Here is a 972,413-nt window from a genome sequence, read left to right on the forward strand (position 1 = left end):
GAAGAAAAAAACGTTCGGTATCGTGTTACAAACATAGAACTTTTTAAGGCTACAGAAAAGAGAAACCTAAGTCCCAATAACTCAGATGATATGAAAAATACATTACTTCACAGAACAAGAAAGAGGTGAGTCAGGTCTAGGTATGCTTACTTCAATGATGCAACAATGTAAAAACAGACCCAGGTCCTTTCCTTTTTCAACTTTGTCCTTCAGTGAGGGCAGAGTATCCTGCAGGGGAAGAGGTCTCCAGGGCCAAAATGAGGGCCTTGGGTCCCAGTGTCACCTCCAGAAGGGACACATCCACAGAAAGAGGAGCTCTTCCTCTCCTGCACAACTACCTCTGGCCTCCAGCAAAGAAAGATTTCCCACCAGGGAGCTGGATCACACACCAAAGCCTATGGCTACCACAGATAAGGATCTTTCCTGAGCTAAAAATGGGCCCCTCTCCCTGGGGGCATGGGTATTAAGGGTGGCTTGTAGGCTAGATTGTGCTTTGGTTTTGGTTTTGTTTTGTTTGTTTTTATAAGAAAGAGTTTGGGAACTTGTCTGGTATAAGTACATAGGAGAAGTCAGAAAAGTTTTTGTTGTCCCCTTTAGTGTGAAAAAAAAGTATATATGAAGGGATAAATTGTTATTTTCCTCTCTAGGTTTGAGTCTCATCCACTGATGACTTTCCTCTTGCTGTGTATTCCTGACATGTCCTGCCAGTGTTGGAAAATTCTTTTACCACATAACCTCTTCAGAATTGGAAAGTTGAGGTATTTCTCTCAACCGAAAGTTGTTGAAGGAACTCGAACCCCAAGAAGTGTCTATTAAACCAGAGTTGCTTCATGCACACTTTGAATACCCTCTTTCCTCTGCCCCAACTTCAATGAACACATTTCAAAAAAGAGAGAGAGAGGATTTGGTGCCTGAAACCACATTTAGTGATCGTTTTTCTTCCGTTCTTCTTTTTTATTACTTTAAATAAATAAAGAAAGTGGGAGGTGGGGGCCTTTAGCAATCAAGTAAACACCAAGGATTTTATTCACATCCACCCACTTGATTCTGCCACAGCAAAGGGAACAAAAGACTAAGCAGTTAGTTCATGTGCAGAACCTGTTCCCCACAGTCTGAAGAAACAGTTTGCTGTTGTGTGGGAAGAAGTGTTTAGCTAAATGACTTGTGATTAGATGGCATTATGTGTACAAAGCTTCTTTTTGTCGGTGCTGTCAGGATGATCCTCATGGATGACTCAGAAAGACGGCTCAGAGTTTGAAGGAAGCCTTCATTCTCAGAATTCACCTTCCTCTCCCACTGTTCTTTTAATCTTACCATTAACACCTTTTACCCTCAAATCAAGAGAACTCTCCCTGGGGCACAGACCTAAAAGAAATGACTTTAAAAAAGGGACAATCAGGCTCCTAAGAAAATGAGCCAGTCCACTCCTACTCATTTATATTATAATGACTCAAAATGTGTCAACATGTGTAACAACATGTGTAAACATAGGTACTATGTAAAGAAAAGGAGGGCTTTAGAGTCCGAACAGGCACTTGGCTGACAGATGATGAACAGGAAAGAAAATTAAACACAATGTCCTTAGAAGCGGGGAACCAGAACAGAAGGAAAATACTGACCATGTGTCTGCTGTGTCACAGGCACTGTGATAAAAATGCTCCCAAAAGGACAAGGCCCCTTCCCAGCAGATTTTAACTGTGGGTTTATGCTTCATTCCTAACCTGGCCCCTCTGGCCCCTGAGAGGTTGATGCTTAGGCCAAAAAGTCCATTAATACTTATCCAAGTAAACAAGCTTGACTTTGGGGAAAAGTCACACTGAGCTATGAGATGGCTTTTACCGCTTAATCCATTACTCATTCCCCAAGAGCCATGGTGGGGTTTGAGGCACTGGAGCTGGAGAAACATCCCGGCCTTACTCAATGAGATTTCTGCCTTGATGCTGTGATTCCCCCAGCAGGAGAGGATGAAAAGGGACTGAGGGAAAGGGGGGCCCAGGGAGAGGAAGTCTGAAGTCACAGGTCTCAGTGGCATGGAACCTCAAGTGTATCTCTCTTCTGGTTTAATCTCATCACTGTGGTCTTCAAACACTCATTAAAAAGATGGAGAAACACATCACCCAAGAACAGATATTAACTCTTCCAGCTTCTTACGGTTTAGATATCAGGTGTCCCCAAAAGGTCATGGGAGAGACAACCCAAGAAAGTTTAAAGGTAAAATGATTGGGTTGTGAGAGTCTAAACCTAACCAGTGTGTTAATCCCCTAAAGGGAATTCACTTGGGTGGTAACTGTAGGCAGGTAAAATGAGGCTGGAGGAGGTGGGCCATTGAGGGCGGTGCCTTTGAGGTCTGTATTTTGTCTGTGGTGAGGGATCCTTCTCTCTGCTTCCTGGTGTGACATCCTGCTATCCTCTGCCATACTCTTCCGCCATGATGTTCTGCCTCACCTGGAGCCCCAAGGAATGGAGTCAGCTGTCTATGAACTGAGACCTCTTGAAACCATGAGTGCCAAATAAATTTTTCTTCCTCAAAAATTGTTCTTGTCAGGTCTTTTGGTCACAACGTTAAAAACACAGCTCACAGAAAGAAAACACTGTCCTGGTTGCCTCATGATCACCAAGGCCCTCTTTCATTCTTAGTTCACTTGCTTTCTTTTCTATTTCCCCTCATACTTACTGGGAAAACCATAGATCATTAATTTTATTATCTAGCACAAGAGAGATTTGGAAATGCTATAATTCCTAATTAGCGGAAAGGAAAAGTGTATTGCTGTGTTCTTCCAGTTACATAAGCATAACAAAAACAAGATCAGATTCGCTTAGGTAACTTGATTTTTTTCATCTGCTGGCATATCATTAAGTTCATTTGAAAAAAAAATTGCTCCTATAACATTATTTTGGTGGCTCCATACTAATCTATTCACCTAAATGATAAAAGATTTATTATAATCAACCACATATTCTTGAACATGTATTTTTTTCTTATTTTTATGCTATCAACAATAAGTAAGGAACATTCTCATAGCTAATTTTTTTGTACAGACTCTTGATTACATCCTTAGGGAAATTGCCAAAGGAGAAAATACTGAGTCATCGAGTCAATTTTAACCTCCCCCAAACAGTTATGATTTATAGGAAAGAAATTATCTGAGAGATTAAATTGCATACCCTCCCCTCGCTCACTCAGTGGTAATTTTCATCTCAAATCCTGGTTCACGCCCCCGTATACTTTGCCATGTCCAGTCATCTATATGCACCCTTTTAGCCACAGGCTTTTCTCAGGCAAAGAGTACAAGGTACGACATGGGGAAGAGCTTCCAGAATGTTGCTGCTTTTCACAGTTTTGAGGTGCTATTGTTGGCTTTTTCTTTGTCCTTGTTTACATTCATCTCCAGATCTTTCTGTCCATGGATCTTGCTGTTAAGGCTTGGTTTTATTTGGGTGGTTGGGGTTTTTTGTTTTGTTTTGTTTTGTTTTCTTAATTGTTTTTTTTTCCTTCCCTTCACTCTTCACTCCTTTAAAATTGACACAACTATTTCCTAGGTATCAATTGTGTTGTGCTTAATTATTACCCCAGCTGGGTAGTGCCCTAGACAAGCATAGGAAGTCATGATGGAATTCCTCTGCCTGGAGCATCCATATTAGAACTGTAGATTAGAAAGAATGACATGAAACTCCAAAAGGATCCTTTATTCTTTATAACTCCCCCTACCCTTGGCTGTTATTTTCGTTATACTGGTATTAGCAGTAATACAAAAAAGAAAAAATAAATAAAAGGTTATGCCTCATTTGCAGAAACACCAGGCAAATGAACAGCTTATAGATACTTTCCAGTCCAATAGGCCATCTTGTGAGTAAGCAATTCGAAGAACTAAAATAGCCACTGTCACTTTAAAAGTGGAAGAGAGCCTGGTGTAATGGTGTGTACCTGAAATCACAGCTTCTCAGGAAGCTCTGGTTGGAAGATCTGGGGATTAAGGCCAGGATGGGCAACTTAGCAAGACCCTATCTAAAACAAACCAACCCCCACAAAACTAGAATGAAAACAAGATGAATTTATGAAACCTAGAAAAATGTCTCCCAAATAATTTGGTTCCAGGACCACTTTATACTCTGAAAAATAATTGATAACCTCGTAGATTTTTTTGTTTTTGTAGGTTATAATTATTGATGTTTGTCATATTAAGATTAAAACTGAAAAAGTCTGAAAACACAAAAATTCACCCTCGGAACATTATGAATTCTCTGGAAAATTCCACTGTACTCTCATGAGATAACAGAAATGATCTGGTCTTAGAAGCGGTGCTTTTGGGAAGTGGTGAAAACTTATGGGGTGGGGCCTTATGGGAGGTCTTTAGGTGACTGGAGGCGTGGCCTAAAAAGGGATTGTGAAACTCCAGCCTGCTCTTCTTAGTCTTTGTTTCCTAAATGAGAAAAGTGTGGTTTTGCTGTACTGTATATTTTTGCCATGATGAGCTGCTTCACCACACACCTAAAGCCTGAGACCAAAAAGTCATGGACTCGAACCTCCAAAACTGTGAGACAAAATAAGCCTCTTCATTATATAAGTTAATTATCTCAGGTATTTTTATTTTTATTTTTTTTATTGGATGTTCACAACATTACAAAGCTCTTGACAAATCATATTTCATACATTAGAATCAAGTGGGTTATGAACTCCCATTTTTACCCCAAATACAGATTGCAGAATCACATCGGTTACACATCACATTTTTACATACTGCCATATTAGTGACTGTTGTATTCTGCTACCTTTCCTATCCTCTACTATCCCCCCTCCCCTCCCCTCCCATCTTCTCTCTCTACCCCATCTACTGTAATTCATTTCCCTCCATGTTTGTTATCCCATTCCCCTCATGACCTCTTATATGTAATTTTGTATAACAATGAGGGTCTCCCTCCATTTCCATGTGATTTCCCTTTTTTTCTCCCTTTCCCTCCCGCCTCATGTCTCTGTTTAATGTTAATCTTTTCTTCCTGCTCTTCCTCCTTGTTCTGTTCTTAGTTGCTCTCATTATATCAAAGAAGACATTTGGTATTTGTTTTTTAGGGATTGGCTAGCTTCACTAAGCATAATCTGCTCTAGTGCCATCCATTTCCCTGCAAATTCCGTGATTTTGTCATTTTTTAGCGCTGCATAATACTCCATGGTGTATAAATGCCACATTTTTTTTATCCATTCATCTATTGAAGGGCATCTGGGTTGATTCCACAGTCTAGCAATTGTGAATTGTGCTGCTATGAACATCGATGTGGCAGTATCCCTGTAGTGTGCTCTTTTAAGGTCTTCAGGAAATAGTCCGAGAAGGGCAATAGCTGGGTCAAATGGTGGTTCCATTCCCAGCTTTCCCAGGAATCTCCATACTGCTTTCCAAACTGGCCTCACCTGTTTGCAGTCCCACCAGCAATGTACAAGAGTACCCTTTTCCCCACATCCTCGCCAGCACTCTTTGTTGTTTGACTTCATCATGGCTGCCAATCTTACTGGGGTGAGGTATCTTAGGGTGGTTTTGATTTGCATTTCCTTGACTGCTAGAGATGGTGAGCATTTTTTCATGTACTTGTTGATTGATTGTATGTCCTCCTCTGTGAAGTGTTTGTTCATGTTCTTGGCCCATTTGTTGATTGGGTTGTTTGATTTCTTATTGTCTAATTTTTTGAGTTCTTTGTATACTCTGGATATTAGGGCTCTATCTGAAGTGTGAGGAGTAAAAATTTGTTCCCAGGATGTAGGCTCCCTATTTACGTCTCTTATTGTTTCTCTTGCTGAGAAAAAACTTTTCAGTTTAAGAAAGTCCCATTTGTTGATTCTTGTTATTAACTCTTGTGCTATGGGTGTCCTATTAAGGAATTTTGAGCCCATCCCCACAATCTATAGATCAGAGCCAACTTTTTCTTCTATCAGATGGAGAGTCTCTGATTTGATATCTAGCTCCTTTATCCACTTTGAGTTGACTTTTGTGCATGGCGAGAGAAAGGGATTCAGTTTCATTTTGTTGCATGTGGATTTCCAGTTTTCCCAACACCATTTGTTGAAGATGCTATCCTTTCTCCATTGCATGTTTTTAGCTCCTTTATCAAATATAAGATAGTTGTAGCTTTGTGGATTAGTCTCTGTGTCCTCTATTCTGTACTATTGGTCCACCTGCCTGTTCTGGTACCAGTACCATGCTGTTTTTATTACTATTGCTCTGTAATATAGTTTGAAATCTGGTATTGCTATACCACCTGATTCACACTTCCTGCTTAGAATTGTTTTTGCTATTCTGGGTCTTTTATTTTTCCATATGAATTTCACGATTGCTTTATCTATTTCTACAAGAAATGCCATTGGGATTTTGATTGGCATTGCATTAAACCTATAGAGAACTTTTGGTAATATCGCCATTTTGATGACGTTAGTTCTGCCTATCCATGAACAAGGTATATTTTTCCATCTTCTAAGATCCTCTTCTATTTCTTTCTTTAGGGTTCTGTAGTTTTCATTGTATAGGTCTTTCACCTCTTTTGTTAGGTTGATTCCCAAGTATTTTTTTTTTTTGAGGATATTGTGAATGGAGTGTTTTTCCTCATTTCTGTTTCAGAAGTTTTGTCGCTGATATACAGAAATGCCTTTGATTTATGTGTGTTGATTTTATATCCTGCCACTTTGCTGAATTCATTTATTAGTTCTAGTAGTTTTGGGTCTTCTAGGTATAGAATCATGTCATCTGCAAATAGTGATAATTTAAGTTCTTCTTTTCCTATTTTTATGCCTTTAATTTCTTTCGTCTGTCTAATTGCTCTGGCCAGTGTTTCGAGAACTATATTGAATAGAAGTGGTGATAGGGGGCATCCCTGTCTTGTTCCAGATTTTAGAGGGAATGCCTTCAATTTTTCTCCATTCAGAATGATGCTATCCTGAGGATTAGCATAATAGCTTTTACAATGTCGAGGTAAGTTCCTGTTATCCCTAGTTTTTCTAATGTTTTGAACATAAAGGGATGCTGTACTTTGTCAAATGCTTTTTCTGCGTCTATCGAGATGACCATATGGTTCTTATCTTTAAGTCTATTGATGTGGTGAATAACATTTATTGATTTCCGTATATTGAACCAGCCTTGCATCCCAGGGATGAATCCTACTCGATCATGATGCACAATTTTTTTGATGTGCCTTTGTATCCGATTCGCCAGAATTTTATTGAGGATTTTTGCATCTAGATTCATTAGAGATATTGATCTGTAGTTTTCTTTCTTTGAGGTGTCTTTGTCAGGTTTTGGAATCAGGGTGATGTTGGCCTCATAGAATGAATTTGGAAGAGCTCCCTCTTTTTCTATTTCCTGAATTAACTTGAAAAGTATTGGTATTAATTCTTCTTTAAAGGTTTTGTAGAACTCCGCTGTATACCCGTCCGGTCCTGGGCTTTTCTTGGTTGGAAGTCTTTTGATTGCTTCTTCTATTTCATCTATTGATATTAGTCTGTTTAAGTTGTGAGTTTCCTCCTCACTCAGTTTGGGCAAATCATATGACTTAAGGAATTTATCGATGTCTTCACTATCTTCTATTTTATTGGAATATAGGTTTTCAAAATAATTTCTAATTGTTTTCTGTATTTCTGAAGCGTCTGTTGTAATATTGCCTTTTTCATCCCGTATGTTAGTAATTTGAGTTCTCTCTCTTCTTCTCTTCGTTAGTATGGCTAGGGGTCTGTCGATCTTATTTATTTTTTCAAAGAACCAACTTTTTGTTTTGTTAATTTTTTCAGTAGTTTCTTTTGTTTCAATTTCATTGATTTCTGCTCTGATTTTAATTAATTCTTGCCTTCTGCTACATTTGCTATTGTTTTGCTCTTCCTTTTCTAGGGCTTTGAGATGAAGTGTGAGCTCATTTATTTGTTGGTTTTTCCTTTTTTTGAGGAATGACCTCCAGGCGATGAATTTCCCTCTTAAAACTGCTTTCATTGTGTCCCATAGATTCCGATATGTTGTGTCTGTGTTTTCATTTATCTCTAAGAATTTTTTGATTTCCTCCTTTATGTCTTCTGTAACCCATTGATCATTCAGTAACGTATTGTTCATTGTCCACGTGATGTAGGATTTTTCCTTCCTTCTTTTATCATTGATTTCCAGTTTCACTCCATTATGATCTGATAAAGTGCATGGTATTATCTCAACCCCTTTATATTTACTGAGTGTTGCCCTATGGCATAATATATGATCTATTTTTGAGAAGGTTCCATGTGCTGCTGAGAAAAAAGTATATCCACTTGATGATGGTTGATATATTCTATATATGTCAGTTAAGTCTAGGTTATTGATTGTGATATTGAGGTCAATAGTTTCTTTATTCAACTTTTGTTTGGAGGATCTGTCCAATGGTGAGAGAGGTGTGTTGAAGTCACCCATGATTATTGTGTTGTGGTCTATTTGATTCTTAAACTTGAGGAGAGTTTGTTTTATGAACGTCGCAGCACCATTATTTGGTGCATAAATATTGATAATTGTTATGTCTTGTTGGTGAATGGTTCCTTTTAACAGTATATAATGTCCTTCCTTATCCCTTTTGATTAACTTAGTCTTGAAGTCGATTTTATTCGATATGAGAATGGCCACCCCTGCTTGCTTACGAGGACCCTGTGCGTGGTATATTTTTTCCCAACCTTTTACCTTGAGCCTGTGTATGTCTTTTCCAATCAGATGTGTCTCCTGGAGGCAGCATATTGTTGGATTTGTTTTTTTAATCCATGTTACCAGCCTATGTCGCTTTATTGGAGAGTTTAAGCCATTAATGTTTAGAGTTACTATTGATATATGGTTTGTACTTCCTGCCATGTTTGATTATTTATCTCTTTTTTTTTCCTAATTTAGTTTGTTTCTCCATGATTAGCTTCCCCCCCCCCCGTCCTCTGTGTTTACCGAGGCACTTCCCGCTGATGGTTTTGGTTATTGGTTTCCATTTCTTCCTCATGTAGAGTTTTGCTCAAGCCGCTTTGCAATGCTGGTTTTCTGGCTACAAATTCTTTTAGCTTTTGTTTATCATGAAAGATTTTTATTTCGTTGTCGTATCTGAAGCTTAATTTTGCTGGATACAGAATTCTTGGATGGCATCCATTGTCTTTCAGTGCTTGAAATACGTTCCAGGATCTTCTCGCTTTCAGCGTCTGTGATGAAAAATCCGTTGTCAACCTTATTGGTTTACCCCTAAATGTAATCTGCCTCTTTTCTCTTGTAGCTTTTAATATTTTCTCTTTGTTCTGTATATTGGATAGCTTCATAACAATGTGTCTTGGCATTGGTCTACTGTGATTTTGTGTGCTCGGTGTCCTGTATGCATCTACAATTTGTATATCTGTTTCCTTTTTTATTTCTGGAAAGTTTTCTGTAATTATTTCATTCAGCAAGATACTCATTCCCTTGGCATGAATCTCTGTGCCTTCCTCTATCCCGATGACTCGTAAGTTTGGTTTTTTTAAGTTATCCCAAATCTCTTGGATGTTTTTCTCGTGATTTTTTACCAGTCTATCTGAGTTGGCTAGACTCTTTTCAAGATGATATATTTTGTCTTCATTATCTGATGTTCTGGCTTCTACTTGCTCCACTCTGTTAGCGATACTCTTGATTGAGTTTTTAATTTGGTTTATCATTTCCTTCATTTCTAGAATTATTGTTTGATTTTTTTTTATAATCTCTATCTCCTGATAAAGATGCTTAACTTCTTCTTTTATCTGTTTATGTAATTCATTTTCAATGTGATCTTTAAGGTTCCTTTCCATCTGTCTAAGGTGTTCCTTGAGTTCTTTATATGGCCATTTTTCTGATGACTCCAGGTCCTCCTGAATATTTAGGCTGTCTTTCATTGTTTGTACTCCTTTTCTTCCTTGCTTTTTTATGCTCATGATACTTCTTGTTCTGTTTGACTGATGAGTTACTGTTTACTCTTATAAATTTATTTGATGCTTGGGAGGAGAGGTATTAGACGGGAAGGGAAGAAGTGACTAAAGAGAGTGAGTGTAGGTAGGTGGAATTCAAGAGAGGGAGAATAAGAAAATTGAAAAGAAATAAAAAGACAAAAGAAAAAAAGTGAAAAGAAAGGAAAAAAAACGAAAAAATAAAAATTTAAAAGAAACAAAAAAATTATAATGATAATAAAAAAATAGAAATTGAAGTTTAAAAAATATTAATAATAATAATAGAATAAAAAGAATTTAAAAAAATTGAAACCATTAATAGGAAAGTTAAAGAACAACAACAACATCAACTACAAAAAGTGAGAATAAAAAAAAATTAAAAAAAATACTAATAATAATCATTTAAAAAAAAATAATAATAAATGCAGTCATAGAGCTCGATTAACTTCTCTTCCAGTAGGTGGAGCTATGCCCACTGGGCCAGGCTTCTCCTCGTGTTAGGTGGGAACCAATCACTGTGCCTCAGCTCTTCTTCCCAGACTGTGCGGGTCTCCAGTCCTGAGTGCCTAGGTCCTTCTCTTGTGGTTCCTCAATCCAGGCCCCACTTACCTGTGATGCTTACCACATTACTGGCTACACACCGGGTCTGCTGCCCCTGGAAGCCCTGTTTTCATGGATGTCTGGGCACACCCTTTCTGTTTGCCTCCCTCGGACCCTAAGTTTGTAGGGCTTGGGGCTGAGGACCCCCAGCGAATTTGTTTGCCCTCAGGTAGCAACTCCCCTGGTAGCTGGTGCAAGGGACCTCTGTTGTCAGCCCTGGTGGGAGCAATACCCGGGGGTTCTGCGCCGCTAGTCCCACGTCACTCCTGATTCCTTGGGTCTGGCTATGGTGCTCAGTTGGCTTTTACCTCTGTGAGATCAGGTGGGCCGACTAGTTATTTCAGCGGGATCGTTAGTGCTGAGTCATGAGAAGCAGGTGATCCGGGGCTTAAATGCAGCAGATTCGTGCTCAGTGTGTGTTTTCTGAGGGGCCCAAAGTGTACGCCCTAGCTCCATGTCAGCTCAACATTGCCTAGTGATCCTAAGCAAATAGGCTTTAGATAATTTACAGCTCCCTATGCCCGCGCAGTTGAAGAGGTCAGAGACTTGATCTCTCCGCGCCTGCCGCCATGTTAGACCTCCTCAATGATATTCATGTTACCCTTACAGTTTCCTGGCATAAGCAAGATCTTGGGGTTATACAAACTGCTGCTTCTGTTTCCAGTTCAGTTTTCTAGAACTGAAACCCTGGTGCCGTCGCCTCCACCTCTGGGCCACGCTCTTGGGCGCCGCGCTTGTCCGCGACCTTAGCAGCGCCGCCGCGGCCTCCACTGCTCCTCAGCCCGGTGCCTAGCACCCAGGGCCCAAGCGGCTGCCGCTGCGCCTCTCCAGCCCCCTCCTCCAGAGCACGGGTCCCCTCGCAGGGGGATGCCGAACGACCCCAGAGCAGGCTCTGCCCCAAGGTGCAGCAGGGAACAGGCGACCGAGGCACTTGAGGCTGTGGTCCAGCCTTCGGAGGACATGGCTCGGCCCGCAGCCCAGTTCCAGTCTTTAGATGTGGCAGCTGGACTGTGTAGACAGGGCCTCAAGACAGCATGCAGAAAGCAAATGGCGGCTCCCGCGGAGTGGATTTTCGGCCCCGAAACTACAGCCCCGCCAACAATTCCAATCCACTAACTCTCCCTGTATAGACAATATTCAAAAAAAAAAAAAAAAGGGCGGGGTGTACTGAGCTTTCTTTGCCTCAGGTACTTACAATCCACTGCTGATTACCCATTCAGCTTCTCTGCCAGGAGCGAAGTGAAAGAGGAAGCAGATGGGCGCAAAGCGCCCGCGGCTCTGAACAGGAAAGCATCCAGGAGCCAAGCGTCTCTTTTTCAATCTCTTTGTTTTTTCTGCTGCTTGGCCGGGTGGTCCACTACAGATTAATGGTGAAAGGAGCTCTAACAAGCTGCGCGAAGTCTCGATTAAAGCCGCTGCTCTGAGCACCAGGCTCAGCACTTCAGCAACCCCCGTACGCAGCGGCCGCGAACAGTATTTTGACAGTTTACTTCTCCCTATGCTCGCGCAGCTGAAGGGGTTAGAGACTTGATCTCTCCGCGTCTGCCGCCATGTTGGATCACTTCTCTCAGGTATTTTTAAATGATACCTAATGCAAGTATTATTGTGAAAATAGTTTTTACCCTATGAATCTTTGAAAATGTCTTAGAAACCCTCAAGATATTCTTGGGTAACACTTTTGACCTAGACAATATGAGGAAGAAGTGTGGAGTAATTAATCAGAAATATAGTAAAGCTCCTGAAAGCTAAACAACCTGGAGACCATTTGAAATCCACCCTCCTCCAAGACATTTATGATGATTGACTACAAATAACGATCAGGATGTTAAATAGATAAACATAGGAGAACAGTGAGTGCAGCCATCACTGATTAATATGACAGAATGAAAAATAGATTTGGACAGAAACAGAAAGGGAAAACATAGCTAAACATAGTAATTGACCATAAATATATGGCATTTGGAGGATGGGGGAACAGTAGAGAAGAACAGAGCATCCAAAATTAATTTGAGGTGGCAAAGATGGATTACAAGGGAATGCCTGAGGTAGGGTTTTGTTTTGTTTTGTTTTGTTTTGTTTTTTTGTTTTGTTTCTTTGCTTTTTGGTTTTTGTAGGTTTTTGGTACTGGGGATTGAATCCACAGGTGCTTTACTACTGAGCTACATGCCCAGCCCTTTTTGTTTTTTATTTGATACAGGGTCTTGCTAGGTTGCTTAGGGCCTCACAAAGATGTTGAGGCTGGCTTTGAAATCATCATCCTCCTGCCTCAGCCTCCAGAGTTGCTGGGATTACAGGCGTGTACCACTGCACTCAGCCTGAAATAGTTTTAAATGTAGAAAAAATACATGAAATAATGTCTTCCAGACATTGACTATAAGGCATCATAGGACATTGATCTCTGAGAGGTAGCAAGTAACCAGGTGAGTGAGCCCTGTACTCATCCCAAGGTGCTGCCTAAAGAGCGTTTCTAGCTCACAGCACAGGACAGTGAATCCAGGCATTGCTCAGCAGAGTCCTGAATTAAGGATATAGAAGTGGGAGAACAGAGGGAACCAGGCAGCAAGAGTTCACAGGACAATGTGCCAGAAAGAACACTGTGGCGAGGATGCTATGGAGATCTGTAGAAGATGTTCCTTGAGACTTCAGCTGAGTACTGATCAGTAAGGCTGGGGAAAAAAAAAAACACGTGAAAGAATTATAATGATACATCTTCAGGGTTCACCTAAGCCCAGCAATAGTTTGTGCTTTCACTAGCCTGAGTGGAAAATCGTTGTGAAGAGATTCGGGGCTCTTCCGTTCTCAAGGCCTGTCTGATGTGCATTTATTACCCTTTACTTCCTTGCTCATGATGATCATGCCACAGAGATTTATAATTAGAAAAAGAGTTTGTGCCCTTAATTTTTGGTTTCTGTGGATAAAACTTTACCTAATTTCATTATTGATGTTTTGCTGTGGTTTAGGTTATGCCAGCCTAGTGATGATATCTGGTTTCTGTGTGGATATATGTATTTATTAATTTATTTTGGTGGAGCTGTAGGGCAGAGTAAAAAGCAACATGACTTGCATAAGACCAAAACAAAACAACAACAACAGAAAAAGAATAGAGAAATTGGATTTCATCAATTAATTAAAATTTTTGCTTGTCAAAGGAAACTATCAATTAAGAAAGAAAAAAAACCCCACAGAATGGAAGCAATAACTTGCAAATTATATATCCCGAAAGGGTATAGGATACAGAATGTGTGTGTACACACACAACCATGAAAAGATAAATAACCCAATTTAAAATTGGGCAAATTATCTGAGTGGATATTTCTCCAAATGAATGGCCAATAAGCACCTTAAAAGATATCTTTATGAAAATACATTCCAAAACTATGAGATACTATGATACACCTACTATACTCAAAAGAGAACCAGAATATAGTAAGTATCTTCAAGAATGTGAAGAAATCAAACCCCTCAAAAATGGCTGATGAGAATATAAAATGGCCCATCCTCTGAGGAAGAAAGTTTGGCAGTTAATTAAAAGTTAAACATAGAGTTTTATGACTCTGTATTATCCAGCAATTTCATAACTAGAATAAAAATGCATATGCACAAAAGAACTTATAAATAATTTTTCACAGAAGCATTTTTTATAATAGCCCAAATGTAGAAAGAATCAAAATATTCACAAATCAATTAATGGATCAACAAAATAAGATACATTTAAGTAATGGAATTTTTTTGAGCCATAAAAAGGAATGGATACATGCTGAAATATGGATGAAACTTGAAAATTTTATGCTAAGTAAAAGAAGCCAGATACAAAAAGCCACACTTTATGTGAGATCATTTATATAAAATATCCAAAGTAAGTAAATCCATAAAAACAGAACATAGTTAAATGGGTTCTAAGGGACAGTGGGAAAGGGGACTTGGAAGTTACAGGAATTCTTTCATTTGGGGTACTATAAATGTGTTAGAATGAGATAATGGCGATTATTGCACAATATCAATAAACTAAAATCACTGCCTTGTGCATTTTAAAGTGGTTTAAATGATGAATTTTATGTTATTTGAATTTAATCTTAATTTTTAAAGTTTTTAAAAAATCTATGGTGCTATGGTATCATCTTAAAATTCAGGACTTTCACCTTAAATAATAGAAATATTACTGGGAAATTACACTTTTTAGAAATAGAATTATATGTTAACTTTCTATGATGTCCTCTTTAACTTGAGATGTAGACTATTACTCCTGTAAGAACCTTTTCTAGCTATTAATTTTACAACACATCTCTAAAGATTATAAAGTTTCACCTGATGTGTTCAAAGGGAAGGTTGCTTAAGAGCATTCTGTAAGTGAGAAAAAGAATTTGGGTCAAACTTAAGCTCCAGAGTGATAGTGAAGATACAGGAAGATATTGCATAATCACAAAAAAAGCAAGCTCCAAAAAAAATAGAGCACATCACTTCTGGAAATGAAAAGAAGTTACTAATTTATACATTGATTATTGATAAATCTGTATTTATGTGGAAGTATAAAAGTCAAATGAGTAGGATGTGCCTTGGATTCATGGTAAGGTGATCAAATAGAACTTATCTGTAATATTTTATTTATTTTGTTTAAAAATAGGCAAAGGAGCCTGGCATGCAGGCTCATACCTGTAATCTCAGTTACTTGGGAAACTGAGGCAGGAGGATTTGAAGCTAGCCTGGGCAACTTAGTTAGACCCAGTCTCAAAATAAAAAATAGAAAGGGCTGGGGATATAACTGAATGGTATAGCATCCCTGGGTTCAATCCCCAGTACTTCAAAAATAAATAAGTAAGTAAGGAAAGAAAGAAAGAAGGAAAGAAGGAAGGAAGGAAGGAAGGAAGGAAGGAAGGAAGGAAGGAAGGAAGGAAGGAAGGAAGGAAGGAAGGAAAGAAAGAAAGAAAGGGAAAGGGAAGGAAAGGAAAGGAAAGGAAATGCATTTCTCTGGGTATATGTTCATACAATGCTCACAACAATCCTGTGAAGTCGTTGTACTGTTCTCCCACATGAGAGAAGATGAAACTGATACACACAGAATGACTGAGCCAACAGTGACATGCCCAAGGTCACACAGTATTGATAAACCTGGAGGCCAGGCCTAGATCCAGACTCTCTTATTACTATTGAATTCTGTGTTTCATTTTGAATAGGTTTTCTATAACAGGGAGCAAATAAATGGTACAGTGATTGAATAGCACCCAGCACAGTATGTTTTGTTTGTGTGGGTTTTTTTGTTTTGTTTTGTTTTTGTTTGTTTGTTTGTTTTAGGATAGGTGGTATGTTTTTAGACTGATAGAAATGATTCCTTTGGGAGGGAACAATGGAGGGAGCAAAGTCTTTAGGAAGAAGTGGGATCCACTGCCCTAGAGGAAGAGCTGCCTTAGAAGGGAGCACTGGAAGACTTCCATAAAATACAGAGAAAGGTGGGAAAGAGCGCCTCACTCAGACAGGAAGTGGATATTGGGTGGACAATGCAGAAGAGGAAGTCAAGTCTTCAGCTCAGTGTGGGGATGAAGGAGGGACGTGGGCATTTGAGGAGAATGAAGAAGGCAGAAAATATTGTTGGGGGAGGGAGGATAGTAAGCCTGAGGGGGTCAGGGTTGGATTGGTGGAAAGTTTTGACGGCTCACTGGAGTTTGTGGTCACAGAATTTTAAAAGAAGACAAGTCAGACAGTGGAGTGTTTTTCTCCCTCCATGTTCATCTACTTGGGGGCTAGTGCTGAGCAAGTCAGTCGTCAAGACAACTATGTAAAAGTTCAATTAAGTAGATAAATATGCTGAATTTTGAAACACTAATTAACGTTTGCCAGTAGGACTAGAAAGGAAATTCAGATTTGTGTATGAAGCAATACAAGCAAAAATGTCATAGTGCATACAGAAAACTGCATGTAGTTTAGTGTTTGGGGAGTAAAATGTGGACAAAGAGGAAGGGAGGGTATCAGGAGACATTCTAGAAAGATCAGTGGCTTAGTATTTTGTTGTTGTTGTTGTCATTGTTATTGGAAGGTAAAGTTATAAAAGTATCAGATAGCAAAAGCATGCAATGTCATATATGGCAAGAATTTATTTGTTGGCAACAGATAGAGAGCCATTGTAGTGTTTTAATGAGAAGAATGATTTGGTTGGTTTTGTATTCAGAAGAGATTTCTTTGGCAATAGTGTGGAGCCTATATTGAAGAGGGCCAATATTAGAGATATGCATTCTGTGGTGGACAAAACAATAGCTCTATAATTATGCCCACCTCCCAGGCCTTCAAACCTAGTAGCCTGTTGCCTTACATAGCATATGGGATTTTGCATATACCATGAAGGATCTTTAGATAAGTGGATTATCTGGGGGTGGACCTAGTGTTATCACAAGGGTTCTTATGGGGGAAAAGGGAAGAGATGTGAATACAGAAGCAGACATGAGGAAGAAGGCGAGATTTGAAGATGCTATACTGTTGATTTGACAGTGAAAAAAAGCCAGGGTGTACAGGTGGTCTCCAGAATCTGGAAAAGACAAGGAACTTGCAACCCTCAAGAGCCTCTAGAAGGTGCACAGTGCTTCCAACACCATCGTATTAACCCAGTGAGATTTCTGACGCTCAAAACTGTAAGATCAACAGGAGTTGTGTTAAGCCATTAAGATTGTAGTAATCTTTTACAGCAGCAACGGTATTTCAACTAGGAGTTTATTGCCGTGATCCAGGTAAATGGTTGTGACTCCTGAGCAATGATTGGGAACAGCAAGGATGAGCTCACTGCATACTTATTAGAGTTGTGACCATAGGAAAGTCTTGTTCTGGTGCCTAATTCAAAAGGAAATTTACTCTGAAAGAGGACATGATGTGGCAGATGACTAATTTACCACCATAAATCATTCCTTTCTTTCTAAAATACAAACATGTTGCCAGAAACTTACTGTTGGAAAGGGATTGCATTTCTCAATCTGCCTCTAACTAATGGTCCTATGCTTAGTTCTTGCCAACAGAATGGGAACAGATATGTTGTGTGTCACTTCTGAAGTCAAAGCCCTTAAAAAGGGGGTGTGCATCTTTACCCCTTCTTCTTCATTCACTGGCTAAATGTAGGATTCTGAGGTTTTCTAGGTAGCAGGATGGCTAATGGGTAAAAATCCATAATATCAAAGGAGGTCCCAAAATCTCCACATGGAAGATTATCTGTTGGGCAGTGATACACACATGGGTCAGTTTGTTAAGCAAGATAAGAAATTCTTTCTTTTTTTTAAAGACACTTATTTTGAGGATTTATTTATTTTCATTCTAAAAATTAGAATAAAAATGAAATGCTGTTTTAATAAAATATTAAAAATGTGTACCATCATTAAGGGGATGGCAGAAGTTGATATAGAGTTTTGAAAAGATGGAGATTCATGCTATACAGTGGCAATAGACTTGAGTAAACTTGGCTGACAATAACAAAGTACCTATTGAGCTTATAGCTTTAAGTTAGAAGGTCGGTTGGATTTGCTTGTTAGTGACTGTATTTAAAAAGTTATTAGAATAAAGATAAGCTCAGTTATGCATTGACTTGCATGCAAGCAAAAATGAAAGGGGTAGGAGTAGCCTAGTATTTTGCGGTCAGGAAATCTGCATCATTCTAGAACTCAAACATTAATGAATGAGATTTAGAAGGTTGGAACAACAAAGACCCTTCAACTTATCTTTTCTCAATTAAGTGACGCAGTCCTAAAACAAACATCAGATTAAAGATATTTTCTTCCCATCTGAACACCATTGTTTCAAGCAACTTTCGGATAGGCATCAAGTTAAAAGAAAAAATGTAGGGCAAAAAGTTGAAGAAATAAGGGACAATGTGTAAGATTAAAACCAATATCCTGGCATAAGGAACTACCTGGAGGCACACAGAACAGGAACCCATGAGGTTCTTGAAGAAGCTATGTTGCCAAATAATTCTCAATCCTGAGCAAAAATGCTAATGAATGTTTAAGCATCATCCTCAAACCATAAAACTTATACAAACAGGAAGCTCTACAGAATCAATGAACATGCCTCAATGTCCATTCCAGATATGGTCATCAGACAAGAAAGAGCCTCCTAGGTATGGAGTTGGTATCATAGGGTGCTAGGAGCCACAAGCAAATAATATGATGCATGGCACTTTCGGTTGTAAGGTGACACCAGCTAGCCATTGAGATGATATGATTATGTTAAGATTTACATTCATATGGAAATTGGACTCCTGCTGTTCACCTTGGCCTGCTACGGGACTCATGTTACGGGACTCCTGGAGAGTTCCCATTGGTTGGGGAAGGATAGTAGGAGGGAATTCCGGGGGAGGTCTGGGGCCCCCGGTTCCGGTAGACGCGCGCGTGGGTGGACCGGTTTTGGCTTGCCGGCACATACGGAGTATTGGCGGCTTTTTCAAAAATAAAGTTTTGTTCCTGCCTGAGTGGCTCGTGATTCTGTGCCCAGCCAGACTGAGGCAATTGGTGGCCTGGACGGGGAACGCCTGAAACTTAGAGGTGAGTAAAATTGCTCGCCCCTGAGGGAAGGCAACAGAATGGGTGACCATTTCAAAAAACAATGTGTTCTTGTTTTGATTTATTTTGTTTTTATTTCAAGCTCCCTAGCCCTAGAATTTTCTCAGGCAAACTGGGAAAAATGGTTGGCTCAAGGTTTGAAGTTATTCGGCCCTGAGAAAGAGAAAATTGATATAACCATTCTCTGCTCCGTTTTTGTTTCATTCTGCTTCGGCTTTGTTTTATCCTATCTTATTGGGTTACGTTACCTTTATAGTAGATTAGAATCTAGTAAAAAACAAACCGAAAAACTGTTAAGTAAATTGTTAGAGGTCCAAACTATGGTAGAAAAAACACTAGGTCAAGCAAAAGAGAAGGTCTCTCAAGCTAGTCAGACAGAGGAAAATTTAAAGAAAGAAAGCTTAGAGGAAAAACAGCCATCAGGTGGAGAATTACAACAGGAGGCTGCTACTAACTCCGTTCTATCACCAGAGGGCGTAATTCAACCAACAGCTCCATCTACAGCTGAGCGGCCCTCAACTCCCGTAGTTGATGGACAGAATTCTGAGGCAGGACCCCAAAGATTAGCATGCCCTGTACTTGAGCAGGCAGGAGGGCAACAAATTCACCGTGCTTTAGATTTCAAAATAGTAAAGCAATTAAAGGAGGCTGTAACAACCTATGGGCCGCAAGCTCCCTTCATGGTAAGCATGGTCGAATCTGTTACCAACTTGGACATGACACCAGCAGATTGGGCTAACATGTGTCGATCTGTGCTAAATGGAGGACAATATTTGTTATGGAAGGTTGCCAATGAGGAATTTTGCATGGAGACAGCTAGGCGAAATGCAGAAGCCAGTTACCCTCAAAGAAATCTAGATATGTTATTAGGAAAGGGACCTTATGAGGGTCAAAGACAGCAAATTGAATATGACCCTGGCGTATACGCACAAATTGCTGTAGATGCAGTAAGGGCATGGGAAACTTTACAGGGGCATGGAGATTTACAAGGTCAATTATCTAAGGTAATACAAGGAACTAATGAACCTTACACTGAATTTGTAGATAGACTTATTCAGTCAGCCTCTAGGATATTTGGAAATACAGAACAGGCAATGCCATTTATAAAACAACTGGCTTATGACCAAGCAAATCGTTGCTGCAGAGAGGTCATTAGACCATGGAGACATAAAGATTTAAACACATATATTAAATTATGTAGAGACATTAATGAACAAGGGCAAGTCTTAGCAGCAGTACAACAGGCTTTAGATGCTAGGCCAAAAACATGCTATAATTGTAATCAAACAGGACATTTTAAAAGGAGTTGCCCCATAAGAGGAGGGTTTAACAAAACTAGGTATCAAAGGAATAAAATACCGGGTATTTGCCCACGATGCCATAGAGGGAAACATTGGGCTAATGAATGCCGTTCTCAAACCACCATAGAGGGTATTCCGTTATCAAAAAACGGACAAGGACCAAGTGTTTACCCACGATATCGTGGAGAAAGGTATCAGGCTCCATTGCCAAAAAACGTACTAGAGGGCCCAATGCCCCGGGGCCCAAAACCACAAATATACGGGGCAATGGAGGAACCCAGCAGCACCATCAAGGTAGTGCCCAGGACGCATTATCCATTAAATCCCTCATCAGACAAACTAGAGGGAGCGCAGGGTTGGACATCTGCGCCTCTGCCAGAGCAGTACTAACTCCAGAGATGGGAGTTCAAATCATTCCCACAGGAGTAAAAGGACCTCTTCCCCAGGGAACAGTAGGCTTATTATTGGGACGCAGTTCTTCTACACTAAAAGGACTTATGATAAGTCCTGGGGTAATAGATCCCGATTATGAGGGTGAAATAAAAATTATAGCTAGTTCTCCAAGAGGTATATCAGTAATTTCACCAGGAGATAGAATAGCACAGTTATTAATAATACCCAGCCTGCATGATAAATTTTCCAGTTGTGATGTAGAAAGAGGTTCCAAGGGATTAGGCTCCACAGGTATAGATTGGGCTATGCTGTCTTTAAATTTAGATTCTCGCCCAGTGCTAAAATTAAATATTCAAGGACATGACTTTAATGGGCTGCTGGACACAGGTGCTGACCTCAGCATCATATCTCATCAAGAATGGCCAAAACATTGGCCATTACAACAAGCCACTCAAATGCTTCGAGGCCTAGGAGTGGCAACAAATCCCCATAGAAGTGCTATGGTATTAGATTGGAGGGATCCTGAAGGATGTGAAGGAACTATGTAGCCCTATGTATTGGATCATCTTCCCGTAAATTTATGGGGACGAAATGTCCTAGATCAATTAGGATTGACATTAACAAATAACATCAATCCTAACGTGCCCACTACTAGGGCTAAACAAGGCTTTAGGAAAGAAAAAAGATTAAGAGAACAAGAACAAGGTATGACAGCACCTATTCAAATAGATCAAGAAATAAATAGACATGGATTGGGTTTTCAGAAAGGGCCACTGAGACAATCAAAATTACTTGGAAATCAGAAAGACCAGTGTGGGTTCCTCAGTGGCCCCTGACTAAAGAAAAGATACAAGTAGCCCATGACTTGGTCAGACAACAATTAGCGGAAGGACATATACAACCTTCCGTATCCCCCCATAATACTCCCATTTTTGTCATTAAAAAGAAATCTGGTAAATGGAGATTATTACAAGATTTAAGAGCCATTAATAATGAGATGGTTATTATGGGACCTGCTCAATCAGGGATTCCCCAATTGTCTGCTTTACCAAAAACCTGGCATGTTTTAGCTATAGATATTAAAGATTGTTTCTTTTCAATTCCAATTCATCCCAAGGATAGTCCACATTTTGCATTTACTATCCCTGCACTGAATCATGAAGGTCCTGATCAGAGATATGAATGGAAAGTACTCCCTCAAGGGATGGCCAACAGCCCAACTATGTGTCAAATTTATGTTAATAAAGCAATCCAGCCACTTATAAATCAAAATCCTGAACTACAAATATTTCACTATATGGATGATGTGTTATTGGCACATAAAGATAAAAACACATTGCTAGAATGTTATGCCACACTTACAAACTTATTGAAAAATTATAATCTAGAGATAGCAATAGATAAAGTACAATTAAATCTTCCAATTAATTATTTAGGAGTTCTATTATCCTCAACCATGGTCCGTCCACCAAAAATTCAAATACGAGTAGATCAACTCAAATCACTTAAAGACTTTCATAAGTTATTGGGAGACATAAATTGGATAAGGCCTTATCTAGGCATACCAACAGGAGAGTTGGGACCTTTATTTGATATTCTAAAAGGTTCATCAGATCCAAATTCACCCCGCATGTTAACGCCTGAAGCAAGAAAAGCATTAAAAATCATTGAAACATATATGGAAAATATGCATTTGGATAGAATTGATATAAGTTTGCCTTTATTATTTATTGTACTACCAACAAAAAATATTCCTACAGGAGTATTTTGGCAAGAAGGTCCATTATTGTGGATACATTTATCTTATTCTCCTAACACTATTCTTACTAGATATTCTGAGGCTGTAGGACAATTAATACTCAAAGGAATAAGAGCAGCAAAGGGAGTGTTTGGGATTTCTCCCAATAAAATTATTACTCCATATACTATGAATCAAATTGATGAGTTAGCTAATGAGTTAAATACTTGGGCAATAATCATGTGTAAAACTAGTGTTTCATTTGATAATCACTTACCATCTAATCCTTTGTTGTCTTTTTTGTCTAAGCATCCTGTAGTTTTTCCAAAAATGACAAGAAAAACCCCTATCATAAATGCTCCAAATATATTCACTGATGGGTCAAACAATGGTACAGCAGCAGTACTTACTCCTGATCAAACTTTTACATTTTTAGTACCCAAACAATCAGCTCAAAAGGTAGAGCTTAATGCAGTATTACAAGCTTTTATGATGTTTAAAGATTCTGTATTTAATTTATTTTCTGATAGTCAGTATGTAGTTAATGCTATAGTATCCCTTGAAGATGCTGGTAGGATTTCACCTTCTTCCACTGTTTTCTCTTTGTTTTCCGCTATACAAAGTCTAATCTGGGACAGAAAAGATCCATTCTTTATAGGACATATCAGGGCACATACAGGATTGCCTGGAGCCCTTAGTATGGGCAATGAACTAACAGATAAATCTACACATGACATACATATTTTCTCCACAATAGAAGAAGATATAAATTTTCATAAAAGGTTCCATGTCAATGCTAATACTTTACAAAAGCGTTTTAAAATAACTAAAGAACAAGCCAGACATATAATAAAACAATGTCAAAATTGTGTGACCTTTTTACCACAAGTTAATCTTGGAGTCAATCCTAGAGGACTGATACCTAACCATATTTGGCAGATGGACATCACACACTTGCCAGAATTTGGAAAATTAAAATATTTACATGTTACAGTTGATACTTCTTCTGGATTTTTGATGGGCTCCCTTCATGCCCGAGAGAAAACTAAAGATGTTATAGCTCATTGCTTACAAAATTTTGCCACTGTGGGCGTTCCAAAACAGTTAAAAATGGACAATGGTCCTGGTTATCCTTCCACCCCTTTTAAACAATTTTGCTCATCATTTGGCATTACTCACATAACAGGAATTCCATACAATCCACAAGGACAAGGCATAGTTGAAAGAGCTCATCAAACTATTAAAATGTACTTATTAAAACAAAAGGAGGGAATTAGAAAAGGGTATATATCCCCCAAAGATAAACTTAAAATAACCCTTTTTACTCTAAACTTTTTAAATTTGGATTCATCGGGACTTAGTGCTGCAGAAAGACATTTGTATCCAAAAAATGTACATAAGCCTAAGGTACTTTGGAAAGATATTCTAACAGGACAATGGAAAGGTCCGGATCCAGTGATAGTCTGGAGTCGGGGCTCTGTCTGTGTTTTTCCACAGGAGGAACAGCAGCTGATTTGGATTCCAGAGAGATTAACCAAAACAATTTCTACAGAAAAAGAAGATGATTTGACTCAAATCCATGACAGCTGATATCCAGAACTCCAGCTTGGCTATTCTTACATCTTCGACAGTGATCAACCAGGATGCTTTTTTCAATATCTATTTTATTATTGCTTTTCCCACATCATAAAGTTCCATTTTAATTTTGAGCTCATACAGACATAAATTAATGTTTTTCTGATCAGTTTTATTTTTTGACTATGGAGTTTTTAAACATTGCAATGGAGATTTTACCTAGGTAATCTACAAGGCCTTTACTATTGTCTTATATGTTGTATGTTACGTGTGCACATTTCTGTTTTGTGTCGTATGTCTGTATGTGCGTATGTCCATATATCATATATGAGGAGCGCTCATAAAAATATGGATCCCAAATTTTTTTTTATTATTCATGTGATTTTAATGATTTAATTTAATTTGGGTAAACAGCTGTTGAAGACTGTTTTAATATGTGTACAAATAAGCAGGTTAACAGATCTGTTTGTTTACTTTCACCTTTCCTTTTCATTATATTTAATAATTCTGTTCAGGATAATGTAAATTTTTCTAAAAATTGTTTTCTTAATACCTGTTGAAATGTTACTTTTTTTTTTCTTCTTCTCTTTTCTTGCCATCATTGTCAATCCCTATTTTCATCCCAGTGCCGGTGAAGACAAAGATGAAACCAAACTACAACTTCTTCAATAATTACCACAACAAACTGTATAAACTGATGCATCAATGAATAATAACTCAACAAGTAATGCTCAATCACTGAGTCAATTTATTTTGGGAGGAAATGGACATATTGATAGATTCCTCCACTTTGAACTGCTTACAAAACTTGCCTGGACTATGTATCACTTGTATGCATTGTGCTCTATCTGTTGATGCAGCGAATTATGGTAGTGCTGGCGTATCTTTGCTGTAGCATCACCAGTGATGCAATTTTTCCTAAAGAGCCGTCTATTGACTTGATGTCGTGGCATTTCTGTATCCTCCTCCCTTCTACTAGTGATGGTCTAATTTGGGGGGCCAACTGAGGTGAGGCAAAGAACTTCACCCCCCCACCGGCACCAAGGTCAAATTTGGGGGCCAACAGAGGTGAGGCAAAGAACCTCACCCCCCCACTGGTGCATAGGCCTATCCACAGGTATGGCTATATACTGGACCGGTAGTCAGTGACGGGTATGATTCAGTTGCAGTGGTATCAACCTAAGACAGGAGGCTGACGCCTAGAGGTCAGTTTTCCGATGACGGGTAAGAACCATATGTTGAATTGGACATACCTAACAGGCAGGGTCCCTAGCCACATTGCCTGTTGCTTAATTAAACAGAAGGGGGCAGATGCTAGGAGCCACAAGCAAATAATATGATGCATGGCACTTTCAGTTGTAAGGTTGGGGAAGGATAGTAGGAGGGAATTCCGGGGGAGGTCCGGGCCCCCGGTTCCGGTAGATGGATGCGTGGGTGGACCGTTTTTGGCTTGCCAGCGCGTACGGAGTATTGGCGGCTTTTTCAAAAATAAAGTTTTGTTCCTGCTTGAGTGGCTCGTGATTCTGTGCCCAGCCAGACTGAGGCAACAGGGAACAACAGGCTATATGGAATTCCAACCAGAAAGCTGGCTCAATACCTAATCAAGTACGATTTCAATTTTGCCAGCCATCAGTGACTACTGTATGGTCCCCATTGTCCTTTTAGATTGTTGAATGCCCCAAATGACAACAAATAAACAATTAATAAAACAGAACTAAAATTTTCAGAACTCACTACAGTAAGAAAGAACACTACTTTGATCATAGCTCAGCAGTACCCAGAAGAAAATAATCAGAAGTGGAATATCTGTAGGGTTTCAGAGTCTGGGTTCAATTGGTTTGAGGCAAGTCATTCAAGGCGAGGAACTGTTTGAGAGGATGTAAGACTTTAGTATTGGTCCATGCAAGTGAAAGAAATGTCATGAAGCAAAGCCTTTTTAGGTAAGCTGTTGTTGATAAGTGAGCTATTTACCCAGGTGAACAGACTGTTGTGTCTGGGGGAGACAAATGATCTGTGGAAATTTCCTGAGGTAACCATTAAACTGTTTCTTGCTTTATGGCTTTGTCTTTCCTGGTCAAAATGTTGCTGAAAAAACAACAAAGTTGTGGTCCACAATATTCTTCTACCTTGGATCAACACCTATGGTCTCAATTCTTACTATTTGAGCTATCCTCTTCAGATTTCTCCTGGACACCATGAAATGGCTGTCAGAGAGGTCTTCTAATCCAAATGTTGTCAAATCCATGAGGAATCACATCCAAGTCTGGTGGAGACCTGGGATTAAAGGAGAGAATTGGTGTGTTCTGTATTTAGAAAGACGTTTGTACATGGATATTGGCTGTATAGTTGTATGGACAGTGTAGAAAACAACTAATCACCAAAATTGTGTACTTCCCTTGCATTGTATAGGACTATCTCTGGGAATTATCTCCTGGGGACCACATTTCCCAGCTTCTTATGTAATCAGGTAGAGCCATGTGACTAGTTCCCAGCAGTGTTAATAGAATGTGAATGGAAATGATGTAGGTCACTTCAAAATCTAAAATCTGTAAAACAGATGTGAATTCTCTTCCTCCATTTGGCATAGAAGGCAGATCATTTTGGAACTTCAGGGGGGAGGCAAAACCACAAATGGATGGAGCATGGGTGTATGGGTTTCCACATGTGAAAGGTTGTCCACAGACCAGACCTACCTACAGCATTTTTTAAAGTAAACTTCTATTAGGTTAATTCACTGAGATTTGACAGTATATTTACTTATAACAGTAGGAAGCATTATCCTAACTTGTGATGTGGATGATCATAAAACATGGACTATACATATATATAAATAAGATCATAGACTGACAGTTGATATAGTGATTAAAAATTCAATTCAAAGACATATTTATAGAATTATGTCATTTTGCAAAAACAAAAATAGCATCTATAAATAGAAGAAATAGTTAAGAATATCCATTTTTAATTATAAAATGTTTGAACATTGATTATTTTAATCTTATTCTTTACACTTTCCTGAGTTTTCCCAAATGCTCTTTAATTAAAGTGAATTATTTTTGGTATAAGGAAAATGAAGAATTTTTAAAAAGATATAGCTTTTCATAGCCACAATGACTAGCATTAAGACATAAATCATAATTTACAAGTCCTATATATAATAGGGCCTCAAGAAATACTTACTTAATAATTATGATAATATACAACAACTTCTAGTTTTCCAGAATTGATGATGTCACAGAGGGCCCTTGAGGAGTTTACTCAAGTTTGGGTTTGAAGATGCTCTTTTTTCAAAAAGTCAATTTTATTAAAAGTCTATTCTTAAAAATCTTAATATCCAGTAAGTAGCATCATTATAAACTTTCAAAGCCCATTTAAGAAGTATAGGCTGAAACATCAGCTCCCCAGACATGACTGACATAGTGTAGTGATTCATATTTAAGAACCATAATTATGGCAAGAATCTGGTTCCTGAAGTCACCTGGGATCCTAGTGGAGTTGCTGGCAGTGGCATCTTTCTCCCCAGAGGAATGCTGAAGTGCCATCCAGTTCTGACTACCTGTGAAAACACACTTTCTATCACCATGGCAGCAAGACTGGTCATCTTGATGAAACAGGTTTCTGTTCTGAGTCCCAATAAGGGTAAAATCTTCACTTCCAGACACAGGATGAGTCATTGCTTTTGGCCTCATTAGGAGAGTATAGACCTTCTGTCTGCTAACAAAACCATTTAACCTGATGATTAAAACCATGCAGCCAAGCAACGCGAATTCCAGCAAGCAATTCCAAATCCTAGCTTTGCTTTGGAAGACAAGGTGAACTAAGAAAGAAAGCAAAGCAAAACAAAGCAAGCTATAGGAAACCCCATTAACCCTTTAAAAGTGTGTGTGTTTTTCCAAGACTCAGAACCAATCTGGTTGTTAGAGAAAAAGTTTGGTTAAAGTCAAAGGTAGCATAGGAAGTCAAATCAGTCTACCCCCTCCCTCGAAATGAAGAACAAACAAGTTGTTAGGTTGAAAAGTTCTTGCTTGAATATGACCTCTTCAGAAGAGAACTGGAGACAGAGGAAAGGAGGCTGCTGAAACAAAGGATTGAGTGGACAGAAACAGAAGCCCCAGTGAACGGCTTTGTATGGAGAGCAGCTGATCAGGCAGTTGGGAATATTCTGAAGCAACCATGTGGCTTTTGAAATCATAGACATATTTTGCTGAGAGAAAGAACATGAGATTAAGCTAGACCACAAGAAGAGACTGTTCAATTCAAATCTGACTGTCAAAGTAAGACGTCATGGTCAAATTTTTTCTCTCTCTCACACATACACAATGCATTAAAAAACATAGCCAGCAATCTAGACATTTTCTCTCCTTCCCCAACTCCCCACGTGTACAGGCAGACTTCACAGCAAAGAGCTAATTGAAGCATCATTTTTTTAAAGGCCACTCTAAAATTTCACAATCTTTAATACAGCAACTCTGCCAATACGCTTGTGTGAAAATTTGTGCTGAAGGTTCTAGTTCTAAACAGAGCATCATTGGAATTTTGTGAAATGACAGCAGCATGATTCTTCAGTGGCATGAAAAGAAAGGCTAATAATTTGTCCATAAGAGTTATGAAGATTTAAGAGCATCTTTAGTGTGTGTAGCATGAATGCATTGTAAAAAAAAATACAATGTAGAGCAGTTGGATAATAAGACAGCAAAACCAAGGGAGATCCATCCAAGATAGACTGAAAGATGAAAAACACAGCTCCATGTGCAATTAATTAGAGGGTGAGTCAGAGGTACCCTTAGGTTCAAGGTGCACTGTAGATGGATTGCAGCAAGTGAATCCTTGGTAGCTCTGAGCAAAAGCCATTTTGATTTCTCAGAACAAAGCATTGAGAGAAATCCAATAAAGTAAACAAAATAGATTCAGGCTCCAGAGACCTCCAACAAAATAGGGTTACTAAGGAGAAAATGCCCAAATATGAATTGTAAAGTAAACAAACATAGGAAATAAAGAGCTACTGACCAGATTTAGTCTGAAATGTGCTAGTCAATTGAATTTCACATTCCCTAAAGCAGTTTGATTTTGCTTGGGTTGGAGGGATATATGATTTTCCACCTAAATGAACATGGCAATTGTTAGTAACAGAATGCATAATAACAAGGCATGATGATGGCACAGTACCTGTAGAAGTTACAAATTTTTTCTTTAAAAATCTATGTTACTTAAGATCTACTAACAGCCCCGTGCCCATCTTCCATATGCATGATAAGAATACTGGCTAACTTATTCTGGTTTCTCTGTGACATCTACCTTTCTAGGAAATTCAGACAGTAATTTCTCAGCAATGTTAGTCTCTCAGCTCCCCTTCTTTATGTTTCTGTCTCTAAATGTTCATTACATTAAATAAGGGGTTCAGAAAACAGAGGCTATGATTAAATTGTGAATGTTGAATTTGCTCCATATTCCACCTTAGGAAAAAAAGCATGTTTAAAGATGAAGGGAAGATTCCTGCAACTCAGGAAGCTGAGGCAGGAGGATTACAAGTTCAAAGCCAGCCTCAGCAACAGCGAGGTGCTAAGCAACTCAGTGAGATCCTGTCTCTAAATAAAAAATATGAAATAAGATTGAGGATGAGTGGTTGAGTGCCCTGAATTCAATTCCTGGTATCAAAAAAAAAAAAGTGTGTGTGTGGGGGGAATCTTTCCATCCATGAGATATATTCAGATATTAGAATAATAATTAGTTACCTAGAATCTTCATTTTACCTCTTCACAAACTGAACTAGTATAAGCCCCAAGTGAAACAGGGCTAAAAATCTGAGAGACATTTAGATGATCTTCATTATATTTTGTCTTCTTTCTCGATATCTTATTAGTAAGGATTTATACATCCACAGAATAAGGATTTAAAGTTGTGGAGAGTTAAGCAGTACTAAATTCCTGGTTTGTCAAAGATTGTTCCACAGGTTAGCAATTGTTTGAGTCATTCCATTTTCAGATTGATTTTTGAATTTTCTAGGTTCTTTTATTAGTCATACTTGTTACATTGCTATTAGATATATGAGGATGTATTTCTCTGAAATATCTCATTTTAACTTTACACCAAGAGTCTCAAAGTACCACCATTTGGGATGTCCCTGTTTTATGATTCCAAAACAATCCTAAAATCAATGTCCTAGATGGGAAATACCCGTGACCAGTATCAAGTGATCACCATCATTAATTCTCCAACATCATTCCCATTCAGAAGAGTTCCAGACTGGATTATGGAAGAAATGATGAGATGGAGTCAGGAGTACAAGATATTTACTAGAGAAAAACACTTGGGAAGAAAAAGGGAGAAAGCAGAACTGGGCATAGGGAGAAACTAAATACCAATAGAGTCGGAACAAACTGTGGACAACCTGACTGGAAGCTGTCCACAGAGTCCAGACCATAAGTGTTCCACAACAAATTGAAATGGCCAGTCTCGATACTCCTCTCCTAGTCAGTCAAATTCTATGTAGGCTGCTCCAAGAAGGGCATGACCTTGAGCAAGGTGAGTCTAGGCAGTTGAGAATTGAGGATGCTTGACGATCACACTTACCAGAAAATGAGCTTTTGAAGGGATCTGGGAAGTGTTTCTTCATGTTTACTAAAGAAATTTGTAAATTTCCCTTCTGAAAATGGTCCCTATTTATATGTCCACACTAAAACTTGTACGTGAATGTTTAAAACAGTATTAATAGGAAAAAAAAATTGGAACAGCCCAAATGTCCATTAAATGATAAAAGGATGAATAAAATTTGGAATATCCATGTGCTAGAATAATATTTGGCAATAAAAAGGAATGGAATACTGCTGGATGCCACAATATGGATGAACCTTGAAAGAATGATAATGAAAATGTCATAAAAGTCCACATACCATATGATTCCTTTATATAATAAGTCTATAGAGGAAGAAAATAGATTTGTGGATTCCTAGGACTTGGAGTGGGGGACCATGGAAGCTGGTGCTAATGAACACAAGGCTTCTTTTAGGGCTATGAAAATATTCTAAACATGGTGGTGACCCACAACTCTAAATAGACTAAAATCACTGAATTGCTGACTTCAAGTGGGTAAATTTTATGATATGTGAAATAGATCTCAATAAAGTCTTTAAAGTCAGCACTAAAGTGAGGGAGGAAAATGTACTTCCTGCTCGCCTCTGAATATGCTCATCATTGTCGTTGTCAACATTATCATCGCCATTAATATTTATAAGGCACTTGTACCAGGCACTCATTTAAAGTGCTTTGCCTCAATTACCTCATTCTATAATAACCATTATTAGTCCCATTCCATATATGATAGAATGACTCTTAGAACTGAATAATTTGTCTACAACTAGAGATTTATTAATGTCAGAACTATGATTCAATCTCTCCTTCTGATTCCAGACTTGCTTAGTGACTTTATTTTCTGTATTTTAGAAATAAAACACCTGTGTGTTAGTGATGCTTTCTAAAAGTAATCCTGTATGATGATATGATGATTTTATATTTTTTGTGTCCTATCCTCTATGAAGCCTGAGAGTTTAAATCATATTTCCTGATAACTCATTTTGCTTTGATTTGGACAATCAAGTTTTAATCTATTTCTCTACCTGGAGGAGCAGATTAACAATCCTTCTCCAGTAAAATCACTACCTACTGGAATCTAGAGAAATCTGATGATAATCAGGCAGTGGTAAAGACTGTGTGTAGTATCTCCCTAGGGAGACACTACATTTTCTTTGCATGTTAGTATGACAAACTGTAGAAGAAACAAGGATACTGAGACTAGGAGGATAATAAAATATGAGTGTGATATTGGATTTTCCCAAACCTGAAGATCAGTGGGTTTTGGATTGTTTTCATAGACGAGTGGTAGACTTCTTGAGGCATGGCATGAAAACATTCCTCACACCATGATCTTAAGTCAGAAAATAAGATTACAAACAAATGATTTCATGTGATGCAGCCTCAAAAAATGTGCCCTGGTCACTTTACTCTCATTCTTCAAGTAGGAGGCTTTTCATCTACCATGTATTAGAAAATATGAGTTCAGAATCCATCTCTGGTGGAATCCCTTGGTGGAAACAAACTAGTTATCTGAGAAACTTGAATCTCATCAGAGGAAGGCATTTCAATGTATACTCCAAACAGATTTATTTTAAAAATAAAAGAACATTTTTGACAAAAAAGATGAATAACTAACAATTTTTGGAAAAAAGTAAGAAAAAATTGAAAACTCATGAAGTTATTGTCACCAAGAAAAAAGAGGGTAGGGTAGACCCAAGTTCATCCTGCCACTGGTGGACACCCATTGTAACTCAGGCCTAACCCAGATCTGCCTCTGCCCACCTGGGCGGGACCCAGGCCCAGGGTAGATCTGGGTCCATCACCCTCACACACACCTGGGAGCTGAGACCTAACCCACTTCCATCTTGGGACACTGCAGACATCGTCATAGCCTTCCCCACGCAGTAGCCTCTACCTCTTGACAACAGACAGAGCCTAGAAGCAGCTGCATCTTAGAGAAGGCATCCCAAAGATAGTGTAAGGCCCACCCTTTCCGCCCATCTCTGAAAGACATTGCATCCATCTTAGGGCACCTCCACTGCTATCTTCAGATACCTCCACTATTGCAGCCACCACCGTTAGTTGCAGTAGCATACATCCAGGGACACCTGCAGGGTCTGGAATCCCAACAGGAAGGTGAGAAAAAGATAATCTTCATGGATACTATAAGATTATAGGGTAGAAACTGTAATATCTACGATCCACACTGCAAGAAATGAAGACACATAGACAACATGAAAAAACAAGGGAGGAAAGTGCCCTAAACAAACCATGATACTATGGTAACAGAACCCATGAAAGTGAAGTTGAAGAAATGGCAGAGAAAGAGTTCAGAATGTTCATAATTAAAATGATCTGTGAGTTTAAAAATGACCTAAATGATAAAATACAGGCAAAAATCAATCCAACAAAAAAAAAAAAAGAGAGAGAGAGAGAGAAAATACAGGTAGCAAATGATTACTTCAAGAAAGAGATAGAGACTCTGAAAAAAAACCCAATCAGAAATCCTTGAAATGAAGTAAACAATAAACCAAATAAAAAACTCAATAGAAAGCATCACCAACAGACTAGATCACTTGGAAGACAGAACATCAGATAATAAAGACAAAGTACACAATCTGAAAAATAAAGCTTATTACACAGTGAAGATGGTAAGAAACCATGAACAGAACATCCAAGAATTATGGTACAGCATCAAAAGACCAAATCTAAGAGTTACTGGAATAGAGGAAGGCACAGAGTTTCAAACCAAAGGAATGCACAATCCCTTCAATGAGATAATATCAGAAAATTTCCCAAACATGAAGAAAGAATTGTAAAATCAAGTACAAGAGGCTTACAGGACAACAAATGCACAAAATCACAACAGATCTACACCAAGGCACATTATAATGAAAATGCCTAACATACAGAATAAGGATAGAATCTTAAAGGCCACAAGAGAGAAGAATAAGAGCACATATAGGGGAGATCAATTTGTATCTCAGCAATTTTTCAACCCAGACCCTCAAAACCAGGAGATCATAGAACAACATATACCAAAATGAATGCCAACCAAGAATCTTATATCCAGTAAAACCAAGCTTTAGATTTGATGATGAAATAAAAACCTTCAATGGTAAACAAAAGTTAAAAGAATTCACAACTAGAAAGCCTGCACTACAGAACATACTCTGAAAAATACCCCATGAAGAGGAAATGAAAAACAATGACAAAAATCATAAGAGGGAGGATTACACTAAAGGAAAAACAAATCAAAGGAGAAACCAAGTTAAGTTAAATACCAAAAATAAACAAAAAATGGCTAGTAATACAAATCATGTCTCAATAATAACCCTGAATGATAATGGCCTAAACTCACCAATCAAAATATATAGACTAGCAGATTGGATAAAAAAAATTTTTTAAAAGACCCAATAATATGCTGCCTCCAAGAGACTCATCTGATAGGAAAAGACACCCACAGACTGAATGTGAAAGGTTGGGAAAAATCATATCACTCACATGGACTATGGAAACAAGTGGGGTTTCCATTCTTATATCAAATAAAGTAGACTTCAAGCTAAAGTTAATCAAAAGGGATAAAGAAGGACACTACATACTTCTCAAAGGAACCATATACCAACAAGACATAAAAATTATAAGTATATATACCCCAAACAATGGAGCACCTATATTCACCAAACTCTTCTCATGTTCAAGAGTCAAATAGACCACAACACAACAATTCTGTGTGACTTTAACACACTTCTTTTACCACTGAATAGATCTTCCAAACAAAAGCTGAACAAAGAAACTATGGAACTTAATAATACAATCAATAACTTAGACTTAACTGATATGAAAAGAATATTTCAACCTTCAATGATTGAATACACATTCTTCTCAGCAGCACATGAAACATTCTCTAAAGTAGACCATATTCCACAAAGCAACTCTTAGCAAATACAAAAAAATAAAGATACTACCCTGCATTCTATCAGATCATAATGTAATGAATCTAGAAAACAATTATAAAATAAAAAATAAAAGCTACTCCAACACCTGGAGACTAAATAATTTGCTACTTAATGAAAAATGTATTACAAAAGACATCAAGTGGGAGATTAAAAAAATTTTAGAGGTAAATGAGAACACTTATACAACATATCGAAATCTTTGGGACACTATGAAGCCAACACTAAGAGGAAAGTTCAATGCATGGAGTTCACTCCTTAAAAGAAGAAAAAGTCAACAAATAAATGACCTAACATTACATCCCAAAGTCCCAAAATAAAAAGAACAAACCAACACCAAAATTAGTAGAAGACAGAAAATAATTAAAATCAGAGCTGAAATCAATGAAATTGAAATAAAATAAACAATTGAAAAAAATTCACAAAACAAAAAGTTGGTACTTTGAAAAAAATAAATAAAATTCATGAACCCTCAGCCATGCTAACGAAGAGAAAGAGAGAGAAAACTCTAACATACTTATTAAAGTACTAACATATTAAAGTACTAACATACATATTAAAAAGGAAACATCACAACAGACACTACAGAAACACAGAAAATAATTAGAAATTATTTTGAAAATTTGTACTCCAATAAAATAGAAAATATTAAAAGCATTGAAAAACTTCTAGAGTAATATGATTTGCCCAAATTGAATCAATATGATATACACAATTTAAACAGATCAATTCCAAGCAATGGAATGAATACAAGATGCCATCAGAAGCCTATCAACCAAGAAAAGCCCAGAACTGGATGGATACACAGCTGAGTTCTACAAGACCTTTAACAAAGAACCAATACCAATACTCCTCAAATTATTTTGTGAAATAGAAAAAGAGGGAGCACTTCCAAACTCATTCTGTGAGACCAGTATCACCCTGATTCCAAAACCAGGCAAAGACACATCAGAGAGAAACTTCAGACCAATATTGCTAATGAACATAGATGCAAAAATTCTCAATAAAATTCAGACAAATTGAATACAAAAACATTATAAAAAAAGATAGTGCACTATGATCAAGTAGAGTTCATCCCAGGGATTCAAGGTTGGTTCAACATACGGAAATCAATAAATGTAATTCATCACATCAATATACCTAAAGATAAGAATCATTTGATCATCTCAATAGATGCAGAAAAAGCATTTGACAAAATATAGCACACCTTCATGTTCAAAACACTAGAAAAACTAGGAGTAACAGGAACATATCTCAACATCATAAAAGCTATCTATGCTAGACCCCAGGCCAACAACATTCTAAATGGAGAAAAATTGAAAGAATTTCCTCTAAAAACTGGAATAAGACAGGGATGCCCTCTTTCACCACTTCTATTTAACATAGTTCTTGAAATACTTGCCAGAGCAATTAGACAGACAAAAGAAATTAAAGGGCTACCAACAGGAAAAGAAGAACTCAAATTAGCATTATTTGCCTACAATATGATTCTATACCTCAAAGACTCAAAAAATGCCACCATAAAATTTCTAGAACTAGTAAATAAATTCGGAAAAGCAGCAGGATATAAAATCAACACCATAAATCAAAGGCATTTCTGTGTACTAGTGACAAATCCTCTGAAAGGGAAACGAGGAAAACTACCCCATTTACAATAGCCTAAAAAAAAAAAAACTGGGAATCAACTTAACATAAGAGGTGAAAGACCCCTCTACAATGAAAACAACACTAAAGGAAGAAATTAAAGAATACCTTAGAAGATGGAAAGATCTACCTTGTTCTTGGATATGCAGAATTAATACTGTCAAAATGACCATACTTCCAAAAGCACTATACAGATTTAATGCAATTCCAATCAAAATCCCAATGACATTCCTCATAGAAATAGAAAAAATAATCATGAAATTCATCTGGAAAAATAAGAGACCCAGAATAGTTAAAGCAATTCTTAGCAAGAAGAGTAAAGTAGGTAAGATCAGTAAGATCAGTGTACCAGACCTTAAACTATACTACAGAGCAATAGTAACAAAAATTGTCACCAAAATAGACTGGTAGACCAATAGTATAGAATAGAGGACACAGAGACAAACCGACATAACTATAGTTATATTATATTAGACAAAGGTGCCAAAAACATACAGTGGAGAAAATCTTCAGCTAATGATGCTGGGAAAATGGAAATCCATATGCAATAAAATGAAATTAAATCATTATCTCTCACCATGCACAAAACTCAACTCAAAGTGGATCAAGGACCTAGGAATTAACCAAAGACACTGCGCCTAATTGAAGAAAAAGTAGGCTCAAATCTCCAACATGTCAGGATTAGGCCCTGACTTCCTTAATAAGACTCTTGTACTTTAGTACAAGAATTAAAATCAAGAATCAATAAATGGGATGGATTCAAACTAAAAAGCTTCTTCTCAGCAAAAGAAGAAGAGAGCCTACATTTTGGGAGCAAATTTTTACCACACTCACATCAGATAGAGCAGTAATGTCTAGGGTATATAAAGAACTCAAAAATCTTAAACCCCAAAAAACAAATAACCCAATCAAAAATGGGTCAAGGAACTGAACAGACACTTCTCAGAAGATGATATGTAATCAATCAACAAATATATGAAAAAAATGTTCAACATCTCTAGCAATTAGAGAAATGCAAATCAAAACTACTTTAAGATTTCATCTTACTTGAGTCGGAATGGCAGCTATTAAGAACACAAACAACAATAAGTGTTGGCGAAGATGTGGGGAAAAGACACACTCATACATTGCTGGTGGGACTGCAAATTGGTGCAGTTGATCTGGAAAGCAGTATTGAGATTCCTTGGAAAGCTGGGAATGGAACCACCATTTGACCCAGATATCCCACTCCTCTATATCCAAAGGACTTAAAAACAGCATACTACAGGGACACAGCCACATCAATGTTTATAGCAGCAAAATTCACAATGGCTAAACTGTGGAACCAACCTAAATGCCCTTCAGTAGATGAATGGATAACCCAAATGTAGTATATATACACAGTGGAAAACTATTCAGCATTAAAAGAGAATAAAATCATGGCATTTGCATAATGGATGGAACTGGAGAAGATAATGCTAAGTGAAGTTAGCCAATCCCAAAAAACCAAATGCCAAATGTTTTCTCTGATATAAAGATGCTGATTTATAATGGGGTTGGGGTTGGGGAGCATGGGAGAATTAGATGAACTCTAGATAGAGCAAAGGAAAGGGAGAGAAAGGGAGTGGGCACAGGGGTAGGAAAAATAGTGGAATGAGATGGACATCATTACCCTAAGTACATGTATGAAGACATGAATGGTGTGACTCTACTTTGTTTAAAACCAGTGATATGAAAAATTGTGCTCTATATGTATAATATGAATTGTAATGCATTCTGCTGTCATACATAACAAATTAGAATAAAAAAAAGAAAAAAGGGGAAAGACATAGATTACCAGCATCATAAAGAGTGCTCATCATTACTAATTCTCTGGCTAGCAAAACCCTAATAAAGGAAAACCTTGAACAAGTTTAGGCCTGCAAAATTGAGAACTGAGATGAAATGGGCCAATTACTTCAAAAATATAAACTATCAAAACTCACTCAAGGAGACACAAATAAGATGAATAGCCCTATATTTGTTAAAGAAATTGAATCAATAATTAATAACCTTCCCAAACAATGAGGGGAGAGCACCAGGTCCAGATAGTTTTATTGAATTACTTCTACCAAATGTTTAAAGAAGAAATAGTATAATTTCTTTCAGAAAATAGAAGCAGAGTATACATGTTCTAACACATTCTAAGAGGTCAGCATCAACCTAACACCAAAACTAGATAAATACACTACAAGAAAGAGAAACAATTGACCAATATTCCTCATGAACATAAACGCAAAACTCCTCAACAAAAATTAGAAAATTAAATCCAACAATTATAAAAAATGAAATTCATCACATTGGTATGCAAAAATTTAAAAATTATATGACATATTATGCAGAGAAAAACATATGACAAAATTCAACACCCAGCCATTATGGTAACTCTCAGCAAAGTAGGAACACGGTGACCTTTCTTTATTTAATCTACAAAATACTCACAGCTAAGATAGTGAGAAATGGGCCCTTACCTATAATATAAGGAACAAGTCAAGATGTTCTTTCACAAGTCCTTTTCAATATCACACCAGAAGTGCAAGCTAGTGCGAATAAGATGAGAAAGAAAATAAAAGGTATACAGATTAAAAAGAAAGAAAACTGTCGTTGTCACAGACAAGATGGCCTGTGTTTAAAATTCCAAATAATCAACAGAAAACTTCTAGAATGAATTAGCAGAGCAAGTTTTGCAGAATACAAGGTTAATAAATTCAATTTCTTTTCAATATATTAGCAACACTTGGAATCTGAAACATGTGAAAAGAATTTCAATAGCACCCAACAAAATGAAGTGGTTAGGCACAAATCTGACAAAGTATATGCAAAATCTATATGCAGGAAATACAAATTCTGATGAAAAAAACAAGAAAGACATAAATTAACAGATATTTCATGTTCATATATTTGAAGAATCAATATTGTTAAAATGTCATTTCTACCCAACTTGTTCTATGTCCTCAAGGCAATCCCAATCAAATCCCTGGGAAGCTACCTCACAGGTATCATCAAAAGTTTCTCAAAGTTGTAGTACTTTCACTACCAATTACAACACTTATATAAATTCCATTAGTCAAGTAGTCAATGTCAGCATTGTATCGGTGAAGAATAGACATAACAGATCACTGGAACAGACTACAAAGCAAAGAAATAGACCCAAACAAACATATTCACTAGTTTTTCCAATAAATGATGGTGAAATATTTGAACATTTATGTACCAAAAAAAAAGCTGTCAAATTAAAAGCTATAGCACTTTGAGAAGAATACTATAAAACTTGTAGGAGGAGAAAATCTTTATGATCTTGGGTTTTGTCTTATTTTATTTTATATGTGGTGCTGGGATCAAACCCAAGCTTCTGTTCATATATTCAATGTAATACTTTTATAAGCTAAAAATGGCCAAATAATTTAACTTCTCTGTGCCTCACTTTCCCAAATTGAAAATGAAGAGGTTGTTCCAGTTTATAAGAGTCCCCTCAGCTCTATGAATCTGAGAATGATTGAAGACCTAGGCTTTGTATTTTGTCCCTATTAAATACATGCATAAATACATGCATATCAGCCTTTTTTCTACTGTGACCAAAATACCTGAGTAAAACAACTTAAAGGAGGATGAATTTTGGCTCACAGTTTTGGAGGTTTCAGTCCAGGGTTGGCTGGCTCCATTGCTTTAGGCCTGAGGCCAGGCAGAACTTCAAGGCTGAAAGGGTATGATAAAGGAAAGTGCTTACCTCATGGAAGACAGGAAGGGCAGGGAGGAACTAGGGAAAGGTAAACCCTTCCAGGGCACGACCCCTGACCCCTGCTATCTACTTCCTCCAACAAAGACCCACTTTCTTCACTCTCCACCACCTCCCAATAATGCCATCAAATTTTAATCCATTAATGGGTTAATCCGTTTGGTGAGGTCAGAGCCCTCACAATCCAGTTACTTTCAAGATCAATTTTTCCTTCTTATTTTATTTCTATATAATGTGAAAATTTAAGAACTTGATGATGACTCTTGAACCTTTTGACTATTATCTTCTAAATATCTCATTAATCAATTTAGCTGTAGCTAATGTGGATCATATTCTGGAACTGCCTGTTTTAGTAAGGATTCCTAGGAATGTGTGGTCCTTAATCCTAGGAAAGAGTGAGGGAACTCATTGAAAGAGAGGGGAAAATCAGCAAGAGATGAATAGTGGCCAAAGGAAGATGGAATTCTGAATCTGCAAGTCCATTAAGCCAAGTTTGGAACATTGAGAAAATGACTTGTAAAGCTTCTGATAAAATCTGTGTATTTCTTCTTGAGATGGGATTACCTCTATATACCACATTCTGGCTACTGTGTATTTATGCCCAAGTGCCTTTGGTGCCTCTGAAATAGAACCTGAACTTACCTGTAGACTGATATACCTACTAAAAGAGCCAGTTAAGTCCTGCAAAATTTACCTTATATTTCTGGGACCGTGACTGGTAAGCAATTAGCATCTGTGAACTTAATGCTTTTCAGCAAGAAACATTCTAATTGTTTCACTGATTTCTGAGACTATAGTATCAGGGAGTGTTATTCCCTTTCTATCCATGTTTATTGTCATGAATTAAATATAATCTTTGTATCTCTCTTTATATGTTCTTACATATGTATATTTCAGGTTGTTTTCTATGATAGTAAACTTCAGAAACTGTTCTGTGGACAGATCATTGAGAAGTTTATTTTTTAAAAATGCATACTTGGAGGTCCTACCTAAAGAGATTCTGAACTGATAGATGTGGATAAGACCCAAGAACTTCTATTTGTAAAAAAAATACCCTCTCAGGTTCCAGTGCAGTTCATCCTTGACTTTAAGAAATATAAACTGAGAGTGGAGACTAATTCCTTTAAGATGATTTATATCATTTGTGGAGGTCACCCCATGCCAGTGGCTATTAGTTGTTGCTTCTGATAATTGCCAACTAAATACTCCTTATGGCCAAATTGCTGAACAGAAATTGAATTTTATGTACTTCATTAGGCACTGAGAAACAGAATAAGGGCTGATGGATATGTTCCCTGAGTAGTGGAGACGATCATCAATTCTTAACAAGCTACTAAAACTCCCTCTTTTCTTGGATGCACACAATCCCTTTGACTATAACAGGTCTTATGAAAGGCTATTTCCTCTGTGGTTGACACCATATGAATGAAAAACTGTTTATACACGTAGAGATGTACTCACTTCTTCCTCCTTGTTGTCCATCATCTCTCTTCTCTTTTGCCTAATCTCAGTTGAAGAAGATGCATTTATTTTATCAGTCATAGAAATACTGCATGTGCAGGGAACTACTCCATTAGGGACAGAAGCACGGTGCATTAGTTGGCACTGTGTCACTGTGGCCAAAGTGCCTGGCAAGCACAACTTAAAGGAGGAAAAGTTTATTTTGGCTTATAGTATCAGAGGTTCAGTCTGTGGTAGGGCAACACCATTGTTCTGGGCCCAAGATAAAGCAGAACATTATGGTGGAAGGGCATGGTGGAAGAGCATTGCTCCATTCACAGGAGCCAGAAAGCAGAGAGAGGGTAAAGGGTCTGCAGGAAAGATGCACCCTACTAGAGCATGCCCCAAGGACCCACTTCCCCTAATCATGCCTCCCCACCTAGTTACCATCCAGTCAGTCTATTCAAACTCAGATGGGCTGATGAGGTTACAGCTCTCATAGTCCAATCAATTTATATCCAAACATTCTTGCATGAACACAGGAGCTTTTGGAGAACACTTCATAACAAAATCATAGCAGACTGTGTCCACACTATGTAAAATTTCAACAAATGGGCAGGGGAAATAAGAATACCAGGCCTCTAGGGCTTAGTTTCCAGTGTGAACAGACCCCTAATGTCAGAACTTTCAGCTGACACCCTTTCTGACGGCCTTCAATGTAGCATAACACACTACAGTCCTTTTATCCCTATTACAGACCTATTATTACCCCTATCATAGGCCTAACACAGTACTGTATTTTGATTACTTGTCAGAATCCCATTCTCATCTCTCCTTGAGGATAGGAATTATGTTGAAACCATCTGTGTATCTGCTGCTCCTGGCAAAATGCCTGACCTAAAGTAGACAATGAAAAACAATAGTCTAATAAATGAATCAATAAACTAACCTTCTGGAAAAGTAGAGCTAGTTTCTCCTACAAGCTTCTGGGAGTATTCTAATCTTTCTAGTGGTGTCAGATCCACATTAGAACTCATCCTGGCATAGCCCAGACAGCCTTCAACCATGGCTCAAACTTGCACTGTATTTGCTTCACTAGATTTGTTCTAAAAGGAATGGTTAGAAAGAGATTTTTTTTTTCAATCTACTTTAAGCTTGCAAATATTTAATGTCTATGGTAAAGGGCAAACTTAGAATTCTAAAGTGTGCATGTGTGTGGCATGGTGGAGTTAATGGCATTCTCACACCTTATAAAGATTCTGGATCTAACCCGTCACAACAACTAGTGCTACATTTGAGAAACTACATACTGTCTAGACTTAATCAAAACTTTAAACATCTTTAAAGAGCCTCCCCACCCCTTGCTGTATTTATTTTCTAAAATATCTATCAGATAAAAATTAGAAAAGGAAATCTGGTGATTTGGGAGAGTTATCATTGACCATCTGCTAAAATGTGCTCAATACACACCAAAGAAACATTTAGACATTTCCCCATCCCCACCCCCCAAGAAAGGGAAAGAAAACCTTTTTGTCACCACCGCATCTTCATACCTCCTCCCCAGTCATCATGTCTCTTGTAAAGCTTAGATATTTTCCACTTTTGATATATCCTTAGAAAAAAATAAATAAATAATAAAGAATGGAATTTATAATTGAGAGCCTAATTGCAAATAAAACAGAGTCTGATCTCAGAAGTATAGCAGGAAATGGAATGATTCTTTTAAAGTCTAATGACTCTGACACCTGGTGGTTTAAATTTGTTTTCTAAGAAAAAAAAAAGAACCCTCAGACAAAACCTTGGAGATGCTGGAAAATGAAGAACAGTGTAGGATTTTTTCATTGGTATAAATTCGATCTTGCTATTAACACAAAATGGAACATCCACAAAACTCTACAACACCTAGGCTTTCTCCTGCTTTCTGCTAACAAAATGAAATAACCTAATATTTCAAAGCAGAAGCTGAGAATAAGACAAAACTTGATGTGAGTGTTCTCCTGCCTTGGGAAATTTACTTCAATTCTGAGAACCTCAATTCCCTTACTCATGAAAATACCTAAGAGATTTTAACAGTATGAATAATGTATGTCTAGATATAAAAAATAGGCCATATAGAGATCAACTACTACAGTGCTCATTTTAAATGCTCTGCCAAAGGAGACGCCATTAAGTTTTGAACAAATACAGTAGAGTACCCAGAATGGAGAACTGGTCCCTGGTTGCCCACTTGACTATTTTATTCTTATAGAACCTTGTTTTCTAATTCCCCAGGTCTTTATACAGATTCAGATCTGTGTCATCCTTAAAGAAAAGGAGGACAATTAAACACCATAATCTCAAGATGCACCTTTCAGTTCCCAAGAATGTAGTCAAGCCAAGGGAATAAAGAGAGTTTCCAGACTAGGATGACTAGTGAATGTTATCGTGAAGGACACCAACTTTCCCTAGTCCCCAGGGGAGCCTGAGAGAGTTCCTTGTTTTCTGTAGAAAGTTGTTTTTTGCACATACACCAGAACAGTTGCTTCTTAGGAAACTGGTCATACAAACAAAACAAGCCATGCTGATGATGTCACTGCTTCTGCAGCCTAACTTATTAAATTTCTCCCCCAGTGGCAACTGGTGCAAAATTGAGGGCATTGTGGAAATAATATGTGCCATTCACCCAGCTGGTCAACACTGGACAAAATGCTATGAGGGACAAAGGTGCTATGTATATTCAGCCTATCATACTGGACCTTCCCTGTGAACAGTTCTTAATAAAGCCCTATGTCTTATCCTTCATCTCCAGGTGTTTTCTTTGGTCTCTCGGCAACCACTGCCATGGCACAACTGGGCCAAAGAACTAACAAGGTCATTACATATTTTTTTCCTTTCATTTTTATTCCTTCTGACATTTTTTGGTCTTCCATTTAAAGTTGAACTCTATGAAGTTACTGATATTCCATCATTTTTAACTGGCAAAACGTTGTTATTTTGTAGTGTCTAACCAAATATCTCCCTGTTATTAAGTAAATAAACAGGTTGAGAAAATTATTTTAAAAAGACTAAAACCATATCATTATGGTTGGCTCACCTACTGAGCTTTAAATGGACCCTAGGATATGGTATTTAGCTTATTAAAAGAAAAAAAAAAGCTCTTTAGTGTAAGCTTTATATTAAAGCACCTGTGATTAATCCCATGAAAAGACTCTTCTTCCATCTTTCACAGTAAGAGTAAAATTATATGCTATGCACCTGGGAATTTAAAAGACAAATTTTCTATGTATAATCCCAAACTGTTTTCCTTTTTTACTATCTATGAAATCAAGGAACTGTAAAAAGAAAAAAAGTGTGCTTACAGAAAATAAAAACCTCCTAGGCAACAATCTCACACAATACAAAAATAATCTAATGTTGGCAGGAGTGGTCCCTTGGAACTAGTGGCTCATTTGTTTCGAGTTCTACTGTTATTAACTTCTGGTGATCAGGGAGTGAGAAATGGAAAGTATGCCACAGAGAATCATTAAGAACCCACTAGATAGAGATAACCCACTTAGCTGACAAACCACACAATGCAGTTGGATTAAAAGTAAACAAACACACACACACACACACACACACAAAAAAAAAAAAAAAAAAAAAAAACAGAGCAAAAATTTAAAACTACTGCTGGAGAGCACATAGTCCCTGAATCCTGGCAGATCCCTGAAGGCTTCACAAAAAAGAGATCCTTTCAATGTTATTGTCCCACACCAATAACAAATGCTAAGTGTGTTTACAAGGAGCTAGGGAAATGAAAAGAAGACAAATTCTAAGCTGGAATTTGGCAATATTTGAATGAGAGGTTTAAAATGTCTGGTGGCTCTCAACATTTGTGGCTTTAAATGCACAGATCCTTCCTTCTGCAGGTGTAGAACCTGCAAAATCAGTACTGCTCCTAGTGCCAGGCCCTATCTGGAACTTGCTATTCAGTGCCAGAGTGCCCTGACCTGAGTTCATTCCTTTGGCTTTCTTTGTGCTGTCACTCAAAATCACAGAAGCAGCCTTTGAACTTTGAATTAATTAATCACTATGTGGGAAAGTTTCCTGAACTCTTGCTGCATAAAGAACCTGTACTGATCTTCAAAGAATAAGAGTATGATGTGCCCACTACAAGCCCAGAACAGAGTGGAGCCCCCTCTCTAAACAGGTAAGATAGACCTTCCAAAGAAGGTCCTGTCTTCTCCTTCTAGGCCTTCAGCAATAACATCACTGAGCAAAAACAGCTAATGGGTTGCAGTCTCCTAGCTTTTCTGCCCTATCCCTCCTCCACAGCTTCTCATATCCAAGGATAGAGTAATAACTATACATGCACTGAAAGATTTCCCAGTGGGTTTATCCAGATATGGAGGGGATGGCCACAAATTTTGCTTTTACACACAAAAAGTTTTTAAGGGATATTCTCGGTAATTAATAGGAGTCAGAGGTGTGTATCATTTGAGTCTTGCAAAATGCAATGCTCTTAAATTTAGATTCATTTGAAAAACAAAAACTGGAAAAACAAGTCAGATTTATTTGCCATAGAAGAAACACTTGTACCTGAATTTAGTGATCAGTGCCTCATACCTTCTTCACTATTTCTCTGTATGCAGAATTTTTTCTGTTATTTACCATAAAAATGATGGCTCCCAAATGAAATATAATTAGATCAGGTACTTATTAAAATATGCATTTTGTTTTGTCTGAATGCAGTAGTACTTTACAGTAAAACAGAATCATTTGTGCATATATATATATATATATATATATATATATATATACACACATATATATATAATGACTATTTTAGACTGAATTTTTTGAGACATCTTCACAGCATTTTATTCTTCAAAAGCAATTACTGAAGTTAATTGTATAGGTTTTAGTCATAAATGTGACCAGACACTACACAACTGCTATCTGGGCATGGTGGCACTCGCCTGTAATCCCAGTCTCTCAGGAGGCTGACAGGAGAATCACAAGTTTGAGGCCAGCCTTAGCAACTTAGCAAGGTCCCATGCAACTTAGAGAGGACACTGTCTCAAAATAAATATGTTAATAAAAAGGGCTGGGTATGTGGCTCAGTGTTTAAGTGCCCTGGATTTAATTCTCAGTACAAAAAAAAAAAAAAAAAAAAAGACTGCATATCACATTTACTGTTCCCTCTGCTCAACCACTTCTCTCAAAGAGCCATCTGGCTGCAAGACTCACTCCTCACCTTCTTGAAGTCTTCACTCATAGGTCACTTTGGTGGGAATTTCTCTGCCCACTCTAAGCAAAACTAAAAGCTCACCCCTAGGCCCTAGTTCCTATTGAACTTTCCTGATTTAGTCATCTCAATAGGACTTCACCATAGGACTAGTTTATATATTTCAATCACTTATTATATTTGTGAAGGTCTCCATGCTCCGTAACGGAAGGGACCTTTGCCTCTTTGCTGATACAAAGCAGCTAAGAGTACCAAGCATGAAGTAGATGGTAAATAAAGATGATTGAAGGAAGACAGACTTGTGTGTTTTAAAGTTTCCTTTGAGACCATCTCTGAAGCCAGTTTGCTATGAATGGAGTTAGTTCATTTATATATCTAGGAAAATACATAAAAGATCTTTGCAGGACAAATAGAATGTGCTAAAACAAATAGTGTAATTAAATGTGATTTTTTTTTTGGGGGGGGTGTTATGAAACAAAACACTGGAAAGGGCAATCTCTGAGGAGGTAAAAACACCACAAAAATTCTACATTTGAGTAGCACATTCTCAAAAGTGTTTTACAAAGCTTGAAATGCCACAACAATAAATAGCGTTCATGTCTGTAACTCACATGTGGGTGAGTGGTTGTGTCTTACTGTGGAGTTTCGGTTCCTTCACAGGTGACAGAAGAGGTTGCCAAACCTTGTGAACTGAAACCAAAGGAAAGATTCCCCTGAGCTGCCAACAGATCTGCCAAGATTTTCCTGTTTCTGAGCCGGTGATGCTGTTGAACAGTAAAAGATGTTTCCTGTAACTAACGAGCCCTTTTGCAGGTGCTCTGCATTGCTGGGGCTCACAAAAGTCAGCTCCATATCAGAGATTGCTCAAGGGAACTTTCTGGAGCCTAATTAGGCTTTCCAATTCCATCATTAGGCACAGCTATTGGTGTGTCCCTGGGTGAACCTAGCTGCCTGCTCGGCACTCATGGCTGCCTTCTTTGGCACTTGTTACAGGAATGTGTACAACTTGTGGCATACAGAACAGAAAGGGCAGAAAAGGATTTTTTTAGTACAATATATCATGGCAGCCTGCAGTTGCTGTGTAATCTCACAGGAAGTCTCCTTCACAAACTAAGTCAACAGGAACAATACAAACAGCATCTATTCCGCCCTCTGTGCAGCCCTGGGGCTCACAGTATGGCTCCCTCCTTCCGCTTGCCTTGTCATTTGCTGTTAGCTTTCTTCTCCCCATTATAGTAGGCTATGGGATGTGGGAGGTCTAAATTCCAAGACAATTGATTGCCCAGTTGTTTGATGAAGACTGTGAGTGTTGCTTTAATGACATGAGTTACCAATATAGAATAGGACCCCTTAACTCTCATTTGGATGATGTGTTCCATTCAAATCCTATGGAGAGAAGAAGAATTTCACAGATTAATTCACTTCCTCAAAAAAAAAAAAAAGTTTGCCCTGGGCTGGGGCTGTAGCTCAGTGGCAAAGCACTTGCCTAGCATGCATGAGGCACTGCGGTTCGATCCTCAGCACCACATAACAACTAACAAATAAAATAAAGGCATTCTGTCCATCTACAACTACAAGAAAATTTTTTTAAAAAAGAAAAATATTTGCCCTGATTTCTTTAAAAATAATCATGTCATAGTTTACACCTCACAAAGGATGTGTGAAAAATGCAAATATTCACCTCTGGGATTCTGAAATCACTGCTTTGGCCCCCTGAGGTGAAATGCATGGGCGATTAAGCATTGAAGACCACACCCGATGCAAAATCTTTCAGCAAACATTTACTGCTATAATTATTTCTTATTATACATTACACTGAGAAAAAATGCAGTAAACTTTTCTTAAACAGGTAATAAAATTTAGTGTTACCTAGCATCCTGGATACTTCTCAAGTTATCAGTGACTACAGGATCAGGAAAGGATAAAGGATGCTTATCTCTGGCCCTAATTCCATTTCAGCTGCAACCAGTCAACTCTATTCTCATCAATTTTAAGAAGCAATTAACAGGCTTGTGTTTATTTCTCCATCTCTAGCTCCTTCTCCTCACCACCTGATCCAGGTGCTAATCAGCAATGCAAACTGTGAAGGGAAACAGGAAGAAATCAGGAAAGAAGTCAGAAACCTGGCTGATCCACAGCAAAGCCAAGGCTTGCTCCAGTGAACACGAGCAAGGCACCGTCCAGTCCAACAGCATGGGAGATTTATTCTTTCAGTTTGGCATCTACTTGGAGCAGCCCATGAGCTGCTGGATGGCTCTCACACAGGGCCACATTGTACTTTTGTACTGTTACAAATCTATTTAAAGTGATGTTAGTGAAAATTTCTGGCATCTAGTTTCATCAACAACATCAGGCTTCTGCTTAGGTGGACCTGGTGACTGGCTATAGCATGTGGTTTGATGATCACTAGAAAGAAGATTGGCTTCTGCACACTCCTGAGCAACAAGTGCCCACATTCCGAGAAAATCATTCTGGCTGGCACTTGGTGGTCCTTTTCTCCCAGGATAGGACAACTATAATTAGCCAACAGGTGTGCCCACAGGACCAAGTTTTCTCCAAAGAAATGTTAGGTGATTGCATCACTTCCCAAAGAGAGCTTCTCCCAGAGTCACAGAGCCTCCACATGGCCTTCCCTTCCAATGCTAGCTGAAGATAACTACTGGCCCTGCATGTGGGTGTCTGAATCACCATGTGGAAGAAAGCTGTCCAAGAACCTCACCTCCATGCTGGGATGTTGTAAGCATGAGAAATAAAGCTCAGTTGGTTTGGGACCATTGGGGTGGAGAATTAGCCTATTCTAACACATTGCCTTAAATGCCACTTTCAGAAATGTACTCATTGGAATATAGCTTTTTCCCTTTAAATACTCCCCACCAAGACATTCATATACTCCATTCATTCCTAAGCCAAACAGGAATATAATACTTTCTTAGTAACTTGTCATTAGTGAGATGATTCTATCAGAAATTTATGGAAACCATCATGGCATGGGTCATGGAAGAGAAGACATATGCTGCAGTAGAAATATATAAAAAGAGAGAAGAAATGGCCAGGATTCTGAAAGAGGAGAGTGACTTTTTGTGATTCACAGCTTTGCATAAACCAGTTCTAAGCATCTGATGAAGTCAGTAAGACCAAATCCTGTCCTTACGTGTTTATATGGACAGAGGTACTGGCACCTCTCTCAACCAACTGGGGGAATGAATCACATGAATGTTTGCTATTCTCTGGGGCCTGGGTAAGGGAGGCCCACTTTATGGGTTGAGCTTGCACCAGGTGCCAGCTATGGAACACAATGGCCTTTCCCTTCCGGAGGTCAACAGACCTCCAATGCTTTTAGCTGGGTTTACCATGGAGTAAGATAAAGATCAAGCTCAGGGTCACTGTGACCGGAGGATCCCACTGAATAAAGTGATGACTGATACATTTTGAACTGCACCTTCTTTCAGAGAAGCTTTGGCCTATTAGACTCATTTGACTCTTCTTCTCACTCTAATGTCCTATGATTTCTTTCTCAGACCCAAAAAGTCATTTTAAATTGCTTCAGTTTCATAGGGCAGCAATTATACTGTACCTACTGTGTGCAGGGTACGAGTATTTCCCAGTGCCTGTACTTCACTCTTCTTCTTTTAAGATGAAAAATTTTACCTTCACATTCTCAATCTGGATTGCCCTCGTTCTGAGAGATTTAAATTCAGAAGGACAGGGTTAGCCTCCATTACTACAGTAGTGGAGGCTTAAGGACAACAGGAGCCACTGTAGAGATAGAACAGAGAAGTCTTTTACTTCTTCCCATCCTTCTTCCCCCATCGACAAGAGGCCATTGACCTCTCCACAGCTCTTTGCTCTTGATTCGCTTCTAATATAAAACCCTGGCTCAGCACCAAATCTTGGTCTCTGTACAAAATCTTGGACCATTATTGGGAAATCCAGTCCAGAAAAAAAAACAAGACTTCTATTCAGCAGTTTCCATCTGTTGCAGGACTCCTGTTGTTTCGGGATAGCTCAGTTACCAGATCTTCCTCTGATAAGGAAAGAAATGATGCCATAAGGATCTGTTTACTCCATTCATTCCTAAGCCAAACAGGAAGATCAATAACCACCGTTGTGCTGTCTTCTCGAAGTTGAGTTCTTATATAAAAAATACTCATGATCTACTTTTCATTTTTATGGTGATTAATTCCACTCATTCAATCCATAAGAAGAAAACATACTTATTCCTTAGTAAAGCACTTTAAGAGAACTACCATGAGCATTGAGAGTGGCCACCAACCCATCACCTCATTTTATCTGCAGAGGAGATTTCAGACATGTTTAACAGCAAACATGATACTTATTACCTCATTCTTCCTGTTGCCCAACAGGATAGCTTTTGGAATAAGTGGAAAATTTGTTTAATGAAGTGGGGATGGAGAAGGGAGTCCAATTTCAGCTCCAAATCCATGCCTAACCCCAGTTTCAATTAATTTACCAAAATAAATCTGATATACAATCCTGAAACTTCCCCCCACTTTGGATCAGAAGCAGGTATTCATGTGCAGATTTGGTTACGAAAATTAGTTTCAAAAAATTATTTTGAATGTAGAAATTGAAATATCTTTTTGAATTATCTGTTCTTTTTGTGTGTGTGAGAGAGATTTAGGATCACCTGTGAATTTTGCAAGTAATAGCATGGGGGTACATCAGGTAAGAACTAGGAGAAATTCCAGAACTTGCTAAGGGGAGGGACTTTTGTGGATGTATGTTTCATCTATTTTGTTGATATTTTTGTGACTGAGGCTTATTTTGTCGTTATCTATAGGAAAAGAAGAATATTCATGCATTAATCAGATCTCTAAATAAATATTTATGAACCTAAACAATTTCTAAAGCAATATAATGCCCCAAACTGAACTTCAAGCAAATGAAAAATCAGCATTCTTCCAGCCTCCTTTTAAAGGTATGCCAAACTGAAATATATAAATATTTCACTGAGTTTGATACATAAATTACTAAGTATTTCTGCTAGGTAAAGAACAAAATTATTGAGTGTCATGAATAGAAATTAATCCAATGGGGCATTTTAAGAGAAATTATTCTGTCTCTAAGAAGTTTTATTAAATGGAGGAATGAGATGTATTATGTAAGGTGTGTTTTGCTCATATTTTCTTTCATTTTACAACGTTTAACTATTTTGCTACCTGCAAAAATGATATATTTTCAAGGGAGACGCTCAGAAAACACAGAAACACTCAAAGAAAGACTAAGAACTAATTCTTGTATTCAAAGATGACTACTGTCCATCCAGCCTCGCCCTCCCTCTGTGTGTGCATGTGCTCCTGTGTGTTTGTGTATCAGATGCTAAATAAAACTTTTCCTGCCAACTCAGAGCTGGGAGCCTCTGAGGCTCCTTAAAGACTAAGAACTATAGGAGATTAATCATCCCTCCACGCAGGACAGGTATTATGGTTTGGATAGGAGTGCCTGTGTTAATGCATAAATGTTCAGAGATGATGTGATTAGATTATGAGAATTGTAACCCAAATCAGTCCATCCTCATTTGAATGGACTAACTGGTTAGTAACTGCAGGCAGGTGAGGTGTTGCTGGAGTAGGTGGGTCACCCTGGAAGGAGGCATCTTTCCGGTAGCCTTGCCTCCTCTCTGTTTGTGCCTCCTGGCTACCATGAAGAAAGCAAATTTATTCGGCCTCCCTTTTGCCATGATGTGCTGCCTCACCTTGGGCCGTGAGTAATGGAGTCAGCTGACCATGTACTGAACCATAAGGCTAAAATAAACCTTTCCTCCTCAGAGTTGGTCTTGTTGGATAGTTTAGTCACAGAGATGCAAAGCTGACGAACACAACAGGCTAAGAGTTTGAGAAGCAAGTTTGACAATCCCAAGCCATCAGCTACTTTGGAAGAAGCTAATTGAAAGGAGCAGGTAGGGGAATAGTGGACCTGGTGGTGTGGAGTACTTTCCAGACACAACTGCAGATGTCCTGTATGCTTCCCTCTTGTGCCCCCAGCTAAGCACATGGAGCTTCAAGGAAGCCAGACTCAGGCATGTCTCCTGAGGTTAGGGAGATGGGGATCCCCTGATTTGGGCCAGAGATTCCAGAGTGGTCTGTGGTTGGCAGAGCAACAAGAAAAAAGTCTTCCTCAGTATGAAGTGAACTTCCGTATATTAGGAGGGCAAAATGTACAGGAGCCAAGTGGACAAGAAAATGTGACTGACCTTGAGTTAGCCAGAGGATTCACCATGAGGACATGGCAGGGAGGGGTGGTAACTGGGGCTCAGGAGGGTGCAGTCTGCAAGCAGCCAGTTGGAGGGCTCCAAATGGAAGGAGCAGCAGTCAAAGGCAGAGGATGGGTAAGGCCCAGATCAAATCTCACATACATGTGTATTTACATGAACATATGCACACATGCATGTACATACACACATACCTGCACATATGCATACACACAGTAGGGAAGACAAACCTGTCCCTCTTAATCCCCTCTACTTGATTTTATTCCAAAACCATAGTTAAGCATATGTTTGTACATGTTTTTCTCCATTTCAAAATAACATTCCCTCACATACTAGAAATACTCATTTAAAAATTTCAACTGTGTGTGATGTCCAGGTGCAATCACATTTTAAAATATTAGTTTTTTTTATAAAAATAAAAACTTGTCCTTGGTAAATTGCATTCTATTTACCAATAATCTTATTTTCAAGAAGTTTGATCTTGAGAGCATCATCAGGATGTTTTGTTTTCTTGTTGGTGTTTGCTAGGACCTTATTTCTAGACCACACTACAGCTCTTTCTCTGTCTCTGCCTAGACCGCCTAGATCCATTCTGACCTGTACTATGCTGAGTAAATGTCTCCTGTGGTTACACATGGCCAACAACACAATATCCCAAATTCCATAGCTTGGCATTCAAGAATTCTCAGAACTTAATTTGAAAAACTCTTTTCAGATTTACTTCTCACCACTCCCCCAAACTCAATCCCTTCATCAGGGAGGAATATGCAGCTAGCTGGTCAATACATAGTCCCTGGTCACGCCTCTGTCCATCCTCCTCCCTGGTTTTGCTCATATGGTTTCCCATTGATCAAGGCCATTCCTGTGTATCTAGGAATGTTAGTTGAAAATTCTGGCATGAAAGGAGTGGGAGGCAGGTATTTACTTCAGGGACATAGTAGATTCTGGTGAAGGTTGTTTCAACTTAGTTTAGAAGTTTAAGCATATTTATTAGCTTAAGAAGGAAAAATTCATATAACAGAAAGACAAAAGGACTAAGGGGATTTGGATAGGATGCTGTCAAAAAAAAGCAAGGAGAGACTTCTATGCATAGAATATTGTGAGGGGATAAACAATTTAATGCATTGTGTTCATATATCTTTGTGCATAGAAGGTATTATGGTTTAGATGTGAGGTGCCCCCCCCATGTTCATATGTGAGGCAATGCAAGAAGGTTTCGAGGAGCAATGATTGGATTATGAGAGTCTTAATCAAATCAGTGAATTAATTTCATGATTGGATTAATTGAGTGGTAACTGAAGGCAGGCAGGATATGGCTGGAGGCTGTGGGTCATTAGGGGCGTGCCTTTCGGATATATATATTTGGTATCGGACAGTGAAGTCTCTCTCTCTGCTTCCTGATCATCATGTGAGCTGTTTCCCTCTGCCACACTCTTCCACCATGTTGTCCTGCCTTACTTCAAGCCCCAAGGAATGAGCCGACTGTCTATAGACTGAGACCTCTGAAACTCAGCCCTGAAATAAACTTTGCCTCCTCTAAAATTGTTCTTGTCAGGTCTTTTAGTCACAGCTGAAAAAAAAAAAAAAAGAAGAAGAAAAAAAACAACTGATTAAAACAGAAGGGAATCTTTATTGAAGGCTATTTCATAGAAAAACACCAAATGTTGGAGGTAGATCCAATAATTCATTTAAAATCAAAAGTAGGATAGAAGAGTTTGAGTAGGATAGCAAAGAAAGAAAGATAGGTAGAAAAGAGGCAAGAGGAAGGACAAGGAAAGTTAACTTTAATCTGAAAGCCTTGTGATAAAAGTTCCACATACTTTTCCTCTCTAAACCAGTTCTGTTAGTCCTGTCACTCATAGATTTCTGGAAAATCCATAAGTCTTCATTTATAATCTTGAAGTTACCATAAATGCATTCATGGCAATTACCTTGTGCACTGTTAATGAGCCTATGTAATAAATAGATTAAGCAAAGAGAGACAATATTTTAAGAAACCTCTATTACAATGGTATCGACTGATCAGATAAGGGAGACTGCCTGCAGCCTAAGGAGCCTCACAATTGCCAGATCACCATAAACCATCATGTGAACATGAGATATCTATATGCGCATGAGCTGTCATGCCCATATACTGTCTCATGTCCATCCTTGTTTCCTTTACAGAAAAAGAGCCTGAGACCCCCATAAGTGTCTCTCACTCTCTAGAAGGCCCACATACTCCCTTGAATGTGTCTCTATTTTCCTAAACAAATCTCTGTCTGTGCCTCTGACTCCTCCTTAAATTTATTTCTGCAATGTTTGTCAAGAGCCCCATTTGTCCCGAGTCTCATTTCAGATCTCATTCTGGATCTCAAATGGTGACAAGATAACTCAAAATAGGACATTTATGCTTAACACCCAGGCATCATAGCAGCCTTACCAGTATCGAGAAAAGATCAAGTTAGAGAATCAGCAGGATGCTTCAAGGAGACACGCTGTCACGTGACTCCGACTTCAATGGTCTATTCACTACTTGTCCACCATCCCATCAGTTGTCAAGTCCCTTTGAGGGACTGAGACTCTCCCACATGGCTTTGGTTTTTGCATCTTACCACTCTTCAATTAAAAGCTAATTCTGGTTCTCAGAACTGCTTGCTTATACCAAGAGACTGTTTATAAGGATTTCAGCATCTAACAATAACTGGGAAGAATTACTTAAAAGATGAAGAGAAACAAAAGATCTGTCATTGCAAACAATTAAATGAAGCCAGTCAGAGAATTAGTTGAAGTTATCCAAAACCATTAAAGTCATTTGCAGGAAAAAAAGAAATCTATGTAGAAGGCAGTTTGATTAACGTTTCTCAAAGCAAAACTTTGAAAAATCTTTTATTCTCCCTCTCTAGGTCTTTCCCTCTTTCCTTCTTCCCTCTCTCCCCACCTCTTTCCCCTCTTTTCTCCCTCCTTTTCTCCCTCCCTCCTTCCTTCTCTTTCTCTCTAAAAATAAATATCACCCACTATACTCCAAGTACTATGCTACACCCTATGGTAGAGAGATGAAAATAAAGTATCTGATCTAAAAGAATTTAAATATCCTTGGAAAAACAACAAAATAAATATACTTAATGGTATTGTTGCTAAAGTAAAAATGTGCCCCAAAACAAAATAAAACAGGAACTTCCACTGCCTTGCAAGGTCAGCAAAAGTTTCTGGGGGAAACTATACTTGTCTTTCTTGAAAGAGTCTCCCAAAAGGAAGAGGAAGGGACAGAGCAGGGAGCATCTGGTATGAACTGTAGTGGAGTAGGAGGGAGCAAGGATGGGTGGGGAGCCTGCAGCAGAGACACTGCCCCACCTGCCTGTGCATGGTTTGCTTGCATGGGCACCAAGTGCATGCGTATGTGGAGGGGAGGGTGGAGACTAGGGTAGCCATCAAAGGCCCCTGTAATGGATGCATTGCAGTGTTTTATGGTAAGAAAATATTATTAAAGTAAGCATAGGATGCAATATGTAGGATAATTGTGTGCTCTTGAAAAGCTCCTAAGAAAATCATTTTCTGTAAAACTATGAATTGCCAGGCAGATGTGACTGTTACCATTTTGTTAGACATGTGGATTGCCTTTCATTGCATTGATAGCTTTCAGTACAGAGGGACAGGGACAAAAGTGGCCCCACTATTTTGACCCTATTATTCCAGACTCTATTATTTGGGCAAGTTAACTTTATTTCTGTACCTTACCTGCTTCAATAAGTAAATTGTTGTGTAAATAACAACAAAGTGCTTAAAACAGTGTCTGGCTCAAAGTAAGTTCTCAACTGCTAGAAATGTTTTAAAAGACTTTTATAGCTAAACTGATTTGAGCTTAAATACTTTTGTTGTTTAATGGTTAAACTTTAACAAAAAGGCCACTACAAGAATGCAACTTGGCGTTAAAATCACAGCCTGTTAGAGCTGGCAAAGGACTTAGAGTCATCCAATCAACTCCTTTCATATTGTGTAGGTAAAACTGCCATCTAGAAAAGTTCACCAGCTTTTCCACTTCCAAACCCCTAGTTCTGTGGGCGTTTCCACTGTACCATGGCAGCCGCCGCCTTGGGCACATGCTTGATCACCTGCTGCCCTCTAGTGGCAAATTAGGGAAACTTTCGTATGCAAAATAATGAAAGTGCTCTCACAAAAACCATTAATTTGTAGAAGGCTCACCAGTCATGTTTCAGACTCCATATACTGTCTCTATGAGGTAAACTTAAAACTCCTAGGTTTTTTATTATTTATTATATAAACAATAAATTATTTATTTGTTATTTATTATAAAATATAATATTTTATATTTTTATTATTTATATTTCCATGTAGCTAAAATTATTTTTATACAAATAATGGATGTGCTTCTTTGGGGGTACTGTGTATTTACAACTTTCTTATGTAAGAAAATATTTCTTATCTCCCCATTTGTTTATAACTAAAGTGTTGGTTATGTGTTAAAGTACCTCATGACCATCTAGTTGGGTTTAATTATCTATATAATAACTAGATCATACTTACTTCCTGATTCAAATATTACATGACTTGGAAGGAGGGAAACTGGGAGGGAAGATAGATAAGAAGGAAGAAATTAAACACAGCTAAAGGTTACAGCATACCTGGTGAATCACCCTTTTTACACACATCCTGGGAACAACCAGCAGTAGACAATAGATTTACTGTTTACACTGACACATATAAATGAATTTTACACAGATGTAGGCATCCTCTACCCTCTCCTCTGGCTCTTATTTATTCATGTAAGACATGGTGTGAAGTCAACAGTTACATATTATTATGAAACTTATTATAGATATGAAATGTCTTAAAGGTTTTAAAACTATTGTTTTTTTAATTATTTATTTATTGTTACAGCATGGGGGACTGAACCCAGAGCCACTCTACCACTGGGCTGAACTCTAGCCCTTTTTATTTTGAAGGTTAAACAGGTTATGCTCAGTTGCCCAGCCTGTCTGTCTTCAAACTTGCAATCCTCCGACTTCAGCCTCCCAAGTCCCTGGGATTATAAGAAGATACCACAGCACCCAGCCTAACTAATAATTTATTTATTTATTTGTTTATATTTATTTTATTTTATTTTTTTAAATTTTTTATTGTTGGTTGTTCAAATCATTACATAGTTCTTGATATATTTCACATTTTCATTCAAGTGGGTTATGAACTCCCATTTTTACCCCGTATACAGATTGCAGAATCACATTGGTTACACATCCACTGATTTACATATTGCCATTCTAGTGTCTGTTGTATTCTGCTGCCTTTCCTATCCTCTACTATCCCCCCTCCCCTCCCCTCCCCTCTTCTCTCTCTACCCCATCTACTGTAATTCATTTCTCCCCCTTGTTTTTTTTTCCCTTACCCCTCACTTCCTCTTGTATGTAATTTTGTATAACCCTGAGGGTCTCCTTCCATTTCCATGCAATTTCTCTTCTCTCTCCCTTTCCTTCCCACCTCTCATCCCTGTTTAATGTTAATCTTCTTCTCATGCTCTTCCTCCCTACTCTGTTCTTAGTTACTTTCCTTTTATCAAAGAAGACATTTGGCATTTGTTTTTTAGGGATTGGCTAGCTTCACTTAGCATAATCTGATCTAATGCCATCCATTTCCCTGCAAATTCTATGATTTTGTCATTTTTAATGCAGAGTAATACTCCATTGTGTATAAATGCCACATTTTTTTTATCCATTCGTCTATTGAAGGGCATCTAGGTTGCTTCCACAGTCTTGCTATTGTGAATTGTGCTGCTATGAACATTGATGTAGCAGTGTCCCTGTAGTATGCTCTTTTTAGGTTTTTAGGGAATAGACTGAGAAGGGGAATAGCTGGGTCAAATGGTGGTTCCATTCCCAGTTTTCCAAGAAATCTCCATACTGCTTTCCAAATTGGCCGCACCAATTTTCAGTCCCACCAGCAATGTACAAGTGTACCCTTTTCCCCACATCCTCACCAGCACTTGTTGTTTGGCTTCATAATGTCTGCCAATCTTACTGGAGTGAGATGGTATCTTAGGATGGTTTTTATTTGCATTTCTCTGACTACTAGAGATGATGAGCATTTTTGCATGTACTTGTTGATTGATTGTGTGTCCTCCTCTGAGAAGTGTCTGTTCAGGTCCTTGGCCCATTTGTTGATTGGGTTATTTGTTTTCTTATTGTTTAATTTTTTGAGTTCTTTGTATACTCTGAATATTAGGGCTCTATCTGAAGTGTGAGGAGTAAAGATTTGTTCCCAGGATGTAGGCTCCCTATTTACCTCACTTATTGTTTCTTTTGCTGAGAGAAAACTTTTTAGTTTGAGTAAGTCCCATTTGTTGATTCTAGTAATTAACTCTTGTGCTATGGGTGTCCTATTGAGGAATTTGGAGCACTACCCCACAGTATGTAGATCATAGCCAACATTTTCTTCTATCAGACGCCGTTTCTCTGATTTGATATCTAGCTCCTTGATCCATTTTGAGTTAACTTTTGTGCATGGCGAGAGAAAGGGATTCAGTTTCATTTTGTTGCATATGGATTTCCAGTTTTCCCAACAACATTTGTTGAAGATGCTATCCTTCCTCCATTGCATGCTTTTAGCCCCTTTATCAAATATAAGATAGTTGTAATATTGTGGATTGGTTTCTGTGTCCTCTATTCTGTACCATTGGTCCACCCGCCTGTTTTGGGTACCAGTACCATGCTGTTTTTGTTACTATTGCTCTGTAGTATAGTTTGAAGTCTGGTATCGCTATACCGCCTGATTCACATTTCCTGCTTAGAGTTGTTTTTGCTATTCTGGGTCTTTTATTTTTCCATATGAATTTCATGATTGCTTTATCTATTTCTACAAGAAATGCCGTTGGGATTTTGATTGGGATTGCATTAAACCTACAGAGAACTTTTGGTAATATCGCCATTTTGATGATGTTAGTTCTGCCTATCCATGAACAGGGTATATTTTTCCATCTTCTAAGATCTTCTTCTATTTCTCTCTTTAGGGTTCTGTAGTTTTTATTGTATAAGTCTTTCACCTCTTTTGTTAGGTTGATTCCCAAGTATTTTATTTTTTTTGAGGATATTGTGGATGGAGTGGTTGTCCTCATTTCCATTTCAGAGGATTTGTCACTGATATACAGGAATGCTTTTGATTTATGCGTGTTGATTTTATATCCTGCCACTTTGCTGAATTCATTTATTAGCTCTAATAGTTTCTTTGTAGACTCTTTTGGGTATGCTAGGTATAGAATCATGTCATCTGCAAATAGTGATAATTTAAGTTCTTCTTTTCCTATTTTTATGCCTTTAATTTCTTTCGTCTGTGTAATTGCTCTGGCCAGTGTTTCGAGAACTATATTGAATAGAAGTGGTGATAGGGGGCATCCCTGTCTTGTTCCAGATTTTAGAGGGAATGCCTTCAATTTTTCTCCGTTCAGAATGATGCTAGCCTGAGGCTTAGCATAGATAGCTTTTACAATATTGAGGTATGTTTCTGTCATCCCTAATTTTTCTAGAGTTTTGAACATAAAGGGATGCTGTACTTTGTCCAATGCTTTTTCTGCATCTATTGAGATGATCATATGGTTCTTATCTTTAAGTCTATTGATGTGGTGAATAACATTTATTGATTTCCATATATTGAACCATCCTTGCATCCCAGGAATGAATCCTACTTGATCATGGTGCACAATTTTTTGATATGTTTTTGTATCGGATTCGCCAGAATTTTATTGAGGATTTTTGCATCTAGGTTCATTAGAGATATTGGTCTGTAGTTTTCTTTCTTTGAAGTATCTTTGTCTGGTTTAGGAATCAGGGTGATGTTGGCCTCATAGAATGAATTTGGAAGTTCTCCCTCTTTTTCTATTTCCTGGAATAGCTTGAAAAGTATTGGTATTAGTTCTTCTTTAAAGGTTTTGTAAAACTCATGCTGTATACCCATCCGGTCCTGGGCTTTTCTTGGTTGGTAGTCTTCTGATGGCTTCTTCTATTTCCTCAATTGATATTGGTCTGTTTAGGTTGTCTATATCCTCCTGACTCAATCTGGGTAGATCATATGACTTAAGAAATTTATCGATGCCTTCACTATCTTCTATTTTATTGGAGTATAAGGATTCAAAATAATTCCTAATTATCTTCTGTATTTCTGAAGTGTCTGTTGTGATATTGCCTTTTTCATCCCATATGCTAGTAATTTGGGTTCTCTCTCTTCTTCTCTTCGTTGGCATGGCTAAAGGTCTGTCGATCTTATTTATTTTTTCAAAGAACCAACTTTTAGTTTTGTCAATTTTTTCAATTGTTTCTTTTGTTTCAATTTCATTAATTTCAGCTCTGATTTTAATTATTTCTTGCCTTCTACTTCTTTTGCTGTTGTTTTGCTCTTCTTTTTCTAGGATTTTGAGATGAAGTGTGAGATCATTTATTTGTTGGTTTTTTCTTTTTTTAAGGAATGAACTCCAGGCAATGAATTTTCCTCTTAGAACTACTTTCATTGTGTCCCATAGATTCCAATATGTTGTGTCTGTATTTTCATTTATCTCTAAGAATTTTTTGATTTCCTCCTTGACATCTTCTATAACCCATTGATCATTCAGTAACCTATTGTTCATTCTCCAAGTGATGCATGATTTTTCCTTCCTTCTTTTATCGTTGATTTCCAGTTTCATTCCATTATGATCAGATAAGATGCATGGTATTATCTCTACTCCTTTATAATGTCTAAGAGTTGCCCTGTGACATGATATATGATCTATTTTTGAGAAGGATCCATGTGCTGCTGAGAAAAAAATGTAACTGCTTGATGTTGGGTGGTATATTCTATATATGTCAATTAAGTCTAGGTTATTAATTGTATTATTGAGTTCTATAGTTTCTTTATTCAACTTTTGTTTGAAAGATCTGTCCAGTGGTGAGAGAGGTGTGTTGAAGTCTCCCATAATTATTGTATGGTGGTCTATTAGACTCTCGAACTTGAGAAGTGTTTGTTTGATGAACATAGCTGCACCATTGTTTGGAGCATATATATTTATGATTGTTATGTCTTGTTGGTGTATGGTTCCCTTGAGCAGTATGTAGTGTCCCTTTTTATCCCTTTTGATTAACTTTGGCTTGAAATCTATTTTATTTGATATGAGTATGGACACTCCTGCTTGTTTCCGAAGTCCATATGAGTGATATGATTTTTCCCAACCTTTCACCTTCAGTCTATGTATGTCTTTTCCTATCAAATGCATCTCCTGTAGGCAGCATATTGTTGGATCTTTTTTTCTGATCCACTCTACTAGCCTGTGTCTCTTAATTGGTGAGTTTAAGTCATTAACATTTAGGGTTATTATTGAGATATGGATTATTCTTCCAGCCATATTTGTTTATTTATGTTACTTAACATGGTTTGTTTTTCCTCTTTGATTATTTTTTCCTTTTACTGTACTACCTCCCACTGTTGGTTTTCAATGTTATTTTCTATTTCCTCTTCCTGTAATGTTTTGCCAAGGATGTTTTGAAGAGATGGTTTTCTAGCTGCAAATTCTTTTAGCTTTTGCTTATCGTGGAAGGTTTTAATTTCATCTTCCATCCTGAAGCTTAATTTCGCTGGATACACAATTCTTGGTTGGAACCCATTTTCTTTCAGCGTTTGAAATATGTTGTTCCAGGATCTTCTAGCTTTCAGAGTCTGTGTTGAAAGATCAGCTGTTATCCTGATTGGTTTACCCCTAAATGTAATCTGTTTCCTTTCTCTTGAAGCTTTTAAAATTCTCTCCTTATTCTGTATGTTGGGCATCTTCATTATAATGTGTCTAGGTGTGGATCTCTTATGATTTTGCACATTTGGCATCCTGTAGGCTTCTAGGATTTGGGATTCTGTCTCATTCTTCAAGTCTGGGATGTTTTCTCGTATTATTTCATTGAACAGTTTGCTCATTCTTTTGGTTTGGACCTCTATACCTTCCTGTATCCCAATGACTCTTAATTTTGGTCTCTTTATGTTATCCATATTTCTTGGATGTTCTGCTCATGGTTTCTTAAGAGTCTCGCTGAGCTGTCTATGTTCTTTTCAAGTTGAAATACTTTGTCTTCATTGTCTGATGTTCTATCTTCTAAGTGTTCTACTCTGCTGGTAGTATTCTCATTTGAGTTTTTAAGTTGGTTTATTGCTTCCTGCATTTCTAGGATTTCTGTTTGTTTTTTATAACCTCTATCTCCCTGTATAGTTAATCTTTTGCTTCTTGGATTTGTTTATGTAATTCATTGTTGAAGTGATCTTTCATTGTCTGATTTTGCTGTCTAATGTCTTCCTTGAGACTCCAGATCATCTGAAGCATGTAAATTCTGAATTCTTTATCTGACATTCCATCTGCTGCAGCTATTACCTCTTCTAAGATTGAGTTGTCCTGCATTGCTTGTGGTCCTTCCTTTCCTTGTCTTTTCATATTGCTCGTGTTTCTTTCTGCTTGGTGAAACTGTTGTGTTATTGAATTTCCCCCCTATATATTTATATTGCACTTGTATAGTTGCAAAGTCTCCCTTTCAGGGGCAGGCGGCGGCTGTGCTCCTCCTCCAATTGGGGTGATCTGTCTATCATGCCGGCGGGCCGCTGGGCCCCTTCTCCAGGTCGTGTCGTCTGCCTACCTTGCAGGCGTGGGTGGAGGCTGTGCCCCTCCTCCAATTGGGGTGATCTTTCAACTAGGCCGGTGGGCCGCTGGGCCCCTTCTCCAGGACGCGCGGTCTGCCTACCTTTCGGCTGGCAGCTGGGCCCTTCCTCCAATTGGGGTGATGTGTCTACCACGCCGGCGGGCCGCTGGGCCTGTTCTGCCGGTCGGTCACAGGTCTGCCTACCTTGCAGGCGCGGGTGGCGGGGCCCTAACTAATAATTTAAAAGATACAACATTTTCCTTTCACATGCAGACTCTCAATAAATTCCTTAAGGTGAAAGGATTTTAAACATGTTTAAATCTGTATGTTGTTTCCACAGACATAACATGTCTCATTTTTCCATGCTTGGACTAAAGACTTGTTCTTATGAAAATTCTAATTATTTCCAAATTGATTGGTTGAAAGTCACATGTTATTGTTTAATTTATTGTTTATCTTATTGTAGGTGAGACTGGAATATATTGCCAGGTAAACAAGTCATTTGAACTTTTTTGTGTGACTAAATGAATAGCTTGTTCGTATCTTTTCTTGTTTTTATATCATTCGAGATCTTTTTATGTAATCAATAAATTTATACTTTTCCATTTATTTCTAAACTTGGTTTATAATGTTTTTCTATATGAATATTTAAAATATGTATATAGTCAAATGTAAGATTTTTTCCCCATACAGGTTTCTAGGTTTTTTTCTTGTCTATAAACATCTTCCTCACTGAAGTAATAGTTTGCTCTGTTTTCCTTTTATTACTTTTACATTTTTTTAAAGAAAATTTACATTTAAGTAATTGAGCTAGAATTTCTTTTGTTAAGGAATAATAAATAGAGAGCTAGCTTTATCTCATGTTCCAGATTTTAGCCATTTGACCCAACACTGTATGGAGTGGTCTGCTCTTTTCTGACTGAGTTGAAATGCTACATTTATTCTATGACAAATTTCCAATTATTTTGGATTAATTTCTCTTTCTGTATTTCCAATTCTATTTCTTTGCTCTCACTGTCTATTGCTGCAATACTTTTACAAACAGTAGTTTAAAATACATTTAACATTGGGTAAAACTACAGGTCAAGTAACAACATTCCTTTTTTTTTTAACGTATAACATATAACGTATAACGTATAACCTTCCTGATAAATTCACCTCCTTTAAAAAAAAAAAAGTGAGCTCCAATTAAAAATCCTACAAGCAACTTTCTTGTGATCAATTTAATCTAAAAATAGAATTGATGTTACTGAAGTATTATTCTATACAAGGTAGTGTGTGCTCATCCATTTATTTTGGTAAAAATTTTCAACCACTTTTAAATGGACTCTTGAACCTTTCTTATTTCATTTAAAACAATCAATGAAATCTCCATTGAAATCTCCATTGAAATCTCCATTGAAATCTTCATTACTTAATGAAACTCTGCCTCAAAGTGAAAATTTTTAAAAGAGCTGGAGGTACAGCTGGTGGTAGAGTGTTTGCCTAGCATGTGTGAGGCCCTGGTTTCAATCGCCAGTAGAGTGTTGGGTGAGAAAGAGACAGAGACAGAGAAAGACAATAAATAAATCTTATGATGCACAAATTTTAGTTAAAATTAAAATCACTTGGAAACTACATTCTAAAAATAAATTCTTTCTAATTGTATTATGTGATAAATAAAAGAATCCTCTATTTGTAGCATTTTTTTCCTTATGTTTTCTTTAAAAAAGAACAATTTATTTAATGTATTGATTTTGATACTTTTACAGAAAAGTTTCATAAGTATCCCATAACAGATAGCCCTTTACAAAGAACTGAGGCAATATCTTAAAAACAAGCACACTGGGCCTGGTGCCATTGGAGATGCCCAGGGCTAACACAAGGCAGATGAGGAAGAGGTGGCTGTATGGAGGATGGAGTCAAAGTTTTTCTCTATTATTTCAAATTTTGCAAAAGCTATGCTAAAATGTACATGACTTAAGGGCTAACCTAAATTCATTTGAACATATATATGTTAGAGATGTACAGTTTATACAAACACATATGCGTACATAATTTGATCATCATTTTTTAAGAGAGAGAGAGAAATCTTTAATGTTTATTTTTTTTTAGTTTTCGGTGGACACAACATCTATTTCATTTGTATGTGGTGCTGAGGATCGAACCCAGCGCCCCGCGCATGCCAGGCCAGCACGCTACCGCTCGAGCCACATCCCCAGTCCCATAATTTGATCATTTTAAGAAGAAATATCTTTTTTCTTATTTTCTTAAAAAAGTACAAAAATCAAGAGTGGATGCTAGAGTTTACCAAATGCATGCTGATCATCACTGGGAGTAATTGCATATTGCTTTCTCCCCTTTAACCTTCTAATGTGAGAAATTTTATTAATTGCTGTGTTTAACAAGCCATATTTATATCTTGGAATGAAGCCACATGGTCATGGTTTCTTACTTTTAATGTGTGTGCTGAAATACATTTTATTTTTTATTTGTGATTTTTACATAGATATTCCTTAATGAAATCGATCTATTCTCTTATTATTTTGCATGGTTATTTTGTTGCATTTTTTTCCAGTTTCAGTACCAATGATTTGTTGTGTTTAAAAAAGAAAAAAACTAGGAACTTTTCTCCCAAGGCTCTTGGTAGTATAAGTTGCTATAATTATCTGTGAATTGAAAGCTTAATGGAATCCATTGCAACAGACCTAGATCTGGTGCTATTTATTTATTTATTTGTAACAGGGTTTGAACCCAGAGGTACTTAACCATTGAGTCACGTTCCCAGTCCTTTTTTTGTTGTTGTTTCAGACAGTGTCTCACTAAGTGCTTAGGGCCTTCCTATAGGATCTGGCAGTCTTTAAATATTTGGTTACTTTCTCAGTTTCTTCTATGGTTATTGGAGTTATGTCCTCTAAGGCAAATTATAGCAAATTCAGATTTTAAAAAATGAATTCTTTTGTTTTTTACACTTATTTACCTAAAATTAGAAAACATTTTCTTCCTGCTTCTCTCTTTCATTTTCTAACATTCTTCTTCTTTTCTTTCTTTCTTTCTTTCTTTCTCTCTCTCTCTCTCTCTCTTTTAAAATCTCTTGATTTTGTTAGTGGTAATTGTATTAGTACTTCAAAAGAGAGGTCTTGGCTGTATTTTTACATTTTTTTCTCCTTAATTAATCTGTTAATTCTGAAGGCTTCTATGCACCTCCACATCCATAGCATGTTGCCTGGTCTCTTCACTTTGCCTGGGGCCCTGTTCCTTATTTTCTATGATAATTCATGCACTGTTTTCCTCTCTGGCCACTTTCGGCAGATAAGCTATCACCTGATTTTAATGCATTTAGTTTTTCTCTGGCCCCTGCTTAGCCATATCCCATAGCTTCTAATATGTTTAATTTTTAGGAGTTTTTGGAAATCAAACTGTGGAAGAATTGAGAAGTGATAAGCTGGGAAACCAGGCTGGGAGAAGCCAATGGAGGACATTAACGTAAGGGTGCCACTTGCAGAACAAGGCTACAGAGGATGCAGGGGTGAGAGCCACGCTGTCTGGGTCCTAGGGCTGCTATGACACCGTGGGCTGGGCTGCTTGTAAACAACAGATGTTTATCTCTTAGTTCTAAAGGCGAAAAAAATTCCAAGATCAAGATGCTGATGATTTGGTGTCTGGTGAGGACTTGCCTCTGGTTCACAGATGGTATCTCCTCACTGTGTCCTTGTGTGGCAGAAGGGATACAGCTAGCTCTGTGGGGGAATTTTATAAGGGCACTCATCACATGAGGGGTCCACTTAAGTGATTTAATCTCTTTCCAAAGGCCCCACCTCCTAATGCATGGGTGGGAGATATTTCAACATGGGACTTTGAAGGGTAGGGACACAAAAATTCAGGCCACAGCAAGGACAGGGAAGCAAGAGAGCACTCTGTGGAAAAAATATGTATTTGGGTGAATACAGGTAATGTTAGAGATAGGGAGAGGAAAAGCATTCATGGAGGTTGATTTTATGTGTCAGCTTGACTGGGCCATGGGGTGTCTGATTATTGGTCACACACTATTTTGCGTGTGTCTGTGAGGGTGTTCCTGGATGAGATTCACATTGAAATGGGTATACTGAGTCATGAAGATCCCCCTTCCCAGTGTGGGTGGGCCTCATCCAATCAGTTGAGGCCCTGAGTAGAACAAAAAGACTGGCTGTCTTGCAAGTGAGAGGTAACTCCTGCTTTGAGCTGGGATTTGGGTTTTTCCTGCCTTCAGACTCAAACTGAACATCAGCTCTTCTCAGGCCTCAAGGCGTCTTTGGACTAGATAACACCTTCCTCAGTCTCTCTCTTGCTGACAGTGAATCATGGGACTTTTCATCCTCCCTAATCATAATCATATGAGCCAATTCCTTGCAATAAATATGTCTGTCTGTTTATCTGTCTGTCTCTCTCTTCACCGTGTGCTACGAAGCTGAGCCCATAGGTGGCAGCTTGGATTTCTGGTCCCTGCACTACTGATTTTTTTCAAAGCAGCAGCAGCTTCTTTGCCTTCATTCTTTTAACCCTTCCAGCATTGATGTAAGTTTCTGATTCCTTGCATTAAATCCCTTCCTGCAAAAAGGCCTTTGTTTTTGGACAAAACCTAATTGTTATGAGCTGAATTGGGCCCCCACATGTTCAGTTTCATAGGTTGCAGTCCTAATATCCACTACCTTAGAATGTGACTGTCTAGAGATAGGATCTTTAAAGAGGTGATTCAATTAAATAAGACCACAAGGGAGAGTCCTAATCCAATTTCTCTGGTGACCTTATAAGAAGAGGAAATTTGGACACACAAAGGCCAGAGGATGTGTGTGCCAGAGCATGTGAAGACACAGTGGGAAGGTTGCCATCTTCCAGCCAGAGAGTTTGGGTCAGAAGAAACCAAATCTGCCAAATCTTGACCTTGGATGTTTCGATGTTTCTCTTCCAGAACTGTGAGAATATAAATTTATGTTAAGTCATGCAGACTATGACATTTTTGGATGGCAGTCCCAGGAGACTACTATACCATTCTAAATATTAACTGCACTTTTGGAACTACAGACCTCCACGTGGTCCTTCTGATTCCTAAGATTGAGAAAGTAGGGTTGTTGTTGTTGGTGGTGGGTTCCCTAAGGTTTCCTATATTTGAGTGACTTGAAAATCCATGCTGACTTTCTTGTGCAGAAGTTGTGGCTCTACAAGCACTATGTAAATTCTCTACCCCACTACTGGGCTGTGATCAACACGCCGGAGAAACAGGCACAATGGTGTTGGCCATGCTGACCTTGTGTTTAGTCATTCCTGCATATCTACAAAGACAGCTGTTGTGTTCACACCCACCTTCAGCCAAGCCCAGGCCCTGACAGCTCTTCTCGGTTGCCTCTCTGCTGGACCTGTTCCTTGTGGGGAACAGTCACTCAGTAAGGGAGTCTGGCGGCTCCATCCAATTCTGCAGTCAGTTTTGAGGAAAAAAAAATTAAAAACAAAACCCAAAATAGAGCATGGGAGAGGGGGGAGGGGAAGTTTGAAACAGGAACAGAAACCAGAACTGACTTCTAACGACCTATTGACCAAGAGCTCCTGAGGCACCCTTCCTCAGAATAGGGAGAGGACAAAAGGGCTTAATTGACCATGTTCCTGCTCTTCCCTAGCAGGAAGCACTTTACTACGTTTTGAGGACTAACTTATGGCCTCCAACACCTACCCTGAGCTCACTCCTTCCCTGAGAGGTGGATGATCACAAATAGGATCACAAATGAACACCAAGGACACATTAGCTGCCATGGCACTTTTATTTTAAAGGGTGACACATAGAGCAGGGCTTGCCACCCTCACCTGCATCAGGCACAGGGATATCCATCTGAAGCAATTATTACCATCTTTTCCCGATGAGGAAATTATCTATCTGGAGTGACTTTCACAAAGTCACCCAATAAGTATGAACATAGCTGGACTGATTCCCACCCAGGCTTTGCTCTAAAATCAACATATTTACCCAGTGGTCATATTTCCTCCCTGAAATCATTCAAGAACTTATCCATTGAATATTTCTCATGATGGAACTCTATTGGATCTATTGAATTACTGCAAATACCACTGTCAAATGTGTCTGTCCATCATATCTAACAGCTCTTCCCAAAATGTATTCTCATATACCATTTATTCCATGTTGTGGAGCTAATTTAAAACCAGAGAGTATTTTTTTTTTCCTCCCAGAAAGTCTGAGTACAACCAAACAGGAAGATTTTAATTTGTGTGCAGGAGGTAGAAAAGAAGTTTTGTTTTCTTTCTCAGAAATTTAAAAGATATTCTTAAATGTTCTAGTATCATGGTGACACGGAGTGGTAGTATATATTTACTGGTTCATTCTAAGCTTGTATTTCTAGCTTCAATTAGATAAGAAACAAATCATTCCTTAACGGAGGGAAGGAGTGGGTAGGTTTTAAATGGAAGTGGTGAATGAACACAAAGCCTTTCAATTTCTTTTCCTTTAAGCATAATGAAAGCAAGAAGATCATCTTTATTCCATGATTCAAGAAAAATGTGCAGTGATTTTGGTTCTCATTAAATATATATTTAGCTTCTCTTTATCTGGTTTATTCTTGTGCCTGCCCACTTACCCACACCCAGATACTCTACGCTGACATAAAGTGAACGACTTCACAAGCAGCCTGATTTCAAATTCAAGCCTGTATCCATGTGCTTGTGTGTAATTTACACCTCTCTCTGACTAATGCAAGTCATTTATGAGTTATGCATAATCTTTCCTCAGGCTGGAGCGTTTGCCCCATCCCACTTTTAAATTTATTTCTGTAAAAGGGCATCTGAGTCACTGAGGCTCATTTAAAGAAATAGGGTTTGCACAGCAAATAATTCAACATGAGAAGACATGGTTTGTTCTCTGATTTTTTTGATTGCCTTCATCAAACCCAAGGCAATACGAGAGTTCCTATAAGTAGAAAGTGCAAAATACTAAGCAAATGAGGAGTACAGCAACTCCCATTTTGGAAAATTTTTTGAACTTTGATTGTGTTTTCTTTGAAATATATTTCAGTACTAATAGGTATTTTAATTTCAGAAGAATGTATTAGTCAACCAGGTTGATTAAACAGATTAAGTAAGCTTCATATCACATATTAGATAAGATTTAAATCAAACCTACTCAATTCCTAAACTGTGTCTCTGGCTTTTATGGCAAAAAAAAAAAAATATATATATATATATATATATATATATATATCATGGTGGCGTTAAAGAGATCTTTCAAAAAAACATAACAAAACCAGACACTCCAAACACAACTGATTTTGATTTTGCCATTTCTGGTCTTGTCTTTACTTATATTAGTATATTCATTTAATTTTCAATTCTTTGGCAATAAAAGAGAAATAAAAGTTCAAAGCTAAAAGCTGTTCCCAGAGGCAGGTGTTTTGTGACAACCTTGACCTTATGGAAAAGAACCCAAAGGTTCTGTCCTGTAAACTTGCTATGATGCTGACACCTGGTTACCACATTCTCATCTCCATCAAGTCCCTAGATTCCCATTTTCTATTTACTAGTGACCCCCAAACTAAACATACATGCTTGCTTCTCTCTGTTGCATAGCAAAACCAATAAAATTTCCTGGAGGGCAAAGACTGAGTCTTTCTATTTATCCCAGTGCTTGACACATATAACACACTCAGTTTCTATATAAAACTGAAGAAAGCAGGAATTTGTGTCTTTCTGTTGGCTTCAGACCTATCTTATCTCTTTAATAATCTCATTTTCCTGAAACTACAGGTCTGTGATAAAGAAGAACAAATCACTGTTGCCACATTTAACACTTGTACATTTTATTTAATTAAATCAGCCATTGTACAACATTGCAGCTATGTATTGTTAGTGTTGTTTTTTTTTCCATTAACTAATACATGCCCTCATAGATATATTCAATTAGTGTTATCACCATGGGAACAAGATGCTGATTCATCAACTGAAAATTCACTTCTTCTCACAGTATTCAAGTTTTTTGATAACACAGCAAAAATCAAAATCAAAAGAAGGTGATTAACCATTATGTTGTTACACAGACACCATCTGCACTGCAAATAACACAACAGAAATGCTTTTCTTGAGCTCCAGTGAAGGTTTTGACAAGAAGGCCATGGCGTGTCTCAAAAAGTTTCGCCACAGGCCTTTCTCCTTTTGGCTGCCAAAGAATGCTTGTATTTCCTATCCAACTGCCAAAAAGTGCTAGTATTTGAGGCTTAGAAGATTTGGCTTATGGGAAACCTCCCTCCCAGGAAATTTTCTCTTTTGGCAACGTACTATAAATGATGAAGTGCCATTGTTTGTCGCATTTGTTTTTGACATTCCGAGCAATGAGTCATTTTTTTGCACAACAGGAAAAGACCAGATAGAATTGGAGAAAGCTCAGTCCCTGGAGGATAGACTCTTTTTTTTTCTTTTTTTAAATTTCATCTTCATTGAATATACTTTTCTTTAACAAATAACTGATTCAAAATGTATACTGTTTATATGAATATATTTGTGAATATATATATATATGTTAAAATGCTACACAGCTTCAACCACTAGAGGAATAAGAAAGAGGACATGGAAATCACTCAGGCTGTTACAGTCCCTTCTTTGAAACAAACAAATAGTAAAGTGCACAAATGCACTTAATAGTTTCCAAGGGAGTTTGGATTTCAAATAAATAAACCGAAAAATTTTAACCAAAACCAAATTTTCAAAGGATTTCTCAATCTTGTCTGCAAGCTGAAAAACAGACCTAGCTGGAGAATGGAAAGTGCTCACTCAGGGCAAAAGGAACGAAAAACCATTAATGTGATTAGAAGAGGGGTTTTGACTGTGGTTTTGATTTTTTTCAATGCCACATGCAGGTATTAGAGAAGATATAAATCTGGAGGAAAAAAATGGAAAAAAAAGAAACCACTCCAACATGGTGAAGGAGTTTTAATCTTTTGTGTAGTGGGTAAATCTTGTTTCCAATGGAGTATCTACAGTGCAGTGGCCAGAAGAAAGTACCACCGGTAAGACAGCATGGTTTGCTAAAGCAGCAATGAAAACTGGAAAACTACAGTAGTCATAGCTTTTAAAATACCCTGCCAACGTGTTCAAAATCTACAAGACCTGATGATGCTAGAAGGCCACGGGATGTAGCTTCTAGCAACTGAATACCTCATTGTTTGAATCTCTTCACCTTTTTGCTCCCTCCTTCCCCTCCCTCAGAATGGTGTTGGAGAGTCACAAAGTATGCTGGCCAGCACCAGCCATAACTTCTTAGCACAGTTCAAGATTATTAATCCATCTTTACCTAGAAGCAATGGCTATTCTGCAAGTTCTAAGGACATGATAGGTCTGAAGTGCTTCTTTTGAAGTAGAACTGGATTATCATTCGATTGTGTTAGCAATATCTCAATTAACCATTGTTCGTTTTCTAGAGGCCTTTTATTCCATGATGCCCAGTGTGGTTATGATAGGCAGTGGTTTTAATTTTAATATGGTGTTCATCTGAGCATTTCAGCTATATACATTGTACATGGATATCCCTCGGAAGGATTCCTCTGCATTGTCACCTGAAGAGGTCTATAGGTGAAGTTCTTCTGAGGAGTGGATTTTCATGGAGCTTGGGCAGAAGCAAGAACAATGGAGGCGGCCAGTTCCCCGGTTAGCAGGAGACACACAAAGTAGTGGATACGGCATCCAGAATGAAGGATGCCATCTTTGGTCACAAATTAGCTTATAGTTGAAAAGGATGGGGGAAAACTAAAACAAAAGGCTGTATGTTTGCTAACAGTGAAAATGTCAGGGGATCCCATCAATTAGGCCAGATAGGTCACTCCTCTAAGGAAATGGGAAGTTGCATATTGAGTGAATGTGTGGTTTCTGGTGTGAGAATTGGGCAGCCCCTCATTTGGCCTCTTGCTTCAAGTCCTCCTTGCAGAAATGCCTAAGGAGTTGCTGGAGGTCGCGCTGGAGGTCATCCTGGTCTAATGCTTCGGGTACATCCTCCAGGTGCTCCAAGTCTATGCATTTCCCATGCTGGTCCTTCACCACAGCCCTCTTCTGTGTGCTGGCTTTACTCATGGTTGTCCTGGAGGAAAGCAGACAGGGAGAGAATTACGCTCTTTCTTCATCGCTAACATGGTCTGAAGCCAACCATGACATTATTTCTCGATGATTCCACACCAAGCCATTAGTATCACAGCTACCGGTATCTTCTTGTCTCTTTTAAATATGGCTACCATATATGAAACGATTCATGAGACTTTGAAAAGTGTTTTGGGGGGGGCAAGGAGTATTGTTGAAATCTTGGAGAAGTATTTCAAATAAATGAAACAAGGCTTCATTATGATTCAAAAGAAAACTGTACAACACTCATGTTTTGATGAACTCATATCCATCTAAAAGGGCCCAGTTTGTCCTGAAATCGTAATTCCACAAACAACTTTTAACAGGCTAAGAAGAAGAGTTTTTCATTCAATTTGTTCAAAACACCTTAAATGCCAACTTAAACTTTAGGGTCATATTCCCATCAGATTTCCCCAAATTATTCTGTAAGAGAACTTTTTTATGAGACATAGTTAAAAAACTGAAATGGTATCCTATTAATATAAAAGAAAGTTAACTACCAACATGGGCCTCTCTGAAGCTTCATCTGGGGATAGTGAGGGAGAGAGAGAGAGGAAAAGGGAAAAAACAAACATGAAAGACAGACACTTCCTGTGCCCTGACAAAGCCCCCATATACTTTGTTCTTTAGTGCATCCTATTGCAATTAACAGTCTGTTGCTTCCTTGCCTCCCCCATCAGACTGGACATTACTTGAGAACAGAGACTATTACTTATTATTATATTTCCTACTATTCTTTTTCTGTTTCCCTGCCTGAAAATGATTGTATCATAATTTGTTCATTCTCTGTTCTTCTCTCTCTGTACTTGTAAATACAATTTTTCATGCCACAAATATTTGATGAAAGTGTTTTGTGTGCCAGGCACAATTATTACAATAAATAAGGAAACTCAATCTGAGGGAATTTAAGCAATGTCCCAAAATTTAACAATAACAGTTTTAGCATGCCATGGAGACTTGCAGAGCAAACGAGAGCCCAAGATTCTACAGCCTGAGTCCTTAACTCCTGTGCCACACATCTTCACTTAGAACCAGAGTCAGAAAGGATCAAACTTGTCGCTTGAGCCACCATTTTCCTTACATTTCTCCCCAGTGTTGAGGAGCTAGGAGATATGGCCCCCTCCCAACACCTCTATGCATTTGTTAAGATCATTCTGATTTTTTAAAGGTGACTTATTTCAGTCTAAAATACTTTCAGCTTTCTTTTAGACATCCTTGTTTTCTTCTCTCTTCTCTCAATTTTTCTCATCCCTCCTTTCCTTTGATACTACATGGCTAACTTTGCATTTGAAGGCAAACTAAAATTTGTTAATCTTGATGAAATGGACAAATCTTATTCAAATGATTGAAATCACATTATGGCTGGGCATGGTGGCACAAGCCCGTAATCCCAGCAGCTTGGGGAGGCTGAGAAGGAGAATCATGAGTTCAAAGGCAGCCTCAGCAATTTAGCAAGGCCCTCAGTAACTTAGAGAGACCCTATCTCTAAATAAAACATTAAAAAGGGCTGGGGATGTGGCCTCAGTTAAGCACTCCTGGGTTCAATCCCGACTACCAAAAATGAAGGAAGGAAGGAAGGGAGGGGAGGGGAGGGAAGGGAATAAATCAGATCATGTTTTTCTGTTCAGCATCCATTTACTTTTTTCCTCCAAAAAAGGCAAATATCTGAAGATTTCTGCCAAGAGTTAGGAGGAGCTTTGATAGCATTGGTGCAAGGGAGGTCCTCTGTCATAGAATATTTTCTGTATATTTTGCAGGTCTATGCAATGTATAATAAGATGCTTCAGTAATGAATAAGATTAAATGCTGCATACCACAAATAGAGTTCAGTGACTGGCTGGGGGAACTCAATAGTTCTATATTCTCAACTTCAAATTCAATAGCTATTATGGAGAACTTTGAACCAATTGGTTTCCAAATCTATTCCAATTTAAAGATCCGTGATGTTAGGACAGGCAAGGGTTATATAGTTTCATCTGAGTACATGGATAAAAGCCTTTAAAGTTCAGAATATAAAAAGCATTTTGTCCTTAATTCTTGTAGCATTTTTAAAGTTCTAAGAGAACAATTATACTCTGTTAAATTCCTAGCTGCTGCTGTTTTTCACATTTGGTTGGAGAGTAGCATTGTGACAGAACCTTTAATTTTGCTGTTCTAATTATTATGTTCCAGAGGCTTAAAATAGCCTTGTAGAGTACTAGAAATGACAATCTTTCTCTTCTTTTCAATGAAGTGAAAAGCACAATAGTAACTTGGGTTCCCATCGTGTTTTTTTCACTGAGAGGCTGAGAACATTTCTTTAACAGATATTTACTGTGCTGCTAGAGGACCAGAGAGGACTGAAAGTAGACCATAGCAATGGCACCCAAGTTTATGCATCAGATCCTTAAAAGAGACCAGCAGTCTAGAGCGCCTCACAGCCAGCCTCCTTCTATATAGGCAAGAAGTGCGGCTTCCTAGGGTCATGCATTTTTTCTTCACTTTCAAAAGCCCCTGGTTTCAGCATCACTAGGTGCATTCAAGGTTCATGGGCATCAAACTCATGCTCATGTTACTTGCCACTCACATGCAGAGTCATGAACAGTTTGTTAAACACAAAACACATTTAAAGTAATGATTTACTAAGATTGAGCAGCAGGTACCTGGACACAAAATTACTGTGTGTGCAATTGATGAGATTCCCCCGTCCTGTGTTCTCCAAATCTATGAACACAATGGGAAACCTAGCTGGCTGACTTCAATGACTTTGACAACTTGCTAAAACCCAGAGCATCAGACTGTGTGAGCACATATCTCACCTCACCATCGCTAGGCCTCAACATCACCTTTAAAGCATCAGCGTGCACTGCAGGTACCACCTGACCAAAGCTTTATAATATAGGAGAGTTCGCACTTCCTGTGGGGGGTGGGGGTTAGGGTTACACAGGGGCTCTGCCCTTCTTTTGTTAAAATTGAAAAAAAATTATGGTGTTAGTTGTCAAAGCATCACCCCATGCTAACCCAAACCTTTTAATTATTGATCCATCCTCTTTCAGGATTTCATTCTCTACTAAACTGGGAAAGTGGACTTTCATGTGGCTACCTGTGTAACTCAAAGCCTGGGGTAAGAAAAAGAGAATAAGACACAATTCAGCATAAACCATAGACTTTAACACGATCTACCACTTTGCAATTCATAGTATGAAAAGATACATATGAAAGGATAAGTAGAAACAACTCCTAGCAGCACATCTAATTGAGTTTTACTTAACAAGTCCCTGAAAATTTCTCTCATTTGTGAAGAAGATTTTTTTATATTATTTTAGGAAACTTACCTGTACCCATATTGATTGACTCTTAGTGTCCTCCCTTCACCCCATTCCTTCCTACTGAAAAGATGCTGAGGATAAATATAATGACCAGGGACAAACACAGAAACAAGGGCCGGGATATAACTCAGAGAATTTACCTTTGGATAATCCGAGGATTATCATTTTAGGAATCCAGTTGTTAAATGTGAAAAACTAAAAGTATTTAAGTAAGGTTTGTTTTTAGTATACAAATGTCTTCCTAGGTAATCTCAATATATGTTGCAGGTGTATTCGACGATATACCCACAGCATTTCACTTCTAAGTATTTCAACAGTAAAAATATCTTGTGGGTGTTTGTTCATGCCCAACCAATCCTTCATCATATGTGCTTCAGAATTTAGATTTTAGAAAAGTAACATGATATATAAACTATATATAACTAACATCTCAGAGGAGGTGGAGATAGCATCCTATAATCAAACCCAATAATTACCAACAGAAAAACATATGGATTTTCACTCTAAGAAAGTAGATCATGTCAAAATAGCTTCAGGTCAATTCATGCCAAGGGTTATATCAAATTCTAAGGCAGTTTATGTAAAGTCAAATTAGCTTACTGCTGTGGATCTGCCCCTGTGGACCTATTTCCTCATTGCTGAAACCAGAATATAAGTAACTTTAAACGATTTTTAAAGTAACAATTATAAAACATATCTAAATTTTTTAATGTCTATCAATTGGTAGTGTTGATAATATTAGCTAGCAAAGATAATTTGCAACATCTTTATTTCTTTCCCTTATTAGGAGTACAGAACATTTCTGAGACCTTTATACAACCTACAGATGACCATGCTCCAGCTCTAGATTCTGACTCTAATTTTTGCAGAAGTGCATCCTGGTTACCTAGATTTTTTAAAAGCTTTTAGGGTGACATGGATGAACACTATTAAGCTGAGGAAACATCACTTCACCATACGAGTTATTCGAACAGGAAATCTGCTTTCTTGATTATGCTGCATTCTTCCCTTCCATGAATTTGTGCATGAAATGACACAATGACAAGCAATTTTCTTTTGAAGCACAAAGTAAATGTAAAATGCACATCAAAAAAAAAGTAAAAAGAAAGACAAAAAGATGCTTCTAATACCTCTTCAAAGTCATCTTTGGCTGAAGGAAGATCAGTGGCTAAACTAGAATCCCCCAGATGTTTCTCCATCCTTTCTCCACGCACCACAGTTGTTTTAATAACTTTGCTGACTCTACGGCCTTCTACTGGCTCAGCCTGAAATTGTGAGGCACTGGACAAAATGCTGGGTTCAGACAAAGTGACCTAATGAAATGAAGGACACACAAAATACATTTTCTGACTGCTAAAATGTAACAAATAATTAGTTTTTCTGTTCTAAAAAACAAAGCACAGTAACTACAATATTATATGCTGGCCTGCTAGAAAACAGTATGTGGAAAAGAGGAGGAAGCTTGGGAAAAGTGAACTATAATCAATTGGCAATGTCTGTTTAATGGTTAAATCTCCGTAGCCCCTACTTAATATCACTTGAATAAAAATTAATCAATCAGTTTTGTGGGCAAGACTGGTTACCTAGTGTAATGTAAATAGAGCAATCTATGGATGAACTCTCTTTTCTCACGTTCAAATGGTTTCACCTGGCCCATTTAGATAAAGTTAATCCCCAAAGGAGGAACTCAAAAAACCATGAGAAACTGACATGTAGATTTCCAGATAACCTCATAGTTACATTTTGAGGATATGAAGGATTGTAAAACAGTGAGAATTTCACAAATTACATGTCCAAGAGAGTAAACATGTCCCTGAAACTGGGAAGTTAAACAGAAAGAAATAAAACTATGAATCAAGGAGTTTCTGGATCCTGCTTTTTAGTGGCCCTGAAATGCAGAAGTTGAAGATCAAATATTTATCTAAAGTGACCTTCAGAAGGCTGGTGTCCCAGTCACACACTAGCACCCTAGGTGCATGCAATGCCTCTTCCTAACATCCTTGCCCAGCAAAAGGGACTTTATTCTTTTAAAACTTGACTTTTAGATTTCTGTTCTGGTCAACTATAAATTAAAAAGACAACAGAAATGAAAAGGATCAGACACAAGACAATGAGTACAATGGCTGCCAAGCTTCTTCATGGCTATTATATAAATCATGGGGGAAAAAAAAAAAGGAATGTGCAACTATAAGCAGACTGCCATATAAAAGGAAATGGGACCAATATGAGCAATGTCCTCCATCTTGTTTGAGCTCTGCTGTGCTCCTCACCTCTGACTGCTCGATGTCACTCTTCAATACAACACGCTTTATGACTTTGGAATAGCCATCGCCTTCCTCGATGGTGACAGGTTCCTGTGGCATCCCCTGCATCGTAATCTCTTCTTTCTCCGTGCCATCCGAGGATATATACCTCCTGATGATTTTCCTAGTAACCTGAAATATATTTCATTTGTGTATCTTATTTTTGAGTTAAGGAACGGCAACACTGATAGATTTGAAACAGGAAATTTGAGGAGATTTGTAAACAGCCATGTGAGGAGACCCTAGACAGTACCTTCTTCACCACGGTGTGTCCATGCTCATCAATATATTCTTCTTCTGTGACTGTTTCTGGGGGGATGTCAGGCATATCATCTCCCTAAACAGTTGGGAGAAAAGGGTCATTTCAGCATTGGGCTGAAATTCTGAGGAACTACTTCCAAGTGTTGATAAAATGAGGAATGTTAGAAAACCAAAGGCAATGTGGAAAAGCATTGCTGAGATGCAAACTCCTGTCAAATAGTTTGATTAATAAAAAACAGAAGCAGGTGGGTAACAACATGCTTAGGAGAATCTGATCAAAGTTAGGTAAAACTTAAAACAAACACAGATAAGCGAGAGGTGAGGTAGAAGGAACTGAAGAAGCCAGATCTTGCTCTTGCTTGCTCCCGCTCTTGGATGTAGGCTGCAAATGTCATTAACACCGCATTTCTTTACAAATAAAATAAGAAAGTCAAGGGATCCGCTTTCAAGTCGCCATGCATTACCTATGGAGCATGCTGAGCTTTTATTGCTTTGGGTGGGTTACTCTCTATGGGTACAAGGACAGAACCGTCCCTGACGTGCAGTAATTCAACAACTGGTACCTGAATAATGACTCGCCGGCGGACAACCCTGGTAGTTACCATGGCCTCCTCATCAGAGCTGGCCTCCAGCTCACCTAATTCCTCTGTTAGCTCCTGGTGGAAGCATGGAAGCATTGTTTTTTAACATTCTAAGGAATAACTTCCCTACTGGTTTCTCCTTTAACTCCCACTGTATTCTGAGAATGTTGTTCATGGAGGCTTTGGTAGAAAAGTTAGCAAAGGTAAAAGCAAATGTGCAGTAGTCTCAGGCTTCAACAAAAATATAGATTTTGGGGGGCAATGATTGAAAAAAATTCTGTAATTCTGAGAACTGTCAGAGAACCCATCTTTCAAAATCTGTCTGAAGAGATGAATCTTGCCCACATGACTTCTTTTACATAAATAACTGAGTGTAAACATAAGATCCAAGTTGTGTCATGGACATTTGGTTTAAACTTGGGATGAGTAACCCACACATGTAGGAATAGCTGGTGTTTGTCGCAGAACTTTTTGCAGGAAGCCAAAATTTCCTGTTGTCTAGTCAGTTGTGTACTTTCCTGGTATCAAAAAAGGCAAGCTACAAATAACAATTATTTTTCAAAGAAGTCAAGAATGAAGAGAACAATCAGATTTAATGAGTTTGACCTAAAGCCAGTTGAGGCTAAGAACATAATTTTAAATAAGAACATATGTCTTAAGAGTCATGTATGAAGTTACTCTTTCCTAATGGAATGATGTTTTTTTACACTTGATCTTAGCCAAAAGGCCGAGAAGCGATAAATGATGTTTTTTTAAAAAAGAGAAAATTCCCCAGATTCATGCCTATAATCCCTGCAACTGGGGAGGCTAAGACAGGAGGCTTGTAAATTCAAGGTCAGCCTCAGCAACTTAGCCAGGCCTTAAGCAACTTAGCAAAGTCCTTAAAAAAATACACACACATACACACACACACACACACACACACACACACACACACACCACGTATTTTAAAATACCCAGATGATAGCTCTACATTTTTCTCTGCTAAGGAAGAATATATATCTTCAAGCCAAATTTTACTTGAAATACAATTAGAAACCCACTGCCTAGAAATATAGTCTACAAGAAAAGTAACCAAATCGGATGCCCAAGTTATGACAATAAGAGTGTAAATGTCAACATATGAAGTTGATGAGAGATACCTGAAGTCATCAAGAATAAGTGGAACTGGCCTGTATACAGTATGTAGAATGCAAAATGACATAAAAACTTATTTATATGCACAGATTAGATTAAGTACATAATTCATCCAAATAATAGCTTTAAGTCTTTATCTTATTTGCCTATGGAATTTCAGGCTAAATTTGGTAATTTTTAAGCCCAGAGAACATGTTTGAAATATTTTTACTAGTATGCATTGAAGCCAAGAACTTGAGATGAATAATTCTGTGCAAAGCAAACTTGGAATAAAAATCCATTCATGAAATGAATTCATTCTTTGAAACAACTGCCAAAATCAGGACACAGTTCTCATCTGCCTGGATCTTTTCTAATTTTAGTTATGACTTTAGATAAATCCTAGTAGCAGATGTTACCCTGATAGTGAATTAAAACAAATGTAGATCTTGAATCCAAAGATATTGTATTTCCTTTCCCCCCAAAAGATTTCAATTCTTTCATATAACAAATCTTTTATTACTAGGCCTATGATAAAAAATACTTTTAAGAATAACATGCTTTTAAAATCTGTTACTTTCTAAAAGGAAAAAACAACATCTAATTTAATTTATTTTATTCTAAGTTTAATTCAGACAGATTCTCATACTTCTTTGTGCCCGAGCATCATCTGGGAAGTTATTTAAAATGCAGATTTGCTCTCTCTTCACTTCTTGGGGTTCCTTCTGATTCAGGAGGTCCAAGGGGAGATCAAGCTCCCCAATTAATTCTGAAATAGGTGAACCATATAGGCTACATTTTGAGAATAAATTTCTTAGTATGGTACACACCTATCTTCACAACTTTAAACCTCATTTAATAACAAAGGATGTGTTATAAAAAATTTCATGTCACGGTCAGCCATTTGGACATTCAGAAACAGCAAAATTTAGACAAAATGTTCTTTTGCTAAATTAGTCCTAAAATAAATCTAAGAAAATCTAATTTGGAGATTATCTGTCCTCCACTGAAGAAAGTTTGCTTTGGGAGCTAGAGCCACCAGATATTCAGTCTGTCTGCTCATTACCAGACAGTGAAGATGTCACAAGACTGCGGGCCCAGCACATCCCACAGCTGTCAAACTTACCTAACTCTGCTAATCTCTATGACTAGCCCACACATGTTTACTAATTTTGCAAAGATTATCGTTTTACCATGGTATTCATTTTTCATTTAGCAAAAGGTTTCCAGTGATAAAATTATGACTTTTGGTCCAGTAGTTAGCACTGGAACTGTGCGCCATTTCTCCTAGATATATTGTTTCTCGGACTTTAAAAGAACTGAGGGTTTCCCAAAGCTCAGGTTAATTAATCTGGCAAAATTTTTTTTTTGTTTTGAAATAATAAAAAATAAACCATCAGAGAAATGAAACTGGAGGAAGGTTCGTAGCTTTGTTACAGATGGGCAAGAAAACGGAGAGGAAGGAAAGTCTTGCCTTGTCAAAAGTTGCATCTCCATCGAGTCTCTCCACCATCTGTGCCTGGTCATCAGCAGACTCCACTATCACCAGACTGGTCTTCCGTGGGGAACCCTCCTCCCTGGGCTCTGGGAGCTCTTCAGGTTCTTGCACAATGGGAGAGCCTCCCCGCTCACTGGACGCTGGGGTCTGAAGGTACTGCCTCTCCTCCTCAGGAGGGGTACTAATCTCCTCAGGAGTCTTGCTGGGAGAGCCAGGCTCTGCTGTGGCCCTGTGAGTCTCTGACCCCTCTGTACCTGGGGTGGTCACACTGGAACAAAAAAGCCAAATAATACATATGGAGCATTTACATTTCCCCTGCTTGAGGAAGAGGACTGGAAGAAAAGGTGAAGCTAGTATTCATAGTCCATGATAGCCAAGATGGGTTTTGTGTATTTGGCCAAGAAAATAATTAAATTCTATATATATATATATATATATATATATATATATATATATATATATATATATAAAGATATAGCCTAGAGTTATGGCTCACTGATGTAGCATTGATGGAGAGTGATGTATTCCAAAGGTAAAAATTATCCAAAAGTGAATGACAGTTTTCTAACCTCTAAAGTAGTATAAATTAAACTTTTATTTTTTTCTTCAATAAGTCAGTAATATTGAGGATTTGAGAAGCTTCACATAATAATGCTTTGTAAATAATACTTCTAAAGTAAGAATGAAACACTGGAAGGATTTAATAAATCCCCATGTTAATCTAGTTATCATAACTAAAAGGAAATTTTTATAGGGCCTCTGAAAAAAATATTACTAACAGAGGGATCTGTTGACACTGAAACTTTTTTTCTACTGACAGTTTAGAGTTACTCCAATGAACCTTTTATAATCTCCAATTTTGAAATATGAAAATTCTTTGCTCCCTTTTTTTTAGCATAATTTCTGTTGTGCCCTATGGGCATTGATGTCAAATATCCAGAGCCTCTCTGATAGCACTTTCTTTTCTTTCCATCTTTTCCTAACCTCTACTTTATGCTCTTCCCTACAGGCAGATGGGAGGGGTGGCTCACTGGAAGGAGAGACCACTTCATTACCCACTTTACCCTCTTCTCACATTCCAGGGCCACCAAACAACACTCACATAATGACAAAGGAAATGCTGTAATGCTGCCTCGTGACACACTATTCTCAGATTTCAGAGTTAGGGACACATTTGTCTTTCTCATGATCAGTTTTCTTTTTCTGGACAGCAGTGTCTTTTAGGCAGCTCTGTTTCTCCTTTGTTTCCATAAAACCCAGAGCTCAGGTTCTGAGCTGCACTGTACTCTGGAGCTTCCTTAGCCAGAAGTTCTCTAGAAAACCTCTTTTTACTTCCCTTCTCACCCCATCCTTGTGTTAATGGTCTTTTGGCCTGTGTGAATCATTTGTGTGTATTTTTAGTTTTATAAATGCTGCCATACCTCTGCCGTCACTCTTCGTGCTCCAGACCAGTCAAGGCACAATGAGTGCCAGACTGGAAACATTCTGGAGCAGACAAGGTGCAGCAACTGTACAAGTGATGACTGTGTTGTCAAGACAAAAGTTTACAGTTCAAACAATGCATTCACAGGCATGTCTTGGACCTTTCTCTGTGAAATAAGTAAAGTGTCTACTGTTATCATGGCTTATAGATGTGGAAATGGAGACTCAAAGCACTTAGGGACTGTCTAAGGTCACAGAACTGGAAGTTCAAACAGGTCTGTCCCACACACACTGTCACAATCTTTTAAATATTTCAGGTTTTCTTTTTTTTTTTCTTTTGATGTAGCTCTGTCATTTGTTATAGGTGAGGGATATTTTTAAATTATTGAAAACTGTATTGTATGACTGGCAATAGTTTAAAACTAGCACCCCCATGGTATTGGCATGCAGACTTGCTTTTGAAACTCACAAGTATTCCTGCTTATCTTCAGGCAGGTCTTGCATTTTCCCTGAGAAATCTTGTTGAACTTGTTCCTTGTGTGTTTGGGGAGAAAGTACTGTTGTTGCACTGTCTCCCTCAGTTTTAGGGATGGAATCCTGAAACGTGGAATAACCAACAGAAATGTCTTCCTCAGAGACGATGGGAGGGTGGTCACTGGACTCGCTCTCTTTAGAAAGAGCTTGCTCCTCTGACTGCTTATGCTGGGCAGCGGAGAGCTCCTCTTGAAGTACTGAGAAACCTGATGGGAAGAATGATTTAAGTGGTTAATCAAAACTCATTTATACTAAATGTGCATTTATTAAGTAGCTATGATGTGCCATGTCCTGAGACAGGCCCATGGGTTAGAAAGATGAATAAGATGCTGTGTCTGCCTTCAAGGGGTTGATCACATAAAGGGAGGAGAAGTCAGTTCAAATGCAGAGTGACAGGGCCACAGCTGGCAGTCACTAAATATGGGAGCACTATCCTTATCTCAGCATCTGAGACGTTGGAAAGGAAATACAGAGGACGTCAAGTTTGAAATACTTATGATAAATAGACATTCACCATATAGTCAAGGCATAGAATCTAGTTGAAAAAAGAGTATGAATCAATAATAGTAAATTACTAATACATTCTGAATATTAATTCAGTGCTTTGTAAGTATTAACTTGTTTAATACTCACCACAACACTCTGTGGTTAGTAGGGTGTCTTTTTTTTTTTTTTTTTTTTGTAGAGTCTTATGCCAGGCTAAGGCATTTCATGCTACTCAAGGCAATGAAGAGTCATTGAAAAAGTTTTAGCAGAGGAGTGAATGACATTCACCTATTTATTTGTTTGCTCAACAAATGAAGATGAACTATGTAGTGGGGACTGTTGAGAGGCTGGATATCTTGCAGATTTTAACAAGACAGAAAAGGCTGCTTTTGCCCTTATTGAACTTCTATTTCTGTAGATCTGTACATATGATAAATGTTAGGAGAAAGCAAACCAGGGTAAAGAATAGAACAAATAGGGCTGCTATTTTAGATAGACGAGGCAGGAAAGACTACCCCTAAGAGGTGATATTTGAGCAGTGACCCAAAGAAAAGTGAGAGAGAAAAGGTTCTGTGGATCCAGGTTGGAGGAGACAGAAAGCACCAGTACCCTGAAGAAGCAGAATGCTGGAGGTGCTCAGGTAACAGCAAAGAGAACAAGAAGGAATTAATTATTTGTGCACATGTTACTAAAGGATAAAGTAATCGAACACTTAGAATTTCCCATTGAATTTTGCAATGAGAAACAATTGGTCTGGAGTGGATTACAGAAACAGTTCTTGAGAGAGTGGGAAAAGAAGGAGAGACAGGAAACTCAAGACTGCTCTTTTGAAAAAATTTCCTATAAAATAGATGGATAAATATAGAGGGTAAAAGGGGTTATTTGCTTTTTTAAAAAATAATTTTTTGTTAGTTGTTGATAGACCTTTATTTTATTTATTTATACGTGGTGCTGAGAACCAAACCCAGTGCCTCACACAAGCCAGGCAAATGCGCTACCACTGAGCCACAGCTCCAGCCCCATTTGCTTTGTTTTTTAAGAACAGACCTGTTAAAACATGGTTTAATGCAGTTGGGCATAGTCCAGTTGCAGGGAGCAGAATAGTACTTGCAGGAGTGAAGTCCTTGATTGGGTAAAAGGAAATCAAATCCAGGACAAAAGAAAAAAAATAGTGGCTTTAGAAAAGCAAGGAAATTTAATCCACTGTAAGAGGAGAGAAGGTATAATATGCGTCATGATGCACTCCTCTTGATGGATCTTGGGATGGAAAAATACCGACATTTTCCTATAACCTATCTTTCTAAGAAATCTGAAGTGTGGGTATCAGCTGGGAATAAATAAGGAGAAGTATTGGAAGTCTGAAGAAAGAAGAAAAGGTATAAAATAGAGATAAGAGAGAAAGAGATTGAGCAGGCAAAGGAATGACAATAAATTCGAGAAACTTTAATTCTGAAAAGGCGGTAGGGCCAAAGCCTGGAGGTCCCAGTGGGTCTGAAGAATTGTTGGTGTGGAGGTAAAAGAGGAATTGAAGTATAATGGTTCAAGTAGTGTGCTTCTCAGAAGTACAACAGTTATTGGTCATGATACACTCTAGGTTGTAAAAACAGAATTTAGTGTATGAGGAAGACTAGTTTCAAAAATGCCATCAAGGAACCGAGGAAAGTAAATTGAATGGGTCACCCATGATGGCACAAAAAGAAAAGAATGAACAGTGTATATGAGTTGTTGGAGAGGGGGGTGTTAAACAGGCAGCAAAGTTGAAGTAACAAGGAAATGAATGATCACCAAAGGCTGTGGTCTATCTTCTAAAAGGAAAGACAGCAGAATGAACCAGACATAACCTTCTTATGTTCATATATGAATGGATGACTGTAATCCACATCATGTACAGCCACAAGAATGGGATCCTAATTAGAATAAGTTATACTCCATGTACATATAATATGTCAAAATATACTCTACTATCATAAATATATCTAAAAAGAACAAATTATGAACAAAAAATGGAGAGAGAGAGAGAGAGAGAGAGAGAGAGAGAAGATCCAATACCTAATCCAATACCTCTACCGCCAACATACACAGTGTTTTACCTTCACTATGGTCCAGTGTAATGGTCTGCTCAATCTCTGCATAGCTATGACTGATGCGCTCCTGGAGAGGTTCTGTGCTGGTCTCCATGAGGTGAACAATATCCATTCGGTTGATCTTGGTAAGACATTCAATGAGGTTGGTATCTAAGATAGTAGAGAAAATACACTTATTGTATATGAGAGGTTATTCTTTTTAAAATCTCTTTCATTTAATTTCTGACTACATTTCTGATATTTGCATAGGAAACAGCCAAAGACTAATTAAGTGTCTTTGGTAAAAAGCAAACAGAGAGACATGCACACAAAAAAGATGGTTTAGCCTAGGCACAAGCCCTAAAAGTAGAGTTGACGATAACATATGGGACACCCAGTCCAATCTGAGTTACAGGTAAAATACTTTTTTGGTACAAGTTTATCCAAAATACTGCATGGGATGGATTTATACCAACTCAGTGTAAACTAATTATCAGAAATTTAAATTTAAATAAATTTACTTTTATTATTTCCTAAATATGTCAGTGCTACTAAAAAACATATAGACAGAAGAAGAAATGATATGTATAGAGGTCTCAAGGTAGATCTGCAGGGAGACATTAATGGAAGTGACAAATTTAGCCCAGCTGAAGGATGAGAAGCACCTCTGGTCCATATCACTCCCATTTTACTCCATGTGGTCAGAATATCACATAGGAATTATAAAATTTAAAAAGTACTTAATATTTCTCCCTACTTACGTTATTTAGGAATAAAGGAAGCAGGAACTGAGCATGCTACTAATAAAACAATAAATAAACTATATCCCATACCAATATTTGGATAATTTTAAGACTTGAATAATATCCCTGTTGTCAGCTAGTGCTGGTGTCATTTCCCATTAATCACAGGAATGAAATGCAAGATATTTTATGCCACACGCATGTTTTAGAAAGGGCAACAGTTTGTTCTCATTCATTGTTAGTACTTCAAATGGATGGTATTTGTTAATTAATTGTCTTACCAAATTTGCAAGAATGGGGTTGTTGAACAGGCATTTCCAATTTTTTTTTTTTTTTAATGTTGATGGCCACTGAGCCACAACCCCAGCCCCAGGATTTCCACTTTTAGCCTAACAGTTTTTACTTAGAATTCTGTACCTACCAGTAGCATGTTTCCCATCCCTTTCCAGCCAGTACTTCAACAGTGCATGACTCTGGTCCTGAAGGGAGTTGGGGTTCTCAATTCGAATTTGATGAATTTGCTCTTCAGTGAAATCCAATTCTCTTGCTAGTTCTAGAGGAGAAGGTACTACTTTGTAAACACACTGACTTCACAGTTTGAATATCTATACCTTGCTTTGTGATTTTATACATGTGCTTTTGTAGGTGCTATATTTGGGTTCTTTTATTTCTGCACAGTAGAAGTGATTCATATTTCTTTGCTTTTCTACTCCTGATTATGGGTCTTTCCTTAAAACTGGGTATGGAATTGATCATTGCCATAGTGGAAATAGCAGATATGAAGCGGTGATAATAAAATGTGTATAATTCAGGTTCATTTGATTCAAAAGTGCAGAGGAGACCATTAATGCTAATGCTCTTACCAAAGTAATAGAAAATAAATGCGGGAAAGCGGGAGAAATAGACTACTTCTCATTTTTAATCACCCTGGGTGCTATTTTAAGTACTATAAATCCTGTTTCTGGGTACTTAGATATAAATACCTAGCTTTGTCTAATATAAATATAAATAGCTTTGTCTAAACTATAGGGGTAGGATAAAATTCTTCCTTTGATTTCATGTTATATGAATAATAGGTATGGAAAGCATTAGTTTGCCCAGGGAAAAAGCCACAATGCTTTCCTTAAAATTCTACCATATTCATCTATATGGGTGCTTTTGCATGACTGTGTGGGTGTGTGGTAGTGGTGTGTGCACAAGGGATGGCTTCTATTATCATTTTGATAATACCATTTAAAATAAAAATTATCTGTGACACAACAATTCTACTTTTAAGGACATACTCTATAGGCATTCTCATAAAAATATACCAATATACAAGAATATTTATTGCCAGTAAGAGGAAACAACCTAAATTCCATTAACAAAGGCTATTGATAAAATGATGGATGCCCATGCAATAGAATTAGAAAACTATTTAAAAAATATAACAGATATGTCTATGCTGCTGCTCATGTATGCTACTGGAAAATTTATAAGGAGTATTAGTAAGCAAAATTTACAAAATTTTGCTAACTTTTAAATGGTAGGCATATATATAGGCATTGTATTATTTTTTCTGAAAACATGAGAAAGTGTTACCAGTTACTGTTGAGACATGGGGCTAGAAGACCAGGAGTAGGTGTGAGAGACATACTTACTTTTCATTTTATATCTTTCTATATGATGATATAAAGGCTTGAACTTTCACCAAACATATGCATATTTATTTAAACAACAAAAAATTTGAATGTTACCTATCTAATAAATCAATCAGGGACAATTTGATAACATACCTTCCTCTAAATTTTCCAATTAAATAAGGCTGATCAGTATTTAAAATTACTTCAAAATGGTTTAAAATGAGGCAATGCTATTTCCCATTTCCAGTTATTTATTTTAAATGATCAATTATTAGCACATGGAATCCTATTCATTAGCCATCCTATTCATTAGCAAATCTTTAAGAAATTGAAAGAAGAATATTAACTTTATACTGTTTGTCTCAATGAAGTAGTCACAAATGACATAAAAGGAAATCAAAACAGATTTTAGGAAGAATGGAAGGAAGGCAGAAAGGAATGAAGGAACAAACTATATAATCCTGCTATAATGTAGTAAATCACAAGTAGATGAAAGCATATCATTTTAAAATCTATGAATCATGATTTTTAAATAAACCACACTGATTTAATAATTTACTCTCTTAGTAAATTATTTAACATACCATTTCTATACTCAAACATTTCAATTTTTCAAAAAAGTTATTGAAACATCTCATTCATATATGTTGCAATATTCACCCCAAACAAATTTTAGTGCCTTTACTCTGAAGATACCTGACACAAAATATCTAAAAGAAGAAGCCCTAGTTAAATCTCAAATTAAATTTTATGAAAATCATATAAAATCATTTGATCTTCAAATCTAAAGTCATTCCAAATTTCAGAGAAAAACCTGCCTTGCCAATACAGAAGCTGGATTTTTAATTCATAGTTTATTGTTCTTTTCACTATTTCATGTGGTCTTTCTCAAGAAAAGGGAGGAGGAAAAGACCATTCTCACTTAGTTACTGCACCTGTATCATTTAAACTAAGCAGGCTTTCTGCAGGAAAAAAAAAAAGGGTCACCCTGGATTTACCTGTCCAGCTGAAGCCAAGATGATCAGCAATGTAAGCCAGCCTCTCCTCAATCCGTTCCTGCTCATCCTGTGGATCTACAGAAGGTCAAAGACAGAAGGGCCAAAGGTTGTCTATGATAGGGGAGGAACAACGATGTGCCGACCATCCAAAGGAAGGAAGTTACTTGTCCAAATATTTCATAGCACATATTACCTATTCCAATTTGGATCATATTGAGTTGTGTGTTTGTCTGATATCTGGGGTGAAATGGGGAATAAATCTAATATGATTCATGAAAACCATCTGCTTCCATATCTCTTTAATCAAGACTACTTACTGGAAATCATTATATAAACTGTCAATTTATAGTCATTTTAGGACTTTTCTTTTAAATTATCTGAGTGAATACTGCCCACCAGAAGACAATCTGCTTTACTCAAGAAACACCAGAGTAATCATAAATGGGATGCAGAAGTAGAATAATTGGCTAGAACCATCTAGTATTATTCATGGAGGCATCAGCCACTTCCAGGTCTTGCTGAAAGAAATCTCATCAAAAATTTGCAAGAGATCTTGGTCATGGCTTGCTCAGACCATCCTGATTTATCCAGTGTGGCCAGAAATAACATTTACCTTGGTCCCTATGACCTCGGAAGAGGAGAGGAAAAAAGAAAATGCATTTGTTCGTGTTTGTTGGATTGGTATGCATATATGTCTTTGGGACAAATTTCTGCCTGCTTGCTACCAAGAAAGCTCATATCTTACTTAATTTATAATTTTCCCATTTATTTTAAAATTCCATGTATCGATGGGCAGCATTTTAGACCATGGTACCATGACATTTTTTATAAGCCAAATTTAAGAATAATAGTCTTCATTGTAGAGATATTGGAAGACCAGAGGCTACTTCTCAAAGCCATCTGTGGTTTCCATTTTTACAATTCAAAGAGCCATCATTCCCTCACAGTCAATTTAAATGGTGCAAAGTTTGAGTTTTTGTTGTCTGCTGCATCTTTTCCGAGTACGTTCTCCATTCATCTACCATGTAAATGAAAAGCATATTTTTACCTTATATTTGTTTGCTTAAAGTGTTTACCAACGTATCTGAAATCCCACCTTTCTGCATTAAAAACAGATCCACAACAATTGGAATTTTTGGATATGTGAAATCTTCTTGAGCAAATGGCTTCCTAATAATTACAAAATTGTAAGTATAAATTATTGCGAAGTATTCAAAGGAAAAAAAAAACAGTTGTGAGTCCTCATATCATGAAACAAAAATCCAAATGTTCATGCACAATAGCAAAAGTGCTTAATTTGAGGCTAAGCCTGGGTACTTCAGAACAACAAAACTCAAAGCTTGCATGGCCTTACGTGCAGCAAATAAAGAAAGGCAAGTTCATTGCCTGGATATGTTTATGTTTTCCATAAGCATTCTCATTACTCAATCTTGAGATTGTTTTCATGGACAAGAGTTTACAGAGAAAGCACAAAACACAAAGGGCTGACACAAACACATTAACCACTACGGAAAGCTTAAAGAAAATGAGACACAAATCACCAAATAAAACAAAGGTACAAAAAAAAAAAGCTATCAAATTTATGACATGCGTAGCACAGGGAATCCCAGTGGCTGTCAAATACCTTCAGCATGGTCATGGCCATTTTCATCAGGGATGCGTTCAATCAGAGTCTCAATGGACTCATCCCAAATGGGCCTTGTGTCAAAGATGTCCTCAGGAACTGAGTGCTCGGTCTCAACAGGTGGCAGATTTTCAATAACTGAAACTTCCAGGGCACTACTACTTTCATCATCTGAAACTAATTCCTGCTCCCTTTCTGACTGTGTAAGTCTATCCACCAATTTGGAAGCCTCATCGCTAATCTCCTCAAAGAATTCTATGGAGTTTCTGTAAAGGTCAAAGAAATGCTCCTTACTTTCTTTTGTGGGGCTCATGCCCCCCCTGCAGGATGATGTGGTGCTTCTGCTCTTAACTGGCAAACGGGATGCAAATATCTTTGGTCCTGTGGCCCCTTCTTCTGATTCTAACTCAAGCTCCTCTGCCCCCTCTCTGCTCTCTGTTTCTGTCTCAGTATCACTTCTGGCCTTCACTGGGCATTTGGTCTTTGAGTCCTCTGGACTCACATCAGATTCGGATTGGCTTCTGTTATCTGGTGCTCTGCTTGTCACATCCTGTCCCTGAGGAGCAACTGACTGCTGAAGAGATGCACCTAGGTGTGAGAGCGACTGCTCCACTCTTTGGATGGGTGCTTTGATGGGGATTTTGGACTTTGGTTTTGCTTCATCCTCCTTACTTTCCTCATCCAGACTAGATAGAACATCTTCAGAAAATGTACTCTCATCCTCTACAGATGGAGGCTCTGGGATTGAAGTGGGGATAGTCCTTACAGGAATTTTGGATTTGCTTTCAGTGGAAGGCAAATTCTCCATGGGTGCAGTTGGGATTTCGATCACTGATTTCTGTTCCTCTGGGGAAGAATCGGGAGAATCATCATCCCGATCTGAATATACGGACCTGGTGACTGTGGAAAAATCTAACTGAACTTGTACAACTGGTTCTGGAGAGTCAGAGCAAGGTGTCTGCTTCACATTGGACAGAGAAGGTGTATCACCCCTTTGCGTGGTGGGGAGGTCCTCAGCCCCTGTAGCAATGGCCTCTTTTGTGGATGGTTCCATGCAAACTGAAATTCCCATTTGGGAGTTAAGGTGAGTGTCTGAAGCAGATATTTCCTCTACTTCCTCACTCAAGTCATCTGGAAGTAATTCGCCTTCATCATCCACCGTTTCCTTTGATTCTGAAAGTGCTAGTGACTCAGCTGTTGACTCCAGCTGTTGGGGCTCAGCTCCAGTGACCCCTTCTTTCATGTCTTCAGAGAGAGTGTCATCCCTAGATTCTTGCCCAATTTGGAAAAAGTGAAAACTTTCATCTGCATAGGACCTTTTGGTCATATCAATGGCCCCACTTCGGGTCATCTCAAACAATTTTCCTTCCTGAAAGAGAAATGGATTTTGCTCACTCGTTGGGGTCCCCTCTTCAGTTGGGGTCCTAGCAGGAGTGGTGTCAGGGGTAGTACCCTGAGATTGTCTGTCCACCATCAGGCCAAATATCTTCTGTTCTTCCTCTTTCACTCGAGCTTCAAAGGCTTCATCATCTTCACGAATTTCACTCCAGGAATCAGAATCCACATCAGTTTTTGTGATGATGACTTTGCTTATTTGTTCACTAATGACTGCTGGTGTACTTGGTACACCAGGCTCTAAAGAGGAGGCTCTATCTGATTGCATTTCCCACAAGGTACTTTCTTGTCTAGATTCGATTTCTAGGTTCTGTCCCTCGAGATTAGATTCTTTGCTTGAAACAGTTGTACTAGAGGAGCTCGTTACTAATACATCTTCAACAGAGGATGTAGTCACAGAGTATACTTCAGAAGAGTAATCACTTGAGGTGTGACTTGTGCCTGTTTGGGTTTTGCTTTCTTCACTAGAGAAAAAAGATTGGGTAGGAACATTTTCATAAGGGCTTATGACATGTGGATCGTAGATTTCACCAGTCTCAGCTAGGTCAGAAACTGGAACGTCCATGGGAAACCTATCTGTTTGAGTGGTAATAGATGAGTCTTGAGTAGAACAGTCCTTTGGTATATTCTCCAATGTTTCATCCGTTTTTGTGACCTCCACTTTTGTTGTGGAAGATGTGGAGGATAGATCATCATCTAATTCCTTTCCTTCAGATTCGGGACAATGAGGCAGAGGGGACAAAGAAGAATAGCTTTCACTGGGGCATTCTCCCTGTGGCGATTTCACAGCAGGAGCATCAGGCTCTTCTCCTGTGTCATTTTCATGAGTATCTTGGGGAGCGAATGATTCCTTGTGGGTGACTAACTGCTCATCGACATCATCACCAGCAGAATTCTGGAGACCTGAAGAGATGGGGGTGGTTGAGCAGGTAGGACTCACAGCCTCACATCCATGGCCATCACAGACTTTTGGCTGATCAGTGTCTCTGCTTAGATCATCATAAGTTCTAGTTGCATCATCCATGGAAAAAGGGTGACTGTCTTCAGCTAAAGGGGATTCACAGTCTTTTTCTTCTTCTGAGTTACCTGGCTCTTCCTGAGTATCTTCATTCATCTTGAAAGTATATTGTTTGGAAACTATAGGCTGGAACTGCACCTCTTCTGGACTGGAATTGGAGTCTATGCTGGATGGGAGTGGGGAAGGAGGCTGCACTCGAATAACTGGTTCTGGTAAAAGGCCAGAGTCAGCACCTTTCTTCAGCTGCGTCAATTCAGGTTCACTTTCTGAAGAGGAAGAAGCCTTTCTGCTCTCAGAAGTCACCAACACGGGGACATGGCTTTCACCTGCCATGTTCTCCATCTGTTTTGGCTCATCCACCTGTTTTGGTTCATCCACCTGTTTTGGTTCATCCACCTGTTTTGGTTCATCCACCTGTTTTGGTTCATCCACATCTGCTGAGCAGTCTGCATCTGGGTCAGAGGATGAGGAAGATTCCTCTTGTTTAGGTTCTTTTTTGTAGTCCCTTTTCTGCTTGGCTTCTTGTTCAAGTTCATCAAACATTTTAATTTTGGTTACCATTTTGAACATTTCCTCTTCAGGTGTGAACCTCTTTTTCTCCCCGTTTTCTGAGTCATCCTCCTCTGCACATTCATGAATCACCGCTGGTTTGGGTGTACTTGTATCTGCAGCTTTGGGTGTGACCTCATAGCTAACTTCTTCAGAGCTGGGGGTGTCAGGAGAAAGAGGGCTCTTCCCTGAGCTCTCCATGAGTGACGTCTGCTCAAGACTGTCATCTTCAGCACTGCCGTCAGGGTCTCGGAGCAGCCGGGACCTCATGGAGGCCACTTCCGTAATGAGTTCTGTTTTGGCGACAGCTGAAGGAAGAGGAAAGTGACTTGGAAGAATTCCTGCCTTCATCTTTGGTTCCACGGGGCTGCTTTCGAGAGAGTCCCGACAGGGGGATTCTTTCAGAGGACTTGGCTCCAGAGAATCGGGAGTCTTGTGTGAGGAGTTATCTTCCAGAACAGGGCTGGCTTCCAGAGAGTCTTTGTGGCTGACTGCTAATGATTCATCCGCCATTGGGCTGAGGACCTCACTGTCACGGCTAGGGAGTGCAAGTTCCAACCCTTGGGGACTTCTAATGCCTCCCTGAGGCTTCGATGCAATTCCTGTGTCTGTCTTTACAGATGCATCAGTCAGAGGTGAGGACTTTGTCTCATCTGGAGATTCCCGAGCCTCACCATCAGTTGGTGTCTTGTGAGCTGAACTATCAAGTGTAAGCTGACTTTCATCACAAGACGTTTCCTCCGCCAATGCCTTGGGTGTTTCTTTTGCTAAAGATACACTACTGCTGCCTTCTGGTTGGGGGCTTATGTCTTTGGAAGGGTCTGGGGTGGTCACCTTCTGAAAGCCCTCAGTGACTGCAGCACCTTGCTCTTCAGAACCATCAGTAATGTCTTTGGTTGGGTGATGTTCTTCTCCTGAATGTGTTTCTGGGGGCGTGTCTAACTTGGTTTCCTGGGTTTCCCCAATCTGCTCCTCACTTTTCTTTGGTGAGAAAGAAAGGCTCTCTGGGCTTGTCTCAGGGGTCTCTGCTAGGCCCTCATGCTTATAGCTCTCTTCTGAACTAATCTGAGGGGTCCCCTCCATCAGGCTGCCACATGGAGAGCCTGCTATCCCTTCCTGTTTTAGGCTTTCAGAACTGGCATCCAAAGCGCCACTCTGCAGAGACAGAGCTGGAAGGAATTCATCCTTCATGTAATCTAGTGGAAAGGTTGTATTGAAAGGGCTAGTGAGGACCTGGTCTAAGTGAAGCTGCACCTTTTCGGTCCCTTCACTCATCCGGAATTGCTGGTATTTGTCATTGTCTTCTAATTCTTCCTTAATGACATCAGAAAAGTCAGTGGAGGTTTTCCTGTCTGGGCTGATCTGGAGGTCCATGTCTCCCTGCTCATCCACCATTTTTTCTTTGGGAACTTCACTCTCTCTATGGCTTTCTTCTTCAGGGGCTGAGTGAACAGGTTCAGGTGTTTTGGGACTGGGTGCTTTCTCCTTTTCTCCAACTGCATCCTCCTTCTTAAATCCTATCGAGGAGGTCCGGACCCCCCTTCTGGATTCGGAAGCTCCTGTTACTAGGAATCTCTGGCCTCTTTTGATTGTCTGAGTCTCTGTTCTCTGTGTTTCTTTCAGGGTTGCTGTCTGCCCCTTTTCTTTTTCTACTCGAGCTTTACCTTTCTCTTGGGATGGTTTCTGTTTTGCTGATTTATGTTCAAAGAGTCCAGTTTTATGTTTAGATGGGTCCTGACCTGACTGGAAAGCTTTCATCAACTCCCTAACAGACATGGTTTCCTCAATTCTTTCTGTTTTTGAGGTGGGGGACACAGGTGGCTGCTTTTCTGTTTTCCCAGAAGGTGACACAGGGAGGTGCTTCTCTGTTTTCCCAGCGGTTGACACAGGTGGGTGCTTCTCTGTTCTTCCAGAGGGTGAAACGGGCAAGCGTTTTTCTGTTCTCCCAGGTGACACTGGAGGATGTTTCTCGGTTCTCCCAGAAGGTGACACAGGTGGACGCTTGTCTGTTTTGGTGGAAGGAGAAACAGGTGGGTGTCTTTCTGTCTTTGTGGATGACACAGGCGAGTGCCTTTCAGCTTTTGTGGAGGGCGATACAGGTGAGTGTTTCTCAGTTTTACCTGATGACAACACAGGTGAATGTCTTTCAGTTTTGGCTGAGGGTGACACAGGTGAGTGTTTCTCGGTTTTGCTGGATGGCGACACTGGAGGATGTCTTTCGTTTTTCGCAGAGGAGGACAGGGGAGAGTGCCTGTCTGTTCTAGGGGAGGGCGACGCTGGGGCATGTCTCTCTGACTTCAGAGAAGGCGATGCAGTTGGATGCGTCCTGTGAGTGGTCTTCTTGGGCACATCCTCTTTGCCTTTGACTCTGATGGGCAACTTGCTTCGACCTTTCTGTTCATCTTCCACTCGCTTCTGAAGGGCCTTTACTTTATCCTTAATGGAACCAATGGGAGTTTCTTCTATCAGAGGGGAGGTGGCCTTCACAGTGGGAAGAGATTCTGGGGCCAGACCTGCATCTTCATCTAATGACTCTTCCGAACTACCTTTTTTAACTTCTGATTTTTCTTCACTTGCGTTTATGCTTTCCTCTTTCTGTTTCTGCTTTTCTTTTAATTTCCTTCTCACAGGCTTCTTTATTCCCAGGGTTGGTTTGTGCGGTTTCTGCAGGCCCTGTTTCTCATCGGGGGGTGCAGCCTTCCCTTCTTTCTCCGAGCTTTTGCCAACAGATGGAGCCTCACTTTTCTCCCTGGCCACATCGTGACCTGTCTGTAGCTTCTCTCCATGAGGAGACACATAGGAATTTAGGTCCTCAACAAGGTAGTTCACTAACCCAGTGGCATCTTTCTCTACTTTGGCTTTGGTCTCTTTCTCTAGTCTAACTTCTACACATGGATATTCAGTGATTTCTAAAGGTGCTTTTTGTTTGGCCTCTTCTATTTCCTCATCACTGACAATAACCCATCCTTCCTCCACTAGTTCTTTCTCAGACTGAGCAGAGCTCTGCACACTGCTTTCCTCTCTGGAGCAGGTTCCGCTTCTCAAGATTTCATTCACTTTCTCTAAATCCTCTTTAACTCTTTCCACAATTTCAAAGGGCTCTCCTGGCTCTTCCTCCGCAGCCTTCACCAGCTCCTTCACTTTAATAGAACCTGCCTTATCAGACACATCTGTGGTCAAGATGGCGGTCATTTTGATCAGATCTTGTTTCATCTCAGAAACTTCAGAGAGCAAGTCCGGACTGGCTAGGACAGGAACTTCATTAACCAGGTGACTTTTCAGGACAGATGTTTCTGTAGATTCTGTCTCATCATCTTTGATGTGAATGAAAAACATTGAAAGTAAAATGGAAATCAAAAAAGATATTGGCAAATGTAAATCAGGACTTTGAAACGACACAGCGTCTTTTCCTGCCGTGGTGGGAGGGGCAACAGAATGGGCTGGGGATGGTGGATCCACAAGGTCTCAAGGTACAAGAGCAAAGCAAGGCTAACGGAAAAAAAAAAAAAAAACTGAAAAGGAAAAATGAGCAGGAAATAACTTGCTTAATTTTCTCACTTGTAGCACATCCACACATACAACAAAGCTATCACAAATAACCGAGACACTCACAAAAAAACCATCACAAATCAAAACAAAGAAACAACGCAGTGAAATTACACAGAGGTATCTCAAGATTGTTCAGATGTTACAGATCAATGTCGGAAAAAAAAAGAAAGAAAAGAAAAATACCATGTGGAAAAAAAAAATAAGAAAAAAAGCATTAGAAATTGCAGAGTTGATTTCCTCTAGGTGAAAGCCAGCAGTAGCAAACTCAGAATTAACGCGTCCAATGGTGCACATACGTTTTTTAAATCATGTATCTCTGGAATTCAGCATGTTTAGTTCTGCCAATACACAATGATGATAGAAAACATCTGAATTGGCTGCAAACTGGCATTTCATCTAAGGGAAATTCACACCTAACAATGAAACAAACAGTCTTCTGCTAAGAGGCATGGTCCTTTCCTTGGAGCAACCTCCTTGTTTAGACACGGAACTGACAGACCAAGGAGGGAAATAAAGGAAAGGAAAGAAAAACAACAGAAAAACAAAACAAAACCAAAAAACACTGTGATTAAACGTATATGTGAGTCCAGAGTTAAAATGTGAGGCATGGCAACCCAAATCAGAGACAGTCACACGGGACACACGCACAGTTTATGTAAGCCAAGTTATTTCCATGCAAAGCAAAGGTGGAGTAAAACTGCTGGGAGAGGCGGCCTTGTGGGAAAGCACAGGCAGGAGGATGGTAGGGAATTAGAACGAATATGTAAAATGTTACTGTGGTGAAGGATATTCGTTTCCCTACAACAAACGCTGAATGAAGTATATTTGAAGCACAGATTGTAGGGGTCCACCATCATTAATGGTGAGGAGGAAGGGTTGGTCAAACCTCTAGGATTTAATCCTGAAAAGACTCTAGGAAAGTGACCCTTCAACAGAGACCTTCTTTGAAGATTATTTTGTACCTACACGAAGACTATTTAGTGGTTGTCTTTAAACTAAAACAAAACTCAGCATTGAGTGTATATCTGAGATTTGCAAAACATTCACTACATCTAGGAGTTCTTCAGGAAAACCCAGGGCTTTCTAACAGCATGGTTACATTTTTTTCTTCTTTTGCAACAACTGAGTCAGATAGATAAAATTATGATTCCTACTAGGTTGTACACAGGAACAAAAAATAGGGTCATTTAAATAAACACAATAGTCCTGAATAGGAGAGAAAAAAATAAAATCACCTTTAAAAAAAAAAGGAGTCAATGAAGGCAACAATAATATGTCATTGAAACAAAAGTGCCTTCTCTTGGAGGAATTTCTATTTGGTAAGGCAATATGAAATGTGAATCTGCATAATATATCAAGATAATTTATATCAATACAGAGTTGTTCAGTTATTTAAACCACATCCAGAGGCTCAAATATTCTAGTTTTGAATAATGATTTAACATAAGGGTAAGTCTCACTTAAAGCCATTCCAAGAATTTAGTAGTAAATTATATTGTGCTAGCAGTTAAAAAAAAAAAAAAAAGCCCACAGATATAGTATAGGGCCAAGTGACCATATTGAACACGGCTCTGAGTTTTCTCCTTTTGGGACTATCATCCAAAATAAAGTAAATCAATGTAAATCTTAAAATCAGTAAACATTAAAAATTAGTATCTTTTTCTAAAGCATTTGGGGCATAAAAGAAAGAAACTGGTTAAATTCAACTTGAGTTTCCACACAAGAAGTTAGAGTATCCACTGGAATTAGGCCAACAAACTAAAATGCTAATTGAATATTATAAAGCTGAAATAAATTCAAGGTAACTCTTCTAAAGTCTGTAAAAATCAGTTCTGTCTGTTCTGGGTCAGGTTTGGGATTTTGCATCATTATTTAAAATTAGCCCTATAATAAACCATTGTGGTGATTCATGATTTCATCCAGGAGGTTTCAATCGTTGCACTGCTGACCCCTAGTTGTTTTCTAATTTCTCTTTTTTCAGAAACTTTTCACAGAAGTCTGTCAGATCTCCACCTAAGGATTTTAGTTACACTTCACCACAGTAAGGGGTGCAAGGGAGGGATGGAGTGAGTGGAGTTAGCTTCAGCTCAAAACTATTAGACAGTATCACTTTTGTGGGTGCAGCCTACAAAACAAAACAAAACAACAAAAACCCCTCTCTATAGAAGTCCCTGATGCTTTATATAAAAAGTGATACTGTCATATCAATGCTTAAAAAATAATGAGATGATAATGTTAGGCTAACAAATGGACAAAACAGTGGGTGGCATTCTAAACAAGCATAACAGCATACCAGGGTTAACAGGGATGTCAAAAGAAAGTGAATGCTTAGATGAATAATCATTGCATTTTACTGCTAATTAGCTCACAAATTAGGCATATTTGTAATTTAACTGGCCAAGCTGCTTTTATAAATATATATTAATAATTAATAATATAAAATATAATTATTACAGTGGTTAGTAATAACAACTAGCTTGCATTTTTAACTCATGCTTCTTTTTATAGTAGCCAGCTTTCAAACAAACTCAATTTTATTTAAAATCTTACTTTTTTCAGATGTCATATCAATCTGAAAGAAAACATAACATAAATTGAATGGTTACAAATAGCATCTTTGCTTATAGCCCCTGATGTGCATAATAAGCTCTTATTCGTAATTATGTACATGGGGGTGACACCACATGCTGGAAGGCTGGAGTTGTTTGCTACAGGGTTTTTTTTTTTTCCCTGAGGGTCTCAGTGATTTTTATCTTAACTTTGAAAAACATAAATCTCTTTTCTAGATATTAGGGGTAAAAAATCCTAATTATTATTCTTGGGGAGCTATGACCCAGGTTGTGATCAGTGTGAGAAATACATATTAGGAAAAAGGCCAGGCAAAGGGTAGAGTTGGCATTAAACAACATGTGTCAATTTAGTGAAAAAAAGAAGAAAATAACCAACAGTATGCCAGGGTGATAGGTCCCACAGAGGTAGTTGAACTGTCATTAAAAATAAGTCAGCATTCTCAACCCTAAAAAGAATATGAACTGGATCTATTGTCCTGATTCGCTTCTGAAAATACTCAATTTAAAAAATCATACATCCAATGGGTAAAACTCCTTTGTGAACATAGCAAAGTTGGTTTCATGGTTTTATTGTTCTTTCAGTATGTGCAGGTACCATTTTCAATAACAGTGGTGACACGGCCACTGTGTACAGGAAGGAAGTTGAGGACATGAAAGCGCATATGCAGTTAGGGAAAGAATGATCTCAGTCCGGTCATCGGTTGATATGTGTGTGTGGCTATATGGAATAGGCAGCGAGTCTATATTCCTTCCTCCTGTTCTACTTCACTGCCAAGACACCAGACAAAGGGAAATCTGGGAATCCTCTGAACCAAGGCCTTATAGGTTAAGCTGAAGAGTATAAGGTATTAATTATATTTTTTCTTTATATTTTTGTTTCAAAAGCATTAGAATAACATTTATAAAAGAAACAAGTATATTAAAAATAATGTAGCTGAGCATGGTGGTGCATGCCTATAATCCTAGGCTGAGGCAGGAGAATCTCAAGATCAAGGCCAACCTCAGCAATTTAGCAAGACTCTCATCCCAAAATAAAAAATTAAAAAAGGGATGAAGATATGACTCAGTGATTAAGCACCTTAGAGTTCAATCCTGAGTACCAAAAAAATAAAAAATTAAAAAAACATAACTAGTAATTATTATAATTGTCTTATAAATAGTATTTCCCTATTTCTATCAGCTGCCATTTTTAAGTAAATATAAGGAGTTTTCCAATGATTTATTTCATTTCTGTTACAATATTTGGACATTTTCACATTTTATAAGCAAGACAAATACCTATTTGAATTAAATACTAAAATGGATATAATAAAATGGCTATTTATTCTGGGTAACTTCTTAAGACTTGTTTTCCTCATCTGTGGTATAGTACACACCTCATAGGGTGGTTAAGAGAGATCACACGTGGAGTACTTGATAAAGATCATATTTTATGAGAAATGTCTGGTGTATAGTTCTCTATTACAACATTATTATAGTGTAATCAATGAACTATATGCTCCTAAAAGTTTTTAGTTTGAGTCATTCTCAAACTTATTGATCTTAGGACAACCACACTCCTAAAAATTATTGAAGTTCCTGGAAGAACTTTTGTTTATATGTGATATGCATAAACAAATATCTGCATTACAAATTACAGCTGAGAAAATGCTAGGATCCAATAATATATAAGCATACATCCCATTACTATGGTATCACATATTTATAGCCTTTGGGTACTGCTCTATGGCCTGGTAGGGAATAGGAATTAAAAAGGCAAGTGATACCTTAACGCTGCTATAAAATGAATTTTGACCTTCAGGCAACTTCAGACTAACCTTTGAGAACCATTGAGTTCAATAGTTTTTGGAGAAATGTACATTTGGCATAGAGAAAGGACTGAAATTTATAGGGAAACTTAACTATCCTCTGAAGTCAATCCACAAGATGAGAAAATAGGCTCAGAGAGTTTAAATGAAATTCTGCCCCCTTGATTACTAAAAACATTGGTTTATCTCTTCTAAGAAAGCATGTGATTGTAGCAATGACACAGCCATTAATTAGTGACACCATCATAAAATTACCTCTTCCTCCTGCTCTTGGTCTGACTCTGACTCCTTGCCGCCCCAACATGCCATGCAAGATGGAAAAAGAGAGAAGGAAGAGTAGAGTGTTTAGAAGAGAAGAGTAAATACCCTGCCAACAAACATCAACAGGCAAGCTTGGAACCAGCATACTCTTATTTTTTCTTATTAAGTTTACAGAAGGCAGACAGAAAATCAAAGAGGACTGATTTAATTCTGTATATTTGCGAGACAAAAGAACAAAAATTACAAATATAATAATTTCAGATGCTAGGTCATCAAGTAGTGATGATGATATCCCAGTCATCACAGAGATTGACTGAAAATGTCAAAAAAAAAAAAACCCTTGAGTACGCAGATGATGAAAACATTTTTAATACATAGGCAATATATAGGAGTTTTATTATAATAGCATGCTATTAAATTCCAAAGTAGATCTTAAATGTGCAATGCTGACATTTTCTCCTTTTTGAAATTAGTATATAAAAAACTGAATTAGTAAATAAGTTAGTAAATAAAAAATTGTTCTTGACCATCATGGCATTAATAACTGTGTCTGATATGTCTTAATACAAAACCAAGTCAATGTTTTCTCTTACAGCTTATTGAAAGCTTACTGCAAACCAAAGTTTGTTCATCTTTTTTATTTTTATTTTTTTGTCTCTCCACAGTTTTGGGGGGCATTATAGTTATACATAATGATGGAATTTGTTATTACATATTTGTTCATGCATGTAATATAACAATATAATTTGGCCAATATACTTCCTAGCACTTCTCCCTACCCGCCTGGACATTTCCTCCACTGATTTCCTTTTGATTTTCATGAGCTCCCCACCCCTACCTTTCTTTTCCTTTTTCCTGTCTAGCAATACAACTTTATGTTGTATCACATAAAGCTCCTTCATCTTTGTGTATCACTCAGGTGGCTTGAATATATTTTTTTATGGTTCTTATTTGGCATTCTGGTCATTTAATAATACTTTATAATGTCAAATATGATGCTTTTAGCTTTTCTCTACGTTATTTTGGTTTACATAATTAATTATCCAAAATTTATAATTCAACAATCATGGTGGGTAAAATAAGAAAGAAAATTCTTTGTTTTGTGGAGTGAAGACTTAGGATTTTAAATATATCCTTCCTTCTCAGCAGCCACCACCCATCCTCTTCCCCGATCTATAATGTGCACACTGACAACCTACTGTAGCCACCTACAGATTGCCATTGGGAGCTTCCCATTTAAAAAGGGATATTGGTTTAAAATTTTTTTGAAAAACTTAAAAATAATTTTAAAAAGTTATTTACAACATTTAACTAATTCAGTTGTCATATGTGATGTAACCAGAGTACTTAAAGATTTATATAACTGGGAAAGGTTTGAGAAGAAAGTAATGCCTAGGTAGACTTTGTGTCAGAAGTGAGTCATTTTTTTTTTCTTTTCATCAGTGTTTCCGGTATTATTTCTTGTAGCACAGGGACATTTTTTATACTGACATGTTAAAATAATTGAACAATTAATTTATTACTCCTAAAACAGGATAGATTATGGTAATTATTTGTACAAAAAATAAAATATCATGAGGTTATCCTGAATTTAATAATGTATTATCTACATGTGAATTGGTTGTAAGCAGAGCCAAGAGACTCCAGTATTTTGGTCGGGCTAATTGCACTAGAGTGGTCTCAGGACAGCACATGGAAATAAAGCTAATCATTTTATTTTTTAAAAAAATTGGTTCAAAATGTTAAAACTCATACCCTATTTCTCTCTTCCATATTCAATATGTTGATAAAATTTTTCATCAAAGTACATTTAATGCAAAGTTAGGAGAAAATACTTCTTCCTTTATTAGAATGGAAAAATCCTAAATTCAACAGGTTAACAAAAGTGATTGTTACATTTGCTTACATTCACTGCCTTTATTTTTGGTCATTTCAAAGGATTTGAATTCAGTTTCTACTCTGTCTGAATAACACTACAGCAAACATTACGTACCTTCATATAAATTGGCAGGGTGATGTTTAAATTACAAATAGCTTGATGCACCAGGCCTCTTGTGGATTTAGGCTCCTTCATAAATGATAGTCGTCCGCAAGGTTCCTGAGTTGTATCGCGTACCTTGAACAAGAACAACATTTTGTTCACCTATATTTAACATGCACTATTTATTTCATTTAGGCAGTATTTAAAGGGGTAAAATAAAATTCATTTGTTAATGCTCAGTAAAAATTCAAAGGTCTTCCTCCTCCCCACACTCATTTAGAATAACTTTTTAAAAAACATTTAGCTATATCCAGCTTTATGAAGTATGATTGACAAATAAAACTTTTATATATTTAAAGTACCCAAATGTGATGATTTGATGTATATATCTATGTATTGTTAAATAATTATTATAATCAAGCTCATTAACATACCTATCACCTCATCTGGTTATTGTCCCTCTTGTCTTGAAAACACTTAAGACCTCTCTTGGGAAGTTTCAAAATACAACACATTATTATCAACTACTGTCACCATATTGTACACAAGATCTCAATCACTTATTAAGCTTTTTAAAAAACCATGGTAAGATATAACATAAAATTTACCATTGCTACTATTTGTAAGCAGATGAGTCAGTGGCATGAAGCACAATTCTAGAGCTGTGTGATCATAACCACTATCTACAACTTTTCATTACCCTACAATAAAATTGTCCCCCTTATACAATAACTTCCCAGTCCTCCACCCTGATAGCCTCTATTCTACTTCCTTTCTCTGTGAATGTGCCTATTCTAGTTCCTTGGTAATGGTGGAGTCATACAATATTCTCTGTTTTATTTTACTTAGCATATTCTCAAGGTTCATCCATATGGCAGTTTCAGAATTTCATATTTTACTGTGGTAATACATTCATAACATAAGACTAATTGTTTCACCATTTTTAGATCTTTAATTCTGTGGCATTTGGTACATTCATATTGTTGTATAACCAAGCACTACCACCCCACCCGTCTTCATTCAGAACTTGCCGACCTTTCCAAACTGAAACTCTGGTTATATTAAACAATAATTTCCCATTCCCTCCATCCCCTGCTCCTGGTAACCACCTTTGCATTTTCTGTCTTTGTGAATTTTGACTACTCTAAGTACCTCATATAGCAAAACTATACAATATTTGTTCTTCTGTGTCACTTATTTCATTTAGCATATTGTTTAAGTGTCATCTATATTGTAGCATGTATCAGAACTTCATTCATTTTAAAAGCTAAATAAGACCTTTTTGTGTGTATGTTTGTTCATCTATTTATCTACCCACTTGGGTTGTTTCCACTTTTGGGCTATTGTGGAAAATGCTGCTAAGAACACTGGTGTGCTATTAACACTTTCAGTTCTTTTGGGAGCATACCTAGAAATGAAACTACTGGATCATATGTACTTAATATTTTGACAAAATATCATACTGTTTTACACAATGACTACATTACTTTATATTCCCATCAACAGTGTAAGTAAGGTCCACATCCTTGCCAACATTTATTTATTTGATAGGATTTATTTTAATAATAGCCATTTCATGGGTATAAAGTAGTATCTTATTGTGCTTTTGATGTGCATTTCCCTAATTTGTTGAACATTTTTTTTTTCATGTGCTTATTGGTCATTCTTATACCTCTTTGGAGAACATTTTCATATTGGGTTTCTTGTTGGATGACTTTTGCACATCCACAATATCAAATATTAGCTTAATTATACAGATGTCTTTACTAAGTGGGTCCATTACCTTTCAGCACTACTGTATAATGAGGTTGTCTTTAAGAACCTATCATTCATCAGGCAAAACAACAGAAGCAGAAGTAGCATAATGGATAATCTTTAGAGATCTTGGGCAGATTTATTAAACAGGTTTGCAGATGCATGTTTTGAAAAATCATGAGGTGTTAAAATAACAAAAGAAGTCATTGCTGATGAAGAGTTTGGGAAGTCAAAGCTTGAAGAAGGACTGGGGTGGGGGAAAAGGGAGCAGAGACTAGCCTATGCCTTGTGAGGACTAAACATTAAGAAATCTAGAATAGTGAAATAAGTTGTGAGAAATAGGAAAGAAAATAAGCAAACAGAGTAGAGAGGAGTTATTAGTTTTGTTTTATTTCATGAATGTCATTCATACGCTGTGATCCTCTTTAGAATTGGAATCTAGGCCCTAACTTGGTTTGACATTCCTAAAACACAGGCAGCATATTGATGGTGCACTGACCTGTCATCATAACGTTTGTTGGATGAATATACGAAAATACATCAAATCAATAGCTCTATCTGGGATGATTTCTTATTAGCTTAAGTGAGATTCTGGGTCTCTTTTTTTTGACAACAAAAAAGTTGTCAGAACTCTTTTGGTCTCCACACTTCTGAAATTCACTCATATTTTTAAAATTTAAGCCTAAATATTTAAAAATCATTAGTCTATTTTTTAAAAAATAGACTCCCCCTCAAATTTTGAAGAGTAGCCAGTGTTTCTAATTAATGAGTCAGCTATTATTTATTCTTATTCTCCTCCTTAAACATGGTCTATAACTAAAACTTAAAGTTGACTTTCAACTCCAAAAATAAAAATATTTGATTTTCTAGAACCATTACATTTTACAAACAGACTAAAAAAAAATCTGGAAATAATTGAAAGGCAAATATTCTCCACTATGAAGGAAGTCAAATCTTTTCTTGATCTTGAATAAAATACATTACAAAATTCCATGCATAGATTACCTTGACAAAGAGAGGAAGTCTGTTTTCTTTAAAGGCAAAAAAACTGAATATGTGGTGTTGGCCACTCTTGGTTAATGGCACCAGGTTGCCGAAGCAATCAACGTAGATGGGCTTTCCTTCTAATACCTGGGTGAAATGGAGAAAAATAACAGAACAAAAGAGTTGCAATTATAGTTTATTATTTACACAAAGAAAGCAGCAGTGTTACTACTTGGAGTTTTACATTCTTAAAATATACATATAATAATCTTTACGTTGCCAAATGACAATTTGTCTTATATGTGACAAGGTATAGAACTTTTTCTTCTTATTGGTAATGGAAATCTTCAAATGCAAGGAAACATTAATGCTCTCATTTCTATCACTGTACCACAAACCAATAGATATTTAATTTTTAAGCTTAAAATTCTAATTGGCTAATTTTTGACATCACAATGAGTCAGATTACTGGACATCAAACTGATGGAGAATTCTGAAATAAGAATAAGTAATGTGAAAAAGCCCTGGGTATCCTATATGAACATTTACACAAAAGGAAGAAATTCTCAGACTGTTTTCTTTACTAAAAGAAAAAAAAAAAAAAAAAAAAAAAAAAAAAAAAATCTTAATTTATTTATTTCAAATAAAAAAGAACATCCAGGAAAACTAAAACAATCTCAACTGCTACAGTCACATATTTTGAGTTTATCAATAACCCATAGTTGTTCTTCAAATAATCTTCAAAGGAACCCTTTTATCTTCCCACATTCACTGAGATCATCTCTATAGGACAGGTCTAAATTGGCTGAAAAGAGCTGATTTTATTTATTTGTAGTGATGGAAATCCAACCTGGGCCTTGTGCATGGTAGGCAAGTGCTCCACCACTGAGTTATATCCCCAGCCCCAGAAAATGGCTGATTTTACCTTGATGTTTTTTAATGACTTTGTTCATAATATTATATTTGAAATATAAGTCTAATGACAGAACAGCAACATAGATTATCTGTATTTTTAATACAGTACCTCCACATCCCTGCTTCTGGCCACTTCAGCGAAGTTTTCTTGTTGTTCAAGGGTCTTATCCACTTTATCATCAGTCATGCAGAAACATCTCAATCTGGCTTCAATGGGGTCATGTGATTTGGCAAACACGACAAATTTGGCCATGTAAGGTACACAGATAATTTCCCTGTACACTTGTGATGCAAAGGTAACGGATTCCTGTATCTGTCGACAATCTATCAGCCAGAACCTAGAAAAATAAGTGAAAACGATTATTTAAAGTGTACCCCTTGAAAAAAAAAAACAGTTCCATTAATATGATCAGAGTAATCAACAAGTACTTCTTGGAATAAGAAGAAGGTAAGAGCAGGAATAATGAAAGGAAGCTGAAGGAAAGGGAAAGAAACAAGGATGGCAGGATAGAGAGGAGGGCAGAGGGAGCAAGGGGAAGGGAGCTGTACCAGGTTTCTAAGATCAACTATTAAATACTGTGTGTTTTCCTTCCTTGGAAACAAGTCTATGTATTCAATCCTCTGAAACACACCTGTGGTGTTTTAGAATTCTCCAGTGGTGTAAACCCAGCCTCAGATTTGATAGGGGTCCCACTGAATGAGTTCCTATTTCCCCTCTTAGTCTTCATTGCATTTCCTGAAGCTTTTCAACAACATTTGCTGTGTTTCTTCATCTCATTATTCTTTTCCAAGCAGCACTCCAATAACTAAGATTGTATCAATTCAACCATTTAAAAATTCGGCTCCTGAATGCTTTAATTATTAATGGATAGAATTCAAATGGATCATAGAATAAATTACTGGTTCCATGATTTTATGATTTCCAGACTCTCATAAATCTGTGCTGTTTGGCAGTTTTTGCTCAGATATAATTTTTCCCAGTACAGCGAGGTTGCTGGCCCTTTATGACTCTCCTTGAGCTTCACCCTTACCGCAAGGTGAAGAACTTGAAGAAGAAAGTAGAGGCCATCAGATGGATATTCTCTCAATTTTGTCCTTTCTACCCTTCCAAAGGTTTCTTACATAATAAAAATTTTGTATTCATTAAACCATAACTTCCCATTTTCCTCCTCACTCTAGCCCAGGATAAACTCTATTCTACTTCCTGTCTCTATGGATTTTCAGTTGGCATAATGTTTTTAAACTTCAGTGTAGTTCCCGGCTCATGGCAAGGACACAAAATTACCTTCCTCTTTCTACTAATCTAACTATACTCACTGTTTCTTATAACATACAAGTTAAATTATTATTACAAAGACAGTCATTTTGTGGTATTTTAAATTTATATATTTATTTCTCCCATCTTATCACAAAAGAGTTTATTTCTTCTACAACAATTTTTTTAGTTTTATTGTTGTTCTTGTAGTATTTTCATTTTGGACACAGCTGTGTGTTCTTTTCTTTTTCTTTCTTGTTTTTTTTTTTTTTTTTTGGTATTTTTTAACTGAGAAGTACAAATTGTACAGTGACTCTTCATTTCTTTACATTATTAAAGGCTTCTAAAACGAGTGTTGCCAGCAACATTCCAGCATTATTTCTGAGTTCAAGATGATATCAATCCTTATTCTATCCCCCAATGCACCCTCTGAATTTTGTCTTTGCATTTTTACTCATCTTATATTCTTATCCAATTTCATGTGGCTGTGAGGTTCTGACACATACTTCAAAGGTAATCTCTTCTCAGATCCTCTCAAACTACTAGTACAACACCCTCTTCTGAATTCTTTTAGTACCTTTGGTCTGTCTCTCTCATTCAGAACTGGTAATCTTGAGGCCTTAGAGTACAGGTGCCAGACTGGCAGAACACGCTGAAGCATGGGCAGGAAACTAAATAGTTGGGCCCTCTGGAGAAGGAACTATAAGACTATTGCTGGTATTGTTACTTAACAATTCATGCATTTTTATCTTTTCTTGTCCCCATAGGAATTTAAGCTTTAACTACTCTCAACTTCAGTTTTCCTAAAATAGACATAAATGCTTCTTGCCCTACTTAAGTCACAGCATTATTATAATATCAAATTAAAGAAATGTGAAGAGGCTTAACAAAGACTATTCAGATGGGAACTGATATTAAAAATGGAGTTAACTTGTAAATAAGAAAGATAGCTTCAGCTTTTTAAAGATATCCAACACAACAACGGGTAATATGCAAATATATTAGGATGCAAGAGAGACTCTAAAACCACTAAGCCATTTAAGCAAACCATGGCAGGCTTTGTGCTTTTGTTATTTTGTTGAAAAAGTAATTTAGACTGGGCATGGTGGACACCCCTGTAATCCCACTGGATCCAGAGGCTGAGGCAGGAGGATCATGAGTTCAAAGCCAGCCTCAGCAAAAGCGAGGTGCTAAGCAATTCAGTGAGACCCTGTCTCTAAATAAAATACAAAATAGGGCTGGGGAATGTGGCTCAGTGGTCAAGTGCCTCTAGGTTCAATCCCCAGCACCCCTCTGCCAAAAAAAAAAAAGAAAGAAAGAAAGAAAAAAGAAAGACAGAAAAAGTAATTTAGGATATTTTGTTGACAACAGGAAATTTCTCATTCCTAAGACCTTTGAACTGGAAAAACAGCAGTGGCTTCTAAAGCCAGAGTCACAATCATTCAGCCCAAGCAGAGTCACTCATTTTGCTTAGATTTTCATCTGACTTTCAGACTTTGTTATAGTAGTGCCACTATTACATTTGTTGGTAGGTCTAGTTTAAAAGGTGAAAGAAAATGTTGAACTTACTTAAAAAAAAATAATAATCACTGTTAAAGAATTAAGAAACCAAATAAAACAACAACAACAGGAATAATTTGAGGGGGAGGGGGAGTACAATGGGCTTTTCTGGCCTGCACAGCTTACCTGGCAGACACATTAGTTGTAAAGGAAACACATTCATTGACAAATGTTAGGGGTGTGGTTCCTGTAATGTCTTCCCACTGTGCAGGGGTGGTTCCACCTGAAATAACACGATTGTGGAAGAAAGTTAGGCAAAACTCCAGACTCTGGGTCATAAAATAAAATCTCTGTGGTTCTGGCTGTGTTCATGCACGTAATCCCACCCACCCCTCAAAATGACATATTGAGAACAAAATGGCAAAACTACATGCTAAAAAACGACACGTGGAACACAAGCAGCAGACACCACCATTCAAGAAACTAAATTTAAGGGAGGTTGTTTGAATAACTATTTATTAAGTGTTCCATTCTCTGCCTGACGTTCTGAAGCTTTTGTCATAATTGCTAGGCTTTGAAGGTAGTTTTAGATCATATATCATTTAGATTATTTTAAAAGATCCAATTAAAGAGTTTCAGAAATAAGAGAATATTTAGATTGTTTATTATTTTAATATCTATAAATACTAAATATCCAATATTTAGTATTTTCTTATTCCTGAACTTCACATTCTGTCAACCATTTTTAAAAAATGAAATTTCCTATCCACTTAAAATTGAAGATTGGAAAAAAAGAATGCCTGAAAAATATTAAGAGCTCAATATATTCTGCAGGACAAATGAACAAATACATGAATGGCAAAGATCAGCCTTTGCATATAGGTAGATCATCATGAGGGCCAGTAACCTCTTATCTTATTTCTACTGAGCAGTGAGGAGGTATATATGTCTGAGATGGAGACAGACCTTGAAATGGCTTATCAAAGAAAGATTACAGATGTTTATTCCATTAGGCCTTTAAGATATATATTCTTAGCAGAATTATAGAATATAAAAAATACAAAATTCTATGCACATACATATTTTTGAAATAAACACATAAATGTACTAATTTTTCAAACTATTTTAAATTTTAAAAATTGTTTAGTAAAAGCTCATTTGAAGACATGGTGGATGGTATCTAGGCCCATGTGGTACCTTCAGGGTGCACCACAGACAACTTCTCTCTCCCATTTCACATCCACAGCATCAGGTAGCATACCCTAGTGGGGATAATTATACACCCACACTACAAAATGTATGGGAAGGACACTGAGAAATACTCAGTGATAACCGGAAATAAGCAGTTGGAAAAAAAGATGATACGTGAAGCAGATCATTTCCCCCTTTACTCATTACAGTCCACAGAGAGTTAAATTTTGTCACATTATTAAACTTATGGCATAATCTTGATGGTTTCTCCTTCCTAAGTATACAAAACACAATAATAAGGGAGAAATAGAGAAGGAGAAATAAATAAGGGTGAACATTTCGGTCAATACGAAGGAGAAATGAAAAAAAATTGAACAATACCAAAGCAACCATAAATGGCTATTTTTCCTTCTGATGATAATATTGATATTTTATTGAATGCCAACACTGTAATTACTGATATATTTGGAAATTATCAAATTACATAGCCCTAAAACAAATTATTTGTGTGGATGTTTTTGCCTCTATCTATGGTGGTTTAGGGAATATCTTTGGAGAGCTTGATTGTTGTCTGAAAGCTACTATAACTATCAATTGAAGAGACCAAAAATCTGTTAATTACTAGAAAACCTTTACTTTGTTTCTCCAAAGCTAGTTCAATAAATCAGTGATAAAGACATGAGCTACCCTAGAAAGACCAGTTGGGTTGAACCACTGGGTAAAATCAGAATGTTCTTTTCCACCCAGTAGATATAAACGGATGTCTTCTGTGAAGACATGAAGCCTGGGCTGGGGAGATATCTGGCATGGGGTTTGAATACCAACTCTTCCAAATATTTAAGGCATAACTCAGGTATGCTATACATTTTTCTTTAATCTTGGTTTCTTTTTTGCCAAAATGGGGTTAAAGTTTACTTATAGGGTTAATTGGGTGGAAATGACAATTCATATATAGTATCTAAGTCTCACATACAGACTACATTTAGTAAATAAGAATTCATTTCCTTTTGGCTTTCGCTTCCCTCATCAATTAAAAATGCTTTTCCTGAATTAATGCATATAACCCAGGAAGCATCTTACGACAAAGGCAATTTAATTTTTATAATTTTCTTTTTTCAGAACTCTATACTATAACATGGTCATATATGACTCACCTGTTATGCTGCATAACAATCTTAAGGTTGGTGCATCTCCCCCAAAACCATTCAGCATGACATCACTTGAAGCTTTGGGGACAGGAATGGTCATGGTGATTGGCTTGTGGAATTTTCTTCTTCTAGGTTCCAAAGTGACTATAGGGCTGAAGGTAGCTTTGTTGCCAAGGATCTTCTTAACCAATTCACTGTGCATAGGTTGAGCCTTTTCAAAATAAAGAAAAATATTAAAATAAACCATATATTATTATATTTAATGTCAATATCCTACCTAAAGCATTGTTTTTCATTTCACAAATCAGTTTGTGAGACTTTAAATATGGCAATTCCAAGTTTCATATTATTACCAAGCACTCATGTAAATTTGTGAGACCTGTGATCTCCCATAGTTACTTTGGCACCCCCTGGAATAATTTGATTATTTAACATTTTATTTTCCATTTGAAATGCTCATTTTTAATCAAAGGAATAAATCCACATGAGGATCAACTGCATCCAATATGGGTGTACCTGTAGGCCTACACGGATCCTCTTGGTTAGTGCTCCCTCTGGGAAGACAGCCTGCACCTGGGGTACCACCGTGCTGCTCAGCACACCTCCCTCTGGGCCAATCAGGTTGCTGTCCTGTTTGATGCGAGATACCACTGCAAAGTACTGGGGGAAGTCACGTGTGATGATGCGGCAGATTCGCTTCTTCTCTAGGTCTTCTGGGCTATCCAGCACTGAGACAAGAAATACCCATCTTCATGCAGCAAGGATTTCCTTCTGATAGCATTCTAGCAAACTCATTGGCATAGTTAATAGTGAATAGAAGTGGCATCAAAACTTTTTTTTCAAGTAATAGAAAAATTTATTAAGCAAGGTTACTCTGACACTAGAAAAAATAAATAATCATTGCAGTCTTTTAAGACCTGTCAGCATTCAGCTTGTACATTTTCTTTCTTTGGGAAAACTAGAAAGGGCACTGTGAAAGGAAAGCATCTCATACCAGCTGCAGTCCTCCAGGGCTGCCTTTGTAAATGAGGGCATATGAGGGCAAACCTGGAATGACAACGAACCTCTTCTATTCTTGGTTCGTGTGATAGAGAGGAGGTTGTGTATGAACTCCTTTTGTTTGCAGAATTCAAAGTTAGCTCATGACCAGTTATTGTGGTTTTAAGAAATAATATGGCCTTTTGGATTCTCAAGGGAGTGGTACAGGAATAAAATCTGTCTTGAAAGGGTAAGGTTTGTGTTTATGTGTTTATTCTAGTGAGATGGGTGTCTCTGTGATAGTTCCTGTAGCTATAAAAAACGATGCATGCTTATGATTTCTGAGTCTCAATATTCCTCCAATGCCAACAACTTACCAAATATGCCATGTACTCTTTATAAGTTGCATTAGTGTAGATATTTAGGACAATACAAAAAATCAGGCGGATTTACAATGTAGAAAATTTGAACTAAGTGGATCACTGAATTTTAAGGGATTATGGAGAGTCATTCACTTTTAGAACACTTTTACAATTCATAATACATGGCAGAAAAAGTATGTTTTTTGACTATTGATTGTAACTAGTTACTATAAAAGTCCCAGGATTCGATCCTACAGATATAATTAAAGACTAATACACTGGCAAATACTATCATATACTTACAAAAGAATATATTTAAAAACAGACAAACATATGAAAATATGATTCTTCATTTAAAATATACTTTTTACATACATAAAAAGTTATGAGAGTGGGTCCCCATCAAGGCCAAGATGCCAGTGTTGAAAGATAGATCAGTGACCAGCAAACATCTCAGAGAAAAGTATACTAAATCTACATGCTAGCAAAAGAAATGGTCCCCAAAAGTAAAGGTGGCCTAAATATTGCAAGGAATAAGCTTTTTTTTTGGGGGGGGGGGGCGAGGAGGTTACTGGGGATTGCACTCAGGGGCATTCAACAACTGAGCCACATCCCCAGCCCTAGTTTATATTTTATTTAGAGACAAGGTCTCATTGAGTTGCTTAGCACCTAGCTGTTGCTGAAGTTGGCTTTGAATTTGAGATCTTCCTGCCTCAGCCTCCTGAGCTGCTGGGATTACAGTTGTACAACCACGGCGCCCAGGTAGGAATAAGTTTTATCAATAAGAATTCTGATCCTTTTTACCTTACTTGGAAGATAATAATAATTTCTTCTTCCATCCCTTCTTTGCATAAGAAATACTGTTGTCACTTAGGCAAAGAACTTGCCCTATTTCTTCTAGTTTTTTTAAGTGGATTGTGCCTCATCTTAGGACATGGGCATTTTCTCTGTGCAACCTGTGGTGGCCTAAGGATGAGCAACTTCTCTTTAGTCAAACAGAGACATTTCAACCTATGGATTAATGACCAAAGACAAATTTGGGATTTAGAGATTTAAATTCTAATAAAAAAAAAAAAAAACTAAGTCCCTCCCTTTACAGATTTTCATTGTTGTTTTTCATTTCCTCATCGTGGAATATTTTTCCAAGAATGTTCTGTAGTGCAGGCTTTCTTGCTGTAAATTCTTTTAGCTTTTGTTTCTTGTGGAAGGTTTCTATTTCATCATCAAATTTGAAGCTTAATTTTTGCCGGATATAAGATTCTTGGTTGTCATCCATTATCTTAGAACTTGGTATATGTTGTTCCAGGATCTCCTAACTTTGAGAGTCTGGGTTGAAAACTCTGCTGAGATTCAATTGGTCTTCCCTTATAGGTAATATGATTTTTCTCTCTTGGGGCCTTTAAAATTCTATCCTTAATCTGTATGCTAGGTATTTTCATACTTGGGAATAAATTTAATGAAAGAGGTGAAAGAACTCTACAATGAAAACTACAACAAACACGTTAAAGAAAGAAATAAAAGAAGACCTTAGAAGATGGAAAGATCTACCTTGGTTTTGGATAGGCAGAATTAATATTGTCATAATGACATGCTACCAAAAGCACTATACAGATTCAATGCAATCCCAATCAAAATCCCAATGGCATTCCTTATAGAAATAGAAAAAGCAATCATGAAATTCATCTGGAAAAATAAGAGACCCAGAATAGATAAAGCAATCCTTAGCAGGAAGAGTGAAGCTGGTAGCATTACTATCCTAGACCTAAAACTATACTACAGAGCAATAGTAACAAAAATAGCATGGTATTGGCACCAAAATAGACCTGTAGACCAGACCAATGGTACAAAATAGAGGACACAGAGACTAACCCACATAATCACAGTTATCTTATACTTGACAAAGGCGCCAAAAACGTACATTGGAGAAAAGATAGCCTCTTAACAAATGGTGCTGAGAAAACTGGAAATCCACATGTAACAAAATGAAATTAAACCCCTATCTCTCACCATGCACAAAACTCAACTCAAAGTGGATCAAAGACCTAGGAATTAAACCAGAGACCTTGCACCTAATGGAAGAAAAAGTAGGCCCAAATCTCCATCACATCAGATTAGGCCCCAACTTTCTTAATAAAATTCCTGTAGCACAAGAATTAAAACCAAGAATCAATAAATGGGATGGATTCAAACTAAAAAGCTTATTCTCAACAAAAGAAACAATCAGTGAGGTGAATAGAGAGCCTACAGAATGGGAGCAAATCTTTACCACAAGCACATCAAATAGAGCACTAATTTCTAGAATATATAAAGCACTCAAAAACCTTAACACCAAAGAAACAAATAACCCAATCAATAAATGGGCCAAGAAACTGAACAGACTACTTCTTGGAAGAGGATATACAATCAATCAACAAACATGAAAAAAATGTTCAACATCTCTAGCAATTAGAGAAATGCAAATCAAAGCTACTTTAAGATTTCATCTCACTCCAGTCAGAATGGCAGCTATCAAGAATACAAACAACAATAAGTGTTGGCGAGGATGGGGTGGGGGGAAGTCACACTCATACATTGCTAGTGGCACTGCAAAATGGTGCAGCCAATATGGAAAGCAGTATGGAGATTCCTTGGAAAACTGGGAATGGAACCACCTTTTGACCCAACTATCCTACTCCTCGGTTTATACCCAAAGGACATAAAAACAGCATTCTACAGGGACACAGTCATATCAATGTTTATAGCAGCACAATTCACAATAACTAAATTATGGAATCAACCTAGATGCTCTTCAGTAGATGAATGGATAGGGAAACTTTGGTATATATACACAATAGACCATTATTCAGCATTAAAAGAGAATAAAATCATGGCATTTGCAGGTAAATAGATGAAATTGGAGAATATAATACTAAGTGAAACAAGCCAATCCCCAAAACTCAAAGGCCAAATGTTTTCTTTGATATGAGGATGGGGTTTGATATGGCAATGGGGGGTGGGGGGAGCATGGGGGGAATGGAGGAACTTTAGATAGGGCAAAGGGGAGGGAGGGGGAAGGAGAGGGCAAAGGGGTAGGAATGATGGTGGAATGAGTTAGACATCATTACCCTAAGTACATGTGTAAGACATGAATGGTGTGAAAATACTTTGTATACAATCATTGAAAAATTGTGCTCTATATGTGTAATATGAAATAAACTGCATTCTGCCATTATGTATAACAAATTAAAATAAATTTTAAAAAATGAAAAAAAGCTAAGTTCCCCAAGTTTATATGTATGTGTATGCATGCAATTCAATCCTAGCTAACTCCTTATTTGAATTATAGGTAGAAGATTGAATGAACCTAATTTTCCTACTGCTTTAATAATAGAAAGTTTAAAAAGAAATTAGATTATTCTAGAATGTACTAGTGATGGAAAGATGCAAGTTTTCCAACCAAAGAGCTTAGCATTTTTTACCATTATCTTATATATATATATAGTTTTTCAGGTTAGGCATTAAAAAAAAAGACATACTTTACCATTTAATATCACTTCATTCTGTCATGGGGCAACAATGTCTGTTCTACCACTAGTTTTAGATTCAAAGAAGTTTGCATTAAAGATGAAAGCTTGCTGTATCTCCTTTTAAAATGCTATGCTTGCTATCTTGAAGGATTTTCTTTTCTGAATGTAACAGGAGGAGAATTAGGCAAATGTGTTGAGTACCTTGCCTCACCACCATTGGAACACAGCAGATAGCTTCTGCAGAAATACATCACAAGGGACACACACACACACACACACACACACACCCCACAAATCACTGGACTATAAGAAAGAAATGCAATATATTCATGCTTCCATTTTTCCCTCTTTTAAAACCCTTAATCTGAAGGTACCTTCATCCATGCCATTAAGGATTTCATTCAGTTCATCTTCGGTATATTCACAGAAATGTTCTTTCCAGCTGTCCCCATTCTCACTGCGCAGGACCACCAGTTCCCTCTCCTTTCCTCGAAGGGCCGCAAAGTGGGGGATCTCCACGATCACAGGCCTGACATAGCAATGCAGAACATTTAGTGTGGACAGGAGCCAACCAACAGCAAGACAAGCACCTCGACTCTGTCTGTTGCAAAGTGACCTGGAATTCTGCTCTTATGGGGACAGGAACATAGTGGGCCATCCTCTGGAGCCCATTAGTTAGCAGATGGTCGCACAGTGGCACTCCACCTCAGGGGCACCGATCCTCACGTACATGCTGCTACCTTAAGCCAAATGATGTTTCCCTGTGAGTGCATGTGGCATTCTGGAACTTCTCCTTTGATAAATGTAAGTATACACATTTAACCAAAAGAAATGTACATGCATATCTACGATGTATGCCAATCTCCTAAAACATTTTCTACAAGGTGCAAAATGACAAAATGGTTTAAGAGGAAAAATGGCTCATACATTGCATAATTCGATGTGTCGTAAATGAGGAGATGTCATAAAGGTAGACTACGTGTGCTAATGAGCCATGCACTCATGGGTTTTGCTTGTATTTTCTTCATTCAAGGAAACAATAGGCATGTGCACACAGCGTGGCCCTGATTGAGCCCCTCCACTGGCAACCCAAGTGTGTCCAATGCCTATTATAGTCAGGATTCGGAACATGCACCATCCTGCAATTTTTAGGTCAAATTCATTCTCAAAATATATAGAGGCTCTTGATTTTTGAGTCCAGGTTGCTTTGATACAGACTCCAACTCGTCATAACAACATCATAACTAGCACATAGTACAACTAGGCAGATCTCATGCTTAAACGAAAATGAAGGTCACAGCACTTTAAGGGAAAAGATATAAAAACATCACTCAAAAATAAAAGTCACATACCACAAGGATCAGAAATGGTCCACTAAAGATAGGTTATACAGAGTTTAAATCATAGAGAGGGACATGTCATGGGCACAATGACGAAAAGAGAAATCATATTGCAGAAGAAGGAGAAGAATGGGGGGCCAGCAGCCATCAATTTGTTTTAAGTCACTCCTACCCAAGGAATTTGGTTCCAGGAGGCCCCAGCTGAAGGATGCGGCTGACCAAACTTTCTCCCTCATTAAGTGGGGGAGGAGCCGTTGGCAGGTGAAGTTTACTGAGTACATCCAAAGCAGCAGTGAAAGAAAGAACATAAATAAGCTTTAGGTATTGTCTTCCACAGAACCCCAGCGTCGCCAGCTGATCCACAGGGTGAACTTTGGTTTCACTCTGCGTTTGGTTCTGCCCCCTCCATTGGTCACAATGAGCAAGGAACCGAGACCCAGAGTGTACAATGGAGGCGCATCTGTGAGAGGACAGCACCTGGCTGTCAGATCAGTCCCTATCAGGTTCACTGCCAGGGCACTAGCCAAAAAAAAAAAAAAAAAAAAAAATAGAAAAAATGTTCCATGGGAAAGACAAAGCTGTTGGGAATATAATAAAAACTCTGCTCAGTACAGAGTCCAGATGTTTTCATGGATATTCTCCAACAGATTTGAAGATTATTTAAAAACCTAAAACTACCTGAACAGAGGGTAAGTATGAAAAGAATCATCAGGGAAAACTCGAAACATAACGGCATTTTCTGATGCAACCCAGAACTTCACAGGCTCCTTCTAAGGCTCTGATCCATCTGATAGAAGGACATGGGAGGTGGTTTCTACAATTGGGAAATACTAACACACCCTTTTTCAGGTGTGAAAGTAATTTGGAGTAACCTGTTAACTGTTTGCTCCAAATTACAGGCTTTAGAACCTCTCCTGAGTTCTAAAGCGAGAAATCCTCTCCCCAGTATGACGCCGACAACATGAAAGAGTTCATGATTAATAAGTTTTCTCCATTTTTTTTAAAGCACCAAGACTTGATATGACAAGACTTAAATACAATTGATTTGTTTCAATATGTTTTGAAACGTGTCCCCCTCCACAACTTCATCCTTTGGTCCGCTTTCAGGGATAGCTATTCCTTTCTTGACACATTGAGATGCCACTTAAAATAACAGCAGCCGTACAGACAAACAGAAGAAATGAGAAATGCTAATTTCTGCTCAAAATTGCCAAAATGACCTTGGTGGAAGTTAGTCTTGATGATTGCACCTTAAAACACGCTGTGGCTAAATAGACAGCTTAGTTTAATGTTAAGGCTCAAGGTAGCAATTTTGATATCAGAAAAAACAAATCACATGTGTTCGATTTTTGGATATTCCATAAAGGCAACACTGCTTTTCAAAATGAAGATAATGATTCTGCGTCAAAAACGACATGAGGCTTTAAATACATTTTTGTTTGGAATAGAGCAGTATTTTTCTTTTTTTCTTTATACTTTGCCACTTAAGTCTCAGGTGAGAAAAAAAAATACCTACCATCAACTAAAATATGGTTACTTGCAAAGGGAATCTGGCAGGTCTGATGACATCCAAAGAGAGAGAATAATAATCAGCCTGAGTGTTTAACTCCTAAATGCCTTAAAAGAAGAGGCATGTAAGTGGAGTCCAGCATTCAGGTCTGACTTCCAATTTTTAAAAATTTCATAGGAGCCGATCCTCTTTCAAAGTGGTTTGACGTACCTGTTTCCATTCCATCCTAGTGATTTCATGTAGAGGACACAAGCTCATCGGTGTCTAAGTGGGAGGCTTATCAGAAACCCTTACCCAAGGAACTGAGCACCAGAAGGTCCGACTTCGATCAGGCGACTGGCCAGGCCTTCTCCTTCCACCATTGGAGGCATGGTCGCCAATCTGTGGCGTTTGACCAGCCGGCAGGTGACTCGTGTTGGGGCAGTACATTTCCGAGGTGGGATAATGATTCGGAGCCCATTGTGTCTGCATCCTCGCATGGCGCCACCTCGGGCATCCACCATAAAACTAACCAGGAAGCTAAAAATTAAAATAGAATGTCAGGTAGGTTTTGAAATATTAGAGCAAATTATCAAGTTTTGTGAAGTTAATTTTTTTCCCTAATAATTTGGCCTCGAACTTTTTCTTTTTTATTTAAGTAGATGGTGGTAAATCATTTGTTTTCAAAAGTTACCATATACCAGTGTCTTTATTTCTGTTATGTTTTTGTTTATTTTTGTATGATTTTCATCTGTTACTAAAGAAGAATTATAATTTCGTTGACAATGTTGATTTTAAACATAAACTGTAAGATTAAAATATGTCCAAATGATTTTTAAAGTAACTGGAATGAAATTATATAAAAAAATACTGAGAAGTCTCCTTTTGGTATAAGCGCGAAGACTTCTGTTTCCTCATATGTTGAATAATCCACATGTTGAAATAAAGTGAAGCTAGATCAGAGAGGAAAGACCAAATTAACAGTTTTTCTGAGTTAACTCAAGACGATTTTTCAAAATAAATCTTGTCCATCTCATTTTGATAGAATCTTATGACTTGATAAAAATATTCGATGGCTGTCTTCCAAGGTCAAATCCATGCCAACACATCCTGCTCCAACATCATCTTACCCAGGATGCAGATTTTTAATGATTGCATTCTAAAAGGAGAAAAGCAAAATGACTAAATGTTTTGGATTGAACCAGTTTGCTAGATAAAATGTACTTTTTCACTTTTTAAATAGGAGTCTTTCTGCCAGGCCATCTGACTGAAACAAAGAAGATGGGCACTGGAAGCAGCTGAGTCCCCTGTGCTCTGTTTCTTTTTCTTTTTTTTTTTTTTTTTTTTTTTTGGTAGCAGGGGTTACTGGGAATTGAACTCAGGGGCACTGGACCATTGAGCCACATCCCCAGCCCTATTTTGTATTTTATTTAGAGACAGGGTCTCACTGAGTTGCTTAGTGCCTTGCCATTGCTGAGGCTGTCTTTGAACTCACAATCCTCCTGCCTTAGCCTCCCAAGCCTCTGAGATTACAGGCATTCGCCACCATGCCTGGCTCCTTTGCTCTGTTTCTGAACCATCATTTCACAAGTGGGAAACTCTGAGCTCTGTTAGTGGAGAATATTTGTGCATCATGACTTTCCCCAAAGTATAATAAATTGAATGTGGCAAGTCATAACTTAGAAATATAAAAGCACCTCTATTACTTTTGCTCCTTGCCTACTAAGTCAATCATTCATGGCAAAGAGATCTATAACCTAAAGTGACTCAGCTTTTTTAAGTGTATCAAGAGAAAGTAGTGGTCTTATCTTTGAAGTTCTTTCTTTTGGGATGGTTATAGATCCTGCTCCAGCTTAACCTGGACATCTGTCACTTTGTTAGACATAACACTTATGAAAGTGTCTTAGGCACTTACTTTCTCAAGGAGCAAAAATTATATAACATGACAATCTAATTGTCATGCACACCTGTACCAAGATACATACCAATAGGGTGTAGGCTCTTACCCAATTGCACTAATGTCTTCCCTATTTTCATTGCATTTGCAAGATCTTTACACTAAGATAAAAAAAATAAATAAAATAAAATAGGAAAGCAACATATAGGTGTTTCATGGATGTATTTATAACTTAACCAGCAAAGAACCAGCTTTGACACACCTAGATATTGCTTCCAAGACAACACTGAAAACAATTGAAAGGTATTTTATCAAAGTAAGTTACAGGATAGAAACACAATACACTTATGTTATTTTTAGACAAGTGAAGAATAATATCTTAGCATCCTCTTCATAGCAGAACATAGAACTCATTAAGCATGCCATTAAACAGAAATCTGTTGCTAGTAATAAAAATGGGTGCGAAGAAGCCCAGTGTGCCTATCTGAAGCACGTCATGCAGTATGAGACCATGGGAAGAGGCACACAGTCCTCCCACATGCACGAGCCAGGCCAGATCTGCCATTCCTCCCTAGCCTTGGAGTTCCCAGGAAAGGATGAAAACTGGGGAATACAATCAACATTTCAATACTGAAGTGTTGATGTTTCTGGTCTTTATCAAAAAACAATAAGAAAATATTGGCTCTTATTATTGGTCTTTAATATAAATTCTTAAAATTTTCTTTTTTATCTAACTTTTAAATATAAAAGAATAAAAAGAACTGGTAACATAAAGATAAAGGCTTCCTTTCCATTATTTTATTTGATTATGATATTTGCCTTGATTTTCACTTAAAAGTAGGGAAAAAAGCTTACATTTTAACTAAAAATGTTTCCAAACTAGTTATAATATTTTTGACTCATTGATAATTAACAGTATTACGTCCTCTGTTTTTAAAAATCTATTTACTCTTATCTCTATGGCAAAAAGAGAAAAGGGACTAAAGCTAGTCAAGGGATTATTATAAAACATCTCATTAATTTTATGAATCCTCAATAGTATCTATACTTTTTGAAGGCATTTAAGAAGTTTTAGTGCTCATATTATTTGCTATCACATTTCCACTGTATTTGCCACAGTGGAGGCATACGGCCTATATAATATCAATTCTCCATCTAGAAGAACATGGATAACATCTACCTTCTTGGGCTCCCTAGTCTAAACAGTGAATTGCAGTAGCTGTGTTCTTGACTATAACAATGTTTAAATAACCACATGTTCAATTACTTTCCATGATTTTTTGTAGCTGAAACCCTCTTTTTATTCTCCTTGCTCCATGATTTCCATTTCCACACTCCTCTTCATGTCTTTGTTACCTTCCTATTAAGTACCAGGTGGTACTGCGAAGAAGCTCACGGTCTAAGCCCAGATGTCTCCTGATGGCTTCATCTTTGCTCAGAACTGCTAACTTTCCTGATCAATGAGAAATTGACTACAGCCCCATTTAGGAAACACCCAAACACCATAAAGGGCAGTGAATACATTCTCCATATTTCTTGCTATGTCAGTATTTAGAACAGTGTGGGTCCTGCAAATTACGTGGTAGGTAATTTTTGAATCAATAAATGAATGGAAGAGTGAAAAGGCCAGTTGTGAGACATTGTCTATATTTGTGTCTAATGAGGAAGGATGAAGTAAGAGGTAACTTAATTTTTTTGGTCTCTAGACAATTATTCCAGAACTCTTTCCAATTACTCCACTCACATGTAGCAAAGCAGTTTGAAAGGCCTCTTTGATTCATTATAGTTTGTCGGCTTATTTCTGCTCCAAAATGAGATATCTAATGTATGTATTTCCCTTGGCAGAGAACTGGTAGAAAATGGTACTAAGCAAAAACCAAGAATCTGAATTTAATGCAGCAAATAATTTAATTAGGCATAAAAATTGTATGAAGAAAGACCAAAGATAGGGAATTCAAAGTAAAAGTACTTAAGGACTAAAGTTGCAAGCTAATAAATTTACCTGTAAGTATCTCTGTGTCATCATAAATCAGGAAAATAATATTTAAGTATTGCACCAAATGCAAATCAAATTGGAAAAATAAAGTGCTAAAATGCATAATTTGGGAGGCGACTTGAATTTCTAAAGAAAATAAAGCTTTTTGTTTTTATCAAGTAACTAAAGAAATGGCACAGGCAAACAGAAAATGACAAGTTGGTAGTGAGGCAATTTTCTTCAGGAAGAGAGAACAGAGAAGAATGTCAAGTAGAAAGATGACAAGAAAAAAGGGCTTGAAAGACATGAAAGAACTAAATATTGACAGTCAAAATGAATAAAAATGTAAGTCTAGCAAGAAAATATTCTAAACAAATGAGACTCAAATAGTGCAATTGCCAAATGACTAATAAAAATTTTGAACTTATGAAGTTTCAAAGTAAAAGAAGCTTTTTCTTTAAATAAGAAGGAATTGGAGAAATAATAACTCTAGTTTATATCTAGTTACTGATGAAAAGTCTACTGGTAAAGGTCAATATATAATCAGTTAAGCCCAATAATTCCTAATACAAAATTGGGTAAGCATTTGAGAGTTTTCATCAAAGGTAGCAGAGTATCAAAAAATGCCACTATTGAGACAGGTAGTAGAATTGGGGGATGATTATTCTTCTAGGTACAAAACAGCTGCAGAAAGCAGATTATAAGAGACTATTTTACCTTTATGTACCATAGAACAAGAAAAAGGTTGGAAGGTGTGAGCCATGAGATGAGTCAGTCACCATGTTAGAGTTGATCAAATAAATATGATTTTCTTAAGTGTTGGGAAGATTAAAAATGAGACAAGATAATGCCTGTAAACATTTAGAGATGAAAAGAATTAAAGTAAAAAACACATAATTAGATATGTATAAAAAAGATGACAAATAGATCAAAGCTTAGCTCTACATGCTATGAGATCTAAGACTGAAGCCTCCTCTGTCAGTGAGGGGTAATCCTATTATATCTTAAGGTTATGGTGAGAATTAAGTCATATGGGTAAACATACAGAATTCAATAAATGCTTGCTTCCAGCATCTTCTTTTACCTATAGCCACAGAGTTTTATATATTTTGGATGTCTTTAAGTTATGACCACATAAAAATAGGAAAACTAAAATTTTTTGAGACCCAACAATGAACCTGGATCTGTGCTAAGTAGTTTAATAAGATTTTATAGAGTTTTTGTTTATGAAATTTACTATTTAGATAAAATGTAAAAATGCTATTATTGCAGGGCACAGGATCTCTTCACTGGTTGTAGACCGGTTTCCGTCTTGAATTATCACTGTAACCACAGGAAGGTTACTTAACATCTTCATAAGTTTTAGTTTTCTCATCCATAAAATGAGAGACATCAATGAATAAACTCTAAGTTGCTTCCCAAAGGTTAAAATGTTATGTGTAGCTTCCTATTGAGTAGGTTAGAAAACCTACTGGAATCTTCCATTTTAGATGTTCTGGAAGAATTCCTAAGTGGAAAATAAGAATTTTGTATTCTTTTTTCCTTACAGTTAAAATAGCTGCTTTGCTGAAATGTGTACATGAACTACACTAAACATCAACTTAAGATTATACAGACAAAAACAACAACAACAACAACAACAACAACAACCAGGTAAGTTCTGGCATATCTTACTCTCCAAATGAAATTCAGCAATCATGCAAAGTAGAAATTCTTACTGAAGTTTTCTAAATTGTGAGATACAATGTTATTACAATTTTAAAAGAAAGCAAAAGCAATCCACTATTATTATGCAGATGACTTGCCTACAAATATGCAATTTGATTAGCTAAATGGATACATGCTTCAGAGTCAGCAGAAAACAATGATCTGGTCTTTTGAGGACTATATCCTGCACCCCAAAAGTTACTGATACTTAGTTTTACTTTTAATTCATCCATGACCATAGGGGTAGGGACAGAGAGGAGATTGCAACATTCACAGTTAGTTACTGGGTGAAAGAACAGGAAAAAATAAGTCAGGGTGCTTCAGTGATCCATATATACATAGCAATAGGGTCTCAAATTAAATTCAATTTCCAAGATAATACTGTAAGAAAAATCACACCATGAGCTTTTCCTCCTCTATAAGTCCCTTGATTCCTTCCTAATTCTCTGAATTCCATAAACTGAAAAGTTGATTAAAAAAAACAGGCTATTAAAATATATTTCCAATTTGTTAAAATCACCATCACCAAATAATTATTTGTCAATCATTATATGTTCACATATAGAAAGATAATATTTAGTGGATGTTTGAGAAAAAGTAAAAGGATATGTTTTCAAAAATGCTAATATTGTCTAAATTGTAGACTCATGATCTATAGTATCATCATGGATGACTAAAGAATTACCCTCTAATCAGCAGTCTACAACCTCTAAAAATAACTTTATTATAATGACATAGAATAATAGCTTATTTTAGAAAGCGGACTAGAATCATTCTATAGTACAATTTCCAAAATATCATAAGGTTATACTTAAAGCAGTACTAGCAAGGAAATTCACTATTAATAAACTTTCAGCCTTTGGCTCACCTAAAATATGGTAAGACCAAACAAAGCCAAAACAAAAACAAAAAGCCTGCCAAGTGCCACTTAAAATGATAATCTTCAATAAAACTCTAAAATAATTCAATCAATTTGCATAATTGTGGAGAACAACATATTTTAGCTCTGTGTAGCACTTTTTCTCACAAAAAGAAGCTGAGATGTGGAGACCCACGACCGAGACAGGCACCCCATATTAATCTTGGCACATCCCCACCTTATTTCCACTGACAGTAAACAAAGCAACTTTCCCTTTGCAGAGAGAGAATGGGAAAGTGAACAATGCTCATGATTTGGAGAACATAAACCTATCTGTTTGGCTAGGTATCTTCCACACTAAAGCATCCTGAGGTTGGGGATATGCAGAAGGAGATGGTGAAATTGGGAGAGGAATAGGCAACAGATTCAGAGAAGGAATTATGCAGAAGTTCACCTGCTGTTGTCACGATCAAGACATGGAGAGGTGCGGCTGCAATAGAATAGATACTTTAGCACAGAGAAGGAATGGATAAAGTGAAATATAAAGAATGAAATCAGAAGCGACTTTCAACTGAAATATATATAACTTATATACCAATACAGTATTCACTAAAAAAAAATTTTTAAAAAGATGGAAATACAATGAGACAGCTCTATGCAAATGCTGAAAGAAAGACAAGGTGTGGGGGTTTTGTAGCTACTCCCAGTTAAGGAAACTGCAGATGTTATAAAATCACTGGATGTAGATTTTGTAGCATTATTGAACATTGGCTCGTGGGAACACTTAAAGTCTAAGTGTCCAAGAAGCTATGACATGTCAAGGGGTATTATAATGAAAAATATACATTTGACTTGATGGACATAATTTTGACTCAAAAATTTTTTCATTCACACTTCTAAAACTTTTAAAACAGTGATAATACATTTTGGGCTACCAAAAAAGAAATGCAAACAGAAAATGCATAATTTAAAATATAGCTTCAATGACAAACAGCATAAACTCTAAGACAAAATAGAAAACATTAATTACCTACCAGTCTGTAACAAAATACTAAGCAAATGAATTCTTAGTGCTCTTTTTTTTTTTTTTTAAATAACTTAATTCCCTGCTTTGGAGATTGTAGTCTTCTGCACTGGACCTAATGTTAAATCCCACTCTATGGTTCCACCCTTCACTTCTCTTCTACCTGTGAATCTGCTTTTCCTGGAAACTTTCCATATGTTTTCAAATAGTTCACTTGTATTTTCAATACTTGATGACATACAGAAGTATACACGTTTAATGGACTAGAAATCCAATCTTACAAAATAGTTGTTTTGCTAGTTATAAAAAGTTTTGTTTATCCTAAAGAATTTGCCTATATGTATCTAAAAGAGACCATAGGGTGTGATAAAACACATGAACAATTAAATCACCACTGTAAGTACTTGTAACCTGAAAAACAGCCTTGGATTCCTTGCATTTCAAATACCCCGTTATTTGAGCAAATGTCTTCAACACATTTTTTAAAAATAGACTTTATTCCTTAGAGTAATGTGACCTTCACAGCAAAACCATCTTCAAAATGTTTTTATGAAGTTCTTTTAAAAGATCATCATCTTATGGACTCATATTATTCATATTATCTTGTAGCACAACATCATAAGTGGGCATTTAATTCATGGCTCCTGGCTATTGAATCACTACAAAAGCAAAACTTTGGGAATAACAATATTTAAAATGAATTTTGGACATGGTTTCTGATTCTTATCTATAATCCTTCAATTCTCTGGTTCTAGGAGTACTTTCCTTTTTACTCATCATTATCGAGAAGCTTGGTATTAGAATACAATGCTATGGTTTTGAATAATTTATAATGCTGAGATTTTAATGACCTCATTTTACACTTAAAATATATAAGTAAATTTGGATAAAATTTGGATAATAAAATTGTGATTTACATCTACTAGGCATCAATAAATTAAAGAAGAATTTGTAAAATTCAAATTCCTGCCCAAAGTTATGTTGGTATGTGACCATGTCTCAGTGCTAGAAATATCAGTTGATTATCTTCAGTGTGAATCAGTAGGGCAACTCTTTGAAGAACAACAAAAAATGTTGCTGTCAGTTTTTTTGCCAGATAGTAGTAACTATAACTATTGGGCAGGGAAGTGTTTAAATCATTGTACCTATTCTCCTCTGCTCATGGGTCATCAGTCTTTGAAAACGTAAGTGTAGAGGTAAAATAAAATCACCAATACTTCTTATTGGTAGAAGCTGGGTCTTTTACTAATCTAAAATAACTCTATTAGACCATTATATACACAAGTCAGTGACATGTGCATTAGAAACTACTTTCTCTTTATTAAAAAAAGCACTCTTTTTCTTCCATTTTCAGATTTTGAAGTTGTTTAGGAATTTACCCAATAAATTAAATGGAAACTCAGTTCCTTAAAAAAACTACTGCTCAGGAATCTTGTGTACAAGATTACGAGAAATCAATGTTACATGATACGGTATGAGGAATATTATTCGTATACATTAATATCATAGTAGTTTTCAAATACAACAATAATCGGAACCAAATTTTCCAGACCAGCCATGCTTTTAGAGTCATCTATAGCTTTGTGTTTGTTCAAATACTATAGTAGAAACACTAATAGATAGTAAATTACCTAATGAAAATAACAAGTCAAATATTACCATTATAAATTGAACCGTGTTGGTATTGTCATTTAGAGGATTCAGAACATGTTTTGCTTAACTGATACAATTTGTGAAAAATTTGGAACATGGGACGGGGAGTGCATAAGTACTAGTGACTATAATCTTTTACACACTCTAGTATGTGTACATGGGTTTTAAATACTTAATATAGTTTCTGGATTCTTGCATATGATCTTTTATTCCTCTGGTTCTATGCCTCTTTTCCTTCCTACACATCATTGTTGAGAAACTTAGTTGCAGAATGCAATGTTATGGTTTTCCAATATTTTATAACTGAAAGATTTTAGTTATCTCATTTTATACTTAAAAGTATATAAGGAAATTTAGATTAGGTTTAATTTGTTTTTTTATTCCTCTATACAATTCCTTTATCAGAAACTAGCTTTTGTTATTTAATAAAGAAAATGTGATGATTGTTTTGAATATCTAAAGAACCAATTTTATATTCTATGGTCTTTATTTCATAGAAGGTTAGACTAAGAAGTTCAAAATGTTTAACTACAATACCATGGAATACTTTCCTAAAAGGAGATTATCTTAGAGCGAAAGAAGAAAAGATCTGCTTCTCTAAATAACCCTGGGGATTATGAATAAAAAGTTTGGGATAATAATTTAAACCATAATATTACTGGCAATTAAATAAAATAGGGGTAGAGCTTTTTAAAAAGTAATTAAATGATAAAATATGGGGATTTTATATATAATTATGACATTACCACACTATCTGAAGCTACTAAAAAATTGGAATAATGTTACAACTTAAAACTTCTTAAAGAACTTATGTTATACCTAACTGAATTCTTACACCTTAAGAATGATTTTATGTTTGAAAGTATGACTCAAGTCCTGCTTCTTAATGAGTTAATATAAATAGACAATATTGCTTAAATTGTTTCATACTTATTCTGGATGACTCTAAAAAGACAACTGAGAAGCTTACAGTTGCATGCAAACTCACCCTTTTATTTATATCCCTACTTCAAGCAGTAATGAACTTATCTGCATATCTATGTGATTCAAACTTCTGTAAAGGAGGCCACTGGGATGTTCTGGTTAGTTAGCAAGCTGTTTGACGCAGTCCAGCTAGTTATTTTAAAACAATAATCCGTTTTCTATGTTGAATTCAACCTTTTTGCTATTCTATTTGTATAGATTGAGTCCATGTTGGATGAAGCAATGTTATTCACAGGTTTTGATGAAGGTCACCTGCACTGTGAGTGAGCCATCCGCTACAGCTATTGGACAAAGCTGTTATTTTCACTCTCATCTCTTTTTACCTCTTGATCTGGATACATAATATTGATTTACTCACCCTGAATGAATAGGGCTGGAAGAAAGAGCCACGTTGTCTAAATTCTCAGTGCCCCAGCTTAGACGATAAGAATTCCTTTCTGCCTCCTTGGCTAGGGTTGACACCTAAACACAAAGAACCTTGGATTTCATAAAAATACTTTGCTTCAATTAAAGTAAAATAGGGTGAAATTTTTAAAATGGCAACACAAGGAGGTGGTAATTCCTGGAAAGATTTTCATTTAACAACATAAGACCAATGCATTTACAATGAAATCTTTTGTAATGCATTCCCCTTTTAAAATTATATTATTGACATAAGATCACTTTAGTATAATTTTCTTTGAAGGGATTAAGTGTCCATCTATTTCCCTTTATCCTATCCACTAAAAGTGATAAAATCATACCTAAAATAAAACTATTTTTAAATAAGAATATTTCAGCATAAACTGTAAGCCTTTTCTCATAGCTATCAATTTTAAATACTGAAAGATATATAAATTTGAAGCTAGCTACTACTCATCTTATACCATATAAGCATCCTAAATTGTCGACTGAGTTAAGGCTTTCTTTGTTTTAAGACTAAAAGCTTTCTCAGGACATTTCTAGCCTCAGGTAATGTTTAAAAGCTAACCAGAAAGCAAAGACAGAAAAGCAAAAGGTCACATACCTGGTGACTGGGGATCACAACTGTGTCGTCAATCATGGCACTGTCCCTCAGGTAGGATGCATGGCTCAGAGTGTGAGACCTGTCGGAACTGAAGGATCGAAGGCTGGTAGGTTGGCAGGAGGCCATGGTGATATACCAACAGCAGTAGTAGGGTTGGGAGGATGAAATGATGAGCCGAGCAGGGAAGTGAAAAAAAGCGTGCTATTAGCTAACCGTGCAACTTCCAGGGGGACAAGGTCTCTGCGTTGCCCTACCTCTCTGTCCAGCAGCTAAACTAACACCTCCTTGGACTGGTTCCTACTGCTCAATGACCAGGGCACAAGGGAATCTAGAAGTTAAAATGTGATACTCTTAATCTGATTCATTTTCTTCCCAGAAATCTTTGAAACCAGCAACTGTAGTTTACTTGCTGCCAGTACAAGAAAGTCACACAGGAACTAATTCTAGGATAAAGTGCTGCAAACTGTGTGAAATGTTAATCTCCCTGCCACTAAGAAAAATCTTGGGAGGGAAAGTAGGCAGCCCCTCAGAGAGAAGAACAAAATGAAAGCGCAGGTTTCATTTTCGCTTATTATTTTCCATTCTCTGCATGCCTCTTTCTCTTCCTCTCTAAACTGAATGACTGAATGTTGGTCTACTCCCCTGGAAGGTACAGAGTGAAATGAACTGAGGTCAGATGCATGCTTCCTGTGGAAGTGGAGTTCCTCCTGTTTTTCCTCTGGTGACTCCAACAATGCTATTATTTCAGAGGAGAGCACTGTCCCCTTGGCGTGTCCTGCGTGTGGTGAGTGAAGCACCAATGAAGTGTTGGTTGCCGTGGGGATGAGATGCAAGAGCACAAGAAACCGTTTCTAAGCACCAGCCCCGAGCACAGACAGGCTTGCCAGCACAAAGACAAATTGCTAATGGACATTGATGAAACTGAGGTTGGGCTTCAAAATGGGATTTAGGCCTTGAAAAATGATCTACTTTTGATAAATCTGCAGCTCAAAGTTCTGAGTTATATACTCAAACAAAACTTAACATTTGCATATAGACAATTTAATTCTTCAATCAGTTGCATATAATAAATATCTTAATTTGGATGTTTTAAATACTATAGCTTATTATGTGAATTTAGTCCATAAATTAAAGACCTGCATTCAAAATATTAGCCCAAAGCCCATATTCGGGGAAGAGAGAAGGTGTGCAATTCTCATAATATTGATAGAAGCAAACTTTCATTTACTTGTAGCTAGTTGGCATTTGACCAGTGAAGCACAGTAGAATTATGGACTGGATAGCAAGGTAGCAAATATATTAGTAGGAATTATTTTAATTTTGAAAATACATCTAATTTTGTAAGCCATATACTATTTTCCTTATGAGACATCACAACTTCAATTGTCTTTGAAGAAATCCTCTCTTGAGAGGTTATTCATAGTAATCTAAGACCTCTCCTCTCCTATTTTATAGGTAGGTTTATGAACCTCAAATCTTGAAAGAGTGAGTGACATGAATCAAAGGAATTGATAATATGAACCTATGCATGTATCCCTATATGAATCTATGTGTTTATAATAAAATAAAATCTAATATAATTTGAGAATTAGCTTTTGATTTTTTAATAGGCTCTTGGAGGCAGATTGAGTCTCCTGACAAAGCTAAAGCTGCCCCTGCTTTAGGGTTTTAAATCCCAGCAGCTGGAGACAGCATATTTTACATCTGGCTTATAGTTGTGCTATTGGCTTTTGATGGTGTACTTCATCAACAGGCTATATGCTGCTGTGATTAGTCTTCACTTGATCTTGAATTTGAAGCAGGGACAGAGATTAAATTATTGAGAAAGGGGTCTTTAATCTCAGAAAATGCTTTTCTCAATTGGTAGAATGAATAACCCCTCCCCCCTCCCCCAACCCCTGCCTGCTTTAAACCACAAAGATAGCAAAGATCCACTTGGATGTATTTTGTACCAGACAGTGCTAGATAAGCAGTTCCAAAATACTATTCTTCTCAACTTTGTTTTGAAGTTAGCCAAGAAAGGGAAAACAGCAGAGGAACCAACCCATAGAAATGAATGGGTTGTCTATGGGTTCAACTGCTTTCTCCCATTAAGTGGTTTCTATTGGGCTGAGATTTGTTAATTACATAATCTCTCTCCAAAACTTTAGATTTCAAAGATTCAGATTTTGACTTTATACATTTAAAGCTGCTCAATGTATATTCATCAACATTACAAAAGGAACAAGAGGCACACAGTCCATGACTAGAACTAGTCTGATCATAGAGAAAACATTTACCCTTCTCCATGGAAGGGTAACTTTTTACTGTCACCAGGCAAAACCAACCCTTGAATGTAGCACAAGAATAGCAGAAACACTGATCTCAAGGGTAAATGGAATTTAGCTGAATGGTAAATAAAGCTATCCTAAGTAAAACCTAGTGACATGCCAGTCAGCATTATACCTGTCTAAATTTTCAAAAAAGTCACCAGGTCTCAATTGTCACTCTCAAGGAGTGGTGTTGACGAGGTGAACTCTTCTGTCTGTTTCAGGGATGTGGTACGAAAGATCCCACTGGGCTATGAATATAAAGCCACATCAGCACTTAGTATCAGTATTTGAGGTGGATTTTTGATATCCAGTTACCTGATATCTAGGTCTCTCAATTGGTTTTGAACTGGGAAGAGTAAAGAGATACTGCTGCTGTTCTTGTTATAATTGGTTTTTTGTCTTTCCTAAAAGACAGGAAGAAGGATAAAGGAGACAAAATGACATGGGTAAAGAAGGCAAAATGTTAGGATATGTGGACAGAATGATAAAAATTGGACAGAGAGAATGTGGCAAAATGAGGAAGATGAAATGTGTCTCTAAGTATTTCTGTGTAAGAATTTTATTCTAGCTCACTCTGTTTACTGCCCTCTGCTATACTAATTGGTTATTTAATGAATGTTTATAGGTTCTAATTGTTTTGTTTTTATGCTGTTATAGAATCTATTTAAATGAAATGACTATGATTGAAATAGTCTAAGGACAGAAAAATTATTTTCTCTGAATAACCAGCACAAAGCTCTGAAATAAGTCAAGTCCCTGGATCAGAAATTGTCCAGGGACTTGATTTATTTTTTAAAAAATATTAAATTGTTTTAATGTATTTAAAACATTACAGACAAGTTTCAGTATTTTGCAATAGGATTCCTCTTTTTTCCATTAAGTCAGAGGGCCTCTGTTCAGTTAAAACATATATATAATTATATCTCCATAGAAGGGTACATTTTTACTGTCCATCTGGTTGCCAAGAATTTGCTATGGATTCAATTTATACTTTTTTCACTATGGTGAAATTGCTTTAGGGACTTATATTTGCTAATATGAAAGTATAAGTTCATTGAAAAGTGTAATAATTACTCTTAGTAAACTACAATATTTATTAGACATTTGATTTGTGGAATTTCAAACCTTATTTAACAAGTGAATATCCAAAAAATCTAATTCGCTTGCTTTAATAAATGGAGAAGCTTCTGCAGTTCATTGTTATTTGGTGTTTTATATTGGATTTGGACAGAATTTAAAATTTGTAAGCACTAATAAAATAAAGTGGAAGCAAAATCTACCTCCTCAAGGCTTATCTGGATTTTTGTTCAACATAAATTAAATTTCGTATTTTTTATTAATTTGCATCTCTGTTCATTTTAGGCATCACAATCCTTTTTCTGTCTTCTCCAAACACACACACAGGCTGATTGGGTTAGTTTAGAGGAAGCTATGTTCATGTTTTGTCAACCACAAGGTGGAGCTGTGACAGTTAAAGTCACACTTGGGTCTGTAGCTCACTTTATTCCAGTAATAGATTCATCTCTCTAGCTCAAACAGTTTTTCAATTTAGTCCAAAAAAAATTCTACTTCGAGAATAGATCCATAATTCTAGAATATAAGCACCTCTTGCCAACATACATATACACACATACACACACATTGAGCAGTGAGCAGGGAGATGTGGATGAAACCAGGAAGGCCATGTTCTCATGCTGTGTAATACCTACCTGGGCATGGTACTATTGAGAGCATACCAAATAAAGAAATAATGAAAAGGAAAAATGGTTACAAAAAAAAAAGAGGTGACTGATATTGAATTGCCTGAGCAAAATTTTAAAAATTAAAGAAAGTAAAATGAACAAGAAAACCATGAAAATGAGATGCTGCCTATGGTTCCATTTAAGAGACTGTGAACACATCTGGGACTCTAGATAGGCACATGTGGACCTGAAGGACAATCATGTGTTGGTTTGCTTCCTGTCCCTGACTTTACATGCTAATAAGAATTCAGTTTAAGGAAAGGTATCAAACCATCCACCCCTGTTTTATAGAACATATATTCTACATACTTTCTCAGGTTAAAGCACTTTTAAAAGAAGGGGAAATGACTGAATGAAGTATGCATTTTTAATAAAAGAGACTATGCTGAAAATAAAGATTTTTCTGGCTTATAGTAATATAGTTTTTCATAGATTATGATGAATTGATGCACAACTATAAATATCTCCTAATTCTCCTTTCATTGAATTTCTAAGAATCTCAGGTTATAAGTTCCAAATCTATCAATGTTTAAAAACATGTTCCAATTAATGTATGATACACTGACCCTCATCATCCCCCTTCCCATCTCCCAATGGGCTCCTCCTTCTGTATCCTGATCCCAAGGTCCATCCTGTATCTAAGCCACTAAGGCCAAGCAGTCAACTTACCAACCACTTCAACCACCCCATGGAATCCATCACCAAATCTGGCTAGTTCATATTCTGGCTAAGACATATTCTGAGATATGTCTTACATTTTTCATTTTTCATGACCATCTCCAAGGTTAGAGTTGAAGCCCTCTCATAACAATCATGGTTAATAACCCTGCAGTAGGCTCTCAGGTGACTACAACTGAGAGATCTAGTCCTTCAGATAAACAACTCTCCTCTAAAATTCATCCTCCATCTCATTAGTAGAAGAAGTCCTCTAAAAATATAAATATGATTCCTCTTTTACACTTATTCTCTAGGAATGCTACACTTCTTTGTTGTTCACACACATTGTCAGCCTTTGCCTGTGACCTATTAAGGCTCCAGATGCCCAGCCTACCTTTCCCCACCATCATTATCATCATTGCATCTCAGTTTGGGTTCTTCTCCAAGCAGCTCAAGCCACAGGGCTCCAGTGGCCCTCTTTGTCTACTGCTAATCTATTGTCTCCCACCCTGTTAGGCTATGGGTTTAGCAAGCATATCTTAATCACGTTGGCACCTTCAGTACTTACTACAAAGCCTGACACAAATACATTTTATTGTATCTACATTAGAATGTTAATTTTAAAAAAAAGGTAAGAGAGCACTGATATTCAAAGAAAAAGCCCAAGAAAAACTCAGTTTGGCCAGTTACTTCCTTAGAATTGACTATTCTTTAGTGTAATTATTTCTTAAACTGTAAGTATATGGACTATTCATAAAATAGCTTAGAACAGAGGCAACTTTAATGTAATAGACAAAGCCAGGTGGGGGATGCACATCTGTAATCCAAGCCACATAAAAGACTGATTTAGGAGGATTGCAAGTTAAAGAGCACCTTCAGAAACTTAGCAAGACCCACAGCAATTTAATGAGACCCTGTCTCAAAATAAAATAAATGGGCTAGGGGTATGAAATATAAATATATATAAAATATATAAACCAAGGTGTTAGAGTACCCCTGGTTTCAATTCTCAGTACCATGATAAATAGATAGATATATAGTCAAATAGGAGGAAACATGAGAGTGTTGATTAGGAAATAGAACTACATGGACAACGATATGCTTGACCTAAATTAGTAGTCATGCTTTTGATGAGGTATTCCACATGTTTTTTTGTTTATTTTTGGTACTGGGGAGTGAATCAAGGGGCACTTAACCACTGAGCCACATCCCCAGTCCTTCTTTGTATTTTATTTAGAGACAGGGTCTCACTGAATTGCTTAGGGCCTCGCTGAATTGCTGAGGCTGGCTTTAAACTGTGATCCTCCTGCCTCAGTTTCCCAAGTCGCTGGGATTACAGGTGTGCACCACCATACCCAGCTCCAGTGTTCTTAATCAGCTTGCCCCAGAAAGTAACAAGTACTAGTTTTACCAGTAATAACCAAAAATAACACAGAGCATATATTTCAGATATTATATAAACCTCTCCAAATTTTTCTTTTTTAAAATTTTTTAAAAGTTATAGATGGACGCAATATCTTTATTTATTTTTATGTGGTGCTGAGGATTAAACCCAGTGTTTCTCATGTGCAAGGCAAGCACTGTACTACTGAGCTACAACCCCAGCCCTCCAGATTTTTCTATAAAAGTGAGGCTCCTTAAGGTTTTGCTCAGATAGTTTCTAATGTACCTCGGTTTTTCCAAGATCTGTTCAGTTTTGTTTGTTTGTTTGTTTGTTTTATGAAAAAGCTAATTCCAGGCACAGTTTTCTTTTGAATCCTTTTAATTATTCTTCATAACATACTCTTGTTCACAGAAACTATATGATTAACAACCAAAAAAAAAAGGGATTTAGAGATATCTATAGATGCCACTTGGTAAGAGGCTCTATATGCAAAATGGCCCCTTGGATTTACCAAGAGGAAAAGAAGTAGCCGATGATCAAACACACCATTAAAGGCTCTTATTTATCACAGTTCTGCGTCTTAGTAGTTGTTTGATTTTACCAAGTTACTTAATTTCTCTTGGCCTCAGTGTCTGTTCTTGAAAATGGACACTTCTTTTTTGCGGGGCGGGGGTATCAGGGATTGAACTCAGGGGCACCAGACCACTGAGCCACATCCCCAACCCTATTTTGTATTTTATTTAGAGACAGGGTCTCATTGAGCTGCTTAGCATCTCACCATTGCTGAGACTGGCTTTGAACTCACGATCCTCTAGCCTCAGTCTCCAGAGCCACTGGGATTACAGGCATGCGCCACCACCCCCAGCAAACGGACACTTCTTAAAGTTGTTACAGAACTGAATGAGATGAAATACTAGCTGCTGAAAATGGTGAAGTGCCCATTAAGTGTTCAATAATTGCATCTACTTTTTTATCATCATAAAAATGTGTTGCACACACTTTCAGTGGACATCAAGTTTTGCGTGAATACCTGTCAGATCGTCCTCCCTCCAAGCTGTATCGCAGGTAATTCATGCCGTCCAGGAATTGACTGCTGGGTAGGGAGTCATCACCCAGTTCTTTGAGGTCCTCAGGCCTTAGGTATTCTCCCCCATCACCTGTCATGGTGTCATCCCCTTGAAACAAGCAGAGGAAGATGGAGGAATTTATTTGTTGGATGCAGTATCAACTACAAATTATGACTGTGATTGCAGAATGCATTCCATAAACAGCCCTGACGTACATGAAACACTGCACTCTAGTAGAACACAGAGGCATGCAGACACTTGAAAAAGGCTAAAACACACTAAAATATATAAAGAATAAATAATTACCTGAATTATAATTCTTTTCAAGCCCGTCAATTTGCTTTATCAGGACAACTGGTTTTTAGCTTATATTATTTAGCCTAATAATTAATCCAATGCATAGACTACTTGGCTTCTATCTGTAGTTTCAATAATTTTATACATAATGTCCAGCCTTAATAGTTTCTTCATACATTTGACAATATGCTTTAAAAATGTCTATTCCTCTCAAATATGTGATATTTTAAGTGGAATAATTAATTTATAGGATTAATAAAATGCATACATTAGGGGAAAGAACACTTGAATAAAGTGAGAAAAAAATCTAAGTTGAATTCTAAGAATAGGTCTAACGAAACACACTATATAGTCTGGCTTGGGTACAAGCCTAAATTATTTTCAGTGAGTTTTGCTAATGTTTGAGAGGACAACATACACACTTATTTGTGAAAAAGTGATGGGTTGGTAGACTGCAGGACTGTCACATAACACAGGCTATCCACTGGGGATTGCTTGACAAAAAGCCAAATGTCCACTGGTACATTCTCACTCTCTTTTTCTTTCTTTTCCTCACTCTACTATCCCACCCCCAAGAATCCACTGCAATTTTGCCTTGCTTTCTAACACAACATTCCTAATATTACCCACAAATAGGGCATCCCCTCCCTCTGCCACATCAATTTGGTTTTGCATTTCAACTTGATTCTCCCAATCTGCCAGTTCTCAGTTCACTCTCTCAGAAGTCACGGTGGTGACGAGGAACAAAAGCAACTCAAAATAAGCTTTAATTTTCTTGGTTCTTAAAATTCTTGAAAATTAGCCGGGTGCGGTGGCACATGCCTGTAATCCCAGCAATCCAGGAAGACTGAGGCAGGAGGATGGCAAGTTTGAGGCATGCCTCAGCAATTTAGTAAGGCCCTAAACAACTTAGCAAGACTGCCTCAAAATAAAAAATAAAAAGGGCTGGGATGTGGCTCAATAGCTAAGCACCCCTAGGTTCAATCACCAGTCCAAAAAAGAAAAGAAAATACCAAAAACTCCTTACTCAAATAGGTCTTGAATTTCCAATTTCCTTATTCCACCCATCTTTCCCTCTTGACTTCATGGAGAGAATAAGGTTAAAAAATGTGATGGAAAGAAAAGGGGAGAAAGAAAAAGAGTCTAGCTGGCAGGCGAAAGATGTAGCCTCATGGTTTCATCTTGAAGGTTATGCAAAAGAACCACAGGATCTAATCCTTGCCTTCTCTCTTATGAATACGGAATCTTGTTAGAAGACAGAAAGCAAGAAACTTAAGAGTACATTTTTAATCAAACGCATCAAAATTTTTTTTGCCTCTAGTAACAAATCAAGGCATAAAATTTAAAAACCTCTGATTATACTGAGTTAATGAGACATTGGATTTCCTTTGCATTCTCCCTCATTCTCTACATTTTGAGATTTTGTCATGGTGCTTTCTATCTATCAGCTGCTATGTTTAGTGTTATTAAAAACCAGCTGGGTATGGTGTCACACATGTGTAATATCAGCAACTTGGGAGGTTGAGGCAGGAGGATTGCAAGTTCAAAGCCAGCCTCAGCAGCTTAACAAAGCCCTAAGCAAATTAGTGAAACTCTATCTCAAAATAAAAATATATATATAAAGATAAAAAGGGCTGGGGATGTAGCTGAGTGTTAAGGCAGCCCTAGGTTCGATGTCCAGTACAAAAAACAAACAACAACAACAACAACAAAACACATACAAAAAGAAACTTCACAGTTTTATTTATTTTTTTTCTTTTTTGGTGGGGGTGGGGGTAGGGGGTGGGGGGTGGTACCAGGGATTGAACTCAGGGGCATTCGACCAGACCACTAAGCCACATTCCTAGCCCTACTTTGTATTTTATTAGAGACAGGAACTCACTGAGTTGCTTAGAGCCTCGCTAAACTACTGAGGCTGGCTTTGAACTCACTATCCTCCTGCCTCTGACTTCCAAACCACTGGGATTACAGGCGTGCGCCACCACGCCCAGCACTTCACAGTTCTAGAGACATCTATGATGGCCTTAGGTATATAACATCACAGGGTTTTGTGTTTGTTTGTTTTAATCTTTTTTTAGTGTTTTAAAAAATTTTTTATTTTCTATATTTCATTAGTGTATTATAGTCATACATAATAGTGGAATTTATTCTGACATTTACAAATGCATATAACACAATTACTCCATTTCAATCTCCTGTATTTCTTCTTTCCCTCCCCCTTTCTCTTTCTGATCATGATGTCTTGATTATGTCTCAGAGAGAAATGACTCAAAGAAGCTTTTTTTCCTCTAAAAAATAACTCTTCTTAATTTCTCTGACATCTCTCCTTGTCTTCCCCCTACCACTTTGAGTTTTTCTTCTCAGCTTCTACTTCCCATAAATGTTGCTATTTCCCATCTAATCTTTCTTCTTATGTCATATATTATCATGTATTATTAAGATTATTGAATGGTTCAAGGACCCCTTATACACTATCTATACACAAATTTATATCCACATAGACCTTGCTCACAAACTCCACATCTACACAATGGAAATTGTGTCCTAATCCTAGTTTGGGGCACTGAAATTCCTACAAGCAACTCAGATTTGGCTTGTCCCAAACAGAACTCATCTTCTTTACCTATCCCACCCCTAACCACCATACTTCTTTGCAAATTCCATATATGAGCAAACAAAACAACTACTTCCTTGCCCAAGTTGATCAGGTCTATGGGGATGAGTGTTTTAAAACAATAGCTTGATGTAAAACGTTTAGCTCTTATTTAAGTAGACTTCCAGTATACTTGGAAAAACTTTTACATAACTTAGATTGTGAAAGGATTATTATACACCAACATACTTCCTTTTACCAGCTTACTTACTTGATGTAAAATAGTCAAACCTATTTTATTCCATCATATAATAAACCTTATATAAATTTCCTTACTGTTGCCTATACTCAGGATGACACCTCCCCCTCATTACCTACTTCCTCACTTAATGAAATGATGACACTCAGGTTTATGAATTACTTTTCTTTGTTGTATTCTCCAATTCTTTCCAGACAATGTTGTGACAACGCTTTCCTATTAACTGTAAAAGCATCAGTGTATCACAGCAGAGTTGAAGTTTTGATAGCTGGAAACTACGAGATTCCATAGTGATAGTGGAATTTAACCATGAACAGTGTTATGGTATAGATATGAGATGTCCCCCATAAACTCATATGGGAGACAATGCAAGACGTTCAGAGGTGAAAAGATTATGACAGCTGAAAGCTAATCAGTGGATTAATCCTCTGATGTGGATTAAGTGGGTGGTAACTATAGGCAGGCAGGGTGTGGCTGGAGGAAGTGGATCACTGGGGGTGTGCTTTGGGGGTTATATTTTGTCCATAGTGAGCAGTGCTCTCTGCTTCCTAGTTGTCACATCCTGAGCTGCTTCCTTGTGCCACATCCTTCCTCTATGATGTTCTGTCTCACCTTGGGTTCCAGAGCCATGGACTCAGATGACCAGGGATTGAACCTCTGAAACTGAGCCAAAATAAACTTTTCCTTCTCTAAGATTTCCTTGTTGGGCCTTTAGATCACAATCACACAAACCCAACTAAAATAACCAGCCTCTGTAGGACACAGATCGGAAGAGCGTAGACACAAATTAAGATACAATGGAATGGTCACAAGAGTTCTCCACTCTGACAACCTCTCTTGATGCTGGGAAGAAGATGATTATTTGAAATGTCACTAAGCTCCCTCCCATTCAAATTATCCTTGCTGTTGATATATGGGAAAAAGACCAAATTCTGAGATAAGGGCTTCACTAAGTGTCATGTGTTCACAATAGAAGTGAAGTGTGTCAAAGCAGAAGACAGATGGAGCCTCGGTATTTCATACAATGCTCTGCCATGCTGGAGTTCTCAACTGTTAGATCATTTTTTTCCCACTGCACTAGTGTTATAACTCCTCAGCTTCCACTTACAGCTTATGGCTATGGAGCTGAGTCAGCAAAGACAGGAATCAGCTCATGATTCCACGAGATGTCGAGGATTACATTCACAGCTTCAATGAAGTCTGGACATTATAATTCCCTTCCCACTTCTGTCTTTTTCTTGTATTTCTTCCATGCTCCTCCATGAAGATGTTCTTTCTAACACAGCCAAGCTGTTACAACAGTTTTCATGCTAGATTTAGACTCTACTACTATTTAGATTCTATTACCACTTAATAGCTGTGTGCCACTGAACAAACTACTTAATGTCTCTAAGGCTTATTCTCTTCGCCTGCAGATAAGCCTGTCCTCACCTGAAAAAAAAAAATATGGGGGAAATCTATAGCCTCTCTCACAGGGATGCTTCAATAAATTATTTGTCTCTGCTTTGATATCTGTTTCTTTCCAAGTTCTTAGTGCATGCCTTCTGTGGACCCCTGTTGGATTAACAGATTTAATTTAATTAACAGATTTAATTAACAGATTTAATTGGATTAACAGATTTAAATGACATTTTAAGGTATCCTAATTTTCCCAGACTTTTCAATTAAGAATTCAAACACTCCACAACTGACCCCATGTTTTTATGTATCAGCCAAATCAATTGACTGTATTACTTGATCACTCTACATCTCTTTTGCACTTTTCCCATCTTGGGACTTTCACACTATCCCTTCTTCACTCCCTAAAACCCAGATTACCTTCTTATTCATCTATCATCTATGAAACTGCTAAGTATCTCCATCCTGCCAAGCAAATATGAAGACCTGACATGTTGCCCTAAATTATACTTCTTTTATACATTATCTCTCCATTCATGCTTCTCAAAGGCATACCCCATATTCACCTTTGATTCCCCCATAGTACCAGTTATAGACCTTTCCACCATAAAATTTCACATTCACTATTTGTTCATAGATTCATGGACGGATAATGCTGATTTCTATAATACATAGCAAGTTAGTCTTAGAAGACATCTGTATTTGGCTTGACTAATCTTTGGGGTAGTACAGTATTACTATTATTAAAATAATAGATGCTGTAGAGAAAATGAGAATTGGATAGTACTTTCCAAACACATGTGGATGCAATATGACCACGTGGGTGATGTCAGGTTCCATGAAAACATTTTTAATTGTGCAAAACATTAAAGAGTTGGCAATGTGAAAGCCAACTCTCTTTATACTTTCCCTGAATGAAAAAGATAGTTTATACTACTCTAATATGTCCTTTATATAAAAATTATTCAACTTGAATTGCCTGCTAGGAATAAAGGGTTACTAAGTTTTGGGCTATTTTTAAAAATGGAAAATTTTTCTTACTAAAGAGACTTTCTTGATCATTAACCAATATGCTTCTCAAATCAACAGTTCTTATCCCTAATAATTTTTAATAGATAATGGTTTTAATTTTTTAAGTTACAAGTTATAGCTAGACCTTGTTGTGCAGGTCTGAGAGGCTAATAATGAAATTTCTAAAGATCCAATAATAAATGTTTTAAATGCACTAGTAATGGAATTCTTTAACAATTATTTTGTAAATAAAGTTATTTTAAAATCAAATAATCATTATTTTTTTTAATTTAGTAGAGTTGCATTAAAATAGTACCACATGTACTTTTGAAATTTCTGGCTAAACTATAGAATGTCTTATATCATTCATTTTTCCCCTAAATGCCAAGTTTACCCTAAATAATTTTAAAAGTTTATTTATCTCCATTCTTAACTTTAAAAATTCACATTATTTAAAATATTTTTTTAATTTTATTTTTTTTTAAATCACTAATTTATATAGTAAAAATTAATATATATTATATATACTTGTACTTTTTAAGAGACAGGGTGTTGCTATTTTACATAGGCTGATGAACTCCTGGACTCCAGTAATCCTCCTGCCTCAGCTTCCCCAGTGGTTGGGGCTATAGTATAGGCTCTTGCTACTATACCCAGCTTCTAATTTAATATTTTCTCTTACCAAATTTGAAGTATGTCTTCATCCAAGAAGGATGATGTGAACTGTATTCATTACAAGCAGTCTTAGGTTATAGCTTAGTTAGTAACTAATGACCTATTTTAACATGATTATGCTAGTTTAGTATCAATTTAGCAAAGGATTACTTCTTCTCTAAATTTATATCCTAAGAAAAGATATTAATTTGAGAAAAATATTTATATAATATCATCTGATAAAGTTATGTTAGTAAGTCTCAATAGTAGTTGCAAAATCATTGAAAGCATAAACTATTTACAGCTTTAAGCTTCTAGGTTAATAAAATCCACACAGTCATAAGCACACATATACAATTCCACCCATATTACACATGCTATTTCAAAAGAAACATTAGTAACAGGCACACAGATTTAAATAATAAGCAAGTTGTTTTTATCCATTTCAGAAAAAAACAAAAGCAAAGAAAAGCTTACACTCCAAGTTCCTCTAATGGTACCTGAATCACTAAGTGTTTCCCCATCAACAAAATGGTCCCCAAACTGTTTTAAAGCTGTACAACATAGAAGTGAAGATGAGAAAGATGATCCACAAAACAAAATATGGTATGCATACATGGATACTGGAAAATTAGTTCATAAGTATAAGGATAGAACATAAAATTATGATAAATATGTGCATCTGATGACTTTGACAATACTTTTTAACTTACTTATAATAATGCATTTACCCAACATTTGTTCATTCTTGTCCGTCCTGAATCTTTTATAAATTGAGACAACTCAATACCTATCAGTCAATAAGTGATATAACAAATTGGTTCCAAAGAAAAATATCACAATTAAAGTTTTACCTGATTTTATGTTGATGAACCTTAAAAAATGCTTTAGTATTTCTTCATAAAAGTATAGTATTAAGCCTAGTACCACCTTTTAAGGCAATAATTTTCAAACATATACATTTTCCATGTATAAGCATTTGGCAATGATTTTTCAATCGTGTACATATGACCAACAGTGGCACCACTGAGACTAGGTTACATACTTTATAAACTGCCTTTGTGATTTTTTAGTAGCAGTTTTTTTTTTTTTATTCAAGTGGACTATTATATGAAAATTCAAAATATAAAGCAAAGTCGACTTTCTGGTTTGAAGTAGAGGGGCCAGAACTCCAGCTCTGGCAAGATGCCTCACACCTACCCTAGGCAGTCCCTAGGACGCCTTTTAGAAAAATGGGCTTCCTAGGACTTTGCAATCTACTGCCTTAGATAATTTTTATCAACTTTAAAACTATAAGATGCATCTTTTTTTTTTTTTTTACTTAAAGAGCTGCTTATTTATGTTGGATTAGTACTATTTGCTGCAGTGCTATTTTTAAGCCTTCACTATGGCTCTTTTCCTTTGGATTTAATATTTGTTCTGTACATTTGAACCAATCACAAAGCAGAGATTTCTTAATATATCATTAATGAAGAATACTTTAAAGACTTTAAGACACTTGAATAAAAAATATTTTGACATAATTAAAATACACATTATTAATAATTGTATTACCAGGTAGCTCTTTTAAAGCATGACCAGTTTTGGTTCTTTCCACTTTCTGCCAACTGTCATTTGATACATATATTAAAAACAATGAAAGGAGAAAATAGACTGATCAGTCTTTCCTCCCTGCTCCCCCACAGTGGCAGAAGTAAACATATTGAAACAAAGATGTAGAAAGAACTTTGAATGTTAAATTTAAGTGTTAAGAGGTGGCCATCCCCAGCACTGGGTCAGTCTCTGTGTGATAATGTGACAGATGTCATAGCAGTTCAAACAAGTCTTACCTTCTTCATCAGAAACGTCAAGAACCTCGGTCATCGTTTCAGGAACATTTAACTTGTGTTTCTCTGTGATGGTCTGAAAAGACAAAAATCATTAGGACTTCAAGTTAAAAAAAAATCAAACAGAAGATGCAAAGAACGACGGAATGGATCATACTCGATAGCAGCATCAGGCCCCAAATGCCCCATCTTATCAGCGTGTACCCTGTGGAAACCTCTCTCTCCTATGAAAACTCGTCTGTTCTTTCAGAAGAAAAATGATCTTTGCAGTGAAATTATACATGAGAAGGTTTATTATTTGAGTTCTCACTTAAAAAGCAAATTCTTTAGTGATGGCGTTAATAATTAGTCATACTGAGAAAGCACATTAATACTTTCAAGGCTTCTCTAAAATGAACTAAGTGACGTTTCTAGAAAAGCTTTAAAAGGAAGCAATGAAAACATGCACTTTATTAAAAGCAAAAAGCCTTGGGAAAGGAAGTTGTAAACAATGTGAGCCACATAAATTAACGTGAGCAGATAATGTGACACGTCCTTTCTGGATTAGAAGATCAACAGTAGAGAATCAGTCAAATTCTCTGTATTTCACCACAATTCTGGTATGTTCTTTATCTGCCTTCCAAGATAGCACCCAGAGTGGTCAGATGCACTGCCTCTCCCTCTTGATGTGCGGCGTAAGGTTGAGACCTATTTATTTATTTATTTGGTACTGGGGACTGAACCAGGGGTGCTTTAGCACTGAGCTATATCCCCAGCCCTTTTTATTTTTTGAGACAGGGTCTCACTAAGTTGCCAAGGCTGGCTTCAAATTTGCCATCCTCCGGCCTCAGCCTCTCTAGTCACTAGGTGTGTGTGCCTCCTCTCCTGGTCCTCTGAAGTTTCAGGCACTCTTGTACTCATGAAACATTTTGAGTGCAGATTGAATAATAATCGTGCTAAACACCTAAGACACCACAGTGATTAAAAATAATAATAATAAATAAGCCAGCATAGAAAGACAAATACCTCATGATTTTGCTTATATGAAGAATCTAAAATAATCCAATTTATAGAAGCAGAGAGTAGAATGGTGGTTACCAGGGGCTGAGTGGGCCAGATGAGGAGGATTAGGGAGATGATGTTGAAAGAACACAAAATTTCGGTTAGACACGAATAGTAAGTTTGAGATGTATTACATAGTGACTATAGCAATAGAAACAATGTGTTGTATACTTGAAAACTGCCAAAGAAGTAGATTTTAAGCATTCTCATCACCAAAAAGGATAAGTATATGGAATGATGGATATATAAACTAGCTTGATTTAGCCATTCCAGAATGTATGTACTCATCAAAGCTTCATATTGTGCACCATTAATAAGTACCATTTTTTACAATTTACATAAATAAATAAAACACATGTACAAAAAAGAATAAAAATCTAAATCTCATGACTAAATGTCACCTAAATATTACTAAATATTCCTGAGTCTCAAACCCATATCTCTAGTTTCTCCATTTAAAATGAATTAAGTGTACCACTTGGCAGTCATGATAACTTTAAAAGGAAAATTCCATGACGTTAGTAAAATCTTCAACTAAAGCACAGAAGTACAATGAATAAGTTGTCTATATTTTCTTTAGGTTTCACAACATAGGTATCAGAGATTGTTTGAATGGCTATAATAATCCTACCACCAGTTCTTTCCTTTCCAAAAGCAGCAGAGAGCTTCAAATATATTTATGAAGAATTCAATTGACTGTCAAATTAAACTGAGAAATTAGAAATATATACGTATATAATATGTGTGTTAAGAGGGATTGATTAAAATCTTTATGTGATACTGCATAAGTCTTTTAGTGGCTCTCCATTTTCTTCAGAAAAAAAATACTAAATAAAATGGCTCACAAGACCCCTTGTGATGTAGTGAAGAGGGACTGACAGGGAGGCCCCATGTCTCACTCCATACTATGACCATGTTGGAAGGCCTGTGTCCCTGACAACACAGGTCAGGTTCTCTCCCTGCCACACCCAAAATTAAATGACCACACTTTTATTATTGCTTTTACTATTTACAGGCTGCATTGTAACCTAACAGTAATAGCTGTCAAGAAATCCATCATTTTGAACCAAGCAAGAACTTGAGTTATTCCAAAAGGGTTTTCTAAACCATTAAGGTAGAAAAAAAGACATTAAATTTATGTGTGTATATACTGAAGTGCTGGATACTGAACCTAGAATGTCATGCATGCTAGGCAAGCACTCAATCCAAGATGTAAATTTTAATGGTTTTACTACCAAGTGTTCTTTCCTGTGCTATTTTAGAAAATTTTGCTTATTTGCTTTCCTTTCCTTTTCTTTTTCTTTCTTTTTTTTTTAATAGTGCTGCATATTGAATTTGGGGCCTTGGGCATGCTAAGCATGCACTTCTCCCCTGAGCTACCAGCCCTTTTGAAACCTTTTATATTTTTTTTTATTTGTTCTTTTTATAAATATAAGACAGTACAGTGTTATGTTCTCTTATGCCTCAGTTTTTCCACACACTTTTTCCTCCACCAGGATTCTTCTTCCCCATCTTTTCTTGGCTCATGTTAGATGAAACTTCCTTAGAGAAACATTCTTGGCCCTCACCAATTAATTCATTTGTTTATCTCTGTTCATCTGTTGCTATGTACTCCTAGAACATCGTGTGACCACATCATATAACTGTGTGAGCCTTATCTATTTATCTGCTCCCACATAACATTATGAGTCATTTAAGAGGGAAATTATTTCCAATAGTACCTCCCCAATACATATTGAAAAAATTGATGATATGAAATTATGCAAAAATATAGTTAAGAGCCACAAAAATGATTAAATAGATTTTCTTTGGGGTGGAATCATAGTTAAATGACTAGGAAGAAACTGACTAACTAAAGAAAATGTTACAATATCCAGAGAAGCACAGAATTGAAGCACAGAATAACAAATTCAGCATGACTGAATGTTTCTTATGATGTTTAAATGATTCCATAGCATCTTATTCACTGAAAGCAAATGTTGCAGGAAAGACAAAAGCATGCATCCAAAGTTCTGGAGAAGAATAGGTGTTGAATAAAGATTTGTTGAATGAATGAACTTAAAAAGACTGTTATACCATTTGGTTATTATTTTAATATTGTCAATATGGGTTTATAAATTTAACACAGATAAATTACAACCTATGTTCTCAATTAGTTGTATTCAACTCTAGCTGCATATTAGAATTATTAGAGAGATTTAAAAAAAATGTTGTTACTTGGATCATATTACAGACCTATTGAATCAGAATCCCTGAGGATAGGGTCCAGCTATGGGTATTTTTTTTTTAAAGCTCCTCAGTTAGGTAGGCAACTTACTTAACACCACATTCCTGAAGACATTCTATGATTCATGTATACACCCAGCAGTATTTTAGATGCTGTGAGGAATATGGTCATATAAAACTGCCAAAGAATGAATTTGCAAAAGGAATGATCATCTACTAATAAAAATTGAAGAAAAGTAAAATGGTCATCTATCACATCAGTAATTTTTTTTTTCATTTGGGTGTATTGTGTAGTTCAATTTGAGATTCATTTTCCTGGATTGGAGAAAGTGTATGTGGAAGAATGATTTTCATATGAAATATAGGATGGAGACAGCTATATTATGACGTTTTGCTAAAAGGTTTTTTATCCTTTAACAATAATTATCTAATGGCAAATAAAATAATAAAAAATGTGAATTTATATCTATTGAATTCAACTACACCACAAAGTCTTTTTTTTCCCCAGAAATGTTCTAGAGTGTTCATCCTTCCAGGTAAACATTTCTTCAAGAGGATGATTCTCCATTCAAAAATAATTGATGGAGATACTTCTTGAATGACTGCCTCCTGGCAGTCTTAATTTCTATTTTCAGATGCTGGTAATGGGACTATATTGTATTTGTACTTACAAAATTGAAATAATTAATTTGCTTTAGTCTGATCTTTGAATGCTGTCAAAGTTATCATAAGCAAATGTATGTGGAAAGATAAAAATCAGAACACAGTAATCATCTTTGCCAAGGGTATTTTTTTTTTTGTATATTCAAAACTCCCTCTGGCAATATAGCAAAGATAATACCCATTTGTATACAATGTTACACTTGGCCTTTAGAAGGCTATCAATAAGTGTTGTTGAATGAGTGACAAATAAGTCTTCCTACTCATGAGTAATGTAATGAGAAATGAATATGTGTTTTCTTTTTAAACAAAGTATCCTCTGAAAACTCAATTATTGAAACATAAATATGGTTGTATGCAATTGCATCTGAACAGTACATGCAAAACAAAGCTATAATTAAATGATCATGTGCCTCTCCTTCTGCTGTAGAAACAAAGATGCTATGGTCAAGATTAGAAACTACTTTAAAAGTTAAAATGAGTAGTATGCTCTGTGCAAATTTGATGGGATATAATTAAATCAGATGACAAGTTTTTATTACTTATCATAATATACAGAAAATGTAGAAAATAAAGCATGAGCCCTTAACATGATGTTTTATAAATGGTGGTTAATATCTGGTTTGTTCTATGAAAATAAAAAGTGTGATTAATTGACCTTTACTTAGCCATTCCCAAGTAAACCATTTCTTTTATGTCACATATTCATTAGGCCACAATACAATGACTGATCTTGGCCACTATGTCACCTTCCAATGCCCACAACCATTGCCTCCCATCAATTTACAGGCTAAACTTGTTTTTGTTTTCAAATCTACTTATACCAATCACACATGTGGATATAACTTTTGTGATTAAATTAAATATTATGTAAACTCTTTTCTATACAAACTAAGGTAAGTACTCTGCAAAGTCTCAACAAAGGTGAGTCACCAAAAATAATTGCCATCCAATAAGTGTGACTAGGATAATTCTAACACACTGGAAAAAATCTGACAAACATTTAAAATGCTTCTCCATTAAGTATAATGTCTCCTTTAAAAAATGCATATGTTATGTAAATATTATATGCACATAGATATAAGGTATATACACATTACAATATAGTATATTATTGAGTGTAATATAGTATATAGTATGTAATATACATAATATAGTATATATTATTCAGCCATTGAGTCCAGAACCTTATTCACAGAAATGATGTCACATAAAAAGGTATCAAATGACATTACATTTATTTATTACATTGCCAGTTTTATGACTCCCTTGTTAATGGACATGGTATCAGATAAGATTTAGGACTTGGGTGCTTTACACTTTCCTAATTGCTTGTTAAAAGACTGTCCCAATGTTCAAATGAAAATATATATCATATCACTTATATCTGATATCTTTATTTCAGTAATTGATTAAGTAATTTATGCTCTGTTTGCCAATGATTATATGCAACACAAAACATGATGACTATACAAATAAAAGGAATTGATAGCTGATCGATAAGTAGAGGGATGAGTCACATCCCATACTTTTTCCAAGCTGCCTTAGAAGATTGGGTTTACCAGCTTCTGCTGAAATGTGTCCCCACCACTCTGACGTCTATTCTGGCAAACTCAGAGTGACTGTAGCCTCGGGAGAATTCTAAACTGTCTCATCTTCCCTGCTGTGGTTTTCAAAGTAAAGTTAGAAAAGCAAAGGTTAAGGAAACAAACCACGATTCCAAACTGTCTCAGAAATCTCTGCAGCAGTAACATTTCCTTTATAAACTGATGCCTTACTTTGCCTTGTGCACAATGATTTCATTCATACTTTGGAGTAAAGAACTCTGGAAGGAAGAAAAGCAAAGGAACATTTTTTGCTGATCAAAAGAGAACTCACATGGCTGCTCAAATGGCACATCATATGAATCCAACTGATGTGAAATCCATACGTCAGCTGTATAGCTGTAATGCAGCTAGTATAGTTAAATGGTAATAACATCAAAATAGATTTTATTAATTTTACCTAATTATTAAACAATCTTGTGCTATTTGCTATCACCACATACTAAATTAATTTTGGTGAATCTATAGACTTGAGAAAATGATACTGAATATGATGCTCCTACCAAAATCAAGAAAGGATGCTGTTTGGGGGGGTATTTTTTAAATTAAAAATTTTGTAAAAAATAGTTCCTGTACAAAATTCCTGTTAGGCTATTTTTCAGCAAAACCAAGATCAGTTAGCCAGAGTGGTTAGAAATGAGGGCTTTGGAATCCAACAACCTAAACTTGAATCCTAGATTTGCCTTCCATGTCTGGCATATTTTTAAACCTAAGTATTAACTATTATTTTTAATAACAGCTTACATGTAAAATAAATTATGTGGAAAAGAATGCTTGAAAATCTCTTCCCAAAAAAGAAGTGTAATATGAGAGATTTTATAGAAAAGAATAAATTCTTATTTTGAACTCTACACCCTAGGTTCCATTTCACAAAACAAACTCACCATTCTATAAGAAATCAGAGAAGCATAAAGTAAAGGCAACAGTATTGAAATATGTATCCATAAAAACACCTGATTAAAGGGGGTACTTGTTTATTTAATGCTGTTAATGACTTTTTATTATTCTACTTGAACTCAGAAACTCTGTCATGGTTTATATTTGTTTATTGGCTTTTTACTTATAAATTTGAATTCTGAGTATAGTGGGTTCTGTTGTTGATGTCTTGATTTTTGAACTGTGCTCAGCTAGAATGTGTAGAGAATAACAGTTAACAGGAAAAATAAAACAAAAAACTCACAGAGGGTTGTATAGGAAGCTGTCATCTCTCTCTAGACCTAAATGTGGTTTGGAGATGACCTCTCAGTATACCTCACAATCTGATTTCTGAGAAGATACCTGAGAACTTGTTTGGAGACAGTAATTAGAATATTTAGAGCCAAATGAAGAAAGCTAATTGCTCCTCTTTAAAAATTCAAATCTTTATGTTTAAAATAATTTGAAACTTTGGAACTGAAGCTGTAAGTTGCATAGTGCTCTTGATGTAAAAAACCTTACTTCATTGTGGAGCATAAATCTCATTCTCCATTCCTGCTACTATGAATGACTTTCGTACAGCAAGGAGCCTAGTGCATATTTTATGTCCAAAAAACAACGAAGGAATCAATTAGTTAATAAGTGGAAGAAAAGCAGGTCCAAGACAGCAAAAGAGATGAAAGTTTGCCATCTAGTGGAATTGATTTAAAAAAAAAAAAAAAGTACATACATGATTCCCAGAGCATGGAAAAAGAAATAGAGTTGACAAAAAAACACTTCTCACAACAGATGTGTTTGGGTAATCTTGCCACTAAAGACTTCATTTGTTTGGGATGTACACAATGCTGAAAATGTGCCAAATAAAGTGGCCTAAGTGTATTGAACCTTAACGTGAAGATTATCCTGGGATGATAAGTCATATAGTAAGAAAAAGCAATTAAAATTCAAATTAAGATTTAGTCATACAAAAAGAATTTTGAATGTTTTTACCAGCTAGACAGGTTCATCCTGATTTGAACACCACAGAATGTATACATGTATCAAAACGTTACCTGGACCCCATAAATATGGACATTTTTAATGCATCTTCAAAAATGGTTTTAAATAAAAATAAAATTTTAACATTAAAAAAGGATTCAGCCATATGTAATGACCTACAAAATGTGCTGTTAGGCAGTGATAAGACGGTTTTACTCCTATATAATTTATTAAAGCTACACTTTAAATCTTTAAAAACATTGTGGTGTACTGGCTAAAGGCTTTAAGATTCTGCTGGAGAAAATGAGCAGTCCTATTCTCTCCCATCTAAATTCAGTCTGTATCTTGCAGTTCATTAATAAATCATACTCCACTCTATTTAAAACTGCATGTTAAACCAACTTATTCCATCTACTTCAGTGGATGTCAATAGGGACTTTCCATCACCCTGGAAAGCAAAATTCCTTTCTTTTTCCTCCCATCTATCAAAAGAACCAAGTGTTCCAAAACTCTTTTTGCATCATTTACTAGAACCTTCTTCAGAATCCTTTATTTGTTGATTTATGGTTTTACTGTCTCTACATCTAATGTTTTACTGTTGTTCTAATTTTCTATTTTACAAAGATAAATTGAAAAGTTATTGTTCTTAGAGTTTGTGCTGAAGTGAAAAAGCTAATACGCAAATAAATGCAAATATAATAGCATTTCCACTTTCTGCCAGGAGCCCCCTCTGAGGGTGCCTCCTTTAGGCTTCGCTCCAGCTGAACTGTACAAGAGCACTGGGACTCATGATTGTCGGGTGTTCACTCTTCCAGAGTTTCTCTGGCAAAGGCCAGTAATCATCACTGTTTGCTAAAGAAATCAGTTATTGTGATAAAAGGGTGGAAATTTAAAAATCTACTAAGAACATGGAATTTTCTTTTTGAATAAAATAATCAGAAATAAGAAGAAAAGTCAGGATCAATTGTTCTCACTGACAGTGCATTTGACTCCGCCAGGGCCAGGAGCACAATGGACAGGAGGGTCAGGGTCTGTCCATGGGCAACCTGACTTCCTGTGCTTGCTTCAAGAAGTTTGCTTCAGAGTGTGCTGCCACTCTGCCAGCAGTAGGTGTCACACACAACTCAAGGAAAAGGGCAGAGGCACCAGGAAAAACAAAACAAAAAAAAGTTAAAGAAGATACTAAACATTATAAAACTATATTCACACACATTGCGTGGAATTACATTGAGTAAAAGAAGCCAAAAGTCCCGTGTCCCTTGTGTAAAGCATTTGCATCTGCATGCTTCTGTGTATGTTCTGCAATGCATTCAACCAAAGTTCAACTCTAAAAGCTTCAAACTGCATGAGTGGAAAAGTATGTGGCTGGAAAACCAAGAAGACAGGGCAGAAGCCCATCTGTCACTTGTACTCACTGTGGTGGTGGTGGTGACCTCCTCGGTCACAACCTTCAGGGTGTCGACCACGGAGATGTAGCCCAGACGCTTAGCAATCGCCAAGGCAGTGTTACCATTCTGAAGAGAGAGTGAAAGAGGGGAAGAGTGAGAAATGAGAGGGAGGACTGAGATGTGAGCCAATGAGATCACCCGCAGCTCTGCATGAGCCAGCATTTCCTTCCAAAACAAGGCACAGCTTAGGAAAATCACTAGTTTTTACCATTACATCTAAATCTGTCTTTGTAACTTCTTTAGACTATAGCCCAGGTCACCATGGTAACACAACAACTTTGCATCTGCCTGCTCTTTTTAATAAGAAGCACTTGGTGTTTTAACCCTGAGGTTGTCAAATGCCTTCTACAAAACGGGACTGGGCTTAGGAAAGTACCTCTTGGATGGAAGACAATGCCTTCCAGAATTATTAGGGAGCACCAGGTACACTTGCTCCTCACTGAGGTCAGGCCATCTGGTGCAGGTAAGATGTTACCATAGGGAACACAGTAACGTATTCAAGCTACAGCTGTAGGGGAGCTTACTATGCAGCAAAGTAACAGAAGCAAGCAATTCAGGCTGCATGGAGACCAACTCCTGGGATCCCGGTTTGTTTAATTGCTCCACTTAGTTTACATTTCAATGCTCCACATCCCAATGAGCTTTGTCTAAGCCAGCAGCCCAGAAACTGAGCTCCCTTAAGAAGGCAGAGAGGGAGGGGATGATTTGCTCACACATCTGAGAGCCAGCTGTAAGCAGAGTCCTTCCAGCAGCCCAAGAGGAGGGCCCCACTCTCCAGAGAGTCAACTGAGTCTGGCCAAACTAGTTTCCCTCCTGGGACCAGCACTCCCAGGAAGTCACACTGATTTCTGGGAAAGGTTTTCTAGCAATCTGGGACTTTCCACAGTCCGGGAGCTCATTTAGGGAGGATATATCAGATCTTAGATCGGACAAGAGGACAGCAGGACATGAGGGTAGGGAGAAGAAAGCTTGGGGAGAGACAGTGGTGCCTGTCTTACCGCAGTGGTGGCGTTGGGCTTGGCTCCATGCTGTAGCAGGACATTGATGATGTGCGTGTGACCCTGCTGGGCAGCCTGGTGCAAAGGTGTGTAGCCATTCTGTGGACAATGATGGCATCCATTTGCAGAGGAAGAAGAAAAGTAGGTTAGCCTTCATTTTTATTTACAACAAAACTATTAGGACACTTTGTTTATTTGGAGCCAATATTCCCAGCAACCTATTTCTCAGCAGCAAACCCTCCCTCACACCTTATGGTCTGCCGAACAAAGAGAAGAGACCGGCTTATGAAACACAAGATAAACAGACTCCAAATTATAACTATTATTACATTTTAACCAATTAGCATTAAAAATGGGTGGGGAGGAGATTTAAAATAGGAAAGGGCATTGTCTCCATGATCTCTCCCCTAGGCAATAGGAAAGTAAACTTGTTTTTAAACCAAGGCAGCAAAGGGTCACACAAACCCTGTTTGCTTGTGACTTCCCTGCCAGAGAACCTTTGGGTTAACATTTGAGATTCTATATCAATAAAAGTAAATTCAAGTCTCCTATTCATTTTAGTGTACAGCTTTGGATGTGCTAGAGAACACATGTTCTTGGAGGTAATAACACTTCATTGGAAGGTGAGTGAACCACCCTCCTACCCTCACCCCCCAAAAAGTCTTTGAAAATTAGGTTTATAATATTCAGGTCTAAACTTTCACACAGATGAAAACTCTGTAATCTAGGATTTGTGAGGAATTGCTGTTAAGTTTGGTTTGAGGCCAGTCTTGCTCAGAACTGTAGTGGGTGGTTAAGTAGTACAGGTTAGTTACTTATTCATATTAATTTTAAAAGCTGCACTAGAATCTCAGGAAATACAACAGTAATAGCTATCATTTATTGAGCATTCATTTTGTGCCAGATACAGGACCTTAAAGTTTTGTCTCATTATCACTCTGAAATGAGGGTGCTTGGGACACAGTAGGCATTTCATAAATAATGGTGGATTAAGTGAGTGATGAACAAATGACTGAATAAGTAAATGTTTCTACTCATTTCAAAGATAATGAAACTGAAAATAACAGTTCAGTAATTTTTCTAGTCATTCCAGGTTTAGATCCTACATGGCAGACAATGACAAGCAGTGGTTATCAGAACTGCTTTTTAAGTCTACTTGCTTCATCACTGACAAATTTTTACCTATGTACTTCTGATGCACTTGTGCTGGACTAGAAGTGCTGAGAGGCCCATTCATATCCTAAGCTTGTAGGAGTACATACATCCCTTTTATCCAGTGTCACTGTGACCTCATGATCAACATGCATCTCTGCTTATCCTGAAAATACGAAGTGCTTATTTATATACATGGGTGTCACGTGATTCCTTCTATACATTCACCATGGCCTTTCTGTCCACAGGAACGTTCATATGTGTGAGAGTCTTGCTGGCTGAGTGTCTTAAGCCTAGCACAGCCGTGTTAGATAGAAGTCTTGAGCCTGCTTTATAGCCCTACAATGGAATAATCCTGGGGAATCTGGAAATATAAACCAATTACAGGAACTTTAAGAAACCTATAGTTATTGCATGGACCCTGCTCCCAAATGAGCTAATCCATAGATATTTCAGGAGCATTAAGCAAATGATATTTCTTTTCCTAAAAATTCTTCCTTTCCATTGTGTTTACAATGTTCTACCCAACAAATTGAGTTTATCCCTTCAGTATCACCCAAATTAATTCATTTGACAAGCATTTACTAACCAAACACTATGTACCAAATAATGGAGGATATAAATTAACATTATGTATAATGAATTAACATATTAGAATAATATAAATTAATATATATTATCTGTACATATGTAAATAATGCCAAACTGAGATTAATAATTATGAAATAACAATCTTGCTTTAGTAATTCATAGTATATGGAGCCCTCAATGGACATTATGACTGGGAAAATGTCTCTCAGGCCTGATTTAAACCAATCTTTATCTAAAGCTTCTGCTGAGTTAGGCCATTTGCCAGGAAAGTTGCAGCAATTTAGAAATATTTACAAGAATATTAGGTTGAAGATTAATACACTCTCATAGGCTATTTCTGGCTAGTTGCTCTAGACATACCCCCTAATTAGCAAATCTCCAAACCTCTCCAAATACCAATTTTCTCATTTGTAAAATAAATATGGCCAAGACATCAAGTTTGATGAAGGATCAAATAAGTTGTCCGTTAATTACTTCTTAGTTACAAATTTATATGAAAATGCTAGCAAACATTGTTTTGTTTTGCATTTTTGCTTTTTTAAAGAACTCTATAATCTTTGCAATATATTTTATGAAGAAAATATTCTTTAGTATGCTGTAGTTCTAAACCTTCTTCCCAAGTTAACTAACCAAGTTTGGTTTGCCTTAAGCCAATGTGATAGGGCTTCTAATTCTAATTTTAAGCAACTAATACTTCCATAAAAGCAAGTGTAATTTTGTAAGTCTTTTATACAAAGTTATGAATAGTTGGGGAATAAAAGCAATACATATTTTTGCTCTTTCAAAGAGCAAATAAAACAATTCTTTAGAAACTATGGTTACACATGAAATGTCAGAAAGAAAATGTAATTTCCTCTTCAGAGAGATCATTCTATATGAAAAAATTCTGAAGGGTTTATTAAAAGATTTACTTTGAGGTATATATCTATCTAAATACCTGATGTATATGGTTCCAAAGCAACAGTGAAAATTTCATAGTCCACCTTTAAAAATTAAATGTTAAGATGAGATTTTTCTCTTAATCTAAAGTCCATTTGATGTAGATCTAATTCCAGGGAGGCACAGATATTGTCTAGACAATATAATGATTGTTTTTAAAGTCAGAACCACCTCAACAACCAAACACATAACAAAAAGTATGTTAAATATTTTCAAGCCCTGCCATCATTTCATTGAATTGTTGCATTTGTACATTTCTGGGAAATATCTTCATTTCAACAAAAATGTCTTTCCTGGAATGCTTAAATGTGAACTAGCTCAGCAAAAATGATCTAGGAGCTAATGTCTAAAAACTCATATGAGAGCTTTTAAATAAGTTTCAAAGTCAAATTTCATGAAATCTCAAGAATTGGTCAGGAAATAGACTGCAACTATTCTTGCTAGTTTCAACTATTCAAACCTAAGACTACAGGTTTGAATCTCAAATGTTACAGAACTCTTTATAGTTTACAAAATTAAATTTGTTTAAAATTAGCTATAATATGCTTATGTACAGACATGATTTTGTTTCTGCTTCTGAGAGGATATGAAAAGAAACACTGACTTACAAAATTTTTATGTATTTCTAATTAGTAGCATCTTGAATGATGGCTTTGAAAACTTCTAAATGTGCTCACAGTAATTTACTTGAGCTGCAATTAGGAATTTCTGATATGTGAACTTACAACAACATCATGCAGATATTCCTTTGGACCAAAGGACCTGGAGATACAAGTTACATTATGCATAACAGCAGTGCTTATATCGTGGATTTCTCTACAACTTCAATCAAGTTGAGTGAACTGAATTGTGGGGTGATGTTCTGACCTTGCTTTGTTACATAGGAGCATTCAAATTCCTCTGGGGAAAGCTGTTGGTTCAAGTCAGCTCTGTATTATCCTTGAGAACTTGCAGCTCAGGGCTTAACACATTATTGTCCTACTGAGCATGACCCCACAATGTTCCCAAAATGACAGAGTTTATTAAAAATGAAAGGCGTGCAATCTAGGTTGCCTGGCTTCCCTTCTTCATGAGTGGACAAGGAGCTAAGGGTAAGGGGGCCAAGGCTCTGAAAATCTGCCTGAACATCAGGGTGTCCTAGCAGGCATCTGTTGTGTCCTGCAGTAAATTGTTAAAGCAGCGTCAGCTACTTTAACTTTGTAATAGAAGCAGTTCTGAAGCTAACCCACATGGCTGTCAAAGGTTATTAGAATGAAAAGTCTCAAACAAATACAAAACTACATACTCTTCAAAATCACTTTAAGAAAACTAAAAAGGAAAAGAAAAAAAACATATTTGTAGCTATGGTAGCTAGTGAAATATCTAGATGGCAGAACCCTTTTGCTTATAGAAAAGGAAAATGTGTACAATAATTTACCTTGGTTTTTGCATTAACATTTGCTCCCTGCTTCAGGAGAAAGTTGACCATTTTCACATTTCCATAGTGACAGGCCACAATTAAAGGAGTGTAACCAAGCTGTGAATAAGAAATAAATCATAAAGTAGAAGCATTAATACTCTAGTGGTTAATCCTCAAAAGGAGAGGAACTGGGTAGAATTTCAGTTATTATAGGATGGGTTGAAACTCAGTTTGATTATATAAATATTATTTAGCAGATTATATATGTATCCTGTGGGTGCCAATATGGTTATGAGCACACCCCTGAGCACAGGAAACTTTATATCAGCAAGGCAGATCAGACTTGTGTGATTTAATTTGAAAAGAAGCTAAGAGAGATGCACAAAATGATATCATCTAAAAACAGAAATGAAAGGGTGACTTTGATAGGACATTCAGGAGGAGACCCAGGGAAGGTGAAGCTAAGATAAGCTTAAAGAAAGAGCAAGAATTCAGTGGTTTGAATAGGGAAATGCATTTCAAGGACATGGAGGTGAGCAAGCACAGGAGGAAAATAGTGAGCCATTTGGACAAGCTAAGGCAACAAGGGAGAAGGTGGACTTAAGCCTGCAAAACTAGAGTCTTCTTATGAAGGGTCCGTCCAGATACCATGCTATCCATTTGTATTTGATTTCTTCAAAAACCAGGAACCACTATAGATCTGTTCTGAAGGTTTATACTTTAGAATGGACTTATGAGGAGTAAGGCAGGGGCTGGACAGGGGCTGGACTGTTGAGGATTACTGGAAATCATTCACGTCAGAACAGGTTGCAAGATGTATAGTGATTAATTTCACCTTTGTATGAGCATCCTGGTCAGCCCCATGCTTGGTGAGAATTTCAGCAACATTTACTTTGTCTTCTTGAGCTGCAAGGTGTAAGGAGGTGAGTCCACTCTATGGAGAGAATGGAATGAAAGAAGTATATTTGAAGAGGAAAATGTATTGCAACATTTATATCAATGTCTTGAAAAAACCCCTGGAAGATGCATAGCTTCTTCCCAGAAACTGCAGTGTTTAATATCTAAGACAAACACTTTAAGTTAATATAATTTTTCATTCAAGACTTATTGTCTAAGCTAATCAACACCTCCAGCAAATTATACTTTTTCTTTTCTTTTTTTATAATTTTTTTTTTGGTTGTCAATGGACCATTTGTTTGTTTGTTTGTTTGTTTATTTATTTATTTATTTATTTATGGGGCTGAGAATTGAACCCACCCAGTGCCTCACAAATGCTAGGCAAATGATCTACCACTTAACCACAACCCCAGCCCCACATATTCTATTTTCTATACTGGGGGTTTATGATGTAAGACTTTAAAATAACTTACCTTAAAAGTCTCCAAACAATATTCATTCCAAACCCGACTGCTCCTGCTGAATCTATTTATTTACTTAAATAATTGATCAACCAAATACTACTGCTGTTATATATCCATAGCAATGTGATAATTTACCTTGGTTTCACCAATAAAATATCATATATTCACCAATAAAATATCATATCAATGTTTAAAAAATGTACAGGATAATAGGAAATGATTTCAGAGTAATTTTCCCAGCACCCAAAGAGAGTATAATGGTGTGTGTGTGTGTGTGTGTGTGTGTGTGTGTGTGTATGTGTGTGTGTGTCTGGAGTTCCTCTTGACACTAAATTTAAAAATGTAACTATAATTTGCACAGCAACATAAATGGTTCAGTTTTATGTAAAAATATTTGACATGTATTAATCAAAGAAATTATTTTGTTTATTTGAAGATGAGGTTAAAAAAATAGTTATAAATTGATCAAAAAATGAAGGCATGAAGAAAGGAGAGGAAGAAGTGATTTGTTCAATCAATGCTGTGCAACCATCGAGCATCTCGCAGTATACAAGCAGCTTCCATTCAGCAAAGTTGAGATCAAAAGAATATCTTTAAAAGTTAAGTCATTTGTATTGATAGGTGTTTTTTATTAGTTCCTTTCCTACATAATGAATTATTTTGGGCACTTGAATATAGCCATGAACAAAAGCTCCCCTTTACAGAACTTACATTCTAGCTTATAGCATATTCATACCAAATGTTTCTCTCCTCCAGCTATTCCTCCAAGACCTTGTATATTCATCCTCTTTCTCCATATCCTACAGCTGTACACTGAGTAGCTACCTGTGTGCTCTCTCACCCTCAATTCACATTCAGCTGAAGATAGATGGTCCTTTTGACTATCACCTTGCAGGCCTCTTCATGAGCCAAGAAGGCTAAGCTGTACTCTTGAAAACCCATGATCTCTTGTGCTGTGATTGTGTACAATGAATCAAAATGCATTCTGCTGTCATATATACCTAATTAAAATAAATAAAATTTTTAAAAAAGAATTGATAAAAAATAAAATAAATTCCAATGCTTAACTAAACTAAAAAGAAAAAAAAGAAAACCCATGATCTACAGCCAAGGTGCTATTCTAGAAATCAATAAGTGCTCTGATCTTAAAAAAAAATATATCAGTAATACCTACAAAGAGAAAAACATTCTACAAGTGGAGAGAAGGTGTTTTTTATTTCAGGATCTGGGATTTTTAATCCTTAGAACCATGGCTGAGCTCAGCTTTGAGGTGAATAAAACATCAGGTAAGATAGAAGACATCCTCTTGCACTAAAATCTCATCACATCTAAACAAATATTATTTAATCCTAAAGTGTAAGAAATCTGAATATTAAAACAAAATACCAGGTTCTTCCTTACTTTGATTTCTCTACCTCAAAACAGCAAATAGAAGATTATTTCTTTTTACAGAGATAGTAGGTCTGTCTCAATATTGACACAGAAAGATGAATATAAATCTGGAGCCGAACATCAGTGATCTGTACTAGGCACTCTTTGATCAAAATTCAAACTATCTTTATTTTAGATACTTAGATTTTATGGATTGATCCTTAAAATTATTACAGATAGGCATAGATAATTCATTTTTTAAAATTACTGCCTATGTTTTATAATAAAAAGTATATTTTGAAATGACAAAAGCAGCTTTTGATTAGATTTTTCTGGAATTTTTTGCAATAGATTCCCAGGAATACATACTAAAACAAATGTGGATATCACTCCTATTCACTAGGTCAGACTAAATCTACCAAGTATCTATTGGAAATGAGCAATAAAAATTCTGTTCTGACATCTCTAAAAAGAAATTATAGAAGTGATCATTAAATAAAGTGATCATCAATTAGCTCGAAGACATTTTTAGTGACATGTCAAATATCTGTAATGTTTTCTACTCTATTTGCAGAATGAATTTTGTACAAGATTACAAACTAACAACCAGTATGAAATCTTCTGTGGTTTATGATAAACATGCATATCCAAATCAAATTATAGAAACCTTCCTAACAAATCAAAAAAACCATAAGATGTTGATGGGGTTCTTTTTTTAAAAAAAAAAAAGTCAGGTATTGCCTAAATATACTTAGTGGACCTATAAGTGTTTTATTATTATATGGTGATTGGTTAAGGAATATATTATCATTTCCATATTACAGTTCTTACTGAGAAATAATCATTTGGAGGGGATGAGAGTATTGATTGTAGATGGTCTCAAAATCAATGGGAAAATTTGTTGTTGGTTTTGCTTCTTATCTGAAGTATTTTTATAATTGCATTATCTTACTACAATACCAACTAAAAGGCAAGGTTATACTTCTTACACAGAGAGTTTATATATTATATTATCATTCCAATATATTGAAACATCATGTGTAGGAAAATTTTACTTTAGTTATAAATACATCATGGCTTTATCCTTCTTTCCCTCCTCCTCCTCCTCCTTCTCCTCCTCCTCCTTCTCTCCCTCCTCCTCTTCCTCCTCTTCCTCCTCCTCCTCTTCCTCCTCCTCCTCCTCCTTCTTCTTCTTCTTTTGGTACTGAGGTTGAACCACTGAGCCAGCCCTTTATTATATTTTCTTAGATTGCTGAGTGGCTTAGAGCCTAAATAAATTATTGAAGCTGGCTTTGAACTTGTGATATTCCTGACTCAGCCTCCCAAGCTGCTGGGATTACAGTTATGCACCACCACACCCAGCATGGCTTTATCTTTAGAACATCACTCAAATACAACACTGAAATCATTTTTATAAAGATAATATAGTTATTTTGTGATTCAAAATTGAATATTTCTTTTTCATTGCTGAGAGTGTAACTCAAAAATACTCATTCTATCTTAGCTGGGGGACTGCTAAAACTCTCCCAAAGGAGAGTTTTGAAAGAATACCATACATTTGAAAGAATACCATCAAGGCAGACATAGGGAACTGATTTCAGATACATATTTATCATTATTGTAAATTAAAAATAACAATGAATTTCCCACCACCACCACTACCACCACCCCAGAGGTGACTGGCATTTGTGCTGAAAGATAACCTCAATGGTAGATGTGGGCTGGCCAGCTTACATGCAATTATTTGAGCCAAATTCCAAATGGAACCACCATCTCTCTCCATTCCTCCCTAACAGCTCCTCTTTTCTAAGATTTGGAATTAGAACCAGCACCAACTAGAGTAACTTGGGCTAACTCTTTGAACTACAGTAATATGAACTCTGGGGAGCTATGGCATAGCCTATTCAGGCACTACACAGAGAAGTTGAGGAAGCAGATCTATAGGAAGAGGTGAATAAAACTGACTTTCAGAGAAAATTAAAGGTGCAAAATGCAGTCACACAAGCAGAGAATCTGAGACCAACTGCTTTGTTTCTCATGGCTTTCTAGTTCCTCATAAAGCTTGTCTCCCTTGTGTCCTTGGGGTCTGTAATATATCTTTTTTTCCTTTTGATACATTCCCCTTTTTGTTCCAAGTTATCTTTGATTGGTTTTTGTTTACAGCCATCCAAGCATCTCTTGATTGATGCAAGAAGAGACAAGATCAGAATACCTTGGTTGACATGTGGATATTGGCTCCCTTATCAAGAAGCAAGGTGACCATATCCGTGTGCCCCTCCTGTGAGGCCAGATGGAGTGGAGTTACTCCTTGCTTTGTCACAATGTTAGTCTCTGCTCCATAGTTGAGGAGTGTGGAAGCTATCTGCATCTGATTCTTCTTTGCAGCAATATGTAAAGGGGTGTAGCCATTCTAAAACAAAAACATATATATGTATATATATATATATATATAGTAAGCTTAATCATTGACCTTATAGGTATCTCTGAAGGAAATAAGAATCTGTAATCAACAAAAAAGTTAAAAGTGAGCTGACAGTTAATCCAAACTCTAAACCCACCACAAGTTTCCATCCAACCACAACCAATATTTGCAACCAAAGTAAAAAAGTGCCACATTACACTATAATACACATTCAGACACAAAAATCCTAAAGCTAAACATCTTCCCCTTATTATATTGATTCTCTCCTGAACAGTAGAGAAAATAAGTCAACACCTTTTCTACATGACTGTCTTTTAAGTACCTGAGGTGAATTTCTTTCTTTCTTTTATGGTATAGGGATTGAATTCAGGGATGCTTAACCACTGAACCATGTCCCCAGCCCTTTTTATATTTTTCTTAGAGACAGGGTCTCACTAAGTTGCTTAGGGCCTTGCTCAGTTGCTGAGGCTGCCTTTGAACTTGCTATCCTCCTGCCTCAGCCTCTGGAACTCCTGGGATTACAGGCATGCACCACCACACCTGGCCCTAGGGTGCATTTCATATCTCCTATTAGATTCTCTTTTCCAGCTAAACTTCCTATTCCTTCACTATTCCTGATAGAAGACATCCTTTTGAGACCTCTCTCCACCAAGGATGAACTGTCTGGAGCTGACTAGAGTTTGTCAAAGTTGCTCTTGAGTCAAGTTAGCCGGAAGTGAATGCTACCCTTCAGACATAGTCTTAATCATACAGAATAAAATGGGATTGTTTCTGATCTCCTACTAACATGTTTCTGATTGGATTGTACCTCTTGCACATTCAGCAAGTGTACCAAACAGATGCCAGGCAGAATGAAGGGACACAGAGGTGCACATGGCATGTTCTGTGCCTCTAAGAGGTTGAATTCTAATGGAAAAAAGATATTAACCAACAAAATAGGCTTATATTAATCCTGGGGTCACTTTAAATCCAGTATCTCCCCTTCTTCTCCTTCTGCCTCAAAAGTACAAACATGAGGCTATTTGCTTAATGCGGGAGTTTGTGGATTGAAGAACCAAATACTAATCCTCATACTTAGTCAAAAGAAAATAAAAAGCAAAATCACTGGAACAAGTGCATTTCTGGAACATGTATTGTTTTCTTCCCTTATCATTATCAAACTTGGTAAAATTTTCCATGAAAAAAAAATGTGTGATAAAGATGAAAATCAGTGGTTTTGCCATTAACTGTGACATACTGAAGGAACAGGTGGCATACTGATGGAGTGCTCCTTGTGAGACTACCTTAAGAGGTATTTTTAGGATATGGTATTTCCTCAAATATGTACCAAAACATGAAAAGCAGATTTGAGAATTTAAATGTCTTTCTGTGCCATCATCAAATCTCAATCTTCAAACAGCCCTAATAGTATCTTCACTATTCCCATTTCCCAAGCAAAAACAAGCACCTTTTTTTTTAATAAATAATATTTCTTTTTCGGCTGCTGAAGGAAATCCAGACACTATCCTTGAAAATCTTTTCAGGTGCTGATCATAGGTCCCAGGTACCCCAGTTGATTCACAATATCACACTTGGCTCCAGGGGCTCGAGTGGATACCACACAGATTTTTTGTGGACCATATAAATTTAAGACATCTCCTTTTTGCTATAAAGAGCTTTTTCAATCCCAACTTCCCCCATTCCTGCAGCATAAACTCTACCGAGGTAGGAAAGTACCAGGGCATTTGTTAATGAGACTGATGTAGAAGAAGACAAAGATGTTTTAACAAAACAAGACATGAGATCATTGAAGACAGAGTTGATTTTGGCAATGTAAGAGGTCTGACTGTCTGATAGATACTCAACCTGAAGATCTGAAGAGTCCTCTACTCCAAAAAGAGTAAACATTTTCGGAACTAAGTAACTGAAACTCCTCTCACCCAATCCTACTTTACCCCCAGGGAAGGTACTGGATTCTAACAGAAAGAAAAAAGGAGTTTGTAGGATTAAGGGACTGTGCGTTAGGGGTAGGGGAAATTATAATGAAATCATGGAAAGATGTGTGTGTGTGTGTGTGTGTGTGTGTGTGTGTGTGTGTGTGTATAAAGTTATGTAAGTTGTAATAGTTTGTAGAGGGAACATTTATATACAAAATGTCTGGTATTTTGTAGAATATACTTATATACATAGTATTCCATTTTATTACTTATATATAATATGTACCATTTAAATAGACACAAGAGTACACACGTACATATTTGTAAAGTGACAGTGGAAGAAATCTTCCCCCAGTGCTTTGGGACACAATGGACCTCGTGGTGAAGAGTGACAGCTCTGTCAGTTAGCCTGAGGATAGCTCTAGCACCGACTATTTATGTGACTTTGGAAAAACCAAACTATTTAAATCTCACTTTCTTAGGTGTAGAATGGGTATCACTATAATATCAATTTAGGATTACTATGAAATTAAATGAGATCCTGAATGTAAAGGACTAGGTACAGTGTCACATACATACTAATTATTGTCTTATTATTTCTTCTAATGTGGCATGGATATTTTCCTACACAACAAATATTTTTTTTCTTTTAAAATGTTTGCTAAATAAACAAATGAAAGATATAATGATGGCTATATGTATTGTGTGACTTTCATGTATATTTTCATTCTATAACAAAGGACAACTCCAGTGGTGGAAATGCCTAGTCCATAGGTATTGGACTCAGCTGGAGCTGTTTTGGTAGTCTAGACTGTCATTGCTAGTCTAGGGACCGAAAAGGATCCACACTACAGTGAACGTGGTTGAATCATTTTAAGAGACCAAGAAAACAAGAGTTCTTCATACAGCACAATGAGGTCTCTGAAGGCATAGAAGTATAAAATGATGGTTGTATCATATTATGTTTTATAGGAAAGAAGGAAAAAATGTGTCATGCCTTTATCCTGTTTCATTTCTAAAAATTCAGATGTCAGTATTCAAAACTGACTCCTGGAAATAAGATTCATCTCTACTGGTTTATGGGCCCTTCGCTTTAATGTTTGCTGACTCTAACAGTTAAAAGGTTTTGTAGAAGCAACTGGTAGAAATAGAAGGGAAAAAATGTCTATAACAAACGCTACTATTATTAGCTAGTTGCAATGATACAATACCATGTGTTTAAAAAGCAATTCCCATGCGCTTTCAGATTACAGCTATGCCCTGTGTCTGTAAATCCTTTCCTGTAGTCCTCACCTTGGCAGTGGCATGAGGGGAAGCACCCTTCTCCAGTAACAGCAGCGCCACCTTCTGGTTGTCATAGTGAGCAGCAACATGGAGCGGGGTAAGGCCATTCTGAAAAGGGTGTGTTTAAGTGTCAGCGTTAAGAAATTAGCATTAGCTGCCCTGAAGCTACTAGGATGCATGGAAATTGATGTTGATTAAGTCTGTGTTAATTAATTAATATAGGCAATAGAAAAGAACCAAAATAAATAAACAAATACATAATAAATTTCAAATTAGACATATAACTAAAATTATAAAGGGCATCTCAATGGTCACAACAAATGAAGAACTCAAATGCTATGTAAGAAATGCCACATTGACATCACAGGGGTTCTTCTCAACATAGGGAAGTTGTGGGCCCTGTCGTGACGAGAACACACACTAGAGGCTCAGCTCAAAACATTTTCTGAATCTGTGTGTACGAGGAAAATCATGAACAGATAATCCACACCATGTACTTGGCATAGTTGCAGCAGTTGGAATCACATTCCTTTCTGAACACTGAGAAAAAATATCTCCACAGATCTCCAGATTTATCAACCCAAGAGATTTTCACAATTAAAACATACTACTGAAAACCTTTACCTTCCCTGCAGAATCTGCAGCAGCACGACGTTGCAAGAGAAGTTTTGCCACATCCAGGCTTCCATACTTGGCTGCTACGTGCAGGGGAGTAAAACCCTTCTGAAAATGTGAAGAAGAAATGCAAAATTTAATATTTATTTTTCTAACACCTATCAAGATCTTTATTTATTAATATACTAAACAAGTTTTGCTCCTTCTCCATTTGGGAAAAATGGAATGAAATCAGTTAGTTATAAACAAGGACAAGAAAAAAGAATGAAATTTAACATTTAAAGGTTTGGTTTAATAGGCAAGACAAAAGAAAATTTTATTTTAAGTGCTTGGAGACTGAAATTTCACTTTATAGGTTTGGGATTTGCAATAACCACTAGTGTCCGGAAACTGGCTGTGATTTGTGAGTGGAAAAACAAGGCCTGCCTTTTTTCTGGCCTCTAAAATTAATAGGATTGAAACAACAGCTGCCTTCTATTTCTTACAATCCTTTTTATAACACCTTAGTTCCCAATTTATTTAAGTTTTAGGATATTTGGGGGGTTATGGAAAAAATGAATAATTATTTGAGATTCAGTTTGACGTATTTGCTGTAGAAATATAAATGCAAGATAAATGGTTTGCAGAAAAAAAAATCTCACTATTATAAAGCTCCTCACATCCTGATTTTTGTTTCCTGTCCCAGAAGACCCACACTGTCTAAAACACCAATTTGTCTTGTAAAACACATTCTACTTCTGGTATGATGTTGGGCTGATTAACACCAGGCTTTGAGACACACTGGAGCTTTGAAGCTTGTTTAAAAGATAGCTGTCCTGCACATTTATATGTACATGCTAATACATACATGTACATACGGCTTCTGTGTCCAACCAATAGCCATGTTCTGTAATTAGCAGTATTTATAAATATTGATAAGTTCCTGGATGAGGATCTTGAGGATGACACAGCTCATACACTATGATCTCAAATCCATTCTCTTGGCCAGACACTTCAACCACATGCTCCTCTGGCACCCCAGGGGGAATGGGGAAAAGATTCTAACACTGACCAGAAACCCTGAAACACACACAGCAAATATGCCTGTAATAGGTGTTCTAAGACATGGTTTATTCTCAGACTATTCAAGCCCTAAACGCCAAATATCCCCCCAAAATCAATATTACCATTTCACAGTATCACCAGACCAATTATTTTTAATTAAGATGACTTTTTTGTTTTGTTTTGTTTTTTAACATTTGGTACTAATAAGTTCTTGGAAGAAAGTGAATCTTCTGGGTTTTTCCAAGAGTAGGACAAATGTAGGAAATATTTCTTCCTTCTGGCATTTGTCCATACAAATCCACATTCACTGTCAAAAGCTCTGCCGCCCAGGCCCAGTGCACACAGTGCTTGGGGTGACTCTCTTTTGGGAGGAAGGTGAGTTTTTTTTTTTTTTTTTTTTTTTGAGGCAAACCATGAAGGAAGAAGAAAAAATAAACTCCTTATCCTTATGGGTAGTGATTCAATCCCTTTATAAATTTGGAGACTCTCATTAGACGAAACCACTTGGAATCATTATTATAGAATCACAGTGTCAGGGTTAGAAAGCACCTCTTAGTCACCCAGCCCTTTCTCACCCATGTCAACCTCATCAGGATTCCATCTACGCTCCCTTATTTATAAACACATGGCTTTAATGATGAGGAGTCACCTATGCTCAACCTTCAGTTGCACTGTTAAACTGCCCTGGTTAATAGTTCCTCCAATTTTACCATCCTGATTGAGTACGGATTTAGCATATGTTTTTAAATTGAAAATAATAATAATCCTTGAAATACAAGGGACTCTCCTGCATTTCTATATTTTTACATATCTTAGTTCTATTTATTTATACCTTCTTCACCTATAAGACAATCATCCAGTCTCCCTTGAGTTATAATAACTATTATTATATGTTTCTTGCTTAGTTTCTGAATTTCTGGGGTTTTTTTCTCTTTAAAGATTTTTTAAAGTCCTTTCAATTGTTCAGATGTCAGAATTTAAATAATAATCAATTTCTTATATGCAAACATTTTTATAGCCATGGGCCACCAGTTAAGTCCTAAAGGCACAAGTGATCAGTTTCCTCTTCTAAGGGCCACCTCCCTGCCTCAGCTCATACTTGTAAGCCTTCTTCATCCCAGTTGGCAGTATTTATTCCTATTTATTATAAACAAATTGAGATTGTTAAAATTAATATGAATTACAATTGTGCTTGTGGAAATTATTTAGCCCTGTGACAAATTCACTTATTCTAGACTTTCTCAAAGCCTTTTGTTCCAATTAACTGGGTGTGTTTGTGTTTCACCCTAAGTTACCTCCAAATAGTGAATTTCAAATAGAATTCGAAAAGAAAAGGAAAAATTATCCTATCACGAAACTTTGAGTACAAGTAAAATTCAGGCTTGTGTATATTCTTTGTTTAATGTCAACAAGAAATCATAAAGTATGATTTTTGAGCCCATTAATACTCAGACAAAAGTGCAGTCGGTAGAGACTAGAAAAGGAATGAGATACGAAATAGGTGTTGGCTCATCCCAGGACCGGGAAAATGCAAGATTAAGTCAAGGGAAGTCCTACATAGTACTACAACCCATAAATGTACTTTCAATCTAATTTGACATTTTCTTCCTCATTAGTAATACCAATTCAATGTATTTGGGAATTTTATCTTTTTTTTTTTCTCTTGAGAATATACTATAGATTTTATAGTGAAAAGGGAAGGAAAAGTAGATTTTGCATTAAGGAAATGATAAAACAGAATCTAGCACTCTTTTAAAAAAATATTATATAAAATCTTACCATCTTTGATTATTTTGACAATGAATCTAAAATATTCAGAGGAGGAAGTAAGTCAGAAGCCTAACAGAGATTTGCCCATGAATCTATGTATAGCAGAGCAGAGGGATCCTGACATGGGAGTTCTCTTGGTCCTACTGTTATTAAGGCATTCTTCTTACCTTGGTAGCTAAGGAGTGTACTGCCCCTGCCTCCAGGAGGACAGATGCCACATCCACCTGGCCTTCCCGGGCAGAGATGTGCAGTGGCGTGTACCCATTGGTAGTGGCCGCATCTGGATGAGCCATATGTTGCAGAAGCAGCTGGACAATTTCTGTCTTACCCAGGCGAGAAGCAATATGTAGAGGTGTCTGTTCCTCCTACAACTCAAGTCAAGCAAAATGTTAGTGCAGGCACACCAGACTTCATTGATATTATGTTTCACTCAGAGGCTTCATGATGTTTCTTGGAATCTCCACTGACCTCTTTCAAGAAGAAAATCATTACTACTAGAACCACGCTTTCATTTGTATTTTTACTATCAAATGACCTAGTTGAACTAAAAAATATCTCTTAGATTTTAAAAATTTTTTTTAGTTGTTAATGGACCTTTATTTTATTTATTTTATTTTATTTGTGATGCTAAGAATTGAACACAGTGCCTCACAAATGCTAGGCAAGTGCTCTACCATTGAGTCACACCCCAGCCCCTATTCCTTAGATTTTAAATAGTACATACTTTCATGTGCTTGTTCACAGTTTGCTGGGCACCCCAAAATATTTCTAAATTCAATAAAGCTTTAGTCCTCACTTTTGTTTAAATAGAAAACCATGGTTTTGAAGAAGAAAGAAACTCAATCCAGACGTCCTAAGACCTAGATTCACTTCTAAGAGCTTTCAATTAGAGGCAAAATTTATTCTGGGAACTGTATCAAGAGAAAAAGACCCAGAGAAGCTGGAAAACTTTGTGCTTACTTCACCCACAAGCCAAGGACACAAATGCTGGTCATTTCCTTCAAGGAGGAACTGTGGATAAAGAAGATATTGTAATCTGATTTAAAGAGATTTTGTTACAGAAATGTTGAAGATGGGCCTGGGATTTACATCCAGGACTTCAAAGATGAAATGGAACTCTGGCAAAAAGCAAATGGAATGAATGATTAGTCAAATGCTTTATTTTAAAAACAGAGAGAGGATATAGCTGGGTATAAATGAGATGAAGGACATATTTAAGGATCATGAAATTGCCTGTCTCTAATGTGCAGTCAGGAATCAAGTTTTCAGAGCTAAGAGAACTAGACCAAACCACTGTCCCATGTAAAAAGAAAATTGGGTGTAACCTCAGTGATGAAAGAGGGTTTATCTTTATAATCTTTCCAGGGAATCTCATAATAAAACTGAAGAATAAAAAACTGGGCCAGATAGCATCTTCAACAAATGGTGCTGGGAAAACTGGAAATCCTTATGCATCAAAATGAAACTGAATCCCTTTCTCTCGCCATGCACAAAAGTTAACTCAAAATGGATCAAGGAGCTTGATATCAAATCAGAGACACAGCGTCTGATAGAAGAAAAAGTTGGCTACGATCTACATACTGTGGGGTCGGGCCCCAAATTCCTCAATAGGACACCCATAGCACAAGAGTTAATTACTAGAATCAACAAATGGGACTTACTCAATCTAAAAAGTTTTTTCTCAGCAAAAGAAACAATAAGAGAGGTAAATAGGGAGCCTACGTCCTGGGAGCAAATCTTTACTCCTCACACTTCAGATAGAGCCCTAATATCCAGAGTATACAAAGAGCTCAAAAAATTAGACAATAAGAAAACAAATAACCCAATCAACAAATGGGCCAAGGACCTGAGCAGACACTTCTCAGAGAAGGACATACTATCAATCACAAGCACATGAAGAAATGCTCAGCATCGCTAGCAGTCAGAGAAATGCAAATCAAAACCACCCTAAGATACCATCTCACTCCAGTAAGATTGGCAGCCATTAGGAAGTCAAACAACAACAAGTGCTGGCGAGGATGTGGAGAAAAGGGTACACTTGCTCATTGTTGGTGGGACTGCAAATTGGTGCGGCCAATTTGGAAAGCAATATGGAGATTTCTTGGAAAGCTGGGAATGGAACCACCATTTGACCCAGCTGTTCCCCTTCTCGGTCTATTCCCTAAAGACCTAAAAAGAGCATGCTACAGGGACACTGCTACATCGATGTTCATAGCAGCACAATTCACAATAGCAAGACTGTGGAACCAACCTAGATGCCCTTCAACAGATGAATGGATAAAAAAAAAATGTGGCATCTATACACAATGGAGTATTACTCTGCATTAAAAAATGATAAAATCATAGAATTTGGAGGGAAATGGATGGCATTAGAGCAGATTATGCTTAGTGAAGCTAGCCAATCCCTAAAAAACAAATGCCAAATGTCTTCTTTGATATAAGGAGAGTAACTAAGAACAGAGTAAGGACGAAGAGCATGAGAAGAAGATTAACATTAAACAGGGATGAGAGGTGGGAGGGAAAGCAAGAGGGAAGGGAAATTGAATGGAAATGGAAGGAGACTCTCATGGTTATACAAAATTACATACAAGAGGAAGTGAGGGGAAAGGGAAAAATAATACAAGGGGGAGAAATGAATTACAGTAGAGGGGGTAGAGAGAGAAGAGGGGAGGGGAGGGGGGTAGTAGAGGATAGGAAAGGCAGCAGAATACAACAGACACTAGTATGGCAATATGTAAATCAATGGAAGTGTAACTGATGTGATTCTGCAATCTGTATACTGGGTAAAAATGGGAGTTCATAACCCACTTGAATCAAAATGTGAAATATGATATGTCAAGAACTATGTAATGTTTTGAACAACCAACAATTAAATAAATAAATAAATAAATAAATAAGAATAAAACAAAATATTTATTGTCATTCTAAAGCAAACTAACCTGGTAGTATACAATTGTTAGGTGGGGGAAATATCAGTAGTATTGATAAGAATATAGGCATATATTATCTCCTCACAGGATTTTTTGGAGGCATTCAACATAATTACTATTAGTTGGGGTCTGAAACTATACTCTTGAGTTTCAATCCTGGCTATGCCACTTATTGACCTAGTGAATTTATAGAGATCATTTAATCTGTTTGTGCTTCTCTTTCTTTTTTGTCAGATGCTAATAATGTTAATATGTAAACAAATGCTTTTCTTATGTAAAAAAAAAAAAGAAAAACTGGGCCAGCTTCCAGGGCTAAGAATGAGTGGAGAAAAGTTATGATAGATATGTCTAAAGGAATACAGTACCTTAAAGTCATGAGGAAAAATTAAAAAAGAAACTATAGGAAAAGATGAAATTGCATTGCTTCTAATATTGAAATAATCATATTAGTGTTATTTACTTCTCATTCAGAAGTAAATAATAAGTAATAGTAATTATTATTCAGAAGTAAATAATAAATAATAGTAATGATTATTTCAGTATTAGAACTGGAGTTTCATAAAAAAATATGCAGTTTATAAATTTCCTTTATGTACAAGGCACATGTGACTTATCCTTGTAACAGACCTGAAAGGAAGGCATAGAATATATTATTAAACCATTTTCCAGATGAAGAGAATAAAAGGAATTTAATAAGTTCTCAAGGATTATACAAGGTCATTAAACTATTAAACTCAAACGAAGGCACTGAATTCTTGAGATAATGTTTCTTGGCTACATATTCTACAGAAATAGATAAAATAAGATGCATGAAGAACGAATCTCAGCTGTTATCACAGTGACTTGGGAGGCTGAAACAGGAGGATCACAAATTCAAGGTCAGCCTCAGCAACTTAGTGAGGACATAAGCAAAGTAATAACCAAACTCTGTCTCAAAAAAAAAAAAAAAAAAGAAAGAAAGAAATTTAAAAGTCTGGGAATGTTGCTCAGTGGGTAAGCACCCCTGGTTTCAATCTCCAATACCAAAAAAAGAAAAAAAAAGAAAGATTGACTCTCAATAGGAATGAAGAGTTGAACATTTACAAAAATAAGTGGTTAGCAAAACATACAACCACCAAAAAATCAAGGAACTTGAGAATAGCTACAGTGAACATTTGCTGTTGATGGGTTTCCCTTCTCAGACTTCCAACCTACAGAACTGGGTATAGAAGCAACACACTCTCAAAAGTGTTTTTCAATGAGTGTGTTTGGCAGGCAGGTGATAACAGCTCTCATCTATGGATAAGAAGTGGCAATCCTTGACCCTTGACTGGCGGTAGCTATGGATAACAGGTAAATGCTCAACTATTTCTGCTCTGAGGATTAAGGTTTTTGTTGTTTTGTTTGCTTTTTCAGTTAAGAAATAAGCTGTCTTGCCCACTTTTTAAAATTTTTGATATAGTCCTATAAGAAAATGGGAAAGGAAAGGACACAAAGATTTTGCTAAGAAAATCCTGCAACCTGTAACCAGGATATCAGACCTTTTCAAGTTTGGGCAGTTATCTCTCTGTGGAATAGCAAATGTAGAATTAGCTGCTTCAAACTAAAATTAAATAAAGCCAAGGAAAAGAACTGGAAAAGTGCAGAAGACTGGTAGGAAGAGGTAAAGCTATGGAGGGGTTGGGGGGAGCCTGGTACCCTAGGAAAGGCAACAATTATTCATTATAAAGTATCACTGACTGTGATACAGCCTGGTCAAGGAAGTAGGTGAACCCTGCTTGACCTCCAGAGCCTACTGTTTTACTTGGCTTAGAGGCAACCAAAATTAGGAAGACTTGCTGAGCTCCAACTTCTTTTGCAAAGACAGAAATAACAGTTTCTGGTACATGGTTATAAAAAAAAATTGATGAGCCAGGCACAGTGACACACATCTTTAATCCCAGCTGCTCAGGAGGTGGAGGCAGAAGGATTGGAAGTTCAGAGCCAGCCTCAGCAACTTAGTGAGGCTCTAAGCAACTTGGTGAGACCTCAAGAAACTTAGCAAGATCCTGTCTCAAAATAAAAAATAAAAAAGCTGCACATGTGACTCAGTGATCAAGTACTGTTAGGTTCAATCCCTGGTGCCAAAAAATAAAAAATAAATAGAAAATATTGATGATATTTCTGCTATTAGTTACCAGGTAACAGGGTACCCAGGAACCAAGTCTACTGGTAACTATTTAAAGTTCTGAATGAGTTAAGTTGCAAGTGAAGTTAAGTCTCTGTGATCACCGGATCCCTAAAGCAAAACTTGAGCCCCAACAGAATAAGTTCCTAAAGCAAGAGAACTTGGACCTGGTGGTCCTCCTGGTCATTTCTCTTGTGAATCCTGAACAAGAAGTACCTTTCTCAGATAAGGTCCACAGATTGGTTGACCAAGGAACTTATGCCACTGTAGCCCCTGCTGTCCACTCTGTCCAGCAGTTCATAACCCACTTGAATCAAATGTATGGAAGATGATATGTCATGAGCTTTGTAATGTTTTGAACAACCAAATTAAATTAAAAAAAATAAATAAATTCTAAAATACAAAAAAAAAAAAGAAGTTTGCAAAAAAAAAAAAAAATGTCCCATGCCCCTGACTAAATAGAGTATGCTGCTTGCAGTTTAAAGTTAGAAATATTATTGTGATTATGCAGGGATTTTTTTGTGTTATACATTGGCAGTAGGCAAAAAAAAATATGATTTAGTCCTGAGTTATAAAACCATGAGGTATTCATTTCAAAACTCGGTTGAGAAGAATGACAGGTGACCCAGAGATCTTATCTTTGAGTTTAATGTAAACCTAATTTTTTAATCTCCTATTTGGGAGAGGGTGAGTTCTAAAGCAATGATATAGAGTTTAAGAAAGGAAGTTTTCAGGGGAAACCAAGTAAAACAGCAGATATGTGTTCATTTTTTTTTTTTGTCCAGTACCCCTGCACCTCTTTCTGAGAATAGCCCTCCTTCTTTTGCACTACATGTGGCTCTAGAGGGTTTATCTAGAGGTTCTAGAGCATTTATCCCAACTCATGAATGGGCCATGTGATTGGGAATGGGCCCAGGCTTGCTCTGTGTCCTGAACACAGCCACCTGCTCAGGAAGGGGATGTGACTAATAAGAAACCAGTGATTTGTTTGGGTGAGACAGAGGAAAGCTCTCTTTACATTGAAACAGGAGGTAAGGAAATCAAGTAGATTAGAGCTCAGCTACTTCCTTGTCCAGGCTGCCTTGCAATGATGCTTTATGGTGAGGGAATTAATTCCTCTAGGCAAAGTTAGGAGGAAGATGCAGAACCACAAGAGAAATCCTCTTTATCCCAATTGTGGCCACAGCCAAGTCAGCACTATGTTCAATTTGAGGACCCCAAACCACCTTGCAACAAGGGCTGCTGTGTGTGTCAAATAAGATAATTTGTTACAAATCCTTCATGAATTATAAAGCACTGCAAAAATGTTAACAAAATTAAAGAGTTTCAGGGAAACCTTAAAGGATTAAATTAAAGTAAAAAACTCATGGCAAAGTTTGCCTTAAAATAGAATATGTGAATATCAGTGGTAAATCACTCAGGAGTTCAATCCCCAGAACCCTGCCCCCACTAAAAATAGAACGCATGAAAACTCTAATTCCTTGCTTCTCAGAGTATAATCCCAGAACAGGAGAAATGACATCACCTGTGAGTTAGAAATGTAGAACTGAGTTCAAATCTCCAATTAACAATGTGCCCCAGGTGATTTTTATGCACATTGGCCTTTGGAGAGAACTGCTCTATAAAGCATAGTGTTTTTCCTCTTCCTAATAGAAGGATACTATTCTGAAGGGATTTCAACTGCATTTTAGAGTAAGTGGAAAGGCAAAGAGAAAAGAAAACATATGAAATTTAATATTTAAATTAGAAAGGATAGCTGGGCATGGTGGCGCCTGTAATCTCATGGGCTTAGGAGGCTGAGGCAAAAGGATCACAAGTTCAAAGCAGCCTCAGGAATTTAGCAAAGCCCTAAGCAATTTAGTGAGATGCTGTCACAAAATTAAAATAAGGTTGGGGATAAGGCCCAATGGTTGAGTGCTGCTGGGTTTAATCCTTGTACAATAATAATAATAATGATAATGATAATGATAATAATAAATTAGAAGGAATGAAGAATTAAGAGATATTTGTTTTTATACGAAGCCTACAAGACTGAAAGTAGTTGTAGAAGAGAGCCTGCATGTCAAATAAATAAATAAATACATAAATGAGTGATTGTTACACTAGTTCAAAGGAAAGAATATGTAGCCAGTGGTGTTTTTAAAGAAGGGGTTTCAGATGGTATCCAAAGGGTACATGCCTATAATGATAGGTTAAATCAATGTAGAAAATAGGCTTAAAAACATGAAAATGAATAAATTATTTAAAAATTTTTGAATATTAGAAAAATTCTAAGGTGTTTTATTTTAAAAGGAAAATTGGAAATTTTTATTATTAAATATGGATGGGGCAGGGAATTAGCAAGGATAGTGGAATGTGATGGACATCATTACCCAAAGTACATGTATGAAGATATGAATTGATGTGAATATACTTTATATACAACCAGAGATATGAAAAATTGTGCTGTATGTATGTAATAAGAATTGCAATGCATTCATGGATTACAAAAATACAGTGAGAACATTATGACCATTTCTGATTCAAAAAAATAAGTAAAGTTCATGGTACTCAGAAATATTCTGACAACAGAAATATTTTTTAAATAGCAGAATGCCAGGTGACCTTAAAAGGAAATGAGAAAAATGTTGTGGCATGGGGAAACATTGAATAACAAAAGCTTTAAAAATATAAAAACATGAAATATCCATGATTGTTATCAATGAACATATAAGTTACACTACTTGCATAATGAATAGAAAGTAAGATAAAACCTAAAACAACTTAAGTGATGTCAAGGCTGTGTGGATACCACTGAATTCTGCATGGTGATCCATGGGACCTGTTATAAGCAAAAGCCTATTAAAGTCACTGAGTCAGAGAATGCTGAGGAAGTCTGGAAAGCAGACTAGAGGTTTCTGAGTCCAGTCTTCATATTTTAATGATAAAGACAGAAATGAAGTGACTTAACTAACATCCCTGAAAATTCTGATGACTCCCGCCAGATGTTTTCATTCCAAGACAATGGCTTCTTAAATGGGGCCTCAATGGTATGAATCAAGCTAAAGTGAATCCTAACTTAGGTTTCCAGTGTTGGGTAAGGAGAGAAAGTGTTTAAGTAGTCCATAAGGATCTCAATGATGGTAGTGCAAAAGTTAATGGAACAATGTGGAAAGGGAAATAGAGAGACATTACTAGTGTGTTCAGCAGAAAGAGAGAAGGTGGGAAAAGAAATTGGGAAATAAAATTAAAAAAAAAAGAAGGTAAAATCAACCCATGAAGAAATTGAAGTCATTAGAAACAGATCAAGTCTTATCAAGTAATCTCCAGTGTCCAAATTCTTCTATTCTGAAATAGCGAAAATGCAGAACATCTAAATGTATAAAGTCCAGAGTGGAAAGGAAAGTAGACCTCAATATAAAAGAAAGGAAAGTGAAACAGGTAAAAGAGAAATATTAAAATTTTGAAGATAATTTGTGTTTTCTCTTTTTTTTAATCTGGTATTTTGATTTTTAATTAACTTGAAAGGAATGACTATAAAACATTGTTTTTGGTGTTGGTAGTAAGAAATTAATTTTAATATGTATGACATCTATATAATGCAGGTATAAGGTTTTTAAGTTCATGACAATAAAAAGATGTGTGTACTGTTCTGGATTAAACAATTATATTAAGATTTAAGTCAATGATGCATGTCTTTGATGCCAAATTGTATATATTTTCAAATGTTTCTGAAACTGGGGTTCATTTTTCATTGTTCATACTTACATATTGTGTGTCACTTTTTTTGGCCTGAAAATGTTGTCATTTTACTGATGCATTCACTTAGGTCCTATGGCATTTCCAAACCAAGGAACTGAAGAATACACATCTCTTAAAGATGAGACCATGCACTGCGATAGGAGAGAACCTGGGAGCCCCAGAACCTACCCTGGCTCTGGCATCGACAAGGGCACCATTTCTCAGGAGGCATCGGACCACTTCCACCTGCCCTGCCCGGGCTGCCATGTGCAGTGCCGTCTCCCCACGCTGCCAAGAAACAAAAATCGTCCAATCATAAATAAACCCTCTGCTGTTGATGGTAAAGAATAAAGAGTCCCTTTTTATGAAATTCAGCAATACATCCAAGGATTTAAGAAATCTACGAAGAGGCATAGTTATTGAGTTTGGAAAAATACAGTTTTGTGTCTTCTCCATCTTCATAAGGATAAAGCAAATGTTTTATTTATTTGTTTTTCAGTCTTTGACAAACTAGTGAACTTACCCACACATCCAGGATACCTTAAGGTTTAACTTCACAATCAAGCTGCCATAACTTATACTGGTTTGGAGATAAAGTTATTTTTCACCCTACAAATCTAAAATCTGTCATGGATCCCATGTAAATGAGCAACTTCAAATACAAAAGACACAGTAACAGGGGGGAAAAATCATATAACTTGTACCATGCATATTTATTTTCAAATTTCAAGCTTAACTTTTGAATAATAATAATACACTATTATTTGATATCTGATTTGTCTTTGTGTTATGAGATTAGATAACAATGCTTCATACAAGAAGTCTGATTTATCTTGGAGGTGGCCTATTTAACATTAATTATAGGCAGTGATCTGAGCAAGCTCCTGAGAGAGGAGCGAAGCAGCTGTTCACAGGGTCATCTGTGGAAGTCGGCAGCACCCGGCACCACATCAGTGCTCAAGTATGACACACCAGTGCTCAAGTATCTGACACACTCATTGGGAGATGAGAAGCATGAGGGTTAGATATAAGAGGATCTGTTCACTGGGAAGCCTGTTATTGCTGAAGAGGGCAGGATTTCCTTCAAATCATGTTACAGTGAGAACAAGATAGTAGAATAAAAATTATTCTATGTCGATTTGCCATGATGTTTCTAGAACATAAGGCTGATTCCAACCAACTAAAGCAAATCATTCCAAATACACTAAATGGATCTTAAATCTGGCTGTGCTAATTGAATATTTCTGACAAACTCCTGTGATTAATGTCTTCTGATTCTTTGCACAACAAACCTTTAAATCTAGAGGGTTTTAGGTATGTGGCTCACAGTTCATTTCCACTCTTCAGAGACCCATTCCTTTTGAAGTTATGAGAAATTCCTGTCAAATTACTTAATTGTGAATGCATTAAACTGAATGTCTGCTCTAATTTTCTCTTCTTTGTTGATGACTCACTTATCTCTAGTAATTATCTGATAGCAAACCGTGACTTTTGTAAAGTAAATCTATCTGGAATATGTTATTTTATAAAAGCATGGTATTTTTCCTGGAGTAGCAATAGTTGTCTTCAGAATTTAAACATATGGCAATTTTTTTTTCCTTTTTGGACAACCATGATTTCTAATTTGTTTTCTATAACATATAAAACTTGAGTCTCAATAGGTGATGCTGATTCTAACTGTTTAAAAAAAAAGTACAAATCTTCATTTCTAGGTCTGATAAAAGGTTAGCAATCTTATTAGTTTTGGTAGAAACAAAGGCAAGAACAAATTATTTCTTGATAAGAGGTTAAGTCAAAGAGGCCCCAGAAGTTTCTACTCAATGGTGAATTTACATGTTTGTTTTATAAGCCAAGCTTTATCAATAGGAATTGTCAAAATCTAAAAATGTTTTCAGTACTAGTCTTAATATTTTGAAAAGCTTTACTTTATACATAAAACAAGTTATTTTTATGATTTTTACACATATGAAATTAATGAGTTAGATATGAACCTAAAGTATTAAACTTCATATTTAAAGAAAAGTTACATATGTATGCAGACCTGGTCCTTCCACTTTTTAATGATGGTCTTTAATTCTTTTTAAATGATTCTGGAGCAACTGGCATTTATAATAAATTGCCCTTGCCCTTCATTATTTATTTGTATTTCCACTGTTTCTGCATAGGTATAAATAAGAAAATAAAAGGAAGTATATACTGTTTACCTCAATAATTTCAATTTCTCGATTGTTAGCCTGTTTTCATTATCTTAAGCTTAATTAACTTTAAGAATTGGGGGAAATTTTTTAAACATAATGCAAAGTGTGAACTTCACCATGACTTATAGGAAGAAGAGATGCTTTTTTAATAACCTGCATGATTGTACTCTCAATAGTCCTAAAACTGCTTGCTTTTCTACTTCAGTGGTTGTCAATGAATATATCGGCTTATGAGTGTACTGTAACTGGTAGGGCAGTTTTCAAGGTGCATTATAAGCTTCCTGCAAAAGAAGCTTTTCAGGGAAAATATCTGCACTTGATTGAGTTACTGGTACACTTTACATTGGAGTGAATTTTCAGACAAAAACAAGACCAGCAAGAGAATGGATATGCTCATGTCCAAAGCAGGTACTAGGTTTCATGCTCCTCTTCTCAATTGTTAAAATCGACTGCAGACAGCTACATGGACTTCCACTTTGGCTGCATTAAGTTGGAAAGCATCAAAGCACAACAGACAGCATTGCATTCAAAAATGCAACATGATATCAGGCAGCACACAGAGGCTCCAAGGGTGGGGTAGTTTGGGGTCAGGAAATGACCAACTCTAACACAGCAAGCAGGCAATCAGTGTTCACACGGCTTCTTAATCAACTTGCAAAGAGTTCTGGATTGAGTAGCTATATCCTCATATTCACAGGCATCCTACCATTAGAGAAAGTTAAATTCCTCTAAATGTAGGAGTACCAGGTTTAGCAAATAAAAATACAGATGGCCAGTTAAATTTTAATTCCAGACAAACAATGAATAATTATTTTAGTATGTCTCAACTATTGCATGGGACATATTTATACTGAAAAAGTCATTGTTTATCTAAAATTTAAATTTAATGGGGAATCTTGTATTTTATCTAGCAACTCTAACTACAGATGTATACTTCCTAAAGAACACATCTTCTAAAAGTCAATGAACAAACAAAACCAACTAGGAACCCTGTTGAGAAGAGGATTAGATTGGCAGGTGCTTCTCAAGAATTTGTTTTTAGGGGGCTGGAGAGGAAGAGAACATAATGGACAAATGAACAGAACAAAATGAAGAACTTTAGAAAGACTAATTGAGAGTTATGTTTAATAGATTTATGTTTAATTGCCAGATTTGGGAGTCTTTAAGAGACTGAACATTTTTATTGTTTCAATTAGTGTTTTATTTATTTTTATTGAAAAATCCACATGTCTTCTTTATAATTTCCCTTCTCCCATCCCTAAGGGAACATATTGGGAGGAAATAGCCATCAAAGATTTGGAATTGGTCAGTTAAGAAGCAAAGCAAGAATGGTCACAGAATCCCACAACCATTTTGTATGGATTATTCTCAAAGATTTTACAAAAAATCTCCCCTAAGAAAACAACCCCATGGAATATAATTGCATTTGTTATTATTGTAATATGATAGCGATTTAACATGTTATCATTATTGTTCCTGTGAGTTTTTGAGTATTGAATTCAAATAATGAAAGTGGGGGATGGGCGAGAAGAATAGGAGAATATACACAGTATTTTTTTTTTTTAAGTTACTGGCCTTTATGTAAACCTACTCAAGTCAAAAATTTTTTTGATCATATCTTAATAAAGAATAAAAAATGCCTTCTTTTAGAGTTCTTAAAGTGACTAGAAATTAAACTCAAGTTGGCACATTATGAAATTACATCTGCTTAATAGTTACAATAGTAACAATTAGCATATAATAGTGTAAACTTAGGACCAAAAATCAATAATTAGGAAAACAAAAATACAGACTTTAATAGTTTTATGCATCAACTCTTGGATAATATAGAGTATTAAATAATATTTAAAATTAAAAAAAAAATGTTTAGTTCCACAATGGATTTTGCCTAGGCATCAAAAACTTTAGCAAAGAAGCAATGTTTAAAATAGTAATATGAGGGGAAATTTTAAAAAAAAAGCAAAATTGGAAATTTCTGTTTCACAACTTATACGAAATAAAAATCAGCGACAATAGTTAGGCAAATGCTTCTATAAACATGATTCATTTTTAATAATGTGACTAACATTTATTGAGGGATAGTTATTTCTTTTGCAAATGTTTTTTAAAATCCCAATACTCCAGTGGCCACTCTTGAGCTTCTGATACATGATGGCACATGTGCAAGACAGTGCCCTTGCTCAGGGGAAATTTGAATTAGATGGTTTTCCATGATATAATATCCAGAGTTTAAAGGGGGAAGAACCCACACAAGTGAGAGAAATATAAAGAACTCAGAAGTAAAAAATCCTAATTTAGATTAGATAGAAGGATCCTGGGATAAACAGTATTTCCTGGCAGAAGGAAAGTTGACTGGAGATCAAAGTTCATTTTGGGAAAGTGTAACTATTTCAAGTAAGACAGGTCTCCACTCCAGCAGAGGAAATTAAATCAAAATTTAAAAATCAAAGGAAGGTTAGGAAATGGAAAATCCATGTCACTGAAAAGAGGAAGAAATTATTATCAAGGAAAAAAATCTCTATTTAATCCCTGGTTTATCTCTAGTTAATTTTTTGATAAGACTGATTATGGAACTGATTTGATATTTTATTGAAAAAATATCTGGAATATAATTCACTCAAGAAACTAGGATGATCCCAGAAGATTTTTTTTTTTTTCCAACAATCATCTATTCACTCTCAGAGGAGTGTTTAAAATGTAGTTTGAGTAAATGCATGTTACGTGCATGTTCAATCCATCTACTTTGGGTAGCTCAAGCTGTCTCACTTCACAACTCCCATTTCATTCTTGAGCCCATTTCTTACCTATCGAAGTTCTTTTCAGGGATGTTCCAGCAATTATTTCACAGTATGTTATTTATTATGAGGGCCCTTTTCAAAGCTAGGTTGCTGGCTCTGATGATATACACGCAAACACACCTACACACACCCACACTCTCAGCTCCTCTCTTTCTTTGTCCCTGCGGTTATTCTGACCCAAGCCATACTCACAATGTTAGTGACATCTGGAGAGGCTCCGTTCTGCAGCAGAAGGAGGACAATGTTCAAGTGGCCCATGAAGGCAGCCACATGTATTGGTGTGAGGCCAGACTGCGAAACAAAGCAACAGCAGTTTTACTCCTCTGCACCGGTGGGGCTTTGGGGCTTCTTCAGATAAATACAACTTGGTGAAGAGGACAGAAGATGGGTGAGAGGAAGGGTAGGAGTAAGAGAAGGAATGTTTCGTGATGAGCTGAAACATTTTTCTACCTCTGTTATAGCTTGGATTGAAGCCCCATATTTCACCAGCAGTTCCATGACTTTGATGCGGTTTTTCTTGCAGGCAATGTGCAGTGGAGTAAAACCATTCTGTGCAAAAGACAATCAAGTTAGTTGAAAACATGCAGAAACGATTCTCACACAACTCCATGCTGGCACATTGCAGGCAATAATGTTACATCGTCACAAAATGTCATCATTTCTTCAAACTCTGTAGGTGTCTGAATTTGGAAAGAAAAGGGGCGGTGTATTCCTATGGACACTGGATTTTGCTTCCTTGTGTCGTCGGGCCTGTTCTTAATTCTGTTTGTGTGCTTACAAAGCAAACAAAAAGAGAAGAAAAATACACAGGCCTACTCTTCAGAGAAGGAAAAATAGAGGGGCAATTATATTTTAGATATTCTTGGATGAAATGACTTGAAGATGCCTTGAAAATAAGAATGTGTTTTCATGATGAAGAGCCATTCTCAGAGCATAAGAATTGCTTATTTTTCTTTGCAAATCTTTGACAACTGCCTTGAAAGTAATGTTTCAGCTCTGCTATCCTTTTCTTTAGAGATGAAGTGTTTCAAATTACCAGAAATTATTACTTATGTTATAAATTTATATCCCGAGGTTGTTTTTCTATTGAAAATATTTATCACATATATGCCAATCAGACACATTTCATGTCATAAAGAAATGACTAAGTTCCTGAATATTTTCAATAAAAAGGGAGAATTTCTGGGATCATTACAAGCGGATACCTCTGAGAGGCAAGGGAAGGTGGGAAGATGATTATGAGGTACTTTGTAACTTTGCAAACTAGGTGAATGTCCAGGAACTGGAGAAATTATGTGAAATTTTAATTAATCCCAAGGTTAAACATTATATGTTATATTTGTCATCTTTTTATTTGAACAATGACCCTTTATTGAGTTATATCTATTCTGCCAGTTAACAGTTTTACATGTCCCAATGGGTAATGATCATCAATCGACATTTTTATATGTTAGCAGTTCTCAGGAAAACACATGGTTTTATTTAAGCTAATAACTTCTTATCCTTCACAGTGGAGTGATAAACATAATTAGTTCATTGAGTCATTTCACCTATTTATAGACTGTATAACAAGCCAGATATAAATAGCCACATGAACATGTAGCACTTAAAATATATCTGCAATTATTAGATTGTGATATTTTATAAGCTTATTGAGCTCTATTCAATTAAAAATTAATACTTCATTTCCCTATGAAAAAATGAATACCATCACCTAATTGTACCTTTGGGGGTATATTTATTTCCTATGTAATTATTAATAAATTGATTCCAATGGAAAATTTCAAATAAAAATAATAATTCATATTCAATGATATAAATGATTTTTCTCAACTTACATACTAATTAGAGAGGAATCTGCACTGACATAAATCATTTAAACATGTGGAAAAAGGATTTGCTTTTAGTTTGAGAATTAGGATACAAGTTGCATGAATTAGTACATGCCTAAAACTTCCAATGATTACTGTTAGAATACAAATGAAGCAAGGAAGATTTATTTAATATTAGATCTTGGGAGACACAGAAGCTAATCTAAGGACTGCCTCTTGCAGTTTTCTCTTGAGCAATTCTTGGAATGGTTTCTATAAAATGCTTCCCAAAGAGACAGTACACCAGGCATCACTTTTCTATTAACCTATGGTTGGGTAATCAGGTCAAAAAGGAAAATCTGCATGTGAACTTTCACAGGCTTTTATTTTATACTATCCTATGTATTATATATAGTCATTACTTTACTCTTTCTTTTTCCCAAAAGAGATTAATAAAGTTCAACACACCTGTATTCTGACTCTATTTAATATCTAGAGATATCTAGAACATTCCTTTTTTTTCTTTTCTATTTTCCATTTAATATCACTTATTATTCCAGAACTTTGTATCTATCTGTTTGCAATTCACTCATCTCAGGAATGTTACCTGGGTGCTCTCTTAAATCTATCCTTGCTTACTATCATTTAACAGCAAACTATGAAGGCATGAAGTTGGCAGGCAACTTGTGGGAGGTGACAAACTGACAAACTCGCAGTACTAACTATATATCTGTAACCATGCATTGCTGGTGTAGGCACCACTGGTCAATCAATGTGGATTTTGTCTCAATCTGTATTCAGTAAATGTGGATTGGGCCAGGTTTACCAGGGCTCTGGCGTTGGGGTTGGCTCTCTTGTCCAGAAGGAGTTTGGTTACGCGGTAGTGGCCACAGTGTGCAGCAACGTGGAGGGCCGTCAGGTAGTCAAGAGTGACATCATCCACAGGTGCTTTGTGCTGTAGCAAATGCTTCACACATTCCACATGGTCCCCCTGTGCAGCCATGTGAAGTGGAGACAGCCCATTCTGTATGTTAAAACAAAGCAGAACTATGTTTACCATTTCAAAAATGACTTTAAGTTTGTGAAACACAGCAGAGTCAATCCTTGATCTCTAACATAAGTGATAGGGGGGAAAATAATATTGATTTGATGTCTGCATAAATAACAGATTATGTTCAATGGAAAGGAAAGTATAATTGTACTACTCTTAGGTAAAACACATATTAACATGCTTTTCATGAGTAATATATATGGCAATAATATATGTGGCAATGCAGCCTGATTTTATAATTATTAGGGCAGTATTAAATCTATAAAAATAAGTGATAGCTAATGTTTAAATTATTTGCATCCAGTTCCATACACAACAGTCGACATTCAATTAATCTCTCTGCCAGCACTTCATCTGTTATAGAGGGGGAGGTAAGTGAAGGAGGAACAAGTGGATGTTTCACGGAGGTAAAGAAACTGATCAACTCTTGGTTTTACGCTGCTCTGAAATTCCGTGATTCCATTTTCCAATAATATTATGAGTCTTATTTGGGGCTTGAACCCTAGAGGAACGTGAAGCCAATGTGGACCATGTATACTGACTTCACAATTTTGAATTTGAGGATCTGAATTTGTCATCATGTATACTGTCCTAAGCAACTTTAACCTTAATTCTTGTCTATCTTTCCCACCAGCAGAAATATAAGATAGCAGTGCTACGCACTGTTAATTACCAGTAAGTAAGTAAGTAAGACTCTCCTTTTATTGAAAACACTAAATAAATAAACTGTATATGTAATATACCTGTGTATATGAAATATATGCAAAACCAGGAAGTAAACTAGATTTAAGCAATATTTAGCCATTCAACAGACTGTACCATTAATTTTTCTTATTAACCAACTCTAATATAGTCACTAGAAAAATGATTGTTGATGAAGTAACCACACTTTGGTAATAATTACATTCAAGAAAGTAAAAATTGTGTCTGGATAAGATGCCAGAAGAGACCCACACTCCAATATTCTCAATAAGAAGGACAATTTCAACAGTGAGAAATGACTAAAAACAAATGGATTAAAGTCCTGATTACCATAGTTAGTGGGTGATAGAGTTCAAGTGACTTAAAAATAATATTTTTCATTGTTTCTAAAATAATCTTTATCCAAAATTATTGCTTCTATATGTAGAAAGCCATTAATGAACAGAGAAAATAGAAGCACATTAATAAGAAATTATCCATGCTTTAGAGACAAAGATAATGTCTAAGTGAAGGACAAATACAAGTCTTATTATTTGGACTGCAGTTTTAAATATTTCTCCAAAATTTTATTATTCTTTGATGCTACTTTATTCACTTGAGATATGTAGAAAATAAAATATTCACCATTATAATCCTTTATTTTACTTTAGTTTATTGAGAACCTACTCAAGTCCCTATTCAAGTATTGGATATACACACAGACAGGGATGCTCATCTTCATCAAGGTTAACTTCTAGGTTGGAGATAGATATATAATTCAAAAACAATGAAGATTGAAATTAAAATATTTCACATGTTGAATCATCATTGCATCAGGGAAATCCAAAGCAGAAAATGGCCAAGAGAGTTTGTGGGTGTGAATGAAACAGTGTTAGGGTGGCCATAAATGATCTTACTGAGAAGGTGAGTTTCGACAAGATGAAGATAAGAGAGCTGGCGTTATTGATTTGGGGAAAGAGCATATGAGGCAGAAGAAAAATAAGTGAAACATGCTGTTTTGGGACTACAGCTGGCATGATAGATCAATAGGCAGCAAAGAAGAGAATCATGTTGCTTACATGATTTAGGAGGGAGAGGAATTGAGAGAGGTGAGAAACCTTGCATGTCAGAACAGGGAATTCGACTTTATTCAGATGAGATACTGCTCAAAGAATTAGGGCAACAAGATTGCAGTGATCCTTGTATTAAGAACACCATTGTCTGGTTTGTAAATTAAAAAAAAAAAAGAATAGACTGGGCTAGAGGGAAAAGAAGAAAGGTCAAATTGGGGTCTCTTGCAACCATCCAGGTGGGATGGTGACTAGTAGTAGTGAGATTGTTGAGACGCTCCTGGCTTAATGACACATTTTAAAGGAGAAAGCTATAGTGTTGAGGGACTGAATTGGAGAGTAAGAGAGGGTTCCAGCATGATGTGAGGCATTTGGCCTAAGAAACTGGAAGAACGGGATGGCTATGAATTGAGATAAGAGACGCTATAGGAGGATATGGTTAGGAGTGGGGAAAATACCAGGAGCTCAGTTTTGAACTTACTAAATTTGAGACGCCCAGTTGATAGTCTTGGTGACTTGACATCAACATATGGAATTTTAGATATATATATTTGTGTCTCATCAGCATGAAGATGCTATCTAAAGAGTTCATATGGAGTGAGTACAAATAAACAGAGGAAAGACACAAAGACTGAGCTCCAGAAGTTCTAACGTTCAGAGACCTGAGAGTTGAGGAGGAACTCATTAAAGAGCTTAAGAAGTGAAAGCCAGAAAAACAGAAGGAAATCCAGAAGAATGTAATTTCTTAGAAGGCAAATAAGGAAGGTGTTTTGAGAAAGGAGTAGTAAGAAGTTGTGTTAGATGATAGTAACAGAAGAGAACATAGACCGTGTTAGTTCTGATTGAGAATTGAGGGCATAAGATGAAGAGAGACAAGGGAAGCTATGACTGAATGGCCCACCAGAATAAGAAAATTTGGGCAAGTGGGTTCTGGATAAAGTGAGCTGAAATATAAAAGGGGGTGGTTTGGAGTTGGGAAGGCTAGAAACAGAAATAATAGAAGGTTTACAGTTATTGCACCAAGAGGCCAGGTAGAAGAATCATCTATTGCTCTTATCAAGATCATTAAAATCACCAAGAATTCGAAATGCATTGTGGTAAAGATTCATTTTGCTGAGAGCTAGAAATTTGAAAGACTGGGGGGAGGGGAGTTGTTTCAAGAAGGAATCATGGGTGATGCAAAACTGAGAGCTTTCATGGAGGAGGTGGGGAAAGCAGTCTGGTACCTCCCAGGTTAGAGGTATCATCTCACTCTGACCTGATTACTTCATCTTATCCATGTTCCTAATCCTGCACATAGCTCTACTCTTGGTAATTATCTCCTTGTCTATCTTTCCCACCAAAATTTGAACATCTTAAAGATGTAAATTGTGTATTATTCATCTTAATAGTCCTGTGGTGTGTAGAACGCTGCTTGGCACACTGTATTATCTCAATATGATAGTTGGATGCATGCTTGAGTGAATGAATATAATCATGTCATGAACAGTTTATGTTGGATCCTTATATCTGAATATCACTTGATTTTTCAGAAGGCCATTAAAATAACCCCCTCTTGGTTATCCAGGGTCTTCATTAATGATATGACAGTTATGGGAAAACACCATAGACAAGATTGTTTGATTTGTGGAATAAAATATCCGCATATCCTAAATTTGATATATGTTTTTGTTGGTTATAAAATGATCAGTCCAAAATTTTATTTCCACTTAAATTTCAACCAAACTTTTCATAATTATCTCTGCATTATCCATCCCCAAATTTTGCATCTTAAAATATATTTTTATAATACTTGCAGTATCAACATGATAATGCAATTAATTAATTCAGATAATTTATTTCTCTTTTTTTATATCTGATTCTAATCCACCTTTCCATGGCTGGTTAGACACATCTTTAAAGATTTGATTCTCTCTTTCTCTCTCTGTCTACACACATACACACACACACACACACACACACACAGATTAATATTTTAAATAATTTGTTAAATCGATTGCTCTTATAAAGGTCATTAAAACCAAGAATTCAAAATGAATTGTGATAAAGATTCAGTTAACTGAGAGCTAGAACTTTGAAAAACTGAGGGGGAGTTGTTTCAAGGAGGAATTGTGGGTGATTCAAAACCAAGAGCTTTTATGGAGGAAGAGGGAGGATGGTCTGGTACTTCCTAGATTAGAGGTATCATCTCACTTCAACCTGATTACTTCATCTTTTCCAATACAATATAAATATTTAGATATATATTTAAATGAGTAATTTAGTTTGTTCTGAATGATTTTAACTAAATAGTCAATTGAAATATAATATAAATTGAAAAATATTTGCTTGTGTCAGCTGCCTTAGTTTTTTTAATTGAACCAAGTACAAGCATCAGTTGATATCAATCCTGTTTGAGGGTGGGAGGTGGGGAAGAAATGAGGAAAAACATAAGAAGTGTACTTGGTCTAAATTGGTGTTATAGTTAATGATCCAAAAGTTGTTGCATATCCCATTATATAATTCTGGATGATTAACATCAATCTGTTTCATGATATTTTCTGATAACCCAAAGTAAGGCTAGATAATGGCGAACTACACCACAATAAAGCTTTTAAACTACATTTGATAATTAAAACCTCCAACAAACCAACTAACCATGTGGTTCTTATTTATATAGAAAAGGATTTACTTCATGTTTAAGCATATTAACAAAATAAAACAAAAAATACTAGAAGTATTATGCCATAAGAATAATATGCTTGTTGATTGGTTCTTTGTAGGTGGACAATCTTATGTTTTCTGTATCATACTCCTAATCCAAATGAAATCAACCAAGACCATTAAGGAATTATTTTACTAGTATTGCCTAAAAGATAAAAATTATATGCAAAAGATCCATCTTATATTGCTATTTGTGTTCCTTTAAAAGATATTTATATATTTTTTATGATTATCTCAGAGAATCAAAAATTTAGACTCACAGAATATAAAATATATTCTAATTTTTATATGATATCCTTATTTATGTATAATTATATAGTTTTTACCTGTAGTAAGTACAGCAAAATATGGGAAGAACCTGGAGGTATACACTTTTAATACAACTTAATTGCATGGATATGTTCATTTTAATAACTTTAAATTGATTTGATTTATATTTCTTATTTTGAGTATACATGTATTGAGTAACTAGAAAATGCTTAACTGATTCTTTAACTTCAAAAAGAAAATAAATTTCTACAAAGTGACACAAAGGGTATCCTGGATCCCTTCTCACCCATAATGACTCACCTTCGTCCTTGCCAGCAAGGGAGCACCTCGTTCCAACAGAAGTTCTACCACTTGGTCATGCCCACTTCGCGCAGCACAGTGAAGTGGTGTCAACCCATCCTGCCAAAAGAATTAAAGAATTAGGGCTGAGTTCACTTTTTTCTTTTCTTTTTAAACTGAGACTACATCTGTTGTTTAAGAAGCCCTCTCTCGGGGCTTCTTAAAGTAACAGAACTGCAAATAGGGAAAAAGAGATGAGTGAAAGAGAAAACAAGATGGAAAGGGTATTTCACAAAGAGAAATAGAAAACCAAAGGCAAAACAAGCAGGAGGAGGGCAGGAGAAATCCTATGTGTGGGGTTTCACTGGAACAAAACCGGCTTCTGGCCATGTGTTTGCTTTGTCATGAAGAAATAACGCATTTTGCATTTGTTGAACTTGAAAACCCTGCTCACCTGGAATTACAACTCAGGAAGACATCAAGTTATACTCTTTTCATTTTGGTTATCCTAACACAACTTTCACCTGATAATTCTTACAATTTGTCCATATATATCCTACTTCTTTAATAAATTTTCCTAAATTGCACCCAGATGCTTGTGAATTGGAAGGGAAGGTTTGTTATGTTTGTCTTTGTCAGATTCTTCCAAGGATTTCCAACATATCTTACATAATTATATGATTATTTACATCATTACATAAATATTTAAATAATTGTTTCCCAAAGATAAAATTTATTAATAGTAGAATTAAAACTATGTCAAATAGAATGTGGTACAGCCATATATTATTTATAAAATTTTCTGACGTGAAAACTTTCGAGATAGGTTCTGATTCCAGAACAATTCCCAAGTGCACTGTCTCTGTTTTATTTTCCTCCGGAAGCATGGCAAGGACAAAAGGCAGGGTATGTAGGGAATATGAGGTGAAATACAAGGCAAAAGCATTGTAAGGAACAAAGAGCAAGAAGTGAGAGAGAAAATGGAATCCTGAATGTATAATTAACCCACTAAGAAAAAAAATAGAGATTATCCCTTGAAAGAGGTGGAGAAGGCAAGTAGCAATCCAAAAGAACCAAGTAAGTGTATTTCCAAGGCTTCAGTTCAGAGGCTCCAGAAGGATCCAATTCATCCAGCACTGTGACAGTCTATCTTTTTTGTCTCTTCTTCCAAGACCACCTTTCCAGGTAATGCTTTACTCTTAATAAAAATAATTCCTCTGAGTTATAACATTTCATTCTGGTATAATATTCTGGGATTTCCATGCTGGATATTTTTCATTTGCCCCTCCAGATCCACACTCTGCTGTATCCTGACTGACTCTAGGCTGCATCAGTGAGCTACCTTGCCCTCTGGCATCTGCCTGGCCAATGGGAAAGGCAGCAAGACATGGATGGGGCTCTCCAAGGGATCTCCCAAGTCTGGCTGTGTGCCTTTACCAGATGCTGGAAGCCACCCGTGAATGAACCCAGTGGGCATGAAAGCCACTGGATGGGAAAGTCTGGTATCTGGTAATTCCCAACTGCACTCCCAGCATCACTCCTGCTGGTTTGATATCACCCATTACATATTAAAATTGACCTAGTTCTGTCAGGTTCTGCACTACACTGGAGATGGGGTGACCTGCTGCAGCCACATGGCCACACAGCATCTCAGAGATGGGCGTGGCTGCCAAGATGCCAATAAACCTGTTGACTGCAAGACACCATGAAGCAAGACTCCACCCACTGAAACCTTATCCCTGCCTTTGATGTACTCTCTCTTATATAAAGGATCAGAGCCATTTTCTAGTCATTCAGTTCCAGCTCCTATGTGGACTAGAGAACCTATTAGGAGCTCCACTTTCCCTTTCAAACTTAATTTCTGGTTTTGTCTCTTATTTCTTTGCTAATTATTTCAGACTTTCATTTTCTCAAGTAGCTCATCACCTTCTGAGCAGGGAACTATGTTAGCGGGGCACCCAGCACCCCACCATAACCAAAGGTTAAACTCCTGCCAAAGCAGCCTTTCCATATGTGTCTCTCCTTCGTGGTCTGGGGGCCTCTTCTACTCCTCCTCTTTCAGGTCTGTGATGACTAGCTTCTAGAGTCTACACTATTCTTTGTGCCCTCCCTACAGACTACCCACGACATTATAAATAGACCCTTTAATAAACTCTAATCAAATGATCAGTTTGAGTGTGCCATCTGTTGTTGGCTAAGACCTTGTCTGATATTTAAATGTATTTAGCTCGTATGAAGACACTGAATAACTAAAAGATTTTGCAACTTGGGGTACAGGAGAACTAGCATGACAAGATTTCCTTTCCAGAAAAAAGTACTTACCATAGGTGGGATTCCACATTTTTTTAATGAATTTACCAGATAGGAGTCTATAAAGAAAAGTGTGCTGGCAAAATGATTATGCTTTTGTGTCTTGATAACAGTACCCTGCTGAAACTACAGAGCAACAGTTGCTATAAAAGCTATACAATAATTGGGTATAGTATGACTGCTCACATTCTTGGTGGATGCTGCAATTGATATCTTGAGTTTGAGGAATTCCATGTAGTGGGTAGAGCATCCAGTGCAATGAGTCACAGAGACCTGGGGAAAATCTCAGATCAGATGCCTGGGGCACCTCTCCTTAAGACTCAGCTTCATCACATATAAAACTGGAATGATTTTTCCTGCCCTGTTTAACTTACAGCATTGTATGGAAGATGAGGTAGGAGATGGTGCCTTACATCACTTTTAGAAAATGTGGAATGCTGTTTTCTGTGAATTCCATGGAATGGTCATTGTGTAATCATGTGGAAACCTCAACATGATTGTTATCCCAGGATAACAATGGGAACATCATGGAGAACATTAAGATGCCTAGAAGAACATTAAGGAACAATATGGATTAGATTAGTTCTAAATCTTATGTTTAATGATGCAATGTGTCTGTTCTTATAAAAGACGTGTGAATGATGATCTCAAATTCAAGTTGCTCAATATGCTCAATCTGAATAGAACTTGAATCTTTTCTACAAAGTACAGTATTGAGTTAATGCTGAAAAAAATCTTGCCCTAGTTTTGTATTCTGATATTTTTACTTAAATTTTTAATCCTGAATTTGAAAATTATGCTTTTGTCTCACTCTCCAAAATCCCCTTCCTTTTTGTTCCTTTTTTTTTTTTTTCACTAGGAGCAGTTCATTCCACATGGATGTGCTACCACCATGATGTGGATAACTCTGACAGGAAACGATCAATCCACATTGCTGGGTTACCATCTATTTAGTTGGTAACGCCGCACTAGCTTTTTAGAGCCATTTCTTTCTTATCTTTTCCTTTCCTCCCTGTCTGCGTAGGTCATTGTAGCAATAGCTCCTAAAGTCCTTTTATTATAATAAAATGTTAATAACTAAGCTGTGCATTCTGGTCATATGACTTAACTAGGTTGAAATTCATTTTTCCCTTCTGGTAGTCTCATTTTTCAAATGAATACCTGTTAATTTCAGCATATTTTCTTACCAATAAAAAAATTATATGTTTCACAAGTTGTTAGGAAGATGAAATAAGATGATATTCGTAGAGGGCTTAGTAGGGTGCCTAGAACATCATGTGCATGGGCCATTATTATTATGATTTTAATAGTAGCAAGGGTGATCCCTCTTTCTGATATGATTTTTTGTTCATTATCCTTTAATTTTTTATACTTTCATTGTTTTCATTGAAATCCATAATTCAATATTTTAAACATAATCTTCACATGGGGCCTCTCCACATCTAAATAATAAATAAGTTTAAAAACAACAACAAAAAAAATAATGCCCTTAATAAAGCCTGAATTAACAAGTTCATTTTAACTATTTCTAAAATTTATGTTTCAATATTAAAATGAGGATTTTTAGACACTAGAAAAGGGATCTGGTTAAAATTTCTCTGAATTACATAGTAGAACCTTGTCAGTGATGAGAATGTCATCAAGATGCAAATGTGATATACAAAATTTCAGAGTATTCATGGTCAATTTGATTGCTAGAGGAAATTGAGAACTCTGTAACAAAAATGAAAAAGTGATATAATCTTAAATTTCATGTATAGAAATTTTATTATATAATCTAAAATGAAAGTAGGAACAAATTAAATATTTTTATTTAAAAATACATTTTAAAAGAACAAAAGAAAAAGCAAGCTACTATTCTATTTTAAACATTTTTTATTTTATTTATTTATTTTGCAGTACTGGGAATTAAGCCGAGGGTCTTGTGCATGCTAAGCAAGCACTCTACCACGGAGCTGCACCCCTGGCCCTTATAGTCCATTATTTTAGTAATCAAATAGGATATCTCCAGAATTGTCCTCTCAATTCCAGACCATAGTCTTGGTCCCATTTACCTCCTATTTGAGTTTGTCTTTGATAACAGGGATATAGTTCTTCTAGCTTCAGCCAGAATGAAAATAATTTAACAGTACTTTTAATATCCTACCACTTAGAGTAGAGTAAGTATTTGAACTTAAGGGGGAAACATTTTGGTACTATTCCATATTGTGCACAATACTGTACTATTCCATATTGTGCACAATCTTGGCATGTGCTGAAGCCAACTAGCTCACACTGAGCAGAGAGAGCTAATTTCTGTATATCTCTTCCCAATTCTGCATTTAGGGATACCATATTGGTAGCTAAATTGACCATGGTGGAGCTATTTATACCAAAAAAAAACCCAGGAAACACTGTGAATCAAGATTTTTGTTTTCCTTTTGCTTTTCTGAGAACCTGTAATTAAACTTTTAACAGCACACTGCTAACCTCGTCTCTTGGGTATTGGGAACTTTGCATCTCTATGAATACAGAGATCTAGTCTATTTTGTTAACTTGTATCTTCTGGGTTCACAGTACCAGGAATTCAATAACTATGTTTTGAAAAAATGAAAGAATAGAATGTCCTCGCAATCCACACAATCAGAAAATCTTTCTTTTTAAAACCCTGAAAGTAATTTATTTGCTGTATCTAACTATACCAAGTGAAAAATGATCCAAATATTCCATTCCCAGCCTCCTAACACAGTGGATTTTTAACTGGCAAAATGAATAAAATGAGGGTAATTAGTTAAATGACAGAACTAGCATAAGAATCTATTTCTCTTCATTTCTTAGTCCTCTTTTTGTAAGTACTAAGAATTGTTTGTTGGAAGGTAAACTTTTTAATTGTATGGCATGTAGATAAGCTACATAAATTAGAGCATCTTTTAAAGAGCTAAATAAATATTGTGGTAATCAATGATAATAAAATCAACTGCCTGAATAATGAATGAATACTGCAGAAAAGTATTAATAAAAGGAATGTACAATCTTAGCATATTGGCCAAGGTAACAAATTTTTGCATTTGCAAAGTGCTCTTCCTCTAGGTAATCTCAGGTGTCTTATAGGGAAAAAAAAGTCAGAATAAGGGAGAAACAGTGTTGATGGTTATGTTAGTAATATAGCATTGTGTTAGGAATGTTAGTAATGGTGATAGTAATAGAGGAATATGCAGAAACTCTTTTGCTTTAAATATAAAGAGCAAGGGTGTAAAGCATGCAGCTCTGGGAGTTCCAAATTGTATGTGCCCACAGCATAGCAAGGGAAGTGACATGCCTACAAGGCAAAGGTAGAACCACATGAAACACTGAGGCAAAGACACTGGACACCACAACAGAGCTCCTGACAGATAAAACAAACTACTCCAGTGTGGGAAGCCATTCTAACACGTGATTGGGTGACTCCCGTTAAGGGCCTGAGGCGCTTTGGCTCTGTTGAAGCTTTCCCGACCCTTTCCTGATGAGAGAGCCCATCCGCGTGGGGGTGTGCCTGACCACTGACCCCGGGGACCCAATCACTGACCCTGACCTTGGAGTGCAGCCCCCCCTCAACCTTCATTGGATGGAATTCTCCCCTGAATCTCTTGTTCCCCAATAAAGGGCTACTCCCAGGCGTGTTTACTCTCTCTCTCTCCTGCTAGCCCTGAGTAATCCTCGCTGCCCTGCTGGGCGGCTAGAGGTGGGAACCAGAGAGGTGAGCCGTCTGGGACCTAGCAATAGAAATAAGGTAACTGAGTTTGTGTGTTTTATTTCGATCTCTTCTAACTAACTTTATGCCTAGAACCTCATTAATGAAACCATTGTGCAGGCCACGTGGTAGACTCCAGAATTCCCATGTAATTTGACACAGCCAGCTTGAACCAAATGTCCTGGAGAAATGAGATTTAGAAAGCAATATTCTGCAAGAGTATCTAACACCAGAATTTGTAGTCCACAATGGGCGTACCTTCTGGAGACTTAAAGATGGTGAGATTTATTTAAAAATATTTTCTTGCCTCAAGATGTGCAAGGGTACTAGATGTAATCCTTATTGCTTGGACTAAGAACATGAAGTTCCAGAATTAATCAAAATAAAGAGAAAATATTACAAGAGACATGTTTTTTTATTTTTTCTTTTTTGATACCAGGGATTGAACCTAGGAGCACTTAACCATGAGCCACATTCCCAGTCTTATTTTGTGTTTTATTTACAGACTAGGTCTCACTGATTTGTTGAGGCTGGCTTTGAACTCGCAATCCTCCTACCTTAGCCTTCTGAGCTGCTGGGATTACAGATGTGTGCCACCATGCCTGGCACAAGTTATACATTCTATCCATTAACTTTCATAGCCTTTTTAATACCACATATTTCAAAATTTTCATATTACAGGAATATTTAAAGTTTTTTGCTAAAGTCAATGATTAACCTAATCTACTTCAATAAACCTAATATTAACTCACTAGATTATATTTAAGCAAATAATTGCATATAATGTCAGCAATATTATTAAAAAATTACAAGTAGCTAAGTCATTTACCCATTCCACATTTTTAAAGAAGGCAAATAAACAGCTAAGAATTAATTCTCATACAACTTTATGAGGTAGAAAGTAGTATTAGTTTAAATTCAGAGAAGATCAGTACACGGCAATATTATTCATATTAGAAAATTATGCAAGTAGAGACTGAAATCAATCAGTGTCTTTTTCAGAATCTGTCCTAGTAACAATTGTACTTTACTGCTCATCATATTATCTGATTTATTGGGAATACATTAAAAACACCGAATGACATTTTACTCAAGTTTGAAATGAATGAAGGATAGCATATCCATCAAGATGATATTCAAGTAAATGTACAAAATAACAACTTTTGTTTTTGTTGTTGTTGTTGTTATTGTTTTGGTGTTTTGTCTGTTTTTGTCCTGGAGATTGGACAACTGTATTTTTTTAATAAGCATAATAGCAAATCTCCTGTTAAGATTAGTCTAACAAAATCACTTAAGAAAAATGATGTAAGGGGCTGGGGTTGTGGTTCGGTGGTAGAGCACTTGCCTAGCACTGAGTTTGATCCTCAGAACTACATATAAATAAATAAAATAAAGGACCATTGACAACTTAAAAAAAAAGAAAGAAAAATGACTTAGGAATTGATGTTAGAAACAAGATTTTCAGCATGTATTAAAATATTTTGTGTAAAAGTCACATTCTCATAGCCCAATATTTTCTAACAAATTTGGGTTCTTATTTATAATTATCCAAAAGAGAGATGTGTAAGTTCAATCTTTGATCTTTGTTCCCAGAAAATCAGTAAGACAAAAAAAAATGTGAAACTATTACATTGAGGGGCTAACATTCTGTTTTCAGGCATTTCTGAGCAAATACTAATTTCACTTTATGATATGAAGCCTTTAAATATTGTATGAGATTTAAATCAAATCCAAGGTAGCAATTTCCTTGAAAACACACTGTCTGTGTTTACTGACTAGTGTTTTAAGGTGATTGGTAAGAGGATAGAAAGAAATTATAATGGAAGTAAATTGAAGAACAGAGACACTCACCCTAGTTTTGGCATCGATCTGACCACCTCGATCCAGTAAGAGCTTCACCATGTTTGTGTTTCCCCTTTTGGAAGCCACATGCAGAGGAGTAATTCCATTCTACACCAAGGAAAGACAAAACAGAGCAAGTTGGGTATGACGGCATGATAGCAGGGACTTGGTGTCAAAGGGCACAAAGGGCACAAATGACCACCTGGAAATTTGACCCATGGTTTCTACTGTTTCAATATCTTTGATTTTTTTTAAGGACCAAAGAAGCACACAAACTACAAAGCACTATTGTTAGAGAATACAAAATGGAATAAAACAGCATAAACTATCAATAGCTATGAGTGTACTGAACGTACACATTACAGTGAGTAGTAAAAGGGAGAACTTTGGTGTAGTAGAAACAAAAGCTCAAATTCTATTTAACATAGATCCCTAGGATAAAGTCTTTTTGATAATATCCATGCTCTTAAAAAGTCTGGGATCTCAAAGTTTTCTACACTTAGAAATAGAAGTACAGCTAGATTAGACAAAGGGGAATGAAGGGGAGGGAGGGGAGATGGAAACAAGAAAGACGGTAGAATGAATTGGACATAACTTTCCTATGTTCATATATGACCAGTGTAACTCCACATCATGTACAACCAAAAGAATGGGAATTTACTCCATGTATATATAATATGTCAAAATACATTCTACCGTCATGCATAACTAAAAATAACAAGTTTTTTTTAAAATAGCATACAAATATACATATTAATATCCAATGGAAAATGATTCTTATAAACATATTTTTTAGAATAATTCAGTAAGAAAGGCAACTTGAAAACAGCACAACATAGTTCCAGTGCAGAAAACTTCTTAGGAGAAAAACACAATAAAAATTATCACTATGGTAAGAATATGTACCTTATTTTGTCATACTTTTTTGAATATTCAAATCTTGCATTAATTGATTTATACTATATACTATCACATATGTGAATTTTATCTTTCATGTAAATGAATTATTTCCATACCATTAAGCAGATAATACTCCATGTTATTTCTGTTTCTATATTTTAGTCAGACTCTTCGTATGAATGAATTCTCAATTCATTAAACAAAAAATTTCTCTGTCAAATTGCGTGCCCTCTTATTACTGTAACACATACTACCTATATATTTATGTATAATATTCCATTGTTTATTAACTTATAGCTGATTATTCATCATTTTCAGAATGATCTTTAAAAATAACTGCTCAAGCTGTTGTCAAAACTAATAGTCTCCTATTGCAAATAGCTTGTGTGCATGTGAATTTAGGACATTCCTATTTTTTACTTGTTGAATCCCAAGAACTTCTTGTGATATAAAAAAAAAAGTAAAAGGAAAATCTAGTACCTTTTAGGAAGTTCCAAGAAAGGGGAAAAAATAAAAATAAAATCTTTAAGAAAGCCATTAGTGTTCACTTTTACTTTCATAAAATACCAATTTATTGCTGCCTAAGATATGAAACTATTTCAATCCATACCCTGGCTGTGAAGTCCACAGCAGCTCCCCGGTTTAGAAGAAGAGTTGCCACATTGACGTTTCCATAGTGTGCAGCTATGTGCAAAGGAGTAAAACCACTCTGTGGAAAGAAAAGAAATGGCAGTTGACAAAGCATTTCACTTTTTATGCTGTGGTCACCAAACCAATGAAGAAAATCACATACTTTACCGCTTACCTAATATATGAGAAACATAATTTAGATAATAAATGCTTTAAAAAGACTCTTCAAATTGTAGTGTTATGTGGTGATAGTTACATAAAGAGGTAAATGCGCAATATATAGTTATATAAAGAAATAAATATTCTACATTCACTGGTTTCATTATTTTTAATTATCACAAATGTTTATCTATTTATCAGATTTGCTTATTCCAAACCATATTTCTTGAATTGATTTAGCATAATAGAGAAAAAAAATGTGATTAAAAAACATAAAGTTTCAGCCATAGAATTAACACATTGTGAATTTTAAAAATGTGGTTTCCTTGGGAGAAGGTTTCAAACCTGTGTTTTTGTTCTTGATTTGTAAAATAGCATTGGTTGACATTATGTCTTTGGAACTGTGAAAATTCTTACAAATTCCTGTCATGGTATTTCCATATCCTTACAACTGATTAATCAGGCTATGTTTTATAATGAAAAAAAAAATTTTAAAGAAAAATTAAATAATATACTTGGTAGTAATACGAATACAAAATAAAAGTTCAGCATAGTCCAATTTTGAATGCTAATTAAACTAATTTTTATTAATAAAATATGATTAAGGCAATCAGGTTAGATCAATTATACAGGCATTAGAAAATTATTTATTCTGAAAATGTTCAAAAAATAACATCTGAACTTTTTATGTAAAGAAAAGTAGATATTTATTTATTTATTTATTTATTTATTTATTTATTTATTTATTTATTTTTGGTGAAATTTTGCTTTAAAACTTTTGGCTAGGCACAGTAGCGCACACCTTTAATCCCAGCAACTCAGATGGCTGAGGAAGGAGGATTCTAAGTTCAAGGCCAGCCTCATCTATTCAGTGAGGACCTAAGCAACTTAGCAAGACCCTGTCAAAAAATAAAAAAATAAGAAGGGGGAATGTGGCTCAGAGTTAAGTGCCCCTGGGTAAATCGCCAGTAACCCCTGCTCCCCAAAAGACATTAATTATCACAATAGATGTCTTAACTCTTATTAAATTGCACAAAGATCTGATCATCTTCTTCACTCTATTTTCATTACTTAAAATAGTATTAATTGGCTATGACATCCTGCCATTTTCTGATTATTTTCTATTGTTCTTTATTATTTGAACTGAACTTTGATGTGTACCATATTACTTTAAAGAAATATTTTCTAAATTACAATCATTGTTTTTCTATTGAGTTGATATGTGGGTTTAGTGGTTTTGTTTTTAAAACACTCTCAATAAGTTCTCAGATAACTTAGGTAACAGAAATTTTTCTGCGCTATCAGCAACATTAACTGCAAATAATTTTTAACTGTAAAGAAGCAAGACCCAAAATGAGAATAGTGATTATCAATCCAAAATTCCACAACTGTGGTCAAGATATTTTTATTTTACATTTAGGTAATGCCAAAAAGTCATGTCAAAATGTTAAAAAAAAAGTCAGTCTACTCCAGATATCATTTTATAAAATGTCAAATTGTTGTATTTTAAAACATAATTGATTTTTTCATTTTTATCTTGATATTTCCTGTCACCCAGGCATATCCTGAACGTATGTCTATTATTCAAGTTATAATTTCAGAAAAACATACTGATTGCTGGTAGAACATTTTCAAATTATTCAAGTATAATAATATTAGTTTCTCATTTGCAAAAATAAATGAATTCATCGTCTGATACATCCTCATTGACCATCCAGGCTAATGCCTCAGCCTGTGAGTCTTGGAACAGCACAAGACTAACAGAAGCCCCCTCAGAGGACTCTTCCCTGATTAACAGAGAAGTGGGAGGCAGAGTTCACCCTTCCACAAGACTACAGATGGAATGATTCCTATTCTTGGTGCTCGATTAACTTAACAGAAATATTTATAACCAAGTACAATTCAATCCAAACTGCTGCTTTCAAATATGATAGTTAGAGCTAACACTGTTTTCAAAAACGTATCATATTCACCAAAGAGCATCTAAAAAATTAAATGTATTAAAATCAGTAATCAGTAATAAAGATCAATTTGTACAATTCCTATCTTGAATAATTTCACCAAAGTATTGATTTGGGGCCTCTGCTGTTTTTTGTTTTTGTCTCTGACCTAGGTTCCATGCATAGATATGGACCAAAAGAAGTGACACAAATAACTCAAGTCTGCTGCCATCTCAAAACAAAAATGTGTCGATACAGAAAATTATAGTTTTAGAAATACATCTCTATCGTTCAACACTAAGTGTGAATGTTCAAGGCTTCATAATCTCCATGAGCCCATAAGCCAGTAATCAAATAAGATGTTAAAGAATCCCTTCAGGGGCTTGGATGTATCTCAGTTGGTAGAGTGTTTGCCTCCCATGCACGAGGTCCTGAATTCAATCCCCAGCACCAAAAAAAAAAAAAAAAAAAAAAATTCCCTCACTCCAGTGAAAGTCAAGCTACATGATCAGCCACTTGCCTTTGAGTATAGAATAATATCCATAATATACTTTCAACAATGTTTCTGTTAGGGCATGTCTGCAGCAATGGCCAAAGAGAGACTAGACCCCCCCACAAACACACACACATATCCCACCCTGAGAGGTTTCAAAACTTATTACTCTTGTTGATTGATGTCATCTATTTTCATATGAGGACAATGATTTAATGGCAAGTGTTTTAAGACTTATATAAAAAAAGTAACTGCTTTGCACATGATATGCTCAATATGATTATTGATTACAAACAAAGTGATAAAGAAAAACGCATACAGGGGTAAAAAGGCAATTTCAATTAGGCAAAAATATAAAACATGGTAACAGAGAAACCTCTCTCATTTTCACTTCTCTAAACTTTAATCTGAGAATTCTCATTAAGAAATCAGGATCACATCTCTTCTTTGCAAAAAGTTAAGAGTAAAGCTCTCTTATTAAAATATGTTAAGTACGGGATGAAAAAGGCAATATTACAACAGACGCTTCAGAAATACAGAAGACAATTAGAAATTATTTTGAAAACCTATATTCCAATAAAATAGAAGATAGTGAAGACATCGATAAATTCCATAAGTCATATGATTTGCCCAGACTGAGTCAGGAGGATACTCACAACTTAAACAGACCAATATCAATAGATGAAATAGAAGAAGCAATCAAAAGACTTCCAACCAAGAAAAGCCCAGGACCGGATGGGTATACAGCAGAGTTTTACAAAACCTTTAAAGAAGAATTAATACCAATACTTTTCAAGTTATTTCAGGAAACAGAAAAAGAGGGAGCTCTGCCAAATTCATTCTATGAGGCCAACATCACCCTGATTCCGAAACCAGACAAAGACACCTCAAAGAAAGAAAACTACAGACCAATATCTCTGATGAACCTAGATGCAAAAATCCTCAATAAAATTCTGGCGAATCGGATACAAAGGCACATCAAAAAAATTGTGCACCATGATCAAGTAGGATTCATCCCTAGGATGCAAGGATGGTTCAATATACGGAAATCAATAAATGTTATTCACCACATCAATAGACTTAAAGATAAGAACCATATGATCATCTCGATAAACGCAGAAAAAGCATTTGACAAAGTACAGCATCCCTTTATGTTCAAAACATTAGAAAAACTAGGGATAACAGGAACTTACCTCGACATTGTAAAAGCTATCTATGCTAAGCCTCAGGCTAGCATCATTCTGAACGGAGAAAAATTGAAGGCATTCCCTCTAAAATCTGGAACAAGACAGGGATGCCCCCTATCACCACTTCTATTCAATATAGTTCTCAAAACACTGGCCAGAGCAATTAGACAGACGAAAGAAATTAAAGGCATAAAAATAGGAAAAGAAGAACTTAAATTATCACTCTTTGCAGATGACATGATTCTATACCTAGAAGACCCAAAAGGGTCTACAAAAAAACTACTAGAACTAATAAATGAATTCAGCAAAGTGGCAGGATATAAAATCAACACACATAAATCAAAGGCATTTCTGTATATCAGCGACAAAACTTCTGAAACAGAAATGAGGAAAAACACTCCATTCACAATATCCTCAAAAAAAAAAATAAAATACTTGGGAATCAACCTAACAAAAGTGGTGAAAGACCTATACAATGAAAACTACAGAACCCTAAAGAGAGAAATAGAAGAGGATCTTAGAAGATGGAAAAATATACCTTGTTCATGGATAGGCAGAACTAACATTATCAAAATGGCGATATTACCAAAAGTTCTCTATAGGTTTAATGCAATGCCAATCAAAATCCCAATGGCATTTCTATTAGAAATAGATAAAGCAATCGTGAAATTCATATGGAAAAATAAAAGACCCAGAATAGCAAAAACAATAAGCAGGAAGTGTGAATCAGGTGGTATAGCGATACCAGATTTCAAACTATATTACAGAGCAATAGTAATAAAAACAGCATGGTACTGGTACCAGAACAGGCGGGTGGACCAATGGTACAGAATAGAGGACACAGAGACTAATCCACAAAGTTACAACTATCTTATATTTGATAAAGGAGCTAAAAACATGCAATGGAGAAAGGATAGCATCTTCAACAAATGGTGTTGGGAAAACTGGAAATCCATATGCAACAAAATGAAACTGAATCCCTTTCTCTCGCCATGCACAAAAGTTAACTCAAAATGGATCAAGGAGCTTGATATCAAATCAGAGACTCTGCTCTGATAGAAGAAAAAGTTGGCTCCGATCTACAGATTGTGGGGTCGGGCTCCAAATTCCTTAATAGGACACCCATAGCACAAGAGTTAATAACAAGAATCAACAAATGGGACTTTCTTAAACTGAAAAGTTTTTTCTCAGCAAGAGAAACAATAAGAGAGGTAAATAGGGAGCCTACATCCTGGGAACAAATTTTTACTCCTCACACTTCAGATAGAGCCCTAATATCCAGAGTATACAAAGAACTCAAAAAATTAGACAAGAAGATAACAAATAACCCAATCAACAAATGGGCCAAGAACATGAACAGACACTTCTCAGAGGAGGATATACAATCAATCAACAAGGACATGAAAAAATGCTCTCCATCTCTAGCAGTCAGAGAAATGCAAATCAAAACCACCCTAAGATACCATCTCACTCCAGTAAGATTGGCAGCCACTATGAAGTCAAACAACAAGTGCTGGCGAGGATGTGGAGAAAAGGGTACACTTGTACATTGCTGGTGGGACTGCAAATTGGTGCGGCCAATTTGGAGAGCAGTTTGGAGATTCCTGGGAAAGCTGGGAATGGAGCCACCATTTGACCCTGCTATTGCCCTTCTTGGACTATTCCCTGAAGACCTTGAAAGAGCATGCTACAGGGATACTGCCACATCAATGTTCATAGCAGCACAATTCACGGTAGCTAGACTGTGGAACCAACCCAGATGCCCTTCAATAGATGAATGGATAAAAAAAAATGTGGCATCTATACACAATGGAGTACTATGCAGCAATAAAAAATGACAAAATCATAGAATTTGCAGGGAAATGGATGGCACTAGAGCAGATTATGCTTAGTGAAGCTAGCCAATCCCTAAAAAACAAATACCAAATGTCTTCTTTGATATAATGAGAGCAACTATGAACAGAGCAGGGAGGAAGAGTAGGAAGAAAAGATTAACATTAAACAGAGACATGAGATGGGAGGGAAAGGGAGAGAAAAGGGAAATTGCATGGAAATGAAGGGAGACCCTCATTGCTATACAAAATTACATATAAGAGGTTATGAGGGGAATGGGAAAATAAACAAGGAGAGAAATGAATTACAGTAGATGGGGTAGAGAGAGAAGATGGGAGGGGAGGGGAGGGGGGATAGTAGGGGATAGGAAAGGTAGCAGAATACAACAATTACTAATAGGGCATTATGTAAAATTGTGGATGTGTAACCGATGTGATTCTGCAATCTGCATTTGGGGTAAAATTGGGGGTTCATAACCCACTTCAATCTAATGTATGAAATATGATATGTCAAGAGCTTTGTAATGTTGTGAACAACCAATAAAAAAATATGTTAAGGAAGAATTTTATTTCATGGTCTAGTCTCATAAACTTTAAATGTGTACTTAAATAATTTCGTTGATTTAATAACAAGTCAAATAGATGTTGCATTAAATATATTTGAACTATCAATTTTCCTTAATTATAAGAAAAATTTCTAAATGATTTCCCATTCATGGAAATTTTAATCATTAGTATGAATTAGTGAGCATTTATTCTAACTGGGTAAAAATTAAAAATAAATAAAAATAAGGCAAATTTTGGTGTAATCACAATACTGTACCTCGGTTGTCCTATTCACCATCATCTGAAGCAGTGTTGTATGGAAAAAAGAGGGAAAACATTACACAGTGCAAAATTAAGGAAACAGTCAATCTGCTTGCTGAACTGGGGATACTATTCCAACATGCCAAAATGTAGTCTACTCAGAAAAAAGTCCCCAAACACTATGCAATACAGTTGTTTCTTTCTGATTCTTTTTCTATTATTTATGACTGTAAACAGAAGGAAGCAAATTTCTCAATAGCCAATCCTCATCATTTAAAGAAAATTATCTCGCATTTAATTTTTTTTCTAGTGTACCCAAATACCCCATCTTTCTGAAATACCTCTGAAAGTAATTTTATCTCTTTTCATGAGCAGGAGTAATTTTGCATTATCACCGGGGCCTACTTCTTTATCACTCCCCAGGAAGAATCTGGCAGCACAGAGTTCCTTTAAACAGATGCACTCAGCTTTTACCTTGGATTGGACGTCAGCGTTGTGGTCATTCTGAAGCAGGAGTGCCGCAGATTTGGTGTCGTCTTTCCTAGCTGCAATGTGCAGAGCTGGCAGCCTTACTTTGCCTTTGGTGTCATTCTCCAAGAGGATGGCCACTGCCTGATTGTGTCCTTGCTGGAGGGCCACAGCTAGAGGAGTAAAGCCATCCTGGCAAAATCGAGGAAGAAAAATATCTTCCGTTAACATCCAGATTCTTAGGTTTCAGCTCCAAGCAGTGGTGTCTCTAAATTTTAAGGTAGTGATGAACACTGATAAGCAAGATCAGAAGCAGATCATAATTAGTCATTTGTCACGCTGTGGACTAAGTTAATCAGATTTCTTTCCTAAATTCTATTCTATAGATTTCTTTAAAAGATGTATCCTAACAAAGCACACTACCTAAAGGGTGTGATTTTTTTGAAGCTGGAATGTGATCACCTGTATGTTTTTGTTGTTGTAATTGTTTTTTTTGTATTGATCACTTGTATGATTTTAATGGGAAATAAAAATTAGAACAAACCCTAAGGAATGCCTGGTTATGAGAAGGAAAATGTGGGAAGATAAGAGTGGAACTTAAGATAGAGTGGAACTTAAATCTGACTGAGAATCACAAATATGGTAACCACCACCACACACACACACACACACACACACACACACACACACCCGATCAACTATGCAAGTTGCTCAATGTCTCTGTATTGGCTGGGAAAATGATAACCATTGTGGATGGAATGGCTATTACCAATCCAATTTTGGAAGTTTTGGACATAATGTGATCTAAAACTCTTTGGCAAATTAGGATAATCATTAATTTTGTTCTAAACTAAATTTTATTTAAGAGCATTTAGATATAAAATATATATTCTATAAAACATTTATAAACTGATTTTTGAAATCTAAAGTTAAAAAGAGTGCTAAGCAAACAACAGTACAGATAATACAAAATTAGAAGGAGCTTAGGGGTAAAAAGACAACTGTGCTAGACAACTTGGAACGTCATGTTTTCTCTTTAAAAACAAGTCTTTAGTTCCTGGAAAGGTGATCGGTAAATAGAAAAAAATAGATATTCTGGGCTATATTTCTGTTAAAAAACCTCCTTGATTCCCAAAAGTTTAGAAACAAATCTTAAATATTTCCATTCATATACAGAAGAGAGGTCAAGATACATGGTCAAGAGCCAGGAACAGTGGAGCACACTTGTAGTCCTAGCAGGTAGGGAGGCTGAGACAAGAAGATTCCAAGTTCAAAGTCAGCCTCAGTAATTTAATGAAGCCCTAAGCAATTTAGCAAGATCTATCTCAAAGTTTAAAAAATAATAAATAAATAAATAAATAAAGGACGGGGGATGTGGCTTGGTGGTTAAGCTCCCCTGGGTTCCATCCCTGATACCAAATAAATAAATAAATAAATAATAGGAAAAAAAAGTTTGAAAAGGAGGTTATACATTTAAAGATTGCATTATAGAGACAATGGTAATTTACCACAATGTAACTACTAAATTTGTTTTCAATAATAATTTTAGAATGTTAAGTGAAGCCTTTTGAAGGAAAATAATTTTTCTCAAATATATCACATTATGTATGCAGTACTAACCCCAATAAGTAATTTTTTTTCTTTTTAGTAAGATTAGAATTAGAATTAGCAATAACTCATTACTTAACAGAATGAAAGAGTAAAGAATGTTGTGTCTGAAGATGAAAAACGGCAGCTAGCTTAAATTTATAATTTAGGCACAGATTAAGCAATCGTTGAACAGGGAAAACATAGTGTCATTATCATATACATATTTTATTACCTCTTGAAACACTGTGATAGCTTATATTTTAAAAAGTGTAAACTTTGTTTTTTTTTTTCTTGGAGATGAAGCATTTGCTCTCAGAATGGAACTTTATTAGAGAGATATCAGCCTTCAATTTTGGCAACATCAGGAAGAAGGAAGAGCAGAGAAATATAAAAATGGTACTGGAGGGACAGTGAACCTCTTTGGAGAATGTAATTCTAGATCTCCACCCAAGTTTTATTGGATTTTATTCCAATCTATACCTCATTTGGAATGATATGTTGAAATATCTCAACTAACTCAAGGAAATCCAGGTTAAATTTCAGTTGCTTCATTTTTCATCATTTATTTATCAATGCTAACTGCTATAGTCATGAGAAATTTGCAGCTTTAAATATTTCATCATACACATGAGTTTCACTGCCATGTTCAATGATTCCATAATTATCTGATTTTTAAAGTGGGCATAGTGTCTTGATTAGTAATTAATTTTTGCAAATTATTACTAACAACCAGTTCAAGGTGTCTCCTTTAGGCATAACCACATCTGTGCCCATGAGATTATAGCAGATATTTAGCAATGCAGCATAACATACCAAATGACAACCAACCATATGCCACTACAAACATTTTTTTAAACAGAAATGATGGATTTAAAATGCAATGTATATGCAACGGTTTAACGCATGTGAATCATTACAATGAAATTTGGGAAAGATATGTTGCCAACAAAAATAAATAAATAAAAATAAAGTAAGTGATTTATTTTTCTTTTTCCTCAGTTCACATTAGGAAAGTGATTTTCTCCTTGTAATAAATATGTAACCTGGGAGTAGAGCTCAAAAAAAAAAATGCAATGTATAAAGTTTAGTCCATATGTGTGTTCTTTGATAATCATAAGGGTCAGTGCTAGTGTATTAATGAATTAAACTTTTATACATTCAACCAGGAAAAGCTAAATTTAGTTATTAAGGTGATTTTTAAAATGAAACAAATAAGGTATGCATGTGTTTAAGCTAGGATTCAAAAATCCCGTTCATTTGCAAAAGTTGCATCTTGGTACAGAAACCAGAGAGGGTTTTAAGTTTCTTTGGGTCACCATGTAACATTGCCTCTACCAAAGCAGAGTACATAAAAGGGGTATTTTTGGAATCAGACTGAAATGCTGCAAAGGTCTAGACCAGAAGAGCCTGAGTCAGCTGAGAATGTCCGGCAAGCTGAGTTTACCTAATCTTCCACTAGAGACATTAAGTCTATATGGTGACTAAGAGGGCTCTGGTGTACAAGTTTCGCCTGGTAAGTGATTCTGTCTTTTAAGTGAAAGAATAAAACATTAGAGAGATTTCCTTATTTTGGTATATTTCTCAGAGATACAGTCTCTTTGTTACCCAAGCTTTGCCTGAAGATATTCACATGGACAGAATTAGCGTCTCAGGAAAAAAAAGGCCCCAAATCATAACAATCACTTTGTACTCCTATGGCAAGAGTGCAAAATCTGTCTGTTCTGAACAAAGAATATGGAATCATTTCAGATTGGGCAGCTGCGTTTTCTGATTATAAGTAGGAAATGTGTTCTTATTAAGAGTGATTTATTGGGATTTTTTAAATGGAAATAAACTGTCAGAAAGTGATTTTGATTGGCTCCATAAAAAGTTTTCTCCCAAACAGCCTGGAAGTGGATTTAATAGATTTAATGACTTCCATTGTTGTGTAGAAAGAAGTTCATGTTCATTTAACCTAAAGATTTAATTGTCTGGAAAGGAAGCCATATTCAACATTAAAAATTATCAAGATGGTTTCTGGGTTACAAGATTCAAGCAGTCCTATTTCATTTCAGGCCTGGAGTTGTAAAATTGTATCAGTGGAGCTAGAAAATAGGAAACAGGAAAAACAAAGCCTGAATACTCTGGTTAAAATAGGTGAGGAGGGAAAAGTGGAGGTGGAGGCTCCTTCCTCTCCTCTCCCACATCACCCACTCCCAGCTCTCCAAGAGTCCCCAAGGCATTTTCTCCAAGCTCAAGGGCTTCAGGAGCAACACCTAGAAACTACTGTCTTGGAAAATCACTGGACTTTGCCCCTGCATCTGCCTAAGCTAAAATGAGATGGAAAATACAAAGTAAAATCTTCTTATGAAGTGGACATGTGTAGGAAAGAAAAGTAGTGTTCTGAGAGTCCCTGCCCCCTCCCAATCCCTCGTAGGATTAAATGTCCTGAATGAACTCTTTGAAACTGGACTGATGTCAATCATGGTATTTAGTGGTTGCCATAAACAGAGTTACACACATATGTCATATTCCAGTTTCAGTATAAATAGCATTTTAGTGACATTTTCCTCAGAAAATTGTGGTAACACAAATACTTATGAATTATTTCTGATGGTGAGAAATTGTTCCTTCAAGGAATTGTATTGAATTTAACCAGATAAAATATTGATAAAAAGGAATGATTCTGATTCATGGTAATCTACTTTTAAAATGGTATAAAGATTGCAAAAGTAGAATACCCCAAATTGACACAGGCATGATTTCATGTAAGAATAAGTGGCCGTGAATCTAAAGTGAAGGCATAAACTCATGGAACTGTGTGCACAAGCCTGGGTCATTTCTTCATAGCCACTCTGTAATTATAATATAAGTATTGCCAGCATGTTTTAGAAAAGTTAATGGAGAGCTTTTGCAACTGGTATAAAGAACATGGACATTATAATCAAAGAACTTAAGACTTGGACTGGCAGTCTTACCTCTGTAGCAGTGCTCTGATTAGCTCCATTTTCCAGTAAATATTTTACAACATCAATGTGATTCTCCTGAGCAGCCATGTATAAGGGAGTGAAGCCATTCTGAGAACAAATGATAAAAAAGATGACAGCTTTAATCATTTATAAAGCTTAAGCCATGGAAGAAAATAGCACAAGGAAAGAGACATTATGAAGTAAACCTTTCAAATGACGAAGCTACATAGCATACCTTCACACTGAATAAATCATTTATGTCATTACTATTATGAGACTAGATCACCGTTGACCAATTCCCTCAAACAATTCATACAGAAATAAATAAATGAGAAGTAACTATTACTTCTCTATTATACTTATGAATTTATGCTTGCAATTCTAACAGCAAATTCATGAAATATTTTCAAATAAATTAGAATCCTCTTTTACTCAAAAAAATTAAAAGTTAAAAAATGTCATGAAAAAAAAGAAATGAGGAGAAAATAACAGAGTGAAAATATTTTTCTCACTTTAATACCAAAGATTCACATTTTTCATCTCCCAAAACTGCTGAAGATACTTGTTTATCTTAATCTACATAGTTCTATGCTATGTAGATAGTCTATAGAGCATACAGAATTCTCACTATATATAAAATAATATATAATGCCCTCTGTATTTATCAATTCATAAACTATTTAAACAGACCTGTATTGCCTTGAATATAAACAATTTAGTTAGTATTCTTATGGGTATAAATTATTGCTTATACCAGAATAGGCTAGAAGAAATTGCAAATTTGATTGAAAGTTAAAAAAAAAAATCTGTATCTTACCATTCTGATTGAAATAGCATGGCCTGATGGCCTGTACTGAACATGATTTTATTATTTTAAAATCATTCTGAAATATTACCATTTTTGTAATTATTTAATTAATTGATTATCAAAATCCAGCTGCTAGTAGCTAAGTCAACACTGAAAAACAGCGAACAAGAGGAACACACATGTCCTCACATTACAGGAATATTACATTATTATGGACTTGGGCAAAAATTCACTTAAATTTACAACATTATTCTAAAACTAAGTTTAAATTGGTAGGTTACCTTTTCATTAGATCCGTAGGAATAATATAAGCCCCATTAAGAAAAGAAGAAACACCAAAAAATTATTTAAAAATAAAGCTTGTGTAATAATTCATAAACTCTCAAAACCCAGCAATTCTCTCAAAACCACAAGAATCTTAAAACATTGATAATTTCCTCAAATTTTCCATGCATTAACAAGAATTCGTAAAAACAGAGGTGAATATTCAGAGACATTTTTAACTTAAAAGGAGAAAAATAGCATTGTAAAATTATTTTATTGACATAAAAATTCTTCTATATACTCTATGACTGTGGAAATAGTATTCAAATGCCCCAAATCCAGCAAAATATATACAGAGTGTACAAGCAAAATAAGTAATTTTTAAATTTGATTATAAAAGAAAATCTGCAGGCTTCAAATGGTAGATGAAAATTTAAAACTTAAAAAAGAAATATTATAAGAAGAGTGAATTAACAATGTTGTAGGATTCAGGAATAATTTGCTGGCTCCATAGCATACTTTTTAAACACAGCAAGCAGGTGAAATCTTGTATATTTTAAGAACAATGAAGAGGTGGCGGAAGGATGGAATTAGAGATTCAAAGGAAGGGAAAGCCAGGGAAAATGGTTACAAACAATGAGTGGGTGTGGAATGGGATCTTTCATGACAAGTAAAAGGCAGGGATGCAAAAAGAGAAAAAGAACTTTTAATCGAGTACAGCAATTGGCTGACATTTTTCCTCTAACGGAATCTTATAGCTAGATCAGGAGAAAGGAAAATAGACAGTGGTTTCCAGATTGACAGAGAAAGGAAATGAACCATCCTTTGGCCTGTGTGTCTACAACAGCCCCAGCCCTGGGTGGTGAGCTGTAGCAGAACCTCCTCTGGCTGAACAAGGCAGCAATTGCTAAGGGCCAAGGAGACATGCCCACTATGACCCCAGTGTTTCCTGACTTCCAGGCCACCCCTCACACACCTGGCTGCCCAGAATTGCCTGCCTAAGTGTCCTTGAGTATGTTCCCAATGCTTCCTCAGACTTCTTCCTTGTCATCCTCCCAAGGGTTCTTTGGTTAGCTAAATAAAGGGCCTCATATATATCAATATCCTCATCTTTGGAACATGTAAACTACCTTATATGATAAAAGGAACTTTGCAGACATGATTAAATTAAAGACCTCGACACCTGGAGTAGCCAAATGGGCTCAATGCCTTTGCAAGGGTCTTCATGAGAGGGAAGTAAGAGTTCAGAGGGAGAGAAGACGCTACACCATGGGCTTTAAAGATGGAGGAAGGGGTTATGATTCAAGGAATACAGATCCAGAAGTTGGAACTGTCAAGAAAAATAGACTCTTACCTAACATCTCCAGGAGGAAACAACAATGCCAACCTTTGGATTAAACCTAGTAAGTTTAATTTCCAAAACTAGAAGAGAAAAATTCGTTGTGGTTTTAAGCCATTGAACTTGTAGTAATTTGTTACAGTAGCAACGGGAATCAAATACACACCCTAAGAGTTGCTTACTAGGGAGAGTGGAAGTAGGAGATGAACAGAGCTTGAATAGGCTGGTGGTCCTGAAATGCAGATGAAGCCAGGGATAAGAAGAGCAGAGGGGCTGGCCATAGGTCAAGGTCCAGGCTTGGCACTCCTCTCACCATAGTTCTTGTGTGGAACGGTGCAGAAGTCTATATATGGATTTGCCATGTTGTTTTAGTAGTTATCAAAATAGAACACTTATTTAAAAGTTTGTTAGTTCAATCTATATTTTATAATTTTAAAAATTATAAGTGGGTCCCTTTTGCATTCTTGCCTTGGGACCTGCAAGTATTAAAGGAATGTAGAGTGGTAGAAAGAAAAGAGAGAGAGAGAGAAGGAGAGGGAGAAAGAGGAAAGGGGAGAGAAGTCAAGGCTTATAAAATATAGTAAACAGAGGGGAGAGGACCATGATAGGAAACTTTTAAGATTTTGGTGACAGTACATCACAAATATCATTTGTGTGCATTGTATCATAACCTTCTGTTCCTGGGCTTCCAGCAGAGGAGGAAAACAAATATTAAGAACAAAAATAAAAATGATCCACTGAGCTTCTGCTACATTAGCCACTGTGAGAAATGCATTCAATATATGTTTTCAAATTATAGTGACTGCATGCCCCAATTTGCCTAGAATAGCCCACATTTATGCAAAATGTCCTGGCGTATCTCAGTTTGGATGATTCATGACCCAACCCTATCTCTAATACTTAGCATAGTGCTGCAACATTAGCACTATTTCCCCTACTAAAATGAAGCAGCTAAGGTCCAATACATAGGCAATTTGGCCAAAATCTCATAGCTAATTATTGTTCATGAATAACCTTCTTGTAATGGAGTTGGGACTTTATCTGTAGCTGAGGAGTCCTCAACCTGGCTATGAGATAGAATCTCCTCTAGAAACTGTTAGAAATGTCTAGGTACCACTCTACCACCCTACTCCTACCAAACTGGAGTCTCCATGTACAAAGCCCAAACACATGCACTTTTTACAAAACTCATTTTTTTGAAAGCACCCAAAGAAATTTTTTTATAAGTGATGCAGAATGGTTGATTGGTTTGGGGTAGGAAGTACCATGATTGCATCTGTATTTTAAAAAGTTTACTCTTTCTAAAATGAATACTTTGGCTTGGAGTGGTAGGAGAGGAGAATAGAAACATGGTATTAATCAGTTTTTGCAGAATTTGCAATAGGGTACATAAAAAAAGGAAACATGAGCTAAGGCAACACTGGTTAAGAGATGAGGGAATTGTTTACTGATATAAAACACATGAAATGAGACAATAAAGATTTAATGCAGATTCTAAAGATGTGCAAATGATCCTTTCTTACCATACTGCTACTTAACAAGAAATATCCCATTGGAGAATGTGAACACTCCTCTGAGTAATTAGGACAAAGCCCAGCAGCACATTAACACCATTGTAAATTTTACAGGAAAGCATTCATCTTCACACATAAGTGACTTAACCACACAGCATAATTGGTCTCTGTGTACATGCATTAAGGCACTTGCCCATATATTATGTCTCAATGTTTTTCTAAAATAGTCCAAACACAAGTAGTTATGAAAGTATATATAGTTTCTCATGTTGATATAAAAAAAAAAGTCAAAGATCCCTACAGCTGGGGTTGATATTGGTGGGTACAAGAAGCACAGCATCAGCAGTTGTTAAGAGTATTCTGACATAACCCACAAGTACCTCTAGCAACTAATCATTAAATATTTTGAACATTAACCCTGCCTGTAGGAAATTACTAATTATCTGTCATTCATTTATATTTATTCAACAGAAAATGTGTTTGGTGACTCTTCACTGTCAGAAATTGTTGTTTAGCCTTAGTGATTCAGAGACAAAAAATAAAAATATCTGTTTGTAAGAACTCACAGTCCAGAGCTAAGATGAACAAATTAGCAAATGACAGTTCAGTGAACACATTAGTTTATTAAATAATTAATTAAATAAATAATTTTTTATTTTTTAAAGTGATATATTGGATATGAGGAAGACATAGATAAAGGACACAGAACTCAACTTTCTAAGGAAATTGTATCTGAAGGATGTTACTGGGAGTGACTCAGTGTGAACTGAGTCATGGAAACACCTAAGTTAGACCCAGAAGCAGAAAAGGTGTTTCAGACAGAAGAAATAGTATGAGATGAGAACATGTAGGACAAATGGGGACCTACAAATAATTCAATGCTAGAGGGGAGAGGAGGTAGAAGATAGGCAGAAAACAGTCCCATCTGCCGTGCTGGGGAGTCTGGATTTTATTTTTAACACCTTGGGAATCACTGGGTTTTAAACAGGGGTTCACCATGAACACATTTGCATTTTAAGGAAATGACATTGCCAGGAATGAAGAGGATGACATGGAAAGTGGCCAGACTATAGTCTAGCAGAGTGGAAAGAAGATTTTCATCATAATCCTGATAAGAAGTGAGATTTAGAAATATTAATAGGACTTTGGTACTTCAAAATATAATTTAGTATTCAGGCATTTATATTAAACTTCATGATTGAAAAGATTAGATGTGGTTTCTTTCAGTCTGTATTATAGGTCATTGATAATAGTTATTTTTATAGATTTATTAAATAGGTATAACTTTTTTCCAAATTTAGAATCTTCCTGTATTTTAGAAAATTTAAACACATAATATTATTTTTTCCCAGTTATGTTAGTAATATAACTATGAGCCATACTAGACTAGGTTTTTTGAAAGAAACAAATATAGATCCTGCCCCCAAAGAGTAGATAATATAACACATTACATAAAATAGATTCATACAGAATCAATAATACATATTGCCCAACATGAGTAAAAGCCTATTTAAGAATGCATTTGAAAATAATTCTCAAGTCCTTAAATTATTTTTTTAAATTGAAAATCTCTTAGCTAGATAGATACATAAAAAATGTCAATGAATCCTAACACATTACCACTCAGCTAAAGCTGTTCCTTAGATAATTTTGTAGATCAAGCATAAACTAAATCATAGTCTCTGAAATATACTACTCTGAAATCAAGCATGGAAATTATGAAAACTTCTAATGGTTTATAAATTAATATATCTGCAAATTACCTATTATTATGTTATTTGTTCTTACTTTTAATTCAATATTTGCAAAACTCATTAAGTACCTTTCAATGATTAAGAAATTGTCTTGTTTTTCTAGTTGGAAATGCTACAGATGAAAAGGAAGTTGTCATTTTACAGTTGAGGAATCTTTAACCCAGAGACTCACTGATTGCCAAGTGGACTGACCAGTTACAGAGGTAAAGGAGAAAATTGGAGGTGAGTAGATATAGTAGAGGCAGAGATGCTTTGAGACTCTTACCATATTCTTCTTCTCTTTTGAACAAGTGTTCTTCTGTCATTCTGAGAGGCTTTATTTAATACTTATAAAAAAAATTTAGCACATAGTATGTGCTCAGTAAATATTTTTAAAAGACAAACCGATAAAATAGAATGAAATACAAATTCCTCTTAATGCCTGTGGTGGTTTCAATGTACATCTGCAAATTCTTTGACACTTCTCTCAAAAACTGGAGCCTAATTCCGCATCTTTTAAATGCAGGAGAGCTTAGAGGTTTGCTTCTAAGGTATTGATTATGTGGGATGGTTGGTATATGACTTTGAAGGCTAGGGTTTTAAATCTATAGCATCGCTTTCTCTTTTGGATTATCTTCTCTGAAGGAAATGAGCTGCTATGTTAGATGACACTCAAACAGCCGCTCATGTGGAAACTCACATGAGAAGAAACTCAGATCTCCCACCAACAACTAGAACCAACTTACTAACTGGGAGAACAACCTGGGAGTAAATCCTCTAGCCTCAAAACCTTTAGCCCTGGGCAACATCTGCACTATAATCTCCCGACAGATGCTGAACCATAAGTGCTAAGCTACCACTGAATTCCTGATCCACTGAAATGGTGACGATAATAAATGTTGATTTTTGTTTTAAGCTGCTAAGTTTGGGAACAACTTACTATGTGATAATTGCTAACCAATCTAACTTCCACTGAGCTCCTACATGATCAGGCCCTTGTCCATCTTGCCAACCACACCTCTTTCCACTCTCACTCCATGATACTTCCTTTTTCTTTAGGAAAGAAATTTACATCCTAGGCAGTTAACTTCAAATTTTGCAGTCACATACCTCTTAAAATGCTATCTAACCTGGAAAGTCTAAAAATAAAGGATTTATTGGGGTTTCCCTGTTTGAAGTTGACTGAGTTATGGCTCTTCAGCAAGGTCTTCCCTAACCTTAAATTACCAGGACAGTTTTGTTTCTGTTTTTAAACTGTGTTATGTACCAAGGAGCACATCAGGGATCCTCCTTGTAGAATGCTGTTTTAAAAGTTAGCAGGGTGGGAAAGCACAATGACAAAGCAGCTGTCACCATGTGTTAGCTTTCATGACAATGCTTCAGAAGCAGGAAAGATTAGGTCTTTGCAAAAAAAAGAAGATGCAATAGGTAGCTTGTGCTTATTTGCCTAGATGAAGTAATATGTAGCCTAAGAGAGCTTTAACAATTTCAGTTTTAAATGTTTATAATACCCTTAATATTTGCCAGTTTTCTGAAAGTATCATGTATATTCTGCACCTACTGGGAAACACCATCAAGAAATTTCATGACCATCTGAAACTATAGAAAAGTGGGAATGGTTGTAGACAGCTCAGGGTTTCAAACTAGTGAAACCTGAATTGCCTTCTGAAGATGTCTCCTGACTTTTGCAGGCAAGTTGGCTTAATGATTTAGGCTTTTACAAAGAGCAGAATTCTTCAGCATCCTTAACCATGACCTTCTGGGAAGCTTTTCATAAGATGCGACTGAGAACTGGTTAGTAACTACTCGAGGTACCATCCCTGAAACTATGCATCATCTTCTTCGTTGAATTAACATTATGAGAGATAAGGTTGAGAAAACAACATCCCTAAATTATTTCCAAGCTTTAGGATCGGGATGATTCAAATTATTTCCCTAAATTATTGTGAATACACAGCTACAAAGGATGTTTTTCTAAAAAAAAAAAAAAAACAATGGATAATACTTGTAGTCACTAAAATAAAGACTACTTTCTGTACTTTGGGGATGTACTTAGAACAAAAGAACAAAAACTATGATTATATACTTGATTGGTAGTTAATGAAACCCATTCTCCTCATCATCTAACAGCAAGCAGGTCATCAAATAACTTAAACCTATCAACACATTACATTCTCTTTAATACAATGACTTGTTATGGTTTGCGCAAGAGAATTAACCTGCTCTAATCAATCAAAAACAGGGGCTTTGGAACATGGCGGCCGGCGAAGAAGCAGTATTTTCAGTATCTCCACAGTAACGCGTTCAGAAAGACCCATTAATACACCTAGAATCTACCTACGGAGGGACTTCTAGCAAAATTCCGTGGAAAGGAGACCTGCCGGGAATCAGTAAGTTTATCAGAGGTGACAGTTTGTCCTAGACGAGTGAATCTTGGCCACGCGGTGCAGGGGTTCAGTCTCACTGCCAGCCGCCGCCAAACGGCGCCTCCGGCGCCGCCTGCCCGGTTCTGCAAACAGCCCCAGGCGGCCGGGCCCAGCGCTGCGATAAGGGTCCCCGCCCGCACGCCAAACAGCCCCCCACCCACCCAGCGCAGGAGGCGACGTGAAGGGAATCTAACCAAGCCTTTATGAAATAGCGAACTGGGCTGCGTACGGGGGTTGCTGAAGTGCTGAAACTGGTGCTCAGAGTAGCGGCTTTAATAGAGACTTTGCGCAGCTTGTTAGAGCTCCTTTCACCATTAGTCTGTAGTGAACCACCCGAACAAGCAGCAGAAAAAACAAAGAGATTGAAAAAAAGACTCTTGGCTCCGGGACGCTTTCCTGTTCAGAGCCACGGGCGCTTTGAGCCCATATGCTTCCTCTTTCACTTCGCCCCCTGCGGAGAAGCTGAATGGGTAATCAGCAGTGGATCTTAAGTACCTGAGGCAAAGAAAGCTAAGTACACCCCGCCCTTTTTTTTTTTTTTTTTTTTTGAATAATGTCTATACAGGGAGAGTTAGTGGTCTGAAATTGTTGGCTGGGCTGGGGTTTCGGGGCCGAAAACCCACTCCGCGGGAGCCGCCATTTGCTTTCGGCATGCTGCCTTGATGGCCTTGTCTACACGGTCCAGCAGCCACATCTAGAGACTGGAATTGGGCTGCATGCCGAGCCCTGTCCTCTGAAGGCTGGACCACGGCCTCAAGCGCCTCGGTCGCCTGTTCCCTGCTGCACCTTGGGGCAGAGCCTGCTCTGGGGTCGTTGGGCATCCCCCTGCGAGGGGACCCGTGCTCCGGAGGAGGGGGTTGGAGAGCCGCAGCGGCAGCCGCTTGGGCCCCAGGAGCTAGACACCGGGCCGAGGAGCAGCGGAGGCCGCGGCGGCGCTGCTAAGGTCGTGGACTAGCGCGGTGCCCAAAAACGCGGTTATCGCTCCCACCAGGACTGACAACAGAGGTCCCTTGCACCAGCTACCAGGGGAGTTGCTACCTGAGGGCAAACAAACTCGCTGGGGGTCCTCAGCCCCAAGCCCTACAAACGTAGGGTCCGAGGGAGGAAAACAGAAAGGGTGTGCCCAGGCATCCTGGAAAACAGGGCTCCCAGGAGCAGCAGACCCGGCGTGTAGCCAGTAAGGTGGTAAGCATCACAGGCGAGTGGGGCCTGGATTGAGGAACCACAAGAGAAGGACCTAAGCACTCAGGACTGGAGACTCGCACAGAATGGGAAGAAGAGCTGAGGCACAGTGATCGGTTTCCACCTATCAAGAGGAGAAGCCTGGCCCAGCGGGCATAGCTCCACCTACTGGAAGAGAAGTTAATCGAGCTCTATGACTGCATTTATTATTATTATTATTTTTTTTTTAATGATTATTATTAGTATTTTTTTTTTATTTTCACTTTTTGTAGTTGACGTTGTTGTTGTTCTTTAACTTTCTTATCAATGGTTTCAATTTTTTTTAATTCTTTTTATTCTATTATTATTACTATTCTTTTTTTAAACTTCAATTTCCATTTTTTAATACCATTATAATTTTTTGTTTGTTAGTTTTAAATTTTTATTTTTTCGTTTTTTCTCTCTTTCATCTCACTTTTCTCTTTTGTCTATTCATTTCTTTTCAACTTTCTTATTCCCCCTCTCTTGAACCCCACCTGCCTACACTCACTCTCTTTAGTGACTTCTTCCCTTCCCCTCTAATACCTCTCCTCCCAAGCATCAAATAAATTTATAAGAGTAAACAGTAACTCAGCAGTCAAACAGAACAAGAAGTATCATGAGCATAAAAAAGCAAGGAAGAAAAGGAGTACAAACAATGCAGGACAGCCTAAATATTCAGGAGGACCTGGAGTCATCAGAAAAATGGCCATATAAAGAACTCAAGGAACACCTTAGACAGATGGAAAGGAACCTTAAAGATCACATTGAAAAGGAATTACAAAAACAGATAAAAGAAGAAGTTAAGAATCTTTATCAGGAGATAGAGATTATTAAAAAAAATCAAACAATAATTCTAGAAATGAAGGAAACGATAAACCAAATTAAAAACTCAATCGAGACTATCACTAACAGAGTGGAGCAAGTAGAAGCCAGAACGTCAGATAATGAAGACAAAATATATCAACTTGAAAAGAGTCTAGCCAACTCAGATAGGCTGGTAAAAAATCACGAGAAAAACATCCAAGAGATTTTGGATAACTTAAAAAAACCAAACTTACGAGTCATCGGGGTAGAGGAAGGCACAGAGATTCATGCCAAGGGAATGAATAACCTGCTGAATGAGATAATTACAGAAAACTTTCCAGAAATAAAAAAGGAAACAGATATACAAATTGTAGATGCATACAGGACACCGAGCACACAAAACCACAGCAGACCAACGCCAAGACACATTGTTATGAAGCTATCCAATATACAGAACAAGGAGAAAATATTAAAAGCTACAAGAGAAAAGAGACAGATTACATTTAGGGGTAAACCAATAAGGTTGACAACGGATTTTTCATCACAGACGCTGAAAGTGAGAAGATCCTGGAACAACGTATTTCAAACACTGAAAGACAATGGATGCCAACCAAGAATTCTGTATCCAGCAAAATTAAGCTTCAGATACGACAACGAAATAAAAATCTTTCATGATAAACAAAAGCTAAAAGAATTTGTAGCCAGAAAACCAGCATTGCAAAGCGTCTTGAGCAAAACTCTACACGAGGAAGAAATGGAAAACAATAACCAAAACCATCAGCGGGAAGTGCCTCGGTAAAGACAGAGGAAGGGGGGAAAGCTAATCATGGAGAAACAAACTAAATTAGGGTGAAAAAAAAAAAAAGATAAATAATCAAACATGGCAGGAAGTACAAACCATATATCAATAGTAACTCTAAACGTTAATGGCTTAAACTCTCCAATAAAGCGACATAGGCTGGTAACATGGATTAAAAAAAAAACCCAACAATATGTTGCATCCAGGAGACACATCTGATTGGAAAAGAAATACACAGACTCAAGGTAAAAGGTTGGGAAAAAATATACCAAGCACACGGTCCTCATAAGCAAGCAGGCGTGGCCATTCTCATATCGAATAAAATCGACTTCAAGACTAAGTTAATCAAAAGGGATAAGGAAGGACATTATATACTGTTAAAAGGAACCATTCACCAACAAGACATAACAATTATCAATATTTATGCACCAAATAATGGCGCTGCGACGTTCATAAAACAAACTCTCCTCAAGTTCAAGAATCAAATAGACCACAACACAATAATCATGGGTGACTTCAACACACCTCTCTCACCATTGGACAGATCCTCCAAACAAAAGTTGAATAAAGAAACTATTGACCTCAATATCACTATCAATAACCTAGACTTAACTGACATATATAGAATATATCAACCATCATCAAGTGGATATACTTTTTTCTCAGCAGCACATGGAACCTTCTCAAAAATAGACCATATATTATGCCATAGGGCAACCCTCGGTAAATACAAAGGGGTTGAGATAATACCATGCACTCTATCAGATCATAATGGAATGAAACTGGAAATCAATGATAAAAGAAGGAAGGAAAAATCCTACTTCACATGGACAATGAACAATATGTTACTGAATGATCAATGGGTTACAGAAGACATAAAGGAGGAAATCAAAAAATTCTTAGAGATAAATGAAAATACAGAAACAACATATCGGAATCTATGGGACACAATGAAAGCAGTTTTAAGAGGGAAATTCATTGCCTGGAGGTCATTCCTCAAAAAAAGGAAAAACCAACAAATAAATGAGCTCACACTTCATCTCAAAGCCCTAGAAAAGGAAGAGCAAAACAATAGCAAATGTAGCAGAAGGCAAGAGCTAATTAAAATCAGAGCAGAAATCAATGAAATTGAAACAAAAGAAACTATTGAAAAAATTAACAAAACAAAAAGTTGGTTCTTTGAAAAAATAAATAAGATCGACAGACCCCTAGCCATACTAACGAAGAGAAGAAGAGAGAGAACTCAAATCACTAACATACGGGATGAAAAAGGCAATATTACAACAGACGCTTCAGAAATACAGAAAACAATTAGAAATTATTTTGAAAACCTATATTCCAATAAGATAGAAGAAAGTGAAGACATCGATAAATTCCTTAAGTCATATGATTTGCCCAGACTGAGTCAGGAGGAAACTCACAACTTAAACAGACCAATATCAATAGATGAAATAGAAGAAGCAATCAAAAAACTTCCAACCAAGAAAAGTCCAGGACCGGATGGGTATACAGCGGAGTTCTAAAAAACCTTTAAAGAAGAATTAATACCAATACTTTTCAAGTTATTTCAGGAAATAGAAAAAGAGGGAGCTCTTCCAAATTCATTATATGAGGCCAACATCACCCTGATTCCGAAACCAGACAAAGACACCTCAAAGAAAGAAAACTACAGACCAATATCTCTAATGAACCTAGATGCAAAAATCCTCAATAAAATTCTGGCGAATCGGATACAAAGACATATCAAAAAAATTGTGCACCATGATCAAGTAGGATTCATCCCTGGGATGCAAGGATGGTTCAATATACGGAAATCAATAAATGTTATCCACCACATCAATAGGCTTAAAGATAAGAACCATATGATCATCTCGATAGACGCAGAGAAAGCATTTGACAAAGTACAGCATCCCTTTATGTTCAAAACATTAGAAAAAATAGGGATAACAGGAACTTACCTCGACATTGTAAAAGCTATCTATGCTAAGCCTCAGGCTAGCATCATTCTGAATGGAGAAAAATTGAAGGCATTCCCTCTAAAATCTGGAACAAGACAGGGATGCCCCCTATCACCACTTCTATTCAATATAGTTCTCGAAACACTGGCCAGAGCAATTAGACAGACGAAAGAAATTAAAGGCATAAAAATAGGAAAAGAAGAACTTAAATTATCACTATTTGCGGATGACATGATTCTATACCTAGAAGACCCAAAACGTTCTACAAAAAAACTACTAGAACTAATTAATGAATTCAGCAAAGTGGCAGGATATAAAATTAACACACATAAATCAAAGGCATTTCTGTATATCAGTGACAAAACTTCTGAAACGGAAATGAGGAAAAACACTCCATTCACAATAACCTCAAGAAAAATAAAATACTTGGGAATCAACCTAACAAAAGAGGTGAAAGACCTATACAATGAAAACTACAGAACCCTAAAGAAAGAAATAGAAGAGGATCTTAGAAGATGGAAAAATATACCCTGTTCATGGATAAGCAGAACTAACATCATCAAAATGGCGATTTTACCGAAAGTTCTCTATAGGTTCAATGCAATGCCAATCAAAATCTCAATGGCATTTCTTGTAGAAATAGATAAAGCAATCATGAAATTCATATGGAAAAATAAAAGACCCAGAATAGCAAAAACAATTCTAAGCAGGAAGTGTGAATCAGGTGGTATAGCGATACCAGATTTCAAACTTTATTACAGAGCAATAGTAATAAAAACAGCATGGTACTGGTACCAGAACAGGCGGGTGGACCAATGGTACAGAATAGAGGACACAGAGACTAACCCACAAAGCTACAACTATCTTATACTTGATAAAGGAGCTAAAAACATGCAATGGAGAAAGGATAGCATCTTCAACAAATGGTGTTGGGAAAACTGGAAATCCATATGCAACAAAATGAAACTGAATCCCCTCCTCTCGCCATGCACAAAAGTCAACTCAAAGTGGATAAAGGAGCTAGATATCAAATCAGAGACTCTCCATCTGATAGAAGAAAAAGTTGGCTCCGATCTACAGATTGTGGGGACGGGCTCAAAATTCCTTAATAGGACACCCATAGCACAAGAGTTAATAACAAGAATCAACAAATGGGACTTTCTTAAACTGAAAAGTTTTTTCTCAGCAAGAGAAACAATAAGAGAGGTAAATAGGGAGCCTACATCCTGGGAACAAATTTTTACTCCTCACACTTCAGATAGAGCCCTAATATCCAGAGTATACAGGGAACTCAAAAAATTAGACAATAGGAAAACAAATAACCCAATCAACAAATGGGCCAAGGATATGAACAAACACTTCACAGAGGAGGACATACAATCAATCAACAAGTACATGAAAAAATGCTCACCATCTCTAGCAGTCAAGGAAATGCAAATCAAAACCACCCTAAGATACCACCTCACCCCAGTAAGATTGGCAGCCATGATGAAGTCAAACAACAACAAGTGCTGGCGAGGATGTGGGGAAAAGGGTACTCTTGTTCACTGCTGGTGGGACTGCAAACGGGTGCGACCAATTTGGAAAGCAGTATGGAGATTCCTGGGAAAGCTGGGAATGGAACCACCATTTGACCCAGCTATTGCCCTACTCGGACTATTTCCTGAAGACCTTAAAAGAGCACACTACAGGGATACTGCCACATCGATGTTCATAGCAGCACAATTCACAATTGCTAGACTGTGGAACCAACCCAGATGCCCTTCAATAGATGAATGGATAAAAAAAATGTGGCATTTATACACCATGGAATATTACGCAGCACTAAAAAATGACAAAATCACGGAATTTGCAGGGAAATGGATGGCACTAGAGCAGATTATGCTTAGTGAAGCTAGCCAATCCCTAAAAAACAAATACCAAATGTCTTCCTTGATATAATGAGAACAACTAAGAACGGAACAGGGAGGATGAGCAGGAAGAAAAGACTAGCATTAAACAGAGACATGAGGCGGGAGGGAAAGGGAGAAAAAAAGGGAAATCACATGTAAATGGAGGGAGACCCCCATTGTTATACAAAATTACATTTAAGAGTTTACTAGGGGAATGGGACAACAAACATGGAGGGAAATGAATTACAGTAGATGGGGTAGAGAGAGAAGATGGGAGGGGAGGGGAGGGGGGATAGTAGAGGATAGGAAAGGTAGCAGAATACAACAGTCACTAATATGGCAGTATGTAAAAATGTGATGTGTAACCGATGTGATTCTGCAATCTGTATTCCGGGAAAAAATGGGAGTTCATAACCCAATTGATTCTATTTTATGAAATATGATTGGTCATGAGCTTTGTAAAGTTGTGAACATCCAATAAAAAAAAAAAAAAATCAAAAACAGGATTTTCTTTTGGAAAACTGGGACAGACCTGTTCTCTTATTTTAACTGTGAATAAGGAAAAGAAAATCTGGCTCCAATCTTGGGCCCACAAAGAAAGCTAGACTAGAATAAAGCTTACATTACAAATTATAGCAAAGAGAAAGAATTTGAGTCCTTGGTTAGAAATGAGCCATCATGGTGGAAGTAGGGGAACATACAGAAATATGTCCTGGAGCTCACCTTACCTATTTAAATTTTCTACTTAGAAAGCCAAGAAATTCCCTTTTTTATTTATCCAAGTAGGAGATGGATATTTTCCTTATTTGCAGTCAAAGGTATCCTAGTTGATATAATCGTTAAAGCAAAATAGAGCTTATATTACTAGCATTATTTTTTTAAAAAAAAAAAGCACTTCCTAAGAACTTGGTAGAATGTTATAAACATATCAGAAATAATAGTATGAAAAGCTAATTTATTATTATTTTGGTTAAAACATTATTATATGATCCTAAGAGATCTGCATAGAACATCTAAGATAGGTTTATCAAGAAAATATATTCCATGCTTGTATAGTTTTATCAAAATGGATTTTACTGTCATGTATAATGAAGAACCAATTTTTTAAAAAGGATGAGTTTAAACTACAAAAGAGCAGACGGACCAGTTTCAAGAAATTAGGTCCTGCAAGTGATGAGATTCTAATTTTTTTTTCCTGTGTAAGTGGAAAATACAAAATGAGGTATCCAGTAGTAGATTTTCTTCCATTGGTATTTCTGCATATACAGTGCTAACTTTTATTTAAATTGCCAATAGAAATGTTAAGTTTAAGTGCTTCTCATTATATAACATAAAATTTTATAATAATGCCTTTATGATCCACATATAATAAATAATTTTAATAACACAAACTAAAATTAAATTTTGCAGATGTAACACCAGGACAAATTTCTATAGAAGCAATAAAATTTTTTTGACTATCAGAGAGAAAGCTACCAGATTGATGAATATTTGAAATTTTAAACTGGGTGGAAATTAATTCCCTGATACGTTTCTAGACTTCCAAATTGCTAAAGAACATAGATTATAAGTTTCAGATCTTCAATGTGTAGTATGATTTGCTTGGCACTAGCAAGTGCTTTAAAAATATTATTATTGAACAATTTCATAAGTGACCCAATAACTCAGAAGCAAGAGAAAATGTATTACCTCAAAAAGCAAAAATAACAATACTCTGTACAGTTCCACAACCCTGAGAAAATCAAGTCAGTAATAATCACCATGGGGTGTTTAATTTTTCCCCAACAGAATAAATTCCATAAATATGAATAATTATCTTGAATTAAGCCACAGTCCTAACTTAACTGATCATTTTTTATGTTGAGGTTGATTAAATATAAGAAGAATGAAAGAACTTTGACTTTCCTTAAACTACACAGAATAAGCTATAACTCTTTTACTTCTCTTGTATATCATACCAAAAATATATTTTTAATGAATGATTGCCAAATAGTTTTCTTATTTCTACCCACTGATTTGAGAAAATGAAATGCTGATCCATGTCTCTAAAAACACATCTATCATAAAAATATCATATGATTCATTTAGACCAACTCATCCAAAGCCACATTTTTTGATAACACCTGTTTCCACAGCTAGTAGGCTTGGCTTTATTAATCCATGTATAAAGTAATAGTATAGCATTTTTTATTGCCTAAGACCTCCATCCAGAAAGTTTAAATCTTTAACCAGATGAAATTATTGCTTCCTTCAGCAACGTCGATCATTTTTGTCATTAATGATTACTGTTAAAATGATAGAGTACTTTGCATGTCAAGTCAAAAGACATGCAGTTTGACGGCATGCTGACACAAATACACTGACATAGTTCATGGGATTCAAAGATTGTTTAAAATTTCCCAAAGTTAAAGTTTCATTTCCATGAATTCCATAATATTTACTGTAAGTTTTCTCAGTCACTCAACAGTGGGAAGAATTATAAGGATATTTTTACCCCATGTCTGAAATTCACAGTTGGGTTACAAACAAGGTATCATTTCAAATCATTTTACATGAATTTGATGTATATAGAGAATAGAACATTAGAACAAGACCTGGGGATATAAATAGGTTCAGTAATTTTTGAATAACACAGGAGTTAAGCACAATGAAAGCATTAATATAAAACTCTTCTATTTCTAAGAGAAGGGTTTTGTCTGTGCTGACTTACCCTTATCAGAGCCCTTTCAAAAGCTTCTAGGAAGTTAGAACAGGTGGTGCTCCCAGGCAGTGCCGAGATCAAGAAGGGAAGTAACCCGAGTGATACACTCAATATTTAACAGCTGCTTAACACACTCTAGTTCGCCATTTGCCAAAGATACAACTTCAAAGAATAAATATTTTCCATGTAATAATCCAAACACTTATGTAGATAACTAATGGGTTCACTGAGTCACATAGACAGACATACATCCTTTGGAATACTTATTTGGAATTTATAACTTTATAATTTTCACATTTATAAAGGATATAAGCCTACTTAAAACTATTTCAATTATATAATTAAAATTAAATTATTATTAATTAATAATTTGATTGTAATAAGTAATTATATTATTTAATAATACATTTAGTATTTATATACATATAAATGTATTTTATATCTATGCATATTTATGCTTATACATACACACACACACACACACACACACACACACATGTATATATAAAATTGGACCTCAACATATTTAGTTGATCTCCAGTAGTGCTCAGCAGAAGCCAGATTAAAAATTGGTTCAATAAGTGAACAATTGGATCTTGGCAACCATAAAAAAAGGAAATGTGATTGATGATGTGAATTCCCAAATTTCTAAGAAAAGGCAACTTGCCTTTTATTGGTTAGAATGTTGATTCCATACAAAGGCCAGAACACACAGAAGCTGACTGTCTAAATGTGCCCAAGGTTGTTCCTGGGAAGAGCCTGTCGAAGGAAGAATCACCAACAAGTGAGTGGAAGGGGAGTTTCCATTCAGGGAAATAAGCTCTGAAAGGTGTCAAGATGGATCCAAGATGTACCCTTTCAGAGACAGAGGCTGGCTCACTCCAATGGAAAGACACCTTACAGCAAACTTTTCCTTTAAAACGTGTGTTTGATCAGCTTAAAAGAATCTGTACACATAGTTCTTATTTCCAAAATATAAAAGTTACAATTTGGGCTACAATAATTTTAAAGGAAAATACTACCTCCAAAGCTCATCCATAAAGCCCATCCATACATGCTACCTACTTCTTATCCTATTGAAATTCAGACTTTTGATGTAAATATATCATGATTAGTCTATCTGGATGTATTGGCTCCAAAATGTATCACGCTCTGAGGCCTCCCAAATACTAGAATAACCTATTAGATGTATTTTCTAACATGACTGCCCCAAATAGTAACTGTCATGCCCCCTGGGATAATTATTACAATGTTTTCAAACGATGATGGCTTAATTGGCTGAATTATGCACAAGGCATGGTCATTGCCATTCAGAAGCATTTTCATCTTTCTTCTGCATATGGCAAGTGAATATTAACCAATCCTTCTAAATTTAGAATCAGATTATTTAGATGTAAGTACCTTTAAAAGTCTACAATTCAAATTTAATCTGTCAATGAATAGTACTTCTCCTTCCTGATGCTATAAACCATGCTAAGTGTAGGTCTGAGTAAGCTTTCATTGTCTGAGGTTGTTGACAGGGTCCTATAGCTTGGACTCATGCAATTCCTAACTGCAAAATCAGAAGGTGACAATAAACTGCTAAATTGTTCACTGAGATTTATATTTTAGCCATTTTCTCAATAAACTAAATGATTGTTACAAATATTAGTAATGGAATAGTTTTACCAGAAATTGCTTGCTCCTCATGTAAGGAAGAGTATTGAGTTAGAGACTTGAAATAAATATTAAGAAATGTCAAGTCTGGTTTAACAGTGGAAAGAGAAAATAACAGATTTTTCTACATAAGAAGTCTATGATTTGGGGATTTCAAAATGTGCATTTCATGTGTTAGAAGAAGCAAGGAACTTTGTTCCTCATTAAATCATATTTAAGTACATTTGTTAAAAATATAAAAAAATTAAAATGTAGGTTATAAGGTGACAGAAAATAGAAAAAAATAATTATTAAATAAAGATAACACAATTGAAATTAAGTTTTGGGTTTGCTTGTTTTAACTGCCAACAGTTAGTAAATTGAAACTACCTGTTGCATGTTCAGCCTAGACTAGCACTTGGCACATGCTACATGTGCAAAGAACACATTCATTTTTCTTTTGGGCTGTTTGTAGCAAGGGCTTTTTCTAACCATTCAGTATGAAGCCCCCAGTTCCCAAACTATGTTATATCAAGGAAAAGTAGTATGCTGCTAATCACTAAAGACAGAACTACCATATCATTCTCCCCATCCCATCCTCAGATAATATGATCTGAAAGCTTCAATTAACAATTAACCAAAATAACAGATGATGTTGTCCTCAACTCCAAACCACTCATTATCTATTCTTCAATGATCTAAATAGATAGGGATAGTAATAGGGGGAATGGAATCACTGAGATATTAAGTAACAAGCCTAAGGTCATGAAAGTGGCAAGTGACAGAGTAGGGTTCTTAACTGCTAGACCATACAGACTTCCACATCAACATCTCTGTCCATAGTGTCCTTGGAGTAATTCAACACTATTTTATCATCTTTTCTCTCTTACTCAAAAGTAGAGTGGAGTCTGCCTTGCTGTTGTTTCCAGTACTGATGTCTTTATTTTGCTCTTCACTGAAAAGATACATCTTTGTTGCTTTACATTTTAATGTCAAGGTTTTGTTCTATCACTTTCTTGCTGTTAACATCTTCAATTCCATATAACATTTAAATGTAAATTTTTAAACATAAGAATTATACCAAGACAACGTACAGGAGGGTGTTCTGTACAATCAGATAGTGAATGAATATCTTTTGATCATATTGTTGATTTACACGTATTTCCATTCTTGAAAATCCAGTTTTGAAGGGATGCTGTTTGTGAATGAAAAGAGATACTTTTATAATAATATGATTTTGTGGGGCTGGGGACGTGGTTCAAGTGGTAGCGCACTCGCCTGGCATGGGTGCAGCCCGGGTTCGATCCTCAGCACCACATAAAATAAATAAATAAATAAAGGTATCATGTTCAACTACAACTAAAAAATAAATATTAAAAAAATACTAAAATGCTAGGGGGGAAAGTTGTATTATGGAGAACTATATTAACTCATAAAAGTGCCACTAGCTAGTTCTTCTCAAGACTTATTTTTGAGATTGATTCCCAGATAGTAAATATCTTCCCAAATAATGGTTACATGGAACTTTAAAAAAAAAAAAAAAAAACTAACCCAGGGGCTGGGATTGTAGCTCAGTGGTAGAGCACTTGCCTAGCATGTGTGAGACACTGGGTTCTATCCTCAGCAACAAATAAAAAATAAAATAAATTAAATAAAGGCATGCTATCCATCTACAACCACAAGAATTTTTTTTTAAAAAAGTACTAACCCATATAGATTAAGAACACCTAGTATTTTTTAAATAGCACTTTAAAGTTATTCTGCATAGCTTCATATTTGCAACTTTATGCTCACTGATATCTTGTTCTAAATAAGATATATTAACACTATATTTTATATATTATATATGTATGTGGGTGTATATATATTTTGAAATATTATATACATGTTTCAAAAATCATTTTATTACTGTAATACAAACAAATATAAAAAATACATTTTAGGTTTATAATATTTTATTTAGAACTTTCCAAGCTTGAAATTGTCCTCTGAAAGTGATTTTTAAAAATAGTATTTGGCCAAACCACATTTTGTAAATTAAATGACTTCAGTTTTCACCACTCAGAATATCCAAGATGAGAATGCTCATTTTTTCCCCATTAGAGGAAGCTGTAAGCATCTCTAGGACATGGATGGCTATGTTCTAAATGTCCTATAAAATTCCTTAAAAATTTATAGATGTGTTTAGACAAATGTAATTTTCTGTACCCAAATTGACAGCATTATAAGAAGGCTGTGAAACAAAACAGTTACACAAACTGACTTTGTTTTATTCTTCACTGTGCCAAGAATAGGCAGCAGAGGGCATGAAGAAAGGCTGGTCTTGCAAAAATGCACTCTGACTAAATTTGGTAACAATGATTACTCACAGTCATGAAGCTCATAAAATTGCCAAGCAGTATTCTAAATGTTACACACTGATCAATCTCACAACAACCCCTTACAAGAGGTGCTATTATTATAATCCCATATTACAGACAGAGGCACTGAGCACAGATACAAGACTGGTTGGAATCTGAATGCTAGAATTTGACCAGCATGCTTTAAATTTTGTGTTCTTATCCATTTTACTATGCTGCCTTTCTTGGGCAGTATTAAAACAATCTCAAAAAACTTCTCTTTTTCTTTCATGTCTTAAAGAGTAGAAATAAAGAGCAGAAGTTTTCAGGAGATTCCAATTATTACATAGAGTTAAGAAGCTGTAGCTAACTGTAATACATTTGCATACAAATTTATATTGGCATATTCAGACAATTATTGGACACTTCCCATTTTCCCAAATAAGAAAAGAAATACATACTAAGGATATAGGCTAGGATAACACTTGGAAAGAAATTATTAAGAATTTCACCAACTATGAAGTCTTGGAAAAATAAAGACATAATACAGTTTTAATTTTCATCTCTCAAGAGTGATTATGCAATTAATCAATGTTTGTGACTTAAACAAAATCACTGTGAAGCTTTGGTTAGTTACTTAAATTCTTAATAGAAGGGAAACATTAATGCCTAATCTCTATGCAAATTATGTATTGAACAGTAATGAAATACTGCAAATAAATTCACTATGCTTATCAGTATTTTAGACATCCATACTGAAAAATTCTATTAAGGAACAATAATGATGTAATTGTTTATAAAACATCACATAGAATAAAGAGAATTTAAATAAATCAAAGGGAAATAAAAAAATGACTACTTCTGAGGAAGGCCATGCTGGTTAGGAGCTGTGAAAAGAGAATTATACTTTTTGTTCCTCATATTTTTGCATTATTTTGATTGTTTAAAACAAGATCTTTGGTGTCTTATACATGAAATTGAGACAGATAAACAGGCAAACAGAGATAAATCCTCAAAACATGTGGAAAATTTAACCAGATATCAAAAAATAAAAATTAACAACATGACTTCAGGCAAGATATTTGACTCTGTGGACTTCAGATTCCTATAATAAATATTATGGCTACGATGTCTCTAATACCCACTTCCAGTAAGAAAATTATAAGTAACCTTCCCAAGATCACAGGGTTGTGTGGGTTATGGAAGTAGGATTCAATTCCAGCTTATTCAAATATATGGAGAATGTAAGGGACATGTGCCCCCCCAAATAAAACAAAATATTTAAGTGTTCATCTGTGGAAGACTTACCTTCAAGACATTTCAAACGCTGTCTTATATCCTATTGCTTCTACAACTTTTTGTTGTTATTGTAAAAACACAAAGCCCATTGCTAATTTAGAAGACTGAAAGTTTTTTCAAATAGCTTCATAAAATAAGAAAAAAAACAAAAATGTCCATCTAAGATGATGCAATATGTGGAACCTTGCTCTAAAATGCAAGCTGTTTGGTTATTAATCAGTTGCACATTAGAGGAAAGAAGAAAGGCTACCTCCACGGTCCAGCTGTCACGTCTATGAAGAACCCTGATCAGATTCACGGCTTGGAATGTTTATCACTCACTAGCTTAACATCAAGGGACCACTGATGCAAGAATCTCTTCCTAGTCAGACAAATCATAATAGCCTGTGACTAAAAGTGGCAAATCTCTGATTTGCTTAAAAGATCTTGATAGAGTTGAATAGTTTTTTACTTTCTCCAGCTGTTTCTTTTTCATGAGTTAAATTCCAGGTTTCTATCACAGTCCCCACAGGCTTTCATGAGCAACTCTTATCTCCACTGCTCTCCTCTGCTTCTTCCTAACACTCTTTCCTTGCAATTGCAAGCTCATATTTTCTTCTTATTTTTAAGAATTAATACATCTAATAAGTAGGAAGGGGAAGTAATTCAGGATCTAAGGAAACAATAACCACTGATCTAGTGCTTCCCACAAAGATAGCTTTCCCAGGGAGCTAACAATTAAAAAAAATAGAAATCACAACAGGAACTAACATAGAGAGCTCACTATGTATTGAAGATTGTGATAATTACACTATTATTTCTTTTAATTCTCACAACAATTCTAAGGATTGTGATGATTATATTATTATTTCTCTTCATCCTCAAAACAACTCTGAATTTTAAATTTAAATTGAGTGAACTGTGATTACCCCTTACCTATTTTACAGATAGGCACAAAAATAAGTAACTTATTCAAGTTACTTATGGCTTATGTGGGTTATGGAATTAAGATTCAATTCCAGCTTATCAGACTCTGAACCCTTGCTCCTAACCCCTGCTAAGCTGTTACCTGTACAAGTGTAAATAAAATGCTTATTTCCCTGGACCTGATTAACTCTCATTTTCATTCTTTCAAGCCTATCTGAAAGAAAGAAAGAAAGAAAGAAAGAAAGAAAGAAAGAAAGAAAGAAAGAAAGAAAGAAAGAAAGAAAGACAGACTAACTTTACACTAAAGGGCCTAGAGTCCTCTGGATAATTATTACTATAACTTTTTCACTTCTTGACATATGCCTCATGTTTTCTTCCTCATCTAACTTTTTCTTCCATGAGAGTGTTGTCCCTTAAATGTGGACTCTCTTCTACCTCTTGCTGGCTTCATTGCTTTGTGGTCTCAATCAAGTCCACTGCTTTAATAACCATTTACACCAGATGACTTAGAAATATCTTTATTCCAATTTCCCTGGAAGCTCCAAACTTGTGATCAAACTTCCTATTAAAACCTCCTCTTGGAAAGTCTAACAATCCCTTAAAATATAATTCTCCATGTCTACCCTCCTCTTTATCAAAAACCCAACACAACCTGTCTTTATCCACAGCTGTCTGAATCGATTGTATCACCATCTGTACTCTGAGACAAGGGAGCAAGCCCATGGTCATCCTGGACACCACCCTCCTGCGCTTCTCCCACAGGTCACCACCAAGTGCTCAATAACAGACCACTAACTTCTCAAAGCACTCCACTTTCCCCACCACCAAACCACCATTTCTCCATTCTCAGCTAACATTCCCTCTCATCTGGAATCCATCACTGTGATGGTCCCCAAAGTTTGCTTTGCACCCCTCACTGGCCTCCCTCCAAGTTTTCTAAGCGACACTAGGTGATATTTGCAGAATCCAAAACAAAATCCTGATTTACATTTTGGATACACAAAAAATCTGCTGAGTGAGGGAGGATTAATTTCTATCATTTTGTATTGGCAAGTTGTATTTAGTGTCATTTTTTTCCTTCTTTGCTCTGTGGTTTTTGTTTCCTGGTGATTTCACCTGGCATTGGTGCCATGAGAGCTGAGATTTGAGGTGTATGCTGTAGTTCTACTTTTCCTTTTACTGCTGGAATGCCTCATCCTTTATTTTAACTCATAAGAAGCGAAAAGAAAGGGCCTTCAATGAAAAATTGGATCTCTTATTTCTATTAATGAAACTTTAAAGCCTTCTTTGCCATTTAACTTTCTCCCTACAAGTCTTACCTACCTACACATTTAGGTTCCTTAAGAAGACAACAATACTGTACTAAGATAAGTTTGTGAAATGATGAATGACACCAACCAAAGATTTTAGATTTGATGATGTCTTTGCCATAATTTATTTTCTTTTTTTTTTTGCCTTTACAAATTTTTTTATTAGTTGCTCATGACAATACAATGATCTTGACATATCATACATAATTTAATTTTCAAGAAAAAAAAATAACAACTAGGATTCAGCCTTTCCCAATCATCTCTTCTAAGGTAAATGAGCATTCAGACAAAATGTTCTGGTATTAATTTTGTTTCAAAAGTTGAAAAACTAAAATCAGAACATCATGTATCTTCAGATATGTATGTGAGTGTTTAACGTACTGCTAATTTCAAGTTGGAGTTTACTGGAATAGGGGATAGCCATGTCTTTCTAAAAATATTCAATTCAGTTAGCCAAGCACATTGGGAAATGGAAAATTGGAGAAAGCATATTTCCTTTCACTTGGAGCATGGTGGAATAGACCCTCTGACAAACTCGTAATGACCCAATAGGCTGACATTCAGAGTCAAAGAGATAACACAAGTGTCCTGACTTCTTTTTATTCTGTGTCAAATGTGAGTCCCTATCTTCATCTGAACTTCAGGAATTTCTACTACAGATAGTGATGCTCCCACCTGAAAAAAAATGAGTATTACTAAGAAAGCACCATATGTATATTGGAGGGGAAAAAACCTGAAGATAGAAACTTTTTTTTTTTTTTGAATCTGAGTTGAAACTAGACCATGGATCCCATTTTATATGAGTGTGTGTGTGTGTGTGTGTGTGTGTGTGTGTGTGTAAGAGAGAGACCGAAAAAGAACAGAATGTTTCATTATGAGTTTTTGCTTCAAGATCCAAGGATGCCTGTGACCATATGGAAGCAATTCAGGGTAACGGGCATGCTGGCCAACTGTGTGGGCTTTCTTCCCCTTCACAGTCCAATTCAAATTATGTGTGACAATGGGTTAAGGCCAATGAAGAGAAAACTATTGGAAGCTGCACCTGAAAAGAAAGCCATCACTAATTCAAGGCCAGCCTGGGTAACTTACTCAGACCTTGTCTCAAAATGAAATTTAAAAAAGGCTGAGGTACATGTAGCTTAGTGTACAGCACTTGCTTAGTGTGTTGAATGTGTGTAGGCCTGGATTCAATGCCCAGTACCACCAAAAAAAATTTTAAAAATTGAAAAAAGAAGACCCTGAATGCAAGATTCTATGACTGGGCTGTAGCTTTATGACACCTGAAATCTGTTCCAATGCAGACTGAGCTCTGTGGACACATACTTCTTGAGGAGTCTCATGAGAGCTTTTAGCACTTTCCTTCTTCCTGTCCTCCTAAAGGGCAAGAAACTTTATTGTATTCATCCTCCAAAATTTAGCTTAGCTTCTGCTATCTGAAAAACAATATCCTAGGATACTATTTACTTTATTTATTTATTTTATTTTTTTGTGGTGCTGGGGATCAAACTTAACACCTCAAGCATGCTAGGCAAATGCTCTACCACTGAATGGCATCCCCAGCCCTAATTTGCTATTTTTTAAATGTCAAAAAATGTATGCAACATAAAAAGGTCTGTTTTGTAAAATCAAAAGGACAAATAGAGACTTTGAAGGTAATTTTGCATTAGTACAGGGGTCATTCTGATTTTAATGATGTTACATTTAGTCAATATATTAGACACCCAAATGAAAAATATTCTCATAACTAAAATTCATAATTTTTTCAGAAAAAAATATTAAAAAGGGGGACCCTAAGGCCAAATTTTCTTGAAACCAATATCAAAAGGAATTCATGGTTTTCTTGAAACCAATTAAGGAATTCATGGCTCAGAATATTTAAAAATTTTTTTAAAGCATAATTGTTTACAAGATGGAATTAGAAAAAATTTTTAATGTTTTCTTTCATGTTTTGAACATTTTGCAGAGCTATAGCATTTATAGTTCATAAAAAGTACTAGGTGAAAATTTTCCATCTTGACTCTTTGCATAAATTCTACTTGAGGAAAATCAGCTTTTATGGACCTGAATATGACTTAAGCTAGAAAAAAAAAAGTAATTTTAAAAATTAGTGGTGGCACATACCTATAAACCCAGCGGCTCTGCAAGCTCAAAGCCAGCCTCTGCAACTTAGCAAGGCCCTGTCTTTAAATAAAATACAAAAAAGGGCTGGGGATGTGGCTCAATGGTTAAGGGACCCTGGGCTCAATACTTGTTACCAAAATATGTACACACACACACACACACACACACACACCACACACACATTCTTTGGGTCTAAGGAAAGGTAGAACTGTCATAGGAACTATGAGAAGGAATGTCGCATGGAATGAAGATTATGCGCAAGCAAAGGGACCATCTGAGTCCCAGCTTGCCATCAACAATGACAGAGTAAATGAAGATCAAAAGACATACACAACGGGCCACAGATGGTGCATGGTCATCAATGTTATTACTTGTATTATTATTATATTAACATCTACTATTAGGAATGATAGAAAATGCAACAAAGCTAATTCTTAATACATGAAGAGTGTGTGTGCATATGTTCAGCTTTTAATCATATATCTGTGAATTCCTAAAATTATATTTTTTAAAAAAATATGACCAAAAAAGTCTTCTCCCAAGAAGTTTACCATCTTGGAGAAACTGTAGATACACAATAAGCCAAAGATAAGCCAGTATCAATGGGCAAAAAGCAAACAAAAACTGCAAGTATTTTAAGGAATTAATTCATGGCTCAGAATATTTAAATTTTTTTTCAAAAGCATAATTGCTTACAAGATAGAATTAGAACAATTTTTTAAATCATGTCTTTGAGTCTAATAGATTTACAGTTTACAAAAGTAACCCAACAAATGCCCATGCAGACAGATGGAAAGCATTCATACTTGTGTGGAACATGTTATATGTCTAGTAAAGATTTCCTGAGTGTGCCTGTTTTTAGAAAGCAACAGTTATCCTCAGAACAAACAACATTCCTCAATTCACTCTGATCTGATGTTCAGTCCCATTATTTCACCAAGACAGCTTTCACTGAGGTAGATGAGACCTCCATATCACTGAATCCAGGAGACCAAAGAACCAAGCCAGAGAGCTACATGGGCAAGAGTAATCTTTAAAGCCCACACTGCTGAATACAGAAATGTAAGTAAACATTTGTTCTTTGTTACAATAACAGTTACATAATTCATTTAAAGGAGATAAATTGATTCTGATGGTATTTCAGGACTCTCATGAATTAATGATACTGCCTACCAAAATTGGCACTATGTCATGTGACAAATGACAAAGATTCTTTGGTTGGCCAAACTTCAGTCAAGTTTCTGAAACTTCTTGGAGACCCATCTGTGCACTTCCTTGTAAAATCCAGTTTTAGCAAAAAGAACCCTGCTAAATCAGTCTCATCATATGTGATCATCCTCAATATCTGATCGGGTTGTTAATCCTATGCCATTCCCCAAGTTGTATCTGATCACCCTGGTATGTTTTTTGCAAAAATTCTGATAGTCAGTTTCATAAAAATCTTCCTTATTTCTGATGCTTCCTCTGAGTAATTTTCCTTCCAATGGCCCCACACTGCTCTTTGGCCATAAATTTTCACTTGCCCATGTTATATTCAGAGTCAAGCCCAATCTCTTTCCTCCACTGATGGACCACAAACAATGACCTCTCCATTTATTGCAATGGTCTTGATGAAAGTCTTCCTTACCATTTGTTAGCAAGCATCACTGAATAATTCTTTTTTTAACACATGTGGAACTAAGTATCTTATAATTTATGCAGAGAATGCTAAAAATAAAATAATTACCATTTGCTTCTCTTATAACCTATGGACCCCAAATTTTTTACTGAATGTTTATTTCTTGGAAATTTTCAGTCTTTTACATTCTTATTTCAAAAATAATTTTAGTAGCCTACTTCAGATGCTTGTTAGGAAAAGTGTAATTTCAGACTATTCTGCATTTCAGTGCTTTGAATTATATAATATATTCTTAGAAAGATGTTGAGGAAGGCATAATTTCAATACAAAATTCAGAATTTATATTGGGCATTTCAGACTCCTATGTCTTTTTTGTGGTTCCCAAAAGGAAGTGCCTGTCCATCTGCCATGGTCATAAGCCTGCCTATCTACCCAAAACCTCAAGATATCACATAAAGAAATTTGTATTGTAGTTAAAAGAAATAGAAAGAAAAAATCATTTAAAAAATATTTTCCTATATAGATGAAGATATTTGCAATCCCAAAATTTTATGAAAAAAACTTTACATTTTATCCTATGTACTAATAAAATACCTGGAAATATATGGAAAAAAAATAAATTTGTAATTTAAATAAGATAGAACTGTGAGGAATCAAATATGAGGAAGAAGTCATATCAGCTCTCAAAGGCCTTAAAATCATGTTTTTGGGGACTTGCTTGTACACAGTAACAAAATAATCAATCTGCTAATATAAATTCATGTATTTTAATTTCAATCATTGAATTACTGATAATTCTATGTAATTATACATGTTGCCAATTGATAATGATGGTAACCTAAATTGAATAATAGCAAATGATGTCATAGGTCTTATCAAATGATTTAGGCATTTAGAAAACCATCCTAAAATTTGATTGATTTTTCTTACTCAAAAACCTTCTGCCTATATTAAAATCCATTTGAAACTATTTACCAGGCTTCCCTAAAACATAAATTCTAAATTGAACTAATAGTATATGTACAAATAAGGATTACTGTGATCTCTTAATGATGATATACATCTGTTTTTAAGATGTTACACTCTAGCATGATTGTGACTATAATAAGATAGCTTCAGCTTATTCTCCTTGAAAATTTGCCTAAGCATGTGCATTTCCAATAACCACTGTGGAATAATGGATATTATAGCTTTAACAAGCACTTATTTTGCAGCATTGGCAATCTATCAACTTTTATGACATTACTATGTTCAACTTATCCATTTTGAGAAATGTAACCTTGTTATTTTTATAAATACTAATAGCGCTGATGTATATGTGACTTTCCTATTAAAGTAAGGGAAGCGTCCTCTGAGCAATTGAACTTAACTTCTGTGATTTGTAAGTATTCTATTGATTTAGATGTACAGTTAAATCTACACTTAATGACATTTATTGCAACATCTTACACCCAGTTTTCTCTCACATTCTTTAAAGCAATAGTTCCCTGGACCAGTAGCATCAGAATATCTGAGAACTTGTGAAAAATTAAGATTCTCAGGTACTATCACAGAATGGAGTCACAAACTCTGAGGTAGGACCTAAAAATGTGTTTCAACAAGCCCAGCACGTGATTGTGATGCAAGGATATTGTTGGAAAACCTCTGCTCTAACACAAAAAGATGTTCCCTTGCTATAAGATAGTCTTTATTCCTACTTTGGAGCAGTGAATTTTGTACAGTTTTTGTCTCCAAACTTAAGATGCTATTATACATTATTGGACATACTAGTATTCATTATAGATGGTACCAAGTTTTGAAATTTTATGAAATAAAGACTTCAGGCTAAGGCATATTTTTAATTCATATGAAAATATTGATGTGTATTTAAAAGTTGTAAGAAAAAAGAATTGTCACCACTTTAAACACTAATGTACAGTGTCCTACCTGTCACAATTTTAATGGATTTTTTTTTCTGTAACCAAACTAAAAGAAAACATGGCTGGTTCTAACCTTTGCCTTTAGTATTTCCTGGGTCTCTAGAACTTGTGTAGTCTATACAACCAGGACCATGTGTATGTGATGAATAAATTAAAAAAGAGGAAATAAATGTTTCTACACAAAGGCAAGATGTTGATGTTACCTCAAAGAATGGATAAAAAGAAGCTGGCTTATTCTGTCAGTATTGCCCATGATGTGGCCTGTGTACTCAGAAAATCTATTGAGAAACCTAAAAAAAATAAGAGAAATGTTTTTGTGCTTTTTTTTTTTTTGACAGCAAGGCACGGTGGTGCAGGTCACTAGCCTCAAAGCCTTGTGTATGCTGAAGGAATGCATTTCACTAGTAATATACGCAAATCAAATCCTGTATATATGCATTATAGATACCAAGAGTAAAACTTTGGGTAAAACATTTTTCTCTCTTTCTTTACCAGGAAAAAAAATAGGAGTCAACTTAATAGTATAATTTTGATTAAATAAGTATTGTTTAAATGTTTTTTTAAGTTCATTAAGATCTTGCATCAGAAGGCTATGGGAGTGAATTTTGCCTATTCCTCTTCATGTTTTAGTAAAACTCACATTTGAAGTTTGAGATAACCAAAATAGTGTGCTTCCCACTTACCAGCAGACTTCCCCAGTAGAATGTCAATCTTTTGAGAATTTTTTAAATTTAAGGAGAAAGAATACTTTCGTAGAGCCATCCAGAACTGGCATAAGTAATTCATATTCATGGATATCACTGTCATTCTTTAAAAAATCACTATTCTTTTATAAAATACTTAAAAATAATGATAGACTTACATTTGTCAAGTGTTCAGTTACATCAAAAGGGAGATTACAATATGTCAAGAAGTAAAAAACTTAATTGCATGAGTTAATAAAATAATTTGCTTAAATAAATGACAGGATTTACAATAAATCCCTGCACAGCAGCTAATAAACACAGCTAATAAACCATTCCAATTTAAATTTATCTCCATTAGAGAAAAATCTGTAATACCTGAGACTGTGCATTAATATTGGCTCCTTCCTTAACAAGAACTTTGACAACTTCTGCTTGTCCAGCCAAAGATGCAATGTGAAGAGCAGTATTTCCTTTCTGTTTTGGAAAAACAAAGTAGAAAATGTTAGAGGTTCTCCAATTTTGTGAAAATAAAAATGTACAGGCATTTTCAAATGAATACAATTTATCATTTTATAACAATAGTAGTCTTCCCACTTACTTGTATTTTTCTACCATTGAAAATTGACAATTTCCTCTGATATTTCTCTTTTCTGTTTTTCATAATATTTCTCTAGTGTGAAGACATAGGAAGACTGTTCTCAGTGAATAAAAAAAAATTAGGATGTGGATGCATGAATGTGTGTGACAATATAACATGACACTCATGGGAGTTAATCAACAACTAAAGAATGCAACTACAAGGAAGTACTAACTTTAAAAAAAAGTTTACTAAAACATTGAGTTTATTTCACCTTGCAATGAAACCTAGGGATTCTCAGTGGTAGTTGTGTTTCTAGATACAAAAGCATGTGGACATTACTCAATATTTTGAGAATAAAATATTTTGAGAATAAAAAAATAAATTTTACATGAATCATAACATTGCCAATGAATTGTACTATTTTTAATACCTTTTTGGTTGTTGATAGACCTTTATTTATTTATATGTGGTGCTGAGAATCGAACCCAGTGCCTTACATGTGCCAGGCAAGTGCACTACTGCTGAGCCACAGCCCAAGCCCTGAATTCTACTATTTGATACATAAAAATTTATCATCCACAAAACCAATTGTTTTAAAGTGAAAAATAATTTAAACCTTCTGTGAAAATATAGGTAAAGAGATGTAATTAAAATAAGTAACAAAAAATGGGAAAAAAAAAACCCAGATATCTATAGATTCCAAGACAAAGTTCAGACAATAGTTCAATTTCTGCTACCAAGCTCCTTGTGAGGCCAGTAACCCTTCACTTACTATGTGGGGACTCAGTGTCCTTCTTATTAAAGGAATTTCTTTTGGGGGGGCATGCCTGGAAAATTCTACAACTCTAATCTAGGATTAAAAGAAAATCTATATTTTAAAATCTCAATAGAGTCTAAAAGAAAGGAAAAATGAAAATAATAACACTTCAACAACCAAAAAGTTGTTAGTTTAATGAATACACTATATTAATATGGGCAATTTTGTAGGCAAATAATTTTATTTACCCTCAAATATTTATTATTTAAGTAATTGTTTCATGCTTATTTGATGTGCTTAAGAGAAATATTTATATGTTCAAAGTAGGTAATTTACTACATAAAGTAAACTTAGGTTTTAACTTCTTTTGAATTGCTTGATATTGTTTTTAAATTTTCACAGGAATTGTTCTTTACTATAAGTCAGACTAATGTACATTTTGGTAGTTATGCATGAAGCATTGGAAATGTAGGTTAACTGACCATATTTCTAATTTATTCCTGAACTCTTTGTCCAGTAAGCCTGGGCCTACACCTGAGTGTGTAACTTGTCTCTCCCCCTCTACCACAGAGTATTGTCACACTCTAGTTCTCTCAACAGGGTTAGCTATAGCTGGTTACTGATTTTAGTTCTCCAAATAAAAAGTTTACCTTTAACAGACAAATAGGATTCCAACATGGCGGCGGGCGCAGAGAGATCAAGTCCCTGACCTCTTCAGCTGTGCGGGCATAGGGAGTCGTAAACAACCTAAATCTGTTTGCTCAGGATCACTAGGCAATGCTGAGCTGACGTGGATCTGGGGTGAACAGTCTGGGCCTCTCAGAACCCACACTGAGCCCGGATCGGCTGAATTCAAGCTCCCGTTCGCCTGCTTCCCGCAGACAAACAGCTGTGACTCAGCACTAATCCATCCGGCTGAAACAACTGGTCAGCCCTTCTGATCTAACGGAGGTAAATGCCTACCGAGCCTTCATAAGTAGTGGCCACAGGTTTGAAACAGGGCTTAGGAGAGACAGTAAGGACCCACCCGTTGCATTGGTCGCCCGGCAAAGGGAAACGAACTGTCGCCATTTGCAAGAGACACCACCATGGCAGAGAACTGACGTCATCAGACTGCGGCGGAGGAGATAACTTCATTGAAACCTGCAGCTACAGGTGTGGAATTCCCTAGCCTTCCCTCTCCACACATCGGGGAAACCTTAAATGCCCCTCCCAGCTCTCCCCTAAGGGCCCCTCCTAGCTCTCCCGTGAGCCAGCCTGAGGGAATCAGAGGTGGCGCGGGACCCGCGACGCGGAACTACTGCTCCCATCAGGGCTGACAGCTGAGGTCTCTTGCACCAGCTACCGGGGGCGTGGCTACTGGAGGGCAACTAAAATTCGCTGAGGATTCTCAGCCCCAAGCTCTACAAACTTAGGGTCTGAGGGAATGGCAAACTGGAAGAGTGTGCCCAGTCGTTCATGAAAACAGGGCGCCCGGGAGCAGCAGACCTGGCGTGTAGCCAGTATTGTGGTGAGTGGCACCCGTGGGAGGGGCCTGGCTAGAGGAAAAGTGGGAAGTGACTAGACACAAGAGGAGGCCCTAAACACTCAGGATTGGAGACTCGCCCAGTCTGGGAGGAGCTGCTGCACAGTGATTGGTTCCCGCGTATTGACAGGAGAAACTTGACCTGGTGAGCACAGCGCCACCTACTGGAAGAGAAGTTAATCAAACTCTAAGACTGCATTTATTAGTTTTTTTTCTTTTTTTCTTTTCTCTTTTTTTGATTTGGGTTTTTCTTTCATTTTCATTTTTCTTGTTTTTTTTAATTTTTTTACAATTTTTTTAATTTTTTTTCTTCTAATTTTCATTTTAATTTTTTATTTTATTATTTTTTTAAAACATTTTTTTCTTTCTTTATTTCCTATTTTTTTCTTCTTTTGCCTTTTCATTTTTCTTATCCCCCCTTCCTTGAATTCTACCTGCTTATGCTCATTCTCTTTAGTGACTTCTTCCCTTCCCTTCTAATACCTTTCCTCCCAAGCATCAAATAAATTTATAGGAGTAAACAGTAACTCAGCAGTCAAACAGAACAAGAAGTAACATGAGCAGCTTCAAAAAGCAAGGAAGAAAAGGAGTACAAACAATGCAGGACAGCCTAAATATTCAGGAGGACCTAGAGTCATCAGAAAAATGGTCATATAAAGATCTCAAGGAACACCATAGACAGATGGAATGGAACCTTAAAGAGGATACAAGACAGCAAATTCAAGCAGCGAAAGAACACATTGAGAATGAATTACATAAACAGATAAAAGAAGAAGTTAAGCATCTTTATCAGGAGGTAGAGATTATAAAAAATAATCAAACAATAATTCTAGAAATGAAGGAAACGATAAACCAAATTAAAAACTCAATTGAGAGTATCACTAACAGAGTGGAGTAAGTAGAAGCCAGAACGTCAGATAATGAAGACAAAATATATCATCTTGAAAAGAGTCTAGCCAACTCAGAAAGGCTGGTAAAAAATCATGAGAAAAACATCCAAGAGTTATGGGATAACATAAAAAAACCAAACTTACGAGTCATCGGGATAGAAGAAGGTACAGAGATTCAAACCAAGGGAATGAGTAACCTGCTGAATGAAATAATTACAGAAAACTTTCCAGAAATAAAAAAGGAAACAGATATACAAATTGAAGATGCATACAGGACACCGAGCACACAAAATCACAGTAGACCAACACCAAGACACATTGTTATGAAGATATCCAATATACAGAACAAAGAGAAAATATTAAAAGCTACAAGAGAAAGGAGACAGATTACATTCAGGGGTAAACCAATAAGGTTAACAACGGACTTTTCATCACAGACACTGAAAGCAAGAAGGTCATGGAACAATGTATTTCAAACACTGAAAGACAATGGATGCCAACCAAGAATTCTGTATCCAGCAAAATTAAGCTTCAGGTATGACAACGAAATAAAAATCTTTCATGATAAACAAAAGTTAAAAGAATTTGCAGCCAGAAAACCAGCATTGCAAAGCATTTTGAGCAAAACACTACACGAGGAAGAAATGAAAAACAATAACCAAAACCATCAGTGGGAAGCGCCTCAGTAAAGACAGAGGGCGAGGGGAAAGATAATCATGGAGAAACAAACTAAATTTTTTTAAAAAAGGATAAATAATCAAACATGGATGGAAGTACAAACCATATATCAATAGTAACTCTGAATGTTAATGGCTTAAACTCTCCAATAAAGCGACAAAGGCTGGTATCATGGATTAAAAAAACAAATCCAACAATATGCTGCCTCCAGGAGACACATCTGATTGGAAAAGACATACACAGGCTGAAGGTGAAAGGATGGGAAAAAATATACCACGCACACGGTCCTCGTAAGCAAGCAAGAGTGGCCATTCTCATATCAAATAAAATCGACTTCAAGACTAAGTTAATCAAAAGGGATAAAGAAGGACATTATATACTGTTAAAAGGAACCATTCACCAACAAGACATAACAATTATCAATATTTATGCACCAAATAATGGTGCTGCGACATTCATAAAACAAATTCTCCTCAAGTTCAAGAATCAAATAGACCACAACACAATAATTATGGGTGACTTCAACACACCTCTCGCACCAGTGGACAGATCCTCCAAACAAAAGTTGAATAAAGAAACTATAGAACTCAATATCACAATCAATAACCTAGACTCAACTGACATATATAGAATATATCAACCATCATCAAATGGATATACTTTTTTCTCAGCAGCACATGGATCCTTCTCAAAAATAGACCATATATTATGCCATAGGGCAACCCTCAGTAAATATAAAGAGGTAGAGATAATACCATGCATTTTATCTGATCATAATGGAATGAAACTGGAAATCAATGATAAAAGAAGGAAGGAAAAATCCTACATCACATGGAAAATGAACAATATGTTACTGAATGATCAATGGGTTACAGAAGACATGAAGGAGGAAATAAAAAAGTTCTTAGAGATAAATGAAAATACAGACACAACATATCGGAATCTATGGGACACAATGAAAGCAGTTTTAAGAGGAAAATTCATCGCCTGGTGGTCATTCCTCAAAAAAAGAAAAAACCAACAAATAAATGAGCTCACACTTCATCTCAAAGCCCTAGAAAAGGAAGAGCAAAACAACGGCAAATGTAGCAGAAGGCAAGAAATAATTAAAATCAGAGCGGAAATCAATGAAATTGAAACAAAAGAAACAATTGAAAAAATTAACAAAACTAAAAGTTGGTTCTTTGAAAAAATAAATAAGATTGACAGACCTTTAGCCATGCTAATGAAGAGAAGAAGAGAGAGAACTCAAATTACTAGCATATGGGATGAAAAAGGCAATATCACAACTGACACTTCAGAAATACAGAAGATAATCAGAAATTATTTTGAATCCTTATACTCCAATAAAATAGAAGATAGTGAAGACATCGATAAATTTCTTAAGTCATATGATGTGCCCAGACTGAGTCAGGAGGATACACACAATTTGAACAGACCAATATCAATGGATGAAATTGAAGAAGCCATCAAAAGACTCCCAACCAAGAAAAGCCCAGGACCGGATGGGTATACAGCGGAGTTTTAAAAAACCTTTAAAGAAGAATTAATACCAATACTTTTCAAGTTATTTCAGGAAATAGAAAAAGAGGGAGCTCTTCCAAATTCATTATATGAGGCCAACATCACCCTGATTCCGAAACCAGACAAAGACACCTCAAAGAAAGAAAACTACAGACCAATATCTCTAATGAACCTAGATGCAAAAATCCTCAATAAAATTCTGGCGAATCGAATACAAAAACACATCAAAAAAATTGTGCACCATGATCAAGTAGGATTCTTCCCTGGGATGCAAGGATGGTTCAATATATGGAAATCAATAAATGTTATTCACCATATCAATAGACTTAAAGATAAGAACCATATGATCATCTCAATAGACGCAGAGAAAGCATTCTACAAAGTACAGCATCCCTTTATGTTCAAAACATTAGAAAAACTAGGGATAACAGGAACTTACCTTGACATTGTAAAAGCTATCTATGCTAAGCCTCAGGCTAGCATCATTCTGAATGGACAAAAGTTAAAGGCATTCCCTCTAAAATCTGGAACAAGACAGGGATGCCCCCTATCACCACTTCTATTCAATATAGTTCTCGAAACACTGGCCAGAGCAATTAGACAGACGAAAGAAATTAAAGGCATAAAAATAGGAAAAGAAGAACTTAAATTATCACTATTTGCAGATGACATGATTCTATACCTAGAAGACCCAAAAGGGTCTACAAAGAAACTACTAGAACTAATAAGTGAATTCAGCAAAGTGGCAGGATATAAAATCAACACGCATAAATCAAAGGCATTTCTGTATATCAGCGACAAAACTTCTGAAACGGAAATGAAGAAAAACACTCCATTCACAATATCCTCAAAAAAAAATAAAATACTTGGGACTCAACCTAAAAAAAGAGGTGAAAGATTTATACAATGAAAACTACAGAACCCTAAAGAGAGAAGTAGAAGAAGATCTTAGAAGATGGAAAAATATACCCTGTTCATGGATAGACAGAACTAACATTATCAAAATGGCGATATTACCAAAAGTTCTCTATAGGTTTAATGCAATGCCAATCAAAATCCCAACAGCATTTCTTGTAGAAATAGATAAAGCAATCATGAAATTCATATGGAAAAATAAAAGACCCAGAATAGCAAAAGCAATTCTAAGCAGGAAGTGTGAATCAGGCGGTATAGCGATACCAGATTTCAAACTATATTACAGAGCAATAGTGACAAAAACAGCATGGTACTGGTATCAAAACAGGCAGGTGGACCAATGGTATAGAATAGAGGACACAGAGACTAATCCACAAAGTTACAACTATCTTATATTTGATAAAGGGGCTAAAAGCATGCAATGGAGGAAGGATAGCATCTTCAACAAATGGTGTTGGGAAAACTGGAAATCCATATGCAATAAAATGTAACTGAATACCTTTCTCTCGCCATGCACAAAAGTTAACTCAAAATGGATCAAGGAGCTAGATATCAAATCAGAGACTCTGCGTCTGATAGAAGAAAAAGTTGGCTCCGATCTACATATTGTGGGGTCGGGCTCCAAATTCCTTAATAGGACACCCATAGCACAAGAGTTAATAACAAGAATCAACAAATGGGACTTACTTAAACTAAAAAGTTTTTTCTCAGCAAGAGAAACAATAAGAGAGGTAAATAGGGAGCCTACATCCTGGGAACAAATTTTTACTCCTCACACTTCAGATAGAGCCCTAATATCCAGAGTATACAAAGAACTCAAAAAATTAGACAATAAGATAACAAATAACCCAATCAACAAATGGGCCAAGGACCTGAACAGACACTTCTCAGAGGAGGATATACAATCAATCAACAAGTACATGAAAAAATGCTCTCCATCTCTAGCAGCCAGAGAAATGCAAATCAAAACCACCCTAAGATACCATCTCACTCCAGTAAGATTGGCAGCCACTATGAAGTCAAACAACAACAAGTGCTGGCGAGGATGTGGAGAAAAGGGTACACTTGTACATTGCTGGTGGGACTGCAAATTGGTGCGGCCAATTTGGAAAGCAGTTTGGAGATTCCTGGGAAAGCTGGGAATGGAACCACCATTTGACCCTGCTATTGCCCTTCTCGGACTATTCCCTGAAGACCTTGAAAGAGCATGCTACAGGGATACTGCCACATCGATGTTCATAGCAGCACATTTCACAATTGCTAGACTGTGGAATCAACCCAGATGCCCTTCAATAGATGAATGGATAAAAAAAATGTGGCATCTATACACAATGGAGTACTATGCAGCAATAAAAAATGACAAAATCATAGAATTTGCAGGGAAATGGATGGCACTAGAGCAGATTATGCTTAGTGAAGCTAGCCAATCCCTAAAAAATAAATACCAAATGTCTTCTTTGATATAATGAGAGCAACTATGAACAGAGCAGGGAGGAAGAGCAGGAAGAAAAGAGTAACATTAAACAGAGACATGAGATGGGAGAGAAAGGGAGAGAAAAGGGAAATTGCATGGAAATGAAGGGAGACCCTCATTGCTATACAAAATTACATATAAGAGGTTGTGAGGGGAATGGGAAAATAAACAAGGAGAGAAATGAATTACAGTAGATGGGGTAGAGAGAGAAGATGGGAGGGGAGGGGAGGGGGGATAGTAGGGGTAGGAAAGGTAGCAGAATACAACAATTACTAATAGGGCATTATGTAAAATTGTGGATGTGTAACCGACGTGATTCTGCAATCTGCATTTGGGGTAAAATTGGGGGTTCATAACCCACTTCAATCTAATGTATGAAATATGATATGTCAAGAGCTTTGTAATGTTGTGAACAACCAATAAAAAAAAATAACAGACAAATATCTGTCAGCATTGATGATATTTTTTAACATCTATTATTTATAATACACATGTCAACAGGTTCAAATGTATTTTAACAAAAACAGCATCCACAAGGGATCATAGCTTCTAGTAATGCCAAGCATCTTGTGTATTTCTTTAAAAGTGAGTTCCAGCTGGGCATGGTGGGGCACAACTGTAATCCGAGCAGCTAGGGAGGCTGAGGCAGGAGAATCAGAAGTTCAAAGCCAGCCTCCTCAGCAATTTAGTGAGGGCTTAAGCAATTCAGCAAGACCCTGTTTCTAAATATGAAAAAGGGCTGGGAATATGGCTCATTGGTTAAGTGCCCTGGGTTCAATCCCCAATACCCCCCTCAAAAAAAAAGTGAGTTCCAAGTTCTTTATAAACACACATTTATAGTGGAAAAAAAAATCTAATCTTACCCTAGTAATTCAATCCAAAATCCAAAAGCTCTTTTCCATTAAAGTATTCTGTATATTCCCATACCATGTTGAATGAATATATTACAAGATATGTCAATTTAATTAAAGCATGAAAATTACTTGTTCATTTCCACTGACAAGTTTGCCACATCAATTTACTTTTAAAAAATGAATTAATCTTAGGGAAAAATGGTATTATTCACAGAAAAATATATTGATTTAGTCCTCTTTGTGAATCAAAACAGGAAAGACAATTTATTCAATGCTAGATTTAGAAATTTCTTCAGTCTCATGTCTGATAAATCCTTAAACAAAAGATTCAAACTGGAAAGTTTAAATGGGAGGTCTTCCACTGTGGTTGTGTAGTTATGAACTTCAATGCTCCAGGGAACCTCTGAAATGCACACTGGGAAAAGAAGCTCCAAAGTAAGTCCTCTTTTCTAAGGAACACAAGTTCTATCAGCATGAACATTACCTTAGTGGCAGAATCCACCGAGGACCCTCGTCCCAGCAGCTCCTGGACCAGACCCACGTGGCCCTCCTTGGCAGCCAGATGGAGAGCGTTGAGTCCATTCTGAAAGAAGAACAAGCAAAACCTCAGAAGAGGAGTCATGATGAGGGACACAGTGTGCCCATCGAATTCAAACACAGAACCCAGAGAATACACAGACTCTGGTGCGTCTGTCTGCCTGCCCGTCTGTCTGTCTCTCTCCTCTTTGTAGTCTCTTTAATCTATTCAGTTCAGAGACTGCCTTCTAGTGTTTCTGATTCCAATAAACAAAAAGATAAATATTCATCAGAAACATGAATTTGGCAACTTCATTTCAACAAAACATGTTTTTTTCTTTTAATTAAGGATATTAAATTAAATTTTAAAAGTAGAGACTTTTCTTTTTTATTTTATTTTTATTTAAAACTGGCTCAGAATAATGCTCTCATCAACCAACTATAATCTAAGTGAGGGCAAGTGTATATCATCCTTGCCAGAGGAATCTCTACTTTTCTCTAATGAGAAAATAAAGAGAATAATTCTACATCATTTATTTTGTTGGGCAAAAAATAAAATTTTGCCAAGTTCCTAGAACCAATAGAGCTTTAAATTAATCTTACTTTTTAACAAGTAGGAGAAAAATGTTCTTTTTATAAACTTTTTTAAAAGTTCTTTTTATAAAACCACAGGACAATTTATCTTATTGGTGAATTATAATTACACATAATAGTAGGTTTCATTGTGATATATCTGTACCTGCACATAGCATAATTTGGTCTTCTGCATATCTCTGTACCTCCCCATTCCCTCCCCCCCAATCCCTACTCTCTACCCTGCTGGTCTCCCTTCTATTTTCATAAAATCCTTTCTCCTCCCACCACCTCTTCTTTTCTCCCTAGCTTCTATAGGACAATATTTAAAGCAATACAACTCTTCAATGATAACACTTTACTTAAAATACATTTTGCTCTATGGCATTAAACAGTCTTTCTTTAAGCAAAAATTTAAATTTTATCTTATATTATCTGTTAAAACTATAACATCTGGTTCCTATCTATATAAATCTGTAAAAAGTTATTTACCGCAGCATTGAAAAAACTCATTTAGCATATTATTACTTAGCATAATCTACAGTCAATGCAATCTTTACCAAAGTATCAGTGACATTCTCCAAAGAAATAAAAAAAAAATCACTCCTAAAATTCATGATACCACAAAAGACCTCCCAAAACCAAACAATGTTAAACAAACAAACAAATAAAAAAACCAGAAAGGCATCATACTATTTGACTTCAGAACATATTACAAAGTTATAGTACCCAAAACAGCATGCCCCTGGCATAAAAACAAACACATACACTTATAGAACAGAGAGTCCCAAAAGAAATCAACACACTTTGGCCAACTGTTTTTCAACAAAGGTGCCAAGAACACACATTTGGAAAAGGGTGCCTTTTTCAAGAACTGGGGCCAGGAAAACTTGATATCAATGTGCAGAACAATGAAGCTAGACCTCTGTCTCTCACTAATTCCAAAAATCAACACAAAATAGATTTAAAACTTAAATATAAAACCACAAACTATAAATCTACTAGAAGAAAATACAAAGGAAATGTTTCATGACATTCATTGGCTAGAGCAGTATTTTTTATTTTTTTTGGAATGTACTTCAATAACAGAACAAAAGCAAAAATAGACAAATGGGATTACATCAAACTACAAAGCTTCTTCTGCTCAGCAAAGGAAATAGTCAGCAGAGTGAAAGACAATATTTTAAAAATACAGAAAATATTTGCAACTACATATGAAGTTTGAAAGTAGATCTGATCATACATAGAAGAAGAAATATAGCTGGGTGTGGTGGCCCACACCTGTAATCCCAGGAGTTCAGGAGGCTGAGGCAAGAGAATCTCGAGTTCATAGCCAGCCTCAACAACTTAGCAAGGTCTAAGCAACTCAGTGAGACCCTGTCTCTAAATAAAAAACTGTAAAAAAAAAAAAAAAGGTAGGGGTCTGGCTCAGTGGTTAAGCACCCTTGGGTTCAATCCCCAATACTAAAAAGGAAAAGAAACATATTAATATATTTGCTGTATAGTAATTATACTTAATGATTTTTTAAAAAATTTTTTAGTTGCTGATGGACCTTTATTCATTTATTTGTATGTGGTGCTGAGGATGGAACCTAGGGCCCCACACATGTGAGGGAAGCGCTCTACCACTGAGCCCCAAGCCCAGCCCTTACTTAATGATTTTGATATAGAAAGTAGTCAGCCTTTTATGTTTCAATAAAGAAAATAGGTAATGTTTGCTTTGGTTTTTTTTTCTTTGCAAAACAGCCCTGGTTCCTCATCCACATTTAACTTTGAGTAGCCAATAAAGTTGTTCTACAAAACATGCCTGTATGGTTTCGGCCCATTTACTGTCACCAAATGGGAGAAAGTGAAGAACTTCTAATATTTTTATTACATTCCTAGAAAAATTAACAAATGAATCAAAAAGATAATAAAAACTTGAAAAAGATGGAATTTATTTTGCCCCTGGCATTCAAGCAGTATGAAAATGTTAACGATGTTAAATACAGACAGGTGATTCACAAATGAAAATTGGTTTTTGCTCCTACTACCAGATCAAGGAAAGGATTGCATTATAAAGTTGTTTTCTGATCTAATTATTCAACATCCAATCTCTTTGGTAATAGGCAATTATAACTGATATACACCTATTCTGGGGACAAGCAGAATGACCATAAGGTAGGAATTTAAAGGTGATAGTTAAATCTGATGGTACTTAAGAGCTTAATCTTTTCTGATACCTTCTGATTGCTACATATTCTTCTGCATAGCCATCTCTGGCTTTCCCACACTTTTTAAAGAAGTCTTTGGCTCTGTATATGGAGAATTGTGTAAACATTTTGGAGTATGGATCAGTTACTTTCAGTAAGAATCAAATGTTCCAGCAAATGGAAGTTGTCCAGATGGCCCAGGAAGCCAAAAGGTAAGGAATGTCACATTTGAAGATGTCTGTGGTTAGCAGTAGGCTTCTTTCCTTTCTCTGCTTCCATCAGGTTTTAGAACCCACGAATTTCAAAGGACTGTTTAGATTATCCATGGTAATTATTCACTTCCTACTCAGCTCCAGGCCCTAGACAGAGCATCTACTCCATAAATACTGCCAGATAAATGAATTAATCTAAAGAGGAAATGTTTGGTAAAGACTACTTTTATAAAAAAAATTAAAACTATTTAATGCATTTTATATAAAAAGATAATGGTCTCTATAATTTATAAACTTGCTTATATCAGGGCTTTTGTCCAAATGGGATTAGACATTTTTGATTTGGAGATATTATTTTCCAGGTGTCTGAGGCATGATAGAAACACCAGATTTATTCTGCCAGAACATATCTTCTCTCTAAAATCTCATATCATAGAATTCAGGAGTCTTCTAACTTTAGAGGCAAATGGTAAACTTGGTTAAGTGACAAAATCTACATGGATGACTTTCTGTATTGATCCACTCTTTCTGTATTGATCCAGGAATTGAACCCAGGGATTCTCTACCACTGAGCTATATCCCCAAGAGACATATCCCACCCCACCCCCCTTTTTTTTCAAATTATTTTGAGACAGGGTCTTGCTAAATTGCCCAGGCTGGCCTCAGCCTCCTGAGTCACAGGGATTACAGGTATGTGCCACACTGCTTGACTAACCAACCTCCCTCCCTCCTTTCTTTCCTTCCTTCCTTCCTTCCTTCCTTCCTTCCTTCCTTCCTTCCTTCCTTCCTCTTTTCCTCTCTCCTTCCCTCCATTCCTTCCTCCTTGTGGTACTTGGGATTAAACCTAGATCTTTTCAAAGCTGTTGATCCACATTTTATGAATGTCCTTTCTAAGACAAAAGGAATGAGATATTAAATTATTTTATCTCCTCTACTCTCTTTTAGTTTAAAAAATGGACCATTTTGATGATCATTTATGCCTCATTAGATAACCAAAGTGATCACTTTAGCTTTGGGGGGAAGGCGGAGTGGACCAGGGGATTGAACTCAGGGTCATACCACCACTGAGCCACATTTCCAGCACTATTTTGTAGGGTCTCACTGAGTTGCTTAGTGCCTTTTGCTGAAGCTGGCTTTGAACTGCTATCCTCCTGCCTCAGCCTCCAGAACTGCTGATGTGTGCCATGATGCCCAGCTAACTAGCTTTTTGAAAAGTGGTCTTATCTGATGTCAATGTTTACTAAATGTTAGAAAAAGAAAGTTTAACCTGTAAATTGAAATCACCAACTAGCTGAGGGAAGATGGAGAAGGGTTTCCCATCTAGAACAATCAGAGCGCTTCAAACAATTACTCCAAACAGATTCAACTCTGTGGTTAAGCCTCTGGCCTCTGAGCTATTATCAGCTGAAGGAGGAAAAGAAGGAAGCATCTTCACAATATTTGCCAGTAATTTCCCTTCCAGTTTCTTGATTTTAGTATTTCCCCCTTTATCATATCCCTGGCATAGGAAAATTAATTTTACTACAAAAATAAAAAATCAGGACTTTTGCACCCAGACTGTCAGTGGTTAAACATTTACAGACAATATCACTGTTTGAATGGCAAAGATGAAGGTGCTTTGACATTTCTTTTTTAATGTAAGCTGGAAAGATGGCTCCTCAAAAGCCAATTTCTCTAAAGTAGAGTAGCCTCAATCTGTTCTTTACTTAGCTCTAAAATTCTAAAATACAGATAACAGATGGAATCTATGGATAGGAAATCTTGTTTATATTTCTAATATACAGTCAAGCATTATTAATTATTCATCAATCCTTTATTGCTTCCTAAAGTGGCTTGAAAAATCATCTCCTCCACAGTAGTACCCTGAATGCCATTTTAGAGACTCAAAATAGAAAGAGTTGAGGAATAAAATGTTTTTTAAAAAGGTGTAAAATGTCTCTTTAATCCCACAAATGACAAATCGAGGTCGAGAGCATTTATAACACTCTGCTCCATCACATCTGGGGATGTGGAAATATCTATTTCCCCTTGCACTCTATAGCAGCAGCTCATCTGAAAACTTCCACTTGCTAAAGACCAGCTTATGAGAGTACCAAACTTCTTATTTTTAAAAAGGTTTTTCAATGTATTTTTTTTTTTTTTTAGTTGCTGATGGACCTTTATTTTATGCTGAGAATCCAACCCAGTGCCTCACACATGCTAGGCAAGTGTTCTATCACTGAGCCACAACCACATCCCCAAAGTTCTTATTTTTGTTTCCATAAATATGGGGGAAAATGTATTAAAAATTAACAAAGATACAAAGACATGATTTTCAATCTAGAAACTTATGAAGCCCAAATATATTTTCAATTAATCATTTCAGGAGAGGCTATCCTCAGGAGGACCCCAGTGACCTATTACTTATCTTAGTTGACTCCATGGAGTTTACTCTTTATGTATTCCAAATGTAGCCTACCTCATTTCACAAAAGGAAGCCATTTAAATCTCCAACATATGAAAGCATTTTCTCTCAACAAATGGCTAACTTTGTTGTAATTAAGTCTGACCCTCTAAATTAAAAAAAAAAAAAAAATAAGGAAAAGTTATCTTTTTGAGGGGAGGCACAAAGTGCCCATTATAAATCACTACAATATAGTCGCATTTTATTGAAAAATCAAAAGAATATGACTAAAATTTTCTTCATGAGGAAATAATTTAAAAACAAAACTGTTATGCAAATCAAATTCAGGATACGCATGTGTGTTCAAGATTTTGTAATACTAATCCGTACTACTACTGAAACTAGAGTGGCTTTAAAGACACAGATGGGGGAAATTCTAGTTACAAATACTATATATAAATTCTTCTGTTGCCTTCTTTTAACATGCAAACATTTGGGATGGCAGTCATATTCCTAAATACATGTCCATTAGCAGCTTGCTTTATGCTAATGTCTTGGTTTGGGAATTTTTGACCACAAATAATTTTAACTAGAAATGGAATATGTTGTCAGGTATAGTGGTGCACACCTATAATCCCAGCTACAAGACCCTGTCTCAAAATAAAGAATAATATAGAAGGGCCTGGGATGTTGGTCTGTGCTAGAGCATCTACCCCACATGTATGAAATACTGGGTTCAGTCCCCAGTAACACACACATACACACACACACATGCAAATATGATAGATAGTTATCAGAAAAGCAACTTGTATCAACTGGACTTAAAATGTTTTATTTTATGATCATAAGCTAAAATAAATTACATGAAAATGGAGAGTGACAATACTATTTAAGGATAGAACTAAGCTGATTTCTTGAGAATAAGATATATAATGTTTTTGGTTAGCCCATTCTGGGAAGTCCTATGGGTAACAATTTCTAAAAATCCAAACTTCCCACAGAAGCCACATTGATGCTTTTTAGCAGAGAGTAGTCACTTGATAATACTGGCCCGAAGTTCAAAAGAGGTTGTTGTTGCTAAATATTTTTACTTTGTCTGGTAAAGGAGTAGAAAGAAGACAGACATACAGAACTGGGCAGCCTTTTTATCTGATTGGAGAAACAGGGCACCCTCTAGCAATTCCCAGTAGTGCCTTCTGCACATGTGGTGTTTGAGGAAACAAAGTCCTTTCCATTTCAAGATGTTAAGTCTCTGCATTCATTAGAACATTCATCATAAGCTTACTGAGTTCTGGCCAAAGTGTATATGAAACAATTTGTGTTTAACAGAGACATTAACTCTTCACTCCCTAGATTAATATCAGGATTGATGCTCAGTTAGATCACCAGAAAGCAATGTGTCTGGAACACATTATTTCTATTCCCTAGAGAAATGGTTTCACTCAATTATGAAACATGATGACCCGTTTGGTTTTTATGTAAGATGGATATAAGAGATGTCCATCTGAGCAAGATTTTATGGCCTTGTGTTTATAGAATATCTATTCTCTGGATTAACTGTTACTGAAGTCAGTAAGAGGAAAAAGTTTTATTTTAAAAAAAAAAAAAGCTCTTTTCTTCCTTTTGCTAAACTTTAAAAAAAAATCATGTAATTCACTGTCGTTTTTTGCTAGTTTCCAGCAGACACAGGATAAATTCAATATCCATATGAATTAAGTTACTCAATCCTCTAGTTCTCTATTCTTTTTCCTATGTATAGTTTCATTTTTGACAATGTCAAAATCACAGGATATGTGAGCATGTGCTGTGCCACCAACAAGTTATTGAAAAAAAAAATTCATTCCTTTTGACCTCAAAACAGCACTAAGTGTCATTCACACTTAGATTACCTATTTTGACACATACTAAGTGTGTCAAAATAGGTAATCCCCTACCTCCTAATTATACTTTAGATCAATATGATGACTGATTCTAATCAGCTACTTAGTCTCACAATACTGACCAACAATTTGGGAAAAAAAACTTAGAAATGTATTATGGTTAAAAATTAAAAATAAAAATTTAAGATGAAATGATAAGAATTAATTAAACCTGAAAATAGTAGGCTAAGCACTCAGTTAATATTCTTAGTATGCTAGAGGGAATAAAACACCATTTGTGTTATAACTCTACTAAATAAATAGAAGGAAAGTACATGAATATAAAGTTAAAAATTTTGCAAAAAAAAAAAAAAAAAAAAAACAAGGAAAACCCATGGAACAATTGGGTTAATTAGAGAGAATTGGAAATATTTCCTTTTAGGTGCTAAAAGAATATTATTTGTTTGCAATTGACTGTGCTTTTTTCTCTTTCATTTTCTTCTAATTTCCTTTTTTTTTCCTTCTTTAAAGTATGGCCAACTACAGGAATAGTAACATGGTGCTGGAAACTCTAAGAAATGTAATCTGTTCTTGCTCTGCTACTAACCAGTAGTTAGAAACAAGTTTTAGGTGAGTAACCCACAATGCCCTCTACCAATATCATATAAACAACAACAATAATGATAACAATGATCATCATCTCAGTGGATGAAAATGTCTATTTAGGCAGTATGATGACAGATAAACAGATGAATACTTATGAGCACCAGTTATGTACTAAACGTGTAAGCTACTTTACATATATTATTTTTTACTCTCATAACAACTCTCTAAAAAAAAGGCTGTTGGATATGAGTGTCTACCAATTAATGATCTTAAAAAATTATTAACTCAAGCTGTATATAGTTTAAAACTGGAAAAGATCTTGGATATCTGGTAAACTAACATAGATGAGCAAACAGAGTTCAGAAGTGAGTACCCAGCTAATGTCAACATGGAGAATGAAACCCACTCTCCTAATCATCACTAGCATTGAAAATGTGAGATGAGTCATAAGAGCCCAGACTTGACATTGAATGTTCTCCAAGGAATATTCTTAGAATGTACAGTGATGAGATGGAAAAAGTGTAGATTTTACAGGAATTAGCATTGCATACTAATCCAAACCCTCCCTGCCATTTCCCCACTGAGTAAACACTAGTCCCTGCATCTTCAGAAAAGGACTGTGGTCTTCATCTCATGCTCTAGCAAAAACAAAAGCAAAAACAAAACAATAAATGTAAAAAACAGTTTGGCAGATGGTATGAGGTACCAGTTATTAGTTTTCATATCCTACTTGCCATACACAGAAAATATTTTAATATCAATACTGAAAAATTAAAGGCTTTCCACATGCAAATTGAAGTATACATGTCTTGGTGTGTCTTGTACATTTCATGTAAACCCAAGTCACTCTACAAAATGTTACTTCATAGATAATTTCAGAGATTCATTATAATTATTTTTGATATTGGAAAAGAATACAGAAATGGTTTACACTATAGTATCATTGCATATGTTAGAGAAGCATTTGTTTTATATACTGTATCTATAGAAGAGTACTTATTCAAGAATGATCTAGTGATATTCTAAGCATAAAACAGAAAAAGTCATACTAAATATGAAAGTTATAGAAACTGTCCTCCTTATACACCGTAGCACTAAATCACAATAACAGTAACGATCCATTCTTAATTCCAGCTGGTCCTGACCATGGTATTGAAATTAGTAAATATGATAATCTTAGGGTGCTGATATTCCTGATAAGGCCTCCCTTCAAGTTTAGTGGCAAAAGACATGAAGCTGATAAAGAGTATGAACAGATTTGTCGTACAGAGATGTGTTACCTACAGCCTTCTATTGAAATATGAATTTGTGAGGGAAGCATTTTAGCATGATAATATGATGCATTGAGGTATAGATCCACTTTAGCAATGATCTACACAGGTGTTAGATTCTCTACATGCAGATATAGACTAATTTCTAGCAATAGTTTAAATATCTGTCAATTACACATGTTGAACAGAAACCAACCCAATCAGCTACTATGGATAGGTCCTTGATATTAGTTTACTTAAGTTAATACTGATAAAAAATATAAACTTGAATTTTTAAAATAATCAACAAATATCCACTGAGCCCTTATTGTAAGCAAGATATTGGGCTACATAGATCTTTGAGTACCAGGCAAGGTATCACTTTTGATACTACAACTTTAGAATAATGCTATTTCTATATATTGTTAAAATGGCTAAACAGACCAAGTAGTTAAAAAACAAGGTCATAATGCTACTTTGAAACAATAATGAGCATATCAATCAATCCTAAAAAAAGTTATCTTTTTTGAGTACTTCTATCAAAATTTTATGAAGCAATATTGTAATTGTTTACAATGAGATTTATGATACTCTAGTCTCTATTTCCCTTGCTGATTTTATTATATATTTTGCACATTGATGGATTTTCCTAAGCTCATATAAAACTAGAAGATGAAACCCCAGGTACAGCAGATATGCAATAAAAATTTTTATAGAGTCGTTTGAGTGTTAGTTAAACTTCTGTCACATCCAGAAAAGCCACAGAGTTGTCCATTCCAAAAAGTTGAAGAACAGAATCAAGAAGATTTTTATGGTTTATATGTGAGGTGTTGTGCTTTGGATGTGAGGTGTCCCACTAAAAGTTCACGTGTGAGACAGGGCAAGAAGGTTTGGAGGAGAAATGATTGGGCTATAGCCTTAGCCTAATCAGTGAATTTATCCCTCATGGGTTGTATCGGTAACTGGAGGCAGGTGGGGTGTGGCTGGAGGAAGTGGTCCATGGGGGACATGGTTATGGGCTATGTATTTTGCATCTGGAGAGTGGAGTCTCTCTCTCTCTCTCTCTCTCTCTCTCTCTCTCTCTCTCTCTCTCTCTCTCTCTCCTTCCTGATCATCATGTGAGCTGCTTCCTTCTGCCACACATTCACCATGATGTTCAGCTTCACCTCGAGCCCCGAGGAATGGAGCCTGCTGTCCATGGACAAAGAGGCCTTTGAAGCCATGAGCCCCCAAATAAACTTTTCTTCCTCCCATAAAATTGTTCTGAGTCAGATCTTTTAGTCACAGCAGCAAAAAAGCTGACTAAACAAAGATGCAACTAAACTTACATGAAGGTTAAATTTTGTGTCAAAATCAATTTAACAAAACAAATATGGTTTTGTACCATAGTACGAATTCATAATTTATACAAACTTAGCAAGGATTTGCAAGGTACCCACCAAGTGCTCAGCTCTAGCTGCCAGGTTCTAAGGGAAGCAAAGGCCACATGGCATAGTTTCTGTCCCTAAACAGCCCACACATACTCTTATTAAACCACTGAAAAATAATATACACTCGTCAACAATTTTACTTTTCAGATCTCTGGCTACCTTGCTTTATAAATCTTACAAGTTGAATGAAAGGCCCTCAGTCTAAGCCTTACACTATTAGAAAAGTCCAATTAACTTCTGTAACTTCTTTAATTGTATTAAAATGTAATTTGGATGGAGGCAATTAAAATAGATGAGTTCCTAAAATATTTCAGAAGTAAAAGATAGAGAGAAAATGGTCACATTTAAGGGCAGTGATAGAGAAAACTGGCACCCCAGAAATCCAAGCCCCCCTCCCCCTGGGTTTGGGGCTCTTGTGTCAGAGGTACCCCTAAACCAGGACTTCCCAAGAGAAGCCACATCTGTAGATGACACAAATACAAATATTTATGAAATACTATTTACAGCTCCATCCTCCATCAGCACAAATGACCTTAAAAAAAGGAATAATCTGTACAATGGGGGAAAAATAAAACCAACAAAATAACCCATTTACTTTTCTTCCATCCATTCTCTCTGTATCCATCCATAATTTATGTGCACCTTTTTCACTTCTTCATGGTAGCTTCCTTAAACTAAGACAACTTGTTTCCTGTGATGGAATTAAGTATTTATTTAGTTGTGATGATAAAGAAGGGCAGAGCAAACACTGTGTCATCTTTGTCAAATGTGATTTAGCTGTGTCCTTGGCTGGTCTCCAAGGTCTCTGATTTAATAAAGTATAAACTGTAGGTGATTTAGGAGTAAATTTGTTTTATGGGTGACTTTTTATTATTCTCAAGTGTTTAAGGTTTTCTTTTTAATTCCCAAATGATGAATATTTCATGAGCTATTTGCTACGACCTTGTCAATTTAAAAATATTTGCAATAAGACTTGGAATTGGGTAAGTCACTGATTATTTCATAGGGAATTTAGAACAAGAATGCGTTGAAGTACACCACCTTACGTTGTCCACTTCCAGGTCACTTCTCCATTGGGGCATTCCATCGAATGCTCCAGGCCAGTAGCTCCCTTTTGGGCACTGGTCTTTCCCCCTATCTAGTTCCATCAAATGTTTCTATCACATAACCCTCAAATTTAAAGAATGACAGTTGAGTCAGCTTCAGAGAAAAACTAGTTATAAAATTTATCCTCAGAAGGGGGCTGGGGATGTGGCTCAAGCGGTAGCGCGCTCGCCTGGCATGCATGCGGCCCGGGTTCGATCCTCAGCACCACATACCAACAAAGATGTTGTGTCCGCCGAGAACTAAAAAATAAATACCAAAATTCTCTCTCTCTCTCTCTCTCTCTCTCTCTCTCTCTCTCTCTCTCTCTCTCTCTCTCTCTCCCCTCTCTCACTCTATCTTTAAAAAAAAAAAAATTTATCCTCAGAAGCTTATAAAGAACAAGAGAGGTACATTTCTGTTAGCCCAGAAGCTTGGGAGGCTGAGCAGGAGAATTGCAAGTCAAAACCAGCCTCATCAACTTAGTGAGGTTCTAAGTAACTCAGTGAGACCCTGTCTCAAAAAGATCAAAAGAATTTAGGACATGGCTTAGTGACTAAGCCCCTGGATCAATCTCTGGTACAAAAAAAAGAAAAAGAAAAAAAAAAAAAAACAAGAGGTAAAGAGTCTATGGGTGCTGAGGAATAAGTAGCTGATGAATGAAAGAATAAGAAACAATCATTATTATAGTTTATATTTTACATAATCATAGTATAACTTAAATATATATATTATATTTTATAGGTGATAGAAGTCAAGTAATTTACTTCAAAGATCCCTACCACTAATAAGAGGACAAACAAAAAACGTATACATAGATCTGTCTGATTCACAAATCCATGCTCTCTAAGGTAAAATAATTAAGCTATAAATCAGTGATTCAAACAGTAGGACATAGCAGGGTCATAAAATCAGCTTATTGTCAACCAGCATATTTCAAATCATGAACTAGAATAAAAGAAAATAGAATTCACTGTGCATGGCAAGTGTTCAATTTTGTGAAATTTCACACACATTTGCATACATGTGGGTATGTACATGTGCACAAAAAAACTGAAGATGTTTAGATGAAACCTGAGACATGAGGTCATCTTGTGGAAACAACATGTCCTTTCAAACCAAATAAATAAAGTTGGTGCTCCCATAGATCGTGTTAAGAGCAGATGATGGATGCTTAGGAATAGTTTTTATAGTGTGCTTATTTGAATTTTCTCAACTCATTTCTATTTTAGCAAGTGTTGCAATGCAAATAAGAAGACTGACAATGAGATGAAGCAAAAATATTCATTTTGTGGATCTATGCCAAATCACTATGAAACCATTCACATTTGGGGCTACAGAGGGAGTGGGGTCTAGCAGAGAATACAACATAAGCAACAGAAAGCCTCAGTTCCTATTCTTTCTCTCCATTACTAAAGGCATAACACAAATTTTATCCCTCGGTACAAAGGAGAAATGTTCCAGTCTGGCGATAACTACTTATAAGATAGCCTAATTTAATGCACGTTAATGTTGTCTGGAATCTATAAAGTAACTAATTATAAGCTATTATTTTTCAGTTAGATTCAAGAGATAATAAAACATAGATTTTTTAACTCTGTCCTTCGATACAGCTATTTTCTTTTCTTTTTAATACTTTGTTTTAGTTGTAGTTGGATACAATAGCTTTATTTTATTTTTATGTGATGTTGAGTATTGAACCCAGGGCCCCACAGGTGCTAGGCAAGCATTCTACCGCTGAGCCAAAACCCCAGCCAGCCCCACATACAACTATTTTCTATTACTGAAAGTTGGTTAAATATGATCAGTTAAATTAGGCATTTTGAGTTCAATATACAATGTTTACCTAGGCTAGCAAAGTATTAAATGATGCAGAAATGACATTTTAAAAAGCATTTTGAATTCCAATGAAACCTAGGAAGCAGGTGTGTAAAAGAAGCTTGACCCACTAATAGCCACCCTTATCAGTAATTCAAAGAACTTCTATTTGGCTTCTGAAGTTTTAACTCTCCTAATTCCAGTGTCATTTTCACACAGTCTCATTTTTTTTGGTTAAATTCATTTTTATGAGAAATTATGAATTATTTTTAGTAGTTAATTTTATATATATATATATATATATATATATATATATATATATATATATATATTAAGGAAAATGGTCATATAAATCTCAGCAAAAGAAAATTATTTAAACTGCTTATTATAATATTCATGTTTTAAAGGGATTAAACATTAAATTTAAAAGTAAGCAGCAAATTATTTAAATAATAGCTAAAAGTTATTATGGCTTATTTTTATGAGTCAAGCACTTTTTAAGCATTTAATTGCATTAAATCATGTAATCCTGAATTGAATATTGAAAATTAGGAACTAACTGGTGATTCTAGCTTTCAAACTGCACTCCTAACTCTCCTTGTCTTAACCAAAAAAAAATGAAACCAAAGGAAAAAGATTCTATGGATTCTGCATTATAACCCTACTTCACTTTATTTAGACCTTAACTTCTTATTAGCCTTATATATTATCCTGTGGAATAGAAAATATCTCAGTCTCTGAAAATTATCTTTTTGAAGCTTCTAGATCTATGTGAAAATTAGAGTTCTAAAATGCTATGATGTCATATGTATATCAAGCTTAACTAGTCTTTTTTTTTTCAAACATGGCTTTGTTTTTATTTTTATTTTTTTAATTCTTTTAGTTTTTATTTAAAAAGTAAAAGTGAAAAGAACGGGTTAGAATGGTTGATCCCTCAAGATTTTTAAAGTAATAAAATTCTGTGATTCTAAAACCAAATGACAATTAATAAGCATAATTTTCAGTTTTAGAGATACTATTAAAAGAAGAGGTTTTATCTCTGTATATTGATTATTTTATATTTCAAGCAAACATTTCTAAAGAAGGCATTAAAAATCTGCATTTCGCCCCCCAACACAGAATTTATCAAGCAGAGGCAGCAGTGTGTATCAAAATCAACTAGTAACTTTTTTTCCAATGAAACAAAAGAATTCTGTAGTGGGACAGTCTAAGGTGCCTCCAGAGGCCAAGGGTAAAATCAGAGTGAGAGGAAGAAAGAGTCCAAGGATCTCAGAGGAAAGAAAGTAAGAAGGAAACAGAACTCAAAAAAAGTTCTGAAGCTATTTCTAGTCTGTGCTCTATTCTTCTACTTCTAATGATACACAAGTGAAGAAACATTTTTGGACATAAGACATAAAACTCAGATTAAAATATGGTACAAAGTTTTAATATTAATAAGCAATCACTTAAATTCAATAAATAAAAATAACTGGATATCAAGAATTCACACAATAAAATAATTATTGAATATTTGTTTTATACCAAACATTCTAGTAAGAACCAAGTCTGTATTTCAAGGTATCCATGCAAAAGTTGGCAATGTTATTAAAGAATTACAATGATTTCTAATCTTCTCCCCATTTTTTACAACATTGATTAAAAATAAGTCAAATTTGTATTCTAGAAGGCTATGGGAAGAGAAAGGAGAGAGCCACTAAACAACATAAGTTAGCTTTTAAGTGTTGTCTAAATAGCATATCATTTATCTATTTTACATTATTATAAAACAAATTCCTCTAAATAACATTTAATATATACTTCTGAGTTAGACTGAGATACACAAGCTCCTTAGCCACTTCATACTCTGAGCAATTACAAAATTTGGTTCTGTTCACCAAGTTATTGTATTTGTGCATTTTCTCTGTCTATTCTCAATAAGACTTCTCACAGGCAATAAATCCTATTCACAGTAGTAACCTTCACACCTAACATAACACCTGGCACAAGAAAGAGGGTACTTCACTAATGTTTGTATCATGAATGAGCTAATGAATAGTATGTACAGTAAGGAAGAAAACAGGAATCTGATTCATTCATCCATTATGTCAGTAAATGGAATCAGGTTATGGATAACCAGGTTATTGAAAAAAATATTCAATAAGTATTTATTGACAAGTCGGGTACAGATGCGTCCATTTCCAGCTTTTGGAAACACTATCAGAAGACATTTACTCTTATAGTCTGAAGCTGGGCCTTGTTAACATATGTAAGTAGGAATTGGACCAGAGAGAAGCATTGTTTTAAAATGGTCTTTGTTAGCCTGGATCTCTGGATGTATTCTTAAGGAACAGAGTTCCATGAGAATCTTTGAATTTTACTCTTTCATTTGAGTGCCAATCTAAAACACTTTAATAGAAGTGTAGTCTGTATCGTCTGAATAATCACATTTACTTAGGTACCATCTACTAATTTCTTCTTCTGTCATGTTTGTGATTGTGCTGATTTCAAAAAATCAATTACAGGGAACACTCAATTTTTAAAGCAGCATTTCTCAAGCTGAGGCACATAGAAGTATTCTCAGCAATTTCCCACTCTTAAGTAGAAGAAATACGGCCTTCACAGGTGATTTGTAAACAGAAAATGATAAGACTTGAGCCTTTGCATCTAGAAAGCAGAGTGACTTAGTGACTTAGTGTTCCTAAGTGTTAGGAATTGTGCTATGTCCCCCAGAACTACCAATGGTCTGAAAGAAATAATGACTATTTTGACTAAGAAGATTTCTAGCTAAAATCAGAAGAAATGAACTTGTTAGAATTTGTCCAGACTTGTCCTTCCAGTTACTCTAGCCTCGGTGAAATCATCATTTGTACCTATCCCAACTTTTGTTAATAAACTCTATCTAATGACAACCACCAAGGTCATAATTTGGTCCCTAAGAAACCGTAGTAGACAACATAATGGGTTGTTGTAACATTTCAGACCTCAATAGTCTCCCTTTGAGGTAGAGAAATATATTGTAGATTATATGTGTGTGTACACTACAATGATGAGCCTGTAGTAGACTTCCAGTAAAGGTAACTACTACTTGATATCATGGGTATTATTGCTTCCCACTGCATAAATGTATACTATGACACACAGTGATTTAAGGGGCTGGCCCTGCGTACAAAGATCATTCAAGCATTCATTTACCAAACATTATATGGATACCTATTATTATTCTTTCCAACAGTATACTCTTTTCTACTACACAAGACTGAAGTCAAGTTTATAAATTCTACTTTATAAATTTTTTTTGAGTTGGTTCATGTCAGTCAGTGCTAGACTCCGTGCCTACCTGCTTAATTTTAACCATAATTATATTAGTATATATATTTTTCTTCTTAAGTCCTTCAATCTTCCTGTGTTCCAAGTCCCCAGTGTGTGGGACTTGCATTACTTCCTGCAAATTGATAAATTTTTAACTCTGGATGCAAATGGTTAGTAAGAACATATTTCCTTCATAGACAAAAAAACTCACCAAAAGTAGAGTTGTTAAAAGGGGCTTCAAGGACTATCATTAGTCTGATATCCAAACAAGTTACTCTAAGGAAAACTTAAATAACAAATCTTAAGAATTCTGGCTATTCTGTTAAATGATATATTCTCAACTCCCTGAAAACTTGTTTCTTTCTTTCCCTACTTCTCCTTTCTGCCTCCCCTGGGCACTATTACTGTCTTCCTTTGTTCTTCAAAGCCTCTTTTCCAATGGCAGAAACACCATTCCTCACCCCAGCAATGATTTTGCATATCTACTAAGAGGCAGGGTTTCATTTTAGACTACCCACTGTCCACTCCACACTGCAAAAAGACCTTTCTTATTTTACTGATGACAATTGTGTGCATATGTGTAAGCACACCCTTATGCTCCAAGGTGTGTCCTTATTTATAAGCTCTTGCTCACCTGCATTTTAGACACTTACATCCCACCCTAAGACCTTTTATTTCTGAAGGAGAAGGCCAAAAAGGAACAGAGTATGGAATTAAAAACAATTGCCTATTTCAATTTATGCGCACACACACATACACACATACAGACACACATGCATGAGTGTCTGTGTGTGTTTTCATTAACAGCTAGGTAGCTCCCGTTTATGCTCCCTTCAAACTGAAAGCATTCCTTAATGCAGAATTGCCAAATTCACTTATATACAGCTTGATCTCATCATACACATCTCTTGCCTCTGGTTGTAGTTCTTGGAATGAGACCCCTCAATTTGAAGCAGTACCATTTGAAAACAAGATCTCCTTTTTCTCTTCTGCTACTTTCTCCAAGAGAGAAAGGCCTTGGAAACACTGGAGATGATAGAATCTGGGGACTCATTAAAATTGCACACACATACAGAGAGAAGCAGAGGGAGTGAGAAATTCAGGGGGCAGAGAGGGATAGATAGTGGATAGGAAATGACTGGAAACTTCTTTTTTGTTTGTTTTTTTGTTTCTTTGTTTGTTTTGTTTTGTTTTTTTGACACATGGTCTCACTAAATTGTCACAACTAGCTTAGACTCAAAACTCCTGCCTCAACCTCCTTAGCAGCTGGGATTACAAGAGTATCCCACCACACCCAGCCCAGGAAACTTCTATACAGGGAAGAGACTGTTTAGAATAAATGGCCAGCAAAAGAAAGAAAATCCTAAAATATGAATGGGCAAAATCTCAGCCACTGCAGAAGGTCTGGATGATTTCCAATGACATGAAGAAAATAACCAAGGAGAAGATGACTAAGCAGAAATGGCAGCTTGATCTTATCTCACACATCTCTTGCCTCTGGTTGTAGTTCACATCTAAAGAGTTATACTGAATACTCATTTACATTAAGATCTTCCCTCTATTGACCTCCATCAGTAGAAGTCAAGGTGGGACTCCAGAACTCTTCAGGCTCCTGGGTAGACTCTCTACCTCTTTCTCCAGACAGTCCCTCTACCATCCCCATTACTATCTGCTTGGGCCTGTTTGGGCTAAAGTTATCACACTTGCTATCCATATCTGACCCAGTCAACTGAACCCTCATCCCTCCAAATACTGAATACCCCCTTTTCTGACTGTCTCTTACTACTTCCTGAAACTTTTACACTAAGCCCTTTGGAACATGTGAGCATGGTTATTAGTAACATCTCTCTTGTTAAATCTGTTCTCTGAACATTGCTTTTAACCTTTTTGCTCTAATTGAATCTGAAGGAACTGCTTCTCTGAAGTTCTCTCAAGTGATAGATATGTATACACCCTTTAATCTTTCTATGCATCTGGAATAGAGCTGGAGCTGTATTTGTGCTCCATACTCTTCGCTGCTCTATATACTATTCCTCCTCCTCTTTCATAAAGCTCCAGTTGTTCTCAGTGTGTAACCTCTAGCTCCCATTCCTCGTCCCTTGAAGATTTTAGTTTCCAGTTTATGTTCATGTTCTTGACATATACATACATGAATTCTCCAGACACTCAGGTTCCTGCATTTCTCTCTAGCCAAAGGAATTTTCCTTTTTTCTACCTCATCCACTTGCATGGCCATACTCTAGACTTTTTTGTTTCCAATAATTATAACCTTCTTCCAGGTTCTCAACTCTAAGCATCTAAACCTCTGATCACCACTTCCTCTTTTGCCAACCTATTCAGCCAACTCCAGTAATCCTTGCACCCGATTCCTAGAATCCATTACTTTTTCAGCATATCCACATTTCTCCAGACTCAGCACAAAATTCTATGTATGCTTTATAATCATTGCATGCATTTCCTTCTATGCATCCTCAGTTCTTTTGTATTTCTCTAGCTTTACCATAAATGGTTGGCTAAACCACATTCTGATTGTCTATAACTGATTATATATAACTGTCTATGTGATCTCAGACCTAAATGTGACTGAGGAAGAACACACATACATCCTACCTGGACTCCCTTTAATTCCTGATCATGGGCCTCAGGCAGGCCCTTTACGCTACCTGGGAATTACCCTGCTACCATTAATCACTCTTCCACTATTCTAGATTTTTATTTCACACCTTCTGTCTTCTCAACCTCTGTCATTTCCTCTCCCATCTTCCCTCTTAGCTGATGATCTTGACTCATACTTCACTGAAAAAATAGAAGCAGTTAAAAGAGAACTTTCACCCCACACCCAACTCCCAGAACCACACACACCACTTCCTGATCCTTTACTCACATAGCCTTTCTTTCCCTAAATTAGCAATTTCTAGCAATGGTCAGACTCTCCCTTTCTTGTGCCCTGGCCCTATTGTCCTCACCATCCACTCAAAGATACCAGCCAGTAAGTCTCCCTTCTCTCTTTCTCGAGTCATTAATTTGCTTTCCCTGTTGATGTTCTTCCCATCAATGAAATGAAAATGCTATCACTTCTTTTGTATTGTAGAAAAAAATAAGTCCTCTCTTAATTCCACTTCCCCTTCCAGCTACCTTCCTTATTCTCTCTCTGTCTTTATAGAAAGAGTCCTTAAAGCAGTATTTTGTCTGTGCACTGTCCATTGAATGAGCCTCAATCCAGAGTTCAACTCACCACTCCACTGAAATTTCTTTGATCAAATAACGAGTGACCACCACAGCCTAAAGCTATCATTCAGTTCCTCAATATCATTTTAATAGCTGATCATTTCATCCACCTGAAAATAATTTTTTTTTCATTTGGCTTCCAAGATAGCCACATTCTCCAGGTTTTCTTCCTCCTACATCTCTGGACACCCTTCCCCATTCTCCTTTCTGGCTCCTCATCCTCCTGACCTCTAAAACTTGGAATGCAGTGAGGCTCAGCCCCTGAGTCTCTTCTGTTTCTCATAGACACTCACCTGGCACAATGGTTTTGAGTACTACCTGTGTACACTGAGTGCACCAAAACTTTTATCTCTAACTAAAACCTCTCTTCTAGACCTCAGACTCATTATCCAATTGCCTACTTGGAGATCACATAGACCAATCAAACACTGTGTTCAAAATGGACCTCCCGATTATTCCTTTAAACCTTTACACACAGTCTTCTGCATCACAGTTCATGAAATCCTAACCCTCATTTTCTATATAGAAACCCCAACTGTCATCACCACATCCTCTTTTGCTCTCATCCTTCATAAATCCATCAGAAAAATCAGTTTTCCCTTTAAAGTGCACCCAGAATCCAACCACTTCTTACCACCTCTCCTGCCTTTCGCCCTGTGTAAAACACCTCATCTCTCGCCTAAAGGATTATAATAGCATTCCCTGCTTCTGTCCTTGCTCCCTTTCAGCCTGAGTGTTACTATTAAAACAAGTCAGTTTGTGTCACTTTGCTAAAAACTGTCTAATCACATCTTTTCTTTTTTTTTTTGTTTTTTTTTTAGTTGTTGATAGACCTTTATTTTATTTATTTAAGTGCAGTGCTGAGAATCAAACTCAGTGCCTCACACACTGCAAGTGCACTACTGCTGAGCCCCAACCCCAGCTCTTCTAATCACTTTTTATTCAGAATTAAAACCAAAGCTCTTAAAATAGGCTACCAAGTCTTACATGACTCAATGCTGCTTTCTGTCCTCCCCAGTCTCCTCCAACTCCAGGCAGCCTGGCCTCCTTGGTCCTTAAATATGCCACTCTGCTCTTTCTATGGGGTTCTCTCGTCTGTCTTCTAAAGTGTACTCCCCCAAAATAGTGTCTCCCATACTTGGCTCCTTTGAGGCTTTGTCTGACCATCCTATCTACAATGACACAGCTCTCCTACTACTCTCTCCTTCCTTCCTACTGTATTTTTCTCCATATTTCATATCATTTATTGCCTTTCCTCATTTCATGTATATATCTTTTGTGTGTGTGTGTGTGTGTGTGTGTGTGTGTGTGTGTGTGTACACGTACCAGGGATTGAACCCAAGGTGCTTAACCACTAAACCACATCCCTAGCACTTTTTATATATTTTATTTAAAGACAGGGTCTCACTCAGATGCTTAGGGCCTCACTAAATTGCTGAGGCTGGCTTTGAACTCGTGATCCTCCTGTCTCAGTCTCCCCAGCTGCTGGGATTACAGGAATGTGCCACAGCACCTAGCCTCTTTTCACATATCTTACCTCTTCCCTTAGTACTTTTCTCTCTCAAGTCGTAGATCATGAGCTACATGAGAGCAAGGTTTTTGCCTAAATCTATACTGCTCCATTCCCAGTACTAAGACACTGCTTGCTACAGAAGAAGCATACAATATATATTTAAATAAATAGATGCACAAATGTTATGCCTAGGATCAGATTGCTTGAAAAGAATGCATAATTATAGTATCTGAAATGTGTTAGGGAGAGTTGCATGGCTGCCTGGGAATTATGGTCCATGCCTTTGGGTGTAGAGAGTGTTCAAGAGAAATCCCAGAATATAAAGTGTTCTGGTCTAATCTGAACCACCACAGAGTACTTTAGAAGATAGCTAAAGAAATAATTTGCATGAAGCAGTTTTAAATAAAAGAAGAGTCACATTTCAAAGATCTTCATAAATCTGTGTAATTGCAAATATGATCAAAACTTTTTAGAGCTATGGACAAGTAGTCTCACTGACCTCATTTTACATTGAATAAATATTAATATTGACACTCAAAATCTAAGTACTGAAAATATTAGACAAGCATTAATCAATCTTAACCCGAATAGCACTACACAGCATACTGCAAGTTCCAGAATGAATGTACCAAAGAAGATCACAGGATAGTACATAATGCAAAAATAAAAGGGCACACAAAGCCAGAACAAACCAAACACCCTTTGCTTTTTCTAAACAAAGGGTCAATAATAAACATATGGGTAGTTAGCTATGTAAATTATGTTTATATCTGTGCCTAATTTAATTGGTTAGAATTAGAATACTGAATATAGTTCATTTTGTGGTCTAATAATTCCATAAATTCAATTCTCATTCTCTCTCTCTCTCTCTCTCTCTCTCTCTCTCTCTCTCTCTGTCTCTCTCTCTCCTCTCTCTCTTATCTTAGTCTCAGGTTAATAAAATTGGTTTTGTCATTTTTTTAGAGAGGTTCAAACCAGATGGATCCAAATGGTATTTGTGAAAAAAAAAAGTTTAGTTTCATAAAAAACATTTCAGTTTAATGCAACCCAGATAAACAGTAACCATTATTAAACTACTGTTAAACATTATCTTTCCTATTTGATGAAACTGGCTATGGTAATACCATTTAATGTTCTGTCATGCCTGTGAGGATCTGTACTATTTTTGCTAAAGCTTAGGGTGAAAATCCATATCAAGAGATTATATTATGGTAACATGGATTGTCATTTTCACTAGTATTTACTGAGTACTTGTTCTGCTAGGCACTTTGCAAACAGTTCATTTAATCATCAACACAATCCCATGACTTCAGTGTTGCTATGGTCATTACAGTTGAGAATACTCAGACCTGGAGAAGTTGATTGCCCAGGATCTCTTACCTGGAGAGTGCAGAAAATGAGAATTTGGATTCCACCACCCATATTTTAACAAGACTTCCAAAAATGTGTTATGGTCTGAGTCATAGTATGTGAGCATATGCTAAAGTCATTGTTGAATTTATCCCTTTGTTATTTTAGGAACAAGAGGCCTAGTATTTTAGGAACATTAGTATTGTCTTAAAAATGGTACATTTACTTCATTTTCTGTTTTTGAGAAAGGAAACATAAGCTTCAACTGATGATTTTGTACCTTTACAACTTAGTGGTAAAAGATCAAGACCAAAACCCAGGACATTTTAAGAAGTATTAATCATTAGTTGGTGTCATATTTGGATTATAGCCAATAAATGCTAAGTGATAGCACTTCATTTTAAAGTCTCTAGAGTGAAACTAATAAATTTTATTATCTGAAACTTCCAGAGATTTTATTGACTTTTAAACCATCAATAAATTTTTATGAAAATGTTATACAGTCTATTTTTAATGTTATGATGTTAATCTTGCTTGTAATAGTCTTAGATCATGTGTAATTACTAAATAGATAAAATATTTATAAGTTACATAAATAAAGTAAAAGCTAAGATTTACTCTTTTCTGAAAGTAGAACAAGGTAAATAAATTATGAGTCTAATCTTATAAATAAAAGGTAACAAATATGTTTGTAGTCATTAGTAAAAAGAAAAATGAAAACCTGCAGATTTTGGGAGATACTGTGCCAAATTTATGAATTATTTCCATGTCCTCCAAGTTATTACAAGCCACATGATAATTTTGGATTAAATTTTAAAGTTCTCATGGTAGTTATAAGACAAATTTTATAACAAAAAAAATTCTGATTCGAATTCAGTTTTAAAAAAATCTTAGCATGCCAACACATGTGATATTTTTGGAAAGCTAGTACAGCCCAGATTGTCTTTCATTGAGAAATACAACAGGGTACAGAAAGTTCTGGTTTGTATGTTACATATCATAATGCTCCTTAGAAACTCAGGCTTAGAAGCAAAATAGAGGATACATTTTCATTGAATATTACACATAATTAGAAATAGCAATACTTTCTCTCTTTTGCCCTCCTGAGTACTTGGAAATTATTTTGTTCTACATTTTACTGGAGTTTTAGGAGAAATCCTGGTGGTGGTGCTCTTTGACTCACAAGTTTTTTAAACTACATTTTATATTAACCTAAGGAGAATAAAGATCTTATATATTAATAATGGTAGATTATTAGTAAGTTTGAGCTTCAAGATAAAGCACACTGCCACTGTATAATTCAAAGGACAGTACCAGACATCTCCTCAAAGAGATAACCTGAAATAGATAAACCTGGACGTGAGAAATAGATGTCTGTGACTCTGAGGGTAATCACTTAACCATCTGTGGGCTCAGTTTCTGCATTTGTAAACTTGTGCTAACCCTTAACTCATACCTTTATTTTCTCAGCTGATGGATAAAATATCATATGAAAAGCCCCAGCACGAAACCTGATACAAAATAGTTAATTATTTAATATTATTCACTTTATGTCCCAAATCTGTTTAATTAATACACATTCCTGAATAGTAATAATAAAGACCCAACACCTGACCTATAGACTATACCTAGTAAATTCAGGTGATTAGAAAAATCAATCTCATAGTTTGTATAGAGGTTTCGATTTTTCTGATTCTTAGTGAATCATACACAGAAATTGCAAATAGCATGCATACACCTTAGAAAGTCCTTTACCATCTGGGTACAGTGGTGCACATCTGTAATCACAGCAACTCAGGAGGTTGAGGCAAGAGGATCACAAGTTTGAGGACAGCCTCAGCAACTCAGCAAAGACCTAAGCAACTTAGTAAGGACCTAAGCAACTTAGTGAGATCCTGTCTCAAAATAAAAAATAAAATAAAAAGAAGGGGCTGGGGATGCGGCTCTGGGGTAAAACACCTCTGGGTTCAACCCCCAGTACAAAACAAAAACAAAAACAAAAAAATATCTTTTACCATTTCACAATTTAACTTGCATTGCAACCAGGGTTGTAAGCATTGTGCATATTGTTATTCCACTTTCTGAATTGAAATGACTTTGCAAAAGTGTGAGACTCCAATTTGAGCCTGTGGGATATAAATTTTGCAAGGATTTTATAATATCATGTTGAGTTCTCAGAATAATAAAAGTTCTTGTTTACAGTGACATGTTAGTGGATTGGCGGCCACTACAAAAGAAAAAAAATGGCCTATTAGCAACACCTTGAGCTACCTTAAAAAGTTAGGTTGATCTATAAATTTGATAAAAGTAAGTATTTACTACCAAAAGAGTATCGTTTCTTAAAATAACCTAAGACCTTTTGCAAAATTAACACGTTTGTTATATTTGAAGGTGAAGTAAACATAGTTTGAAATGAGATTAGCTTCATTTATCTTGGGTTCCCTTTTTTGGCATTATTTATGAAATTTTTCCCCTAAATGAGCAAATAGCTTCATGGTCCACTCTCTAGCATATTTCAAATTTAGAAAATTGATATCAAAATTTGAGAAGTATATTTAATCTACTTCAAGAAACCTAGGGTAACATTTCAAGATTAGACAATATTTCATTTTCAACCTCTTAGGTTGATAATGATCTCTTAAGGTGATTTTATAGTGTGAGTACATATACCCACATGGGAGTTTGGATGTTCTTTCTCTCTTAAGGCAACTAGTATATTTTAAGGTCAAATTATTTGAGATTTTATTTGACCTACAAGTTATAAAGCTAAACTGTTACTATTTCATGATGTGAGTATAAGACACAAATCTGGGTCAGAGAAAAAGGATTTTTAATTCATAGCAATAGCAGCTGCTTAGCGTCAGCACTGGCTTATACCAGTTCCCTATGCTCTTCTTCCACCAAAGCTAACTTGGTGGACACAAAGGACCAATGATGGGTGCCTGTGTGTGACAGCAGTGATCTTGGGGGATTCAGACAGCCTGCTTTGTGTCTAGAGGGAGGTGTTGCTAATCCCTCAGTTCCTCACTGCAGGCATCACCCTGAGAAATGGCCCAGATGAAACCCAGGCCCAGGCCTTTTATTCTTGTTATCTCCAAGAATATCTGCAGGAATGCTCAGGGTCACAGCAGGATGCCTTTCTCAAGGGCAAATAGCTCTCAACATTTTTTCATGAAAAGAGACACACTCTCCTAAAGGATGAAAAGTATTGCTATCAGTGACAATGTTTTCCATGCCAGTGATTCTCAGGAGGTGCAAGAGATGTTCTGTACCCTTTGTAAAATTAGCCTCCAGATGAGATGACCTTGATACAGCCACCTCACTATTCTGGGCATTTGTAGCAAGTTTGGGGAAAAGGGAAGTGCCATAATCATATTTTCATTTTAGAAAGATCACTCAAGACAGTATAGAGAAGTGTCCAGAATGGATAAGACAGAGCTAATTAAGAAGGCTATGTTGACCATGTTGGTAAGTGACCATGAGGTGAGGAGAATCAATGTGGGTTTGGACATAGAAGAAAAAAACCCCTGGCTGCAGGAAAGGAGATGAGGGATAAGGAGCAGTTGGGTTGGAACTAACCTATTAGAGGATAAACTAGAGGGTAGGAAATTGGGAGAATAAGTCTGGGGATAAGAAAAGACCAAGTTAAGCTTTTGAAATGTCACATTGGAGAGATTTAATAAATTTGGTGGCTTATAAATTAAATATAACTGGGCTGAATATATACTGGGATATAGAAATAAGCATTCTATAGATGATTTAGAATCAAATAATGGAATTTACCTCCTATTAACATAAAATTGGCCAGGATTCTTTACTTCTCAGTTAGATCTCTGTCAAACACACACACACACACACACACACACACACACACACACACACACACACACAACACACACCAAAAAAAAATTGAGCAAAATGTAGAAAACACCAGGGTCCTCTAGATAATTTATGGTATAAAAGTCTTACTCCAAAATGGCACGAAAATATTAATATTATTGAAAGCAAATAATATAAAAGTATATACTCTAAAGTATTTGTTCAATAGATGTGATGAATGAACAATTCAAATACTTCATTTAAACCAACACAGTAGTTTCAATTCTTCTCATTATAACCCACATTTTCAAATTAACTCAGGTAAAAAGGAAGAAAAATTTTGATTTTATCCTTTTCTTTCTCTACCTCAAATTTTTCACCACCAGTTACTCCTGAGTAAAATGCACATTTAACAGAAAAGGAAAGAATTCAGACCTAGATTACTAGAGGATGATAAATGAGGAGTAAAACGTTTTTGGTTCATTTTTCAACTGAGGATGGTCCAGATCATTTTATAGGGAAAATGATATTCAATTGTTATTTTTGATCTGTCTACTTTGCCAACAATATTAACTCTAGAAACAAACATTGGATGCTTGAAAAGTTAGTAAGAGTCAAAAATGGGGTTGCATAAGACCAAGTCCTTGGTACCAGGAAATTCAATGAAAACAAAAAATAGCCTTGGGCTCTGAGTCTAACTCTGGAGGGCTGCTTTTGCATTGCTCTGATGCTGTGCAGAGCCACCACCACCTCTTACCTGGTTGCAGGTATTAATGTCGATACCCCCCTTCAGATACTCCACGACTTTGTCCAGGTTGCCTGCTCTGGCAGCACGCAGGAAGCTTGCATTGCTGTCAGACTGTGGGGTAGAAGAAAAGACCTCTGTGAGTGAAGGATAAAGTGAAAACATCCCATTCAGAAAGGCAAGAATGTTTATACTGCAAGTCAGAAAAAAGAATTTAATACTAACTTTAAAACATTGAATATCATTCACAGTAAAAGGTAACAACTTCACAATATTCCTTGATGTTGTTTAAGAATATAAGTCATTAGTGAAATATGCTCTGCTATATTAAAGAGTATAAAAGGACATTAAAATGAAAATTATTATTGCTTTATTCCAAATCTTCAACCACATTTAAAAATGAACTTATACTGTTCCAAAAACCACTATTACCATTTATTTTAGTGTCAGGATTTGAATGACTTTATATTAAGCCTAGTGTCAAGTCAAAAAGAATCAGAGAAATTAAAAAAAAAAAAAGAGGAGAACCTGGGTTTCTTTCTGTCTGTCTTTTTCTACTGTCAGTTTTCAGATGGGTCTGCCAAAGAACTGAGTATAGGCCACTGAAGAGTCATCAGTCCTCATTATCAGAGAATAATAGAAAGCTCCAAGGGTGCTTTGAAGGAAGGGGATAGCATTCCTTGGCAGGTGTGGACTGGGCTGATGCAAATTCTATGATTCCCGTGATTTTGGAAAAACATGACTAAATTCAAACCAGCTGACATAATACCATCTCTTGGTAAAGACAATCGCTCTGGATGGAGACTGCTTTTTTTTTTTTTTTTAAGTTTTTCATCTTCCCACACTCTTGAAAATCTGATACTGGGAGAATCAGCTGAATTCTCCTGAAAAGTCCTGAGAAGAGTTGTTCCAGGGACAGAGCTACAATCCCCTCAGCTTGATTAAAAAAGGCCAACTTTTAACCTTTAACATAATACTGACGATAAATTTTTGCTAGGGTCCGGGCCACTTGCATAACTACTATAATATTTCTTGTGATATAATGTCACACTAAAGAGATAATGGTAGCATGAAGAGGAATCTAATTTACACGTTTGGAAGTGAGATGAGGCTTTGATGACTCTGCATTCTCCTCCCTGGGGTACCCTGTCTCCCTCTGTGGAAGCCCGTGCTTTGCAAGGACTCTCAGCACACTCTGTCAGAGCTATTTATTTATGATTTGTGGTGATGTACAGATAGAGAAATGAAAGTATTTTCTCTGGGAGTTTCAAATATGGGATTACTTGCATACTGCTAAAATGATTTACACATGGGAAGATTGAAAAGCCCTAGGACTAAATAACCTCACATTTAACCCAAACACCACAATGGCTTGTAGGCTTACAAATCAGAGATATTTATTAAGAGTTGAAAGATGTGACGGAAATCTACACATCCAGAGTTCATGCTCTGATTCTTTAGAAATTTATCATGGTGTGATTAATACTAAAAAGGGTTCTTCTCGCTCCCCACATCCCAGCGATACCTCACGCTTCATCCTTCCTGAAAGCTGTGCCCCTGGCAGAGTGCCCTAAGTAGATCTGCAATGCTGCAGTGACTGAATTGTGACTCATCATAAAATGTGTAATCTATGAAATTATTTTGCTGTTTGCAGCAAATGCTAAATTCCAGGAGGTTTCTTGCCATAGGCCTTACAAGTGAAAGGGCTATGTTACACCAACATCTCATGAAAAAATCTTATCTTTTCACTATAAAACAATACAAATAAAATAATACTATGTCACAGGTATAACATATGAAAGTATTATTCCTGTATGAACAGGTTTATTTCCAAAACAAATCTATGAGCAACATATTAAAGGTTGTTCCTAGAAAGGACTTCCAATTTGTACACAAATAATTATAGGTACCACTTATTGAGTATTTACTGTGGGCCTAGAATAAAGAAGTCATATGCATTAAATTATCAATACTCACAGGAATATTAAGAAGAAAGAACTAATATTATTCTCACTTATTAAGTGACGGGAGAGGTTTGGAATGTTTCCAGTATCACTGATTGATTCCGTGGAAGATTTAAGATTTAATTCATGCTCATCAGACTGGGAGCTAGAAATCTATCTGCTATTCTGTCCCCACTCTTCCAAAGTATCAAAGCAGATGTTACCATGGATTCCTGACTTATGAGCAATAAGTGTTTCATTTGGGTTGACCACACTACACCCTTTGTCTACATATTCATTCTGTAAATCACAGCACTAGCTATATAGAATGCCTCAGGTAGAGAGAGAATTCTAAGCTGCCATCTCTACCTTCAAATCTATTGGCCATCTACGTGCAACTAGAAAAATCTAGTTGACTGAGATAAACTATCTTGAAACTTATTCATTTGGGAATGAGGAAAGAAATGAAAAAGTAGCTACCATATGAAAAAGACATTTCTCTCTTTCTCACACTCTCTCTTCACATGCCCAACATACCCAACCTTAGCATAAGAAAGTTATAATCAAATAGAGGGAAAGACTAACCCCAGTGGGATGAAGAGACACCTAGAGACACCACTGCAAATCCCTAGAGGGGGCCACAGGGTCTGCAGGGGCTGCAGGCATCATAGAGCAGCACCCAATACACCCTCTTTGAACTTCCTAGGGATAGGGTAGATAGGTAGGACTGCTTTTGCTGATACATAGTAACTAGATGTTTTTTAAAACTGTTTTTCTCTTTTCTGAATCAAACCTTTATAATGTGAATGCAAGTCAAATAGTTACAGCTAATCCCTGGAATTTCAGCAAAAAATGTTCCCAGTGTTCAGGAGGGGCTGGACCCAACGGAAAAGTAATATCCCAGCCATCCTGCCAGGGACCTCTTCTGCAGTTGAGTCAGAGTATACTTTGGTGCACAATGAATTCTTCTAGAACCCCATTAAGGGATTTAGTTTTCCCAAAGTGAAAAAATGCATTAAATGAAAATGTTATTGTGAAATGTTTCAAGAATGTGGATATTGTGGATGAAATTTAAATGAGGTTTCAATATTTATACATGAATTGATAACATTGTGGTCAAACCTGTCTTCTTAGATAGAAATCTACATTCCTCTCCCCCTTTCACATAGACACACACACATGCTGCCCTACAATGAGGTCAATCCGTGATTAAAGTTCTTGACAAAAGAGCTTTGGATAAACAGTTAAACAGTCTGGTTATCTTTACTCAATAAAGAGCTGAAAGAAACTCAGATGCTCAGATGGAGAGAGATGCAGTAGTGTTCACCATTCTATATTTCCCTCTGATTATAAAAAAAAAGTTTTTAAATCAAGAATGAGGAAGGGGAAAGTATGTTTTCAAACTACCATTTTCTTTGCTCAGCCAGGAGATTTCGCCTTTTAAAATCTTTTAAGACGAGGCAACAGCAATACCTTTGGGAGAAAGTTTCAGATAAATGTAAAACTAACCTCTCTCTGCTTTGCTGATTTATGTTCCTAGGACCCTCAAACCCTAAAACCAATTGTGCTTATGCCTATTAAGTCTGACTCTGGACAAGGAATTCAAATGCCAAGTCCTACCTATTTTAATTTGCAACAGATGGAAGCCTTTAAAGCTTGCTCTTTACAACCTTAGTGTCATATCTCAAGCCAAGAAAGAAAAATTTCCTCTTAAAATTTTTCAATTTTGTACTTTTGACACAATTTTGTACTTTTCTTTTCCTCTTTCTTTCTTTCTTTCTTTCTTTCTTTCTTTCTTTCTTTCTTCTTTAAAAAGTCTGAATGTTAGAAAAATAGGAAAACTTTCTTAGCCCCCAGCAGGATGGACTTGAAAGGCAATGAGGGACACGCATTCATGGAAACACATATCCTAAAGGGGCACACTCACAGGTATCTGAGTTTGCTACAAGGGTTTTTAAATTTTATGCTTATATTTCAATAGTAATGTAATAAAGAAAATGAAAGCATATTCCAGTTCATCTAGATGGCTACCCTAAAACAGAGAACAAATATATGATTTTGGTATATGCATTTGTGTTTATAATTCAGTGCATACATAACAAGTGAAGTATAAGTGGCATTCAGAGGCATAATATGCCAAAAGTTTTGCTGTAGTACAGAGAGGGACATGGCAAGAATGGTGAAAGCATGATCAACCAAGAGTCTGAACAATAGCAAGCAGCAGCAAGTTAATGTCCAATTAACATGTGGCTCAGATGCTCTTTGCATGATCCTGCATGCATTGTTGTAGAAAATCCACAGTGAACATTTTTCAGGTTTAGATTATAGCTTTTAATTCAATTTTAGCTTTTACTGAATTCAGTAACCATCTCTATCACAATACCAGTTTCATCTCCAATAGAGCTTTAAAAGATTATCAAATACCATGCCATTAAAATTGACACTAGCAAATCTCTTTAATAGCTCTAAGTTTTATTATCCTGAAGTAGGAAATAAAACTTTAAACTTATTAACAATAGTTTCTACATGTTTACAAAACAAGGTATTCTTTTTATTGTCTTCACTGAAGTCAAATTCAGAAACATTAAATTAAATGTGGAACTCTGAGGTCATATCTTTTTATTATCACACCCAGTATCTGTGAGTCAGTTTTAGACATTTTTATCCACTGTATTTAATTGGTGTCGTTTACTTAAAGACTATTAGTAAAATTTAATTGCTAGTAAAAATTGTTTTTATAGTAGTATGAGAATTTTTGTGTAGTTTGTGTTTTTAATATTTAAGTTACCACTGTAAATAAAAATAACACTGGAGGTCATAAAAGGCTTGTATGCTTTCAAAGGGATCAATGCATTATTCAAGTTTGAGAGGCACTTGTCTTAAGTGTGAATCTGCCAGGAGTCTAGGAGCCTTAACAGAAGGAAGCAAAACACTGGGTTATGGCGTACTCTCTGAAAATATTTGCTGGCTGATTAACCTTAAGTAAAGCACATGTTCCTGTGGAATCTGAGGAATTCACTTATTTCCTTAGGAAGTAAGTAGCTATTCCTTTGTAGGCACACACCTGTAATCCCAGTGACTCCAAACACTGAAGCAGGAGGTTTGCGAGTGCCAAGCCAGCCACAGTAACTTAGTGAGGCCCTAAGCAAGTTAGAGAGATTCTGTCTCTAAATAAACTACAAAAAGGGCTGTGGATGTGACTCAGTGGTTAAGCCCCCCTGGGTTCCATCCCCAGTAAAAATAATAATAATAATAATAATAATGATCTACTTTCGGGAAATTCCTGAGTCATCTGATCTTAGCTTTTATGGTCTTACAAGTTTCCATTTTCTTATCAAAAAAAATAGACGTACTTTCTAGAATTGCTAGATGGATTAGTATGATTTAAAAGAACTGAACCTGATAGAGGCACAGAAAACACCTACTGAGCTTGTTTTATTTTTGTGGGTTTTCTTGTAGGGTATAAATGCCAAACGACAATAGCAAATCAATCATAGATACAGACACATGATCTTCAAATGTGAAGGGTGTTGGCAGTACTCTCTTGCAAGCAGGTCATAACCAAAATAGAGGATTTGAAGATACTCTGTGGTGTAGAGATGTGAAAGGACAAAAAGAGAACCAGAATGGGTAGGGTCTGTGGCCAGCGCTGATGCTGAGGATTTTGTAGAGCAGGACATCTGAAGGTTTTTATTATATAGTCATGCTTTTGTGTACGGACTACTGGATTGTTTGATTAATTCAGCTCTTTCAGTAGCTTCAAAGAGTTATTGCTACTTTGTCAAAAATCAAAAATTTGGGAACAATCAAAAACTGCATGGAATATTTTATGTGCCAGAAAACACTTCCTACCATAAGATCCACTGATAATTTCTATTCAGCTGCTACCAGTAATAAAAACTCTATAAACCCTAAATTTATACTTTCCAGCTCAAGCATGCAGATGGATGACCCTACATTTCTAGTGTCACAAACAGGTCTGTGAATTGCACTCAGGCACATTATTGACAGGTGCTCTAATATTCAGAGTTAATGCTAAGACCCAAAAGAGTGTTCTTAATCCAATGACCTATGTGTTAAGAAAACTGGATCAAACATAAAAGTAAGCCCAATAATCACTTTAGATAAGGGGGGAAGGCAGAGTAAATTCAGATGTTTGCATTTTTACTTCTAAAATGTAACATTTGAGATAATTCTAAACACAGAAAATTGAGAATTAAAATCAGAACAATATCTAAGTTTCAGTATAAAATTCCTCTTGCATATGTTAAGTATCTTTGTTCTATTAGATGACTTAAAATTTTCATTTTTATATAGACAATGACTTTTCTTTAACTCAGTATTACATGTTGACATTGATCTTTGCTAGCATACTAGATAAATCACTTTACTCATCAATGCTTTCCCTACAATACCAGCCACAAAAAGTAAGAGCCACCTATAACATACCAGTTCTATCCCTTTCAATGCTAATGCATTATTTTGCAATACCATATGGAGATTTAAGAATCCCCTATACAATTTTTAAGCTTTGAAAGATATTATACAGCAGTAGGAATGACAATGTATGAACCATAACTTCATGTATCATTGATCTCACAAAGAGTGTACTAATCAAAACAAGTTAGACACACACAAAAAGACATCTTTTTATTCCACTTACTAAAATTTGAAAAATGGACAAAACTAACCTATAGAGTTAGAAGTCAGAATAGTTTCTGGGAGCTAGTTTTACCCTCTAGTTCTGAGAGTTGCTCAAGAATTGTCTATGTTGTGAGCAATATCAGGATGAACATTTATAATTTATGCATTTTTCTGTATATTTGCCACATGTAAATTAAAGATTACTTTAAAAAGATAGGAACCCTAAGAAAAGTAAGGTATTCCTAATTCATACAATGTGACAAAAATTCACCAAAGAGTAAACTAACTAAAAATCAGTATGCAAAATCAGTATCTTTTTCTCATACTAGAGACAATTTTTCTGATACAGACTATTTACATTCTGCTAGACCTTCAGTGAAAACTGTACTGCATAGATTAAAGTAACCACACAATCTAAAAGACAATGAGGATTACCAAATACACACAATTTGGTTCTTTGGCTTAAAAAAAATGTTAACTAAGCATCAAACCATTAGAAACTTAGTAATTAATTGCTAACATCCATTGAATCTGTATTTATAAAAGGTTCACGATTCTATTTGATCATACATGAATTATACTCTTCATGTAACATTAATAAGTTTATTCTACCTTAATTATGCTTCACAAATATTATACAAATAATACATCCCTGGTCTTCAAAATATTTATTGCAAATCCAAGAAGACCAGCTCTGATTCAGAGATCTCAGTTCAAATCTTCTGGAATAAATTTAAGTGAAGTCATTTGTCAGAGACAATTTTATACATGAAAAAATTTCAGTACACTTACTTTTCTATGGTACTCCGCTTTTCTACATTCAATCAAAATATTAATAATGTGACAATATTCTTCCTGAATGAATGAAAATTACTACCATGGAAACACACAAACACACACACACACACACACACACACACACACACACACACCCCACACAGACTTCAACTAGTAGAGAAAATACAAACCAACCCACCAGAAAAGATTGTAGTAATGTACATTTAATGACTTTATACTCATATTCCCTATATTTTGAAATTTTAGAGGGTATTTATATATTACACACATACATACATGTACAATCATTTTTAAAGAATAAAAGTACAGAAGAAATATGAACTCTTCAGCTGCGATTTCATGGCACAAGAAAAGTATAACTCAAAAAGAATCTTTTTTTTGCTGACATTAATTTGGCTTTATCAAACCTATTGCCAATCTCATTGCTAAAGATTTGTAACCATGAGGCATACCAGAACTTTCTCTAAAATAAGAACTTTCACAAAGAATGCTGGGTAATTTCCTAAGTGTTTACAATATATCTTGCCCTATTGAACTTTAGAGAGAATTTCAAATTTAAGCAGCTTCTCAGAAGGCAGAAGATCAATAGATTTTGATTGCTTGTATTTTAGGCACTATGACTCCAAATACCTCCAGAACTCAAAAGTTCCATCACCAAATACATGTCAATATTTTCTGAATTTGAATGGGAAAATGTAAGTTTGAAGATGGAAATATCTGTGGTTCATTTTACAACATTTATGAACATCTAAGTAAATTAGGGTAATAAAGGATACATTTTTCTATAGGTATAGGTCAGATGTTAGAATAAGTAACAACTTGAATTTAGGTTCATCTTTAAACCTAAGTTAAAGAACTTTGCTATTTGATACCTCAGATTTTTTCAAGAGATAGGCATCTTTTAGAGGCCCCAGTTAATGAACAAATTTAAGGCATTATTACTTTAGTTAGGTAGGCATCTCAGTGATTGCTTTAATCACTGAATTATTTAGCAACAGTTAATATTCATATATTACAGCTAATATTCACATATCACAGTTCCAGAAAATGGTATATTATTTAGGGAACATGATTCCATCACTTTTGTTGCTGGTTTTTCTTAAAGTATAGATGTGGCATCCTGATTTCATTCCATATGCAACCCCTAACAGTAATTCTTGAACTGATATATTTGCAAAGTTCTACCTACATTTTATCTTCATAATGGTGACCATGCAAAAGCAATTAAATATTACATAAGTCGTATACTGAAGGCTGAGGATATAGCTCAGTTGGTAGAGTGTTTGTCTTGCATGCACAAGGCCCTGGGTTCAATATCAGCACCAAAAAAAAAAAAAAAAGTCCTATGCTAAATACTATGGCTTCCCTATAATATTATACAATATTTTCAGTACCTAAAGAATATGGAAATCTGTATTTCACATATTAACAATAAATATAATGGAATTTAGAGGTCCACATTCGACATTTAATAATACATATCTATGTTCAATTGAATTCAATTCTAAACAGTTCTCAATTGTTGCTTTAGTATCTCTAACTGGTATTAGTTGTGTGGATGATAAGGAAAATACTATTTTTATATGCAATACATATCCCAGACCTAATGTTGCTACTAATATCCAACTAGCTGGACATTTCTTGAGAATGTTCCACCTACCCCAGAATGCCTCAAATGAATACAGGCCAAAACATGGAAGAACTTATCAAACTTTCATATCATGTACACGAATTTACAAAGGAATTTCCTTTTGGATCATCACTGATCTTAAAAAGAGTTGAATAATAACCAACTATGACAACATTTGGGTCAGGAGGAAAAAGACAGAGCTTTGAAATCACTTCATAACAATGATTCATTTCATTCCTTAAGAAATCTCTGCACATGACTCACAGTACAGTCATGGGAGGGTGGAAGTGGAAGTTCACCAGATTGGACAGAGGGGAATGGAGGGAAGAGAGAGGGGACAGGAATGGCAAGACAGTAGCTGCATCTCATGTACACCCACAAGAATGGAAAGTTATACTCCATGTATGTGTAATGCGACAAAATACATTCTACTGTCATGTACATTTAAAAAGAACAATTTTTTTTAAAGAAAGAGGCAAAAAAGAATTAGGAAAAAAAAAACAAAAGAAAGAAATCTCTGCAAAACTCCTCGTTACCTAATTAATCCAAGTGTTAAAATATTAAGGACATTAGGGGAAAAGATGTATTTTAGAGTTCATCCCATTGGATTACTTAAGGATCAGGATAAAAGAACCTGAATTAAGTTTTAATCTCCTTTTAAGGCTTTTAGAACTGTCAGGATATGAAAAAACAAACCCAACCAAGGGAAAATATCTCTCATCAATTTTTTATTTCTGCCAGGCATCCTACAGTGTTAATTTACTATTGCCCCCTGGAAGTAGGCCCTGCATTTTTACCCCATTGGTCTGATTATTCTTCAGCTCCAGAGACCATCTGCTAAGAAGCAGACCTCACTCAGTCAGAAGCAGCTTCCTGACACAGCACAAATGAGGCACTGACCATACCCCAGGAACCACATGCACTAAAAAATAGATAGGTGCTTTAGCATAGAATTATTTAGGACTGAATAAAAAAAATCAATTCTCCAAATGAAAGCTTCTCAATGGTTTGTTTTATAATAAGACCTCTCTTTTAAAAGAACTTGAATATATTTTTCTATTTTGATACATTTCCTAACATTGTTGATTTTATTTGGCCCATCAAGATGCACATGGAAATATAGAAATTCTTTTGCTTATTACAACCTACTACACAGTTATAATTGTCAGTCACATTGATTTTTTTTTTCTAGGGCATATCTCTTAATTATAGTTGAACAACCACACACGATAACAACCTCATTTTATTTGTTTAAATTTAATTCTGAACTCATCTACCCATTGTTTAAATCAGAGTAAAAGTATCACTCAATTTACATTTTCATTTTCACTTTTTCTAGCATATAGATTTTGCAATATTAACATCTATTCCAAAATAATATAAGAATTAAAGTCTATTATTTTCTAATATCATTTCTTGCCCCAAGGCAATATTTTAATTTTGGGCAATAATAGGCTCAAGAACTCTGCTTATGCCACCCTTGGAGTTTCTACTTCTTTTTGAAAAGTCTTTCTAATTACTGGGTATCAAGAATTCTAGCGTGATAATTATGTTGTTTATTAGAAATCATTTGTGTATCTCTAATCCTTTCATTAAATTGTTCCGTTCATTGTCATCCAAAAGATGTAGAGAGTCCATTTTTTCTAATGTACACATAATTTTTGAGAATGTTTCCATTTACCCCATTTTTCAAAGTACGTGGGCACAAAGGGTCATGCACAGCTCCCAGATTCTTTTGCACATCTGTGATGAACTCCATGGACACAGAATATAAACATTGAACTTTATTTTATTTACTTATTTTGGTACCAGGATTGAACCCAAGGGCACTTCACCAATGACCCACATCCCTAGCCTTTTTTTTTTTTTTTTTTTTTGGTATTTTATTTAGAGACAGAATCTCACTGAGTTGCTTAGGGCTTTGCTAAATTGCCGAGACTGGCTTTGAATTTGCAATCCTCCTGCCTCAGCCTACTGAGCTGCTGGAACTACAGGCAAGCACTCCCAAGCATGGCATTAAACAATGACTTAAGAAGGCAAAATTTCAACTCTGATAAGTCAGCATTATACAAATTCAGTATGTTAAATAATTTTATTTGCCTTTTTTATTTGCCTTTTTATTCTAATTTGTTATTATGACAGCAGAATGTATTCCAATTCATATTACATACGTAGAGCACAGTTTTTCATCTCTCTGCTTGCATACAAAGTATATTCACACCATTTGTGTCTTCTTCATACATGTACTTAGGGTAGTTATCTCCAATTCATTCAACTAGCTTTTTTTACCCCCTTGTCTCCTCCCTCCCACTCCTTCCCCTTTGCCATATCTACAGTTTGTCTAATCTTCCCATGCTCCCCCCCCAACCCCACTATGAATCAGCCTCCTTATATCACAGAAAACATTCAGCATTTGGTTTGGGGCTTGGCTTACTTCACTTAGCATTATATGCTCCAACTTCATCCATTTACCTGCAAATGCTATAATTTTATTCTCTTTCACTGCTGCATAATATTCCATTGTGTTTATATACCACATTTCTTTATCCATTCACCTACTGAAGGACATCTAGATTGGTTCCACAGTTTAGCTATTGTGAATTGTGCTGCAATAAATATTGATGTTGCTGTGTCCCTGTAGTATTCTGTTTTTAAGACCTTTGGGTATAAACCAAGGAGTGGGATAGTTGGGTCAAAAGGTGGTTCCATTCCCAGTTTTCCAAGGAATCTCCATACTGCTTTCCATATTGGCTGCACCATTTTGCAGTCCCACTAGCAATGTATGAGTGTGCCTTCCCACCTCATCCTCGCCAACACTTATTGTTGTTTGTATTCTTAATAGCTGCCATTCTGACTGGAGTGAAATGAAATCTTAGAGTAGTTTTGATTTGCATTTCTCTACTTGCTAGAGATATTGAACATTTTTTCATATATTTTTTGATTGATTGTATATCATCTTCTGAAAACTGTCCATTCAGTCCCTTGGCCCATTTATTGATTGGAGTATTTGTTTTTTGGAGTTTAGCTTTTTGAGTTCTTTATATACCCGAGAGATTAGTGCTGTATCTGATGTACAAGTGGTAAAAATTTGCTCCCAAGCTGTAGGCTCTCTATTCACCTCACTGATTGTTTCTTTTGCTGAGAAGTTTTTTAGTTTGAATCCATTCCATTTATTAATTCTTAATTTTAATTCTTGTACTATAGTAGTCTTGTTAAGAGAGTAGGGACCTAATCCAATATGATGGCAATTTGGGCCTACGTTTTCTTCTATTAGACACAGGGTCTCTGATTTAATTCCTAGGTCCTTGATCCACTTTAAGTTGAGTTTTGTGCATGATCAGAGATAGGGGTTTAATTTTATTTTGTTGCATATATAATCATCTCAATAGACACAGAAAAAACATTTGACAAAATACAGTACCCCTTCATATTCAAAACATAAGAAAAACTAGGGATAACAGGAACATATCTCAACATTGTAAAAGCTATCTATGCTAAGCCCCTGGCCAACATCATTCTAAATGGAGAAAAATTGAAGGCATTCCCTCTAAAAGCTGGAACAAGGCAGGGATGCCCTCTTTCACCACTTCTATTTAACATAGCTCTTGAAACACGGGCCAGAGCAATTAGACAAAAGAAATTAAAGGACTACAGAGAGGAAAAGCAGAACTCAAATTAGCACTATTTGCCTACGATATGATTCTATACCTCGAAGACCCAAAAAAATGCCACCAGAAAACTTCTAGAACTAGTAAATGAATTCAGAAAAGTAGCAGGATACAAAATCAACACCCATAAATCAAAGGCATTTCTGTATATCAGTGACAAATCCTCTGCAAGGGAAATGAGGATAACTACCCACTTACAATAGCCTCAAAAAAAAAGGAAAAAAAAAAACTTGGGAATCAACCTAACAAAAGAGGTGAAAGAGCTCTACAACAAAAACTACAGAATGCTAAAGAAAGAAATTTAAAAAGACCCTAGAAGATGGAAAGATCTACCTTGTTCCTGGATAGGCAGAATTAATATTGTCAAAGTGATCATACTACATACTTGCATTATACAGATTTAATGCAATTCTGATCAAAATCCCAATAACATTCCTCATAGAAATAGAAAAAGCAGTCATGAAATTCATCTGGAAAAAGAAGAGACCCAAAATAGCTAAAGCAATCCATAGCAAGAAGAGTGAAGCAGGTGGCATCACTATACCAGACCTTAAACTATACTACAGAGCAATAGTAACAAAAACATTATGATATTGGCACCAAAATAGACTGGTAGACCAATGGTTCGGAATAGAGGACACAGAGACTAACCCACATAATTACAGTTATCTTATATTAGACAAAGGCTCCAAAAACATACATTGGAGAAAAGATAGCCTATTCAACAAATGGTACTGGGAAAATTGGAAATTCATATGCAACAAAATTAAGTTAAATTATTTTTACAGTCATTTCCTGACCCCATAATGCTGGCCAAATGGCATGCAATAGTGTCAATAAATTTAATGTTAATTAAAACAACAAAAAAAGAATATTTGCGCATGAACTCTCTGAGAAAATTATTTGCAGGTTTGACTCACTGAATTAGTTTGATTAAATTATTCAAAAGATCTATATATATAACTGGACCTATTTAAATATATATGTATGTATATATCATAGCTTTTAATTTGAAAAAAAAGAAAATGTTTGTCAAACAAATAATTTTGATAACAAATAGTTAAAATAACTAGGCTCTGACAACAGATTGTTTTGTTAAGAATCAGTCGATTATTTTTGAAGCTCTTGTTGTATGCCTGTCATTATGCTAGATGTTAGGACTCAAGAAATAAGATGATACATTCCTTCAAAGATTCATATTTTCCTGTTTACACTTAGATTGCAAATCATAGCATAGTGTTTGATAAAAGTTTCGTGTGATGTCAGTTGCAAAACATAGCTGGCACAGGGTCCAGCAGGTTCAATGTCATGATGTATAGAACTCAGAAGGGAGAAAACTATAAGTTGGTATGTGTGAGCTATAAAAATCATGAAACAGGAAAGAAGTAAAATTTTGAAACTCAAGGAAGACCCAGACCAGGAATGCTCTGTATGATTAGAAGATTGTTACCCTGTAGGTGAATGGGTAGGAAGAGAAAAGATCAGAATGTTATTTTAAAATGGTCACTCCAGTAATATTTAGAGTTGCAGAAAAACACAGAATGAGGTTCATAAGTCAAACTGAAACTACTGAAATAGTTTTGGCAAGCAATGCCATCAGGGACAACACGTGAAGAAAAAAGAAAAAGTCTATCATATAAAAAGGCGATATCACTTGCAAACCTGGAGACTTAATAGCTTTGGTATATAACACGCAACACTTTTAATCAAGATTAGGAATTTGGGGGAACAGAATACCTAAAATTGAAGAAGACAATTATTTGGTTTTGGACTGATTAAATTTGAAGAACTATAACTGAGTATCAAGAAGTTGAAAATAGAAGACTAAAAGGTCCAGGAGCGATTCATGGACTAAAAACATAGGTCATAGAGAGACATCTGGAAGTGACTCATATTTCTGCAGATAATGGATTTTTCTTTCACTCCTTACACTGTCCTAGAAACTGCTAGGGCTATGGAAGCAGCTGCCTGGGGAAGAAAATACTGTCAACCTATCATGAAATGCAGGAATATTGACAAAATAGAAACTGCTGGAGTCAGGGGGGCGAGGGCGGGGGGAGAGAACACACATGCATATGAACACCAGTGAGACTAGAACAGAATCCTGTACAGGAAGTGTCTCATGAGCTCTGACCTTTGATACCATGTGGCTGATATTTCCCCATAAGACAAGGGGCACAACTGGGATGTTGTTTTATCCTCAATAGATAAAATGCTCCTCAATGTGACCTGCTACATTTTTAAAAATTTACCCTTGTGCTATGAACTGCAATTGTCAAGAATGGTTTGAGCAATCCAATTTAAACTATATGCAAGGTATAGGGTTTGTGTAATTTTACACTGAAATGTAAGAGCTAGGATGGAAACTGGCTTTAAAAAGGAATGTATCTGGTGAATTACAGTACACAGCACATGCAGTGGAAAAAAGATTAGCACTGTATTCCCCTCCTCCATCTTTCCCTCCTCTCCCCTACTCCCCACCCCTCTCCCCTATCAACATTGTAGCTTAAGCTGCAAAATCCTTTTGTTGGAACTCAGTCAATTTTTAAAAAAAACTAATAATATCTGAACTCCTTCTGAGGTGGCTTTCAAAATAAATTCTTGGTTTGTTGGGAAGCTTGAGGGATGGCTTCTTAGGACAGCCCCCAGAATCTACCTCAAGTTTGACCATGCTCCTTTTCTCTGAATTCCCTTACCACCAAGAGCATTCACTTACTCATAAATTTTTGTTGGCTACTAGTTACAGGCATGATACTATGCTGGCTGTTGTGTTTAGCTGTAGCAAGTTCCCCAGTTTATCTGTATGTATGTCTATGTCCCCTACTGGCCTGGCCTTGCAGGGTAGAATATAGACCACAATTTATACATCGTTCTGTGTTCACTGTCCAACACAGTATCTGACACAAAGTAATCATATATATTTCCCAAAGAAGAGGAATTAATGACTACTCATTTTTTTAGAATAAAAAAGTAATATTTCAATATTCACAGTAGTTAGAGTAAGATTAATCTCCTAAGTAAAAGAGACCGTTGGTATGCCTAAGTTGTTGACTTAAAGAGGAGGGAGGCTATTTTCTTTAAGAATTATTATGCATATAAAATCTACTTCCCTTCAGTCATAGGGAACCTACATACTTGATTCCCCTTTTCCTTTTTTTTTTTTAACAAATATTTCCCTTCAACAGGTGAGTGTGTGTGTGTGTGTGTGTGTGTGTGTGTGTGGAGAGAGAGAGAGAGAGAGAGAGAGAGAGAGCAAAAGTCATGCAGCCTATTTTTAGAACAAAATTTTAACTCACTTGAAAGCAGGAACCATGTCTTAAATTTTTCAGATTTACCGTAACCTAGCTCAATGCCTAAAATAAAGATGACTATGATGGTAAAAGAACTTTGGGAAGAAATGTATCATATATTTTACTCTTAGGTAAAGCTGGAAACAGATAATATAAAATACAAGTGACAACCACTTTAATTGCTAAAAAAAAAAAAAAAACCAAAAAACAGAAAATTGCTAAAGGAAGAATTTGGTAACTTTTACACATATAAAGGCATTCAAATTATTTTTCACAAGGAAGAATTAACTATAGCCAGAAAAATATTGTTCAGCCACCAAATTTAACTGGGTTGAAATATAATACTTTCTCTGTTTTGATTAGGTTTACTATAGTTTTCTGTTGTTTTGATTAGGTTTACTATAGTTTTATCCAGTATATTTTGTTTTAAGATTAAAGACTTGCCAAAAAGGACATCAGGCAAACAAGTCTATTCAACATTTTTTACATGATTTATATACACCCATAAAGTTTTAGTGATTACTTATTAAAAATGTCAAATGTTTTCTTACAGAATAGAGAATGACATAACACAACATACTAGGATTCTACATGCTATCTAGACTGACTTTTTCTTTTATGTCATTTATCTACTCATAAGATTCTATAAAGATGTAATTTGCTTTCGTGTATAGATATTCGACTATTCAACTAGACTCTCAGAACCTTGGGGGGATGAATAATATCTGCACTCTTTATATTTCTTTCTTGTATCTTCTGCTACAATATTGATAACTTAGTACAAGACAAATATATTCATAATCTTATTTAATCCTCATAAACCTCCCAAATGAGCAACTCAGGATTAGCAAATTAAGTCTCTTGTCCAGAGATTTGGGGGTAATAAATGGCAGTGCTGAGATTGGTACCCAATCAATCTTACTAAAGAGACTGCCATTCATTACCACCATTCATTTTTACTTTCCCAACTCCCCCTAAAAAGTGCTGAATACTTTTTTCACTGTTCATTGACTTACAAGTGTTGTTGCTTCTTCCTGCCCAGAGCAAACCTCTGGCGATAATGTTCCTGGCTCAGAACTCAGATTTTGATCCCCCCTTGGTGCCTAAATCCGTTTCTTGTGTTAGGGAAAGGACCAGAAGTTTGAACTTATAACACTGACACCTCCAGAATATGAAGATTTCTTTAATGTTTCTAACACACAAGCTGTGACTTTCAAGGACATAGTTATGTTGTTTCAAAGTAATATTGTGAGACAAGAGCAATGTCTCTATCACAATTGTCACTACTGACATGCAAAGAAGAAAACTTTCAAGCTCCACAGAAATGGTAGGTTTCAAAGACAACATTTGTTCCTCTATTTCTAAAACAGCATGCAGATTTTTACTCATGCATACTGACATATTTCCTTGAGTGGGATTTAAACTTGGACTGTTTCCAAGATGCTTCCAGAAACTTTCTCAGCTGTTCTTAATCAATCACTACACTTGTTGTTTAACCATTGATTACACCTTTAAGAAATGATAATGGTAAAGTCTCTCTTCTTGGTAAAAGTTAAGTACTAAAAAATGTACCCATAAGTCCTCTCTTCCAAATTGATTGGAAGTCTAGATACATGTGATATGTAAATTTGTTATGAAACCCAAAGAAACATAGAAATATGTATATTCCACTAGAGCATTTGCCTAAAACTACACATATTTCTATGTTCTCTCACTCCATTTTTGCTTTACCTTCTCTCATAAAAGACAGGGAGATCATTTTATATGCATATGAACATACACACACATATGCATGTACATACTTACACATCCACATATATATTTATATGCAGTCTCATAGTAGAATGCTTAAAACATGAATTTAAAAAATTATGGCTGCCAACCATGATCCCATTACCTAAACTTAACACTGAATATTTTTGTCAGTTTTATTCTAGAATTTTCTGTATACACAGTAATATGTGTATGTGTGTGTAGAAAATGCTTTTATAAAGTTGGGATAATATTCTGTCTTTTGTTTTTAAAAACTAACGTCATAAAATAAGTATTGCCTTTACCACGGAAACTTTTGAAACATAATCTAAATCTCGTAATGGTTGTGGATGGACTATCATTGTTTTTAGATTTCCCCAATGATTTGTACAGAACTAGTTCCTTCCATTTTCATTATTTTATGTTATTATAAAAATTTTTGTACATCTTTATCCCAGTCTCTATGGTGTCCTAAAGGTAGAATAATCATGTCAAAGGATAAAAATTCTTGGTATATCTATAAACCTTTCCAAACTGCCCTTCAACTGAATGCAGAAGGACATCCCAACACAATTCTTAAGCTCAGATTTGCTTTGCTCAATTCATATGTTTATCATCATGGTTTTGATTTTCCTTTGTCATTCTTGAAGATTTAAAAAACTTAGGCATATAGTTACATTTTTTCCTTCTTTGATTTGTCTATTCATATATTTTTTGTCCTTTCAGAGTTTCAAATGTATTTTTAAACTCTGCATATAGATCAGATAACATTGTTGTGGGTTTTTTGCCAGTTTTTAGAACTTTGTTATATGAAGTAAAAAGTATAAGCTATATAAGCCAATATTTTTATATTTTATTCCATTACTTTTATGCTCTCTAATGCTGAAGTCAATGAAATACTTCTCTTTATTTTCTTCTAGATTTAAAATTTTTTTTCTTCTCTCCCTCTTCATCTAACTATTACAATTTCCTAAATTATTTGTTTGTTTGGGAGCAATCTTACTTGAAAGTTTTCAAGTGTCAAAAATCTTACAGATTGCTGTTCATTTTCTCTAATCACACTTTTCATTCTCTTTTCTTAAAGAGCCAACATAGTAAATAGGCTTAGAACTAACTTTCTAAATTATGGTTCTGTGACTTAGCATGACCTGTGTGACATTGAAAGACTTAGTGAATTCAAGTCTTAGCTTACTCATATATACGTAAATCCATGAGAATAGTGTATTGGGATAATAGTCATTTAATAAAATATGTTTTAGTACTTGATTCACAAAGCTATTATAAGGAGTAAACAAAAATTATATTCTAAAAATGCTATACAGAGCAAAATTATAGAAATTGGTAGAAAACAGAGAATAATAAATTATAACTATATTTTTAATAATTAATATGGAAGCAAGCATACAAATTCTTATATTGTATTCACATATACCTTTTTTTATTCCTTTCTTATTTTCCACCTCTAAGTCACTGATGATGCTGAATATGATAGATCACGTGATTAAATCCAGGATGGACCAGCAGGAAACCTACCATCCATAACTAAGTTGACAATGTCTATGACGAAGTTATGGTACATTGCTGTAATTGCATGGGTCACATTTAAAATAGGAGTGGCTATTGGCATGTCTATCTGGATGGCTACTTAGTTCTTTACAGAATTAATCATCAATCACTAAGGAAAAGATTTGTTCTATGATCTGTAGTTATATATCATATAACAGAAAAAAAATGTAGACTTATAGAATAGAATTATTTATTTTTGAAAAAAAATTTATTTAATACTTCAGATAATAATTAAAATGTAATTAAAATAATTGTTATGTAAATTTTTTAAATATATGGAGTATTGCATATTTGATATTTTGCACTAGTTGTGTCAAATTAAATAAAATAAATAAATAAAAATTAAATAAAATTTGGCCTGAAACTGTCTCAGTACTTTGACAGCAACCTAACTTAGTATGAAAATGAATTGCAACTTTACCTAATCACAGGCTGCCAATTGATCAGATCATGTCCAGATAAGGCAAATGCCTCATCACACCATGCTTAACTAAGATAAATGCAGAGCTGAACCAGTCAAGCTGTTTCTGTAGGTCATTTCCTTTTTCTGACAATTAATTGCTGCCTGCCCATGTTGCTAAGTGGAGCTCTGGTTCTAAGTTCCGCTTGAATCATGAATTGTTCTTTGCATAAATAAACTCTGCTAAATTTAATTTGTCTAAAGTTTGTCTTTTAATTGTTGATGTTCTAAGAACTTTTAATGAGTCCAGAAGAATTCTGTTAATCATCTCTCATGTGCTACATGACTTTTTAGGCAGAAGTCTGGAATCCAGCCAGGATATTGTACTGGACTTCAATTCCAAGTGAGTAACAGATCATTCTGAACAATCTTGCTGCTCAAGCTGGCTGCTCAACAGTGGAATGAAATTCTGCCTTTTAAAAATTGGGAACACACTTCCATAACAACCTCATATAGTCCCTCAGTGACCAGATTTCTGATGGGAGTTGACAAGACTGAATAATGAATAAAAGAACGCTCTCTACATAGGGATACAGTGATTATTAGTTTTTGAAAGTAGAACTTAAGTACAGGAGTTTCAGACTCCCCTGCAATACAGGATAGACACTTTCTTAATTTTAAGGTGATGCCTAGGAACTGCAGGAAGGCCTGTTTGCTGGCAGAACATCCTCTGTTCTCACATGTCCTGTGTGGTCTTTGCTTCTTTAACTGCTGCCAAATAGAGTGTTGGCAACTAGTTGAACTAATCTGGACAGAAAAGACTTAATAAAATGTGAAGGACTTTTTTTTTCACTCCTGTGACCCTTATGTGCTGCTGTTACATATTCAGACCCATCTCTTCAGTAAAGTCAACTCCTTATGACATGAAGCAGGGGCCATCACACTTCAGAACTCAGAGATCATGCTTCATTTTGTTAAGTAATTATTCTTGGCTCCCACCACTGAGATTCAGGAGGCCTGGAGTGAAGCTTTGCAATTTACATCATTCTTAAAAGTAAACCTCCTCCCCCAAACAAACAAACAACAACTACAAAAAAAAAAAAAAAAACAGATGATTCTTCTTCTGATCTGGTGGTTTACAGAACACTTTGGGAAGTACTGACATACAGGATTGACTAGAACTTTTATCCCATGCATTTATCACATAACCCCAAATATACTCTATCTCTATATCACCACTTATTATCTAATTTAAAAAATGTATGCTGTTACAACAAATAAGCTGAAAGTCATAAACCACTTTTAAAAGAAACAATCAGGTATTATAGACATATAAACAAATTTTTGAAACATAACACCTTATTAACAGAAAATTGTTGAATATCTTTTATCCTGAAAGGCATTATTTTCCTTTTATCATTCTTGGAGGAAATCTATAGGTAACAGTCAATGGTTTTCAAAAAGGCAAGAGTTTTACCAAATCTATATTTTGCTGCCTTACCAGATGTTTTAGTAGGTGTTTTTAAAATTTCCTCCAAAAGGTCAGCACTCTAGAAAGATACTATAATAGCAAATTCAAAGAAGCTTCAGCTCTAGTTCCAATACCTTGTGAGAAATCTAATTTCTTGTATTTTTTCCTTGATAAAGAATTCTTCAATAGACAACATACCAATCTTAGAGACCTAAATTTAAGTACATCGTGTGTTTATTTAATAAAAGAGTTGTTAGAATATAGAAATTGCTACAGAAATCATGTAGAATCTAAGCTTTACTTCATAGCCTCCTTTGTAACTCAGTGATGACTGAGGTAAGTAAAGAGTGGAGAGAAATTTGAAATAAACGATATGTCAGCAACATTAATAATTCATCAAAACACGTTCAATGTACAATTTCTATTAGTAAACACTTAACTCTCACATAGCTTTTAGATACAATAGACTAGCTTTAAGACACCAGTGAAATGACTATCCTTCAAATAATCATTGCATTATTTTTACTTCTTATAAGCAAATATTAAAGAAAGCTACGAAACAAGTTATATTACAGCCACATAAGCTTTCACAAATTTGACATAAACATATGCTTTTAAATGTCGAACCTCTGAAATTTTGACAATCAAATGTGATATAATTTGGTTAAAAGTTCAAAGAGAAACCCTTAAGTAAAAATGAAGGAATCAGAAAACAAGTATATTTCTTGTGGTGTAATAAATTTAACTAGAGGGACATTAAATCCAAAACAGCAACTGAGAGTGAGTAAGAGTCACAGCAGATGTCTGTGTGGGAAGAAAACAAAATAATGTTGAGAAGGGAGCTGGTTCCACAGTGGCTTCTCAGCTCCACTGTCACACATGTACCCTTGAAAGCCACTGAGGGTACAGTGGAACATATCCTATAAGATGCGGCAGAATAAATATTATTTAAAATAATTATACGACTCAAATAAATAAAAATTTTGGTTTGGATGTTCCTCACTGCAAGAAAAATCTAATAGGAATATATTAGATTTTGTTTAAATTATAATTATTTCTCTTATCACAATATAATCTTAACAAATTTTCCATAAAATGTGACTATTACATTTTACATAAAATTTAGTATACAAAATTGATAACAATTCAAGAAAATCCATTAGTTTCTATTATAAATACATTAATATTTTATAGCAGTCATGTGTGTCATTGTAGTAAAGTCACATTCCTTTCTGCAACAAAATGTTGGAATTAAAACTTCTTAGACAACAAGGTCTTCAAGTGTTTTTAGAAATGTTGTTTGTACCTCCAATACATTTTCACTTTACACAGTCTCATACTCTGGGGACGTGTCAGGTGCAGCTGGAAAATGCCCACAGCTAGATTTGTTACCTTGAGTCATTTCTGAGTCATAAATTCATTTATCTTTTCCACAAATTTTATTAAGTACTTAGGAGAGGATAGACACTTTGTTAAGCATGTCAAAAAGAATAGAGTTTGTGGCATACAAACCACAACCTAACTGACTCTCCTAAAACAGTTTTTGATTGCTGGTCTTTCCCTATAATATAGTCCATGTTCTAAATCTTGGCTTATGAAGCTTTTGATAATCTGATCCCATGCTTTTTACCCAAATGTCATGGGTTCCAAACATGTCCCATAGAAGCTAGGTATTATAGACATGAGATTTACACAGTGGTTCTCAATCAGACACATCACTCCTTACTCCAAGATTCCATATGTGATCTACCATGCATGAAGACTTAACTTTCTGCAACTCTTTGAAACTCAGGAGTTCCATAATACCCTATAATACCCTGTCCTTTCTTGCAACTCTGTGACATGATATCGGAACTCCAGCTTTGTCCATCTTTAGGTTGCACTTCCTTCAAGCCAAGGTTGCATGTCTCAATTCATCTTGGTAAGTCCAATGCCTGGTCATTAAATCCTTACTGAATGCACAAGCATCAGTATTTCCTATTTCTTCCAAATAGGAACCCCGGTAATAGTCTGCTTCCAGCATCTACTTCAAGCTCCCCTTTTCCATTAGCAAGTGGAATATTCAAAATATTCAACAACTAGAAGGGTTCAGATGCCAACCAATCATAATGAACACTGGCTATAACAATAAAGGGTCAGGGTGGTCCCAGAAGTCCAGACATTACGCCCTTCCTTGTTTGCTTCTTTGAGAGATGGGGACAGGCTGGGAAATCCTGGGGATGGAGGTCGCTCAGCCTCACTAGAAGGGACAGCTTGGTGAGCTCAGAGCAGCAGCTATCTAGTTAATTAGCTTGCATGGAAGCATTTCAAACTGTAAGCAGGTGGCGCAGCTCTTCTGCCACAAATGGCTGAATTTTCCTGTTCCAGAGACATTTCCTGAGCACCATGGCCCACTCTAGTCCTCCCCTTCTTGGGTGTCCTATGAGACCCATTTTATCATTCATGTTGCCACTTAATTCTATGGTGTTTGATAATCAATTGATTGCATGTGGATAAGTTCCATTTCTAAAATTAGACTGTAAGCTCCTAGGGACCAAAAGCTACATCTTCTTTCAATCTCTCTCTCTCTCTCTCTCTCTCTCTCTCATATATATATATATATATATATATATATAATTTTAGTTGTAGTTGGACATTTATTTATTTATTTTTATGTAGTGCTGAGGATCGAACCTAGTGTCTCACACATGCTAGATGAGTGCTCTACCACTGAGCCACAGCCCTAGCCCTCAATCTTTATCTTTAAATCAATTATCCAATAGTTACATAATCACACTCTATGCCATTTCATATTCTTTGAAATGTTGTAGCAAAATGATTTCCATTACACTTTTAGTTCTCACTGGAGTTCACATCAAAACTAACTATATAAAGACAATTTCCTTATCTTTTACATAACTGCTTCAGAAGATAGTACACCCTATACCATTTAAAGTATTTTATTTCTATCATTTAGCATATAAAACAGAGGAAAATGTAACTCTTGACATCACACACACATTTCAGTAAATAGTACTATCTTTTGTCATTGCTTAAGCCAAAACACCCATTCTTTTCTTTTTCTTTTAAAACTTCAACACAATTCTTTTACAGAAACAAAAATACATTTTGAGTCTGATCATGTCTCATTTTCATTGTTAACATCCTAATCTAATCTTCGACTAGTTTAATTGATCTCTCTTCCCCTCTTGCTATAGCCACAATCCATTCTCCATTAAAATGAAAGAGGAGAAAGGAGAGGGAGAGGGAGAGGGAGAGGGGGAGAGAGAGAGAGAGAGAGAGAGAGAGAGAGAGAGAGAGAGAGAGAGAATCTTTTCAAAGCTTAAATGAAAGCCCACCATTTATATCCTGGACTGGAATCCTCAAGACTTTCCACTATATTTTGAAGGAAAACTAAATTCCTTTACCAAGACAAATGACATTTAGAAAAATACCCCAAACTTCTGCCATGGTTGAGCCATTTCTCACTCTCATACCTCATTGCCACCCTTCTCTTTGTTCAGGATGCTTCTGCCACACTTTCCCTTGAATAAGGGACCATCTTTCAGACCATCTTTCCTTTAAACAGGCTCAGCACACCCCTCAGACAAGCAGGGTGCCTCCTTCCCTTACATTTTACAGTTTGTTTCTCTTTACTATAGGAATTTAGTCTTCTTCTCATTGTGTGGCCAGCACCTATAAGTATACTTGGCTCAATAAAGAGCCAAATGACTGTGTTTTGAGTCAGCCTAACAGAAGTACTGAATTATTTTCATCATAACACTGAGATTCATTATTTTCATCATAACACTGAGATTCATTATTTTCATCATAACACTGAGATTCATTATTGATAGGATAAAGATAAAGCTGATATAAAGAACTGAAAATCCTCTACTACCATAGGGGAAATTATTAAAATAAATAAGGCAAGGAAATTAAAAAAATCTCTGAGTGTAAACTGATAAAAAGAGAAGGATGGTAATTAGAAAATCAGCTAGGATAGATAATTTAACCAATGTTTATGATGAAACATCACATTTATTGTTTTCCTTTTGGAAGAAAGCAAATTAATTTGATATGATAAAGCTACTACAATAAAAATGATCCTAATGTAAGAAAAATGCATAGTACACCTAGAACAACATGCAAATTTACAAATGTTGACATAATAAAAATATAAGCCAAGAGAAGAAAATAGAGATGCCTTTCTGATACTGTTCTAGATTGCACCTTACAAGAACACGGTTAAAAGTTCCTCTCTATGCTGCCCACATGGACACTGAAAGACCTCACTGACTCATGTCCCAGGCAGAACTACCATAGGATCCAAGGCACTACTTTTTTCATAAGTGAAATTAAAATATATACAACAGTAGCCGCATAAATTAAAATGGAAAGGTATTTGAGAGATGATATAGTTTTCCCCTCTGTGATTAAAAAAAAAATAGAAGCACTCCCAGAACATATTTTGAATAAAAATTTAAAAACAGCTAAATTTTGTTCTTGATCCTCACCTGAACATTTCCTCTTTTTGGAGATGCCAAGCCAATTGCAATAAAAGCAGACCTTTGAGTGCTTTAAGGGTTAATGAAAGAGGCAACCACATCTCATATGCTATGAGAGTTACATTTTCATTAGAAAGATAGACATTTTCTCAGTGGATGTGGAGTAAGATCTCTGGGGATAGGAATTCAGTAGGGCCCTTGAGGGTTTGGGTGAAGGAGGGATGGGTATGGGGACACTCACAATGGTGAATCTGAGTTCAGGCTCACCCAGTTATTTGGAATTGGGGATGAGGAGCTCTGCACAGAAAGATTGCTAATGATTTTTTTTCTCCATGCAAATCCTGCTACTAGAGTCCTTGTTGGATTGGTAAAATGAAAAATAGAAATTACAACCAAACTTTGAAATATGTTTTCAAATTGCTTTCCAAATAATTAGAACCATTTATAGAATGCCTCAGAATGTTTATCAGTCTCAACAGTCTTCTTAAGATTGAACATTGTTATATTTTGTATCTGTCTTAAATTAATATTCAATGTAATTTATCATGTTAATTTATATTTTTACAAACTAATAAAAATAACTAAAATCACTATTTTCAAATTTAGTAATTAAAACAATTGGCAGTAGTAATAAAAAAATAAGTCATTATGGGTATATAGCCCATTTTTTTCATATATAGGCCATTATAGGCCCATTTGTTTATCTATAATTTCTGGCTGTTTTTACTCTTCAATAGCAGAGATGAGTAGCTGCAACTAAGACCATGTGCTCCACAAATTAGAACATTCATTCTCTGACCCTTCACAGTTTGATGAACTCTGCTCTTGATTTAAACATTAATGTGTATATACATTATTAAAATAATATACTATTATTCATTATGGAATTTTAATTTTTTTTATATTTGCTGCTCATCTTTTTTCTCTATATTTTTAATTTGTTTTAAATTTAAAATGTATCATGTTGTCAAAATGATATCCAGTTTCATTTCTTTAAGTGTTTTTCTGTAATTTCTGTTTTTAGTTATATAATTATCTGGAATTATTCTGCTGATTTACTTTATCTTTCTTAAAGCTTACATGTGAATTTTCAAATGTGGATGTACAATAATACTGTTCAAGGAGAAGTTATTTTTGTTCACTTATATCCAATACAATTTCTGACTGATTTTTTACTCACTGCTACAGTAATCTTTACAAATAAGGTCAGGTATACACAACTTTAAGTAAAATATATGAAAAAGAGTTAAATACTAATTTATATAAAGTTCAGTAGTTTTAGTATTTTCAGTTTATATTTTGTTACTTTTTGTGATTATGAATAAAACTGGAAAATGTATTTGAGACTTTTGACCCAAGAATATAATAAACTCCATAAATAAGTCCTGAGTTTATTTCCAGAAGGAAAAAGACACGCCAAAACCTCTGTCTACTTTTTCCCTCAACAAAAGAATATTATAGGCCAGGCCCAATGCCATAGTTCTGTAACCCCAACAACTCAGGAAGCCAAAGTAGGAGGATCACAAGTTTGAGGCCAGCATCAACAACTCAGAAAGGCTCTAAGCAACTTAGGGAGACCCCATCTCAAAATGAAAAAATAAAAAGGGGTGGGGAACGTGGCTCAGTGGAAGAGTGCCCATGGGTTCAATCCTCAGGACCAAAATTAAAAAAATAATAAAGATGTTTTTAAAAGAATATAACAATTAAAAGTTAGGAACCTCTTAGCAATTATTTGTCATCAATTGTGACAAGCATGAATGCTGGAAAATGTGTAAATTAAGCAATGTATAAACAATTCAAGGAGTAATTTCAGTCTTACAGAACACGTAAAAGAAAGAAAAGATGGTAGATTTCTTAAGTTTGGGAAACTTAATCTGCATAAAACCATTTTGCCTAAGTCACCCCTAATATTGAGTTAAACATCATTTTCTTTTTTTTTCCTGTGCCCCATAGCCCAAAGTGGACAAATTGTAGACAGAATATCACAAACCAGAAAATGAGCCCACCCCTTCCCTTCCTCCTTTTCCTTCTTGCCTCCAAATTTCCTTTCTGGCCCCTAACTCAGATGTCTGGGATATGTCTAAAACACAAAAACCAATCCTAACCCAGATTTTCTTATAAGTCTAAGCAGTTATTCCGGGCCTGACAGAGCTACTTTTTGTCCCTCTGGAAAACTATCAAATTTGGTTATCATTCTTTCTTCTGCTCCTTAAATTCACTAATGAAATGTTCTGCTTCCTTTCTAGAAGTATGATATCATCACATATCTGCAGAGCATGTCAAACTGTGTGTCTTTCAGGGTGAGTTAATTTTGAGAGAGTGTTCCATGTGAACTGTTACCCATCTTCTGTAGCAATTTTTCTCTCTTCCAATAGAAATTCCTCTCTTCTTACTTCATAGCTGTTCCTGAATCTCCTCTAATTAACATAATGTCACTCCAATTGTACTACCAAGTTTTTGTATCTTAAGAAAGACTTTTTACTTTGTTTGACTTTCCAGGGAGGGAATTTCTTACAAAATAAGGGATATATTTGCTTCATGGCTCCCCAAAAGAACCTAATGTAATCAGGTAACTAAATATCATCAATCTTGATAAGAGGATGGAGGACATAAAGAAAGTTAGAGAAAAATCAAAAAGGCATGAGATTGAGTTCGTCTATGTTCACAACTTTTTGTATCCCAGCATAAATTCTAAGAAATTATGACCCATATGATTTGAGAGACTAACAGTCATCTCCAATGTAGCTAACTCTTGGTTCTCACCCTCAGAACTGCTACTCTTTGAATCTTCTTCATTTGGTAATGAAGAATTATTTTTTCTAGTTGTCCAAACAAAAATATTGAAGTCAACTTGACCCTTCTCTTTCTCTTAAACCACACATACAATCTGTCCATAAACTCTGCATACTCTAGCTTATTTATCCTGCATTCTCCTCACCTCCACCACCACAATTTTGGTCTGTTTGACCACATTCTCTTCCCTAGATTATTGTGGATATCTCTTAATTGTCTCTGTTTTCATCCTTGATCTCCCACATTTTATTATCTACATAGTAGCAACAAACATAAGTCACACTGACACTTCTGTGCTCAAAACCAGCGGTCTCCTATCACTAAAAATAATCTCTTAATATGACTAATAAGGCCAAAGTTTATTTGGACCCAAATATCTATCTTCATTTTCACTGCTTCTTCCTCCATCGTGATGCTCCAGGTTCAAGGGTCTCTTTGTTCTTCCTTGCCTAGATCATGTCATGACTCTGTCTCTCACTTTTCTCTTAATGATTTTTAAAAGGTGGAAGAAATGGAGTATATTCGGCAACTTAAAAGCACTGAAGGAATTATTAACTAATATTGTAAAGGATGGTCTAAACTCTATTTTTTTAAATTTCATGAACATAGAAATTACCTTTCAAACAAGGTGATTATTTCATAGAGAATATGTTTATATACTGCAACAGGCAAGCTTGTGGAGACCTTCACCTTTTTTACCCCCTCAGTTCAGCTCCATTAGAAGTGACCGATGTGAGAGATCCACAGTGGATGTCCTATGATGTAGTCATTTAAACTATGATCTGGAAAGAGAAACTCACTGCTCCTGGCCACAAACCTGCCTGTAAGGTTGTTAAAGCAGGTAAGTGGCTTCCCTTGCCCGGAGGGACTGCCTCCCTGCTCAGCTTTCAGATCTGTTTTTACCAGAGGTGACTTCCAGAATGGAAGTTCTTCACTCCATTACTTTATGTTCACTTCTGCTGTCTGCACACATTAGTCTGCATGTGCTTTTATTCACAAATTCTACGTTTGGGTTTCATTGTCACCATGGTCTAACAAGTTCAATGATGCAATTCATCTAGGAAAGAAAACTACCTCACAAGCCTTATAGACCCGCTAGTCAGCCCTGGAAACATCAGACAATTATAAGACAAGGGCAAAGCCCTCACCTTTTTATACTCAGAAATTCTACATATCATAGTGTTATGATTTCTGTCTGAAATACATCAACTTGCAATAAGGTCAAGAGGCTAGATCAGACAGATCAAAGATAAACTTTATTATCCAGCAAATCTAAAAATCAACCTATGTCAGAAAGAAATTCCTAGGCAAAACTTTTTTCAAAAATCACAATAAACCTTTGTTTTCATTTTTAGGAATGTGTCATACTAGTGAATTATTAAAAATTTGAAATATGATTTTAAACATTTGATTACTGAACTTTCAAGCCTTTTCACAAACTGTCACTATCATAATTGGAATGGTATTTAAAGGTCTTCTCATTGAAATTAGTCAAATACTAGAAGTAAAATGTCCTTATAGGCTGAAACTGGGATTCTAAGCACATGCTTAAAATTACTGTGTGATCTAGTGGAAAACAAACTGTACATGAATACATAAATAAGCAAAAGAATTTGGCAGCCTGAATATGAGTGAGTTTCTGCAATATTGCTGAGCATCACTCTATAATATAATAATATACAGGTTCAGCTTTGGACAAAGCTCCAAATTAAAGAGACACTGTTATTGCTCATCCCCAAATGCCAGTTCATAGTGAGTGACAGCTAAGAAGAAACCAACACGCGGCTCTGGGTAGTATTAAGAGGGAACAACAGTGTGCCGCTGAATCAGAGGCAGTCAGGTGGTTGATCACATTGATTTTTATTCCAAAACTTCCTTCCAGGAAGTTGAGAGATTTGACCAATGGGCTCCACTGTTGATTCCCATGCTACCATCCTCCCTGCTCCCTCATCTGTGGCCTAAAACTTACCCGTACCCCAGGTTCTTTGACGTCCTCACTGTTATAGCCATAGTAGTCTGGAGTTCTGTCCAAGTCCTGCATGTTGCCTTGGGCTCTGACACTCTTATCCGCATGGCAGGACGAGCAGAGAGCTGCATTCCCCATCTCAGCACTGGGGCTTCAGCTGTCAGTGGGCCCGTCCTTGCCCTCTGCACTCTGTCCAGGGCTCCCAGGGGTACACTAACATGAACAATTCATCCAGATGATCCTTGGCTCCTCTGCTCAGTTCCCCTACACGCCCCTCACCAGTCCTCCCCATCTGCTGGCTGGCTTGATCGAGTCAGAGAACTCAAAACCCCAGCAACTGCAGGCTGCCTTCAGTGACCATTTCCAGTTCAGGCACTGCCAGTCTATTTTTACACCTACCAGGCCAGCTATGCATGTCAATGGAGTGAGGGGGGTGAGGGAGAAGGAGAGCAGGGGAGGGGGCGGTGTTGTTTTGTTTTTTACTATGCTAGCAGCCTGCCTCACACATGGACTTAAGTTCCTGCTGTGTAAAATGTCTCTGCATAAGAGAATTTTTGCATTACTCAATAAATTCCTTTGAATCCTTTGATTTTCCTCTCTGCTGCTCTTTCACAGAATACTAAGTCTGTGAATAACCTTCGTTTCTTAGTATTACAGTTAAAAAGTATATCATTTTTAGTTGTTTAAGTTGCATTCACAGAGTTGACATGTACTCTTTTTCATTATCATTTACAGAAAACAGTTAGCCATCCTTTTAGCATTTAATATTCATAGGAACTATATCAGTTAATATAGCTCATTTATTCCTGTATGGAGGTCTCCTTTCCTTTCTTTCTCCCCCCACCCCCCCCCCAGGCCCAGTACTGCAGATTGAAACCCAGACTCTTTACTACTAAGCTGTAGCCCCATCCTTTTTATTTCTTTGAGACAGGGTCTCCCTAAGTTGCTAAGGCTCATTTTGAACTTGCAATTCTCCTGCCTTAGCCTCCAGAGTCACTAGTATTACAAGCCTGTGCCACTGTACCAGTGAGATTTTTGATATTTATAAATTATATGCAATTTGTCATTATTCATAAGGGTCACAAAACAGAGAATATTTTCACTTTAAAACTTTTAATATTTTAAAAACATTTTCCCAACCTTACAAAAATAATTAAGATGACTTTCAACACCATACATTGGAATCATATTATAGATTTTTGAATAAATTGGTTCCCACTGAGATGAGCCCATCAAATACACACTATACTAAGGAAGCCAACTGTGGTAGAAATCAGGTTTTGTTATAGACTGCTATGGGTGTCCTATAAAACTTTATTTGAATATTAGTCCTGTCCTTTCACATTTGTTATTTATTTTGTGTGTAATACATCTTCTCTTTCAAATAGCTTAAAACTACTAGGATCCAGACTTAGATTTTTGTATCATCCATCCATGTGTTATATGTTAACTACTGAATGATTAAGAAATGAATTGAAAGCAATCATTTGAAGAAAATAGTATGTGAAAGATATTAGACATTAATCATAATCCATTTGATCACCTAAAATTTACCTTTGTAATTTGGCATTTATATCTTTGCAGGTCTTTCAAATACTAAGCAAGCATTATACTATTGAACCATACACCCCTACACACGCACACACACACACAGCCCTGTAATTATTTTTAGAAAACTAAAAACAATTTGTTGTTTTTAAAAATAAAATTAAAAATAACCTTCCTGAAATTCCATTCTCAGGATTTGAGTTCATAAAGCTCGACAAATTTGAAGGAGAATGGCATATTTGGGTTGGTTTCTATAGGATCTCAAGCTGCTTTTTAACCAATCTGGTTTTGAGTATCTATTCTAGTGTTTAGGATCCTAGAGTATGTGACTTACTATAAAGATCCTATCCCCACCCTCCAGTTTCTGAGAGGCATCACCAATATTTAGTGGGATTATTTTTACTTCTCAGGCATCTGTTTAAACCATCTTTAAAAAAATTACTGACTGGGCCAACAATATTATCACAACAAGGGAAGGAACAAATTCTCCTTTCATATCCAAGAGGAGCATAATCTAAACATTTTGGATGTTAAAACATTAAGTAAAAGTATGCATAAAGACAATGCTTCCATACCAGCAATAAGATCAGCCTGTTGGCTGAGATGGATGAAGCAAAACCTTTCACATTGCCTAGATCATTTTATATAGAAGAAGCTGTCAATTTGTCATAACATGGTGATTTCTCATCAAATGTTCCATATCCTTCATCTGTGTGATGTAGGAATTACCTAAGCTCTGACGCTTAATGATATATGTTTACAAACTTTTCTAGAAAGATGTGGTTTTACTCTCCTCTCTTCTTCTCCAAGGTTCTTACAGATTGGAGAAGGTCTATTGTCCACAAACTCTAATAGTGGGCGCTGCTTCTTGAACATATGTGAGCTATTTTATTCACAGCATCAACTGACATTTTTCCAGCTGCACTTCCCTTATACTTTCAGAATTAATTTACCATCTCTAAAGCATAACAATACAACATTTGACAGAATCCTTAACTCGGACTTGCGTAACTTAAGACGCTAGAAGCAAATTCCCTACATCTTCATGGAACTGAGATCTGAAGCTCTGTACTGACACATGTAAAAGAGATATTTAACCACTGCAGATTAGAGAAATGTCTCTAGATGCTAGATGAATAATTCTGCTATGCATGAATTGTTGCCTCTTTCTGTCTCATTAATATGTTACCCATTCTACCTCCATGCCTTTGATTTTGCTTCTTTTTTTAGTCAAGCATGCACCTCCCCTCCTCCACCATCTTTGTTCATTATCTCCTTCAAAGTTCATCTTAAAATTCACTTTCCCCTAAAAGTCTGCATCACCTCTATATTAATCCCTAAATTTTTTCTAATGTCTTTTTGATGAAGGTTGGGACTCTTCAGGCAAGGTGGCAGGCGTCATAATCCCAGTGACTCAGAGGCCAAGGCAGGAAGATCACAAATTTGAAGCCAGCCTTGGCAATTTAGAGGAAACCTCAGCAGTTGAGCCAGACTCTTCTCAAAAAATAAAAAGGACTGGGGTGTACCTTAGTGGTAAAGTTGGGACTATTATCAGCTCCTCTTTTTGCATAATATGTCTGGTCTCTCTCACTGACTTCCTCATAGACCTAACTACACATGCTAGGACTAAATGTTTGCTAAATAAATGAACAAAAGCAGCTGCAGATAGATGTACAATTCATAACATCAATATTTATCTGGACTATGCTGGGTCTGAGCTTCTCTCTCTTATGCATTAACAATAACGATGTCATTTTAAACATCTTTAAGCATGACAAATTTTAACTCCCTTTACTGATTTAAAACAAAGACTCCTTTTAGTGTTTGATACTGTTCGAGATGACTTTTCCTAGAAAAGAAATTGTAGTGCTTTATTAAGAAAGAAAAAAAAACTGACAGTATGAACCAAAAAAGTAATAGGCTGGCAACTCCTAGAAGGAATTTTTTTTTGAGGGGGGAAGATACAGGGAATTGAACTCAGGGGTGCTTAATTACTAAGCCATATCCCCAGCCCTTTTTTATCTTTATTTAGAGACAGGGTCTCACTAGTTGCTTAGTGACTTGCTAAGTTGCTGAGTCTGGCCTTGATCCTCCTATCTCAACCACCCATGCCACTGGGATTATAGGTGTGCACCACCCTGTCTGGCCAGAAAAATACTTGTTTTCTAAATAACTGGCCATTATGCTTGTTCTGCCCATCTCTCCTTTCTTCTTTTCAGGGAAATTTTCTCATACTTTCTCCAGAGAAACTTGAATATACTATTCATACTCCTATCTTTAGGGCTATCCAAAATATATCATGTGATGGTCCCCAAAGCTTGCTGCTCAGGGCTGAACCAGATTGGGCAAAGGGGGAAAAATACAAACCCTGGCATTCCTGGGATGGCTGAAATTTTCTATTTTCTGATTGAACAGATTTAAGTGAAAAATTCAGAAGATATCAGTAGCTATGAAAACAGAATTTCCAGTGAACAGCTTCCTAGCTATGGTCACTCCAAGCTTTGCCAATGATCTAATAACTTCCTAATCAAATGCAAAAGTGTGAGGGGTCCATGGGCACATCAGAAGTTAGAACAATCCTAGGTCTGGGGGTGTAGCTCAATGGTAGAGCACTTTCCCAGCATGTGGAAACCCTGAGTTTAATTCCCAGTATCAAAAAAAAAAAAAAAAAGTTAAAACAATTCTTGTTCTCCCTCCCATTGGTTAACTAACAGTTAAGATCCAGACAGGTTCTTCACAAAAGCTTGGGCAAAGTGATAACTTATATACATAACATATTGTCAAGTTGAAGCCAAGGTTACCAAATGCTGTGCAGCACTCATGTCTTAATAATAAGCCTGTAGATGGTTGGGATCTCTGTGGACATCTGACAAGGGATATGTTTTCTGCCAGGGCAGAACAATGTCACCACTGTTCCTCAAAAATGCTTCAAAGTCATTAGGCCAAATTACTCAGAAAGCAAATATTTGCATGTTTGACCACACTTAGAGCAGGATACATGAACTTGATCTACATCTACGACTTAGAAAGTGAAATTCAAGCACCCTATGATGTGGCATATTTGCAATATCTTCTTAAATTCCCAGGCATTTACTGTCAGGACTGGGTCTGTATTGCTGTTTCAAATCCATCGCTAGAGAAAAGCAATTAAGGACTGGGAACAAAGGCTGGCTTCTCAGCTGTAATCTTTTGAAAGTTGCTGCTTAAGTCCTTAAAACAGCAAATCTGAAATCCATTCACTGCTGTTCTAAACTTCACCTTTTAAGTAAGAAGTTATGATTACAGAATCATCAGGAAACTAACAGCTTGGAGAAGAAGTAACTGTCTCAGTTCCGTAATTTAAATTCTGCAAAGGTAACATAAAAGAGATCACAGCTACAGAGTGAGATCACGGCTCTTGATAGCGGAGTTTTCTAAAGCTCTCTTCACAAGGTGTTACTAATAGCAGGATTTGGTTCTACCACAAATTTACCTGTGTGGACTTATGTAACCGTTATCAAATTTATTCTTCAATTATCTATCTATCTATCTATCTATCTATCTATCTATCTATCTATCTATCTCTTTAGGAGTTAGACCAGATGATTGCTTCAGGTCCCTTCCAAGTCTGCAGTTTCTTGCTTCTAGGACATAGAAGTTGTTAACATTTGAACATACACCTAACTTGAGGTGAGAGTCCAAGATGACCATCTATTTAGACAATTAGATTGTGGGGGCGGGGAAGGTAAAAGAATTACTTGGTACATTGCATCATGCTTTCTGCCCCATGGGCTGGCTTTGTTCAGTCTTGTTTCTCTGGCAGACTCACTAGGAAGATGAAAGGACCATTGTGACACACCACAAACACTATTGGTATCCAGGAGCTCTTTGCCAAGGTAAGGACCCTTGTGCTCTTTCTTTCCTGAATATTAGCCCCACTGATAAACTTGTAACATTTTGGAACCCATCTCCTGCCACAGCTTTCTACATCCCACAATTATATAACTTCCACCTGGAAATAATCTTACTCCAAAACTGATTTTGCAGGGCAGTTTTATAGAACTCAGTAAGATAGATCTTTGCAAACAAGCTGTATAAGTTAGCAGGGGTCTTACTTCCCCTTAAATATGTTCATAAACATGTTTTTAAAGAGTGAGTTCTATCACATTAAAAATGCTGAAAAAAAATAGTTCATCACAAATCTACAGTGTCAAATTAGAAAGAAAGCTTCACTCAGACCCATGGGATTTATTTGGTTTTTCTCTGAGTTTAAGAAGGTTATTCAAGAACATCACACAAATGAAAAATGCAATGTAGATTTTTTTTTCAATCTAAACTAAACCATGTTTAGTTACACACTTGGTATTTTTCAGTTCATTGTTAATAGAAAAGTTTTACGTAACCTTTGCTGAATTTAAAAATCCATTTAAACAAAGGGGAATGAAGGGAAGGGAGGAGGCATAGGAATAGGAAAGACAGTAGAAGGAATCAGACATAACTTTCTTATGTTTATATATAAATACAAAACCAATGAAACTCTTCAATATGTACAACCATAAGAATGGGATCCTAATTAGAATAAGTTATACTCCATGTATACATAATGTTAAAATACACAGTACTGTCATGTACATACAAAAAGAATTTAAAAAAAGAAAATAAAAATAAGAAAATAAAAATCCACATAGATTATAGCCTATACCCTTACCACTTTTTACCAGGATAGCTTCAATTCTAGACTCACCGCTTCAGTCAAATGTATTTAACTAATTAAACTAAAGTGTGATTATCCTATTGCATGCAAAATTCTCAATGCCAACATCATCACATGAAACTAAGGATGAGTTCTTCCAACTTTGGGAATCACTTGCTTATGGAAATAAATTTGGAACATTCTATGCCCTAACTCAGGCAGCATGCTCTCTTCTTCCATGTTTGAGTACATTCAATATAATTTATTTGGCTAAAAGTTATGCACATAATGATTTTTGTCAATTGGATCTGTTATATAATTGATCAATCAGGAAAACTGCATGATTTATGGATCTACACTGGATTCCCAAATTAACACATGGCATAACTTTTCTAATCGAGGTCAGTATAAATGACCTTTACTGTTTATGCTTTACACAAATTAACCAAAATGGATACTGCCGAGCTATTCATGGCCCACAAACATCAATTAACCAATTTAATTTTACATTCCTTCCAGCTATTATTTTCATTCCAGACTGCTGCCTCTTGACTTCTGGCAAATCAAGGACAATTCTTTAATAGACAGTGTTAACAACTTGTGAAGTTTTCTAAAGCCTACTCCACACAATGCCCAGCACAAAAAGGGCACTCATAAATGTCATTGACTGACATTAAAGAGACCATGAGTCAAGAAATGTAGGGTGTCCAAAGCCAAAAGGGCCATTTGACTAAAATTCTATGTTCTTTCATATTTAACGGGATTTTGAAATGCAACATTAATAAAACAATTTACCCATTGTACACTCCTACTTTTTCTGAAGAAAAAAAAAATCTGTGTATTCATAATACTTAGAAAATGGCCAGCTACTGAAGCAGGGGCTCCCTACAAGCTCTGCATGAAAAGAGGGGCAAGTGATTAAAATTGAAAGGCCAGAAGGGGGCTCTGTAACAGTCTGGCTTTGAAACCTAAGTGAGTTTTTCGGTTTTTGATTTTTTTTTTCAGTTTACTAACATTTCTTCTAAGTTTTCATTTCTGAACTAAAGGAGGCAGCAAATGATGATCTGAAAAGTATTCAGTTAAGGTGAATTTAAAATTAATAGTGCATAGCATAACTGTTGATGAATTAGTGAGGGATTCTGGGGGTCAAAAGAACAACTTTCTTAGGGGAAATGACTGTTTGTGGGAGGCTAGGGGGAAAGCTGAGAAGCTACTGCTCCATAGGTTGTCTAGACTATCTATCAAAGAGGACTATCACATGCCACGGTAGTAAACAAGTGCTTGAGCATCTAGAAAAGATAAATGGAGGTATTGTATTAGGGAGAGTTTGTAATTAATCTCCCCAAATGATGTCTTGCTATTAGGCGTATAGCAAACCTCACCATTGTGCCAAGATGAATTATCATTACTACAACCAGCAAATGAAAATCCATTTATCCTTTCGGTGCTTTTCAATTCCCACTTCGCTTAATATTTGGCCAATGTTTTCCTTTGAAGGTTAATAGGCATGAAGCTACATACATACTCAGTTTGTTCGTTTACCCTAGATGTCTAGAGTGAGAATTTTTCATAAGCTTTTTTGGTCCATGAGACACAAAATATGAAGAGTTGATGTTTTGATACATTTGTCATTACCAAAAAAATTCTTTAACTGTAAAACCCAGGTCCAAGTAATCATAGACACAAATGTTTTAATCTATTGGTCTCAAAGTATTTTCAGATAATAATTTCCTAACAAAATATACATACAACATGTGAAATAAGCAAAAGACATAGACATTTAAATTACATTGTGAGGCAGCAGCCAGGCACTGGGCAATCAAGAACAAATTCAAATTCAAAGTAAATATCTAATTCTAGTTCAAACCAGAGAAGATATGAGTATTTACCTTAGGATTAACAATTAAACCCGATTTATTATGAAGATAGTAACATATTTCCTGGTTCTATGATAAAACATGAATCAAATGTGTTCACTCAGCTGAACTGAATTTACTCAGTGAGTAACATAAAAATATGGTTTCCTTTAAAAATGCACGTTGACTATGCATTTAATCAAGACAAGTTGCATGCAATTATGAATGATAGATAAACTCAGTTCAATTTACTGCAAAGATTGTGAAAACTTCCAAAATGAGTCTGAATTTCATTGTTTAACTAAACATTTATTTGGGTTCTATTTCAAGATCTCTCTAGAGCAGATTTCTTCTATGTATCCTAAAGTATAAAGAATTGTTTATAATACTTCATATATCATTCATGCTGGAGTAAATATTCTGATTACGTATTTTTTTCTCCCTGGCATATGTGAGAATTATTTTTAAGTTTTCGATTATGTCCTACTTTTCTTTCAGAAACAGAATTACTTCACAGACAATCAAAAATTCTGGGAATATAATCACAAAACTATTATAAAATCAATATTATTAACTCAGTCTTCTAAAAATATGTTAGTGTGATCTTATGTCCTTTGTAAAATACTATTGGCTACATACTTTGGAAATTTATTTTGAACTTTAGTACTCTCATCTGTATAATAATGAGCTATAATAAAGAGCTTCTTAGGCTAATGTGTGTGTGTGTGTTTAATCTTTAAAGTTAGAAGTTTATAAATCCTGCTATAAGGTCAGCATATACTTTATCTTCTCTATAGCAAGATAAGAGAGGGAGAAAGGAAGGAAGGAAGAAGGGAGGGAAGGGAGGGAGGGAGGGAGGGAGGGAGGAAAATATAAGTTAATGCAGATCTATCTCTAAATCTTAAGGGGTTTTTTTTGTTTTTTCTTTTAAGAGCAGTAAAGAATTTTTTAAGAAAAATGTTTTTCCTTTCTAATAGTTCTTCAGAATACTTAAACACGCTCAGAGCCTTCACGGGTCAATAAAAACTCTCTTTCCTAAGCCAATGTCCTCCTCAAACCTGCTCCTGGCCCAGTCTTCTTTGGCTTAGTATCCAGCTGCCCTAAACACTTTGCTGTCTAAGCTGGAAATCTTAAAGATTTTAATATTCCTTTTCCCGTCCACACAGTCCTGTGGAATGTACTCTTTCTATCCTTTTGCCACTATTTTAGGTCAGTAATTCATTTCCTGCAGGAATCACTGTAACCATCACCTAAACAGTTTCCTGCTTCTAGCCTTGCACTACCTCCAATTCATTCCCCACACTACAGCCAGTGTGTTCTCTCCACAGCTCAGATCTGTTTAGGGCACTCCCTAGAATTTTCACGATAAAAGCCAAACTCTAACATGGTGTAAATCTGATTCCCCTCACCCTAGTCTACATAACCCCATCTTTGCTTTTTCTTTATTGCAATTTCTTCTGTGTTTTTATTAATAACTAATCCTCTGTCTGGATCACCTCCTTCCCTCTCAATATTTACAAAACTCTTCTTTGAAGCCCTGCTTGTCCCACAGGTTTAGGGTCTGCTGTGGATACAGAGTCAGCAAGGTGATTGTTACCCTGTATTGTAATTATCTTTTTATGTGTTGGGCTGCCTCAGAGACTAGGGACTTAGGATGAACAGATATTTATTTTAATATGTCCCTAGTACTCCTGTCAGTGCCTCTATATGTTAGGCACCCATAATTGATTACTGAATAAATGAACAATAAAAAAATATTCCTTTGCACGTTTAAAATATGATTGGTTTCTACAGACATTTATTAATTTATCCCATAAATATTTATTTAGTACTACATGCCAGGCCCAGACACATCATTTAAATAAAAAGAGGCAAATGTGTAATATTACCAATGTACATGCTTCAGTGAATCTCTGAAAATGGCTATCTGTAGTAATTTATCCAATCACCCTTAAATATTCCTTTGTTTTGTTCTTATTACTATTCTGTCAGTTCATGTATGGTTATTTTTTCAGATGTTTGATTTTGTTATGAAATGGTCCAGGCACTGAATCTATTAGTAATTATCTGAAGATGAAGAGAAATGAAAAGAACAAATGCAAAGTAATATGAGTCACAAACCAGAGGATGGTTTATTAGGTAAGGAGAAGCCTACTGACTACACTATGGATGGTTCAGGGTATTTATAGATATGGTTATAAAACAAACTGAATAATTATTACTAATGCCAGAAATAAAGTGTTCTCTAGAGGTACAAATGGATTCCTCTTACAATGAAAGAGCGCACACACACACACACACACACACACACACTGCCCTTCAGCTTGGCCATCATGGATCTATAAAGTATTCTGTGTAATAGAATATTCTTTTCTTTTTAAAAAATATTCATTTTTTAGTTGCAGTTGCACACAATATCTTTATTTTATTTATTTATTTTCATGTGGTGCTAAGGATCGAACCCAGGGCCTCGCATGTGCTAGGCAAGCACTCTACCTCTGAGCCACAATCCCAATCCCACTTCCTACTTGTAGAGCTTTCCTTGTTCTTTCATTACTGGCTCTGTTTTTCCCCACTGTTGGATCATCAAGAGCTCCCTTATGTGCCTTACTGTTGCATCTTATGCTCTTCACAACCATAATTTCTACATGGCCACCACCTTCAATGACATTGCCTGTAATCTATGATACCCACTTCCTTCTCTTCTTCTCCACCATTTATATATATATATATATATATATATTTAAATTTGCCATATTAATTTTTCATACGTATCATTACTCCCAGCAACTTTCAATGTAAATATTAATCTTTTACAGACAAAAGCCACCATTAATATAGCAAATGCATAAATGCAAAAATACCTCACAGTTATGAGCCTGCAGTAAATCCTCAGAGAAAGAAATGCATTCCTCCTCATTCTCATGGTCAACAACTAACTAAAGTACTCAGGTGACCTCTCCTTCCTTGCCATTATCAGATATTTGTACTTCAGAATATCTAACACAATAACTATGCATCCTGAAACAATGAGAACCATAAGATACCAAAGTTTTACTTTCATTATTCTAAATTCTAATGTTGGAAATTAGAATTTCCAATTTCTATGCCTATAAACTTATTACACACACACACACACACACACACACACACACACTTACACACACGCATATATGGGGGGGATGATACTGAGGATTGAACTCAGAGGTGCTTTACCACTGAGCTACAATCCTAGCCCTTTTTAACTTTTTGTTTTGAGAAAGAGTCTCAATAAGTTGCTGAGGACCTCTCTAAATTTCTGAGACTGTTCTCAAACTTTCAATTCTCCTGCCTCAGTCTCCTGAGTTGCTGGGATTACAAGCATCCACCACAGCACTCAACTCTGATTTTATATTTTGACAACTCAGACTATATGGCAAAGTTCTGGTCAGGTTTCACTAAATGGGTCATATTCTATTTAGCTGACCAAGAAGGATGTCATGACAATTTAATTTTATCCTAAGTTCTTCTTTAAAAAGAATCATCAATAAGAGTGAATGTAGCTTCCATTAACTATTGACATTTTTAAATGTCAGCTTTACAAATATATGTGCATTCTATTTTAATGGCATTCAATTTTAGCTAAGCAGGTGATCAAAGGTTAAAAACCCTCTGAGAAGGTGTTTCCTTCTTGTTCTGAAACCTGATATAGTTCAGTTTATTATTATCCCACATTACGATAAAGGAAGATCACCTTCCTATGTACAGAAGCATCATACAGACCCTTGACCTTGTGGTTCAGCAGATAAGGCATTCAAAGACCTTCACTAGCTGCCTAGGTTTTTGTATTTGTGTTCAGAAATATCTCAGGGTCCTTCTTTTTTTTCAGTTTATTTTATTTGTTCTTGCATTTTCTCTGTGGCTTCAGCCAAAAAGAAAGAGATGGAAAGAAAAACAAAACAAAAACAATTTTCAGGAAATTTTAGAAGTATCTCCATCTGCAGTTTGATGAACTGTCTCTGAACTAATCAACTATGTGACATTTGAGCCTGGGGGACCTACCACAATCCTCTTCCACTTTACAAGAACTTCTTGTTGAAGACATCTAGAACTCCATCTGCTTTGACGCCATTTTGGTTGCCAGAAGTCCTAGCAGTATGGATGGCCTGAGCCTTCGGTAGTTTAGAGTATTCTGTCCTCCTCCATCTTCTATTCTTGTTATTGGAGACCTTGCTTAGTATAAACTACATTACAACTCCTAACAGACTCTCTTCTATTCTGTTTGCTCCATTTCTTGAAATGGTAAAAATATTTTTCCATATTTTAGTGATACATATTCTCCATCACATCTACTTTTCTTTAAAGAAGTATAAGGTCAATTGGAGAAATACAGGGACAAGTTGTCCAGAGTCTTATGTTTTTTTTCTTCCTTCTTTAACCTCACTTTCCCTATTTCACAAAAGGGAGTTATTGTCATTTCCAACCCTGGTGTTGCTGAGGAGATTAAAAAAGTTGTTGCATCAAAAGTTCTTAGGACAGTGCAGTTAGCACATGGCGTTGCTCAGAAAGTTTGCCATAACTATTTTCCCTCAACTCCACTCCTTTTTCTTTTTGAATCAGACAGCTCCAAGTTTTATGATCTGTCCTACAGTTTAATTAAAAAATAGTGATATCTGGCCTGGCATGGTTGTGCAAGCCCATAATCCCAGCAGCTCAGGAGGCTGAGACAGGAGGATTGTGAGTTCAAAGCCAGCCTCAGCAAAAGTGAGGCACTAAGCAACTCAGTGAGACCCTGTCTCTAAATAAAATGCAAAATAGGGTTGGGGATGTGGCTCGGTTCAATCCCCAGTACCCCCCCCCCAAAAAAAAGTGATATTTAATTTTAAAATACTCAGATAGTGTATCATCATATAGACAGGCACAGTTTAGAGAAAAGGCATGGGCCTGGAATCCAGCACCTGGGATCTGTCCCTTAAGGAATTTATTTGCTGTGAAATTTTGGGGGAAATGAATCATTTTAAGCCCCATTTTCCGCCCCTAAAAAATGAGGTTAAAAATATCTACATCATTGTAGGAACTACATGATTTAATAAACAATTGCAAGAAGCCAAATATAAAGCCTTCATGTTCTTATTTCTCATTTCCTCACACCTGGGTCTTCTGAGGCTTCCCACCTGCTGCTTCCATCCATCCCTGATTTCAAAATAAAAGGGTCAAACTTCCTCAGGCTTCCACCTAGTGGTGACTCACAGCAAAGTCACCCTGGGAACAGCTCCTCCTGCCCCCTTGTTACTCACCCACCACTTGGTGCCTTCACCTTTGTCTAGGGACAACCAATAATTAAGTTGCCCCCAAATATAACTTCATTTTCTTCTTCATGTTGTCACTGAACCTCAACCTTTATTTCTAAACTTGGCTTGTATGACCAAAATACTACTGCCCACTCTTGCTGGGGACGCTGCTGTGAGGAGGGTGGTGGGTACAGCCCTCAGGGTATTTCGTCACTACATTTCTCTTTCCCAGTATTGATGTGTTGTCCCATGATTAATATCAGTGGGTAGTGATTGGCCAAGAACAGAAGTGAAGCCCCTCCTTACTTGATCCCCAAATACTAATGGTCGCTGGAAGTCCCCCTTGCCTTATTCCCTCACCTGAATGAAAACCCCAGTGTTGACTATTTCCCACTATGAGCCTGAGGTCATCCTGTGACAACATGCCTGACCTGCCCATCTGGCACACTGTCCTCTCTAGTCGGTTCTCTTCACCCCATCCATAGTTCACAATTCCTCCAATTCACAGACTGTGCTGGGCCCATGAAGTACCATCAGGCCTCAAGCTATAGAAAGCAGTTCTGTGGAAGAAATCTATAATTTAAATTTCAATAATTTTTAAACTTACAAAAATGTTCTTTTAATTTTATAAACTTACTAAAAGGATCTACCTCACAGTCAAATCTTATTAAAATGATCATTCCCATAAGTACTTTTATTTTTCCAGTACTGGGAATTAAACCAGAAACCCTCTACCACTGAGCAATACCTCCAGCCTTTTTTATTTTATTTTTGAGACAGGGTCTGATTAAGTGTCTGAGGCTGGCCTCCAACTTGCAATCCTCCTTACTTAGCCTCCTGAGTTGCTGGGATTATAGGTATGTACCACTGTGCCCAGCCCATAAATATATTTAAAGTATACACTATAATAAAACTTTAATAATGTACCTTTGATATGTTAAAAACTCAAGGGGAAAAAAAACAAAGGAAGAGATGTATTAGAACACACATAAAAAGGAAGCACATTCTGAAAAAAAATAGAATATAGACACATATGTTTATATGTGTGCACATATACATAAGTATCATACTATACGAACAGAATTATAAGCACAGGTTTTCTCAAAAGACCTTCTCCAAAATGAGCTCATTAAAAGCCAAACTACACCAAAACAAAAACTCTATAATCCAGTTGTAAAGGGGCTTATGGTCTGATAGGTTGTGACATTTCAGAATAGTCTCTTGTTTTTTCTTTTATATGGTGAAGTATTTTCCTAGTCAACTTTATCACTCTGGTCAAATTCTTGACCTAGCCACTCCATGGCTTTAAATGATAATTGAGCTCAAAGAGGAAAAGGAAGGAGGAAAGAAAAAAGCCTTTGAATGCTCAGCCTTTTGTCTATACATTTCACTCTAATATCTTGCCAGATGTGTTTTTATCTCTGAATTTTCTATGAAAATGTATGTGGTTTCACACAGAGAAAAACTTCTTCAGGATATGTGGAGTCACAAAGATCCCATTTAAATCTACTGTGCTTTAGTGTGCAGGAATGTCAAGGGGTTTCAGTCCAGTTACAATATGCTGCTTGTTGCAACAGAAGCCAGCCCTGGGTATTCTGTTTTACAGGTTTGTCTTTACTTGGGAATCTATTATAAACACAGCGACAGGCCCCACCACTAAGCCTAAATGAGGTTCACACTTCTGTTCCCTATTTCTCTCTTGTATTCCAATAATGTGCTTGCTCTTCAGCAACTTTCAAATGTGAGAAACCTACAGATACCAGGTAGTCGAATTTTTACAAATCACTGGAACACTGATAATGTCACGTGAGGAATGAAATCTAGATTTCAGTAATCAGCCCTTACCCGGACAATCTGTATACCTGGGTCATGGCATATACAGATAAATCATGACAGGAGCTTGAGTGACATTCATCAAAGTAGGGTAGAAAAAGAACAAGGAAAGTTACAGTTTGGCCATGTTTTAGGGCAGTTAAACATGCCACGGGTAGGTGGAGTGTGAATAAGAATCAAGGTTAATGGGAAAGAAAAACAGTACAAATAGTTTTGAGAAGGAACTGCTGACCCAATATAGTATACTTCATGTATCCCAGAGGAAGGTTTCAATCCTGCAGACTAAGAAATGTGTATTGCAAAGAGAATTTATAGCTTCAAAACTATTAATTTAAAAATTTTACAGTTTTTAAACCTTAGTGTGCTATTGTTTTGTGGGGGGTACCAGGGATTAAACCCAGGGGTGCTTAACCACTGAGCCACATTTATTTATTTATTTATTTGAGACAAGGTCTTGCTAAGTTTCTGAGAGCCTCACTAAGTTGCTGAGGCTGGCTTTGAACTTGGAATCCTCCTGTCTCAGCCTCCCAAGCTGCTGGAATTACAGGCTTGTGCCACCACATCTGGCCTTAGTGTGATTTTTAAGATACAAACACAATGTATTAATATTTAAAGATCAATGGTAAAAAGGAAGAAAAATATTTATCTAGAAAAAAGAAAAATTATCCTTCATAACATTTTCAGTTTCCTTGTTGATTTATAAAAGAGAAGACCTGTTTACAAAATCTTTAAAAGTTCTGATCTAGTTATGAAACAACTGTTCATGCTAGGTCCAATCCATAGGTTGCCTAAGAAAACTTCTCTTTCTAGGTTTGATTCAGAAGACTAACATATGACAAATCTGAATTTAGGACCCCAAAATAGTAATTGGTTGTTTAGAATCAGTAGGGTACTATTGTGTTTTAGGCAATGGTGATGCGCTATAGGAAGAAGATCCGTGGTCATTCTGAGCACAGCAAGCTGGTCAAGTCCTGTGGGATCAGGGCATTTGTCTGTTCTAGGCAAGATGCTGTTCTGGCACATTAAAATTTCAAAGTGAACAGGCTTAAGGAAAGAAGCTCTTTGAAGTAAACACGTTCAGTTATACCATTTGGTCATTTATATAAAGAATGTACATGTAACCCAATGTAGACACTGTCATGGTCTCTCATCAGTATTACAGTGCTGTACAAGCTGTTTAAGAATGAATGTTCAACTTACAATATCACTATACATTTAATTATAACTGAGAATTTGGTTTACAAAGTAAATGTACATTACATATCTGAATATTTTGCTAAGAAAAATTGAAGTAGGCAAGTGAGATATTAAAAACAAAGACAGGAAGGAAGATTTTCACTGAGTTTGATCATGCTGTAGCAAAGTTAATTAAAATGAGAAATGGAGTAAGTTTTGGGAGGGGACAAGAGACTCACAATTCATGAATTATAAGGGTACTATCTGTATATGGAAAGTAGCTGCATGCTCGTGTGAACAGCTGTTTCTGTTTCAGTGGTACTAATAGATACGTAAAGATCAATGGTACAAAAGAAGAAAAATATTTCTCTAGAAAAAAGAAATTATTCTTCATAACATTTTCAGTTGCCTTGTTGATTTATAAAAGAGAAAATATGTAATATTTCTATGTACATATTGCTTTTAAAACTACTGCATCATTTTAAGTCCTTAGAACTATGTTTACATGTGTGTGTATATAATATTAATGACATACATCTTGTGTATATGTGATTATTAACTTAAATTTACAGATAAGAAAGCTGAGGCCAGTCATCAGATATTATATACAGATATTGCACAGATTCATGGCAAGTCTTAGTTACAAAACAGGTGAAAGAAAAGATAGTTCTTTATGTAATTCAAGGTAAATAAAATTAGAATTTTGCAAGCCAATAAGAAGATAGAAATTGTTCAACAAATATTGTATCATATATTTAACACACTGGCAAGGGAAAATCCCACTTTTACCCATTATCCAAAAAAAAGAATAAAAAATTCTTTTAAATGACTATTTACTCAAAAAAGGAACAGGAATAAAATGGTAAAGTCTTTTTAAAAAGCCACTGCATTTATGCCAATATCATCTAAATTAAGCATGCAATCTCATTCAGACACATGACCAATAAAGACAAATTACAGATATTTGAAAAATTGTACTATCATGAACAAAATACTGCATGGACATTTTTAACCTTTGAGCAATGACAGTATTTCCTTTTCTCCTTCTGTCACATAAAAAGGGAGAAATCTGTTGATAAAAATAACTAATATATCTATGTACATATTGCTTTCAAAACCACTGCATCATTTTAAGTCCCTAGAACTATGTTTATATATATATATATGTGTGTGTGTGTGTGTGTGTGTGTGTGTGTGTGTATGTGTGTATCATATTAATGAGATACATCTTATGTATATGGCATTATAAACTGAAATTTATAGATAAGAAAGCTGAGGCCAGTCATCAGACATCAGAATTTGGTGGAGCTGAGATCTGAGTTAAGGACTTCCAACTCTACATTTCATATAACTTCTACTACATCCAAAGAGAAAGAACATTTGTTGGTCTTTTATATACAAAAAGTCTCTGCATCATCCTTCCACCAATGCAAATTTTCCATATACAAAGCAATGTATTTTTATTTTCCCCTGACATTATTTGAAATTTGATTTTGTCAATTGACTATCATTTTTCGTATTATCGAATAACCCTGAAATCGTCTTGAGTCACCCTTTTTTCTATATTCTAGTTGAGGGCTAATACATCCTGTTTGCCTCCCTGCTGATTTTCCTGGGCAGCCATTCAATCCAAGCTCTGTTTATCTCTCTTGGTTTACTGTAACAGTCTCCAGGATGACCTTGCTAGCTTTACTTCCTCCCCATGATCTTTCTTTCTAACAAAGCCTTCCACAATTTCTGATTTTTCTTTTTTGCTTGAGTTTAGTTCCTTATTCATTGCTTTGCAGACCCCTCAACTTTATTTCCAAATCTTTTCTCCCTTCCTCTTTGTTCATGCCATAATGCTCACCAACTTCCATATCCAACCTGTGAGATATTCCCTCCACCCCAAGCTAAACTTAACCATCCTCCAAGTCCAACCTCGATTTCAAAGAACCAGCTATTACACCTAATCTAGTACACCCTCTATTCTTTCTACTGAGGTTAATCTTAAATACCAATCTAAATGAGAAATTAGTTGAGAGAAAATAGTTTTTAACTCAAGAATATTTGCCAATCTCAATTTAAAATATAATACACAAATTTTCTATACATTTCATCATATTTCAACATATTCTTAGATAATTAAAATTATATGGTTGTCCTGAAGTTTGATGACAGCTCACAGGATCATGGGTTTTTTTGTTGTTCTTGTACTTTTTATTTTTATTTTGGTGTTCATAAACTTTCTTAATAAAATAAAATTCATTCAACAGGAAAAAGATTTAGTGCACAGTTGTTATTCAGTTAATACGTGTTTGACCAAAGGGACTGCAATAGCCATAGTTACAATGTGTGTGTATTGTACACATCTGAACCCACTTTGGAATTAGACCAGAAGCTTCATGGAAAATGAGCATGGCAAATTGTCATCCAAGACAAGAAGGAAAAGAAATGAAACAAGCTCTATTTAAAATAGCTTCTCATTGATTCTAAGTTTTAAAATCAATTAAAATTTTAAAAAAATTATCTGAGTTTCCTGATTATAAATTGAATTTTGAAGAATTTTAAGATCATTAGGGTGACCAAACTGCTTCATAAACTCTTATTCAACTTAATGTAGAATACACGACCCAGAAGGCTTCTGCGTGAAAGCCAATTAATTGATTTAAAAGGCATGCGGCTTAATTACCAAGTTTCATTTAAAGGCAAAACATTTCTGTCATTGGCTTACTTCAAACTCTTCTTCTATACCTTTCAGTGCTGCTTTCTAGTATAAAAGCTAAAAATTCTGAAATGTTCGATCTTATGTTAAATGACCGGGTATGTGTGCTCCGTGTTACATGCAAAGCCCCTTACAGGATTCAATGAAGGGTTTGTAGCAAGGACATTGGCATCTGTTCCTTGGTCCTTTGTCGTCTGCCTTCTCCACACTAACGATAAATTGTGTCTCACAGATGGCTTTTTTCTTCTCCCACCCACACCCAGGCTTTGATTCCTGTCCCAGAGCCCACACTGAGCCCTGGGGTTAGTATGTGACCACCCTGAACAAAAACCCCATCACCTCCCAAGTAACCTCCATCTTCAAAGGAGTCACAGCTTCCAGGTTACCTGGTCCACTTACACTCTGTGGGTCTCTGGCATTTTAGAATGCGATGTGGTTTAGTTAAGCATTCTGGTCTAGTTTGAGGCAAGAGCCATAAATAAGGAAGAAATTTGTACTACAGCCCCTAGAAGAACTCAGCAGAGTTTTTATTTTTTGCCAAGTTGTGCAGGTGAATGGTGTGTGAATTGCTGAGTTTTCTTCCAGTGTTTATGTGGCACTTTCCATCACGGCACTCTACAACTCAGATGGCCACCATCACTGCCCTTGTGTCTCTGCAAAATGATTAACAGCACCATGCTGATGTTTTTCTGTGGTTTCTAATTCCTGGTGCTATCAGTGTACAAAGTACCTAATAGAAAATAAGGGAACCACAATAAACTTCTTTCTTCCAGTGACTCAGTGAGTGAAATACAAAACAACCACCGCATAGATTCATATGATTACTTCATTTTCTATATATACTGCCTTAATAACTTCCAGAAAAGTGTAAACACCACAACAGGAACTATGTCCTTCCATTATTTCATCTGCCAGGTAAGAAAAAATTTGCATCATATATTAAAAAATAGATAACCTTAAATCCAACTTAATGGCTCAAATGATATTTTATTCTTGTTATTTGTGAAAGTTGCTATCACCTCAGATGGTGTGTGAGCTCTGTGGGAGGACACTATGTCTGGGACAAAGAGTCAGCTCAAAATAATTCACAGAGAGTGAAGAAAACCTTGGGAATCCCACCAAACTATCTCAGTTATCATAATGAAAGGAAGCAAAGTCATGATTTACAAAAAAAAAAAAAAAAACAAATACAGCATCATATAAGAACAGAAATCATTCTAAAGGCACTAAGATCCGCATCATTTTAGAGCAATAAAAACTGAGGTCAGATGAATTTTTACCCAAGGTCACAGTTGGTATACAGAATTAAGCTTAAGTCTCTTTTTATGGGGGTTTAGTAATGTCTGGTAATTTTGTGTAACCATTACTTACAAAATTAGGCCAGGCATGGTGGCACACACCTGAATTCTCAGCAGCTCAGGAGTCTGAGGAAGGATATTTTACAAATTCCAGGCTAACCTCAGCAACTAAGGGAGGGCTTAAGCAAATTAGTGATACCCTGTTTCAAAATAAAAAATAAAAAAAGGCTGGAGATGTTGCTCATCGGTTAAGCACCCGTGGATTCAGTCTCTAGTATAATAAAAAGGAAAAGAAAAGAAAATTGAAATAGCTTCTTTCTGGTATGTTGTATCTTCTTCATAATCTTAGATTCCACTCCCATCTCTAATCCTGTTCCATGTGGATAAGCAGTTAAACTTCGTTTAAAATGCACCAGCAATATTTGATTGGGTTTTGTTTTTGTTTTTTGTGTTTTGCAGTAGTGAATCCAGTTCCTGAATCCAGGAACACTCTACCACTGAGCTACTACCAGTACTTCTTTTATTTTATTTTGCGACAGGATCTCCTGAAATTGCTTGGGCTGGCCTCAAACTTTAGATCCTCCTGTCTCAGCCTCCAGAGTCATTAAGATAATAGGTGTACACCACTGTTCCCAGCTTGATCTTTATATTATCATATTCGTAATTTTTATATCATTTGCTTTTAAAAAAATAGTCCTGAGATTAAATGGAGCTCTAAAAAGCAGACATTTAGCAAAACTGTCATTAATGATATGTAAATACACAAAGAAACGTCATTGTCACTCTTACAATCAGCATGTTTTTAGCAGATTACAAACAAGTGAGTTAAAATTGGTAATTAACAGGTCACCTTGCAAAAAGTTAAAAAGTCAAAAAACAGATATAAATGTAAAATAATGGTATTATTCCTGACTGAATAAATTAACATCTTTATGATGATGATTGTACCCCCTTATATTTCTCTTCCTTAATATTACTGATAGTGTTTTCTATTAAGGTATTCCCCATTATAAGCAGCATAGTAATAATATACAATGAAAGGATATATCTAGAAGAAGTCTAAGTTGGATATAAATGAAGCTCTATGGGTGCTTTCTATAGCAGAACTTCTAATGAAACAGGGAAAACTGAAGGAGTAGTTCTAACTGTATGGGCTAAAAAGTCTATTCCAGAATTCTATTCGACTGAGTAAGGGATTCCTTTCTGATGCCCTAGAAACTGACAGTCAGCCAACCAGAGAGTGACACCTCGACTGGTCACATATTCATGCCAAACTAACAACAAAACAAATAAAAGACCCCTGTACCATACGAAGTTGAGAATTTAAAAATATTAAAAGATCAATGCTCTCTCCGAGGTGTATGTGGTCAAGATTTTCTCCCATTCTGTAGGCTCTCTCTTCCCGTTATTGTTTCCTTTCCTATGAAGAAGTTAGTTTGAATCCATCCCATTTATTGAGTCTTCATTTTACTTCTTGTGCTTTAGGAGTCTCGTTAAGAAAGTCAGGTCCTAAGCTGACATGGTGAAGATTGGGCCTACTTTTTTCTCTATTAGGCACAAGGTCTCTAAGTCCTTGATCCACTTTGAGTTGAGTTTTGTGCAGGGTGAGAGATAGGGGTTTAATTTTATTTTGCTACATATGGATTTCCACTTTTCCCAGCACATTTGTTAAAGAGGCTATCTTTTCTTCAAAATTTAACACCAAAACAAACAAACAAAAATAACCCCAATCAATAGATGAACTGAACAGTCATTTCTCAGGAGAAGATATACAATCTACAAATATATGAAAAAAAAATGTTCAACATCTCTAGCAATTAGAGAAATGCAAATAAAAACTACACTGAGATTTCATCTTACCCCAGTCAGAATGGCAATGATCAAGAATACAAGCAACAATAAATGTTGATGGGGATATGGAGGAAAGGTACACTCATACATTGCTGGTAGGACTGCAAATTGTTGCAACCACTCCGGAAAGCAGTATGGAGATTCATCAGAAAACTTGGAATGGAACCTTTTGACCCAGTTATCCCACTCCTCAGCATATACCCAAAGGACTTAAAATCAGCATACTACAATGACACAGCCACATTAATGTTTATAGCAGTTCAATTCACAATAGCTAATGAGATATTAGTAATGGAATATTACTAAGCCTTAAAGAAGAATAAAATTATGGCATTTGCAGGTAAATGTATGGAACTGGAGGATATTATGCTCAGCAAAATAAACCAATCCCAAAGAACCAAAGGCTGGATGTTTTCTCTGATATGCTGACACTAATTCACAATAAGGGGGTGAGGGAGACTAGGGAAGAATAGAAGCACTTTGAATTAGAGAGGAGTGAAGGAGGATAGGGGATATGCAGGTATGAAGGATAGTAGAATGAATCAGACTTCATCACCCTATGTGCATATATGATTACATGACCAGTGTAACTCTACATCATGTACAACCAGAAGAATGAGAAGTTACACTCCATTTATGTACAATGTGTCAAAATGCATTCTACTATCATGTATAACCAAATAGAACAAATAAAACATATAACAAATAAAAAATTTTAAAAATATTAAAAGGAAATATCTGAAGATTCAGGGGAGATTATTCATTTATTATTCCTTCTTCATCTTCCCATAAATGACATTTTATGTGAATAGATCAAAGAGATTGACCAAAGTCAAGTACAAGAAACAAAAAGTAGCTGCTGACCTGTATTAGAATTTCTAGAAGTGCTGTCATCTCCAAAGATTTGAGGCCTCCATGACTGCTAAGTTACCAATTAATTCCCTAGGACATTTAGTTTCATTCTTTCAAAACAGCACAGCCTGTTTAAGAAGTAACTTTAAAACCACAATCTAGTACTTTTCTTCAAAAACTTAGATTTAGATGAGTGCTCAAACTCAATTTAGTTTATGTAAAACTCAGAAACACCCAAGCCTCCTTCTGAAAGATTATTCCATGAGGAAAAATGTAGTTGACCTGCAAATCGTGAAGCCTGACAAGGTAACTCTTAAACACCTGTTACTCCTCTCCATGCTCAGAATTAATTGGTTATTATGTAGACTAATTATTCTTATTAAAGTTTCAAAAGGTTGCCAGTGTTTCCTATCTACACATGGAAAAATTTTCTCATGGCAATTTAGAGTCATTCTTATTATCATCCATAAATCTGTTTCTGCTCCATATTTCAAGATGAAGTAGATTAGAGGTTGGTGAACGAACACAAATATTTATTTTAGTTGTTTCCAATGCTGGTTAAAACATCAAGGGAGTTTTTAAAAATAGTAGATTATGCTCTGCTTTCCTTCCCTTTCTACCTCAGGATTCTGATTTATTTTGAATGGGGCAGATAATTCTGATGAGACTTGCCACAGTAAGCATTTAAAATCACAACCCACTTTTGGAGTGAAAGGGTCATAGTCAAATGGCTTTGTATTTCCACTGATTCCTGCAAAACTTCTACAAACTATTTTAAGTATTCTTTTTGCTGTCAAAATATGCTGTAAATGTTATTATTTTTATATAATCGATGAATAAGATGTCTAATACTATTAAAAATTTTATAATAAAAATCACCAATGAATTCCTCCTGATTTTTAAAAGATTAAAATGTTTAGATGAATGCAGATTAAGAGAAAATATTAATTGGGCTGTATATAAGACTTTAAATTCCAAAAATAAATCAAACTCACTCATAGTAGCTTTTTAAATTAAGATCTACCTTTTTTTTTCAAAAGTCTTCTTAAAAACTTATCTCAAGGCATATAATTGTGTCTATTTTTGCCACAATCACGCAAATTTGACAGCTGTACCCCCAATCTGGTAGTTAGTCACCCACTCAGTAGTTGAAAGAGGTTCTTTATAATTAAAAAAACTAATAAAAACTCAGAGTGCCATTAATAGTGTTAGAAAATTTACATAAAAATAATTCTTCTAGCCAAGAAAGGATTTTTGAATTGAGCTAAGGGAATGGAAGGAATTTTAAGGAAGAAGCTGGTTTAAAATATGATGATTTTATGGAAGCCTTCAATTCAAATAACTGTACCTCAACACGTTTATTTTGACTGAAATGGGGTAAGTTAATGATCAAAACTTTCTCATTTACAAATGGACATTAGGACATGAGAAGGACATCTGTCCAGATAAAGTTCAAGACATCACACATCTACCTGTGTCAGTTTGGTTTCTGCAAATATCAACATATTGATAAAGAAATTCTGGGGAGTTAGTCACATAAAGACAGATTGATGTAGTTCCTAAAAAAATGTCACTAGGAATTTTCCATGTTTGGAGAGCTCTAGAATGTAATACATTATACAGGGCCACATTACTCAGTTATGATTTGTATTTTTAATCACATCGTATTTGGTTTGGTGCCCAGAAATCTCCGTACATACGTGGTTCTTGACTAAGTGTTGCTGCTTCCAAAGCTGCAGTGCCCTTTGGAATCAGGCTGCTGAGTCCCCAAGCAGAAGGCTCAAGGACAGGAGGGATGATCAGCCTGCCCACTCTCTTCCTACACAGCAGGGTTCACTCACAGACCACAGGGAGAAGCAGGCACAGCTTGTCACTTGTCATAGTTCACGTTTATAGTCGTCTCCTGTTATTTGCAGGAGACACAGTCCAAGACCCCAGCGGCTGCCTGAGACTGTGAATAGTACCAGATACTATGTGTACATTTAAACCTATGTTGAGGTTTTATTTATAAAGTAGGCACAATAATAGATTAACAACAATAGCTAATAATAAAATGTCACAAAAGTAAAAAGAAACTCTAATAAAAGTAATGTGAATGTGGTCTCTCTCGAACCATCTTGTACTTTCCCCTTCTTACTTCAAGGAAGCATGGTCTATCCAAATAGCCAGCATCACTTCTCTTTCCCCTTGGGGCCACTATGATGTTTAAAAGGGTTAGCTGGACGCAAGAACTGTGATACCATGACAATCATCTGGTAACTGACAGGGCTACTAGGTGACTACAGCAGGGGACATGTCCAGCATGTGTATGCTGGACAAAAGGAGGATTCTTATACTGGGTGAGACAGATTGGAATGGCAGAAAATCTCATCTGACTACTTAGGATAATGCACAGTTTAAAACTTATGAATTATTTTCTTCTAGACTATTTTCAGATAAACTGAAACCATGGAAAGCAACAACACCTCAGACAAGGGGCAACTACTGAACTGACAACTCATTCTTACAACATAATTCAAAAGTGATAGAAAATATTCTTTCAACTTGCAAGTAAAATACTCTTCCACTAAAAACTTATCAGTATAACTTTTTAAAAACTTTACCTCTCAATGTCCCCTTACAACTTGGTGAGGCATCCATTATATAGACTCAGTAATAACTCTTATTGTCATCAATAACCAAATACACAAGAATATAGTGGGGGTGTCCCACAAAAGCTATCCTAGAAATAGTTAATCCTGATTCCTTCAAAAGAATAACTACATACAGGTAAGCAAAGAACCAATCAGAATCTTTTCCTGTGAGATTCAATGAAAAGGACTGTAGAAGAAAGATTTCATTTCTACTTAATCCCATGCAAAATTACATTGTACTTTAATAAATGTAAGTATGCAATTACATTTTTTAAAATACTGAAGAAATTGTAATAAAGAATGATAACCTGAGAGTTTATCTTTGCCACACCTGGCAACAATTTAAGGAGTAAATGTTGACTGCCAGTAATTTTCTAGTAAATCTCATTAAATATTTTGGTGCAATTGCAATAGAATCACACACTTCAATTTATATAGTTTCCCTCTATACATTATTTCATTTATTCTCACAATACTTAAATTTCAGCAGTAGAAAAGCATTTTGGAGGTAAAGAAATATAAACATTGGTAGATTAAATATTTACTTGTCTTCATTGTTGGTATAAAATCAAGAGATCCTCTTACTTTTACTCCTCAATCAACTGTATAACCAAACAGAATCAGAGTTTAAATTCTCACACTGTCATAACCTGGTTGTACATGATTAAAGAAGTTCCACAACTTTCTGTGTCTTGGTTTCCTTATTTGTGCAGAATAATACCTCATATATAGGATTATTAATAAGGTTAAATGGCACACTGTGTGAAAATATCAGATTTAGGCTCCTAGAGGCACTTAATAAATTATTATAAATATTTTTTCACTAAGTGAAAACTCTGGCATTTTAATAGTATAAATTAAAATAATAAGAAGAATTTCTTGGGCATCAGTATTGCTAAGAAATGGTTAAATTGTCTTTTATGATTCTAATAAGTGATTGGTTGGAGAATGGTTTGTCTGAGCTGAGAAATGGAGATTATAACTATTTCTTTGAAAATTCATGGTCATGTGTTTAATGAAAAAGATTATTTAAATATATACTTTAATTCTACACAGCAAAGAAAACAGTTTAGAGTGTACAGAGAGAAAACATTTATCAGCTACTCTCTTGACAGAGGATTAATATCCAAAATATATAAAGAACTCAAAAATCACCAAAAGAACCCCCAATCAGTAAATTTGCAAATGAACTAAACAGATATTTCTCAAAAGGAGAAATATAAATGACCAACAAATATATAAGAATGTATAACATCTTTAGCAATCAAAGAAATACAAATCAAAACTACAATGATTGTAAATTAGTATACATTGTCGGTAGGATTGCAAATTAGTACAACCCCTGTGGAAATCAGTATGGTGATTCCCTAAAAGACTAAGACTGTAATCACCATATGAACCAGTTATTCCACTCCTCGGTATTTATTCTGAAGAATTAAAGTCATCATATTACAGTGATGCATGCATACTCATGTTTATAGCAGCTCAATTCATAACAAATAAATTATGGAATGAATCTAGATGTCTATCAACAGATGAATGGATAAATAAAATGTGGTCTCTACACACAATGGAGTTTTACTCAGTCATGAAGAATGGAATCATGTCATTTGCAGGAAAATGGGTGAATGGGAGAACAGCATGCTAAGTGAGATAAACCAGACTCAGAAGTCAGGGGTCATGTGTTTTCTCTCATATGGAGAGAGAGAGAGAGAGAGAGAGAGAGAGAGAGAGAGAGAGAGAGAGAGAGAGAGAGAGGAGGGAGGGACCCCATAGAAATAGAAGAGGGACCAGTTGAGAAAGGGCACTGGGGGGAGGGAGGAGGAAAAGTTAAGGGGGAGGTACAGAGAATGAAATAGACTAATTTAAGCTATGTGAATGTACAAATATATAATAGCAAATCCCACTATTATGTATAGTTATAATACACCACTAAAAACTCAAAACAAATAAATATATGCTTTACTCTCAAGGATGCAATTTTTGTTGTTGTTGTTTTATTTTACTCATTCCCTGAAAATTTTTTCCCATATTAAAAAAAAAAAAGCTTAGAAATAGTAGTTATTCGTAGAAAGAACTGAAGTCACTAAGTCTTAAAAGTTTGTTAAAATTCTGATAATTCACTTAGCTATTCCTTTTGGTACCCTTCTTAAGTCTAAAATTATTAGATTCTAGTATAGAAACTAGAAATTGGACATAGAAAGAGAACACTTAATATTAACAGGATATATCATCTTATTCCTATAAAAAGCCAGATCAATATACCCTTTTGTGCAAACAAATACAAGTTAATTTATTTCAACTAATCTTAAATCTTGGTCCATTTGCTTAAAACTTGGTTTCATTCTAACTGTGTGCAGCATGACACAAATACAATGAGCATTTAAATATTAGCTATGCAGAGTATAGCCTAAGGAAGCATGAACATATTATCTTAAAATAAATTCTGCTTATAATGAGGTTGAAACGAGATCCCTTAGTATACAAAGAGGCATTTTCTAAAATCACACCACTGAAAACTTCGGTATAAGGGTTTGATTAATCAAACATATAAAGTGTTTCAGGTTTACAAATAATTAAAATTGGCTCTAAATGTTTTATGGAATAAAAATAATAGAGCAATGCCGCAGTCTTGGCTGGGCACAGAATCACGAGCCACCACACAGCTTTGTAGATTCAAACAGCAATTCTTTATTCCCGAACTCACACCGGCCTCCACACACGTTCTGGGGCAATCCCAGTTCTGCTGCTACCCAAATCACCTACTCCATGAGGCTCTCTTTCCCAAAATCCTCTCGGAATCTCACGAGAACTCAATGAGAGCTCAGGCAGCAGGAACGCCCTAATTCCAGCAGCAATAATCCTCAACATCGAACTTCCCTAAAATCCAAGGTCTTAAACGGGAACGCCTTAAACCCAAGGACTGGGATACTTCCTCAAACTGCAGGATACACCCTAATCCTGGATCCACCCTCGTCCTTGGGCAGGGTCACCTAACATGCAATGTCAACAGCGAAATCATTAACATGGGGTACGCTGGCAAGGAAATTTCCTACTTGGTAATGGCCCTCAGCAGAGCAAATATTCTTTTACCTAATAGCAGGTTAACAAAAGTATATCAAAGTGAAGTTCAGCCAGGAACAGTTGTACATGCTTGTAATCCCAGCAGCTCAGGAAGCTGAGGCAGGAGGATTGCAAGTTTAAGACCAGCCTCAGAAATTTAGTGAGGCCCTAAGCAACTTAGTGAGACAGCATCTCAGAAAAAAAAGAAAAAACAAAAATGGCTGGGGATGTGACTCAGTGGTTAAGCACCTTTGGATTCAATTCAATCCCTGGTACCAAATAATAAAAAAATAAAAATAAAAAGTGTAAATCTGAAGCTGCTTAATTTAATTATTTTAAGAATCAACATCTGTACCTTGCTTTTAAATAATTCCTTTTAAAATCAGCTTATGTATTTTTCAAGCTCCATAATTAAATTTTAACCTTCATTTGGGTGGATCTCATCTGCATTTTTTGATTAAACAAGTTCATTAGCAAGAAGTTTTTCACATAGATATGAAAAAGATACACGATATACTCTATTGCCTGTATCTTTAATATTATCTTTTTATATTACAAAATGCCTTTGGCAAAAAAAATAGAATGATAATTTTTATATTATTTTTGGAGATGATGCTCTAGAATCCCACTAATAGGCAACCACCCTTTTATTCATCTTTCCATGCACTATCATTATATACACCTTATGGAATAATAATGAGGTAGCTTTTTCTCTTAAATCAAATTTGAAAACTGGGTCAGGTGAGTATTTGTATGGCAGGGTGGGAGAGATGGTTGTCTTTCTAAAAAATAAATCTGATACAGCACAAAAACACACCCACTGTTTTATCAAGCATTTGTCGAGCTCTGTAAATATGTATGTGATACCACATGCATCTGCAGTAGAAAAGGGAGGAGGAGGAATATGAAAAACAAGAGGAACAAGAATAAATAGTAGGTATGCCTTTATTCCCCCATTTACTCTGGTTCTAGCTTAATGACATCTAAATGTGAAGACCAGATGATTCTGTCATATGACCACATTACTAGCCAATGATCTTGCCTATAGAGCCGGAGTCAAGCTAAGGCAATGCAGCACCCAAGCAATTGAGATTCCCAAAAACTACTGGCACTTTTACATTTTAACAATATAATTTTTCAGTTTTAACAAGGCATAGAAAAGGAATAACACAGAACTGGATGCAGAAACAAATCAGAGTGAGGCCATACTTTTCAGGTGTGTGCATGGTACTCCAACTAATCAAAGTTGCTAGGTCACAACTGGATGCTGAACAAGCACTCCTGGCCAAGAAATAATATACTGTGTTTTGGAGAACAAAAGATAAAAAAGACATAAACATAGAAAATTACTTTATGTAGTCATGTTCCATTTAGAGAATTAGAAACAGAACTGCAGTAGCTGTCAAGAAAGAAACCAACTTCCATAAAAATGGTCAAAAGACTTTTGATATTATAAAAGAGAATTAATGCACCCTTGAAACAAGGCCTTTTAAAGGTCAAACAGTATTAAAGTTTTCCCCAAAAGGGAAATCGTTATGTACTGCTAATTTTATTTGTACAGCCCACTAACAACAATTTGATCTAACCAGTAGTAAAATTGAAATGTGCAAATCCTTATGCAGTAAGATCTCCATTCAGTGTGGGTCCTTGAGTATCTCTCTAAAAATGAGGCAAAAACAATATTCCCCAAATGCAAAGGTAAACACGTCTGTTATAGAAGAAAAAAACAGAAAGAAAAATCCATTGAGCAAATGGATTACTAAGCATATGTATCCCTGGTGCATCCTTAATCCCAGAGCTATGTTTAACAACAGCTTGTGTACAAACCACTATATCTCTGATCTGCTAATGTAATATGCCATTTATCATCTTCTGAAATTATTCAGTGACCTACTTTGTTAATTAAAGCATTTAACAGAGAACTCTTCCTTTACAGATCCAGACCCACTGGTAAATGAGTAACTCAGTTCCATCAATTATGAGATTATTTATATTTTAAAGGAGAAAAATATCACTTTAAGGGAAAGAGAAGACAATTCTATAATTTAACGTAAAGGGAATTTCATTCCTTTGTTTAACTTGGCGTTTTTGTTTAATTGTCAAACTCAGAAAAGAAAATTATGGTATTAATGATAGAAAACAAAAAAATAGAGTTTTATAAATGCAGAGACACAGCTCACTGCATCAATATTTTGAGCGCATTTTGACAGTGTCAACTGTCAGAAGGGAAAAGAGTACATAAAACCTGTGGTTTGTTCTTTACCAGAGGTTTACAGTCACTGAGGAGATAGGTGCTAATGATCTAGTAGTAGAGACAGGGAACCAGGAAAATACCTTAACCCTCCAGCCATAAATCAACCCTTTCCTTCTTCTATGACAAGTGCTGAATCTCTTGGAGGGAGAAAGCACCTGTTTCTGAGATCGAATAAATTTAATTGAGAGGGTAAAAAAAGGGGTAAATGACACGAAGGCATATTTTGCTTTGCTTGGTTACAGCAAAGGAAATTCACTCTGCTCAGGCATCTCCTCCCAATGCAGCAAATGTAGGCATGAGCTCTAGGCTGCAAACTGAGCTTGGAAATGGTGCAGGGGAATGATGGGGAAAGGGAGGATGAAGTTGCCAGTTCTGAGGCTGATGGTTCCACACAGAGTTACAGAGGGAAAAGGTTAAAGTGATGCTCCCCATACCTTTCTTTTCCGTTCCATACGGTCTCTGGGGATTTTCCGTTGTTTTTTTCTCTCTCTCTCCAGATTTTTTTCCTTTTCATCCAGTTCAGCCTCTCGAACTTTTTTAATAGAAGCAGCAGCGTGAGCCATTTTGCAGGGGAAATCAGCAGAAGCAGTTGCAGAGGATCAGTTTCCACTCCCCAACAATCCAGGTGATTTGAGAGCTATATGGAGATGTGATTTTCCCCACCAGAGCAATGGCTGGCAGCCAGAACACTCACAAAATAATCCACTCCGCCCCCGAGCTCGGTCATAATCTTGCTCCAGCCTCTGCAGCACCCATAATTCACTACAGGGTACCCTGATCCCAAGCGGAGTCCCTCAGCCACACACACCTGCACGCACACAGAGGCATAGGTGTGCACCCACCCTCAGAAATGGTCCCAGGGGAAGGCGGAGCACTAGACTTGGAGCTCTTCAGCAGTTGGGTGGCCGCAAGTGCAGACAAGCATCCTACTAGTTGAAAAAGCCTTCCTTAGACACACATCACCAATTGGAACAGTCTTGGGGGACTCCTCCAGACAGTCTGTATCTTCTGACTGGAGCCAGGAAGAGGCCACCTCTGTGAAACTGCTAGGGGTGGGTAGTTTATTGCCGCTTCCAACCACACCTCTATGCAGGGTGGGAAGAAAATGGTGCAGTCTCTCGCTAAAGGACTCACTGCTGCTGCTGCTGCCGCTGCCGCCGCCGCCGCGGTGCTGCTGCTGCTGCTGCTTCTGCTGTTGCTACGGGCGGCTCTGCTGTAGCGCATGACAGGAATCCCTGCCTTTTAAATCTCCCAGCCCTTCCCTTCTCCAAGGTGCATTTAAAGAAAAGAATCAATGCTGCCGTTTTTGGAGAAGCCCCGCAGAGTTGGAGTTACTTGCCATTCCCGTGGCGACACCGGGATGAACAGGTCTGGGAAGGGAGTAGCCGGCGTTGGCTGTGTGGTTTCCAGACCCACGCGGGCTGCTCTGGGGAGCTGCATTAAGCAAGGAATCGAAAGGAGCTGTCAGTGAGCACAGGGTGTAATCTGGGCTCAGCAGGGTAATCCTGGGAGAAAGAGGGGGGCGCTCAAAAGAAGGAGAGGAAGGCAGGGGTAGAGAAAGGGGACAGGGAAAGCACACACTGCCTAAACCGCTCTCTCTCTAAGAAGGGCACACAGGCTCTGGATACTCATTACCAAAGGCGTTGGTTATAGATAAGTTAACAGGAAAAGCAATGTGATGGAGTAAAGCAAGATTAAAATTTCTGGATGTTCATGCAGGGAATGGCTATGAAAGAAGACAGAGGATACAACCTGTTAACTCAAGAAAATTAAATTATCCATCATAACCCAATTGCATAAACTACCACATTTTCAGAATTTTGCCACAATTTTATCAAGGGCCAATAGGATGTCAAGAATGGCACTCGCGGAACCGATGTGATTCTGCAATCCGTATTTGGGGTAAAAATGGGAGTTCATAACCCACTTGAATCTAGTGTATGAAATATGATATGTCAAGAGTTTTGTAATGTTTTGAACAACCAATAAAAAAAGGAAAAAAAAAAAAAAGAATGGCACTCGCTTCTTAATAATTCACTCTTAGCTGGAGGCAGAGTCGCACACTGTGTGACCCAAAGTGGATCGTGGACACCACTCCAACTTTTACATTTTAGGAGAAAAATCGTAATGTAAATTATTAATTTAAATTATTAATTCAAATCAATTAATGTATTTGAGTCTGCATATATCCTATTATTACTGAAAATTGTTTTAAGTATTGAAAGTGTTCTCTTAGAAAATGATGGGTTTTGTAGCTAAATGAAGAATATCAAGTCTCATTTCCTGTACTGTAAGAAGATAGCAAAATAGTAACTCTTCTCAGAGGGAAAAATACTAATTTTCTCTACTCTGGGTGGGCCCTAGATGTTTTAGCTTAGGTAACATTTGAAATTTTTAGGTAAATTAATAAAATAGTAAATTAATAAAAATATCCCACAAGCAAGTAAAATGCATTCCATGGCAGTACAGAGAAGCCAGCACTTCACCTGATGCAAGTAATGTCAAAGGAAAGAACAATCACCAGGGCATGGGCAGTGTGGCATTTGGAACACGATTGGTCACAGGTCATGCAACTTGCAGCAGGTTGAGAAAGGGAGAAAGGGAAGTAAGTTCTCTTATGTTTGGGGTATCATTCTTCTTAGATCTGAACAGCTGAGAATTCAGATTCCAAAAAGAAAATAAACCAAATCAACCTCATTATTACCTAACTCCTTTCTCTGGAAAGTCTTACATGTTTACACAGAAACACACCTGGTTACTTGGGCTTTTTGGGAGGATAACCTGGATTGCTAGGATTCTTCTAGCTCCTTAACCATTGCTTACCCCCTGAACACATGGCACGTGTTTTCTTCTCCCAGGCACCACAAGAAAACCAACTATTGTGGTGCCCAAACTGTCATTAGTCAAAAGTGATGCAAGGAGGCAGCAAGACTGGAGCACGGGGTATTCTCAATGCCACCTGCCAGTCTCTTTTCTCCAAGTACTTAAAAAAAAAAAATGTTTGCAACAAGCAAGTCACATGTGATTCATGAATATCCTTTCTTGGTTTAGTAACAAGAGTCCCAATAGAATGTGGGGCTGAGTCTCCTACAGTGTTTTTTCTGTTGATGAGGGTGACTGGGAGAGTTCTTCTAGGACAGACTCTTCCCCCTGTCTCATAGTATCTGCTCACAGCATCTCATAGTATCATCTACCCATCTGATTTCTCAATAGGAAAGTGAAAAATCACAGGCACAGCTAGAGAAGAAAGTAAGCAGTGTCTGTTATAAATTTTTCTTAAAATTAAAGAAGTACTTATTTCATTAGCCTTTAATGAGCTCAATAGAGACCCAATTGTAAAATTGGGCAGCCTCAATTTAATTATGCTATTTTATAATGCCAATAAAATTTCACAGTTTTAAAGTTCAATTTGATAACAACAACAACAAAATGCTAAGACATGCTTGAAGCAATCTTGTCTCCAGGACTCCCTTCAACTTTTCACAAAAAAAGTATGAGAGTTCTTTGCATCAATTCATCTCATGAAGAAAGATAATGAATCAGATGTTAGCTGGATATTAGCTTGACTGACATACACATTGTACAAAGCACTGTGTTTGCCAAATCTTTAAAAACTTAGCTTACTTTTATCAAATAATTTTTGGATGTGCCTCAGAGAAGCAAAGGAACTGTGTTTTTACAGATGAGGATGCTAGAAGGCAATGACTTGTGCCATACTGTTTTTCTTAGGACAGCTTAACGGCAGGAGGACTGAAGTTCAGGACTCTTAAATCAACTCACCTTGAAAGGAACCCACTCATAAAGTCCCTACTGTGGCTTGTACCATCCAAATCACAGAACAAAAAATCTCAGAAAACTAGAATCTACTTTGAAAAGTTCTTTCCGGGTGTGCTATTTTAATTAATCTGTTCCCCAATGAAGGAATAGATTGCTCCCATATGAGATGTTTAGCAGCTCATAATCCTTTTTCAAAAGCTAGGCTGAGTAGACATTCCCACACAGTGATAACTCTCTCTAAACTAACTTATTCAATAGTGAACTGCGAGAAACTGATTTTTAAAAATCATCTCCTCTTGCATACTTCTGTTGCTCACACTTTCCTGTGATTTCTGTTTAGATAGGAAAAAAAAAATCAGTATCAGTTTTCCCAGCAAAGAGAGCAGTGCTCACTCACCAGATGACCTCTGCACAGACAGGGCACCAGTTTCCAGTCCCAGGAGCTCACAGCCATTTAAATGATGCATGCACCACATTAAAGGGGGTCTTCCCATCAAGCCTCCAGCAGAGACATAACACTGGCTGAGTTCTGGATTTGTAACAAGAGCTGATTCCTGCCACAAAGCATCTTGACCATCAATGGGCAAAGCGTGCGTCTGCCATCAAAGGTAAGGAACACGCTGTCGTTTACGTTTAAACTTGAGAGCCAGCATAGAGAGATTGCCCTTTGGAGAGGACACACTTCATTTTTAAAGACAGGAGCAAAAATGGTCATTTGCTGTCTTCATTATTCAGCACTCCATTGATCAGAATCCAAAGAAAATCCTCTGCAGACATCAGGCATCAGTCAGGGTAGTGTTCAATAACAACTGACCTAGCCATATGCAACTTAATCCCCCTTCTCTCTCCCTGGCCCCACCCAGGAAAAGCAGCTATGCAATTGAACAGCATATATTGTCACTCTTATCACCACAGAGTGTGGGTGGTATGTGGGGGAAAGAAGCAGATGCACTACAAAGGCAGTTAAAACTCACCTAATCAAAGGAAGGAAGAAAACAAAACAAAAAGAATGTGCTCCCTTGAGCTCTGAGCCAAGAGTTGCTCCTAATCAAGTCAATGGTATTAATTCATATTTGAGAATTTTGTGTGTTTTCTGAGATCAATGGATAGGAAAGCAAACTAAATGACTGTAATGGTTCCACCCCCAATTTGTATTACCTGAAGCCAAACCAAGGAACAAACTAATTTGATAGTGTAAAGTTACTAAAGCAGAGCTTGCAAATAATGTAAAAGATCCTACTATATTTTGATAACAATGCTTCTATAAGGAGATGATTTGGCTAAACACGAGAGCCATCTTCCTTCACGTCTGCCTGAGGAAGGGAAGCAAGGACAGACCACCTCCCAACCCAGGTGGCTTCTCAGGGAGGGATGAAGCAGCAGCAGTCTCAAGACCCCCATCTTCCTGCCTCAGAACTAAGCTCCAAAGCTTCTGGAGTTTCACAGAGATTTTCTAGCTGGTAACAATGGAAAGCAGAGGAGGAGTGAAAAGCTTCCCTCTGGAGGCCCTTTATTTTTTTTTTTTTTTATTGGTTGTTCACAACATTACAAAGCTCTTGACATATCATATTTCATACATTAGATTGAAGTGGGTTATGAACCCCCAATTTTACCCCAAATGCAGATTGCAGAATCACGTCGGTTACACATCCACAATTTTACATAATGCCCTATTAGTAATTGTTGTATTCTGCTACCTTTCCTATCCCCTACTATCCCCCCTCCCCTCCCCTCCCTTCTTCTCTCTCTACCCCATCTACTGTAATTCATTTCTCTCCTTGTTTATTTTCCCATTCCCCTCACAACCTCTTATATGTAATTTTGTATAGCAATGAGGGTCTCCCTTCATTTCCATGCAATTTCCCTTTTCTCTCCCTTTCCCTCCCATCTCATGTCTCTGTTTAATGTTAATCTTTTCTTCCTGCTCTTCCTCCCTGCTCTGTTCATATTTGCTCTCATTATTTCAAAGAAGACATTTGGTATTTGTTTTTTAGGGATTGGCTAGCTTCACTAAGCATAATCTGCTCTAGTGCCGTCCATTTCCCTGCAAATTCTATGATTTTGTCATTTTTATTGCTGCATAGTACTCCATTGTGTATAGATGCCACATTTTTTTTATCCATTCATCTATTGAGGGGCATCTGGGTTGGTTCCACAGTCTAGCAATTGTGAATTGTGCTGCTATGAACATCGATGTGGCAGTATCCCTGTAGCATGCTCTTTTAAGGTCTTCAGAAAAGCCACACAAAGTGTAGGTCATAAATAGTTGCTGTTTTGTCACCACAGACCTCCCTCCACTATGACAGGGAGGATGCTCTGGGGATTACGGGCAGCAGAGGGAAGGGGAAGGAACCCACAAGGCAAAGTTGAAAAGGCCACAGTTCAGAAGGAAAAAAGATTTCTACCTGCAGCCTGTCTCTTCCTGCATCCTCCCAACTCTACCCCCAAACCCCCTCAGTCCTTCCCCAAGTATGAACCCAGATGAGGGGGACCCAGCCTAGCCTGTGTGAACTGGATCTGCCTGAGCCAACCACTGGATTTGCTCACTGTGCAAAACTCTTGTGACAGAAAACTCCTTCACTAGAGCTTCTTTATTTCCTGTGCTTATTTTGACAGGAAATAAAGAAATCAGTTCATTCAGGAATCAGAAAAATTCCACAATGCTACTATCTTTCTTTTTAAAACTTAGATTGAAAGTATAGGGATTAATCTTCAAATTTGCCTTTTAAAACATTCTTTTGTTTAAAATAGGAGTTTTCTGCTGGGTGTAGTGTCACAAACCTATAATCCCAGAGGTTTAGGAGGCTAAGACATGAGGATTGCATGTTCAAGACTACCCTCAGCAGCTTAGGGAGGCCCTAAGCAACTTAGTGAGACCATCTCAAAATAAATTTAAAAAAAAAAAAAAAGGAGGGTGGGATCTGGGGATGTGGTTCAGTGGTAAAGTGTCTCTAGGTTAAGTCTCCAGAAAATACCATCCTCACCCCTCATAAGGCTTTCTCATTATCTTTACTTCAGTGCTGTACAGCTTCTATCCATGGTGCTCTCTTTTGATGGAATCTAGTCCCAGAAGACCTACTCTAAACCAGTTCTAAGAGTTGGAGATGCAGTAATAAAAACAGCAAAGCTCTTGCTTGCCCTCACTGAGATGGAAATCCAGTTGTAAGTGATTATGTACTGACTTTTTGGGACATCTCAGCCACTTCCTACAGTCTGCAGTGACTATAACTACTGACGTTCAGATTTTCAATAGAAAGCCACCTCAGAATCTTTAAAAGCTTGCTCTCAAGTTTCAAAATCCTTATAAATATCTTCAAATGTCTTCTCAGTACTTCTCTGTTCCCATAAATGATATTTTATTCTATGGCTTACAAATATTTTTCCCCAAAAGATGAACTGATTTTGGATAAAAAGGCCCCATAGTCTATTGAAGGATTGAAACACTGAAGTTAACTTTAACTCCTGTTGATGATTTACCTTTGTGCTTTAAAACACACATAACACCCCATTTTGGTTCATAACAGCTTTTCATAAAAGCTCCGGGGTGTATTTCTTAATCCTTTTACTATGGTCAAATAAAAAGAACTGAATTTGTGGTTAAAATGTGAGAAGTCAATCTCAGGTCTGGTTAGGCTTAAAGATCATGGGGATGTTTTTATGCACTTATGTCTTGTCTTTATCAAAAAAAAAATTTTACTTTAGAAATCATACTTTTACTCAGAAATGATGTGTCCAATAGCTTCAACATCTCAAGGAAAACAACTTTTTGATAAGGAAAAAAGAAATGCAATTAATGCTAGAAAGCTGTAAATTTACAAAATGTCAATTAGAAGTATTATTTGAATAAGTAGTTGGATAGGACATTTTTAAATTATATTATTTGCAAAAGGAAAATATTAGCAGGTTTATTGGGGCAAAGCTATTTTCATTGTTATTCTTCCTGTGACTCCAAATTTAAGCCATGTGTATTTTAAGTTTTTCTGAAATAATTTGAACTTGCATACAAATTAGTAAAGTTTAAAACTCAGTAAATGTAGATTGAAGCCCTTGGGCCATTATTCTATAGTTTTATAAAATATGAATTATAGTTCTCTAACACAGAAAATATTAGAAAAAATATTTTATTTTTCAAATTTAACAATAGGAAGACAGCAAAATGTAGTCGTGGAGTAAATATAAATATATTGAAATTTACAATAGATGTTTCAGGTCTCCAGTTTTCTAATCCAAAACCCTTATCTTTAAAACATGGACATAAACAAGGCAACTCCCACAACCAGTTTTATCCCCAGCAGAGTCTCTGTGCAGTAGATACTTCAGTGAATATAAAAGGCTTATAAAAAATGTTGTTTCAATAACACAACCACTTAAAAACAATCCCCTCATGGCTGCATTGTTGGTACCAGAAAATTGAAGTGTCACCGTCTGGTCATTTTTCAACTTGTATAAATGACTATTGTACTTAGTAACTTTTATGAAGATATAAACATCTGGATCATTACTCTTCTGGATGTGACCACATTGAACAGTCCTTTCCCCCCCAGAGAGAGCTTCTATGATCCTTTTTCATTTCTTCCCCACCAGACATAAAATCTTCTTTTTCTCACTACTGTGTTTCATTAACCCACACCTTAAATTGATTGCTGGCCATTCATTGCTTGTTATTTTAGATAAGATCAGCCTTTGAATTTTGTACTGATTCAAGCAAATTCGTATTCCATTAATATGGAAACCAAAGTAGAAAGATAAATTAAGCCTTCTTTTTTAAAAAAATGTACTTTTATTTAGTTGTAGTTGGACACAATACCTTTATTTTATTTATTTATTTTTATGTGGTGCTGAGGATAGAACCCAGCACCTTGCACATGCTAGGCAAGAATTCTACCACTGAGCCACAACCCCATCTCCAAATTAAGCCTTCATTAGAAACCATTTTCAGGGAAAAGGAAAGTAGAAATTTTCTGTGACATGGTCTATGTATCACATTTAAATCAGATCAGTAACCAAAACACTAAGCACCTAAATTCACAATGTGAGTTTCCAGCTATTTGAAGACAGGTCATTTAAACCAGCACTATTACTGAAATGAGCCAGAAATGCTGGATAAAATGTAAATAATTTCTTAAAAACAACAAATAGATGACATGATAATACAGAATTACTAAACAAAACTGAGGGGAAATTAAACCACTGGGAAAGAAGCAAGCGGGAAATTGCTTTTGTTTCCTTAGTGCATTTCCCCAGCAAATTTGAACTTGGATTTTGTAAACTTCCAGGCAATAGGGCAGAAGCCAAAGGTCAATGTCCATACAAGGTGCTTTGTCCAATAGGGAGGCCTCTCCCCAGTCATCTGAGACTACAAAAAGAAATACTATTAAGCTAGGGTAGAATAATAAACAACCATTCCTCTAAGCAGATTAACAACCTGGGTTTTACTGCCTGGACTTTAAACAAAACTCGAGCCTTGAACTTGGTTTATGTTTCCCAAATCACTTTTGATCACAAAACCTGACCAAACCAAATGTACATCTCTAAAAGAGTTACATTCATCCATGGCCCAAAATCCTCTGCTTACATAATTTTTTGAGTACAATGATCAATAAACAAAGACTACTGGACACACAGCACAAATAACAGAACAGAGAAACAGATCTATAAAGCCTTCAAATACTGGAACTCTGAACAAGGCACTGAGACACAAAAGGGACAGAGTCAAAGACATGGTTCTGGTTTCCCAAAGCTATATCACTCAGTTGGGAAGTTAAACAATTTCAACTCTTTGAGCACAGACTAATGTCTTGTTTTTTTTTTTTCCTCCACCCTTCCACTAAGTCACACTGCATAACAGATGATTTTAAAGAAGTAAGCAATATACACATGGTAGAAATGTTTATAGTGAATCATAGAAAAATATGTACTCTAGGACTGCAGAAAGTTATACTTCTTTCTTAATAAAAAGTTTTTAAAAGCTGGGCATGGTGACTCATGCCTGTAATCCCAGCTACTAGGAAGACGGAGACAGGAGAATCTCACGTTTCAGACTAATCTCAGCAACTCAGTGAGACCCTCTCTCAAAATAAAATAAAAATTTAAGAAGGGGCTGGAGGTGTAGCTCAGCAGTAAAGCAACATCCCTGTGTTCAAACCCCACCAACCAAAAATAAAGTTTAAATAATGATGTAATAAAAAGTTTTTTATATTGAGAGCTGTTTATTATTAGTCGCATGTACTTACAATCCTGGGAAAGCACATGTAATGTATAGTTGTTTGGGGGCTCTAGTGGGGAACAGAGTAAACAAGTAGGACTATGGGTGTCAAGTTTTGTGGTGTCCAGGGGGCAGGGTGGTCCTGGATTCCTGGTAGAGGTTGTGATTGGCTTGTTAGAGTAACTCACTGGGTCTGACAGGGAACTGAAACCCATTGCTCAGGGATGAGCAGACACTGTGCCTGGTCCCTTCGATAAGGAAGGTTGCTTGGACAAAGCTCCTTATCTAAAAAAGCAGAGTAGGAAGTAAACTTGCAGTTAGGCCATTTGAGGTCCTCCAATTTACCAGATGTCAAAGCAGCATGTAATATCAGGCTTTCATTTTAGGTCTTACACCATGACAGGCTGGTAGGCAGCTTTCCTTCACATAGTGATTCAGGGATTCAGGTTCCTTCTGTTTTGAGGATGCTTCATCCCCTAGGGGGTCTGGCTGTCATGGAATAGGCACTTTTTTTTTCACCCAAATAAGGTAAAAGTTTATTTCCCTCCCATAGAAGAGTCAGGATTTGGTATAGTAGTTTCTGGAGGATGGGCACCTGCAGAGGATCTTTCTTTGCAAGCAAGCTAAAGGCAGTGAACTCTTCATTAGGGAATTTGAACCATTAACTGACTGTCTCTTGTTTATAAATATCCATCCATCCAACATCTCACTGCATCACCATTTTTTAAAATAAATTATAAGATAACTTTCAGCCATGCCAAGAAGTTCGGGATTTTTCCTGAAGTAAATCTGAAGCCATATTGCAATATAAAAAGGCAGCTCTGATTTTTTTAAAATTTTAATTAACATAATAATTGTACATATGCATGGGGTACAGTATAATATTGCAACACATATATATGATAAGTAAATCATAATAGATAATCTGTAAACTTAAACCTTTGAGATTTGAAAAACATCACCAAAATCTAAAATAAATAAGAGGCAAAAAATACAATAGGGTTTTTTTTTTCCATAAATTGTAACTTTACAAGAACTACAAACTTGAGGGTTTAGGTAGAAACTTTGAGAAATATTTAACCAAACTAACTTCGTAAAGTAAAAATAGAATTCTCTTGCCAGACCAGTGTTATGCTTAGCTTTCAATATCATATCTTCACAGAAAATGTGTTAGTTCTTTCTCTGATTTACTGAAAAGTGGAGCAGAAGCTCCATCAACAAACCCGAACATTTCCTCTATGAATACTGACACCCAACATTCAGGCAAAGAGTATATAACCTTCTAGCTACTCTGTGTATACATTCTTCTCCACTAATAAAGCTGTTTGTTTACCAAGAACGAGGTATACTTATTTCAGAGCTTTTCTTTTTCTCTGTTATACTTGTTATTCCAGTTACATAAACAAATCTTATATAATCTAATGAAATATGAATACAAAAAGAGTTGCTGCTTTATGAAAAGTAATGCAACTGCTTTATAAGGCTTTGTAAATATGGGTCTCTAGAAACACAGTGACTGAAGTATAGGTATGGCTGAAACAAATGTAAAAGATTGGGGAGGAAACTGGAAAAATCTGGGAATTTCACACTCAGATTGATTTGCAAGTGTCTCTAAGTTCTGACTACACTTAATCGATAACAAACCAGAAAATATAGGTGAGATAATAGATAAAAGTAGGTATTGTTTGTAGGAAAAAAAAAACACCAAGGTTAAACCCCAAATAGAACATCCTTAAATAGAACATACTTAAACAAAAGGTTCTGATCCTACAGCAAATAATGTGTCAAAGAATCTCCTATGTATATGTGTAGGTTAAAATAAAATGTTTAAAATATGTATGTATCATTTTTTATGATCCTTTAGTCACCTTTTTCATTAATTGGTCTAATAGCAGTTTTGATTCTGTTGTGTAAACTTCTTTGTGTAGTGGAAGATCTTGAGTTCGGGTTTTGAATCTCAACTTGGGCCATATATGTCAGGTGCATTCCTAGTCTTTGTGGGCTTCAAACTTCTTTTACGTAAATAGGGATACTAACAATGCCTACCTAATATAACCAAGTAAATAGCCCATGTAGAAGACATGATCATGCTCAGTAAGTAGTGACTTCTATGATTATTGTTCTGAAAAAAAAAAACATAAATGTAGAAGCTTAAAAAAAGAGTTGTAAGACAGAAATACGAGGGATGGACCCAGAATATGACAGAATCACCTCCCCAAAATAGTGCAAATGGAAAAGACTGCTGATCACTTTGGATGGTCAGCATCATTAATAAACTCATACTTCTGGGGACCACATGCAGAGAATGAAATCTAACACAAACTATGGAATGAACCTGAAAAAACCTGCATGAGTATGGAAGCTTACTAGCTCTGATGAAAGTACAGCTCTGTATAGTCACATTACTGAACTGATGTCAGTATAAGAGATTAGGAGAGGGCTCAGTCAGAGTAAAGGAGCCCCTCACAAAGGCTTTGTTTTGAGTGGAAAAACAAAACAAAGAACAATCACTATTTGACTACCAAGCAGGCATAATTCCAAATGGAAGGTTCTGCAATAAGTTCTTTCACAAATAGATTTATCACCAAGGCCCAGTAATGCACAGGCAGATGGAATGCTTTTTCATTCCCATAATTGATCCCTAAAATCCAGTTTTAGTAAAGGGCAGAAACTGGCCCAGTTACAGGGATAAATATAGAAATACAAGGCAACCAGCCCATTAGTTGGGCACACCTATGAAAAATTGTGAAGAAAATGTGTCAATACAAATGTTTTTTGCTTTTTTATTTAACTCAGAAGACTGGACTAAAATGCCACCTTTCCCTCAAACAAAACAAAAACAAACAAATTACACATACAACCACACACCAGTCAGACTGCAATGACAGTCGAACACAAAGTCCAGTGAGAGGGACTTTCATAACTCAGAAATCTTTTTGCTTATATATTTTTCCTGCAGTGTCAGCATTATGGCTTTTATAATATATGACTCTATCCAAGAAGAGCTTACTTTAAATTTGGAGGGGAATTTTGGATAAATCAGAGCATACCTCACCAGGCCTTCATACCTCCATACCTCACCAGGCCTTCTGGAGAGGCAGCTTTAAGGGAACTTTTTCTCTTAGAACAGGTCCGGTGTATCTCACTTCCATATTGAAAAACTCCACTTTGAGAAAGGATCTGCTGCTAAAATAATATCTGAAAGCGACTGAAGTAAACTACACACATTTATCATCATGCAGTTTCATAGAAATAGAGATAGGTAGCCCTCTGCTGGATGAAAGATATCAAAATTCAGTAGCTCTAAAGTACTATTTGAGAAACTAAATGTTCAGAAGACTTGGAGGACTATTTTAATGCTTACTACATTTTTGTAGTTGTTGTTGTTTTTTAATTGATATTTTTCTGTTTTGCAGAATAGAGGCAAAAAAAAAATGTCCTCTGTGGTCAAACCAAATTTAAGTGTAAGCATCTAATACAAATTATAATTTAAAGTAGTATGCAGGGTTTTTCCCTCTGAGTAAAAATAGAAATTAAAAAAACAAAGGAAGCAATATTCATACATAAGCAAGATATTTATAGGTCCTCAGTTGTCAGATCCCTACCTAGGATTTTTCTTAACTTCATTTTAGATCACAATATTTATAACTAATTTAAAAATACATTTATTTATACAGTTTCAAATTGTATATTAATATACGGTAAGTCAGGCTTAAGTTATATCTTAATACACAATACAATATAATCAGCATTGGAGGCTTCATGGGTTGAAACCTCACAGCGTTGGAGTCCATGAGGCCTACAGTACTGTACACTAAGTAAATCTTTCCTCATCAATAGGTAACCTAAGATATTTTGCCATAGTGACAGAAATTTGACAAACACAAACTCACTTCCAAATTCTGCCTTGGGACTAAGGAATTTTTTTGGGGGGGGCAATTATCCAAAACACAGGACCAAATCACTCAGGCATCGCAGTTCAGGTAACTGTGTTTATGTTTTGATGTCAAAAGCAAATTCCAATCTAGGTTAATAACATCCCCGGGAGGGGAACAGTGCTACCTGATAAAATTTGCCTCTGACCACTATCAATAATACTAATGCATATCCAGAATTCCTCTCCTCTCCAACTCCAAGCTTTGCCTATCTATTGGGAAACCCTCCAGAGGCATATTAGATCCTCTCAACGTGACTGGATTATCACCTACTTCCTAGAGCTGCTTTTACCCCAACCATTTAGTATACTAGGTCTAGCTATTTCCCATTTCTGTTGTTTATTTTCTGTAACTAGATACTGTTAGGTAGGGTCACAAGGTGCTACACTTGTTACCAAAATCAAAATCATGTTCTTTTTCCTTTCTTGCTATTTATTTTTTATTCCACTAATTTTAAGCCACACTTCACTTGCTTTTTATTTTTTTAATGATCCCACCTTCTCTTTCAGTTTTTTCCCCCAGGTAAACATTCTTTCTACAATTCTTTTGTCTTTATCAAAATAATTTAAAGTCTTTCTGTAATGATGATGTTTTAAAAAAATGTTTATAAGAACACACACACACATACACACACTGCCTAATTTAGGATTTTTTTCTGAGAAAAACAATGCATAGAGAAGGAAGGAGACAAAAATTATAGCTAATATGTTTTCTAACTTGCTAAAACATAATTATCAGTCTTTTTTTTGTAAATATAGGTTTAACCAGCTTAACTTTTGTTATATATTTAAATAAACATTCAAGTGGGCATTAATATTTCATTTCCTGAAAAATGACTAATGGTTATATCAAATATGTATACGTTATCAAGTTTATATAGCTAACTTTTAAGATACTGGAAATAAAAATTTTATACTCCTAAATGTTGATGAATCATTTAAGGCACAAATAATATTCAATATTGCATTTCCAAGGATCCTACCTGCTTCAAAGATACTAAAGCAATATTTTAACTGGATTTTGCTTACTGCTAAGCCGGATTCTACATTTTTTTAGTCATTTAAAATAAATTCATACTGACATATACTGGAGTGACTTTTGATTACTTTCAAAAATTTCCATTAAAACATCACTAATTTTTCCCTTTATTTTTTAAAAAAAAAACATTTACCACTTAAAATATATCTTCAGTCTTAGACAATACTGTTTTTAAGACAGTTGATGTTTTAATGCCATGAAGGCTATCAAATTCTCAGATCCTGATCATCTAAGCATTTGTTTCTTAGCATTTAATGCCAAGTCTTTTCTAATGTGAATGTTATAAGAAATAAAATGGGAAAAGGATGAAAAGTTTCCAGTCACCCTGACATGGCCATATCACAATATCTGCATTCCACATTAGGATCAATTTCATTTTATGTTATGGATCACAGCTACTAAATTGTAAAGCTCTGTTTATGATTCAGTCACATTTATGTGAGCCTAATGAAACAGATATTTTAAATAAAACTATAGTGATTTTTCTAAGTAGATAAAGGTAAGCAAATTGCATGAATGTAACAAGGAGGAAAAGTGATTCTGTGAAGAATAACACAAAATTAAATACCATGTTGCACTTTTTCTTTTATTCCTGTTTCCTTCTTTCCACCTGCCCGCCCCCCGTGTCATATTTTTCTTTGGACCAGAGAAAGGTGAAAAACTACAAGGGTAAGGAGGAAAAAACACACACACACACACACAAATAAATAAACAAAACTTGGGAAAGGGGAGCGAAACAGAAATTGAAATCAGTCTCAGGGACAGTGCAAAGATAAGAAGAATAAAGAGAAGGATGTACTAGAAATTCAGCTCAGTCTCATTATGTGGTTCAAGATACCTAGAAATATCTTACTAAGTTACAAGTGACCTTCAGGTGACCAAATCTAATAGAGATCTGTCAGTCCTCATCTTACCCAATATTTTAACACTACTTCACAGTTGAATATTCTGTCCTCTTTTTAAACTTTCTTCCCTTGGTTCTGGCTTTCAAAATTCTCTTATTCTTTTTCCTATCTTCTCAGCTATGTCTCAGTCTCATTTTTCAGCAAATTCAGAAGTTCAGAACTGTCCTGGGGGCTCCTTTCTTCTCACTCTATATAAACTCCTCAGCAGCAGTATCTATTCCCTGGCTTTAAATTTCCTGTCTGTGCCATATGCAAAGCTTCTTTCCTTTCCTTCTCTTCCCTTCCCTTCCCTTTTATCTCCCTTCCTTCCTTCCTTCCTTCCTTCCTTCCTTCCTTCCTTCCTTCCTTCCTTCCTATATTGGGAACTGAACCCAGGGTTTCACTGAGCGACATCCCAGCCCTTTTCATATTTTTATTTTGAGACAGGGTCTCACTAAGTTGCTAAGACAGGCTTTAGACTTGTAATCTCCTGCATCAGCCTCCCAAGTACTGGTATTATAGGCATGCACCACCATGCCCAGCTAAAATGCAAAGTTTCTTTCTCCTATCTCTCTTCTGAGCAACTCACTTGACACATTCACCTGGAAGTCTGATGGATATTTCTGGATCTTTCACTGCTGGTAGCAGGCCTTCCCTGGCCCCCGGGCCCAGCCCCCAGTTCCTTGTTCTGCATGTCAAAGTGGCCAGCTCACAGGGTCGTGATGCAGGCTTGCGGTTTCATGTTTATCTGCCTCAGACATATGTGCCTTTTTGGGAACATCTTGGCCTTCTCGGAGCTTCCTGATAAGGGACGGTCACGGTAACCCAAGAGTAGCAGGTGTTATTCCTCCCCTGCTTTGGCTAAATTTCCACTGCAGTTATAGAAAGTATATAAGGGAACAAACTTGGATAATAAAGCGGCACACATGCCTCCTCCTGGATGAAGAACCTTGGTGTCCTGTGAACTCTTTTAACCCCAACGTCTCTCGCCGGACTCGGTCCATTCGCCGGACGCGGCATTTCACCCCAATTGTGTTTCTCCTATCAATATCTGCATTTTGGTAAATAGTACCCATCCCAAAATGTAGGAGTTATCCACATTCAATCTGTCTCTGAACCTTATAAATTTTTCTACCCAAATGTTTTCTACCTATACCTTCACTTTGTCCCCATAGACACCAACCCATCTCACCAATTCTTCAAAAAAAGCTTTCCATTAACTCCACCACTTCTACTTACTCCATCCATCCTGCATTCTTCTCAGTGCAAGAGTAAATTATAAATTTGATTCTGCTTAGCAAATGCCTCATCAATAATGAATTTCCACTAAACTTAGTAGCAATCCCAGAGCCTTTGCAATCTGGCTTCCCTTTGGTCTTCTCCCCTGACCACACACCAGTGACAGGGCCTTTCACATATCAGGACTTGAAGTGTGCTTCTCTCTGCCTGGAATATTGTCCTTATAGGTGGATGAATGCATAAATATATGAAAGAATGTATGATTTGCCGATGGCTAAGAACAGTGGGAGGAATGCTGATGATCAAAAAAGCTGAAGTTGTATATCTCTGGAGTCCTATCACCACACTAATGTCTAGAATTTGACATTTCCTTTGGGGTCCATGTTGAATTTCCTGGAAAATTTAAGTATTTCCATTTTTATAGTAGAAAAAGTAGTATCTCTGAATTGAGTTAAAGCCTGATTTATTTTGCTATTATGGAAATAGAAAATTCATTGATAAATGTAAAAACTAATTATGATCCATTTACACATACGCATTTGGAAAGAGATACATATATAAGTTATCAGCAATTATCTCTGGAATTTGGAAAGTGTTTTGTTTGTGTTAATTTTTTATTTTTAGGTAACTAAGGTCTACAGTTTGCATTAGGGTTTACTTCTTTTGTGACATTTTATGGATTTTGACAAATATATAGTATTGTGCATCCATTACAGAATTACACTGAACAGTTTTACCATTCTACGTTTCCAGTGGAACATAGGAGTGGTGAGAGGGAACATTCTTGACTTGTTCCCAATCTTAGGGGAAAAGCAGCTAGTTCCTCACCACTGTGCAGGAGGTTGGCTGTCAGTTTTCTATAGATATTATTTATTGAATTAAGGAAGTTCCCCTATATTCCTAGTTTGCTGTGACTTTTTAAAAAATAAAGAATAGTTTTGGGGGTTGGAAGCATAGCTTGGTGGGACAGCACTTCCCTAGCATGCCTGAGGCCTTCAGTTGAATCCCAAGCACCAAAAAAAGAATGAGGAAAAAGTGTTGGATTTTGTCAATTTTTTTTCCTATGCCTATTTATCTGATCAGATGTTTTTTCTTCTTTAGCCTATTGCTGTAATGAATTGGCTTTCAAATGTTAAACCACCCTCGATACCCAAAGTAAATCTCACTTGATAATGGGGTATAATATAGATCTTTTTTATACATTCTTGCATTCCATTTACTAATATTGTGCTGAGGATTTCTGCATCTTTCTCATGGCAGAAACTGGTTTGTAGCTTTACTTTCTTGTCATGTCTTTAACTGGTTTTAATATTAAGATAATATTGGCCTCATAGAATGAGTTAGAAAGTGTTCTCTTCTTAATTTTCTTGGTGAGATTGTAGAGAATTTCTTCCTTAAACGTTTGTTACAACGGATCAGTGCCATCATCTGTACTCCATGTTTTCTGTATTGGAAGATTAATTACTGACTCAATTGTTTTCATAAACACAGCTTACACACAATCTGTTTCTCCTTCTATGGGTTTTGGCAGATTATGTTTTTCAAAGACGTGGTCTATTTTATCTAAGTAATGCACCATATTTATTTATTGTCTTTTATGCATATGAGGTTAGTGATGATTACTCTTTCATTTCTAATATTAACGATTTCTGTCTTCCCTTATTGGTTAGTCTGGCTAGAGATGTATCCATTTTATTGATCTTTTGAAAGAATCAGCTTTTTGGTTAATGGCTCTCTGTGGTTTTATTGTTTTCAGTTGCATTAATGTCTGTTCTAGTTTTACTTACACTTTTCTTCTGCTAACTGAAGGCTTATATTGCTCTTCTTAGTTTCCTAAAATAGAAACTTGGATGCTTGAATTTGGGAATTTTCTTCCTTTCTTAAAATGCATTCAATGCTATAAATTTCCCTCTGTGGGAAATACAGAAGGGAAATGTCAACTCCAAAATTAAAAAAAAAAAAAAAATCACATGAGTAGCGTTTATTGACCCAAGATACACTAGGCTTTAATGATCACCTTGCTCAAATCATACATAAGTATAGGTGTTTATGTGTTTGAGTAAGACAAAATCATCTTTAGCTATGTTGGTTTTTTGTTTGAGCTAATGACTAACACTAATTTCAAAGTTAGCTTTATAGAAACTAAAATAATTGACAGTGCACACATATCCACAGGGCTCTAATTTCCCTGAATATATTTGTACATTTTCTTTTGATTGCATCTAAAATCAATACCTCTCCAAACAGGGTTAACCCTGGGCAAAATTTGGATTTTTCATATAGTGTTTCCTGAAATAAAAGTATACCAAACAGCTCTGAAAATCAGCTAACACTAATCAATCCTGATTTATTTTCCCATTTGATTGGAGAAAGAGTAAACTTTAATTATAAAACACACTTCCAAGCTGTATAAATTGGGCATAATTTGTATAACCAAATCTATTATTCTCACTACAGTATCTCAAAGTGGCCAGATCTATACCTCAGAGAATCAGCCAGGACTCACTCAGAAAATAGAAATTACCACTCTGTCATGTATATCTAAAGAGAACAAATAAAAACATATTTAAATTAAAAAAGAAATAAAGAAATCACATTGCTGAGTGTCCTAAAGTCAACCCTAAACAATTCATATGAGTTCTATTAACTCCAGTAGAAAGACCCATTAGAAATTAACATAGGCTTATCCCCTTCCATGGGCAGAATTTCAGAAAATAAATACTTGTCATCTAAATATACTATTTGGCACAGTTGGTGCAAAGGGTCACAATGTGGAATATTCTAGTTAACAGACAGACTGAGTGTCTCTCATTTTTAAGACAATACTATGAGATAATGACACGGAACAATTATACAGATGATAGTCAATATGAGCCAGAAGATAAAATTGAAAGAGTGGTAATACTTGCCATAGATAAGACCAAATAAAATAGTTTATGTAGTTATGCTCCATGTACGTATAGTATGTCAAAATACATTCTAGTGTCATGTATAAATAAAAAAATAAAAAATAAAATAGCTCATGATAGCTTTGAAATAATAATATTGGCTTGGCCAAGGCAATGCTATTGTACAAAGAAATAAAATTTAATGGGTAGATGTAGTGAAGTCTTAGACTGAATTTAAACCCAGATATAGACAAGTGGGTGGACAGGCAGGGCAGGCCTTCCAGAAACTTATTCACATGGATAGTGTAGCAAAGTTGGCTGGTTGCTCTTTCATAGGTATTCTCCCCTCTTGCTTTGGATAATAATAATGATAATACAATAATAATAGTCGGGCATATGGCTGCACATGTGTCATTAAAGGTTATATTTCCCAGCCTCATTTAAAAGCAAATGTGGTCCTGTAATGACCAGTAGAATTTTTAAAAAGGACATTTGCAAATTTTGCAAGTGTCCTACAAAGCATGAATACCCTTTCCTGCATCTCTCTATTCTGCTTGGCATGATGTTTAGCTCTTGAGCCATCAGCTCAGGCTATGATGTAGTGAAGAGAAAGACTCATCATGGTGATACAGGGCAGCGAAATAGAAGGACCCTTGATTCCTGACTCTGCAGAATGCCTTACCAGCCCCAGATTACCTCCATCTGGATTTTCTCTCATTTAAACCATTGTTACTTTGGGGTTTCATTGATTCTAGTGATCAATTAATTATTTACCTAATCAATTAATCCTAATTGATGAAGAGAGCTGGAGTCCTTTGGTAATGAACTTGATCAAATGGACAAATGAGCAAGTCATAAGGCCACCGAGGTAGCAAGCTACAGATCTTTCTGAAACAGGACAGGCTGGTTGCTGTCATAGGCATTTACCTCCGGGTCAGCTCCCAAGCGCTCAATAGGTGAACTTTGTAGAAAGATTTGGGATGAAGTTTGTAAGACACACATAGGCACAAGACACCCTAATCACAGCCTTTCAAAATAGCACCTTAAGGAAGATGAGTTCCAAACAGATATTATGGATATTTGGCCCCTCAAGGGCACTGGGACACCAGGAGAGCCTCTGATAGAGCAGTGCGCAGTGGAAGAAAGAGTGTTCAGACACCATGTGGCAGCTGATGAGGGGCTCATCAGTCTTGGTCACTAAGGTCGAAGATAAAGTGACTTCTGGAGGTTGGGGAAAAGGTGGGCAGAAAATAATTTAGTGGTGCAGATTTTCATGTCCAACTCCAAGCTGGTCTTCACCAACCCAATTATTTGAAATTCTCCTTTTCATATGCTGAAAAACTGACTTTCAATAGAAAGAATTATTAATATGCTGATAAACAGAAATATATCTACTTCATTTATTCTATCCTAGATTCTTTCCCTGGTCCCTATCATTTAATTATAATTCCTGTTTTCTCTACTGAGGATGACAGTAGATTAATAGAAAGAATAAAGAGAAAAGACATGCCAAAACATAAGAGTTCAAGATCTGATTATTTTCTTTGTGTTTGATACAAATCACAAGCAAACCTTTTGTTTACCCAAACATATCATTCATTCAAACAGCTTCAATCTGATAATGCACTTGCTTGGCATGTGTGAGACTCTGTGTTCAAAAGGCCAGTACTACCAAAAAAAAAAAAAAAAAAAGCTTCAAATTGAAGATGCCATTTTATGCACATCCTTAATTTTTCCTCATATGAGTATAATTTCAGAGTACTTGGAATATGTAACCAAAATTAAAAGCTATAAGAAAAAAAGTCACAAGAAGAAAGAAAGAAGATGACATAATAAAGAGGTGTTTTGAAGTATCAACAAACACAGCAGAGAGAAGCAAGTTTCTACTCCTTGAAAATGAAACCAGTGTAAACCTGGATATTTTCTCTGAAAAACTCTGGAGCAACTACTTTAAAGCATTACCCAGCATTAGAACACTTCTTCCACATTGGGGTGATCCCAGGACTGATGTTCCATCTCACCAACCTCAGCCAATTAAAAGTATGGCACATGACCTTGGTTGGTGTATAACTGCTCTGCTCTTCTAATTTTCTACTGTGGCTGTGAATTCAGTAGTGATGCTATTCTTCAATGATACCACTGGAGGCCAGTCATGCTACAGTACGTTTTTCAGCCACACCCTATATTTTAAAACAAAACAAAAACCTGAAACTACACTTACAAAAACATTACTTTTTGACTAAACATGAATAAATGTACACAAATCTAACTTTTCTTTTCAAAATTCAACATAAGAATTCATTTTTTGCTGAGATGGAATCTGATTCTAACATTCCAATTAAATACCTCTATCAATCCCAAGATAACTGGATAGTTTTCTTAACTGTGGTGATAGCTTTATATTTTATACATATGTTAAAGCTTAGCAAATTACACATTACACTAATTATACTTTAAATACCTATGCCAATATATCTTATAAAAGCTACTAATAAAGGAAAGGGAACTGAAATCCACCAGTTTTATATACAAAAGCTATAAACTCCTCTTCATCATAGTAAATTCCTTCTGGCCCTCTAAGTGCTAGAAGTAATTATTTTGAATCTATAATCAAAGATCTCCCTTTAGATAAGTGTCCACACTTTTAAACCTTATTAAATGAACATGGTTCCCTTGAGACTGTCTCTTTTCTAATGACTTGAATCTTTGTCTCAGAGATATGTTGATTAGAAAGGTCTTTATTTATTTATGAATCTGATGCTTAAGCAAAATAGATACCCCTCCTTCTGAAGAAACTACTCATTCTTCCTTCCCTCTTCCTCCCTTTCTTCCTTTTTTCTTTTTAATCACAAACCTCCTTGGTGAAGATATGATTTGAAGACATATTTAAACAAGTGGGGCGGGGGAAGGGATGGCCTAATTTAATTTACATCCCTTCAATACCCAACTCAATTTAAATATTTATTCAATGTGTTGGCTCCATGTTCACTGAGAAAATTTATCATCACCAATTGAGAAAGAGAAATAAAAGCAGCAGTTAAAAGAGGATCCAAGAAGGTTTATTCATGTACAAAAGTTTCATAATACACTTCAGTCCAACATAAACACTGGCCAAGCTAATTAGGAATTGGGGACAGACTTCTAGGCAAAGAAGAATTCCAGAGACGGCCAAACACAAAGTTCTTGGTTATTATATAGTTGATATTTTGCTATAAATTCTACTACCAAAAATGGTAAGAAACAAATTTCAGCGACTTTTTAAGATGGAGAAATGGAAATTAGGGTGAAGTCACTATCTTTCATTCAGGAAAAATTTGTGGAGTTGCCTACAAGGAATCAGGCAGACACCCGGACAGAAAGGTGGCATAAAGAGACAATTGGTGCTTTAATAAATGTGTTGGCACCATCACATAATGAACAGATTTTCAAATAGGAAATTACTTCTTGTGGAAAAAATGAACTTGGGATTAGAAATGGGCAATTAGGGCATATGGTTGTGCTACAACAGTAATAATGTGAAAGATCTTCTGAAGCTTCTAAAAATACTCATTATAGTGCCACAAAAGAATTACCTGAGTACCCTACCACAAATTCTCATAAAGATAATGTATGCATAGTAATTGGTTATTACCATCGCTATAAATCTATGAAATACTACTATAAGCAATATAAAGCATTTTATATTCTCATATAATGGCCATGAAATCCAAAGGAGTTAAATGACAGACTCAAGGTCAAAAGAACTAAAACTAGTTTTTCCAAATTGCCACTCCAGTGTTTTTTCCACTAGGCTGTTTAACTTTGGGAAAATTTATCCCCAGTTACCTTTTCAATTTTTAAAAGCATATGTATATTTCTATATAAGAAGTTTTGGGAGAAATTCCTTACACCATTTGCCATGTAATCAGTAAGATAATATACAACACCAGGGAGACAATAACTAAAATAAGCACTGCAAGCATTTATTAATCATATACTATCTATAGATAATGTTCTATATACTTTACTACTTTATTTAACCTTACAATAATGAGATAGTTACTATCACCCTCCCCATTTCATAAGGAACTAAATGAAGATGGCATGAATCAGGTTGCTCAGAATCTACACACAATAAATGGCAAGGAATGGAGGAAAATAAGACAGAATAATAAGCAACTTATTTCAGGTTGCACAGCTAAATGCTGGCAGAATCCAATCACTCAGACTTCAACATGCATATAAATTAGCTATTGATGTAAATATAGTTTTTGCTTCTATAGATCCTGGGATTTGAGATTCTGCATTTCTTACAAGCTCCCAGGTGATGCCCAAGCCATTGGTCCATAAAGCCCTGGGCACTTGAATTAGCAGGGACTTATACTATTGTTCCTGCTTGCATATCTGTGAAGTTATTTCTCACTGTTTAATCCGCCTCAGGTTTTTCATGCTTCATTCTTTACAATCAGGAGTGAAGACAGTCGACACAGTGCTCAGTGCTGTGATGTATTATGCTGTTTTGTACAGTGTGTGGATTATAACTCTGTGGCCAGATGCCGTTCTAAGCAAACCCAAATATCCTCACCCTAATTTTCATCTTTGCACATTTTAAAAATAACTTTGCGAGCACACACTGGCTCGATTCAAACAGTCTCAGAAGAGAAGGGCAATTTCAAGTGGAAACACGTGATTTGATTTTATAAGGAAAATTCAGTTTCCACCAATTTTTCGCCTGGATTAATTTTCCTTTTATCTGACGTTATGATATCTTTGGATTAAGTTTCACACACAATTTCCCAAAAGCCCATTAAACTTTAACTCCTGCACATTCTTATAATGTCTGAAACAGACCTCTGAAATTTGGTGGCAACTGTGACATGTGTCTGAGAGATCCCAGACTGAGAGGTGGGGAGCCTGATGATTAAAAACAGACCTGGAAAAAAAAAAAAAAAAAAAAAAACAGACCTGGAAACAAAACTGCCACAAAACAAATCACCATTTTCTGAAAATTTAGACAGTTTCATTCCCTCTCTATGCCTCAATGTCTTCGTCTAAAATTGAGAATATCTATTTCATAGAGCTGGTACATAATAAATACTTGATAATACTGACTAGTATCATTAAAAGCTATTATTTCAATGATTTTCTGTGGTGTTTATCCACTCCCTTTTTGTTTTAGAAAGTAGAACTACAATCATTTGTGTTGTCTTTTAATTGACATCAAAATTGCCACTATTAGTGAAGAGAAAGAGGATGGGAGTGCGGATAGTAACAGAGGTGAGGATGATCAAAATGTTATTTGTATGTACAAATATTCCACAGTGAAATCACTATTCTGCATATTAATACGCACGAATAAAATAAAATATATATGCCTGCCATTGTATACAAACATGTTTATATGTCTGCAGCAAAAATATGAAAATGATAACTACATTTTGAGAAAAATTTAATAATGACAAACACCGCAGGACTCATATTTATAATAAAAAATACAAATCATAAAAATTGTGCCAACCCAAAACTTGATCAAAGGATTTGACTACTATTATTTAGTTTGGCTATGTGTTTGAATTCCAAATTCAAGGTAATCTGGAATTAAAATTATTTTTCTCCTTTCTTTGTACTCAACAACAGCATTGAGGGAAGTCAAAATTTCAGGCTGTGTTGGCCTCAATATCAATATGATGCTAAAGATGACTGATAAGCAGTATTTTTAAAACAGCAGGTACAATCTGTGCTAAAGTATTACTGCCAAAATCAGGTTTTATGATATGGTTCAAAGATGAGCAGAGTCTGTACCACTGCCATTCAGAGCTTGATTAGGAGGCAGATGGAACTGCACCCATCCTCCTGAGAATCTCCATCCTTTGTTACTGAAGTACCATTGATATGCCCAATAACAGTCCCCAAATGGTCTTTGATTATCAAACATGAAAGAGAAGTGTTTAGATTCTTTCAGCCACCATTCTATCATTGGCTCAGATTCAAATGCCTAATGCAGCAAAGCAGGTTATATAAATATGGGAAGTGAGGGTGATGGGGACCAGGTTGAACATGCTCCATCTAAAGAGGGAAAATTCTATTGCGCTTCAAACCATTATGTGCAAATGAGAATACTGGCCGAAAATTATCATATTCTTATAGAGAAGCTAGAATTTCAGACTTACACATCAAATCTTCTGAAAATAAATTTACAACTAATTCAGTGCGCTAAATAGAATATGCCTATGGTTTGGTTTAAGTATTTTCTAATCCCTGTGTTTCATGGTACAGGATGCAATTTGAATAGATATGCATACATAAAAACAACTCCAAATCAGAGCCAAACTCCACAAAAGAAAGCTTTTTATTCTTATGATGTCATCAATGACTAGAGCGATTTAAGAACAGATTGCTCAGGGTTGATTTTTAAGAACCTTTTCCTAAGAAGAGTCCTAAAGTCTCACCTCTCCCTTAAAAAAGAAATCTCAAGAGCATATCTGTTTTCTAGCTGTTTAGGTTTTCCATTTTAGAACTCATTTTAGCATACTGCAATAATTCCTGGAGATATCAAATGGAATTAGATTTTAGAAGGGGAAGGAGTTAAGAAGAAGGATGTATTATATAAAATGGTAGCTTATCAATAATTTAGGATTTTTATAAAAGCTATATTCAAGGGGTTAGGGTGTGGTTCAGTAGCAGAGCGCTTGCCTAGCATGTGTGATGCAATGGGTTCAATCCTTAGCACCACCTAACAAATAAAAAATAAAACATTCTGTCTACCTGCAAATACAAAGAAAAAAATTTTTAAAAAACTATATTCATGTCTTTTGAGTATAAGCTACTCAGCCATAAAGAAGAATGAAATTGTGGCATTTTCAGTAAATGGATAGAACTGGAGACTCTCATGCTAAGTAAAATAAGCCAGTCCCCCAAAAAACAAAATCCAAATGTTCTCTCTGATATGTGGATGCTAACAAAGGAGCGTGGGGAAGTTCAGAAGTTCACTGGGTTAGACAAAGGGGAATGAAGGGAAGGGAGAATGGATGGGAATAGGAAAGACAGTAAAATAAATTAGACATAATTTTCTAATGCTCATATATGAATACATGACCAGTGTAACTCCACATCATGTACAACCACAAGAATGGGATCAAAATTGGAATGGGTTGCACTCCATGTATATATAATATGTCAAATTATACTCTACTGTTATATATATCTAAAAACAACATTTTTTTTAAAGCTATGTTCAAGCTGGGCACATTGGTGCATGCCTGTAATCCCAGCAGCTCAGGAGGCTGAGGTGGGAGGACTGCAAGTTCAAAGCCAGTCTCAGCAAAAGTGAGGTATTAAGGAAGTCAATGAGACCCTGTCTCTAAATAGAAAAATACAAAATCAGGCTGGGGATGTGGCTCAGTGGTCAAGTGCCTCTGAGTTCAATACCCTGTACTCTCCCCACCAAAAAAGCTATATTCAAGGTTAGAATGATCTTTGTATGAGAGCATCTGACTCTACTACTACCTGCTGCCCACAGGGTGGAGACCTAGACTTCTTTCAAATGTTATTCATTGCTGAATTTTATACACACAAACAACAACAAAGCACATAATTTTTTTCTTAAAAATCACAGCTTAACTGATTTTCAGAAAACCGTTAATGTACAGAATTCTTTTGTGTGTACAGAAGAAAAAATAACATGTCTTATAAATTACAGATTGTTTCACCTTTTCATCTACTTTTACACATTTTTGGATAGCTCCTTTCAAAAATAAATCTTAGCATCTATAATATGTAATAGCACCTTAGATGATGAATTCCATGTCTATGTTTTTTGAAGCACCTTCATGCTCATTGTCTCATTTCAAACCATTATCTTCTTAACAATGGTAATGCAGGATAAAATTAGGAGACACATTTTACAGATTAAAGAATATAAAGCTTCATTTTTTAACATTCTTCAGTGGTTTGGTCATGATAGAAAATAATTCAATGTATTAAAATTTAAAGACAGGTCTGGGGCTGTAGCTCATTGATAGAGCACTTGCCTCGCAGATGTGAGGTGCTGAGTTCGATCCTCAGCACCACATAAAAATAAATTAATAAAGATATTTTTAAAAAGATGAATAGGCTTTAATAAAACTTAAAGACAGAAAAGATGAGTGACTGATTCCATAGGTCATCAGACATTTGCAGGCTTCCTGTCAAGGGGCAGGGTCCATTTCCCAATCATTGAGTCTGGGCTGGCCATGTCATTTCCTTCCACTGATAGAATGTGGTGAAGTGCCACTGTGGGTCTCTAGAGCCAGGGTCTTTGAATGTCAGCCTGAGACTGCCATGTAAGTAAGTCGATGAGGCCACTGTGAGAATGAAAATTGTCGTTTTAAACCATTAAGTGCTGAGGTGTTTGTTGTGCTGTGGCAATAACTGGAGCAGAACTATGGATCAGAAAGATCAAGTCCCAGCAGGGATGGAACTCGTGATAGGGAGAAGAGATGAGAGCAGGGACACTGGAGCCAGAAAGGTCTAGATTCCAGTTCAAAGGTCTAGAAATCCAGCTTCTATGAGGTCAGGTTACTCATCAGGAAAATACAGTGCTAATTATTCTCTGTGACAATTGTGGCATTCAAATGAACTGATGTGTAAAGGCCCCTATGTGGATAAATTATAGTTTCTGCCCAGCTCAGGTCATTTGACTTCTGTTTCACTGTTCTTCCTTTCTAAATAATATATCACAAAAGGATTAATATACCAAACTTTTCAAGCTTGGTTACATAAGACCCTTAAGCAATCAGACATGTGAAGTCAACTGTTGGTCAGGGAGGGCTCCACAAATCCCCACTTTATTTAGGTAACCACTTCCTCTTTAAAATTTTGTATGAATATAAGGGTGATGCTGATGTTTTGTCCACATGAACATGTCTATTCTAAAACATTAGTACCACCTGCCCAGCTGTCCCCTTGACCATCTACATGAACTATGAAGGTTTCCAACCACTAATAAAAGGCCCACTAATATAGCCAGAGAAGGACCTGAGAAAACTCCCAGAGATCCAACGACATCTCTGAGGGCGCTGCCTGCTCCTCTGCAGAACCCCAAAGCCCCAGGTTCCCATGGCAGTAATTCACCAGAGTACCTTTATTTTTAATGAAGAGCATCAAGGGACCACTGGCATTGCAATTTATCAGCCTTAAGCCAATAGAGTGGCTAACGTTCATGAGCTGATTTTGATTTCTTATAGAGAACTTAAGTTGTTCTCCTAGGAATTAGGAAAGCATCTCAATCTTCAAAAAAGGCCAATGAAATCAGTATGGAAATGAAATCTTTTGAGGCTCGCAGATTAAAACAACACATTGGGAAAACTTGTGTTCAGAATCTAGGATTTATTTATAATTCATTTGTAAAATTTCCAATTAGGATGTAAGATAATAAAGTGAATAAATTTTAAATAATAACAGTCATTCAAAATATTGAAAATCTGAAAAGTTATATTACATGAACACAAAAGTGGTCATCAAAATACATAACTATAACTCTAAAGCTTATAGAAAGTCAATAACTGTGAGGAAATTTGGAAAGCCTACTTGTTCTTAAAAAGTAAATAATTATTAAATAATATTGGCCTAACTTGGAGATTTGGGGTTTTATTCTGAAGACCTAAAAATTAAATTAGCCTAGAAATTCACCACTTATCTCCACTGAGAAAATGGATGAGCCATTTCCTTTCTATAAGATCCATTGTTAATCATTTTCCTTGCTTAAAAGAATGGCAAAAAAATAAAAATAAAAATAGCAGAGAAAACCAATAAGTTAAGTGCAATGAAAACTTCTGCAGAATAAATAACAAAGGGAAAACTATCTGAAATACTTTAATGTTTGAAAGATTTTAAAACTTGAAACCTTTAACAGTTTGATTCTAATTTATTTTCCACACTCACTTCCTCTAACTTTCAAACATGCATCTTTGATTTTTTTTTTACATCATATTAAACATTTTGCTTAACATATGCTAGGATGTTTCACAACTCCTTAACTTAGTCATGTGCTGCTCTCTCTGTTTGGGATATCCTTTCCTCCTGTTCTTTCCTTCCTGGAAAACCCTCTTCACCCCTCAAGTCCCACTTTAGCATCATTGCCTTGTTGAGGCAGGTAGTTCACTGTGCCCTACACTTTGTTCCTTTCTTTATAAAATCACCAAACCACAATTGGATGTAATTTTTTTGCAACATCTACATGTGCCTACTTCAATGCACACTTCTTGGAGTTGAAGGATGTCTTAGTCACCTCTGCATTTCTGTCACTCAACATTATACCTCTGGCCTCATCTCTGACCATTCTCCTCCTTACTCCCTGAACTCTAGACCTGCTAATCTTCTGGTTCCTCATCCAGCAGACCAAGCAAGTTCCCTTCTCAGGCACCATAATCTTGCTGCTCCTCTGACAGGGATGGACTTACTGTGCCCTCCAACCAAATATCGCCCACTCAGAGGAGGCTTCCCTAGTTTAAACAGTTGCCCCCACCCCCCAATCTTTGCTATGCTTTTTTCTTCATAACATTGAATCAATGCATTGCTACCTGACATGATCTACCGGTTGGTTTGTGTTAGCCGTCTAGACTCCTCTAAAATAGAAATGACCTAAATTCGGGACTTTGTTTCTTTCTCAAGTGTCTCAGCCTCTAGAATGAGGCAGCACAGAGTAGACACTTAATCAGCCTTTGATGGATAAATGAAAGATGGATATATGGAATAAATTGAATGGCAACTAAATGGAAATGTCTATGAGACTAGAACAGAAATATTGTTTTGAAAAAATAAATATCAAACCTCTTCAAATTTTTTGCTTAACTTTATTATATTTATTTTACAAAAAAATAAAGTTTTATCATACAAAAAGTGAGAACAAGAACAAAAAAGAAGAGTCTTGCAGCTGTAGCTACCTTTAATCAACTTCTGAAACAGTTATACTTTTAAAGTCAGCAAAGTCTATTCATGAACTTAGTAAAGCACAATGTTTCTTAAATGTGTTCTGGGGCAATTTTTAAATTTTTTTATTAGCTACACATGACATTACAATGATCTTGGCAATTCATACATTTGAATCATTGGGGTATAATTCTGGGGTAATTTTGATATTTATATTAAATATGTTATTGCTGTACAATATTGCGATCAATGACCAATAAATATATAATATTAGCTCAGCTTTTGGGGCATGTAAAAGGAAAAAAAATAGTTTGAATAGTTGTTTTTCTTTTAAAAAAACAAACTATGATTTTTATAGTTTGCAAATAAACTGACTTAAAGCATGCAGGTACTCAAAGCTATAAAAAGCCATTTCCTAGGTCCTCCATTTTTTCCATCACATCAAATGAACTGTTCTGATTAAGATCAGAATCTTAATAACTTGGCAGGAGAGGTCTTCCTTTCTCTAAATCTCTTAGGCTGGCATCAAGGTGTGTGGTGGTGGCTGCTCCCCACTGGGTTCCTAATAGCCAAGCACAGTCCTGCTGGGGCCATTATATAATTGGACATATCAAAGACTTATCTCTTAGACATACCTTCCTCAGGCCATTCTTTGATCTGTCAAATAGTCTTAGTATGCAAATTCACAATGAGTAACCATACTTCACTTCTAGGCAGGCAATAAATAATGCCAAAGAGAATTTTGAAAAAAAGAAAGAAAGAAAGAAAAAAGGACCTGCAGAAATATAAGTGCCAAAGAAATATATGAAGGATGAAGACCTATGTGAGAAGACTAGTCATATGCAATCACCATGGAAATAAAAACACAAAATCAGTAGGTCACAGTAGGTATGGGGACTAATATCATGAAGAATAGCCAGAAGTAGAACCAGGACAGAGTAAAGAGAAGGGTAAACTTTACAAATCAAGCATTATCTGTAGGTTGCAATGCATAAGGAAGCACAGAATAAGTTCCAGTTAACTATTAATCCAGACATACTACGTGCACACTATAGCACTTATATTTTATTTAGTTTTTTCTCTCCAATGTTTATGATTTTTCCATTAAGTGATTCTTTAAATTCCTTTTTGGAAGCCCAAATGTAAATATTGCATTGTAGTATTATTTAAGAATTTTAAGTCAAATATTAATAATGTAACAACATTTTGTATTTTACATTTTAAAAAGTAGTACATGTCCACTTGAACTCTTACTCATTCTCTCATTCATAGCTTCCATTCTCTCCTCACTTGAGGCTGTATACTCTACTTCTAGGTCCCAGGGGCTCCTATACACCCTTCCTCATGCCTTTATTGACTTTGAAAGGTTCTGCTTACTAGGTCTCTTCTCATAGGCCTGTGATCCTCTTGAGGAATAGGACTTTGTCATTTAACTCAGTACCAAACAACTCTTAGCAAGAGGTAGTGAATAAAGAGGTAAGAAGTAAACCATACTAAATGAAAGCATATTAAAGATTAGTGGAACAAAACTCTGAGTTCACTTAGAAATACATTATGAAGTCCCTGGGTTCATTTAGAGGTAGATTAAAGTACGGTTTTGATGGTTTGTGCCTTGTGGATTCTAAGAAAGAAAAAAAAAGCTTAATATCTGTCTACTTTTGGAATTCTACTCTATAAATATTTAAAAACCAATACACAAATTATGGCTGCACCAGCAAAAAGAATAAACCCAAATTGCTGATCTATTTCTTTAGACATCTTAGTCATTCATGTATCACCTGCAGCAGTGGTCATTGTTACAGATTGTACAAACTGAAAAATCTGAACTAATAACCCTTACCAGGATCTGGATATTAGCCATCACTGTGACTAATGAAAAAAAGAATATTATAGGATTTTAGTTCTCACTCATCTGACCTTTACCATCTAAAGGATTTTAAGCTAGTCATTAAAACACTGAGATTCTCATCTTCTTTGTCAAAAGAGGTGGCTAATAATATCTGCTCTATCTTTTCTAAAGGTCACTGAGGGGCTCAAGAGTCGTAAGGACTTAGAAGTACTTTGTAAAATACTGCAAGGCATAGCTATTCTTAAAAACAGACATGTAATTTAGCATCATAGAATGTTTATATTTCATAATAACTATAACAAGATGATGTATTGCATATAAATTTGAAGGAAAATGATTATCTTGTTCAGCAATTTCATTTGAGCAACCACAGAAAAAGGGAGTTTTAGCTCCTTACTTGAGAAGCATCACTAGAGGGAAAAAAGAAAAAAAAAAACAACTGTTTGGAGTTTCAGAAATTTAAGAAAATCTCCTTAATTGTTAACACAAGTTTCAACTTAATGATCTATATCTCCTCTACTTCTAAGGCAATACTTCTAAATTTATTCTACTTATGAATTTAATAGTATTTAGTTTCCATTTTTAAAAAGCCTTACTTTCAATACCATTACTGTGCAGAAAATTTTAGTTGCTACTTAAATATAACAATCACAGTCACTCTCTTCCCATAGTGGAGGTAGATAGCTATCCTCCAAACATCCAAGCTGTCCTTTACAGAGAAGTGCTATTTTTGAAAGTTGTACCTCCCATGAAAAGCCTCATTTTTCTGGTCCTTTTGCATTTGGCTTAACCATACAACAGGTTACAGAATATAAAGTAGAAGAGATGTACACCCCTTTCTGCTGGGCCTATAAAGTCTTCTGTACTGTCTTCTACATTTTCACTTACTCAATTAGCCAGCTGGATGTCCAATGGCAGGAAGACTTCAGAAGCTAAATGTTAGAAGAAGCAGAGCTCCTATCAAGCCTCAGCCTGAACCTCTAAATAACTAAATGAACCAGACCCTCCAACAATGGTATACCAAAAATACAAGAGCTTCACTCCTCATCCCACCATCATCTCATTAAACTTTATATGAGCAAAATTAAGCATCTTTTTTAAGTCATGACACTTCAGGCTAAAACACAACAGATGCTATTAGGCATAACTCAGATTATCTAAATTTTGCATACCAACTCAATATTCATTAGAAAGAGATTCTCAGAAAAAAATAATTCAAATGAATTAATTAAAAATACCAGATACATTTACTTGCAATTGGCTAGTTTTTTTTTAATAGGAGATTGAGATTTCATGTTGCCTAAGGAACAATGTTGCTATAAATCAACATATTTACATGTGATTTGAACTACTAGGCCCAAATGATTTTGATTAGTCCATAAGATGATATTGATTACATAGTGTGAGGAATAAATAGTAATTATCCTTTCCCACTTCTTATGCCCCTTAGTGGATTTGATCTGGTTTTTGTATCAGAAAAAGCAAGGAGTTGAGAAACAGATGCAACTCAATTATGCTCTATAGCTTGGAGGAAATAAAAAATTATGAAGACATAGATAGTCCTCTTCATATAAGGCCAAATATATACCAGGTAGTAATTCAGACTGCTTATATCAAGCTACCAGATACATTTGTATATTCATAAATGACTTTCAGACAGATTTGGTAGTTTTAAACAGGAACACTTTCACAAACAAGGCTCAACTTTGTATGGGAATTTTCATGATATTTTCTTCTTGAAAACATAACAATAAACACTATATATGTAAAATATAAAGGGGGGAATGGAAATAAATCACAAAACATTCTGCCTGTGATATTCACAAGATTATAAGTATTTGGTCAGAATATTTGAATCATGCTTTCACTTCTCAAACAATATTCTCACCTAAAGTTATTATCTACAGCAGAGAGATTTTATCATGATTAGCTATGTTAACCTAATTATTGAATAAATTAAAATATATAGCTGTCACTAAATCTGAAATAAATGATTCTGTAGAATTAAGAAGTAATACATTTTATACCAAATGAAGCTGAAATATTGTACATATTTATTGCACATGTATTTATTATATGCAAAATACTTATTAAGCATTTAGAATGGGATGCCTCTGCACTAATTTGGGGGAAAAATAGTGGTTAAGTAAAGCTAACTAAAATGAAGGTATAAGTTGCTTTATAAGGAACAAGATGGAAAAGTGTAGAATATAATGGTTGAGTTTACTTAATTATAAGTAGAAAAATGTCCCTAAAGAAATAATATGCAAGCTAAGTCTTGACAAATGTGTTGTCAGCTTTGATTATTAATAATGAGTACTTTACATCATCATTAAGAGCACCCATCACTTAAAACATAAAACTACTTGAAGCCCAAATCAACAACAAATACATATTTTCCACATGTAATATAGTAATTATTTCAAAGGAAGTTGATTCCTGTCTGATATGGTTTGAATGTATACACTAATGTATTGGATCAAGATAGTCAAATCAGTGATTAATTTATTTAATCACCAGTGCAATAGTGTTAAGAGGTAGGGCCTATGGAAGGTGATTACGTCATTTATAGATGAATCGTACTGATATGGGAATGGATTAGTTATTGCAAGAGTGGGCTTATAGAAGGGAATTTGGGTTCCGTTTACCAACTTGCCTTCTTGTTCTCACCCACTTTGCCTTTGTTCTTCCATCAGGATATGCTGCAGCAAGAAGGCCCTTACCAGATGTGCACCCCTCAACCAGGACTTCCTAGTGTCCAGAAATGTAAGAAACCTTTTTTTTTCTTTGTAAATTATCAGTCTATAGTATTCTGTTATAGTAACCCAACCCAGACTAGGACCCTATCCATGGGTTATACCATCTAAACGCTTTGATTCAAAAGCAGAACAAACTGAGATTCTGCTAAGGATAGTTGTCATGACAGCAAAAATTTCCCTAAGAATTGTAAATGATAATGAATTTTTCACAGTCAAAAATGGATCTTTCTATTATATATGCAGCTTCTCATACCTATATCACTATACAGTCCCAAATTTCATACTGCTAGGATCAAGATAGTTGAATTAGTGATTAATTCATATAAACAGAAGCCAGCCTTATTACTTGAAAGAAAATGCCCAGTCACTCTATCCAGGCCTCAAAGGCCATTAGGCTGGAATGGAATCATGCTCTCAAATAACTAAAGATCATTTAGAGGGGTACTTCCTTTCCAAATTAAAGGTCATTGATGTGCATAGGAGCCTCCCTATGCAGTTAATGCTGAGTTTTAAGATGCAAGGAGGTATTTGTTGACAGAAGTAGTCAAATATTAATAACAGGATTAAATAAAGAGGAGATAGTCTGAGTTATTGAAAACTATTATAGTTTTCTAAGGAAATTCAAATTCTATATAATGTACAAAATGATAAATTTCTGAAGGATGATAAGAATCATACAAATTTTCTAAATAATATCTTTAAAGAGCTTGAAAATAGTTTGTATTATTTTATAGAGTTGCATTCCCTCCCAAGTTTGTTTGTACTCTCAACACATTTCTGACTATTGGATTAACGTGGAGGTTTCCCCACTATCCCTAAAGGGCTTTTCTGTGTCTTTTTTCTCTCCCTCCCCATCTCTGCTGTGTTTTCTCTGAAGCATTCCTGGTTTCAACCTTTCTTCACACTTCCCTTGCCTTTCTGTCCTGGGGAGCCTGATTCCAAACCCAATTCTACAGAGACAAAGAAAAGTATAAGAAACAAACTTGATGGGTCAACTCCTCAAGAAACTGACAGGTAGCAAAATGCAGATTTAGGAAACCTAGTAAGGAGGCCAAGCAGAGATGAATGTAACAGTAGCAGAATTTTACCTTTTGCTGAAAGGTAAAATAGCCGTGTAGTATGTGCAGTGTATTAGCAATTCCGGGTTTACCTTCATGACATGAAACTGATCTTCTTGCAAAAGTTAGTCAATTACAACTTACAGTTGCATAAAAAGTGGACATGGCTCAATTTAGAAAATGAATGGTATTAGAATTTGAAGCTCATAGATAATAAAGTCTATATCCATCACACTGAACATATTCGTGAAGCTATGTAACAAGGAGGTCGACCAGACTATGCACTGGATAATGAAAGCTGTTTTCCCACCAATCAATTGAAAAGCCTTCCCAGAGCTTTTCTATACTATTATTCCTGATTTTTTAAAGTCTTCTAGTCATAAATCATCATCATCATAATAACAACAACAACACTAGAAAATACTACCATTAGAGGTTGACTGTGAAACAAGTTGAAACTATCACAGGTTGAAATTCTATCACAATTCCACTTCAATTAACCACACACAAGGACAAGAGGACTGATTTGCTATACAAGTCATCCTGGAACCAACTAACGTGGCACATCAATTGGTCTCTAAATTTACATCAAAGGGTCACAGCCTGGTTAGTTAGAATTGCATCCACCAGAATCAAAACACTAAGAATGTCAGGGCGGCAGGCAACTGGCTCTCCTCATTTAAATTAATAAACTCTTTATGTTTTCATCTTTGATTAGGTTTGATTACTTTTGTTTTATTGGATTTGGAGGGGAAAATACTAATAAGAGGAATAAGAGGAGGACCCAGATACAAGTGAAATGTTTATTTCTCCTGACCAGATTTCTTGCAATAATGACACAAGGATATAGGTAAATAAGAAGGAAAGCTGCAAAAGTAATAGAAAAAAAAAAGGTACAACTATTTTCAAGGTTACTCAAAAACATTAACACAAATAAGTAGTATGCTAAATAGTAACAAAACTAAGACATATGAGTTATGATTTCTATTCTCAAATAACATAAAATCTAGAGGAGAAAAACAAGCATTAAAAGTACAACCAGGCACAGTGGTGTATGCCTGTAATCCCAATGGCTGGGGAGTCTGAGGCAGGAGGATTGCAAGTCCAAGGCTAACCTCAGTAACTTAGTGAGAATTTATCTCAAAAAAAAATGGGGAGGGGTTGGCTAGGGATGTCAGCAATAGAAGTCCCTGGGTTCAATCTCAGCACTAAAAAAAAAGAAGAAAAGAATGAAAATAATAAGTGCAATTGAATGCTGTTGAAATTAGAACTCCAAGGAATAACTGGAAAGCAATTCTACCTGAGAGAATAGCTATAGCAATAGCCTCTAAGTACATGTGCAGAAGTAAGGAAGCAAAAAGCACTGAAAATTGCTTATAATTCAAGTACTTTAGCTCTTGAATTGAATTTGAAGAGGGACCTGGGACAAAAATCAAGCAACAATTGTATTCAGGAAATAATTGAGGTTGGCAGTATATCTGCAATGGAAGTACATAGAGATTTACTAGAGTCAAAAGAGAGCTGTGCTGAAAAGATACAAACTTGACTCTCTCACCTCTACCTGAGCTTTGGACCAGGAAATGTGAAGGAACCTTGACCAAAAGGTAGCAGGTTGGACCCTTGAGTTCTTGTGCAGTGTCTACATGTTTGCTGTGAGAATTTGAAAAGCAAGTCAAATTCTCTAGATTCTAATTACCAGTTCCCTTCCTCTTTCTTTTAAACATGTGGGTTACATAACAGACTATAATTTTTTTTTAATTTTTTAATATTTATTTTTTAGTTTTTGGCGGACACAACATCTTTGTTTGTATGTGGTGCTGAGGATCGAACCCGGGCCAGACGAGTGCGCTACCACTTGAGCCACATCCCCAGCCCAACAGACTATAATTTTTCATCTTTGAACAATCCCATAAAATCCTGTAGTTTGGAAAGTAGAAATCTCATTTGTACATAAAACATGAATTTTCGAAGAACTCAACTGGTCTGCATTATTTTTGTGTGAATGACTAACCTTCAAATATTCTATCACAATAGTTTCTGATAAGTGGTTAATTTTTCCTGTTTTTTTTTTTTTTTCAGTTTTGTTCAGAAAATTTTATGGATAAAGAGCAAAAAAGTGTGAGCTGCAGAGCAGCTTTGCAATCAGCTTACTTAGAAAATTTCAAATTTTTAAATCATGTGCTCAAGTTCATATACAAAATATTTCCTAGCCTCATTCTCCTGGTTTTTAAAACAATAATAATAGCATGTCATAGGACCAATGAGAGGAACCAAAGGGTTAAAGTATATAGACTATGTAACATAATGCCTGGCAGATTGGAGCTGTTTGGTGAATTGCAACTTGTACGTTTTTGTGATTTTTTTGCTCTTCTAGGTTGTAAGTATACAGAAAGCACTGAGAGATGCTTTCTTGTGTGTCACCAAGGCACCCAGCCTAGAAATCCTGCACTCATCTTTACATCCAACCCATACTGGGTGACTTCACCTCCAAAGTATTTCTTCAATTTTTCCTCCCATCCCTCATTACCAATTCCCTGGTTGAAGAAATCCTCATCTATCATCTGAATTATTACAGCTTCTTCACTTGTCTCCCAGCCTACAGGCCACATACCTGCCAAAGAAACTTTCCTGCATTACAATTATTACCATTATGTCCTCTCTGGATCAAAATTCTACTACTTACAGCATAATGTAGTATGCTGTAAAAACATGAGGACTACCCACATTTTTTAGTTCACCAGTCTGCAAGATGGAAAAACATCATAAAAATGATCTCATGAAGGAAACCAGGGAATGTTTTATCAGTAAAGTAGAAAGAGAATCAGAGCAGTGCACTACCTACTGTAAAAATACATCAATAACACCTTTCCTATTTCACAAAAGAACAGTGATCCATAAATTTAGCAATAAAATAGCTTAAGAAAACATGGCAGGAACCAGTGTTAACTCCACCTCATGTATAACCACAAAAATGGAAGTTATACTCCATGTATGTATACTATGTCAAGATGCATTCTACTCTCATTAATTAAAAAGAAAAATAAATTTTTTTAAAAAAAGGAAAAAGATAAGCTTACACCTAGATTTGTGTGTGTGTGTGTGTATGTGTGTGTGTGTGTGTGTGTGTGTGTGTGTGTGTGTGTGTGGTACTGGGGACTGAATTCAAGGCATCATAGATGCTAGGCAAAAACTCTACTGCTCAGACATCCCCAGTTCTTTTTAATTTTTTTTTTATTTTGAGACAGAATCTTGCTAATTTGCCCAGGCTGGCTTCAAACTTGGATCCTCCTGCCTCAGCTTCCTGAGTAGCTGGAATGACAGGCGTGTGCCATCGCGCCTAGCCACCTGGATATTTTTATAGGTGACAAGAAAAAGATAGTCTATCTTCCACAAAATGAATAGACTTTTTGAAGGCAAGGAAATAAGTACTAATAACTGTGAGAGTTAAGCTTCATTTTTGGAAAACTGAAATCTGTGTCACAGTCTATTCCTCTGACAGATTTTAACCCCAAATCACTTGTAATTTCCTACTTATTTTGCTGTTATCTCCCCAGCTACTCTGCTCCTATTGACCGGCAGCACCCAATATGCTGGTAGAATAATGTCATAAACAATCCTCAGCAACGCTGCCTTCTGGAAGTGCTGCTCCTGCCAATGACATCACAGCTTGTTAGCTCAATATGCCACTGGCATATGGGTTCACTTTAAGTGGTGATAATAAATAGTAACGGGCCTTCCAGTTACAGTCCACAATACAAAGTGGCATGAAGTTCAAAGGCAAGTTGTAGCAAGGCAAGGAAACCTCTGCTATTTTTTGTCTCTCTAGCATCATGATGCACTTGAAAAGGAAAAATCACATGGAAAATGTGAATATGATCATCTAACAATTAATATTTCAAACTTGTTTACTCGCCATGTTCTTACATACTTTACAGAAGATAATGAGAGAAAGCCATTAGGATTCCTATTTTAAAGATAACCTGACGTCCAATTGAGTTTCCCAAAGGCATCACCAAGTATGAGGGTTTGTCTTCACATTTTAGGTATTTAGCACGGGAGCAGAAGCAGAAGCACAGGAGCAGAAGCAGATAGGACCATCCAGGATGGTATCTTCCTTTACTGCAGGCTTATTCAAGATAAGGGAGCAGGCCTGCTCTGGCAAAGACTGACTCGACTACTGTTCTGTGCAATAGCATGGGTGGCCAGCTGCTGGCTTTGACTCAGTTGCTAGTTGTAAAAAGTGAACAACATTTTCACAGAAGCAAAACCGAATGCAGGCTTCCTTGGGGACAGCTTAAGCTCAATGAATAGCTCCATTAGTTTCAGGTGGCAGATATGCAGAGGGTGCAGGCAGAACTCACAAAGGCACTGTTGCTTTCTGCCTTTACTAATTGGATCTCGGTTCTTTCAGTGATTACTGGTTGATAGGACTGGGCAGATGGCCCTTAAAATTGAATGGGACAGTTTTAAGGGACATTAAAGGTTCATTTTGTCCAACCACCTGTTCTTAAGCAAGACCACCCTTAAAACAACACAGATTTTTAAAGTTATGCTCCTTTAAAATTTTTACCTTCTGGAGCTGGGGTTATAACACAGTGGTAGACGCTTGCCTCGCACATGTGAGGCACTGGGTTTGATCCTCAGCACCCCATAAAAATAAATAAAGTAAAGGTATTGTGCCCATTTACAACTAAAAAATTTTTTTAATGTTTTTACCTGCTTATAAAAGTAACATAAGTTCACTGAAAAGATTTTGAACTATCCAGAAAATTATGAGCAAATTAAAATCACCTACAATTCAAGAATTCAGGTATGACCTGAACAAGTAATTTGTTTTGTTTTCTATCCAACTTTTAATATTTTTATTAATGTTTTAATCATTGTCAAAATTTTCTAATATTCTATTTTTTAACATAACATGGTGAAAATATTTCTGTGTACAATATTTTTTAAATATTAATTTAGCAGCAGTCAGTTAATTTAACTGGCTATTAATATGTCAAAATACATTTACTATGTTCCATCAGTTTAAGAGTTAGGTTCATTTTAATATCGATAAATAATCAATAGTATCATGTATCTACATAAGTCACTGTTAATGTTTCTGATTTTTTAAGACAAATTGACAGGGAATACTGGGTAAGGGAGTACTAAGATTTAATGACTTTAATACAATATAAATTGTTTTCAAGAAAGCACAAAGTGTGAGGGGCATACTTTATTCTCACTAATTTTGAATATCATTTTATATTATGTTTAACTTTGATAATCCAAAAATACCAAATACTTCAGAGATATTGTTTCCTTCTTCCTTTCTTCTTTTTTTCTTTAATGTTAAGTAGCTGAGGAAAAAACTCCCAGCACCCATAAAGTCTGATAATAATTATAGGTAATTTTTTATAAAAACTTCATAATTAGTTAGTGAATTTATTCTACAAAAATGTAACATGATCAATCAAATCTAATATATTGCATATGTCAACACTTAAAATGTAAAATCCTATAGTGAAGAAAACTATTTCTGATATCGCCTTCATAAAGCTTGCCTAATTAGATGGATAGATCAAGTTAAACAATAAGCTGATCATAGGGTTTTAGAAGGAAGTTATAAATTCCTAAAAGAATGTTAAATGAAAACTCCCGGGATGTTTGTTTCAATGAAGATTCCTAGGCTTTACCTCAAGTTTTTGAATTAGAATCTTTATGGGGTCTGGAATATTATTTATGAATGACATCCATAGTTATTCTACTATTACATTACAATTTGAGAAAGGCAGATTACTTTTCAATTAGGTATTTTAGCTTTTTTAATATTTATTTTTTTAGATGTAGTTGGATACAATACCTTTATTTATTTATTATTTTTATGTGGTGCTGGTATCCAACCCAGGGCCTTGCACATGCTAGGCGAGCGCTCTACCACTGAGCAACAACCCCAGCCTTGGTATTTTAGCTTTTGTTGCTAATATCACCTAAGGATGTTTAATCATACAACCAAATATGATATCATTTGAGAAAAGGAATGTTTTAATAATTATTTGCTAACAAACTGCCTTTTTAGTCAGGCATAGTAATGCACAACTGTAATTTCAGTAACTTGGGAGGCTGAGGCAGGAGCATAGTAAGTTCAAGGCCAGCCTCAGCAATTTAGTGAGATCCTCAGCAACTTAGCAAGACCTTGTCTCAAAACAAAAAAATTAAAAAGAACTGGGGATTAGCCCAATGTAAAGTGCCCCTGGTTTCAACTCACAATACCCAAAATCCAAAACACTGCAAAAGAAAAAATGCTAGAAATCTACACAATATACTGCCGTTTAGCAAAACTTTTCTGTATCATATTTTGCTATTTGTATAATTCACTCGAAGAGGTGAATAATGCCTAAACACCCAAGCTCAGATGTTTTCCCATGTGCCTCATGTTTCCTATGGCATCCACTAACTTTCCCAGGTCTATGTCTTTTTTCCCATCTGCCACATGTCTCCACAACCTGTGTGCAGCAGGATGGCAGAGATACAGAATGGATTTTCAGAGGTGATGCTGAGGACATTCATGAGAGGCACAGGAAATATTATCAAGGTCTAAAGTGAAAAGATGCTACCTTTTGGACATGGGGATTAGAACCAGATAGTAATGCTACCTAGCCAAAGTCACAAGAATTTACGTGTACTAATCACACACAAGTAAAATATTATACAGGGATATATAAATATATAAATAATATTATACAGGGATATATGACAGATATGAAGATATCTGATTTTAAAAGAACAGAGTAGAAATTTAATTTACTGAAATAAGTGAACTTTCTTGCATCCCTCAAATGATTGTAGCTCATAATGGAACAGCAATTTAGATGATAAAATAGTGCTTCCTGGGAAGCACTACTTTGGTGCTTATTAGAAAACTGTGTTAAAATGTAGATTCTGACTCCTAGGTGGGGGCAAGATTCTGCACTAGTGGCATTAGATGATACCTATGCTTCTGATCTGAGAACCACACACTCTGAATAACAAGGTACATTATTCAAACTATGTCTCCTCTATTATATTTGATGTTGGTATTTAAGAAGTCATATTTGGAGCTTGAGAAAAAAATTGTGGAGATATCACATTCCTTCATGAGTGTATTTTAAGACCTAGCTGAAATTACAAATCCATAACAATGCTTTAATGATGGGAATCAACCACTCGTCCTTTTCTCAAAAATCATTAGTTACCCAGTGTTCACATAGCTGACCCCATTTTTTCCCCATCCTGGCCATTGATCATCTTCCTAAGTGCCTATCTCTGCCAATTAAAACTTTACACATTTTGGACAAAGGGTGTAGCTCAGTGGTAGAGTACTTATCTAGCACGCATGAAGCCCAGGTTCAGTCCCCAGCAATGCAAAAAGAAAAAGAAAAAAAAGTATGCACATTTTTCCCAAGCATAGTGGCACACACCTGTATGTAATTCTAGCAACTGAAGATAAGTCAGGCAGGTCACAAATTGGAGGCTGGCCTGAGTAACTTAGTGAGACACTGTCTCAAAATAAAATTGAAAAGGTCTGGGGCTGTAGCTCAGTGGTAGTGTGCTTGTCTAATATGCTTGAGGTCCTAGCACAGGAAAAAAAAAGTTTACATGTTTAAAATCTGTTGAAATATAATTTCCTTCATGGAGTTGTTCCTAGCAGCCTAGATGAAAGGTACTTTTCATTCTTTTAAGGCCTCTTATTTTTTAAATAAATGATTAAAACACAGTATCCTTCATATATCTGCAGGGACCTGGGACCTGGCCCTATAAGAACTTTTCACTTCCTTTTATATGGGTTGTTCATTCTCAAATCTAATTGTACATATGCATATGAGAAGACATGAAAAAACACTGGGGCCACAGGACCCACTCCAAACCAATTAAATCAGAATTTCTGGGTGGTCAGAAAGTTGTTTGAAGTTCCCCTGGTGATGCTAATGTGCAGTCACAGTTAAGAATTACCATCTTAGATGGTACACTCCCCCAGGACTTGTAGTAGGTCTCATAATGGTACTCAACTCCATTAAATCATTTACTGAGGGTCTTGAACACAGTAGGTTGTTACTAAATTCACACTAAGTTGAACATTATAGTTTTCCATATTTGTACTCTGGGAAGAAAAGCAAAGCACATCAATCCAAATCTTCTATTCTTCACAACACATTCTGTAATGCCATATTGTCAATAACGTGCCAAGTCCTTTGTGTAAAAAAAAAAAAACTTTGAAACTGCTGATAATTTCCTCTGCCGTCCAATGTTCTCTCTGTAGATGAGGATTTTCCATAAGACTGGGTCCAATTTACTTTTCCTTTTTTTCAGAAAAGCACTTTTCTCCTCTCTAGTTGCATAGATATTACAAATCATTAATGGAATTTTCAGCAGCAAACATACTGGAAATAATCGGCTGGCATCCAAGGTAGGGCATACTTTTTGCTGCTGTCAAACAAAATTAATCACAGGCTTCCAGCATGCTGCGTACAGGCGGTCTGGGCACCATTGGAAGAGGTGTTTCCGTGGCATGACAGCCCTTGGTGATCAGCAGGAGAGCCAGGCTGTTTTCAGAAAGCACAGCTATGGGTTGCTTCTTTCCCTTCTTTTCTTTCTCCTTTTCAATTTCTAGGGGAGAATCTCCTGGCAATGCACCCAGGAGATATTCTTGCCATGGAAACAAGAGAGTGGGGTGTTTTAAAACCTGACTGTAGAAAAAATACCATTCTCCTTGCTTTGTTCTGCCTCTGACCTGTAATCTTCTGCAGAGGACTTGGGGGAACATTTCCATAATTAAGGCTGACGTCTGAGTCTCACCTGAACTACATAAAATATCCAGGTAACTGCTTCACCTGGCTGCACTATCCAGCTATATCTCTTCTCGTATTCTTCAGAATTGTTTAGTAGAGATATAAAGTGTAGATGTTCAATCAATAATAAGCAGTCCTTTACTTGTGAAAAATAAAATAAGTAACATTTATGTGCCAAGCATTGTGCAAAACTCCGAGAATTAAAAGACACAGTGCCAGTGACACAGTTGAGAAAATAGGCAGTTCTACCAGCAACACAATATAATGGTCATAAATTCCGTAATGGAGACCGTTTGAGTAGGGACACTCCTATCTCTATTAATTACAGCACCCAAAAAACCATCAAAGCATACTCTGGGTGGTAAAAAGGCAAGACAGGAAAAAAAAATTGTGAAGTAACTATTTTAAGAACAAGAACTAGTAGTACCAGACAGGTCACCCTGGTAATTTCTTTCACTTAGATTTTGGACAAGCATTGCAGAGACATTGCTATTGGCATAAAAATCCCACGACCTCCCCACACAACTCAGCTGAAGTGCTGACACCATGACCTCAAATATTAATCCTAAGAAAATAGTCTCAGACCCTTTCCAACTTTGAGAATATCTCATGATGGCTTTATCTGACCATCACACAGTACAACCTGGCAAGAAGATAGTAAACAGGCACCCAAACTTGCTATTGTTCAAAAAAGAGTTTTCCCCCAAGAATTCCCAACTGTGGATGCGGCTGAAGTTTGCCTATTTCTCTGTGGTAAAGTTTCTCACTACATGGCAGCCAGAAAGCAGAGAAAGAGGAAGGGTCCAGGGACAAAATATACCCTTTAAGGGCACACCTAGTGACCTTCTTGCTCCAATGAGGCCCTATCTACCTCCCGAAGTTTTCAACATCTTTCAAGAGTCATCTAAGCCATCAATCCATTAATGAGGATTAATCCATTGATGAGGTCAGAGCCCTCATGATCCAATCACCTCCCAACTCCCTACCTCTGAGTACTGTTGCATTGGGGACTAAGTTTCCAACACATGGGTTTTGAGGGGACATTGCAGATCCAAACTGTAACAGCATGTTATGTGACTTCTTATGTCTGAGACTGATTCATTCAGTCCTTCCTGAGAGGCCCCGTAAAGGGGATCTAGTTTGAACATGTAAAGATGGTTACAAAAGCCATGTTTTATGGGCTCTTTCCCATTCCAGGTCACCCTCAGGTAGTCACGGAGCTGGGGCTCCATTCTTCTTATGTATCAATAAGCAATGCCAAAGTGCTAGGGAGAAATATACAGACCTGGGCAGGATTTTAAATGCCAACTCAAGGTTCTTGCCCTTCTGTCTGCTCTCTCCAGCCCTACAGTGCTGATTTTATTCCAAACGGAGAAAGAGCAATGCTTACCACTATCTACACTTGGCCCAGATTATACAAATATTATGCAACTAAAAGGAGGCACAGGATTCTGCCAGAGTTGAAGACCGTGAATAGGGAAGAATAAGCATGTTAGCCAATCAAAGAGGAAGCTTAAGGAAAAGGTGGATTTGAGTCTAGGAAGAGAAACAAGATAGGCCTGCAAATCCTGCCTCATGTCCTGATCCAAGGAGGAAACCCCTACTGTGCATTTCTTTTTTTAAAAAAATTTTATTTATATATAACAGCGAAATGCATTACAATTCTTATTACATATATAGAACACAATTTTTCATATCGTTGGTTGTTTACATAGTATATTCATACCAATTTGTGTCTTCATACATGTTCTTTGGTAATAATGATCATCACATTCAAACACCATTAATTACCCCTACTGTGCATTTCTATAGCATTCTCTATTAATACTATAACCTTCACAGTGGTGCATTCAAAATGAAACTCTTCAGTCAGCCAACCGGGATTTGAAACAATGCTGTTATATCTGCCAATCTCACCCCTATCCTGACTGAAAAGGCATCAGGCCTAAGCTTCTGTCGTTTCCTATGCATTTAAGTTTTATTTCTAAATCAATGTGAGGCAATTAAGTTGTGTACAGAATATATTAGAAGCACTCATTATTTTAGGACTTTGGGATGGTTGTCATCTCAATTTAAAATGAACCCAGTCATATTCTTAGAGCTTTATCCTGTTTCTTCATTCTTTAAAAAAAAATCTAACTAGACATTCTTGGCTCATATGTTCTGTGGGGTGTGATAGTCTCCTTTATTTATCACCATTACTATCAACAAAAGTCAATGCTATGATGGGTCCTAAGAATTTACAAAGCAACTCAATATAAGCATGTCAAATGTCTCAGGGGCTTATTGCTTTGGGCAGAAAAGACCAAGGCAGACTGGGAAGTAAGTGATGTATACCATAAATTAATTAATAAGTTAATTCAAAAGGGAAGACACCCAGAAGAATGGAGTTGCTGGAACTGTGTTGGAAGACAATGCAATATAGTCTGACCAGCAGGAATGGCTACTATCCAGCAGAACAGTGTTCCATTGGCTGGTTTCAAAACTGTACTGATAAGACCTGCAGGACAAACCAATAGTCTATCTTCCAAACATATTTCTCTCCTGATTGGCACAAATCAGGAAATAAAAGTAAGTACATTTTTGTTTGGATTAAAACTCAGACTCACCATGTTCAATCAAAATTAGAAGAAAAACTTCAAAGATGGGACAATACATTTATACTGTAAATGATGCCAAGTAATCATGCACTTGGAGAATCACCACTATCTTTCTGATGCGGACCCAGTTTCATGAACTTTAATGATGGAGAGATTCTGTTTTCCACATTTTTATTGCCGGATTATAGTTGTGTGTAATGATGGAATTTGTTGTTACATATTCATTCATATACACAATATACAATATACCAATATAATTTGGCCAATATCACTCTCCAGCACTTCCTCCTCCCTCCCACCCTCCTACCCCTTGGGCTCTTTTCTTTACTGATCTCCCCTTGATTTTCATGAGATTCACCTTTACCTTTCTTTTCCCTTTTCCTCTCATATGACCCTTAACCTTTCATATTTGACTTATTTCACTTAACATGATGGTATCTAGTTGATTAAGAGATTTTTTTTTTAAAGATGAAGCAATAATGTTGGCATTCTAGGAACAGATTGCAGCAAAATATAAAAGAATAATGATCAGCTTTGTCTAGAAAGACAAGAAAACATACCAAGAAACAAGTAAAAGCAGCTACCTTCCCCATTTACATTTGGGGAACAGAAGATGTAGTCTCTGAGCAGAAAGGCATGGAAGAGGGTTAATGTGCCAGTTCCCTGCAGTGTCCACCCTGGATCAGGAACAAGAGAGACAAATGGTGTACAGACTGAAATGTGGACCGACCCTCTACACCTGGGTGAAATGACAGGTTGAACAGAACATCCCACAGGGCTTGGGGTGGATGGGCTAGATTTTTCTGATCAAGTGTTAACACAGGGGAGATGATAGCAATTTACAAAATGAGATAAAGCTATGCCTGGAAAATAAGATGAAAGAAGGAGATTCCTGAGACAAACACAGAGAAGAGAAACATTCAGCCACAGGGCTATATGTTAAATAGAGTCATGCTGTCCTTGGGGTAGGCCAGAGAGGAGTGGGGCTGAACTGTGGCCCTTAGGATGCTCAGGATCAGAAAGAACAATGAGGCACATGTGCTCCAAGGTTGACAAGAAACAGGATCCTTTCATGGAAAGTTGAGTATACATGATGCAATGTAGACACAGGCCTATTTAGTTTCATTTTTGTAGCAAAATACTCAGGTTAAGACAGGAAGCTAAGTCAAAAGCACCTGCACATTCTAGGCAAGTGCTCCACCACTGAGCTGCACTCCTGCCTCAGATGTAGTCTTTAGCTTTTAAGAGACTGCCTGCAATATGTAATCCTTATGAGCTCACACTGATCTTCCATGATGGCATTAATTCTCTCTTTCCCCAAAGCACACTTCCTTCTCTCCTGCCCTGCATGGGAAGTGTCGCCGTGGCTACATGTCGACTGCAGCCCACACTAGAGACCTGGAAGACAGCCTGCTCTAATTTGGCCGATTTGATGGTTCATGCCAATAAATTTTTAAATTCTGCTCTCCAGGTGGCAAGGCTGTCCTATAACAAACTGCCAGCTAATTAGGGCATAAATGTTCTTTTCTCCGCTCCTGCCTGACCTTGCTTGTTTTCTCCTCACGGCTTCCCTGCCCCAGCAGTCGTCTTTCACTCCTTGTTTTACAGTCTCTTCTGTGATCTGCTTACATCACTTATTACTTCCAGAACTTTTACCCCCCTTTCCAGCTCTCTGCATCTGTTCAGTCTGACATCTCTGACTTGGCTTTGTTACTTTTTATGTTTCCCTAATCCTAAAGTGGAAGTTTGTTATCTTTATTGTCTACAACTTTTTTATTCTCAGCCATGTCACTATAAACCCTGTAATACATACCATCATATAAGTCATTTCTGATTATTTTTTCTTTACCTTGATGTGATATCCAACTCTGTATCTGAAATCTGAAAAATATATTTAAGCGCAACACTTCACAGTTTACTAATTAATTACTGATATGGTATTCTATATTTTTCTTTGCTTTTCTTCCTACATTAAGCAGTTGAGACTTTCCAGAACTCTTCTATGGGACGTGAATTTGTGTAACACTCACAATACATTCAATAGTAGAAGAAAACAAGGGTAACATACAAGAAAAGATCCTCCAGGTACTTTCAGTGTGCAAACTACTTAAAAATAACCAAGGAAATATTCTTGTCGTAAATTGAGTTATCTCTTATAAGCAAAACATCTGGTATAGACATAATTAATTACCTTGATTTTTGTGTATCTTTCATTATGTAGGAGAAATTCACAAAAGAGGGCAAGAGAAGTTTAAAGATATTTATCTTGTAATTAGGCAATAATGATCTGTTGCAAAACTGTGGCTATCAACCTCACAACTTTCCAACACTCAGGGGAAGAGATGGAAAGTTTTAGTTTTCCTTGGGAATAGTTGCTCAAATGATTCCAGAAACTAGATAGATGTAGGAATGGAACACTGGCATTACTGACTGGCTCCAGAGTCACAATGATTGTGTGACGAAGAGAGAGCGGAGAGCAGGCTTGGTCCACGAGCAGAGAGAAACATGGCTGCTTAATTTCACCTTGGCCATGCAATCTGGAGGAACAGACAACCTTAGACTCATGCTTGGGGCCACAAGCATGGGTTGCAGCCTAAGGGGACTTGTTAGAATCTATGCCTGGTATTTATGTGTGGGGAAATCAGATCTGGGAGCAAAAAACAAGAACAACAACAAAAAAAAAAAAAAAAAAAAAAAAAAAAACTCATGTCTCTTTCCTAGTTCTCCTTAAGAGTTCTGTCTTCATTGTCTCCATCCTGAGTATCTTTTCTTAACTTTTCCTGTAACTCTAAATGTCATTCCAAAACTCTACCTCCACCTGTAGGAGATTTCATTACTTCCCATGATTTCGACCATACCTTGCTGATGATTCCTAAAACCATATTCATCCTGACCTTTTCTCCAAGTATCAAAATTCAAATGTTTGCCAGACTTTGGGGAAACCTCAAGGCTGACATGTGAACATCTGAATCCAGTTATCTTACCCTCTGTATCTGCTCCTACTTTACTATTAGCTCTGTCATTTGCTTGTACCACCAGCTACCAAATCACCAGGGCTGGACACCAAGGAATTATGTTTGAGTCATGCCTCTCCTTGACTCCATTTCATTTCCATGTCCACTCAGAGGCTTAATCAGACAAACTCCCCTTTATCTGTCTCCTCCTTTGCACCAACTGCTGTATCTTAGTGCATTCCTGTTTCATGTGTCCCCTGCACTATAGCTCCCTGAATAAAATCAGTCTCCACATTTTCCCATTCTCCAGTCTCCAAAATGACAGAAAACATAAATCTGGCCACATCACTCCATTTCTTAAAGGCTTTCAAAGTCCCCTCTTTGACTATCCAACATAAAATCCAAGCTCATCAACATGAGGTCCAATAAACTGACTCCTGCCTATGTCTTCAGACTTATTTCCCATATGTCCTGCTTACTTTTCACTTCATAATCCATTAACAGAAATTTTCATAGCTCTCACTATTACTAAACCCTAAGTATGTCACACATATTAACTTATGTATTTCTCACAGAAACCTTATTGTACAGGTTCTAAATTTTTTTTCATTTTTAATAGGTGAGGAAATCAAGGCAAAGAGAAGCTCAGTGACTTGTCCAAAGCTATATACCTGGCACTCGACAGAGCAGGTGGTCTAGCTGTGCTGTCCATGCTCCCCCAGGATATCTTTCTTCCGTGAGAGTGGCAGGTTTTCACTTTCCCTTGACACAGCTCATTCTCATCCTTCCGTCAGAAATGTTTCAGTTTGCACATCTGTGTGTGGCTCACACCAACTTATTCCTTAAAGCTCAATATGCTCCATAATATAGCTTGAGGAGTTCATGCCCTTCCTCCTAGGGGTCTCTTCCCCTTGCCCGTGCATGCTTCCTCACTGCAGTTATTTTCTAATACAATGATCACATATTTATGTGCTGGTATTCCTCCATAAACTATGAACTTCTTGAAACCTAGAATATTTCTCTCTCATTTTTTTTGTATCTGATGCAACATTCTGTCCAGCCATTAAAAATGATTTGCTAAATGTGTTAGGTGAAGAACTAATGAATATGTGGATGAATAAAGGGTACCCCACCAATAACAAAAGATAATTCCTAATAATACTACCAAAGGAGCTGAACTTCAGAGAGTGAGTCCAGTAGCTCCTGCAGTCATCCTGCAAAATCTGTAGGAGGCCTAAGTGCATGTGTGTATGAGGGCAAACTGAATCAAGGTAGAAAGGGACAAAAACTATAATATGCTCACACTATTAAATAAATCCAAGACCTTTATAAGCCTTATGGGTATTAATGGTATATTATTTCCTCATAATATTTTTATTTCAACTAATTTTTCAGTATGTTTTATAGTTCTAATTAAAGTAGGTCTTGAGGTCCCATAAAACACCTGAAACCAGGTAAAGCCCTCTAATTACACAGACACCAAAGTAGTGACTCCAGAAAGATAATCCTCCTTCTGCAAATCACAGCTGAACAAGAGTATTAGTTGGGAGCACCAGAAAGACAGGCACTTATGGAGTGATTGATTAGCACCTGCTGGGAAACTAGCTTTTATGTAACAACCTTGCAGGTGAAGAAAGTTCGATACATCAATTTGTAGTAGAAAGGAGTATTGTCTTCACTGTCAGACTGAACTAAGTGTCCTTTCTGCAGCAGATCAGGGGCATTTCTACAGAGGTACCTCTCTCAAAATCAACACTTGGATCTTCTCTAACGTTGCTAGGATTCAATTGCTCTTTAAGATGATCTCTAAGCTCTAGAAAGAGGACTGTTCTAGAAGTCATGTGACATGCCATCTAGGCCCATGATCGCCACTAACTGTATGTTATTTGTGCCAAGGTGCTTGACTACACTGGGTCTCAGTTTCTTTAGATAAAATAAGACAGATCTTGAGTTTTCAAGCTACATCCAGATCTAATGCTATGCTCTCAAAACTAATGTGAATCACACATTACAGTCACCTGCATGCATATACAAACACACACACACACATATGCACACTTGTGTGTGTGTATAGATAGATAGATAGATAGATAGATAGATAGATAGATAGATTTTGCAATAATCTGAATGTCATTACCTTATTATACATATAGAGTGGATGATGCTGGTATGCTTCTGTAGAATTTGAGAAGTGCTATATTAATTTAAATTTCAACCTTAATTAATTAATTAATTAATTAATTTTTTGGGTACTGAGAATTGAACCCAGGAGTGCTTAACCACTGAGCCACGTCTCCAGCCCTTTTTTATATTTTATGAGACAGGGTCTCCTTGAATTGCTTAGGGCCTCACTAAATTGCTGAGGCAGGCTTTGAACTCACTATCCTCCTGCCTCAGCCTCCTGAAGCCAGTAGGATTACAGGCATGCACTACAGATCAACTCTAAAATTTTTGTTAGAGGTTCTATGGATACACAAGAAAACTGTTATTTTGTGACTATGATCTCAAAGTCAAAGTTAAAATTTACTTCTCGAAGAGCCATCTGCAGCATAATGTACACAATAATTTGGATTTTTCTTTAAAAAAGGGGAGGTTAATACTAGGAGCAAAGTTACCACCACAAAAGGAGCTCCTGGAGTGGGGAGATAAGCTGGGCGGGCAGGTGGGAAGGAGGGCATTTCTGTTATGGGAAAAGTACAAGGTGGCATCAGGCAATACAGAATGCATAGCCCCTCCTCCTTAATCCCGGCCAAATCCTGCCGGGCACCACCTGCTGCTTTGTGTAGGCTCACACAACAATTGGCACCTGCATATGGGAAACACATTAAAACAGGCACAAAAACCCATCATCAGATAAGCCATACAGAGTATTCTTGTGGGAGCTTAGTCTACACAGAGAGATGATGAGGTAGGTGGAGGGATCTTTCTCTACTATTAGATTCAGGGCAAATTGTACTTACAGCAAACTCTAGAGGACATCAGATTCCTAAAAAATTAGAGAGGCAAAAACTAAAACATGTGATACTGACCTTTAATACCTATAAGCAATGAGTAATGTAACAAAACTGTATCACTAAAGTTTTCAAAGTCAACTTTCAATGGGAGCAAAGTCATTTGTACGTATCTCCTAAAGAAAACTGCCTTTGTGTGTTTATGGAAAAATCAAATTTCAGTTCGATGATTTAGGCCAACTCCTAAATAAAAAAACATTATCATAAAATTAGCTCTGTAGTGAGTTTTCCATAAATGTGGTGCCATTTGTGCCATCGAATGAAATAAAGAAGAAAAGCATTTTCCTGTTGAAATTTAAATAAAGCTAAATGTAGTTAGTTGAAAATCAGCAAGAATTTTATACACAGTCTACTAAAAATGCCCTGAGATTTGCTTTCCAGCTTCACTTCTATTTTCATACTGAGTTGTTTGATTATTTTAGAATTTAAAAATATACTTCTTTGAAACAAGATGTCGTTTTCTATAATTCAGCTCTTTGAAGTCCACATTTTCTATAAATTTCCAAGCATTCTTTAAATGAAGTATTTTTTTAAAAAAAAACCTACCTACAGCTGCCAGCAGATGAAAATAACCTGTTATTATTATCATGGATATATGTTACTCTTTTCCAGGTATTTTTGATCTTCTGTCTTCTCCCAACTAAGAAAATGGCCACACAAAATACATGAATGCTTTCTCATTGTGGCTAAAAGCAATTCTTTTTTTAACTGAGGATCGAGCCCAGGGGTGCTCTTTTATTTTTGAGACAGGTTCTTGCCAAGTTACTGAGACTGGCCTCATAATTGTGATTCTCCTGCATCAGCCTCCTGAGTTGCAATGTTCCACTGCACCCTGCTGAAAGCAGTTCTTTTTAAAATTGAAAAATGTTGTGAGTGTCTGTGTGTGTGTGTGTATTCACATCATTAAAGAAATACAAACTTTCTGGGTGTGGTTCATGCTTGAAATTCTAGCTACATGGGAAGTTGAAGCAGGACAATCTCTATTTCAAGGCCAGACTAGGCAATGTAGCAAGAATCTGTTTCAAAATTGAAAAAGGAGCTGAAGATATAGCTCAGTGGTATAGTGTTTGCCTAGTATATACGAGGCCCTGGATTCAATCCCCATTACTGCACATACATGCACCCCCCAACACACACACACACTACACACACACACACACACACACACACACACACACCATACACACACACACACACACACACACACACACACTGGCTAAAGAAAAAGGAATATAAACTTTGGCTAAATATAAGGTAGAAAATGAACTCAAGAAAGTACCACGGCCATGCTGACCTCTACATTTTCAAGTGAAATTTTTATTTAAATAATGACTATTATCAAAAAATATTTTCTTATTTGCCATGTTGGCTATAGTTATAAATTTGAGACTCTTCACTAAATGATAGTCAAATGCTCTCATTTAAAACATATGACCAATTCTGTGGTATCTTTTGTTGTTTTTAACAAAATCCAAAGTGAAATTTAGAATTTTAGATTCTACATAGAAATTATACTGTAGGACTAAAATTACTGATCAGCTATAACAGAGACACTTTCATCTGTCACCTAAATTGGGATTACCACTCACTTCCTCAAGGTCATTTGAGGGTCAACAGACATAATTGTGTGTTATCACATTAGTCCTCACTCAGAAAAATAATCAAATTAGTAATATAGAGAGAAAAGGCAAAATATAACCCCATTATTAAATACCAGTCATATAGCCTTGTAATTGTGGGACAATAATAAATGAATGTTTACTAAAAAACTGCCATTGTACACAAACAAGGAACCATTCTCATATCCAGTGAAACTTCAATATAATTGAAGACATAGTCATATCCATAGCAAATTAATCACCATGGTGATATAATTATTTGTATTAAAAATTTTCTTATTACTAAGCATGTACAAGGCCCTGCAGCATAGGAAAAAGAAAAGGAAAAACAAGAAAAAAAGGTTCTAAGAGGTCCATATTGCACCACACATTCTGTTTATTGAATTCAACACAACTCTTCAGTTCTGCAATTCCTCAAGTATATAATAATCTCTGCCTAAAATATGATTCCTCTGGATGTTAGAAAAGGTACACAAATAGCATATAAATAAACTATGAAAGAGTGTTAGGTATTCATATAGAAATGTTCAAAGAGCTATACAGCCAGAAAATACAAAGACTCTGAGATCTAAAGCTCATTGCTCATTGATCTTGAAATAAACCTGAGACCCCACTTCAAATAGCAAAAATTCTAAAATGCACAATAATATTACTTTTATTCTAAAGTATTAAACTAAAATATACAAACATGCCATTTGAATTACAGATTAGGCCATACTATGATTGTCTCCACATAACCTCTGACTCCTGAGTTGAGACATGAGATTGTTCTTAGAGGTCCTGACAGAAAAATAGCAAAATCTTCCCAGGGGAAAGAAGCCTGTTGAATATTTGGAAATTCAGTGTAAGGGTTCCAGATTAACTATTCTGCTTTCAGAAGATCTAAAACCTATACAGGACATGGCATTAAGTTTTTAGAGTGAGGGTAATTTATTGTAGAAACTTTCTATAGCAAAAATGATAATGAAGACACATCAACCTCTGGAGAAATATAAATGTGATTACAGCATTTATTTACTTATTTTTAATGTGGTACCAAGGTTGAACCCAAGGGCTCTCTACCAGTTCTCTTCCCATGTAGCTAGAATTTCAAAGTTTATATTCCTTTTTCTTTAGCCAATGTGTGTGTGTGTGTGTGTGTGTGTGTGTGTGTGTGTGCGCGCGTACAGGGTCTCATTAAGCTGCTCAAGATGCCCTCAAACTTGAGATCCTCCTGCCTCAGTCTCCCCAGTAGCTGGGATTACATGTCTATGTCACTATTCCAGGCCAATATTTTATTTTTTAAAACACCTAAAAGTTTATAAGCCATTTATAATAGTATAATATATAAAACTCAAAATAATACAAATATGTGTATTTATATATATATATATACATTTTCCAAATTCTTTATGTACAAATTCTTAATATTCAAAATGTAGTCTTTTTGTAGAGAAAAATTGAAAAAAAAAATCTTCCATTCAGCTGATTGTCTTCACATGTGGACGAATTAAAAAGTTTACCAAAAAAATCATCCCAACTAGGTACAATGGCACATGCCTAATTCTAGGAACTTGGGAGGTAAGATTACAAGCTCAAGGCCAGTCTTAGCAATTTAGAGAGACCCTAGGCAACTTAGCAACTGTCTCAAAATTAAAAATAAAAAGGACTGGGAATGTAGCTCAGTGGTAAAGCTCCCCTGGGTTCTATCCACAGCACCCACCACCTCCCACAAAAATCCCTTAAAAGTATTACTATGAAAAAGCAAATTCAGAAGAACTTCATTTTTCCATTGGATAAGGGCTAGTGGTTCAGAAAATTATTTCAACAATAGTTAGTTATCTGATCAAGGTATTCTGTCAGAGTGTAAATTCCCAAATCACACATGACCTGTTTTTGGTTCCAGAAATGCCTTTGGGAATCAAACATGGATGCCACTCAAGGTCATCCATTCCCCCTACACATTAGAAAAATAGTTTAAAGTGCACCTCCCTACATGGGCCAGGAGACAAATGCCTGATTGCCCCCATGTAATAGGCCAATCATTCCCACTGATTCTTTTAACATCTGGAAAGAGGTTCCTGCTGTGTAATGAGATTATGGAGCACATGATAGATTAGTGACCTTTTGAATTAGGACAAGCAACATGAACTCACTAACAAATACCCCCTTACCCGGGAGAAGATATGTTATGAGTATCAGCCATTTGACAAAAATAGTTGAGGTACACATGGAAATAACAAAATATAAAGCATCATTCATCAGTGTCCCACTGCTAAGTCTGAGAATTCATATCTGACTTCAGTGTTCTGAAAGCATCTAATAAATTCAGTCAACAGTTATATTAAAAACATTTTCCTATTCAGATTTATACTTCTGTTTTGACTAGAGTTAAATAAACAAGTAAATAGTTTTTTATATTCACTGCCCAATCAGTGATGGGGTGTAATGGGTTGGGGACATAAAGAAAATCCCTATTTGTTCATTCTTAGGCCTATTTCAATTGTGTAAAATATTGTTGCATTCACATGTGTGAGGAGGGGTGGCTTGGAGATGGGCAGTGCAGTTTTACCTGGGATAAGAGCCACTATACAGGGAGTAACCGAAAAAGATGGCAGCGGGAAGTGAGTATGCCGCTCCGCGCTCCGCGCCGCCATGCCCGCAGCATATGTTGCCGCGTCTTAAAAGAAGAAGTAAAGATCATTAAAGGAGATCTGTCGACAAAGACTCAGCACCGTGTCAAGAAAGGGGCCTAAGTGGAGTGAATCCGCCACGACTCCAGCCAAGGTGGAGTGAGTCCATCACGACCTCAGCGCGAGCAGTAAGGCTGCAGCCCCCGAGCTGCCCGGCTCCCTCGGCCCCTTCTCCTTCTCCTCTCCGCCTTTCCGCTTTGCTTCTCCCCCGCTGTCTCTCCTCCCACGCTGTCTCTCCTCCCACGCTCACTCCCTAAATCTAGATCTCAATTTCTTTCCCCCGCCCCACCCGCTCTCTCACGTGCCCAGTACCCGGCCCGCGCGGGCCCCGAGGCGCTGCCTCCCCTCCCCCAGCCTGCACCCCCTCCCTGGGGGTCCCGAAGGCCACAGCTGGGCCGCCGCTGCCGCCGCCGCCACCGCCACCGCTTCCTGCGGAGCACCTTAGAGCAGACTCTTCACCGCGCGAGTGAGCTGCCGAGTAAAATGGAACAGCTGATAAGATGAGTGACAATTTAAAATCTAAGTGATCCAACATGGCAGCGGATGTGGAGAGATCAAGTCTCTAACCCCTTCAGCTGCGCGGGCATAGGGAGAAGTAAACTGTCAAAATACTGTTCTCTCAGGACCACTAGGCACTACTGAGCTGAAGGGGATCCTGGGCGAACAGTATGCCCTTCTCAGAACACACCAAGCCTGGATTGGCTGCATTCTAGCTCCAGTTCGCCTGCTTCTCGTGACTCAGCACTAATGATCCCGCTGAAATAACTAGTCGGCCCACCTGAACTCACAGAGGTAAAAGCCAACTGAGCACGATAGCCAGACCCAGGGAATCAGGAGTGACATGAGACTAGCAGCGCAGAACTCCTGGATATCGCTCCCACCAGGGCTGACAACAGAGGTCCCTTGCACCAGCTACGAGGGGAGTTGCTACCTGAGGGCAAACAAATTCGCTGGGGGTCCTCAGCCCCAAGCCCTACAAACTTAGGGTCTGAGGGAGGCAAACAGAAAGGGTGTGCCCAGGCATCCATAAAAACAGGGCTCCCAGGAGCAGCAGACCCGGCGTGTAGCCACTATTGTGGGAAGCGTCACAGGTGAGCGGGGCCTGGCTTGAGGAACCACAAGAGAAGGCCCTAGGCACTCAGGATTGGAGACCCGCACAGTCTGGGAAGAAGAGCTGAGGCACAGTGATTGGTTCCCACCTATCAAGAAGAGAAGCCTGGCCCAGTGGGCATAGCTCCACCTACTGGAAGAGAAGTTAATCGAGCTCTATGACTGCATTTATTATTATTATTTTTTTAATGATTATTATTAGTATTTTTTATTTTATTTTCACTTTTTGTTATTGATGTTGTTGTTCTTTAAATTTCTTATTAATGGTATCAATTTTTTTAATTCTTTTTATTCTATTATTATTACTATTATTTTTTAAACTTCAATTTCCATTTTTTTATTATCATTATAATTTTTTTTTTGGTTTTAAATTTTTATTTTTTCGTTTTTTCTTTCTTTCTTTTCACTTTTTTTCTTTTGTCTTTTCATTTCTTTTCAATTTTCTTATTCCCCCTTTCTTGAATTCTACCTGCCTACACTCATTCTCTTTAGTGACTTCTTCCCTTCCCTTCTAATATCTCTCCTCCCAAGCATCAAATAAATTTACAAGAGTAAACAGTAACTCAGCAGTCAAACAGAACAAGAAGTAACATGAGCATAAAAAAGTAAGGAAGAAAAGGAGTACAAACAATGAAGGACAGCCTAAATATTCAGGAGGACCTAGAGTCATCAGAAAAATGGCCATATAAAGAACTCAAGGAACACCTTAGACAGATGGAAAGGAACCTTAAAGATCACATTGAAAATGAATTACATAAACAGATAAAAGAAGAAGTTAAGCATCTTTATCAGGAGATAGAGAGTGTAAAAAATAATCAAACAATAATTCTAGAAATGAAAGAAATGATAAACCAAATTAAAAACTCAATTGAGAGTATCACTAACAGAGTGGAGCAAGTAGAAGCCAGAACGTCAGATAATGAAGACAAAATATATCATCTTGAAAAGAGTCTAGCCAACTCAGAAAGGCTGGTAAAAAATCACGAGAAAAACATCCAAGAGTTATGGGATAACATAAAAAAACCAAACTTACCAGTCATCGGGATAGAGGAAGGCACAGAGATTCATACCAAGGGAATGAGTAACCTGTTGAATGAAATAATTACAGAAAACTTTCCAGAAATAAAAAAGGAAACAGATATACAAATTGTAGATGCATACAGGACACCGAGCACACAAAATCACAGTAGACCGATGCCAAGACACATTGTTATGAAGATATCCAATATACAGAACAAAGAGAAAATATTAAAAGCTACAAGAGAAAAGAGGCAGATTACATTTAGAGGTAAACCAATAAGGTTAACAACGGATTTTTCATCACTGATGCTGAAAGCGAGAAGATCCTAGAACAACGTATTTCAAACACTGAAAGACAATGGATGCCAACCAAGAATTCTGTATCCAGCAAAATTAAGCTTCAGGTACGACAACGAAATAAAAATCTTTCCTGATAAACAAAAGCTAAAAGAATTTGTAGCCAGAAAACCAGCATTGCAAAGCGTCTTGAGCAAAACACTACATGAGGAAGAAACGAAAAACAATAACCAAAACCATCAGTGGGAAGTGCCTCCGTAAAGACAGAGGACAGGGGGAAAGCTAATCATGGAGAAACAAACTAAATTAGAAAAAAACAACACATAAATAATCAAACATGGCAGGAAGTACAAACCATATATCAATAGTAACTCTAAACGTTAATGGCTTAAACTCTCCAATAAAGCGACATAGGCTGGTATCATGGATTAAAAAAACAAATCCAACAATATGCTGCCTCCAGGAGACGCATCTGATTGGAAAAGACATACACAGGCTCAAGGTAAAAGGTTGGGAAAAAATATACCACGCACACGGTCCTCATAAGCAATCAGGGGTGGCCATTCTCATATCGAATAAAATCGACTTCAAGACTAAGTTAACCAAAAGGGATAAGGAAGGACATTATATACTGTTAAAAGGAACCATTCACCAACAAGACATAACAATTATCAATATTTATGCACCAAATAATGGTGCTGCAACATTCATAAAACAAACTTTCCTCAAGTTCAAGAATCAAATAGACCACAACACAATAATCATGGGTGACTTCAACACACCTCTCTCACCATTGGACAGATCCTCCAAACAAAAGTTGAATAAAAAAACTATTGACCTCAATATCACAATCAATAACCTAGACTTAACTGACATATATAGAATATATCAACCATCATCAAGTGGATATACTTTTTTCTCAGCAGCACATGGATCCTTCTCAAAAATAGACCATATATTATGCCATAGGGCAACCCTCAGTAAATATAAAGGGATGGAGATAATACCATGCATTTTATCAGATCATAATGGAATGAAACTGGAAATCAATGATAAAAGAAGGAAGGAAAAATCCTACATCACATGGAAAATGAACAATACGTTACTGAATGATCAATGGGTTACAGAAGACATAAAGGAGGAAATCAAAAAATTCTTAGAGATAAATGAAAATACAGACACAACATATTGGAATCTATGGGACACAATGAAAGCAGTTTTAAGAGGGAAATTCATCACCTGGAGGTCATTCCTCAAAAAAAGGAAAAACCAACTAATAAATGAGCTCACACTTCATCTCAAAGCCCTAGAAAAGGAAGAGCAAAACAACAGCAAATGTAGCAGAAGGCAAGAAATCATTAAAATCAGAGCGGAAATCAAAGAAATTGAAACAAAAGAAATTATTGAAAAAATTAACAAAACAAAAACTTGGTTCTTTGAAAAAATAAACAAGATCGACAGACCCTTAGCCATGCTAACGAAGAGAAGAAGAGAGAGAACTCAAATTACTAACATACGAGATGAAAAATTGGGGGTTCATAACCCACTTCAATCTAATGTATGAAATATGATATGTCAAGAGCTTTGTAATGTTGTGAACAACCAATAAAAAAAAAAGGCATTATCACAACAGATGCTACAGAAATACAGAAGACAATTAGAAATTACTTTGAAAACCTATATTCCAATAAAATAGAAGATAGTGAAGACATTGATAAATTTCATAGGTCATATGATTTGCCCAGACTGAGTCAGGAGGATACACACAATTTGAACAGACCAATATCAATGGATGAAATAGAAGAAGCAATCAAAAGACTACCAACCAAGAAAAGCCCAGGACTGGATGGGTACACAGCGGAGTTTTACAAAACCTTTAAAGAAGAATTAATACCAATACTTTTCAAGTTATTTCAGGAAATAGAAAAAGAGGGAGCTCTTCCAAATTCATTCTATGAGGCCAACAGCACCCTGATTCCGAAACCAGACAAAGACACCTCAAAGAAAGAAAACTACAGACCAATATCTCTGATGAACCTAGATGCAAAAATCCTCAATAAAATTCTGGCGAATCGGATACAAAGGCACATCAAAAAAATTGTGCACCATGATCAAGTAGGATTCATCCCTGGGATGCAAGGATGGTTCAATATACGGAAATCAATAAATGTTATTCACCACATCAATAGACTTAAAGATAAGAACCATATGATCATCTCGATGGACGCAGAAAAAGCATTTGACAAAGTATAGCATCCCTTTATGTTCAAAACATTAGAAAAACTAGGGATAACAGGAACTTACCTCGACATTGTAAAAGCTATCTATGCTAAGCCTCAGGCTAGCATCATTCTGAATGGAGAAAAATTGAAGGCATTCCCTCTAAAAGCTGGAACAAGACAGGGATGCCCCCTATCACCACTTCTATTCAATATAGTTCCCGAAACACTGGCCAGAGCAATTAGACAGACGAAAGAAATTAAAGGCATAAAAATAGGAAAAGAAGAACTTAAATTATCACTCTTTGCAGATGACAGGATTCTATACCTAGAAGACCCAAAAGGGTCTACAAAAAAACTACTAGAACTAATAAATGAATTCAGCAAAGTGGCAGGATATAAAATCAACACACATAAATCAAAGGCATTTCTGTATATCAGCGACAAAACTTCTGAAACGGAAATGAGGAAAACCACTCCATTCACAATATCCTCAAAAAAAAAAAAAATACTTGGGAATCAACCTAACAAAAGAGGTGAAAGACCTATACACTGAAAACTACAGAACCCTAAAGAGAGAAATAGAAGAGGATCTTAGAAGATGGAAAAATATACCTTGTTCATGGATAGGCAGAACTAACATTATCAAAATGGCGATATTACCAAAAGTTCTCTATAGGTTTAATGCAATGCCAATCAAAATCCCAATGGCATTTCTTGTAGAAATAGATAAAGCAATCATGAAATTCATATGGAAAAATAAAAGACCCAGAATAGCAAAAACAATTCTAAGCAGGAAGTGTGAATCAGGTGGTATAGCAATACCAGATTTCAAACTATATTACAGAGCAATAGTGACAAAAACAGCATGATACTGGCACCAAAACAGGCGGGTGAACCAATGGTACAGAATAGAGGACACAGAGACTAATCCACAAAGTTACAACTATCTTATATTTGATAAAGGAGCTAAAAACATGCAATGGAGGAAGGATAGCATCTTCAACAAATGGTGTTGGGAAAACTGGAAATCCATATGCAACAAAATGAAACTGAATCCCCTCCTCTCGCCATGCACAAAAGTCAACTCAAAGTGGATCAAGGAGCTAGATATCAAATCAGAGACTCTCTGTCTGATAGAAGAAAAAGTTGGCTCCGATCTACATATTGTGGGGTCGGGCTCCAAATTCCTTAATAGGACACCCATAGCACAAGAGTTAATAACAAGAATCAACAAATGGGACTTTCTTAAACTAAAAAGTTTTTTCTCAGCAAGAGAAACAATAAGAGAGGTAAATAGAGAGCCTACATCCTGGGAACAAATTTTTACTCCTCACACTTCAGATAGAGCCGTAATATCCAGAGTATATAAAGAACTCAAAAAATTAGACAATAAGAAAACAAATAACCCAATCAACAAATGGGCCAAGGACATGAACAAACACTTCACAGAGGAGGACATACAATCAATCAACAAGTACATGAAAAAATGCTCACCATCTCTAGCAGTCAGAGAAATGCAAATCAAAACCACCCTAAGATACCACCTCACCCCAGTAAGATTGGCAGCCATAATGAAGTCAGACAACAATGAGTGCTGGTGAGGATGTGGAGAAAAGGGTACTCTTGTACACTGCTGGTGGGACTGCAAATTGGTGCAGCCAATTTGGAAAGCAGTATGGAGATTCCTGGGAAACCTGGGAATGGAAGCACCATTTGACCCAGCTATTGCCCTTCTTGGACTATTCCCTGAAGACCTTAAAAGAGCACACTACAGGGATACTGCCACATCGATGTTCATAGCAGCACAATTCACAATTGCTAGACTGTTGAATCAACCCAGATGCCCTTCAATAGATGAATGGATAAAAAAATGTGGCATCTATACACCATGGAGTATTACGCAGCACTAAAAAAATGACAAAATCACGGAATTTGCAGGGAAATGGATGGCACTAGAGCTGATTATGCTCAGTGAAGCTAGCCAATCCCTAAAAAACAAATACCAAATGTCTTCTTTGATATAATGAGAGCAACTAAGAACAGAGCAGGGAGGAAGAGCAGGAAGAAAAGATTAACATTAAACAGAGACATGAGGTGGGAGGGAAAGGGAGAAAAAAGGGAAATTGCATGGAAATGGAGGGAGACCCTCATTGTTATACAAAATTACATATAAGAGGTTGTGAGGGGAATGGGATAACAAACATGGAGGGAAATGAATTACAGTAGATGGGGTAGAGAGAGAAGATGGGAGGGGAGGGGAGGGGGGATAGTAGAGGATAGGAAAGGTAGCAGAATACAACAATTACTAATAGGGCATTATGTAAAATTGTGGATGTGTAACCGATGTGATTCTGCAATCTGTATTTGGGGTAAAAATGGGAGTTCATAACCCACTTGATTCTAATGTTTGAAATATGATATGTCAAGAGCTTTGTAATGTTGTGAACAACCAATAAAAAAAAAAAGAGCCACTATACATCGTTGAGTAGCTCTGTGGATTCAATCAGGAAAGTTTTTAACCCCTGTAGACATTTGTATCCTCATCTTGAATATGGTGATAATATAATGCCTACACATCACATTATTGTGCACATAAAATTAAATAATCTATGTAGAACCCAGCACAATGACCAGCATAAGTATATACTAAGCTCTCAGTGCTTATTACAGTTTATTATTATTATTATTATTATTATTATTATTATTATTGAAAAATGCTATTCCCATGGAGTGAACTATTTTTCCTAATAAAGAATTGTTTATCATAAATTTTTCAGGTTACTGAACAAAACCTAATGTATTTCAAGAAGCTTAAGTGAAGTACCTTTGTCACAAAGCTGTAGAGGGCCTCCATTTTACTTTCATCTTAGTGGTATTGTTGCTTCTTACATGGCCCTTCTAAAAATGACCAGAACTCCTTCTCACATAAATGGGTCAACAGATTATTAGTTTTTTGAAAGTGTTTATTCCGATGATACAGTTGGGTCTGAGCTCATCTAGCAGTGGTCCTCTGTGTTGTCTCACTTAAGTCAGCTACTGTGAAGTTAAGAATGAAGTCCATGACTTGGAGATGAAATGAAGACAATGGGCTTTTATGGAATAGTGATGCTAGATTAGTACAATGCCCTTAATAGCTGAGCAAGTCAGACCAAAACCCTATCACCACTCATCCCCAAACCTCACTATGTGGACTTATTCTGCATCTCAATGCTTAGTAAATAATGTGCTACTTATGGACATTTTATTAATGCTATTCAAACATGCTATTCAACACAGCCACAACCTAATATAGTCTAAAATCATGAAAATGAATGAATAATTCACATTAAGGCTTTCCATAGTCACTGCTCTAAATCATAGGCTGTACAAAGTGTTGCCCATTTCTGAATTCCCAAAGTACAGTCTCTATGCATTTAGTACAAAGTATTAGAACAGATATATGACCTCTAAGAATGTTTCATACACTATTATGAGAACTCTCTCCTCTCTATGCCAAACAGAACTGACTCTTATAGGCTCTTTATAGGTTCTTTTGAACAACTTTTCTACAGAAATGATAATATATGGTAGATCATGCTAAACCTAAATTACAGAGAACATTATTAAATATAGTTCATGGCGTCAACAAGCATATAGGCCAAATTCATAAGTAGAAACAGATTATTCTAAATTTCACTGATTTAAGAGAAAAAAACCCATCATTTCCTATAGGACAATGCAGAAAAAAACTATACAGTCATACCAGGTTGTACAAAATCTATGTTTTATTCAATGAAGAAAGTTAAAGCAAACTGCTATACTCTGAATGTCTGTGTCCCTTCAAAACTACTGGTCAACATAGCCACAACCTAATCACCAGTGCTATGACATTAGGAGGTGAAGCCTTTGGCGGTAACTAGGTCATGAGTGTGGTGGTCTTACAAATGGGTTTTAGTGATCTTTAGAGATCCCATAGGGCTGCCTTGCCCCTTCCACTAAATGAGGACAAAGCTAGAAGGTGTCACCAATGAACCAGGAAATGGACCCTTACCAGACACTGAATTGATAGCACTTTGTTTTCACCATAAAGAAGTGATGAATGTTTGAGGAGACTGAGTGTTTTACCCTATTTGAATTCTGTACACAACACACATGTGTATTGAAATGCCATGTGGTACCGTACTAATCAATTTTTATGTTTTTATGTGTAGGTTAGAAATAAATTTAGTCATAAAAATAAACAAGAAAAACTTAGAACCACCTAAACTGATTCCATTTGCCACATAGAAATATGTAATGTTGCCAGGCCTAGTGGTGCATGCCTAAATCCTTGCTACTTGGGAGAGAGAGCAGGAGATTTGCAATTTCAAAGCCAGCCTTGGTTACTTAGCAAGACCCTATCTCAAAATAAAAAGGGCTGAGGATGTAGCTCAGTGGTAGAATGTTTGCCTAGCAATTCCTAGTACTACCTAGAGAAAAAGAAAGAAAAAATGTTTATTATTAAAAATATAAAGATCCACACTATAGTAAATCATCACATTACTACATTATAAGATACTTAAAAAAAGATATTGCTTAGTAGCTCTTGATAGAACTTTCTAGAATGGTACATGTCTTTTTGTTGTTGTTGTTTGTACCGGGATTGAACTCAGGGGAACTAGGCCACTGAGCCACATCCCCAGCCCTATTTTGTATTTTATTTAGAGACAGGGTCTCACTGAGTTGCTAGCACCCTGCATTTGTTGAGGCTGGCTTTGAACTTGTGATCTTCTTGCCTCAGCCTCCCGAGCTGCTAAGATTATAGGTGTGTGCCACTGCACCCGGCCATTACTTATCTTTAATGTCTTCAAACTCTCAATATGAACACAGACCTAACTCTTTGCTCTAGTCTACCAGTTTTCCTTCTAAAACACCCCTTACTTTTTTTTCTCTTTAATCTCAAATGTTCTCTGAAGTGGCAGTGGCTACAATTGTCCTATTTTGTGGATACAAAAGTGAAAAGCAGCCAGAGGTAGAATGGTGGCCCATAAGTCACTCTGCCTGCCAGAGAAGATGAACAGGGAAGACTGAGGAACCTGTGGCCAGTCCAGGAAATGGAATGAAGGAAAAAGTCATGAATTTCAAGGATCTGAAAATTAAACAGGACACCCAAAATAAAAGTATGCCACAAAGCATACTTTTTAAGTATGTCTCTTTTTAAGTTAAGGCTAACTTAACAATGTTAAAATAAGAAAATGTGGGGCCGGAGTTGTGGCTCAGCAGTAGAGCGCTCGCCTTGCACGTGCAAGGCCCTGGGTTCGATCCTCAGCACCCACATAAAAATAAATAAAGTTTAAAAAAAAGATAACATTATGATAGCATATACTGTAAAAAGCAAAAGAAAAAAACTTTCATCTAATATGCAGTCATTTGAGTTCTTGTACAAGTGTTCTAGATAATTAGCATCCTGGATTACCCATACCAGTATTATTTAAGATGAAAGCAATAGGCTGATAATTGGGGTGATTTCAAAAAAGTATCTCTACTGGATTAGGATGTTTGTTGATCTGGAGGCTTGATTACTGGAATTTTCTACTGATTGTGGAAATAATATACAAACACAAATTTATATGAGACAAAGTCTCATAAACAAAATGAGGTTGAAAGAGATAAATGCCATAGGAGAACATAGAATAAAGCCCCCAAACAAGATGGATTACTAATGTAACCCTGGAGCTGAACAAGGCTCAGAGTACAGGAAAAATGTGTAGAGTTTATCCACAAAGATTTTAACTCTGAGCTGCAACAAAGCTCTCAACAGTCTCCTAATCTGTAATGTGACTTGGAATTACACGGCTGAGTGTGCACTGTCAGAATTGCCTGCATATCTTCCTTCTTCAAGTTCAAGTATTTGTCACAATCCAGGGCTCAGTGTTACTGCACTGTTAGGGCTTAGAATTTTAAGAAAGTCGCACTGATCTCTCATCCTTCTGCAGGCTCCTGTAGAGTTTATTTTTTGACAGTGCACAAAACAATGCTTTTGTTATTATTTATCATATGAGGGTTATGTAATGCTTATAATATTTCTCTGGACTGCTTATTAGTTTTTTCTTTGATAGAAATGTCTGCTCAGATTATCAATTCCATAAAGCTATCATCAACATTCAGCCCAGCGATGCCATAGCACCAACACAGTACGATATACACAGCAGACCAATATCAAATGTCGAGTTGAGGGAGCTTTCCTATGGGTAGGAGGAAATATCTAATTAAACTGAGGAAAACAGGCTGATTTAAAGAAATGGAAGTTCGTTAAGCAACAGTCAGAAATCAAGGTCTTTCTCTTAATGAATTTAAACACAAATTAGTGTTGTAGAAAAAGATGATAGTTGTCTCTGAGATAACAGAAAAGCAGGAATAAAATTCAGATCTGATGATTCAAAAGATCTCTCTCTAGAATTAGGTGGAATACTAATTAGATCATATTTTACAATCTTCCTCCTGTTTTTAAAAACTGGCCATGCTTCAAGGGTTGGGAAAGTATTCATGGATTTCAAAGAAAAAGAAATACTCAACAGCATTTACTCAACTCAAGTGTATAAAAAAGTGAAATTTTTCCTGGCGCGGTTGCACACGCCTATAATCCCAGTGACTCCGGGGCTGAGACCGGAGGTGAGTTCAAAGCCAGCCTCAGCAATGGCGAGGCCTTAAGCAACACAGTGAGACCCTGTCTTTGAATAAAATACAAAATAGGGCTAGGGATGTGGCTAAGTGGTCAAGTGCCCCTGAGTTCTATCTCCAGTACCAAAAAAAAAAAAAAAAGTTAAATTTTTCTGTCAAAATGTTGTCTTGGTAGCAATCCCAATTCCATTCAGTCAGGAAAAGGAAATTGAAATGGTAACTTTGTTTACTGTGATGAATCCTGTGAGTGTCCAAGAAGATAAAATAAGCAGTGGGTTTTGTTTCTGCTACTAACAGGAATTAGAATGCAATACAAGCAGAAAAGAAAGAAAGCTGTAAGGATATTTATAATTTAGCAGGTTCTGAATCATAACAAGACAGAAACAAATACAGATGAGAAATGTTAAGCCTATTTCAATATGCAGTCACATGTTTCTTTGCAAACTTTATCAAGAAGGAAAAAGAAACTTCAAACACTTCAGTCACAGCAGAGTGGATGAAACAGAACCATTAGTAGAATGATTACTGTGAATATCATAGTAACAAAGTTTCTCAGGAGAATAATTAGAGCTAAAATTGTGAAACCAGAATTTTTTTTTTAATGCTGTACTAATTGAGCATGGCTAAGCCACATGAAGTTACCTACTTATTTGGCGTTTTGCTATTGTTGTTATTTCTATTTTGGGGGGTTTTCAAAACCTAATATGTTATATAGACTAATAGGAAGGAACAGCATCAAATCACAAAATATAAAAACAAAAGGAGGGGAAATAGGAGCATTGCTTGGGAGAATAATAGAGATAAACAGAAAAAAAAATTGACTTTATATATTATTCCCATAGATCAGAGTGAGCATTTCAGGGAACATCTAAGGAATGAGGAAGGAATCCTTAAAGATGACTACAGAACTTTGCAGGAGACTCAGAAAAGTAGTTTTAGTACCTACTTGATTCCATGGAAGAAAAGGCTCAAGATAACTCAGGGGAATGAAAAATGATCTCTCCAGCACTATCCCCGCCTAGTCTCTGAATCTCGGCCATAAAACTGAGATAATACTCATTGAGAGTTTTTTGGAAGATTGAGACAGCACATGTAAAGCAATTCTAGGATTCAGACATATGAAGAAAAAGAAAAATCCTTTCTATTGTCTTGTGTCATTGCCACTGTTATCCAGACTTAAAAGAAGCAAACATTAACTGTGAGATCCAAGGAATTCTGTAACCCACCTAATGGAAATCAGAGATTTTTCTAAGAGCACTCAGCTCCATTCCTACTGTATTAAGAATTGTAATGAAAAAAAAAAAAAAAGTACATGTATAATGGCATAAATTGACGTGAACATACTTTATATACAGAGATACGAAAAATTGTGCTCTGTATACGTAATAAGGATTGTAATATATTCCACTGTGGTCATGTATTTAAAAAATATAATAAAATTAATAGTAAATAAATAAATAAAGGCAACAGTTTTAAACTCGAGCTGGGTAAGAAAGAGTTGGGAAGCTCTTAAAAGTCCAGGAAGTTTCTGATATAGCAGGTCTGAAGTGGATCCAAAGAACCACCCAGGTAATTCTAATAGTTGTGGTCAACAGAAAGCACTTTGGAAAACACTGCTCAAATCAAGATATTGTAGTAAAATAGCAATTACACATGAAATTTTTAGTAAAAAAATCAATATCATAAAGATGAGTAGATTGAAACAGAAAAAAAAAGAGAAAGAAAGTCACAGAATACAGGTTGAAAGGGATTTCTCCATCCAATAAAATTTTCATCATCCCTGACAGATGGTCACTTTAAACACCTTCAGTGGGGAAATTGCTGCCTTCAGGCAACACATGCTATTTTGGGTTATAAACTGATGTTTTTTAAAAAGGGCAAATTGTAAGTTATCTGGAAAGCTGAAGAAATGGGGATATTATTCAGGATGAATTATGCATGAAAGCCTTCCTAGAATTGATTGAACTAGATAAGGGATCAACTTTAAATTCAAAATGAATTTGATGATGAGACTATTTAAATATCCAAATATTGGGTCTGCTACCTAATTCCACTTCAAAAGGTCATACTTTCTGTGGATGCTGTAAAAATAAACCTTTTAATATGTTTGTCAATCATTTTTCCATGGCACCATATTTCAATCACACATCCAGTGATGTCTCTCATCTCTCTATTTAAGCAGTGGCAATTGAACAGCAATAAAAAAATACATAGAACCAAAATATTTTGTAATACTCATGAATATTTTAATGATCCAAATCAAAGTATCTTCAAATAAATATAAGGTATACTACAAAGCCATCTTATTGTACTATTCTGATAAAAAAACAATAATGCTTCTATTTCCTTTTTCTCTTTATATAGTTATTTCACCAAGTGAAAGAAGTTCTTAATAAAGCCATTTGTTTGTTTACTTGTCTTAGAAAAACTCAGAAAGCCTGAAGGTTTCAGATGACTGTCATCTGGATTGCTGAATGGGCATTTCTATGTATGTACATTATCAAAGGCTCCTGAAGACTCTTCTGCTACACATCCACTGCCATGGGACTTGGTATAAAGTTGGAAAGCGTGTGGAGCTACACAATAATATGGTCCTGGATTATTTTAATCTAATCTGCCGAAACAGAGCAAAGGAAACAATCAAGAATGTGACGAGAGAGCCTACAGAATGGGAGAAAATTTTTGCTACCTGCACCTCAGATACAACATTAATCTTCAGGATATATCTAGAACTCAAAAAACTTAACACCAAAATAATAAAAATTTTAAAATAACTCAATCAAAGGAAATGGCAAAGGAAATGGCATACACTCCATAGAAAAAGAAATACAATAGTCAACAAACTTATGAAAAATTGTTCAACTTCTCTAGAAATTAGAGAAATGCAAATTAAACTACACTGAGATTCCATCACACTCTAGTCATAATGGCAATTATCAAGAATACAAGTAACAATAAATGTTGTCGAGGATGTGGGGATAAAGATTCCCTCATTCATTGCTAGTAGGACTGCATATTGATGTAACCACTATGGAAAGCAATATGGAAATTCCTCAGAAAACTTGCAATGGAACAGCCATTTGACCCAGTTATCCCACTCCTAGGTTTATACCCAAAGGATTTAAAATCAGCATACTATAGTATTGTGGCCACATAATTGTGAAACCAACCTAGATACCCTTCAACAGATGAATGGATAAAGAAAATGTGGTACATATACACAACAGAATATTACTCAGCCATAAAGGAAAATGAAATTATGGCATTTGTGGTAAATGGATGGAACTGTAAAATATCATGCTAAGTGTAATAAGCCAGTCCTAAAAAAACAAAGGTTTATATGCAGATGATTTGGTATGTAGATGCTAACACATAATCAGTGTGGGGGGGTAGAAGTTCAGTGGATTAGACAAAGGGGGATGAAGGGTAGGGATGGGGGATGGCAATAAGAAAGACAGGAAAAAAAATAAGAAGCTTTTACAGAGTTCTCTGGGATTTAGAGTAGCTCAAAACTCTTACACTGTTCTATTTTCCTATTCTTGGTGCTTTTTTCTAGTCCAGGGTTCTAGTTAATAACTAGAGTTGCCCCCATTTCCTCTCTCCCTGAATCACTACTAGAATGTCAAACCTGATTCTGCACCTTGGATAATAATATCATTTCTGTGAAATGATTGAGCCTTAAGGAAATCATATTTTTTTAAATATTAGCAACACTTTTTTTTAAAGAGAGAGTGATAGAGAGAGAGAGAGAGAGAGAGAGAGAGAGAGAGAGAGAGAGAGAGAGAGAGAATTTTTAATATTTATTTTTTAGTTCTCGGCGGACACAACATCTTTGTTGGTATGTGGTGCTGAGGATCGAACCCGGGCCGCACTCATGCCAGGCGAGCGCGCTACCGCTTGAGCCACATCCCCAGCCCTTAGCAACACTTTTATCTACAATTTATTTTCCTCAGACACTAAAAAGCATCCAATAGTAAACACATTTCTCTCTCACCAAAGGTATCATTGTGGTCTATCTTGAGAAAGACATAAGCAGCCACTGACACACGGGAGCTCTCCTGGTACTGTCGGCTAGGCCTTGGTGTTCTCCTGTTGAACATACGCAATTTCAGGGAGCATCCCCTTCAGACGAGGTCCATGACCGTGATGGAGCAAAACAGAAATAGCACAACTCCCTTATATCTGAGCACAGACAAAACATGGACATTGTCCAAGCCACAAAATACCAAATATCCCTCTTTTTTGCTAAATGAGAGATTTCTGCTTTGGCAACCACAGCTTTAGTAGTAGTCTAGTCTGCCTTCCTATGGTTGAGATTTATCAGATCCATATAGATTTGTCCCTGATCTCTAGGAATACCCCATCCAGAGAATGAGCCCCCACTATCTTGGAATCTACTTCAAATCATTTAACCAAAACCCATATTCTGCGAGTTCTTTCTGGCGCCAATTACTGAGATGCACCCAGGGTTCCCCGAGCTATGCTATTGTGAGTCATAAACCCAACATGTTCAACTGCAAGTGTGTTCCTGGTGACCTCTGTCGGTCATTGACAGCTCAGTTACTGAAGCCAAAACAGACATTCTTAAGTAAGGCTGAAATAATTTGTATCCTCAAGGTACTCACCAAAATTCATGTCCTCTCTGAGCTTATTATTTCACATTGTAGATCATGTGGCAAATTACCATTTTTTGAGTTCTGTCCCTCAGAAGAACTACTTTTGTTAAGTGTAGAATAAACAACTAGTTATGGTTTATCTCTCTATACTTAAGAGAGGTCGAAGTATTTTCAAATAACTTGATCGACATGATATCTGTACACCTAGGCCACAGAGGACCTTGTGCCCCCTATCCCTCGATACTTGTACAAAATATTACAATGGATTCACTGTGAACCTCTAGTAGAAAAACACACAACTGAGTTGAAGCAATGTGGCATTGACTTTGCTCCAAGTCCTGTTTTCTCCGATTTTACGCTTATTAGGGATATTATCTCTTGATTATTATTGCCTCATCAAAGCATATTTAATGGTCTAGTTTTTAAATATAAAAATTTAAGTCACCTGCTGTGCAAAATAATATGAAACCATAGGGTACGTTTATGTAAATCTTAATAAGTTGGATGAGATTAAAAGTTTCTAATTATAGTACATAACTTCACATTTCGAAAAACAACTACTAGCCTTTAAGCACCAATATTATATTCTGTCATTTCTGCTTTTCTCAAATATATAAATAGACTTTTCTTCTGAAAGGTGTATTACATTATACAACATCCATTTAAGAAAACAGTAAGAATACAGAAGAGTTACTATCATCAACTACATATTAAATAATGTTCAAAGAATTTTATACCCATTACTTCTAATCCTCACAACATACCAAAAGATATATACAATTATCCCCTTCTGTCTGGGGATATAGCTCAGTTGGTAGAGTCATTGCCTAGCATGCACAAGGCCCTGGGTTCCATTCCCAGCATGACCCCCCCCCAAAAAAAGTAGTATCCCCTTTTAGAGATCTGTACCTGAATATGATGTGGTCCAACTACAATATTAAAGGGTAGAATTGAGATTTGAACCCACTCACATCTGACTTGACAACCTGAGTGTGTGTGTGTGTGTGTGTGTGTGTGTGTGTGTGTCCACTATCATGTAACTAGTAGTTTTTTCAAGAGCAATTCCATTTAGGTGAAATTACTTTAAACTCAATATCTCATGGTGTTTTATCAGCCATGTGTCTGTGAATGTATGCACCAGAAAACACACACACACACACACACACACACACACACACACACATTCAAAAGTTGTTATTAATTTCTATCATTTTAGCTGTAAATTTGGAAAATAATATACTTTTAAAATAAATTTGAGAAAACAGAGCTTTAAAATATTATAGCTATTACATAGGATGATTCTGTTGTCTCTATGCCCTCCAATACTTGGACATGGTTTGGGGCATGCAAATTTAGTATCATCATTTAGAGCTTAAAATCACCCCAAGATTCATCTTCTACCCCTTTAGCAGTGCTAAGTATGTTGTTTCTGAGGTAGCACAGGTGTACTTCAAAGAGAAATTAAGAGAATTTCAAAATGATAATGTGAATTAAAGCAAATTCTTTTCTTTTCTTTTTATTGTCATTAATGTTTATCAATTAAGTAATATTCCACACAACTGTCCTCAATGCTGGGGGAGCCAGAATGCTTAGATACAAAAAGACGTCCTACCAATGTTTCTGTCTGCCCTGAATTATCCATTTGCCTTTTATCAGACTGCATCACTACCTTCATGCTATTATTAAAAAAAATTGTCACATGGGGTATGCTTGTTTCAATGGAATTATATGACACCATACAAATACACTACTCTCTTGTTTGCTGATACAAGGAGCTTTTAAATATCAGAGATTCCAAATTATTTAGATTTTTAGGAGACATTGAATACACCATAGATCTATAATTCTGAAACATAATGCAACTTTAGCAAAATGAAAAATGTTCATTTGTTTATGATTTTTTATTTTTGTAATCGGCTCATTCAAAATCTAAAAACATCTACCAATAGAAACCATTTACATTCCAATCATGTTCACACACATCCTCACCCCGGATATTATTGCTCCAGGACATAACTGGATTTTAGGAGAATTTCTTGACAAAGCATCTCTTTCAGAGATGGGGCTCAGGAGCCCTGTGAGGTGGCAACAGTTTACCAGGAGTCAGGCCATAAAGAAAGAAGTGCTGGCACTGGGTGGGGCTGAATAGTTTGCATGTTTCCCCACTGCTTCTCACTGAGATCACTTCCATGAAAATCAAGGGTGTGGGAATGTATGCCAGAGTAAGAAATCCTACAGACTGCTTTGTGTGCCCAACCCTCCCCACCCCATAATATCTTTAGCTGTTTGTCTTCCTCATTGAAAGAGCTATTCCACTAATGTCCGGGAGAACGGCAGAGATGCTAAGCAAACCAAAGAAATATCATGCTGGGGATCATATTTCTCCTGTCACAACAATCTTTCTTCTTGGGAAGAACATACTTAGCACGAAACCCAAAAGGCATGGGCTGTCTCGCCATCTCAAGATCATCTCTGAGCAAACGCATCTGGCCAAAAACCTGTCTTTCACTTCACAATCCACCTGGCTTTGCACTCTGCCTTTTAAACTCACTCACTCTAAAAATAAAATGAGTCTGTCTGTACCAGGTCAACACCTGAAGCATCCATGGGTGGCTCCAAGCCTCAATAATCCACATGCTGAACACACCTTATCTGTGTTCCCTTCACCAGGCTCCAGTCACTGTATCCATGATGAACCAGGGTTCCTTTACTATTCTCAGAAAGCAGCCGTTTGCATCTGCCTCTTTAAAAAGCAAGGTTTGGCACTGATGCAGGCTGTAGTTACTCCTAAGCTCCACGGTTTCTATAGCCTTATTGATATCTCTCTCTCTCTCTCTCTCTCTCTCTCTCTCTCTCTCTCTCTCACACACACACACACACACACACACACACACACACACACACATTATATACAGACATTCCTAATCCTGGCAATGTACCTTCTTGGGTCTTTTTCTTCTCTGACTGCTGCCGTTGAACTTCTCTCCACTGTCGCTTTTCTGAGCTGCATCTTCGTTCATCATTTTGAATAGTTTGGAAAGAAAATAGCTGTGCCATCAAACCCTGCCGCCTGTACAGACCACTAGCAAGTATGTACTTACTGGAGGAAAGCAGGAGGAGGAGGAGGGGTGGGGAAGGGGCGCGCACTGGGAGAGTGAGGACGGTGACGTTGCCATGGCAGCAGCTGCCACAACTGTTTATCTGACTGCATTGTTAAATCTGATTCAACCAATTACCATCAGGGATTGGCTACAATGAAGAAAGCCTTGGAAAAAAGAATGCCGGGGACTCGGATGATTTGGGGACTCTGATGGTTGGCTTTCGACACACCCTTGTTTCCATCAGCTCTCAACCCACGCACAGAACCTGCACTTAATTTTCTTCCTACAGGTACTTCAACACAGAACAGACACAATGTGTAATGAGGAAACAATGACATTCTTAAATGTGTTTCTGAACCTGAAGGGGTACATCTTAGCTGGCCAAGATGCTACTTGAGGAAATGGATCAGCTATGAATATCATAAAGTGAATATAAGAAAGTTACATGTTTAAGACGTTATCCACTTGACTTAACATTATAATCGTGTAAAACTCCATTCAAGGATGACTTCTATCCTAAAGCCTGGAGAACAGCTCCCCCAATATCCAGGCGACACAGACAACCCCCTTATTCTAAGCCTCCTGTTTACATGGAAAGCTCTGACAGAGCACCTGTAACACCATTGCACAACAGCACAACTATCTTTTCCTGACAAGACAGGGAGGGGTGTGTGTGTGTGTGTGTGTGTGTGTGTGTGTGTGTGTTCAGGAGGAGAGAGATTACCGTGTTTCTCTCAATCAAACATGATGTATGGTTCATTAATGGCAATTAATCAATGTTACTTTAGTAAGACACTATGGATAATACAAGCGTGAGAAAATTTTCAAAACTGACCTTGGAAATTTCCTGAACCTAATTCTATTGACTGATGCATAAAACATAATCCCTACTCTCAAGGACCTTGAAATATAAAGTTGCAAAATTATTTTAGACTGAAGAGGAAAAGGAATCTTGTTTATATAACAAGAAACCCAATTTCACGTATTGGAAAAAGGTGGCCATATTTGTATGTTTAAACATTAACTGTGGATGTAACCAGAGCCTGATATGCCGTGTACAAATACCCACATATGCATTCTGAACACTCATCCCTATTCCTAGAAAACAAACCCCAAGTGTAACACAAAGAATTGGTAGAGGTGAAAGTGAAGATGAGAACAAGGAGATAATGTATATAAATGCATTTTAATAATTGAAGGTGTCTCTGTAAACATGTTCCTGTTGTTAATTTCATATGATTATTATAAATATAGACAGTTTTCAACTCAGAAAAGTGTACCTTACAAATGTTTCATGCATGAAGACAACACCAACAGTTACAGCAACAAAATCCACCTCTTTCTCCAGTGCTCTTTCTCTCTGCCCTTTCGTCCCTAAGACCTCACCTCTCCCCTGTGCCATGGCCTCAACTGGAGTCAATGCTGTCTAGCCACCTTGGCTCCTTCCACCTTCTTTCCATACTTATCCCGCTGAGACTACCTCTTTCCATTGTCTCAGTTACTCTCTGGATCTCACAGCCAGTCCCAAGAGGCACTAAGCCTCTTTTTCCTTTAAAACATAAGCACTGCAATAGAAGCTTCCAGAAGCCAACTTTCACTGTCATTAGAGTGCTCACCAAAACCCCTATGATATCCCATATCCTTCCAGTTTCCTCTCACACATCCCATCAGCAATTCCCTCACCTCTCCCCTTACTTGACCTTTCTTGGGAGAAACCTCAGCCTAGAAACCGGATTCATTTACTCAATAAATATTTATTGAATGTCTACCATGTGCCAGGAACTAAGCACAAGGGATATGCTGTCTTATCCCTCAGGGACATAGTGGCAAACAAAACAGGTAACATTTTTGTAATGGTGGAGGTTATATCCTAACAGGAGAACCAGGTGATAAACAACAACACTGTGGTTAAGTGCTATGGGGAAGAAAGGATACAGAGTAACAGGAGACAAATGCTATTTATACAATGTGCCAGAGAATGCTTTCTAGAAATCTGAAGGAAGTAAGGAATCAAGTCAAGCAATCATCTGAAGGAAAAATCTTCTAGGCAAAGAAAGCAACCATTCTAATGTCCTGAGATGAGAACTTCCTGAAAATCTGTTGAGAAAACTATAATACCATCAAAACAGGAGAAGAAGAAATAGATAGGAATAATGATGACACCTTTACAGCAACTGGATTTGTAAGAACCTTAATTCCAATGGATTCCAGAATGTGCTTTTCAATGAGTTCCATGTCTCAGGTAGGAGCATAATCATTGTTTTCACATCACTTCAATGATAAAAGCTGAAAGCAAATGTACTTCAGATTGCAACAACTTATGAATTAGCAACTTTTGATCATGTGTGGACAGCCTCTTGTAACGGTGTCTTCTTTATCAACACCCAGTGCATTCATGTGCATGGACTTAAACACTCAGATTCAGGCTTTTAATTTTGACAACCTGCTAAAACACTGGCTATTCGGTGTCTTAGTCCATTTTCTTGCTGCTGAAACAAAATATGTGAGACTATGACATTTATAAATAATAGAAATTTATTTGTTACAGTTCTGGAAAAGTAGGAAGTCTAAGATCAAGGCACCAGCAGGTTTAGTGTCTGGTGAGGTCCCAGTCTCTGCTGCCAACAGGGCATATGGAATGCTGTGTACCTGCATTGGGAAGGGACACACGGGCAAATGAGAGAACCTAGCTAGTTCCCTTTTAGAAAGTCACTAATCCCATTATGACTTACTCATCTCCTAAAGGCTCCACTCCCCAATACCATTACATTGGGGGGTTAAGTTTCAACAGGAACTTTACAGAGGGCACAAACGTTCAAACCATACCAGCATTGTTCTAGAATATTATTTAAATTTTATACAACACACTGGCTTTACAGAGTGAACATAGCTGCACAAATACCATACTTGCACATGGACACTCAAATAAAAAATAAAAATCTCAATCAGAAGATAAATAGGTGCTGGTGGTCTTCTATTGATTACCCCAGAAGGTAAATGTTTCTACATGTTGGGAATGTCAAGGACATACTATAAGGGTTTGGACAGTCATTCTTCCTCTTTAAAACCCTCAATCAACTTCTTTGTGCCTCTCTGCCGGGCACTGTTCAATTTCTATCCTACTATTATAGTCTTAGTAGGTACATCCTTGACTGAACTCTAGGTTCCATGAGGGTAGGGTTAATGTCTATCTTGACATACCACACGGAGTCCAAAACAGTACATGGGATGCAAAAGAGGCCTAGGCCCTTTTTAAATGCAGTAAATACCTTTTTTCAATCTTTACCATGAATTTGAACTTATTAAATTTCTTCAGAGGAAAGTTTTTCTAAATCTTAAACTTTCTTTCATTTTGTGAACTTCGTGATATCAAGGAGCGTTTTAAACTGTGTTCCAGATTTGTATAAATATATCAAAATATACTCTACTATTGTGAATAACTAAAAGAACAATTTTTAAAAGCTTTTTAATAATATTTAAGAAGTTAGAGTCGTTGCATATAAGATAGGAATAATGATAAGACCTTACATTTTCAAGCATTTGATAATTTGTAACATCTTTTCCTGAGTTGGAAGTTTCATGAGGTCAGAAATCTCTGTTCTCTTTGATATATCCAAGCACCTAGAGCACTATCGGCCTATGGCAAACTTGTAAGAATGATTTAGTGACTTGATGGAATTCTCTCAACCCCATATGGATAAGGCTAATATTAATCACAGTACAGTTGAGAAAACTGGAATAAAAAGCTGTTTTGGTAACTTGCCCAAAGTAACAAAGTTAATAAGATATAGAGCTTAAGTTCTTCTAATTTGAAGGCTTTTGTTCTTTTATTAAATCATAGTTGGCTTCAATGAAAAGCAGCCACTTAATAAAGTGAAGTAAGATGGGCAAAGTCTGAGATTGAAAATGCCAAGAGCAGAAATCACAGTCCAATGACAGTGACCCAGGAAGAAAGAGGAAGAAGCCTTTATTGGTTTTATGTCAAGCATATTTTATAGGAATCGAGATTTATAGATGATTATATGAATTTTAATATGCCTACTCTATTTTATTAAACCATTAGAGATGATTGTATTACAAAATCTAACACATACTACTTTTTTTAATCGTAAAATTATTCAAGTGGGGTAAAATTCCTTGAAGTATAAGCAATTATGTTTTACAGATAGATAATCTTCCAAAGTTCATTGGTGAGTCAGAGTTGTCTGGTGTTAGACTCGAGTTTTTCACAGAAACAATGTTATAAAGGCTCAGTTCAAAATACTCACGGTTACGGAGGGCAGAAAAATCTTCACAACTTGGCAAAATGGGATCCAGGTTCACCAAACCATTTTTCTCTTCCTTTTGGGCATATACGCGGACCAAATGAGTTATATTGTGTCCCTCAAAAGGTATCTTCACGTACTAATCCCCAGTACCGGTAAAGGTGACCTTATTTGAAAATGGGGCCTTTGTCCAAGTTGTCAGGCTCAGATGAGATCATAATGAATGAGAGTGGGCCCTAACTCATTGGTTGGTATCCTTGAAGAAGAAGGAGAAGAGGAGGCAAAGGAGACACACATAGGAAAGGCAATGGGAGGACGAGAGGTGGAAACTGGAGGGACGTACCTGCAAGGACAGGAATGGCAAGGATGGCCAGCAGCCACCAGAACTCAGACAGAAACAAGGAGGATTTTCCTCCAGAGCTTCAGAAGGAACACAGCCCTGACAACCTCTTGACCTCAAACTTCTAGCCTTCATAACTGTGAGAGACTAAAGTTCTGTGGTTCTAACACATCCAATTTGTGAAATTTTGTTCTAAAAGCTGTAGAAAACTAGTACGATCATATTTTCCTACCTCCCTTGCAATCATTTGCAGCCACCAGTCTTTGTTCTCACCTACAGGATGTGGGTGGAGTGCTTAACACTTTCAGGCCTAGCTAATAAAACCCTCTCATGGATAATTTTCTTCCCTCTTTACTCATCTTTTGGCTGAATACAGAGGCAGACATAACCTAGAATGCGGAAAAGCAACAGGTTGCTTTTTTGAACTCGTGTGTGGGGTCAGGTTTACCTTGTAGAACATAAGAAATGTTTTTCTCACAAGTCTTTAGTCACTTATTATGGTATTATTTGCTAAATCGGTCAGCTTATGGTAACTAACTCCATCTACTAGTGATTTTGAGGGACTGTAATCACATTTCCACTTAAGAATGCCTGGTATATGAAGACATACTCAGTGTATCAAAGTTTTCAGCCTTGGGAAATGGAGCCTCTGTCCTGGACCCTAGTATGATAAGAAAGGGAACACAAGGAACTACAAGGGGATCAGAAGAGATATGAGAAGGAATACGTACTTTAGAGGTGAAAGGGATGCCTGAGTGGTTTATGGGATCACCATGCCACAGTAGCTTCTGTCTACTCTCCCCCCACCCCACTTTCCGGATACATTCTTGGTTTCCTTTCCAGTTGCCAGAAGTCACTGCTCTGACCTTGGTGACGTCCCTTCTTAACCCACTGAGGATATGAACACAGAGCACTCACCTCTCTTATAAGCACATATACACAGACTTCTAGAAGCTCTCTAAGGATTCTTAATTTTTGTTTTGTTTTCTCTTTCTACTTTTGACCAATGGGGGAAAGATATAAAATATAAAGATAGCAAACAAAGGGAAAGCTTATCTTCTCAAAAGTTCACAACCACAAAGCCCTGATGTTTATGGGATGTACCCAGAGCTGGGCTCAGTTGTATTTCTAGGCCCTTCCTGGATTGCCAGGTGTTTTGCTCTCTTATTCTAAATTGTTCTTTCTCCACAGAAGACCTGAAAAGACTACAACATTACACCTCCTTGGAAGCTAAAGCCAGGCTCATCAGCTCAGTAGAAGAGCCTCTTCATTTTTTCTTCTCCCAGTTCTTTGTGATTTTACCTTCAACATCAGCAAAAAGTAGCTCCTCTCCCTCTCGTGATCCTTTCCTTCCTAAATCTTCCCCTTCTGTCCCTCACTTATTTCTTTATTCATTCAACAGGTGTCTATTGGCTGGCTGACTGCCATATACCAGGTTCCACACTAGATTGGGGGCTTTGGCATGAATTGGCTCGCTGCTGCCCTAAAGAGTTCAAAATCTATAGGTGGAGATGGATCTCCAACTAGAAGTATAATGACTATCTGCAGAAGAGATCATGATGTTTAGAACACAAAACAGAGGTTCCCAACCTAGTCTGAAAGAAGAGGTGATGTTTCTGAAAGAAAGTGACTTCCAAATTGAGAACACTTGAGTTGTGAGGTATGACATCTAAATGGAAAGAAGGGGTCCTCTGGGAGTTGGGGAAAATGACCAAGCAGAGTCAACAACATGGGTGGGTGCCCTCTAGTGGAGGAAATGTGGCATTGGCAGAACTGAGACAAGGCTTGTGTGGGTGTATGGTAGCCCCAAGCCAGGCATGTAATAGTGAATCTATGCTCAGCCTTAAAGAGTCACTGAGTGTGCCAGTGCCTAGCCTCACTATCCCACATAAGTATCTGCTGTGCACCATTCGTATGTTGAAATCCTAACCTCCTACTGTAATAGAATTAAGAAGTGGGTCCTTGTAAGAGGTATATTAGTCAGGGTTCTCCAGAGAGGTAGAACCTATGGGATGTATATACATAGATAAGACAGAGATTTATCTGGTGCAATTATAGAGGCTAAGAAATTGCATATGGTATTACCTGCAAGCTTAGGACTAGGAAAACTAGTGGTGTGATTCAGTCTGAGGCCAAAGGCCTGAGAACCAGTAATTGTGATGTCTAAGGGCAGGAAAACTTAAGAAGAGAGAGAAAATTCAACCTTCCCTCATGTTTTGTTCTACCTGGACCCTCAATGGATTGGATGGTGCCTGTTGCCATTAGTAAGAAATGATTTTCTTTACTCCATCTTCTGGTTAAATTGCTATTTTTTTGTCCCCAGACTCTCACAGAAATGTTTTACCAGCTACCTGGGTATTCCTTAACTCAGTCAAATTAACACAACTTAACTGTCATAGGAGGGAACGGATCACAGGGTGAAAAAGTGAGTTCTCTCTCAGCCATGTGTGACACAATGAGAAAACAAACCAGGAAGTAAGCCCCCACCAAACAGAATCTCCAGGTACCTGGTTCTTCCATGTCCCAGATCCAAAACTATTAGAAATAAATTGTTAAAGCCACCCAGCTCTGCTTTGTTATAGCAGCCCAAACTAAGTCAGTACCTGTGCTGGATAGCTAATCATTATTACATCACTTGTGAGACATGTAGCAATATTTCCCCAAATATTTCCCCAATATTTCCTAACATCTAGGAAGTTAGATCTGGCTGATATGCCTAGGAAAAAAAGAGACTTTGCAACCATATAACTTACTCTTAAGTGTCAGGGACCGAGTTTGGGGACAGAAGCCAGCCCTATTCTTAGAGCACCAGAACAAGCACATCTCCCATGAAGAACTGAGAAGACAAAAGTTAGATCCCTCAGCCCGGCACCACCAGGTGTCCTGTGCAGCTCATTTAAACTCAAACAAAAGGTGGCCTGAGAACAGACTAGAAGTGCAGATGGATTACAAAGTAGAGTATGGCAGTCTGTGCTAAGGATCTCAGATTTGAACATCAAAGCCATGTGAAGCTATTTAACAGTCTAGAAGAAAAGTGAAATGACAAAATGTGTGTGTGTGTGTAAGAGTATTCTTTATAATAAAATATTAACTGGGAGCTAAAGCAGAGAATGGATGTGAAGAAGTGTATGTGAGTCTGTGTACCAGCAGCTGGGGAGAGAAGATGGTGATGGAGTGGACAGGTGCATGAGTTAGTCTGTCACCATTAGAGATGCTACTGTTCCCAAACCCCGAGAGGAACTCAGAATCAGAAGGAAGACAGAGGGAGGCACCTGCCTAATGAGCAAGGGGAGAGGGACCACATCCTCATAAAGGTCTCATTATTGGGAAGAGTCCTCAAAGAAAACCATTTTTTAAAAAATCTTAATTTTTCTTCCATTTCATTTAACAAAGGAAAGAACAACACTCAAAAAGACTAGCGATCACTCCCAAGATTCCAACATTTTAGAAGCACAGGAAAGATCAGGATCCAAGACCTATGACCACCTCACAGAGCAGCCCTCTTCACATTACTTTTCACAGGGGTGAATTTTAAAAGGCTGTGTCAAAATTTATCTAGTTTTGAAATTAAGAAACCATCAGTCTACAGTGTAAAAGACCATAAAGAAATGAGTCAGCCACTCGCCTTAAAGAATGATTAAGGAAAGAAAGACCCTTGTTTCTGACATAAATACTGAGCATGTCCTGCCCAGATTGGAGCAGGCCAATAAATGGTCTGTTAAGATGGATTTTAAAGAGGCATCAGCAGCAATCAGTTACCCATCTTCTTTCATTTTATGCCAGTCTGATGTAAGGTTACTAAAGAGGTATTTGGTTTCAAAATTTTCCCCATTTAACCTGAGAAGAGCATTTGGAACCCATGACATCATTTTAGCATCTCATTTCACCTGAGCCACATAATTACTAAAATTAATACTAGCAATTAATTGTGAGTTTCATCTTACAATAAATGTTAGCAGCAATATTTTAGATCAAATGTAGAGTTTCACAGAAAAAATAGCAAAATGTGGGTGAGCTCACCACATACACATTTCTGGCTAGGTCAGTTTTTTAGGACGCGTTGTTATCTGCTTGTTCTATGCATTCAGTCTCTAGTGATATTAGTTCTTGAAAATAGCTGTTATAATTGGGTTTCCCTGTAGATGCAAATGAATGGCACATTAGAGCAGGTTGTGTCCTTGACAGACATATTTTTCCAGTGCAACTTCAATTTATTACCATAAACATTTTTCATCTTAAACCAGATTACAAATGTTATAACAATTTTTTCTCTAACCTATGAAGAAAAAATCTGTATCCATTGATAAAAACCCAACATAGAAAATACCCAGAGCCTCCATATTTAAAGTCATACTTTAAAGGACATGTACTTATGAGAACATAAACAATCACAATGTTATATGGTAATTTAGAGACCATCATATCCAGCCCCTCCCTTTAAACAAGTAAGAAAACTGGAACCCACAAGGTTATGTTACTTACTGAAGGTAGCACAGTAAGTGACACCTTGAACTAAAGTCCAAGTTTTCTCATACCTAATCCAGTGCTGATATCTTCTAATGGGGTGTGTCTACCGAAATGAACTTCAGGATCCTTCTTCCTTGGCACATATAGGCCCAGCAATTGCCAAGAGGTTTTAGAGTGAATAAAAAAGATATTATATGAATCATTATCTACCAGGTTTAGAAATATTTCAGACATTAGAAGTGCACAGTAGGGCCAGGATCAGTAGCACATGCCCATAATCCCAGTAGCTCCCCAGTAGCTCCCCAGTATCTGGGGAGGCTGAAACAGAAGGATTGAGAGTTCAAAGCCAGCCTCAGCAATGGTGAGACCCTGTCTCTAAATAAAATACAAAATAGGAGGGCTGGGGTTGTAACTCAGTGTTAGAGCACTCCCCTAGCATGGGTGAGGCACTGGGTTTAGTCCTAAGCACCACATAAAGATAAATAAATAAAAAGGTATTGTGTCCATCTACAACTAAAAAATATTAGGAAAAAAAAATAGGGCTGGGGATGTGGCTCAGTGGTCAAGTGAGTTCAATCCCCAGTACCAAAAGAAAAAAAAATAAAAGAAGTATAGAGTAGGGAGTTAAATAAGATAAAATTATCTTGATGTCCCCCCAAATGCTGCAAAATACCTCAAGTTTAGATCAGAATCAATGTAATGCAGAGGATCACAGTAGGAAACACAAAAGAGGATTAATTTGGAGATGAACTTGTGTTTTCACAATATTACCCTTTGTCAAAGAATCTCAAGAATGAGGGGGAATCAATGATAATATGAAAGTTAAAGCTTCAAAGAGCTTTAAACAGATGGAATAAAAAAGATAATAAATGGTAAAGGAAATCAGTTTCTATCTTATCACTCCTATGAATGAATTAATCATTAATGATTGACCAGTACTGTTCCTCACAGTTAGGAAAAAGACAATGATCAAAATGAAGACTTTATTATCTATGAGTGGTTTCTAACTTCCAACTACTGTTCATTCCAGACTGATGGTATTCTAATTATCTATTGCTGTTACAAACTACCTCAAGAAATTACTGGCCTAAAACAATTTTATTTTGCTAATGAAGTGTGGATTAGGGATTCAGGTAAGGTTCAACTGACTGATCCATTTTGATTCACGTGGTTGTTCCCTGAGGCAGCCGGGGCTGGAGGATCCACTTCCACAGTCCTTAGTCACTACCTAGTTCTTAGTGCTGGTCGCTTTCTCTTTTTTCATGTGTCATTTCATTCTTCATGACCTCTCCCCATGGCCTGGGCTTATCTCTGATTAGCTGTCTTAAGGTAGTCATATTCTTCCATGACAGCTAACCTCCAGAAGCCAGGAAGTAGAAGCTGCCAGACAAACCAAGGGCTCAGACATCTTTTATTGGTCAAAGCAGCTAAAGGACCCACCCAGATTTGAACAGTGAAGAAACAGACTCCACCTTTGAATGGGGTGGTAGAAAGGTCACACTGCAGAAGAGCATATAGATTGGGAGCCATCACAGAAAATGTCCTCTGCCACACTTGGCTAGCAAGCATGAGGAAGAGAAAGTATAAGGGCCAACTTTGCATGCTATTAACCACAAACACAATGTCTTTTTCCCAAATGATCAGACTCTGCTAGCCAGAACTGAAGTATTCTGCATTTTTTATACCTTTATTTTATTTATTTGTTTTTATGTGGTGCTCAGAATTGAACCCAGTGCCTCACACATGCTAGGCAAGGATTCTACCACTGAGCCACAACTTCAGCCCTGCATTTTTTTTAATTAGAAAAAAAGTTATCAGTATTAACTTATGGAATGATTAATTCATATTACTGGGTTGAACTCTATTTCTTCCCAAAGCAAATCCTTCATTGACTTCTGAAGACAAGTTTCATGTGTTATATTTCTGAATAGGAGCCACTTTTACTAATAAATTAACAGGAATAATTCCATATTTGAAGTACACCTTCCTTTGCGGTCTCTGTCTTTGTCTTTATATTTTTTGACCCCTCCTCTTTTTCTATAACATCTATATGACTTTCTAACAGCACTAAACTCTACCATACACTACTAACATGATAATGAAAACAGCTTAAAAAGGGAAACAACTATATTTATTATAGGTAAGAATTACTGAGTTAGTATATAAAAAGAGAAACTTGTAGTGCAAGCGTATTCATGGTTAGTTTCAAACTCTATATTAGAAAACTGATTAAACACATAACAAAATTGGAGATAGGATTAATAATTAATTTAACTACTCTAATGCTATAGTCCAGAAATTAGTCTTTAGTGCTGATATATGTATATATTGGGTATTATTTTTTCTGGACCTTAATAAAGACTGTATATCTGAAGGATTCCCTTTGTTATTCAACATTTGTGGTCTGCTTTTCTATTTAGGCCTGTTTCATGTTTCTAGCTTAATAGTAAAACTAGATAAGAATATATATTTTAATTATTTAATGTACTTAACTACCAAGAACAAATTGTTTCTTGGGCTTTGATAGTGTGATGACAATCAGATCTAGAAAAGGGATATCCAAATTCAAGTAGGAAGAAGAATCCTTCTCGCAAATTTATCAACTCAGACATGCAAAATCTAGTAACTACAGTATGGTCAACCCATCCATTTTGGTCACATTGATGATATAAATCACTACATAATATCTTCTTGCCACTTTTCCTTGTAAAAATGCCCAAAATATAACTTTTGCCAGCCTCTCAATTTACAAAAACATTTAGAATGTAACAACAGTAATACATTCAATGCTATACAGATTGAAATTGTAAGAGCAAAAAGTACTATTTCACAAATCCAAGCAGTTATGCCCTAGGATATCAATGCCACACTTGATCTTAAGCTGTTTTACCTAAAAACTATAGGAATCTAAGTAATAACTTAGTTATCACTAGTGATATGTAACATTTCAAATTTCATATATACCTTGCCACTTATCAGATTATTTCCAGCACCATACACCTTTTTACCTAGAAAGTTATCAAGAATATCAAGGAAGCTGGGCATGGTAGCCCACGCCTGTAATCCCAGCAGCTTGGGAAGCCGAGACAGAAGGATTGTAAGTTCAAAGCCAGCCTCAGCAAAAGCAAGGCACTTGCTTTTGTGGGGCTGGGGCTCAGCATTAGAGCACTTGTCTCATATGTGTGAGGCCCTGGGTTCGATCCTCAGCCCCACATAAATGAAATAAAAAGGTATTGTGTTCACCTACATCTAAAAAAATATTTTAAAAAAAGGCAAGGCACTAAGAAACTCAGGGAGACCCCATTTCTTAATAAAATACAAAACAGAGCTGTGGATGTGGGTCATTGGTTGAGTATCCCTGAGATCAATCCCCAGTAACCCTCCCCACCCCCATCCAAAAAAAAAAAAAAAGAAAAGAATATCAAGGATCTGAGGATCCTATCCTACTCATGTATTCTTCAGTTTGCATTACTATGAAGAAATACTCAAGGCAACTAACTTATGAAGAAAAAGACTTATAGGGGCTGGGTTGTGGCTCAAGCGGTAGTTCGCTTGCCTGGCATGCGCGGGGCACTGGATTCGATCCTCAGCACCACATAAAAATAAAATAAAGATGTTGTGTCCATCGAAAACTAAAAAATAAATATTAAAAAATTCTCTCTTTAAAAAAAAAGACTTATATTTAATTCATGGTTCTATACATTGTAGTTGGAGACAGGCAGCCCCATTGTCTTAGGCCTCTCATGAAGTCATTGAAAGGCAATGGCAGGAAGCACATGGTGAAGCAAAATGCTCACATCTTTAGCCAGAAAGCAGATAAAGACTGAGAGATCAAGGTCCCACAGTCTCCTCTCTTTCAAGGGCAAGCCTCCAAAGACATAAGGACCTTCACTAGGCCCTACCTCCTACAGATTCTACTACCTCCCAATATCACCTCCCTGGGGAACAACCCTTTACTACCTAGACTTTGGGGAAAACAAATCCAAACTATAGCAATTTGCAAGCTAATAAGTTAGCCAGCTACAATTTCATAGATGGTGTCTGAAATTATGAGACTCTTGGGTTTCAGACAAAGGACTGTATTACACATAGAACTGTAAGCAACATTAGAATTAGTATCAGTTTCAGTCTCCTTTGTTCCCAGTTCTTCCAGAGGTAATTGTACTGTCCTAGATGGATGCTTCCATGTTCAATGGATTGTATGCTAGAGAGCAATTTTGAGTTTAGAAAACTTGAATCTTTTGCAGTGGGCATCAAACATGACGTAGTTTGCTCCAGAGGGAGCCATTATCTTTGTTACTAGAGAGTAGGCATACATGACCTTTGCTTCTCTTACTTTCCAAGGCCGTCTGCTGTACTAACACATTTGAAAAGATAGTCTAGATCAAAGAAAGTACATCTGCTTGCAAGATACATAGAAATGCAAGGAACCTACAGAAAGTTATCTACTTAATGGAGAGTTTCAAATAATAGAGGTTCTTTTGCAATTGTGGAATGCAATGCTAACTTGCCCTTTGTGATGGTCAAAGTTTAAATGGAAAATATATGAGATTTCTGTCAAATTCCCTGTATCCTACATACATATTTATGTATGTATATGCATAACTGTATAACAGCTTGTTTATGAACATTTGGACAATTTCACACATTATCTGTAGTCTTACTGGAATTGCTGTGGCATACAAAAGAAGCAATGGTTTGAAAGTAAGTACACATTGGTTTTTAATTCCCATGCTGTCACTAACTGACAACATGGTTCACCACAAATCAAGTAACTTACTTAGGCCCCAGTTTCTGTTTCTTTTGAAATATGTGGTTGCTCTCTTACTTTTCCTGCCAGATATTTCTCTCTCTCTTTCTCTCTCTCTCTCTCTCTCTCTCTCTCTCTCTCTCTCTCTCTCTCTTTTAACTGTTAAAAGTCCTTGAATCTATAAACCTACACTTTAAAGTGAGGGAAAAAAATGACTCAAAGAAAATTTTCTGAGCTGATTAAATGACCAGTAACTCAATATCAGACAGAATCTAATGTAGCTGTCTTCATTTTCAATTTCCTTTCCTTTTTCCACTGGAAAACACAGACATTGGAAGACATATGAGACTACAGAACCTCATTTTTCTCAAGGTCAACAAATAAAGTTGGAAAATAATGATGTAACACAGAAATGCTGACAGTGATGATATAAGTTATTTAGACCTGGAAAACAATTTTGGATGTTGTACAAATGCTGTAGAGTTTTACCCACCAATTTGGACAGATACAAAACGCCTACTAGACTTGAACCTTTAGTCACTTTTCCCATCTCTCATATGCAGTAAATACAGCCCTTTATTTCCACTTTGGAAATACATTTACTGTAGTCCTTTAGTTCTCTACTGTTCCACCCCTTTTTCTTTAATATTTGAACTATTAAAATTATGGGATTTTTTTGCCTCCTTGTCTTCAAATTTTGTCCTCCAATCTGACCTCCAGAGAGTTACTTTTAATCTTCCTAAAAAATTGAGTCTTCATTATCTTTGGAATAAAGTTCAAATATCTAGAACTATTATTCAAAATCGTCTATACATCCCTATCTCCTAGTGATCTATAAAAAGAGATAAGTCAAAATATAGTGTCATCAAATTTTGGATAAGGAAAAGTTACGAGAGTTTCCAGGAAAAGCATCAAATTCTACTTTGATGGGACAGTAAAATATTCCCAAACCAAAAATACCTATTCTTATTTTCTTCTTTTCCCCTTATTTCTACTTACTCAAGTCCTTAATTTTAATAATGACATTTTTTCTAACAATGACAAACAGTATTAAATTTTTCCTCTCTCAAACAGGAAGTTATACTCCATTTATGTATAATATACCAAAAAGCATTCTACTGTCATGTTAACAAAAAAAAGAACAAATTAAAAATTAAATAAATAAATAAATAAACTTTTCTTCTCTCTAGGTCACAGTGCCACTTCTTGGTTTTATTAATCATACAAGGTAGTTAACTGATTACTATGTATCTGCCTGTTTCTGGATCTTGATAAATCCAGGATTTATCTCACTCCCCTAAAACACACCAAAAATGTGTGTGTGTGTGTGTGTGTGTGTGTGTGTGTGTGTGTGTGCGTGCAGGTATCAAATCCATGGCACATGCTGGGCAAGTGCATTACCATTGAGCTACATCTCAGACAGGCTAAGTGTCTTTGTGTTCTGAGTAAAAGCCATTGTCGTTATTTCTTCCACAGACTCACAGCATCTAGAATAGCAGAAAATTTAATTTAAAAAAAATAGATATAAGCTCAACCTAGAAAATGGGTTGAGTTCCTGAAGTTTAGAAACATCTAGTCCTACAAATCATGTTATATATTACTTCATGAGCCTCTGGACAACCCACAAAAAAACCTTCATACCACTCAAAACAGTTTTCAATTATGCTAAACTATCATTCTAAACATTTCTTGCACAGGAAAATGAATTTCAGACTCCAGGGAAGATGACAAAATCATTTCCCCGTCATGATAACCTAAGCTTCAAGAGGGGGAAGAGAAGAATTTCATTAGAAAAGAATCAAGTCATTGACTCATTTACATTTGCCCAGGAAGAATGTTAGTATTCCTTCAGCAAACATTCTTGTGCAACCACTAAGTGCAGTGTTTCGCACTCCCTTATAGAGATACAAAGACTATTAAGACATGATTCCTGTCCTCAAACATATGTGTTAAAAAGTATTCTCTTACTGAGAACTCTCTGCTCCCACTTTCACTTTAACCTAAGAAGGTTAAAACCACCCCCAGGATATTTCTTCACATTGGCTGTAGTCTTTTCTCATCAATATTTTCTTTCTAGTTCTGCTGATCACCCAGCAGATAGTGTATATTTCTTGATCAATTCAAGAGACTGCAGATAAATCGAGATTACTATTATTATTAGCTTGATTGGAAAACTCCATCTGATTATAAGCTAAACAAAAATACAAGCAGCAGATTCCTTCTCTTGGTCTAAGGAACATTTGTGACACAGTATAAATTTATCTTGATTTCCCCTCTTGGTATAATCTGTGTTTTTTTAAAGCTATCTACAAAAAGTTTATTCTACTACTTCTACTTTGAAATCATCAAGCACTTCTAAGTATCTAGAAGGACTAGATATTTTAGGACTTGTGTGCTGTGTATACAGAAATAATAAATTGCACATGTATTGAGGTATCTTCTGATATTACCGTTTTGTCCTTCTCCTCCTTGCTTACTTCTTTCTACCTTCAGCCTAGTGGACAAGTACAAGTGCATGTAATGCTTGCAGATGGTTAAACATATTCACATCAAAAGCCATTTATGCAGAACAAGCTTTCCTATGAATTTCAACACAAAATGTCCAAAAAATGCTCATTTTATTATTTTGCCATACACTGGCAACCTCTTTAATATTTAGAGACTAGATATTGCTAAATTAGGACTCATTTGTCCATTATATACACTATATATGCAGCAAAACAAAACACACAAAACATATGAAAAATAATGTCTCAAAATGTCCAAGTATGAACACACTAACGTATTACCTTTTGCAGTTGTTGCTTCCTTCCCACCTCCTTGTGAACAAATGAACAAGTATAGATGGTACTATACTGCTCACAGAGGTGTTTTAACAGTTCTATTCCCAAAACACAATATTTCATATGAATTTTAGCAAAAAGATATTTACAAAGTGATAGTTTACTACCTCCACATTTGACATACATCAGACACTTCTAAACAGACTAAATATTTCAAGTAAGGGCTCAATTTGTTCTGTATGTACACGATGATTTTGAATAAACTGCACATGTAACGATGGTTCTAATTTGAAGAAGTCCTCAAAATATGAGCAGTGTTTGGCCCTGCACCACCCCAGTGGGCTATATGCTCAAATATTTAGAAGACAATCTTTCCTAGAAATTTTAACACAAAGCATCCAAAATCTGTTTATTAATTGTAGTTTTGACATACACTGGCAACTTTTTTAACACCTAGAAAGACTACATGTAGATTAGGACTCTTGTTCTTTAATACACTACGTATACAGCAAAGTAAAACAAAACCCATAGACATAGGAACAATGGTTACTCTTGCCTCATTGTAAGCACACAAGCATGGTGCTGTTCTTCGCTGCCTTCTCCTCCAGAGAACCGGCACACAATATGTACTATGTACTACTCAACAGGGCGTTTGGCTATTCTCCAAAATAACTTTTTTATAAGAATTTTAACAAGAAGAAATTTACAAATGTGTTATATTTTACTGCTTCTACTTTTAACATATATCAGGCACTTCAGAATATCTGAAAAGTCTAGGTATTTCCAAAAGTACTTAGCATTGTCAATTTATATACACAGTAATGAGAAATAAAACATACACACAAAACATCATTATAATATGAAAAACATCTTTTAATATGACCGGTCCAGCCCAGGACCTCCATCTCTTCCTCCTCTTTGCCTTCTGCTCCATGTCCTCTAACCACTGAACACACATGGACAAGTGTCGCTCCTGGAGGCATTTCCAGAGGTGGTCTAATAACTGCATTTCAAAGTCACTTCCAGAAGACAATTGTTTCCTGATTTTTAAAAACAAATAAATGGCTATTTACTAGTTATCTTCTAACTCATACGTTGGCAACCTCTTTAGATTTAGCATGTCCAGATATAGCAAAATTTTCTTTTAGAAGGTGAGGCAGAAGTTCAGAGCAGCTTTATCATATTATACATTACAGGTCTTCTACAAACGGCCAGGAAATCTTCCCAAAGGGTAGTGGGCACTTCCAGTTGGCCAGATGTGGCGTGTTCCTCTACTTGAGGACCAACCACTGGATGGCCACTGACTGTTCTATCCCATGGATCTGGCTCTGCTCACCTTCCAGCAATATTAAGGACCTGTTCATAGCACTCTGGGCAAGGTGAGCTCTCACTGAGCCACACAGAGCCATCACCCTAGTCTGTCGCCCTGATGTCCAACAGGTGGCCAAGCTCTCTGGCATCCACCTGCTTCCTTGTGCACTCGAAGCCCCCTCCAGGCCCTGGGACTTTCCGCGGCCATCTCCTGCCACTCAAGGGCGCCAATTCCTCAGCGCAACTTGTCTGCGCCAGGCAAGGTTGAGCTTAGATAGGCAGCGGCCACCATCAGGTGATGCAGGCAGGGAGAGGCTGCCAGTCCAACGCCTGGACCTGCCCGCCGTCAGATGTGCAGGGACTCCTGGCACCTGCAGGACAGAGACTACAGCTGGTCCCCAAGCCCTCAGCTCACCCGCTGGCCACAGGCAGGTCCACACTGTCTTCACTTGGAATCAGTGCACCAAAGCTCAGATCCTTACTAGATCCAACTCAGTAAGGGCTCCTTCCATTATGACCTGTGATGTGGGAGTGGGTCAAGGAAGGAAATAAGTGCCTCTAAGCAAGGCATCCCTTTCTGTAGGCCCATGTTAGGCCAATATTGCCACTAGCCCAAATAAAACACAGGGACCTTGGAATGACATCTATGTCAGGCAGAACTTTGTGTCCACGCGGCCTCAGGCCCTTGGGGTAGGGGTGTTCACTGGAAGGAACTGCTTCACCCTAAATGGGGCAGTACCAAAAAAAAAAGGTAAAATAAACAACGAAAAACCTTCTCCCTAATGGGAGATCCTCAGCACCACATAAAAATAAACATATAAAATAATGGTATTGTGTCCATATACAACTAAAAAAAAAAAAAACACACATCTACACACCTGGATGGAATTCTTTGACTATGTTGGATGAGGGAAGTAACAAATGTGACCACTTCCCTCTGACCACACTAGAAATTGAACACATAAACTTCTTTCTCAAAGGTCAGAAATCATTAAAAGAGAAATAAACCTCTCTTCTCCAAATATATAGCTAGTGTATAACAGTAACACTAAGTGAGCATTTGGTATACAAGTGAGAAACTTGGTTTTGTTAAATATTTCTGTTTCTTAGATGTAATTTCCTAGAGAGTACTTTCTCCCTGTATAATGTCACAACAGACCTGCAAAATGATCAATATTTTCAGAATAGGTCTATCTGTCTGAAGGTATATGCATAGCATTCTAACTCAGCCTACAAAAACTATTCTATCAAAATGAGAACTCTACCGGGTGGCTATGTGGATAATATAAAATAAATAGGACTCATTTAATTATAAAAGAGCACTTTCCTTCTCACAAAGCACATTCTTAGATCTTGTGCTGTTATCATTGACCTCGGAAAATAGAAAGAGGTGTTTGTGGGTAAAACTTCATCCACATGTTACAACCTACTTCATGAAAGCCTTGTAAGTGAAAGATCTGGGGGCCATATAAATGTCCCTATAGACTTTATATCCAGAAACCCAATACCAATAGTACCAGACTGGGAAACATAAGGGTCTACATTGTCTGCATGGAATCCGTTTGGAATAACAGTAAAAAGGGTGAAGGTGAGAATGAAGATTAGTTGTCACTTTAAAGACTCAAAGAGACAAAAAGGATTGATAGTTCATTACTCTGGAATCTGCCTTAAGCCCCACTGGAAAGTGGAGTTTGACTCCTCAATGAGAAGTCAAATTGGTACTGTGTTGCTTGACATTCAGAGGTGTCCTTGCCTGGACAGGTTGTTGTCTTTTGTCCACACCATAACCCTCTATTAGATGTTGTCCTTGGTTCTCTCATTTTGTATGGGAATGGATTTATTGTTCAGAGAAGTTAAGAACTAACCAAGGTAAACCCCAGTTAGTGGCAAAGAAAGAGCTGCAACCAGATCCTCTAGCTCCTATTATCCACAGTCTCACATTTCCTATATTTGACTCGTGCCCTTGACTCTCTACACAGTTCATGCCCAAGGTCCAGGACAAATCCAACTCATAATAGGTAGTTTTTCTTTCTTTCTCCCCCAACTCGTAATAGGTAGGCTTTCCTCCCACCCTCCCACCCTGCTCCCTTCCTTCCTTCCTTTCTTCCTTCCTTTGTGTTTTGCTGGGAGGGTCAAACCCAGGGCCTTGTGCATTGCTAGGCAAGTGCTCTACTACGGAGTCCTATCTTATCCCTTACCATAGGTTTTCTATATGTAGAAACCTGTTCAAAAATAGGGAAAAAAGAATCAATGAATTCAAAACATTCTATATGTTTTTCTCCCTCCCCAAACACAGACTTATGATTTAAGTTGCAGATATTTTTTCAATCATGTGTGTAGCCTAAAATGGTATAGTAAATAGAACTATGAATTAAAGTCAAAATAATGCTTGGGTTCATTTGTGAGAACATTAACATTCCTTCCATGGATTTTTGGTACGCTTTGGTTTGAGAAGTCCTTTATTTCTATAGTACTTTATTGGGCTCATAAAAGAGTTAAGCTACAACTTGACCAAACAGTAATTACATCTAATTGTGATTATGTCAAAACGCACTAGGCTTAAGTAGAGTAAATACAAATGTTTTGTTTAGAGAAGAAAAAGGAGGAAAGACAGAAGAAAAGCTCACATAGGGTGCACTGTAGTTTTGCATCTGATATCAAGAATTTTGTTGTTTTATTCATCATGTTTTCTCCGTTTACTAAATAAATGGAGGAGGGGTGTTCAGATGGGATTTCCCAATTTTTCTTTAATGAGAAGCTTCTCCTGCTACCTCCTGCTGAATGCTGCAGCTACATCTGTCCCATCCTGATAACAAAAGAACAAAAGAACAATCCACTGGTCTACTTAAGGTTTCATCAGTGATAACACCAAGTCATCAAATCTAACAGGATTGCCAAAAAGTAGAAATAGTGTGGGCGGAGGGAAGATGAAAGAATATCTTTATTTTTAATTATATTTCCGTGATTGAGCATACCTCATTTTAAGTGATCGCTATCCCTTAGGAAGAAGTTTAAAGTCAAATCATTCTGGCTAACTAATAAGGGAGAAACCAGCCCATCTGCCTGTTATTCTGCAACAGTCCCTGAGGCATCACTCTTCCCTTAAATAAATAAATCCAAGAGGAGATGAATGGATGATTTAAAGAAAAATAAATATCTCAAAAAAAGAAATAAAAAGAATTTTAGAGCCAATTAATAAATTATAAAATTAATTTTCTTCTAAGGTAGCTCTATAGGAGTCATAAATAATAATGTTGTACAGCTCTTCTTTGCATTTATTTTATTTTATTTTTAAATATTTATTCTTTAGTTGTAGGTGGACACAATACCTTTATTTTATTTATTTATTTTTATGTGGTACTGAGGATCAAACCCAGGGCCTTACACATGCTAGGTGAGCACTCTACCACTGAGCCACAGCCCAAACTCTTGCATTTATTTTAATATGATCTATGATCTATTTCAAAGACTTTTTGGCAGCCTTCAGATTACAGTCACAATCTCAAGTCATCTGCTAAGTATTTTTAAAGCAAGTAACTATCTCAAAACTTAAGGAAAAAAATGACCATTATCTAAGTCAAGGTGACCACTATGCCAATCTTTCTGTTCTCTTTATCTCTTCTAATATGCAGCACCTTGATAGTTCACTGGAACGTCTCTGAGGTCAATGAGCCCATTTTTCCTCCATTCCAAAATAAAAAGAATATGATCAACACACTTCTAAGAAATCCCTTCCTATACTACTTATTTTTCAGCTCATCTTTTTTTCCCCCAGTTTGAACCAACCTAATTTCTTAAACCTGTATGATCTTCTTATTTTTTCTTTTCTATCATTTGGATTACCTTTAAGAATCCTTAGTTTTTACCTTATAGTTCTTAAAGTACATTAGACATTCACAAGCAGAAAAATTGCCACAGTCAATATGGTACAGACATTTATATTTTGCTTATAACAGATTAGTTTCCAGGTTTTTTTTCTTCATCTCTTGTGCTGAGTCTAATCTGTATTTACATTACAAAAGACATCATAGTTCTTCATAGAGAATTTTTATTCCCTATTAGTAATTTTATTTCCAGTTTTGAGATTCTTGTCTAATTTGGAGCATCAAGTATAAATCTAATGGGCATAACTGAGATTTGTTTTTGCCATAAATATATCAGATGGCCCTAAGTACAGTCTCCTTGCTTGATTCCACAAGTAGGGAATCAAGCTAAATTATATAATAGATTCATGATTTAAACTCATCCTCTTTAAGCAATTCAGAAAAATATCAAGTGAAGCAAACACAAGATCTTCCATTCACTAATGATTGAGACTTACTACTATATTACCTGATTTGTTTTCTTAATTGCACTCCCTTCAGATTTTATTTTAGTGTTATTTATTTATTTAGGGCACCAGAAATTGAACTCAGGGCACTCAACCACTGAGTCACACCCCCAGCCCTATTTTGTATTTTATTTAGAGACAGGGTCTCACTGAGTTGCTTACCGCCTCGCTTGTTGCTGAGGCTGGCTTTGAACAAGCTATCCTTCTGCCTCAGCCTCCAGAAGCGGTGAGGTTACAGGCATGCAACACTGCACCCGACCTGGATTTTATTTTAGTCCTAAGGATAAAGCACATGCTTCATTTGTAATATTACCTTTTCATACACTAGCATGCTGTTGCCTTTTGATGATATTTACAATTAATTTTCATTTTGATTTCAGATGATAAATATAATTTTTTATGTGAAAAATCATATCTTACTAGAAGGTACATAAAAAAGTAAACTCGATTATGCCTTTCAATTTCATATAGAACAGTGAGAAAACCATGTAAAATTGTGAGGATGTTAATCAAGTAATAAGTAATGCTTTATTATTTCTTTCAGTTAAAATTTAAGAACAAGTCGAAAGACATTTCTGTAACTCCTTAATGTACCAGGACATTTTTAGAGAACAGGCTGTTTTTGTTGTTGTTTTGTTTTGTTTGGGGGTGGGGGTTGCTAAAATAAGTAATTCTGAGGCGTGAAAGTACAGAGAAAAAAAATCCAGACAAGAATGAAGAGAGCAGCGTAAGTCAGACTTTCCCTGTGGGCTTGGGCAGGTCACTCCAAGTCACTGAATCTCTGTGAGCCACAGACCCACTGAACCCTATGTCTCTTGGGCCCATAAAATCCATTTTAAAAAAATCTGAATACATCCATTTGTAGGTATTTTTTAAATGCCCAAGTCATCATATAAGAATGTTTACAATAATTGTTTTCCAATAATTTTGCTTTCCCCTAATATTATTTCTAGGAATTAATGAAAAGCGGTATATAATCCACTCTTATTTATATATTAATAGGATCTATAGAGTTTTTCTCATTACTCAATCCTTATTTGTCGTGGGTGATTGATAAATCATTTTTTTGAACTATGTGAAACTCTGGACCGTGAAACACTGCTCTTGGGAACCCTGTGGTGCGAGGGTGCCCAGGGAATGCACATTTGCAAGATGATTCCTGTTGATGGGGGAATTCTGTTGCCATGGAAATCACTACTTCAAAAATATAGAAGAGACAGGCATAACCTCCCAAGCCCCAAACAACTTGTTTTTCCCGTTTTCATCCTGTTTTCCTGAGGAAGTTCTCCACACTGCATCCCTTTAGTGTACCTACTCATGTAAGTGCCTGCTTGGACTCCATTTTGTGGTTAGTTCCATTCTCCATCAAAGCTGGGCCATCCCACATGCCCCCGATCTTTATTCATAAATGAGTCTTTGCCTTATTTCTATAATTTCTAATAATTTCCTCAATCTGGCACATTGCCTGTTTTGGTTAACTGTCCATTGGCAGTGCTGGTCACCATTTATACTTATTTTTATTTTAGTCTTCTAAAACTTCTTGATTGTATTGACAACAGATATGATCAGGTCTTTGAAAGTTGAGCTCAACTCACAGAACACATAGCAACATCCATTTTAAGATATAAATTTGTATTAATATATACTGATTGAGTTGACTGAGTAGTTCAGTCTCCAACCTGAAGAGAGTATGTATATTGGATCCACATACAGCAAAATATAATGGCAGTGGCCATTCTTTGAGGTATGTCTGTAAATTATCAGCAAGTCGATCATTTTCTTCATCATGGAAACAACATACTGGTCCCCAGATAGAAAAGACATGCCACAAGCATTATGCTTCTCTATTATTCTAGATTTCTTATCCTAGAATCTGCTTCAGAACAAAGACATTACCTGAATAGCACAGGATGAATTCTGAATTAAGCCCCTAAACAAAATGTAATAAAAGGTCTCCTTATACTTTGGTTATTGCAAAATAAATCTACAACCTTTCTTCAAACCTCCAACATATTGGTTATTTCTCCTTTATTCCACCCTGTCCTTTGAACATATCTGATTCAGTCCTTACTTATCATTTTGTAATTATTTAATGTGTTAACTTCCTGAATACCTAGTAAACATCATGAAACAGTCACTTCTGCATTTTATAACACCGGTGCCTAGCACAGTGCCTGGCACAGAACAGGTGCTTAATATATATGCTTGTTGGATGAATGAGAGTTAACATTGTTCTAACCTGCTATGTCCTGACTGACCTTGGATAATCTTACCTGTTTTTCCCTGTGTTCAACCCCATGCATCTGTTCAGCTACCTCTTAGTGCCTCCTTCAGGTCTTCTACCAGAGGTTGCCTCCTTTGAGAACAGTTACTTGCCCAATCTGTGTTCTCACAGTATTTTGTATTCTCCTCCCTTGGCTCTCATCTTGCTCTATTGCAGTTGCTGAAATGGCCCATGTGCCCTTCTGGGTAACGAATGTGCAATTTGTTTAACATCAACACGAAGACAGAATCCATAGGAGAAGCTAAATAAATGTATGTTGGATGAATGTCCACCAATTGCCTATTTTGATAGTTTTACCAGGGTAAAAGAATATTTGAAATAAATAAATGAACAAGTCAGAGAAATTCATATTATATACCAGCATTGATACCATGTTGCAGAACAACACAATGTTGCCTTGTAAACAAAAAGCAATCAGCAGTTGCAACTGAAGTCACTGTATCCAGATAAATCCTCTCATCTCCTTCCTGCACATGAACTATAATTTTGTAGGCTTTAGGAAATTTCAACATGATGATTCTATTTCTATTTTATATATACCTCTCAACAGGTAATTATATTTTATTTTCCACAAATAGACTAACAGGATTTTTAAAATTCTTTATTTTATGAGAAACAGGAATTTATTAAGAACCATATTTGCTATCGCCAAAGCCTGGGAGAAAAGACAAGAGATGAGCAGGGAAAGTGTCCCAGGCTGTGATACCTCTTGTGGGTGGGAGCAGAGGCTCTCCAGGTGGGTCCAGCTGTGCTCCTGAGTAGAATCGTGCAGAGCAGCCTGAGCCAGTTTGCACATCTCACTCTTGCAGCTGTTTGAGTCAGTGCCTGACCAACGCCCACACCATGGCGTCAGGATCCATGGAGCTCACAGTCCTCTGCCTGTCCATTGGTTTTGTCTGGGTCTCCACTCAATATTTTCATTGGAGCCATTTTGTTTCTCATCATTGGGTTTATCTTTGGGGCCAGCCCACAGAAACATGGTGTGCAGCAACATAGCTGTGGATGCAGGTAGCAATCCTAGTTACCCTCTTCCAGCCCTTGCTGGGTACAGGCTATGTGGAGAGAGAGTTTTCTTCTAAGCATGTACCCTAGGAGGACCTGCAGCTCAGGGTGATTATCTGAAAACTGGATATGGGAGACACAGGGACATGCCTGGGAGGCTACACTGGGAGTGGGGGGCTCCTCGCATGCAGCAGGGAGGAAGGGCAGGCAGGCTGGCTCTTATGCTACCCTTCTTCAGTGACTGCTTGACCTCTTGATGCTCACAGGGCAAGAAGGGAAGGTACAAAAGGCAGGCTCACCAGCACTGCTCTTTGGGTGGGGAAATCATAAGGACTGTGGGCCTGGTGAGGCCCCAAACCCCAATGCACTGCTTCACCTGGAACATGCAGCCTGCCCACTGAGTTATCTGTGCTGGAGTATCAGGTCCATAGCCATCACCTCCTTGAATTTTCTATCTACCATAGATACCCTGGTATTATATGGGTCATAACCCATGTGAAACATGATGGTCTTTATTGCAGGGTCAGAGTGTCTGGGGTGTGGCTTCTCACTCTGGAGAATATTCCTTACTCTGGCTCAGCCATGGATGCCCTATGATGTGGTCTATTGTGAGTCTCTGCGTAGAGTCCCCAGTCAGTATTCTATTGATGAAGCTTTTGCACTTGAGTAGAAATATGAGAGGGAATGTGGAATCTTGCAGGCAGGATCTGTTCCTTCAACTGGTCCCATTAAATGGTCAGCTACCCTTCTGCCTCCTGACCATGAAGTACAGAATGACACCCAGAATCCAGACATCCATGGCAGGGGGACCTCAGATTCTTCCCAATCAATGATTTCTGGAACACAGTATGGGATAGTACTCTAAAACCTGTCCAACTTCTGCCTAATTGTGAACCTGCTGCTCAGGCGGAATCAATAATTTTGAAATTTCCTCTGGCATCTGTTGGTATGTTCTTTGCCTTCAGCTTTCCATGCAGTGATGCCCTTCTCATGACAGTAGTGCATGGCATATGTAATCTGCCCCAAGTCTCTGGGCATCGTGCTCCTCCATGGCACTGACCTCCAAGATGTGGCATAATAGCTGTCCCCCACCTGCATGCTCCATCACAAGGTAGCTATTTTTGGTGGTTTAAACAACTTGAAACAGCTGGACCACATTTGGGTGTTCCAAGGTCTCTGTTATATCCACTTTTGGCAGGACTTTCACAAGTGAGGAGATGGCAAACTAGATTCACCTGGACAAATCCAACCCCCTCCTGCTGCCCAATGTCCCTTGGGACTTAATAATGGTCTGTGAAGACAGCCTCAGAGCAGGAGCTGGGCCCCTGCAGCACTACACCACTCTGACTACTCTCACTGCACATCGTAACTAAGGATGCTAGCCAGATAATAATAATAATAATTATTATTATTATCATTATTATTATAACAAACAAAAACAAATAAAAAAATAGCTGGGTACAGTGGCACATGCCTGTAATCCCAGCGGCTCAGGTCACTGAGGCAGGAGGATCATGAGTTCAAAGCCAGCCTCAGCAAAAGCCAGGTGCTAAGCAGCTCAGTAAGATCCTGTCTCCAAATAAAATACAAAATAGGGCCGGGGATGTGGCTCAGGGATCAGGTGCCCCGGAGTTCAATTTCTAGTACCAAATTTAAAAAAAAAAAAAAAAAAAAAACAGAACCACCAAACCACCAAATGAGCTAGCTATCTGTGAGTCTGATAGGTCTCCACCAAGAGCTGCCTGTGCTTATGGACAAAGACTCAGACATAGCCAAGGCTTCTACAGCTGGTGTTTAAAATTCCCTCTCAATGGCTCCCTATGAGGTCAGAGCAAGAAACATCCTGGTCACACCTGGGCATAACCCTCAATGGTCATCTCACTTTTTGGCTCCAGGACCTTTTCCAACTTTCATAATAAAAATAAGGAAGGACTCCAGCAACCTTTTGCATCAGTGGATTATGGAGACTGATCTTTACTTGTTTAGGAATTAAAATTCAATTGTCTTTTAGAGTCTGAAAATCTTTTATAACTTTTGGCTTTTAAAGACCCCATCACACTCAAGATATTCTTTTACTTTCAACTTGGAATGATTAGTGTCAAAAGGATGGTAACACTTCACTCACACTGTGGTGCTCTAACAAAATGCTCTGTACCTTAAGACACTGTGGAGCACAGAATTAACACCTATGAGGTTAAGAGGAAAGGACGGTTCATCATAATTTCCGCACCTCATTAGATCAACCACCCCACTCTTGGTACCAACTTCTGTTTTAGTCAGCTTTGCATCCGTGTGACCAAAAGACTCAACAAGAACAACCGAGAGGATATTGTCCATGGCCAACCAACTCCATAGCTCTGGGCCCAAGGTAAGGCAGAAAATCATGGCCAAAGGGCATGGCAGGGGAAAATATTGGTAATTATTGGACACAATAAACAGGAAGCAGAGCAGAATGTTTAAATTCTTGAAAGTGAAGGTATATCCAGCCATTTAATATAGATAAAAGAAAATGGCTGTTAAGACCCCTACGGAGATGACCTACTTCTTAGCTCTTAGTAACATGATTTAATGCTGGAGTCCCTGGGGTAGAAGCATGTTGTTCAGCTCTGGTAATGGTAGCCTCAGGAAGGGGACAGTCACCAAGTTCAGTAGAAGGGCTGCATGTAAACAGGTACAGATAGCTTTCTGCACAATCAGTAAAAATCACCACAGACTACTACTTGAAGTATACTCCATCTTTAAGAATTTGTTCCACGGATGTGGAGACAAACAAGAGGGGTTTTCACACATAAGCAAGGTAATGTATTTCTGAGGTAGTGATGTTATTGAACTTCCAAAGAGGGACAAATGATGACCCCCTAAGTTTATTAGTTATTCCACCCAAAAACTATCAAGAAATTTCACATTTCTATTGTTCACACCATAGAGGAGTTCACATATGTTATCTGATAAGCAAGTCATAGGAATAGAATCACTTACTTTCCAAGGTACCCATGACAATGAAGGGTATGTGTCACCACCCAACTTCAAGCCAGCACATGTGCTCCCCATCCAACACACTGTCCTCACTGAAACAGATGGATCCTTCCACTCTTGCCCTGGTCCTTGTCTATTTGTATCCAAGCTCCTGGGAAAGTGGCATCTCTCTGGAACCTTCAATTTCTCACCTCCAACTCTTTTAACCTTTTCTAATTTGGCTTCCATCCCAACTACTGCAAAGAGCCACCCTTTCCAAGGTTTCCAATAACCATCCCTCAGCCAAATCAAATGGCTTTTTTCCTGCATTAATCATTTTTATTTCTGCCCTCCAAAAAGCCAGTCAGCAGAGTCCACCATTATGAATAACTCCCTTCTTGATTCCTCATTATCGTGCACTTCCATAATCTATCCTCTCCATCTACTTCTGTCAATTTTCTTTGCATGCTGTTAAATCTTTTCTAACCAGATTTGACTCTGTTCCGAGCTTTAGCATTTGGACCTTTTCTTATAAATGGCTCCCTCAAAATTACCAATGCTCTCTACTCACTTAAAATATCCCTAGAAGTCATATTTCCCTACAAAAATACAATCTAATGAAAGTTTTTATATGATAAAATATTTCTGATTATCCGTTGTTTTTCCTTAGTAAAAATGTTTTGTTGATGTAAAGAAGAAGGAGTAGACAAGGTTCCTGCTATCAAGGAACTTAAACTCATAGCTTTCCGGTGCAGAAATGGATCTAAGAGGTAATTGGGTCTTCAGGACAGGAAACCATGGCAGTTCTTGGGCTGGATGTGGGCTGGGTATGACCTCATTGTGTGGTCTCATTGTGTTTATTTGGCCCACACAATTTTGGTTTAGTTTTGTTAGAACTCACAAAAAGAAGATTGTGCCGGGCACAATGGTGCACTCCTGTAATCCCAGCAACTCAGGAGGTTGAGGAAAGAGGATCACAAGTTCAAGGCCAGTCTCGGCAACTTAGCAAGACCCTCAGTAACTTAGTGAGACCCTGTCTAAAAATAAAAAATAATAATAATAATAATAAAAAGGGCTGAGGATGTGGCTCAGTGGTTAACCACCCCTGGGTTCAATACCCAGTACCAAAAAGAGAAAAAAGAAAAGAAAAGAAAAGAAAAGAAAAGAAAAGAAAAGAAAAGAAAAGAAAAGAAAAGAAAAGAAAAGAAAAGAAAAGAAAAGAAAGAAAGAAAGAGCAGATTTTGTATCCAAATTTTGACTTATTTTGCAAACTCAGATCTGGCAACTTAGTGCTCACATTGCTACGTAGCAGTAATAGGTGGCCAAGTCTCAGTGGCCCACTTTAGATGGAGCACTTGCTCTCCATGTATCAGGTTGTAAGTGGCAGTGGCCATTTATCATGGCACTTAATGCTGTTTTTTTTTTTTGGGGGGGGGGGGACATATCTTTTACCCTATGTCTATCATATGTGAAAATTAAAAAATGACCAAGAAACCAAGCAATTCTTCTAAAGTCCAACCAGCTCTATCTATTTACTTAACCTGCCTGTCCTGTTTTAAATTTCATAAATTCAAAAATTAATATATGTATAGGCAAAATAATCTACATAAGCCCCACTTATATATCATTTCTCATTACATAATGTTACATAGAATTTAGAAGTACCACCCATGCCTCCATATGACTTTTAGCACCTATACCTCTATACCTCTTAAAAGCTGCCTTTACAAAACAATTCCCAATCTCAAAGTGACACCTCTTTCCCCTAACCCTTGGATCTCTTTAGTGATACTTGAAACACACGAGTTGCGATATATTCATCTGTTCTGCTCTTACTATATACTAGGCACTCAGTATATTTGTATTGCTAAGTATTTATGAATTTCACAGAGGAAAACAGACAGGTACTCATTAGTTAATTACAAGAAACCAAGAGCATAATGTACAAAGATAATTAAAGCCGCATAAGGAGAGAATTGTACTCTCTTTGAAGGATGGAAGGTATGATCAAAGAGGAACCTTAAAAAGTGTCACAGAGATTAAATTTTCAGCAAGTTTTGAATAGAAGAAATATTATATGTCAGGAGATTAGAGATTAAAGCACAAAGAAAAGTAAAATATACATTTGTTCAAAAAAAACAAAGAATAGAAGTGGTGATAGGGCTATCAAGAAAAAAAAATGTAAATATAAAAGGAGAAGAAGTGAAAGGGTAGATAAAAGTACCAAGGGAGATTTCCAAAGTCCACATACACAACCCTTCTCTTCCCTCTGTCAATATTTTCAAGTCCCATTATGAGGGGGGAGGGGCAATATAATCTACAGAAGTAGCCACTTTGCATACTTGGTTTTGTTTTTAAAAAAAGCCCACAGGATATGAGTGGCATCTGAAGGTGGGTTCATAGCTATAATTTTTTAATATTTATTTTTTACTTATAGGTGAACACAATATCTTTTTATTTTATTTTTATGTGGTGCTGAGGATTGAACCCAGTGCCTCATGCATGCTAGGCAAGCACTCTTCCTCTGAACCACAACCCCAGCCCCTGGTTCATAGTTATATTTAAGGAAAACTGGAAAAGAGGGACAGAAAATATCAAAATGACAAGTTTAAAGGATACTGAGAAGTAATTTGTTTAAGCATTATGAGTGTAAGAATTAGGGGGAAAAGAAAATCTCTTAAATAATTTTAACTTTTGTATAATTATAGTAGAAACAAAATTCCAAGAGCAGTAAACCAATTTTATGCTACAAAAAAAGACATGCCCGGATAAAATGAAATATATTTTAAATTTTACACAAATAAACAATGATAAAATGTAAGAGTAGACTTCATTTAGTTCAAAACCTAAAAGGAAGCACTGATGGAAAAGACATTTTAATAAAGACCTCCTTCATAGTATCGTGAGGCCTGAAATTTTGTGATTAATAATTGTTTAGCACAAATAATCCAAGTTGTACTGCCATCTAACCTCAAACAATAATTTATATGGAATTCATCACATGCTCTTTGTAATGCTGGGATGTAGAGGTGTATTTAAATTTGCACAATGTCACTGCAGTCTTTAAGAAACAAGTTTTACAGTGCTTGCAAAGACACCAGGGAACGATTTGTCTTCACTAGGCACACAATTATCCTACTAGCCACAGACCATGTGACCATTGCTTAGTTACAAAACTCTGGCAGGGACAGATTGTTATGAGGAATATTCCCCTGAGTCTTGAGGTTTTGTTCCTGTTTTACTTTCCTTTTAGCATTTCATTAGTTTTTTTTGTAGATCAAGGAAAATTTTGGTGTCTTTTCAACAAGTTTTTTTTTTTTTTATGAAGCAGCTTCACTAAATAGAGAAAAATTTTAATAAGGAAAAAGAAATCTATTATCCTAAAGTTCAACAAGGTAGCTCACTTATGTCTGAGTGCCTAGTAGGTTAGTAATTTTTAAAAGCAAAACAAATGAACATATACTCTTCATTATTAAACCACACTTCTGCAACAGAGGAGGGTGCTCTTTGGGTAAATATATAATTTTATGCTGTTAACAAATTAAAGAATCCCTTAATATGTCATATTCCCTTTTGGTTTCTCATCTCATTTCCTGGTCTCTTTAGGACTAACATGAACATATGTTCCATATTAATGAACCTGAATATTTGTAACTTTACTACGATGAGAGGTTTAAAGAGAAATCAGCCCTTCACACAAAATGAATGTGGCAAGACTCATGAAGAAGCCTTCACTGCTGCCTTTCCAGCTGCCTTCACATCAAGGAAATTCACTGATTTTCCTTCCAATTATTTATAATATATCCACCAAGTGCCAGGCAATACTCCAGGTGCTAGAGATACAGCAATGAACAAAACAAAGACCCCTCCTCATGAAGCAGATGTAGAAGGGCATTGACATAGAGACAGAAACAGCAATCAAACAAAAGACGGTATCCCAGCCACTCAGGAGGCAAGAGGATTGCAAGTTCAAAGCCAGCCCCAGCAACTCAGCAAGACCTTGTCTCTAAATAAAATATAAAAAGGGCTAGGGATATGGTTCAGTGGTTAACGTCCCTGGATTCAATCCCTGGTACAAAAAAAAAAAAAAAAGGGAAGGTAGAATGTGGCTGGTGGTGACACAAAGACAACACAAGATAAGGTGATAGGGAGTGGTGGTAGAAATGGTAGCATTTCAGACCGCAGTGTTAGGACACATCTCTGAGAAAGGCTACATATTTGGGGACCCTGAAAGAAGTCAAGGAGTCAGCCAGGAGTGTGTCAATGCAGAGCATTCCAGGCAGAGGGCACCTGTGTGCTGAGGCCCCGGGGTGGAGTGGCATGTGTTAGACGCTTGAGTCATGTCAAGGAGGCAGACAAGAATGGAGTGCAGGGTGGAGGGGAGAGTGAGGCAGGATGACAGCTGTAGCTGCCATGCAGGGTCTGGGTCTTGCCAGGTTAGATTATGGATGGGGAGTTTATGCAATGAGATGGGGACTTAATGTTTAAGTGCAGAAAAACTAGTGAACTTAAAGATGTGGTCTGGTATCATTATAATCTCCAAGCCACTTTTATGAACTGGCTCACTCCTCTTTTCCTTTCCTATCTATATTCTAGCTTATTTTTTAATATTATTCATCCCTTAGAACTACTTGAAGTTTCTTTAAAAAAATCAATCCCAACATTTATTGCTTCTATAAAAATTCAAGTAATGGAAGGAGAGATCTACCCTTTTGCTATGGCTTCATAAGTATTGATTATGCTAACCTCTTGAAATTCAGCAATGCTACTTCCACCAGGATGGAAAAACACAATGATAGGAATTTGGCTAATTTTTCAGGACTCATCGTTGCATCATTTAGTCAAAGAAAAGTGATATGAAGTCTTTGCTAAAAATAGGCCATGATTCTTATTATACCAAATCCACTCTCTTAATTCCCTCAAGGTTAAGTGAATTAGAGTGTCAGCAAGACTGATAGAAGATGTAGCAATTACAGTTTTAGTTTTTAAATTTCTCTATCATGTTTAACTCCAAGTGAATGAAATATAACCTAAATTTCCACATATATTCAGTGCCTGGTAGCAGATGATGGTCAAGTGCAAATAGAATGCAGATCTGACTAGGCCCATCAAAAAACAGGTCACTGGATAAATCTCTGAATCATACTGTGGGTGTTCTTACAGCAAAAAGTGAAGGGTTTGAACTAGAGCTCCTTCCAATTGGAAAATGCTATTTATCTTGGAACCAAATATCACATTTATAAGAAATGTCCAAATTAAGAATGATAAAATATAATAGATTTTAATAGAAATGTTTTTCCTCTTTGCAATTTGAGAACACATGCATTTCAGAAACAATGGAAACTGTGTTGCTGAATTTACTACCAAAAAAGTACCAATTTATAAATTTACTTATATTATTAAATACATAGGATTAGCAACACTATTTTGAAAAGTTGGTAAGTTTCCCTGTTTTCACTTTCCAGTGAAAGAAACACACTCCTCTTTTCTTCCTTCTCTCCCTCTCTCTCTCCCTCTCCCTCTCCTCCACCCCCATCCCGCCCCCAGCCTTGCTTGATTCCTGGAACACCAAAGAGTCCCAAGGCTTTTTATGTAATTTTATTAATGTAAAATAACTTGACATAAAAAATTGATATAAAATAACCCAAATGGGAGGAGGGATATTTAGATGCTCTAAAAGTTTACAGAAAAGGAATATGAGGGAAAGAAAGAAAGCCATCTAAGAGCTGGTAGCATCAAAGTGGGAAGGAAGCTTGGTGCCATGCTATTTAAGCATTAATTTTCTTATTGTTGTTAACATTTTAAAATATAGGGTTTTTTTCTCTTTTTAAAATTTATGGATCTCTCTTTTTTTTTTTTTTTTTTTGGTGGTGGTTTTGGGAATCAGTCGGGGTAAACACTAGTTAGTCAGTGCCTTGGAAAGTTTGTGGCTCCAGGAAGTAGGATAAGAAGGACTTTAAAGAATGTGACAACAAAGAAAATGAAGAGTGGAAACTGGCCATTTTCTTGTCTCAAGTGTGAAGATGAGGATCAAAGCAGAGTGACCGCGGCTGTCCAGTAAAATAATGTGTCTAGAAGACATCTGACGAGATCCACCTATGCAGTGGACACAAAACCCATCCTATCTGTGCCCCTGCTTGCAGGCACAGTGTGGCCCTCTACTGTATCCCAGACTGCCATCACAGAGGAGCCTGGGAGTAATAAAGGGTCCCAAACCTCTCCATTGAGTTTTCCAGGTTCTTTCACTGGGATCAGTAAACAGTATGCTCCAGGCATTTCCAGCCCTGGGGTTAAATAGGATCTAACTGAGGACCTCACTCATGCTACGCAAGCACTCTACCACTGAGCTACATCAATTGCTAAACCAATTTTATCTAATTATCTTTTCTGTCTCTTTATATTTGAAGCTCCTCAAAAGCTTTGACCCAAATCATAATACCTACAACAGGTTTATATGTAACAGATATAACACATACGGAAGGAAGTACAAGGATGTCTATAAGTAAATAATAGAACATCTCATTGGATGAATTGTAAATACTTGTATTTATTTCAGAAAGTAAGGTCCTTATAAAAATAAATGTTGGGGCTTAGAACATGGCACCCTAAAGTCTGATGCCTTAGCATGCTGAGCACTTTGAACTAAAAGGAGACTGGAAGGGTCTCAGAATCTGCTGACCTTATATCCTCCTATCTCCATCCCTCTTTCTCCCCCACAGAGATTCATGGAAACCAGAATTCCTCATTTCCAAGAAGGGTACTAGAAACTAGAACCCCTCTCCCTTAAAGCAAGCCATGAAAATGTCACTCCGTACCTTGAAGACCATCATTCCACCCTTCTTTCTTCTCCCTTGGAGACCCTCTTTTCAGAGGGGTCTGTCCCATGTGGATTCTACACAGAGAGGCTGAGAAGAATCTGAGAAGACAGGCTGGTCTTTCTGCATTTCTCATCTCAGTCTGTTACACCAGTAGATCAAATCCTCCTGTTCAATCACATTCCCACATAACGGTCTATTCCGTATGGAACCTGATCACAAAAATACACAGCTTTCCCTGGGTCCGTGGGCATCATTTCTGAAGACTCCCATGTCTTGCACAATTGTGCATTAGTTACGATTTTCTCTTGTTAGCCTGTATACATTACAGGCATGTCCACTGTGACCCTTACAATGAATGAGAACAGGTATCACAACTCCTACAATAGCAAGTTACTTCCCAAGATATAAGTTTCTTGACAGTAAAACACACACACACACACAAAAAAAAATAGAAAATCCAATCCAAAAGGGATAAATACAAAATATCCAAAAAATTTTCCTCTGCTCTTCAGGAATCTACAATCTGGATTTCTTATCTGACCTTGCCATGGATATACTTTATAACTCAACAGCATTACCAGAGGTACTCTAAATAAATTTTCCCCCATACAGGATGGAAGTGATTTCAACTAAAAACTGATGTGAATTTTACACACAGTTTATTTTTTGAAGATTTTTTAAAAAAAGAAATGAGGCATGAAACATGACCTGGGGCCATCAGCTGTTACTCAACTGAGATCAGAGCTCACTATTGTCAGAATTAACACAGGCCTGTAGCTTCTAAGTTACACAACCTGCCATTCTTGCACCTCTGCTAGAAAACTTCTTTCCATCATCTGAGTTTCTCATCAATCAATTCCTTTACTTTTAAAACTTTTCAATTATTAATACATAAAGGAATATACATGGGAAATTCTTTTTCATGTTTTAATGGTGCATTATAGTTAAACATAATAGTGAGGTTCGTTGCTACATATTTGTACATGTATACCATAGAGTAATATAATGTGGTCAACTTCATTCCTCAGTATCACATTTTTTTCTCTTCTCTCCCCCTTATCCCCTTTTCTCTGTTCTACTGGTTCCCCCTCTATTTTTGTGGGAGTCTCATAAATTCTTTTTCAGGGATTCTTTTTCAAAGCTACATTGTCTTAAAAGAAGAATATTAGGCACTACTTATGTAACTCAGTGGCCAAGTGCATTCCCAGTGTGCATATGGCCCTGGGTTCCATATCCAGCACCAAAAAAAAAATGAAAATTAGAAAGTGAGAGTGTGAGGATACATATGGCTTAGTCGATGGAATAAGTGGCCAATCATTTTGTAGAACTTTTTTTTTTGGTGAATTATATTTTACAAATTTACCTATGAACTTTCTTTTTAGATATACATAACAGTAGAGTGTATTTGACATATTACACAAAAATGGAGTGTAACATTAGGATTAGGATCCCATTCTTATGGTTGTACACAATGTGGAGTTTCACTGATCACGTAGTCGTATATGAGTATAGAAAAGTTATATCCAATTCATTTGATGTCTTTTCTATTCCCAATTCCTCTCCCTTCCCTTTTTAGTCCCCTTTGTCTAATCCAATGAACTGCTATTGTCTCCCCACCCCACCTGCCTATTGTTAGCATCCACATATCAGAAATAACATTTGGCCTTTAGTTTTTGTTTTTGTTTTTCTGGCTTATTTCACTTAGCATGATAATCTCCAGTACTATCCATTTATCAACAAATGCCATAATTTAATTCTTCTTTGTGGCTGAGTAATATTCTATGGTATATGAACTTGTTTCTGTTGGATAGCTAGAGAAACAGGAAGCTGTTAAAAACAATTTGCTAGTATTAGTTTTAAGTCAGGTTGGCCTGAATTAAACAAGTCATCTAATAAGTAGTAACCAATTAAAAATGAAACAAAAAAACAACTAACTTTGGAAAAAAAACTGTATCATTTGAACTCAATATCAGAAAGAAGAACAAGAAATATCTGGTATTCTGCATGGCCTTAATTTGAGAAATCAAGAGTGGTTTTTGTTTCATTTTGGTTCTGGGAATTGAACACAGGGGCACTTTAGTCTTGAGCTATATACCCAGCCCCCCCTTTTTTAACCTTTTGAGGCAGGATCTCCGTAACTTGCTGAGTATCCCACTCAATTGCTGAAGCTGGCCTCAAACTTTTTTTTTAAGAGAGAGAGAGAATTTTTTAATATTTATTTTTTTCAGTTTTCAGTGGACACAACATCTTTATTTTATTTGTATGTGGTGCTGAGGATGGAACCCAGGGCCCCGCGCATGCCAGGTGAGCGCGTTACCACTTGAGCCACATCCCCAGCCCGTCAGACTTTTGATGCTCCTGCCTCATCCTCCCAAATGACTGGTATCATACGAGGCTTGTGCCAATCATCACTGTGCCTGGCTTCATGAACAGTTTTGTAAAGTATGTTTGGTCTCTATTATAATTAGAGAATGGTTCTGTAGCTTCCTAAGGAGCTATTGAAATTCAGCAATGAGTCTGCATCAAGTGGAACAGCAGAATGATGCGTCGTTTCTATTGAGAGTTGCTTTAGGGTGTGGATTCTCATCTTCTTTACTAGAACATTTTTTGAAATTGTAGTTTTAAGCAACAAAAGGACAGGAAAAACTATAGAAAAAATCCAATAGACCTGTCTGTTACAAAATTTTATTGCAACATTCCCTTCCTCTTTTAGATAATAAAAATTATTATGTATCTACCCAGTGCTTTATCATAGTTTTTTTTTTCCTCTTTTTCTCTTCTAGTGCTAGGGATTGAGTCCAGGGGCACTCTCCCACCAAGTTACATCCCCATCTTGAGATAGAACCTCACTAATCTGCTGAGGCTGGCCTCTGACTTGCAAACCTCCTGCCTCAGCCTCCTGGTTATTGTTTACAAAGTTTGTTCTCATTATTTCATTTGATCTTCCCAAGGGCCACCCATGAAGTGGACAGGTGTAAATATTAGCAACATAGGGTATTATTTAAAAATGTAAACACTAGCTTATTTGCTCTCTTGGGATATTTACTCCATTAAACCCCCAAATGTCCCTTGTTTCTATAAAATCATCCATACTCACGATGGCTTGCTTTCCTTCTCTTTTTTCCTTTTCTTCCTAGGGCTTACCACTGTAATATACAACATATTTTCTTTTTAACTTTTTTTATTCATTCCTCTCTCTTAACATAAACCAAGTAAGGGCAGGGCTTTTGCCTATGTCACTCACAGCTTACAACTCCAACCCCAAGAAAAAGTGCCCAGCACATGAGAGATGCTCAGCAAATACTTTTTTTTAATATCAGGGATTAAAGCCAGGGATGCTTACACTGAGCCACATCCACAGCTCTTTTTATATTTTTATTTTGAGACAAGGTCTTGCTAAGTTGCTTATGGCCTCATTAAGTCGCTGAGGCTGGCTTCGAACCTACTGCCCTCCTATCTCAGCCTCCAGAGCTGTGGGATTACAAGCATGAGCCACGGCACTTGCTTCAGTAAATCCTATCTAAATGAATAGATTCAGATTCTTCTCTGTACTTGTTTCTTCCTCTGTGAAATGTTATAATAGTTCCTTCATTTAAGGTTATTAGGAGGAATTGAGAAACTGAGGCATGTGACGCACCTAGTACAGTACGTGGCATGTAATAAACACAGCATTAGTGTAGACCATTATTGCCTCCGTTTTTCAGATAAGTAAACTGAGGTTTAGAGAAGTTAAATGACTTTTGTCATTAGGTCCATGATTGAGGATCTGTTATGATTTCCACTCTAGCACATTTTTAAACAGACATACTCAATAACATAAAGATTCCCCTCTGCATATCAAACATACTTCAGCATGTTTTAGAATAAAGTATAAAAATAGCTAACATTTATTCAGTGTTTACCAGGGACCACCCTGCTTTACATAATCTTTTCCTTAATATTTATTATTCACCCCATGAGATCTGTCCTCTCATTAGTCTCGTTGACAAAATTCATGGTACAGGCAGAGATGGTACATAACTCAATCAAAGACCCAGAGATAGAAAGAGGTAGAGTTGGGATCTGCACTCAGGTTCTCTCAAGTCCAGGGTCCTTAAGTGCAGTCCTCTACTCCCAGTGGCCTGTGCCCAAACTTCCTCTCTGCCTTCAGAGACGGTGAGAGGTGGGGTGTCTGCCCTAGGTTGGCTGTAGGGGCGTTTGATTCTGGATGATCTGTGGGAGAACAGAATTGTCTTGTGCCATCAGAAACCCTTGAACTCACACTAACAGCCCAGCTGAATGATGGGAATGTGGGAAGGGAAAGAAACACCACGTTCAAAGAATATAGGGCACTCTGAATTCTTTCTGTTGTATCAAAGATTCTTTTCATTGGGATTTAAGAGAGAAAAATAATCCCCTCTAGTCTCTGTGTGTTTGAAGGGTTTACATCACTGCTTCTCACATTCCAATGATTCAACAGAAACAGCTGTCCTACCGTCCCCGGCAGGAAGCCATGAACTGTATTCCAAAGAACATGCTCCATGTCTTTATTATTTATTAATTATTGTATGACTCCAGCCTTATAATAAGAGAATACCAGCCTAAAAGAGTAAAAAGGAAGAAAGAAAATATTTCTCTATTTCCCTAACACAAAGCAGCACTCTCTAAAATGACTTCTACATTATTCTCTCCATTTTTTAAAAAATAAATTCATCAAGATGTTTTCTTGTTTTAGCAGAATATAGACCAGAAAAATTTTTTATTACTAAAACTACTTCGTAAACAAAAGTGTTTGATCTCCTTTGGCTCAGGGGCATCAACAAACAAAAAAACAAAACACAAGATAATGAAAACAGGAAATGTCTTCATATAGATTTTAATATCATAAACATCTGCAATAATTTCTGCACAGCTGGTATCAATCTAATTAACAAAAACTAATCAGTTACCCGTGGCTTCTGAATCATAGCAAGACTCATGTCTTTCATGCAATAAACAATATCCAAACTTTGAAGTTGTCCCTTGTTATATAGTTGTACTACATTTATTAGATGATAGGGAATGGCTCATTAGTCAAGACTTAGTTTAGAAATAAATCCATCAACATACATATATTCAGGCATACTTAGAAATACACATCATTTTCTGGATTTTTATAATCATAACAAATAATTTGATTAAGAAAGATTTTACATGAGTGTCTTTTTCAGCAAACAGAAAACAATCAGTGTTTCCCTAAAATATAATGTAGATCCCAAACCGAATTCTGGAAAGTAGTGAAATTTTGGTTAATACCATTGTAATTTTATCGTGTATACATGGTTTGTCTTTCTTTTTTTTTTAATACTTTTTTTTAATGGGAATCAAACCTAGGGCTTCACACATGCTAGGCAAGTGCTCTACTAATGAGCTACATCCCTTTAGATGGCATTTTTTTATTTTCAACATAATTACTATTCTGTGTTCATAAATTACTTACCTCTTAATTTATTTTTAAGATAGAATCTATTCTTTCAAAAAAAATTTAAACTAATATTAACAAAAGTGGTTATACTTACTCAATTGTTAAAAACAAGTACAATAAGTTTTGTAGGATATTTTGTTTGCATTTTATTTTACCTGTCTTATTTTTTTCTTCTTTTATTTTAAGAATTTTGTACTAATTGTTAAACACATCCAAGTGAACACTTATATGTGTATATACAGAGAATTAAAAGACAAATACTTAGGAATTCTCCATCCAGAAGGTTAGGATCTCTTTCAGTCTCATTTCCCTTCCACTTCTTATTGGTAACCATAAACAAAATTTCTCTCATTTTAAAAAATTTTATGTAACTTGATGCATTGTTGCCAAAACATAGTGTACCTATTTTATTTTTGTCAAAATAACAACATATAGCCGGGCATGGTGGCATAAACTTGTAAATCCCAGGAGGATGAGGCAGGAGGATCTCAAGTTCAAAGCCAGTCTCAGCAACTTAGTGAGGCACTAAGCTACTCAGTGAGACCCTGTCTCAAAATAAAATACAAAATAGGACTGGGGATATGGCTCAGTGGTTGAGTCCCCTGAGTTCAATCCCTGGTACCCTCCCCCCACCAAAACAAATAAATAAATAAATAACAACATATAAATTAAAGAACAAATAACATTTAACTAAAAACATTGTTTTGGTAGAACTGATATTTATATTCCTAGAGCATACTTTAAATGCTAAAGGCATCCTCACAACATGAATGTGAGGGAGGTCTGGCTGTGAATGTCTGTCACCCCACTGATTTCTAGGGCTGATTAGGCTGATGGGGCTGACCAGGCAAGTGTCCTCTTTCTCCCTCACCACTTCGTGTGTGCCCCTCATAAAGCTGTGCCCCTCAGTCTTCGGGAACCACCTTCCCTTATACAGAGGACTGTAATTTCATCAAGAGCGCGGGAGTAGCTGCTCTTCCCTGCTAGAACCTCCAAACAAGCTCTCAAGGCCTACACACAACTTTATTTACATGTGTGATTAAAAAACATGCTCTCCACATATCTATTTCCTCTTATATGTGTAGCAATTAAGAATTGGTAAGAACTCTTAATTATTACTGAGAAATACAAACTATTTCAATAATATTTGTTAAAATAAAAATCAGTCGGGTGCGGTAATCCTAGTGGCTCAGGAGGCTTAGACAGGAGGATGGCAGATTCAAAGCCAGCCGTAGAAGGCGAGGTACTAAGCAACTCAGTGAGACCCTGTCTGTAAATAAAATAAAAATAGGGCTGAGAATGTAGCTCAGAGGTTGAGTGCCCCTGAGTTCAACCCCTAGTACCCCCCAAAAAAATAAATAAATAAAAATCAACTTGTAGTAGATTTTTAACTAGCCTATTTATACACAAAACCTATATATATATATATATATATATATATACACACACACACACACATATATATATATCTTTAAACGTGTGTACCTACCTCTTTAATTGCTTCCTTAAGTAAAAAGTTTTGAAATCTATCATAAATGCTCAAGGAAAAAGTAGTTGCATAATTGCTCCCTTTCCCTTGTTCTTTTAAGAGGGGTCCAATATTTTAAGAGATCCAGTTCACCTTAGATGCATGTGTCACCTTAAATGGAAAACAGATGATCACAGAGGATTGTAGAATTAATAAAATAAATTGATATTATTGCAAGAATCAGCAATCTTTCAGGATTCCTAAGCCAATTCTACTTATTCATAACCCAAGGAACTGGAGGAAAGTGAAAATAATAGCACCTCTTACAGATAAGCTCTTTAGAAAGATCTAAAGGGATGCAGTTGAATCCCTTGGCTAACACGTGGTCCAGGACCACTGGAGAAACACCCTGTGTCTTGTGATCCCGTGCTTCTCAGAATGAGAAAAGGAGAAACCACACACATAGTAGCATAGGTATATTCCTTAGAGTTTTGCTTTGGGTTGATCATGACTATGACCCTGAAAAATCATCTCACATGTGCAAAAAGTGCAAAGGGATAGTAACCCTATGTCTGAACTAAATTTCTGAACTGACAAGCTGTCAAATAGTAAAGAATGATTTAATTTATCTTCCATTCACATCAGCTCTTCTCTTAAGAGAATGTGACCAACTCCTGTGACATTGATTCTTAACACAGTGGTTCCTTAGAGATTTTGCTTCAAAGTAAAACCATGCATTTTAATTGTAAGCTGGTATTTTGATTGATGGTCAATGACTAATACCTCTCAAAGCATCGCTCCTACTCCAAGATAGACTGAATTTCAAATTTTCTCCTAGTCACAACCACTAGCTTTGTAAAATGACTTTCTGTCAAGTGGCCTGTGTTTTATATCATTAATTTCAGCCAGTTGCCTCAGGCTACAGAACACTGGTCTTGTCAGTTTAAACACAGAGATGTCGAAATTGACTGACAACTAAAGCTCTTTACAAATCTAATGCCCTAAACATTTCATCTTGCTATTTTCAAGGGGAATATAATCAAGAATTGTGATGAATTTCCATTCCTTTCACACATATGACTTTGAACTTTTCTTTCTTGTATCCCATTAAGTCCACATAAGAAGAATGCCTCGACAACCCTCTGCTCTTACATCCACCACATCCAATTATTCTGAAAATGAATGTTTCCTATATCAGAAGATCAGGTCTGATGGGTCATTTGACACTGAAATAAAGGTACAAAGAAAAAGCTTTTCCGAGCAATTGATATGAATCCTGTGGCATCACATACAATTGGTACTGAATGTCTGGCTAATAGGAACTTCCATAAAAACTGCACGCTAGAGCTAAAATTCAACCTTCAGTAGCCAAGTTTTTTCAATCCATTTTCAAATGCACTTGAAACAATCTATGCATTAAAAATCCATATGAAAATCTGCACATTAATGAGAGATGCAAATACAAGGTTTGGAGTCCAAAAAATATGGGTTTCTGAAAGATTTATGTTGCAGCATACATCCATCAGAGAAACAGTTAACTAAAGATAGAGTCTGCAGAAAATGTATTATGTTGAAATTTCAACAATGTTAGCGTAACTTTTCTCTTTTATCATAAGCCAAACTAGAGGTTTCAGACATATAGAATTTTTTTTATCAAAGATCATAATACTACACAGGCAGCACCCTGGGATTCACCTTTTCTTCTTTAATTCAAAATTTTTTTGCAGAGTTCACATCATTAACCATAAAATTCACAAAATGAAAAATGAGCCAGTTTCCACATACTCAAGACATTTCTTGAAAGTGAAATGTGTGCCTAGGAAAATTAAGATAGAAAATGTCTAAGGACTATGAAATAATTTCAATATTAAGCCAAATAAAACCAACAAAAGACTTGCATAGAGGTCAAAGATTGGCAACAAAGCCTTTTGAGGCAATTTTAAATTAAATGAAGGACTGTTCACTCACTGAAGGTGACCACGGAATTTTCAGAGGTGGTATGCCACGTTTTGGTGGGTGAACTTGTTTAGAAATGAAGTGAGGGTGATGGTAAGGATGATCATGGGAAAGTCCTTCACCTGCTGGGGAGAGGAGTCAGGCTGCAGGTATGGACACGGTTTCCAAGCATTCCTAGTGGATGTGAGGCAGGGCAGTCAAGGACGGCCCAGATCCTCAGCCTCACCCTGAGTATGACTGGGGATGACAGAAGCAGCAAATTGGCCTCTCCATGTATTCTTCTCAGTATTCTCCACAGCCTCCCCTCCAAGGAGCCTTTCCAGCAGAACATGGAGGCCGTCTCTACAAACCAGAATCAGCTCCCTTGCCCCACTCCCAACTGGGATCCAGGACAATTTCATTCCTTTGAGCCCTAATGGCAGCTCTTTTAGGAAGGACAAATCCCATGTTGGGAGAGATGGGTCAAGGCTCTTGGTACAGGAAGTGGAGGAAGGTATCACACAGCCTCTAATGCCTCCATTAGCTCTCTGTCCCTGCTTAGGGCAGAGGAAGAATGTGAGACATCAGGAAGAGTATCCCTGGAGCTGAGAAGAGGTGGGAGGAGCTCTGAAAGTGAAAAGGGTATAATTGCCCAAAACATGGGGACACTTGCAATCCACCAAAACAACCTAGTGTCACCATTTGGTACAAGTTGCTCAGCAGAATTTGTTGACTAAGAATGTACAACAGTCTGTGTGTTCCAGACATTAAAAATGTCCACAGAAGGGTCTATGCTTCAAACATCAGATGAGGCTCAGAGCTCTCCCCAGCCTCCCCAGCCTCTCTCTGCCTATTTGCCACCAGTGAAAGGTAACTTGCCATCTGCTAGGAAATTGGGGATGTGCAGGGAGCCATCTGTGAAAAACACATGAGGATCTTCTCTCAGCATGTAGCCAGGGAGATTTTAGGTTTAATCGTGGGAACTATCCATGGCTTTCCCAAGCAATAGATTGCCAGGAGCACATGACCTTTATCTTCCCTCTGCTAGGAAGATCTTTCCTGGTCACTCTGGAGATGGGCATAACCCTTTGGGAACTGGAAAGCCCACCTTTAACCTTTTTTGGAGAAGAACATTCTATGGAAGGCCTTTGATGTCCCCAGATATTAATAAAGCATGCATGGGCTCCATTTTGCCAGAATATAGAAGCTCCATCCATATAATTGGCTTGCCCATCCCACCCCCACTTTTTGAAATTATTTTCTGTGTCCTGTGGTTTTTTTCATTGTTCTATTTTTTCTGGCTTTTATTTCTCAGCCAGCCCATTCCACCCAGGAGAACTCCATTCCCACCACCAGGGCAAGAGGGATGATTATCTTAAAGGCTTCTACATCTTCCCCCACTCCCCCGGAAAAGTTTGTTTGTGTTGAGCCATTATTGACTACTATCTCAGTATCTTTCTTATTAACCATTCTTTGGTGTCCTCAAATGTGCTGGATGCTATTCATCAAACCTCTTAAATTTAAGCTGACTTTTCCTCAGTCATCTAGGAAACATTAACGAAAAAATTGATGAAAGTGTAAAACATGATGGAACAAAGAAAGCTTATAAAACTGAGAATTCAAAACCTATAAGACCGTTATGAAACTTTACAACTCCTTTTGTGAAATGGCAGTCTACCTGACAAAGATTAAATCACAATTTGCATGGAACACAGCACCAGCTTCAGTGACATCCAGGAACCCATGTATTTTTATTATCCATTCAGTAAAATTAAAAACAACAGAGCTGCAGGTAGGAAAAAAAAGAAGCTTATAACACTAATATTTTAAATGACCTTATGGCCATATTAAATCAGAACATGTAACTCAATAATTGAAAATCCAATAAGCAACTCATCAAGGGATAAAAATTAGATATTCTCCAAGTTTGGCTTTGTGATCAGGAAAGCAAGATCCTTTGAAATTTCTTTTTTCTTTAATATTTATTTTTTTGGTTGTAGTTGGACACAATACCTTTATTTTATTTATTTATTTTTATGTGGTGCTGAGGACCAAACCCAGGGTCTTGCACATGCTAGGTGAGCACTCTACTGCTGAGCCACAATCCCAGTCCCCCTTTGAAATTTCAACTAGCAAAACTTTTAAAAAAAAGTCGTTACTATTTATTTATTTTTTTTTAATTTTGCATTTTTATTTGTTCTAATTAGTTCTATATGACAGTAGAATGCATTTTGACACATCATACATAAACGGAGTAGAACTTGTTATTCATCTGGTTGTACATGATGTAAAGTTACACAGGTTATGTAATCATATATACACACAGGGTAATAATGTCCAATTTATTCTACTATCACTCTTACGCTTTCCCTCTCCCCTCCCTGTTCTTACTATTTATTTGAGGATCTGAGTTAAGCCTATTCTCATTTTTCCTTTAAACTTTATCACAACCTTGAAAATCAAGTATTATTTTATCTTCTCACAGATAGGAGAAAATTAAGACATAAGAGACAGTAAGGGTCATCCATGGTGGCAGATGCCTGTAATTCTAGTGGTTCGGGAGGCTGAGGCAGGAGTTCAAGAGTTCAAAGCCAGCCTTAGTAACTTAGTGAGACCCTAAGCAACTCAGTGAGACCCTGTCTCTAAATAAAATATTTAAAAGGGCTGGGGATATTGCTCCGTAGTTAGTGCCTCTGGGTTCAATTTCCCAGTACCAAAAAGAGAGAGAGAGAAAGAGAGAGAGACAGTAAGGATTTGCCAAAAGTCACACAATATTATGTGCAAGGCTATTTCAAACAGTTTTTTTTAAAAACCAGCTCCATGAATAATAAAATACTATAGGATCCACAGCTCCAGAAAGAGTATTTTCCAAATCCAGTCATTATGACTAGAGTTTGGCTCCCATATATTTATAGCACTATGTGATGGGTACAGTACTATATGTTTTACATTAATTTTCAGCAACCACACATTTTCTTATTTGATCATTCACAATAACTTCCAGAGTTTGAAAAATTGTACCCCTCACCAGCAAAACTGTGGCTGAAACCAGGAGCCATGCATGCACCCTATAGAATGCCTTAGACCCAACAAAGAGCATCTCTCAGAGCAAGTATAGCAGGTGTAAGAGCTGGCTCTCAAGGTAGACTCCAGAGAAGGTCAAATAAATACTACAACCTTGGGCAAGGTGTTCCACCTCACTCTGCCTCAGTGTCCTCCTTACCTGCAAAATGGGATCAATGAAATCCTTACAGTGTTGTCATAGGCAAAGGAGTCCTCATACAACAAAAGGAAAGCTTAAGTGGATTAATGAGTGATGAGCACATACTTCATTCTCAAAAACTGCTGGAAATGGTTCTCTCTTAGGGCCAGAAGCTGTTTAGTCTTATTGATTAACCAGCCATTCTGTGGGATCTTCAAAGATTTTCTGTTTCTTTTTTATTTGGGGGTCTCCATGAAATGACGCACAACTCACAGGGACCACTACTTATAGTTCATGGCTGACTCAAGACCTAAAACTAACTTGAGGCTTCAGGGCTCAACCTGTTTCAAATATGTAATTATTTTAATTCCTTAAGTTAAATCAAATCTCACGTTACAAGAGGGAGGCAAAATCTCCTTTCCTCACTGAAAAGTTCAGTGCCTAAAACAAAAAAAAAAAAAAAAAGCCACTGGCTTTAAATTAAGATGGTAATTTACAAAATCCTTAAACCAAATATTTTCAATACCTCCTGGAAAAAGTCAGAGCAGATATTTAGTAAACATAGAGAGCGTTTGCACTTTAAGACTGACCTTTGACCATGTCAATGTTTTGAGTGTATGTTTGAAGAGATAAGTATTTTAAATCACAAAAAGCACATATAAAGACTGTTTTACAACAATAAGTGTTGGCAGGGATGTGGGGAAAAGGGTACACTTGTACACTGCTGGTGGGACTGCAAAATGGTGAGGCCAATTTGGAAAGCAGTATGGAGATTCCTGGGAAAGCTGGGAATGGATCCACCATTTGACCCAGCTATCGCCCTTCTCGGACTATTCCCTGAGGACCTTAAAAGAGCGCACTATAGGGATACGGCCACATCAATGATTATAATGGCACAATTCACAATAGCTAGACTGTGGAACCAACCTAGATGCCCTTCAATAGATGAATGGATAAAAAAAATGTGGCATCTATACACAATGGAGTATTATGCAGCACTAAGAAATGACAAAATCATAGAATTTGCAGGGAAATGGATGGCATTAGAGCAGATTATGCTAAGTGAAGCTAGCCAAGCCCTAAAAAACAAATGCCAAATGTCTTCTTTGATATAAAGAGAGCAACTAAGAACAGAACAGGAAGGAAGAGCATGAGGAAAAGACTAACAATAAACAAAGACGAATGGGGGGAGAGAAAGGGAGAGAGAAGGGAAAGCATATGGAAATGGTAGGAGACCTTCAATGATACACAAAATTATAAGAGGTTGTGAGGGGCAAGGGGGAGGGGAAAAAAAGGGGAGAGAATTGAACAACAGCAGAGGAGGTAGAGAGGGAAGATGGGAGGGGAGGGGAGGGGAGGGGGGATAGTAGGGGATAGGAAAGGTAGCAGAATACAACAGTCACTAATATGCCATTATGTAATAATGTGAGTATGTAACAGATGTGATTCTGCAATCTGTATTTGGGGTAAAAATGGGAGTTCAAAACCCAATTGAGTCTAATGTATGAAAGATGATATATCATGAGCTCTGTAATGTTTTGAACAATCAATTAAAAAAAACAAAAAACAAAAAAAAAGACTGTTTCAAAGCAATTTAAAAATATGAAGTTGTCTTTAAAAAAAAAAAAAAAAACACTGCCAAGTAAATGTTTGTGTTTTATACCTCCTAATTTAGCAACTATAGATGTACATGATTGTCGAGAGCTGCTCTGGAGAAAAGCTATGTACATACCTTTAAGTCCTGAGTAAAGAGGTACTGAATAGATATTACACCTGCAATACAATTTGGACTTTACCTCCACTCGGAAAAAGAGGTGCAGCTCCAGGTGGGCATCACCCAATGGGGTTGAATTTCACCCACTTGATTGTTGTAACCCTACCCCTTGCCTCCCCAATAAAACTTGGGTTCAAGGCATGTTCTCTCTTTCTTGCCTGCCTTGCCCCCCTTGTGGGAGCTGCAGCTGAGGAGCGGTCACTGAACCCAAAGAAAAGGTACTTTCTGTGTCTTGTGTCTTTATTTAGTCCCAAATTCACTTGGAGTAACCCTGACCCGTTTGTTCGTGGGTCGCAATACATAATGTTTACCAGAAGATATTAAAGAAGTTACTCTGAGAGATTTTTTTATTGGTTGTTCAAAACATTACAAAGCTCTTGACATATCATATTTCATACATTTGATTCAAGTGGGTTATGAACTCCCATTTTTACCCCATATACAGATTGCAGAATCACATCGGTTACACATCCACGTTTTTACATATTGCCATACTAGTGACTGTTGTATTCTGCTATCTTTCCTATCCTCTACTATCCCCCCTTCCCTCCCCTCCCTTTTAACTATCTGTTTTTTGCTTTCTCAACTCTGGCATTTTAGACAAGTATGAAAATAGACTAATTAGAAAAAGGAAGCTATTCTCACTTTGAAAGAAATAAATACCACTGCTATTTTTTTTATTCCTCAAGTGTTCTGCAATATGACCAAAATACAAAATATAATACTTTTCCTTTAAATAATCAATATGTGATGATTGATGATCTGGCATCTTTGTGAACCTTGTGCGTCAGCTTTTCGTCACTAAAACACCTGATAAAAACAACCTAGAGGAGAAAGTTTATTTGGGGCTCATGGTTCAGTCTGTGATCAGCCAAATCCATTGCTCTGTGTGTAAGATGAGGCAGAATCATAGAGGAAGGGTGTAGCAAAGAAAAACTGTTCAGCTCATGACAGTCAAGAAGCAGAGAGCAAGAGCAAGAGCAAGGAGCCAGGGTCAAGGTATAATCCAAAGCTGTGCCCCCCGTGACCTACTTTCGCCAACCACATCCCACTTGCTGTCAGTCACCACCCAGTAGTCCATTCAAATTATTAATCAATTCACTGATGAAGTTACAGTTCTCATAATCTAATTATTTTATCTCAAAACATTGTTACATTACCTAAAATACGAGCTTTTCTGGGAACATATCTAGATATAAACCATAACACCTTGGAAAACTATGATGGGAATAACCTTGAACTAAGTATAAACTGTGAAATCAAAACATTGATATTGTTGATTGCATACAGTCAACTAAGAGTAAACTGGAGTAAAGTTCATTGGGGTACCAATTCCTTTCTAAAGTATGGAATTCCTCCCTTATGCTAGCTAGGATCACTTTAAAATACCACTGACATAAACAATGTCTTTCACTTATGAATTCCAACTGACTGCAGGGAAACTTTAAAGTCCTAGCAACACTGTTGCTATAGCAATGCAACCTGATTAGATATTCTTAGCAACCAGCCACAACTTACGCCCACAGAATCCCTTCATTTATTCCAAAAAGAAGAATGTTGACATTCCAATTTCTAAAATATACAGATCTCAGTGATAGACATCTATGGATGAGAGGCTTGTGAAGGTCCAGTGGAAGAATGAATTAATAAACATTGCTTCTGGGCCTTGAATATATCATACATATGTTTAATAAACACATATAAAAGTATACTCTGTATGGTTACAAATTTGATGGTCTTAATTTGGTTTCTGAAGTTTAGATAAATAATGGCAAAATCTTTAAATTTCATATTGTGGTAACTCAAGTTTTATGAGCTTCTCAAATTGTATAGATTTATTTGTACTGAATCAACTGAGAAAGCAATACCATTATATGTTTGCAATAAACAACTATGATTTGACATTTTGATGCTAAAGCCTTCATCAGAACTGGCATCTCCCTTGAAACACCACAGGCACTAGCCATAGCAAGGGTGTGATTAATTATGAGGGTGTACAACAGACATGGGGCCTGAGACACAAGTTTAGGCCAGAGCTGATACCAAGGATGGAGTTCCTGCTTTGAAAGGAAAGATCTATTACATTTTGAACAGAATAAGTTTTGAAGACTAGATTTTGGAGTTGTCCCAGGCAGATCTTAATTAGGAAGGTGAGTGCATGCAGGCTCAAAAAAAGCCACTGACAACCCAGAAATCTGTCAACAGGACCCATGACTCTGTAATTATATAAATGATGCTTTTCCACAAGCCCAGATCCAGAATCATTCTGTTTTGATAACAGAAAAGAAACAAATTGCATGCCCCTCCTCCCTGAATGACTGCATTTTAGTGGTAAATAACCCAGTCTTTATATATACACAGTTTCTATTACAAGTGGAAGAGAGAGAGAGAAAGAAATTGAAGTGAAAAACACCCAGTTTTTGTTGTTGATGCCTTTAAAAATTATAAAATTTTAGCTATGGATGATATTATGAAAATAATTACCCTCTGCTAAACTAAATAACTGGGAAACCCTTTGAGAGGTCTCCAATTTTGACAAATTACCTTAAAATATCAACTCTATTCAAAAAATCTGAATCAAAAATGTTTACACAGCTAAGCAAGATAGCACAGGCCTATAGACTCAGAAAGCTGAAGCAGGAGGATCGCAAGTTTGAGACCAGTCTAGGCAACTTTGCCAGACCCTGTCTCAAAACAAAAAATAATATGGCTGGGGATGTAGCTCAGTGGCAGAGCACCCAGTAAAACTCTCTCTCTCTCTCTCTCTCTCTCTCTCTCACACACACACACACACACACACACACAAAAGAAAGAAACAAAGTTTGTTCATCCTTTATGTGACAATTGAATGTGGAAGGTAAAGAATATGCTACCTCAAAATATACCACTTCAGCATAAAGATTATTTTGAGCTAAAGGCACACAAAAAAATGGAAGGTCAGCCAGGACGGTGGTTTACTCAGGTAATCCCAACTATACCAGAGCTGAGTTAGAAGGATCACCTCAGCCCATGAGTTCAAGGCCAGCTTGAACAAAATAGTGAAACTCTGTTTTGAAAAAATATATACATTTAAGCTTGAAATTTAACAATAAGGTATCACACACAAAAATGACAAGTAGAAGAAGAGCTTTCTGAACTCCTCTTTTCTCTTCCTAAAGGCAGGAGATTAAAAAAAAAATCCCATTGGAAAAATTTTCTCTCTATACCAGATGGAAAATAACATTCTTATCACCAGTGACAGTAAATCCAGACCCAGAAAAATCTGTACAAACCTTATTAAACTATCTCTTCACTTCCTAGCTATTCTTCATGATTAGCTACCCAAGACCAAGCCTTTTTGTCTCCTCATGTTTTCCCTCTTTGCTGCTCTTTGTGCAGTTCTATAGGTAAGCATTCAACTCTGAGTGCTTCTTTGGGTCTTCATTTCCTTATGAGGGCTCCTATGTCACAGAAAATTACATTAAATAAATTTGCATGCTTTTCTCCTGTTAATCTGTCTTCTGTCAATTCAACTCTCAATCCCAGCCAAAAATCTCAAAGGGAGCAGAGATAAAAATTTGCCTTCTCTAAAAACTGTGTCCTAAGAAAATTATCATTAATGTGCACAAATATATACTAGAAGAATGTTCATCTCAGCAAATAATAAAAAAACTTAAGTGGAAACAGTCTAAACACATTAAAACCTGGCATTTGCTAGATTAATTATGATGTTCCAGCTCATGAAATACTGTTGTTCTATACAATCTCTTTATCTATGCTCTTAAAGTCCAGAAAGTATAGAAAGTTTAGAGGTAAATTATTTAGCAGCAGAACTCAATCGACACTAAAACCTAATCTAAGTAAGAGAGGCTAGTCCTAGTGCTTATCTCACACAGTATGTTCATTTTTGTCTCACTACAGAAACATGAATGTGTTTAATTAGAGGAGGCTTCCTAGACTGCTGAACAACTGCTAGAATTGTTACCTAATATATGTATTTGACAAAATTATGTTTCAAAAGTTTAAAACATTTCTGAATTATGTTTAAAAAAGAAAAACAGCTATCACCATAAGAGTTTTACATAAACAAACAACTAAACAAAACCGCCTTCTCCTCTATCTGCTTCATCAATGACTATCTTTGGTTTGGGAAAACATGGAAGAACCAGGTCCTGACAGCCTTCCCAGTGTGTTTCTGCAGCAGGTGTGTTATATTGTCATTTAAAACATGCTGTACAGGGCGAATTGAATCCTTTTTCTCTGAGGCTCCATACATGAAACAGCTGAAGATCAGCAGCTGCAAGGATTTTTTGCTTTATCTCCCTGATTGTCTTTGTTAGCTCTGGTCACTGAGCCCTTTTGCCTAATGAACAGGCTGCTTCTGTGGAGCAGCTGGACTGGACGGCCCCTTGTCACCACTTAGACACAGAGACCAAGTCATAGAGCCACATGTGCCCACAGCCAGCAAGATTTGTGCTGACTTTGTCTGTTGTATTAAATTCTAAAATATCCCACTCTTGATAGAAAATGTGAAATGATCATTTTCCTTTATTTGGCCACACAGTATTTGGATACATTTATGCTTTACCTTTTGCAAAATAATTACTTGATTTATTGTAATTCATATGAAAAACAACAAAAACAAAAGGCTTATATCAGGAAGCCCAAATTTATACCAAACATGAATTAAACTGAAATTCTTTTTTTTATAAGAGCATGATAGTTATAAAGAGTTGTTGGGTACATTTTGACAGAATCATGCACACATGGAATTTGATTTCAATCCCCATTCCCCATCCCCTGCTTTCCCTCTCCCTTCCCCTATACTCCTCCCTCTACTGATTTTCCTTTTACTCATTTATTTATTCTGATTGGTACTTCCTACACATACATAAAGAAATTTCCTTTGGTACATTTATAAATGCACAAAGCATGATTTTGTTAAACTCATTCCATTATTTCCTCTCTTTCCCAACCTTCCTCCTCCCTCCCTCCCTCTAGTCCTCCTTCTACTCTACTGATCTTCTCTAAGTATTTATGATATCCTCTCCCCCAACCCTGCCCCTGCCTTCTTTCCCTTATCTTGCTCTAGTTTCCATGTATAAAAGAAAACATTCGACTCTTTGATTTTCTGAACCTAGCTAAGATTTTCTCGGCATAATATTCCCCATTTCCTAGCAAATGACATTATTTCATTCTTCTTGAATGAAAATGGCTTGGACTGAAAGTCTTTTTTCACTTATCCAATTTTAATTTTTTAATGTAAGTAATTTTTTTCTTTCATTTTTTATTAATTAATTTATTTTAATTAGGTTATATGACAGCAGAATGCATTTTGATTCATTGTACACAACTGCAGCACAACTTTCATTTCTCTGATTGTACTAGATATAGTGTTGCACCTTATGTGCAGTCATACATGTATAGGGTAATGATGTCCATCTTATTCTGCCCTCTTTCCTGCCCGCATGCACCCTCCTCATCCTCCCTCCCTTTTGCCCAATCAAAGTTGTTCCATTTTTCCCATGCATCCCCACACCCCATTATGGATCAGTGTCCACTTATCAGAGATAATATTTGGCTTTTCGTTTTGGGGGATTGGCTTACTTTGCTTAGCATGATATTCCAACTCCATCTATTTACCTGAACATGCCATAATTTTATTCTCTTTTAATGCTGAGTAATATTCCATTGTGTACATACACCATGGTTTCTTTATCCATTCATCTATTGAAGGGCTCTAGGCTGCTTCCACAGTGTAGCAATTCTGAATTAAGTTGCTATGAACATTGATGTGGCTACATTACTATAATATGCTGATTTTAAGTCCTTTGGCTATAGAGCAAGGAATGGGATAGCTGGGTCAAAAGGTGGTTCCATTCCAAATTTTCTAAGGAATCTCCATACTGCTTTCCAGATTGGTTGCACCAATTTGCAATCCCACCAGCAATGAATGAGTGTGCCTTTCCCCCCATATCCTCGCCAACATTTATTGTTGTCTGTATTCTTGATAACTGCCATTCTGACTGGCATGAGATGAAATCTTAGAGTAGTTTTGATTTGCATTTCTCTAATTACTAGAGATGTTGAACATTTTTTCATATATTTGTTGATCGAATGTTGTGGGGACAAGTGCATGGAGTACTGTATACATGGCATACATTAAGGGAGTCTAAGGGGCAGGCCACTCCCTTCGTGCTAGGCATGGGAGAGGCAAACCACTTACCCTGTAAGCACAGCCCTGGGTGTGAGGCCACGTGTTGCAGTCCCTGCACTTGCTCCATGGCCCGCTTCTGGATTGTCACTGCAAGGACAGTTAGGAAGACATTGCAGTGGTGGCTGCCTATAATCTGCTTAGCTACTTATTGCCTGAGTACATAGACATAGTAACTGCGCAATAAAAATCAGACCTGCTTCCAGCTTGGTCTGCAGAGGTCTTGATTAGTGACTCCGCAGCCACACTCTCCTCTACCCTGTTCTGTGGACCTCCTCCCTAGATGAGAGAGAGCCCTCGCAGAATGTATATCTTCTTCTGAGAAGTGTCTGTTCTACTCCTTAGCCCATTTATTGATTGGATTATTGTTGTTTTTTGAGTTCTTTATATATCCTGGAGATTAGTGCTCTATCTGACATTATGTGTGGCAAAAATTTGCTCCCAAAATGTAGGCTCTCTGTTCACCTCATTGACTGTTTCTTTTGCTGAGGAGAAGCTTTTTAGTTTGAGTCAATCCCATTTATTAATTCTTGATTTTATTCTTTGCGCTTAAGGAAGTCAGGGCCTAATCTGACATGATGAAGATTTGGGCTAATGTAAGTAAAGTTCAAATTTTTGGTAAAAAAAAAAAAAAGTGGCTACCAGCAGAGTTCACAAATATTCCTTCTCGTGTAAGAAAATTTCTGTCTAAAAACTGCAGTCTAAACTAAAACTACAGCAAGATTTCCACTGACATCAAAACAATTCTAGAGTAACACTTGCAAAAGCAAATAAATAGTAATTATGTGAGGTTTTCCCCTAACAATATATGCAAAACTTATGTAAAATAACCCCCCTCTAGTGCCTTTAAAAGTCAATCCAATGTAGCACACACGCCTCCATACAGTGTTTACATTCCTATGCAATCAGGAAATCCTGAAATTACAACCTGACGTTACTTCCATTAAAAATTTAGTTCAAAAGGAAAAACAAGAAAATTCCACTCAGGGGAAAAAGATTGGAAAAACATAATAATTGAATGTTGCAGGTATCATATGATCAGGGTTTTAAACTACTATAAAATGTAAGAATTAACACTCTACTGATGGTAATAATACCAATGACTCCAAGCAGGAATATGTATGATGTTCTTGAAACTGGAAGACTTCAGAGGAGGTAAACTGGAATGCTTGAGCTCTCTCATTTGGATTTGCATGGCATTCAGAACAGCTCTCTACAATTCTCGAGTGCCGGGTTACCATTTCTTGCAGCCATATCACTACTTTAATATAGTATTAATCTCACAATTAGTTTGCAATCCACTCCAATACTGGCTTTGATTTTAGTTATGCTTGTATTTGTATAACATGGCCTAATTTATTCACTTTTATCTTGTTTGCTTCTGTCTTTAAATCTCAGAGCCATACTTCAAGGTACAAACATCCTCCCCATCAATAAATTCTGTATATATATCCTGTTTAGTAACCCAACTCATTAATTAAAGTGATGTGATTCTAAGAAATATTTTCTTACATCAAAGTCTTTCGAGAGCCCTTTCTCTTCTTTGAGTATGTGTTTTTCTGGGGTAGAAAGAATAAAACACTCTTAATAAAGCACATGGGGAAAAAATGTATTTCTGTGCCCTTGGAATGTGGTACTTTGGGTATCCTGTGATGGAACTGTTGGTTATTTATAGTTCTGCAGGTAATTGTCAGGTAAGGGTAAATTTCTGGGCTCTCTGTGGCCAGAATCAGACTTAGCCACCTGCTTCTCCAGAACAGCACAGCGTGTGGCCATATGTGTGAAAACTCCCTTTTGAAAAGCTTAGAGCTTACTCAGCGCCCCAGAGGACAAAATGAAGGTCAAAATATTTATACTAACTAGTGCACGAAATACTCAAATCAGGGATTTCCATCTATTACATACTGTGTTCATTTTTCTTATAAGTTAAAACAAACAACATTTGATCAAAGTATGTATATCACTGATTTTTTTTTTTAAATCTAGCTGTTTTGGGAAAAGGAAAGGATGGCATATTGATAATCTTTTGAGAATAATTACTTTCTCGGGCTTTAAAAAAAAATGATAGTGTTCCAGTTTCGCAGTAGAAGAACAACAATCATTTTCCTTGTTCTAAATTTCCCACTAATTTTTTGGCAATTTTTAAAATTTCAGGGAAAATGTATTAGTCAGGGTCATAATGAATTCATGAGGAAGTTCTATATATTAAAAACAAAATGGAGGGAGAAACACTGCCCTGTAGGGAAGTAAGGTGAGGGATTGGACCCAGGGCCTTGTGTATGGCAGACAAGCACTCTACCAACTGAGCTAGATCGTCAGCCCCTAAATCTTTCCTATGGATAGATGTTTTTATGTCATAGTTAGAAGGCTTTTCCATATTCCAAGATTATAAGAAGATTCTCCCGTAGTTTATTATAGTATTCTTTCTATTATTTCATCGGTCACATTTAAACCTGTTCATAGCCGTGCACTGTGGTGTAACATAAAGTTATTTTTTCACAAGGAATCAGTAGACCCTATACCAATGATTGGTTCCTACAAATTTGTGATGCCACCTTAATCACATTCATAATCCTCATTATGTGTCCCAGCCTATTTCTTGAACTTTATTCTGTTCCATTGATTTAGTCTCTTTTCATATTTCAATACTACATTCTATGTTTCATAGTATTTAAGAATATCTACCCAGGAGCTGGGGATGTAACTCAGTGACAGAATGCTTGCCTAGCATGCTCAAGGCCCAGTGTCACAAAACCAATAACAAAAATGTCTGCCAGGCTGGCTTTCCTTCCCATGCATTATTTTCCTTGCCCAGCATTTTTTGTTGGTAAATAATTGCTTCATTATTTTTTAATTTAAATATTGTATTCAGTATTTCTAGTTTAAAAAAAATAAAGAAAGAAGCTATAATACTATTTTTGAAATATTTTAGATTAATTTACATTATAATTTAGGAAAATCTTATACAACATTGAGTTTTTCTATGTGAGAACGTGGTATGCCTTTCTATTTCTTCGTGTCTTCTTTTGAGACCTTGGAGTGTGTGTGAAGGTGTACACGTAATTTTTTTATAAAAGCATACATATTTTTTGTTTTGTTTATACTTAGGTATTTTGTCTTTTCTGTTGCTCTTATAACTGAAAATACAAAGGTAATTACAAGATAAGCTTTCCAAACTTGAAGAATTCAAACTTTTTCTTTACAGTCATGTATAACTAAAAAGAACAAATAAAAAAATAATTTTAAAAAAGGTTCGAACTTTCTTAATGAACTACACCAATGTAATAGTCTCTAAAACAATTAAAATATAATATGTGTCATAAAGAAGGACTACAAAAACATGCCCCAAGATAGATGCAGGGTCCCTGAAGGATGAGTAGGCACCTCCCAGTAGGCCAGGCAGCGGAAGTGCTTACAGGGAAAAGAGCACACAGGGCTACAGACACTTGAGAGAAACAGGTGATCTGTTGAACTATAAATAGCTTCCCAGAGCACATCTGTCAGATTCTTAGAGGAAGTAGGAGGCTAAAAAGGTGAACAAGGGCCCAATCACAACAGAGACTTACGTCCTATCAAGGGTTTGGATTCTATAGATATTGAAAGGTTATAAACAGGAAGCCCAGAAACCAGCTAACATGGATATTAGGAAGGTAGGAGGTTATTTCAATTTTCAAGGCAAGAAATGATAAAGGTTTGTGTTATAGTTTAGATATTAGGTGTCTCCGTAGGGCTGGGAATATAGCTTAGTTGGTAGAGTGCTTGCTTTGCATGTGCAAGGCCCTAGCACCACAATAAATAAGTAAATAAAAATCAGGTATTAGGTGTCCCCTAAAAGCTCATTCATGAAATAATGCAAGAAAGATTCAAGATGAAGTGATTAGTTTATGAGAGTTTAAAACTAATCAGTACTCCAATCCCTTGATAGGGATTAACTAGGTGGTAATTGTAGGCAGGTGGGGTGTGGCTAAAGGAGGTGGATCCCTGGGTGTGGTTCTTTGATGTATACATTTTGTCCTTGTTGAGTGGCGTGCTCTCTCTGCTTCCTGGTGCCATGTCCAAAGCCGCTTTCCCCCACCACACTCTTCCACCATGGTGTGCTGCCTCATCTTGGGCCCAGAGCAAATGTAAATCAGCCTCTATGGACTGAGGCCTCTGAAACCATGAGCCCCCAAATATACTTTTCCTCCTCTCATTGTTCTTTGTCAGGTCTTTTGGTCACAGCAGTGAAACTATTGGCTAAAAGAGTCTGCAATATGGATGGACTTCAAGGAATGGATTAGAGATGTTCAGGAGGTAGAATTTTTAGGACTTATTAAATAATCAATTGTGGAAAGTAAGAGGGAGGATCCCAGCATCTGGCCTTAGCATGTGCCTGGTCAGGGCTGGAGAGAGGGTAGTCAAGACACACTGTGACAGTTGAGATGCTCATTTGGTGATGGGTTATCTCAACACCAATGACTCCAGAAAGTGAGTGAAAGAAGAAGCCTGAGGACAAAACCTGGGGAACTTTTTTTTTTTTTTTTTTTTGTACCAGGGATTAAACCTAGAGGCACTTAACCACTGAGCCACATCCCCAGCCCTTTTTTGTTTTTAATTTTGAGACAGGGTCTCACTAAGTTGCTGAAGCTGGCTTTGAACACGTGATCCTCCTATAGATTCCACCACGCCCCAGTTGAAATCTCCAACTTAAAAGCATCCCATGGAAGGGAGAGAACTCTCACTAAAACTGACTGAGGGAAGAATAGAACTGTGAGGAGGAATTCTAAATGTCACAAAAATTAGGTCATGAAATTCTTTAGCCTGGGGAGAAATACAGAAGAAGGAAGTCGCCTAAGTCATTCTGATTTAATGCAGCAGATTTCTGCAGACTTGTTGGTGCCATAAAGATAATAAATAGCCCCAATAAAAGTCTTTTCCTTCTTATCCCAATTCTTACCTGGACTATATAAGTGACCGAACACCAACCAAAGTTCTCTGCTGTTCTTGTGAACCAATGCAATTATAACAATCTGTTGGCTATTACTGCCTTCTTGTTCTTTTTTTAATCCATAAAAATCGGTACTTTTCTCAGATTCCAACTGAGGGAACACTAATTCTGGACAGCTAGAATTCATGTTTCTTCCCGTGTAGCCATTCCTATGTTGGTTCAAATAAACTCTTTATTCTCATACTTGGTGTGCCTCAACTTGCCTTTAAGGTCAAAGACTGTGGAATTTATTCATTTGTGTCCCAGAATGCAATGCACCATCAAATTCATGAAGAATGCATGGTCACTAGAATCAGAGATGAAATAATATTTGAGTGACTTTTTACCTAATCTGAAACACGGGGCCACTGAAATGCTTTGAATTTGGTGTTTGGCAGGGAGTCTTAGTTAAATATTTATTAAGCTGACACATTCTCGGAATATTCAAGAATGTATAAATCTTTTGATTGCTGCATTCCCTCTGGAGGCCTGGCTTTATGTTATTCTAATAAAAGGATTTTAACATAAAGGTTCACATGATTTTTAAAGAAAAAGAAAAAGGAAGCAATAAAGTGCAGTGGAAAGAACATGTTCAACATGCACCTGATATATTTACCAGCTCAAGCAGAATTTCAAACTCAGAAAATAATGCTGTTTTTTGTAAATGATTTGGAAAACAGTCATGACCTGGTAACATTCCTGTTTATAGCAATGATGATTTCCGTATAAGAATATGGTAATAAAATCAGCATCCCTAATGTTATTGTTCAAGACTATGACAAGGAGCTGAGAGGACAGAGAGTTCTAGATCTTTTTGCTGGTAAGTGATCTGATCCCCCTCAACTCTTTTGTACACAAACTATAACCCTATCATCTTTTCTCTATTTTTGTGACATTATTCATATCATTCTATATCCCTGGAAAACATACAATTCACTTATATCATCTTTATAACATGTTCTCTAGTATAGTATAAATGGAAAAACGCTGAGTGATGAATGAGGACACCCAGACTTTACTCCTAAAGGGCTTTAGGACATGCCCCTCTAAAATATGCCACTTTGGCTTGAGAATTATTTTGAGCAGAAAACAATTGGAAAGCAATAGATGCAGGAAGAGTTCTCTGCCCTCTCCTTATTCACCTAAGAAGCAGGACATAAATTTCCCTTTGTGAAAGTGTCCCTCTCTCCTGGGCCAGGAAGAGGAGAGAAACTCTTATCTCCAGAAACAGAGAGCTGGCAGCCTGACGAGTCTGCGCGCTTGCGCGCGCGCGCGCACACACACACACACACACACACACACACACACACACACACACACCTCACTCAAGTACCCTAACCTTCCAGTAGCTTTGCTTCCGTCACTTTCTCAATGTATCACCCCACAAAGCCAACACACCCTTTTGCTTTGTTTATATGGTCCCTGCGTGTAACGGCCTCTTTGGATTTTGCTTATTTTCTGTCAATTCCTAAGCACATAAAAATACATTGTGTGTTTCTTTTCTTCTGTTACTCTGTCTTCTCTTATCAGTTAAGTTTGCAGGCCACTGAACCTGAGAGAGGGGAGGAAGTTCTTCCTCCCCATCACTCCCAATTACCACGATGCAGCTGCATTTTATTGAACAAGTTCTTTCTCTCTCTCAACGTTCCATAGATCACATCCCCAAAATCAGTTTTCCTATGATGCTTGCCAAGAAAGCCAGAGAAAATGCCAAGAAGTTCAGATAAAATTAACACTAAAGTCCATGGCCCAAACCTTTCATGGCTGTCATTCTGAATATGGAGGATAGGTTTAGGGTCTCTCTCTCTCTCTCTCTCTCTCTCTCTCTCTCTCCTTAGTATATTGCTAGAAATACCTTGCTGTATTTCTATTCTAAAATTTTAGATGTTCTTTAGTGAATCAAAACAGCTTATAAAAGCTCTGAATATTTCAAAAGTATACATAGACTAGAGATTTTGCCCCTTTCATTCTTCTTTCAGGTACAATGCAACATAGCAGGCCTGGCTAAGCAGGGAACCACAAAGCTGTATGACTTTCAGTAAGTCATTTAACCTCTCTAATCGACATTTCCTTGACATATAAGGAAGTCATGTGGGACCTGTCTCTATTCTACAGGGTAACTATGACAGTCAAATAAGACACTAAATCAGAAACTGCTTGGCAAATTTACAATGATATACAAATGTAGAATATTGTATTATAGTTTCCCTTTGAAACTGCATTGCTTATCATTATTTTCTTTTTTAAAATTTTGTTAAAATATTTTCAACCACGAGGGCAGGACCTCTTAGTATCTATCTGCATTGAAGAGGAAAATGGGAAACAATACATGACTGAAAATTGGCATTTTGAGTTTTCACTGGTAGTGTGTGTGTGTATGTGTGTGTGTGTGTGTTACTAGGGACGGAACCCAGTGGTGCTCTACCACTGAGCTCCATCTCCAGTCATTTTTAATTTTTTTATTTAATCTCTAAATTGCCCAGGCCAGCTTTGAACTCACAATCATCCTGCCTTGGTCTCTGAGAAGCTGAGATTATAGTCATGATCACTGTGCATGTCTTCTTTTTTTAAGATTTAAAAAGGCAAAGTATAAATATATGGCATTTTGTGATATATATCAATGCTTTATATATTTTATCCATATAAAAGCATGGAGAAAGAGTTACTCTTGCTAAATATATAATTATTTTCCTGATTTTTCTTAGATTTCCCATTAAAGTATACACAAAAGAGCATATATAGAAACATTTTTCCAAATTAATTTAGAAGAGTTTTCATATTCTGAAAGGTGAAAATTAGTATTTTTTAAATTAGAAAACAAAACACCTTTGATCAAGTGTGTTAAGGAATACTGTGCACTACATGTTTATCTTAGAGATTGAAAATTCCCACTGATATCTGCAAGGTTCTGAGAAACCAGCAGCAAAGAAATTTCTTCAACTTTAATATACTGTTTCCCAAATGTATTTAACCATGACAATCTAATTTTATTATCCACCCACCTATTAATATCTCAAGAATCTCTAATGTTTGCGTAACAAAATTTGGGGAAAGCTGATTGATTAGCATGTTTCAAACATGCAAGTTATTACAAAGTAAGATGCCAGCATTAACTAAAGACATTCACTGAGCACTTTCTCACTCACTAATATTTCTACCTAAAACACACCCAGGAAACGAAATTTATTAAGGTAGATGCCACCATGCGAACTGAGATTGAAAAAAAAAAAAAAGAAAGAAAGAAAAAGATGAAGCTTCTGGCAAATGATACAAAGTATTATGGTTGTTAAAGACCTTCATTCATTTGGGGCACAAAATCTTTTCTGAATTGTACCCTAAGGGTCCAGTGGGGGCAGGAAAAAATTGCAGTGACAAGGAACAGCCGTAATTGACTTCTGCTTGAAAGAGTCAGCTTGCCCTTGGCAAAAGAGCCAAATGTACCTTGAAAATAGCAATTATTTATTGCATTGGATTATCTAAGATTTATGAAAATCTCAGTTGTGTCAGACGTTGTAAAAACAAATTAATCTCAACTAATGGACTTTTTACAATTTCAGTGACTTTTGAGAATAAAGTTTGAGGAAATAAGACCATTTTATTTGTATAACATGCTTAAAGGATGATCTATGTGTAGATTTCAATTCCCTACATGCTTATATGATTATAAAACAATAGCAGTGACATTAAAGTTTTGTGAAAAATGATGGCACAATTTGAAAATAAGAGTCAAAAATTCCCCAGCACATGCATATATCTAAATATTATGTTGTACATAGTATGTGATTTTTCATTTAATAAACAAATAAATAAATAATATTTCTATGTACAAGCACTGTGAGAAAAGAAGAAATGCTATGTTCACCAAAAACAGGAGAGTTAAGTTTTTTTTGGCTTTTTATTTATTTATTTATTTTAATTGTAGAAATGAGCTCCCAGGAGTGAAAAATCTAAAAGATTTGATGGAGGTGTCAGTCACCTCTGCATCTGAAGAGGGCTAGTGTATTTCTTAAATATATTGCATATCAGTGGTTTTAAGGGGAGGTAGAAGAAGGGGCAGGATGAAGGGAAGAAATAGGGGACTCAAAGATTTGGTTAGTCAGAAATTCCATAGATTCATAGACTGCAAATGTAGCTCAGTGGTAGAGCAATTGCCTAGCATGAGAAAGACCCCAAATTCAATCCCCAGCACTGCAAAACATAAAAATAGAGAAAAGACAGAAAAGGCAGAAATCCCACAGATTCAGGCAATATATTATACAACATGATAACTATGGTTGATAAAAGTGCATTGTATACTTGAATATTGCTAAGAGTAGATGTCCAGTAAATTGCATGTATTTAAAGTGTACAATTTGATGATTTGTAATTCGTGTATATACCTGTAAGACATCACCACAGTAAAGATAATGAACATATTCCTTTCTCCTAAGTTTCCTCATGCTTCTTTGTAATCGGTCCCTGCCTAATCTGTCCCCAGGCATTTATCTGCTTTCTGTCACTATGTGTTCTTTCTGTCTGACTCCTTTCAGTTATAATTCTGAGATGCATCTATGTTATTTGCATGTACCAATAGTTTATTCTTTTTTGTTTCAATAGTTTATTCTTTTTTGTTCCATTCACCAGTTGATGGACATGTAAGTTGTTTCCAGGTTGGGGCTATTACAAATAAAGCTGCTATAAATATTTGCATACAAGTCTTTGTATGGATTTATGCTTTCAATTCTCTATGGTCTGATGGAGGAGTATGATAGGTGTATATTTTAATTTTTTAATAAACTAACTTGTTCTCCAAAGTGATTGTACCATGTTACATTTCTTTTTTTTTATTATTTTTTTTTTAAAGAGAGAAGGGGGGAGAGAGAGAGAGAGAGAGAGAGAGAGAGAAAGAGAGAGAGAGAGAGATTTTTTTAATATTTATTTTTTTAGTTTTCAGTGGACACAACATCTTTGTTTTGTATATGGTGCTGAGGATCGAACCCGGGCCGCACACATGCCAGGCGAGCGTGCTACCGCTTGAGCCACATCCCCAGCCCACCATGTTACATTTCTATCAACAGTGTATGAGAGTTTGTAAAAGATCACATTATTTTTCTTTTTGCTACTAGTTGCCAGAATCCTATCAGTGAAAGGAATTATTTGTTTACTTGTAGCAATATGTAGTCAAAAAACGCATGCACGCACACATGTGCACACACACATACAATCTTTTCTTCAGTGTTAATAGGAACCTATAAAATGTCACAATTTCTCAGATTGTGACAAAACCATTACAAAAAAAATCAGTTAGATATTGTGCACTAATTTTTCTTTGTCAGTTAAAAATATAAATAAATTCCATAGTAAAAAAAAAAAGATAATCAGTTGGGTTGATACCTATTTTTACTGATGTATTCATATTTCATTCAGGCCCAAGCATCAGGATCTAAACCTGCTGGCAATAAAAGAGATGTTCCTTCTATCTGTTTAAGGAATATGTTTGTGTGGATGGATAAGCTAAAGAATGCAATTCCCACTAGAATGTAAGCTTCAAGTTTCTATTGTCTTCGTCTTCTTACCTGTACACTCCCAGCACTCACAATGCCTAGAATATAGAAGTCATACTTTAAATATTTTAAATGAATTTAATGACAGATATAAGGAAAAGGGCCAAATGATTAAAAATTTCAGACTTGTGCATTTTACTTGTGCTATAGATACAATATTTTAAGAACAGATCTCAATTTAAGGAACAAGCATTAGAATTGTTGCTTGCTATGGACTGAATTACTTTTCCCCAAAATTCATAGCCTTAATTCATAAGCCTTAACTCACAATGAGATTATATTTGGAGATGGAACTTTTGACAAATAAGTACATGTAGATGTGGTCATGAGGATAGAGCTCTCATGGTAGGATTAGTTTCCTTTTAAGAAGGGATCAAGAGAGCTTACTTTTCTGTCTTTCTGTGCCATGAGAGGACACACAGTCTAGTCATCTGTAAGCCAGAAAGACAGTCCTTCCCAGCACCCAACCATACTGGCACCTGTATCTCAGACTTTTAACCTATAGAATTGTAAGAAATTAATTTCTGCTTTTTAAGCCACTGAGTCCATGGTATTTTGTTATGGGAGCCTAAGCTGACTAATACAAATTTTAGCACCCAGGAATACCTAAAAATTCAAAAGTAGCTTTGGAACTGGGTAATTGATAGAAGCTGGAAAAGTCTTGAGATGTATCCTTAAAAAGTAAAGATTTTAAGGGTGATTCTGGTGAGGGTCAGAAAGAAAAGAGGACAGCTAGGGAGAAAGCTTCCACTTTCTTAGAGAATGTCCATAAAATATGGCCATTAAAAGAAAAAGATGATTGAATGAGATGGACATCATTACCCTAAGTACATGTAAGAAGTCACAAATGGTGTGAATACAACCAGAGATATACAACCAGAGATACAACCAGAGATACGAAAAGTTGTGCTCTATATGTGTAATATGAACTGTAATACATTCTGCTGTCATATATAACAAATTAGAATAAAAAATAAATAAAATAAAAGACATTTTGGGCCTGGGGCTGTAGCTCAGTGGTAAAGTGCTTGCCTAGCATGTACAAGGCCCAGGGTTTGATCTCCAACACCACCAGAAAAAGTGGAGGAGAGAAAGTAGGAGACATCCTGTTGACATCCTGGTGATGTCTCAGGCAGAAGTGAGAAACACATCACTGGAAACTGAGGGAAAGGCAATCTCTGTTATATAGTGGCAAAGAACTTGGCTGAGTGGTTTTCTAGTGTTTTATGGAATACAGAACCTACAAGCAATGAAACTGGCTACTCATCTGAGGAAATTTGTAAACAAAGTATTGCTTTAAAACTGCTTAATTATAAATTGATTCTTCCTAATGTCTTATAAGTCAGGTGAAAGTGGTATATGAAAAAAGTCAAAAAACACCACTCAGGCTGGGGTTGTGGCTCAGTGGTAGAGCGCTCACCTCGTACATGCGAGGCCCCGGGTTTAATCCTTAGCACCACATAAAAAATAGATAGATAGATAGATAGATATTGTGTTCAACTACAACTAAAAAAATAACTATTTAAAAAAATACCACTCAATCCTGACTCTAAAAAATGTAAAAAATGGGAAGAAGTTTGGGCTGGGGTTATGGCTCAGTGGTAGAGCACTAGCCTAGGACAGGTGAGGCCCTGGGTTCGATCCTCAGTATCACATACAAACAAACAAATAAATAAAATTAAATTTTTTTAAAATGGGAAGAGAAGACTATATTATGGTCAAAGTAGTACCACAAAAGCTTCTCCTGGCATAAGGTTAAGTCTTGTACCCCTGCTCCAAATGACCCAGTAACAAGACTTCTCCTCTCCAGACCCCAGCCAAGTTGTTCCCTCTGGGCTCTAGGCCTCTCCTACCCATGGAGGTTCTGATGGTGAGGAAGATGGGTGAAGAACTAGCAGGACCACAGGATTATCTAGCTCAAGGGGATTCTCCTAGCCCATCAGTGTGTCAGTTTCTAGACAACAGAGTATATCAGAATGGCCAAAACCCAAAGGCTAGAAAATTTTGATGCAAACATCCTTTATTTACCAGTGAATATCAATTAAAAATCATGAACAAAGATATGTAAAGTGACCCTTTCACATGTTTACTACACCTAAAAGAAAATATCATGAGCATGTGTAAAGAATATTTTTAAGTTAATATTGTACATTTATCATTGAAAAACAAAGAAATAAGTGTCATACTAGATATGTTCAAGGTTACTGAGCATGTATGGTTTACAACAACTACTAAAACTAAAAAAATAAAATAAAAAATGCAAAACCTTGCAAACATTCTCATACTGGTTCACATCTCCTAATTAATAAAAAAAAAAGTCATACTTCATGTTAGCCACCCTTTGTGATCCTAAGCAATATAAAACAGTGAGGACAATAACAGTGAAATCTCTGCTTTTCTTAGAAGGATCTAGAATGAATTATCTAAAGAAAATAAACTGTAGTAAGAATAGGTGCCTCTGATGGACCAAAACAACAACAACAACAATAATAATAATAATAAATGTGAGTGGGAAAGATACTAAAGGAAAAATATATAAATGGACTGAAACTCAAATACTAGGTAGCTTCACATTTCGTTTCTGTGAAATTGATATCCTGTGATCTCAACACAACCCTTTACTTTTCCTTTGACTGGAACATGACAGGGACACAGGAGTCAACCACCGGGCCCAGGTTAAGGAATCCTTGAATATTGTACTCACTGCAAACTGTATCATCAACACTCAACGAGAGGTACATATGGAGTGTCACCTGGAGATGCACATTGAGACTAATTGCAAGGAATTTGCTTGCAGGACTACAAGGTTAGGAAAGGCAAATCTGAAATCCACAGGGATTGGAGGCAGGAAAACATGCTAAAACTCTTAGGGAATAGAGCAGCCGGAGCTGCCAGCATCAAGAGGAGCTTTTCCATCGGGAAACCTCAGCCCTGCTATTAAGCCCTTCAACTGACTGAACCAGCCTACCCAGACTGTTTAGGATAATTCTCCTTCAAGTTAGAGTGTAGATTTTAATCACATCAACAAAATGTTCTCACAGTAACACTTCAAGTTTGATTCAATAATGGGACACTGTAGCCTAGCCAAGGGGAGATGTCAAATGACCATCAAACCAACCATGATATTCTGTTTTGGGAAATGTAAACAAGCAGCGTGCCAATCCCCTTCTTTGCCTACTCTGCGCCCCGCTGTCTGCTGTCTTCTCCTTTTTGGAAGGGCCTATCAGGTGACACCAAAATGCTGAACAACCTGGGGGCACTGGAGATGACAGCCTGGAATCTTTGAAACACACACCAATATGTAACTTAGATACACCAAGATGCATACTAGAGAAAAATCCCTCCAGCAGACACTCTAGGTGTAAGAGTAGAAATGAGCTTCAGCAGAGAATATTCAGAATGGGGGTCATCTAACACCTGACAGAAGCGGCTTTTGTATTTTGATTATTGGTGAGAGACACTTATCACATCAGCCTTTTCGTGGCTTCAAAACTATTGCTTTGGCTCCATACCTGTATTATTTTAGAAAATTATTCATTTGATTTGCTGTGAGATCATAATTTCAGTAATACATACTGAGCTGTGAAATTAAATGCTAATTTTCCTCATTTCACCTTGGACGCATATTATCATGAACTATCCAAAGTCCAAAAAATGAAAAGTGTGTGTGTACGTGTGTGCATGATTCCTTATGATCAGTTGGTTTAAAAGCAATAATTTCTCCTACAGAACTATCCAGGCCAACTGTTAACATACCATCTATTACCATTACGCCTTTGAGCTCCTGACCTCCTGCCATTCCCTTTTAAACTGCGTTCTTTCCAAGTCTTCTCATGCATGTCCATCATTCGGGAGAGTTGACAAGACCATACTATAAGGCTGCAGGATATTTTCTGAAACTATTAATTTACAAATCTTCCCCACTGTGTTGTTTCTTAACATCTGATAATCCAGAGCCTTGCTGTAAAAAAGTAGAATGAGAATACCCGATACACGGCTACTGAGCTTTTCAGAGGCACCTGGGCTTATTTTTATCCCCACTATCGATTAGCTGCAATAAATAGAAAATACCACTAACAAGTTAAAGGAAATTTGGTAGATAAATATTATTGCTAAGAGAAGTCAATGATTTAGTAAGACCACAGGTTTTATCATATGTTTGCATCCACAGACTACACATTCATCAGCATTATATCCTAAATCATCCCGTTGAAGTTCATTATATGAATTTCTACTATATAATTAAGTAAGAATTTTTAACTTGGGAAAACAATCAAATTTTTTGTTGTTTTTGAGTTTCAGCTAGGATGATCTTTAATCCTACTATGGGTTTTTATCAACTATAAGAAAAATGCAATTATGTGTCCACATAAATTAAAGCAGTAGTTGTGTACACAGAGTGAGCAGAATCACTCCTGTCCAGCTGAAACACCCAGAAAATCGGCTCCTGCATATCAGACTATTTTGAGAACAAGCTGTTTTTTCTCCCATCATAAATGTTTTACCATTTGGTTACCCTGCAGGATGGAGTTGGAGAATATCATGCTAAGTGAAGTAAGTCAATCCCAAAAAAACCAAAGGCCGAATGTTCTGATAAATGGATGCAGATTCATAACGGGGGAGGGGGCATGGGAAAAATGGAGGAACTTTGGGCAAAGGAGAGGGAGGGGAGGGAGAGTGTATGGAAACAGGAAAGATGGTGGAATGTGATGGACATTATTACCCTAGGTACATGTATGACTTCACACATGGTGTGACACTCCATCTTGTACAATCAGAGAAATGAAAAGTTTTGCTGTAATTGTGTACAATGAATCAAAATGTATCCTGCTGTCATATAACCTAATTTAAATAAATAAATAAATTACAAAAAAAGCCATGAGTAAAACAAAATCTGTTTCCTGCTACTAGACCATCTACTTATCCTTAAACACACAGTTGGGCTTATGTTGCCTTGTCTATTTACCCATAGGATTATGCTGTGATTTGAATGTTTATCCCCTCCAAAACTCACATTGAAATTTAATTGCCATGACAACGATATGAAGATGAGCGACCTTTAAGAATGATCAGGGCATGAGTCTTCAGGTGGCACAAATGGATTAATGCCACCACTGCAGGAGTGAGCTTATTATGATGATCACCTTTCTCTGTGTCCTTCCCCACGGTGTGATGCAGCAAGGAGGCCCTCACAGGATGCCAACCCCTCAGGCTTGACCCAATCTCAGGTGCTCTGAGTAGCAGCACAAAATATGCGAAGACAGACTACTATTAAGGTAAGATGGGTGAATAAGCAAAGATAGGTGAAAGAAGACTGTGAATCATGAGGCAGTGTGCCTATTTTCGTGTTAGTATGTGAGTGCTGAACTAGATCCCAGGTTAGGCACTGTATCTTCGGGTACTGTTCTCCCATTTCATCCCTATGCCTGGGAACTGGAGGTGACAACATTGATTGACCTGTAGCAATTACTTATATATATATAATATCATTTATATATTATTTATTACATATTAACAATTTTTGTATATATACATATATAAATAAAATATTTTTCTCATCTTCACTTTTCTTCTTTCCACTCATTTCCTAGACGCTTGATTCCTACTTAAGTGAAGGCTGAAGTAGGACACATAATGACAAGTGTGTGTAAGTAAGAAGTGGCTCCCTCACAATACTTCAGGCATCATCCTATAAGAAAGATACATGGTCACCAGAATGATAAGCCCAAAAGTCCATTGAGGACACTGGTTTCCACTATGTTAATGCCAAGAGAGCAAAGGGATTTCTCTGTTTCGTTTAAAGCCGCATTCAGTTGTTGCCTGGCACATCATACATGCTCGATACATGTTGAGTGAATGGATTAACATGCTTTGAGTACGTTTCCAAAATTTTTAAAAGATTTCTTTTTTCACACAGCAGCCGTGTTTGTGCAGCTATCATTACCAACCGTTCTATTGTAAACCATGGATTCCTTTGCCCTAGGGCACCTTTTCCTCCTTTATCATCCTAGGTCTGAGTCCCCTCTCATTTCTCTACCCCATGCTGTTACACACCATTACTGTCACCTTCTGGAGTCTGAAACCATGTTTAAGAAATTCGCTATTTTGGCACATAATGTATTCCTGGAAAAATGCTACAAAATTGGACAATAGACCTGCATATTTTAATTCTTCAAAGAAATCAAATATTTAAAAAAAAATAACCCCTGAATCAGATTTCTTTCTTTGGCCTCCCACAGGGCCACGCGTGAGTGGGTGATAACCTTCGCACATATCTGGGAATTGCTGACCTGGGAATCAATGGGTCACTTCCTTGTTCTGTCACAATTAATCAGGCTTTTCTTTCTTCCAAACACCTGCCACCTTCTAAAAAAGGCAAGACAGGAAGTCAGACTCCATCTGAACCTGGTTAGCACCTGGAGACAAGGATAGAGAGGGTCACTCTTATCTCCTGCCCCACCTCCATCGCTGGGCTGCACTGATACTCACAACTCAGCATCGTCCCCAATCCTCCTCCTGCCCCCACGGAAGAAGTACTGAGGTAGAGGAAGCAGGAACCAGAAAGGCAGACCAGCCCTGGATGCCAGCCTAGGGTGAACGAGATGGGAGGAAGGGACCAGAGACGCTGCAGAATCCTGAATTTGTGAAGAAGCTGACAGGTGAAAAACTGGCTGGGACACAGGCCATGTGTGTCGATGCCTAAATTGCCAGAGGACAGGTTAAGTGAAATGTGAACACTGAAGTTTAGACACAGCATAGACTTGTCATCTGCAATCATTTCATGTTCACTTGAAGCTGCTACACCTACTCCCATACCTATCAGGCTATTACTCAAGCAATTTTTTCCCATTTGCTATTTCACAGGTCTAAAATACTGGCAATGCACAGCAGTAATATGCCTGCAAAATAAACACTCTGCTTGTGATATATATATATATATATATATATATATATTTTTTTTTTTTCTACAAATAGTATCTGTTATAGTCATTCAGTATGAAGGGCATCTTAAATGTGTTGAAGATTTTCCAGAGTTTATAGGAGGACTCTTTCCCAGAATCAAATCCATTTCCTTTTCATGTGCTCCTTCTCCCACAATCAAGTTCTCTGACTTGAGTGATTTATGAAAAAGCTCTCTATTATTATCTTTCTGGTTTTTATAATTTACCAGTTTTATGTGCATGTGGGTTACCAAATGCATACCTTCACATAAAGCCAGTGTTGCAAGCATTTCAAATTCTGAATAGCTTCCAGTTTTATACATGACTCTTAGGTATTTTAAAACTTAAAAAGTACTTAAATGATATATACAAACATGAAATATCCAACCAGAAAAAGCTATTTATGTACAGAACCTATAAGTTTCTAAATGTATTCTACAGCTTAATCATTGATAGAAACTAAAGCATAACCCAAACTTTCTTGAATCTTGATTCCTCTCATTCTATTACTTTGACCAGAGTATATTTCTTTAATCAGAGCTTAGTGTGGTTGAATCTTCAGTCCCACATCCTACAATGGTGCATAACCAGAATGTCTAGAAACAACCAGAATAAGGAGACTAAAGGAAAGCTTCTATATTACTAAATTAAAATACAGATGTTGTCCTCTGAAGCTATTAGAGTCAAAGAATTAACATTAAACCAACCAGGTCCCTATAATATAACAAATGTCCTCATAAACCTTCGGGTGAAAAACACTTTACAAATATGGAAAATAAAGGACTATGCTCACCAACCTAGGTGCCCTTCACCAGATGAATGGATTAAAAAAATGTGGTATATCTACACAGTGGAATATTACTCAGCCATAAAGAAGAATAAAACATGGCATCTGCCAGTAAATGGATGAAACTGGAGAATATCATGATAAGTAAAACAAGCCAATTCCCCCTCAAAAGGCCAAATGTTCTCTGTGATATGCAGATGATAACACACAATAAGGGGATATGGATAGAAGTTCATGGAATTAGACAAAGGGGAAAGAAGGGAAGGGAGCAGAGGTGGGAATAGAAAAGACAGTAGAATGAATCTGACATAACTTTCCTGTGTTCATATAAGAATACAGCACCAGTGTAATTCCACATCATGAACAACCATAAGATGGGAAGTTACACTCCATGTATGCCTAATATGTCAAAATTTACATTCTTTCGTCATGTATAACTGGAAAGAACAAATAAAAAATTAAAATAATAATAAAAAGGACCGTGCTCAATCAAAACTTAAAAGAATTCTTTTTCTGACAAACCTACAGGAGATGCAGAAGGGAAACACACTACTATGAGAGAGACTTCCCTACAAGTCCTTCTGCGCCCACTGCCTATTTTTCACCCCGAGAAGAATGACTTGAAAGCAGTGAAGAGGGGAAAGACAGAGCTAGTACGCTCAACGTGGCACAGGCAGGGGTTGTGGGCGGCTCGATTGCAATGCAGATCTCTTCCCTGTCAGAACCCCACACGAGAAGTCTGCTACCACATTCGATTGATCGACACCTAGAACTATATCTCAGTTGGAGTGGGTTAGGTGTAAAACAATAGTTTTAAAGTGGATATTTTGAGGGATTCCTTTCACGATTTAGAAGACAGACTAGAAATACTCACATTTCTATCTTCGTATCAGCAGATACCGGGTTATAGTCTCATTTTGAATGAAACAATCATCATTATTTTTATTTTATTTTATTTTTAGTGCATCACTGTTATATATAATAGTGGGGTTAATTTTGAAATATTCATAAATGAATATAACATAGTTTTCTCCATTTCAATCCCCAAGACTAGCCCCTTCTTTTCCCTCCTCCCTCCCCAGACCCACTTCCTCTATTGGTCTTCTTTCTAGTCATTTATTTTTTGATTAATGCATATAGTCATATATAAAATCTAGTGTAATTAGATTGACTTCATTCCTCAGTCCTTCCCCTCTCCTTCCCTTACCCTCAGGCCCCCACGTCTACTGTTCTCCCTTTTATTTTCACAAGATTCCTTCTCTTTTTACTTTTTTATATTTTTTACTTGTTCTTTTCAGTTATACATGACAGTAGGATATATTTTGAGATATCATACATACGTGGAGTATAACTTCCCATTCTTGTGGTGGTACAGGATGTGCAGTTACATTGGCCGAAAAGTTATGTCCAATGCATTCTACTGTCTTTCCCATTCCCATCCCCCTCCCATCCCCCTATTCCTCTCTGTCTAATCCAATGAACCTCCCCTCCTCACCCCCCATCCCCCACCTATTGTGGGTTTGCATCCGCATATCAGAAAGAACATTGGGCCTTTGTTTCTTTGGGATTGGCTTATTTCAATTATCATGACATTCTCCAGTTTCATCCATTTACTGGCAAATGCCATAATTTCACTCTTCTGTGTGGCTGAGTAATATCCCAATATGTATATGAACCACATTTCTTTATCCATTCATCTGTTGAAGGGCACCTAGGTTAGTTCCATTCTAGCTCTATTTTTAAAAGCAAGCTATAAAAAAAGTATAACCTAGGCAATTATATAATCACTATATAATTATTTCAATTTTTCTGTATGTTTTAATTTTTCCATAACAAAATGTTGGAGAGAGTGGAGAATTCAAGAGGAGTCATTGAGCTCAGTTTATCATTCCTACATAGGGCTGCAACAGACACTGGTGATGTAATTGAGCTTCACCTGTTCAAAGATGGTCAGTGATCTCCCCAGGTTGGGGTGCAGCAGCTCAATCCTGAATGCAATAATGAACATCAGCAGGAAAACATTTTAGAGAAGAGTAAGTCGTTCTTACACAGTTAGGTAGAATAAGTTCTAGTGTTCTACAGAACAATGGGGTGATAGAAATGTTAACTACCCTGATTTGATCATTATAGACTGTAGTCAGGTATTGAATTATCACATGATACCCTATAAATTTCTACAATTAAAATAATAATTTTTTTAAAGAATGAAAATAGTAAGTAACCTACTGTGATTCAGTGGATTGAGTGGATTTCTGTGCTATATAGATCTAGTGGTCTTTATTCTTATTTTTTATTTTTATTTTTATTTGGTTTTGAGGACTGAACCCTGAGGTGCTTAACCACTAGGCCACATCCCCAGTCCTTTTCATTTTTTATTTTGAAACAGGGTCTTGCTAAGTTTCTTATGGCCTCGCTAAATTGCTGAGGCTGACCTCGAACTTGCAATCCTACTGCCTCTGCCTCGTGAGTGTACAGAATTACAGGTATGTGCCACCATGTCCAGCATCTTTATCCTTTACATGGAAAGTAAGGAACATATTTAAAAAAATAAAATAATAAGACTCAAGCTTTGAATCCTAGTTTAGATCTTGATTCCACTGTTTATATACTGATCAAGCCTCTTGATCCTCTCCCTATGCATAAAACAAGACACTACTTTTGACTTTACCACAGCTGATAAAACTATTAAATAAGTATTTGTGTGTGTGTGTGTGTGTGTGTGTGTGTGTTTTATCATTCCAAGCACAGTAAGAACACATCGTAGGTAAACTTTGGTCAGGATTCCATATTGGCTAAACCCCTTCCCAGGCAAAAGATTGTCAAGAACTTTTTAAATCACTTTTAGGCAACTGGGCATCAAATTACCACCATTATTACTTTATCAAGAATGTTGAAGATAAAAACTAACCAGACTCTGTATTCATTAACTTCTCTGCATCTACAGTAAAATATTGGGTTACTTGATGACAGCCTCCAAATCATGTAAGTACACATAAGGGAAGACAAAGGTGGGGACAGTCAGCTGCTGAGTCAGGGAGAACCTACCTCCACCACCCCCTGCGGCCTCCTATGTTACCAACTAAGACCCTGGAAGAAAAAAGCAAACCGCAGCAGGTACACTTTTAGAGGGAGTTCGATGTTTTTTGAGCACACATTTTGCCCAATAAATGTTAAAAGCCTATGCAATTCAGATAGAGTCTTAGCATACCCAGAAGCAAAAGGGACAATCATTTTTGTCACTTATGAATAATTATTTTACAACAAGTATATATGAACTAGGAAATTTTTAAAGATCTAAACATGTTGAATAAAATGAAATATAAACAATGTGAGAAAATACACTCATCATAATGTAAAACACAAGTTATTTTAAAATTCAGCATGACAGTTTTTCTTCAAGGTAATCAGAGAGAATTTTGGCTTTAAAGGTGGCTAAAAATACTGCTCAGAGTTAATGAGGGAAATGGAAAGGATTACTATTGTTAGTCTCTTTGGGGTGCTGGAGTGTGGTCTGGGTCTGATGCGCTGGTTGCCATGGTAAATACGTTGCTTTCTTCAAATAGAGAAGTGGTTCTGCAATCAATAACAAGGGTTCAGAGAAAGGATTCTACTGCACAGACTGCAAATGCTTTCTCATCTCTGCTTTTTTCTTAAACCACCAGGAGGAGCCACAAAATGTATACTAAATGCAGGATTTTCTAGAAGGGCTTCACAGGAAGGCAGCAGACAGTGGGTTCTTGGTTTAGAATTAAATTTGACCAGTTTTTCTTTTCTTCTCTTTTCTCATCTACAAGGCACAGTTTCCAACAGGGATTGACATTTATAATAGAGTCAGAGGTCAGATCCTCCCAGAATCTTCTCAAATATTTACACTTTCAGGTTGAGACACGGTGTAGTAAAATGGTGACACAGATCTAAACGAGCTTTGTAGTCAGACAGATCTTGGTTTATAACTCAATTCTGCTTCTTAGCAGCTGTAAACTCCTGAACAACCCCTTTAATCTTTAGTCCCTTCACGTGTAAAACCATCTGTGATAAGTTTCTGGTGCATAATCATAACTGTTATTATTACTGAAATCTTTCTAAATTTCCTGTATTCTGAAAGAATCTCTCCAAAATTAAGAGATTTCATGAGTGAAAATGTGCCATTTAGCCTGGCCTGGTGGCTCACACCTATAATCTCAGCAACTCAGGAAGCTGAGGCAAGAGGATTTCAAGTTCAAAGCCAGTCTCAGCAATTTATTGAGAATTTAGTGAGACATTATCACAAAATAAGAAAATAAAAAAGACTGGGGATATGGCTCAGAGGTTTAGAACCCCTGGGCTCAATCCACAGAAACAAAAAACAAACAAACAAACAAAAAACTGCTGTTTATCTGGGCACTATGGTACATGAATCCCAGCTACTAGGGAGGCTGAGGCAAGAGGATCAACAAGTTTGAGGGCAGCCTTAGCAATTTACTGAGACTATGACTCAAAAATTTTTCAAAAGTGGGGGAAGACTGTGGATGTAGCTCAGTAGTAAAGTGCCCTGTATTCTATCGCTGTACTGAAAAAAAAAATGCAGTTTATAATCAGCTTTAATGACATGAATTGCATTCTGCTTTCATGTGCATATTAATTCCTACCATCATTCCCACTCCAGTTCTCAGCATCCAAAAGCACTCCATCACACCACCTGTTAGCACATGGCGGAGCACATTACAGGCGATCTCAGTTGGAGCACTCAGCACATATACACATAAAGGAATTTAATGGCATGGCTAGGAAGGGCACTAGTTTGCAAAACTCTTCTCATCAGCAAAACTGTCACTTCTTCACTTACCACTCACATCATCTACTGTTTTGCTTTTATTATTTCTATTGCAAAAATATGGACATCTAGTCCTCAAGAGTCTAAATAAGCTAGTCCCTGGTTGCCAAGGACTGAAGGAAGGAAGAAACGGGGAGTTATTTAATGGGTACAGAATCTCAGGTAGGGATGATGAAAAAATTCTAGAGATTCATGGGTGATGATGGTTGCATAGCAATGTGACTGTATTTAATCCACTGAACTGTACATTTAAATCTGGTTAAAAAGTTAAATTTTACATTAAGCATATCTTACCATGAATTTTTTTTAAAAAAAGAACAAAATTACATTGCAAACTCAGAGTGAGTAGATTTTTAAAATCAAAGAGAACATAAACTTTTTAAAAATCAAGTATTTTATCATAATCTTATGGAGAAAAAAATGAATGCATTAATGCTTATTGAGCCTTTATAATCACATTTAATAGAAAATTTAAAAAGATGTTATAATTATGAGTCAAACTAATTTTTCTTTCCTTTTATTATCTTACAGTGCTGTGGATCAAACCTAGGGCTTCATGCATGGCAGTCAGCATTCTACCACAGGGCCACCTCCCCAAATTCACATTCCAAATTTTTCATATTTCAAAATTAATATAAAATGTTTCTTAAATTGAATTTCTCGAAAAACTTTCTAACAAGTTTGTACCTTGTTGAAAAGAAAAAGTGTACGTTGCTATTGTTATTTTCAACAATATTATATAAGGAAGAAATGATTTTTCATGAGAAATAGCTGGAAAGTAAATTTTTCTATGATGAAAAATGCCAAACAATTTAACATAAATTCCTTGATTCTTCAAAAATTATAATAAAGATGAAAGAAAGAGGCCCAGTGTGGTGACAACCCCACACCTGTAATTCCAGCTACTCAGGAGGCTGAGGGAGGCAGGAAGATCACTAGTTCCAGGCCAGTCTGGGCAAGTGAGACCCTGTCTCCAAGTAAAATAAAAAGAGCTGGGGATGTATCTTGGTGGTAGGCATGTACAAGGCCCAAGGCTCAATCCTCAGCAACACACACATGTGCACACACACACACACACAGACTCAAAGATGAAAATCATAATGAATATTATTTAACTCCTACTATTTGCTCTTTTCATAAAAATCAGTAAACATTTGACCCAGTATAAACTATTCCATTAGAAGAGCAAACTCTACTCTGATTAAGAAAACCAAGCAAAAGAATAGAACATACATTTCCTGCTTTCTAGTCTTCTGAATTAAATCCAAATCAACAGTAACTTACAAGATCTTGCAACTGACAAACCATACTGTGAGAATCGAGCCATACAAAAATGATTGAGACCATTTCTCCCTGCTTTCAAGGAACTGAGTCTAAGCAGGTAGAAACATATACTTAGATGTGTTTCTATGTTGTGGATAGAGACTGTAAGAGACAGACTTTATAGTAGAAGTAAATTCAAAGTACGGTAGGGCGCCAAAGTAGTCAATGCTAAATTGTGGTGTTTCTGGAGCTTTCTTTAACAGAAAAAACAACTGCAAATTTCTCTAGTTTGGAATGCATGTCTAGATAAAAGCATCTACCAACATGAATATCACTTAACATTTCTGGTATCAGCTTACATTGTATTTTTAAATTTATTAAGCAATCTCTCACATGCTAATTTACTGAATATAACAGCCTTACAGTCCTCTGTGATTATTCCTATATTGCAGATGAAGAAGGTGTGGAGAGAAGGTACCTACTCACAATTGGGCAATTAGTAAATCCCAGGGCTATTTATAGTCAACTCTTGAGCCCTAAAGAGCCTTGTTACTGAAGCGGCTTCTTATCAGCATGCTAACAAAAGGAAGGCATAGCGAATCAGGGAATGCAGAGAAAAAGTACTGTGAAATGAAGAAATGTTATAACCCTGTGCTGGCACATTAAATTTTCAAATTGAGAAATATTAATTAAATAGAAAATGGGAACAAATACTTACACAGCTGAGGTTTTCTGAATAACAACAACAACAACAACAAAAACTAAATTTAACTAAAGCCAGATACAGATTAGTCATACACTAAGTACATTGGGATGATACCATAGAGAGTGCATATGCCATTTTTGAAGACTTCCCTAAGAAGTTAATAATTGGTACTACAATCTAATAATCTGATATTTTAAATTATAAATATATAATAATCATGATAGGAAGTGACTCTGAGCCACATGCTTGATTTTTCCCAATATTAAAGGCAACCATGTGCAAAAAAAAAAACCCAGTAAATTATAAAAAGAAGTTTATTTGTTTCCACTCCTTTTGTGTATTACTTACAGAAAGAATAAAAGTTAGAATGATTGATTTGCTTTCAAGTCATAGATCACACTGAATAAAACTGTCAGCCCTCTCATTTGACTTATGACCTACAGTTTAATTAAACCTGTTTTTCTGTAATATTGAATACCACAAATCATAAAAAAAATCATTTAAAGTTTGCATAATATTTTCCAAAAAATTTTTAGGATTCAATTTAGTGTTGTTTTTTTTTCTTTTAAGTATCTATTTATTTGAACTATAGTTGATTAATTGCTAAACTTCACTACCCTCACCTACGAAGTGAAGTGATAACATTTTCCTTAGGAAGATGATCCGAATGTAGTTCCTGATGCATAGAAAGCAATGAGAATTTCTGGATATCACTGCTATCGCTGATAGTGGGGGTGTGAAGGAGACGAAGGCCTAGTTCAGGTTCATCCATGTTCTCCCTTCCTTTGACTTCCTTCTCCCTCTCCTCACAGGCTCTTTAGGATTCTGTTTCACACTGTGCTCTGATCTATATGGAATACCAGGTAGTGTGTTAATTTAGTGTTTAAAGAGAGTAAGCCTTTTGGATTAGCACTTGATGTTGATGTTATGCCATCGCTCTTTAAATTGGACACAGGAAATTAGGAAGCCTCCCTTTTAATGGAAAACATTTTCTTGCTAAATCTGTATTGCATTCCAATTTAAGCCCTTGTCATTGTGTTCCCACAATTGACACAATTTAACAGCACATGGGTGGATTCTCCGGAGACTAAGGAGGTTCATGAAAATATTCATAAGAGAGGTGTGTCATTTTCCCTCAGCACTACCCACTGCACCCAATTTAGAAAGACAAACTCTCAGCAGATGTGTCTCCTGGCCTCTTTCCAATACATGATTCGAATTGTTTTTCAAAAACACCACGAATCAAAAACTGACTGATGCTGCAAACAATTTTTGTTTTAGAGAATCGAGTGACAAGGTCAGGGTGAGGCACTGCTTTAATTATTATGCCTTTTAACATGTTGATTTTTAGAGTAGGATAGCGAGTGTTGTGAGTACTTCCAAGTTTCCGAGGATTGCAGTGAAACGCTCTGTCTCAGTTATCTATCCAGTCAGACAGACAAAGACTGACCCCTAACAATGATGCGGTGGCCCGTAAGAAATAAGTTTCTGGTTTTAATTCAGTTCCTTAATGGAGAACCACCTATATTACACAACCCGTCACCCAAGGTTATGACCATTTAGACTGAAGGAACAGTGGCCAGAAGTGGCCCTGCACCTGCACTATTTAATATTTCAATCAACATCCTAAATGATGGCACACACACACACACACAAAAAAAATGCTCATTAAGTGTGCATAGGAAACCAGGCTGGGGAGGCAGGCAGGGGCTAGCATCTGAGAAAATGCTGATCGCTCACTGTAGCTATGTCCAGTTGGATCCTTTATCAAAAGCAGCCTAACAAAACTTGGTAAGAAGAGGACAGACAGAGATAGTAAGGAGGGGAGATAAGAAGGAAAAGCACTGAGCTATCTGTAAGCTCTGAGGTCAAGACTTAACTCAGCCATTTATTACAGTGAACTTATCGCTTTGCTTTTATACCTTGGTATACCTTAGTTTTCCAATTATAAAAAGAAATACTACCCCCCCTTTTTATTTGCTATAGAGTTTCGTGAAATCAAACTGCATCTTTCTGCTTCCATTTTTTAAATAAAAACATCAACAGTAGGCGTTCCAGAGAAAATAACCTCTAGCACTATGCTAATTCCATTTCCCCAATGTTACTTTATTTTTCCTACCCTGCCAAGACTCTTCTCCTTTCAACTTAACACTGATCTTTCAGGATAGTGATCAGGGCCTGTGGACCCTTGAGTGATTCTCTCACATCCCTTTTATAATGAATCGTTGTGAGAGATGGGTCAAGTAGACCCATCTTCAAGTCAGATACTTAGCTTGTTTCCACTCTCTTCTTGCTTCATCATTGCTTTCCTCTAAGGAAAGATGCCTATGATATCTGTAGAAGTGCAAATAAAGTCTGCCTGGCAGGACCCAAAGGTTATGGCTTATGGTACTATTACGCATTAACCAGTTTGTTCCAATCCAGCAATAATGAGTTGCAATGAATCTGATAAAGATAGAATGATCTTTGCCATTAAAAAAATAAGCAAAATCCTGTCAATTATGGCAACATGGATCAGCCTGGAGGACATGATTTATTTTAAGTGAAATAAATCAGGTATAAGACAAATATTGCATGTTCTTCCTCATCTGGAAGTAGATAAGTTGATCTCAAAGAAGTAGGGAGTGAAACAGTGGTTACTAGAGGCTGGGAAGGGTAGGAGGGGACAGAGAGATTGGTTATTGAGTACAAAACTCCAGTTAGGAGGAATGAGTTCTAGTGTTCTATAGCACAGTAGGGTGACTGCCATTAGTAGTAATTTATTGCATATTTCAAAACAGCTAGAAGAAAGGGTTCTGAATGTTCTTAACACAAAGAAATGATAAATGCTTGAGGTGGCAGACATGCTAATTACCCTGACTGAATCATTATTCAATGTATACATATATCAAAATATCACACTGGACCCATAATTAGGTACAATTATTATGTGTCAATTAAATAAGATGAGTACTCTCTGGTTCCCTTATCAATAAGGCAGATTGAACTCCTAATGTGTTCATTTAAAATTTTCATGAATCAGAATTACCATGTGTATTACCCCTACAAACATATGTTTTGTAGAAAGAAAACTTAAAATCCATTCTCTCAGTCATCCTCAAGTATACAACATTAACTATAGTCACCATGAGATCTCTTGAACTTATTCTAACTATAAGTTTGTACCCTTTTACCAAAATCTCCCCAGTGCTCCCCTTATCACATGTATTTCTGTGCTCTGAATCATTTGTTGAAAAGAGTCACTTGGAAAAAACTAAAATGAGATGAGATACACACACACATACACACCCATATATGGGCAATTATAAACATATATGATGTATGGGAAAAAAATAATACAAACATGCCATTCTTATACATTTATAGTTTCATAGTAGAGTTAAATAAAACAATATGAAAGGGGTTTGTATCAAACAGTATTTAAAATTAGAAATTAGCCCTCTTGGGCTGGAGATATAGCACAGAGTGCTTGCCTTACATGCACAAGGTTCTGGGAAGAAAGAGAAAGAAAGAAAGAGAAAGAAAGAAAGAAAGAAAGAAAGAAAGAAAGAAAGAAAGAAAGAAAGAAAGAAAGAAAGAAAGAAAGAAAGAAAGAAAGAAAGAAAGAAAGAAAGAAAGAAAGAGAGAAAGAAAGAAAGAAAATAAAAGAAAGAGAAGGAGAGAGAGAGAAAGAAAGAAAGAAAAAGAGAGAGAAAGAAAGAAAGAGAGAGAAAGAGAGAGAGAGAGAAAGAAGGAAGGAAGGAAGGAAGGAAGGAAGGAAGGGAGGGAGGGAGGGAGGGAGGGAGGGAGGAGCCCTCTCAAATTATCACTAGTGAGGCTATACTGAAGTTCTATGTCAGGGCTCAGCTATTAGAAAATATAATGCTTACTATTAAATACAAAAATGGTTATAAGGTTAGGTGTAGCTCAGTGGCAGAGTGTTTGCCTCCCATGCACAAAGCCTGGGTTTGATCCCCAGCTCGCTAGAAAATGGGATGGTGGTGGGTTAAAATAACAGTTGCACTGCTGTGCATGTCTATCAATAACAAAACAAGAGGATAATGAGTTATTCTACAAGGCAGCAGCTGGGACAAATGGATAAAACAAGTATTCTACGAACAAAATGTCCTAAAATATTTCTAAAAATCAACCAGATGAAGTTTGCTTGAGTTTTTCTCTTCCACATCATTCAGCTGGCTTTAAACTCAGAACGCAGCCTCCTCTTTCCTCCTTTCCTTAGAACCTCCAGTTCTCTTCCTCTTTATTCCTCATTTCCTTTAAATCTTCCCCTTATACAATCTGAAATTCTTGTAGGAACAGGATAAGGTATCAGTATTAAAGTCAAGAGCAAAACCAATAGCATAAGAAGTTAGAAAGGAGCCAGGCATGTTGCCACATGCCTGCAATCCCAGCAGCTCAGGAAGGAGGATGAGACAGGAGGATCGCAAGTTCAAGGCCAGCCTCAGCAACTTAAAGAGGGCCCTAAGCAACTTACTGAGACCCTGTCCCAAAATAAAAAATGAAAAGGGCTGGGGATGTAAATCAATGGTAAATTGTCCCTGGGTTAAATCCCCAACATCCAAAAAGAAAAAGAAAAAAAAAAGTCAGAACGAATGAGAATTAGAGATATTTGGAAAAAAAAGGAAAATTTAGTAATAAGCCCCCAAAATGGATGCCTGCTCCAGAGATACTCAGGAAACAGCAGCCTCACTCTTCAGGAGAAATAGATGTCACATGTCCAGGTCAGAGAGTATTCGGGGAATTTCTATGGGCTGTAAAGCTAAGTAGGACTGCAAATAGTTCTCACGACTAAGTGGGGATTCATGAAAAGGCTCCTGTGCCTGAAGTCTGATGTAACTGTCAGGCTTTGGACAAACATCTTCCAAAGTCTCTATTTTCTTATTTGTAGAATATGGGGAATCACACTTACCTTGCCAAATTATGGTGAGGAATAGACAATGTATGCAGAGACATCAGCATAGTCTCTGAACTATACCAAGTACTCGCTAAAGAATTTCTGATCTGGGGACTGGGATTGTGGCTCAGCGGTAGAGTGCTCCCTTAGCACGTGCGAGGCCTTGGGTTCCATCCTCAGCACCACATAAAAATAAATAAATTAAAAAATAAAGGTATGGACAACTGCAACTAAAAAAATAAATATTTTCAAAAAAAGAATTTTTGATCTGGAATTTTTAGTAAGGAAGAGAGCCTTCCTGAGTTGAGCTGAGTCTGTGAAGTCAGATCTGAGGCCAAAACACACAAAGACTCTTGTTTCTCCTGGGTCCTATGACCAGATTAAAATGGTGTAAGCAATCGATAAAGATCAGTATTAGTAAAGAAATGGACAACTAAAAGTAGAGCAAAAATATTAAACTTTCTAGAACAGATCATTTGATGCTTTAACCTTCTACTAAGCTAATTAAATAATGAAGGATTGTGCTCCTGCACAGAGAAGACATATAATTTCTAATTTGGGATTCTCTCACATTGTAGTAAAAAAAAATTCCATGTTATAATGGTGGTTGCTATAGGCAACAGCAGTCACATGTGGAAAGAGCAAAGAGAAAGAGAAAAAAATGAAAAGTGATAATTCTATAGGGAATTTATCATTGTAAGATTTGTTCATATTCCCACCCTTCTGTTCTTAATTTTGGTGGCAGGAAAAATTTACCAGAGACAAGTGCAAAGGAAAATCTGGCCCAGGGTTTCATGAGCATTTCTTCAACTAAAAGACTGACTCTTTACTTTAGCACACCCAGCAGAAGCAGCCAAGGGTGTAGTATTGGAGAGATGACATGGGAAGCAGACGAGGCTTCTCTGCAGTGAGGTGACAGAAGTCCCAGCCAGATTGCCCCAACATCTGAACATAACATCTGTGGCTGCGTGGATCAGTGCATCTGAACACGATCCAGCCAAATCACTATCTCTTTGAACCCTGTTTAGTAATGTAGATCTCAGTTCAAGATTTATACTAACCTACAGTACTGCAAAAATAAAAAAATAATGAATCTAAATAATGACTGGGTAAATATCCCTGAAATTTAAAAAAAGTATGTCATTAAAAATTAAACATTATAAAAATCATCTTCTGGGGCTGGGGATGTGGCTCAAGTGGCCGGGTTCGATCCTCAGCACCACATAAAAATAAATAAAGATATGTTTCCACCTAAAACAAAAAAATAAATAATTTTTTTAAAAATTACATTTAAATTTAAAAAAATCATCTTCTAATTTTACCTTCTAGCAGAAGTAATCTACTGTCTGCTACCAAGGAAAGATGTCTGTATGATACAAGAACTGGGTACACTAGGAGACTTTTCTCTGTGAGGAACAATGGATTCCACAACCTTCCTTGATGTACCCCCAAGCCTCTTTGTCTATTCACTTCAAGCTGAGAGGGGAAATGATTAAATATTAAAATAAGCTAGCTGCTATCTCTCTGTTTCTGCCACCCACTCCAAGGATTTTGCATTTTAGATCTGTCTGAGTGTGATTAAAGAGCTAAAAATAAAGGTTCTAACTAAAATAAAAATTGACATTGATGTTAAAAAATTTTAACATCAGAAATATACAGATTTGACATATTTTTTAAAAAGAAGACAGTCCATCCTTTAATATCTTTTACTCACTATGAATTTTTTTACACCTATGGTAATTTTTGTTTTTACAAACCTTTATAAAAGTATACATCGTGTCAGTAGCCTTTTTCACATTAACAAAAGGCATGTGCCATGATAATACCAGGTGACTTTTGTCATGTAGTCCACTATTTTGAGTGGCAAACAAAGGGAAGTCTGAATCTTTCTATTGAATGACAGCCAAAGAAAAAGGTTACCACACCAGGCTCTGCAGATGCAAGTTTCAGTACAGCTCAGAATTATGTGGCCCAAGAAAGTTGTCTAATTTTTTTTAGCTGCACTTTGCTCACTCTGCAAGGAAATATTTGGATTAGTCTAGTCTTGATTTTTGGCTTCAACCCCAGGAAGGAATTATGATTAATCCAGTCTTTTTACCTGACAATAGGAAGCCAGGGCCACACACAAAAACTCACAAATCACACTTTTCTTGTGGATGAAAATATAATGCATTTACTTTCTTATTTGGAACTAAGTGAAATATTGTCCTATTTCAGCATTTAAAAAATGAATGACTACTGTTGGGCACGGTGGTGCATATCTGTAATCCCAGCAACTGGGGATTTCAAGGCAGAAGGGTCCCAAGTTCAAGTCCAGCCACGGTAATTTAGTGAGACCTTGTCTCAAAATAAAAAATAAAAAGGGCTGGGGGTGAGTTTATCCCCAGTACTGAAAAAGTGGGGAAAGTACTTATTTCATCAGGATTCAATTGAGAACATTTCTAAATTCTCTTTAGAGAATGTATTTTCTCTTACCACTCATTTCCTTAAGGTATCTTAAGGACACCACAAAACAGCTCTTATGCCAAAACACTTAGCAATTTACCCTGACACAGGACCCTCAAGGCTCTCATCAACCTTTCTTACATTATCCACAGGCTCATTCAGGCTGAAAATCGGATTTAGCCACTCTAAAAGCAGAGGGTAGGAGAAACACTTTATTTAATAAGGATTTTACAGCATTTATGCATTGACAAATGCCACAGATGAAAACTTTTTTAATGTTTATAAAACAACCTCATAAGTTTCAAAAGGTTTATATAGAATATCTTTTCATAAATCCATAATCTTATATATATGGTTTGGTTATGAATGATATTCAAATGTGGATTTCTTCAATTCTGTAAAAATCAACACTATAAGAAAATTATTTATTAAATCAGAAATATGAAGAAATTATTATATAAGCTAAAATATTAATTTTAAATTCTTCTGATATGATCATTTTTTCAAAAGTACATGTTTGTGTATTATATTAAAGGACTAGAAATAAAAACAAAACATTAACCCTCTTTACTATGAATAATACAAATAATTTTCTAAATGTTCTACTATTAATTAGATTACTTTTACAATGCAAAAAACATATTAAAAGTGTTATACTAAAATAGCAAAAACAAAATTTTAGTATATTTTATTTTTTTGATGAACCATATGATCTTTTGGGAAGAAGCAGAAGGTATCAATTTAACAAAAAATTGATGATGCACTGGATTCATAGTATCATGAGACAATGGAAACATATTATCAAAGTTTCTACCTAAAGTATTTTGAAGCTTACTGATACAGATCATTCTATTATTATAATTAGGGGTATTTTTATAGATTTGGAATTTTTAAAGGTTTACATTTAATGTGAAAGGTGGGTACCCAACTTAAGCATGTTGAATTTGAATTTTTCTAAACTTGAAAATGTCACTAATATTTTTATTTGTTATTTTTAGGTATTGTTATTTTTAGGTGACAGTAAAAGTGTATTTTGACATTATACATACATGGAGTATAACTTATTCTAATTGGGATACCATTCTTGTGGTTGTAAATGCTGTGGAGCTCCACTGGTGATGTATTCATAATGAAAATGTCATTGAACTTCTTTTGATGTTTCGTACAATCAACAGTAAAAATCATTATAATATAAAATACATTAAATGTATGTAAAATATAACACTACATTGCTGTAACAGGAATATTCTAACCACAAGGAATGTAATTTGAAATATCAGCTAGAGGTAAAACGATAGTAAATTTAAAATGTCATACTTTATTTTAAAGAACACAAGAATCGTTGGGCACATTATTGTGACCCTGTAATCCCAGCTATTTGTGGATGGTGAGGCAGAATAATTGCATGTTCAAGGCCAGCATGGGCAACACAGTGAGAGCTTGAGTTAAAATTTTAAAATAAAGAAGGAGATGTGGCTGAGTGGTAGAGCACTCCTAGGTCTCATACCCAGTACTGGAAAACACACACACACACATAAGAATCCAACAATAGGGACATGGTTTTGTAAAATACAATGTAGCCACTGACGTGATATATTCAAAGAGATTGTATATAATCATGGAGGTTGTTATAAGACATCAGCAAGTATAAATAGTTGGTCACCATAAATTATACAATAAAGATTGTAAAGGGTCAAAAAATAAAGTTGTATTTGTATGTTAGTATCACTTCTTAAATTTCCACCTTCTATTTCAAAATAATATCAGATACTTTGAATTATTACTGATTCTTGCAAATAATCACACATTAGAAACAGTTCAGCTTATACACTCACAAAGATTTTTTTAAACTGTATTTTTCTTCTGAAGAAATACATAAGAATTTAACAAATGCTTTATAATTCCCATTCTATAGAGGCACCATCAAAACTGAAAAGTTTCAGGGAGAGAAAGAGTAATTGAGCTGGGAAAGAAATTCAGCCTGGTCTTCTCTGGACATCCACCAAAAGCAAGAGCTGTTCTATGTGGTCTGGGGATTATTTTTAGTAATCAAATTTTAAACTAAAAGTTACATCAATAATTTCAAGAATGACTAAAATCTAAGCAATCTTATCCAAAACCACTCAACCTAAGAACTGTAATTATCGTTGGTTCTATGATATTTTGACTATTAGAGGTTGATAAGCAATAATAGACACACAAAATAGATTGAGTTCTCAGAAAAGAGTATTCTTATGTTGTACAGTATAAGCAATAAAAGTGGAAATGGCATTTAGCATCATTAAGATCATTAAAAATGAAAAGAGCCAACCAAGAGATGGGTGTGGTGGCACACGCCTGTAATCCCAGAGGCTAAGGAAGCTGAGAGAAGGATCACAAGTTCAAAGCCAGCCTCAGCAACTTAGCGAGGCCCTAAGCAACTCAGTGAGACCCTGTCTCTAAATAAAATACAAAAAGGGCTGAGGGTGTGGCTCAGTGATTAAGCACCCCTGGGTTCAATACCAGGTATCAAAAAAAAAAAGCCAACCAAGAAAAACCAACGTATATTTGGAAATATTTGGCTTTGAAAGATAAAAGATTAAGTCTGAAAATATTCTCATATTGCTTTCAGAGAACTAACTATACAGCTTGAGATTGCTCAAAAAGATGAATCACACAGGTGTGGTAGCACAGGCTCATCATCCTAACTACTGGGGAGGCTGAGGAAGGAAGATCACAAGTTCTAAGCCAACCTGGGCATCTTAGCAAAAACCTGTCTCAAAATAAAAATAAAAATGATTAAGGATGTAGCTCAGTGATAAACACCTTTGGAAAACACCCTGTACCTCAAAAATAAATATATAAATAAATGAAATATTCAGAACCCATTAAAAAAATGAGGAACTTCAAGAATAGGCATGGAACTACCGTATGATCCTGGGTAAATGCCACTGGATAATAGAGAATTAAAGTCATCAACTATAGTGATACATGAATACCCATATTTATAGCAGCACACTTCACAGAAGCCAAACTATGGAACCAGCCCAGGTGTCCATCAACAGATGAATGAATAAAGAAAATGTGGAATACGTACACAGTGAAGTTTTATTCAGGTGTTCAGAAAAGTGAAATTGTATCATTTGCAGGAAAATGGGTGGAACTTGAAACCATTATACTAAGTGAAATAAACCAAACTCAGAAGATCAAGGTTCATATGTTTTCTCTCATACGTGGAAGCTAGAGAGGAAAAAGGAAAAGAAAGGTGGAGGTAGGGAAATCTCACAAAATTCAAAGGGAGCTCAGTGGAATAGAGGAAAGAGACCAGGGAGAGAGAAGAGGAGAAGAAGCGGGTTAAGTCCTGGAGAGTGATATTGGCCATATTATATTGTTATATTGTGTGCGTGTCTGAATATGTAACAACAAATACCACCATTATATACAACCATAAAGCACAAGTTTAAAAATTGGGGAAGAAAAAAAGAAGTGAGGAACTAATAAAAAGTGTGCTTTTCCTTTTTCTGTCTTATAGTATTCAGAAGTTTTATGTTTATAACTTAGTTTTAGTAATTTTGAAGTAAAGAAAAGTTCTATTTGGCAGTGTTTTTGAAATAGAAAAAAGAAATAGGTGGTGGCAGGCATGGTGGCACATGCTTATAATCCCAGTGGCTTGAGAGGCTGAGGCAGGAGGATCTCAAGTTCAAAGCCAATCTCAGCAACAACGAGGCACTAAGCAACTCAGTGAGACGCTGTCTCTAAATAAAATACAAAAAGGGACTGGGGATGTGGCTCAGTGGTTGAGTGCCCCTGAGTTCAATCCTTGGTCCAAAAAAAAAAAAAAAAAAAAAAGAAAAAAGAAAGAAAGAGTTGTTTCTTTACATACCTAAACAGTTACACCTCAATTCAGCTTTTTGGCACCTACAATGAAAGTCCACAGTTTTACTGTTCTTGTTGACTTTCAGAATCCACACTTTTTTTTTCATACAGAATTCACTGAAACTAGATCAGACAAATACTTTCTGCAGGCAGTGCCCAGACAAGGAAATAGCCTTTTGTATAGAACTCTCCTCTGCAGTGACAGTTTTATAATAAAATTTTATCTATAGCCTATTTATCTCTGTTAGGCTCACCATTAAAACAATAGTCATTAAATAATTTACATAAAATAATTTATAATTTACCTTAAGGATAACAATGCCATACAAGATTAATATAGAAATTGAGGGTTGAAAATTCCTTCTAAATATGGTTGTCTGTGTAAGCATTGCATAAGGCAATGTGGCACACAGAAAAATCTGAAAGTCATGTCTTAAGAGGAAAAAATACCTTTCCTAGCCTCAGTTTTTTGTGTAATACTGGAGCCATGATTCCCACACCTCATTATCCTCCTATGGATGTTGTAAAAGTTAAAAAGCAAAAGCCATGTGAGGAAACTTAGGAAGCCAAAATAAAAAGCAGATTATTACTATGAAAACGGTGTAGTTGAAGAAAACAATGGTGAGGGATATTTTTAACGTTAAGAAGAATCATCACAACTGTATTATGTTCAAGAATAAATTTTAAGCTGGGCACAGTGGCATATGACTGTAATTTCAGGGGCTTGGAAGGCTGATGCAGGAGGATCGTGAGTTCAAAGCCAGCCTCAGCAAGGGTGAGGCACTAAGCAACGGGTGGAACCCTGTCTCCAGTAAAATACAAAAAAAGGGCTGGGGATGTGGTTCAGTGGTTGAGTGTCCCTGAGTTCAATCCTTAGTACAAAAAAAAAAAAAAGAGAGAGAGAGAGAGAACAAATTTTAAAGAACAGGTATTCATTTAATTTTAAATTTATTTAATTCTAGTTTCCAATTAAATACAATCTAATTTGGGGCTTCATGACATTCCCAAAGGCTGAGACTAATGGATTCTTTTAAAATAAAGCAAGTTTTAGGTTGTAATTTTTAAAAAACAAACAAATAAATAACTACAACAATAACAAAAATCCACAGTGATTGTATTCGGAACAGAAAAAAAAATTTTTAATAGAAAAAAATTTGTGTCATAATCAATTCATCTATTTTCTGTCATTTTGAGTGATTTTAGAAATGAGATATCAAAAGATTTTTTAAAAAGCAACACTAGTGCCACTCCATCTCATTTAAAAATGCACCCTGTGGATATTTCATCTGCAATCACTCCATCTACACAACTTCACCCAAAAAGGAGACTTGTGGACAATACAAGCCTCCTGGTATTACTGACATTGATGTCATTAAGGTGTTCTTGGAAGTGAGCCTCTTAGGGATGCTATTTATCTCTGTTGTTTTGTCTGGATTTCCAAAAACTTCTGTCTCCATCTTGGTTATTTTAAATAAAGTATTTATTATTATTATTAAATAAAGTATTATTATTACTAATGTCACCACAGGCTCATCAGGGATTTCCTTATGTGCTTCATTTTCCTGGTTTCAGGTTATTTCAGCTGCTTTACATTAAGTTAGGCTCAACCTTGACCTCCTGATTGCAGGAGCTTTTGTCATTGTGGACAGTCCCAAGACAGATTTCAAAGAAAGGAGTTTACATCCAATCAGACTGAAAAAGTATTTGTCATGAGCCCAACATGTATTCTGAGCTAAATTTGACAACTCTTCCAGTTTTCTGAGAGTTTACTTCCCAGATTTTTTTTTAACCTCAACTCTTTATTCTTACTGCAAGTGTTTGCAGCAGGACTATATATGCTACTATTATAAACATGAAAACTCTCATGCAAAATATTATTACATATCCACACCCCTGAGGTAGGAATTCTGGTCATAAGGGGCAATTATACTATAGGCAGAGACTATCTCAAGTAAGATAAACCGCTAATCTCTTCCTATCCACATGAGTTTATGTCCCATATCTTCACAAGATTCCCAAACCTTTGCTTTTATACCTTTACATCAATTCAATTATGCAAACATTGATTAAAGCATTAGAGACTCAAAATAACTTTTAGAATGTCTAAGGAGCATTCTCTTATCCAGGTGAGGAAAATTGAGAGGGTGGGTAATGTTGTGTCACTAACCTTTTAGTGAAACTTTCTTTCCCAGAAAAACTATTTCAGTGAAGATTAGGTTAGGATTCTACTCTGTACTTTCAATCTCCCCACCCCATGAGATAACCATTATCACTGGGTAAAGCTAAACACTTGTCTCCATATTAATATATACATTTTATTCAGGTAGAGTTAACTCAAAAAATTTTACCACATATAATACATATTAAATCTTTAAGGCAAGGGCAATATTGCATATAATTCATAGAAAACAATGATTTAAGAGGCCAATTTAAACAATAAATATTACACAATAGTATAGGCAGTGCCTACCTTCCTATCCTTGACTGCTCAATTTAATTAATACCCAGGGCAATTAGTGTCTTTACCCACTTCATTCAATTTCTGCATCAAGATCCAAGAGGGAATTGACTTGTAGTTCATCCCCAATGAATCTTATGGATGCCCAATATTTATAAAATGTGATGGTTCTTTTGAGGGGCTAGAGAAGAAAAGGAATTATTTTAAACTCTTTTATGTGTTTTTACTATTATTTCTCTGCAAAAAGTATAGTAATTACATATTAAGTGATTGATAAACACAGCTAAGTAAACGAATGAATGAATGAACGTACTTTCTATAAGAAATCTTATTTGGAAAACACAATGGCATAGACATAAGTAAACATATTAGTCCTTCACTTACCTCCTCCCCCAAATCTAACCAATAACAAAAGACCTGTGCATAAATATTGGTGACTTTATATTTAATGTTTTCTTATGCCTGGCATAGTACCACATACAGCATATTTGTTTTTAACATTTATGGCGCTGTTAAGAGTCCCATTGAATCAGGCTTTATGCATTTCCTGGAGTAAACTGATTATTTCTTATGCATTCAAGAGGAATTGGATACATAAATTCACTTTCATTAAAAATAATTTGTTGGGCTGGGGATGTGGCTCAAGCGGTAGCGCGTTCGACTGGCATGCGTGCGGCCCGGGTTCGATCCTCAGCACCACATACCAACAAAGATGTTGTGTCCGCCGAGAACTAAAAAATAAATATTAAAAATTCTCTCTCTCTCTCTCTCTCTCTCTCTCTCTCTCTCTCTCTCTCTCTCTCTCTCCTCTCTCACTCTCTCTTTAAAAAAAATAATTTGTTAACAATAAAATGTTTTGTGGTTAAAAAAATTTGATCTGAGAATTAAAAGATCAAGATTCTAGTCTTCCTCACTACAATGGCTTTCATATCTGAATGAGAAATAGGAATTTGGAATATATGATCTCAAAGGTTCTGAATGCGTTCATTTGTTTGACTATATTAATCGTCTCTATGTTTACAGAAACAGTGTTATGGCACTTGAAATATATACACTTAAAAGAAAAGAAAACCAGTTATTGTGAATTCCCCCCACAAAATATTATGATACCTCACTGCATCAAATTAAATGTCAACTGTAAAGACTCTCAAATAAAGTCAGAGGTGAGCAGGGCAGGCAGAACGTGTCAGAGCAAGGAAAAAAGAGTATGGCCAAAGTGAGAAGCAGAACAACAATTTGTACTGATGTTTTAGAAATGGTATAATTAGTATCACTCAGTATTATTTCTACCACAAAACGAGACCAAATTTTAAAAAGACACTCATCATAGTTTATAATTAGTATCATTCAGAATTATTTCTACCACAAAATGAGACCAAATTTTAAAAACACACTCATCATAGCTTTTATATGTATATGTATATACATATATATGTATAAACATATATATTTAAAAGAAAAACACTTAAAAAAAAGCCCTGTAGATTTTTAAAGTAGAAATTTTAAGAAGTTAAAAAACAAAACAAGGGCTGGGGTTGTGGCTCAGTGGTAGAGTGCTCACTTAGCATGCATGAGGCACTGGGTTCGATCCTCAGCACCACATAAAAATGAAATAAAAGATACTGTGTGTCTACCTTCAACTAAAAAATAAAGATTTAAAAACAAAACAAAACAAAAAACCTCATTTAAGAAGAAATTTTTTATTTAATGATATTTTCCTGGAAGAGTTTTTGCAATAACCGATGTATAAATTATGCTCCCTAGGGAATGGATAAACTATTGCACTGCATTTTCTAGTTCTTCATCCGTGTGTACAGGGGATAATGGGAAGAACATAAAATGTCATTAAGGATGGGAGGCAGCCAGGCGTAGTGGCACACGATTATAATGGCAGCAGCTCAGGAGGCTGAGGCAGAAGGATCTCGAGTTCAAAGCCAGCCTCAGCAATTTAGCAAGACCCCTAAGCAACTCAGAGAGACCCGGTCTCTAAATAAAATACACACACAAAAAAAGGGCTGGGGATGTGGCTCGGTGGTTAAGCACTCCTAGGTTCAATCTCGGGTACCAAAAAAAAAAAAAAAAAAAAAAAAAAGGTAGGGAGAAGATCAGAGTGCCTCTGGAGCGAGGTTGTAGGGTCAGACACACCTGACACTGAACCCCAGGTCCCCCAAGTCCTCTGTCATTTTGAGTAAATTGTTTTGCCTCTCTGGTTTGGTTTCCTTACTTGAAAAATGGAGATTTATAGGGCTTTTGATGGGATTAAATGAGATAATGCCCACAATATAGATACAATAGTGCTTGGCATATGCCAGCTTTCAGTTGACATTTTCTGTAGAGAAGCTGTTGCTATTATCTATCCCCCCCACACACACACCCCTGTCCACGTTAGAGTCACTGTTTTCCCCCAGGCTGCCCTGGAACTTATGACCCTGTGGTCTCAATTCTCCTAAGTAGCTGGCATTACAGGTGTGCAGCACCAGGCCCGGCTCTTGTTATCATCATTAATAACATAGCTCTCCTAATCTCCTTGGAGCTTGGTCAAGCTACCTCTCTATCAACCATTTCCTAATCTGTAAAATGAGAAAAACAATACTGTCCCATAGGTTTGTTAGGAGGGACCAATGAGATAATATGAGAAAGCACATTTAAAAGTATAAGGATCATATTATAAAAGCATCTCCAAGAGATATTTTAGTTCAAATACTTGGACGGCAATAATTTTGCTCAATAATTTAGAACATTACATATATCCTTTCCACTTTTTCCTTTTAAAACAAATAAAATGTTCAGAGGCTTAAAACATGCATCATGGAAAAGTAATCTCATCTTTAACATGCAGTAATGGTAGATAACAATAAAACTTGCCATAATGTGCTGCTAAAGACACAAAGTAGAAACTCAAAGAATGGTTCTCTTTCATGGTTGTGCAGTTTTCCCAGAACAATCAAGACAACTCTTGAGAGCAAAAATAACAGTCATATTCAGTGGTGTGTGGAGCATGCTCACACAAGCTTGGGAAAGCCAAGTGTTAAAATTTTCAAGAATTTTTGCAAGCCAGTCATTAATAGTCATTTAAGTTATATAACCCTATAGTTAAATAAACAATATTAAAAATAAATACACATTTCAAACTCCTCATTTCCTTTTTGTTTTACTACATTGGCTATATTTTACTAGGATCCGTGCTTTTGAGTTCATTATCTATCGCATCTATAAGAGTAAAAATACTACATAATGGAGCGCTTCTGTACATCTGTTCCTAAGCCCACCTTCTGTGTTTCCACATTCAAAAGCTGAAATCAACTATGGTGAGAATATTTGCATAATAGAAATTTACAGAGCTGGGGCTGCATCTCATTTGTAAAGTGTTTGCCTAGCATGCCTGAGGCACGGGGTAGGGATCCACACACACCACACACGTACGTGTACACACACACACACATACACACACACACAGGCTTAAATTAGTGTTAAAGCTGAGAGATTTTGGTTTAATGGATATAATTTCTACAAGGGGGAGAAATAGTCAAAGAGTCACATACCAGATTTAACGACAAGAGGCAAAGGTTTAGTGTAGTTGATTGGGATATAAATTCATGTGTCAAATCATGATTGAATTGCAATCATAGCTTGGCTACAGATACAAGAATTCATCAAAAATCAATGAAAGCATTTTATTTTGATAAATAAGCTATTCACAACTTATGTGTGAGGTTGTGTGATACTGAGGATTTAACACATACCAGGCAAGTGTTCTACCACTGAACTGTACACCCCCACCCCTTTTTATTTTATTTTGAAACAGGCTCTTGATAAATTGCCAAGATTAGCTCTGAATTCAAGAACCCCCTGCCTCAGCCTCCAGAACAGCTGAGATTAAAGGGCCAACATACATGGCAGCTGTATACAATTTTTTAAATAAATTTTGTGCATCCTTTATTTAGGTAAAATTTATTATAAATTTATAAACATATATAAACATTGCTTTTGGAGAACTGGTTATTAAACATTTATTAGTATGCCCCTGGTGATTTTTTATTGGTTGTTCAAAACATTACAAAGCTCATGACATATCATCTTTCATACATTTGATTCAACTGGGTTATGAACTCCCATTTTTACCCCAAATACATAGCCATAATCTCAAATAGTAAAAAAGTAAACAAATACTATACCACTAGGTGGCAGTAAAGAAGAATTTTTTTAAAAAACTAGAAGGAAAATTTACAAAATAACTTCATCTGTTTTCTTTTAATTTGATTTACTAAATAATCTTTAAAAGAAAATTCTGACTCTTTAAAAAGATTTTTATACTATCTCCTTATCAAAATAACCAATGCTCAGTATAAAATGTTCAGAATATGAACATTTCCATATAAGTTGAATTGATCCATAAAATGACTCAAGAGTTAACTATGATGCTGGGCACAGTGATAAAGTCTGTAATACCAGCAACTCGGGAGGTTGAGAAAAAAGACAGCAAGTTTGAGGCCAGCTTCTGCAACTTAATGAGGCCCTGTCTCTAAATAAAAAAAATAAATAAAAATAAAAAGAGCTGAGGATGTAGTTCAATGGTAAAGTGTCCCTGGGTTCAATCTCGGGGGCGGGGGTGGGGAGTTAATTATGGTCAAGTTGTAGACTTTTTGCAAAAACATACCAAGACTATACACATTTTTTTATTTAATTTTTACTCCTTGTGTGTCACAAATGCCTTTTTATGTTAACAAATACATACGTATAGGATCACTTTTCATGACATCCGGGCTTTGAATGTTTTACAAAATATCAATTTCATATTTATTAATGAATATTTCATTTGCTAATGATTTTCCCCTATTAAAACAAACATTGTTAAGCAATCATTCATGTATTTGTATATTTGAATATCTTCAAAAACTCCAGTGGCCTCACAAGAGAGCATCCCGATACCTGAAATGAAGAGGATATTGGATAGCCAGTAAAATACCACAAACAACAAGTGACGATGCTGTTGCCTTCGTTTTTTTCTAGTCACTATCCTCTTTCTTTCAAACCTAGGAGAGTATAGGAGAGATGTATGAAAAATAGGCCACACTCCTCTTTGCCCCATTGATGCCAGAATCAGCATAGGTCAGTTCTAGCTGAAAGGAGGCAATGCCTTTAAATTAGATATGAGAATAAAGGTTTAACATATATGTCTGAAAATGAGACCACTTGATCACATGGAAGTGACCAGAAAGCTGTAGGAAAACTTGAGATGATTTCCAAGGCTAGGGAAAAAAAGATGGCAGACTTGTTTGAATGAAAGGTGGGAGAAAATAAGGCTGTTTCTGTGTGCAACCATTTCACCGACTCAAGACAGTTACCCACTTATCATATAATTTGATTTCTTTCTGGATTCTATTCTGGCTCATTGATCTGTTTGTCTCTCCCTTCACTAGGGCCCACTGAGCTTTCATTACGAAAAACTATTTCTTTTCACTGATCAAACACAAAATGAATACAGTCCCAATAATTTTTAAAATTTTTATATTTTATTTTATTACTTATTTATTTTTGGTTTGGGAGGTAGAACCCTCTGGTAACCCAGGTAAAGCACCCCTTGGTTACATCTCCAGTCTGTTTTCTTTTTTATTTTGAGACAGGATCTAAGTTGCTTACCGCCTCACTAAGTTGCTGAGGCTGGCATTGAACTTGTGATCCTCCTACCTCAGCCTTTCAAGTCACTGGGATTACAGGTGTGCATCACTCTGCCCAGATTCCCATTAAAATTTTATGTCCATATTTGCAAATGAACCACAGGTTGAAAGTTGACATAGATGAGATTTCATATGCACATGGTTTACTCAATGGACATATGATTTTGTGTGTGTGTGTATTTGTTTGTTAATAGGCAAAGGCAGCTGCCAGCCCCTTAAGCAGATCTGTAGATTGCTAATGCCATTATTCATGCCAGGTGACATAGACTTGATCCTCTGTGATCAACTACCCATAACCCATGAGTACATGAGTACTTCTCCATCTCCATTTCCTGACTTCCTCAATTCTGATTTCTTATTAGGGCCAAAAAAAAAAAAATGTGAAGAAAAAAAGTGATAAAGGTCTGCCTATGTGAATCTATTGGCAAATGCATATAATACAAAGGCAAGAGTCAAAGAGGGCTGAGCAACTGGGAGAATTTAGTGGAATCAAATACTTAAATCCTGCCAGCCATGACGAATACAAAAAGATATCTTCTGCATTAGATTTGTTACTTATGAAAATGGTTGAGCTTCCACAACAGAATAACAATAATCACTGATTAGTGCATGCCTGCATTGGAGGTCTAGATGTTTTACACACATCGATCCTCAGGAGACCCTTACAAGGAAAGAATTACAAATTCCATGACATCACATTTTTAGAGTAAGTTTCAAGGTGATTGTGCAAATTGCTGAAGGTAGGATGTCTAGCAGTCAGAGAGCCTGGATGTGAACCAATTCTACCTGACCATCTTGGCTTGGCGAGCTTATATCACATCCCCACAATTGCTCTGGCTAGTTTCTATAAATTACACCTGATTATTTTCATTTATAAATTAATATTTTGGACTCCATCAGGATAACATCTATGTTAAATATATACTTTCTTGCTGTCTGGAAACAATAAAATTAAAACCTCTATGCAGCTTTGCTCCAGATGCCTTTAGGCTTCTCCTTTCCACATTTCAAGATTATGAAAATATTATTAAATGATTTTAGATTCCAGTCATTTTGTGGCCATAAGTCATAACAAATTGTAAGCATCTTATATGATGGCAGGCTCACAAAGCAAAAATTTTCATTAGAATTTTGGACATATGTCATCTCTTAATGAGCTACATAAAATGTCTAGCCATAAAATAACTACACTTCATAAAATCAGCCCTTAATTGAAAGGCATCGTGTTAAGAATAATGGGGGTTAAATAACTGTTTAGTTATGGTCCCTACCCCCAAGGAGCATAAAATATTCTGTGAAGATAATGTGGACTTAATAAGCAGGCAGTTCCATTCATAAGAGAGAATCAGGCCAGGGAATTTACCATTTTGTTGTTTCTGCATCAAGTTTGTACCAGTGTTAATGGGGAAGGTTGTCTGGAAGGGGTGTTTGAGAGGTGACCTTGAGGAAAGCTGTTATTCTTCAATCTGAAAAGAATTGATCCACTGAACACAGTCTCCTGAGCGAGTGTGTTTCAAAAGAAAGTGGATATAAAAGAACGAATAAAATAAAAAATTAAAATTAAAAAAGTGGATGTTTGAAGAAGACTGCCACTCCTTTCCAGCTTAATAGTGCAGGGAAATTTTCTATGTAATCTCTGTAGGTTTCAGTTGATCTAGCTTAAAAGGGAATAATGATACCTACCTCCCAAGGCTCCTGTGAATTCAACAACACAATCTGTGTTGTGTGACAAAGAACAGAGCAGCATTTAGGAGTCAATTTTAAGGAAACTGAGATTTTTAGTTATGAATTCTAAAATTAGTTGATTTGTTCTTATTCTCAAACTGCTGAACAGACTTTGTTTATTTATAAATTAGAGAATATCACCCATGTTTGCCTTCTATTTCTAAGTGCCATCTTCTTCATTTGGTGATTTGATTTCAACATTCCTTTTAAGGTCCATTTGTTGTCTGTGTCTTAATCTAATTTACAAGAATTCTCACAGCCCCTGCCATTACACCCCTGTTCGGACTCTGGCAGGCAGCAGGCTACAGCTCTCCGGTTCACATCTCCAGGGCTCCGCCTCATAAAAGCCGACCCACCCTCTGCCCATCACATCCAGGCAGAGGGAGGCGGGCCCTGCCCAGAAAGGGCTCCTTTCCCGGAAGGGCTCTGGTATTGTCTTCTGGGATATTCCTGGCTCTTAGCCTCAGCAAAACCCCTTGCAAATCCCAGGAAAAATAACAACAACTGGGTGTTTGTAACTAAAGTCGATAAAATTGCTAATTTAAAACACTTTCTTGTTCTGGTTGAGATGACTACAGAATGATACCAACTGTAGCTCCCTCCAGCCAATCAACTGCATTAACTCTCTCCCAATCACTGTCTCCTGACCCACTCCGTGTCAGGTGTTTCACCAAGCTTAGTCTTGCTTCAAGGTGGCAGAGAATATGAATGAGAGTATGCACTTCAAGGTCAAACAACCATGGATTGTTACAACCTGAGAAAGGTGACTAAACCTCAGTTCCTCATCTGTAAATTGGCATTATAATACAGCCATCATTTACCATAAGGATTAGATGATTATATTTCTCCAAATGGAATCAAAGCTGATTCTTGGGGAATAAGGGGTCTTGTGTCTATCAATTCAATATGAATTGCTTCACCCACTTACAACAAAAATAAGTTTTTCCTTTGCAATGATAATGTGTAATTAATAGGTACCTTCAGAAAAAAAACTTTAGTTTCTAATTTCTGGTCTCCTCAAACTGATACTCATGGATCGGTTCCTAGGTACACATCGTAAAATGGACTGCTATGTAGTTACCTATCAGAAATTGTAGTCTTCACACAGCCATCCAGCAATTGATCAAATGATTTTTTGTGTGTGATTACTATGCCCTTACTTTCTTAACTAATTTATTACTTTTAAAATTCTGATGCTAAATAGTAATCAGAAATATCACTAACTCTTTTTGGCTGTGCGTGGCACAATTCACCAATATTTTTGGTTCTTCCCCTCCTGGGTACAATGTGGGACTACTTTTTTCTGCACTTGCTTTGGTCAGTGAAGTGTGAGTAGAAAGAAGAAGCATTAATCATTCCTGGGAGTTTTCACACTCAGAACACATTTCTCCATGTTCCTTCTCACTATCATGATAGGTGGCAATGTTCTAGATGGTGGGAGCTCTGCTATGTTGTACCCCAAATGAGAACACTATGAAGCAAAGCCCCCACCAACCCAAGATGCACATGTGGTAGAGATAAAAGACAAATCTTTGTGGTTTCAATCCATTAAGTTTTTTTTTTTTTTTTAAAGAGAGAGTGAGAGGAAGAGAGAGAGAGAGAGAGAGAGAGAGAGAGAGAATTTTTAATATTTATTTTTTAGTTTTCAGTGGACACAACATCTTTGTTTGTATGTGGTGCTGAGGATCGAACCCGGGCTGCACGCATGCCAGGCCAGCACGCTACCGCTTGAGCCACATCCCCAGCCCTCCATTAAGTTTTAGAGTCATTTGTTACTGCAAAATAACCTAGTCCATTCTAACTGATACACAGATGCATAAATATTGTGGAATAACTAGTCTTGATCCTTAATTATCACACTTTTGACTGACTGTAACTTTCTCAATGAGGTTCCTTTTCCTAAAGTTCAATCATCCCTGAGAGGGAGAGCTACAAGTACTAGATATTGTTTTCCTGAAAGGTAAGGTGTCTCCTCCCCAGGCCAGTGATGACTGTGCCAACCCCTTGCCTCGGCTCTCTTCACTACAAACAAGCTAATCTTTTTCTTTCTTTCTTTTCCTATGCTAAAACATAAGCTTGAGAACATTCCCAATTCCATGTGCAAGCAACTATCCTATTCAAGGATCTACCAATTAAGAGGTCCCAATCAGTGGGGGAGGAGATGGACATAAAAGACAAAAGTTGCATTTATAAACTCCTAGACTCTTAAAGTTAAGAATACCCCTTATAAACCCGGCACAGTGGCGCACACCTGTAATCCCAGCAACTTGGGAGGCTGAAGCAGGAGGATGGATAGTTCAAAGCCAGCCTCAGCAACAGTGAGGCGCTAAGCAACTCAGTGAGACCCTGTCTCTAAATAAAACAAAATTGGACTGGGGATATGGTTCAGTGGTCGAGTGCCCCTGAGTTCAATTCCCAGTACTCCCTCCCCAAAAAAAAAGAAAGAAAGAATACCCCTTATGTAACATTCATTAAAAGTCCTCATTATTAATAGTAATTTCCCATTATTCTTACGACAAAGAAGTAAAATGTTTGCATTTTTTAAATTTCTTAGTGAATGGATAGTTTGATTTACCTAGGCCAAAGAAAATACTGTTTGACTGCAAAAATCACTTCCCCAGTTTATTAACTAGAAATGAAAATACTTCTGCAGTATTCTGTGAGTGAACAAATAGATGAGAAACAGTACTAAGTAGCTAATGTGATATATTATTTCTTAACAATTAGGAAAAGGCCATAATAAGGAGATGCATGCCAGGCCAGGCCCTTCTAGAACAAGCAGAAGACTTGTCCACTACGGAAGAGGAAGAAGATTAACAGCAGATGTCTATGTAGATAACCCTTTGACATGTGTTCTGGTTCTTGCTAGATACAAATATTAGTTCAATAGGGCAGAAAATTATGGAAAATAGCCCTCAGGCTTCTCTAATCAAAAGCTGTCAAAACCCATCCTCATTTCATATAAATAGTCTGAAGTCATCTAAATTACATCTGACATATAAATTGGGTTTGAAACAATAAAGCTTGTTACGGAATACCAACTCCGAATCCTTAATTAAAAATTGTTACCCAAGTGTGCCAGAAGATAAATTAAATTATATTCTCTCACAGTAATATGGTCTTTCCACCACCCTTATCCATTCCCCCACAAATGTTTATGGCAAAATGAGGGAGAAAGGACAACGGAAAAAAATATAGGCTCCATTTTACTATTATTTTTGTGAAACTTCATGGATTCTGACATTGTCATCTTATGTACACACATACACACACCTATGATGTACAATGAAACTAGAAGAGTTCAGAGCTGAGAGGGCACTTATATGCCTGAAGCCGCTGGTTTGAATATGAGGAGGCACAATTATACAGAAATCAGATCCAGGACTAGAATCCAGATCCTATGACAAGGGTTTCCGCCACAACCTTACAACAACCCCAGTGACAATGAACAGAAAGGAGAACAATAACATGAATCTGGTTCTCCTAACATCTCTATTTTTTTCCAGCAAATATTCAATCATTAGATTAAATGGTAAACTGAGGCTGCCTGCATTTTCAAGTAGAAGGGAAAAAGAACAAAGGAAGGAAGAAAAGAAGGAAAGGAAGGAGGAAGAAAGGAAGGGGGGTAATTTTCAGTTCATTGTAGGTGAGAGTTCTTGCAGAGAATACATTTTCCTTTCAAGTCTTAAATATAGGACATGAGCATCTATGCTGTAGGATTAGAATTAGCCATCTGTTAAAGCCCCATCTCATTGCTTAAATCTGTTCTCAAGGGCAGGACACAGTGACACACACCTGTAATCCCAGCGACTCAGGAGGCTCAGCCAGGAGGATGGCAAGTTCGAGGCTAGCCTGGGCAACTTAGCCAGACCTTGTTACAAAATAAAATAAAAAGGGCTGGGAATGTAGCTCAGTGGTTGAGTACCTCTGGGTTCAATCCCCAGTTAGAAGGGAAAAAAGTTATATATATATATATATATATATATATATATATATATATATATATATGTTATCAGAGTTAGAGACATGGACTCTTCCATGCTCCTGTTCACAAAACTCTGGAGAAAAACGGAGAAGGAATAAAGGCTGCAAAAAATGGAGTGGGAGTGAAAGCAAGACTTTGTTAACCACAGTTTTCACATGCAGAGCTTGAAGTGAACAATTGACGGGTATCAAGGGGCACCAGTTATATATTGGGCAGGTAAAACTACTTAATTTAGCTATTTGTCATGTTGCTAATACTTTAAATTCCTGCTTGTTTAAAAGCTTTCCTCCCCCAAAAAAAGGTAATATGTAAGAAATTGATGGAAAAAATCATTTTAATTTTATTTTATGAAGAAGAGGGAATGCAAGAGATAAAATATATATAAGATTAAACTTGAAAACATAAAAATTACCTGGGATTTATTTATAAGGAGGGCATTTAAATGTGCACATACAAACCCATCTGTGAAACTCGACGTGCCACACATTCTCTCGAATTCTGGTCATTTTCACTTTTTAATCCAATAACTATTTCAAAAAAGATCCTACATTATTGGTGTGATCCCAATATATAGTATTACTTTGATCATTTTCCCTCATTTTTTGCATGAGAAGAGTACATTTTAGTAAAATTACCTGGGTTTGGATCCTGACCCCAAAATTTGCTCATTGTACATCTGCTCAGTTTTCTCATCTACAATGTGGGGTAACATCAGTATGTGATATAAAACTCACATAAAATTCACCCACAAAGTACTATGCCACTCATTATTGCTTTGAATATATATTTAGCTTTCCTCCACTCACCAAATACTTACTGACACTGACATGGGACAGGAAAAGCATCAGGCACAAAGGAAACAAAAATCAATCAGCTGAACTTACTGCAGACGATAATCCCCAAGTAAACAGGTAATTTTGACATTAGCACAAGCTGCAAAGGAGAATAACAGCATTCTACCTATCTCTCTAATGTCTGGATGACAGAGTTTGAGAACTAGAGAACCTAAGAAGATAATATTTTTAAAAATAATTCTATCACAAAATTAATTAATGTTGATTTTAATAAATTAAGAAAATAAAAGAAGCAAAAGAAAATACTGTGTAAAAAACTACATAACAATAAAGGCAATAATAATAACTGCTACCATTTATGTCTACAAAGTAGGTTCTGTCATTATCCTCATTCATAAAATGTAGAAACTGAGGCATGGGGAAATTTCTACCAAAATTTTTATGTAGAGCTTGAAATTTTTTCCCTTTTCATACATATGTTTTTCTTTTTAATCAAATTAGATCCTTGCAGTTCATGTTCTCTCTTTCCTTCCTTCATCCTCTCCCTCTCTTTCTGTGTACTAGGAATGAAACCCGCGGGTACTCTATCACTGAGCTACATCCCCAGACCTTTCCTTTTTTTTTTTTTATTTTAAGACAGGGCCTCACTAAGTTGCTTAGGGCCTCACTAAATTGTTGAGGCTGCCTTTGAACTTGCAATCCTCCTGCTGCAGCCTGTCCAGCCACTGGGATCACAGGCATGTACCACCATGCCTGGCCACATGTTCTTTTTTAATATGCTTTTTTACTCAACACAGTAACACAAACATTTTCTGATATTATTAACTATCCTGCCAAATGGTTTTAGTATACTACAAACAAGAAATATAAATACCTTAAAGGTGCATTTAATAATTTGCATGCCAAAGTCAGCCAAATTATTTTTCAGTATGCCAATTTTTCAGTATATTTTCCCAATCTTTAAAAACATGTCAAAACAGGGGCTGGGCTCGTGGTTCAGTGGTACAGTACTTGCCTAGCATGTGTGAGGCACTGGGTTCAATTCTCTGCACCACACATAAACAAATAAATAAATAAAGGTCCATAAATAACTAATAAATATTTTTTTAAAAAACATGCCAAAACAAAAACTTGGGGGGCTTGATAATGCCTGTTCCTTTCTCCCGTTGATCTTAAGTTCTTAATGGAAACCCATTAGCAGCTGTGCTCCACACATTAATAAATCATACACTTCAACAGGAGAATCCCTGTTTGGCTCTGCTTTCTCCAAGACAGAAGCCATGCCTCAGGGACAAATCAATATGCTTCAAGCTGTCTGAACTGAAAACGTTGTTGTTCAATGCCAAAAAAAAAAAAAAAAAAAAAAAAAAAAAAAAAAAAAAAACTTCAAAGATTTGCAGTAGGGTCCTTCATTTTGAGTTCTTTTATTTGAAATGTAAATACTGAGCAAGGATTGCAGTTATGACTCAGAGGCCTTGATACAAAATGAAATTTTGCCATTATTGATGGGTATTCTAATTTTCTATACAATGCCTCTGGCATTTGTGAGAGTCTTAAAAATGCTAATAATGTCACTTCTCATTAAAACCAAATACTAAAAGCGATCTGGTGTCAGTGATGTTTTTTAAGTAATTAGATATTCCCTGTGTATTTCTGATGGAACCAAATATTCAAATGTCACTACTCCTTTTATTTGTGTGTCCCTAGGTAGACTCTTCCCCACAAACATTCTAAGTAATTAGGTGATTTCTACAATTCATACCATAGTTTAAGGTTCATACAAGTATTTAAGAATGACTTGTCGGGCTGGGGATGTGGCTCAAGCGGTAGCGCGCTCGCCTGGCATGCGTATGGCCCGGGTTCGATCCTCAGCACCACATACAAAGATGTTGTGTCTGCCGAAAACTAAAAAATAAATATTAAAAAATTTCTCTCTCTCTCTCTTTAAAAAAAAAAAGAAAAAAAAGAATTAAAAGGTTGAATGAAATCTAATAGGTGATGGTGTTAAACATTTAAAAAAAAAAAAAGAATCACTTGTCAAATTAATATGCATCTTATTTCTTTGTACCATTTTCTTAATCACAAAACAAAGAAATTAGGCAAAAACTGACCTAAAATCAAATAAATGTTTTTGTTTTTAATTTTTGTTTTGTTTTGTTTTTAAAAAAAAAAGGAGGAAAAGAACACACAAAATTTAGCTAGGTGCAGTGGCAAGTTGAAAGACTGAGGCAGGAGGATCATGAATTCAAACCCAGCCTCAGCAACTTAGCAAGTTCCTAAGCAACTTAGTAAAACCCTGTCTCTAAATAAAATTTTAAAAGGGCTGGGGATGTGGCTCCATGGTTAATCCCTGGAACGACCAAAAAGCAACAACAACAAAAAAAAATACTCTGGGTTCAATCCTTGATACCAAAGGAAAAAAAAACCCACAAAATGTATTACATACTTACATCATAAGAGTATTAGACTTCAAAATACACATTTGCTAGGAAAGTAAAATACCTGTAATTGTATTTGTCTTGTCTGCTGTTATGATTGTAGCAAATTGTTAGGGCCCAATAAACATGAGATGACTTGATAGAAGTTTACAACCTCATAAAATTGTCAACCAACTTACTAGGAATCTGTGTGAATAATTTATGTGCAAATAAAAACCTACTATAAAACTAACTTAAGAAATTGACAGAATTCAACTAAGAACTGCCACTAAAACATAATCAAGGGAATATCAAAAGGAATTTCATCTGGAAAAGACAGCCATTTTTATTAATAATTAAAAGCATACGATGATTGGTGAGATAACCATGTTTTCTATCAAATTTCATTCTCTATAATAATAGGAAAGATTTGTACATTTTTTTCTTTATAATAGTATGCTTAGTTTTATAGAAAAGCAAACACCTGGAAATGTCCTGGGAAGGACAAGTGGAAAGATAACACTGGTGACAACACTCTGAGAAAGGAACTGGGTAGCTAGAGGACAGAGACATGCTTTTTTTGTACTTTTTGAATTTTGAGACATCTTTTAATGAATATTCCAATTTTTAAATAAAATGTTAACTTTAATGAATGGATCATTCTCTTATCCTTTTTGAAATTTGTAGTTTCTTCAGAATTTCTCTTTATTAATATGCCTGTTAGCTCTCCCATTTCTAGAAGGCAAGCAAATTTAACCAGATGGCCATAAAAATGTTTTCATAAACAATTGTAGCTTTTTAAAAGAATTGTTTTAATTTTCACAAAATATTAGTACACTAATGTTACAGTAAGAACAAGGGTCCAAAACTATGAAGTACAAAATAAAAAAATAATAAACAAAAAACCTGACAGCCCTGTTTTCATATATGAACTGTGGAAGATTCTCCAGCAAAAGGAAAAATATGAATAGTATTTTTAATTTTAACAATAGGAAGTCAACTTTAACAATTAATTCATTCAATTAATATTCACTGATTCTCACTATTTATAGAAGGCATCATTGTAAGTTCTAGGCATACAGTATTAAACAAAAATCCCTGCATTAGTGGAGGTCACCCTCCAATGTAATATTCCATTGATGAGCTGTACCAGAGTCTGAAGTGGTAAACAGACCCATGTCTTAATATCACTTCTCTCTTCATTCTCCGTTTATTCTAGCTTTTTCTTTGAGTACCTTCATTCTTCCTCGGCTTTTCTTTCTCATCCTTGCTATCTACACAAAATCCACTAGATGGCATTATTTCATTGATCAGAATAAAAAGTAACTTCCCTTGTTTTCATGAGATTGTATTTTTTGTGTTTGCTTTGGCCTTATTTTTTGAGCTTGATTTTTAAGTGACCAAAATATTGCTTAAAATATACAATTTGGGGATGTAACAAAAAATTGTAGAAGGTAAAATAGGAAGGTCCAAGTTTGCTGGAACACCCCACCTTCTCAGATACAGACAAGTTGGGTCAAGATGGCAACGATACCACAGTACTTCCAGTTACCACTTCATGAGTGAGAAGAACTATAAAGACACTCCAGAGTGATAGAAAAAAATCCAGAGACACAGTCTAAAGTTATGTGCTGAAGTCCAAGTTTGAATTCACCTTTAACTGACCTTCAGATGAGCGGTCAGGAGAATCTCACTTAAGCACCTTGAATCTTAGCTTCTCAATAAAAACCATGAAAGGCAATATATCCTTACTCACCTAAGAGGGTATTAAAAGAAGTGATTTAAAGACTGTGAGGGTTCTGTTTTAGACACATTTGGTTATGTGATTTTTTTTTTCTTTTAAACTGGGGATTGAACCTAGGGATGCTCTACCTCTGCACTACAACCCCAAGCCCTTTTTTCTTAATTTTGTATTTTGAGACAGGGTCTCACTAAGTTGCTCAGATGGGCCTCAAACTTGGTATCCTCCTGAGTCATTGAGATTACAGGTATTCTCAACCACACCAGCCAGTTCTATGATTCTTACAAGATATTTTGCCTAAGTGACAATGCCTGATTTTTGAAATTGTGAATACAGTAAATAGTATTTGTAAATTTATTTTTAACTTGGTATTTACTTTGTGTCATAAAATGTTCTAAGTCCTGCCAGGGAGGTTGGCACACACCTATAATCTCCGAAGCTCAGGAGGCTGAGACAGGAGGATCGAGAGTTCAAAGCCAGCCTCAGCAACAGTAAGGCACTAAGCAACTCAGTGAGACCCTGTCTCTAAATAAAATACAAAAAAAATAGGGCTAGGAATGTGGCTCAGTGGTTAAGTGCCCCTGAGTTCAATCCTTAGCAACACCACCCCCCCCTCAAAAAAATTTCCAAGTCCTTTAATATATTAATTCATAATAATAAAACACCATGAAGTAGATACTATTATTATTCTCATTTATACCTGAGTGAATCATATTACAAAGAAATGCAGTAACTTGTCCAAAGTCACATATTAGGTGGGAGAGCCCATCTTTTCCCAAGGACCTCCTCATTTCTATAAGCTATAAAGACATGAGGCTTAAATGAGCTATTTTTTGGATTTGTTTGTTTTTGCAGTTCTAGCAAGACAAGCACATTTTGAAACAGGGTCTCACCGAGTTACCCAGGATGGCCTTCAGCTTGTGATACTTCTGCCTCAGCCTCCCAAGGAGCTGAGATTGCAGGCACCAGCCTCTGCACCCTACCACATGAAGCTGTTTTGAGAAGCTCCTGAAACATAGACTTTTGGGTAATCTAGGACTAAAGAACAGGGATTTCTTCAGAGTATGGAAGAGTAATGAATATAACTACTTCAGGCAAGGAAATCAAATTAATCAGACCTAAAAATTCCCACATTGAAAGAGGCAAGAATATGCCTTTATATGAAGTCTATCTTGAGTACTCCCAAGTTGCTCCATCATAGAATAAAAGGTAAGATTTTTGTCACATTATCATTATTTTATCCATCCTTCAAAGCCATGCTCAGATTCCTGTAAACTCTTGAGAACCAAGTTCTGTTGGGCAAAAGTCTTTAGATTATAAACAAACTTTATTAGTATGGTGCTCTGGAACATGATCTCTGAATTACAGACTGCTTTGATGTGAATCCTGGCCCTCTGCTCGCCAAGTAAACATCTTTGTAAAGTTATTAACGTCCATAGGGATAATAACAGTACCTCACAGATTTGCAAGAGTAGAATGAGTTAAAAAAAAAAAAAAAGAAAATATTTAGAATAGTGCCTAGCACATAGTGCTCAGTAAATGTTATTTCTACTTTTCAAATCACAAAAGCTCTTCACTTGTAGTATCAAACCTGCCATCTTGTGCATACAGTACTGAAGATCTTCCATTTACAAACTCTCAATTAGCATAAATTCAGAGAGACACAAAACAAAGCCCCAGAAGGAAAGTGTGTTAAGGCCACACCACTATGACAGATTAATTTAGGGACAGTCTTTCTGAGACTAACCTGTCTCAGGAAAGAGGGTTCCTCTGTTTTACATTATTGCTAATATTTTGTCATTTTAATTTTTTAATTTCTGTATGTCTTATCTTCTGCTTTAAAATGATTTTAAGTTCCTTGAAGCAAAAGTATTGTGTATTTCCATATTCTTCTTGGTACTGACTGAGGAAGACACTCAAGAGACATTTGTTATTATCATTGTTATGCTTACTGTGTGCACCAAGAAGATGAGACATGAGATGAGTGGTCTCAAAGGCCAGGACCTGACTGAGACTTCTTTCTCCCAGGATTGAGTACTACGCCTGCCCGCCCGCTAGTAGATGCTCAAGAAATAATTATTCAATTAAACCAGAGATGATATCATATTCATCTTCACAGCTTTACTCAAAGATGGTTTTTAAAACTTTGACCTCCAAAAGTGGCAAATCCTGAGTGAAAGAAAACCTATTTAATGCGCAATTTGGATCATGTCATAACTCACTAAAAGCCCTCCGGGGGCACCCATCCCTTTAGGAGTAAAGCCAAAGCACTTCCAAGGCTCTGCATATTCCAGAGTCCCAGTTGCACCCTCCACACACACACCTCTGACTTGAGTTCCTATAGTTTCCCTTGTTTACCCGACTCCTGCCACAATAACCCCCTTGGTGTTAATCAACAAGCAAAACTAGCACACCTGTAATCCCAGCAGCTCAGGAGGCTGAGGCAGGAGGACAGTGAATTCAAAGCCAGCCTCAGCAAATTAGTGAGGCCCTAAGCAAGTCAGGGAGACCCTGTCTCTAACGAAATACAAAAAAGGCTGGGGATAGAGTTCAGTGGTTAACCAGTGGTTTCAATCTCTGGTACAAAAAAAAAAAAAAAAAAAACAAGCAAAACAGTCCCACCTAAAAACTCACATAGGTCCTCACTGGTCCCTACATATGGAATATTGTTTCCTCTGATATACACAGTTTATTCTCTTACTTTCCTCAGATCTCTAGATCAAACATCATCAAAGCAAAAGGCTTTCTTCTCTACCATACTTAACAGAGACACATCCTCTCCTCTGCACCCCATTCCCTTTACTCTCAAATTTTTTCTCTTAGACACTATCTAACAAATATATTATTACTAGTCAGTTTTCTGTCGCCTTCCACTGGAATATAAATTTCATAAAAGCAAAGATCTTTTCCTTATTTTGTTCAGTAGTTTATCTCCAGTACCCCAAAATATTGCCTGGCATGCAGAAAATGCTCAATAATTGTATGTTTGGAGCTGGGAATGGAACTCAAGGCCTGCACATGCTACACAAGCACTATACCACTGAGCTACACGCCCCCCCATTATTATAAATTAATTTTACACCACTTCTATCTGTGTATTTAACAAAATGGGAAGAAAGAGAAAATGGGATAGTGCAATCTAATAAATACCACTGAATCGACTAAGGTACCCCAAAACAGGGAAGTTGACCAAAAATTCAAGAAGAAAGGAATTAGGAGACGGGGGGAGAAGAAGAGAATGTGGAGAGAGAATGTCGTCCTGGATAAAATGCAAAGTAAAAAAGATATGGAGCCACAGGGATCAATGAAACCACAGACAGTTGGGGGGTTCCTAGGGCCCAGTGGATCTACCTCCCACTCACAACTAACACCTCTGCAAGGCTCCACAGTTGGGCATGAGCTTCCACAGAAACTTCTCCCGCAGAAAAAGTCTTATTTTACAGACACTTCCATTCTATCTGGAGAACATTCTCAGTAAGTTCTTCCAAATTCCAAATCCAGACCTTCCACTCTTATCTCCCATAAATTGGTGATACTTTTGTCTTCCAGAACCACATTGATTCTATTTCCAAAACTCTTCAAATACTTTTAAAAAAAAAAAACAGCAGGTTTCTGCTGAGAGCCATAGCCAAGTAGGAATGATGCATGGCATTTTGGGGTTGAAAGGTGACCCTGCTCAGGGATTAGGGTGGCTCCGGGTTTAGGGTGGATCCTGCTGGGAATAGGGCGGCTCCAGGATTAGGGCGCATCCTGCTGCCTCAGGCGCCCGCTCTTTGGAGTTCCCGTTGAGTTCTCGCGGGGTTCTGAGAGAATAGGTGCGCAGAGCCGGGTAGAGGCAGTGTGTTCACGGGAAGTGCGGGTAGAGTGTCGGTGAGAGTTCGGGAATAAAGAGCTGCTGTTTGAATCTACAAGGCTGTGTGGTGGCTTGGTTATTTTGTGCCCAGCCAGACTGTGGTGGGTTTCAAATCCCCCAAGCCTTTCTTCCCTCCTCTACCCTAAAGAACCCCAGTGTTTTGGCCTTTCTCAGAGGACATGACATCCAGATGTTCATCCTCTTAGTCAACCTCCTTTAGATCTATCACAATTTTTAAATTTGCTTCCTAAAAAAAAAAAAATTATTAGCATGAGGATAGGCCAAAGTTGGGTGGTTATGTTTATATAATAATATGTACCTTATTCTAGGAAATCACTTTCTACTTTTTTTCAAAGTTCCTTCATATGAATTAGACCATTTGATCTTCACAGGCAGTTCTGGGCTTTTGTGTTTTGCTGGGTTTTGTTTGTTTTGATTGTTGATTTTATTTTTAAAGTTAGAAAACTGAGAATCAGAAAAATTAGGTGACATACCCAAAGCTACAGAGCAGGGGGCAGAGAATACCTATTCTTTGGTTTTGCTTTTGTTTAACATTTAATTATGAAAAATTTCAGATATACACAAAAGAAGAAATTTTAAAAATGAGTCATCTAATTTTATTATCCTTTGCAAAAGTATTTTAAAGCAAATTCCAGGCACAACAGCATGTCATCACAAATCCTTCAGGATGCATCTCTAAAATATAAATACAATTTCTTCCATAAACACAAACTAGTCACATCTGACAAAAATCAACAATTTCTTAAAATCGTCTAATTCCTATTCCATATTCAAACTCCCTGGTTTGGGGAAAGTTTTCCCATCAACAATATGTAAATAAATAAAATCCGTTGTACCAATAAAAACTTTTCTGCCTATATTCAGAATATGTTTCCAGAGTTCATTTGTTCATAAGTCATATTTCTTAACTCCAGATCCATTCCTTTTTCTGCTCTACCAAGGAAATTATACTCAAATAGAAAAAGATATGCTAACAGAGGAAAAGATGAATTGATTATTGATTGGTCAATTAATGCTTACATTTTCCCGAATACAAGAAGAAATAGGAAGATTTCAAAAGTAACATGAAGCTGACTCCTTTGATTAATGAGGGAAAATTATATTTGTGGTTAACACATCATTTCCCCATAGCTTTAGCTTTATATTATGGAAACTTCAACTCTATAAAGTATTAAATTACTTTGAAAACTAATTAAAAGAGCTTTGAGGAGTGAAATTATAAGTAGAAATCTGAAAAATATTTTCAAAATAAGTTTTCTTTGACTAAATCTAATTACAAACAACTTAAACCTTGGACTAAAATTAAACTTTAAGTCCTTTGCAGGAAAAAAGCCACAGCTGTAGACGTCAGAATGTGTCTGGCTTGTTTAAATTCTCTAACACTTCACCCAAATATCATTTTTATCATCCTTTTCAGACTAGAGGCTTTCTCTTGTACTTATTAAACAAATTAATGCTCATTGATAAATAACTAGTTCTTAGTAATAGGAAAGCTGTGATGTTCTATGCTGTTTTATTGTTTATTTATTTATTTACTTATTTATTTATTTTTGCAGGGATGGGGATCAAACTCAGGGCCTTGTCCATGATAGGCAAGTGCACTTCAATAGATATCAAGCCCTTAAACAGAAATTGAACTGAATCTCTAGGATCTATGTTAGGCAGATATTCCCAACTTTTATGAGTCACACAGTAAGGTTTCGCTGTTTGACTTTATACCAATTCTCAAATATAGTGAAAATTAATTTTTCACATAAAAATATGCCAGTCTTATTAAGATAATTAAAGGCAAATGGATTCAGTATAGAATGAGTTTTAAATAATTATCACATGATTCTCTAGTCAAAGGATCAAGACCAATCAGCAGTAACTTCAAGTGGGGAGAGTCTTTATATTAGGGTAAAACTCTTTGAATTGCCCTTTAAGAGATATTAAATGCTTTTATTTTCGATATTTAAAAAAAAAAATCTTTGAATTGCACCTAAAGTAGTACTTGTCTAGTTTGTCATCAGCTTACAGCAAAAACATGGTGTGCTAGTCAGTTTTTCACTGCTGTGACACAAGTACCCAACGAGAACAACTTAGAAGAGGAAAAGTTTCTTAGAGGCTTACTATTTCAGATGTTCATTCCATGGTGGGCTGGTTCCATTCTTCTGGGCCATAATGAGGCAGCAAACCATTGTAGAAGGGTATGGGAGAAGCCACACCCTTCAAGGGCATGCCCCAGTGATCCACCTCCTCTTGCCACCCCCACTTACCTACAGTTACCATGCAGTTAGTCCACTCAAAGTAGGATGGTCTAATTAGGTTACAGCTCTCACGACGTAATCATTTTACCTATGAATATTCCTAAACTAATACAGGAGATTTTGGACAACACCTCAGACCCAAATCACAACATAAGCTTCATGAATCTTTTAGATATACGCTTTGAGTCTATGATAGAAAGGAATTGAGGAACAGATCAATTTTGTTGAATGCCAGCATCCTGCTTCCAACCACTGAGGGCAGCTCCATGGCTCTGCTCTGCTCAACTATTTTGCCAGACATGCTGCCCTACCATTTGAACCCAGCCTTTCTCCCTAGCCCCCCATGCAGAGTTCACTCTGGGATTAAAGCTTGGGGCATCACTGAGAGCAAAGGACTTAGGACAACATTTAGATATCTTGGAGCTACCTGCTTACCCACAACTCTGATGCCTCGAGATGTTCATGTCCCCTTCCATGTATTCTCTGACCAAATCATGGGAGTTTTTCTTATTCTTGGCTAATTTAGTTTTCTTCCAAGGATATATTTTACATTTGTAAATGTCTGGAGGTCCCACCTGCTATTCTTGTTTTCTTTTTTGTTTTGCGGGTTTTTTTACCCCAGTATTTATAATCCAATCCAGCCTTCCCTCTCTGCCCCTCAAACTCTCACAGCCTTTCTGGTACTCATAGGTGGTACTCCTAGACAATATGAGAAGGAAAATGACTGTGGAAAAGGGAGCTCTCATCAGATCTCATTTCTCCCTTTGCAGGGTACTACAGATTGAAATCAGGGGCACTCTAACATTGAGCTACATCCCCAGCCTTTTTATTTTTATATTTTTTGAGACAGCATCTCACTAAGTTGCTGAGCCTACACTCAAATTTTACCTTATTCAGCCTCCTGCAACACTGGGCCACAGTGCCCAGCTTCATTCCCACTTCTATTCTCTACCATTTTAGCACATCCTGTTCACTAACCTCATTATATAAGACTAGAAGCAAAAAAAAAAAAAAAAACAGTTCATTATTCTGTTAGTGACCAAGATAATCACTCAGAGGCCACACTCCATAATTCAGAGACCCTAACACAGTCTCCTCACTGGGCAATTTTGACTTACTGTAAACTAGGTGTAGGAGAATTCTTCCAACATTTGAATAGACCACTACATTCTGGAAGGAGAGAGAACAGTCACCTTGACAGTCAACATCCCACAGAAAAACAGCATTAGATCTGTGGTCCACAGAGAAAAGGAAGGCTGAGTCTGCAAGGCAGATCATGCGGGTGAGAACCACCAAGGAGGAGCCTAACTGGATGCAAGAACAATCACTCATTGTAATTTGGACCTCATTTATCTTTGAGTTCACCTAGAGACCAGTCATTTGAGGTCAAGAAATAGAAGATTTCTTAGGGAACAATAACCATGGCCAGCTGGCAAGTGGCTATGTTGGCCATGACAGAAACAAAAAAGAAAGATTAATGTACTGGCTACACATGAACACAATAACAAAATGAATCCCAAAAATAGGATGAGTGTTTGTCACAGCAAACCAACCACTTGAGAAACTTCTCTGCCACAAAGCTCTTTTCATTATATTTTCATAATCCTTGAGGCAATTTATTTTTTTTTCATTGCAATCCTTTGTTAGAATACATACGTGCCTAAGGAATAAATAACATGCCAATCATTTTTAAACTAATAACTGATGTATCATTATATGAATCAGGGACTTCCTAACAGTTTATTTTCAAGAAAGGAGCTAAGTAAGTAAAAGTCAACTACTTAAGACATTCATCAGTATGTTTGTCCTATTCTATGTTGAACTCAATGAAAAAACTTAAGAGGAGATAGTTTAAACAATAAGAATTTATTTTCTTACAAACAAGGAGTCTAGAATTTCAAGATCATAGTGGTGGTAGGGTTGGTTTCTTCTGAGGCCTCTCTCCTTGGTATACAGATGGCTATCTTCCTGTGTCCCCTTGTGGCCATTTGTATCCCCACGTATGTTTATGTTCTCTGAGTATCTGAGTCCTGATATTCACTTCTTAAAAGGGTACCAATTTTATCGGATTAGGACCCACCTTGATGACTTAATTTAGACATATTTTTTTTAAAGCTCTTGGCTCCAAATACAGTCATACTCTGAGGTACTGGAGGTTAGAATTGCAACATATTAACTTGGGAAGGGCAAAATTCAGCCCTTTGCCAAAAAAAATTCCATCTTAGATCTTTTAAGAAAAATGTATAGTTTTATAGTTGACAGTGAAAATGTCTCATGTGGCATTTGTATCTTTAATAAGTGTTAATGATTTATGAATATTTTTCTATTTAAAACATTGAATAAGGGCTGGGGATAAAGCTCAGTTGGTAGAGTGCTTGCCTTGCATGCACAAAGCCCTGGGTTCAATCCCTAGCACCACAAAACAAACAAACAAACAAAAAAAACATTGAATAACTATATCAGCTTAGGAAAATAAAAGAGCGGGGCTGGGATGTGGCTCAAGCGGTGGCGCGCTCGCCTGGCATGCATGCGGCCCGGGTTCGATCCTCAGCACCACATACCAACAAAGACGTTGTGTCCGCCCAAAAATAAAAAATAAATATTAAAAAAAAATTCTCTTTCTCTCTCTCTCTCTTTAAAAAATAAAATAAAATAAAATAAAAGAGCACTTCTGGCAATTTAAACCTACTTTAAAAAGAAGCAACTCACAAGATCCTGCATTTGATCCCTAACACTGCAAAAATATAAAAACAAAAATAAATTTCAAAAAGCAAATGTTTTATTTTTTTACTTTCTGGTACTAGGGATTGAACCCAGGACCTCATGCATGCTAGGCAAGTGTTCTATCCCTGAGGCATCTCCCCAGCGAGAAGCAGCGGTTTTAATGTTAAGTATTCTTTTCTCTATATTTTCACTATTTGAAAATGGAATTGCATTCAGTGTTTTAAAATATAATAAGCAAGGTAATTCTGCTCTTTGGAAAACAGTACTCTTTCTGATATTTTCCAAAGGTGTACATGTCAATATCTTTTTATTTTAAAAAAAATGAACAATTAGAAAATCAGAAATGCTTATGAACTTTCTAGGCTAATGGGACAGCAGAGTCTTAATTAACCATGGAATGTATCTATAGCCAGCCTTGACTTGCTATGCTAATTTGGCATAAGAAAGTTTGTTGTTCTGGAAAGCAGGAACGACTATCTCTGAATTACTTCAAGAACAAAGTCACATCCCCATACAAGTCAAAGAAATACATACAAATTGCATGTGACTTTGACTACTTCCATGGTAGCAAGGAACGTTTCTGTAGTAATGTAATGTGGTTCATCACTAAAGGTTAGCAGAAGACCTGAGAATAATGATGATGCAATCAATAGCTGCAAAACATTTAATATTTGTCAATAACTCTGCAATAATAGATTTTTTTCTTTTCTTTCTTTTTTTTTTTCTTTTCTGTTTTTTGGACCAGGAATTGAACCCAAGGGCACTTAACCACTGAGCCATATCCCCAGCCCGTTTTTGTATTTTATTAGAGACAGGGTCTCACTGAGTTGCTTAGGGACTCCTTATGTTGCTGAGGCTGTCTCTGAACTTATGATCCTCCTGCCTCAGCCTCCCAAGCAGCTGGGATTACAGGCATGCACCACTGCGCCTGGCAAGAATAGTTGTTTCAGAAAAAGCCAGAGTAGATGATTTACAATATTTTTCTGCTTTGACATGTTGTGATCTCAGAGAAGCACTTATCAGTATATCATCTCAATTTCTTAAAGAAGCAGTGACAGGCAAGGAGGGTATACTGACATTCCTCAACTTATGATGACCTGATTTTCAATTTTTCATCTTTACAGAGGGGCAAAAGCATCCCCATATGACTAGTCTGTTTTTCATGTTCAGTATAGTATCCAATCAATGACATGAGCTATTCAACACTTTACTATAAAACTACACCTTCTGTTAGATGATTTTGCTCGACTGAAGATTAATACAAATATTCTAAGCATGTTTAAAGCAAATTGCTAAGCTATGTTGAAATGTTAGGTTATTTTATTTTATTTTATGAAATGTTAGGTTATTAAATGCATGCTTGACTTATAATATTTCATTTTATAATAGGGTTTATCCTGATGTATCTCCATCACAGGTTGAGGAGCATCAGCATATCATACCTTCAGATCCTCTGGCATGTAGTGATGAGTGACAGAAAGTAGCCTCTTTTTGAAAGAGTAGCAGGTATAGAAATATCCCTGATAGAAAATCTGTTCCACAGGCAAATCAAAGCTATATAAGAATGTATAGTTGCTAATGCATCATTTTCAAGATGAAAAATATCATAACTATAACATCAATATAAGATGATAGAAGCCAAAGATTCTGCGGGGCTAATTAGTTATGAGATCAGTAAGATGTTAACAATCAGTCAAAGAAGGGCTGTAGGAGTAACTCAGTAATAGAGCATTTGCTCAGCCTGCTTAAGGCTTTGGATTCAATCCTCAGCACATTCACATATGGATGGTCATATACGGTAAATACTGAAATAATTTTGCCAATATATGCAAAACTGTTTAATATTTTATATGGCAATAAAATATGTTTGGGATTATCTTTTCTGCGAGACATTTAATTGTATTTCTACTGGACAAAACTTAATAGCATTTCCATGGAAAAATTCACTTGCTTTACTGTCAGTTTGCTACAAATTAACATCTAACTCTACATAATTATAAAATTGTCTAGAAAGAGAATCAGAGAATTCCTGGAGATCTGCTAGACATCATACAGAATAATGGAACAGACATCTAATAATAGCTTCTGCCCATTTCAGATCTTTGACAATTTGTCCTGACATAATGCAATCAATCAGCCTGTTCTTTGCCCATAAATTCTTGGCATGGTACAACCTCAGACAACAGACACAAAAAACTATCAACTTGTGGGAGAAGAAATCAAGACAGGAAAAGATCATTTCCATTAGAAAAAATTGATATTTTACCAGTTTTAAAGAGTATCTTTTGAGCTGCTCTTTCAGAGACTGCATATGGAAGGACCCATCTACTACTCTACTCCATTGCCTTCTCAATGGCTGGTAAATATAGTCCAGTCGTTCTCAATTTGAACTGCACATCAAAACGCCAAGGGACACTATCTAAAACAGATGATAAAATTGTAAGTATAATATAAATATATAATATGACATAGTCAAAGATTATTTTTAAAGGTTATGTTTTGCTTTGTTAAAATACAATCACCCTAACACTACTGAAAACCAACTGATTTTGAGCAGAATCTAATTCTCTGAACTTTAAAAAATTATTCTGGTGCTGGGTATGTGTGGTGATAGAGCCCTGGCTTAGCATGCGTGAGGCCCGGAGTTCAATTCTCAGCACTGGGAAAAAAATTAAAAAAAAAAAAAAGTTGTAAAATCATTCTGATCCCTTGCCAGAAAGGACACACTGTTTGTTGATTGAAAACAAAGATTCAAGCAAGTTATTTCTGAAATTTTTTGTGGGTGAGTGTTCCAAAATATACATTAATGCCTGATTTTACTTGCAAATATTCTGTAAGTACTCAAAGTAAACTTTCCTTATATTTTATTTTCATAATCACTACACACTTTCTCCGTTAGCTGACCATAGTGCCATTCAACTGTGGAAGAATGGATTTATTAACAGAGAAATTCAGGAAAGAAACTCATTTCATGGTCTATAACTTCAATTAAACTACTTATTATATTCTGTACCAGCTAACTCTTCTGAGTAATGTCTCAACATTCTTCAAGTTTATTCCATTCAAGTTGTCCAAAAATTTTTACAGTATTACTTACACCTTTTGATATTTTTTTGTTATTTTTTAAAATAAATTTTTTAATTGTAGATGGACACAATACCTTTACTGTATTTATTTATGTGGTGTTGAAGTTTGAACCCAGTGCCTCACGAATGCTAGGCAAGCGCTCTACCATTGAGCCACAGCCCCAACCTCACTTACACCTTTTGATTTTATTAATTAAAAATTCCTTTGAGGTACTTATTATCACGGTCATTGGGTACCTGCACAATCATGCCAAGTTCTGTATTAGCAGGGACCTGCCAGATTAAGATCATTTTCTTTCACCCAAGTGAAATTTTTCTTCCAGAACATAATTCATATAGTTAATGGGGCCTATATTAGGCAGATACCACTTTTGTATTAATGATAAAAGGAAAGCAGATGTATTTCTAAAACTATCATACTATTTATTATGGCAGATAGACAATGAATGGAATGTTATTCTTCTAAGACAGTGACTGCTGTACTTGAAAGATGAATTGAACCCTTTGACCCCAGTTTCAAGATAAACTAGGTATTTCTGTATTTTTTGTTCTTTTTATCTCCACACATTTCAGGGAAAAATCTACCTTTTATCATATACTATTGATAATGATTACTTTCACCATTGTAGATTTTAGTAACATTAGAAACCAGTAAGCTTTTAAAAATGTAGTTTGTTGCAGGGTGTGGTGGAGCATGCCTGTAATCCCAGAGGCTCGGGAGACTGAGGCAGGAGGATCACAAGTTCAAAGCCAGCCTCAGCAAAGGTGAGATGCTAAGCAACTCAATGAGACCTTGTCTCTAAATAAAATACAAAATAGGGGTGGGGATGTGGCTCAGTGGCCAAGTGCCTCAGAGTTCAATCCCTGGTACTCACCCCCACACACACTCCAAAAAAAGTAGTTTGTGCATATGGATAGACATAATTGAGAACATGTACATTTTTGCATTCTAAATTTTTTAATTTTTTAAATTAGTGAGTAGTAAGCATTCTTTCATGCCATTGAAATTTCTTTAGAAAGTACTTTTAAATGTCTGCATAATGTTCCACTTCATGAATGTTTCATGACATGACCAACAATTTCCATATTATTCAACATTTTGGTTGTTTTCAATTGTCAGCTTCCTCCCCCCACCCCAATCCTCACCCCACCAGTACTGGGAATTGAACCCAGGTCACTCTACCACTGAACTACATCCCCAGCACTTATTATTTTTTAGTTTGAGACAGGGTCTTGCTGACCTTGAACTTGCCATCCTTCTGCCTCAGCTTCCCTAGTAGCAATCAAACTTGGTGATGAGTCAGCTTTTAAAAAACCTTTTCCTCTCTAGTGGTGCACACTTGTAATCCCCAGGAGACTGAGGCAAAGGGATCATAAGTTCAAGGGCAGCCCCCAGCAACCTGCAAAACCCCATCTCAAAGTTAAAAAAAATAAATGGAAAAGGGACTTGGAATGTTTCTCAATGGTAAACCACCCTTAGGTTCAATCCCCAGTATCAAAAAAAAAAAAAAAAAAAAAAGCCTGTTTCCTTACCAAGCAATAGCCAGAACATGCACTATTTGTCTAAGATGAAATGTTTCCCACAAATACAAAGCTCAAATATTTTGGAGATGTCTTAAGCAATCTATAAAGTCCTTAGTATTAAAATATCAGCATATACTTATCTTTTTAATTAATTTAAAATCAGTTTTACATACAACCTTTTTAGTTTTTCCACCAAAACTTAGAGAATTATCTTTTAGGTCATTAAAATGGAGGTGTGACTGGAAGAGTCATTATTTTAAAATCTGCACTGAATTTCAGAGATCGTTTCCTTTTGGTTTGAATCAAATTCCAAGAATTTGGGCGTTTTATTGTAGTCCTTTCCAAATTCCTCTTTCCTCCCTATTCCAGGATCTAAAGCTTAACAAAATAGTAAAAGTGCCCCTTACTTTCGTTTACAGCAATACACAAGAGATGGCTTAATGTGGTATTTTAATTCCCATTTTGTTCATTTTACTATTCAAATTCAAGCACTTGGCCCTTTGGGGTATTTCAGATGAACATTCTAATTTTAGAGCAGTCATGAACTCTTTTTCTTAAATCTAAATTTTATAATAATTATTAATGCATATTAATTACACAAATAGATGGTTTTCACTGCATTGTTTCCATACATGCACATATCATGCTTTAATCCTGTTCACCCTCCCTCCTTCCCCTGTCCCCTTTCCCTTCCCTAATAGTTCCTCTTGTACTAGTCATGAACTTTTTTGCTTAATATCTAATTCATATTTGAGAAAGACAATCCTTTTTTTTTTCTTTTCAAAAATATCTCATGTTATTTTCCAATGTCATGTAGTATTTGAGCTTGCTGTGTGTTGGGTTTTATTTAGTCAGGTGCTCATTTAAAGCAATATAGCAACAATTAACTTTATAATCAGCCTTATTTAAATAATAATTGTGTTCTAGAGAGTGTAGCTTTTTTGTTAGCAGACATACAGTCTTGCTACTAGGCCAATTGTTTTACCATTTTATCTAAAAAAGCAATGAAGTGACAACTTGTAAAGATTTTTTTTTTTTTTTTTTTTTGGTACCCGGGAGGGAACCCAGGAGCAAGTGATCACTGTGCCACATTCCCAGGCCTTTTTAATTTTTGATTTTGAGATAGACCCCCTTAGTTGCTTAGGACCTCACTAGTTGTTGAGGCTGGCTTTGCATTTGCAATCCTCCTACCTCAGCTTCCCAAACTGCTGGGATTACAGGCAAGCTCCACCACATCCAGCAAGACTTTTTTTAAATAACCCTTCAACATTATTACTTAGGGCAAATTTTAAAAGTGCTGGAATATGAATGTATTTAACTTCACTGATCTCTAAGTTAAGTTCTGTGTGTTGAATGGGTTTGGTTGACTGTAGTGCAACAAAATGTCAGAAAACAAAAATGCTAAAAACCTTCCCTCCCCTTTCATTTATTTTACTCTAATGTCTGCATATGAGAGAAAACATTTGATCTTTGACTTCCCTAGTTTGGCTAATTTTACTTAACATGATATTCTCCATTTCCATGCATTTACTGGCAAATGCCATAATTTCATTCTTTTTAATGGCTAAGGAACTCCACTGTAAGTACACATCACAATTTCTTAATTCATTCATCTATTGATAGGCATCTGGGTTGCTTCTGTAAATTATTGTGAGTTGTACTGCTATAAACATTGTGGTGGCATGTCAGTGTAGCATGCCAATTTTAGATCATTTGGGAAAATACCCAGAAATGGGATGGCTGGGTCTCATGGTCCTTCTATCCCTGGTATTTTGAAGAATCTACAAACTACTTTCCAGAGTGGTTGGACTAGTCTGCAGTCCCACTGAAAATATATAAGTGCTCATTTCTCCCCCAAACCTCACCAGCATTGACTGTTGTTTGCATTCTTGATCATAGTCACTCTGACTAGAGTGAAATGGAATATTAAACTAGTTTTGATTTGCATTTCCCTTATTGTTAGAGATGTTAAACATTTTTTTAATGTATTTATTAGCTTTTGTGTTTCTTCTATTGAGAAATTTGGTTTGGGCCATTCTTAAAATACAACATTCTTAAAATACAAAATACAAAATAAACTGTCTGAATTGATCTATATATCAGAATTCAACATCAGAATTCAAGGTCCTATTTTTCATAATCAAGTAAGCTCTTTAGGAAAACTTTGTTTGAAGTAAATGATTTATCCCATTTTTGATCATCACACCACAGTGAATAGTCTGTTATCTCAAATATTCCCCAGCAGAACTACATTTTTTTAGTAAGCAGGCTAATATGTTTAAGTCAAGTTTTCTTTTACTTCATTGTACCACTTTACTACAGATGTTGAGAATGTCGCTGAAATTCAAGGTTTCCCAACATACAACCCAGTTAGGGTAGATCCGATGATCAGGATTTCATTGTTGTTGAATAGTTCTTGACAATCATTTTATGTTAAATACAGCTCATGTTGGTAGTAAGAAATCCAATCACAGACTAAATGTGGCATCATGAGCATATCTAGAGTCCTTGAGCTATATGGAAGAGAGAATTGAACAACCATTCAAGAAAATGATATGGTTCATACAAAGATAACTCAAGTGCAGTCCAATTCAGATCTACTCAAAAATTGCTTTTTCTCCTCAAAACTCTCAAACAATTGGAGATTTAGAGAGTCCCTCCTCTCTAAATCTCCAATTAAAGGGACCAAGGGTGCTAGAGATAGGTGTATATATGGGTACTCCCCAGATCAATTACAGTAGCTCTACAATTTCAGTAATTATGATATTTTAATTGAAAGGGATATTAAAAATCATCCATTCCTATTTTTTCATTTAACAATTCAAAAATGCTGGCCTATAGTCCAAAGCCACAGTGCAAAACAACCCTGGAGTCGGTGCCAACAACAGTCCTTTGACTCCCTGACCAGAGGTCTCTTCCCTCTGCTGTCTGTCAGGTGAAGTTTCCCAGACAGACATTTGCAAGGACAAAGCAATTAGAACCAAATTGCTGTAAATTCTGAGAACTATACACAGCAACCCTGCTATTTGACATTTGGCAATGAACAAGTCATACATTTTTCTTAGCTGCCATGGTAACAAACATTTAAACACAGGAACTAATTAATTGCAAAAAAGTAGAATCATGTTTCAAATTTGTTGTTAAAAAATATTATAAAATTGGAGAAATATTATCCCATAATCCTGAAAATACCTCTATTTTACTTTGTATCAAATTCTATAACAGACTTTATAACTGTAAAATATAAAAGAAACCTAATCTAGACCATTGTCTCACAAGAAATAATACACAGAATTGTTCATTTGGATTAATCACCATGAAAAACACTCTGGTAACAAGATATATTTGAGTAAATATGATTCCCTGAATATTTATTAGCCAGAAATCCCTGAGCTATACAATCCAAAGATTTAATTTAAAGTTAGATTTTAAATGTAGGATTTAATAGTGTTTTGCTTGGAATTTGAAGTAGTAATATTAAATAGAAAGCAGGGGGGTGGATAGAAAAGGGTATTCTTGATCTTCAAGTATGTGTGCATACAGTAAGGTATAACAAGAATTATCACAAATCTACATAATGAATATGACAATTCAACTAAATAAGACTAGAACATAGCATCCCTGATGCAGTACAAAATCTATACCTACCAGTCAGACAGGGCTGGTTTCTTTTAAGATTTAAAAAAAAAAAAAAAATCTATACCTACTATTTAAGCAGAGGAATGGCTTATTTGTGCCAATATGCACACTATTTATACGTAATATGGTAGATTCTTTAGAAACTCAAGATAAATTAAAATATTATATTATTTAAAACTAAAAAATGAAGTCTATTTGTCAGTAGTAAAGATCCTTAAAGGTTGTCTTACTTCTTGCACTTCCTGGTTCATTTGTCTGTCTGTTTGCTTTTGGTGCTATGGATTGAATCCAGGATCCTGCATGTACTCTATCACTGAGCTATACTTATAAACCTTTGTTCAGATTTTAAAAACATAGATCTTAATAAAAATAAGATCGATCTTGTCTCCTTAGTCTTGTGTCCTATAGTCTTTACATATGTATAAGGCATTTCAAAAATACTTGTTATTTCTTCAATAAATTATTTTTGATAGGGAACCCATTTTTTTAGCTATAGTGAGGCTATCTGTACATACTGACATTCCCCATCAAATGTCATGATATCATGTCTCCTGTTGACACACTCTCGGTGGTTGGGGCCAGCACCTACTATCTCCTCAACATTAGAAATACAGATATACTTTGTGCCTTAAGAAAAGTTTAGTGAAGGGTTGGGGTTGTGGCTCACATGTGTGAGGCCCTGGGTTGGATTCTCAGCACCACATATAACAAATGAATAAAATAAGGTCCATCAACAACTATAAATTTTTTAAAAAAAAAGAAAGGTTTAGTGAATATTACATCCCATATAAGTCAAAGACAGTATTCAGATAGTAAAAAAATAAAACAAAAAACTCTAGTTTAAGAGGCAATAGCTATGACATAACATGGCCATTAACTTCTGATGGGAGGAACTTTGACCTCTATAATACTTAAAATAAGATCACTGGACCAAAGGATTCATAAGGGCCCTTTCCAGGAAATCTAAAATTGTATAATTTCATTCAATTCTAAAATTTAATACATTTTATTAATAGTTGCAAGAGAAAAAAACTAAGCAGACTAACAAATTCATTAATCAAAGTGATACCTATTTTGCCTAGGCAAAGTCAGTAATTAAAATGTTCAATCTTCATTAATGACAAAGACTACGATGCATTTAAAGTTCACTTTTGTATTTCCCGACTGGGACATCAGTTTAGCCATGCTATGCTACATTTCCATCATTGGTAAAATAGTACAATTATACCAGAAAAATGATTATTTTCTGTTACAGTAGTATCTATAAAATGCTTGTTTATGAAATTTCTACTTGTTAATTTTGCTAAGGAAATGAGATTTGGGAATACACTATTTTCATTCTTTTTTTTTTTTTTTTCCTATCAGGGATTGAACACAGGGGCACTTAACCACTGAGCCAAATCCCCAGCCCTGTTTTGCATTTTATTTAGAGACAGGGTCTCACTGCATTATTTAGGCTAATTTGCTAACTTGTTGAGGCTGGCTTTGAACTTTTGATCCTCCTGCCTCCGCGTCCAAAGCTGCTGGGATTTTAGGTGTCCGCCAAAACAACTGGCCTCTTTCATTCATCTTAAAAAAAAAATACTAAAAGCTTTATGCATCTCACACAGTTATGACTTTGAATTTAAGATAATTAGATAAATATTAAAACTAGCATACATGGTAATTATCCTCTATTAACCTTCAAAGCATACTAATTGCTTTATTTATTTACCTGACAAATTGTACTTCATCCAACAGTAATGACTGTCAATGAGTTGATATTATTTTTAATTTACTTTAAAATATCATGTTTTTATATACATTAAAAACAATAGCTGACAAATAAAAACATCTGTGATAAAGACATAAAATCTGATTAAAGCTACTGGAAGTATAAATAAAAAATAATGAGTTGTTTAAATCTGCTCTCTTCTTCACATTGCTGTTACAAGACTTCACTGTCACCCAAAAACTCACCTAATATAAAGGATGCTATTATAATATTATATGCATGGCCCGATATGCCAAGAAATTTCTTCTAAGTTAAAGAGTTTTACTTTAGCCAGATGTGGTGGCACCTGTGTGTAATCCCAGCGGTTTGGGAGGCTGAGGCAGGAGGATCATGAGTTCAAAGCCAGCCTTGGCAACTTAGTGATGCCCAAAGCAACTTAGTGAGAACCTGTCTCTAAATAAAGTACGAAAAAGGTCTAGGAATGTGGCTTAGTGATTAAGGGCCCCGAAATTCAATCCCTGGAACAACAACAAAAAAAAAAGAAAAACAAGAGTTTTACTTTAGCCAGGCCTAAAAGGGTATTTGCATATGGAAAACAATAAATGTTTATTAAATAAAGAGTTGAAGAAAAAAATTCAATAGAAAGTATGATTAAGCAGGGGCTAATTAAAGCAGTGCACATTTCCATCCCTGACTGGCAAAATACAAACTCAAATAATCATGCAGAAATAATGACAAAGAAACCCTAATCATGGTTTCCAGATGTAGCCAAATAAACAATAGTAACAAAGAGAAAAACAGGTGAGAATATGGGAAAGCAAATTGCTGAGGAAAAAACTTGAACAAACTCTGAAAAAAGAATACAAAGAGCATGAAAATTAAACACAAAAAAACTGTTTATAATACCAAATGATTAATTCTGTTTACAGACAAAAACATTTAAGAAAACAAATCAGAATGCCTAAGAAGAGAGCAAATAACATCCTTAGTACTAATACCACCATGCTTTTAAATTTTGTGAGAATATGGCATCATTTGGGGGCTAAGAGGTTTTGAGAGATATTAATAAATAGAATTAATCAATTTATATCCTACAAAATCATTTGGAACCAACTTGAGCCATTCAAATTATTGTATTGGCTAGATATGGTGGTGCACGCCTATAATCCCAGTGATTTGGGAGGCTGAGGCAGGAGGATAGCAAATTCAAAAGTGGATAGCTTCATCAAAAGTAAGGTGCTAAGCAATTTGGTGAGACCCTATCTCTAAATAAAATACAAAATAGAGCTGAGGATGTGACTTAGTGGTTGAATGCCCCTGAGTTCAATCCCCAGTACCCCTCATAAAAAAAATATTGTATTTTTTAAATTCTATTTCCTCATATAGCATTCCTGTCTAGTATGACTATAGGCTTTATCATGAAATCAGGCCTGAGTTAAATTCTATTAACAACTTCAGCTCTCTAAACTTGAACAAATTATTTGAGCTCTGTATAATCTCCTTATAATATACATTTCAAAAGTGATTATTATTATTAATGCTTCCTTCAAGAATAGATCCAAAGTTACATACTCAAGATGTCTACATAACACCTAGCACATGAAAGACCCCCGTCTACTACTATGCAGCTACTTGAAAAAAATAGTGGTGTCTTAACACAAATGATATCCCACCATAGTGCCTCACATAGATTTTTTCAACCATAATTTTTTTGAGCAAATGAGACTCTAATGAGACTCTAGTCATTTCTAGTCATTGCAAAGTTTCCCATATTCAAAAAAAAAAAAAAAAACTCCTCAAGAAAGTTTTACTTGGGACTACGTATGCACCTCATTGGTAGAACATGTGCTTGGCATGTCCAAGGCCCCAGTTTCAATTCCCAGCTAGCATGGGGAGGGGGTCTTCTCCTCAACCCCATTATTGAGGTGTGCACTGAACTCATGCTATACCAAGGATACCCAATCCCACTCACAGCAAAGCTGACGAAAATCACTCTGTATCAATTATACAGCAGCAACCTTTATCAAATTGATTCCACTTAGTAATGAAATAAAGTAAAAAATAAAATGATAAATCTTTTGATGTAAATATGGAAGTGCTCTTGGAAGCAACAAAAGCACTTAGCATAATGGTCTACATAATACCAGCAGTGTTCAGGATAAAAGGCACAAGAAGATGACTTTACTCATGAAATCCAATGCGCTCCGCTTTCAGTTAGTCACTTATAAGTAATTAAGCAAGCATTTTCCACCTTACAATTGGGGTGAAGACATGACTAGATTGTGCTCGACAATACCTAGGCTTCTCAGTCTATGTTTCTCTCTAATCTTCAAACTGGAAAGGAAGGAAAAAAAAAAAAAAAAAATATATATATATATATATATATATATATATATATAAAATAATACACTCAGACAAGAAAATCCAGAGCCATGGTGAAAGTAATCAGAAAACTAGTGTCATGGTGGTGCATTTGCTTGATTCGGTTCTTCACCATGTCTTCTTACAAGACTTTCAGGATCAAGGGATTCCTGGCCAAGAAACAAAAGCAAAATCACCTGTTCCCCAGTGGATTTGAATGAAAACTGATAAGAAAATCAGGTACAATTCCAAGAGGAAAACCGAGGTAGGTCCATAAGGAATTATATGAAATGGCACACACACTTGGGGTGTATCCGGGTTGTGATCATCTTATCTCCTCAGACTGAAAATGTCACCACTATCTGGTCAGTTGAGAATATTTAACTGGGAATGTGAGCTTTCTGTAGTTCCAAAGGTGCTGTAGTACTGGTTTATTGGTTCAATAATAAATGTATGAAACATTGGAAGGAAGGAAGGAAGGAAGGAAGGAAGGAAGGAAGGAAGGAAACTAACTATAGAGTCATGAGTTGAACGTTTCTACCACATCCCCAGCCACTCCCAGACAACTTACATTCAGAGCTATACTGGGCGTGGCAAATCTCTACAGTGGACTTGATCATCATTTAGATGAAAACCAGATGATGTTATTTTCCTGCTTATGCTTTTTCAGGTGCTCCACACAATCTGAATTATTCATGCAGGGATGGCAAATGCATGGAACTATCTTCATCCTACCTGCCCTAGTCAGACGCAGACCCACCCACAACCTCCAGAGCACGCTAATCCACTGAGCTTGGCAGAGTCTCAGAGTCTTTCTCCACACTCCCCCAGGCAGCTGCCTCCAGACAGTCCAAGATAGACCATGAAATCAAACACATTTACCCTCTGAATATACTACTTATCAGAAGAATGCTCTGACTAGAAGCAGAGGTGAAGACTCACAGAGTCAGAGAAGAAAAATAACAGTGTTGGTCATGCCAGTCAACAAGGGGAGGGATGCTCAGGCCTCCTGTCTCTGATTCCTATCCTGGTGGCCAGGTCATTCTTTTTTATGCAGGTGCTTTGGGGTACTAGGTTAATGCCACTTGCCTGCAGTCTGGCTGGGCACAATTCAGGAGCCACTTGTCAAAAGAAACGAACTTTATTTTTAGAACCACACAGGACAAACCACACAGCTCTTCAGGAAAACCTTCAGAGCCCAACTGCCACCACTGGCTTCCCACAAGCCTCTCAACCTCCCGCACTCCTCCTGCTCTTGAGGCCGGATTGGCTGGGTCGCATGGGCGGAGCCAAAAAAAGTCCCCCAATGAGCAGCTCCGTGGTCTGAAAGGGCCAATCAGTTGGCAGCTAGAAGTTTGCTGGGGCCGCTGTGAGCCAATCATCAGCTGGCAGCTGGAAGTTTGCTGGCAGCTGGAAGTTTGCTGGGGCCCCTTGGCTGTAGCTCTCAACACCACTGATAATCAAATGATATAATTATCTCCCCCTTCCTCTGGTTGCATGTTTATGTAAAAGCCTCCTGGGTAATATTTGGTTCTCCTATAATTTGATTGATGCGTACAGTCAGAATACCACAGTCCTACTGGACTACTATTCAAATTTTATGCCATAATACCTTAAAACTCTGTTTTAAACATCTCTTTATTTGAGGTCACTTAATGTGAATTTGCCCCTAAGTGATGGATCTGTTTTTGGTGTGCTAACAAACTTACTGTCTGAGCCTACAAAATATGCATTCAATGTTGAACCATAATGAATTCCCCAAGGTATGTCATCGAATTAGGACATACCTTGGGGAATTCAGACAGTTGGAGTTTATTGCTATGCCACTTCTGCTTCACCAGATCCTCAATAAGTAACACATGGAATGAAATTATCTTGTGATCTGAGACCCACCTTTTCTTTCTTTCTTTTCTTTTCTTTCTTTTTGAATTTTTTTTAATCTTCAATATGGTCCTACGGTTAAAACTAGCAGTAGGAAGGCCAGCCCTGGCAGTGTTGGCAGCAGACGATAAGGATATTTCTTCAGCACAAGATTTAAAGATGAACAGCAAAAACAGGAGAACGAGGAAGCTGGGAGCAGGAGAAGTTTGAAGAGTGACCTGGACATACTATGAAAATATGTATATTTTATTATTATTATCAATAAAGAGACTGTTATGAGCTCTGTTTCATGGTGGTGCTTGGTGCTTTGGAAGAAACACGGTACCTTAAAGCTTTGGGGTGTTTCTTGGACCCCACTGTTGAAACCGGTGCTGTGCACAAACCCTGAGGCCTGGCTATTCTGGAATTTGTCGTGTTCCACATTCTTTCTAGACTCTCATACACTCTTCCTTCTTTCCAGAACACCCACTGGCTGACTCAAGCCTTGCCTCTTCTCTGCTCCCATAGCTCTGATGACTTTGCAATTTAAGTTGTCTCTGTGTATTTCCTTTATGACTATAAGTTTCTTAAGTGAGATTCCTATTTAAGACATCTTAATATTGTTGAACTATCTATCAGAGTACTTTGTACACAATGAGGAGATACGTAATTTGATCACTGAAATACGTGGTAAAAGACATTGAATGGAAAACCCTATGTTATTATACCGCTGAAGATATTCTCATAAATATCCATTTCTATTTCAGTTGACAAACATGTATCAGGGTTTTTGTTTGCTTTTACTTTTTAATATGCCAGATATTATGCTAAAAATGGAACTCAATCTAAAACCTTAAGATTATGGTGTAAAGCCAGGTGCTGTGGCACATGCCTGTAATCCCAGAGACTCTGGGAGCTGAGGCAGGAGAATCTCAAGTTCAATGCTAACCTGGGCAACTTAGAACCTGTCGCAAAATAAAAAAGAAAAAGGAGTAGGAATGTAGCTTGATGGAAGAATGCCTGAGGGTTCAATCCTCAGTACCACAAAAAAAAAATATATATATATATAACAGTCTTAGTAGAAATTTTACATTTTTACTCTCAGTCTCATTGTTATCCATATTGACACAAAATACACATATACTGAAAATGTTTTTACTGAAGTGCTTAAATATGTGTTATTATGTATTGGTAGTGCTGGGGATGGAACACAGGGCCTCACACACTAGGCAAGCACTCTAACACTGAGCTACATCCCTATTCCCAAAACTTCAATATGTAATAAAGGTAGAAATCTTATTTATACATTGAATATTCATCAGATCTTCATAGGTCAATTTCCTCTGTGTCAAATACTTATACCAACAAATTCATGTGCACAGAAACAAAATTGCAAAGCCTCAATAATGAAAGCACATGCAAAACTGAAATCCAACACAAGCTGAAAAATAATTCATACTATCTTTTCACCAGTTTTTAAAACTCAAAATATTATTCAAAGTACAGCCCATTCTTTATTTTTCTTAGAAACATTGTTTAAAAAGAAAATCCCTGAGCCTTATTTTCCTTTGTTCTTGATCAAAACTTCTTTAAATCAATTTTCACTTACATATTTACCATCTATCTGTTTATCTCAGTGTGCCTATTCAGCTCCTATAAGGAGTTTCAAGGCACTGAAGATTCTGAGGTTGAGAAAATAGACAAGGTCCCCGCTCTAGAAAATTTACAAGGAAGAATGAAGAAGAATAATGATGAGAGAAGACATGAAAATATAATTTCTGTAATTTAATTCAATTCTGTAGAAGTCATAGATATATCCTTTAGAGAAAAGCAGGAAACACAGACCCTAAATTTAGCCACAATTTTGGTCTAGATGTATTTTCCAGTAATTATGCAGAAGAAAGCAGCCGTCAAGGGGACTCAGTCCTGGAAGCAGAAATCACTTGCCATTAATATTAGACTCCGTAATTTAAACTTTCTGAAAATAGAATTCACATTTTTAAACTCACATGTTCCTTCATGTATCCCAACAGATATTTTTCCCCTTGGAAGAAACATTACAACCTCAGGTGCCCTTTATGGTCATTTCAAATATGATAAGAAATTTGAATCTAAAATATCAGGAATAAGACAGGCTTTAAAAAAAAAAAAAAAAACCCTGAGGAGCTTTACCACTGACCCTTTACCACTGAGCCACATCCCCAGTCCTTTTTTTTTTTTAACCTTGAGACAGAGTCTCACTAAGTTGCTTAGGGCCTAGCTAAGTTGCTGAGGCTGGCTTTGAAATTGTGATCCTCCTGTCTTAGCCTCCCAGCTGTGCACCACCATGCCCAGCAAGACTAGCTCTTTAAGTTCCCATCTAGCTTTAAATTTTAGGAAACAGTGGGTTCACAGCAAATTGACCCATTTTTATTACACTTGGGATCTCTTTCCAAACTGTATTCTGTGCAGTATATTATGACTTTATGGTTTCCAAATAGGACTTTCAGTCTACTGAACAAAAAAGAGGACCCTCTGTACAGCTTTACGAAACATGTCAAACAAATTTTATAGATGAGGTCAATAAGATGAGGGGAATAAAGGAGATAAAGTTTTGAAACATTTAGAGGTATTTGAAGGTATTCAACTCATATACAGACTCTAAAGCCTAACTGGAAAAAATTAAGAACATATATTTTTCAAAATATATTACTCAAAATTTAACTTTGATTTAAAAAAAAGGAGTACTAGGAAAATTTAGGATGGCAAAAAGTGCAAAGTAAAATTTGCTTTTTCAACATTAAAATATACTATTAAAGGGGGCTAATGTGATAGAGTGCCGAAATAATATCCTAGAAAGTCTCACATTCTCTTTCTTTCTCTTTTCCTTTCTTTATGCCTCTTTTATTTTCAAAATGGTAGAGATTATATTTATTGTTAAAAGTGTTTGTTAATGATGTATTATACTCAAGAAATCTGTTCTCCTGTTAGTATCTTAATTACCTTGCTTATAAGGTGGGACTGATCAGCTGGATGCAGTGGTGCACACCTAATAAGTCAGAGCCTCTCAGGAGGCTGAGGCAGGAGGATTGCAAGTTCAAGTTCAGCCTGGTCAACTTAGTGAGAACCTGTCTCAAAACTTTAGAAAGAGTTGGGGATCTAGATCAGTGGCAAAGCATTCTCTGCCACCCCATTCTATATCCAGCACCATAAAACAAAAACAAAAACAAAAAAAAAGGAAAGCAAGAATGATAATAATTTCTTTATTTAACAGGGGAAAATAATTATATTGTCAAAATTCTTTACAATAAATTGCATTTTTTTTCCTGTAATTCAAATTCCTGGAGTACAATAAACTTCATTTTGCCATAAAGCCCTATAGCACAGAATTAAGCCATCAATTACTAGATTTTTATATATTTAATACTTACTTTAGCAGTATTTAATATAGCACTATTTTTGTTAGTTTTGAAACAGGGTCTTGCTATGTGCCCAGGCTAGTCTTAAGCTCCTGGTCTGGAGAAATTCTCCTGCCTTAGCTTCCTGAGTAGCTGAGACTACAGGTATATACCACCATACTCAGCATATAGCACCACTTTAGTATTATCAAATAATTTGGAGAGTGAGAATGGGATTCACACCAGCAACAAAAGATATGAAGAACTTTGTAAAGTACATCCAAGCTAGTAGCAGTTCTTAGACTGTTACGCAGGCATCCTGGGCCTATTTAGTACATTTTATTCCAGTTATTGATTGACATATTATTTCAGAAAATTATAGATTTGGAAGAAATCTTAGAAGCATCATTGAGTTTTCAGTCCAGTGCTTCTCTTTCTTCTTCATTCCTTCTTCCCTCCACCCCCCATTATAACATGTTTTCCTAGATGTGGCCATTTCTAGAACCTGGAAATTATTTAATTTAGAAATACATATCTCTATTCCATTTCTGGCACATAGCTGACTTGCTCTTGATAATATTAAAATAAACCAGGCGGCTCACAAATTTGGTCTCCCAGATACCATAATATGGGAAACCCACTATCCAGCTATCTTACTTGCATGATATTTTCATGTTACTTTTCTAGAAACACACATCTTTGTCCTTTGGGATTCACCACTTAAATGATAAATGCCTTTTCATGGAAAGAAACAAAAAAAAATCACTATATATATACTCCACAAAATGGAAAGTAGATGGTTTTCTTATATTCAATATTACACCAGTAAAAATGTGTTTGAAAACTCTGAAATGGAAATCAATCATTTACAAAGCAATACTTTTAAATCAAAGTATTTGAACTTTTGGTCATCTGTTCATGGAGGTCCCCATGATTGGTTTCTCCTTCCCTCCTGCTAAAAAAAAAAAAAAAATCATCAAAAAAGAAAAGAAAAGAAAAATCTATTGAACCCTCAGGATTGTGTACACACCATCTTTACTACTTAAAGTGCCACACGCAAGCTTTTTGACCAAGAAGACACAATAATTTGTACAATTATCAATTAAATAGATATACTTTTAGCTAACTTGCTTTGGAAATTATTTTTCTAGCCAATTCAAATATTTCTTTGAAGATTTGATTCACTTATCATTTTTCCTTTTTTAATCTGAATGATCTAACAAAGCAAATTATATAGAGCAACGTTAACTTCTCCCTAGTGTCACTGACAATTTACCAAAGAGTCATATTAGAATTCTGTTCAAATTATAGTGTTTGTTTTTGTTTAAAATATATTGATAATGTCATATGCTTTTTATCACAAGGGGAAAAAAACATATTAAATTGCCACCCAAGGGTCACATGATAAAAATTTATTAAAAATCCCATGGCTTTTCTTGGAGGATACTGAGACACAGTCCCTAAGTACAGATATTCTGTAAAATGCATCAACTGAAATAGATTTACTGTTGGAAAGGTGTTTTCACTTCTAAGTCATTAACAAAATATAGAAGGTTTGTATCTGCATTTGAGAGCAAATATAGGATCATTATACTGTTGACAGGATTAATTAACCAATCTCCCTGTTAATCTGGCCTCCAATACATACAAGTCTTAGCAAAAAGCACATGTTGAAAAACAATTATACAAATATCCATTGAGAAACCACAAAAATTTAATGTCTAAGAACTATGAGTAACTTAGCCCATGTAATCTATATAATTTTAAAGATTAATAATTAATATTATTAATATTTATGTTAGTTATTCTATTACCATAATTATATTATAATAATTTAATTGCTAATAGGTAATTAAATGGATTAAAATGAGAATTCTCATACCCACTCTTTATTTTGTCCTCATATCTAATATCTATTCTGTGAGTTTCTACAAAATAAATAAATACAAAACATTAAAAATTTTTATGTTGTGAATATATACTGTATTATATTTGCTGGTATTCTATTTATTGTTCTTCATTTTTATATCTTAATAATCGAGTTTTGTATTCATTCAATTTTTCTCCCAATTGATAGTCTGTAACTTTTCCAGTTTGTCTCTTACAGATGTTATTAAACAGAAAATAATGACAATAATAATAAAATATAAGCCAGAAAGCAATGCAGTTGAAAGCACTATTCTTTAGGGTTGTACAAAAGAATGTAAGTTGAGTGTATTTGTCAAAGGACTTATAGTTGGAACACAGGTTGAGCTTCTCTGATCCAAAAATCCAAACTCTAGAAGCTTTTGAATGCTGATTTGATACTACAGATAGAAAATTCCATGTCATGGAACTTTGTTTCATGAACACAATTATTTGAAGTATTGTTTAACATTATTTTCAGGTTACATGTATTAGGTATATATTTTTTTTAAAAATGAATTTTTGTAGTTAGACTTGGGTCCCATTTCAAATATATTTCCTTATATATATATGTAAATATTCCCAAATCCAAAATGTGAAACACTTCTGTTTCCAAGTATTTTGGATAAGGGATTTTTCAACCTACAGGTTATGTGTACACATCACTACACACACACACACACACACACACACACACACACACACATGCATGTAAACATTTTAGATATTCTAGGAAGCATAAAAATAGTTTAAGAGGTTATCCATATCAGACACTATAAGAAAATTAAAATTAGTCATGTTCCTAGAGGATCTAGACCACACAAAATTTAAAGCAGATTTGTGGGCCCAATCCAGAACTCTTCACATGTTATAAGAAAAGAAATCCTAATTGCTATTTTTTTCTACTCAGTAGAAATGATTAATGATATGTTCTGTAGCTCTATCTCATACAATCTTTTTTATTATGTGGATGCTTTTGTGGCTCCCTAATATCATTCTTTTTTTTTAAAGAGAGAGGGAGAGAGAGAGAGAATTTTAATATTTATTTTTTAGTTATCGGCAGACACAACATCTTTGTTTTGTATGTGGTGCTGGGGATCGAACCCGGGCCGCACGCATGCCAGGCAAGCGCGATACCGCTTGAGCCACATCCCCAACCCCCCTAATATCATTCTTTACAGAGTAACATTTACAAAAAGAAATAACTGTTTGTCGGTACTACTCTATAACACTACTTTAACTTTACACTTTCTGCAAAGTCAGAGTTCATCAAAAGAGTTTGTCTGGGGGCTGGGGATGTGGCTCAAGCGGTAGCGCGCTCGCCTGGCATGCGTGCGGCCCGGGTTCGATCCTCAGCACCACATACCAACAAAGATGTTGTGTCCGCCGAGAACTAAAAAATAAATATTAAAAATTCTCTCTCTCTCTCTCTCTCACTCTCTCTTTAAAAAAAAAAAAAAAAAGAGTTTGTCTGAAACAGACACATACTTAAAAAAATGATTGCATTGATTGATTTTATAACGATGAAAATGTGGGAGTACATTCAAAAAAAAAGATGCTGAAGTCAAAGTTGTTGTTTTACTTTATTTTTTACTAAAAAGCAAGTGGCAGCAGGGCACAGTGGTGCACACTTGTAATCCCAGAGGCTTCCTAGGCTGCAGCACAAAGATCGAGGACCCAGAGTTCAAAACCAGCCTCAGCAATGGCGAGGTACTAAGCAACTCAGTGAGACAAAACAAGGTCAGGGATGTGTCTCACTGGCTGAGTATCCCTGGGCTCAATCCCCAGTACCAAAAAAAAAAAAAAAAAAGCAGGTGTTAACTAATAAGAATCTTCAAATTATAAACCATTTAACTTGAACATCTGTCAATTATGATAAAGAATTTTAGGGGCATAAAGGGTATTAAAAATTGTTTTAAAGAAGACTAAATATAGGTTTCTCTTTCAATGTTTTCCAAATGTTGCCTCCAACATCTCCTAGCAGTTAATTGTCTTCCAAATATTATTCACTTTCTAAGGTAAGAAAGACAAAAGATAATTAGTTCCTCTAGAAGTCTCTGTTTGCCTGATTGTACTGAGCAGAAATATGCATATTTGCAGATCTGCCAAGTTCAACCTATTTCACTGGAGAATTCCCAGTACATTGAATCTTTGCCAAAAAATAAGCTGGGTTATTGAAAGTTCCTTTTTATCCATCTACAGGACTTCACTCTCTCTTTGCTGACCGCCATAGACCCCCTTTACAGATATTAGGTTTAGACATGCAATGAAACACACATTTGTTCCCTTTAAGCATTACAACAATGAATACTTCAGTGTCCCCTTCTTGTAAGTATTTCACTTCAGAGCAGCTCTCAGTAACTGGAGTCCACCATTCCCTGTGGAGCTGAATAAAGCTTTTCTGTGATAGGCCCTTCCTATAAGATTTGCAACTCTTACCATTATTTGAAGAGCTCAGAAGCACTTCTAAAAGCTGTAAGCATTTTACAATGTTTTCTTTGCACCAGTGAACAGCCCGAGCTGATGAAAGCAAAATGAAGAAGGCCAGATGCATGCTGAGGAGGGCATGATCTTTCCTGTGAGATCAGTATTTCCAACTTCAGTTCACTAATCAAGCTAAGATCCCCCTTTCGTCATATGCTTTGCCCCTAAGTGTGTGGACAGACATTAGAGACTGCTGTGATTCACATAAGTTTTTGAGGAAAAAAAAAAAAAAAGTCCTTCCAATGGGATCATGTTTGCAATATTTTCAACCCTAAAGATACTAGTTGGTAACAATAATTAACATGAATTTTACTGTTGTGCTTCTGGTTAATTATGACCAATATATTAACTACATTAAGTGGAACAATTGTGTGAGATGGAAACAATTTTTACTTTGAAAAAAAGCAAGCAATGAATGAACTCATTAGGACTTTGTCCACTTTAACAGATACCAGTTCTTTCTACTATCCCTCTGTTGAACAAACTGACCACACAATGAGGGACTAGTTCCAGGTAAACTTGTCAACACTGAGCATGTGGTGCACACCTCTGAAACACCACAGTTCCTCAAAGGGTTGAGGCAGGAGGATCACAAGTTAAAAGCCAGCCTCAGCAACTTAGCAAGGCCCCAAGCAACTTACAGACAGCCCTGTCTCAAAATAAAAAATAAAAAGGGCTGGGGACATGGCTCAGTGATTAAGCACCCCTGGGTTCAATCCCTGGTACCAAAAAAACAAAATTCAAAAAGGAAAAAAAAAACTTGTCAAAGAATGAATATACTCCCCACTCCAAATTCTGTTCTTTTTTTCCTTTTACTTAGAAAAGGCAGTGATACTTTGGTTTATTGAATTTTTCTTTTCTTTTTTTTTTTCACAATGAGAATAGAATGAGGCTATGGATTATAAGTGGCTTTAACAAAACAGGAAATATTATGAATCAGAACAGTATTATTTTCTGCAGTCCTAAAAACTATATGTAAAATATAATTACTATAATGTAAGAATGATATATCTATTAAATTTAGTTGAAAGACACAGAGCAAAAAGCTCCCATTTGATTTCATGGCTAGAAACACTTAAATGGATTAAGATGAACAAATCTAAGTCTAATATGAACAAATGTATCATTACTTCCTATTATATATGTTCTTCAGGGGAAGATACTCTAGAAAATACAGATTTTTGTAAGCATAAGTTATCTAAATTTAAGCAAATTATAGTTATTGATGAAACAAAGCTTCAATATTCCATCACTTCAGGAAGCAAATCAAAAACTACATCTGATTTATACAGAAAGACAGGAACTTAGCATCATTGAAGTATACAAATATTTTCATCGCATGCAAACAAAAAAATTGTCATTATCGATAATCTTGTCAATATAGGTGTGTTGGTTATCTTTTTGTCACTGTGACCAAAACATCTGACAAAAGCAACTTAGAGGAGGAAGTTTATTTGGGGTTCCCAGTTTCAAAATTCCCAGCCTATGGTCAGCTCACTACATTGCTCTGGGAGACAAGGATAAGGTAGAGGAAAGCTAACCAGCTCATGGTAGCCAGGAAGCAGAAAGCAGAAGGCAAGTAAAGGAGGTACTAGGGACAAAATATAAACTCTAAAATGTGCCCACTGACTATTTCTCCCAGTCACACCCTACCTGCCTATAGTTACCACTGTTAGTCCATTCAAATTATGAATCCATCAAATGGATTAATCAACTGTTTAGGTTACAGCTCTCATAATCATATCATTTCACCCTTGAACATTCCTGTGTTAACAGAGGAAAGCTTTGGGGGGGTACACCTTGTATCCAAACTATAACAGTAGGGTATTCTATTCTTTAGTATCTGGAAAGTTTAGTCTTTGTTATTTCCTCCCAGTCATCTTATGTATTTAAACAAGTGTTGAAGAAAATCTTATAAAAACTGCAGGCCCTAAATTTTACATGTGACCCACATGGTTTCATATGTAACCTTTTTAAATTATTCTTATTTCCTTTCATCACTGGATTCCACATAATGAGAACAAGATTTCATGTACCTGTAGATAGAGATTATACTGAGTGACTCAAGGATACACACCTGAAAGAAGATACCAGGAACATAAGCCAGAATTGAGCTCCTTCTCCTTAAGCAGGAAGTGAATCTTGGAATGAAAGGATAAAATCTCCCCAATCAAGGGAGATCCAACATGGCGGCGGGCACGGAGAGATCAAGTATCTGACCTCTTCAGCTGCGCGGGCATAGGGAGTCGTAAACCGTCTAAATGCTGTTTGCTCAGGATCACTAGGCAATGCTGAGCTGACGTGGATCTGGGGCAAACAGTCTGGGCCTCTCAGAACACACACCGAGCCCGGAATGGCTGAATTCAAGCTCCCGTTCGCCTGCTTCTCGCAGACAAACTGCTGTGACTCAGCATTAAACGATCCCACTGAAACAACTGGTGGGCCCTTCTGATCCTACAGAGGTTAATGCCAACTGAGCCTTCATAGGCAGTGGCCACAGGATTGAAACGGGATTTGGGAGAGACAGTCAGGACCCACCAGTTGCATTGGTCACCCGGCAAAGGGAATGAACTGTCTCCATTTGCATGGGACACCACCATGGCAGAGAACTGACGTCACCAGAATGCGGCAGAGGAGATAACTTCATTGAAACCAGCGGCGACAGGTGTGTAATCCCCTAGCCTTCCCTCTCCACACAGCGGGGAAACCTTAAGGGCCCCTCCCAGCTCTCCCGTGAGCGTGATAGCCAGACAGAGGGAATCAGGAGTGGCGCTACCACTCCCACCAGTGCTGACAACTGAGGTCAGATGGAATGGAACCTTAAAGAGGATACGAGACAGCACATTCAAGCAGCGAAAGAACACATTGAGAATGAATTACATAAACAGATAAAAGAAGAAGTTAAGCATCTTTATCAGGAGATAGAAATTATAAAAAATAATCAAACAATAATTCTAGAAATGAAGGAAACAATAAACCAAATTAAAAACTCAATTAAGAGTATCACTAACAGAGTGGAGCAAGTAGAAGCCAGAACGTCAGATAATGAAGACAAAATATATCATCTTGAAAAGAGTCTAGCCAACTCAGAAAGGCTGGTAAAAAATCACGAGAAAAACATCCAAGAGATATGGGATAACATAAAAAAAACAAACTTAAGAGTCATCAGGATAGAGGAAGGTATAGAGGTTCAAACCAAGGGAATGAGTAACCTGCTGAATGAAATAATTACAGAAAACTTTCCAGAAATAAAAAAGGAAACAGATATACAAATTGTAGATGCATACAGGACACCGAGCACACAAAACCACAGCAGACCAACGCCAAGACACATTGTTATGAAGATATCCAATATACAGAACAAAGAGAAAATATTAAAAGCTACAAGAGAAAGGAGGCAGATTATATTCAGGGGTAAACCAATAAGAATAACAACAGATTTTTCATCACAGATGCTGAAAGCGAGAAGATCCTGGAACAACGTATTTCAAACACTGAAAGACAATGGATGCCAACCAAGAATTCTGTATCCAGCAAAATTAAGCTTCAGGTACAACATCGAAATAAAAATCTTTCATGATAAACAAAAGCTAAAAGAATTTGCAGCCAGAAGACCAGCATTGCAAAGCGTCTTGAGCAAAACACTACACGAGGAAGAAATGAAAAACAATAACCAAAACCATCAGTGGGAAGTGCCTCAGTAAAGACAGAGAGCAGGGGGAAAGCTAATCATGGAGAAACAAACTAAATTAAAAAGAAAAAAAAGATAAATAATCAAACATGGCTGGAAGTACAAACCATATATCAATAGTAAATCTAAATGTTAATGGCTTAAACTCTCCAATAAAGCGACATAGGCTGGTAACATGGATTAAAAAAACAAATCCAACAATATGCTGCCTCCAGGAGACACATCTAATTGGAAAAGACATACACAGGCTGAAGGTGAAAGGTTGGGAACAAATATACCACGCACACGGTCCTTGTAAGCAAGCAGGGGTGGCCATCCTCATATCAAATAAAATCGACTTCAAGACTAAGTTAATCAAAAGGGATAAGGAAGGACATTATATACTGTTAAAAGGAACCATTCACCAACAAGACATAACAATTATCAATATTTATGCACCAAATAATGGTGCTGCGACGTTCATAAAACAAATTCTCCTCAAGTTCAAGAATCAAATAGACCACAACACAATAATTATGGGTGACTTCAACACACCTCTCTCACCATTGGACAGATCCTCCAAACAAAAGTTGAATAAAGAAACTATAGAACTCAATATCACAATCAATAACCTAGACTTAACTGACATATATAGAATATATCAACCATCATCAAGTGGATATACTTTTTTTCTCAGCAGCACATGGATCCTTCTCAAAAATAGACCATATATTATGCCATAGGGCAACCCTCAGTAAATATAAAGGGGTGGAGATAATACCATGCATTTTATCTGATCATAATGGAATGAAACTGGAAATCAATGATAAAAGAAGGAAGGGAAAATCCTACATCACATGGAAAATAAACAATATGTTACTGAATGATCAATGGGTTACAGAAGACATAAAGGAGGAAATCAAAAAATTCTTAGAGATAAATGAAAATACAGACACAACATATCGGAATCTATGGGACACAATGAAAGCAGTTTTAAGAGGGAAATTCATCGCCTGGAGGTCATTCCTCAAAAAAAGGAAAAACCAACAAATAAATGAGCTCATGCTTCATCTCAAAGCCCTAGAAAAGGAAGAGCAAAACAACAGCAAATGTAGCAGAAGGCAAGAAATAATTGAAATCAGAGCGGAAATCAACGAAATTGAAATAAAAGAAACTATTGAAAAAATTAACAAAACTAAAAGTTGGTTCTTCGAAAAAATAAATAAGATCGACAGACCCTTAGCCATGCTAACGAAGAGAAGAAGAGAGAGAACTCTAATTACTAACATACGGGATGAAAAAGGCAATATCACAACAGATGCTACAGAAATACAGAAGACAATTAGAAATTACTTTGAAAACCTATATTCCAATAAAATAGAAGATAGTGAAGACATCGATAAATTTCGTAAGTCATATGATTTGCCCAGACTGAGTCAGGAGGATGCACACAATTTGAACAGACCAATATCAATGGATGAAATTGAAGAAGCAATCAAAAGACTACCAACCAAGAAAAGCCCAGGACCAGATGGGTATACAGCGGAGTTTTACAAAACCTTTAAAGAAGAATTAATACCAATACTTTTCAAGTTATTTCAGGAAATAGAAAAAGAGGGAGCTCTTCCAAATTCATTCTATGAGGCCAACATCACCCTGATTCTGAAACCAGACAAAGACACCTCAAAGAAAGAAAACTACAGACCAATATCTCTGATGAACCTAGATGCAAAAATCCTCAATAAAATTCTGGCGAATTGGATACAAAGGCACATCAAAAAAATTGTGCACCATGATCAAGTAGGATTCATCCCTGGGATGCAAGGATGGTTCAATATACGGAAATCAATAAATGTTATTCACCACATCAATAGACTTAAAGATAAGAACCATATGATCATCTCGATAGACACAGAAAAAGCAATCGACAAAGTACAGCATCCCTTTATGTTCAAAACATTAGAAAAACTAGAGATAACAGGAACTTGACTCCTCTATTCTAGAGAAAAGAAAAATACCTCCAAACCACAGTTAATTTATCTTGAAGGCTTTCTATTTTGATGAAATTCAGTGTTGCTGTAATCATCTACCATTGTGTTTTTCGAACAATGTTCCATGGAGACACTAGGTTCAGTGGTGATGTCTCAGGGGACCTTCCTGAAAGTGGGATGAGGAGGATGAAGAGGAGGGGAAAGAAGAGGCAAGTGGCTGGGTTCCAGCTAGGCACTACCAAATGCAACCAGAACAATTCTCCTTCCTTTTTTTTTTTTTTTTTTTTGCCAGATTCTATTTTTCAAAATGTTTGTAAGAATTTTTTTAAAAGTTTGAAAGTCACCTAACTCAAAGATTTCTTTGGTCTTAATAAAGAGCTCCATACACTTAGGTAAACTCTCTTAAAATTCAAAATGGGAAGTGTAAATTTAGAGTTTCTAGTGAAATGGGCATATTAATGTGCTTATAGTTCAAAGTCAACAATAACCAAAGTCTTGCATTTTCTGGGCCAGTTTAACCCTGTCCATCTAACTCTGCTATCCAAAGGATACTCGCCATAGCAGAAAGAACATGCCAAGCTAATGACACCTGAGCAAGGACAGCAGCTTCCTTCAACTCGGGGCAAACAAGATATAAGTTTTAGATTTAAAATGTAATCATTTTCTTGCTGGGGTTGTGGCTCAGTGGTAGAGTGATTACCTAATATGTGTGAGGGACTAGGTTCGATTCTCAGCACGGCATAGAAATAAATGAATAAAATAAAGGTCCATCAACATCTTTAAAATTCTTTTTAAATGTAATCATTTCTTCAAGATCAAAAATATTCTTTCTTAAACTCCTGGATTCAAGTGATCCTCCTGCTTAATCCCCAGGTTAGCCAAGACGACAGATATGTGCCACCATGCCTGGCTTCAAAAGCATTCTTAAATTTTGCCATGAATGTGGCCACTGGGAAACAATACCCAATCTAAACACCAAAGGAAAAAACATCAAATTTCTCTTATATTGTCTCTCAAAGCGGAATATTCCTGATTTCTGAGTTTTAGAAAGTAATATTCATGCATCTAATACTTTTATAAGTATTTTTTGAAGGAGTTTGATGACATTACAAATTCCCAGTCATTGATACATGACTAGTCCAACGCTGTCCTCAATGCAACTTTCTCTCCCCCATTTTCTACCAACATTATTTCAAATCTTGGCTCTTTCTTCAGATCCTAACTAACTACTCTAGCCACATCTTCATACAGAATATGGAAACCCCTTTAACTTCTATCAGATTAACAAACTGCATCTGTTTGCAAGCTCCTGCCTTAGCTATGTTGAAGGAGCTGTCCTTCCCTCCAGCTATGGATAACCCCTCTTCCTGGTCTGCCTACACCAACCCCTTTTTCGTTCTTAAAAACCCCAACCTCCAATCTCTCCCCTTCATCCTCATTGTTCTTGTTAATATTTAAACATACTCAAGACTCTCTTATCCCAAAGACCTGTTCAGATTCTTCGCACCTATATTCACAGACAAAATTTCAAGAACTATCTCTTTTGCTAACTCCATTTCCTTACCTCTTATTTATTTCTCAACCCACTCCAATCTGGTTTCTGTGCCCAATATTCCACCACATCTTCCCTTACCAAAGTCACTGAAGCCTTTATCTTTGAACTATCCACAATATTTGACACTGCCTGCCAAACCATTATTCTTTTCCCCAGAAGAATTAAAATCATTTGTCACACAATCATCTGCACAGAAGCAGTCTAATTTATTCCTGCAGTCTTCATTACCAACTGTGAAACAATGGTTCCCAAATCCACCACAGATCTCTTCTCTGAGGTAAGACTCATCTACCCAGCGGCCAACTTACCCTTTACATTTAGAAGTCTCATTGGTGCCTTAAGTAAATCAAACTCTTTATAATTTATTAATATAATAATATTAATTATACAATAAGACAAAGTAATATCTATTTTCCTGAAAATAGGTCAATTAGCATTCTCTCATTATCACCATTAATAAAACTGTCCAATTCTAATTTAATAAAATATAGCAAATTTACATTAATTCAAAGAGTGCAAATTTTTTGACATAAAGTTACTTCCCCCAACTGTTTTTTCAAACTTTTCTTCCCATTAAGTCTCTTCAATAGCACATGCCCTAAATTATATAAAAGGAAATTTCTAAGTAAAATGAGAAATTCTTGGATTAGAAATCCAGTGGTGTCACAGAGTCAGTCTAATAGGTAATGATGTGATTGTTTCTTTCCTCTGAAACCAGATGAGATGATTTCCACAATATTGTAAAGATTATTTCGAGAGAAGAGATTCTCCTAGATAGATTCATAAGTTAAAAAAAAACAGGTTTCCATAAATCATGGTGTAATATATACCATACTAAGAATTTTACACTCTATTATTTCTTAAGTGTGATATTTCCTTCTTCCCTTCGTCCCCTTTTCTTCAATTTCTTTTGGCATATGTGTGTGTGTGTGTGTGTGTGTGTGTGTGTGTGTGTGTGTGTATGAAGTCTGAAAAATTCTCTTCATGAGTTCAATCTATTTGAATTATCAAGAAGCAAATCACCTTATTAACAACTTTAGCACAATGAATTTTATGAGTAATTCTGAAGATAACATTTTGATCACAGGAAAGAAACTATAAGCTTTTGGAGAAAACACAGCAATCACTTTGACTGAACCTCAATGTATTTATTTTATTTATTACATTCAAATGTCTTTACCCCACCTCTTCTTCCCATTGTCAATATCTGGAGGGAAAGATGGTCAATTTATTGATCTTTTCAATCTCATAATAATAATTGCCAAACTACAGAAAGGAAAGCATTACATGCCTCATAAATTTAAAAATTGTTAATATCTTTATAATGTCTTTAAATTATTTTTGCAAAAATGCTTTTTTTTTACCAAAAATGTACTTATATTCTTCTATGTACTTTGAGAAGATTCCTTCAAAGTAATATTAAAATACCAAATGTACCTTTTGCAACATGGTTGTCATTTGAAATATCAGTTCTTCATGTCCCTGTTCAGTTACTTACCTAAAAGAAAAAAAAAAGAAAGAGGAAATATTAAAAGTTTGAAGTCACTTCCATTTATCCTTAACAATAACAGCTTTTATATTTCATCTAAAAATAAGTTTGTAGTGTGCGCTAATCAAGTTCTTTTAAAAAATTGTCACCGTTATATTTTTTGGTTCAAGTGTAATACGACAAGCAACATTTAGCCAACATACCTTAGTTAACACTTCAATCATATTTATGCTTTCACATACATGTTCACATGGCCTATATTAAAATTTTATGGTTCAAACATTTAAAAATCAACAAAAGAATTTTTATAAAAACAAAAAATATTCATATTCCAATATATGAATTCTGCTTTTATTCATTCATGCTCCTCTTTAAATACTTAAGTATGGGTATGTGCTCATTTAAACCTGAGAGTAAGCCTAACATGAACATGAATAAACTCTTTTTTTTTGCTTGTATATATCTTTTTTTAATTTTTTGTTTTAATTAGTTATATATGTCAGTAGAATGCACTTATGTACTTTGATATATCATGCATAGATGGGATATAATTTCTCATTTTTCTGAGTATACATATTGTAGAATCACCTTGGTCATACAGTCACATACATACATACAGTAATAATGTCTGTTTCATTCTACTCTTTCTTATCCCCACATCCCCTGCCTTCCCCTCCTTTCACTTCCCTCTACCTAATCTAAGGTAATGCTATTCTTTTTTTTTTTTTTTGCATTTTTTGCATATATGTATTCTTAATACATATATACCACAACTTTTGTATCTGTATATAAAGTATGTTGACACCCAATTCAAGTCTTCATAAATGTACTTTGTATAATGATGTCCATCACATTCCACCATCCTTGCTAATTCCCTGCCCCCTCCCTTTCCCTTCCACCCCTCTTCCCTATCTAGAATTCATCTATTCCTCCCATTATCTCCCTCCCAACCCCACTATGAGTCAACCTCCTTATATCAGAGAAAACATTCAGTATTTTTTTTTGGGGGGGGGGAGATTGGCTGACTTCACTTAGCATTATCTTCTCCAGTGCCATCCATTTACCTGCAAATGGCATGATTTTGTTCTTTTTTTTAAAATTAGTTGTTCAAAACATTACAAAGCTCTTGACATATCATATTTCACACATTTGATTCAAGTGGGTTACCCCCAGCTGGTTTTGTTCTTTTTTAATGCTGAGTAAAATTCCATTGTGTATATAAGCGACATATTTTTTATCCATTCATCCACTGAAGGACATCTAGGTTGGCTCCACAGTTTAGTTATTGTGAATTGTGCTGCTATAAACATTGATGTGGCTATGTCCCTGTACTATGCTGTTTTTAGGTCCTTTGGGTATAGTCCAAGAAGAGGAATAGCTGTGTCAAATGGTGGTTCCATTCCCAGTTTTCCAAGGAATCTCTATACTGCTTTCCAAATTGGCTGCACCAATTTGCAGTCCCACCAGCAATGTATGAGTGTACCTTTTTCCCCACATTCTTTCCAACACTTATTGTTGTTTGTCTTCATAATAGCTGCCATTCTGACTGGGTGAGATGATATCTTCGAGTGGTTTTGATTTGCATTTCTCTGATTGCTAGAGATGATGAGCATTCTTTCATATATTTATTTATTTATTGTATATCATCTTCTGAGAAGTGTCTGTTCAAGTCCTTAGCCCATTTGTTTATTGGGTTATTTGTTTTGTGTGTGTGTTTAGATTTTTGAGTTATTTATATACCCTAGAGATTAGTGCTCTATCTGATGTATGAGGGGTAAAAATTTGCTCCCAGGATGTAGGCTCTCTGTTCATCTCATAGATTGTTTGTTTTGCTGAAAAGAAACTTTTTAGTTCAATTTCATCCCATTTATTGATTCTTGGTTTTAATTCTTGTGCTATAGGAGTCTTTTTAAGGAAGTTGGGGCCTAATCCCACATGGTGAAGACTAGGGCCTACTTTTTCTTCTATTAGAAGCAGAGTCTCTGGTTTAATTCTTAGGTCCTTGATCCATTTTGAGTTAAGTTTTGTGCTTGGTGAGAGATAGGGGTTTAATTTCATTTTGTTGCATATGGATTTCCAGTTTTCCCAGCACCATTTGTTGAAGATGCTATCTTTTCTCCAGTGCATGTTTTTAGCACCTTTGTCTAATATAAGATAATTGTAATTTTATGGGTTAGTCTCTGTGTCCATGAATACACTCTTAATAGTGTTCTATATTGCTATCTAGTGTTCATGCTTGTCATTTTAATGTCTTTAAATCTGTACATTGAGCAGCTGTTTCGTAATTTACTTAGCCATTGTCTAAAAAAATCATTTAGATTTTTTTAAATCTCTATAAAAATATTTTAAATATATATTTTTGTATGTCCCTTTTTCTTTTTTCAACTCCATTTATCGATATTCATTCATTTATTTTCTATGGCACTGGAGATTGAATCCAGGGCTGCTTTACCACTGAGCCACATTCCTAGCTCTTTTCATATTTTCTTTTGAGACAAGGTCTTGCTAAATTGCTGAGGGTCTCACTACATTGCTTAGGTTGGCCTCAAACTTGTGATCCTCCTACCTCAGTGTTCTGAGTAGCTGGGATTATATAGGTGTGTGCCACCATGCCAAGTACATAATCCTAATTTTTGATGATTTATGTGTTCCAATAATCTGGTAGGATGCATTCTTCCTCATTGCTTTTTGTTCCCCAAAAATAAATTTGTATTTCCCAATTGAAGCATAGTACCAATTCGTTCAGTTCAGTAATTTAAAATTCAACCAGACTTAATTAGTATTGCATTCACTCCATAAATAGACTTGAGAAGAAGTGCCATCCTGACACTTATTTGTCTTCCCATCCATCTCAATTTCAAATCTTTTTCCTCCTCCCCCTGAAATTCCAATTTTCTTTGTATAGTCCATATACGCCCTTTGCTAAGCTCATTATTAAGTATTTAACACTTTCTTCTTATAACTGACAACATAATCTTCTTATATTTTCTCCCTGGCACACATTAATAATACTAATCTCTTTACTTTTATTTTGAGTTTATTCTCTTTAGAAATATGATAAACTCTTTAATGCTTTTAACATTTCTCTGATTCCCTAACTTTAAAAACCATAGAAAATTCAAAAGTTCTTCCTGAGTACTCCCATTATGCAAGTTAATATAATTAGGCAGACAGACTATGATATGCAGAACCATCTGGAGTTGATGGCAGTGAGGAGATTAAGATGACTTACTGAGACACATTACAAAAGCAGGCTATGATTTTAGTGTACGCATCAATTCGGAAACTGTGCTGTTTGGCACATAATATTCAAATGTTTTCTATCTTTATTAGGAGTCTGTATTTATCAACCTAAATTCTTCTCCTGAACAGATTTTCAAAAGAAAACTTACTGCACATTTATATCCTTTCACTGCTCTCAGAAAACAATTTTAAGAGTCTTTGCTTTATAAGAGAAAAGGAAAAGAATGTGAATTGTGTTTTTACAGGAAGAATCTGGCTTTAGGGTCTAAGTGGCCTGACTTTAAAGCTTGGAACTGCCACTCGGTAACTTCAGGTATTACACAAATTGCCGAAGTCTAAAACTCAGTTCTCCCCATGAAATGAGGTTACTTTGGGTATTAGAGATAGTAAATAGTATATGCCTGGCAAACATTTCACACTCAAAAATTGGTAGGTATAATCACTTCTTGACATCAGGATAAGTCGAGACCTCATTCTAAGGTTTTTACATACAGTAACTCATTTAATCTCACAATAACCATGTGAGATATCATGCACATCTAGCTCCTGAGGAGTGGGTTCAAGGTCTGCTTTGAACAAGTTCAGAACACTAATCAATGCTGATCTGGATTCTAGCCATTGTCTCTCCAATGCTAAGTCAATATTCTCTCCATTACTGCATCTTGTCTCTCATCTTTATTCTTTTATCTCAGTAAGATCCAGCCTTTCAATAGTAGAATTTCTTTTTAACTTGAAAGGAGTAAAAAAAGAATCTCTTTAAATTACATCTAGTGTACAATGTCTGTAATCTTGAAACTGTCACTGAAAGCCATCTATCAACTATCTAACCTAAAATACCTTTTCAACATGAATTACCACTACTTCAAACTTCTTCCTCTCCCACAAAACACATTCTCTGCAACCAGACAAAACCTCTTGTTGTATACCTCTTTATGTACATGCAAACATCGAATCCCACCTTTGTATTCCTTAATTGATCACAACACAATTCATTTTTATAAATTTTAATAAAAGAAATACATGTATGTGCTGGCTGTTTTCTAGGCACCCCACATCCCTTCCTACCTGTGCACTCTCCTTCTCTGTCCTGCTCTTTTCCCATGAGGTTGACCTTTTTGCCCTGGGGATTCCATTGGGTCTGATCAGGGGTATGACCAAACAGGAGATTCCAAAACGGAATAGGAGAAAGATTAAGATATTTATTCCTCCTGCTCCCTCTTTGTTTTAACAGGGTTCTAGCAGTGGCTGCATCTCTATTAGATGGCCCCTCTCATGTAACACTGTTTCCTTGACTTTGGTGTTGACCTTACAAGTAGATCTAGCCCAGTGTGTCCAGCCTACCAGAAATGGAGGTTGCCCCATGGTACTGCACACCCTCTTATAGGTTCCCTTAATATGACTTATTTCTCTTAAAATTATGTCTTCATTAAAGTTTCTTCAAGAACTTAAGCTGAGTATTCCATTTATACCTTCTCATCAAAGAAAAACAACAGGGAATGTATAAAGAAAAAGATACTCCTTTAGAAGAATCAATTTTTAATAAGAAATTCCAGAATTTCTTTACATAGATACATACCGTTATTGTCTTAAGTTATACAATACTCTTTTGGAACTTTCTTTTATTTTCTCATGGACATTGACCATGCCAATACATACAAATACATCTCATCTTTTAAAATGTTTCCTTAGCATTAAAGAAAAGATGCACAAACCATAAACTATTTAGTCAAAGAAGATATCTTTCAGACTGTACAGTATCCAGTTAGTTTTAAATTATTTCCATTTTATTTTATATCACTAAGAATTATATTCATAATTCTTATAAGAATCTTGAGGGATGATATGTATTTACAGAGTCAGTCTAAATTCATACAAAAGATTTGACTGAAATTGCTAACCAAGAAGTGTTAAATTGTTAAAACACCTCACCTAATTTTCTAATGCAAAAATTAAGAAATGAGAGGTGTGTGTGGCTTCTCATGGCTTCTTTTTATAACTTCCGTTTAGTAAACATCTACAGTAAATGGGAAGCTATATTAGCCATCTTAAACATGATATGTATTTATTCTTCCCAACATGTTGCATGACAGAAATTAGTAAGTCTCCCTTACAGACAAGAAGACTAATCACCACAAAGGTTAGGTACTTGTTAGACATTGTAAGTGCCAGTCAGGGTCTATCCATCTCTGAAGGTTTTTTGTTGTTGTATTCATTATATTTTGCTTCCTTCCTTTCTAAAAATTTAGTTAATTACATAGTACTTGATGTCACGAAATTGGACAAATTTTTAATGCCAAAGTCTGGTTACATCATAGTAGATTCTGATAACTGCACATCATATTGTATCACAACATTTCACATTTTTATGAGATGTGGTTTAGCCTATGGTATCATTGAGCCACTAAAGTATTATGTTTCCATCCTATTTTTTCTTACTCTTGAGCAATATTAAACTTTACCAATCATTCACTGATATTTAAGCCCATGAATAGTTATGTAAACATGATGGACTCAAATTCTAAAGGGTTAAAATTTCTTCAATGTCTTAAGAGTCTCTATACCAGTGTCCCTGGATCAATTTCAGCAGAATCACCCTAGGGTGCTTTTTTAAAAATCAGTCTTAAGTTCTACACAGTGTAATCTCTGAGTCGTTATGCTTTTTTATAAACTCTCCAGGGTGATCCCTCTGTAGATAAAGTATAAGGGAAAAAAAAGTAAGAATCAATACCTTATTTCAGTGGTCCCTGGAAACTTTTTAGAGCAAATTCTTGCCCACTGCTCACCCTCTATTTTCTGTATTAGAAGCTCTGGGACTGGGGCCCAAGGTTGTGTCTTAACAAGCCTTCCAGGTAATTCTGATGCAGGCAAGTTTGAGGACCATTGCATTACATGAAGCCATGTCCTAGTCTTTTGTTCTCTTTGCATGTTCTCACTTATGTACTATCTAGAACCAGGGTGAGGTCAAGAAAGTATTGCTTTAGGCTGAGAGTGCAGTTCTGTGATTGAGTACTTGCCTAGCGTACTGTGGGTTCAATCCCCAGCACCCCAAAAGAAAGGAAGAAAGGAAGGAGGGAGGGAAAGAGGGAAGAAAAGAGAGAAGCAAACAGGCAACAATAACAGAAAGAGAAGAAAAGACAAGAAAGACAGGAAGTCAGGAAGGAAGGAAGCAGAGGGGAGGGAGGGAGGGAGACAGGCAAGAAAGAGAGAGAGCTGGGTGTGGTGGCGCACACCTATAATCCCAGAGGCTTGGGAGGCTGAGGTAGTAGGATCACCAGTTCAAAGCCAGCCTCAGCAATTTAGCAAGGTGTTTTCTCTAAATAAACAATAAAAAAGGCTGAGGATGTGGGCGTGTGGCTGGGTGGTTAAGCACCCCTGTGTTCCATGCCCAGTACCAAAAAGAAAGGAAAAAGAAAGAGGGGGATGGGGAAGGAAAGAAAGGAAAAGAAAGACAACAAGAACAGAAGGATGGAGAGAAAAAGAAGAAAAAATAAATAAAGTGTTATTCTTCAGTTTTTAGGAAGACTCTTTGAACCTCCAGGAATTGCCCTCTAGCATAAAACCACGTTCAATGCCCACCATTTCTTTTTCTGGCCCTTAAGTTATTTGGTCCATTTATGTCTAAATTAAAAGATAACAGTTTCTGGGGCTAGGGTTGTGGCTCAGTGGTAGAGCGCTTGCCCAACATGTGTGAGGCATTGGGTTCAATTCTTAGCACCACATATAAACAAATAAATAAATAAAGGTCCACCAATAACTAATAAAAATTGTAAAAAAAGATGACAGTTTGAACAGGTATATGTCCACATTCACATAAACTTACTAAAAGATACCAAAATTATAAACAGGCATTCAAAATCTTAAATTGCAACTGCTATTTTAAATTCCCTGGAATAGTATATATGAGCATGGATTTCAGATGGCTAGCAAAATACTTTTTTGGAAAAAATCTTCCCATAGTTCACTTCAGATGTGGTGAACAACACTCTCTATGCCTTAGAAACCAACTGAGCAAGTTCATTAAAACATTCATAAGAAGTTTCCATGGTAGGGGGGACCATCAAATGAAAGGAGAACATAGCCTCCAGGTGTCGAAAGAATAAAACAAGTTCACAAAACCCTTGCCCAATTAAAGCCCTAGCCATATAGGTAATAACAACACAGAATATTAATTGTGGACCAACTTGTTTTTCAGCCTTCCAATCAGTGAATTCACCAACAGGGACCTGATTCAACATCTCACACAATAATACAGGACACAACAGCAAAATCAACACTGTACACTCCATGCTGAGCAGAGTGTTCCATCTGACATTTAGAACTGGTTGCACTCAACTACTTTTAATTTTAGTTCCAATGTCAAGAGATTTGCCAAAGACACAGAGCTACTGCTCAAAGTCCTTGCTTCCAGCTCCCGTTGGGCTGTTCTGTAAAGCCTTTGAATAGTCTGAGCTCTACTGACAGAACACACATTATTCCCTTTTGCAACTGAAAACAAGTTCCTGGGCCTTTGCATACATGTTTATTCTTCTCCAAGAGAACTGAGAGAATTTAAGTGCTCTCCTCTTCACTGTGTGTCTATAACTCACTCTCTCTCTCTCTTTCTCTCCCTCTCCCTCTTAATGATGTGGTCTGCACTTAGCTCTGTTTAAAATGCTCTTTCTTTGCCTCCTTCAGATTCACCATTCAATTTGGTTCTCCTGATCTCCGACTGTGAATAGTTTTCCATGGTAAAGTCCTTCACATCTCTTGAATTTTATTCTTTCACGGCAGAGATTTTGCTTTGAGGTTGGCAAAGAAACAGCACTGGAAAACATTTGCAACAAATAAAATATTCACCAAATACTTTCAGCATCAGTTTTCTCAACATTTCTTTCTTCCCTAAACTTAATTAAAAAAAAAAAAAACTCCCCATGAAGATGAAGATTTAATTTCAAACTTGTATTTTTCCCTCCTAATTTTAAAAACTTTTTAAGTAGTAATAATAGGTGCAGTTGCTTTCCCTCATATTCTAGACATTTTCTAGAATGTATGTTTCCATTCATAACTTACAGTTGTCCAGTCACAACTACTAAAATACCATATCTGCACAAGTAGACGAATGTTTAGATGAGCCTCAATTACTCCTGACAAAAAAAAGTATACAGTATTAGCAGTGTATAAGGCATTATTTGTGACTCAATCCAGTTCAAAATGACATGATTAAATAAAAAATATAATTAATAATAATAAATATCTATAACTTATGTGTATTCTTAAATACCAAAAATTAAAGTGAATCTACCTACATTATCTTAATTATTTTTCAAAATTACAACACAGAACCACCCTATTATTTTCATTTTATAGACAAGAAAAGTGAGACTCTGAGAAGTAAAAGAACTTGTCCAAGATCATATTGCTAATAAATGGCAGAAACAAAAATCAAATCCAGGGTTCTCTGCTTTATAAAGCTTAAATTTTAGCCACAGTTTGGTTTTACAAATCATGATAATATAGACTAAGTGTCATGTTGGTGGATCAGGCAGCAAAGGGCTTCATGGTAGATGACCTTGACAGAAGCAATGAAACCTAAGACCCAAGGAAAATGTAATGGGCTGATGTTGGTGTAAGCAAAGTACAAAGTAGGGCTTCTCAAGGCAAGTTCAAGAGACAAGGAAAAGACCAGTCTACAGAGTACAGATAACAGAAAGATATTACTGAAAAAAAAAATAGGTTGGTGGTAGATTTTATAAGTCTTAAATGTTAAACTATGCAGTTAGACCATTACTTGTAGAAAATAGCAAGGCATAGATCAGATTCCTGAGTAAAGAAATTATATGAATGAGGGGAGGTTTTTCTGGCTTGTTTTGCAGTGCTAGACAAGCACTCTACCACTGAGTTATGTCCCCAGCTCAAAGGATGTTTTTCAGGAAATTCATCTAACCAGTGAATAGGGCAGGCTGAACAGGAAGAAGAAACAGATAGCTATAATGGCAATAATAGTCTAATAATGACCTAACAAGCTGAACACCCCAAGGCTTAAGAAGTAGATCCTCAGGTTGGGGAAACAGCTCAGTTGGTAGAGTGCTTGCCAGCCCTGGGTTCAATCCCCAGCACCACCAAAAAAGAAGAAGAAGAAGAAGAAAGAAGAAGAAGAAGAAGGAGGAGGAGGAGGAGGAGGAGGGAGGAGGAGGAAGAAGAAGAGTAGGAGGAAGGAGGAGGAAGGAAGAGGGAGGAGGAGGGAGGAGGAGGAGGAGGAGGAGGAGGAGGAGGAGGAGGAGAAGCAGAAGGAGAAGGAGAAGGAGAAGGAGAAGGAGAAGAAGAAGATCATCCTCGGGCTGGGGTTGTGGCTGAGTGGTAGGGCGCTCGCCTGGCATGCTTGGGGCAATGGGTTTGATCCTCAGCACCACATAAAATAAAATAAAAATATTGTGTCCACCTATAATTAAAAAATAAATATTAAAAAAAGAAGTAGATCCTCACCCCTAAATGTTAAACCTGCATCAATTAAACATACTAGGCTTATTGGCAAACATCCTTTTTCTCTCCCCAAGTCAGGGTTAAGGTTTTTATTTGGAACTTCAGCCACTAGCATGTAAGTTGCATGAAGTGGGGATTGTTTCAACTGTTGAATTTCTTATGCCCAACATGAAGGAGGCACTCAATAAATATTTGTTGAATAGATGAGTCAAAACCATCATGTAAAAGTTAATTCTAGGCTTCTAAATGTCTGGGTAAACGATGGGAAGAAAGAAGTAGAAATGTATTCTTTATGCAGACTACTGCTTTGACATAAATCATACTCCTATTTGTGAAGATTAAACAATGCCTCATCATAACCAAAGGCAATGTGTAGGCCAGATTAGCATATTGATTTGAAACAAACCAACTGTTAAAAAAAATAGGCTTAAAGCTAATATCCATATTAATTATCTTAAAACAATTAAAGAAATATGGATATTAGATACTTGCTATTAAACTATATTAAAGAAAACAGACATAGTGGCACATGCCTGTAATCCCAGCTACATGGGAGACTGAGGCAAGAGGATTGCAAGTCCAAGGCCAACCTGTCTCAAAATAAAATAGAAAAAGGGCTGGGGATGTATCTAAGTGGTAAAGCACCCTGGGTTCAATCCCCAATAAAGCAAGTATATGTGTATGCCCAAATACACACACACACACACACACACACACATACACACACACACAACAAAAGAAGCATAATAATGGCATTGTGGGTATGCTTTTTAAAAATGGCTTTCCTAGTTAGATGTAATGAAACATTTAGAGGTGATATGATATGATATATCTTATGTCCACTTTAAAATATCATAGCAAAATAAAACAAAAAACTATGGGATGGCAAACTGAAGAAGCAAAATTATTAAAATGAGCTGGGCACAGTGGTGCACATCTGTATTCTCAGCTAATCAGGAAGCCGAGCTAGGAGGTTTGCTTTAGCCTAGGAGCTCAAGACAAGCCTGGGCAACTCGATGAGACTCCATCTTAATTCATTAATTGATTAGAATTAAATAAATAAAACAAAGTCAGCAAAATGATGATTTTTTATGTTGGATTTTTTTTCTTTTTTTAAATTTTTTATTAGAGAATGATGATGATTTTTGAGGCTGAGTGGATCCATGGGGATTTCTTATGTTATTTTCCTTATTTAAATCCATCTTTTAAAATTTCCATAAAACATTTTTTAACAGTCTCATGACATTTCACCAGTAAGACAGACAAAGACACAAATTTTAGTCTATGCATGGTGATGTGTGCACAAACATGGCTATACTCATTCATTTATTCAGCTCATGTTTTTTGAGTCTACAATGTGAAGGGGTTTATTCAAAGGTCAATGAGACATGTGCCCTGACAGATCTCATACTTACATAGCGGAAGCAGGATAGAAAACTAATGAGAGCAATCCAGAATCATGGTGGTTACAGATACATACAGACTACAGTGAGGACATGATTAAATTTACTATCTTGAAACCTCATTCTGACTGCAAAATTTTTAAAGGGTTGAAGGCATGCAGAGGAAATGCAGACAGTGACCAAGTAGTACTAACATTAAAAGATGTAATGTATACAAGGAACCTATAGAAGCAATATACCTACTGTCATGTATAACTAATTAGAACAAATTAAAAAAGAAGCAATATAAGTCTCATGCTACTTATAATTTACTTCTAATGTTAATAAAAATTGCTAACTCTATCAGAGACCTACTTTGTATTCAGTTTTAGAAAGAAAAGCATGTTCTTTATTCTGTTGTCTATGCTAATGGATTAAAAACACATAGTCTTTTGATATATAGAGCCAGAGGGGAAACACAGGAAATTGTATAAGCATGCTTATCTTAGTAATAATGTAAATATTGGTTAACAAAACGTGGGGAAATTTTATAAAGTACATAAAGAAATAATTTGAAAATCGTTTTGAATGTAACCAAGAAAATATATAAATACACACTAATTTATGCAATGGGTTTAATTTAAAGGGAACTCCTTTGTTCTAAACTCAAATTTGTGGTATTTGGAATCCAAATGCTATAGCATGTATCTAATTACTAAGGTCACATCTGCATTCTGTTAAGGAACTCACTTTCCTAACTTTCACTAATACAAAATATGAGGTAAGATATGCAAGTAACAGCACATTTGAAATAAAATTGGTAATATTTCTTTCACTTATTTTCAAACAAAAGTAATAATATACCCATAGAAAAGGCTTCCCAATTTAATTAAACTAGGTAGAGTCAAGCTACAATGAATCGGACAAGAGTTAGGAAAGATCTTTTCCCTCTCTAAGCAAAGTGTCCAAAATGGCTGAAAATGCCCTTGTGGTCTCTTCTTTAAATGTCTAAGGACAGAATGAAATATCTGAGCTGACAGGGATGGGTTGGTGTCTGCAGAGCAGCGACTCCTCCCCGGAGCTGACACATCCCAGAGGAAAAAATGTCACCATTTGACTTCTTCCCCTTTTATCTCCTGGTGTGTCAACTATATACACAAAAATGTACCTGCTTTGGAGAGTGCTTTGAGCCAAGTCATGAGCTTAGAAAGTTAAATCTATATTCTCCAGAGAAGAGAAAAAAAAGAATTGGATTTTTCATTGGGTTTTGTTATTCAAGACAATTTTCTCATGTTAATTTCCAAACTAATTTCCAAATGTGGAATCTAGAATTTTTATTTGAAAGAATAGTTGGTTTAAAATTGGTCAGATTTTGAAAATCTATAATTTTTATTTGGAAGAATAGTTGGTTTAAAATTGGTCAGCTGTGGGCCAGGGTTGTGGCTCAGTGGTAGAGCGCTTGCCTAGCATGTGTGAGGCACTGGGTTTGATCCCTGGCATCACATTAAAAAATAAATAAATAAAATAAAATAAAGGTATTGCATCCATCTACAACACATATATATTTTTTTTCAAAAAAATGGTGAACTTCAGAGGAGAAATTTTACAAACACGATTTCAGTCAAGTGTCTAAGGTTTACATAGACCTTAGTGATAAGTTATGTTAATTGTGTTGCACTTTTCCCGAGACATCCAAGTTCTCTATTCTGCAAACATAATAACTGTTGAAGTATTATTTCAAGGTTACCATTGGTGATTTATTGTTTCAATTTAAGTTTTTATAGATGTCCCACATCTAGAACAATGGGACAAAATGGGCTAATGTAGTGTAATGGAAATGGCACTTCATTCTGTAATCATCTTTCTAAAAGCATATAATCCAGTCTAATTATAAAAAAAAAAAACTTTCAGTAGAGGAATGTCCTACAATATACCTAACCAGTACTCCTCAAAACTATCAAAGTCACAAAAACCAAGGAAAGCCTGAAAAGTTATCATGGTCCCAAAGAAACCAACATGAGAAGAAAACTGGGCCTGATAGTCTACACATATGATCCCAGTCACTCAGGAGGCTGAGGTAGGTGGATTGTGGGCTAGAGGCCAGCCTGAGCAGCATAGCAAGACCCCATCAAAAAAAAAAAAAAAAAAAAAAAAGTATGACTATGTATAATGTTGACGTCCTAGACCAAAAAGGAGAAATTAGGTTAAAAACTAAGAAAATGTCAACAAATTGTAGACTTTAGTTAATTACAATACAACTTAAATTTCACCAATAATGAATCATTAATTAGAGCAAAAGTATCATACTGATTTAAGATGTTAACAGGAGAAGAAACTGAGGGGAGGGGTAATATCAGGACCCTCTATACTAAGGTCTCAACTTTTCTGCAAACATAAAACCCTTGCTGGGCGTGGTAGTGCACACCAGTAATACCAGCAATTGGGAGGCTAAGGCAGGAAGATCTCAAGTTCAAACCCAACCTCAGCAACTTGGCGAGGTGCTAAGCAACTCATCAAGACCCTGTCTCTAATAAAATATAAAAAAGGGCTGGGGATGTGGCTGGGTGGTTAAGCACCCCTGGTTTCAATCCCTGGTAGCAAAAAAAAAAAAAAAAAAATCACCATAAAACTCTTTTACAAAATAGTCTATTAATAAAAGAAAAAATATTTGGCTTCTCCCTTAACAAAACAAGTCAAAATAATTCCTCATCCTTTTTTACTTATATTTTGATTTATGTTATAAATTAATGTCATGATTAGATATTAAATCCCTATTCTTTTGAAATACCTGAGAGGAATATACATATTTTCTCCATTACCCCAGAATAGATTTTCTAGCCTCAAAAAGAAAATATAAGAAGAAATTAGGTCTTATATATTATTCTTGGAAATGATGGAAATAAAAAGTTCTTCCAAAGACATGAGTTCTGACACCTTCTGGAGAGGCATTCTGCTCTCCTTGCTGAAAGTGTGAGCAATGGGAATTGCAATGTATTGCTAGGAGAGATCCCAAACAGATGTTCAACCCACTGACCAAGAAGATGCACAGTATGGAGAGAGGCGTATCCATCTGGCCTCCCCTCAAGAAAACTTAACATCATCAGTTCATGGAAATTATTAGGACTAAAAAAAAATCCTTAAGGGATCATCTGCTCTAATCCCTTCATTTTCATAAGTGAGGAGTGCTTAATGGCTAACTCATTTCTGGCAAACAATTCTCTTACCAGTTTTATGAAATGTGAAAAATAAAAAAGGCTCATTCGAAGATGTTAAAATCTTAAGAAGGATATAACCATGGATGCAAAACTTTTTTGCTTGAGACAGGTGACCTTTTCTGTTTTAACTCCTATTACAGAAAAGGGGGGTGGGGACTGAAGGGAAAAAAAAGGTAACAAGGATAAAGACCCAGTGCTTCTAGCACTGCACAAAGAGAAAACAGGTAGACAGGGATGATGAGAATGGTGGTCATGGGCAAAGCCCAGAAGAGGGGAATGACTTCTGGCATTGGAGAACCGGCAGATATAGTCATTCAGGTTTTTGGAGACAGACACAGTTTTGTTTTTTGTCTGAATACGAATTTAAAGATCTGGCCATCTCCTCAGTGACAGTTCTTAGACAATTCAGGGAGACAAGTCTTCAGCCTCAGCTACAAGAGAAATAAGGCTGGATCACCAGCTGGAAAACAAACAGTGGAGATGGGATTGTGTGTTGAACCAGGGAAACTGAAAAGAGAATTCATGATTGAGGAATGATATTCACCTACAGTGCAAATTTAATTTGCATATCTGTAGGTAGTTAATAAGTTGAGCAACCTCACACTGGAGTTCATTGTTGTGTTCTGTGAAGAGTTTGACTACAGGGTTGTGCTTGGAGCAAGTGAGTAGCCATAACTGTGGTTCCAAGTTGGAATAAAAGAATAGGCCCTTAAAGTCTCAGGGTGATGACAGCAGAAATGACAACTGAAAAGCAGGCAGTGTGAGACAAGTATCCATAGGGTGTAACTAAATCAGTCCCATAGAAGCCGTTTGTGCTCTCAAAACCCTTTTCTCAGCATCTGAGATGTCTTAATAAGGAGATCTTTCTCTACTTTGAGAAAAGTGATACCCACTCCCAGACTTTTATTTATCATTATGCAAGAGAGATCTCGATAAACTGAGATTTTTTTTAAGGTTTTGAGGGCTTTTTGCACTACTGGAGATTGAACCCAGGGGGCATTTCATCACTGAGCTACATTCCTAATCCTTTTAATTTATTTATTATTATTTAACTTTATTTTTATTTTTGAGATAGCATCTCTCTAGGCTGCTGAGACTGGCCTGACACTTTCAGTGCTCCTGACTCAGTCTCCAGAGGTGCTGGGATTACAAGCATGGGCCACTGTGCCCAGCTATGCTACATTCGTTAATCCTTTTTTTCTCCCCTCTACATTTTGATCTGGTGAAAATGGTTTGTCCTTTTTCTAGTGCACATATTTTCCCCTCTTGGGATTGTCGCTTGCTTGCTTAAGCAAAGCAAAGGACTTGACAACAGACTCAATGTAGGAGAAATTCATGTCTGCACTTGAGAATATACCCCTAGTGAATAAAGGACTTGGCTTTAAACAGAACCTACAATCCATAGTCTACATCACAAATGGCAAAAAAGCTTTTGAAATTACATTGCAGCAACTTCCTCCCGTAGCTGGAAAACAACACATAAACAACTAAGCTCTCTAAATAACCAGTAGACATAAATTAAGTCAGAGCTTTGCTCCAAGTCCAGCATCCTGCTGACCCTTCCAAGAATCCTAAACTGAGTTGCTTTTTCTGTCAGAGACTTTGGGCATAGTGGCCTGGAACTGAAACAGTAGGGTGACAGCAGATGAAAGAATGAGAACAAATGCTTCCATTGTGTGACTTGTTGAGACAAAATGAGTTTGACTCACAAATCCAACACAATTAAGGGGCAATGCAGAGGTCACGATGTGCCAGCATTGAATCACAGACAGTTTGAATGCTTTCATTTTGATATATATTCTCAGAGTGGAAAAGTTTTCTAAAATTATTGTTAACTACAAAAAAAAGTGTTTTTAAGCTGCTTTTGTTCATATTTTGATACTGGAATTTATAAATATTTAGGAAAACAAATTGTAGTTTGGGGACAGATTTTGTGAGGCATTAGGCAGAATTTCAAAGTAACTATCTCTGGGATGAAGTTGTTTATGCATTAAAAATGTTCCTTTGGGTTCTTGGGGGTGATTGTATCCTCTGAAAAAAACACAGAAGTGCCAGCATCTGTGAGCTCTGGTGTTATATGAGCCTCATAGCAAAACTGTGACCTCAGTGAAGCGTTGAAAATAATCTCTTTAATTCCACCTAAAAAGAGACAATGATCATTTTCTGCCATTCTCTGGAGAAAGTGGTGGCATTTGGCACCTAAAAGATTGTAGAAATGGTGGAGAAAATAATAATGGTTGTCACTAATGAATACAATTCCTCTTGAAAATCCTGCTTTGAAGGATAACTTTTTGCTTTTAAATTGAACACAGGCTTCTCTAGGCAAGTCTATGATAGGGATAATTACAAGGCTTTATGGGAAGTATATCAAGTTCTCTCTAAGTACTGCACTGATGCCAGCCACGAAGGTATTAGTCTAATATGCCTGTTTTTGGCGCCATCTACGTGGGAGCAACAGTGCTAAGTGGTTCAATGCTTATAAAAATGAAAATTTCCACTATAAAATACATTTAAAACTATTAAGGATAACAAAAATACCCTTAGGCCATTTGCCAGCTCATGGATGCTTCATTTCTAAGTATCTCCACTGGGAGAGGCTTTACAAACTACTGCATGATATACACCAGCATCCTGATACGACCAATGATAGATGTTCCCAAACCCTGCCATGCATTTAGAGAATTACTGGAAATTTGATCATTTGTTAGTCATAGCCAAAGACTGGGGGGTGGGGGGAAGGAACACTGTATATCAACTTGATGTTCAGATCCTGCAGCTTCATTATATTCATAGGCTCTGAATATAATTCATTATATTCATGAATATTTCACTTCAGCATATTTCACTGATGTGACTCAAGAAAACACAGCTAAAATATGAGTATATAAACTCCCCTCTTATTTCCATTCCTATGAAATGAAGCTAGATAGCCAGAGATGGTGGAAAAATTAAGACAATGAGTTCTAGGAATGACTTCATTCAAGGGAAAATCATGCCTCCCATAACAAACGACATGAATCCATGAACCTTTGAGTATTTATATTATACTGTGTTTTCTACAACCAACCCTTAGGAAATTTTATGATATAGCACATCTTCAAGAATTTTTCAGTTCCTCATAATGATGTTTGACCAGATCTACACCTTTTCCATTACAGTCAATTTTATATAGTACAAGGCCATAGATCAACTCATTTATAAAGTAATTTCCCTATACATGTATATGTATGCACATATACAGATATGTACATTTTCATATTTTTGTTTTTGGTGATATATAAATACATATTTTTATAGTTGGCGATCTATATCAATAATTTTAGTCTCGAGAAAAAAAGACTAAGACATACCTTTCACCTACATGAACGTGTGGAGTCCTCCTCCCTGACTAAACTGAATTTTTCAGACATATCTGGTCCTGTGTTCACTTCTACACCACTAGGACATGTCTGGCAGATAGTAAGTGCTCAAGAAATAAAAGAAATTGGTATAAAAAAGGATATGCTCATATTCTCATAAGGAGTCAACAACAGCATTTGAAATAAGACATCTTAAAGTAGCCTAGAGAAGAGATATCAACATGTGTGGTAGAAAAGACACAAGGCTGGGGTCAGTGGACCTGTGTTGGCAACCTGTCATTGCCATTTCCTGTCTACGTGACATTGGGTAAGGAATTCAACCTCTTTGGAGATTTCCTCCATCTCTAGAAAGAGAACTTTGTAAGAATAGAGAATTTGTAATACAAAATATTCACAGAATAGGGTTTGGTAAATGGCAATTATTATGAGAATATTTCCTGAGGTTCTCATAGCAAGTTAAGATTTAAGATCATTCACATTCATGATAATAATAAAAAACATTTCACAAGTGTAGGTATAATATGCTTTTCTTAGCACCTTATAAACTTTATCATATTAATCCAATCAATCACCATATAAAGTTGTATTATCTCCCTTACACATGAGAAAAGTGAAGATAACATTCCCAGGACTGTTCACAAGGTTAGAGTTAGAATGTCAGAATGGGCTCCTTAAGGGAACTTTACAATAGTTAAATAAATAAATAAAATTACCTACAGTTGAAATAACTATTTTCTAGATATAGTATCTGTTTTAATAAAGAACTTATAAAAATATAATAATAAAATTTTTAAACAGTAAGTGCATGAAGATCTACCCTCCTCCCATCCTAAAGGACACTTAAGCAGCAACTAGAGTAGCAAAATATGTGGAGACAAATGGGTTTTGCAAAAATCACTATCATTCATAAAAGTAAACCTCTGTATTCTATGACCTTAGGACTCAAAAAGAATAAATTAATAGAAGAGTAAAAAGGACAATTATGCTTTTAAGTTTAACCCCAGTACCCTCTGAGCACACACATCAGTTACAGCCTCGATTCTGAATCTTTGCAGCTCTGATTGTGAACATGGAACATTACTATTTCCTAGTAGCAGCACACTCAAGGTCCAGGGTTGGTAACCAGGACAAGGTCAGCATTCAGAGCAAGCCTATATCTTTGTAAAGCAGTTTATATTCATAAGGAGCTTTCAAACCCTTGATTTCAAAATTCTGAGTCAGGTCATTATTATAATCCTTAATAGTTATAAAAGCTACCATTTATTGAGCAGGACATTATATACATGTAAATATACCTGTATACACACATACTTCATTCTAATATTTTCAACAACTCTATAAAGTAAATTATCATTCCTAATTTAACAAGGAAGCAGCTCAGCTACTTATCCAAGGGACTCACCCCAGATTAATAAAGGTAGTCTAACATCAACCATCAGAATTTCCTCCCCTATCAAAGCTATTTCCCTTTTATAGCATAAAATGCCAATAAAATCTTTGTGCAAAAAAAACATTTTGTCTAATGGCCTCTTCCATTTTCACTCCTTCCTTACACCTGGAATATAGGAAAAAACTTCACTGGTCCATAGCTGTCTAGAGTTTTCACACCACATTGGAGCCTGCCTTACATAAGTTCCATGTGCTGAATTTTATTCTACCCAAATACCCATCCACCAACTGCCATTATCAAAGTTTTTCTAATTAACTGGGCATGGTGGCACATGCCTGTAATCCCGGGGATTTAGGAGGTTAAGGCATTGCAAGTTTCAGGAACAACTGGGTAAATCAAGGAGAACCCATCAAGAAAGAAGGAAGGAAATAAGGAAGGGAGGGAAAGAGGGAGAGAGGAAGGAAGGAAGGAAGGAAGGAAGGAAGGAAGGAAGGAAGGAAGGAAGGAAGGAAGGAAGGGAGGGAGGGAGGGAGGGAGGGAGGGAAGAAGGAAGGACTGAGGGTATATCTCAGTAGTAGACTGTCCCAGGGTTCAATCCCCAGTACCACAAATTTTTTTTTTTAAATATTTCCTTAATCAACCTCTATTCTTAGGTTTCCTGGAAATACAAATTATTCAATTATCCTTATGTCAATTGATGATAGCACATTTTATTCCTCTGGGATAGCTTATTCATTGATTCATTTAATAAATGTGTATTGAGAACGTAATATATAATTCCCTGAGAAAAATAATACTTTAATTCTAAGGAATTCTAATTGTAGAAAGGAAGCTGTATTTATCTTTAGACAATTCTTTGAATGACACTCAAAACCCAACAGAAGTCATTCTTTCTTTTTTTTTCCAGAAGTCACTTTTTCTCTGTATAATGATAGATAATATTCATCAAGCATTTTGTCTTTTCAAATGGCATACATGTGGTACCTCATCTAAAATCCACAATAATGCTACAAGGTAGCTACTAATAATATTCCTCCTTTATGTCTGAGGAAACTGAGGCACAGTGCTGAGGCATTTTAACAAAATTTATATGACTACAAACGAGTAGAATCAGGGTTTGAACTTAGGTCGGTCTTCATAGCTGCTACTCCTAACTACAAAACTCTACCGTCTCTAGCTTTTAAAATAATAATTAATGCCTACATACATCCTAATTTGCATGGGATAATTCTGGTATAAGTCTGATTTCCCAACATAATTAATAGCAATCCCTTTCACACTCAAGAACATTCTACTTTGAAGAATAAACTATTCAGCATACAACAGTGATGCAGTCACATCAATGTTTATAACAGTTTAATTCACAATAGCTAAACTACAGAACCAACCTAGGTACCCTTCAACAGATGAATGGATAAAGAAACTGTGGTATATATACACAATGGAATATTACTCAGCCTTAAAGAAGAATGAAATTATGGCATTTGCCAGTAACTAGATGGAACTAGAGAATATTATGCTAAGCAAAATAAGCCAATCCCAAAGAACCAAAGGCTGAATGTTTTCTCCGACATGCGGATGCTAATTCACTATAAGGGTAGAGGGGAGAATAGAGGTATTTTGGACTAGACAGAGGGGAACGAAAGGAGGGGAGGGGGCATGGGGGGAAGGAATGATAGTAGAATGAATCAGACATTATTATTCTGTGTGCATTTATGATTATATGACCTGTGTAACTCTACATCATGTACAACCAGACGAATGAGAAGTTATACTCCATTTATGTATGATGTGTCAAAATGCATTCTATTGTCATGTATAGCTAATTATAACAAATAAAAAATATACTAAAAATAATAAGAAATTATATTATCACTCTTCCTCCTATAAAAGAGTAACTGCTAACTGGACATGGCTGGAACAGAAAACAGCACAAGATGATTAATTTTGTAGATTTATTGTAACCAGGTAAACTAATTCTACAATGTATTTACTTGGGACAAAAGGAGTATAGGAAAGAAGGAAAAACAAAAGACCAGGAGTAAATACACATTGATCCAAGATCAGAAGCTGCTCCTGGTTATTTCATGTGACATGAGGCAAGTCACATAACCTGAATCTCAATTAACCTTATGTATTAAATAGAGTTAAAGATGCCAAATCCCAGAGTTGTGGTGTAAAACAAATGAGATTACATGGGAAAGTATCTGAAACTAACTGCACCAGGGAAATGATTAAATTCTCAAAAAGAGATGTTTAGGGTTTTTATTTTTTGGAACACAATTTCTCTAACCCTATATGTGATTTTTCTATTATTAATGAAAATGAGCTCTTAGAGAGTTTAAATAGCCATTGGGTAGGCACCTTAAACTTACAGAGGCAATAGAAATATATATATGATCAATTCCCACTATTATCCTTATTCTTTTTTTAAGAGAGAAAGAAAAAGAATTTTTTAATATTTATTTTTCAGTTTTTGGTGGACACAACATTTTTATTTTATTTTTATGTGGTGCTGAGGATCGAACCCAGCGCCGCGTGCATGCCAGGCAAGCGCGTTACTGCTTGAGCCACATCCCCAGCCCTATTGTCCTTATTCTTCCATTATAGCATTAGAAATTATGTCTAAAAATGAACCTAATTAAAAATGCCTACTTTGAAGGCCATGCAATATTCTGTAGCCTATATATCTGATCATTGTAGGTGGCCTCACATGTAGGTGGAAATAGGAGAAGCACACACTCTAAATTTGTTTTTTGGTTTTTGGTTTTGGTACTAGGTAATCCCGAGGGGTACTGTACCACTGAGCTACATCCCCAGCCCTTTTTATTTATTAGTTTTTATTTCAAGACAGTGTCTTGCTAAGTAGCTTAGGGCCTCACTAACTTGATGAGGCTGGCCTCGAAATTTTGATCCTCCTGCTTCAGTCTCCCAAGTCTAGGGGAATTTGCAGGAATGCACTACCACACACAGCTACTATGCTTTTGGATTCTTGTTTATATTCTAGAATCTGGTAATTCAAAGACAAAGGAACTGAGTTTCAAGACTCATCTTGAGGGACCAAGAAAGGAAATCCCAGAGCAACAAGGAAGCATAAAGAAAGTTATTTCCCTTTCTTCAACTGTGAAAGAACAAAACTGTTTGGCAAGAAATACTATGTTTGTACCTTCTTGCACTGTGTTTAAAAGATACAAAAAGAGGTGAAGGAGGAGGTCTGAATGTATTTAAATTCTAAATATTATTAGCTTAACAAGTCCTAAGCCTGTTCAATTCCTTATTTCATCTTTTATTTATGTAATCTCTCCCCACAGCATGTCTTGGTCAGACAGTAATGAGGCAAGGTGCTCAAGAATATGTATTTTTTTTTTACTCTAACACTGCAAAAAGGAGAAATCAATTTACAATTCTCCTCAATTACAAAAGCACTAGAGTCTCACAGATCTCTGCAACCCTGAATCCTCCAAGAACGAAAATCCGTCCTGCACTACCTAACATTATAGCAGCAATTGTTCTTCCTTAAACTCAAATAATTCATGCCAATTATATAACTCACAAAACTCCCTAAGGGGTTAGCAATTCCCAAACAGCTGGGGTATGAAATAAAGACCATAAACTCAGTTCTTTTCAAGGATAAATTAAAACATAAACCTATTGGATCATGACATGCTTTACTAATAAGGAAAATACGCTTTGCTTTTATTTCTCACTAATTTTTAAAGCAAAAAAGAAAAAAGAAAAAATCAGGAAACTAGCAAAAAAATCAGAAAAAAAGACAAATATAAAAAATATACAATAGCCAAAAACAAAACCTTAAGTGAGTCACCAAAAATATAGTTGAGAGAAGTGCTTATTGTAGGACTCAGTATACCTCTTCAGAAGTATGGGCTCATTGTACACAGAAGGACCAAGGCTGGCCGTGTAGGTTACCCATCCCTAAAGTGCGTTTTCATTCATAGTAGTCTGTCTAGTGCAGAAACAACATCATGCAAAACTAATCCCCAAAATAAAAGAGGACAACATATACCATAAAAGAAATGATGAGAAATGACAAACAAAGCATTCAAGTGAATCCAAGGCTTTTCTTCAGGAATGAGAGCCTCAGAGAATGCAAGAACTGTTTAAGTACTAAAGTTTTTACTAAATAGCATTTTTAAACTGGAGAGACATCATAATATACAATTATATTACTCCAAAAAAATAAAAAGAAGGGGGAAATTGAGAATTTTAAAGGAAAGAGAAATGTGTCATTAACAGGGATGCTATAAATTGTAATTCCTTTTCATGACAAACCCCACTTGATAGACACATTTTATCAAGTAGATAAATTTATAAAAAGGATCCAATATAACATGGGATTTATGTGCTGATTTCTTTTTTCTATCACCATTAACGAGCCTTCCAGAAAACCCACCAGAGGTCATAAGGTCCAGTGTCCTTGGTCAGCATTCTGAATCATCCCGTCTTTGTTTGGCTGTCCTGACATGATACATGTTGGGACCACAACAATGACAGCTGACAAATGCTTTTCCCATTTGAAAAGACTTTGTCATTCAATTTGGACCAAAAAATTTGTCATGTTGTGGCAGTGGATTAATTATAATCAGACCAAGCAGTGGTGGTACCAGTGCCAGATTGAAAGAATCTGGTGGAACAAAGGCTGGATTTATCTCTTTGAGCACTGCTAGGTTTTCTCTTTGGGGGTAGAAAGGGAAAGAGGGGGAGGTTAGGAAACAGTTTTCCCTCTATGTGAAGTTAAAAAAAATATATCAAAACTAAAATACTTTAGAGCTGTTTTCAGCTATTTACTCTGCTAAAATTTGCCTCCAAACAGATGTTTTGATATTGATAAGTTATATTTTAAAATGCAAGTTCTTACTATTTACATTCTTTATATATTTGTTTTAAAAAGTTGTTATTACAGAGTATCAATATATTCTGACACTGAATGACCCCATTTAACTTTCTGGAGCTTATTTTTTAATCACCTCTAATAATTAGATGATCTCTAGGATCTGTTATAGCTATAAAATATGATGACATTAAACATTTTATTAGGGGCTGGGGATGTGGCTCAAGCTACTACTAAAAGCCATCTAAGAACAAAACTGGATAAGAACAAGCATAGAGGGCTGGGGATGTGGCTCAAGCGGTAGCGTGCTTGCCTGGCATGCGTGCGGCCCGGGTTCGATCCTCAACACCACATACAAACAAAGATGGCCTTGAACTTGTGATCCTTCTGCCTCAGCCTCCTAAACCACTGGGATTACAGGTGTAACATGGCATCTGGCTAATTGACTTTTTTAAAACCTGGTGAGTTGTTATCAAAAGAATCATATAAATATACCAGTATGATTTATATAGCAGCTAACCACATCTTAAAGAAACTAACACACACAAAAAAAAACCAGATTACTTACCTTAGTTTTTGTTAAAATATAGACTTTAGTTATTTTATATATATATTATATCATTTATATATTTATATATTTCATTTATATATTACTTTATGTATTTTATAGACTTATATATGTATTTATATATTGTGATATTATTTAGTTATATTATTTAGTTATATATTTATGCCTATGTTACAGAATAATTTCTGAGAAAAATTATTTTAAAATGCTGAAGGCTTTTCTGAAGCACGAAAAATGGTTTCAAATAAATTACTACGAAATGGTAAAATATATTTATCACAGTGTAACCATATACCAGTCAATGTCAGACATTTAAAAAATACTTACAGAGCACCTGCTACGTATTTGGGAATTGTTCAAAATACCGGAGAGCCAGGCACAGTGGCTCATGCCTATCCCAATGACTTGGGAGACTTACGCAAGAGGATCACAAATTCCAGGGAAGGCTGGGACAACTTGACAAAACCCTGTTTCAAAATAAAACTAAAAAGGGTTGGTGGTGTAGCTCAGTGGTACGAATTTTCCAGGCATTCTCAGACCCTCGGTTCAACAGCACCACAAATTTAAAAAGGGAGATAGAAAACAAATTCTCCATCTTTATGGAGCTATGGTCTAGTGAAGAAGATAGACACAAGACAGTTTATATTTAATATCTGGGGTAAAAATAATAAGCAATTTTTTTCATCATTTCATTCAATTTCCATTGAGAATGTGATAGAAGATTGACCTCTTCAGTCTACTAATTTGTGGGAACCACTGTGAAAATTTTTGATCCAAACTAACAATAAGAATGGTTTTTCAGGGCTAGGGTTGTGGCTCAGTGATAGAGCGTTTGCCTCACACATGCGAGGCCCTGAGTTCGATCCTCAGCACCCCATAAAAATAAATAAGCAAAAATAAAGGTATTTGTCTATCCACAACTAAAAAATAAAATATTAAAAAAAAGAATGATTTTCCAGCTCTGGGGGTATAACTCAGCAGATGAATGTAAGCTTAGCATGTTTAAGGCACTAGGATCAATCTCCAGCACTGGGAAAAAGCAGGGAGGGGATTTTTTCAATCATGCATGCCTGTACAAATCAATAAAAACTAAAATTCAGAGTATAAATAGTTTTAAACAATAGGAAAATCTAGAACAAACATCTTTCATTCATATATTCAAAATAATTATTACATGCTTAGCATACAATTTTGGTGGCTAAAAAGGTATAAAAATACAAATCCTGGGAAAATAAAGGACATATGCGGGCAACTACTATATAATTAATATAATACAACATAACAATAATATAATTAGGTATCATGAGAGGCATAAGCTAGTGAGACATCAATAAATTATCTCAAGTTGGAAGAACTCGGGGGGGAAAAAATCTATCACTGGAAGAGAACCTTGAAGGATGAATTAAATATTAATTTTAAAATGAGAAAAAGAAACAGGTTTTCCCTGGGGTGTTAACATCTAAGTCATCTCGGGTTTTGTTTCTACTAACTGCATTTTTCTTGATTATAGGTCTCATTGTTCTGCTTCTTCAGATGGCTAGTACTATTGGATTGCATGGTGAACATTGTGGGCAATACCTTGTAGGAATTCTGCACTGTGTCATCTTTAACATGTGTTGAACTTTTCTTTCGGTTAAGTTACTGGCAAATCCTTTTGGTTCCATCACAAACAGTTTTACATTTTTTGTAGGGAAAAGTCTGTTTGTTTTGAACTTGGACTTAGGGCATCACCCTCACTCTCAAGGGTGGCCTTTTGGGGAACTGAACAGAAGACTAAGGTGCCAAATGTGGAATTCCTATTCTAACTGATCCAGAACTTGCTCATCCCCCAGCAAGTGCAATCTCTGAATCACATTTAGCTCTCAGCTGTGCTGCACACAATTGATTATTGGTCTCATGGAGTTTTGTCCTGTGTGTAAAGGTCACCTTTTGGCTAAGGGTGCACAGTGAGTTCCCAGAAGATTTCTGCGCCTCCCTTCCCCTTCTCTGTGCCTACTCTGAAAGTTCCAGCTGCAACAGCATGCTCAAACTCTGATCCCTGCCTTCTTTGCCCAGTGAGACTGCTGTGTTTGGGCTATACTTCCATGTTTCACAGCAGGAAAGTGTCCCCAGACAGAAAATGAGGCTCATCTCATGTGTTTCTCTCTCCTTTTAAATGTTCAAAGAAATATTGTCTCAAGGAAAAAAATTAATATTAACTCAGTAAGGAATGGATAAGTATCAATGTCAATAAAAGATTTTGTTGGCATTGCTTTTTCATAAAGAGGAGATTTGAGCATGATTATGAATAGGAAAGATTAAAAGAAGACACAGTGGACACAGTGGAGGGGGGGACACAAATATTGAGACCAAAGACCCAAATAAAAATGCTTCAAAACTTAATAAAAGAATAACAATATATTTGTTTTGTCATAAAAATATGCCAATCTTTTAAATATTTATTTTTCTAAGTGTCTATTGCTCTGCTGAGAGGAATGGAGGCAACATAACAAATAATTTCTGTTCCAAGAAGTTGTAACCAAAAAAAGAATCAAAGCTCACATATCTGAAATGACAAAGAACTAATTCACACAAATCATGTGAAAGAACTCAAAGGTACTTAAAAGAATTTGGAAGAGAGGAAACACCTGAGGTATAGTGAAACTGAAAGTTATGATGGAAGACAGAGAAAATAAAGTGGCTTTGGATTAGGAGACAAAATAGATATTCCGATAGATAAATTGATACAAAAGATGTGTAAGTAAATGTGAAAACAGTGTACTTCTGTGATAATAAAAGCAACCTGATTATAAGGTCATAAGAAAGGTTAACACTAGTTAGCTAGGGATGAGGTCTAGATCAACAGCACGCAATAAAGGTCTATGGGCCAAATCCAGTCTGCCATGATTTTTTTCACAGAACTATGGCTAAGAAAACCAAAATATAATGCTATTACATGACATGTAAAAATTAAGTGAAGTTCCAATTTTATTTCCCACAAATTTTATTGGAACACGATCATGTGAATTTATTTATAGACTATCTGTGGCTGCTTTAGCTATAAGAGCACATTTGATTAGTAACCATATAATCCAAAAAACTGAAAATATTTACTACCTGATCCTTTACAAAAAAAAAAAAAACTTACCAATCCCTCGTCTAAATAATCAAATTTCTGATCTATTCTATTAACCCAAGTCAAAACATTCAATAATTTAAATCAAAGCAGAACAGTTTGTTTCATTTTTGTGATAAGAAACCTACAGAGAATTTCAAAAGCTAAAACTTTATTTTACAGGTTATATACTTTAAAATTTTTTTTTAATTAGAATCATGAGTTTCTTTTATATCTTACAAAAGATTTCAAGGGTCTAACATTTTCAGTCAGGGAAATTTATAAAATCAGATCAGATTTTATTTATCCCTTGTTGAATTTTTTTAAATATTTAAAAATAAATATTTGTAGTGGGGTTTGAGTTAGAGCACTTGCCTAGCATTCACAAGCCCCTGGGTTTGATCCCCAACACTGGAAAAAAAAAAATACAGTATAACCTCACACTCCTTATAGAACAATTGGATCCAGGTGTTGGTTTATAATTGGAAAAGGTTGAAAGTTATTTTACATATACATACACAGAGTGGGGTGGAGCAGAGAAAGAGCATTTTAGCATAATGAAGTATAAGTATTCCCCATTTTATTGACAAAGACTAAGGACCTTTCTTTTTCCTCATCCTTGCAGAAACTACATCTTCAATAAACAATCTACGATAATAAATGTTAGCTCCTTTAAAGTGGTGAAAAACATGTGAGGCAACATGAATACAGATTCCTTCAATACTCTGATGAATTTCATTTTTTAAATTTTTTTTAGTTGTAGATGGACACAGTAACTTTATTTATTTTTATGTGGTACTGAGGATCAAACCCAGTGCCTCACACGAGCTAGGCAAGTGCTCTACCACTGAGCTACAACCTTGATGAATTTCTCCCTCATCTTTTACAGTTTCCTGGCCCACCTTGATTCACCTTTATCAAGTCTTTACAAAGCATCCTACTTTTCACAGAAATAATCATTTTTCTTCCCAATACATTTCATTGACTTATGCAATATTTAATTAAATTGCATAATTTTAATAACAAATATAAGAGGAAAGAAACAGTGGTTCTAAGTAGACACACAGCTTTTCTGGTTGGAACAACATTGAACTCACCAGGGAAAGGAAGGCTTAGATCAATCCAGCCTGGTGACGTAGTGAGCATTTCCATAATATTTTGTTACAAGCTAATCAAGGTTTTTATCCTTTGTACAAGACACTATTATTTTAATGGAATGTGCCCAAAAATATTTTTCATATTCTCAGGGTTCCTAAAACTATATTAAATATTAGCTTCCTGTGTTAATTGATGAAATCAATAGAATCTTAAGTTTTTTTGCTTAATTTGGTTTTATAATATTTCAATTATTAATGCATTAAACCTGGCGTTCTGGTTTAATTCCAATTTCATTTTGCTGACATAATTTTCCCCAATATTTCAATTAGACAGCATCCTTTGATTCTGATTCTAAATCTACATTCGTATTGCTCTCAGCCATTGTACAGCTAGCTGCCACATTCTTTCCCCCAGATCAGGTTTCCAACCATTCCAAATTAGTAAACATCATTTAGAATTCAGGACATAAAATATGAATGTATTAAACTACTAATGAATATTTCAGAACCTAAAAAAATGGTTTGATTTTTTTCTTCTGTTGTAAACTGACAAATCTTGTCCCTATCATTGCTAGGTATTACTTCTGTTCTACACCCTCCACCCCCAAATGTGGACTATAAAAAAAAAATTAAAGGATCAAAGCTTAGAGGAAAAATGTCTTTATACATAGCAGCTGACACAGTTAAATATTCATAAAATGAGAGTAAATAATCTCATTATGTATTTTAAATTGTGCTAAAGAACATACTTGATGGCACAATCTGTTCATGAGTAACCATTTAGGTTTTACTAAAATGTGTACTATATTTTCATTTTTAAAGAAGAAAGCTTGAAATTCTGTTGTTACTAAAATACTGAGTAAGTTTTGTATAATAAGCATAATCATGATTTTTACTTTGTTCTGTACATTTTTCATTTCTTCTAATACTAATACATGACAGTAGAATATATTTTGACATATTATACATACATGGAGTATAACTTCCATTCTTGTAGTGGTACATGATGTGGAGTTACCTATGCATCTATTCTTTTATTCTTTCTTTGTGTGTGTGTGTGTGTGTGTGTGTGTGTGGTGCTGGGGATTAAACCCAGGCCCTTGTGCATGTGAGGCAAGCACTCTACCAATTGAGCTATATCCCCAGTCCAAAATCTAAATTTTAACTGTAAATTTTTGTGACAGAAAGCAAATGATTAGAGCCATTCTTTAGGAAAAGACATTCCCATTTTTTCCTCACTCTAGGACTCCAAGTGAAGGTTTACTGGACTGAATAAGACTCTCCCTAATTCCTTTCATCTCTGAGGGATCTACAGAGAAGTTACCAATCTCTGATCTAAATAATCAGACAAAAGAGGATTGGAGGATACAGATAGAGGATGCTCAAATCAAATCTGTATCTGCTAGTTAAATAAAAGGAGCAAGATTTTGTTTTATGTTCTGTCTCCTTCAATTAGGGACTATATAAATATCCCTTTCAATTTGTAAAGCTAACTTCTCTAATTACAGCCAGGAACTAGTTTTCTGGGGAAAGAGGAAGTTTCACTATGGACATTTCACACCTTGCGCAATGATATGAACTTGATGTATCTCAGCTGATCCAGCAGAAAGATCTCTAAAACTCAAAAGCTATTTAATTTATGACCATCAATAGATAGAATTGTTTTCATGTACTACAAGGTTCCAGTATTCTTTGACTTTGTAAACAACTGGTATATTAACTACAACAAAACAAAATGGGGTATTCTTTCCAAGAATTACATAAGCACTTTCTAGTGGAACTTTTGATAATAATGGAAGTGTTCTATAATCTGTCTAGATAAACAGTTGGGGTGGGAAAGAAAGGGAGAGATTACAAAAGGGCTCACAGGGAAATTTCAGGCATAAAAGATATGTTCATTACCTTGAATATAGTGATGATTTCAAAATTTGTTTTAAAATTATCAAAGTGTACACTTTGAATATGCAGTTCACTTTATAATAATTATACATGTATAAAGCTATATGTGTGTATACATATGTGTACATATGTTGCACTATGCTTGAAAAATGCAGGAGGAGATACAACTTTATGTTAAAGAGCTGCTTTAGGGTTTGCAACTGGAGTTTTACTTCAAGAAATCATTTTAATTGTTCTAGAATTTAGAAATGTCAAAACATTGATTGAAGTTGAGAGGAACCAGTAATAAATGTCTCCTGGTTGGAGTTACAGAAGAAAGAGGTAGGGGCCAGACCACATATAATGGATTGGTAAGTGTAGGGAATTCATATTTAATTCTAAATAAGAATCGCAATGGTAAACTATTAAAAAATGTAAGCAGTGATTTCATTTTCAGAGCTCCCTTTGTGATTGCTTCTCTAATGTTTGTCTATGTAAATAATAAATTGTTACACCTCAAAGTTTAATACGTTAAAATGTATACAATCAAAAACCACTGCATTCGTTATCTATCGCTTTATAACAAATTATCCCAAAACTTAACTGGCATAGAACAACAAACATTCATTAGTTCACAGTTTCTATGGATCAGTGATTCAGGAATGGCTTGACTGAGTGGTTCTCAGGAAAGAGGCTCTTGAAGTTGTAGTCAAGATGTACGCCTGGACTACAAGTACCTGAAGATTTGTCTGCAGTAGATGGTCCGCAACAAAGATGGACCACTCACATGAGCTATTGTCAGTTCCTTTGGACTTCTCCAAAGCTCATGATGGACAATGCAGGAATGTTCAGAGATGATGAGAACTAGTCAATGACTCAATCCATTGATGGCTCCCCACTTCTCTCTCTTTCCATGAGCTGAGCAGCTTTCTTTCACCATACCATTCCACCATGATGTTCTGCCTCATCTCTTGCCCAGAGTGACAGAGCCAGCTGACCTTGGACTAAACCTTTGAAACCATGAGCACACAAAAAATATTTCCTCCTCTGAATTATTCTTGTTGGATATTTTGGTCACAGCAAAGAAAAAAATGACTAACACACCATCTCATTTTTTATCTTTCAAAGTTTTACTCACCTTTGTAGTTCTATTTTGAACTTGGTATCTTTCCTGAGCTCCTTACAGAAAATATAATCTCTCCCTCAATAAGTCCCTAGCATTTTGTACCTAAATGTGCCATTAAAAATAATGACAGAATTTCTAGTAGGAGACAGCAATGAATTTGGTTTTAAACATGCTGAGTTGAGATATCAATTTGACAGCCAACTGAATATACCACAAAGGCAGCAATTTATGATACAAATAGATGACTAGATGGAAGCCTAAAATTAGAGGAGAAGATGGACATAGATTTTGAGGTCAACAATGTACATATAGGTTTTGAAGTCACACGGTTATATGTAAGCCTAGAGGGACCACATAGGGTCAAAGTATGGAATAGAGTGGTAAGATAGTACCTGGAGAATTCAATAAGCAAGAGTACTAGAATGGTCACAAGTCCATTCAATAAATAACTTTTAAGCACCCACAATGTATAAAAGGAAGATAGAAATATAAAGTTGATGTAAATAGGCCAAAATGAAATATCTAATGACTTCAACTAGATAGAGATCTTTCATGGCATTAAGGAGGAATTAAAAGGCAGACTGCAATGGGTTGGAAGATGAATGGGAGTTCAGTAAGTAGAAATGAGACATGCAGCTTTGTGTAGTGAACTTTGCAATGTGCAATCTGTGTGGTCACACAGGGCTGTAGTCCCCATACTTGGTTTAATACTTGAAAGCTGCCATCTTGAATTTTTAATCGTTTTAACAAATGACCTTGCAATGTTTATTTTGTATTGGGTTCTACAAATTCTGTATTCTGTCCTTTCTAGACCTTATTTTAAAGAAACATTATTGAGAAAGGAAAGAGGAATAAGGTAGTAGGCAATAGGAATGACGCACAGACAGCAGTGATTCTTCAATTTAATTATCATAGTGGATGTTCTAGTTATTGTTGGCATTTTAATTTAGCATGAGAAAGACTTATAGACTTAGGAAAATGGGGGTCATGGAGGAAAGAAGTTGAAAGTACAGAAGAAAGAGAAGATAGATGATAAGAAAAAAAAGGGCAATAAAAATGAAGGAGTAAGAACAGAGCCCAGGTAGACACCTCATCCCTGAGACTATAGCGGAAAAGATAAAGATAACAAAAGAATGAAGTTTTGTTCTGAAGGCCTCATTATCTCAGGAAAGGGGAAAAAATGTCTTCTCACCAGACAAAAGGAGAGGAAGTTATTGGTAAAAGCACAGTTAACGTCAGAAGGAAATGGGAAAGAATGTTCACAAAAAGAAAACGGAAGGTTTTAATGTTAAACTGAGAGCTCATCTTGTATTTTAAGGTCTTACATAAAAGAATCTCAAAATAATTTTAATGAGTAAAAGAAATCACATAAAAAAGGAGTTGATATTGTATAATTCCACTTATACTACCTTATAAATGCAAGCCCATCTACAGTGATAACCAACCAATTTGTGGTTGCCTTAGGAAGAGAAGCAGCAAGAAGTTATGATCACCATCTTGATTGTCATGATGGTTTCATGGTTTGCATGTGTCAACATTATCGAATTTTACATATTAAATTTAGTGCATATAACTCAATAAAGCTATTAAAAATTATGGGCTGAGTAAATAGTTCTGTCATTTTCAATACAACTATACCATATCCTCCTCTATTTGGTGCAATAAATTATCTCTGCTAATGAGGACAGGCTACCTGAGTGATGCAGGACACTGCACTGTGTGGTTTCTGATGCCTGGATGTGTAGGGAGATGAGCATTAGCTATGTAGACCCACCACGTTGCCCTACTCCCTCTTTGGCTATAGGATAGGATACGTTTTTTCCCTTTGTAGCTAACTGGCCCTGTGAAGTGAGAATCAAGATGAAGAGCTCCAACCTAGTACCAGATGTGCAGCCCTTATTTTCCCATCACCTTTGGGCTCCAATGTATCCATTTCTATATCTGTTTTCTTTTTTTTTTTAATTAGTTCTTTTTAGTTACACATAATAGTAGAATCCATTTTGATTAAATTATACAAGCATGGAATATATCTTATTCTAATTAGGACCACATTCTTGTCCATGTACACGATGGTGGGATTCACTTAGGTATTTTCATATGTGTACATAGGAAAATTATCTACATCTGCTTTTTAACACTTTCCTGTAGGCTCAGAGAAATGGTACCTTCTTTAAAAAAAAAAAAAGAAGAAGAAGAGAGAGAGAGAATTTTAATATTTATTTTTTAGTTCTCGGCGGACACAACATCTTTGTTGGTATGTGGTGCTGAGGCTCGAACCCGGGCCGCGCGCATGCCAGGCGAGTGCGCTACCGCTTGAGCCACATCCCCAGCCCCAAATGGTACCTTCTGTGTCAGGGAGAGCCTGCACCTTACCCTCCATCCCATACTAGCTTCTTTGCTTGCTTTTCTAGTGTCTTCAATTCCCTTGGTTCCCTACCCTCCTCTGTAGATACTTTCCATATTTAAAAAAAAAAATCCTCCTGTCATTATGTGAAGTGAAATAAGTCAGACACAGAAAGACAAATATCGGGGCTGGGGATGTGGCTCAAGTGGTAGCGCGCTTGCCTGGCATGCGTGCGGCCCAGGTTCGGTCCTCAGCACCACATACAAACAAAGATGTTGTGTCCGCCAAGAACTAAAAAATAAATGTTAATAAATAAATTCTCTCTCTCTCTCTCTCTCTCTCTCTCTAAAAGAAAAAAGAAAAAAAAGAAAGACAAATATCAAGTGCTCTCATTTACATGTGGAGGCTGAAAAGTTGGTCTTATAGAGGTATAGGGTAGACCAGTGGTTACTAGAGCCTGGGAATGGTGTGGGAAGAGGAGGAGGAGAGAGGGTGGGTAACAGGCATGAGTGCAGTAGGATAAAAGGAATAATTGCTAAGGCTCAGTAGCACAGTAGGAAAACTATGGTTGACAACAATTGATTGCATATCAACATAGATAGTAAAAATGATTTTGAATACTTCTAACACAAAGAAATGATTAATCTCTGAGATGATGGATATGTAACCTACCCTTATCTGATCATTACATAGTGTGTAGATACATGAAAATCCCACAAGGCACCCCATAGGTACTATATGTCATTTTAAAATAAAATATATTTTAAGGATATAAATAAATAAAATCTTCCTAATTTATCCTATTGAGTGTGCCATCTGCTATCTGTTGAAATCCTGATTGATCCACTGTGTAATCTCATAATACCCACACAATATATGTAAAATTACATGGCTCTAAATGAACATGTTTCAAAACACATAGAAATTCCAAGCAGGATTCCCAATTCTAAAGAAGAGCTACTGTGATTATCACTACAGTAAATCCCTTGAAAAGCTGCTTTGTGCTTAGTTTTTATACTGCCTTTCTATTTATTCAAACTACAAGCTTAGCTGGAAAAGGATTGGTTCTACTCATTCAAAAAACTACTTTGAAACTACTTTGAATGTTCTACAAAAAAAAAAAAATATCCAGGGAATATTTGATATTGGCTCTAATAATAAAAGCAGAAATTAGAAGTATAGGACTGGGATTGTGGCTCAGTAGTAGAGTGCTTGCCTCGAATGTGTGAGGCACTGGGTTCAATCCTCAGCACCACATAAAAAGTAAATAAATCAAATAAAGGTATTGTCTACAAATAAAAAAATTTAAAAAGAAATTAGAAGTATAAAACTGAAACATAATTTCTCAGAATGGCCTTCTGTCATCTTAAGTGTCACTTGCCTAAAATTCTAAAGACAAACCAGTTGTCTGCCTCTAGTCTCTCAATTTTTTGATCAATACTTCAAACTAGCATCCAACAAATATTTGTTGAGCTACCAAGGGCAAGGCATTGCTCTATTTCCTAGAGATGTAGCAGATACTGTACATGCTCATTTGCTTTAAGACCTTCACTGACCTCTCGCTGATTGCAAAGGAAAGCCCACACTCAAAGACAAGGTCGACATCACCTTTCATAATCTGAGTCAAATTTTTATCCAGAGTCATTTCCCACCATTCCTTTAGGTCAGTAGTCATCAAACATTTTGGTCTTGGTACCTGTTCACATTCTTAAACATTATTGAGGATCCCAAAAGTTTTTGTATATGTAGATTATACTTAATATTCAGGGAAAAAAAATTCAGGAAAAAAAATCAAAATATGAAGTATATATTCAAAATTAAAAATTAAAAAATTTTAATATATTCAAAAACTGGGAATTTTTTTAAATGCTTATTTTTATGTAATTTTTATTTATATGACAGCAGAATGCATTACAATTCTTATTACATATATAGAGCACAATTTTTCATATCTCTGGTTGTATACATAGTATATTCACACCAATTCGTGTCTTCATACATGTAGTTTGGATAATAATGTCCCTTAAAGTCCATCATCATTTCTAACCCCATGCCCCCTCCCTTCCCCTTCAACTCCTCTGCCCTACTAAAGTTTGTCTATTCCTCCCATGCTCCCTCTCCCTATCCCACTATGAATCAGCCTCCTTATTTTTTAAAATAAATGTACATTATTTGTACATGGAACATTCTGTAAGACAGACCATATAATATGCTACAAAATGAATCTTAATAAATTTAAAAGAAATTAAATCATGAGTATATTACCTTACCACTGTGGACTGAAATTAGAAAACAGTAATGGAAGGAATTTTTTTAAATGTAGAAATGACATAAAACGATCCAATAACCAGTGGGTCAAGGAAGAAAGCACAAGGAACATTAGATAATATTTTCAGATGAATCAAAAAAAAAATATACTAAATGCCAAGATGTTCAGGATGCAATGAAAGCAGGGGGAAATTTACAGCTGTAAATGCCTATGTTAAATAAAAAGGGAAAAAAAGTCAATAATTGCTAGAGTCTAGATCTGGAATGTTCCCCAAAGGCCCATGTGTTCAGACTCATGGTTCTCAGCTTGGTGCTATTGGAAGGCAGTGAGAAGCTTTAAGAGGTGGGGCCTAGCGGGAGGTTTTAGGTCTTTGGGGATGTACTCTCAAAGGAAAGTATGGAACTCTAGTCTCTCTCTTTTTTGCATCCTGGCCACTGCAAGAGCAACTCTACTCTGCCACACTCTCCCCACCATAACATGCTGCTTCATCACAGACCAAAGGCAATAAGACCAGGAGACACACCAAGATCTCTGAAATCAGGAGCCAAATGAGCTTCTCCTCTTTCTAATTTGATACCAAGTATTTTCATTTGGTAACAAAAATCAGTCTACACAATAATTAAACATTTCAAATGAAACTTTTTAGTTCAAGAAACTAGGAAAAGAAGAACAAACTAAGCTGAAAGCAAACAGAAGAAAGGAAATTTTTTTAAAAAAGCAGAAATTAAAAATATAGACTTTTTTTTTTTTTGGGGGGGGGGAATACCTGGAACTGAACCTAGGGGCACTTAACCACCAGGCCACATCCCAGCCCTTTTTATATTTTATTTAGGGACAAGGCCTTATTAAGTTACTTAGGCCTCACTAAGTTGCTGAGACTGGCTTTGAACTTGAAATCCTCTTGCCTCAACCTCCACTGGAATTATAAGAATATGACACCATGCCCAGCCTAAAAAAACAAAATTTTAAAAATTAAAAAATCCAAAAGGTTATTCTTTGAGAAGATCAGCAAATTGACACATTTTAGTTTAAAATGATCAAGGAAAAAAATAAAGAGAAGACCCAAATTAATAAAATCAGGGGTAAAAGAGGAGATGATAACACTACCAGTCTTTCAGGGAATAAAAATGGGACATAATGATATACTGCACTCCAATAAGAATATAGATACAAAAATTCTCGATGAAATACAAATGCTCCTCAACTTACAATGAGGTCGCACCCCAATAAACTCATTGTAAATTGAAAACATCATAAGTTGAAAATACATTTAATATATCTAGTTTACCAAACACCATCACCTAACAACACAGTATACTGTAGAGTTTCTATTGTCTACCCTCATGATCAAATGGATGACTCAGAACTTTGGCTTGTTGCCACTACCCACCATCACAAAAGTATTATACTACATATTGCTAGCCCAGGAAAAAAATCAAGATTTCAAGTATAGCCATGAGCAGTGGTGCACATCTATAAGGCTAGAAACTCAGGAGGCTGAGACAGGAGGATCCCAAGTTTGAGGCCAACTTCAGAAACTTAGTGAGACCTTGTCTCAAAATAAAAAATAAAAGGGGCTGGGGAGGTGGCTCAGTAGTTAAGTGCCCCTGGGTTCAATCCCTGGTTTAAAAAAGAAATAAAAAATAGAACATTTCAAGGCTGGGGATGTAGCCAAAGGTAGAGCGCTTGCCTAGCGCGAGTAAGGCCCTGAGTTCGATCCCCAGTATTGAAAAAAAGAGAAAATAGAAATTTTTATAAAGTTAGCAAAATTATTCACCAAAAAGCTGATACAAGACCAAGTTTTTGTATTAAACAATTGAAAAATCCCACTGATATGGAAAATAAGGTGCTTGATTTATTTAAAACTTGGAGTAATAGAATAAATAAATAAAGAATTTGGAAAACCATCCCTACCAAAAATAGATATTTATCAAGCTGCAAGGAAATTTACCTATCTAGCACATGATAGGTAAACGACAATATTTGTGTTTTCATGGTCATGGTATAGCTTATAGTAGCTTTTCTATCATCACACCCTTTTAAAGTTTCAATACAACAAGTCCTCAAGTCTGCGTTCATGTGACTGGTCGTGTTCCCTGGCCCTTCCATCGGCATACCACATTTGGTTCTGCCCTGGTTTGTAGTTTCTTCACCTATTCTTCATGGGTGGACATGGCAGTAAAGAAAATAAAATTACTGAAATAAAACATATCCTTTTTATATGGCATAGTAATGCTTTTCATATACTCAGAAAATCCTTTTTAAAATAAAATTTTTAACCTAAATTAAAAGCCATAATCATTGAGGCCTTCTGCAGTTGTAGGGTTGGTATAAACCAAATTCACCATAATGAGAGGAACAGAGGTTTCCAAATTTATGTGAGAAAAGTGAGAGTAAGTTAGTTTCTTTACTTCAATTTTTAAAACTCTCTATTTCCACATTAAATTTAGGGCATTTGTTTGTTATGGTGCTGAGCATTTAACCCAGGTACACTCTACCACTGAGCTACATCCCCTGTCCTTTTTTATTTTGAGAAAGGTTTCTCACTAAGTTGTTGAGGCTGGCCTCAAACTTGCAATCCTCCTACCACAGCCTCTGAGGAGCTGGAATTAATAGGCATATGCTGCAGTGCCTGGCTCTACATAAAATTTTATGACTCTCTGGGCTGCTTTTAGGAGACTGTGACTTATAATGCCAATCCAGGGTTCCCTCCACTACTTCAACAGCAAACCATTTTTCCATACATACAACTTGGTGGATTAGAGTAGCCTAATCCACACGTTTTACTAATGTCATTTCTAAGGCTAATGAACTCCTGTATTCTGCCCTTGACAACCACTCAAATCAAAGTGTCATCAGCATAGCCCTTGGTTGCATTCCATGATGATACTGAAATATAGTCTGAGTTAAATCACTTCTGACCAACAACTTAACTAATTTTTTTAAAAGCATCCTTAAAAATCCTTACCATTGGGCTGGAGTTATAGCTCCATGGCAGAGCGCTCACCTAGCATGCAGAATGCCTGTGTTCAATCCCCAGGATCACAGAAACAAAAATTCCTTCCATTTAATGAAAATGTTACTTGTCTTTCCCCAAATGTCATAATGTCATAGTGATAAGAATCAGTTTTGAATCTGTACCTGGAGCAAAATCTTTGTTGCACACTAAAGAAGTATATTCATTTACTAACCAGAGTCTTTTTGTAGACTGTCCCCATTATTTTGGAACTGTTTTCTCCCCTCTACAAATAATTACTGGCTCTTCTGCATAATACACTACATAATTTCTGTTTCTTCTTCCCTCTACCTCCACATTTGGACAGATTCTTTTATTTGCATATAAATCCCACCTAGATGTAAGGCTCTTACTATCATTCATTCTTTATTCATTTAATGATAGAATTTTGTCATTTAATTTTTTACATTTTGTCTTATAAATATTTTGTGATTTTTTTCATGCCATACACAAAACGGAATTGACCATAGCCATCACTGCATCACAAAAATATAAAGATACTCTGGTGTTAGGCAAGGTGGCCCCTGTCTGCAATCCTAGCTACTGAGAAGCTGAGGATAGAAGGATTACAAATTCAAGATGAGTACAGGTGATTTAGGGAGACCCTGTCTTAAAATAAAATAAAAAGGGCTGGAGGTGTAGTTCAGTGACAGAGTGCTTGCTAGTATATATGAGACCTTAGGTTTAATCCACAGCATGCAAAAAATAAAATAAAATAAAACAAAATAAAATGGACACTCTAAAGTTAAGGTGATTTTCCCAAAACTATGTAAGAATTTTAAAACCCCCAATTTGGTCACTTTTTAGATAAATGTTGAAATCTCTGGCTATTGAATTCATTGCAACTTACATAAAATTAGAAGTTGACTTTTAAATTTAAGAGAAAAAATGATCATTAAGTTTTTAAAGTAAGAATATTTGAACGAGTTAAAAAAATGTAAATTATCATCATTTCTAGTACTCATGCATAGCCATTGCTCCTAACAATCTTTTTCTGTGTTAAAAAAAAAACTTCTAGATTTTCATATTTATAATCACTGATTGTATAGAAATTAATCTCTTAAAAATCATTTTTTAAAAGTGAAATACAGCATGCTGGGAGGTGGTGGGTTAAGTAAGGTAGTTTCCCAACCCTTTGTTTTAAAAAAAAATACATAAACACAGATAGGAATGAATTATGAAGTGACAAAGCAATTAATAGATTCCAAGTGCTTTATTTCATCATTAAATGCACACAAGGTGATATTTTATGTATAAAAACTATTTTTAAGAAAATCCATACCCTGGTGTTCTCTGAATCCTCTAGAGTAAATAGCTTTCATTTAATTATTTTACTCACAGGAGAAATATTTATCTCAGCCCTTAAAAATGTTTCTAAATTAAATATACAAGGTAATTACAAAGAAAAATGAGTTTATCTAACAATACAATTATAAGCCATAAAAACCTACATCTTGACTACTTTTATTGTCATCTAATTTAAAGAGAAATAACCCTGCTCAAAGGATTTAGACTCAAAGTCTAGAAACATTTTCCCACTAGTTTTGTTTCTGCTCTTTTTTTGTGAATCCTATAAAAACAACTAGAATTCTGGAATACAACTGCCCTTGTTAGCATTCCAAAAATCAAAGCTCTGATCTGCCTTGGCTAAGGACTATCCAGAAATAACGAAACCCAGCTTTCCCATGGAAGATGAACATGTTTAAAAGTGCAACTCAGAATTGTTCTCCATGGACAAGCCATGGATATCTCTTTATCAAATCAAATGAGTAATAAATAAATTTACCATGAAACAATAAATATACTGTAAGGAAAGCATTATTCCTTAAATCTAGTCAAATACTACTGAGTGAAATCTCTTTGATCCTATTTTTAAAAATTGAATGCTCAGAAATTTAAAGACAGTGGAGGAGATAATAATGATTCTTGACTCACTGGGCACAGAGTGCATGCCCACATGTTTTCTTTAACATGCTTTATTTCTTTCCCTTCATCTTCACAACCACCGGGAGTACTATTATCTGCACAATTTTTAGATGAAGAAACAAACTTATCCCCATCACTCAGTAAGTGACATGCTCCAGATGTGAATCAATGAGCTAAGATTTGAACTTAGTGCCGAATTCTTTTTTCTTCTTCTATTGTTTATTCTTTTAGTTAGTGCCAATTCTTGACACTTACAGAAAAATTTTTTTAGTCATGTAACCAACCCCTGTCTCACCACAGTTTTGCTTTTGTTTAACAAAGAAGTAGCTCAATTCAAGTTTGTGATAAAAGATCGTCACACTGAAAAAGCCACATTTTAAAACATTATAACATGGTAGGGTTAGAAGCCCTTTCACGTTCCTTGTGACACTAACAATGTCAGTAAATTTAATTTAATCCTTTCAGTATTCCTAGGTGCATCCCATTTTATACACAAATTCAAATAACTTGCCTCAAAGCAAATACTCATTTAGTGTATGGCTAAAGTTTCTATAACACTGAGTCTGAAAACCTCGTATTATTTACTCCAGAGTCTATTTTCCATAATAGGTTAAAACACACTCACACTAACAAGCCTGTTGCAGAGAAGACATTGAGGACAACCCTGTAAATCAAAGTGATTGCATATTTAGTTTAGGTCTCAATCTAAATTCTAGTTAGTAAGATACACCCAGCTTTGGGGACAATTCTGAATTACTCTGAAATGCCAAATTCCTTGGAATTCCAACCCAAGAAGTAGGCCATAGGCAATTTTACCCTGTCCTTTCCATAATAAGATGCAAACCCAAGAGCTTGAGAGTAGCCTGGCTAATTAGGTCTTTGTCAAACAATAGCCTTTTTCTTTAAATCTGTGGCTTCTCACCCAGAAGATAAAAAGCAATTTCAGTTCAAGACTTTTCCTTAATTGGTTTGCACCCTCACAGGGACCTCCTGGGCTCCTCCTGCATATCCCCACATCAGAGTGTAGCCACAGTTCTTTGCCTCCCAGCATAGCATAGTTCTTCTAAGATTTATGCATGGCTTTCATGTTCACCCATTGAATTAAATCTAAAAGCCTTGCTCCTTTTAGCTTCAACTACCTTCCCTGAGGAAAGCACAGCTTTGGAAAGTTGTGCATGTCAAAGGAAGTTTGTTTACCCTTAGAAAAGTCCAGCAAAATTAACAGTGAAGCAATTCTTTTGTACCCTTTGGCAGCCTCTATGGCTAAGGGCCTCACATCACAATAGTCCCAGTCACCCAACCTTGAAAAGCAAGACTTACAGTCCCCAAAATAGTAATATTAAAATCCTTCCACTGTAAAATCTGAACTTTTTATATAGGTTACTGGTATTCTTCAACCCACCTGATTAAGCAAGCCCTCAATTTAGCAAGTATTATCTTCTTTTGTAAAATAAATGGTGATACAATTTTAGACCTGAAGATAGTCGTGATCATTTTTTTCCATCTGCCTCATTTTTCCAGATACTTAATCTAAGGCCCAGAGGGTTCAAGTGTCTTTTCCAGTTAGTGGCAGGGTGGGTCCAGCTAAATAATCTTCTCAATTATTTTCAGTGTTCAAATAAAAAAAAAAATATTTTAAAAGAAAAGAATAAAAAAAGAAAAATCTCTATTGAAAACTTGGATTACACTAAATGACAATTTTGGCTCCAAATGACCGTGTGGATAAGAAACCGAATAGAAAAAGGAAGCCCAGTAAATGGCACTTAATCCAATAAATGTTGTATTCTCTGAGTGACAGAACACTGCACTCATGACACATTGACATGAATCCTCCTTTCACTAGAGCTATTTTCTCCATAGCATGAATCAGATTTACTGGTATGTACCACCCAACCCATGAAACAACACCCTTATTTTGTAGAGAATGGTCACTGTGTTATTGGTAGAGCAGCAATCAGCAATGTGCATCTGCGAGGTACAAATAAACACCATGGAAACCAAGACAAATTTGTAAAAAACTTAAACTTTACTTTTTTTTTTAAGTAATAAAGGTCATCAATTCAGGAAACAAATCCCTAGCTCTCTTAACAATGTAACTTAAAATCAGCGGCAGGAAAAGGAGCCTTAGAAAGAGGCTATGGCCTAGACAGGGTGGTCACAGGCACATAGTGACACATGTGCTGGCATGCCAATGGCACCCAAACTTTCTCCTGAGCAGAGACTTAGTCAAACAGAGTGCAAATTTGTTGCCTTATACCCTGGCAAGCAATAAAGACTATGGAAGGGCAAAAACTTGAGCACAGACAATTCTCCAGAGTTCTCTGGGGGTCAAAGGCTTCCAGGAAGCTTGGAGGAGCCTGCAGAGGCCAGTTACTGGGTCTCGCTGGGCACTACCTACTTATCCTTGCCCGATTCCAAAATGATATTTTGAAACCAGGCACCAAATAAGAATCAGTAGTTTAAAAAGCATGGCATTTTAATGTAAATAATAATCATCATTTCATGTAAAACTAGAATTCTTTAAGAGAGTACAACCAAGAATAAAGCTAAGTTCTCCCTTTCGCTTTATCCAGAAACTATTTCATCAAGTGACTGTAAAACCTAGGCATTGCTTGTTATTTACTTTTAAAAGACTGCATTCAGCACCATTCATAATCAGGATGCCATGGTTATGCACAGGTCTTAATCTACACCCTGAAGTTAGTTAGTTCAGTCACTTTTCTTTTTTGGGTACTGAGGATTGAGCCACATCCCCAGCCCTATTTTGCATTTTATAAATAAAATAAAATCACCTTTTAATGTGATTTTTTTTTTTTTTTTTTGGTACCAAGGACTGAACTAGGTGCACTTAACCACTGAGCCACATCCCCAGCCCTATTTAGATTTTATTTAGAGACAGGGTTTCAGTAAGTTGTTTAGGGCCTCACTAAGTGGCTGAAGTTAGCCTCAAATTTGTGATCCTCCTACCTCAGCCTCCTGAGTTGCTGAGATTTTAGGTTCCACACCCCAGTCCCCCCCCCCAGCTAATGTGATCTCTTTTTTTGTGCCTACCTCAAAGGATGAAAAAGGAAGTTCTAGTAAGAGCATAGATGTTGGGGTAACCCCAGGAACAAGTTGTAGAATGTTTCTGAGCTTCTTGCTAATAAATATTTGTATATATGGCAGAATGTGACCTGAGACTTGCTTTTTTTGTCACATAAAGATTTTATGGAGGGCTGGGGATGTGGCTCAAGAGATAGCACGCTCACCTGGCATGCGCGGGGCGCTGGGTTCGATCCTCAGCACCACATAAAATAAAATAAAGATGTTGTGTCTGCCGAAAACTGAAAAATAAATATTAAAAAATTCTCTCTCTCTCTCTCAAAAAAAAAAAAAAAAAGATTTTATGGAAAAGGACCCATAGCCCCCAGGGCATTAGCCATCAGAAGCTACCAAGAATACTTGCCCAACAGAATCTACAATTGTTAAATAACCAAATCGCTCTGGGGTATGTACATCACAAAAGGGGGAGAGAGGGGGAAAAGAGTATTTACCTACAATGTGGAGAGGAGGTCAGGAAAAGAGAAACTTTCAAAGGAAAAAATAAAAGAGTTAAATCACCTCTAAATGATCTTTGTCCTGGAAGATGTTACTCACAGCTACCGGCCTGGACAGAATCATTTTGCTAAGTTGGTCTTCTCTTCTAACTTTCTGTTTGTTTCAATCAATCCATGACTAAAATGGATTGTGAAGAACAGAGTCCTGCTGGGACCTTGATATTATTCCATTACTACTACCCAGTGCACCCATTGTTGTTCACCATCTGCTGTTTAGTTGACAAGATGAGCGACACAGTGATTAAGCTCATGACTCTGGGACCAGACTGCCTGATTCTGAAGCTGGCTCTGTCACTCCCCAAATGTGGAATTTTAGATGTTGTTTAATCTTTCCATGCCTCTATTTTCTCACCTATAATAGTACTTACTTGTTGGTTTTTTTTTTTTTATTGGTTGTTCAAAACATTACAAAGCTCTTGACATATCATATTTCATACATAAGCTTCGAGTGAGTTATGAACTCCCATTTTTACCCCAAACACAGATTGCAAAATCATATCCGTTACACATGCACATTTTTACATAATGCCATACTAGTAACTGTTGTATTCTGCTACCTTTCCTATCCTATACTATCCCCCCTCCCCTCCCCTCCCATCTTCTCTATCTACCCCATCTACTGTAATTTATTTCTCTCCTTGTTTATTTTCCCATTCCTGGGTTTTTTTTTTAATAAATATTTTCTTTTTTTAGTTGTAGATGGACACAATATCTTTATTTTATTTTTATGCGGTGCTGAGGATCCAACGCAGGGAATCACACGTGCTAGGCAAGCGCTCTACTGCTGAGCCACAACCCCAGCCCACCTGTTGGGTTTTGAAGTTAATGTGTGTGATGCACTTGAGACGATGTCTGGCATATAATGAATATTAGATAAATTTTTTCTGCCATAAAAAATTATTCTACAAAATTGTTCTCTGAAAATATAGGGCAAAGGGGAAAGAGAGGAGTTAAGGCACTTCTCAATTCCTATGAAGCCTGTTGTCAATGTACTACCAAAAACTAGAACCTGCACAGCTTGGAGGACCCAAGCAGTCAAATTACTATACCTAAAAGTTATCTAGCAGATGTGTAAAATATGCAAAGGTAATAGAAAGGAAATGTTAGCAATAGTTTGGGATGAGCACACTGTTGGGTGGTGAGAAAATACAGGTGGACACAACTCCAAGCCAAAGGTGCTGCTGTTAAGGGGATCCCAGCAGATAATGCAATGCCCCAGGAATCCTGTGCCAGGCAAGGCCAGTACAGTCCTCTGGGAAGGAGGCCCCATGTCCAGGCACATGTTCTAAATATTCACAAAACACAGCAAAAAAGTGCTTCTGCTAACAATTTGTCTACTACAAGGTCTACACTGAATGAAAGAACATTAAGAAACTTACTGCTTTACCACATTCTTTCACCCAAGTTTTTTCAATGCTAAAGTTAGTATTTTGCTATCCATCAGCCCAAATCCTCAGTCTTGAAAGAATTCCCCACGCAAAGACACTCCGCCGGGAGAATTCCAATTTTATTGCAAAAAGCTGTGTGCTTATATAGAACTAAAGGGGAGATGGTAGGGCTTAGACAAATGGCAGGCCACCCGTTTATTGGCAAGTTCTTCCAGATATCAGCTCCCGCGCCCAGGAATTAGTTCTCATTGGGGCTAAGGTTCCCCGCCAGCGAGGTTTGAAATTGGCGCCGGCGGGAGAGTTCACAAGGGCGGGAACTTTTCGCGCCACTGCAGAGAAGAAGAAGGTAGGAAGAAGAAGTCCTTAGGCGCCATGTTGGGGTTTTTTTCTCTGGGGTACGGCTGCCATTTATACTTTTCCCAACAAGTCTCATTTATAATTCATGGGGGAAAGAGAAATATCATATATCATGTATTAGTCTCATCTTAAATAAATTTTTGCATTTTAATTTTTTTATTTCATTAACTAAGTTTAATTGTATTTAAAAAATTAAATCATTTATTTTTCTTTCTTTTTTATGATACATTTTTTTAAATTTTTGATTTGTTATATATGACAACAGAATGCATTACAATTCATATTACACATATATAGCACAATTTTTCATATCTCTGTTGTACACAAAGCAGAGACACATCCTTCGTGCCTTCATACATGTACTTAGGGTAATGATGGTCATTGCATCCCACCGTCTTCCCTACTCCTATGCCCCCTCCCTCCCTTTTCCCCTTTGCCCTATCTAGAGTTCATTTAATCCTCCCATCCCCTCCTCCCACAGCATATTATGGATCAGCATTCTTAAATCAGAGAAATCATTCAGCATTTGTTGTTTGGGATTGGCTAATTCACTTATCATTATATTCTTCAGTTCCATCCATTTACCTGCAAATGCCATGATTTTATTCTCTTTTAATGCTGAATAATGTTCCATTGTGTATATATACCACATTTTCTTTATCCATTCATTTACTGAAGGGTGTCTGGGTTAGTTCCATGGTTTAGCTATTATGAATTGTGCTGCTATAAACATTGATAAATTTTTGTATTTTAAAATGAGGAAAATGAGGGAAAAAAATGAACTTGCTCAATAGCATATAGTCATGTATAGTTTAAGTTCATAGCTCATGCCCAGAGAGGGAAAAGCCTTTCAATCAATGTATTTGTAGAATTAAGAAACTAAACAAAGTCAGGGCTAGAGAGGTAGCTTAATAGAGCGCTTGCTTAGCATGCACAAATCCTTGGGCTCAATCCTCAGTACCACAAGAAGAAAAAAGAAATTAAACAAGGTCAATACTTGCAATGAATCATTAAGAGCTTAATATTTAAAAATATTAAACTAAATTAAGTGTGTGGGGGTGTGGGGGTGTGGGTGTGTATGCGTGTGCTATGTGTCTCCAACCTGATTCTCTAACCACAGAGACAAAAATCATACAAAAATACAAATAACAGGGCTGGGGTTTTGGCTCAGTGGTAGAGCATTCGCCTAGCACATGCAAGGCCCTGGGTTCGATCCTCAGCACCAAACAAAAATAAATAAATAAAATAAAGGTATTGTGTACAACTACAACTAAAAAATAAATAATAAAAAAATAACAAATAACTAAAATTCAAAATTTAATCACACCACTCTGCCTCCCTTCTGTTCCATTCCTCCCTACGGAGACCCATCTCTGGCTCAGTGGTCCTTCATTCTCTTTACTCACACAGCTCCCACCTCTGGACAGCTAATCCTCAGCCAAACCCTCAAAGTCCACTAAGAACACCTTACAGTGTTTTACTCCTGACACCAATCTCCCTCCTGTAGCTCCAATGTCACTTTCTCAAGCCACAACTCTTTATGCCTTCTTATACATTTTCTTCCTTATCCAGACAGTCATTCAGTCACTGAGTCATGTGGGTTTCAGTCCCTCTCATTCCCACATTACTGACCTTCATCATTTCTCTCCTGGAAACTATAAGTCTCCCTTCCTGCCACCATTTAAGCTACCAAAGTGACCTCCCTAAAACAAGCCATCATGTCACCCTTCACACACATCAGGCTGTCCATTATCTGACCTGCATTATCATCAGTCTCCTCTCCTACCTTATGCCTTAATCATATTAAATTACCTAACGGTCCTCAAACATACCAGATTGTTTCTTAAGTTTTGAGTCTTTGATTCATAAATCTCCTTCTGCCTGAAAGAAGCTTCTATACTCCTTACTTCAATGCTTACTTCCATTCAATCTACTTCCTAGTAAACACCTAAGTGAGTAAGATTCTGTTTAAGAGGCATTTCCTGCATGATGGCTTTACAAACCCATGCTGCATCCCTCCTCTGCTGAAGTGCCAAGCCTTCGTTTGTGCTCCCGTTCTTCATCCTATATGGTTCTAACGTGGACCCTATACCACTCTATTACCTTTCTTAAGGGTACAAATAGCTCTACTAGACTGAAGCTTCTTTTTTTTTTTTTTTTTAAAGAGAGAGTGAGAGAAGAGAGAGAGAGAGAGAGAGAGAGAGAGAGAGAGAGAGAGAGAATTTTTAATATTTATTTTTTAGTTCTCGGCGGACACAACATCTTTGTTGGTATGTGGTGCTGAGGATCGAACCCGGGCCGCACGCATGCCAGGCGAGCGCGCTACCGCTTGAGCCACATCCCCAGCCCTAGACTGAAGCTTCTTAACACAACAACTCTATCTAACTCATTTCAATACCTAACATTATACGTGGCATGTGGAAGATTATTAAAGCTTATTTGATGAATGAATGAATGACATTTACATATGTTTAAGGCATTTATTTCTATACCATCTTGTGGCCATTCCTAAAATGGCACTTCTCCAAAATCCTCAAACCCTATGAATTAAGGAACAGTTCCAGTTTCTCCTGAATTTTGCCTTGTTCTAAACTGTCAAAAAAAATTGTCCAAATGAAGACTCAACTGATTATAAACAATGAAAGCTGATGAAATCAACTTCTCTCCAGTTGTCCTGTATTTATTAAACAATTGGGTCTCTTACAGGTATGAGAGTTCCTTTTAGAAAAATAGCTAAATTCTAGTAGATATTTCTAGAGTATTTATTGGACTTTTCATCATATGTTTTATACTGTTGTGCAAATCAATTCAAATGTTCCTTTCTATGTATCAGAGACAAATTGGAGTCATTTTAATCAAATAACTTGTTTTATTTCCAAGAACTACATCCACAAAATGCCTTTAAACAGTACAAATGTTTTCTTTTTAAAATCAATGAGCCCAGTCAACAATCTGTCTTTTATCCAAATTCCTGCCTAATTTCTTCCGATGCTTTCTTGATTAAGGCCATGTGTTATCATAAGAGCACTTTTTTTTTTTCCTGTCAACATTCCATTCTAATACTCTTGCTTGTGATTCACAAAGAAAAGTGTCTTATTATCCAATGAAAATGCATCAGAAGAATTTTAAGTAGAATTTTATAAACACTATTTATTTACAGAAATTCCAAACTAGGAAATATGGGAAATATTTTTTGTTACTGTCCTCTTTTCTTAAAAGACTCACATCTAGAGGGCTGGGGATGTGTCTCAGTAATACAGCACTTGCCTAGCATGCTCAAGACTCTAGGTTCAATCCCCAGCACCAAAAAAAAAATTAGACTCACATCTTAGCCTAGAAATTTAACTTTACACATGTTAAATAACTCACGCTCTTCTGATTTTCCATATTGACCCATTCATACGTTTATTGATTAATTATTGTAAGTTTAGCCTATACTAATCATGTAAGTTTAGCCTATACTAATCTACTCTCTAGAAGATGAGTAGAAGTATAGAATTCCTCCCAAATTCAATAAAATTTGTTTGGAAGATTTTTTTTTTAAAACATGAACAGTTTGAGAACAACTACACTCTTAATTTTAAATGATGAATTTAAGGTGCAATCATAGAGATATGGGCAGAATACACAGAGCCATCCAGGAGAGAGAGATGGCAGTTGAGTTGAAAACAAAGGGTCAAGGGTTTGCTTTTCAAGTGAAATGCCCACTTAGGCAAAGGTGCACATGATCAGGGTGTGTTTCAAAAGCATGGCTTTTTCTAAAGTGCTGTTGCTGTGCAGGAGAATGTTACAATAGAATATTGCATATTAGGGCAACAGAGGGAGACTTAAGTGCAGGTTTAATTCTAATCCAAATTCCACAGATTTATGAAAAACCTTCTTCAGGAAGCAAATCAAAAGCCAAGAATACTTACAGATTTGACAAATCTAAGGTTGCTAGGGGTCCATGGAAAATTAGTGGTAGTGGAGGAGAGATCTAGCTAAGTGGTAGAGCACTTGCCTAGCATGCCAAGGCCATGGGTTTAATCCCCAGTACCAGGAGGGGAAAATTTGCGGTAGTAATATGGGGAAAGGCACAACTAAAAGAAACATGTCAAAGAAAAACAATTATATTTTAATATTCAACTTGGTGTCCTGTAAGGAAAGTTGAAACAACTAACACAAAGTTCTAGTATAGCAGAGCAGCTGGGAGGAAAGAGCTTTGAAAGAAGAGTAAAGTGGGTCATCTAGATGGAGATACCTGCGGGAGGCTTGGGAGGTGTCCTCCCGCCCACCATGCTTCCTCCATGGTGGTGGAGGTTCAGTAATGGAACCCCTGGTCTCATTCCCATCTACTAACTTACTCCTCCCCATGGGAGGTAAATTGAGGAATTTGGGAACAAAAGCTGGAATGGGAAAACAGGGCTCCTTCCTCTTCTCATAATCTCTGGTGGAAACTCATAGCAATTAGTTCTTATGTTTCAAAGTGGCCTGTTTAATTTTAGATTCAGTACTAATAAGTCCATTTTCCACAACTAACAGCCACATTTCCCAGTTCCTGCTTTACTAGTAATAAAGATGGCATTTTGATCTGGTCCTACTCCTAGTGTCTCCCTGTTCAGATCTCAGGTATGAAGGACAGCACTATTCATCAGTCCCCTGAAACCTCAGTAATGTCCTTCAGGCCATGAAATCACACAGAGATGCTAAATGGAGAACTAGTAACACATAAGTCAGAAATAAAACTATATTCCCTAAGAGCAAGTACAGATAAGAAAGAGCAAACAATGGTGGAGAGACAAATGGGCAAAGAAAAGTCATTAAAGGATTCTCATGCATTCTAAGCCAAAAGTCCAGCAAAGTAGTCAGGAAACTAGGGGCTATATAGAGAAAAACAGCTAACCCCACACTAGTTAAGTTTCTCCAGAGAAAGAGGACTAAGAGGATAGATAGATGGATAGACAGACAGATAAAAGCAGATATTTCCATAATAAATAGAGATTTATTATGGGAATTGGCTCATATAATTATGCCATGTGCAAGTTGGAGACCTGTCAGTTCAAGTCCAAAGACAACTAATAATTATAGGAGATGAGAGATAATTTCAAGACTTCGAACTTCCATAAGACCAAAACCTGAAAATGTCATTAAAAGAAGTAGAGAAGTAAAGAAGACAAATTTGTTGGGGGTGGAAGGGAGTTGATATTGAGCTTGATTTTGTCACATATATAACACACTCTACACCTAGTGCCAAAATGTCCTCCATAAAAATAGCAGATTATGTTGTCAACTCCAAATGCCTGAATGCATCAATTTGTCTTACATGTCACTTTTTTGGGACAGTGCCCCACTTTAACTTTGGCTTCCATACAGATGCTCCTGTAAATCCCTTACATGGTTCAATAAACATGGACTATGAAACAACATTCTATCCCACTGATGCCAAAACAAAACACCCCAGGATAAATGCAGTTTTGCAGATTGTTTCACAGTCCAGCAGTTACTATTTCATGTTCAAAATCAGAAGACTGATCCTTTTCATTACAAAACAGCATATGCACATCCATCAAACTTATTTCATTTCTTATATGAAGGTGACTCAGAGCCAAGAAATAGGTTGACCTTCATTTTTCTACTCTAAATCCATTTCAATTCAATTCAGTGCGACTCAATTTTAACAGAAATTTATCTGATGTCTATTACTTCCAGACACCAAGGACCAAAGGCGAATAAGACAAGATGCCTACCTTCAAGAAGCTCAAAGTCAAGCAAGTTAGACAACCACATTCACACATAAGGATAATAGCAAAAGTTATAGAATAGAAGCATTATAAGATGATATAAAAAGCAGTGGAAAACATTACTTCTGCCTTTGGTGCTCATGGATAGACAATGATAGAATAGAAGTAACATTTGAGAAGGAAAGAATTGACACTTTGAGGCTGCGTTCTGACCTGGGTATTTTATGCAGATTCTCGTACTGAATGTCAGGTGAGCTCTTAATCCAGGTCTTCCTACCTCCAAAGCTTATGCTCTTTCAGAGGACTAATAGTGAGCCCAATGGACAGTGGAGAAACAGGGATTGTGACTGAAGGAGAAGTAGCAACACAGACCCACAACTGCCTGCTACATGTGAGAGAAGCAATCAACACAACATGACCAGTGCAGGAACGATGATGAGAATACTGGCTAAAGGTAAGTTTGGGAAAGTCATCTGGGACTAGGTTGGGAAGGACCTTCTAATTGCTGCAAATGATCCAAATTAAAATCTAATATGCCAGTGATTTTTTATTCTTTTAAATATATCTATTTTTAGTTGCTGATGGATCTTGATTTTGTTTATATATGGTGTTGAGAATCGAACCCAGTGACTCACACATACCAGGCAAGTGCTCTACCACTGAGCTACAATCTCAGCCCCGATTTTCAAACTTCACTAGAAAGACAACATCCATTCAAGAATCTCTCTCTCTATACACACACACACACACACACACACACACACACACACACACATATACATATATATGTATATTGGAGGAGTTTGGGTAGGATTTATTTCAAGAATAAAAAATAACATTATATTTGTAAATATAATGTTTAGAGAAGACCAACAGGAGCAAATGGAAAGTCATTACAAACTTAAAAACAAAAATGAAAGCATCTTGATGTATCAAAATGCATTCCACTGCAATGCATAACTAATTAGAAGGAATTTTAAGAAATGAAAGTATCCCACATGTACTTTTTTTTTTGGGGGGGGGTGGGGGTACCAGGGATTAAATTTGTAATAGGCCACTCTTTTGTATTTTATTTAGAGACAGGATCTCACAGAGTTGCTTAGCGCCTCGTTGCTGCTGAGGCTGGCTTTGAACTCACGATCCTCCTGTCCCAGCCTCCAGAGTTGCTGGGATTACTGACGTATGACACCTCGTACCCGGCCATTTGTACTTTTCGAAAGATAAATATGTTAGCTACGTAGAAGAAAACAACACCTAAGGAAACAACTCTTGAACTGAAGACAAGTCAGGAGGTTTCTAAAATAATACAAGATAGAGCCTTTTGGGGTCTAGATAGACACAGTGATAGTAGGATGGATCCAAGAATTAAGATAAAATAGAACTCCATTGTAAATGTGCTGTGGGGAGTAAGTTATAAAAAAAAAAAAAGAATCAAGAATGAATGAGTTCAAGCAACTGAGTAGTGATACCACTAAAACAGAGAAAGTGGTAGGAGAAGCAAAATCCAGAGGTAACACTTGGTTCAGCTTTGTTTTGTTTTGACACATTGAGTTTGAGGTACCTGCAGGACACATGGAAGGAAGTATGACAAAGTATCTGGATCTGTAAACCTGGAGCACTGGAAATGATGCTAAAGGTATTTTCATAGAGACAAATAATTTTGCACCATACCCCTTCTTCCCTTCTTCCTTGTTATTCAATAAGTAGTTTTTGCAGATGATGTGGCCACTCTTATCCCAGCCTCTTTTGAAGTTACACCTGACTATATGCTACCAATGCAGAACCATTGCGTACAACTTCTTTAGAGCTTCCTTAGAAGGGAAATCTTGATTTTCACTTTCACACAGTCATGATGCTGTTAAAGTACTTTGGATTGTGCAGATAAAGACAACTCCTTAGGGGATAGTAGAGCAACAACAACAACAACAAAAAAGAAAGTAAAAGAAAAGAAGAGAAAACTGAGTGTTTTGATGACCTTATAGAGCAAAAAGACCCATCTACCTCCTGTTGCAGCAGTGTGGTCTCACTCTGACCAATGCTGGGGTCATCAGCCTACTAGTTGAAACATGAGGATGAAGGAACTCACCAGAGAAAGAAGGAAAGAAAACTTAGGGAGGGCTATTGTGTAGCTAGCGTACACAAGGCCCTGGGCTCAATCCCCAGAACCAAAAAATAAATTTTTTTTAAAAAAGAAACAAACAAAAATTTAGGGGCGCCAGGCTTGGTGGCACATGCCTATAATCCTAGTAACTCGAGAGGTTGAGGCAGGATTTTTTTTTTAATTTCAATATTTATTTTTTAGTTTTCGGCGGACACAACATCTTTGTTTGTATGTGATGCTGAGGATCGAACCCAGGCCGCACGCATGCCAGGCGAGCACACTACTTACTGCTTGAGCCACATCCGCAGGCCCGAGGCAGGATTATCACAAATTTGGATCCAGCCTAGGCAACTTATCAAGACCCTCTATCGAAATAAAAAAATAAACAAGGGCTGAAGATACAGCTCAAAGGTAAAGGTGCCCTTGGATTTAATCCCCAGTAACAAAACATACACACACACACACACACACACACACACACACACACACTTTAGGGGAGTGTATTAGTCAGTATTAATTAGCTCTACATCACTGTGATCAAAATATCCTACAAGAACAACATAGAGGAGGGAAAGCTTATTTTGGCTCACAGTTTCAGAAGTTCAGTCCATGCTTGGCTGATTGTGCTCTGGGTCCTGAGATGAGCTGGAGCATTATAGCAGAAGGGTGTGGCAGAGGGAAGCTGCTTCACATAGACAACCAGGTAGCAAGGGTTGGCAGCACGGCAGAAAATGTCCTCAGTGACCCACCTCCACTACCTTTGTCCCACCTGCCCACAGTTACCACCCAGTCAGTCCATTCAAACTAGGATGGACTGATCAGGTTACAGCCCTCACAGTCCAATCATTTCACCTCTGACTATTCCTGCACTAACACGGGAGCTTTGGGGGGACACCACATATCCAAACCTTAACAGGGAGCAAGATGATGAACAGCAACCTCTAAAAGGAGAATAGAGTGCTGCGTGCAGCGGCCCACACCCATCATCCCAGCTGTTCCAGAGGCTGAGACAGGAGGATGGTGAATTCAAAGCCAGTCTCAGCAATTTAGCAAGGCCTTAAGCAACTCAGGGAGACCCTGTCTCTAAATTTAAAAAAAAAAGAGTGGAGCTGTTTTTATGAGACTGAAAAGAAATAGCTACGGAGAGGGTAAAAGATCAAGAAAGAGGAGAGGGCTTCAGAAAGGAAGGCCCATTAAGAAACACAAAATGGAATAGGGCATTATGTAAAAATGTGGATGTGTAACCGATGTGATTCTGCAATCTGTATTTGGGGTAAAAATGGGAGTTCATAACCCACTTGAATCTAATGTATGAAATATGATATGTCAAGAGCTTTGTAATGTTTTGAACAACCAATAAAAAAAAGAAAAGAAAAAAGAAACACAAAATGGGGCAGAAGGAAACTAAAATGAAGATTAAAAACAAGCTAATGAACTTGGTGACTTTCACCAGAACAATGTCAGTGAAGTAGAAGGGTGACCAGACAGTTTATTAAAAGTTAAAGGGAAGGAAGGAAGCAGATTCAATTGGGGAAAGCTACTGTTTCAAGAAGTAAAAAGAGAAGAGCCAGGAAAAGTGTCTTGAGGGGTCAAGCTTTGGATTTTTTATACAGGCCTAACAAACCCTAACGATGAAGCCAGATAAAAACCTGGTGACTCAAAGATTTTAAACCAAATAAGGGCTGGACATGGTGGCATACACCTGAAATCCTGTAATCCCAGCTGCTCAGGAGGCTGAGGCAGGAGAATTGAGAGTTCAAAGCCAGCCACAGCAACTAAGCAATTTAGTAAAACCTTGAGCAATTTATCAAGACACTAAGCAACTCAGCGAGATCCTGTCTCTAAATAAAATCTGAAAAAAGGGCTGGGGATGCAGCTTAGTGGTTAAGCATTCCTGAGTTCAATTTCCTGTACTTGAGAGTTGGAGGGGGGAAGGAAAGGAAAGGAAAAGAAGAAAGAAGGGTTTATTTAATAATAAGAGGGTTTGACACCACACTTGCCACAACACCCTATTTAAGGTACGTACGTCAAGGTAAGGTTTGATCCTAACCATGGAACCTCAAATATTAAGAAAACATGCCCCCCGACAAAAAAAATGTAAAAAGAACTTGGAAATCCAAATGTTTTATACTCTTTTCATTAAATTCTTATGTCGATATTTAGGTATTTTCAAACGGACTTTTGTGGCGCCTCCATTACATGTTGACTATACAAATCTCATGAAGGCACAAATGAAAGGAAGTAGTGGTGGTTAATTTCCCAGAAAACATGCTATTTCCAACTCCCACATCCCTGCAGTCACAATGCTCCTATCCAACCTTCCCATCTCCGAGACAGGGCTCCAGGTGCATGCCCTCCCCTAATTGGCTCCTATTCTCTCCCTTCCGTCTTAAGTCATTATTTTCCAAGATAATTGGTGTCCATATATTCTACTAGGGTCAGTATCTTCTACTGAAAAGGAACTTAAATTGCAACCTAAGGAAGAAATATATTTGATGTTTAATTAACTTGTCCTTGTTTTCAATATCTTGTCCTGTTTTCTGAATTCTGTAGTGATATATCAAAGTCAAAACACACCTAAGTAAATCATGTTCATCCATATTTGAACCACATCTTCAGATATTTGTTTATATTAGTTGATTATGATTTATTTATTTTACTAATTAGGTTACAGTGCATTACTAAGTGGTTTTTTTAACATAAAATGAAATTTCAAACCCACATTAAAGATTTTTGCCATGGGGCTGGGGATGTGGCTCAAGCAGTAGCACGCTCGCCTGGCATGGGTGCGGCCCGGGTTCGATCCTTGGCACCACATACCAACAAAGATGTTGTGTCTGCCGAAAACTAAAATGTAAATAAAATATTTTTTAAAAAAAAGATTTTTGCCAAAAGTGTTTGATAGCTCTTTTGCAATTTTGTTAGCATAACAGGATTGACAGAAACATAACTTTTTCTTACTGTCTGGTTTGGAAAGATGATTTCTCTAAAGTCTAAAGAATCTAAGTTCCACAAAGACATTAGAAAAAGAATACTAAGGAAAATTGTAATTTAGGAGATATTTAGCATCAGCTCTAAGGGCTGGGGATGTGGCTCACTGGTAGAGCACTTGACAAGCATGTTCAAGGCCCTAAGTACAATTCCCAGCACAGAAAGAAAGAAAGAATCATAGACAATAAAATTCTCAGTACCTTTCCCATATGCTAATGTGTATTAAAGATGAGGATGAATAGGATGGATTATGAAATGATTGTCGTATTTAACACTTTCTAACACAGAATATGTCTTAACATTTCATGGGCCACTAGAGTTTTAATTTGGAAAACCTTGCTCTTGGGACCTCTTCATACCCCGGTAGGGAGTTCTCAGATAAATAAAATGTGAGACCTTAATGGAAAACAGAGTTGAGGAGGAAGTATGACTTTAATATGAATTTTGCCCACACAAAATCCCTTAGTAAATCTGAGCTGAATATCTGAATAATGCTAACTGTCCAAGGATGTCCATGAAACTCATGAACTATACCTTATAAGGCAGATGTGACTAAATTAAAGTTTCTAGAAGGTAGATTATCCTGTGTTATTCAGGTAGGCAACATATCAGAAGGGTCCTTATGTGAAAGGCGCAGAGGGGTCAAAGATATAATGACAATCAAAGGGCCAGGGTCCAAGGTAGGGTAGCAACTTTGGAATTTGGAAAAAGCAAGGAAACAGAGTCTCTGCTAGAACCTTCAGAGGGGCCACAGTTCTGCAGACACCTTGATTTCAGCTTAGTGAAACTCATTTTGAGCATCTAATTCCCAGACTGTCAGATAATAAATTTGTGTTGTTTGAAGCCACTAAATTTGTAGAAATTTCTTACAGCAGCAATTGGATATTAATATAATCTTTTAATAAAGAATAATTTTTTGTACTGGGGATTGAAATCAGGAGTGCTTTACCACTGAACTGCATCCCCACCCCACTCCTTTTTTTTTTTGAGACAGGATCTCCCTAAATTGCCTACTCTGGCCTCCAACTTGCAAGCCTCGTGCCTCAGCCTCCAGAGTTTCTGGTATTACAGGCAAGTGCCACTGGCTTGTAAATAAATAATTGTTATGAATCATAAATCTACCTTTCACGGGTAAAGTCTATTGTTTTCTTCAGTTTGAACAGTGTTTTAAGAGATGCAACATGCATCTGTTTACATTGAAAATTTTAAGGGCTGGGGGTGTAGCTCAGTAGTACAGCACTTCCCTAGTGTATTCAACGTCCTGGGTTTGATATCCAAAAATGCAAAATAATAATAATAATTTGGAATGAGGGTCACTCACCTCTTACTCAAACATATCTTCTTCTGTTGACTTGCTTTATACAAAGTACATATTTTTAATGGAAAAATAATTAGTCTAAATTAATAAAAATCATTTGGGTTTGGATTTTCAGGGGTGTCTGTAGTCATTTCTGACCTGTGAGACACATTCATGCATTTCCCACAGTTCAAAATAACCTGTTCTTCAGTAAAGCTGCATGCAGATGGCTAGGCAAGGGTATTCACTGTGTGGGATAATGGGATTTATGCAGCAAACCTACACCTAAGAATGACTTGATTGGAAATAGAGTATTTTGTGGGTATAGTTCTTCAAAGGAGCTAGGGCAGAAACCAGGTTATGAGGCCACTGAGCATATTTCCAAGAAACAGCTGGTCTCTTGTTCCTCATTCCACCAAATAAAAGAGTAATCTCATAGTTCACCAATTTCTTTCTGATTGAAGACTGATTCCCGCCTGGCAATCTTCATCTGGGACAATATGTAAAGACATTCCATAGTTTCCAAAAACCTTCTCAAGTCGAATAACTCTTCATGGCAGAAGCTCAGCTTCAGCTCAAATGTCTATGTCCTTGTTAACATATTTTTTATTTGTTATTAACTACCCACATTTACTGACCACACAACCTGAATACCTTTAAAACCTCAATCTAAAAGTAAATTAAAAAAAAAAAAAACTGAAAAGTTGTTCCGCTTTGTAAATATACTTTTTTTTTTCTTTTATCACACACTTGCTTAAAGACTAAGATGTGGTGGCTGGGTCTCTAAAAATAGTGCATCCAGGCTTCACTTCGGGCAGTAAAGGATCAGATCTACAATAAAGGGGGTTTTCATGTGCATCTAGATTATAAGGTTAAGAGCACACAGGAATATGTAATTTCTTCTCTAAAAGAGAAGAAACCAGCCCTGAAGGCATTTACAAGGGCAGTTGTCAGTACTTCCAAAAATGTCCTTTGTGCAGTTCTTTGGGGAGAGAAAATATTATTTTGGTGAAAAACTGAAAGAAATCAGTGCTCAAATAGAACTGTAGGAAAGATTTAAAATTTAAAATTCTACCAAACTTCTACTTTGATATTTTACATGATTATACTTCTGAGAGGCAGCTGAATGAGTGATGATGAGTTTGCATTGGGCCCCACACTGCCTGGTGTGGAATCCTAGCCCTGCTGGGGGACTTCAAGCAAATTACTTAACTTCTCCGATTCGTCATCCGGAACATGAGGATGAGAGTACTAGCACGCACCTCTTAGGACTGTTGTTCGGACTGAATACATGGATATATGTAAAGTGCTTGGTACAGCACTTTACATATAGCAGAATGTGTTTGTTAGTTCTTATTGCTTTATCTTTGCATTTTTCTCTGCCTAAATGAATCCTAAGCATACTAGCCATCAGCTATATTCTCCCCTTTGGATACCCCTGGGTTACATTTATGAACCTTCTAGGCACTTAAACCTGGGCTCTAATTCCTCTACCCACCACTCCTAATATCCAGAATCTTCCCCTCCATCCTGGACTATGACTTTCTAGAGAACTGAATTCATAACTTTCCAAGAATTTATACAGGTGCTTCAGCACTGAACGTCCCTCAACCTCTCATGAGGTAAACTCTTAAGGAAGAGTACACTTTTATTAATTTAGACTAATTATTTTCAAAAAAAGTCAATAAAAGAAGACACGTTTGAGTAAGAGGTGAGTAACCTTCATTCCGAATTATTATTATTATATCACACATATTAATGCTGAGTGTGAAGCTGCTTCTGAGGATTGGATTGTCTCCATCCATGTCAGCTGCCACTCTGTCCACCATCCACCTCACTTCTGCCATGCTCCAGGCAAGTGCACAAGACTCATTGGGGGAGAATGCAGATTCCTAAACCTACCTAGATTTTGACTTAGTAGCAGAGACAGGGCTCCAGGAGAACCTCTGCAGGTGGTCTACAAGCCATACTTGGAACCCTGCTCATCCAAGCAGAGATGCTCAACTTAGTACCAGCTGCTAGAGGAAGGACAGGGACCAGGACCACGTCTCACTAATCTCTGTACCTCCAGCCCAAGGCACCAGAGCTAGCAACAGTAGTTGCTTAATACTTATTTATTAATTTATTTATTCTTTTTTGGATATACATGACATTAGAGTATATTTTGACATCATACATGCATGGAGTATCACTTATTCTAATTAGGATCCCATTCTTGTGGTTGTACATGATGAGGAGTTTCACTGGTTGTATATTCAGATATGAACATAGGAAATTTATGTCCAACTCCTTCTACTGTTTTTCCTATTCCTACCCTGCTCCCTTCCTTCCATTCCCCTTTGTCTAATCCAATGAACTTCTATGGTGTGTTAGCATCCACATATCAGAGAGAACATTCAGCTTTTGATTTGGGGGGATCGGCTTATTTCATTTAGCATGGTAGTCTCTTGTTGTTGAATGAATGACAGCAGGAGGGAAAACACTTGCCCTTCACATGTGGGAAGCACAGCCTATTGCTCCACAGAGAAGTACAATGTTGGGAGGGAAAGATCACAAATAGACATTTTGAAGAGGTATCCCCGTGAAAAAGTCCCAGGCGTAGAGGATGTAGAAGGTAAATTTCAACTGCTACATATAATTCTTTTAAAAGTCATCCTTCAACAAAAACAAACAAAAGAAAAAAATCTCTACATTTAGAACAAAGAGTATACAATGGGTCTTTCTAGCCTTAACACTGGGTCCCTGAATTCTGAGTTAGCTTGTCAGAAGTTTATTGTAAAATAATTGGAAAAAAAAATAAAGTGAGTTCTTTTTTTTTTTTTTTTTAAGAGAGAGTGAGAGAGAGGGGGGAGACAGAGAAAGAGAGAGAATTTTAATATTTATTTATTTTTTCTTAGTTCTCGGCGGACACAACATCTTCGTTTGTATGTGGTGCTGAGGATCGAACCCGGGCCACACGCACGCCAGGCGAGCTCGCTACCACTTGAGCCACATCCCCAGCCCCTGAGTTCTTTTTCTTAGATCTTTCTCCTTTAATTAATTAATTTATGGGTGTTCATTTTGTTTTTTGCCCTGCTGGGCTAGAACCCAGGGTCCTGTGCAGGCTGGGCAAGCAATCTATCACTGAACTACACCCCCCTCTCCTTTAATTTTTATGTTACTAGTCCTTTAAGAACTTGTGCCATTCTGTGATATTCTAATATTCCAAGTTTCAATTAATACCGGATGGTGTTCATCTTAACTAAGATACTTTAATAGTTTAGGACAAGCATTCAAATTTGTCAAAATATTTAGCATCTCTTGAAAGAGTCAGCACACACTCAAGATAACCTTACATCAAAATAGACAGAAGGCACCCACTAGAATGACCCAAAGTAGCTCCTGTTTTCCAGGCTGTTCCAGAAATATGTGCAGGCTCCTTCAGCAGATTTCACTGAAAAGCAGCCTGATCCTAAGCATCAGGAAGCCAATTGTCCTTTTCCAGTCTCCTGTGCCAACGCTAGGTTATCTTCAGCACACCTTTTCCAATCACTTTACCTTTCTGAATTTGGTCTATCTAAAAACCTGGGATCGGGCTGGGGATGTGGCTCAAGCGGTAGCGCGCTCGCCTGGCATGCGTGCGGCCCAGGTTCGATCCTCAGCACCACATACAAACAAAGATGTTGTGTCCGCCGATAACTGAAAAATAAATATTGAAATTCTCTCTCTCTTCTCTCTCTCTCACTCTCTCTTTTAAATAAATAAATAAATAAATAAACAAATAAATAAATAAATAAAAACCTGGGATCCATGAATGCATGTACAGTGCTTGTCACGCTGTAAAAGATGGTTTTATCCATCACAGGGACAAAGTGCTATCTAGGGAGGGTGCAAAACATCTCCTCACTTCATGGGCAGATGGTGCTTCTGAGAAGTGAAAGACGATAGGATGAAAGCAGAAAGCAAGAAGAGAAGATAGCAGCAGCCTGATGTCCATAGGGGAAGGAAGAAAAACAGGCCACTGTCAGATAAAGGGGAAATGGGGAGTAGAAATGAGGCCAAAGATGTTCCAAAGATGAAGAACCTATAGGAGCAAAAAATATCAAGACATAAGAAACACAAATCCTCAGGAGTCGTTAGAAAAGATAACTTAGCCCAGCCACTTTAAATCAGATGTCACGTATTCTACAGTAAAGTATGAGAATATTAATTTGTCATGATCCTATTTAGTGTAGACAGAACCCTAAGAGTAATTCATCAGAGTTCCATCAGGACAATTTTCTAACCCCAAAAATGAACTGGGAGCCACCGTTGAGCCTGGGAAGGAAGGCAGAGAAAGACAGGAACAGCAGCCTATTTCCACAGCTCAAGGTTAAGACACAGTGCAGTGTGTATTCTATCTGGTCCTTTCTGGAACAGGACACCCTGAAGAGTAGGCATTTCCCCATATGCAGCAAAGTCTCCAGGGATGGGGAGCCCCACCAGGTGGGCCTCCATACAGACTCATGACAGAATGGCCTTTCACAGCAAAAAGTTCAGGGCAGCTGGGATTTACTTATTTTTATGTATTTATTTGTTTGTTTTAATTCTTGAAAAGAGCCTAGGGAAACAATCTTTGTTACTGCTCAGACTGGGGAAAAGTGAAGACAGGAGGAAGTGTAGCACTATTGAGGAAGCTCCTATTGGTGGGCTGGGTCCAGGGGCTTTCCTGCGCTGTTTCACCAGCTCCTCACTTGACCAAGCACTAGCTCTGTACTAGGCACTTAAGTAAACATTTAGACCTGTTATTTTATTTAATCCTCAAAATAATCCAGGAATCAGATAATATTATTCCCAGTATATGACTAAAGAAAATGAGGTGTAGCAAGAATAATTTTTTAAAAAATGAATAATTTGCTTACAGTCACATGATTAATAGGTAATTAATTCAGAGTTAAAGTAGAGTTCTGTCTGACTAATGCTTATACGTATACTTACTATATTAACATGCACAGAGTAAAAAAAAGTCCAATCATTATTTTACTATTAAATGCCACAGTTTAGCCAGGCATGGTGTTGCACACCTGTAATCTCAGCAATTTAGGAGGCTGAGGCAGGAGAATCTCAAGTTCAAGGCCAGCCTCAACAATTTAGCAAGACCCTATCTCAAAAACAAACAAACAAACAAACAAAAAAACAAAGGCCTCCTGAGCTGTAGCTCAGTGATAATACGCTCTGATAATAATATGCTCTGTTCAATCCCCAGTACCAAAAAATAAATTACTAAATAAATAAAATTCTATAGTTTAATGTTTAATATATACAAATACACTAGGGAAAATATTTAAATAAACCAAAAAAATACCTAGAAAAAGAACACTCTAAATAAATATCCTTAAATAAGGGACCTGTTTAATTACAGTACTAAAGAATACTATGTTGACTTATTAAAAAGATTTAAGGCATTAAAAAAAAAAGAATACTATGTGATCTTTAAAAAGCATAAGCCAACTGTACTTAGGCTTATCAACTAGTTGATTTGAAGGAACTTCCTTTTGGAATAACTTCAAGTAATAAATGCAAAAAGAATGGAAGAATTAGAAAATCATTTTGCAACCCTTAATGGGTATAATGGACTTAGGCCATAGTAATTGTTGGATGCCAGAAACATCAGGTGAAATATTGCTGGGGAACTTTATAATGGGGAGCTCAGACTGACACCATCAAACTCTTCTCCTAAATCTTAGGATCACTCAAAGGGCCCCCTGTGGTGACACAGCAGGAAGAATGGGAAAGCACCACTCACTCTGGGAAGGACTCCTGCCAGAAGTGCTGAACCTAAGTCCAGTCGAGCCTGGAACACAAGGGACAGAGGAAAAGTTAACGGCACCCAGAGGAAACAATCAGCCCAGTCCAGGAAGTGGGGCTTCCACAGACGACCAGACTTCTCCAGCAGATAAATGGTTTTCTAAAGGAAGAGAATTACTCAAGATAAAAAGAAGCCAGGCACAGTGGCACACACCTGTAATACTAGCAGCTCAGGAGGCTAAGGCAGGAGGATCACAAGTTCAAAGCCAGCCTCAGCAACTTAGCAATTGCCTAAGCAACTCAGAGAGACCCTGTGTTTAAATAAAATATTAAAAAAGGGCTAGAAGTATGGCTCAGTGAGCGCCCCTAGGTTTAATCTCCAGTACAAAAAATAAATAAATAAAATAGATGCCCCATGCAAACTGAATTTGACTTTAAATTAAATAAAACAATTGCAAGAAGACATTTTTGAGAAAATAAAGGATACTGAAAGATGATTGGATATTGGGTTATATTAAAAATCACTATTAATTTTCTGAGGCTTGATAATGGAACTGTAGTCATGATATTTTTTCAGTAGTGAGATTGAACCCAGGGGTGTTCTACCACTGAATTACAGCCCCTTCATTGTCACAATAGCATAAGCCTGTTTATTTCTCTGGCGGTTCAAGCTGAAATCACGAACACCTTTTAAACTGACCTATGTCCAGAGAAGACTCCCTTTACAATACAACCACTACAAATCACTCTCTGTCCTTCCAACCTGCTTGTCCCACCTAGGTGTTGAGTACTAACATGTACCAAGATAGCTGCTAGCTGTCCTTAAGGGAATTTTACATTTTTTCCAACTTAAGCTTCAAATACTTTTAAACAGAAGAGTGCCTGAACGCACGTATAATAGTTGGTTCTTTAACCCAACGAGTTAAAATTAACTGAAGCATGGGGCTGGGGTGTAGCTCAGTTGATAGAGTACTTGTCTCTCAAGCACAAGGCCCTGGGTTCAATCCCCAGCACACACACACACACACACACACAATTAACTGAAGCAACATACTGGAACTTGTAAGCAATAATACACATCCTTTAAAAATATTTTTTTCTGAATTTCTTCTTTTCATTCCCAAATGGAAAATGAAGCAAGAAGTAGAAGCACATGGAATGTTATTCTCTGTGTGAAATCTTAGAGCAACAATTATTTTTAGTAACATCTGGGCCAAATGTTCTCACAGGACTTAGTTTATTCTGAAATTGAATATCATAGAATATCAGGAAGAAGCCTTTAAAATTCTGTGGTATTAGAATTAGTAACTTCAAATTAATCTGTTTTATGTATACCAACTAAGTTTTAGTAAGCCTAGAATGTACACTATGGAGAAACAATACTCTTTTCTGGACAAAATATTTTTTGAGACTATAAAAAAGATGCAAAACTTCTTTTCAACTCAGCTTCAATCTCTGTTAGAATTGGCTTAATGTTTCCTGTACTTTAGAACCCAATCATATTAATCTCCGAGGGAAAGTTAACCAAGCTGGTGTCCAAATTCAAGCTGTCACTATTAATCTGCAGTCCACAGTAGAGCACTGAATTCTACTGTAGCACAGACATTGAGATGCTCTGGAGGTGTACTGTATACCTTCCAGTTTTCTTAATTTCTGAACTTTCTTTTCTTGATGTTGGTCTCCTTCATGTCACCTCAAGGTTTAGATTTGTGAAGGAACAAGTGTGACTGAGGATAGCAGTCTTGAAAGAAGACATATTGTGCATAATCAGAAGGAAGAAGAAAAAAAGGACGTGTCCATTTTGATATTTTGCTGTTGATGGCAAGTTGTGTTTCTCATTAGGAAATTAGAACCACCTGTCTCTCATGTTGGCTCCTAAGGAACTGCTATTGTAAGTGTCTCATTGAGTTGAACTTCAGAGGGGGGAAGTGTTGAGGAGTGACACTGGCCATTTTATATTGCTATATTGTGTGCATCTACAAATATGTATAAACGAATCCTACCATTATGTATAATTATAATACACCAATGAAAAAATGGGCGGGGGGGGGGCGGAGTTGAACTCCATAGAGGCTTGTTCAGGAATATGGAAAAGGAACAAAGTCATAGTACTGCCCATTCAGGCTTAGGAAGATCTGAATGACTCTGCACAAGAAAAAGTGACTTGAAATTTATTCACGTCTACCAATCCGTCTTCAGCTGACTGAATGCTGTATGATAGCCCTTCTTCAAAGCAGCGGTGGTTCTAGTATCACCACAGATTTTATGAAGTCTTTGCATTTTTGGAATCAGCTTATAGATTCCTGGTCCTTTTTGTATATAACCTTTATTCATTTGGGTTTTTTTTAATAATGATAATTTTGTTTCATATTTAAAGGTTTTGTATCAGTCAGTGGTTCATGTTCAGCATTATTTGAACCACTTTCCATTATACTTCTTTGTGTTTTAAATAAAATTGATATAGGAAAGTTTAAAAAAAAAAAAGCAAGAAGAAGAAGGTCCTCAGGCTGGGGATATAGCTCATGTGACATGTGCTACTCTTTGATCCCCAGCACTACAAAGAGGAATGAATAAATAAATAAATAAGATCCTATAATTTTGTAAAATTCTGATATTGCAGTAAGAATTTGCTGCAGGGGGGGAAAAAGAATTTGCTGTAGGGTCTGTCTTCTAGATACCTAGAAAAAGTGAAAAGCATGTACTATTTTTTTAAGCTTTTCCCATAATTATGGTGGGAGCCATATCACACCACACTTAGCATATTTAAATCTAATTTAAAATTTAAAATAAATAAATCTAATCCAAAATAAAGGGTATTTTCTCCTTTTCTACAAATCACCAACCCTTTCACCAAGTCTGTGTATTGTAAATAAAGAGGACTCTGTCTCAGACTTCACGTCTATGTCCACAACTCTATAGGAATTTATAGTCAGAACAAGAGCTCATAGGAGACAGAGCCTGTGATTTAAAAGACTTGCCTGGCATCTCCATTGACAAGTTATGTGCTTTGGGCAAGTCCATCTTATCATCTATAAAGTGTCCACAAATAAATGAAGCATCAGCACATGGTCTGACACATGGGAAGTGCTCAGCATATGGCAATGATGGGGGACAGGACACATTACCCCCAAAATGCAGCACCTTTGTACTTGAGGAAACAGCAGAAGCAGGAAGGACTCTCCTGCCTATCCTCTCTTAATTGTGAAGCTTCCTTAAAAATATGGTTTAGTCTGATGAAAAGGCATTGGGTTTGGATATGAGGTGTGCCCCAAAACCATGTTAATGCAGGAATGTTCAGAGGTGAAATGATTGGATCGTGAGAGCTATAGCCTAATCAGTCCATCCTAATTTGAATGGACTGACTAGGCAATAAGTGCAGGCAGGTGGGGTGTGGCTGGGGTATGCCTTGAAAGGGTTCATCTTCCCTGCAGTCCCTTCCCCTTTCTCTCTCTGCTTCCTGGTCTGTGAATAGAACAGTGCTGTACAGCATGCCCTTCTGCCATAATGCCCTGCCTCACCTTGATCCCAGAGCAAAGGCTGAGCTTGGATTGAACCTCTGGAACCAGGAGCCAAAATAAACTTTCCCTCCTCTGAGTTGTTCTTGTCAGGTATTTTGGTCACAGCAAAGCAAAGCTGACTGACACAAAAGGGCTCAGGCCAAATGGGCAAGGGAAGGAATAAAGGATGAAACAGTATCAAGAAACCCAACACTGGGAATTTTTTTTCTTTTTGGTCATGCCATGCTGGGGATTGAGCCTGGGGCCTGGCACATAGGAAGCCAGCACTCTACCACTGAACTACATCTTCAGCCCCAAGTTCTGGGTCCTAAATAATGGAATTTTCTTTCCCACTGAGCACAACATATAGTCTTTCTCTTAATCAATATACACAGAACTGGTTTTCTAGCAAATCTTCTCAGAGTCTGTGTGGTAGCTACATTTTCAAATGTGGTTGTAATGCAGATAGGTTTTCATAGTTTCTTTTCTATGCTCAAGGCAAAGGACAAAAATATGTTGAAGACCTATATCACACCCAAGGTCCAAAAGACAATAAGCAAACAGTTTCACAAGGAAGCTCTCCATCTAAGCAATTTAGACAATAAGATATATGTATATTAGGTTTAAGAAATTGTTGCAAAAAAAAATAATAATAATCAGCACTAGTCAAAACAGACTGGACTATAGGAATCTAAATCCATGACAGAAAAAAAAATATTTTTTTTTCATGTATAACTTCCATTGACCCCAAATAGTAATCTCAGATTTCACATTGACTCCGGCTAAGTCACTAGCACAGTAAACAGTAGCATCTGGCTCTCATGTGGAATGGTGTATACAATGGGCTGATCCATAACTTTAGTCTACTTTAGACATTTAGATGGATGGGCCAGGAGCCCAGTGTGTTATAATAACCCTGAAAAGCTTTTTGGCTCTGGCTGTGAACACATTAGCATTAACTTAAATCTGTTTCTTTGTTTACAACAAGAGATATTTTCTTGTGCTCTCTGCCTAAATGCAATCAGTTAAAGGACTCAAGACCTTAAAACAAAAATTTACAATGGATACAGCAGCTATTCACTGAAGTGAGCCTCTACAGAATCTTTTTGCCTTATTTTTTATATTTCTCTTAGATCTTTTTCGAATAAATCTTTATTGAGAGTTTCTATCTGTCCCTATTAGTAATATTAACACCTTATTTCCCTTTGTTTGGTTTTTCCCCCTCCATAACCTGAAGCTTAATATAAATAAATAATTGTTTGGAGGCTTCCTTGAAGATCTTCACCATTTAGAAAAGTCAGCCATTTGTTTCTGAGCTAGAAAGTGCAGACTGTTTAGGGGCTGGGGATGTGGCTCAAGCAGTAGCGCGCTCGCCTGGCATGCGTGCGGCCCGGGTTCGATCCTCAGCACCACATGCCAACAAAGATGTTGTGTCCGCCGAGAACTGAAAAATAAATATTAAAAAAAAATTCTCTCTCTCTCTCTCCCCTCTCTCACTCTCTCTAGAAAAAAAAAAAAAAAGTGCAGACTGTTTAGACCAGTGCTCTAATTATTCCTTTTGCAACCACTCAAAACCACTAGAACTAATTTCTCTGAATATATCGCTATAATTTTATGTCTAGAATGAGAAGATGCCCTCACTGGACCAGTAGAAACAGATTACTATACTTCAAGGATATATTAGAAGGTTTCTGTATTATAGTCAAGGCTTCAAAAAAACGTAATTAAACAACACCCAATCTAATTTTGTGTTTACTGCTTACAAAACTGCATCAAAACAGATGCATTGTGAATGATATTTATTCATATTTATAGTGATTTCAAGCAAATAGATGAATTTAATCCTGACAAAAATTAGACTGAATAATTAACAGATGGATATTCTAATAACATTATGGAACAGTCTCTACATTTAAATATCATTAGGGGTGGAGGTGTAGCTCTGTGGTAGAGTGTCTAGTTTGCATGCACAAAATTCTGAGATCAATCTCCAGGACCAAAAACAAACAAACCAACAAATAAATATCCACAGGTATTGTTCTAATGTTTTACATATTCCATATATTATTCAATCAACAAATATGTATTTAAAATATCTTATGGGCCTAGCATTAATTTTAAGAGAGACAAAGTAATCTGAAACCTTATTTTTAAATGAAAATTACTTTAAATATATCACCATGGGTATATCTGTATAAAGGAAAAAAACATTAAGAGCTAAGGATATGGCTCAGTGATAGAGCATTTGCCTATCATGCATGAGACTCTGAATTCAAATATTAGTTCCCAGGGAGGTGGGGGGTAGTGGAGGACATAGGACTCAAATATATCAAATGGAATGCTTCTGAATGTTCTCCTGGTATGTGATTTACCATGCCTAACAATGATTCCCCCTTATTAATTAAGGTGGTCCATATTCCCATTAAGCCAAGATTGGAAAACTCTTAAGGATCAGGTATTTACAATCTGATCACATATCCCACAAAGAATATATTCTCATCAGGAAAAAGAACTTGTTTTTCATCTTAAAGGCCTTCTCATCTAGTTCTAGACATTTTGCGGGAAGGGATATGAAAGCACAGTGATTTTCCTATGTTAGTAATATCACAGAACTTTAAATAAATTGCAATAATCTGAAACTGAAGGAAAAAACGCTAATTTTATAGTTAAAGACTGCCCTCTTAGGGTGTGTTATGCCAAAGGAGGACTGGGCTAGAGTCAGGTGATCTGGGTGCTAGTCCTGATCTATCACTCAGCAGATAGATAGCTCTGGACAGTTCTCCTCCCTATATAAATGGGGATGAACTGATTGTCAGTCCTTAAATCTATTCCAGCTCTAAGTCCCTAACTGCAATGCTTTCCCTGAAAAAAAGAAATGTGGGTATAGATAGCCCCTCTGTAATGAATGCAGCCTACTTAACTTAATGAGTAAGACAGACATGTTAAACAGCTTGTGTGAGACAACAAAATGGATAACTTTCTTCCATTTTTACTCATATTAATTTGTGTGTAGGTGTATGGTACTGGGGATTGGATGCTGGGCACTCTACTACTGAGCTGCGTTCCAAGCCCTGTTCTTGTTTGTTTGTTTTGTTTGTTTTACAGACAGGGTGTAAGTTGCTGAGGATGGTCTCGAACTTCCTATCTTTCTGCTTCAGCTTCCTGAGCAGCTGGAAATAAAATTTTTTAATAAAAGAATAGCTAAAATCCCCATAAATGAGAACTCCCCCCCCCCCCCCAGAAGCAGATGGTGTATGTCTACCTGGGTTTTCTGATCAAGGAATCAATGTGTCCAAGTAGGGGCAGCATTTTATCAGACTCTCCTTCAGAGAAACAGTCTTTGGCATGTAGCCAAAAAAGGGGGTGTGGTCTTGGGCTGGTCAGAAAAGGCAGAGCGAGAACTGGGTCAGTAAGAGCGCTCTGAAAACATTCCTCACCTAAAGGCAATGGCTAACAAGGCATGCAGCAGTACAGGCTCTCTCCAGGATACATCTAGCTTCACTCAATGCTATGGAAGGGAGAACAAGGTGTGATGGAGGGAGTCTTCGCGTTCTTTGGCTCGTACCTGTAATACACAGGCTTAGATAACCTATTATAGAACTGTCTCTGCACTAGCGCTTACACAGTTCAGTGAAATAAAATGGCAAATGAATGATCATGTTCACCACACCATGGGTGGGGCAAGCTCTTGTCTGTTGTTCTGTGACTTAAACCATTGATTGCAAAAGGCTATAAAATAGAAGGGACCTCATTAGCATAACTTCTTCCTGCCATCCCCATCACCTCTCCCACCCAAAAGTTTTTTCAATACCTAAATATTTCTAGAATCAGTCTTTGGCCCCAAAGTCTACAGTCTGTGCCATGTCTCAAGAAAAGGGATTATTCCTTTAAAAAGAAAAGAAAAAAAAAGATGAAGAAGCAAAAGAAAGATTTTTCATAGTCTTAACTATTTGCCTGTTGTCTTTCTAAGGGACACCATATGCCTTGACCTCAAACTCTATCAGGTGTTCACAGAAAAGTGCCAGGGCAAATAAACAATCTGTTCTTCTAAATTCCCTTTCTATTTTCTTCCAACCACTCACATTTATTTTCAGTCTCAAAACCAGATTTAGTGTTATATTCCCAGAAGGAAGAGTAATATGTTTTTGGATTTATTCTCTTGCTCTCCAAAAAGGCCACACCTAAGACACCATAGAGATGGTGTTCCTGATGCATGAACGTGGGGAATACAGTACTTGATACTAGCAAAAAAATGCAAAAACCAAAAAAAAAAAAAAAAAACCCAAAAAACAGTGCATAGAAATCTGTACATAGCACACTTCTTGCCACTCCTTAATTGGGCTTTTAAAGCAGAAGAGATAATTTGTTTGCTAGGAAAAGGAGTGAGAACCCCATCGTTCTTCCACTGCCAGCACCTGTTCTGCCAACTGACACTATCTAACAGAAATTTGAACCATGAAAAAAGGCAATTACTAATAGCACTGCTGTTTACCAAAAACGAATCATCTCTCTCTACCACTGGTTCATCCTTTCTCTCTCATCACCTACTAATCCAAAGCAGAGAAGGAGTGGTTATCACTAAATATTTCCCTGGCAAAAACACAGCGGATATCTTAATACAAAAGCAGTGTTTCTGACCAAAAGAGACACCACCCTCTTTCCCTCTCCCTGCTTACCATACAGAGAACACCAAGTCCACTCAGGGTGTGGGAATCTGAAATCACTTCACTCTAACCAGACCTAAAAAATCTTCCCTACAATTAAAAAAAATAGAAATCGCAAAGCAGAAAAACACATCACGTGGAGAACAAACCAAAATCAGGGCTGTAGGTATTTGCACATGGGGCACTGCCTTTGAACTCCGGGATGGCATGTAAAGCAATGCTGCCCAGCCCAGCTCCTGGGAGGGAGATTTACAAAGGGTTTCCAACATCCCTCATCAACACCAACACTTCCTCCCCGCTTCCAAAACGCTCTGAACAAAGACCGTCTTTAAGCACTTACTGGGAGCAGCAAGCAGCTTCTCTCTGCAATTGCTTGTGAGTCACGCAGCAGGAGGGGCCCCGGAGCAGGGCAAGTAGGAGAGCCCCCAGCTTCCCTGCAGGCTGACGTCTATGAGACAGCAGCCCAGGAACCGACTTTCCCATTACAGCCTCACACTGTAATCCATGTGCTTTCCACGGGCCAGTCCCAGCTGCCCGCAGAGCACCACATGATCTGCTCTGACATCAGATCAGCCAGACGTGACAGCCCATCCGCCAGCCTCTTCCACACTCGCGAGTTGCATCATCGGGTGCCTGGGCTTGCATCTAAGCAAGTGGTACAGAGTAAGGAGTGTCGTTTTCTCACAAAATATTTTTTTGGTCTGGTTCCTTCTGTTAGAAACAGAGGGAAAAATAAGCACAAAAAGCACTTGGATTTCTTTGCAGCCTGAATTTATCATATATATAGGAAGTAATTAGAGTTCCAAGCCTGGTTCAGGGAAGCTGAGGAATGAGCTTCCGACGGGATGCCAATGCCTGCCTTGGGAGCAATTTCATATGCCAATCACTGCCATCACTATCCCACCACTTTTCAATAAATCACCTTTTACATTTAAGTTTGTTTATAAGTACACACACATAATATATACATATATATAAGTTAAAGTCAAAATACTGGCAGATGGGTGAGTGGGTGTTAAGCGAGTCATCACTGAGTTTGGTTCATAGAAAATCTTAGACATACCACTAGACACAGTGCAACATATAATAATCCCATTGTGAGGGAACTCGAATATACTCAATCAGAAATAGACTTAGACATATGCAGATAAGCAGGGAGATCAGCTCAAATTCACTAATGATGAAAATTTGATGGTTCATTCAGTAACCATTTATTGATCACCTACTATTTACCTAGTACCAAAAGAGAATATCAGCATGTGGGGGTAGATGGGCAGAAGTTGGATATTTGTCACAAAGATTCTAATTCTTCTACTGTGATAGGAAAAGAAAGCAATAGCTTTATCAAATCTCCTTATAAAATGTTCTAATACTGAATTTGCAAGCTATTAACAAAACCATGTTTTGTCTTAATTTCATTATGATAAATGGTTATAAATGTGAACTTTAAAAGAATAACCCAAATCGTCAAAACTGTGTGAAGCAAAACCATAACCAAGTTAGACAGCTGTGACCAAAAACATCATTCTTTCCTAGTAGAGAGAATTTACTTTTTTTGTCTTAATTGCATTACATTCTGTGCATTTGATTTATGAACTATATTTCAGATATTTGTATAAAAACAGAATGTCTCTAACCAGCCTATAAACTCATTTATCATGCACTTCAGTATCATTTTTAGTGGCTTAAATATAATACATGTTAAATAAATAGTGAAAGTCAGGCAATTGACTCTGTGATAGTGATATAATAAGAAATAAGGGGACTAGGGATGTAGCTCAGTGGTAGATCTCAAGGCCCTGCTTCCAATTCCCAGCTCCAAGAAAAAAGGAAATAATACAGTGTTGGTGGTATAAACCTGTTTTCCCAGCTACTACAGAGACTGAGACAGAAGGAGCATTTGAGTCCAGAAGTTTGAAGCCAGCCTGGGCAACACAGTGAGACCTCATCTCAAAAAAAATAAATATAAAAAAAAATATATAAAAAAATATTTTAAAAAATAATAAATAAATAAATCTTCATCTCTGGTTTCTGTCATAGATCTCCTAAGCCCTTTGTAATTTCCTGGGTGATGAAATAAGTTGAGTACATTTTGTGATTCATAAAAATCCTTTTCAAGTCAGGGATGGTGGCAAACACCTGTAATCCCAGTGGCAAGGGAGGCTGCGGTAGGAAGGTCGCGAGTTCAAAGCCAACCTCAGCAAAAGCAAGGTACTAAGAAACTCAGTGGGATCCTGTCTCTAGATAAAATACAAAACAGGGCTGGGACGTGGCTCAGGGTTGAGTGCCCCTCCCCCCCAGTTAAATCCTCTCAGTAACAACAACAACAACAACAAAAAACCCTTCCAAGCATACCTGAGTTTATGCTAATAAGGTGACTCTTGGTTGGGGGAGAGGAGCCAGCTCTGTATGCCTTTAGGATAGGTGTGATAGAGGTCCGGAATTTCCTCTCCGCCAGAAAGAGAAGAGGGGCTGGAAATTGAGTTAATTATCAATAACCAATCATGCCAGGTTTGACGGTGCATGCTTGAAATTCCAGCAACTCAGGAGACTGAGGCAGGAGGATCAAAAGTTCAAGGGTAGCCTGGGCAACTTACTGAAACCCAGTCTCAAAATGAAGTAAAAAGAGCTGGGAATGTAGCCAAATGATACAGCACCCCTAGGCTCAATCTGCTCATGAGGACAAAAAAAAAAAAAATGACCAATGATATAATTAATCGTGCTATGTAATAGAACCTCCATAAAAACCCTGTAACGACAGGGTTCAGAGAGCTTCCAAACTGATGAATGCATCCACATTCCAGGAGGGCAGCACACTCCAAATTCCATGAGGACAAAAGTTCCTTGCACTAAGAGTCTTCCAGGCCCCATCTTGTACACCTCTTTATCTGAGTTCTATGAGCTGTTTCAGCAAATTACCAAACATGGGGCAGGGGATCAATTTGCAGCCAAATTGCCCAGAAGGACAGGTATTCTTAGAACCCGTTACTTGCAACTGGAATTTGAAGTTGGGGCCAATCTTGTGGGAATGAGCTCTTAATCTATGGTGTCTGGGTTAAGTTTGGGTAGTTAGTGTCAGAACTGAATTAAACTTTAGGATACTTGGTGTCTACAGAGAATTGGAGAATTTCTTGGTGTGAAAAGCCCACAAGTTTGGTGTCAGAGATTCTTTGTGGGTAGAAATAGGTCATACTACCAAGAGACTCAAAGGGTTTTATTCTTTATGTGGTTTATATTTCCTTTAGAAATCAGATGAAAATTAGGTGCCCCATGGAACCTCGTTTTGAATTCCACAGTCCAAAAGCATCCTGGTCCTCTTCTCAGGGGAAAATATCTAATATTTGATGAGAAATATTCTATGTAAAATGACAAATCAAATATTAGATTAATAATTACATAAATTATTAGATTATCTCCATAACAAAGAGGCTAGGTAAGTACTATTTAAAAACTTATAACTTTAATAAACATCTAAGAAAATAGCACAATCACAATTCACTTTTTTTGTGTGTGTGTGGTGCTGGGACTTAAGCTCAGGACACATGCACATGCCAGTCAAACGCTCTCACTTTCTATATATGTATGTATGGTACTGGGTATTGAACTCATGGGAGCTCCACCACTGAGCTACATGCAGTCATTTTTATTTTATTTTGAGACAAGGTTGTGCTAACTTGCCCAGGTTGGCCTCAAACTTTCAATCCTCCTGCCTCAGCCTCCCTGGTTGCTAGTATTACAGGTGTATGTCACCATGCTCAGCCCCAGTTCACTTTAAATGTAAGAAACAAAGACAACATGATAAAAACTAACAGATATTGGATATTGTTTGATCCTTCTATAGAAAGAACTAATCATTAAGCTAAAATTACAAAATTCAAATGACATTTTTCTACTTAAGAGGTGTCTTTTTAGCCAGGTGCATGCCTGTAGTCCCAGTTACCTACAATACTGAGGCAGGGATCATTTCAACCTATGAGTTCAAGAATAGTCTGAGCAACATAGTTTGAGCCCCATCTCAAAAAAAAAGTGTCTTTTTGTTTTGATTATCTTGGGATCTTGCTGATATTTAACTTTATAGATAAAATTAGCTTTGGCCATTTAAAAATAACACTTTTCAGGTTTCTGTACCAACAACCCCATATCATGATCGATCCCTTATTTTATGAGCTAAGCAAAGTGAGAAACTAGGCCTCATAAATTAAATGCTCCTCCAAAATCAATGTAGCTAACAAAAATTTAATATCCAAAGACTGTCACTACCATTGCTCCTGCTACTTCAATACACCATCATCACGCATTCCCCAGATGATGGCCACTGCTTGCACTCGTCCTCCATAGGAAGCAGAAGGTCCTTAATCAAACTCAATCTCTTTTTCCTAAATTCTCCCATGGTTTCCCACTTATTTAGTTCCTTACCATGGCTCTTAAAACCCTTCAGTAATACTGTGGTCTGGATATTTTTCAAGTAGCTCTCTTCTCCAGTAAGCAAGGTGCTAAACATTACTCTCCTTGGCTGAATTATTGTTCATTGAGTTTTTTGTTTTTTTGATTTTTGGTTTTTTGTACCAAGGGATTGAATCAGGAGCACTTAACCACTGAGCCACATCCCCAGTGCCACACACACCCCCTTTTGTGTGTGTGTGTGGGGGGGGGGGCGGGGGTGCTGGGTCTAGAACCCATGGTCTTGTGTATGCAAGGCAAGCACTATACCAACTGAGCTATATCCCCAGCCCCTAAACTTTTTATTTTGGGTCAGAGTCTCACTAAGTTGCTGAGGGGCTTACTAAATTGCTAAGGCTGTCTTTGAATTTACAATCCTCCTATCTCAGCCTCCCCAGACACGGGGATTACAGGTGTGCACCACCAGGTTCATCTCATTGAGTAGTTCACACTTGTTTTCTGTAATTCATTTCATTAGGACAGATTATCAGAAACTGAATTACTGAAGCCAAGGATGTACTCTTGCTCCAAAGAAAGAGTGCTTAGGAAAGACACATGGCTGCTTGCCCTAAGACTGCCGCTGTCAACCTGCCTTACGTGTAGGTGTGTCCTTGAGCACAGAATTCCATCTTTTACTGAATGGAAAATTGTTTGTCCTCAACTTCTTTCTTTCCCTTCATGCCAGCTGGAACACAGACTTGTCTGCAACCTAGCTTTAGCCACAGTTTTAACACTTAGGGAATGGTGGAGCTAATGAATGAAAGAAAACTGGGCCACTCAATGACAACAGAAAGCAGAGCTGTCCTTCTAGCTTGGACCACTCATGCCTGTCTGTTGCATAAAATTTATATAATATATATTTTTTTCCAGATTTTTTTAAGGTACTTCATTTTGTTACCTCTTTGTTCTCTTTTTATCTTAGGCTCTATCCCAACAACTACAAATGCCTTGAACTTTTTGACTCCTAATTTATATTGCCAAATAACTAGGAATACAGCCAATAATCAGGTGACATTTCTACCACTGTATGAGATTAGTTTGTTTTCTTCTTAGCATTGAGGCTTATTCTTTTCAAAAAAAAATTTACTAATTTGTCAAAAGAAAATAGTTACATTTCCTTTTTATCATGATGAAATTGAACATGATTCAATAATTACCATTCATTGGATATATATTTTTTTTTCTTTTTTTTTGGGGGGGGGGGGCGTTGCTGGAGATGGAACCCAGGGCTGCATGCATGCTACACAAACACACTACCAATGAGCAAGAGTCCCAGCCCTGGTATACCACCTTTTGATAATTGCTTATGTTTTATTTTTTAGTTGCATATGGACTCAATGCCTTTATTTGTTTTTATGTGGTGCTAGGATCGAACCCTGTGCCTCACACTTGCAAGGCAAGTGCTCTACCACTGAGCTACAACTCCAGCCCCTTATGTTTTTATTTTTATTGGATTTGTAATGTTTTTATTAATCATTCTGTTGAGCTTCATTGTTCGCCTTTCAATTCTACTTTTAAAAAATGAGTTTTACTATCACCATTTGTAACATTTCCATTGTAATTTGTTCCACTGAGAGATTCCATCACCAGCCTATTGGCTGGCCCACCTCTGTAATCCCAGGGACTCATGAAGCTGAAACTGGAGGATCACAAATTTAATGCCAGCCTGGGCAATCTAGCAAGACACTGTCTCAAAATTTAAAAAAAAAAAAAATCAAAAGGGCTGGAGATTTAGTTCAGTGGTAGAATGCCCCTGGGTTCAATCCAGGGGAGGTAGGGGATGGGAATCAAAAGAAAGAAAGCTCTCAGACTGCCCAGATTTTGAACTGGAAATATTAGTGTTCATTAAAAGGAATCAGGGTTCTTTAGAGAAAAGGCTGATCTCAGATCTAAGGCAAAAAATACATAAGATGAGCTTAGGACATTGATTCCAAAAAGCAAGGAAATTATCTAAAAGCACTAGGTTATGTCAAAAGACACAAGAATCTATGCAGGACTGGGAATGTAGCCCAGCAGTAAAGTGTTTGCCTAGCATATGCCAGTCCCTGATTTCAGTCCCAAGAAACACCACACATGCACACAAAAACTCCAAAGAACCAATGTGGAGAGAGACTCCCAAAGGCCAATTATATCCAACATACATTGTAGTTACTGTGACAAGTCACATGAATCTTAAAAAACATTTATTTTTCTCACAAATCTATAGTCTGGGCAGGACTCAGTGGGTAAACTGGTTCCTAATCTGCTCAGCATCAATTAAGTATCTCAAAAGCTGGTCCCTGAAATCTTTTGAATGCTCATTCCCTCATGCATCTGGTGCCTAGACTGTATGGATCTACAGTCATCTGTCTATTATATTGTCTTTCCATATCCTCTCTCCAATAGGATGGATTCAGGGTGGATGAATTTCACTAAAAGCATATGTCCCTAGAGTGCCAGGCAGAAGTGATGAAGAAGTGTCAATATTACATTTTAAGAACAAATAGGTTCATATATATTGGTGTAGCCTACTTTGGTAAATACAATCTGTTACAGCATCATAAAAAAATAATATAATTGACATACTTAAATAAATTTTAAAAATTAAAGATGCTTAACACAGAAAAGGAAAACAACACATTTTCTACTAAATGACATGACTATCATACCAATTCCTTACTTAAAAACTGGTAAAGAGAGCCAGGCATGCTGGCATGCACCAGTAATCCCAGCTACTCAGGAGGCTGAGAGGGTAAGATTACAAATTCAGGCCAGCCTGGGCAACACAGCAAGACCTTGTCTCAAAATTAAACTTTAGAGGGAGTTGGGGTTGTGGCCCAGTGGTAGAGTACTCCCCTAGCATGGGTGAGGTACTCGGTTCAATCCTCAGCACCACATAAAGATAAATAAAGAAAGGTATTGTGTCCATCTACAACTAAAAAAAAATTTTTTAAAAATATTAAATTTTAGAAAGAGCTGGGGCTATCGCTGAGTGCTTGCCTAACATGTGAAAGGTCCTAGGTTTAATACCCTGTATCATCAGGGAAAAAAAAAAAAAAAAAAAAAAACATTTAGTAGAGAGAGCTAAGAATTCTTTCTTTTCCAAGCGGAACTGTTTCAAAGGAACAAATAACTCCGTTAATGAGGGGAACTCCGCTAGAGAATCTTAGTTAATGAAAGCAACAGGACTGGCAGAATTGGATACAATCATCATTTTGCAAGTTGTAAAGGAATAATTGGTTCAGTCAAGAATCAGCAAGAGATGCTAAAAACAGAGAATAGGGTTGACAAGAAACTGGATATTGAGCCTCTGCTGAATTAAAACACAGAATGTTTACTTTATAACTTTGTAGTAGATCTGGTAATTTTCCCATTTACTGGTTGTTATGATTTGGCTCTGGAATGTCCCCAAAGGCTCATATCCTCAAAGGCTTGGTCCCCAATGCAGCAATGCCCAGAGGTAAGGCTTTAAGGAAGCGATTGAACCAGGAGGGCTCTGACCTCATCAATGGATTAATCCACTTGACAGATTAAAACTTTTATGGATTATTGGGAGGTGAGACCTAGCTGGAGAAAATAGGTCATGGGGAGCTGTACTAAAAGGGTCTATCTTGTCCTTGGTCCCTTCCCCTTACATAATTCCATTCAAATTGTGACCCCTAGTTTTTATTCGTTCTTTGTATTGAGTTATAATTTGCTTTTTTCTAATTCTGCAGCCCCACTGGTTTTATTTCTGCTCCCTGGGATGACATAAAGTTTGTGTGCTAGTTCTTCTACACAATTGAGGAGAGCAATTATGCTCCAGTTTCTTCAGCCATTTCCTATTTGACTTGATTTTCACTGTCTTCATTATCCTGCTCACCACTTCCGGAAGAGCTCCACAGCGACAGTGCTTTCTCTTGAAATGGGGAACCCGGATCTAAGGACTTAGGACTCCAAATGTGTGTGGTCTGAGAATCACAAAGAAGTGGAATTATTGTTTCCCTGATTGTTGGATACTCAGCTGTTACTAATGCAGTCTAGATTTGTATCCACTTATCTTGGCAGTCCTCTAGCTGTTGGCTCCTGTTGAATTTGCACTCAACTAAAATCACTAGAACTTTTTCACTTACTTGTTCTTAAAATAGACCTTCATTTTCTGGAACATCAGCACATGAATTTTGAATCTATTTGTATGTATAACTGGTTATATGTATCCCTGTGAAATTTCATCTTTTCAATATGGGTCTATGAATTCAGCCTAACTGTAAATTCTATTTTCCAAGGCATCAAAACTCAGGCATCTGATCCAGGTACGGTGGCACATGCCTGTAATCCCAGTGGCTTGGGAGGCTGAGTCAGGAGGATCACAAGTGTAAAGCCAGCCTCAGCAATGTTAAGGGGCTAAGCAACCAAGGGAGACCCTTTCTCTAAATAAAACACAAAATAGGGCCAGGGAAGTGGCTCAGGGAAGTGCCCCTGAGTTCAATCTCCAGTACCCCAAAAAAACCTCAGGCATCTGCAAATGTAATAAACATGAAAACATTTTTTGTTTTGTTTTTTGTTGTTTTGTTTTTTGCCTCATTCACAAAGTTGTACAAAGAGCAAAGAACCAAACCCTGTGACAAAACAATCAAACACAATCTTCCAGGGCACTGCTCAAGGCCAGTTGGAAATTCTGGATCTTTAGCATTGCCTGACCAGGTAGGAATCTTCTAAAAAAAAAAAAAAAAAAAAAAAACATTAATCAAATCTCACTTGCTCTTTGTACATTCAAACTGATTCCTAATGATTATTCCTCCCCAAACTGAGTGCTCACCAACTAATTTTTTTTAGGGGACCAGGAATTGCACCCAGGAGCATTTAACCTGAGCCACATCCCAGCCCTTTTATTTTTTTACTTTGAGACAGTCTCACTAGGTTGCTTACAGTCATGCTAAATTGATGAGGCTGGCTTTAAACTTTCAGTCCTCCTGCCTTGGCCTCCTCAGCCTTTAACACCTATTTTTAAATTCATTCCAGATTTTTCTGAAGACCAATGTCAGATGCAACTATAAATAAAAATACAAAGTTTAGCAGGGCATGGTGGCACACACCTGTAATCCCAGGAGCTTGGGAGGCTGAAGCAGGAGTTCAAAGCCAGCCTCAGCAAAGGCAAGGCCCTAAGCAATTTAGTGAGACACTGTCTCTAAATAAAAAATACAAAAATAGGGCTGGGGATGTGGCTCAGTGGTTGCGTGTCCCTGAATTCAATCCCCAGTACCAAAAAAAAAAAAAAAAAGGAAAACCCAACTCAAAATAGATCAAAGAATTAAACACATGACCCAAAGCTGTGAGATTACTAGAAGAAAATATAGGGGAGATAATTCAGAATATTAGTCTGGGCAAATATTTTTTTTAAGAGAGAGAGAGAGAGAGAATTTTTAATATTTATTTTTTAGTTTTCAGTGGACACAACATCTTTATTTTATTTTTATATGGTGCTGAGGATTGAACCCAGCGCCCCACGCATGCCAGGCGAGCACGTTACCGCTTGAGCCACATCCCCAGTCCTGGGCAAATATTTTTTGGGGAACTATAACTCCAAAAGTACAGGTAACAAAAACAGACAAGCAAATGACCTTATTTTTTAAATGGAGGAATGACTCAGCCATTTGTCAAAATAAGAAATATATGTGGCCAATAAGTATATGGAAAAATGCTCAATATTACTATTTATCAGGGAAATGGAAATCAAAAGCACAATGAGATATCATCTCATCCTAGTTAGACTGGCTACTATTAAAAAGACAAATAAATCAATAAATAACAAATATTGGACTTTTTTTTTTCATTTTTTTCTTTTTGGTACCAGGGATTAAACCTAGAGACATAACTGTTAAGCCATATACCCAGCCCTTTTTATTTTGAGACAGGGTATCACTAAGTTGTTTGGGGCCTGCCTTAGTTGCTGAGGTTGGCTTTGAATTTGTGATCCTCTAGCCTCGGCCTAACAAGCCATGGGATTACAGGCATGTACCCCCAAGCCAGATCACAGGGGAACTCATAATACATTGTTGATGAGAACACAAATTAGCACCACCATAATGGAGAGCAGTATGGAGCTTCCTTAAAAAAACTAGAAACAAACTACCATATGATCCAGCAATTTCACTGCTATATCCAAAGGAATTGAAGTCAGTATGTTGAGATATCTTCACTCACATGTCTATTTGCAGCACTATTCACAATAACAAATGATGGAATCAGCTTAGGTGTCCATCAACAGGTAAAAGGATAAAGAAAATACATACACAGATGCACACACACACACACACACACACACACACACACGACAGAATATTATCCTGTCATAAAAAATAAAATTCTGTCATTTGTAGTAACATGGATGAAATTTTTTACGCAGGGGAAGTACCAGGGATTAAACTAGGCGCACTTAACCACTGAGCCACATCCCCAGCACTATTTTATATTTTATTTAGAGATAGGGTCTCATTGAGTTGCTTAGTGACTCTCTTTTGCTGAGACTGGCTTTGAACTCACAATCCTCCTGCCTCAGACTCCCAAACTGATAGGATTACAGGCATGTGCCACTGCTCCCTGTCACATGGATAAAATTTGATGTCATCATATTAAATGAAATAATGTAGACATGGAAAAACAAATACCTACACTTACATGTGGAAATGAAAAAAATATATATTTTGTAGAATTAGAAAACAGAATAATGGTCACCAGAGCCTGGGAAGGATATGATATGGGAAGCAGTAGGAGGAATATTATCCAACGTTCTGTAGCACAGCAGATAACTATGGTTGACTACAATTGAATATTTCAAAGTAACTAGCAAATGCTGAATGTTCTCAACACAGAGGAATGATGTATGTCTCAGGTAACATCCATTTACTCTGATATGATCATTACACCTTATATAAAGGTAAAAAAAAATGTTACACTGTATACCCTTAAAATATGTACAATTACCAAGTGTCAATTAAAAATAAACATATATTTTAAAGATATAAAAATCCACATGCCTATCTTCTTTGTCACAATCTTGCCAGAATAATGAGCTCCTGGAGCACTGGCCCTTTGTCAGGCTCTTTTATAATGGTCTTACAATGGTCTTCCAGTGCTTAGGTCAGTGCCTGGTACATCAAAAAGGATGTTGACCAGTCTGGCCCATTTCATTGGATCATTTTACCTGTTACAAAGGTAGGCAGCCAATTGCAGCTGCTACAGAGGGCTTCTGGCTTTTTTTTTCTTAAAAAAATGTAGGAAACTTAATTGTAAAATTTAATGTATTAAAGAATTTCCTGAGCTGAGACTACAGCTCATGGCAAAGCACATGCTACAATACACAGGGCTGTGAGTTTGATCCTCAAGACCAAAAAAATGAAAAAGGAATTTCCTGTTTCTCTATCATCTGTCATTCGACATCCTCATAATACAGTTATACCTGTCTTTTCTCTGAATTTTGAAAGGCTATTTTTCTTACGAACTGTCACCTGACTAGGCCCAACACCTCTTCCCTGGCCACTTCACATTCAGAAATGATATGGTCACAGACCCCTCTTCAGTGACAGTCACTTCCACTTCTCCCAACTGTTCCTCCTTGGTATTCAGAGTTCAGAATAGTAACTCTCCTTGTTACTTCTTTGTTACATCGTTATTCTTCTTTGTTACATATATCTTCCTTGTTACATCATTCTCACAGGTAAAACATCCCACCTAGGAAAAGTTCATCAAATGCCTTTGCTTTGCACAGAACAAAACTGCCAGAAGTTACATTTACCAATCTCCGTGCCTATGTTGCAATTTATTTTTTTTTTAAAGATAGAGTGAGAGAGGAGAGAGAGAGAGAGAATGTTTTAATATTTATTTTTTAGTTCTCGGCGGACACAACATCTTTGTTGGTATGTGGTGCTGAGGATCGAACCCGGGCCGTACGCATGCCAGGCGAGCGCGCTACCGCTTGAGCCACATCCCCAGCCCTATGTTGCAATTTATATGGAGAAATCATAAGTCCGAAAAGTACCATCCATGTTCTCTATCACACTGGGCACTCTAGAGCCAAGTTCCCTCAATGATATGCATTTAGTTTTGTTCTCTTGATATCCACATATAAATGTTCATCACTCTCCAATTCCTCCATTCTTGTGGAAGGACGTAGCATCTTCAAATGCAGTGCTATGACCTCCATGAATACATACATGCACTCATAATACCACAGAGATGCTTCTTTTGAACAACATACTATGTTTTTGTTTGCTTGCTTGTTTTTTGGTAAAAGGGATTGAATCCAGGGGTGCTTGACCACTGACCCACATTCCCAGGCCTTTTTTATTATTATTTATTTTGATACAAGGTCTCCCTGAGTTGCTTCGGGTCTAAGTTACTGAGGCCGCTTTGAACTTAAGATCCTCCTGCCTCAGATTCCTAAGCCAGAGATTACAGGTGTTTATCACTGCACTTAGCCAAAGTACTGTTTTAAAAACAGAGAGTCAGGCAAAGTTCATACACTTTTATAATCACAGTTACTTGGGAGTCTACAGCAGGAAGGCCACAAGTTCAAGGTCAGCCTGGGCAACTTCGTAAGATCCTATCTCAAAATAAAAAATTTAAGAAAGATATGTAGCTCGTTGGTAGACTGCTTGTCTAGCATGTTGGAGGACCTGGGATCAATCCCCAGCAATGAAAAAAAAAATTTGAGATTGGTCATATGTTGATGATTGTAGAAGCTATATGATGAATATAAAGGGCCTCGTTATACTCTTCTCTCTACTGTGGATATGTTTGTAAATTTCAGTATTTATTTAGTCATAAAATATTCATTTCCTGAACATTATACTATACAATTCAGAGGTGGTTAAGACATGATGTCTGTCTATGGTTACCAAATAGAATACAGGAGGCCCGCCCATTAGATTTGAATTTCAGAGAAACAAGTAATATGTTTTAGTATAAGTATATGCCATGATATATTCAAGAATTTTATTCTCTCACATATTTGCAAGTCAAATTTCCAAAATCAGTTTCAGTGGGTTGAAATCAAATTGTTGATGAGGGTGCATTCCCTCCAGAGGCGCTAGGGAGAGAATCTGTTTCCCTCCAGCTTCTGGTCACAGCCAGCGTTCCTTGGCTTGTAGCCATATATCACTCCAGTCTTCAAGATCTTCCAGTCTCCATCTGTTCCTCACTTATACTGCCACTCTTCTGTGCCTGGTCAAGTCTCCCTCTGCCATCTCTTATAAGGACCCTTGTCTGTCTCTTTGGAGGTGGACTTTGTAATCCAGTATAATCTCCCCCTCTCAAGATCTTTGATCTCATCTGCAAAGATGCTTTTTCCAACAGGTAACATTTAAGATTTCCAGGAACTAGGGTCTGTTATCTTTAGGGGCCACTATTAAGCCCACTCCACTGCTACTATGATAGAGACCTACTGGGGAATACTGGAGAAACAGAGAAGGAGCCATCATTCAACTTGATAGGAGATGTAGGAAGAGACAGATGGTGAAAAAGGCCACCCAAATCAGTGGTGTTGGGGAACTTAAATTGCTAAAGGAGTAGTGGCAGCAACAACCAGGAAACAGACCAATCAGAACAGACACCAGCTATAAATAAAACACTTCTGCAGACCAGAGAGATCCAGTTGAGCATTGATCTTCATAACAAATGTAGAGTTAGAGACATGTTATAGAAGAGTAAGAGAAAGCAAATGGATGAAAAAAAAATATTTATACATGATTCCTAATATACCTAAGGAGGCAAGAAAGCAATTTGGAGAATACCCCTTTTTTTTCTTTCTATGTCTTCTACATTTCCTGAAAATTTTCTCTAGTGCTTCAATTGTTTATCAGTCCGATTGAATCAAAATTTTTACTAAATGACCTACACAATTGTGATGTGATTTTTTTCATAAAAATAAAATATTTTGTGCAAAAAAATAATTTTATAAGATTATATAAAGTAATATTTCCTTTCTCCTCCAACTAATCCCACTTTTCAAAGATAATTGCATCAGCAGACACATCTAAGGCCTTATCAATGTATATATAATACAAAGTTAAAATAAATGGGAAGGAACACTTGTTTAGCTCTCAGCAGAAAACAGGCTCTTGGCCTGTTATACTCTCAAGAAACGGCAAGTTACACGTCCTTTCCTGTTGTGCTCTTTGGATCCAATCCCACAGGAAATATCTCTAATCCATAAATTATTAATTCCACAGTAGCATCCTAAAAGAGAATTGGAAATATGAGCAATAATTAAAAAATCAACAACAACTTCCTCTAGTCTTTCCATAAATGTTCCACCCCCAAAGCTTCCCTGGTTATCACACAGGCACCTCAGTCTTAAATTATCCAAAACTGATCTCATCATCTTCCTTGGGAAATGTGCTTTCCCAACCCCTCCATCTTACCCAATGGTCCAAGCTGGAAACAAAAAGTCACCCTGTACCCCCACACCATATTTTTTGAAAAGCAACCAAATCCTAGAAAAGAGCACTTTAAATTTATAAACTTCTCTTCATCCCTGGATTGCTGCAAAAAAAAATAATAATAATAATGAATAGTCTACCAGGTTTCCCCTTAATTACTTACACTGCAGCTGGAGTTATCTTTTCAGAACACAAATTTCACTATAATATACCCTGTCTTCACTCTTTAATGAGTCTCATTGTTCTCAGCATAAAATCCTGAAGAGGATATAGAATGTTCTACTTGAGAGAGCTCCTGCTCTATTCCTCTCACCCTCCCACCCTCACAATCTGGCTTCAGACTACACTGGCCTTTTTCGTTTTCCTAAATACACATGCTAGGACTAGGCATGTGCTATTTCTTCCAAGAAAGGGTTTTCCCTTCCTTTGCTTAGTTAACTCCTCTTGAATTCATAGGTCTTTACATAGATATCAGTTCCTTCAGGAAGCTTCCCTCTAATCCTCTAAGTCTGAAAAAAAAGTGTTTCTTTTCTGTACTATCACATCATCCTGTCATTTCTCTGTTGTTAATTAGTATTTAGCAATTATAACTGCCTCTTCACTACCACTAGACCATCAGATCTGTTAGCTTTTCTACTATTTGGACCCAGTAGAGTACTGGGGACACAATAAGTTCCTTACAAAAAATTGTTACATGAGTATTATTTAATGCAGATCCCCAACGCATGATACCGTACATTTATGTTCAGGGAAGCAGTTCAGTACATCTCTTAAGTGTAATGAACAACCTGGTAGCATTATTATTTCCTGCATTTTGTTGACTACTAATGAGTAACTTGCATTTAAGACACATCAATCCTACAAAAAAAGAAGAAAAAGAAGAGGAGGAGGAGGAGGAGGAGGAGGAGGAGGAGGAGGAGGAGGAGAAAGCCCATTAGTTCTACAAGAAGGAAATCAGTTATGTACTCCTCATTCCAAATTTACACAGAAAACAGAAGCAATACTGTTACTCTGAAGATCCAGTAGGATTCCTTTGGTGTCCTGTATGTTTCTGTCATTACCAAGGTCTAATGAATATCCTCAGCTTTGCAGGTTCAAAAACTCATTTTATTTTACTCAAAAGTGAAAAGGCTGGGCTTAGGATGAACTTCAGTGGCAGAGTGCTTGCCTGGCATGCACAAGACCCTGGGTTCGATCCCCAGCACCACACAAAAACCAAATCTAAACAAAAGTGAAAAGCCTCAGAGCTGACTTTCTCAATGACAGAGTTCCTCATATGAACACAGAGTACAAAAAGTTATTTCAGTGACTATTTCTCAATTCCCCCAAGAATGGTAAATAACTAATGCCATTCTAGATGCAAAGAGTAGTTAATTCCCTACATAAAATGGATGCCTTATAGCCAGCCATTAGGGCTTATTTCACTCCTAGAAACCCAGAGGGACTAACTCATATGAAATAAACTTCTTTTTTTTTTTAAGAGAGAGAGAGAGAGAGAGAGAGAGAGAGAGAGAGAGAGAGAGAGAATTTTTAATATTTATTTTTTAGTTCTCGGCGGACACAACATCTTTGTTGGTATGTGGTGCTGAGGATCGAACCCGGGCCGCACGCATGCCAGGCGAGCGCGCTACCGCTTGAGCCACATCCCCAGCCCTGAAATAAACTTCTATGAGACACACACAGATAGCAATTTGAAAAAAGAAAATATATGGCATCAGAACTATAATAAAGCCAGGCACAGTGGCACACACCTGTAATCCTAGCAGCTTGAGAGTCTGAGGCAGGAGGGTCGAGAGTTCAAAGCCAGCCTCAGCAACTCAGTGAGGCCCTAAGCAACTAAGCTCTCTAAATAAAATATTTAAAAGGGCTGGGGTGTGGCTCGGTGGTTAAGCACCCTGGGCTTTAATCCCTGGTACAAAAAAAAAAAAAAAAAAAAAAAAAACAAAAACACCTACATTAAACCTCACCATAATGTGGCTTGAAAAATATAAACCAAAAGGGTTGAATAGACACATATCATAAAATATATTCAACCTTTGAAAGAAAGGAAATTCTGACACGTGCTATAATATGAATGAACCTTAAGACATACGCCAAACAAAAGAAGCTAGTCACTGAAGGGCAATGCTATATGGTTTCACTAACATGAAGTAACTAGAGCAGTGAAATTCACAGAGCTACAAAGCAGAATGGCAGAGCCAAGGGTGTTACTCAGTGTAGCTCAGTTGGTCGAGTACTGGCCTGGACTTCCTTGAGGCCCCAGCACCAAAGAAGGAAAAAGGAGAAAGTGGAGAAAGGGAAGAAGGGAGGAGAATGGTGGTTTCCAAGGGCTGGGAGATAGAGATTCATTGTTTGAAAAATGAGAACAATTTCAGTCTTGAAAGATGAAAACCTTTTGGGGACGAAGAGGGATGGCAGTCGCACAGTAATGTGAATGTCACCACTGAACAGCACATTTCAAAGTGGCTGAAATGGTAATTTTATGTTACGCATATTTTACCACAATTTTAAAATTCAATCTAGTCGTTCTTTCTGATCCTGTCCCTGAATGTTAAGATCAAACTTTAGGGTCTGTAGTTTTTGTTCAACATTCATAGAGAAAAACATTTACCCACTCTCCCTGAGAACTAGGACTCTAAGAGCAACTGAGGCCACTCTTACATTGCCTCACCTGAAATGCAGAGCTAGCTGTCATTATGTTAGGGCTCTGAGTGATATGCCCAAAGATGAGACTCCTAGGAATTGAAATCGAACTATTTGCATTGCCGAAAGGTGTGATACCTTTCCTCATCCATCATAATGTCCCTTTAATCAAAAGACAGGTTAACAAGAGAAGCTTAACAAATTTATTTAACCAAAGTCTACATGACACAGGAGACTTCAGAAGTGAAGACCCAGGCTGGGCATGGTGGCACACACCGATAGTCCCAACAGCTGGGGGGCTGAGGCAGGAGGATTGCAAGTTCAAAGCCAGCCTCAGCAACTTAGTGAGGCCCTGAGCAGTCTAACGAAACCTTGTCTCAAAATAAGACATAAAAAAGGGGTAGGGATGTGGTTCAGTAGTTAAGCACCCCTGAGTTCAATCCCTGGTACCAAAAAAAAAAAGAAAAAAAAAAGAAAAAGAAAAAGAAATGAAGATCCAAAAACCAGAGAATTCTTTCTACATTTATGCTTAGGTTTGATGGAGAATGAACAGCTATGAAGAAATGTGAATGGACAAATAGCTTTTTTGAAAAAAAATCTAATGGTAATAGACTGAGGGGAAACCCAACAAGGTCTATCTGTTCAGATTAATCTTGGCCTCTCTCTGAAGTGTTCCTTTCTCCTCCATTTGGGGCAGGACCCGTTCTGAAAGAGGGTCTTCAAGAAAGAAGATAGTAGCCTTTCAATCTTTTATGCCTTGGTTTGGGGAAAAGGGATTCTGGTTTCTATAACTTGTTTTGGATGAGAAAAGGGGTAGGTGAGAGGAGGGCAGGGAGACAGGTGGGCAGAAAAAGATCATCGAAGACTTGCACCTAAGTCTCTCCAATGTTCTTGAAAGTACTCAGCACACCAAAACAACATACTTTGGGGTATCGTGTTCTGATCCCAAACAGCAATCACAACTGAGGTGAGGAAAGGGACACAGTGCAGAATGTGATCTCAATTCTTCTCCTTCATTCATTAGAAACTATATCCACATATCAGATGACTTCTGGAGCAGCCCAAGGCTCTCTGCCCCACCTCTGTTACTATGCAATTTAGTTCCCCCCAAAAATATTTTGATTTGTAGGGGACAGAGGGAATTAGGAATTATACAGAATGTACCTGTTATTGACATTGGTGCTTGACATTTGTGACCTCATTTGATTCTTATAACAAACACGAATTATTTTCATTTCATAGATGGCCAAACTAAGACTCAAAGCAATTAGTGTTTGCCAAGTTCACATTGCTGGCAAGTGCTAGCACAAGGATTCAAATCTACTTATTTTCTGACTCTAGAGCCCAAACTATTGTTCCATTATGTCTCACAGTTGCTTATAGAGTGGATTTCTGTCTCTTCCTCCTCCTTAGAAAGAGTTGTATTGCCCTAAAATCAAAAATCTATAGCCAAACTCTCATGTTGGCAGACAAATGGGACTCTTGGCAAGAAGTCTGTTCTTTGATGAAAGCACTTAAGAGTCCCAGCTAGAATAGGGATGGGGAGTGAGAAAAGAAAGTGCTTCTTACTTCTCATTCAGCACTTCTCTTGGCGCAAAGAGGAAAACAGGCACTAATTTGTATAGATTAAAGAAATAAAACTTGAGGCCTGAAAAATCACTAAGTATAAACTCAGACTTGTATACCGTACTTCCCTACAGGTAGACTTAATTATATTGCTTTTCCATGAATATTTGTTACAGGATTAATTTTACTTTATTGGCTACGAATAGACAGCAATAAACAAGATAACCAAATACTTTGCTTCTGTTGAGCATTTTACCAATAAAATATCTTCCAACAAATGACCTAATTGTTTTTCTACACAACAAGGAGAATTGTCTATCAAAATACTGTATTAGATGTATAAAATTCGTTTTTTGGTGGGGGGTGTTTTAGTGAGCTTTTTCTCTGCTGCAACTAAAAGACTCAGCCTGAACAACTGTAGAGGAGGAAAGGTTTATTTAGGGGCTCAATATTTCAGGGGTCTCAATCCATAGACAGCAGGTCCCATTCCTTGGGGCTTGAGGTAAGGCAGGACATCATGGTGGAAGAGTGTGGCAGAGGGAAGCAGCTCACAGGATGATCAGAAAGCAGAGAAAGATTCCACTGTTCAGATACATAGCCACGCCCCCAGTAAACCACTTCCTCTAGCCACATCCCTGCCACCAATTACCAGTCAGTTAATCCCATCAGGGATCAATTTACTGATTAGCTTAAGGCTATAACCCAAATATTTCTCCTCCCAACCTTCTTGTATTGTCTTACATGTGAGCTTTTGGGGACACCACATCTAAACCATAACAGGAGTTACTGAAGACTGAACCTAGGGGTGCTTGCTTTACCATTGGACTACATCCTAGTCATCTTTATTTTTTATTTTGAGACAGGGTCTCACTAAGTTGCCCAGGCTGGCCTCAAACTTGAGAACCTCCTGCCTCAACTTCCAGAATAGCTAGGTTACAGGAATGTACCACATGAGGCCCTTCAAGTTTTCTCTTTTTTTTGGTGGTGCTGGGGATTGAACCCAGGGCCTTGTACATGCAAGGCAAGCACTCTACCAACTGAGCTATATTCCTAGACCCCTTCAAGTTCTTAACAGTATAAATTGAATTTATCCTTAAAGTGAACCACATTCTTATGTTTTTACTTTTTTAATATATATGTATTTTTAGTTGTTGATGGACTTTTATTTTATTCATTTATATGTGGTGCTGAGAATCAAACCCAGTGCCTCACACATGCCAGACAAGCGCTCTACCACTGAGGCACGACCCCAGCCCTTATGTTTTTATTTTAAAACTTTAGATCAAAAGGGTTTGTGAGCTCCTATTATTTCAAAAAGAAAAAAGAAATCTAGTTAAGGGGTAACAGATGCAAGGCTTAAAAATAGTGTACTTCTTTCCAAAATATTCTATAATAAGCATGTATCAGTTTTACAACAGAACAATTAAAATAATAGAAAATTATGCAAATGAAATTCACATCCTTCTTTATATCAGGGCAAAACTTTTCTATTTATCTACTTCAGTTGGTTCCACATTTTTCCATGTTTCTAATAGTAGTAAATCAACAAAGCAGGAAAGGTGAAAAGTTATATAAAGTTAACATCTCTGTTTCTTACACATATCAGAGCAAATTAGTTTCAACTTAGTTACACATATTAAACCAAATTAGTGTCTGATACATTCCTTATATCAGACAAACATTTTCTTCTGCTGTAGTTAACATAAAGTATCAATTTATTTTTGTGTGTTTGGTGCTGGGCATTGAACCCAGGGCTTTCTACCACTGAACTACACCTCCATTCCCAAGCGTTTACTTTTGTGAGATTCAGACTTAAATACCAAACACTCAAAATGACAATCATCCTCTGCTAGTAGCCATTTAATAGTTATCAACAATGCTGATCATTGCAGGTTGAGGATCCTTTTTGTTTTGTATTTTGCAGTGCTAGTGAATGGACCTGGGGGGGTGTTCTACTATTGGGCCACATTTCCAGCACTTTCTATTTTTCATTTTGAGACAGCATTTAGCTAAGTTGCTAAGGCTCACATCAAACTTGATATCTTCCTACCTCTGCTTCCTGAGTTGCTGGGATTACAGGTATGCATCACCACACCCAACTGGATCCTTACTGATGTTAACCAATTCAAATTCCATAGCAATACTACCTGTATATTGAGGATGCTTTCAAACTCTTCAGATGCTTTCTTGCTGATATGCCCAATTCTGACACCATGCCTGATGTAAAATTTATATTATTCCACCGAAAAATGTGCTGTTAGTATGTGTTGAACAATAAAATAAAATGTGGTTTAAGTTCTCTAAAAGTTATCACTATTTTATTCATTACACGACGTATTTTAACATTATTTTTTTTTTAAAGTCTCTGCAGACATTCTTTTTTTTTTTTTAAAGAGAGAGTGAGAGAGGGGAGAGAGAGAGAGAGAGAGAGAATTTTTTTTTTTTAATATTTATTTTTTAGTTCTCGGCGGACACAACATCTTTGTTGGTATGTGGTGCTGAGGATCGAACCCGGGTCGCACGCACGCCAGGCGAGTGCGCTACCGCTTGAGCCACATCCCCAGCCCCTATTTTAACATTATTAATTTAAACAAACAACCATATGACAAACATGTCAGAATGCCCTTTTTTTCTGTTGCTTATGAAGATAAATGTATGTGGATATTTTATCTAAGTAGATTTTTTTAAATATTTATTTTTTAGTTATAGTTGGATACACTACCTTTATTTTATTTATTTATTTTTATGTGGTGCTGAGGATGGAAACCAGGGCCTCGCACATGCTAGGCCAAAGCTCTAGCCACAACCCCAGGGCCTTGTGCATGCAAGGAAAGCACTCTACCCCAGCCACAACCCCAACCCAAATTAGATATTTTTAATTCTCATGTTTAAACAAGTATAGGCAACTCTAGGGGGTTTTCTTTGCCTGAACTTGATTTTCCAACACCTATATTCTTGTTTCCTAAGAAGCTTCCAGAATAAAGTCAAATCTGTTTTACATGGGCTGGGGATGTGGCTCTAGCAGTAGCTCGCCTGGCATGCGTGCGGCCCGGGTTCAACCCTCAGGGCCCGGGTTCGATCCTCAGCACCACATACAAACAAAGATGTTGTGTCCGCTGAAAACTAAAAAATAAATATTAAAATTCTCTCTCTCTCTCTCTCTCTCTCTCTCTCTCTCTCTCTCTCTCTCTCAAACCTTTTTTATCAATGTATAACATCATAGATGTTAATCTTAAGAAATCCAGTTTCACCTGTTCCTTCAGATTCATGGGAAAGTCTTTGCTAGAATGGGGATGCCCTGTGCAACATCCCTGACGGATGGCATCCAGCCTCTGCTTTGACACTCCAAACACAGGATCCTCCCTGCCTTACTGAGGTGTCCAATTCCACTTTCAAACGCCTCCACCTGTTAGAACATTCTCATTTTAAGCAGAAATCTGTTTCCTGTAGCTTCCACCTAATAATCCACCTTCTGAAGCCAATGGAATAAATTTAACAACTCTTCTCAAATATATCTTCAAATGAAGAGTTGTAGGACCAGGCATGATGGCACATGCCTGTAATTGCAGCTCTTCAGCAGGCTGAGGTGGGAGTATGACAAGTTCGAGTCCAGCCTCAGCAACTTAACAAGACCTTGTCCCAAAATAAATAAAAATAAAAAGGACTTGGGATGTAGCTCAGTGATTGGATATCCCCTGGGTTCAATCCCCAATATAATAAACAAACAAACAAACAAACAAACATTAAATAAATAAATAATTGCAGGTATTTTAACAATTGACCCATATCCTTCAAGCCCTCCCTTGGACATGTTCCAATTTGTCAAGATTCTTTTTAAAATGTGGGAGCTTAGAATATTCAGATATTCTACATAATACAGGGAAACCCAGAGACAGTGCCTCCTCAGCATGAGCCTTGACCCATAGGCCTTACTCAAAGGACTCTTCCTACCAGGGCAATGGAAATCAATCCACTCAGATGTGCCCTTTCAGAATCTACAGTAGAGTATACAGATGACTGAATGGAAGGCATAAGGAAGAGAGCAGCCACCCAAAAAGACAGCAGAAGACAAAGTCTATGTCCTGGATATTTACAATAAACTCCTCCATGTAAAGATTATGAGTAGATCTCTTCCTTATGATCAAAAACTCCAAAAGTGACCTATCTTTAGGAGCAGGTCATATACAAGTCGATCCTGAATGGAGAGTTTGTTGTGGGGAGGAGCAGAAGGTACATTTATATATTTTTACTTCTTTTTTTTTTATCTATGTGGCTTTAATTTTGACATTGTACATTTAAAAAAAAAAACTTAAAATCAAAAGAGGATTTGTAGACCATAAATTAAACTGATTTGCAAGAGATCACTCGAGTAATATGAATAAAAAATGTTTGATTTTACACTTAATTGTCACAGATGACATAAAGTATTACAAATTTTAGTGGCAAGATGACATAAACAAAGGACTTCTAAATCTTTTTTTCATACACACACACAAAAAAAAGATAAAAATCAGAGCTGGGAGTAGTTCAATGTAGTTCAGTAGTAGAGCAGGCACAAGGCCCTAAGATCAGTCACCAGTATCACCAAAAAAAAGAAAAAGAAATCTACACCTGGCATCATATTGCCGTTATTTTTATACACACAAAGAATAACTCTGTGAGCCATAATGGTTTGATCAACATTATAAAAAGTTCATAGGGTGTCCAAAAATAAAATCAGCTTTTTTGTTTGTTTTTGTTTTTGGTAATGCTGGGGATTGAACCCAGGGCCTTGTGCATGCAAGGAAAGCACTCTACCAACTGAGCAATATCCCCACCCCTAAAATTGGCTTTCTTGAGGTAGAAGTTAAAGGCTCTATGGTTCCAATTAGTAATGTATAAGTGGGTCAGCTTTATAAGAATTTGTAAAGAAATAAGTAGCAAGAAGATTTAAAGAAATCAGATACTAAAATATGATTTGTTGTGTCTAGTAGTATGCCTTTTAAAAGTTCTAAACCAAAAGCCTTTATCTGAAATATATTCCTAGCCTTTCCCTGAAGACAGAGCTATGATTAAGTTGAAACCGTTTCCAAAACAAGTTTAATATTCAGAAAAAAAAAAAAGAAACAAACATTCAGTTTTCCAAGAAAGCCTCAACTAACAATGTATCTGTCATTCATGAACATTAATCACTGACGAAGGAGAGAAACAAACAAACAACAACAACAACAACAACAACAAAAACGAATTGGTATGATTTCTTTTCCAAAGAAAACACCCAGTGTCTATTTCTATGATTGTGTGTACCAATAGCCTGAGGACCACTGTGGTTTGGCAAAGGACATTCGCATTATCGGTGGTTTGTGGGTTTCTTCACCTCGAATATCAGGCTTTGTTTTACCTTTTCATATTTTATATAAAAAGTCACTACTGCCAGAGCACAGTGGTGCATGCCTATAATCCCAGCAGTTTGGGAGGCTGAGGCAGGAGGATTACGAGTTCAAAACCAGCAAAAGCAAGACGCTAAGCAACTCAATGAGACCATCTCTAAATAGGGTTGGGGATGTGGGTCAGTGGTTGAGTGCCCCTGAATTCAATCACCAGTATCAAGAATAAAGAAAGAAAGAGAAAGAGAAAGGGAGGGAGGGGAAGAAAGAAAGAAAAAGAAGGAAAGGAAGGAAGGTAGAAAAAGTCACTACTGCCTCCACCACTGAGGATCACAGGAAAGGGTGTTGATAATCCAATCTGAGGAAAGACACGCTAAGAGTTTAAAAAGCCAGGCATGGTGGCATGTACCTACAGTCCAGGTAGTTAGGGGGCTGAGGAAGGAAGAAGGCCTGCCTGGGCAACATAGCAGGACCCCATCTCAAAAAAGAAAAGAAATCAAAAAGAGATAGCAGAAGAAGCATAGGAGGATGAACAGTAAAAAAGGATAAACTTGCCACAAACAATCCATATGTGCAAACTCTTGTGTCATTCACATCCACAGCCTACAGGACCTTCCAGATTTATTTTTCCCTAAGAGCAAGCAGCTGTTTCACCAAAGCTACTTAGGAGTCATTTGCTACAAGATAATTTATTATAGATTTTAAGACTCACTCTCTTACCATACTTCTGCTGATTGTTTTCTTGTTTTATTTTATTAGCCACAGAGTCAAACTTCAACACAGCATCTGCATTCTCTGCTTTATCTATGTGCACTTTCAATTGCCCTTAAGGAGTGGTAGACTTTTGTGTAGGACCACATAAAATGTAGTCTGTCATAATAATCAATTTCTGAAATATTTTCAGGGAGAGTCAAATAAAATCCAATCAAATATGTTCTAGAAGGCAAATAAGATGATTCATTTCATATTTTGATGATGATAATTTTGGTAGAAGTTCATATTTTCACTTATGAGTATGCTTTCTGTGTTGATAGGAGAACTGCCAGTCATAATAAAAGACTAGAAATAGGGCTGGGGATATAGCTCAGTTGTTAGAGTGCTTGCTTCACATGCACAAGGTCCTGGGTTCAATCCCCAGTACCACAAAGAAAAAAAGACTGGAGACAGTCAAAGTTGGAAGCTGGTTAATAAATTACTTATAGGGCTGGGGATGTGGCTCAAGCGGTAGGGCGCTCGCCTGGCATGTGTGTGGCCCGGGTTCGATCCTCAGCACCACATACAAAGATGTTGTGTCCACCGAAAACTAAAAAATAAATATTAAAAAATTCTTTCTCTCTCTCTCTCTAAAAAAAAAAATGTTTTACGAGTAAAACTACTTAATATATAAAAGTATTTTAAAGAGTAAATATGCAAAATAAATATTGTAATCGCTGTTTTTAAAAATATATGGATAAACGTATCTACATATGTACATGAAACATACAGAGAAGTTCATAAATGTTTACTCCAATTCATTTAAAAAATAAAAAAATAAAAAATAAATTAATTAATTAAAATGTGTGTTTAAAAAATTAAATAAATAAATAGCTTATATTGTGAATGGCTCCTAAGCAGATAGTTTAAGTTCATGTATTTTCACTATTCTATAGTATGACAGAATATGAATATCCCACAATATATTTTAAAAACATATCAAATAACTGGATCTCATAATTATAAGTTGAATTTAAAAATCAAATTGCCAGAATGCTACTATGAAAGTTTAAAATATGAGAATCAACTCTGTCTGCTGTTAAGTATACACCATATAAAGTAAAAGAAATGCATACAAAGAATACGGTTATTACCCAGGGATTAGAAGGAGAAAGCAATTGAGAAGAAATACTGGGTTAGATCACATGACATTGCCAATGTCTAGTAATTTTTGACCCACAAAACAACAATCTCATATGATTCAACACATCATATGAGCCATATTCAATTTGTTAATAGGTTTTATTCTTTCTGGGGGAAGGAGCAGGGTTGTACTAGGATTTAACCCAGGGGTGCCTTACCCCTGAGCCACATCCCTAACCCTTTTTATTTTCTATCTTGAGACAAGGTTTCACTAAGCTGTCTAGGGACTCACTAAGTTGCTGAGGCTGACTTTGAACTTGCAGTCCTCCTGCCTCAGCCTCCAAGTTTCTGGGATTACAGGTGTGTGCCACTGCCCCAAACTGAGAGATTTATATACATGTATTCACGTGAACCCATGAGGATTCATCAACTATTTAGCTCTTTGACTCTACACAAGTTATTTGACCTAGTTTTTATTAACCTGAAAAAATGGGAATATATAATATTATATAATAATAGTAATAATAATAATAATAATATATCTCACACAGGTACAGTAAGAATTTAAAAAATTAGTATGTGTAAAGGACTTAGTACATGGCACATGGGTAAGTACTATTTGATTTCATTACTATTAATTTTATAGCTTTTTGTGTGGTTGGAATATTTCATGGAAATATTTTTCTTACTTACAGAAAGCTGTAAATATAAACAAAGGAGAGAGATTGGTATTATGAACCCAAATGCACTCATCACTTTGCTTTAACAGTCAGCAAATCCTGGCCAATTATGTTTCACTTCTGTTTTTATTCCCTTCCCAGAAACACATGCTATCTTATTTTAAAGAAATTCTAGATTTTGTCCAGAAATATTTCAATATTTCAATACTTTTCCTCCCTCAGGGCTGGAAATGGAACCCAAGAATGCTCTACCACTGAGCTCTACCCCCAGCCCTTTTGATTTTTATTTTGAGACAGAATCTTGTTAAGTTGCCCAGGCTGACCTCAAACCTTGCAATCCTCCTGCTTCAGCCTCCTATGTCACTGGGATTACAGGCCCAGTGACAGTTTGCTCATTTTTTACAAAATGATTATACTAATGTAACTGATGCCTAGAAAAAAAACAAGGACTGTGCATTCCCTCCTCCTCCTCCTCCTCCTCCTCACCACCTTCCTCCTCCTCCTCCTCCTCCTCATTCTTCTCCTCACCCTCTTCCTCATCCTCCTCCTCATCCTCCTTCTTCTTCGGACTGGAGACTGAACCCAGGGCCACTTTACCACTGAGATACACCACCAGTCTTTTTTGGGAGAAGGGAGGTCCCAGAGATTGAACTCAGGGGCACTCGACCACTGAGCCACATCTCCAGCCCTATTCTGTATTGTATTTAGAGACAGGGTCTCACTGAGTTGCTTTGCACCTCGACATTGCTGAGGCTGGCTTTGAACTTGTGATCCTCCGGCCTCAACCTCCCAGACCACTGGGATTACAGTCATGCACCACCACACTCAGCCATCACCAGTCTTTTTTTTTTTTTTTTTTATTTATTTATTTTTGAGACAAGGTCTTGCTAAATTGCTAAGATTGGTCTCACCTGCCTAGTCGCTAGGATTATAGGCCTGGCATTTTTTTCTTAATTGCAATTTTTTTACATCAGGATCCAGAGTCAGGAATGTCAAGTTTTTTAGTTTTCATTTTTCACTCTTTTGTGTTTACCTTTTTACCATAGCTCAGTGGTAGAGCACTTATGTAGCCTGTGTGAAGTTCTGAATGTGATTCCCAACACTACCAAAAAAAAAAAAAAAAAAAGTCAGAATCCAAATAGGATCATGCTTTATTTTATAATTGCTCAACAATCATTTTCATAGTAATCTTTAAAACAACTTTTTCAATTAACATTAAAATGATAAAGAATCAGTTCATTTTTGGTTTTTGGACAGTTTAGGGTTTTTTGTTGTTGTTGTTATTTTGTTTTCTGAAACAATATTTAAAACACTATTGGTGGAATTGGGTTTGGTGGCGCACACTTGAAAACCCAGTGTCTCTAGAAGCTAACACAAAAGGATTGCAAGTTCAAAGCCATCCTCAGCAATTTAATTTCATCCTATTTCAAAAATTAAAAATAAAATAGGGGCTGGGATTGTGGCTCAGAGGTAGAGTGCTTGCCTACCATCCATGAGGCACTGGGTTCAATCCTCAGCACCAGATAAATGTAAAATAAAGATATTGTGTCCACCTAAAAGTAAAAAATAAATATAAAAAATAAATAAATAAAATGAATAAAAAAGGACTGGGGATATAAATTCACTGGTAAAACTTCCCTGGTTCAAACCCCAGTACAAAAAAAAAAAAAAAAAAAAAGCAACAAAAAAGCACTATTAGTGGCCTGGGGATATAGATCAGTAGTACAGAATTGAACCCTAACCCGGGGTTCAATCCCTAATACTGAAAAAAAAAACAAAAACAAAAAAACACTATTAGTTACCACTGTAGGCAGGAGGGAGAGTCAGAAATGTCAAGTTTTGTAATTTTCATTTTTTACTCTTTAGTGTTTACCTTTTTACATTCATACTTATTAGATATACTGATATAGAAATAAACTGATTAATATAAAAAATACAGGGACAAAACAAAATTTGGCAATGCAATCTTTTTTTTTTTTTTTTTTTTGAATTTTAACATTTATTTATTCTTAGTTCTCGGCGGACACAACATCTTTGTTGGTATGTGGTGCTGAGGATCGAACCCGGGCCGCACGCATGCCAGGCGAGCGCGCTACCGCTTGAGCCACATCGCCAGCCCCGCAATGCAATCTTTTGTGGTATTACTATCTAATGGCATTTTTTTTTCCCCCTGTGGTGCTGGAATTGAACCCAGGGCCTTGTGCATGTGAGGGAAGCACTCTACCAACTGAGCTATATCCGCAGCCCTCAGATGGTATTTTTTAAAAAGAAAATACTATCGAAAACTAAAAACAAATTAAATATGTCCTTTAAAATATAGCAATTTTTCGGGGCTGGGGATGTGGCTCAAGCGGTAGCGCGCTCGCCTGGCATGCGTGTGGCCCGGGTTCGATCCTCAGCACCACATACAAACAAAGATGTTGTGTCCGCCGAGAACTAAAAAATAAATATTAAAAATTCTCTCTCTCTCTCTCTCTCTTTCTCCTCTCTCTTTAAAAAAAAAAAAATAGCAATTTTTCAATTAAATATTATTATTTGTCATGAATTATTAGTCTATGAACTATATTTTAATGATGATTATGCTACTTAGAGTTAGCTACAGTACAGCTACCTCAATATGTAAATTCCTTTAGAATTCATTTGTTTCTTCCATAATTATAATTGTTTTTTTCCTTAACTATTGTGCCTCTGTTACTTAGACTCTCAGCCTTGGGTCTAAATTGAAACGAGTCTCCTTGGTGGACCAGCAATAGAATTTTGAAATCTTTAGTCTGGGATTGTGTAGTTTAGCCGACCTTAACGGCATTATCCTTGACTGGGGATGCACAAGCAAATTCATTTCCTGTCAGCCTCACTGAGACTAATGAGCTTTCCAACTGCAGTTTTCACTGAGGGATGATGACTGGGGCCATGCAGAGGGGTCTCTGAGAGCACAATGCCATCTTCTGGCAGAGTTCCTGGGAGGAAAAACAAACCTTGAAACATGCCTTGCAATAAACCCCTGGCTCTGGGAAAAGAGAATATCAGGCTCTATTATAAGTGTTTTATTTTCCTCCTACTTCAGGTGAAGGCAAGAAGAAATGAGTTTGATAAAATAATTGTGAAAAGGTCTGAAATTAAAATATAAATGCCCAACATAAAACAGAATATTCCATACTCCAGGAATTTGGAGAAAATGCTAAATCCAGTAGTAATAATCTGAGGATGGCTCCCATACATTCATACAATTGAGATGATTATGTAAGAAAATTAAAAATCTCCAGACTATTGTACTTGGCTGTCAATAAGAATAGGTATCTTACTTTTTGTAAAGTAGAATTATCCCCAAAATTACTTATTCCACATTTATGTCATAAACTGTGCCCATCCATAGAGAATATACCAGGATCTTTCCAAGGGAGTAGCTCCATAGGCCTCAAAAAGAGTTTTGCTAAGTGAGGATTGCAGATCACTCACACTGAATGATGATATAGTGAACTTACAGAGGGGCTGACTTCAATTTCTGACCACTTTGGTACAAATTAGATTTCCCTAGAAGATGAAATTGCTTTAAAGAACAGGTAATTTAAGCCTGCTCGGCAGGTCAGAAATCAGTGGTAACTACTGGGGCTGCCAGTAATGGTGGTGTTGAGAATAGGAAGTTATTATATACATTCAATTTCCTCCATACCAAAAATTAAATAAACAAATGCCATTCCAGGCAATGTGTGCTGCTTGGGTATCTGACTAACATTCCAGCTTCAAGCCCTACCACCACCACCACCAAACCAAACCAAGAATAATCTAGCTAATGATACTGTTGCAGGCTGGTGTCCTTTCTCAAAAATTGGTTCCCAATTATTCCAAGGGACAAGTGAGGCACCCACGTCTACCTACCTACTCCAGAGGAGGTAGATATACAAACCTGAGAAGGAGAGGGATAGTTTGTTCTATTTCAGTCTCTCAGATCTTTAGCATACATGGATCTTGTGTCCTCTGCAACATTTGTTCCCAGCACAGTTAACTGGATGTCATATTTCAGTATCTGGATTTAGCCAGCCCCTCCAGTAGCTGGGTGCTAACAAAATTTAAATAATATATATTTGTAGAGCACTTAATATACATTGATAGGATAATGTATATTTGTGCTTTTCTTTTGAAAGTATTTTCATATGCATTACTGATTTCTTTCTTACGATAAGCTTGAGAGGAATCTAGAAGAGTTATCCTGACTTATAAAGGTTATCCTGACTGACCCAAACTGTAGGGGACTTTCCTGAAGACACCAAGATGGCAGCAAAAATAAGCCTCAAACTGTGGAATACTACATCTCGCGAGCTTTTCCCCATTCCATGTGTGTGTTCAGCTATCAGATTCCAGCAGTATGGGCTGGAGATGTAGCTCAGCCATAAAGGACTCACCTTAAAAAACAACAACAAAAACAGCAACCTGAGAAAAGAAAAGTGACAGCTGATCTGAATGGCTCTTCAAGATCTCAGTGCCATCAGCAGAACTTTTCTCCTGATGATGACTAATGGCATTCAGGACAAAATATGGCACCTGGGCATACTGAATATTTTAAGATGAAGGAATCTGAGAAATGACATGTAGAAAGGACATTCTGACCTTCCCCTGAAATATGTCATAAAGCTCTCCTCTAAGAGATGCCTTTTTTTTTTGTACAGGGGATTGAGCCTAGGGTTACTTAACCACTGAGCCACATCTGCACCCCTTTTACATTTTATTAGAGACAGGATCTCACTGAGTTGCATAGAGCATTGCTAAGTTGCTGAGGCTGGCTTTGAACTTGAGATCCTCCTGCCTCAGGTTCCTGAGCTGCTGAGAATATAGGCATGCACCACTGCGCCCAGCAGGAGAAGCCTTCTTTATGCCCAAGGATCTTCCTATTTCTAAAGGCACAGTCTTGGGCTGGGGATATGGCTCCAGAAACTGGAGTCCTATCCACCTGTGGCTGTAATGAAAAGTGCTCCCCTCCTACCTAACTAGAGCTATGGAAAATGGAGCCTGAGCCATTGGGATCTTTTGGATGTCCTGCCAGTTGCTAGCTGAACAAAAAGAAAATCTACAGAAGTTTCAGTCAGACTCGTCACTCTCACTCACTGGAGCTCCTGACTGGGCACAGGTCTGGGAGGGTTGAAACAACTCTGGAGGTGAAGGTCAGGACTGCCAGAGAAGGGAGAAACCAATGGATAAGAATCTGCAGGAACTTAGAGAAACTGGTTTTGGTGTTATTTGATGTAGAACTTAATGAGAAAAAAGAAAAAACACACTAGCGCAAAGACTATTGTCTAATCCAGGAAAACGGTATTATGCAGGGTTCTCCAGAGAAATGGAACCAGTAGGATACGCATCCACCCATCCACCCCGACACATGCACACGCATATACGCATGTTATGAGGAATTGGCTTAAGTGATTAAGTCCCCAAATTTGCAGTCCATCAAGTATTAGAGACCCAAGAGAGGCAGTGGTGTAAATTCTAGTCTAAATCCAAAAACCTGGGAAACCAGTAGCATTCCCAGTCACTGTGACAATTGAAAGGGTCACACATTTCCAGAAGTTGTTCTAGGGAGCAATACTACTCCTGACTGGGAATCACTGAATTGGGGTCTTAAACCGTGACATTCAAAACCTAAGGATTTTAAAACTATCACTTTAAAAGACAAGTGTAGGGTCAGAAAATTGTGATACCTTTCCTCATGCATCAACCCCTACAGGAAAAAAAAATAGGTTTGCAAGAGAAAAGCAGAACACAGGTTCACTTCCACTGGCATGAAAATTGTTTGTACTTCTTGGAACTCTGTTTTTTCTCAACAATATGCCCCCTAACTTATTTATTTATTTATTTGTTTATTCAGCTAAAATGTTTTTCCATGCACTTGCCTAGTATGCACAAGGCCCCTAAGTTTTAATCCCTAATACTGAAAAAACAGAAGTTGGTCCATAATGTAAAAATTGAGCAAGGAGGCCAGACACAGTAGCACATACCTGTAATCCCAGCCACCTGGGAGGCTGAACCAGGAAAATCATAAGTTCAAGACCCTAAGAAACTTAGTAAAAGCCTGTCTCAAAGTTAAAAAAAAAAAAAAAAAAAGACTAGGAATGTAGTAGTTTAGTGGTAAAGTGCCTCTGGGTTCAATTCCCAGTACCAAAAAAAAAAAAAAAAAACTTGAGAGAGAACTTAGTGACATTGGGAATTTTGCAAACATTTTTTTTAATTTATTTTTTTTTTTTAGAGAGAGAGTGAGAGAGGGAGAGAGGAGAGAGAGAGAATTTTAATATTTTTTTTTTAATTTTATCGGCGGACACAACATCTTTGTTGGTATGTGGTGCTGAGGATCGAACCCGGGCCGCACGCACACCAGGCAAGCGCGCTACCGCTTGAGCCACATCCCCAGCCCCTGAAAACATTTTCCAAGAGATAACTTTACCAATAAGTTCAGTAATAGGCAAAAGTTCCATGATGAAGCCCCAGCAACAGCAGTGGCATTTCAGATGGGGACCAGCAAGACCCAGCTGCTACAGAGCCTCAAGAACAAAAAAGAAAAACTCCTGGCACCCAGCTGAAGAAAAACAACAAACTCTGTAGCAAAACCACTGCCAAGTTATCCACTAGTGCTCAAAGAATTCAGAAGGAACCAGCCAAAATAACCCTTTCTTCTCCTAATTGCCAGGCCTAAAGGAGAAAACATTTGTGATTGGAGATGGATGGTACTTCCGAGTTCTGTACATGAAAGTGGTTGTTTTTTCTAGATATTATATTTTTATCAGACAATTCACTTAAACCACCAAAGGTTACTAATGCCAGAACCTATCACTGCAACATCAACAGTCTGGGAGTTATCTGTGTAGACATCCTTAAAGACAACTGGAGTCCTACTTTGACTGTTGCAAAGGATTTGCTATCTATTTGTTCCCTTTTGACAGACTGCAGCCCTGCGGATCCTCTGGTTGGCAGCACAGTCACTCAGTATTTGACCAACAGAGCAGAACACGACAGGATAGCCAGACAGTGGACCAAGAAATGCACAACATGATTCACAGGATTTGTATGCAGTGTGAGAAAGCAGAAGGCATCCATCCTTTCCCTGTATGGCAAATCTTTACAGTCTTTCCAATACGGACTTCTGTGCATATGTAATACTGATTCTACTCTCTGCTTTTGTCGAATGGAAACTTAGAGACTTCACAAAAAAGGCAAATGTTATCAAGAGCAGAACTTTATAGCTGTAGATTAGTTAGATTTAAAATGCTTGGAACAGGTGGCACATGCCCGTGATCCCAGCATTTTGGGAGGCTGGGGCAAGATGATCCCAAGTTCAGAGTCAGCCTCAGCAATTTAGCAAGATCCTGTCTCAAAATTAAAAGGGCAGAAGGGCTGGAGGGCTGGGTGCACACCTGTAATCCCAAGGACCCAGGGAAAGGAAGCTGAGACAGGAGGATCCAGAGTTCAAAGCCAGCCTCGGCAAAGGTGAGGTGCTAAGCAACTCAGTGAAACCCTGTCTCTAAATAAAATACAAAATAGGGCTGGGGATGTGGCTCAGTGGTCAAGTGCCCCTAAGTTCAATCCCGGGTACCAAAATAAATAAATAAATAAAAAGGGCTGGAGATGTAGCCTAGTGATAAAATGCCCCAGGGTTCATCTTCAGTACCACAAATAAATAAATAAAATGCTTACTTGCAAGTCTTGCTTTTTTGAGATATCAAAATGTATTTTGCCGGGCTGGGGATGTGGCTCAAGCGGTAGCGCACTCACCTGGCATGCGTGCGGCCCGGATTCGAGCCTCAGCACCACATACAAACAAAGATGTTGTGTCCGCCGAGAACTAAAAAATAAATATTAAAAATTCTCTCTCTCTCTCTCTCTCTCTCTCTCTCTCTCTCTCTCTCTCTCCTCTCTCACTCTCTCTTTAAAAAAAAATGTATTTTGCCATGTACTAAGGATACTGGTCCTGAAGTCTACCAAACTATTATAGGGCATTTTAGCCTAATTCATTATCTTTATGAGGTTATAAAAGCAACCATAAATGACTAGGAATTATGTCATTTGTATTAAACCCAGATCTATTTCTGAATATGTGATTCATATTGTTGAGAAAATGCTTTACCTTTTGCCTTTGTCAGTTTGTAATGAAAGGACTTCCTTTTACTCTTTGTTGCTCAAAGGGTACTGATGTGTCATCTCAAACAATAAACACGCTCCTGAAGGCATAAATAAAAAAGTTTTATGTGACATGGGCCTTTATAAATAAAGACCCAGCGGACTGGGGCTGTAGCTCAGCAGCAGAGCGCTTATCTAGCATGTATGAGGCACTGGGCTCAATCCTTAGCACCACATAAAAATAAACAAATAAAATAAAGGCATGTTGTCCACCTACAGCTACAAAAAAAAAAGTGGAGGGGACTTGTTTATGCTTAGATTTGATGAAGAATAGACAGCCATATAGAGATGCAATTGGACAAATGGGTGCCATCTAACGGTAAAAGACTGAAGAGCTGGGGAGGCTCAGTACAGCCTGTGTGTTCAGATTCTTAGAATCTGCTCAACATTCATTCCTTCTCTAATAGGGCAGGATCCCGTCTGCAGCAAGGATCTTATGACTGACTTACTGTCAGACAAATTAGGTCACAGGATCTTTTTTATGGCCAGGTCTTACACAGAAATATGGGGAAAGATTAGAGAAATATGTCTAGGTCTTACAGTTAGCTTTGGGGAGTTGGATTCTAGTTTCTATGGTCCGACTTGAAGAAGAGGAATTCTTGTTTCTATGGCCATCCTTGATGAATATGGGGAAGCAAGAGAAAGAAGTACAGGAAAAGAGCAGAAAGATCTTGCTCTTGAGACCCTTCCCTTCAGGTCAAAGTGTTCAGCATGCCAAGCCATCATATTCTGAGCCCCACCTCATGTCAGAAGTCCTGATGGGGTGGAAGGACAGACAAGAAAATGGTTCCAGAAGGTAAAACAGAGTTGTGTCTAGTATTAAAAAGTAAAAAGCATCAGGAGGCTGAGGCAGGAGGATCACGAATTCAAAGCCAGCCTCAGCAAAGGCAAGGCACTGAGCAACTCAGTGAGACCCTGTCTCTAAATATAATACAAAATAGGGCTGGGGATGTGGCGCAGTGATTGTGTAACCCTGAGTTCAGTCCCCAGTACTCCCCCCACCAAAAAAAAGTAAAAAGCAAATATGGGTTTCAATGAACTTAAAAGAGCAGACTAAGTGAGTAGAAAAAATGGTACAGGATAGCAAATTATTAAAGACTAACAGAAAAAGTCTAAAGTCATCTGTAATCAAGAACAACATAAAACAAGATAATGGCAAAATACAACTTCAATCCTTCAAATTCAAAATGGAGACATTGTACATGGGACGGGGTGGTGCCCACCTGTAATCCCAGCAACTCCAAATCCCAGCAACTGGGGAGGCTGAGGCAGGAGAATCACAAATTCAAAGCCAGCCTGGGCAATTTAGCAAGACCCTGTTTCAAAAATAAAAGGGCTGGGGGTGTAGCTCAGTGGTAGAGCACCCTCAAGTTCAATCCCTAGTACTGAAAAAAGAAGGAGGAGGGGGAAGAGGAAAATGAAACCATCAGAGAAGAGCAGTGCAATCAAGAGAATAAAGGAAAGAGCTTCAAAGAGAGAGAGAGAGAGCGCTCAAAGGCTGACAAAAGGTCAAGGAAGGTTTAAAAATGGGAGAGGGCTGAGGGTGTAGCAGTTGCCAAGCATGTGAACATCCCTGAGTTCAATCTACACACACACAAACCAAAAAAAAAAAAAAATGGAGAAAGAGAAAGAGAACTTGCATTAGACAACTAGTGGTTGTTGAACTTCAAAAGAAGTTTTTCCATAGACAGCCAGAACACAGGGGATGGAAGAGTGAGTAGTTAGTAAGGGAGTAAAGTGAATAGAGTGAGTGTGCCTTGAATGATGAAAGGTGATGTGCACGTTGACAGGTCCAGAAGTTTCCATGGCACTGCAGGTGACAGCAAGAGCTGAGAAGTGTGCTTCTCAGGTTCACATCTTCACATTGCCAAATACTAGGTGTGTGTCTTTGAACAAATTCAAAGACGGGGATGGGGGGACTTACATCAGGATCATGTGGAAATGGCTCCATATCGACACTAGAGGGAGATTGTCCATCAATGAGAAGAGCCTCAGAGAACAAGGCTTGTGCTGAAATTCCTTCTCTGCAACAAAGCTCATAAAGCTCATAGGGATACCTCCTCCTTCTTAAAGCTTTTTTTTTTCCTTGATGACAGGGTGTCACCTGGCTGCCCAGGCTTCAAGGGATCTTTCCATCTAAGTAGCTGGGACCACAATCACATGCCACCTTGGCTGGGCTCCTCATAAAATTGTGAGGATTAAGTTGGATACTGCACTAAACAGTTTTTCCTTGAAAAATCTCTGTAGACAAATAGGAATATAGAAAAGAAGAGTGGACAGATATAGAAGATAAAAGAGATACAATAATTATGTAGAGAGAATACTGGAGGAAGATCACAGAAATGTGGAGTCTTGTCTAGGTTCTACCATTTGCCAGTAAATTAAATGTTTCTGGACTGCAGCTGTAAAATGGGATCACCATAAAATGAGACACTGTATGTTTAAGAATACAGATAAACCAGGCACTGTGGCACATGCCTATAATCCCAGCCGTCTAGGAGGCTAAGACAGGAGGATTGTGAGTTCAAAGCCAGCCTCAGCAAAAAGCAAGGCACTAAGCAAATATAAATTAAAATACAAAATGGGGCTAGGGATATGACTCAGTGGCTGAGTTCCCCTGAGTTCAATTCCTGGTACCAAAAGGAGGAGGAGGAGGGGAGGGAGGAGGAGGAGGGAGAAGGGGGAGGAGGAAGGGAAGGAGGAGGGGGGAGGAGGGGGAAGGAGAGGGGGAGAGGGGGAGAGGAGGAGGGGGGAGGAGGAGGAGAAAGAAAAAAAAAATGAATACAGATAAGAGGTCAGGCTGGGAAATTTGGTGATACCCAGCGTCAAAATGAAAACTTTAAAAAGGGCCGGATGTTGCTCAAAAGTAGAGACAAAAAAAAAAAAAAAGTAGAGCGCCCTGGGTTCCATTCCCAGTACAGAGGTGGGGCGGGGCCAGGCGGGGTGGGGTGGAGAGGAGTGGCGGGGGTGGGGGCATCTTACATCAGGACCAGGTGGAAATGGCTCGGTATGGACACTAGAGGGAGACTGTCCATCAATGAGAAGAGCCTCAGAGAACAAGGCTTGTGCTGAAATTCAAGAGTCGCAGCCCTGGGAGTACTGTTGCCTGTTCCCTATAGTTTCAAATTAGAGCTGAAATGGGGACCCTGGCCCAGAGAGGAAGAAGCCAAAGCAGAGGGGGCAACAGAAAGGTAATTTCCAGTGAAAGGAAAAGCAACAAAGTATTTGAGAAGAGCTCTGCCTAGAAATGTTTGCAATTGCCCTGTTTTAAGTCATTGTAATAATATAACACAACTGCTGAGGGTGGTGGCAGACACCTAGTCCCAGCTGCTAGGGAGACTGAGACAGGAGAATCACTTGAGCCCCTAAATTCGAAATCAACCTGAGCAACACAAATGCTTTCTCAAAAAGATAAATCAATAAATAAAAATAATATAACACAAGATTCCGTGGCTGACTTAATAGTTAAGATCCCTGGAACTCAGGAAATTAGCTTCCATAGTTGTACATGGGGTTTTCCATTAGTGGAAGCAGGAATTGCTAAATTAGAGGGAACTGTGAGCAGAAAAACTTAGAAGATTCCAAAAAAACCTTTCAAGGAAAGCTGGCACACTGGTCCAGGCCTGTAGGTGCAGGCAGGAGGATCACAAGTTTTAGACAAGTGACTTAGCAAGACCCTGTCTCCAAAAAAAGGGGGGTGGGGGTGGGGATGTCACTCAGGGGCAGAGCACTCCTGGGTTCAATCCCCAGTACCATGAGGAAAACAATCCATACATACATACAGAAGAAATTAAAGGAAGACAAGTTTGCAAATTTCCTGTTTGCCAGATAGATCTAATCAAAGCTTAACTCCTAGGTTAGTGGAACCTCCATTCTAGAAGACACCTTGGGATCTGAGTCACTGACAGTCCTAACTTCCACAGGCAGACTGATATAAGCAAAAGCCTGGATCTCCAAGACTAGATCCTATCTAAATTGATTCAAAGTGAAAATTCATACAAAATGTGTTTTGCAAAATTTCATGAACAATTCACAAACATGAATAAAAATATCCCATGGTCCCCCAACAAAGACCCAAATGAAGGCCTAATAGTGAAAAGAGTATGAAATAACCACTGTTCACAAATAGCTCAACCCCTTTGAGCTATTTGCGAACAGCATAGGAATACTACATGTCTCTATTTACCTGTTAAGTCTACTCTCCTTTTTTGCATTACAATCTTGCACTGTAATGGATTGGCAAAACTTGTGAAGTTTGTTAGCAATTGCCAAAAGCCTAGTCGAAGTATCAATTTGAAATGGATCTCAGCCTATCTCCTCACACTATTTAAGCAACAATAAAAACCTGATTCTGGGGATTGAACCCAGGGTCTCATGCATATTAGGTAAGTGCTCTAACACTAAACTATATATTCCTCATTTCCAATAATAACCTAAGATGTATTAAAATTAGCAATACTTTAACTATGTTTCACTTAATACATAAAATAAAAGTAATAAATGGCAAAGTATTAGTATCCCCAGTTGACAGATGAGAAAACTGAAGCTCAGAGAGGATATAGGGCAACAATCAGTCAGAGCCTCCTTCCTGGAGCGTTAACAAGGACATTTCAGGCTGGGGATGTGGCTCAAGCGGTAGCGCGCTCGCCTGGTATGCGTGCGACCCGGGTTCGATCCTCAGCACCACATACCAACAAAGATGTTGTGTCCGCCGAGAACTAAAAAATAAATATTAAAAATTCTCTCTCTCTCTCTCTCTCTCTCTCTCCTCTCTCACTCTCTCTTTAAAAAAAAAAAAAAAAAAAAAAAAAAGATGAGATGACCAGGAACCACCTTAAAGGCAGGTAAGGTTTAAAAAAAAAAAAAAAAAACAAGGACATTTCAAATATTTGTAGGTACCTCTCTCCACTAGTGACTGCTGGCCACACTGACCTTGAACTAGGTCTCTTAACATGTTCAACTGGATGATTCTGCCTTAAATTTTCCAAAAGAAAATTTAAAAGTTTTCCATTTATCTTAAACTTTATATAAGTATATTTATCTTATACTTTATACTCAATAATCTGATTTCTAGGTCCGGACAAATTCCACTGTACTTACTGCAGACTCCCCCTCCCCTAAGTAATATTTCTTAACTAACTAAAATCTATAGATGAAGCAAGCCATAGTGGCACATACCTGTAATCTCAGCAACTCGAAGGCTGAGGAGGAAGTTTTAAGGCCAAGCTAGGGAACTTAGCAAGACCCTCACAAGTTAGGAAGATCCTGTCTCAAAAAAAAGGTTGTAGCTCAGCAGTAGCGCACTTGTTTGGCATGCGTGAGGTACTGGGTTCGATTCTCAGCACCACCCCAAATAAATTTAAAAAAATAAAGGTTCCTCAACAATTTAAAAATTTTTAAAAAAAGAGCAGGTGGGAGCTGGGGGTGTAACTCAGTGGTAAAGTGTCCCTGGGTTCAATCCCCAGTATCAAAATAATAAAATGAAATCTATAGATGAAAAAAAACTTTGTAAATTATCACTCTGGTTTGCATGTTTTTTATTTGATACTCAGCTCCTAAGTATGTTCCTTAGTGCCTTCTATACCTTCTGAGAACTATAGCCCAATCTCTTTATTCGTGGGGGGGGGGGGGGGCTGCAGGGGTACTGGGGATTGAACTCAGGGGCACTCCACTACTGAGCCACATCCCTAACCTTACTTTTGTATTTTATCAGAGACAAGATCTCACTGAGTTGCCCAGAACATCGCTAAATTGCTGAGGCTGGCTTTGTACTTGTTATCCTCCTGCTTCTGCCTCTCAAGCCGCTAGTATTACCGGCGTGCACCACCATGCCCAGCCAACCTTATTTTCATTTTTATTTTTTGTGCTGGGAATCCAGTTCTAGGCCTGGTGCATACTTGGCAAGTGTTTGACCACTGATCCAAGACACTCTTTTCTGTTTAAAGGAACTGAGCAGTCTGACTAGTCATCAAGTTTTCCAAAACTGCTTCTAGGAGTTATTACTTTAATCCAATTAGCACTTCCTTCCTGTCATTTGAAAATTTAATGTTCTCCTAATGAGATATTGAATATGTATAGAATTAAGTTATACAAAGTAGCAAACAGCATTTTAAAAATGAACTTAATGGTGTTGTGGCTCAGTGATAGAGCGCTTGCCTCACACGTGTGAAGCACTGGGTTCAATTCTCAGCACCACATATAAATAAATGAGTAAAATAAAGGTCCATCAACAGCTAAAAAATATTTTTAAAAAATAAAAAAATTTAAATGAACTTTCCTGAAACAGCAAGTTCCTGCCACAAGAGAGCACTAGAAGTTTGGAAGCATACTCAAAAAAAACTACTTTTCACAAAGCAATTTTAAAGTTTAAAAAAAAAGAAGTACAAGTTATAGGGTCAAAAATATTTAGAAGATTCATGTTGCTTAACTTGATGTGTTTCCACTAATGTTTTTAAACTCATTTTTTAAACGTTGCCAATAAATATTTTAAACTCTTAAGAATGTATGCAAAATATTTCTTAGTATGTATTTTATGTTTCAATTGTTTATTTAAACATAAAAAAAATTTTTTTACTCTGGGGGTGTATCTCAGTGGTATTCAGCATACATGAGGAGCTGGGTTCAATCCCTACCAAAAAAAGAAAAAAAGTAAGATTTTTTACTTAAACAAAAAATTGAATGTTAAAGAAAAATACTAGAGGTCTGTGTTTTTAATCTTACAAAACACTCATTGACTGGGGCACCTTGGGTAAATTCACACCGTCCTGTGATGATTTACCTGGATGTGTTTCCCTCAAGTCCAGCAAATCAAGACCCAAACCAAATGTTGGTCCAGCTTTCTCTAGCACCATATCGCCTGTGCAGAAAAATGAATCATTCTCTCTTCTGGGCTTCTCTGTAATCCACCACTTGGTGGACCCAATGTAGTTAAATGAAGGAAACATTTCTTAAGAACCTACTGTGTGCCTAAGAACCTATCAGAGGCTGAGTTCCTTCCCTCAAAGAGTTAATAGGATAACATAGTAACTTTTTTTATATGTACTTTTCCAGTTGTAGAAAAACATACCTTTGTTTTGTTTTTATGTGGTGCTGAGGATGGAACCCAGTGCTTCATGCATGCCAGGGGAGCCCTCTACCACTGAGCCACAGCCCCAGCCCTGAGTAACATTTTTTTAATGCAATTTTTGTGCAAAAGCAGGGGTATAATAATGGAAAAGATATGGAGGAGAAAGATCAGGAACAATACATAACATTTATTATTAAAAGAAATATTTCCAGGCACTTTTTTGCACTCAATGTGAAAGAGAATTTCAGTTTTATTTATTGAACACCAACTTCAAAAGCTGTATAAAACACCATGAGGAGGTGTACAAAAGGAATAAATGGCATGGTTTGTGACTCAAGGTTTCAATCACGCTGGATAAATAAAACATACAGTAACTACTTTGGGACATTACAAAAGCAACATTGCATTCAAATTTAATTAGCTTATTACTAAAAATACATATGCATGTAGTTTGTAGAACAGAGATGTGACGCAGTGTAGTACAGAACTGGCCTCTACTATGCACAAAGACCTAGATTTAATCCCAAGTGCCTCAAAAGAGGAAGAAAAAAAGGACACATAATAAACCCACCTAAAGCACTTTTGATTTAATGTAAAATAAGAAAATAAGAAGTTCCATTAGGTCTAGAGGAGAGAACCCAGCATTAAGAAAATGAAATATGAAAAGCTTCTTCCTCTCAACTCTGCACAGAATGAAATAAAATAGGAGTGAGGAGATGAGAAACTAAGCTGTCAGACATTGATACATGACCTTCAAATCAGTAGTCACAGGGCGTGGGGAAATCTATAATCTTGCAAGTTACTTAACAGTTTCTTCACTTATAAAATGAGACTCTCATGTTAAGTGGTCTCTAAGGATTTTCCCAGCTCCACTCTGCTGTTTCCCCTACCCCCCACCTAGAGCTCTACAGTGAGTTCCAACCCCAACCTTTTTTTTTTTTAATTGTGAGATAATATGTCACAAATGGCCTAGGCTAGCCTCAAATTTGAAATCCTCCTGCCTGATCCTCCAGAGTAGTCGGGATTATACGTGTGCACCAACACGTCTGGTTTATACTGTGATTTTTACGGTGCCAGCTACTGGAATGGAGTGATTGAGTCTAAAAGACATAAACCATCAGGGAATCAATAGGAGCCTGGTGACAAACCAGAGGTGCAGAAGATGAAGGGAAGAGAGGAAAAAAATAATTCCTGGATACTGAAGCACTTTGAAAAGGACAAAGTCCTCTACAATGTATGCAGTCATAAAAATCATTATTCACCAAGTCTGGTTAAAAAAGTCTGGATAATAGAAGAGTTCCCAGTGATACTACTGACATTAACCAAAACCAGAGAAACTAAGAGGGGAAAGAAAGTGAACCTTCCTTTCACATGCTAATTCACTCACCCCCCACCTCTCCAGATTATTGAGATGCAATTTACCACTGAGGAAGGACCCGGGGGATTCTCTTATTTTCATGCAATTTCCCTCTACATTCTTTTAGTCTGAAAACATTCCCAAGGAAGCTAAAGAAATTAGCTATTCAATGGTTGGGGTAGCACGCTTGCCTAGCCAGCTTAAGGCCCAGCTTCTTACTCCAACAAAACAAAAACAAAAAAAACAGCTATTCAAATTTGGTAATTACAAAGATTTATTATCTTGTAAAGACTATTCTCCATAGTATTGTTTTCTGAAAATTAAAAACAGAAAGACTTATTAGGAAGAAATTACATTAAAACTTGATCAGAGAGTAAAATACATTTAGGTTTGTGCTTCAATAGGATAACATTGTAGGAAGCTGGTCGACTTCATGGAGCCTGGGAGGTTTATAGCTTAGGTCACTATACCATGATGTGGTTAGAGATTCTCCCTCATAGGTACTTAATTGCTCAACCCCAGAAGGGCCACTACATGCATCCACAGGTTCACTAACTGGAGCAAAGAGGAAAGGGTCGACTATTTTCATAAATGCCCATCCAGCAGGATTTGATGGAAAGAGACAGGCATGACTCTGGAGTTGGTGTCAAAGGACTCGGAGAACACTGATTAAGGAAGCATTTTCCTGACTGATGGAAAAAAGGACTCAGTTATGCTCATGTACTCTGCTGGAAGGTTATGCAATTTATTATGTAGTGCTTAATGGAAGTAAAATGAAAAAGAAGAAATTTTAAAGTAAAAATCTTGTTTTTCAAACTAAATGTTAACCCTTGTAACTCAGAACCACACACTTGATACAGCTTCGGAAGGATTACAACATAAAATATGAAGCCTTTGACATTTCAGTCTTTTTTCCTTTACATTTACCACAGGCTTTATTCCTGTTTTATGATAAGGAAGTTATAAACACGAAAATAAAATTCATCCTTAAATCTAGCAGGCGCAGCAGAGAAAAGTGTAAGATTGAGAATGAGATGCACCAAGACTTCACCTCCTAAGAATCCATAATGCACAAGCCAAAGGTTATTTATTAATTGATGAACTGCCCAGGAGTAATCTACTCTAAACCCACTCTGTTTGTGTCCTCATCTATAAAACCAGAGATGATGCTAACTCCCACCTCCCAGAACCTCTGTGAGGATTAAATAAATTAAAATATGTAAAATGCCTGAATTGTGTGCCTGGCACATGGTGCTCCATCAATGTAGATGTCATTAGTGCTGTTAGCTACTGATAAGAAAAGTCACTGCTGGGCTAGGGTTGTGGCTTAGTGGAGGAGAGCTCGCCTAGCATGTGTGAGGCCATAGGTTCAATCCTTAGCACCACATAAAAATAAATAAAAATAAAGATATTGTGTCCAACTCCAGCTAAAAAATAAATATTTTTTAAAAAAAGATGTAACATGGACTCTGTTCTGAAGAATGTAAATATGTTAAAAAATAGAAAGAAACGTCACTGCTGTCATTAAACGGTCTCAGGAAAGCAGCAGTGTAAACTGTCAGTAACAGAATGATATAATTTGAGAATTATAAGATGATATAAACACAAATGGAAGAAAAAAAGAAAAACAAGGTGGCATGCACATATTGTAGAAAAATTGCTCAAGTTCTAACTTTTCCGAATTTTTTCAGCTTACCTCAAAGAATCTCTTACTAGAGTGTTAAAATGAAGAAACACTCATAGTTTCTCAGATTTCATCACAGACACAATCAATTCTCCCAAGGAATATCTGAGTGACTAATTTGTTTTCCAAACAAAACTGATACTAGATAAATAAATACCTTTATTCTAGGTACTGAAAAGACACAATCCGCACCATAAATAGACCGAATTTGTTCAGAAATCAATGTCTTAGAAATTTTAAAGGATCTGTTTTTTCAAAGCCTGATTACTTCTTTGTGAAATGATGACCAAATCAATATTAAACTAGATAGCAAAACTCTATACCCTGGAATGCACATCCTGAGACAGCCAAGCATCCCATCCTTCACATTCTGTCAAGCAGAAACAAGAAAAGGATAAATCTCCAGAGCTGATCTTGTGACAGACAGTGGCATAGGAGTGTTGTCAGGCTGACTCCCAAGTGAAGGCTTCACTACACTCCTCTACATTTGCAAGAAAATACAAAACTTAAGTTTAATATATTTCACTTCAGTTTTTAAATAAAAGAAAAAGTGTAATTCTTACTCTTTATAATGGATACAAATGGCATCTAGAAAAGTCACCCTGGGATGGAAAAAAACAAAGAGCATTGGGTTTTACAACTGGCCAGGGCTGGTTTGACTCTTACAGCACTAGTGACAGCAAATAAATCAGTTCTCATCTAAGCCTCAGTTTATCCTCTCAAAAAATGGGTTAACAGATTAAAAGTATAGGCTTTGGAGTCAGGCTGCTCAGGTACATGTTACCATGTCACTAAATCTTTTTTTTTAATTATTCTTTTTTTTAGTTTTCGATGGACACAACATCTTTTTTTGTATGTGGTGCTGAGGATCGAACACGGGCCGCGCGCATGCCAGGCCAGCGCGCGCTACCCCTTGAGCCACATCCCCAGCCCCGTCACTAAATCTTTTTAACTATATGACCCTTATCAAACTATGTAAGGTCTTTTTTTCTTTTTCTTTCTTTCTTTTTTTTTTTTTTTTTTTTTTTTTTTGGTGCTGGGGATTGAACCCAGGGCCTGCAGAGGAATGCAGAGACAATCACTCTACCAACTGAGCTCTTCATGCCTCAGTTTTCCTATACGTGAAATGGGATAATAATTCTCTCTCTTACATGGAGTCATAGGAATAAATGAAAAAAGTTGGGTTAGGGATGTAGCTCAGTAATAGAGCGCTTAATTACCACACATGAGACCCTGGGCTCCACCCCAGCACACACATCCAAAAAAAATCCAAGAAATCTACCTAAAATATGTGCACAGTACCTTGTAGTTATTTGCAACACTAAATGTTAGCTATTTTTGCTAACTTGTAATGGGGTACAGAAAATACTATCCCAAAATATAGCACCCTGGCATCCTGAGTTTTTAGGCTAAAGAAATACTCCTCTTTAGCTTCCCTGAAGGCTAAGATAAGAGCATCACCAAGTTTGAGGCCAGTCTGGGCCACTTAGTGAGATCCTGTCTTAAAATAAAATTCAGTGGATATAAAAAAACAGGGAGGCTGGGACTTAGCTCAGTAGCACTTGCCTAGCATATGCAAGACACTAAGTTCCACCCTCAGTAAAAGATAGAAAGAGTAGGCAAGAAAGCTAGCTGAAGGAAATTGAGAAAGCCACACAGAAAGATCTGTCTGAACTTCCATAGTCCCTTCTCTTTAATTTGCATTAATTCATACCCCTTTTGTCCAATCATATTTCTACAGGATTGTCCATTATTCATCAAACCTAAGTATACAAATCATTTTCTCTCAAACCAAGTATAGTAGTGCTTGCCTGTAATCCTAGCAAAGACAGAGGCTGAGACAGGAGTATAGCAAGTTTGAGCCCAGCCTGGGCAATTTAGCAAGACCCAGACATGAAATAAAAAATATAAAGGGCTGGGGATGGAATTCAGTGGTAGAGTGCCCCTTGGTTCAATTCTCAGTAAAAACAGTTTTCTGTGGGTTTTTGAGTTTTCATTGCTGAAGTGTTCCACATCATGCAAAACTTTGGTTAAATAAATTTGCAAAACTTCACTCTGGTCAATCTGTCTTTTGTCATGGGGTCTCAAAAAAAAAAAAAAAAAAAAAAGATGCTCCTTTTTCTTCCCTAGGCTTACAGAATTGTTATAGGGATTAGAAGTCAAATGTGTATAGAAGTATAAAACACAAATGTAATGGTAAGTGGTAATAGTGGTAGCAGTTACTTTATTACCATTATTATGAGATATAATTTATCTAGTAATAGGAATGGTGATGACACCCAAATCTTCCCACAAAGTCTACCCATCTCCATTCTACACTTAGTCAAGAGCTTCAGTCTGAAAAACTGTGAGAAAAAGGACAGAAATTATGTCTTTTCCTCATTACCCTAGATACATGTGTGACTGCACTTATGGTGTGACGCTACTTCATGTACAACCAGAGAAATGAAAAGTTGTGCTCTAATTGTGTAAAATTAATCAAAATGCATTCTGCTGTCATATAACCTAATTAAAATTAATTAATAATTTTTAAAAAGAAATTATGTCTTTTCCTTTTTTCAACATTCACACAGTGCCTGGCACAAAATATTGCTAAATTACATATTTGACAAAGGGCTTAATGAAGGAATAAATACTATTTTGTAAATATTAATAGCAGATAGCAAGTCATCAATTCCCATTTGTTGAAGCAATTATAGCTAATTAATGCACATGAAGTTAATGTAAGAATTCAACACATTCAATAGCAAGTCAGTACTGTGATAAACTTTTCCACATTCATTCACAGACAAGAAACCATACAAATTATGGGAGTACACAGTGTGTTGTAATCTCCACCAAATCTCCACCAGCTATAATCATACCGCTTCCTGGTCCCCAAAACCAACCTCAGCCCTTCACTTTAAGGAAATGTGGCCATGTAAAATGTGACAGTGCTGGCAATTAAGAGTTAACAGACAGCATTTAAAATGCCATATTATCTCCTTAATATTCATTGCTGAAGTGTCCCACATCATGCAAAACTTTGGTTAAATAAATTTGCAAAACTTCACTCTGGTCAATCTGTCTTTTGTCATGGGGTGTAAAAAAAAATGCTCCTGTATGAGACAAAGGGAGTAAAGGGATCAGTTTGAATTCATCAGCAGTTCTAGAAAACAAACCCACAGCTCAAGACTTCTGACACTGGAAAACTATATTATTATGATACAGGGCAGACCCACTTCCCATGAAGCCCTTACCAGTTAAACAACTCATTGGAATAATTCAGTTTAAATTTGGTTTAAATAAATCAGTTTAAAAACTGGTGTGATGGGAGAGTGGAACAGGTTAACCACATAACAGAGCCACTGGACACATCCAGGATATGAAACTTTCTAAAGGACAATTCATTCTATTTCCTTAAGAAATCAATGATGCTCACTATGTAGGAATGAGATGGGAAAACCAGGTCAGGAAGTTGTTCTGCCATGCAGCAAGTACATTGGTCTAAGTATGAGCTACTTTTAAATTGTTAATGAACCCTGACATTTGCATCTAGGTTTTTTTCCACTTGTGGAGTTTAAGATAAAAAAGCAAAAGGCTTTCTCTTCCTCCTCTTTTGTCTCTCTTTCTATGAGTGACAATAATTGTCCATGTGAGAATCTGTCATTCCTCCTCCCAATATGGACACCTAGATTTTCTTCACAAAACTTTTCATCCTCATTTCTATCAAGCATCCCCCATTCTGGCAAGCATTCTTGAGTAGCTTTGGGGCAGGAATTACAAAGGCAAAGCACAGCAGAAGGTGACATGGGCCTGGAGACCAGGGTCCTGGTAAATTGAACAGAGTCTGCATGGGCAGGCACCAGAATCCTCCATGCCATGAGAGCAGGCTCACAGGGCCATGGGGGTTTTGTTCTTTGTTTTATTTTGAACAGAAGCTAGAAATTCATACTTTTATATAAAATGAATCTAGCCCCTCCAAAATCCCCCCGAAAAAAACCATAATGTGAACTCAACTCAGCACACAAATTAGAAGTTAGTTACCTCTGCTTTTAAAATAACAAGATGCTGGGCTGGGGATGTGGCTCAAGTGGTAGCGCGCTCGCCTGGCATGCGTGCGGCCCGGGTTCGATCCTCAGAACCACATACTAACAAAGATGTTGTGTCCGCAGAGAACTAAAAAATAATAAATATTAAAAAAATTCTCTCTCTCTCTCTCCTCTCTCACTCTCTCTTTAAAAAATAAAATAACAAGATGCTTTTGAGTTGACTGTAGGAAATTAGAACTGGAAACAATTTTAGAAATCATCATGCACCAGTCCTGGCAAAGGAAAATTGGGACCCAGAGCAGCCTATAGCTTTATGCAGCTGAACTAATGCTAACTGGGAACAAAATATTATGCTCAGCAGAGGTCATGCATGGTCCTTGTCCTCAAGCTGCTCACCCTCCAATGAAGGAGATAACTTGAGAACAGCTGGAAGGCAGTTTTATTTATGCCATCCAATAATAGAGAATTGGATTAGGTGCAGAAATAGAACAAGGAACTAGTCAACTCTCTGAGAGCCATTTAAAGCCTCTCCTAGGAACCCAGGCCTCCTGCTTCTGCAGTCCAAATCTCCACCAGCTATAACCATATGGCTTCCTGGTCCCCAGAACCAACCTCAGCCCTTCCCTTCAAGGAAATGTGGCCACATAAAACGTGACAGTGCTGGCAATTAAGAGCTAAGCAGACAGCATTTAAAATGCCATATCCGGGTTTCGGACAACCTATCAAGGGGAAAAACACTGGGCCCTTGATTGCTCAGCACTGGAAGCAGAAAGCTGAGACACAGTCTGGGCTCAGCCATTAACCAGTTAAAGGAGTAAGTAAATATGTAAACAGACGAGATCAGACTGGAAGGAGACAGAAGGCTCTGCCAGTTTGGTGATTCTAAAACTTTTTATGACAGATTTTACTTAAGTTCAAAGAAGGAAGATATCATTGTGTGCAGGAAATGTCAGAGAAAACTTTGTGGACAAGCAAGGGATTAGATTAGGCCCTAAAAGATGAGAAGGATTAAGAAACGGGGGAAGGGATGGAGTTGAGGGGAGAGGCAGGAGGAAACAGCTTTAGCAAAATATTTACAGTAAACAATGCACCCTGGAGATATGCTAAGGTATGGGGGGAGTTCTCACCGGATGGCAGGATCTTATCCCCAAAGGTGGGAGGTGAGGCCATCTGCATATGGACTACCAAAGGGGTGCTAAGAACTGCAGAGTGGGGGAAGTTTGGGGAACTTCCCTTAGGGGGGATGTGGCGAATGTGCTAGGGTTGTTGCAGCTGGACTGAGAAACCTGCCTGGTGAATTTTTACTGGGTTATTTTGAATGCCAGTCCAAAAAGTAGGAGAAAGTACTTTCGGACGAGCTCCAGTGTTTTTCCTACATTCTTAGTACTTATCGCCTAAAGGTATATGACTCCCTTTAGGGAAGCCAGGCAAGCACAAGGCTGACCTACATCCCCAGCCCAAGCCAGGACTTACACAAACAGGGCACAATGCGATCGGCACTCCCAAGAACTAGAGTTGTTTGTTGTTGTTGTTTTTTGTTAGAAGACAAATTTAAGGGAGAAAGTGAACAGCCCTTCAGATTTTTTTTCTATGCCCAACACTGTCAGAAATTTCCCTCTGGGTTTTCTGTCCTCTTTAACTAACATCATTCTCTCCCTTCACCATAACTTTCTCCCTACTATCCTCTTTGAGAGAGTTGGGGGGTGCTGGGCACTCCACTGACCCAGGAACATGGTGGGGACAAGATGAAAACTCTTGCTTAAATAATAAGCCACAGGAGCCTCTGGATTAAAGTCGCAGCCCTGGGGTACACATGGGCCTTTCTCTGCCCCCTCTCCTGTCCCACTGCGACTAGCTCTTCTCTTGCACTGCCCTACATTTATTGCCAGTGCTGAGGTTGGCCCCTCAACCTCAGGTCTCTATGGAATTGTTTTTTCCTCTCAGCTCAGGCCCTCTGCTTCTTAGACCTTACCTCCTCCCTCCCTCCCAAAACTACATCAAGATGTTTCTCCCGTGCACAGAGAGAGCCTTCTTCCTCTGCTGACATTTGAAGGACTGTGCAGACAGAGCTTTGGAGAACCTCCCAAGCCCATAGATGGAGTTAGGCAGATTAGATACATAGATATATACTTGCAAATTATATAAATGATAGTAAGCAAAAAATCTAGTTAAAGGGCAGTGTGTGCTGGGATTCTGCCCCACAGCTATGATAATTCATCCAGAAATAGGTAAATAATGGCCTCAAGGGTGGTTTTCCTAAACAAAGGGGTGGGCATTTCCTACTTAGAGAGCTTTTGTCCAAGGTTTTGCAATTTTCTTTGTCTTTCCTTAATGTGCTCAATCACAAAGACAATAGAGTGAGGCATGGGGTCCTGGGGGCTTTGTAAGAAGACCAGTTCTGGTAATTACTCTCCAGTTTACCTGAGATTTAACCCCTCAATATCTGCTTCCTTTAACAGAAAGAAAATATTCTTACAGATAAAATAGAGCCGAGTATCCTACAATCTCTACTTCAGGGAAACAAACAGTTGCTTATTTACTAGTTGAAACTTTCGCATTCCTGATCTCTAGGGATCATCAAGAAAGTTGGGGTTTTAAAACTGTAGTCCTAGCATTCTGGAGGTTGAAGCACCAGAATCACTTAACCTCAATACCAGCCTGAAGTACATGGCCTCAACCCAACTCGAAAATAAAAATAAATAAAGCTGGATTTGAAGACGTCTCTCCTGAGTCTTTAAGTGGGGAAAAAAAAAAAGTAAGTTAGAAAATACCATGGGGGTGTGGTTTAGTGGTACTTGCCTAGCATGCAGGAAGCTCTGCTTCATCCCCAGAACCTCAAATAAAACTATTAGAAATTATCTAGAGTAAGATTATCCTAAGTCTTTTTTTTTGGGGGGGGGGGGGGCTGTGCTGGAATTGAATCTAGGGTCTAGCTGCATGTTAGGTAAGTGCTCTACCAATCTACCAATAAGCTAACTAACCTCCCACCCCCAGTGGCTTTTTAAAAGATCATCTCTACCTTTAACTTGTATTTACTAAATCAACTACCTGCAACTCTTATTTCCAATAATTCAAAGCATTTTAAAAGCAAGAATATGTTTCAAAATGTCTTCCAAGGAAAAAGTTTTCAATGGCTTTGTTTCAGAAGACCTTAAAACTTTTTTAGGGGGAAGAGGGTGCTAGGAATCAAATGCTAAGGCCTCTGGCTTGCTAGGCAAGAACTACCACTGAGCTACATCCCCAGCCCTAATGAAGTTTATTAAAATTATTCTTTGACTTATTTTTTGACAAAAATATGACATGCTTTTGGGTTTTTTCCCTTCAAATGCTTCAAATATACTCAAATAACTAATTTTAAGCAATCCAAAGGGCTATAATTAAAGTGTAGTCACTTTTACAAATCCCCCAAATTTCAATTTGTATTATTTCAAGTACTAAGCACAATTAACAATAGTATCAGACTCACAGAAGCAGATATGACTTTTTCATTGCCAAAAAACAAGGGAGTCACACCAATCTTTTAAGGTTGAGGAATTCCTAATGGGCTCAGTTATAGTGAAGAATATCAACATCCCAAAGTGATCCATTCTTCACCAAGACTCTCTGGGGACTTGCAAAGTGAGAAATTCTTTTGTATCTTTGAAAATAGGCAAATGAAAGGAATTTCTTTTAATCTGGCTTAGGTCCGGACTAGTGAGTGGCACTAATAAGGAACAAACACATTAGCACCAAAAGGAAATGATAATTAGAAAAGAAATCTTAATCCATACCCCACCGGCTGGGATCTGTGAAGCCTAGCTAGCCACTGGACTTTAAATGTAAAAATCACATTCAAATGTGCAAAAGGACAATGTGGGGCTGAGGATGTGGCTCAGTAGCTGAGCACTTGCCTAGCATGTGGGAGGCCCCGAGTTGGATCCCCAGCAATGCAAAAACAAAACAAAACAAAAGGATAACCGCAAGGTATTTGCATGTGAAAATGAGTGGTTTATGTGCATAATTGGCTAGCTGAATACCTATTCTTCGGTGGAATGGGGTTTTCCTAGAAGTATTTCAGGTTTGGGGGAGGAAGCAAAATTTAACACAAAGGATTAAATTTAATAGTAGATTTATTTTCAAATTGAAGCTAAGGACTAAGTGCTGTCAATTAAGCAAACTGATTCTGATCTTCAGTGATTAATTTTAATGGTGGGTCTCTAATTTCTAGTTCTGCTTACTGGAATCCATCAGCCTTCTTACTGGTGAGAACTAGAAGGTGGGATGAGTGAAGGAACAGAAAATAGAAAAGGTTGGATCACAGGCTTTAATGCTCCAGAATCTTAGGGTTGGAAAGGAGAAATATGGTGAAATACAAGACGGAGGCTGGTGAGGTTTTCTGAATTCCTGTTATTTTTCCTGATTCCTGCTGCGGCTATGAGAATAATCCTGGCCCAAGGAGTTAATAATTCTCTATCTTAGGGCCTTTTCCTGAAATGCCATCTTATGGATACTTATTCAAATTTTTTTATTGATAAGATTTGGCTATCATTCAATGTCTCAAGTTTTGCATTATTAGCTGTTGAAATGTAGGAAAAATTATTTTCATTTGCAGATTTTTTGGTAAGTCATCCTTCTCAGTGATTCAATATCTACAGTACTTAAGGACAACAAAGACTCTTCTTTATTTTTTTTTTTTTTTTAAGAGAGAGGTGAGAGGGACAGAGAGAGAGAGAAGAGAATTTTTTTTTTTTTAATATTTATTTTTTTAGTTTTCGGCGGACACAACATCTTTGTTTGTATGTGGTGCTGAGGATCGAACCCGGGCCGCACGCATGCGAGGCGAGTGTGCTACCGCTTGAGCCACATCCCCAGCCCCGAGAAGAGAATTTTTGATATTTATTTTTTAGTTTTCAGCGGACACAACATCTTTGTTGGTATGTGGTGCTGAGGATCGAACCCGGGCCGCATGCATGCCAGGCGAGCGCGCTACCGCTTGAGCCACATCCCCAGCCCCTCTTCTTTATTTTTTAGTTCCTTTTATTTTTTTCAAGCCCTCATGTCAAGGGCCGACTTTTAATTAGGAGAACTTTGTGTGTGCTGGGGGGTGTGGGGCTGGGGTTCAAACCCAAAGCCTTGTACTTGGTAACCATATACTCTGCCACTAAGCAACATCCCCATTATCCCCAAAGAGATCTCCTAGAAGTCTGTCTGGTTCCTGAGTTTCTATACCGATTTCCAAGGTACTTTAGGCAAAACTCAGTTTTCCCGTGAAACTGAACAATATCATATTTGCCTATATAAACAAACATTCTTACCTTATGACAATTGTTATACAGCAAATTTAAAGAGTCATTGTGAATTTTATAGAGTAAATGTGGCAAGATTCAGAAATCAAATTCACAGCTGCCAAGCAGCAGTGGATCTAATTCAGACTTGCTAGACTTGAAGGAAATGTAGAGAAAACCTTAACATCAAGCCTGATGCAAAGTATTTCTTTTAGGAATGTTTGTGACCTGGCATCCTTAATTCCTGGAGAGGATTGGTTCCCATGACAGATACCTCTCTACTAAAATCTTTTCTTGTTGTTGTTGCTTTATCTTTATCTATGGTCAACCTAGAGGACTGTGTTAATTTCATGCACAGATAACGCATTCCTGTTTGATCTTATTCCCCTTCCTGGGCAGATGACAATGAGCCTAATGTTTCTCAGAACCTAATTCTGGGAATGGATGATCTATGATGCTCAAAATACCAGTCTCATAGAGCTTGAGCTGTAGCTCAGCAGTAACCCCTCCCCCTTTTGTTTGACTTCACCAGTGCTAAGAGTCAAACCCAGTGGCTTGGGTAAATGCTAGGTTAAGTGCTCTCTACCACTGAACAACAACTCTAGCCAGTTATTTAGACCCACCTCGGGCTGGGAATGTGCCCCTGAGTCCAATCCCTGATACCAACAACAATAACAAAAAAAAACCCAGCGCCCCCCCCCCGCAAAAAAAAATATTAATTGAAGTAAACATAAATAGTGCTCTTTTAAAATATATTTTGGAACTTAATTCTCTTTTGAGTGCTGGAGATCAAACCCAGGGCCTCACACTTAGCTGCTAAGCAAGCACATCACCACTGAGCAACAGCAAAGCCCTAGTCTTAGGAGTAATATAATTTTTCAATTGTTGTTATACTGCAGAAGCTGGCTTCAAACTTTCGATGCTCCTGCCTCAGCCTTCACAGTCACTAGTATTACAGGTGTGTGCAACTACCAATTCTTGTTCTTTCTTTTTTTTTTTTTTTTTTTTTTTTTTTTTTTTTTTTTTTTTTTTTTGGTACTAGGGATCAAACTCAGGGGCACTCAACCACCTAGCCACAACCCCAGGTCTCACTGAGTTGCCTAGCGCCTAGTTTTTGCTGAGGCTGGCTTTGAACTCCTGATCCTTCTGTCTCAACCTCCTGAGCCCCTGGGATTACAGGTACACATCACCATGCCCGGTTCTTGTTTATTTAAATGATTAATAAAAATTGGCCACAGATGCTAACCTGTCATTTCAAGAATGTGCAATCCTAAAAATTCCAAAATCACTTTTAAGACCACTATATAGTTAAAAAATCCAGTGAATGCCTTTAAGGTAGATATGAATGGTAAATATGAAGTTGGATGAGGACAGGATTAATAAGTATGTAGCAAAAAAATTAGAGCTTTTATGTATGAATTTATATTTGATTTAGATATGTTGTGAATGTATATTATACATTTTTAAAGAATTAGGAAAGAAATAGTAAAGAAAAGAACTACCAATGAGTTACTTATATATAAACATACATAAAATATGATAAATGGAATCCTAGGATTATAGCTCAGTGTTACCAAAAAAAAAAAAAAAAAAAAAAAAGCATCTTTTGGTTTAGTTGGGATGTGCACCACTGTTGGGAGATTGAGGCAGGAGAATCACAAGTTCAAGTCCAGCCTGGGCAATTTAGGGAGAATTTGTCTTAAAATTTCACAACAACAACAACAAACTAAAGGGCTGGGGATATAGCTCCACAGTGGAGCATTCCTGGGTTCATTCTGGTACTGAAAAAAAGAAAGGAAAATTTTAAAAAGATGTTCAAGATTCGAGTTTTATCTTACACAAAGATAGATTACTATACATACATCTGTTAGTTTAGGCAATAGACACTTTTTTCGTCCATTACTAGGACTGCCCCAAGGGCGCTCTACTGCTGAACTGCACCCAACAGCTTTTTAAATTTTATTTTGAGGGCTGGGGCTGTGGCTCAGTGGTAGAGTGCTCCCCTAGCACTTGTGAGGCACTGGGTCCGATCCTCAGCACCACACAAAAATAAATAAATAAATAAATAAATAAAAGGTATTGTGCCCAACTACTTCTAAAAAGTAAACGTTTAAAAAAAAATTTATTTTGAGACAAGCCTCACTGAAAGTTGCCTCAAATTTACAATACTCCTCCATCAGCCTCCTGATAAGCTGGAATCACTAACCCTGGCTAATAATAGACATTTTTAAAAACTGGAAGATTATTCTAAGGAAGTTAACTGTAGAGGGGAAAAACCTATAAAACATTTAATTTTTTTTTTTTTAAGAGAGAGTGAAGAGGAGAGAGAGAGAGAGAGAGAGAGAGAGAGAGAGAGAATTTTTAATATTTATTTTTTAGTTCTCGGCGGACACAACATCTTTGTTGGTATGTGGTGCTGAGGATCGAACCCGGGCCGCACGCATGCCAGGCGAGCGCGCTACCGCTTGAGCCACATCCCCAGCCCCTTAAATTTTCTTTTAATGTATTTCTGCAATGTTACATTTTAGAGCTGATCCTGTATTATTCAGAAAATACTTTTTTTTTTTTTTTTTTTGGTGGCAGGGATCAAACCCAAGACCTCACATATGAAGAAAACATATTTTAAAATAAAAATCAATATGTAAGTGCTCGGGGATGTTGCTCAGAAGTAGAGGCTCTGGATTTGACCCCCAAGTATGTGCGGGCGCGCACATGCACATACACCCACACAAAAGAAAACAATATGCAGAACTGAAAGAAAATATAGAAATGTTAATTTAATGAATAAAAAGTTTATATAGGACTCTACCTTAATGAATTTGTCAGATATCAGCTAAAGGGAACTGCCTGCATTTTCACATTTCTGTTTCAAATGGAAAGTAAAGGTTATAAAGCACTATTAAAATGGTGGGACTAGGGAAGAGGCCGGTTCTCAAACAACAGTGTCAGCAACCTAGGGATGGGGTGAGCTGATATAGGCAAACATTTGCTTTTATAGCCTGAGGAAGATTTAAGTTCCACATTCTTTTCATGCAAAGGATCAGAGTCAACTTGTGGGTGTGGGCCTGACTTAGTAGTCCTGATAGAGCTCAGGAGACATGAAATGAGGAAAGTAACTCTCCAAAGTCTGGATTGATGTAATGGAAAATTTTTTTTCCTTTTAGTACTGGGGATTAAACCCAGGGGCACTTAAACACTGAGTCACATCCCCAGCCTTTTTTATATTTAATTTTGAGACAGGGTCTCCCTAAATTGTTAAGACTGGTTTTGAACTTGTGATCCAGCTGTCTCAGAATCCTGAGCTGCTGGGATTACAGGCATGCACCACTGCTCCTGGCTGATATAATGAGATTTTGAATCACGTGGCATTTCATTTTGGGAGACTTTTCTTTAGTTTTAGTTTTCCATGGTTGTAAGAAGAAACAACATGAATCTGATAATGTTACCTTTCTACTTGAAAACTGTTAAGGTAATCATTGTCAAGAATAATGCTCAACTCCTCTTTATCAAGGCAAACACTGGGCCTTAACATTCTGGTCTCAACAGACTTTAAACAGCCTCATCTAGGGCCTTCATTTACCCACCTACACACACACACACACACACACACACACACACACACACACAGTTCAGGGACAAGTCTGATGAGAACGCTGGTCAACAAACTAAATTTCATCTCCGCTGTGAATCCTTCCCCAAGTTTATAAATCATTTATCACATTTCATTTTATTTCAAGTGCTTATTTTCTCCTCTGAACAGTAACCATTTTATTTGAGTAAAATGGCTAAGTATTTAAGTAACTACTTTATATTGATAAATGGGGAAAATGCCCTGAGAAATTTTTTTAATCCAATGCCAATTTTAAAGTTTCACAAACCTGCTGCTATTTCAAAAGAAGTACAAGAAAATCCAAGTGGAATCAAAAATAAAAATTATAGTGCCAGGCATGATGATGATGCATGCCTATAATCCTAACAATTCAGGAGGCTGAGGCAGGAGGATGGCAAGTTCAAAGTCAGCCTCAGCAATTTACCCTATCTCAAAATAAAAAATAAAATGGGCTGGGGATGTGTTCCAATAGTAAGAGCCCCTGGGTTCAATCCCCAGTACTAATAATAGTAATTGTTGTTGTTATTATAACAACTTATACTTGCACTAGTTATCTGTATGTACCCAGCCATAAGAGAACCAGCTGTGGTGTGTGACAAATAGATTCTGTCATCACCCTAGGGTTAAAATGGAGTGGGCCCTGTATACCCTGGCCACACTGCCCAGTTCCAGCCCTGAAAGACAGTGTGGGCAGGGCATGCTTTGCTTAGTCAGGACAGCAATGTGCAGAAAAGGAAGCTCTCTGAGTGGGACCAAGTACATGGATGCTAGACTTGTTAAAAAGAAAAAAGCCTATTGGTTAGAGAGAAGCCTAGTGGGAAAAGTTAGCTCACTGAATAAGAGTAGAGCTCATCTCTCTCTCTCCTGAGTGTGCCTGCATGAGAAAGCAAAGCTGGATCGTTGGATACAGAAGCACAGGATAAATGGTTGTTGCTAGGGAGAAAGTGGTTGTCATATGTGATAATAACCCTTAAGAGAATAATGCTTTCTCTTTCTTGATAATAGCTGTTTGTCTCTGCTTTGACTCCCCACCCCCTTTCCATCAGAACAGAGCCTTGACTACAAATACTGATAGCTAACCACATTTAAAAGAAGCAGGATGGTGGGGAGAACTTGGAAAATGAAATAAGCTAGAAGTACCAGCCTGCCACCAAGGCTGAAGGGTTCCCTTATCCACCAAAATTATCATTCATTTAGCAATTCAGATAACACCTGTCTTCTATGCATTATTCACCATACCAGACACTATGGATAAGAGGACAAAGACACTGACCATGCCCCCAAAGCTATGTGAAAGTCTGCATAGGTAGAGGTAGCACAAAAGATCAATTCAGTCCTGGAGACTCAGGAAAAGCTCCACAGAGGTGGGACGCTTGAGCCTCAAGAGAGGTAGATGCTCCCTAGTTGACGGAGGTGGGGAAGGCTTGGAATCTTAACAACAGGATAAGTGAAAAAACACGTGGTGTATTTAAGTACTTGGGACCCTGCTCTAGAGGGACCAGCCAGACAGGAGAAAACCTTAGAAGCCTTGTTAAGAATGGGAATTTTGAACAGGGCATACTGGCACGTGCCTGTAATTCCAGAGGCTAAGACAAAAGGATCACAAGTTTGAAACCAGCCTCAGCAATTTAGCGAGGCCCTGAGCAACGCAGCAAGATGCTGTCTCTAAATAAAATAGAAAAAAGGGTCAGAGGATGTGGCTCAGTAGTTAAGCGCCCTGGAACCAAAAAAAAGAATGGGGATTTTGCCCAGCCTGGTGGCACATGCCTATAATCCCAGCAGCTCAGGAGGCTGAACGGTAGAATCTCAAGTTTCAGGCCGACCTCAGCAATTTAGCAAGACTCAAAATAAAAATAAAAAGAAATGAGGGCGACAGGCACAGTGGTGCACACCTGTAATCCTAGTGGCTTGGGAGGCTGAGGCAGAAGGATCACAAGTTTAAAACCAGCCTCAGCAATTTAGCGGGGACCTAACTGACTTAGAAAGACCCTTTCTCAACATAAAAAATTTAAAAAGGCTGGGGATGTGGCTCAGTGATTCAGCTTCACTGGGTTCAATTCCCAGTACCCAAAAAAGAAAGGACATTATCTTTAAGACAATGAAGAATCATTGATAGTCTCTGGCAACAAAGAACAGGATCAAACCTGTGCCTGAAGATCTGGCTGTCAGCAGAAAAGAAGAGGAGGAAAAGATCTCTCAACCCAGAAGAGACAAGAAGAAAAGCCAAAAGCCAAAAGGAAGGGCCACAGAAGAGATAGTGCTTGATCATTCTCACTGAGGAGGAAAGAATAATAATACTTACTGCAAGGGTTAAATTTTAATCTCTTTCTTTATACTCTAATCACACTTCCCTGACAAATTGATGAGAAATCCTATCAGTGTTTTCGAGACTTACAGGAGCACCCATGCTAAAAATGCACCTGAATCTAAAGTGGACCATTTTTCTAACTCAGGACAAGCTGTCAACTTTGGAAAGAAGTCAATAAGGTAGCTACTAGGGGCTGGGGATGTGGCTCAAGTGGTAGCGCGCTTGCCTAGCATGCGTGAGGCACTGGGTTCGATTCTTAGCACCACATTAAAAAAATAAAGATTTTGTGTCCACCTAAAACTAAAAAATAAATATTTTTTAAAAAATTAAGGTAGCCACTAATTATGAAAATTAACCTGACATTCACTTGGCTCTTTAAGAGCTGAAAAGAATCCCCTAGGATTAACAGTGATATGATCCATTTAGAGCATAATTCCCAATCCTTCTGAAAGAAGAAAATGTACTGACACAAGCTCATGCTGAAGGGATTGAAGATTGTCCCCCTAGAAAAGATACTATTTAGCAAATCTGTCAAAACATTTGAATCAAATGTATGATATGTCAAGATCATTGTAATGTTTTGAGCAACTAATAAAAAATAAATAAAATAAAAATAAAAAATAAACTGTTTATTGGGGGCTGGGGTTATAGCTCAGTGATAGAGCACTTGCCTAGCACATGTGAGGCACTGGGTTCCAACCTCAGCACAACCTAAAAATAAACAAACAAACAAACAAATAAATAAATAAATAAAAGTATCGTGTCCATCTACAACTAAAAGTATACCAGAAAAAAAAAGCTGTATTTTAGATGTGAATTTTTAAATGTATATAAAAATATGTATATTTGCTTACTAATATTTATCTAGTTACAATCAGCAACCAGAGTAAATAAGCAGTAAAAAATGAAACAAACAATTCCTGCCCTCATGAAATTTGTAATTGAACCAAAAAAAATTAGGTACATTCTCTTATTGTATTATGAAATATCTTTATTATTATAAAATATCATGTCATAGGATTATAAAAGGTAAATGTATTATTTTTCTTTTTATTTTAAAATACACAATGAACATTTGTGGCTTTTCTTTATTAATTGACACATAATTATGAACACATTTGTGGGCTCTGGTGTGATAATCGGATACAAGTATACAATATATGATCAGTAATGATTAAATAAAGGGTAGTTAGCATTTCCATTTCCAAAAACATGTACATCTTTATCATTTCTTTGTGTTGGCAACCTTCCAACTCATCTCTTCTAGTTTTTTCTTTTTCTTTTTTTTTTCAGTGCTGGGGACTGAACACAGGCTAGGCAAGCTCTATACCATTCAATTATATTCCTAGTCCTTCTTTTCCTTTTTAAACAGTTTAGAACAGCATTTACTTTGGTGACACTGCAAATGACACTGGTTACTTCTTTCTCATCATTAAGGCAAGGCACCTTTTGGGAAATGAAGAAAGTATAAAGAGGTAAATAAAATATTCATCTAAACTATTAGTAGTAGTAGTAGTAGTAGTAGTAGTAGTAGTAGTAGTACCAGGGATTGAACTCAGGAGCACTCTACCACTGAGCCACATCCCCAACCCTATTTTATTTAGAGACAGGGTCTCACTGAGTTGCTTAGCACCTTGCCATTGCTGAGGCTGGCTTTGAACTCGTGATCCTCCTGTCTCAACTCCCGAGCCACTGGGATTGCAGGTAGGATTGCAGGCATGCGAAATGGCGCCCAGCTTCATCCTAACTATTATTAATGACAAACCATGTGACTTCTAGGTTCCTTCCATCCTTACCCACTAAGGCATATAGAAGATCTGTCCACTGGAGCTCCTAAACTTACTCTGTAACATCCACTTTTCTCTGTTTCCATATGAATCCAACTTACAATTTTCTCTACAGAATACTGTGCTATTTTACCTAGTCTGACTAATGCTTTTGTTCCCATCCCATCTAATCCTCACACAGTAGCCAGGGTGATTTTTTTTTATTGAATTCAGGGGCACTCTAGCACTGACCTATATCCCCAGTTCGTTTTAATTTTTATTTTGAGACGGGCCCTCCCTAAATGGCTAACAGTCTCACCAAGTTGCTGAGGCTGGCCTCCAGCATGTGATTCTCCTACCTCAGCCTCCCAAATCACTAGGATTAGAGGCATGTACTACCATGCTGTCAAGACTGATTTTTTAAAAACATTTCAGAGCTAGGTGGGGTGGTACAGCCCTATAATCTCAGCAATTTGGGAGGCTGAGGCAGGAGAATCAAAAGTTCAAGGCCAACCTGGTAAATTAAGTCATACTCTGTCCCAAAATAATATTTTTAAAAGGGCTGGGGTTATAGCTTGGAGGTAAAAGTGCCCCTGGGTTTGATCCCCAGTATCAAAAAAAAATTTTTTTTTTGATAATGGACTGTTAATAATTTTTTTTTTTTCAGTATTGGAGAATTAATCCAGGGCATCAAGCATGTTAGGCAATAGCTTGATCACAAAGCTATAATTCAATCCACCTGAGCTTCTTTCTTCTTTTTTTTTTTTTCCAGGTTTTAGGTTAGACATTTCCTTTATTTACTTATTTGTTTGTTTGTTTGTTTTTGGTGCTGGGGATTGAACCCAGGGGTGCTTTACAACTAAGCTACACCCCCAGTCCTTTTCATTTATTATTATGAGACAGGTCTAAGTTGCTGAGTCTGGCCTCGAACTTGTGATCCTCCTGCCTCAGCTTCCTGAGTTACTGAGACCACAGGTGTGTGTCACCAAACCCAGCTTTACTTATTATTTCTTTGCAGCACAAATATTCAATTAATGAAAATTTCTACCTTGAATAAGAAATGAGATTTCGGGTGAATTTAAAATGACAAGGTGTTACTAAGAAAGGTTTTTCTGAGAACTTCTCATATTTTCTGAGAACTTCTCATATTAAATCACGAACTCTTTTTTACTATTTTCTTCCCCTAACAAAATATCGAAAGTTACTCAGTTACAAGATACTTAAAGCTAGTCCTACGCTATCAAACTGGGAGCACAACACAGATTTATCAGGAAGAGTGACTAGATGGGGGCAGGGGGGAAATTGCTCCCTAACCCACCAAGGGACCTCAGGAATTTGATTATGCAGGATGATAGCTTTGAGAAGTATCCCTGCAGAGCTTATTTGCCTCTCCCTCTCTAGAATCTCTTGCATATTTTGCTGATAACCTCAAGAATGAAGGTCAATCCCTAGATTCAAGGTATCAAGGGCATGTCTGTCTCCCTTGCTATTGACAGCTCCTGCCGGTGGCCCTGTTAGAGCAGAGAACAAGCAGCCTAGGCCCAGCACCTCGCTCTCACACACACTTGCTTCCACACTCAATACCAGGCTCTTTCACCTCAGTGCTTCCTCCACTACAATTGACCCCTTTGAGTATTTCAGATCATTTCACAGCCAGACAAAACAGACTCTTCCTTACCTATTTTCACTCCACTTTTCTCCCTTCATTAATCTCCCATAGAGTGCATTTTCCTGGCAGGTACTGGGGATTGAACTCAGGGACACTCTACCACTGAATTACATCCCTAGTCCTTTCCCTTTGTTTATTTTGAAACAGGTTCTCTCACTGGGTTGCTTGGGGCCTCTCTAAATTACTGAGGGTGGCCTTGGTACTTTGATCCTCCTGCCTCAGCCTCAGTCACTGGGATTACAAGTATGCCCTGCACCCAATTCCCTAAGCCCTTTTTAAAAATTTTTATTTTGAGACAAAGTCTTACTGCATTGCCAGCCGGGTCTGCAACTTGCAATCCTCATGCTTCAGTCTCTCCAGTTCACTGAGATCACAGGTGTGCACCACTGGGGCCAACTAGAATGTATTGTTTTTATCCCACAATTCAAACCTTTCATGAAATTCTTGCCAAGTACTGCCAGTATATAGCCCTTACCATTCTCAAAACACCCATCAAGTCACAAGTTACTGAAATCACCTAAGTGCCCTATGTATACTCCATCTGGGCAAGGATCTTATATCCTTTTGTGCTACAGGCCAGAGCACAAGAGAGATGTTTGGTAACTGACTGTGGAATTAGTAAGTGAATATTCTCTTATATAGCAACAGTACTTAAATATTTATATTAAATGAATGGTGTAGCAGTCAGTTTTATTTGTGGACACCAAGGAAACACACCTTATGCTATTTACACCCTTATGCAACCCCTTCTTGAATGTGACGTGATTAACCAAGAGAATCCAGCAGAAGTTTCCCTCTGTCAGCTCTAGACTTAAGCCTCTTTTTGCCCAGTTGCAAGCTAATCTTCATGTACATCATCTAACTACTCTTGAGACCATCAGGTTAGAAGGAAGCCCAAGTTATCTAGTGAGGCCACATAGAAGATGACTGAGAATGCACATAATAGCAGAAACTAAGGAAATCAGTTGAGCAAGGACTGAATCCCTTCCACAAACTTTCAGGTGCAACTAGCACCAACTTGCCAGTCGTGTGAATAGGCCATCTTGGAAGTAAATCACTTAACCCCAGTCAAACTGCCCCAAGCAGATGCTATGTGGAACAGAGACCAAGTCCTGTAAGAATAGCAGAATCGTGTACAAATACATGATTGACATTAAATATTAGAATGGTTTGTTATGCAGCAATTGATAACTGTGATAGATAACAGATAAATAAATATTTAAATTTTGTAAATCTGCTTTCACAGCCTCAACACCTTGAGTATACAGTTGTCCTTTGGTATCTGTGGAAAATTATTTTCAGGATCTCTCCCCCACCATACCAAAACCTGAGGATGCTTATTTAAGTGGCATAGTATCACCAGGTATAGTGAGTGGCTCATGCCTTTAATCCCAGTGACTTGGGAGGTTGAGACAGGAAAGTCACAAGTTTGAGGTTAGCCTCAACAATATAGCAAGGCCCTCAGCAGCTTAGTGAGACCCTGTTACAAAATAAAAAATAAAAGGGACTGAAGACGTGGCTCAGTGATAAAGTACACCTGGGTTCAATCCCCAGTACCACAAAAAAATTTAAAAATAGCATAGTTTTTGTATAGAACATACACATATCCTCCCATATACTTCATATCATCTGTAAATTGATTACATTATCTAGTAGAATGGAGAATATTGTTTAGAGACAAAAAAAAGTCTGTATGTATGGATTTCATGTACTCTATTTTTTTCTCTTTTTATTTTTTTGTTACTAGAGATTGAACTCAGGGATGCTCAATCACTGAGCCACATCCCCAGCCTTTTTTTTTTCTTTTTGTTTTGAGACAGGGTCTTGCTTAGGGCCTTGCTAAATTGTTGAGGCTGACCTCAAACTTGCAATTCTCTCGCCTCAGCCTCCCAAATTGCTGGGATTTTTTTTTTTAATTTTTATTTTTTAGTTGTAGTTGGACACAAAGATATTGTACCTTTATTCTTTTTATTTATTTTTATGTGGTACTGTGGATCGAACCCAAGGCCTAACACATGCTAGGCGAGCGCTCTACTGCTGAGCCACAATCCCAACCCCTTTGTTTGATTTTTTTTTTTTTTTTTTGTAGTACTGGGGATTGAATCCAAGGCCATGTGCATGCGAGACAAGTACTCTACCAATTGAGCTATATCCCCAGTCCCTAAATTGCTGGGATTACAGGCATGTGCCACCATACCCACTCATTGTTTTAAAAGGTATTTTTCTTTTTCTTCTCACTTTCTTTCGTGTGTGTGTGTGTGTGTGTGTGTGTGTACGCGCCCTGACAATGGAACTGAGGACCTGGTACCTGCTGGGCAAGCACTGTACCAATGAAGTATACCCTCAGCCCATTTAATCATAAATAAATAAAATAAATAAATAATTTCTCTTTTTTTGGTGCTGAGAACTAAACCCAGGCACTTGAAGATACAGACATACGCGCTACCACTGAGCTATACCTCCAGTCCTAAAGTTTTGTTTTGATTTGTTTTTAGGTACTGGGGATAGAACCCGGGGATGCTTTCCCACTAAGCTACAACTCCATCCCTTTTTATTTTTTTGTTCTCAGACAGTGTCTTGATAAATTGCCCAGGCTGGCCTGGAATTTGTGATCTTCTGCCTCCGCCTCCAGAGTAGCTGGCATCACAGACATGTACCATCACTCCTGGCTCCAAAAATATTTTTGCTTCTTGGCTGGTTGAATCCATGGATTGGAACCCATGGATACGGAGGGCCAATTGTACACTGGAAAATTTGCCACAAGGAAAGGCAGCAAATTTACATCGAGAACTCTATGTTTTATGAACACATACTAATGTGTTATTAAATCAAATATCAAGAAATGTAGTACTTTTCTCTCAGTCATGAAAGATCACTTATGTTGGCTAGGAATGTAGCCCAGTGGTAGAGCATCCACTTGTTACTAGCAAAGTTTTTGATTCAATCCCAGCACCCAAAAAATAAAAATAAAGAAAATAAAGAAAAATCAGTTGATGTTAATACGTCCCTGCTACGTGAAAGCACTCTATAATACGTTCATTTAATTTCCGCAACAGTTGTGTGCTATACATACTTTCATCAATTTACAGACACAGAAACTGAGGGCTAGAGGGATAAAGTAACCAGTCCAAGGTTACATTAATCAAAGTTCAGAGCTAGGATTTAAATTCAGAGCCTGCATCTTCAGAGCCCCAATTTTTATTTTTAATACAACCCAGAGGAATTTTACTACTGTACCATGTCCCAGTCTCACTAAATTACTGGGACAATCCCTGAACTAGGGATCCTCCTGCCTCAGGCTCCCCAGAAGCTGGGATTACATGCTTTATGGGGCTGGAGATCAAACCCAGGGCATTGTGCATGGGAGGCAACCATTCTACAAAATGAGCTATATCCCCAGCCCTAACACCAGCCTTTCTACCACCATTACCACTGGTAGTGCAATCCTCTGAACCATTTAATTGTGCTTCTTAAAAGAATACCTGTCACTGTTCTCTATCTAGTTTCAACAGAGTTGGTGGTCTACTGATACAGTCTGCAATCTCACTACAGGACAGTTCCCAAACAGTGCCTAGAAGTAGGATAAATCAATAACCTCTAAAAAGATTCACAGAGTATTAGCTTTCCCTACATGTAACACCTACTAAGATGGTATGATTACAAGGAAATTCCTCTCTATCCACAAATCTCTTCCCCAATAGATTGATGCTTAAAATTTACCATCACACAGAGGCTGTGGGAATGAAAAATGATCTGTCATATGCTTCTGTATATCTGATTTTCTGGATCCAGTTTGAGGCTGACCTCAAACTTGCAATCCTCCCACCTCAGCCTCCCAAATTGCTGAGATTTTTTTTTAATTTTTATTTTTTAGTTGTAGTTGGACACAAAGGTATTGTACCTTTATTCTTTTTTTTTTTTAGAGAGAGAGTGAGAGAGGAGGGAGAGAGAGAGAGAGAGAGAGAGAGAGAGAGAGAGAGAGAGAGAGAGAGAATTTTTTAATATTTATTTTTCAGTTCTCGGCGGACACAACATCTTTGTTGGTATGTGGTGCTGAGGATCGAACCCGGGCCGCACGCATGCCAGGCGAGCGTGCTACCGCTTGAGCCACATCCCCAGCCCCTACCTTTATTCTTTTTATTTATTTTTATGTGGTGCTGTGGATCAAACCCAAGGCCTAACACGTGGAGAACTGATATTTTTAAACCCTCTATGATTTTATAGTTCTAGCTTTTATATAAATTTAAGATAAATTTAGCAGCTATTAAGTAATTAAATCAGGTAAGGGCTCATAAATTATCCTGAAAGGTACTAGTAAAATATGGGTCTTGTTTCTTTTCTGAAACCTAAAAGAAAAGATAGGATTCTTGGAACATTCAGTAGAAATAATGTCCAGACAAATTACCCACATATCTGCCAACAAAGTTAAAAGTAGATGTGCGGGGGCGGGGCGGACAGAAAGGACTGGGATATAGCTCAGTTGGTAGAGTGCTTGCCTCACATGCACAAGGCCCTCGGGTCAATCCCCAGCACCACACCACACACACACACACACACACACACACACACACACACACAAAATATATATATATATATATATATATATATATATAAATATATATATCTCATAAATAGCCATCCCAGTCTCCTCAAGGAGGTTTTGCATGAAATTAAGGTAACTCAATGTATGGGTCCTATTTCAAAATCTGGCATTACTCAGTCAACACAAATTTTTTTTCATGCTTATTAAAAAATTTCTAAATTAACATGATAACTTTAGAGTAGCTTAAAATCTGGTAGGAAAGTGTAAGAGACCAGAATGTCATTTTAAAAAAATGGATTATTCTGAGCTGAAGGTAATTGGGAAGAAAAGGTACATAGATGAATAATTATAATAAAGGAAATTAGACTATATGAAATAAACCAGTAATAATAAGATAAATAGCATATGATTACACTTATGAGGAATCTAAGTTGTCAAATTCACAGAAACAGAAAGAATATGCTACCATGAGCTGTGGGAGGGGGAAATAGAGCAATGTTAATAAGTATAGCGTTTCAGTTTTGCAAGATGAAAAAGTTCAGAAGAAGGATTGTTCAATAAGGTGATTACACTTAACATTATCAAACTATACACTTAGAAATGAATTAAGCTAGACTGGGCATGGTGGCTCATGCCTGTAATCTCAGTGGCTAGGGAGGCTGAGGCAGGAGGATCCTGAGTTCAAAGCCAGCTTCAGCAACTGAGCAAGGCTCCAAGCAACTCTAAATAAAATCCAAAAATGGCTGAGGATGTGGCTCAGTGATTAAATGTCTCTGAGTTCAACATCCAGTAAAAAAAAAGAATTAAGTTGGCAAATTTTATGTTATGTAACTTTTTTTTTAAGTAGTTCTATTTGAACATGAATACCATATACATGATGTGGACAGTAAGACTTCAGTGGTTCAGTTCTGTCTGGAGTAAATGAGGCCAGTGTGATAAGAAAAGTCTGTAGGAAGTAAGACTGGTGGCAGACCTTTAAGATGACTTGATTTTTCATAGGAAGAGATGGGAAGTTGAAAAAAATCAGGTAAGTAGAAGCAGAAAAGGTCCATTGTGAAAAAGGTGACAGTATGCTGGGAGATAGGAAGAAACCCAATCTGAAATAACACACACAGAAAATAAGTGCTTAAAGAACCACAATCCAGGGAATCCTAAATCCACTGTAGTTAGTGTTATATTTCCACTGTGCATCATTTCTTCATAATTGAGACAACATATGAGATCGTCCTGGGGAATGAATTCTTTGTAGCTTCAATTTTGGATTGATAAGAAAACATTTTAACATTAGTAACAGCTAATAACAGTAATAATCTAATAAGGGTAATGCAATCTAAGACACTTCACAAATAAACAAAAATTAAACCAAACTGGGCAAAATGCCCAGATTACTTCCTACACATCCAACAAAGTACTATAAAAGTAAAAATGGAAACCAGTGTCTAATGGTGAGACATTGGGGAATGGTAAAGCAAAAAAACACTTTTTTCTTCTTCTCTGTTACTTTTTATTTCTGTTTTTAACACACACATAATACCTTTTAATAAGGGAAAGAAGGGGCTGGGGATGTGGCTCAAGTGGTAGCACGCTCGCCTGGTGTGCGTGCGGCCCGGGTTTGATCCTCAGCACCACATACCAACAAAGATGTTGTGTCCGCCGATAACTGAAAAATAAATATTGAAATTCTCTCTCTCTCCTCTCTCTCTCCCTCTCTCACTCTCTCTTTAAGAAAAAAAAAAAAAGAAATGCTAAGAAAAAATAAATTAAGGTTTTAAAAAAAAATAAAAATAAGGGAAAGAAAACATTTAATGAAATTAATTGTTATTATCTTAAGTGACTTTGGAAAAAGAGAAATTGTCATGAAATCCTAAAAGAAAATGAGGAGAACATGTCTGTATCACAGGAAAAGTGGGGATTCCAGCTTCGCAGTGGCAGATAGCTTGTCTTTAATTGATTTTACAAGCCCCTAACTGTGTTCCTCACAGTATATCTTCTCAGTAAGTAGCTCTTGACTATTAATGACTCTGAAATGGAAGAAGGAATGGCTCCTAGGCATCCTGGGGATGCGTTTTGGTCCTGAACATTACTAGGAATAGGAAGTCCAGGAATGCTTCCACTACTCAACTTTGCTAAAGAGAGTGCTATATCTAACTGCTCAAGCCCCAGCAGTGAGCCAATTAGGGGGCTTAGTAAAGACACAGCATCTTCCCTTAGGAGAGACTGTGAGTAGGGTTGACACTGAATTCATACTCTTTATCCATGAAGGAAAGCAATGTAAGGTTGCCAGTTTCTTCTGTTCTGTATTCTGTGCTGTACATGCAGATGTGTATTTACACACATCACCTCACATCACAGCACCGTAATCGAGCTACGTTGATTGAAATGATGGTGAATCGCTGAATGACAAAAATTTCATTTATTTATTCAAAAAATGTTTAATTTGAGCTGGATGGATTGCTCTGTATCAGTGGAAAATAACAAAAGGCTTTCTGACAGTTAAAAGTGTAGTTGCAGGCTGGGGATACAGCTCAGTTGGTAGAGTGCCTGCCTTGCGTGCACAAGGCCCTGGGTTCAAACCACAGCACCACCAAAAAAAAAAAAAAAAGTCTAATTGTGAAAATCATGACAATTTATTAATCTAATCCAACAATTTTGGTAAAAAATATATACATGCATGAAGTAACTAAAGGAAAATTACTGATAAATTTAAGTTGTTATTATTATTATTATTATTATTATTATTTGTACCAGTGATTGAACTCAAAGGGGCTTAATCACTGAGCCACATCCCCAGCCCATTTTTATATTTTATTTACAGACAGGGTTTCACTGAGTTGCGTAGGGCCTTGCTAAATTGCTGAGGCTGGCTTTGAACTTGCAATCCTCCTGCCTCAGCCTCCTCAGCTGCTGGGATTACAGACGTGCACTACCACCTCGATTAAATTCTTTTTTTTTTTTTTTTTTTTGAGAGAGAGAGAGAGAGAGTTTTTAAATGTTTACTTTTTAGTTTTCCGCCGACACAACATCTTTGTTTGTATGTGGTGCTGAGGATCGAACCCTGGCCGCAGGCATGCCAGGCAAGCGCACTACCGCTTGAGCCACATCCCCTCAATTCTTTATTTTTAGGTAAGGAATCCAAGTATCAGGGAGCAATAGTGAGTGCTATTTAGAAACTTAGGGAGACCCAGATTCTTTTCAACTAAGAGTAGACCATATTGTTTGGTGGTATTGAAAATCCACATAGGTGAGGCTCCAAAACTCAATTGTGAGGCTGCATTTTGTTTTGTAGGAAACACTGTAAGAGAGAAAATGAAAACCTCTATGGGAGCAATCAATAGTAATCATAATTTAACAGTAACAAAGAGTTTAAGACCATGAACTCAAAAGATGACTGGTTCAATTAAAAATTCCCATTTAATCGGCTCTCATCTATAATCCCAGCAACTCAGGAGGCTGAGGCAGGAGGATCACAAGTTCAAAGCTAGCCTTAGCAACTTAGTGAGACTCCTGTCTCAACATAAAATAAATAAAAAGAGCTGGGGATGTTTCTCAGTGGTTAAGTGCCCCTAGTACCAAAATAAATAAATAAATAAACAAACAAACAAATAAATAAATAAAAGAAGGGTTCTCCAAATTCTTCTCTTTCTCCTAATCAGATTTTCAACCTTATTCCTGTAGAGTCTAGAGCCACTATAAATGCATGAATCATCCCACTTGGATGACAACTTTATGAATAAATAATTTATTATTTCTTTTACTTTGAAGTTTGTATTAACTTTTTCCTTTTTTCTTTTGATTGATTGATTGTTTAATTAATTAATTAATTTGTGGTACTGGGGATTGAGCCCAGGGGCACTTTATCACTAAGCTACATCCCAGTCCTTTTTATTTTTGAGACAGCATTTTGCTAGAATGCTGAGGCTGGCCTCCAACTTGAGATCCTGCTGCCTCACCTCCCAAATTGCTAGAATTATGGGCATTCACCACCACACCCTGCATTGTTTGATATTTTAGCAGTATTAATTAATTCTTTCGGTCTCCAAACACAGGATATTTCATCAATTTGACTTTCTTTAATTTCCTTCATTAATGTCTTATAGTTTTTAGTGTGCAAGTATTTCTTTCGCTTCCTTGGTTAAATCTATTTTTTAAAATATTTTACCCTGTTTTTTTTCCTGGTACTGGAGATTGAACCAGGGGGTACTTTACCTCTGAGCCACATCACCAGCGCCTCCCCTCCCTTTTTTTTTTTTTTGAAACAGGATCTCACTAAATTGCTTAGGGTTTCTCTAAGTTGCTGAGGCTGGTCTTGAACTCATGATCCTTGTGCCTTACCCTCCCATGTCGCTGGGATTACAGTCACACACATTGTGCCTGGCTATTTACCCTCTCAGTGCTATTGTAATTTAGTTTTTTTTTTTTTTTCAGATTTTTCACTCACTGTTAATGTATAGAAACACTAAGGTGTGTGTGTGTGTGTGTGTGTGTGTGTGTGTGTGCGCGCGCGCGCAAGCGCACACGCAAGTACACACTGGGGATTGAACCCAGGGCCTCATTCATGTTAAGCATCTACTCTACTATCAAACTACACCCCAAGTCCTGATATTGATTTTTGTATGTTGATTTTGGATCTTGCAATGTATTTATTAGCTCAGTCTGGTTTTGTGTGTGCGTGCTTGTGCATGTGTGTTTGTGAAGTCTTTAGAGTTTTCTATATATAAGATCATGTTATGTGCAAACAGCTTAACTTCTTCCTTTCCAATTTGGAGTCTTTTCTTTCTTTTTTCTTTATATATATATTTTAGTTGTAGATGGACACAATACCTTTATTTATTTTATGTGGTGCTGAGGATCCAACCCAGTATCTCACATGTGCTAGGTAGGCACTCTACCACTGAGCTATAGCCCAGCCCTTCTTTCATTTCTTTCTCTTATCTAATTGCTCTGGCTAGGACTTCTATTGCTAGGTTGAACAGAAGTGTTAAGAGTGGGCATCCTTGCTTTGTTCCTGATCTTAGAGGAAAAGTCCTTTAATTTTTCACTACTAAGTATGATGTTAGCTGTTGGCTGACCATGTATGTCCTTTACTGTGTGGAGGTACATTCCTTCTATATCTATTTTGTTGAGAGTTTTTATTATGAAAGAATTCTAAATTTTGTCAAATGCTTTTTCTGCATCCATTGAGGTCATCATATGGTTCTTGTCCTTTATTCTGTTACTGTGGTGTGTCACATTTATTGATTTGCATATGTTGATCCATTCTTACAACCAAAGGAATAAATCCAACTTGATCACAGTGAATAACCCTTTTAATGTTCTGTTGAATTCAGTTTGCTAATATTACATCTGTATTCAATAGGGATATTGACCTGTAATTTACTTTTCTTGGAGTGTCTTTGTTTGGCTTTGCATATTGGGGTAATATTGACCTCATGAATTTGAAGTATTCCCTTCCCTTCATTTTTTTGAAAGAGAGAAAGATTAACATTAGCTTTGGAAATGTTTAGTAGCACCTCAGCAACTTAGTGAGGCCCTACATAACTTAGTGAGACTCTGTATCAAAATAAAAAATAAAAAGGGCTGGGGATGTGGCTCAGTAGTTAAGTGCTCCTGGGTTCAATCTCTAATACCCAATAATAATAATAACAATAACAATTAATTAATTAATTAATTAATTAGTAAAATTTGGCAGTGAAGCTATCATATCCTATGTTTTTCTTTGGTGGGAGATTTGTGTTATTCATTCAATCTCCTTGCTTGTTATTAATCTGTTCAGATTTTCCATTTCATGATTTAGTCTTAGTAAGTTATATGTGTCTTGGAATTTTTTTTTATTTCTTTTAGGCTTAGTAAGTTATATGTGTCTTGGAATTTTTTTCATTTCTTTTAGGCTTTGTAATATATAAATGGTATAAAATTGCTCATAATAGTACCCTTTGGTTCTGGGGATAACTCAGGGGTGCTCTACCACTGAGCTACATCCACAGACCTTTTCTTTATTTTTTATTTTGAGGCAGAGTTTTACTATATAACTGAGGCTGGCCTCAAACTCTTCCTTCAGCCTCCAAACATATGGGATTAGAGACATGTAACACTGTACTCAGCTCTTAATAGTTTCTTAATGATCCTTTGGATTTCTGTATTATCAGTTGTAATATCTCCTCTTTCATTTGTGTCTTCATTTTTCCTTAGTTGCTAAAGCTTTGTCAATTTTGTTAATCTTTTCAAAAAACCAACTATAAGCCTCATGGATCTTTTCAATTGCTTTTGTGTTCTCATTGATTGCTCTCTGATCACAATTAGTTCCTTCTACTTACTTTGGCTAAGTTTGTTCTTGTGCTAGTTGCTGAGGTGTAACATTAGGTTTTGTTTTGTTTTGTTTTTTAAATTAATGACTCCGTGACAACTAATTAAATGTATACCACGTGCTATATTTACAAGATCTCAATCCTTACAGCAACCATATTACATATGATTTTCTTTTTTTTTTTTTTTAAGAGAGAGTGAGAGAGGAGAGAGAGAGAGAGAATTTTTTAATATTTATTTTTTAGTTCTAGGAGGACACAACATCTTTGTTTGTATGTGGTGCTGAGGATCCAACCCGGGCCGCACGCATGTCAGGCGAGCGCGCTACCGCTTGAGCCACATCCCCAGCCCTACATATGATTTTCAAGTGATGAAACCGAGGCTCAGAAGAACTTATAACTTTCCAAAGGCTATACATCTAGTAAATAATGTAAAATGTTTTTGAATATGGTCTCTTCACACTAAATCTCTTTTTTTAAAACTTTTTTTGTATTGTCCATCAATATTCTTTGCCCATTTTCATTTTTTTTTAAAGAGAGAGAGGAGAGAATTTTTTAATATTTATTTTTTAAGTTTTTGGTGGACACAACATCTGTATTTTATTTTTATGTGGTGCTGAGGATCGAACCCAGAACCCCGCGCACACCAGGCGATCGCACTACCGCTTGAACCACATCCCCAGCCCAACCCATTTTCATTTTCATCCATTCATTCTTTTCCTTGTTCTTCCCTCTTTTTTAATGAATTTTTTTAATATTTATTTTTTAGTGTTCGGTGGACACAACATCTGTATTTTATTTGTATGTGGTGCTGAGGATCAAACCCAGCGCCCCGCGCACACCAGGTGAGCGCGCTACAGCTTGAGCCACATCCCCAGCCCCGCGCTTTTTTTTTTTTTTTTTTTTTTTGATGTTTTTAGTAATGTGGTCCCATACAAACATCCACCCATTAATTGCTTAGAGGAATAGAGAGCAAAAATATAGCTGACTTAGGTGAATATAAGCACCTGCTTTCAAACAGACAGACAGGAAGTCTACAATTACAGAGAAATACAATACCCATATTTTATTCATACCAGGATGCACTTATACATACTGTCATAACCTGGAATATGATCTGTCCACCCCTACCTCTAAGAACTTCATTCTATCAGTCTCCTACTTGCCTACTCTGCTTGAGCCACAGCTAGTTGTAGTGCTACTCCTAGAACACACCTCACCGGCCCTGCCTTCTACCATTTGCATTTGCTTTAACATCTGCCTAAAACGTTCTTCTCTCAGGTGTGTGCTTCCTCTTTATACCTTTATAGCTGGGACCTCTACTTGACTGTTACTCATCAGGGAGGTGTTCTCTAACCACCAACTATAAAAAGGCAATCTTCCCACCCCTACCATGTGCGCTGCACATCTATCTTATCTTTTTCACTGCCCTATTACTGTCTGACACTTTAAATTTTTATTTATTTAGGTGCCGGGAATTGAACCCAGAGGTACTTAACCACTGAGCCACATCCCCAGCCCTTTTTTGTATTTTATTTAGAGACAGGGTCTCACTAAGTTGCTTAGGGGCTTACCAAGTTGCTGAGGCTGACTTAGAATTTGCAATCCTCCTGCCTCAGTCTCTTGAGCCATCGGGATTACAGTCACACGCCACCACACTGGGCTTATTTATTTATTTTAAACCATGTAAAATAACAAACACAATTTACCATCTTAATCACTTTTAAGTTTACAGTTAATTCACATTGCTATGGAACCAATCTCCAAGAAGTTTACAAAAGTCAAACTCTACACCCATCAAACAACTTCCATTCTCCCTTCCCCCATCCCCTGGCAATCCTCATTCTTCTGTCTCTGAATTTGACTGCTCTAAGTACCTCCTGAATGTGGAATCACACCATATTTGTCTTTTTGTGACTGACTTAGTAAAATGTCTTCAAGGTTCACCTGTACTGTAGCATGTGTCAGACTTCTTTCCCCTTTTTTTTTTTTGGAGGGGAGAGTACCAGGGATTGAATTTAGGGGCACTCTACTACTGAGCCACATCCCCATCCCAAATTTGTATTTTATTAGAGACAGGGTCTCTCTCACTGAGTTGCTTAGCACCTCACTTTTGCTGAGGTTGTCTTTGAACTCGTGATTCTCCTATATCAGCCTCCTGAGACTCTGGGATTACCACCATGCCCAGCCACTAATGTCTCTTTGAGACCCTTCAATTCCTTTGTATATATACCCAGAAAAGAGATTGTTGGACTGGGTGGTCCTGGTTTTATTTTTATTTTTTGATACTGGGAATTAAATCCACAGGCACTTTACTGTAGAGCTATGTCCCCAGACCTTTTCACCTTTTTATTATGAGATAAGGTCTTGCTAAATTGCTGAGGCTGTCCTTGAACATGATGTCCTCCTGCCTCAACCTCTGGAGTTGCCAGGATTATACTACTGTGCCCTGCTCTAGTTTTAATTTTTGAGAAACCCCAGTGTTAGCTTTTTGTCACTTTAAAAAAATATCTGAGATAATAAACTTATACGGAAAAAAGATTTATTTTGGCTCATGATTTCAGAAGTTCAAGACCATGATCAATTGGCCTAGTTGCTTTGGGGCCTTAGTAAAGCAGCAAATCGAGGTGGAGAATGTATGGTCATGCACTGAATGACAGAGAAAGAGGCCACAATCCCCTTCAAGGGCACAACCCCAGTAGCCTAAAGACTTACCACTAGGCCAATAGTACAAACCACTCTTGGGACTAAGCCTTTTCTATACTGACCTTTGGGAGACACTAAGACTTCAACTACAGCACTCCGTAATGTTTTCCACAACGGCTACACCACTGTACACTCCATCCCTAGTGCACAGAGGTTCCAATTTCTTTATATCCTTCTCAACACATGATTTTCTAGGGCTTTATTTTAACAGTGGCCATTCTAATGGGTGCAGGGTAGTGTGTGTGGAGCGGGGTATATAAAAATGTTTTTATTTTCTTTCTTCCTCCTCTATTAGAATGGAAACTCCATGAGGATCAGGACTTTTGTTTTTGTCACTGTTGTATAGTCAACACTTTTAACTGCCTGCCAAATGTTAGGCATCCAACAAATATTTGTTGAATCAATCAATAATACCACATCTTAAAGATTTTTTTTTCTATCCTTAGCATAACTAATCAAATTGAAAATATAAACGATTAGTTCTTGCAAGGATTCTTGTACAGAACACCTCTAACAGATTGTTAGAAATTTTAGATTTTGAAAGGAAGTCCTTGTCTCTATTGACATTTAAAAAAGTAAACCTAGGTATAATTATATGTATTTATTTTTGTGGTGCTGGAGATTGAACCCAGGGCCTTGTGCATGCTGGGCTAGTGCTCTACCACTGAGTTATATCCCCAGGCTCACTAAGTTGCCCAAACTGACCTCAAACTTGTGATACTACTGCCTCAGCCCACCCAGATATAATTTGAGCAATACAATGCATATATCACATCAATTGAAGAATAAATTCTTGTAGAACACATTCAAATCAATTGTCAAGGATATTCATTTATTTTTATGATTGTTATCTAACCATATCCTTTTTATTAGGTTGTAAAAAAATGCTCTTAGATGGTGATGCTTTTGATCACCATGGAAACATTATCCATGAGGTTTTTATCAAGTCCTCATGGAGATAGCTAAGTAGGAAGGGAACTGAAAATCACTTGTCCTTCCACTGAACATAAGAGCCATTCTTTAAGCCTAACAGGGGTAATCGCCAGTATGTTAACTCTAGGCTCATGAGTTCCACAATTCAGCAGAGTTCTGTATAGTTATTGCAGACAATGTTGACTGACTGCCTACCACCCTCTCTAATTTCCCCCACAAAAACCCAGTTTCGGTTGGACACCAACAAATCCAGCCTTGGCATATGGCATGTGTTCTTCATTGCTAGTATTTTTTAAGGTTGGGTACATCACTCCGTTTTAATGATGAGGTGAGAGTAATGTTTGCAGGACGGCTTACTGGAAAGACCTAACTCCCTGATAAGAGATGTGAACAGAGAAAGACCATTTTGGGGGAGGCAAGAAGGGGTGTGCACAGAGCCTCACTTTTACTAAACACATACTCCATATCTGAGCCCCTGAGAAAAGATCTTTGCCACCATCTGACAGCTTCCCCTGACCTTTCTTTCTGCTTTGGATATCATTATATGAAGACAAGGTGTTTGGAACTGTGACAGGCATCTTGTGAACAAAAGGGATGACATGGCTATCTCCTGGGGATGGCACTGTAGAAGGATCAAAGAAGCTTCAATCTCTGATATTATTGAGCTGCTAAACCAACTCTACGGCTAACGACTTCTGGATTCCTTTTCAGGGAAATAGTAATGTCCTATAGTTTAAGCCACAATTAATGGAAACACCTTAAGTATGTTTGTGTATGTCCACATGAGCAGGCAGCACATAGGCCTATGTGTCTGCATGTTTTTAGATGAAATTAACAGAGAGGTTCTATTAGGTGGTCCTGATTCATTTGCTTTGGGGAATGGAAGTATGGATGAATTAAAAGAGAGTTCAAAGCATAAACATAAGAAAAAATGCACCATATTAAAATCTTGTTGGAGTTGTCTCTACAGCCATGAAGAAGTTTAAATTTTTTATTTGTTTGTTCTCAGTATCAGGGACTAACCCAAGGGGGCTTAACAACCAAGCTACATCCCCAGCCCCTTTTACATTTTATTTAGAGACAGGGCCTCACTAAGTTGCTTAGGACCTCTCACTAAGTTCCTGAGGCTGGTTTTGAACTTGCGATCCTCTTGCCTCAGCCTGGTGAGCTACTGAGATTACAAGCGTGCACTACTGCACCTGGCCCCATGAAGCAATTTAAAACATACCAAATGCTATAGCTGTTTAGAAATGGCTCAAATACGGGGCTGGGGTTGTGGCTCAGTGGCAGAGCATTTGCCTAGCATGCGTGAGGCACTGGGTTCAATTCCTGGCACCACATAAAAACAAATTGTGTCCATCTACAACTAAAAAAAAGAAAAAAAAAAAAGAGAAAGAAATGGCTCAAACAATGTGTTGCAGAGCCAAAAAGAAATTAATAAAGTGAATTTTATTATGAGATTACTTTCTCTCATATTAAATTTGAAAAAGATAACTGATGAAGTTCAATAATAATACATACAAGATATGTAAATTCCCACTGGGCACCTATAATCCCAGTACCTAGGGAGGTTGAAGCAGAAGGACTGCAAGTTCGAAACCAGCCTCAGCAAAAGCGAGGCACTAAGCAACTCAGTGAGATCCTGTCTCTAAATAAAATACAAAATAGGGCTGGAGATGGGGCTAGGTGGTGCCACATGAGTGCCCTTGAGTTCAATCCGCAGTATATCCCCCGCCCCCCGCAAAAAAAAAAAAAAAAGAAGATGTAAATTCCCTCTCCAATAATTTCATTTCTCTTCCAGGAGAAACTCACTTTCAGAGTTCACGACAGATGCTATGAATTTGGATTAGCATGCTCCCAGGTGACTCACTTGTTCAAACAATGACTTGCTTTTGGTGTCTTTTCTATTAATTCTCACCATGCCGTTTCCATCACACCTGCTTATGAGTTGCTAGCTAAACACAATAAACCCTGACATTTTCATTTCAAGATTCACAATTTCATTGTTAATCTCCCCTTTGAAAAAGAAATGCAGCTTTAGAATCCTTTCCCCTGCTTTCCACTTCTCCCACACTCCAATTTGGAAGCTGACAGCCCTCTTCCTTGTTTACAAGGACACTACCCTAGATAGCTCCAGGATAATAAGAGAATCTGTTATCTTGTCACAATGGCAGTCCCCACCCCCTGAAGAAGTAGGAAGGAATTCTCCATCCTCGATCCTCTGTACCACTTTTCCTCAGCATCCTTCCTCCTTCTTACCTTTCCTCTATCCAACTCTGATAGGGGCCGGAAGCAGGATTTACGAACCTTGGGGATTCGGGAATTCTATTTGCTCTGCAGCAAGAAGAGAATAAAAGGAGCCAATAAAGGTTGGTGGTGTGGAGTGATAGATAGAAGATAATCCCATAGCACCTTTAACACTAAAAAAAGCAAAAAAAAAAAAAAAAAAAAAAAAAGCCAGGCATGGTATAGCACACACCTGTAATTCCAGCAGCTTGGGAGGCTGAGGCAGGAAGACTGCAGGTTCGAAGCCAGTCTCAGCAATTTAGTTGAGGTGTAAGCAACCTAGTGAGACCTAGTCTCAAAATAAAACATAAAAAAGGCTGGAGATGTGGCTCAGTTGTTAAGTACGCTTGGGTTCAATCCCTGGTACCAAAACAAAAACAAAAACAACCCAGGTAGGCAAAACCTGCGATTCATGGTACCATGATATCCTTCGTCCTCCTCTAACAGTCTCAGCCAAATGTAAACTCTTCAGTGCAGAATGGCTTTTCCATTTGCCAACTCAATCTTGAGGCAATAAGTGCTTGAGTTATGCATTTCACAGTAAAGTGCTTTGAAATATATTAATTATTAAAAATACATTATAAAACCAAACTCTATTGTTTCCTTCTCTCTGATCTGTATATGTGAAACTCTAATTTCAGGGTTTTTTATATTTATTTTTTAGTTTTAGGTGGGTACAATATCTTTATTTTGTTTTTATGTGGTGCTGAGAACCAAACCCAGTGTCTCACGCATGCCAGGCGAACGCACTACCACTTGAGCCACATCCCCAGCCCCTCTAATTTCAGTTTTAAAAGATTAAACTTCTGGCCTGGGAACATAGTTCAACAGTAAAACCACTTGCTAGCATGCACAAAGCCCTGGTTTAATCCCAGTCTATGCAAAAAAAAAATTATGAAAAATAAGATTGCACTACCCCCCCCCCTTTTTTTTGTATTAGGGATTGAACCTAGGAGAGCTTAATCACCGAGCTACATCCCCAGGCCCTTTTAAAATACATTTTATTTAGAGACAAGTTCTCACTAAATTGCTTAGGGCCTCACTAAGTTGCTGAGGCTGGCTTTGAACTTGCGAACAATGGTATCAACTGAGACAGGAAACAAAGAGGAACACTTAGGGAGGAGTCCAAACAGTGAGATCCTTCTAGACAGGTTAAGTCTGAAGGAGCTCATGGATACAAAACCGGAGGTTTACAGAAATCAGATGAAAGTATTGAGTAAGAGAAGGGCTGGAGCTGGGTACAGTGTCACACACCTGCAATCCCAACCTCTCAGAAGACTGAAACAATAGGATCATATGTTCAAGATCAGGCCAGGGAACTTAGCAAAACCCTATCTCAAAATAATATGAAAAGGCTGGGGACGTAGCTCAATAGTAGAGCACTTGCCTAGCATGTGCAAGGCCCTGGGTTCAATTCCCAATACTGCAGAAAAAGAAAGACAAGAAAAAGAAGAGGGAGTCAGCACTAAAAATACTGACTGATGATACATCATCTTATTGTGATAATGGAAGATATAGGAATGGATGATTGGACTGGGAAGAAATAAATATGTGGGATGAAAATGCAAGATGGAAAACAACACTGGAAGATACTTATAGCTAAATAACAATTGAAGGATGAGGAAATGATGAGGGATAATAATGAAGAACACTAGTATGAAACACTGGAGGGAAAACCATGAATGAATCACGATAATAAGTATAGATCTTAGCTGGATGCAGTGGCGCACACCTGTAATCCCAGCAGTTCAGGAGGCTCAAGCAGGAGAATCTCAAGTTCAAAGCCAGCCTCAGCAACTTAGTGGAATCCTCTCTCAAAAGGGGGAGGGGAGCTGAGGATATGGCTCCGTGATTAAGCACCCCTGGGGTTCAATCCCCCCAATCCCAACCCCATACCAAAAATAAATAAATAAATACAGCTCTTTACAATTTGGCTGTTTACTGACATGTGAGATTCATCTCCTGTGACCTCCCCAGATACTATACTCCTGCCATTCAGAACTTCTGATAACCCCTAAAATGCAACAGACTTTCTATTTCCATGCCTTAGCACCTGCTATTTTCTGTGCCTATAATTTCCTCCCTACCTTAGTCATGCTGCATGCTATTACTCTTCCTTTAGGTATCAGCCTCTCCAAGATCTTTGCTGAATTCCCTGAGCAAGCAAAAGACCCCGCTACACTGGATCATACCTCCACTATTAAAATCATCACATCACATTCTAGCTGGGGATGGTGGCACTCACCTGTAATCCCAGTGGCTCAGGAGTCTGAGACAGGAGGATCTCAGGTTCAAAGCCAGCCTCAGCAATTTAGTGAGGCCCTTAGCAACTCGGTGAAACCCTATCTCTACATAAAATTTTTAAAAAAAGGCTGGGGATGTGGCTGAGTGGTTAAGTACCCCTGAGTTCAATCCCTGGTACCACCCCAACCCCTCCAAAAATCATCACATTCTTCTGTTTAGTCTGTTTTAATACTATACCACAGTTCCATGTGTACTGAGTGTTTCACCTCTGAATTTCGAGGTCCCAACATGACATCTGGCATAGGTGGTAATCTTACATGCACTTACATGTTTAAGGATACAGATTTTGATGTCTAACACATTGGTGTGAACTTCTTACTCTACCATTCACTTGTCTATGTAATCTTAATTTTTTTTTCTTTTTTTTTTTTTTTTGTTTGTTTGGTTTTTGGAGGTAGGAATTGAATCCAGGTTGCTTAATCACTGAGCCACATCCCAGACCTTTTTTTTTTTTTTACCCTTTTTACTTTTTTATTTTGAGACTGGGTCTAGCTAAGTTGCTTAAGGACCTCATTAAGTTGCTGAGGCTGGTCTCAAACTTACAATCCTCCTGCTTAAACCTCTCAAGTCTCTGGGATTATAGGTGTGTGCAACCATGCCCAGCTCTTGTCTGTGTGATCTTAAGCAAACTTCTAAGCCCCTTTCTTTATCCTTAAATTGGGATACTAGTGTACCTATTTCACAGAATGGATAAAGAATGAAATGAGATAATGTACATAAAGAACTTGTCACAGAGTTTGACACACTCCAGTCTAGTACAAGTCAGCATCTTAATTTCAGAAGGAGTGCAATATAATTGCTGAATATCTGAATAGTGCTCTCTTATCCCAATGTGAAGAACTTCAGGAAGGAAAGAGTGATCAACAGAATCGAAACTGCTGAGAAGGCCAAAAGGATAATAAGGGCTGTCAGGTGGCAAAATTCTCATCCTAAGCATCCTTCTTTTCCCAACAGTTTAGCTGCTTTTTACCTCACTGTCAGGCTCAGCCTTGTCCCAAGATCTATAAGTAAAGAAGATAAAAGAATTGGGAGAGGGGCTGGGGATGTGGCTCAAGCGGTAGCGCGCTCGCCTGGCATGCGTGCGGCCCGGGTTCGATCCTCAGCACCACATACCAACAAAGATGTTGTGTCCGCCGAGAACTAAAAAATAAATATTAAAAATTTCTCTCTCTCTCTCTCTCTCTCTCTCTCTCTCTCTCTCTCTCTCTCTCTCTCTCTCTTTAAAAAAAAAAGAAAAAGAAAAAAAAAAAAGAATTGGGAGAGAAAGGAAAACAACTTCCAGGCAGAGTAAAGGCCTAGAATTGGAATCAAGGTCAGGATGATTCCTTTTCTGGAACAGAAAGAAAGAAGGAAGGAATATGTAAAAATAGGGATACTTAGAAGTGGATCGATGTTCCTGGTTTTCTTTCATAACCAAAGAAGGTGGTAATAAGAGAAGCATTCATGAATAAAATATTTTGTACTCTCAGATGAAAGAATTAAGTTTGTTGCACAAACAATCCAAGGTTTTATCAGAAAGAGATAGTTGGCAGATGAGGTCTCTTATCCAATTAGAAGTCTTATTTAGTCAACAGCTTTGGTTTGATACTCTTGTACATTTTAGATTTTTTATTTAAATTTGTTTTCACAAAGTAAATATTCATTGGTACCAAAAACCTTATTTTTCTTTTTTCAAGTGCTTGGGATGGAACCCAGGGGTTTTGCACATGCTAAGCAAGCACTCTACCACACCCCCAGCCCCTAAATAAATTCTATAAGCATGCTAACAAATCTATGCAAATACTTGGTAACAATTTTGGATAGATAAAAACATTAAATATATTGATTTCTTGAATATTAGTTTTACCTCAATGGTATTTTCCTTTATAAACTAGAACTATCAATGTGATTAGTTCATATAATTCATGTTAAATATGTTTATTATTCTAAAATTTACAAGCTCACACAATTTAAGCAATATTATAATACCCTGCATCTAACATTGTTCTTCATTTCTGGGATTACAGCCATGACATAGGGCAACAAATTTGTTTAACCAGGCAACCAACACCCAGTTCCAGAAAGGGTTTGATTTGTTCAATCCCAAATAAAGTAGGGTAATAATAATAATAACAACAACAACAACAATAACAACAACACTGTTAATAACATTATTATTATTTGGTACCAGGAATTAAACCCACGGACACTCAACCACTGAGCCACATCCACAGCCCCTTTTATGTTTCATTTAGAGGCAGGGCTTCTCTAAGTTGCTTAGGGCCTCACTAAGTTGCTAAAACTGACTTTGAACTTGCAATCCTCCTGCCTCAGCTTCCTGAGCTGCTGAAATTACAGGCATGCACCACCACACCCAGCTGAAATAACATTATATTAAAGCAAAGATGGATAAGCCAAAGTATTCATAAACCCATAGAAATATTTGAGTTTTACAAGCCCATCCTTTAAAGACAATCAGGAAAAAAGTCACACAAACCCAATTCATATGAAGTCATACACTACAGAAAAATTACGTGATACTTTTACATTTATTGCCATAAGAGTTGAATAAAGGTTAACGAACTTGAAAGCTGCATCTCCAAGAGTCTGGTTTTAATAATAAGTGCTTGGCAAGAGAGCATCCATCACAAAGGAAAACCGTTGTGATAAATAACTTGCATATAAGGCAATTGGAAGAGTCAAGGAGATGCATCACTACTTCAGTCTAGTAAAATAAATCATTTAAAAGAATCAATTAATTTAAACAAAATTAAGCATTCTTATGTTTTATTTGAGTGGGGCTAGGTTAAAAACTGACAATAACTCAGATCTAGATGTTTCCTCTAATTTCTGCAGGCAGTGAGATGCCACTCTCACAGAAGATGACCAAATTTCCTTTGACTTCTTATTGTACTGTCCCCCATCCCCGAAACTTGGACACATCCCCAAAAGAACAGCCTCTGGTCAGACTTGACAGCAAGTGCCACCAGTGTGTGTTCAGTCTGAAATGGTTCTGTTTTCAGCCTGAACGTGAATCCAGAAATGACCTGTGAGGCTTTAACTTAAAATATCCCTCTTATCAGCCTTAGCTCACCAGTGATCATGGCCAAGTACATGTTTTCAAGATAGAAGACAGTGCTTAGAGAGACATTATTGTGAAGTTAGTAGGGGAATAATGGCAGAAGTTTTGCATAGTAAATTGACAGAAGCAAAACAGCCCAGATATCAGATAAAGCTTAGTAATTTAAATTAAATTTAGTCATATGAATAGCAAATAAGATTAATGTACAAATAACAATAATGGCTCTAAAACAAGGAAGTTACAAACATCGATACAAACATTGGTGAGAAAGAACAATTTGAGATTCAGAAGGTAATCAGGTTGTACACTGAAGAAAGGAAATCCTGACAGGACTGTGGCTTACTATAGAACACAAAGGAATTCTATATCAAAACTCCACTGGAGCCAGGGTGCAGTGGCACACGCATGCCTATAATCCCAGTGACTCAGGAGACTGAGACAGTAGAATCGAGAGTTCAAGGCCATCTTCAGCAATTTAATGATGCCCTGAGCAATTTAGCCAGATCCTGTCTCAAAATAAAAAAATAAAAAGGGCTGGGGATGTGGCTCAGTGGTTAAACGCCCCTGGATTCAACCCATGGAAACAAAATAAACAAAAAAACAACAATAATACTCCACTGGATAGTATTAATAATTACAGACATATACTTCAATTACTGTGATCTTTGAATGTGTGTAATTATTGTTCTATTATGTATTGTTATTCCCTATGAATTATTTTATCACCCTCATAAAGTCCTCATTGAAGAATTTTCCATATATTGTTAGAAGAGGGTATCTGATCTTGCCAGCAGCAGTGGCACATGCCTAATCCTAGTGATTTGGGAGGCCGAGGCAGAAGGATCACAAATTTGAGGCCAGCCTCAACAACTGATTGATTACCTGTCTCAAAAAATAAAAAAATAAAAAAGATTAGGGGTGCAACTTAGTAATAAAGCTCCCTTGGATTCCTGGGTTCAATCCCCAGTACCAAAAGCAAAGAGAGAGAGAGAGAGAGAGAGAGAGAGAGAGAGAGAGAGAGAGAGAGAGAAGAGAGAGAGATCCAATCCCAAACCTGGGCACTAGCCAAGATTTTGGTACTCAAATGAGCCAAAACCAGTTCAGCAAAGCCATTACAATGCTCTTTCTTTTTTTTCCTGCGTATTCTACAAATTTCATTTGCACAAAAGATAAAAACTGACAATAACTCAGATCATAGATTTTACTATGATCTTACATCTATTATTGCTCAGACTTTTTTTTTTAATATTTATTTTTTAGTTCTCGGCGGACACAACATCTTTGTTGGTATGTGGTGCTGAGGATCGAACCTGGGCCGCACGCATACCAGGCCAGCGCGCTACCGCTTGAGCCACATCCCCAGCCCCTATTGCTCAGACTTTGAAGTAGATTATTTCTTCTTCTAAAAATCCCACATGCAGGAGTTGGGAATATAGCTCAGTGGTAGAGCATTTGCCCAGCACAGCACCGGTGAAGCCCCCCTCAATCCCAGCACCAAAAAATAAATAAAACTAAAAACTAAAACCCCCATATACAGAGCGGCTCCCAAATTTCTACTTAGGAAGGATTTAATGGAGGCAATCTGATGGGAAGACAGAGATGCCAAGAGGACATGGAATGAAGTTATTTATGCAGAGAAAACAGTGTTTTTATTAGAGTGTATGTTACAGAATTGAAGAAAATAGCAATATTTTTTAAAGTTCTATTTGAATTTTAAATAACATTGTACTGGGCACCGTGGAGAATGCTTGTAATTCCAGAGGCTCCGGAGGCTGAGACAGGAGGATTGCAAATGTCGAATACCTCTAAATTCAATCCCCAGTACCAAAAATAAATAGATAGATAGATAAATAGATAAAATTATGAAAATCTGATATCCAGGATTAGGTAATGATGATGATTATATTTGAACCTGGCTTTTTTTTTTTTTTTTAATATACCAAGGATTGAACACCAGGATGCTTAACTACTGAGCCACATCCTCAGCCTTTTTTTTTTTTTTTTTTTTTGTATTTTATTTATTGACAGGGTCTCACTAAGTTGCTTAGGGCATCATTAACTTGGTGAAGCCATCTTTGAATCTGTAATCCTTCTGCTTCAGCCTCCCAAATCGCTGGGGATTACAAGCATGCACCACCATGCCCAGATTGGAGGTGGCTTTATCAGCACATGGGAAGAAGGTGGCTAATGGAGTCAAGCCCTTGTGGTACTATTCACTTTCTAAAGAACAAAGACCAAACTTTAGTAAATTGCAGGCTCTTTGTGATGTCATTCCATTAACTTTCCAGTTTTATTTTTTGCTACTCCCTCCTTGTCCCCTACTCTGTAGTCAATTGGGATTGATCACTAATCTTTCTACCTACCCTCCAATATTCACCATCTCTATGTGTCTCTTCAGGATGTTCATTCTGGATCTGAAATGTTCTGTATTCAATTACTACCTTTCAAAATTAAATCCATTCTTCTACATTTAACTCAAATTTCAACTGCTTCACTAAACCTAATGTGATCTCCTCCAACCAAAGAAAAATCTCATCCGTACTCTTGTGGTATTTGGTACACTTTATTGCCCTTGCCATATTCTTTCTATCTGTACTCTAGTAAGCTGCATATAATGATCAACTTAATCTCTTATACAATTATAGGATCCCTGAGAGCAGGAATAAAGCTAATGTCCTTTCTTCTTTCTTTTCTTTCTTTCTGAATTTTCTTTCTTTTTCTTCTCTCTCCCTTTTTTAATTATAGTGCTCAGGATTGAAGGTAGGGCCTCATACATACCAGAAAAGCACTCTACCACTGAGCTACCCACCCCAGTCAAGCTAAATGTCTTTTTTTTGATAAAAATTTTTGAGTATTCTGGGTTCTTTCAAAAACTTATCTTCAGACACATCTGAGGGACATATCATCTAAAATAACTTCCACGGGGTATATTTCAGGCAACACCTGAAATGTTAAATTCGGTTTCTCATTTTGAACAGCTACCTTCTGCAATGTCCAAAAGAAAATAGATTAGCATGCCTTCCATCAAATGATAGCTAAATCTGAAAGTGTGATTGTTGATTACTATCTTCTCTGAAACACCATAAAGTTCTACAGATTAAAAAGCAAAGAAGGGGGCTGGGGATGTGGCTCAAGCGGTAGCGCACTCGCCTGGCATGCGTGTGGCCCGGGTTTGATCCTCAGCACCACATACAAACAAAGATGTTGTGTCCGCTGAAAACTGAAAAATAAATATTAAAAATTAAAAAAAAAAAAAGCTAAGAAGGCACTAAGTGTGGTGACACATGCCTGTAATCTCAGTTACTCAAGAGCCTGAGGCAGGAGGACCACAAATTAGAGGCCAGACTCAGCATCTAGTGAGACCCTCATCGATTTACAACCTGTCTCAAAAATGATACAATATAAAAGAGCTGAGATATTTCTCAGTGATAAAGTGTCCGTGGGTTCAAACCCTAGTAGCAAAAGAGAAAAATGCAAATGATTACGGATTAGGGCCTTATCTGGGCTGACATTTATTTGCTTGGCAATTTTGAGCAAGTTACTTATACACTTTGTATATCTACTTAACTAGTCTGAAATCTAAAATATGTACTACCCGATTTTTGAGTTGTTACAGATATTAGTCATTGAGAGATTATTTACTTTTCCCATATATCCATCTATAAAAATGTGAAATTCTTACCACAGTCTCCTATAACATCTTCAATTTTAAAACAAAAGTATAATAAAAGTAAGTTGTTGTTTTTCTGGTGGTTCTGAGCATTGAGCTCAGGTATGCTTTACCACTGAGCTATACCTCAAAACTTTTTTTTTTTTTTTTTTTTTTTTTTACATTGAGACAGGTCTGATTGCAAATTTGTGATCTTCCTGCTTCAGCCTGCTGAGTAGCTGGGATCACAGGCATGCCCAATGTAGCCAGCCCTGAAATGCTTTTTGTGTGTGTGTGTGTATGGTGCTGGTGATTGAATCTAGGGCCTTGTGCATGCAAGGCAAGCACTCTACCAACTGAGCTATATCCCCAGTCCATGAAATGCTTTTTAAACTAGTTCTCCTCACATCTGCAATGATGTGATGTTAAAAATAACTCAATGATAAAAATTACATGCTGAGTCTTATTCAATACCAGCTGACTCCACATTAACTTGGTTCTCACTCTGTGGTAGGTCACATTTTCAAAGGTATGCCAGATCCCATCTCTCGTGCCTTCTTATAATGGGATGTTAATATCCATCCCTTCCATTGAGTGTTGGGCTCTATGTCCCCTCTCTTTGAATCTGGATGAAACTCTGAGACTACCTTGACCAACAGAGTATGGTGAAATGGACTCTATGTTGATTTTCAAGGCCAGGTTATAAAGATGCCTGTCACTTCTGCAAAGATGTCTTAGGACTCTTACTCTTGGAACCCAGTCACCATGCACTGAAAATGTCAAGCATCCATGTGGAAAAGTCCTACACCTACAGCCACAGATGTGGGAAGTGAGTGAGAAACCCTTAGATGATTCCTGCCCCGACCATGGAGGCACCTCCAGTCACCATAGCTGACTCCTCATAGACCCACCAAGCCGAGACCAAATTGCAAATTAATGAACAAAAACCATGATTATTGTTGTTTGAAGCCACTATGTTTGAGATGGTTTATTATGCAGCAATACATAAATGTTTATATATCCTTGAAATAAAAGCTAAGTTGACAGGTTATTGAATTCAAGGCCATGTATACTAGAAATAGGTAACTAGCTCCTGAATGTACCATAATCTGCCCATGTAGTCACTCTTTATAAAAACATAGAATGCTAATCTTCTCCAAAATTTGAAGAGAATGAAGTTTATTTCTTTTCTTACTGCTAATATTCAATGTAACTGATTTGGAATTTGTTTTCTTAAAGCCTCTGGGAGCAATATGTATTCACCGCATAATATAAGCAATATGACTCCTTGGTTTTCTTTTCTTTCTTTCCCTTCTCCACAACTCCCCCCCACCCCACCCCAAGTGCTGGGTATCAAACCCAGGGCTTTGAGCATGGTAAGCATACACTCTACTATTGAGCTATGTCTTCAGTCCCACCATTTGTCCATTTGTTTGGGTTTTTGGTTTGGGTACTGGGTACTTCACCACTGAGCTATATCCCCATCCCTTTTTAATTTATTCTTTTGAGAAAGGGTCACACTAAGTTGCTGAGGCTGGCTTTGAACTTGTGAACCTCCTGCCTCTGCCTCCCAAGTTGCTGGGATTACAGGTGTGTGTCACCATTCCTGGCTCCATTTGGTTTTGGATATAATTTTTTTGTTTGCATTTCACTTTCATAAACAGCTTCGCTTCCAGACATAAGAATTTGTTTTGTATCTTTATGTGATGTTTAAATTATGCAAATAACATTTTTAAAAAGCCGAAAGCATATTAATGTCATTAAGATTTTCTACTTTAGAATCTATGTTTTCCTAAAATCTGAAAAATTCAAAATACAAAACCCAGAAGAGAGCATCCAGAAGTGGACTTATGCTAATATATCAATTGATTTTGGATAAAGATGCAAAATCAATTTAATAGATAAAGCATAATCTTTTCCACAATTGGTTCTGGAACAATTCAACATCCATATAGAATAAAAAGGAATCTTGATTTATAAGTCACAAAAATATAAAATCAACTTAAAATGGGTGACTGACTTAAATGTAAAATGTTAAAAACTACAAACTTTTCAATAGAAAATACGAGGATCTTGTGGTTTTTTTTTTTTTTTTTTTTTCTCATATGCAGAAGCTAGAGAGGAAAAAGGAAAAGAAAGGTGGAGGTGGATCTCATGAACATCAAAGGGAGATCAGTAGAGGAAAAGGTATCAAAGGGTGGGAATAGGAATGGTCAGGGAAGTGCTGAGGAATGACCTTGGCCAAATATATTGTAATATCGTGCACTGTGTGCATGTATAAATATGTAATACCAAATACCATTCATATGTACAACTATAATGTACCAATAAAAAAAAGTGTGGAATTAAAAAAAAAAAAAAAAAGAAAAAAACTCAGCAACACTTGGTAGCACAGGCATGTAATACCAGAAGCTCTGGAGGCTGAGGCAGGAGGATCCCAAGTTCAAAGTAAGCCTTAGCAATTTATCAAAGCCCTAAGTAATTTAGTGAGACCCTGTCTCAAAAAAATAAAAAGGGCTGGGGATATGGCTCCATGGTTAAACACACCTGGGTTCCATCCCCTGTACAAAAAAAAAAAAAAAAAAAAAAAAAAACTCACTGAACAACCAAATAACAAGCAAATATTTTTTTAATATCTTTTTAGATGTGTAGACCTTTATTTTATTCATTTACTTATATGTGGTGCTGAGAATGGAACCCAGTGCCTCACACATGCTAGGCAAGCGCTCTACCACTGAGCCACCACCTCAGCAACAAGCAAATATTTGAATGTTCTGATCTTATAATCCTACTCAATATAAAGTATGTGCTCCTAAATCCTCACATCAAGTGGGAAATAGAGTGCTACTTATTAAACTTATATCTATATCTGTTTAAAAAAGAAACAAACAAACAAACAGACAGACAAAGAATTGTGATTTTGGACTAGGGAAAGAGTTCTTAAGTATTACAACACAACACACACACACACACACACACACAATTGGACTTAAAATTTAAAATCTCTGCTCTCAGAAAGATACTACAAAGAATGAAAAGACAGAGAGAATATCAAATATCTGACAAAGAATTTGAATCCAGACATACAAATAACTTTCTAAACTCAACAATAAGAAAACAACAACACGATTTAAGGGACAAAATAGTGTGGCACACTAACCTATACCTGTATGGCTGAGGAGAGGATCTCAAGTTTGAGGCCTGCTTCAGAAAAATAGCCAGGCCCTAAGGAACTTAGGGAGACCCTGTTTCAAAATAAAAAACAGAAAAGGGATGAGGGAGCTGGGGATGTGGCTCAAGCAGTAGCGCAGTTGCCTGGCATGTGTGCGGCCCGGGTTAGATCCTCAGCACCACATACAAGCAAAGATGTTGTGTCCACCAAAAACTGAAAAAATAAATTTAAAAAATTCTCTCTCTCTCTCTCTCTAAAAAAAAAAGAAAAGAAAAAGAAAAGGGATGGGGATGTAGCTCAGTGGTAAAGGACTCCTGGATTCTATCCCTAGTACAAAAAGAAAAAGAAAGAAAACAGATAAATTATTTGAACCGATTCTTCAGAGAAAATATATAAGAATGGCAAATAAATATATTAAAGTGTTCATCATCATTAGTCATTAGGGAAATACAAATTAAAACTATAATGAAATACCACTACACACCTATTGTAATGACTGAAACAAACAAACAAAAAAGACAATATCAAATGCTAACAAGAATGCAGATTAAAGGGCAGGGGATGTGGCTCAGTGGTAGAGCACCTGTGTAGCATGCGTGATGCTCTGGGTTTGATCCTCAGGACCACAAAAAAATAAATTTAAAAATTAAAAATAAAAAGGTCTGAAGATGTAGCTCAGTGGTAAACTGCCCCTGGGTTGAATCCCCAGTACCAAAAAAAAAAAAAAAAAAAAAAAAAAAAAAAGAATGCAGATTAATAAGAACTCTCACTCGATGTTGGAAGAAATGTAAAAACGCCCAGCCACTTTGGAAAATAGTTTGGTAGTTTCTTTCTTTCTTTTAATTTATTTTTCTATCTGATTTTCTTTCTTTTCTGGGTTCATTATTGTTGTTGTTGTTGTTGTTTTGGACCAGGGATTGAACTAAGGGGCACTTAACCACTGAGCTACAACCGGGCCCTTTTTTAAAATTAATTTGATTTTTTATTTTGAGACAGGCTGTTGCTAAGTTGCTGAGGCTGATTTTGAACTTGGGATCCTCCTGCTTCAGCCTACCAAGTTGCTGAGCCCTGCTGGTAGTTTCTTATTAACACACATTTACCATAAGATCCAGCAATCCCACTCCTAGTATACACCTAGAGAAGTAAAAACAAGTTTGCACAATAAGCCTATACACAGATGTTTAATAGCAACTTTATTCATAATTGTTCCAACCTGGAAACAACCCAAATGTCCATCTGGTGAGTGGTCATGGTGGTACACTCATACAGTGGAATACCACTCAATATTCAAAAGAAACCAAATGTTGTCACAGGTAAGAACTTAGATGGACCTTACAGGTATTAAGACAAATGAAAAAACTCATTTCAAATTGGTTATATTCTAGATAATTCTCTTCAGATAATATTCTGGGAAAGGCAAAATGTAGGGTCAGACCAGTGGCTCCTAGGGGTTGAAGGTGGGAGAAGCGTTTGACTACAGTAGATTTAGAAAATGAAACATTAAGGGCAGATGGAGCTATTCTGTACCAAGATTGCAACGATAGTTATACAACTCTTAGTATTTGTCAAAACTTATTAAAATATATAAAAAGTGAATTCTGCTATATATAAATTTAAAACAAATTTTAAGAATCTAATAATGTCTATACATTATTATATTCACTTATTGTCTCTCTCCCAACCCTTCCCAGTCTAAACTAAATTATCCTCTTGTAACTCAAATGCTTTGCAGAACATGAAAATTCAAAATATAATATCTTGACAAGCATAAACAAGCATGGGATTAATTATGGAAGAAAGTGAAAAGCTTAAAAACGTAAGTCTTCTTTTGTTTTTTGGCTTGTTCAACAAGATTCTCCATTAACCCAGATTATTCTCAGGATGATTTTTTTTTTTTCAGGACTATCATGAAAACAGCAGGAATAACTGAGTAGCTCCCAGGAGAAGCAAAAGCAAAGTGAGGGCCATGGTCTCTGTGCTCAGCAACCATGATGCTGGAGAAATGCTCTCTTAGAGAACACAGACATGAAAATGGAACTTGAGTTATTTTCATTTGATGGATTTGAGTAATTAAATCAACTTTAGTGTAAATCCTATATTTAAGGCAACCCAAAAGAATCTACACAAGAATAATTATAGAGAGCTGGGAGTAAGAAGAGGGCTAAGAGGAGCCCCTCAATAGTCAACAATGCCTGAAAATTAGAAGAGGAAGATAGTAAACAATGGTGATTGTGAAGTAGGGCATCATTAAGACCAAGTTTGAAATCCCTGAATTGAAATTTAATATGTTTGAACATGAACATGTACCTCGCTTCTCTAAACCCACAGTTGTATCATATGGAAAATAGGAATAATAGTATCTCCTTCACAGGATTATTCTGCCTGGTTCAGTACCATGCCTGACTCATTGTAAATATTTCATTATTATTACCATATGGGAGGTCACTAAATTTCCACAACAAACCAGGAAAGAACTTTACTGCTATAAATGAAATGACACTACCCAGAGATTTCAGGGAAGGATTTATCATGAAACAAGAAGAAGACACTAACAGTTTATTGGCATAATGATAGAGGATGTCTTATAGCTCCTCCAACTCTTACACCGATCAATGCCATGGAAACTCCCAGTAGGGCTCATCAGAAAGATAGTAAGGGCCAGAAACACTAGCGATGACGTGTCTTGCACTTGGAGATCTCAGTACATACTTACTTAATTAATTTTAATTTCTTTGGTAATGGCATAGAAATGGTACAGGTCTCAATATATAAGATACGCACATTAAAAACTCAGTTGCAAAACTATCACTTTTTTCTTTCTTTCTTTTCTTTTTGTGGTGCTGAAGATAAAACTACCATTTCTTATTTTTTTTCATTCACACAGTTAGAAAATGAATAAAGAATAAACATGATCTGATGTCTAGGAAATTTTTCTTTCCAGTTTGGTAACTAAATTGACTTTCACATTTGAAAAATAGGTAAAACTTCTGCATCTTAATTATCCAAGATATAAAATAAAAATAGCACCTTTTTAAAAAGGGGGAGGAGGAGGGAAATAGCTAATTTCTTAGGTACATGAGAAGACGGTTTGTTGATAAATTTATTCTCTCCGTAACAGAATGAAATTGAAGGTCATTCTCCTTGACCTTCCCATTTTTTTTTTGAAACTTAGATTTTTACCTATACTATGTGAAGATACTGGACCACTTTAAATATTTCATACTATATAAGCATTTTTCCAAAGTTCAAAAAAAAAATCTTAGTCCAAATGACCAAGATGTAAAAATAACATACAATTTGATATGTAATTCTAACAATATATTAAATAATTACACAAGAATAGCAATACAGCAAATAGATCCAAATATAGATCTGTATGCACCAAAACCTTTCTAAACCATTTTTTCCTGAATTTCCATTATATAATTAAAATTATGATCAATGAATTTATTGCTGAAATCCAGTAATGTCTAATTAAAATCTTAGGAAAATACAACTATACTTTTTCTCACAACATGGTTTGGAAAAAAGAAAAACATTCAGATTTTAAGTTAATTTCAATTCAATCCAGAACACTGATTTGAAAAATAATTGTTAAAGCACATGGAGAAATATGCCCAGAAAACAGTAATACAGTTAAAAATACAATATGACTAGGACCTAATATGACTAGGACCACTTAACAGGACAGCACAGTTATCCTTTCTGTTTTTCTATTTGTAATTTGCTCAAAATCAGTTGCAAGCTAATGGTGATTCTGCATCCAGAGGTTGTCAGTACTTGTGTTCCACCTGACTGGATGAATCAGGTAGACCGGAATAACCAATAATTCAAGAAACCTATTTCTACAGCCTATGCAAATTAATGCACCAATCACTAAAAGAGTACTTCTGTAAGGTCATATAAATGAAAGCCTGAACAGAGGACACCAGTCAGTAACTTTACTGTTGCAGCATTATGTCATTTTACACAGTTTTTTTTTTATTTTCACAGTTTTTAATTATGAGTTCCTCCAAGTAGAATGCCTACTCTGCAAATTGCAAAATAGCAATGACCTTTAATGCAAATTTTCTAGTAACTATTTTCAAACATAGTATTTCTTAGGTCAATAAAAATATTCTAAATATAGAATGAAATTTCACAGCAATTTTTATGAGTGCTTATATTCTATTTAATGTATTTTACTTCCTCAATATTCATATATGTAATATATATAAATACATACATATTTAGCCAGGTATAAAAATGATTTTTTTTTTTTGCTTAGGATGTGATTTTTCTTTTTCTGTAAATAGCAATACTCTCACCTTCATTCCTAGATGCATATCTATCAGAAATACAGATTTAGTATTACTTGCTATCACAATTCTTCAGAGGAAAAAATAATTTCAAGTGCAATTAAAAATGCATTGTCATAAAATTAGAGTCCTGAATCTTATAAGGATTTAAAACTCTAACAATGTGGAGGGGATAAGATTGCCTTAAAATAAAAATGTACACATGAATTTTTAGTCATTGCATTAAAAAATGCCCATAAACAAAGGTTTGCCCTAATGTAGCATTACTACACTACATAGTGTTTTCGTAACAAGGACAAAAGCTTGTTAAGTGTCATCCAAATTTCCCTATTATTTTTCATAAATTCTGGTGTCCTTGGTGTTCATCAAAATTTTCATACTTCCAGGTCCTTCCTGCCAGATAGTATCCATTAAACAAGTTTATCCTATTTCTAAACAGGAATCCAATTCTTTTTGGTAAAGAAGTTCCCTACTTGCAGATAGTGAATCATGGCTCACACTCATGCACTACCCTGAACAGAGCAAGTGGTCAGTTGCTACTACTGTGACAACCTAAAATGCTAATGTTGTAGTTCCTGGCAATGGTAGCAGAACAGGTGGGGTAAGGGGGACCCTAGATACCAAATCACAGACCACAACCAGATGGAGTACTTTCTTGTTTTAATATTACCATACAAACAGAAGACAGGGTTTATCCAAACAGCCAAAGGAATGTGCATTTCCCCTTTGCAGTATTGGGGCAAGCTTCTTGCGTCTCTATAGAAATGGAAAGAACAGGAACACATGTCTCCTAGTACTGTCTAGTACAGGGCTGCAATTGTTGGGCGTATCTCTGTTCAAAGTTGAGAACTGGTTTAAAGGAAAAAAAAAAATCCCTCTAGACTTAGCTCCTTTTCTCCTTTGGGTTGCAAGTCCTCAGGGAATTTAGGTCTACGGTACATTTTTCCCAAAAAGTCCCCTTAGTTTCTTCTAACGGTAGAGCTCTACAGTGGGTCATGTGACAGCTGGGTGTGTGCCTCTAGGCGCGGTGGGGGGGATGAGTTTGCGGGGTGTGTGTGAGTGTGTGCCTGCAGAAGTTCCACGTCTGGTTTGGGAAGACGTGTGTTTTTCTAGGGCGTGAGTGTGTCTGAATCTGTGCGAAGTGAGACTGAGAAAAAGAGATTTAGAGAATGGTCCTGGTCAGGCGATGTGGCCAAGCATGCCGGTGCCGGTCTCATTCCCCGGTCAGCCTCTGCATTGGGGGCGAGGTCCCGGTCCTTAGGGAGACGGGAGGACAATGGGGTGCGGGCGCCCCTCCCCGTACTTTGTGCACCCACCTGACGAATCCGCGGCGGGTTCAGCGGGGTGGAGGCCCCGCCTTCCGGGGCCGGGGAGGTGGGAGAAGCCATCTTCCTGCGGCTCCGGGTTTCTTCCTCCTGTCACTCCCGGGTCTCCCGCGTCTCCTCAGTCTCCTTAGCGCCGGGCCTGCGGCCCGTCAGCAGCCGCCGCGCCCCGTGTACGCGCCGGGGCTCCTCCGCCGCAGGAGTGGAAGGGGCAGCTGTCCCTTCGCTCGCCCGCGCGGAGTCCTGGACTGAGCCCCTCGCCCCCTGCCTGCGCCCACCTACCTCCCGGTGGGGAGATTCGGGGCCATGGCGGGCGGGGGTCGGGCGCGACCTTGGCCGCGGGGCTGCGCGGGCGGCTGCCTCTTCCCGAAGGCGCCGCGCTCCGCGCGTGTCTGAATGAGCGAACGGCCGGGCTTATTCTAGCAGCGGCTCCGGGAGAAAGAAGGCTCCTTCCCTCGCTGCTGCCGCTATCGCCAGGAGAGCGATGAGCTCATGGACAGCTCCCAGAAATATGTCTATATGCACCACTGACTGCTGGAGTTCGGGAGGTGGGTGGGGATAAGGAGGCTCCTCGGCGGGCGCTCCCGCATCACAGGCAGACGTTCCCTCGGGAGGCCCCGGGCTGATGGGGCACGTCCAACTCCTCCCTGCCCATCTCCACACTCACTCTCCAGCTCTTTCTATTCATCCCATACACACATTCCCCATGCACACTAATTCTCCCTTAGCGTTCTGTTAGGCACCCACCCACCTCTAGCCTCCACACACACATTCTTTGTTCTGCCAACCACTCCCTGTTGGTAAGGAGGAGTTATTTTACGGAGAGAACATGGTATGAAATGTCAGTGCAACTTCAACTCCTGTCAGATGTGGGCTGGTGGAGAAAAATACCATGGTGGTGTGCCTTTTATGCTTTGGGCATTTCCTCCTTACCCCAAGACCCAACTTCTCATTCCCACCTTCATCACTATGAGAAAGCACCTTCCAGCTACCATCCAGGGTGGTGACTTGACCCCATCATCACTAAGGTGGAGTGTTCCTCTTCTGTGGCTCTGAGAAGAGCTTAAAAGACAGGAACAGGTTTAGTAGAGCACTTTCGGTGCAAGAGCTGGTGGCAGGAACCGTGAATGCCACACTGGGGCTGACCTAGTTTGTATTACTGATTCCCAGGGATGTAACTGGAATTATGGTTGATTTAGAGCAAACCACTTTGCAAGACCTGATCGTTATCTCTCTTCATTGATTCAACTGCCCCATTGAGGTAAGAATTACAACATTTTACAGATAGCTAGATGACCTTCATGAGATCTTATGCAACATCAATTTTTTTCTCCTATGGATCTCCACACAAACATACACATCCACCTTTAAAAACAAACCAAAACACAACTTGTGGTGGTGCTTCATGCCATTAGTCCCAGCTACTCAGGAGGCTGAGGCAGGAGGATCCCTTCAGCCTGGGAGTTTGAGACATAGCATGACTCTCCAAACCAGAACAAAATACCCACCTTCCTATATCATGGACATCCCCCATTCCCACCAGCCACTGTTCCAGTTCTCTACACTTCGTTTCAGCAAGATCCTCTGCAAAATTTCAAAATCTCCAACACCTGTCCTCAGATTCTCCATTGAACCCACTCCATTCAGGTTTTCCTTCATCTTCTTTTCCAAATCTTCTCCAGATAAGGTTTCCAGGGCTGGGGAGTTGGTAGAGTGCTTGCCCCACATGCACAAGGCCCTAGGTTCAATCCCCAGCGCCACAAAAACAAACAAACAGTTAAGGTTTCCAATGACCTCCATGTTGCTAAATCTAATGATCAACTCTCCATCTTCATGTCTTGACTTTTAAACATTATTAAAAGAAAAAAAAATCACTCCTTCCATCCCAGAAATGTCTTCCACTGGTTTCTAGGACACCAGTCTTGCTGGATAGTCACTTTTTTCTTTGTCTCATTGTCCTTTGCTGGCTCTTCATCATTTTCAAGACCTCTAAACTTTGGAATGTGTCTTGGTCCCTGTTTTTTTCTCTTTGCCCACTACATTGTTGCTCTCTTATAGTCCCATTGCTTTAAATAGAATTTATATTGTGATAAATCCCAAATATATGTCTCCATCCTCTCAAATTCTAATTCCTATTGCCAATTGCCTCTACCTCCACCTGGATATCTAGGAATTCCAAACTAACCATGTCCAAAACTGAGCAACTTTGAATTACCATCTGCCAAATCAACTCCTCAGATACAGCTTTTTCTATCTTTGGAATGCTCAGGAAATTCAATATTGTCAGAAATATCATTTCCTTGCTTGCTGTAATGCCCCGTATATCATCCATCAGTAAATCTTGTTCATTCTACAGAGTCCAACCATTGCTGTATTTCCCTACATCCCTCTAGTCAAAGCCATCATCTTTCACCTGCCTGTTAGCTAAAGTCTCTACTAAGTCTGCATTTTTCTACCCTAGCTCTTCACAGTAGAGTTGCCATAGAGCAACCAGCCAGTGCTCAAAGCCCTCCTGAGTTTTCTTTTCCTCACTCAGAGTAAGAGCCAGGCCATTTCAGTGGTTTATAAAGTCCATAGTCTATCCTTCATTTCTGCTTACCTCCCTCTGTCTCCTCAGCTCACTTTCTGTAGCATGCTAGCCTTATTTCTATTTCCTGAATATTCCAGGTCCAGTCTGATCTCAGATCCTTTGTACCTGCACCCTTCCTCCTCCAGGTATGCATGGATCATTCCCTTACTTCCTTTAGGTCTCTATGCCAAGCTCACCTTATGAGTGAGGCCTCCCTGATTACCTATGTTTTGGAGTGACTTGTGTCCAGCCCCTTCCCCAAATTTATATGTTGGAATCCTAACTCCCAATAACTCAGAACTGACTTTGGACTGTTGCATATATAATTGGTTAAGATGTACACAAGAGTACAGTGGGTCCCTAATCATATGATTGAAGTTCTCATCAACAGAAAAAATTGGGCACATACACATGCACAAGGGAAGAATGCCATATGAACCTAAAGGTAGAAATTAGGGTCATACCTCAAAAAGCCAAGGAAAATCAAAGCACACCAGCAAACCATCAGAAGTTAGGGAAAGTCAGGAGACAGATCTCTCACAGCCCTTAGAAGGAACCAGCCCTGTTCACATCTCCATCTTAGACCTCCAGCCTCTTTGAGGGCAAGGCAAGAGATTTCTGTTGTATGAGCCACCTATTTGTGGTGCTTTGTTATAGCAGCAGCTCTAGGAAACTAATATACTCTATAAGATAATAATATCCACTATCTATTTTCCTCTTTGCTATGTGATACTTCTGTATACTTTTCATCATCTGAAAGAACTTGTATTTACTGGTTTGTTTATTGAAGCCACCTACCACTTGAAGGTAAAATTTCAGGAAGGCAGAAGTGTGATTTGTTCATTATTTGAAATACCTAGAACATTCAGCACCTTGAATGTTCCTATCCAATAAATATTTATTGAATGATATAAGTATATTTGCCAAAGTTATTTAAAAGGTTGGAGAGCCACGATTTGAACTCTAGTCCTTATCTTGAAAGCCTAAACTCTTTCACTTTGCTGGTTTCTCTATGTGCATAAAAATCATACATATTTGAGCCAGGCACAGTGGCACATGCCTGTAATCCCAGCAATTTGGGAGGCTGAGACAGGAGGATCGCAAGTTCAAAGCCAGCCTCAGCAAAAGCAAGGTGCTAAGCAACTCAGTGAGACCCTGTCTCTAAATAAAATACAAAACAGGGCTGAGGATGTGGCTCAGTGGTTCAGTGCCCCTGAGTTCAATCCCTGGTACCCCCCCAACAAAAAAAATTCATATATATTTAGGCTGGGGGTATAACTCAGTAGTAGAGCACTTGCCAAGTATACATGAGAGCTTGGGTTTGATCCCTAGCACCAAAATAAATAAATAAATAAATATTTTGAATAATTATATTCCTAAGTAAGAATAAGAGTTAGATTAATGCTCAAACATGGAATTTTTTTCTACCAGGGGTTGAACCCAGGGGCACTTAAACATTGAGCCATATTCCTATCCATTTTTATTTTTATTTTGGGATAGGGTCTTGCTAAGCTGCCTAGGGCCTTGTTAAATTACTGAGGCTGGCTTTGAACTTGTGATCTTCCTGTCTCAGCATTCCGAGCTGTTGAGATTATAGGCATGTGCCACCACACCCAGCTCAAATATGGAAAATTTTACGACGTCATATCATAAAAACTGTTTATACTCTCTGCAAGCAATACCCCAGGTCACCCAATATGACTATTTTTATGGTGGCAGTGTTACATGATGGTTAGGATGGTGAAGTGAAGTCAGTCACTAGCTGAGTTCCTACTTTCTTACTTGACATCTTTTTTTCTCTCTTTCTTTTTTCTTTTTCTTTCTTCTTTATAAAGTTTTGGTTCTGGGGATTGACTCCAGGGGCACTGAAACTACACCCCCAGACCTTTTTATTTTTTGTTTTGAAACAGGGTCTCACTAAATTGATCGTGCTGGCCTTGAACTTGCAATCCTCCTGCCTCGGCCTCCTAGAGTTACTGATTTCAGGTGTATATCACTGTGCCTGAATGGCCTTGCTTAGAATTTCTATAATTTATTGCTAAATTACAGAGCCTGGCCTCAAACTTGAGATCCTATTGCCTCAGCCTCCTGAGTGGAGTCCCTGGGATTATAGGTATGTGCCACCACACTCAGCAATAAATGTGTTTTTAAAAGAACCCCTTGAATTTCATCTTAGAGAATCAAAGGAAACTTAACAGGGCAAGTAATACTATTATGGCCCAGTGACGCTCTATGTCATACCTGGGAATTTAAAAATCCAAATTCAGGATCTTAGATCTTTAGTGGCTTGGGATACTTAATTCAAATTAACAAAAACATGATCATAGGAATAAATAGCATTCAGATTTTTTTAATTGGCAAATATAGGATAATTAAATGAAAATAGATGTTGAAATTTATAGATGTAGATATAAGGTAATATTGTAAGTAGAAGAATATTCTTGTTCTTACTTTTATAAATACTAGTATCACTTGTAACAACAATAAAGACTGCTACAAGAAAGATATCCTTGATTTACCAGGAAACTATGTAAAATCAAGATTAGTATAGATCTCTCAAGCCATCTTGAGTAGTGACTATCTATCTTACAACAGCCCTCTTCCTATTTCAGATCATGGGATAGACTTCATCCTTACCCATAACTGCTACACACCATGCTTGTTCTTCCTCTTCCCATAGAAAATCCAACTCCTACATCCTACAATCCCCAGCCCTTTTTATTTTTATTTTTTTATTTTTTTTTTATAAAGAGAGAGTGAGAGAGGGAGAGAGAAAGAGAGAGAGAGAATTTTAATATTTATTTTTTAGTTATTGGCAGACACAACATCTTTGTTTGTATGTGTTGCTGAGAATCGAACCCGGGCCACACGCATGCCAGGCGAGCGCGCTACCGCTTGAGCCACATCCCCAGCCCCCCCAGCCCTTTTTATTTGTCCACTTTTTAAAATTTTGAGACACGGTCTTACTAGGTTGCTGAAGATCTCACTAAATTGCCAAGACTGGCCTCAAACTTGCCATCCTCCTGCCTCAGCCTCTTGGGTTGGCTGGGATTAAACATTTATACCACTGTGCCAGGCAACCCAAGTCCTTTGAAAACCATACTAGACTACACATAATTTCTGCATAATGGATTCATCTACATTCCTTAAAGGCCTTGAAATCCTTACTTTTTCTTCAGAAGAATCCTTGTTGCAATTCTTGTTTATTTTTATTTTAAATCTACATAGAGGGGAGGGGGGATAGTAGGGGATAGGAAAGGTAGCAGAATACAACAATTACTAATAGGGCATTATGTAAAATTGTGGATGTGTAACTGACGTGATTCTGCAATCTGCATTTGGAGTAAAATTGGGAGTTCATAACCCACTTCAATCTAATGTATGAAATATGATATGTCAAGAGCTTTGTAATGTTGTGAACAACCAATAAAAAAATAATAATAAAATTTAAAAAAAATCTACATAGATGGGCTGAGGGTATAGTTCAGTGGCAGAGCACTTACCTGGTAGGTGTGAGGTCCTGGGTTTGACCCCCAGCACAAGAAAAAAAAATCATATGGATAATGTGTCTGCTTATTTCCAATGACCTTCACCTCCTCCCTATTTCACTATCCACTTTCATGGTCAAGGACTTTTCAACAGACTCAATCTATTTACCCATATTCAATAACTCTTCAATTCCACCTAAACCTCCTCTCAACCCTACTACTTTCTTGATATCCCTATTCCATCTCACTATTCAATTTCCAAGCACTATATTTTATTATTATTATAACAACCACCTTGTATAAATTTCAATTTGCCTCTCTCTCTCCCTCTGCTAGACTCGCCTGGCAAAATAGATCTTAATTAAATCTAGCTTTCCATCTCCTATAAGCCTGCCACCATGCAGGCTGGAGAAAATTGCTGAGAGATCTCAGTACTGATGGCTGTTAATTTCAGGCAGACTCTTGGTGGTATGTGGTATGTGGCAATCGTACCACATTTCTCTAATCAGTTCATTCTCCCACTCCCTAAGATAATCATTAACAATTTCTCTCTTCTTGCACTGTGGTTTCTTCATTCTTAACTGATGACCTTGTTCTTTCACAGAGAAAGCAGAAGCAACCAAAATATACCACTACCACCATTTCCATAAATCTTCCCACGTGCTAAATGACGTCTTTTATCCTCTTACCATGGATGAATTGTGCATGTTCTTATGCAAGGCCTCCATGCGGGCTCTTGATCTCACCCACTTAAACTGACTGTGGATGTGATTCTTGCAATTCTTCACTCTTGTTCTTGCTCCCCCGTCCTCACTGAATTATTCCCCATCTCTCTATTATCCTATGATTTTGCTCCAGTTATGGAAAAACTACTCTGAAAAGATGTCTATATGGTACTTCCTCTTCCTCCACTTCCTCTCCCCTGAGGCTCTCTTGAACCTACTCCATTCAAGTTTTCTCCTCACCTTTTCACTAAAACTGTGTCTAGGTCTCCAGTCACCTCTGTGTTGTCATATGCTTCGGCCAGTTTTGGTCTGTTGTCATCTGATTCTCTCTCAACAACGTTTGACATCTATTTCTTCACTTGACTTCCAGGACTCCAAAATTTGTCTTGGTTTTCCTTCTTCCTCATGAGATGTTCCTTTTCAATCCGTAACTTCAATCCTGGTTCCTCTATGTTCACCCCACAGCTGATCTCATGCATCATTTCCATTATTTAAATGCATCTATATGCTGACAGCTCCAAAATCAGATGCCTGGTCCTTCAGCCTCTCCTTCTGCCAACTGGCTACTTTCCATCTCCCCCAAGATATCTAGTAGATGTTTCAGACTAAACATGTACAAAATTAAAAATGTACTTCTTCTTTTGGACTATTGTAATAGATTCCTATAGTCCTAGCCTCTATTCTCAACAGAGCATTGAAAGTTACCTGTAACATCTAAACACAAACTACTGGGAGTAGTGGCACATGCCTATAATCCCAGGGAGTCTGAGGCAGGAGGATTGTAAGTTTAAGGTCAGCCTCAACAACTTAGAGAGACCCTGTCTCAAAATAAAAAATAAAAAAGCGCTCGCCTAGCACATGCAAGGCCCTGGGTTTGATCCTCAACACCACATACATGCATACATACATACATACATAAATGAATAAAGGGTATTGTGTCCAACTACAACTAAAAAACAATATTTTTTTAAAAAGGACTACGGGTGTAGCTCAGTGATAGAGAGCCCCTGAAGTACCACAAAAAAATAAAATAAAATGTAAACCCAACCATGTCATTCATCTCCCTAATAGTCTTTCATTTCACCCAAAATACCAGAAGCATCTATCATCTTTTACCCCTCCCCCAACCCTATGGACTTTGTGACCTCATCTCTTAATCTTGTCCCTGCAACTCAGAGGCCTGGAGAGAAGAGTAAATGATCATTTTTTAAAAAAAAAAATTTAATATTTATTTTTTAGTTATCGGCGGACACAACATCTTTGTTTTGTATGTGGTGCTGAGGATCGAACCCTGGCCGCACGCATGCCAGGTGAGCGCGCTACCGCTTGAGCCACATCCCCAGCCCTGAGTAAATGATCTTATGTCAGTAAAACACTTGAAATACAACCTGGCACATGGTAAGTGCTCAGAGGTGTTAGAAAGTTGGCTCCTTCTAAGTGTAAACTGTTTCCAGTGGGTTAAGTAAAAGCATTATTCGGTCTCTAAAATATGAGATATTTAAAATACAATGCATGGGCTGGGATGTGGCTCAATCGGTAGCACGCTCGCCTTGCATGCGTGCAGCCCGGGTTCGATCCTCAGCACCACATACAAACATAGATGTTGTGTCCGCCGAAAACTAAAATAAATAAATAAATACTTTAAAAAAAATAAAATGCAACTGAGCTTCGTGGTACGTGCCTGTAAACCCAGCTCCTATAGAGGAGGAGCTTTAGTTGGAGGCCAATCTGGGCAATTTATCAAGACTTAAACATAAAATTAAAATAAAATAAAATATTTTTTTGAGTATGTGTATGTGGTTCTGGGATTCAAATCCAAGGCCTTGGGACTGTTAGCCAAGTGCTGACCACTGAGCCTTACCCCAATCTCCTCTTTTCTTTCTCATCCATCCCCCCAAATAATACATATACACAAATATACTCATGTAGATACAGTCAAGAAATCATTATTAGGCAATTTCACTCTGTGGATACATCATGGATTATACTTAGCACAAACTAAGACAACTATAACTTCACCAAGCAATATAATCTTAAGGGATCACCTTCATATATGTGGTCCATCATTGACCAAACTATCATTATGTAATGTGTGATTGTGCTCAAAACCTGCTGCATTTTGGTACTAGGGATTGAACCCAGGTGTCATTCTGGACCATTCTACCTCATCTCCCATATTTTAATAACTCACCAAATACTTTTTTTTTTTTTTTTGGTTTTCTGGATCAAACCCAGATCTCATGCAGGCTAAGTGCATGCTCTTCCACTGAGCTACACCCCCAAACCTGTGAATTCTAACGTCCTGCTTCATTTTTGTTTTCCATATCCATGGCTTTAGTCTTCAGCTACTCAGTGTATTGTTGTAGTTTCTTAATAATGGCCCTACAGAGCTCTTTCTATCCTGAAACATCGTGCATAAGTCAGCAAGAATATCTTAAATTAAAAAAAAAAAAAGACCTTTCCATTTACAAAGCCTCAGTGGCTTTTCATTGCCTTCAGAAAAAAATCTACCTTCCTTTGCTTTAAAGTAAAATCCCTCTTCCAAATGTTGATACACTCTTTGTATCAGGATATTCTTAAGACTAATAGCTATAAAATAGTTTTAAAAGGAAAAGATTGAAAGATCATCCTATATAGAAGTGTAGGATTTCTTTATATAAAAATTTACTATGGTTCAAAGCCAGTGTCAGCAATTTATTGAGGCCCAAAGCAACTCAGGGAGAGTTTTTGTTTTTATTTTTGATACTAGGGATTGAACCCAGGGGTGCTTAACCACTGAGCCACATTCCCAACCCTTTTTAAAAAATTTCATTACAGTTGCTTAGGGCCTCACTAATTCGCTGAAGCTGGCTTTGAAATCACGATCCTCCAGACTCAGCCTCCCAAGTCACTGGGATTACGGGTGTGTGCCACCGCACCCAATTTACAATTACTTTTTAAATTTATAGCCTTTTATACCCAGCACTCACATTTGAGCTTCACAACTACTATATGAAGTAGCAAGACAGTGATATGCTGATGTTACAGATAAGGAAAATAAGACCCAGAAAATTTAAATCTATGACACAGTCACATGGCTAGTAGTTGCTACTCTAAGCCTTCACCAAGCACTTCCTGATGAGTCATGTACCTGTTGCAGCTTTATTCAAATTCACAAGTCTACTGGGAGGCTGAGGCAGGAGGATCGAGGATCGCAAATTGGAGGGCAGCCTTGGCAACTTAGTGACACTGTCTCAAAATAAAACATAAAAAGGACTAGGAGTGTAGCTCAGTGATAGATCACCCCTGTACAAAACAAAACGAACAAAACTTCACACATATTTTTCCACTCTGACTAGAAAGCATTCGTTTTCTTTTCTTTTTCTTTTTTTAAACTCTGAGGTTTAATTTCCCTCTACCTGCTTCCCCTGATTACTCAAATCAACCAAAGACCATGAAGAACATGAAATGAACGCTTTAATTTGTTACCATACTAGATCATGTAAAAAGGCTGAATCAACTTCTCAGGAAGCTGTGGGTTTTCCACTAAGGCCATTCTCCTCTCTTTTGATGGTTATCAAGGAAGGACTGCATCCCAGAGGATCTAGTGTATGTGACGGCAGTCAGTAAATGATAAATGGCCATGACATACAAATATCAAGCTTCATTATCCTTGGCATACCACCTGGCTGTAGTTATATGCACTTAGTTTGTAGGGGGTTTCTCCTCTTCTGCCTCTACATATAAACCCAAAAGAAGCTAAAGACTCTCCTTAGTCATAAGGACCAGAGTTTCAATAGAAGATAATTGGAAGATATGTGTAAGGCCCTGAGCTCAATCTCTAGTGCTTCCAAAAAAAAAAAAAAAAAAAGAATTGGGGGGGGGTATATATATATTTGGTATTTTAGGTGGGATTTGTATCAAAAAGCCCTAGACTTTGCTTTTTACACAATATCCTAAGGTTTTCAGTCTCTGTACAGCTTCCAGACAAAATTGAGAGGGGTAATAAATCTCTAAAGAGAATTGGGCTCACTTCCAAATAACCATCTTAAACCAATATACATAAAGTCCGAAACAATCTTCAAACTAATCAACTAAAAGGGCAGGAGTTCAGCTACACAAAACAAATCAATAGATTGAAATGTGGATATTCTACCTTACAGGGATCTTGATCCAGGTTCTATTCATATTAAATATATACTGAATGTCAGGAGATGGACATTCAAAACTCTTTGTGTAAGATGCTTTCCTTCCTCTCCAATTTTATTTTCTATCTTTTCTCCCCCTAAACCTTTTTTCAGCTGAATCAGTCTACTCCATCTTAAATAAAATACCAAATTTATGTTGTCCTCTGGCAAAAGCATTATTGGATTTCCCTGGACTTTTGCTATTACCTCATCCCCTGATGATTTATTAGAATAGCAGGTAGGAAATTAATGATGATTTTTGGTGACTTGAGGAACTCACCAGAAATGGAAAAATGTCTTGGTTTTTTTTTTTTTTTTTTTTTTTTTTGGTCCTGGGAATTGAACCAAGGAGCATTTTACCACAGAACTACATCCCCAACCTTCTTTTATTTTTATATTTACTTTTTACTTTGAGACAGGATCTCACTAGGTTGCTGAGGCTGGCCTTGACTTTGGATCCTCCTACCTCAACCTCCAAGTGGCTAAACTGCAAGCATGTGCCACCACACCTGGCTTACTTAAGCACTTTTTTTGAGGTGTGGGGTACCAGAGATTGAACTCAGGGGTACTCAATCGCTGAACCACATCCCCAGCCCTATTTTGTATTTTATTTAGATACAGCATCTCACTGAGTTGCTTAGCACCTTGCCTTTGCTAAGACTGGCTTTGAACTTGTGATCCTCCTGCCTCAGCCTCCCAGAACACTGGGATTACAGGCATGTGCCACCTCACCTGGCTACATGAGCACTTTCAAAAGAAGGTTTACTTTTCTCCTTTCTGGTCACTTTTGCTTCTTCAAAATAATACAGTGTGTAGAAAGGCAAGGTTTGAAGAATCCACTGGATTTCAGGCTACAGCTGTTTGATAGTTTATTGCTTGAAGTTATTTCAGATGTTTTCTCTCCTCATATTACAAGTACATTTCATTGTTTCACTGAACATTTTAAATTATTTTTAATCTGGAATCTATTTTGTAAAAATTTTAAACATATAAAGGTAGAGTATGCACATGGTAAACAACACAGAAACATTATAGAATTATGTAAAAGAGGGGTTGGGGTTGTGGCTCAGTGGTAGAGCGATCCTCAGCACCACATAAAAAGAAGTAAATAAAATAAAGGGGACTGAGATCATGGCTCAGAGGAAGAGCGTTCACCTAGCATGCGTGAGGCACTGGGTTCGATCCTCAGCACCACATAAAAATGAAATAAATGTATTGTGTCCACCTACAACTAAAAAATATTTTAAAATAAATAAATAAATAAATAATAAAATAAAGGTATTGTGTCCAACTACTACTAAAGAATAAATATTAAAAAAAGAATTATGTATAAAGAAAAATAAGAAATCTCAGTTCCCTATTCCCCTAGATCCATTCCCCAAAGTAACTACTATGAATTTATGTGCATGTTTTCATATCACTACATATAAATCTCCTTTTGTGCATGTGTGTGTGTGTGTGTGTGTGTGTGTGTGTGTGTGTGTGAGAGAGAGAGAGAGAGAGAGAGAGAGAGAGAGAGATTGAGATTCTGGAAATTGAACTCAGGGTCTCTACATTTTAGGCAAATGTTCTACCACTGAGCGGAATCCCCAGCCCTCAGCCATTTTCAAAAATTTTATTTTGAGACACGGTCTTGATAAGTTATTGAGGCTGGCCTTAAACTTGTAATTCTCCTGTCTCAGCCTCCTGAATTTCTGGGATTACAGATGTGCACCACTGTGCCCAGTTTCACTTTTTAAAAACATAATATTTGATACCTACAAAAAACTTTTGTTACAAATATATAATAATTATATGATAAACTTATGTCAGTATATTACAAATTCTAGATATTACTTGATTAATAAAGTTTTTATTGAGATAATTGTAGATTCACATGCAGTTGTAAAAAATAATAGAGCAAGATCCCTTGTATACTTTGCCAATTATCACTATGGTAATAGAAAAAGGTACAATTTAATACCATAACCATAATATAGATATTCATACAATTCACCAATTTTATTCAGAATTCCCCAATCTTACTTGTATTCATTTCTTCCTTCTTGCGAGTGTATGTGTGTGTGTGTGTTAAATCCTGTACAATTTTACCACCTGTGTAGATTCATGTATTTACAAATACAGATAAGATAATAAACAGTTCCTATGTCACAGAAATCCCTTGTGCTGCCCTTTAATAAACACCCCCTCCTTAACCTCTGGCAACCACTAATTCGTCCTCCATTTCTAAGATGTTTTCATTCTAAAAATGTTACATAACTGGAATCAGAATATGTAGCCATTTGAGCATTTGAGACTGGTTTTTTTTGCTCAGGGAAATTCCCTGGAGAGTTCACCAAATTGTTGCATGCATTAATGGCTCATTCCTGTTTTTTTGTTTGTTTGTTTGTTTGTTTTTTGTTTTAGTTGTAGTTGGACACAATACCTTTATTTTATTTATTTATTTTTATGTGGTGCTGAGGATTGAACCCAGCGTCTTGCACATGCTAGGCAAGTGCTCTATCGCTGAGCCACAACTCCAGCCCAGCTCATTCCTCTTTATTGTGGAGTACTGTAAGTTACAATCCTAACACACAACAACAACTTTTATCACAATTCATTTTAAGAAGCTAAATATGAGTGACTGTGATAGTCAAGAATGACGTTGGGGCTGAGACTCTTGATCAGTGGTAGAGCGCTTGCCTTGCACATGTGAGGCACTGGGTTTGATCCTCAGCACCACATAAAAATAAATAAAGATATTGTGTCCATCCAAAACTAAAAAAATACTAAAAGAAGAATGACATTGAAGTTAATATAGGTCAACCCTTGCATTGGGGAGCATAATGCTAACTTTCTGAATGTGGCCCTGGGTAAAACCCAGGATAGTCTTTCCAATAGGAAATGAATAAAGTTAGAAAATACCATGCACTTATGTGTATACTTAACCACTTGGTTAACACAATTTAATTTGGCCTTAAATGACAAGAACAGTAAGCTTAGGGGATTAAACCTCCAGAAGAGGCTGGTGACCTTCTTCTCCACTGGGATAATATCCAGTTCCTCCTGGGCAGCATGCCTGGTACATGCAGAGCCAGGGTTCCAACCAGTTACCTGAGTAGGTCAAAGGGGTGAAGTATTCTTTTATGAGCTTGCTCTAGTGCTTGGGACAACTTCCTCTTGTAGGCTAGGATTATCCTAGTGTGTTAATATAATATTGTCCATGCAGAGCAGCTAGAAAACTGTGAAGGAAGGAGGAAGATTGAGGAACACTGTCAATTCAGGACACATTGAACCTCACAATCCTTGAAACAGCTATATAAAGTGTCCCAGAAAATGTGAAATAGTATTCTGTAAAGAGGCACTTCTCTAAAAGTAGAAACTAGAACACAGAACAACTACACAAATATGTGTGTGTGTGTGTGTGTGTGTGAGAGAGAGAGAGAGAGAGAGAGAGTATATATATATATATATATATATATATATATATATATATATATATATATATAAAATCTGCCATATGATAGAATTTCTTTCTTTTAAGTTGTTAGCTTCTTGGTGACATTATGAAAAAAATACAAAAGAAGAAATAAAGTTAGACATAGGTTTATAGATGGGAAAACATACAATTAACCTTTGATGTGTTTTTTTTATCACTTAAAATATGTTTTAAGAATCTGTAAATGGGAGCAGAATGTTCATAGACAACTAGGAAATTTTGAATAGCAAATTTCAATGGTTTGCAGATGGTACATAAGTGTAACTTTGCAAAAATAGATCAGAGAGAACAGGAGAGAAATGGAGAGTAATTTATTGCAATAAGGAAGAAAAAATTCTAGACTGCAAAAGAAAAACAATTAGTGTCTTTTTTTTTTTACTAAAAATGCCTTAAATGTTAACTAACTCAATATTTTTTTTTAGTTTGACATACAAATGAACTTAGTTTTGTGTTCTTGAATTTCTTCTCTTCATCTTCCTAATTTTATTTGTGTGTGTGTGTGTGTGTGTGTGTGTGTGTGTGTGTGTGTTTTGCTGGACATCAAACCCAGTGCTCTACCAACCCAGTCCTGTATCCTTTTAAAAAATGATACAATTGAGAATTTGGAAAACAGTAATGCTGAGAAAGCAGACTGAGGGAAAAGCGTCATGTGTAGGTCAATTCTTCGGGTCCATTAAGCATCTCAAATTCAGCATATCCAAAACTAACTTCAGCTGTTTCTTTACAGCCTCACAATGAAAACCAGAAATTTGGGGATTATGCTAATCTCCTAGTGCTCCCCCACCGCCTCATTCATTAAATGACCCCTTTACCAATTTCTTTTATAGTCTCCTTCTCTTATTTCAAGTTCTCCTCCTCCTTTTCCCCTTCTTTAACTTAAAGGGCTTCCTGACTGGTCCCCTGAGCCTGATCCTAAGAGTGGGCCTAGAATGATTTTTGCAAACAAGCACCTCTGCGTCCACCCCTCATAGGTCCTTTGTGGTGTGCTGGGAATCGGAACCCAAGACTTCACACATGCTAGGTAAATGCTCTACCACTTAGCTACATTCCCAGTGCATGCACGTGTGTGTGCGTGCACACACACACACACATAGACACACACTCCTTTTTCCCCCCTTACTTTTACTTTGAGACAAGTTCTCACTAAATCATCCATGCTCACCTTAACCTCGAGATTCTCCTGTCTCAGCCTCCTGAGTAGCAAGAATTACAGCATGTTTTCACAAGTTTTTTATAGGGACTAGGATATAGTTAGTGGAAAAGCACATTCTGACCATATGTGAGGCCTTGGGTCCAAACGTCAGTACCATAAGTAAATATATTTTTCTGTTTTATACTCTCATTTTTCCTGTGTAATTCGTTATGCATGCATTCATTCATCCCTTTTGTTTGTTTTCTGTATTGAGGATTAAACCCAGTGCCTTTCATATGCTAGGCAAGCACTCCAACACTAAGCAGCATCCCAGCCCCCAAATGTTTATTGAGTGCCAGGTCTCCTGTGAGGATTTATGTATAACTTCTTCCTACAAGAACATAGACTCTCTAGATACTGAACTCAATTCTAATATACTATCTAGTGGGTAATTGGATGGATGAACATATAAACAGATGGATGGATGGAGGGGCGCTTAACCACCGAGCTACATCCCAGTCCTTTTTATATTTTATTTAGAGACAGGGTCTCACTAAGTTGCTGAGGGCCTTGTTAAGTTGCTGAGGCTAGCTTCAAATTTAAGATCTTCCTGCCTCAGCCTCTCTAGTTGCTGAGATACAGGCATGTGCCACAGCGCCCGGCTCAAAGTATGTTTCTATTAATCATCATTTGCAGAAAAACTTCTAAGATGTTGTAACTTCTCTGCCTTCTAAAAATGACTAGACTATGTGATCCTACTAAAGGTCTATTACTTTTTATTGGAGTGCTGGGGATGGCACATGCTAGGCAAGCCCTTTGCCATCGAATTATACTCAGCCTTCTATCCTCTTTTTTATTTTCCTTGGGGTGCTTAATTTTTCCTTTTTATACTTTTCTGTTTCCTTCTTTGTCAGGAAATTACTTTTTGTTTATTGTTTGTTTTTTCTGCCACTTGAAGCAGCTGTTTTTACTCTAATGCCATTCTGATCTCTTTGAAATTTGGAAGCCACAATATGAAAAGAGCTATAATTGTGTGCAAAACACAAATAGATTCAGACTGAGGTCCTGAAGATTATTATTATTATTATTATTATTGGTACCATGGACTGAACCCAGGGATACTTAACCACTAGGAGCCACATTTCCTTTTTTATTTTTTTTTATTTTGAGACGGGATCTCACTAAGTTCCTTAGGGCTTCACTAAATTGCTGGCCTCAAACTTGTAATCCTCCTGCCTCAGCCTCCCAAGTTGTTAGAATTACAGGCATGTGCCACCATGCCCAGTGAGATTACCTTTTGATAGCAGTTACCAACTCTATGACACTCGACCTTATAACAACTATTTTTCTTCCTCAGAACACTTTCCTTTCTTCCTGATTCTTTGGGATTCAGACAGACATAGTATTAATGTGCAAAAAATGCTTGTAATCTCAGTGCCTGGGGAGAATGAGGCAGGAGGATGGATTTCAAGGACAGTGTGGATAATTTAGCAAAACCCTGTCTCAAAATAAAAAATTACCCGGGAGGCTGAGTCAGGAGGATCACGAGCTCAAAGTTAGCCTTAGCAAAAAGCAAGGCACTGAGCAACTTAGTGAGCCCGGTCTCTAAATAAAATACAAAATAGGGCTGGGGATGTGGCTCAGTGGTCTAGTGCCCCTGAGTTCAATCCCCAGTACTCCTCCCAAATAAATAAATAAAATAAAAAATTAAATGGCTGTAACTGTCCTTCCAGTTGTAAATGCCTCTGAGTTCAAGCTGCAGGGATTATTATCATTTCAAAAAATATTATTCACAAACATAGGGACTGGAAGGACAGCCAAATGTCAGAGCTTGCACAAGGGCTCTGGGTTTGATCCTCAGCATTGCTAAATAAATAAAGTAGCACTACTAAATAAATACATACAAAAGGTAGAAATTAGCATTTGAACATAAGCCTCCTTAGGAATTAGTGATAAAATCTGGAATATTAAAAAGATAAATTTTGGCAGGGCATGGTGGTACATACCCTTAATCCTAGTGGCTGGGGAGGCTGAGGCAGGAGGATTGCAACTTCAAAATCAGCCAACTTAGGTGAGGCCCTACGCAACATAGAGAGACCCTGTCTCAAAATAAAAATTAGAGGGTAGGGGATGTGGCTCAGTGGTTAAATGCCCCTGGGTTCAATCCCTGATATTAAAAAAAAAAAAAAAAAAAAAAAAAAAAAGACAGAATTTAAAAATCTATCTGTGGGCAGGGAATATAGCTCAGGGGTAGAATGTGTGCCCAGCATCACACACATACACAAACCTATTTGGTTTAAATATCTGGCAGGAGCTATTGAACTGTTCAGCAGATGATAAAATGAAAAGAACATGAAGTTGGAAAGCAGATGAACCAGGTCAAAAGTTTTGTTCTGCCAGGTGACCTTTGGGTAACAGCCATTCTCCCTTGATTTCATCTGTAAAATCCCCGGCCTGAAAAATGAAGATAAAAATATTCCTCTTACTGACTTGCTTACAAGTAGATTAAACTAATAAATTAAAAGCAGTTACTTATTTGGCATTTTCTATTTCGGAAATGAGTTCCTCCAAAAAGCGATAAGGCTATAGGTATGACTAATTACAAATGAATACTAACATCTCAGCAAAGCCGTTGATGTTTTACTGGGCAAATCTAGTGATTTCTTTCAAATGTATGTTATCAGAGTCTAGGTGACTTTGGCTGATTTCAGCTTTGCTGATCTTCCTTTCAAGAGATCTTACCAACCTTTTCTGTTTGAGTGGCAACAAAACTCTTCTTTTTGTGTAGATCACCAGGCCACTCTTATAAAAGGTCTTGTGTTACCTTCCACACCTTGTGTTACCTTGCACACAGCAAACCTGTAATTGTGATACACTAAGGAAATGATTAGTGATAGTCCCAAGTCTCTATCCATGAGCTCTTTTTTTGATAATGCTATTAACCAATTTTTTTCTTTTTTTTGGAAAAGGGGATTAAACCCAGGGATGTTTAACTACTGAGCCACATTCCCAATCCTTTTTTATATTTTATTTAGAGACAGGATCTTGCTGAGTTGCTTAAGGCCTCAATAAATTGCTAAGGTTGGCTTTGAACTTGGCTTCCTCCTGCTTCAGTCTCCAGAGTCACTGGGATTACAGGCATGCACCTCATCATGCCCGGCTGCTATTAACCAAGTTTTGTTCTTTAAATTCTGAGTGTCTACCCTAACGAATTTAATTAGACAAGATAGATAACTTCTATTACAGACATTTTGCAGATAAGAAAACTGAGGCAGCAGTTTAAGCATACACCATCCAATAGTCATTAAGCAAATATGGCTTGAAATCTAAGTGTAAAGACAATACAAGAAAAAAGAATGTAAACTATCTCATTAATATTGGCTTACATTAATTACACGCTGATAATTTTGTATCTATTTGTAAATACATTATTAATAATTAATTTCTCTAGTCTCTTTCCCCTTTCACTTTTTTTTTTTTTTTTAGTGAAGCTGAGTATCACACCCAGGACTTTGCACATGCTATGAAAACATTTTACCCTTGAGTGACATCCCAGCCCTCACCTGTTTCTTTTAACTTTCCTTAACCTGGCTACTAGAAAATTTTATATTCCAGATGAATCCCACATTGTGTTCCTATGGGATAGAGCTGGTTTATGCAAGTTGTTTAAATTCAACCTACTAGTGTCTGAGGCAGGATTAGGATCAAGTGGTCTTGGAATATGTACATTATAAATAAATACAAATCAGTACATTAAAATATTTTAATAATGCAATCAATCAAAATGCAATTGATCGGGCTGGGGATGTGGCTCACCTGGCATGCGTGCAGCCCGGGTTCAATCCTCAGCACCATATACAAACAAAGATGTTGTGTCCGCCGAGAACTAAAAAATAAATGTTAAAAATTCTCTCTCTCTCTCTCTTAAAAAAAAAAGATGTAAATTAAAAAAAAACAAAGATGTTGTGTCCACCGAAAACTAAAAAATAAATATTAAAATTCTCTCTCTTTCTCTCTCTCTCTCTCTCTCTCTCTCTAAAAAAAATGCAATTGATCAAAAAATAATAATTTGGTTTGCAAGTTATGTTATGGTACCTTGTACACCAGATGTCTTTTGTACAGCTAGGTTTAACACATTATTTTGTAAACACTTGAAAATTATGAAACTTTTTAGCTTTCAGAGTGGAGGTTAAAAAGGAGATGAACTGGGGCTGGGGATATAGCTTAATGGTAAAGTTCTTGCCGAGTATGTGTAAAGTCCTGGGTTCAATCCTCAGTAGGGAGAGAAAAAGAGGAAAAAAAATGTGTGTATGTGTATATATATTTTCCTTATTTTATATATATATAATAATTATATGATATATCATATAATTATATAGTATATATAATATATATTATCTTTATTATAAACATTTGATATGATTCAGAGAGGAGAATATATTCTTAATCTTTTGATCATTTTTGTTTTAATTTTTAAACATCAATTTAGTGAGGAATTAATTTTGTATATAGCATTGAGAATAAAAGAAAGGAAGAAAAGGAAGGAAGGTAGGAAGGGAAGGAAGGAAGGAAGAGAGAGATAGACTGAGAAAGAAAGAAAGACAGACAGACAGACAGATCCTTGCTTTAATGGAGTTTACATTCCAGCCAGGGGGTGGAAGAGGGGATAAATGTTAAACAAATAAATGTATATTAAGGCTAAGAGTTACATATTTTTATATATAAAAAATAAGGGGCAGAGTAATAAGAGGACAGAGTATGACAGGGGAGTGGTGGAAGGGAAGGGTGCTATTTTTAATAATAGGATCTGGGAAGCCCTCTTTGATATGCTGACATTTGCACAGGGACCTAAATGAAGTGATGGGGCCAGGCTTGCAGTTATTTTGAGGAAGAGCATTCCAGGCAAAGGACAAGCAGGTGCAAAGGACCTAGGGCAGGAGCAAAAAGCTAGAGTAACTAGAGTAGAGTGAACAAGGGTAGAAGATGAGGTGAGAGGGATATGGGGTAGGGGTGTCCATATAAGGACAGATAATCTACTAAAGGGATTTTAGATTTCATTTTGATTGACATTGAGAGCGGAATTTTAAAGAAGAGGAGTGATTAAGTTCAGAGTCATGCTCTGCCTGCTTTATGAAGAATAGGTTGTAGAAGGCAAGAACAAAAGTGCGTGGGGGTGGGGTGTCAGTTAATATGCTGTTGTAATGATCCAGTTGTGCAAGCATTGGTCGCTTTGAACAATGATGTGTGATGTGAAAAAGGTCAGATTTGTCGTATTTATGATGATAAAGCTAACAAAATCTAAGAATGAACTGGAAATGAGACAAGGGGAAACAGTAGTTGTGAATACAACCTAAAAAGTACAACTTTATAAGCCAGGTACCATGGCATATGCTTGTAAACCCAGCAAGTTGGGATACTGAGGCAGGAGAATCACAAGTTCAAAGCCAGCCTCAGCAACCTAGCGGGACCCTTAGCTACTTTGCGATACCCTGTCTCAAATAAAATATAAGAAAGGGTCCGGGATGTGGCTCAGTGTTTCATACAAAGAAAAACCAGAATGCAACTTTACCTTGTGTCATTTGTTTGTTCATTCATTGATCCTTTGATACAGAATGCCAGCAAATATGCAAATATGCTGGATGCTAGAAATACAAAGGCAAGAGAAGTTTTCAGTCTAGTGGGGTTTAAATACACATTTTTTAAGAAAAATTTTTTTTTTTTCTTTCAGATACAGTGGCACAAACTTATAATCCAAGTTACTTGGGAGGCTGAGGGAGGAAGATTGCAAGTTTGAGGTCAGCTTCAGCAACTTAGCAAGATATTGTTCCAAAATAAAAAATATGAAAAGGACCAGGGATGTAGTTCAGTAATAGAGGTCAGTGGTATATCTCCAGTACAGTAAAAAAAGAAGAAAATAATTTTGATTATAAAACTTATATTCACTGAAAATATTTTGAAGGAAAATATAAAATATAAAGAAATTAAAATCCTGTCCAGATATTAAAGTCTTGAAATTTTAACAGGTATTACTTCTTAATATTGTTAATATATTTGACAAGTCTTCTTTCTATCATTTTATTTCTAATTTATAATGTCTTATTTAATATATATGTATTATAACATAATTGAGATTATACTTCATATAGTTTTATACCCAATATGTTTATTCATCCAACATAATTAGCAGATCATTTAAAGTTTTTTTTAAAATATCATCTTTATTGGCTATATGATATTTCATTTTCATAAAAAGTATTTGATACTTTTCTTGACATTGCCACATTTTGATTTATTTCCTTAGGGGGGAAAAAAATCTCAGAGCTCAGAATTGGGGACATAGCTCAGTTGGTAGAGTGCTTGCTTCCCAGGCACTAAGGCCCTGGGTTCAATCCCCAACACCCCAAAATTAAAAAGTTTAGAAATTGAGTTAGTAGGTCAAAATGGAAATTTCTAGGATGATCTTCAAGAAGGTTTTTTTGTTTTTTTTTTTTAAATGGGGATTGAACCCAAGGAGGCTTTGCCACTGAGCTACATTCCTAGGTCTTTTTATTTTTGATTATCTTGATACAGGGTCTCACTAAATTGCTGAGGCTGGCTTTGAACTTGTGATCCTCCTGCCTCAGTGTCCTGTGCCTTTAGGATGTGTCACTACACCCAGCTAAAAATTGTTTTCTTTTTTTGCGGTGCTGGGGATTGAACCCAGGGCCTAGTGCATGCAAAGCAAGCACTCTACCAACTGAGCTATATCCCCAGCCCAAGAAATTGTTTTCTTAAATATAGCCATTATTATCAGGGACTGTGGCACCCAGTGATTCAGGAGGTTGAGGCAGGATTTCAAGTTTGAGGCCAGCTTCAGCAATTTACAAGATCCTGACTAAAAATATAAAATAAAAAGGGCTGGGGATGTAGCTCACTGGTAAAAACTACTCAAAATAATAATCATGACAATAATAATAATAATAATAGCAGCTGGGATCACACCTCTAATCCCAGCTACTTGGGAAGCTCAGGCAGGAAGATTTCAAGTTCAAGACTAGCCTCAGCAACTTAGGGAGACCTTGTATCAAAAAAATAAAAACAGCAGGAATGTAGCTCAGTGGTAAAGCGTCCCTGAGTTCAACACTTGGTACACACACAAAAAAAATATAAATAATAATAATAATAAGTATTTGGTTAAAGAAAGTTTGATGAATAAATTACCAAATAAAAGAAAATTTGGTAAAAGGATTAATGAAAATGTCTTTCTCTGCTTGTACATACTATGTGTCAGATGCTGTGCCAAGTCCTCCATTGTTAATCCCTAAATTAAATGTCCACATGGATACAGTTATTACCATTATCACCCCTTGTACTGATGAGGAAACTGAAGTTGGGAAAGGTCTACTCTTCACACAGGGAGTAAGTGGCAGAACCGGACACAGCCCTGTCACCCAAGCCCAAATTTGTTTACATTCAAGGTAACCTCCCTTGCTTTGGATTATTTTTTAATGGTACATTTTTAGGTAATTTTTCTCTTTTAAAATCAAACTACAAACTGGGTGAGATGGTGAATGCCAGAGGCTTGGGAGGCTGAGGCACAAAGATAGCAAGTTCAAAGCCAGCCTCAGTAATTTAGCAAGGCACTGAGCTACTCAGTGAGACCCTGTCATAAATAAAATACAAAATAGGGCTGGGGATGTGGCTCAGTGGCTAAATTCCCCTGAGTTCAATCCCCAGCTCCGCCCACCTCCCATCCTCCACCCCACACCCTCCCCCAATTGAAACTGCATTGCTGGTTACAATCCCAGTTACTCCAGAGGCTGAGGGAGGAAGAGCCCAAGTTTGAGGCCAGCCTGGGTAATTTAGTGAGACCCCGTTAAAAAAAAAAAATGTAGCTTGGCAGTAGAGCTCTTCTTCAGCACATGCATGCAAGTCCCTTGGTTCAATTTCCAGCATTCAAAAAATAAAACAAACAAAACCCTATACTTGTAAAAACTGTTTTTAATGAAGTTTAGAAAATTGGAGGGTGGGCTGGGGATGTGGCTCAAGCGGTAGTGCGCTCGCCTGGCATGTGTGCAGCCGGGGTTCGATCCTCAGCACCACATACCAACAAAGATGTTGTGTCTGCCGAGAACTAAAAAATAAATATTAAAAATTCTCTCATTCTCTCTCACTCTCTCTCTCTCCTCTCTCACTCTCTCTTTAAAAAAAAAAAAAAGAAAGAAAATTGGAGGGAAATCTTCTATAACACCTCTGTAAGCCTAATACTAAGTTTTGTATATTCCTTTCCTAGTACTTTGCAAGATGTATACATAGTTTTATATAATGAAATTATTGGGAATGGCCTATTTTCCATATTACATATTCAGTTTTGCCTTTTGTCTACATGGTTCTCTAAATTAATATACATAACGTTTCAGAGTATATACATCACAATTTAAATAACTATTCTCCTTGTAGTTTCTCCCTGTTATTTCTTAGTATAAATGATAATGTAAAAATAAGATAATAGTTTCTGAAATAAAAATTTTAAATTAATAAATAAGGGCTCTGGGCAGGCTTAACTGAAAAGCTTATGCTTATAATAAATAAAATAAACAACATTGAAGAAATGCTCCTTCTTTTTTTTAACATTTATTTGTTCAGTTATAGGTGGACACAATGTCTTTATTTTATTTTTATGTGGGACTGAGGTTCAAACCCAGTGCCTCATGCATGCCAGAGGAGCACTCTCCCTTTCTGCCACAATCCCAGACCCCAAATGCTCCTTCTTTTGGATTATAATATTAGGTCAAAATTTCAAGTTTGGATTGTTAAACTGAAAGTAATAAATGTTTAATATAATATCTTGAAATTTAATTTAATTATATCCCTCTATTCAAAATATGCATAACTAAGATGAAAATTAATGTGAAACTTCATGAATGTAAAAATTCTGTGGAAGGGGCTGGGGATGTGGCTCAAGCGGTAGGGCGCTCGCCTGGCATGCATGCGACCCGGGTTCTGATCCTCAGCACCACATACCAACAAAGATGTTGTGTCTGCCGAGAACTAAAAAATAAATAAATAAATATTAAAAATTCTCTCTCTCTCTCTCTCTCCTCTCTCACTCTCTCTAAAAAAAAAAAAAAATTCTGTGGAGGTCTAAGCTTTTAAATCATCAATTAAAAATCCATAAGAACACTCTTTCTCAATTTATTTGATTTTGACATATAAAAAGGTAACTGTTTAAGGTTTTTTGTTTTGTTTTGTACCAGAGATTGAATCCCAGGTGCTCAACCACTGAACTACATCCCAGGCTTTTTTTATATTTTATTTAGAGAGAGGGTCTCACTGAGTTGCTTAGTGTCTCGCTAAATTGCTGAGGCTGGCTTTGAACTTGTGGTCTTCCTTCAGTAGAATGCATTTTGAAAAGTGACACAATTCTTTTAGAAAATTTAGAAATACAGAAAAATAGAACTAATAAAACAGTTTACTCAAACTATATACTATGCATACTATAAATGACTACATTATTTTTATAGGAGGAATATAAGAAAAAAAATTTTTTTTTTACGCCCAATACCAGGAATTGAACTCAGGGCTTTTCACATGCCAGGCAAGCTCTACCACAGATTGAGCTACATTGCCAGCCCACAGGTAAATTTTTTAATGATATTGGAGCGAGGCTCTGTGGTATGTGTCTGTAACCCCATGCACTTGGGAGGCTGAAGCAGGAAGATTACTTGAGCTGAGGAATTCAGGGCAGGCCTGGGCTATATAGTGAGACCCTGACTCTAAAATAAAAATAAAAATAAATAAACTTGAACTTCAACTGCATTTGTCTATGTTGTTTGTCATCAACAATGGAGAAAAAACAACTTTTCTTCTTAAGAAAAAAAAAAAAAAACAACCCAAAGTTGCCTCCTTGAACTGAAGTTCCATATCCTAGTGACTCTTTCCTCTGAGGTATTTAGGGGGGGGGCTTACCTATTTAGATCAGGGAACAGATAACACAAAGAGAGAGAAGGTGCAAAGAAAGTGGGAAAAAATGAGTCAAGGTCAAAGAGGAAGGACAGGATTGGGAGGGCCTGTGGATCCTTTTACTGGGTCCTCAGCTGCTCTGGCTTCTCATTTTGCACCTGGACTCCTGCCCAACACCCCAGCCTGCCCTTTACCTCCCTCCTCCTTCCTGTTCTTGAGACACAAATTAAGACACATAAGCCTAAACCCCCAACCTTCTATATTCACCCTACAAAGCAAGTGCCCAAGACATTCCAGCTAGGATGGAGTAATTTCTTAGGGATTCTAGTGGCCTGCCTTGCCTCAGGGAAATTCCTTGTGCTTGGGCAAAATTCTTGCTTCAAAAAGAGATCAGACAGCGCTTGCCACAGGAGTACACAAAGTAAATAATTTATGTTAAATGTTAAGTAGAATAATGAAGCTATGTGTAGAGTGTTTTTGATATTTATATTCTATTTTAGAAAATGTTACCATTCTGGTTGATAAAACATGGACTTTTTTGTCAGATAAACTTGAACTCTTCTGATTTTGCCTCTTACTGGTTGTAAGAACTTCATCAATTTTTCTTCTCTATGCTTTAGTTTCCTTAGGCAAAATGGGGAGAATAGCAAATGTAAATGTTGAATGACTTAATATCTCCCAAAGAATGATACTGTGCCAGGCAGACAGTTTATCTCCATGTGCCATACCTGGGTTTGATTTCCAACACCATAAAAATAAAATAAGAACCACAAAAACCTCTTCCCTCCCAGTCCCAGGCTTTTCATTTTATTTATTTATTTTCCCACATTAAAACCTTTCTCTCTCTCTCTCTCTTTTTTTTTTTTGTATCTGGAATTGAACCCAGGGGTGATTACCTACTGGGCCATAGACCAGCTTTACTTTTTTTTTTTTTTTTTTAATTTTGAAACAGGAAGCTGGAGTTGTGGCTCAGTGGTTGTGTACTCCTCTGGCATGAGCGAGACCATGGGTTCGATCCTCAGCACCACATAAAAATAAGTGGAGGAATTGTGTCCAACTACAACTAAAATAAAATATTAATAAATAAATAAATAAATAAATAAATAAATAAATTTTGAAACAGGCCTCACTAAGTTGCTAAGGCTGGTTTTGAACTTGTGATCCTCCTGATTCACCTTCCTGAGCCCTTGGGCTTATAGGCATGGGCCACCATGCCCAGCTTAAAATCTGATTTTCTTATCAGACCTAGAAAGGTGTCTCCTATGTACTTGCTGCAAATAATGAACAAATGACACGAGTCCAATTCTTTGCTACTTAAGGCATCCAAGAATTTTTTCAAGGGAGAGAATAACCTCCCTGGTCTCGATACAATGCAGCAAAGTAGGGCTTGTAGCATTGCCATTCACGAATACATATCTCAGGTTATGGAGTCTACTTGAGTGAGTCAAAGAGAAGAGACTGAGAATTAATTTATTTTTATATTTTATAGTGCTGGGGAGGGAACCCAGGGCCTCACACATTCTAGTCAAGCTCTCTACCACTGAGCTACAGCCCCAACCCAGAGACCGAGAATTGTGAATGGCCATTAGGACATAGAGGCTATAGATTTCCAGCATGCTGCCTCAGAGCTGGCACTATTGAACTGATGACAAAGTTATACAGGTTGAACATTCTTAATCCAAACATTCAAAGTCCAAAATGTTCAAAAATTTTGGAGCACCCACATGAGGCTACAAGTGGAAAATTCCACACTTCACTTCTTGTGAGAAGTGGTAGTCAAAACACAGGGGCATTAAAAATAGTATATAAAAGTACCTTAAGGCCAGGCAAGATATTGCATGCCTGTAATCCCAGCTACTCAGGATGCTGAGGCAGGAGGATCACAAAATCCAGACCAGCCTGGACAAATTTGAGAGACTCTTCTTAAAACAAAAGTTTAATAGGGTGGGTTTAATAGGGTGGGTTGTGGCTCAGAGGAAAAGTGGTAGCCTAGCATGCGTGAGGCCCTCAGCACCCCATATAAATAAAATAAAGGTATTATGTCCACCTACAACTAAAAAAATAAATGTTAAAAAAAGAAGACATGTATAGGGTGTATACAAAACACAAATGCTGTAATCTCAGCAGCTCAGGAGGCTAAAGCAGAAGGACCATGAGTTCAAAGACAGTCTCAGCACTTTAGCTAACTCCTGAGCAACTTGGTGAGACCCTGTCTCAAAAAAATGTAAAAAGGGTTGGGGATGTGACTAGGAGTTAAGTACCCCTGGGTTCAATCCCCAGTACCAAGAAGAAGAAAAAAGATTTGGGTCCCCAAGGTAGCTCATATGTACATGCAAATATCACAAAACCTGAAAGACTTCTGATCTCAAGCATTTTGGATTAGGAATATTCCCCCTGTATGGGAATAACCATCACTAACAGAGATTCTCATTATAAATCTGGTGCAAGCAGAGAATTTAGAAAGGGAAAAGAAGAATAGAAATTATAATGCCTCATCCTGGAAGGAACTCAGGATCATGTACATAGCATTAAATGAATTTGAAGTGCTAAGAGTGGGTCAGCATTTTATTAGGAACTAAGCATTTCCTTCTAATGAGGAATTTACAGTAAGAATAATATTTCTAGAACAATGTAACCTGAAACTTTTCTCTGAATTTCTAATTTTACTTGTTGTCACTAAAAGATTATTTTCATTCTTGGGCTGGGGATATAGCTCAGTTGGTAGAGTGCTTGCCTCACATGCACAAGGCCCTGGGTTCAATCCCCAGCACACCACACACACACACACACACACACACACACACACACATACACACACACACAATAGTTCATTCTTGTTTCAACAGAGAAATTCCCGATGACACTGCATGACTGGTCTTGTCTGTGGACAGGACAGGAGAAATGAGAAAGTTAGGTGATTTCAGAAAGAAGACACCCCCTCTTCATCTCGCTGAAATTGTATCTTAAATCTCTTCATAGGTCTCAGGGTGTTGCTCAGTGGCAGAACAACATTGCCATTACCACACATACACAAAAGTCTTATCATAGTGTATACACATATTAATTATTCACTTTTTGATTTAACAGTTACTTTTTAATTTCCATTATGTTATACAAAATATCACATATTATCATTATTTTCTTGTGTGTCTACTATTTTGTAGTCCTGGAAGAGATAGTACCTTAAGGTGATGTAGGCCATTCCATTGTTACTTAAAACTGTCCAATGGCTTCTTCTCCCTCCCAGAATCAAAATTAGAAAATTTTACCATGACCCACAAGTACCTATATTATGTGATCTCCAGATTTTTGTTTGGTTTCAACTCCCACCACTTGCTCCTTTGTTCATGTCACACCAGCTTTGCAGGCCTCCTATTATAACTCAACATCAGAGACACACTCCTAACTCACACACACTCCTGGCATTTCCTGTCCTTGGCCTGAAAGTCTTCCTCCCTTTCCCCACCCCCATCCCAGATAGCTGCCTAGCTCACCTCCTTCAAGTATTTGCTAAAATGTTAACTTTTCAATGAGGCCAAATTTGACACTCCAGTTAAAATTGTAAAATCCAAGCCAGACATGGTGGCACATGGGTAGTCCCAGGTATCCAAGAGGCTGAAGAAAGAGGATCCCTTGAGTACAAGGCCAACCTGGACAACTTAGTAAGACCTTGTCTCAAAAAAATAAAATAAAATAAATTGCAACATCAGTACACATATCACTTCCTTGTACTCCCTACTAGTGCTCTTCTTGCCTTTTTCTCCATGTAGAATGTATTATCAGCTGATATAGTATATATGTAAACATTTACCTATTTATTGCGCGCGCTCTCTCTCTCTCTCTCTCTCTCTCTCTCTCTCTCTCTCTCTCCCTTTTTTTTCTTTTTCTTTTTCTTTTTTTGGTGGGGGGCAGGTATCAGGAATTGAACTCAGGGTCACTTGGCCACTGAGCCACATCCCCAGTCCTATTTAGAGACAGGGTCTCACTGAGTTGCTTAGCGGCTTGCTATTGCTGTGGCTGGCTTTGAACTCTTGATCCTCCTGACTCAGCCTCTCAGCCTCCAGGTGGCATGCACCACCATGCCTGGCTCAGCTTATTGCTATCTCTTTACAAGACAGTATAAGGTCAACAGGGTAAATATATTATTTTGTTACTGATGCTTAATCCTTAATAGTTGCACATTAACTATTTACCAGATGAATGAATGAAAGAATAATACATACCCTTATTTTCTGATGAAAGTTTTGAGAAAATATTTTAACAAAAATACAATCATGTCTGCAGAGGGATGAAAAACAATATGCCATGCAAAGAGGCAAAAGATAGGTTGTGGAAGTCTTAGAGGTCTGAACGCAAACTTGTCTACTTTTTGCAGAAGGCTGACCCTCTTCAGTGGGTTATCAACAATACTGCCTTAACTCTGGCAATTGAGGAGAATCTAAACTCCATCTCAAAAATTCCATTGCTTTATTAAAACCCTTTTATGGCCATTTCTCATTCATATTAGTAGATCTCTTCTTTTCCTCCATGGGTTGTAGAGCCAAAAGAAATTACTTCAAGGGCCTAGAAGGGAACAACTAGCTAAATATAGCCACATTATACTGTAAGAAATAAAGACTGTGTAAGTCTGCCAAAATAAGAACCCGTCAACAAAGAGCATATTATATTGTTCCAAGTTTCAACCTTGGGTAGGAAAGTTTAAGAAATTAACATTCACAATTTCCTAATTTATAAAAAAAAAATCAGAAATTTTATTTATTTATTCATTTTTAAAAATTATTATTTTGTTTGAGATAGCGTGTTGCTATGATGCCCAGGCTGGGCTCCAACTTGTGAACTCATTTGATCCTCCTGAGTAGCTAGGACTACAGGCGTGCTCCACCATTCCATTGTAAATGACCTGGTGTTTGGACTGTCCTTTCAAAGTGCAACCTGGATATTTAAAGGCAGGACTGTGTGACTCCAGATAAAAATATACTGTATCATACTGGAAGTTGTGTATGCCTTCCCAGCTGCTGCAAAAACATTTGTCATGTGGTAACAGCATACCTCTCACTTCTGATAGCAGGCACCCTCTCAAATCAGTATCCCAGCTCTCTGTGATGGCTCTGTATTTCTGAATTCAATTTTCCAACACCTTTTGAGAGCAGAATAATATGAAGGCAACTGAAGTCTTTCTCCTACTTCGGCAGACCATTTCAAAGTTAAGAACACAGTCAATAGAGATTATGTGTTCAAAACATGCAGTCTGGGGCCAGAGGCATAGTGAAACCAAATACTTCTGCAGGCCTGTCCAGGGTCTCACAATGGATTAAGCATCAGCTTTGCAGGCCAAGTAAAACATCATCATCAAAAACTTGCTCTGGAAAACTTTTAATTATAGCTTTCTCTCTTGGTGTAGGTGAATTAAGGCGGTAAGCAATGGTGAGGGAGATTTCTATTTTTGGAGGATGTGGGTCTTTTTTTACATGGAGGTTGTAAAGGAAGGAAAATCCAATGCAAACGGGAAATATACTTTAGAAGGATACAATAGGTTAGCACATGAGAGAATACAATGTGGGTCTTGCACAAGTAGAAGCAGCTAAATAATGTACAATAATTTGTTCCACATAGCATCAGATAAACACTAGAGCAGCAAAACTCAAAGTCATGAACATCATGTGGGAATTTATTGAAAAACTTTTCTTTCTTTTTTTTTCTTTCTTTATTTTTATTTCTAAGGATTGAACCCCCAGGGCACTTTGTCACTGAGCTGCCTCCCCTGCCCACCCCACCCCCCTTTTTTTAAATTTTGAGACAGGGTTTTGCTAAATTGCCTAAGTTGGCCTCAAACTTGTGATCCTGCTGACTCAAGTCACTGGGGTTACATGCTCACAGTGCTTTCAAAAGAGGGAAATTCTCAAGGCCACTCCAGACCTGTTAAATCTAAAACTCTTCAGGTAGAAACCAGCAAGCGTAACAAGCCTTCCAGGTCATTCAATGCTCACCAGAATTGAAAACCATGGAGCTAGAGGATCCTATGCTGCAACGGATGAACATTGGAATCATCATCTGGTGATGAAGTACCACCTTCAGTGCCCTGTGCTAAGTAGGTGCTTCATCAATTCTTGTGGCCTTACAGGAAGAAGGAGCACATTCCTATACAATATACCCAAGAACCAGAACACTCGACTTTTTTGTCACTCATCTCTGATGTATTGTTTTTTTTTTTATTATAGTGCAACAAATTTATAGGAAAAAAACTAATCATTAAATTAACTATTTACAGCTGGGTGCTATAGCACACACCTGCAATCCCAGTGGTTCAGGAAGCTGAAGCAGGAAGATCATAAGTTCAAAGCCAGCCTCAGCAACTTAGTGAGCCCTAAGGATTTAGCGAGACCCTGCCTCAAAATAAAACATTAAAAAGGCCTGGGGATGTAGCTCCATGGTTGAGTGTCCCTGCGTTCAATACATGGTACAAAAAATAAATAGAAAAACAAACCATTTACAGTGTACCAAGTAATAGATATTTTATAGAATTGAAATGAATCCCAACCTCAATTTGGGAGGTTGAGGCAGGAGGCCAGCTTCTGCCATTTAGTGATACCCTGTCTCAAAAAAGAACTGGGATATATCCCAGTGGCAGAGCACCCCTGGGTACAATCCAAAAAAACCCAAACCCTAATATATATATTTATTATTATTATTATTTTGGATAGAACTTGGTGTGTCAAGGATTTTTTCTAGCAAAAATAATTTACACTGGAATTCTTTCATGGTATGATTCTGGTACAAATAAGTCAGAGTTGTTAAAGCACGTTAAAAATACACACAGGGGTAGGGTTGTGGCTCAGTCATAGAGCACTTGCCTAGCATGTGTTAGGCACTGGGTTTGATTCTCAGCACTGCATATAAATAAATAAATAAAATAAAGGTCCATCAACAACTAAAAAATACACACATACACAACACACACACATAAATAGTACAGCTACTGCTGAGCTGCTATTTTTCTGTTTGTATTCTTATTTTATTTTTTGGTATTGAACCCAGAGGCACTTGATTGCTGAGCCAAATCCCCAGCCTTCTCCCAATCCCCCAACCCTTTTTAATAATTTATTTAGAGGCAGGTTCTCACTACATTGCTTAGAGCCTTGCTAAATTGCTGAGACTGGCTTTGAACTTCAGATTCTCCTGCTTCAGCCTCCTGAGCCCCTAGGATTACAGGCATGCACCATGGCATGCAGCCCAATCTCTTTTTAAAAACTACATTTGTTTGATTTTTGTTTACTGTTTTATTGTTTTGCAGTACAGAGGGTTGAACCCAAGGCTGTTCTACCACTGAGCTAAATCCCTAGCCCTTTACACTTGTTAGTTTGAGATGAGAATCTCACTAAATAGATGAGGCTGGCCTTAATTTACAATCCTCTTGCCTTGGTCTCCCAAATATCTGGGATTGGTGTGTGCCACTGTACCTGGCTAAATACTGATTTTTATGACAAACAGTGGTATTAACTTTTGACTCTCCTTTTGAGAAGAGCATTGAGTGCCACCCTACACTAAAGTAGCTCAAATAATAAAGAAAGAAAGGATTAGTTCCTATTTCTGTAGAGACTTTATTCCTTGAAAATAATTTAAGTGAATTAAGAGGTTCACACAAGGAAGCCCTACAGAGCTGAAGGGATTAGGGAATATGAAGTAAAGAAGTGATCCGAATGGGATGGACCCCCTAAAGAAAATTAAGTTTGAGAAGAAAGGATGGATACAGATTGGCAGGGAGTAGGCAAGCCATTCCAGGTTTAGAGAATGGCCTTACCAAGGACCGAAAAAGAGGAACTGGCAAGTCAGGTGCCAGGTGCTGTTTGCCAACTAACTTGGCTCAAGATGAAGGTCATGTTAGGGAATACCAAAAATGAGTTGGGAGAGTCGACAGTGGCCCTGGATCACTAATCTTGAGAGATAACAGCAACCAGTAAACAGGGAATCTTAATACAGTCACAAATGTGATGCCATAAACTAGGTATCCTATGGAATAATAGTTGAGGGCAAAATACAGCATTTAAAGCAGAATTTAAAAAAAATTACTGGTGAATTATAATTACACGTTAGTGGGATTCGTTGTAACGGATTTATACATGCATGTAATTTTATTCCCCAGTACTTCTCTTTTCCCTCCTCTTCTCCCTTCTCCTGGTTCCTTTCCTCTGCTCTATAGGTCTCCCTTAAATCAGGAATTTTTATAAACAAGATATATAATAATTATTTGCACTGTTATATATATATATATATATATATATATATATATATTTTTTTTTTTTTTTTTTTTTTTTTTTTCTATTGCTGGTATTACTTTTTCTCCCTCTCTACTAGGGACTGAACACAGGGGTGTTTTACCACTGAGCCACCTTCCTAAGACTTTTTTTTTTTTTAATTTGCTTATTTATTTTTTTGCTACCAGGGGTTGAATTCAGGGGCACTTGACCACTGAGCCACATCCCCAGCCCTCTTTTATATTTTATTTAGACACAGGGTCTCACTGAATTGCTTAGCGCCTTGCCCTTGCTGAGGCTATCTTTGAACTCATGATCCTCCTGCCTCAGCCTCCCCAGCCATGGGGATTAGAGTCTTGCTAAATTGCCCAGGCTGGCCTGAAACTTGCCATTCTCTGGACTACCTCCCCAGTAGCTGGGCTTACACGCCTGAGCTACTACTGGGCTGCTTGTTTGTATTCTTAATGTGCTTTAACAACTCTGATTTATTTGTGCCAACATCATAGTTTGAAAGAATTCCAGTGTAAATTAATTATTTTTGCTAGAAAATAACCCTTGACATACCAAGTTCTATTATACAAAAGCAGTGGTATGGTTATTAATTTATTTTTAAATTTTTATTTTGACACAGGGTCTTACTAAATTGCAGAGGCTCACCTGGTAGTTGCAATCATCTTGCCTCAGCCTCCCAAATTGCTGGGATTACAGGTATATTGCTGTGTACTGCTACAGTTTAGGTTTTCTCAGACAAATCCTAACTTCCTGTAAAGCAAGTTTTGAACGACATTTCTGAACCCATTCCACTGGCTCTGGGCTGTAAAGCATGCATCACTCAACCCCAGACACATCAGTGAAATTCTTGCTTGTTGTATATTTTGGCAGATGCTATCAGTTTCATTAAGATGACAGGGTTTATATTTACATTGCATTGTCTTTAACTAAAGCAGTAACAAAGCTGAAATATATTTTGAAAAATCACGAGATTTAAAATATGCCAAAGATAGCAAATAAAAGAGGAAATGTGATAGTATACTATCCACTATTAACCCTGAGTTCTGCTTTTTCAAGTTTTGTATTTGACATTCATAAGAAGCCATCTATAATTAGCTATAATTGTTCACTCTGGGTCCACATAACTCAGGGATACCATGGTGAAGTTAAATCAAGAGCAGACCTGATGGATAGTTAATCAGTGCAGGAATTTTGCCAAGTGTTGAGAGCCAAGGAAGTAATTTCAAAGTAAAACCTTTCCAAAACTGCCAAGGGCTCTAATAGCTAGGGAGATTGAAGTATTGAAAAGGAACCCATGGATTTAGCTCAGGATGTTTAAGGGTCAGCACTAACTTTTTGGCCCAAACTGTTAAGTATTGAGAAATGAGTACTGAGGTTTGGGAGAGTAAGTAATTGGAATGGTGATAAAAGAAGTGGGAAGGTTTTATACTTGGTAAAACCAAAGAAAATCATTAGGTAACTACCTTCCTAGGGATGTGTATACATTTTACATTTTCTTCTCTGTTCCAATTATTCCAATTCTTCTTGTCCTGTGGGCTTATCAACTGTGGGTGGAGCCATAAAATGTGCACATTTACTTTATTTAAAAAAATTTTTTTTTGGTATTTTGGTATTTTGGCTTGAACCCAGGGATGCTTAAATACTGAGCTACATCTCCAGCCCCCTTTTTATTTTTTATTTTGTGGGTCATGCCAAGTTGCCGAGGCTGGCCTCCAATTTGCAATCCTCCTGTCTCTGCCTCCTGAGTTGCTGGAATTATAGGCATGTATCACTGCTTCTGGTTAAATTTACTTTAAATAGCAAATCTTACAAGCTTCAAAAAGTGATGGAGAAAAAGAAGAAAAGAAAAGGAAGGAAGTGGAGGGAAAGAAGGAGCATGATAATTGAATTGGTATGAGAAAGACTACTTAATTGGGAAATAGGAATATACGTTTCTCTGACCCTTCATTTTCTACATTCTTTGCGGAGTATGATCATTAGATTTGAGAGTGACTTGGGGCTTGAAGATGGACATTTTTTCACATGATTTTTATGTGTATTGGTTTCCAATGAAGGAACAGGGACTGTTTCTAATAAACAAAGATAAAAATAGAGACTAAAGTCAGATCCATGCAAACAGACATGTCCATACAAGCAGAGAACAGATCTGAGGACTAGAATTCTGGGTAGGATTAATGGGGAATGAAAGTGAATGGCAGGATGTGAACAGAAGTGTACAGACTGCTAATTCTTAGAAAGGCAGCGTTTTTAATGAGATCACTGACCACTGAACACACAATTGGGAGAAATAGCATGTTTGAGAGTCCATGTCAACAGAGAGTACAGGTCAGCTGGTGCTCAGAATCAAGGCAGGCATATTCAAAGCAAGGGAAAAGAACAGTACCTTGGAAATCACCCATAAGGTGTTTCTTCTGGTTTTTCCAATTTCATTTTGAAATTCCTTTTTTTTTTTTTGTAGTTGTAGATGAATAACATGCTTTTATTTTGTTTGTTTATATGTGGTGCTAAGGATTTTTTTATTTTTTTTATTATTATTTTTTAAAATGGTTTTTAATTTAATATTTATTTTTTAGTTGTAGTTGGACACAATACCTTGATTTTATTCATTTATTTTTATGGAGGGTAGCAAGAATCGAACCCAGGGCTGTGCTTGTTCTAGGTGAGCGCCGATAGTTCTTTAAACTGGAAGGAGAAAGACATGATCAGATCATTTCATTATAGGACAGAGATGTCATCTCATCAGCCATTCAGTCAAACCGGCAATGAAAGTAGTCCTCCTGAAAGATCAGGGTAAGAGCTCGAAATAAAAAAATAAAAAGACTGGAGATACACCTCCATTGTAAAGGTCCCCTGGGTTCAATCCTCAGTACCAAAATAAAATAAAATAAAATAAACTGGGTGCAGTGGTCACAACTATGATCCCAGAAATTTAGGACACTGAGAAAGGAAGACTGTAAAATGGAGTCCAGACTTGGCAACTTAGCAAAATCCTGCCTCAAGATAAAAAATAAACAGGACTAAGGATGAGCTCAGTGGTAGAGCACCCCTAGCTTCATTTCTCAGTACTAAAAAAAAAAAAAAAAAAGTGAGGGCTGGGGCTGTAGCTCAGTTGCAGAGCACTGGGTTTGATCCTTAGCACCACATATAAACAAACAAAGCATGCTAATAATCTACAACTACACACACACAAAAAAAGTAAAATATCACATTAAAAACAATAATAAATAGAAAATAAAATGTCAAGCAATAACGGATTAATTAAAATCATAAGACTGGGGGCTCTGGCTGTGGCTCGGTGGTAGAGCACCTGCCTGGCATGCATGAGTAAATAAAATAAAGGTCTGGGCTGGGGATGTGGCTCAAGCGGTAGCGCGCTTGCCTGGCATGCGTGCGGCCCGGGTTCGATCCTCAGCACCACATACCAACAAAGATGTTGTGTCCGCTGAAAACTAAAAAATAAATAAATATAAAAAAATTCTCTCTCTCTCTTTTTTTTTTTTTAAGAGAGGGGAGAGAGAGAGAGAGAGAGAGAGAGAGAGAGAGAGAGAGAGAGAGAGAGAGAGAGAGAGAGAGAATTTTTAATATTTATTTTTTAGTTCTCGGCGGACACAACATCTTTGTTGGTATGTGGTGCTGAGGCTCGAACCCGAGCCGCACGCATGCCAGGCGAGTGCGCTACCGCTTGAGCCACACCCCCAGCCCATCTTTTCTTCACTTGAAAGAAAAATCAGTTTGTTTTGTTTGTTGTTTTGGTACCATGGATAGAATGCAGGGTTGCTTAACTACTGAGCCACATTCCAGCCCTTTTTTGTTTTACTTCAACAGGTTTTCCCTAAGTTCTTAGGGCCTTGCTAAGTTGCTGAGAATGGCCTCAAACTTGAGGTTCTCCTGCCTCAGCCTCAGCCTCCCAAATCACTGAGATTGCAGGTGTGTTACACTACAGTATAGTACTATGCAGCAAACAAAGGAAGTCATGAAACAGTGTAATAGCATGTATAAATTTTTTGTTAATTTCCTTTTTTGTTTCTCTGTATTTTCTGATTTTTTCCCCCACAATGAATTTCTGGTTATTTATGTAAGTGAAATATAATAATAAAAGATATAATTTTTAACTAAAATTTAGGATTATTTTATTTGTATGATTTTATTAGAACTTGAGATAATTTTAGTCCAGCAAGGTGCCACATGCCTGTAATCCCAGAGGCTTAGGAGACTGAGGAAGGAGGATCAAGAATTCAAAGTCAGCCTTAGCAATTTTGTGAGGCCAGAAGCAACTCAGTGAGACTGTCTCTAAATAAAATATAAAAAAAGGACTTGGAATGAGGCTCAGTGGTTAAGTGCCTCTGGTTTCAATCCCCAGTACCAAAAACAAAACAAAACAAAACAAAAAAAAAAAAAAAAAAAAAGAAGAAGAAAAGAACTTGAGATTTTTAACATGTACCTTTATTCTTTTATTTAATCTTTTTTTCTTTGTATTTATCAAAAAAAAATTTTTTTTAAGTCTAGCAACTGAGCAAATAGAATTGGTTTCCTTAGTAATTCAGCTAAAGCTCCCATTCTTTTCTGCTTGTTTTTTTCATTCTTTTACTGAAAAAAAAAAAAAAAACTATTTGGATTTCCTGAGTAATAGATATGCATACTAATTATCAGTCAAGTTTATTGTAGAAGCTTGAAACTGATGATTGTGAAAATGGCCTGATTCAAAGCTTAAAACAATTTTAGTGGGTCACCAATTCCTCCTAGAATGTTCAAGAAAATTTCAATTTGAGGGCTGGGGATGTGGCTCAAGCGGTAAGGTGCTTGTCTGGCATGCGCGGGGCGCTGGGTTTGATCCTCAGCACCACATAAAAATAAAATAAAGATGTTGTGTCCACCGAAAACTGAAAAATAAATATTAAAAAAATTCTCTCTCTCTCAAAAAAAAAAAATTAAATTTCAATTTGAACACTGTAGGTTCAAGGACCAATGTCTTACTGCATAGCTGTGAATGTGAGCTCTCATATTAAACATAAAGACTGTACTTCAATAATTTCTCAACCTTTTAAATCTTTTAAAAAAATTATTGAATAAAACTAATGCATGTTTATTAATATAAAGCCTCTGTCCTTGCTTGTTTTTTTGCCAAAGGGAAAAAAACCTGTTAATTTCCTGTACATTATACTGAAATGTATTTAATGTCTATACCAGAACATATATGTTTATGCTCTTTAAGGGAGATTTTTTCTTTTCCTTTTTTTTTTTGTGCTCAGGATTGAACCTAGGACCTTGTGCATGCTAACACACACTCCATTTAGCTACACTCCCAGTCCTGAGGGTGATTTTAATATATATAGTCCATCTAACAGTTTATCCTATGTGCTGATATTGTACACACTGATTTGTAACATCTTTTCTTCACTTGGACCTTAACCACTGCAGATAATTCCATTGAATTAATGTACCATAATATAAATAATCAGGGTTTTTTTTTTTTTATGATTTCTTTTTTCTTTTAGAAGGAATCCAGGAATGGGCAAATCAGTGACATACAAGAACATCTAAATGTACAATTCTATTTATGTAAAGCCCAAATGAGATGCAACTAGTCTATTTTGATGGTCCTTCCTTGCAGGAGACAGCAGGGTTTCCTAAGGGGATTGCTGACAATATTCTGTTTCTTGATTTGAGCATACCCAGGTATGCTCCTTATGTAAAGTTTGACAGATGGCTACTAAATTTTTATGAACTGTTTTCTATGTTCTATTTCAGTAACAAAATGGAAAATATAGTTGTTACTGCAATCATTTTTCTGTAGTTCTTAAATACTTTAATATAGAGTGATCAGTAAGAATACTTTTGAGTTTAAGCTCTGTACTTTTGCATATTTAAATAACTAAATACATAAAATTGTTACAAATAAATAAATGACACATATAATCTTATACTCCCTTCTCCAGAGAACTGTTTCAAAAGTGTAGGTTTTGGGGGAGAACCGTCTTTGTACTTGGCTCTCAGCATTATCAGATTGATTCCCTATAGGTCTGCTAACCTGTAGAATATTTCCATTTAAAACTCCCTTCCAAAACTATGTCCATTAAAGAGCTTACACCACACCCCAAAACCACCAGCTGCCCACCTCCTGAAAGTCAGCATTCCTCCATCATTTTTCTTCCTTTTTTCCTTCCACTTTTTTAAAAATTTTTTAATTAATTTATTTTTTATGAACAAATGCCTTTGTTCTTTTTTTTTTTTTAATTTTAACATTTATTTTTTAGTTTTCGGCGGACACAACATCTTTGTCTGTATGTGGTGCTGAGGATCGAACCCGGGCCCCATGCATGCCAGGCGAGTGTGCCACCACTTGAGCCACATCCCCAGCCCTCCTTCCACTTTTTAATCAACTGCCACTTTTTACCATGTAGCCCAAAATCTCACAAATTGCTTCTACTCATTAGCATTTGATCTGATCAGTCATCAAGGCTTGCTAGTTCTTCCTCTGCCTCAGGCCTTGCATTCCCAACATTCTTTTCCTTTTCTTTGGAACTTTCTTCCTTTTCTCTCTTTTGTTGGAAATTATTGATTTGTTGAATGTGACTGTTATTCCTGGCAATGCCATTATTTGCATGTTTCTTCCTTTAAATAGTGATATTTTAATGCTGGTTTGAGATAGTATTTTTTTCCAAAGCATGAATTATAATCAATATTTAAATAGAAATAATTAAATAGAAAAATATCGTAGGAGGTTGTGGTATAGTTCAGTGGTAGAACACTTGCCTATCATGTGCAAGGCCCTGAGTTCCATCTCTAGAATTTTACCTTACTCCCCCACCAAAAACAAAACAAAACAAAAAAAGGAAATGAACATATCACAGTATCACAGTGAATGGTGTACATAAAAATCAATGTTTTTTGATACTCATGTTTGTAAATATACAAACACATTATACACACACACACACATTTATATACAACTCACATGCAATGGAATAATATATATAATTTTATTTGTTTTTGTGGTGTTGGGGATTTAACCCAGGGCCTTGCACATTCTAGGCAATCTCTATACCACTGAACAACATCCCTAGCCTCACTGAACATTTTTACATAAATATACATTTTATAAAAGTAAAATCTCTCATGCACAAACATTTGAACACACATATATAACACTCTACCCCCCTTTATTTGAGACAGGGTCTCACTATGTTGCCTAGGCTAGTTTCCATTTCTGGGTTTAAATAATCCTCCTGTCTCAACTTGTAGCTGGAACTACAGACATTACACCACCATGCGCAGCTTTAACCCTTATTTCTTTCTTTGGGTTCTGGTAAGAATAGTGGGACCACAGGAAGTGATTCACTGTTTGTGAGCTATATTGTATCTATGTACACCCCTGGAGTGAGAATAACTCATTAAGGTAAATTCTTTTTTTTTTTTTTTAAAGAGAGAGAGACAGAGAGAGAGAGATAGAGAGATAGAGAGAGAATTTTAATATTTATTTTTTAGTTTTCAGAGGACACAACATCTTTGTTTGTATGTGGTGCTGAGGATTGAACCCGGGCCGCACGCATGCCAGGCGAGTGCGCTACTGCTTGAGCCACATCCCCAGCCCAATTCTTCCTTTTTTTTTTTTTTTTTGACATCTATTTTTTTTCTTTAACACTTTATTTATTTGTAGGTGGACACAATACCTTTACTTTATTTTTATGTGATGCTGAGGATAGACGAATCCAGTGCCTCACACATGCTAGGCAAGTACTCTACCTCTGAGCTACAACCCCAACCCAGCCCCAGGTATTCTTACCTATTGGTATATTTACTAGAAATCTATTTTTTCAGGCTGGGAATGTGGCTCAAGTGGTAGCGCACTCGCCTGGCATGCGTGTGGCCCGGGTTAGATCCTCAGCACCACATACAAACAAAGATGTTGTGTCTGCTGAAAACTAAAAAAAATAAATGTTAAAAAATAACTCTTAAAAAAAAATAAAGAAATCTATTTTTTCATGACTGAATTATCCAAGTGGCTTTTTTTTTTTTTTTTTTGGTGCTAGAGATCTAACCCAGGACCTTACACATCCTAGGCAGGTATTCTACCACAGACCTATATACCCAGACCTCTCGTGGCTTTCCAATCTTGCTTTACTGATACCTGTTTCTTCCTTTAAATAGTAATATTTTAATGCTGGTTTTATTAGACTGAAATTTTTTTTTTTGAGAGAGTGAGAGAGAGGGAGAGAGAGAGAGAGAGAGAGAGAGAGAGAGAGAGAGAGAGAATTTCCGAGCGGGCTACCACTTGAGCCACATCCCCAGCCCATTAGACTGAAATTTTAAGATATTGTTCCCAGGGTTAAGACCTTCAATGGCCTAGGGGCAAATTCCTGAGTCTGTTGTATGATATCATGATAGTGTCGATAGATTGATACTTCAACCTATCCCATTGTCTTTTCCTACCTTTTTTTAAACCAGCCTTCTTCACCTGCTGAGATTCTTCATGCTGTTCTGAAACTGACCTATTTTTCCCCTTTAACATTCTTTCTTTTTTTGCTGCACTGGGGATCAACATATGCTCTTTTCTTATCTCTACATGTATAAAAGTATTAGTGGAGTAGATCCTGAGTTAACCTTTGCTCTCCTTTAAAAAAATTACTTAAGGGGCTAGGGATATAGCTCACTTGGTAGAGTGCTTGCCTCACATGCATAAGGCCCTGAACCCCAACAACACAAAAAAAAAGAAAAAAAAATATTCAAAAATGTGTAGTCCTGTTAAGGGTACTCAGAGACCCTGCCTGTTTTTCTTGCCACATTGATCATGCTCCGGGCCCCAGGCCTGATCCTTCAGATTCTGTCCTGTTTTTCTTTTTTTTTTTTTTTTTTGGTACTGGGGATTGAACGCAGGGGTCCTTAACCACTGAGCTATATGTCTAACTCTTTTATTTTGAGACAGGTCTTGCTAACTTATTTAGGGCCTCACTAGGTTACTGAAGCTGGCTTTGAATTTGCGATCCTTCTGCTTTAGCTTCCCAGGTTGCTGAGATTACAGGCATGTGCTATTGCACCTGACTGGAATTTAGGAATTTTAAACTGAGTTTGAGTTTGGAGAACACTGGGATAACTCAACTGCTCAGAAACTCGAGGTGGCCTCTTTAGCAACTCTTACTATTGAGAGGTCTACAGCAGCCTGGGCTCCTAAACTATTTTCTTATCTTTACATTTATAAAAGTATTGGTGGGGTAGATGCTGAATTAACTTTTGGTCTCTTTAAAAAAGGTTGCTCTCTTTGTGAAATAGTTTGAAATAGAGAGGTTTATTATTGATATTGTTCTCCCTTATATTTCATCTGCTTCCCTAGTATTCTCAGGATATTTTCCTTTGCTTCATCTAGTTTTGGTTTCTACTTTTTTTTTTTTTTTAGTTTTCAATGGACTTTATTTATATTCGGTGCCGAGAATCAAACCCAGTGCCTCACACTTGTTAAGTGCTCTACCAGGGAGCCACACCCCCAGCCTTTGGTTTCTACTTGTTGCAACCAAAAGATTCATAACAAGATTTCTTTTTCACTTGCTCTTACATACTTCATTCATTTTTTTTTTTTTTTTTTTTGTACTGGGGATTGAACTCAGGGGCACTTGACCACTGAGCCACAACCCCAGCCCTATTTTGTATTTTATGTAGAGACAATGTCTCACCTAGTTGCCTAGTACCTCACCATTGCTGAGGCTGGCTTTGATTCTCCTGTTTCAGCCTCTGGAGCCACTGGGATTACAGGCGTACACCACCATGCTGGCACATACTTCATTCTTTAAATATGTTCCTGGGTTCTATATAAAACCATTCCTACTCTGAATGACAGGTGAAAATAAATGAATCAATAATCACCATGAGCCCAGTAAATTACACCACATCACAAAAGGTCCCAAGTTATTTTTGTGTCCTGAGCATGGCTCAGAAGCGGTATGAGGGCCTGGGATGGTAGTGAATGCCCGTAATGGCAGCAAATGGAATGGCTGAGGCTTGAGATAGCAAGGCCAGCCTCTGCAACTTAGTGAGACTCTAAGAAATTTTAACAAAATCAGGCACGGTGGAGCACCCCTGTAAGAGCAGCAGCTTGGAGGCTGAGACCAGGAGGATTGCGAGTTTAAAGCCAGCCTCAGCAACAGTGAGATGCTAAGCAATTCAGTGAGACCCTGTCTCTAAATAAAATCAAAATAGGGCTGGTAATGTAGCTCAGTGGTGAGTGTTCCTAAATTCAATCCCCAGAACCCTCTCACATCCCCTTCTCCCAAAAAAGAAAGACTTAATGAGACTCTGTCCCAAAATAAAAAACAAAAAGAACTGAGAATGTAGCTCATTGGTGAAGCACCTCTGAGTTCAATGCTCAGTACCAAAAAAAAAAAAGTGCCAGGAGAGCCAGGTATGACGGTGTACATCTGTAATCCCAGTGGCTTGGGAAGGTGAGGCAGGAAGTTCCCAGGTTTGAGGACAGTCTCAGCAATTTATTGAGACCCTGTCTCAACATAAAAATAAAATTAAAAAAGGGCTGGGAATGTAGCTCAGTCACAAAGCACCCCTGGGTTCAATCCCCAATTAAAAAAAAAAAAAAAGCCAACTATGCAGGAACAATGGAAACTTTTTTTTTTTTTTTTTTAATAGTAGGGATTAAACTCTGGGGCACCTTAACCACAGAGCCACATTCTAGCTCTTTCTTTTATATTTAGAGATCTGGTCTAGCTAGGTACAGTGGCCCATGCCTGTAATCCCAGCAGATGGGGAGGCTGAGGCAGGAGGATGGAGAGTTTAAAGGCAGCCTCATTAAAAAACGAGATGCTTAGGGCTGGGGATGTGGCTCAAGCGGTAGCGCGCTGGACTAGCATGCGTGCGGCCCGGGGTTCGATCCTCAGCACCACATATAAACGAAGATGTTGTGTCTGCCGAGTACTAAGAAAAAATAAATAAATATTAAAATTCTCTCTCTTTAAAAAAAAAAAAAAAGAGATGCTTAAACAACTCAGTGAGACCCTGTCTCTAAATAAAATACAAAATAGGGGTGGGGATGTGGTTAGGATCTCCATAAGTTTCTTGCAGCCTCTATAAATTACTCACGATCCCCCTTCCTCAACTTCCCAGTGCTGGGATTACAGGCGTGCACCACTGTGCCTGGCACAAGTGATATTTATTTTATTTATTGTGTGTGTGTGTGTGTATATATCAATCATACACTCACACTTGAAATGAACTCCTGATTCAGAACTATTTTGAATGGTGGCCTTCTCAGTGACTTGAGGGCAATGGGTTTCCCCAAAGCAATAATGCATAAGCCCCCAGAATTTTGACTCAACCTTTTGGTGCTGGGGATCAAACTTGGAGGGATCTTCTGCATGTGAGCAAGCACTCTATCACTGACCTACATCCTCAGCCCCAATTTTACTCTGCTTCAAGAGAAAATGAGAGACCTCAGTTGTGTCTAAGGTTGATTCCTAGATCTTTCCCCATATCACCTGGTACCTTTTACTTTGTTTAGTCAAAACGAAAAGCCTGGAATATTTTATTTTGTTTATCAAATTAAGCACATATTTATGAAAAACAAACTCAATATTTTTTTTAGAAACAGTTCATAATGACCTTTTGTTCAATGGAAAAGAACAATAAATACACTCACTTATTACACATACATGTCTGCATGCAGCAACATGAAAAGACATCCAAGGTATTTGAAATGAAAAATAAATTGTTCAAAACACTAAGTACAGTGAGCATACTACAGTTTTCTGAACTTTATATTCAGGTACTTTTATTTTTATTTTTGCAAGTATGTATTTGTTTTGTAAATAAAAGCAATTAACAATAATGTCCAAAACATTTATTTATGAAACCAGTTGAGGTTGACTTATGTAATTTCAACAAATAAAGCATTTAATGATAAATTGCGGCATATAGTGCATTTCTGTCTAGAAAAAAAAAAAAAGCTTATTTACACAATTTAAGGAACAAAGTTTTTTAATTAAATGCAGATTTTAGAAATACATTCATTATGTAGTACTACCATAATAAAAATGGATTTTCCCAGAATCACTTAAGTATCCAGTGAAATTAAGAGGTGAACTTTAATTTTTTCAATCATATTCAGAAAATCTAATGTGTTTACTTGCTTGTTGAGTCTTTGCCAGTCTGATCTTTTCAGCTTTGGTGATTAACTATGGAGAAAGAAATCAGAAATCAGAATGTATTTGATATTTCACAACTCTTAAGTTTAAAAAAATTTTTTTTTAAACAAAAGAGGAGTGGGAGAAAAATTAGATAATTATGCTTAGGTTAAATCAATCAGAAAGAAAATTGCTAAGATTATGGTTCATTAAGTATAACAGATATTAAATCTTTGAACTACTACCTTCCCCCACTAAAGCTATACATTGCTTAAAATCTTTTAATGAAGAACAGCTACTCCATATTGGTAATTTTTTTTCAGGGGCCAGGACCAAACTCAGGGCCTTGTGCATGCTAGGCAAGCCCACTACCACTGAGCTAAATACCCAACCCACACATTAGTAATTCTTAGGAATCTTCAGGACCTATATTTGTTGTTTCATATCCCCTTGGACTTGGATAGTTACTAAGACATTACCTAATGATAGTTCTTAATTTAACTCAACTGTTGTACTCTTGGTACAAGGTACTGAGATTGAACTCAAGGGTACTCCAACACTGAGCTACATCCCCAGCCATATTTTGTATTGTATTTTATTTGGAGACAGGGTCTCACTGAGTTGCTTAGTGCCTTGCCTTTTCTTTAGACTCCTGCCTCAGCCTCTGGAGCTGCTAGGATTATAGGCGTGTGCCACGCACTCGGTATCTAAATGTTCTATTAATAAGTTATGTTACATTCTTGGATAATTTTTTTTAATTTTTTTACTTGTAGATGGACACAACACAACATCTTTATTTTTATGTAGTACTTTGAACCCAGGGCCTCACATGTGCAAGGCAAGGGCTCTACAACTGAGCTACAACCCCAGCCCATATTCTTGAATATTTTTTAAAGACAACAAAGGTGGGGCTGGGGATGTGGCTCAAGCCGTAGCGCGCTCGCCTGGCATGCGTGCGGCCCGGGTTCGATCCTCAGCACCACATACAAACAAAGATGTTGTGTCCGCAGAGAACTAAAATAAAAAATAAATAAATACATTCTCTCTTTCAAAAAAAAAAAAAAAGACAACAAAGGGGCTGGGGATGTGGCTCAAGCGGTAGCGCGCTCGCCTGGCATGCATGCGGCCCGGGTTCGATCCTCAGCACCACATACAAACGAAGATGTTGTGCCTGCCAATAACTAAAAAAAAATAAATATTAAAAAAATTTCTCTATCTCTCCCTCTCTCTCTTTAAAAAAAAAAAAAATAAAGACAACAAAGGAGGCCAGGGGTGTAGCTTGCATTATAGTGCTTGACTAACATGTGTGAAGCCCTGGGTTTGATCCCCAGCACAAAAAAAGAAGAAGAAAAGAAGAAAAAGAAGAAGGCAAGTAAAATGCAAGTTTATTTACCACCCAGTTTAAGACATCCAACAATAATTGAAAATAAAATTCCCGAAGTAAAAAATGAACAAAAGATTGGACCTGAAGACCATTAGAGCTTGCCTTTTGCCCACTGACCAGATAACTAGAACTATTGGCATCATCTATACAGTATTTTTTTAAAATTATTGTTACCTAAAAATGTCTCTTTTTGATAACGACAAACCAAAACCAGGCTTTTGTGTTTTAAAAAAGCCTGTTTTTTCAACATACATTTTAAAGGTTATAATTTAAAAGTAAAAATTTTTAAGAACTTCATTTTTTAAAAAAATTTTTTTAGTTGTTGATGAATATTTATTTTTTAATTTATTTCTATGTGGTGCTAAGAATTGAACCCAGTTCCTCACACATGCCAGGCAAGCATTCTACCACTGAGCCACAACCTCAGCCCAGGAACTTCATTTTTAATTTGTAATAACATTATAACTTGAAACGTAATTGTTTTTCAAAAAAACAAGAATAACAACAAAACAAACAACAAAAAACCCAGCAAGCATCTGTTAATAAAGGTCTTAAAGAGTAACAACTAAAAAAAAAAAAAAAAAAAAAAAAAAAAAAAATAGAGGGCAAGTGAAATTATGTGCAAAGCAAAAGAAAACTGATTAAAATGTTTGTATAAATTTAAAACACCTTATTTTGGAGTAAATGAAAAATCTTTTTCTTTAAAAATTTGATCCTAATGGATATTCACTGAAATAGTTTGTTTTAAAAAATATTTTTAGCTGTAGATGGACATGATACCTTTATTTTATTTATTTTTATGTGTTGCTGAGGATTGAACCCAGTGCCTCACATATGCTAGGCAAAAGATCTACCGCCCAGCCACAACCCTAGACCCCCATTGAAATAGTTTAAAGTTTGATGTCATTTACCACTCACAAAGTCACTATTTGATTAAGATTCTTTCTAATTGAGGTAAGTTAAAGTCACAGATGTTTAGAAAACTATAATATCTATGATCCTGTTCACTAATTTTATGAATTCTGCTTTGACCTGCTGAATTTCAGACATTAGTAATTTGTAAAGAAAGACTATGTTGATAAAACAAAAAATTCAGCCAGGTGCTGTGGCTTATGACTGTAATCTCAGCAACTCAGGAGACTCAGGCAGGAAAATCACAATTTGGGGCCAGCCTGGGCAATTTTGTGAAATCCTCAGCAACTCAGTGATACCTTGTCTCAAAATAAAATGATCTGGGGAAGTAGCTCAGTGGTTGAGTGCTTCTGGGTTCAATCTTCAGCACCCAACCCTTCACAGAATTCAAATGGTTTTGAAACTGAAGGGAAACAAAAGCAGTTTCATTTTGTCTCCAGAAACATATGTACTTTTACCAATGTGCTCAAAGTAACATGGAAGTATTGAGGATGTAGCTCAAAAGTAAAGTGCTTCCTTAGCATACATGTAGAAAATAACGTAAATTCATTTTTCCCCATTTAATTCTGTATAAACTGAACAGGGCACAGGAGATTGTTTCCAGTATTGGTTCTATACCACAACACAAAAACTAATAACCAGAATTTTTTTTTTAAAGAGAGAGTGAGAGAGAGAGAGAGAGAGAGAGAGAGAGAGAATTTTTAATATTTATTTTTTAGTTCTCGGCGGACACAACATCTTTGTTGGTATGTGGTGCTGAGGATCGAACCTGGGCCGCACGCATACCAGGCGAGGGCGCTACCGCTTGAGTCACATCCCCAGCCCCAGAATTTTTTATTAGGTTTTTTTTTTCCTCCAATCACTTAAGGATGGACTAAATACTATATGGGAAAACCGGGCTGTCTTGTTAGTAAGTTATTTATGTCATACTTTTGGCGGAATCACTGACATTCACCTAATTTTTTCTAAGCACTTAATTCTCATTACTCCTGCTTGGAAAGATACACTGCTAAATGCTTCTGACTTGCTGGCCACTTTCCTAAGGTCTCTGATTAAGGTTATGTTTGTATAGAGAACTGCCCACAGAACACCATTTGTTGTAAAGTTACTTGACTTTACACAGCACTGATTATTATCCACCTATACTATACATTTGTAAGCCTCACGAAAGCAGGGGAGTTTGCTACTCATGCTTGTACCACCAGTTACAAGAATGCAACATTGCCTTAGATTTCCAAAGGGAAAAAAACCTTTCTAAATTTCTAAAACAAAAAAAGAAATAATTATTACTTCCTAGTTTTCAAAATATCTACAATTTAAATAACTTTTGCACTAATTAGAAGGATTAGTATTAGTTAACAAACTTAACCAGATTTCAGGTTTGAGCTCTAGAATAATAATTTTAACATTTAAACAATCACAAATGGGCTCTGAAATTAACACCTGAAAGAGTCTTTAGGAAGGGAGGAAGGGGAAGTCCTCCCCATCTCAATAAGGCAGGCCAACATTCAAGTAAACAAAGGAAGACCAGTAGGCAACCTCCCTGTAAATCATCATAAATTCCAAGAAATGTCAGGCAATGGAAAGGCTGGTGAAAAACACTCAATTTTTAAGTATAAATAAATAATATGTATAAATATAACCCCAAATTAGCAAGCTGAGAATATGTGAAGTATAATTTTCTAAGTGTTCATCAAACTAAGAGGATGTACACCTTTTTAGGTTTTCCTAAAATTTTTATTACTATTTGTTTTGAAAGTATAAACTTCACAGATTGATACTATCAATAACTTCCTAATTATCACCAAAACAAAATTATTGGAAAAAAAAGCTTGCATAAAATATTTAAGCTCGCTAGTACACTTGCTGCCTATACTAGAGGAAAAGAAATAAAACTTATCACTGCTAGAGAACATATTATATAACATCTCTCAATCTTATCTGTGAATCAAGTGTCTTTATAAGTTATACTCTAAATAAATTGTGGTTTCTACCATCAAGACAATCTTTCTATAATCATTTACCACCAGAATACAAACAGAGCAGCCCAAATCAAGATTTCAAAAAACAAAACAAAAAAAGCTCCGAAGTTATGTACCCTTGTAGACGAACCAATTTCAATTCCAATTTCCTGTTTCAAAAAAAGAGAAATGAGCATTTCCCTACTGCTCTAAAAAACACAACACTGGGGAAAACCTTTGTTATTCAATAGCAAAGCAAAAGTTATTTTATGGTCATCTATTAGTGACTTAAAGAAGATATTCAACCTCCAAAAAAAGTTTAGCACATAAGACATAAAAATGAACTGATTACCTTCTCAGTGCCTCTTTTCTTTTCCCGAGGCTGGTTAAGTTTGGCCTGTCTATCTACCAAAATCTTCTGCCAATACCTCTGTTCGTGATCACCTTAAAAACAAAACAATAATTGAGCATTGAATATAAGGACATATAAAAAAACAAAATCCAAATCAACAGAACTAAAGTAGTTGGAAAAAAAATACTAGTTCTATTAGAAAAACTAGAAAATATAAAAGAATTACCCATAATAATTATTGTTAAAAATTATTAAGTTTTACCAGAAAGGACCTCGAGTTTCCAGCAGTGCTTTTTTTTAATTTCAGTATATGCATTCATAACTGCTTGAGCATCCTCAGGAGTTTTAAATCTGACATGGCATTCTGCATCTCCTTCTAACAAATCAACATAAACAACTTCTGAGATTGCGGCCAAAGTATCCTGCATTGGAATTTAAAATCAATAATTTAAGATGTTTCAAAATAAATCTGAAAAGTATTCAAGTGGTTATCAAATATATTATATGAAAATACCATTACAGAGACTAAGTATCCCATGTCAAACATTTCTTCTAAAACAAAGATGTTATTAAAAATACATTACTTTTCTTATCATTTTATATTCAGTGATATATATTTGTGGAATGGAATGTACAAAGGTGCCCCCCAACCCCCACCAAACAGTCTGGGAGCAATTATTATAAGAAATGAGAAATAAAATTAAAAGGAAAGAAAAACAGGGGCTGGGGATGTGGCTCAAGCGGTAGTGCGCTCCCATGGCATGCGTGCGGCCCGGGGATCCTCAGCACCACTTACCAACAAAGATGTTGTGTCCGCCCAGAACTAAAAAGTAAATATTAAAAAAATTCTCTCTCTCTCTCTCTCCTCTCTCACTCTCTTAAAAAAAAAAAAAGGAAAGAAAAACAGTATTTGGTGGAAGTTTATTTTCACTCACCTGTACACCATCATTCATGACTTAAAATACATGTAACAATTGTTCAACTTTTTATAACATTCATGAAAAAAGTTTTATTGAACCTACAAATTCTTGTGAGTTCTTGAGTAGTTGTACTGGAACACAGCTCACAAGCTCTGTTTTTGAAAAAAATATCTAAATAACCTCATCTAAACAGGTTGTGGTCAACAGCAAGGGAAAAGTTTTACCTATAATGCCTGCTGTGAGGGCAAATTAACAAGATTCCTGCATTCTTAAACAAGTTTTTTTCACAGTAGGTAGTAGGGAGTACCTAAATGCATTTATGCAGGAATGTTACACTAATTCTTAATTCATCAACTTCCTTACCTAAAGCTGAAGAAATAAATGGAGATTTGCAACTGGAAAACATTTATATTGCTTCCATTTACTTTAAAAAAATTTTTTTTTTAGTTGTGGACCAACAAAATGCCTTTATTTTACTTATTTATTTTTATGTGGCGCTGAGGATCAACGCAGTGCCTCATGCATACTAGGCAAGGAATCTATCACTGAGTTACGGCCCCAGCCCACAAATAACTTAATACTAGTTTTAAATGGTGAATTTTTAGATACTTAAATTATGGAAAGAATTGAGTTTATTTGGAAATTATTTCATTGTAGAACAAAAAATAATTTATTAACATACTAAAGAATAGGTAGTAAAAACCCCTGAATCTCTAGAAGTTGAGGACTGTAAATATTTGCTTAATCAATTAAAACAAAAAAGAGATAACTGTAGACAAATATACATGCCACTTCTTTCCATTTGTTTATCTAGTGACTGGTACTAAATTAGACATAAAGCAAGAAAAACAATTCAGTTGCTATAATTTGAATGTATTCACTTTTATACTTGATTTTCTAGTCTGGTTAAATTAGTACAATTCAAAAGATATTTACTAAGTATCCATTATAATGTCAAGTTAACCTCCTGATTTAGAACCCTTAGAATTTAAAACCCTTATAATGACAAATTAGCCTGATAATCACATGGGCAAGTCATAGTGCAGTAACTACCATCTTACCAGTTTTTCCTTCAGCAAAATGTAAGTAACTCCTACCTTTATCAGTGAGGTTGTCTTATGATTTTGATTGCAAATAAAGAATGTACAATTGTTTTAATTTCCATTTTGATACTAAAAGCTTCTTAATTAAAAAATTATTTTTGGTGCTGAGGATTGAATGCAAACACTTGTACATGCTAAGCATTCACTTATATTCCCATGATTTTTTTTTGCCTATCCTTCTAAATTCTATACTGCTACTACTGCTTAAATATAAGGTGGTAATATAGCCTTTTGGATTGGCCAAATCCTTCAGCAACATTGGAAAGAGAAACTAAATTGATATCAGGGCAGGCTACAGAATTTTAAAGGTACAGTTTTAGATAAGGAGTGCTTTTATATCCTTACTGGTTTTCAAGTTAAAAAAAACCTGACTGGCATGGGTATATGAAAAACCCAAATAAAACACCTCATGGTACTGAATATCACTGTCAGAATTTCAAAAATATTTGGTGCATCACAGAATATTGTTTACAGTTTAAAATAAAGCTTTTCACTGAAATGAGTGACAGGGTAAGAGTAAATAAGGTACTCCTATATGGAGGAATAGGCATTCATTAATAAGAAGTTTTGCTATCTTTGCTGGTATAAAAAGCTGCAGAACAATGATAAATTGTATGGAGGAAAAACAGATTATATACCAGTATGCATAGCAATTGATAGTGTAAATTACATACAATGATGGGATTGATTTGCCCAAGTCCATTTTGTAGCTCTTCAAAAACAGGTTATACTTTTCTGTAATTGTTTAAAAGTAATTAACACAGATTGAAAATATCTTTAATTTCTTCAAAAATTAAGTTTCATATTTCCAAGAATGATTTATCAAGAGAAAAATAAATTAAATCCATGGAAAGTGAAGAAAATATTTTAAATATTATTTAAGTATTTTAAAATATTATTCCATATCTATTTTGGCTTTATTTTTAGAGGCAACAAAACAATTTAGGTATCTATTGAAAGCTAAGAGTGCTAATAATACAAATTCAGAAAATCTTTGTCTTGCTTCAGAACCAGACAATCAGATGACTATAATTTTAAGAAAAATTTAGACACACTCTAATGTTAGTTAATTCTTCAAAAACAAACAATATGGTATCAAGTACTAAGTATTTGTCTACATCACGTTTTCACAGAAAACAAAACAGAAAAAAACTTAGGGAAGCACTTTAATACATTTCCTTTCAACTATACAGCACTTAGCCATTAGCGACACAAATAAAATTAAACACAAATTGTAATTTTCCTGTAAAAGAAGGATGTTCAAACTGTGATCACTGGAAATCTGAGTCAGTCAAGAATTTTGGTCTTAAGTATAACTTGAAGCAAAACCTAAAGACCAGTTAGCATAGAACAAAATTCTTCAGATTAGGTAATTTGATTTGTTTTGTCTTCTATATTAAAAAACATGTTCACACAGGGAAGTTAAAAAAAAAGAGAAAGGAATTAATAATATTTTAAGGGCTTAAAAGTTATTACCCGAACTTGTTTCCTGCCAGGTAGAGGTTCTGTGCTAATGATCTTCACAATCACTCCACTCACAAACTGTGGTCCTGTAGAATTAACCTTCTCCTGAGGGTGATTCTCTTGACTGTGAGCTGTTGATTTGAAAAGGAAAACATTCTCACACTTAACACTTAGGATCACTCTTAGAACAAGATTTCTTTGGCTGATAATCAATTTACAATTCACTTAATTTTAAAAGGAGTAATGAATCTAATAATTGTGGAGGCTATATTGTATCATACTGCTTATTTCAGATAACCAGGAAATAAAATGTAGAATGCTTACATATCAATGCAAATTGTTAATGTTAGAAGAGCATTTGTAAAAACCTTAAACATGTTTTCCCATGAATGAACAAAAGAATTATAATAAATAAATAATCCCAGGTATTACATAAGAATATTTTAAATATATTTAAATGTGAAAATTTATCTATCTTAGCTACATTCCCAGCTCCTCAAATATTTGTTAAAATAAACCACCAAAATCAAATATAACTCATATACTTTTCTGGTATCATAGTGATTTTTACCTTTTTCATTTCTCATTTCAGAGTTATTAGGAACTCCTCTGTCTGTCTCCATTCCTGATTCTGATTTTATTTGGGATATAGTTTTTTTTAAAGAAGCCATGCTGGCTTTTTGTAATGCCAAATACTCTTTTTTTAAATCCATCCATTCGCTCCTGTAAGGCAAAAAAGTGAAGTAGGAAAAGGGACAACAGTTGACTTTTTTACTTAAACATAAATTAACGTAAACAAGTACATTCACAATGAGTCCTGAATACACTCCTCCCAGCTTTTCTCTTTGTCTACATGCCTTAGCGGCAAATTATTTCTTAGTTCCTAAATCTACCTAGCAAATCAAAGTGAGTTCTTCTTGCCCCAGCATTCAGAAGATTTAAGTTTCCAAATTAGATTACTGTTTTTAACATTTTACGAATGTCAAATTTTAGAGTTAATTCACTAATTAGTAACATTTACTAGATCAGTTATTTTTGGGGAAAAGTGAGAGATTAAAATTTAAAGGTTGTTAAACTTCTTCCAATTTGGGAGATAAAATTCTTCTAGTACTTACTTGAACCAAGAGGAATTTCTGAGAAGAAAAAAACACCCCATGGAAGCAATTTATTTACATACATTTTAACATGGAGATGTTTCTTCAAACTGCGAGAGCTCCTCCAGATAAAAACACAATGCATCTCCTGGCTCTGTGGGAGTACTCAATTGTTACCCTAATCTGTGCCATCAAACAAGCAGATAGGAGATTTTTTTTCCTCCCAAGAGGAGGATATCTTGTGGTAATGGTTTTAACTGTTAACATTGACATCTGTATACTTCAAAAAAAAAAAAAAAAAAAAAAAAAAAGTATCCAGACCCTCCCAGGATCATACTTTCCCTGAGAGCTGACACATTAAAATAACAAAAGGCTCTTGTAATGATTCTCTGAGATAAAAAAGCAAAAGGAATTCAGGAGGTAAGAACAGTATAAATAGAAGTGCCAAAGTCCTTCCCTTTACTACTCCAGAAGATGAGGACAGAACTCCCTGGAACCTGGTGCCGGAATATAAGGTAAAAAAAAAAAAAAAATCTCCTCTAAATTGTTTTTTTTTCCTTCAGCTTTTAATTTTTTGATACTAAGAGAAGTTTTTGTATGAATGGACTCCCTTCAACTTTAACATGGAGGTGCTTTCTGTGCTTTTTAAAAGAGTAAGTGCTTCCATGTTTCAGTAGAAGTGAATTCAACTTACTGCACCAGAATGGGACTTTTTTTTTTTAGCCTTAAGATTTTGCAGGGGTCCTCTTTGCTTTAACATGGGGGTACCTGCTGTGTGAAACAAAGTAAGTGCTTCCATGTTTCAGTGGAGGTGTCTCCAGAACGGCATGACTACGAATATTTTGCATTTTAGAAGACTACTATTCATTTTTACATTTGCTACAGGTTAATAGTGTTAAGTCTGGGCTCCCCACCACTTAAACGTGGATGTACTTGCTTTGAAATTGGGGAAGTAAGTGCTTCCATGTTTTGGTGATGGTAAGTCTTCCTTTTACAATTCAGTAACTTAAAATGGAGTACTCAAACTGTTATTTATAGTATATTTACATCTGTTTAGGGGTCACCTTTACTTTAACATGGAGGCACTTGCTGTGACATGATAAAATAAGTGCTTCCATGTTTGAGTGTGGTGGTTCCTACATAATCTGCACATACAAGAAACCAGCTTGAATTAGGTATGGGACTACAGGCCATCACTGTTGCTAATATGCAACTCTGTTGAATATAAACTGGAATTGCACTTTAGCAATGGTGATGGAGTGTCGGTCTGTTCACTAGGAAATTACTATTATTACTTACTTGGACAGTACTCTCAGTGGTATAACTTCTTCTCCCATTTTATGTCTCTCTTTATGTTTTTTCTTATGCTTTCTCTTTGTTTTTAGAGAACCATCTTTTATGTCTCCACCATCCTTTTCCTCTTCTGTAGAGAATTCTAAGTCTAGAGAAATGTAAAGGGATTTGTAACTGCAATGTATTTGAAACAGGTTTCCATTAACACAAAAAGATATCTGATTAATACCTCTGTTTTCTTTTGAAACTTCAGAAGCTTCTTTTATAATGTCTTTTTGAGCCATTTTCTTCACTTTAGATTTGGGAGCTAAGCACTCTGCATCTCCAGAACTGCTTCTTTTCCTCTTCCCTGTTTTGCTTTCAGGTAAGCTGGATACTTCTCTTTCCCTTTTCTTTTTTTTCTTTGTGGCCTGCTTTTGAGGTTCAGGTGTTTCTGTTTCAGATCCCTCGGATGTTGTCCTTGACCTTTTTATTTTAGAGATGCTCTCATTGCTTGTGTCCATATTTAACTCTTTTGCTTGCACATTGTCTTCCTTCTTAATTCGGCCCTTCTTCTTCTTTTTCTTTTTCTTTTCTTCTGTAAATTATTTTAAAGTAAAGTGTAAAAGTAATGTAACATGTAACATTATACTTTTAATGAACTTTAAATACTCACCAGCTACTCTTAAACCTGGAATAGGCTTATTTTTCACTGTCTTGGGAAATATGCCCGGTTTTCTTGGTGCTTCTTCTGGGGGGTTGTTAAGAAACTGAAATTTAAAAATTAATAAAATAATTGTAAATGTAATTTATTTTTTGCAACAACAATATTAAATCGCTTTTTTTTCTCTTTCTCTTTAGGGTTTGGACCTACCTACCTCAATAGCTTTTGCTGCTTGCTCTTTTGTTTCAAATTCCACAAAGGCAAATCCCTTTGGATCTCCAGTAGATTTATAATGTGGTATACTTATATAAACCACATTGCCACATTTCCCAAATACTCTTTCAATCCAGCTGTGATTAACATTTTTGGGAAGTAACTCCTGTGATAAATAAAAAGGCTTTCAAATTCTATACCTTCTATACCTTATTCACGTTAATAAAGTCCTGTGTACTCCCCTTAATAAAAGTCTTACCACATACACAGTGCGCTCATCCTCATCCTTTGGTCGTTCACCCAGAGGTTTTTTTCTCCTGATTCTGGTGCCTTCTAAGTCCAGCTTTTAAAGTAATACATGATTTAATAAAAATTGCTATGGGAATTCATAATAACATTCAATAAATTTACTTTTTACCTCGACAACAGCGGAACTTTTCAGTGCTCTGGCAATTAACTTCCCATCTGTAGTCAACTTTTTCATTTTGTTAAAAGACACCAGAAGTGATATATCAACATCTAGACAGAAAAGTAGAATAAAAAAGCATATTTGGGAATGGTGGGTCACATGGTATGTGACCTGGGTGATAATTGGGAGCCTTTGTGGGAACTAATAGAAGCATAACGTTACTTACATCCATCTCTAGATTTTTCTATTTGCTCTCGAAGAAATCTATCCTTGTGAAGATTTGCATCCCCAAACCAGAAGTCCACTTGCTTAGCAATATCTGCAAGCACCTGTTTAACCCGAGACCGTTTCTTTTTCTCTACATCTTTTTTTTCCTCAGTGCTTTCTTCCATTATCTTTTGATTTCCACTGTCAGTTTCCATATCTGAGTTAGACAAAAAAGCAAAATGTATATTATAGTCTTCACGTGGTACTGAGCATTGAACCCAGGGCAGAACCATCAACACAGAGAGTAAGTAGTTTTCAGCGGACACATTGTTTTTGTATGTTTTGCTACCCAGCATGCATGCCAGGCAAGCATGCTACCGACTGAGCCACATCCCCAGCCCGGAAGCATTGGGTTTGGTTCTATCAAACTATCAGTGGATGCAAGTGCAAGCTTGACAAGTAACTCCAAATATAAATTTGTTACTGCTTTCTAGAAATAATAGCCAAGCTGTGGAACTGGCCTTCCCCAGTGTTTTGTTTCTTGGAAGGCGATTCCCTCATGCTTCTCACTTGTTGTTCTGAGGATTGAACCCAGATGCTCTTTACCACTGAGCCATATCCCCCAGCCCTTTTTAGACACAGGTTCTGACTAACTTGCTTAGAGCCTGTCTAACTGCTGAGGCTGGCTTTGAACTTACAATCTTCCTGATTTTAGCCTCAGTAGCTAGGGTTACAGGGGTGCTACACTGTGCCCAGCTTCAATCTGGGTTCTTGCTATTCTAAAACTTACCCAGTAAACTTTGAGCTAAGGGTCTATTGAACTTGGATAGGGAGCTCTCTTACCTCCCTATCTTTATTCAAATGTCACCTCTGTGAGGTCTCCTCTGGCATTTAAAAATGCAAATTTCTGGACAGATATTTGATATTTCCTCATCACCTTCTAACATTACTATGTGATTTTTTTCTTTTTCTTTTTTGTACCAGGAATTGAACCCAGGGGAGCTTAATCACTGAGCTGCATTCCCCAGCCCCCTTCTTTTGTATTTTATTTAGAGACAGGGTCTTGCTAATTTGCTTAGGGCCTCACTACATTGCTGAAGCTAGTCTTGAACTTGCAATACAGCTGCCTTAGCCTCCTGAGCCACTGGGCTTACAGGTGTACGCCACTCTGCCTGGCTTAATTTTTCTTTATTCTTTATCCTACTTTTTTTCTTGTATTACTAGGGATTGCACCCTGGGGGCACTCTATCACTAAGCTATATCGCAAGCTCTTCTTTAAATAAAGACAGAGTCTTGCTAAATTGCCCAGGCTGCCCTGAACTTGCTGTTCTACTGCCCCAGTGTCCTCTACTGAGCACTGGGATTACAGGCCCTGCTTTTTATTTTTATATCCTTCTAGAATGTAGGATTAATGAAATAAGAGATTTCGTCCCCCCCCCCCCCCCCCCCCCCGTTGCTCAGATATTTAGGGGCTGGTAATGAAACCCAGGGACTTGACTGTGCTAGGCAAGTATTCTACCACTGAGGTAAATCCCCAGCTGTGACTGTTTTGTTTATGGAGTCATCCCTGGCTATTTAGTCACTCAAAAATTTGTTGAACAAATTGTATATAAAATCTGTTGAATGAACTGAATCACCAGAGGTACATCCAAAAAAAAAAAAAAATGAGTGCATTATCAAAAGATTAAAAATCAAGCCTGGGCTGATGCAGGCCTGCGTGAAAATAACCTCAGTCTCATATTAGAAAATAGAAGAGTGAAAACAAATGGGATTAGTTGTAAATGTCTGTTCTGTTATACCTGGGTTGGAGAACGTATAATATAAGCATGCAGGCCTTGGGCCTAGGTGAACAGAATGCCATAAAAGATTGTTAGGCAACATGGGCAAAATGAGCTAAAGCTTACCTGTGAAGGTGGCCTACATACACCTTAACACTTACCTAGGGAAGTCAGGCATACTTGTTGGGGAGGGGCAAAAAAATACAGTAGTTTTATACAAAGTAGGGTCACACCATTTGTGCTATCATACATATATGTAGGGTAATGATGTCCATCTCATTCCACCATATTTCCTATCTCCATACCCCCAGAAATGAAAAATTGTGGTCCATTTGTGTACAATGAGTCAAAGAACATTCTGTCATCTATAATGGATTAGAATTAAAAAAAAAAAAAAAGAAATTCTAAGAAAATACTTAAAAAACAAAAACAAAAACAGTAGTTTTGAGTAACTGCTGTATTCAGGTAAATGCTAGGTCTGAGGGGCTGGGGATGTGGCTCAAGCGGTAGCGCGCTCGCCTGGCATGCGTGCGGCCCGGGTTCGATCCTCAGCACCACATACAAACAAAGATGTTGTATCCGCTGAGAACTAAAAAATAAATATTGAAAATTCTCTCTCTCTCTCTCTCTCTCCACCTCTCTCACTCTTTCTTTAAAAAAAAAAAATGCTAGGTCTGAGCCTCTGCATGAGATGAAGCTGTTGTACCTACTCTATCTTTTGCTATGTATCCTTCTTTAAAGCTAAGTAAATATAGTATTAGATTAAAGCCTATTTGTGTCTCCTGAGTCTGAGTGCCTACTAGAATCAGGTACAGTGATGCTGCAGATAGTAACAGAAATGATTAATGTGTTTTAAGTTGATATTCAGTAAGGGGATGCAAAGTTCTTCATGCATTTAACCTCAGATCTCTAACTAAACATACATTCTTACCATTGGCAACAGAAGAGAATTTTGGCATTTTTCAGAGTAGACTTCAGCTGATCAGCCATATATCAATTTTAAAAAGATAAAAGTAATGAAACATTTAGTTTATGCTAGCTTAAAACATAAAATGCAGCTGTACATACAAATTAATAATTAAAAAATAAGAAATGTCATTTAGCATTGCATAACCACATGCTCATCTCATACTCTCACTTCAATCCCTCTTGTCAGGCTTTCCTTCCTACCATGCTGGTGAAACTGTAAAGTTATCAGTGAATTCCATTGTCTATTTGATTTCTCAGCAAGATTTGGAGCTAGAAACTCCTGCTTTGAAAATACTTTATTCATGTGGCTTCCAAGAAAGTTTTCTTTTACTAGACCCTCTGACTGTGTTATACGTACACATGCTGCCTATGACTGGACTGAGTCTTGTGCTCCTTTCTTATCTACTCATTCATTCTTTGAGGCTTTAAGTTTTTGGGGTTTGTTTCACAAGTTATATATTCTCTTATCAGCTCCATGTTCCAATCTTACACTATCCACTTATGACTTCCAATTGCTTACCCAGAGAATATCTCAAATTTAATATGAGACAAAAAGAAATCTTGAATTTTACACAAACACTTTCTTGTCCTAGTTTTCCCCATCTCAGAAACACCATATAAAATTGTTGTGGGCAAAAACATGTCAGTGATCCTTAATTCTGCTCTTCCTCATACTCTACAGTCAATTCATCAGCACTTCCATTAGCTATACCTTTAAAATATATCCTGAACGTGAATTCTTCTCATTTCCTTCTTCATAACCACCTGGTCCAAGCTACTATCATGTCTTGTCTGAACTGCAAGATCCTCTTAACTGGTTTAAAGTTGCTTCTACTCTTCTTTCCTTATAACTAATTTTCCAGATAGAATAGTAATTTAAGAATGCAAATCAGATCAGGCAATTTTTTTTTTGGGGGGGGGAGGGTACAGGGGATTGAACTCAGGGGTACTCAACCACTGAGCCATATCCCCAGCCTTATTTTGTATTTTATTTACAGACAGGGTCTCACTGAATTGCTTAGCATCTCACTAGTGCCGAGGCTGGCTTTGAACTCTTAATATTCCTGCCTCAGCCTCCTAAACAGCTGGGATTACAGGCATGCACGACTGAATCAGGCAATTCTTTGTACAAACTTCTCCAAAGATTTGCTTGTTACATTCAAAATTAAAAAACCCTACTGTTTACAAGGCCCTATGTGATCCCACCCGAGGATCTCTAACTTCTACAATTCCTTTCAGAAGGATCACTCTGATTATAACACCATTTCTAGGTGTCTTAAACATGCTATGGCCATTCCTACTTCAAGGGCTTTCCTCTTTCTGCTCTCTACCTTCCCTGACACATCTGTATGGATTACTTCCTTTTTTACTCAGATGTCTGTGAATGTCACTATCTTAGACTTTCTTTCTTTTCTTTTCAATATTTTTTAGTTGTAGATGGACACAATATCCTTACCTGTTTATTTTTATATAGTGCTGAGATTTGAACCCAGTGCCTCATGCATGGAAGGCAAAAGAGATCTATCACTGAGCTACAACCCCAGTCCCAAGACTTTCTTTTTTAATCCAATCTAAAAATTCCCTATCAGAGCACAATTCACAGTAGTCAAACTATGGAACAGGCAGAAAATGTGGTATAAAAACACAATGGAGTTTTATTCAGCCATAAAGAAAAATGAAATTATATAATTTGCAGGACAATGGATGGGACTACTGACCATTATGTTAAGTGAAATAAAAGGTTGAGCTCTTATATGTAGAAGGTGGAGAGGAAAAAGAACAAGAAAAGTACTGGGAAGAGTAGGCATCTCATGAAAATCAAAGGGAGAGCAGTAGAGGAAAGGGACCAAGAAATGGAAGGTAGGGAGGGAGGGGGGACATCCTGGGGACTGATATTGGCCAAATTATATGTTATATTATGCACTTTTTGCATGTATGAATATGTAACAAATCCCATCATTATATACAAGTATAATGCACCAATAAAAAATGTGGAAGAGGGGCTGGGGCTGTGGTTCAGTGGTAGAGCACTTGCCTAGCATGTGTGAGAACTAAGTTTGATTCTCAGCACCACACATAAATAAAAATTTAAAAACAAATGTGGAAGAAAACAATGAACTCCCCTTCAATCTGAAAGCTATCAACCCACTAGTCACTATTTTCTATATATTCTCTTATGTTACCTGGAATTATAATTTTATTGTCTATCTACCCTACTAGAATGTAGACATTATAAGGGTCGGGACTTTACCTTGATCACTACCTAAGTATTTGTTGAATAAATAAATATATTTAAAAGTATCAGGCTGGGATGTAGCTCAGTGGCAAAGCGTCTGCCTTGCATTCACAAAGCCTGGGTTCGACTGCCAGTTCCAAAAAAGACAAAACAAAACAGAACAAAACAAAAAAACACCAAAATTACCTGTAAAGTGAAGTATTTCAAATTCTTTTGTAAGGTGCTAGGATATAAATATAATACAAAAGGCTATGCTTATCATTGAGGGAAGCTCCACATTACAAAGGGCTAGCTGCCTACTCTCCATTTCCTTTCCTGATGGAAGCCTACCATCTAAGGAATAGTGGATAGAACTACAAAAGCACAGAAAGTCACAATTCTCGCAGAAACCATATTTCTTGTATCACAGCCCAGAGACCCTCCTTCATTCTTCCAAGGATTCAGATGATGAAATATACCTTTCATTTAGGGAAGATATGGATTAAACAGAAAGCAAAGTAAGATGATTAAAGAAAAAAATCACACCTAAACAAGGTTGTAAGGATTAGTCAAAATTTCATAAAGAACATCAAATTGCTGCTATAAAAAACATTCAATAACATATAACCACATTATTTACCAATCTATCACATTCAATTTAAACTTTGAAAGAGCTCTCATTTCCAGTGTTTTCCACAACTATTGTCACTAGAATATGGCAACAATTTATAAATGACTGGAAATCAACCATTCTTCATAGAAAACTATGTGCAACTTGCTCAAAACATGGATAGGGTTCTGTGATGCTGATGTCAAAATTTGCCACTTCAGCCTGGCGCAATAGCACACGCCTGTAATCCAAGCAGCTCCAGAAGCTGTGATAGGAGGATGGAGAGTTCAAAGCCAGCCTGAGCGATGGAGAGGCGCTAAGCAACTCAGTGAGACCCTGTCTCTAAATGAAATTCAAAATAGGGTTGGGGATGTGGCTCAGAGATTTCAAGCCCCTGAGTTTAATCCCTGGTACCCAAAACAAAACAAACAAACTTGCAACTTCAGAAATTCCTTATTACTTCTTAGTAACACAATTTGTATTTAAAAAATATAAGTAAACCAGTAGTCTAACTGGCTTTTAAACATGAGCTTTGAACAAAGATTATAAATTATTGTGTAACAATGTCAGTTACTTTAAATATATTGTTCTAAATAAACACAATCCTACCAGGTAGTTTCTTCCACCCTCTTTTAATAGAGGCTGAAAGGTTAAGAAACTTGGCTTTTTAAAGATGGCAATGTTAATGTGTCGTGTTATATTTGAGTCTCACATTGCCTACTTTTTAGTAAAACCTGAAATTTGCCATCATACATGGTATTTTCTGATCTATAGATTCTTAACCTTAATTCTGTGGAACTTTAGGTGTGTTTCAAGAGTTCTTATGAATCCATGAAATTGCTAAATAATAAATTTTAAAGAAAGGGTAAATCATGATGCTTGTACAAATATAACATGAATACCTGGTAGAGCTTTTACTTAGTTAATGAGGGAAACTTACATGCTACAAAGCAACTCAATGAAGAATTAAAAAAGCAATTAGGAATGTGAAGAAAGAATTACTGAATGGGAGAAAATCTTTGCTAGCTACTCTTCTGACTGGGGATTCATATTCAGAATATATAAAGAACTCAAAAAACTAAGCAACCACCCTCTAAAATAAGGGTATTGTGTCCAACTACAACTAAAAAAATAATTATATAAAAATAAAATATAAATGGTCCAGAAATATGCAAAAAAAATGTTTACCAATTTTAACAACTTGGGAAATGCAAATAAAAAACTACCCTGATATTTCATCATACTTCAGTTAGAATGGCAGCCATTAAAAATACAAATAGGGCTGTGGCTGTGGCTCAGCAGTAGAGCCTTGCCTGACATGTGTGAGGCACTGGGTTCGATTCTCAGCACCACATATACATAAATGAATAAAATAAAGGTCTATCAACTAAAAAAAAAAAAAAAGAAAGAATACAAACAATAATAATGCTGGACAGAGGTGGTGAAAAATACTTTAAACTGTTGGTGGAATGTAAATTAGACAACCACTGTGGAAATTAGTATGGTGATTCCTCAGAAGTCTAGAAATGGAACCCCATATACCCAGTTATACCATTCATGGATATTTATCCAAAAGAATTAGAGTCAGCATATTATAGTGATGCATACACACTCATGTTTATAGCAGGACAATTCACAATAGCCAAACTATGGAACCAGCCTAGAGGTGTTCATCAATGGATGAATGGATAAAGAAAATATGGTATATATACACAATGGAGTTTTATTTAGACATAAATAATTATGAAATTACGTCATTTGAAGAAAATGGATGGAAGTTGAAAACATTATGTTAAGTGAAACTAGTCAAACTCAGAAGGTCAAGGGTCATACTTCCTCTCCTTTGTGGAAGTTAGAGTGGAAAAAGGAAAAGTGTGTATGTGTGTGTGTTCTCATGAATACTGAAGACCAATAGAGTAGAGGACAGGAACCAGAGGGAGGGAGAAGGGGAGGAAATGGAGATATACTGGGAAACAATAAAGGTCAAATTAAACTGCTATGTGGTGTGCATGTGTGAATACGCTAACAATGAATTCTCCAATATGTATAATACACTAATGGAAAATATGAGAGGAAACAAGAGCCTTTATTGCTTAGGACCCCCCCCCCCCAAAAAAAAAAAACCCCAAAACCTAACCAAAACAAAAAACCAAACACCCATACAGGTACATTAAAATGAATGTTAACATATACAAGCCGAGGCAATTACTAATGATATCCTTGACTAAACCCAATTTCCATTTTTATGGTTCTCTACAAGTTACACAGTTGTAAAATAACTCAATGACAATGAAAGGCATAGTATTTGGACCAGTGAAGTAGTTAGGCTTTTTTTCTTTTTGCCAAAAATCAGCCAATTTTTTTTCCTTATGAAATTCTACACAAAAAGTTTTTTCAAAGACACATTTTCCTGGGAAGCTCATCAATAACTTTTTTTCTGGTTTTCAAAACAACGCGTGTGCCAAAAAGGGTCAAGAATCACTGTTCTAGTCAAAACTGATTCAGTGGTAACAAAAACACTTTAGTGGCCTGTGTCTTTGCCTTGAATGAGTCTTCCAGCCTAAGGTGTTTTCTAAATCCCTGTTCAATTTCCAAAGCTGTTTAAATGCCGTCTTTCTCTTGTGGCCCACTACGTCTTTCCTCATCTCCTCCTCATTTGTTTTCCCTATGTAATTCTACCAAAGGATTCAGTACACTCTATCACTTATTACTTGTTCGCTCTTTTCTTCACCTCTCCGAAGACAGGGACTAGAGATTTCGAAAAGAAGTCACACACCCCCAAGTCCTCATATTTGCTATCCTTTGGCAGCCAAAAGTCAACTCCAGCATCCGCAAATAAGTCACCTTCCCTATTGCTCCTCTCGCCACCCGTACTTTCGCAGAGACGCCGCCAAATGTGGGGCGTGCCCCAACCCTCCCAACGCCAGTCACTGCGCGCCCCCATAGCTCGAAAACGGGAATTACGTGGGCCGCCACAGGACTTCTGCGCGTGCGCACAGGGTACGAGGCCAAGCGAACTGATGGGAGGGGGCGGGGTAGGAAGGAGACAGATGATACAATAGACGGCATGAAAAAGCACTGAGAGGAATTTAGACTTCACCCAATCTGAGCGCCCTAAACGCCACCTGTCACTTACTCGGATGAATCCCCAAAATACAGGGTCAGAGACTGCGTCCTTCAGTCCTTTCCGTCTCCCGAGCCTTAAAGTTGTGGTTATTTCGCGTCATATGACGAGCGACACCGTTCTCGCGTCCCCCGCGCCGGATGCCGTGCGTCCGTCGCAGACGTCACGGGTGACGGCTGCTTCCAAGGAGGTGGGGCTTCAGGAAGCACGGCCAGCTGAGGAGGCGCGTAGCCAATGAAGGATTTGATTGGCCGATTGAAAACGGCGGTTCAGGCTGAGACGGTGGTGGGCGGGCTAAGGACTGGGTCTTCAGCTGGTGCGGTCCCAGGTTAGTGACGTCACACTCGTTCGCGGGAGAAATTCGAAAGTGGATTTTGTGCAATGGGACAGGTGAAATGAAGTGTTTCTTGGGGTTCCCGGGGAATGAAGGGTGGACAGGCAGGGGAATTTGAACGATGTAGGGCGAAGCAGTAGCAGATCGGGAAGTTGTTGTATGAAAACCAAGATTGAAGTGGTAGTCGACACAGCTGGTTTCAACTACCAATAATCTGTGCCTCATCTTCATGTCTTTGCTAGGCCCTGCTTTGCAATTCTGGTCCTTAGTATGAGGATCAGAGAGAGTTTTACTCTTTGATTTTAGGACTGCCAAAAGATCAAGTGAACAAGTTTTCATTGTCAATTTGGCGACACAGGATTTTTTTTTTTTATAGTAGTCTTGGCTAATGAAATGTATGGATTTGTTGTTGTTATTTGGAATGTTAATTTTCTTATTTTTGTGTGTGTGTTGGGGATTGAACCCAGGGCCGATCTACCCCTGGGTTACATCCCCAGCCTTTTTATTTTAATGAGGTAGGGTCTCACTAAGTTGCCCTGACAGGCCTCGAATTTGGGGTGATCCTTCTGCCTTAGTTTTCTGAGCTGCTGAGAATGCAAGGCTTGCGCCCCCAGCTGGGATAGTTTCTTAACAGAAATCTTGTATTTCCGTTGAGTTCCTGATTCTGAAACTTTTCAGCCTGAATTACTTAGAGGCCCACATTTAGGTTTGGAAAATCCTGCTTGTTCATAAACAAAAAACCTCCAAAACATCTCGTCATAAGAGGAAGAATGGTCCATATTTTACTAAGAACATGGATATGTAATTTTGTATATATAGCAGCACAAAAATGTATATTTATATGTATGAGCATATTTAATTGTCAGAGGACATCTGTAGTTTCCACAGCAACTTTAAAAACTTTTCAGATTAATCTTTCACCTACTAGAGGATGGTCAACAGTTGAATTGTCTGAACAATTTGGACAGATTAACACTTTGAGAAAATATTTTCCCTTGTACCTCACTTGAATGTAATGCTATTGGCTAAAACCATTCCTCCCCCCTCCCCCAGTTTGATGGTAAGATAAGAAAGGAGGGCCTGGGACTGTAGCTCAGTGATGGAGCACTTTCCTAGCATGCTCAAGGTTCTGGGTTGTATCTTTAGCATTGCAAAAAAAGAAAAAAAAAAAAAAAAAGCAAGTTAAGGTTGTTGACACTCATTGAATATAAGTATAAGGACTCTTCTAAATATTTTAAAATCCAGTTAGCTTTTCTTTTAGGTTTAATCCCATAATCTAATTTACCTTGTTAGAGAGTTTGAATCGTCACAATTTCTTTTTTATTCTCTTTAAATTTTTTTCTTTTTATATATACATGACAGTATATATTTTGACATATTTATACAAACATGGAGAATATTTATTCTAATTTAAGAATAAATTCCACCTGGGCTTGGTGGTGCATACCTATAATCCCAGTGACTTGGGAGGTTGAGGAGAAGGATACCACATTCTAGCCTTATCTCAGTAACTTAGTGAGGCCCTAAGCAGCTTAGCAAGATCCTGTCTCAAAGTAAAAATTAAATAGGGCTGGGGATATAGTTCAGTGGTAGAGCATCCCTGGGTTCAATGTCCAGCACTGGGGAGAAAAAAATCCCAGAAGTATTAACTTTAACTTAGGAAAATAGTAGGGACTTTATTTTGCAATACTGGGGAATTTCTAGTATAATAGCATAAAAGTAATCCTAAAAGAGTGAATACTAAATTCCTAATATGTAAATCATGATGATAATGCTTACTTTTTTTGGTGCACAGAAGATTTCATGAATGCTAAGTTAGTTATTGTCCTACCCCTCATATCTAATGTTTGGGATGATGAGACTGATAAATTTATGTAAGGTTTAGTCTAATTCCTGCCTAAAACATGTAGGTAGTTAATAAATAGGTTATATAAGTTAGTATTTATGAGTTTGAGCACCAGTGTTTACACATTTTTGTGTGTTTTTTATTAATGAAAGTATTTAAATTAGATATATATGACAGAATGCATTTTGATTCATTGTACACAATTGGAACACAACTTTTCATTTCTCTGGTTGTACTTGATGTACACAATTTTGTTTTGAATTCTAAATGTGCCATTTATTTATAACATTGGGCAAGTTACTCAATTATTATGTCTTTCAGTTTCTTTGTTAAATGGATATAGAAATAGTATCTATATCATAAGGCTGTACACATTTAAAGCATTTTAACAGTGTCTAGCATATAATTATACTGAATAATAATAGCTATTATTAAAGAGTTCAATATTAATAACTGCTATATACTAACTGCTGCATGCACTGTATTCATACTGTGTATTTTATCATCTGTATACATATAATATATAGCTTATCGTGGTGGGAGCAAGTTGCTCCAAAACCACCAGGGATATATTTCTCTGAATTTTTTTTTTTTTTAAGACAGACACAATATCTTTATTTTATTTATTTTTATGTGGTGCTGAGGATTGAACCCAGTGCCTCACATGCATGAGGCAAGCGCTCTACCGCTGAGCTATAACCCCAGCCCTCTCTGAATCTTAAATTTTGTTAGCATACTTAGATATCTAGTAATTCTTGTGGGCTGAAGGAAAGGGGTATAAAAGAAGTTGCTGTAAGGAAAGAACTGAACAAAGGAAATAAAGAAGGTGCTAGGAGAGGCAGCTGAACATTAACTCAGATTTATTTTGGACAGACCTGCCGGTGGGATTCCAGGGGGAGGATCAAACCCATCTTCCTCTTATAGCCTACAGAAGTTATAGAGTAGTGAGGGAATGGGGAAATTTTTGTGACTATGCCATTGCTTAGGCGTTGTCAGGGAAGGGTCCTTTTGGTCATCACCTTCATTCTTTGTGGTAGACCCTAGTCTATGTATAACAAGGTATTATCTTAAGATTTCAGTCCCGGATAACAATTCCCTTTTTTTGTGTAATGATGGAGTATTGTTTGGGGTTTAGGTTAGGCTGGGTCAGAGTTGCTGTGGGGGTGATCATTTTTCTAAGAGGGAGGATATGTTTCAAAATGGCGTTGTCCTGGGGAGAATGGAAGAACTTTGATTGCGCAAAGGGGAGGGAAAGGAAGGAAAGGAAGGAAAGGGGGATGGGGGCAGGAAAGATGGTGGAATGAAATGGACATCATTGCCCTAGGTACTTGAATGACTGCACATATGGTGCGATTCTACATCATATACAACCAGATAAATGATAAGTTGTGAACCATTTGTGTACAATGAATCGAAATGCATTTTGATATCATGTATAACTAAGTAAAACAAATGAAAAATCAAACAACAACAAAACCCAAAATGGCGTTGCCCAAGTCAAGTTCTCCCTAACAAATATATTTCTGAAAGTTAGGGTTAGTGGGTCCTGTCCTGTGACCTGTCTCCTGAGGCAAGTATGCATATCCCATTGGCCTACCTCTTATGCCATCTTTTCTAAGCAACTAGAGTGATCTTTGTGAAATCCAAGTTAGATTATGTCATTTTATTTTTTAAAAACTGCTGTGTCTTCTACTGTCTTCAATAAAAGTCCAGACTCATTGGCATAACATAGAAAGTTCTCTGAATCCAGCCTGTTCTCTCAACACTTACTGTAGCACTTTTCTCTTTAGACTACCCGGAGTTTTCTGATCAGGCTTGCCCTTATACATCTTGTTTCCTGTTGGGAAGATCTTCACTGCCATTTTTCCTTAGTTAATGATTATTTCAGCTTATATCTTAGACATCCCTTCCTTCAGGAAACTATTTAATATTTTAGACCAAGTTGCACACTCTTTCTGTCATAATTCCTATTGCATTTTATTGTAATTGTTTTTTTTTTTTTTAAAGAGAGAGTGAGAGGGGAGAGAGAGAGAGAGAGAATTTTTAATATTTATTTATTTTTTTTTTAGTTCTCGGCGGACACAACATCTTTATTGGTATGTGGTGCTGAGGATCGAACCCAGGCCGCACGCATGCCAGGTGAGCGCGCTACCGCTTGAGCCACATCCCCAGCCCCCTGTTTTTTTTTTTTTTTTTTTTTTTTTTAATCAGCTTTAGTGAAAATTTCTTGAGATCAGGGATAGCATTTCATTAATTTAATAGCAATCTAGACAATGAATGGCACTTAGTAAGCTTTGAATAAATATATCCAATTTACAAATAATATGTAGGTGGCATATTTTATGTATGGAAGGGAAGAACTGAATCCAGAATCACAAATTTGTTTTATTGAATCCCTCTATTTTAGGACCGTATTCTCAAACTTGAGCATGCATTACCACCACTTAGAGGGCTTGCTAAAGTATAGACTGTTGGGCCCTCACCCTAGACTTTCTGACTTAATAGGTCAAGAGTGGGATCTGAAGGCAGATGCAGTGGGGCATGTCTATAATCCCAGCTGCTTATTAGGCTGAAACTAGGAGGGTCACAAGTTTGAGGCCAGCCTGGGCAATTTAGTGAGATCCTGTCTCAAGAAATAAAAAGGGCTGGGAGGGACTAGGGTTGTGGCTCAGTGGTAGAGTGCTTGCCTAGCACATGTGAGGCAATGGGTTTGATCTTCAACACCACGTAAAAAAATAAATTAATTAAATAAAGACATAAAAAATACAATAATATTAAGAAAAAGTCTGGGAATGTAGCTCAGTAATAGGACATGCCTGAATTCAAACTCTAGTACTTAAAAAAAAAAAAAAGTGAGACCTGAGAATATTCATTTCTAATTCCTACATAATGTTACTGGTCCAGAGAGCATACCTTTTGGAAACACTTCCTTCGACATCTCTATTTCTTCAGTTCACCATTAGTTATTTGTTTTTGCAGTACTGGGGGTTGAACCCAGGGCCTTGCACATTATGCAAGCACTCTACCGCTTAGCTACATCCCCAGCTCTTTCATAAAATTCTATTATCATTATTATTGGCAGGGATTGAACCCAGGGATACTATACCATTGAACCACATCCCCAGCCGTTTTTATTTTATTTTTTAAATTTTGAGAAAGGTTCTTACTAAGTTGCTGAGGCTGGCTTTGAACTTGAGATCATCCTGCCTCAGCTTCCCAAACTGTTGGGATTACAGTTGTGCATCACCATGCCTGGCTCATAAAATTTTATATCAGTGGTAGAGCATTTGCCTGGCATGCGTGAGGCCCTGGGTTCAATTCTCAATGTCTCATATAAATAAATAAAAATAATAGATCCATTAACAACTAAAAAATATGTTTTTTTAAACATTCTTTTTAAAGAGAGAGTGAGAGGGGGGAGAGAGAGAGAGAGAATTTTTAATATTTATTTTTCAGTTCTCGGCGGACACAACATCTTTGTTGGTATGTGGTGCTGAGGATCAAACCCGGGCCGCACGCATGCCAGGTAAGCGCGCTACCGCTTGAGTCACATCCCCAGCCCCTAAAAAATATTTTTAAAAAATATTATTTTGAGGCAGGATCCTGCTAAATTGGCAATGCAAGCCTTGAACTTTTAATTCTCCTGCCTTGGGGCTGGGATTGTAGCTCAGTGGTAGAGTGGTTACCTAGCATGCGTGAAGCACTCAATTCGATCCTCAGCACTTCATTACCACTAAAAATATTAAAACAATGATTAAAAAAATCTTAATTCTCTTGCCTTAGCTCTTGGAATATTTAGAATTACAAGCATGCACTACATCCAGCTCCATCAGTGACTTCATTTTCCAAATTTGCCAAAATGATTTTATCCAGTAAAACAGAGTAGCTATAGTATCTTCTGCAGCAATATTGAAGATTTTCCTTGCAGAAGTATTATATAATATATATTTGGTCCAAGGATACTCAGTTATATTGACCTTAATGTGCAGTCAGGCCTCCATATCCATGGTTCTGTCTCTGTAAATTTAACCAAGTGCACAATGGAAATATTCAGAAAAAAAATTGCATTTCTATTGAATATGTGTGGACTGTTTTTCTAAACAATACAGTTTAACAACTATTTGCATGTTACTTATATTGTTTTAAGTATTATAGTAATCTAGAGATGACTTAAAATATATGGGCGGATGGGCGGATGTGCATAGGTTATATACAAAATCTATACCATTTTATGTAAGGTACTTAAGCACTTACAGATTTTGGTATCTGTGGCGGGGGCAGGGGAGGGGATCCCCGGAATCAATGGCAACTGGACACTGAGGGCAAATTGTAAAAGGAAAAATTTAAAACACGAGGGGGCCATCTTGTGGTGACTGTAGAAATTCAGAAAATTTCACAAAAGGTATCAGGCTATGAGGAAACTATTTATGTGGAAAGAAAAATCCATTTCTAGATAGACATTGTATCAGGAGTACTGTTTGTAGACTCTTATAATTAAGATATAAAGCAATGTTTATATGTTCTACTTCATTTTCTCTATTTGGCAGATCCTTTTTTATTTTTATTTTTTGGTACTGGGCATTGAACACAGGGGCACTGTACCACTGAGTCATATCCCCAGCCCTATTTTGTATTTTATTTAGAGACAGGGTCTCACTGAGTTGCTTAGTGCCTTGCTTTTGCTAAGGCTGGTTTTGAACTCGCAATCCTCCTGCCTCAGCCTCCTGAGCTGCTGGGGTTACAGTTCTGCGCCACCATGTCCGACTTGGTAGGTCCTTTTTTTTACAACATGATATCACTCTGTGTCCCTAGTAACAGATAATTTGATTGCACCTCTCTTTCCCTTAGTAGTTATTCTTGGGAATCTTTAATTCTGGCCTCTGGTCAAGCGTTTATTGGAAAGATTTATATTTGCTACTTATTCTTTTTACCAAGGTTTAATATTCTATTTCATTTTTTATTTTAGGTGGTATAAATGCATAAGTACTGATTATTTTCTGGATCTAACTAGTTTATAACTTCAGAAGAAAAAATGGAAAACCAAGAATTTATTGTAAGTCTTACTAATTTTTACATTTTTTTGTTTTTTTCCTCTTCCCTCCCTTGCTTTCTTCTTTCCCTCCTTCCTTCCTGACATTTCTCAAATGTCTTGCTAGAGTTGCCAGTTTTAGCAAACAAAAAAAAAAAACAAGAAGCAAGACACCTAGTTATGTCTGAATTCAAATAAATAGTTTTCTAGTTATGTCCAAAATACTGCACTATTTTGATTATACAAAGCCTTCTGTATTCTTTGGAAGCTTGGGGTCTGGGAAATAATTTGTTTCTCTTGATGACCTGATATGCCTCTTATGTCTAGATAGTGCTCCTCACATTATATGGTGTTAGGAACTTTTTATACTCCAGAAAAATAATTCAGACTCCAAAGAACTTTTGTATGTAGAATTATTGTATGTTGATTTTTTTTTTTTTTAATATTAGAAGTTAAAACAAGCCAGGCCTGGTGGCACATGCCTATAAACCCAGCTATAGACAGAATAAGGATGGAATGTGGAGAGCTGGGGATGTTGCTCAGCAATAAAGCTGGGTTCAGTGCCTGTATTGGGGGAAAAAGAGAGAAAGGAAGACAGAAGTTAAAACAGAAACAAAATACCTCTGAATTCATTAAAAGGTAATAATAATAAACTCATTACATGTTAACATAAAAAATGTTTTATTTTATTTTTTAAAATTTATTTATTTATTTATTTTGGGGTACCAGGGATTAAACTCAGGGGTACTTGACCATTGAGCCACATCCCCAGCCCCACCTTTTTTTTTGGTACCAGGGATTGAACTCGGGGCACTTGACCAATGAGCCACATCCCCAGCCCTATTTTGTTTAGAGACAGGGTCTCACTCAGTTGCTTAGTGCCTAGCTTTTTGCTGAGGCTGGCTTTGAACTGCAATCTTCCTGCCTCAGCCCCGAGAGTTGCTAGGATTACAGGCATGTGCCACCGTGCCCGGCATGAATAGCATTTTAAATTAAAAATACTTAATTTTTCTAGAACAAGAACAATTGCAGGAAAAAACATTGAGAAGACTAGTATAGTTATACATTTTTTTGCAAATTTTTTAACATTTGATTTAGTAGAAAACAACTGGATTCTCTTTTTCTGCATTCGTTTAACAGTTTAATCTAGCAGCATTGCACATATGTAACTTGAGAAACCCATTCCGCACCTATAGGCATAAGAATGGAAAGACAAAATCATTGTGAAAATAGTTTTGACCGCACAGATGCTTATAAAAGTTCTGGAGACCTCCACAAGTCTCTGAACCTCACTTGAAGAAGTGCATGAGGATTTTTTTTTTGTTTTGTTTTTGTTTTCCAGTAGTGGGAATTGAATGCAGGTATATTACCACTGAGCTACAGAGCTACATCTCCAGGCTCTTTAAAAAAATTTTTTTTTTGAGACAGGGTCTCATTAAGTTGCTGAAGCTGTTCTCAAATTTAGCAATCCTATCTCAGCCTTCCAAGTCACCTGGGATTATAGTCATGCACCTCTGTGCCTAGCTTGGCTACATGAATCTTGAGTACCCAGTAATTTTCCCTTTCCAACTGATTACTTGAAAGCTCAGAATTGGGCTGGGGATGTGGCTCAAGCGGTAGCGCGCTCGCCTGGCATGCGTGCCGCCCGGGTTCGATCCTCAGCACCACATACAAACAAAGATGTTGTGTCCGCTGAAAGCTCAGAATTATTTTTGGTACTATTAATTTCTCAGTTTCTCCCTTATATTTTACCTGTTCTTTCTGCTTTTTATCATCTACCCCTCTAGCTAACTTTTTTTTTTCTTTCTTTAATTATTATGGTACTGGGGATTGAATCCAGGGCTTCACTCAGTCAGGCAAGCAATCTACCACTGAGCTATACCACCCAGAGAATACCACCCAGCCTCTCTCTCTTTTTTTTTTTTTTTTTTTTTTTTAATAATATTTATTTTTTAGTTGTAGTTGGACACAAGACCTTTATTTTTTTATTTATATGTGGTGCTGAGGATCAAGCCCATGGCCTCACACATGCTAGGTGAGCACTTTTACAGCTGAACCACAACCCCAGCCCCTCCTCTTTCTTTTTTAACTCAAAAAAACAAAACTCAGGGCCTCATACATATTAAGCACATACTGTACCATTTAATTATACCCCCAATCTCTTTCTTTCATTAATGTTGATATTGTTGTGATACTGCACTAATAAGAAAAAAGGTGTCTTAAATATTTTTTATGTGTGGGAAATGTATATAAAATACGTGACATTGAATATATAAAAAGAATCTGTTTCTTTTCTTTTGTACTTTGGAAATAAGGTCCTATATACTCATCAAAAGATGAAGAAGTCAAAAGTGTGGCAAGATGGAATTCTGAAGATCACTCACTTAGGAAACAAAGTAAGTGCAGAGCAGTTGACTACAGAGTCTAAGAGCTAAGCTCTTGGTTTTTTAATGAATATTAAGAAAACCGTAGATGATGAAGTGTTAGGTATATCCATATACTAATAATGTGAAAACAGAAATTTTCAAATGATTTCCATATTGCAGTATGTAATTTGTACATTATAAAAGTTTAACAAGTATTATTTAGGACCTGGGGATATAGCTCAGTTGGTAGAGTGCTTGCCTCACATGCACAAGGCCGTGGATTCAATCCCTAGCACCACACACAAGCACACGCACACACACACAGAAAAAGTATTAATTTGTTTGACTAAAAAATTCATTAAGTACTTACTGTGTCAGGCACAATGCTTTAAATATATCAACTTACTTAGTCTGCATAATTCTCCTAAGAATTACTTTTTTTTTTTTTTTGGTACCAGGGTTTGAACTTAGAAGCACTCGATCACTGAGTCACATCCCCAGCCCTATTTTATATTTGATTTAGAGACAGAGTCTCACTGAGTTGCTTAGCATCTGTTGGTGCGAGGTTGGCTGTCTCACCCTCAGCCTCCTGAGCTGCTGGGATAATAGGCGTGCACCACCGTGCCTGGCAAGAATTACTATTTTTTTTTTTTTTGGTGCTGGGGATTGAACTCAGGGCCTTGTGCATGCGAGGCAAGCACTTTACCAACTGAGCTATCTCCCCAGCCTCAAACTATTTTTAATTTTTATTTTAGTGAGGATAAAACCGAGGCACAGAGTGGTGAAGTAGCTTGCCCAAGGATCTCACAGCTCGAGAGTGGAGGAGTCATATTTAGGCTTTCTCGCTCAGAACCCATGTTCTAACTGTCTCTATTAATATTATTTTTAAAATTTGTTCTAATTAGTTATACATGACAGCAGAATGCATTTTGACACATTGTACACAAATGGAGCACAGCTTCTCATTCCTCTGTCTCTACATGGTGCAGAGTCACACCAGTCATATAATCATACATGTATTAGGGTAATACTGTCTGTTAATGTTATTAACTTAAAATGATTTTATTACAGTTGAATTGATGATAGTATATAATACATTTTTTATTCTTTTTAGATATACATGACAGTAGTGTGTATTTTGACGTATTATACATACATGGAGTATAACTTATTATATAATACATTGACTACCTCTGTGACCTCCTGAATGAAGTTCCTCCTCCTCAGTCTACCAGCTAAAATCTCCATATTTCATCCTTATTCTATCAGTCATTGTGAGGTTTTCACTGAGGGAAGCTTTTCAGTAGAGGTTATTCACAATTCTTTTTAAAAATTAATATTTTATTTATTTATTTTGGTACCAGGGATTGAACCCAGGGATGCTTTCCCACTGAGCCTCATCCCCAACCCTTTTTTATTTTGAGACTGTCTTGCTAAGTTACTAAGGGACTTGCTAAGTTGCTGAGGTTGGCTTTGAACTTGCAGTCCTCCTGTCTCAGCCTCCTGAGTTGCTGAGATTGTGGGTGGGCCTGAGCCACTGGTGTGGGCCTTGATTTTTCTTTCTTTAATGTTTTAGTTTTTGCTAACAAATTCTTTCCAAGTACTTAAGCCCTTATTGTAATTCTAATAGATTAAAATGAATAACAGTTTCTCTTAAAGTTTTTTTTTTTTTTTTTTTTTTTTTTTTTTGTGGTGATGGGGATTGAACCCAGGGCTTTGTGCCTGAAAGGTAAGCACTCTACTAACTGAGCTATATCTCCAGCCCCCCTTAATGTCTTTTTAATATGCGATTTTCCCCTGTCACTGAGCTATATCCCCAGAGCTTTTTATTTATTTTTTTTTAATTCTTTTTAATACATGACAGTAGAATGTACTTTGATATATTATATGTACACTGAGTATAACTTCCCATTCTTTTTTTTTGGCACCAGGGATTGAACTCAGGGGTACTCAACCATTGAGCCACATCCCCAGCCCTATTTTGTATTTTATTTAGAGACAGGGTCTCACTGAATTGCTTAGTGCCTCGCTGTTGCTGAGGCTGCTTTGAACTCACAAGGTCTCAGCCTTCCAGGCCACCGGGATTACAGGCATGCACTACCATGACTGGCAGCTTCCTATTCTTGTGGTTGTGAATGAGTGGAGTTAACGCTGGTCGTGTATTCATATATGAATATCGGAAAGTTATGTCCAATCATTCTATTGTCTTTCCTGTTTTCATTCTTTCTCCCTTTCCTTCATTAGCCTTTGTCTATCTAATGAACTTCTATTCTTCCCTCACAGAGCTTTTTAAAATTTTTATTTATTTTAAGAGAAGGTTTTGCTAAGTTCTTGGCCTTGAATTTGTAATACTCCTATCTCAGTCTGCTGAGTTGCTTCACCATTCTGGTTTAATATTGTTATCCTAGTAAAATTTACTTACTCTTCCTTTCAATGAAAAAGTTAAGTGGGGTGGGTTGTAGCACTGGGGCAGACACTTTCTTACCATATTCAAGGCCCTGAATTCAATCACTATCACTGCAAAGTAAGTAAACAAATAACTACATAAGCTGGACTCAGTAGCACATACCTGTAATCCCAGTGGCTTGGGAGGCTGAGGCAGGAGGATTGCAAGTTCAAAACCATACTCAGCAATTTAACAGGGCTGTTTTGAGACCCTGTCTCAAAATAAAAAATAAAAAATTGATTGGGGATATGACTAGTGCCTTTGGGTTCAATGCCCAGTAGCAAAAAACAAGAACAAAACAATACAACAAAACTAAATAAAAAGTTGAATATTCAAAATCAACTTCTCAATTACACATTTTAAATTGAAATCATAAAGATAATTTGTTAGATGTGTTTAAAGTATAAATTGCCTAAAATGACAGTTCCATTTCAAAATAAAAACTTTTTAAAATTAAAAGTAACAGAAGATATTTAAATATCAGATTATAATTTCCAACATCAGATTGCCTTGTTATTGAAACTATTTATGATCCTATTCTTGGTTTGAATTACTTTATTATTACTATATCTAGTTTAAAGGTTTCAAGATTTTAAAGGTACTTTCCTGTTGAATAAAGAAAATGTTACTATCTCAGTAAATAGGGTTTTCATTATAAGAAAAGCCTGAGATTGCTAACATTTTGGGCTGGAACTTGAGACCTCAAGATATTGATAATCAGGGTAACTCTACCATCATCAAGGGAAATGCTGAAACTTGTGTTCAGTTGCAGTAACAACAGGATCTCAATCTGTGCTTTTTAAAAGGATTTGGTCTCAGAGTTAGTAATTTCTGCGTTTACGTCATATCATCATCTAATTTTCCTCTTTGAATAAATGAATGTATGGTCCTGTCCACGTCTATATTTTTTTAAATCCCTTGTACACACATACACATACACATACACACATATAAAAATTTATTTATTTTTTTGTTTATATCCTTGGATTGAAGGAATAGACATTTATTTATTTATTTATTTATTTATTTATTTATTTATTTATTTATTTATTTTATTGGTTGTTAGGAATAGACTTTTTAAAAAACATTTATTTAGTTGTAGATGAACACTTAGTATCTTTTTTTATTTTTATGAGGTGCTGAGGATTGAACCCAGTGCCTCACACATATGAAGCAAGCACTTTACCACTGAGCTACAGCCTCAGCCCTTGCTTATATCCTTCTTATTTGTTTAGAGCCAAAGCCTTCAAAATCTTAAAGATTTTTAAAAATCTTCAAAATCTTAAAGAGAGATCTGACCGGAGCCAGGTGTGGTGGAACATGACTGTAATCCCAGTGGCATGAGAGGCTGAAGCAGGAGAATTGGGATTTCCAAGTCAGCCTCAGCAACTTAACAATGTCCTAAAAGCTTGGTAAGACCCTGTCTCAAAACAAACAAATAAAAAGGGCTGGGGGTGTGGCTCAGTGGTAAAAAGCCCTTTGGTTCAATCCTTGGTCCATCCCCAAAACAAAAAAAGATAGATCTGTTTGGATTCTGCATATCATTCATAACTTGTTGTTGTTGTTGTTGTTGTTACTGGGGATTGAACCCAGAGGCACTTTTTGCCACTGAGCCATATCCCCAGGCCTTTTCATTTTTGAGACAGGGCCTCACTAAGTTGCTGAGGTTGGTTTTGAACTTGTGATCCTCCTGCTTCAGCCTCTTGAGTCATTGAGATTGCAGACATGCACCACAGCGTCTGGCTCTTCATAACTTATTCTGGTTCTAAATCATAATGTTATGGTCCTATTATACTATTATTGAACTTAACTATAGCATATATTTGTTAAGTACCCATTATAAACCTCATACAGGTTAGTTTACCAGAAAATAGAGAAATTCAAATTAGTTCCAGAAATTTAGGAAAAGTCCTAGGAAAGTTAATCATCTTACTGTAATCTAAATAGCACTATTTCAAATCCAACCTATTGCTTGTACTGTTTTCTTGCTAGTAATGCCTTTTATCTAACTATTGAAATTGTCAGATATTTATTTTCTATTAATTGAGGCATCAATCAATAAATGTGTATTTATTGAAGCCAGTGGGAAAAGTTAAAAAAATGACACGTGGAAGCAGAGTAGAAGAGCAGTTAACATCAAATACAAATATACCCTAGTTTCAATCCTAGCCCTTCATTTAGTAGATTTGTAATCTTAGGCAAGTTATTTGGTTTCTCAATGCCTGTTCTGGGGGATGCAGCAGGGAACAAAACACATAAATCACTGATTTTGTAGAAATAACATGGAGGAGAGAGACCAGTAAATTAGATTAATATGTACGTCATGGATAAGACAAATAGGGAGGGACTGGGGATGTGGCTCAAGCGGTAGCGCGCTCGCCTGGTGTGCATGCCGCCCGGGTTCGATCCTCAGCACCACATATAAACAAAGATGTTGTGTCCGCCGAAAACTAAAAAAAAAAAAAAAAAAAAAAAAATTAAAATTCTCTCTCTCTCTTAAAAAAAAAGACAAATAGGGAGATCAGATCTGTTGGAGTAGAGTGAACAAGGGCGAGAATGGAGATAAAGAGGGTTTCTGTAAGCCTTATTTGCTATTATAGGGACTTGTTCTTTTTCTTAGGAAGCTATGGAGACATTAGAATTATTCAGAACAAAATTTTTTAGTTGTTGATGGAACTTTATTTATTTTTATTTATTATATATGGTGCTGAGAATTGAACCCAGTGCCTCGCACAGTGAGTGGCAACCACTCTATCACTGAGCTACAACCCCAGCTCCTATTAGAATGATTTAAGCGGATGTGTAATAATATGTAATTTGTATGGATGATATTGCTCAGGGAGAAAATGTAGAATGAAAAGGATAAAGGAAGAAGAACAGAGTCCTTAAAAATGTGAAATTTTCAGCAGTTTTAGACATAGAACTTACACATTTTAAAATTCACCCATTCAGTAATTTTTAGTATATTTATAATTTTTCAACCATCAGCACAATCTAAATTTATTACATTTTTTCACCCCTAAAAGAAATCTCATATCCAGGAACAGTTACTGCTTACAACCTAAGTAGTGAGCCTACATCTCTACGCAAATATGAATCTATTCATGGTCTTTATGAATTTGCCTATTCTGGACATTTCACAAGAATGAAATTATATAATCTTTTGTATATGACTATTTTATTTCGCTTAATATTTTCAAGTTTCATTTATGTTGAAGCATGTATCAATACTTTATTACTTTTTATTGGTGAATAGTATTCCTTTGTATATACATATTGTATCATGCTTTATCCATTCATCAGTTGATATACATTTGGGTTATTTCTACTGTCTACTATTATCAATAATGCTGCTGTGAACATTTGTGTGGAAATTTTTATGAACACATGTTTTTATGTCTTTTGAGATATATACCTACAAGTGGAATTGCTGGGTCATATGATAACTTTATGTTTAATCTTTTAAGGAACTGCCAAATTGTTTTTCAAAGTGATGGAAATACCAATATTACAGGGGCTAGTAGAGAAATTACTAAGAGAAATGACTAGGGACAGAAAAGGAGCTAGAAGATGATGATTATCTTAGCTTCTTTTGTCTTCCTTAACCCTCACATTCAACAAATTTAATTCAGGGCTGGGGATGTGGCTCAAGCGGTAGCGTGCTCGCCTGGCATGCGTGCGGCCCGGGTTTGATCCTCAGCACCACATACCAACAAAGATGTTGTGTCTGCCGAGAACTAAAAAATAAATATTAAAAATTCTCTCTCTCTCTCTCTCTCTCTCTCTCCCTCTCTCCTCTCACTCTTTAAAAAAAAAACAAAAACAAATTTAATTCAGTGTCCCTCATAAACAACTCTATCCCCCATGACAGCATCTTATTTCAAGCCCTAATCTTCTCAGTTCTTCATAGAATACAGTAATCTTTTAATTGATCTTGTCTTCTGTTTGTGCCCTCTAATGTGTTCCAGTTCTGTTTTCCTTCCTAATTCAATTCCAAGATTCTCCTGGTAGGAATTAAATTCTTGAATTTTTTTCTCTTTCAGTTCCCAACCTCTCTTTTTCTAGTGTAGTACGGGGCAATCAAACTCAGGTCTAGGCAAGCATTCTATCACTGAACCATAGCCCTAGCCCAAGTTCTTGATTTTTTTTTTTTTTTTTTTTGTACCAGGGATTGAACTCAGGGGCACTCAACCACTGAGCCACATCCCCAGCCCTCTTTTGTATTTTATTTAGAGACAGGGTCTCACTGAGTTGCTCAGTGCCTCACCTTTCCTGAGGTGCTTTGAACCTGTGATCCTCCTATCTCAGCCTTCCATGACACATGGATTACAGGCGTGCCCCACCATACCTGTACAGACTCTGTAGGTTCATAATAAACATTGAAATATTCATTTCAAATCTAGTAAAATAAAATAATATAATCATTTAATTACATGGTTTACTTATAGCATTTTTCACAATATTCTCTATTTGATGTGTTTTTGAAATTTGTTCTTACAAATAGGAAAACTATTTTTGTCTATGTATTTATGTATATTTTAATTTATTCTAATTAGTTATACATGACAGTAGAATGCATTTTGACACATCATACGTAAGTAGAGTTTGACTTCTCATTCTTCTGGTTGTACATGATGTAGGGTTATACTGGTCTTTACTATTAAAGATATTTAAGAGACGCAGAATTATATTCTATTCCTTTTTAATTCTTATTTTATTTTTACACAGGCAATTTTATATGATGACAAAGGAGTATGTTTGGAAAATCTATTTCTTAAGTGTCTTGAGGTATTTGAATGTGTTCATATTATTTTTAAGTAATTTAAAAATCTCTTTAAATATTTCCTTTATTAACATTATTAATAGTAGAGTCTTGGTACCAATACTAATAATGATAGGTGGTATTCGTTGAACGTTTATTAAAACTAAGAGTGCAACACAATTGTTTAGTGATTTACCCACATTCATATGTAGAGTTATGATGGAAGGCTGAAATTCAAATTCAAGAAATGACTTGAGAGTTTAATTTTTTTCCTTTTTTTTTTTTTTTTTTTGTAAGAATAGGGCCTCACTATGTTGTCCAGGCCGGCCCTGAACTCCTCTTGGGCTTAATTGGTCTTTCTGCCTTAGCCTCTTAAGTAGCAGGAATTATAAGGCACCCTACCCTCTACCACATCCAGTTACATGAATTTTTGATAGGCTTAGATTTACAGTGGGAAATATTTCACTGTGTTTTCACTGCTGTGACTAAAATAACTGACAAGAACAATTTTAAGGAGGGAAAGTTTATTTGGGGGCTCATGGTTTTAGAGGTCTCAGTTCATAATATAGCTGGCTCCATTCCTTAGGGCTCGAACATCATGGCAAAAGAATGTGGCAGAGGGAAGCTGCTCACATGATGATCAGCAGGCAGAGAGAGACTAGGCTAAACTCACCAAATATATACCCCAAAGGCATGTCCCCAGTGTCTACCTCCTCCAGCCACACCCTACCAGCCTACAGTTAATTAATTCATCAATTGGGTTAAGTCTCTCATAACTCAATTATTTCACCTCTGAGTGTTCTTGGATTGTCTCACACAAGAGCTTTTGGTGGACACCTAATATCCAAACCATAACAAATATTTTGAGATTATTTCCATTTAAGTATTTTTTCAAGTATTAATTTTGTTTTTTTTCCTATTAGAAAAAGGAAAGGGAGGGAACTAAAGGTAAATTTTATCATAAAGGCTCTATTTGATGTATTTTTGAAATTTGTTCTTATAAATGGGAAAACTTTTTGTCTATGTATTTATGTATATTTTAATTTGTTCTAATTAGTTGTGGCTCAGAGGAAAAAGCTCTCGCCTAGCATGTGTGAGCACCACGTAAAAACTAAATAAAGGTATTGTGTCCACCTACAACTAAAGAATAAATGTTAAAAAAAAAAAAAAAAGAGTAAGAATATCAGAATTGGTTGTTCTGGGTTCGTTTCCTGCTTTCAGATACCTTCTAGCTAACTTAGCCTGACTCTAACTTCTCAACTGTGAAATTTAGGTCATAGACTAGGTTCATAATGTTATACTTCAGTTAGAAGTGGTGGCAAGAGCTACATTTGTTCATTAAAGGGATTAAAAATACTTTTTTGGAATGTGATTATTTAAGCAACTAATAGTTTATAAATGTATTTATTTATTTATTTTTAGTTTTGGTACCAGGGAATGAACTCAGGCGCACTCGACCACTAAACCAAATCTCCAGCTCTGTTTTATATTTTATTAGAGACATGGTCTTACTGAGTTTCTTAGGGCCTTGCTAAGTTGCTGGGGCTGGCTTTGAACTCATAATACTCCTTCCTCAGCCTCCTGAGCTGCTGAGATTACAGGCATGCACCATTGTACCCAGCTTCTCATTTAATTTTTAATTTAATTAAAAAAATTTTTTTTTGCAATATTGGGTGTTCGAGTAGCTGGTATTACAGGTGTAAGCCACCATGTCAGGCTAATTTACATTTATTTATAAAAATATATAATTAATTATTATAGCTTTAATTAAAATATTATGTATATTTAGTTGTATGAATTCTAAGTTAGTTACTTGAGAGGAAGCTTTTTTTGTTTTTTGCTTGCCTTTGTATTCCTAGCATGTAACAGAGGACATTATGTAGGAACCCAGTATGTATTGTTGAATGAACAAATTAGTGGCATTGTTTTTTTTTTTTTGTGGTTGGTAGTTAACTAGTGCATAATAATAACTAATTGAAGAATTTAGTTACTGATTAATTCACCTAACTTCTATTTATTGAATATGTGTTTGTGTTGCTAAGTGCTAGTGAGTTTATTGAACACATATAGAATCAAATAATTAGATGTATGAGATTTTAACATATATTTATTTTTTTTTGTGGTGTTTGGGATCAAGTGCAGAGCTTTTCACATGCTAAGCAAGCTCTCTACCACTAAGCTACATCCCCAGCCCATTAACATTTATTTTTTAATATTTAGGTGAAACCTGGAGATGACTTAGAAAGCGAACGATACTTAATCACAGTTGAGGAGGTTAAAGTTTCTGGAAGCAAAACTATTAAACAGAGTATCATTAAAGAAGCACCACAGTCAGATTCAAGGAAGTTCATATCCTCTGGCCGGTCTCTTGGATGTCAGCCTGCTGGTTTAAAAAGAAAGTTTCCTGTAAGTTTCTCTGTGGAAAATAATACATCAATATATACTTATAAAATATTTCTGGGCTGGGGATATAGCTCAGTTTGTAGAGTGCCTGCCTCTCATGCACAAGGCCATGGGTTCAATCCCCAGCACCACATTTAAAAAAAAAAAAAAATTGTTTTTTCCAAAAGTAATGAATTTTAAAGTTATTGTACCCTATGGTACTTCATAATCTACTTATGTAGAAAAAAAATAAATCCTACAGAGAAAAATCTTGCTAACAAATGATTGTTTATATTTTAATTTAGCAAGCTTTAAATTTTATTATTTTACCTTAGACAAAGCACACACATTCCTTATTATTTTTCAGCCAGTTTATTTCACACTTTATTTATAGATAATGGTAGCACTAACAATTGTTTTAATATTTGTAGGGTTTTAAAGCACCACGTCAGGTCCCAATGAAAATGATTGTTACAGAAAATGGTGAATCAGCTGCATCACTTGAGTCTAAGGAACCTGGCCATACTTTCTCTTCTCCATTCAACAGCATACCTTCTTTGTTTTCTACTGTTGGCAAGAAAGATATAAGTACTATACCAAGAGACCTTGAAAATATTGTTACTTATGAGAACAGAGAGAGAAATAGCATGCCTTTGTCTTCAGTTGTCTCTGCTTCATCCTTCACGATTAACCCAGAAATGCTAGGTGAAAAAAATTATTTTTGTTCTCCTATCAGTACTGGAAGTCAGCATTCAGGCTCTTCACTGAACAATGAGCCCATAAGAAGAGACAATTTGGCATCTCACTATCCGGGAGTTTCACAAAATATTAGAAGTAAAGCCCAGATATTAGCTCTTTTGAAATCTAAGTCAACCAATATGCATAAGGACCTAAATTCTGAGATGACAAGACATGTACCTCAGGTACAGCCACAAGGAAGTTTAAACATTCCTGTGAACCCAAAGTGCTTAATTCAGCCGGAAGCATGTGCTGAGATGAAGAGCACAGAAAATTTATATGACCAGCATCGATCAGAAAATACCATGAGAAATAAAAGCCGGTGGGCCATGTATTTATCCTCACAGAGTTCACCCGTACATTCCTCTACTAAAGGTGAGAGCGATGTAAAAAGGGAACCTAAAGCTTGTGAGGATGATATGAGTTTGAATTTGAAAGACCTTTTGGTACACAAAAGGATGCAGGACTTTGAAACGTGTGATGAAAAGGGAAATGAAGTCCAGCTAGTAGATGATACCCATCAATCCTGGAATCAGGAAGAAAAAGTAGAAATACTTTCTTTCTGTGAAAGCAGCAGCTTATTGGGTAGTTGTAGCAGTGCAGACAATGATGGGTTATTATCAGAATCTTACATTCAAGGAAATAATAAAATACCTGTTAATCAAAGTGACAAGATGTGCTTGGAAGGATCAGTTTGCATTGGAGAAAGTGCTCAGGTTGTCAATACAGGTACAACACAACAGGAGCATAATCAACCAGTGCCATCTCTGCTGGAATCAGAACATCTACAGATTGAATCTTCTCTAAGTAACAATTCTAAGATCTCTGATGGCATTGCAGATGTGCTTTCTAAAAGTAGTAGTGATAGTGAAAGTCTAAATAATGTTCATGAATCTATAAGTAATGTAACAGAACCATTTTTGGAGATAAATTTTAATCTGAGCAATTTTGAGACCAGTGACACAGAAGAGGAATCACAGGAAAACAAAATTTCCCAGGATTCAGAGAGATGGGTAAAGGAAATTTTGTCTCACGATGGCAATTTATGTGTTCAAAAGAAAAGTGAGGATATAAGCTGTCAAGAAATTGGCAGTGTATGTTTGCCACTCTTAACATCTATTGATAGCAAACCTACAGAGATATTTCCTATTAAAGAGACTGTATCACAGTTTTGTGATAAAACTTGTGTGGGTTTTGACATGGGGCCTTATAAAGATAGAAACACTGGAAAAGAAATAGAGGAAGAATATAGTGACACATTAAGCAATTTTGACTCATCTTTAGAATGGAACGATGATGTATATGTATATAATAAAGAAGATGCTAATAAATCTATCAAAAAAATTGGAATTAACTATGATTTTGCTTCACTTTCAGATAAGTCAAAAGGTATAAACATGAATTTACATTTTCCTCAAGTTTTAGACATAGTCACTAATCAGAGTCCTAAAAATGGTGCCCTATTCTCAGAAGATGTTCAACCTCAGACTTTTATTTTGGGAAGTGACGTAGACAAAAATGATGAGCAGATTTTACTCCCAGTTTCTAGCAGTGATGAAAGTATCCAACTATTAAATTCCAATCAGGATCACTGTGAACGTGTTGCACTTGATAGATCAGATATCCAAGATTCTAATTCTTTGTTTTATCCTCTGGGGAAAAAACATTCTATTTTAAAAGACTATGAAGTATATATTCCTGAATCTGAAGACTTGGGAGGAATTAGAAAGTTACCCCAAGACCATGTTGAAGTTGCAATTGCCAGAAAAAGCAAACAATCCTGGAATAATTCTAGAAATTCTTCAGAACTTTCTGGAGTAATAAATAACATTTCTCTTTTAAAGTCACTGTCTGAACACAGTACAGCTTTAGAAAGCTTGGAAACACTGAAAAAGAAAAATACTGGCTTTCAACAACAAAGAATTCAGCAGACATATGATCCAGATTGCAGTCCTGAAGGTTAGAATGATATATTTGTTTTGGATCTTTCTCTTTGTAGCTAGAAGGATGAGAAGATATTTGCTTTCTGCTACTTTAAATAACTACATAGTCTTTTAAGTAGACAGTACATGTACTTGGTAAAACCAATTCTAATAGAGGATAATATAAGGAAAATTAAGTGTCTTTTTTGTCACCATACCTCAATTCATTTCTCAGAATTAGCTGCAGTCTCTTAGGCTACACTTGGAGAAATACTCTGTATGGTTTGTGTGTATATTGGCACATGTAAATGAATGTATATACAGGTTAGGCTTTCTATGTTTTGGGGAGGGGGTACTAGGAATTGAATCAAGGGCTGTGTACATGCTAAGCAAGTGACTCTACCATGGAGTTTTGTCCCCAGCTTTTTAAAAACTATTATTTTGAAACAGTGTCTCTAAGTTGTACAGCCTGACCTCAAGCTTGCCATTTGCTTGCCCTGAGTAGTATGTGCCACTGCATCTATCAGGTTAAACATTCTTAATCTGAAAATATTGTGTTTAAATACATAAACCTTTATATATTTATACCTTTATTCCCGGTTCTACACCACAGGATTCTTCTCTTCCCTCCATTGTATAATTTATGTTTCTTTACTCCCATAGTATGAAAGAACCCTAGCTCTCAAGACATCTATATTTACTTACTCAGTTTACAGTATACACCAGATTGTCCATATCAGCATACCAATATCACTTCTACTAAGAGCCTTTACAAATTTGTAAAGTTCACAGATCTTTTCTGAATCACTTTTAAATATAGATGCAATTGAGCATGTTTTCTTATATTTAAGCATTATTTTGTTCTCTTCGAATTATATTTTTTATCTTTTGTTTTTGGTGGTACTGGGGATTGAATCCAGGGATTTGCACATTTCGGCATGCTCTCTACTACTGAGTTACATCCCCAGCCCTTTCTAAGAATTTTATTTAAATCCTTAGCTTCCTGATTAGCTGGGGTTACAGATGTGTACCACCATACCTGGCTGAAAGTTATTTATATATTAGATGTATTAACCATTTATGATATTTGTTGCAAATATTTTTTTTTCAGCATGTCATTAATCTTTTGCCTTTTCTTATGATATGTTGTCAACAGCCTTGTCTTTTTAAGAATGTAATGATAAATAATTATGCATATGAATGTAAATGAGAAATGCAGTTTATGATACTCAAAGTTAAAATTGAACCCTTCTTTGAATATCCCAAGTAATTCCTGAGAAAAGTATAAATAAATTATTGTATTCACTAAAGTGATGCTTTGAAATGTAGTTAAATTTGATAATGTTACAGTTTATTTATGTATTTTTGGTAGTGGGGATTGATCCCAGGGGTGCTTTTTTTTTTTTTTTTTTTTAATTTTGAGACAGGTTATTACTAGATTGTTTCAGGCCTCTCTGTTGTTGAGGCTGGCCTTAAGCTTGTGATCCTTTTGCCTTAGCCTCTGAGTCACTGGGATTACAGGTGTATACTACCACATCAGCATAGTTTATTTTCTAAAAAGCTAATAATAAGGAAAAATCTTTAATGAAAATAAATATGGGTAATACATAGCGCTATATAAGAATGTAAAATTTTAATATTAAGATTTTAGAAATTATAAAATTTAGTTTTGAAAAAACTACTCTTTTCTCTGATCAAGTTGGAAGAGGATTAGTTGATTCTCATTGTTTGCAATAGTTATGTTCTGTGAAGTCATTACAAATCCCAAACTAGTGATGTACTCCTATGGGAAATGCAAGCCTCTGGTCAAAACATTTTTTGTGAATTCATCAACATATAACTATGTGTGTTTCTGTTTAAAGACAGAAATTATCTAGTATATATTGTCGATTCATTGATACTGGACTCATAAATAGTGCTAATTCATGTCTGAATAAAACTTAATCTAATACATTTATTTTCTCCACAACAGTCATCATAGCCTTCTTACAAAGACAGCACTCTTCTTAGGGGACATTTTAAATATGAAGTCACCAATAAAAAGTACACAAGTGCAAGAATGTGGCACTAAATAGACCACCATAAAGATACTTGTTTACAGTAAGAGCTAAGACAAGGCTACGTGTTGCCTTTTGGGGAATGTGCCCTTTAAGCAGCTCAGTTTTTGCTGCTCAATGCTTGTCTGAATGACTATGAAAGCATTATGAGTATTGATTTTAGGGTTACAAGTAAACTTTAGGGAGTTGGCAGAATCCATGAGGATTGACTTTTTTTAACAAGTGTCTTTGTACAAATTATCTAAAAAATGATTAAGTTGGTTTTCTTCATAAAATTTGAGAGAATCAAATTCATTGGAGCTTAACAATAATCATGAAGCTTAATACAAAATTAGGGAGGAATCAATTTTACCACTAATTTGGTAGGTGTGAAATTTTTTTTCTTTTTTGTACTGTTAATTTAACCGAAGGGCACTCTATCACTGAGCTGTATCCCCAGCCTTTCTTCAGTTTTGAGACAGTATCTTACTAAATTGTCTAAGCTGGCCTGGAACTTGTGATCCTCTTGCTTCAGCCTCCTGAGGTAGGATTTGGGTACACTGCACTCCTGTGACTTTTTTTTTTTCTCCTGGTATTGGTGATTGAACCGTGGGGGTGTTCCACCATTGAGCTTACATCCCCAGCCCTTTTTATTTTGGTATGGGGGATTAGACTCAGGGGCATTTGACCACTGAGCCACATCCCCAGCTCATTTTATATTTTATTTATAGACAGGGTCTCACGGAGTTGCTTAGCACCTCGCTTTTTGCTGAGGCTGGCTTTGAATTCTTGCTCCTCCTGCCTCAGTCTCCTGAGCTGCTGGGATTACAGGTGTGTGCCACTGTGCATGGCTTCCAGCCCTTTAAAAAAAAAAAATTATTTAGAGACAGTTTTGCTAAATTGCTCAGGCTGAATTCTCCTATTCTCGTCTCCCAAGTAGCTGACAATACAGGTACACACTGGACCAGCTTCAAGGCATTTTGTCTTGTTCATTGCTGTTTCCCCAGTGTTGGCACGCTGCTCTTAGAAAATAATCATTGCACATCCTTGATGGCGGAATCCTATAATCCCAGTGATTACAGAGGAGCCTCAGCAATTTAGGGAAACCTTAAACAATTTAGTGAGACCCTGTCTCAAAATAAAAATAAAAAGTCTTGGGGATGCAGTGGTAAAGCACCTCTGGGTTCAATTCTGGTACCAAAAAAAAAATTAAATGAATAAATTATTTTTTCTGTGCCATCGTAGGGAATTTAAGATAGACATAGAAATACCATTAGGTGTTCTGTTCCTTCTCTATGGTAATACAGTGCAACCATATGATGGTTATCTTGACTTTATTGCTCTTTATAATTGGTCAATATTTCATTTCGCACATTTTTAATATAGGTGATTAGCTTTTAGCTTAGTATTTATTTTTTAATTAGTTTGAAAAAAACATAAAAGTACAAGGAGACATTCCTACTGTTAACTTAGAAAGTAACAAAAGAGGCTATCATTCTAAATATTTTTGAATTTTTATCATGAAAATATTCCAACCTTCACTGAATAGTACACTGAATCCTTAAATACCCCAAATCTGGATTAAACAATTATCAAAACTTTGCTTCATTTTGAATTTCTTATGTTCTTTATGTCTTTAAGTCTTAGAAATAAGTTTAAATATTTTTAGAGCAATACTGATGCATGTGATGCATAAGATTGTTTTATTTTATCCATTACAGCTAGGAAACCATTTGCTATAGGAGTTTCACAAACAATACCAAAGTCTCCTGATCGGAAGCAGGATTCTCAACAGGTACCTATATGTATTTTTTTTTTTTTACGACTGTATTTTTTTTGTTATGAATATTCTATAATTTGTAATAGAATTGTAGTAAAACAGAATACCAAGCTATCTTGGTTTGTAATCACTGTGTAACTCAGTAATCTTTTCATTGCTTTCCTCAATCAAAAGAAATACCTAACAAGTGCATTTATTAAGTAGTTAGTATCATTAAACACTAAGTATTTAAGTTCTAGTAATTTAGTAAGCATTTTATTTTAAAATAAACACAGCTACTAATGGAATGTTTGCCCCTGTCGGGCACTACACAGTTTCTCTAACCTTGGACTAGATTAGATGACAAATTGATTTTTCTCATGATAATTGCTTTTTTATCATAACAGTTTCTGAAACACAGCATCACAGAGAGCTGATATTGAAATTGAACTACATTGAATTTGTTCCTTTCATGTCTGACAGATGTCCAGTGATGTTGTATTTACTTAAGTATAAAATAATTTGTGGGACTATGGATGTGACCCAGTGGTAGAGTGATTGCTGAGCACATGAGGCCCTGGGTTTTATCCCCAGCACTATGCACACAAAGAAAAAAAAGAAAAAGAAAAAAAATCTCATGGAACTCCTGTGAGTTTACTGTGCTGTGGTTTTCTAAAATACCTTTCTGCATAGTTTAGGAGCCATGATAGCAGTTTCAGAAATAATAGTACCACTTAGGGTAAATTAAAATTCTAAAATAAATGTTTTAGAGTAAAACAAAGTGTTTCTCAATGGGGATACACTTTGCATTTTTGGAGGGACAAGTCTTTCTTTATATGGCAGATATTTTTGGAAGAAAAGAAATGAATGTTTCATTTGCCCTCATTTTGTATTTTACTTTATTTTCCATGTTACTGTTCCATATTTTCCCTATTTAAAAATCTTGATATTTCTCTTTTTTAAATACAGAAAACAGCGAAGAAAAAACTAAATTCGTACCACTTCCAGAGATGATGATTATTATCATTTCCAGCTTTTTTTGTGTCCATTTTTAAAAATACAGTTAGATTAATGAACCCTTGATGTCATTTTGTAGCATCTTACATTACTAAAAAATCTTCTTAAACATACATTTTAAAGGTTACTAATTATTCCATTGTATGGATTTTCTATCCTCTAAACAGACTGTTCACTGGTTTGGACATTTAGATTTTTTCTAGCATTTTGCTAGTAATAAATAATACTTCACTGGGGGTGAGGGGGATTAAATGAACTCTAGATAGGGCAAAGGGGAAAAGGGGAGGGAAGGGAAGGGAGGGGCATAGGGGTAGGAAAGATGGTAGAATTCGATGGTCATCATTAACCTAAGTACATGTAAGAAGAGATGAAGGATGTGACTCTACTTTGTGTACAACCAGAGATATAAAAAATTGTGCTCTATATGTATAATATGAATTGTAATGCATTCTGTTGTCATATGTAACAAATCAAAATAAAAAAAAAAATTAAAGAAAAGGGAGTTTGTGGTGAGCAGTAGAAATAAGAATGGAAGTTAAAGGCCTAGATTAGATCCAAGGCAATACTGTAGATCCACAATAAGCCTCTTGTGGGTAAGAGTACCGTTCAAAAAACTGGAGCATAAAAGATGATAGTATTTGTATTTTATGTAGTTTCTGGTGGTGAGGTGGGAGAAAAGGTTATTAGGGGACATGACTAAAGATAAGGAGATTATCAGAGGATACCATTTATACTTATAAACATATTAAGTGGAGACTATAATGATAACAATATTGGTATTTATAATATACATTAAGTGTTTACTAGATACTCTTCTAATCTTTACACTTATAAAATGTATTTAATATTTATCCCTTGGAACAATATTATGAAGTAGGTATTATTATTAGTTCAACTTTGCACCAAGAATAAAGAAATGCAATTTCTTCTTTTTAAAAAAATTATTTTTTTATTGTAGTTGAACACAATACCTTTTTTTATTCTTTTTTTATGTAATTTTTTAAATTTATATATGACAGCAAAATGCATTACAATTCTTATTACATATATAGAGCACATTTTTTCATATCTCTGTATACATAGTATATTTGCATCAATTCGTGTCTTCATACATGTACTTTGGATAACAATTTCTTCTTTTTACTTTCTAATTTTTAATTTTTAGCTGCTCTGGCAAAAGGGTTTATGAAGGAGAAGGTTGGTTGATACTCATTGTCCGTCTTCCATTGTATTAGATCATTGATAATGTCTTGGGATAGAAGAATAAAGAGTACAGTAATTCTAAAGAGGAATGCTAGTCTTTAGGTAGCACCTCATGACCACGTTCCTCATTCTTCTACAGTTCTATCATCTATTCATATGACTTTTATAAATTATTAATTATTAATAATGCATACCTTGTCTATTAAAAAATTTGAAATAAAGTGTTCTACATCTTCAAAAATAAATAAATAAATAAATAAATAAATAAATAAAATTTCACAAAACATTTCTGGTGTGCACTTTAAGTTCTTTCCTTGGATTTATTCCTAGAAATGGAATCATTTAGAAGGCTGGAAACAACTTTCTTAGTTTCTTCATATTGTCAAATATGAAAATCTTGAATGTTTTACAATTAGAATATTTATTTCCACTTCATTTACTGTGAAAGAATTTAAAATTTTTGCTAAGTGAAAATACCGTTTATTTTTATTTATTGTTAATGGTGTTATTTTGCATTTCTTTGCTCATAGAAATTTATATTTTTTTGTAAATTATTATTGTCTTTAATTAATCTTATGTTATTATTCTATTTCTAAGATACTAAAAGAAGATGAAGTTGAACCTAGTGAACCATTTCCGTCTCTGCAGGTGAGTTATTTTTTATAATGTAAAACAGTCAGAAATTACACACACACACACACACACACACACACACGTATATATGTATGTATACATACAACACATATGTTTTTTATATTTTTTTTACTCTGTGGGTATTGGGGATTGAACTCAGGGAGACACACACACACACACACACACACACACACACACGTATATTTTTTCCCCCTGTGGTACTGGGAATTGAATCCAGGGTTTTGTGTTGGCTAGGCAAGCTCTCTGCCACTGGCTACATCCCCAGCTTCAGAAATTATATTTGTATAGTAGGTATGGCATATATTTTAAGTTTGCATTATATGTTTTCAGTGTTCAAATTCATCTGTAATTAATTACCCTTTACTTGTTAGATGAACCTGCTGCCTTTTATATAAAGGTTCCACATAATCAGTACATTTGGTTAAATAACAAATTCACAAAGTTACTTTTATAGCATTGTGAATTTTGTTAATAATTGCACCTGCAGCTCATTTGCCTAAAACAGAACAAGCAAAACAAAAACATTTGTGTTTTGGTGACTTGCCATTGTTCTCCTTTATATAACAAGATAAATGTATAAAATCTTTTTTTTTTTTTTTTTTTAAGAGAGAGTGAGAGAGGAGAGTGAGAGAGAGAGAGAGAATTTTTTTTTTTTAATATTTATTTTTTAGTTCTCGGCGGACACAACATCTTTGTTGGTATGTGGTGCTGAGGATCGAACCCGGGCCGCACGCATGCCAGGCGAGCACGCTACCGCTTGAGCCACATCCCCAGCCCCAAATGTATAAAATCTTGAACAACTAGCAACTAGTAATTTAGCTAACAAATGATAACATGCTTATTTTTTTCCCTTGAAAAAATAGTTTTAAATCTTTTCAAGGAGTTTTTCAAAGTATAAACTGCATATAAACACTATCACTATTTTTCCCCAAATGAGTTTCCATTTAAAATAAATATATCACATTTTTAAAAATCTGTAGTGATCTAGTAATAATGAAAAAGATCTTACAGTCTTTCACAGCAAAAAAAAAAAAAATAATCTGTTTTTAGAATTTAAATAGAAGTTCATTTGTATTTTTTTTTTTTTTTTTTCTGGGTACTAGGGATTGAACTCAGGGACAGTCTGCTGCTGAGCCACATCCCCAGCCCTATTTTGTATTTTATTTAGAGACAGGGTCTCACTGAGTTGCTTAGCACCTCACTTTTGCTGAGGCTGGTTTTAAGCTCGGGATCCTCTTATCTCAGCCTTTTGACCCACTGGGATTATAGACATGTGTCACTGGGCCCAGCTTCATTTGTATTTTTTAATGACTCTTATTACAGCTGTCTGAAAATAACCTTTTCATGTATGTTGGTGATAGAAGGAACTTTTAAAACTTGATTCTTTTCAAAGATACACTTATTGCCACCTCTTTATTTCTATATAATTGGCTACAAATAGCAAAAGAGCTGTTTCATCAGAGAAAGTACTATGCTGATTTCTAAAATTCACTATGTCAATTGATTCAGCCATAAAGAAGAATGAAATTATGTCATTTGCAGGAAAATAGATGGAACTTGAGAACATTATGTTAAGTCACATAAGTCAAAATCAAGGGTGGTATATTTTCTCTTACATGTAGAAACTATAGAGAAGGAGATGAAAAAGGAAGAGAAAGATGTGGGGTGAATCTCATGAAAATTGAAGAGAGATCAGTAGAGAAGAGGAAAAGGACCAGGGGGAAAGAGGAAGGGAGGGTAAGGGGAAATACTGGGGAATGATATTGGCTAAATTATATTACATTTTGTGTGCATGTATGGATATGTTATAACGAATCCCATCATTATGTATAATTATAATGTACCAGTTAAAAATATGGAAAAAGTAAAATAAAAAATAAATAAAATTCACTGTCAGAAAATTCTGATTCTAAAATGTAATTGAATATTTTTAAGAACAACTCTTTTGGCAATTGTGCTTATCTTTGTGTTAGCAAAGGAGAGTGACCATTATTTGAAAAAATATATTATTTAACCTATTCTATTGACAAAATGTTTTCTCTGTTTGTGTGGCAGTAGGGGTTGAACCCAGGAGTACTCTACTACTTAACTACATTCCCAGACCTTTTCATTTTTTAGTTTTGCCTTTTCATTTTTTAGTTTTGAGACAGGCTGGCCTGGAATTTGTGATCCTACTTCTGAGTATCTGGGATGATAGGCATGTACCGTGGTGCCTAGTAGGATCATACTAATTTTTAAATTAAATGATCCACAAGGACCTTGATATCAAATCAGAGACTATGTGTCTGATATAAGAAAAGGTTGGCTCCGATCTACATATTGTGGGGTCGGGCTCCAAATTCCTTATAGGACACCCATAGCACAAGAGTTAATAACAAGAATCAACAAATGGGACTTACTTAAACTAAAAAGTTTTTTCTCGGCAAGAGAAACAATAAGAGAGGTAAACAGGGAGCCTACATCATGGGAACAAATTTTTACTCCTCACACTTCAGATAGAGCCCTAATATCCAGAGTATACAAAGAACTCAAAAAATTAAACAATAAGAAAACAAATAACCCAATCAACAAATGGGCCAAAGACCTGAACAGACACTTCTCAGAGGAGGACATACAATCAATCAACAAGTACATGAAAAAATGCTCACCATCTCTAGCAGTCAGAGAAATGCAAATCAAAACCACCCTAAGATACCATCTCACTCCAGTAAGATTGGCAGCCATTATGAAGTCAAACAACAACAAGTGCAGGCGAGGATGTGGGGAAAAGGGTACTCTTGTACATTGCTGGTGGGACTGCAAATTGGTGCGGCCAATTTGGAAAGCACTATGGAGATTCCTGGGAAAGCTGGGAACGGAACTACCATTTGACCCAGCTATTGTCCTTCTCGGACTATTCCCTGAAGACCTTAAAAGAGCGTACTACAGGGATACTGCCACATCGATGTTCATAGCAGCACAATTCACAATAGCTAGACTGTGGAACCAACCCAGATGCCCTTCAATAGATGAGTGGATAAAAAAAATGTGGCATTTATACACAATGGAGTACTAAGCAGCACTAAAAAAATGACAAAACCATGGAATTTGCAGGGAAATGGATGGCATTAGAGCAGATTATGCTAAGTGAAGCTAGCCAATCCCTAAAAAACAAATGCCAAATGTCTTCTTTGATATAAGGAGAGCAACTAAGAACAGAGCAGGGAGGAAGAGCATGAGGAAAAGATTAACATTAAACAGAGACATGAGGTGGGAGGGAAAGGGAGAAAAAAAGGGAAATTGCATGGAAATGGAAGGAGACCCTCATTGTTATACAAAATTACATATAAGAGGTTGTGAGGGGAATGGGAAAAAAAAACCAAGGAGAGAAATGAATTACAGTAGATGGGGTAGAGAGAGAAGATGGGAGGGGAGGGGAGGGGGGATAGTAGAGGATAGGAAAGGTAGCAGAATACAACAGTTACTAATATGGCATTATGTAAAAATGTGGATGTGTAACCGATGTGATTCTGCAATCTTTGTAATGTTTTGAACAACCAATCAATCAATAAATAAATAAATTAAATGATCCATATTATCATAGTAGTAGGTTTGATAGGTAACTTATTATGTACTTAATAATTCTTTATAGGGTTAATAGATTTAATTAAAAATTTAAGACCAGACTTTTCTAATATGCTGAGTTTTAAAATTAATTGGCATGGTGTCTTATCTGTTAGAACTCCCCCTTTTTTTTTTTTTTTTTGCCAGGGATAGTTTGTATTTTCAAAGAAAAAAGCTTAGCATTAAGTTAGGTAAGTATTTTACCATCAAAATTATGAACCTCCTGCAGAACTAGTCTACTAAGCTAGATAAATAACTAGAACTTACTGATATTTTATCTTAGTTCTTTTCCTTGGGAAGTGAAGAAGAGATTGCATTTCTAGCTGTTATTCCTAAACAAATAGAAAGAAAAACCTGTGACCCAAGGTAAAATTTGTGAAGAATATTGATTTGTGTAACTCTGTCTTTTCCTGGTGTGTGTATGTGTGTGTGTGTGTGTGTGTTAAGCAGGTATTAATTTTTTTTTTGTTTCTTAAATCCCTTTCTTTTTTTTTATTGATTATTTAAAGCATTACATAGCTCATGATATATCATCTTTCATACATTTGACTCAAATTGTGTTTTAAACTCCCATTTTCACCCCAAATACAGATTGCAGAATCACATCTGTTACATATTCACATTTTTACATAATGTCATATTAGTGACTGTTGTATTCTGCTACCTTTCCTATCCCCTACTATCCCCCCTCCCCTCCCCTCCCCTCCCATCTTCCCTCTCTACCTCCCCTGCTGTTGTTCAATTCTCTCCCTTTTTTCCCCTCCCCCTTGCCCCTCATGACCTCTTATAATTTTATGTATCATTGAAGGTCTCCTACCATTTTTGTATGCTTTCCCTTCTCTCTCCGTTTCTCTCCCCCCATTCGTCTTTGTTTACTGTAGTCTTTTCCTCATGCTCTTCCTTCCTGTTCTGTTCTTAGTTGCTCTCTTTATATCAAAGCAGACATTTGGCATTTGTTTTTTAGGGCTTGGCTAGCTTCGCTTAGCATAATCTGCTCTAATGCCATCCATTTCCCTGCAAATTCTATAATTTTGTCATTTCTTAGTGCTGCATAATACTCCATTGTGTATAGATGCCACATTTTTTTTATCCATTCATCCATTGAGGGGCATCTAGGTTGGTTCCACAGTCTAGCTATTGTGTATTGTGCCGCTATAATCATTGATGCAGCCGTATCCCTATAGTGCGCTCTTTTAAGGTCCTCAGGCATATCTTGTAGAAATAGACAAAGCAATCATGAAATTCATATGGAAAAACAAAAGACCCAGAATAGCAAAAGCAATTCTAAGCAGGAAGTGTGAATCTGGAGGTATAGCGATACCAGAGGTCAAACTGTACTACAAAGCAATAGTAACAAAAACAGCATGGTACTGGTATCAAAACAGGCAGGTGGACCAATGGTACAGAATAGAGGACACAGAGACTAATCCACAAAGTTACAACTATCTTATATTTGATAAAGGGGCTAAAAGCATGTAATGGAGGAAGGATAGCATCTTCAACAAATGGTGCTGGGAAAATTGGAAATCCATATGCAACAAAATGAAATTGAATCCCTTTCTCTCGCCATCCACAAAAATTAACTCAAAATGGATCAGGGAGCTAGATATCAAATCAGAGACACTGCGTCTGATAGAAGAAAAAGTTGGCTACGATCTACATATTGTGGGGTCGGGCTCCAAATTCCTTATAGGACACCCATAGCACAAGAGTTAATAACAAGAATAAACAAATGGGACTTACTTAAACTAAAAAGTTTTTTCTCAGCAAGAGAAATAATAAAAGAGGTAAATAGAGAGCCTACATCCTGGGAACAAATTTTTACCCCACACACCTCAGATAGAGCCCTAATATCCAGAATGTACAAAGAACTCAAAAAATTAAACAATAAGATAACAAATAACCCAATCAACAAATGGGCCAAGGACCTGAACAGATACTTCTCAGAGGAGAACATACAATCAGTCAACAAGTACATGAAAAAATGCTCACCATCTCTAGCATACAGAGAAATGCAAATCAAAACCACCCTAAGATACCATCTCACTCCAGTAAGATTGGCAGCCATTCTGAAGTCAAACAACAATAAGTGTTGGCGGGGATGTGGGGAAAAGGTATTAATTTTTATAGGCAGATTAGTGGACATAATAAATTAGCCTGATTTTAATAATAAAAGACTATTTAATGATTCCTTGGCTGCCTCTTTTTTTTCTGTCTTGAACTTGCTCTATAATATTAATGAGCTAATAATACAGTGTATGCAGTATCCATAAATATATACTAGGGGATGAACCTAAGGCTAGGTACAGTACATTAAGACTTTTCTATGACATACAAAACGAGAATCTTTAACATATAGTCCACTCTTCCACTTCTACTTCTGACTGGATATATAGATACATGAAGCCCAAGCTCTAAAAGTAGTGTACCTTCTCTACATCAAAAATATGCAGAAACAGGGCAGGCATGGTGACATACACTGGTAATTCAGGCTATTCTTGAGACTGAGCCGGAGAATTAAAAGTTTGAGGCCAGCTTCAGCAACTTAGCAAGACCCTTTCTCAAAGGAAAAAATAAAAAAGGGGATATAGCTTAATTTTAAAGTGATAATCCCCAGTACTGGGGGAAAAATAGCAGCAACAATAGCATGTAAAGGATTGGGTTTCTAAATAGTGTACTTTCTAAAAACTCTGAAAGAGATCTGTATGGCAACATAGTAGACAAAGCAACTGTTTCCTTGTGGGGAATGGATATTCCCCATCAAACAAAGCAGAACTATTCAGGATTTTTAACAGTTGTAACATGTATGTTTTTAAATTCAGAAGAATATCTCAACAAAAACCCTATATAAAAGGGCATTTAGCTTTGATTTTCCTTTTTATTTATTTTTTTTTTTAAGAAAGGTTTACATTTTTTTTAATCTTTATTTTTATGTGGTGCTCAGGATTGAACTCAGTGCCTCCCATGTATGAGGCAAGCGTTCTACTGCTGAGCTAAAACCCTGATTTTCCTTTTAAATTGTGATTAGAATGTTCATTTTTTGAATAACAGTATACTTAGATTATGTATTATTGTTATTTTGTTAATTCATTGTTAGAAATAACTGAAATCTTCATGGACATTCCTTTGGTCCCATTAGCAATTTTCACATACATTCTGGGTGGGTTTTGTTACTGTTTGGAGTGAAAATGCTAACACCCTCAGGAGGGCAGCAGAGAGTTATTTGAAGCTTTGCATACAATTCTGAAGAGATCAAAGAGTCTGAGAATCAAGTCTCCATTGGAATCATACTCTTAAGCCTTTGCTCTGAGAGCAGTAAGACTGGATCTTCTGCTGGATGCAGGGTACACACTTTTCATCTTATAGTGAAGCCTGATAGTCTACAAAGCCATCAAGCAAAGGAAAATATTTCTGTGTTCCTTCTCTTTCTTCCCTTTCTATTATTATATGTTTGATTGCTCCCTGTATGCCAAGCATTATAAATGCAGTTTACACATAGATGAAGCAAAAAGGTCTTTGCTTTCAATAGAGTATATTAATATACAGATGCAGAAAAACTTCACTGTAGTATATAACATGTATACGTTATATATAATGTGTTATATATAATGTGTGTGTGTTGCATATTTATGTGATGTATAGTGAAACAGAGAGAAAGAAATAGTCTCTCTGGCTTAGTTAGCCATTCTCATCATTATACTCTATAATAATGAAAAATTTATACTTATTGATGTAGTTTTAAATCTATATGTAAATTTAAATTTACTTGAATGTAGTTTTAAATCAACGTTCTTTAAATTTGCTATCCTTAACATTTGTTTTAGAGTAATAAGAGAATATCCTAATTTTTAAAATTAGTCCTCTCGGGCTGGGGATGTGGCTCAAGCAGTTGCGCGCTTGCCTGGCATGCGTGTGGCCTGGCATTCGATCCTCAGCACCACATACAAAGATGTTGTGTCCGCTGAAAACTAAAAAATAAATATTAAAATTCTCTCTCTCCTCTCTCTCTCTCTCTCTCTCTCTCTCTCTCTCTCTCTAAAAAAAAAAAAAGTATAATGATTAAAAAAAATAAATATAGGGCTGGGGATGTGGCTCAAGCGGTAGCGCGCTCGCCTGGCATGCATGCGGTCCGGGTTCGATCCTCAGCACCACATACAAACAAAGATGTGTGTCCACCAAAAACTAACTAACTAACTAACTAAATAAATATTAAAATTCTCTCTCCCTCTCTCTCTCTCTCTCTCTCTCTCCCTTAAAATAAATAAATAAATAAATAAATATAATTAGTCCTCTCTAGTACTTAGTTATATAGAGAATATTTAATAAAAATCTGAGTTATATGTTGTTATCTGTGTAAATACATTGTGAATATATATGTTGATATATACTTATTCTTAATAATTTACCTATAGCCTGTTGAGTTTCAAGGACACCAACTGAAAGGATCAGCTACTAGTGGTGTAATGGTCAGAGGACAGAGCTCACAGCTAGTATACAGCCAGTTTCCAGATAGCATGGAATATCAAAACTTCATGCCAGATACTTGTTTTTTGACACCAGAGTTGCCTAGCACTTGTATGCATACTGACTTCTTGCAGGTAAAGATATTTTTATGGTTGTATTTTGGCAAATTATTTTCTTTATGTCAATATTATTTTATAAAGAGATTGTAGTTAAATCTTTGTACAAAAGAAGTACAAGATGGGCTGGGGTTGTAGCTCAGTGGTAGAGTGCTTGCCTTGCATGTATGAGGCCCTGGGTTTGATCCTCAGCACATTAAAAAAATAAATAAACAAAGGTATTGTGTCCATCTACAACTAAAAAAGAAATTAAAAGAAAAAAAAAAAGAAGTACTAGTAGTAGTACAGGAGTATATTGATAGGAACCATAAATCAAAGATGGAGTTTCTGTTTCTCAATCTGTTTTTTGACAGATGAATAAATTAGAGTATTCTACATTGAAAAAGAAACTTATGCCTATCTTTTATTTTTATTTGTTTATTTATATGGGGTATTGGGGATTAAACCCAGGACCTCATGCATGCGGGGCAAGTGCTCTACCACTGAGCTACAACCCCAGCCCCAAAATACTATCATTTTAAGACACTATCATTATATGGCACTCAGAAGAAAAGAAATCATTTAAACATTATAGAATACCTTATTACTTCAACTTTTTTTTTTTTTTTTTTTTTTGGTGGTGCTGAGATTTGAACTCAGGGCCTTGTGCTTGTGAGGCAAGCACTCCACCACCTGAGCTATATACCCAGCCCTTATTTAGACTTTGAAAAACATTAAAACAACCTTTTTATTGTGGCAAAAACATATATCATAAAATTTATCATATTAACCACTTTTTTCCAGTTTTAGATTTTTTAATTGTTTCATTTTATATAATTATTTGCTATACCTTTCTTTTTATTTATTTATTTTTGGTATTAAACCCAGGGCCTCATGTGTGATAGGCAGGTGCTCTATCACTGAGCTACATCCCCATCCCTTTTTATTTAGAGATAGGGTGTCATTGAATTGCTTAGGCTGGTCTTGAACTTTCTCTTCTCCTGCCCCAGCCTCCTAAGTAGCTGGGATTGCATGCCTATACCACTGCATCTGGCCATATTAACCATTTTTAAGTATACAATTCAGTGGTAGTAAGCATATTTGCATTGTTTAAAAACAGATCTCTAAAACTTTTTCATCTTCACTTAGACTTATTTTTGAAAATGTATTTTTATTTATAATTGACATTATACATATTTATGGGGTTTGGAGTTACATTTCATTACATGTATACGATATATAATGAGTAATTATCATATCTGTCATCTCAGACATTTATCACTTCTTTGTGTTGGAAGCATTCAAAATCTTACTAGCTATTTGAAATACTCAATTAATTTGTCTATTATCATCATCTGTGTTATAGAATATTAGAAACTATTTCTCCTGTCTAGCTGTACCTCTGTACACGTTAGCCATCCTCTCATCATCTCCCCTTTTCTCTCCCCCAAACCCTTCCCAAGCTCTGGTAACCACTATTGCATTCTCTAATTCTATAAAATAAATGTTTCAGTTTCTATATAAGTGAGAATGTGTGCTGTTTGTTTTTCTGTACATGACTTCTTTCACTTAATATAATGTCTTCCAGTTCTATCCATATTACTGCAAATGATGGAATTTCATCATTTATTATGGCTGAAAATATTCCTTTGTGTGAGTACACCAGAGTTTCCTTATCCATCCATCCATCAGTATATACCTATCTTGGCTATCATGTATAGTGCTGCAGTACTTAGGGAGTAAAGATGTTTCTTTGACATAGTGATTTCAATTCCTTTTGCTGTATACCCAGTAGTAGGATCGTTGGGTCATCTCATAGTTCTGTTCTAATGTTTTCCATAATAGTTTTTCTAATTGGCATTCTCACTAACAGTGGATAAGAGTTCCCCTTTGCATCCTTCTAGCATTTGTGTGTGTGTGTGTGTGTGTGTGTGTGTGTATGTGTGCACGTGTGTGTTTGTGTTTTCTGTAATGGCCCTTCTAACTGGGGCAAAGATGATATGCCATTGTGGTTTTGATTTCTGTTTTCCTGATGGTTAATAAAGTTGAGGATTTTTTCATATACCTGTTGGCCATTTGGATTATTTTTTTTTAAGAAATGTCTATTCAGATTATTTACCCATTTTAAAATCAGATTATTTTACTTTTTCCTGTGGAGTAATATATTCTTGTTTTTAATCCCTTGTTGAATAAATAGTTTGTTTATATATTTTTTCCATTCTGTAGAGTTTTCTCTTTACTCTCTTGTTTCCTTTACTGTGTAGAAGCTTTTTGACTTGATATAACCCCATTTGTCAGTTTTTTCTTTTGTTGCCTATGCTTTTAGGGTCATATCCAAAAAAAAATCTTTGCCCAAACCAATGTTCCACAATGTTTCCCATTTTATTTTACCAATTGCATAGTTTCTAGTTTCTTTCTTATGTATATGGATATCCATTTACCTGCATCATTTTTAGAAGAGATTTTCCTAAGATTGAGGTCAAAGTTCCAGATGACTCAATTTCTGGTGAGGACCTCTTCATGCCTTGTAGATGGCTGCCTTCTTGCTATGTCCTCACATGACCTTTCCTTGTTGTGTGCCTTGGGGAGGGCAGAGAGGGAAGAACAATGGGAGGGTGAGAGAAAGAGAGAGCATGTGTGCAAACACATATAAAGAAGAAAGTAAGGGATCTTTGGTGTTTTTGCTGATATCAGATCAGGGTCTCATACTTATGACCTCATTTAACTGAGCTTTCTCCTAAAGGCCCTGTCACTAAGAACAGTCACATTGAGAGGTATGGCTTCAACATGTGAATTTGTGGGGCACATAATTTAGTCCATAGTAGGGAGCAGCAGCTTTGGTGAGTATGTAGACAGAGATAAGGAATGCCTGTGAAAAAGACAAGTAGAGATATTAGATTACATGGATTTGTTCCAGAGAAGATGTTTGTACATTTATTTGCACAATGAAAAGTTTAAAGCAATGGGAATGGATGGATTTATTTAAAAAGTATAGAGAGTAGAGAGCCTGGGTTATCTCCCATTCTCAGAATCGAGACACATCAATTATCGTTGAAATAGCCAATAAAATAAGAACAGAAATATATCCTATTTCATTTAGCAACTCAGAGATCATTGGTGACCTTGGCAAGATCAGTTTCATTTAAATGGTAAGGTTTTGTAGAAAACAGTTTAGAGAAAAAAAGAATGAGTGAGAGGTAAGAAAATTGACATTATGGCAAACTCATGAAAAAGAATGGCATATTTAGTAAGTCATTCATTCAGCAGACATTTCTTTATGTTACACTATCAAGATAAGCATGTGAATAAAACAGGTAAATTCTGTCCTCATAAAGGAGGAGTAAAAGGAGACAGACAATGAAAATATACACTACTCAAGGTTTGGGGTGTTGTGGAGAATCATATAGCTATGTAAGAAAATTAGGGAATGCAGGTGAGGATGGAGTTCTATTTAAGTAGGTAAGGTCAGACCTCTTCAGTAAGATAACATTGGAGCAGAGAACTAGGTGAAGGAAGGGAGAATATTCCAGGCACAGGTAATAACAAATGCAAAGGTTCTGAGGCAAGAGAAGGCTGGTCAGTTTGTAGAACAGCAGGGCTGCCGTGGAGTGAGTTAGGAGTGAGCGGGAGGGAGAGTGGTAGAAGTGAAGTCAAAGAGCAGGAAGCCCGGCTTGGTGGTGCATGCCTGTAATCGGAGCGCTTCCAGAGGCAGGAGGATCACAAGTTCAAAGCCAGCCCTAGCAATGGTGAGGCACTAGACAACCCAGTGACACCCTGTCTCTAAAATACAAAATAGGGCTGAGGATGTGGCTCAGAGGTTGGTCACCCCTTAGTTCAATCCCCAGTACTTTCCCCTGACACCACCTCCTACCCCCAACAAAAGAGTAGGAAGTAGACTGGTCAGATAGGGCCACATAGGACACTTGAAGAGCTGCCTTATACTTTGAAAGAGTCTGAGAGCCATTGGAGGGTTTGATCAGAAAGGTTAAATACTTGAACTTAAATTTTAAAAAGAATTCTGGCAAATTTGTGGAGAAGTAGTAGGAGTAGGAGAACACGGTAGAATATTCAATCAGCATTTCCTCTTATTATTTTTTTTTTTAAATATTAGTTCATGTCTTTTATTATCTCAAATACATTACTTGTCTTCTGGTTTGTTGAAGCAGTAAGTCAGACAACACTTGCCACAATAGTGTCTGTCAAAGTGGCTGGCCATAAAAACTCCTGCACCACATTCATCTGAAGGACACTCACGTCGAAGGCGGCTAATTTTGCCATTTTCATCCACCTTATAATATTTCAGGACAGCCAACTTAACCTTCTTTCTCTTATGCTTATTCTTCTTGGGAGTGGTGTAAGACTTCTTCTTCCTTTTCTTAGCACCACCTCGAAGCCTCAGCACAAGATGAAGGGTGGACTCCTTCTGAATGTTGTAGTCAGACAAAGTACGTCCATCTTCCAGTTGCTTACCAGCAAAGATCAGTCTTTGCTGATCAGGAGGAATTCCTTCCTTATCCTGGATCTTGGCTTTTACATTTTCTATAGTGTCGGAGGGTTCAACCTCGAGTGTAATAGTCTTCCCCGTAAGGGTTTTTACGAAAATCTGCATCTCGGCGGCGGTCCCACCGCAGATGGCGGATCGGAAAGCATTTCCTCTTATTATATTTTTTATCCAATGGGAAATGCAGTCTAAATTGCCCAGTTTTAAATTCTCAGCTCTGTTGTGTATAAGCTGGATGAATTTAAGCAAGTCTACCGTTTTCTGCTTTTTTCCTTAGTTCCATCAGTTGCAAAATAAGGGAAATAAGAGTATATACTTCATATGGCTATGGTAAGGATTAAAGTTAACAATAGCAAGAGCTCAGAACAGTCCCTGGTACATAGTAAGAACTTGATAATATAGGAAAGCTATTATAATCATGTTGATCAAGTTATAATTTCCCATTTGTTTGTATCTTTCACTAGAATGAGCCCCTTTCATGGAGACCATGAATATTCATTTTCTCATTCTTAGTTCCTAGTACAACACCCCAAACCCAGTAGCTAATCAAGAAAATGTTTTTTAAAAAAATGTATATGTACGTGTGTGTGAGTGTGTGTGTGTGTGTGTGTAGTTTCTTGTTTTGTTGGGTTTCTTTTTCTCTTTTTTTTTGGTGGTATGGAGGATTAAACTCAGAGCTTTGCACCTGCCAGGCAAGCACAGATACACCCCAACCCTAAATGTATAAATGTATATTGTATATTTATTAAAAAACAAAACAAAATGAACATACATACATACAAGCATATTTATTTTTATTAGTTCAAACCATTCAGAAAAGTATGAAATTACAAGTAAAACAGCCTCTGATTCCACTCCTATCAGAAACCACTCTTAACATCTCTAAATGTCTATTTTTAAATTCTGTTTATACAAACATATTAAATATAATCATCATATTAGCTTTTAAGATGGTTTATTTCTGGAATTAGCATCAGCAAAATTAAAGGCCGATCTAATGAAAATAATAGTGAATTGGGATATATTTAAAAAGTCACTTATTGAGGAGCAATGTGTTGAAGTTTCAGTCAAGTATAGATAAACCCCAGGTCTGAGGACATAAGAGAAAACTATGTGTAGGAATTTAAACTTTCACAAGTCCAAATATGAGACCTGAGTCTCTCACGATAGTAACTGATCTTTAGAACCAAATCCTCATAACCCAGTTCACTCTTAATGAGAATTGGACCCACTTCAAATAAATCTGAAGACTTTGTGTTCTCTGTTTAATTTTTTGTTTTTTAGTTGTAGATGGACATAATACCTTTGTTTTGTTTTATTTATTTTTTTATATGGTGCTGAAGATTGAACCCAGTGCCTCACACATGTTTACAACCCCAGCCCCTGTGTTCTGTTTTACTTCTATTATTATTGTTGATTTTAATGAAGTATCCTGTCCTTTTTGAAAGAAGTTTTATGATAATTTGCCCTCACCATAGCTTTAGAATGTGCTTGAAATCATTATTGTTATTAAAAAAAAATTGCTTTAGTTGTAGATAACACAATACCTTTATTTTATTTATTTATTTTTATGTGGTGCTGAGGATTAAACCTAGTGCCTCACACATGCAAGGCAAGTGCTCTATCATTGAGCTACACCCACAACCACAGCCCCTGAAATCATTATTTTTATAATGTAAATTACTAAAATTCATTCAAACTATAAGGAAAAAATGTATTAAGATTTTTGTCTGTTATTTTGTTTCTTCTTTCTGAATAGGTGAAGTCACCAGAACAGAAGTTCTCTACATTGAGTCCTGTTTCTACTTTTTCTTTGAACTCAAGAAATGAAGATGTTCTAGAATTCTCTGAAGAGTCCCTGAAAGCAAGAACTTTACCTGGTGACCTTGACTTTCTCTGCTTGGAGACTATATTACTCAAATCACTATTAGTCCATGTAGTGAAGTTTTTATTTGAGAGATAGTTACTAACCAAAAATACCTTGGAACTAGATTCAGTATCATAGCCCTTGAGGCCTTCCCACATCTTTTCTTTCTTTTGACTTTTTCTATTTTAGATAGTTGTCTCAATTACAATATTCCCTTCTAGTTCCTTCTTACTTCTCACTCCAACTGTCTTATCACATGCCACTGAAAATGTCTTTGACACTTCTCACAGTTGTAACTCCACAGTGTAACCTCTCTATGACTACTTTTTCTCCCAGAGGAATGACTTATTGCAAATGTCTCCTCAACACTGATGGTTGACCTTAGCATAACCTTAGTTTCCTTTTTTGCTTTGGGATTCTGGCATTATCAAGAAACTCTTCAACTTCTGATATCATCATTGCACTCTCAGGCCTCAGTGTTTTCATATATTTTGATTCTTGTGAATTTTTTCCTGCTTCTTAATAAGTATACTATTATTCTATAGGTCTTCCACTAACTTTTATTTTCCTCTTTCTCCTTTCCTTTTCTTTTTAAAAAAAACGATACTGGGAATTGAACTCGGATGTTTTTTCACTTAGGTAAATCCCCAGGACTTTTTATTTTTTAGACAGCATAAGTTGCCCAGAATGACCTCAAACTTTCCATCCTCTTGCTTCAGCCTTCTAGTTGCTGGGATTACAGGCATGCACTACTGTGCTGGGCTTCCTCTCTCTTTTCTTATCATCTCATCAATATATATTCCCTTCATTCAGAAGTTATGTTGGGTGAGAATGATGTTATATTTAAATTTTTTTATTATAAGTGGGTGATATAAAGAGGAAAAACGTTTTATGTGAATGAGTAGGTGGGCTTGGAGTCAGAATGGAAGGAGCAGGTATTTTACAACAAGTGTAATGGCAAGGGATTAACATGATTTTTATAGTTATGCCATCGATCTTTCACTTCCTTAATGGAGTTTTAAATTTTCTGTCAGTATTGTTTGACCAACTTGTTAGAATTACAACATAGCAGTTTATAAAAGAATATTCATTGACTCACCTACTGCTTTACTATTTCCCAAATGATCTCCAGAATTTATTTCCCACAAAACAGAAATGTTGTCTGAAAGGTATGTTACTATACAACAAGAATCTATAGCATTGTCAGATGAAAACTTTAAGCTTGCATAGTTTCCACACAGTATTATTTATATTTCTAAGAATTCAACAAATATTTATTGCTTCTTACATTTCTAGGAGCCTCTTTATACCAAAGCTGATGATAGGAGGAATTATAAAACTCATTCAGGCAAAAATCTGCCATGAGTTTATCAGAATTGTATTCTTATAATATTCTAATAGATCAAAATAAAGCTAAAATCTTTATGCTGAAGAGTAACATGATCATTCATGAATATAATAAACATATAAAGGAAGTTACAATCACATAGTCATAAGTGAGCCATGAAATTCAGTCTCTGGAGAATGAATATAAAATAAATATTAAAACCTTTTTCTGGGTTCTTATCATGATTCTGCCACTTGGCAGACAAGTTACTTCTGGGCCCCTTTGGTCTCTGTAAAATGAGAATGGTACATCCTTTCTTGGCTTTGAAAGGCTTTGAAACCATTAGTTCTATATAAATATAATATCAGAATTTTAGGAAAAAAAATCCTTAGTTAAGGAAAAAAGAGTACTTCAAGTTTATCAGTCTTAAAGTTTTAAAATCTATAAAATATCTTTGAAATTTTTATTTTTGAGCTTAAAACCATTTTTAAATGAAATAAAAATATATATGCGTATATGTAAGTGTATACGCATATATATATTTATTATTTATAGAACAAGTTGGTACTTTAACCTTGGTGATGACTGGTAGTACATTTTCTATTTAATCAGCATTGTTTTCTTTCAGGAATGAAAAAAATTAGTTCTCTGAAGAATAAAAACCTTCAACGGCTCCCATTAGTAAGTAGAGCCGGAGTTCCTTCTCCTGAACTGCCTAACTTAGATTCTTATTCATTTGTGTTCAACTGTGACACATCAGAGTCTTCTGGTTTCCCCACATTCAACTTGCAGGAAGAGTCAGCAGTTTTTCCCTTTAGTTTTGGGTCTGAGGACCAAAGTGAAACTTTCTCTGAAGAAGCTATGAAAATGACTCCAGGGGATGTTTCACTGCTCAATACAAAGTCTCAAAGCAAGTGGCTAAAATATGAAAATACATCCCAATGTAACTTGACTACTCCAAACAGAGTTGATCTAGGAACAGATGGCTTCTTCACTGAGGCTCTTTCTGGGATGCATTTTAGTGACTCCTGTGAAGGACAGAGTGAAGCTCTGAATGAAAGTTCTTTAGACTCTGTGCATTTGCAAATGATAAAAGGCATGCTCTATCAACAGCAGCAAGGTTTTAGCAGTCAAGATTTGGTTTCCAGAAAGAATGCACTTTCTTTGAGTTTAAAGCAGACTTCCAAATCTGAGGAGGGTCAAAATGTGTTAGGAAAGTCCACCTGCTACAACTACAGTGCACAGGATTTACAGGTGAGGAAATGCACCAGTCTCTTTTTTCCAATAGTTGCTGCCTAAATTTCAACAAAAGAAACACAGGTGCAATTTCACCTTTGGAATATATGGATTTTTTGATCTAGAGCTCTAGCTATAGTCACATCATCTCCTTTGATTTAAAGTCTTCCCTACTAGTTGTGAACATTAAATGAAATTGTATGTTTGAAATTATCTGGTGCTATGTCTTCCATATAATAAGTATTTGATAAATTTAGCTCTTATTTCTGTATTAGAAATGACTACTTCCAATATAAATAGTACCATTCTTGTTTTTATTTATGACTATGAAGTCAATTTTTCAATTGGATTATTGTTAGGGTAATGGTACATTTATAATACACTGGTTATAATTCCTTTTTTGTGTGTGTGGTGCTGGGGATCCAACCCAGGGCTTTGTGCATGCAAGGCAAGCACTCCGCCAACTGAGCTATATCCCCAGCCCCTTGTTATAATTCTTATTATAGTTATAACAAGAAATAGAGATATACAATGATCCATTCAGTTACATTTTCCTGGCCAAAAGAAATAAAAAATTAAAAAATGAATCAGCTAGACCAAGAAATTCAAAGGTGAATGTTTTCTCTGAAAGGTGGAAACTAATCAAAATAAGGGGGGGTAGGTAAAGAGGAAGATGGATTCCACCGAAATAGAAGAAAGATCAGAAGAGTAGAAGAAGGGGATTGAGGAAATGATAAGGGAGTAAATCTGATAAGTGATAAGTGGAATAAATCTGACCTAACTTTACTATGTACATATATGGATATATGACAGTGAATCTCACTATTATGTATATATACAAGTCACTAATTAGGAAAAAACAGCAACTGTAAGTAGCAGAAAGATCAGTGGAGAGAAGGGAACAAGGGGTGAGAGGAAGGGAGAGAAAGGGAAGTACTAGGGTCTGACTTAGAGCAAATTATGTTCCATGTCTTTATAGTTATATCAAAATTAACCCTAATGTTATATATAACAAAAAAAAAAAAAAAAGAGAGAGAGAGAGAAAATTCAAGGACTTATTAAGAGGTAGCCAAAAATGTTATTTGAAATTAAAAGTCTTATGCATTATTATTCTGGCTCTATCTGTATTCTCATTTAAAATTAGAAAACAATTTTCATGGACTCAAGAAACCAAAAGCAAAGTTAGTATATTTTCTTAAACATATCTATTTTTTTTAAAAAAAAAGAGAGAGAATTGTTTAATATTTATTTTTTAGTTTTTCAGTGGACACAATGTCTTCATTTCACTTTTATGTGGTGCTGTGGATTGTCCCTAGCGCCCCGTGCATGCCAGGCTAGCAAGCTACCGCTTGAGCCACATCCCCAGCCCTCTTAAACATATCTATAAAAAATAATTTCTTCAATGATAAACTGTTTTTTTTTTGGGGGGGAGGAGCTTTTATAATTGAATCATTTCATTTCAGGAGATAAACCGCTCGGAGCTATGCTTCCCAAGTGGACAAAAAGTAAAATGTGCTTATCTTCCCAAAAGGCAGATTCACATACCAACTGTTTTTCAGTCTCCAGCTGATTATAAGCAAACCTTTACCTCTTGCATCATAGGTATGACTGTTATATTTTTATTTTATTCTGATGGCCACTTAGTGTAATAGAACTATGGGAAAGTGTATTCTGAATTTTCAGGTATATTAATTCTCCACTTCAGATTTGTTTTCCATGTGTTTACTTGTTTTTGACAGTAACTATTATTCTAACTTTTGATCAAAATAGAGCTTTAAAAACAGAAAATGAGGGCTGGGCATGTGGCTCAAGAGGTAACGCACTTGCTTGGCATGTGCCGGGCGCTGGGTTTGATCCTCAGCACCACATACAAATAAAATAAAGATGTTGTGTCCAACGAAAACTAAAAAAGAAATATTAAAAAAAAAAAAAACCCTCTCTCTCTCTCTCTCTCTCTCTCTCTCTTAAAAAAAAAACAGAAAAATTATAAAATTTTAAAAATTATCTTTTTAAAATTATAGTTTTTCTTTTTGGTAGTTGTGTATGAATAGCAGGCCTTTATTTTTTTATTTTTTGGGTACCGGGCACTTGACCACTGAGCTACATCCCCAGCTCTTTTTTTTTTTTTTTTTTGTATTTTATTTAGAGATAGGGTCTCAGTGAGTTGTTTAGTGCTTCACTTTTTGCTGAGGCTGGCAGTCCTCCTATCTTAGCCTCCTGAGCCACTGTGCCCAGCTTATTTGTTTATTTTTATTTGGTACTGAGAATCGAACCCAGTGCCTCACACATGCTAGCCATGTGCTCTGCCACGGAGCTACCGCCCCAGCCTCATAATTTTTCATTTTTTAAAATAGAAGTTATTTCCAGAGAGTATGGAAAAGCAGGACTCTGAGAGAGGACTTTCTGTAGTGGTTTGGCCCTGGATGATGCAAAATTGTGAAAAATCAAATATTTTTTATAACAATATAAGTGACTTGTTTAGCTTCTATTTTTGTGTATTTAAAACAGATTCCTTTATTATGCTAAGTGAAATTTAGCCAATCCCCAAAACCCAAATGCTGAATGATTTCTCTGATTTAAGGATGCTGATCCATAATATGCTGTAGGACAGTGGAGATGGGAGGATTAAATGAACTCTAGATGGGGCAAAGGGGAAAAGGGGAGGGAGGGGGAAGAAGGGTAGGAAAGATGGTAGAATGCGATGGTCATCATTAACCTAAGTACATGTAAGAAGAGTCGAAGGATGTGACTCTACTTTGTGTACAACCAGAGACATGAAAAATTGTGCTCTATATGTGTAATATGAATTGTAATGCACTCTGTTGTCATATATAACAAATCAAAATTTAAAAAAAACAGATCCCTTAATGTTGATTTGTTCAGTTTCATTTTTGAAAAAAAGATATTGATATTGTGATTATAAAATTTCTGTGTTCATTTCAGCAATTTGTTAACATATGTAGAAGTATAAATCAGGGGGAAAATAATTTGTAACTTCTTCAACCAGAGATAAATATGGTCAAAAAAAAAAAAAAGAAGTGTTCCATGACTTGTTTAATTAAATGGAAAAATTTAAGTATGATGTATGATTAGGTCTGAGTGCTTCAAGATACAAGGGCAAATCCACCTTAAAAAACTGGACTGGCTCATGTCTGTAAACCCAGCCACTTCACTGAGGCAGGAGGATCGAAAGTTTGAAGACAGCCTGAGCCACTTAGTAAGACCCTGTCTCACAGTTACATTCCTGAATGAAACTCAGAAGAAGAATCCTCTTTGCTTCAGTCCCTAGTACCTCTACCACTACCACCATAACAACAAAGGATATTTGTATTATGTTTTACTTTGATTCTATTTAAAGGCTGTAATCAATTTTGGCTAATATAGAGCACATGTGATAGGAACACAAAATTTTTTTTTATAAAAGAAGGATTTTTATTTTTTAATATTTTATTTATTTATTTTTATTTATATATGACAGAGAAATGCATTACAATTCTTATTACACATATAGAGCACAGTTTTTCTTATCTTTGGTTGTATACAAAGTATATTCACACCAATTTGTGTCTTCATACATGTACTTTGGATAATAATGATCATGACGTTCCACCATCATTTCTAACCTCATGCCCCCTCCTTTCCCCTCCAACAACACAAAATTATTTTGTATTTAAATTTCAACTATATCTACTTTTTTTCTAGAACATCTAAATATATTGCTGTTTGAGTTGGCACAAAGATTACACAAAGCTCTTTCAAAAGTTGACATATCGTTTTACACATCATTGAAAGGAGAGAAAATGAAAACTGTAGAAAAAAATTTGCCACCCTGTCATCATGATCAACCTGCAAAACTTGTCATGGTTAAAAAGGAAGGTCTAAATAAGGTATTGTTCCTCCACACACCTAATACTTGTCTTATGCATAATTGGGTAACTGTTGCTTTATGGCAAGCTTGAAGAATGAGACTTGATTTAGGAGCCTTCTGTTTGAGCATTAGGAACTAATAATAGAGTAAACTCAGTTTTTATGAAAAGAATGAGCTGTATTCTGGAACACAAAAATATGAGTTAAGATTAACTTTCAAATTACTTTGGAACTCAACTCATAGTAATGAATAGAGAGATAACATGAAAGAAAATTTTTTATATTACTGTAATTGATAAACTGGAAGGATATGCCCAGATACAGTGATACCACTGAGAAGGAGAATATGTTCCACATGAGGGTTTAGAAGAATGCAGGAATGGGCCTGAAAAAAATGAAGGTTGTCTGGGCACTTTGGCACATGCCATCCTTGGGACACTGGGCGGGAGGATCAAAAGCTCAAGGCCAGCTTCTGCAACTTAGCAAAACTTTGCCTCAAAACAACCAACCAACCAACCAAAAAGCAAATAAATAGGTCTGGGGAGTGGTTCAGTGGTAAAATACCCCTGGGTTCAATTCACAGTATTTCTGCCCTTAAAATAAAAATAAATAAATAAATAAAAATTTAAAAAAGAAAGAATTGAAAGCTGTAAGCCTTTGTAATCCTAACAACACCAGAAGAATAGAAAATCAGACTGACCTGATAACATACCATGGAAAAAGTCAGGTTAGTAAAATGTGTATTGGTTGATAGCTTGTACTCATTTGCAAGACTGTGCTTTCTTAACCTATTATTTTTTCTTAACCTGTTTGCAAATCCTATTTCATTAATTATGTAAAGTTGATTTTAAATTTAGTTACCAAAAGCAAGAATTCATAACTAATATCATAGCCATAGAGAATGAAATATCATATAGCTACTAAAATCTTTGTTTTCTTTTCAAGATTATTTCATGACATGGTTACATGCTTATACTATATTGTTGGATATAAGGATTAGATTACAGAATAGAAAATGTGTCATCTAAGTTTTTTTTTAAAAAGACCACTATATACATTTATGTGTCTGTGTAAGTGAGGAAAAAGCTGGAAAAGAAATGCAGAGATATTGCTTGTTATTCTTTCTGGATAGATTTCAAATTGTCTATAATGAACACTTTATCAAAGAAATAATAAATTTTAATTTATTGTTAATTTCAAATAAGTTTTCATTCTCAGAATAATATAATCTTTTTCTCTTTTTGATAAAGAGAAAACATGGAAAAGTACATGGTTTTAAGTTTTATCATATTGTTTAAATTATTAATAAAATTAAGTTGTATTGTGACTTTGTATAGTATATTAGTAAGGCCAAGCAGTCTTCATAAGTGTTGACAAGCATAATTAAAAAAATAAAAATAAAAATATCTTTATTACTAAATTTTAATATCTTTTTTTTTCTCCTTTTCTTTCTTTCTTTTTTTTTAAGTGTTGTGCTTTGAACCCAGGACCTCATGCATGCTAGGCAAGTACTCCTCCACTAAGTTACACCCCTAGCCCTAAATTTTAATGTATTTTTTCCTCCTTAGGGTCGTCTCTTTTATACATGTGATAGACCCAAAGTGGATCAATGTAAATTTTTCAAGTGGCTTGAGGAAGTAACTCCTGGATGGTTAACACAGGAAGAGTCTCAACCCAGCATGGTTTTAAATGATATTAAGAGTATTGCCTTGTATTTAAGAAGTCAAAAGATACCATTCTATGAGGAATGCCATCTTTTGGTGAGGTATGTTTCATGGTACCAAATAATTGCCTGTAATTACTATCAGAAAATAATATACATTAATAAATATGTAATATATAAATATATATTAATAAATAATATAAATCAGAAGATAGCAACCCTCGCAGGATTATCAACAGCTTTAAAAGAGATTAACCATTTTTATGCATAGTTGGGGCTGTTCTTCACAATCTTGGGGGACTCTGTTGAAATAGGAATAATTTTTAGTAGTGCCAGATAATAATTTTTCACAATCTTGAACTGTATAGCCTGTAGGATGATAGAATGGTACATTTTAGAAGCATGTCTTGTATAGAAGTAGGATTACTAGAAAAGTATAAATGCCATATGCATGGTAACTTAATAATAATTTATTGGGAAGTTTTAGATGCTAGGTTTTCTTCTAAGTATTTTGTCTTATTCCATTTAATCATCACAGTAACCTATAAGATCATAGTAACCTATAAGATATGGAGATAGTGGAGACAAGTATTAGTTTTATTTTACTGTGATAGAAATTGATATTCTCTATTTTTTAGATACTTTTTCCTATCTTCATCTTTTTAAAACTGATGATAGGGACTAGGGATTAGTTCGGTGGCAGAGTGCTTGCCTAGAATGCTTGTACAATGTTCTGGGTTTGATCCCCAGCACTGCAATCAGTCCAATCAATTGATGACAATTCTGTGATATTGCTGTTTTCTTCCTTTGATGGAATATATTTATTTTTCATATGCATGTATGAAAGTATGTAAATGCACAGAACTCTGGTCCTTTCCTTTTTATGTTGTGTTTTAAAAAAGATTTAAAAATTTTTTAATATTCAAATTTATTTTTATTTTTATTCTTTTTTTCAGGAAAGGGTTTGATTTTCAGAGAAAACAGTACGGCAAACTAAAAAAGTTTACTGCTGTAAATCCTGAATTTTATAGTGAACAGAAAAGCAAACTTTATCTTAAATTGAGTCGGAAAGAAAGTTCTTCGATTTATAGCAAAGGTAAGTTGGTCTGATCATGGTGATGATGCATTTACAAACAGCTGAATATCTCTGTAAATTCCCTCCCCCCTCTCCTGGGGATTGAACCCAGAAGCCCTCTACTACTAAGCTATATTTCAAGTGCTTATTTATTTACTTTAAAATTTTTGTTAAAAACTTTTTATTGGTATTTAATGATTATACATAATAACAGGATTCATTGTGATATAATTATACATGCCTAAGGCTTGCCTATCTGGTTAGTTTTTTCAAAGAACAACCTTTTGCCTTTGTGGATCAAAAGATCAGCAAGTATCTTTGTTTTATTTTGGTTTGGTTTTGGTTTCTTTTTATCTTCCACTCTTATTTTGTTTGGTTTTAGTGTAATCTTCTTTTTCATACATCCTAAGTCAGATATGTAGCTTGCTAATTTTGAGGTTTTTCTGTTTTCTAATATAAAATTAGGATTGTAAATTTCCCTCAAAGTACCACTGTACTTTTTGTGAAGTACTTTTTTTCATTTAAATTAATTTTATTTAAATTTTATATTATAGTTTCATCTTTAGCATACAAGTTAGTAAGCATGTTTTTAAGGAAATTTCTATATTAACTTTTAACTTAACCTACAGAGTATCATCTGCAGGCAGATTTCAGTCTACAAACTTACTAGTTAGCGGATTATGGTTTTCGTAATACTATTCTTTAAAGTTCATCTAGGTTTTTTTAATGGTATAGAAAATGAGAAATATAGCAGTGCTGAGGATGAACCCAGTGCCTCACACATGCTAGGCAAGCACTCTATTATCAGAGCCACAACCCCAGCCCTGTTAATACTCTTTTAATGAACCAGATTCTGCTGCTAGGTATTCTGCAAGAGAAGTAAAAACCTATGTCCACACAAACACTTATACCTGTATTTTCCTAGCCTCCTTAATCATAATAGCACCAAACTATCCAGATGTGCATTTACTGATTAGCAAGGAAAGGAACAAATCAATGATAACATGAATAAATTTCAAAAGCATTGCACTAAGTGAAAGAAGCCAAACAAAAGGTTACATATAATTCCTTTTAAATGAAATTCTAGTAAGAGCAAAACCTAATAGCCCAAGGACAAGAGTGGAGGATTGTCTGGGAAGAGGCAGGTGGGAACTTCCTGGAGTAATGGGGATGTTCTATGTCATGAAGTTTGTGGTTATGCTTTCAAGTCTATATAAGTTCATCAAAACTCATCAAATTGTACAGCAAAAATTGGTGAATTTTACTGTATGTAAATTAAGCCTCAATAAAGTTGACAAAAAAAAAATGAGAAATATATGCCCTCTCTTTTTATTAGATGCTGAGCTCTTAAACAAATCAAGTTTAGTAATTGCTTTCTCCAGATCTTCTCTAGTCTTGCCAATTTTTGGTTAGTCATCTATCAGCAATTCAGGGAAATAGTTGAAATCTTCAATGGTTCACGTTCTTCTTGCTATTTTCTTACTTTTTGCATTTCATATATTAGGCTTATTTTATTAGGTGCACATATGTTTTAAGTTACTCTTGTCTTCTTGATAAATTGAAATTTTATTATCATATAGCCACCCTCTACAACTTTAATACCTTTTTCTTAAAATGCATTTATTAATATAGACATGCCAAGTATGTTTTTGCTAATAGGTACTTGATAAATCTTTTTTGAACACTTTTGTGTGTTCTCATAGGTATGTTCCTTATAAACACTGTATGTGTCAATTATAAAAAATTTGACCTGTAAACAGAACAAGCCCAAATAGTTAGATTTAAATTATAATAATTGATACATTTGTATATGTTCCTACAATCTTAAATTATTCTTTTATCCCACTCTTTCTTTGCTCTTTTAAATCCTTTTTTGCCGTTTTAAAAAGTGATAGTTAGGGCTGGGGATGTGGCTCAAGCGATAGTGCTCTCGCCTGGCATGCGTGCGGCCAGGGTTCGATCCTCAGCACCACATACAAACAAAGATGTTGTGTCTGCCGAGAACTAAAAAATAAATATTAAAAAATTTTAAAAAAAAGTGATAATCTTTCCTTCAGTAAAACAACTTCTTAGAAAACATTCACAATCCTTTGTTCTTCTCTAGATCCTCTCCTTCACTTTCTATCTTCCTTTTTCCTCAGGGTGACATTATTTAGACTAGTGATATTTGTAATATCATCTGCAGCTGGTTCCAGTCCACAAACTTACTAGTTTTCAACAGAGGGAAACAACTACTTCAGTATTTAAATCACTTATGTTATTAGGCAAACTTGTTTAGTTATTTGTCTTATTTATTGCAAGACTTTCTCAGTGAAGAAACATTATGTTGATGCTATGGTTTAGATGTGAGATGTTCCTCAAAAGCTCACATGTGAGACAATGCAAGAAGGTTCAGAGGAAAAATGATTGGCTTGTAAGAGTCTTAACCCAATCAGTGATTTAATCCTTTGATAGGGATTGACTGGTAACTGAAGTGGTAGGGTGTGGCTGGAGGAGGTGGGAATTGGGGCGTGGCTTTGGGTATGTATTTGTATCTGGCGAGTAGAGTTTCTCTCTGCTTTCTGATCTCCATATGAGCCACTTTCCTCTGCCATATTCTCCCTTAATGATGTTCAGCCTCAACTTGAGCTCCAGGGAATGGAGTGGGCTTTCTATGGACTAAGACTTCTGAAACCTTGAACCCTCAAATAAACTTTTCCTCCTCTGCAATTGTGCTGATCAGATTCTTTAGTCACAGCAGTGAAAAAGCTGACTAAAACAGTTTTGTTGAATTACATTCTAGTACAAGTTACTTATGGCATACAATTACAAACCATTCAGGTCAGGCTACTTTGAGTAGTGCTAATGTAACTTTGGAGTTAGTATGGATCTATTTACTATCTTTCTTTCTCCGACTACTTTTTATAAAGTTCTCACTTTTGACTGGGGATATAGCTCAGAGGCAGAGTACTTGCCTACCATTGGCAAATTCCTGAGTTTTAACTCCAGCACTGCAAGAAATAAAATAATGAAATAAAATTCTAGGCTCTGAGTTTTTTTCCCTTAAATACTTGTGACCTACAAAAACTACAATTTCATATGTTTTAACCTAGTAATTATGTACTTGGTTGTCTTCTTGAATCCATTGTTACTGTTGAAAACTCTAAGGGTACTTTGATTCTTTCTTTCTGTTATTTGTTCTTTTGGGATGGAAACTTTAAAATTTTATCTATGATTTTACCTTTATTTCCTGATAATTGTGTCTAAATGTGGATTTTTCATTTTTTTTTTTTCTTCTCTTGGCCACACTATAAGACTTTTAACTCTGAGGTCCTTTATCATTTTTGTAATTCTGGAAAATTGATCTTTATTATTTCTTCAAATAATCTTCCTTCTTTGTATGTCTTTCATTATTTTTTTTTAAATTTTTTATTGATTATTTAAAGCATTACATAGCTCATGATATATCATCTTTCAAGTCTTTCATTATTCAGATGTTAGCACCTCTGAATTTATCCTCTAGCTTGCTTAACTTTTATATTTTCTTTCTTTCTTTCTTTCTTTTTTTTTTTTTTTTTAATAAGATGAGCCAGGGTCATCTTGTAGTTACAGATGGTAAAGACACCCACATACACACCAGCACAGTGTTAGGGAGATAATGTCAGAAGATCACAAGAGTGACTGAAAGGGTTCTATTTTTTTTTTTTAAAGAGAAAGAGAGAGAGAGAGAATTTTAATATTTATTTTTTATTTTTCGGCAGACACAACATCTTTGTTTTTGTATGTGGTGCTGAGGATTGAACCTGGGCCGCATGTATGCCAGGCGAGCGCGCTACCACTTGAGCCACATCCCTAGCCCCAACTTTTATATTTTCTGTGTTTTAGTTTTTCCTTCCTTCTCGGAGAATCCTCAATAAGGCTTTCTTTCTTTCTTTTTTTTTTTTTAAAGAGAGAGTGAGAGAGAGAGAATTTTAATATTTATTTTTTAGTTTTCGGCGGACACAACATCTTTGTTTGTATGTGGTGCTAAGGATCGTGCTACCACTTGAGCCACATCCCCAGCCCAATAAGGCTTTCTTTTTAAAATTTTTAATAATAAACTTTAACCTAAATATATCCAAAGCAATATCATTTCAATGTGTAATTAATATAAACATTATGAGCTATTTTATGCTATTTTATTTTTTCATACTGCTTTTCTTTCTGGAAATTCATATGAGGGACGACCAATCCCAAACTTGTCAGCTTCAGAGAGTTCCAGAAATCGGGGGTGCAGTTGAACTATAGTGTGGAGAGCCCTAGCCACCAGAAAACCACAGTCACTCATTGTGGGGAGCCATTCTCACACGTGACTGGGCGACTCCCAGTTTGGGTCTGAGGCGTTCTGGCTGTGTCGGAACTTTCCCGGCCCTCTCCTGATGAGAGAACCCGTCCGTGTGGGGGTGTGACTGACCACTGACCCCGAGGGCCCAATCACTGACCCTGACCTTGGAGTGCGGCCCCCCCTCAACATTCATTGGATGGAATTCTCCCCTGAATTTCTTGTTCCCCAATAAAAGGCTACTCCCTGGTGTGCTCCCTCTCTCTCTCTCCTGCTAGCCCTGAGTAATCCTTGCTGCCCTGCCAGGCGGTTAGAGGTGGGAACCAGAGAGGGGAGCCGTCTCGGACCTGGCAATAGAAATAAGGTAACTGAGTCTGTGTGTTTTATTTCGATCTCTGCTAGCTAACTTTTATGCCAAGAACCTCATTAATGAAACCATTGCGCTGGCCGCATTGGTGGAACTCATGAAATAACCCATAAGGTCAAGTGTAAACAGTTTGGTTCAAGGGAAAAGCAACATTAAATAGAATAATATTTTTGTATTACAAAATTCTTTAGCCCTCAGAGTTTGGAGAAATTGAGGTGGGATGGAGACTGCCCTGTGATCAGTTAGTTACCACCAGTTTTTGTCTGTTCATTACAGCACAGCACAGTGCTTTTGTTGTTGCCCTGATTTTTCAGAGTATATTAGTCAACTTTCTATCACTGTAATGAAATACCTGAGAAAATTGACTTATAAAGAGAAATGATTTATTTTGTCTCATTGTTTTGGCAGTTCCAGTCTGTGATCAAGTGGCTTCATTGTTTTGGGCCTCTAACAAGACAGCATATCAAGGCAGGAGCACACAGAAAAATAAACTACTGACCTCCTGAGCCAGGAAAAAAAAAAAAAAAGAATAGATGAATCCTGTTGTCAAAATCTCCTTTAGGAGCATGCCCCCAATGACCTAACGATTTTCCACTAGGTCCTACCTCTCAAAGGTTCCACTGCTTCCCAGTAGTACCACCCTGGCAACTAAGCCTTTAACATATAGACCTTTGGGGAACATTCAGTATCCAAACTATAGCACAGAGGATTTCTAGACCAGAAATGTGAATTAACTTATGGATAGCGAGGTACAATTTGTTCCAGGGCATTGGAGCCTGGGGAGAAGGCCAGTGGGACGTAAGAACAGAATCTTAGGCTGGAGTTGTAACTCAGTGGTAGAGCACTTGCCTAGCGTGCACAAAGCCCAGGGTTTCATCCAGCACCAATCACACACACACCAAAAAAAGGAGGAGGAGTAAGTGGAAGGGGACAGAATCATCAATGATATACTCTAGGCCCTCCAGTTCAAAACAACATTCCAGCTCCAGCGGGTTTCTCTACTTCTCTCTCTATTCCCTGCAGGAAGGGAGCCAGCAATCATACTAGTTCAGACTCATTTTTTTCCCCCATTTAAAAAATTTGTTCTTTTTAGATATACATGATAAATGTATTTTTGACATACATGCATGGAGTATAATTTATTCTAATTAGGATCCCATTTTGTAGATAGTTCAGCCTCTTGATTAGAAACAGAATTAGGACTCCCCTAAAGTAGTTTCTATGATCTGAATGTGTTCCCCTCACAAATTAATATATTGAAACTTAAGTCCCATGAAAATCGTAGAATTTGTTTTTTTAAATATTTTTTTAATTGGGCATTTTTTACATGTTTTGAATTGTGTTACTAATTAAGTAAGCAAAAAATTTGTAATGTATACACATTAGGAAACTTGTGCAGAAACATTATGATTTTATTTTTTAAATGCATATTATATGTAATGAAGAGGTTGGATTTTTTTTAGAAATTGAACATTTGACATGGTTTTCAAAAAAATTAAGTTAGTACATAAACATATACAATGAAAAAATCAAGTGTAAAGAAATATGTGATTAAAAAGTATAAGTCTTTCTATAATTCTTACCTTTTTCTCTTCCCTTTGAAAATGCATGTGATTAAATAATTTAATTACTATTTAGATATATGAAGTCTTGGGGTTTTCTTTAATCTTTGTAACTATACTATTCTTCACTTTAATTCTCCCTTTCTATTTACAACAGAGACTTTTTTCCTCCGTACTAAGGATTGAACCTAAAGGCTCTTTACCACTGAGCTACATCCTCAGCTCTTTTTATTTTTTCCAGCCCTTTTTATTTTTTATTTTGAGACAGTGTCTTAATAAGTTGCCGGGGCCATCTTTGATTATCTTGTCTGAGCCTCCTGAGTTGCTGGGATTACTGGTGTACACTGCTATGCTTGGCTGTAGCAGGGAAAATTTAAGATGAATTCATCTGGTAGATTTTGTGTGTGTGTGTGTGTGTGTGTGTGTGTGTGGTGCTGGAGATAGAACCCTGGGCCCTGTGCATGCAAGCCAAGCACTCTGCTAATTGAGCTATATGCCCAACCCCTCATCTGGTAGAAATTTTTCAGTAATTTTCTTTATTTTTTATATTTATTTTTTAGGTGTAGATGGACACAACACAATGCCTTTATTTTTATGTGGTGCTAAGGATCTAACTAGGGTCCCGCCCATGCTAGGCGAGCACTCTACCGCTGAAGCCAGCCCTTCAATAATTTTCAAACTAGTTTTAGAAGTAAAATTTTAGTTATTGTTTAAAGTACACCATTCAAGAGTTCCACACCTTTCTCCTTCTTTATTCCCTTACTCTTCGCCTGAGCCTAGCCAGACTCCCTTGCTGATTGCTAGATAGTTGCAAAAGATGAAGAAGTTCAGATGTCCTGAAAGAGGACTTGTCAGTGGAAATGGGATGGTATATTGATTGCTAATTTGTGGTTATTTTTGGGCTCCCTGGAACTGCTAATAACCTTACTTACTGATCTGATCTTTAGCACTGTTCCACTGCTAGAGGTTTTGTTAGCCTGAATTAAGTCTAGGACTACCTTTTTTTTTTTTTTTTTTTTTTTGTAGCATATAAGGTAGTTTCTATGATCTAAATGTGCCCCCCCTACACAAGAATTGTTGAACATTTCCTAATCTGAAAAACTAAAATCCAAAGTTCTCCAAAGACCCCAATTTTTGAGTGCTGATGTGACAGAAGTGGAAAATTCCATTCTATGAAATTTTGTTTCATACAAAAGATTATTAAAAAATTATAAAATTGCTTTCTGTCTGTATGTACAGATATATATGAAACATAAATGAATTTTATGCTTAGATTTAGGACCCATCCCTAAGATATCTCATAAGTTATATGCAAATAGTCCCCAGTCTGAAAAAAATCCAAAATCTGAAACAGTTCTGGTCTCAAGTATTTTAGATAAGGAGTATTCAACCTGTATTAAGAGGTAGGACCTAGGGCTGCGGGTGTAGCTCAGTGGCAGAGCACTTGCCCAGCATGTGCCATAACCTAGGTTCATACCCTACACCAAGGAAAATTAAAAAAAGAGGTAGGACCTTTAGAAAGTGATTAAGTCATGAATGCTTTATATTCTTAATGGGATTAGTGGCCTTGTAAAACAAGTTGAAAGAAATATCCCAGGGGTTGGGATTGTGGCTCAGTGGTGGCAAGAGTGCTTGCGTAGCATGCAGGGACACTGGGTTCGATCCTCAGCACCACATAATTGTAAAATAAAGATATTATGTCCACTTAAAACTAAAAAAATAAAAAAGAAATATCCTAGCCCCTTTGGTCCCTTCTGCCATCTGAGTACATGGCCTTCTGCTCCTTCTACCATGTGAGGATACTGCAACAAGCACCATCTATGAAACAAAGAACAATCAATCTAAGGTATTTGTCCAATGGGCAAAGATTTTTTGGGTAAGAACTCAAAAGCATGGACATCCAAAAAAAAAAAAATAGACAAATGTATTATGTTGAACTAGAATCTTCTATATAGCAAAGGAAACAATCAAAAGAATGAAGAGACACCCTATAGTATGGGAGAGAATATTTGCAAACCATATATCTGATGAGGAATTAACATCCAAAATATATAAGGAACTTGAACAACTCAGTAAGAAAACAAACATATATGTCTATACCATGGAATATACATCAGTCTCGAAAAAGAAGGAAATTCTAATATTTGTGATAGCATATATGAACTTGGAGGGCTTTATGCTAAGTGAAATAAGCAGGCACAAATTTGGCAGTGTTATATATGAATCTTAAACAATTGAATTTAGCCGGGTGTAGTGGCACATGTCTGTAATCCCAGCAACTCAGGAGGCTGAGGCAGGAGGATCACAAGTTCAAACCTAGCCTCAGCAACTTAGCAAGGCCTTAAGCAACTCAGGTAGACCCTGTATGTAATGAAATATTAAAAAGGGCTGGGGATGTGGCTTGGTGGTTAAGCACCCTGGGTTCAATCCCTGGTATAAAAACAAAAACAAAATACACCCCCACCAAAAAAAAAAAATTGAATTTAGAGAAACAGCTGAATGGTGGTTTCTAAGAGGTGAGGGATATAGAAAATGGAGAGATGGTAGTCAAAGAGTGCTAACTTACTTATAAGCAAGTTCTAGAGATCTTATATACAGCATGGTAACTATAGTTAATAATAGCATATCGTGTATTTGAAATTTGCAAAGGGAATAGATCTTAAGAGTTCTCACTATACACACACAAAAACAGTAACTCTGTCAGGTGATGGACATGTTGATTAGTTAGATTATGGAAATCATTTCACAGGGTATACTTATGTGGAAATATCATGTTGTGCCTGGGGTCATAGCTTGGTGACAGAGCATGTGCTTGGCATTTGTGAGGCCCAGGGTTCTTTCCCCAGCAGCCTGATCACCTCAAGAATACATGTCATACAACCTAATTAATTATGTACAATTTTGTGTCATGCAGACCTCAATAAAGCTGGAGGTAAAATGTTTGTTTTTTTAGATGATCTTTGGGTGATTTCAAAAACCCTAGACTTTGAACTGGATACTTTTATTGCATGCAGTGCTTTCTTTGGACCATCATCTCTCAATGAGGTGGAGCTACTGCCCTTGAAAGGTTATTTCCCTTCTAATTGGCCTACTAACAGTAAGTATTACCATGTGTATCTTAATTTATATTTTGAAAGGTTGATAGACATATGATGAACTTTGAGCACTAATGCTAACTAACTGTGTGTGGGATTGTTTGTTTAAAGCCAACAAACCAATGGTGTTTAAAGCTATAGTGGTTTCTCCTATTATATGCGATGAGTTCCTGAAAATGTGTATGAAAATTTAATACATCATTATTTCTGCAGTTCAAGTCCCATAGGGCAAGCAATATAATGAAATCTTGAATCTTCACTTAAGCATTAGGTTAAAGTTGAATTTTACAAGTTTATATTTGACTTTTTAAAAGTACAAACAATAGGTGTACAAATGAGAATTTTTTCAAAGAACTTCTTGCATCAAGTTCTAATCCTTATGGTTTATTTGAAAATATATTTAGTAAACAATTTATTTTCACCTTGGGAAGGTTCTGAAGATTTTCGGTTGAATTGAGCCAGAAGAGTATGATTTTTGCTTTGAGAATATCTTATCTGTTTTGAAAAATTATTAATAAGGCAGGCTACCCACCAAATTTTTCTTGTAATAAAGAAACTTTTAGTAAGTTGAATTCATATTTAGTTCTATGAATCTGTAAACTTATCTGTACATTTTGATCTCTTAATGATTTCTAATAGTTGAATTTGGTTCATAACTGATCCAGACAAATATTTAATGACATATTCATATTATTTCATAGATGCTTTTAGATTTTGATTTTTCCTTTTTTAACTGAACAAACCTAGTCCAACCAGCATAAATCTAATAAAAAGCTAATAAACGTTTATCCTTCTCATATGGAGATTTTCATATTTGTTGCAGATATTTACTTACCAGTATCAGCATGCTAATTTCCTGTTTTCCATATATTTTAATAAAATAATTAAGAAAGACATGCAAGAGAATATTTTAAAATTACATAAGTACTTCCGTACAGCTCAACTGGTATGCTGATTAAAGAGAACTGCTGGCCATCAAGCAGTGCCTCAGTGCACTAACTCAAAACAGGTGTTCTTATTCATTTACTGATATGCACAACTCTAAATTTGATTTAAGTTATGCAATTTATGTATATTCATAGAAAGAGAATGAGTAGATAGCATAGTAATTCAATGGATAGAAGTTCACAGACCTTTCTGCATGTACTTAAAGGTTTATTTTATGTCATGATTAATTTAGTAGTTGAACTCTGAGGTATAAAGACATTTAATCCAGTTTTTTATGTGTCATTTTATTTTCATCAAGTGTTCATTTTCTCATCTTTTTTATAGCAGTGGTCCATGCATTATTAGTTTGTAATGCCAGCACAGAGCTGACGACTTTGAAAAATATTCAGGACTACTTTAATCCAGCTGCTTTACCTCTAATGCCATATTTGTTAACAATGTAAGTCATCATTTATCTTTGGGTTGTTGGTATTAAAAAATGATAACTGAAAGTGAATATAAAAATATAATTAAAGTACATTATTTAAATTTTACAATTCAAAGTTTAATTATTTTTTAGAATATGAAATTACTGTCATTAATTAGAAGAGAAAGGGGGTAGGGGACACAGTTCAATGATAGAGTACTTTCTTAGCATGCACAAGTCCCTGAGTTCTATCTCCAATACATCCCCCCACACAAATAAACAAAATTTGAAAAAATAAAAAGAGAAAGGGAAATATGCAAAATTTACCTTTTATTTATTTATTTATTTATTTATTTATGTACTGTGGTTTGGGCTAATAAATGAGTACTGTGAATTTTTTCTCTGTATCAAGGGATAATATTCTAAAGATCTTTGGAGTGATGATTTAATAATTCATCTATAGTTTGATACTGTATATTATTTGGCATTTATAAGAATTATTTTACAGCTTGAATACAGTGCATATGTCAATACTGATTTTGTTCTCTCTTTTTTTTTTTTTGGTACCAAGAATTAAACTCAGGGGTGGTTAAGCACTAAGCTACATCCTCAGATGTAGCTTATTTTTTTTTATTTGAGAAGGTATCTCGCTGAGTTGCTTAGGGCCTTGCTATTTGTTAAGATTGGCTTTGAACTTGTGATCTTCCTGCCTCAGCCTCCCCAGCCTTTGAGATTATAGGCATGCCCCACCAATTTGACTTGATTTTATTCTTTGTTTTTTAATTTTAATTTTTTTCAGTTGTTAATAGATTATTTACTTATTTATATGCAGTGCTGAGGATCAACCCCAGGCCCTCAAGCATACCATGAAAGCACTCCAGCCCTGATTTTATTCTTAACATTACCTGTTAATTTTCAAACACCAAGATCCTTTTTAAAAAATGGAAAGTTATAGTGTCCTAAATGCATTCAAATAATAGAAAAAGCCCATTTTTCCAATTTGGATTGTTATTACTCATTTGGAGTGTTTTGCTTTTCTCATGCCAATGAAATTCTAGGTAATACATATCCTTATGGATTACTATATGTAGTGTGATAATCTGATTTGGATCTTAGAGTAGAATAAGATACTAAAGTTAGGAAACATAAAATGTGAAAGAAGACTGTAGTTTAATAGCAATGAACAAATGTTGGTCTTTTGGTATTGACAAATATATCTTGGCACTGTAAAAAGTTAACATAAGGGGAAGAAGTGGGTGAGGAATATTTAGGAATACTCTGTTATCTTTGGAACTCCAGCAAATAAAAATTCCAAAATAAAAAAATTATATTAAAAATTGCAAGTTTAATTAAATTTAATTAAATATTATATTTCATAATATCCTAGTCAAAACAAAAGAGATTTTTGGTTAATTTAAAAATATCCTTATGGTTCCATTATTTTTTTTGTGCAATTGAAATGAATTGAACCTTTATAGAAATAGAAATAAAAGCATTTATATATTTTCAGTTTTACCTGAAATAAACACTATTAATTATCTGATTCTTAACAGTGCTGAGTTTTGGGGAAACATTTTTAATATCTGTATTTGAAATAATTAACTTCCTCATGTTGTTGAAGAGTATATAAAGTAATGTGTAAAATATGTAGACTCACACCACAGATAGGAAATATTGAACAAAGTTTAGTCTTCTTGCACACTCCTCTAAGTTGAGGCTGGTATCCATATGTCCTCCCCACCTTACCCAAAAAATGTTTTCTGTGGTGTTTATGAAATGAAGGCCAGTTGTGAATGAGTCTGTGATTTGTTGCCTTTTTACTAGGTCTCCGTCAACTACAGTTAGCAACAAGAGAGAAAATAAGAGAAAATTTATCCCACCAGCCTTTGCAAATATCAATACAAAATTTGAACTACTTAGCCTGGGAGAAACATTGCAGTTAGCTAGTGAGTTAATTCAGACACACAAGTTAAACAAGGACCAAGCTACAGCTCTAATTCAGATAGCTCAAATGATGGCATCCCATGAAAGTGTTGAAGAAGGGAAGGAACTGCACACCCATACCCTCCCTATCACAGTCATACATGGTAAGAAGCAAGAAAACAGTCCTAGTAAATATATTTTAATGTAAACTTATATAAGGTAATCTTTTCGTAATATCCTAGTCAAAACAAGTTTCCAGAATAACTGTGAGTAAAAACTTTTAAACTTGAACCCAGAACCCACTTGAGTAAGCTGTTAAATTAGAGCACATCTGACTACCTTGAAACGAAAAATTGGCAGCATATCTGATGAATGGTCAGCATTATTTAGTCATTGCTAAAGTGTCCAGATTGGTCTAGATATCTGTGTATTCCTCTGTTAGACTAGACTTCAACCCTGATCAGCAAAGCTTATATTCCTACTCTGTTTACTCTTTCATCTTCCACAGCAGCTATTCCAGAACTTCGTTATTCTCATAACCCCATCCTTGCCCCTCCTCTACCCCTCTGAAATTGATCTTGCCTCTAAAATAGGAATTAAATTTGTAACAGAAACTTCTTTTAATGTCCTGAGCTCCTTCAATTTAAGTAAGTTTAGACTCATTCTTACCCTTTTTTTGTCTCTGTCCAGGTGAAGGGAGCTTTATTTTCTTCTATTCAGAACTAATACCTTTCTCTGTATTTTGGCTTCTGTGTAGCTCATTTCTCCATAGGTTAGTTCTCTACTTAATCTTCTACTTTCTTACTGTTTATCTTTCCACATCAGAACAATCACTGAGGTGGGTCCCATCTGACTGCTATCCATCCTTCATAATGATTTTCTCCTTCCAGTTTACTTGAATCCACACATTCCAATCCATCATCAGATCTCCACGTGGCCTACTCGGTGGAGGGTAGTCTCTAGAGCTAGAATTCTGCCTTTGGCTCTTTCATTTATTAGCTATATGATCTTGGACACATCACTTATCTCTTAGCTTTAATTTCCTGCTCTGTAAAATGGAAATGATAACGGCATCTACCTCAGAGGGGTGGGGGATTAAATAACTCAATGTAAGTGAATGCTTAGAACAGTATCCGGCACAATGGAATATGCTCAGTAAATTTAGTATTTATTATGTTGGGATTATCTCACACAATTTCCTAATTGATCCACCTTTAGGTTTCCTTTCTCTGTATTTGTTTATTTATTTATTTTTTTTCTAATACTACCGCTGAGCTACGTACACAGCCCTTTTTGTTTTTATATTGAGACAGGGTCTGAATAAGTTGCCAGGGTTGACCTTTAACTTGCAATAAATACTCCTGCCTCAGACTCCATTAATTCCAGAGTACCTGGGATTAAAGGCATGATGCCTGGCTCCAAATAGTTTTTCAAAAACTATCTGAGGGCTGGGGATATAGCTCAGTGTAGGGCACTTGCTAAACACACACACACACACACACACACACACACAGACCCAGACAATTTGATAAGTCAGTTATATTGCTTAAAATCCTTCAATGACTTCCACTAACCTTTAAGATAAGATTCAGATTTTTCAGTCATAACAAACATATGTTTTATCCTCTTGTGATTTGTCCCTTGCCTCATCTCTTGCCTGTTTGCTATTTATAGAAATTCTTAAAGTTCTTTTACAAAATTTTTAATAGCTACGAACTTTGTTGTAACATCCCCCTCTCCACCAAAGGAGATGTTCTTCTTTCTCTGATCCCATAACAGTGTTACCATATTCTTTTTTTATTATCTCTTTATCTGCTTATCCTATTAGGTTGACTGTGGTCTCATTAAAGGTAGAAGTATTTTGTTATTTAGTCATTCCATAGTGGTCAGTCAATTTTTTCAAATAATTAAATAAAGGAGAATGTGACAGATTAAATATTTCTTGTATTTTCAGAAACGTGTTTATCATATCACTTTAATTTTTTCTCTTTCTTTAAAATAATTAGGTGTTTTTGGAGCAGGGAAGAGTTATTTGCTGGCAGTGGTGATTTTGTTCTTTGTACAACTATTTGAAAAGACTGAAGCTCTTACAGTTGCAAATGCAAGGCCATGGAAACTTCTGATTTCTTCTTCCACTAATGTAGCTGTTGACAGAGTACTTCTTGGGTAGGTATGACAAGTGTATTTGAGTAGCTGATTTTTAGGTTATTGTTGAGAGAGGCAATCCACCACAGGCCCTGAGTTTCCATGTACATCCCTGTTGGGTATGCCAAGTACTCAAGGCCATTGTCTTATACCCAGAAGCTAGCATCTGTGCTAAGTAACAAGCTAAACTATTAATTAATAAGTAGGATTGGGCTGGGGATGTGGCTCAAGCGGTAACGTGCTCGTCTGGCATGCGTGGGGCGCTGGGTTCGATCCTCAGCACCACATACAAATAAAATAAAGATGTTGTGTCCACCGAAAACTTAAAAATAAATATAAAAAAAATAAGTAGGATAAAATCAAATACCAAACCTGATAATTTTGGCATCAAGATGAGATATTCATGGGCCTGGAGGTGTAGCTCAGTGACACAGCACTTGCCTACCATGTGTGAGGCACTGGGTTCCATTCTTAGCCCCACATAAAAATAAATAAATAAATAAGGTATTGTGTCCATCTACAACTTCAAAAAATAAAAAAGATGGGATATTCATATAAAAATTCAGTTTCAATTAAAAACACGCAGGGCTACATTGTATTGCAGGGGAGGTAATCCACCATGGGCATTTCTCAGGGTAGTCTTTATAGCAAGCAGGTTTAACTGATGAGTTAATATCATTCTTCAGGACTAAGAACTTGCCTACTACTTGTTTTTAAAAATAGTGGATCTCCCATCTCAGTGTTCTTGTCCTCTAACTCAATCCACTGCAGGTGCAGTTATCCATGGGGATACTCTTCATCTTCCTATGAAACTTGGGAACAAAGGGATTCAAATACTATGTTATCCACATTGCTTTCTGTGCCATGGGTAAAAGTCCTTTCTGACCCATGAATCTTGGGTCTGTTACCTGAGAAGTAGACTAAAATCCCAGAACCAACAGTCTGGGATTCAACAATATCTTATTCATCTGCCTTAAAATATACACTATTAACAAAGCTGAACAGTTTAAGTAGATTATGTTTTTAATTTCAGAGAGAGGGATCCAAAGAATACAATAGCAGTCTATTCTGCAGATATCAAATTTTTGTGATTGCATAAGATTTTAAAAATGCAAAGAAAATTACACAGAATATTTTACGTTTTTAATTTTTCACCAAAAAACTTTGTCATTTTATGAATTTTAATAGGAGAAATAATCCATTATTTACAAGTCTAGTCTTCTTAAAAATTAACTTTGTTTTCTCTCTGTTTTTATGATACTATGAATTGAACACAGAGCCTTAAGCATGCTGCTAGACAAGCGTTATTCCACTGATCTACATCCTGAGCCCAAAAAATTTAACTTTTATAATCACATAAATTAATGCTATGGTTAAAATATGCAGATTTTGTAGTTTATATTTTGTTACATTTCTTTTTTTTTTATTGGTTGTTCACAACATTACAAAGGTCTTGACATATCATATTTCATACATTAGATTGAAGTGGGTTATGAATTCCCAATTTTACCCCAAATGCAGATTGCAGAATCATGTCGGTTACACATCCACAATTTTACATAATGCCCTATTAGTAATTGTTGTATTCTGCTACCTCTCCTATCCCCTCCTATCCCCCCTCCCCTTCCCTCACATCTTCTCTCTCTACCCCATCTACTGTAATTCATTTCTCTCCTTGTTTATTTTCCCATTCCCCTCATAACCTCTTATATGTAATTTTGTATAGCAATGAGGGTCTCCCTTCATTTCCATGCAATTTCCCTTTTCTCTCCCTTTCCCTCCCATCTCATGTCTCTGTTTAAAGTTAATCTTTTCTTCCTGCTCTTCCTCCCTACTCTGTTCATAGTTGCTCTCATTATATCAAAGAAGACATTTGGTATTTGTTTTTTAGGGATTGGCTAGCTTCACTAAGCATAATCTGCTCTAGTGCCATCCATTTCCCTGCAAATTCTATGATTTTATCATTTTTCATTGCTGCATAGTACTCCATTGTGTATAGATGCCACATTTTTTTTATCCATTCATCTATTGAAGGGCATCTGGGTTGGTTCCACAGTCTAGCTATTGTGAATTGTGCTGCTATGAACATCGATGTGGCAGTATCTCTGTAGTACGCTCTTTTAAGGTCTTCAGGGAATAGTCCGAGAAGGGCAATAGCAGGGTCAAATGGTGGTTCCATTCCCAGCTGTCCCAGGAATCTCCATACTGCTTTCCAAATTGGCTGCACCAATTTGCAGTCCCACCAACAATGTACAAGTGTACCCTTTTCCCCACATCCTCGCCAGCACTTGTTGTTGTTTGACTTCATAGTGGCTGCCAATCTTACTGGAGTGATGTGGTATCTTAGGGTGGTTTTGATTTGCATTTCTCTGACTGCTAGAGATGGAGAGCATTTTTTCATGTACTTGTTGATTGATTGTATATCCTCCTCTGAGAAGTGTCTGTTCAGGTCCTTGGCCCATTTGTTGATTGGGTTATTTGTTTTCTTATTGTTTAATTTTTTGAGTTCTTTGTATACTCTGGATATTGGGGCTCTATCTGAACTGTGAGGAGTAAAAATTTGTTCCCAGGATGTAGGCTCCCTATTTACCTCTCTTATTGTTTCTCTTGTTGAGAAAAAACTTTTTAGTTTAAGTAAGTCCCATTTGTTGATTCTTGTTATTAACTCTTGTGCTATGGGTGTCCTATTAAGGAATTTGGAGCCCGACCCCACAATATGTAGATCGGAGCCAACTTTTTCTTCTATCAGACGCAGAGTCTCTGATTTGATATCAAGCTCCTTGATCCATTTTGAGTTAACTTTTGTGCATGGCGAGAGAAAGGGATTCAGTTTCATTTTGTTGCATATGGATTTCCAGTTTTCCCAACACCATTTGTTGAAGATGCTATCCTTCCTCCATTGCATGCTTTTAGCCCCTTTATCAAATATACGATAGTTGTAACTTTGTGGATTAGTCTCTGTGTCCTCTATTCTATACCATTGGTCCACCCGCCTGTTTTGGTACCAGTACCATGCTGTTTTTGTCCCTATTGCTCTGTAATATAGTTTGAAACCTGGTATCGCTATACCGCCTGATTCACACTTCCTGCTTAGAATTGCTTTTGCTATTCTGGGTCTTTTATTTTTCCATATGAATTTCATGATTGCTTTATCTATTTCTACAAGAAATGCTGTTGGGATTTTGATTGGTATTGCATTAAACCTATAGAGAACTTTTGGTAATATCACCATTTTGATAATGTTAGTTCTGCCTATCCATGAACATGGTATATTTTTCCATCTTCTAAGATCTTCTTCTACTTCTCTCTTTAGGGTTCTGTAGTTTTCATTGTATAAATCTTTCACCTCTTTTGTTAGGTTGATTCCCAAGTATTTTAATTTTTTTTTGAGGATATTGTGAATGGAGTGTTTTTCCTCATTTCCGTTTCAGAAGTTTTGTCGCTGATATACAGAAATGCCTTTGATTTATGCGTGTTGATTTTATATCCTGCCACCTTGCTGAATTCATTTATTAGTTCTAGTAGTTTCTTTGTAGACCCTTTTGGGTCTTCTAGGTATAGAATCATGTCGTCTGCAAATAGTGATAATTTAAGTTCTTCTTTTCCTATTTTTATGCCTTTAATTTCTTTTGTCTGTCTAATTGCTCTGGCTAGTATTTCAAGGACTAAATTAAATAGAAGTGGTGAGAGAGGGCATCCCTGTCTTGTTCCAGATTTTAGAGGGAATGCCTTCAACTTTTCTCCATTCAGAATGATGCTAGCCTGAGGCTTAGCATAGATAGCTTTTACAATGTCAAGGTAAGTTCCTGTTATCCCTAGTTTTTCTAATGTTTTGAACATAAAGGGATGCTGTACTTTGTCGAATGCTTTCTCTGCGTCTATTGAGATGATCATATGGTTCTTATCTTTAAGTCTATTGATGTGGTGAATAACATTTATTGATTTCCGTATATTGAACCATCCTTGCATCCCAGGGATGAATCCTACTTGATCATGGTGCACAATTTTTTTGATGTGTTTTTGTATTCGATTCGCCAGAATTTTATTGAGGATTTTTGCATCTAGGTTCATTAGAGATATTGGTCTGTAGTTTTCTTTCTTTGAGGTGTCTTTGTCTGGTTTCGGAATCAGGGTGATGTTGGCCTCATAGAATGAATTTGGAAGAGCTCCCTCTTTTTCTATTTCCTGAAATAACTTGAAAAGTATTGGTATTAATTCTTCTTTAAAGGTTTTGTAAAACTCCACTGTATACCCATCCGGTACTGGGCTTTTCTTGGTTGGTAGTCTTTTGATTGCTTCTTCAATTTCATCCATTGATATTGGTCTGTTCAAATTGTGTGTATCCTCCTGACTCAGTCTGGGCAAATGATATGACTTAAGAAATTTATCGATGTCTTCACTATCTTCTAGTTTATTGGAATATAGGTTTTCAAAATAATTTCTAATTGTCTTCTGTATTTCTGTAGCATCTGTTGTGATATTGCCTTTTTCATCCCGTATGTTAGTAATTTGAGTTCTCTCTCTTCTTCTGTTCATTAGCATGGCTAAAGGTCTGTCGATCTTATTTATTTTTTCGAAGAACCAACTTTTAGTTTTGTTAATTTTTTCAATAGTTTCTTTTGTTTCAATTTCATTGATTTCCACTCTGATTTTAATTATTTCTTGCCTTCTCCTACATTTGCTGTTGTTTTGCTCTTCCTTTTCTAGGGCTTTGAGATGAAGTGTGAGCTCATTTATTTGTTGGTTTTTTCTTTTTTTGAGGAATGACCTCCAGGCGATGAATTTCCCTCTTAAAACTGCTTTCATTGGGGCTGGGGATGTGGCTCAAGCGGTAGCACGCTCGCCTGGCATGTGTGCGGCCCGGGTTCAATCCTCAGCACCGCATACAAACAAAGATGGTTGTTTCTGCCAAAAAACTAAAATAAATAAATAAATAAATTCTCTCTCCCTCTCCCCCCTCTCCCGCTCTCTTCCTCTCCTCTCTCTTTAAAAAAAAAAAAAAAAAAAACTGCTTTCATTGTGTCCCATAGATTCCGATATGTTGTGTCTGTATTTTCATTTATCTCTAAGAATTTTTTGATTTCCTCCTTTATGTCTTCTGTAACCCATTGATCATTCAGTAACATATTGTTCATTTTCCATGTGATGTAGGATTTTTTCTTCCTTCTTTTATCATTGATTTCCAGTTTCATTCCATTATGATCAGATAAAATGCATGGTATTATCTCCACCCCTTTATATTTACTGAGGGTTGCCCTATGGCATAATATATGGTCTATTTTTGAGAAGGATCCATGTGCTGCTGAGAAAAAAGTATATCCATTTGATGATGGTTGATAGATTCTATATATGTCAGTTAAGTCTAGGTTATTGAGTGTGGTATTGAGTTCTATAGTTTCTTTATTAAACTTTTGTTTGGAGGATCTGTCCAATGGTGAGAGAGGTGTGTTGAAGTCACCCATAATTATTGTGTTGTGGTCTATTTGATTCTTGAACTTGAGGAGAATTTGTTTTATGAATGTCGCAGCACCATTATTTGATGCATAAATATTGATAATTGTTATGTCTTGTTGGTGAATGGTTCCTTGTAACAGTATATAATGTCCTTCCTTATCCCTTTTGATTAACTTAGTCTTGAAGTCGATTTTATTCGATATGAGGATGGCCACCCCTGCTTGCTTACGAGGACCGTGTGCGTGGTATATTTTTTCCCATCCTTTCACCTTCAGCCTGTGTATGTCTTTTCCAATCAGATGTGTTTCCTGGAGGCAGCATATTGTTGGATTTGTTTTTTTAATCCATGATACCAGCCTATGTCGCTTTATTGGAGAGTTTAAGCCATTAACATTTATTTATTTATTTATTTATTTTAGTGAGAGAGGGGGAGAGAGAGAGAGAGAGAAAGAGAGAAAGAGAGAGAGAGAGAGAATTTTTTAAATATTTATTTTTTAGTTATCGGCGGACACAACATCTTTGTTTGTATGTTTTGCTGAGGATCGAACCCGGGCCGCACGCATGCCAGGCGAGCGCGCTACCACTTGAGCCACATCCCCAGCCCAACATTTAGAGTTACTATTGATATATGGTTTGTACTTCCAGCCATGTTTGATTATTTATCCTTTTTTTAAAAAAATTTAGTTTGTTTCTCCATGATTATCTTTCCCCTCGCCCTCTGTCTTTACCAAGGCACTTCCCACTGATGGTTTTGGTTATTGTTTTTTATTTCTTCCTCGTGTAGTGTTTTGCTCAAAATGCTTTGCAATGTTAGTTTTCTGGCTGCAAATTCTTTTAACTTTTGTTTATCATGAAAGATTTTTATTTCGTTGTCATACCTGGAGCTTAATTTTGCTGGATACAGAATTCTTGGTTGGCATCCATTGTCTTTCAGTGTTTGAAATACTTTGTTCCATGACCTTCTTGCTTTCAGCATCTGTGATGAAAAATCCGTTGTTAACCTTATTGGTTTACCCCTGAATGTAATCTGCCTCCTTTCTCTTGTAGCTTTTAATATTTTCTCTTTGTTCTGTATATTGGATATCTTCATAACAATGTGTCTTGGCATTGGTCTACTGTGATTTTGTGTGCTCGGTGTCCTGTATGCATCTTCAATTTGTGTATGTGTTTCCTTTTTTATTTCTGCAAAGTTTTCTGTAATTATTTCATTCAGCAGGTTACTCATTCCCTTGGTTTGAATCTCTGTACCTTCTTCTATCCCGATGACTCGTAAATTTGTTTTTTTTATGTTATCCCATAACTCTTGGATGTTTTTCTCGTGATTTTTTACCAGCCTTTCTGAGTTGGCTAGACTCTTTTCAAGATGATATATTTTGTCTTCATTATCTGACGTTCTGGCTTCTACTTGCTCCACTCTGTTAGTGATACTCTCAATTGAGTTTTTAATTTGGTTTATCGTTTCCTTCATTTCTAGAATTATTGTTTGATTATTTTTTATAATTTCTATCTCCTGATAAAGATGCTTAACTTCTTCTTTTATCTGTTTATGTAATTCCTTCTCAATGTGTTCTTTCGCTGCTTGAATGTGCTGTCTCGTATCCTCTTTAAGGTTCCATTCCATCTGTCTAAGGTGTTCCTTGAGTTCTTTTTTTTTTTTTAATTGTTTTTTTTTTCTATTTTTTTCTTTTTTTTTTATTGGTTGTTCACAACATTACAAACAATTTTGATCAGTAAGTTCTTTCCAGATTTTTACCATTATAAATTATATTGTGGCAATGATCCTTCAATATAAATCTTTATCATACTCTTGATTCTTTCCTTAGGAAACAAGCCTAACTCAAGAATAAAAGGTGGGAACATATTTAAATTTTTTAATAAATTTTGCAAAATTGCCCTTCAGAAAAGTTCTACCATTGTGTAGATTTATGAGAAATTTAAGAGTAGCTGAGTATGACATTGTTTGGTCTAAGATACTGAGAAGTTATCTGGGGACTAAACAGGAAAGAACATTACATTGCTAAACCTACAATGAAAATATCAGAGTAGACTTTTAGAAAACCAAAAAAAAAAAAAAATCAAGAAATTAGAATGAAGGGTAAGTACTAAATACTAAAAGGAAACACTTAAAAGAGATTCTTTAATGTTTGAGTCTTTAAAAAGGACCTGAGAAATGTAAGTGTGTAATTAGAATTGTTGCCTCAACCACAGATAGGCTGAACCTATGTATCTCTTCACAGTAAGATAACATTTTTGTTGTGCATTTGAACAGACAATATATTTTGTTATTGTAATGGACAGGATAGGACAAAGTTTCTTGAGAGGAAATGAAGAAGTATGGGTAAATACACATATGTTTTACCCTGTGGTAGCAGTACGTTGAGGATACTGTGCCCTTTATTGTTACAGATTTAACATAAACATGTTGAAAACAATGTAAACTAGTATTTCAGACTGAAAATAGCTGACTTCTTTATAATGAGGACTATGAAAAATTAAAAAAGTGATATCTATTTATGTATTGACACTAAATAAATTTCTTGATAATTATTTTTTTATCACCTGATTTAATGAAATGTATAAACCAGAGAAATGTTAATGTAACAGGTTATTTCTAATAAAACTAAGATAAATGCTTTGAAAGACTCAATAAAGGCAAGCTGGCAGAAATAAAATACCAGAAATAAAATCGAATTAGGTGCTGAGGAGAAGTGGTAAACATTTGAAGGAGAAAATATAAGCCTAAAAGAATCCTTCACTGGGAGTGTTTCCCAGATGATGATTAGTTTATTAGTTATAATCAGTTATACATGATAGTAGAAAGTTCTTTAATTCATTGTACACCAATGGAGCAGAATTTTTCACTTCTCTGGTTGTACATGAAGTAGAATCATACCATTCATGCTATCATACATGTACCTAGGTTAATGATGTCTGTCTCATTCCACCATCTTTCCTACCCCCTTTCCCCCTCTCCCCCTCTCCTTTGCCCCATCCAAAGTTTCTCCATTCAGCCCATGACCCCCCACCCCATTATGGATTAGCATCTACTTATCAGAGAAAACATTTGCCCCCTGTTTTTTTTGGAATTGGATTATTTCACTTAGCATGATATTCTCCAACTCCATCCATTTACCTGTTAATGTCATAATTTTATTCTCTCTTAATGCTGAGTAATATCCCATTATGTATATGTACCATAGTTTCTTTATTCATTCATCTATTGAAGGGCATCTAGGTTGTTCCACAGTTTAGCTATTGTGCTGCTATAAACATTGAAGTGGCTGCATCCCTGTAGTATGCTGTTTTTTTGGGGAGTGGGACACCTAGGTCAAATGGTGATTTTATTTCAAGTTTTCCAAGGAATCTTCGTAATGCTTTCCAGATTGGTTGCACCAATTTGCAGTCCCACCAGCAATGTATGATTGTGCCTTTCCCCCTCCATATCCTTGCTAATACTTATTGTTGCTTGTATTCTTGATAACTGCCATTCTGACTGGAGTGAGATGAAATCTTAGTTTTAATTTGCATTTCTGGGGCTGGAGTTGTGGCCTAGCGCGTGCGAGACCCTGGGTTCGATCCACAGTACCACATAAAAACAAATAAAATAAAGGTATTATGTCCAACTACAACTAAAAAATGTAATTTTTAAAAAATTTGCATTTCTGTAATTACTAGAGATGTTGAATCTTTTTTTATATATATTTGTTCATCGATTGTATATCTTCTGAGAAGTGTCTGTTTAGCTCCTTAGCCCATTTATTGATTGGGTTGTTTGTTTTTTTGGTGTTATTTTGGAATACTCTTTTTGGAGGGCTATAGTTTCTTTCGTCCTCCAGATCTTTAAATTCTCACTTTGAGGTGGTAGAGGTGTCTTAGAGGATATGATATTTATTGAGCTCTAACTCTGTTCTTAGCATACAGCTATAACTATAAGTAAGAGGGATGGGTAGATGAAGGTACCTTCCGCACAAAGCCCTAGTCATGGATAATGTATATAAGATCATAGCCTGTGGACATATAGAGGCCAGCCTGGTTTGAATCATGGCTGAATTCACTTTTAAATGATGTGGCCTCAGTAAAGTTATTTTAACTTTGAGCTTCATTGTCCTCATCTCTCTTGTTTTTTTTTTTTTTTTTTTTTTTTTGATAGCAGGGATTGAACCCAGGGGCACTTAACCACTGAACCACGTCCCCAGCCTTTTTTTATATTTTATTTAGAAATGGGGTCTTGCTGAGTTGCTGAGCCTGGCTTTGAACTCTCAATCCTCCTGCCTCAGTCTCCCTAGCCACTAGGATTACAGTGCTGCTGTGCCGAGCCATTGTCCTAATCTTTAACATGAGATAATGTGTAGAGCAGTAGTGAGTATTAATTGAGATAACATATGTAACAAGGCTCTTTTTTTTTTTTTAAAGAGAGAGTGAGAGAGGAGAAAGAGAGAGAGAGAGAATTTTTTAATATTTAGTTCTCGGCGGACACAACATCTTTGTTGGTATGTGGTGCTGAGGATCGAACCTGGGCCGCACGCATGCCAGGCGAGCACGCTACCACTTGAGCCACATCCCCAGCCCAGCTCTTCTTATTAAATCTTGATGCTAAATATATGATATCTGTTGCTTTCCATATTACTATATTCAGGGGTAATTTTATTTGTGACAAATACTGACATTGGTATTTTACAAATGTTAAATGAGCCCTCAGCAGAAAATAATAAATATTTTAAAAATCTCTATAAAATGGCACTGGGGATGTAGCTCAGGGGTAAAAACACTTGCCCAGCACGCACAAATCCCTGGGTTTTATCACAATCACTGCAAAAGGGAAAAAAAATATATATTAACAGAAATCTCTATAAAATGTGTTTTATAAAAGAATTCTTTTAACTGTGTAGCATTTACTTGGTTTGACTTTAGTAATTTTACATTAAATTATATAACCCTAAAATATACTGTTATACAAATTAGTTTTAATATAAGTATTATATGAAACCTTGTTTTATATTTCATCTTGTAAATAATATCTATTTTATTTTGTTTCTTTAAAGCCTTCTCAGCCTTGGATTTGAAAAGTTTATCAGAGTTGGGAGTGTAAGAAAGATTGCCAAACCAATTTTACCTTATAGGTAAGATGCTAAATTCTGAAAGCCACAGGATATTCAGAGAATTATGATAATTTTAAATAATTCTTACCTTAAATTTGATTTTTAAATAAGAGTGGAAAGCCTTATCTTTTCATTGGTTAGCTTAGAAAGTCTAATTAGAAAATCTACCTTAGAATATCAAATCTATATTTTGCTGTTTTGTGATATATGAAAAATGAAATAAAGAGAAGTACTCTTTTTTACTGGACACTATGCACACCTGTAATCCCAGTAGCTCAGGAGGCTGAGGCAGAAGGATTACAAGTTCAAAGCCAACCTCAGCAATTTAGCAAGACCTGTCTCAAAATAAAATATATAAAAAAGGGCTGGGGATATGACTTAGTGGTTAAGTGCCTCTGGGTTCAATTCCTGGTAGGGAAAAAAAAAAAAAAAGAGAGAGAGAGAAGTACGTTTTTATGTAATTCTTTTTTTAGCTTGCATGCTGGTTCAGAAAATGAAAATGAACAGTTAAAAGAACTACATGCACTAATGAAAGAAGATCTGACCCCTGTGGAAAGAGTCTATGTAAGAAAAAGTATTGAGCAGCATAAACTGGGGACCAACAAGACCCTGCTGAAGCAGGTAAGGGGAAATAGCTTTAGTTTACTTCTTAATTTATAGACACTACTCAGATTCTCCTAATTTCTGTTAATGGAAGAATATTTTCTTCAGTGAAACACACTGACATGGTAGCTTAGATTCAGTTAGGTTTGTATATCTGTAACCTTGGATGCAGTTGACCCAGTGCATGTTTTATGTTTGCTACAAAGCAGTCTTCAAATTTGTGAACAGACTCTATTTACTAGGCCTGAGTCATTCTTTCTTCTTCTTCCTATTTGCATATCTTTTTATAAACTTGAACAGGAAAGAGAAGAGTTTTGGAATAGATTCCTGGCATGTTCAATGAAATTGGTTATTCTAGGAGAAGTAAAGAAAAGTTCTGACTATGGGCAAATTATCAAAGTGAAAATTTGTCTTTGATGCTCTCCTAGAAAGCCAAGGCTTTCCAGGGCCTGACTGTATCCAAGAATCCAGGAGGCACAGACACTTGCTTCCAGGCACTGGGAGCCAAAATTGGCTACATAGGAGTCTAAGCTTTAACAAGGAGCATCATCCTCTTAATCAAGTTCTCATCAGTGTAGCCTGGGCATTAGCTGTTACTCCCCCCAGTAGTAATAGCTTTCTCCTGTGAAAGGAGAACATAGGGAAAAGAAAGGAAACTGGAGAAAAAGAAAACTGTTGGTTTCCTGGACCACACAAACATTGGTCACTTTCTGCAAGACATCCTGCTTTTGAGACCCTGTATTAGATAATTGTTGCTAAAATACTACTTAATAAATAAAATATAAATATCAATACTTTTTTTTTGTGTGTGTGTGTGGTACTAGGGATTGAGTATCAGTGCAGTTACCCTCTACCCCTGAGCCGCATCCCCATACCTTTTTTTTTTTTTTTTTTTTAATTTCAAGACAGGGTCTCGTTAATTTTCCCACACAGGCCTTGAACTTGATGATCCTCCTTTGTCAGCATCCTGAGTAGCTGGGGTTATGGGACTATGCCAACATGCCCAGCAAAATTAAGACAACAGCTTTTGACCCTACAGGTCAACTGGTGTTATCTCAGCTTTGGTCTCTCATTAGAAAACTGCCCATGGCATGCTTTATTCAGAGGTGGAAGCAGCCCTCAGCCCCAAGGCCTTTTTTTTTGTGCAACCAAAGAAAGCACATTGCCAACAGGTTATATAAGTGAGCTCATGCTTACAAGCAGATGCTTATGAACTTGACTGCATATGCTGAATCAGGGTGCTCATGACCTTGGCTTTACACTAAAAACATAACCTGCTGGAAGACTCCACAAGGGACCCTAACTATAGCCTTCTTGGGTTTGCCCTACAGCATGTTAGATGTTCTCTTGACAGATGGCAGTAGTAAACAGAGGATAGATTAGATCACATTTAAAGCTTCTATTCACATCATATCTGCCAATATTTTATTTCTTATAACAGGTCTTATAACCAAGTTCAGCCTCAATGAGGTAGGCAAATACATTCTGCCTACCTCTCTAGTGGGAAATACTGCAAAGCCACACAGCAAAGGGTATGGATATGTAAGACTAATCTCATGGGGAGGGAGGGAGATATTGGGAGTAATAACCAGTACACAAGTTTTGGGTCTAAAAGTTGTCAGAGGACTTGAGACTAACTTTTTGTGATCTGAATTTTAGGGTTGACTCTGGACTGCTTTCTCTTTAATTCCAGAGGGGCTTAGTTTGTCTATGTTTAGCGAATACAAATTAACCATTTATGTAATCTTCTTACCATTTTATTCCCCCAATATAATAATGATATATAAGAATAACTGCTAATGGTTTCTTTGGTAACTTTCTAAATAAAAGTCCAGTTATAATAATATATTGCTCATTGCTATTACCTATGTACAATGAAAACTATTTTAGAGGAAGTATTTTAAAAATACTTTGCTAAAATTTCTCAGTCTAATAAAGCAATCAGGCCTGACACATTTCTAAAGTGATATGTCTTTACAATAAAACTAATTTATAAAAATGCTTCTTAATTAATTACTACCCCTGGTCAATAACAAAATCTCTTCTATTGTTTGAGTCTCAGTAGTATAATAATAAATTAAAAGATAAAAGTAATACAATTCTTTAAAGAAAAATCATAATTAGGCTTTTTGTATTTATACATGTAATATATATTTGTATGTATATTTCATGTATATATTTGTGTGTGTATAAATATATGTTTGTGTATGTGTGTGTGTATGTGTGTGTATATATATATATATATATATATATATATATATATATATTTCCCCCCCTTGCCTCCCCCAATGCTAAGGGTTTAACCAGGGCCTTGCTCTGCAATGGATCTACCACTAAGTACATTCCCATCATAGATGTTTCCTTAAATTAAAGCATTAAAAAAAAATGCTTCTTGATTTATAAACTTAAGATCCTTATTTTAAAGTTGTTTTTGTTAGGTGTAGTTACAAGAGTTAGACAACAAATGATATTTCAAAGTGGTGCCAAAAGCAATATATGAGCTTCAAGGATTGAACATTCTAAAAGAACTGAATAAATACTGTGGAATTTCTAATATAAGTATGACTTTAGGATGTTTGTTTTTTGGGATTTTTTGTTGTAGTTGTTGGTTTTTGCAGTCCTGGGGCCTTGTGCATGTTGTGTAGGTGCTCTACCACTGGTCTACATCCCCAGCCCTTTGTTTCTGTTTTTGACAAAAGAAGGTAAACCTGTTACAGAGCTATTTTGTGTACTGTTATTTATTATTAAGAAAATTAAGTGTTTATATTATTTTCTTGTTTCATAGGCTTTGTGGAAGCAATATGTAATTTGTAAATCATGTTTTTGTAAATCACATTTGTTGAAAGAAGAGATGGTCAGTTTATATGGATTGCCCTTGCTATGAGGAAGTGTAATTATACTTGAGATTATTAGAAGGGAATATGCATAGGGTGTATATATACATATTTATACGTGTATACATGAATTTATGTACTCATGTGTGTGCATGTGTACAGCTAATAAGCTACAAGACCAATGGCCACATCATTTAAACAATTCAACGATTTTTCTATTGTTTATGTTTAACTATAGAGATTAAATATTAGATTTTCAGGCTTTTTGCTTGAGAATAATGGCATTCTGCTTAATATTTAAGATTTGCAAGATTCAAATATACTAAAGGCTACAAGTACCTAGTGTGCTTCAAGGTTAAGCAGAGGATATTTTACTAGCATATTCATTATTCTTTGTGAAGAACTTTGGCCTCTGTTGTCATAATGCATGTTGTGTTGTTGAAACTCATCTAGAAATAAAATACATCATCTTTGATGTTTTTTAAATCATTGATTTTTATAATACCTTCCTTCTGGATATCAAACTGGACCATTTATTTGTTCATATTAATGGGCTTTTAGTTAAGTAGCCTATATTCTGTGATTTCCATTTTGTATTGGGAATAATAAAAAATGTAGAAATAAAATGATTTTTTATTTTACCCTACAAGTTCTTTGGTAAATATATTCTCTTATTTTCTTTTAATAGTTGTCAACTAATAGCATTTTGATTTTAATAAAGGTTCGAGTAGTTGGAGTTACCTGTGCAGCCTGCCCATTCCCATGCATGAATGACCTTCAGTTCCCTGTGGTTGTGCTGGATGAGTGTAGTCAAATAACAGAACCAGCCTCTCTCCTTCCCATTGCAAGGTAATGTTAAAAAATTCCAAAAGCACTCACATGTCAAAATTATTTCAAACATTTTCTGAGGGCTGGGGATGTGGCTCAAGCGGTAGTGCGCTCGCCTGACATGTGCACGGCGCTGGGTTTGATCCTCAGCACCACACACAAATAAAGATGTTGTGTCCGCCGAAAACTAAAAAATAAACATTAAAAAAATTCTCTCTCTCTCAAAAAAAAAAAAAAATTTCTGAGTTCAAACTCCTACCAAAATTTTGTCAAAATTCCTAGCAATTCAAGTACATAGACATATTTAAAAAAATAGTACAGAGGCAAACTTTTTTAAAGTAAATTAAATGCATCAAAATTTTGATAGTGTATAGTTTAAAAATTTGAATCACATAACCCTTACAACCTTGAGAGCCTTAGTGCTAGGATTCTCCTAGGATGTTACAGATTTCTCTACCAGATTAAAAGTTCCTCTTTAGTCATAGTTTGAAACCAATTGCAATGAAGAATGTCTTTTAGTTCCCTTACTCAGATATAATTCAATGTTTAGATTTTGAAAATATTTTTTTTGGTTATGAAAGAGTATAAAAGTTTATAAAGAAGAACAAGTTGAAAATGAAAATTTGTCTCCTAAAATTTAGAAGACTATGAAATTTTCTAAGCTGTCCTAGCCAAGAAAAACATTGTGCTTTTAAAGCATCTTTAGGGGAAGAGGATATAGTCTAAACCACAAAAAAAATAAAACAAAGCATTTCTTCTTGAGGAGTCCTACAGAGAGTAGAAAGAGTACCAGATTAGGACTCAGTAGGCCTTGCTCAGTCCCCAGTTAATAAGAGAGTAGGGTACCAGCTGTCAGAGTTTGCTTGGGAATTGGGATGTTCCTGAATCATGGGGGTTTTGGTTTTCAAACTATGATAGTCCAGGGCAAACCAGAATGAGTTGGTCACTCTACCCAGGAGCCAGGGGTAGAAGAATCATGAGGCCCTGGGTGAGAACAGTGGGGTAATATAGCACCTACTGTATACTGAATACATTATTACTTTATTTAATCTTTATAACAGCCATGCAAGATGTTATTACTGGTAAGGTTAGTGGTAAGAATACTGGAGCATAAAGAGAATAAATAAATCACTATGTCCATAGAATATTATACAGTTAAAATTTGAATAATAGCTTTCTTTACAAAGCTTGGACTCTTTCCCACTGTATCTTACTCCTATTTAGAAAGACTGCTTCTGAGAGCCTAATTTACCTCACCTCTAAAACAAGAAAAATCAATTATAAGAAAGCTTCTAATTCTAAGAGTTTATGGATTCTAAAAATCAGTGTTTTCTATATGTATTCTCTGAAATACTAACTCCATGCAGAGAGAAGGGATATTCCATAGGGTTTATTTGGAAAAAACTAAGTTATGCAAAAGATTCTTTAATGGATAACATTTCAAAGCCTTTAATCTACTTTTTAGCACTATTAGCCTTATCAGGTCTCAATACACATCTTAGGATTTTTATTTTTAAAATACGTTTTGGAAAATCCAATAAATGTTGCCAATATACTCTTTTTCTCGTTGCTTAGATTAATTTTTGAAATTCTGTTTTTAAGGTTTAAATGTGAAAAGCTGATTCTTGTTGGAGACCCCAAACAGCTGCCTCCTACTATTCAAGGTTCTGATGCAGTTCATGAAAATGGATTGGAACAAACTCTTTTTGATCGACTTTGTATAATGGTACATGTTGCTAAGTACTTTCAGCATTATCACACATGATTATACATGGTACAACAGAATGGAAATATTAGAAAACCTGGTTCTTTTTCTTAATTAGTTTATAATTGGAGTAGCTTAAAAGTACTTATCATGACACATGAGTAAACCAATTAGGGTCACTTCATGTGAACTGGGCTGGCATGAAATAATAACACACAAAGAAATACCTTTTTCTTTGGATTCTGTGATGGCCCCTCTGACCCAACTCCCACAAAAGAGGCAAGGCAGGCAAGAAAGAGAGAGAATGCGCCTCAAACCCAGGTTTTATTAATGGGGGAGCTAATCCATGGAATATTCTATCCAAAAAAGGGCAAAAGGGTAGGATTACAACAAACAGGTCAACCCCATCCGGTGACGCCCACTCCCCAAGCTACAACTTTCTTATCCAAGCAGAGGTAAAGTCCACGTGCATTGCAGGGTGCAATACCAGACCAGTACCTCTTTACTCAGGATTTAAAGGTGTGTGCACAGCTCCTGTTCAAGGGGGCTCCCCGGACAAGTACTCATCTTAAATATACCTAGAATCCTGTGATTTTAACGTGACTTTATAGAAAGGATCTTTTCCCTATGTACTTCAGTAGTGGGTAGTAAGTATATTGCTCTTGCTTTAAAATGTAAGAAACTTTTAATGCTACTGTTATCCATGTGGAGCTCTACTTCATATTTTTAGATATTTAAAAAATAATTAGTATATTTTAAAATGGAGGGGAAATTCAAATAACATAAAAGTAAATAATTCAAATTCAAATAACATAAAAGTGAATAATTCGGTGGTGTTTAGTTCATGCATAATGTTGTACAACCATTACTTCTTTCTAGTTCCAGAACTTTTCCTTGCCTTATTTTAGCAGTTATTTTCCTCCTCTCCTGCCCCCTGGTGATCACCATTCTGCTTTCGGTCTAAATGAATTTGTACTGGATTTTTCACATAAATAGAATACGCAACATATGACCTTTTGTGACTGGCTTCTTTTACTCAGCACAATGTCTTCAAGGTTCACCATCTTATAGATCAGGACTATGTTTTACTTTTTTTCCCTATAGTACATTTGTGTTGTACAAGCATCACCTATCCATTTCCACAACTTGTTTATCATCTCAAACCAAACTTTGTACTTTTTAAGCAATAATTCTCTATTCCCCCTCCCCAACTCTCTAGCTAGTAACCTCTAGTGTACTTTCTGTCTCTGTGAATTTGTCTAATCTAGATGCCTCATGTAAATAAGGCATCTAGATATATATATACAAATATATGTCCTTTTGTCTTTGACTTATTTACTTAGCATGTTTTCAAGATTCATCCATGTTGTACCATGTGCCAGAATTTCATTCCTTTTTTTAAGGCTAAATAACATTCCTTTGTATGTATATTCTACATTTCTTTATAGATATTTGGGTTGGGTTTCCACTTTTTGACTATTGTAAATAATAGTGAACTTTTATTTATATTTTATTTTATTTATAGCCACTGTGAACTTTGGTGTACAAATATCTGTTTGAATCCCTGCTTTCAGTTCCTCAGTATCTGCCCAGAAGTGTAATTCCTGGGTCATGTGATAATTCTGTTTCACTTTTTGAGGGATTGTCAACTGTTTTTCATACCAGCTACATTTCTTTTATGTTCTTGGTAGTAATCACAAAGGTTCCACTTTCTCCACATCCTCTGCAATGCTTGTTATTTTCTATTCACAATAGTCATCCTAATGAGTGTGAAGTGGTATTACATTGTGTTTTCCCAAATGATGGTGATATTTAACATCTTCCATGCATTTATTGGCCATTTATATATCTCTTGAAGAAATGCTTATTCAAGTCCCTTGCCCATGTTTTAATTGGCTTTATTTTTCTTGTTGAATTGTAGGACTTCTTTCTGCATTCTGGATATTAATTCCGTATCAAATATGTGATTTGCAAACATTTTCTCTCATTCTAAAGGTAGTATTTTCACTTTCTCCATAGTATCCTTTGATGAACAGTTCTTAATTTTGATGAAGTCCAATTTATATATATTTTGTGTTGCTTGTGTTTTTGATGTCATAGCCACAAAATTGTTGCCAAATTCAATATCATTAAGATTTCCCCCAATGTTAACTTTCTTTTATTTATATTTAATTTTTCATCTGCATTATCTATGGAACCTTTCTTTTATATCAGAAATTTAATTTCTGTTCCCTTACATTTCAATTTCAAATTGCTTTGAGGTTTCTTTTTTTTTTTTTTAATAGGAAAAGGAACATAATAAATTTTACATGTTAAGGCACAGAAGTGTGAGACTTCATCATTGAATTTTAAGTTGAGTTGTAGTGACTTTTTTGTGAAAAAATTCTATTTGTTCTTGGCTTTCTTTGGTTAATTAGTTCTTTTTTTAATATTTGTTTTGTAGTTATAGATGGACAAAATATCTTTATTTTTATGTGGTGCTGAGGATTGAACCCAGTGCCTTGTGCATGCTAGGTGAGCACTTTACCTCTGAGCCACAACCCCAGCCCCAGTTAATTAGTTCTTTAAAGTTATTGTCTTGAAAGCCAATCTATTTCTTTAGTGTTGAAATTTCCCTTTTATTATCTTACTTCTGAGATTGTTTTACTGGATTATATTTGGATTTGATACTAATGTTTAAACACTTATGGACATTTTTCTTCTGTTCCTTGGTTATGCTTTTTCTAAGATGAATTCCGAATGTATCAGCTATGATTTGAATGTGTCCCCCAAAGTTTGTGTGCTGGACATTTGATCTGCAATGTGGAGGTGTTGGAGGTAGGACCTTTTAGAGATGTTTAGGTCATGAGGGCTGTATCTGAATAAATGGATTAATGCTATTATCATGGGATTGGATTACTAATATAAGGAGTATGGCCCCCTTTGGCACCCTGAACCCCTCACCCTCTTGCCTTCTGTCATGGGAAAATGCATCAAGAAATTGCTCACTGGAATCCCAGTGGCTCAGGAGGCTAAGCTGGAGAATCGAAGTTCAAAACCATCCTCAGCAAATTAGCGAGGCCTTAGGTAACTTAGCAAGACTCTGTCTCAAAATAAATAAAAGGGCTGGGGATGTGACTCAGTGGTTGAGTACCCCTGGGTTCAATCCCTGGTAACCCCCCGACACCCCCAAAACTGGTTGCTCACTGGATGCTGTAACTTAAATTTGTATTTTCCGGCCTCCAGAACTATGAGAAGTAAATTTCCATTTATTATAAATTACCCAGTCTCGGATAGTCTGTTATAATAGCACAAAGCCAACAAAGACAGTATTTTGGCGGGGGAGGGAAGCTTTTTCAGATTTATATTCTATATTCTCTGTATTTCTCTGATACCCTGGTGGCAGAAGGGTTTAAAGTTGGATTGAAAGAGAACTAGGTTAAGAATGTGTACTATCTTTTTTTTTCTTTTGGGGGGTATTAGAGATTTAATCCAGGTGCACTTTACCCAAGGGCCCTTACAACTAGCTACATCCTGAGCCCTTTTTATTTTTAATTTTTATTTTTTAATTATTTTTAGATATACATGACAGTAGAGTGTATTTGGACATATTATATATACATGGAGTATAACATTCTAATTAGGATCCCATTCTTGTGGTTGTATGTGATATGGAGTTTTACTAGTGGTGTATTCATATACAAACATAGGAAAGTTATATCTGATTCATTTTACCATCTTTTCTATTCCTATCCACCCTCCCTTTCCTTTATTCCCCTTTGTCTAAATCAGTGAATTCCTATTCTCCCCTGCCCTTAATGTGTGTTAGCATCTAAATATCAGAGAGAACATTTGACTTTGGTGTTTGGGATTGGCTTTTTTTCACTTAGCGTGATAATCTCCAGATCCATCCATTTACTGGCAAAATTGTAAAATCATTCTTTTTTTATGGCTGAGTAATATTCCATTGTGTATATATACCACATTTTCTTTATCTGTTCATCTGTTGAAGGGCATCTAGGTTGGTTCCATAGCTTAGCTATTGTGGACTGAGCTTCTACTAAACATTTACATATCAATGTGTCAATGTAATATATCCACATCAATTAACTGCATTAGTGTAGTATGCTGATTTTAAGTTCTTTGGTTTTATACCAAGGAGTGGGATAACTGGGTTAAATGGTGGTTCCATTCCAAGTTTTCTGAGGAATCTCCATACTGCTTTCTAGAGTGATTGCACCAATTTGCAGTCCCAGCAGCAATGTATCTTATTTAATAAAAAAATTTTTTTTGGTATCAGGGATTGAACTCAGGGGCACTCAACCACTGAGCCACATGCTCAGCCTTATTTTGTATTTTATATAGAGACAGGATCTCACTGAGTTGTTTAGTGCCTTGTCAATGCTGAGGATGACTTTGAACTCCAGAACTTTGTATGGAGGCTATAATCCCTCAGCCTCCCGAGTTGCTGGGATTATAGGTGTGCACCACCATGCCCGGCCAATGTATTTTATTTTGAGACATGGTCTCACTATGTTTCTGAATCTCTTGCTAAATTTCTGAGGTTAACGTTGAATTTATGATCCTCCATCTTACCTCCTCAGTCACTGGGATTACAGGCATGTGTCACCACAGCTAGCCATATGTGATGTCTTTATTAGTTTTTTGGTTTTTGTTTTTGTTTTTTGGTACTAGGGATTGAACCAACCTAGGGGCACTTAATCACTAATCCACATCCTGAGCCCTTTTTAATATTTTATTTAGAGACTGGGTCTTGCTGAATTTCTTAGGATCTCACTAAGTTGCTAAGGCTGGCTTTGAATTCAAGATCCTCCTGCCTTATCCTTCTGAGCCACTGCACCCAGCTGTCTTTATTAGTGTGCACCACTGCACCCAGCTGTCTTTATTAGTTTATGTGTGCACTCTCGTATCTAAGGTTAGTTTCATTAAATACACTGTACTAGAATTCACTCCAAGTGGTTGGATTTTGGGATCTCTTATTTTATTTATTATTTTATTATTATACTTAGGAGCCATTTCCATTATATCACTTCAGCTGAGGTTAGGAATCTCATGGTGCTGAGTTCTCCCCTTTACCCCTGAATCTTATTTAACTCCTGATGATGAGCACTTTTTTTTTTTTTAAAGTTTATGGCATTAGATTAGCCATATACCTTTTTGTGTTGCATAACTGCTAAATTTGGTTCTTTATTACTGTTATTAGTTTTATTTTTATTTTTATTTATTTTTCTAATATTGTTCCTTTAGATATTAGGGAATGGATTCTGCAAGGCAGTTTTTTTTCTTGTTTCTTAATTCATAATTCCCCTTTACTTTTGTGTTTTAGGTTGCATTGAGTTCCCCCCCCACCCTCCCCGATACTGGGAATTGAACTCAAGGAAGACTTTACCACTGAACTATATCCCCACCCCTTTTTATTTTTTATTTTGAGACAAGATCTTGCTAAATTGCCCAGGCTGGCCTTGAATTTGCTGTCCTTTCTGCCTTAGCCTCTTGAGCCATTGGTATTACAGGTGTACTCCACCACATTTGACTGCATTGAATTTTTAGTTGAGTTGTAGTCAGTTTTGTAAAGAACCAAGCTTTCAGTTGTCTTGAGCTTTTAATTATAAGATTCAAAATTTCTATCCCTCCTATAAGTGTATGGCTTCTTTTGAACCAGACTTTTTAAAACTTTTTTAAAAAAAAAATCTTAATTTAAAAATAATTTTCAAATTCTAAAAGCATTTTTGGGGTAGGCACTAGTTACTTAGTTCAGTATTCAATAAGAACCACAAGTATGGAGGCTGTGAAAGCTTCTACTTTGGTCCCTCAATCACTATTTCTCTTCCCCACAGCAATAGTCATCCCTTTTTTATATCTTTCCAGTGATATTTTATAACAGTAGAAGCAAATACATAAATTATTTCCCATTTGTTTTAAAAAAACGGTAACATATATGTTCTTCTGCTTTTTGTTTTTCCACTTATCTGTTGTTAATGCCTTTTAAAATGTGAAGTATATTTTTATTTGGGGAAATTTTAAAAGGGCAAATAAAGAATAGACTGAAAAATGATTTAGTCATCAAGTAGAATAATATAGAAATTTTAAGATGAATGAACTAGATCCATACAGATAATTCTCAAAAATATAATGGATGTTGAAAGAAGCAAGGTGCAAAGGGATACTTATTGAAAATGCCATTTATGTGAATTTCAAAAACATGTCAGATGATTATTTATAGACATATACCAGTGTAATACACAACATATAAAAGTGCATGGGAATGCTACAAAACAAATTCAGGATTGGGATCATTCCTGGGGAAAGTGGTAGAGCAAAATAATGTGGGGGGAATTTTGCTATATATGTCATACTTTATTTTTAACCAAAGAGAGTTGTGAAGCAAACATGACCAAAGCTAATAACAAATCTGGTTGCTTGGCACATGGATGTCATATTATTTTATTTACTTTTCTGTATATGTAAGCTAGTTCATAATTAAAGTAAAAGAAATAGGTAATATCTAGTATTCATTATAGGAAGTGTTAAATTGCAAAAAAGTAAAGGTAAAAATAATGCATCTATAACCTCACCACTCCAAGACAAAACCCTTTGTAATATTTTAGTATTTTTCTCTTCCATCTTTTATGCTAGGGCTATATGCAAATATCAAATGTATGTATTTTTACACAGTTGAAACCATGCAAAATAAACGTAATTTCTATTCTGCCTTTTTAAATTTTCTACTATACTAAATCATTTCTTCTTATTATTACTAGTTTTGTAACTATCTCTTGTCAAAAATATATAGAATCATTAAATATTAAATTGTGTGGATATTATTCAGTCACTTCTCTAACATTGAACATTTGGTTGCTTCTATTACAAATAATGATCCTTTGAGCATTTTTTTATGTAATGATTTTTGCAAAGAGTTTCACATGCCTTCTGATTTGGACTTATCAACGTAGACAGATCTGTGCCCCATAGAGTAATTAGAATTGATTTCTTATGTGTTTTTCCCCCATGGAAGATATTTTGTCCATGTAGTCATCAATATTGTTTTAATTATACAAGTATTATTATTAGAGTTCCTTGTAGGTGTTGGGTATATTCTAGCAATACTGCAGAACTTCTTGCAAATAAAGAATATGATCTAGAAGATTGGAAGAGACTTGGATATTATGATGCATTGATGAAATTTGAAACATTTTTGAAGATTCAGATTGAAAAAATGGCTCTACCCACAGAGGAAAGTTAATAAATAAAAAAATTACCAATAGAATTTTCTAATTTTTAAAAAGATCTTTTAAAATTGTACTATTAGTTTTATTCCAGCATGTTAGGTGCTAAACTTATTAGATAATCATAAGTTGAAGATTTGATGTGTTTGATGTTTTATAATTTTATAGTGTAATAGTTTACCATGAATTTATTTTTTATTTTTCTTCAGTATTAGGGATCAAACCTGAGCCTCACACATTTCTAAACAAGCCCTCTACCACCAAACTAGATCTCCTAGTAACTTCTTTTATATTTTTATCTGTGGTTTATTGTATCATGATTGTAACTCATCCTCTAAGAATATAATATTTTAAAATGTTTAAATATTATCATTTTTAAGAGAAAAAATGCTCTGTTTTAATTTGTTTTTCTACATTTAAATTTTTTAGGGTCACAAGCCAATTCTGTTGAGAACCCAGTATCGTTGTCATCCTGCAATCAGTGCTATTGCCAATGATCTATTTTATGAAGGAAACCTCTTGAATGGCATTTCAGAGATAGAGAGGAGCCCTTTATTGGAGTGGCTACCCACCCTGTGTTTTTATAATGTTAAAGGACTGGAACAGGTAAATGACATTAGTGTTGATGGAAGTCAACACGATTTAGTCTCTCCGTTTAATTTTATTGTTGTTTGTAGGTTTACTTGGTCTCTCTGTAGCCTTTCTGGGAAATATAATTTTGGTTCTGTTTCTTATTCCAGATTGAAAGAGATAACAGCTTTCATAATGTGGCAGAAGCTGCTTTTACTCTCAAGTTGATTCAATCATTGATAGCAAGTGGAATCGCCAGCCCTATGATTGGAGTGATAACATTATACAAATCCCAGATGTACAAGGTTTGTGTTACATATTATATTTGTCACGTTAAGCATTATATTTATATATGACAATATTTAATATTACATTTGTAGTAGTTTGGTTTGCTTAAAAAACTTTTGTGACTGTAATTTATATAGTAAAAAAAGAAACATTCTGATTTTTTTTTTCTAGCCTGGCTTTTTTTCTGCATAATTAAATGTAAACCTAACAAGGTTTAATTAAATTCAGTTTACAGCTGTTGGGGCAAAATGCAAATAAACAAATTAGAGGGAAGAAAATATGGTGTATGCTTTGTGTTTTGAGACAGATGGGATTGAATCTGTTTTCTAAAATGTTCTCTCATTATTACTACATTTACCAGTAAGTCAAGGGTAGATACTAGATATTAATGTACACCTGAGCCAATTACTTCTAAGTAGATTTTTCTTTTAGTATTCTTTTCTTTTTCATTGTTTGCTTATTTATGAGCTCTAAATTAGCATATCCAAATGAGTTTCCTAGCAATAGATAAGTCATTTTGTTTTGTTTCATAATTAACATTGTCATTTATCTATCACTTTAGAAACTATCTAGCCAAGTCTATGTAAGTCATGAAAGAGAAATGTTAGTTTAATTAAGATGGTGGCTGTGAGTAGGTCTGGAGATTTACCTTTTGCACTGTCTCTGCACTGCATGATTCTTGCCTTCTTTCCTCCACAGCTCTGTCATTTACTCAGTGCTGTGGACTTTGACCATCCTAATATTAAAAGTGTGCAGGTATCCACAGTAGATGCTTTTCAGGGCGCTGAAAAGGAGATCATTATTCTTTCCTGTGTAAGAACAAGACAAGTAGGATTCATTGATTCAGAAAAACGAATGAATGTTGCACTGACCAGAGGAAGGAGGCATTTGTTGATTGTGGGAAATTTAGTCTGTTTGAGAAAAAACCGACTATGGGGGCGTGTGATCCAACATTGTGAAGGTAAAATAGAAATGTATTTCTTTCAAGCATTTTGAATTAAAACTGACTCTCGTGGGTTAATGTGTGGGATGGTTTGGGCAGGAATAGCTCTAGATTTGTCATTGTGGGAGAGAACTGGTATGGTAATATGGAGACCACTATAAAATAAAGAATAATTGTCTCCTGTTTTGTATCTTTTTAAGGAAGTGAAAATGGATTACAACATGCAAGCCAGTGTGAACCCCACCTAAACAAGCTGCTTAAAGATTATTTTGAAAAACAAGCAGAAGAAAAACGGAGTAAAAAGACTGAAAAAGAAAAATCTAAAGATAAATCTCATTCACAAAAAGACATAATTTAGGAATTTTGTATTTATGTAAATTGATTCATTTTCAAAACTCTTGTAAGAAAAAAATGTATAATATCTTAAAAACATGCTAAGTAAATACATCTAAAAATTTACTCTGCAAAAAAAAACATGCATTACTTATACTCAAATAAATATTTTGTTTGCAAAATAAATAAATTTTGACAGGGCATAGTGTTGCATGCCTATAATTCCAGGGCCTTGGGAGGTTGAGGCAGGAGGATCACAAGTTCAAAGCCAGCCTCAGCAATTTATCGATGCCCCAAGCAACTTAGCAAGACCCTGTCTTAAAATAAAATATAAAAAGAACTAATGCTGTAGTTCAATAGTTAAGCACCCCTGGCTTCAATCCCTGGTACTAAAAATAAACAAACCAAAAAAAGGAATTTTGCAAGGGGTAGTGGAAGCCTTCCTGGGGAGTGCCAGCACACTTCAGAAATACGTGAATATCTCAGAAGTTCATCTGTTGGACACATCTGTACAAATACACCAACACAACCTTTTCTGAACTATTATTGTATCCTCATCTTTTAGAAATATACCATCCACCATTTTAAAAGCAAAGACATTCACAATTACACTTTTAATAAGTACAAAAGAGAAGAAAGAAAATAACACCAAGTTCACAGTTGGAGATGTAAACCAGCTAGCCAGCCTGGTTGAGTATCCATTAGAAGAATGAATGAATGATGAAAGACTACCTTTGACTCACTTCCTTCTGGTCTTTCCCTTCTGCATTTACTTGCACAGTAGTTATTGGTGTATATAATATATATGGATTAAAATTTTTTGTTATAAAAATAACACATTCTCCTTATATAAAATTCATAAAATACAGAAAAGTATTCAAGGGGAAACAAAATTACTTAGAATTTCACTAATTCACTGTTCAGAGATAATGATTAACATAATGCTTCAGTCTTTCTTTCTTTTTTTTTTTTTTTTAAAGAGAGAGTGAGAGACAGTGAGAGAGAGAGAGAGAATTTTTAATATTTATTTTTTAGTTATCGGCGGGCACAACATCTTTGTTGGTATGTGGTGCTGAGGATCGAACCCGGGCCGCACGCATGCCAGGCGAGCGCGCTACCGCTTGAGCCACATCCCCAGCCCCTGCTTCAGTCTTTCTATATTTATATTCTCTTCATCTATCTGTATGTATACATGTATATACATATATGTAGTTTTAAGCCCTTTAAGTTCATACTGTTTATTTTTATTTTTTGGTACTGGGGATTGAACTCAGGGGCACTCGATCAGTGAGCCACATCCCCAGCCCTATTTTGTATTTTTATTTAGAGACAGGTTCTCACTGAGTTGCTCAGTGCCTCATCATTGCTGAGATTGGCTTTGAATTCGTGATCCTCCTGCCTCAGCCCCTGAGCTACTTGGATTATAGGCATGTGCCACTGTGCCTGGTTTCATACTGATTTTTAGACAACATTAACAAAGGAACATTTATATACCCTGGATGGAAAAAAAAATGCTAAGTGCTTGATTATAATTAAAATCAAGTATTTGTCTTTACCAAAACAAAACAAAACAAAAAAACTTAGTGACCTAAGCCATTCAGTATTAATTTTAAAGATGCAGAAAATTGTTTCCTTGAGTTACTTTACAATAAAAAATTACCTGTCTATTTCCAGGGAACTCTTATGGTAGGGAGAAAAATTAATTCAACAAACAAAACTTGTGGTTTGGCAATTCTCTAAACCTTGTGTCAAATGTGTTGCAGAGCACAGCAAAGTCAAAGATGGTAATTCTCAGCAAGTTCTTCCAGTGAGTAAGGAATAGGTGAAAGAAGTATCAGAGCTATGGTTTCCCTTTGAGCTGTACGATCAATGGATATTGAAACTGGATTCCCAAGCTTTGCTGCCCAAACTTCCCCTGTTCTTTATTTTTCTTTTTTTTCAATATCTTTATTTTATTTTATTTTTTTATGTGGTGCTGAGAATCGAACCCAGTGCCTCACACATTCTAGGTGAGCACGCTACCACTTGAGCCACATCCCCAGCCCCTGTTCTTTCTTTATTTTTTTTAAAAGAAAGAGAGAATTTTTTTTTTTAACTGAGGACTTTTTTTTAAAAGAGAGAGTGAGAGAGAGGGGGACACAGAGAGAGAGAATTTTAACATTTATTTATTCTTAGTTCTCAGCGGACACAACATCTTCGTTTGTATGTGGTGCTGAGGATCGAACCCGGGCAGCACGCACGCTAGGCGAGCGCGCTACCACTTGAGCCACATCGCCAGCCCCGAGAATTTTTTTTTTAATATTTATTTTTTAGTTTTTGGGGGACACAACATCTTTGTTTGTATGTGGTGCTGAGGATCGAACCCGGGCCGCACGCATGCCAGGCAAGCGCGCTACTGCTTGAGCCACATCCCCAGCCCTGTTCTTTTTTTCTTAATTTTGAGTCTCTTCTTGGCCAGCTGGAGTGAGGTGTCAAGGTATTGTTTTCCCAACAAGACTGTGCAGATGATATATTGTTTTGAGCCTTTGTACATCTGAGGATGAATTTCTGTTACATATACTTAAAGGGAACTGTCTTAACACTGAGAATACCTTTGGCCTCATTTTTTGTTCATTTGGAGGAGAGTTGAATTTGCATCTGTATCTGTACAGCTGTTTGCACAGTTCATCTAGAACTGCTCAAAGACCAATAAGATTTTTCACCCTTGTGCTGTGCTTTCATTAGTTCCTCCTTCTCCTCTGCCTCTTGTTTTGTCAATTTTCCAGAAATTGCAGTTTGTACAGCATTTTAGGAACAATTTAGGTCTTGATGGTATAGAGCTGGATTTCTCAACTTTGACACTTTTGACATTTTGGGCCAGAGGATTCTTGTAAACATCTTTCCTGTGCCTCACAAGTTATTTAGAAGCATCCCCATCTTCTGCCCTCAAGCTGCTAGTAGCTCCTTACACCCAAGTTGTGACAATGAAAAAAATGTCTTCAGACATTGCCAAATATCCTGGTGTAGAGCCGACGGGCCCAGCATTCCAGCTGTCTCAAGAAGCAGCAACTGGGCAGGCACAGCAGTGCATGACTGCAATCCTATCCACTCAGGAAGTGAAAGCAAGAAGACCACAAGTTTGAGGCCAGCCTGGGCAACTTAGCAAGACCCTACCTCAAAATAAAAAGGTGGGGTTGGGGGGTTGTAGCTTAGGAGTAAAGCACCTCAGTTCAAGCCCCATGGAGGGAGGCAAAAGCAACTGCACTTAAAAGTATGGCTGCCTTCATGTTTTGGTTGGTATAAACTTTTTTTTTTTTTAATCCACACAACAGTTAAAAAAGAAGAGCAAGGGATATTTTGATTTGTTTCATTTTTTAAATTTTTAGATATGCATGTACCTGCTTTATTTCTGATGGCATTGTACAAGTAGCCCACCAATTGTTTTTAATTTATCCTCCAGGCAGTTCATGTTTACTTCTCTCAACTTGTAACAATAGATCAGCTATAAAGGTCAAATATATTTATATAATGTGTCTTCATTTTTTAAAAAATATGAAATCTTTTTTTCTTCAATTTTGGGTATTGAATGTAGGGTCTTACACATGGTATGCAAGTGATCTACCACTGAATTACATTCTCAATCCTTTTTTAAAAAATTTATTTTGAGTCTGATCTTACTAAGTTGGCCCAAGTTGGTCTTGAACTCATGATCCTTCTGACTCAGCCTCCCAAGTAGGTGGGATCACAGATGTTCACCATCATGCCTAGCTTTCTAAAACCTTTTAAAATAGGAACACATTGAAATCTTTGAAAGAATATCCCACTTAACAATATTCTTCTTGTTTATAACATAAGAAGTTAATACAAATATGTTGTAGTAGATGGCCAAGAAATCGATAATACACTGTAATTTGTGCTAATGGGTTTTATCTTTTGACTACATATCTATTTTTTTCCCTTTTTCTAATTTGTAGTATAATTACAACAAGTCTTTCAGAATTGCTTCTGGCCTAAACCTTTTCATTCTTTCTAGTCCACTTACATAGTCACTATAATAAGCCCTCTTTTGGACTAGGCACTTTAGAAGAAAAAAAGAAGTAATAGTGATATGGGGGTGGGAGTGAGGGAAAAGATGAAAATGGCTTAGTTCCTGTTCCTTTGCCTCCCCCATTCCCTTACCTCATGGCAGAGATTTGCTCTTCAGGCTTCCTTACTCTGGGTGGACCTGTCTTATACTGGATATGGTAATGGTGGTTTCAGTTTTCCTCTCTTCCATCCTGCAGAGAGACTAGTAGAATTTGGTTACAGAATGTTACCCCAAGGTGTAATGTCTACTGCAGCAGGCCTTGCTTTATACCTAGTGATCAAACCGTGCAATGGGATGTTGTCTCACTCCCTGTCTATCAGAAACTAAGCTTTCATTCATTCCTTTTCCCCAGGACTATTACAATAGAAATGAGGTAAGGGATAAAGGTGCTCATTTCTTCAAACACCCAGTAAGAAGCAGAGGATCTATTGGCTCATCTACTTTATTATTGTTAGAGATTAATAAATCAAAACAATCTTCTGACTGGGTAGTGTTGACTATTCCTGAGTTGTCTTTGGTTTATCACGTATTTTGAGTGAAAATGTACTTATCTGAGCCCTGAATATTATTATTTATATTTTTCAAGAAGAAAAAGACCTTAGTATTTGGCATAGAAAAATCCCCCCCCCAAACCAGGCTAACACATTCCTTATGTCTTTTGCCCCAAATTCCAAGGTTGGATGTGCATAAATTGAACTTTAAGGAGTATCCCATTCAATGAACAATCAAAACATTAAAGTTTCTAATGATTTACAATATATTGAAATAATAAGTCAGTTTTACAATGATAGCCATTAAATAGCTATAAATAAAATCTTGAAACCCTACCATCTTGTGTTCAATAAACAATAGGATTATATAAGAATGTTCTGAGGCTGTTATTTATAGAAAAATTATTAGCTTATGTATCACATATCAAAACTGAAATTTCTAGGCTTTGTTTTAATCTACTCGTCTTCAATTGCCTTTATATGGGATATATTTTGGGTTTTTTTTTTTTCCAAAACCAACAATTATTTCCTGCAATTCATAATGATTAAAAAAAAAATTCAGAGAAATTGAAGTGATCCATTTGATCTTCCACAACTAGTATGAAGCAAGGCTGGAACCCAGGCTAATCCAACTTGGAGGTGAAGCTACAACTCACCACCTACATTTATCAAAGGGTAATAAACATGGCACCAAAAATCTGACAATCCTCTTTGACCCAATCAGACTCATGTTCTGATAATTTACCTTGGTTAATTTAAGATTTAATGATTGAGTAACAATTTGTTTGAAAATCCATATGACAAATATTTTTATTAAAGAATAAGCTCTTTGAACATCTACATTTGCTACTGGATCTGGTATGCTACTTAATGCAAGAAAAAGTTATTTTAAAAATTTTATTTTTACTTATATTATTAATTTTAATTTTTTTATTTTACAGTGCTAGGGACATCTATTTGAAAATTGGAGTTGCCTTTGAAAAATAATAAAATCTGAGATTAGCTCAGCTTAAAACTTCAAAATAAAACATAATTATTGCTTTTTTATATTTGGACAAAAAAGAATATTTAATTTGGAGTTACAAATGCAAACCCCAAATGCTTCATGTTCTTGACTATAGTTTAGTTTAAAGACAGCTGTGAAATAGCTTTATACTAATAAGATTTTTTATATTAAATAAGAATGAACTGGAAATTGGTGATTTACTTGGCAGATATTGGATCTTGAAAATGAAATAATTGTTCTAAAAACATTAGATCAACACTGATTTGAAATGCCTGCTTTGTAATTACTTGTGAGTGAAATCTATATTTAGTTTGAGTTGTGCTTTTGGTTTACATTAGTATGAGTTGGTTATAAAGTAGAGGAAAAACATAGACCAAATACTTCTGCAAATCTGAGCTCCTTTGGTCCTGAAACACTAGTTAATATTTTTAAAAACTTTTCTGTTAGTCATTAAGTTATTGCTTTTTCTATTTTACTTTCTAATTAGGTAAATCTGAACAAGTGTGTGTGTGTGTGTGTGTGTGTGTGTGTGAGAGAGAGAGAAAGAGAGAGAGCGCACGCGCGAGCGCACGGGGCAGGGGGAGAGAAAGAAAGCAGGAAGTAGTCAACTTGTAGGCTAAAGAACAAATAGAGAAGACCTCCTAAGTGAAAGTTCAGTACCCAGCCTTTCTTAAGACATAACAAGTACATTTTATTGGCTGAATTATGATAAGTTGTGACTTGGAATAGAACTATTTCTTTGGTGCAATTAAAGTCGGTGCATTCATTGAGCATCTATTCTCTAGCTAGTCCTTTGTTAACTAGAGAGCAGGCTGATTCAGTCTTCTATAACAAATGCAGCTTGGTTTATGTGTCTGCTCAGTTATGGAGTGCAGGGCTAGTTATGTACTACCCTATCCTGTCATGGGAGAAGGTAGAGCACTCCCTGATGAAGAAACTTGGGGACATGCTTGAAGTAAGAAAACTGGGCTCCTTTGCCTTGCCTGCTCTTTTAAAAATGTGCAATTCTAATAAATCAGGAACTAACATACCATGATGTCCTCAGGGACTTAGATAATTTTGCCTATACAGCCTCAGGTTCCTCAACTCTAGAATCAATGTCAAGCTATGAGGTATGAAGTAAAGGCTACATTTTTGAAGACCAGTTAAGGGTGTGAGAGGTTAGAAGGGTGGATGTGTATAGAGGGGAGTGACTGGCAGTGAAACCATTTGAGTGGCAAATTCTGAGGTGTGAAAAGGTACCAGGTCTCTCAGCACCATGTTTGTGTCTGTGTGTTTGTGTGTCTGTGTAACCAAATACAGATGACATCTCCCACTGGTCTGTGACTCTTCTTAGGTATTATAGGCTCATCCATTATTTGGAATGGATGATGATGATCTCCCTGAGCAACATCACATGCATACAGGATCAGGGCATCTAGCAAAGTCTAATGAACAGCAAGCAGTCCAGGGAGATTTGCTAAGCCTAGCCATTGTCATATGAGACTTGCTTTTATGTGCCATGCATGCTGCTTAGGCAAGCTAACTAAATATTAGGGACCAAGCACAAGACAGACAACATATTGGAAAAGTAACTACATTTATTTCTTCAGTGCCAATGGCTCTTCAGAATCATATTTTGCATTTATTTATTTATTTATTTTTAAGAGAGAAAGAGAGAGAGAATTTTAATATTTATTTTTTAGTTTTCGGCAGACACAACATCTTTGTTTGTATGTGGTGCTGAGGATTGAACCCGGGCAGCACGCATGCCAGGCGAGCGCGCTACTGCTTGAGCCACATCCCCAGCCCCATATTTTGCATTTATATTTTGGGATTGGCACCAGCACCAGAGGTGCTCAGTGTTTGTCCATTGATATAGAAATTTGGGAAGTCCAGATGATCTGTTTTCTTTTTTTTTTTTTTAATCATTGTGTATTTTCTTTTAGACATTTTTAAGCAAATCATATTGGGCTTATTTTTCTTACCTCCTAATATTTGTTCATACATATGTGCCTAATTTATAACTTCAAGCATAGATGCCTCATTCTGTATTCTGTTCTTATTTATTATATCACATGTGTTTCTTTTTCCTTATTTTTATTTAATATTATCTATATATTTTTGAATAAATAATAACTTTCACATGATTCAATAATCACAAGTAACAAAAAGGAATACAGTGAAAACTCCCTCCCTACCTCCTGTATACTCCAGTCTCCCAGTTTTTTTTTTTCAGACACAACCAGTGTAATAAAATTCTTAAATTTTTTTTTCAGAAATATTTTACTAACACACAGGTAAATGCATATAAATACCTTCAACAAGGTAACCTACTGTGCATAATTTTTGTACCTTATATTCTAGAGCACTATTGAATGTTGTCTACATTTTTTGGAGGGGTACTGGGGATAGAACCCAGGACCACTTTACCACTGAGGAATGTCCCCAGCCCTTTTTTTTTTTTATTTTGAGACAGGGTCTTGCTAAGTTGCTGAGGCTGGCTTCAGACTTGCAATCCTCCTGCCTCAGCCTTCCGAGTTGCAGAGATACGAGGTGTGTGTCACTGTGCCAGTCATATTGTCTACAGTTTTTAAAAATAGATATATCTAAGATTTGTTATCATCATTAATATCTCAACATGCCACTAACCACAGCCTCTCCTTCATTTTTTCTACACGTGCTTTCTGGCTTCATCCTGATCTCTCATCCTCCAACTCCTTACTATTCTGCCAGTTTATCTGCTTGATTAAGTTTTTCTATCTGCCTGAACATCATCCTGTTTAACCATTTTCAACTACATTGGCATATTGCTGCTTTGCTGAAATTTTTTTTCTAGCTGATAAAGCTAACCATGGATTAGGCCAAACATCTTTTTCCATTTTCGTCCACCTGGGATGCTGGGTGCTCTAGAGAAAATTATACTAATGTGCAGATGGGTGCCACAACACATTTACAATAACTGATCTCACATGTCCCATATGCCCAGAAGTTACATGTTTCTAATAAGCTCTTCCACTCATTGTTTCCAGTTATTCTTCCCACCAGAATGATTTTTCTAACATGCAAATGAGATCACACTAGAATTTTTTAATGGCACTTCATCATCTATAATTTGTTTCTCAACATGTGACCATTTGTCCACCTGTAACAGAACCACTAAGTTCAAAGTCACTTATCCTAAGAAATTTATTTTTGTTTTTAAAAATTATTTTTATTGAGGTATCAACAGTAAATATGCCCAATGTATATTTTGCGTATTGTGTGTACATCTCTATAGCCACCTCTCCAATAAAGATATAGAACCAACTCCTCCTCCACCTAAGTTAGTAGCCACTAATTCACTCTCACAATTGTGGATTAGTTTTTGTAGTTGTTGTTTTGTTTTTATATTGGGGATTGAACCCAAAGGTATTTTACCAATGAGCTACATTCCTCCCCCCCACCCCCCCGCAGCCTTTTCTAAAAATTTTGAGACAGGATCTTGCTAAGTTGCTGAGGATGGCTTCTAACTTATGATCCTCCTTCCTCAGCCTGCTGAGTCTCTGAGATTACAGGCATGCACCATCATGACTAGCTATATAATGATTCTCAACCTTACAATCATATTCAAGAGGAAAAAGTACTGAAATATTGATTGAAGCTCTTGTATGGGAGTGGGAGTGTTTGTGGGGAGAACTGGTCAATCACCAGGCTTCACTTTCAGGTCATCAGGTCAAAAGCGAGATGTTCACTGGGAGCTTTTGTAGGTCTATATCAGGAGGTGCTTTCTCTGGGACCATTTAGTTGTTCTATTGCTATCTAGATATATATATGTGGAGAGACTTTCAGGGTGGGGCTAGAAGTCTCACTCTTGTACATGATGACTTGAATGAATGCATATCTTTTGGAAATTGCAAATTGCCTTTATTTTGTTAAGTACAAATCTGAATGAGAAATACCACATTATTATATTCATTTGTACAATTAGAGGGCCCTTCTAATTTATTAAGTAGTAAGTACTGTTAAGGTTGAACTTAATGAACAATTTAAATAAGAATCAGGCAAAATTCTAATTTTTAAGTTTAATTAAAATCAAATCCATCAGTCAGGGGGGAACATACAGTCCAAGCCAGGAAATCCAATAGAAGAACTTAAGGGAGAACTAATTACAAAGATATTGTGAGAACTGAAAAAGCCAAGCAGAACAATGAAGCAACACAGAGATTAATCAAAGCAAAGCAAAAGAAGGACCTAGAGTTCCAGTGTTGGGTTTGTTGAGTGTGAGCCGCTGGAAGCAATCTGGCAGGAAGGTAGCGTGGATTAGTTGTACAGCTAGAGCTGGAACATGAAGAAGATTCAGCCATTACCAGAAACACTGCTCTGAAGCTCAAAGTTGGCATCTACCAACCTCTTGCCTTTCAGTGTCCCTTCATTGCTTCCAACTGGTCAAAGTAAGGAGTCTGGACAATTGTTGTTGTCAGGGAGAATGGGGATAGATTGAGAAAACAAAAGTGTTTTTTTTTTTTAATACACAAAACATGCCTAAGTCCAGCCATTTAGTTGAATGGGAAAATTCTCTGGAAACTGCAACTATCAAAGTTCATTCATGAAAATAATATCAGTAAACTAAGGGTTATATACTGTCTAATTCTATTTGCATGAAAGTATGGATAAAGCAAAATTATAAGTATAGAAAGCAGATCAGTGGTTGCCAGGGATTAGGGGGACTGTTGACAAAGGAGCATGGGGGAATATTTTGAGGTGATAAACCTGTTTTATATCTTGATTGTGGTAGTGGTTGTAATTCTGCAGACAATTGCCCAAACTCACAGAACTTTACATAAAAACTGGAGCATAAAAATTGAATTATTTTACATAAATTATGACTCAGCTAAAAAGACAAAACATAATGTCACTATATCCATTATTCTTCTAAAAATTCAACTATACTCATTTCCAACATTGTGCCTCTAATGGGGAAATGTTATCTTTGCCTCCTTTTGATTCCATATTCAATCAACTAACCATTTAAATTTTATCTCACATGATGAAAAGATAGAAAGATTGTTATTAGTGGTCATTAAACTGATTTACTCCTTGGGGGCTGGGGATGTGGCTCAAGCCGTAGCGCGCTCGCCTGGCATGCGTGCGGCCCGGGTTCGATCCTCAGCACCACATACCAACAAAGATGTGTGTCCGCCGAGAACTGAAAAATAAATATTAAAAATTCTCTCTCTCTCTCTCTCTCTCTCTCTCTCTCTCTATTTAAAAATTCTCTCTCTCTCTCTCTCTCTCTCTCTCTAAAAAACAAACAAACAAACAAACAAACAAACAAACAAAAAAAACCCAACTGATTTACTCCAGAACTCCTTTCTGGTTATACAATCTGCTAGGTATACTGGATGTCCAATCTAGAATTATGAGTGACTACTTAAGATGTTCCTATTTACCTTCTATTACCAAGATTGCCACTTGTGACTATCTAGGAATCAAAACAAGATTGGGACAGAAGCAAAAAGATCTCCTTGTCTTTGTTACATTTCATGAGTGTGGGTGTTTGATTCCATTGTGAGGTGACTTAAACAAGTAAAATCTCTTTCTTTTAGGCATACTTATTTGAAAGTAAGCAATGGAGAACTGACACCATCTGGGGATGCAGAGTTCATATCCATATTCCAAGCAGCAGGGTGGAGGGAAAGGGAATATGGCAGGCATAGCCCTTCACTGAAGGACAGAAGTTGCTTATGCCACTTCTATTTGCATCTTACTGGGTTGCACTGACTGCCCCTACCTTCAAAGAAAGTGAGAAATGCAGTCTTTATTCTGGTCAGCCTTGTATGTGCCCAGCTAAAAGTGGGGGGATCCTGTTACTGTAGAAGAAGGAGAAAATGCCTAGTACAGGGCCATTAGCAATCTCTTCCATTCTAGTTCATTTTACAGGTATCTGTATTCATCTGTATTCATTCTGCATGGAGATATATATATCATTGAATGTCTTGAAGGACTCAAGGACTTGAACAACCATCAGTTCATAGGGTGGGCCCCAGCTCTGCTGTGGAGCTTATGGAGCTAAGGACAGTCATAAATGGGAGCTATTCTCTGTAGTCACTGGAAACATGGAATTTTAGCACCCTGCTTAGATTTGTTTCTAATCATGTTGGCTTCAAGGAGTACTTTAATCACCCGATACATACATTATTTGTCAACACTTAATGACAGCCAACCAACACTATACAAAGATTCCTTGATATATTCAAAAGAGAAAATTGGTGGGCATATCACATAATACTTGGTGTCATACTAAAGTTACCTAAAATTGAACTTCACAGCAGCAAGTTATATGAAATTTATGTCATGTCTTTAGGCCATTAGAAAATAATATTATCTATCACATCAAGTTGATACTAATTTGGATGGAATTGCCTTTAGGCTTAGTTTGTAGATTTTGTTGTCGAGGTTGTATAAGAAATAAAAACATAAGGAATATATAGCAAGATCTGTTTATACATCTTTATATAACAGCATAATAACAATAGCCACAGTCTACACTGATGGGGCACAAAAGGGTCTCACTTTTCAGATGGGTAAACACATTACTCCAGGGAAGGGTACAAGGTTGGAATTGTTAAGCCTAGGTACACAGCATGACTAGTCCAGACTGCAATTTCTGTCTTGTCCCCTTAGGATGCTCTTGGGCAAAAATTTCTTTATTTGTGAAAATGGTAATGACAAAAATGTTGCCCCTGAGATTTATGTGAAGAGCAAATGAAATAAGCTACTGTATATAATCTCAAATATAAGGAAAGACTAAGTGGAGGAAATTTTCAAAAGAAATCATCCCTTTAGAGGACAATGATGTTGATATGATACAGGCATGACACAGCGATAAACGAAGCACTGTCCTATCAATATTAATTGATGAAGGGGAGGAAGAGAAAAAAGTTACCATCCTCATCTCCATAAATACAACTCTGTCCTAAATTTTGGTTGAGTTTTCACCACTTAACAAATTACTGTGATGATTAAAGAAAAGTCATTATGTTCTGTAGTTACAGATGTATTTCTTCGTCCATATCAAATTAGAGAGAAACCTCAATTGCCAGAAAATTGTGATTGAAATAACTATCTAAATATTCTTGGCCAAATGCAAGAAGCCAAGAAATACACTATTGACTTTAATGAGACTGCATCCATATGTTTTTAGTTTTATTATTTAAAAATTTCATGTGACTTATTTCATTTCTATTTTGTGAGGGAGAAAAAAAGCACTTTGAGCTTTTGGGATGGGAGGGAAGGAGAAGGTTGTTATCTCAATGAGACACTGTTTTTAAATTAGCATATTTTGAACAAATGAATTTCTTCCAAGAATTAATATGGAAAAAATATGCATTATTGATGCCCCAGCTTTATGATACATTGAGATACAAAGGAAGATACAGAGGAAAAACCAAAATACCATGTGATTCTTTGGGAATAGATAGCAATTTATTTCGAGAAACTTGTCCTTAGTCCTAAAGCAACTGCCTTACACCTTGTATCACTCATTTCCTGAGAAATCTCATTGGTCTTAAATACAACATAACTCAAATAATTTGAAGGACTTGAGGAGTCATTAGGACAAGGCTAGAAGTCCCGGATTCATGCAAATAACAAAACTCCCTTTTTTCTCTAATTTTTAGTGGCACATTGTATTCTTCCCAGAGAGGGGTGGGGAAGAACTGTGTTCTAATTAGGACATTAATAGGAGTTTGGGGGTGGGATAATATTGACATAGAGTTTTATTTATTTATTTTTATTCCTTGCCTGTTATTTTTTTCAGAATACGTATAGTGGACTTTTACCATGAAGAACTTTAAAAAAAATCTCTTGATTTTCCAGTAAGATCTTGCATTATGAGGTTAGTGTTTTCCTTCCTTCAAGAGAAAATGAACTCTTGAATCCTCAAAAAAATAAAAATAAAAAACCCCAGAGAAAAAGAGAATTTGCTGAAAAGAATGCCATTATCCTCTTGCAAATCCTTTCCTTTCTCTGATTCTCAGTCCTGCTGTCTCATGCATGGACAATAACACAACAAACTTTCAGTGTGGTGATTGGGTGTTATAAAAATGCATCTAAGAAATCCACAGTGGCCTCCTCTAGGGTAAAGATGGCTCCTGTTGCAGAGAAAGCCCAAAACCTGAAAACACAAGAAAACCAAACTCAGAATTATTTATTCTCTGGATCCTGATTATTTTAAAATAGTAGCTATAAGTGCTACCTTTTCAAGCACAGAAAGAAAGAGGAGCAAAGTTTTATTTATTTTTATTTTAAATTTTTTTTTTTTTTTTTTATCATTGCTAGGTCAGGCCAGGAAGAAAGATTAGACCCAAAGGATTTCCTGTTAGCAAGTGTACTACTCTGAGACATTGGTAAAAATCTTTTCTTTAGAAATCCACCCAAATCCTGCCATTTGGGCTCAACTTTGTAAACAGATGTGATCTATCCAGAAGACAGAAAATAATAGCATAAAGGAACTTTCTCTTTTCAGTCCTAGGAATTTTCATTTAATAAAATACTGAAATCAGCACTGTGTGTTTCTACCCTCTTTATTGTTTCTGTAAACAATGTTGACATAGATAGTTCAAGACCAAGTTTTAAATGGTTGTTTTAAGATTCCAGTATCCTCTGTGACAATAAATGATCCAAATCCTGGGGCCTTAATTTTAACTGGGGATGAGTTGTGGGGAATAATTCACACAGTTCAGACATCCCTGATCTGTAATTTCCTTCCAATCTTTGAGAAAGATCTGCCCCCTCCCCCCAAAACACCCAAGGTCAGCATTTTAAATACAGTGTCTGATTAAAAATTTTAATTACCACTACCCAATGCCAAAATGATGACCACTATAAATAATTTTGTCTCCAGGATGTGGGTGCTTATATGTCTGTGTAATCATTCAGATATTAATGTTATCTAACAAATTGGGCTCATACTAAGCATTACAAAATGCAAAAAAAATAAACGTCTGTCAAATGTGATTTTGAAGTCATCATGACATTTATGTTATGGTATCAATGGCACTAAGGTATACTGACTACAGTATTTACTGAAATATTTATTATTCGTTTGTCTGTACTGTTGATAAAGTGGGCAACTTGAATTCGTTCTGACTCACAGGTAAAATGCTAACTTACGTCCTTGTACTTACTATCTTTGACCCTTGGGAAAGCACAATAATTTCTCTGACAAAGTTAAGGACAAGTACATTTGGAAAGGAAATGACAATGGGGGGCAGATAGGAATTTGGGTGCCTCGATACAGGAGTGAGGCCTAAGGCAAGTGAGTTGTGTTCCTCACCGACCCCCACATTTTATACACATGGCACCTAGCTGGGAATAAACATCAAATACAATCCGGAAGAGAATAAAAATGAACCAGGGGAGGAGCAAATATCGAAGATGAATCTGGAACGAGGCTCAGGGTGCATACATACAACACATACTACTCAGATAAGTTATATGGCCCCTGTTCACGGCCTGGAGCCCGTCTTTTCCCCAGCCTATTGGTTCCTGGCGTCACTTCTAGCAGAACTGCGAAATTCTCAGAAGTCTTGAGGACTAAATCCAGTTGTTCTCAAACTTGGCTGCAATCAGAACCACTAGAGATGTTTTGTGTGTTCATTTCGGCTCTAAGGCGCTCACAATCAACGCTTTTGAATCTGTAAGTCAGGGAGCAGCTGGGCACTGCGAGTTTGTAACTGGAGCCGCAGGTGAAGGCTGCGGGAGGGAGGGTCTGCGAAGCGCTGCCAAGCCCACCGTGGTGTTTGCTGACTGCGGGCCAAGGAGTTTCCCGGTGGATCCCTGGCCTCGCCGCACCCCGCCAGGGGGCGCCAGGACCTCACTTTACTTAGAAGGCTGGTACCCTCTGGCGCTCCCAGTCCTGGACCCGCGGCACGTCCACAAAACACTCAGGTATGCCAGGAAGGGAGAGCGACCCTAGAAGCGCACCCAGCTGCAAGGGGTGTCTCTTCCAAACCCCTCGCGCTCGAGCTCCCCTGGTCACCGCCCTAGCGTAAGACCGTGTTTTGTGTTTTGTGTTAAAAGCTGTCTCCGCCCTGGTACTGCTCGAAGGCGTAAATGAGTGAGGGGTGGGAGGGGCGGCGGGGGAAATGCAGAAAAGAGGCGCCCGGGACTGAATGAATACCTTCTTTAAATTACTGCTGACACCTCGGTTCCAGGCCCCTAAAATCTCAATCAACAATCCATTAGAACTCAACAGGAGTAAAACTAAATCCTCGTTTAAGTGTATTTATCCGATCTCCTTTCTCTCTTTCAAATGCTAAATCCATTTCAGCATATGCCCCCTTCTTTCTCTCGCCTTTCTCTCAAGACTGGCAGCCCATACCACTCTTGTAAATATGAAAGATGCTAATCATATGACATATCACGTCTCCGTCGGAGCCGGAATAAAGCCTTCAGATTTGGGATCATTGCCTCCAGACAACAGCTTCATCAGCCGGAAAGTTGGTTTTTTTTTCTCCTTTCCTTCAACTCTCAATCCCTTCTTTGTCTGGAGGAAAATGCAGCCGACTCGAGCCACCCAGGCCATATGGTTCACTCTGTATTTTCTTAGTTGAATTCTGAATTGTTTCTGTGACTTGCGAAGTTTTTTTGGAAGTGCGTATAAAGACATAGAAGAGCTGCTTGTGCAAGGAGCGCTGCCCGACGCGCCGCGGCCGCCCCCTCCCGGCCGGGAGACCCAGCCCTAGCTCCTCCGCCCAGGGTAATATCAGCAATCGCATTATCACAAGGTTATGACTGACAACCGAGGAGGGCACAGCAGTGTGGTTCGCTGGAAGCGAGTACTGTGAGCCTGGCAAGGCCCCTCGCACCTAGTAGGCGCTTAAGAAATACTGGGCGGGGTGGAAGGGGATTCAAGAAAGAATAACTCGGCTTCAAGGATCGACCTTGAATGCTTTGCATTCTAAAGGACCTGTGGATCCCTTGGGGCAGGTGTGTGAGTGTGTGTGTGTGTGTGTGGGGGGGAACTGCATCCTTGCCCTCTCCTGTCTCACTGTATTGAATTACATTCTTTTATTGTCTACATAACACTTCGTTTTCTGATGTCTTGTTTTTTTCTGTCGATTTATTTGAATGTAAGCTGTATGCGGGTAGTAATCGCGCCTGTGTTGTGTGCAGTGTTTCCGGGGTTGGTACAATACTTGGCACGCACTGGGTGCTCCTTTAAGGGCAGGAAGGAGGGATGAGTCAAAGAATAAGTTAAAGTAATAAACTGATATTTCATTTCTGAAAGGTATAGACTAAGAAAGTTTCTCTGTTAAAGATTCGAATTTACCTCAATCTCAGCCCTTTGACATACCAGTGAGAAACAACAATTCGTTTATTTCCAGGAAAGAATTCAGTGTTGTTTTTTGTTTTTGTTTTTAGTGGGGAGAGGAGAGGGGGAAATCAGCTTTCAAGATCTTTATCCATTTCTCTGAATAAGTTTTGTGTTTTTCGGGTTCGGGACAGACCCTGGGAGGGAGCAGGCTGCCAAATTTTCTTTCTCTCTGTCTAACTCCTTACACAAACCCCAAAGGGCCCTTTCACCAAATCATTAAATTCTACAGAGGTGGTCAAGCCCGCACTGCTTTTCATGAAACGGAGAAAGAAAAGGGTCCTTGAAGTTTAGAAGATGCCCAAGGAAAACTCCTTGAATGACATCAAAAGAATGAGTTTCCATAGCTGTTGAAGCACGAGGGCAGTGTATCCGCACAAAGGGGGATCGGGGCACCGGGACGGGCCCACCGCTCTGTCCCAGGACAATTGGGTCACTGAAATAGGGAATTAATTACCATTGGAGAGTGGGCAGCCCATTCACCACTGGCTGAGTTTTATTAAACGCCAATATAAATAACAAAACAACTCTTGTGGTTGCACTATTCCTACACGCCAAAGGAAGGATTATGCTGGGGATTAACATCTTAAAGTCTATGAGACTTTCTGACTCAAGGCTCGGGGCTGGTAATCGTGTTTGTCTCCTGGTTCAGCGATTAGTGCTCTCTTTCTTGCACTTTCCCCTGGATAGCCAATGTCCCTTTTTGCAGGCACAGAGGCTTGGAGAGGAGGTTCCCTCCTTAGTGGGCCCCCAGCTTCCCACTCACGCACCTGGCTGTTCTTTTCCAAACCTCACCTGAGGAGAACAATGAGGAAGCTAGTCCAGGTTGGCATAATCTACAATGATTTCTTTCCTTAGAGGTAAAGAAGGGCGCTTGGGGTAGCTGGTCGCAGTAGGGGCAAGGGAGAAAGTAGGTCAATGAAGAAAGCAGGGAGCCTCCCAGCACCTGCCGGGCAGATCCTGCTATCAAGCCGACCTTGGTGTCAAGCCCGAGTCCCTGCATGTTTGTCTTGGGACACCAGAACTTGTTGTGCGGTTTGAGTCAGTGGTCTCCGGAATAGGGCTCTGGGCCTGGGAGATGATCTTGCCTAACCTCAGTCTCCGCTAGCTGATTCCTTCCATGCTGGGAATATCAACCAGCCGAAGGGCTAGCGTAGGGATCTACCCGGGATCTATCTCTCCAGAATTCAGTCCACGCCGAATCCTCCCCGGACAGGATCCATGGGTAAAAACGAGGGTGAGACCAAGAGTTCCAAGTAGTAGCGGCCTCTGGGCGCTAGTTTATATTAGTTTCCTTGGTTCCTTGGAGCTTCCCCAAAATCCGAAATCACGTTTGCTTCCAGTTCTAACATCACGAATAAGGAACCCCAAATCGCAAGGAGTACTCTATGGAGAAACAGGGGAGGCTGTTCCCACCCCAGCCACCCCTGCTCTGGAAACTGCGTTTCTAGTGTCTAGGGGAGAACTTTCTCGCCATATTTGCGCCTTTCTGAAAGATCATCCGGAGGATAAGGATTTAGGTTATGAACTCCCGCTGAGCAGGAACGTCAGTCAGCCCTTCTTTAAACAGACATACTCTTTTCTTGTATCCTGGAAAGACAACCAAAACTTTGCTGTTGTCCTTCGGAGATAGGGCGCCCTCTTGGATGCTCCCAGACATTCACCTGCAACAGCAAGGCTAGGACCAGTTGGCCTCTTTTGCGACTTGTGAGGTCGAAGTGTGGATGGGATGTAGCCTATGGCCCCACAGTAACACCTATCCTAAACTTTAGGGCTTTTGGGTCGTCTTAAAGTTCAAGCTTCTTAGAAGCAACAAAGACTTTCTAAAGATCTCCACCCCCTCACCCCTCCTCTTACTTCACTTTTCTCTTGCTACACGAACTCGCCTCCCCTTTCTTTCTAAGGCTAGGGGATGAGTTTAAATCATTGTGCTCCCATTTCTTGATAACCGCCTGCTTTGAGCTTTTGTTCTCTTAAAGTAGGATTGCATACTGAAAAGAGGGGCTGAAGATGAACAGTTTGACCCTTTAGGACAGTTCACGCAATGGACAGGAGCGGCCCTCGGTCACCATCCTCGCTGATGCTATTCACGCTCTCTCCTCCCACTTCACATAACATTTCAGCCTCGTTTCATCTGGACAATCTTTTAGACCACACAAGTGCCTCTTGAATTTATTTAAGTTAAAAGAGTGCTAGAAGGATCCAGCTAAGGATATTTGGTGTTGGTCACGTCTTCGCAAAGCTGAGTACAAATCGAAATCTTTCCCCCAACCACTGCAAGTAAAACTGAGCAAAATGCTGAACAAATAGAATTCCGCTAGCTAGGCAACTGAGTCTGGAAGGTTGGTCTCTGGATTGCATGAACGGTATTAGTTTGTCCTTGTGCTTCTTTTCTTTTCTTATGCATTTTGCATAGTGGTACATGTTTCCCGAAGTGTTCCAGTATCAAGAGGGAGGCAGCTCTCTTGAAAGCTGCAGCATAAACACAGAAGAGTTCCACGATGATATTGAAGGTGACTTTTTTACATCTGTACTTTCCACAGTAATCTAAAGTACTCCAGTGCACATATCCAAAGAAGCCGTTATTTACAAAAAATTCTATGAAATATAATATCTTTGTATCTAAATGATTTAGAGATTGGTTTATACCAATATTTGAATACATACAAAGCCCTAAGGGTTTTTGTTGTTGTTGTTGTGTTTGTTTGTTATTTACAGTATTGGAATACTGTTTTCTTTTAAAGGAAACTTCCAGAATAGGAAATGTACAGTTTATCTTAATACTATTTTCCTATTTCTAAACATCTGTACAGCATACATTCATATATGCATTATTTAAAAATATATATTTAGTTTGTCAATGGACCTTTAATTAATTAATTAATTAATATGCAGTGCTGAGAATTGAACCCAGTGCCTCACACCTGCCAGATGTGCGTTCTACCACTGAACCACAACCCCAGCCCCTCATATATGCTTTATTAATTTCTCACACATGGCGGGGAAGGTGAATTTTGTCAAAGGAAAGCATGTGCCCTTTTAGTGAATCATGAAAACATAAAATCCCAGGAGAATATATAAGCTGAGGAGTCAGGCACCCAAATACAGTTAACAATCAACTAAAGAAACCCACTGGATGTTTCACTAGCACTAAGCATTAGAACCAGTTTGATCTCATTGTTATTTGGGGTTATACAAATCTCCCGAGGCTTCCCTTTAAAGTCTCTACTTAACTGGATTCCAGTTCTGCTCTTTCTGTTCTTAATATTTTGTCATTAAATCAACCTAGCACTTCCTAGATAAATCAAAATTCGAAAGCAACCTGTCCAAAGAGATATGTTTCTACTGATACTAAAGAAAACCTTCCTTTGTTTTCTATTGCATTAATCTATTGGCTTGTCTCTCCTTGCAGGCAGCCCCTGTGGAGAGATGTAGATATCCAAAGACTGTCACACCATGGGTCCGCCCACTATCCCAGTATTTATTTTTAGCAGTCTTTGATCATTTCCTCAGAAACTAGCTTTCTCATCCTTTATTTCATTCAAATTCACAAACAAAAACCCTGCATTCACTCCAACAAGTTCCTTCAATTCTTATTTGGCTAGACAAGACCACACCCTTGGTCAATTTTCTTTTAGGAGGGCTTTGAGAAGAGTATTTGTTTGTTTGGGATCAGTGATCATTGCCTATAAAACAATGCTCATGTGTACATGCAACTAAGTAAAACAATTCTGCCATCTTTCACTACTGACCTATCTTTTGCTTGATCAAATGTCTTTATGAAGTTCTGATTGTGTAGGTTCCCGAAACCTGAGAGAGGCAGATGTTGTATGCCAAGGAGACTAAATGTGTCTTCCTTTTCATTTGAGCACTTATAACAAATGAAATCAAGCTATTCCAAAAGGATTTAAGGAGGGACTGAGAAAATAATGCTTTTAAATTTAGGCAATTTGTTTTAAAAGAGGAGGAATTGAAAACATCAATATGAAAGAGCAAGTTGAAAATTATTATAGTTTTCAAACAATTTCAAGACAGAAGTCTGTCTTTTTCACAAGATTCTAATTTTCATGTTCTGCACTTTGTGCCTTCCAATCTTGCTCATTACTTCCCTGCAGAAACATTAAACAAGAGAAGACCACGGCAAAAACAATAAAAACTCACTGAAACACAACTTATTTTCAAGCTCTACAAGTCCAGGGAGACAGATACCAGAAAATAATATTCTTTTGCCTTTCTTGGACTTCTAACACTCCAGCTTCCCCTCCTATAAACTTAATTTGCAAAAGGGATCTCAAGAGATGACTCTATAGTTTATTGGAGTCCAGATCTATCCCGCCACTCGTGTAACTGCTAAGTAAAACTGGCTCCAACGCACATTTAAGAGGTCTCTGGTTCTGCCTCTAAGAAAAATCAGCCACGGTGACAAGAGGGTGGGCCTGAGTTAGGGGAAATAGGGGAGGGCTAAGTGTAATTTAGAACAAGTTTCCTCCTAAGTCCAGTAGCCCTTCAGCTCTTTTTTCTCATTGAAAAGAGGGAGAATTGGGAGGAAGGGCCTCATGTCCCTACAACGCCCCCCAGCGCGGACCAGAGGTCACAGAAATGTCAGCGCAGCCTCTTCGCTTGCAGGAGCAACAGCTCGCCACTCCTCCTGTTCTGCTGGCTGCCACCCACGCAGGAAGCCTCCTTTACTTACCCGCCTCTCTCTAAACCGAGGTTAACCTTCTCCCCACTCAAGAAAAAAAAAAAAAAACTATGTTAATGACAGGAGCCTCAGTGTGCTTCAGGTGAAAGAAGCCACTTTCAGTTCTAACATGAGTGCTCTTGATTCTTGCATTCTCTAAATGCTGATCAAATGCTCCAACTACATCTTCCCTTCTAGGAGATGCCTCTGTGAATTCCCAATGTCCTCTCACGTCACCCTCCCACTCCAGTTTATCTGGACCCCAAACTCCTTGCTCACAAAGTGCCCACAGCTTGTCATCCGTATCCCTTTCCTTTCCTAGCAAAATGAATGTGTTTAAAAAATCGTGGATCATTTGATACAGCCCCTAAGAGGCTTTGCCAAGAGATTCCCGGCAGCACCACAAGGCTAACTGCTTTCCCCAGGATTCTGACCCCCATTAACTAATTCCTCGGCTCCCATCGCCTGCGAGCTAGAAGGCCGAGCAGCGCTGGGTGGGATGCGTGTGCGCGCGCGTTGGGGCGGGGGGTAGCTGTGGCGGTCGCGAGACAGGGGCGGGGGTGGTACCCCGGGTCCCCCCATCAGCCCCCAGAGCTCGGGCCCCTAATGAGCTGCTGAAAGGGAGCGGGCTCCGGTGCGCGTGGCTCGAAGGCCTCCCGGAGTCCGGGGCGCCCTGATTGGCCAGCTGCGCCTCGCGACCTCCATTCATTAATAAATTAGCGGCACGCTCCAGCCGAGCGCGAGCCACCAATCACAATGGACAGCGGCCGCGACAACAGCCGCAGCTTGAGCCGGTGCCGCCGCCGCGGCTTCGGCAGCTCGGGATGCAGCCTGGAGCTCCAACAGGAGTTTTAGAACCATTTTATGCTGATTAGATAAAGGGGGGAAGGAGAGGCGGGGGAGGTGGGAGGAGGAGGATGGATGGCAGGGCCGGGGGAGGAGGGGAAGGGGCTAAAGAAAGAGAAAGAAATGAATGATGATAATGCAATGAAAAGAATAAGCCGGGAAGGGAAAAGCGGGGGATAAGGGGGGTCAGGACAGGAGGGAGGAGGAGACGGCTAAGGGGGGAGGGTACGGTGAGGTGGGGGCCCGGGGGCAGATCTGATTGTTTTCTGGGTGGTATATAAGGGGTTTTAAGGAGAGTCGTGTGCCAGACACGCAGCCACTGAACCACAAGCCGCTTCGCTTTAACTGGAGTGCCTGGAAGTCGCGTGCCAAGAGCCGCGCGGCCAGGGACTGACTGACAGACAGACACGCACCACCACCACAACACACGAGACCCGGGCGGGCTGCCGCCGCCGCCGGGGCTCTTGGCAAACTCGCGCGTCAGAGAGGTCCCCTGCAGAGCCGCGCCACAGTAGCGCCAGGCCCGCTTCTTTCCAGCGTAGAGAAGGACACAGCGTTGCTCCCGAGTGCGGGGAGATTCCAGGCATACGCCAAAGTAATAGTTACGCTGCGGCACATTAGAACCAACTAGGTAAGTATCCACGCCGTGGCTTCCAACTTCGCAGGCTGTTTCCTCCACTTGGTCGAACCACGCCTGCACGCCCTCTACTCCCCGCAGTATTTCTGTTGCTAAGGCTGCAGTTCCTACTTGGGTCGGGAAGAGCACTGATTAGGTTTCCTCCCCCAATTATGTTTCTCCTTTGAGCCTTTCGGAGCCTGTCATTGCGGGTGCGCCTACCCGGCACGCACCAGTGACAGGGAGAACGTGTCCGTTTGTATGTATACATCTCATTTGCCTTTTCCTCCTTTCCTGCTTTCTTAGGTAGGATGTTCGTCAAATCCGAGACCTTGGAATTGAAGGAGGAGGAGGACGTGCTGGTGCTGCTCGGCTCGGCTTCCCCAGCCTCAGCCTCTCTGACCCCGTTGTCGTCCAGCGCTGAGGAGGAGGAGGAGGAGCTGGGCGCGTCGGGAGGGGCGCGTCTGCAGCTTGGGGCCGAGGCTGGGCAGGGGGCGCGGGGCAACTCAGCGGCGGGTGCCGAGGGCTGCAGGCCCGCGCGGCTGCTGGGTTTGGTACACGAGTGCAAGCGGCGCCCCTCCCGATCACGGGCAGTCTCCCGCGGCGCCAAAACTGCCGAGACTGTGCAGCGAATCAAGAAGACCCGCAGACTGAAGGCCAACAACCGCGAGCGCAACCGCATGCACAATCTCAACGCGGCGTTGGATGCGTTGCGCGAGGTGCTCCCCACGTTCCCCGAGGACGCCAAGCTCACCAAGATCGAGACGCTACGCTTCGCTCACAACTATATCTGGGCGCTCACCGAGACCCTACGCCTGGCAGACCACTGCGGGGGCGGGGGCGGGGGCCTGCCGGGGGCGCTCTTCTCCGAGGCGGTGCTGCTTAGTCCCGGAGGCGCTAGCGCCGCTCTGAGCAGCAGCGGAGACAGCCCATCGCCCTCTTCCACATGGAGTTGCACCAACAGCCCCGCACCGTCCTCTTCTTCGTCCTCCAATTCCACTTCTCCTTACAGCTGCACTTTATCTCCCGCCAGCCCCACAGGGTCAGACATGGACTATTGGCAGCCCCCACCTCCCGACAAGCACCGCTATGCACCTCACCTCCCCATAGCCAGGGATTGTATCTAGAGCTGCCATCTCTGCTTCCCACGCCAGGGTCATAGTGGGTTCTCTTTCCTGGTTCCAACCAAGCCCTCCTCCCATTTCTTCCTTGCCCCTATTTTTCACTCCCTGGAAATCACCTCACTTAGAGCAGATGTAGCCGTTGTGATTTCTCGGTTGGTTGTTGCATTCCTAGGCTTTGGGGTTAACTTCGTTCAGTCGGGTTCTGATTTATTGAAGGTATGATGAGTCAAAGAGGATAGTGGCGTTTGGGGGCGCTTCCTGAGACTGAAAGGACGCTGTGAAGAGATGAGGGTGGCATATCTAACGAATTTGTAGAGAGGAATGACGCTCCTCCCCTCTCTCGGAAACGCCAGAGGGGCAACTCGATGCAGTTCGTGTGAATCTCCCAAGGGGAATGCAACTGGTTCCTGTGATCTCTTCACCTTTGCTTCCACATAGAGATGTTAATGTCGAGTAGAAAGACATGGATCTTAGCATCTGAATGATTTTATCGGTAATAATATTATCCACAGATTTGCAATGGCTGGCATCTGCTTTATTCCCATTGCTGTCTGCAGGCTGTGGGAATTTCACCTGTCAAACCAAACTTTCCCTTTCTGATGTGCACTTTGTTCTTTTTCCCAGATTCGTCACAATGCCTATTGTTCCGTTCTTCTCTTTCCTTTTTCTTCCCCATTTTGCCATCTGTCTCTTATGATTTATAAGGGGGGAAAAACTTGTTTTGTTAGAAGGCCAGGTTAGAAGTCATTGTATAATTTGTAGGCTTTGTAATGATTGAATGCAAGCGTGGAAATTTAGGCTGAACTCTCTATCAAAAGCAAAAATGTGGAGGAAAAGGGAAAAAATCGGGAGGGAGGATTGCTTCATGCATTATTTATCTCGACCTTTTAGCGGAGAAGGAACTCCTCCATTCTTTCAAGAGATTAGAAATAAATCAACAGTCTGAAAACCTAAGCAGACACGGAGCATTATCTGAATCAGCCACACACGTGTTCTCTTCTATTTATTATAAAGAAAAATTTCATGGGAAAAGTATGTATTTTTTGTATATTCTACAGAGTTTATTCTAGTATGTATTTACATCTTGAAGAACAAGAAAATTGTTCTTGTGATTAAACTATAAATAAAGTATCTAATTTTCATAAGTTTTGTGTATTATATTCTAACTTTCTCTGGCTTATGTGACTTTTAGATATAGAATAAGTTGTGTTTTTTTTCCTCCTGAATTTCTCCCCATGTTAATTGAATATAGTACTTGTATTTGTTGGCAATGTTTGGTGTGGTGTTTCACTAAGAAATTATGAGAAGCTGAAATAACATTATTCCTTACTCCCAATACAAACACAAACTTTATAAGAAATCGATTTCTGAACAAAGTGAGCAAAAAAGGGCAGAGAAGAACTTGAATGATAATTAAGTCATAATAACCCCCCCCACAGTTCAGAATCTTGGCTTTAAAAAATAATGAAGTTGAAATTTCTTGGTGGAGAGTGTAGAAATTTGGCTCTTACTCTTCTTTTGGCTTCAGTTTTCATTTGTAAACTGTACTGATTGGAAAATGATGCTTAAGCATCCCACTTCCAGCTCTATTATCCACAATGGAACAAATAAATTCATTATTGGAAGTTGATTTTGCATTAGCTATTTTAACAAGCTAGTTGGTGTGAAAAAAACAAACTCCTGGGGTGGAGGAAAGAGTGAGCTTGAATAAAAAGAATACATCTGAAAGAAATAGCTCTGCTCCCTAATATTTGTCCAAGTAATTACGTATTCAAAACTTCTTAAAGGAGGAAGCAAAAATGATGTAACTTTCATCTTAATCTCCAATGCAGAAATGAATGACCTTTGGTTGACCTTGGTTTAAAAATGACCAAGTTAAAGTGGACCACATTCTAGGATTGAGTACAATTCTAGGATTAGGTTGCTTGGGGGAGGGTATCTATGAAACCGACAGCTTAAAAAACAAAACAAAACAAAAACATATTATTAAAAAAAGTGATGGTAGCTCAAGGTACTCAACTACCCATGAAGATCTACTTCTGCTTTGAGCGAAATCCTCCACTCCTCTGCATAAAGCAATGATATTTTTTTCCTGAGATATCTATCTGGGATTGCTCCTTCTTTCCATCCATAGGGAAAATATTCAGTGTTTCATATTTTAATGATTCCATTTTTATCAAAGGAAGAAACAACTCAAGGTTTTTGTTTAGTTTTCTTACTAAGAGGAACCTGTTGAAAAATCCCTTCTAATTTAAAGATAGGCTTACTCTCAGCCAACAATAAATCATCTGTTATGGGGAGAAAGTGATATTTCTGTTATTCACATTTATGTTTTAAGTGTTTAAAAAATCCAAGTCAAGCAAGCAAATGACTTAAGAAAGTTTGAAAACATCAGTTTTGATGCCAAGCCACGCCTGTTCCATTAATATACTTATGATGAAATATTGTGCTTCCTCTGGAAACTTGCTCATGAAACAATTCATGGCACAAGTCTGTTGGGGCAGATCCTGGGGGCAGTTAGTTTTCCAGCCATGGAAATACTCTCCAGTTGGTGAGGTCAACCTATAAACAGGTGATCTTAATGACTTAGTTGGAGAGGCAGGGATGGGTAGATGACCCAATAATCTTAGCTTTGACTAAGTGTAATACAGCTAATGACTCAACCCCCAGTTTAGCAGCATCTGGTAGCCATCTCTACTCAGTTTTTCCAAGACCAGAGGCTTGTCTACCTTTTCAAAGCCAGAACTTGCAGATCCTCATACACACCAGAAGCATGTCATACACGCCAGGGGTTTTGTCTACATCTGAGATCAATCTACAGGTTTTCCCTTGTCCATCTAACTGCACTTCATTTTACACTAAATTAGTGCAATTGTTTTTATGGTATCTAATCATCTTCAGCAGTTAAGAATGAACCGACTGCTCACTTAGCCCTGGGAGTTCTCCCCAACCCCCCAGAACCTCCTCAGCCTAATGGGCTGAGGCCCAATGGTCCTTTAAGCCTTTCGGTAGGAATGAGTACAATTACAGGGTAGAAACCAAATCTTCTGCAATAGGGAACAATTTCGCTTTTCTATTTTATACATTTCCCTCCCCACGTTTTGACCATTGGGCCTCTGAGTACACCATTCTGTCTCTGGTGGCTCTTTGATGAGAGATTTTCTTCTGATGATAATTCACACTACCAGAGTTGATAGATCTTTCCAGCGCCAGTGGGTGATCTAGGGCGCATTTGGCTGAGCGCCTAGAGGCAAGGGTTGGTCCTGTGCTCATTGGAGCGTGGATTTAGCGTCACCAGGGACCCGGCGTTGGTTATATTGATGTGTTCTAAGTGCCCAGGCTTTGTTATGGCTCGTTTTCCTTCATCAGATTTTAAATACAGCCAGTTCAGGCCAAAAAGGAGGGAAGAAAAGCAGAGAAGCCCGCTGCCAACCCTGAGGCCAGCCTTGGGAGCGGGGCCCAGACCCCACTGGAGGCGAAAGACGTGACTGAGGCCTCCGCGGTCCCTAGTGCACCGGCGGAGGAGAGGTCACAGGAAGAACCCGGGCAGCCTTGGACACGAGGTATCGAGGGCCCAGTCAGTCCTTCCCAAAGTCTACTCCCATGGCCTAGGAAAGTCTTCTGGGCCTAAGGCCATGCTCACTCGCCGGTTGGCTTTGCAGGGTCTCGGGGCTGCTAAAGGCACCTTGCGACAGGCAAGGTGGGGAACTGAGGCGACTGTACCCGCCGGGTACACACCTCCTGCATTGCACAGCCTTGGGCAGGTTGTGACTTCTGGGCACCAACACCTGGAACCAGTTAAAAGCGCCGTCTCCTCACCCTCGGCCCTGGTCTCTCTCCACCCCCTCGGGCTCCCAGACGAGCTTTGAATGTATTAATTAAATAAAGCGGGCAGCCCTTGAATCGCACCAGTGCAGGGCGCTCCTGGGAGCGTGAAAGTCCCGGCCTCCGAATCAGCAAAAGAAATGTGTGAAAAGAGAATTAGTGAAATTAGGTTAGACCAATAAAACGTGAGGGCTCCATCACCCGTCCCTCCCGCCTACCCCCAAGCCTGGGGCTACAAGGGCTATCTGGTCTGATCTATTGTTTCCCGCCCCAGCAGGGGGTTCATTGTGTGATAAATAATTCCCCCTCCATTTTCTTTTATTCTTAAAAAAATGGGTATTTGCATAATCAGTGCTTTGATGTGGCCAGAAATCAGAGGTTTGGTCTCTCCAAGTCTGCTATTGGTAGCGAAGCAACAAAGCTAGATCCAGGTCTTTCACTTCACTGACAGTGTGTGGGGCAGATTGTCAGAAATGGCAGCCTTAAGCTGCTGCCTCCTTTATAAAGGATCCACTTTAATGATTAAACTTAAGGAATGTCCAAAAGGGGGTGGCGGTGAAAGACAAGTGTTCTCTTCCCCCTCCACTTCTCCCTGTCCTTCAGAGTTTATTGTTCTCTGCAGTTTATTTTCCAAAGCGTTTGAGGTGGGGGTGGGGTGCGTCTCCCTCGGGGCCGCCCCACGTGGCTCGGAGTGGATACCCGCAGGGGTCCCCCCAAGGCCGAGGAGGGGCGAGGTCTGCAGGAGCGATTCTTCTCCCCCCCCCCCCCCATCCGCTCTTCCAGTTTTCTTTTCCCAGTTTGGTTTATACAGCCAGGATGGATGGAGTTCCTCTTATGGAGAACGCTGAAGTGAGTCGCTCTTTAGTCCCCGAGTGGAATCTGAGGTTGTGTGTGGGTGTGTGTGTGTGTGGGGGGAGTTCCCTGGGAACGCAGCTTGGGGCCAGTTTCAGAGGGTCCCCGACAGGAGAAGCGAGCAAAGAAATCCAGTCATCCGGAAAGCAGAACACTAAAGCCAGTGAGGCCGGAGCTATTATTTTCCTGCAAGGTGGCGTGAGTCGCGAGTACAGAGTGGGAAAGTATCCTGATGGTGCATGCGCTACAACAAACGACTCCCCCCGCCCTCGGTGCCAAGGTCGGGAGAGGGGAGATGGGGGTGTTTCTGTCTGCTTTCGCATGCATTCTCATCTTCTCCAGCTGCTCAGAGCGCAAAGCGGGGGAGGGGGGATGCCAACTTAGATTACTAACTAGCGACACCCTGTGAAAAGGTTGGACCATCCTGAGCATCTATGCACAGGGGCTTCACCCTGGGTAGCTATCACCTGCGTGAGCTGCCCGTGGCCTCTCCTTGGAGGTGGAAGCAGGAAAGGAGGAGGTTCCTCAAAAATACTTCTGTAACCATTCCTTCCCCTCTGCAGCCAGCAACTCTCCAACTTGACAGCGGGGTGGGGGACGGGGGAGGATTCTTCAGGTGTTTTAAGAAATAAAAGGACCTTGGATTCACAATTCTTCCCACTGTAGGCATACTTTGAGGGTTTGACTTTGGAAGCAACTCTTAAGACTCAAGACTCAACTTACTTGGCACTCAATTCACATTGAATTCCAAAGATGTAAGAAATGAAGAGGCAAAAAGTTATTTCCCAGGACACATCTCCAAGAGAATGCTGTTTGCACTGTAGCTGGTCTTTAAAAGATGGAATAAGTCGTATATACGTGCTTGATGGATTTGTATCAGATTGTATAGCAGACTTTATTATTAGTGTTTTTCCAAATTTCCCCTTCTTTTCTAATGACTCCATCATCTCCTTCTATTTGTTTTTCTTCATTTTGTCCATTTGCACCCCATTTTGCACCCTTTCTTTCCCTTTTGCTCTGTAGCTGGAGGCATACCTGGGGACATTAAACAATGAGTAAAGAGCCAAACCTTTCACTTGTTTTATTTAGTGTAGAGACAAATAAAAGTGCTAAAGTTCATGGAAAATGGACACAGGAACCTTTAAAAGGGAGAGAGAACTGGGGGCTGGTTTCCATGGCAGCAACTTGCAATAAAGCCTAATTCCAAGTGACAAAGAGGTCATCTTCCTTTTCAAACGTGTTTATGATCCCTTTGTGTATTGTATTTTGGCATAAAAGCTTCTCTGCACTGTCAGGGCTCCACGTGCAGCTCTATGACTCTCAAGGGGGTTTATTGCCTCCTTGGCATAAGAATAGCCAAAAGAAGCCAAACTAGTGCCAGTGTGACAAAAGAGTAACCCCACAGGCTTGCCACTGCTTTTTTTTCCTTTTCCTGCAATATATAAATCTTGCTATGCATTAAGTAATTAAAAATGAAGAATTCTGGGATAACTTAATTTCAATTTTGTGTTTTTTCTACCTTTTACATTTACTGAAATCACATGCAAATACAAGAAGATTGATTCCATCATGTGAGGCTGTGTTTATTTTCTTGACTTACTTTTTAGATATTTTGGAAAATAAGTGAGGTGAAACATTAAACACACCTGGGAAAATAGCTAACCATAAACTTTAGATAAGTATTATATGAATGCATATTTCTTTAGATAAGTATTATATGAATGCATATTTCTTTCATGTCACAGTGAAAAGGCAACAGAATTGTGTTTCCTAGGACATGAAGAGGATTAAAAAAAATTTAAATCAAACCCACCAAATTAACAGTATTTTTCTTAACACTCAAAAAGATCCTGGCAATGGCTTGAAAGCAGATAGGAAAGAAACATGATTGCTGATACAGCAGTAAAGCAGCTTGAAGGTCCTGGATTTAAATCCAGAGTATCCCTTGAACTACAAAGGGATGATATGGGACCATAACTGCATGACAATGGGCATGTGTACAGGCAAACATTTCCAGTGAGGTTCTTATTAGCAGCTGTCATTTTTGTATCTAGGAGACTCCATCTGACATCTTCAGTCTGGAAAGTGTCAGAAAGTGTATGGTGAAAAATGTGTTTTATCATTTGTGAGCAAATAATATAAAAAGGTTTTAGATTTTCTGGAGTGGAACTGTTAGACTTTTCTGCTTTCCAACCTCTAGAGTTTTCCAGATGTCCTAGACTTCCGCACTACAGGAAGTGAAGTTGAACTGGTAAAGTTGAACCAGTGTACCTCCTGTCTTCCACATTGCTCTGAATCTCGCTGACATTTCCAAACAAAATGTATGGGAGCATAAGGAACATAATTCATTATAAAGGAGGTTGGAGCAAATTTCTTTGGTAATTACTGGTCAGATTTCCAGGTTCTTATCCCAGTAAAAGGAGTGAAACCCTGCCCAGGGCTGTTCTGACCCTGATATTGCCAGATCTTTTTGGTAAGGAACTAGAGGAGAGCATTCATAAACATGGAGCTTCTCACCCTTTTTGTATTCATGATGCACTTTCAAGTTACAAAAGAGTTTTCAGCAAATTTGAGGGGTTAGTAGTTTAACAACACTAAACTAGGTAGCAATGATCACAACATAGAGTATCTGTGTCTACAGGATCTGCAGCTACAGAACCATTCACTTGGTTGTCCTTCAGCACCATAGCAATATCCTAACAGTGTTCTCCCAAACACACTAAGTGATGTCCTTACATGTTCTAGGAAACACAATTCTTTTGGCAATGTCTTTTGACTCTAAAGCTTGCCATTTTACTTCATTCCATGATGTTCAGTTACATTCCTTCTAACAAAACACTACTGTTGAATATTGTGGAGGATATTGATAGTCTTTATCAATACCTGATTTTTAATCCTTCTAGGCATGCTCAGACCTCCTACAACTGCTGAGGCTCCATCTCTTTTTTCTGTCTTCCTCTTGTCTTGAGAATGAGGTCAAAATGTCAAAGTCAGTTGGACTGAGTGACCACATAAAGAGCAGCAATCTTCATGCATGTGTCGCCTATACTTAGAGTGGATGTTATGTGAGGGAAATAAAAATTGGATTCAGGGATACTTGTTATTGCATAATTACTTAGACTGTCTTGATTAATGCAATATATAGTTACTTCAGGAGTGTGTAACTTATTTGTAGCAAAAAAATAAAAGAAAAAAGAGAAGAACAAAAAAAAAAAAAAAAAAAAAAAGAAAAGAAAGTCTTATACATTGGCCAAAACTGGTGGCCTACCTCTGATGATTTTTTTTTGCAATGAGAGTACCAGGGGTTGAACTCAGGGGCACTCAACCACTGGGCCACATCCCCAGCCCTATTTTGTATTTTATTTAGAGACAGGGTCTCACAGAGTTGCTGAGCACCTCACTTTACTGAAGCTGGCTTTGAACTCGCAATCCTCTTGTCTTAGCCTCCCAAGCTGCTGGGCTTATAGGAGTGCACTATAAGCCTGGCTGAAGATTTTTAGTTTAATTTTGGACCATGCAAGAAACCTTTGATGCCTTGAAATCTATAGCTATCCTAAGAGTGATTTTAAGAGCCATCTTACCATGTAGGCATTATTTTTTCTTAACCTTTTAAAAAGTCTGTGTATTCTTTGCTTTTATTTTGTATTTAAAACTAAGTAAAAACTTGTTTACTATAAAAATCACCTTAACTATTTTAAGGGTACAGTGCAATTTAATATTGCAAAGTATGTTCATATATACCATATACTATAGATTTCCAGAACTCTTTTTTTTAAATCTTGCAAAACTGAAATTCTATACTTATTTAACAATTCTGACCCTCTATTCACTTTCTGCCTTCCCTGACTATTCTGCCTTTGATTTCTGTGAATTTGATTACTTCAGATATCTCATATAATAGAAGCTATTATTATTTTCAAACTATGGTAGGATTCCTGTTTCCATTTTTCTCCCATTTCATTTTAATAAACTTTAATTTTCCATACTACTGATATAGAAATTAACATGTATAAAGTTCTACCTACACCTAGCTCTTCTGCTACTTGTGGGAAATAATTGATAGTATTGGGGTCTGTTCTCTTGCATAGTGTTGTTGATTCATTGAGAAAAGTTTTGCAAGAGGTCACTCAATATCTGTGTCCCTGTCTCTCCTAAATGAAGCCACTTCCTCCAAGAAAGTCCTATAGGTAGTTATGTTTTTGGCCAAAAGAATGGGCCTGAGGTAGTACAATAGGTCTGAAGGCCAATTTGAAGAGTGAATGGAGTTTTGGGATGTCATGGGTAGAATTCACTGTGATAATGTCTTAATCTTGTTGTACACAAGCCCACAAGGGGACACTGAATAAACTTCACATTAAACCAAAGCACTCTATAATTAGCTTATTAACTTAGAGTGTGAGGTTTTTTTGTTTGTTTGTTTGTTTGTTTTGTTTATTTTTGCTTTCTGGGGAAACCAGACCACTGGATTGAGTCAAGAGGTTAAATTCATTGTTAGAATCCTTCCTTGTTCTGAGTGGCCTTATGGCTATCAGTAAGTCTCAGCCTGGTAGGCCTAAGGTTAGACCAAATATTCATGATTAGACCAGGTACTTCCAAAGTTTCTTTTCTGAATTTCAAAGTTTTTATAAAGTACAATAGTTTTGTTTCTAGCAACATTTTTGGACATAGCATAACAGTTTCATTTTAATATTATTTTCAGAAAGGGTTTTGGTGGATGGAACCCAGGGCCTTTGCAAATTAAGCATGTGGTGCATCACTAAGCTACATCACAACCCTATTTTCAGAAATATTTTATTTTCCAAGAATCTGTATTGATTTTAAAAAATACATGGAGAAACCAGATGCAGTGGCTCATGCCTGTAATCCTGACTTCTTGAGAGGCTGAGGCAGGAAGATTGCAAGTTTGAAGCCAGCCTGAGCAATTTTAGCTAGACCCTATGTTAAAATAAAATGAAATAAAAAGATCTGGAATGTAGCTCAGTAGTAGAGCACTTGCCTAGCATATGCAAGTTCCCAGTACCAAAAAACAAAACAAAACAAGAACAAAAGCTTGAGAAAACAATTTTAAGTTTCCTTTATAACTATGTCTTTTAAAATGAAACTTGGAAACTTGAGGAAGGCAACTGAAATGTCCTTCAAACTTGGCTAATATTTAACACTGCCATGTGCTTTAAATTCAGTCTTGTTTTCTGTTTAGCACATACATTAAACAGGGGTCAATCATTTTAGGTGCTGAAAAAATGCAAATCTTTAAAATTAATTTTTTTATTCTGCTTCCAGAAAGGGGATGATGATTTCTTTTATTCAGACACTCATATTTCTTCATCTATCTCCTTTCTTTCTGATTTTTAAAGGTGTATCTTGATCTGGGCATCATGGACCTCTAAGCACATCACACAGTAATTTAAAATTGTTCTTCTTGGGGTAAAAATAGATTAAGTCTCAGCTCCCCATGAATAGCTCTGCTCTTTTTTAATAAAGAAGAGTTAGACTGGACCAGTGCCGATGGCATATTTACCTTCATGAGCTACCAAAAAAAAAAAAAAAAAGTTAATTACTGCTCGGAGCAAGTTAGTCTGGCTGTCCTGAGCTGTCTTTTATTAGTTGTCCCCTTCATTAATTTCCCTCACTGGATTTGCTGCTAATAGCTGCCTGGTTCCAGTCAGCTCAAAGCCGCATCTGTGCCATTGAGCAGAAAAGTAGGAGCTTGGCCAAAGGGGGGTGGAGATGGGTTGAGAGAGACGCTATTTACAAATCAGCTCTTATTAACATGATGGTCTGGTGTGCTGAGGAGGGGAGAGGGTGGCCTCAGAGCAGAGTGGTAGAGCAGAGAGCTAGTAAAATACGAAAGGACCAACACCAAGCATGGCACTTTGGATTTCTATTTCACTCCTGTGCCAGTGTTTCCTTAGTGCCAACTTAGAATTTTGCTTTGTTTTTCCTGTAAAGACCCAACGTACTTCATAAAAAGTCACTGAACTTCACAAAAAGTTGTAGAAGCATGGATCTCTCAGGAAGTTTGATTTTCTCCATGATACAGAGACTTTGAGAGATCTGAATCAACAAATGATCTCTTTTTCCTTTTTAAGCTTATAACCTTGTAGAAGATATTAATTTGGTAGGAGACATTGTACTTAATGTATACACAATTTTTATTCTTGTTCCAGGTATGATGTGCATTATTTTGAAAATGCCCAGTCATCTTCATTTTTCTCAAACTGTCACCAAGAAGCATACCATGTTATTAATTTATTCTGTTTCTATTGTTCCCCTGAATTAGAATGTAAACTCCAGGGGGACAAGTGTGTCCCTGCACTTTGTCAAATGCTGCTAACTCAGGCATCTGTAATATACCCCTACATGGTAGGAGCTCAAGAAATGTTTGAGTAAATGTAGATAATGAAAATATGTTTTCTAGACTTAGAATAATCAGTTTTAAAATCCTACTTACATGCATACTCATCTAAGACACTTTTCAGGGCTGGGGTTGCAGTTCAATGGTAGAGCGCTTGCCTAGCCTGTATGAGGCACTGGGTTAGATCCTCAGCACCACATAAAAATAAATAAAACAGGGGCTGGGGTTGTGGCTCACCGGTAGAGTATTCCTCTCTCATGTGTGAGGTCCTGGGTTCAATCCTCAGCACCACATAAATAAAATAAAAAGGTATTGTGTCCACCTACAACTAAAAAAAAATTTTAAAAAAGAAAAAGTAAACTTAAAATAAATAAAATAAGGGTATATTTTATTTATATAATATTTATATAATATATAAATGTATAAAATATATCTACAAATAAAAATATTTTTTTAAAAAGACACTTTTCAGTGACCTGTTTTTACTTTGACAAGAAAAAGTAGCTGAGTGAAGTGTTCAGCTTCCTCTGAATCCCATCATAAGTGGATGTCATCTTAAATGGGTCTGCTTAGTTGGGCACAATGGCACACACCTGTAATCCCCGGAGGCTGAGGCAGGAGAATTGTAAGTTCAAGGGCAGCCTCAGCCAGGGACACCTGTATCAAAAGAAAAAATAAAAAGAGCTGAGAATGTAGTTCAGTGGTAGAGCACTACTGGCTTCAATCCCCAGTACCGGGGGTGGGGGGGAAGTTTGTTCAAACAGTTAATTATCTTCCTTATATGATAGTTTGTCTTTGCAAACTGCACCTAGAATCTTTTAAAGCTCAGAAAAGTGCACCTGCAATCTTACTGAGAAGCAGTGGATGGGGTAGGAGTTAGGGTCAGAATATATTCTATAAACATAATTGCTTGGACAGGGTAAGAGGCAATAGTCATATCTTTCTGTATTTGTAATACGCTTGAGTCTCCATTCACTTTGCTCTATCATAATAGAAAAGAAAAGTTAAACTTGATACTTTGAGTATTACATACCTGAATTTGTGAGTTAATTGTCTGGGATTCAAATCCCACTTCTAATATTTATAAGCTTTGTGGTCTGAAGCACCTCAATTTTACCTTAGTTCCTTATTTATAAATAGAGATAAATAAACTAAAACATGTAAAGTGTTTGGTACCTAGTAAACCCTAATAAAAGGTTGCTTTTGTAATAATTTGTATGACATAGGTGAGTATCATATCTACATAGAATTTTAAGTATAAATATTATATAGCCTTATATATTTTTATTATATATTTTTTAGTTATTATATATATAATATGTATTATATATATTTTTAGTTATTATATTTAAAATTATATATAAATTTATAATATATATAATATATATTATAAATATATAATATATTATATATATTTTTAGTTATTTTAAAAATAATGTCAATTGTCTTGAAGTAACCTAGAAAAAAATCTAGGTTAGTTAGGAAATCTAGAATATTCATTAGTACTATAGACTTTTTGTTGTTGGTGGTGATGCTTGATTTTTAAAAAAGTTCTTATGTACAAAATGAGCTGATGTTTGTTTCCAATTAATTCCAATTAATTTTTTATTTAAAAAATTAAATAAAAGTCAGGACATGGATTATATGGAGTTCTTTTTCTCATAAGTACTTAAGTGAAGGAGCACGCCACAAGGAAGCTATCACATGCACATCGGGATGCTCAGGACCGCAGCTTCGCCCAGCAGACGCTCACCCTGGGCGGGGTCTGCACCTGGGCACAGAAGTGGGTTCCTGTTTACACCCGGGAGTACAGGGGGTGTAGAAGACTCACATCCACGTTAGAATACCAACAACACCGGCTAATGGTAGACTGCCTCACAGCTGAACTTGAGTCTCAGAACTTGGGGTGACTAGAGGGCATCAGTGGCCAGCATGGCCTGTCCCCACAGTGGCCAGTACTATAGACTTTAAAGTATATAATTAATTAATATAATACTTTGAAAAAGTGAAACAAAATACTTTACTTAATTTTTTTTTTACTTATAGATAGACATAATACCTTTTTCTTTTATTATTTTATTCTATGTGGTGCTGATGATTGAACCCAGTGCCTTACACATACTAGGCAAGTATGCTGTCACTAAGCCACAACCACAGCCCAAAATACTTCATTTTTTGATAATATTTTACAGTGTGAGAGAGGTTATAGAGGGCATGTTTCAAAAATTTAAGAAAATATATATTCTTCAAACAATATATTCCTTTTTTTTTTTTTGGTCCTAGGTATTGAACCTAGGGGTACTCTACCATTGAGCTACATCGTTAGCCCTTTTTCATTTTTAATTTTGAGATAAGTCTTACTAAGTTGCTGGCTTTGAACTTGGGATCCTTCTGTCTCAGCCTGGAGTAGCTGGAATGACAAGCATGCACCTTGGGGCCTAGCAAGTAATTGGTTTTTAGAAAGTTATCCTACAGAAAGTCTTTCTTTTTTTTGTTTGTTTGTTTTTAATTTTTAGTTGTATATGGACACAATATCTTTATTTCATGTATTCATTTTTATGTGGTGCTGAGGATCAAACCCAGGGCCTCACATGTGCTAGGCAAGCACTCTACCACTGAGCTACAACCCCAGCCCTCTTTCTCTGTTTTTATGCACTTACACAGACATGTGCACATACATGACCTTGTAAAATAAAAAGTTATTAATTAAAATGTATAATTATATACATATGTAATATGTACACATATATTTATATAATATATAATATGTATATAATTATGCTCTTTTAAGTAAGGCCATCTGGAAGTACATAATAATATGTATATATGTATATAATATATATGTTTATACTATATATATTATTTATATAATATAGTATATTATTTATAAATATTATATAATATATAAATATATATGTATATAAATATCTATACATATATAAATATTTATAAACATTTATATATATATATATATATATATATATATATGTAAAATTGTTCTTTTTTTGAAAGGATGGCTGTATTAGTGGGGGTCATGCTTTTATTTTTATGAGTCCTGAAAAAAATTTTGCTGACTGGAGCAAAATTGGATAGAGAAAAATTGTACACAATATTTTAATAAATGAAAATATCAATTTATAGACTATTTTATATTATGCACCATCCAATTTTAATAAAAATATTACCATTAAACATATCTACCTGTTCATACAAATATAGAATAACTTAAGAAAGGGTACATAATAGATGGTAACAGTAGTCACTGGGGAATGAGATTGACTTAAGAGATCTGATTCTTTTGAATTGTTTACAATAAGATTGAGTATAAAATTTTAGAAGTTTGTATTACCCAGGGAATTAAAAGAACCATAAAAACATTAAATACTATATGATTTACAAACCTTTCAAGATTCTGTCAAAGTATGTATTTGGCACTTGCCAGATTGAGGGATAACTCCTTTTTCTAAACTGGGCTTGGTTTTTCTTTAACAAAAAAGAAGCAGAGGGCTGGGGCTGTAGCTCCGTAGTAGAGCACTTGCCTAGCATGGGTGAGGCACTGGTTTGATTCTTAGCACCACATAAAATAAGTAAAATAAAGATCTATTGACAACTAAAAAAAATATTTAAAAACAAAAGCAGAAATTTCAGGATATCATGAGACGTAGAGATCAGGCAAGGAAGGGCCTTTCTGGCTTACCCCATATATTTCCTTCTTCTCAACCTTCAGCTTGCTTCAGTTTCATTCCCTGCTTGGGAGATTTCTCCCTTTCCATTCATCTAAACAAATTCAGACTTCCTGGTAGGATTTTGCCTCAACCTGGCATCTGCTTCAAAATCACCTTTAAGTCCCCACTTGGGGAAATAGATTCTGTTTTATTTTTGTAGTGCTGGAGATCAAACCCAGGCCTTACACACATTAGGCGATTACTTTACCCCTGAGCTATAGCCAACCCCACCCCTTCCATTTGGGCAAATAGGTGGGCAATGATAGCACTCAATTTCACTTTCATTACCTCTTTTGAATTAAAGTAAGTGTGTGTGTGTGTGTGCATGCACTGCTGGGGACAGATCCCAGGGCCTCTAACATGCTAGTAATAGCTTTACCACTGAGCTACATCACCAGCCCACAACTCTCTCTTCTTTGGTGGAATAAGCAATAAGCTGGTATAAGTTTTTTTTTTTTTTTTTTTTTGGTACTAGAAATTGAATCCAGGGGTACTTGACCACTGAGCCACATCTCCAGTCTTATTTTGTATTTTATTTAGAGACAGGGTCTCACCGAGTTGCTTAGGAATTCGCCTTTGCTGAGGCTGTCTTTGAACTGGAAATTCTCCTCTCAGCCTCCTGAGCTGCTAGGATTACAGGCATGTGCCATGGTGCCTGGCCAAGCTGGTACGTTTTGAACAAAGATCACTCAAAAGAACTTTGTAAGCTTTGTGTTTCATTTGCTGCTGTGTTGTGATTCTTATTTCTTTCTGAGAACAATGAATAGAGATCATCATGGGATTCACTAAGAATACAGTCCTGCACCGGACGGGGGCTGTATAGCTCAGTGGTAAAGCACTTACCCAGCATGTGTGAGGCCCTGGATTCGATCCCCAGAACTGCATAAAAATAAGTAAATAGAATAAAGGTATTGTGAGAAAAAAATACAGTCATGCACCCTATAATGACATTTCCATCAGACAGAATTTGTGGCTGTCCCAAAGTCATAGTTCGAGGCATCACTCATGTTTGTGGTGGTGCTAGTGTAAACAAACCTACTGCTCTGCCAGTCATATGACAGTGTAACACATACAATTATGTATGGTACAAAATACTTGATAATGATACTAAATGACCATGCTGTTGTTCATGAATTTACTATGCTTTTCATTATTATTTTAAAGCACATCCCTGCTATTTCTAAGATTTACTGTAAAACAATATGCCATATTATACCAGCAGTTACCTCAGACATACCGTGTTTATTGTTTCTTGATCATATTATTTTTTGTACTTAATTTAATCTCATATTGTTTTGTTCATCATGGCCCATAAGCATACAAAATCCATTGCTAATGCTTTCGGTAAGAGGCCATGTTGAGTAATTGACCTAGAAATGAAATTAAAAGTGATTAAGGACTATGAAGGTGGAAAATCAGTAATGGTTATTGCTATTCAATCAGGCATGTCCTGTTCCACTATAGATATAATCTTGGTGAAAATCTCTATCATGTCGCAGATTAGACCCCAACTGCCTTAATAAGACTCCAATAGCGCAAGAGTTAAAATCAGGAATCAATAAATGGTATGGATTCAAACTAAAAAGCTTCTTCTCAGCAAAAGAAACAATCAGTGAGGTGAATAGAGAGCCTACAGAATGGGAACAAATCTTTATCACGAGCACATCAGATAGAGCACTAATCTCTAGGGTATACAAAGAACTCAAAAACCTTAACATCAAAACAAACAAACAAACAAACAAACAAACAAACAAACAACCCAATAATAAATGGGCCAAGGAACTGAACAGACACTTCTCAGAAGAGGATATACAATCAATCAACAAACAAATGAAAGAATGTTCAGCATCTCTAGCAATTAGAGAAATGCACATCAAAACTACTCTAAGATTTTATCTCACTCCAGTCAGAATGGCAGCTATTAAGAATACAAACAACAATAAGTGTCGGTGAGGATGTGGTGAAAAATGCACACTCATACATTGCTGGTGGGACTGCAAATTGGTGCAGCCAATATGGAAAGCGGTATGGAGAATCCTTGGAAAACTGGGAATGGAACCATTATTTGACCCAGCTATTCCACTCCTCAGTTTATACCCAAAGGATTTAAAAATAGCATACTACAGGGACACAGCCACATCGATATTTATAGCAGCACAATTCACAATAGCTAAATTGTGGAACCAACCCAGAAGCCCTTCAGTAGATGAATAGATAGGGAAACTTTGGCATATATACACAATGGAACATTACTCAGCATTAAAAGAGAATAAAATCATGGCATTTGCAGGTAAATGGATGGAGCTGGAGAATATAATGCTAAGTGATGAAAGCCAATCCCCCAAAACTAAAGGCCTAATGTTTTCTTTGATATGAGAATGCTGACTCATAAGGGTGATGGGGTAGGGGGAACATGGGAGGAATGGAGGAACTTTAGATAGGGCAAAGGGTAGGGAGGGGAGGGGAGGAGGCAAAGGGGTAGGAATGATGGTGGAATGAGATAGACATCATCACCCTAAGTACATGTTTAAGACACGAATGTTGAAAATACTTTGTGTGCAATCAGTGACTTGAGAAATTGTGCTCCATATGTGTAATATGAAATGAACTGCATTCTGCCATTGTGTATAACAAATTAGAATAAATAAATAATTTAATTTAAAAAAAAGATATGATCTTGGTGACCAAGAACAAAGTGATGGAAGCCTTAAAGGCTCTGCTTCATCGAAGGCAACAAGACTAATGAACATTTGAGAGGAGTCTATGTTAGATATGGAAAAACTTCTAATGATCTGGGTTAAAGACCTGACACAGAAACATGTCCCTCTCAGCACCATGATGATCACAGCCAAACAGAAGATGCTGAAAGGAAAATCTGGACCCCTTATGACATTGAATTTACGGCTAGCTGTGGGTGGTCTGTATATTTATTTATTTAATTTGCAGTGATGGGGATCAAATCCAGGGTCTTGTACATGCTAGACAAGCGCTCTACCCTTGAACGACCACACTAATCCATGGGTGGCTTCACTGATTCCAGAATCATTATTCATCATATAATGTGAAAGTAACAGCTGATGAAACAGCTGGAGAATTTTTGGAAACTCTAGATAAACTATCATGGAGCAAACTTACTTACCATGGTGAATCTTCACTATGAATGAAACCTATATATTCTGAAAATAGATGCCTGGAAAGAAACTTTTCATCTATTAGGAAGCCAAGTCAATGAATGCCAAGTTTTAAGGCTTTTACAAAGACAATGGCCTTGCTTAGGGGCAGTGTGGTAGGCTACAGATTGAAACCATTTGTGATCTGGCCATGAGAACCTAGGGCCTTCAAGCCTATTGATAAGCACACACTGCCTGTGACTTACAGGAGCATTAAAAAGTCATGAATGATCCATTTCTTTTACCAGGGTGACCCCTGAACTGCTGTGTCAGAGAAATGGAGAAGTACTGTTTGAAGTAGCTTCCATGATTTTGCTAGTTGTTCATAATGCTCTCATAATATCCTCCTTCTATGTTCCCTCCAAACAAAATCCCTGTGACCCAACCAAAGGATTCAGGAGATACAGAATGTTTTACCACCTAATACCTGAGGAGAACACTTGCCCAGTCTACTGCTGCCACTGAGGAAGATTTGGAGAAGATACTGTGCAATTCTGGAAGGGTTACAACATCTATGACTACACAGAAAACCTTGCTTGGCTTGGAACAATGTCATCAAGGAGTGTATGGAATGATGTTTGGAAGAAGACATCAAGAAGTTTGTCCATGACTTCAGAGGGTCATGGATAAAGAAGATGCAAAGATCAGCAAGACTCTGGTTGAGATGGCAACAACTTAAACCTGGCTGTGGGTGAGGATGACATTGAGGAGCACCTAGATGTGGTTCCTGAGGAATTAAGTCATGAGGAGGTGTTGGAACTGGAACAGGACCCACAGCTAAAAAAGAGACAAGAGTAAAGGAAACTGCAAGAGAAAAAGAAAAGCCTCTAAGAAAACTCACAAGGAGGCATTTCTCAGAACCTTGTGTGGATCTCAATCAGCTTCTTTAAAGCTTTGAAACAATGGACCCCAATACTGAAAGATTGTCTTTAGTAGACAGGTATATTCATGGCACATGGCCTACAGTCAAACCTATGATGAAAAAACAAACAGCAAGCCACCATGGGCATATTTCTCAAGAGGAGTGATACTACCTCAAAAAGAAACTCAGACCTGTCCTTCAGGAGGATTATAGAAGAAGTCCCTGTCATTATGGGAGATGACAGCTCTATGCCTGTTCTTGCCTATAAAGACCTTCCAGAGAGATAAGATGTGGCAGGTGGGAGATTGAGATACTAACGATCCTGCCCTCTATAGTCCAAGGCTAACATAGGCATTTGTGCCTTAGCTCTGAATAACAGCAAAAAGTTTAAAGGGTAAAAAAAAATAAAAATAAAAAGTTAAAGATATAAAAAGACCATATAGACTATGCATAAAAATAAACACAACATTTTTGTACAGCTGTAAAATGTTGTTGTGTTTTAAGCAGTTACTACAAAAGAGTCAAAAAGTTTTAAAAAAAGCTTTTGAAGTGAAAGAGTTATAATAAACTAAAGTTAATTTATTGTTAAAGAAAAAAAAATAATAAATGTAATGTTGCCTAAGTGTACTATGTTGATGAAGTCCCCCGTATGGACTGTTATGTGCTGTCACATTTTCTTAGCACTCAACCACTGACTCACCTAGAGTAGCTTCCAGTCCTGCAAGCTTCATTAATGGTAAGTGCCCTGGATAGTCTGGTTTTTATTTTTTTATATTATATTTTTACTCTATTTTTTTTGAGGCTTAGATATGTTTAGATACACAAATATTTACCATTGTGTGTTGCGGTCACCTACAGTGTATAGTACAATAATGTGTTTATTTTTGTAGTCTAGGAGCAATGGTTTATACCATTCAGCCCAGGTGTGTGGTAGGCTACACCCTCCAGTTGTATAAGTGCACTCTGATATCCTCACAGTGAAACTGCCTGATGATGTCTTTCTCCACACACCAATCTGTCATTAAAGGGATGCATGACTGTTGTTGCAACGTGGTATTTAATCTTTTTTTGAAGAGAGGGAAAAGTTCATTATATATATTTTGAGTAATAAGGGAATTTTAGGCCAATGAAGATAATTTGATCAAAGGTTTCCCAGAGTAGGGTCACCACTTGTTCAAAACATCTTTTGTTCATAAGGCTCCCGACTGACAATGGTCTGAGAGTAAAGCAGGTGCATGTGTTGGGATGAAAGGCTACTGATAGCCTTTTGCTGGGATAACTGGGAGAGGGGAGAGTAAGATGCCTTCAAGCTGAAAAAATTTCTATCTCCCAGAAAACTCAGTGTCTAACTGAAGATCCTCTTGTCTATACGATGCTGATAGTTAATGGCTTGATAATCAAAATGACCACACTATGAGAAAGGGTTGAGTTTGAGTTTTGGTTTTCTCCATGTAATTCTAAGTTAAGTTACATGACCTTTCTGAGCTCTTTATTCTACACCTGTAAGCTACATTTCTTATCACAGAACATTTAGACTATTTTCAGTTTTTTTCTAGTATACACAATGCTGTTACTGTTTAGATATTAGGTGTCTCCCAAAAACTCATGTGTTAGACAACGCAAGAAAGCTCAGAGATGAGATGATTGGGTGATGAGAGCCTTAACCTAATCAATACATTAATTCAGTTGAATGAATTAACTGGGTGGTAATGGTAGGAAGGTAGGCTGTGACTGGAGGAGGTGAGTCACTGGGGAATGTGCCTTTGGGGTATATATTTTGTCCCTGGTGAGTGGAGCAGTCTCTCTGCTTCCTGTTGTCTGTTCTGAGCTGTTTTCCTCCCTTACACGCTTCCCCCTTGATGGTCTGCCTCATCTCTGGCAATGGAGCAATGAGTTGGCCATGTATGGACTGAATGCCAAATAAACTTTTCCTCCTCTAATTGTTTTTGTTAGGTCTTTTGGTCACAGTGGCAAAAAAAGCTGTGATAAAACACTGTGATAAATAGCCCTGGCTAAATTTACACTCACATTTATTTTCCTACCATACAAAGTACCCAGAAATAAGAAACTGTCTCTTTTTGTGGACATGAAAGTTTATTCCCAATATTTCGTTAGGTTTAAAAGAACAGGTTAGTTCAATAGATAAATGGATAAAGAAACTGTGGTATATATACACAATGGAATATTACTCAGCCTTAAAGAAGAATGAAATGATGGCATTTGCAGGTAAATGGATCGAATTGGAGAATATCATGCTAAGCAAAATAAGCCAATCCCCCCAAATCAAAGGCCAAATGTTTTCTCTGATATGTGGATGCAGATCCCTAATGGGAGAGGAACAAGGGAAGAACCGAGGAACTTTGGACAGGATAGAGGGGAGTGAGGGAGGGTATGTGGGTGGAAAAGATGGTGGAATGAGACAGACATTATTACTCTATGTACATGTATGTAGGTGTGACTCTGTATCAGGTACAACCAGAGAAATGAGAAGTTGTGCTCCATCTGTGTACAATGAGTCAAAATGCATTCTGTTGTCATGTATAGCTAATTAGAACAACAACAACAACAACAAAAGACAAGGTTACAATAATGTGTGTAAAATTATTGCATAATAGCTATAGTATCAGCTACTATTCATCATATGCTTACCATATGCTAGGATTGCTGATAATTCACTTACATAGATTATTTTATAAAAAACTCACAATAACCCTCTGGTATATACACTATTATTATTCCTATTTTACAGATGAAGGTATTAATAGCAGTTATCCTGGTGGTCGGATCATGGCTATTTTTAAACTTGTAATTATTGTTCATTGGTATTTTTCAACTTTGAACATGCTGAAATATAAAATTCACCTTTTTAACCATTTTAAAGCACATTTCAGAAGCATTAAGTGCATTCACAGTGCTTCTAGTCATTACCATCATACATGTCCAGAACTGGTTCATCATCCCAAACAGAAACTATGTTCCCACTAAACCACAGCTCCCCATCCCCCAACCCCAGCTCCAGGATACCTCCCTCTACTATCTGTCTCTATGAATTTGCCTTTTCTAGGTAGCTCATATAAATGGAATTATACACTTATAATTCTTTCTGTGTCTGGCTTATTTCACTTAGTGTAATATTTTCAAGATTCTTCATTTTATAGCATTCTGAATTTTATTTAAGGTTGAAAAATATTTCATCAAAGTTATGCCATGCTTTGCTTATCCATTCATCTGTTCATATGACCACATATTGCATTTTAAATTAAATGCAAGAAAATTTGTTGCCTCAAAGTAGAATTGCTATGAGGTCTAAATGATACATTTTTTCCTTTTTTTTTTTTAGTTGTAGATGGACACAATATCTGTGTTTTATTTATTTTTGTATGTGGTGCTCAGGATCGAACCCAGTGCCTCACACATGTGAGGGGAGCGCTCAGCCACTGAGCCCCAGCCCCAACCCCATGATACATTTTTTTTTATCTTTAGAAAAGTATACATTGTTATTTGCTTATTTTTCCTTTAAACATTTTTTTATGAGAACAATACCTTTATTTATTTATTTATTTTTATGTGGTGCTGAGGATCGAACCCAGTGCCTCACACATGTCAGATGAGTGCACTACCACTGAACCACAACCCTAGCCACTCTACCACTCTACTGCTGAGCCACAACCCCAGCCCCCCAAGCCCTTTTTTAAACATTTTTAATTATAGATGGACACAAAACCTTCATTTTATTTATTTATTTTTTAATGTGCGGCTGAGGATTGAACCCAGTTCCACACACGAGCTACAACCCCAGCCCATACAATACTATTTCAAGTAATTAATTACTTTTAACAATTGTTTCCCTTAATTAAGTTAAAACTCTCTTTCAAGTCTTTTTCCTGACAAGAGAAATTTTATTGATAGCTCTAGTTTATTCCCTCCTCCAAAGACCAACTGCAACCACACAAAGTGGTCATAACCTCAATATTTTATTGTCTTTGTAACAGAACAAAAGATAAACGGTGGCATACCCATGTAATCCCAGCTGCTTGGGAGTCTGAGGCAGGAGGATCATAGGAGGAGCAAGACCAGCCTCATCAACTTAGTGAGACCTAGTCTCAAAATGCCAGATAAAAAGGACTGGTGGTGCAGTTCCATGGTGGAGTCCCACTGGTTCAATCCCTAGCACTGGGAGGAAAAAAAAAAAAAGACTTGAAGGTGAAAGAGAAGTCATGTACATTGATAGAGCCTGGTTGTAGAATTGGACCCTAAATTTAAGAATGAAGTTATTATATTAAACTAGTTAAATACATTTGTTCTGCTATCATAAAACTTTTTCTTAATCTCCTTTTAAATATTTTATTAAATATAATGCATGGATAAATGCTTTATGTGGGTAGAATTTTTTTTTTTTCATAGAACTTCAAAAGAGATCACATTTCACTCTTGAGTCAATATGATGTGACCCAATTTGAGCAGAAGAGGAATCCGTGAGGCACAGAATGCTTCAAGGCAGGAAGTACCACCACTCCAAAGGATTGCCTTATCACTTTCATGTGTTCATTTTCTTCCAGTTTGTATCTACTTGGAGACAAGTTTTCTGTGTACATGGGGTATGTTTTTCATTGTTCTAATTATGCTCTTTATACTTTTATATTTGGCTTTTAATATCATTATTCACAAATATTTTTCTGATATGCATCATTTTTAGTGGTGGAATGTCAGCCATTAGCTATACCATAGTTTTTATTTATTTTTTTCCTATGGAGTTGCACATTTAAGGCTTAAAATTTTTTACTGTCCTAAATTCTTCAGTAAACATCTTTGTACATGAAGCTTCTTCAAATTTATAATTACTTCATTAGGATAGATTCTGAGAAGTTGAAATCAGTGGATCAAATAATGAACATTTGAAGCTTTTTTAAAAAATATTTATTTTTTAGTTGTAGTTGGACAAAATACCTTTATCTTATTTTCATGTGGTGCTGAGGATCGAACCCAGGGCCTCACATGTGCTAGGCGATACCCAGCCCTTTTGGTCTTATTTACTTATTTATATTCTTTGAACCAGAAATTCTTTTTTTTTTTTTTTCTCTCTCTCTCTCCTGTAGTACTTGGGATTCAACCCAGTGGCATTGTACGCTGAGCTACATCCCAGCCTTTTTTCACATTTTATTTCAAGATAGGGTCTTGCTAAGTTGCTGAGGGTATTGCTAAATTGCCTAGGGTACCCTCAAACTTGTAATCCTCCTGCCTCAGCTGGGATTACAAGCATGCACGATTGTGCTCTGCTTTTTTATTTTAATGTTGATTCATTCTTCATATAAGAAAGGTCTGAATTTTCAATTTGTTATATTCTCTATTGTTTTGTTTATCTTATAGTTTTGTTGCATATTTTGCTGTCATATTTAAAAATCTTGACCTAATCAGAAATGCTTAATTTCTACTATTGTTTTAAGGTTTGGAAATTCCTCTTCTTTTCTTCTCTCCGGAATAGTATTTATTTTTATCTTTTTCTGTTGTGTTATATTCATTGAATCACTTGAGTTAACATAATGCATACTTTAATATTAAGTCTTGATTAGAGATTTACAAAACAGCTAATCAATTGGCCAATGGCATTTTTACTGTATTAACCCAAATTTTTTTGTGTAGTAAATTTTTATTCTAACTTTTGTATTATTTGTTCTACTTATCTTTTGTGTGTTCTTGAAAAGTGGCTTACTGTTTTAATAATGTTTTTTTTAAAGAGAGAGTGAGAGAGGGAGAGAGAGAGAGAGAATTTTTTAATATTTATTTTTTAATATTTATTTTTTAGTTCTCGGCGGACACAACATCTTTGTTTGTATGTGGTGCTGAGGACCGAACCCAGGCCGTACGCATGCCAGGTGAGCGCGCTACCGCTTGAGCCACATCCCCAGCCCCTAATAACGTTTTTAAAATATTTTAATGTTTTAAAAAATATTTATTCTGAAGTTTTAGGTGGACACAATATCTTTATTTTACATTTATGTGGTGCTGAGGATCAAACCCAGTGCCTCATGCATGCTAGGCGAGTGCTCTACTGCTGAGCTACAGCCCCAGCCCCCCCAAATATTTTAATTTTTGATAGGTTTCATTTTCCTTCCCCATGCTTTAAAAAATTATCTGCCTCAATTCCATTTGTTTTTTCAGATGAAATTTTCTAATTTGCAAAGTTTCAAAAGAAAACTCAATGCTGTATTAGTAAGAAATATACCATGTGAACCTGAATTTGGAAAGTGTATCAAATATAAAAGGACTGAAGTCTAATCTAAACTGGATAAAGCTAATGAGGGAACATTCTGCCTCCATCCAGGGATAAAATGTGGTCACAAGGGCAGCTTGACTGGGGCTTTCACAGTGTGCTGGGGACCCACTTTCTGTCTTTCATCTCTCAGGAACACTTTCTCAGGCATGACAGTCTTCCTGTCCCACTGGCCCTTTGTAACCTCAAGACAGCTGCCAGATACAAAGTTACCAGGTCCTGACTCAGGGAAATGAATCAGCTTTTCTGATTGTTTAAATAGAAGTCCAGAAATTGATTCTTGTGGTCCTGATTGGCTCAGATGGTTAATGAGCCTGCTCCTAACACTGATGAATGTGGTCAGAGAGCTGGGAAGTGTTTACTAACATAAGCTAGTTAGGGTCACCCTTGTAGCAGGTGATGGGTATTGCTATGGCTTGGATGTGAGCTGTTCCCCAAAAGCTCATGTGTGAGAGAATGCAAGAAAGCTTAGAAGTGAAATGACTGGTTTAAGGCCTCATTACTCAATCAGAGAATTAATCCCTGCTAGGGACTGAGTGGTAACTGGTGGCAGGCAGGATGTGGCTGAAAGAGGTGGGTTAATGGGCATGCTTTTGGGGTATATATTTTGCATCTGGTGAGTGGAGTCTCTCTCTCTGTTTCCTGATGTGATGTCTTGAGCTGCTTCCCTTTATCATACCTTTCCACCATGATGTTCAGCCTCACCTCAAGCCAATGAGTGGAGCCAGCTGTCTATGGACTGAGACCTCTGAAATAAACTTTTGAGCCCCTAAATAAACTTTTGTTCCTTAAAATTGTTCTTGTCAAAACTTGGAATAGAACCACCATTTGACCCATTTATCCCACTCTTTGGCATATACCCAAAGGACTTAGAATCAACATACTATAGTGACATGTCCACATCAATGTTTATAGCAGCTCAATTCCCAATAACTAAGCTATACAATCAACATAGGTGCCCTTCAACAGATGAATGGATAAAGAAAATGTGGTATCTATACACAATCGAATATTACTCAGCCATAAAGAAGAATGGAATTATGGCATTCGCTGGTAATTTGATGGAACTGGAAACTATCATGCTAAGTGAAATAAGCCAATTCCAAAAAAACCAAAGGCTAAATGTTTTCTCTGATATACAGATGCCAGCTCACAATAGGCAAGAGGGAAGAGTAAAGGGTTTACCTGATTGGACAGAGGAGCATGGGGGGAAGGGAGAGAAGGGAATGCGAAAGATAGTAGAATGAATCAGACATAACTTTCCTGTGTTCATATATGAATACATGACCAGTGTAACTCCACATCATGTACAACCACAAAAATGGGAAGTTATACTCCATGTATGTATGACATGTCAAAATCTTTCTACTGTCATGTATAAGTGAAAAGAACAAATAAAAAAATTGTTCTTGTCAGTCTTTTAGTTACAGCAGTGACAAAGCTTACTAAAACAGGTATTGAGTGATGTTATGATTTGGATGTGGAATGTCCCCCAGAAGTTCATGTGTTGAAGTCTTGATCCCCAAGGCAGCAAGGTTCTTAGGTAGGGCTTTGGGAAAGGGATTAGATAGGAGGGCTTTGACCTCATCAGCCATTAATAGCTGAACTACTGGGCAGATGGGACCTGGTTGGAGGAAGTCAGTCACTGGGGGCATGCCCTTGGGGACTGTATCTGGCCCCTTTCTCTTTCTGTTTCTTGGATGCTATGAACTATCTGAGTAGCTTTCTTCTGCCATACCCTTCCGTCATGATGTTTTGCCTCACCTCAGGCCCAAAGCCGTGGTGCCAGCTGATCATGGCTTGAAACCTCTGAAACCTTGAGCCAAAATAAACTTTTCTTCATTGAAGTTGTTTGTGTCAGGTATATTGATTATTGTGACAAAATTCTAACACAAATGGATATTGTAGTGGGCCCTCCAGATGTCCTCTTTAGGACTGCTTATCATCCCCCCCCCCCGCCAGGAGTGTTGGCTGTGTGTGGCTCACTGCTGGGATCTCTGAGCATTGCCCACTGTGAAGGAGAACTACTAACCCAAGTTTCACCTGCCTCCCAGAGGATGGTCCGGAGCAAATGACTGGCTGATGTGGGGACACAAAGGCCTGGCTCCCCATGATGAGTGGAAGCTGAAGGATCATGCAGTACCTTAGTTCCCCGTAGAATCAGCTGAGACCTCAAGTGCAGTCACATTGCCCCCCTGCCCCATCATCTGGTTGCTCCACAGTCCTGTCCTTTTACATCCTTAAGGGGGTAGCTGCTGAGAGCACTCTTTAATAAACCTTCCACATGCAATTCTTTGTTTCAGAACTTGTACCTTGGGAATCCAATCTAATATGGCAGTCCATCCCGCCTCCAACACTTGGCTAAGATTGAAGAGGGGTATCTTAAGGGAAACTCTAGGTACTGTTGGTATAGGTTAGGGTGGGGAGGAGTAAATCCACGGATGCTACCATGTTACCACATATAATATTCTCATTTAGTACTATGCTATGGTCAGCTTCTCCGTTCTATTAATGAAATATAAACCTCTAATAATATTGAAATATTTTTTATTAAGGTGTTTTCTGTTTCTCCATATAGTATATTTTATAAGTTAATATTCCCTTTAAACTTAAGTTTTCAAACTGGTTATTGCTGGTGTTGTAAGGTTTTAAATAGAGTTTAAAAATATTAATTTTTCTTATATGCAAGAGCCTATACCTTGTGACATTACTTGGAGAAAATTCTAAAAGTCCATTTTTTATTTTTCAAATGATAATGTGAGTTAAGAGTGAGACTAAACTTTCTCTTGGATGGGCTTATTTGGTGTATCAGGATATTTTGAGTTTCCAAAAAACTAAGATTGTTGAGAAATGCTTTTAGAGGTTTGTTCATTCACCATAGACTCCAGTTATTCTGATTCACCCTTTAAAAGAAAAAAAGAAACTGAAAAATCTAAGCTAGCAACAGAGAAAGCAGGACTACCAACTACAGGAAGGTGGGTCCATATTCCTAAGAATTTGCACACGGCATCTTATTCTTTGAAAGTTTGCCTAGAAGAAGCTATTGCTCCCCCACACAAGACCCATAGGTCTTGGTTGTGTATTAGATGCTGCAAAATCAACTCTACTGAGGCAAAGCTTCAGCCAGAAGAGCCAGTTCCTCCCACTGGTGCCCCATTCCCTCCACTCTCATTCTGTACAACAAACCATCAACTCACACGTGCTTGTAGCTGTCACCAGGAGCTCCTATTTGCAGAATGGCAGGAGAGTTCCAATGCCAACAAATGTCAGCTTGTGCTAGTGAGACTGGCTAAGTTGCCCTAAAGATTCAAAAAGTACTTTGTCAGTTCCAAGCCTTCTTAATTTTTTTCCCAAGAGCAATATGAGCTCCACCAGATTTACATCTGTTTCTGCAGAAATGGCAACAATATTGATAATGTACCCAAGATAAGAAGAGTTTACCGAACAATAAGTGCTGGCGAGGATGTGGGGGAAAGGGTACACTTGTACATTGCTGGTGGGACTGCAAATTGGTGTGGCCAATTTGCAAAGCAGTATGGAGATTCCTGGGAAAGCTGGGAATGGAACCACCATTTGACCAAGCTATCGCCCTTCTTGGACTATTCCCTGAGGACCTTAAGAGAGCATACTATAGGGATACTGCCACATCAATGATCATAGCAGCACAATTCACAATAGCTAGACTGTGGAACCAACTCAGTTGCCCTTCAATAGATGAATGGATAAAAAAATGTGACATTTATACACAATGGAGTATTACGTAGCACTAAAAAATGACAAAATCATGGAATTTGTAGGGAAATGGATGGCATTAGAGCAGATTATGCTAAGTGAAGCTAGCCAATCCTTAAAAAACAAATGCCAAATGTCTTCTTTGATATAAGGAGAGCAACTAAGAACAGAGCAGGGAGGAAGAGCATGAGGAAAAGATTAACATTAAGCAGAGACGAGTGGTGGGAGGGAAAGGGAGAGAGAAGGGAAATTGTATGGAAATGGAAGGAGACCCTCATTGTTACACAAAATTACATATAAGAGGTTGTGAGGGGAAAGGGGGGGGAAACAAGGGAGAGAATTGAACAACAGCAGATGGGGTAGAGAGGGAAGATGGGAGGGGAGGGGAGGGGGGATAGTAGGGGATAGGAAAGGTAGCAGAATACAACAGTCACTAATATGGCATTATGTAAAAATGTGGATGTGTAACCGATGTGATTCTGCAACTTGTATTTGGGGTAAAAATGGGAGTTCATAACCCACTTGAATCAAATGTATGAAAGATGATATATCATGAGCTTTGTAATGTTTTGAACAACCAATTAAAACTAAATAAATAAAAAATGAAAAAAAAAATAACGGTGATACAACATTTCTTATCTATTAGTTGGGGAAAATTAATCTGTTAATGAATTGTGTGAAGCACAATTCATTTTGTTTTTCCTACATGGAAAGGCAAACTTTCCAACACTATTTGTTGATGTCCACCTTTCCTCCCTGATTTGTAATAGTCCCTTGCAATAGACTGAATGTTTATGTGCTCCTAAAATTTATATTGAAACTTAACCCCCAATGTGATGGCAGTTGGAGATGGAGCCTGTGGGAGGGGACCGGGTGGGATGGAGCCCTGGTGAGGGGATGGACTAATGCCCTCTTTTTATAAAAGAGTCCGCAGAGGGCTGTCTCACCCCTTCTTCTGTGATGACATGTATGACAGAAGCTGATGGCCACCTATGAACCAGGAAGCCCACCCTCACCAGACTCCAAATCCATCAGCACCTCGGACTCCTCACCATCCAGAACTGGGAGAAATGAAGTTCTTTCTGCTGTTCAAAGGCCGTCCTGTCTGCAGCCTTCTTTAACAACAGCTAGAGTGGTCTAAGAACCCCTTGATCATAAAGTTCCCACATATTCAAAGGTGGATGGCTAGACTTCTGATTCTGCTCTATTGAGCCATCTATTTTTGCCTCCATAACTTAATTTGAATTACTACAGCTTTATGAAAATTCTTGAAGTAAGTAGTTTCTATTTTTGTTCTTTTTTATAATCATCTTTGTCATTTTGGGATTTTCACTTTTCCATATAAATTTTAGAATCAGGACATCTATCATCTTATGTTAAAACTTTAAAAAAAAAAAACGGGTTACACTTTTTCTTCTTTTCTTCTCCATAAGCAAGGTTCTTACAGGTTTTGATGCATATTTCTAAAGAATGGGTTTTGAAGCAAAAATGGGACTTACTTAAACTAAAAAGTTTTTTCACAGCAAGAGAAACAATAAGAGAGGTAAATAGGGAGCCTACATCATGGGAACAAATTTTTACTCCTCACACTTCAGATAGAGCCCTAATATCCAGAGTATACAAAGAACTAAAAAAATTAGACAATAAGATAACAAATAACCCAATCAACAAATGGGCCAGGGACCTAAACAGACACTTCTCAGAGGAGGACATACAATCAATCAACAAGTACATGAAAAAATGCTCACCATCTCTAGCAGTCAGAGAAATGCAAATCAAAACCACCCTAAGATACCATCTCACTCCAGTAAGATTGGCAGCCATTATGAAGTCAAACAACAACAAGTGCTGGCAAGGATGTGGAGAAAAGGGTACTCTTGTACATTGCTGGTGGGACTGCAAATTGGTGCGGCCACTTTGGAAAGCAGTATGGAGATTCCTGGGAAAGCTGGGAATGGAACCACCATTTGACCCAGCTATTGCCCTTCTCGGACTATTCCCTGAAGACCTTAAAAGAGCGTACTACAGGGATACTGCCACATCAATGTTCATAGCAGCACAATTCATAATAGCTAGACTGTGGAAACAACCCAGATGCCCTTCAATGGATGAATGATTACAAAAATGTGGCATCTATACACCAGGGAGTATTACGCAGCACTAAAAAATGACAAAATCATGGAATTCGCAGGGAAATGGATGGCACTAGAGCAGATTATGCTTAGTGAAGCTAGCCAATCCCTAAAAAACAAATACCAAATGTCTTCTTTGATATAATGAGAGCAACTAAGAATAGAGCAGGGAGGAAGAGCAGGAAGAAAAGATTAACATTAAACAGAGACATGAAGGGGGAGGGAAAGGGAGAGAAAAGGGGAATTGCATGGAAATGAAGGGAGACCCTCATTGCTAAACAAAATTACATATAAGAGGTTGTGAGGGGAATGGGAAAATAAACAAAGAGAGAAATGAATTACAGTAGATGGGGTAGAGAGAGAAGATGGGAGGGGAGGGGAGGGGGGATAGTAGGGGATAGGAAAGGTAGCAGAATACAACAATTACTAATAGGGCATTATGTAAATTGTGGATGTGTAACCGATGTGATTCTACATTCTGCATTTGGGGTAAAATTGGGGGTTCATAACCCACTTCAATCTAATGTATGAAATATGAAATGTCAAGAGCTTTGTAATGTTGTGAACAACCAATAAAAAAAAAAGAAAATAAAAAATAACGAATGGCAAATTCTATTTCTCCAGTGACATTAGCATTGTCAAAATTACCCATCTCTGTGCAAGTGCTGTTAATGCTAATTAAACTTCCCTGAAATAAAAAGTGACAGATGTAATAAATTACTTCACAGTTAAAAGGTTAAAAAGAAGAAGAGTTTACCGGTATTACTTATTTAATCCTTGGAAAAATCTTACGATAGGTATTACTCTTCTTATTTCCACTTCACACAGAAAGAAACTAGAGCTAAAGAAGGCAAAATAACTTGTCCAAGTTTATAGAGACAGGTGGTGGTGTCATTGGGAGTTGAGTGTGGGTGTCGAAATTTCAAGATGAACAATATTGCAGATTAACTTTGTGTTACACTGTATATTTCTCAAAACTTCTTATTAATATTTTTCTGTCAATTTCTTATCAGGTTTGAGCTGGAAGGACCTTGCCAATTTATACCACTAACTAGTAGCTGGCTGTGTGCCTAATAGAATTGTGAATCATCCTTTCTTTTCCATATACATAAAAATATTTGACAACTTAAATAACGGTGGGGATCAGGCACATATGGGCACACTGGCATTGACTTTGACTTTACATTCTGAGATAAACAGCTTTTTTCTAGTTATAAACTATGAGCTCATAGGATCTCATTATGTTCCAAACACCTTGACTTTAGTGGAAGTCCTGTCAAGTGCAGGGGAAGCAGTTGAGAACCTACCACCACAATAATTATGACTGACACACTGTCTGCTCAGCATCACACAGCACATAGTCAGTAATCACAATACCAACAAAAACAGCAATAGTGAAATGCTATTTATTATGCATTATCTTGATATAAGTCATTAGTCTAAGACCGTTAGCCATGGTACTTATTTAGTCCTTTGAAAAACGGTGTAAGTAGGTATTATTATTTCCATTTCACACAGTAAGAAACTGAATCTAAAGGAATCACTGCAGGTGACAAAGACAGGTGCATAGGTCACATAGACAGGTACGAATATAGGGAGATTTGCACCCTTGCCTTGAAATGCTTTTAAGTTTTAGCTGTAAACATGATGATAAATGTTAGTGCGGTTTCCAAAAGAATAACTAGACAGTGTATGGGGCTGGATTTCAGGGAGCTGGGTCAGAAGGTGTTTTATTTCCTACAGTAAGGCTTACAATAGAGGAAGTCTGTTCTGCTCACAAATGTCTCAGTTTTTCTCCTCTTTTAGGGATACAGTAGAGTTTACCTCCTTTCCCATTAAAATTATTTTGGCCACAAGGCTTGCTTTGATCAAAATTATCAGTGAAATGGACATTTATCACTTTCAGGGAGAAGCTTTTAAAAGCCACAGATATTCTGCTTCTGACCTTGATGGAATAACAGGGACCTGTTATGATGTGGATATGAGGTGTCCCCCAAAAGCTCACGAGTGAGACAATGCAAGAAAGTTCAGAGGTGAAATGATCAAATTATGAGAACATTAGCCAAATCAGTGGATTAATACACTGATGAATTGGGTGGTAACTGCAGGCAGGGAGAGTGTGGCTGGAGAAAGTAGGGTGTGCCTTGGGGTTTGTATTTCATCCCTGGTGAGCTGAGCTCTCTTTGCTTCCTCGTCGCCATGTCCTGAGCTGCTTTCCTCTGCCATGCTCTTCCACCAGGATGGGCCTCACCTGGGGCCCAGAGCTATGAATTCAGGCAACCACAAACTGAATGTCTGAAACTATGAGCCAGAATAAACTTTGCCTCCTCTAAATAGTTCTTGTCAGTTCTTTTCATCAGTGACAAAAATCTAACTAAAACAGGACCAGATGTACCCTCTGGCCATAGGCAGATAGAAAGTTATCTATCTATATTGTACGGTTTTCAGTCTTTGGATGATAGGTAGCACAGGACAGCAATCCCTAAGAGAATAAAAACCAACGAGAGGTGCCGTATGCATGTCCCAGCTCATTAGAGATGACATAGCACAGGAGGAGAAACACAAGCAGAGCCTGCAGGTCTAGCTAAAATGAAGAGACAGAATGTAGAGTCTGGGGAAGCCACGGGAGCCACAAAATGTGAGGCACGTTGCTGGAAAGGAGGGAGCTTCATAGGGAAAGAGTGAGCTTTGCAGAGGGGTTCTCTTGAGTTTTCAGCTGAGGACCAGTCTAGATATGCATATGGGGGGAAATATCACCCGAAACCCCCCCAAAGTTTACATAGGGCTGGGAAAAGTTCATGTTCACATATGCCAAAGTAGGAAAATATCCTAAAAACAGGACATTGAGTAGAGTATCTCAAAATTGAGGGCAAATTAACTCTAAGTTAAAGGCTGCTCTGGGCCTGACTCAGCAAAACTCATAAGCAATCCTTGAAGATACTGAACAGATTCCATGTGAAGCTCAATAAAGGAGATAGATGGGGACTATAAACTGATTTTCATTTGCAGTGCACACTCCCAGATGTTTGTTTGCCACCTCTAGGCATTGGCTATCCCTGAAAGAGATGGTCTCTCCAGGGTCAGAAGGCCCAGATGTCAAAGCATCTGAAATACAGAAAATAAAAAGGCACGATGGATAAATAAAGGAACATAGTAATACACTAATAAATATATTTCAGAGCAAGGACTATTAAAGAGGAATAATAATGGCCATTTTATGTTGATGAGTGAATAGATTCATCAAAAGAACGTGACTTTCTAAACATACGGACATAAGATTCTAAATATATACACTTAGAGTTTCAAAGCAATAAATGATAGAATTGACAGGAGTAGACACATCCACAATTAAAGTAGGAAATTTCTATAGCTCTATTCCAATAATTAACAGAAAAAGCAGACATAAAAATCAGTAAGAATAGAGACGAGTTGAAAAATATTACCCATCAACTTAATATTTGCAGAATACTCCAACCAACAAAAGCAGAATACACATTCTTTTCAAGAATTCATGGCTCATTTACCAAAATTTGTCATCTTTTGGTTTCTAAAACAAATCTCAATAAATTAAAAAAAAAAAACAACTGAAACTATCCAAAGCATTTTATTTCATTACAACAAAATTATAGTAGAAATGAACAACAGAAAAATATTTCTGGAAATATTTCTGGAAAATAATAAAATATTTGGAATTAACAACACACTTCTAAAAAATAAAAAGTAGTGAACACTTAAAGGTTTGCCTTCCCTTTTGCTTTCTATGAGAGGAGAATCCAGATAAGAGGGTGGAGTTTTGTTATCTCTTCCTCTGTGACAATTGCCAATTTCCTCTGTGCCTGTACCTGTGATCACCTGCTACATGCCTAGTCTGCCCCTAGATTTTTTCATGAGCTCCCAGGGAAGGTCAGTGGAAAAGAATTTGAGAATTAAGGCAAAATTCCTCCATATATTGGAATCTCAGCTATTCCAAACTACAACTTTAGCCTACGCTTGGGCCTTTAAAAATCCACTAAACCTTTAGCTGATTTCTTTTCACTGACCTCTCTTTGGTCCTCTTTTCTGTGCTCTGCAGATAGTGAAAGAGTTTGTATGTCCTATCATCTCTGTTTGAAGGGGCTTGTGATTCTGTGAATTTAGTCTATTTGGTTGCCTTGTAACCTCAGCTCTCTAATCGGCTAGAAAATCAGCATTGATTTGAAATTGGTAGATTTTCTACCTTTTTCTGGTTGCGAAGGTGGGAGCCATGTTGCTTTTGGGACATCCCACATTCTAAATAGAACTCGAAATGTAAAATGGAAGACAGAAAAAAGAAAATCAGTGAGAGTGGGCTTTGATAATAGTAAATCACCATGGCTAAGATTCACTACTCTTATTATGGGGTCCCATGTGTGCTCCTGATCTTGAATTTTCATGTGTGATCAACCACTTCCCTTATTATTTCACATATATCCTAATTAGCTCTCCTTACTTGGGTTTCTTGCAACTAAAAACCTTAAAATGTGCACGAAACTCAGTGTTCCAGAATCAGGAAAACTGCGATTACACTGAATGGTAGGCAAAATTCTAAAGATGACTCCAAAATTCTCATCTTTTGGTTATTCACACAGTAAAATAGGTATTGCTATAAAGGAATTTTGAAGATGTAAGTAAAGTACCAAGTCAGTTGACCTTAAGATTTGGATGTCATCTGATGGACCTGACTTGAACAGTTGATCCCTTTGAAAGCAAGTTTTCTACAGGAAGAAGCAAGAGAAGTTAGAATTGAAGCATGAGGATGATTTGGCATGCTGCTGTTGTCTTTGAAGGTAAAGGGGGTTGAGGCAAGGACCACAAATGCTGAGATCAACTTCCTGGCTAACAGTCAACAAGGAAATGGTCACTTCAATTCTATAACTATAAGGAACTTCATGAGACTGGAAGAGGACCCCAAGCTCCAGATGGGAACAAGGTTAGTTGGTATGTCGATTTTGGCCCTTGTGAGATCCTGAGCTGAGGTCCCAGCCATATCATTACAGATTTCTGACCTACAGAACTGTGAGATAACAAACATGTGTTGTTTTAAGATGTTAAAATTGTGGGGATTTGTTGTTCAGCAACAACAAATGGCATGGTATGGTGCTATAACCCTGATGGTAAATAATTTTGTGTCCCTGTGATATCAGAATCAGATGCTTTTGGAAAACTATGCTTTCATAAGCAGGATGGGAAATTCTTGATGTTGAATGTGCTTATTATAGAGATTGAATCATAGAAAATGTAGAAAAAAGAAAAGTTTATTTTGGTTCATGGGCCAACTCCATTGCTTTGGGCCTAAGTTGAAGCAGAATTCCATGGTAGAAAGACATGGTGGAGGAGCACTGCTCATGACCAGGAAGGAGAGAGGGGTTTGGGGAGGGAAAGAAAGCAGAGGGCCATAGGAAAGATGAACCCTCTGGGCATGTCCCCAGTGACCCACCTTCTCCAGTTATTTCCTGCTTTCTCCAGTCATTCCCCACCCGTCTACAGTAACCACCCAGTTAATCCATTCAAACTAGGATGGACTATTTAGGTTAGAGCTCTCACAGTCTAATCATTTCACCTCTGAATATTCCTGTATTAACATAGGAGATTTTTTTGGGGGGGAGGTACCTGATATCAAATCATGATAGAGAGCAATTGACATTCATATAGAAACTTACCTTAGCTCAAGTAGATAACAAACCTGAGGTTGCTAACTGTAGCTCTGTTTTGATATAGAAGATGAAAATATGGTGGACAAATAAAGTAATAATGACAACAGCCACTACCATGAATAATGGAACTTCTTTTTTGTTTCTTGTTAATATTTAGCACTTCATTAAATCGTGTTCTTTGAACATGTATACAAAATTGAACAGTATTTTCCATTCTCTGTGTATCTGTCAAGAATAGGGAAAGGGACATTTACTCCTTACCTGTCTGATGATATATATATATATATTTTTAAACTGTGGTTGTTTTAAAGATTTATATTTCTCAAATATAGACCTTGAAATTTATAAAATTGGAATTATAACAAAGAAGAAGCACAAACAGAAAGCAGCAGTTCCTTTTATAGTAATGGGTTAAGGATATGTAATGTTTTTCATTTTCAATGATGAGACATTATTATGTAAGGTATTATTATATTGTTACTAGTAGTAATATTAGGTAGTCGTAGTGGTAGTAGTACTGAGGCTTGAACCCAAGGACACTTAAGTGCCTAACTCTTTTAATTTATTTATTTGGTGCCAGGGTTTACTAATCCCTGATTCACACCTCCTGCCCTTCTCATTTTTTGAGCCATGGTCTCACCAAGTTGCTGAGGCTAGCTTTGAACATGCAATCCTCCTGCTTCAGCCTCCCAAGTCACTGGGATTATATAGTCAGGCATCATGGTACTGGCCTGACTATAGTTATATTTTCTTTAGTATTTCTACAGATCATCTTATTTAACCTTCAAAATAGTCATTTGTGTTAAGTGGTATTCTTATCCCTGCTTTGCTGGTGTAGAAACAGGCACTGATAGATGATGTCTCATAGCACAAAGATCAACTTCACTTCCTGAGAATCTGAGAGCCTGTATTATTAATTTCACTCAAATACACTTATTAAATTGAATAATAAAACATCTACTCTGTGCTAGTCACTATTTTGGTAACTTTGAGTGTGCTCTTTCTAATTCTTACAAAAAGCCCGGTGTGGTGGTGTACTTAATGCCTATTTTAGTTTCATAATGTGCCTTTTTTGGGGTGCAGTGGTGGTGGGGGGCCCATGTTAGGTAAGTGCAGTACCACTGAGATTTACCCTCAGCCCTATAATGTCCTCTTAATCTTGGAGTTTCAATCCCTAGCTGTTCTATAAAAAGGAGGAACCACACTCTTTAATATGAAATTTGAATTATACTCTTCTTAATGCACTCAAAATACTTGGTTTCTGAGCCAGAACTATTAAATTAGGCCTTCCTTATTATTTATTTTAAAAGAATTCACACTTTATCTGAAACATAGCATATAATAATACATATAATGTAGGTAGCATTTACTAATCATCTCAAAAAATTGGATTTTAGTGCAGTTTGGCCACACAATACTAGAATACTTTGAGAGATAATAGTGCCATGTCACTAAAGTCTGAGAACAGATGGTAACCAATTTCTTCAGAGTTCTCTGGCTTGCAGATTGAATGATAAAATTCAACAATAATAGTAACCATTATTACCACAATTTTAATTCGTGTACCACATGATTAAATTTTAATTAAATAAGAACCAAAATTAAAATCATGGAGGAAGAATCTTCCTAAGCAATGAAGCACTCAAGCATTTTTGCATTTTTATCTAGACAAAAAAGCAAAAACAAATAACAAACAAACAAACAAAAAAAACCTGTCCACCCAGGAGCTAATCCATTTTCCACACTCATTATCATTCAGATGAGCCTTTTGTAAAACAAAGATGTCGGCTTGGCTTTTTTCAGGGTCTGAGAACGCCTTTCTTATTTGGATTGTACAAATACAGAGGACCCTCTGGATCTAATTAAGAGATTTTTCACCTGCCATCCTTCATTCATTCAGTTCACAACCATTTATGGAGCACGTGCTATGTTCAAGGCACAATGTTAAATACTGTATTACACTAAGAGTTATACCACAATGGGCCAATCATAAAACCACACTCTTAATTAATCTTGCAATTTTTAATGATTTAATTCTTTCATTCAAGAAGGCCTTATTAACAACGAAGTGCCAGGCTAGGCACTGGGACTGCCAAAATGAACTCACAATCTCTGCTTTCACGTGCTCACAATCTAATGGGGGGAGGCAGAGACATAAACAAGTAATTATTGTGCAATTGAGGTCCTGCCATAAAGGTCTGCAATGGTGTAATGGAGCGTGTGTGTGTGTGTGTGTGTGTGTGTGTGTGTGTGTGTGTTAGAGAGAGAGAAAGAGAGAGAGAGAGAATGTGTGAGTAGAGGGGATTGTTAGTAGGAGAATCAGGGAAAGTCTTCTAGAGGAGATGTCATCTGAGTTGACTCTTGAAGGACAAATACAAGTTTCCCAGGGGAGGGAGGAGAAGATAGTCCAGATCTAGGCAACTGTAGTCATATGTCAGTGGGAAGATAGGGAACCACCTGGAGATGAGACTTCAGCAATATGGAATGAGGAATCATGTTTGAGAATCATTTAAGTAGATTCAGATGGACTTGTTGATATTAGACTATTTTCTTAAAAAAACCCCAGCAATTTAAGTAATATTTCAAGGTGATGTGATAACAATGAATGGGCATTATTATCACTCCATGCACAGGATCTATTATTATTATCATGGTCACTGTGACTATTATTTGTATTTATGACTTCCCATCCCATCAGAATGGCTTCTCCCTAGGACCGGGATTGTTCTCTGTGTCTGGGCCAGATTCTAAGTTTACATTCATCTAAGCAATCTTGCCTGCCACAGTTAGTGATTGTGGGAGTGGGAAAGTGAATTCAGCAGAATCACAGTGGGGAAAGAGCTGGGGTAATATTGATGATAATACCCTAAACTTGGGGTGGTGGTTTGGCTCAGTTGTAGAGCATCCGCTTAGCGAGTGCCAGGTACTAGTTACCATCCCCAACACCAAACCAATATCTTTTATTGAACAGAAAATGTTCTAACTACTGCCTTAAGCTCTTCATAGATGTTATCTCAAATCCTCACAACATCCCAAAGTGGGTCTTTCTATACCCTTTTACATATAGGAACCTTAGGCTCCAAGAAGTCTGGTGACTTGCTCAGTGCCACTGTGCTAGTCAGTAGTAGAACTAGGACCAATTTCTGTCTAATCTTCTGTACATTCCCCTCCAAGGAGACCTAAGACAGCAATTGCAAGACCTAGAGAGGACCATAAATGAACTGGAACAGCTATTGTCCAGAATAGAAAATACCAGAAAATGGGTGTAGCTTCAAAAATTAATTCAGAGTTGTGGAATTCCTGGTTTTTCAGTTTTAGGAGTTTTATTTATTTATTTATTTATTGTTTGGCTTTGGGAAGGGAGAAAGAACAAGATGTAGAAGATGGGGGTGGGGATGTAAGAAACAGTTTCCTAACATGGGAAGAAAAGTGAAGGCAGGGCAGGCTCCCTTCAGTGCAAAAGAAACCAGCTGGCTCTATAATTTAACCCTTTGTTTATTGTGGCAAGAACAAAGCACATTCTGCTTGTGAAGTCCTTCCCAACTACAGTTACATGGGGAGGGGGGAAATGGGGCCATCACAGGATGAAAGCAGTTTCCTCCATTTGTTCCCCTATCTGATGGGCACCTGAAGGAATGAACAAAATAGTACAAGATGAAAATTTGAAACATGTTATTAAAGGAGTGTTCTTAAATTTTGAAGTTAGATGATGTTCTTATCACTTTGGTGTGGTGGTCCAGTTGAGACTCTGGAGTTCCCTATGGTTTTGTAATCTAGAAGCCACCCAGCACACTACGATCCCCAGGGGAACAATATCTCAGTACCTCCATATGATCCCTGAGCACAGCATCTCATCCATTATCCAAGTGGCCTATTCTAGAAACCATCTTTCGGGTGTGCCTTTTCATTTGTTCCTTCAGTCCCACATGCTGAGAGTGATGACAAGGGTCATTTCTGGTTAATGTTGTGGACAGTGCACTCAGAGTGACCTTTCCAACTGAGAAGCAACCATTCAGCCTGTATCTTAAAACAGATTTCTCAAAAAAAAAAAAAAAAAAAAAAGTGGGTGTATTTTCTTACAGATCACACTTTGAATTTACACAGAGATGCCTGAAACTCTCTGAGTCTTAACTTTTTCCACAAGGAACATAATTTTGTTAGGGTCTGAAAGAAAAAAAAAATCTCTGGTGGAGTTCTGTTGCATGGACAAAAGGGAAGTGATTTTCAGCAGAATGGAATAAATGTGTAATTGTATTTACAACAGAAAACATTATAGTAAATAAACAGGCACTTAGCCAGGTCTCCTCCTTCTAATAATTGCCTGTCTTAGTTGTACCAAACTATAACATGCTTCCTGAAAACATTATTATTATTATTTGGTACCAGGGATTGAACCTACGGCTCTTAACCACTAAGCTGCATCCCCAGCCCTTTTTATTTTTTATTTAGAGACAGGGTCTCACTGAGTTGCTTAGGGCCTCATTAAATTGCTGTGGCTGGCTTTGAACTTGGGATCCTCCTGTCTTGGCCTCCCAAGCACTGGGATTACAGGCATGAGCCATCATGCCTAACAGAAAACATTTTCTTGGTAACTAAAATGATTGTTAACATTTATAAGATGCTAGATTAACTCAAATACCTTGTTCAGTTTATCTTTTTAGCACTTGATAAGCATACTGGATGGAAGATATTCTAAGGGTAGCAATTTTGAAATATCTACAAAAAACATCTAGGAAGTAAAATAGTGTATATATATATATATATATATATATATATATATATATATCTGACTAATGTACTTAATTCATCTTGAGCTATGTTTTAATCCAATTTTTTAGTTATTGGTGACAGAGTCTGGCCTTCTCTTGACATCTAAGGCAAATTGGAGTTGTCTGTCTCCTAGTCATTGGCTGCTATGCAGTCACCAAACAACAACAGAAAGTTATTATTGGGTACTGCCGCAGTCTTGGCTGGGCACAGAATCACGAGCCACCACACACCTTGTAGATTCAAACAGCAATTCTTTATTCCCAAACTCACACCGGCCTCTACACACGTTCTGGGGAAATCCAAGTTCTGCCCAAATTCATGTCCCAAATACTTTTCAATTCCACGAGAACTCAAGGGAACTCAAGGATTGGGCGTGCCTGAGGCAGCAGGATACACCCTATTCCCCCGCAGGGTACACCTTAAACCTGGAACTTCCCTAAACCCAGATTGTCTTAAACCGGGAACGCCCTAAACCCAAGGAGCGGGGATACTTCCTAAAACCTGCAGGATACACCCTAAACCTGGATCCACCCTGGTCCTTGAGCAGGGTCACCTTTCTCAAACACACATGCAATGTCACAGCGAATTTCCAAGGCAAGTCCATTTAACATGGGGTACGCTGGCAAGGAAATTTCGATGCGTCATTCCTATTTGGCAATGGCCCTCAGCAGGGTACACAGTACCCGATAGGCTGGGGTACACAGTAGTCTCCTGTTTGACTATTTGCATAACCTTCTCTTCTCTGGTAACCAAGAGTTGACTATAATAGAAGCTGATACTTGGCAATTCAGAGTTCCAGAGAAGTCACGTTTAATTCACCTTTGTATGTGATCATGTCTAAAGATACTTAGGAAGAATGTTTTGATTATTGAGTCTGTATCTCAGGTCAGCTCAGACAGCAGAGGCTGCATGGCAGGATGGTGAGAGGAGAAAGGCAGCCAGGGAAGAACTCAGGTGGATTTTGCATCACGTTGTTGAGATTGCGTTGAATTGTAGAGCTCTGTTTGAGATCCGGTTTGATCTCAGGTCATCTTTCATGGTGCTTGTCTGAAAGTCTTCGGCATTTTAAATTGCCTTTGTCAAAACAGTTCATAGCTGTAGAGCCTTTGCACATGGCGTGTTTCATGACTCCCCTGCCCTTTTAAAAAAATTTGATTTGTTCTTTTTAGATATGCACGACAGTAGAGTGTATTTTGACATATTATACATACACGGAGTCTATCTTATTCTAATTAGATCCCATTCCTGTGGTTGTACACGACATGGAGTTTCACTGGTGGTGTATTCATATATGAACAGAGGCAAGTTACGTCACATTAACTGCACTGTCATTCCTATTCCTATGCCCCCTTCCTTCCCTTCATTTCCCTTTGTCTAACCCACAGAACTGTATCACCCCCTCCCCTTGTTGTGTGTTAGCATCCGCATAACAGAGAACATTCAGCCTTGGGTTTTTGACTCCTCTGCTCTTTACCTTTATTGATACCTACTGAAGGATCTGGCTGACTTGTCAATAGTGGAGCACAGGGCTGGCAACTTGGATGGATGCCTGTGTGCTGTCCTGGCCCCTCTGCATGCACATGCCCTGGAGGCTGGGGAAGAATACAGCTGGCCAGAGGCTCCTGTCCCTGATCTTCCATCCTCTCCGATGCAGGTGGCTCAGTGACTGCTGTCCAGCCCAAGGGAACACGGCACATGATCCAGGTGCTCAGTTCAGAGAGAATGTTCCCTATTGAAATCACGTTGGGAACATGGCCCCTCAAAGCCAGTCGTTGTGGGTCCTTCTGTTATTTGGAAATGACCATGTCAAATGTCTAACAAAAGTGTTTCAACACCCCATCTCCTTTTTTGGTGATTTGTGTAGGAAAAGTTAAATCTGGTGCTTGACCTTAGCAAAGAAAATGTACATATTCCACTTTTGTTCCTTATTCTTACAGTATACTTCTAGAACATACAGCTAGTTAAGAGAAGGGGTATTTGCAAATATAGGCAAAAGTAACAAAATAGGGCACTCTTTGATTTGAAATCTCTGACTAGTAACATTGGGTTTGAATTTTTTAAAAGAACTTGGCATGGCCTAGTAAGGGGAAAATATAAATAACGAAGGAATTTCTAACAGTTGCCTAAAATGAATGGGAATCTAAGAAAACACGAAATTCTTTCCTAGTAATGTCTAAATGCAAAACACAAGTTAAGCATGAATTAAAGTTCTTTTCAATTAAAAAATAGTTAACTAGAGAGAAATGGACTTAGGTTAATTTTAACGAATACACTTACTTAATATAAAATGAAATACTTTGATCCTTATTTTTTTTATCTTCTTCCTTTTGGAAATTGCTGTTAAAAACAAATATAACAAATATAACAAATGTTCAATTATATAGAATATTTTCTGTAATGATAAATATTTGTCTCAGCTTCATGAATTAGAGGCTGTATCCTATCTAGCCTTTTTTTTATGAACTCACTTTTTTTATGAGATTCATTTAAAATTTTATTACTGTGTAGATCACACAGTGGAATAACAGTGTTAATAAGTTGATACTGTAGCTGCAGGATTTTGGACCTACGCTGGTGAAGCTTACTGCCCCAGGGCCAACGGCTGCTCATTTGTTTCACCATATTTAAATCAATTGTGGAGGGGGTCAGACAATAAATTGTATCCATCTCTGGTAATAAATTTGGCATCTCAAACAGCAGAGATTTCGACAAAGATTTAATAGCTCCCGTTTTGGGGTGAATTGTCCTTTCTATCATCTCATGCAGGGAATAAAAATGATGTTTAGATGGAAAATAAACATTCTTTTTCTCTTGTTAAAATTCTGTCTTACCACCGTTGTAGTTGAGTCCAACGTTTCCAGTTTCTGTAAAACTCCCACTTAACTGCTTGAGGGGAATTCTTTTGTCTGGGCAGCGGAACAAGATAACCGACTTAATCTTCCTAGTAACACGTGAGTCGCCATGTATCATTTTAATCTGCAAAACACTAGGGCTGAGTAGTGTCACATGCTGATTTTACTTTTCTATGAGAAAGTGACTCCCTGGCTCAATGATGGATGGCTTGTTCTCTTTAAACAACAGTCAAGATGGTGAATGCCCCGGGGTGATAGACAGAGTGTGCAATGGGAATGGGGGCAAATCTGATGGCCCAGTTCAAGTTCACCTGACAAAGCTGGAGCAGTCTGCAAGCAGCATTTGAGAAAGGATTATTCACACTTGCATTATATTTTTGAATGCATTTTCTCCATGTGCAGCTGCAAAGCTCCCTCACACTGAAGGTTTAGGCACCATAATAAAGAGATTTAATTTTTTTTTCTTCTCTCACTCTCTCTTCTTATACTTTACACCTAGTTTCTACGGAACTGTTGAGGCAGAGGACATCTGTATATCCAAACGACACAGAACAAACATCATCTTCAAAACAATAGCCCTGCTGAAAGACAATAACAAAAGCTTGACATTTCTGATCTCTGAAGGGACAAAGATTAAGTCTCCTTCGCTTGAATTCAGCTTATGAA

At 36.8% G+C, this 972,413-nt stretch overlaps 5 protein-coding genes and 1 pseudogene across 27 annotated transcripts; 3 read left to right on the plus strand and 3 right to left on the minus strand.

The window, feature by feature from the left end:
- Window positions 1–71,268: 71,268 nt before the first annotated feature.
- ANK2 (ankyrin 2) lies at window positions 71,269–744,512 on the minus strand. Of its 20 annotated transcripts, XM_081303450.1 has the most exons (51): window positions 314,966–315,323; window positions 284,567–284,668; window positions 257,174–257,272; window positions 247,868–247,966; window positions 216,228–216,326; window positions 211,687–211,872; window positions 211,229–211,252; window positions 204,775–204,873; window positions 203,274–203,372; window positions 195,425–195,523; window positions 190,176–190,373; window positions 187,989–188,087; window positions 187,731–187,829; window positions 182,732–182,830; window positions 173,914–174,111; window positions 170,942–171,040; window positions 170,327–170,425; window positions 166,908–167,105; window positions 162,799–162,897; window positions 161,982–162,080; window positions 157,883–157,981; window positions 156,852–156,950; window positions 148,016–148,088; window positions 146,687–146,740; window positions 139,938–140,082; window positions 132,813–132,915; window positions 132,165–132,268; window positions 128,600–128,635; window positions 122,023–122,247; window positions 119,253–119,407; window positions 114,549–114,760; window positions 114,039–114,243; window positions 111,880–111,976; window positions 109,048–109,276; window positions 108,045–108,170; window positions 105,297–105,419; window positions 103,298–103,330; window positions 101,215–101,236; window positions 94,999–98,429; window positions 92,154–94,926; window positions 90,530–90,604; window positions 88,331–88,462; window positions 87,194–87,337; window positions 84,553–84,823; window positions 82,638–82,929; window positions 80,030–80,122; window positions 79,459–79,542; window positions 79,173–79,337; window positions 78,033–78,215; window positions 76,601–76,692; window positions 71,269–73,556 (listed from the first exon to the last, which is right to left on the minus strand). In XM_081303450.1, exons 1-51 carry the CDS (start codon window positions 315,098–315,100, stop codon window positions 73,373–73,375), a joined length of 12,387 nt encoding a protein of 4,128 aa, XP_081159576.1. In that variant the 5' UTR covers window positions 315,101–315,323; the 3' UTR covers window positions 71,269–73,372. The 20 variants fall into 20 exon arrangements, with proteins under 20 accessions (XP_081159576.1, XP_081159570.1, XP_081159579.1 ...); XM_081303444.1 differs by lacking the exons at window positions 92,154–94,926; window positions 94,999–98,429; XM_081303453.1 differs by lacking the exons at window positions 92,154–94,926; window positions 94,999–98,429; window positions 146,687–146,740.
- Window positions 677,825–679,551, plus strand: LOC308654261 (ubiquitin-conjugating enzyme E2 E3-like; annotated as a pseudogene). The gene is made up of 2 exons: window positions 677,825–677,853; window positions 678,984–679,551. The product of its transcript is annotated as a ubiquitin-conjugating enzyme E2 E3-like (transcript).
- Window positions 744,513–789,558: 45,046 nt separating the features above from the next.
- LARP7 (La ribonucleoprotein 7, transcriptional regulator) lies at window positions 789,559–810,703 on the minus strand. 3 transcript variants are annotated; one of them, XM_081303176.1, is made up of 13 exons: window positions 810,553–810,703; window positions 801,864–802,061; window positions 801,647–801,747; window positions 801,488–801,571; window positions 801,230–801,394; window positions 801,028–801,121; window positions 800,602–800,946; window positions 800,379–800,520; window positions 798,557–798,708; window positions 797,998–798,116; window positions 794,761–794,920; window positions 794,499–794,590; window positions 789,559–789,940 (listed from the first exon to the last, which is right to left on the minus strand). In XM_081303176.1, exons 2-13 carry the CDS (start codon window positions 802,057–802,059, stop codon window positions 789,860–789,862), a joined length of 1,731 nt encoding a protein of 576 aa, XP_081159302.1. In that variant the 5' UTR covers window positions 802,060–802,061; window positions 810,553–810,703; the 3' UTR covers window positions 789,559–789,859. The 3 variants fall into 3 exon arrangements, with proteins under 3 accessions (XP_081159302.1, XP_081159301.1, XP_081159300.1); XM_081303175.1 differs by having other exon boundaries at window positions 800,602–800,949; XM_081303174.1 differs by having other exon boundaries at window positions 800,379–800,949.
- Window positions 810,704–810,872: 169 nt separating this feature from the next.
- ZGRF1 (zinc finger GRF-type containing 1) lies at window positions 810,873–903,434 on the plus strand. Its single transcript, XM_081303966.1, has 27 exons — window positions 810,873–810,930; window positions 817,687–817,773; window positions 820,065–820,145; window positions 827,290–827,349; window positions 829,544–829,729; window positions 830,137–832,402; window positions 836,123–836,196; window positions 838,978–839,028; window positions 847,050–847,235; window positions 853,457–853,577; window positions 855,520–856,145; window positions 857,591–857,729; window positions 859,830–860,014; window positions 861,563–861,759; window positions 862,614–862,753; window positions 871,915–872,058; window positions 873,329–873,443; window positions 875,235–875,497; window positions 877,340–877,499; window positions 887,975–888,052; window positions 888,505–888,652; window positions 892,190–892,317; window positions 893,899–894,022; window positions 901,657–901,833; window positions 901,968–902,102; window positions 902,785–903,046; window positions 903,229–903,434. The coding sequence occupies exons 2-27, from the start codon at window positions 817,753–817,755 to the stop codon at window positions 903,384–903,386; spliced, it is 6,225 nt and encodes a 2,074-aa protein (XP_081160092.1). The 5' UTR covers window positions 810,873–810,930; window positions 817,687–817,752; the 3' UTR covers window positions 903,387–903,434.
- LOC308654486 (ubiquitin-ribosomal protein eS31 fusion protein) lies at window positions 851,316–851,837 on the minus strand. Its single transcript, XM_081303965.1, has one exon. It carries the CDS (start codon window positions 851,803–851,805, stop codon window positions 851,335–851,337), a length of 471 nt encoding a protein of 156 aa, XP_081160091.1. The 5' UTR covers window positions 851,806–851,837; the 3' UTR covers window positions 851,316–851,334.
- A 23,282-nt stretch (window positions 903,435–926,716) lies between the features above and the next one.
- Window positions 926,717–927,532, plus strand: NEUROG2 (neurogenin 2; the record flags this gene model as incomplete). Its single annotated transcript, XM_081304660.1, has 1 exon — window positions 926,717–927,532. The coding sequence occupies one exon, from the start codon at window positions 926,717–926,719 to the stop codon at window positions 927,530–927,532; it is 816 nt and encodes a 271-aa protein (XP_081160786.1).
- Window positions 927,533–972,413: the final 44,881 nt, after the last annotated feature.

This window comes from Spermophilus citellus (genome assembly GCF_964194105.1).
Source record: "Spermophilus citellus genome assembly, chromosome: 8".
Taxonomy (NCBI): domain Eukaryota; kingdom Metazoa; phylum Chordata; class Mammalia; order Rodentia; family Sciuridae; genus Spermophilus; species Spermophilus citellus.

Excerpts from the sequence above, each read along its gene's own strand:
- ANK2 (XM_081303450.1), bottom strand. The coding sequence starts at position 315,100 with ATGGGGAATGCAGCTCTCTGCTCGTCCTGCCATGCGGATAAGAGTGTC. Across the intron at positions 140,083-146,686 it reads GGAAACACTTAGTGATTCAG|GGGATGACACCATGACAGGT; the intron begins GTACCATTAGAG and ends GCTTGTTTCAAG. Across the intron at positions 122,248-128,599 it reads CTTGATCGTGACAACAGCAG|CTTCCTGGTTAGTTTTATGG; the intron begins GTGAACTTCTGC and ends TTTAATTTTTAG.
- LARP7 (XM_081303174.1), bottom strand. The coding sequence starts at position 802,059 with ATGGAAACTGACAGTGGAAATCAAAAGATAATGGAAGAAAGCACTGAG. Across the intron at positions 800,950-801,027 it reads TCCAGGTTTAAGAGTAGCTG|AAGAAAAGAAAAAGAAAAAG; the intron begins GTGAGTATTTAA and ends AATAATTTACAG. Across the intron at positions 798,117-798,556 it reads TGAAATGAGAAATGAAAAAG|CTCACAGTCAAGAGAATCAC; the intron begins GTAAAAATCACT and ends TCAAATCAACAG.
- ZGRF1 (XM_081303966.1), top strand. The coding sequence starts at position 817,753 with ATGGAAAACCAAGAATTTATT. Across the intron at positions 857,730-859,829 it reads CTTTACCTCTTGCATCATAG|AACATCTAAATATATTGCTG; the intron begins GTATGACTGTTA and ends CTTTTTTTCTAG. Across the intron at positions 862,754-871,914 it reads TTCTTCGATTTATAGCAAAG|ATGATCTTTGGGTGATTTCA; the intron begins GTAAGTTGGTCT and ends TTGTTTTTTTAG.
- LOC308654486 (XM_081303965.1), bottom strand. The coding sequence starts at position 851,805 with ATGCAGATTTTCGTAAAAACCCTTACGGGGAAGACTATTACACTCGAG.